At 35.7% G+C, this 965000-nt stretch overlaps 57 protein-coding genes, 7 long non-coding RNA genes, 1 other non-coding gene and 1 pseudogene across 151 annotated transcripts in view; 43 read left to right on the top strand and 23 right to left on the bottom strand.

Annotated features, from left to right (window-relative positions):
- Window positions 1-4328: 4328 nt before the first annotated feature.
- On the top strand, window positions 4329-152321 carry zbtb16a (zinc finger and BTB domain containing 16a). Of its 12 annotated transcripts, none has more exons than XR_015519439.1 (7): window positions 4329-4419; window positions 6505-7854; window positions 68837-68934; window positions 98591-98696; window positions 136997-137228; window positions 142786-142953; window positions 148305-152321. XR_015519439.1 is itself a non-coding variant. In XM_087299200.1 (7 exons), exons 2-7 carry the CDS (start codon window positions 6596-6598, stop codon window positions 148532-148534), a joined length of 2013 nt encoding a protein of 670 aa, XP_087155326.1. In that variant the 5' UTR covers window positions 4329-4419; window positions 6505-6595; the 3' UTR covers window positions 148535-152321.
- LOC141379868 (uncharacterized) lies at window positions 120704-122107 on the bottom strand. The gene is made up of 3 exons (XR_015520330.1): window positions 122073-122107; window positions 121715-121827; window positions 120704-121357 (listed from the first exon to the last, which is right to left on the bottom strand). It is a non-coding gene; the product is annotated as an uncharacterized LOC141379868 (long non-coding RNA).
- An 8603-nt stretch (window positions 152322-160924) lies between the features above and the next one.
- On the bottom strand, window positions 160925-177344 carry htr3a (5-hydroxytryptamine (serotonin) receptor 3A). Its single transcript, XM_087301253.1, has 9 exons — window positions 177194-177344; window positions 176596-176759; window positions 176464-176508; window positions 173996-174105; window positions 173723-173892; window positions 171936-172096; window positions 169755-169965; window positions 166131-166361; window positions 160925-161660 (listed from the first exon to the last, which is right to left on the bottom strand). Exons 1-9 carry the CDS (start codon window positions 177258-177260, stop codon window positions 161371-161373), a joined length of 1449 nt encoding a protein of 482 aa, XP_087157379.1. The 5' UTR covers window positions 177261-177344; the 3' UTR covers window positions 160925-161370.
- A 3149-nt stretch (window positions 177345-180493) lies between these two features.
- htr3b (5-hydroxytryptamine (serotonin) receptor 3B) lies at window positions 180494-204479 on the bottom strand. Of its 7 annotated transcripts, none has more exons than XM_087301254.1 (10): window positions 203647-204479; window positions 203102-203400; window positions 202528-202694; window positions 202142-202186; window positions 199446-199555; window positions 194429-194598; window positions 194047-194204; window positions 187410-187620; window positions 187094-187300; window positions 180494-181503 (listed from the first exon to the last, which is right to left on the bottom strand). In XM_087301254.1, exons 2-10 carry the CDS (start codon window positions 203136-203138, stop codon window positions 181238-181240), a joined length of 1371 nt encoding a protein of 456 aa, XP_087157380.1. In that variant the 5' UTR covers window positions 203139-203400; window positions 203647-204479; the 3' UTR covers window positions 180494-181237. The 7 variants fall into 7 exon arrangements, with proteins under 7 accessions (XP_087157380.1, XP_087157386.1, XP_087157384.1 ...); XM_087301260.1 differs by having other exon boundaries at window positions 180494-181479; window positions 202152-202186; window positions 203647-204218; XM_087301258.1 differs by having other exon boundaries at window positions 180500-181503; window positions 202152-202186; window positions 203647-204218.
- Window positions 204286-243104, top strand: usp28 (ubiquitin specific peptidase 28). The gene is made up of 26 exons (XM_087301192.1): window positions 204286-204423; window positions 205547-205621; window positions 207808-207931; window positions 208083-208170; window positions 209852-210014; window positions 213894-213980; window positions 214131-214268; window positions 214480-214550; window positions 216724-216800; window positions 216887-217035; window positions 217144-217271; window positions 219169-219264; window positions 219345-219497; window positions 219606-219820; window positions 224662-224732; window positions 224823-225051; window positions 227301-227603; window positions 227676-227791; window positions 232986-233219; window positions 235116-235211; window positions 236724-236902; window positions 238112-238190; window positions 240222-240301; window positions 240384-240507; window positions 241390-241585; window positions 242469-243104. Exons 1-26 carry the CDS (start codon window positions 204376-204378, stop codon window positions 242639-242641), a joined length of 3492 nt encoding a protein of 1163 aa, XP_087157318.1. The 5' UTR covers window positions 204286-204375; the 3' UTR covers window positions 242642-243104.
- A 4319-nt stretch (window positions 243105-247423) lies between these two features.
- On the top strand, window positions 247424-258185 carry zw10 (zw10 kinetochore protein). The gene is given in 16 exon segments (NM_200141.2): window positions 247424-247583; window positions 250396-250530; window positions 250630-250731; window positions 250914-250991; window positions 251170-251329; window positions 251792-251947; window positions 252039-252233; window positions 252833-252969; window positions 253058-253240; window positions 253321-253559; window positions 253644-253715; window positions 253805-253968; window positions 254673-254803; window positions 256228-256359; window positions 256436-256638; window positions 257791-258185. Coding segments are annotated over 16 exon segments (2316 nt in total). The 5' UTR covers window positions 247424-247478; the 3' UTR covers window positions 257915-258185.
- Window positions 258186-259426: 1241 nt separating this feature from the next.
- Window positions 259427-275040, top strand: dlat (dihydrolipoamide S-acetyltransferase (E2 component of pyruvate dehydrogenase complex)). Of its 3 annotated transcripts, none has more exons than NM_212667.3 (14): window positions 259427-259887; window positions 261390-261491; window positions 261729-261853; window positions 264823-264973; window positions 265114-265240; window positions 265887-266062; window positions 267278-267434; window positions 267576-267643; window positions 268943-269053; window positions 269140-269247; window positions 269341-269459; window positions 273225-273387; window positions 273503-273639; window positions 273743-275040. In NM_212667.3, the coding sequence occupies exons 1-14, from the start codon at window positions 259606-259608 to the stop codon at window positions 273870-273872; spliced, it is 1956 nt and encodes a 651-aa protein (NP_997832.3). In that variant the 5' UTR covers window positions 259427-259605; the 3' UTR covers window positions 273873-275040. The 3 variants fall into 3 exon arrangements, 1 of the variants encoding a protein (NP_997832.3); XR_015519474.1 differs by having other exon boundaries at window positions 259439-259887; window positions 269341-269850; window positions 272297-273387; window positions 273743-274894; XR_015519475.1 differs by having other exon boundaries at window positions 259439-259887; window positions 269341-269869; window positions 272319-273387; window positions 273743-274894.
- Window positions 275041-277128: 2088 nt separating this feature from the next.
- On the top strand, window positions 277129-333746 carry rb1 (retinoblastoma 1). 2 transcript variants are annotated; one of them, XM_087300330.1, is made up of 27 exons: window positions 277129-277395; window positions 280117-280237; window positions 280327-280436; window positions 280551-280685; window positions 285257-285295; window positions 285404-285453; window positions 285656-285766; window positions 287773-287915; window positions 290553-290630; window positions 291319-291428; window positions 291518-291595; window positions 293314-293401; window positions 293488-293604; window positions 294413-294469; window positions 294559-294590; window positions 294715-294791; window positions 296249-296475; window positions 316119-316234; window positions 320821-320933; window positions 324746-324891; window positions 324989-325093; window positions 325713-325826; window positions 325945-326087; window positions 327369-327399; window positions 328557-328699; window positions 328780-328860; window positions 332885-333746. In XM_087300330.1, exons 1-27 carry the CDS (start codon window positions 277286-277288, stop codon window positions 332895-332897), a joined length of 2688 nt encoding a protein of 895 aa, XP_087156456.1. In that variant the 5' UTR covers window positions 277129-277285; the 3' UTR covers window positions 332898-333746.
- On the bottom strand, window positions 296969-301255 carry LOC137488812 (lysophosphatidic acid receptor 6). Its single transcript, XM_087301280.1, has 2 exons — window positions 301141-301255; window positions 296969-299705 (listed from the first exon to the last, which is right to left on the bottom strand). Exon 2 carries the CDS (start codon window positions 299527-299529, stop codon window positions 298573-298575), a length of 957 nt encoding a protein of 318 aa, XP_087157406.1. The 5' UTR covers window positions 299530-299705; window positions 301141-301255; the 3' UTR covers window positions 296969-298572.
- Window positions 306224-309926, bottom strand: lpar6b (lysophosphatidic acid receptor 6b). Its single transcript, XM_087301276.1, has one exon. The coding sequence runs from the start codon at window positions 309341-309343 to the stop codon at window positions 308312-308314; it is 1032 nt and encodes a 343-aa protein (XP_087157402.1). The 5' UTR covers window positions 309344-309926; the 3' UTR covers window positions 306224-308311.
- LOC147831918 (uncharacterized) lies at window positions 311121-313289 on the bottom strand. The gene is made up of 4 exons (XM_087301295.1): window positions 312959-313289; window positions 312228-312285; window positions 312049-312112; window positions 311121-311935 (listed from the first exon to the last, which is right to left on the bottom strand). Exons 1-3 carry the CDS (start codon window positions 313175-313177, stop codon window positions 312060-312062), a joined length of 330 nt encoding a protein of 109 aa, XP_087157421.1. The 5' UTR covers window positions 313178-313289; the 3' UTR covers window positions 311121-311935; window positions 312049-312059.
- Window positions 333747-334438: 692 nt separating the features above from the next.
- cysltr2a (cysteinyl leukotriene receptor 2a) lies at window positions 334439-337948 on the top strand. The gene is made up of 2 exons (XM_087301275.1): window positions 334439-334726; window positions 336441-337948. The coding sequence occupies exon 2, from the start codon at window positions 336449-336451 to the stop codon at window positions 337478-337480; it is 1032 nt and encodes a 343-aa protein (XP_087157401.1). The 5' UTR covers window positions 334439-334726; window positions 336441-336448; the 3' UTR covers window positions 337481-337948.
- A 4905-nt stretch (window positions 337949-342853) lies between these two features.
- dub (duboraya) lies at window positions 342854-376496 on the top strand. 2 transcript variants are annotated; one of them, NM_001045422.1, is given in 7 exon segments: window positions 342867-342959; window positions 366288-366374; window positions 369486-369563; window positions 369729-369791; window positions 370220-370417; window positions 371624-372115; window positions 376060-376494. In NM_001045422.1, coding segments are annotated over 6 exon segments (918 nt in total). In that variant the 5' UTR covers window positions 342867-342953; the 3' UTR covers window positions 372110-372115; window positions 376060-376494.
- On the bottom strand, window positions 360028-366833 carry LOC147831917 (uncharacterized). The gene is made up of 3 exons (XR_015520326.1): window positions 362862-366833; window positions 361874-362673; window positions 360028-361614 (listed from the first exon to the last, which is right to left on the bottom strand). It is a non-coding gene; the product is annotated as an uncharacterized LOC147831917 (long non-coding RNA).
- Window positions 376497-378979: 2483 nt separating the features above from the next.
- On the top strand, window positions 378980-383368 carry LOC147831916 (uncharacterized). Its single transcript, XR_015520334.1, has 3 exons — window positions 378980-380522; window positions 381478-382329; window positions 382386-383368. It is a non-coding gene; the product is annotated as an uncharacterized LOC147831916 (long non-coding RNA).
- Window positions 383369-384034: 666 nt separating this feature from the next.
- guca1d (guanylate cyclase activator 1d) lies at window positions 384035-387890 on the top strand. The gene is given in 4 exon segments (NM_001011661.1): window positions 384035-384229; window positions 385450-385599; window positions 387584-387671; window positions 387766-387890. Coding segments are annotated over 4 exon segments (558 nt in total).
- Window positions 387891-393061: 5171 nt separating this feature from the next.
- Window positions 393062-401657, bottom strand: alg8 (ALG8 alpha-1,3-glucosyltransferase). Its single transcript, NM_001017647.1, is given in 13 exon segments — window positions 393062-393503; window positions 393601-393673; window positions 393751-393848; window positions 393944-394083; window positions 395575-395714; window positions 395874-395994; window positions 399022-399125; window positions 399216-399342; window positions 399496-399563; window positions 399676-399782; window positions 400140-400333; window positions 401235-401313; window positions 401511-401657. Coding segments are annotated over 13 exon segments (1575 nt in total). The 5' UTR covers window positions 401600-401657; the 3' UTR covers window positions 393062-393268.
- Window positions 401658-402372: 715 nt separating this feature from the next.
- ccdc90b (coiled-coil domain containing 90B) lies at window positions 402373-405604 on the top strand. 2 transcript variants are annotated; one of them, NM_001166258.2, is made up of 9 exons: window positions 402373-402794; window positions 402871-402990; window positions 404017-404120; window positions 404208-404309; window positions 404536-404577; window positions 404652-404723; window positions 404798-404851; window positions 404930-405044; window positions 405179-405604. In NM_001166258.2, the coding sequence occupies exons 1-9, from the start codon at window positions 402698-402700 to the stop codon at window positions 405232-405234; spliced, it is 762 nt and encodes a 253-aa protein (NP_001159730.2). In that variant the 5' UTR covers window positions 402373-402697; the 3' UTR covers window positions 405235-405604. The 2 variants fall into 2 exon arrangements, with proteins under 2 accessions (NP_001159730.2, XP_087155218.1); XM_087299092.1 differs by lacking the exon at window positions 402373-402794 and having other exon boundaries at window positions 402983-403055.
- Window positions 405605-406117: 513 nt separating this feature from the next.
- Window positions 406118-415659, bottom strand: pcf11 (PCF11 cleavage and polyadenylation factor subunit). Its single transcript, NM_001007307.1, is given in 16 exon segments — window positions 406118-406747; window positions 407933-407968; window positions 408066-408158; window positions 408242-408397; window positions 408502-408685; window positions 408781-408904; window positions 409011-409127; window positions 409264-409315; window positions 409398-410755; window positions 410950-411175; window positions 411255-411438; window positions 411521-412515; window positions 412720-412878; window positions 412978-413160; window positions 413382-413507; window positions 415311-415659. Coding segments are annotated over 16 exon segments (4374 nt in total). The 5' UTR covers window positions 415479-415659; the 3' UTR covers window positions 406118-406534.
- ddias (DNA damage-induced apoptosis suppressor) lies at window positions 414245-421776 on the bottom strand. 2 transcript variants are annotated; one of them, XM_087301225.1, is made up of 4 exons: window positions 421471-421776; window positions 419759-419920; window positions 419558-419663; window positions 414245-418530 (listed from the first exon to the last, which is right to left on the bottom strand). In XM_087301225.1, exons 1-4 carry the CDS (start codon window positions 421581-421583, stop codon window positions 416920-416922), a joined length of 1992 nt encoding a protein of 663 aa, XP_087157351.1. In that variant the 5' UTR covers window positions 421584-421776; the 3' UTR covers window positions 414245-416919. The 2 variants fall into 2 exon arrangements, with proteins under 2 accessions (XP_087157351.1, XP_087157352.1); XM_087301226.1 differs by lacking the exon at window positions 419759-419920.
- An 805-nt stretch (window positions 421777-422581) lies between these two features.
- On the top strand, window positions 422582-443391 carry polq (polymerase (DNA directed), theta). 2 transcript variants are annotated; one of them, XR_015520275.1, is made up of 32 exons: window positions 422582-423002; window positions 424125-424218; window positions 424304-424928; window positions 426687-426869; window positions 427485-427615; window positions 427761-427917; window positions 428000-428108; window positions 428184-428397; window positions 428491-428632; window positions 428939-429085; window positions 429203-429415; window positions 431221-431363; window positions 431443-431641; window positions 431741-431883; window positions 431972-432165; window positions 432252-432376; window positions 433443-433686; window positions 433893-436414; window positions 436509-436649; window positions 437307-437494; window positions 437573-437813; window positions 438205-438398; window positions 438482-438610; window positions 438728-438862; window positions 438947-439061; window positions 439140-439258; window positions 439348-439532; window positions 441089-441200; window positions 441660-441784; window positions 441872-442013; window positions 442881-442984; window positions 443074-443391. XR_015520275.1 is itself a non-coding variant. In XM_087301143.1 (32 exons), the coding sequence occupies exons 1-32, from the start codon at window positions 422941-422943 to the stop codon at window positions 443185-443187; spliced, it is 7731 nt and encodes a 2576-aa protein (XP_087157269.1). In that variant the 5' UTR covers window positions 422582-422940; the 3' UTR covers window positions 443188-443391. The 2 variants fall into 2 exon arrangements, 1 of the variants encoding a protein (XP_087157269.1); XM_087301143.1 differs by having other exon boundaries at window positions 438688-438862.
- A 4-nt stretch (window positions 443392-443395) lies between these two features.
- birc2 (baculoviral IAP repeat containing 2) lies at window positions 443396-460597 on the bottom strand. 7 transcript variants are annotated; one of them, XM_087299334.1, is made up of 10 exons: window positions 460461-460597; window positions 454006-454257; window positions 446193-447736; window positions 446013-446112; window positions 445857-445935; window positions 444672-444720; window positions 444348-444590; window positions 444016-444270; window positions 443756-443797; window positions 443396-443614 (listed from the first exon to the last, which is right to left on the bottom strand). In XM_087299334.1, exons 3-10 carry the CDS (start codon window positions 447172-447174, stop codon window positions 443421-443423), a joined length of 1944 nt encoding a protein of 647 aa, XP_087155460.1. In that variant the 5' UTR covers window positions 447175-447736; window positions 454006-454257; window positions 460461-460597; the 3' UTR covers window positions 443396-443420. The 7 variants fall into 7 exon arrangements, 6 of the variants coding, with proteins under 6 accessions (XP_087155460.1, XP_087155463.1, XP_087155459.1 ...); XM_087299337.1 differs by lacking the exon at window positions 443756-443797; XM_087299333.1 differs by lacking the exon at window positions 454006-454257.
- A 1149-nt stretch (window positions 460598-461746) lies between these two features.
- Window positions 461747-465991, bottom strand: cfap300 (cilia and flagella associated protein 300). 2 transcript variants are annotated; one of them, NM_001077345.3, is made up of 7 exons: window positions 465684-465991; window positions 464610-464691; window positions 464209-464281; window positions 463936-464090; window positions 462472-462644; window positions 462230-462296; window positions 461747-462140 (listed from the first exon to the last, which is right to left on the bottom strand). In NM_001077345.3, the coding sequence occupies exons 1-7, from the start codon at window positions 465815-465817 to the stop codon at window positions 462006-462008; spliced, it is 819 nt and encodes a 272-aa protein (NP_001070813.3). In that variant the 5' UTR covers window positions 465818-465991; the 3' UTR covers window positions 461747-462005. The 2 variants fall into 2 exon arrangements, with proteins under 2 accessions (NP_001070813.3, XP_087155744.1); XM_087299618.1 differs by lacking the exons at window positions 463936-464090; window positions 464209-464281 and having other exon boundaries at window positions 461763-462140; window positions 465684-465824.
- An 809-nt stretch (window positions 465992-466800) lies between these two features.
- Window positions 466801-473639, top strand: angptl5 (angiopoietin like 5). 3 transcript variants are annotated; one of them, XM_087301267.1, is made up of 8 exons: window positions 466801-467056; window positions 469308-469464; window positions 469564-469667; window positions 469745-469838; window positions 469913-470017; window positions 470125-470244; window positions 472627-472812; window positions 472966-473639. In XM_087301267.1, exons 1-8 carry the CDS (start codon window positions 466943-466945, stop codon window positions 473283-473285), a joined length of 1200 nt encoding a protein of 399 aa, XP_087157393.1. In that variant the 5' UTR covers window positions 466801-466942; the 3' UTR covers window positions 473286-473639. The 3 variants fall into 3 exon arrangements, with proteins under 3 accessions (XP_087157393.1, XP_087157394.1, XP_087157395.1); XM_087301268.1 differs by having other exon boundaries at window positions 466957-467056; window positions 469308-469468; XM_087301269.1 differs by having other exon boundaries at window positions 466957-467056; window positions 469308-469468; window positions 469913-470020; window positions 470124-470244.
- A 398-nt stretch (window positions 473640-474037) lies between these two features.
- Window positions 474038-476950, top strand: LOC141379867 (uncharacterized). The gene is made up of 2 exons (XR_015520329.1): window positions 474038-476072; window positions 476143-476950. It is a non-coding gene; the product is annotated as an uncharacterized LOC141379867 (long non-coding RNA).
- A 3688-nt stretch (window positions 476951-480638) lies between these two features.
- trpc6a (transient receptor potential cation channel, subfamily C, member 6a) lies at window positions 480639-493812 on the top strand. Of its 3 annotated transcripts, XM_087300097.1 has the most exons (13): window positions 481420-481742; window positions 481942-482292; window positions 483370-484117; window positions 485109-485288; window positions 485369-485533; window positions 485833-486049; window positions 486178-486405; window positions 486487-486751; window positions 490007-490202; window positions 490454-490654; window positions 492669-492725; window positions 492831-492906; window positions 493113-493812. In XM_087300097.1, the coding sequence occupies exons 2-13, from the start codon at window positions 482150-482152 to the stop codon at window positions 493259-493261; spliced, it is 2625 nt and encodes an 874-aa protein (XP_087156223.1). In that variant the 5' UTR covers window positions 481420-481742; window positions 481942-482149; the 3' UTR covers window positions 493262-493812.
- A 4677-nt stretch (window positions 493813-498489) lies between these two features.
- Window positions 498490-556572, bottom strand: arhgap42a (Rho GTPase activating protein 42a). Of its 2 annotated transcripts, XM_087300130.1 has the most exons (25): window positions 556176-556490; window positions 555164-555259; window positions 547902-547963; window positions 532047-532118; window positions 525117-525218; window positions 524927-525037; window positions 522534-522638; window positions 522213-522342; window positions 520760-520860; window positions 520567-520676; window positions 520374-520433; window positions 517353-517431; window positions 516681-516720; window positions 516522-516584; window positions 514846-514920; window positions 512394-512478; window positions 512246-512304; window positions 512045-512150; window positions 511288-511447; window positions 509133-509295; window positions 505167-505550; window positions 503298-503454; window positions 503135-503194; window positions 501252-501331; window positions 498490-499640 (listed from the first exon to the last, which is right to left on the bottom strand). In XM_087300130.1, the coding sequence occupies exons 1-25, from the start codon at window positions 556327-556329 to the stop codon at window positions 499552-499554; spliced, it is 2703 nt and encodes a 900-aa protein (XP_087156256.1). In that variant the 5' UTR covers window positions 556330-556490; the 3' UTR covers window positions 498490-499551. The 2 variants fall into 2 exon arrangements, with proteins under 2 accessions (XP_087156256.1, NP_001189372.2); NM_001202443.3 differs by lacking the exon at window positions 520374-520433 and having other exon boundaries at window positions 556176-556572.
- Window positions 502582-505952, top strand: LOC141379865 (uncharacterized). The gene is made up of 3 exons (XR_015520324.1): window positions 502582-503776; window positions 503872-504794; window positions 504903-505952. It is a non-coding gene; the product is annotated as an uncharacterized LOC141379865 (long non-coding RNA).
- Window positions 556573-558263: 1691 nt separating the features above from the next.
- fbxo40.2 (F-box protein 40, tandem duplicate 2) lies at window positions 558264-564460 on the top strand. The gene is made up of 4 exons (XM_087301224.1): window positions 558264-558319; window positions 558522-558555; window positions 560629-562506; window positions 564016-564460. The coding sequence occupies exons 2-4, from the start codon at window positions 558553-558555 to the stop codon at window positions 564211-564213; spliced, it is 2079 nt and encodes a 692-aa protein (XP_087157350.1). The 5' UTR covers window positions 558264-558319; window positions 558522-558552; the 3' UTR covers window positions 564214-564460.
- A 728-nt stretch (window positions 564461-565188) lies between these two features.
- Window positions 565189-569255, top strand: fbxo40.1 (F-box protein 40, tandem duplicate 1). 2 transcript variants are annotated; one of them, XM_087299060.1, is made up of 3 exons: window positions 565189-565230; window positions 566394-568196; window positions 568923-569255. In XM_087299060.1, exons 2-3 carry the CDS (start codon window positions 566553-566555, stop codon window positions 569127-569129), a joined length of 1851 nt encoding a protein of 616 aa, XP_087155186.1. In that variant the 5' UTR covers window positions 565189-565230; window positions 566394-566552; the 3' UTR covers window positions 569130-569255.
- Window positions 568012-576178, bottom strand: LOC147831915 (uncharacterized). Its single transcript, XR_015520323.1, has 3 exons — window positions 575810-576178; window positions 571269-571436; window positions 568012-568177 (listed from the first exon to the last, which is right to left on the bottom strand). It is a non-coding gene; the product is annotated as an uncharacterized LOC147831915 (long non-coding RNA).
- On the top strand, window positions 571102-574233 carry c1qa (complement C1q A chain). Its single transcript, NM_001020527.2, has 3 exons — window positions 571102-571155; window positions 571304-571470; window positions 573387-574233. Exons 2-3 carry the CDS (start codon window positions 571314-571316, stop codon window positions 573971-573973), a joined length of 744 nt encoding a protein of 247 aa, NP_001018363.2. The 5' UTR covers window positions 571102-571155; window positions 571304-571313; the 3' UTR covers window positions 573974-574233.
- c1qc (complement C1q C chain) lies at window positions 575832-578340 on the top strand. Its single transcript, NM_001005976.3, has 2 exons — window positions 575832-576058; window positions 577661-578340. The coding sequence occupies exons 1-2, from the start codon at window positions 575890-575892 to the stop codon at window positions 578224-578226; spliced, it is 735 nt and encodes a 244-aa protein (NP_001005976.3). The 5' UTR covers window positions 575832-575889; the 3' UTR covers window positions 578227-578340.
- Window positions 578341-581795: 3455 nt separating this feature from the next.
- On the top strand, window positions 581796-584765 carry c1qb (complement C1q B chain). Its single transcript, NM_001003482.1, is given in 3 exon segments — window positions 581796-581856; window positions 582097-582274; window positions 584106-584765. Coding segments are annotated over 3 exon segments (729 nt in total). The 5' UTR covers window positions 581796-581853; the 3' UTR covers window positions 584654-584765.
- Window positions 584766-586193: 1428 nt separating this feature from the next.
- LOC108190676 (uncharacterized) lies at window positions 586194-594544 on the top strand. 2 transcript variants are annotated; one of them, XR_015520298.1, is made up of 11 exons: window positions 586194-586250; window positions 587623-587709; window positions 587804-587944; window positions 589659-589791; window positions 589891-590027; window positions 590112-590205; window positions 590421-590774; window positions 590875-591049; window positions 591132-591259; window positions 591335-594250; window positions 594342-594544. XR_015520298.1 is itself a non-coding variant. In XM_087301262.1 (10 exons), the coding sequence occupies exons 4-10, from the start codon at window positions 589660-589662 to the stop codon at window positions 591647-591649; spliced, it is 1335 nt and encodes a 444-aa protein (XP_087157388.1). In that variant the 5' UTR covers window positions 586194-586250; window positions 587623-587709; window positions 587804-587944; window position 589659; the 3' UTR covers window positions 591650-594544. The 2 variants fall into 2 exon arrangements, 1 of the variants encoding a protein (XP_087157388.1); XM_087301262.1 differs by having other exon boundaries at window positions 591335-594544.
- Window positions 594545-597353: 2809 nt separating this feature from the next.
- si:dkeyp-69c1.9 lies at window positions 597354-602124 on the top strand. Its single transcript, XM_087301288.1, has 5 exons — window positions 597354-597470; window positions 597698-597879; window positions 598031-598153; window positions 601093-601318; window positions 601406-602124. Exons 2-5 carry the CDS (start codon window positions 597717-597719, stop codon window positions 601512-601514), a joined length of 621 nt encoding a protein of 206 aa, XP_087157414.1. The 5' UTR covers window positions 597354-597470; window positions 597698-597716; the 3' UTR covers window positions 601515-602124.
- Window positions 602125-602579: 455 nt separating this feature from the next.
- On the bottom strand, window positions 602580-610649 carry bud13 (BUD13 homolog). Of its 2 annotated transcripts, NM_001386240.2 has the most exons (11): window positions 610496-610649; window positions 610196-610289; window positions 608839-608920; window positions 608341-608389; window positions 607975-608255; window positions 607601-607890; window positions 605523-605631; window positions 605302-605440; window positions 605016-605206; window positions 602998-603079; window positions 602580-602879 (listed from the first exon to the last, which is right to left on the bottom strand). In NM_001386240.2, the coding sequence occupies exons 1-11, from the start codon at window positions 610636-610638 to the stop codon at window positions 602786-602788; spliced, it is 1554 nt and encodes a 517-aa protein (NP_001373169.2). In that variant the 5' UTR covers window positions 610639-610649; the 3' UTR covers window positions 602580-602785. The 2 variants fall into 2 exon arrangements, 1 of the variants encoding a protein (NP_001373169.2); XR_015519642.1 differs by lacking the exons at window positions 602580-602879; window positions 602998-603079; window positions 605016-605206; window positions 605302-605440; window positions 605523-605631 and adding an exon at window positions 605870-606787 and having other exon boundaries at window positions 607061-607890.
- A 220-nt stretch (window positions 610650-610869) lies between these two features.
- LOC147831914 (uncharacterized) lies at window positions 610870-620631 on the top strand. 3 transcript variants are annotated; one of them, XM_087301271.1, is made up of 4 exons: window positions 610870-611010; window positions 617388-617428; window positions 617900-617967; window positions 618578-620318. In XM_087301271.1, exon 4 carries the CDS (start codon window positions 618586-618588, stop codon window positions 619714-619716), a length of 1131 nt encoding a protein of 376 aa, XP_087157397.1. In that variant the 5' UTR covers window positions 610870-611010; window positions 617388-617428; window positions 617900-617967; window positions 618578-618585; the 3' UTR covers window positions 619717-620318. The 3 variants fall into 3 exon arrangements, with proteins under 3 accessions (XP_087157397.1, XP_087157396.1, XP_087157398.1); XM_087301272.1 differs by lacking the exon at window positions 610870-611010 and having other exon boundaries at window positions 617375-617428; XM_087301270.1 differs by lacking the exons at window positions 610870-611010; window positions 617900-617967 and having other exon boundaries at window positions 617316-617428; window positions 618578-620631.
- gig2d (grass carp reovirus (GCRV)-induced gene 2d) lies at window positions 613365-614146 on the top strand. The gene is made up of 2 exons (NM_001245987.2): window positions 613365-613389; window positions 613475-614146. Exon 2 carries the CDS (start codon window positions 613483-613485, stop codon window positions 613942-613944), a length of 462 nt encoding a protein of 153 aa, NP_001232916.2. The 5' UTR covers window positions 613365-613389; window positions 613475-613482; the 3' UTR covers window positions 613945-614146.
- A 1545-nt stretch (window positions 620632-622176) lies between the features above and the next one.
- On the top strand, window positions 622177-623204 carry LOC147831913 (uncharacterized). The gene has a single exon (XM_087301285.1). It carries the CDS (start codon window positions 622185-622187, stop codon window positions 623019-623021), a length of 837 nt encoding a protein of 278 aa, XP_087157411.1. The 5' UTR covers window positions 622177-622184; the 3' UTR covers window positions 623022-623204.
- A 1367-nt stretch (window positions 623205-624571) lies between these two features.
- On the top strand, window positions 624572-626294 carry gig2f (grass carp reovirus (GCRV)-induced gene 2f). The gene is given in 3 exon segments (NM_001245984.1): window positions 624572-624999; window positions 626248-626282; window positions 626284-626294. Coding segments are annotated over 3 exon segments (474 nt in total).
- A 1599-nt stretch (window positions 626295-627893) lies between these two features.
- gig2g (grass carp reovirus (GCRV)-induced gene 2g) lies at window positions 627894-629045 on the top strand. The gene is given in 2 exon segments (NM_001245999.1): window positions 627894-627938; window positions 628104-629045. A coding segment is annotated over 1 exon segment (468 nt). The 5' UTR covers window positions 627894-627938; window positions 628104-628432; the 3' UTR covers window positions 628901-629045.
- Window positions 629046-629887: 842 nt separating this feature from the next.
- On the top strand, window positions 629888-631225 carry gig2h (grass carp reovirus (GCRV)-induced gene 2h). Of its 2 annotated transcripts, XM_087299125.1 has the most exons (3): window positions 629888-629961; window positions 630205-630238; window positions 630375-631041. In XM_087299125.1, exon 3 carries the CDS (start codon window positions 630383-630385, stop codon window positions 630848-630850), a length of 468 nt encoding a protein of 155 aa, XP_087155251.1. In that variant the 5' UTR covers window positions 629888-629961; window positions 630205-630238; window positions 630375-630382; the 3' UTR covers window positions 630851-631041.
- A 1270-nt stretch (window positions 631226-632495) lies between these two features.
- Window positions 632496-633460, top strand: gig2i (grass carp reovirus (GCRV)-induced gene 2i). Its single transcript, NM_001258225.1, is given in 2 exon segments — window positions 632496-632565; window positions 632886-633460. A coding segment is annotated over 1 exon segment (477 nt). The 5' UTR covers window positions 632496-632565; window positions 632886-632897; the 3' UTR covers window positions 633375-633460.
- A 2806-nt stretch (window positions 633461-636266) lies between these two features.
- Window positions 636267-637516, top strand: LOC147831912 (uncharacterized). Its single transcript, XM_087301293.1, has 3 exons — window positions 636267-636319; window positions 636869-637335; window positions 637379-637516. Exons 1-2 carry the CDS (start codon window positions 636267-636269, stop codon window positions 637275-637277), a joined length of 462 nt encoding a protein of 153 aa, XP_087157419.1. The 3' UTR covers window positions 637278-637335; window positions 637379-637516.
- A 1431-nt stretch (window positions 637517-638947) lies between these two features.
- LOC147838831 (odorant receptor 131-2-like) overlaps window positions 638948-965000 on the top strand; it is a 1093102-nt gene continuing 767049 nt past the window's right edge. Inside the window, exon 1 of one of the 2 annotated variants that reach the window (XM_087301279.1) lies at window positions 638948-639011. The gene's annotated coding sequence lies outside the window, so the exon portion shown is untranslated. Of the gene's footprint in view, window positions 639012-641724; window positions 642568-965000 lie in introns of those variants that run through there. The other variant, XM_087301278.1, reaches the window with a different exon arrangement.
- On the top strand, window positions 646122-646973 carry gig2l (grass carp reovirus (GCRV)-induced gene 2l). Its single transcript, NM_001245989.2, has 2 exons — window positions 646122-646143; window positions 646347-646973. The coding sequence occupies exon 2, from the start codon at window positions 646355-646357 to the stop codon at window positions 646844-646846; it is 492 nt and encodes a 163-aa protein (NP_001232918.2). The 5' UTR covers window positions 646122-646143; window positions 646347-646354; the 3' UTR covers window positions 646847-646973.
- Window positions 649475-650132, top strand: LOC147831910 (uncharacterized). The gene has a single exon (XM_087301292.1). It carries the CDS (start codon window positions 649543-649545, stop codon window positions 650035-650037), a length of 495 nt encoding a protein of 164 aa, XP_087157418.1. The 5' UTR covers window positions 649475-649542; the 3' UTR covers window positions 650038-650132.
- Window positions 655363-657479, bottom strand: LOC566907 (Gig2-like protein DreN). 2 transcript variants are annotated; one of them, NM_001245988.2, is made up of 2 exons: window positions 657186-657479; window positions 655363-656225 (listed from the first exon to the last, which is right to left on the bottom strand). In NM_001245988.2, exon 2 carries the CDS (start codon window positions 656156-656158, stop codon window positions 655520-655522), a length of 639 nt encoding a protein of 212 aa, NP_001232917.2. In that variant the 5' UTR covers window positions 656159-656225; window positions 657186-657479; the 3' UTR covers window positions 655363-655519. The 2 variants fall into 2 exon arrangements, with proteins under 2 accessions (NP_001232917.2, XP_087156263.1); XM_087300137.1 differs by having other exon boundaries at window positions 655366-656225; window positions 657384-657479.
- Window positions 657574-712443, top strand: nectin1a (nectin cell adhesion molecule 1a). 14 transcript variants are annotated; one of them, XM_087299081.1, is made up of 9 exons: window positions 657574-657740; window positions 662548-662638; window positions 691809-692180; window positions 695256-695555; window positions 696863-696980; window positions 699222-699373; window positions 708989-709136; window positions 710062-710128; window positions 711752-712443. In XM_087299081.1, exons 2-9 carry the CDS (start codon window positions 662632-662634, stop codon window positions 711983-711985), a joined length of 1398 nt encoding a protein of 465 aa, XP_087155207.1. In that variant the 5' UTR covers window positions 657574-657740; window positions 662548-662631; the 3' UTR covers window positions 711986-712443.
- On the bottom strand, window positions 658667-662637 carry LOC137488811 (uncharacterized). 2 transcript variants are annotated; one of them, XM_087301290.1, is made up of 5 exons: window positions 662385-662637; window positions 662026-662250; window positions 661699-661753; window positions 659293-659625; window positions 658667-659198 (listed from the first exon to the last, which is right to left on the bottom strand). In XM_087301290.1, the coding sequence occupies exons 2-5, from the start codon at window positions 662062-662064 to the stop codon at window positions 659095-659097; spliced, it is 531 nt and encodes a 176-aa protein (XP_087157416.1). In that variant the 5' UTR covers window positions 662065-662250; window positions 662385-662637; the 3' UTR covers window positions 658667-659094. The 2 variants fall into 2 exon arrangements, with proteins under 2 accessions (XP_087157416.1, XP_087157417.1); XM_087301291.1 differs by lacking the exon at window positions 662026-662250 and having other exon boundaries at window positions 662520-662637.
- On the top strand, window positions 720013-727222 carry vsig10l2 (V-set and immunoglobulin domain containing 10 like 2). 2 transcript variants are annotated; one of them, XM_087301218.1, is made up of 12 exons: window positions 720013-720320; window positions 720748-721101; window positions 722767-723045; window positions 723130-723405; window positions 724103-724360; window positions 724440-724700; window positions 724791-725081; window positions 725369-725677; window positions 726169-726291; window positions 726374-726398; window positions 726481-726587; window positions 726667-727222. In XM_087301218.1, exons 1-12 carry the CDS (start codon window positions 720251-720253, stop codon window positions 726765-726767), a joined length of 2454 nt encoding a protein of 817 aa, XP_087157344.1. In that variant the 5' UTR covers window positions 720013-720250; the 3' UTR covers window positions 726768-727222. The 2 variants fall into 2 exon arrangements, with proteins under 2 accessions (XP_087157344.1, XP_087157345.1); XM_087301219.1 differs by lacking the exons at window positions 724103-724360; window positions 724440-724700; window positions 724791-725081; window positions 725369-725677 and having other exon boundaries at window positions 720051-720320.
- On the bottom strand, window positions 727290-734237 carry chek1 (checkpoint kinase 1). The gene is made up of 13 exons (NM_200193.2): window positions 734097-734237; window positions 733805-733877; window positions 733496-733719; window positions 732524-732588; window positions 732344-732413; window positions 730356-730544; window positions 730124-730228; window positions 729882-729977; window positions 729718-729790; window positions 729070-729235; window positions 728624-728755; window positions 728421-728522; window positions 727290-727670 (listed from the first exon to the last, which is right to left on the bottom strand). Exons 2-13 carry the CDS (start codon window positions 733867-733869, stop codon window positions 727578-727580), a joined length of 1380 nt encoding a protein of 459 aa, NP_956487.2. The 5' UTR covers window positions 733870-733877; window positions 734097-734237; the 3' UTR covers window positions 727290-727577.
- On the top strand, window positions 735042-742827 carry cfap53 (cilia and flagella associated protein 53). Its single transcript, NM_001045130.2, is given in 8 exon segments — window positions 735042-735217; window positions 735731-735960; window positions 736045-736218; window positions 738036-738339; window positions 739678-739896; window positions 739985-740201; window positions 742344-742446; window positions 742535-742827. Coding segments are annotated over 8 exon segments (1560 nt in total). The 5' UTR covers window positions 735042-735148; the 3' UTR covers window positions 742779-742827.
- On the top strand, window positions 745051-846077 carry myo5b (myosin VB). Of its 10 annotated transcripts, none has more exons than XR_015519645.1 (41): window positions 745051-745221; window positions 776764-776874; window positions 779336-779507; window positions 784249-784393; window positions 788159-788315; window positions 788983-789126; window positions 789213-789294; window positions 791407-791514; window positions 791608-791717; window positions 795656-795921; window positions 797543-797624; window positions 798472-798612; window positions 798831-798953; window positions 800076-800159; window positions 804123-804266; window positions 804789-804886; window positions 807332-807418; window positions 807574-807685; window positions 809486-809697; window positions 810459-810615; window positions 813150-813389; window positions 813470-813706; window positions 814683-814767; window positions 816665-816810; window positions 818288-818407; window positions 818499-818633; window positions 820536-820604; window positions 825655-825894; window positions 826673-826755; window positions 832740-832938; window positions 834721-834814; window positions 834894-835025; window positions 835106-835257; window positions 837329-837418; window positions 838319-838469; window positions 838549-838843; window positions 841462-841636; window positions 841721-841801; window positions 843892-844038; window positions 844547-845164; window positions 845581-846077. XR_015519645.1 is itself a non-coding variant. In XM_087300141.1 (40 exons), exons 1-40 carry the CDS (start codon window positions 745195-745197, stop codon window positions 844556-844558), a joined length of 5445 nt encoding a protein of 1814 aa, XP_087156267.1. In that variant the 5' UTR covers window positions 745051-745194; the 3' UTR covers window positions 844559-846077. The 10 variants fall into 10 exon arrangements, 6 of the variants coding, with proteins under 6 accessions (XP_087156267.1, NP_001155104.2, XP_087156265.1 ...); XR_015519644.1 differs by having other exon boundaries at window positions 844547-845312; window positions 845413-846077; XR_015519643.1 differs by lacking the exon at window positions 745051-745221 and adding an exon at window positions 748498-748959.
- On the top strand, window positions 857034-864583 carry il7r (interleukin 7 receptor). 6 transcript variants are annotated; one of them, XM_087299074.1, is made up of 10 exons: window positions 857034-857091; window positions 857162-857263; window positions 857549-857611; window positions 857727-857838; window positions 857965-858113; window positions 858466-858599; window positions 858696-858852; window positions 862465-862567; window positions 862648-862720; window positions 862821-864583. In XM_087299074.1, the coding sequence occupies exons 3-10, from the start codon at window positions 857602-857604 to the stop codon at window positions 863139-863141; spliced, it is 1059 nt and encodes a 352-aa protein (XP_087155200.1). In that variant the 5' UTR covers window positions 857034-857091; window positions 857162-857263; window positions 857549-857601; the 3' UTR covers window positions 863142-864583. The 6 variants fall into 6 exon arrangements, with proteins under 6 accessions (XP_087155200.1, XP_087155201.1, XP_087155198.1 ...); XM_087299075.1 differs by lacking the exon at window positions 857162-857263; XM_087299072.1 differs by lacking the exon at window positions 857549-857611.
- capslb (calcyphosine-like b) lies at window positions 864707-869745 on the bottom strand. Of its 2 annotated transcripts, NM_001017776.2 has the most exons (6): window positions 869653-869701; window positions 867936-868094; window positions 867684-867861; window positions 867392-867601; window positions 867076-867196; window positions 864707-865057 (listed from the first exon to the last, which is right to left on the bottom strand). In NM_001017776.2, exons 2-5 carry the CDS (start codon window positions 868070-868072, stop codon window positions 867092-867094), a joined length of 630 nt encoding a protein of 209 aa, NP_001017776.2. In that variant the 5' UTR covers window positions 868073-868094; window positions 869653-869701; the 3' UTR covers window positions 864707-865057; window positions 867076-867091. The 2 variants fall into 2 exon arrangements, with proteins under 2 accessions (NP_001017776.2, XP_087155797.1); XM_087299671.1 differs by lacking the exon at window positions 867076-867196 and having other exon boundaries at window positions 869653-869745.
- On the top strand, window positions 869791-907646 carry si:ch73-112l6.1. 7 transcript variants are annotated; one of them, XR_015520284.1, is made up of 12 exons: window positions 869791-869881; window positions 885846-886186; window positions 895649-895737; window positions 895903-896363; window positions 897099-897414; window positions 897852-898617; window positions 898698-898880; window positions 901622-901977; window positions 903699-903949; window positions 904877-905077; window positions 905167-906399; window positions 906812-907646. XR_015520284.1 is itself a non-coding variant. In XM_087301197.1 (12 exons), the coding sequence occupies exons 4-12, from the start codon at window positions 895669-895671 to the stop codon at window positions 905639-905641; spliced, it is 3078 nt and encodes a 1025-aa protein (XP_087157323.1). In that variant the 5' UTR covers window positions 869793-869881; window positions 881719-881989; window positions 885846-886186; window positions 895649-895668; the 3' UTR covers window positions 905642-907646. The 7 variants fall into 7 exon arrangements, 5 of the variants coding, with proteins under 5 accessions (XP_087157321.1, XP_087157323.1, XP_087157320.1 ...); XM_087301197.1 differs by adding an exon at window positions 881719-881989 and having other exon boundaries at window positions 869793-869881; window positions 905167-907646; XM_087301194.1 differs by adding an exon at window positions 881719-882215 and having other exon boundaries at window positions 869793-869881; window positions 905167-907646.
- On the bottom strand, window positions 870155-893856 carry lmbrd2b (LMBR1 domain containing 2b). Of its 3 annotated transcripts, none has more exons than XM_087299306.1 (18): window positions 893727-893856; window positions 888141-888358; window positions 887942-888054; window positions 887759-887857; window positions 886125-886292; window positions 885828-886038; window positions 884099-884173; window positions 882273-882386; window positions 882018-882201; window positions 881758-881939; window positions 880624-880757; window positions 880422-880527; window positions 880225-880322; window positions 879982-880085; window positions 873574-873620; window positions 873368-873482; window positions 872248-872374; window positions 870155-871894 (listed from the first exon to the last, which is right to left on the bottom strand). In XM_087299306.1, exons 1-18 carry the CDS (start codon window positions 893749-893751, stop codon window positions 871831-871833), a joined length of 2184 nt encoding a protein of 727 aa, XP_087155432.1. In that variant the 5' UTR covers window positions 893752-893856; the 3' UTR covers window positions 870155-871830.
- LOC137488810 (uncharacterized) lies at window positions 919104-923149 on the bottom strand. The gene is made up of 5 exons (XR_015520309.1): window positions 923044-923149; window positions 922371-922448; window positions 920657-921566; window positions 920479-920571; window positions 919104-919292 (listed from the first exon to the last, which is right to left on the bottom strand). It is a non-coding gene; the product is annotated as an uncharacterized LOC137488810 (long non-coding RNA).
- Window positions 921874-921980, top strand: LOC137488874 (U6 spliceosomal RNA). The gene has a single exon (XR_015520940.1). It is a non-coding gene; the product is annotated as a U6 spliceosomal RNA (small nuclear RNA).
- On the bottom strand, window positions 929972-935010 carry LOC147831908 (uncharacterized). Its single transcript, XM_087301294.1, has 8 exons — window positions 934962-935010; window positions 933935-933995; window positions 933734-933814; window positions 932568-932970; window positions 932140-932462; window positions 931231-932036; window positions 930810-930863; window positions 929972-930605 (listed from the first exon to the last, which is right to left on the bottom strand). The coding sequence occupies exons 6-8, from the start codon at window positions 931475-931477 to the stop codon at window positions 930577-930579; spliced, it is 330 nt and encodes a 109-aa protein (XP_087157420.1). The 5' UTR covers window positions 931478-932036; window positions 932140-932462; window positions 932568-932970; window positions 933734-933814; window positions 933935-933995; window positions 934962-935010; the 3' UTR covers window positions 929972-930576.
- Window positions 930841-930941, top strand: LOC137488875 (U6 spliceosomal RNA; annotated as a pseudogene).
- Window positions 935051-945917, top strand: skp2 (S-phase kinase-associated protein 2, E3 ubiquitin protein ligase). Of its 2 annotated transcripts, none has more exons than NM_001082837.2 (10): window positions 935051-935215; window positions 935996-936231; window positions 937142-937256; window positions 938686-938829; window positions 938919-939053; window positions 940641-940739; window positions 941954-942081; window positions 942190-942241; window positions 942326-942433; window positions 944919-945917. In NM_001082837.2, the coding sequence occupies exons 1-10, from the start codon at window positions 935202-935204 to the stop codon at window positions 945118-945120; spliced, it is 1233 nt and encodes a 410-aa protein (NP_001076306.1). In that variant the 5' UTR covers window positions 935051-935201; the 3' UTR covers window positions 945121-945917. The 2 variants fall into 2 exon arrangements, with proteins under 2 accessions (NP_001076306.1, XP_087156211.1); XM_087300085.1 differs by having other exon boundaries at window positions 935111-935565.
- Window positions 945552-963178, bottom strand: nadk2 (NAD kinase 2, mitochondrial). 4 transcript variants are annotated; one of them, XM_087299577.1, is made up of 13 exons: window positions 962782-963178; window positions 962262-962508; window positions 959288-959376; window positions 959117-959205; window positions 956805-956886; window positions 956626-956709; window positions 955580-955716; window positions 953307-953394; window positions 953023-953166; window positions 952889-952944; window positions 950838-950891; window positions 948134-948257; window positions 945552-946636 (listed from the first exon to the last, which is right to left on the bottom strand). In XM_087299577.1, the coding sequence occupies exons 1-13, from the start codon at window positions 962790-962792 to the stop codon at window positions 946501-946503; spliced, it is 1341 nt and encodes a 446-aa protein (XP_087155703.1). In that variant the 5' UTR covers window positions 962793-963178; the 3' UTR covers window positions 945552-946500. The 4 variants fall into 4 exon arrangements, with proteins under 4 accessions (XP_087155703.1, XP_087155705.1, XP_087155706.1 ...); NM_001003465.2 differs by having other exon boundaries at window positions 946314-946636; window positions 953023-953118; window positions 962782-963154; XM_087299579.1 differs by lacking the exon at window positions 950838-950891.
- The window catches only part of gdpd4b (glycerophosphodiester phosphodiesterase domain containing 4b), a 17322-nt gene continuing 16401 nt past the window's right edge, over window positions 964080-965000 (top strand). Inside the window, exon 1 of the transcript XR_015520293.1 lies at window positions 964080-965000. This exon is cut by the window's right edge and continues 642 nt beyond it. The gene's annotated coding sequence lies outside the window, so the exon portion shown is untranslated.

Genomic DNA, 965000 nt, shown 5'->3' with positions numbered 1-965000 from the left:
TTTCAATCCATTAACAAAGAGAATGTCACCTATTCTTCTTAATGAAAAGAAAACCTAATGCTGAAAAACTGCTCTGATGCTAAATTTCTAATCTGATTGAAGATTTGAAGAAACAAACGCATTAAAACAAAAAAAGTTAAATTTTTTATAAGTGTAAAAATGTATAAAGATACGCTTTCCTTGTTTTTTTTTTTTGTTTGTTTTTTAATTTGTTAATTACTCAAACATATCACTAAATAACTAGGATTGATTAAAATAACATAAAAATAATCAAGATAAAGTGGAGATGCATGATAGATGATCAGTAAATACTTAAGATTTAATAAAATACATTTGGTATTTTCTCAAATTAAAAAAAAAAGTGTCAGACAAAATAATGAAATAATTCGTAGTTCCAAAGGGCAAGCTGTTTTTTTATTCAAGTCTTTTAACCTCTTTGAAATGCATTCATAATTTGAGAAATTATTTAATCTAATTACCGAAAGATAGATACTTTAAGTGAAATTACTTTAATTAATGACATCTAATGAAAATAATAAATCACAATTATGAAGATAAGTGATCTGCACAGCATTTACAGATTTAGATTATTTGGTTTATGCATTATATAGTTTTAATTATCAAACCACTGAAAATGTAATAATAATAAACCTCATATGTTTCAGATAATAAATACTCAGTAATGTCATTAGGAAGCACTATTTCCTAAATCTAGCACTAAACCCGCAGATCTTATAGTTATGTTAGCATTTATGGATGACATTTACACAATAGGCACCTACAAGATTCAAAGGTCTCAAAAGGAATTTGTAGCCATGCACAGGGAGGGGCGTTTTTTGTACAGGAGAAAATCCAGCCAAGGTCAGAGGTAGAGGTCAGAGGTCGTGAGGGCAGGCCCCCTATGCATAAGACACCCCCAGGATTATACAAGTGTAAAAAGAGCCTATTCAACCCAAAGCCTTGAGTGAGATTCACAAAGATCCACTGTTAGCTCAGTATGCCTCTCGGTACACTTCTAATGATGATTTATATATATACGAATACATACTGTGTGAATATATAGACAGCAAACATCTAGCTCAAGTGCATTCACATCTTTTTTAATGGTCTTATGCATCATAATATGCAAGTGTAATTATAATAATCACACAAATTCAGTGATAAGTGTTAGCAGCTGAATGCACGCTGCAAAGCACTCCTGCAGAGCCAAGGCCAATGAATTGTGCTTAATAAACGGTGTTTTAAATAAATGTATAAGTATTACTTTACAAAAACAGCGTCAGTGTTTGATTTTCAAATATGAATTTTTAATAGGTCTTATACAATATAACAAACACAATCCTTCTGCCGATGCTGTGAATTGAAGGTAAATATGGAAATAATACTCTGTTACTTCTCACCATGAGAAATGTGCATAAGTGTCACCTGTGTGTTTTGAGTCTAAAAGCACAGGTAGCTGTTGATGGTCACAGAAAAATCTACTTCAATGTTCTCCTCTTGAAAAATCTACATCTTATGTGGCCTGAGGGTGAGTAAATCAATCAAAAAGTCAAAACTGTTTTAGCTTTCTAAAGATTTCAGTGCATAATTTAGGACTTATCAGAGTCCTCTCCAGTAAAATGTGGATTAGATGGTGATTAGGCCAGTGTCTTTTTTCTTTATCCTCAAGTAAGCCAGCACAGCTCTCAGCTCAAAGGTGATGGCACTCTATGATCTCCATCTCAAGCTTTATAGAGCCTAGTGAAGATTCCCTCTGCTTCCCTCCATTTTCAGGCTGTCACGCTCTGCAGACAGTCAAAATAAAGTGCACTGACAATATAAGTGACAAATAAATAGCTGATGGCAGTCGGAATGAAATGAGAATGTTTGCCAGCACAATTTAGTGAAAGGTATGCCTGCATGGCTTATATTACCTAATGCTAATTAAGTCTAATTTTAATTAAATTAAGCATATGCAATTATGTTCTACAGAGAACTGTTTTATGAATATTAAAGAAACAACATTTGATTAAAAAATTCAAATGTTTTAAACGTACATGTAACATTCGCAATGAATGAATTAAATTATGGGTTTTGAATGTGTATCAGTTTTATCTTTCATTTAAAAAGCATCTTAAAATCTCAAGGATTGATGATCTAATAGTTTGAATCATTTCTCTTTATAGTCAGTCTGAAGTCAGTCTTTTTAATGACCAGTCTATTTAAAAAAAAATAAAACAGTGTTTATGAAATTTAACATAACAAATTGAGTTAACTGGATTTTAAGACAATTTTGTTTATTTAATTTAACATTATCCCTGTTACATTTTACATCCACTTTTTACAATTTACTACATGTAATTTATGCATTTTTACATATAAGTAAATTATGCAGCAGTAAGCTGTGCTTTATTGTATTGAACCTGAAACGCAAAAAAAAAAAAAATCTTTAGTTAAACTGGTATACAGTATTTGTACACTGTAAAACTGCAAAAGTTAAGGTAACTCTGAACCTAATCCATTTGAGTAAATGAAGTAATTTGAGCACAGTGAAACCCAATAAATGAAGAGAACTTAAACCAACTGAGTACTGTGAAAGCCAGTAAGTTAAGGCAACTCAAAACGTTGGAGGAAACCGATTGTACAAACCATTTGAGTTAAAAAAACAAATCTATATGAGTACTGTGAACTTTCTCCATTTAGGTTGAAGTTATGAGGTACTTAATTAAATCAACTATTTTCATGTGAGCAGAATTACCTTTCAGTAAATTTTGAGTTAACTACACTCATTTCATTTGATAAAGTTGACTCTTGCGTTTTACAGTGTAGGAGTCAGAATTATTCAAGATTTATCTTTTAAGCCAACAATCCGTATTTGAGTAAAGATCATGTTTAAAAAAATGTGTTAAATAGTTTTAAAGGTGATTAATTTCTTCAATATTTACATTATTTTTTTTAACCTCCAGATTACTTTTTCAAATAGTTGCAAAGCCAAATATTGTCATATTGCAACAAACCATACTTCAATGGAAAGCTTATTTATAGAAATCAATTCCATTTTTTGGTTAGATATGCAATAACCCTTACTTGACTCTAAACTTAACCTAATCCCTATAATTATGTATAAATATATCACTGCATTGTAACATGCACATCGAACACTGTTTGTTGAATTTAAGTTCATTGCATCTAAGCCAATTATTCTCATTACATTATAGGTAGACTGTTAGGTTGGGGTTAGGGTTATTGTAAGTTGACATTACTTGCAGTACATCTGTTGAAGTAACAGTATCATCAGATATTAACCAGACAGTCTACTAATACTCAAATGGACCATGAAAATAAAGTGTTACCACAGTTTTCAATGTTTTGTGATTCATCTTTTTCACATTTGCATTTACTGTACCTTGATCTCTCCTCTGATGTCTGCAGATGTTAAAAAATTTTTACACTGACTTTTATTAAACATTTTTAGTATTTTGAAATGATCTGCTGTCTCGGTTGGTCATGTAAGATACGCTACATAAGATGAGTAATGAGCTGCCAGCTCTTTTTTTTTCTTTTATGAATGTATTTTTTAAATGGATCTGTTTCCAGCTATACTGAAATATGCCTATTTGGCAAACTGTAGTTGAGGTCCTACAAAACTGAAAATTAAATCACAAAAACGAAACAAAAAAAAAAAAGTTAATTACAAGGTATTTTTACAGTATTAACAAAATATAATTGTTTTTAATTTATTTCATTGTAGTTCATTTTAGGTCATATTTATATCCAAGCCTTAATTTATTTATATAGTAAATTATGCAGTGTTACTTTATTTACAATTACACTGTAATGTAAACACCATAAAATAATTTGATTGATTGGTTGATTGGTTGATTGATTGATTGATTGATTGATTGATTGCAGAATGAATGTTTTACTGGTCCAATCAAACAAAGAATGTCACATTACACATTATAACAAAAACATATACAATGTTTGGGAAATATACAAGACCAAATAAAACCCATGCATATTTTACTGTAAACATGGACATGCAAAGTTAGTATAATGTAGTCATTTTGGATGTATAGCTCTAAATATGACTGGACCATTGGCTCAGACCTGCCTGCAGACCTCATTGAGAACTTCCCCGGTTGTAAAGTAGTAGCAAAGGTGATGATGCTTGAAGGTTAATGATTAAAGTCCAAACGCTGTGTGATAGATAGTGTCCCAGACACGCTGGCCTATATTCGACAGCCCCCTAGGTGTCTCACTTTAGCAGTGTTTGTCAGGACTCCGGCGAGGATGTGCGCTGACGTCACCGGCGTGTTGATTTGCTAAGCGGCGAGCAGAGAGGAGTTAGTGCGCGTGAGAGAGAGCGGGTACTGTGAACAGCGTTACTATGCTACAGTCCTAATAACCGCACGCTCGGAAGCCAAACGCGCAACACAGGTGAGTACAGGCGCGCACCTTTAAAACACCCACACCTGCTGACAGACCCATCCTTGTGTGTGTTTTCAGTTCGGGGTGGAAAAATGTTCACATTAGAAGATGATCCGCGTTGTGTTGATCAGATGTGTTTTGCGCTCAGCATCCCATCAAGTTACAGTGTTTCTACTGTTGCTTCAAGTGAAGGTGAATTGTGAGTGCAGCGAAAAGTAAAAGTGCGGCTGTCAGTGAGTGCGGTGCAGGCTCAGGGCACCTGATGGATATGGCTGTTTATGTTCATCTTTACACATGTGGAGATGTTATGTTGACGTAAGCGTGTGTGTGTTAGTATTCGGGGGACGTGAGGTCTGCTCGCGCACCAGACAGTGACGTGCTTCCATGTGCTTTATTTTCAGCTTTACTCTTTCATATTGAACGTCGGACAGTTTATATAGCCTGTGCCATAACTGAACAACGAACAAATATCGTATTTTTGGTGATTCTTGTTTTGCCCTCATCATTAAATCAAAGCTACCGTGGAGGTGCGTGCCGCTGTCTTTTAAAATGAGCCGAATGTATTTGGTTGTGAGTTTTTAAAGTGAAATGACTTTTGCCTTTTATTGTATTATACTTTAAAAATACTTCAAGCCAAACGCTATTTTATTTGTCTTCCCCGTTTGTGCGTGTACATGTGTAATGAAATTACAAACGGCTCTTAAATTGATTCACGTGTGAACAGTCGAATGATCATGTATTGATCAGTCAAATGAGCTCTGACTGGACTTTTCATCGGTCTTTTTTATCGCATATAAGGCAGATAACGGCAGTTGTTAAATAATATCAATACGCATTGATGTTTTCTTGACTTTTCTTGTCTTACTTGTGATGTACAGTTCGCGTGCGTAAATTGGCGTCATTATTGCTAACGTCTCATCAGTTAACAGCACTCTTCAAAGAAAGCGTATTCATTCCTCACTTATTACTCGCCTTCCTGCCGTTTGTAGTAAAATAAACTGCGCGTAAAAAGCCCTCGAATATTTCTCTCATGTCAGCCTTTATCATAACTTGAGCTTATTTGCTGCCTGAGACGGTACATTCACAATGAAAATGCCCGTCATTCACCGCGAAGATCATGGTGTTTGATTTAAAGAGCCTTTACTAGGCTGCTCTTGTTTGCCGAGGCTTCTTGATGATCAGATACAGTGGGAGAAATATTACATGTTTGAGTAAATCTCCTGCTTTTTTATCTACTATCTTAAATGTATGTAATAATATACATAAAGGGATGAATTTCTCATGCTTTCCAAGTGTAAATTGCTAGTCCAGTATGACAGTGTTCACCCAAAAGTAATCTTAATCATCAGGGTATGGTTTTATATATATATATATATATATATATATATATATATATATATATATATATATATATATATATATATACACACACACACACACACATTATATTATAGTGTTGAGTGTGGGTTGATTTATTTTTATATATATCATGTATTGTAGAATACATTTAATTTACATGGAGTTGTATTTAAAATACAAATGACATTTTGGTGCGTTTTAAGAGCTCTGAGTTGTTTTGTGTCATCCTCTGTTCCAACTATTCCTGGCAACAGCTTGCCTCACTCTCCATGCTCCGCTCAGTATCCCTGTCTGTGATGAGAATACTGAATAAGATGCCATTTCATTTCAGGAGGCTGTTGATGGGCTTTGTGAGGCGAGCTTGAACACATAGAAACAAAGGCTTGATTACTGCCAGCATTTACTAGCACTAAAGACAAGTTTACATGTTTCTCATGTGGGCCGCTTATCATTTATTATGGTGCTTTATTTTGTGACTTTTAAATGGATTTTGTCTTTAAATCTGTTGGTAAAAAATATTTTTAAATGTTAAAAGATTATGTATTTGTCTTTATTTACAATACTGATTTGGTAAAAATAGATTTCTAATTTATTTTTATTTTTGTGAATTTCTTCTATGTACTAAAGCAATTGGTATGACGGCTTTTTATTTAGAAACAAGAAAACGAACAACTGCAATAATAATTAAACATTGTGGCTGCATTTAACTGTGGGTCTCTTTCATCTCTTTTTTAGATTGACCTTATCTTGTTTACAAAGATAACTGAACAGACTGCTGCGTGGAAAGAAATACTCATGAGTTGGCCGTGTGGATTTCAGAGACGTTATGGATTTGACTAAAATGGGAATGATCCAGCTCCAGAACCCCAATCACCCCAATGCCCTGCTGCACAAGGCTAATCAGATGCGCCTGGCTGGCACGCTGTGCGACGTGGTCATCATGGTGGACAGCCAGGAGTTCCACGCTCACCGCACCGTGCTGGCCTGCACCAGTAAGATGTTCGAAATCCTCTTTCACCGGAACAGCCAACATTACACTCTTGACTTTCTCTCACCAAAGACCTTCCAGCAGATTCTGGAGTATGCCTACACTGCCACGCTCCAAGCTAAAGTAGAGGATCTGGATGATCTGCTGTACGCAGCAGAGATCTTAGAAATAGAGTACTTGGAGGAGCAATGCCTGAAGATTCTGGAGACCATCCAGTCCTCGGATGAAAATGACACTGAGGTTAACATGAACGATGGTGGCACAGAAGATGACGAGGAGCGGAAGGGACGGCACGGAAGGAACCTGGTCGGTTCGAAAAAGCATTCCACAGAAGAGAGCGGCTACGTGTCAGCTGCCCAGCAAGCACTTGCGCTGCCAGGTATGGTGGATCAGAGTCCCTCAGTATCCACTTCCTTCGGCCTCTCCACCATGAGCCCAACCAAAGCAGCCGTGGACAGCCTAATGAGCATTGGTCAGTCCCTCCTGCAGAGCACCATGCACCCTGGCGTGGGTGCTGAACAGCCCTTGCATGGCAACTCGCACCCCATGATGGGAGAAATCAAAACGGAGATGATGCAAGTAGATGAGAGCGGAGAACATGAGAGCCCTAAAGCCATGGAGTCAATCGCCTCCAGCAATGGTGAGCGCAGCGGAGAGCCAGACAAGAACCGTGATGGGCCGGGTACCCCTACCAGGAGCAGCGTGATCACCAGTGCCCGCGAGCTGCACTACGTCAGGGATGAAGGTCTGGGTGATCAGCAGGCCGAGGTCAGCCAAATGGGGCTGGAGGCCATGGCGGGAATGACTGAAAAACATTTGGCGTCACTCTACGGCATTCCTTCTAATCACAAAAATGAAGCGATGCTCTCGATGCCTGCCTCCATGGCCTCATCCTTGCACATGTCCCCAGCCCTGGCCATGTCAATGGACTTCAGTGCCTATGGGGGCTTGCTGCCTCAGAGCTTCATCCAGAGGGAGTTCTTCAGCAAGCTCGGCGAGTTAGCTGCAGGGATGAAGCCTGATGGCCGGAGCCTGAACGAGCGCTGCAACGTGTGTGGAGCTGAACTGCCTGACAATGAGGCCATAGAGCAACACAGGTAGGCTTCTGTTTTCATTTTGTACTTCTAGTTGTTGTGTGTAAAGCATGTTGTTTGCAAAGTGTTTTTTTTTTTTTTGCCTCCCCTGGTGCAAACTCGGGGTCCTTAATTCAATTAGTTTACTGCGCTCTGTAAAACAAAGGACCACAAGGTGCCCATTTTTAGAAATTCTTTTGATTAAAGAACTTAGTTGCAGAGAAATGTTAGTGGAAGATGAGTCATGATGGTTAACTGTTGATTGCTTATCTTCTTTCATGCTGGAGGTCAATTTGCTTAACACTCTGCCTGCGGTGGATATGAGAGAGAATGATTGCAGAGCTGATTTACGCACGTATATGTTTTCCTCTTGCTTTCCCCTTATCAAGAAAAATTGCTCTTCAGCTAAAATAACCTCTGAAAGGGGTGATGGAAAAAAATAAGTCTAACATGTTGCAGTATAACTATTAAAAAAAAAGTTTAAAATATTGCATAAAGAATTAATCATACGGTTAATTAATCAAGAAAATTAATGGAGTTAGAAATGATGTCAATTTGCCAGTAGTGTGATTTATTATAAAACTTTATTAAAACATTTTCTAATTAATACAATTAAATGATGGACCATCTAACATGATCAGTATTTAAATATATCTAATTTGCTAACTTATATCCTTCTGCTTACTGCGAGATGTCATATTTGGATAAATTGGCACAATTGCACAAGGCAAGACCAGGCATTCTCAGGCTAGGGAAGAAAAATGATTACTTTTAACTGGGCCTTTCCTTTAAGTGGGCCGTCTGTTTGTCGCAGCTCCCAGGCGTTGGGTGCTGATCACTTCCAGGCCTGCGCTGGTGGCTGCTGAGTGGTCCTGGAGAGGCTCTGGCTGAGCCCATTAGCTGCACCTGGAGAGGGGGCAGGCTAATGGGAAGCAGCCTCCACACCCACCCCCTGACCCCCATGGTGTGGCCAGTGATGAGTAGGCCAACCTGGGCCCCAGCCACCCGGGACAAGAAGGGCCTTATTAGCTTTATGAGTAGAGCAGACTGTCCAGCCCAGGAAATGAGGGTCTGCGTGGAGGACCCAGGCCGACCTCCGCAGCGTAACCTTTTGGCCACTTGACTGGCCTCTGGTTCTTGTCAGGGTGACTTGTGGGGGTGTTGCAAGAAGGTGGGACGAGGCGAGGAAATCCACGCCACACGTCAGACGTTATATAGAGTGTTGCTGTCGACTAGAAAAGTTTAGAAGATTGTAGTGATGAAGTTATTCATTTGCATTAATTCACATAGCAGATATTTTATCTAGCATGATTTGCAAATGAGGGATGTACCAAGCTAATTTTTCTCATAGGGTTGAAACCTCAATGTTAAAATTTGCTGTTTTTGCATCAATATAAATTTATATACTAGGGCTGGGCGATTAATTGAAATAAACATTATGAACCAACAATCGATCAAATTTTTCCAGGTCATTTATTTTAATAGCTTACCTTATCATGTGTTTTCACGTGACCCTGCTCTTTTTGTTACTAGTGTGTTATTGTGCACTACATTAAAGATGATTGGATATCTTAAGACGGCATATTTTACATTACATTAAAATTATTATTTAAATTAAAACATTTGTTTACAGAAGATGCAAGAAATGCACTGTTTAAAATTTGTTTACAGGATATGCAAGAGTTATTTGATTTAGAAGAGACATGAAAATATATATTTATTATAATTTATTTTTATAATATTTATTTTGTTTCCAAAAGAACAAGTTATTTGTCACATTTTTTTTATAAGAAAAAACTGACTGTTCATTTTAGGTGGTGTGTGTTTTAATTTCATCAACAGTGATGTTTAATAAATAATCACAGATAGTAGATAGTATTTCATTTAATTATTTTAACATCAAGTATGCACCCTTCATTCAGAAATCTCTCACTTGTAATTTTAGCATATTTACTGTACAAAACCTGTTAGTGAACTACGAGGGCAAAAAATAGAATAAAATAATTAGAATAGAAAAATATAATAATTACATAAAATAATTGTTCATTAATCGTAATCGAGTTAAAATTTTCAATTAATTGAGATTTTAGTTTTAGACCAAACCGCCCAGCCCCATAATATACATAGAAAAGGGAAAACCTAGTGGTTTGAAGATTAGTGCAAAAAGTAAAAACATTTAAAATTACAATTGATTAGTTTTTTGTGGCTGCTCTGCGATTTATATGTCTTTTAATATGCCATCAAATTGTTCTTGTTTTAAACATACCTGACAAGACTTTTCTTGCTCATTAGATTGAATAATTTATTAGTGAGTGTCTTCTGTAATTCACATAAAAATGTGTGCACGTCTTTACTTTTGCTCAGGACATTTTAATGCACATGCCAAATAAAAAATGCACTGTATCCGCGAGATCTTGTTCTAGTTCTAGATCAAGTTTTAAAATGTCTTAAACTAAGGTTTAGTCTTAAATTCTTAAATTCACTAAAATATTGGGTTGTAGGTAAAATAATTTTAAACAGGTCTTAATTTTTCTATGTCCAGGGAAAGCTACCCTATTGAGCCAACACCCAATCACTAATAATCCATTCCAACCTTTTTTTATAATTAAGTTTTTTTTTTTATTATTGCCAAGAGAGACAATTCACAAAAGTTGTTAGACATTTTTACTGCAAATTCTGCAAATTAAATTCTCTTATCTGGAAAAGAAAACTAAAGCAACACAACTTTTTTCTTGATCTTCCATTAGTACTAAAACTATTTACCGAAGTTACTGGCCCATTAGAAAAAAACTATGTTTGGTTCTGTAAAAGTCTAAAATTTAATTCACAAGGGATTTAAAAGTGTCTTAAATTTAACTTTAACCCTGAATTAAATATATACTTTAGTGTTTTGATGCTTTAAAAACTTTTAGTCTTTAACAGCAAACCAAATCATATTTCTACATAAAGTTACTTGATTATTGTTACAAAAACTTGTAATCAGATAAAGTTGCATGTTGTTTATTGTTTGCTTATTTTAGATTTACGGGTTACTGCACCGCTGAACGACTGAGTGCTTTTTTTCTGGTGTCATGAAGGAGGCTGTTCAGTTGCCATCCAGCAGAGAGAGTTTTGATTGGATAGAAGATAAAGTTAAAGTGAGCCAGTCATGCACATCTTTGAGTCAATTGCAGTGAGGTGCAATAAGATTATAGAGCAGTGACTGTATAAAAAGGCATTGAGGGAAAACTCTACACAGAGGCCTCTTTACAGAAATATTGATTATATAGGTCCTGCCATGTGCTTGCATAAACCACAATATGTTATTTTGATAATTGCGTGAATGCCATTTGTTTACAGGATTTGGGTAGATCCGCATTCTGCGGGTTTCTTAATGACAGGCCCAGGATTGAGAATGAACTGGTTTGAGCGTTCGTCCTTAATCTGCTGGAATGCACAACGGTGAAAGTTCATCTGAGGATTCAGTTTCAGTGCAAACATTCATGTGTCTTTGGAAGTGCTCAAGATGGCATTAATAAATCCCTCTTAATTACCTTCTATATTCACTGAGTGAAAAATGCTCATTCAACCTTGTGAACTTTAAGGTTGTGTTTATCTTAGAACAGAATAATTGACAAGCCGTGTTAATTTAAAAGTTGTTGGTTCTTGTGTGAATCATCCGAGTGAGCAGGCTGGCATGTCGGATGTTCTGAATTTGACTAAAAAGGCTGCAGAAACAGCCATGACATGTACAATTGTAGTTTTTTATTTATAAATTTATTTTTTAGCAGCAGCACTGTTGAGATTGAGATTTATATTGTATTTGATTTGGTACATTTAAGGGTTCATAAGCTGGGCACGTTTGTCAGCTTAAATTTGCATCATATCATCACAGTTGTTTTTTCAATGCTTGCTTAAAAAAGAAAATCTAAAAGGTGCTTCTTAATGATAATAATAGCAAGTAATCATAAAAATTCTATTTAGATCTTTCCCTGCTTATGTTTTATGCCAGAGATATCGATTAGACATACTTAGCTACTTTCTTTTGAAGTTTCAGCATGATCTTTCTCTTTTATTTAACTTATTTTTTTTATTATTAAAAGCAATGACGGTGTCAGATTTTCCATAGTGAGGTTTCCTTTTTGAAGGTTTTTTCCATTATAGCTCCTGACGGCTTGCAGCAGACGGGCGGCAGCTCTTGTGACTAATTACAGATTATTTTGCAGCATTGTGTGCCAGGGTCCCTGCCATCTCCGCCGCTAGATGCGAGAAATATTTCTGTTTGAGAGTTCATTTAGGGCGAACAGGTCAACTTAACCGTCTGTAATTGTTTCCAGATTAGCCTTTCTGCATGTGCGTGTGGATTTGTGAGCGAGCACATCAGTGAGTGCTTGCTTCCTGTATAAATTTAGCTCGCTACGTTCATTCTCTGTGGCCCAGGGTTATGTCATAAAGCGCTGAATGATATGTGCATCACTTCCAAAACCATGCAAGTGTCAAGACTATCCTATTAAGTAGACCACTGGAGTAATCTTGTAATATCTGGGGTAGATGCGTGTCTGAGGGTTGCCTAAATGAACGCGTTTATTTGTTTTTCAATCACCCAGAGTTCCCTACAGGAGCTAAATCGAAGCACCATAGCAGGTTTTTGACACGAATGAGAGAAATATATTTTTTGCCAGGGAAAACAGTTTGTGGTCCTTTGACTCACGGAAACTGATTACAGAAATATTTCAGCGACCTGCCAAAAGGAAAATAATCAACATGCACAAACGTAAAATAAAAAATAAAAAAACCAGGGGGGAAAACATTTTATTCACGCTGAACTGTCATCTGTCATTGTGAAAGGAATTGACGTAGATCTTTTTTTTTGTTGTTGTTTGTGGTAGATGGGTGAAAGAAGTGTCAAGCTAGCATAGGTAGAGCTAACTGTGGACCTAGCTAGGGTGTTTAAACAGAGGCAAGGCCTTATCTGTGCATATCAGAGACAGCGATAACCCTGTGCTCTCCTTTCCACTATACCAAGAGCAGATGGGGATGATAAGTCCTCATGGTGCTGCAGAACGAGATAACACCGGGCTGCCGGGAGGTGAGAGGCACCTCACAACTTTCCTTCTATGCTCACTTATGCAGGTGAATCTCACCACAGAGCTGTAACGCTCATGCAACGGCCAGACACACAGCATTCACGTCAGTTTGTGCATTTCTGCTCTAACGTTTAGCCATGAGCGGCTGTAAGATTGTTTATTTTATCATTAGTACACAATCAAATTAATTTAGAAGTCTGAAGGGATTTTTCATCCAGGTGTTAACTTTCTCATCATTTATTCACCCTTTATTTTTCTTTTAAACACATTGATATTGTGAAGAGTTTTTGTACAAACATTGGTAGTCAGTGGTAAACAAAACAGGCTGGTTACCAACATTGGTTAAAATATCATTTTATGTACACTAAAGTAGGTAATTTTAGTTTACTTAATTTTGTTTTAAAAACGTTGCATTTCAATAGAAATGTCCAAGTATCATTTAGACGACCACTTTTCTTTTTGTAAAACAATTAAAGTCCATAGTGACTAAAGCAAGTACTTGCATACTCTTTTTTTGTTTTCTGCAGTTGCAAGCCAGTTGGACAGGTTTATAATGACTTTTTTGGGATGGAATATACCTCAAGAAAAGTCTTGTTTACTTGTGCCTGTATTGGTAACCCTGGGAAAATAGTGTTTATTAAAGTACAGCTCTAGATTAGGACTGAAACTTCAATCTTTTAAACAAATTAAAATGAAATTAAGTTCTAAATGAAACACTTAATGGTTGTGCTTGTTTATTTTAACTGAAACACAAGTGTCCCATTTTTCTTTTTTTTTTTCTTTTTTTTGTTGTCTTTAACATCATTTGTTAGTGTTATGGTTTACAGTCCATTTATGTACATATGTAATGCTACAGTGCTCAGCATAACTGTGTACACCCCTTTTTAAAAAATTTATATTTTTATCCTTTTCTCAGTGAATCTAAGCAATGTATTTTGGTGCATTTTAACAAAACAGATTTATTAGGCAGATATAGTGATTGAAATATTATTTTAGTCACCAAACATATTTAGAAATTGGAAAATAATACAATTAAATTCAAGCAAATACTGTAAAAAAAAAAAAATTACAACCTAAAAAATGTCAACTAAAATTAAAAAAACTATTTGCTTCTTGATTTTTCCTCTTTTCTTAAAATTTTTTTATATTTTTCTATAACATAAATTGGTGTGTACTATTTTTGGACTTTTATTGTAAGTTATTTTGTTCGATAAGATCTAGATTTAGATCTTTAAGATCTAATTTAAATGCACAAATTTAATATTGTATAGCTTCCTATTTAAAATATGAATTTAATAGATAGATTAGTGCGTCCCTTGTAAATATAAGCTGGGATCTGCATATTAAAAAAGCAAGGCATTAGGTGGATAACACTAACACTGATAGACATTTTATGTGCATAAGGTTCAGGTTCATTACAGAGATCCTGGAAAGTCAAAGCCCTGCAAGGTATTTTTGAACTTAGACAATTTATCAGTTCAGTTTGCCTTAAACTGTGAAATGTCCTCTGTGCCAGCTGATTTGATAGTGTGGTGTTTAACTCTGAAGCCGTATGGTAATTAAGAATGATTGCAATTAAGCCAAAGAGACTTCAAACAAGTGGACCCTTCACTCCGTCAAGTTAGCCAATTAAGTTTACGAAACTTCTCGTGGCTGCTCTGAAAATGGGAATAATGCCTCCCAAAAATGATTTTGACCTTTTCTTTGCACGTCTGGGACAATTTTTGTCTTGTGAAATTTTATTCTAATGTCTAGTCATCCTTTAATCGGAGATGCTAATTTTAAATTTGAGGAGAGTTCCTTTGTAGTTTTGAGCATGAAACTGTGAGGCTCAGCTTTGTACTATGAATTCACATGATTTAAAAAAAAATGCATAATTGTGTTTTAAAATGAAATATGCCATCAAAATCGTATATATTTTCTCTTTGAGATAAACATGCCGTATATATTTATTATTAATAAATCATGCGTGTGCGTACCTTTTTTTAGTGCTTTTTTTTATTTCAAACGCAAGCGTTTGTCAATGCAGCCCACATACGGCAGCAGCTGGCAGTCACCCAATTATGGACAGGCTTTAAAAGCCCCGCTTGAACTGTAAAGATTTACACCGCCACCCCTCTGATCTGGAATCTGCCTTCTGTCCTCACTGTCAAGACAAGAGATGTATCGATTAAAGACTTAACACTAGGTTGCATCATGTGTATTGGACTTGCACACCTTGACTGCAGCTCTGTATCTTCAGAGGCTCTCTGACGAAAACAAGTTTGTTGATTCTTGTATCAGAGCAGTCCATCAGGTGAATTTCGCCACCAAACTCTTATTTGATTCTCTTCTGTCCGACCGTATCTGAAGCATCACCTACACAGGGCTCGTGTTCAGCATTCATGTGTAGAAAATAAGAGACTTTTTGATTCACACATGAATAAGGAATAAAAGTAAACACAGACAGGCAGACAGCGCTGCCCCACATTATTAAAGCGATAGGCATCTGGCATGCCCAGTAAAAAGACATGACGGTTGCGCACGGGGCTTTTTCACTGAGGTGCTTTTCACTGGCCGCTTTCTTATCTGCTTTCTGCAACTGGAGATGGAAGGATTACAGACAGAGCAGGGCGCTGCGAGCCCACTGCGGTGCCAGGTGGCACACTAGCCGCCTGCAAATATATCTGAAGCCCATTCTGGTCCACCACACATGTAGATGCACATATCAAAATCTGATTTTAACAGTAACTGTTTCAGTGTACATGATTTGAAAGCAGGCTGGTTCAGATAAAACAATGGCTTTTAATAGAATGAGCCTCTCCGACATTGTTCTAGACATTTCTCACCTGTATGATTGGCCCTCTCCAGTACACTGTGCAGAATTTTTTATTTTTTTTATTTTTTGGATACTCTGCAGTTGCTGCCACTTAACAGAAAATGAAAGGTTTCATTGCTATCAAAGTTGCCATGTGATTCTGATTATTCACATTTGCTCTATAAATAGATGTTATGTAGTTACTATTTGACCTTTAAAATTTGTAGTAGCTTTGGTATTAACCCTAAAATAAAAATCTGTAAACATTCACTGACCCTAAAAGCACCTTAATTCACTTTAGGATGAAAAGTAAATCAAAGATATTTTCGTCTCTTCATTAAAAGTCTGTTTACCTTATTTAATGCTATGGAATGAAAAAAATCAAAACTTAATTTGAGTATAAACCAACTCTTCTGAGGAAGCACAACTTGTCATGCACAAATTCAATGAAAATATCTTTAATGATGTTTCCAAAGATCATGTGTGTATGCATTTGGAATAACAGAAGGTAATTCAGTACATTTACAAGAAATCCAATTATCTAATTTTAATATGATTTAAGACAATCCTCTGTTTAAGAGTCTACCATGTAAAAAGCTATCTATTTATTTATTTTATTATACATTTTTAAATAATTTAATCTGATTAAGGTCATAATCAAACTAAACAGAAATTGGATTAAGACAAGGAGTAGGGGTGTGCGAAATGGGCAAAGGAAACCTATCACGATTTTCTTGAACAATATTGCGATTTCGATTTTAATCACGATTTTGACACGCAATGAATCTGAAACAGGTAAACAATTAGATCTTTATCAAAGATCTGTAACATATCTCTAAAACAGACATGAGGCAAAAAAAAATTAAATCACCTTGTAAAGGTGAAATAAATTCTCTAGAACAGACTTATGGCAAAACAAATAAATAGACTACTTTGTGTGTGTATGTGCGGCTTTGTCAAACACCAGTAAACTCCGATGTTCTGTTTGACCACGTCAGTAGTTGTGTGTACTTTGTGTCCACAGATTTTAATTTTTTTTTTGCCATACATAGATCATAGACCTCTTTGTGACATTGCTGTGAAATAAGCCTTTCACATATCACATTTTTTTGCGTGCCCTTTATTATTTCCAGTGGAGGCTTGTTCGCATATTCCATGTGCACACAGTTAATAAGAAAAATCTTGTATCGGAACTGCAGCAATGTTTTCTTAGTTTGTCATCCTTGTCATCTCTTTCTTGGTCGCCGAGCAACGACAAAGGAGCGTAGGCGAAAGAGCGTTGAAAGCTACGCTATGTTCACACTTACCACACGCTTTCAGATGCGACGTGACTGAAAGGTCTTACAAATTACCTGATTCTGCGATACATCAGACTTCCTGTATCCAAAGTAATCACACACCACTTTTTTTTGTCAGATGCTGACACCTCAATCAAACTATTACTATCGTGTAGGACTTTTACCGCATTTTGCAATAGGATAGTCCATACACACATGGCTGTTTGACACTATTCTCTACGCTTACCAGGTCATTGAAGGATTAAATGCAGACACCTGCTGCATCGCGAAATGCAGAGGTTTTTTCCCCATACAGCGTGCAGTATCACATTCCATTAAAACAACACTCTTCCAGCAGTTCAAACTCTCATCCAATATCTTGTTTGTCACTGGAGGCATACATGAAATGTTCCTAAATGAAAGTGAAAGTGCCAAACCACAGTTAAAGTCGACAGGCTAAATATGAAATGCTCGTTTAGGAATAAACAAACCATTTAATGCCCCTAAAGTATTTTTACACAACTCCGGTGTCGCAAATACATCACGCTTATCTTCAAAGAAAAGTCATCTTCCAAATTTTTATATCACAGGTCTCTCTTTTCAGTAAGTACAGTGTTTTAATCCCATCAATATCCCATTAGCATCTGGTTTCTGGCTCCCGCGACATGAAAGAAGACGTGTCGGTTCCCCCTCGCTAGTTCTAAGGCGCTGCTGAGCTTCGCTTACAATGAAGGTCTGGAGCAAAGGGCCAAGCCAAGCGTGCACGAGGGCTGTGTGAATGCACTGCTGGGGCTCCGGAATCCCCTGGAAGTATCAAATCAGAACCTTCCTCAGGCTTCCACCGAGAGGGGCTCTAATTAGCTCTTTTGTTGCCTGTTGAATGGGGTGCCAGAGATTGGCAAGGGGCCCCCGATAGAGTGATACAAGTGTGCTACGGAGGGGGTCATAAAATACCCATCACATTAGATTTGTGTGATGTCGGACCAGGTAGGAAGCGGCCAAGCACGTTGCAGGGTTTGTTTGTGTAAAACCTGTGCTGACCCCACACTGTAGTTATTAGTTGCTTAATTCCTTGGAGCTAAATCAATAAAAATGGTTCACCTTTAAAGCCAAAGAAGCCATTTTTTAAAAGTCTTAAGCAGGATGTTGAAAACGCAAATTAATTTAGCATGCGTCTTAACTATTTTGATAAAAAGCCTTACTTTCAGTTGCCGACTTAAGTCAGGAGTCCCACTTTCATAACCCTTTTGGAAATCGCCACACTGTAAGGTAATCCTCATGTAAACTTCAGCTCACGTGGATCCTAAAATGACAATGTTTGGTCATAAAATATCAGCAAACAACTGTACACTTGACTGTACCTTAAGGCAGGGTTTTAACTGCAATACGCCATGCAAAATGCTGTTATTTAGTGAATTTGCTTTATCATTTAGTGCATTAGCACCCTCTATGTTCTCTCAGCACCCATCTCCTTTTTTCCCCCACTAACTTCCTCTCCTTTTTCTGCAAGGGGTAGAAATTGAGTTAGCTGAGCCATTGCCTAAAGACGCATCCCTCTCTCTTTCTCTCTTATATTATCTCCTGCTGGAGGCATTTGAAAGATATGGGATGGCAACTCTCAGCGAATACAGAAAGCCAACCGGCACGTTTTAAGCCATGTTGTAATCCAGGGGGATCAGTTGGATAAATGGTAGAATAAAGCTCAAACCATAATTGATTTATGTATTTGCTGACTGAAGACGCCTGCAGTGATCACTAGCAGGACAGGATGAATGATTAATGGCTTGGCCTTACTAGAGCTTTTTTGAGCGAGAGGCCATGCCCTGCACTTACATTACCAAATACATCTGAGCTCTAATTCAATAGAACAGAGATTATTCCACTAAGCACACTACCTTCATTTAGCCCCAGATTGAGTGATGCGCGTCTGTAAAACGCCATTGTTTTGGCATATGTAGTGACTGCCGGGCTAGCATCACGTTTGGGACTGAAAGCATTTTATTGAACTAAAAGTCCCCGTTACGTTTTAATTACCTCAATGTCTGCTTCTCATGCTACGAACAGCCAATAATGTCAGCGACACACACTCCTTCATTTCTCTCCTCGTCTGCAAGAGACAGACATGAAACTGAAATGGGTTTTTTGCAGATGAATTGATATAGTTTTCTAGCCTGTGTCTCTCAGACTATTTTTGACCTGTCACCAAAATTGCACTTGAGTTTTATTGGTGCGTTACACAGAGAGCTTTCTCTCCCTTTAGTTCAGGCTGAAGTGTTTTTGTGTTCCCTCACTGTCTGGGAGTCCAAAAGCCATTCCATTTACTGGACTGATCACCAGGGCTGCCCACTGTGACACGTCATGACTCACACGGCATCATTTCTGCTGTTTGTGTCCGTGGCAGAAGGAAACTGATGATGCTGTCAGGACGTGCTGTACACCATTAAGCATAGAGCAGAGCGGCGGCTCTCTTGCTACTCCACTACATGAGCCACCACTGTCTCGCCCAGCAATTTTACACCCCGTGCTCTTTGTTTGACCTTCCTGTGAGAGAAAAGTCACATTGATTCTGTCTTTGGGATTGGTGGCGGCATCTTTTGAAGAGCCAAAAATGCATTTTGCAGGGGATTTCACATGTCATTTGAGAAAAGCCATAGTGTCTGTCTGATGTTGGATTTTTAGCCCATGCTTGGCATTTCATTGTGCAGGTATCAATCTAATTGGCCTGCTTTACACAACTTGGTCACTTTACACATCATTCACTTGGTCTTTTCCTGTCTAAGTGAGCAGGTCTTGTCCAGAATGATCTATAATGAGGTCTGTAATAATGACCGTCTTTGAGAATCAAAGTCTGGCTTTTGTGCGACTAGAAAAGAGCTGGAGCTCTCAACAGGTGTTGATGTCCTTATCAGCACATCAGACCTTATCTCAGAGGCTCAGCTTCCTGCATCCTCACGCATGCATCAGAATTTCTTAGCCTCTGACCTCGTTCCATACTTGTACCTTGTTCGTTACCTATTTTGGTTTCACCCTCAACGGTAGGTTCTCCTAATCTGTCCTGCTGTTTTTTGCCTTTTTGTTGGTTCAATCACAAGTGGATGGTGCCAAATAGAGGTGTAAATGGGGTCTAAAACTTAGCTTTTGAAATCTGGACACTTGTAGTCCAACAAGAGACCACCAACTGATCAAGCTTGTGGAACATTTAGCTCTATTTTAATGATCTAGGTGCAAAGTCTAAAGTGCATGGCGCAAAAGCATTAAGGGTGTGTCCGAATCCACTTTTGCTATTTTTAGGACAGAAAAATACAATTTGCACCCTGGCGCATAGTTTAACGCGGTTGTGATAAAGAATGAGCCTCCTCCATTTGGCCTCTTCACTTTCTCTTTATTTTACCTTCCCTCTTTACTTTAGTTTTTTACTTTCGTAAATAAACAAACAAATGAACAATAATAACAATGTGTGGTAAAAAAAAAAAAAAAGTTATCCAAATACACATCTTATACTTTTGCCCCATAATGGTGATGCATACATCTCCAAAATCCATCAGGTGAACAAATCTAAACTTGTTTTTAAATATATTTTATATTTATATTTTATAATTTATATTTTACAAATATAAATATGCATAAATAATACCGTTAATAATAATAACATTATACAATTGCAAATTTTCATTAATTAAAAACTAATTAATTAAAAACTACTAACCCCCCCTTTTAGATTTTTTGTTGAAAATTATCATTTTTATAACAAATTAAGCAATGTGTACAAATTTTGGACATGCATAGGCACATAACTTATGCACTCTGCACTGGATTTTAGGTCACCTTTCAGCTGGTCAGGGGTTCAGTCTATTTCAGTTTCTCCAAATAGCAACGCCCCAACTTTGGACCCTTACCCACCTCCTTTTTAGACTGGAACACCCATGACTCCACATTGCGCAAATGGATTTAATATTTTAAAAACATAATGCAAAACGTGAAAATTAGGGTTGTGCTGGTCTGAAAATAGCAACAAATTGCACCAAACACGTCTTAATGGGGTACATGATGGATTGAAATGAGCATCTAGTTACAGGATGTCATGTGCAGGAGCACAGTGAAGCAACGAGGTATATGTGATCATCACAGTTTCTGCAGGTGGTGCGAGTACAACCAAGAAAATGGACTGTGGGCCTAGTGGCTTGTTCCTATGACTGAGTTTTTTGCTCCTAAATAAGACTTGTGGTTCTAGTTATGAAATTGTGGGTTTATGTGATACATATGCTTTGCAAACGAACCATTTGATGTGTTAATATCAGCAAGTACACCTTTGGAGAATGAAGAAATGGAGGTGCATTGGGGTCTTGGGTGGGTTTGTGAGATAAAAGGCTGTCTTATAGAAAATAGAGAGCTCGGTCGAGAGGTCTGACTGTGCTATTTCAAATCCTGACTTGGGTGTATTGCCGAGAGGGTTAGGGTCTCAGAGCCATGAGAGCTTCCATTGTGAAAGGTTAGCCTGTTACAGTAGAGTGGATGCAGGGGTCTTGCCACAGACAAAGGTGGGGTCAAACAGGCCCCCATTATTTACAGTAGTGCCTTTCATTGGCCAAGTGAAACAGGAGCCTCTAGGGGCCTCATGGGAAGAGCAGTGTTTTTGCTCAGTCAGGCCTTCAATAAGGTCAAAGAGCATCGCGGGTGGGGTGAGCTGACTTCCAGGCCTTCATAGAGGGTCTTTTATTGATCAGCAAATAATCTGTCACACAGGCAAAGTTTGGAAAAACAACAGCGGCCATACCACACTGACATGGTGGGACCATCACTTTCTTTAAGAGGAGATTTATTGAGATTTCTCATTGCCGGTTTACACTGGTTGACTTTAATGGTAGGAATGATGTGTTATTTATAAGTAAAAAAAATTTATTCATGGTTGTTTTATGTATTTTTGTTTAACCTTTTCTTACTAGTGATTGGCAGCTCCTTAGGGTAATTCATCTCAAATGGACCACAATCTGCATATATGATCTAATGTTAGCTGTGTACTTTATTTTAATTTCAGTCATATTATTTAATTATTTCAGTATTATTGTTTGTTTGTTTTACTATTATTTTTAGTAATATATTTTTTTTCTTAATCCTCTGCTTTGTGTGATTTGCATTTCCTAAGGGAAATGAATCCCAGTTGGACTACGATGTCTGCAAAAATCCAGCTCCACATATGGTTTTATATTGTTTTGAGTCACGCTGTTAAAAAAGCAGACACGTTTTGTAATATTATATGCCATCTTGTTGGACTCAATACCCAAAGCGTTCTGAAACCAGTAGTATTTGTTTTCTTTCATTAAGTAAGGGAAAGTAGCCCAGCCAGCTCATGGCTCCACTCAGCTTTATGGAGAAAAAAAAGCACCATCTGCCAGTAGAATCCCACATAATCTTGGTGTAATCTTGACTTAAATGTTAAGAATGAGAGCGAGAGTGTTCAAAGAAAGAGCCCCGCATACAATACGCATAACAGAATAGTCTGCCGGAACAGATTTTATTATTTTTAGGCACACAATACGGACAGGGTCAGAGTTCATGGGGCAGAGGTCTGCATGCGGGAGGTAGGAATGGGAGGGTCTCAGGGGTCCAGTGTTGACCCCAACCTTTCGGACCATTGTCCTGAAGAGTACAAAGGATGGTCATCCTCCAGTTTGGCCTACCTCAAGCTGAGTTTTGACAGAGGCTTTGAATTTGGTTGACAGAACAGTGAACAATCAAACAGTGAAAGAGCTTTTTGTTCAAACTCAGGAAAAATGCTAATAACAAGCTAGGGAAAAATCACCTAACTAACCAGATGCACAAATATACCGAATGCGCCTTTTGTGCCGTACATTATGAGTAGATTTTTACTAACTTTACTGTAGATCAAGTTTTTCACAGATGAAATGACACAAATTCTGCTGATTTAAACGTGAAACTCCAAGAAAACCCCTATACATGATAAACCTATATGATAAAATCTGAATCTCAAAACAGTGGAAAGAGCGAAGGTCTGCATTTGTTAAAAGTAATGCAGAATATCTGTATTTTCAGTAAGTGTTCAGCCATTCCTACTGTATGCAGCATCTGACTTGTCATTACAGTAAGTCTGTTTGTACATCTCCTGCCTTTTTTAAAGGGATAGTTCACCCGAAAATGTATTCTTCATCATTTACTCACCCTTCACTTGTTAAAAAAAAACAATTTGAGTGTCTTTCTTCTGTTGAACACAAAAGAAGATACTTTGAAGAAGGCTAGTTTGATAGCATCCATTGATTTTTTTTTCTAGAAAGATGGGTGTCAGCAACAAGAATTCTTCAAAATATCTTCTTTTGTGTTAAAACCACATGAGGGAGAGTAAATTATCAGGTAACTTTCACCTTTGGGTGTTTTTTAACACTGTTTACACTGTTTGTAAGTCCAGAACTGAAATCGGCTGATTTAAAACCATTGTTTAATCAGCGCATATCTATAAATAAGTCATTTTTTCCATCTCTCATGATTTCTTTCAAATTGATTTGTCTTTTATGGTGCTCTCTCCGTCTGACTTGTTGTCTTAGTTGCAGTGCTCTTCTTCAGACTGCACTAGAGACCCAATCACCTGCATTAGGAGCACATCACTCTCCATCCAGCACACGGACTTCACTTGAGTCCGGCTGGCTGAAAAAGAGTTGTGCTGCTCTGGAAATGCTGACATGTGAGCATGAAGTGGCCACAACTCGTCTCCCCCTCTTTCTTTTGTCTCTCGGTTCCTTGCGCTCCCACTATTGTGATGAGGTAATGGGTCCCTTATTCTGGCCCTGTCAGCTGCTTTCTGTTGTCTAATGTGTGGAATAGTTAAAAATAAACCTTTTGTGTACTAGTTAGTTGTGTGGGGCAAAAAAAGAGGCCCAAATTTAAATCATCTGAGTGAGCTATTAATGTCTGCTGGTGGGAAGTCCATATGCTTCCTATAGATATGTGAAGGGGGCAGAGATGGGAATATATACTGCAGCATGTGTCATGTCTCCAGTGCATTGAGAGCTACTGGTTTAATTTAGATTTATATTTTTTCATATATTTTATTTTAATTAATTTAGATTAATAATAGTGTATTTGTAGTACTTTATATGTATTTTGTAACGAGTAACACTAAATAAAATTGTATTTTGAAGTTATCGATATTATAAAAATTAATAATAACTGCATATATTTTTACTTTGTTCGACTTGTTTATTTTTTTTGTTCAATTATGTTACTTTTTCTATTTCTAAATTGTAGTTTATTACACATTGAATACAAAACATTAACAAATACAAATTAACCTATAATAATGTTAAATATATGACATCATTACAAATATACTCCTCCTTAAAGCTGTTTTTTAATATGCACCCTTCAGTGATCTCATGTTCTCGTGTAACACCATCATCAACCGCCAATGTTCAGTTCCAAAACTCAAGATCGCAAGAAAGGAGGATGCGTGAAAGTTTCCGCATGTGTTCTTGGTATCGAGGATGCACCGATGCAGACTTGAGCACCAAACTCGCTCTAGAAGTCCTAGAAGTTATTGCGACTAAATAAAAGAGGTGTGCACAGCATTTTATATAGATTTATTATTAAAGTTCAAAGTTATAACTTGTATATCTCAGAAGTTTCCCTAAATGAGACCATAATAGTAAACATTGACATGAAATTTTAAGGCATAAATGCATTAAGGGTGTTAATTTGCTGAAATTAAACTAAAATCTGTTTTATTTGTATTGTGCGAAGTAGCGCTGTCCCTATCAGGTTTCTTTTTTTGCCTCCGAGTCATTTGATTTTGAGTGTCTACCAAAACCTGATCTGATACTTCTGTATTACATTAAAAAAGAATAAAGAGCGAAGAAACAGATCCAAGATGTTCCTTATTTTAACTTTTTTAAACATTCAACAACTCTGTTAACAAACAGAGCACTTCTGTGAGGTAGCTTGAAAAGTCAAGTAATAAATAACATTCTTCACTTTTGGACTTTAGAGCAAATATTTATTCTAGAGTAAATACAAATATATGTTTTAGAGTAAATTTAAAAAAAAAATCTAATTTAAAAACAAATAGCCCCTCAACTGAAAATATCCGACAGGCAATCCCAAGTTTACATATCTCACAGTTTGCTATGGGAATGTTGTCTTCATCAACTTTATAATATCTCCAGACTGGTGACATACTCGCACTTTCCGCTTTAATCTGCTACCACGTTCTACTTTCAAGAAAAAAAAGAGGTCTAACTATGTGCCACTGCATAACTATTGATGTGTTATAAAATAATAAGAATATATATAAACCTATATATTAGAGTCCTGATAGGGAGGTAACGTCCGAATCTGATCGAGTCTGTAACTGAAACTACACAATAACACAAGTCCATTCTCTGAGTTCTCGGAATTGAGAAACAGCCTAAATGTGGATATATTATAATGGAAATGTACTTTTATATGGTGCAAAATAATAAAAAAAAAAATTGTTTTATGGTTAATATTAGTTCATTTAAATTATTTTAATTAAACACTTTTGTAAATGTATTATATTACACATCACTGTGCAACAAAGTGTAAAAGATTACACAAGTTGATATATTTCTATTGGTAAAGAGTGCTAAAAAATCCTTTTGGCAGATGTATTGTTTGAAAGGTCAATATGTTCTTTGACCAGGAAAAACTAAAACAAGGTCACCTTGTCCATTTTCTTTGCCAGCTAGATTGGTACTGTTCCCTGAAATCATTCTGCTACCAAAAACAGTTTGACTTCTAAAAAAAAAAAAAAAAAAAAAAGGAATAAGAAGAAAAGATCTCTTTTAAAATTTACGTTTGCCCTCCAAAGTCTGTGAATCATAGTTTCCTTTTCAAGTCAGCAGAGCTTTTTATGATCTTGCTGATAAAAAAGAAAATCATAATAATTTCATAAGAAGTGTTTGCGTAACTTCGAGTGGTTTCGCCATTTTAAATGTTTTTACATTCTCCTTGACATCGCTGAGTGGAGGAGAGAAAACAGTCAGGGCTGATCCTCTCAAAGCTGTTGTGCTCTGCCTGCTGTTGTCATGTGGGCCGCAGAAGACTGCGTTTTCTTCCAAAGTCTGTTACATTAGATATAGAGAGCTACAATACACTTCTGAAGGCCAGCGATTGCAGTAGCGGAGCTACTGAAATCACCCAAAGCCAGGAGATGATAGAGCTTTTCTATGATGTCAAGGTTCTGACCCTTGCCTTTTATTCCATGTGTTCCCTTTTCCTCGGTGAGTGGCAAGGATCCTCATCTTTCTTGAGATGCTTAATAGTGACTATAGAACAGATTTAATGCATATTATATCAACGCCATGGCTTTGTTGATCTTTTTTTTTTTATTTGGGTTTCGCAAATGAGAATAATTTCCTTTCGTGTTGTGCATTGATTACATAAACTGTGTCTTAACCAGATTAATAGAATGAAAATAAATTGGTTTCTTCTGTCTTATTCAATGTGTTAGTGTGTCTTTCCAGGTGAAATAGAGCTTTTCAGACACGACCAGGTATATATTCCAACATTGGACAACTGTTGACTGTTTTTCCCCTTCCTTTGATTTCCTCCCTGACTCCATTTAAAGCAGAGGGAAGGGTGACAGAGTGCAAGCTTTTACGATTTTATTGGAGCAGTGCGACATGCCTTCAGAGGTGCTGTATCTGGTCTCTCACCTCAAGTCTCAGTCTTATTTGTTGTCTTTTTGTGTGAGCTTGAGTTTGTTTTGCAATCTTGGTCTTTTGCACGGTGTTTGTCTTCTAACTGATGTTTGGGTCGGTGTTATTAGCACAAGGTGTCTAATTTCATTTAGTGATTGGGATTCGGAAGATGGGAGTGTCTCTTGACTGGATGTGGGCGTTAAAAAAAAGTCACTCTAGATGGAAAATGCACATAGTCATACGTGTAATTTGCAGGTGGGAAATGTCACAGGAAGGTTTTCAGTGAAACATAAAGTCTCTTCAATCTGTTGTTCATCATAATTTATTGCCTACATGTGGATTGTCAAACATCTGCAGCGCTGAAGTTTTACTTGTTAAAGTTAAAGTAAGCTTAAGCTGACACATTTCTAGTTCTGACTGTTCTGTGCAAACTGTTCTTGCGACTTATTTCTTGTGTCTGATCATCAACACCATTTAACACATTCGATTTGTTGAATTACAAGTAAATAAATCAATTAGAAATCAATTCATCTCTCTGACTCCTACAGCAGAATACAAACCAGACAGAGGGCCATTCTGGTGGAGAGAGTAAAAAAAAAAATTATCAACCCTATAAAATTAGATTTATTTTTTCAAAAATTGTTTAATTCCTGTTAAAACCTAAAAATGTAAAAAAAATAAAAATAATAATTTACAACTAAATTAAATTAGGTTTGCTTATGTACTCTATAAATAGTTTTTGTCATAAATTCAATTGGAGGAAAAAAATTATTATTATTTTGGTTGGGCGTCAGTAAGTCATTGAGTTTTTGTGTAAACGTGACATACTTTTCTGATAAAATGGTCAGAGACAATCCGCTTGTTATGTGTGACGTCACGCAAAGTAGCTTCCGGTTTGAAAGTGCTATATTAAACTGTATGGGGAGACTCATCAAATGGTAATTATAAAGTTTACATAGCAATGTAATACTTTCGAAAATCATGATCGCAACATATAAATCTATGCCTAATATCTGATGGCCAGAAAGATGGCTAGTGGCCATTTTATATATTTGTTAAAATTTTGGAATATGTGATGCAGCAAGTCCAGAGACTGATGTGTACAATATGATTTTATATTAAATTCACTTTAATGTGTGGTAGTGGCCATAAACTAATATTTTTTTCAATTCAAATGAGTAGCAGCTTGGACCCAGAAACAGTATTCCATACATCACTACATAACGAGCAGACAATGTTTTTTTTTTTTTAAGAAATAATTTTTAAAGCTCCATTAAGTGTTTAAGCCCCCCAATCGTAAAGACTTGATTTGATTCATTACAGGAATGAACCAACATTTTTGAATGAATCTATTTGAACATGAACATCTGAACTTGTTTCAGTGCAATATGCATTTTTAGAAGTAAATTTTTGCCCTCTACTGGCAGAGAATTGTTATCAATGTTTAAATGATGCGTGAAATACTTTTAAAAGGTGCTTTCCACTATCCTGATCACTATTTTACACATCAATCTTGTGACAGTACTTGAATAAAGCTGTTTCATTGTTCTCTCTGAGTTAAACACCTTTAAATGTTCACCGTGAAATGAAACGCATGACAATTCCAATGTGAAGTGGGTGTAGTTTATAATTTTTTTATTCATTTATTTATTTAATTTTTTAAATAGAGATTGCAATCTTTTAATAAGTAATCATGCCGCTTTTCTGAGCAAAAATAAGTTTGTCACAAAATGTATATGTTTGTCATAATTTCTTGAATGAATTCACTTAAACTTAGAACAAAAATCTCCTCAGATTAGGGCGTCTGCGTTTTGGTTGGTTTCCATTCTTTTTCTTTTCTTTTCTTTTCTTTTCTTTTTTTTTTTTTCTGGTGAAGTTTACATTCAATAAGTGTTTGACCACCATATGTTCGACAACATGCAGTGAACAGATGTGTTGGCATATTTTTAGCCCTGGACAGTTGGGGTTTGTCACTGCAACGAAATCAGCAGCTTTCTTCGGCGGTGTCAACACGTGCAGAGGAAGCATAGCTTTTTCTGTCAGCATCACTGATCCTGGTGTGAGGACACTGTTCCGTGCTTCACGTGCCCACAGGGCCAAATTAAAAATTTGCAGTAGGTAGACGGAGCCCACGACGAGGAGGAGGGTCAATATTAGATTTATCACCTCTCGAAACATTTGGAGAAACTAACCAGAGGGCTCTCTGCTCGTCGGCTGCACTAAAAATAAACGCCACATGTGGACCGCTCTTTCTCTCCCTGAAGGGCCACTCCTGGAACTGTCTGTGTCTCTGGCACTCAGCAGACCAAAAGATAAAGGAGGGAGGGACAGGAAAGGTACTAAACCCAGGGAAGAAGTCATCCTTTCGACTCAATTGGCTCTGGTCATGGCGGTTAGCACAGTTGCTGTAGATTTCCTTTTATATTCCACGACATCTGAGCTATGGGTAGGTTTTGTTTTCGTGCCAAAGCCAGCTGTCAATCATATCATGTCATATCAGGCAGAGCGTCAGTCATGCAGTAAAAGAACAGCCTGTTCGTCTGAATTTACATGGATGCTGATAATGCAATAATACCTGTCTTTTCTCAGCATTGTGTTTCTGTAAATGATTTATGAATTCAAACCAAATGAGGTTGAATTTCCTGTAGGCACATGGAGCACATACCGAACTGTTGATATCAGGCGAATTTATTGCGTTTTTTTTTTTTTGGTGGAGCATTTGAACTAGAGCAATCACTGGCGCTTAAATCACTCACACATCCTTCATAAAACTAAATAGCAGCAATGGAAAGGCCAGTAAGACTTTTATATGACTTTTGTTATCCAAAAATACTTATTTTACAGGCCTGTAATTAATTCTGAATGCTATTTACTATGCCAATTAGGCGCACGAGAAAAACAGTCATTTGCTTGCTCGAGCTATGGATTTTGCATGACAGGGAGCAGAATCCATCGCGAGTAATGGATGAATCTGAACTCGGAGATAAGCGACGTCTCATCCAGCTACAGACTGAGTTGTACTGTGCCCCGTATCGTCACATCTTTCTTGCGGGGTGAGATTGTGCCAGTTCTGAACTGGCACACACTGGGGGAAATTGATAGCACCTGGGCATGAATGCCATAGCAGAGCGGGTCGTCTTATCTTGGGCCAATTTCTCCTACCTCACTCTCCAGATGAGAGCGGCTGTGTTTTTCTAGGTCAGTCTCTCTGTGCCCAGAGAATAGGGCTGTGTTTTACCCATTACTCCTAATATGATCACTAATATTTTTACTTCTGCCCAGCCCTGAGGTAAGGGTGGCCTGAATAGTGAGAAGATCTAGATCAGCGGCTGTTGATGATGTTGTGATAGAAATGTTTCAAATCTTTATCTGGCCCACAGGCTTTTGGAGGTCCACTCTGTACTTTGGCTTACTAAATTCAACACAATGCTCTTGTGAATGATTAATGGTTTATTAGGTTATAAACTGGGTCTTTGGATTAAGACCAGGAGTAATTGTATCAAAATAGTGGCGCAAAAACCTTTTGCTTTTCATTCTGGAAATTCATTGAGAAAATGGAATATTAAGTAACTTTGGTAATTACTATTTTTGGATTTCCTTTCATCTCAACTGATTTTTTTCCTTTTAATTTGTGATGCAAGCAAAATGTATTTATTTTTATTTTTTTAGTACAGTTGTAATTTAAAAGACTTGATACAAGGGGATTGTAAAACGGGAATAAGGAAAAAGACATCTTTATTTTATCTTATTTATTTTTATTTTTTTTACTTTTCAGTTTGTACATAACAAAAGCCTAAACCGTAAAGTTAAACGGAAAGCTCAATCAAAAATAAATGTACTCAAACTTTAAGTTTCTTTTCTCTATTTAACACAAAAGAAAGGAACAGAGGAAAAGAAGGAAGGAGAGTGATGAAATGAATCACTTGAATATAATTGTTCAGTGATTCTAAAATAATTGAGCTCATATTATTTAGTCATTCTCCTAATATGATCTGAGAAGAGTTGTGTGTCCTAACCAATCTTCTAGTTACAAATGAGACTTTTTTTTTTTTACTTTTTTTTTCTTTTTTCTTTTTTTTTTTTTTGGTTGTCCTATATTGGGTAACATGCACAAATTTGAGTCCCTTTTTTTCCCACTCTCCCCTTACACTGACGAAGGTGATTGACAGGACATTCCTGACTTTCACACATCCCTCGCAAGCTCTCAGCTTTCCACAACAACCTCCAATTCTCCTCCCAAAGCTACACTTTTTCTCTTTTATTTGGCCACAGACACAGAAAAGAAAGTCTGGAGAAATCAAAATAGGCAGGTGTTTTGACCCTGGAACCAATTTAAATGCGCTAGCCCTGGCTGCCCCTGCTTAAGTATGTCTTGTCTGGTCTTTCAGTATATTCCAATTTTAGTGATCTTAACGTTTTTAATTAGTATATTAAAAGATGCTAGACAACTAGGGCAGTAGTCCTTAAACACCAGGGCGAGGACCAGTACCGGTTTGTGGATCAATTGGTACAGTGCCACACAAGAAATCATTTATTATTACAGTTTTATTTATTAACCGAGTCTGAATGATCTTTTATTTTGAAAAATGATCGTATTCTCTCGGGTTACATCTCAGACACTTGATTGCTCAATTTTAACCCACAAGTAGCAAAACAGACGTCTTTGCAAAGGTTCTTTGCTAAGGGGAAGGGCCCACAAACTACCAAGGAATAGATCCGCAACCATGGCTGTGCAAGAAGATCAACTGATTTAGATCGCAAATGACGGCAGCCTTTTAGGGGTCGTTTGCATATTGCGTTTTTTCTAGAGTTTGCACAAGTTTGTTGTTTACAATTGTGCCTTCCAGACGCACACAGTTGAATAAATCCTGCGAGACAAGTGACAAGAATTAACCGTTCAGCTTCAGCTTGTATGGAATATATACATTCTGGTAAAACTAATTATCCCAGACAAACACAGCACACCAAAACACTGCAGTGCTTTGTAATTTTCTAAACAAAACTTGTATCAGAGTTATAGCAATGTTTTGTCAGCTTGTTATCCTCTGAGAAAACGGTTAATGGTCGCCTAGCAACCTACAACCTACGAAACACCCCTCCACCGACCCGGTCTACAGAAAAATTGTCAAGCGTTGATCGGTCAGCAGTGATTAAAAAGGTTGAGGACCACTGAACTAGTGGACATAACGAAATTTAAAGGGCTCAATATACCCACAGCAAATTGCTTTAGTTCTTAGTTTGGGGTAAAAAGTTTGAAATACCTGACCACCAGTATACTTTTAGTAAATGTCCTGACACCACCATTACTGCTTGGTGTATAAGTAAAAGTAAACAATGTCAGTGAACTGTAGAAAATTTCCAAGTGAAAGAGACATGAGATGTCACAGTCTGCTGTAGTGTTATCTGTTTTACTCCCTGAATGGTAATAAAACTGAGGTAAAACTATGTTTACACAGTATTTTAGCCAAATATTATTTTTTTCTCTTTTTCAAAATCATCTGAATTTACATGTCAAAAAACAATTGTATTATGTATGCCAGGCCAGTATTTGGCGCTGTCAAATTAAACAGCAACTATAGGGAAGTGATATGTGTGCAGTCTGTGTATGCATATTGTACTTTGGTATAAGTTGCAACTCTGCTGTTGGTTGTAATGTGAAGTAAATCAACACTTTGCTGAAGAAGCGTTAGCAAACACTTGAGCAACAACAACCAGGAACTCCACCATTGTTGTGTATGTTTGTTTGCACTTGCTAGTACTCTACACCTCTGTCTAAACATGATGTCGTCATTTTCAAAGACTTTCATTTTGGGCAGTTTACACTGACATGACCGAAAGAAATAATTACCATTTTGAAAATAGACATGACCAGGTTGTACATACGAGATGTAGAATCGGACACAAGACTTGCACTGTACAAAAAAATATGTATGTGTATGTTTGTTAGAGAACTGATATAATGATATACTATACATTAGAGCTGCGCAATTCTGGCTAAAATCAGAATCGAAATTTTTTTTTTCATTTATTTAATTTTGCTTAAAATAAAGATCATGATTTTCTAACGATTCTGTAGATGCAAAATAAAGATTAATAGGAGTTAGCAATTATTATTGTAATTTCTCAAACATATGCTAAAACAACAATTATAATATTATATGCCGGTCTACTGGTTTGTATAAATAATTCTATTCAACTTATAATAATTCTGATGCTTGCAATTTGTCATTGACAACATTATAAGATCATTTGATTCACTGGTAAAATCAACATTATATAGAGTAGTTATACTGACAGTGTGAAAATTCATTTTTATGCACAACTGTGTGTTTGCTATGAAAGAAAAAACATCAAATGCTTGTCTCAATCATAACTCTAAAATGCGATATGATTAATTACATGATGAGCACACTTTCGGTTTCATTTTCACTGCAGTGTGCTGTTCATACTTCGCGCGGCTCTCAAACAATCACTCTGTGCCACAAACTGAATATTAATAACAACTTTATTACCTGTTACTCACAGCAGGTAAATTATACCTTATAAATACAGTATGTGACTCTTTTAACATCATTTCGAGGTGTCTATGTCGCTGAGCAATGTATGTGAAACAATGAAAAGACTCGTGCAGCCGCCTTTGCTTCTCTCCGGTAACTTAAAAATATGATTGTCAGAATCGTAGAAACGCTGGATTAAGATCGTCTAGGGGGTCGAATCCAGTTTGCAATCTTTTTTTTTTTTTCGATTAATTGTGCAGCTCTGCTATACATTGTATATTTAATATGATTTGCCATGAAAATAGCCAATGCTGCTGATAAGGCATTTAAAATAAATAAATAACACTGACATGACAATGGTGACCTTTAAAAAACAAAAACAAAAAAACGTCCACTTTGAAACCCATTTTCGTATTAGTGTTTTTCAGTCACAATTCTATTGTCATATAAATGAACATTCAAACACATAGAAAGTTGAAAGGTGGTCAGTTGAACTTGGTTGCGAACCAGGCTATTAAAACATATCTGAAAGCACCCTTAAACTTAAATATAGCCACAAAGTAGCAAGTAGGTAGTCAAAGTCTGTATCATCTGCCTGATGCTAACAGTTGTCCAGATCACTTTAAATGTTTCTGAACATTGGGAAGTGAGGTCAGTGCACAACCGCTATTATGTAATCACCGTGTACCAATCAGTGTTTATTGGCAAAGCAAACTTTTCCTTTGGCAAGTTGTTCTCCTAAAACGAACATAATTTTGGCCAAGATTACTTCGAATGACATCGAACCAGCTCATTCTTCAGTTTTACCTTAAGTATTTAGAGGCTTTAGGCTCAAGACAAACTGTAAAGCTGCATGTTTGCAGTTGTGTGGAAAAGGCCTATGTTTTGAGTTTGTGACTTTTGAATTCAAATGTGTCATTTATTTAAAAAATGAAGCCATAGTGTCTCATCATCATATCCTGTCTTGAGTAATTCTGCAGCCTGAAGTCTAGTGTGACCGCACCTTTACTAAAGGCAGGAAGTGAGGTAAGACATTTTAAACCCGCATGGATGAAGAGATGTTCAGATTTTACTCTGGTGAAAACCACAGTGTCACCCAACAGAACATCATGTACACTTCAAAAGCAAAACAAATGCATTTTTTTCAAATGCTTTTGCTGAAAACATAAGCGTATCCCAGCTTGTTCTATCAATAAAACAGTCTTGATTTGCAAAAGGTAGCATTCTGAAGCATGATTTTGTGGCATGATTATATATGTGCATTTTTTCCTGTTAGTTTATCGCAGTGATAAATCACATCCTCGATGTAAGCTAGTGAAGATCTTATCCTTAGTAGAGTGCTTGTATTTTCAGAGTCTTGGGTAAACCCCAGCATGCACCACTGTGAGCTCTGATTCCTGCACACAGTCTCGCAGAGCACCGTCGCTTTTTAATTAAGGTGACATTTTGCTCTGCTGCTGGGATCAATGCAGGCAGATCATTCCTAATGAGCAATGACCCTGCGTTTCATTTAGTGCTAACAGTGCTACCTCATAAAGAAATGTGATGATTGTTTGTCCACAGACGCTTTGGAACGAGGCACGACTTGCTGATTTGGTCAGAAGGATTTCGTGTGTGTAAAATTAGTTCGGGTACATGCCCAATGAATAATTTGCCACAATTATTTCATCAATTTGACAGGTTTCTTTAGTTTGCAGTGTGCTGGAATATTGCTACCTTTTTTTTTCTGGCTTCTCTCAGAATGAGGCTTATTAAATTTCGCCATTGTCTTAATGCTAAAATACCAGCCACAATTATGCCCGCGGATGCCTTTGTTTGGCGTCCAACATGGTGCCAACAGGACGCACGCCAGCAGTCTTGAAAGAATCCCATTTTCAAGCGCTAAAGATGTCTGAATAATTACACCGCCTTTGTAAGTAAAACAAGAGGTTATTGATGCCAAATCTGAATGTTTCGGACCACAGTTCTTTTAAAGAAATTCATGAGTTGGAAATATGTGCATACTCAATTTCACAGTAAGTCGGGACAGATGAGCGCTATTTATAGATCTCCCTCACCTACATCTGCTATTTGCATTGCATTTCATATAAAAGCTTGTAAAAATACTGTTTGCATGTGTATTGTGAACACATATATGTGTATGTGCGCAACCACTTCCTCTGTTAGTACAGCAGTGCTGGGTATGCTGACAGACTTGTGTCATGAAAAAGAAAAAAAGGAAGGGCTACCAAAGGAAAGGAAGACCTTTTTATTTTTATGTTTTTCCAGTTTGCTTGTGCATTCTTAAAAATAGCAAGCGGAGCGACATGGCACAATGTTTGCACGCTCACGTGAGCTTTCGACACATTCTGAGGGTTTTAGGAAACAACTCGTCGTTTCTGCCTGAAGTGAAGGGATAAAGACTATCTAGAAGGACAGATGATACACAGACGGAGGGATCTTGCGTTAGTCGCTTGATTTTCCAGTCAGGTTCTCCTTTCCGTCTCGTACTGTTCCGTCTGATCTAGATTAGAACAAGACGCTCACTCTACGGAATACCAATTTCTTTTATCCACTTGATGTAATTTTGTGTTTAGGCCTGCAACACCTAATTAAACGAGGCGGTATTTTTACATTACATCAGATAGGAGACTGCAGAGGATGGGCTTGTCCGCACCTCAGACTGAAAAAAAAAAATCCCTTGCTGTCTTGCATGCGAGATAATCTCGGGGTTGATACACAAATAGACGCCTCATGGTGAGTGTTGAGTGGAAGGATGACCCTCTGACCTCTTATTGAGATTTAATTGACATTTCTGCAATTGACGATTGTCACATTTCTTAGGTGTTATGTTGTAGCAAAGGTCATTTATTTTGACGGTTGAAAAGCCTCCAACCATTACATTTGATGAATGAGACGGGTGACCGTCTTGTCCGGTTTTACTGGTCTGGTGGCAGGATCCTGTTCGGTCAGCCTTTACAGTATCTGTTTGGCCAGAGGCTGGTATCAGCCACACACAGGATGCTTTCAGCCCTTATCTGGCCTTTTAGGCTGACTGTTGAGTGCTAGGGCTGACCTTTGACCCCAACCTTCCCCTCCATAAATTCCTTCCCCTCTTAACTAAAGAAGTGGAAAGTTTTTTTCAGGGCTGGGCAAAAAGGGTGTTTTAACAATGGGTTGTGTGCACAAACATCATGCATCATTCTTAAGACTGGCTGTCTGTGATGGAAAGAGCTTCATCATGTGCACATGCTCAAGTCAAACTGAGAATGCACGGTATTCTCTTTCAAATAACAACTTAAAGATGATTTGTGAAAAAGATTTATTAGTTTCTCTTGTGATAGCCCCCTCTGTAGGTGAGCTTGATTTCCTCTCCTCTTCTTTAACACATTGGCTTCCTGTCAGGCAGATGGGGGGCAGCTTATTTCCAGCCTAGAGGGCACTCCAGCCTTTAACATAGCCCATATCCTTGATACTTTTTTTTTTTCTTTTCCCTTCCCCAAACCTGCTGTATTTTTTATTTTTTTTTTGGTTATTTTCCCCCTGCAGCTTTTTCACTCTCTTCGCCAGCTCTGATGGCTTTATACAGCCACGCACAGCTCAGACCGCAGAAGCTGAAGTTCTTGTTTCCAAACTGCACAAAACTATGTCAGGATCAGCATGTGATGATGATTTTCATCACACTTTATGAATAGAGCGACTCAACCAAATTAGATTCCCCACCATTCTTCACCATCCGCCGTTGCATTAAGAGTGTCTAGAGCGCAGTTGTTTCTGTTTGGATCATTTGCAGTCTCCCACCGCTCTGGGAAACAGGACCCCATGAACGCATTCTGTTTGCTTAGGGTTTTTTCCCCCTCCTTTTCTTTCCTCAGCCTAATAACCTCATAATAAATAATGTGTGTTGCAATAAATATTAGATATTTGTACAGAAAAGATGATGCCTCACTTGTGGATTAAAATAGAAGCTCAAGGCTATCGTTTCCTTTTGCTTTTCAACTTTTGAGTCTAAGACGCAACGGTTAATGTTAAATACCCCAAACAGACCAGAGAATAGAGGCAGTTTGTCTGAGGTTAACCTTTAATCTCCCAAATTAACAAGAAAACACCCCAGCTCCCCTGCTGATTCATGGTGATGTGGGCTTTTTGTCAGGGCAACAGTGTATGTCTTCAAAAAGCTCTTTTTTTCTACTGTGGTTGGAGGTTTATTTTGTACATTTTGTAAAATCACTTAACACCATATTACTTGAAAATGGTTTATTTATTTATTATTTTTGGTCTTTGCACTTGAAACATTTATTTCGATTTATGTGCATTTGCTTTATAATTAGATCATATGTGAAAATTACTGACAATTTATTCAATTCAATTCATGTTTATTTATATAGCGCTTTTTACGATGTAGATTGTGTCAAAGCAGCTTAAGATAGTTCTAATAAAGTCCAGATTTCAGAGTTGAAGTTCAGTTTGTGGTTTAAATTTCACTGCTGAAAGTTCAAACACTGAAAAGCAAATCCACGGAAGCGCAGCTCCATAAGTACTGATCCGAGCAAGCCAGTGGCGACAATGGCGAGGAAGAAAACTTCACCAATTGACGAAGTGAAGGGAAAAAAAACACCTAGAGAGAAATCAGGCTCTGTTAAGCATGTCCAGTATTCTTCTTTTCAAACTTCCTGTGTGGTGCTGCAGTCTTGGTGCTGGAGAAGCTTGACGTCCATTGTAGACAAGTTGCAGGTGTAATTAGGGCACCATCAGAAGGTTAGGCTGGCCGACAGCATCAATGCTGGCACTCGTTTGTCACTGTGGTCTTTCAGGAATCAGTCTCATGCACTCCATTCCTCCATGACCGACATCAGCTGGGGATACAGCCTGGTCCAGGATTATAGATACCTTGGGACGGGATCTCTGTACAAGTCTTGGATCGCATCTGTCTCTAGAGGCCTCGAGATAAGTATTTCCAGGTGGAAATAGAGAAAAAAGAAAATAATTAGTGTAGCTGCTGTTCATAGTGTATTTAAACGAGTATTATAAATGAAAATAGCAGTTATATAAACCAACATAGAAACAAACATGTAAAGCATACAAGTATTTCTATCACAATATCTGGTGCATTAAAACAAGTGGAGTGTGTCCTACAGATGGTTTGTCAAGCCCACTCACCTGTGTGGAACACATTCATGCATCATACCATTATGCGATGCATTGTGTGTATGCTTTACTAAAAAGATAGCTCTTTAATCTACATTTGAACTGAGAGTGTGTCTGAGCCTCAGACATTATCAGGTAGACTGTTCCAGAGTTTCGGAGGCTTTAATGAGAAAGCTAGACCTCCTTTAGTAGACTTTGCTATTTATGAGTGAATATTGTTTAAAATACATCTCGCAGCTATACGTGTTTTTTTTTTCAATGGAATTAATTTAAACTTAAAAACTTAATTTATTTTTTTTTAAATAAGAAACCGCTCAAGGTTTTTGGTTTTATTTCTCTCTTGCACTGGAATAGTAATTTCTTTTCTGGTTGCCTAAGGAGGACTAAACGATTATGTCTGTGTTTTAAATAGAGCAAAAAGCCCATGTGCAAGGAAACTGCACTTGAATGCTCTTGACAATGCTGTCGTTAAAATGCACATTGATTAATTAATTAGAATCCGTTATTTGCAAATTGACTGTCTGAGCTGATTATCAAATCCAGCTTCTTTATTAGCGGCAGCGCGATTCCCCTGTGAGAGCTTGTGAGGTCCTGAGCGTGTGTGTGCGTGTGTATTGATGCTCTAACTGGAGAGCGGTCTCTAGAGGGCCGAGGGGGCTCCAGGTGGAGGAACGGCTCCTCTCCAGTCTACCTTAATCAGACTGCCGCCCCTCCAGCATCTCCTCAGTGCTCTGTAGCAGCTGCCCAGCAACGGAGTAGAGGGAAACGATAAACTTTGCGCTGAGATTTCTGGCGCATACTGATATTTGAGGAGCTCGGAGGGGGTAGACGCTCATTGCTTTAAATTCAGCTCACATTATGAGATGGAATAAACATCAGCGAGTGCATTTCCACTCACATGGCATTTTCCTAATGATTGTGTTATTGATAATGAATCAGATTGAGCTGTAATGTGACATTTAAACTTCACATCCTCCAGTGTACCGTGTTCAGTTATGTCTGCCTGTGTGCATTGGTTGTATGCTTTAATTATTTATGCCAGGTTCAGACTACATGATTTCATCCTGATTTTTGGTACAGTCTGTTTAACGTAGAGTATCGTAGTGATTTGCAAAAGAAGAATTGGGTGCAAGAAATGATTGCTGTATCTCACAAAGTCAAACTGGACAACTGCTAAAACCACATGTGGGATAAACTGAAAGATTGACTAGTGTGTTTATTTTATTTTATTTATTTATTTATTTTTAGTTACTTTTTTCAGTCTTTCATAAAGGATCATCACATGAAATAAAGAGATTTGATTTTATTGATGCTTTTAGATGGAGATATGCAGTGGAGTAAGGGTTTTTGGAGCTTTTCTGATGTTCAGTACAAAACTTTGATAGCCTTTATTAAGGAGTTTAGTCGCTGTAGTTCTGCCTTATATGATTTCACACATAATTTAGATTGCAGGCAATGACTTGTTGTGAAGCAACTTGTAGTCTGACATGTATGATTGTGTTAGACTTTGATTTTTGACTCCTAACATTTTGTTGTGGTGGACAGTGACAAATATCATGAACCCAATATTGGATCAGAATAGGGCTGTGCGATTTGGGGTAAATATGTCATATCTAAAAAGAAAAATGTATTTATTTATTTTTTTTTTACTGATGTTGCGATTTTATTTATTTATTTATTTTTATTAAATTTTTTTGATTTGAGATTTTTAAATTTAGTCACGCTTCAGCTCAATCTGTATCGAAGCTTCTTACTGCTAAAATGCAGTAAGTGTTTGTTAAAAAAGGAACTGCTAAGATATTAACTTGAGTTAAACATTAGAAATGAAACGCTCGTCTAGTTCAATCAGTAAACACAAATAAAATGACCTTACCTTTCTGTAGGAATGTCGAACTCAAATTGGGGAGATAGCTTATTATAAAAAACCCCAAAAAATACTAATAATTATAAAAATACAGAACACTCTGCAAACTAACATGGATGAAACAACTCTGAAATTGGGTGTCACTGGCAATACTTTCAATAGACTTTTTGCAAGACGACGATCATATCGTCTGTGGTGCTTTTTTTAGATGCTGGTTGTTGGTGCTGTGACAACAACTCTTCCAAATTACTTGTATTTGTTTGGTGTCTGTGACTTTGAAACCAAAATATTCCCATAATACCAATGTCCTGTTTTTCTTTGATATTAATTTGTTTATTAATGCTTTTGAAGTGGCAGACATCATCCCACTCGTATCAAACAAACTTTACTGTTTTTTTTTTTGTTGTTTTTTTTTTTGGGCGTTCCACATAGTTTTGTTGGGCAATTCTGATTGGGTTGAACGAAAGTTTGCTCACTCAATTGGCTAGTAAGATTGTCACACACAGACGGCAGTCATGCATTTGCTCTGGGCGGGGGTAATTAAATAATACATATATATATTTCATATTGCAGCCTCTTGCAATTGTAGTTAATCGCAGCATTTAAAATTGTAATTGCGATTTGAATTCGATTAATCGCACAGCCCTAGATCAGCCCCCTTATGCCAGTTTGGGCTCGGCCAAAATAAGTTTGGTATTTGATGGCTGTGATTATATGGACTTATCCCTGTTTTTTCTGTATTTTTAGATTTTGAAAAAAAAAAAACATTTTCACTTCTCTTTTTTTTTTTAAGCTAATAAAAGATTTTTGCATTTTAAAGACAAATAAAGTGGTTGTAGCAAACAATGTATGAATGTATGTTTAAAAAAAGGTTAAAGTCACACAACATTCTGAGTTCCAACATTACAATCTAAACACAGAAATAGTCCTTAATAAAGCAGAAGTTAAATTTGCCTAACTTTTTGATTACCCAATTACAATAGCCACTTTACAGTTCCTGCTATCATAAAAATACACTTGTTCTGTTTACTGAAGTTTAGCTGAAAGGCTCACGCAAATGGCATAATTCATGTTTAGGACAAAGCTAATAATGCACTTACTCATATAGCCATGGGACAATAACTGTTTTCAAGGTATACTGTGGTTTTGAAAAAGTCAAGGTTTTAAAACCAGCAAAATTGTCTGCTATACAGTTCCTAAGGTATGTGTATGATTTTTATTTATATATTTTAAAGGTTTTTTGATTTAGGACGACCGTATCTCCAGCAGAAAAGATATCCATAGATGCTGTTTTAAATTGTAAAGAAATCTGTGTTTTTGAAACTAATGAAGACAGCAGAAGTCAATTATCCATTCTAATGATTTAACCTGACATGTTGCGTTTGAAGGGGAAAAAGTTTTTTACCCAGACATTTAAAAAGAATATGTTTTAGAGCAGTAATCACAATACTGTGAAACCGTGATCCAAGGTTATCATACCATCAGAGGCCCGTAGCCAGCCTATTGGATGGTGTGGTTCTTTTTTTCTCAAAAAGTTTTGCTTTTTGCAGTTATTCTCCTCAATTTCTATTAAATTATGAGGTTCAAATACGGCATTTTACTGACATTTTAAGCTTTAATCTTTCATTAGCTGTTCACATGGTGATCATAGCTGCACATTTTGATGCAACAAAAATGTTTCCTACAATTTTCTAATACTATTTTACCACAAAGTGTTTATTTAGAAATGTGCAATTAAACTGCTGTTTTATTGTGCATTTAAAAGTTATTACCATTTTATAAATAATGTTATGAGATTACAATTTTAATTACCCTTTAGCTGTCTGCTCTAGATGGTTGTGCTTATTTTGACTGTTTTAAATAATGACTGTTAAAGTCATTTAAAGCATTGTTGGTTTACAAAAAAAAAATCAAAGAAATGTAATTCTGTTGCACTTGTTTTATTTAAAAAAAAATAAGAAGGCATGTAAAACAAGAATCTGAAAGAGGTTATGGCATACTCAAAAATAAAGATGATTTAGATTTTTTTTAATTGTTTTTTTATAAATTGGTAAATTCCTACACTTTTTCAGATTTTCATAGAATGTGTGTTAATTTGGTACAGGTTGATATTTTAGAAATGACTGGATGTGTTGAAAAAATGCATTGAGTGTATCCTGTATTAACTAGAAATTTAAAAATGCAATCCTTTTTTTCTTGGTGGGACAGTTAAATGGATAAGAATTTTGACTAGTTTTGAAAGTATGAAAAAAATTGGTTTTTTTTTTTCATATACAAATTAATTTTCATGCATCATAAACTATTAGGAACCAAATAAAAACATATTAAAACTGTAACCCGTAGGTAAAAAACAAACTGATAGCTAATTTTTTTCAGTCAGAATTTGTACATTTGAATAATAAAAAAAATAATTTCTCTTAAAGCCTTCTTTTATTGGTTATTTTTACAAATTATGATGACACTGTCAAAAATGGGACAAATGAGCTCATATAGGGGCCATATTTTGGACTTTGTCAGTGGTGGTCTTTCGAACCAGCCCCCTGGCTATGGGCTTGCAACAGAATCTTATACAAACCCATGCCTTTACCCATACCTCACCACACCAAGTATTATTATTTTTTTATTTATTCCTTTAATTTTCCCACTTGAGATGTCCTTATATCAAACTTTTTGATATCAAAGTATACTGTACTACTCATACTTTATTGATTATAATGACTATACAAATTATTTGTGCTTACTTAATCTTATGCCCAGCCCTAATACCTGCTCAGAACGAATGCAACTGATCACAATTGATAAGGGTTGAAATGATGGTTGACCCTGCTGGAGCAGATGGATATCAAAGTCCTGACCAGTGAATGAAAGGCTTCTTTGGTTTGGGTGTGTAGGGCCATTGTGGCCAGTGGCTTTGTCCAGATGGTTCACATACCTTTAGTCATGCTTTGGGTGAGGAATGCACTCCCTTGGGAGAGCTCACGGCCTAAAAACGAGGCGAGCATAAACATCCTTTCTTCCGTACACCCCTCACCCTCCCCAAAATAATCCCGTCTTTGGCACAAGGGGGGTTGGGAACTGAGAAAACACTTTTTTTTTTTGCAAATGTTTGTTGTACTTGTTTTGAAGGTCTTTTTGTGTGAATCTCTGATCTTCTAGGCATCTTGAACCATTTTGGGTGACGTGTTATAAAAAAGGCTTATAAAGCCAGTGCTCGAGGAAAAGCCCTTGATCGCGATGCAGTCATCTCAGGATACTAATCAGCTCAATAAAACATGTTCTGCCATGAAATGCAATAATGCAATTGCTCAATAATGGTGCAACACAACAAGCAGACAATCATCCTGCAGTGATCTGATTCCCTCATTTTGGTGTATATTGAAATCGAAAGATGTTTAATTCAAACTGTTATCAAAAAATGCCAAGGCGTGCCGGGTTTTGGAATGGAAGGACGTTCGTGACTAGATTGTCAGACATTTAGTATGAAGACAATTGTTTATTTAAAGTTCTCCCCGGGCGTTGGAACAGAGTTTGGCCTATCAGCAGCACGACAGAGTGTTCTTGCTTCGCAAACTTTGCATTGTTGGGCATTTATAAAACCGGGTAAACAAAAAGCTTTCCAGCATGTTTTGAAGAGGACGTGTTTGCTTGAGCGCAGTGTGTTTTTTTGAGGTTTTGAGATTCAAGCCAGGGGAAAAGCAGTTCTAAATAAAAGACAGAAGAAATGTATTTAGACAAAACAAGAATGAAATGACTTGGTTTACAGGAAAAGGAGTCTGTTGTTGATGAAAGCTTAAGAGAAAGGCAAGTCTGATCCTGTAATGTCTGCCTCATAATTGCGATTTAATTCGAGTGGCATTTGTCTTCCATCTAATGAAATGCACTAAATGAATTTTATTGTGCATTTTGGACTAAAAGTGATCACTCCCAAAGTCTTCGTTCCCTGTGATGGCTCTGGTAGTTAATGTGTGTCATTTCTCATCAAAGAAGCGTTCGCTTAATAGCTCCGCTTCTGTCCACAGGACGTTTTTGCACCCCATAGTGGTTTTCCCATCTCAAACCCTTGAACCCCCTCCTGTGCTTTATGAGGGAGTGTGTCCAAAGCCATTCTCTCCTCCAGGTCCAGCCGTGTTCCTGCATCTGTCGCCACGTATCCCCGCTTCAATCGCTCTTTCAGTAGGAAGGCTCTCTAACAGCTCAGTATCACACTTTCATTAATCAAAGACACTTCCAGTGTCCTATTACAGAAACACAACTACTCGCCCTGTCTGGAACCGACAGCTCACCAATTCATCTTCCGGGGGAAAAAAGCAGCCCGGTGCCTACCTGTTCAACTGAGCTGTTAAACCCACAGGAAGACCCTTTGAAATTGTTTTCTCTAGGTCAAGCAAACAACGAAAAAGGCAAATTGCTTGTCTCGAGTAACACAAGAGGGATTTCTTTTGGTGAGGGACGCTGGAGATGTTTGTTAAAATGCTGATTTAAATGCGCCGGTCGGTGTACTTTAAAACAACATCACTTGCGTGAAAAGTGCCATTTGACCCTCGAGCCCCAAGAGAGTGCATTGGGGGGTCTGCATAAAATCAGTGCAAACTTGTTGAGCATGTCAATGGAGAATAGCATATACAGCTCTCATGTGTGTTCACTGCCAAACAAACCACCTTAAAGGGATAGTTCACCCAAAACTGAAAATTCTGTCAGCGTTTACTAACCCTTCGCAAGTTTCAAATCTGCTTCACTTTCTTCTTTTGAAAACAAAAGAAGATATTTTGAAGAAAGCTGAAAACGTGTAATTATTGACTTCCATAGTATTTATTTTTCCTGTTATGGAATTTAAAAGTTTTCAGCTTTCTTCAAAATATCTTATTTTGTGTTTACAAGAATAAGAAATTCATAATGGTTGAGGACGAGTACATTTTCAGTTTTGGGTGAACTAACACTTTAAAGCATAAGTAATCTACATTTTTAGGCTTAAAATCCCCTTTTTTCTATACGGTAAGAACATGATTCAAGGAATGGTCTTCAAAAAATCTTGCAGAATTTTGTGGATGATTGGATGTTTTACTGACCTAGCTGTTTGTTTATTCATTTATTTTTGTTGTTTTTTTTGCAGTGTCCAATAATATATTAATATAACACTTACAATGTAAACTACATGTATTTACACAATAAGTACATTGTAATATATTATTCATTTGATTTATGCCTGATTAAATACCTGTATGTAATTACATCTGTAATTATCTTTTGTAATTACATTTATAATTACATCATTGACCATCTCATACACCTAAACCCACCCTTAAACCTACCCATACCACCAAACTGGTCACTATATCCCACCTCCAGAGCACCAGAAGTGGACCGCAATGCATTATGAACACGTTAAGCACATTGTATTTATATTGTGATGTAAGTACACAGTAGTTAAGGACACTTAATATAAAGTGGGACCTTTTAGGTTTTATAGACAGCTAGTGTTTATTCCCATACTGACAAATTTCCTGTAAACGATTAATGTGACTTTTTTTTTTTTTGAGCGTTTTCTTTTACAGCATTGATGTTGTAATGTAACTAAAATATAATCAGTTAAATAGACTTCACCATTTATTTAATTGTTCAAGCGTAAAACAAGATGAAAAGCCATTTACATGGACGCACCATTCAGGATCAGCAGGCTAATTCAGAAACTTCATTGAATATACATGGCGCGGGAATATATAATTTAATGCAGTGTTTTTTGTACATTCTGAGACCCACTTTATATTGTATATCAATCAGGCAGTGAAGAATGTTGAGTTTTATAGAAAACAGCCCTTAAACATGCCGATTTTGTAACGGTATACAGTTCACCAGAAGCGCTTGACCCAGGTTACTGAAAAATTAAAAGTCCTCCCGCATACCTCTGCATATAGCCTATTGATTTAGTTGTCAACTAGTCTTGACATCCTTGTCAACTGCATTCATTTAATTACGTTTGTTATATTGATATTTTCATAAAAAAATTTTAATAGTATTCATCTTGTTATTGTAATTTGCTGCTTACCCTCAAACTTTTATAAAAAATAAAATGTGAAATAAGTAAATATTTATTTATTTATTACAATTTAATATCCACAGATGCTAGTCTTTTGTTTAGGTTTACAGCATCTATATTGATATATTTGTCTATATAAGACTGGACTCCACAATTTTGTCCAGAAATCAGAACTCTTTGTTACTTCAAATGTGCGCTACTTCAGATACAGCGTCTGTACAGTGCACAGATGGAAACAGACTAAAAATTTTACACACACATATTTTTGGGAATTGGAATTTTATTCCATGATTTTCAGATACGGATGTTTTTCGCTCAAGGCGTACATTCTGAAACGGTATAATAATGCATATGTGGTGTCATATTGATGAGATGATAGATGCAGCAATATATTTAGGAAAGCTTACAAGATCCCTTCTTAAATCTCATTTTTTCTGTCACGTTGGAGACGCATCATGGCATACATATCCAGGGGAACTGCTCATTTCAAGATTTTGCCTCTGGGGATCAATCAATCGAACATTTCAGATGATATAGCCTGGTTTAGAGTAATGGGTCTTCAGTTCTTTCATATCATATCAAAGACAAAAAAAGTTTCAGAAACATAATTTTGAACTGCCCCAGCTACCCCCAGTCCTACTTTCATTTCAGATCCATTTAATATCCAATTATTCTCTTTTTTTCACGGCACACCCTGCAGTTGTTTTACCTAGACACACATGTCTGCTGATCCACAGTTTGTTTCTAGATCAGGTTCTTCTCCATTCTGAGGAGCTTTTATATGCAGACAGCATGACTTGTTTGTTCTATACATTATGGCTATGGTGTGTGTTAGTGGGGCGTGAATCAGAATGAGCTCCCGAGTCCTCCCGCAGAGACTGGCTGCTGTTGATGGGCATAATGAGGAGAAACATGGCCCGCAGAAAGCTCCATCCCGCCGCATATACTGGATGGCAAATGAAGACATATTGAGGCATGGGGATTCTAACACTCGCCGCTGGGCTATTAATTACTCTTTTGTTGCATGCATCTGTTGAAAGACATGACACCTTACTGAGGACGGAGTGTTTGATGAAGCCGAGCAGCCACTACAGCGCTCACCACTCCTCAATGCATTATTCATGCTCTTCAGATGCCTGAAACGGACGCCGCCGCTGCTTTCTCAAGAATTTTACGGCTTGATCACGTGATTGAGAGTTTATTGTGCATGCGCAGAAATATTTAAAATAAAATTTTATTGCATTTTAACACTTTGAAAATGAGTGTCATCAAAAATGATAATACTTATCTAATAAATTTGATTTCTTTTTAATTTTCCATCTTCAAAAAGTCTTACATTTTGCTTTTTAGATCAGTTGCATTACATTAAGCTATTAAATAGATAAAACATTAATTACTTTTTTGTTCTTTCCATTCTTTTCATGTTTCATTATGCAAAACAACTACTTTATTAAAAACATTGTCTTGCATTTTATTGTATTATATTGCATCATATCCCTAGTATGCCATAATTCTAAATAGGTAACAAATTTATATATATAAAAAAATTATGATCTATTAGTCATTTATTTTAACTTATTAAACTAAGTTTATCATGTTCTGACTTAATTTAGTTACTTACGCTGTTCTAAGTCAGTTTAACATAATATAAGTTCAATGGTCTTAAAAGGTTAATTTTATTCGGCTTAAATTTAAGGCAACCAAGATTTTTTGTGTTGTTGTATTTGTCATTAAGGTATATAATATAATGTAATATAATATAATGTCATAATATAGTCTAATGTCACAATATAATATAATATAATATAATATAATATAATATAATATAATATGTCAATATATAATGTCATAATAATATAATATAGTATAATATAATACAATATTATATAATATAATATAGTATAATATAAGAATATATAATATAATAAAACGTAATATAATAGTGTCATAATATAATAAAATATAATATAATATAATGTAATATAATGTCATAACATAATATAATGTCACAATATAATGTTATATAATATATCATAATATAACACAATATAATAAAATGTGATAACACAATGTTATGAAATAATATAATATAAAGTCATAATGTAATATAACGTCATAATAAATTATATAAAAAATGTTAAGTAATATACCCTATAGTTTTAAATATTAACATTTCTTGGTGAAATCTGCATGTTTAGTAAACATTGCATCATATGTCCCTTGTATGCCTTAGAATTCTTAATGGGTAAAAAAAAAAAATAATAATAATAATCCCATAAGGAAAATTTACCTTTTGATGTTTATCTAAAACACACATATATATTAGTATTAGTATTTTTCATTATGGTATTTTAATATAATATAATATAATATAATATAATATAATATAATATAATATAATATAATGTCATGTAATATAATGTCATATAAAATAATGTCATATAATGCCATATAATGTCATGTAATATAATGTCATATAAAATAATGTAATGTAGTATAATGTCATATAATATAATGTAATGTAATATAATGTAATATAATACATTTATAATGTCATATAATGTAATGTAGTATAATGTCATAATATGTTATAATGCCATATATTATAATATAATGTTATATAATATAATATAATATAATATAATATAATATAATATAATATAATATAATATAATATAATATAATAAATGAAAAATGTCAAGCAAAAACCCTGTAGTTTATATTAATAACATTTAACATTTCTGGGAGAAGCCTGGATATTTAGTAAGAGAAAAGATTAGCATTTCATCTGCTTTGCTTATTAAGTAAATGTTTTTAAAGGATGTTTACAAGACAACAAGACACTATACTGATTAGGAAAATGATTTTTCGCAGTGCACGTGGATCGCTCTGAGCAGTTATGAAAGTGATGTAACATGGCAGGTGGAGGCCCACATTAAAAGGCCTCAGAAAGGCTTATGTGTGTTTTCTGTGTACCTGCATCCAGCCACTCAGAGCGTGCTGTTATTGTGCTCCTGCTGAGATGTGAAGGATGAAAGAGAGCGAAAGACAGACTTATGTGTCTGGCTGGACCCCTCTCTCTCTCTCTCTCTCTCTCTCTCTCTCTCTCGCTCTCTCTCTCTCTTTCTCTCTCTCTTATATCTCTCACTCTGTCTTTCTCTCGCACCAAGCACCCGGCTCAGGAGTGACAAGTCCTCCCAGGCATTCATGCTGCTGATAGTTATTAGTTTTGTACAGAAGTCTGTTTTGATTTCCCCTCACAATGAGAGGCAGCGCACGACTGGGTCATGGGAGCCGTATTGATTTCTCCTTACGCTCTCATTCCAGAGCTAAGGCTCCTTCACCCTGCTTTCTTCGTTGTCAGACAGCGGGCGGTCAGTAATGAGGCCTGGGTTGGACCTGAATCACACGGCCATTGCTTTTTCCAACCCCTTCAGTCCTTCTCCTGCTTCTCCCAGCACTGTAAATAAGCATCAATGGAGGTGTTTGCCCCTTGGCACTGATCCGAGACCCATCTGATAGCTTATCTGGCTGTGGTTAAGGTTTACATTTCAGTCAGGATGGAAACTGTACCGAGTCCAGTGTAAAATGTATAGCTTTGTTCCATGAATAGAAAGCATCAGATTCTCAACACTTTATTTTAAAAACCTCTTCAATTAAATGAATTAGTTGCTTGTGGCTAGGTAATGTTTACTTTATCTGATTAACGCATCCAAGTGGATTCTGTTGTGTTAGTGTTACAGAAAGTATAAAATTACAATTTGGCTTTTAGCACGGTGTGAGATGTTGACATTTTATGTTTAATTATTTATATTTAAAGTGTCTAATGCGCTTTGTTTTACTCTCTGTTGTCATCACCTTGGTCAACTATTTCTTTTTAAAGTGCAATATAAATAAAGTTGAATTTAATGTGTATACTGTATTATATTACGCAAGTATAAATGTAATAAATATATTAATATGCAATTGATAGTTTAACAATTTAAATAAATGGGTAATTTGTAAGATTAATGGATAGGCTGATAAAATGACAGAAATAATTGTATATTATTATTATTATTATTATTATTATTATTATTATTATTATTATTATTATTGTTGTTATTATTATAAGAATAACCTTTATTTTACCAGGAAAGGCACATTGAGATTAAAAATCTCTCTTACAAGAGAATCCTGGTCAAGATTAAGCGCTATACATGTAACATGGGTCTAACAGACAACAAACAAAAAACAATTAACAGATGACAAGAATCACACATTGACAAACAAACTATTCAAAACATCTACAAGCATATGTTTCAATTTCTAAATCATTTATGCTCTTTTTAAAAGCATTTAGTGAAATCAATTCTTTAAACTGCAACTTTGTTTGTAGATTATTCTATGCAAAACGTGCCCATCTCTGTCCGCACTTTAGGAACAGACAGCAAATAAATATCCTGTGACCAAAGGCCATAGCTAAGGAAAGGTTTATTACAAATGTAATTCTGGAGATATGATAGAATAATGAAATTAAATTCAGCTTTATTTGTATAGCGCTTTTACAATATAGGTTGTGTCAAAGCAGCTTCACATAAATGGTCATAGTAACTGGAACAGTGTAATTCAGTTTTTAGTGTTTAAGTTCAGTTCAGTTTAGCTCAGTTCAGTGTGATTTAAAATCATTACTGAGAGTTCAAACACTGCAGAGCAAATTCATCGATGCGTAGCTCTACCAATCCTGAACCATGCGAGCCAGAGGCGACAGCGGAGAAGGAAAAAAAAAAAAACTTCACCTGATAGGAGTGAAGAAAAAAAAAAACTTGAGAGAACCAGACTCAGTTGAGCACGACCATTTATTTTCTCCGCTGGCCAAAAGTCTTGTGCAGAGCCTCAGTCACCCCGGTGGAGGCTTGAAGCTGGCCTCAGTGAAGACTGGTCTGTCCCAGGAGCGTCGCTGGAATCAGACTCATGTTCTCCACTCCCCATGACCATCACCGCAGCAGCAGCTCAGGATATGGCCTGGTCCCGGATATGGAAACCTTGGGATTATCTCGTTGCTGGTCTTGGATCCAATCAGTGACTCTGCATAATCTGAGGACCTCGGGATAAGTATCCCCAGGTGAAAAATAGAGAATAAAGAAAATAATTAGCGTAGCTGCTGTTCATAGTGTATATAAACAAGATGCAGAAGCCTGTGTGGAACCCGCTAGGTGATGCATTGAGTGTATGCTTTACTAAACAGATAGGTCTTTAATCTAGTTTTGAACTGGGAGAGTGTGTGGTAAATAGAAGATAGACGAATAGACTAAAATATAGATCTATTAATGGATATTGATAGAGTAATTGAATAATGGATGGATAGAATGAAATACTTTTTGATCGATGGTTTGATAGATGGTAGTAATTAGTTTACACAATAATTCTGACTAAGTTTTTTTAATAAGACATTTTTTTGTAACTTTTCATTTTCCTTCAGCTTATTCCCTATTTTAATCAGGGGTCGCCACAGCGGAATAAACAACCAACTTATCCATCATATGTTTTATGTAGCGGATACCCTTCCAGCTGCAACCCAGTACTGAGAAACATCCACACACACACTTATAGACAGATTTCACATTACCAGGTTTCTCAGTAGCGGAAGTCGTCATAGCTGGGTAAACTTCGAGTGCAGTGAATCAGAGTACAACAAATATTTTTTACTATCATTTTTTGCTGAAATAATAAAAGAAAAACTCCAAAATGATGTTATAAAGACTTTTGGAAAAAGCAAAGAAATAGTGTGAGACTGGTGACGGCAGCCAGAGGAAATAATGACCTCAAGTTGACTCTCAGCCTAGACACTGCATTAGAAACACCTTGCATAAACGGTCATTTGTTTTTTGTTATTAGACATAATGATATAATACATTCATCAATAATTGTAAATGTTCATACAAAACTTTTTAAAAATAAAAATATTTAAAACTTTCAGGCACTTAATTGTCCGTTAAGCATGTCATAACAATCTTGTAAAAATGGCCATAGTGTGTAGATGTGAATGGACTTGAATTCAATTCAATTGTACCGCAGGTGCACCCGGAGGAAACCAACGCAAACACTGAGAGAACATGCAAACTCCACACAGAGATGCCTACTGACCCAGCTGGGACTCGAACCAGCGACCTTCTCGTGTCTCTCCCCATTTTATTTTGACTTACTAAATAATTCATTTAGACTTCTAGATTTGCTTTAAATACTTAAATTGGATTTCTGCTATGGGACACTGCAGTTTTGTACACTCGTTGCTGTTATGGACTGATATGCCAGAATTGTAATTGTCAGAGCAAGAGAGCTGTCAGGAGTTCTCAAATGCTAGCTTGTGAATTGGTTCTTGCTTATGCTGGCCAAAATTTGCCTCACATTTTTCTAATGCGGTTTGCTGAGCACCATGTGCTTCATAACTGTGCTCAGCTGAGCTTCACACACTGGCCTATTCTGTAAAAAAAAAAAAAATTGCACAAGGCGACAAACCACCAGACGGACTGACACGAAATCTCTGTGAGAGCCATTATCAATGTTCCGCGTAGAGCAGAAATCTAATATGGCACACATTCTTGACATTGCCGTGTTTTGTGTGCTTCCATTTTATTCTGTCTGACCCCTTCTCAGCGTCTCTCTTTCAATATCGCAGTATGTCTTCACGCCTTTATTTCCTGCCCTCCTCTTCTTCTTCTGTCTTCCTCTGCGTGCTAGCTGTTGACGGCACTTTCTCGGTGAGAGGCTGGTTTGTGGGTGAGTAACAGGGACGGTGACTCTGCACGTAGCAGGGCTCGGATGCCGCTCGGCCGTGCCAGACGGGAGGCTTGTTTACCGCGGGCGGAGGGAAGCTACAGCCCGGCTATTTCAGACCACTGCTGTTCTCCAGCAGGACGGAGGGTGGGGGCATGACTGTGCAGATACCTCGTCTTGGCAGGGTACGTGCGCGCGTAGGCTTCGCCAACACCTGAAACTCCCCTGCGGCCCAGGCCGAGGTACGAGGAGGTATCACGACACCGCAGGGCGGAGGTGTTTACGCTGTCTCGCGTTTCTGGGGTCAAGTTCAGCCAAAGCGCTCCGTCTAGACCAAAATAAAAGCATAAATCAAATCAAAACAGAATCTATAAATCCATGGACCACCAGCGAGGCCTCGCATGTCACTGTCTGCGGATCATATTCCGCCTAAAGTCATTGCGTAACGCTCCTGTCGACCGGCATGCACAAGCCTTCCATGTCCTATTTGAGCCTGTGCCCAGACAGCCAAACACGTCTGTTTACAAAGGGTGTCATAGCAGGTGGCAATAATGATGATTTGAGTTGAGGTTGAGGCTTTTTTTATGGTAATGATAATACATCTGCGCTCGGCTTCACAGGCTGTTGCGCTTAAATTTAAGCATCTTGTTTTTGCGCATTCCACCTTGTATAAGTTGTTATTTAGTTTCATCTTTATTAATGTAACAGGTGCCAGCTTGTTAGAACAGGAAGAAATGTATTTCTCCCCGAGCATGGCAGATATAAACTGGAACACACAAGAGGGTACAAGTATTTGATGTCATCTGAACAGGGAATAAATTATACAAGACACACTGGAATGTTTCTTGCCTGCTTCTGTCTTCTTGCTCAAAAAGAGAAGACCTAAAGTTAGACATCCTTGAGGTTTCTGCCACTTGATTGAAGGTGATGCCCATGAATAATGCATGGCAGAGGGAACTCTCGTCTGGGGCTTTTTATAGAGCCACGACGCGCTTGTGTGCGCTAGCCTCACAGATCTGAAGATCAACAAATGGCAGCGGAGGAAAACAAGAACATAACAAACTGCTAAGGAATGTTGAGAAATGAAAGAATTGCTATATTCAGAGATAGAAAGAGGCAGGCGTTGTGATAAAAGGAGAAGAAAAAGAGGATTTGGGAGCTCGCGCTGCCATTTAACCTCACACTCTGCCAGGCTTAAAGATGTCAGTTAACCCAGCGCTTTTCTTGTTTTCACTCGCTCTCTCTCTTTCTCCCTCTCTCCTTTTCTCGCTCTCATTTTTACCAAGAAGCGCAAACCCTTGATTAGCCGGCACAGCTATTATTGTAAGTGTCACAGGCTTTCAAATCACAGAGCTAATCACTGAACACAGACCTGATATATTTGCAAACATGAGTGTCCTCCAAAAAAAAAAAAAAAAATCAGGACCCCTCCTTTCATCGCCATCAATAACCCTAAACTTTGCGGTATCTCTTTTATTGGCAAACGCGCCGGTCATTGCGCTCTAGTTTGTGTCATTAGGTTAATGACAGAGGCTGTCTCGTAATGGCTGCCGGTGAATGAGGCATTAGGTGCGAATCCTTTCCCCAGTGAGGGTGCAGGTATAAATTGTGGATTAGAATGAGGGGGAATGTGGCTCTTTTTCCCAGGTAGCGCAATTAGGAGCGGCGGCTTAAGCCCGCTTCCTGACAGAGCTCTTGTGTGCGGCTAATGCGCCACAGTTCTGCCTGTTGACTCCACAGAAAAGAGGCTTCGAAAGGATAATGAAAGGAGTGCTGTGTCGTTCCCCCGGACAACATAATTGAGCTTTGTTCAACGCCCCAGTCTCCCAATACACCTTCACTGTCTTGTTTTTGAAGAGACCCCCTCCCTTCTCATAGTAGAGCCTGGACTACATGCTGCTTATTTAACCTAGCCTCCACGGTGTGGTTCAGCCACCCAGCGTGGGATGTTCGCCGAAAAACAAGATTGATCCACAAAACAAGGCAGGGATTTATTGATGACATCGGGCGTGGAAAAAAAAGATGTTTAGGGTGCCTTTTGTAATTTCATGCAACAGGGCTGCGGTTTTTAAGTACGGCAGATCCGTTTCCAAGCCTTGCCGTCTATGGCCTGCTCAGGCAGCTGCCTTTTAAGTTGGCGTACTAGCTGAAATTCAACCTCATAAGTTACTGATTTGGAACATTAAGCTAATGATTTTCCAACCAATCATAACAATGTGTAACACAAAATAAAAGCGTATAGTAATCCATATTTAGTCTAGTTGACGCATGTGTAGGTAATATATGTATTTACGGTATAATCATATTATAATTAATGTAATAACTTTAATTTCTTTTTACTATCCTAAAGCAGTCATATTTAGAATGTTTAATGATTGATATTTTTGTTAATGATATTATAACTTGGAATGCTCTCTTTTTCTTTGGATTTGTTTATTTTCAAAGTTTCTGAGTACCTAAAGTTGATATCCTACAGTACGTTTACTGTAATACCCAAGTCCCTTTAAGGCAAGTAATTTCACTCAGTGGCCATCTTTGAAACACTTCTGGAGCCTGCTCAGGCATTCTGTCTGAATGGGAAAACATCAAAGTCTAAAAAACTGCTTACGATTACGTTACATATTTGCAATCGGCAATAAAATTAGACAACATCCGTCTCAAGTTCCATTTCTAAGCTTACAAATCAAACAAAATCTGCATTATTTTCAGGTTACCCAAACTAATGCGCATGTGCACTCGAAAGAAACGAGGTCACGATATCAACCTTATTTATGGCCATAATACACATCATCGTCCTCTGAATAATGATCATCTGGTGACGCTGCTCTTTTTACTCTTGGTCTTGATGGCGAATCTCCTCCAGAATTGACAGAGACTCTTTGTTTACAAGTTTTTGTGTGTTTGATTAATTGCTGTCATGTGATGTGCGTTTAACAGTATGGACTGTACCCCTCGTTTGTTTTATACAGATTATTCATTCATTCATTTTCGGCTCAGTCTCTTTATTAATCTGGGGTCGTAATTAACCGCCAACTTATCCAGCATATGTTTTATGCAGAGGATGCCCTTCCGGCTGCAACCCATTTCTGGGAAACATCCATACACACTCATTCACACTCATACACTGGACAATTTAGCCTACCCAATTCACCTATACTGCATGTATTTGGACTTGTGGGGGAAACCGGAGCACCCGGAGGAAACCCACGCGAACGCGGGGAGAACATGTAAAACTCCACACAGAAACACCAACCTACCCAGCCGAGGCACGAACCAGTGACCCATAAGATGACAGCACTACCTACTGCGCCACCGCATCGCTTATAAAGATTTCAAAACCAAAAACCTTTTGTTTCCAAGTGAACTTGGTTCATTTAAAAGCACAATTTTCAAACTTTGTGGATTGATTTTTTTTTATGTCTGTGAAGCAAGAGTTCACTAATATTTAACTGCTTTTGTTGGCCACTAAACTGTCATAAAAGCACACGTCTGGTCTGAGCTTTTCCACCGGAAAAACGTCAATCTATAGCAATCACTGTTTGGCTCCTACACTAGTAGACAGGGCTTAACTCGCCATATTGTCCATTACACTTTTCCCCATTCAAAACTATATAAGTGACACATCTTGTGTATTCTATACTCTTTGGTAATATTAGAAGTTTAGAATACTTGTGTGTTTGTATATATGGCAGTATTGAATGATAGTATTCTATGAATGATTGCTTTTTGTTTCCTTGTGGGATTGCTGTGTTACTTATATTTCATTTATTTATTTTTCTGTTTAATTTAATAGTATGACAAATGTTTCAGTTACACTTTAGTTTAAGTGGCGGTACCCACTGTTAACTACTGGCATATTACCTGCTATTAAGAGACCCAATACTTAAACCCAAGTACTACATTACTAATTATAAAGCAGCAGCAAATAAGCAGGTTGTTGAGCTAAAAATCTTACTTAATTGTTTTCTGATTAGAAGGATTTATACCTTTTAAAATAAAGAGACCAAAGTTTATTTTGCTTGACCTTTCTTGATTTGCTTGCTTTGTGAATGTACAATGGATGGACTGATTTATTCATGGATTTAACTTTCAAATCGTTATTTAATGATGTTGTCAGTGTGGTACTGTAAATATTTGCCATGTTTAGATCTGTTTTTAATTTGAATGTCTGTTTGTATGAATAATTTATCTATTTTTATTATTAAAGTGTTGATAGTTTGATAAATATTTTACTTTAGCAACAGGAATTACATAGTCATAGTCTGGAAGTATGCATGTTTAGAATTTAGCAATGTGCTACGCTGACCAATAGAAAACTGCTTTGTGTGCTCCTGTATCCCTACACTATTGACCATACACAATTGATACATTATGTTCTTGTTTCATTTCACTAAAGCAATTGAACATTTAGCCACCTAATGATGCTGGCAACCTTTTGGGAGAAGGCTTCACATTATGAAACGTATGACATCTATATAGGCAGGCAGCTCGCTAGGATTCAGAACGGAGCCGAATTGTTGGCTGCTATTCAGAACAGGCCCATTAAAGGTTTTGATCGCCTGCCATTTTCCTCTCATTCACACAATACGTTTTAAATGTTGTCTATACTTATCAGTGGAGCTGTAGGTAAAATCAGTGTCTGTGTGTGTGTGTGTGTGTGTGTGTGTGTGTGTGTGTGTGTGTGTGTGTGTGTGTGTGTGTGTGTGTGTGTGTGTGTGTGTGTGTGTGTGTGTGTGTGTGTGTGTATATAGTATAAAAAAGCCCTTTGAGGATGGTAATAAAGGCAGCCACCCTCTGCTCTCGCACTGTCTCGCTTTCTCTGTCTGCGTCTCTCTCCTCAGCCGCTACTCATCTATGCTTAGCACGAGTTTGCAGTATGTGTGAGTGTGGCTGGAATTCATATGAATGTCTCGCCGCAGGGAGAGAGGGCCGAGTCATTGATATGTACAGGAGGACTCCTGATAAACAGCCCGCGCCGCTGAGAATTACCCAGCCATTTGATACATTCCGATCATGAAAAAAAAGGCAGAGAAAAAAGATCTTGAAACAAAGGATAGACATAAAGACGGGGTTGGTAAACAGTGAGAGAGACTGGCAGTACTATGTAATTTTCTGTCAGTCAAAATAATATATTCAAGCACAATTGTATCTTATAGAGCGTAACCACATTGTGTGTGAGAGAAAGAGATAAAGAGAGCGAGGGAGAAGTGGCGCACGGCTCATAAACGCAGTAATGGCTTTTCATGGATGCAGTTGCAGGGGTTAAGGGTGGGCTTATCTCGAACAGCTGAAATTTGGTTGGTTTTTGTTGTTGATGCTGTCGTTTTGTTTTTTCGCCATCTGATTCGCCATTGTCTGCCTCATTCATTCTTAATGGACTGGAAAAGACTGGGGAAAAGACATGCTGCTAGTCTCACTGAAGATTGCTAAAATAAAGCAGATATACCGCAAACAGTCAGTTTAGGGGTGTCTCATCCCTTGCAGGCGAGACAAACTCTTTTCTATCTTTTTTTTATTCCTAGCATAGAGCTCCATTTGGGGCGGGAAATAAACCTGAGACCACTTTTATATACAGTATATTTAATTTTTTTATTTACTTAATCAAGTTCATGATTTTCTTGTGAATCTGTAGATGTAAAATTAAGGTTAATATGTGTAGGCTTTTATGTTCTCAAACATATGATAAAACAACTATTATAATATTAGGATATTAATCTGTAGGTCTACTGTTAGTTAAAATGCAACATTTTGTAAAGACTTTGATTATCCTGATTTTAATTCAAAGTGAAGTGATGGCATCAGAATACAACTATTCATAATTCTAAAATTGAATTATTATGTTTGAGACATATGCTTGTTATTTGTCATTGACATAATTATTAGACTTTTTTCAATGGTAAAATGAAACACATTTGTCATTATTAGATTTTCTTTTACATTAAATTCAACATTATATAGGCAAGAGTACTTAGTGAACCAGTAAACCGTTATTTGCATGCAAAACCCTTTTTGTTTGCTATGAAGGAAAGAATATATCAAATGCTTGTCTTAATCATAACTCTAATAGGCAGTATTATTAAAATGATGTGCGCACTTTCAGTTTCACTTTTCATTGCCGACTAGGCCCATATCATGGCTGCCGTCACTTTTAGTTTAGTTTGCAAAAAACTGAAAGTTGTTTACAACTTTATTACCTGTTATTCACAGCCTCACTAAAGTAGAGGCACGTCCTCTCGACAGCAAACAAACCATGCGTCAGCTCATCTGTGATTTTAGCAGCCACGAATACGTCATTACATTTTAACAGAAATGACATTTTTGGGTTAATTATACTTTATAAATACAGTATGTGAATGTGACACTTTTAATGCCATTTGGAGGTGTCCAACGTATATATAACAATGTGAAGACTTGTGCGACTGCCTTTATGCTTCTTATAAAAAATATAATTTGCTGAATCGTAGAAAAGCTGAATTAATATTTTATTTTTATTTTTATCAAAATTATTCATTTTTATTTTTTTTTATGCATAGATCATGTTCCATGAAGATAATTTGTTAGTGGATCAACTCAATTTATGATTAGTAATATGCATTGCTATAAACTTAATTTTGACAACTTTAAAAGCATTTTTTCGCTATATATATATATATATATATATATATATATATATATATATATATATATATATATATATTTTTTTTTTTTTTTTTTTTTTTTTTCCCTCAGGTTCCTGATTCTAAAATAATTGTATCTTATCATAACGTTTACAAAATTGTAAATAAAAATGTAAGAGACAAGAAAGTAAAAGGCTCTTTCTTTTTTTATACTTTCCAGGATTACATATATTTCTTTAACAAAGGTAAAAAGACAATATTCTGATTTTAAAACAAACATTTTTAGTTTCTGTGGTGACCGCTAGATTTTACACAGCAGTTCTTTCACATGACCCTTAAGAAAGCAATTTAAGATGCTTATTTTGTTATTCAAATAACAATTGTTGTTTTTTTTCAATTATTCAATTATTATAAATTTTAATTAATTATCTAAAACAGGGTATCCACGGGGTCTTAATGTCTTAAATCTCAAAAGCTAAATCTTAGACCTCAAAAGTCCTTAATCTACGAAAATATTGTGTTGTAGGTCATAAACCATTTTTTTTTTAAGTTTTAATTTTCCTGTTTTGTTTTTTCCCACTCTGTTTTATTATTATTATTGTAGACTGAAGTGGTTGACAGCTATTGTTTTGTTCTGTTCTTGGTAGGGGTTATAGGGGTTTGAATGGATATTTTAGAAAATAAATAAACTTTAAAAATTATTATTGAAAAGCAAGAAACTAAATTATTATTACTGTGTATTAAATTTATTAAATTTGAATAATTTTTGATAGAGCAGGTGAAAATCTTTAGCATTTTGCCCTGTTTAAGTCTAAAATTTAATTCATACTGGTCTTAAAAATGTCTTAAACTCAGTTAAACCTGCAAAAACCCTGTGAAATATAAATGTTTTGTAGCATTATACAGAATTTTATTGCAGTTTCTTGAAATAAAATGAACAAGTATTCTTATACCATGTTGCTTAAAATACATTAAAAATAGGCTTTATACAGTATATAGATTTGGATTATTATGTGACTTTTTAATTCGCTCCTTATTTTTCATATATTCAAAAATGTATCACTCTCACATCCAAACATAAGACATTTATGTTTCTCTGTTGACATTTAAGCATTGTAGTAATAAAAGTCCTTATAACAGAGGTCAGTCAACTGTCATTTTCTAAAGAGGATCTTTTGAAAAGTCAATTAACATTAATCATCATTATGGTAATGTTGTGGCAGCGTAGTGTCAACACCTCGCTGAAATCTCTATTAAGCTCAAGTGCAGCATTGGATTGACAGATTGGCCCCCCACCCCACTTTCTCTCTCCCTCTCTTGTGCATTGTTGGCCCCCTTTGACAAATACCTTAATCTGAGTGTGCACATGGGCCGGCATGCCTTTTAGGGATCGAGTGGGACCTTCTAAAAGCAGATGAATGAGGGGCATGGTTGGCTGCACGGGCCAGCTTTTCTGTTCCCAGGAACAGCCCTTCACTCTCCCATCATTTCCTGTGCATTAGCATCTCTTTAGCTTAGCACAAATAGCCTACCTTGCTGCCATCACATGCTCTTCCGCCATGCTGCTCACGAGCCTAGTGGTACTCCACCTTGTCCTTTTTCATCCTAGGGTTTTTCATCTGCCTGACCTGATGAAACGGGTTAAACTACAGTAGATTGAGCATAGTGAAGCATGGTTTGGTTTGACAGGTGTAGCATTTAGCATCGGATCAGCACCCTTTGTCAAATATGCTTAGAATTTGAAAGGAGTTTGAGGGGTGTTTAGATGCTTGTGTTGTGTTGTCTGAATAGGCTATTGTAGTTGATAAGTTCAACTTTTTTCACCTATGTAAGAGCTTAAATATTTAAATACTTAGCGACTGCTAAAACTATTTTATGTAGTAAAAACGTAAATTTGGATATGTACTGCATATGCCATGTGTGACCTACCAGCTTCAGTTGCGTCAGATATTTTACCACTCAGGATTTATGAAATAAAAACAACATCAGAAAACTTACGGAAGCAAGTCATCTGGACACATTTTGGGTATTCTTTTATGAGTGTTGTAAACTTGGATGCACTACATTGCATAGTGATTAGTAGGGTAATAAGCAAATAATTGATTCATTGATTTCTGAAAACCAAAGTAGGTAGATCATGCCCAGTCAATGAATGAAATGGTGTACAGATCTACCTTTTTATCTTTGTATCTCATGCTTAAAATATGAATTGTATGGAAACAGGGAGAGATACAACTTACTGTTGACTTCTTTTACATTTCTACAGCCCTGGAATCCAAATAAAAAATGTGTCTATTGCTAATGCTGTTCTAGCATTACTTTATTAGTCAGAATTGTTTTTTTTTTTTCATCTTATCATTTATTATGGGGGCAATACTGCCACCTATTGTGTTGGAGGGTCAAACGGCCATGGATTATTTCTTTCATAAGACTTAATAATATTAATAATACTTTTTATTTGTATAGCAAAGATAAAAAGGTGTGTCTGAACACGCTTATTAAAACATGAATGCTGGGGGATTCTTTCACTTCATTTGGGAGACAATTCCAACTTTTTGGAGCATAGTGACTAAAAGAGGTGCTGCCAGATCACATCAGATTTACAGAGTGAAATTCTAAAAGTTTAGCGCTAGAAGAGCGTAACAATAGCCAATAGACTAAATGGAATAAACTTGCTGTAATAATATGTATGGCAATATTTATGGGTTTTGGTCTTGGCGGCATAGATCTGCTACACTGCTGCTGTTTTGATTGTTTATGCAGAGCAAATACAGAGACTTTCTTCTGCCAGTATTTTTGCAGATATGCTGTCTGAGAACATAACACGCTGTTACAATCATAACATGTTACCCTGTTGCAGATCTATACATAAGTGGGGCTGAGCTTAAATGTTGAGGAGCAAGCTCATTGGCTACTGAGTGTAAAAACACTATGTAGTTAATGACTTGGGTGATATCCAATCCTTTCCTACTATTAACCTGTGTGCCCAATAGAGTTTCTTGGCAGAACTTTGTATTTACCATATTGTCAACATATTAGCATAACTGTTTTCTTTTTATGATCAAGCTTATTGTCAATACTAATCTATTCTATCCTTTTGGGGAGTATTATCAGCAGCAATCTGCTTAGCTTGATGACACAGTGATATGCTTTAGCTGTTAAACTCTCTCAGAAAAGTTACGTTTTCTTAATTATTCCCCTTTTAAGCACTGCTGCTGCGGCCATAAACATTGTTGTGGATTTATTGTGACACTGAATTAAAAAAAAAAAAGTCCAACTATAAGTTTTGTTTTGAGGTGTCATCTGTCATGAGACACTTAAATCTTGCTTCCTTCCATTGTGCTGTTATTAGCCAGTTTTAAATACAAAAACATCCTTTAAGAAATCTGTCTGAGGTTCAGATGAGCCCAAAAACTGTCATGTTTGGTATACATTTACTCATCTCATGTCATTCCAAACCTGTTTGACTTGCCTATTTCTGTGGAGAACAAAGTATAAAACAGTTTTTTTCTTCCTTCTTACAATGGAATTCAACAATCATTAAAACCATTTGATTACCACCATCCTTCACTCTCTACCTGTAAGGTTGGCAACAGCATAAGTGATGGCACTCAAGTCATTTCAGGCATGCACCTAGTCAGCCTTGCAAATATGCAAATATTTCACCTACTTGCATGCCTTTCATAGGCAGTATTTTTCATCTTTCCAGTCTGCTGGGGGGGCTGTGAATGAGCCACGCTGACATGGGGAAACTACTGGCTATGATGTACGACCCGGGGTCCAGTCAGGAGTGAGAAAGTTCAGCTTTATATGGGCCGGGATCTAACAGCTCAATAACACAGGCCCGTAATCTACTCCGGTTTCAAACACAGGGCTGATTTACGAGCCAGCACGCCACTCCGGCATTGAAATGAGGTGTTCAGCATATGTTTTGTTGACATAAATTTAAAATTTATTGCCGTTGTCAAAACTGACTGTTAGACAAAGTCGCTTATTAACTGAGTAAATGGCTTGAGAGTTTTATGCCTGCTTCCTTAATGACTACAGTCAGTCTGTTTGAGGCACACCGAGTGCCACCCCTCCCTTTTCTCTTCTGCTTTCACACACACACCATCTACAGTTTTTTGTGGCAAAGCCAGAGCACAGCTGGTTGGAGAGGCCTGGGGGGAAAAGGAACTGCCGTAGTTCACACATACAAGGTGTGTGTGTGTTGAAGAGGTGGGGTGCAGGGGCATATATGTCCCATAAAATCTACAGAGGGTTTACTTCTGGTTGTCCAAAAAATAGAATTTGTAGTAATTGCAAGGGCAGGTGCTCTGTGACTTTGCCTTTACGATAGGACTGCTGCCGCGCTCCACGCTGGACACAGGTTTGAGCAAGTAACATCCAGGGTCGCCCTCACTTTCCAAGTACCTGTAAAAGTAGAGCACAGATAAAACTAATGACCTCCCTCTGCTTTTAAGCAAACCGTGGTATTGCATGTAAACCTCTTACTGCTTCAGCGAAGTTAAAAACTAAGTCTTCATTAACTTTCATATTACTGTAATTATAATATACTTCGTTTCTTTGAATTAAATTATTTAAGTTTATTTATTATAACAATTATATTTCAAAGATTTTTATTTTGTATTTTATTTATTTGATAATTTTTGTCATTTTATATTTGACTTATTTTTTGTTTATTTTTATATATACAACAACATTTAATATTGTGCTAATCTAAATGTTAATAAATGCATTTATTTTAGTGCGTTAAATAAAAAATAATGCTTTGAGTAACTTTTAAAACTATAAACAAGCATGTATAATTACATTTCCAACATGATAGATTGAGATTCATCGAATACCTGCTGGATCTCACGAGGAAACGTTACTGTTTTACATTTTGTCTATTTAGTGGCTAATTCATACGAATTCGTACGAGTTCAGTCATACGAAAATGTATCATTTTTAAAAGGAGGCATGGCACCAAAGCCCACCCCTAAACCCAACTGTCTTTGGGGATGAGCCAATCATACTAAATTGTAGATATAGTGTTGCAAATACAGTGTAAATCATTAACACAGAACATTTAAAAACTTTGAAGAGTTTAGATTAAGTTTTTAATTCAACATCTCAATATGTAGTGAAAGTAGACCCGTCCTGCCTGATGTAGCCGTTCTGTCTTTTCTCGGCTCCGAAATGTACCCTCAGGGCTTGCAGGGTCAGTCCGACAGTGTGCGCTCTCTGTCAGTCTCTAATCAGGGGAAGCGCGCTCTCCTCAGACCTCAGGAGAGGGACAATGCCTAGATTGAAGGCACACAAAGGCCTTTGAGTGTTCCCCCTACAGTATCTCTGTATTGTGCCGCATTAGCCCAGATCCCAAAGGTGCACAGACCCCTGGCTTTTCCCAGCTCCCCCTCGCGCGCTCACTCGCCCGCCTGTCTTTTGAAGTGCCCTTTATCCTGGAAGGCGTTTACAGGCCTTTTTAATTACTTGCAGCTTGCCAAAGGGCTTTGCTGCTTCATTCTTCTCTTTGTTTGTTGGGTCTCCACAATCCCCATCTAGAAGACAGCCATCAGGATTTTGGATGCATTGCAAGTTTTCTCTCACCCCCCCTCTTTTGTTTATTTTTTGGAGTCTCTCTTTTGCGTTTCTCAACCCCAAATGGTTTTCCATCAGTGCTTTTTTGTTGTTGCTGTTCTTCTCTCGTTGAGGTTAAACCACACTTCCTTGCTTCATAATTCTAGCCACTATTTCCATGTTCTGCCAATTCTTGTTTATAAGAACAGAGAATAAAAGCTAAAATCATTACGACCCAGCATGTGATGCTGATTCTCACAACTTCAAACAGAAACCAGAGGAGTTGTTCGATAAAAATAGTTTTTGGTTAGTGTGTCCTTATGGAAGAATCAACCATTGAATCAATTGTACTACTGCTTATGGATTTCACTTGCAAAATGACACTGTTTAAAGAAACAAACAAAAACTGTCCTTAGGTGTGTTTTGCGGTGTTTTATCTATGTAGTATGAATGGAAAGTGAAGAAAGCACACGTCTTTGTAACTCATTAAAGATGTATACATTTGGCACCAAAGTGCAAACAATGAGCTAATTACCACTCTGGAAACAATTACCAAATGCTGTAAGCATGCTTATAAAAACCAATTCAGTTCACCACTCACAGCAAGTTGCCAGTGTTCTCGCAGCATTCTTATGAACCTCATACTTTGAGCGGCAGTCGCACCACTGCAACCCATGAAACAACTTACCTGCCATGACCGGGTTTCGTACTCTCAATGGGTGGCTTTGACCAGCCTGAGTTTAATTCACCAGTGGTGACTTTTTTTTTTTTTCTAATAGCTTATTAGTAATCGGATGTGATGCATCTAAGGATTAGTGCGTTGAAAAGATGCAGATGCTCGGGATCTTTTGTTGTCAAGCCTGAGAAAGTCACACATGTGCATTCACTCGTCGATTCAAAGCCACACATGGGTTAAGTGCCAAAACAGAATGCTAATGGTTGAAATGGTAAATACACTAAAACATTGCAAAGTCTGCACCGGGTTTAAGGCTTAATCCAGGGGGGGACAGTGAGACAAAAGGACATCATTGTCTCTTCCTGTACTTGTGCGGCACCATGTGCCAATACAGAGTTGTTTTAGGATCTTAGCATAATGAGATATACACAAAGAGTTGAAGTACTTAATCATTTCTTATAAATATTCTTAATTTATTTTTACAATTAGATATTTCAGTTTGGCTTGGTGATGACCAAAAATGTTATCAGTGGATATAGTATAAAGGGCTTGACATTAACACCTGCCAATCCGCCAAATGCAGGTAGATTTTACCTGTGGCGTGTTGGACAGCCGCTCTCACTAGCCACTTTGGCTGGTTGAGAATGATTATTAAATTGCTATTGCTGGCTTGTCACTAAAGATTAGACCGTTTGTCAATATGTGTGCAAATGTGATCTTTGAATTGATATGCAGCCTGACTGTTTACACAAGCAAAAAAAGCAGGTGATAATGAATGAACAATAATGAATGAGTGGATCATGCCCACAGTGAGACGCAGGCTTTCTTCGTTTGCTGACGAGGTGTGTAGTGTTGTGCGCACAGGTGATGTGATGTGCACGAGTGTTTTAAAAGCTTCCACGCTCGTTTCCCTTTGTAAAGCAACTGTGCCTAAAATGCAACTGGTTCTCTTTGAAATAGACAGGAAAAAATGCCATGCTTGTGCACCCACAGTCTTACTATTTTCGAGAGCTCAAGATTCTTTCTAAGCAGAAGGTTGCTGCTTTCCCTTTAACCTTTCTTTTAACAGATTATTAATGGGTCTAACATTAACCATAAACACGTGATTATACTTTCATTATTGCACACAGTGTTTTTCACCTGCTTTCTTTTGCCAACAGTAACTTTTGGTAATGGTCTAATTATCACCCTTTACAAAAACATTGCTTTAATAAAATATTAACTCTCTATTTAAATATTGATAACTCGTGATCTGGGACCTGTAGCCAGGACAGACCACTGTGCATAGTTTTAGATACATGACTAATTCTTTTAAATATCAATTGTTTTTTTATGTTGAATAAAGTGTATGTATAGCTAGATTTTGCTTGCTTTGACACATTATTTAAAATTTGTGGCAAGGAAAAAATAAGTTTGGTGTGGCCAGAGAGAAAAAAAAAAGCCATGAGAAATAAAACTAATTGTAATGCGACACTATGAAAGCACAACCCATTGCACATTAACTATGCACATTGAGCAAGATCATACACAACACACAAAAAAAGTTGAACGAGGAGGTATCTGGACTTAACACAAAATTGAAATCGAGTATTTTTAGAATGCCAAAGTCAAATTTATGCATTAAAACATTTTCCCAACAACAATTTGTGGCTAGTGAAAAGGGCAAGTGGCTAGTAACATTGGAAAACTAGTGGCTAACTATTAGAATACAAACACAGTGGCTGGTGATCAAAAAAGCCCTGGCAATATATTTTTTACATCTTATCTTTTGATATTTATCCAAGTAGTGATTTACTGCCAAAACCATTATAAAAGGGTAATTTGATAAAACTTGTTTTTTCCTTCCTGTATCCTAGATCACTAATATTACAGCATGATGCTTGAAATATCAAGTCGTGAGTTTGATTTTCAGAGAAGACAAGAACTAATTAAACGTATACCCAATAAAATGGATGTTGTTTTGGATAAAACATTTAGAAAATGCATAAATGTTAGTTAGATGATGTTCAATAGTTTTCTGCAGTTATGGTTTTATTATGATATCTGATATCTTTCCATTTAGTTTTTGACAATCATGCTCAGAAAGATTAAAATCAAGATTGAAATAGTAATAGTTGTAAAAGTTTTCACCCTCAAAATATAGAGTTTTCTGCAAAATTTTTCATTTTGAGCAATTTCTGTATATAATTCCTTCTATTGCGCAGCATGAGGTTGAGTTTAACTCAAATACTCTGCAGAAGGTGCAGTTTGATTGGAGAGCCAATTTAGATGTGATTTGTTCCACACTATATACTTAGATTAATTGTGCAGTTTAATTTATCAAATTGCTTTGAAAGTCCACTTGACTCAAAATTCAGTCTGGGCACATGCTTCGCTGTGACTCCCTTCTGTTGGGTCAATCTTTCCTTGATACTCAGAGATGTTATAATTCAAGAGAACAAATGTTTCGCTTTTAGCCTCATGAAAAGTTGACCCCTTGTTTGAAATGGACCCTGCAGCCAAATCCAGCCATTAAAGTCAGTCTTATCTGTGGGCTCATGGCCATCTATATGTTCCTGTTTAGATAAAGGGCTCCTTCATCTCTGCTTAGGGAATTGAATGAATGAACAATAGGACTTTAAAAGCTTGTGTGCCATTGGTAATTTTTGGCTTTCAGGCATTTCAAGATGACTAGTGACAGGCTAAAGTTGATTGTAATTGAGTAACATGAGAATAATGTTACCTGAGGTGTTTAATGACAGAGAGACGAGCAAGTTTAGCTACAAGTGGTTGAAAACGATGGTGTATTTTCACTCATCATAGATGAACAGCACTTTCACACATCTCGTATATTAGTTTTTCCAGAAAAAACAAGGACTCCAGTTCTAATACCAACTGTCTTATCCATTGTGGGAGAAGTGGGAGAGCTTATGTGGTTGGGAGTAAAATTATGCTATTCAGTCTTTGCCATTTAGCTCGCTAATCGAATCCTGTAGTATACCCAGGTGCTCCGAAAGCCTGTTTTTTTTGTGCATCTGACATAAACGGTGTTGGCTGATGTTATTTTGTCCTGTTTCTCCCTGCAGGAAGCTACACAGTGGAATGAAGACCTACGGATGCGAGCTATGTGGCAAACGCTTCCTAGACAGTCTGCGCCTAAGGATGCACTTGCTGTCTCACTCAGGTAACATCACTAATGTGGATCCTTGTTTTGTAGGTTTGGGCGAAATTTGTTTTTTGAAGTGATGTATGTCGATTTACTCTGCATGGTGAATTGAGGGATGTCTTTATATGTTTCCAGTTTATTTCTGGATGTTGTCAGTGCATGTTTTTATGGTGAGAGGAGTGTTTTCTTTAATAGAGAAGCGCACTTTCGTGGTCTGTAGTGAATCTGGTTTATATGGAGTCTATAAAAGCAGTGGGTTTCCAGTACAGGCCAGCAGGAATCTCCCTTTACCTCCCTCTGCGACTGCCAAATTCACAGGCCAGTGAAGTCAAAGTCCTTACCGCACACCAAACATGCACAATGGTCAAATTTTGTAGACTTTTGGCCCCCCTGTGGAGCACACTTGGGTTTATGATAATTAAGAGCGAGTGCTGTGCCGAGGTAATTGATTCCACAGTAATTAGGGGTTTAGATTAGATTAGATTAGTTAAAAAAAGAAAAAACTAGCAGATTAAACCACCAAACCTTTTCGACTCTTAACCTCGCACCGGTGGAATATTTCCACGTCAATATCTTCATATAGTGAGATGAGATTGACTTTTTACAGGGACGTTTAAAAAACACGGAGTGGAGAGATGAGTGACATCTCACGCTGGGCCGCCCAATTCAATTCATGCACGGCTCAGCATGGCAGACGCTGCTCTAAGGAAATATCTAATGTTTATTTTAGAGGCTGTTCAAATCCCAAGATGCATGTTCAATAACAGACTCTGTGGAGATATTGTAGTACTCGTGCGCTCATAATGGCAGCCCACGGAGCATGTACTGCACGGTGACATTTATGAGAGCTGTTCTGCAATGAGACAAAGAGGCCGAGGCTGAACTCCGATGAATACCTCTGTTTGGTATTCTGCACTGACCCGCAGAGACGCCTGTACTCGTGCGAAAGTATGTTCCGTGTCATTATAGTAATCCAGAAATCCTTATGGGAGACTGGCTTGTGCAGTTTGGATAATATGACTGCGGATAATCCTGTGCTCAGAAGCTGGGTTGCATGAGACTGTGGACTAGAGAACGCTTCAAAAAGTCCTTTGTAAAGCCACCGACTCTCTAAACAGACGAACTGAGTGCCATTTGGTGTGTTGTTGGTGTTTGCGAGGCCTAACACTTCACCCTCTCTGGATTACTGCAGGAGTTTACTGTAGGCTGAAATTTGGTCTCTGCGGCTCAAGTGTTTAAGAGTGTTGCTTCGCGTTCAAACTGTCCTTAGGTCAGAATGCGGACTCGGGTCACTCTTGAAATTGTTAACCTAAACCCCTGATAAACAGAATTATGGGTTATCTGCAATCATGTTTTACACTGCTCATACTATATCTGGGGTTAATGAATAGTCCTGGGTATTCGTTAACAGGCGTTTTACACTGTACATTCCTAAACCCTGGAGTTAACGTTGCATATTTACAGCTTTTCTTTTGACATTTCTTTCTTTTGAAGTTTTTACTCAACTCAACCTCTCACTTGCTGCTATTTGCACCACACTTGTTTCATTTCAAAATGTTATTGTAAACCTTGCTGCTCAATTTCTGATTTGGCTAACTATGGAGCATCCAGCAGCATAAGGCAAACATTTCAGTAAACATTTTAGGCCAAGTATCTTTTCTACCGGAGATACGGTTGTCCTAAAAAATATATATATATAAAAAAAATAAAAAAAAAATAGTACACACACTTTAAGAACGGTATTGCAGAAAATTTTGATGTTTTTAAAACCTTGACTTTTCCAAATCCCGGTATACCTTGAAAACAGTTATCGACCCATGCCTACTTAAGACCCCGGAGTTAACACCAAAAATGCAGTGCTAATAATTAGGGCTGTGTGATTAGTTGAAATTGTAACGAAATCGTGATTTGGAAATGCACAATTTCTAAATCGCCTTATAGCACAATTTTCCCGCAATATGGTATTTGAACCAATCATAATGAAGCACGCCTAAATACACCGTGAGAACAGGGGACTGAATACCCTGCATATACAGGGATGATACAGGGAGTTCAGCATAGGAGGACTTGATGCTAGAAAAAGCCAACATCTGTGGCTGATGTATGGCAGAACCAGGTAATTTGTAAGTCAGTCATATATTGTACCTAGAAGCGAGTGGAAAGCTTGGGTGCGTCACTTATTTCAGCATTTTCAACGTGCTTTGCATACGCTGCTTTGTCGTTGCTCAGTGACCATCAACTGTTTTTTTTTAGAGGATAACAACCTAACAAAACATTGCTGCAGTTCCGATAAAAGTTTTGTGTATGGAGAGAATTAAAAGCACTTGATGTTCGGGTGTCTTGTGTTTGTCTGAGGTAACCGAATTGTGGATATTCCATACAAAATATGAAGCTGATTGGTCAGTTCTTGTTATGTTACTGGTTGTGCGGCTTTCTAAAAAGTTGCATTTAAAGTTTGTCTGAAAAGAAATGTTTTTAGCTGGGTGTGCTTGGCATATACAGTACGTGCTTGCTGCGTGCCACTTTTAATATGTGCACTCAATCCATGCTCCTCCTTTGGAAATAATGGACTTGTGTGCGTAAAAGAAGCGATATGTGAATGACCTATTCCACGGCAGCGTCACAAGGAGGTCTATGATCTATGCATGACAAAACAATTTGCAGTTTGACTGTTTGTACATGTTGACTCAGAAAATGCATTATCAGTATTTGTATTTATCAGTCTATATATTGGTTTGTTTTCAAATATATAGAGTTGTGCATCCATACTGTTTGTCCTGATGCTACTTTTTTGACACTTAACTCCTCTTTCTTTTCATTTTCTTATTTTGCTGGTGCTGCTTCCTCTGCTTTTCGGTTCATTTCCATTACTGTCATCATTTGATTTCTCTTCTCATCATCATCAAAATCAACTGCTGCTTCATCTTTACCTCCTTCCTCATCTTCATGAATTAATTAAAATAATGTTATACTTAAAGCTCATTTTACAAGTCAAACTCTGATAGATTTAATCTGATTTAAAGTGCCTCCCAAACCCTTGTGAACTGGTCTCTGAAACAAATCCTGTCAAAAACCAGTAGAGATCAGAATACAGAAAGTGAGTGTGCTTGGACTGTGTTCATTAAGCATTCTGCCACCAACAGTTTCTGTTTTTCCCCCATTTATTTACTTCTCTTATAAGATTGAGCTGAAAATGAGAAATGTCAGTAATCAAGATGACAGTTTTGCATTTAAAACAGCACAAGAACCAGTCGTAATTCCTTAAGATCTCTACCAAAAGAGCAGCGCCAGACAGCCTCCCTCAACAGGCGGAATAAGCGAGCAATGCGAGGCGGCTTATTTTTAGTGCATCAAAACAGAGCACAAAAAAAACCCCTAGAACAAAACAGTTTTAACGTTCATATGCTGGATGCTTGACACACAGCGCTAACCTGGTTTTTGTTTGTAGCAGTCTGGCTCTTGAGAGCTTCACTCTTGTGTAATGCTCAAGCTTTTCAGTGGAAACACTTTTATAGACACAGACAGTGGCAGAGAGGCAGAGACATGGCGCAGCTCTTTGATTGTTTTGTTTTGTGTTTCGTTTTTTTTTTCTCCCTCGCATCGCTTTGTTCTTTCATCGCAAACTTTCTGTTTTTATCCTTCCTGTTCTGAGCGGTTTGATTTTTATCAGCGCTCACAACGGTGACACCAAGCAAGTGGCTTTGCCCTCCACCTCCTCCGCTCTCTCCTCTTCAAGCGAAGGTGCTGAAGAATGGTATTAGGTATGTTGTGTGTATTGTGGTATACCATTTCAGTCACACTCGCACACACACACACACACCCCTTCACTGCTCTCGGCTGGTGCACGCTGTCTCTGTTTGTTTTATTGTGGACTTGGCAAGGCGCCAGTCTGGGCCGCCTGCCACAACCCAGGGTACAGTATGTACAGTGAATCTTGCGCCAGCTTTTTTTTTTCTTTCCTGTGTTGTCTTTTTTCAGATAATTGTTTGACAGCAGTGGTTGTGGTGGCTGTTTTGTTTTGTGCATTTTTTTTTCTTCTTGCGAGGCCTCACATCCTGGAGTTTGGGTGGAAGTGCTCTGCGGTGAGGGCCTGATAATGGAAAAGTGCGCGCGTGTGGATGTTTTTTTTTTTTTTTTTTTTTTTTTTTTTTTGTCAGGTTTAAGGTCAACATGGTCTGGGAGCTGCTGGGTAGCGAGGCAGCACAGTATTGAAGCAAAAAAAAGTGGGGGGAAAAAAGTGACTCAGCCATTTGGAGCACGACTAGGCTATTAGTGTTATGTGAGCTTCCCTTGTGACTTCAAAGAGTGCAGAGCGTGGTCTGGGTAGGCTAGCCAAGGGACATATTTTGATCCATTTTTGAAAGGGGAAGCAAAGCTTTTCGGTGGGATTACAGATCAACATAGGCTGTTTGGCATATATCATCTGTATTTTTAACTTTTAAATACTTTTTAATCTGCAGCTGTAACTGACTGTAGCTGTTAGAGGTTAGAAGCTATTGTGCTATAAGCAATATAACACAGAAACATTTTAATGTTTGTTTTTATGTGTTTTACTTATTTAGGTTGCCAGAATGTTATATACAGTTGAACTCAGAATTATTAGCCCCCCTCCTTTTTTTTAAAATATTTCCCAAGTTATGTTTAACAGAGCAAGAAAATGTTCACAGTATTTCTGATAATGTTTTTTTCTTCTGCAGAAAGTCTTATTTGTTTTGTTCAAGTGTAATTCAGATATTAACTGTCATCATGGCAAAGATCAAATAAATCAGTTATTAGAAACAAGTTATTAAATCTATAATATTTAGAAATGTGTTGGAGAAAAAAAAAATCTCTCCGTTAAACAGAACATTGGGGGAAAATAAACGGGGCTAATAATTCAGGGGGGCTAATCATTTTGACTTCTGTGTGTTATAAATGTATGTTATAAATATAATGTATATTTTATTCAATGTCTATTTTTTTAAGTAATATATTTGGAAATTTAGATTAGATTTATTTCATAATGTTATGCAAACATGTCATCTGACTAATTTGCATTCTCTAATGTAGATTATTCAGTATATATTATAAGTAAATTTTTTAAATTTGAAGCTATCAATAGTTGTATCTGTTTCAATGATTGTATCTGGTCAAGGAATCTATGTATTATTATATATAATATAATTAAAATATTTTTAAAAAAATGTATTTTATTTTTTGTTTATCTTTATATAAAAAACGAATAATATAATAATTTGCAATAATAAAATTGCATAATATGGGCGTCACAGTGGTGCAGCGTGTAGCACGATCACCTTACTGCAAAAAGGTCGCTGGTTTGAGCCTCGGCTGGATCAGTTGGCATTTCTGTGTGGAGTTTGCATGTTCTCTCCATGTTCACATGGGTTTCCTCCGGGTGCTCCAGTTTTCCCTACAAGTCCAAATACATGTGGAATAGGTGAATTGGGTAAGCTAAATTGTCCTAAAAAGTAAAAAGTTTATATTTGTGAATAAGTGTGTATGGATTTTTCCCAGTGATGGGTTGCAGCTGGAAGGCCATCCGCTGCATAAAACATATGCTGGATAAGGTGGCGGTTCATTCCTCTGTGGCAACCCCAGATTAATAAAGGGACTAAGCCGAAAAGGAAATGAATTAATTTTGCACAATTTTTAGTAACGTTTTGCTGCTTTAATTTTAAGCCTTTTTTATGGATGTTATGCAACTTCTGCATCAGATTAATTTGTCCAGCTTGTTTAGCCTGGGCTGTTTAGCATTTATAATATTATTTTTTTATGTTGCATGCATTTATGCATGTCTTTTTCATTTTGGTATTTTCATATTTTTTAGGATGCTATGCAACATGTCTAGGTGATCATCTCACTGATTCCTGTTGCTTCAGTGGAGGCTGTTCATCATCTATCATATTTTTTATTGAAGCTGTGGTTGTGTTTTTGCTGTTCTTCAGGTAAAGCAGGCCGTCCACCAGGTCTTAAAAAGTATTAAAAGTTATAAAATCTATATAGAGAAATTTAAGACACCTAAAAAGTATTAAAAGGCTGTTTTGCAAGGGATTAGATTTTATATAATTTTTGATTGTACAATGTATGGTTGTTTGCTAAAGTTTGCCTGAATTAAATCTGCCAATATCAGGATGCTGTGTAGTTTATGAAATCTATAAAGTCCTGCTAGATTTGATATAATGCTGCTTTGTTTACTGCAGTAACCAAGGCAACACCATTATTTCTGCAGCTCTATGGGTGCCAACCTTTTGAATTAGCTAGATTAAATAGATTTGTATTCAGTATATGAATAATGGTTTAGTTTTGGATTAGTTTCTTACATTAATATTTAGTGAATATTGGAAGTTAAATCTTGCCAGGTTTTCCGGTTGAAACTAAAGTGGTTTTAAGGTCTTAAAATGTATGGAAAGAGTCTTTAAAAAAAGGTCTTAAAAGGTATTGAGTTTTGCTCTGATTCCTGTATACTCTCTAAAGGCTGACAGCTTGAAGTGAAGTATCTTGCGGCAAACACAAAATATGAAAGAATGATGAAATGTGAAATGAATATGAAATATGAAAAGCTTTCTTTCTTTTACTTACCTGTTTGACCATAACTGACTGAACTGACCTGTCCACACACACACACACACACACACACACACACACACACACACACACACACACACGCATACATGCAGAACGTACACTTGGGGACTGTGTGAACACTCTCATTAGCAAGCCGGAGTGCCTGGCCCAGGCTGATTAAGTCTGTGTGTTATTCTCCAGAGGGCCTAGCCAGTGGACCTCACTTGACTTCATTAGCTCAGTAGACTGAGACAGGCCTAACACAGCAAGACCCCTTGTATACACCATCCAGCAGCTCGCCATGCACATTTGCCATTACAAACACACACATACATGCTGTGTTTTTTTTTTATTTTTTTTATTTTTTTGCTAAAAGTTTTGTTACTCTTCTGTGGCAGTCATTTAGAAAAAACTGAAATCGTTTTCTTGGCTATTGTGATCTATCAGCTGTTGCTTTCAAGTTGACTTGCGAGCACATGGGCTTTTCTTTTCTTTTGATGACAGCGAATTAGCTGTTTCAATTATGGCTGTGTTACTTGGCCCGCAGGCTGTTCTTTAGCTCTATTGTTGCCGAGCCATTATCTGCGTTGTGTAGGAGCTTTTGTCAGCCCATTTCACATTGGTTTCCTGGTTGGTGTCCTCAGCTGCATGTGTCGACACTGTGTTTAAGCGCAGACGCAGAGCTCAGATCTGCATCCTCCTCCTCCAAGGTGAGAAAAATTATTGCTGCTTTCATTTCTCAGTTTAGCGTAATCTCGAGACATACTGCAGTGAGTCAAATTTGTCTGGTCTGTTTGTGTAACAGAGCAATGCAATGGTTCTTCATGGAGCTTTTCTTCAGAATTGGACATCAAGTTATCCAGCACAGGATATAATTAATATTAATATGATAACAATTTTAAAAAATTATATATTTTTATTTTTATTATAAAAATGGTAGCAATTTTATTATTATTATTATTATTGTTGTTGTTGTTGTTGTTGTTGTTGTTGTTTATTCATTTTAATTAATATTTATATACTGTCCAATATAAATATCATTATTGTTTTAATATTAATATTAGTAATGAATTATTTATATTTTAATTAATATACTGTAAATAGAAAAAATGCTTTTTATATTAATAGTAGTTGACGTAATAGTAGTAGCAGTAATAATAATAATAAGAAGAAGAAGAAGAATTATAATCGTATTATTATTATTTTTTATTAATTCATTTTTATACATTTTTTATATACTGTGAAATATAAATATCATTATTCTAATATTATTAATGATTGATTAATAATTTCATTCATTTTATTCATTTTTATTAATAATTCTTTACAGTCAAATATAAAAACCAATATTGTTTTAATAAGATTAATATTAGTAATTATTGATTTATAATTTAATAAATATTCTGTAGGAAAAATATTATTTATTTATTATTGTTAGTTTATTATTAATATCAATAATAATAATAATAATAATAATAATAATAATAATAATAATAATGGTAATTATGTATATACTATCAAATATAAATATAAATACCATTATTGTTTTTATTCATATTAATATTAGTAATGATAGAATTAATAATCAATAATAATAATAATAACAATAATAATAATAATAATAATAATAATAATAATAAAAAAACTACAAATAGTTTTGGGTTGCCTCTTGTTGTTTAACATAACTTTTAGGCCCTAAAGAAACTAGGTCTTGCTTTTGAAATGCACTCTGGCATTGCTCTGTCAAGTTCTTCATGGCTTTCAAGGATGTGGCCATGTCACTACTCAATTATGTTAGCTTTAACCAAGTGAGAGAAGTATAAATACGTTTTCTTTCATTTTGTTATTCATATTTAACATAGGTCTTTCTCTCCCGTCCGTGACCCCATCTAAACAGACCCGTGACCCACTTTTCAGGGTTATGACCCTCCAGCCAACAACTGCTGCAATAGTCAACTGAATAGAGTCACAGAAAAATGCCAGGCATGAAGGAAGAGGAAAAGAGAAGAGTGAGCGAGTGAGCGTTTCCCTCTTTATATTTCTCTCTCGCTCTCGCTCTCTCTCTCTCTCTCTCTCTCTCTCTCTCTCTCTCTCTCTCTCTGTCAGTCTGGCCTCTCGCCAGCTCTTCCCTCACACTGATGACATCATCAGCTGCCGGCAGGTCTGGATGTTCTGCCAACATTCCAGAGCGTTTATGATCGCTCGCAGATGTGAGTCCAGGAACATACTGTACCCAAACTAGAAATTAATGAAACTTGACTGCTTTCCAAGCCACATATTCCAAAATAGAGAAGCCTGCAAATGGGACGGGAGGAGGAGGAGGTGTGCGATGGAAGAAAGGGCTCTAAATAAATAAAAGGGGGAGAAAATACCCTCTCATGTAAATTCTCCACAGCAGCTGATAAAGCCCCGCGTCTCGCCCTCTTATTCTCCCTCCCACATGTGCACTAGTAAGGGATGACGGGCCGCGTGGATAAATGGCCTGAGCTTCTGTTTGGCCGTGTGCCCTGAGTTCTCTCTGGTGGTTTAAACCCATAATACTTTCCCTGACCTGTTGATGTACATTAAATCCCCATTTAAAACAGCGTTTGAATTATGCGCCGCATAAATCCTCTGTTATAAGGGCTAGGAGAAATGATTACGCACAGGGGTAATGGCTCTGTAATTGTTTGTCAAGTTTACATCCCATCAAAAAGCTGACAAGTGTTTATTCCCTTGATGCTCAGGGGTTGAACTGTAAGGAGCATGAGGCTGGTTTTACTGTGCCTCAGATGGGCCAGATGTGATTAATGTTAATAAGTATTTTAATAAGTTTAAATGTTGTTATTATTAATAATTAAGTTATAAATTAATAAGTTTTGGAATGTCTGTAGGTAATGTTTTAAATTCCGAATAGGGAATGATAAAAACTCAGTGAGTTGAGTCAATCCCTAAATGCTATTTTTTAGTCTGAGTAAAAGCTCACCTAAGGAGACAACCAAATGAAAAGAAATGTAATTGACAGTAAGATGAATTCTCTGTTTTTATTCTTAATTCTTTTTTATTATTATTTTGGTAATACGGTAAATAAGTGTGAAAGCAAAATTTAGTTTATTATGTGGTAAATTAGGGCTGCATGATATTAGAAAAGAACCTGATATTGCAATTTTTTTGTGCGATTTTAAATATTGCGATACAAATACAATTTTTACAATATGGTTTGTTTTTTGGGGTAGTCTTTGGGGAAATTGAGTAATCACAATGCAAAAAAAAAAGCTTTTCTTGCTTTGGTTTTGTCATTTCTAATCTAAGTAGCTAAAAACTCTTAATCAAGAATGAATAGTTTTTCCTTAAAACAAGTACATTTATCGGGCAAACTTCATTTTTTGATGGTCCGTTTGTTAAATTGCATCTACATGTCAACTAATTCTCATTAGATTATAAGTAGACTGTTCGGTTAGGGTTGGGGTTAGGGTTTATGTAAGTTGACATGCACTTCTTATTGTCTATAGTCTTCTTATAGCGTTAAATGTCTGTTGAAGGAGCAGTATTAACAGATATTAAGCAGACAGTCTATTAATACTAAAATGGACCATCAAAATAAAGTGTTACCCATTTATCTACCAATGGGGTAACAAACAAAATCTTTATTTCACTTAGATATTTGGACTAGACACATGATAAATTCTAAGTAAGTAATTTATTTATTTATTTATTTATTTTTGTGCACGAGTCCTTTTAAAATCTGTATAAATAATTAAATACAAAAAAAAAACTGTTACACCTCCAAACATATTTTTCGTTCCCAAATGTGCAATGCAAATGATAAAACTTATTTATAGTTAAACTTAGCAGTAACTCTACAACTGTTTTTTTGTTGCTCCTGTTTAACTGTAATTCAGACTCAACAAGACTATTGCAAATGCGCACATTGCGATATATTGCGCAGCTCTAGTTAGGGTTGGATGATATTGAACAATATGGCATCGTACGATGTCTATTGTGAAACATCATCATAGACGATTAATTATTTATTAATAATTAATTCATAATTAATTATTTAAAGCCCTGTTTTAACTACCTAACACGATCCAGCAGTACATCCTTGATAAACTGTGCGACGTGCACTGCTCTCTGGGGTTTTGTGCTCAAAGGACCCACTGACTGCTGGAGCTCAGACGCACGCATACACTTCAGCGCATGACAGACTTTTATCAAATAATACGTTTTTACTTGAAGGCAAGTGAAATCCTTACTTAAATCCAGTTTAAATGAAAAGAATATGTTTGTCTTTTTTAATGTAAAAATATGAATAACATGATTGGAAAAACAGGGGTATTCCACCAGATATTGATATCTTAACTCTTCTTAAGATGAAAGATGTTAATTTAAACATGGCACCTTTTTTTGTTTTTTTATTTAATAAAATGATCTGATTTACAACATTTTATTTTACTTTACATTTAAATGTCACCAGAAGCTTACAGAATAAAAAAAAAATTAAAAAAAACAATAGGAAAATTCAGAGAAACAGAGTTTTTGATTGAACTCTTAATATTTTTATTTACTGTATTGTACATGTGTAATATGTACTGCTAATAATTTCTAATTAAAGGAAAGTTTTTGTAATTGCAATACATTGAGCAGAGTATCCTGATCCTGCATTGAATATCACAGTAACACATTTTTCTATTATATTATTAGTCTTGCTATTTTATATTTTATTATTATCATATTTGGAAGATTTTACACAAAAAAAGGCATCACAGTCCCTTTTTATTTATTTATTTTTTCCTCTTTTATGATGGTTCCATTGACGAATGTTTGGTATTTGTTTCATTCCTCTGCCTCTTTTCATTACAGCCATCATCTTGTTAACATTTTTCGATTAAAACATGGAATAAGCTCACACCAGCCATAATACCCTGTAAAAGATCCTGATCTTAGTCCTTTGTTGTCGGGTATTGCAGCTTTAAATCCCTTTGGTTGCTAAGTAGCAAGTGCCCCTGTGCTCTAATGGGCTGATTTGGTATTCAGCTCAATGCCGGGTCTTATTTTTGTATGCGAGACAAAGTGTTTTGATGGAGGGTGATTGCAGCAGCGTCTGGAGGCTGTTTGGGAGTTTTATGGGCTGTACAGTACACCGTGTGCCTTCTAAAACAGAACACAGGCGATTGAATTTTGGATTTGCTTCATCATTTCTCTCCTCTGAGCAGCCTCTGTCAAAAAGGGAGCGTAGCTGGAAGGGCACAGATTAATTTGTTCTGCTGGAAATGAGAGCAGTACAGCAAAATACACACACACAAACACGCAATGTGCGCGCACACAACAAGCGGTCTAAAAAATACAGCAAAATGCACAGAGGCACAACTTGAGCACAGAGTGCATTGGGTTGGTATTGGGTTGACTGTGACATTGTATGGGTTGAATGGGTATTCCTTGGTAGATGAGCAAAAATAAATAAATTACCGTAATGCATTTAAGGTCACGTACATGATGTGTTTATGCACTTTTATTAAAAGTTTCCAAATTTTATTACATTTTAGACACTTATAATATATATATATATATATATATATATATATATATATATATATATATATATATATATATATATATATATATATATATATATATATATATATATATATATATATATATATATTGTTTATAGTATATTTGTTATAATTTATTATGATATAATAGAATAAAATTTATAATATAATACAATACAATTTAGTAAAAAATAAATAATAAAATAATATATAGTTTGATATAATATAGTTAACTATATAATATAATATAATGTAATATATACTATCTATATGGGTCTAGGATATTTAAGGATAAGCAGTATACTAATTTTCATATATTTATTCAAATTTTGGCCCCTTAAAGAACTCATAAGTTATAGATATTTGAAGGCTTCAGATGCAAAACTCTCTGGATCCATCAGACTTCTTTTCTTGTAAATGAGCATTTCCTATCAGGCTCCTATAATTTATATTTAGAAGTTTCATTTTATAGATGATAAAAAGGTTATTAGCTTGTAAATAAAAAATGTCACGCTAGACAATTCTTTGGGGATTTTTTTCAAGGTAGTTTGTTTGTTTTTTGCGTCAAAACCAGCCAAACCCACTTGTGCTTTTTTGCTCTATTAGGACAAGACATTGTAATTAGTTAAAAAATCACTGAAGATGCAATTATAAATTATTTTACCAAACATATAACACATACACAAACCACCTGAAATTTAAAATACATAAATCTGTCAAGTAAATGGCGGTTCATTCAACTGTGGTAATGTTTGATAAACCAGGGACTATAAGGAAAATGAATGAATGAATGAAATCTGTCAAGTAGGTGAATTAATCAATAACATTAAAACTGAAATTAGTTAAATTTTATAATCTGTTGTCTTCCTGATATTTGGGATTTAGATTTAATGTAAGTAGAGCAATGTAAACATTGTAAACTAAGCTTGTTAGATTCAAATAATTTAGTGTAAAAACATTGTGAAACATCAATATCTGTGCAGTCCATTAATAAAAAAGTAAAATAATTTATTGAATTAATAAAAATGTATAGTTTTATACATTATATTTATTTTTTAGCTAACAAAACATGAGGTAGGTTTACTGGGCAAAAAGGGGATGTCTCAGACACTTTTAGAAGCTGTCATTTATTCATTCTCACTATATTTAAAGTCTTGATCTCTTTTTTATCTATTGTTTATCCTCATGGCATCCATCTGGAATAAAAGAACAGCATCTTAACTTTTTCTTGAAATGGAGTTGCTGTTTAATGTATACTAAATCGGACTCTTAAGTAGCTTCACTGAACAAAAAACGTTATAAATGCATGCTACACTTCTCACTGTACGTTGTGTTTTCTCTTACTTGTAATGCAAAGGGGTAGGGGACGTTTTTGTTTGCCATTCACTGACAATCAGACAGGCTCATGCAGTTCATCAAATTTTATCTTTTAAAATCGGAAGCAGAATAAAACAGTCTCCTCATAAAAATCCGCGTATCAGCATACCGTTACATTGAAAACTTATGATTCAATTCACGGCTTCTGACATAGTGGCTTTTACTGCCAAAGGCAAATGGCATTTAGGGCCTTTTGTCATTCATTCATTTATTCATTTTCTTGTTGGCTTAGTCCCTTTATTAATCCGGGGTCGCCACAGCGGAATGAACCGCCAACTTATCAAGTTTTTACGCAGCGTATGGCCTTCCAGCCGCAACCCATCTCTGGGAAAGGCCTTTTGTCAACAAACGGTTATTTTTGAATGCGCTGTGATTTAGATGATTTGAAGTAAAAATCTTTGTTGCACGAACTACGTGCTTAATGCATTCGCTCAGTGTCATTAGGCTTTTGCATCTGAACTCTTCATTTGTAATCTAAATATTTATAAGTAGTTATAGTAATTAGTATTTATTAACCTAATGTAGTACAATTATTATTTAAAAAACTTAAATGATTACCATCTAATGTTATTTCATGTATATATCATTCCTTTATTTAACATTGGCTGTTATTTTTAGGCTATTTCAGTTCAAATAGTTTAAAGTGTGGACACCAGGTTCTTTATGGTGTCTGAGCGAAAAGCCCTTTTACTGTTTTATGACACTAACAAACACTGGACGCAGTTCAGTCTAGCAAGCTGCTTTGAGCCGTATCTCAGTTTTATATCAGTTTATATCACGGTAAAACTTTATGGCACAATTCCTTTCACCTCACTGATAACTCTGGCATTCATATGAGGGAACGGCTTGACCTAATCAACACACGCTGTCACTTATTCACTCCAGTGGCTGATAATTAATCAACATTAAAAAAAAACACCCTGCAAGTGGTCAAACCGCACATTTATCAGCCACAATCCTTTTGTGGGCATTTTAGGTCACACTGATTTAAACCAGTTTGGTGAAAAAAGCTGCAATTCCAGCACCAGATTTCCAGCACTGGCAGAGTCCCTGGAAAAAATGATGATTTGTTTGTTTATTGGCCTTTGTTTGTGTTCAAAGATCAAGGCTTTGATTGCAGCTGTGAGCCAGTGGTTAAAATGCAGTGTGTTGTTGCTGGCAGTGTGTGTGTGTGGAGCGGGGGGTTTGCTAAAGAGAAGGGGGGGTGGGGGGTTGTAAGGGGAGGCTAAATTTAAATTGTAATTGGCCGACTTCCACAAGCTTGCGGGCATTTTAATGAGTCATAATAACTTCATTTAAAACCAGCTGAGCAGAAAATAGATTGGAGAGGAGCCTGTGGCCAGTATGGATTTGTGTTTTTTTTTTTTTTTTCATCGTCGAGGCCGGACCCGCTCTGCCAGGCCTGATGGGCCGCTGAGCAGACAGACATCCTTTGTGGATTTATCATATCACTGTCCACTTTGCATTCAGATCATATTCGGACAGTTCCCACCAGCTTCATGCTCCATAGCGAGTGCAGAGCAGCCGGACAGTGGATTCATTCATCAGGCGAATACATCAAAACTCATGTCAGTGCTTTAATACACTTCCTAAATAGCTTTTTTCTGCTGTTTTAAAAGGATAGTTCACCCAGGAGTGGCTTTCTGCACTTTTTCAGAATTCATAACTTGAAGAGTGTTTTAAAGAGTTTGTTCACTCCAAAGCAAAAAAAAATTTGTTTTGTTTTTGACTAAACACATAATAAACCCGTAAGTGTAAATCCTCTGAACTCTAATGATATTTTTAATACCATCTGAGAGATTTTCGTTGCTCTATTAAAATTCTGCTCCCCCCAAATCTCTATTAAAAGGATTACATTTGTATATGAAAAATATAAATAATCTACAGTTACTTCATGTGTATGAAGCACAGATTTTGTTTTTTATTTTATTCACATATAACTTATAATAATAGAAGTGGTTAATAGAAGTGGTTTGTTTTGTGTCACAGGTATGTTTTGTTTGTTTGCTTGCTTGCTTGCTTGTTTGATTGTTTTTGTTGTTGTTGTTTTTTTACACTGGGACTACCAGAAATCTATGACTACATGAATTACTAAAATGGTCATTCTGACCGTTCTCATATAAGATGTTATATTGTTACTTCATTTTTACATTCAAAGATGTACTGATATATTAAAATTAAGCTTTAAATGTATGTCATTACATTTAATTTAGGGTCATCACCCTAAAAATATTATCTTTTTGGTAATACAGCCTATAAATGTATAGTAAGGCTACAGGACCACCTGCGAATGTCCGCACCTCACTTTCATTTTCACTTTCACAATCAGGGGGGGGGGAAGACTTTTTTTTATGCCACTAAATATACATGCGGACAGTTTGACTGATATGGTAGTTCTACGTAGAATTACTCATAGCTCTTTTGTGTTTTTGTAATTTTAATAAAATAACTGTTGGAAAGAAATATACACACATTTTTGGAAAAGTCAGGGTATTATAGATATATATGTTTTATTTCAACAAAGTTATTATATTGCAAATATTAAGAACAGTCAAAATGACCTCAGTAGTTCTAGTGTTAAATTGGCTGATCTGTGTTTCTATGTAAATAAAAACTTTGTTCATCTTATAAAGCAATTGTCTCTTCGGCCTTTGATTATACCACTTTAGGCTCAGAACCTTTTTTGAACCATATTCATTCACTCATTTATTCATTTTTCTTCGGGCTTATTCCTTTATTTATCAGGGTTCGCCACAGCAGAATGAACCGCCAACTTATCCAGCATAAGTTTTACACAGCGGGTGCCCTTCAAGCTGCAAACACACTCATAAACACACATACACTATGTCCAATTTAGTTAATTTAATTGACCTATACCGGACTGGGGGAAACCAGCACCTGGGGGAAACCCATCTTGAACACTGGGAGAACATGCAAACTCCACATAGAAATGCCAACTGATCCAGCCGAGACTTGAACCAGCGACCTTCTTGCTGTGAGGCAACAGTGCTAACCACTGAGCCATCATGTTGCCCTTTTTGACCAATATATAAAATAAAAGTAAAGACAAGTCAATCAAGTTATGATTTTTGAGTGAGCTCGCTCTCAAAGCTCTAGGCAATACATTAGGTTATAGTTTTCTAAATTAAATGATGCCACAGATAAATACATCCACACTCAAGTCACTGCTTTAGCAGACTCCCTAAACGTCTTTTTCTACGATTGTATTTATATAGTTGACCCCAAAAATAGTCTCTGGCTTCTATCTGTGATTTTCTGCCGAACTGTCTCTTTAAGAGCTGTAAGAATACATTAGGTTGTATGTCTCTAAATAAGATGTAGGCGCGGATAAAAAGTTATTTACGAAGAGCCGTTAAAGAGCACAATCTCTTAGATGCGAGCACATTAGCGGCACCTCCTCTGTGACGGTGATTATTAGATTAAGATTAAGAGGGTCATCTGCTGCCGGAGTTGAAATAAATGGTGGAATGTGTTGGCACACTCTGCGCCAGTCCAATTGAGTTTGACTGAAGCGAACAGGCACACCTCTACGGCACAGGCTCCGTTCACACCGGCGCATGTTAAGAAGGGCCCTCTAGCGTGAAACACACATTCAAAGGCACGCACACACACCATAGTGTGGAAACCCTTCAGCACCGCCACCCACCGAAGCCTCACCTGGCCTTTATCTCGGCTGAGGCCATGAAGACAGAGTGTGTGCTCTTGTGTGATAAATGCCTGAATTCTGCTTATCCCATTCAAACGCATTCGTTTCCGCCTGCCCTTCTCTCTCTCTCCCTGGGGGGCGTCTTATTCGAGACCCTTACATCTTATATCTTCCGTATATAGACGGGTACAGCATGTTTCCAGGATTTGGTTTTGAATAAATGTGGCAGCAGTGTGGTTTTTATTTTTAAATGCGTCAACGTCTAATGACATCCTCTCCGCCCCCTTAGAACGAACAAAAGAAAGTCTTATAAGCCCAACTGTTTAAGTCACCCAAGAAAATCCTGTTATTCTTTTGTATGTTTGTGGGTCAGTACAATGTGAACTATGCGCTAGATGAAATCTGATTTGCTTTCTGCGTAATAGCAATAAAAGTAGGCGTTTTATATATATTTTTTCATTTTTTATTTATTTATTTTTCACGGTGTTGCGTTAGCTCGGCCGATTGCTTTGGGAAACTTTTAGATCAATTTCTTAGCGCAGATTAAAAAGCTATGAATCCCATTTATGGAAGAGCTCCCTCATGAAATGCTCTTTGAAACTTTCATATTTTGGCTGAAGAGTGAATCAGACGCTAAGCAAAGATCTGCCGACGGCGCTTTCATGTAAAAAAAAAAAAAAAAAAAAGGGAAAAAGATAAAAGCAGTCCCATCTGGAAGTAGCCAGGACACACAAGGGTTGCTTTTATGCTATCCATTCCACTGGGAGGTTCAACATGAAAAGCGGCCGTGGATATTGTGTTATTACTGTTGCAAACACGTCTGTGGATCAGAATACTAATCCCGGGCCGTCCAAACAATTTCAGCGCTCAAGAAAAACACCTCTATCTTTGGCACTTTAAAACCGTCTGTGGCGACACGAGTAATTAATGTTTAATGGGCAACTACTGACAGGGCAAAACCTTCTGAGACACTGTCGGGCTATTGTAGGATGAAAAAAAATGGCATATTATATAACTGATTTGAGAAGTGCTGCCAATTGGAGCTTGTACAAAAATGTACGTTTCGCAGCTTGTAGCTATATATCAATATCTCGTCGTGTCAATGCAGATTGTACAGAATTTCTGTGTGCAGATGTAGAGCGAAAGAGGATGAAGAGGAAGTCGGTGGATCTGGAAAGAGTGTGAGGACGTCGTAAAAGGCTTTAGTGAGGAAGTTAAAGGGGGTGTCGCACAGTCGACGTTTGTGAAGAAAAAGAGTTTATGGAAGTAACTTTTTCCTCTTTTTTTCTGTCATCACCCTCTTTCTCTTCCCCTTTTCTTTGCTGTTTTTTAGGCATGGAAGGTTCCTGGTGTCTTAAAATTATTAAAAATCTTGTGACATAATAGGAAGAGAGAGCAGGGTCAGTTTGTGTCATTTAGCTCACTTCACTAGTGGTTGATGTAAACTTTTTTTAACATGAGTGTTGCTGTAAATGCTCTTCATAACATGAAATGAAATTATTTTACAACATTTAATAAACCTACTGCAAGTTCATTTAAAATGCATCTTATTAAAAATGTATTAAATATATGCATTTATATTAATATAAATGTATAAATACGAAATAAGATCAAATGTTTATATAAATAGTCTTTTATCAAGAGTGTATTAAATTGGCTAAAATTATTAAAGACGTTTTAAAGAGCAGGAGTCTCATTTGTAAACTTGGAATATGCACACGACCGGGTTATGCCATTTCTCACGCAAAAGTTGTGATCTATAAAAAATAAACTTGATGGGAGAAAGTGCGCAACTATAAGTTACCTCCAAGTAAAAATATTCAAAGGGGCTGTAAGTAAGTTTTTGGCTCTTCTAAAGCATAAAAATACCATAATATGGTTTGCAGAAGCACAGAATATGCACTCACACCAAATGGTAAGGTTTATAATCTAATTAATACATAATTAAATAGTTAACATTATTAAATGTACATGCTTAATCTGTGATATGTGTTTAGATCTAAAGTTCAATTTCAAACAGTTTATTTTATTTTCAAGATCTGAGGTAAACTTTCAGTAGTATGAGGTACTGCTTTCAGTAGTATGGCTATAAATGTCATGTAAAATGACCTTCAAACTCACATTATTTACATTTATCACTGAATAAAGCACATAAGGTGTACCTGGAATGATCATTTAGTCAACTGCAAAAAACAGAAACCATTTCTAAAATATAAATTTCAGATGTTGGTTAGTGCAAAAACTCTTTAACATGAAAATATTCTTTATCACGTGTCGTTGCTTATATTTAGAACACGACTTAAATCAGCATTAAGCCTTAATTGTCAGGCGCTCCTGTTGCTGTCGTCAATCTGGAAACCAACGTTTGCGTTTGTTTTGATCCAGGAATGCAACACCTAGTACAACCACTGGGTGTCAAACTTACAAACTGCACCTTTTACTTCAATATTGTCTTAACTGAACAACTTTAAATCATCACATAAGCCGTAATCATTAGTTAACACAATTAAATTTATTCTGGTTTGTTCACTTTTAGGAAGGTTTCTATGCCAATTTTAAAACTCAAACCCCTGGTGAGCATATTGGTCTACATAAAGATTTTTAACCCTTTAATGATTGTGCATTCATGTGGGTTTTCAACGGGTGCTTTGGTTTTCCCCACAGTCCAAAGGGGTATAAAGGCTGATTTTATACTTTTGCGTCAAGCGCATGGGTATGGCCCGTCGCAGCCTTTACGCAGTCTCTCAAAAAATTGAACTACATGTCGTAACAACGCGTAGCACAAGCTCTATGATTGGTCAGCTTGGTAGCTGTGCCGAGTGTGGGTGGTGCTAGGAGCCACGAGCCCAATAGAGCGAATCTTTACAAGCGTCAAGTCCCGTGTTGGAGATGTTTTGTGTTAAAGTTGTTGCATGTCTGCCGGTTCCCGCCTCAGAATGAGCGAGTTTTAGCTACTTGTACAATAAGGTAGCGTTCAGAAAAAACAAAACTCCTGCGAAGAAACATGGCACAGGAACACAACGTACCGCCAGCTAGTGTTTCGGAAGTATTATTGCAGAGCAACATAAAAAAGTGCATAAAATTAAAGTGCATTTATACTTCTGCATGCTGATTACGTGCAAGGCATGTGGTGTGGGTTAGGCGATCGCTTGACGCAAAAGTATAAACCAGCCTTAAGTGAATTGGATGAACTAAATTGGCCTTAGTGTATGAGTGAGTGTGTGAAATGAGTGTATGGGTGTTTCCCAGTACTGGGTTGCAGCCGGAAGGGCGTCCGCTGCATAAAACATGCTGGAATAGTTGGCGGTTCATTCTGCTGTGGTGACCTCTGACAAATTAGTGACTAATCAAGAAAAAATCATAAATTAATGGATGTTTGTGCATAGGATATCATTAAACCAAAATAAATTGTGTGTGAAACAAAATGAAACCAAAGAAATTCATTAAAAAAATATTCATGTAAAAGTTACGTTTTTCAGCTGCAGTCAGTGTGGAATGAATGCTGAATTTGAATTAATGAACGTTGATCAGTTTTATTAAGTAAAAAGAGGGTTGTGGTTTTTTTTGCCTGTTCTCTGAAAATAATTTAAATTGATGTGTGACATAATGGAAAGAGAGATCGGGGTCAGCGAGTGTCATTTGGCACACAGCAATAGTGATCGTCTGTTCGTGAAGCGAAATAAGCAATTGGATTATTTTCCAGTTTGGAATCTGAAGCTGATTAACTTTTATTAGCGGAAGAATTATTTCAGATCAGGTGATAAACAAATGTAAATGACTGCACCTGAGAGCTGTTAAACTCTGTGTGTTTGCATTTCCTGGTGTTTTCTGTTGAATTTTTTTTCTTTTTTTATGATCTGTACACTGCATTCAGTCATTCCTGTTGATCATCATTAGTGTCTGTTTTTCAGGCTGTTTTTGATTTTAGGAAAACCAGACTTTTTTTTGGAAGACTTAACACCCCTCTATCACATGCCTGTGTTAAGTGTGGAGCGGTTTAATAATGACCTGTACTGTGTGTCTGTCCCATACGTCGTGCTGTGTAGCCCGTCACCCGTCCCCCACTCTCCTGGTCTGGGCCTTAATAAACTAGAGAGTGCTTTTGACAATGTGTGACTTGAAAGCAGGAAATAATGGGCACTAAATGTTAAATCTTTACAGGTTATTGACCTGTGGAGCATACATGGGCTCTGTTAACTATGTGCAGCCTGTCTAGCACTTCTGTACTGTTCTTTTGACTGTTTTAGCAGCATTTGTCAGTTAGTGGTTAACATTTATCACATCGCTGTCGAGGCTCAAGATTGCTTTAAGTACTCAGAAGCGTGATTTAAAATGTGTAGGCCTGGGAATTTTTTTTTCACCTCTTCAAGTGGTTTTCATATCCACTTTCATATCTGACTTGAAACCCATTTAGCTACTTATTGGCTATCAAGTGACTTTGGTTCTTTTTATTGTGCTCTGTTTTAATTTTTTTTGAGCGTGAGGTGTACGTTTTGTTTTGTGATAATTTTTTTTTGTTTTGTTTTTGTTTTGTGTTTAATTCTTGTTGTGATTTGTGTGATGTTTGTTTGTTTGTTTGTTTGTTTTGTTTATATTGTGGTTTTTGTGTTTTATTGGTCTCAATTTTGTTTTTGTTGTGTCTGTTTAGTTGTTGTTGTTTTTTGTTGTGATTTTGTTTTGTTGTAATTTTTTTGTTTTATGTTTGTTTGATTTGTTTATATTGTGTTTTTTGTGTTTATATTGGTCAATTTTTGTTTGTTTTTTTGTTTGTTTTTATTTTGTTATTTATTTATTTTTTTGTTTTTGTGTCAGTTTTTTTTTTGTCTGTTTGGTTTTTGTTTTGTTGCGATTTGTTTTATATTTATATTGTGGTTTTTGTGGTCTTATTTCTCTCAGTTTTGTTTTTGTTTGTTTTTATTTTGGTATTTATATTTTTTAATCTCAGTTTAGTTGTTTGTTGTTTTTGTCTTCGTTTGGTGTTTTTTTTTTTTTTTTGTCCATTAGCTTAACTAGGCCCATAGTATAAACTATTGTTTTGCTTTGTTTTTTGTTTGTTTGTTTTTGATTTTATTCTGCTTTTGCTTTGGCCAATCAGTTCAACTGGTCCAACAATATAAAATATGTAGTTTGTTTTGTATTTTTGTTAGTTTTGTTTTCTTTGAACTTACATCTCATCTGGACCACTTGAAATCTATATCAGGCTACTAGCTTTCTACAAAACCACTTTTAAATTGATGTCTACCCATCCAATTATATTTCAAGACCTGGATTCACCCTCCCTGCTCATGAAAGGCAAATAAGGAAAGAGCAGAACCGGCCTCCCACTGCTCTGCGCCAGCAGTAAAGGCATTTACAGCACTGTAAAGACAGCTCAATTGTCGAATCCAGTGGTTGGTTGAAGTTTCGGTGGTCGTTTGGGGAAAGGGTTCACGGCATGGTCAGACTCTCAGGTTCTCCAGTGATAAATAAAAAAGAGCTCAAGGTATCGCTCTGTTTTCAGCCGACCTCACAGGTATTGATCAGGAAGCAGAGCAAAGGCAGATCATTTCTTGCCCTTTCTTTCTCTCTGTACGTACAAACTTCTCGAGGAGCACTTATTCTCCTGCATTTATGACTAAGAATTGACAGCATTGACCAGAATGTTTGTTGCATGAACAATTTGCCAAGTAATGCGGTTTTTAAAATCTAACACTTCTGTAACAAGATGCTTAAAACGCAAAGCAAAGTTGCCAGCATAATTCTGCATATCCAGTACTCGGGCATTAATTATTAATCTAATATGATGCATCCATGGTCTTACGTTTTGGTTATTCGTCAGATATATCTTTAAAAGGAGTTTGCCACATTAGTTAACATGAACGATGAATGTTAGGAACAATAAAATTCATTAGATAGACAAATAGATCTACACATGTAAGATACACATATAAGAAAAACAAATGCTGTGGAAGTCCATGGTTGCAGCATTCCTCAAAACATCTTCTTTTGTGTTTAACAAAACAAAGACACTCATAATGGTTAAAACAAGTAAAGGGGGAGTAAATGGAGACCTAATTTTTGGGTGAATTGAGTAATTCTTGAATATTAGACCTTATCCTAAAGTGTTGCCAAAGTATTTCAAAACCAAGATCGACTCCATATTGTACATACTTTTCTAGTACAGGTGGATGGTGACCAGCATCACCTGGCATGAGAGTGTGTGTGTGTGTGTGTGTGTGCTCGTGCTGGCATCAATACAGTGGCCAGCAATTCTAAAATTCCCATTTCAAGTTTAGTGATAGCTTAAACATAGGCAAACCAATCTAGAGATGCCAGTGAGAGGCTCCACTCATTTCCTGCCACTTCACACCAGGCTAAACCTACAGGTTCCTTCCCAGCCCAGCTCCTGTTTCCTCCACTTCTGAAAGCCCTTTGTCCTCTCTCCATACTCTCGGGAAGGCTGCCCAGAGTCATAATTTAAGGAGACAAAAAAAAAAAAAAAAAAACGAGGCGAGAAAGGAAGAGGAAAACACATGGAACCTTTCACCTTTTGTTGCAGTGGACGGGTCAAACCGCCACACACCAGGGTCATACGCAAACATTTTCCTGTCGCTCATATTTGCTTTGTTCTGCGTTTGGTTTGGAGAAGCATCCGTCTGTATGCTACTGATAGGTTGTTGTGTATGTGCATCTTTGTGAACTGAAATGCCCTGAGTATATCTGCAACTAGACAGCTGAAACGATGGAGTCTACAGTGAAAGAGGGAAAAATAAATGCAGAACAGAGTGTGACCTGCTGGCCAGATAAATTGGTCTGCAGGCAAAATGGATTAAGAGCTTTAAAGCGGGCTAAAAAACAAGTGAATGAATGTGCAACACTGTGCTCATTTCGAGCAGATAAATTTAGAAGCGTCTTTGATGTGAAAGTGTGTTTAGCAAGTCAATATTTGTCTGCTTTGGTCTGTCCCGAGACGTCCTCTGTCTGCGCACCAGACCGTGAAACTATCAGAAGAAGCCTAGATATCCTCAGTGTTTATCTCCTTTGCTATTCTTTCTGTTCTCTGTGAAGGCTATATAAATATTAACCAGCTGACTTCTTTCATTTTCTGATAGTAGAGCGTAATCTACTGTATAGTGTCTGGAAATTCAATCTGTGCTGCTCTATTTCTCTAGCTGCATGTCTGCTTGTACGATTACAAACTGAAATCTACAATCTAGGCCTGTTGCTGGAAATCTCTCTTCATCAGATATCGTCTCGTAAGGTGGCCTTGGTTAATCACGTTTTCAAGAGTGCACTCTCTTTTGCCGCGATGGCTTATTTGCAAACAAATGACTCTTATGAATGGTTCTTTTTAATGATTCAATTTAAACGATTCATTAAGCAGACTCCCAATGGCATTAGTGGTTTGAATCGGGCTCATTTACTCTGTGAATCATTTTTTAAGCCTTTGTGTTTACCACTGACTCCCTCACTGAACTGTGAATCATTTTTCAATTAGGTCTGATTGAAAATTTACAGCCAACTGTTACCTTGAGTCATTGGAATGATTTGGAGAGATGTTTTTATTTATTGTTTTAGTCATTCTCATTGGCATGGATGGATGGATGGATGGATGGATGGATGGATGGATGGATGGATGGATGGATGGATGGATGGATGGATGGATGGATGGATGGATGGATGAATGGATGGATGGATTGATAAATAGTCGGATGGATGGATGGATGGATGGATTGATGAATGGATGGCATGATAAATAGTCCGAATGATAAATGGATGGATAGATGGAATGATGGATGGATGGATGGAATGATAAATAGATGGAATGATAAATGGATGGATGGATTGATAGAGTGATGGATGGATGGAATAAATGGATGGATGGAATGATAGATGGATGGATTGATGGATAAATTGATGGAGCGATGGATGGATGGATGTTTAGAGTGATGAATGGAGTGATAAATGAATTGATGTAATGACGGATGGATGGAATAATAGATGGATTGATAGATAATAGATGGAAGGAGTGATGGATGGATGAATGGAGTGATAGATGGATGGATGGGTGGATGGATGGATAGATGGATGGAGTGATAAATTGATGGATGGATGGATGGATGGATGGATGGATGGATGGATGGATGAATGGAGTGATAGATAGAAGGATAAATGGTTGGATGGATTTAATGATAAATTGACGTAATGATGGAGGAATGGATGGATGGATCGAGTGATAAATAGATGGCATAATAAATGGATGGTTGGATTGATGGAGTGATAGATGGATTGAATGATAGATGGATGGATGGATGGATGGATGGATGGATGGATGGATGGATGGATGGATGGATAGATGGATGGAATGATAAATGAATAGATGGATTGGAGTAAAGGATAGATTGAATGATGGATGGATTGATGTATGGATGGATAGTGGGATGGATGGATGGATGGAATGAAAAGTGGATGGATGGATGAATGGATGGATGGATGGATGGATGGAATGATGGAATGATGGATAGATGGAAAGATAAATAGATTGAATGATAAATGGATGGAGGATGGTTGGAGTGATAGATGGATTGAAGGATGGATGGATGGATGGATGGATGGATGGATGGATGGAAAGGTGGATGGATGGATAAATGGAGTGATAAATGAATGGATGGATCGATGGATGAAATGATGAATGGATGGATGAACGGATGGATGGAGTGATAAATAGATTGTTGGATGGAAAGATTGATGGAATGATGGATGGATGGATGGATGGATGGAATGATAAATGGATGGATGGATGGAATGATAGATGGATGAATGGAATAATTGATGGATGGAAAGAAAGAAAGAAAGAAAGAAAGAAAGAAAGAAAGAAAGAAAGAAAGAAAGGTAGATTTGTTACCCGATTTGTCGACAAAAGAGTTGCAGATTCATTCCTTGGCAATTGGTGCGTCCTACACTGAATCTTTTTCTCTTCGCACACAAAGACGTCTGTTTCTTTCTCATTTTGATGCTTGTGGGACGTCTGTTTCTTTCTCATTTTGATGCTTGTGGGTTAAATTTTGGCGCTGAAGTGACCAAGATGTAACCAAAGAATACTGTAGTTTTTCAAAATGAAATATTTTTCAAAATAAAAGATTGTTTAGACTCAGATAATAAATAAAATGATAATAATTATTATTATTATTTTTTTTTTGTGAGGCCCTCACAAAAAGGTCTGGTAGTCGGGCACCATTGAACTACAGTATTATTATAAAATGTTTACACACTCCAGTGTACACACCAATACTTCAGTGACCTGCAACACTAATGTACAAAGGCTGTAATATTTGGATCATACATGCACTAACAGCAGAACTTCTGACTACCATCAGTACCAAGCGGTTCTGCAATTTGGCAGCTAAGGTGAGTTGGCTCCGAAATGCTTCATTTGAGGAACCACTATCTCCCTAGTCATTGTCTGAGTCTGGAGGCCTGCATCAGACTGACAGCGCTGCACAAATATACTCATCCGCGCGTCCACAACTGGCGTGCTTGCGTGAACGTGTGCATTTTTATGAGCGGGATCTGGCAGTCACCCAGCATTTTTGTCTTGGTTGATACAGAAATTGTTCTGCCTGCGGTACACATCTAGTCGAATGAGGGAACACACAGTTCCTGGCTGTCCTTTCCAATTGGCAGTCTCCGTACTGTTCTGTGACTGATAAGAGGATAGTGTAAATAAAACTGTACAGCACAGCTCGTTACCGCTAAAGGAAACGGGAGAGCATGCTGTCTTTACTCATTGTTCTGACGGCACTGTTTTTCCTTTTTATATGGATTTTTTTTTTGCCTTTTTTTTTTTTGGTACTGAGTGTGCTGTCTTATATAACGCATTTGTGTAGGCTCACCGAACAGCAAGGGTATGTTTTTGTTTGCGCTGTATTTGTCTACTCATGTTCCCGCTTCCGAGCGACAAGGGGAGGGAGGCGTCTGATCAGAGCGTGTGATGAGAATCCACCTTTATAGCATTAGACAATGTGCTTGTTCACAGGTCTTTCCATTACAGCTGTGCTCTAGTATCACTCTCTTCAGGGACTCATCAACAAAGGCAGTGCGGCTCCACTGCTGGGTAATCTGACGCTGGATGTTTGCTGCAGCTCCCATAAAGGCTCCGCTTGCACTCGCATCATTTTATTCATGCTTGTGCGGCCGAGGCAAACATGACCGACTGAGGCGGCTGAAACTGTAAATCCCAGGGTTTCGCTTGTGTTCATAGGAGGGAAGTGAAAAAGGAACGGGCACGTGGCACCTCTCCTCTACTTATTGGGAGCCACAGTTGTGTAAGGGCCCATTATGTCAGGTTCACCATTGCTGTGGCAACTCCAAGAGAAGGAGTGAGGAAGTGGGAGTTTCTAGAGAGCGATTCTTTTATAGCCAGTTTTTTTTTTCTTCAATGTTGTTGTTTCTTTTTTGCTGGAGAGGCAGTTATTTCTAGCACTGGTCTTCCTTTCCCTTTTTATTTAGGTGGGAAGGGGTTTAAAAGTGGGTTATGAGCACTGCCAAATCTGAGGGAGGTGTTTTTCTTTCACACTGTTTTTTTTTTTTCTTCTTTTTGCCGTGCTTAACAGGAAAGTTGCTATTGATCAAAGGGAGAGGCTAGAATTTATCACTTTAATTCCATGACTTTTGCCGGCTCTGGAAGCTCACTCCTGCTGGGTGGCTGGATGTGTCACCCCCTGTGAGATAATGACCTGCTTCAATAAGCTGCCGTTTATGTTGTGGGGTGGGTTTTAAGGTCTGCCTTCTCCCTCTCTGCCACTTAAGGTGGTGATCAATGTCCCGCTGGTCCTCCATCTCAAGCTACTTAAGTTCCAGGAACTTCCTGCTCCACGGCCAGATGTGATACCTGCTCAACACTAGCACTGGCCAATATCTGTCTCTCTGTCTTATATCAATCTATCTATCTATCTATCTATCTATCTATCTATCTATCTATCTATCTATCTATCTATCTATCTATCTATCTATCTATCTATCTGTCTGTCTGTCTGTCTGTCTGTCTGTCTGTCTGTCTGTCTGTCTGTCTGTCTGTCTGTCTGTCTGTCTGTCTGTCTGTCTGTCTGTCTGTCTGTCTGTCTGTCTGTCTGTCTGTCTGTCTGTCTGTCTGTCTGTCTGTCTGTCTGTCCATCTGTCCGTCCGTCCGTCCATTGTTCTATCATTCTGTCTGTCTGTCTGTCATTATTTCTGTCTATCTAAAGTTCTATCATTTTATTTATTGTTTTATATCGTTCTGTCTATTTTTATTTGTTTTTAATGTCATTGTCTAATGTTCTCTCATTCTTTCTAACCATCTGTTTTATATATCTATCATTGCACTATTCTGTTTATAATTCAGTCATGTTGTCCATCTCTTGGCAATCTATAGTTTTTTTTATTATTATTATTTAAACCATATAATTTTATCTATTTTATGAATCTACTATTTTATTCATCCACTATCTGTTATTTGTCTTTCAATTAAATGTTTTACTTCCATAATTTAAATTTGCAGTTAAGTTCTTATCTAATTTTAAGCAAGGTTGTCCATCTTGGTCTTGACTGAAATGTGGAACCACCCAAGCAGGATTGCTTGACTCTGCTATAGAGAGACACAGTTTAAACTTTTTGGAGAGTTTGGGAGTTAAAGTGATTCATTTTTGTTGCTCTCATCTATTGACTATGAATACACCAAAAGTTAGCAGTTTATCTGTGCTAATTTCTGATTATCTGCAACATTCAGTGGTATAATGTGACCACTGGTAATGGTGATGTTTGATTTCTTGATCTGTTTAGAGGAACTTGTTTGTGCCAAATGTAAAAGTTTTTGCTGAGTGGCATCATCTGCAAAAAAAAAAAAAGAAACGACTGTTTCCCACTGCCTGAGAGTACAGTATGTTTTGTAACTTAACACTGGTTGTGAAATGGACTTTAGCATGTTTTTTTTTTTTTATCTGAGCTCAGACTTCCTGTTGAACTTATGAAGGTGGTAAGATTTAGACACAACACAGTAAAGTGACAGATTTGTTATACATTAAAAAAAAGACAGTGTAAATGCAGTAATGTTTACGGTTTCTTAATTCTAATTTCTGGATCAGATGGTGAATTGGCATCCTGTGGTCTTGCAGTTCCTCTTAATGGCCTATTGCAACATCTGAACATTCAGATGTCAAATGCATGGCTGGCTTTTATTTTCTTTTTAGGCTTTTGTTTGACAGCGTTTGTGTGATTTTTAGTTCAAGTGTGCCTTGAATGCTAAATCCCTGTTATGATGCATGGCTTACACTGAACGGTGCACAGAAGATCAGCGTTTGGCATACATATCCTCGGAAACACATTGTAAACACTGTTTTTGCCAGCAAGTTTCATTTGAAGTGAATCCAGCAGACTTCTAACTAACAAGCCCCAAATCGTTTTAACTATTTCTGGGATTGGGAAAAGAGATATGACACCATGCACAACCTGAAGACCCACAGAAGGATGTAGATTGAATAATTTTAGCTTTGTTTTTTTTTCTGTTTGTGTCTTGTAGCTGGTGAGAAAGCCATCGTCTGTGACCAGTGTGGAGCTCAGTTCCAGAAAGAAGATGCTCTGGAGGCCCACCGGCAGATCCACACAGGTGTGAAACAAACACTGATGCACACATCAAACACACTCAAATGTCCTATATTCAGTTGTGCATTTAGATTTGTCTTTTCATGTGCTGGTCCAGATTCTAAATGAAAGTGATTCATATTTTGTTTGCATTTTATATGTGTTCAGAGGTTGGTCTGTTTTGATTATAGTGTATTTTGAAAAGGGAATATTAATATATCTAGTTTGAATATCGTCAATCTGTTGTTTTTTAATCAATTTACAAATGGGAAATGTTGAATATATTGCTTGTGATTATATATTTAGCATGTTGGCAAATGAGAGCTTGACTAATTATGTATTGTTTTGTGTGAGACTATATAACAATTAATCAGGTTCATATTTTGCTACAAGATAAATATAAGAATATTTTTGGTCCCACTTTATATAAGGTTGCCTTATCTATTATGTATTTACACTAAACTTAATCATTTGTTACAATGTACTTATTGTGTAAACACAGGTTATTACATTGTACTTATCATTGATTAAATTCCTGCATGCAATTGCATCTGTAATTACATTTGTATTTACACTGCTGTCTTGAGTGACCTTAGCTCACTCTTAAACTTACCCATACCTCCAAACCTGTTCCTAAGCCTACCCATATCTCACCTTGAGATTACAAGAAGCGTTTTTTAATGCATTATAAACAGAGTAAGTACATTGTATCTATATTTTGATGCAAATACATAGTAGTTAAGGCCACCTAATATAAAGTGGGACCATATTTTTAAATAAATATATAATAAATTACATAAATACATGAATGGAAAATCAAAAATCGCGTGTGTGCGTGCGTGTGTGTGTGCGTGTGCGTGTGCGTGTGCGCACGCACTCAGAGATGTGTGTCTGTGGTCCTTTACTGACTTGACGGGTGCAGAGAAGTGCCAAACAGCTGAGTGTGTCTGTCTTGTCACAAAATGCAGCTAAATGTCCTTCACAATGGTAATAGTTTAATAACGTCATTTAAATGTCTGTACTGCATTTCAATAATGCGACTGATTAGCGTCTAGTGCCATTCCATCGTATGTTATGTGCCGTGGTTAATGTGTGTGGCTGCAGTTATAGCAGCCTTTGCTTTTGCACGCGGCAACCCTTGAACTCTGATGAAGAAAAAATTGGCTGTGTCACACTCACCCACCCCAAACCAGTGACGCACAACTCCGAGGCCAGCCTTTCAGGTGTGTGCAAAGCAATCTCCAGTGCTAAATTCACCCTCACGCTCCATCATAACATCACAACTCACTAGAAAACGTTTCACCACAACGAGAAATCTCACGTGTGTGATCTCGTATCCCGAGATTTCATCACATCCCTAATAAATACAATATTTTATACATATAATACATACAAAAAATGCTAATTTTGGTTTTATAGTTTTAGTTATATATTATAACCCGGCATTTAGGAACTGTTTTATCTGTAGCTTAGTGTTTAGTGCGCGTGCTTTCTAAAATATCTTTTAAATAATTGATTTATATTTACAGAGCAAGTAACGCAATACACAGTCTAAATCAAATTGTATCTCGTTTGGGTTCTAGGAAGTAAGGTTAGCTTGTATCTGTTTACTGGTGAAGCATAGTAAACAATCAGCTGCTTCGGTTATTTATAAACGCATAAAGCTTCGGTGACAATCATGTGTTTGAGGAGTTTAGTCCAGTCACTTCTCTAGGACACATGATGACACATGAACATTTACTGGAAGAAGTGAAAGGCAAACCACCCCAGCAGGTATGGGGTAAAGCTGGCAAGCATCCCCGACAATTACGCACATGCATGCCTGCTTGACATTCTATGCAGACCCATTTTTGGCTTTGGGAAACAGGGCAGCCATGGTCAGGCATGGTTGGATCTGTTTGTTTATTAGGTGCCCTCAAAACAATGTTGTGGTCGGCCAGGAAAACCTCCAGTTTCTCCCTCTGTTTACATCCTTATGTACTCAAACACAGAAATTAGAATTATAGCATACATATAAATTGTTACTCTAGAGAAACTAAGATTTTTTTTTTCCTAGTGGTCTCAACAAATATATTTTCTCTCATAGCTTTATATACACTACTGTTCTAAAGTTTGGGGCAAGGGTACTCAAGTTCTCAAAAACATTAAGCAACACTACAATTTTCAACATAAACTGAAATGCAATGCAATAAAAAGCAGCAAATGTGCATATTGTACTGATTTCTGAAAGATTTATTGACGGAAAATTTATCATCACAGGAATAAATCATATTTTAGACACATTAATTGTTATTAGTTAGGTATTATGAATAGTCATATTTCTCAGGTAGTCTTTTTACTATATTTTTTATTAAAAAAAAAATGCAGTCTTGAGTAAAAGCACCAGAAATTTGTGGAAATTAGGTCAAGCTTGGTTTGATCTCTTTGTATATTAGGTGCCTTCAAAACAATGTAAGAACTCCTCTCAGGTTTCCGTTTACATTCTTGATGGCAACCCGAGTGGGGTATGTGCTCGTGTGCCTGACCCTGATATGATGACCTCTGTCCCGATGCATGTGGTCCTCGGTACACTGCCATACTGTGACTCCTCACTTTCCAGACAGCACTCGCTATCTGCCCTTGGGAGAATGTTCTAGCACAAATGTGTCTCGCACTCCACAGCCTAACAGTCTGGCTTGCTTAGATCACTCTGGGTATAGAAAGCGCCGTTAATGCATTGCGGTTGTGACTGTGTGCCCATTTTGTGTTTCGCTGAAGCATTCATCCCACCCATGTGGCCTTGAACCACCTTCAGGAGGTGCTTGAGATTGACATGCTTAAAATGTGCAGTCAATAGTTCAGAGTGTTGAATTAAACCTTTTATAAGTAAGTGGACACACTTGAACGAAGGTTTGTCGAATGGTTGTCAGAATGACATGAGTCAGTGTTCAAAATTCACATCCTTAATCACTGTTGTAAACCGAAATGGCTTTAGGTCTCAGCATCAACTGTGATTTGGATGGATGTGTAGAGAATGTGAAGGCTTCAAACGATCGTGCAGTAGTCAATTGTCAAACTTTTTACTTTAATGTACATTCGGAGATTCTGGAATAAAACACCTAAATTCTAAATTTCTCTGAATTTATTAGGTGTGGATTTAAGTTAAATGCCAGTAGATTTCATTTGTAAAAGTGGAATTTAAAAAAGTACCTAAAAAACATGAAAAATTATACAAAACAATAATAATATTTTACAATAATAACAAACATATCAGCAAGACAATGATCCAAAAGATTTTTATCAACACCAGATTTTTTTATATGGTACTACACTATACCTCTTGGATAATTTAACCAAAAAAATAAAAAATAAACAACAACTGTAATTAAATAATCTAAACAATAAAATCATAAAGTCACGTTGTTGGCACGTTTACTAAATCAATCACTCAGTCAGGATTTTTTGTTGATTTATGGGAAAAATTTACACTTGCCTAAACCCATTCACACCAGGGGCGAAAACTATAATCCTGCTGCTGCAAAAAAAAAAAAAAAAAAATTAAAATAAATAAATATAAATTAATTAATTATAATTAATTAATTAATTTTAGTGTGTGTGTGTGTGTGTGTGTGTGTGTGTGTGTGTGTGTGTGTGTGTGTGTGTGTGTGTGTGTGTGTGTGTGTGTGTGTGTGTGTGTGTGTGTGTGTGTGTGTGTGTGTGTGTGTGTGTGTGTGTGTGTGTGTGTGTATAGTGAAATTTTCACTAGTAGATGTTGATAACTAAAGAAATACATATTTGCATATATGCAAAGAAAACAAACCTATTGTAAATTATTGTATTGTATTGTAAATTAATATCACCTGATTCAGTTCAGCATCTATATTAGCAGAAAGATAAAAATGAAACCAGGGTGGACATTTCAGCAAGACAAGGATCCAAAACACAGCCAAGGTAACTCTCAAATGCTTTCAGAGAAAGAAAATCAAGCTGTAGAATGGCCTAGTCAATCACCTGATTACAATCCAATAGAAAACCTTAAATAAAGATCAGATTTGATAGACAAGACCCACAGAATTATCACAATTTTTACACTGATGAAGTCTGTGAAAAACTCACACCTGAGCAAGGCATGTGATTTCATTCTCCACATGAGAGTTGTCTTTAAGCGGACATTTTCCCTTATTGTAGTTCAAATAGTCTAAATCACAACTGTGTCAGTATTATCACTAATGAAAAATATTGTAGGCATGTCATCTATATATTAAAAAACCTTAACAACTTACCAGAACTCGGAAAACGGCACTGCAAGATTACATGAACAGTTGAACATTTTCAATATTTATTTGATTAGCGTTTTTGCTACTGAAACAATTGCTGCTATTTAAACAACTATTACTTCTTAATGGTAATCTAAAGATGGTCTTTAGTAAACTTAATTGCTATTGAAACGCACTAAATTGAGCAGTATTCACTTTCTTGCAGAATCACAGTGAATATATGATGAATATCCTGTCCTGGCCTTGGAGCTGCTTGGGTGCACTTTGTGTTGTTTGACAGACATGCGTAAAAGGCTTGCCGTGCCCTCGCTGACTGGGCCTCCCGAGAGCCTTGACCAATATGGGGCCCGTTGTAAATAGGGGTTAAACAGGGCTAACGATCAGAAAAAGGCGTACCAGTGGAAAAGCCTGGCTAAATATAGATTTGGAGTCTGGAGTAAAAAAAAATGGGCAGTGAAACTTGTCTTCCTGCCAGGGACCTGAACAGCAGTGAGGCCAGCCTCCCCTGTGGCTACCAGGCTTATATTTTAAATGTGCTATAACGCATGGCTAGTTTGATACGCTGGCTTTTTTTCCCACAATCCCTCAATATGCTCACCCATATGCTTCATTTTCACAGCCTAGATAGACTTGAAGAGGGTTATAGGGAGTTTTTATGTCTGCGGATTCATGTTTTTTTTTTTTTTCCTGAACACTAGCCATGACACGCAAGCGTCCATGTTTTGCTACGCACCGAGGGTGGTTTCTGAAGCTTTCTCAGAGATGGTGTAAAGGCCACAACAGGAAATGTTTACATTTCACCTTGTTATCTCCCACTGTTAGTAAGATCACAGTGACAAGCCAGCTTCCAAAGCCCTGATACGAAGCCAAGTCTGATTTTACTCCTGCTTACGTTATGCTAACAGTGTTATTTAACAAGCCCAAAACCACATCTCTGCCCCCACACCAGCCCTAGTGGATGTGTAACTCGCTAGTTGTGCCCTCTTTATAAATAGTTAACAGCTGTTGGCATGGTGGTGGTGTTTACAGTGGACAAAGTTTTCTTGTCGTTGTAAACATCCAGGTCTCAGTTTTCAAGTTGGCAGCTTGTCTGGCAAAAGGCTGAAGTTCAGGGAGCAGCGGTCATTTCCTGTAACGCTATCAGGAGAATTGCCGATGACCAAACAAAAGCCATTCATGGAAAAATCAGATGCCGCACTGATTGAATATCATGGCAATAACAAAACGGCAACAAAATTAGGAACAATGGAATGAGTCCTGACTGATAGAATATTGAATTTGTTTCATTTTGCCTATTAAAGAGAAAGACAGATTTTTCCACCCACCTGTATGTACTGTAGTGTGTATGTGTTTATTTTTGCTCCTCTCAAAGGCACCAGAGACACTTCATGTACAGTATGAGTAGCATGCTTGTGTATTTGGTTTTATATATTTAAATTAATTATTTATAATTAAGAAGTGTAAAAAATAATAATTTTTTCTTTAATTTTCTCAACCTCGGGCTAGAAAATTATTATTTTTTTCAGTAGAATAGTTTTGGTCATTCATAAAATGCAATTGAATGGCTGCTGATATTTTGAGAGTAAAAGAAAAAAAAGACTAATAATCTTTGCTCAGGACAATATAATGTGAAACAATTTTGCATGTTGTATTGACATTTGCATGTAGTGTTGTTTATACAAATTGTATTTTGTATCACACATCACTTCAGGAGGCTTGAATTAATTTAGCTAAACTGCGACATGGTCATCGTCCGGAAGTATTACAAACGATCCATAAGTTTTTCCCTCTCTCTTTTTGTTTAAAACTGTTTGTAAAGCGCTGTCAACAAATATTTTTCCTCCACATCCCATAACGCACAGTGCATAGGACTATGGCAGCTGGATTAGTCGATAAAGGCGCAGTACTTTTTGCAGTTAGGTCTGTACTAGTTTGGATTATGTTCTCACCACAAACGAACCACTCCAGGGTTAGTTTAAAAGCGTACGCTTTTTTTGTTCCATTTTTGGTGCACTCGAGTGCGATTGCTACATTCACACCTGCCCAAACAACTGCACCAAGAGGGAAGACGAACTCTACTGCGATTCAGCCGAACTAAATAGGGCAGGTGGGAAAACTCCCTTAAATGTTTCATGGTCACCCATAAATATATACACTAGATATCGCATACAGGCCCTGGGAATTTTTTTTTACTTTTTTGTTTGTTACGAACTTTTGTTCTGATCAAGTATTGATAATGCAGTCTCTTACTGCCCTGACAATAAAGTAAAGGAGCAGTAAGTTGCACAAACTTCTAGGCTTATGGTAGTTTTGTTGAATAAAATCAGCAAACAATGTAAACTAAATATGTCAACAAGATGCTGCAGTGATGCGTAGCGGTGAACAAGTCATTCATAATGGGGATTCATTCACAAAAGAAGCGCTCCCTCCTTTCGAATTATAAGTGAAAGCAGGAGAGGGGGTGTATTTCAGGTCACGGATCAGATCAAATGTAACAGGGAGGGAGTATAATACATTTCCATGCACACAAAACACACTCTTTGTCGGCAATGCCGGTGCAGTCACTTATGGATGTAGAAAAGTGATTTAAAATGATAATTTTTGTCATTTGAAAAATATTTGCATACTGACCACTGGGAAAACTCTTGATCATAGATATATGTATATATGTCTCTGGCTCTGGATAGTTAGTCCTCCACTGCACCTTGTTCCCATATTCATTTTAAAGAAGCGCTACCCTGTATTAAAATGGCGGCTCTATTGACACATTCTTTCCAATAGACGACAATAGCGTAGGCGACATATAATGTAAATATCTATGATAGTCACCAAATCAAAATGTAAGAATAATTTTTAAAGGCTTGTGTGATAATTTCCATCAAAGCTCTCATTTTAAAGCAAATTAAATGATAAAATTTTTAATTGCAATTGTAATAATATTGCTGATTTTCATGTATTTTTGCCTTGATGAACATAAGTGCTTTCCAATACCAATAATTAAGAATTTTGGAGTCAAGCAGTTGTTCAGTTTGAACAATTGCACATCTAAAATAGAGTTAAAATCCCAGCTAAAAGAACTTTTGTTAACTTGTTTGAGTTTTAAATGGTCCGCACGATTCCTGCCTCATTCCAGACTAACACCGCCACTTCAATGGGTCTCTTTGTAGACACGTCTCACTTCTGTTGATGTCAGAGAAATCAGCTGCTGTGATATGCAGATCGAAAGAAAAGAGGCCTTGTGTACAGCCTGTCGTATTTCAGAGTGATAAATCAGGTTCATTTCGACTAGTTATTCACATGTTGTAATTATTTAGCATTTGATTGCCATTCATGCAGCAACGAACGGCATTAAAAGGCCTGGTAATATACCTAAACTTTACTGTTTGGCTCTTGGAATGACTCTGATCTGTGTTGATGGCATTCCCTGGCGAGGTGTTTGCCGCCTGTGACGTCAGGGGCTTTTAGACAGTTGGAGAGAGGTTGGTTAAGGCGCAGAAATGGTCGCTCGTGTTTGGTGCCAGGACTCTGAGAGAAAAACAACATCATGTGCTGTTGTTGACGCACAGCCCCAGTGCTACTGGAGTCTCAGTTCTGACCTACTTTAAAGGGCAGCCCAATTTGAAGAGACTTCAGCTTCACGATCACTTATCTCAAGGGACCGCAATGAAAAATTCACTCATGAATCCAGCTGAAGAGGCCTTTGTGTGTTTTTGTGCATTTTAAATGAGGAGTATTGACTTTTACAGAGTGTGAAGAGACATGTCTCATTTCAATCTGAAGCACTGATACGATGTCTAGCCGAGAGATGCGCTTTACCCCACACAGTGCTGTATTTGCTGAGACGCTTTGACTGGAAGAGATGAGACGAGGGGGGAAAGTTGTGGTATTTCTGCAGAAGCTGTGAGACTCAGTATCGCGCTTTGACAAAACTATTATGAGGAAACTGACCATAAAGCTCCTGGGTCTCCTCAATCAGATCTTTATCGAGGAATAGGTTAGGCTTTCAGGACTCTTCAGCTTGGCAGTTCGACTGAAAATGATCACTGTCATTATTGGTTTAGCTTTCGCAGATGCTGGTCTAAACGGTGGCCACCTTTAAACTGTCCCGTCAGCTGGCTGCATGTAAATCCAGATATAATAGCAACGGCTCCCCCTTCCCTCTTGATTTCCTCTCGTCCTTTTTAAGTCTTGTGTTACAGGGAAAATATGCAAACCATTTTGGAGAGAGAACAGCGGATTTGCTCGGTGGGAACACGGCGTGACTCCAGTGAACCAGGCCACAGAGGAAGCCAGAAATAGTTTTGACAGAGCGAGAGAAAGGAATAGAGCAACACGGCTGTGTTTTGGCACAGCGAGAAAGAGAAAAGAGTGCTTTTTTGGGTTCCCTCATCCCCCCCCCTCACCACCATCACTTTCTCTCCCAGATCTGAAAATATCCCCGAATAATGTGCCCAAAGGCTTCCACTTTCTCTGTTACTCTGTCAAATGGGGTCGGTGGCACCGGTAAACACAGGTCACGTCATACCCCTCTATTAACTCAATCACATCGCTACTAGTAGAGCGGCTGTTAGGCATTTAGTTAATTGTGACGTAATTAACCTGTCAGTGCGCATTAAAGTTGCACAAGCCAATTCGTATGCATGTGGGCTGGTTTGGGCGTCCTGTTTAATTTCCGCCAAAGCAGTTTTGCTTGCTGTAGTGGCCAGACATGTTAAGCCCATGTAGGCACTTTAAAACAAACACGAAGAGTTATTAGAGTGATGCCAGCATTGTTTGTTTACTTAAAACGTTTGTAAAATATTTGATAATTGTACATAAATATTTGAATAGTTTTACGTTTTAACTTAGAAATGTGTGCACATTTTTTATTTAGTTTTTTATAAAATACTTTATTTCTAATATATGTAGTATGTATAATATTCATATTAATATAGTTTATTTCTTATGTAATGGTAATATTTTAATCTAATCAAATAATTATACACTCTAGCATTCACACACATACACTACAGCCAATTTAGCTTATTCAATTCACCCATATAGCATTTCTTTGGACTGAAGGGTAGCTAGAGCAAATGAGGAAACCCACGCAAACATTGGGAAAGCATGCAAACGCCACACAGAAATGCCAACTGACCTAGCTGGGACTTGAACCAGCGACCTCTTGCTGTCTTGCCACAGTGCCAACCACTGAGCCCATGTGCCACCCCCTGATTTGTACATCCAGTAATAAATTCTAAACATTTTTATAATTGTCTTTTTTTATTTATTTGATGTATCATATGTTAATGTTTTATATGTATTCCTAAAGCATAATATGTTTGAAGCATAATATGTTCAGAGAGTGATCAGTTCAATGTTTAGATGGTTTAATCAATAAAAACAAATAATGCTAAAAATAGTGGCATATGAGTTTCACCATCCTTGCGTTCCTATTAGTGGACTGGTCATTGTGACGTGCGTCGTGAGATTGGTTAATTTTTCAAAAGGAGAAGTCCACCATTTACCAGAAACATATATGTCCCCTACATATATAGCACATATATGTCCCATATATGTCAGAAACATATGTCCATATATATGCCAGAGACATATATGTCCACATACAGTATATGCTAGAAACATGCAGTATATACTACATGTCTAGCACATACAGTATATGCCCTATATATATCAAAAACCTGCATTACCACTTATATACCAGAAACAAATATGACCCATATATGTCAGAAACGTATATGTCCACACATGTCACAAACATGTATGTCCCCTACATGTATAGCACATGTCCCATATATGTCAGAAGCATGACGAAATATGCCAGAAACATATCTGCCCCCTATATGTATAGCACATATGTCCCATATATCTCAGAAACATATGTCTACAAACAGCATATCCCAGAATATATCATACTTATATAGAACATAAGAACATACTTACATTCTCACATAGAACTCGATAGAACATACTTAGTTTTAATAACTCATTTCTAATAACTGATTTCTTTTATCTTTGCTAAACAAATCAGTCAGAATTATTAGCCCCCCTTTGATTTTTTTTTTTTCTTTTTTGAAAGAATTTTCTTTTTTAAGTTATGTTTTACAGAGCTAGGACATTTCCACAGTATGTCTGATAATATTTTTTTTCTTCTGGAGAACGTCTTATTTGTTTTATTTCTGCTAGAATAAAAGCAGTTTTTATTTTTTTAAACCCCATTTTAAGGATAAAATTATTAGCCCCTTTAAGCAGAACAAACGATCATTAAACAATAACTTGCCTAATTATCCTAACCTGCCTAGTTAACCTAATTAACTTAGTTAAGCCTTTAAATGTCACTTTAAGCTGAATAGAAGTGTCTTGAAAAATATCTAGTCAAATATTATTTACCGTCATCATGACAAAGATTAAATAAATCAGTTATTAGAAATGAGTTATTAAAATTATTATGATTAGAAATGTTTTAAAAAAATCTTCTTTTCATTTAACAGAAATTGGGGAAAAATAATAATAATAATAATTCTGACTTCAGCTGTATATGTCCCATAAATTCCAGAAACATATCCACATGAAAATATGAAAACGTCCAAAAACATATATGTCCACTTATATGTCAGAAACATATATATATATATATATATATATATATACATATATATATATATATATATATATACATATATATATATATATACATATATATATATATATATATATATATACATATATATATATATATATATATATACATATATATATATATATATATACATATATATATATATATATATATATATATATATATACATATATATATATATATACATATATATATATATATATACATATATATATATATACATATATATATATATATATATATATATATATATATATATATATATATACATATATATATATATATATATATATACATATATATATATATATATATATATACATATATATATATATATATATATATATATATACATATATATATACATATACATATATATATATATATATATACATATACATATACATATACATATACATATACATATACATATACATATATATATATATATATATATATATATATATATATATATATATATATATATATATATGCCAGAATGTCCACATGTATGTTAGAAATGTATATGTCTTCATATATACCAGAAACATATATGTCCTCTACACAAATAGCACATATATGTCCCAAATATGCCAGAAACATATATGTCCACTTATATGCCAAAACCATATATATCCCAAATAAATAAAAAAGGTCCCACCTTAAACTAATAGCTGCACAATGTTCATAAGAAATGCTCTCAAGGGCATTGTTTTGATCCAAATGTGTTTTTCAGTGCCTTTTTTTGTTTTTGTTTTGTTTTTTGGTTGTTGAGCTTTTAGCTTGTATTGTGGCAGTGTTTGTAGGTAAAGGCTGATGGGGTTGGATCGCTCAGAAACAGCATGGCATCAGAAATGGTGTCCATGTGCCGGTCAGCTGCAGCTGATTAAATGACTATTAGCTGTGCCAGACTCTATCCCCATATCTCATTCTACATCCATTACTGAGCAAGCTGTCCCACTCTCAAGCGGAGGACCCATCTGTCCGAGCCCCGCTGACCGCCTGCACCCAGCCTGGTTACTGTAGGCCTTCATTATCCTCATTGCAGGTTGGCCCATGCACTTGCTATTATTGTAGCAGTCAAGTCACGTCTGAATGATACCAACAAACCTAATTTTACAGTATTTTCAGCAACACCACCAGAATGATAAGAAGCATAAAGCAGATCTTTGTTCCAAAAATGGACTAATTTTATTTCAGCTTAAATCACGTTATTACGATTTCCTTTGCTTTCCATGAACATGATGTCCTCTAGCTGTCTCATACAGTAAAAACATGTGCAGCGCTGGCCTTTCTGTTTTGAGCTGGCAGGGTGAATAACAGGTGACTTTTAAACCGCAAATCATTTGACCCCATGTCAATTTAGCTTTTCAAGCCCCATTCAGAGGGATGTAAGATTTAACCGAAAAGACTGGAAATGATTATCTGAATGTGTTATGTGGGATTTCGCCAGTCCAGCGGAGGCAGCAGCTTAGACCCTGTTTGACGCTTAAATCCTTTCGAGTGGTGTGTGCGTGTATGTGTGTGTCCTTATGCCAGGTCTATTGAACACAAGCTTTTTTTCCCCAATCTCTCCTTCCCCAAAATACAGAGGGCACAAGTGCTTGGACTCTGTATCAGTGACCAAATTAAATCAAGCGCAGACCGGCTTGGCCTCTCTCTTTTTTTTCACAACTAATTTTTTCCCTAGATAGGATCTAAATGAGTTTTCCAGTGGGTGAGATGCTCAGTTGGCTGATAGATACCATGTGCAGACGTGCGGCCAGCACCCAGAAGTAATCATCTGTTGGCAAGAATGTTTAGCCATTAGGCGAAGTATAAATTCCCACAATGAGTTCCACTTTTATCAACTGACTCGATGCGGTGTCGGTGTGAAGGATCCGCTTTGGGCACATAAGCTGGTGGCCTTTTATTTTTTTGCAAAGACCCACCACAGTTGACAGTCTACACCGAAGGTCACCATCCCAGCTTAGTAGTTACAGTGGGGGTAAAGGGGTTTTGTAGCATCTCTGCATGATGGCCGCAGCACGCATTGTTTCTCGATGGAGATTTGACAGCAAATAGTGATGTCTAAATCCGTCTGGCAAGAACCTCGATGAGAGCGAGGCTTTGATGCGATCATTGTGAGGCAAGACAGCCGCACATGTCCAAAGGAAAATAAAAGTTTTGTGGGGAGATTACGGACTCCTGTAGGCCTGGCGATTCACGTGCTGTAAAAGAAGCCAGCAGGAATCTCCCGATCTTGTTCGCCAAACTCGCTCAAGATGGGAAGCCCCTGCCCGCTACAATAAGACTCATCCTGTGTCGAACAAGCATTATCCGCCTCGGTTTTGAATGCTTCGTATCTCTGTGCTAATAACCATAGGCAATTAAATGCCATGGGGGAGGTACAATATAAAAGAGGTGGGAAAAAGGCTCAAGTACAGGAAAATCTTCGGCTATGATAAAAAAAAAACATACTAACACAGACCCTTTGTTGATTGAGTTTCCCACCTTGAAGTATCCCTGTAATGGATTAACCCCTGTCCCACGAGTGGCCTGAATAGATGAGGATTCACTGGAGACGCAACCGAGCTACTTCACAATGGGCCAGTCTTCTTTTGTTCCTTCAGCTTTTCGAGTAAATCCAACCCCCCCAAACCCTGTAATTAGATTTGAGCTGTTTGCAGACATCCCAAAAGTGATCCGTACAAAGCATAAAAAAGTGTACCCTTTAATTTACAGTGCAAATACTTTTCCATTAGCGATGGGGGATTTGGCGGCGTTTGTTCGTCTGAAAAGAGAGAAGGGTTGAAGGGAGGTGGAAGACACTCTTCTGTTACTTAATTGTGAACTCCAAGATTAGTGTGAACACTTCCAACCTTTCACCCCAAACAAAGGAGCGATCAGATCTTGTTGCCTAGTGACACAGTTTTCAGTCTGGCCAAATTAACCAGTGAGCTGGTTCTCGCTACCTGTGCAATTGATGGAGTAGTGAGTGAATGGCTCCATGATGACTTTTACTCCAAGTCTTCATTTCAGGGACAGATCTGCCTTCATATACTCAGTCGGATACTCAGTCATATACTGTTTACTTTTGAATGGCATATAAATGGGTCCTAAAATCAACACTCTCCAAGTGGTGTATACAAGTATATTGTATTAAGAAGTGTATAAATTCTAGGTTTAATTCTAGAGTTGGCTGGTTACCTTTTTATTAGGTCTGGTGTAAGATCTGAAAAGATTGTAAAGTCTGCATTGATATTAAATAGGCAGACCCCTACATTTTTTCACGAATTATTATTATTATTTATTAAATTTAAAATTTATTTATTTATTAATTTATTTATTTTTTGGCCTCAATAAATTTGTGGTGGTAATTCCCAGGCCAGAAAATTTTGCAATATATATATATATATATATATATATATATATATATATATATATATATATATATATATATATATATATATATATATATATATATCTTGCCATATTAGGTAGCCTACTATGTTAGGGGTGCAATCTGACACAATGACACAAATCATAAAAGTAAAGCTTCTTTAATTTGGTCTCTTGTCAAAACAAGATTTAAAACTGATCTAAAACGTAAGCCAGAGGCAGTTGTATAACTTATTTTTTATCCACAATCTTGATTTCTCTCTCAGATTCCCCTCCCTGGGGCATCTGACATCATGTACCTCACTCAGGACATGCGTTAGGCTTCCCCTACCGAAATACACCTAAAACACGGATTGCCGTAAAACTCGTCAATGTCAGGGAAGTCTTTTCTCTCATTAACTGCACCAAAAGAGTTTAACGAAATCATTTATTGATTGTACGCACACCATAACACTAAGCCATACATGTAACGCACAAGCAAATAATGTCCTTCAATTTAGCCTTCATCCTTGAGCCAATCTCCATCATTGCAAGCTCCTTGCTTTTCTGTTTGTTCCGTTGCACCATTTGTTAGATGTTTGCTCTCTATTTTATCTGCAGTCTGAAGCATGTCAAACACGCAACCATGATTGTGAGGGCGCAGGTGAGATGTATTTTTCGAGAGACATTCAAATGCATCATGTGTGCTGTATATGCAATGTCTAAGTCATGCAAAACTATTGAAATAAATATAATTTGATGGATTTGGATTTTTTTTTTAGATTTTTTTTTTTTTTGCGATTACTTTGCATTCAAATTATGAATTTTACAGGATCGCAGAAATTTACAACTTTTTATTGATTTTTGCATTGGATTTAGGGATCGCAAAATTTTGAAAAACTAGAAGGTCTAAATAAGTAATCATTGCACATCACACATTTTTTCACACAATAGCTTATGGTAATATATATTTTTTCATAGTTTAATAGCAGCTTGGTTTGCTGTAAATGATCCACAAACTCAGTCTTTAAGTACTGAGAGTCACATCTAACATTTTATTCCCTTTAAAAACCTCTTGACATTTTCCACCAAAACAAAAGCTTTATAGCCATAAAATATATTTTTATTTATTCAGTAAATTAGTACTAGTAGCAGCAGCAGTAGTAATTATTGCATTTATTAATGTATTTGAATTAATTTTATTTGTTAAATGTTGTTTGATTGGTGTAAAATAATATGAATAAATTACCACTGGTAAACTCCTCTCCATTGTGCCCAACAAACTATGGAAACTCACATACATGATTAATGTTCCACACCTAGGTTTAATAAAGCTTTAGGGTTTAATTGTAATAGTGTTGTTTGCCTCAACACTAACATGTTAGTTCTTCACCTTCAATTTCCCACATTCTTCTATATCCATCCTTCTTTACTGCCTGTTTTCCAAACGGAGCTGAGTTGTGAGCTCAGGTGGGAGCCATTATGCCACGGAGGCTTGCCCTTATCAGTTAATAGCAGGTTTCCAGAGACTAGGATTGTTTTGATAGATGACACCTGGTCACTCGCTCACAAGTCACACAAAGCAGAAGAAATGAAATGCTAGGCTAGATAAGATATCACTGAAAATACTCAACCATTGATTGCTCAGTCATAAAAGGTGGGTGTGCGGTGGTCCAAGTTAATCTTTCCTCCTGTTTTGAGGACATGAGACCCAGAGCGGCATCGGGTTCAGATGCTGTCTTGAGCGCCTCAGTTTGGTGCATGTGTCAAAAATGAATGCAGTTGTGCTTTTTTTTTTAACCTCTGTAGAGGAAAGAATGCTCTTCATTTATGTTTTAGGTGTCCTGCTGATATAATAAGATGTTTGGATGTTTCTGTTTACTTGGGTTTTTTTCACCACTCTCACACATACACAAAGAGAAGAAAAAGGAATGCTGTTAGAGTCTTTCATCCCCCATCGCTCTGTAGGAGTTGGGTGTCTGTTTACAGTCCGGCTCAGAGGGCTGGCTGTGCGGCCCGGTGCTGACCACAGTCCCAGAATGTGATTGATTATGTGGGGTTTATGCCATTGAGCACCTTTCAACGGCTTCAGGGGTCAGGGGGTCATCTCATCTGCAAATCTGCTTCCTTTTGTACAGTCGGACACACAAAACCTTTCTCTTCTCCTTTACCCTGGGAAAATGGGGGAAGGGGATGTCAATTAAACAACTCCCTTGGTTTTTTTTTAAAGAATGGCAAAAATTCACACAGCAGTTTTCTTTGAAGCAAAAGTTTTGCTAAATACATTTAAATAAACACCTTGAGATAAGTGTTCTTGCTTTCTGTGAGCTGGCAAGCAACAGGAAGCTAGATTAGAAAATTATGCTCTAATATGTAAATGATCTAACTGTGCAATTACATTTTTTGATGTATTTTCTTAACTAATTCCTTGTCAGCGGCAGATTTCCCACGGTTTAAGGAGACCTTTTATCAAAATTTTGCAATCAGTCTCTATTATCCCAAATCTAGGTTGCATTGCACTCATCTATAGGAGAAGTGAGAAGAGTTTAAGATTACAGTGCAATTCAGAAAATGTGCCAGTTCTTGGCCTTTAGGCTCAGGTCTTTGTTGGTCATACGCCCTGGATTACACTTTAACCCCAGGGAGGGTTTCTAGGCGAGGTGAAAGGCCAGCGCCCTTGTTTGGAGGGAAAAAAAAAGAAAGTCCTCGCGCTCTCTCTCCTCTGGAATGCAGTTTCCTCTCACCCAATAAGCTCGGTTAGGGATTTCACCACTGATAAACATTCACCTGAGACCTTCAGGAGTTGCACCCTGGGCGCAAGGTCTTGTTTGCGATGTCTCTCTGTCGTAACAAACAGATTGCGGCACACATTCCTCATACAGATGTCGTATCTGGCAGTGGCGCTCATTCTGAGATGTTTAGGTGTATGTGTGTGTGTTTGTGTGTGCCATTATGTCTCCCAGAGAGCACCAGGGACTCAGACGAACCCTTCAGAAGAATGTGCGGCGTACAGGCCAGTCTAGTTTTAGATACAAGAGTCTTATCCTGTGTTTGCTGTAATTTGCAGGGCTCAAGGTCTATGAGATATACGGCCCTGAGAGAGGCCAGAGACTCCCAAAGCACGCGTCTGATTTGTGGCAGGCACTAGGGTACAAACACTAAGGGGGAAAAAATTTCTGCAGTCTAGCTGATGTGTTTGTATTTAATCTACTCTGTGGTCTTGGTTTATATAAAGCGCACTCTTTTCAGTTTAAACCAGTAATCGTGTAATATTATGGCAGGTTTTAACAAATGTAAAGGGTCAGTTCATTTTACAAGCAGGTTTCAGGTGTAGAATAGCACACGCTCTTATGTTATCCATACGCTGAGAGGTCATCTGAGGTCTGTCTGTGTCTTAACTCGAAGCTTGTGTGGCCTGTTCATATGAGGGCAGGGTGAGTGCCCCCTGCTGGATGTCACACTGGTAGTGCACTTGACTCAAGGATCTCTTAACCTTTTTTTTCTCCAATTCCATTCACAGGGTTTTAAGTTTGGTATATTTAATGATGTCTTTATTTATATTCTAAGACCGGCATGAAGTCTGTCTTTCAAGTGCTGCATGTATGTATAAGTGCACTCAGACTACAATGAAAAGTAATCTCTAAAACTTCTTCCATGTCAGTCTCCTACATTCTGTGTATTGGTAAGAAACGCATCCGTTGATATTTTTACCACATGGCTCTAAACAAAGCAAACATAATTGAAACCAAGTCGCCAGCCTTGAAATATGACAGATAAAGGTGCGCACTAGATGTGTTGTGAGAAGCCATCGATTTGATTTGATTTTGTCACTCTCGCTGTTTCTCTATATCTCTCCCTCTCTCTTCCCGCTTGCTGATTCATTCTCAGGTCGACACATGGATGCAGCGCATTGTGAATTCACAGAATGACATTTGTGACCGTGGGCTCTTTGAAAATATCGCCGTTCTTGTACCTGGCGGTCCGTTAATATGATTCTAAAGCATATCCTTCGCATATAGGAAGGTGAATATATATGGTTAGAGTTGTTTATGATTGAAATGGAGAGACTGTATATCTTGTTTAGAAGCAAGTGAAATGCCAGAATTCTTGTTTTTTTTTTTTGTTTTTTTTTGCTGCAGCGGAAGGATGCTGGTTTGCTTGTATGTGGTTGGAATAATAAGATATCACCTTAAGATCTTATTTGACGGCACTCTGCACTTCTGTCCCATGACAAATGCTTTGATGATAATCAGGCGGCAGGACTGGAGGTCAGCCAGGATCTCATTGGGAGTGACCTGCGCTTGGCGAATCTATCTGTCAGAGTAGTTCTTCACATCTGCAAAAGATGTTGTTTGTGTGTGTTTTGCCAATGTGTTTGGGCATGCGGAGCCTTCTTTCTTTTTAAAAGCTCATTACTGGAGAGATAGTGAATTAACAGGTGTTAACACACAGGATAAATGACAGGCTGATGAAAGCATCTCCTCCAGTATCAAATGTAAATTAATTAGATTCCATCGAAATTAAACACGCCACAAAATCATCATGGGGGCCTTTTTGAACATTTGGTGGGCATCAGTTTTACGAACTGATAATGTTTCCTTTTTGCTGTTTGAAGCGCTAAATTCCTGATTCTTTTCCCACGGACCCTTTAAGCATCTCCAGTTGTCTAATGCATCCTTTAATGTGTTTTCACAATGAAAACATCTTTGCGTTCATTGCCTTTTATTCTAACCATCCGTTTTCGCCAAGGATTTTTACCTGAGAGCGTATAGCGCAAGTCTGCCGTGCTCGGCGGCTGCAAAGCCAAATCAATTGGCTTTCTAATGGAATTAAAAAGGGGGTTGAAGTGATCGAGGCAGACCTCTATATTAGTGGCTTCAAAAGCGTTTCCCCCCCAGGCCCCTCTTTTTTTTTTCTTTCTTCCCCAAGCACTGATGCTGCTTGATCGACGCTCTGCTGATCTATAAATAAAGTCTTTTCTTTCTTCACAAAGACTTTGCGGTTTACTGTTTGTCCTCAAGGTCAGGGTCAGGCTGTTCTGAAAAGACATGTTCCAGCGATCATTAGCAAAATAACATGGTCCTAATTGAGACGGGCAGCTTCTGTCAGCTCTTCTAGAAAATTTCTCTTTTTCCTGCACCGATTTCCCTTGCTGTCTCTTTTTGTCCTCATTCTCATTTACAGTGACTTGCTAAAAGAACAACAAATGCATGTTGGGAATAAAGACTTCGGCACCTGATTCTATTAAACTGTCAGTGTGCATGTTTGTGAATGGATAAAAAGTGGTGTGTTACAGTAGTCCTCACTAAAGTGCTCAGCGAGCGCCACATGACCTCGAAGAGCTTGTTTTCCCAAGCCGTCTCGAGTCGTTTAGTCACAACAACGTTTTACATTTCATTCCGTTGTTTTGTTTACGGTGCCGAGAGTTTGAGAAGACACTGTTGCACTATAACGCCACTGGCCTCCAATTTATGGAGCATGTTGATTGCCTTCCATTTTCTCATTTGAGTCTCCCTATGACAGAGAGAGCCTTCACGGTCGCTCGACTAAGCATTCATTCTTAATGCTGAATTTAAAGCACGCATCCCTGTAAAAGAGCCCAACAAAGCGAACTTGTGCGCGCCATCGGGAAGGTGATTTTGCTGGGCAACAGGCTCGTTCATCGCCCCTCATTTCCTCTAAGACCGACACAAAAGCCTACATTAAGCTGGAAAGAGGCATGCCAGTCCTATTATTCTTAATACCTTTATCTATATATGTTATTTGGCCATGCTTCTCCAAATGCATTTAAATATGATTAACACTGGCGCTTCATTTTTTCCCCCTTCTTTTTATTCACAAGCGGATCATGCCCCCCCTCTAATGTTTTTGTAGCCGCACAGCTTTAGAGCTCCATTCTCATTCCTGTCGTCTCAGAAAACAAAACAAACTCCTGTTCCTGTCAGTTGGGTCGGAGATACGGGCAACAGTGAAGGGTGGTGGGGGTGCAGCAGCTCAATGCCTTTTGTCCAGTGGGAAAAACCGTGTCAGCGGCCAGTGAGAAAAGGGGCTCCGGTCATTTGGCCACAGTAAAAGACTAAAAGTGTAAAGATTAGGGACGTAAGGGGTCGAGGTAAAAGCCTATGACTAATGTGGCTGGTCATTCACAGCTCTTGCCACATTGTTTGTCCACTGTCCAGATGGTCACTGGGAATAAATCACAGCCAGAGAAGGAGCTCCGTGGATCGCTAGGCTTGACTTCCTGTCAGATTATCGTGTTGTGAGGAAAGTCACTTGCTGAAGTTTGTATAGTAGATTGCTACAAAAGTTTTGGATGTAGCTATTATTGAGTGTACAGTATTGCACAAAAATGTGCAAAACTTTTATCCAACCCAACCAACTCTAGTTCAGTATGTGATTCTCCCTTAAACTGTCAACAGCTATTTCTCCAGTCATTGTCACTTGATCCTATACATGCTAAAAAATTAATTTTCAACATCCTCAACATTCAACTTTTTGTTGTTGAGTGTTGAAACTTTGGTATATTTAGTGACGAATAAAAGGTTTAAAAGAACAGAATCTATTAGTAATTTAGTCTTTCTTAATGTAAATATCTATAACTTTTACTATGAACTGATCAAATCAATGGGCGTTTGCTGTATTAGAGTAAAAAGCAACCTTTCTGACCTTTTGGTTTTTAAACAATACTGTATATACAGACAATATATGGTTTATATATGTCCAGTGGTGGAAATAGTACTGAAAAATCATACTTGAGTAAAATTATCATTACTTGCCTAAAAATGTAGTGCAACTAAAAGTATCTGTTGTAAATATTACTCAAAGTATGAGTAAAAAGTAGCTCTTTTAAAAGTCAAGAGTAGTGAGTAATGAGTATCACATTGTGTAAAGCTGATGCATTTGCATGTCATTTGTGTATGTGTGTAAACGTAACATTCTGCAGTGCATTTGATTATTGCCCAGCAGGCACACAACATCATAAGAAAATAATATTAGGTTGTGATGTCAGGTGACTAAAATTCAATGTCTAGCCAGCATCCAAGGACAACATTAATTTGATGTCTAATAACAGCATGAAATGACATCGATATTTGGTTGATTTTAGGTTGTGTTGGAAAGTCAGCAAAATCCAACGTCGAGCCAACAACTTAAACCAACATCATATTTATGTCAAATGCTGACATTTATTTGTCAGGAATGGCAATCAAAATCCAACGTTTGATAGACGTCATAGTGGTAGCGTCCACACAACATCAAGCTTTAAAATAATTAGACGTTGATATTGGGTCTTTTTTAGGTTGGACATCGACATCGGCCTGATGAGTTCTGACGTCAACCTGATTTTCATTTCCAAACAAAATGCAACGTCCCCACAACATTGGGACGACTTTAAAGTACAGCGTTAATCTGATGTCATGTTGACGTCTTGTGCCTGCTGGGTGTTTAAGGCCATTTTAATGTAAATACAGTAAACATGCGCCTTTCTCTAAACCAGGGGTCACCAAACTTGTTCCTGCAGGGCTGGTGTCCTGCAGATTTTAACTCCAACCCTAATCAAACACACCTGAACAAGCTAATCAAGCTCTTACTAGGTATACTTGAAACATCCAGGCAGGTGTGTTGAGGCCAGTTGGATCTAAACCTGCAGGGACACCGGCCCTCCAGGACCGAGATTGGTGACCCCTGTTCTGAACAGTCTCTGGGTCATTGCATGTGACTATTTTGGACATCTTCTTGGACACTTAATGCTTCCAAACAGTTTGCTGCAATAAATCGCCCATGTCTTGAGGTTGTTCAGTAGGATGCAATTTACCTTCTGTATGCGATTTGATCAGACAGGAATCACAGGATTGATTTTTCTAATCCCCAAAAGACAAGAAAAAATAAAGTAGTGACTGCAGGTTGAAGGAAAGTAGTGGAGTATAAGTACCGATACAACACTAAAAATGTACTCAAGGAAAAGTAAAAGTGCACATTTTTAAAACTACTTAGTAAATTACAATTCCTGTGAAGAACTTCTCTATTACAGTAATTTGAGTATTTGTAATTTGTTACTTTACACCACTGTATATGTCACATAACCAGTTTAAAACAAAAAGGATAATATCAAAGGCCATGAAGAGCATAACTTCTTCAGTCAACTGTGTCCAGACTCTTCACTTTGTACAATAAACTCAACATGTGATCTGCTAAAGGTGTGCAGAAAGTGTCGAATCTCTCTTTATTGTTGTCATCTCTTTGATCATTGGAGGGTGTGAGATGTCGGGAGGCAGGAAGATTTGTAGACAGGATGACGGAGGCTGGTGCTGCCGAGCTGCAGGACGGACAGTACACAGCACCCTGGTCGATCTCAAGGAAAAATAGCGCTGGACTGCGTTGATCCTCTCGCTCACGGACAGACTCCCGGCAGCTGGCCGATACTTGCTGTAAATCCATCACCTGCGGCTTACTGCAAAAACCAGGGCTCGTTTAAGAAAAAGTAGCAGTTATGAAGAAGAATTATAAAGATTTGACGGATCAAAGTGCAAATTTTATCGATCACCCAAAAGCTTGTTCAGCCATTACTGACTGTTCTGTATTCTATTCATACAGGCAGATTCAAATAAGCTTGTATATCTGATATGTTGAACAGATTAGTAATTCGTCTTAGCATTGACATTGATTAAATAAATCGTGTTAAACCGTCTTAAAAGATTAGCAGGCATTCCATTATGAGCAAAAATAGATAGGGATCAAAGGAAATCGACAACAGTAAACAAACATTTTTTTTTTAAGGAAAGGGGAACAAACAGGACTCTCAAATTACCTTCCCAGTGCATATCTTCTTTATAGTGGCAGTTTGTCATTTGGTGGAACAGTATAATTTATTTTCATCCTCCTGATGTGTTTCCCAGTAATGGCTTTGCATAGAGACCGTTTCTGCATACGCCCAGAGGGGAAAAGCTCACAAACACATTCATGCTCACAAAAATACTCTCTCTCTCTTTTACTCACTCACACCAAATAACACCACACAGCCTGATTCTCAAATGTGGAACATGTAAACATCAAGCCTTATTCAGTGCATTCATCATTTGCATGCATCTAATATCTAGAGTACAAATTAGTTGCCAGGCACTGAGAACATCATTAAAATGCAATAGTTTTGTGCTAGATATATTTACCCCTGCATCCTGTGCTGTTTATATGTGTAATGATTATTCAAATTGAGTCATATGAGCAGTTCTGGGGTTCTGACTGGTTAGAAGCACAGAGTGACCCCTATTGGTTAAAGTGTGTCATTGCGATCCTGTGCGCAGCTCACGTGTGGCGTATGAGGGACACTGAACTGACACCCTTGGCAACCGTTCGCCCGGTTGCCACGGCCAAGCAAGCAAGCAAGCAATTCGGAAGCCAGCTGTACTGCAGGAGCTGTTCCTTCTCATTTGCAGTTCATTTATCTCCCATCTCCGCAAGCCTCGCCAGCACACACACACACACACACACACAAGCTCCCACTGGTAACCTCATCTCCATTGTGCCCAATCAACTGTGGAAAGTAAATGGCATCTCTCTTCCCCTTTTATTCATTCAAAATAACTCACACATGCACACGGCATCGCTACAGCCGTCCTTCATACAAAACCACAGATGCAGAGGCACCAGCTCGTATATATACACACACACACACAATAGAAATTGCTTCTAAAGCTTGTGTCAATAAAAAGTATTGTCAAATGTAGCCTTCAGTGAGTAAATTACATGCATTACTAAAGCTGTGTACGACAGTCGCTTCGCTTACACATCGATGCGGTGACTGTTATGTATCGATTGTTATATTTAAATTCAGCAGCTGTGTTTGATGCACCACGTGTAAGGGAAACGCTTGTGTGTCTGCTTGTCAGAGGCAGAATCAGTTGCTGAAGCATTTAGGAATTAAACGTAAAAGCCCCCAAGCCAGAAGCTTTGATCAGACCACCAGCGTCAATGTTGTTTCTTTGTTTTGTTTCTGCTTATTTCAAGTTTTTGTTGTTTATAGTGAAATAATTTATTATTATGTTTATTATTATGATTATTAGTAGTAGTATTTTATATGTTGTCATTATTATGATTATTATTATGGTTATTTTTCTTATTATTATTATTGCTGTGTGTGTGTGTGTATGTATGTATGTGTATATATATGTGTATATATATATATATATATATATATATATATATATATATATATATATATATATATATATATAAACCCTAGAGATGGTTGTGCGTGAAAATCAGATCAGCAGTTTCTTAAATACTTAGATTAGCCTGTCTGGCACTAACAATCATGACACTTTCAAAGTCACTTAAATCCCCTTTCTTCCCTATTCTGATGTTCAGTTTGAATTGCAGCAGAACGTCTTGACCATGTCTACATGCCTAAATGCATAGAGTTGCTGCCATGTGATTGGCTCATTAGAAAATTAGCATTAACAAGCAGTGGGAGAGGTGTACCTAATAAAGTGACCGGAGCGCGTGTGTGTGTAAATACATGTGTGTGTGTGTATGTATGTATGTATGTATGTGTATATATATATATATATATAGTATAGTATTTTGTAGCATTCATTAACAGAGTTGTGTATATATATATATATATATATATATATATATATATATATATATATATATATATATATATATATATATATATATATATATATATATATATAAAACTATATATATATATATATATATATATATATATATATATATATATATATATATATATATATATATTGTTTTTAATTCTTTAATGGACAGTTAAATTCTTTAATTTATAGTAAACATGTTTTTGAACCACATAGTAAAGTGTATAATGTTTACAACTCTGTTAATGAATGCTACAAAATACTGTAGCATAGCAAACTGATAAACTGTACTAAATGCTGTACCATTAGTGTAAACTGTGGTGCATTGTGAATGTAAAAAACTGAAGCCTATTGAATAATATTTATTACTACAGTTGTGTTCTACCACAGCAACAGTAGAGCTACTATGACAGTTTAATTCAAGTAATTATCTTTACTATGCTTTCAAACACTATAGTAGTATTTTTTCATGAAATGTAATAGCTTATACAGTATCTACCACCTCAATGACAGACAAATATATTTTTGTTTAGTTGAAAACTCGGCCATCTTTAGGATATAAGGATCATGCCCAACATATATGGTTATTTTATATTTAGATCTCCTTTAAAATATGGTATAAATCACTAAAAAACAGGCTTTTCTCTACATCTCCCATTCAGTTTTTTACTTCCCTTTTTTCATCTAAATTCTGAGTGTCACCAGAACCCTTTGATTTGAAAACAACCTATAGACGAAAACACCATTTACATTGTATAATTTTATTTATTTTATTTTATTTTATTGAGTAAAACTCAAGCATTATCCAGAAATCACACTTAATATTTACATGGTCATAAGAAACATGTGTGAGCAGCAAAATTACATAAATACAATCATTTCCACACAAAATCAAATCTTTACCAATCCATAATATGGTAGGAAATCTGAATTTTCAGTCCGATAGCAGTGGGTGTTGATTTATCTGTCTGGACGAATGGTCAAATGAGTGAGTGGCTTCAGACGTGATGTGTGCATGAATGTGTAAATACAGTAATGTGCATCCTGTCAGATGCACTGATGAGTTGAGCACCCCAGCGAGATGTCACAACGGACATCAGCCGAGGCTTGATTTCCAGTTTTCAGTCCTGTTTGACAGCTACTCTCTTCTGTCGGCTTCCTGCTGACGCTTAAGTCATTACTATGGCAACCCATGTGGATATAGCAGATATTGACTACACTGTCTGAACAAACACCTCTGATTTCATCACTTGCACTATGACAGCGGACACTAAAGGAAATAAAAAAACAGATCCATGCGAGACTTCAACAAATCCAGATTTTTTTTTTATCTTTCTGCATGCGTGTCGTCAGCTCCGGAGAGCAGATGAGCTTTAGTTATTATGGGACTCATCAGCACTGTAAACTTGAGAGAGCTCCAGACATCCTCCAGACACTCTCGCCTCCTTGGTATGAATCGTCCGTATCTCATTCCCTGCACTAATTCCAATTTAATTGCCAGTGGCCTGAAGCCTCCTCAATAGGAGTAACAAATGGTTTGATTTTGTAGACTTCATCAGACTGCATTTTAAATGCGACACTCACCCCACGCGAATGCCAATGAAGCAAAGGAGAGGCTGCCTGTTTACTAATTATCCTTTTTCTTACTGGGAGCCGCACTGCAAGGGTTGTCTGATTAAATCGGATTTGTGGGATGGGGGGAAAAGCAAGCACGGTCCTCTGCTTTGTAAACGATCCTCATCCAAGGCGAGGGCCAGCAGTGCACTGTAAATTCTGCTCTCTTAAAGGGACACCGCGTCTTTTGTAGACCTAACGCAGGGGTGGGTCCACTCGTAAATTCCTCCCCCTACTTACCCCCCCGGCGGTACAGTGTTTATGATCTTTTATCACTTCATCCATCAGGACAGCAGGAGGATTCAAATAGTGGCTTTGCGAACATTGACTGTGATGTATTGGCTGTACAGGTTGCAAGTCTCGCTTTTAATATCACTTATGGTGGCGCTCGGGCACAGTGCATGTGAGTATCAGCAGTATTTGGCACATTAATTTTACTTCATTGTTAAATGGGATGTAAGAAAATAGAATAAAGCCCACTTCTGACCGCGACTATGTGCTATTTGTTAGGGCTGCACCAATATGAAAATTGTGTCCAATGACACTTTATAACCAAATATTATATTATATTATATTATATTATATTATATTATATTATATTATATTATATTATATTATATTATATTATATTATATTATATTATATTATATTATATTATATTACCAAAACTGTATTTCAGCTTTTATAGCAATTAAAAATGATGATGTCATAACTCTTTCTGGCTAATAATGTGAAAGGTGTATTGTTATTATAAAAGATTAAATTAAAGGTTTGATCTAACTTCTTTTTTTATGAACACAGGCTTTTGATGCAGGTGTGATATGAAATTATAGTCGCTATAATATTAGAGCTGTGTTTTAATGCATATTTCAGGGCCGATAGGTCTGTTGCAATATACTGGTATAGACAGCAAGTAGGGTTGCACAATATTTGAAAAATCTGATATTTTTTTTCTGCGATTAAATATTGCGATATGAATACAGTTTAGAAAATGAATAGCTCTATTTGACGGTTTTCTAGGGAGTCTAACAGTATTCAGGTACAGAAATTTAATAATCACAGTGCAAAAAAAAATGCTTATTTGGTTTTATCTCGTTTCAAGCCAAAATATATATAAAAAAGAAAAAGTTATACCAAGTAAAAATATTGTTTAGTTTTCACCGTCAAAAGAAATGTCAAAATTAAGAATTAAGAGTTTTTTTTTTTTTTTTTTGCATGTTTTAGGGAAACTATCTGCCAGCGGGGTAAGTGAAATAATCTTGTTTTCGCTTTGAAATGTAGATACTGTAGTTGGACTAGAAACAAGACAAAAAATCTAAGTAAGAAATGTTTTTTTTTTTTTTTTTTTTTTTTTTTTTTTTTTGCATAACTTGTGTAAATTCCAAATAAATACAGTGATTAAATACAATTCTGTAGCTCCTTGTCGACTATAATTCAGACTGGAGATTGCATATGTTTGCTCTATGACTATTGCGGATGCACACATTGCAATATTGATGACGAAACAATGTTTTGTGCATCCCTAACTGCAAGCATGGTAAATTAAAAACTGTAATATATAGATTATATAAATTCTCCACATACAGTTAAATAATGTGACGAATAATCCCATACCAATAACTACTTGTATTACTCTCCAGCATATTTCCGTAGTTACTTATTCATTGTATTAGTGGGCATATTGTACCTTAACATTGGTTGCTGCTTCCTGACATAAAACAAAAAAGGTGTAGCAGTAAAAGACACCATGCATAACTTCTGTTGTGCTCAGTTATGTCAAAAGTGTGAGACGCTACCCACAAACAAAAATTGTTAAGAGCCATGTTTGGTTTCTGTTAGGATGGTTTTGAGTCCGTGGCCCAAAAATAACCAACAACTAAATGTTCATAGTTATCAAAGTATTGTTATTTTTGACATTTTCTTTATTAAAACATGATTCAAAATGATTGATGATTGCAGATGCCGTTGAGGGAGCTTAACTCAAACCTGTAACTTTCATATCATCATCAAATGTCAATCGGCACAGCAGAACCGCGCTCAGGTTTATAGAGTCTTCTTTGCAGTCACGTCGAGCTAGTGTTGAAAGCTTACTTAATTATGAAGAATCTGCCTCCAACACCTGTCAAAGTCAATAGGGCCAATTTCTTCCATGTGGGTTTGTGAGTGATGAAGACATTTTCTCTGTCTAAATGGACACTGGAGAAACCATATGGTTCCATGACATTATCTTGAGGTAATTAATATGGCTTCTACAATGACATCTGGTGGCATTAATCTATCTGAGAACGCGGCATCTCACCGCGGCCGCCCGACACGAAAGTGAATTATCTGTAACTATTATTGGTGCAAAATCTGGAAAGGTACCAAACCCCGAATGAGGAATAATCTTTGCGAGGGTTTAACGCAGTTTGCACCCTCCTCGTTCGTTCCATGCGAGAGGCGTCAGTTGAAGGCTTTTAAATGCAGCCTTCCATTGTAATTCTCATTTTAAAAAGCCACCACTTGAGATGAAAACCAGCTTAAATCAAATAGCGTATTTTACACGTCCCCCTGTCGGGTGTCATGTATTTGTAAGGCAGACCTTCGGAGACCAATGACACTTTGATAGTAACACACAAAATGTTATTTTGTTTCTCCCTCTCTCTCTCTCCCTCTTTCGCTGTCTCCCGTCTCACCATCTCTCCTCCTGTTAGATCAATAAACAATTCATTGAAGCTCTTTTCTTTGCTTTTCTTGTCAGAGGCACAGAGGCGTTTTGAATGCATTAAGGCAGCGCTCTGTGCTGTCACACGCTCTGTATTCCAGACCAAAGCTGTCAGTCGTTGCCCTCCCTTCCTCACCAGCCCCCTCCAAAAGCCTCGGGCTCCTCTAATGCCACATTATGCCCAGCCACTCTCCCGGATTACATGGATGTGCAGTCCTCCTGTAGTCTGGGCTCATTAGGTGTCAGCTGGAGTGAATGAGTGAGCGAGCGAGTGAATACCCTGGCCGGAGAGATGCTGCAGACATATCGCATCACACACAGGAACAGCTTGTACCTGTTGACTTCCCAGCAGCCTGTAGCACTCTGTCATAAAAACACTCCTGTCTTCACATCTCTTTATCTATCTGTCGCTCACGCTTCCCGACCAGGAATCAAAAAAAACAACAACAAAAAACAAGACAGGACAGATATGAAGCCACAAGACCCCTTGTTATTCAGTTTTGATTCAGCATTATGTTACAAAGGAAATATATGGGTCAGAAAGCCTTGAGATGTACCTGGAGCCCTTTAGTAATACGCTCCCTATAATACTCACATTTATACATCCCAATTATAATTAAGATGCAGTCCCCATGAAAATCATTACACCGCTCGAAGGGGTTCTCGTGACTAATGTTCTCAGTACGCTGTGCTATTCGCAGATATGCTCGCTTGCAGACGCAGTTGGAAATGGCAAATTTCTCTTGATGGCCCTGTTTCACACTGAGCCAAAGTTCTGTGTTTTGCACATTATACTAATTGTGGGACTAAATATTTGGGCTTTCTTTTGAGGCTTCGCACACCCCCCAGTGTACGTTGAAGGGGCTGTATAGTTTTGGCACCAGTCTGACCATATTGTCTCACCCTCCTGAGCCCCTGCTAGCACCCATTGTCCCGAGGCTCAGCGGGGCTGCCAAGGCCCCCTCTGCCCCAGAGAGCCCGGGCAGCCCTACCCCCCACCTGGCCCAAACAGCTGCCCCCATGACCCCTTGCTCCCCTCCCACTGTCAGACCTGAAGTTCTCTCACAAGCTTCACGCATACCATACAGTCTTAGCGTATATATCGATATACTTCATGGCACTGGCTTTGCTAGTCCTCGCATATGACATATAAGCCTATGTGCATTTGCAGACATGTCTAATCTCTCTGTCTCCATTTCTGTCTGGATGACCTCTATATACAGATTTTAAACACATTTGGGTGTGGTTAGAAGCATAGGTCACAAATGTTTCATAATCTTATTTGAATAATTTTTTACTTTAGTATTAGTTGTTGATCATTTATAGTGACACTTTATGCAGGTCACCTTGTTGCACCAGTCTGTGGCAATAAATTGGTGATTCACTGCATAATTTTTTTACATTTGTTCAAGAACTTTGAGACGTTGAATCATGAATGCAACCTGTTCATTCCACAGCCATATCACCCTGCAGCCCAGACTGGTTAATCACTGCAGCTAACACACTTTATTTTTAGGAATAAAACACATGATGTTTCAATTAAATTTGTTCTTTTAACTGATTTGTTTTAAGTGCACTGATTCATTCAGGAACTAAATTGTGATCATCTTTAAATGAATCTTTCTCTCGAATGATTTGTTCAAACACAACTGGTTGCACAAAAGCCTCACTATTGTTGCATGTTGTATGTAACAAGCATGTGAAATCATATAAAACCGACAGCCCATATTTTCATCATATTCAACACATCTCCAGGATCCCGCACACTCCTCACTCATTTAGGTGTCACAATTAAAGCAAAGCTTCAGAATAACTGTGTCATAGTGTCGAACTATTTGCAGAGCAACAGGTGACATCACACCTTACGGCAGTGGCGACAGACAGAGCAGCGGGAGTTTGTATTCCATCAGCACCGGCGAATTGAAACAAGTTAATTGACTTTGGTCTCACCAGCTTAAAACGACACGCGCTCTCCATGTGGTGTTTTTCAAAACAGGCATCGGCCCTGTGGGAAACGCAGTTACGTTCTCTAACTCTCACATTAACTTTTAATCACAGCCCTGTTCAGTATGTTTGTGTTAAAAACTGTATCGCATTTATACTGTATTGCATTGTTAAATAGTACATGCATATACTCTCACTGGCCAATTTATTAGGTACACCTCGCCAACTGCTTATTAAGGCAATTTTCTAATCAGCCAAACACATGGCAGCAACATGCATTTAGGCATGTAGAGATGGTCAAGACAAGCATCAGGATGGGAAAGAAAAGTGATTTAAGTGACTTTGAACGTGGCATGGTTGTTGGTGCCAGATGGGCTGGTCTGAGTATTTTAGAAACTGCTGATCTACTGGGATTGTTGCGCACAACCATGTCTAGGGTTTACAGAGAATTGCCTGAAAAAGAGAATTTCCAGCCAGCGGCAGTTCTGTAGGCGCAAATGGCTTGTTGATGCCAGAAGTCCGAGGAAAATGACCAGACTGGTTGGAGCTGATAGAAAGGCAACAGTTACTCTAATACCCACTCCTTACAACCGAGGTATGCAGAAGAGTGTCTTGAACGCACAACACTTCAAACCTTGAGGCGGATGGGCTACAGCAGCAGAAGACCACACCAGGGGCCACTACTGTCAGCTAACAACAGAAAACTGAGGCTACAATTCATGCAGGTTCATCAAAATTGGAGAATAGAAGATTGGAAAAATGTTGCCTGGTCTGAATCTCAATTTCTGCTGCAGCACTTAAATGGTAGGGTCAGAATTTGACATCAACAACATGAAAGCATGGATCCATCCTGCCTTGTATCAATGGTTCAGGCTGCTGGTGGTGGTGTTATGGTGTAGGGGATAATTTCTTGTCACACCTTGGGCCCATTAATACCAATTGAGCATCGTGTCAAAGTCACAGCCTACCTGAGCATTGTTGCTGACCATGTCTATTGCTTTATGACCACAGTGTACCCATCTTCTGATGGCTACTTCCAGCAGGATAACGCACCATGTCATAAAACGTGAATTTTCGCAGACTGGTTTCTTGAGCATGACAATTTAGTTCAATGTACTCAAATGGCCTCCACAGTAACCAGATCTCAATCCAATAAAGCACCTTTGGGATGTGGTGGAATGGGGGATTCGCATCATGGATGTGCAGTCGACAAATCTGCAGCTACTGCGTGATGCTATCATTTCAATATGGACCAAAATCTCTGAGGAATATTTCCAGTACCTTTTTGAATCTATGACATGAAGGATTAAGGCAGTTCTAAAGGCAACAGGGAGCCTTTCTCTCCTGGAAATTTTAAATCTTAAAAGATCGAAAATATTGATGACTCCGTCTGCACAGATTTTTTCCAATCAGATACTTCCAAAAATGAGAGGAGCCTGTCCTCTGCAACCGTTTGGCAACGTATAACTAAATTCATTTATATGTCATGACCAGGCTTCCTGTTGCATCAGTAAATGTGTGAACACAGGACAGAAAACTGTTTTTGTCAATTGATTACACTGGGACTCTGTGTTAGACATAGAGTTCCCTGGCATTCCCAGGAGTCTATGATGATTCAGGCAAATATTCTCACATCCATCCAAGAGTTTGGAGGCATTTGCATGGGTGAACATAAGCAGAACACCTCATCGCCTAAATGCTGTTGCGCTCGTACTGTTAAGTAACACCCAATGCTACTTCAGGACCATTAACTTAACACTACAATGGAGCCAAGAGGCTCTTATAAATAGACACAGAAGTGGAGGTAAATTATGCCAAAACTCAGGCAGCGAGCAACAGCTAAAGCCAGTCCTCTATCCAGGTGTCACTATGTCCAACTCAATTTTGCACTGTAATAGAGGCGAGTGGGTCAGCCACTTCTCTCTCTCTTTCTCTCTCACTCTCTCTCTCGCTCCCTAGTTCTTTTTCTCTACCTCACCCTTCAGTACCTCACAGAAGAGTTTCTCCCAGCCAGGCCATTTACTTGTGACGCTCTTTACTTCACACCGAGGAACACTTAATTCCAGCTAACACCAATCACATGGACACTGCACTTCCCTTCATGGCTGCCGCTTTATCAACTGTCCCCCCTGCCCTTCTTCTGTTCCCAAAATAGTGTTCTTTCTTCACTGGAAGTCTTCTCACTACCTAAGAAATGTGGTGCATTTTGGCGTGTTATTTGACCGGTAATGGAAACCATTGTTTTGAAAAAGATTCTCCTTGTTTAGTGTTCAGTGTTTTTACTTATTATTAATGTACAGCTACATTATTGTTTAAATGTTTGGGAACATTATGATTTAAAGGGCACCTATGATGAAAATCATCTTTTGGGAGCTGTTTGGACAGGACTGCGTGTAGGTATAATGTGTTCACAGTCATAATGGGGTTTTATAAACACAGTAAGTCTCTCTTTTTTATTTGCTGATGTTAAAATAGAATCCAAATCCCTCCCATTTTGGCATGACGTGACATTCGTAGGAGTGCGGTTTCCCAGTCCACCGAATTGATTGATAGCCACATATTAACATGTCTTTGTAGTACTGGAATAATCATATCAACAAGACAGAACGTGCACAAAGCAACTGGGATCAAAAGATCTGTTCAACTCTCTGTGATCATCAATCATCATCAAATGTGATCAAGAATGAGTTATACAAATTTAAAACCAGTGCATGTTTGTAATGAATTACAGCGAGTTTACTGTCTTGATCACATCAGCCGTGTGTCAGTACAATTATAAAAGATGTTTCAATCCCGGTATGTGGGCATTAAATCCGGTTTATTTAGTACATTAACATAACAGATATTCATACAGCAGTGGATATTAACCTGTATTAATTTTAAATTTGCCGTGCAAAAATACACTGTGTGTCCGCTGTGTCTATGTGCGTGGACTTTTTAACAACATTGTGTGTGACTCATCATTGCAACTCCACAACAAATACATCAAATAATCATTGGGAAAGTTCTTACTGTAGTATTTCTCACAATTGTTATGTGAGATCTGCTTCCTTCATGTCTGATAGTGTGCTGTTTATCAAACTTATCCAAGGCAGAGATTAAGGCACACTCTGACAGGTACATGGGAACGGTGGGCGGGAAGAACTAGCATTAAAGGCGCAGCCAACAAAAACAGCTACATAGTGTATAGAGCAGAAATCCCAATATTCCTGAGTGTATTAAATAATCTGATGGGTGTTTTGAGAAAAAAAACTTTACAGACACATTCTGGAGACACAAAAGACTAATCTTAAATCTTAAAAAAGGGGTAAAATAGGTGCCCTTTAAACAAAAAAGAAGAGATAAACAAAAAATCTGTTGCATATAAATGTTCTTTTGAACTTTGATTCTAATTATTTTGAGTTCTAAAAATTAAAAGATTTCTATAAACATAAAGCAGCACAGCTGTTTTCAACATTAATTACAAGAAATGTGACTTGAACACCATTTGCTTATTACAACATATTACTTATTAGAAATATTAATGATGCTGAGCCTTGAAGTCACATTAAATAAATTGAAGTACAGTCAAATTACAATCAGTTTTGTAATGCAGTTGTAATTATTTTCACAATATTACTCTATTTTTTATAATTTTAAAAAACTGTCTTTGTGAGCAAGATGCAGACTTTAAAACTTTAAATATCATTAGCTCAAATTTAAAAACTTGAACTAGTTCCATATGCTTTCCTGTTGATTTGTAAGGCAAAATTAGAACAGTTTTATATAATTGACTCAAAGTGTGTCCAAATCTCCAAATATTTTACCATTAAAACAGACATGAGCCCGCAGTACATATATAGTCACTGATTGGCCTTTTCTGATTGAGAAACACTTGAAATGAAAAGTGGGTGAATTATCATCATTAAATCTTTCAGCCGCCAATAATGTGGGATTTTAAGAGCAATCACAGTTCAGCACTGGTGATGTGGCTTAGTCTTTCCCTCCGCCCCATCCAGACCCTTGAGCTCCGTGGGTCACAGTCCACCTAACCTCTCGCATTCCTCAGAGCCTTTCCTCCCGACCCCCTGCCCTCTTTCCTCCTGTCACCCTGGTCTTTCATCTGCCCCCCATCTATCCACTCAAAAAAAATGTGGCTCTATTTGTTTCTTTGCAGTTTTCAGTTTGGCCTTCCTGAAGCAAACTTCTTTACGAATTTCCCTTCCATAATCGATGCCCTCCCCTTGTTTTTTTCATCGATAAACTGAGAGACGTAAAGAGTCATTAAAGATGGAGACAGCGAGAGGGGGAGGGAGACCAGAGAAAGCCAGAAGGAAGGCTTGTCAGTATTTATTTACAGAGAAGCAGCAATTCAGCTGCACTGTCTGAGATTTAAGAACAGGAATAGTCGTTTCTCTCGCTCACCTCCAACTCCTCCTCTCATCCTCTCAATCGCTCCTGCTTTTTTTCCCCAGCAAATGCTGATTGATCGAGCTTTATGAACATGAGACTGGGGCTCCTCATAGATTTTTAAATTAGTGGCAGCTTTGCCCCAAAGATGTGTTATCGACTCATGAAATAGAAGCGGAGCTTAAAACACTCCCACTTTCCCCAGAGTTTTCTAGAGCCTGATAATTGAAAAAAGTGTGAAGTGAGTCTGTGTGTATGAGAGTGAAGCAAAAGAAAGGGAAAAATTGCTCACTTTGTTCGCTTTATCTTCTTAAACACCCAGGTGTATCTTTTTTTTTTTTTTTTTTTTTGCAACTGTAGATTTTTGTGATTTGCTGATATTAATTCAAGCTAACCAATCTAGTTGTTTTGTCATTTCCTTTATCTCTCCGCTGACCTCTTATGACACTGTATTATATGTGCATCTCACCCTGTGGAACTGAATTAGATTCTGTTATTGATCCGCAAAGACTGAGGCTGTTTTCTAAATGAATCTTTGTCTTTTTCAGCTTGATTGTCTAGTTTTTGCAGTGATCATGTGATTCCCAACCTGTAATTTCTGTACTTTGTAAATTGCCAAAATAAATTGTAAAAATAATGATTGTTTGCTAAAAGGGGTCAGACAAATAGTAGTCCTGCACATGTTCAAAAACTATTGGGGGCTTGAGGCAAAAATTACAAAGTAAAGAACAAAAAGCACTCTAAAAATGTTCCAGCGAATGTAGAACAAAATCTACTACCACTTTTGAAATTAAAGTGTCAGTTCATGGCATTGTGTTTTGCTTTCAAAAACGTATCTAGTTTTTCTGAATTGAATTAAAGACAGTTCAAGTTCTTAAGCCAAAATGTTCCCAAATGTTTAGTTTAAAGGGCCATGAAACCCCCCTCTTTCTGTTCAAGTCTACTTCAGAATTCTTTCAAAAAGTGCTCAGAGATGGGTGTGGAGCTCTGTGAGAAGAGGAGTGGGCGTGGCCAGCATAGCAGGGGAAAAAGAGGGGAGTAAACAACTGTTGTCAGCTGGCTCACAAAATGTGACACAAACCATGAGGAGACCCATGATTTTATAGTTTGCAAAGTTAAGATGCAAAGAAATAAGCAGCAAGTAATTTAATGCTACACGTGTTAATCGTAATTTTATATTCACATAACTCCAATTTGTTGTATCAGTACAAAGATAATAGTGTTTGTAATGGACTTCTCTCCTCCTCAATCCCCGGGTCTGAATGCACTGCATTCAGTGCAGCTCTTTTTCCCTGTCTATTTCAAGCATTAACTCTGCCGTTAATCTGGTGGATTTTGAACATGAGTGAACGAAGCAGCATGGGTAGGCGATGTGTATAAATGTTAACAAACTCAACTGATAAAAGACAATGTCCGCCATTCTCTAATTCTCATACAAGCTCTTTCGACAAAATTGCTTGCTGCAAATCAACAGCTTTGCTGTTTCGTCCCTGACATAATCATGGGGAAAAACATGCAACAAACACATACGACCCGTCCCGTGCCCAGACACAGTCTGACTCGGTCATTGGGTCTTACAGCTTGGCAGGTCTGCTTTGCCTTCGTAAAGAATGCAGTCTCATGAGTAATTAAGAAGCAGGGTCTTTTCATAGTATAAGAAAACTCCGCTATGAATAATAATGAGAACCGACGCATCATCACTCCACTAGCAGATTCACGCTATGTCACCGAATTTGATCCCACCCCAAAAATTATTTTAAACCCGGACGATGAAATTAGCTGACAAAAGCTCAAAAATATCCGATTTTTCCCACAATTAAAGCTCACTGGTGCTAATGTTTTCTTAACTGATGCTCAACACACAAATCTTTTTAAAATATTTTTTAAAAAGTACTCCAGGGTGTCTTTAAAGTTATTAATTCCAAATCTTAATAATGGGTCTATTAAAAGAGACATGGGCCCGCAGTCTGTGTATGAGAGTATCACAACTGTTGTAATAAAAGGAAAATATAAAAATGAATTAAAAGTGTCAGTTCGTGGCATTACGTTTAGATCTGTAGCCGTTGCATCACTTTTCTTGTTGCACATTTTTGCAGCATTGAGCAGTACAACTAATCAGACGTGATTCTGTTGAGCTTTAGAATGCACAAGCCAGTCAGAGGCATCAATTTAAAAAGTACAACATGAAGTCAAATAGTTTTTATTAAATGTTCAATCATTATTATTCTCAAATGCCATTTGTTTTTCATTTAGTATTCCATATTCATTCTACATTCAATATTCTGACTACTTATTGCAGTATTTTGAAATGGTCACAAAGAAAACAGTTGCATCTTGCCATGTTAATTGATTGATTGATTATAATTTGAGTGTTAAAGAGTGCAATGGACCACATGTTTTGTTTTTGTTGCCAGATTGTGTTGTTCCTTGCTCCCCAAACTCAAAAAAAAATCTAATTCTGAACTTTTCTTGCCCCAAAAGTCAATTTTACAATTTTCGTTAACTAAAACCTTTAAAAATATTTTTTTTATGGTTTCAAACATGTATGCTAACGAGCCTCAGCTGGGTCAGTTGGCATTTCTGTGTGGAGTTTTCCCTGTTTTCATGTGGTTTTCCTCTGGGTGCTCCGGTTTCCACCGCAAGTCCAAAGACATGCGCTATAGGTGAATTGGGTAAGCTAAATTGTCCATACCTTATGTGTATAAATGAGTGTATATGAGTGTTTCCCATTGATGGGTAGCAGCTGGAAGGGCATCCACTGTGTAAGTCATTTGCTGGATAAGTTGGCAGTTCATTCCGCTGTGGTGACCCCTGATTAATAAAGGGACTAAGCCAAAAAGAAAATGAATGAATGCATGCTAACATGTCGCTCTCTCTGTTCGCAGGATCAGATATGGCTATCTTCTGTTTGCTGTGCGGAAAACGCTTTCAGACGCAGACGGCTCTGCAGCAGCACATGGAGGTTCACGCAGGCGTGCGCAGCTACATCTGCAGCGAGTGCAACCGCACATTTCCCAGCCACACCGCACTCAAGCGCCATCTCCGTTCGCATACAGGTCTCCCATCAGCTCTTTACCACTTGGTTTTGTGTTTCTTAATGTCACATATTTGCTTAAACCGGTGGCCTCAGGAGCTACATTTTTTGGAACGGAGCAGTAATACATACTAATTTGATGCTTTGATGTTTTCTGCACATCCAAATGATTATTTTAAACATGCTGAGAAGTGGTTCACCCTGAAGACTGTTTAAATCAGGTCTTTGGTACAGTCACTGTAATGCCTTTTTTTTTTCCACCCGTCATCCCATCACCTTCTGGATGGAGGTGGATGGAATGAAGATAGCAGGCTGAAGTGACATGTCATTTAGCGAAAGGCCACAGAGCTGTGATGGCTTGTGACAGCGCAGATATCGCCCTCCCCAGTCGGACCGGTCCTGCTATATGGCAGATCCATCCCCATGTGGCCAGGCGTGCAGCTGAGCAGATGTGGCGACTCGTGGAGCGCTCTCCATTACTGTCTCCGAATATGAGACGCTGGAAATGAATCCCATTTTCTCGAGAAAGCCTTTTTCCCCATCGTCTCTGACCTTAAATAACAGCCAGATGTGTCAGAGTTACTTTATTCGGTGGCGGTCGGGATGAATATTTGAAGCGAAAGCGGGAGATGAGCAAAGCCCGCCTGTTTACGGGCCGCTCTGCCCTTATTGGCCGGCTGGCGGTACAAGGCGGCCGAATGCTTACTGTACTCGCTTGTCCTCGGCGGGCCGCACATCGGAGCCGACTCTGCCGCCTGCACACATAAATGTCAACGGTGGAGCGGAGGGAGAGAGAAGAGCCTGTGACGCAGCGTCGCGCTAGTTTGAACCCAATTCTCTGTAGGCGTGTATTAAATTACAATGAGCGCTAGCAAGCACCCGTTTAATGTGATGTGGGGGCTTTTGTCAAAGAGCTGAAAGGAAAAAACTGCTATTGGCACTTGCGAAAACCACTGAAAATAAGTCTTTTTATTTTTTTAAGAGGACAAAAAAAGAAGACTGGCTGCTCGCATTTAATTCTCCTTTGATCTTCTTAATCTCATTCACAGTGTTTTTTTAATGCCGGAAACTGAGTCGCTGATGTGATAAGCAATGGATATTCCTCTAAAGCCATGTTTCCCAACCTTTTTTTATCTTATGTACTCCTACAGCAACGTCAAAAGGGCTCGAGTACTCTTTCATCAATACCACACCAGATGTATTTTGCTTGGTGTATTTTGCATGTAATTTAGAATTATTGTTAGTATAATTAGTTTCCATTATTAGGTTTGACTTTAAACAATCACTACTGTGTGTGACTCATCAGGCGGTTCATATAAATACATTTGTTAGCCTTTCAAGTCTTCTTATTTATTTGTTAATCTAATCCAGATTGACGTTAAACATGCATTAAGTGGTTTCACATTTCTTCATTTGGAATATCAGTATGATTGACTCTGTAATGGTAATGAACTATTTTTGAACTACTTATGAATAGTTTATTCATCAAGACTGTTCACGATTTGGAAATGTGGGCCATGGAAATGTTGGAAATTGAAATCTGTATATACAATGCTGCATTATTTAAAATTAATGAATCTATTTTAAGTAATGTAAAAATAAACAAATGTAGATATTTTTTATATAAATGTAAACTTTAATTCATAAAGGATGCAAAATAGAATAAGTAAAGATACAGTTTTTATATATATATATATATATATATATATATAGAGAGAGAGAGAGAGAGAGAGAGAGAGAGAGAGAGAGAGAGAGTTTAGATGTAGTTAGATTGTAGTTTAGAACTTCAATGCCGTTTGACATTTTCTTCTAAAATTATCATTTTTATTTGATTTTTGTGTGTAGGCTCAGAAATGTTACTTTTGTAGTGACGAATAAGTTATTTTCATAGCCTTTAAAGTGATATAACTTAACATAAAAAGGAGGCTGAGAAAAATACAAATAATTTCAGATGGCATTTAGAGATTTTATCATCTGAACTGTATTTGGCTAAAATAATTTCTGTTTAGTAAACTTGCTTTTAAGAAAGCAACAACTTCTTTTCAAAGCTGATAAACTTTTTTATTGATTTTTGTAGCACTAAATCAGTATAGAATTACTTTTCGAGGTTCACATGACACTGAAGATGAGTAATAAATGTTTAAAATATAAATAACGTTTATTAAAACAAAAGCGTTTATTTTAATTGTAATATTATTCCACAATCTTACTTTTTCTATGCATTTTTGTGAAGTAAATGTAGCCTTGGTAAACTTACAGTTCAGAAATATTAGTTTTTTTTTCTTTTTTAAATATTCCCCAAATGATGTTTAACAGAGCAAAGAAATTTTCACAGTATGTTTCTTCTGGAGAAGTTCTTATTTGTTTTATTTCAGCCAGAATAAAAGCAGTTTTTAAATAATTAAAAACATTTTAAGGTTAAAATCGTTAGCCCCATCCTTAAACAATAACTTGCCTAATGATTCTAACCGGTTTAGTTAACCCAATTAACCCAGTTAAGTCTTTAAATCTCACTTTTAGCCGTATACTATTGTCTTGAAAAATCAACAGTTTTTTTGGTTAAAGAACTTTACAGAAATGTACACTACTGGTCAAAAGTTATGGGTCAGTTGGATTTTTAAATGTTTTAAAATAAGGTCATCCTGCTCACCAAGACTTATTCATTTTTCAAAAATTTTTCATTTTCTTTTCGGCTTAGTCCCATTATTAATTCGGGATCACCACAGCGGAATGAACCGCCAACTTATCCAGCACGTTTTACACACTCATACACTACGGACAATTTAGCCTACCCAATTCACCTGTACCGCATGTCTTTGGACTCAGGGGGAAACTGGAGCACCCGGAACCCACAGCACTACCTACTGCGCCACTGCATCGCCCCTGCATTTATTTCATTAATAAATAGCAGAGTACAAATTGTAAAACTGTGAAATGTTATTGCACTACAAAATAACTATTAAAAAGTAGTTTATCATTTAATTTAATCATTTATTCCAGTGATTTTAAAGATAAATTTTCAGCTTCATTACTTCCAGTCACATGATCCTTCAGAAATCACTTTAATATTAATTATTGTTAATATTATTATTATTAATATTTTTATTAATAATGGTAATGGCAACAAATCAATAATGACGGGAGTATTAATTTCGCAATAAATTATATTTAATAAAATAAGTATTTAACAATTTGTTTTCCATTTAATAAATACCCTTGATAAACAGAATAATTTCTTTAAAAAAAACATGAAAAAACTGACCCCAAACTTTTGACCGATAGTGTATATAGTTTGTGCATATTTTTGTGCAAACAAATAAGTTTGAGATACTACAGGTATGTCACAATCCATTGACATCCCTAGTCATAGTTCAAAGATAATCACAAAGTATTTTTCATGTTTTCTTTTTGTTTGTTTTTTCGCTTTTCCCCTTAAATCTCTGCACTGTAGAAACAAGCACTAGCTTGTCATATATCCCTTTTTACTCTGCATGAGTGTGTGTGTGCGTGCTGCCCACTCAAAAATAACTTAAATGAGTGATTATGGGCCCACACAGTCATTACTCAGTAATTCAAACCCAAGCTTAAATTTGATTTCAGTCATACCTCAGCCTAAATGCTGATGCGGAACCAATTTTGACAGGATTTCAGAAAATGATTACACGCATTTCTGCTGATTTTAGAGAGGAATTTGTGTTCTTGAACGTACTTGCTCATGTACTTTTACAGGCGCGCACAGTGTGAGCGAACGCTGGCATCCATTAGGGCTGATAATCATGGCAGCCCCCTCGCTCCCCCTTTCCGATCCGCACGCTGCCGGCCGAGCCTCGTTAATATTCCGTTGTTGTTCTGTGCTTGTGTTTTATTCGGAGCCCATTTTCCATCTGCGGCGGGTGTTTTGTGTTCGCAGCTGTGTTTGATAGTGCAGCCCAGTCGAGACCCTGGCAGTGATGGATCCTTGATTTACGCTGCTTAGCGCATAATGAACTCGGCCCCTGCCTTAACATAAGCCTCGGCCCTGCCAGGCGCCAGGCGGTGCCCGCAGACCCTGGCCAGGTACGCCACCGCAACACTCCCCCGGGGCGTAGGGACGCAGGTGGCAGCCCCCGAGCTTCCCAAATGTCTTTGTGCCTTACAGCCACCAGACTTGCAGACAGACACAGAAAGGAAGCGAGAAACACGCAGCCGCTGACAGCATCTTGATCTATCACCTTGTATCTTTACTGCCTCAAAGCTTAATGTATTCCAAACAAAGCAAAGCCGCCAAACAGAATTTGATAAGCAAATTGCCTTCTGTTTATAGCAGCGACACGGCGCATTTACATAACAGGTAGCCTAAAAAAAAATACCAGACGAGTATTACGATATGAATTTGTGCCTCATGGTATCAAGAGAGAGCTGTCACAAATTATTTTGTCAAATAAAGATTAAAGATTCTTTTTACCAAAGGTAGAAACAAGCCCGAGGATTTAACTCATGGCCAGTTTTACGGAGGCTAGCGCAGATGTCTTGGATTGAAACGCCAGCTTAGGTGCAATTAAAGTCAGGTGAATTTGGCACCATTGCTATTCTCGTCGTGTGCTGAGGAGCAGTCAGGAAGCCTGACGGATTGTGATCTCTTCTGCGGAGGAGGCATTTTGAAGCGCCAAATTTCTTACAGCGACTGATAACTTCATGCACACAAATAAATACTGTCACTTTTATTGATTTCTGAAATGTGTGGGGTTTTTTGTGTCTGTGTGTGTGTGTCTTCCCTTTTTTTTTTCCCTCTCCCCCCTCTCTCTCCCATTACTGGTGAAGTGAAAGACGGTGGAGCTTGAGCAGCCGTGTAAATGTGAGGCGTTTAGCTGTGTCTCGCCACAAAACGTGCCTGAGGAAATTGACATTGTCTGGTAACGGGAGGCGGCGAGAGTCTGAGCATGACAGTACATAACGAGAAATGCAATTTATTCCCAGGCACGGTGCCGCTCGGACAGCCAGATAATGAAACGCGTAGGTCATAGACGATGACTTAAACCCTCCGCGCAGAAGTGAAATGCATTAAATATGGGGAACATTACACGCCTGGCAGACTCGTGCATCTGTACGGAGAGAGAATGATATATGGTTCGCTGATAGTGAGACACAGAAACGCAATTAGTGCACAGAGCAGAAAAAGAAACACCCCCGCATATTATAATATCGCTGATTACTGACCTCTGAATATCCATTACAGTGCAGGAAGACAGGAAGATGGAACCGAAATGACCTATAAAAGACAACTGATGATGATGTACGAAGAGCTTGATTTGAAATAAATATTATAGACCGGTCGCTTAAGGCTAAAGCTGACACACATTGGACGTCATTCTTACAATTGATTGCCTGTTGTTGTTTTTTGTGAAAAAATTACTTGTTATATGATTTATTTCCAATGTGTCAAACATTGCACAATACTGTATGTCTTTGGTTTAAGTATCTGACCCTAGACTAACCTTGTTTTTGTCAGTAGAGGTATAAAAATGACTTGTAAATTATAGTGTATTACGATTGGCTTAACCTTTTGCACCACTCACTCTGACTTAACTCGTGTCCAGCAGGTGACCATCCGTTCGAGTGCGAGTTCTGCGGCAGCTGCTTCAGAGACGAGAGCACGCTGAAGGGACACAAGCGCATCCACACCGGAGAGAAGCCCTATGAATGTAATGGCTGCGGCAAGAAGTTCAGCCTCAAACACCAGCTAGAGACCCACTACCGTGTTCATACAGGTACTGTACTCTTCCTCCTTTTTATCAAGTGAAGACGGTTGAGACGGACAGATAGACCTTCATGGTTTATAAATACTGATGTTGATTCAAGTGGTTACATAGTGCAGTGTTAAAGCCAGAGTTACTTACAGAAAACTTCTTATTTGTTCTTCATTTAGGGGTGAAAACATTTAAGATACCTGATCCGCAGAATTTTGTTAGCGAGCGGCCTTGTGAGGCTCATGATGAGCACTTTTAGATTTTCAAATATGTTTTAATATCTATTCTGCAACAAAATAAAAACACATCTCAATTACAGAAGTGTAAAGGCAGCGTTATAGTAGAAAACATGTCATGTTTACTTACTGTATAAAGAACTCTTTCCATTTTGTACTGCAGCAATCACATCCTGCACACTGAATAGATGGCTTTTCTGCACTGATGGCATTCTGAAACTGAAAAAGTTTGACAAAATGTAGATAAGTAACACGTATAGTATATTGTAGCACATTTACATTTTGCAGACAATTTCAGTGCCATTTCAATGGACATGCTAATCAAAAGTCCACTACATTCATACAATACTGTCTGAATGGCCTATTATTGTCTCTACTTATCATATGTGACACATGCATCTCCCTAGAGACACTAACAGGTTCACATTCAAGACCATTCACACCTGTCCCTGAACAATGCAACAGGCTACCACCCGGACCCAACGTTGTAGAGTTGCAACATAGACATAGTAAGCTCTAAATCAAATTTGGTTAATGTTTTCTAAATATATATATATATATATATATTTCTAAAATGTTCTAAATATATACGTGTTATAAACATTGTAATAAACACACAAAAAATATGTAAGGAATTTTACTTACTTAAATCTTGACAAATCCAGACGTGCAAAAACAGGAGATCAGCTCAATGAGAAAACTGGAGGTAGAATAAGTTTATGGGTTGATCTATAAACGCCTTTTCTATATAATTGCATTGTGAGGACCCATCAATCATGTAAATGTGGTTTTGAGGGGAAAAAAAAACTTTTGCTGATATTGTAATACCGCAACAGTGGGCTTTACAGGAATAATACAGTAGATTTATTAATAGCAAGCAGCTTTACAGTTTTCAATGTTACTTTTAACTAGAAATAAACATTTCAGAAAACGTTTCTATTCGTAAGCAGCTTTTCAGTGTTTACTTGATGAAAAGTTGAAGTCAGAATTATTAGCCCCCTTTGAATGTATTTTTTTATTTTTTAAAGATTTCCCAAATGATGTTTAACAGAGCAAGGACATTTTCACAGTATGTCTGAAAATATTTTTTTTCTGGAGAAACTTTTATTTATTTTATTCTGTGTAGAATAAAAGCAGTTTTTAATTTTATTGTTGTTTTATTTAACAACCATTTTAAGGTCAAAATTACTGAAGCTATCTTTTTCTGATAGTCAGAACAAACCATTGTTATACAATAAGTTGCCTAATTACCCTAACCTGCCTAGTTAACCTAATTAACCTAGTTAAGCCTTTAAATGTCACTTTAGGCTGTATAGAAGTCTTGAAAAATATAATCATGACAAAGATAAAATAAATCAGTTAATAGAAATAGGTTATTAAAACTATTATGTTTAGAACAGAAAAATAAACAGGTTCTAATAATTCAGGGGGGCTATTAATTCCGACTTCATGGGACCAATAAGAGGAGTTAAGACTCTTAGAAAGCAGTGTTTAGAAAGACCAGGTCCTTGAATGAGCCATTTCAGACACTGTGAGAAAAGAGTTGTTTCTGCAGAAAATACTGAGAAAAATAAGTGGTTTTGACCTTGGATCTAAATCTACTGAAGATATCTAAAAATTTGAAAGTTTTAGAATGGCTTGAGAGGGCACTTAAAAATATCTTAAGTGCTACTGCCATACATAACAGCTTTCGGTTATCTTCATATCCATAACTTTTTCTATATTATATATACTGTATTTGTTGAATTACTTGTTGCATATACAGGGCTACTGACACTGCTGCTTACACTTATACAATGAAAAACAAGAGCATTGATTTACACAGCTTACAACACAAGTTTATAATGATCTTACCAATGATGCATGGGAAAATTCCTGATTTTACAGTAACAAGGTAAGTGCTTGTCTGGTGCCCTATCTGGTCTGCATTTTTTTTAATCCCTCATGGTAACCTGTGTACTAGTTATGCACATCTTTAGATAACAGTTGCAGCCAATGCCAGTGCAGACCATTGCACAGACTTGTGTAAAGAGACCCCTTTCCGATTGTTAAGGTGATATCGGATTGATTCCTATGTCTTGGCTCTGTAAAGCCCACACCAAAGGGCAAGCCATTTCCAGTGCTGTCAGCTCGCTCTTTGACAAAGGGATTAGTGTGTTACTGTAGAGATCAGGTCTTTTGGTCGCTCGCGACGGGCACCAGATCATCCCCCCCTCTCTGCCAAGCAAAAAAAAAACTGATGCCGTTAAGCCAAACTATCAAGAAAGCATGTCAAATAATTGGCTTCTTTGGGTGGGGATGGAGCAAAGCCTTGGCAACGAGCACCGAACTCCGAAGATAACAAGAACAACGACAAGCTCACAGTCAAAGGCCACGGCATGCAAAAAGGGAGCCGCTTGATGAAGCATCGACATTGGCAGGCCCGCTGCTGTCGATAGCCAATCAATAACTCAGCTCCATTTGCAATTCATTATTGCCTGGTTATCTGAGGCTGCCCTGTTTACAGTGCAGTTAAAGTACACTGACCACACGTGCATGTATCACTGGAGTCCCGACGGTTTAATGACCGTCTCATTAGGGCCTCTGCATACACAAACGCAGACGGACATGACATTGCTCGAACCGCCGAGGTCAAGGTTCCTCAATCCCTCCGCTAAACAAACAGGAGACCTGAGCAAACAGCGCGGAGACTTTGCATTCCCAGCATGCCTTTAGACAACACGAGCATTCTTCACTCCGCAACTTATCAATGCCTTCGCTAGTGACATTTTTAAAGGTCATCAGAATAAAACAAATGCACTGAGTTTGCATTACGGTCTGTTTATTTATGTCAAAAGTTTCATTCTTTTTTTTTTAATTAGTAGCATCATAAAAACTAGTGGAAAATATGACATTTCTAATGTCAATTTATTTTCTAATTATGTCCATATAATTTTGCGGATAATTGTTTCAGGCATTGAACAGTAGTGATGGAAAGAGTACTGAAAAATCCTTCTCGAGTAAAAGTACCATTACTAGCCCAAAGATGTAGTGCAAGTACAGTAAAAGTATCTGTTGTAAATATTACTGAAAGTATGAGTAAAAAGTGGCTCTTTTAAAAGTACTGAAGAGTAGTGAGTATTACACTGTAAAAGGTTGATGCGTTTAGATGTAATTTGTGGATGTGTGTAAACTTTAAATTTTGTAGTGCATTTAGTTATTAAGGTAGTTCATCATACAGAGAACATTTTTTTTTTTTTTTTTTTTGTGCAGTTAGTGTGATATTCAGAGAGGCAATTACAGATTAGGAAGTGTAGTATATATATATATATATATATATATATATATATATATATATATATATATATATATATATATATATATATATATATATATATATATATATATATACACACATACATATATATACATATATATACACACATACATATATATATATATATAGTCTCTCAACCATTGCGCATAATGATTTTGGACTCTTTTATTCATTCATTCATTTTCTTGTCGGCTTAGTCCCTTTATTATTCCGGGGTCGCCACAGCAGAATGAACCGCCAACTTATCCAGCAAGTTTTTACTCAGGGGATGCCCTTCCAGCCACAACCCCTCTCTGGGAAACATCCACACACACATTCACACACACACACACACACACACACTCATACACTACGGACAATTTAGCCTACCCAATTCACCTGTACTGCATGTCTTTGGACTGTGGGGGAAACCGGAGTACCCGAAGGAAACCCACGCGAAGGCAGGGAAAACATGCAAACTCCACACAGAAACGCCAACTGAGCCGAGGTTCGAACCAGCAACCTTCTTGCTGTGAGGCGACAGCACTACCTACTGCGCCTCTGCCTCGCCCCTGGACTCTTTTAATGCTTACAAACAGTTTTCTGCATTTATAAAGTGCCCATGTCTTGAGGTTGTTCAGTATGATGCGATTAACTGTTTATCTGTTATTTTGATTGTACAGGAATTACAGGACTGATTTTTCTAATCCTCATCAATAGGGAAGAACAGTAATGACTGGAGGTTGAAGGAAAGTAGTGGAGTAAAAGTACCAATACTGCACTAAAAATGTACTCAATGGAAAGTTAAAGTACACATTTTTAAAACTACTTAGTAAATTACAATTACAATATGAACCGTGTTTGAACAGCCCTTTGACAGCTTGTCTGGTTGTTCTCCGAGAGATCCTGCTAAAGCCAGCAGGCCCTCAAGGAGACTGAGGAGGGAGACTATGGATAAAAGCCTAGAAGATGCACTGTGGACAAATGTAAACACTCATGTATAATCTGGACATTCAGGGACATGCCTGTATAAAAGGGATAGCTCACAAAAAATCGTTGCAGTTCAGTTGCATGCGAAAGACGAGATTTTAAACCGTGTTGAAAAGCAGCACCATTGACTTTCTTAGTACTTTTTCTCCCACTATAGGTGTCAATGGCTGCTGGTTTCCAAAATGTTTCCAAATATTCCCTTGTGTTCAGTAGTCTGAGTATTTGTCATTTTGTTACTTTACACCACTGTTGAATAGTAACTGATTTCTATTTCAATGTTTTATCTATAATGTGAAAATGTTGCTTTTTATCTCACAATTTAAAGGTTATCACATAATTCTGATTGTAGATATTACAGTTCTGGCCTTTCCCTTTACAATTCCTTCTTTATTGCAGTTCTTGGATTCAGAGCCAAAATTGCAAGAAAAAAAATTTGATTCAGTTGTGAAATCATTTTGTGTTTATCAATAGAAAGTTCAATGGAACTGTATTTTTATATTCATTTGAAATTTGAAATGTTTTTTTTTTTTTTGCATAAAATAACACAAAAGGTGCCATCTTTGTTTGAATAACTGAAAAATCAGAAGAAAAAAAAGATTTTTAAACAATTGTGATATTCTGAAGAAAAAAAAGCTCTAAATGTCAAATGTACATGTCTATTTATGTAAGAAATATTAGTTATCAGTTACAGAATCGATTAACTATTAACCCGTTTCTCAACCCTATGCCTGATATACACCAGGAGACACTCCTTTGGTTACTGACTTTCTATCAGAAATATCAAGTGTAGAAGCAGAAACATCTCTTGACGTGTCTTCCAAAGTCATGACTTTTTCTGTGTCCCCGTGCAGGTGAGAAGCCGTTTGAGTGCAAGCTCTGCCACCAGCGCTCCAGGGACTACTCGGCCATGATCAAACACCTGCGCACCCACAACGGAGCCTCACCGTACCAGTGCACCATCTGCCTGGAGTACTGCCCCAGCCTCTCCGCCATGCAGAAGCACATGAAGGGCCACAAGCCTGAAGACATCCCGCCCGACTGGAGGATAGAGAAGACTTACCTCTACCTCTGCTACGTCTGAAGCGGCAGGTGGGCGAGCCAGCCAGGGGGAGGGACGGGAGCGGGAGGGCCAATGGGTAAAAGCGCCTGGAAACACAGTCAGGAAATGGACGGATTTATCAGAAGGAGGCAAGGTGGAACGGGAACGGACAGGAACTAACAAAAAAAATAAAGCAGAAATCTTACCCGTCAGTATCGCAAAAACTGCATCACATTATAATCATTTTTGTTGGGATCATATGGGAAGCTCACTGTCTACACAACGGCTTGCATCTTAGATGTTAGACATCATTCAAACAACACACACACTTCATTGATTTCTCCTTTTAGTAAGGACGCCCTCTTCTGGTTCACGATAGAGATGCAGAGTTTGTTTATCTCTGACTGATCGGCTTGATCGCAGCACTTAGATCCGTCAGGTACTTCACAGCAAGCAAACTGGGACTACAGAAAAAAAGCAGCAGTCGGCGTGTAGATACCTCCCATATGATTCACTTTCATTAAGGGCTTATTGGTTTAACCAGCATACAAATCAGCTAAGCTCTCAGTACTCATGTCATTTTTCACGTTTTATTTTTGTTAAGCTCTCGACTTAATAGCGCGCATTACAAGCTGACTTCACGACAACAGTTTTTGTTGGATAACACGCACACTGTATCAGTTATCTCCTCCTTTGCTTCGAAAATCAGTTAACCGTCTGAAACGAGTAACTTGGCAATACATCCAGAACATCCATTACACACTAGACATCTAATTAACTGTTTATGCTGTTGTTATAGAGACCAAAATGATGACTGAAGCTGCTTTTGTTGGGTGGCTTGTAGACTGAGTGCCACTGTGACGAACATATCCGTGTGTTCATGAGGCTCGGCCTGTCCAGCCGGGGACGCCGGGGTTTGAAAGAACAGAGCAGATCCACTCTTTCGGTTTGGTTCCTTTTGCTTTGTCTGTGTTTCCTATTATACCTTGATTTACTTCAGCACATCGTACTTGAATTACCTCGTTTCGTGTTTTTGTTTTTTGTTGTGACCTCATGTGCTAGTGTTTTACTTTTTCCTTTTGTATATTTGATTGTCTGCCGTGCGTATGTCTTTGGAGAAGTGGCGAGTGCTTTTAAGTACTTAAGAAATTAAGTGCCATGGTGAAGAGAGATTATTTGTCTTGTTTTCGTTTGATTTTTGTTTCTTTCTTTGCATTAATCTTACCAAATTTGGTATTATTGTTTATACTAACCCTGCTTGTTAAAGAGCTGGTGGGTTTGGTCATTTTTGTAAGCTACCTCTAAGTTTTGTTGTGTTTCGTTTGCAAAAGCACATTGTGTTTTGCATTATTGCAACTTCATCTCACGCTTTCAAGTGTTGTATGTGGGAAGCGATGAACATGAAAGGGTAAGATTTGCTTATAGGAAAGGTGGGTTAAAAAATAATAATCATAACTTTCCATGTCAGTCCCCCCACCCCTGTAAATGTTACCTTAAGATCAGAAAAGAGATTTCTGAAGCCTTAAGTTCGGGGTTGGAGTTGATCTGGGAGGTGCGTATGGAACAAGTGAAGTCTGAAAAATAAAAGAATAAAAAACAACAACGTTAAACTTGAAAATATGTGAATAGAATTGTAGTTTTGTAATGTGAAAAAAAGAGGTTCGCCTAGCGCGAGCCAACGAGAACAGGTCATATGCAGCAGTGCATTGTGCGTTGGACAATTGGGACTGCAAGTGGTAATCAAAGACGAAAGGAAGATTAAAAAAAAAAAATGAAAATAAAATACTGTCAGTTGACATGTTTCTTTGTATGAGTGTAGTCCTGAGCAAGAGCCAACAGAGGCCATTTGATATATAAAATTGTGATATTTTTGTATTAAGTGTCAGTCCCTTTTTTCCATTTGTTGAGGTTGCAGCGGGGCAAAACTTTGTAGTTCATTTTTTATATCATTATTCTCTCGTTTGAATCGTTTGCCTTGCTCCTCTTCGGTAATAATGTTGGACAGTGCGTGATCCTATAGTGGTAAATGTTGCTTTCTGGATGTCAATACATTGCAGGTGAAGGACTAAATCAGCCACATTCTCCTTTGTGAAAATAACAAATGAAAAAAAAAACAAGTGATGCCAATGATCGATTCCATTGCACACGATATCTCAGACAAAACAATCATCGTTGCCAACGTTTTGTTTTTATTTTTACTTGAAGTGACTAAAAGAAGGGATGGGAGGACGCGTCAAAGGAAATGTGATTGTCGTGTGTCTTGCCGTTGTTTTCTGGAAAACACTGTGAGTTTTTGGGCATCCTTTGCCTCCTGTGAGAATTGAAAAACTAGTAGCTCCATGAAAAAAGGCAGAAATATTATATATTTTGTTCTGTAAATGGATAATGTCGACTGATGTTAAATGGGTAAAACAGAGTTTTGCAATATGTGGCAACAATACGAGATATTAAGTCACATGCTAGTGTAACTTTGATTTTGTACTTTGTTTTGAGAGTGTGTGTGTGTGTGAGACCGAATGAGTGCGTGTGTGTGTGTATGTGTGTGCGCGAGCACATTAGTGTCAAATGCACTAATCTGAAAGTCGTTCTATGCCACTTTTTCTCTCACCGTGATTAAAAAATATTGGCATTGATATAGTTCTTCCCTCAATGTTCTTCTGATGTTTCTGTAATATCTTTGTGCCTAAATGAAATTGTTCAACAAATTGTCCAAATATATCTGCTTAGTTTCTGTATTTTCAAGAAAATTATTGGTGTCTTCAGGGCTCCAGGGGTGCCATGATGATCTCAAGTCAACTTACTTTGTTTTGAGTAATAAATGTTTGATCCATTTTCAGTGGCTCCACTGGCCAGCGATCAAATGCAGCAGTATTGTAGTGTTTTATACACGCTTTGAAAAGACAAGCCAAACATTCCTTGGATCGGAATATGTGCGTTTTTCACAATGAATTGTAATCCTGCTTTGAGGGGAAAAAAAACTTAATGTTTGAGAATCAAACTTACTTTCGTTTCCTTTTTATTTCTCCTATATCTTCAGCAACAGGTTTGCTGATTAAACCTTTCAACAACGTCTCTTTACCATTCGGATTGTTGATGCCTTTGTTGTTTAAAGTACTTACGTTAAAGAAAGCTGTCATCATTGCATCCCTGGAGTGGCTCACTGTGTTCCAGTGTGGTGTTTAGAAAGAGTAGCCATTTCATGCTGTGTTGCCATGCATGTGCCATTGAGGTCAAAACTAAACTGTTTCAGTAACAAAGCACCAAGACGTTGTCTTTTTTTTTATATATTAGCACTGAGGACCAATTGCCCTGTCGGACCAAGCATAACTAAGCTTTTTATGTAACAAAGCGGTTTCTCGTCCCCCTCTCTCTTTCTGTACTGTATCCTCGTCTCCTTTCCTTGGCTTGTCTGTATTTTTCCCTCTTGTGACAGCACAAGTGCCAGTCCTGTTGCTCTTTGAGAATATAGTGTTTTGTTTCTGGGGTTTTTATTTTTGTTTGTTCTATTATTATTATTTGAATTGTTGTAGTTACGTCTACCTCAGCACCTAATCTTAGCCTAATCTTAGAAGGTGCCCAATTTTTTTTCTGTTTTGTTTGTTGTCAATTGTATAAAAAAAAATTTAATTTGCATTAGAGCTTTGCAACGGTCCTTTGTCTTTTCCAGCAACATGCTATTTTTTGTAGCACCACTTTCTGGATGTCGTGCTACAGATATTGGCATCAGTTTCCTGATGTAGTCTTTCTTTTGGTGTAGGATCAGACACATCTCTTTGTAACATTTCAGTGTTCTCTGATGGAGTGTGAAAAAATAAAGAATTTAAAGAGATTGAATGCTGCAGGTTTTCTTCTCAGTGTTGTCACCAAGTAAATTTTGTGCCTTTAATAGTGAAAGATATTTTTTACATCCTACTAACAGTAGATTGTTTTTGTAGTGTTTTTTTTTATTTTGTATTTTTTTTTATTTATGAGTCTCAAGATAACAATGTTCAGTTGTATTCCTTAAATCTGCAGTTAGAAAAAAATAAAAAAATGGACTTAAGTTTGTCTGGCTTTTTCATGTCTTCAACGCACAGGAGCTAATGATCTGTTATTTTATCATTTAAATATTTACAACTTATTCACCCTCATGTACACTGTAAAAAAAGCAATGAACAACATATACTGTATGTGCTGTAAAAATGTGTATAGGTAACAGGCATGGGATGATAAATGTTTTCAAGGTAAATCACAGTTTAGAAAATTCAAGGTTTTAAACAGTTTTTTTATTCATTTATTTATTTATTGCTTTTTAGGACAACAGTATTACCAGCAGAAAAGATATCTAAAGATGCCACTTTAAATTGCAAAAAAAAAATAATAATCTGTTTTTGAAACTAAAGAAGACAGCAGAAGTCAATGATTCATTTGAATTATTTAGCTGGTTTACTGCCCCAAAATATTTTAAATCTTTCTCAAAAGAAATATATTTTGTTCAAAGGGGATTTTTTTTTGTTGTTTTTTTTTACATGGAAATTTAAATAGAATATATTTTAGAGCAGTAATACCAAAACCATGATATTTTCATCCAAGGTTATCATTTAGTCAGAATCTTATACCAACCCATGCCTAATAGGTAACGATTATTTAAAGGCATTTAACAAATTTTTATTGTGAATTTTAATACGGTGTTTAATCTAAGGGTTAATTTACTTTAATTTACATAATTTAAAATACTACTACAAAGAAACCTGTATTGTGGTCTTTCTTTTGTGAAACACAAAAAGAAGATATTTTGAAGAATGTTAGAGCTGTTTTCTTAAAGTCAATCGATATAAATATCTATATATAAACATAGAGTATACAGACTATATATATATATATATATATATATATATATATATATATATATATATATATATATATATATATATATATATATATATATATATATATATATACACACACACACACACATTTGAAACCCACATCCACAATGGGATGTCATTTACTTATCTATACTGCACCAAAATAAAATATACTGTGTAAATAGAATATTCTGTCATTAATTTTCTTGGCTAACCCATTCTTTAAATTATGCATTTCAATGTGTTATCTTCACGAAAATACACTATTTAAAGGTCTACAGGCTATTTAAAGTATTTTCAAGGTGCTCTTTTCCATTGAATAATAGATTAATGGTGTTCACACAACTTCAAGAAAACTGTTAGATGTGGTGTAAAAAATGTATGTATATAAATTTATATATATATATATATATATATATATATATTTATATATATATATATATATATATATATATATATATATAATATTATTATTATTATTATTATATTTTTTGTCATCTGAGATGATCTGCTACTTCATGAAGCTGTTGTACACAAAAATCCTGGACTCGATAAACAAGGTGAGGTAGTTACGTTTAACTTTAGCCACTGATTTGTCGGATCCAGCTTTATTGTTTGAAAATAAATTAATGAATGTGAGTAGGCTACTAAAAAGCTATGGCCAGTGCGTTGTGAATATAGTGCAGTTAGCACCACCTGCAGCTGAGAGAGTGACATGTAGCCTATGTTTGACAAGTTTAACGTTAGAGAGAGCAGGCAGACAAACGAGACGGCAAGACTGAACTTGATGTGAATACATTATCCGATAAATCTTTAAAATCTGGAGTCACACAGGTAGAGTATCGTTAAGAAAACAAGTTCTGTCTTCACTGCCTGCTCATTACTATTCGGAGGGAAATAGACTGAAACAAAAGCAGCCTCTGCTTCTCTTTTATTCTGAGGGGAGACAAGCTGAGAATACAAACCTCAGTGCTTTAGAGAGTCTGCCTGTGTTCATTACATGGAGCTCTGTGTGTGTTAATGCCGGGAACCATCTGAGCAAATAATGGCAATTCGCTGCTATGCTAATGCTCCCTCTGGTATTGTATCTGTCTAACATGCACTGTGTGCGCGCGCGCGCGTGTGTATGTGTTTGAGTTATGATCATGTTGAATTATTGTAAACATCTGCCAGTGTTGGGATACAGCATGTCAGCCCTACACGCACAACCAAAACTGCTGTCATGAGTGCCATGTTTTCTGATCGTCATAGGTAGGCTATTTTGCGTGTTATTAATTGAGAACATATCGAGGTGATCATAAATGAACGTTTTAAGTCATATAGGCCTATTGAATACATTGCTAAAATTGTACAGAAACCCTTATTACATTTTGGCATTGTACATTTACATTGTACATTCTTCGTTTTTCTAGCAATTTTGAGAAATGCTGGAAACCTGTTACTACGTACAGTGTTTGTCTTACCATGGAAAATGATTAGATGTTACTACATTTGTTGAAGATATCTTTTGTTTTCAACAGAAATAAGAAAACAAACAGGTTTAGAAAAAGTTCAATAATTGCAGAAATATTTTTTGGTGAACTACCCCTTTATTATCCCTTCATTATGGAGATTTCCACTGTGTCCTCCAGATTTTTTGTCTCTCCATATTGCGCATTAGTATTTGACAAAATCTGAGTATTTAACACTAATTTAGTGTTGCTTGTCAGCTTTTGTAGTTCTTGTTTTTTATGTGAGAAAAATACTTTTTTAGTACACTGCTGGTTTAGTGCAGTTAAAAATTAACATTGAGTTGCTCAACTGTTTTATGTAAACCCTCATGGGGCATATGAAAGCTTTGGATAAACTTCTGCGTAAATATATATGAATTGCGAGCTTATATTTTACACTTCAGACTAAACATTTAGACAAAATGAAAAGCAGCCCCAAATCTTGTGTTGTTTTGTTTTAGTTTCTTTCCGTCTGAACAGTCATACAGTGCTCAGCATAATTGAGTACACGGTATTTTAAAAAAATGAATATTTGCATCCATTATTTAAATAAAACAGATTTACTAAACATTTATTAAAATAATATTTTAGTCACCAAACATATTTAGGAATTGAAATATACAAATAAAAATTAAACAAAGTATTGCAACTAAATTTTTACGTTTTTTTTTTTTTTTTTTGCTTTTGATTTTTCTACTTTGTTTTTTTAAATCGTTTTTAATATTTTTCTATAATATAAAAAATTAGACTGTACTAGTTTTTGGACGGCTATTGTAAGTTATATGTTTGATAAATTCGAGATTTGGCTTCAGTAATGACTGCCAATTTATTAAATTGTTAAAATGACTGATTAAATGAAATATTCTAAGGAATAAAATATTATGTGTTCTTTGGAAGAGTGTACTTGCATTATGATGTTATTACAGTGTCAAAATGGTCTTAAAATGGTAATAATATCATTTATTATTGCATAAGTTTTGTTGCTATAAACTCACTTGTCACTTTATTAGGTACACCTTACTACTAGTACCAGGTTGGACTCCCTTTTGCATTCAGAACTTCCTTAATCCTTCGTGGCATAGATTCAACAAGGTACTGGAAATATTCCTCAGAGATTTTGCTCCATATTGACATGATAGCATCACGCAGTTGCTGCAGATTTTTCGGCTCCACATCCATAATGTGAATCTCCCATATCACCACATGGATTGAGATCTGGGGACTGTGGAGGCCATTTAAGTGCAGTGAACTCATTGTCATGTTCAAGAAAACCAGTAAGATAATTTACACTTTATAACATATCCTGCTTTAAGTAGCCATCAGAAGATGGATACACTGGTCATTAAGGGATGGACATGGTCAGCAACAAGGCTCGACATGTTGTGCATTCAGAGATGCTCTTCTGCATGCCTAGATTGTAACTAGTGGTTATTTGAGTTAATGTTGCCTTTCTATTAGCTAAAACCAGTCTGGCCATTCTTCTCTAACCTCTGCCATCAACAAGGCATTTGCGCCCACAGAGTTGCTGCTCACTGGATATTCTTTCTTTTTCGGACCAATATCTGTAAAACCTAGAGATGGTTGTACGTGAAAATCCTAGTAGATCAGCAGTTTCTGAAATACTCAGACCAGCCTGTCTGGCACCAACAACCATTTGAAGTCACTTAAATCACCTTTCTTCCCCATTCTGATGCTCGGTTTGAACTGCAGCAGATCGTCTTGACCATGGCTACATGCCTAAATGTATTGAGTTGCTGATTAGACATTTTTGTTTAGGCGTGGTTACTTTGCCACTCCAAGGACCACCACTCCAAACTCTTAAGCAAATGGTCAGACTTTGATTGAAGATGTCTTTCAGTGGATTAACTGAATAATCATTCACCTAAAGAATAACAATGTGTGCTAGTAAAATAAATGTTGTCAATTTTGATTTCACATGGAATTTATGTTTGCAGCTTTGCTGTGAAACGGTCTGAAGTGACTTCAGTTTAAAATCATTAGCTACCACTGGTAATGGACCATTTCCTTACCAAAAATATGTGATTGTACACCAATTCCACTTAATGTGACAGCAACTTTACAGTGTCTAATGAAACACCCTTATCCCTTTTTTCACCATCTAACTATCTTTGGAAATAATGTGGCTCATATAAAGCACACAATGCTACCTCGGTGCGCCGAGTTAATGAGTCTTTTAATTAGTTCTATCTCTTAAGATGAAACAGATTTTTTTAATGATCGTCTGAGAAAGACAGCAGGGTTCAGATTGTATATTCGCCTTAGAACGAGAAGCAGCATCATTAAGGGGTGACAATGATTCTGCTGGCACCAAAATCCGCCAGTTTTTCCGCCGAAAGGTCCTGTGACCCTCTCTGTGTGAATAGCTTTTGTGCTGTGCACAGGGCGTCCCATCTTTAGTTGCTCTTTGACCCAGATATGATCTAATGGACAAGGGAAGTTTAGACAGTGAAGGACTGAATGGTGGACGTGTTCTTCCCAAATCCCTTCGATTGTGTTTCCAGCTAAGCCGTGCCTGCGGGTGCAAACGGGCCCAATGCTCGACCTCCAGCAGATGAATTTGCAAAACAAGAAACGGCCCACAAATGCCACTTGAAGCCATTTGTTATGACTGCGACCAGCCTTCAGGAATTACACTGCCGACTTCAGGCTGCCAGCATTGCATTCTTGGTTGATAGTAAAATTCCTGTTGCACTAGAATCTGATTGTGTGCATTTCTGTATTTAATACTACAGATAGCAGGGAAACTCCTTATACGTTAACAGTGCCTTAAAGGGAAAGTTCCAGCAAAACTGAAAATTCTGTCATGGTTTACTCACTTGTTTCAAACATGTTTGAGTTTCTTTCTTCTGATGAACACAAAAGAAGACATTTTAAAGAAAGCCGTCGACTTCCATTTGTTTTTCCTACTATGGATGCTAATGTTTAGGTTTGTAGCTTGCTTTGAAATATATTATTTTGTGTTCAACATAAAAAAGAAGCTCTTAAATGTTTTTAACCACTTGACTTGATCAAAATTGTAAGTAAATGTTCATTTTTGGTGGCACTATCCCTTTAAATGCATTACATGGCCTTAGAAGCCCTCTGCTGGTCAAACCCTAGCGCAAACATCAAGAGCTTATGGATGTGTAATAATGATCATATTATCATCATAATACGACATTTATTCTATCAAAACATCAATCTGACTAAATCAGGACTGTGGTGAGGATAGCAGAGGCAGCAGGATGGAGAGATGTAGACGCATTGATTGTATTGGGATCAATGCTCCCATTTACTGTCTAACTGATTTTTTTTTTCTTTAATTATGTAGGGTGTCGATGGCATTTATCCAATCACCCCAGGCCTGCTGAGTGCATTCCCAGTGAGGTGAAAATCTTTACAATTAGTACATTTAGTGTCACAGGCAACGACTAATCCTCAGCCGGCCTTGGGCTGCAAGAGAAGGGAACACAATATAGACACACACTCAAACATCTTCTCAAGACACACACTTTACAGGATGTGCTCATTTGGAGAACAAGACAGCATTACTTTTCATAGTATCACACAGAGAATTTACAATTGAACCTTAAGGATAGATTGTTGTTTCAGTGATTACGTCTTTAATTATTTGTTTTCAGCATTTACAGATATGTTAACATGGCCAAGTTCAGGAGGTATCAAACTGAGGGCCTTTAGGCAGCATTAAGGTGGGAATGTTTACAGATAAAGCATACAAAATGTACAAATAAGTTTAAAATAATCAACATATTATAAATATCAATAAAAAAAAACACTCAACAATTTAAATAAATGAATTAGGGCTTCACAATATATCGTTTCACTGCATTCATATCGCAATGTGCGAGTCTGCAGTAGCCTACTCACATCGTAAGGATCTGCAATATAGTCAGGATTATAGTTGACCAGACGTTAGGGCTGAGCGATATGGCAAAAATGCAACCTCGATAATTATTTTCCATATTGAATGATAACGACATATATTTCAAAATAAGTAAATGCTTCCAGATTTAAAAGAGCACCCCAAGAATGACTGAAGCCACAAAAATTAGAGGGTCCATTAAATGACAACATTTTCAGCTGATAAACCTTCTGTGGCTAAAAATTCGGTACATCTCTTATATCAACACACTTTTAAATTCCCATTGTTACACATTTCTGCTTTGTGATTGACACTTTAATATAGAGTAAATATATTCGATATAATATCGTTTATCGGCCCAGCCCTACCAGACATTACAGTAACAACTTAGTGGAGTCTTTTTAAATGTTAACCTTAGAATGAAGGTTAATTATTTGCATGTGTTTTTAAGGCCTGTGACTGTGTAAGCATTTCAAGCCTGTTTAAGCCATTTGGGAACAATAAATTAAAAGTTTGTAGCTTAAAGACGGTGTCATTCATTCATTTTCCTTTGGCTTAGTTTCTATTTCCTATGTCGCCACACCGGAATGGACCGCCAACTATTCCAGCATATGTTTTACGCAGCGTATGCCCTTCCAGCATGCAACCCAGTATTGGGAAATACCCATACACACTCATTTACACATACACTACGGACAATTTAGCTTACCCAATTCACTTTAGCGCTTGTCTTTGGACTATAGGGGTACGAACACGGGGAGAACATGGAAAGTCCACGCTAAATGCTAATTGGCCCAGCCGAGACTCGAACCAGCGACCTTCTTGCTGTGAGGTGACAGTGCTAACCACTGAGCCACCGTTGGCGCCCCAAGATTAGGTTTACATTATATAATTATTTACTCATTAAAAGGATGCAATGTTGTTGTTATTATTAGTAGTAGTAATATTATTATTTGTACATAGGGGTGATGCGGTGGCGCAGTAGGTAGTGCTGTTGCCTCACAGCAAGAAGGTCACTGGTTCGAGTTGGCATTTCTTTATGGAGCTTACATGTTCTCCCTGCAATCGTGTGGGTTTCCTCTGGGTGCTCCAGCTTCCCACACAAGTTCAAAGATGTGGTATAGGTGAACTACTGTAGGTAAGCTAAAAAGTGACCATAGTGTATGTGTGTGAATAAGAGTGCATGGGTGTTTCCCTGTGATGGGTTGCAGCTGGAAGGGCATCCGCAGTGTAAAACAGAGAGCTGGATGAATTGGCGGTTCATTCCGCTGTGGCAACCCAACATTAATAAAGGGACTAAGCTGAAAAGAAAATGAATAAATGACTATTTTACAGTGATTATTTAATTTCTGTTTTTAAATACTGTTTGACTCCAAAGGAAAACCATAAATCATTATTTATTTAAATCTTTTCTCTTGTCATTTTTAAAATTAGCCTATACTTCATGCAGATGTGCTCCCCCTACAACAATCAATCCTAAATCGGTCTAAAATTATTAATTATTTTCAACCTGTTTAAGTCATCTGGTGTAATTGCATTTATATCACAAAATATAATGCAGTACATTGCAATGTCTGTTTTTTTTTTTTTTCAATATCGTGCAGCCCTAAAATAAAAAGATAAAATTACCTGAAAAAAAACAAATTGAACTAAAATAATTAAATATATAATTATAACAAATAGAAGTTAATTAATGCAAAATTATGGTTACATTTTAATTTAGTTATTAAAATTTTATTAAATTAATAAAAATCCATTAAAATAAATTGATACAGATGATATTGTTACACATAAATAAATACATATACACATTTTTGACACATAAATAAAATCTAAATAAATAATGTGTACATTAACAATATAAATACAGCACTGTAATCAGTACAAAAAAATTCAACTCAATAGAATCTAAAAAAATCCTAAAACATGTAAAATACTAATCCCTGGTCGATTGTTTATATGCTTCAGTAAGATGTTTTATGATTTTGAAATGAGAATGTAGTGGTCACCAAGGAAGCATTTTTTTTAAAAGTCTATCAATAATATGTAAAATAATAATAATAAATACTTGATAGCTAATGGTGTAATGCTGACCAATAATTTTAAGATGCTCAGGGACAATACACTAAAACCCAGTATTTACATTATTAACTAAATGAACTGTGCATAATTATAAAAATTTAGTCAACTTAAAATGTCAACGTTTTTTAGGTTAAGTAAAGTATCTAATTGCATCTATATATTTCAGCTTTTTTTGTCTGTTTCTTTCTTTAGTTTTTCCATTAACCCAAGAACAAAATACCCCAAATAGCTTCCCATAATGCAATCTAAAATTTGTGACTCTTTTATACTCTGTGTCACATAAAAGAAATATCACACTTGCAGTCATGTTGTACTGAATATACACAAACTCTGGTATAACAATCATATCAGTATTTTATACGCTTCATTTCAGAGACGTCACAGAGCAGCTCTTATTTGGTAAGAATGGCGGTGTACAAGTAATAACTCTTAATCTGAAAGTACATTTCTCCTCTCTGGTGCTCAAGTTATTCTCTCGTCAGATAACAATCACATTACCAGCACTTAATCGACATCAAACGCTGTGTTTCCTTGAAGCAGTGAGACCAAACTGGCGCCTTCCCTTCAGATCTGCGGTCAGACGTTCTGCCAGATGGACCAGAGCGAGCCCAGGGTGATGCCGTAGGCCAGAACGGTGAGCAGGTATACACGGAAGAGCAGGATGTCCAGCACATAGCCCACCTGCAGCCACTCTTTTGCGATCTCACGGCTCTCGTCCTTCTTCTCCAGGAACTGGCGGATGGTGGTGATCTCGCGGAGGATGCCGTCCATGACAGGAGGCCCAGACTCGTGTGCTGACAGCCCCAAACCCAAGGTTCTGCCGGAGTCTCTGGACCCCTCACAGCTGTGGTGGTTGCAGTGAATGGCTGAAAGAGTCCCAGGTCACAATCAGAGATTGGCCAAAAGTGGCTTCATTAGAGCAGCTTTGTTGAAGGTGCTGTAAGTTTTTGACTCTACCGTAATATTTTTGCAGATATTTAAGAAACATGCCAAGTGAACATTATGAAAAACATTTCTGAAGGAAAGTATTCTGCTTTGAAAATGTGTTGCATGCTAGAATTTCTGTCTTTGTTTTGGTTCTTTTAACTTGCCCAATGCCACTTTAGCCAATTATATTTTAGCCCCCCAGGTTGCCTTGATAGAAAACTGCATATTTTATTGATTCATTCAGATTCAGGCTCTCAGAGTATGAGTCCGTGACTGAAATGTGACCTCCGGTTGACAGTAGCAGACTCCGAAATAAGATTCAGATTCTACATTCTACATCAAAGTTCCAAATGAGGTTATTATTTAGCAAATAATATAATATTATGAACGTAAACATTTGGTGGGCAGGTTACGTTTTAGCTGCGTGTCCCAACAACATGCTTCGTGACGAGATTTGCAGTCATAAGCAATTTGGCTATTTACACCAGACAAAACATGACATAAATTTAAATAGAACCATTCAGAAGCATAGAATATGCACTCACTCACAAAATGATAAGGTTTAATACATCTTAAACCTCTTGAACATTATTAAATGTACATGCTGAATCACTGATATGTGTTGGTTTGCATTTTTTCACAATTCTAAAGTTTATTTTATTTTCAAGATCTGAGGTGAACTATCTGCTGCTGCTTTCAGAAGTATGGCCATAAATGTCTTGTAAAATGGCATTCAAACTCACATTATTAGCATTCAACACTGAATAAAGCACACAAGATGTACCTGAGGTGATCATTGTCAGTGTATCCTGCTGCTCAGCTGCAAGAAATAAAAGCCGTTTCTAATATATCAATTTGAAGTGTGGGTTAGAACAAAAACTGCTTTTAATATAGAGAATATTCCTTCTACAATTTGTCGTTGCTTTTATTTAGAATCGTTATACTCGCTCCTTTTGGTCCTCAATCTGGAAACCTGCGTTTGCGTTTGTTTTTATCTAGGAATGCATTACCTAGTTTAACTACTGGGTGTCAAACTTACATACTGCTCTTTTAAGCTCTGCCCTGTCTGAAAATATTGACTCTTTTTAAAAATATCAAGTTCTGAAAACAGTCATTCAATAAAAGAGCCTTTTCTGGTTCCCTGAAGAATATTTTAGTGAAAATCACTTTTTTTCTATGGTATAAAGAACGTTTGAATAATCTACTGTAAAGAACTTTTTTTGGAATAAAAAGTTTCCATGGATGAAAAAGGAACATTTTACGTTTTTTTTTTCTTTTCGTCGCAAAAAAGCTCATTTTACAACTGTCCTAGAGTTAAACAGTTGAGTTTTACCATTTTTTAATCCATTCAACTCCCAGTCTGGCGGGAGCATTTTTAACTTAGCCTAGCATAAATCATTGCATTGGATTTGACCATTAGCATCTCAATAAAAAAAATAAATAAATAAAATCTTTAATAAATAAAAATTTATTAATAGATTTTTTTTAACTTTTGAATTTCTGTCAGTTTTAGTGCACGGTCATAACGTCAATATTTAAATAGGAAAATTAATGAAATTATCAGCTAACTGAAATTAAATGTTTCAGTTTAATTCTGTAGTTTAGGTATAAATGTGCCCAACAGATAGAGGACAGTGCAGAGACTTTGGAGAGCAATCAAGGCAAAGATTTTGCTTGACTAGTGTATTCCACATTGAACTCCACTGTGTTATAAATGTGATTGTTTATGTTTTTATAATGTTTATGTTATTGCAATAAGTTATAATTAAAAAGTTATACTTATATAAAGATAATCATTTATTTAGGCTTATTAATGAAATAATGAACTACTTCTGTTGTTCTTTTGAACCAAATCTAAGCTTTTACCTTAGCAGAATGCTGATAAATTGCTATAATCTTCTGTCTTGAAAGTTTGTTATAACTCCTGTTGCAAAGTTTGTGACTATGAACCTGACACACATTACATTCCCACAATGGAGTTGCAGATTGACAATGTAAGCTGCAGCGTATAAGCTCTCTTCACGTTAAACCTCAAAGTGAAACAGACTGTATACTTATTTGATAAAACTGCTTCCCTTGATTTGATAATCACACTAGGCTGTATCACAAGTCAAATTTGTTAAATGAAATTTGTCAAATTCAATAAGTCAAAATTAGACAAATCTAATATATTTCTGTGATTCAAAGCTGAAGAAAGCTCTGTGAAACTCTCTATTGCCAACAAATTAGTAAAACCTACTGGTTTAAAAAATAGCACAAAATATAAATATTTAAAATGATTTACCTCTATTTAGAATCCCAGATTTAGTAAATGTTAACAGTTGCTCAAGTAGGATTTGACAGGGATGTTGAAGTGATAGTTCACCCAAAAACTGCCAATTCTGTCATGAATTACTCGCTATCATGTCTTTCTAAACTTGTAAGACCTTCATTTATATTCGGAACACTAATTAAGATATTTTATCCTCATAAAATAAACAGCAATGGTACTGAAAGGTTGAAAGCCAAGAAAGGTACCAAGAACATTAGCTGTTTTCATCCGAAGATGCAAATTAGACTTACAGTATGCCCAAAACGAATGTAGCATTAAACTTTTGAGAATAAAGCATCACTTCCATCCAGTGAGTTAAGAGAACAAAATCATTACTTCCAGATAAACTGACACCAAATATCAAAAAGCAAAGTGTAATTTGCTGCAGCAGGAGAAGCCATTTTTCATATATACTGTAATAAATGACTTAGAATAGGAAGACAAAACGCAATGAGTGCAGTGGCTTTTGGAGACTTGAAATCACTTTTTGAGAGTGCAGCCGCTTAATGGTGGAAATAATACAGAACTACTAAGATTCTGGCTAATGCATTTTAAAATGACCAAAACATTTCAGTTGTTCTGCAAGTTGGTCGGTCCACTGGTTTGGCCATTAATGCTGTCTTATCTTGTCCATTTCTCTTATCGCATGTCCTGTTAAAACAAAATCACATGACTTTTATAATTAACCCAGACTCATTCTGAAAACGTACTTCTATATATATATTTCTGGAGAGCGCTAAAGACGTCCCAGAAGCTGCGTTATTTGCTGTTTTTGTTTTGATGAATCTACTAAAGGCTTCTCTGTATGCTTTGTGAGATCTTAAATTTCTCTCGCGAGTGCCATTCCCGCCTGCTGTTCTCACGTAAATCCACCAGAGCCCACTGTTGCCTGACTGACTGTTTGACCATTCGATGGACCCACCATCCTCCTTCCCTAAACCCAACCAATAGTATTTTTACAAGCTCCGATTGACCTGCTCATCCACTTCCATAAACCCAACAAACAATTTTAAAAAGAAATACAGAAAAAGAAAAGTCCTCGCCTCATTTTTATAATGGTTTCAGATTTTACCACATTTTCACCCTGTTATTTATATGTTTATTCTACTTTTTTTTTGGATTCTCTTTTTGTATTACCTGCTTTCTGTAACCGTTCAACACCGGACTTGAATCCTGTCATCGTGGTCAACTCCTCTTTTCATCTCAAGCCCACTGACGTTCATGGTGAGCTAACTGGACAAATTGGTAACAGCAGGAAAGGCGTCCATATGAATATAAGCGGTTAGCTAGTGAGCGCGAAAAGGAGCGGAGTTGTAAAAATGAAATGCAGCCATACCTTACTCTGGCTACATAATTCGCGACCTGCAGAAATGTATATAGGGCTACATCTTCAGAATGAGTCTGTGTTGTTTTAAATTCTGAATTTTAAAGCTCAAATTTACTCTGTAAATAGTTTATGAACATTTTATTTTTATCGAATAAAAAGTTTATATTACTTCGTTGTGCTCTTGTTTTTGTATGTGCATTTTTAAAATGTGTGCGGTTCCTGCTGTTTCCATTAAGCATTTTTGTGCAATATTCCAAAATGTGCATAAAAAGAGTTGGATGCTATTTTCAAAACAGTCCAAAAAAACATACAAAATTAAGACATAATTCAACAGTTCTTCTGTTTGCCGGTATCTGGGTTATACTGTATGTCAGGAACATGATTAAGTGTACAGTGATCGATCACACATACAGTGCACAGCTTTCTCGTGAACACACTTTCTGAACTGATGATGACCTGTTGAATAGATTGATTATTGTTGTGCACACCAGTATTCTCGTAGCATCCAAAAAATACCTTTGAACCACCGATGACAAATGAACTGTTTTGATTATCTTCTTGGTACCTTTGTGGGCTTTGTTTAAACATTGCTGTGTACTGAGGGCCAGAGAGCTCTCAAATTGTACAAAACATCTTAATTTATGAAGATTAATTATTTCTGAAGATGAACCTAGGGCTTACAGGATTGGACAGAAATGAGAGTGAGTCATTAATAAGAGAATTGTGATTTGTTTTTGGGTGAACTGTACCTTTAAGGAGAGTCTCAGTTACCAGTGTTCATGTTGTTTTCTTTATAGAGCGGCAGGTCGGACCCCTGTGAGCGGAACGAGCAGATCTTCTTGTTGCGAATGCAGAGCAGGACTGTGGCCTTCTCCAGCACCAGGTGTTTGACCCACTGTGGCACACGGGACTGCAGATCCTGCTTGTGCACCAGCCTCACGATCAACACTGACTCGGTCAGACTGATGACCAGCAGCGCCATGCAGACCACAAAGTACACACCTGCACTCCAAAACACACACACACACACACTTTCTGAGAAAAAAATACTATTACTTGGGAGAAAGACCTGATTTGGTCAGTGATTGTTGCATTGTTCTTTGTGAATAAAGTCTGTAAGGTTTTTAATTCGAAAGCAGAAAAATTAATTTCTTATTATTATTATTATACTGTACTGAGGTTTTTCTTCTGACCAAGGGTACATTTGTATGATCAAAAATACAGTAAAGATGAGGAAATACTATTACAATTAAAAAATGTTGTTTATTAGGTTTTAAAAACCTTATTTATTTTTACCATTCAATGATGTTTAGTATCATTACTAGTCTGTTAATTTGTGAGGAGAGGAGAGGATAAACTTTGTCTCTGAGAGGAAACTTGTCTTGGGCAAAAAGGTGCTACAACGTTGCTCTAAGCAGACAATAAAATACATAAAACAAGCAAAACAGTTAGGAATACACAATTAAAAACATACATTGTTTACAAAATAAGACTATATATAAATATGAAATATACAAAGCACAGAACACAGTCAGGTGCTAATGTACTACAGGTGCATTGTTCATTGTTTTTACACTAACTAGTTAGTGTTTACGAGTAATACGATTAACATAATAATATTATTTTTTCTAAGTAACAAGTTAAGTAACACATTCATTTTAAAAATTAAGGAAAAGGTATTTGAGGTACTTTTTAAAAAATGTCATGTGAGTTACTTTTTAGTTTAATTAATTAGCTTTAAAAAAAATTCTGAATTAAAGAATCAAATAAAAGGAAAAGTGGATTGTCTCAGTTGACAGTGATTTTATTTAAAACAAATAGTACAAAAGTAGCAAACATATTGCTTTAAACTTTCAATAATCTGTACACTCTCAGAAATAAAGGTACGTGAGCTGAGGTGGTACCTTTTCAATAGGTACAAATTTGTAACTTAAAGATCCATATTAATACCTCAAGGGTACATATTAGTATTTAAAAAGTACAAAATTGTTCTTCTTAAAATGTTTAGGTACTAATGTATACTTTTGAGGTGCCAATATGGACCCTTTAAGTATAAATGTGTACCATCTGAAAAGGTAGCACATAGTGACAGCTCGCCTACCCTTATTTCTGACAGTGTATACGGCATGTAATGTATAGCTCTGGGGTCAGGAAGTTCTCAAGTGATTGCCAACCTTTATTAGATTGTTTATTCTGTTGAACAAAATAGGGAATATTTGAAGAATGTTAGAAATCTGTAACCATTGTCTTCAATAGTAAGCAAAACAAATACAATGGAAGTCAATTGTTTCTGGTTTTCAACATTTTTCAAAATGTTTTTCTCTTATCTGTTGAACAGAAGAAAGAAACTCAAACATGTGAGAAGTAAAAGATTAGTCAATTATGACAGAATTTCTAGTTTTAAGCAAACTATCTACTAAACTACTACCTGTGATGAATAGAATGTTTAAAAGAACAGCATTAATTTAAGATAGAAAATACTACTTTTACTGTCACTTTTCACCAGCTTAATTTTTAAACAGATGTGTATAAATGCCCTTGTTTAATACAGTAAATAATACAGTAACTATATTTCACAGTATAAATCACTTTACAATAAGAATGCACTTGTTGACATAACGATATGGGTTCTATCTGAAATTTTTGTCAAAATTGAGGTATTGACATATCCTTATTAAATGACAACTTATTTACATTATGGGATGTTTTTTATAAGTTGTTTACATTTTAACTTTTTTTTTTATTTAAAAAAAAAAGTTACACACATACTGTCTGCTATGGAATGCAAAAGCTTTGAAGCTCAATATCTCAAAATCATTCAAATATCAACCTTATAATTCCAAGGTTGATTGGTTAACTATTTGCCATAAACCAACAAAGAACAAAATTACTGAATGTATAACTTGGTTAATTATTTAATAATACATTATTAGTTGTATTTGTGAACACAAGTTAATTCACTATGAAAAAAAAGCAATTTAATTAACTAAGATGAATAAATACAGTGAAAGTATATTCCTATATATATATGTTCATGCTACTTAGTGCATTAACTAATATTAGCAATTTAAACCTTCTTATAAAGCCTCATCAAATCTGTGAACCATGAAAATATAAAACTACACACTGTAACTATTCTGATCATTATTTATTAAAATATTTTAAAGAAAATATGATCACACTAAATGTGTGTTGTTGTTTTTTCGTTTGTTTGTTTAAAAAGATTGCTGACAAATGGGTAAAAGCTAGTAGTTTGAGGAATAGTACAAAGCATAAATATTTAAAATGAGAAATCATTAGTATTTTGGGGCAGAACAGTAATACTTGGCTTAAATAATGAGTTTAAATATGCCATGACATGACTATCGTTCTAAATATATCTAATATGATTTTTAGTATATTATGTTAACCCATAATTTATTTTTCTGTACTTGTTTTGTCAAGATCAAAATTGATATCTCCTGTGATCTTTCAGCAAAAAAAAATGCATGCCCTCTGTAAGGCTTTAATGTGTTTGAAAGCATTAGTTTTGAACTGGAAACCTCTGTAGGTTCCAGTGCTGCTCTCCTTATCACTCCCATTAATCAGCACAGTGTATTTCCGCACAAGCTTCCTCACAGCTGCGGTTTCACACTGAAAATCAATGGACATGCGGCTTGATCTTCATTTGAAATGCTCAAGAAATCTCTATTTTTTTGCTATCTGACTTATTTTTCTGTTTGTAAAGAAGCAACATCAGAAACAAGCCCAGTTGAGAGGAACTTATACTCTACGAACTTTGTTTGCTAAGTAAGACATAGCCATTGACAGGCCATTGAAATATTAGAAGATTACACCTCTGTTGTGCATTATTTTTTATAATTCATTAACTGAACTCATTTGACATAGTAAGAACTGTCATGCATTCAAGACCTGCCTCACAGCCTGAAAGTACTTTAGATGTGTGTTTCTCTGAAGAATAAAAAAAAAACTGCACACCTTACAATGTTCACCAGCCACTCAGATTCAAGCATTCAACCAAATTATTGACACACCCTGGTAATGTTGTCTGGTATTTGTCCTCAAACTTCTCAGGACTAGTTTCTTACACATCTCACAAAAAGATTGTATTTTGATATAATCCATTTTATGTTTTTATTTATTTAAATGAAGTTAAATATTTTAAGAAAAATGTTTTGAGAACTGTAGGCTATGAATTACCTTAAATTGTTAAGTGTAGTGATTTGAAACCAAAATGAAACAACTTTAATTAAAATAAATGCACACCTTAGAGTGGTATACAGTAACTAAATGATGTCACCTCTCACACATAAAAAGCTCCCCCAATCAATGATTTTTCTTTTCTATGCAAATACATCAGGTGATGTTGTGTGAAACTGAAAAAGCACTCATTACCGATGAGAGGAGTCCCGATGGCAGTGGCTGGCAGAGTGTCAGAGACAATGATGAGGAACACGGAGTAGCCCAGAAGCAGGGTGATCTTGAAGGACACTCGCTCTCCGCTGTCAGGCGGCAGGTAGAAGCCAACAATATCCATCACCATCAGAAACATACTGGGCAGCAGGAGGTTGACTGTGTAGAAAAGAGGTCTGCGCCGGATCACAACCTGCAGAGAAAAGCAGATGGCTCTCATTGTTGAACTAATGTGTTGATCTTTCTTTCTTTATCTATTTTGCAGATTTGGACTCTTTGTGCTTTTTGTGGTGCTCAACATTTTGGTATCAGTAGAACTGAAGTTCAGCATTTTTGGGGTCAGTGATATTTTTCAGTGGCATGTATTTGATCTAAATGAAGTAATATTTCGACATATAGTATTTTAACTTAAACTGTGTACCCGGTACGGGTTCCGTGACGTCATTTACTTCTGCATAAATACACTACGGACAATTTAGCTTATTCAAGTCACCTGTACTGCATGTCTTTGGACTGTGGGGGAAACCGGAGCACCCGGAAAAAACCCACACGAACACAAACTCTACACAGAAATGTCAACTGATCCAGCCGGGGTTCGAAGTAGCAGCCTTCTTGCTGTGAGGCGATCGTGCTACCCACTGCGCCACCATGATGGCCTTTTAATTAAGATTTTCATTATTTGCAGTCAAGTAATTGCAGCAGAAGGAGCATATTTCAAAAACAAATCTTTGTTTCACATATTATACATGTTTGTTTTGTTCTCCAGACTTTTTTTCTAAAATATTAAATAGAAAAGTGTTCATAAAAGAGTGGAAATTTTCACAGTATATCTGATAATATTTTTTCTTCAGCAGAAAGTCTTATTTGTTTTATTTCGGCTAGAATAAAAGCAGTTTTAAATTTTTTTAAAACCATTTTAGGGACAAAATGATTAGCCCCTTTAAGCTATATTTTTTTCGATAGTCTAAAGAACAAACCATCATTTTACAATAACTTGCTTAATTACATTAACCTTCCTAGTTACATTAATTAACCTAGTTAATTTTAACATTAAAGTTTAACAAGTCAACATTTACTTATGGAGCTAGACCTTAAAATGGAGTCTCTCCATCTGAATAACAGACGTCATAACAGAAATCCAGTTTTGGATTGGGTAAAGGTGATTTTTAATTATTAAGCTTTTTCAGAAATGTTAATATTCATTTCACAACTAGGCAAACTTTTCACAATCTTTCACAACCTTGACAACTAGGCATGGGCTGGTGTAAGATCCTGATGGTATGATACACTTGGATAAAAAATATCACAGTATTGTGATTACTTCTATAGAATATGCTCCTTTTAAATGTCTGGGCAAAAAAAAATTTAAAAAATTGTCCCGTTGAACACAGTATGTTTTATTTTAAGAAACATTTAATATATTTTGTAACAGCAGTTTTGGATGTGGAGGGTCCTTTTCTGCTGGAAATACTATTGCCCTAATACTAAACTAGATAAAATATATTTTAGAATGGCTAATTAATGTCTTAAAAACACAATAAAAAACTATAACTGCTATAACAGAAAATGTTGACAGTTTTAAAACCTTAACTTCTCCAAACCACGGTAAACCCTAAAACTGGTTATCATTCCATTCCCACATATAAATGGATTCTTATGAACTGGCTACATGCTACTAGCTATACATATTATTGGTAAATAAATAATATTGTAACATGATAGTAAAGTTTTGTTATTAAACAAAAACTAATACAAATTTAAAATAAATGAACATTTAAATGTATTTTTGTAATATTATTATTATTCCAACACAATACCATTGCAAAAGTATTAAATTACAGCAAAGGAAAGCATTTATTATTTTGACCAACAGTCATCATTTACTGCAAAAACAACCTAAATTACAATATGATATTAGATATTCTGAAGACATTTTAACTTTATCAATTTAAGCAAACATTGAACTCTTATTTCTTTTTTCATAGCCATATCTACAGCTTATTGGTTAAACGAATGTTACCGCTAAAGAAACAAAACAAATCTAATGCAGTCGTTTAATGAGAGCTTCTGCCTGTCCTGCTTTTATATGTGTCCCTAAAATATTCCAAATGCAAATACTATGGTTAGCCATATGACTTAATTTGGTATTATTCCATTACTCACATGGAACTTCATTTCGGCGTAGTAATCATCATTATCAATGCTGAACGCGTTGTATGTGGAGAGGACGTGAAGCAGCTCCCATTCTCCCTGGTTCATGAACACACTCTTGTCTGTCTTGACAGCCTCAGGGCTTCTCATTAGTGTGATGTTGATGTCTTTAGCTACGAGATGAGAGAAGGTTAAAGGTTAGTTCGTGTGGCTTTACGAAAAAGACACTTTGTTTTTTTTTCTTATGCTTGAATCATTTCTCCAATAATGCATTTCCAGAATAATAAAAACTGGAATAAAATAAAAACTGAATAAAAACTGAATGTTTCAGTAAATACGAAAGACACTGCAGGTGAACGGTAAAATAATGTCTGATAACCCCTATAAAGGTTGCAGTCAAAAATTGTATACTATCTGACAGCCAGTGCTTATGTACAGAATGAAGCAAACTTAATATTTGCTGTTTTAATTTTGTTCCGTTTAGTTTTTATTTGTTTCGTTTCATTTTGTTTCGTTTCATTTCGATTAGTTTGGTTTAGTTTGATTTACTTTGGTTTAGTTTCATTTCGTTTCGATTAGTCATTTTGTTTGGTTTAGTTTAGTTTTGATTAGTTTGGTTTGATTTAGTTTAGTTTAGTTTTGTTTCATTTTGTTTTGTTTTGTCTGATGAAGATGAAGGAAATACAAATAGCAGAAAATATAATTCACATTAACAGCAGATTAATACTTGTTCAAAGCTAAAGATTTTTTTTTGCTCTTTTTTTCTCCCTCCATTTTTTTTATTTGATTATTTTAAGTTAATTTTGATTCATTTTATGTATATGAGTGAACAATATATAAATGAACATAAGTGTACTTTTATCTATTTGTCTTTATGTGCATACTTTTTTTTATGTACATATCTATAATAATATAGTGTAAATCAGATTTAAAATGTGCAAAACTAATGCATTGCAATGGTACAGTCGGGCCAGGAGCTCTTTTGGAGAAAAGAGGATTTGTTTCTGTTTCAAATCTTTTTGAAATTTTTGTTTTATTAAGTTAAAGGTCAATAAAAAGATATTTTAAAAAATGATATTATATTTTCCCTGTTGATTATAAAATATATAATAAAAGCTGTTAAAATATGCAAACAAGGCATTGTTTAATGAAAGCCATTGTTTAATGAAAGCCACTTATTAACCCACTCATTTGCATATATTTCTTGCACAAAAATCGTCGGAAGAAGTCAGATTTAAAATTCTTGCTTTTTTTTTTCATTTTTAGGAAATCACTCTTAAAAATAAACACAAAAAAATGATTTTTGCTGCTTGTTCAAACTACTTATTTAAAATGAGTTAAAACAACGCAATTCCTAAGTTTTTTTTAACTAATTAATTGTTTTATGTTCAATCCACTTAAATTTTGTAAAAAAAAAAAAAAACGATTAAGTTAACTTAATCAATTTGTGTTGGGAGAGCATGAAGGAATTTTGTGGATCCCAGCATTTTTTACAATGTATTGTAATGGAAATCTACAGACAAAAACATACAAAGTTGAGCAAAATAAACTCTTAAAAGTGTATGTTGGATGTTTTTCTTACATTAACTGAAAAAGACATCATATGGATAGCCAAATATCTCAAAATCTAAAAACTAACAAGTGCATTATATATGTATATATATTTTTTACCTGTAGTGTCTTGCTTTAATTAGCTTTCATCGGGCATTATAAAAATGTTTAAAGATCACATCTTTTAAAAATTTTAGACATGCATTTTGTCACTGACTACTTAGAAATACTTGAATGTGGTTGCTTACTTGTGTGTAGCCAGCTCTGGAAAGTCAAGCTACATTTTTGAACATCATAAGGAAAGTTGTAGATGTTGAGAGAGCAGGCAGTCACTACTTGGATAGGCTTATAGTTGCTGACAAGTCCATCATGGCCTACGTAGACATATGGAATATCAGGAGACTTTCCTACATCCACACTGAAGAGGACAGAAAGAAAAAAGTACATTTTAAGTAGTAATAGAGCAGCAAATGCATCATTAATGTGTCAGTCTTCTCTTTTGTTAGGTCAAGTTTACTCACAATTCATTGATGAGGATATCTGGAATCCAGATGTTGGCAGTCGGAATGGAAATTTTTTTGACTTCATCAAATTCCTCAGGATCCCACATAAGGAACTCATCTGTCCATTGCTTTTGAAGAGAATTCAATGTCAAGTACAAAAGGTATACACGGTTGGGAAATCTTGTTAAGTACAATATAAGTAATTGTTTTTGTTTAATTTGGAGCCATGCAAAGTAATAAGTTGTGAATTGGGCTATATATACTGGTTGTGTTGTCATTTTAAAACCTGTGTTTAGTATTTATGTCTGCGATTCATTCAAAAGAAAAGTCAATTTGGACCAAGGGTGACCAAGCTGGAGCATGTACTCTGGTCCCCTGGGTTCTTCAATGGTTGTGGACATTAGAAATTGAACCAAAACAACCCATTACAATTGGCAATGAAAATTCAGGAATTGAATAAAAAAAAAAAAAGTCAATTCACTTTAGATTTTTCCCAAAAAGAAAATTGCAATTCTGTCATAATTCTCTTGCCTTTCAAGTGCCCAAAACATGTTTGAGTGTTTCTACTACGAATGTCAATGCTTATTTGTTTCTAACATTCTTCAAAATATCTTCTTCTGTACTCAACCTAAAACAGAAACAATAAACGTTTGGGACAAATGAATAGTGAGTAATATTAAATTCTTGGTTGAACTATCCCTTTAAGTTATATTAGTTTTGCCATATGCAAACACAAACACATAATAAATATTAAATTTTTCTGTAATTAAATATAATAAAATTAGTTAATGAGAATCATTCATTCAGGAATCTTATGTTGATATTGACTATTTACTGGTGCTTTTGTTATAAACTTAAAATGTCTTAAATTTTCAAAACAACATTTTAGGCCTTAAAAAGTCTTAAAAAATCTTGTAGGTCTTAAATCATTTTTAAAATGGTCTTTATTTACCTGTGTCCAAGTACCCAATCGGGATGAAATCCATCCCATCACCAACAATCCATCTCAAACTTTTTTTTTTTTTCATATTTAAAGGGGAGGTATTGCAAAAAGATACAATTACAATAGCTGTTCGATATTTTTACAGCATTGTTTTCTAAATTAACCTCCCTAATCAGGTTAAGAAAACCTCCAATAGCACAATTCCTTATAATAATAAAAGAGCAACATATCACTTCACATGATTATACTCAATGCATATTTTTGATTATTGTCTCCATAATAATATATTTTAACAATGTTAAACTTGTCATAAAAAAAAAAAAAAAAAATATATATATATATATATATATATATATATATATATATATATATATATATATATATATATATATATATTATGTTGAACAAAAAGATTTATTCAACTAGAGTTTTCTTGTTTTGACACATTAAAATATGTCGCTAAGAAATAATTACTTTTTTGTGGCAACAGACCGAATTAAAAATATTCATTAGTTTTTAGCCCTGTATTAGTCTAAAATTTTATTCAAAATAGTCTTAAAAAGGGTCTTAAAAAGTTTTAAATTTCACTTGATTTTACCTGCAGAAACCCTGTCTAATAGTATTTTCTGTAAATCGAATTGTCTGTTTTTGATTGTTTGTTTTTGATGAACTAAAATATAATAATTTCATAGATATAATCAGACTACAATGATAAAAAATACATAGTTTCCATTACAAATAGCTAATAAAAATATGAACCATCAACCTTTAACACTAGTGTTCTATGCGTTCCATGCTTTCTAGTGTGTTTGGGTGCATATTCCATTAGGAGTTTGTGGTTTTAACCTAGACCCATAGGCACCATTACAGTTTCCATTATAACAAGAACAATTGCTGTTATAATAACCATAAACTAATACCAATTCTATGAAGTCTTCTAGCTTTAAGCAAATCCGAAACAAGATTTAACATTAAAAAGTTAGTTTTTGTTAATATTTGTTGCATTTAACCAATATAAGATTTGAGTGTGATGTTGCAAGTTAGTGCAACACATATTTGATTCAACTGTGTTACTTACATAGTGTGAAACAATAATATAATCAACCCTTATGAAAAACGTATCATCCCTTCTGAAAAAAATTCACTGAAGTTTTTTATGGTCTATAAATAACATTCAAATCAAACCATCAAATTTGAACCAATAAATCCAGTACGTTTGAATGTTTTGGGGTCATTAAGATTCAATGCTGTAGCACCAAATAAAAGGATAAAAATACCAGTACAAACCCACAGGGTCAGTAGAGTTTTCATAAAAAAATATATATATAATTTTCATTAAAACCATTACAAATTCCATGATGATTTATTTTTCATTTTTATTTGCATCATGAATAGATTTATAAAAGTGTAGTAACCATGTTTTGGGGCAGATTTGCTATAAATACTGTGGTTAAACTATGGGATGATTAGGATAATAAACCATGTTTGTTTAGTTTTATTTGTTAAAAAATACAGATAAATTACGTATTTTCCACCAACGTACCTGTCTGTACCACACATATGTTGTCAAAACCTGGTTCTTCTCATCCTGTGTGGCACACAAAATCACATTCAGAAGAATGAACTTCAAAACCAACAACAAATAAATTAACATATCAAATAGACCTCAACCCACCACATTGAGAATGGCATAAACCATAAGGTCAATTGCCACCGTCGTTGACTGCCTCCAGTCGCGCACAGGTCGAACTCCTTTTTTATATCCGGCACTTAAAAACTCATTTAGCCGAACCAGAGTGGCATTGGCGAAACGCCCAGTGTTATTGCCAAGCTTCTTCACTACACCAAGATAAACCATTGTCACTTTCACTTCAGAATTGAACATTCAGTGCTATCTTTAATACATGAATCCATGTCAATTAATGTTATTGACTGATTGTGTATCAAAATCTGTCAAGTCAAACAATAATAACTGTCCAAATGCTATTTGTTTACAATTTTTTGTTGTTGTTTACATTCATTTATTGATAACACAATACCAATGACAATGATTGCCGTTAATTAAATGATTGTCATAATTTTCTGCTGAGATACCTAGAGAGAACATTTTTAGTCTTCAAAATCGAATAGCTACGCACAATAAGTTTTAAGCCACAAGATTTCAGTTATCAAATTGAAATTTTTATGCATATATGCTGTGATCATTTGTTTTAAGCCTCAAACGTGAACTGTTTGTTAAACGTGTCAATAGAAGCAAGTATAAGAAAACTTACCTGAGCAATCCACCACTGTGCCATACATGCATATGCAGAGAGCTGTCCAGAGTGCTGAACTTCTCATTGTGCTGAGCGATTCGCAGTTGCTCTATAACTGTTCTTCTAGCCTGGTGCTGCTTCCATCCAGTGATGCAGGCTGAACTCCATTAGTTACTTATCTCTGTGCTTTCCATAAGCGCTCAGGATGTGTCATTACAGCACTTAAACCACCCTCCCTCCTCTGCACCAATATCCTACAGCCGAGGTCCAAAGCACTTCAGTGCGTCCCAAGAGTCACATTACAGAGATTTCACTATAGGCTAGGCCTATATAAGCATGACAAGCATTGTTTACTCAATGGAGAACTAACAGGGGATAGCTATTTCTTATTAATATTAAATTGTGATTTGGAATAATTAACAACACTTTAGTTTGGGCACTAGTTCTCACTATTACCTACTTGATAATTAGCGGAATATTGGCTGTTCATTATTTCCGATTATTCTGCGTGACCATATTTTATACAATTAATTTCATCCCTATATCAAACTAATATTACACAGCCTTCTGGAATACTTGATTCTGATCGATTGAGCATGAAGCCACGTTATATAAGGGATAAAGGACATCCAAGCAGTAGATATCGCGGAATAAAGCTTGAAAGATGTGAAGCAAACTTACTGCCTGGGTGTACTTTATTCGGTATATGTCACAGCTATTTGTAAATGTAAATATTAGACCCATATAGTAGCATACACTCACCAGCCACTTTATAAGGTACAACTGTCAAACTGCTTGTTAACACAAATTTCAGCCAATTACATGGCAGCAACTCAGTAGTCAAGTTGATCTGCTGCAGTTCAAACTGAGCATCAGAATGGGAAAGAAAGGTGATTTAAGTGACTTTGAATGTGACATGGTTGATGGTGCCAGACGGGCTGGTCTGGGTATTTCAGAAACTGCTGATATACTAAGATTTTCACACACAACCATCTTTAGGGTTTACAGAGAATGGTCTAAAAAAGAGAAAATATCCAGTGAATGGCAGTGCAAATGCCTTGTTAATAGCAGAGGTTAGAGGAGAATGGCCACACTGTTTCAAGCTGACAGAAAGGCAACAGTAACTCAAATAACCACTCCTTGCAACCGGGGTATGCAGAAGAGCTTCTGTAAACACACAACGCGTCCAACCTTGAGGTGGATGGGCAACAGCAGCAGAAAACCACACCAGGTGCCACTCCTGTCAGTTAAGAGCAGGAAACTGAGGCTGCATTTCGCATAGGCTCACAAAAATTGGACATTAGAAGTCTCGATTTCTGCTGCAACATTTGCATGATAGGGTCTGAATTTAGCATTTACAACATTAAACCATGGATCCATCCTGCCTTGTATCAGCAGTTCTGTCTGTTGAGGGTGTAATGGTGTTGGGGATATTTTCTTGGCACACTTTGGGACCATTAATAGCATGTGTGTCAACGCCACAGCCTACCTGAGTATTGTTGCTGACCCTGTCCATCCCTTTATGACCACAATGTGCCTATTTTCTGATGGCTACTTCCAGCAGGATAACGCGGCATGTCATAAAGCTCGTATGAGTTCACTGTACTCAAATGGCCTCCACAGTCACCAGAACTCAATCTAATAGAGCATATGTTGGAACGGGAGATTCACAACATGGAAGTGGAGCCGACAAATCTGCAGTAACTGCATGATGATATCATGTTAATATGGACCAAAATCTCTGAGGAATATTTCCTGTACCTTGTTGGATCTATGCCATGAAGTATTGAGGCAGTTCAATTTCTAATAACATTCCATAAAAAGAAAAAAAACAAGCACAAATTAGTATGTTTATTTGAGGTTAATAGTCATGATTATTAGTTAATAGTCTAAACTAGTCCATACACTAAAGTGTGCCCTAACAATTTATTCACAGTAATAATCTATCTGTATAATATAAATAATAAATAATAATAATAGTCTGTTAAATATTTTCAAAAGCATAAAACAATGTCATATGTTCTCTGAACTGATAATGCCCTTACAATAACTCAAAAGCTACGTGTGTATAAGAATTACAGCTACCTTTGGCATCACGCGTGTCGTATTTCACAAACAAGTTCAAGTCAATTTCCATGAGCACTTAGAGCACTACATTAAACTGTGATCTAATACTTCACCCAGCCATGATGAGACTTAATTAGCCTGGCAATAGGCAGGTGATTAGATTTGCGTCAGAACAATATTATCAGAATTTTGATGAGAAATTGAATTATGTTTTTTTTTTCTGCCTGGCTCTGAGAAGCTATGTAATGAAAATGTATTGTAGTGGTAGTGATCTAAAGGTGATTGTGGTTTATCTTTCGGTAAGGAAGCTGGAGCTTGATATATGATAATGTAGCAGTACAGGAAGGGACATCTTCACTCTTATAATTTTGTATGACTCTGAGTATTCTTTTCTCAAAGAATGCTCCTTAAAATGTTAACATTTGTTTTTAAGCATTCAATATTGTTTGGTTTTGCCCTTAAAATTACATTTGTGTTAGTAACCTTTGTGGAAAAAATATTCAATCAGATTAATGTATGAATTTAATAAAACCAAATATTAAATTAACAAGAATAAAGAGACTAAAGTGAAGGAAAATGGATGAATGAAGGAATGAATAATAGTAATAGTTATTGTGTTCTATTTGTGTTATGCATGGTTATGTTTGTACCCCAGTAATCATGCAAATACAGTGGAAGCGCTGTCATTGAAAATATTTAAGATATACAGTTGAAGTCAGAATTATTAGCCCCCCTTTGATTTTTTTCTTTTTAAATATTTCCCAAATGATGTTTAACAGAGCAAGGGAATTTTCCCAGTATGTCCGATAAGATTTTTTTCTCTTCTGGAGAAAGTCTTATTTGTTTTATTTCATCTACAATAAAAGCAGTTTTTAATTTTTAAACGCAATTTTAGGGACAAAATTATTAGCTTCTTGTTAACCTGCCTAGTTAACCTATTGAACCTAACTATGCCTTTAAATGTCACTTTAAGCTGTATAGAAGTGTTTATTTACTGTCATCATGACATAGATAAAATCAATCACTAATTAGAAATGAGGTATTAAAACTATTATGTTTTGAAATGTTTTGAAAAAATCTTTACTCCATTAAACACAATTTGGGAAAAAAAAATAAGCAGGGGAGCTAATAAGGAGGGCTAATAATTCTGACTTCAACTCTATATAAAATATACACAGATTTTTCTTTTTTTTATTCAACTGAATATACAGTGTACCATTAAGAAATAAAGACACCATGGACATAGCTATAAAAAGTGATAACAACATAAATAGGCATCTCCATGTTTATTAATGGTAATTTATTTCCATAAGACAGTTTCTTCCCTTTAAGTGCAATGAAAAATGCTAAATATTTCAGCGTTATTATTGACAGAAAGCAAAAGATTATATACAAATACAAGTTTCTTTACATCAAAAATCACACACTACACAAAAACAACTTGCTCACAGCTATTTTATATTCCAAAAGGAAAAGTTCAGGTACCAGCTACTATATATTTGTCTCAGTATGCAAACAATATTTTTTTTGTTAATTTTCTTTTTAATTTTCTTTTTTTAGTCAATTTACTCAAGTATAATTAATCTTCTAATACTAATAACTGAAATGCATTAAAACTTTAAAACTAATGTTGAGAATGATGTTTAGCCTGTAATTTTTTACAGTAGAAACTTATTGGATGAAACTGTGATCCTTGATTCATAAAATGCAAATTTATGGCATTTTAAGAGTCCAGAAGCTTCTGATGATACATTGAGATCTTATGTTACATAATAAGTATGCAGCAAGAAACTAGCCATTATTCACAGCATTTTTTTCTATAATCCAAAACCTCTTCAAATGTTCTGGAACAGTGGTTGTGAGACAACTTTTAAGGGTTGGGGGTGGGGGATAAATAAATAAAAAATGAAGTGTAACTATACCCTTAAACTCTCTGCTTTTGTGTTTCTCTTTCTCTTTTCATTACAGCTCTTCTTTACCACCGGATTTAGACTTTCAGGCTGAGCTCCAGGAATGCCACAGCAGCAGTAGGGTCATAACATAGATGAAGACGAGAAGCAAGTAGATGCAGAAGAGCAATTTGTCTACTTTCAGACACAGCTGCACCCAGTAAGACTGTGACGTGGCCTCTGTGTCCTCCTCCTGCAGGTACAGTCTGAGAGACATCACCTCCTGTAGAATCTTCTCCAGTGGAGACTCACTGCTGGACACTTCAGTCAGAGAGAACAGGTCTGGCTCTGGAGAGAGATCAAACTCATAGCCTGAATATAAGAGACAGAAAGGACAAATATTAAAAGCACATGATGTATATCAGTATTTTACAATGATGTATTAGTTAACATTAGTTAATCTAGTAGTTAAAATAAATTAAAGATTAACAATGCATCAGTTAAGCATTACATAATCTTTGTTAGTGTTTAATTGATCTCAATCTTTGTTAACTTTAATTTGCAGTAACTAGAAAATTGAGATTCTATGAGAACTAGAGAAATTACGTTGCACTAACTAGAAAAATTAAGCTATGGGAACTAAAGAAGTTAAGTTCCAGTAACAATACAATTTAAGTTGGGGCAACTCAGAAAAGTTAAGCTACAGGAACTAGTTAAATAAAAGTTGCACTAAGTATAACAATTAAGGGTCACACTTTACAATAAGGTTCATTAGTTAATGTTAACTAATGCATTTACTAACATGAACAAACAATGAACAACACATTTACTACTGTATTTGTTTATGTTAGTTAACATTAGTTAATGAAAATACAGTAGTTCATTGTTAGTGCATGTTAACTCATGGTGCATTAACTATTGTTAACAAGCTTGGACTTGGATGTTAATAATGCATTAGTAAATGTTAAATTTTGATTAATAAATGCTGTACATGTGTTGTTCATGATTAGTTCATGTTAGTAAATGAATTAACTAATGAACCTTATTGTAAAGTGTTACCCAATTAAGCTATAGGAACTGGAGAAATTAAGTTGCACTAACCACAAACATTTACAATGGGAACAAAAGAAATTAAGTTGCAGTAACTAAAAAAATAAGTTGCTGCAATTAGAAAAATTAAGCTATGGGAACTAGAGAAATTAAGTTGCAGTAACTAGAAAATTAAAGCTGTCCTATGGGAACCAGAGAAATTAAGTTGCACTAACTAGAAAAATTAAGTTGCACTAACTTGAAAAAATTAACAATGGGAACTAAAGAAATTAAGTTGCACTAACTAGAAAAAATTAAGCTATGGGAACAAAAGAAATTAAGTTGCAGTAACTAAAAAATGAGTTGCTGCAATTAGAAAAATTAAGCTATGGGAAGTAAAGAAATTAAGCTGCAGTTACTAGAAAATGTAAACTATCCTATGGAAACCAAAAAAGTTAAGTTGCACTAACTAGAAAAATTAAGCTATGGGGACTAGAGAAATTACGTTGCACTAACTAGAAAAAGATAACAATTGGAACTAAAGAAATTAAGTTGCAGTAACTAAAAAAACTAACTTGCGGCAACCAAAAAATGAAGCTAAGGGAACTAGAGGAATTAAGTTGTAGTAACAATGAAAAAATTGGCACTAGAAAAATTAAGCCATGGGAACTAGAGAAATTAGGTTGCAGTAACTAGAGAAATTAAGTTGTGGCAACTGGAAAAATTGAGTTATGAGAACAAGAAATAAGTTGCTGCGTAAAATTTACCCATGATTGCAGAATTAGTCATATATACAATAAATAAGATGGGTTTTGGTATAATTTTAAGCATCCAGAAACCCTAAACTGATTCACTTTAGTGAGGAAAACAATATGGTTTAGCAACCAGACAAACTTTGTTAAAGGTTTAACCTTGGGTAGCTTGCTGGGGTCAAGGACCCCTTAGGTGGAGGGCAAGAGGCCTTGCATTGATGATGTTCCCTGCGGTCATTTTTAGTACAGTCAAGTAACAAACATTTTCAAAAATCTTAGGTCCCAATATTATAATGCTTAAAGTGTTATTCTCGTGATCTTCCAGTATCAGTTGCATCATTTCATTTCCATTCACCAACCCTTTCCTGTGGTCTCAAGGGATAGTAAAGTGTCTATTGGATGTGCACTTTAAACTGTGTGATTCAGAAGCTGCAGTATGATGACATATTTCTAACTAAAACAGAATATTGAGTGGGTTGCGGGGTTTTATTTTTGCACTCGCAGCAAAATAATGGCTGGAGAGGTGTGGCTAAGCATTTTTCAAGAAGCCTTCAAACTGACATCATCAGAGAAAGGCTGCCATTATAGAGCAGATACAAATGGTTCGATTTTGATTAAAGATTACTAAAACAAACAGTTTTTTTTTTAGCATTACTTACAGCATATGTTAATTCTTAACCAAATGACTAACAATGTACGCTAGTAAAATAAACATTGTAAACTTAGATATCATGCAGACTTTAACATAACATGTGGATACTTCTTACGTACTGTTTGTTTTATATTTGTTATGACTTCAGACAATCGTACTGTTTTTCATATACTGTGTAGTAGTATGAGATTTTGGACACAGACTGTTTCTATAGCAACCTGAGCTTCTTAAGAAAGCTGCAGTGACATGATGAACTCACCATTAATGATTGGCTCTTTTATTTACATGACAGGACTATTCTACCATATTACATGTGGCACTTTTAGCTACTCATAGCTAATATGAGGGCATCATCTTTGAAAATCTAAAGTTTTTGCTTAGTAACTGGAATCATGTGGTTTTAAATGACTAGTTCGAAACAAGTCATTCACAAAGGTTTTAAAGCTGTTTAAAGCAGTGATTGAAAATACATTACTATACTTTCTTGAATTGATTCTGAGCTTTTTTTGAACAGCAGATAGATTTTTTTTTGTCACAGCTCTAGTCACTATAGCCTCTTTTTTTTGGTCCAATTTCACTTGACAGCTGGCCCCTCCTCTAATGGTTTCTCACTGGTCAACAAATGTGTATGACAGGGCGTAGATACGTTCATGCTATATTGTAAATTACTGTATTCTCATATCATAATTATTCTGACAATTGAGAACCATAAGTCCTTATACAAGGGTCAGCACGGTGGCTCACTAGTTAGCACTGTCACCTTACAGCAAGAAGGTCGCTGGTTTGAGTCCCAGCTGGACCAGTTAGCATTTCTGTGTGGAGTTTACATGTGCTCCTCATGTTCATGTTAGAGTTTTCGAGTTTTCTCCGGGTGCTCCGGTTTTGCTATAGGTGTGTGTGTGAATGAGTGTATGTGTGTATCCCAGTACTGGGTTGTGGCTGGAAGGGCATCTTCTGCGTAAAACATATGATAGAATAGTTGACGGTACAACCCACAGTGGCGCCCCCTGATTAATAAGGGACTAAGCCGAAGAAAAATGAATGAATAAAGTCCTAATACAATTTGTATTACAATTTATTTTTATTTATTTTTATGTTTTTTAACATAGGTGAAACATTAAAATGTCGTGGCATAGCATGACTTTAGCATTATCTTTTTTAAATAAATGGATTGACCATCGAATTTGCCACGATTTTAGCATACAGAATGAAGCTTTTGTGTAATCTTTAATGATATCATAACACAAATGACACATACAGCTATTATTAGTCTAGCTATTCCTCATTTGTAAATAAATCACTGATCATCAATTAATCCTTGTCGTAATACATAGGTATAAGATTGTACCTTACATATATATTATTCAAATTTTATTAATTATTAATGCATTATATCACGGGTATTTCATTATTTAATTTTGGCATGAACCCAAAATATATTCATGAATTGAATCATTTTCTTTTCTTTTCGGCTTAGTTTCTTTATTAATTAGGGGTCGGCACAGGAGAATGAACCACCAACTCATCCAGCATATGTTTTACGCAGCGGATGCCCTTCCAGCTGCAACCTATGACTGGGAAAGACCCATAGACTCTAATTCACACACATACCTATACACTACAGACAATTTAGCTCACCCAATTCACTTATAGCGTATGTCTTTGGACTTGTGGGGGAAACCGGAGCACCCGAAGGAAACCCATGCTAACATGAGGAGAACATGCAAGCTACACACAGAAATGCCAGCTGACCCAGCCGAGGCTCGAACCAGCGACCTTCTTGCTGTAAGGCAACAGCACTACCTACTGCGCCACTGTGACACCCTCCAAAATATATTGTATTGGTTAAAGATGCAGTAGGTGATCTTCCACAATGCTAACAGCTTAGCATAAATCTCTGAATCACAGTCCCTCCCCTGCCGTCTAGAGCCACGCCTCCTGAAACACGAGCACAGCAAAAGAACACTCTCTCATGTGTTAAAAGCGACTAGTGCTTGTCCGGCGGTGAGCAAGCCAAGCTGACGTTCTATTTCAGAGTGAATATTTAGAGTTGCATGGTAAACAGTATAGGGAGACTAGGCGGAATAGCAGTATTTAATGTTGTTTTATTGTTAAACTAATTAAAATCTACATTATTGATGCTGTAAAAGGTCCCTTATGAAACTGAAAATAGTCTGATCAAACCGGAAGATTTTAGTGGCTGAACAACACTCATGTGAAGATATAACCAATTTGTAACAACAACATCTACCGTTACATCAGCTTTGCGTGAAGCTAAAATAGTTTTAAAACAGAACACTGTTTTAAAAACCTGTCTAAGAGAAATCCTTCAGCTATTGTGTCATCCTTGCTCCAGCATGCAAAGGTAAGTCCAATATTGATTCAGGTTTTTAAAAAGTTTTGATTCAGCAGGTTTTTACAGATTGCGCGCACGTGCTCTCTCTCCCTCTTTCATGAACGCGCAGCACAAACGGCGGTCGGCAGAGCTGCGTACTAAAGGCGCAGTTGTTCAAATCTGCATTTGCTGACAGACAGTTTGGCCTACTTGTTGGAATTATGAAAGATGTCGGCCCGACTATTTAATTGGATGAACATTTTTTTAGTTTTATGCACTACCCAAAATGTAAAAATACATATCAATACATTTAGATCATTTACTTTAATCATTGCTATTAGACTGTGAAGAGACTTTCAACCAGCACAACAAAAATGCTTCTGAAGACAATCACCTACTACACCTTGTAATGAATAATGATTGATTATACTATTATGTCGAAAAAAATTCATTGAATATTAGGTAAAGATCATGTGTAATGATGATATTAAAATAAAAATGTCATATTGTAAATGTATCAAAATTCATTTATTCAGTTTCCTTCAGCTTACCCACTTATTTATCAGGGGTCGCCACAGCGGAATAAACTGCCAACTATTTTGGCAAATGTTTTACGCAACAGATACACTTTCAGCCACAACCCAAAACTGGGAAACACCCACACACTCATTCACACACACACTCATACACTATGGCCAATTTAGTTTATTCAATTCACCTATAGTGCATGTCTTTGGACAGTGGGGGCAACCGGAGCACCCAGAGGAAACACAAGCAGTCATGGGGAGAACATGCAAACTCCACAAAGAAATGCCAACTGACCCAGCTGGGACTCAAACCAGCGACCTTTTTGCTATGTGACGACAGTGCTAATCACTGAGCCACTGTGCCACCCTATATCAATATTCAATTCTTGAATAGTAATAGGCATTGCTGAGAACTTCATTTGTTCAACTTTAAAGGCCATTTTCTCAATATTTGGACATTTATTGCACCTTCATATTCCAAATTTTCAAATGATTGTATCTAGACCAAATATTGTCATACCATAATAAACATGCATCAATGGAAAACCTACTTATTTAGCTTTCATGTAATGTATAAATATAAACTTGAAAAAAAATAGACTGGTTTTATTGTACAGGGTCACTTTTTGGAAAGCATAATAAAAGCATTGTTTACTTTCTCTCCTACCCCCTGATTGGTCCACTTCATCCAGCGTCTTCATGGAAGTGAATGTGCTCTCAAGGCTCTGGTCCATTGAGCCATATTTATCCAGTAGGCAAGCAGACATGGACATCTCCTTCACTTCCTTCTCACTATAATGCAACAGCTTCACCACAAAAATGGACATGGCCAAACTCAGCAGCAACAGTGCCATGCAGACGGCAAAGAAGACCCCTGTGGCAAAAACGGCAGACAGTTTTGATGAGTGAGGTGCGATTGCCGCCTGTCAAGAGTGTTGTTAATAGGTGAACACTAATTAAGAAGAGCTCTGGATGCACTGTACCAATGAGAGGTGTTTTAATGGCTGTAGCTGGGATTTCATCCATCAGGTTGACTCTGATTACAGTGTAACCCAGGAGAATGCTGGTCTTGAAGGTGATGCGAGTCCCGCTGTTTGGAGGCAGATAGAAGCTGATGACATCCACCACCATGAGGAAGATGCTCGGGATCAGTAAACCTACCACGTACAGCAGGGGGCGCCGGCGGATCAGCACCTCAAGAAGGAAACAGAAAGAGTTGGTGATGTTTACAAAAGTGTAAAATACTTACGTAATGACTTAAAATACTAATTCGTCATTAGTGTAAGTGTATTTTTTACAATTCAAACTGACTGTTTGTACTTGAGTACAATTCTTAAGAAACTACTTCTTACGACACCTTAATAAAGTGAACCACTGTATCCACTTTAAAAAAGTCTTCAACTTGTTACACAATGACCCAAAAATACATATATACGTAAATAAATAAATTTATACTGTGTTTATATATATTTAAAAACAAATATATACACAGTTTTTCAAGTGTAAGGATTATTTTTTACAGTTAATTATCTTTACATAATTGTCTTTGCATACTATAGTACTACTAGTTACATTATTTGATCTTAAGCCCAATATAAATGGCAAACAGACCATCAGACATGTGTACTTAACATCAAAGAAGATCCTAGTTTTTCTGGATATAACCCTTGTGTATACTGTTAAAATTGGCAATTTTTTTCCCCATTCACTTACATTTTGATTACATTTTCTCTTATTGCAAAGCTTTGACAGCAATTGATGTTGCATTATTTATTGTTGGTGTTTTTTTTTTTTTTTTGGGGGGGGGGGGGATGGGGGGGGGGGGGGGCATTGCTAAAATTTGTCATTTTTACTGTTGATCATCAGTTGGTAGCATTAACCCTTTAGATACTGAAGGCCTGTGCGGAAATGTTTCTGGTTTTTAGATGGAGTTCTATGGAGTATAAAAATAAATTGTAGCATGCGTAGCTAAATAGACTGTTTACTAAATACTATTTTTACTATGTTCTGAAAGCTGAGGCAATGCATGTTATTATAATGGAAGTCAATGGGGCAAAATCAGCCACCAACATAACAAAAGAGTAGTAAATTTAGCTAGTGTTGTTGGGTTTTTGAAAAAATTCTAAGCATTTTCCCAAATTTTGCATCAAAATAACCAAAATCATTCCGTTTGCTGAAACACAGAGAAAGTTGTGGCCAAATTAAGACTCAAAATCACCCCAAAGTGAATGTAAACATCCCCAATAGCACACAAGGTCAAAACATAATTTTTGGTTTATACTGTAAACTACTGATCGCTTTTCTTCCCAATTTTTGAATTAAAATGTAATTTAGTATATTTTTCTTTTTTAGTTTTGCATAAAATTATTAAAAATGGCCACTTGTTTTCAGACATTTTTGTTCTAAATTTTTTGAAAACACAAAACCAATGTGTTAGTTTCAGACATTTGGTGGAATAACAACAAATGACAAATACAAACATTTGGTGCTCTGAACATTAAGCAAACATTGTAAAAAAAAAAAACATTAAGCCTGAACAACAAAAAAACAATTCTTATTTCCTTTTGGTTTTCACTCAACTTTTGAAAACATCAGCTGCACTGACCTGAAATTATTTGTCAGTAATAAATAAAACATTTAGTTGGATTAACATAAGATTATTTTCACCTTTAATTGATATGACAGTAGAGTATAGACAGGAAATGGTGGGCAGAGGAGAGAGGGGAAGGATCCGCATAGGACCTAGAGGCGGGAAACAAACTCAGGTCACTGTGTACACCAGAGTGCCATGTCAATACACTAACCACTACACCATTGGCGAAGAGGCGTACTTAGTTTTTGAAAACATCAGTTGCACCTGATCTAAAATGTCTAAAGTTAAGTGAACAAAAAGCTTTTTAATGAAATTGGTACTAAGAAATAATACTTTATCAGAACAAAGTTCAATTGAAAAAAAAACAGAAATGCATGTTTCACATGTGAATCATTACAAAGCATTTTCCCTGTTCATCCTGCCATGCCTTTACCATTATTTTGGTTTTTCCTCCTGTCTTGTTTTTAATTCTTGCTAATAAATGTTTTGTTGTCTTTATTTTTGTTTTTGTTTTTTCAATTAAACTATGTTTTTTGTTTGTTTGTTTGTTTGTTCTGATAATGTATTATTTCTTAGTATTAATTTCCACAAGAGTTTTTTTTTCCACTCAACTTTTTCAATTGCAACTGATGTTTTCAGAAGTTGAGTGCACATAGGCATCAAGTGTGTTGACACATGGCACTCCGAGTTCGATTCCCGCCTTGGGGTTGTATGCTGATTCTTTTCTCTCTCCTCTCCCCACGCTTTCCTGTTTATAGTCTCTGTTGTCCAATTAAAGGTGAAAAAAAAATTATAATAAAAAATGTTGAGTATAAGAAAAATAAAAGGAAATAAGAATGTGTTTTTTGTTTGATTGTTTTATTCAATTATCTTCAGACATTCCAGTTCTGCAGACAAAAAATGTTCAGTTGGCACAACTTGAAAAGTTTTGTTACAGAGTAGTTCACCTCTCCAGAAAACTAATAACCTTATGTTAACCCAATTTATTTATTTTTTTTTATTACTGAAATAATTTTAGGTCAGTGCAGCTGATGTTTTCAAAAGTTGAGTGAACAAGAAAAAGCAAAAGGAAATAAGGATTATGTTTTATTTTTGTTTGTTTGTTTGTTTGTTTTTATGCCTTTGTACTGACAATTTTTCTTACAGTGTAGATTAGAAGTTGAGTCAAATTTCCAACACAATCTCATGGCAATTTGTAACTTTTTAATTTAGCATGCAAACAATCTTATTTGTAAATTTTAGAGCAATTTGCTCATGTGCCAGTGGGGGTTAGGGCTGGGGTTTGGAGGCATGCCCGCTTTTAAAAATCATAGATTCTCATATGAATTCAATTGTATGAATTAGCCACTTTTCTGACAATGTATAACGTAGTTAAATTTCCTCATGTGATCAGGCTGGGATTTCCTGTCTCATTTTTATTTTTGCTAGGCTACTTTGACTTTTTTGTACAAAGATATTGCACTTTTATATTTTTTAAAGGGGCGACGTGGTGGCACAGTAGGTAAAGCTGTCGCCTCACAGCAAGAAGGTCACTGATTCAAGCCTTGGCTGGGTCAGTTAGCATTTCTGTGTGGAGTTTGCATGTTCTCCCTGCTTTCGTGTGGGCTTGCTTCGGGTGCTCCGGTTTCCCCTACAGTCCAAAGACATGCACTACAGATGAATTGGGTAGGCTAAATTGTCCGTAGTCTATGTGTATGAATGAGAGTGTTTGAGTGTGTTTCCCAGTGATGTGTTACAACTTGAAGAGCATCTGATTCATTAAACATGAGCTGGATAGGTTGGCGGTTCATTCTGCTGTGATGACCACAGATTAATAAAGAGACTAAGCCCAAAAGAAAATGAATAAATGAATGAATATTTTTTAATATATATATATTTTTTTGCTCTTTTTTTATTTTTGCAATTAGTACATTTTCAGCCAGACACAGTACTTGTACATTTAACTGAGTACCTGTGTGCTGACTGGAGTATCAATTTGGAGTGTCTTCTATACCCCTGAATGTTTATTCCATTACTAGCCCTCGGAGAAAAGTGTTCTGGGAGCAGTCAGAAATGGCCGTGTCTGAAGGGGAATTGCATAACAAGCTTAAGCTTTCTCACCATTTCCTGGATTTGCTAAATCAGTCCAATTTCTCATTCTAGAGCTGAAATTGTTTCCCCACACCTCAGCTCCCCCTGAGAAGGCAGATTTGAGCGTCTTGATCATTCAGAGCTATTTACTTTCTCTGCCCCTCGTCTGGATCAGGACCATCCATTACACTTGCCTTATTTGAGGTCGCTTAAAGCTTTCACAGCGCAACAAAGAGCAATTTCATACCGACTTAAACATGTTCCCCACCCATTTGGCCAATGAGTAAAAGCACAAATATGGATCCCTAAATGGCTTTGGCAATGAGCCGCAGAGCAAAGGTAATCAAAGTACACAAGCGTTTCACGTTTCGGTGGAAAAGGGTTGGATTGCCCACGAGCTTTGAGCTATTGGCTCTTTCCTACAACCCAACACGACGCTCATTGATCAAATGCCAGAAAGACAGTCTCATTATCATCGTGCTAGCTGTGTGTTGTCTGCCGCTAAGCCTCATCTATTAGCATTAGTGTGTCTCCACTAACAGCCATGCAAAGGTTGGAGAAGGGTTGTGACACATGTCAGACTGGCATCAATACTCTAGCGTGTTCGGCGGACTGTTACGTGCTCAATGTCTCAGTCAGTCCACAGAATTAACATACAGCAAACAGCAAGTGCAAGTCAAATTTGTTCACCACGAAGTGACAAACAATCATCAATAAATAGCATGTAAATAAAAACTAATACACAAAGGAAAATATATTAAAAATGCTAATAGAATATGTAAAAATAAAAACAAAAAAAACAATAGCATTCAAAGTGATGGAAAAAATTATTCATACCCCTGGCAAATTCTGACTTAACCCCTTCGCACCCTGTGTTAGAATGGACATCTCATGTCAGCCCATGTTTTTTGTGGTTCCTGAGCATTTCATCTAATTTAAAGCCTGCAGTCCATGAGAGTTGACGATTGTCATCCAGTCAAAAGACTGTAAGGCTCGGACTGTTGTAATTTGAAAAATTCCACTACATTGAAAAGCATTTCCCGGGAGTCTCCCGTATTTCAGACCCATCTCCCGCCACCCTCCCATTTTGTTATTTTTCCTGGAAAACCTCCGTGATTATGCCCCCTGGTCATCAGCTTTTTGGTACAATCTATAACACCCCTAGATGGGTATACTGTAGTATCTGAACGCAGCAGCTGCTCGAAACCTGGTGCATAGTACAGTTACTTAACTGTGTTATTCAGGCTACTCACCCCTACACCTAGACACCAAATGTTTGCAGGTATTTTGAAAAGCAGCATGGCATCACTTCACTCCAGACACAGAGTTAGCCACATTTACAATGTTTTTATTCCAATTTATTGATATTGATATCTTTGCCAATATTTCATATATTGTATATAAAAACAGAAGGATTGCTCTTACTAATTAAAGTTACAAATCTTTTGTAACATTGCAAGCATTAGATGGCTTTTTATATATAAAAAAGAATATATCGATGAATTAATTCATTTCTGAAACAATCTCATATGCAGAATATACAGATCTTGAAGTTCTTGAGCACATACCAGATGGAAATATTTCTGATGTGGAGATAAAATGGAGAAATGACGAAGATGGAGATAAAGTTTGCTATAAACAAGAAGCAATCTATACAACAAAAAACTCAAAATTTAAATAAAAATGTTACAATCCTAAATGTTTGTGAAAATCGTAAGATCCTAATGTTTCTTTTCATGAAGTACAACTGTTCTGACCTGATGTCCATTGAAATGGACAAATATATATATACTTAAAGGATGTTCAATTTTTATCATTATAATTTGGTCTCGTTTATGAGAGCCTCGAGAACTGTGAAGACATACATTTACATTTTTCAGAAACTAGAAACGTAATTCAGTGCTGAAGGGGTTAAAGTTTTTGTTCAAATGTAAATAAATGTTATGAAATGTTTTTCCATAACATTTCCATTTTGATACCTTTTGTACATTGTCATAATTGTTGGTTGAATAAAAGTAACTTCAAGTCAGAGTTTACCAGGGGTATGAATATTTTCAGACTTGACTGTATTTATATATTTTCATAATTGGTCATTGAAATGGATTACTGAAAAAGAAAATTTTGTAAGGTATGGACTCGCTTATGTTTGTAAGCAGATAGATGAGCTTGCAGTCTATTGTAAGAAACAGGGGAGTTTAAGGAGACAAAATGATTTGAAAATTGTAGTGATGGTCTAATCTTATGTTCCCCCAATCCAATGCTTGTAGGTTTAAAAATATTTAACAATAAAATTACCCTCCACCTTTCCTCATTGTAAATTAATATTAGCAGCTTCAGTCCAACATCTACATTTGCAGAATCCACCAGGGTGGACGTTTCAGCAATACAATGATCCGAATTACAGCCAAGGAAACTCACAAATGCTTTCAAAGAAAGAAAGTAAAGCTGTGGAATGGCCCACATTCCCAATGCCCAATCACCTAACTTGAATCCAATATAAAATACAAATTAAAGATCAGATCTAATAGACGAGACCTACAGAACCATCAAGATTTTTACTATGTTGAAGTTTGTGAAAAACTCACACCTGAGCAATTTGTGGGACTTTATTCTCCATATGAGAGTTATCATTAAGCTGCCATCACCAAAAAAGCCTTTTAAAGTATTTAAAACGTTTCAGTAGTTCAGTACTTTCTCTTTGTGTCCTTTTATTGTTATTATACATAACAAATGTTTCAGATTTGTTTGTTTTCCATGTCAACAGCTCCATTAGAAATACTATTTCCCCTAAAAAAACGATGTGTTCAATACTTATCTTCCCTGCTGTATACAATGGATATTAACGTCTATTTGTAAAATGTAACCAATGAAACTACTTTAAAACAATGTGTATTGTGAATTTAATTGAATCTAAATCTTCCATTGTATGTAATATTCCTGACGGAACTCCTCCTTACATTAAACTGAATCTGTGCGTAGTCTCTGTCCTCTAGATTCAATGTCCAGTAGCGTGAAGGGACGCCGAGCAGCTCCCATTCTCCATCATTCATGAACTCTCTGGTGTCGTTGGCGATTTCCTCAGCAGGCCTCCATAGAGCCAAATCCACTTCGCTCACTGTCAGAAAAACACAACAGCAGCTCATTGTGTTGTTGCTGAAATAAGTGTTTATGTTGGCGAATATGCTGTGAGGAGCTTATTTAAAATATGTCAGCTTTTAAAGAGATTCTAACCAGTGCTGATCAAAAGCGCTCAGTAATCACAGCAATTCTGCTCTTACAGAGGCCAGCTTGTTTTGCGAAGGAGTGAAAGCGCATGCTGCGTATGAGAGAGTCAATTACCTGAATGGAGCCAGCTGCGAAAGGTCAGAGTGCAGTTCTGCTTGTCAAAAGGAAAGGCGTAAATCTCCAGGTGACAGGCTGAGACCACCTGGATGGGTTTGTAGTTTTTTACTTTTCCTGAGCAGTTGACATAAACATATGGGATGACTGGGGATTTGCCAACATCAACACTGATCAGAGAAAGAGAGAGAGAGATGAAATTGTAACAAACAAGCTTTAATATATCACTCTTTCATTTCACAATAGAATTAGCTTCACAATAATCCAGTATACAACTGCACTTCTCCTATACTCATATTCTCCAATAACACCACCATTGGGCAAATGTTTTAACATCATTTACTGATCTGTAAGATCCAGAAAACAAAGATTTTTATAAAAAAATAAATAAATAAATAAACCATAAGGCAGCAAGCAACAGGGAAAACAAAAGAGTCTTACTAGATGTATTTTAGGAGACCAAGAGAACACAAGGCAAGTTCACAGGGGACTGACTCAAAAATGAGTGAGTGTAACCCCACTGGTCCTACACCACTTAACCCGCTCTGAGCTATGATCGAACCGGTGACTTTCCACATGGAAGTTGCTTGTTCTACCAAGGAGGATAAAGACCATGGCCTCTGCCGTTCATCACTAGAGCACCTTTTTTCGTAGAGGTCAGAGGAGTGAGCTTTACCTGCACAGCACTTCACTAGCTGTCCTCCTTTACACTCACTCCCCTAAACCTCACTACCATCCGGGTCACGGCACCAATGTAACCCAGCCGGTCCTACACTGAGATTTACCTGCACAGCACTTAACTAGCTGGTCTCTGTTACACTCACCCACCTTAACCTCACTCCCATCAGGGTCATGGCACCAATGTAATCCTGCCAGTCCTACACTTTTTTTTCACTTTTTCAACATTTTTTATGTTACAGCCTTATTTCAAAATAAATTCAATTCATTTATTTCCTCAAAATTCTACACACAAGACCCCATAATGACAATATGAAAAAAAGATTGTCTGAAATTGTTACAAATTTATTAAAAATAAAAAAGCTGAAAAATCACATGTACATCAGTATTCACAGCCTTTTTTGTGAAGCTCTAAATTAAGCTCAGGTACATTCTGTTTCCACTGATCATTCTTGAGATGTTTCAGCAGCTTAATTGGAGTTCACCTGTTGTAAATTCAGTTGATTGTACATGATTTAAAAAGACATACACCAGTCTATATAAGGTCCCAGGGTTGACAGTGCATGTCAAAGCACAAACCAAGCATGAAGACAAAGGAATTATCTGTAGACCTCTGAGACAGGATTGTCTCGAGGCACAAGGCTGGGGAAGATTACAGAAAAATTCTGCTGCTCTGAAAGTTCCAACGAGCACAGCGGCCTCTATCATTCTTAAGTGGAAGATTTTTGGAACCACCAGGAGTCTTCCTAGAGCTGGCCGGCCATCTAAGCTGAGTGATCGGGTAGAAGGGTCTTAGTCAGGGAGGTTATCAATAACCCGATGGTCACTCTGTCTGAGCTCCAGCGTTCTTTTGTGGAGAGAGGAAAACCTTACAAAAAGACAACCATCTGTGCAGCAACCCACCAATCAGGCCTGTATGGTAGAGTTGTCAGACGAAAGCCACTCTGCGCCTGGAATTTGCCAAAAGGCATCTGAAGGACTCTCAGACCATAAGAAGCAAAATTCTCTGGTCTGATGAGGCTACAATTAAACTCTTTGGAGTGAATGCCATGCGTTACGTTTAGAGAAAATCAAGCACCAATCAGGCTAATACCATCAGCATCATACTGTAGGGATGTTTTTCAGCAGCAGGACCTGGAAGTCAGGATATAGGGAAAGATATATGCAGCAATGTACAGAGACATCCTAAATGAAAACCTGCTTCAGAGGGTTCTTGACCTCAGACTGGGGCAACAGTTCAACTTCCAGCAGGACAATGACTCAAAGCACACCGCCAAAATATCAACGGAGTGGCTTCACACCAACTCGGTGAATGCCCTTGAGTGGCCCAGCCAGAGCGAAGACCTAAGTCCTATTGAACATCTCTAGAGAGATCTGAAAATGGCTGTACACAGTCGCTTCTCATTCAACCTGATAGAGCTTGAGAGGTACAGCAAAGAGGAATGGGCAAAAATTCCCAAAGACAGGTTTACCAAGCTTGTAGCTTCATATTCAAAAAGACTTGAGCCTGTAATTGCGGCCAAAGGTGCATTAATAAAGTATTGAGCAAAGGCTGTGAATTCTTGTGTACTTTTGTACATGTGATTTTTTTTTCTTCTTTTTTTAATTTTGCAACAATTTCAAAAAATCATTTTTCACATTGTCATTATATGAGGTATTGTGTGTAGAACTTTGAGGAAATTCATGAATTTAATCCATTTTGGAATAAGGCTTTAACATAAAAAAAAGGTGAAAAAAGTACAAGTCACTGGTGATAGAAATTAAATAAACAAGTACACACAAGAAAGAACCAAAGCAGGGGAGGGAACATGGGGAACTCTAGAGGAACAGAGACAGAGTGCGGGATGGTGACACTAATAGATGCTTTAAAAGCAAGTTGGCATACAGTATAAAACAACATCATAAGGTAAATGTTAGATTTTGAGGAAAAATATAATAAATAAAATAAAAGGTTTTGTAGTTTATAAAACAATAAAAAGTAAGGGGTTAAATACAGAAGAGATTTGTGGAGACAACAAACGTATGATAAAACTGTGAGTGCATCACTTTACTTTTATCATTATTTATTCATTAATTTTCTTTTCAGCTTTGTCCCTTTATTAATCAGGGGTTTGCCACAGCAAAATGAACCGCCAACTTATTCAGCTTGTGTTTTACGCAGTGGATGCAGCCACAACCCAGCACTGGGAAACACAAACCCACTCATTCACACAGACACACACTTTTTCCAATTTAGCTTATTGCATTATTGCATTTAGAGTGTGTTTATATTTTTTAAGTAGTAAATAAGTAATACTGCTTTCTTTTGATTTTACTTCTATTAGCCAGTTTGGCATTATATTGTTTCTGTAAATTATTATTTGTTGTCTTTTTTGAGTGATTAACCTGTGAAGTTTCATTTCTTCTTGTGGTAAATTTGGCAAATTTTGCTTGACCCACTGGCTAATGGACAGAGAGAGAGAGAGGCACTTTAAATAATTGATCATTTACCTTTAATATCATACAAAAAAACAAACAAACACGGAATCCAATGAAGTAAGATTACCCTTTTAACATGTACGCTCAGAAGAAAAAATACAAATTTCCATCAACCAAAGTGCCTCATATTAACACATTTAATTTCAACACTGTTCAATACTTTACAATTATTTTTAGTATTGCCTGCTGAACTATAAAACTGAAAATCAATTCTGGATAGTATTCTGGATTTGACTGTGCCTAAAAAAATATATGTTAATATCTTGATCTGAACCCATCTTATTTTTTTTCTACTCATATAAATCACAAATTTTGCTTAAAGGGATTTTGACAACAGTTCTATTATTATTATTTGCTCACCCTTCACTTGTTCCAAACCAGTTTGACTTTCTTCCTTTAGATAAACACAAAAGAAGATATTGTGAAGAAAGCTAACCATTTACTTCAATAGTATTTATTTTACCTATGGAAGTCAATGGTTACAGGTTTTCAGCTTTCTTCAAAATAGCTTCTTTTGTGTTTAACAGTAAAAAATAATAAATAGTGAGTAATTAACCATACCTTTAATCAGTGGTGGAAAGAGTAGTGAAAAATCTAGCTTAAGTAAAAGTACCATTACTTGCCCAAAAAAGTATTGCAAGTACAGTAAAAGTATGTTTAAAATATGACTCAAAGTATGAGTAAAAAGTATAGACCTTTTAAAAGTACTTAAGAGTAGTGAGTATTACGCTGCAAAAAGTTGATGCACACATGCAATTTGAGGATGTGTGTAAACGTAACATTCTGTAGTGCATTTAGTTATTGCCCAGCAGGTTAGATTTAGGTCGTGATGTCAGGTGACCAAAATTCAATCTCTAGGCAGTGTCTAAAGAAAACATTATTTTGACGTTCAATAACAATGTCAAATGACGTCGATTTTTGGTTGATTTTAGGTTGTGTTACAAAGTAACCAAAATCCAGCGTCGAGCCAACATCTTAAAGCAACTTCATATTGACGTAAAATACTGCCATTTATTCATCAGGTATGGCAACCAAAATCTAAAATCTGATAGACGTCATAATGTTTAACGTTCACACACATCAAGCTGTAACACCATTAGAGGTGGATTTTAAGTTGGACGTTGGACATTGACGTCAGCCTGACGTTGGGTTCTGACGTCAACCCAACTTTCATTTAAAAAAAAAAATGCATTGTCCTCTCGACGTTGGGGTACAATGTGAATCTGACATCATGTTAAAATCTTATGCCTGCTAGTTGTTTAAGGCCATTTCGGTCATCATACAGTAAACATCCGTCATCTTCTCATCAGTGACATGCATCTAAACAGTCTCTCGGTCATTGCGTATAAAGATTTTGAACATCTTCTTGGACACTTTTAATGCTTCCAAACAGTTTGCTGCAATTATAAATCGCCCATGTCTTGAGTACATTATGATGCGATTTACCTGTATGATGTGATTGAACAGGAATCGCAGAACTGATTTTTCTAGTCCCCATAGAAAAGAAAATAATAAAGTAGTGACTAAAGGTTGAAGGAAAGTAGTGGAGTAAAAGTACCAATACTGCATTAAAAATGTACTCAAGGGAAAGGAAAAGTACACATTTTTAAATCTACTTATAAGAGTACAATTCCTGAGAAAAACTACTCAATTGCAGTTGTGTAATTTGTTACTTTACACCACTACCTTTAACCTATAATTAAATTCAAACATTGACAAATAAACCATTTTCCTGCAATTTGAGAGAGAGAGAGAAAGAGAGAGAGAGAGAGAGAGAGATCTCAACAAAATTAATTTCCACAACACACAAAAAAAGGAGTCTGTGATATGAGCTGGAGAGGTGCATCTATCATGTACCTACAATTCACTTATGATGAGATCAGGCACCCAGATGGCATCCGAGGACAGCGATATTTCAGTGATTCCATCAAACTCGTCAGGATCCCAAACAAGAAACTCATCGTTCCATATCTGAAACATTAGAGTAATGCGGTTTACTGTTGCCGCCTGGCAGGTCCCGTGAGGAAGATTCAGATCTTTTAAATGTTCAGCCCTCAACGGATATCAGGTTTTATGCATTTTAAAATCACATTACTGTGTATATGGTGTATGTGTTTTTTCTTTCCGGGACCTGCCTCGGAAAGTTTTAAATTAAATGTGTTTTATGAAACCTTTTCATTCTTTTTTTCTTTTTTTTTCCATAGGAACTGACAATTATGTGGAAGGTCAGGTATGTGTCGTGTAAAACCCATTGATATATATTAATATTTACATTTAGTAAATTAAATATCAATTTATATAGTTCACCCAAAAATAAAAATTAACTTATCTTTTACTCTCCTTTGTGTAGTTTTAACCCTCTGTCGAAAACAAAGGAATATGTTTTGAAGACTGCTGGTTGTTTGGACACATCAACGTCATTACATTAAAAGAAATGATGTTTGCTGTTTGTCGACCTACTAGGTTTTTGCAACAAACATAATTGTTTTATTTTCAATCTACTTAAATTTGTAAAAATGAATAAGTTATCCTAACCCTTCATGTTGTTCCAACACAAATTGATTGTGTGGAACCCAGGATATTATAGTGTAGTAAAAAATGTCTAGCATTCTTCAAAATATCTTCTTTTGTGTTTTACAAAAGAAAAAAAACTCAAAATAGGTTTTGAACAAGTTAAAGGTGCAGTAAATGATGATATCATTTTTATTTAATTTTTTGGTGAACAATCTCTTTAATATTAGGGATTCATTGATATGAAAAACTTTCTGACCAATTCAGATTTAGATAATAATATTGTGTGTTGCATACAGTAATATCCGTATTATATGTCATTATACATATTATACACCGGCAAAGCAGTGGCGCAGTAGGTAGTGCTGTCGCCTCACAGCAAGAAGGTCGCTGGTTCGAGCCTAGTCCTTTTATTAGTCCGGGGTCGCCACAGCGGAATGAACCACCAACTTATCCAGTACGTTTTTAAGCAGTGGATGCCCGTTCAGCCGCAACCCATCTCTGGGTTCCACACACACTCATTCACACACACACACACACACACACACACACACACACACACACACTACGGACAATTTAGCCTACCCATTTCACCTGTACTGTATGTCTTTGGACAAACCGGAGCATCCAGAGAAAACCCACACCAACGCAGAGAACAAGCAAACTCCACACAGAAACGCCAACTGACCCAGGCGAGGCTCGAACCTGCGACCTGCGACTACCTACTGCGCTGCCTCTTTTCTAATCCCCATACAAAATAATAAAGTAGTGACTGCAGATTGAAGGAAAGTAGTAGAGTAAAAGTACCAATACTGCACTAAAAATGTACTCAAGGGAAAGTAAAAGTGCACATTTTTAAAACTACTTAGTAGAGTACAATTCCTGAGAAAATTACTCAATTACAGTAATTTGAGTATTTGTAATTTGTTCCTTTACACCACTGATTATTCGTAATATACGTTAACTAGCTAATATTTTTCTCCATTTAATTGTTTGTACTAAACATGGATTGGATTTATTTAACATTTAACTTTCCAACATTTTAAGAAAGGCACAAGTAAAAAAACAAATTACAATATGACAATCGTCAGAAAAGATTTTCGCTATTTAATTTTTTTTTACGAAATTGATTTGACGTACAGTAAGAACATTATTTTAATTAACTTAAGAATTAAAGCCAGTGCTGCTGCTGCTATATGTAAATATTGCAAGTATTTAAGGATTTTGCTATAAGAAATAAAATTAATTTGATTGCCGATAACTTTAAATTAATCCAATATCTGCCTGTGGTCAATACATTGGTTCATCCCTACTAAATATTTAGAATTACAGTAAATATTCTGGTTAAGATCAAAGATCTGAAGGGTTGATTTTAAGCACTTAAAACAGGTACCAACAATAACCAACTGTACTGGCATATGGGTAAAATCTCATTTTGGTGTCTGCATCAAATTAAATAAGCCAAAAAAAAGTGAGCTTATATAAAGCTTATTTAAAAAAGTTAAAAATCTGCTTCAATATTTCAGTGAACTTCTGTGAAAATAAAATGTAAAAATAGGTGAAATAGTGTTTCATCACGATTCAGTGTTGCAGATATCATGAAACCTTTTACCTTTGCTTAAATAAATAATAATAAGTGCTTATAATACATTTTATTACATTTTACGTGAATACAAATGGCTTGCTGAATAATGGGCAAATGATTTGAAGAATATAATTATTTAAAAATACAACTGAACTACACTGTGATGCTTAAATTAGTCTTTTAATATGTCATCAAATATTTTTGTTTTAGATAATACCTGATAAGATTTTTTAGTATATAAACTGTTATTTGCATTTTGGTGGTTATATTCTGTAAATCTTTTCTGTAACACTGAGGTCATTTTATCTGCTCACAAATATAAAAAATAAAAAGGAAAACAAGAAAATATTAAAGCTGTTTTTTGCATTTGTTTTGATGCTTATAATTTTACCCATATATAAACATGCAACTAATTTAATCAGTATCATTACCACTAATTAGACAAAATAATTGATACCAACTTGGCGATACCAGATGCTGGTGGTCACTTTTTGAGTCTGTCCGTCCTGTGAAAAGATGGGTGAAACTTGTTGAATTGGGACCAATTTAAATGCATTTAGTTAACAAAAGTTAATGTTCCATTGTATTTAAAAAGCTTGGTGTTAAAATAATGGTTATAGTATGACCGTTATTTTAACACAAGTACACTCTAAAAAAATGTTTTATTGTAATGTACCCCAATACTGCTCAAACATGGACAAAACCTACAGTATGTTGGGTTAGTTTTCCCATTTTAATTTAAATTACAATTATTAACACAAAGTTTGTATTTGTCCATCTTTGATCCAACGGTACAACAATCCAGTATTTTTACACTGTATCACACCAAAAATTGAAATGCTCTTACCACATCCAGGACAGCCTGGATGATAAGGTCAATGTAAATGGTAGTGGGTTTAGTCCAGTTCTGGACAGGCCGAACTCCACAGTTGTACTTGCGAAGCAGTAACCGGGTGAGTTGGTTTAGAGCAGATCTCTTTGGTTTTTCCGGGACTAATTCAGCCAGTGGAATAACTGTAAAGAAATGTTGCAGATCTTGCTTAAGATTATACTCTAAAAATGATGGCTTGTTTTATCCCAATGCTGGGTAAAATATGGACAAACCCAATATTGGGATGATTTTTAAAATAAAATTTCAACACAGATTTTCAACCCAACTGGTGGGTTTGACCATATTTCACCCAACATTGGATTAAAACATCCAAGGATTTTTTTAGATTGTTTTACAGAATTTATTCACACGCATACCATGAAAATCACATTTATACACAACCTGCCACTAAAAGTCAAGTGACTTTTTATGTAATCTTAAACATTTGTAGTTTTGGTGTATATTTTGAGTGTCAAGTTTTAATGCAAGCAGCTTTAAAAATTATTAGTCTATAAATAATACAGAAAAAAACAAGAAACAATGGACTTACCTGACAGTAACAAAGACAGCAAGAGGACAGGACTCATCCTGATGATTCAATTCCAGAAGAAAACCCAAACTTACTCAAATCACTTTCACTACCTTTTAAAATTTCACCCAATAATCAGAGACGTTTATTCCAGCAAAATACAAAGGCGCTTCAGAACAGTCGTTGTATGCATGACTGCAACAAACGCACGACAGCAACTCACTCAGGCACTCAGGCAAATTGATTTTCCATTATGATGGTAAGAAGATCTGGGTTTAGTAAATAGGATGTGTGTACTCTGACTGCTGGATTCACAAACTCTAAACATATAATGTAAAGTATATGAGTCATAAATACATATTCATAATTATACAGTCATCTGAAACATGTGTTTATCAAATTAAATCAATATGTTTTACATATTCATTGCGGGTGTGCAAAGTTTTGTACCGTAGTCTTAAACTATTTTGACTAGTTCCAAAATGTGTTTTTGACTAATCTAATGAATATACACAAATATCTTAGCGTCCTATGTAACACGATGGCTCACTGGTTAGCACTGTTACCTCACAGCAAGAAGGTTGCTGGTTCAAGTCCCGGTTGGGTCAGTTGGCTGTCTATGGAGTTTGCATGTTTGGCGTGAGTTTCCTCTGGGTGCTCTGGTTTCGCCCACACTCCAAAGACATGTGCTAGGTGAATCAAATAAACTAAATTGGCCGTGTAGTGTATGAGTGTGTATGGGTGTTTTCCAGTACTAGGTTTCAGCTGGAAGGGAACCCGCTGTGTAAAACATATGCTAGATAAATTGGTGGTTCATTCCACTGTGGCGACCCCTTGATGAATAAAGGGACTAAGCCGAACACAAATGATTGAATAATAGCATCCTATAGAAAGTTTTAGGTTTAAAAGAAGGAACTGAATAGCTATCATCAACGAAATTAAACCAAATTACAAAAAAGGAAATTTCAAGTTCATTTATGTATTTAATTAGAATTTAAGTCCTTTATCATTTTTAGTCTTTATATTTAACTATTTATTCATTAAATTCGTTTAATGATTCTCTGTCATGAATACTAGTAGGCTACGGGTTAGCCGGTTGACGTACCTTCACATTTCAATGACAGTTTACCAAGCGCGCGCACGACGTTTCCCAGCACGCGCACTTGAGCGTTTGTCCCTCTCGGCATTTGTGCACTTGTGTGGGTGTGTGTGTGTCCGTGGGGCATATGGAGTAGGTCACACTCTGGATTCAGGGCGAATCAGTCTGGAGAATTATTTATAAAAGAGATATTGCCATGAGAGTTGAACAAGAATTTGAACATGGGGAAACGTCTGAAAACTCGGTGAGTGTTTTTGGAAAGAAAAATGCGTTCAAATTGTGTTCATGACATCACACAGTGACACAGCAGATACAGTAACTGTCTTATTTTGCTTGTAGGCTGAATATTTTGCACTATTTAATTTACATAGAACGTATACGTTTTAAACATCTGAAAATATGTTGGAATTTATAGACTTATTTATTTAAACTAATTATATCCAGAACGACTCTTAATTCAAAGTTTCTTCCTTAAAAAGCATCAGCAAAGCAGTATGTTCTGACATGCTTTACACAAAATCCAAAAGCACAATTTTCTAGAAATGAAAGATAATATTCAGCATTTTATTATTATTATTAGTATTAGTATGCATTTGTTTCATGATTTTATTTCCAAGCTATGATACTTCAGCAAACCTTTTGTAGTCATTGGAATTCTGAAGTGCTTTATTTTATTTTATTTTATGTATTCTTCTAGGCTTTAAATGCCATCCTCTGGATAAAATATAGGAATTATGGCATTTTTCTTGTCTTTGTGTGTCATTCAAGCTCATTTATGATAAACACAAGCGCTATCTGTGTCGAAGGCCCAAAATAGAGCTCTGAGTGTGGCTCACAGGCCTCCAGCTCACCATATATGTCTCCTGCTCCCAGTCTAGGGTGTCTGGCTTCCTCCACAGCCATGCCGACATTCCCACCTGCTGTCAGAGTTTCTTTATTTAGTTCTGTGCCTCCTGCATCTATTATCTGGGACAGATTTTTAAATGTTTACATGGTACATGCCAAGCTGAAATCTACTTTCAGACCTACTGTACTTTAAAAATCTAATCTGATGTGGACGTTTTCATGCAGGAGATGTAAATTTTGTCCAGACTCCCTCCATCCCACGCTCGTTTGGCACCTGAATTGCAGTTATGCTGGGTGATAAATCCATGTGCAAATTGTGTCTCATATCATATTCTTGTTTTGAACTCATCGGTTCACACCTGCTCTTTTTTTCTCTGGAACGGTTCCTGTTATTGAGTAGTTAATTGCTCAAGTGAGTCTTGTTATCATGAACAGAAGTACTCTCAATATGCCTGTGGTGATGCATTTGGATTTTTGATCCTTTGAAATTAAAAAACAGCATGTTTGCTTGTCTTTTTCAGAGCCAAATGCTACTTAACCAGCTCAGAGAGATTACTGGCATTCAGGATCTGCAGGTTCTCCAAAGCGCCCTGAACGTATGTTCACTTATCTGGGTGTTTATAATGCGAGCAGCAGATGTAATGATACTGACACGCCTATTAATAGAAAATAAGCCAGACAAATGTTTGTAAATATGTAAAGCATACCATGTGGGAGAGTTTCTCTTACATTCAGAGATGTGTGTTGGGCAACCTAGATGTGGTGCTAATGAGTACATGTGTTTAGATTAACACTTGTGCGCTGATATTTTCATCCATTCTGGGGTGATTTTGAGTCTTCATTTGGCCACAACTTTCTCTATGTTTCAGCAAATGGAAAGATTTTTGACAAATCTTATTTTGACAGATATTTTGGGGAAATACTTTGAACACTTTCAAAAATGTAACAACACACTTTGGGCAAACTGAATGCCCTTTCTTTATGTTTGTGGCTGTTTTTGCCTATTGACTTCCATTGTAATGACAGTTTTGATTTCAAAGCCATGACACCATACCATCATGCATTATTGAATGTTGCTGGTTTTCCCTGTTAGGGAAAGGTAAATCTACAATTTTTTCAGCACTCAGAAAATAGTAAACATGGTAGTTTTTTATGCATGGACATCATTTGCTGTTTTACTCCATAGAACTCCATATAAAACTAGTAACTTTTTTTTCCGCACAGGCCTTTCTAAAGGGTTAATGCTGCCAACTGATGGTTAACAGTAAAAAATTAAAAGTTAGACCCCTTCTCAACAGCAAAAAAATTAATGCATGATTATTTGGTGTCAAGGCTTTGCGATCAAAAATTTTAGTTTTAATGTAAGTCAATGGGGCAAAAACAGCCACCAACATAATGAAAGGGTAGTCAATTTGAAGAGAACACAAGGGTTAAGGGTGTAATGGTACAAACATTTGTTTAAAAGTGTTGTTTGTTACATTTGGTACAAAACTGCCCTTTTTATTAAACTAGCTTAAATTTGCCTTTAAATATGTGTAATTATAGTTTCAGCTGTTAAAGAGGAAGCCATATCACTTGCACATTACTAAATACATTTAAATGCTTACTTTTATTAATTAACAAAGCCCAAAGTATTACAATAAATTGTTATGTACTCTTTTTGAATATCAACTCTTAAATTAAAATATGCATGACCACATGTAAATTGCAGAGAGCATTTACATTTTACATTATAATTTTCTAGTTTACAATTATTAGTTACACTATAAAATAATGATCCATTATAAATAAAAAATAATGTATTAACTAACATAAACAAACAGTGAACAATACGTTTATTACAGTATTTATTCATCGTTGATGTTAGTTAATGAAAATAACGTTGTTCGTGTGCTTGAATTAATGTTAACAAGTACAACTTTGTAGTTCAATAATGCATTAATAAACGTTGAACTGTACATTAATACATGTTGTACAAGACTGCTCATACTTCATTTTAGTAAAAAACATTAACTAACATTAACCAGTGAACCGTTATTTTTAGGTGTTACCTATTTTTTTCTGCTTCATCTTGTTGAATTATAATCATTTACAAAGTGGCTTTAATTAACTAAATTTTATGGCTTTGCTAAAACCATCAGGTCTTCCTGTAGCTTAAATGGAATAGAAAATAGAGGATCTAGCTATACCAAAAATTTGGGTTTTATAGGGAAAGCAAAAGTCATTGGATTTGTTTGAGACAAATGTAATTTTATATTGTTTCTAGGCTTGATTGATTGAATAAATACATGAGATGTCCATTCATATTTATTTGCTGCTATTAATGAAGAAGGAATATACAGCATTCCTTCACATCATATCACTTCAAAGAGTGTCAAAACAACAATTATTTTTTTAATTTGAAGAAGATGTGCAGAACTTGAAGTTTAAATCTTTGCTTCTAATAAAAATGATCGAACAGAAAGCCTCTTGTGGTTATTGGCCAGGAAATCTGTTGCATAATGTATGTATGTTTACGCTTTATTCATGCATTGACTTAAAGAGCTTAAACTAAACACTCGATCTCAAGGTTTAAGATCTGATGCTGATATGTTAAAATGAAGTTATTTTAAACTAGAGGTTATGCATAGGCAGTGGTTAAAAAACACTGTATTTTTGGTAAACGTTTTCTGAATCAAAACCGATATGTGTACATTTGCACTCCTATTTCAGAATAACTTAAATCTTTATTTGTATATCAGTAGTAGCCAATGACTAATTGCCGGAAACGTCTTTTATCCAGGCCGGTCAGGGTGACATCAGCCATGCCATTGGGCTCCTGACCACTCAGCCCCCAGAAGAGGAGCACATGCCAGAACAAACCACCACAGCCAATAATGAGAAGAACACCTCCAGTGCACAGAACGGTGGGCTGAAAACACACTATTAATACCAGAGGACTTTCATGTCATCACAGTTTCCACAGTTATTTATATGGCAGTGACACAGATAATACTATGAGGTTTATTGTATGCTAGTGGAATTCTCCTGTCCTCGTTTATCTGAACTTGTTCTCAGGACCTGCTAAAGATGATCTGCAGACCGCCATTGAGCTGAGTCTACAGGAGTCACAGCAGGCCGAAGCAGAGCGGAGAGAGCTGCACAGGTTCAGTACTAATACACTGGACACATGTCATATTATTTACACTTTCCTTTATAACAAATAAACACATTCTGCTCATAGGCTTTTGTCACAAAAATGCCAAAGTACCCTAAAATTTCAAATACCCTCAAAAATGAGAATGAGCTTTTTCCAGCTTCGCATAAATGCATTTATCAAAGTGCATACACTGAGAATACAAAACTAAATCTATTTAAAGTAAACTGTTTTTTTACATGCTGTTTCTCAGATATTACTGACAAAAAGAATGTTTCTAGATTTCCAAATCAGTATATTGCAATGATTTCTAAGGAATCATGTGAAACTCGAAGACTATACAGTAGCAATGCATACTGAAATTCAGCTTTTAATCACATGAGCATGATACATCTTAAAACAGATTCAAATAGAAAACAGTTATATCTTAATATACTATTCAGTTCATGGCATTACTACTGTCTTATTACTTGCATTATTCTGCATCCCTAATTTCACCCAAAACCTTCTTACTACAAAGTTTCATCCTACTAACTAATAATAAACAGCTAATTAGTAGTTTATTAAGCTAATAGAGTTAGTTAATGCTTTGTTAATACCGTGAATTGTGACCTAAATTAAAGTATTACCTAATATTCATGTTAGAATTAGCAACATCTGACAGAACATAAATTATGTTGTGTGTGTGTGTGTGTGTGTGTGTGTGCGTGTGTGTATGTGTCTGTGTGTGTGTGTGTGTGTGTGTGTGTGTGTGTGTGTGTGTGTGTGTGTGTGTGTGTGTGTGTGTGTGTGTGTGTGTGTGTGTGTGTGTGTTAAAAGTAACTGTGTAAATGATCAACTTAACTCAAAGTACTAGTACAAATATTGAATACGGAATTTATACTAGATACTTTAAGGCAAGGCAAGTTTATTTATACAGCACATTTCATACATAGTGGCAATTCAAAGTGCTTTACATAAACAGGAATAAAAGACACAAGTATAACTAAAATAAAAAGAGGTGTAAACATATAAAAACAGTTTTTCCATATTCCAAAACACAGGTGTATCATATTTCCTCATTTTACTCTGAGACTTCCTCATTGTGGTGATTATAATAGTTTTTTATTATTATTTTTAGGAATATTAAAGAATGAATGTTCAAATATTAATGACTGCTTTCTTTAGGGTTTTTTAATGAAATACAGTTTATTTATTAAATATATATTGCCTAAAATTTTTTTAAATGTTAATCAAGTGTATTTTTATGTTTGTATGAAGTACAGTTTTTTATTAAATATACATTAGCAAAAATAGTTTTAAATGATGAAAATAGGTAATTTTTAATATGTTTCCATGCAGTTTGTTAAATTATTTTTACTAAAAACATTGATCAGTCAAAAACAGTGTTTCACAGCAGTTAATGTTAGTCGTTCGTATCAATCAATATAATCAGTTGCATCTAAAATCATTTATATTTTCACGTTATATAATATCACGTGAGTATTATCTAAACCTCTTCCTAGTGGGCCATTACTCTAACTCTGAATTAAACACTCTTGAACTAGTTAATACTTATTATAAATTGATATGCAAGCTAATCACTTCAGAACCCTGGACCACCAGATGCAGGTTTAGACGCTCCTCCTCCTCCTTGAATGCTTTAATATGACTTTAGGAATCATGTCTTTGCTCTCTGTTGTGACTCCAGGGCTCTGGAGGTCAGCGCAGAGGAGAATGCGGCCCGTATAAAGAGGAAAAGGTGTGAGGGGTCTGGAGAAAGCTGCAGTCCCGCTGAATGGATCCGGCAGGAAGACTGTCCCGTGGGTATCCGAAATGTAGGAAACACCTGCTGGTTCAGTGCTGTCATACAGGTGTGTGAAGATATAATGCCAAATCAATGTTTTTCATCAAAAATATATTGTTTGTACATTTACGTAAGCAGGTTAAAGACAAAAAGGGGTCTTCTAATAACACAAAAAATATGTTCAACACAGCTTTATTTATTTGTATGTATGTATTTATCTATCATATTTTTTACCATGACTTACAGAATAAAAATAACATTCAGTATGACATATACCAAATAATATTGTCAGACATATTCAGACAAAGACTCATTTGGTGATATATGAAAGATTCTAGACTTTACTACAACTAAGGCTGACCAAAGTGCTTTACACAAGTAAAAACAACTTACACAGCACAACTAAAATGCAGACAATGCAAAACAATACAATAAATATTAATGAAATACAACAAACATTAAAACAGTGTCAGTACTATGCATTAAAAGCCAATTTAAACAAGTGGGTCTTAAGCTTGGCTTTAAAAAGTGGCAGGTCAGGGATTGTACGAAGCTTAGTAGGAAGAGTATTCCAAAGTTTAGGACCTGCCACTGCAAAAGAGCGATCACCCCACTGCTTGTTTCTTGACTTCAAGCAGAAGTTGGCCAGCTGGTCACAAAGCTCTGGTGGGTTTGTGAATGTGCAAAATTCCGCATAAATAAGTATTAGCAAGACCATTGACGGCATTAATAACAAACATCAAATCAAATGTTTAAAATCAATTCTAAACTTAACAGGGAGAGAATAGTGGTGAAGTATAAAGAATTCAAAATACAATAAATACATTTTTGGGGGCTGCACAAGCTGCAAACGATGAAGACACGACTGCTTGACTCCAACATAGGAGTATTACAGTAGTCCAAACGCGATCTAACAAAAGCATGGATGCCCTTCTCAAGATCAGCCTTGCTCAGGAAGGGCTTGACTTTAGAGAGAAGGCGAAGCTGAAAACATAACATAAGGATCATAATGCAGCCCCCCAAAAAATATATTTATTGTATTTTTAAATCTTTGGACTTCACCACTATTCCTTACATCATTAGTTTTTGCCTATTTCTCAGCAAAAAAAAAAAAGAAAAAGTGTTGTTTATTATTTATTTGTATTCACTTCATTATAATCACTTATTCTTTTATATATTTTACAAAGAACAGCTTAGAACATTAATGAAATGTAATATTGAGTGCAATACTTTCATTACATAGAATAATTCTAACAGGTTTTTATAAATACTAAAGCAAAAGCACTGCTATCTAACCTGTTACTATATAATTTGGCTATAATGTTCAAATTGAATCGGTGGTGCTGCTAATGACTGGAGAATAGAGAAGATCAGGTTGAGCGTCTGTTTTCTTTCTTTCTTTCATTTCCTGACTGCAGAAGCTTGTCTGAGCAGTAATTTTATTATATCCATTCCAGGCTGAATTTAGCAAGGCTTCTCAGATGTCTGTGTTGAAATAGAAGCCTCCGCTGATATTGATAGATGTCTGAGCTAATTAAATAGAGCGTTGTTTTGATGATAAATAGAGGCCTGAACTTATGGAGTGAGTTTATGGGTCATAGATACTGGAAGCAACAATCTTTTGTTTTTAATGCATAGTGAAGTGTAAGGATGTCATTTGAAAACCCAAGTCTAAGCATCCCTTCTACAAATAATCCACCGGATAGTTCACAAGCTATAATGGTTTTCTTTGTTAATACATTTAGAGCATAGCTTAACTTTTTTGATCACCAGACACTGTGGCTAGTAGATTTCCAACATTACTAGCCACTCGCCATTTTCACCAGCCACACTTCTTTGTTGGGAAATATATTTTATATGCATAAATTTGACTTTGACATGCTAAGATGACTTGATTGTATCAGCTTGCTTAGTGTGCATGAGCAAATGGGTTGTCGCAATGCAATTTGTTTTTATTTCACATTAATTTTTCACCTCAAAATTAAAGATTTAACAAATTTATCTTTAAATAAGTATTTCTTAGCCACAATTTTTTAATGTGTCAAAACAAGGAAAATATAGCGTTATAGGTGCACTTTTTAATTCAACAAAACTTTTCTTAAAAAAAACATACAATTTATAAAAGAAGTATTGTTATGTATCTAAAATATGCACAGTAATCGGTCCTGGATAAAAGTCCCAGATCAGTAGTTAACTACACATAAACGGGGAGTAATCTCCCATTAAAGCAATGTTATTGTAAAAATATAATTAAACTATTTTAACAAAAAAAACTAAGTAAAAGAAAGCAGGTGAAACATACCGTGTGTGATAATGAAATGATGATTACATGCACACAGTTAATATAGGCCTGTTAATTAAAGAATAATTAAAATGAAAGCAGAAACAAAAGAATATGTGGTTTTTTTTTTTTTTAATCTTGAGCTCTCAAAAGCAGCAGAACTGGGGGTGCACAATCATTGCTCTTTGTCCAGTCTATTTCAAAGGAAACAGATCGCACTAGTTGCGCGTCCTCTAGGCAAGGGATTCGCGCAAGTAAACGGGAGCGCGCGCGCTTTTTAACAGTCACGCGCATCATCACCCATGCGTGCGAGTGATCATCCTCTCGTTCGGTATTTACCTTCTTTTTTGCTGTTTTGCTCTTTTGAACATAGTTATTTTTGTCAGTCGTGCTGCTTCTCGATTCTAAGATCACATTTGCACGAATATCGGGCCATGCTTATTGTCGAACCCTGCTTTTAAGAAAACTACAATTTAAAAATGATTTTTTTTGTTAATGATGTTTTTTGTGTTAATGTCAAGCCCTGATTTAGAGCATATTTAGAGCAGGCATGAATAACATTCGCGAGAGAAATTTAAGATCTCAAAAAGCGTACACAACAGCCTCTGGGGGGTTCACCACAACATTTATGAAAAAACGTAGTATATGGCACTCTCCAGAAATGTATATAGAGGTACATTTGCAGAATGAGCCTCATTTATTTAAATGAGTTTAAATAAATGTTGTACACTTTTCAATTGATCAAGGAATATTAAATAAAAAGTATAATTCTTTATCAAAATTATAAAGCACCACTGTTTGCAACGTAATAAAATACACATAAAGTGTATTTTTCACCTCCAGCTATAGCTGTTATCAGTACTGAATTGGACATGCATATACTCAAAAAGTTTATTTATTCATTCATTCATTTTCTTTTCGGCTTAGTCCCTTTTTTAATCCAGGGTCGCCACAGCGAAATGAACCGCCAACTTATCCAGCACATGTTTTACGCAGCGGATGCCCTCACAGCTGCAACTCATCTCTGGGAAACATCTATACACACTCATTCACACATACACTACAGCCAATAGTTTATTTTATACATTTGCATGTTTTTGGACTGTATGAGAAACTGGAGCCATGCCAACATGGGGAGAACATGCAAACTCTACAGGGAAATGCTAACTGACTTAGCTGGGACTTGAACCAGCGATGTTCTTGCTGTGAGGCGACAATGCTAACCACTAAGCCAATGTGTCGCCCCAACATTGTAGTTCTATTTCTATTTTAGACAAGGTTTCTATTTCTCCAACGCCACAGCAGAACAACAGAATATACTACTTTGAAAAGATCACCTCGGTACTGATTATGTGTTTTATTCAGCATTAAATGTTATGTGACTTTAAATACTGTTTTAAGTGACATTTATTGCCATACTACTGAAAGCAGCAGCAGATTGTGCACCTTAGAGCTTTAAAATAAAATAAAATAAATATCTGACAGAAAATGAAAGCCAGGAATGATTCATCAGCCACTCGAAAGCCTAATGTTAAAGAAGTTTAATATGTATTACTTGGATTTGCATTTCATTATAAGTTATTACTTTTTAAATTTGTAAATGGTAAGTATTGCATACTTTTGTGAGTTTAATCTTTAACTAAAACTAAATTCTCTTGTTTGCAGTCTCTGTTCCACCTACCAGTCTTTCGTAGGCTGGTCCTCAACTACTGTCTGTCTGAGCGTGTGCTGGAGAAATGCAAGAGTCATTCAGTGAGTAATGCTGAATTTTGTTGGTATATTTATTACATGTTCAGTTAAAAAAACACACACATTCACTACCAGCCTGTCTTGATGTTAGTTTTGAAATATTCATGAAAATGTGAGTTACTCCACTGTGAGCTGATTATATTTGTGTTGCAGGAGAAAAGAAACATTGCCTTTATGCAAGAGTTGCGATGTTTGTTTGCTCTGATGGTCGGCTCGAACCGCAGGTTTGTCGACCCGTCTGCAGCAGTGGAGCTTCTCAGGGACGCGTTCAGAACCAGCGAAGCACAACAGGTACATCATTTGAATAATCTCATTCGCAGCTGTTCTGTCAGGGGCCACATTTAAAATGAAACAGTTGCAAATGATGTGCTAATTTAAGGTATCTTCAAATGTTTGCCTCTCGCAGCGGTTTATAAAGCTGAACATAAAAGCTGCTTCTTCTAGATAGGCGCCGTGCTGTATTCTTGGAAAACGGTGTTTATTTTAAGCTTGCTTATTCTAGGATGTCAGTGAATTCACACACAAGTTGCTTGACTGGCTGGAGGACGCCTTCCAGCTGGCTGCTAATGGAACGTAAGTTCATAAATCATAAATAATAATAGTCAGTTGCAGTGAGCTTGACTACATCTTGATGCTTGAGAGGATTTGTTAAACCCAGGCATTATACAAACATTTTCCTTACACACATTGACCTCATTGTTTAAGTTAAAAACAAATAAGTATAATAATAGGTCATATAAAAATCTATAAATATATACAGTTGAAGTCAGAATTATTAGCCTCCCTGAATTATTAGCCCCCCCTGTTTTTCCCCCAATTTCTGTTTAATGAAGAGAAGATTTTTAACACTTTAACACAATTCTAAACATAACAGTTTTAATAACTCATTTCTAATAACTGATTTATTTTATCTTTGCCATGATGACAGTAAATAATATTTTACTAGATATTTTTAAGACACTTTTATTCAGCTTAAAGTGACATTTAAAGGCTTATCTAGGTTCATTAGGTTAACTAGGCAGGTTAGGGTAATTAGGCAAGTTATTGAATATTTATGGTTTGTTCTCTAGATTATCGGGAAAAATATATAGCTTAAAGGGGCTAATATTATTGACCTTAAAATTATTTAAAAAAATAAATAAAACTGCTTTTATTCTAGTCAAAATAAAACAAATAAGACTTTCTCTAGAAGAAAAAATATTATCAGACATACTGTGAAAATTTCCTTGCTCTGTTAAACATTATTCGGGAAATATTAAAAAAGAAAAATGAATTCAAAGGGCGCTAATAATTCTGACTTTAACTGTATGTGTGTGTGTTTACTATATGTGACTCTTGAAAATGAAACATTATGTTGAATGAGTATAATTTCATACATATATTGTAAGGGTCAAAATTATTGGTTAAACTTTAATTTGGGTCACAGTTCACTGTATTAACAAACCAACACTGATGGATTCATAAACTACTAATTAGCTGTTTATTAATATTTAGTAAAGTAGAAGTTGGGTTTAGGTTTTGGGTAAGATTAGGAATGATGAATAAGCTCATACTTTATAATAGGCAGGTAATAAGCCAGTAGTAAATAGCAAGAATTGTGACCTAAACTGAAATATTGTCAAATTATTGATTGTTCTTTTATGCCAAAAATTATTAGGATTTTAAATGAAAAAGATCATGTTTCAGGAGGATATTTTTGTGAATTTCCTTATCTGTATTGCTAATTGCTTAGTTGTGAAATAAATGGGAAGGTAAAAAACTTAATATTAATTTAAAAAATAACACAAATATGACTGGCTTTGTGGTTTAGGGTAACATATTATATTATATTATATTATATTATATTATATTATATTATATTATATTATATTATATTATATTATATTATTTTAATTTATTTTAATTTATTTTATTTTATATCATTTATGTTATTTTAATTTATATTACAATAATTTTTATTGGTTGCGGCTGGAAGGGCATCCGCTGCGTAAAAACCTGCTGGATAAGTTGGCGGTTCATTTCGCTGTGGCGACCCCGGATTAATAAAGGGACTAAGCCGACAAGAAAATGAATGAATAATTTATATTATATTATATTATATTATATTATATTATATTATATTATATTATATTATATTATATTATATTATATTATATTATATTATATTATATGTTTCATAATATCTATATGTTTTTTTTATTCAAAATCAATTAAAACTGCATTTGTAATATCTGGCAAGTTGCCCAAATATAATTTATTAAGACAGTAGTGTTAACACAGATCATTAAATTAACATACTAAATTGTTAGTCCCAATTATACTTCCATTAGTATCTACAACGTCATGTAAACATTATATATTAAACATATATAAATAATCATAATTCATATTTATTTGTATTTTAGGGCATTGCATCATGCTACAAAATGATTTTGAAAAGCATTTTAAAAACAGTGGGACTAGGATAAAGCTTTTTAATGGTTTGTTTAAAATCATTTTATTGCCATCTAACATGCATCATCTGCTTGCAACATTAAGAAAATGTGTTTGTTACCCCGAGGCAACATCTTGCTGTAGAGTGTTAATTAATAAATGGTAATGAGTGCAGCATTTGTTAAAGAATCATGAATAATTACCCTATGGTATATTTGGTTGCTAATGTACTTGCCAGGATTTTTTTTTCTTTTTTTTTTTTTTTTTTTTTGTTTGGTCTCTGAAAATAAAACATGGCAGCGGTTATTTTCAGTAACCCAGAGGATAAACAAAACAACCCCATGGTCCAGCTGTTTTATGGCACATTTGTGGCTGAGAGGCTTCATGAAGGTAAGAGAATGACATTTCTTCTGTAATTATTCTGTATTTATCACCCTCATTATCGACGATATTTACATGCATGCAATTGTGTGCAGGAGAGATTGTGTCCAACATCGAGCAATTCGGACAATACCCTCTCCAAGTGAACGGCTTCAATAATTTAGATGAATGTTTGGAGGGGGCAATGGTTGAGGGAGAGATTGAGTCTCTTCATTCAGATCAGACACTCTCCTCCGGCCAAGAGGTCAGTTTTACCTCGTGCTACAGTTGTATGGACGTCGTGGGTTTATTTATTAATGTGAAGTATGCACATGCTGCTATTATGGATTCAGGTTTGTGTCTTTGTTCACAGAGGTGGTTCTCCAAGCTGCCGCCAGTGTTGACCTTTGAACTGTCCAGATTTGAGTTCAATCAGTCTTTGGGGCGACCCGAAAAAATACACAAAAAACTGGAGTTTCCCCAAGTGATCTACATGGACAGGTTATAAAAACAAATCTTGTTGACAGTGTCAATTGTTCAGTGTTCATTACTACAGCTTCTTTGTTTGTTTGTTTGTTTGTTTATCTTTTTATATAGAAATGGATTTATGTACTTTAAGTCATGGTTAACATTGTCCAACATCATTACTATTGATTTATTTATTTTCATATTTATTATTATGAATGTCCCTGTTTATCTGGTTTTAGATTGATGTTTGTTTGTTTGTTTGTTTGTTTGTTTGTTTGTTTGTTTGTTTGTTTGTTTTATTTTATTGACTGATTTATTTTATTTTAATTTATTATCTTATTTATTGATTTATTTAATTTAATTTGTTTTCTTATTTATTCATTTAATTAATTTAATTTATTTATTTATTTGCTTGTTTATCTTTAGTAGCAGACTTTATTTATTTATTTTATTTATCAATTTATTTATTTATTTGCCCATTTTTTCATTTATTTGCAAATTTACCTTTAGTTGCAAACTTATTTATTTATTTTATTTTATTTACCTTTTGTAACAAACTCATTTATATAATTTGTTTTATTTTATTTACCTTAAGTAACATACTTATCTATTTTATATATTTTATTTACCTTTAGTAGCAGATTTATTATTTATTTATTTATTTATTTGCTTATTTGCCTTTAGTTGCAGACTTAGTTATTTAATTATTTTATTTGTTTTATTTTATTTACCTCTAGTAACAGACTTATTTATTTATTTATTTACGTGCCTATTTATTTATTTGATTTTATTTACCTTTAGTATTAAACTTATTAATTTTATTTATTTTATTTACCTTTAGTAGCAGACTTATTTATTTATTTATTTATTTGTTTGTTTGTTTGTTTGTTTGTGTACCTTTAGTAGCACATTATTTATTTATTTATTTGCTAGTTTACCTTTAAGAGCAGACTTATTTTTTTCAGATTTTTTTTATTTATTTATTTGCTTGTTTAGTAGCAGACTTATTTATTTATTTATTTATTTATTTATTTATTTATTTATTTATTTATTTATGTGTTGCTTGTTTAAATTGTCAAAAATCATGGACTACACGTTTCTTTTCTTCTTTTATTTCGTATTTTTTTCTTTCTATCTTTTTTCTTTACTAATTTGTTTTGTTAGTCTCTTTTCTCTGTTATATTGTCTCAGTAGATTAATAAATTGATCTGTTTTGGAGTATTGCTTACTCAATTCTACAATTATAATACTTGATTGACTGAGACGTTTTATTATGTAGATATTTGTTTTATATAGTCTATTTACATATAGTCTGTCTTCTTTTATTTATCTGTTTACCCTTTCTCTCTCTCTAAAAAAAGCACTCATACTCTAGTGCTGAATTATCTAAGGACAAACAAGTTACTTTGTATAACTAGCATTTTGTTGAATAGCTGAATACTTCCTCAGTTGTAAGTCGCTTTGGACAAAAGCATCTGCTAAATGACTAAATGTAAATGTAATTATGTCTGTTTATTTATTTTGAAAGGGATAGTTCACCCATAACCGAATATTCTACTGTCATTTACTCACTTTTTACTTGTTCCAAATCTGTTAGATTGTCTCTCCTCTGTTAAACAGAGAAGAATGTATATAATATATAAGAAGATATTTTGAAGAAAGCTAGAAAACTGTAACCATTTACTTCCATTATATATGGTTTTCTTACGGAAGTCAATGATTATTTTCTATGGGATTTTCAGCTTTCTTGAATATATTTTATTTAATTTAGTTAAATTCAGAGTTCAGCAGAAGAGAGTACTTCAAAAAGGTTTGGAACCACCATATTTAGGTAAGTAAATAGTGAGTAAATTGTCATTTTTGAGTGAACTATCCCTTTGAGAGCATATAGTTCAGTGGTAAATAGCAATTCTTTACATTTTGTACACAGATACCTTCACAAAAATGTCAATCAGACTCACGGCAGGAGAGGAGAGGTCAAGAGACTCAAGGACCAGTTAACACTTCTACAGCAGAAGCTTGAGGGGTATGTTTATTCCCTGCAACATCTTGAGTAATCTATAAATATTGCTCTTCCTGGTTTAAAATATAACTTTCTTTTTAAAGATATAAAAACTACGGCTCAGGGCCAGCCAAATACCCTCTGGCAGACATGTTGCAGTATGTCCTAGAGTTTGCCACCACAAAACCCACAAATCCAGGTTCACCAGTACCTACAAACCCTCCCATAAGCACAGATCCCAGCTCAGGTGACAGCAGGCAAGACCCACTTTCCTCAGCTCTCCTTCATCCGTGGATAAACTGTGCCCATTGTTTGTTTTCTCCTCTGTGTTTGTCCGCCTCTAAATGTTTAATTTCTTGTTGTAGTCAAACAGAAGCAGATGATGCCGGCTCGTCAGATGGTTCGGGCTGCCCGCCGACAGCGACGCAGAGAACGCCCATCCACAAGCCTTTTACTCAGTGCAGACCCCCTATGGAGGTGCCAGTGCAGCCGGCGCCACACAGCGTGAGCGAGGAGGAGCTGCACTTCATCAGGAGCTGCTTACAGCGCTGGAGAGCTGAAGTGGAGAACACTATAAGTGGTACATCCCTCACTGAGTCAAGGATGCTTTTCTTACTATTACGCTTCCATTACCTTGTTTTGAAGTGAATATATATACAGTTGAAGTCAAAATTATTAGCCATCCTGTGATTTTTCTTGTCTTTTTTTTAGTATTTCCCAAATTATGTTTAAAGAGCCCATATTATACATGAAATAGGGTCATATCCTGGTTGTAAGGGTCTCCAACAACAGTCTAATATGCATGCAAGGTCAAAAAACACTTTCATGGTCTTATAATCTGCATTTATTTTTACCTAATTATCCCAGCGACTCCTGTATGAATCGTCCAGTGATTCATTTGTTCCCAAACCCCTCCTTAGCGCGGAGCTAATCTGCGCTGATTGGACCGATGACAGTCTGTCGCGATTGGTCGACTGCCTTCAGTCAGAGAGGGAAATGGCCAATAGCTAATCAGCAATTTAAAAAGTAATCACAGTTCATACACGCTCGATAGTGCAGACGTGGATTTTAGCTGCCACACTATGGCGAGTGGATAGTGCCACGGATAACCGAACGAAGGAGACAGTCGTGTACTGGCCATACCACACACACACAAAAACACACACACACCTCCGGATGACAACGCTCCCGCTTCCGCCCGCACCCGCCAGGTTTTAGCCTGAGAACCCGCTCCGTTTTCTGCCCGCCGCGCCCGGTCCCGCTAGAGCGGAGAACACAACCAAAAATCACCCAGTATACAGTCCAGACAGCCAAGCTGTCGTTCGTTCGTTCGCTCGCTCTCTCTCTCTCTCTCTCTCTCATACGCGCGCGTGCGCACTAACACACACACAAGCACCACGCAGACTCTCTCTTTCTAATTCGCATAGCAATATCCGTGATATTGCTAGACAGCCCGCTCCCGTCCCAAATTAAACCCGTTACCGACCGCTCCCGCGATTTATTCGGAAATTTATTCCCGCGGCTGTCCCCGCGCCAGATTTCTGCGGCGCGGGAATAAATTTCCGAATAAATCGCGGGAGCAGAACTCTAGCACGGAGCTCCATAAACAAACAGCACGCGTCGCGTTTTTAACGTGACTTTGCACGCGATAAGATAAAATATCCAGTTAACCTGATACAGTACACGCGGTTACAAGTAACAAATCACAACTAAATACATTTGCAAGCTAGAGTCAACGAGGCAACAACTTTAACCGCACGTACTTACACTTGAGAAATGGAAGAAACCCATCCTGATGTCCATCAGTAAGTTACTGATCCTTCCTTTAACAAACGCAGATGAAGTATTCTTTGTAGCATGTAGCTTCCAGAAGTTTCCAGTAGTTTCCAACTGCTTGGCTATAATGCTGAGGTTTCATCTTTGGGTAGAGACTCAATATATCCATCTGCAATGTGACTTCAATCGACCGGCATGTTTGTGTGCGTGTGTTTGTGGGTGTGCGTGTGTTTGTGGGTGTGTGTGTGTCTGGGTTACTGCGTCAGAGGGCGGGGCCTCAGGTTTGAAATCTCCCGGGTTTGCGCGTGCACGTGAAAAACTTTGTTTCGTTCGTACGTCATGGCGAAACACCTAATGAGTCGGTATCAAGGCGACTCGTTTGAAGCACTATGAATCGACTCTTTTATAGATGAATCAACAGTTTTAAACACTGTATTCTTACAGATTTAAGCCTTAGCTGGATACTTCACTTCACTTAGAGCTGTGTTACACACTACATGGAGGGGAATTTTCAAAAACCCATAATATGGGCTCTTTAACAGAGTGCAGGATTTTTCACTGTATTTCCTTAAATATTTTTTGCTTCTTAATAGGTCTATTTCCCAGAGATGGGTTGCAGCTTGAAGGGCATTCGCTGTGTAAAAACGTGCTGGAAAAGTTGCCGGTTCATTCCACTGTGATGACTCCAGATTAATAAAGGGAATAAGCCGAAAAGAAAGTAAATGATTGTATGAATAATAAAGTCTGATTTGTTTTATTTTGGCTAGAATAAAAACTATTTTTATTCAAAAAATTTTAAACATTTTAAGGTCAACATTATTAGCCCTCTTAAGCAATATATTTTAGATTGACTACAAAACAAACCACTGTTTATTTATTGAATTTATCATTATTTAATTATGTAATGACTTGTCTAATTACCCTAAATTGAGTTGAAGGTTGATTCTGACTTCAAGACATGTTTGAGTTGACTCAACGTTAACCCAATTCTTTCACTTGACTCAAAAATAACCTAAACTTTAATACCTTATAAGTTGTAAAAGTTGCTGTAGTTAACCTAATTAACCTAGTCAAGCCTTTAACCTGTTAGCCAGCATTCACTTTTGAGGATTTGCACCTACCTAACTTTAAATAGGAACAGTTCTTGACCCCAGTATGCTACAAACACAAATTAGGTATAGGCTTTACTGTGCTGAAAGTGGAAGTTTCATGCTCAAAAATATAAGTTGTACATTATGAAGTCATGAGAAAAAATGTCACTTTTAACTGAATACTAGCATCTTTAAAAATATGCTGTACTGTTTTTATGGCAGAGATAAAATAAATAATTCATTACAAATTAGTTAGGAACACTATTATGTTTAGAAACGTGTTTTAAAAAAAAACTTCTTTTGTTAAACAGAAATTTTTAAAAAATTACAGTGGGGCTAATAATTCTGACTTCAACTGTATGATAAATTCTAGAGACCTGCCTCCTTGCTAGAAGTTCGTGACGGCATAATTATGAATATGGCAATTTGCGTACTATATACTATGCAACAAGCGTTATGTCAAATGAGTCATACCTTTACCTTTTACCTTTAGTTATTTAGCAGACATTTTATTCAAAGTGACTTACTGTACTTTAAGGAAGGTTTATTATTAACACTTTACAGTATTGTTTTAGCATTTGAAATGTTTCCAAACGGCTCCTAAAATCAAATAGGTCACACTTTACATGAAGGTTTTATTAGATAATGTATTTATGAACTAATAATGAACAAAATTCAACAGCACATTTTAGTGCAACCGTTATAGTTTAACATTTACTGCATTATTAAAATCCCAGTTCATGCCTGTCAACTGTGATTAAACAATGAACAATTAACAAGGATGGATAAATACCTTAAGAAAGTATTGTTCATTGTTTGTTAATAATTACATTAGCAAACATTCACAAATAAATCTGTAATGTAAAGTTTTACCATAGAACAAAATATATTGAAAATTTTTTTAAACAGTTACTTTGTATCAATATTACTTTTTTCTGTACTTTTAATACTAAATGTGGTACACAAATTCCTTAACCTAAATGGTGAATGATAGTGTATATAGTATGCAACTAAATTAACACACTTTACGGTTAAAATTCATTAAATTACAGTTTATTACTGTTGATAATTTGCATTTAAACTGTGAAAAACCGAGAAGAAAAATATTTGACATTATTAACCTCATTTTCATCTTTATATGATTACTATCTTCAATAGTACTAAAAACTATTTGACTAAATTTGTGTCCCTATTTTTACAGGAATAATCTGTAAATATTAACATAAATTTACGTGTTACTCTCTGAAAATAAAGAACAATTCCTTTAAAAAACATTTAAAAAAATTAAGGTATACCAAAATACAAGCAATAACTGTAAATTTTGTATTACAGAAAATATCTGTAAACAAGCAGGTATTTCACTGTATAATGAAAAAAACTGTAAAATTCTGTAAAAAATACAGACAATTACCTGTAAAATAAAGTTTATTTTTTACAGTGTACAGTGTAAAACAGATTTTACGGGGAAACTGTCTTGTACATAAATGACTGAACTGTTTTACACACACATACCATAATTTAGTTATATATCATTTAACTGTTTAACATAAACATTTAAAACAATCCAGTTACCCATTCATTCATTCATTTACTTTTCAGCTTAGTCCCTTTATTAATCTGGGGTCGCCACAGCGGAATGAACCTCCAACTTATCCAGCACATGTTTTACGCAGTGGATGCCCTTCCAGCTGCAACCCATCTCTGGGAAACATCCACACACTCATTCACACTTATACACTACGGATAATTTAGCCTATTCTATTCCCCTATACCGCATGTCTTTGGGCTGTGGAGGAGCACCTGGAGAACATAAAACTCCACACAGAAACGCCAACTGACCCAACTGAGGCTCGAAACAGCGACTTTCTTGCTGTGAGGAGACAGCACTGCCTACTGCGCCACCACGTCACCTGTCTTTTATCTGTAACTGTAATCATGCTATTTGTACTTTAATGGCCCATCTGACACACTTTTATCCACGAACAGTCGTATACAAATCATCGCATAGAAATTAAACATCAGATCCACTATTTTGTTCAAACTAATTTGATGTGCAATGACAAAAGATATGCACTCGTGCTTCCTGAACTCCATTTCAAAGGACACCAATGGTCAAATGGAACATACCTAGTGTTACAAAAAATGATTAGGTTTTTTAGCATTATTAGGCATTGTTACCCAAATCAGTTTGTGTTATCTGATTTTTAGCAGTTGTTACTGGGGCATAATACACTAAAGAATTAACAACTGACCAATCAGAATCAAGTAAGTTCCAGAGAGATATGTATATTTGTGTTTCCATTATATTGTGTCGCCTGTATTGACATCGGTTGTCAGTCAAATCTCCCATGCATTTTGCATTCTTGTTGCTAGCCAGAAGACATCAAGGTCAGCCCACTAGGATCTAAATCCGAGCTATAATGTGCATTTTAACTTTTTTTCAGTTCTGAAGGCCATCGTTATTCACAAGCGGTTATCCTAATGCGTTAGTGACTGTATCAGGATCCAGGCCTCAGGCGCAGTGTATTGATCTGTGTTTCCTCTCTGTGTGCAGAGCTGAAAGCCAGCATTGACAAGGTCAGCCAGGCCCTGGAGGGCATGTACTCAGATAACAGTCTGTGTCAGGTAAAGTCTATATCCTCAACACTCGCTGCTACTTTTATATTGACTGAGCCGTTTCAAGAAATTTGCATGAATCTTATTTGATGCTCCCAGGTGCCCTATAGACTACACGCCGTGCTCGTTCACGAAGGACAGGCCTCCGCTGGACATTACTGGGCCTATATTTATGATCACGCTCAAAGACGCTGGCTGAAGTATAATGATGTGTTGGTGGCGGAGTCGACCTGGGAAGAGCTGGTTCGAGACTCGTACGGTGGCATGACCAACGCTAGCGCCTACTGCCTCATGTACATCAATGACAATCTGCCATACCTCATAGCAGGTACTTTCCTCTTCTGCCTCTCACATTTCACAGCTGGGCTCAGATTTTGCTGAAGGAGACAGGCAGATCACACGTTTGATTTAAGGCTCTGGTGTTAGATCTGATTTCTTTCATAAATTAATGTTGATAGCTTTGTTGGCACACAGTGTTTGTCAAGCTGTGAGCATCAAAAACTGTTTCTGGTGGTTTTTGTTTTCATTAGTTGCTTTTATACGCTATAAAAAATACCGGGTTCCACACAATTCCTTCATGTTGTCCTAACACAATTAGATTAAGTTAACGTAGCTGTTAGTTTTTTTATTTTTATTTTTTTTATTTAAGTGGATTGAACGTAAAACAATGAAGTTGTCTCCAAAAAAACCAAGAACTGTTTTGACTCAGCTCATTTTATATACAGTTAAAGTCAGAATTTGCATTCTGGACCAACAATCCCCAACCCCAGGCAGATTATTGTATATCGATGGTTTGTTCTGTAGACTATCAAAAATTTATATAGCTTAAAGGGGCTAATAATATTAACCTTAAAATGATTTTTAAAAATTCAACACTGCTTTTATTCCAGGCAAAATAAAACAAATAAGAATTTCTCCTAAAGAAAAAATATTGTCAGTCATACTGTGAAAATTTCTTTGCTCTGTTAAACATCATTTGGGAAATATTTAAAAAAGAATTTAAAGGGGGGCTAATAATTTTGACTTCAATTAGCAAAACAAATTGAGTTTATTTTGACCTATGAACTATGATCAGTTACTAGGAATAATTATATGATGCATTTCTTATTTACATTCACTATGCATTTACAATATGTCTAACACTAATATTTGGTAGTGTTTTTGTTGTTTTTGACTGTAAGTGCCTTAGTACAGTATTACTACACTACTGTATTAATACTGTACTTACACTCTAATAGGGGTTAGCTGACATGTAGTTGCAAAGTTATTTATAGTCAACTAAATATCTAAAAGGGACAAACAAAAACAGTCTGTTTCTGGGTTCCCTTAAAATATGTTCTCACGTTTTCTTCAAATTGATTTTTAATTATTGATTGACTAGTTATAAATGTTTAAAGAAAGACAGACCTACTTTTAGTTTAGCTTTTGGTTAATTAATTCTTTGAATATACTTTTGCTCAAGCTATTATTATTTACATGCATTATTTGAAATAAAAAATGATCATGTTTAATAGTGGATTTTTCAAAAATAGTATTATTTTTAATAAACTTAAAATGTACTATATTTGGCATCACAGTGGCAGAGTGGGTAACACAATTGCCACACAGCAAGAAGGTTGCTGGTTAGAGCCTCTGCTGGGTCAGTTGGCATTTCTGTGTGGAGTTTGCATGTTCTCCCTGTGTTCGCGTGAGTTTCCTCCAGGTGCTCCGTTTTCCCCCACAAGTCTAAAGACATATGGTTTCGGTGAATTGGGAAAGCTAAATTGTCCATAGTGTATGTGTGTAAATGTGTATGGATGTTTCTCAGTGATGGGTCATTGGTGTCATTGGTGATCATAAAATGCAAGTCAACTTATACAGGTACTTTGGGAGTCAAAAAAACAAATACAAGTAAAAGAAAATTTTTATCAATGGATCCTGAAGCTACACTGAGGTCTTATTAAATAAAACAATAATCTGTGCAATAATCTAACCATTATTTTTTACCCGTATTACCTTTAATTCTGAGTCTTAAAAGGGTTTAAAAGAACATTTTAATATAACTAACTTTAATTATCGTCTCTGACCAGTGTGTAGGACTAAAATCTAAAATTAAGGTTTACAACGCAAATCCAATTAGATTTACATGGCAAACAAAACAAGTATCTCATATATCTTCTAAAAGACAGAAAATATTACTTTACATACTGTATTGTGAACAAAACATTTGCATATTATTCAGTCATATTGCTAAAATTATCATAGAAACGAAAAAATATATATATTTATACACATTTACATATGTAAATTAAATGACATTTTATTTATAATGAAAATAATCATTTATAATAAAAAATAATTTTGCCTAAAATAGGAATACTTAAAACTTAGGATTAAGGTATTTAGAAATCTCTGTTTACATGGTAGACTCTTAATCAGAGTATTTTACTAATCATATTAAAATCAGTGTATTGGAGTCCTAGTAAACATACAAAATGATGGGCTAAAAAGTCGCTCAGTTTTCGTGTGGGTCTAGCAATATGTAACCAATGTACTGTCAGTGATCATTATTTTTAAATTGTTCCTTATAAATTACAGAGGACACAGACGTAGAAACTGGGCAGGTTCTGAAAGGAATGGACTCTCTTCCATCAGTCCTGAGGCGTTACGTTCGGGAGGACAACCGCTGGTTCCAGCAGGAGCTGAGGGAATGGGAGGAGCAGTTTTGTCAGGCCCAACGGGACGAAACACCAGTGCAAACAAACACATCCACCAGCACCGAGCAACCCGTCCCGGAAGAGCCACAAAACCCAGAGCCAGAACCAACTCAAGAACAAACCAATGAAGACACTGAAGAACCACCATCAGATTCGACACCAGCACCTGTCCAAGAATCGGAAGGTCAGGACATTTCTGCTTTTAAAGGTCAGATGATTTGCCGGTGTATTTTCATTGCCTTTTTTTCTCTTTCAGAGCCCACAGTCAGTCCTCTCAACCCGATATCACCAGAGGCCAGTGAGAATGAGGAGCAGATCAACGGGAGCCAAACTCAGGATCAGCCAGAAGAAGAGAAGCCAGATCAGAGTCAGGTGAGGGTGCTGAAGCGATATTTGAGACAGGCAAAAAATAGGCCAAGTATACAGCAGTGTAGTCTGCATTTACAGTATATATGGGTCACAGCTCTTATCCTAGACATTAGCTGAATTACAAAAACACACAACTCTAATGCATGTGAATATAAAATTCTGTCGTGAAACTCTATGAGATTGGCCACATCTAAACTTCTCCTGCGTCCTTAACTACATGGTGCAGGATATTCATTGCTGTCATCTCAGCAGCCAATGAGCTTGCTTCTCAACATTTTAAATTCCTCAGTGTGGTTTACACTAGCAATGGGCATCATGTTTTTCAGATTATTTTCCATCTGAAATCATCACAACAAGACAAACCGCTAGGTTTGAGGGCCACTCAATGTTTACAAAAGCAATTGTACACTCCAGGTAGACAAATGTATTTCTAAACAAAATGACATTTGCAAAGCTTGTTCAGAAGCAAGTTACTTGCTACAACACTACTACAACAGTTCTTCTTATCTTTAATGCTCTTTATTCTCTCCAATTCGTATCTCCTGCAATAATAGACATGTATCTTTATATAACCCAAAAAGCCTGAGCTAGCACTTACACATTCTCCTTTCGCATGCGCAGCTCATAACTTAACATAACAACATTTACAAAGTGTTTCAACAAGATTATAAACACAGATGAATGCCATGGTCAGTACGCAGTGTCAGTACATGTTCTGCCATAATAATCAAAGCAGCAGCAGCATAGCAGATCTATTCCGCCAAGACCAAACACATCAACATTGTCATATACGTATTTATTACCATACTAAATCTCTCAGAGAATTATCATGACAGAACAGAAATAATAAATTGCAAATTTAAAGTATTGGAAGGTATCGAGGGAGCTTGGGGTAGTGCTTCATACTGTTCAATTTAATTTGATATAATTTATTTCTTACTGATAGTTTTATAAATTTTTATGTAAACATGGCCACAGTATTTAATAAACAAATTATTAATTTTACTTATAACTAGTTTTTTCACTTATTAATGATTAGTAATGTTAATTATTTAAAATACTTTAATCAATAATGTAATATACCTCATAATGTTTTATTAACATTTTTTATTTATTTGTCTTATAATAAACATTGGCGACGCAGTGGCGCAGTAGGTAGTGCTGTCACCTCACAGCAAGAAGGTCGCTGGGTCGCTGGTTCGAACCTCGGCTCAGTTGGCGTTTTTGTGTGCAGTTTGCATGTTCTCCCTGCCTTCGCGTGGGTTTCCTCCGGGTGCTCCGGTTTCCCCCACAGTCCAAAGACATGTGGTACAGGTGAATTGGGTAGGCTAAATTGTCCGTAGTGTATGAGTTGTGTGTGTGTGTGGATGTTTCCCAGAGATGGGTTGCGGCTGGAAGGGCATCCACTGCGTAAAAAACTTGCTAAATAAGTTGGCGGTTCATTCCGCTGTGGCCACCCCGGATTAATAAAGGGACTAAGCCGACAAGAAAATGAATGAATGAATGAATGATAATAAACATTTTCCCCATTAATTAATTTGTGATTCATACTTGTACTTTTTCTTTTTACATATTTTTCAAAAATAAACATATTGTAAACTTTTCAAAATACAGGATGTGTATTAGTGTACAATAGCATGAGTTAGTACACAGTATTTTTTACAAATACATTTAAAAGTACATCATGGCATTATTTGAGAATCACATATGTATTTTAAAAAATATTTTTTTAGATAAAATATTCATTTTCCCCATAAAGTAAAGTGCAATTCATAATTTTAACTTCTTCACATTTTGGTCATTCATTTATCAAAGTGTTATAGTGCATTACAGTAAAATGATGTGTATCATATTAAAAATCATTTTAACTTGCTCACAGCAAGAAGATTGCTGGTTCGATCCTCGGCTGGGTCAGTTGACATTTCTGAGTGGAGTTTGCATGTTTTCCCCGTGGTGTTGTGGGTTTACTTTGGGTGCTTCGGTTTCCCCCACAAGTCCAAAGACATGCGGTGTGGGTGAATTGATTAGGCTAAATTGGCTGTAGTATAGGTGTCTGAGGTGACGCGGTGGCGCAGTAGGTAGTGCTGTTGCCTCACAGCAAGAAGATTGCTGGTTCGAGCCTCGGCTGGGTCAGTACGCATGTTCTCCCTCCGTTTGCGTGGGTTTTCTCCAAGTGCTCCGGTTTCTCCCACAGTCAAAAGACATGCAGTACAGGTTTTTTTGGGGTAGGCTAAATTGTCCTTAGTGCATGAGTGTGAATGAGTGTGTATGGATGTAAGGGCGTGAAACATATGCTGGATAAGTTGGCGGTTCATTCCATTGTCGCAAACCCAGATTAAAAAAGCGACTAAGCCGAAAAGAAAATGAATGAATAGGTGAGTTAATGCAGGAGTGTATGGGTGTTTTCCAGTGTTAGGTTGCTGCTGGAAGGGCATCCGCTGTGTTAAACATATGCTGGATAAGTTGGTGGTTCATTCTGCTGTGGCAACCCCAAATTAATAAAGGAACTAAGCTTAAAATACAATGAATGAATGAATATAATTAAGGAACTTAATAGTTTGTCAGTTTCATGTTTTCATCAATTCAGAATAATATACACATGACTATAATGGTGTTGTGAGATGAAAGAGAAAGTTCTATTTACATTAGTCAATATGGATTTGTTTGTTTGCACCTGCTTAATGTTGAATGTTTTGACTGTTGTGTCGCAAAGCTCTGGTATTTTGTAAAAGGATACCTTTTGAAAGTGAATATGAGGATAAAGTTCATGGGAGTCAGAGTGGCGTTCAGCATTCCTTAGTTTTTCTGGCTCGTGTCTCATGCATGGTTACCGGGGACAGTGTGTCAGAAAAGAGCTTTAAATAGAGCCTGAGCTGTGTGTTTCCTACATGACCATCAAAACCAACTGGATTCCCGTCTTTCCTCAGTCGTTAAATGATCCTGATGCTTCAATCAACAGGCTATTATTTAAGCGCCCTCTGTTCTTGTTGTCTAGTCTTTAATGTCAGTAGCCTTGGCTATTATTGACGTGGAATTTCAGTCAATTCTGTATTTATGGTGGAGGATTTATTCTTCTGCAGTTTCTGTCTTTGACTTGTTGATTTTATAGACGATCCTAATTTATTTCTTTGCTGTCACTGCATGATCTGTTTGCTTGGTATTAATGGTAGTGATAGGACCTCTAGTGGTCGCTATCTCACACTGCATTCTGCTGTGTTTTGAGAAAATAAAGGTGTCTGCCATTATTTTTCTACATTGTGTATTATAGTCATGCTACAAATACCTTAAATTTTAAATCTGTGACAGTGGATGTCTGATAATCTGTTTGTTTTCATCAAGCACCATTGTATTTTATGAATCAGTGATACATTATTGTAGTTTTGTAAAATTTTAAGTTTGATTTTGTTTATATATTTTATAATTAATTTTTTTTATTAATTTAGAGTTTTTGTTGTTATGTTATTATTATTATAGTTTAATTTATTTGCATTCATTTATTTATTTACAGTTATTTAAATATTTTATTGAAAATTCATTTGATTAAAGATTTAGCAATTCTGTTGAATTACAATATTGTACAATACACCTTGTTTTTTTAAAGCGTGTTTTAGGTATGGTGAGTAAATTGAGATCTTAAAATCTTAATGAACAAGAGGGGGTTTACGAACAGAGCAAGTCAGAAAGGTACTGAGGAACAAGATTATTGTCGGCTTTGTGTTGAAAATGGAGAAAAATTTAAAGACTGCAACATTGTCTTTAACTATATATATATATATATATATATTGAAATAATTATAATTATAAACTTTTTTCATTAATATTTTTCACACAATTGTCTGTTGTGCAAACTAGCATGCGATTCATCACTGTAAGACAAATGGATTAGTTGTTTATGTTTTCATATTCTTGAAACTATATGATCTATATGGTTTTCTTATTTTAAACTTAATAAAAGTGTTAATGAATATGAATTGATCTTTTGAAAGCAGTTGCTTTAAGTTGGAATGCCAAATGTTCTCCTCCTATTCCAATTTTACATTGAACGGTGCGTAAAACATATTTTCCCACCAGTTGGTGCATATTCAAATGTGATTTTCTTGAAAAAAAAATTAAAATCCTAAAGAAAATAACCGCAAAACATGTTCATATAGGACACTATTGGCAAGCATATATTATTGTAGGCTTTGTAAACAAATAATACAAATTTAAAATCAATTCTGTATTTTACGGGTGGCCAGTGAAGTGCAGCTAAAATAGGAGTTACCGACTCATACATGCGGGTGCCAGAGAGTAGTCTTGCAGCCGCATTTTGTACCAGCTGCAGACGAGAGAGAGAAGTCTGAGAAATGCCATAATAGAGGGAGTTACAGTAATCCAGACGAGTTGTTACGAAGGCATGAATCACTGTTTGAAAATTTCTCTGGGATAAAAATGGCTTGACTTAGGTGGAAAAGGCAGGATTTTACCACCATACTGATCTGTTTGTGAAATTTTAAGTTAGTATCATTTAGGATTAGTATCATTTAATTGTTGTTTTAAAGTATGTCTAAAAATGTATGTTCTGTTAAAGTTCTAGTTTCGTTCTTAAGTTCTTTAGTTTTAGTTATTTTAGCAGCACTTTACAGATTAAGATTGTATTTGATTACCTAAGTTAACATTAACCAATGCAGACTTTGATTTAGAAAATATGTAATGAGACTAAGCTAACAAACTAACAATTAACAGGCGTATGTTTATGAACTAACATATTATAATACACCAATGTAAAGTGATACTCATTGTTAGTTAATGCCTTAATATAAACTTTATTATTATTATTATATTTACATTACTTAAACATAAATGATAAATGTCGGCATTGCAGCTATGTGTCATATTTGACTGGATTTTAGTTCATGGTTGTTTTAAGCAATTATTTTTTTATGGTGTCAGATAATAAAAAAAAACATATAGGTAAATTTTAAATAATAAAAAACATTACTTTCCTCCTACTTCCTAGCCATCTCCGCTCTCTGGTCAAATGTCTGGTCAGAGTTTCACTTTGTCACTGTTTTAAAAACCAATTAAAAATGAATGAGGGAATGCATCGATAATTAGACTTCCTGGTTTTCTTACAAAAGCGTGTTATGACTGAATATCTCTATAAATCATGATAATAGACTGACATCACTGACAGTCTTCTCTATGTGTTCATCAGTCGGTCTCTGCAGGTGAACTTGAGACAGAAACTGAGGTGGAGGAGCAGGTCACCAGTCCTGAAGGAGGAGCAGAGGCAGAAGTAGATGCACAGACTGATCCGGAAGCCTCATCCACTGAAGAAAGCACAGCTGAAGACACAAACACCCAGCCTGAGAATGAGGTTTCTGAAGTCGAGATTCCCAATGTAGGCAAGATTCTGGTGCGCTCTGATGTTGACGGCTACAACGAGGAGGTAAATGTTCAGCACATGCCTCTCTGTAAGGCCCTGTTTACTCCACTGTGAAACTTATGTTTTGAGCTTGTCCACTTTCAATCGCATTCAGAACTGGTTGGAAACACATTAAACTGAATTGCTCTTGTAGTGTATGAATGCAAATGTGGTCAAAAGACTGCCTTCATTCTGTCTACTGAGCTCATTCATAAACTGAGTGAATTGTCTAAGTGTGCTGGATAAATTTAAAAAATATTACATAAAATGTAAAAAATTTACATTTTCTCGTAATAGTATGTTTTTTTTTTTGTAAAAAGTATTTGGTTAAAAATTAGATATGAAATAGCTGTGGCTGCTCACTGTCATAATGAATCACCAGTAAACTGATGCTTTTCATAAGGTATGGCTTGATGAATGTTTTATTTCATGTTTATAATCTTTAAATAGCTTCTAATACTTCTGTTCTATCCAACTATTCACAATTTAAGCCTGGAAAACCTCGAAAACTCTTGATGATGTTGCATGTGTTGCATGATTTTATTCAAAGACATTTAATTGAACTACATTCATTGTTCTAAAATATTTGCTAAACGTATTTAATAAAAACAACAGCATACCCTCTAAAAAACGCTGGGTTGGTTTTTTAACCCAAATACTGAGTTGAGACTGCTTGGTAATAAAATTGGGTTGATTTAACCCAATTTGAGTTTAAAATCGGTCTTGATCTATAACCCAGCAGTGCTAGGTTGGGAGTGCAGACTTGAAAGAGAGCAAGCACGTCACTTCAACATGCAGGGACATCAGTGTGAGAAACCACCATTTTCTTTGTGCCATTTTTAGCGATGTTAAATTTCTATCTGAGACGCAAGTTATTTAGTGTGTATTTAACAAAAAAAAGAAATAAGACTCTTAATTTACTGTACAATGTATACTGTATATACACGCTTTTTTTAAACCAAATGGCTTAGCGGCGGCCGTGCTTCGTCTCACGGCCGAACTGTTGCTCCGCCTAACGGCTGACCCGTCCTCGCCTCACGGCCGACCTGTTGCTCCACCTCACGGTCGACCTATGTACATGTTAAATCTGTAAAACAGAATAAAGTGCGTAAACCTAATAGGAGTCAATCAGCTATCTATCATTTAATTAGCAATGCATAATGTAGCCTATTAATGAAGTGTGTTTCATTGATCTGGTCATTTTAATAAGATTTTTTTGTAGACTAGAAAATTTTACTAGCTTTGGCAGTATTAGATTGAAAGATCAGAGAAAGCCAATACCTGTGCACAAACCCTGCCTCATCCGAGAAGTGATTGAAAGTGGACAAAAGAGACACTTTTAAATGACATGTGTGAATGGTTATGCGGCTTGTAATCGCATCTTAAAAAGCACGCCTTAATATCAAGTGTGAACAGGGCCTAAAATTAGGCTAAAATTGAGGCTACTTATAAATTAAAGGTGTGTACACACTTGCAGACCAAAAAACAGTGATCCATTTAGTCCTGATTCTCTCCTAAGTCATTGGGATAAAAACATAAGAGTACAAAACAAAAATGTGTTTTCTAAAGAGGCAAGAAAATATGATCAGGAGTTAAAATATCAGGAATTGCCCACACACACAAATACACAGTAGTTGTCTTTAGGCTGTGTTGCATGGATGTTTCAGTCAGTCCAGAAAAGTTTGTTTGGACGTGGACTGAGAACCATCTCACTTCACTTGGCTGGTGAAAACTCATGTGCAGATGGCAGTGTTCATACTTATTCAGAAGAACCGAAATAAAGGAGCAAACATATTTAAATAAAAAGTTCAGAATTAATCATTTTTTATTAAACTAAACATCCAAGCGTGAATACACCTTAAATTGAACACGAATAGTTACGACATATAAATTGACATATTGTCTTTTGATCTGTAACAGATGATGTTAACACCAGCCATGCAGGGGGTGATTTTTGCCATTGCCAAGGCAAGAGAAGCCTTTGATAAAGACGGACCTGAAGCAGGACTCATCAAGGTACACTTATGTTTTTCAGACAAAATAAAACCTGGTGAATGGAGGAGTACTAGATATGTTTCTACAAGAAGTTAAGACTTTCTGACCGAAAGTTGTTGTACATCATGACATAATTACACACATTATTCAATATACATTGCAAAATGTATCTGTTAAAGGGATAGTTCACACAAAAATTGTTATTCTGTCGTAATTTACTCACCCTTCACTTGTTCAAAACTTATTTGAGCTTATTTTTTCTATTGAACACACAAAAAAAAGATATTTTAAAAAGTGCTGGTTGCTGGCCCAAATTTGCTTTCATAATATTTTTTTTTCTAAGAGCATCTAGCATTCTTTAAAATATCTTCTTTTGTGTTCAATGAAAAAAAGTTATAAATCACAAAATATGGAAAACCACATGAGGGAGAATAAATTATACCTATTTTAATTTTTGGCTGAAATATCCCTTTAATTAAGAATTTCCTCCATATATTTCTTGATTCATCACTTTTTTCTAATTGCATTATATAATCTTGAACTTGGCTCCAACAAGCTTTGATGTTTGAAAGTTTGATGAAGTGATTTTTAGTGAAATTTTAGTACGTTAAAACAATATATTTTCAGGGTTGGTCGTGTAAATCATGGTACAAAATGTAGTAATAAGCTGCCAGTACTTTTCTTTTTTTTTACAGATTTATTTCTATATATACAGTTGAAGTCAGAATTACTAGCTCCCCCAAGGGTTTCTTTTTTCTTTTTTTAAATATTTCCCAAATGATGTTTAAAAGAGCAAGACAATTTTCACAGTGTGTCTGATAATATTTTTCTTCTGGAGAAAGTCTTGTTTGCTTTATTTCGGCTAGAATAAATGAAGTTTAAAATTTTTTAAACCATTTTACGGTCAAAATGTTTTTTTTTATTATCATTTAAGCAATTTTTTCCCAAGATCTACAGAACAAACCATCATTATAAAATAACTTGCCTAATTCCCCTAACCGGCCTCGTTAACCTTATATACCTGTTTAAGCCTTGAAATGTCACTTTAAGCTGTATAGAAGTGTCTTGAAAAAATATCTAGTCAAATATGATTTACTGTCATCATGGCAAAGATAAAATAAAACAGTTATAAAACAGTAGTAGAAATGAGTTATTAAAACTATTAGACATGTGTTGAAGAAATTTTCTCTCCATTAAACAGAAATTGGGGAAAAATAATAAACAGGGTGGCTAATAATTCAGGAGGACTTCAACTGTCTTTCTTATTATTTCTTCTTATTAAACTAATAGACTAATGTCAATAATTCAATTTGATAAACTGCAGAGTTAAACTCTCACAGCAAAGATTAACATCAGTGAATCACAAAGCGTGTGACACTCTTTACTAGATTTTTTCCCAGTGTATTCAACTTAAAATGAATAAACTAAATGAACTTTTGCAGTTCTCATATCTTCAAATAATACTTTGTATCATCTCGAAGGCATTAAACTACACATAGCACGTGATTTAGTGTCTTTTGATCTCTTCGTCAGGCGTTTCATGAGGAGTATTTGAGACTGTATGAACTGTCCCAGGAAGAGACCACACCGCAGCAGGACCCCCGGCTCCAGCATGTGCTGGTCTACCTTTTTCAAAACAAGGCCCCTGAGCGAGTCATTGAAAGGACGTTGCTGGAGCAGTTTGGTGATCGTAACCTGAGCTTCGATGATCGGTACACATTTTCTTTACATTGATCAGTTAATGCAGCTTGATTTTTTTTGTAATTAATAATTTAAAGTGGTCATGAACTGCATTTTTGCATTGCTGTGGTCCCTGAGGTCTATAAATAATGTTGCATCATCTTAAATTGTGTCCTTCTCAAAGTAACAGCTTTTAATTGGACTTTGTTTTAAATTAATCCAAGGTAATATTTAGTAAACAAAAGACCAGGTTCTTAATGACACATCTGAAACTGCATTAAAAATCAGTTAAAATGTTGGAATCGATTCAAATCAGTTGAATGAATAAATTTACTAAATGTTTCATATTTATTTATAGATAATAAAGTGCAAAACCCAATATAAAAATGAAACGCATTAAAGAAAAAAAACATTTCCTTCCCCCCACTTTATAGCCATCTCCACTCTCTGGTCAAGCGACTGGTCAGAGATTCACTTTCCCACTGCTTTAAAATCCAATTAGAAATTAATGAGCAAGTTCGTGGTTTGCTTACAAATGCGTCTTATGAGTGAACATCTCTATAAATTATCATAAGTGGTTTAGATCACTGACAGTTTTGTTAAAGTCTGTCAGCTCTTTCTGATTGTTTGGATCAAAAGAAAGACCATTAAAAGACTGCGTTTTCCACTACTTGGCAATGCACAACAGCTTGTTGTTTTTGAGCCATCTTTATTTGGTTTCTTCTTAGACATGCGATTAGTTCAGTCATTATTAACCTGCTGCAATGTGAGTAAGTAGGCGGAGCTAAACAAACAGTGATGTAAAAGCAGGCGGAGTTTAGTCACTCTGTTATAAGTAATAAAGAGGCTCATTCCACCCCCATAAGCTGTTTTCAGGCTAACAAGGAAGCTCTGAATTCTGAAACTTAAGAGATGTTTGTGTAGTGCTGTGACATCTTATATGTCAAAATGAAGTTTATTTCGCATGTCCTTTTTGAGATTGACTATTTAGATGAATCTAGTTAATCTAAATCTAATGTAATCATGTCTTTTTCTACATATAATTAAGATACTGTGAGCTTAATTAGAAGTAAAATATTTTGTTTTTCCAATGCCACATTTGTTGGAGTTTTGCACTTTGTCACATGAGTCTGAAAGCTATGTCTGATAAACCCCTAAGTTTGACAATGTAGTTTCTCTGTTCGTGTCGCATTTGAGATAGACTGTTTAGATTAATCTGCACTGGATGTTTCTCTTCACAGGGCCGTCAGCATCATGAGAGAGGCCAGATCGAAACTTCGACTAATTAGACCAGAAGATATGGACATGGATGAGTATTTGGTAAAATCAATGAGACTCACTAATCTAAAAATAAAATACATTCATACTTATATCATCAAGGATGCATACAAATGTTGATCGAAAGAGACTTCTTTCTTATACGCTTTTACGAAACCTCACTCTCAATCTATTGAATGTTAATGTCTGAATTTGACATTGTTGAAGAGTAGCTACTGTAGAAACAAGTTGCACCGTTACTAGCTGAGCTACCTTTTTGGTCACACTTTTTTTTAATGGTCCGTTTGTTGAATTAAGTTACATTACATCTACATGCCAACTAATTCTCATTAGATTATAAGTAGACTGTTAGGTTGGGGTTAAGGTTAGTGTAAGTTGATATGTACTTGCAAAGTCAGTTCTTTTAGTCAGTGAAATGTGTTAAAGGAGCAGTATCAACAGATATTAAGCAGACAGTCTACTATTACTCAAATGGACCATCAAAATAAAGTGTTACCACATTTTTTACTAGCTTAGATACTTATGAAACTGTGTAGTTTTCCCAGCTGCAGTGGTCTGAGGCAGCATAGCATCATCCAAACATCTCATTTATTATTACATTTATTTATTTATTACTGTTATTTTGTAAATAATATTTTAACAATAACAAGAGTTGAAATTCAATCCATAACAGTTGGCAATAAATCTGAAGAAAGAAATTTGTTCGAGTTGGACTTTTATTTTTCATTCAGTCAGCTCAATATTATGTTTCGTGGTTCAAGCGTTTCCGGTAAACATTTCTGGTAAATTGTACAAAATCGCAACATTTAAGATTAGATTTTTTTTTTTTAATGACTAATTTTCTCTGCCTGACTGAGATATGATATAAAGTGAGTATCACACCAGACAAGAAGGACTGCATTAAATTACATTGTTACACCCCATGCACGGGTGGGTTGGCCATCTGGCAATTCTGGCAAATGCAAGAAGGACTGGACCATTTTTAACTGTGGGTCAACAGTTTTTAACAAAAATGTATATGTATCGTTTTTACATGCAGGCAGATTTTATCTCTTGCAAGATGTGATATTATAATAATGATAATGATGATGATGATTATGATAAAAATAGTAATAATAATAATAATAATAATAGTAATAAAAAATAATTAAAGTTAAGCACTTGGCCCAACACGACGGTTTTGAGATGGGCCGACCCAATTTGACCCAATCAGAGGTTACACGGACGTAATTAATATCAGGCAAGAATGTCAAACAAACAGTAAGTGCTTCTTGTCAGAGATGAACCATAAAAAAAAGAAAGGTGGTGCCGAAAAGCTCTGAAAAAGCAAAAAAAAAAAAGGGCTTTAAAATCAGACACTACTAAATGCATAAAATTACCAAAAATATTTTCGAAAGGTTTAAATTCGGTTGCTGCATCGGTAGAGAAGGTAAGAAGAAAACAGAAAATATACTTGTTAGTCATTATACTAAAATAAACAGTCATTTTCATTCCATTCACGCATTCACCCCATGTTTATAAAATATGGAAATGTATTTTTCCCCAGTATATTGAATGGTGTGTTTCAATGGTCTTTCACCTTGTTTATGCTTAAAAATAGTCACATTAACCTTTCATCAGAAGTTTATCTGTGACTGAAAAACACTCCCTGTGCATATGGCCCATTAAATTTCTTACCAAAATGCATCCATGTCAATCCTTTTATTTTTTTGAGAAAAAGCTACAATGTGCTTAATTATGTTACTTATTTTGTTATTGCAATGCTACAATTGTTGCAGTTTTTAACTTGACAGTCTGCGTAATTTGAAAACAGTCTGTATTAAAACATTTTCAAATAAGTTCCAAATATGTTGCTTAAAATGAATATTTATTCAGATTTTTGTGATACTTGAACAAAGTAATTTCAATCTAACCAACTAATGTTAGGAATAAACTTCTAATGTAGCAAACTACTTTTTAAAAAGTGTAGTTTGACAACAGCTTAGCGTCTTTTTCTGATGAGTAACTTATAACTTATCAGGCTAAAGTTTAGGTTTCCCAACACTGGTATTTTCATACTGTATTGTCTTGCAGCAATGGCATGATGACTACAGCATGTTCAAGACAGTGTTCGCCTACCTGTTGACAGGTCTCGAGCAATATCAGAATGGAAAGTATGTAAACTCATGGACTATAAATTAAGCCTGCGTGCTACGTATTAATATGACTACAACGTTTGTCTTTTTTCATTTACAGGATAAGAGAAGCTCTTATTTATCTGGCACACGCACACCAGGACAACTCAGCCCTGCTCACAAAAGGAGAGAGGAAAGGAGTGGACCAGTCACTTATTGCACTTTACAGGAGAAAGTGTCTGAAAGTATGTTAACATACAAGTCTCTCTCTGATCACCAAAGCTACAATTATTTGAGTAAATCAGAAATATTGTAAGTCCACTTTAGACATTCTGTGGTTGGCCTTAAATAACTTTACAACTACACATCAACTAGCAATTATTAAAGTAAAAACACAAGAATGCCTGGGACTTAAGACTAACCAAACTGTCTACTGATAATATAATAATACTTAAATGTGTATTCACTGATGTGTAGTTATAAAGGCATTTGATGACAAAATGTCTAAAGGAGACCATCAAATTGAAGTATAACCATACAGGGAATATTAGTGCAATTTAAATGAGCTGCTTTTTTAAAGGTTCTGTTTTTTCATTGTGTTTTAAAGTCTTTTTTTTATTTGTCTTTTAATTTATTCCTTTGATGGTTAACCCATTTTTTAGCGATCATTAATCCAGTCTTCAGTATCTGAAGGTTGAGTTGTAAAAAATGTTTTATATTAGTGCATATTTTACAATAAATACTATTTTTATCATTTAGTTAAAAACAAATTATATTTTATTCATTGTTGTGATTTCTCTTTTATTCTGATTCATGTATTAGCAATTTAAACTTACAAAAAGTAAAAAAAAAAAACAAGTGTCTGATTCTTTAAAAATGATTCTAAACACTTATTTGTGCCTAGAAATGGTTTCTTATTGTCAGTGTTATAAACTGTAAAAAAGAAAAAAAAAAGTTTGTTTCGAAAATCTTTGATGAATTAAGTAAAATATTTGTATATAATATAAGTAAATAGTACTTATTTGAAACATTATTTGGTCTTCATTTCTAATTTGAAGAATTTAGGGCTCAAGCTTTACACAAAGACTTTTTAGGTTCAACTGATACATTTGCACTCTGATATGCAGGAGCTGAATGAGAAGGCAGCCACGCTGTTTAAAAGTCAGGATGAGAGTGACGTGACGGAGGGAGAGAGCCTCATGAATGAGTGTGTGATCCCTTGCATGCACCTCATGGTTCGAGACAGTGTCAGCCAAGAGGACCTGGATGTCATCGAGCTGATCAGGAATTGCTGGTGCTCCTACCTGGGGCAGGACATGGATGGTGGGCTTTTTCACCATTTCAATTAGATCAAGGATTTTTAAACTGTGGTCAGGAGGCTGCAAGAGAGGGCCTTTGGAAATTAAAAAAAACTGAATAGACACTTAATAGAAAAGTTTTTTTTTTTTTCAAAATAGTAATAAATTAGTTAATAAGATGTATTAAAATAATAATACAATCATTTTTTTAGCTTATTTATATTTATGAATATATTGATAATTAATGAAATACTTGATAATTGTTTAATTGGTAAATATAAACTGTAATAAAAGAAACAAACATACACTGTACCTACAAATTACTTTCAAAGAAATAATTATACTAATTCTGAAATCATTTAGGGCGATGCGGTGGCACAGTGGGTAGCACGTTTGCCTCACATCAATAAGGTTCCTGGTTCCTTAGATTCCATTTATTAGGTCATATGGCAACATTAGATTTAAATAATTGTATATTGTCCAAAATATGATTATTATGATTCTAAATATATAATGCAAAATCTAAGTAATTATTTTAGTTGAATAAATAATTAAGCAATAAGTATAGTAAAGAGAATGATTAAAATGTAATTAAAATAAATGATTGAATACATCAGGTATTCTGTACTTCATTGAGTAGAAAATATATTAATGTAACAAAATATAAAGCAAAAAGTTTCCAAATAATATTAAACAGGATTTCATGTATATAAGCAGAATTTAGATTGCAATAACTAAAATAAAATGTAATATTCTTTATTTTTTTTCACACAATACATTTTTTTCTATACAAGAACCTTTATCCAGTGGGTGCAGAACGATCACATTTGAAGCTCTGTTGCAACTAAACAACTGAAAATCAGATTATTAGCTTATCATTTGCTGTTGTCTACATTTGTCTATTTTAGATTCTCTTCAAGAAAAGCTCAGTGAGTTCCTGCCCAGAGTTCTAGACTGCTCTGCAGAACGAGTGGTGCTGAAGGAACCCCCTAAAGTGAGGAAGTCCCCTCACGATCTGTGCAGTCGCCTGGCAGCCGTCATGGAGTCCATTCACAGTGCCTCTGTCGTCATCGTGAAGTGAAGCTTTAAAAAAACAACACCACGCTACAGTCACAAGGTGATCTAAACCAAAGCCTCGGCCTGAGCTGGATTTCATTCTGCTGCACAATGATGCTTTCAAGCACGCTACGGCACACACATACACACACACACACACACACACTGTGCTTTCAATTCCTTGAAGAGAGATTGATTAGCTGCTCTAGACGTTTGATCTCAGGAAAGATCAAATAGATGATGTTTGAAAAGAGGGCAGTGAAGGCAGAGATTTTACCCTCATCTTCTTTTCACGTCAGCTGTAGACACATAGCGTGAAAATAGTCTTTTATCGAGATTTGCAGAAGCCACTTTATTTCAGTCTACACTTAGCTGAAGATCCTCTATGTATTCTATCTTTGTACAGTAAGCTTGTCTGATTTTCCACTCCTTTGTTCGACCCCTTTACCTTTCTGTGTTCTATCTTTCAATAAAATTTTGATTTCTCACTTTGTTGCCCTGTCCTGAGTTTCTCCTTTTCGCATTTGTTTTTTCCCCCTAATCATCTCTTCTTTTTTTTGTTTCTTCTTATTTCTTCCCATCATAATTGTGGCCCTGAATAAAAAAGTCTCATGTTGCAATAGCCAAAAATACAATAAATGTTTCTCTTAGGACAAAAACATTAGAATACTACATTACTCACTTACTCTCACTCACTTTCCTTTGGGGAAAGGGGTTGCCACAGTAGAATGTACCACCAATTACTCTGGCATATGTTTTATGCAACAGATCCCCTTCCAGTCGCAACCCAGTACTGATAACCGGTGAGTAAATCATAATACTCTATTAATAGTAATTACTGTAAATTCATAATTCTCTATGAGCAGTCCTTTTAAACATGTTAACTGCCTGCTCTACCAAATGGTTGACCATATTTTGACTGTTTTAAATAATGATTTACACACACAGCATTGTTGGTTTACAAAAAAATCAAGCAAACATAATTCTGTTGCACTACTACACTTGATTTTGGTTTTATTGTAAAAAAAAAAAGAAAAAAAAAAGAAAATGTGTTTAATGAGAATCAGAAATATTTTATGACATAATTTAAAAAAAATAAAGATGATTTAGTATTTTATATTTTATGTATGTTTTAATTTGATTATTTTTTCAAATAAACTGAATTTAGACTTAATATTTTTCAGATTTTCATAATATATGTATTTATTCCGGTACTTTTACCATAAACCGACATATCAACCATTTGGTAGAGGTTGATATTTTAGAAATTATTGGATGTGTTTAAAAAAATGTTTTGTGTTAAGGAGTTACATAACACCATTTTGGAAGCCTTAAATTTTGTTTCAATTTGCATACATTTACTTAGATTTCTTAATATCTCTCATGTATTTATTAAACATTTGTTTGTATTTAATTATTGGACATGTACAGTTGAAGTCAGAATTATTAGCCCCCTTCAATTTTTTTAAATATTTTCCAAATGATGTTTAAGAGAGCAAGGAAGTTTTCACAGTATGTCTGATAATATTTGTTCTTCTGGAAAAGTCTTATTTGTTTTATTTCGGCAAGAATAAAAGCAGTTTTTAATTTTTTAAACACCATTTTAGGGACAAAATTATTAGCCCCTCTAAGTTTTATTTTTTCTCGATAATCAACAGAACAAACCATCGATATACAATAACTTGACTAATTACCCTAACCTGCCTAGTTAACCTAATTACCCTAGTTAAGCCTTTAAATGTCCCTTTAAGTTGTAAAGAAGTGAAACTTGAAAAATAAACTTGAAAAATATCTAGTAAAATCTTAAAATATATAGCTTAAATGAGCTAATAATTATGACCTTAAAATGTTTATTCAAAATTTAAGAACTGCTTTCATTCTAGCCGAAATAAAACAAATAAGACTTTCTCAAAAAGAGAAAATATTATCAGACATACTGTAAAAAATTCCTTGATCTGTTAAGCATCATTTGGCAAATATTAAAAAAAGAAAGAAAATTCAAACGGGGACTAATAATTCTGACTTAAATTTCTACAGTAAGTATATACCTGTCAGTTTCAGTAAAATTGTTAACCACAAGGAAATTACAGTTTTACTTTCACTTTTTTTTTTTATCAAAACTACTTATTTGCAAAAAGATAATTTCATTGTTTGTTGTTTGTCGACTTCTGTAAACAGAATATGAAAATGTTAAATAATCAAAACAAGTGAAACAATTCCTATGGGGTGATGTAAAATTATTTATTATCAACAGATTTACCACAACCGGTGTTTGTTCTAGGCTCTTCCTTTAATGTTTTCTCAGTCAGACTTGGTATCTAACTAGGCTATACTTTCCCATCCAAAACTGAACATTGAATATTATCGAACTGAGCAAAAACCAAGTTAATTAATACAATATATTTTTCTACACTTGCATGAAATCATCTTGTATTGCTCAGTCTTCTGAAATATTTTCCCACAAAGCTGCTTGCTTTCTTTCTCTTTGGGTTAATTTAGCAAATCAGACATAATCGTTGGAGTTTAATTAGACTTCGAACGCTTCCATGATTGTTGATACGAGAAAACTCAGCACTGCACAGTAGATCGTGGTCTTCTATGCGTATAGGAAGAGTATGAGAAAGATAAGATGCTTTGAAGCCACATGGTTAATTTAAACAAGCATGTCGTTACTTACACATCCTTATCAGCATTGGACTTTCCTGTTACCCTGAAGATATGCAAATAAGAAGACAGAAAATAAATAGAAACTGAATACAATATACAGAAAATGAAAGCATTTTATGTGTAGCCAACAGTAATAGACAATGAAATAATAGATTTACCAGCAATAATAGCAGTCTTTCATTAACTGTAAGCTGTTTATGGTTGCTGCACATCATACTGCATTCATATCAAACTAAAACAGTAAAGTGTGAAAACAATCCAGAGTTTTTTTTTTTATCATTATTTCTTAAATTTGAGAACACAGAGTAATCTTACAAGTTCTGTCTTCTGTCCTTAGAGCAAAGCATATGTTGTCTGTGATGGTCCATGAGTCCCCCAGAGTTTCTAACAGTGAATCACCTTCTGTCCATTTCTGAAATGACTCTGCACACCTACAAAAGGTAACTGATTAAATCAGTGAACTATGGAGCCAGATCAGTCTCAAAAATAATACATTTACAAACTCGAATTTATATGTGCACAGCACCATTCACATTTAAAGAAACCAATTCGGAATATCAAAACACAATTCTTAGTTGCACAAATCATTCATTCATTCATTTCTTTTTCGGCTTAGTACCTTTATTAATCCGAGGTAACCACAGCAGAATGAATCACCAACTTATCCAGCACATGTTTTACGCACCGGATGCCCTTCCAGCTGCAACCCATCACTGAGAAACATCCATACACACTCATTCACACACATAAACTACTGACAATTTAGCTTACATAATTTACCCATAGCACTGGTCTTTTGACTTGTTGGGGAAAGCAGAGCACCAGGAGCAGAGGGAGAACATGCAAACCCAACACAGAAAAGCCAACTGACCCATCCGTGGCTCTAACCAGCTACCTTCTTGATGTAAGGCAATTGTGCTTCCCACTGCGCCACTGTGACACTCAATGCACAAATCCAATTTATAAATTCAAAACAAATCATTAATTCCCAATTAAAAAGCAAACATTTTCCACCAAATGCTTAGCGCATCTTACCTAAATACAATCATCATATTTACACAATACTTACACAAGAATAACCAAATCTGATTCACACAAAATGGACTCTGAAAATGTCTGAATGCTTTTGTTGTTCAAGTCTGAAAGAAACATTTGTTCTGAAGTGACCATCATTAGATGTCAAGTTTAAATTTCTTGTTTGTATTGTTCTTTTCACAATAGTTATTGTTTCAAAGCAGCTTAGCAAAAGGTTCACATTATTGCATTACAACCAAGCTCAGAAACATTAAGGTTATTATTTACCATATGTTTATTATTTATTAATAACTCATTTAATAATTTTCCTTCAGCTTAGTCCTTTATTTTTTGTGTACATGTATTTATGTTATCAAATCCGTTACTCGTCCCAATTTCATGTTTTAAGTAGATTACAACCTAAAACTTTTTATTCTGACTTTAATATGTTGCCATCAAAATTAGCCGACTGTTCTCAAAATTAAATGTAATGAGGAATGTTGTTTTGATCATTTAGGCCGTGCACTATTTTAGGATATTTTAAATTACTTCTGATCTATCCGTGTTTTTTGACTGTTTGTGTTTTTAAATTGTCCCAATATTCAGAAGCCTGGATAATTAGTGATATTTACAGATATTTTATACTGTGATTATCCAAAGCAAAGAATTAAGATACACAATCAAATGAACTGCATGAATGTAAAAAAGTAGCCTAACTGATTATGAACAAAATGTAACATTATGGCAAGTACTGTATCTACCCACAGTTTCACATTAATTGGTACCAAAATATTTTTTTATTTAAAATATTATTATGTCAGGATCATTTTTAGTTGTTGAAGTTTAAAATAAAATAGTTTTAACTAACGTTAATTAGTTTGAATTAGATTTGTAGACTGGCTCAACAATGAATGGAATAAATTTACTAAACAGACAACCGATAGTCTTGTCTAGAACATGTCCTATTAAAATAACCTAATAACCTAATTTTATAGTTTTAAGCACTTCAATGTGGACAAAGCGAGCCATTCCAACCGCCCCTTTTCAAATTCAAGTAAGTACAGCTTTTCCCTTCCAGCCAAGTAGCAGCAGACTCCCAGCATTCTTTGCGCGCGGAATGGCGGGTAGTGGCATGAAGAAGTAAACTAGCCTGTATGCTCCCTGAATAGCCCGTTACCGTCATGTCTTCGTTTGTGACAGAAGTGCTCGCCAGCTCAGGGAAACTGGAGAAAGATGACCTCGCCTGCAAAATCTCTAAACTATCACGGAAAGTGGAAGAAACAAAGGTAATAAACGGTCATGTTTAGCTAGCCAGCTGTCAAAAACGAAAATAATAGCAACAATACAGCAACGTGTTTATTAATATAACACGAGTTAATTAGATGAGTTTTAAAAGAGTTTGATTTGAATACGTCATTTTTTATCGTCTTCAGAAGAGGTTGTTTTGCATGTTTGCACACTTAATAGCTTGTTTCTATTGTTAGCATAACGTTACATTGACCGTTGCCCAAAGGTCTTAAAGTGAATTAACAACTTTTCCTCGAATACGAAGTTATTTAAGAGTGATATCGCTTTATTATGCATTGTTGGACAATGAACGCTTGTGTTTTGGTGGTAAACAGGAGTACTGGTGTGACATTGACTGGCTGACGTGTCATGCTGCTGATATCATTGCCAGTCTCTGCCAGTCTGAGCTCTGACTTCAGACAGATTATGTTATTAACCTGATTTTACTCTACAATGTTTTCTTTTCTGATTTTGAGACATTCACAATGATAAGAACATATGTCTGCGTTCTGGTTTATTTATATTTTGTTTTGATAAAGCCATCTGACTGGTCTTTTGTATTCCCTTTATGTGCCAAATATATCAAGAATATAAGATCACATTCAGACTAGTTTCATATAATTTAGTTAAAATGCATATGCAGTTTTGTTCTAATACTGCATTAACTGAAGAAATCTTTTATATGTTGTGCAAGGATTTATTTATTTAAGCATCAAAACAATAAATGTACATGACAGTGGAATGCAACTTGGGCTGCACGATATTGGAAAATTCTAACATTGCAATATTTTCTTATTCTGCGATATATATTGCTATATGAATTACACTAGATGTTAGGGCTGGGCTGATGAACGATATTATATTGAATCGTGATCAAATTTGTCAATAACGATGATAGGCTCTGGACTTTTTTACTTTGTATTGATCTAAGAGCCAATCACACAGCAGAACTGTGCAACAATGGGAATCTAAAAGTGTGTTAATATTAGAGATTAAATAAATTTTTAGCCACTGAAGATTTATCGGCTGAAAATGTTATGTCATTTAATGGACTCTATAATTATTGTGGCTTTAGACATTGTTTGGGTACTCTTTTCTATCAAAAGATAGAAATATATATATATATATATATATATATATATATATATATATATATATATATATATATATATATTTTTTTTTTTTAATATATATATATATATTTTTTTTTTTATATATATATATATATATATATATATATTTATATATATATATATATATATATATATATATATATATATATATATATATATATATATTTATATATATATATATATATATATATATTTATATTTATATATATATATATATATATTTATATTTATATATATATATATATATATATTTATATATATATATATATATATATATATATATATATATATATATATATATATATATATATATATATGAAAAGAATTTATCATTTTAGATTGATTGAGGTGATTCTGTAGGAGAGTCTATAAACATAAAATATAAGAAACAATCTACAAGCACAGATAAATTAATTGAAGTAAAACATGCTAATTAAATAAACATCATTTTATTGTTTTCCAAGGAGTCAAACTGTATTTAATTATACAGTAACTGAATGTTCAAATATAAAATAATACTGCATAGTCTTCATTTTATAAACAATTAAATTAAAGTATTTGTTTTTAATTTGTCAAAGTTACAAATCGTACAATTTTTTATGCCTGAATGCTCTTAAAACTGTCACGCAGTCAGCAGGAACGGTATAGCAGATAATCTTGGCAGTTTTAAAACCTTGACTTTCTCAAACCGCGGTATACCTTGAAAACGGTTATCGTCCCATACCTAAATCCAACTCAACATTGCGTATAATCACTATGTGACTATTGCGAATGATCACATTGCGATAACGATGCTGAAGTGATATATTGTGCAGCTAAATGTAACCATAGTTTTATTAATTTAATTCTTTGTTCCTAAAAAATGAATCATTTGATTATAAAACCATTTAAACTGCACGTTGGCAATAATTAATTTTCATTTTAAACCTTTGTACCTCATTCTGTCACTGTCCTTAAAGCTATCAAGTTTTAAATAACTTGATTTAGTTTGACTTTTACATATTTAATTAAGTAGAGATCATTTAAGTTGAATAATGAAGAATCAATATTTCACTCTTATTTTGGCATTTTATTTTCAGAGATGTTAATTAATACATCAAAGTAGACACTTTGGGCTGAATAATTCATCGTTTTAGCATCAATATTGCAATAGTCACATTGCATAATACGGTGGAGTAATTTTTAGAAACGATCATTTGCAGAGTGTAAAGCATTTGGGCCAATAACAAACAACATAAGTAACTTTAATGAAGAATAATTTTACAGAATTATTAATACAAAGCAGAATATTAAGTTTTATTTTACATTGAATTATTCTATTTATGTGCCAGAATGCTGTTTTTTTTCCTTTCTTTCTTTCTTTCTTTCTTTCTTTCTTTCTTTCTTTCTTTCTTTCTTTCTTTCTTTCTTTTGTTATTTTTTATTTTTTTTGCTCTAAATAATATTTTGTCAATCTAAATGAATAGTTTTAGTAAACAGAGCTATTTAAGCCATCTGGTGAAGTTGTACTCATTGCAATATATATCGCAGAAAAGCTAATTATTGCAGTCAGATTTCAGATCTTGTCATTGACCCATGCATAAAAACTATAGAAGTCAAATGATTATCTAAAAGTATTATTATTTTATACTTTCTTTGTGAGGGTTAAACCATTCTCTCTTTTTTCCCCTCAAAACAGGAAGAGGTTACAGACATGATAAATAAAAAATATATTGAGTTCATACCCAGTATGGAGGGAGCAGAAGAGCTTTTGGAGCAGGTTGAATCTGTTTCCAAAGACATTGATTTATTAAAGAGCTGCATTGAAAATGAGGTATCTTTATTTTGCTTTTAATGAACAATATAGCATGTCAGTTTTAAATAAAAAGATTGATTGTGAGATTAATTTAACACATGATGTTTGCATTTACAGGTTCAGCAGAACCTTCATGATGCTGTAACAGAGTATGCCAAGCTTAAACAGCAGCTAGAGAAAAACACAGCAGTCATAGACCTGCTCCAACATCTCCAGGAGGTAAAGCTGCTGGGAATTTGTATATGCTTAGAGGGTTTTTATAACAAAGCTAGCTTAATGTCTTAATAGTTTACATCACTTGCACATGCTTTATGTAAATAAGCTCACAGTAATATGCTTAAGTCAAGACCACATGGTTTATGTAATGGAATGTTCTCTCATGATTTAATATGCTTTTAAAGTTTGACACAGCGATAGAAGAGTATCACAGGGCCTTGCAGGAAAAGAATTATGTGGTTGCCGCAAAGCAGCATGGAACAGTAAGTCGCATTCAACAATAAATTCATTAGACCTGCTGTCAATTTAATTAACATATTTATTAATAAATACTTTTGACCTCTTCCATTTTAAATGGCATGTAACTGAAATATTATTTGTTGAACAGCTATTTGAATTAGTGTACATGGTTATAAACGTATTCCTGCTTGCTTTGTACAGGCACGAGCTTGTGTTGATGCCTTGAAAACCTGGAAAGACACAGAGTTGCCTATAGTGCGGGCCCTCAGTTCAGAGATCACAATACAGAGAGAGAATCTCATCTACCATCTTGGAGAAGAGTGGCAGAAACTAGCAGTCTGGAAACTTCCTTCCACTAAAAGTAACTACAAAATCACATGACAAGTCACACTCTCTAAATTCATTATATTAATGTTTTTGTGGTAACACTTTAAAATAATGGTCATTAATGTTAGGAAATGCTGTTACTAATATTAACTAATCTTGTAAAGCATTAATTAACCATAGCTCAACATTTACTAATGAATTTTTAAAATTCATTATTAACAATGTGCTTGTTAACATTAATGCATCGTGAGCTAACATGAACTAGCATTATTTAACTTAAATAGCATTACCTAATGTTAACAAAGAAGAATTAATATAAGAAAATGTTTTACTAATTGTTTGTTTTTGTTAGTAAATACATGAACATGAACCAATAGACTATTATTTTAAAGTGTTACCTTTTTGTGAATGATGGTTTAATTTTTATAATTTTTTTTTTTAAATCAAAATGTCACTCCAGTAAAATTTATGATTTTTTTCTGTCTTCATGTTGTAGCTGAGCTCACTGGTGCAAAGTCGTTCCTGAAGACAGCACTTCATTTGAATAAAGGAGGATCTAAGGTGGATGAATCTGTCCCACATGCTCTTCTGTCCAGCATTCTCCAGGCCCTCTCCATTCAAGGAGAACTTCATAAAAAGATCAAACTGTTTGGTAAGACTTGGTGTAAAATCCTATTAGTACACCCACAATGATTTGTTAAATATTTTTATATTAGTTAACTGTGTTTTGTCTTTCCTTTTAGGGCAAGTGTTGTTTAAGTATATACTGAAGCCGCTCATCCTATACCCTTCATTGGTGGTGGAAGTGAGCAGTCAGCCAGAGCAGGGTGCTGTCCTAAGCCTCCAGTGTTTAGAAACCAAAGCAGAGCATCCAGATCCCAGCCAAGTTTACACTAAAGTGCTCACTGTGCTCAAGACGCTGCATGAACACCTTTTTGGTACGTCTAGAAACCATGTGAAAATAGATGGCGATTCTGTGTAATATAGACAATTTAATCATGATTGTTGAATGCAATGCATACATTGTCTTAGAGGTCCTTGATGTAAGGAAAAAGTTGACTTTTTTTATATTAACAGAGGTAAAAAAATTAAATTAAACGACAATGTAATATTAATTGTAATTATAATATTAAAGAGCCCCTATTATACATGAAATAGGGTCATATTTTAGTTCTAAGGGTCTCTAACAACAGTCTAATATGCATGCAAGGTCAAAAACACTTTCATGGTCTTATAATATGCATATATATATATATATATATATATATATATATATATATATATATATATATATATATATTTTTTTTTTTTTTTTTTTTTTAATTTTTTTTTTTTCCTTCATTATTTAAGCAAATAGGATTGTACAAAATTTTTTGGTTGTAGTCTCCTATTCACTGCAGTCTAAGTTTACCCAATTGCGACGACTTCCACTGCTGAGAATCCCAGAAATATAAAAAGGGTGTTTAAAGACATCCAAATTAGGCATTACATTCCAGCAGGCTTATGGTGATATTTGCTTTTGTTTTGTTTTCATCAGATGTGTCTGTAGATGAAAAAAAAGTGTCTGAGATTTTAGGTGGTCTGATATGGGAGGAGATGTCCGAGTGCATCATTCGTGAATGCTTGGTTCATTCAATTCCAGCTAACAGCAGTCAGCTAGCTGAGTATAGCGAGGTAAGACTGCACGGCCAGAGATAGACCTGTCAGCATATGACAACTGCACAGCCGTTCTTTGTAATCCAATATTCAATTGTGTTCTCAGGTCATCAAACAGACAGAGGATTTCGAGAGCAGTCTGAAAGAGATGGGCTACCTCGCCGGGGACTCCACAGAACTCTTAAAATATGCCAGGAACGTCAACTGCCACTTCGCAAGCAAAAAATGCCAAGATGTAATTGTGGCTGCACGAAAACTGATGACTTCTGAAATGCACAACACAGTGAAAGTAAGATGCCTTTAATATAATGTAATAGTCATCAAGCTATGAGAACCTATTATGAGCTTCTTTGTGCTCTCTGCATTCAGATCACTCCAGAATATAAACTCTCAATCCCAAAGCTACCGAGTCCTAGCGGAGGAGAGAAGGAGAGGAAGGAGTCGAGTAAAAGAAGTGGCCATTATGATCAGCAGAGTCTGGAGAATGAAAAGCAGTTGAGTCCCAATACGCTGTGTCTTCCTGTGTGTCGCATTAGTGAGTCTGTGCAGCAGCTGATGGACTTGGCCATACAAACACTGTCTGAGGCGGTGGGCAGCTCTCCCCAGTGGTAAGAAGCAGCCATTACATCCACTAGCTACAACTAGAAGCTGGAATTCCTGATTGACATGAATCTGTGGTCGTCTTTTTTCAGCGGGGTCCAGCTTTTCTATACTGTCCGAAATATTTTTCATCTGTTCTATGATGTTGTGCCTACTTATCACAAGTAAGTTGGTCTCTCTTTTTTTGATAGTTGTATTACAGTTTATAGTTTTTTTTAACCGTTGTGCTATTTTTTTTTTTTTTATGACTTAGGGATAACTTCCTCAAGTTGCCTCATTTGGCAGCCATCCAGCACAATAACTGCATGTTCATCGCTCACCATCTTTTAACCTTGGGTTTTCAGTTTAAACCTTACCTTCCTTTGAAAGATGGAGTGGCTTATTTTGTAGACTTAGTCCCAGGTTTCAGAAGACTGGGTAAGTTCATGGTCTATAATACTACTGAAGTGTTTGAGGACAGCAGTTTTTGTTTTGTTTTACTTAAAATTATATTGCATTAAAAAAAAAAAAAATATATATATATATATATATATATATATATATATATATATATATATATATATATATATATAATTTTTTTTTCCAAAGTATAAAAAATATAGCTATTAAGCATCATGTATCTGCAAGTAAAATAATAATAAGTTACTTTTACTAAATGTTTTTTAAATGGGCTAAAATCGAAAATTTAGGGCTAAATGAATTAAGAGCTTTACTGTAATAACTTATTTGAGCTTGTAAATAAAAAAATTGTATTTTACAAGAAAGTTTTCTGATATTATTTTGTTTATTACTTATAAATTATTTGTTAAATATATGTTTTAAAATAAATCAAATGCAATAATACCCAATCCAAAGCAACCTTATATCAACAGGTAACTGGAAAAATAACTAAATGTGCAGCAAGGCTTTATATGGAGCTCTTGATATTATTTTTTTCATTAAAATTCATAACACATATTTAACTAGTCATGATGATTGTGTTTTAATATATTGTGCACTGTTTACACAACAATAATTTGAGGCTTCTTGTACAATTATTATTTTTTTAAATCTTACTCAATTTTGAATGGCAGTTTAGATGCTCAATTTTAATATGTTTGTTTTTCTTGTGCTTGAATAAGGTGCTCTGTGTTTTGTGGCACAAATGAACGTTCAGAAAGCAGAGATGTTGGAGAGACTGTCCACTGCACGCAACTTCTCCAACTTGGATGATGAAGAAAATTACTCTGTCGCCAGCAAAGCTATCAGACAAGTATGATCACACACCAAAAATACAATCTCCCAAGTGTGTCAGGGAGTCTTAAAAAGTATTAAAAGTTGATAAATCAATATTGAGAAATTTAAGGCCCTTAAAAAGTATTTAAAAAGTCTTAAATGCTAGGTATTTGGAATTTGCAAGCTATTAAATTTGATATAATTTTTAATTATGCAATAAATGGTTGTAAGCTAAAATGTGCCTGAATTAAATCTGCCAATATCACAATGCTTTGTAGTTTATTAAATCTATGAGATCCTGCTAGATTTGATCATGCTGCTTAGTTCACTGCAATAACCAAGGCAACATCATTATTTCTGCAGCTCTATAAGCACCAGCCTGCTGAAATAGCTAAATTTAATACATTTGTATTAAGTATATGAATAATGTTTTGGTTTGGATTAGTTGCGTACATTAATATTTAGTAAATATGCTGTATATACTCTGAGAATAGACCATAAATATTTTTTTATTTTCTGTACCAGTTGTAGGGATGGTATACAGTTTAACCCAAAGAATGAGCAGTCTGTCAGATGAAGAAGAGCCAGAGTCAGAGATTCAAATAAATAAATAAAGTTTACTGAAGATAGTTTGCAGTTTCATCAGCAGAAGCCAGCTTCAACACTCACAATGAGTTCCTAGGCCACTCTGCTTACAATCACTAATCAATTGTACTTATAACAGTTATATTTAACAATTATACTCTCACATAACGTCATTAACTGTGTCATACATATAGGTGTTCTAACTTGATTGGTTAAAACACAGATAGACTATCCACGTGGGGTATGTGCATACAATTCTGAACAGTATCTTAAGCATAAACGTCAGACATCCACTAGACTGTTTAGAGCTGACTCCAGACCTGTAAAACGGATCCACAGTCAAATAGAACACACACACCTAAAGTACAATCGTTTTTTTATCCAGGGCTGAGTGTACTCTCTGTGGTCTTTATCTAAACTGGTTAAAAGCTGGTGTAATCTACATTCAGGCAGTTATATCCTTAATACACAGTCTATCACGAATAATAAGTAGAATCACTTTAAAAGAATTAACCATAAAAATAGCAAAATCACTTTTTCTAGACATTTTAGATAGTAATAACTCATAAAAATAACAATAGAAACAGTTGCTTCCAGTCCTCAGCCCTCAGTTCCTCTCAAGGTCTTCTTGGTGTGTGACCTAGTTTGTTGGCTCCTGAAAGTAGTAGACAGGCAAATGCACTGAACATTCTTATATTAAATAATGTGTTCACTTATTCATTAGTTAAAATCAATTCAAAGGTATATACTCCTTCAAATAATCAAATAATTATATTTAATAAAACAAAGTATAAGAAACAGGATGATTAAAAGGATAAATGTTGGTCCATGATGAGACTGATTGGAAAGCAGTTATTCTTTTGTTGATGCCTTCAGGTTATTCATCAGCTGCGGAGGTTGGGAAAAGTTTGGCAGGATGTCCTGCCTGTGAACATATACTGCAAAGCCATGGGGACTCTCCTCAATACTGCAATATTAGAACTGATTAATAAGATTATGATGTTGGAGGTAAGGCAGTGCACAATGCTGTTTTTCCCCCTTTTTTTGTGTGACACCCTGTTTAAGCCAAGTGCTTTTATTTCAGGACATCTCCAATGTGGACGGTGAGCGACTGCGAACACTGTGTCAAACCATCATAGAAGAGGGACCACTAGTCTTCAATCCACTGCCGGATGAGAACAAGAACAAAAAATATCAAGAAGAGGTTCCTGTATATGTAAAGAAGTGGATGACATTAAAAGAGATCTCCATGGTGCTAAACGCTAATCTACAGGAGATCGTGGACAGGTGATCCATTTATTAAATCTGTTATATTTATCATTTTATTTCCACTGTTATTACTTTTGAAGCCAAATCGGTAACACTTTACAGTAAGGTTGTATTAGTTCATATTAGTTAATGTATTTACTAACATGATCAAACAACAAGTAACACATTTATTACACTATTTATTCATGTTAGTTAATGAAAATACTGTTGTTTATTGTAACTCACTGTGCATTAATGTGTTAATAATATTAGTGTTAATAATGCATATAATATAGTAATGCAACTATTATAGTAAAGGTTAAACTCTGATTAATAAATGCTGTACAAATGTTCTTAATATAGGGTGTCTGCGGGGTCTTAAAGAATTAAAAGTTTATAAATCAACATAGCAATATTTAAGGCCCTTCAAAAGTATTAAAAATCTTAAAAGCTGTTTTGCAATGTATTAAATTTGATATCATTTTTGATTATGCAATGCATGGTTGTTTGCTAAAGTTTGCCTGAATTTAATCTGCCAATATCAGGATGTGGTGTAGTTTATGAAATCAATGAGATCCTACTAGATTTGACATCATGCTGCTTTGTTTACTGCAGTAACCAAGGCAACACCATTATTTCATGCAGCTCTATGCGACAACCTGCTGAATTAACTCGATTTAATAGATTTGTATTCAGTATATGAATAATGTTTTAGTTTTGGATTAGTTTCTTACATTAATATTTAATAAATATCATAAGTTAAAATCTTGTCAGTGTTGAATCCTAAAGTGGTTATAAGGTCTTAAAGTATATGGAAATAGAGACCTTAAATAAGGTCTTAAAAGGTATTGAATTTAACTCTGTGGTTCATGTATATACTCTGTAATTAGTTCATGTTAATAAATACATTAGTTAATATTAATGAAACCTTATTGTAAAGTGTGACCGTCGTATCTAAATATATTCCTTTTTTTTTACTGAATTGGCTCATTGGATAATATTGTTAGATAATTATTATTTGTTTGTTAAGTGTATGCTTTGAATCTTTGTTTAATGTTGACACTTTTAGAGTGTATATTTAGCTATGTATGAAGTAGCCAGTATGTAAATAAGTGGACAAACATGTGCTAAAAATAGTTCACTGGTCAACTGTAGGGCAAATTATTCATGTTTCTTTTCTTTATTTTTTAGGTGGGCAGAGGGCAAAGGGCCTCTGGCGGTGGAGTTTTCCTGTAATGAGATGAAGAGCCTCATCCGAGCCCTGTTTAAGAACACAGAGAGACGAGCAGCGGCCCTCGCTAAAATAGTCAAATAAACAACCAAAAGAACAATGATGCACTTCTAATGCAACATTATGCTACACGGGGCTTTTCCTTGCATATAATGTATATTCTATTTTTCTATTTTGCTGAAAAATGCATTAAAATAAATGCTGTTCTAAGCACATGCCTATTTTATTTTGTTATCAATATATGCTTAAATACCTAAATAAACTGCTGCTCTGGCATGTAAACTTCTCTTAGGCTGTTGTAAGTGTTTCAGTGTGCTATTCAGCCAAAGAATAAAGCTGGCATGTTTTAAACCTGCATGAAGTTAATCTGTGGAGCACAAATCTAAATGTTGAAATGATATAGATTGACATCCTCAGCTACCTTTCACTTGAATTAATTATTTATTCATGTGTTTACAACTGTGAATTATGACAAGTTTTGTCTCTTTTTGTGCAATATATAACAAAGTTATACACCATTGGAACTACTATAAGTAGAGTCCGCTGTATTAATATTTATTTGGAAATTCTACAAAACAAGAATTGAAGAAGAGTGATTTGTAGTCTAGGCGACTTCAGTATAGAGGTGTGGATAGTTAAACTGACTCGACGGCAGTTGTACGTCAGTTCTTCACAGTTTACGATACCGGCTTTGACAGCTTGAAGGTTGCCATGTATCTTAAATCTAATCCTCTCGGGGGAAAAAAATTCTTTTGAAATATTCAGTCAATAACGTAAAATTGTAACAAAATAAAATTAATACTATAACTTGTTTGTATTATATTTACACATATAATCACATGAACTAGAGGAAAAAATACTTTTTGTAGTCTACTGGCCTCACAGGTATAAGGTTCAAAGACAACAGGATTTCAAGCATCAGCATTATTAAAATTACTCGTTTTCATTATTTAAATTTGTGTTTTATTAATTTTTTATCTGAGCAAAAATGTCATGTTTGCATCATGTCATGCGAGATTCGGAACAAGATTTACACACACATCCATTAAATTGCCATAAAGTAACAGTACTCTTTCATACGCTGGTTACCACTGTGTAAGCTTTATTTAATAATATAAATTATTTATATATATATATATATATATATATATATATATATATATATGTATGTATGTATGTATGTGTATATATATATATATATATATATATATATATGTTCAGGCACAATACATATGCTTCGGCTGTTTAATCTTTTACAGCAATATTATTTTACACATTATTTTTACATTTTATTTTCACAAAAGATATTTTAAAAATTAACTCTTGCACTTAATAGATTTTCGATGTATATAAGTTCATTTACAACAGTTTTCAGGAATGAATACTAAATGGTCGTCTCAAGTTTAACCTATATATAATTTTAATAATGTACACATTAATGTTTGGAGCTCTGATCAAGCAAAAAAAAAAAATATTTACAATTTCAATTTTCAACCCTATAATTTCAGAAAAGGCTCAAGAAATTTGATAAGGAGGATTTTGCACATCAAGCTCGTCAATATCTGGCAACCCTGGTGCGTCACCAGGAGGACGAAGCCGAAGGAGAGTGTCGTAAAGTGGGATGTTTTGGAGTGGGGAGGTCATTGGAAAGTGAGGTTGTTCTGTACGTTTTGGGGAGAACAGAACACCACCGCTACCACAGGTATCAGATATTCTGATGCCAGAGTAGCCTTACTCCAATCCAGCGTAGTTTTACAGGACACATCACATTCAAAATGTTGCGTTTAGCGCTGCGAGTGCGCCCATCTGCCAGGCTCACCCGGCCCAGTGTCCTCTCGGGCCCTGCTGCTGCTCCTGCTGCCAGTCCTCGACCCGGACCAGTGTCCTGCCATCATCTCAAACGGTACCACTCCAGCGGGCCTGCCCGGATCCGGAGCTCGTTTCACGGTCGGCGAGTCTGCAACAGCATCCTCAGTAACAGATCATGGGGGCTGAGAAGCCAAACGGCCGCTTTCAGTCAGAGCATGAGAGTCTACAGCCTGCCGCCGCATCAGAAGGTGAGCTGAGATCAGATGATTCATGTTATAAATTTTGTGTAAAATTATGTGTATTGCTTTCTTTCTCTGGATCACAGAACAAAAAAATAATGGAGAAACCGTTTATTTATTTAGCATTTTTATATATTGAAAGTGTTTTCTGTCGCTATGATTGAAAAAGGATAAGAATACAAGGGAAAATAATAACCTGTAATAACCTTTTAAAAGTTCCTTGTGTCGTGTTTTCTGTTGGTGTCACCTTCAAGATGTTCAAGCAGTTCTGCAGTTATAAATATGTCATGAATTCTGTGGGCTGCCAGAGGTCTGTACATCCATTAATGTTGACATACCTAAGTTACAGCATAGACATAACTATTTGAAACAGTGTTGAAGTTGAATACAGTTGGAAACTTTCTTATATTTCTTAAAATATTCTAAATATTAAGCCTCAGTGTGTTTTGTAAGGAAACTGTAGCCACATTCATGGACTTGGAAGGTTTTTTTTTGTTATATTTGAGGCCTGATTAGTCATATTATGAAATATCAGTATGGTAAATATTAGTGTCAAAATATATGTAAAATAGTTTTCCATTACAGCATTTAGTCTAACAGATGTTTTTGTAAAAGTTAAACTTGATCAATGAATGTTTAATTTGACCAGCATTTATTCAAATATATGAAATCATAGAGCAGCACGGTGGCCTCACAGCAAGAAGGTCGCTGGTTCGAACCCTGGCTAGGTCAGTTGCCGTTTCTGTGTGGAGTTTGCATGTTCTCTCCATGTTCACGTGGGTGTCCTCCAGTTTCTCCCACAAGTGCAAAGATATGTGGTATAAGTGAATTAGGTAAGCTAAATTGTCCGTAGTGAATGAGTGTGTATGAATGTTTTCCAGTAATGGGTTGCAGTTGGAAGGGCTTACGCTGCGTAAAACGTTTGCTGGATAAGTTAGCGGCTCATTCCGCTGTGGTGATCCCAGATAAATAAAGGGACTAAGCCGAAAAGAAAATGACTAATGAAATAATAGATGATTATACACTTAAAAATGACTTATGTCGCTTCTTCAAACCTTTTATTTTTAAATGAGTTAAAAACACAGTTCCTATGGTTTTTATGGGCACAGCTAGGTTGTTTGATTGTTTACTTAATTGTTAAATCCACTTAAATTTGTAACAATGATTAACTTAATCGATTTGTGTTAGGACAACATGAAGGAATCGTGCGAAACCCAGCATTTTTTTATATTTGTACTTAATATTATTATATTTTAACAGATAAACAAAAGTTTATCAATCTTGACAAAAATAGTGATTTAAAGGATATTGGCAAGACATAAAGATGTAAATTAAAATCAGTATTTTGTAGCTGCGCTGTGATCCTTGAATAGAGTTGTTCCAAAAGCATTAAAACAGTAATATTTCCCCATTATATATTATGAATTATGAATAATGCTTTATGAAAATAATTCTGTTCATTCTTGCTCATTATTCGACTTTTTTTTTTAACCAAAGTTATTCTCTTACAGGTGGAACTACCTGCCTTGTCCCCCACAATGCAGATGGGCACTATTGCACGCTGGGAGAAGAAGGAAGGTGACAAAATCAATGAGGGAGATTTGATTGCTGAGGTGAGACACAATCAGGGTTTTAACAATAAGACGCCACAGTCTGCTTCTGTGTCCAAATGAACACCTAGTGCCTTGATATTGATGGCTAAACTAGGCAAGTAAAAGCTGATGACAAGCTGGTAATGTGTTGAAAAATAATGCTCACCCAATCCACAAAGTGAAGCACCTGTCAACAAATCAGGATAGAGCTTTATGGTAAATTCCGACTTAATTTGAATTGTCTTTTGATTTGCTCAGGTTGAAACAGACAAGGCTACAGTTGGATTTGAAATGTTGGAAGAGTGCTATCTAGCCAAGATCCTGGTTGCAGAGGGTACAAGAGATGTGCCCATTGGAGCAGTCATTTGTATTACTGTTGACAAGTAAGTACAGTTTTATCTGCTATGCAAAGATATGCTGTTTGTTGTATATATGTTATGTGTCTTTAATTATATTGGGCTGGGACACACAAACCTGACGGTCAACCATAAGGTGATGTCTTTGAGCATCTGTCTGGTTACTTGGTGTGTTCCTTAAATTGCATTTTGTCAGACTAACTTCGTAGGAACTTTACCCTGAGTTACCATCTAGAATCAGCATTGGCTGTCAGGAATGAGAGCTCTCTGATTGGCTGTTCAGCTATGAATCTGAACACGAGAACAAAACCTAAAGTAACTTACGCCAATGGCGCAAACATTGACAGAAAACAAGGAAGCCGGCTGTTAAATATTTGCAAACAATAAGGATTATCAGATATATTTACACACGAATCCCTCTGTAGAATGAGAGAAGTGCTGTGAAAATACATAAACACTGCTTTGTTTGTGGTTTGTGTCTGTGCAGCACAAGTTCCACTTTCAGTTTTTGGAATGAAATTAAAAGCTACTGTCACCTGCAGGTATGGGAAGATGCGTCTTCTCATGCAGGTGAAGAATGGACGTTCTTGTTTCAGTCAGCTGTCTTTGTTTTCACGGCCAGCTTTTTGGTCTAGAGTCCTCCTGGCTGGCCAATACAGTTTGTTTTCTTCACCACTAGTTCTTAGATGTTAGTATCAAGGCTGGTTTATACTTCTGCGTCGAGCGATTGCCGTGACCCATGGCTCATGCCTTGCACGTAGTCGTGCATTTATATTTCTGCGTACTGTTTGTGTTACTCTGCAATAACACTTCCGAAACGCTAGCTGGCAGTAGGTTATGTTATGTTCCTTTGTGTCGAGTTTTTTCGCGGGTTGTACCTTAATCTTGTACCTTAATGTAGAAGTAGCTAAAACCCGCTCATTCAGAAGTGGGAATCAGCAGACATGCAACAATTTTACTCATAAGTTAAACACAAAACATCAGTTTCCATCTGGAGCTCCCCTTCCAGAATTGACACTTGTAAACACTCGCTACATCGGCCCGTGGCTCTCAGCACTTTCCACTCTCGTCACAGCTACCAAGCTGACCAATCACAGAGCTTGTGCTACGCATCATTGCGACGTGTAGTTAAATTTCTTGAGAGGTGCTTGTTAGTTTCGGCTATGTAACTGTGTGAGGGCTATGCGACCGTGCAAAGGTCTGTGCCGGACCATACGTGTGCGCTTGACGCAGAAGTATAAATCAGCTTTCAGTACTAATATAAACATCTAACACTTACAGTTTGTCATTCACCTACATGCATCAATGTTTTTTTTGACATCGCCTCATGCTTTAGTAGATGATTTGTCAAATCTATAGTATTTGACATGTTACGCCTCCGTCAAGACCCTTCTTATTTGCTTTTTCATTTGATGCGCTTGAGCTCAACCACTCTCACTGGCAGAGCTGTGTTTAGACAATGCTATTGGCTCTTTTTTTTATAAAGGGGAGAAGCTACTATATGAAATTTCAAATAAAACTGCACAAAACACTCTATGTTAATATTAATATTTTGCTCAAATGTATTACTTGTCACCACTCGTGACCATGTTCTTTTATTTCATCATGCTCCATATCACTTTTCATGGAGCACTTAATGGATTTAAAATTGCTCTTACGTCCAGTGTTGTGTTCATATTTATGATTGTTTATTTATGAAGCACCGTGGTCTTGCGAGGCACAATTTCATTCCACTGTATGTTCACACATGTAGCAGAATGACAATAAAGCTCAACTTGGATGTGACCATATGTACTATTAAATTAACAAATCCTTGTTACACAGTTACAAGCGAAAATACAAACATATGAAAGATTATGGATGGCACTATGATTTTATTTGGAATCAGAGTGTTGGTGCAATACAGTGAAGTGTGTATACCTTCTTTAGGCAAACGTATTCACAACACGTTCCATAAAGATCACATATTTGATCAGTAATCAGAGAGTAGATGGTCATTTGTGACCGTTAAAATATATTTTTCCATGTGAGTGTGTACAATACTAAAACAATCCAGTCAAATGCATTTTCATTTACTTTTGGAAATGGTTGAAACTGTGCTGAAAAGTGCTTTTGATCAGTTTTTTTAGCATTTATATTAGCATTTGTTTACTTGTAATTAGTGTTGTTCACTTGTAATCAGATGAATAAAAACATATCTTAATACCAGCAACGCTAAGGATTTTATCTACTGGCCCAATTGGGGCAGCGGTCCAGATTTTTACTTGCCCTGCCAATATTTTCACTGGCCCCACCAAAAAAAAGGAAAAGTTAATAACTATTTCTTAGCCACATGTTTTAAATATTGTGTTAAAAATGTGTTTTAATCTAAATTTAAATATTAAAAAAAATTTCATAAATGTATAATGAGCAAATCATTGTGTTCCAAGACAATCTTTTAGCCTCATAATTTGATGTTGCCGTCACTTTGCTGTACTGGTTTTTACCAGTTTACAAAACCTCATAAACCTCATACTCGCAACGTCCAATCAAAAAAGAGAAACAGAAAAGCTCTAAGTATTCATACGCAATTGAAAAATAGTCGCAGGCAAGTTAAACTTTTGTGACAAGGCAGAACAGATCAGGCCAGTAACAATCCTGTCTACTGTCCCGAGCGCGTCGCATGCTGGCCCCCGGGCCATCGAGCAGTCCATATTGTTGATCCCTGACCAGATGTAAACAGGGAACGAAAGTCCTTAAATGTATTTATAATTTAACTGATTGGTCATTTCAATTATGAGAAACTAACTATTTGCTTTTATGTACCTAAATGACATTGTTTTGCCAGTTTTTTAGGTTTAAATATAAACATGCGATGAAAAAATAGACCAAGTAAATATTGGACAAAACTATAAACTGAAAATTAATGTTTTTTTTGTTTTTTTTGTATGTCTGATATAGAATTTATAATGTGTATAATTGATGTGATAGATTAATGTGCGTCCTCTGTCCTTTAGACCTGAGCTCATCTCTTCATTCAAGGACTTTACATTGGATAAAATCACCAGCTCTGCCCCTGCTGCTGCAGCTCCTCCCCCTCCAGCCACACCCACTTCTGCTCCTGCAGCCCCACAAGTACCTGGAAGCTCCTACCCGCCTCATATGAAGGTATGACATCTGGATGAATATCAAAGTGACTACATCATTACTTATTTAGAAGTAAAACCATTTGGGATATGTGCCAGTCTACCACATATGCAAGCGTAATATTATATGTCATAATTAACTTCCTGTTTTGCTTTCTTTAGGTGCTTCTTCCAGCTCTCTCACCCACCATGACTATGGGCACCGTGCAGCGCTGGGAGAAGAAAGTAGGTGAGAAGCTGAGTGAGGGAGACCTGCTGGCTGAAATCGAGACAGATAAGGCAACAATCGGTAAATTAATTCAATTATTTTGGCTATAATTATTATAATTCAGTAATAATTTATGTATTCCTGTCTGCACAAACACGTTAGATGTATGGGTAATGCCTGGTCATTTTTGACAATGTAAGGATTATTATTTTGTTTTATTTGTTTATTAATTTATTTGTTTTTTATTCTTTTGTTTATTCATTTGTTTTATTTCTTTTAATCCTTCAACTATTGAACTTTTTTTGTTGTTGTTGTTTTTCTGTAACTATTATTGTTATTTTAATTTAATATATATTTTATTATTTTATCCAGTGTTATACACAAACAAACACACACCTTCACTTTTTTGTCTCTTTTCCTTTACAAATATCATGTATGTATTTAAATAAAAAAATAATACATCTAAATAAAAAGTATGCTGTGTGTTTGGTTTTATAGTTTTGCATTCATTGTGTCATATATTTAATATTTTAATAATATCTTTTTTTGTTTTAATGAACTTTTCAACATTAACAACAACCTTACTAATCTCAGGTTTTTGATTGGACATGTACACACAGATGCAAATGCATAAACCAGTTTTTAAGAAATTTGCTGTTTTGTTTAGAATTAGATAAGACACTCTTTATTAACACAGTGTAATAATTACTTCCCTTGGTTTTTTCAGGTTTTGAGGTTCAGGAGGAAGGCTACCTGGCTAAGATCATGATTTCTGAGGGCACCAGAGACGTTCCTCTCGGTACTCCGCTCTGTATCATCGTGGAAAAGGAATCAGACATTAGTGCATTTGCAGACTATGTAGAGACAGGGGTTGCTGCTAGCCCACCTCCCGCTCCCACACCGGTAATGATTTCTGTCATCTCCATTATTTGTTGTGCACACTTAACGCTATTATTTTAGGGACAGTGTTTGCCGTTAAATAGATGATTCACTCATAAATGAAATTTTACTTGCCCTTAAGTGTTTTCAAACCTTTAGGAGTACTTTTTTTGTCATTATTGTTCAGCAAAAAAAGAAGATATTTTGAAGAATGTTGAAATCCAGCAGCCATTTCATAGTTGGGGAAAAAAATATGGAAAGCTTTTAATAAATCTCTACTTTTGTGTTCAACAGAAGAAAGAACCAATCTGGAGCAAGTGAAGGGAGAGTAAATGATGACAGAATATTTATTATTAGTTTAACTATCGCTTTAATAGCTGTCATTTATAAATCACAGTGCATTGCAACATCTTTTTTATTGACATGAACAGCATGTCGTGATGTGATGCAATACATTTTGTAGGTCACTGTGATGAAAATCAAGGTCTTGTTTTTTACTGCCATTGTAATATCAGAGTTTGATGAAATGACTACAAGTGAAAGGTGACTTTGCAATATTTGTTGTGTTTTGCAATACTGAAATCATTCCAGCTGTGTGGGCGTGGGTGTCAGAAATTACGGTTAGTTGTGGTATGCACAATACATATGTACTAACAAGATATGGAGATTTTATTTCTGAATTATATGTATGTGAGTGTGTCCGCAGACCAATATTTGTTATTACTTCAAAGTCACAGCTTCAACAACAATCGTGTGCTCTAATGCATATCTTAAAAAGAGTATTACTTTGAATCTTTACCCTAAACAACAATAAATAATTGTAAATGAAAGAATTTAAAACCCCTGTAATATTCTTATTCTATAAGCACACAAGAATAAGAAACAACACAGTAAACAAACACAAAATAATGAGCATGACTTAAAAATGAAAACATGTTTAAAATTTACATTGAAAAACTGAAACCTGAATTCAAAATTTTCTAAATTCCAAGAAAATATTCCACTTATATATTAATTGTTTGTCTTTTGCCCTTTCCACATCATGTGCTTGCGTTTCTGCAGTTTTTTTTTTTTTGTTTTTTTGCACAGTACTCATCCAAACATTTCAGTTAGGTTGAGGTCTGGGCTTTGACTGGACCACTGCATATTTTTAGTTTTATATTTGAGCTGTTGTATTATAAATTTGCTGGTGTGCTTTGGATCATAGTCTAATTTAAAAAAATGCACTTTACTTTTCAGGTGGCCACTCCACCACCAGCAGCGCCAGCAGCTCCCATCCCGGCCCCTGCTGCTGCTCCTGCCGCTCCTGCTGCTGCAAGGAAGGGAAGGGTGTTTGCCAGTCCTTTAGCCAAGAAGCTGGCGGCTGAGAAGGGAGTTGACATCACTCAAGTCACTGGTAGGAGATATTAGGGTTTCATTAGGTTTCATTTGCAAGAGAGACTAGTTTATATTGGCCCAGTTTTTCCTTGTATTGTTTAGTGGTAATTTTATGTGTTGCACTGACTGAAGTGAGGATTTTCTACTCTTGTGTCAATAGGAACTGGACCAGATGGCAGAGTCACCAAGAAAGATATTGACAGTTTTGTTCCACCAAAGCTTGCTCCTGTAAGTCATTACATTTGCAATCAGCCAAGCTTTGTTTTCATTTTTTAACACACATTGTTTTGCAGAATTCCCTTTTATTATTCCTGCCATAATTTACTTTTTACCAGGGCTATTTAATAAGAAACTTGAAAGCTATGCATAATCTTTTTGTTTAATAAAATATTTTAAAATGATTATAAAATAATCTAATTAGATCTTAGACAAAAGATCACTTAAGGAACTTGTCTTATGAGATCTTTTTTCCTCCTGTTTTTATTTGTTTATTATTTTATTGAATGTATGCAACTTTTGTTGTAAATGTACAGCACAAATCTTGCCATGAAAATAAATAACCGCAGCTGCTGACATGAAATTAATATCAAACTTATGCTACCCAAAAATAAGAAATGTAGAATATATTGTCAGATTTGATCATTTATTTAACTGCCACTAAGTTTATTACACTTAAGGTGTTTCTGCAAACATAATTCTCCACAAATCTAAATACAAATGTAAATTAAGTCTGTAGATTCTTGGAGTGCATTAAAGTTTGAGTAGCAAAAATAAAACTCAATATTAAAAAAAGACTATTGCCAACTACAAAAACTATATTTTCACTTAATCTGTTCTTTAATATGAAATATTGGGTAATCAAATATATTATTATGAAGCCAACTAGAATGAGGGTATCCCAAAGTCTTAAAATGTCTTAAATCTACTGAAATATTGTGTTGTAGGTCTTAAATATTTTTTTTAACAGGACTTAATTTTCTTTTGTTCAATCTGGTCATTAACAATGATAAAATCACCAACACTCCCAATATCAATGAAACTTTTATTCAAAAATAGCTTTTTTAACTCTCTTTAATATAATGTTTTAATTACTTGCCTTACAGTAACATTTGTTTAAACGTTCTTGAGGATTCTGACCTGACTTATATTTTTTAATAATTAAATTTTATAATTGTATTATTAAATGTATTAAATTATAATAATTTTTATGGGGCAAGTGGAAATCTTTTCCAACTGGGATTAAAAAAGGGACTAAGCCGACAAGAAAATGAATGAATGAACCTGCAGAAACCCTGGGCATAGAATAATAATTATTTTAAAAAATTATTGAAACAAATAAGACTTCATTGTATAGTGTAAAACATTAGTTGAATATTTTTCTCTTTTTTTTAAATAATGACATGCTAGTCCTGCCTACATATCCAAATTAGTCTGTAACGAAACCTATAAACTTTATATTAAATTGTGAAATGTGTCCAAATAATTTTTTCATTTCTTTTGCTCCAAAACATAATTTTCTGTCACCAGGCTGCAGCTGCTGCCCCGTCTGCACCCACCCCCAGTCCTCCTGCTGCCCCTGCTTATGCTGCTGTACCTACCGGAACCTTCACCGATGTCCCTATCAGCAATATCCGCAAAGTGAGTCCACTGACCACACAGACCACTTCATATTTTCTGTGAATTCATTACCCAAAATGTTTTGATTTCCTGCAATGCTTCTGTAGGTGATCGCCCAGAGGTTGATGCAGTCAAAACAGACTATTCCTCACTATTATCTGTCTATCGATGTCAACATGGACCAAGTTCTTGAACTCAGGAAAGAGCTCAATGCTGTGAGTCAACGCAGTTTGCATGATCATGATGCGGTAGTGAGCTCATTATTGCAGTTTTCCTCAACTGAAACTGTACCTTCTCCCTATGATCAGGAGGTGAAAGCTGAAAACATCAAACTCTCGGTCAATGACTTCATCATCAAGGCCTCGGCTCTAGCCTGTTTAAAGGTGCCGGAGGCCAATTCCTCTTGGATGGACACAGTCATAAGACAGTGAGTGCACTCCTATTCATTACAACACAAAGGAATATAAATGTCTGGTTTTTGGTTTGTTGTTTCACATTTTGGTGGTCTTTTGTGGCTGTTTGATTAGATTTGACTAGAGATGTCCAGATCCGATCACATGATCAAAATATCGCCCCAATCACACGGTTTCAGACTCGTTCAAAATCAGAGATTACCTCCCTATCAGGACTGGAATATATATGATTATTTTTCTCATTACTTGTTAACACATCTATAGTTATGCACAGAGTTAGAAGTTTTTCTTGACTTCACACAGAAATAGCAACATATGCAGCATGACAGCACTTTGTTGCAGCGACACTATTGGTTAAATGCTGGCAAAGCAGAACACGGAAGCAGCTTGAAGCAGAAAGCGCGAGTATGTCTGTGGTCTGGAGGTATTATAAAGTTGATGATGACAACATTGCCATTCCCAACATTATGGGATATGTAATCTTGGCATTACAAGAGGTGGAAAGGAAAGGGCTACATTTAACACAATGAACTTGATAAGACACCTCAAAAATAAATGTAGAACCTCGATTTCAAATGCCTGAGTAAACAGAGAAAGCTCTGCCAGCCCTTTATAAGAAGATTTCTGACAAACTACTTGTTCTCTTAGAAGATGTACCCCATGTTTCATTCACCACAGACACATGGAGTTCGTCCAGAGCTCTCATGTCTCTACTAAGCCTTACCACACAATGGATTGACTGCATCCTGCATCTGTTTCTTTGCTCTTCTTTATTCTTTTTTATGTATTATAAAACTATCAGATCAGGTTTTGGTATCGGTAGATAATCAAAATCAAATGACTTGGGCTCGAGGGCAAAAAAAAACTGATAGGGACATCCCTAGATTTGACCACATGAGCATTGGCAATGTAAAAAAGTAATTGAATCAGATGTGTTTCAAATGGGGATGCATGTGGTATTATATATTGCGATATGAATACAATTTCACCAGATGACTTAAATATCTCTATTTGAAAAGAAATTATCATTTTAGATTGGGATGATTCTGTAAGAGAGTGCGTCTGCAAAAAATGTAATCGACAAAGTGTTTCGGTTAAAACCTATAGTGGTTATAGGGTCTTAAAATGTATGGAAAAAGTCTTTAAAAAGGTCTTAAAAGGTATTGAATTTCACTCTCTGGTTCCTGTATATAATCTGAAATTAAAATAAACTGTGTTTTATTGTTTTCTATGGAGTCTTAACATTATTCAGGTAAACGGTAACTGAATAATCAAATGTGAAACAATACTGTCTTGTCTTCTTTGTATAAACAGTTTGATAACATTAATCATTATTAAAGTTATAACCGTACAGTTTCTTAGGCCTGAATGCTTTTAAAATTTTCACACAGTTACAGGCCTCAAAAAACAATTGCAAAATGATCAATTATAATCCGGACTCAACATTGCATATTTTTGCGATGTGACTATAGACCCCTTTTACATTTCCAGGTTACTCAGGCCCCGTTTACACTAATGCGTTTTAGTTTGAAAACGCATAAGATTTGCTACGGTTACGCAATCCGTCCACACTACGCCGGAGTTTTCGAGTGCCGAAAACGGAGCATCTTGGAAACGCTGAAGAGGCCGTTTTCATTCTAAAACGATGCTGAGACATCTGAAAATGGAGGCGGGGCTGCCGACATTCGCCACTTTGATTGGGGCTTTTTCTCAATATTAAGTAGCCTAACGTTACACACAATTCAGTCCTGCATCCTTCAATTCAGACTTCGCAAGTTTGATCAAGGCTGCAGTCTTCCCCTCCTCAGTTTGATATGGAAAACAGACTACAGAGGACACGGGTAAATCTTCAAAGGGATCTACAGTGTACTTTATAACTTCATTCACATCACCCTGGCTACGTTGTTTCACTTTCTCAACAATAAAATGAAAACATGATATGAGAAACTGCCTATTTTCATTTTGATATTAGCAACTTAACAGACAGCAGAAATGTTGAGGCATTGTGCTGCATTTATGAGCGTCATTTTCACTGTGTGGATATTTATTACAAAACGGTGCCTAAAACATTACTGCCTCCTTTCAATTTCAGTGAAAATACTGAACATACCCTCTCTATTGCTGAATATCAGTTTTAATAATCGATAATGGCCATTATAAAAGTATAACATACAATAAGTTTCTACATTATAGGAAATAAAGGCAAGCAATCAGTCAATACAGAATTTAGGCTACGTAGTTACATTAATTAACCTATCTTTGCGCTTTGCCAAAACACGTTACCTGAGAATAATTAACAGATTCCAATGACCAAAGTCGGGGAATATGTCATTAGATATAGACAACAAGACGAATGAAATATAACGTTTAATAAATATAGTGAGATTAGATCCAGCGGGAGATGCTTGATGAGCAGTCATCTATCTGGGTAGATAGGCTGGAGCGCTTGCCCGAGAGTGTGTGTGTCGTCACGGGATGTGCGTTTTCAGCGTTTTGGTGTGGACGGAGAGCTGTTCAGAAATGCAGGGTAAAACGCTAGTGTGGACACGGATCGTTTTTTATTTTTAAAATGCCGTTTTAAAACTAAAACGCATTTGTGTAAACTGGGCCTCAGTAGCAGAAGGCATCGTGATTGGGTAAACTTAGAGCGCAGTGAATGGGAGAGAACAACAAATATTTTTTTACAACCCAATTTACTGAAATAAAATGAGAAAAACTCAACGATGGTGTTATTAAGACTTTCAGAAAACTGAAAAAAATAGTGTGAGACTAATTACGGCAGCCAGTCAAATTTACCGTCCCGCCCCAATAGGGGGCTGTATTAGAAACACCTCGCATAAGCGGTAATTAGTTTTCTGTAATTTGATTTGAAGATGATCTAATACATTCAAAAATCTTTCAATAGTTTCAAAACTATTTCTAAATTCAGTTCTAGTTTACAGCAAATTAATAAATTAACAGTAATAACGAAGTGTGTTATATCCAAATACACATGCTGTGCCCCATATGGTCTAAAACCTGACAGGTGGACAAATCTAAGCTTGTTTTTAATAAAACAAATATAAATATGCACGTAATAAATAATACTGCTAATAATATTAAAATTATACAAAAGCAAATTGTTATGATTTAATTGAAACTAGCAAACAACATTTGTGTCATGCCTTGCGCCTCAATGCGCCGGGTGTATGATAGGGCCTCTTGTTTTAGTGTTGTCAATAGTAGGGCTGGGCAATTAATCAAAGGGGATTTTCACACATTTTGTCAGTAAAGTTGATTATAGAGAACCTCTTGCAACAGTGTTTACTACGCAGAGTTCACTGATAAGCCATGCGAAGTAATGTTTAAAATTTAAATCAATTTAATCGATTATGAAATCGTAATAATCATTCTGTTATAATGGCAGCTGTGTGGGTAGATGCTCAATGAACTGCACTTAAATACCACATTTAATAACATGTTTTTACTCGCTTCTTAACTTCAGTCAAGTGTGTGAAATCATTTCTTTTGTGAGGTCATTCTGTAGTTTTTTTGTGATTTATTAGTCATGCTTAATTAATGAAAGCAGTTAAAAAGAAGATATTTTGAACATAACTGAAAACCTGTAACCGTTGACTTCCATAATAGGGAAAACAAAAAAGTCAAAGTTAAAGGTTTCCAACATTCTTCAAAATATCTTCTTTTGTGTTTAACAGAAGAAAGAAACTCATAAAAGTTTGTAAACGTAAAGAACTATCGGTTTAGGACTTGTAAATAATGTTTTTTTCCTCTCCTCACAGAAATCACGTGGTGGATGTTAGTGTGGCGGTCAGCACGCCTGTGGGTCTCATCACTCCCATTGTATTTAATGCTCATATTAAGGGCCTTGCAAATATCAGCAAAGACGTCTCCGCGTTAGCTGCTAAAGCACGAGATGGGAAACTACAACCTCATGAATTCCAGGTAAAATACATAAAACATACTGACCCTAAACTCTAATATAATGGCTATTTAAAGAATAATAATAGAACATATATACTTATATTAAATATATATGTATGAAATATATGTTTTCTAGGGTGGAACCTTCACTATTTCCAATCTGGGCATGTATGGCATCAAGCATTTTTCAGCTATCATTAATCCTCCTCAAGCCTGCATTCTGGCTGTGGGTGGCTCAGAAAAGAGACTGCTGCCTGCGGACAATGAAAAAGGGTGAGCAAACCAAATAAACTGACAATCAACTGCCATCACTAATAACGTCTGAAAAGCAGAAAAATAAGTCTTCTACTGCATGTGTTTTCTGTGTCTCTGATAGGTTTGACGTGGCTAACATGATGTCTGTGACTCTGAGCTGCGATCACCGGGTGGTTGATGGTGCTGTTGGCGCTCAATGGCTGGCAGAGTTTCGCAAGTTCCTAGAGAAACCGTTTACCATGCTTCTGTGAGCGGGCGCTTTAAAACACGTCCCGGCCCATAATGGACTGTAAGATTTGGAGAGGTGTCTCTCTCTCTCTCATTGGTTATATGCTCTCCCTGGAAAATCCTACAGGCAGTTCTCTCTCTCTCTCTCCACTTTTATTATTTTTCTTCTCACTCTTATACTCCCTATCAAATGCTGTATTTTTACAACATTGCTTCCGTAAGCCTGAAGTAACCTCTCAACCCAAAGTTGTAAGTCATTATTAAGTCATTTTCTGGAGTTTTAGGGGATAATGGCGGACAAAGGGTTTCCGTTTTTGTTTTAGGATGTTGTTACAAGCACCGTAAGTATATTTGCCATTTGATCAAAAATAACGGTTGTGTCCACATGCCATGGTTTGGTTAATAACACACTTATTGGCACAATATCCTTTCTGTATGAGGAAAAAAGGGATGAAATCTGGGGGTGTTTGTGCCAAATATTATCCGACTACTATTAGAATTTATTTGCCATGATATTCAGAGCATATTTTTCTTTTCTGTATTATTGCATAGGAGTCGTACATATGATCTGTAACTCCCTGCGTTTAATATCTAGGGTATAAATTATGTTTTTTTGCTGACTGTGGAGCAGGGTTTTGATATAGGCAGTTTTATTTATTACATCTCTCACTCCAGACAAAGCACATTAGTGCCTTTGCTCCTGTTTATTATTGCACCTAGGGTTTTATCTTTAAATGGTGACATATTTTCAAGTCGTTCTTACATAACGCACAATTCATGGGGTGAACTGCTGTCATAAATAAACCTATGGAGAAACAAAAGAACAGTTCCCAAATGGAATAAAACACTAGGCTGGATATATGTCTTTATATCTTGTAGAAAGGTATGGTTTGTTCAAGCTGGGGATGTTTATTGGCATGGTGTCAGTGCCATTTGGACAAACAGGGAGTCAAACATTTTTCCATAAGGAAAAAATAAGACCAATATTCCATCAATATTTAATTTGACAAAAAAAGAGAAGGAATAAACAAAAAAGAAACAAAAACATGGTATGTTGCCTATTTTATGTTTTTTATTTTATTTCAAACGTATGTGACTTCTTACAGGTCTTACATTTATATACAGAGAATCATTTACATTTCAATACAACTGTAATAGTGTAACAGAGAATATAATATTTCCATAAAGAAAGCCTCTTTGACTTGCCTGATTTTTAGATAGATAGATAGATAGATAGATAGATAGATAGATAGATAGATGGATGGATGGATGGATGGATGGATGGATGGATGGATGGATGGATGGATGGATGGATGGATGGACGGACGGATGGATGGATAGATAGACATATATATATAGATAGACAGACAAACAGACACAGATAGATAGATAGATAGATAGATAGATAGATAGATAGATAGATAGATAGATAGATAGATAGACAGATAGATAGACAGATAGATAGACAGATAGATAGACGGATGGATAGATAGATAGACAGATAGATAGACGGATGGATGGATGGACGGACGGACGGACGGATGGATGGATGGATAGATAGACATATATATAGATAGATAGATAGATAGATAGATAGATAGATAGATAGATAGATAGATAGATAGATAGATAGATAGATAGATAGATAGATAGATAGATAGATAGACAGACAGACACAGAAAGACAGACAGACGATGGATGGATGGATGGATGAATAGACAAATGGACATATGTACAGACAGACATATATATATATATATATATATATATATATATATATATATATATATATATATATATATATATATATATTCATATACATACATACATACAGTTGAAGTCAGAATTATTAGCGCCCGTTTATTTTTTCCCCAATTTCTGTTTAATGGAGGAAAGATTGTTTCAGCACATTTCTAAGCATAATAGTTTTAAAAACCTATTTCTAATAACTGATTTTTGCCATGATGACAGTAAATAATATTTTACTTGATATTTTTCAAGACACTTCTATACAGCTTAAAGTGACATTTAAAGGCTTAACTAGGTTAACTAGGCAGGTTAGGGTAATTAGGCAAGTTATTGTATAACAATGGTTTGTTCTGTACACTATCGAAAAAAAAAAAACTTTAAGAGGCTAATAATTTTGTCCCAAAAATGGCTTTAAAAAAAATTAAAAACTGCTTTTATTCTTGCCGAAATAAAACAAATAAGACTTATATAGATAGATGGATGGATGGATGGATGGATGGATGGATGGATGGATGGATGGATGGATGGATGGATGGATGGATGGACATATATACAGATATATAGACAGACAGGCAGATAGATAGATAGATAGATAGATAGATAGATAGATAGATAGATAGATAGATAGATAGATAGATAGATAGATAGATAGATAGATAGACAGATAGATATACAGATAGATATACAGATAGATATACAGATAGATATACATACAGATAGATAGAAACACAGATATAGATAGATAGATAGATAGATAGATAGATAGATAGATAGATAGATAGATAGATAGATGGATGGATGGATGGATGGATGGATGGATGGATGGATGGATGGATGGATGGACGGACATATATACAGATAAATAGACAGACAGGCAGATAGATAGATACACAGATAGATTAACATATATACAGATAGATAGATAGACAGACAGAAAGACATATAGATATAGATAGATAGATAGATAGATAGATAGATAGATAGATAGATGTTATCCGTTAAGTAACTAATCTTATTGTGAACATGTAAACATTATTAACACAACTCTGTTTTTTAAGTTGTGTTTTTGAAGTGTCAGTAAAGTATATGTTCTTGTGGTCATTTAAAGATGAGTGAAAAAAGTATTAGGTAATCAATACGTAATTATTCAGTCACATGTGAGGAGCATCTTGAGTTACTGATAACTTCTGATACTGATAATCGCTTTTGAACAAGATGATAATTTGCAAGTAACGTTACATTCATTCAGTAGGCTGACGGTTACAGGAATCCCAAAATGTAAACGTTGGTTAAAAATACACGACATTTAAGTTAATGATCACATTTTAAAAGTAGAAATATTCTGTTCGCCAATTAGCAACGAGAGAGCTTAAAAATTCGTGTTTACAGTAGCACTGCGCTAAAATGTTGATTTGTTTGTCAAAGCCTTTTCATTTCACTCACTGTTGTGTTGAGCGTTGACTAATGTATAGCCGGACATGACGCACGCCAAAGTGACGGATGTTGCGTCGGTCGATTTTCCCGCGTTTTGACTAGTTGAGGAAATAGCGGAGAGTTGCGGACGCAAACAAGCGATCTCAGACACCGACTACCAACCACTAACCACAACAACACAAACATCACAACACAACTCGTGATCGCTCGCTGTGCTGAGAGTGAACGCGCTCTTCTCCAAGAGACCCTCGACATGCCGCCGAAGAAGCGCAGCAGCGGGACCCCACAGAAGAAAGAGCTGAAGGGGAGCCTGAAGAGCCGATCTCCGGACAGCGGCGACAACGCAGTGCTTAGTCCGGAACGGTGAGCCGAGTAGAAAAACAACAACAATGAAATGTGTAGAGGGTGGTGGGGAAGGAAGAGAGCGACCTGACGAAATTTGACGACAATTTATGAATGAATAAAGCTCGAGTCAATCCCCTTTAGACAAACTAGTCCTTCTGTTATGACAGCGTACCGTGTTTTTACCGTAGTAACAGTGTTATAAATGACAGAGTCTATAAGAATATTGGCGCCTGTTTTTAGTACTTTAAATAGTGTGTTGTTTTTAAATGACACAGTTAAACTATGGGTACTTCAGAAATAATTTGGTGTGACTTAACTTACACTTCTGTTTTTAAACTTGTACAATTTAACATTTTCACTAAAATGTCATTGAGATACGTTATAACAGTAGGTTAAAAACAAAAAAATCTATTCAGGTAATATTTTAAAAAGAGAATCATTTGGTGACATGTTAGAAGACTTTAGTTTCAGGATTAAGTAGACTAAATATGTTAAATAATTAATAATTAATGCCTTGTTTTGTTATTTTAACTCTGAATTTTATATGTTTGAAAGGTTTTAGCCATTTGAGAAAGATAAACCAATTGACTTTTTTATATAACTTCTTATAATCACTTTAAAAAATTTTAAAGAGCACTTTGTCTGAGCACTTCTGCATTTGAATATACATGAACAATTCCAGTGTTACGGATGTGACATTTGCAGTAAAACCTTAAAACATAGTATATGCTAACATCATGCTGAAACATCTGTTTATATTTTCCAAAACTACTAACCACAGAGTTATGGGATCAGAAAAATATCAATTTGTACATATTTTTTTTAGTTTTAAAATGATGAAAATAAACATGCATTATGGATGTGACCAAAAAAGTCTTAGTTTAAAGCATACAACACACTTTGTAGAAATTCTGTGAATTAAACTGCACAACCAAAAGAAATGATGCTAATCAAAAAAACAAGAGTTTGCTCTCTATAGAATAACAATTATTTATTTTAGATTTTTGCATTTATAAGGAAAAACCTTGATTATAGATGTGACATCTCTCATTTATGGATATGCCAGATGTAAAATTTACGAAGACCCAGAAGGGACGTGGTGGTGGGGAAAAAATAGGTAGGAGAAATAAAAAAGCAGTGAAAGGAAAATATATTTATTTAAGTTTTTTACGTTCTCTCACAAAGATGTTTTGCGTTCACTTGCTAAACTTTTCCACAACACTTACTGTTCGCTTCATACATGTCAACCCTCCCATTTTTGCCGGAATTCTCCCATATTTTACTCTTCTGTCCCACTATCATCCTATCATTAAGTATTTTTTTATATTTCTGCCATATTTTTAATCTTGAAAGCATGTTGAAATTAATATAAAACGGTCCGCCTTCACCTTCTTTCCATTAAAGCTGTGCATCAATCATTGGCCTTCATATGCAACCTCTGAATCAGGGAATGCGGCACGCTCTGTATGACAAACTGATCCCAGATCAGTTTCTGTAAAAAAGAAAGTGAATGCAGACATTCTTATATCAGTTTCTGCGTGCTTTCAAGATTAAAAATATGGGAGAAATATGAAAAAATACGTAACGATAGGATGATAGCGGCAAAGAATGTTAAAATACAGGAGAATTCCGGCAAAAATGGGGGGTTGACATGTATGAAGTGAACAGGAAGTGTTTATAGAACAAACGTTTTGAGAGGGAACACAGAACCTTAAAAATGTGTATTTTCCTATCCTATCATATTTTCCTTTTTTTTTGCTTCTCACCCAGTTTTTTTTTCACCCATTTTCCCCACCATCACGTCCCTTCCAGGTCTCCATATAAATTTGAACTTGTGTGACTGCTAAATCAAATATAATTATTTGAAAGCATTGACAGACATTTTTATACTACTGAAATACAAGCCTACACAAAAAAACTTGGAAAGGGTTTCGCTATTTTGGTGAAAATGTTATTTTTAAATGGTAAGGTTGACATTTTCTTGAAATTGCTCGTATTACAAATGATAAACATCTTTTCTAGGTGTATGTTAAGCGCCTGATTATTAAGCAACAGCTCAGATGCATCACAAATGAACAAACGCAAGCAATACAAAACATCTACATGACCTGCATATGGAAGGTGTATGGAAGCATTTTAATTTAGATTCATGAGACTCAATATCCCAGCATGGCTGATATACAAACAAGTACGTCAGGAAAAATTAGGTTTTAATTTTACATATGCAGTAACTAAACGACTGACCATTTACAGCTTTAAATACTACGTTTTTGTTGTTGTTTAGTATGAAGGATCATGTAGTAGTGTCTAAATTCAATTCATCTTTATTTCTATAGCACTTTTTACAATGTAGACTGTGTCAAAGCAGCTAAATATAGATCACAGGTGTCAAACTCTGTTCCTGGAGGGCCGCAGCTCTGCACAGTTTAGTTCCAACCCTAATTAAACACACCTGATCTTACTAATTGAGTGCTTTAGTTTTGTTTGATACCTACAAATAGGTGTGTTGAAGCAGGGCTGGAACTAAACTGGACAGTGCTGCGATATATATGAATGTCTAGTAAATTAAAACTGCATCAGTTCAGTTGTCAGAGTTAAATTTCAGTTCAGTTCAGTGTAATGTAATGCAAATGCCACTGCTAAACACTAAAGAGCAACTCCTAATAGCAAAAAAGCTGACAATAGTTATTTATGTGTATAAGCAATGTCAACCATGTCTGTCAACTGTTGTTTTTCCAGACACAAGGACAAGGATCCTGAGTTTGTGTTTCTCAGCGAGGAGCTCCAGTCCACTAACTCCATCTGTGATCATGCATGGAGAATATGGGAGAGGGAGATCAGATCGATGGACAAGACAAATGTACTCTTTCTTCTGATATCTGCTTTACCGCACTTGTGTTTTGGGTTATAAATGTGTAATTACACTATCTTGCATGTCTTCCATGTTAGATGCCGTATTCGAACAGACAGCAGTGGGGAGCTTGTCTTTTTATTGCTGGCATGGAGCTTGAAGGCATCAACCTCACTTTTACGCAGTTCCTGAAAGCAGTTGGTCTGAGGTATGTGTGGCAGATATTGAAATTAAGTCCTGATTTTTGCCTCTCAGGAGTGGTGTAATGTATTCAAGTGTTAGCGATGGTTTTAATACACACTAAGTTGCCGTTACTTTGCAGTGTGAAGCAGTTCATCAGTCTTGTGAGGAAGATGGATGTAAATGTAGACACAATAAGTCCTAAAGTGAACTCTGCTGTGACCCGCCTAGAGAACAAATACGATGTGACTTTGGCCCTCTACCAAAGATTTGTAAAGTAAGTGTTACACGCTTTTGTTTTGAATTTGAGGTTGTGATGCAAAGCTAATGATACAATATTGATATCAATATGACAGTGATAAAATATTTTGAAATTTTGTAGATTAAGCAACATGACAGTTCATTAAATTAGTTCCTGCATCTCATATTTTTGTTATTTATTTAAGTGTCTAGAGCTTACCAAGCAGAGAGAGATTATGCTCAGTGTTGCTAGCTATAGATGACTTTTTCCAGCCCAAAAGCAGTCCAAAACCCGCCCAACATATAAGAATAACATTTTAGTTCATTTTAATTTATTTAAATTGGAATTAACCTAGTTACTTTAATTGTCATCATTTTTACCCATTGTCATTATTTTTAACTGTACAGCAACCAACATCCGCAGTCACAGAACCACAACATATCCAGATCACATCGACACAGCCCCAACATCCACATCCACAATGTGTTTTACCTAGCATTTCTGCCCTCTATCCGCTGAAAACGCACATCACGTGACCACACACACACTGTCATGTGCTCGTCTGAGCTCCAGTGAGCAGTGCACTACGGATAGTTTATCAAGGATGTACCGCTGGATTGCGTCTCACTATAGTTGTTAACGTGATATTCAGACATTCCAAGTCTCCCGGAAGTTGGCATCGTCGTCATATAAAAAGCGCGGGGAAGAGTGCACGTGATGTGTCTGAAGAGAGAGGAGGGATCCGGTGGTGAAGGGTGAGAAAGGTGCACGACTTATTTGAGGACCGGGAGGGAAACGCGCGATTTCTGGGAGATTATCACTCGTTTTCGGGCAGCTGGGAGTCTCTATGCATTTGCGGGAGACTCCCGGATCCCCGCAAATGAGTGATAATCTCCCAGAAATCGCGCATCTACCTGCCAGTGCACTAGTGTAAGCGCAAGCCAATCAATTAATTATAAATTAATTTGAAGATTACAATTGCAAAAAAAAAACATGATATATGGAAATTACTAGAACTGGAGATTTTAGTCGTTTTCAGAAATCGGGATTTTACATTGAGTTTTGAAGATTTCAATTGCAAAAATGTTGAAAAATATGACCTTTAACAGATGGTGGCAATGTCCACAATCAAGAGATATTGTGTTTTAACTCATCTGCATTAGATGGTTTTTACAGTGATTAAAGAGATAAACTTGTACAAAATCTATACTAAAATCAAAGAGAAAAACAAGTTTTATGAATAAAGCTTGCATTTTTTTTCATTCATAAAAAATGTAAGTTTTATGAATAAAACTATATAAGTTACTTTTTCTATAAATACCTCCTCGTGTACAGTACATGTGAATGACGTGGCAGAGAACCTGACTCAAACTTGCTCAGATAAAGCTGTTGTGCTCAATCCTTGTTTGCTTCTCTAAATCTGTTTACTTCTGTAAACTTCTCTAAATCAGTTTTATGCTGAAGGGATTGATAGTATATGCCTATTAATAAAATGTTAATAAAAACTCATGCTCCCTTGTAAAATTATTTTGTAGTAATTTCAAAATACAAAAGTACAGCATTTTATTTTGATACATTTGTGGCTGCTGTATTTTGTTGTTTATTTTTTGATACACTTAAAAATCAGGTATTTGGATTTTTACTTTAAAATACATTTCAATGTATTTTTGCCTATCCCTGACAGCAGAGGTCAATGATTTATTTGAATTATTTAGCAAAGATACCCAACCTTTCCTAAAATAAAATATATTGTGTTCAAGTTGTTTTTTACTCAGACATTTACAAAGAACTTATTTTAGAGCAGTAATTACAATACTGTGATGTCGTAATATTTTTATCCACGCTTATCATACCGCCAGAAACTTATGCCCATGCCTAGTGAGGACGAGTTCAATGTTCTGAAACTATACAATGAATTTGTACACATTGCAATGTAAGTAGGCTCATTAGATTGAAGAAGAGAAGAGTCAGCAATGGGGTGATGTTTGGGCATGTCTCAGGGTGTGATCATCACTTTATTTCGAGAGGGCTTGTATTGCATCTCCTTTTAAGTATGTGTGAATAACTTCACTCCTGAGATTACAAACTGTCTGTATTACTCCTTTAAAAACTTTTTATACTTGGTAATTGCTCAAAGCTTTTATGTTGCATGATCTACATTATTGTTTGATGATTCATTTCTCCTTCTGTTTGAATTGTACAAATCTTTGGAGTGTTGAAATGTGTGAGTTTGTAAACCTGAAGGTGGCAGCAGTCATCTTGATATAGCACAGATTTTCACGGTGAGTTGATTTTGGTTCAGATCCAGCCGGCCTCAGTTCAGTCAGCAGTTATTGTAAAACAGTGCTTCATATAAGATAAGCAATGGGTCTGCATATGTAGCCTGATGTAAATATGTGGTCGAGCCACAGGGAGGTGCTTTGTTTTGTGATTCGAATGCTGCGTGCCAACAGCCTCCCAAATGAAGATCAGACAGAATCTGTGAAAATTTTTTGAAATTTCTGCACAGAACTTTGTAGAAAAATCTGCAGATTTAAATGGAATGATTACTGTAAATGTCATATCTAAAAACTGAAAATATGAAATAAACTTTTTAACTTGTATTTATTATTTACAATGGAAATCCAATTGGATCCTAACTGAACTGAATACAAATAATTCTACTGAAATTTTAAGGTGTATTTTATATATATATATAAAGAGTTCAGATGCCACAACTGCTAAACGCCACTTCCGCTGACATTAAGTGAATGCTTTAGGGGCACGTAGTACAACACCAACAAATACCTTTGCTTCAAATCATCTAAATCCCAGCCTCGGCACATTCAGAAATTACAGTTTGTTGGCAAAAGCCGCTAATTGCCACTTTGCCTTTGACAGCAAAGGCCGCTATATCCCTAGAACCAATTAGAAGGTGTGAATCGAATCATGTTTTCAATGTAGCAGCGCGCTGATATGCCGGCTGGATTAGGGGACTGTTTTATTCCGCCTTCGATTTCGATGTTAAAAGACAGAGTTTGATGAACTGGATGAGCCTGTCCGACAGTCAGTGAATGGCAAATGAAAACGTCCCTTACCTCAAAACTCTGCATTATAAGAAAAAGAAAACACAATGTACAGTTGGGAGTGTAACATGCATTCATAACGTGTTTTGGCACAGCAACGCTACTTTGAATGAGTCCGATTTACTGTACAATAAATGTCAACTTCGTTTCAGGAAAGACAGAGTTAAAATGCCGTTCTTGTATCCCGCATGGATGCTTTGAGGGTAAACAAGAGACCAAGACCTTAAGTATGTTGAGAATGAATAAATGACAGCTTCTAAAATTGTCTGAGAGGCATCTCCTTTTTGCCCGTAGACCTACCTTGTGTTTTATTTGCTAATGTTAGCTATTTTTTAAAAGATAAATATAATGTATAAAACTATTCATTTATATTAGCCTACTTCATATTACCTATACATCTGGTAAGCTTTTATATTAATGGACAGTGCACAGATATTGATGTTTCACTATGTTTACACTACATTATTTGAATTGAACAAGCTTAGTTTGCAATGGTTGCATTGTTTACATTGCTCTACTTACATTAGATCTAAATCCTGAATATCAGAAATGACAACAGATTGTTAAGGTTTAATTAATGTCAGTTTTATTGCTATTAATTAATGGACTTACTTGACAGACTTCATTTATTCATTTCCTTCTGCTTTTCCCCTGGTTTATCACAGCTGAATGAACCACCACTTACTTTTAATAGATTTATATATTTTTATATATACATATTTATATGTTTTTAATTTTAGGTGGTTTGTGTAATGTGTTATATGTTTGGTAAAATAATTTCTTATGGCATCTTTAGTGATTTTCAACTAATTACACTGTCTTGTCCCAATAGGTGGATTTAAAGCTTTTTTTTTTTAAAAAAGAACAAAAAAAGAACAAGTGAATTAAGCTGGTTTTGACGCCAAAAAAATCTACCTTGTTAAAAACCAAAGAATTGTGTACTGACAATTTAAAAAAAGCTTTTTTAATTATTAGCTAATAACCTTATCATTACATATAAAACCTAATAATAGGAGCTTGATAGAAAATGCTCATTTACAAGAAAAGAGGTCTGATGAATTTTGAGGTTTTTGCATCTGAACTCTTCAAAAATATGTGTGTGTGTGTGTGTGTGTGTGTGTGTGTGTGTGTGTGTGTGTGTGTGTGTGTGTGTGTGTGTGTGTGTGTGTGTGTGTGTGTGTGTGTGTGTGTGTGTGTGTAATTATATAAATGTAATTGTTAGATACATTTAATTGTTTCAAAACACTAATATTAGAGTAACATATTTTATAATGAGAATATTGACAATAACAATATTTTTGCCAATTTAAAATGCCTTTTTAACATGTTTTCAGGTGTCATGATAACAACTCAGAAATTGTTTGTTAGTTTTCTTAAACTGATTTTTGAAATAACATAATAGCTATTATTTACAATAGTAACTATTGGTTGTTGTTGTTGTTTTCTGTAAATTCAATTTGCGTTCATTCTTGTCTGGATGTTCTTCGTCTTTAAAGGTTTCAAGAATAATACTAACAAATGCCATCTCTAATTTTCATTCAGGACTTGTGAGAAAATCTTTGCAGAGCCTGACAATGCAAAGTAAGTAGAAATCTTTTTTTTATGTGAGCTGTTTGCCTACCTGTAGTTGCTGAAATAAGATCTGTTAAACGGAAATGATCATACGGTCTACTGTGTGTTTCTCTTAAGGAGAAAAGAGCTGTGGGAAAGCAGCTGGACCATGTTCCTCCTGGCCAAGGGTGAGTCATTAAGGAAAAACAGCACAGGAAATATTTGTCACATTCCGCTGTGTTGGTTCATGTAAATAATAGGCCTTGATTACAGTTTCTGCTTTTGTGAGTGTACTGTAGTTTGCCCTAATCTTCTCTCAGGGTTACATGTTTAATGGATAGTGTGTCCATGTTGTCACTTCTTGTTTTCTGTGTCTTCTTTCCTATACAGGAACATTTCTGCAGATGGAAGATGACCTTGTGATCTCCTTCCAGTTGCTGCTGTGCGTTCTGGAGTTTTTCGCCAAGCGTTTGAGTCCGTCTCTCCTTCAGTCGCCCTACAGTGAGTTTTCCACATATTTCTCAGTTCGGAAGCGGCAAGGCAAATTTTTTAAATGCCATTTGAGTTAATAAGAGAAAACATTCTCGGTGACTCACTAAAGAACAACAGTTACCCCTCACAAACTTTGAACTTGTTCAAATAATCATTCTTCTCTATTTTTCAGCTGGTTTGTTGCAGCATTAAGTAAAAAAACAGGATAGTTTTATTTTTTTATGGTAAATAAGTAGGGAATAGGGTAGTCATATTTCTCTAATGCCGAGTTCAGACTGCATGATTTTAAAAGTAGTCGTGTCACAGATGTTTTCACACTGCTTGACTATCTGGGCTAGCGTTTCGTCGCTGCTTTGTTTACACTGCAAGATGGTTCGGCGACATAGACATTCACATTGCATGACTTTACTATAGGGAGAATCGCCGACAACTTCGTCCAAACTAGGTCTCACAGCCAAAAACACGTAGTATATCTTTTGTTATTAACTACATAATGAGAAAGAAGCCTTTAATGGGGTAGAACATGTACATGTTTGCTCACCTGGGTTTAAAGGGGCCATTTCTCCTCAACGTTGATAATACACTAATTTCTTTCTGTATGACACCTCAAACAGACACGGTTGCTCCTGAGTCCTGTCAAACCTCCACTAGTTTTTCCTCCATTTCGTGGGTCCAAATAAACCGAAAAAGAGCGCTTTTAACTTCTCCCCCAGCCTATACACACACGCACACACAAGTGAAAGCTACTCTCTCATTGGTTGTAGGCGATGGCTGATGTTATTTTCAGTCAAAAGTCAATTCACACGGCATGATTTGAATCGCCGACAGCTCCAGATATTTAGCACACCAAATATCTCACAGGCATCGGCGACTCATCTGCGATTCTCTCAGATCGCGTCTTTGATCGTTCATACTGTGTGATTATCACTCGCGTGCACCAGCAGCGATTTGCCTGTGATTTCAGGCATTTGTCGGCGATTTCTCAAAACCTGTCGGCGAGCCAAAATCGGGGCTAAAATCACGCAGTCTGAACTAGGCATAAGTATTCACAGGTTGATTAACGACATCATACATTCGTTTTGTGTTTTGCTTTTAAAACAGGTTGTGCTCGAACATGTGAGTGAGGCAATTTAGCATCTATTTTTAGCACAAAAATGTGAAAGTTTGATGAATTCAAGTTGAAAAAGATTTGCAAAAAGGGCTGGGCGATTAATCGAAAAGTAATTGAAATCGACACTCAGAACCATCGATCCTATTTTTCCAGGTCAATTCAATTACTTATCTTACCGCATGTGGATTCACGTGATCTCGCTCTGTTTGTTTCTGTTGTGTTACTTTGCACTACATTGACGATTGATGAAGCTGCGTCAGAGATGCCTTGAGACGGCAAACTTTACATCAGAATTATCATTTAAATTAAAACTTTTGTTTACAGAAGATGCAAGAAATGCACTGTTTAAAATATTATTCGCAGAATATGCAAGTTATTTTATTTAGAACAAATCCTGCTTATTTTCTACTTGTAAAATGAAAAACATAGATAGTTATTTATGTCGTTTCCAAAAGTCCTACTTATTTATTTTTTTATAAAAAAAAAACTGTTTGTTTTAGGCGATGTGTGTCGTAATTTAAGTTGTTTAACGTTGATGTTCAATAAATAATGGGAGATAGTGGATAGTCTGTGTTTCCTTTAATTATTTTAAAATCAAGTAATGCACCCTTCATTCAGAAATCTCTTATTTGTAATATGTGAGCAGATTTACTGTACAAAACCTGTCAGTGATGTATGAGGGCAAAAAAAAAAAATCGTTCATTAATCGTAAACGAGTAAATTAGGCCACATCGCCAAGTCCTATTTGCAAAGGTTTCTACAGAGGTTCACCTGTGGCATCACCCTTAAAACTGCCTCATCTTCATTAAATAGGAAATAGTTTAGCATATTTCTTACATTTTACCATACAACTTTCCTGTTCTGTCAGATTTAGAAACGCACCATCTTTATTTCTAAATTTCAGAGTCGGTGGTTAGTTCCTCTACCCTGAGTCCTCCGACCAGGACATCACGCCGTAATCAGGGCAAAAGCAAACCCCGTCCTGCAGAGATGGACATGCAACTGCTGGAGACGCTGTGCAAGGAGGGAGACTGCAGTGTTGATGAGGTTTGCACTCATTCAGACACAATCCCATCAGAAATGACAAACACAGCTTGCGTCCATTAAATTATTGGTTCACTGGTATTTTAAAGCTAAAAATATTTGACCAAAAATGTATATTGTGGATGCTAATGATTACTCAATGATCGATTGATTGTCAGTAACCCTTTTAATCGTTAGACCTTATCGATGACCAATTAAGCATGGCTATTAAAGGATAAGATATGCTTTGAGCTGTGAGACACGTGTCCACAACTTTACACATTAAATAATAGAGTGTGTGCAGTTTACTTTATCTTATGGGGTCGTTCTCTTGACATTGCATAGTGGGGGATGCATAAAACCCTGTTACCGGTGGATCTCGATTATATCTGCGGGTGCTGCTGTTAATCTGAGCGTCAGATAATCAAAAAGTAGGCCGCATGATGTTTAATTATAGTTCAGGGGTAGATAAGGTCATCATTAATTAAGCAAACTTAAACTACTTCTGCTACAATATTAAGATGTTTTGAGCACTTTTATTTTGACAGACTGACACAAATATGCATCTCTCATTTTAAAAAATCGCACCAGATATGCATCATCTCACAACAAGTTTCTTTCATCCTACCGACTGAGTTTTTTTCCGAAGTTATCTGGGAATACATTCAGTGTTAAGAGTAGTTTGTAAGCCTGTCCTGCCCATTCAAATTACTTAAACAAATTAAATTGAAACTGACTGGTGCCATGGATGATTTTGTCATTAACAGTGAAAACTGTTAAATATAGGCTTCTCTGAAACTGAATTTTTCACTTAAATTTTTTATTATATTATTATTTTATTTAACAAACCAGTTTGTGTTTTGGTGCTAAAGCATATGCTAACCTTGTTTTGAAGCACTTCACCTCAAATTTTATTCAGTCTTCTCGTTTATTTTGTAAATATCTGACCAACAAAACAAATATTAAGATTCAGATGCAAATTATAACAAATGAAATTAGTTTTAAAAAGAAAAACAAATGAAGTATATTTTTGTCATGCCCATCTTACACAACTGTGTCGGTTGATATGGCTCCGTAGAGAACATGGATTTAATTAATGCTCCACTGTAATCGCAAACCTCTGTTATATATTTATTACATTTGAGCATCTGATTTTTCCTCAGTGCTGATGTCCTTTGATTTTCTCCATCTCACTTGCAGCAAATTCAGGCGAGGGAGTGTTAAATAAGTAAAACTGGCCTCAATTTAGTTTGCATGCATTAAACTGGCAGGAAAAATATACATTAATAATTACAAAGGCTGGTTATTTTACCAGCAATGAGGGACAATAGTGCTATTACAGATTTCAAAGAAAATATCTTAATAATAAAAATGAAACAGAAGTTTGACAACAACATATCTGATAAATGTCATAACGAATGCCCTTAAATAATGTAGCCAAGTTGAGAGCAAGCGTCAAGTTGTTATTAAGATTGTGTGGTCTGTCATATATATATATATAGTCTGTTTGTCACAGAAACTTTAAACAGACGCGTGAGGTGTTAGAGGGTGCGGTGACCACAGTGATGTTCAGCTCTGACAAGGCGCCTTTATTTAGCCTAACCACTGCATATAATAGTTTAGATTTTTTACTTATAACGTTCCATTACTTAAAATTTCTTGATGTTATAAATAAAATGAGCACTTGGCTTATTTCGCTGCAATCACAAGGCTATGCAAGGATCATATTGCATATTAAGTTTTATCTTCATTCGTAAATTATGTATTTTATAAAGGGGTTGTTTATAAGGACTAAGCTATTAATAACTGTATTTAGAAAAAAAAGTGGGTGGTTTGTTAGTTGAATATATCAAATCATTTAAAACTTTACCTATTGCATTGTAATTAACGATTAATTGATAATTGATTTTTAATTTAAATGATCATTGATCTTGGGATTTTGTGGAAATTGACATCCCTAGTTTGAACTGTTTTGATATATACAGTTCAGAATTACAGTTAAGCAATTTAAATGCCTATGCTGAATCTGGATCTATTTGCTTATATCAAATAAATCTTGTATATGCATATATATCATGTTAAATGCATTGTTTTAATGTTTTAAATATTAAATGACAAAAAATGGTTGTCATAGTATACATGTTAAAAGGAAATGCTATTTGTAAAACAAATGTAAAAGAATAAGTGATCATTTTACATGTAAATATCTTAAATGACTATAAATTAATAGAAAGATTTAAAATGACAGTGAATTGATATTTTGCGGCTGTTCTGAGATCCTTAAATATTCCTTTATAATATCACCAAATGATTCTTTATTCTAAACTTTTTTTTTATTCCATAGTTTCACGTTATGACATTTTAGTGGATGTCTTCTATGATTAATATTAAAATTGTATCATAGTCATTGTTATTTGTTGAAAAAATCCATGTAAACAGGACACATTATAATAAACGGACAAAAAAACATTATTAAATGTTTTATAAATAGATGATTAAACTTGAGTTTGCTTTGAATAAAAACTTTAATTTCGCAGGTTTTTTTTTGTAAATAATGATTTTTAATTTATCACTGCATGAAAAACTTTGCTTAAAACACTTTATATAGTGAAGCTGTTATTTCTTCTAACCAGAGGTCACATGATTATATTTTTTTTGCAGGTGAAAAACGTGTACCAGAGCACTTTCTGTGCCTTCCTGGACTCTGTGGGTCTTTTAGGTCTCCAAGGGCTTCCTCCAGTGAGTTAATATGCTATTAAAGATGCTTAACAAAAGCTGCTTATGCTTTTAAAAGCTAGAGCATGTAAAGGGCCAACATGTGTAATTCTGAAATCGTTATTAGACAACAGTAGCATGCAATTTATTTTATTTTTGCTATTTCTGTGCAGATTATTAATATATTTTTGATCTGCAGATTTATGTAGAATGATTCTGAAGGAATAGGTGCTAAAAACAAGATATTAAATTAAAGTTACAATGCCACTGCAATTGGAACAGCTTGTTTGGTACACAAAGCTAGTGTCTCTCATAGTTCTTCCAGTTAAAGACATTAATATATTATATACTGTATTGTTTGTTTATAATCTAAACATTTACATATAGGTTAATATTATAGCTGAAATTAATAAGAATAACATTTGTACACGTAGCCCTTTTGAGTAACCAATCTTAGCAGGGGCTTACACCTTGAACTATGAATTGGTATTTGCCTGTTTTGTATTTTATAGCCTGTTATGTGTTGGACTATGGACACTGTTTTATTGACTCTCTGTTTGCAGGGTGATAATTTGGCCTGTTATTGCAGGTTCAGCTCTGATTATTAGCAATAAAGTAACAGCTATGAGAAAGGCGTATGATACAATTTCCTTGCTCAGTCTGACTCTGAATTAAAGTAATGCTCTTTGCCATCTGTTTTCTTTTATTACAGATGGAAGCGCTTTCCAAGCAATATGAAGAGTTGTATCACAAAAGCAAGGACTTTGATGCTAGGCTTTTCTTGTCTGACGATGAGACTCTTTCTCCCAATAAAATCGAAGTGTGAGTGTGATTAAATTAATGTCATGTTGTTAGATGTTTATCCAGACCACTATATATGCATTTCAAATAAATGTCAGATTTCCTTTTAGGTCAAAGGTAGAAGTTACTCCAAGAAAGAATCTGTTTGCAGAGGACATTGCAATTCCAGTTCCTCAAACTCCAATCAGGTACCATTTCTCACATTTAGAGCATGAAAGAATCATCTAATTCACACACAAACTCTCAATTTCTGTATATTGTAAGTATATATTATATGTATATGTTTAGCAACACAAGAGCAACGATTTAACGATCGAAGAGTTAAGCATTCAATATTTACTGGAATAACCCTGATTTTCAATCATAATGCCTAAAAATATTTGTTATTCTGGTCAGTTGTCATTTTCTAAAATTAATGCTGTGTTTATGTAGAATGACACTTTTTGAAGAGATTTTTAAAGAATCAAACAAATATTAGTATTTTATTCAAACACTGCTGTTTGTTTCATATACAAATAATTTGTATAGGAACCTTTGAAACCTTCCTTGACGAAAAGTGCTTGGGAAATTGCTCCTATGCAGAGTCTCAATCATTTGTGTGAATAATATTATGTTCACTCCACAGTTTTGTAATGCTTTAAGCTTATGTCACATGATGGGATTCCCTCTGGTTTTGGTGTTTTCACGTGGCCGCTAAAGCTCGGGGGGTTTTCTTTAATGCCAGGAACTCTACTAGTAAAGCTTCAATTTTTGACTGGAAAATACTTTTTTTTTTTTGTCTGGAGTTGTCCACTCCTTGCTAAAAGTCTCCTTTTAAAGGACCACAACACTTTTTTTGGACTCCACTTTTTACAACTCTACCATTTTTTTAAATCCATGATTCAACCAATCTCCAGATTTGGCAAGAACTTTTAGCTTAGCTTAGCATAAAGCATTAAATTGAATTAGACTATTAGCAACTTTCAAAAAAGTTTCAATAAGTTTCCTATTTAAACGTGACTTTTCTGTAGTTACATTGTGTACTAAGACTGAAAAGGAAGGAAAACGGAAAGTTGATATTTTTAGGTTGATATGAGTAGGAAATATACTCTCATTATGACATGATAACCAAGGAACTTTGCTGCAGTCCCAAAGCTGCAGCAGGCATAATGATATTACGCAGTGCTGTTACTTAGCTGGGTCTATTTTCATGTTCTGCCAAATATCATTGTGAATGCTCCAGCCATGGTACAGTAGCAAAGTTCCTTTATTATTATGCCAGAATTAGAGTATAGTTCCTACTAGATTTATCAAGCTAGAAAATAGCAACTCATTATAGGTGAGATTGGTTTGGCATAAGATGAGTTTTGGAGCCTGCACATTTCTCTGTAAATAATTTATTTTTTATATATTTAATTCTATTTTTTTTTCTCTTATGCTTTCTAAATAATATTGTATTATGTTGTGTCCGACTGTCTGTGTGTTGTGAAATGGCCTTTGTACCTTTTTTTGTTTTGGTTTTGTTTTGTTTTGCTTGTTCTATTAATGTTATTGTTTATTTTCTTATGCTAAAAAACAATAAAAATACATAAAAAAAACTAGAAAATGGCAACTTTAATTTATCGTTGGTCATAGTACATGATTTAACTACAGAAGAGTTCAGCGTTAACTGTTCGTTTTTTTTTTTATTTGAGTGAGATGCTAATGAGCTAATCTGATTCATTGATTTATAGATCTATAGATTTTTAGATCTGCTGAATGGATTTAAAATATGGTAAAACTCAACTGTTTAAATTTAGGGGAGTTGTAAAATGAGCCTATTTCCAAAAAAAGTGGAGTGTTCCTTTAATTGATTTACTGTAATAAAAATCCCAGTCTTTTTTCTACCAACTAATGATCTCACATTTGATGTTTTGTGTTTCTCCAGGGCTGCGATGACCTCCATACAGCAGCTCAGGGGTGACCTCACCTCAGGGAGTGACCAGCCTTCTAGCAATCTGCTGGTCTATTACAAGGTATTTCCATGACAGAATAATGAGACTTGAAGTACAAAAAACCAAACTGAGGTGTTAATAAACTGTTTTGTAAATCTGTGTTTCAGAACTGCACTGTTGACCCATCTGGGGAGATCAAAAAGAGGGTTGAGGAGCTTGGTGAGGTCTTCATCCAGAGGTTTGCTCAGGCTGTTGGTCAGCACTGTGAGGGGCTCGGCAGAAAGGTACTGCCAACATTTGCCTTTCTTACATTTATTGCCATCATTCCAATAAGGCTACTGATAATCAGTCAGGTTTTAATCAGAGAAAATTAGATCTTTTTTTCCTTGTTCAAATATATACCCTCTCACAGTATTACATAACCCTATAGATTTGGGAACATATTTTTTAATCACTTAGAGTTTTCCTGTAATAAACTCTCAATTTAGTTTTATTGATTGGTGTTGTAGTTATGGTTTTAATGACATTTCAGTGATTGTGGGTCAATTAATAACATTCTAGAAAACAGTAATCGATTAGTCAAGTGCCTTTTTTCCAACAAAGAACACTTTGGTTTAAAAGTTTGAGGTCAGAATTTTTAATACTTCTTTTCAGTAAGGTTGCATTTTGATTGGCCTGAAGTGACTAAAAAGAAATGTATAATGTTACACATTATTTCTATTTAAAGAAATGATTTCACATCAAAGAATAGTTAAAAAACATTTATCACCTTTTGTTTTTTATCATTAATAATAAGAAATGTTTCTACACCATCAAATCTGCACTTCAGGATGATTTCTAAATGATCATGTGACACTGAAGACTGGTGTGATGATGCTGAAAAGATCTAATCACCTGAATAAATTGCATTGTAATCTGTGTAGTAAGCTAGAAATGTAATTTCTATTGTAATTGACATATTTCGTTTTCCTCAGTATTTATCATGTGTAAAATGCAGTCTTTTTCTGTAGAAGTAGTTTCAAAAACATTTGAAAATATTTGAACTGTACTTCAGGGATAAACTTTTATGTGTGTGTGTGTGTGTGTTTTCAGCGTTTTTATCTTGGTGCTCAGCTCTACTACAAAGTAATGGAGTCCATGCTTAAATCGGTAAATATTTATTTGCATTCATATATTCATTTATATTGTTTGATGTAATTTTTTTTCTCTAGTGTTCACAAAATTTGTGCTGTTTTTAGGAGGAGAAGAGGTTATCAGTGCAGAACTTTAGGTAAGAACAATGCGAGCATCTTCTCAGATAATTAACTGTCATTTATCAGATCATTACAGCCATAAATCTGGGGGTTTGTGATTAAATTTTACACCGACAATTAATCATGTTACTTCCTTTTTAGTAAACTTCTCAACAATGCAGCGTTTCATACATCATTGCTTGCATGCGCTCTGGAGGTTGTTATAGCAACCTATGTTGGTAAGTAATTTTTGACATACTTTTTTTCTGCTTATACCACAACCTTAAAAACTTGTAGCACACTTCATTTTGTACACTCTCAGTCAAACGTTTGGATCAGTAAGATTTTAAAAAGGTTTTTAAAAGAACACACTTAAGCTCAACAACACTGCATTTAATTACTCAAAAAGTCAATAATACAAATATAAATAAATGCAGTAAAAATGGTCAGAATGTGAAATTTTAAATAACTGCTTTCTTATTGAATGTATTTTAAAAAGTTATTTATTCCTGTGATTTAAAGCTGAGTTTTCAGCATCATTACTTCAGTCTTTAGTGTCATTATGAATGATCTGCTGCTTAAAAACAACAACATTTTTTTAGATTAGATTGAACTTTATTGTCATTACATATGTACAAATACATGGCAACAAAATGCAGTTTAGGTCTAACCAGGAGTGCAATAGCAGCAAGTGCATTATATTGGTGTAACTGCAATTATAGAAAAAACTATAAGTAATATTTACAGATGGATGTACTATGAGCATTTTATACAGTTTGTAGATAATTTGTGACAGTATTTATTTATTAATACTGTTAAAAACTCCTAGGCTGCATCCTTTTTGTGGACACTGATGTAGTACCGGAGTCACGGTAGCGCAATGGGTAGCACAATGGGTAGCACAATCGCTTCACAGCAAAAAGATCGCCGATTCGAGTCTCAGCTGGCAGAGTGTCAGTTGGCATATCTTTTTGCATGTTCTCCCGTGTTCATGTGGGTTTCCTCCGGGTGCTCCGGTTTTCCCCACAGTCCAAACACATGCACTATAGGTGAATTGGGTTTTGCTGCAAAGAACATATGCTGGATAAGTTGGGGATTCATTCTGCTGTGGCGACCCTAGATTAATAAAAGGACTAAGCTGAAAATAAAATAAATGAATGAATGATAAATTACCTTTCAAAGGTACCAATAAAATGAATACTTTTATTTATTAAAAAGATTTTGTTTCAAATAAATGCTGTTATTTTTAATCGTTTTCTGCAAAAGAATCTTAAATAATTCAAAAAGAATAGCCGTTTTCACAAAACTATTAAATGCAAACCCTGTTTTCATCATTGATCATTCTGAGAATTATTATTAATGATAGAGAACCAATATTCAATAATTGATCTGAATGGAACAGCAAATCATCTTATGACACTTAAGACTGAAACAATGATGCTGAAAAATTAGCTTTGAATTGCTGGATTAAATACTATTTTAAACTGCATCCAATTAGAAAACTTGTTTTAAATTATAATCATATTACTCAATTTTAGAGTGAATTCAATTTACTTATCAAATAAATGAAGCCTTAGTGAGCAGAATAGACATTTTTAACAAACATATATAATCTTTCTGACCCCAGACTTTTGAGCGCTAGTGTATACTTGAGACAGAAGTAGCTTGTTTACATTAACTTTGCTTCGTTTTCCAGGGAGCTCCTTAAAGAATGGAGGTTTTGGCCGTAGTTCAGGGGCCAGCGATTCCGTTGAAAGCGATCTGTGCTTTCCTTGGATTTTGAGTGTCTTCCAGCTGCCTGCTTTCGACTTTTACAAGGTGATCGAGAGCTTCATTAAAGCCGAGCCCACCCTGAAACATGACATGGTGAAGCACCTGGAGCAGTGCGAACATGTGATCATGGAGAGTCTTGCATGGAGAGCGGTGAGTAACTGTTTACTGCTATTTGCATGAATGATTTCATTTAATCAAGCACAAAGCATCAAGCTTGGTTTAGCACCTGCATAAATGGCAGAGTGATCCTTTATGTTGTTTAAAGCAGTGTTTCCCAACCCTGTTCCTAAAGGCACACCAACAGTACATTTTCAACCTATTCCTAATTAAACACACCTGATTCAACTCATCAGAACATTAGAAGAGATTACAAAACATCAAATTAATGGGACAGATAAGGGAATGATCCAAAGTATGAACTGTTGGAGTGCCTCCAGGATCAGGGTTGGGGAACACTGGTTTAAAGTCACCATGAAATAGAAGAAAGGATGCTCCAATCACAAAATGTTCATTTGACTAGTCCTGACTAACTATATGCCAGTTGTCACTGTTATAATTATGTTTTAGATCAAATAAAGCCACATATGTTGCATTTGTTATATTGTTTATCTAATGTTGTAAATTGCTATTTTTATTTACAATCCTTTAAATAAGCACATCAAATGCTCAATTTACAAAGAATATTTTAATCAGAGTGCTTACTTAAAACACTGTCCATTTGGGATACTTTGCTTATTATAAAGCCCTAGTCAGTGTGTGATCTGCAGACAAAAACACACAAAAAATATGAATTTGAACATATCTGAAAAATGTTTATATTTTTATTCACTTCACATTTGATTTGTTGTTTAAAATAGTTTAGTCAAAAAAAATGTTTGAAGTGGGTATTTTTGTTAACCTGAATTTGTGGGAGATTTAAAAAAAAGTTTTTCATCTTTGCTGCAGTCTTTCCAGTTGTATTCCTTAAATCCTCAGTTGTTCACATCATCAATTTGCAATTATTTCTGAGATCTGTCAAAGTTAGCCACTGTTGATGAAGTCATGGATTGTGATCAGAGCTACCCTACTTACAAAAGTGTTGTCTTCTTGTATATCCAAGTCACACTCTTTACTACGGTGGCAGAGAGAGCTTAACGTGCTGCAATTTAAGAAAACACATGCAATTCCAAAAAACAACAGCAAATTAAGAAACAATCTTCATTTCGGTTTGACAGCACACATGTAGATTAATAAAATGTGCTGCATTTTCTTACTACGCAAACAAATTACCGGTACGAAAATGGCTTTACTTTCTCACAACACTTGCAAATAGAATGGAACACAACGGAAATGTTTCAAGGAGACCCTAAAATGTGACCGACACGTCTATTTAGGTTTTGTTTTTTTTAGGCTAATAAAATACGAAGACGTAGGAATCAGGATGATCAATCAAAAATAAACAAAAAAAACTCACCTTTCAAAGATCGCCTACAACTTCACTGAGAAATAGTCACAACACAATAAACATTTCGCAGCATCGTCCGTCACGTCCATCACAGTTAAGCTCTCTCGGTCATCGTACTTTTCACTCTGTCTTGCTAGTGGCTGTTTCCATCTTGAGGGTGTTAAGGTAACATTTATGGAAGAATGACTATCTTACATCTAAAAATAAACATTATGGTATGAAGACTCTAAATATAAATGGAATCAGAAAATCAAATGCTTAAATACAATGATTGACAAGAAAATAAAATGTGTCCTCTGCCATTACGACCATTTATCTGCAGCAAATTTTGATCCATGTAGATCTACAGCATGGAGAACTCAACTGGCTTGTGCAAAAGCTAACAGAGGATCACCTGAGCTCTAATAATGCTTACATTGGCTGTTGCTTCATTTGCATAAATTTAACGGATTCTTAATGGACACGCCCACATCTATTCACCACCAGTCGCTGTCATTAGTATAGTTGGAGTTTGTCGGAAATTTAATTAAAATGTGTTGGATCTTTTCGCTTTGAAGCGTGTTGCTGGTAGTGTGAATGACACTTAAAAGGGTCTCTTGAACAAGAAAAAAGGTTAAAGGCAAGACTTGATCTTGTCCGTGAGGAATTGGTGGTATCATTGTAATTTGGTATATTGCAGCTCTTTTGTTTTTGCCAAAGATAAACACACAAATCATTTTTAAATACTGCAGCATCCCATTAAAGTAGTCTTCATTTAAATGGGGAATTCATTGCTCAGTCTTCAATTAGTGTCAAATTTTTACTCACTGACTAGCACTTCCTCTACTGACGGTTGCCTCTTTGTGCATTAGGCTGCTGGAGAAGTAGTAAATTAGAGGGTTCAGGCAGCAATTGGTGCTGGCCAGTGAGAGCACTATGGGATGGAGCACTTTAGTGACTTTAGCAAGTCCGCAGCTCTGCACCAGGCCCACTTGTGTTAGTGTATAACCCAGCAGGTTAAGGTGGTACGGCGTGAAGCAAAGGAAAAAGACCACCAGGACCCAGTAGATGACTGTGAGTGTGCGCCGGTGCCGGATCTTCCTGCGGCGTGGCAGTCTGCGGAGCACGCGGAGTACACTGCAGTAACTGAACAACAAAAGTAGCGCAGGCAGCAGATAGGCGATTAGCACCAGACCGAGAGCAGCTAGGATTAAAGCACGGTGGCGTTTGGATGAAGGATCCAACAGGCATGATTTGTGCCGTTGAGATGCTGCAGAATACAAGAAGGGCAGAGCGAGACTGAGGGCGAGAACCAGGCACCATATTCCAACACTGAGCAAACGGGCGGTGTGGACTTTTCTCAGATGCTGAACTAGAGGGTGAACCACGGCAAAGTAGCGGTCTACTCCAATGCAAACCAAGAAGAAGATTCCCCCATATAGGCTGATGTACTTCAGCGTGAAGGTCAGTTGACAGAAAGCCACTCCTGGAGACCAGTCTCTGGTGCGGTTGTAGATGCTGGCTTTGTTGTGGTGATAGTAGATGCGCAGGGGCAGTGAGATGACGAAGAAGATATCCGCGGCGGCTAGGTTGGCCATGTAGACAGCCGTGCTGGTGAATGCTTGAGGCATGCGGCAAAAACGCTTCAGTGCTATGCAATTGCTGACCACACCGAATATGAAGATCATGCTGTAGGAGGTCTTGTAGAAGGTGAAGCGGTAGCTGGTGTCCACCGTGCAGTTGGCTGCAATAGGTGTGTATGTTGTGTTCTGGAGATGCATGATCACTCCAGATCTTAATAAAGGCAACTGCTGCACGGTTATACCAGTACTAACATTTTAAATGATTAAAAAAAGGTGGCAGGCATCATTGTTTGGCAATCTCACATCCTAGGCTTTTATTGTTTGGTCTCATCATTTAAGGTCCGAGTGGCTGCTCTTCATGCAGGCACCTGAAACTGTAAAAGGAAATTTACAATGTTACAACTTCCTCTTCATATAAAGTGAACCACCTGCTGCTCTCAGCTAACCATATTCAGCCAGGACGGCTGTGTCTATATGACCTGGCCTTATGAAACGGAAAGGTAAAGCGATTGAATTATGACAGAGGAGGACTTAATTTAGAAAAGCAGGCCAGTAACTTCCAGTAACTAGCTGCTACTACAGTTTCATAGCATGCATAAAACCAGTTTAACGTCAACAAATTTACAATGTGTGCAAATAATGGACGGTTAAAAATTTAAAGTTCATTGGATGAAATAAACTTCGGCTGCTATGCTCAATTATACCTTATTTCAGAAGTGTTTTAAAACTAAAGGCACTCACTATAGATAAAGTGATAGTAGCTTAATGCGCTCAAAATAGATATAATACATGATATAATGCACCTATGCATTGATAATACACTTCTTATTTTATAAAAGATGTCTTATTCTAATTATGATCAGTTCATCTGTAAATATACTCACAACTCTTTGCCTAACTTTTAACTTACCTTTACCGCTTAAATAGTTTGTAACTGTTTCCCACCTTGGTTGAAGCATTTTGCAATATTACAGCATAAACATAAGTAAACCTATATAGCTAAATATCTACATAAATATAATAGTCTAAAATAATAATAATAATAAGAATTAATAAAAATAATAATAATACAATGATACAACATAAACATAAGTAAACCAAAATACCTAAACTTTTACATAAATATAAGTTTAAAATAATAATAATCATCTTAATATTATATAATAATATAATAATAATAATAATAATTAGTGATAATAATATAATAATACAATATAAACAGAAGTAAACCTAAATACCTAAAACTCTATATAAATATAAGTCTAAAATAATATTATATTATATTATACAATATAAAAATGTATAATAATAATACAACAAACATAAGTAAACCTAAATACCCAAACCTTTACCTAAATATAATATTTTTAGACGTCTAAAATAATATAATAATATATTACATAATAATAAATACAATTTTTAGACATAACTATATAGAGAGGTTTTAAGGTTTTAACTATGAGGAAAAAAATGAGCGTTACTTGTTTTTATAATGTTCATATATATATATATATATATATATATATATATATATATATATATATATATATATATATATATATATAATTATAGCCCTTTTTATATCGAGTTCAATTAAATATATTTGTTAATATACAGTTAAATTACGTGTATTAACCAAAATCAACAAACAATAACAATAGATTCAGTCAGACAAAACGTGTTTATTAGTAAGAAATTGTCTATGGAGACTTATAGAGTCTTAAAACTGAGCACAATTCATTTTTGATGTGAAAATCAGATTGCTTTAAAATTGTAGATTTGCATAATTTTAAAAAAGGATCATCTTACCATTTTGCTTTTTCTCATCCATTTCATCTTAATCTCTGTGTTATCTTTTGAGTTCAACAGTCTCTGCTCATTGTCGAGCTTGAGTGAAGGGGTCTTTAACAGATATTAAGACTATATATATTGTCACACTAAATAAATAAACGCGTGTGTGTGTGTGCGTGCATGCGCCATATATCTATTCAGAGCTGGATGTGGGTGTGTGGATTTATTGTTAATATAGTAAAAATAGTGCAAAGCCCCAACTTTTAGTAAAGTTCTAGTTCGTATTAAAACTTTAAAAAATTTTCACTTTAGTTATTGCACAATTCCATTGATTCAGTTATCCCATTTTACTACTTTTACTGTTATTTTAACAAATGCATTTCAGATTCATTTATTAGATTTCTAAAACACCTAACAGGGCTTAATGATGACAATTTCGCAGTAAATCACCACTGGTTTTTACTGACAGTTTTGCATAATGCTTTTTGTAATAATCTTGTAGAATCTGTTGTTTTCTGTAAAATTCTGCTTTGCTGTTGCAGTTTCTGTGGTTTTGTCATCAGGATTAAGTTGTGTAATGTAGATGAGGCTTTGTGAAATTTGCATAGATCATCGGTGAATACTTTAGTAAAAATGTGTCAAGTACAAATCCAGTCATAACTTTCCGGCAAAATCAGTTTTATGAAGTCATGACATCTGTTTAATTTCCAGCTTGTACCATATTTTCATTTTGTAAAGCAAAAATCTTAGTATGCAGTTTTTTTTAAAGAAACCTTTTCTGGAAAAATCTGTTTATTTCTGTCAGCCTTCAACACTTCACTCCTCTTACCAACACTGGAATTCATTTTTGCATCCATTTTTTTCCACCACATTCTTGATCCTCCTAAAACCTGCATTCACTTGTTTTTGAGTTCAACGACATGTGCTTCACTGTCAGTCTGTACTTTCCCACAGCAGCACGTTTTACATTATATATATAAGTCTTTACCACAGTACAGGAAACGTTACTGAGATCTGCATGTCCACAGACTCCGTGAGCGATACATGGGCTGTTCATCATAAATGTTTTCCGGATGTATCAGGTTAAATGTCCAGTTTTTTTGGCCAGTTGGGGGTGTTGGGGTGTACTTAAGTACTTATCCTTTTACATTTAGTATGTTATTATACATTAGACCTGAATATAAATTATTGATGCTTTAGGCTTAAGAAGTTAGGTTTGTGCACAGAATAAAAAAAAAAACATCAGATTAACAAATCAATTATTATTCAGTTATAAGTTCATTTACTGCCTGATGAAATTTAGTTTTACAATGATGCATATTTTAGTTTTATTTTCTTGTTAAAATAATAACATTTGGCAAAACCATATGCAAAATATAGTTTTTCTGATAGTAATACAGGGCTCGAAATTAACCTTTTTGCTTGGTAGCACCGGTGCTTCTAACTTAAAAAAAATTAGGCGCATCAGCCAAAATTTAGTCGCACCTACCAATTATGAGCACCGTTACTACAAGTTTTATACAAACATATTTTTTGAATTTGAAATCAACACTAATTAAACTAATAAGCAAAAAAAAAAATACATATATGCAAGCGTGAGAAAAATATGTCTCATCAAATCCCGTTATAACAAGAAGACAACTGTTTTAAACCATTCCTGAGCGCTGCGTTTCACGTTTCAAGTGCAGACAAAGAGCTTAGAGATGCATTCTGCGTGAATGTCTCCCGAATCCGCGCATGTGGTGAACATTTTGCAGTAATAACTGGTCGCACACAACAATTTTAAGCACTCGCAGACCTGTTCAACGTTAAATCTATCCAATTATATTATATAAATATAATTATATTCACTGCAAATAATTTGATATCACAGTAAACTAGCTAGTGTACAAGGGCTGCACAATATTGAAGAAATCTGACATTTTTTTCACATGATGATTTGAATAGCACTTTGGAAAGATTTCCCTAATTTAGATCAATCCTGTAATGTTACTTTTGTGGATGCACACATTGCGATATAAATATATTGAATATATTGTTTACCTGTATAGTGTACCTTAACATGTTTTGGGATATTACACCAAATAATTATATTTTAACTGTTCTGAATTTCAAACATTAATATTGCAATGTCTAAAAATGAATGTAAAAATGGCTAAAAACGTGGCATCTTTTCACTTTATGCTATGCTTTAACGTTTTTATTTAATTTCATTTTGAAATAATGTCATCAGTAACTTAAAGAATAAAACAAAAAGCAATGATTTTCTCAAACTAATAACTACTGCATAAACGTGGATCCAGAGAAAGGGAGGATTTTCAATTAATCACTTAAATTTTTACGTAATTTTAATTATTTTATTAAAATTAATTATTTTTAAAAAATTAAACAAAACTCAAAATAGAACTTTTGCTGCCTTTTTAAACTACTAATTTAAAACTAATTGAAACAACAATTCTTAGTGTTTTTTGGGGGACAACTCAATTGTTTTATGTTCAATCCACTTAAATTAGTAAGAATTATGAAGTTGACTTAATCTGTGTTAGAACAACATGAAAGAATTGTGTGGAACCCAGCATTTTTATAGTGAAGTGTCCTGTCTTAATACCCATACTTGTTTTATTGGCATGGTTTTAAGGTTAAGCATATCCAAACATACATTAAGCTCAGGAACTCGCATACCTTGGAAGCACAAGTCCAAAAACATTGCTGTTCTAGTTCATTTATTTTTGATATCACATTTATTTTGTGTATAATTGTAATATATTTCACATTTCAATTGAGATTTATTTTGTAAACACTTAATTTGCTACAGTTAAATGGTATCATTCATAGAGAGTTCTGAACAGATATGTTGGAAAATTTATTTAAAAGTGCAATGTATTAAATGTTTGAATTATGTAAATAAAGCTCTAAATCACATGCAAGGACACTTTGTTGAGTGTTGTATTTGTTATTTGAAAGTTCTGTGTACACTTGTAGTTTTAAAGGGTTAGCTCACCCAAAAATAAAAGCTCTGTTGTTAAGTACTTAACTTTATGCCGTTCCAATCCTGATAGTTTAGATGAAATTCAATAGCTCCGTTATCCTACATAGACAGTAAGACTCCAGACTACTCAAAGTCTAGAAAAGAACCGAAAATTCTGTCAAAACGATCCATATGCGTCAGCAGTAAGCATATGAAGCTCCGAGAACACTTTTGAATACCAAACTTTTTTGAAAACATCTTTCATAGACACCTGTGTCTACTTTGTCAGATCAGGGTGCATGTTTACTACGGGAAATAAAATGGCTGGTTTTAACACTTAAGTGTTCTCTGAGCTTTGTGTGATTACAGGTAAACCACTTAAGTCACATTGAAACTTTTGAAAGTTGGTTCCTTTCTTGGACTTTGAGGGCTCTATTTTGACGGTCCATGTGCAGAGCGCAAAACACAGGGCGCAAACGCTTTCAGGGTGTGTCAGAACGCATTTTTGCTAATTTAAGGACAGGAAAATCTGCTTTGCGCCGTGGCGCATTGTCTAAAAGGGTTGAGTTTATTTTCTTAATGAGTTATAGGTGTGTTTTGAGAATAAACCAATCAGAGTCTCATCTCCCATTCCCCTTAAGAGCCAGCTGCATCGCGCCAAGCACATTTGCTATTTACAGGACGTAAAGTAAGTCTAAGTTGAAAAACTGAGCATTTCACAAGCAAACAGTTAAGTCTTTTTTTTAACAGAAAACTGTTAAACAGAGCATCTACTGCGTGAGAATGAGTGATAATGGATCTACTTTCACTTTCGCTCTTGGATAGGGAAACCTTTACGCTTAGACATCAATTAGTCTATAAATAATTAATATTCGTTTCAAAACTATTGCTAAATTCAGTTCTAATTTCCAGCAAATGAATAAATGAACAATAATAACGAAGTGTGCTCAAAAAAAAAAGTTATATCCTAAAACACATGCTGTGCCCCTTATGGTCTAAAACCTGACAGGTGGGCAAATCTAAGCTTGTATTTAATAAAACAAATATAAATATGGATATAATAAATAATACTGCTAATAATAATAACATTATACAAAAGCAAATTGTTATGAATGAACTGAAAAAGCCTCCTGAGATGAAGAAGACATAAAAGCAGTTATTTTTTATTTATTTATGTAGGCTAGAAAATAATATGTTTTGTAATATTTTAATCCTTTATATTTTTATCCTATATCTGTTCTTATTATATCTTATATGTATCCTTAATATTTAAATTTTTTCATATGTAAAGATATTTGCCTATTGCTCTCTTGTGCATATTAAGCAGTGTGTAAGCGAGGCGCAACTCTGCGCTGGAGTTTAGACTGGGTTTGTTTTGGTCTAATGAAAAATCTAATTTAGTTTCTCAAAATAGCAACGCGCCAGCAGTGCGCCTCAGAACGCCTTCCTTTTTAGACCAGAAGGCCTATGGGTGCACATATAAGCGCTAATGCATTTGCTATTTAAACAGCGTAGCGCAACGCCTCAAAACGACTCTTGCGCCAAGCTGAAACTAGCAAAAGACTATTGCGCCACGCCTTGCTCCACATTGCGCCGGGTGTATGATAGGGCCCTGAATGTCTCAGCAACCTTGCTATCTGTGGAGAGTCTCAGATTTCATCTAAAATCTCTTCATTTGTGTTCTGAAGATAAACAAAGGTCTCAGGGGATGACATGAGGGTGAGTAAATAATAACACAATAAACATTTTGGTGAACTAATTCTTTAATGACCACTTAAAGGTTTTTACATTACATACATATTTTACAGGTTTTATAGAAAGTTCAATTAATTTTAATTAATTTTAATCACCCGTTTTGGAAAGAATTTTAATTGCTGCCATGATGTCGATTCAGAACTGATTGCAGAACAGAGCATTCAAGGTTTTTGTTTCAGTGGCTATTCTTTTGATGAATTGTTAATTGGTAAAATGTCTGATGCTTTTTGTTGTGAATCTTTAGAGTTTACGTAGTGTTTGTGTGTATGTGACTCGTTGCAAAACTTGTTTCCTCCTAGGAGGACAATAAACACAAGCAAACAAACAAACAAACATGCACGCAATACAAAAAATACATGTCAGTGCAAAACTGCCAAGTGCAGTTATTGGGACAGGCCCATTTTATTTGGAGTTACTTGGAAAAAAAAAACATACTGTAACAGCTTTAATGTGAAATGCAGCGACAGTTTAATTCAGTGTTTCACCAGCTCATTCCAATTGAGCTCTGCCTTATGGGAAAATACTGAAGAGGCAGTGCATTCCTATGTGAAGCATATATGCAAAACCTACTGTCTGCTTGAAATGCCCTTTAGAGGTATGGTTTGTCAGTGTTTGGAGCAAGTCCTTCAGGCATGTGATAACCCAAGGAATGCAGTGCAAGTGAAGCAGCAGGGCTCGTTCAGTCCTGTTCAGCAATCCAGAAATGTAGCCTTGCACTTTTGATTTAAGGTCACTCAGTTTTTTTCTTTTTTTAAAAAAACTGAATAAAAAAAAATATTTAAAAAGGAAATATAATTTATATTTCTTATTTTTAGTTGCTACGTTACATCCCAAACAAAAAATAAATAAATCCTGGGGCACACCCTGCAGAACTGTTCGTCATCAGCTTAATTTCTTACAAAGACAAACCCTGATATAATCTCCGGACTTAATGTCATCTTTTTCTATGGTCACTCCCTTTTCCGTTTACTGTTTATCATCTGAGCAGATATAATACAATTTGTTTATCTTAATCAGGTCTTGGCTCGGAAAACAATGTTAGCAGTTTAAATTTCCCAGGAATAAACATGGGAAGACATGTGGAAACATTTTATGGGAACTTTTGTGTGACAAATGACTGGCAGTTTGAATGGTCTATACGATAGTATTAATACATTTACTTGTAAAACAAAAATGGATTCAGATTTAGATGGTAACACTTTATAGTAAGGTTAACAGTGGTTTCGATTTAAAACAGCATCAGTCTTACACCATTTATTCATCTTGGTTAATGTCAGTTGCTACATATTACAGTGAAATAACAGTTATTCAATTAAATAGCACAAACTTCTTGCTGAAAAATAAATTAAGCAGCAGTTTGCTGTACTGTAATCCTTAAATAGATTGTTTTCATATGCAGCTAAATCATTGTCCTAAATACAGTGCTCAGCATATATGAGTACACCCCTCACCAATCTATCTTTTAAATTCATGTTTTTAATAGGAAGCTATACATTATTATGTTTGTGCATATTCATTAGATTAGTCAGTACTGAAGCCAAATCTGGAGCTTATCTAACAAAATAACTTACGATAACGGTCCAAAAACTAGTACACCCAAATTTATATATTATAGAAAAATATTAAATACAAATTTTAAAAAGAGAAAAAATCAAGAGAAGCAAAAAAATTTAAAATTTAGTTGAAATTTTGTAGGTTGTAAATGGTTTTGCAATATTTAGCTTGAATTTAATTGTATTATCTTTCGATTTCTGAATATGTTTGGCAACTAAACTATTATTTTAATAAATATATCTGTTTAATAAATCTGTTTTGTTTAAACGCACTAAAATACATTACTTATATTCACTGAGAAACGGATACAAACATTCATTTTTTAAAATGGGCTGTACTCAATTGTACTGAGTACAGTGGGTGCCTTCAAAACAATTGTTACTTTAATTGACATTTGGATGAAAAAACATAAATTGACATGTATCAATAGTATATTTATATTATTACTCTATTTTTATTAAAGACTTACAATGTGATCTAGATAATCTAATGCAGTAAAAAATACAGTATAAAAAATATAAAACTAATGTTAATAAATGTAATTTCACTGACAAGTGCTACCATTTTAACTTTTCTAACACATAGCAAGCAGGTTTGAAGCTCAACTTTAACACTTAGTTCAGAAATACTAATTTTTATATTTTCTTTTTCAGCCCATAGTCGTGTGCATAGTTTGTATGCAGTTATAATATCAATAATCCATTAACAGTTGTTGAGTTTGTGCTGTAAACAAACACCCTTTCTATAGATACTCAGATTTTATTCTTGTAACTTTCAGATAGACAGTTAGATATACAGACATTTTTCAGATAGTTATCAGTCTGCTATATCCTGTCCAAAACCAATCGCTAAATGTCAGAGGAAAACCTGGTACAAAAAAGGTATAAAACCTATTTGCTGCCTGATCTTTGGTCATATTGTAGACTCTTCAATCATGAATTTAGCTGTTAGAGATGTGATTTTATCAATCGTCCCCCTTCCATTGTAGTCACTGTTGTCGATAGTGTTGTTTAACGTGTTTTTGTGTACACCGTACGATTTTCGTTTCATTGAATTCTGAATGGTCTCTGAGGTGAAATAATAGATGACCGGGTCAAAGCAACAGTTAGTCACTGCAATGCAGAATGCAATAGGATAAATTGTCCGGACCACCGTCTCCACGGTGCAGTTCTGTATAACCTCACTTCGGACCAGGGTATAGAAGACCAAATTGACATTGAATGGGATGAAGCAGAAACAGAAGATGAGCAAGTGCACCACGATCATGCGTAAGATCTTGGCTTTGTTGAGCTGCCCTCCTCGACTGATGGTCTCGGGGTGGCGTAAAGTCTGCAAGACCTTCACGGAGCAGATGAAGTTGATCATTAGTGGAATCAGGAAGCCCACCGTCTCCATAAACACCACAACTTTTGAAACCTGGGACTTCCACTGAGATTTGGAGTAGTTTTCAAAACAGTACGTCTCGTTTTTATGTGAAGTGATGTCCATTACGAATCCTGCGGTGAGACCTCCGGACAGAAGAACCACCCAGATTACACCGCAGGCTATTTTGGCGTTACGCTTGGTCCTCAGTGTTCTTGATGCGAAAGGGTAAACGATTGCCAGGAATCGGTCAACGCTAATGCACGTGAGGAAGAGGATGCTGCCGTACATGTTGGTGTAGAACAACGTGACTGATATTTTGCAGAGAGCGTCACCAAAAGGCCATTGGCGGTTGATGAAGTAAAATGTCCTGAAAGGCAAACTAACGACGAAAAGGGAGTCAGAGACCACAAGGTTCATCATGTAGGTTGTAGTCTCATTGCGCATTTTTAGTCTGCAAACAAAAATGTACATGGCCACCATGTTGAAGAGCAGCCCGAGGATGAAGACAATGCTGAAAACAGAGCTGTATAACACATATTTGAAGCTATCGTTTGTGCAGTTGCTCCTCTCAGTCATCATCAATGATTCTTTTGGCTTAAAACACAGTGAGTGTATCTGTCAAACCTCAGAAGATCCATAAAGAAGTATACAAATCCAGTGTGTATACATTACATGGTGTCTTACCGTTCAGATGTTGCGTAATCCTACTCTCAAAGTACAGCAAGTGCTCACACGTAAGCATCTGCATGAGCGAACCACATCAGCTTGCCTACTTTGTCCTCTCAGTAAGGTATGCTGGATGCTTTGCATAAGTGGTTTACTCAATAGCTACCTTGCTACCAGCACAGGAAGTTGGTTTCTAGATGTTAGCTCTTCATCTTCTCTGTTCCAAGGTGCTTACAAGATAAAATGTCCTCAATCTTGAATCCTTTATGAATAGTTGATCCATAACCTGATGTTTTCCACCACAAAAGAAATGCAATGGGATGTTTTCGTCTACTCGCCTGGTTTTTAGTTTCTTGTTCCTTTTCTCGGCTTCCCTTTACTGTGTTTTGGGGTTAGCGTGATGCAGGTCTTTGTCTTTGAGATCTGTGTCACTATGTAGTAGCTGTGTGAGGCTATTAGTATCCAACTCTGCTGTTCAGTCTCTGGTGTACACAGTGAGATTTGCTGATTGTGAAGGGCTGGAGGGCAGACAAGAGGGTGGGGCTGGAGTTGAGGCTCCTCCCATGTTTAAATTGTTCATTTGTGACACCCTTGCTCTTCTCTGATGCAACTGCTGCACTTTCAGAATGAGTTGCCTGTAGAGTTCACACGCCTTTTGGTTAAGGTGCATCTTTCAGAATGATGTTTCTGTGCATCATGGGCAAGCAGGTTTCTTTAACATTAAAGATTAAAAGATTAAAGATTAAAGCACTTCTGTTTAATATATTACTGATGTTGGAGAAAATTGAGTTTTTGTTGGTTTTAGTTTATAGACCCAAGATTAGTGCCAATTAACCCATTAAATGCTTTAGTTATTGCAATTAGTTTGTGCAAAACTCTTAAGAATGTATATTATTTGTGATGAGACGATAACCGGTTTCAAAGTTTACCGCAGGTTGGAAAAGTCAAGGTTTTAAAACTGCTAAAAACTTTTTTCTTCTTTACTATTTTATACTATTATTATACTATTTGTTTTATTTTATAATCTGTGTTTTTGAAACTAATAAAGACAGCAGAAGTCAATGATTAGTTTGAATTATTTAGCCTGACGTGTTTACTTCTCCAAAATATTGTTTTTTATCCAGACATTTAAAAGTAACTAATTTTAGAGCAGTAATCACATACCATGAAACCATGATTTTTTTATCCAAGGCTATCATTCTGTCAGAATCTTATACCAGCCCGTACTTATTTGTGATTCCAAATGAAATAGTCTTCGAGTGTTTTAACTACTGATTTTATTTTACTTTCTATTATGTCTGAGATGTTTACTGCTTCAAAATATTGTAAATGTTGCCTAAAATAAAATATATTGTGTTCAAAGAGGGGGGAAATAGGTAGTTTTTTTACCTAAACATTAAAAAATATCTAATTTTAGAGCAGTAATCACAATACTGTGAAACCACACTCAAAAAAATGATATGTTGAGGTTAATTAACTTTTTTTTGTCCACTGGTTCCACGTAACCGAGTTAAGTTACCTTTAAGAAAGAATATTAATTTTAGTGAACTTAAGTTAGTTACATAAAGGTAATGTAATGTTGTTTAGTTCAATCAACGTAACATTTATAATTTAGCTTTAATCAATGTAGTTATTTAAGTTCAATTATTCTAAAATTGATATTGTTATGTTTAACTAAATAAAAAAACTATTTCCGTTTCACTGAGTTTATTCAATAGCATTTTTACAGTTTTACACATTTTCCAGCAATAATATGATTATCAAAATCCAAATACTGTCTTTCTGTATCTTCACTTATTACAATAAGTTAAAATATTAATACTATTAAAATAATACTAATACAAGTATGAAGCAAATTGAAAACAATAAATTATTTTAAAAATATGCTTACAAAAACATCATGAAAACACTTTTCAAAATAATACTTTTCATATATTACAAAACATTCAAAAATAATATTCTGCCTTCAAATGATTTATCAAAAATATACTTAGAAAAATTAAGTCTTCTTTTGTAAACTATTCTGTACCTTCTTTACACTGAAAAAGCAGATAACACTTCAGTTGTTCAAAGAAAGATTAACATTTTAAAGCAAAGTAACACGATCAGCACTACACCATAAATTAGACCAACCATCACAGAACATGCAATAGCTACACACATTCATCTCTCTGACACTTGCACCATTTATGCACATTTGCACCAGACACTTTCTTACAACCAGTCCCTATATCTAAAAAACAAAAAACAAAACATTGTGCATGAAGTCTGCTTCACACAGGTGTGTGGGCTTGACAAACCACATGTAGAAGCATTCTTAATTCTTAAAATTCTTTGTATAATTAGCGCATCTTGGGTGTATCGCCTCTTCTTGTTGATTTGCTGAATATGTCCTCAATTGTAAGTCACTTTAGACAAAAGAGTCTGCTAAATGTCAATGTAACTACTGTAGATTCATAAGGTGGTGTTGCACATCAAGGTTTGCGCTTCATCATGCCTAGCATCCTAAAAAAGTCAGGTAAAAAAATAAAACATTTACCAACAGATCAAAGGTGAAAGGAGGAATTGGTTTAAGAGGAAATACAAAATGTTTAAAAAAATAAAATAAAATAGCTTACCATGTACTCCCTCACTTAGGGGCTTTGAGGATGCATTCACACCTTTTTTTCCACTGGTGATGTTCTAAATGACATGAAATGAAAATTTATAATTTACTAAATAATTTGTAGTTACAATTACTAGTAATTTTTACTGTACATCATTTTAATGTGTGTATAGGCATCTAAAGGCATAGTACCTGGATGATCCACAGTCTCCTCCGCCAGATATGGGACTTTAGAGGTTGAGCTGTAAACCTGTGAGGGAGAAAATAGATGTGAGTGAGCAAAGATTTAAAATAATAAAATATAATAATATAAATAGCAAACTACTAAACTTAAAAATTTAAACATGTTAGATGACCAAACAAATAAGCTTACATTAAATATGTCATCATGCTAGATGTCATCCTATTTAAGTGTCACATGCTTTTTTGCTGATTTTTTTTAAGTTAACAGGCTTGAATAATGCAATTAGATAATAAATAACAATGTGCCAACACCACATTTTAATTGTTATTATGTAAGTTATCAAAACTGGCATTCAAACTCGACAAAATGCTTGACACTTATTTAAAATAAAGACTATCAAATCAAATAAAAAATCAAATCACTTTTATTGTCACATTATCAGCAGCACGTGTGCTATGATGAGTGAAAAGCTTAGACTATTCTAACATGACTATTCCTTACTACCAACGTTTGCAACTTAATTTTGGGGGAGTTAATATATACCAAGTATAAAATTTCACAGGAATGCAAAACAAACTATACATTTATCGGTCTATAATGTGCAAAAGACACAGGGAACATGACAATTTCATAGCAATACTATACACAAACACAACATATTATTACAGGAGAGTACATTTATGATTCAAATGTTGTCACAGCCTCAGTATAAATACTTAAAGTAAAAAAAAAATCTCACCTGTGTGTCCACATTGGGGAAAGCTTTGTGCACGTTCTTAATTTGTACTGTAATCTTCCTCTTTTGATTCCCATAATATGGCGCCGAGCTGAGAGTGATCGTTGTGGTTTGAATCTTCTTACTTCCTGTGTTGTTTTGAAACTGCGCATGTGCAGATATTACTCCACCTATTGACCAAAATGCAGTACTGCAGAAGCAACACAACTCCCTTTCATTCATGTTAATTAAGCGAGCTGTTTAAATGTGAAAACTTACTTTTTCTAATTTTTTCCAACACAACACTTTTATTTTTAATACACAAACATAAGCGAATTGCTTAATTTTAACATAGTTACATTCTTTGGTCCAACTAAAGCCATAATTCATTTTTTTGAGTGCATGACATTATTTATACAAGGTTATCATACAGTCAGAATCTTATAACCGGCCCATGCCTATTTGTGATTCCAAATGAAGTAGTCTCTAAATGTTTTAACTACTGATTTTTTTCTTTCTATCAAGACAGAAAACTTAAATACAGTTGAAGTCAGGATTATTAGCCCCCCATTTTTTTTAAATATATTTTTTTATTTTAGTATTTCCCAAATTGTGTTTAAGAGGAAAGGACATTTTCACAGTATGTCTGATAATGTTTTTTCTTCATAAGAAAGTCATATTTGTTTTATTTTAGCTAGAACAAAAGTCGTTTTTAATTTTTTATTAGCCCCTTTAAACTATATATTTTTTCGATAGTCTTCAGAACAAACCATCATTATGCAATAACGATGCCTAATTACCCTATCCTGCCTAGTTAACCTGATTGACCTAGTTAAGCCTTTAAATGTCACTTTAAGCTGTATAGAAGTGTCTTGAAAAATATCTAGTCAAATATTATTTACTGTCATGTTGGCAAAGATAAAATAAATCATTTATTAGAAATTATTTATTAAAACTATTATTATTAGAAATGTGCTGAAAAAGTCTTCTCTCCGTTAAACATAAATTGGGGAAAAATCACACAGGGGGGCTAATAATTCTGACTTTAACTGTATATGCAGTTAACAATACTAGGAGTCTGCAAAAATATTGTAATAATATACATTGTAATAGACTATATTGTGATATGACAGTAGTTAACTCTGTTAAATCTAACACAATCTTTGCATAAAAAAAGCCAAAATATCTTGAGTTCAAAAGCTGTCAAAGCAAATTTCTACACAATCTTTAAAAAATATTATTTGAATAAATAATTAAATGGAGCATTAGTAACACATTTATTTATATATCATTTGCCAAAACCAGCCTAGGTACAAGCACAAACACACACTTGACAAAATAAGTATAGACTATTTTAAGGGATGTAAACAAAAACAATAGTCCTGACGTATTTTTTGTCTTAGATTTTTAATTTCTATAGCTTTTAAGAATTAAAAAATAGCCACATATTGATAAATAATGTTATGATAGATGATTTAACATTAAGTTATGATTGAATTGCCTCTTGTTACAGTTATGAAATAGTTTGATAACAAGCGGGAAATGTTCATGGGCCAATGACATCTCCACATTGAAATGGTTTATATTTAATCATTTTTATTGGAGAAAGGGAAATCTCAAAAATTACTAAGTCATGTTTTTGTCAGTATTGCTGAATGTTTATAATCCATCACTTCTTTTCATGTCAAATCTATACAAATGTATCCCTTTAGGTAGGATTAAACATAAGAATAACATCATACAGAATATACGTTATACATGCCAATAAGCATCCAATATCTTAATAATAGGGCGACAATAAGCCACTAGTTATTTTTGAGAATTGATACATGAACTAAAATGTTACTGATTACTGTTACATTCCTTTGGACAAATCTATAATTTAGTAGCTAAATGATTTCTGCATTTACATTAACTATCATTGGATTATTATGTGTTTGTCAGTATTGCAGAATGTTCATAATCCATCACTTATATTTATGTCTACTCTATCCAAATGAATCCCTTTACAGTTCTTAGGATAAAACGTTTATAAAATACTAAATAGTGTTTGTGTGTCTGTGCTTGGTTTTCTTCTGATTATAAGTTGTTTTATGTAATAGCACATTGCTCATTGATTCCTGGGCACAAAGAGGGATTGTCAGTCCAAAGTTCACACATTCAGCTTGACGTGACCTCACTCGTACAACACCGTGTGCAAACCCTGAGCTTGTAAATCAAGGGAGTGTCGAGAGTTCATTTGATGTTTGTTGAATAGAGTTATAGAGAAGTAAACCTGTTTGCTTTTAAAACATGATCATTCTTATGATGAATGAATAAATGCATCACATAAAACTATATTCAGTGTTTAGAAAATAATTATGAAGCATTCATTTATATTACTAGTTACTTATAAAACACATTTGCAACATGCACAGGGTTGTTTTGTCTTGATTTACACACAGTCAAAATCATGTGGCACCTTTGTGTCTTTATTTTTATTTGAAAAATTGTTTAGACTAACAACAGATTAATCAGTCTTTTTATTTTGTATGATACCATATATTGACCAAGCATACTTCTTAGAAGGAACTGCTGACAAGAGGGAAATAGCAGAGTAAGAAAAAATATGGTGAAGGGGGCTCCAGATTTTGCGTCTGTCTAATAAGTAGTCTAGACATGTCAAAAGGAGCATGATGCTTGTAGAAGTTGTGAAATATATTGAAGATGCACTTAATTGTTCAGTTCTGGTATGCAGAGAAGGGTTGCAGAAAGAGGAAGTATGTCTGGGTGCAACACTCAAAGGACTGCAGAACGACTGATAAGTGGCGTTACACCAAAACTCCACCTGCAAGTTAGTTGCAAACCTCCTGAATGTAATTCTTGTATTGCATTAGGGTAACGTAACCCAGAACTCTGTCCTTGAATTATTCATTTGTATCTAATGATTTACTAATATTTTTAACATTGAAGAAAACCCTCTCCTGACCTTTTTTATTGAACACGCATGGAATTGGCTAGATATTTCAACAGTGTGTAAATAAGGAAGTATTAAAATGTAATTGTGTTCAAATGACATGACAGAGGCAGAGCCTCAATCACTGTAGTATGCATTGTCTTCTCTTAATCGCTTCCCTTTTTTTGGAGCCAGAGACATTCTTGGTTTTGGTCAGTGATGTAAGTCCATGTCTCGTCTTTTTTCTAGGACTCTCCACTGTTTGACCTGCTCAAACAGTCTCGCGAGGAAGGACCCGGTGAACAAGCAGAGCCCCCTGCAACACTCAACCAGCCCCTCCATCACAACCACACGGCTGCTGATCTGTAAGTCTTCCTGTTTAAAAGGAAACAATCAAAAAACTGTTCTGCTATAGTTTGCACTCGAAACTAGGGTTAGCTCAGATTGAGGAAATAATGTTTTTTTTAAATCACTACTCAGAACGCTTTACACGCAACTGACTTGTCTAAAATTAAAATGGGCCCTAACATAGGAGGTTATTGCTTAACCAGTGCATGGGAAAGCAAACTGTACAATATATTTAATATGGTTTTTGGATCACACTTTATGGTACATTTCTTACTATTAATAAACATTAACTATGACTTTTAGCTCAGTATACTCATCATTTGGGTTTTGGCTTAATAATAGTTATTAAGGTTGTAGTTGGTGTTACGTATTAGGTAGTAGGGCTGCACAATGAAAACTGACATTGCAATGTTTTGTTTTTCTGCGATTTATATATTGCAATATGAATATAATTTCACAAGAGGACTTGAAAATTATGAAATGCTTGAATTATTTTCAATAATTTAGAAAAAAATAATCATTTTATATTGATTGGGATGATTTTGAAGGATAGATAATCTGCATAAATCGAACAGATTTTCTGGAGAGTCTTAACTGTATTCATTCATTTTCCTTTTGGCTTAGTTCCTTATTTATCAGGGGTCGCCACAGCAGAATAAACTGCCAACTTATTCTGCACGTTTTACACAGAAGATGCCATTCCAGCTGCAACCCAGTACTAGGAAACACCCATACACTCTCACATTCATACATACACTCATACACCAAAGTCAATTTAGTTAATTCAATTTACTTATAGCACATGTCTTTAAACTGTGGGGGAAACTGGAGCATCCGGAGGAAACCCACGCCAATACGAAGAGAACATGCAAACTCCACACAGAAATGCCAACTGGCCCAGCTGGGACTCGAATCAGTGACCTTCCTGCTATAAGGGCAACACTTAGCAACCGTGCTGCCTCTAACTATATTAATGTATAGAAATGAATTAGCCAAATGTGAAAAACCAACTCTGCATAGTCTTCTTTTTGGCTTTGTCCCTTTATTAATCTGGGGTCACCACAGCGAAATGAACTGCCAACTTATACAGCATATCTTTTTTACATAGCGGATCAATCCATCACTGAGACACGTCCATACACACTCATTCACCACCACATACTACAATTTAGCTTATCCAATTAACCTATACCACATGTCTTTGAACTGTGGGGGAAACCCAAGCACCTGGAGGAAACCCACGTAAATGCAGGGAAAACATGCAAACTCCACACAGAAACGCAACTGATCCAGCCGAGGCTCAAGCCAGCGACTTCCTTGCTGTAAAGTGATTGTGCTACTCACAGCACCACCATGCTGCCTTGAAAAAACTAAAAATGTCACAAATTATTATGCAAATTGTTTAAACACACTTGAAATACCATACTCTTAAAATTGAAGTAAATAAGCAAATGAAAGGTGTGCTAAACTAAACTGACATTGCTGATCCTGCAATGTGACTATTGCGGAAATGCGCATTGCGGTATCCATGCTGAAATTATATATTATGCATTATACATTCGGCTTCTGTGACACTTTATGCCTCGATCCGCCCGGTCAATCGTAACAGTATTTTATGTATTTAAAGACTTCTGTGATATAAAAAAGGCCTTTAACTGAACTTTTCCACTAGAGCTGGTTGATGAAATAGCTTCCGTGTAATTTAAAGTCAGATTAGTCATAGTTGAGTGTATTGCAGAACTACAGGATTAATGCTGATTTGGGGAACCTTTCCGTGAGAATGAAATGGCGTGTTTGCACAGAGCAAAGCAACAAACAGAACAGGGAACCAAAATCTCTTCTGGAAACTTTTGACGTTGTTAACAGGAGCTCGCAGGTCTGGCCACTCTCCGCATATAGCGTGTGGCTGTGGTTAAGACAAATACATCTCTGTAAAATGGGGCCGACCACAAGGTTATAGTCAGCTTCATTTGCTAATAATTTGTGTGATGATAGGAAACAGTTGACATTTTGAGTTCATGTCACTATTAGATTTTGCATGCCAAATATTTTGATTCCAGTTTTAGCTTTATCCTTTATTTGTGTATCTTGCTTGTAGTAAGACTTATATCACATAAGATATATATATTTATATATATATATATATATATATATATATATATATATATATATATATATATATATATATATATATATATATATATATATATATACTTTACTATACTATACTATACTATACTTATATATATATATATATATATATATATATATATATATATATATATATATATATATGTATATATATATATATATATATATATGTGTGTGTGTGTGTGTATATATATATATATATATATATATATATATATATATATATATATATATATATATATATATATATATATATATATATATATATATATATATATATATATATAAATAAAAGAGAGCAGCACTTGAAGTGTGCTTGCGCTTTTTTTGTTTGTACCGGAAAAAAAAAAACGAAGGAAAATATTTTTTGTAAAAATAAAGTTGTCTCTGCTTATGACTAGTCTCACACAGAATCCGCACGCGCATAAATTTGCAGATTTTTAGCCCATCGAGTCTATTTATATACTTTTGTAACTTTATATTTATTAAGTTTTTTATTAATTTCAGTGATATTATTGTCTAATATAAAAAAGGTTTATATGATTTATTTACAATGCAGTTTGTAAAGTAATGTTTTCTGTCTTTTAATAGATTGTTGGAATATTTAGTTATTTTTATTTATTTATTTATTTTTAGTGAAATTGGTCTTTTGTCAATCATTGTTCAGTCCTCCATTGGCCGCACCTCAGACATAAGTCCTCTTTTTTACGAACTCTCTGCACAACAATAAAAGCATAAAACTTTTTGTGCTCTGTTCAGTTTTAACACCTTTCTTTAGACAGGAAGTTTCTGCAGAGCTGAATTTAATTTTGGACCCGCACTTCTGCAAAAATGCTAATTAGTATGCACAGCATCTCACACACCACAGAAGAAGTTCAGTTAATATATGACCCTTACATGACCTATACAAATAATTGTTTGATTAAAAGAAAAAGAGACAAAAATAATAATAAAAAAATTGATTCCTATTTTCTAACATGATATATTATATGAGACTTGCTTTGTTTACCAAATAAGTGGATCTTTTTGGATTTGCACTGTAAACATTAAATTAAAGTTAAAAAGCTATTCTTTTTTATTTAGCTATTCATTTTAGTTATGATACTCACAAAATTATTTTCTATAAATCTGCAGATTTAAAAAAAATTTTTGCTCATAAATAACAAAAAATGTCAGCAGATTTCTTCTTATGACTTATGACTTTGCTCATGGTACAATACTAAACATTTAGACATTGGGGAGAATTGGTCCCTATAGTGTTACCCAATGTATTCATTTTGATTGACAGGGATGATTCAGTAGGAGAGTGAATCATGCATAACATGTAAAAAACAAACTACAAGCAAAGATAAATCCAACAAAACTAAGATGAAAGTGAAACAAACAGTGCTTGCATGATGGTTTTGTATATGTAAAACTCAGCATTGCATATCTTTGCAATGCGACTATTGCAAATGCACACATTGCGATATCATTCTGGAATGATATATTGTGCAGGCCTACTGTATATTAGTTTACATATTATAATATATATTATCTATTAGTTGTAGCACTATAGTTTAAGTGCTTATTAAAATATTGGCTGTTTATTAGTATTTCTAAAGTACATATTCATTTGCTACCTTAATAACTGTTCACAAGCAGCAATATAGAAGTTCAAGATAAAAGACATAGTTAATGATTTATTAATAGTGAGAACTGTACTTTTAAAAAGTGTGATAATCTATTTTGTTCATGACTATGATGCTTCATGTTCTTAAAATATATTTTATTGTCTGTCAAGCAAAGAGTCTCGAATCAAATCAATTTTATTGTCACATCATCAGCAGCACGTGTACTATGATGAATAAAAAGCTTATGTGCTGGCTCCAGACAGTGCAAAATACAACAACAGTGCAAAACACAGCAACATACTCCCCAAAAAACAAAACAATATACAATTATACAAGTCTCATCACACAAGAATGTATTACGCTTACTAAAAGTGATCTTTATGAAAGATTACTAAAGTTATAAATTAATATACTATGATTTCAAATAAATGCTGTTAAAATAATCAAAAATAGAAAACTAATTTAAACAGTTATTTTCAATGATGATTAATGCTTATTGAGCAGCAGATCTGCATTTGTGTGTGTGTGTGTGTGTGTGTGTGTGTGTGTGAGTGTGAGTGTGAGACCCTAAAAACAAAAAAGTAATTAAGTCTTGATGCTGAAAAATGATCACATTTTAATGGTGACTCTAAATTGTTTGAATATTTATTAAGTATTTATTACTGCCTTAGTTTTATTGTTGTTAATGCAGATGAATTCAGTAATGTTGTGTAAGTATAGTATCAACCCTTCACTCATGAACGGTTTTGTTGGTCAACCACTGACATTCGGTAACTCTTTTATTTAGACCTTTTTATTGCAAAAATTTGAATTCATTTAACTTTCTCACCTTTGTCCAGGTATCTCTCTCCTGTCCGGCCATGTCGTCAACCCCCTGTAATGGAGGCCGAGCCCCCCACACCAGGCACCAGAGCCCCCCGTTCAAACTCACTGAGCCTTTTCTACAAGAAATGTAGGTTAAACCGTAGTTTACATTCACATGCATTTTGTTTCATTCCTAAACTTTATTCTGGTTGGCGTGAGAGTGCCCTCTTGTGGTACCATCACATAGAGACTCTGAGGCCGTACTCACACTAGGTACAGTTGCCTCGAACCGGGCCAAAGCACGCTTGTCCCCCCTCTCGTCCCCACCGACGGCCCGCGCTCACATCATATCGGGCCTCAGCACGCTTACGTCATCGCTGCTGCTCTCTTCAGTGAGAAGCGCTCTCTATGGCAAGCCTTTTTAGCATTTAAATCTTTGTTCTGACTCCATAAATATATTTAGAGATATCTCTAATTATATTTTGACTAGTCATAATTATAATTCCACTACTCCGAATGACAATTAGAGATATCTGCAATTACAATTGTACTAGTACGAAATCAGATTGGAGATATCTGCAAATATATTATGACTAGTCATATTCCTCCATTGACTTCTACTGAAAAATATTTGCAGATATCTCTAGTCACAATTGTAATTAGAGATATCTCCAAATGAATTTTGACTAGTAACAATTGTTACTTGTTGAGTTTTTACTAGTCATAATACATTTAGAGATATCTTTAATTTATCATATTTAGATATATTTACAAATATATTTGAAGATATCTTTAATTAATTTACTAATAGTCGAATTACAGTTGTAGATATCTTGAATTGGATTTTTGACTAGTCAAAATTCATTTGGAGATATCTCTAATTACAATTGTGACTAGTCAAAACTTATTTAGAGATATCTCATATCTGCAAATATTTTTCAATGGAAGTCAATGGAGGAATATGACTAGTCAGTCATAATATATTTGCAGATATCTCCAATCTGACTAGTCGGATTATAATTATGACAAGTCAAAATATAATTAGAGATACCTCTAAATATATTTATGGATAGTCAGAACAAGGTTTAAATGCTAAAACGGCTTGCCATACGCTCTCACCCAGTAGCACAGTGGAGATTTCTCTAGTTATATCCTTCCAGTCATTTGTTATGCATTGACATGCAGTCAAATATTTCGCCAAACAGTCCTTAGGGATGCGGTGACACGCAGTCAGATATTTCACCGGTTAGATCCGCCACTTTTGGCGCTCATAAACAATCATAGAGCCCTCGTGCTGCAGGAATGAGGAGGTCTGCTGAAGGCGCGCAGCTGACGTGCAGTGAGGAGTTTGCGTCTTTAATAAACTACGGCAGTTTGCGATCACTGAACAGTAAGAATGATTAATAAATCCATATGAAACAGCCCCTTTAAAGTCACATATCGCTTTCAGTTTTGTGTATGAGTGCAAAACGCGCCAAAGCCCAAAACTGAAAGCGATATGTGACTTTAAAGGGGCTGTTTCATATGGATTTATTAATCATTCTTACTTCAAGTGATCCGCGCTCAGGCACACCTCTTACAACCGGGCCAGGGCCGGCCAAGTGAACCGTGCTTGAGCCCGATTCAGCGTACTCACACTTCTCAAACGATCCGGGAAACGGGCCTGGGCACGGTACGGATGGCATAGTGTGAGTAAGCCCTGTGTCACTTTCCGAAATTTTTCATTCAATGTGCTTTACTGGCGGAATGATCTTCGCATTCCCACATAGACTGCTGATTCACTAATATCAGTCAAACGACAACCTAAAAACACATCTCTTCTGTGATTAACTGAGCACTTGAGCAAAAAAAAAAAAACTTACTCTTGGGCTCTAAGCACTTAAAGGTCCTTCGTATAATGCAACTGAGTGGTACGGTTCGGTACAGTATGGGTCACCTTTATCAAGCTTGTGTCTCCACTGCCAAATGGTACCAATGGGGCCTATTTGGTAGGCGTGGTGTTCAACAGAAAGTTGCAGTTAACGTCATTCTCGCTTGAAGTTCCCATATCGCACTTCGCACTCTTTACTAAACAACTGCTTTATATACACAGTTACTAATGCATAAATAAATGTTTATCAGTAACCTTTCAATGAACAGGATTTGATTATAGCTGCAGATCAATTATAATGTGAAATAGCCTACTGTAACGTCTGATTATATAAAATACTAAAATATTCATGAACGCACACAGAGCCTTACAGTCTCCGATATGTAACCAGTTACAAAATAAATACCCTAAACAAAATTTAGGCCATATTTGGGTCCATAAACTATGTGAAACATATACAGACAGTACTAACATTGCATCTTTATTCTTCACCAGCACATGTAACATGTTACCTCTTGTTAAAAAGTAATTCCATCATTCGAGTTCATAATAATCCAAAAGGTGATGATAATAGTTAAACATGGCAGTCTGATTCAGGTTGTTGTAAGAATCATTTGCTTCTTTGTTTCATTCTAGCCTTTATCCATTTCTGAAAGGATGTCAGAAGCTCTTCAATAATCATGCGCACGTTTTTATCATCAGCTCAAGTTTGTTTTTACAAATATAGACACACGGCGAGCGCACAAGGCTCTCTAGATTCAATTGAAACCACACAAGCTTTTAGACGGCCTCTTACAAAACAACAGTACATGCGACAGATTCTGTTCTTCTTCCTGGCTTTGTGGCTGTTCATCAAGACGACGACAAGGTTTGTTTGAGCTCAGGTTAACCATAGCTCATTATTATATGTTTATATTATTACGGTGTAATGTCTCTGCTGTGTATTTAAAATGGCTTTTTTTTTTGTTGTAAAAAATTTAATGATTGAACAGAAAAGAGAACCCAGTCCAGGAGACTGGAAAACAAGCAGAATTCCTTTATTGAGACGTGTTGGTTAATCTGCAGTTGTACAGCGCCTTTAAGAAGTCCATGTGTCTGCAACAGCCTACTGGAGGTCTGCAGTCTACGAGTTTTATCACAAATCTGATTTAAGACAGAGAATTGCCATGTCTATATTGTGTTCTTAGGAGGAGGGGAGATGGCTAAACAAAGCATGCACATTCAGTTTTGGAGTCAGTCTGATCACCGGCATATAGGTGTTAGAAACCTGCTCAGCAACTGACCACACAAGTGAATCAACAAAAGGTTTTCTGTAGCATAAAAGTATGACACAAAGACAAAGGCAGAGTCGTTAAAAGCCTGCCCGTATCATTTGCATCATTTTGGCTTAGCCTGTTGCCAGAAAGCCAAAGGGTAATGTCTCTCATGGCTGGGCTGTTAATGAATGATACAATCAAAAACCAAATAATAGAACTTTGTAGATAGAGTTGTATGTAGATTATTGTTCATTTGAAATTAGATTATATATTCTCTTGGCTTGTGTACGTGCTAGTGATGTTTCTCTGTAAACCAATAGCGTTCAGCTGCGTGCCTGGCTCTGCCTTTTGGTACTCTTTTGTTGTGCTAGGAACCGTTTGGAAAGGGTACCGAAAAGTGGTACAGTCCAGTTTGCTTTTTGGTACCTTTTGAATGTGGAAACAGGCCATACATCGCACTTATTTTGGGCACGGCTCGTCTTGTTGAATCCCTGAATGCCTCATCATTTGTAAATGTCTGCTAAATGCAAATATAAATTACTGGGGATATTTCTTCTAAATATAAAAAAGAAAATGTTGTAAAAACTGTTAAAAATAAACAAAAATGTTTCCAGACATGCTTCTATTCATTTTTAGACAACCCAACACCAATGTTTTACCTTACGAATTTGTCATTTACTTGGCAAATAGTGCTTTAAATGACAATAATTTTTTTTTTTTTTTGGATATGTTGTCAGATCTTTTTAGAATGAAGAAAATCTCACAATACTATTTCAAACTTTGATATTAAACCTCATTTTATATCATTTGTTTCTTTTTTCCTGTCTTTGTCAGTGTACAGGATGGCCTACCTGCGACTGAAGATGCTGTTCTCCAATCTGCTGACCTCACATCCAGAAATGGAGCCAATAATATGGACTCTGCTTCAGCACACCCTCCAGAACGAGTATGAATTAATGCGGGACAGACACTTAGATCAGGTACTAGCAGCTCTTTTAATCTAAACATCATGACATACTGCATTTGTGTTCTTTGAGCTTTGTAGTTTGTTGATCATCTCTCTGTTTTCCATCACAGTTGATCATGTCAGCCATGTATGCCATATGCAAGGTGAAAAACGTGGATTTGCGCTTCAAAACTATTGTGACTGCTTACAAAGAGCTGCCAAATACTAATCAAGAGGTAAGACTAGTTTATTTTTTTTAATGATTTGATTCAAATGATCATTCAAATACATTTAGAATCAAGTAGTGCAGTTTAAGTCATTGTGTTTACTTGATATGTTTTTATACTATGTAGATTTATTATGTATATATAAATACACACAAGCATATATATATATATATATATATATATATATATATATATATATACACACACACACACACACACACACACACACATACATTGACACATATTTACATTTTAATATATATATACACTCATTGTACACGTTTATTTTGGATGTACACAAATCATTAAATAAAGCACAAATCGTGTGTGTGTGTGTTACTATAATATGTACATTAATGTGTGTGTATTTATGTATACATATAGTAAACATACACAGCACACATTTATTTTGGATGTACATATAATCATTAAATGTATCACAAATTCATAGTGTGTATTAATATATACATGTATATATGTGTAAATACAGCACACACATGTATTATTTCAATGTACACATTTATTTTGGACATGATTTATCCCAATTAATCAGTTACCAGCACTACACTAAAGTCACTTGAACAAACTGTCAAGGCTTCTCTCTCTTTAATTTCTCTGCATGTGTCAGACATTCAAGCGTGTGCTGATCAGAGAGGGTCAATACGACTCCATCATCGTCTTCTACAACCTGGTGTTCATGCAGAAGCTGAAGACTAACATTCTCCAGTATTCCTCTCCTCGGGTAAGACTCTGTCAGACCTCTGCTTTGGTTATAATGCCCCCTATTGGCCTGAAGGCATGTTGCAATCAATGAAGTGTTTGTTTTGGTTGATTTGAGAATGTTTGTTTTTGTGTTTCAGCCACCGCCTCTGTCTCCCATTCCCCACATCCCCTGCAGCCCCTATAAAAACTCTCCCCTTCGGGTTCCTGGCAGCAATAATGTTTACGTGTCTCCTCTGAAAAGCAGCCGTGTGTCTCCTCTGGTCATGACCCCGCGGAGCAGGTCAGTGCGCACAGCCGTCATCACATTCAAGAGATTTTATATCTATTTTGGACATATGCCTAATCATATTTTTTTAACTGTACAAATAGAATCGTAACTTTCTTTTGCCTTTTAATGGAGTATTTTGCAGTAGTATTTTATTTTGATTAGTGAGATTAACCCTTATGTGCTGTTAGGGATGTTTTCATCCACTCTGGGGTGTTTTTGAGTCTTAATTTTGCCATTAAATTTTTCTATGTTTCAGTAAATGGAATGATTTTGATGACTAATCTTATTTTCACACATATTTTGGAGAAAGCTTAGAAATAAAAAAAAAAATCAACAATTAACTCTGAGCAAATTCTCTACCCTTCTGTTATGTACAGGATGAAAACATCCACTAAATAAAACTGTTGTAAAACTGCATCAGATAAATATTTTTTCAAATATGTTTGCATGAATCATTCCTGATCGAACTACTAAATTGCTTAGAAAATTACAGGATTTAAACTCTTTAATTGCCAAATTAATAAAAGATGTCACTGATTTGGTAAAAAAAACACGCACGAAAATGACGTATTTTCATTATAAAATATAATTGTGGACTGATTTATTTATTTTTTTACCTTTTATTACAGTCTTGATTATGTGAACGATTAGTAACAACCCACTGTTGATGCATTGTTAGGTTTTGTGCAGCATTTGATTTTCATTTTTTCTCACTAATTAACTGTTGGTGGCTGTTTTTGCCCCATTGACTTCTATTATAATCACTTTTTTGATTGCAAAAGCATGAAACCATATAATCATGCATTTTTGATTGTTGGTGGTTTTCCCTGTTGGGTAAAGGTTAAATTTGACCTTTTTACTGCTAATCATCAGTTGGCACCATTAACCCTTTAAAAAGGCCTGTGCAGAAAAAGTTTGGATTTTAAATGGAGTTATATGGAGTATAACAGCAAATTAAAGTGTGTATACGTGTCTGTAAGTGTGTGAGAGTGACCTTTTGCGCACTTACCTTAATTGATCTAAAAAAATAATAATTATATATATATATATATATATATATATATATATAAAATATGCATCTCAGCTCTCAGAACTACATGGAGTAAAAAAAAAAGACTGTATTTATGCACCGGCTGCCTTTTTTTGCTTTCATCCCTAACGTAAAAAAACGTGGTAAATTTGAACAGTGCACAAGGGTTAACCATTTTTTAGCTGTTATTTTAGCTGAATGTTTTTGTCATTTGTGCTTTTATTAATTGTGCTGTATCTTTTCTTTCATGGCATCCTGGACAGAATTCTTATATCCATTGGCGAATCCTTTGGGGTTAGTGCACTTTTTAAAAAACTCTTTTATAAGTATTAAGGCCCGTTCACACCAACGATAAGACTTATTTCAACAATGATAAAAATTTCAAAGGAAGTAAAACAGTCAAGTTTTATTTTAATGGTAAAATCTGAGTTTTTGCCGGTTTTAAAAACCACAAATTCCGTACTTGCATAATCACATACTTGCATAATATTACATGCTTACATAATTCCATATTACATAAAATTCTGATAATAAATGTTGTACACTCTCTAAAAATGAGCATCTTCCTTTTGTTGTTTTTCATTAAATTATGTACACATCCTTAAATTAAGAAACATTTACCCAAGATACAAAATTAGGACATTTAATCATTTTTTTTCTGACAAATTGAACAAAATAAGTGAGTTTATGCTTAAAACAAGAAGAAATATCCGTCAGTTGGATATGAAAATGATTTCCCTGTTTGGTTTGATTTATTATTTTTCCCATCAGCAGATGTTCTTGTTTTATTCAGACTCTCTTCATTTTGATCAGTTTAACAGAATCAGGATGTGCAGTAACGTTTCCATATTGTAGTGTTTGGAAGCAGATCATTTTATAGCTTTTTTTGTGAAGTTAATTAGAGATGTAGGTCAGTACAAACTGTTTTTGTGAATGCATTGGCATGTTATTTCCCTTTTTATTATATATGTTTTAATATTATTGTCTTAAAGGAATTATTTAAAAACAATTACAGCCAATCAGAATTCATCCTTCTTTAAACTCTGGAGGAAAAGTTCCTGAGACTTTTATTTCAGTATGTTGATGTTCTTCCAACTGAAACAGAATATTAATAGGGGCCAGGGCTTTTTGCACATCATTCCCTCATAGAAAACTAGCATCATCAGTGAAAGACTGCCACTCCAAACGCTCACCAAGATCAGCAAAATGTTTTGAGTGGATTAACTTGTATTCAACAGATGACTTGTTCAGTGTAAGAATAAAAATGTGAGCTATAAGATAAACCATTGTAAATTTAGATTTTACAAGCATTTAGGGCAACAATCGGAAAAACTCTGGCACATAAAAGTGTCATCATGCATTGGTTTTGAGGCTAATGCTATACTGTTAGCAGTGATCTATCCTTCTTGGTGTGAGCTTTACTATTAAAATGCCTCTCTTTATCTCAACAGTCGGCAGACAAATTTCAGAAGATCAATCAGATGGTGAGCAGCTCTGACTGGTCACTCAAGAGGAGTCTGGATGGAGGCTCCGCCCCCAAACCCCTGAAGAGGCTGCGCTTTGACATGGACGGACAAGATGAAGCAGACGGAAGGTGGGAGTCATGATCAGTTTACTCTGAATTTCTCTGAGTGTAATTCTAGAGAATCATTAAGACTCTTTGTTGTGTTTTAGCAAATCCAGTGGCGAGTCAGCACTGATCCAGAAGCTGGCTGAGATGAGTAAGTTTCCTGCAAGCTTTGTCACCTGTCTTTTGTCTGAACTATAAGCTAGATTTCCCCTTAACCGCAAAAAGACTCAAACCTGTCACACTTCCTCTTTTCTTTACATGCCAGCATTCTTTTTGCATCAGATTGTGGTTTAACACTTAAAAGCTAAATAGAGCAAATCATATTTAGTAGAATGATACTCTTGATATATAATTGAAGGACAATTATCATTATTTTTCATTTTATTATTATCATTTTTTATTTTCTTGATGCTACATATATAAATATTTCCCAAATGATGTTTAACAGACCACTGAAATTTTCACACTATTTCTGATAATATTCTTTCTTCTGGAGAAAGTCTTATTTGTTTTATTTCAGCTGAAATAAAAGCAGTTTTTAATTTTTTTAAAGCCATTTTAAGGTCAAAATTATTAGTCAAATATTCTTTACTGTCATCATGGCAAATATAAAATCAGTTATTAGAGATGAGTTATTAAAACTGTTATGTTTAGAAATTTGTTTAAAAAATCTCTCAGTTAAACCGAAATTGGGGGAAAAAATAAACAGTGGGGCTAATATTCTGACTTCAATTGTTTATATATATTAGGGGTGTCAAAATAAATTTGTTCTTCGATGCGTTATATGGCGGGAACTTACTATGGTGAGAGAGGCAACTGCAAGTAGTTAAAACACTCCCAATTACTTAAAAAGCAGATAACTGTGCACAATTCACTGCTTTTGAGTTTGCTGGACAGTCTTTCACTGACAGGGAAGTACATCAGAACCTAGCTAGGAAAGGTATGTTCGTGAGGTAACGTTTTGTCTCCTCGCTCGGCTGTTACAACAATAACATTACTTATGGATCCAGACACGAGCGTGTCTGCAAAGCGAGCCGCATTGCTGTCTATAATAAATCAGCTGAGCGCCATGGCCAATTAACATCAGTGTCCAGCTAAACAGTGCCAGAGCCGCACTGCCAATCCCAGCCTTTTCTGTTGAGCGCATGACCAATCATAGCCGTTTAAGGATTCGCACAACGATGCTCAAAATACAAGTGGTAAAATATTTACAGCTGTTTATTTAGCATAAATGCTCATGTTGTTCTGTGCATGTACTTCAGTTTTGTTTGATACTTTCAGAAAATGTTTTCTTTGAGGAAGTAAAATTAAAGGTACAGTACATATATCTGACTGCTTGTATTAAAGGACAAAATTGTATTACATATAATATAGAAACATATTTATAAATGGTAAATTTTAATAGAAGAATTATTGTGCTGCCAGGTAAAATATCAAATTGTTTATGGAAAGTATCGCCAATGCCCAGTGAATTGAACTGAATCGATGGCATAATAATAGTACCCGAACCGTGAGACCAGTGTAGGTTCACATACCTAATATATATTTAATTATATAAATATCATTTCAGTTAGTATAATCTCATTTTGAAAGTGAATATTTTTGTCATTTTCTCAGGGAATATAGGCAGTGCATTTTTGTTAATTTAAACAAAACAGATTTATTAAACCGGTATATTTATTAAAATAATATTTTAGTAATTAATGAAAAATTTCATTTAGAAATTTTAAAATAATTGAATGAAAATTTCAAGCAAAATACTGCAAAAAAAAAAAATACAACCTACAAATTTTTTTCCTTTTTTAAATTTGTATTTAATATTTTTCTATAACATGTACATTTTTGTGTATTAGTTTTTGGACCGTTATCGTAAGCTATTTTGTTACATAAGCTCGAGATTTGACTTCTGCACAGACTAATCTAATCTATATGCACAAATATAATATTGTAGAGCTTCCTTTTAAAAATATAAATTATATGTTTGATCTGCCATTACGAGAAACGCCACCTCATGCATATTGCTATTTTGTCCTGCCCTTAATAAACAAACAAAAGTAATGTAAAATGTAAACACTGAGCATTTTTTATTGCTGATCAACATTAATAATAATCCCAACTCCACATTCCAGATGCGGCGATGTGACTATTGCGTATGCACACATTGCTATATCGATGATGAAATAACATATTGAGCAGCCCTAATTGCGAATCAACAGAAAATATCAGTCACATTACAAATGTTAAAAATTAAAAATACAAATGACTAGTTGTGTAAGTGTAACTCAGGCGTGACCAACCGTGTTCCTGGAGATCGACCTTCCTGCAGATTTCAGTTGCAAACCATTTCAAACACACCTGCCTGTAATTATCAAGTGCTGTTCAGGTCCTAATTAATTGGTTCAGGTGTGTTTGATCAGGGTTGAAGCTGAACTTTGCTGGAAGGTCCATCTCCAGGAACAGGGTTGAGCACCCCTGGTGTAACTGTTCAACAAAATTTTGTTGTGATAAGAACATTTTTTTATGCTGTTAATATAGCCTTAAAGTAGTTCTGCCCACTAGTGGTAATACATCTACTTCATTATAAATGGTAAAGCACCAAAGCAGTTATGCATCTTAACCATTGAATAATCAGCATTTGTATCATTGTTATTGTTTAGTGTACTGTAATATATTAAACATTGCCATTTATTAGACATGAATTCTATGAATGTGAAATTTTTTGAATGCTGTGTGATAAAAGGCATCCCATTTTTTTTTTAATCTGGCTATTTACAATCTGATACAATCATACCAAAATACAGAAGTGAAGATGTACACGTAAATATTTATAATTGAACATCAGGGGCCTGTTTCAGAAAGCAGGTTAAGTGAAAACTCAGAGTATTTTAACCCTGAAATGAGAGAAACTCTGGGTTTTCTGTTTCAAAATGGCAGGTTTGTTAAACTCAAGAAATCAGGGTAAGTCAAACTTGTTTCTGAAAGAAAGGTAACTTTAACTCAGAGTCAGTTATCGTGGTAACTTACTCTGTGAATCTAACCTGGTCCGGAGCAGGTTTTATTCTCTAAACTCTGAGTTTCTGTCAGTCTCCTCCCCTTTTTTAAAGATGAAGCGTATTTCTCGCCTTAGCCTTACATTTCCACACATCTATTTTAGAGCTCATTTTGGAGATGCCCATAAAAATGATTGATGGAAACGTTATGATTCACATAACTTTTGAAAATACGCATAATAAAACGTGCATAACTGAGTAGGTTAAACTTTTTATTTGATAAGAAAAGATGTGCATAAACTAAGTGCACTTAACAAATTACAGTATGTGCATTAAAAAAAGGTTTTTTAGAGATGATGATAAAAATGTGTGTGAATGGACAACCCAGCAGACTGAGTACACTGTAGAACGTCTTAAATGTTGTTTTAGTCATTCTAAAATGCTTTAACTGTTTCAGTATTAGTGTATATTATTAATTACCTTGGAGCATCTAAAGCGTGTCAAGATCTCCACGTCTGGCTTCAAACGCCCCACGTGTTCATTGCGTGTCAGCATTGTCTTCTGTCTCTGAGGCACAAGTACATTTATTAAATAAATAATTTATTGACGCAGCTTCTTCTACCACAGTAAATTCTGTTTTTACTGTTGATATTTGGCGCAAGTTAATCAGGAAGTGACGATTGTGTTCTCTTTGACTCATTGGATAAAAACGCTGCTTTATTCGGAAACTTAGATATTACCTACATTTTTGTCACACACAGAACAAAGTCACGTACGAGGCTTGTCCTTTTTTATAAACAATTAGCTTAACCTTTGACATGTACTGTAACTAGATTAAAGGGATTATTATTCTTTTAAAAAAATTATTTTTAGCACTTACCTTCTAAATGTTATATCAACCTCTTTCACTTGATTAATAAAAAGGCAGACACACAAGTGCACTTTTAAATCTATTAAAACTGATCAACGTGTATAAAAGTTTAGAAAAATTTTATAAACATCACACATTATATTACTTATTTTATTATACTTAAATATTTTAATATTTTAAATTAAAAAGTATGCATTAATAATGCGCTCCATTGATAATGCCTTTTTATAGTCACGGTGCGTGCGCTTAACTCTGAGTTGGTCTACTCAAAGTTGATTGATCTAACTCAGATCATCTATTCTGAATACGAAAACTCAGAGTTTTTAATCTTTCGGTAAATCAACTCAGAGTTCAAGTTTAAACTCAGAGTTGTTTGAACCTCCTTACTGAAACAGGCCCCAGATGTAATGTAGTGGTTGCTTGAATGTTTTGTTGTTGTCTCTTCAGGCTCGACACGTTCTCGAATGCAGGAACAGAAACTGAAAGAGGAGTCTGATAAAGATCATCCAGAGCCCTAAATAAATCCACACTGTACTGCTGAGGAAAACCACTCCACCATCAAGCGGAAAGCCTGACGTCCCCTGGTGTTTTATGTTACTACGTTTTAAACTCTTCCATTTTTTTTTTGTATTTAAATGGTGCACTGCATTTCCTGAAACAGCACAGATGCTTTCCCTGCGTTGTTTCATTTTAGTTTGTTTTAAGCATGCGTGGATCCATGAAGGATGTTTAGGAGTTGACGTGAAACATACCTCTAAATTCATCTACAATAGTTTGCAAATGTGCCGGGTTCAGTGTGTCATGGATATTTATTGTTTTGTTTCTTTTAGAGCAACTTTTCCTCATTTCAGTACAGGAAAACCGGGTTTGAGATCAATTTGAATCATGTATTTAGTAGATTTGAACCCTGTCTTTGTGGCCTTCTCGAAGCGTGTCACTATTTTATGTGATAAAAGGATTTTATTTAGAATTTGTATTATATAAATTTGTTGGTGTTTAAGCATTACTGGGTTTTAGAATATGATTGTTATGAATATGTCTGACTTATTACGTTCTTCCTGGGCAGCGCTGCCGTTTTTTGGACTTGTTTTAGACTTTTTGTTACTAATATTCCTGAAAAAATTATGTTGTACATCAAATGTTCTTTTTTTTTTTTTTTGACAAATTATGTATTTCTCCAAAAGTTTAACAACTGACATGTTTGAAGAAATATTACATGTGTCTTTTTTTATTTATTTAAATTGAGGACCAAGGTGACTCTTGTTGCCACAAGTCCAGATTGTAGCCAAAGCACATGGTGCTACTGATAAATCACACTCCTTTTCCACACACTCCTTGGCAGATTTACTTTCCACCGGAATGTTGTTTATCAGAAAATCTAGCTCACAAATTTAAGGTGTATTTACATTATCGTTAAGCCTTCATCATATTTAAAGTTGACATCAATCCCAGTTGTTTATTTTATAAGTGTGTTTGAGTTCTTAAGTACATTGGTGACTCAAATCCTCAAACACGTCTGTACATAACAGCAGTAGCTCATGTTTAGTGCCGTTTGTTCATTCAAATTCCCCAGAACATCATTTATGGTTTTAATGTACCGCTGCTGTCATAGACGATCAGAAATTCTCTGCTTTGTCAGCAGTGGCTTCTGTTAAAAGGTTATCAGCACATCTTCATGATCAAAGAGAAAAAACGAGTGCAGCACAAGTAAGTTGCTTGAATTACAAAATACAGGAGGAAATGAATGAGGGACGAGAAATGCACTTCTGCTTAAAGTGTTGTGGTTTAAAAATGCATGCGCAGAGCATCCAAATGACCTTTATCACTTTACATTAAAAGATAGTCTTTGGACTTTTGCCTTTCGTGCTGTATATCTTCTTATGCAAAGCACTTTCTATCTGAAGCAGTTGAAACAACTGCCATATTAAACAATGCAAGTGCTGTTACAGGACACCTGCTGCTTTTACACGAGGAAATGAGCCGTTCTTTTTAAACTGATGGAAGTGATGATCGGGAGGTTGTTTTTGGGACGTCCTTCTCCTCCTCCTCCTGCTGCTGCTGCTGCTGCTGCTGCTTATGTTTTTTCTGCATCAAACCTCCTGTAGTGGCTGACAATACTCTGCCGGTTTGGCTGGTGCCAACATTGAGAGCACTTTTGAACTGATTTCACTTCTTCACACTAACAAAAAGGTAAGTTTTTTGTTTTTTGAAGTTTGCTAAGTACATAAATGTTTCTTTAACTTGCTTTAAAGTTCTTGTTGCTGAAAGCCATTGACTTTGAGAGTTTTTGTGATATTAATGTGATATTAAAGCTTAAGATTTTCCTTTAAACAAGGCTTCTTAGCAACACCAGACTAGAAAAGCCTGTTTTCAAAAACGAATGGAGAAAAGTAAAATGTGTCTAAACTTGCGAATGGAAGGCAGGATGTTTCATCCTTGTGTCTGTATCAAACTACTGTATTCACATTTTAATTGATTAATAAGTATACCTACAGTCTATATTTAAATGTTAAAGATACTAAAATAATAATATAAGATAAATTATCAAACAATTTTTTGTCATTTTGATTTCGCATAATAGAAATATTTATGAAGAGATAAAACAACTTGCGTATTCTTTTGCTTATTAAAATATACAAAACTTAATTTATAAAAACCCTTGTCTTCGACCAATTGATGAGAGTAAACCTATTTAATTATTTATATGGCTTTATATAAAATACACTTTTAATACGATGAAAATCAGTGGGAGTCTAGTATTGTTTTGGAACAATCTTCAAAAAACACTGAGTTCCAAAAGAACATTGGGTCAGATAGAATGTCACTATTTTGTCTGATCTATGCACTTAAAGAAATAGTTCATCCAAAGAAAACAATTTTTAGTTCTATGATATTTTTTCGTTGACTTCCACTGTCTTTTTTGTTACAACTATTGAAGTCTGTTTCTTCAACATTCCCCAGAATATCTTGTTTTGAGATCAAGAGAAGGAAGAATTTAATAGAACTAAAAATAGACTTGTTTTTGTCTGATCTATGTATTGAAAGAGGATAGTTCGCTCAAAAAAATGTCTCTTTTAGTTCAATCAGATTCTTCTGTTGATCACGAAACAAGATTTTCAGAGGAATGTTGAACAGCTATTAACATCTATAGTAAGTGGAAGTCAATAGCGGTTTTTCTTTAGTTTTCTTTTGTTCAACAGGACAAAAAAAAAACTTCAAACAGGTTTGGAACAAATGAATGTTAAGGAAATTAAGTTTTATTTTAGCGGAACTGTCGCTTTAAGTGAAGATTACAAACTAATTTTGAGAGGAGCATGTGATATGATTGATCACAGCTAGTCTGTAATCAGCAATAATCCAATCAGATTGATTCAAGCTTACAATAAATAGACAGATTTTGTCCTACTACCTTATCTTCTTTTTGGGTGCATCCCCCCTTCCACCCAATCTCCTCCTTTTCCTCCCTTTACCTGGAGCCTACCTGATCTCGGACCTCCTTATAGACCATTTCAATGTCTTGCCCCATAAACATTTCCTGCTTGTTGTCAAACTATTTCATAACTATAACAAAAATCAATTCAATCATGACCTAACATTAAAACAGCTATCATAACACTATTATTTTTTTAATATCTGGACCTTCTTGCATTCTTGGAAACTATGGGAATTAAAAATGTACAACCGGAAATACATTGGGAGCATTGGTATTGTTTACATCCCTCAAAATGGTCTATATGTATATTGACCAAGCGGGAACCCTGGACTCAATGCTGAGCTCAGGGCTCTCTCCTGGGACAGCATGCCAAACCTGCTGTTAGCGTCAAGCATAACTAAGCGTGAATTCTTGAAAGAACAGTTTTGTCATTTAATAAACCCTCACCCAAACTTTCCAATCTTCCTCCAGGAACGGACATGAATGCATCTTTTCCAGGTCTTCACAGAAACACCTCCTGTTTGGACCCCAGCAACGTTGATAACTTCAAGCGCCTGTTTTATCCTACAGCATACATACTGATTTTCATCCTGGGACTCACAGGGCACTCTATATCCGTGTGTGTCTTCCTGAGCCAATGGAGGAGCCAGAAGAGCTTTACTCCAGTCAGCATGTTAATGGTGAACCTGCTAGTGTCAGACCTGATGCTGGTCTGCTCTTTACCCCTGCGGCTCACTTACTACGTACTGAACTCTCACTGGCCGTTCGGTCACATCGCCTGTCAGATCATCTTATATGTGTATTATCTCAACATGTACAGCTCTGTGTATTTCTTAGTAGCTCTGAATGTCTTTCGTTATCTGGCATTGGTGTGGCCATATCTATACCTGCGCGTTCAAACCCACTCGGTTTCTGGCATCATCTGCGGACTCATTTGGGGCTTGATGGGATTGGCTTGCAGTCCGCTGTTGTTTGCCAAGAAGAAATCTCACGATGAAGGCAGCACTCGATGTTTGGAGCTCGCACATGACGCTGTGGATAAATTGCTTCTCATCAACAACGTCACGTTTCCGGTGGGATTCGTGGTGCCTTTAATGATCGTCATTTTTTGTTCAATATTTGTGGCGAAGAATCTTCTGAGGCCTAGTCCTGCGCTTGGTAGGACCAGACCTTGCAGGAAAAAGGCTTGCGCTTTGGTGATCATTAGCCTTGGGATCTTTCTGGTGTGTTTTTTACCATATCATATAGTAAGGACTATCTTCTTGATCACGGAGAGGCAGATCAAAATGAATGAATACAAAGAGTCGTGTGGCTATATATTGGCAGTGCGTAAGGCTGCGGTCATCACGCATTGCTTGTGCACGTCAAACAGCTGTCTGGACCCTGTTCTTTTCTTCTTTGTTGGGGAAAACTCTAGGTCGACCTTTGTTAGATGGACAGGGGGAAGAAAAAGCTCTGGTGCTGCAGGAAGAAACCAACAGCAGGAAGAGTTGCATGTTTTGCAGAAGTAGCAAAACATGCGAGAATGGACAATAACAAAGGACAGACTAGAAGTACCTCATTCCTCTGTAGGCATCATAAATAGGTCTGTGAAAGGAGTGCGTCTTGACGGATGTGTCTGCGGGGCATTCACACAAATGTTGATGGGAGGTTTATTTTGCATTCATCGTAGCATAATTTGATGACGACTCTCTTGAGAAATGAAATATGGGCCACAGTGCAATGCAATGGAAACATTCAATTGTGCTTTGGTTTTTACACTGCTATATATATATATATAAGCTTGAACTGCACTTAACTGACCAAAAACATGAATAAATACAGTAAGAACAACTTCACAGATGTAGAATAGAAGTGCTTGTCATTTTGATTAAGTGCTTTTTTTATTGGCATATTTAACTGTAATATTAATTTATTTAGTAAGTCATGTAGTAACTTCTGTAGTACAAGTAAAATAAAAAGATTTATATATTTATATATATTTATTTAGTCTTTAGTCTGTTTTTTGAATCTGATTGGCTGATAGCCGTGCGTTATTCTGCAAATAACAGCTTGTCGAGCCTCTTCACGCTTGTCTCTTACTCTGGCCACGTACAGCAAAAAGCAGAGGACACTCTACAGTTTAACAAATATAGCTGCTGTTGGACAACATAATGTGCTTTTGAGGCGAGAATTTAGTTGTTTAGATTGCAACTATGTAGTTTATTTATAAGGATAGTGCCTTTTTAATATATATTTATAATTTCTGAGAGAAAGCTCGTCTGCGGCCATTAGCCTGTCATTAAGCAGAGCAAAGACGGTTGGCGTTGTTTATCCACAAGATGATGACAAAGACTGCATAATAAGCCTTTTAGAGTAGGAAAAATACAGTGTAATTTTAAACTACAGCTGATCACATCATTATTAAACTGGTAAGTGGCTTTCTGAGTCGATCTCTCTCATTTGTTTGTTGTAGTGCTCTATTTATACCATATAATTGTAGTGTATTGAGTGTTAAATGGGACTTGTATCATTTTGTGACATTCTTTGTATAACCCTATGTTACTTTTTGGTTGGCCATCTGTTTCTAATGAGTCTCCTATTTATGTTACTGCAGATTAGTTCAGTAAAAAAAAAAAGAAAGAAGAAATGTCACAATACCACAACAGTGATCTGGTAGTGTTTGCGCTGCTTTGGCTTTTTTTGGGGTTAATTGTTGTGATATCTTTATTGCAACAGAGAAATATTAGGAAATCTCTATAGATTGATGGTATTTCATGCCTTAAAATCTTAAAATGTCAGCAAAATCACCTGTTTTGTCATCATTTTAGACATTACACTAGAGAGTCATTCAAATATAAGCTCAAAAATGACTTTGAATTAGTAAAGGTTTCTGCTGTTCTGATGTCAGCTGCAGATGAGAGTAAATGGCAGAAGAAAGTAGTTCCTCTTACAAAAAAAGTTTTTAGACTCGTGTTCGACTTTCTTTTTATACACAATTAAACTGAACTGTTGTAAAAAAAAAAATGCAATATCACACGTAACAGTGCAATATGGCTGTATGCCATCACTGGTGGGACACTAAGGCACGCCTTACACAGTGCACACAGTGCACACAACACACGCCTCCCACCAATGCTGATATACAGCATATATATATATATATATATATATATATATATATATATATATATATATATATATGGGTTTTATTTTCAAATCTATCTTTATACATTTAAAAGAAATATACAGCATTATAAAAAATCAGTTTTTAAAAGAGCAAATTAGGTCCCCTTTAAAAGTGTTGGTTCTATTATTTGTGTATACAAAACATGCTTTCATGCTAGGTGTTTTGAAAAATGCATTTTCCTTCTGAAAAACCAAAAGCGTTGTGATTTATTAGCTGTCCTAGTGTTGTGATTGGTGAACAGCTTAGTTGGCATTTCAGTATTGTCACGTCCCTCTAACTTGAAGCACAGAGATGGAAAGATCGCTGGTTAACTGTGGCATAGAAGTAACACTGCATTTGAGAAAAAGAACATACTAACTGTAAAATGTGGATGTAGTAGAGTGATGGTCTGGGGATGTTTTACTGCTTTAGAAATAGGATGATGTGCTGTGATAAATAGAAGCATGAATTCTGTTTTGTACCAGAATACCCTGAAGAATGTCAGCTCAACTACTTAACTGTTTTATGTTCAATCCATTTAAAATTGCAAAAACTAGTTGGTTAACATAATTCAATCATCTTGTCCCATCACAAATCGAAACAAAATATCAGAGTTACTGCAGCTTGATCTGCTGTATCTGCAAACCTTGATCTGACCCACTTTGAAAGAGCCACTGAATGGCATGCAGAGGAAGTCCTAAAGAGTTGTGGTAACACTTAAAGGTTACATTAAGGTTTTCTTTTGTTAACATGAAGTAAGAAAGAACAATACTGAAAGATCTGCATCAATTATTAGCCCTGGTTATTTTTAATATTTACTACTGTATTTATAAAATCAATGTTGTTTGTTAACATTATTGAATCCACTATAAACTAGCATTACCAAAGATCAGTAAATGCTGTAACAAGTTGATCACCCATGGAAAAACGTTATGAGAGGTTTTGTTACTCAAAACTTCAGCTTTGATGAGATTATTTAATACTTTTTTAATTTTAATGTTTTCAACTGGTAGACTGTCAGTTATTGTAATATTTCACTATATTGCTGGTTTGTGGATCTTAATGATTTCAAATGTTTCAGGGTACTGAAAAACTTGGTGAAATAAATGATAAAATAAAATTCTAGAGCTGTACGTATGAGTTGAATGTCAATGAAAGCATTTTTGCTTTCGTCAATGCTGGGCTGGACTGTTCCTCTACCAGTTTTGTAGGGAGGTGAAAGTTTGCTTTAATTTATTCACCGCCCAAGACAATTGGCAGTGAAAATGTTTTAATGCATGATTTCCCCTTTGAATGAAACTATGCTGTTCATTTGTTCTCCCCAGACGTCTTCACTAGAAAATTACAGACGTGTTTGGTGATTCATATCTCTGGCAAAGCAGAACGAGTGTCAAAAATGCAGGCATGTTTAATGTCCATGGCTCTCGTGAAGCAAAATGATTGTTGTTTTTTTCTTTTTAAATATGCTGGTAGACATTGATCAAGGTTATAGCTTAAAATTCCTCTGTGTTTTACCATAGAAACAATCACCTAACTACATCTTGAATGGCCTAAAGATAAGGTGACATCAGATGTTCGAGTGAACTTTAAATATTAGTACTTAAACCTAACTTATTGAAGGATACACTCCATATGAGTTTAAATGTGTAGGCTATAAAATTGATCTTGCTTATTTCCAAGATAGTATGTATGTGTGTGTATATATGTATACACACACATCAGCATCAAATATGTTAAAGATAGTTTTAAAGATCTGGGGCCTGTACCATGCAGTTTCAATTTAGTTTGCACCAATTCTGGGTTTTAGCTAACATGAAGGTAGCTCAGCTGCTCCATAACACCATTTACCACAAGTATCAAATATACGTCTCCGCAATGTAGGCCCATACGTGTGTTATCAGATTATGGTGTTTTCACATATTTGGCATCTGTGCCTCACAAATGAAGTCAAAAACTATCAACATTTTAATAGTGCACGCAGCATGGCTTCCTGCACACTCCCTACTTAGCTGTAGGTTTTATCACATTTAATCTCACCACCTTTCTCTCTTATGTGTACACTTTTGTTAAGTGTTGTAGATGCGCTATGTATGGAAGCACATTTTTGTGTGGTGAATATCAGATAATAGTTTTTTTTTTATCTGCATGTCCTTCCACTGTTTGTGGTTGAAGTGAAACTGCCTCTGTTTTTTAATGGGTGTTGGTTTGTAACAATAAATAAAATTTGGTCTGTGAGATTATTAGGAAAGCATGCTCAAAAACAGAAGATACTAAAATGTTACATAGAAACAGTGTCCATGCGACGACATGTTTTGCGCATCAGTGCTGAACACAATTTACCAAATACTTCTTCCTCTTTCACTTTACCCATAAATGGCAGTGCTGTTACTAAACCGTTGTTCCCTTGTCAAAGCTCCTCCCATATTGTACAGCACCTTACACAACCTATCTGAAATAAGTAGAAATATCCTCTGCATCAACAATGGTTTGTGTGCTACAAATCTAGACAGCATTTTTTGGGCTTATAGAGGCATGCCGACTGTCTAGACTCAGCAAGATTTTCAGCGACAGTGTTTAAGTATATTATCTGCAGGTTACCTTCCAATTTTAGCACTTTTGTTTGTAATGCGCCATGAATTCACAAGAACTTTTCTAAAGAAACATTCCCATGTTTACAGGGTTTTACAATGGAAACCTCATTTGATATTAAATCAACCAAGAAATTTTTTTTTTCAAAAATATGCATTGAACTTTCAGAGGAAAGTTGCGAAAAGAATACAAAAAATGTTCATAAAACAATTTTCAGTTATGGGTGAAGTCACCTTCAGTTAAGTGGCATTTACTTCTCACATCTTGATCTGGATGAAAGAAATTTGCTCTGGTGCAGGGGTCACCAAGCTCAATCCTGGAGGGCCGGTGTCCTGCAGAGTTAAGCTCTAACCCCTATCAAACACACCAAAACAGGATAATCAAGCTCTTACTGGGTATGCTTGAAACTTCCAGTCAGGAGTGTTGAGGATGGTTGGAGCAAAAATTTGTTGGACACCAGCCTATCAAGAACAAGTTTAGTGATCCCTGCTCTAGCGCTTCAGTGTAGAGATTTGTTCCTTTTTTAAAAAAGATTTACACTCGTAACACATTTATAAACTTCTTGAATTGTCTGGTGGATTGTATGCAGATCCAAATTCTGGACTATATCTTATCATTTTAGTCATATTGAGATCTCTTTGGAGTCCCTAGAGAAATTGTGTCTTAATTGTTTGTCTGTTTTTTAGTTTACCTTCTTTATATGTCTTATCACATTTAAGTTTGGTAGTAATGTAATTGTGTTGATTTAATGTTGATTATTGTGATGTAACATGGATTCCCCCATGAGGGGGCGACCTCCTCCTCAATATAGAATATTATAAAAGACCTATGCCTAAGTCACATGGACGGCATTTTAATATTTATCTAAAAGTGCTGTACTTTATGAGAAAATAAGTTTTTTGCGAAACAAAAAAACCGCTAGAATAAAACGGTTTCTTCAACACAGAATGCAGCACAGAGATTTCATGAGTAGTTTCTGTAATCTTCGAAATGTATGTAAAAACTACAAGGCAGTTCTCTGTAACAGCTTTTTTAGCAGCACATGGCACCATTTTTCGGCCATGGAAATGTTGTAAGAGTCAGTCCTAAATATAACTAACGACCACCCTCTTGACTTCTGTGAGAGTGATCGAGAGCGCGCGCGCACACTTCGCGCGCCTGTGAGAAAAGAGAGCGCGCGCTTCTTCAGCAAGTGTCACAGGAAAACAGACGCAATAAGTTGAGAAGACAACCACAGCGCTTGGAAGATGGAGGTATGAACGTGTTTACTTATTTCTTTTCAAACTTTGCAAGTTCGTTTCAATTCTCCGCATCACACTTTGTTTACTACAGAGTAAACAAAAAGTTGTTCCGTTGCATTTCAGTACGTGAGATGCTGCGAGAGGATTCAAGATGGCAAATCGTCTTCACTTCTGTAGATGCAGTTATTATTAGTTTGCTTTCTTGCAAACTAGTTATTACATTTAGACGTTTGTTACTATTGGTGAAAAGCTTGTACTTTGCATTTTATTAACTGAATGCATTTGCATTACAAATAAGACAGTGAGTGAAATTGTGAAATAGTTTGTTCACTTTTTTGTTTCTCATATTATACACACTCTTAAACAATTACTGATCCACTATCTGAGCTATGCATTAACTATGTTGTTATATTTTGTCTTTTTTGTCATGTTTTGACCAACTGTTTGTTGCAATTTTCCCTCAGAATATTTTTAATGCTCATCATTGTTTTTCTGTCCAAAACAATTCAAGATGACAATCATTAACTTTTGTAGATTAAACAGATGTACATTTGCATTATTAGTTTGTTTCGGATATATTGCAGGATTTAGCAGTACATTATTGCAAGTGAAAATCTTGCATAAATTTGTGTAACAACAATTTTTGTAGACATTTTGAAATATTAAATACATATTTAACACAGTATGTTCTGATTAGGACTAGACGATATTGGAAAAAACTGACATTGCAATATTTTGTATTGCTGCAGTATATATTGCGAAATGACTATAATTTCACTAGAATATTTAAATAGCTCTATTTGGAAAGATTGCATGAATTTAGATTGATTTTTTTTCTGTGCAGTCCATAATACGACAAAGCAAAAATAAAAGTTAAATAAACAGTGATTCATAGTTTACTGGGTAGTCTAACAGTATATAGGTAAAAAAATTTGAACAGTCAAATTTGAAATAATGGTCATCAATGTATAAATAATATAAAAATAAAATGTCATAATTTCTTTGTTTTATGATCTAATTCTGCGATATGACTATTGTGGATATACACATTGCGAAATCAATGCCCAAATGATATATTATTCAGCCCTAGTGTTGATAAAAATCTTTTGTTGTTGCTGCATTTTTTGTTTCAATTCCCATTATTTCTACTACATGATTAATCACACTTAAGAAAGATTCGTCAAAGCAAACGGTGCTCTCATTGTTAACAATAACCATTTACCTTCCATACATTACAGGTATTTTTCTGGGTTATATGAGTTTGGATTTAGTGGGTGAAATATGAATAAAGCATAACACGTTCATATCAGTCACACCACACCACACGCAGAGCTCCATCAATGATGTTTACATAATCTTGTCTGCAGGGTCTGCTCTCATTAGTAGTATCAGTTTTGTTGTTGTGTTGGTTGATAGTGACAGCGATGTTTAACCAATGAATTGTGTTGCTTTGACACGGCCTCTTTTTACACGTCTGAAGTTAGAAAGTATGACGGGAATGGCAGCAACTAACTGACACAGGAAGTGGTGTAACCTCATCCGTATGACAGATTAAAATGGCGGGTTTGGATGGTGGACCCACGTGCTTGTGTTTGTAGGGACATTTATGCTTGTGCTTGCGGGGTTTTTTTAACTGCTCACTTCACGGTTTGTGATTGATTGAATGTGGCTGAAGGCTCTAACCGCTGTTTTTCCATCTGTGAGTATTTTTGAGTGACTACAGATGTTTATGAAGAGCTTTTGACAACTTGCTGGATAATTTGTGCAACTGTTTGTGAGTGCAACTTTCGCCCACATAGGCTGACATCTGGTTCTATACAGTCAATAGAGACATTAATTTTATTGTGTGTGTATAGGCTTGTTTAAATCAAGAACACTTGCTCTAAATCAGGGGTGCCCAATTTTTTTTTCTTATGAAGGGCCAAAAACCAAAGGTGGTAGAGGCAGAAGTTAAATAAACCAAATTATTACATTACACTTGCCATAGTTATATCCCAATTCATTAACATTTAAAAATAAATTGAAAAATACTTTATTCATTATATACACACACACACACACACACACACACACACATATATATATATATATATATATATATATATATATATATATATATATATATATATATATATTTTTTTTTTTCCTGTTCATAATTAACTTAAACCAATAAAAACAAACAATCACATTTATAATGCTGAATACATTGAATACTTTTGTTTTGCTCGACGAGGATCCTTACAGTTTTTAAAAATCTGATTCATGCACAACATTGAAAATTTTAACTTCATTTGCTTTTTCGTATTACAACAATTAAACAAACAGACTAAAACGTAAAAAAATTAGAAATGACAAGCTCTGTTGACGGTATTGGCCTTAACCTTCCCATCATTCTCCCACTCTTCTCAGATGGGATGGTGGGCCAACTTTGGCCTGCGGGCCCTAGTTTGGGTATCTCTGCTCTAAATAAGCGTTTGTGATCTAGCACTGTTTACATGGTATTATTTGGTCTTTTATCTACAAGTTATGATTTGTTTAGCTAGTTGAAACATTTTGACATTTTTATTTAAATTTAGAAAAACATTTGGTATTATTTTTACCTCTTTTTACCCGTTTTATTTTTTGTTTTTATATTAGTTGAAATTTCCATCCTTATTTTTAAATGATTTTTGAGATTAATGTATGTTCAATTTACAGAGGTAATTCGCCATAAAATAACAATTTCTTCATCGTTTACTCACTCTTGTTTTAAATATATTATGAGTTTCTTCTGTTTCAGTAACCGTTGACTTCCATAGTATTTGTTTTTCCTTCAATGGTTTATCTTCATGTGTTCAACAGAAGAAACTAATAAAGGTTTGGAACCATTTTTTAATTTTGATTGAACTTTGGGTTGAACCCTTTAACATTTCTGGCTTCTTTAGAGCTCTAAAAGTTCCTATACACAGCTCAATGCCCTTGTTAATATTACAATAATTCATAACTAATAAAACAAATGCCACATCTTCAGTACAATGCCTTTTTGAGTTTGATTTTCTTTCGTGAAGTACTTGATTAAAATTATACTTTGAAAGGCCCATAGCCAGCATGGTGAAAGGGGTGGTTGTTTCTTGCAGTAGACCTTTTTGCAGTTATTCACCTCACTATTTTTAGTTTAGCACTATTTTTAGCTGGATTCGCTTATCCGGTGGACATCATAACCAAATGTTTTGATGTACCAAAAATACAGAAATATGAATAAATACTTATTTTTAAAATGCAAATTTATTACATCTTATATAATTAGAAAAGTTTTGATGATAATTTGATTGTTTTACTTTTAATTAGATTATAGTTATAAACTGTAGACTACTGTCATCTATTAGGCAAATAACAAACTGGTCAGCTCATTCAACTTTCCTCAGTCAGAATTTGGCCTTTTGAATAATAAAAATTAAACAATAATAATATTAATAACAATAATGTAAAGCTTCGCGATTTTTATTTTTGTAGCCTCTCTTGAAAAAAAAAAAAAGTCAATTTGAAAAATCATGGATAACAACAACAATAGCCAAATTAGTATTAAAAATTAATAATAATATAGGCCACTTTTTGGTGCTTCACACCTTTTCATCGATCCCTTTTTGTTATAAAAATGGGCCAAGATTTAGAAAAAAAGTCACTTGTGCAATGTTTTCTTTATTTAACAACGATGCAGTAGCAAAAGATGACGTCACTTACATCAGATTGTATGTTTGATTGCATGGCCAGCAGCTGAACTCATGACATTTCAAAATTCATTAAATTTCTCACTACATTCTTATTAACACAAATTTTCATGCAACTGAAAATACCTAATAATAAATAGAAAAAGCATAAAACAAACTATCATATTTAGATTTATGACAGCATCAAATTTTCTTGTTATGATTAATTTCTGAAGCTTTTGTCTTTAACAGGTTTAATAAAATAGCTAAATAAATCTAAAGTACAACATGTGACACTTTAACACTATAGCTATAATTGTCTTTTCTGATAATTGTTGATCATGTAGGCTAAGGGTTAGCCAGTTTCCATTTGGCTGTTGATCATTGAAATAAACCAATAAGTAAAACTAAATGGCTAAAATATAAATAACAAAACCCACAAGCAAGTAACCAAAACTTGAAAACCTACAACTGCCTGTCCCTGTGCTACTTTTGTATAGTGTGAGAAAGGACTTTGTGGTCAGAAGAACTGAAACTCAGAGATTGAAATCTTGAGATTGGTGAGAAAAACTCAGCGTTTACATATTATCAGAGAAACCGTCCTCTGTGAGCCCATTTCCTAGCTGAGTTATGTTAAAAAATTATTTAAGTCCTGCCAGCAAAGAATGTTCAAACCCTGGATTGGTTGCATTTCTGCTTTAAAGCTTTTTGCTATTCATGTTGACTCTCCTAGCACTGTAGCGCATGGACTTCTGGCTATTTAAGTTGATTATCTCCTGAATGTCAGCTATGTGAGCATGCGAGTCAGTGGCAGCTGTCAGGGCGTCCAGCCGCTCTTTTCTGAACTCAACACAACCACACGGTTAGCTCATAGATGACACAGAGATCTGGAGAAAGGAAATGTTATTGCAACATGACATTAACTGACTGTAATACTCACGTCCTCCCTGAAAGACTTGTATATAATGTTTGCTCTTTGTACTGGAGATCGATTGTTCATTACCTCAGAAAGAACTTGCTGAACTTTGTGCTCTATGGGTGTTAACTTGTCCCATCAAAATTCTGGGACATGATGACTTCATCTGGAGTATTAGCAAATGATGTAAAACTCAATGAAATGCCATTTTTCGGTGACGTTACGGTCAGGTCCTTCGTCTGGATGTTCATTTGTCGATGTTGTCATTACATATTCCTGTAAGACTATGACTGATTCAAGGCCTGGGCTCTGATGGGACGGGTGCTAGGTGGAGTCCTTCATCACAGCTCGCTGACTCACACCAGAGTGTTTCGTGAAGGCTCGATTTTTCCAGCACAACATTCACTTCCAGATACTGCGAGCCAGAACATGAGGTCATAGTGCTGGGGCACTGGAGAGATTACTCTAGAAGAAACCATTGTCCTTGATCTCTGTTGCCTTTAGTAAAGAAATGCTGGCTTGTAGTCTTAAAGAGATCATGGACTAAGAAATCGAAATTCCCTTAATTGTTTGACATCTAAGAGGTCGATGTACTATAAAACATCCTGTCAGTTTACTGAAGTCAAAACTTTCTTGTTAGTCTAAAAACAGCTTAATGAAACTGCCGAATGGGAAGGGTGTTGAAGGTGACACTTTACTTTTTGTTTAAACTCCACCTTCACAGAAAATCAATGCCCACTTCTACATTACATCACTACCTGTTTAGCTCCGCCCACTGATTCACATGCATAACAAGAGGCTACTGTAGGTCTGTCTACTAGAGATGGCTCAGAAGACAACAAGAGCTTGGTCTTTTTCCACTTTGATTTGTTGCAGAGTCATCTACATATACAAACACTTTAAAAAAATTTAAAAACATTAAATGTAAAATGGTGCTGTGATGACTAAAATACATCTAAAAGTAATGTCGCACCACACACGTTTATGTAACTGTTTTCATTACTTGGTCACTTTTGCTTTGTCTGTTATTATAGTTTATTTGAAATGTACAGTTGAACAGAATTATTATCCCTTCTGAATTATTAGCCCCCTTGTAATTTACCCCCCCCCCACCAATTTCTGTTTAATGTTTAATTATGCCATGATGACAGTACATAATATTTTACAAGATATTATTCAAGATACTAGTATTCTGCTTAAAGTGACATTTAAAGGCCTAACTAGGTTAATTAGGCAAGTTAGGGTAACTAGGCAAGTCACAGCGGTTTGTTCTATAGACAATCCAAAAAATACTGCTTAATGGGGTTAATAATATTAACTTTAAAATGTTTTTTTTTTATTTAAAACTGCTTTTATTCTAGCCAAATTAAATCAAATAAGACTTTCTTTAGAAGAAAAAATATTATAGAAAACACTGAAAAATTCTTTCCTTTGTTAATGTTTATTCATTTATTCATTTTCTTTTCGGCTTAGTCCCTTTATTAATCAGGGGTCACCACAGCGGAATGAACTGCCAACTTATCTAGCATGTGCTTTACGCAGCGGATGCCCTTCCAGCTGCAACCCAGCACCCATGGGAAACACCCATACCCATATTCATTCACACACACATACTCTTGGGTAAACCGGAGCACCCAGAGGAAACCGACGCTAACACGGGGAGAACATGCAAACTCCACACAGAAATGCCAACTGACCCAGCTGGGCCTTGAACCAGCAACCTTCTTGCTGTGATACCCACTGCGCCACCGTGTCGCTCTCTGTGAAACATCATAATAATTTTGCATATAGCGAATAATTTTGACTTCAACTGTATATGTATTTACAGCAGCCTTCAACTATAAAGCATTTAGGCTTCCAAAAACAGTTGTCCTTCCAACTGTTATATATATATATTAAAAAATATATTAAATATGCAAAAAATCTTGGGTGTTTAAAGTCTACAATTTGCCACACCTTATGGGGTCAAACAGGACAGAAAATAGCATATCACTTATGCAAACATTTTTGATTACGTTATAAGTGGACCTCAGAGAACATTGCACAATAAACACAAAAAAAGCAGTTTATAGGCTTGTTGCATAATACAAGTTGAACAAACCAGGTTGCAAAGTAAGTTTTGGGTTAATAAAACCGAACAAACTCAAATTGGTTAAGAAGAGGTTAAATTGTTTCTCAATGCTTGATACAGACCATTTTAATGTGGTCATGTTATTGGCCCATGAACATTTCCTGCTTGTTGTCAAACTATTTTATAACTGTAACAAGAGGCAATTTAATCATAATTAACTACCTCAGAATTTTTTCAAAAACTGCTCAGAGATGGGCGTAGAGCTCTGCAAGTAGAGGGAGGATTGGGCGTGGCCAGAGCAGTTGAAAAAGAGGGGTGCCAGGATTTTATAGTTTACAAAGTTAAAATGCAAAGAAATAAACAGTAAGTAATGTAATGTCCTGCTACATTTGTTATTCATAATCTCATATACACATAACCACAATTTGTTATATCATTAGATAATCATGTAAACACTATAAACAAGGAGGCCTTCTCTCCTCAATCTCTGGGTCTGAATTGCAGACAGTGGATAGCAGTGCAGCAGGTCTCTTGTCCTGTCTAACTGAACCATTTGGCCCTGCTGGTAATCTGGAGGATTTTAAACATGGGCGAACACAGCAGCCCAGATATAGGCAATGTGTCTGAATGGTAACGACCTTAACTGATAAAAGACAAAGTCTGCCATTCCCCAATTCTCGCACAGCTCTTCTGATGAAAATGCTTGCTGCAGACCAACAGCTTTGCTGTATCGTACCAGACAGCATTGCAGAGAAAAACATGCAACAAACCCTGTGAATCATGGAAATAAACACATACGACCCTTCATAAACTGCTAAATTCTGCGTGCCGTGCTTGGATACAGTATCAAAGCTTGGCAGGTCTGCATTACCTTCAGAAAACATGTGCCCTCATGAATAATTAAGAAGCAGGCTCTTCTCAAAGGATAAGAAAACTCAGCTGTAATTGATAATGACAAACTGACACGTCATCTCTGGACAGGCATAAGATCGCTACGTCACCGATTTTGATCCCACTCCAACAATGACTGTAAATTCGAAAGATGAAATTAGCTCCAAGTGATCCAGTTTTCCCCACAATTAAAGCTGACAGGTGCTAACATTTGCTCTGATATGTGAACACACACATATGTTAAATTGAAAAAAAAAAAAAACATTACTGGAGGGTTTCTTAAACTCTTTAACCCAGTGTTTTTCATCACCTCTGGACCACATGCATCTGAAAGTGTGAGACGTGCAGAAAACAGCCAATCGCGCAACACATGAGGAAATCAGTTTGATTCATTTCTCACAAGAGAAAAACACTTTGGTTCCCAACATACTTCAAAATATCTTCCTTTGTGTTCTGCAGTAGAATGATTTGGGCTTTAAATTATTGTATTGTATGAATCAAGTGAATAAGAATGAGTTGTATTTTCTATGCACGTGTCTGTCTTTAACATCACAGCTCAGGCTAGTTGGTCTTGAAGGACTTAAGACTGCGCTCGAGGTGCCATCAGTCACTCAATGTTCTCACAATGTCACAGATATTAAAAAAAGAGCCTGCTGGCAAAGAGCAAACTGCAACAAGAGTCCTGCACCAGCCTGGCTGCCACTGAGTCTGGTATAATGGGTATCTTTCTATAAGTAGACCAATATGACTTGAATAACTTCATTTGTGAGAAATTTCATTGGCTTCAAAAAGAGAAAATTGACCATGAAATCTAGCTTAGGCCCACTTTTTAGCTTTGTATGGCAGTTATGTGAATGTATTGCTTAATAAATTGCATTCTGATATGTTTTGGAAAGCAAGGCCTGTAATATTTGATGTGTGTAGGTGGAAGTGTCTGTGATCCAATATTTTGGGCTTTAAATTGGAAAGACTGCTTTCCTTCCAGTGCATCCGCTCCTATTAGAGCACATGTCTCGGTGTAAATTGAATCATGGCCGCTTCCTCATGTTCTTCAAGCCCCTGACATACAACAGATTCTTTGTGGGGCACTAATAAGATTCTGTTTTCCACTGGCTGGATCACAATCAACAGCTTGTATTGGTGGATGTCTAAAATGAAGAGAGCGTTTGGGTTTGATTGTTTTTTTTTTTAGTTCAGTAAGGTTAACGTTCTGGTTTTAGATGAGGTTTTCACAGTTTCTGAGTTAAAGGCAGATGGAATATAGATGCTTAATTTTTTGTATGGTAATATTAGTATAGACAGTCGTTCATTGTTTCAGTCTGGCTTTCATAAAAGCATCTGGAGATTTTTGTGTTGGAAGCCTGTGTGTGTAAATAAAACTGTCCTGATTGACAGTAAACGTCACAGATTTAGCACATAAACTAATTTTATGTCACATATAACACACATGCTCCAGAGTCATGTTCATGTTGCTTTGTTGGGAAAAATATTTAGGCTTCATAAATGTGAAATTCATAAAAATCACAAGTTATAAAATCATAAAAGTAATTTAATAAAAGTGTTATTCATTCTAACAGAGTTAAAATTGATTTTACTCCAACAGAGTACAAAGTTTTAGTCTTTAAAGTTAAAAGTATGTCAGTCTTAAGGATATCTATGAGCTAGTGTGCTCCAAAACAGTAATAAAATTAATGTTTTTACAAGTTATAAATATTTTCCCAGTACTGGGTTTTGGCTGGAAGGGCATGCGGTGTGTATAACCTATGCTAGATAAGTTGGCAGTTCATTCCACTGTGGCGAATACTGATAAATAAAGGGACTAAGCTAAAGGAAAATGACTAAATGAATGAAGCTAAAACACCGAAATCCTGCAGTTTGTCACTTCTGCCTTAATGAATCAATGATTTTCACGTCGTCAACTCATCAGATTTCCACAAATCTTCTGACTAATCAAATGCTCTATACACTGAAAAAAATATTCAAAGATGATTCCTTGGATTAAGTTAAGTGGTTGTAAACAATTTATTTGGGCTAAATTAAAAAATGTAGTTAAACATTACTAAATTTAATTTGTTTGTTTAGATTCAGCACATATAAATGGTTTGCAACAATTTTGCAGATGATTTTTTTCAGTGTAGTAACTGACATGTCCTGCCCCCTTCAAGACATTTTTCGTTTGCTGTTCATTTGATGCGCTTGTGCTAAACCACTCACACTGAGAGGGGTGTGGCTAACCCCACCCCTAACCCTACCCCTCCCAGTGACATCACTAGCTCCATTGAGTGCATTGTGTCTGACATTGCATCTCTAAGAGATCATCATAAGAGCTGCATCCAGATACTATTGCTCTCACTGGCAGAGCTGTGGTATAAACATAACACTATTGGCTGTTTTCTTAAAGAGGGGAGGAGTGTCATCATCAGGCAGTCTTTATTGTTGTGCCCTTATATATAGTATTATGTAATATTTTTACATAAATTTGGGCTACTTGTTTTTTCACTATCCTAAGTTATTTTGTTAGATTATCTCCAGATTTGGCTTAAGTACTGATTTATCAAATGTATATGAAAAAATATAATATTGTAAAACATTCTATAGAAAATCCTCATTTCAAGAGTTTACACTAAGCTCATGATTTATACATAGTTGTTTGGCATGCTGTCCCGGGAGAGAGCCCTAAGCTCATGGGATCCTTGGGCTCAGGGCTCCCCCCTTTTGCAGGGCGAGGGGAGATTGAGCTTAGGTTGATCTCAAACTCCACCGCTGCTAAGGCTAAGGTGAACTTCCAGAGAGTAAGACATTTAGAAAAAGATTTAGGCTTATTTGATCTATAATATAGAGCATTTTTGGATGGTGGGAGGAAATCAAGGAACCCAGGGGAAACCCATGCGGACACAGGGAGAACATGCAAACTCCACACAGAAATACCAAATGATCCAGAGAGGACCCAACGCCATTGGCATTCTTGCTGTGAGGCAACAGTGCCGCTCATTCTGGATAAAGGTGGAAGAAGGGGAGGAGGAGGGTTTCTTCTAAACGAAGATAGTTGTAGAAAGGAAATGAGGATATGTATAGTGACTTGGGATCCTTTGATTGAAGGATCATGATTACCTAATGGGGGCCGGCTGGGTCAATCATGAGCATGTGCTCCTCTCGAAATTAGTTCATATTAAACTTCATTTAAATGAGAGATTTGTGAGGGGTGTACTTATATTTGCTGAGCGTTGTGTATTAATTTATTGTATAGTTCATTTCAACCATTTTCTTAGGGCAGTAATTCAATGCTGAAACCTTTTAAAATGGACGATTTTATAAGATTAAGTAACTAGTTACAAAATAAAAATTATCTTATGCTACAAAATGATCTTATGCTACATTTATTTAAAGTGCATAAAAACATATAAAATATAAATTCCAAAGAAAGTAAAATTACTGTTGTGCCAAAATCCTTTATAAATTATATTAATATTGTATTATAAATAATAAAATGCATTTTTTTTATTTTTGATAAATATAAAGTTTAAGAGCATTTCATAGAAACAGAAATCTTTTCAAACACTAACATTTTTTACTGTGACTTATGATTAGTTTTGATTAAAGACATCATTTCTGATTAAAAGTTTAAAACTCAAAAAAAAAATCTTACTAAATATTTACTGAATTTGTGAACAGTATTGTTGCTACTATAATATAATATAATATAATATAATATAATATAATATAATATAATATAATATAATATAATATAATATAATATAATATAATAATTGTTCTAGATTTAGCAGATAATTATTAATCCTTTTCTCTCTGTTAAATATAGTTTTTACTTCAAGTTTCTACTTCTGAAAAAGCAGCTTCTGCATGTCACAATGTGGTTGAGGCAGTTGAAGAGGAAATGCAGATGAAATACCCCAGAGTCCCTCTTACTTCAGTGTTTTTTTTACACATAACTGCTCCCACACTCATGATGGCCTTGTGTTTAATGAGCTCCAATCTGCACCACGGCAAAACGCAAGCGTATCATAATGAAACAAGCCTCTGTTTTGGAAATGAAGAAAGACTCATGCTGAACTGATTACGTTCTGCTGTTTGTTGCCTTGTTTACTCGATGTGTGTCGGCTTACAGCTGCCAACTGTAGTAAAGTAAGCTTTGGAATGAATCTGAAACAGTGTTTATTAAGGTGGTAAAAGTGTGGGAGACGCTATTAGTGACGACTGCAGAGGTGATGTCATCATCGGGGGTCATCGCTGCAGGTGTGTGTGTGTGTTAAAAGTACAGACACAGCTGCACACACACACACATGCTGTAAATCACCACCCACTGGGTCCCAAGGGAAAAGCTGCCCGCACCCTGCCTTAAATGAGTAGTAATGAGCTCACCGCCCTGTGCTTAACATGTGAAACACACAGCGCATGATTTAAACCTTTCAAAACGAAACCATTTGTGAGTTATGCTCAAGTTTTTAGCTAATTCTGTTTCCACCACAGGATTAAAAACATTGAAATTAGTATTTTTTTTCTCAGAACTGCAAGATGAAGATATAAAAATCTGAGAAATAAAGACAGAATTGCAAGATATAAACAGAATATATAAACTTCCCTCTCAAATCAGCGTTTACACCTATCCCAGCAGGCACACAATGTCATAAGATGTTTATATTAGGTAAGATTTAGGTTGTAACATCGGGTGACCAAAATTTAATGTCTAGGCAGGACAACAATATTTTAACTTCCGATAACAGCATTAAATGACGTTGGTATTTGGTTGATTTTAGGTTGTGTTGGAAAGTGACCAAAATCCAACATCGGGTCAACATCCTATTTAAACCAACCCTTATATTGATGTCAAATACTAACTATTAGTCAGGTATGGCAACCGAAATCCAACGTCTAATAGACATCATAGGAGTATTGTCCACACAACATCAAGCTGTAACACCATTACCTGTTTATATTTAGTTGATATTAGGCTGAACGCTGGACACTGACGTCGGAGGTTGGGTTCTGACGTCGACCTGATTTTCATTTCCAAACAAAATGCAAAATCCCCACAACACAAGGGTGCAAAATCAATCTGACATCATGTTGATGTCCTGTGCCTGCTGGGATAACTGAATAAATGTCTGACTTTAAATCTCACAATTCTGAGAATATCAAGATTTATCAAGATATTTTCTCAGAATATCAAGATATAATCTTAGAATTGCAAGTTTTTAACTCAATACAAACACAATTTTGGCCAGAAAATTGTGAGAATTAAACGGTTAGCATCCTGCAAATCTGAGTTTAAATCTCACAATTCTCATTTCATATTTTGCAACTCTGACTTTCTCTTCCTCTGAATTCAGAAACATCACCATTTTTCCTCAGAGGTGCGAAAAATATATATACAGTTAAATTATTCGCCCCCCTGTTAATTTTTTCCCCAATTTTTCCTTAACGGAGAAGATTTTTTTAACACATTTCTAAACATAATAGGTTTATTCATAATAATTATTCATTTCTAATAACTGATTTATTTTATCTTTGCCATGATGACAGTAAATAATATTTGACTAGATATTTTCAAGACACTTCTATACAGCTGAAAGTGACATTTAAAGGCTTGACTAGGTTAATTAGGTTGACTAGGCAGGTTAGGCTAATTAGGCAAGTTATTGTATAACAATGGTTTGTTCTGTAGACTATTGAAAAAAAAAATAGCTTAAAGGGGCTAATAATATTGACCTTAAAATGTTTTTTAAAAATTAAAAACTGCTTTTATTCCAGCCAAAGTAAAACAAATAAGACTTTCTCCTGCAAAAAAAAAAAAAAAAAAAAAAATATATATATATATATATATATATATATATATATATATATATATATATATATATATATATATATATATATATATATATATAATCAGACATGCTGTGAAAATTTCCTTGCTCTGTTAAACATAATTTGGGAAATATTTAAAAAAGAAAGAAGGATTCAAAGGGGGGCTAATAATTCTGACATCAACTGTATATGGAATCAGGCTTTGCTAGAAAAACATCCAGTTTATATTTTACAATTCTCAATTTATCTCAAAATGCTGAGATTTGAACCAAGTTACAATTATTGTTTCCAAGTTTACATTCTAATTTTAAAGTTGTTCTAAATCTCAACAAAGACATTTTCCCTTTAAATAGCAGCTATACACTTCAAAGTTATAACTCAAAATTGCTAGATACAAACTAAATTCTGAGAAGTATGAATTGTTATATATTCATTAATACAGTGGCGAAACTAGGCCTTCAGTGTCATCCTACATAAATAATACAGCTCTAAATACCATCATAATAATATTACAAAAATAGAAACCATACACATTACTCAAAAATAACAATCTAACAGGGCAATCTAACATGTATCTCATGTAATAAAAATAAATGCTATTACTATCGCAATAAACAAATCTAGAATTATCTAAAACAGAGACAAAAATTTGTCCAAAATATAGTTGTTCTTACCAAAATATATCAAACCAAACAAATTAATTTTTATACAGATAGCATTGGCATTAAACAAATAAGGTTATTACATGCACTTTAATGTTGATCGAATTATTAACAAAGCTGACTCTACAGCATATCATCTTCAGGTGTCTCCCCGCCTATCTGTCAGTGCACTGCAGGAGCAAAATACTAGTTAACACTGCTCTGCCAGCAAATTGAGCAAGCAACATTAAAATAATTTATATGAGATAAAGCAAAGTGTATTACTGTACGTGTTTTAACACATAGCCTACTTGACTCTCATCCTCACGTGAATCTCCCGCTGGTTTGCCTTTGCCAGTAGGACTGTGACCGAAGAACAAGAACAGTTAATAACCTTTACAGTTTGACTTGTGAATGCGATCGTCAAACTACTTATTAAAAATGAGTTGCAACATAATTCTTAAGTGAATAGTGTCATATTCAATCTACTTAGATTTGTTAAAATGTTTAAGTGAACTTAATCGATTTGTGTTGGCTCGACATGAAGGAATTGTGTGGAACCCTGCATTTTTACAGTGTACTTTAAGTTTAACGCAGCTTTCTATCTCAAGTTACAAAGCAAAGATTAAAAAAAATTGAAACTAATAATAAATCTACCATACTCAAGTATTTTTCATTTCATGATGAATCTTTCGCCGATGCCAAAAGATGTGTGGTTGTTTTCCACTGGCGGTCATTGACAACTTTTTTACACTTAAAGTTGGCTAATGTTTTATTCACAATGCACTGATAATCTACAATAATTATAATACTGTTCAATTGTTTTGAAAAAGAAAATGCTGAGAAAATGCTGATGTTGTCTTGCACCTGCTCGATGGCCCCAGTGTAGCCTACTCGAAATCTGATTGGTTGAAGTAGCAGGTTCATGGGTATTTATCAATGCTAGACGCTGCACTTGCTGATTCTGAAAGCCTCCAGGCAGATTTCTTTTAGGTGGAAAGCAAGGCGATTGATGAAATATGAATGGTTAAAAGCTTTAATTGACTGTAAACATACACTAATATGAGCAGCATAACCAACAGAAAATCTTCGAAATGGAGAGAACAAACTATAGCTGCAGCATTTAATAAAATCTATTTAAAATAAAGCAGTGATTCTGATGTCTGGTGTGTGTCAGTCCACAACCCGTGCAATCACTACAAAAATGTCACAATTACTGTTTAGTGGCAAAATGTTTTGATGTTTAAAAGTTTAATATTCCAAATAACAACTTTTCCTGATATCTCCAAATTTATGATTTAGTGTGAAAAATCAGGCATCGCCTTCTAGCTCCTCATTTGATAATTTACTGGAGAGACCCACAATTTGGAACGGGTTTATATGATCACTCTCTTAAAAAATGATGGCACCAACTAATACATCCCATTCCCAAAAAAAATCAGTGTGGGAGGACGATCTGGGAATTACAATTTCAGATGAAGACTGGGAATCAGTCTTATACAGAATAATGGGGGTATATCTACAGTATATCTATCTCCCCTTGCCTACTGATTGCCATTTTTGAAATTTTGCCCCTTTCATATAATCTTACAAAAATACAATCTGATTGCATAGCTTTTATTGTGCTCCTGGCCAAACGACTAATATTGCTTAGGTGGCTTTAGGTTATTATAGTTAGTTATTATAGTTAACAAAAATGAACAAAAAAACTAATACTAAAATGTTAAATAATTGTCGTTAACTGAAATCAAAATGAAAACGAGTTTTTAAAAAAAATAGAACTTACTGAAACTGTATTGTGTACAAACAAAACTAACTGAAACTAACTAAAATTATAGCAAAAACCTCCTTAGTTTTCGTGTTTGTAAATGGATTTAATACGTAATCTTACTGTGAGCCTTTTAGAAGTAAATCTAACTCGTGCTTCAGGTGTTTGACCCATGCGGCACCTCGAGTCTGTAATCCTGCTGCCATGGAGCCGTTTCAACGAGTGAAGATGACAGCAGCACGGTGACGGCATTACAGACACTTAAAGCTATTACTTTAACACGTTTGTGCCCAATAATGGGTTATATTTCTGTATCGTGACCGCGAACGAGTCTTTTTACCGGATCTTTTAAGTGAACCGGTTGAACAAGCTCACCAAAACGAACTAAATCATTTGAAACGATTCGCGTCTACAGTAAGCACTTATCCACAAACTACTTACTTTTTAACAAGCCTAATACCCACCTCTGACCCGAAATAATCCAGTATATACTCTCATTCAGTTATTAGAACAGTAACGTTACACTGAGATCAAATTTGAGAAGCGGTGAACCGATAATAATGTGCAGTGCGCATGCGTGATTCAGTAAACCGAACACAGACAGTACATGTCAGCCTGCTGTGTGACTGAACTAAACTTGAACAACAGCACCGTGGGTAAACCGAGGGCTTAAGTGAGAGGATCTGGTGAAAAACGTAAGTTTATTACATAACAGAAAATAGTAATGGAATTTAAATAAGTGAATCATGCTTCAGTTGGGTTGCAAAACACCTTCAAAACACAGGTTTCAAAAAATGTATGGCTGAGTTTTTATTGCACAATATTTATTCTGTTGATTTTGTATCTTCCACCTAACAAATATCCTTGTTAAGAAAAATCTAAAGCTAATACTGAAACTAGTAATAACTAAACTAAAACTAAGTAATTTCAAAATATACAAACTAATGTAAACTAATAATTGTACCTCTAAATACTAATTAAAACTAACTGAATTTGAAAACACAGTCTAAATGAAATAAAAACTAAAACTTATGAAAAATACAAAACTATTATAACCTTGTTAGGTGGACGGATCAGAAACCTCCTACCCCAACACAGACATCCGTGATGTCCTCTTCTTCGTAAAGTTGGAAAAAATTAGACTGTCTAGAGGTTCATCTAACCAGTTTAAGAAAATTTAGGACCCATTTAATATATCCAAGAACATGTTTTATTGTCTACTACAGAACTACAGACCAAGTCCTTGTTCCAGCAAATTGATTCTTTTTCTAAGTGCAAAGTAGAGTGTATTGTGTGATTGTACAGTTGTAGTTTTTGTTAAGCCACAATAATATTTACCTTTTTATTTGTTGGTATGTTTTTTATTTTATTTTATTTTTTCTCGTGTTTGCTTAAGTTGATACTATCTATACTTTTTGATATATATTTTGTTTTGTCTTTTTTTTACTGTAATTTGCCATTAAAGTCATAGATAATAAAAAATAATAAGAAGAATGTTTTGATATTTTCATGAAATATTCTCACAGAGCAGGAAAGAATTAATTGATATGACATTATTTATATTTGCATACTGTCTGTTTTTATATCACTTTAATTTCCTGAATATAAAAAAAAGATTACAGTGGGGAGCCTGATAAAAATCTGTGTTTTCTCAGTTGCTGTTGTTAAAAATGGCAGGCATGCTGTTATGTTGTGTCTCAGGCATGGAGCGGGACAGTCTGTGACCCTCAGCATCTCACTATGTTGTTTTTGGCGGTTAGAGTCAATTTGTTAATTTGTTAGTGACACTATAGAAATTTCTGTGAATGTTTATTGGGGGTTGTACTTTCTCAGGCTGGGCTATGAGGTTAACCAAGTGACAAAATAAATATGATATAAGCCAAACTGCTCATATCTGTTTCTGTTATCAGTCATTCAGGGTATTTTTCTGTAATAACATGTGGAGAAACTCAGAATATCAAAGAATGAGGCATTCCTTGATATATCAGTAAATCCTAAACATGGCTGAGTTTTAAATAGAAACAAGCTTTTTCACAGAACCAGCTTTTTTCTCTCCATCTTGGGCACTAAATAGGGCGAGTGATGTCATGATGAGATGGAATGCTTTTATCTTAAAGAGGACTGGATCTAGTGGAGCTGCAACACATGGGCTGCAGACACATGCGGGATTGACAAGAGCAGACAGAAAGAAGCTGGGGGGAAAAAAAGATGTTTTTTTTTAACCTTGCAACTATCTACCAAGTTTTTTATTTAGCCATTTTAAGCAAAGAATTTGTGCCATCTATTTTTAAAACTGCTACTAAAGAAAAGTCAAACTAGACAACAGAAATGTGTATTTGTTTATGCTTGTGGTGTTTTTATGTAGTAAAGATTCAGGTTCAAATCCCAGCTAATAGTTTTACATAAATTGTTACATTAAAAGACGTCATATTGCTTTATGAATGTATATTTTACTTAAAATATTGACAATTTTATACGAAGTCACTTTTTTACTGAAATTTTTATTCCTACTGGTTAGTCCACTTTATCAACACATCTAATAATGTTTAAGAATGTACTATAATCCCAATTTAAGTAAATGATTCAGTGACTCACTCATACAGACAACAGCAACTTGTTTTGTTCCAGGATGAATCTGTGTTTTTGAATGAATCAATTGAGCTAACAATTTAGCGACTCAGTAATAAAGACATCAGCCTCGTGCTTCATTCCTGGATGAATCTGTGTTTTTGAATGAATCCGTTGAGCTAATGATTCAACGACTCACTCATAAAGACATCAGCCACTTGCTTCATTCCTGGATGAATCTGTGTTTTTGAATGAATCAGTTGAGTTAATGATTCAATGACTCACTAAAAAAGACATCAGCCACTTGCTTCATTCCTTGATGAATCTGTGTTTTTGAATGAATCAATTGAGCTAATGATTCAATGACCCACTCATAAAGACGTTACCCACTTGGTTCATTCCTGGATATATCTGTGTTTTTGAATTAATCAATTGAGTTAATGATTAAACGACTCAACCATAAATACATCAGCCACTTGCTTTATTCTTGAATTAATCTGTGTTTTTAAATGAATCAATTGAGCTAATGATTCAATGACCCACTCATAAAGAAATCAGCCACTTGCTTCATTCCTAGATGAATCTGTGTTTTTAAATGAATCAATTGAGCTAATAATTCACCGACTCACCCATAAAGACATCAACCACATGCTTCATTTTTGGATGAATCTTTAGCCTCTTGCACACAGTAATACCGGTAAATTCTGACATAATTAATTAGAAATGAGCTCTAAACGGTCACACTTGTATTTGTAAACATAGAAGGGGTCAGGCTTTTGTTGATGGTTTCCCTTTTTATTTAAAGCTTTAGCATTCATGAGGCTTTCTCCCAGAGATATCCAAAGGCAGAAGCGCTAAGCGCAGCTAAATGTTTACACATTTTAATACTTTACAAATTCTGTGGATGGATAGGCATTGTGAACAACTTCGAGGAAAACATATGGAGGAACACTTTTGCATGTCGAGCTATACATAACGTGTGTGTGTGTGTGTGCTGGCGCTCACCGGAGCACTCCTTCACTTCACATGCACACGCGTCAAGCAACTGAAGCAGAGCTTGAAGATAAACAAAATGGTTTATCAGAAGCATTTTATCCATTTTTTTCCTCAGTTGGCATTAAGAAGGAACATAGAAACATTATCTGACTAACATCTAGCAACTAAATGTGTCTGGAAAAAATATTCAAAGGCTTTTATTTTCATAAACAGTGCGGATGTGAATGCGTCTGAATGTTCTGATTGGCTAGAACGTCAGTCCGTGAACGTGAATTAGCAATTTTCACACAGCGCAAAATTCCGGCTAATTACCGGTAATGAATAAGTGAATAGAATAAGTGATATTTCATTTTTACATGAATACATCTATTTATCTGAATGATGAAATACTATTTCACCCAGTTTGACATTTTTTTATTTTTATTTATTTAAATACTGACATTTAAATTGCATTTATTTTTTTTTATCAATTTATTGCATATATCTTTTATCAATACATATTAAAATTTAATTTAAAGCAGTCAACAAAATAGCATGCCTCGACTTTGACCCACATGCAAAATATGTAAACAAATTTAATTTTTTTTTAAATGCACTGAAACTAAACTTTGCTCAAATATAGTTTAAACTGACACAACTCATAATTTGAAGCTCCTGACTTGCTCAAGCTTCCTGTTTTTGACTTTTCTTTTTTAATACTTAAGTTGCCACATAATTGTATAACCAACATCCTGCAGGGTATAAAATGCTTGCAGCTCAGTGTTGGTGGCTTCCCACAGCTCTAAGACTGAACACCATTGACGACAAACACTTGTGAGAGTCTATAGACGTTCCCTCACCCCAAAAATACCACACTATCACTGTCGACAAGGCAGTACTGGCTTCCCTTCACTGATAGTGAGAGCACTAATGGTTATAGATGGACAGAGCACCATGATAACAGCGGCCTGAAGTCATACCCGACAGAGCCCCTGAGACTTACACGGCCCGAAGACCACTTTCTCAAACTGTTTCTTTGGAAATGCGCTCTTTTCATCACTTTGCTCTAATGAGTGTTCATGACTCTAGCGGTTTCCTGTGGTGAAAAACAAGACATTTTCTCAGCCTGCTCTGTGGAATCCACATTACAGGTCTTAAGTGCCTCTGATTACAAATCTTTACTAGTAGACTGAGATGTGAAAGCTGGACCAAATAGATTTTGCAGGTCACACTTTACAATGAGAGAATGTTAGTTAATGTTAGTAACTAACATGATAGTTACTAGTCTAGTTATACTGCTAAAGGCGCAGTATGTAGGTTTGACACCCAGTGGTTAAACAACATGACACCAACAAAGGCTGATTGAAATCCTGTCTTAAATAAAAGCAATGGCACCCAATAGAAGGAATGTTTTCCAAACGAATAGGAGTTTTTGTCCAAACCAACACCTGAAATTTATATTTCAGAAACGGCTTATATTTCTTGTAGCTTAACAACAGGATAAACTGACATTGTTTACATCAGGTACACCTCATGTGCTTTATTCAATGTTAAATGCCAATAATGTGAGTTGAATGCCATTTCACATGACATGCATGGCCATACTACTGAAAGCAGCAGCAGATAGTTCACCTCAGATCTTGAAAATAAAATAAACCATTTAAAATTGAACTTTAGAACTGTGACTCAGTGAAAGCCAACAAATATCAGTTATTCAGCATCTACATTTAATAATGTAAAAGAGATTTAATATGTATTATTAGATTGTAAACCTTTCGTTGGAGTGCAGTAAGTGCACTATTCTGTGATTCTAATGGGCTGTATTTATATTTGTGTCGTGTTGGGTCTGGTGCAAACAGCCCAATTGCTTATTACTGCAAAACTTATCATGTAGCATGTTGTTAGGACAGTGTAATACAATGTACAATGTAATAGGATTGTACGGATTACAACCCACAGTTCAGAACGCACATGACCTGCGAATTAATACCTTTTTTGAAGTTGTAGGTTAATACAACATTTATAACAATTGCAGAGAGATCGCCTCCCGCGTCATTCAAATCATGTGTATGAAAGCATTTTTTTCTTCCCTGTAAAATATATTGATGACGGAAAAAGTTGTGGTGGTGATTTCTTAGGTTAGTATTAGTGTCTTAGTGTTTTCTGTCACAGTTTGTTTAGCCTGTATTAATGCATTCAGTGTAAGCTGCACAATTAATCATTAAAAGACCTGATCTTAATTCAAACACGCAAATGATGAATGATAAATGATAATGATTTGGATATGTTTATTAATCCTTCAAAACGCTGAATTCAAATCTGCATTTGATAGAAAGATTCAGTTTTTAAACTTTTTCAGTTCGTTACAAACAATTAAATAACACAAAAGTACTGGAAGAACAGTTTATAGTTCAGATATAAACACTGATGTTTATGGTAAAGATTAAAATCACTAATGAAACGACGCTGGCGAATGTTGTAGCAATTACATTGTGTAACCAATAGGTGGTGACAAACAACAATCAAAATTATGTCACTGAATATGTTTTCAAAAATGATCCCCTTATAATGAAACATTACATTTTATGTGTGAATTTTTTGAAATATTAATTGAAAATAAATATGATCAAACATGTACAAGATGTTAGATTTCTATATTTAGCATTATCAGCAACAGTAGCAAAGATCATTTTTCATATTGAATATTTTCCTTTTTTTCAGCTGGTTCTTTCTTGATTTAATTTTTATTTTGATCAAAACACAGGTTTTAGGTTCTGTTTGTTAAAACCAGTGGTTTTTGCAGTACTATTTTTGAATAAATGGGAAGCAAATGACATTTTCCCTTTCTTGCTGATCTGAATAATGGTCCAATCTGTGACTCAAAACATGTAGTCAGAGTGTGATCCGAATCTTGGATCCGTTACACCACTACAATGTAACGTGCTCACCTAATGTTTACATTTGTAATGTTTGTTATTTGCTGATTATGAATTACCACCTCATGTCGAACTCTGAATCTGCTTCTCAATTTGGAGTCTGCTACCGTCCACCAGAGGTTGCATTTTCGGTCAGAACACCTACTGTGAGAGCCTTCATGACTGAATGAATCACACCAAGGGAACCCAGGGTACTAAAATATAATTGCCTAAATTGGCATTGGGCAGGTTAAATGACCAAAACAAAGACAGTGTTCCGGCACATAACGCACATTTTCAAAGCAAAATATCTAACTTCATTGTTTTTCAGATAAAACAAGAATGTTCACTTCGAGTGTTTTTTTTTATATATCTGCAAACATATTATGGTATTTTTAAGCTTTAGAAGAGCTTACATACAGCACCTTTAAGTGCACCGAGAAGGATGAATAATGCTGTAATAAATGTATTGCTCGTTGTTTGTTTGTTTGTTTTAATAAACGCATTAAATAATGGTAATTAATGGAGCCTTCTAGTAAAGTGCTGCATTTAATATGAATTGTAAAAATATGGATCAAAGGGATAGTTCACCCAAAAATAAAAATGTACTCCACCATTACTTGTCCTGAAGTGGTTCCAAACCTGTTTGAGTTTCTTAAATTTAAGAGAAGATATTTTGAAGAATATTATGTTTTGATATCCTTAGTAGGGAAAAATTGCTATGGATGTCAAACATTCTTCAAAATATCTTCTTTTCTGTTTAATGGGGAAAATAGAATCAAACAGATTTGTAGCAGAATTAAGGGTGAGTAAATGATGACAGAATTGTAATTTTTGGGTGAACTGTCCTTTTAAAATTACAAGACATCAAAGATTATGTGATAAAAGTCCTAATAAAGAAAGCCCAGCCCCTTATTCTATTTTCTGTTTTACAGTACATCAGGTACATCAACATACTGAAGTAAAGTCTCAGCAACTTCCACTTCCACTGGAGTTTAACTTGAATGTTTGAACTCGATTTTTTACGCTAAAATGACTGAAAAACTATATATTTTTTTACAGTGCATGAATATTTCTTTATTTCAGGAGCATGCTGTTGTAAAAAAGCGCTCTGTTGCTGAACTAGCTGGAAAATTCAGTTGTCCAATAGCCCACATGACAGACGCTGAAGTGGTGAGGTTTCATATTATCTGCGTATGATCACATCCTCTCTGCTTTCACACTTTAGCTTTCTAAAATCTCCCGTTTTCTAAACTTTAGACAAAGACATTTTGCCATGACATGAGATCTTTCTGCTTTTGCTTAGTAATTTTCACATTTTCCTGCTCTCTTTTGTTCTGCAAAAGTCTATATACAGAAGACAGCAATATAGATCATTTCTTAAAGGGATAGCTCACTCAAAAATGTACATTTGCTCTTAATTTATGGATCTTCCTCAGGCCATCCATTTCTAGAGCAATAATGGAGATTAAATGTGAACTGTAACTGTCATCCTTGCTGATTTATAAAATACAAGTCAATGACTATTTTAAACCCTGAGTCTAGAGAAAGAAAATACTAAACATATTAATAAAAATAAGTGGGTTGTGGTGTCAGATTTCCCTTAGCATCTTTTCAGGGTGGCCGCAGGTCAAAACAAAAACAAAAGAAACCGTTAAAGAAAATGAATGATAATACCTCCAACAGTCTACAGAAAAATACAGGAAGCTTACCTCATCACTAAATATAAAAGTCAAACCACTTGTCAAAATAAATATGCAGGCCACCTAAACACACTCAAGTGTAAAAGTAGTTTCAAATATGCACACATTCACAGTCTCAGTGTTGACAAATAGACAAAGTTTGGTCGGCTGGAGTAGCAAAATCCAAAAGCTGCAACCGTCACAGCAGAAATGAGCTACGCTAACACTACCAGCATGATGAAGTTCCTTCTAATAGCCACGCCTTGTTCAACATCCAATAGAAAATAGGATCACATTACCAGGGAGCCTGACACACGTGAACAACTTAAACTGACACCAAAAATATTTGTCAAAAAACATTTTTGTAAAGTGAAAACAATAAAAAAAAATCACAATAAATGGAAAAACTCAAATGAAAGGAAACTAACAGCAGTTACTGAAAAACTATGAGTGAAATAAAATAATAATCATCACTTTTAGAATGAATAAGTAAACATTATGTTGTAAATCTAACAGAGAGTAAAATCTGACCTGCGCTGTTAATGAACAGTTTTTGTATTTTGGTGTTTATGGTGTTTATTTACGGTTGTGAATTGCATTATGGGACCTTCATCTCTGCTCTGTTGACTTTTGATGTTGAAATTTCAAATTTATGGTTTAACAAAGTGACTTTTATTGACATTTTAACAGTTTGAAATAATAATTAATAGAGAAATAAGTCTGCAAAATAACAGAAAATGTGTATATTTTTACAGTGTGGCTCTTTAAAGAAACACTTGTAGATGCGCTTTAACAGACAAACACATCAGTCAAGCACATTACTATATACAAAAAAATTGACACTTTCAAATTTGAGTTTGAAACAGACAAAATATACAATTACTTTAATTACTTTTTGTATGAAAATTCAAAGGGTTTTCCTAAAAATGATACCATACTTTTGCATTTACACCTCTGCATGTGTATTTGGGAAGCTTTTGAATTTGGGTAGACAAACACCAGGCTGAAAGCCCAAAATAGCACTTGACTTTAAGAGGTTAAAATATTTTTGGCTCATTTTAAGTGTTTATTAATGAATTATCTTCATTTTTTTTTAAATTTGACTCAAATTAAAGGTTTTTGGTGATTTTATGTAGTATTGAATCATGCAATTAAATTCCTCATTAAGTAAATAAATTACTGTTCAGAAACAGTTCAGACTTAGAAAAGTCATTTAAATACAACATTCATGATGATATTAGTAATTAAATACTTTTATAAAGAGCCAACACATCAGTCTGCGTAACTGAACATTATTTACAACATTATTACACTTAATTTATGGCAGATCTATTCCTTTAAGCCAAGAATGTAAAAGTGTACACACTTTTATGTCACTTGATGATACCTGCTGTGTTAAGATGCAAAGTAGGAAATTTAAAAGGAAAGGTGAACTTCCCCTTTGTACTATTTCGAGTCTCATTCTTTGGAACGTTTACAGAGTTTTTTCCTTATGAATGTGTGGCTCTTAATTGCTAAGATTTTACTAAAAAGACTGTCTGTGTAAACACTCATGTAGAGTTTGTCAAAGTGTCAATCTATCATGTAGGAAACAGACACCGAAGGCATGCATTCTCAAGCACAGATATTAATAAGATGAATGTTACGCAAGGCAGTTCTGCTATGCTGCATGACTTTGCAGGTGATGTGTGTGTGTGTTTTTTGTCATTTTACTGCTAGCTTCCTGCTTTCTTCTCTCCCTTTGTAAGTCCCTGTCACTCATTCTTCAGCATTTCCTCATTCCATAAATATATGCAAGTCTGTCAAAAAACTACTTGTTCACGGTATGATTCTTAAACATTTTATAATTCATCGTTGTTACTTTTTAGTCTTATGTAAAATATGATCATTTGTTTTACTTTTTAAATATGGTTTAGTATGAAACAGTTTACTTTCTTATGTCTTTAGATTTAAATGGTTAGTTCTGCCAAAAATGAAAAATTACTCACTCATTTTTAATCACCCTGAGTGTTAAGGCAAAATAAGATAATTTGAAGAAAGCTGAAAACCTGTAACTGCTGTCTTCCATAGCAGGAAAAACAAATAAGAGTCAATGGTTACAGGTTATCATCTTTCTTCAAAATATCTTCTTGTGTGTTTCAGAAACTGTTAAAAGTGTGAAACATTTCCAATTTTGGGTGGACTATTCCTTTAAGTATTAATTATTATTTGATTTAAATATGTTTCCCAGTGTTGGGTTGCAGCTGGAAGGGCATCCGCTGCGTAAAACATGTGCTGGATAAGTTGGCGGTTCATTCCACTGTGGTGAGCCCTGACTAAACTAAAAAGAAAATGAATGAATGTTTTAAATATTTAGTTTTCTATATAAGTGTGTTTATTGTATTTATTTATATAAGTTATATGAAATATGAGTTATAAGTTTCATAATAAGTATAATGAAATATAAGTTTCATTATGAAATATGTATAAAACAGTGTGTGAATTTCTTTACTTTTTTTTTTACACCATTAGTAATTGAGTGGTGTGCCCCTATGGTGTTAAGTATTCTGCTGGTACTCATCCATGTTTCAGCATGTGGATCTGAGCTGTTGTTTTGTTGCAGAATAAGCCTGTGAGGAGGAGACCCCCGCGCTCACTGCCACTGTCCACTAATAATGATGCAGCTCAAGCCCACGAAGAGGTGAAACCAATAGAAAGCATTTTTATAAATCAAAAGTTTATAATATTAGCTCAAATCTAAATCTTAAGCTGACTTTCAAAGCTTTACTCAGCTGTCCAGAAGATGGCAGCACAAATATGGGGTTTTCTTATTATTACGGATTTTTGTGTTTATGCATTTGTTCAGAAAGGAGCTGAAACAGTGTCGACCAGGAAGAACCGAAACTCTGCCCTCATTGAGAAGCTGCAGGTTTGTTGTTCACAGCTTTTCCTGGTTTGAACAGCAGTGTTTCCCTCTAGTGGACAGAGTGTTGTATTACTTTTGTATCTAAATAAATTTAGCTCAATATTTTATTTGCTTTACACTTTATTTAAATGTTAAGGTAATGTTTAGGTAACGTTTAATTAATAATAAATAAATATTTTTATATAATTAATTTAACAAAAATATGCATTTTATTAAAAAAAACATTTTCTAGTGTTTAATATATATTTTTATTTTTTAAATGTATTTAAAAAATAAATTTTGACATAAAATATTTTGTTTACATAAATTTTAAGTACTGTGCATTTTTATTTAACAACGTATTCATTAAAACTATAAATTCATTAAGATATGCAGTAATTTTGTCGTTTTAGGTACTGTTTTTGTGAAGTCATTTTTTGTTTTTCTCCCAGGCCAATCTTACTCTTTCTCCAACGGGACCGCCAGTCTTCCCAAAGAGCCCTGGGATAAAGTTAGTTGTTCCGTGCTTCTCCCCTGGGTCTCCAAGCAGCCCATCTAGTCCTCCAGTGGCCGGGACCCCCAAAGAAGAGGAAACAGCGGCCAGCTTCGAGAGTCCCGCCGACGGCTCTGTCCTAAAGAGCATCAACAAGGTCTGAACTTTCACTGCATTACACAAGTCTGTCAGTTACACTGCTGATCAGAAGGTTTTAGAATTGTGATCTTTTTTTAAATATTTATTTAAGAGATATTTACATTAACTGAAAAACTTTTGTGAATTATCAATAATAGACATTTTATTATGTTTTATAAGGTTTATTTGTGTGTATATGCAGTACAAGTCAGAATTATTAGCCCACCTTTTACATTTTTTTTTCTTTTTTAAATATTTCCCAAATGATGTTTATCAGAGCAAGAAAATTTTCACAGTATGTCTGATAATATTTTTTCTTCTTGAGAAAGTCTTATTTGTTTTATTTCAGCTAGAATAAAAGCAGTTTTTTAATAATAATAATTTTTTTAAAAACATTTTAAGGTCAATATTATTAGCCCCTATAAGCTATATTTTTTCTCAATATTCTACAGAACAAACTAATACATTTAGAAATGTGTTGAAAAAGTCTTCTTTCCGTTAAACAGAAATAGGGGAAAAAATAAACAGGGGGGCTAATAATTCTGCCTTCAACTGTATTTAAGTGGTTTTTTTTGTTGTTGTTGTTGATGTTTTTACAAGGCACTTTTATATGTAAATATATTTACATTTATTTTATGTTTAAATAGTTTTGTAAAGTTTATTAACCTTTTTATTGAATAAAAATGTTTATTATTATTATTTTTATAGTTCTGTTTTTTAAGGTATATGCACCTATTTACTGTTTTCTTTTCACATTTCATCTAAAAAAGAATTAGGCATGTTATTGGATAACAGTGATTTGTTTTTTAGACAATCAGAAAGATCTGTTTTTTTTAAGGGGGCTAATAATATTGTGCCTTTTTTCAATGAATTTTTTTTTTTTTCAGCCAAACTAAAAGAATTAAGAGTTTACCCAGGAGAAAAATATTTTTAGGAAATACTATAAAAAAGTCCTTGTGCTGTGTAATTTTGACTTAAACAGCATATATCAAAGTCAAAAGTCAAAATGGTTAGCCCTCCTGTGAATTTTTTTATTCTTTTTATATTCTAATTGTATTATATACTTGTGGACCTTCACATCGATGAATTTGCTCATATGTTTTTGGACTTTCAGCAGTGAAATTTAAACCACACTAAATTGAAATAAACTTAACTGAACTTCAACTCTATAAAACTGGACTGACACAGTTTTGAGTATTAAAATATGTGTTTTCAATGTGCTCAGGGTAGAGCTCGACTCTCCATCAAGCGGCGTCCACCATCTCGCAGACACAGAAAGTCCAGCGCAGATGAAGCCGGAGACGAGATGGATAAAACAGCCTTATCTGCCCTGGAAAACACCACTCCAAACGGACATGAAGGAGACGTGTTTGTGGAGCAGATGCCTGATGCAGAAACGCTAAAGTCCTCTAAAGAACAGACTGAAGAGGAAACTAAACCAGAGCCAGAGAAAGCAGAAACAGGGGACACAGAGGAGCCAAAAGCAAAGGCAAAGGACACAAAGGAGCTTATGACTGCAGAAGAGAAAGAAGAGAAGATTGAACCTGAAGAAAAAGAAGAGAAAAGTGAAGCTGAAGCACAGTCCATCGACAGTACAGAAGAAACACGTGAAGAGCCGATAACACAATCACCGACAGAGCCCGAGTCTAAGCCTGACTCAACACAGGAGAAAGAAGAGGAGCACAAAGAGGAAGAAGACGGAAACCATTAGAGAGAAGTAAGTCCAGTGCTGCTTCACAATCCGCCTGCTTATACTACGTCCTAAAATAATGCACTTATTTGTGAAGAAAAAGTACATACTATTGAGTGTGTAACAAGAGAACGCAAGATTTGCAACATACTACTTCCTTATTGACTGTAGTAGGTAGTAATAGTAATATCTTTCGATGGTAGTACATTTATATTTAAATTCCTGCCATAATGAAGAAGCAACAGCAGGTTAATCTGAAACATGTCTTTATACAAGTCCTTATTGATGTTCCAGATGACAGAAAACATTGTGTAGTCAAACATCTTTACCAAAGCCTCTTCACTTAATGGTCAGTCTTGCGTGTCCGCCATGTTTGTTGTTTGTTAACAGGTTATACCTGCGTTTGTAGTACTAATCCAATCACAAGCACTGTGGTCTATATTAGCCAATAGATTCCATACAGATCTGAAATTCCCAGGTAGCTTTGGAGTATTCGTTTTAACATACAAATCGTACAAGCATACATTTGAATGCAGTTTCTAGATAAAACTATGTAGAACACAGTCGTATCACCCTGCAGCCCAAGACCGGTTACTCACTGAAGCTAAGCAGGGCTGAGCCGGGTAGTACCTGGATACTGGAGAGACCACCTCATGAATGTGAAGCACTTTGGGTGTATGTCCAGTGTGTTGTTTCTCGTCTGCCATTTTCAGCGTGTGAGTCAAAGCGATGTCACTAAAGGAACACCCATGCTCTATTTTTAGATGCAACACAAGATCTGCATTCACCACATGATCGCTGTAATCGGATTTGTTGTTTGTAACTTAAGGTAGGCTTGCAAACATGTGTACTTTTTATTGCGTCTATCTTAAAGGGCCATGAAACCCCCTCGTTTCAGCAGGGTGTTTTCACACCTCTACTTTGGAAAAAGTCAGAAAAGTGGGCGTGTCCAGCTCTGTTTAGGGGGGAGTGTCGGAGGAACTGAAGTGGGATGGTGTGGGAGTGTCTATTTGTGCACGCGCGAGTTTCAGAGTCAAAATACACACCCACAGCGGACAATGTGACTGTTTACATGGACATCTGTAGTCGAATTATTTGCCAAATTATTAAAAGTTGGACTTTAACTGCAGTTTGGCTCTTTCATTCAGGGAATTCATTCATGCCTCTCGCGACAAACGAGATATTTGATTCAAGGAACTGCTGCAAGCGTGTATTTTTCATGCAATGTTTGATACCGCACGGCGAATGAGAGAGAAAAAAACTCCGCATTTCCCGGAAACTTAGATGCACACGGCAGGTAGCATCAGAAAGCCGCGTGTGTTATTCCGGTCACAAAATGCGGTGCTAACATTTCTGCACTCAGTGCAATAGTAACTTAATTCGATACGAACAAACTGAATAAACAAAGAGCACTGGTCGCTCACTTACCAAATCTGTAGAGACAGGACAATCACCAGCAACTAGAGCCGCGTCTTTATGGAGAGAATACTACAAGCGAATTCAGATTTCAGCGTTTGCAGATGAGAACAGCTCTCAGGTAAACAATAATCCTCAGACACGTAAGTTATTGTTGTCGAGCGTCGCGTACACTGTTAATCCACACGTGAGACTGAGCTCTCACAGAGAGAAAATGAAAACGAAACTTAACGGCAGCAAACTATAAAAGCAACACTTCACGCTTGTTTTGCCAACACAACGTGGCGTCTTTGTGGCGTAAACACGGTGACACTAATGAATATTAATGAAGTTCCACAATAGTGCGCGCTGATTGGTTTGAACCAAGCCTTACTCATGCATTAATGTATCACACTGTAAGACGTAATAAGACTCACTCAGGCACAGACGCCCAGTCTGCATGCTGGAATACACGCTATTATCTCATGACCGTGACGCAGCTTCAAAAATTCGTTTCAAACAGGAAGTACGAATTTGCTTGAAATAACGCAAAAACAACCAATTTACACTTTTTAGTGAAATATAGGTGTCCTAATAGTGTTTTTAGCAGTGTGGGACACATATACGACTGTCAACAGCTCAAAAAATGTGTTTTGGTGTTTCGTGACCCTTTAAACTTTAGCCGTTTGCATATTTCGCGGTTACAGAAGCTCCCTGTGATCTTAACCAGGTGCAGCTGGAGAGTGCCAACGCATTGCCTCACGTGCATGTCTCTTTATTGGAAATAAAATAACGAACTTGCCTGCAGGTCGCACACCAGAATCGCCGCTACACAGCGCCATGCAGTTTAGAATTCTAAACATAGGTTTCTATCAGGGTACACACAACGGCGCTTCAAGTTGGCGGCTGTCTGCGGCGCCCAGCCACGATTCTGGACACTTCATATTTCTGCTGCGCCACCGAGCGCCATCTGAATAGTTCCATTTTAAATAAGATCCGAATGTGCATGTCTGGTGTGCCGTGTCGCAGCACTGAGTGGCGCATCCGGTGCCTCAGTCAAAGTTAATTCAGTGTGCGGGGTTATTAGTCTCGGTGTACAAGCTCGGAACTTTAAACTAGCACAAAGTTGGCTGTAAAACTATACAAAGACACAAATTATTTTGTAGCCTCTGCTTAGTCTGTGTCCGAGTCGTACATGTACTGCTGAAAGTAAAAACCACTACAGTGAAACTGTAGAGCAAAACAGACGGCAAAATGGGAAAATGTAAGTTTGCGTAGTCCTGGTTGAAGAAAGACGAGTTTAAACAGTGGCTGACCTGTTTATTAAGTTTAAAGTTTTATACTGATTAGAACTTGAAGTGGGGATGAGGTCTTAAATATTCTGGGAAGATCTTTAAAAAAGTCTTAAAAATGTATTGAAATTACCTTTAGGATTCCTGCATATACCCTGTTGTACAGTCTTGTACTTGATATGCAGAGTGCTCAGGTTTAATTCCAGTAAATCACTGTTCCACAAAAGAGATGTAAAAAAAAAAGTATCTTTCGTTAGCTTTTAAAAACACTATTGGTTGAGTTTAGGGCAGCGGTGTCCAAACTCGGTCATGGAGGACAGTGTCCTGCATAGTTTAGCTCTTAAGTCCTTCAACACACCTGCCTGGAAGTTTTAGTATACCTAGAAAGAGCTTGATTAGCTGTGTTTAATTGGAGTTGGAACTAAAATATGCAGGACACCGGCCCTCCAGGACTGGGTTTGGGCATTCCTGCTGTAGGGAATGGTTTGGATCAGTGGTTTACTAGGTGATCTGTACGACAGCCCTGTCTTCTCATGAACGTGTAGAAGAGTGAAATATCTAAAATGTCCAACAAAATATCCTCTAACTTGTTTGAAAATGTAACATATTTTAGATCCATAAAACTGTATACAGCACCCTCTAGTGGATTTGTCATGTGAAATGTGCATCGAAAAGTTTGTGTTTTTTGTTTTGCAAACATGTAGGCAGAGGAATGTATTTCTAATGAGCCTGAGCTGTGTATTTAGCATCTTAATTCAGTGATTCATGCATTTCATTCAAAATGGCTGATTCATTCAAGAAACTAAAGGGGATTCCCTATGAATGGATCAATGAATCATTGGCTCAGGTGATTTGTTCAATATACAGATTCATTTAGGAAATGAAGTGCTAAGCTCCGGATTTGTTTGGAAACATTTTTTGCTGTAAAAACATTCACTATTTGTCTAAAATGCTCAATCTTAACTTCTGATGACAAACACACATACAAAGATATTTTTGCTTTCAAACTCTATGGACCCTGTACTCTGTTAAAGCTTAGAATCTGTAGAAAAATCGTAAATGCGATGAGAAAAAAAAACAGGCATGTCACATCACAAGCTGTTTTTCATTCATTTCGATTTTAGCATTGGTTTATCCAATCACTTGATCTGTTGAGTCACATGATCTTATTTAAGATTTGATGTGCATCTTGTGCAATCTCCCAATTATGCACTGCTGTATTATCAGTGCTTAAAGTAGCAGTGAGTTAGTATTTGATTTTATCTCATCGTTTGTATTTTGCAGGAGTTTGAAATGTCTAAAGAGAAAGAAAGGTCAAATCATCTTCCTGGCTCTGAAGAACTCCTCTACACTCAACCAAAGCAAAGACGTCAGGAGAAAATTATAATATATGTGAAGAACTTGCTAACAGACTTCAAGTGTGCATCAAACATTTGTGTAAGTTACATGTGCAAGTAAAACCTGCAGGTGCATATGATAGTACTCTCCCTTCTGTACAGCTCCATGAAGATACTGGTAAGATCTCTGCTCTGAGCCGCTTGGGTGCATTTACACATTTGTTTGGTTTGAGATATACTTTTGTATATAGTTATTAGTCTCCATTAAAGAACATATTTTTTATTCCGTTTGTGTTTTTGTTCTGTCATGGCTGTATTCCTATCTAAAATGTGATTAGATAAACTTTGATACAAGCAGCAAATAAAATATGGTTTTAAAAAATGTGTTCTGTCCAAGATTTGATAAATATTCCACTATTTTCCCCTCATGAGTGCTTCATCATCTGCTCTATAGACAGATGTTTTATTGTTGTTGTTTGGTGAAATATGCACTGACAGCTAGTTATATGATTATATACACTCACTAACCACTGTCCAAAGGGCCTGTGCAGGATAAATTTTATGAAGAGCAAGGGGAGGGGGGGGACGTTGTTGTCGCGCGCGTTCTGATCAGCGGTGTTGTCGCGCGCGTACTTTAAAGTGGGGTGGGGGGGGGGGGGGTATGGGGGAGCGCGCGTACTCAAGAGCGGTGTTGTCGCGCGCCTTCATTTTGGAAGGGCACTTTCTATCCAAGACTAAAAAGGGCATGTGCACTGCACAGGTTGAGCCCTATGTGTGCACGTACCTGCTTACTAGTACCGAGAATCCTTCGTGGCATAGATTCAACAAGGCACTGGAAATATTTCTCAGAGATTTTTATAAGGTGCCGTGTAGGATTTAAATCAAACTTTGCTTATCAACACATACATAAAACAGGTGTATATACACCTATAATTAGACAGGGGTTTTTTTAGACGGCCAATCAAAACCAAATGTATTATGCCAATTTGTTATAACCCTTAGAGCAAAAAGCAAATCTGGAATTCCTGTCGACTCATTTCAAGAAGTTCACATCAATAATTCCACTCATCATGCAGTTTTAGTCTAATTTTTAACCGACCATTCACACATCAATGAACTCATTGTGAACTCTTTAAATGTTGCTTAATGTCTCTTATAAAATCTCTTAATAGGAACATTGCCAGATTTTCAGAGTTCAGATCAGCTCTGGATTTGTGTGACCTCTTGGAAGTTCTAGTGAAGAACAGATTATCATTTAAGTAGATCTCTCTATCACTCTCTTACAGCATTTTATTTTATTATTTGCTCTAAATGCTTCTACAGACTTGTATACTTATTTACAGAGTAGCACAAAATCACAGATCATGCTGCTTTTTAGGGCCTGAAAGCATTCATTGTTCTCCACTAATGACGATAAGATTAATTAATGATTAGAATTAGATATTGAAGGTCAAGAGAGGAAGGATTACAGTGGATGTTTCCTAATCTGGCTGCTACTGAAATACTGCCAGATTCCTGTGTTTGTCTTCTTGTGATGGCTAAAACTGTCGCAGCAAAGTCCCGCATCAAACATGTATTATTACCCTACTGAGCGGGGGTGGCTTTTTAGTGTAGTCCAAATTCTTAGTATGTAAAAGGTTTCAGCATGGGTTGTGTGTTTATGCAAGTGAGACAAGCGTCTTGCTAATCGACAAAATGAGGCACCAATAACGGTCCTTACATTATACTAATCAAGCAACTGTTTATTGCTGGAACACACAGCTGATATCAATTATAACAATAATAGTACATTATGATGTGCATAAATGAATTATAATGCACAATAAAGATGAGTATTAATGAATAAAAGACAGATAATGAAACCCCAAAACAATGTGATTTAAGTACATACAACCTCAGAGGCATGCTAGAATTTTCCTGTACATAGACAGGGAAGCTTGTTGCACAACCCTCACCTTTTAGAGTCAAAATTTGGGTGCTGGCCAAAGGTCGGCCTATTAGGTAAGAGAGAGGATTGAGTGAGTTGATTAGGCTCGCTCTCTCTTTCAAATAAGTACAAATTATTTCTGAGTGCAAAGCACACATTTGATGCTTGTAAATGTCAGCGTGATTATCTAGAGTAAATGTTTTGTCTCCTAAAATTTGGAGAAAGGTGTGGAGTTAACCTTAAGGTCATGAGACTCTTTTTTTCGATTCAGTTCAGTTCATCTTTATTTCTATAGCGCTTTTACAATGTAGATTGTGTCAAAGCAGCTTAACATAGTAAGTTCTCTTCTCTAGTCACTTGGTCAATCTTGAGTTTTTCAATATTTTAACGCCTGAAAATGGAGAAAACTGTTAACCTTAAGGTCATGAGACCATCATCTGGTCATTTAGTTGTTTTAATGACTTAATCGAATTACACTTATACTATTATCATAACATTTCTACCAAAAATAAAGTGCAAAATGTGTCTGTCAAGATAAACTTTGAAGGGGGAAATCTGATAAAGACTAGCCTGAAAGGTACAAATATGTAAACTGTGAAATGGTTAAAATAATATAAAATGCCCTTACACAATCAACTGAACTGAACTCAACATTTTTACAATGTAAGGTACCCTGGGTGGTTGCTTGTTCTATGTTTACAAGTTTACAATGATAATAAGGCTTGTTAACAAGTTTTTAACAATAACTGAAGGAATTATATTGCTTTGTTTCATTATTTTATCTTCATTTAAAAGTAGCAGGGAATTCACACGTAGATATGTACACTAGATATCGCATAGCATGCGTCAATAGCTCCGCCATGTTTGTACAGTGCTCCCAGGACAAGTGTCATTCAACCGCATTAGTCAAGACAGTGTTATTATGTGAAGATGCTGGACTTTAGCGCTGTCTACGGGTATAGTAACGAGCAAACAAAGAAAACAAAGCACAAAGGCAGAACATTTCATAGGTAAGATTTCATTTTTTACGTTTTTGTATGGTATGAACTTTTGTGCTATGATGATGCAGTCTCTTACTGCATTCACCATAAGGCAAAGTAGCACCAATTTGCACTAAACTCTCGGCCTATGATACGTTTTGTTGAATAAAATCAGCAAACAATGCATAAGAAATATGACAACGAGATGCTGCGCTGCCAGAAACTTGTATTCTTGTCAGCTCCGTAAAGGAGTCATTCATAACGGAGATTCATTCACAAACGAATCGCTCCCTCCATCAGTATGAGAAGTGAAAGCAGGAGAGAGGCTGTGTCTCTGGACATGATTAGATCAAATTTAACAGGCAGGGTGGATAGAACATTTACATACACACAAACACAAGCTTGTTGTCAGGAATGCCTGTGCGATCACTGATGCATCAATGTAGAAAAGTGATGTCAAATTCAGCCTGATCTCACAAGAAAACTTAAGTATTTTACGTTTTGCCAGTTTAGTGGCTAATTCGTACGAGTTCATGCTTACGAAATTGTACGACTTTAAAAAGGAGGCGTGGCACCTAACCCGACCCCTAAACCCAACCGTCATTGGGGCATGAGCAAATCGTAATAAAATGTACGAATTAGATTGTACGAATTAGCCACTTAATGAAAAAGTTACGAATTGCCATGAGATTGTGTTGGTAAAATTATAAGTTTCGTAATTAAAAAGCAAATTGTGTATACTGACCTCCGGGAAAACTCCCGATCATAGATATATGTGTACATGTTTTATTCTCTGGCTCTGGATGGCTACAGTCCTCCACTGCAGCTTGGTCCCGCATTTATTTCAAAGGAGCGCTACCCTGTACTAAAATGGCGGCTCTATTGACGCATTCCTTCTAATAGACAACAACAGGGTGGGCGACATCTAATGTATATATCTATGGTATTCACAGTTACTGTATATTTCTGTCCATTCTCACCCCATCCCATTGTGCCCCCTGGCGGCATAGTCTCAAACTGCTGCTACTATGCACTTATGCACAATGTACTTATGCACTTGCACACTCAACAGTATAGTATCTGTATGTAGTGTTGTCCCAAATGGAACACTAATGGTTATTTTACTAAGCGGAAATTCAAACTGTTTTCCTGATGACGTTTGTCGATTGCCAAATTAGCGAAATAAATAACCAAACTACCAAAGAATACCTGCCATGAGTATAACTGCATTCACCATCGGGGGGCGGTATAATCACTCTCGTAGGAGAGTTTTGCTTTCACAATCCAATATAAAGTAACCTAACATAGCTCCACCCCTTCTGCTACGTGAGCAAATCTACGGTAGTTGAGTGTGTGAAGTATCCATCATTCCACACTTCATTTTACCGACTGAATAAGTGCATCATCCGGGTATTTAAAGTGCACTTATTCTTTCTAGAGTTTTCAGAGTGAATGCACTACTTTCACTATTTATACTACAAAATGACGTAGACTAGTGCATAAGTATGCGAGGTTCAGCTTCAGCTGAACCTCGCAAAAACGGAAATGCTTGTAGTTTCTGCCAACCCGACTCTACACCATAACTTTTCAATCCAGATGGATGGGGCAACCATTACTGCATCCAAAATGGTGAAAAGCCTTGGAGTAATGATTGATGACCAACTAAACTTCTCTGACCACATTTCTAGAACTGCTCGATCGTGCAGATTTGCACTCTATAACATCAGAAAGATCCGACCCTTCTTATCTGAACATGCAGCTCAACTCCTTGTTCAAGCTCTTGTTCTCTCCAAACTGGATTACTGCAACTCTCTACTAGCTGGGCTTCCAGCTAACTCTATCAAGCCTCTTCAACTGCTCCAGAATGCAGCAGCACGAGTTGTCTTCAATGAACCTAAACGAGCACATGTCACTCCGCTGCTAGTCCGTTTGCACTGGCTGCCAGTTGCTGCTCGCATCAAATTCAAAACTCTGATGTTTGCCTACAAAGTGACTTCTGGCCTAGCACCTTCTTATCTGCACTCACTTCTGCAGATCTATGTGCCCTCCAGAAACTTGCGTTCTGTGAATGAACGTCGCCTCGTGGTTCCATCCCAAAGAGGGAAAAAATCACTTTCGCGAACGCTCACGCTCAATCTGCCCAGTTGGTGGAATGAACTCCCTAACTGCATCAGAACAGCAGAGTCACTCGCTATTTTCAAGAAACGACTAAAAACTCAACTATTTAGTCTCCACTTCACTTCCTAATCTGCAATTGCCTCTGAATATCACACTAACTGTACAAAAAAAAAAAAAAAACTACTAACACTTCCCTTCTTAGACTTTACAGACCTGAAACTTGCCTTTAGTACTTATTCATTGTTGCTCTTAGTTGTGTAAATTGCTTCCTTGTCCTCATTTGTAAGTCGCTTTGGATAAAAGCTTCTGCTAAATGACTAAATGTAAATGTAAATGTAAGTATGCGATTTGAGATGCTCCACTTTTTAACACAGAGATTACAGTTCAGCCATGTGCAAAAAATATCAAATTGACGATTGTAGCAATAAACAAACCTTGTAAGAAAACCTTTATGTTTGCATCTTAAATATTAATGTGTCTATTGGTGTAGTTTATTAATGTGGCGTTTAGCAGATTCATATAACGCTAGTTCCACTATAGAAAACTGGTCTTAAAGGGATAGCTCTCCCAAAAATGAAGATTTACTCACCATTTAATCCCACACTCAAGTGCTAAACAAAGAAAGATATTTGGGGGGAAAACAGCCATTGTCTTCCAATTCTTCCCTATTTATTCATACTACTATCAATGGTATGGCTGTTTTTTTCCTCAGCATTGTCCCATGTGTTCAGCAAAGGAAAGAAACTCAAACAGGTTTGGAACAAGTGAATGAGTAAGTTATTTCAGAATTTTTATTTTTGGGGTGAACTAATAATTCAGTTTACTGGTGGACCTGTAGGAAATGAATGAGTTGAGAGGTTCAGGCTAATGCCCGCAATGAACATTTGAGCTAATGACTATCGCTTAATCCCATTTACTGCAGTGGATACAAAGCACCTTAAGACCCTAATGAAGAGCACAGATCTGTGCCTTGTCACCACTTTCAAGTGAGAAAAGTCAGCGATCTGGCTGGCAGGAGGACAGAAACGGGATCATGTTGCCAGCAGCATTTGCATTGCAGTTGATACAATTCAGTTACAATTCGGTCACATTTTCATTACAATTGATATATTCTTCAATCAAAGTGCATTGCTATTTGACAGCAATTTGATCACTTGATCACTTGGATCAACGCAGTGATTGTACTTTCACTGTTATCACTAGGTAATTGGGCTGTTTTTGTTTAAAAAAAATCTCTAACTTAAACAGATCAAACCCATGAATGTACACAGGCTTTATATAAGATTTATTCAATAAAATTAGTTTTAAAATATCTGAAGCTTGAATAAATTGATATTGATGCATAAATTATACAAGTATGTTATTTCATGATTTACTGTTTTGCTTTTACATTAGTAAAGCAAGTAATAAAATGTTATATTGTATGATTGAAAACTACATGTAGTCACTTATTAAATAATTACATTTAGGAATGTAAAATATATGTAGAAATTATGTAAGTATAGCTTATTCATTTGTACAGTAGGGCAAGAGAGCTTAATATGCATAAATTGAAGAAAACACGTGCAATAACAAAAAATGTCAGCAAATTAAGAAAAGATCATCATCTGTTTGACAGCACACTTGCTGCAAATGGTGGCAACGCACACACATTTAAAAAAATAAACACGCTCATTTTCTAACAACGCAAAGAAATTAATAAAACCCACAGCATTTTCTCACAACACAAAAACATTGGAAAACAACGGAAATGTTTCAAGTGGACCCATAGTTGTGACAGAAGCCACTGTGTCTTGACTATTGTTCAGTGAAGTTGTAGGTGATCTTTGAAAGGTGAGTTTTTTGTTTGTTTATTTTAAGATCTTGATTCCCTTGTCTTTTGTATTTTATTAGCGTAACTAACCATAACCTGAATAGCTGGGTTCGTCACGTTTTAGGGTTCCCCTGAAACATTTCCACTGAATTCCATTAGCTATATTTGAAAGTGTTATGAGAAAATGCAGCGTTTTTTCGTAATTTTTTTGCGTTGGGAGAAATTGCTGCAGTTTTTTTTTTTTTTTTTATGTATTTGCCTTGTGAGGATTTGCATCACGTGTGCTGTCAAACAGATGAAGATCTTTTCTTAATTTTCTGGCTTTTTTTGTACTTGCATGTGTTTTCTTAAATTGCAGCTTGTTAAGCTTTCTCGGCCACCCTTGCATGATCTGTATGACTAGAATGTACATGTAATCTGAAAGTAATGTAAACTGACTGAATAACATGATGATAATTCGGTTTAGTTTTACGCTCAAGGCATGTATGCATAAATAGTATCACATTAAACTACAGATTCAAAACACTAATTATTTAACAAATTTTAATGAATACAAACCTATAAAGTAAAAAAAATTTTAATAATATCCAATGATCTTACAGTACATTTGATGACTGTTTGTAGTATTTATATATATATTTATAAAAACAAAACAGAAATGATCATATATGATATAAATAACAATAATACATTTATTTTTATTATTATTTGTATGCATATAATTTAAATTATATAACAGAATTGAAAGGACAAGGGATAATTTTTTTCGACCTTAATAAAAAAATTCAAGACCTTTAACAATTATGGCACTGAGTTTGCCTGCAATGCCCTCTGCACTGCACTGACCGCACTAACAGTTCATCTGCAGGCCGAAGGCTCTTATGTAAGCCTTCCTTACTCTCTGCCAGTTACTCTTCAACAGGCAGCTCTCACCATTATCCTATTAGCAACAGTTATTTTAAGGTGCCTTCTTTTTACCGGTAACAGGTTCTAATAGTTTCAGACACCCCAGGTTTAGTGAGGAGGCCGGTTTGCTCCTCTCCATCACAAAACAGGTGTCTGGACTAGCGACGGGACGAGAGCCATGGGTAACAACCATGCCAGTCTGGATGACATCCTCGCGGAGGACATGCACCACTGGTATAACAAATTCATGAGAGAGTCTCCGTCAGGCCTCATCACTCTCTTTGAGCTCAAGTCTATTCTGGGGCTGCAGGGAATGAATGAGGACGCCAACAGTTACGTGGATCAGGTGTTCTGCACTTTCGACATGGACAGGGTGAGATTGCTGTCATTTGTGTGGATGTTCCAAAAATGTTGATTTATTTTATTTTTTAAATGTTTGACGTCTCCGGTTAGATGGGGCTTAACGGGATAGTTCACCCAAAAATAGGCAAAAAATACTCACATTTAAGAGGACCCAATCCTTTATGAGTTTTTTTTTCCTTCTGTTGAACACAATAGAAGATATTCTGAATAATGTTGGAAAGTGGAAGTAGTGGAAGTAGGTAAAAAAAAGTTATATAAAACTCAATGGTTACCCATTTCCAACTTTCTTCAAAATATCTTCTATTTTGTTCATTGGAAAAAAGAAACTTACGCTGGTTTAGAACCAGTTGAGGGTCAGTAAATGGTGAGGAAATGTTTCCTTTGAATGGATGTTTGAAAATACTTATGCACTAAGGATCAGATGGGTAAAATAGGGTTGACAAACAAGGTATTGGTAAGTCAGAACAAATGTGATGACAGCTAATAGTGATCTGATCTTCATTGTAGCGAGGTGTTTTAAAAACAGCACTGGGTCAAAAGCAAATATATGTACAAAAATATAAATGTACATTATAAGACAATTATTTATTATTAACTTACTTTTAATTATAACTAAAAAATACATTAATTACTAAAACTTTAAAGTTAAAATTTAAAGATGAAAATGTGTGCTAATCAAATAAAGAAATAAAAAGTAAAAAATATATATTTGTAATATAAAAACATCATATTATTAAATATAAAAACTATAATAGCAAATAAATTTTACTAAAATAAAATAAAAATATCAAAATATGCACAAAATTTTACAAAATTGGCTGAGTGAATGCTGTTAATGTCGTAATTTTATAATTAAAGTACATTCAAAAAGTTTTAAAACATTTAAAATTATTAGCAATTTAGTTTATCTATTTTTACACTGTTTATAAAATGTGTCAATTGAGATATAAAGACAAAACGGGTAACTTAATGTATGAATAATGTATAGCCTAAAATAAAACGAGGTGGTTACATTTTGTAGTGTAATCCAATCCTTCAAGCTCACTTCATTAGGCTCGGTTGAGGTTAAACAACAGGTTAAAAAGCAAGCTAACACAATTATCCACCTTCAATCTCATTTAAAGAGCTTAAATTGTCCATCTCTGGTTTTATAAAATTTAAAAAAAAAAAACATAGGCTACATATAACACATTGTAAAATTCACTGTCTCTCTTTTTCTCTTGTCATTAGGATGGATATATCGACTTTGTGGAGTACATCGCTGCTATTAGCTTAATGCTCAAGGGAGAAATCAACCAGAAACTCAAGTGGTACTTCAAACTTTTTGACCAGGATGGAAACGGGAAGATTGACAAGGACGAATTGGAAACAATATTTACAGTAAGTAAAAAAAAAATTAAATAGTACCGTAAATCATTACCAACTGCTTACCTTTGTTCCAGAAAACAAGATGCCACATCAGGTCATTAGTACACGCTGCCTGTCACATTAGGTCTTTTGTGAACGAAGCAAAAATAGAAAGTGGTTGTTGAACTGATTGAAAAGGCAGGTAGGGTTAACGTGGACCCTGAATCAGTCTGCTTAACTTGTAGATGAGCTGATTTAATCCGGTTAGCGAACTGTCTTTTGTGTGCCGTTTCTGTGCCTGGTGCCGTTTCTGTACCTGGTACTTTCTGTGGTGATACTTTAGCCGTCGCGTGTCGAGCGCAGGTACTTGACCTCAGGCGGCGCCTTCATCACTTCACATATTAAAGTCAACATAACTACAAAATGGACGATTCTTATTATGACAGGATTTAGGCTTATATATATATATATATATATATATATATATATATATATATATATATATATATACACATATATACACATATATACATGTATATACATATACATGTATATACATATATATACCTACATACACACAATAGTCAACTCATTTCTAAACATAATTGTTTTAATAACTCATTTTTAATAATTAATTTTTATTTGCCATAATGACAGTAAATTATACTTTACTAGATATTTTTCAAGACACTTTTATACAGCTTAAAGTAACATTTAAAGGCTTAACTAGGTTAATCAGGGTAACTAGGCAGATTAGGGTTATAAGGCAAGTTATTGTATAATTATGGTTTGTTCTGTAGACTATTGAAAATAAATAAAGCTTAAAGTGGCTAATAATTTTGACCTTAAAATGTTTTTTTAATTAAAAACTGATTTTATACTAGCTGAAATAAAATAAACAGACTAGACTTTATCCAGAAGAAAATTTAAATATTAAATATAGATATTAAAATTAAAGTTTTTTTCCAAAAATTTTTATATATTTTTTTCTTCTGATTGATCTGATAGCAACAGCAGCAAATCCTATCACTCTTGATGGACAAAATAGATATCATCCCTTCCTTATTTGGTTATCCATTTTCTTTTATAATTTTCAAGGCTTTTTCTTTCAGAATTTTCATACTTTTGGCTTTGTACTACTCACAATTCAGACTTTTTTACTTGTGATTTTTTGACCTCACAATTGTGTTTTTTTCTTTGCAGTTTTAAACTCTAAATTCTACTTTTTAGGATTTTAAGATTAACTCTTTTTACTCCTAATTTTAAATGTATATTTCAGATTATATTATATATTATTGTCTATAATATCATTTAACATTCTATTCTATAGATCAACTATTTTTACTCAAAATTGTACATTTATAATTTTTATCTGAGAAAAACTGTTTATATCTCACAGTAAAGTTTCTCACATTTTCCCCCTCCTTACTTCTTAAAGTTCAGAAATTTTCCTCAAAATGTAATATTATTTATTTATGATGATAATTCATTACATTTATGGTGATTTTTTTAGACACTCAAAGCATTTTAATTAAACATTTTTTGGGGGAATCTCCTCATCTGCTACTAGTGTGCAGCATCCACCTGGATGATGCGACAATAGCCATATAGTGCCAGACAGCACAACACACACAAAGGAGACAGAGCGATGAAGCCAATTATGATAAGAGGATGGTTGGCAGACAATGATCTACAGAAGCCAGTGGGCAAATTTGGTCAAGGGAGCCGGCGATATACCCCTACTCTTTTTCGAAGGACATCCTGGGATTTTTAATGACCACAGAGAAATATAAACTCAAAATTCCAAGAAATAAAGCCACAATTGCAATATGTTAACTCGATTGAAACTTTTTTTGAGAGGGCTGAAAAAACCCTCCAAACATTTGATATAAAGTGCACAAAACAACATAAAAAATTGATCTACATGCTTAAACTTTTCATTTAGTGCAGATTTTTAAGCTGCATGTTCTAGAGATGAGAAATTGATTGGAAATGCTTGTTATTTGTCGTACCACAGGCTATACAAGACATCACGAGAAATCGTGACATTGTGCCAGAGGAAATAGTGGCCCTTATATTTGAAAAGATTGATGTTAACGGAGAGGGTGAGCACCACTTAACTGAATCAAAATCCTTCGTTTGTGTTGATTTCTACTCTTTCAGTGAGCTAATCACATCTCCCTCTGCTCAATCCTTCAGGTGAACTGACACTGGAAGAGTTCATCGAAGGAGCTAAAGAACATCCCGAAATTATGGATATGCTGAAGATATTGATGGACCTCACTCCAGTCCTATTAATAATTGTCGAAGGGCGACAGAAATAAATAAATGAATGAACGTTATGTTGCTTTGAACTTCATAGTCAGGACAAAGAATGTTCCCTTTCTCAAATCAATGAAAATGGAGTTTGGCAGACCCACTCCTGAGGATCAGTCGAGGATCACGCTTATGTATCTTCCTACGGCACATCTACAGTTTCGTCTACTAGACCATATCACGATCTGATCTGACCTCGTGGAGATTCAGTGGAGCTGTCCTCAGATGAACATTGATCCTCTAATGCTATAAGGAGTTCAGGAGACTAAGGACCTGCTGGCAAGGCTTAGGAATGAACTGAGTGGTGCTTTTTAAGGAAAGGCTCAGCGAAGAACATGGTGTGAACATCTAGTGTCTTTCATTGGGTCAACACATCACATAATCCATGTGCTGTTTATGGCATCACTATATTGCCCTGAAAGTGAATTCTAGGACAGTCCATCGCCGACGTGGCCTAAATTTCTCTAAAAAAACTGCATTTTTGTCCAGAGTGGTGGTTCTCAATTAGTTTTGCATTATCCCATAGAAAATTCTCCTACCAGTATATAAAAGGCCGTATTCAAATGACTGTATTCTTTATGTACGAGCGAGCGCAGCCATTGAAATTCACCTCCGTTTATTTTAGACACAAAAAAAAATACAGCTAAAATACACAAAAAAAATACAGCTAAAATACAGCTCGTGTTAAATACAGCTCGTTACGCTGCTTCATGTTGCAAACTGATATTTTCTTATTATATTATTCATCTTTTTATGTATAGTCATCAACACACTTGTTCGTAGAGCAAGTTCTTTGATCGTTTTCTGCAGTTTATTACTCCTAGTCATTTTTCCTTTACTTACTCCCAGGGCCATTTACATGGAAGTTGGTATTTCGCTGCACCATGTTGGTGTTTCGTTACATCTCATTTTTCAGAAGTGGGTTTTTAGCCTAATGCTCAACCCCCAACCTGAAGGACCAGGACATACACACACTTCGGACAATTTACACAGCACTACGGACTTGTGGAAGAGACAGAGCACCCGGTGGAAACCCGCCCAACCACAAGGATGACATGCAAACTCCAGACAGTTACCCCAACAGACCCAGCCGAGGCTCGAACCAAAAACAAGCACACTTACGCATTGCAGAATAGGTGAATAGAATATTGTGTCAACTATTTTTCCAAGAGCTGCACAGGCTCAATTATATACTTATTAAGAATTTCAGCAACAGTATTTGGCCCCAAAGTGTAGTAGTTTTGGTAAAACAATGCAGCAAGCTTGTGAGCCTGTTTATTTTGCTACCCGTTAGAAGAAAAGAACCTTTTTTGGGATGTGACTGACCCATTGAGAACCACGAGTATTTTATAAATACAGCACTTTAAAGTCTTTTTAGTTGATATTAACTTGCAAAAACAGTGAAACGGAACGTTTTCAAAGTGAGAAACTGCATGTTTCAGACTCCACAGTTGAAAATTTTGGGTCTGCAAAAACCAATGAATACTGATCAGTACTAAATCGATTGGTATTAAAGGGATAGATCAAATAAAAATCAAATAATTCCTTTCTTATACTAAACATAAAATAATGCTTTTAGACTACTGAAAACTGGTAGCCATTGACCTCTATACATTGTAAAACCCAAAAAGTAAAGGTAACTCAAACCATTTGAGGAAACCGATTGCAACAAACCATTTAAGTTCAAAAACTAATCCTAACGAGTACTGTGAACTTAATCCATTTGAGTAAACAAAGCAATTTAAGCACAGTAAAACCCGATAAATGAAGAGAACTCAAACCAACTTAGTACTGTAAAACCCAATAAGTTAAGGCAACTCAAACCATTTAAGAACACCAATTACTGCAAACCATTCGAGTTAAAAAAAACTAATCTACTAGTACTGTGAACTTACTCTATTTAGTTCATTACTTATAGTTAAAGTAATGGGGTATTAAATTAACTCATTACCTTTAACACTGAGTTCAAAATTCTTTTCAAATGAGTAGAATTAACTTTCATTAACTTTTAAGTTAACAAAACTCATTTTATTTGATAAGGTTTACTAGGGTTTCACAGTGTAGTATTTGTTATTCCCACAATGAAAGTCACTGGCTGACAGTTTCCAACCTTCTTCAAAATATCTTGTTTTGTGTTAATCAAAGAAAAAAAGCATGAGTACATTTTCATTTTTGAGGGTGAACTATCTTTTTAATAAAAATGGCATGAAATATTAATATATATATATATGAAGTCATTTATATATATAGATATATAAATATATGAAATAAAATATTTATAATATTACAGTTTACAATAATGATACAAAAAATATTGTTTAGAAATTGATATTCATCAAGTAATTATGATGAATGATTCACCTGTGTAACTGTTTCATGTCAACAAATTATAATAGTACTATGAATTTTTAAAGATTATGAAATTATGTGAAAAATATAGTTTTTCCATCACAGGAATGCTATATAAATTGGATGCAGCATTTCATATTATTACAATTGAAAATATTTTTGGGCAAATAAATGCAGTCTTGGTTCAGAATTACATGTATTTAAAAAAAACACTTCTAATATCTTACCGACCTGAAGCTTTTGAATAGCAATGTACATTCAAACATTTATATATAATTTCCCTGTCATTTCACTGTTTTAGAGGTCTGCTTGTGTTTAACAATCCTGAGTCATTTGGATTAGCCTTGCTATGAAACACAGGCAATTAACCAACTAAAAGTGCATTTACTCTTTAAAATGTATTGTCAGCGTCAGTAATCAGCCACTTACAGAACATTTCTAGACTCTCCGAACAATAGATTTCAACTGTGTGACTATATTGTAAAGACGATGAGAAGCTTTGCCAATATAAGATTTTACACTGGTACTGAAAACATGAAATGCAGATCACAACTGAGGCAATGATGTGGGAATCTCCAGCCTGATGGTGTTTTATAACATTGATAGCAGCCACATTTACTTGATGACAAGTGCTATCTGATACTTTGTTTTCTGTTCTAAACGGTGTTTTTAATTGAAACCACAAATGCTTGGTTTGAACCTTTAAAGCTCTCTTCAGACTTTGTTATCATATCCTGCATTTATCCTCCAGTGACAATTCAATGACATTTACAGTTTTCACACTAGGAATATTTCAGAAAACACATCAAGGATGCAGCGTTGTCTTCTTTTCAGTAGAAATCAGGTAATATGTCATCTGGTATGGAACATTTATGTTGCCTTATTAATAAAACATTTAAACAAACCTCTTAAAAGATCATTGTGACTGAATTAATGAATTTAAGAGTAGATCATCAGATTTAGTTTAGTTAAGGAATGTATTATTGGTTATCTAATAATAGTTTTATTAATATTTTGATATTTTTATTCAATTCAGTATTGTATTTGCCTTTGTAATTTTATATTTCTGATTTCTTTTTTGTTTTAATATAAATTATTTATTTCAGTTAGGTCAAGATTGTTCATTCACATATACATTTAGTTGTACCTGAGGTAACTTTCTCACATGTATCCCGAATACAGTCGATAATCCGATAACTGAATGTTGTAATCGACATACATACTTGTGAGACTCAAAATAATAGTATCCTTTTGAGTCCTGTTTATTGTTAATAATCTTTCCAGCTGAAATTTAAACTTACCTAAAATTGAAATAAGGAATGTTGCCATGTGTTTTAATATATGGCTTGTATTAAAACAAAAAGAAACCTAAACAGAAATATAAAATTACAAAGGTGTATACAAATATTAATTAGGAAAGCAATAAAAATATTCACATATTGTATATATATATATATATATATATATATATATATATATATATATATATATATATATATATATATATATATATATATATATATATATATATATACACATATACACACACACACAAACACACACACACACACACACACACATAGTTGAAGTCAGAATTATTAGCTCCCCTGAATTATTAGCCCCCCAACTTCTATTTAACGGAGAGAAGATTTTTTTTTTCAACACATTTCTAAACATAAAAATTTTAATAACTCATTTCTAATAACTGATTTATTTTATCTTTGTCATGATGACAGTAAATAACATTTGACTATATATTTTCAAGACACTTCTATACAACTTATTGACATTTAAAGGCTTAATTAGGTTAACTAGGGAGGTTAGGGTAATTAGGCAAGTTATTGTATAATGATGGTTTGTTCCGTAGACTATCAAAAAATATAGCTTAAAGGGGCTGATCATTTTGACTTTAATTTTTTTTTTTTAATTAATAACTGCTTTCATTCTAGCCGAAATAAAACAAAGACTTTTTCCTTGCTCTGTTAAACATCGTTTGGAAAATATTTAAAAAAGAAAAATAAACTCAAAGGGGGGCTAATAAGTCTGACTTCAACTGTATACTAATTGACACTTTATTATTTAAATTAAACTAAACTTTCCTAAACATCAGCCCATCACAAAACAATGCAGATGTGGGGGCACAGTTGATTTCATTGGATATTGGGATATTTTAAATTCAATTATCACTATTTGTTATCTACTAATTTTATAATTAATATTTATTTATTTTTATTTATATATATTCTGATTAATTTCATACACTTTTGTGATTTTATAATTCTACATCTCTACAGCTTTCTTTCGTGCTTTATTATAAACTATTCATATCAGTTTTTGGTCAAGTTTGATAATCTACGTACATCTAGTTGTTACTTTAGTAACTTTAATATTTGCATCCCCTGAATACAAACAACCACTGAATTTTGTAATCGACATACTTGTGACTTCATCGATATATGAAATTATCCATTTGAGCCCTGTTTATAAATTATCTATCTTTATAGCTGAAACTTAAAATATAAATATTATATCTTTACCTACAATTGAAATAAGGAATGTTGCCATGTGCTCTAATATAATAGTCAATAATATATTCATAATAAATAATATTAATATATTAAAAGAAAAAGAAAGCTAAACAGATTTATAAAATTACAAAGGTGTTTAAAAACGCTGAATAAGAAAGTCATTAAAATATACAAAAACTAGTAATTTTATTATTTAGATTATATCATCGGATATTGGGATATTTAAAAGATCAATTATGAATATATTATTTTAGCCATTTCACCCAGCCCTAATAATAATAAAATTGCAAGTCATAGGCATGTTTATCAACCCAACAAATTTATAGAAATGTCTTCAAAAATAAGCATTTGTATCCATAGACTACACATCATATAAAGTAACAAACAACTGAGTACTGACATACTCGAATCCCACAAACGAATCATTCATCTTGGTCCATTGAAACATTTCTGTCCGATTTAACAGAAATAAACAATTCCTAAGAAAGTACATCCTCAAATCACACGATTCACTGACTTTTTACCTTTTTAGCAGTGTCTGAGCTTGTCAGCATTGAGATATAGAGTCTGATGAAGGCATACGTCACTCCCAGTGCACAATAAAGCGAGGTGAGCATCAGAGGGAGGAAGGGGAACGTCTTCTGCCAAACCGTCAGCGGGTAAATAAACTCACAGACAAGCTCAAGAGGAATCAGGCCCAAGAGATACATTGACTCCAGTGGATTCAACAAACTACCGCCTTTCCTGAATTATTGAATGAAGAATGTAATATCAAATTAAAATCAATCAATCGAATAAACACCCAATAAAAAAATCCAGTAAACTCTTTTTAAATACTGACCTGAAGAGCATTTTCAGAGAAGTGACACTGAAGATTGTAAACAGCAACATGAGGAAGAGTTTGATGGGTAACTCTGGAATTAAGAATGAAAAGGAGTTACAATCAGTGACTTGAAAAGGCTTACAGTGAGCATTTCTGAATAGGGCATACCTTGAGTTGTGAAGAGGAGCGGAAACAGGGAATAATGACCCGTTATACTGAGGATTAGAAAAGTCCTGGCATCTTCTCTACTCTCCACAGCGAGCAAACTGAACAAGGAAACAAGAAAAACATTTTTGAGAGTGGGCCGCTAGCAGAACATGCTAATGTAAGAATACCATCAGACAAAACAAAATTAAATCACCTTAAGGGCAGTATGACCATCAAAATGGCTTTTTCATGTACATGCCAACCAAACATGAAAGATCCAAGAGCACAGACGACAAGGCAGCGCAAGAATCCTCTTGTTCCGTTAGGTCTGTGCCATAACTTGAAAAGAGCAGGCTGCGAGAGAGAAAGAGTCAAAAACTGAACAATCATCATAGTCTATGAATGCAAATGTGACCATGGATCAGGGTTGCCATGTATGCAATTTTTCTGCGAATATAGGCAACTTTTTACCACTTGACATGTGTTTTTTTTTTTTAATCCATGGTTTAAATGTATGATGTATTGCATAAATTATATTTATATGGGTGTCCTGATACATTTTAATTAAATATTTCTTATTACCAAATTTATATTCCACCAATGATTAAAAACTGTGCTAGGATGATAAAACGTAATCACACTTTTGTGAGGTCCAGGGGTGTTAAAGGTGTGTGCGTGCCTGTTTTCGCTTAATGGTAACAATTAGGCAGGAATTTAGGAATTTCTAGGATTGTTCTAAATATAAATTGCATAAGTATATGAAATCTAAATTAATTAATTGAAAATTTTATTAACATTTTAAATGTTTATTCTATGTTTATGTTTTATGTTCATTCTTGGAAAAAAATGGCAATTTAAATAGCTACAACATCTCATAAGTTTGTGCTTCACTTCCGCCAGAGTAAATTTTTTTACTCGACTTAAGAAACACAATGCTAATATAAGGAATCAAAAACAGAATCTGTATAATTACGAATAAACAGTTATTTAGTTAAAGAAACCATTTGTAAGGCATATATTAATTTTGTGTTTTGATATTATTGAGCTATTTTTGATAGACCATTAGGGTTAGTTTTGTGTCGAAAACCTGGCAACCCGTCATTGGACCCCAAAACCATAAAAGTAAAATTAAATCTTTGGATATTAATATTTATACATCACCTATAAATAAGCTTTCCATTGATGCAAAGTTCATTCATTCATTTTAGTCACCACAGCGGAATAAACTGCCAACTTATCCAGCACGTTTTTACGCAGCGGATGCCCTTCCAGCCGCAACCCATTTCTGGGAAACATCCACACACACACATGCACACACTCCTACACTACAGACAATTTAGCCTACCCAATTCACCTGTACCACATGTCTTTGGATTGCGGGGGCCCTGATGCAAAGTTTGTTTGTTGAAATGCAGTTTAGGTCTAACCAGATGTGCAGTAACAGCTAATGCAGCATATGGGTATAAGTTATATAGTGCAATTATAGAAAAACTATTAGGTAATATTTACAGATGGATTTACTATGAACATTATATGCAGGTTGTATTAACAATGATCAGTGATTTACAATGAATGAATGAATATATGTACAGGTTGCTAATAATAATGAACATAATTACACTTGTGTATGTGCGGTGGATATATATTTGCAGTGGGAAATGTACAACATATCTGCATGGAACATGATTTTAATATTGTAAAAATGTCATGCATGAAATAAAAATCTATTATTCTGACTCAAAAACTGCAACATTTTATATACTTGTACTTTGCAACAAGTGTCACAAATCTAGATGTGCAAATATTAAATTATGACAATCAAATAAAAGATTCAGAAGTGCTCACCAATATTGACAGCAATGTGCAAATGAGTGTTGCTAAAGGAGAGACGGAGGGAAGAACAGAGTGCTGAAACTCCTGAACCAAACCACCAGTCATTGAGGCTTTAGGAAGTTTGTTCATGTCGAGCAGTTTGAATTTCACACCTGGATAAATGAATTAGTACTGATCAGTGTTAAAAAAGTGGCAAGACATTTATAATATGTGATATTACATATCAATAATACAATAATACGTAATACAATTAGCTGATTCTATATACTGTTTATGTGGTTTTACAGTAAACCCACAATTACTGAACATACCAAGGATGGATAAAGCTTTATCTGCTATGTTGTAAAGTGCCCAGATGTTTGGTGCCCAGTATGCATGACACAGACCGCGCTTGAAAGGGAAGAGTCTTGATAGGACCTGCGGAAGCTGACCCTAGGTAGATAAAAATGAATAAGTGAGTAACTGTGACAAATAGAAAACTTAAAAATACTGATAACTTGATGAGATTTTGTAAGGTTTATAAGATTTTGAAAGAAATCTTGGTCACACTTTACAATAAGATGTCATTAGTTAATGTTAGTTAATGTATTTACTAAGAACAGCATGTATTAATCATAGTTCAAATCATGCTTATTAGCATTAGTTAATGCCCCATGAGTTAACAGGAACTAACAATGAACTACAACATTTTCATTAACTAATGTTATCTAACATGAATTAATACTGTAATGAATGCATTGTGAATTGTTTATGTTAGTAAATACATTAACTAACATTGACTAATACAACCTTATTGTAAAGCGTTACTGAAATATTTTATGCTCATCAAGGCTTTAGTTGTTTGATTATAAATAACACCACACTCTATGATATTGTCACTTATTACAAATTTAAAATAAAAAGTTTTATTATTTCAAATTAATTTCTGTCATGACAGAAGCAAACTATTCCTGAGTGTCAATGTTTACTGTTATTTAGATTCACTCTAGGCAAATTAACATCTTTATATTTTTGCTATTTTTTATACAGTTGCTATCTTTATTAATAAGAAATTACAGAAAATAGAAAGATTAAAATTTAACCATTAACAAACACAGAACCCTTTATTCCACAAAAAAAAGGTTTAGTAACTATAAATTATTTTTTAAATATCGCAGTTACACTTTATTTTGATGGTCCGTTTGCTGGATTTAAGTTACATTGCCAACTAATTCTCACTAGATTATAAGTAGACTGTTAGGTGGAGGTGTAAAGTTTCTCATAGTCAGTTAAAAGTCTGTTGAAGACTTAGTATCAGGAGGTATTAAACAGACAGTCTACTGATACTCAAATGGACCATCAAAATAAAGTCTAACCAATAACATTTATAATATAATATACAATTTCAAATACCTTTTAAAATAATTAGTAATTATACATAACTTTTATTTTAACAAATTAACTAGCTAAATAATTAAATGGGAAAACACACACACACACATATACACATATATATATATATATATATATATATATATATATATATTAGGGATGTAACGGTATTGTAAATACCGTAATATTAATTTTTTTCGATATTACCGAAGTCGCATGACTCGGTAAAACTATAGGTCTTCTGAGAAAATTTGCTCAGGCGAATGAAGCGAACGGGAGGTAGCGAAAACTACAATTCCCATCATCCCCTGCGGTCTGTTGTCGCTACAGATCCAGTAATGCGGAAATGGAGTGTGCTGCTAGAAGCGGGGATCAAAAAGAGCTGTAAAACTCTAAGGCCCCGTTTACACTAGTGCGTTTTAGTTTTATAACGGCGTTGTAGAATGAAAACGATCCGCGTCCACACTCGCGTTTTTCCCAGCGTTTCTGAACAGCTCTCCGTCCACACCAAAACGCTGAAAACGCACATCACGTGACCACAGACACTCTCGGGCAAGCGCTCCAGCATTTTTACCCAGATGAGAGCTCTGCTTGTCGGACTGCTCATCAAGCATCTCCCGCTGGATCTAATCTCACTATATTTGCTAAACGTGATATTTCATTCATGTTGTTGTCTTTATCTAATGACATAGGCCAATTCCCTGACTTTGGTCATTGGAATCTATTAAGTTACTTGTTCACGGGTAACATGTTTTGGTTAAGCGCAAAGATAAGTTAATGATTAATCCAGGTACATTGACTGATCGCTTGCCTTTATTTCCTACAATGTATAAACTTATTGTATGCTATACTTTTATAATTATCGATTATTAAAACTGATATTCAGCAAAAGAGAGGGTGCGTTTCGTATTTTCACTGAAATTGAAAGGAGGCAGTTGTTATAGGCTCCGTTTTGTTATAAATATCCACACAGTGAAGATGACGCTCATATATGCAGCACGGCGCCTCAACATTTCTGCTGTCTGTTAAGTTTTCTAATATTAAAAAGGAAATAGGCAGTTCCTTAAATCATGTTTACATTTTATTGTTGAGAAAGTGAAACAACGTAGCCAAGGTGATGTGAATGAAGTTATAAAGTACACTGTTCCCTTTGAAGATTTACGCGTGTCCTCGGTATGTTTTCCATATCAAACTGAGAAGGGGGAGACTGCAGCCTTGATCAAACTTGCGAAGTCTTAACTTACAAGAAGAGGATGCGAGACTGAACTGTGTGTGGGCTACTTAATATTGAGGAAAAGCCCCAATCAGATAGGCGAACGTTTGCAGCCCCGCCTACGTTTTCAGATGTCTCCGTCTTTCCCCATCCACACTGAGACGGAGCAGCAGCGTTTCAGAATGAAACGGCCTGTCCAGCGTTTCCAAAACGCTCCGTTTTCGGCGCTCGAGAAATAAGTCATATAAGTCATATCTCTCTTGTCCCAGAAACATCAGTCCCAAATGAGAGGGTTTTTTTTCTGTTGCAGGGGACATTGTAAATGCCCAGATACCAGCTTTTACCAGATTATATTTATATGATAATTTTCCTTTAAACCCATCTCTATCTAAGTGAGTGAGTGATTAAATGTTGAATGTAATGAGTTTTCAACAATACTAAATTAAAAACTTTATTTTTTTTTTACATGGTTTAATATTTTTTTTGTTATTAAAATTGAAGTTCCTGTTTCAAAGCTTACAGATAGATGGCTAATTTGTATGTCATTGACACTTTTGGCACTTTTTTGGAGTATTTTCATAAGTTTTGTTTTTTCCTGTAAATGATTTAATAAATACCGTACCGTGACATTGATACCGAGGTATTACCGTACCGTGAAATTCTGATACCGTTACATCCCTAATATATATATATATATACATTCATATCCACACACACACACACAGTCAAGCCCAAAATTATTTATACCCCATATATACATATATATATATATATATATATATATATATATGTGTGTGTGTGTGTATGTGTGTGTGTGTGTGTGTGTGTGTGTGTGTGTGTGTGTGTGTGTGTGTGTGTGTGTGTGATTAACAAACCAGTGCAAGAAAGGGTCCGATTGACACAGCAAAAGTAGACAAGACAATAGTTCCAAGTGCTACAAGTCGCAAGACACTGAAACTTCTCCATGACAAAGACCCATCTAGGAAAAAAAAATATTTTTTTATGATGATAAACATTTTTTATTAATTTACTTTTATTAATTATGGAGAAAAAGCATAAAATAAATTACCTGGATTGCTCTGGGTGAAACAAAAACATCTTAGCAGAAAGATACCGTATGCAGGTGCAATGTATAGATATATATGCTTCAAGTTTAAAAGTATTGAAAACAGCAAGGCTCCCTCTAAGTGTCTGTTCTGTCAACATACACAAAAAAAACCTATTGAAGCAAACTTTCCAAATATTTTAAATAAAGTTTTATTACAATACATGGTGTTTAAAATGTATTTAACAAACTTCAGTTTTCCTATTTTGAAGGCTTACTGATTAAAAAAAAATACAGCCAATACCTGTAAATGCCTTGCTATTGACAGGAGAAGAACTCCAAACAGGAAGCCGTTATACTGGAAATGAATATCTGCAGCAAATCAGTCAAGTGAAATTAATTTCAGGTAAGAGAAAAGACAGGTCTGAGCCACAGCAGGAAATGCATGACTGAACTCATTAATGAGCAAAGTCTCAAAGGATACGATCAACAATTAGAAGACCAAAGTTCCACAACAACAACACCGTCAGGATGAAAGATGGCTTTCCCAGAAGGTCTTTTCCTTTGTCTTCTCGCAAACATTTGCAACATCTAAAATATTACAAAAATAAAACAAATAAAATTCAATGTAAACTATCTCTAAAATTGTCTGTTTAAAAAAAATCTTTTGTTAGACTTTATTTAAGGAGATATAGTTACACTTTATTTTTTCATTTAAGTACTGAGTAGTTACATGCAATTACTACATGGTTGCTGTTAGAATCTAGGTTAGGTTTAATTACATGCAATTATGCATAATACATTGTAATTACTAAAGTAACTGCACGGAACATGTATAACTAGATCACCTTACATTACAATGTTACCATATCCTTTAATAAAAAAAGAAAATGGTGGTTTGTGAAAAGGTAATAATACTTAAGTGTGTAGCATGTAGACAGAACATACTCTTTAACTGCATAAAACAAGACTGCATCGGTCACGATGACTGAAAGCCTTTGAAAAAGGACTGTTGCTGGACTTGCATAATTCAGATTTTCAACAACCAGCATCTCCTTATCAAAAAATCGGGCAATATGAGAAAGTCCATATTCAAACCAAGCAAACAGAGGAGGATAATCCAACGTCCACTCAGATGTAGCCTGTAAAAATAAAGATTAAACCACAAAAATAAGACTTAGTTTTATTTAGTTTGTTATTTATGGCCACTTTATTAGGTACATCTATTCAACTATGTTCAACACAAATATCTATATAACGAAATATCAGCCAATCACATTGCAGCAATTTAATGCATTTAGGCATGTAAATGTGGTCAAAATGATATACTGAATTTTAAACTGAGCATCAGAATGGAGACGAGCTGTGATTTAACTAATGTTTTGAGTAGGGAATTGTTGTTGGATGCAGATAAGCTGGTATTTAGAAACTGCTTAATAGAAAAAAACTAAAGTGTGTCTGTGTGATATGTTGATTAACTCCAGATATTTGAGGAAAATGACTAAATTGGTCGAGCAGGCAGAAGAGTAAAAGTATCTCAAAAAACCACTAGTGCCTGGTAATAACCAACATCTGCAGAACAGCATCTGTAATCAAAATGTCAAACCTTGAAGTAGACGAGCTACAGCAGCAGAAAAAGTTCACAGCAGGGACACAAATAAACTGAGGTCACAGTTTACATGCGCTCACTAAAACAGAACAATGATAGACTGGGAAAAGACCAAATTGATGGTCAAATTAGTCTTTTTTATGCAGAAACGTTTCACTTGTATGTTCAGAATTTGTTGTAAAAAATAATAGTATAAAGTTGATAAATATGTGTGTTGCTGTCATGTAAACATAGGGAAATGTTTCCAGCACCTGTCTGAACCTTAAAATCCGTCATAAAGTACGTTAACTCTGAAGGCAAACCAAAATGGTTCATACTGGTCACAGCATGGTGTACCTAATAAAGTGGCAAGTGAGCGTAATAGTATTAATACTAATAGTAGAAAGAAAGAAAGATATTTTGCATAAGAAAAAAAAAACATGCAATCTGACTACCTCATAATACCACTGAGAGACTGGCAGACTGTGAGTCAGGGCGAGCCAGTTCCTATGCACTTCAAAATCCGTAGAGTGACTGAAATACAAAAAAGTTTTAAAAATGACAATTTTATACAAAACAGCTTTACATTATGTGAGTGTTTTCCACTTCTGTAAATGAGAACAGAATGAATGAATCTTGGCTATTTCCTCATTCTTACTACACTGAACACAACTTTAAATGTGTTAATCAAATGAAAGAAAATGTACATGTTGTGAGATGACTTCACTTACTATGCATTTATCAGGAGACATTTCAGAAATGAAACTCCGAGTGCCAGAGCAAAAAACCAGCTCTGGTCGTTAGTCATGGACGCCGCCATGACAGTCTGCTGGAGAAAGGAAAAATACAGCCTTCGAGTGGAACTACCGTGTTGCAATGAAACTGTTCTCCGTTAAGGGGCGCTTGGCGGCTCACATAAGACATAAGCAGAACTTTTTTAATAATATCAACCTATTTGAGTTTCGTAAAGACATTTGTTCATTAAAGATGTGGGAAACTATAAAACAATATATTTCAATGTTTTCTTTTATTTGGAACAAATTTGGAGCACATGTGAACAACGTGCAACATGATGACTTAACAGCAAATTGTTTACTTATTTTACTTTAATTCTTCATTCGTAAATGCAAAAATTTGAAAACAGCTTCTCAGTTGATTGTCTTTAAAAAATAATTATGTAGGGGATTTACAATAATAAAGAGTGAGAGGGCTAATGATTTGTTTCAAGAATATGGTTTTATTTAACCCCTTGTTTCTGTTTGGTGTCAGCACGATATCTTGTTCTTTTTTTTTTTGTTGTTAAGTTATTTTATACATTTGGTTTGTTTGTTTTGTGTAATTGTATGGCCTTCTATTCGATTCATTGTATATCTGACATGTCAGTCAGTTCAATTAAGTCGGAATTAGGTTTGGCCTATTTTTACCTTATTTTTTGAAAGGCAAATAAAAATATATTTTTTATTTTTTTTGTATAAAATCTGTGTAAATTTTATTATTATTATTATTATTTATTTTATTTTTTTGAATTATGCCTTTAACCTTAAAATTTCGGTGGAATGTAAACATTGCAATGACAACATCCGGGTCACTATATCATGCTACTGCCTTTGGTTACCTTTACCAGTCCATCAGTGAAAACTCACCTTCTATACAATCTATCGAAACATCCTCTAAAGTTACATATTTGGAACAGGAAACCAAACAGTAAACGAACAAAAACAGAGAAAAAAACCCTAAGACAAAACTAATCGATTTGACCGTGAAAGGAGTGGTCGATCCGCCCTAGAGTCGCACTCGAGAGCTGGTCTGGACTCTAGTTGAGCAATCTGATAAAAAGTACAGAAACTAAAGGCGCATAGCAAGTATTTTATAACCTAATACATCAAATAGTAGCAATATATAACTTTTATATATAACAATGTCGTCCTGGGGGATCTTTATGCGGAGACAGCAGCAGTTTTGCTCGCTGTTAAAACTTCATCAACTCAACATCCAGCCCCTGTGTCATCAGAGAGGTAAGAGTTGATCGGCGGATACTGTACGCTATCTATATAGTGCACTTAAGTGTTTAGAGATGTATTTTTCTTTTAGGATTGCATAAAACAAATGCTGTCAAAACATACGACGTGAGAAAGGTGGAGTTAACACCACTGGAACAAAGGAAACTCACCTTTGACTCCCATGCGCTCGTCAAAGAGCTGGAATCAAGCGGTAAGTTATGTTTACTACAGCAGTTAGATTACTACTGCAAACTGGGCTGAAGTTTTCAGTAGAAAGTAAATAAAGGTTTATTTATATAGCACCTTTTACAGACATTAAGTCTCAAAGTGCTTTACAATAAGAAAAAAACAGAAACAGGTAAAATAACACATCAATTAAAGAAAACATATTTAAAAATTCAAGTACAGAAACACTAATACTGTTCATTTAAAGCTCGACCAAAAGGATGTGTCTTTAAATGCTTTTTAAAAATTTAAGCTGATCCCAAGAGAGAGTTCCAGAGCCTTGGGGCCACAACACAGAAGGCATGTCACCTTTAGTCTTAAAGGCGAGTACTATCAATGGTTAAAAGGTCTTTGCCAGAACACATCAGAGACCGGTACATGAGTGACTACGTAAAAGATCTTAAATGTGTAGGGGGCTTGATCATACAGAGCTCTGTATGTAATGACCAGCATCTTATAATTTACTCTAAAACTAATAGGAAGCCAGTGAAGTGCCTTAGGCAGAGGAGTAATGTGTGACCTCCTACTGGTGTTGGTTAAAAGCCTCGCCGCTGCATTCTGTACAACTTGCAATCGATCCATAGAAGATTTGTTTAGACAAGTGAATAGAATATTACAAAAATCCAACCGTGAAGAGATAAAAGCCTGGACATGCATCTCCATCTCTTCCTTTGAAGAAGAAAAGTTGTTGCCATTATGTTTCTAATTTGCATGGTACATGCTTGTATGTATATGTATATAATTTTTCCATTATAGTTTCTTGTACATTTTTTTATTAAATATTTGTTGTTGTTAAATGTAACATTTATATAAAAGGATTAGTTAAACACAAGTATATACAATTTATTTCTGTAGAATTTACTGTAAAAACATTAATGGGGTTTTTCCAAACCATTGCTCCAGAACTTGGCTGTTAGGTCTCGAATAGAGCAAATGATTTTGTCAGTGAGGGAAACAGTTAATATTTAATTAAATGCATGTTTAATGGCCTTTATTTAACATCATAATCCAGGCTTCGAGAAGAGGCAAGCAGAGCTGATTGTCACAGCATTAGTGACTCTTACTACGGCCAATATTGACATTGTATACAGAGACATGGTGACTGGAGCACATCAGGTAAAGCGTTAACAAAACTGCTGTCAGCAAAAATGTCTCCGTGAACCCAGTTGAATGATATTGGTTTCTTCATTTGTTCTGTGTTAGGAAATCGCTTTACAGCAAATCATGGCTCATCTCGATGCTATCAGGAAAGACATGGTTATCCTGGAGAAGAGTGAATTTGCCAATTTACGTTCAGAAAATGCTGTAAGATTGACATTTAATCCTGTCTTTCATATTTGTTTATTGTTTTAGAATTAGAACAAATGCAAAATAGAGGGGGGGAAACCTGTTCACACGTAACACTAGTTTAACTTTCGTATTGCATTCAAAATCTAGCTACTTTTTGTAATTTGGAGACCCAAATTTTATTAAACTGTCATAACATTTTTATCAACTTAATTATTTAATGTTTCAAATATTTCACACTCAGAAAATGAAAACTGAACTGGAGCAAATAACGAACAGACTGCTGGTGAGTAAAGTGATAATGTGTGCATTTCAGTATTTTCTGATTCATTTAATCATTATGTTTTGTTAAAACTGTAGGAAGAAAGCCAAAAAATAAGAGCTGAAGCAAAGTTAGATATTAATCTGGAGAGAAGCAGAGTTACAGATATGGTAAGAGTGCATTTTAACGTTCTAAACGGTTTAGGAAATAATGCTTTCAGTCACTAAAAGGGCTTTTATTCTAGTTTACAGAACAAGAGAAGAAACTGATGGATGTTAGAATGGAGTTTCAAAAAATGGTAAGACAAAAGCAATCGTTTGATTACTTTAAATTGGTATGGAAACATAATAGTACTTTAACCCTACGTTTTCAACAGAATGCAGATATAGAAAGTGAAGCAGTTGAAACGTCAAAGAAAATAGACATCCAAGTAGCGTCTTTGAAAACACTCCTGGAATCGCTCAAGTTGGAGACTGTTAGATATCTTGCAGGTATGGACTCACCATTCTTTTCAAAAACTCTTTCAGATAAGAATATTAACTTCATAACATATTGATTTAACATTTTATTAAGTACTAAAAACAAATCTGTTAACTAAATGATATTTTATTTTTATGCTTCACAGCATGCATCTTTACCTGCTTGGCAATTGCCTTGGGATTCTATCGCTTCTGGAAATGAAGCTCACAAAACTGGAGAGATTTCAAGTTTTACCTAAACCTCATGTAACTTTATTATCTTTTTGTTAACATTTTTCATGTAAGCAACAAAATTGAGGTGTAAAAACATTTTACTTTAAAGGGCCAAAAAAATCAAACTCGTTTTAGAGTATATAATCATTTTTTTAAAGCTATTGCTAACAATTGCTCAAAGTACATCAAGTATGTCCAAATAGTCCTCTTTTAAGCAAGTGTAGTACATACTTGTACAATTTTCAGAAAACATTTCTTGAAATGTTTTGAGTTTGAGCATGTTTGAATGCCACTTTACACGAGTATTAAGTGATTTTGTATTTTTAAACAGGGTTATTAAACCTCATCTGGAAACGGAATCAGTTGTGTTGTCGTCAATTCACTTAACTTGAATCACGGAACTTAAAGTCTGAGGTAGGCATTAAATTTCTCATTAGGATAAAAAAATATATTTTTATGGTATGTAAAATACAAAACAGAAAACAAGCAGAGAACATTTCCATTTAAACTGAAACTTTATTTAAAATTCAGCAGAAAACTGACAACTTTTAGATCAGTCAAAAAGCACACAATCACTTTTCACACAAGACACTATTTCTTACTCAGATTTTTTATTGAATATTCTGCATAAAGAAAAAAAATGCCCTTTCAACCTTTGCGAAAAAGAGAAAAGAAACCACCCTGATTTTATTTCCATTTTGAACTAAGCATTACTTTGAAGCAATACAGCAGTAAACTCTTAACAACTATTTACAAACTGAGGTCAGGGAAATGCTCATAGTAAACTATGTACCATCAAATATTAATAATTTACAATCTGCCCCAAAATTGGATTTAAGGAATTATTAAAGAAACGACTGAAAAGAGTCTCGTTTTTTTTTTTTTTTTTGTAGACAGGACATGAAGGTAATTCATAAATTAGTATTCAACCACTGTTGACCATTTTCAAAAGAAATCAGAACAAGTATCTTAAATTCAGAACCAAAAACAAACATTTTAAACCTTTTTTTATCAATACTACACAAAGTATACCAAAATATCTTTATTTATAAATTAAATTATACATATACATATACCCCAAACGCACATCTTTTTCAGTACATTTCATTGGGCATTCACATGGCAAAAATACCTGAAATGTGCAGGCAAATACAAATACAAAAATGTATTTAAAGTGACTAGCTGAGGTCCCGGCCCCAGAGCTCTGCAATATAAAAATATCCTTCTTTACAAAAACACAAAGGACCAGTTAAATAACCACCAAAAGAAGTGGCTAAAGAGCAGCATAGTTAGAAAATAATTGCACTGGTTTGTGATTCTCCTTCTAACTTAACCTGAACCTCCTCTTTTACCATTGGAGCCTCCGTATCATCATCAGCGGGCTCTTCTTTAATACTGGAACACGACGTCTCGTCATCCTGCTCTTGTTTCAAAAAAGCTGTTAAGGGATTTTCTGTAAGCATTTTATTGGGCGAGGGTGTGGTGTCCATAAAGGAGGATGTCTACAACAAAAAAAGGAGGCATTTCAAACATGTTCCAACATTTTTTTTTTTACATAATTCTACAAAAGCAAAATGTAGCTTCATATTATACATTGATGCACATTAAAGAAATGTCACCCTTAAACGAAAATTGTCATTTACTCATGCAGTACCAAATCTATGTGTGCGTCTTTCTTAAGGTGAACAAACACAAGACACATACAATTGTTTTTAAAAATGCTGAATTTCCAGGACAGCTGATTCTAAACATTTATTCCCCTCACCTCCTCCATGAAAGTCAATGGTTATTAGGCTGTCTAGTTAACAACATTTATTAAATGTCTTGTGCACAGTGAGTAAAATTATCATTTTGATGAGACACATTTCCGTACACTTGTAAATAAAGGGGTTTCTACAGTAACGTGAAAGAAAGGTTGGGTAAACTAGACAAAGCTCCTGAAAATGTGAGATGTAGATAAAAACTTTTATTTCAATCATTATCTGTATGCCTTTACAACAATACATTTGTTTTAATCTGACTTTGTCCACTTTCGACCACTTTCTAGATTTCTGTGTTGGGAGAATCTATGAGCAGACACTAGAGATTTTTTCTGATCTTTCGAACAAATCCTGCAAAATAAGACTTCACTAAAATCTGTGGATTGAAGTTAAAAAGAAGGACTGGTTAAAGAATGTGGTGCTTTTTACAATACCCAAACCAAACATGCAATTTCAGAAGGCAAAAATGTTGATGAACCAGGTCAGTTGGCAGAGTTTGTAATGTTTAGTGTCTGTTTGAACATGACAGAATGGCATTTTTAACTCCTGTAAGTGCTTGAAGGTGGACACGTTGTACACCAATATTTAAGAAAAATAAATTAATGTGAGGTTATATTAAGAAAAATAGTCTTTAAACCAAGTGTGTATTAGAGCCTTTGACTACATTTGGAAGAACTCGAAAATGGAGAAGTTCAATTTTTCGATCCTATTTTTCACATGCATTTTAAGTTGTCCACTTCAGTGGTTATCAGATTAATAACAGCATCTTTACTTCAGGTGTAAATTTTGGCCTTACTGTAGAAAATATTTTAATATGAAGAACACTTTCCTACTTGAACTGGGGTGCAGGTAAAATTTTGAAGTAGGTACTTGTATAATAAAATAGGCAATTGCATAACATCACAAACTACTTAAATCAAGACTTACATTTTTGTAGTCTTCATAACATGAGGGATGATAGGTCTAAAAAAAGCAGAGAAAACAGAATGTAAGCAGATTTAAGATACTATCATATAGAAAAATCAATAAGGGTTTTTCTGTTCATTAGTGTGTTTCTCACCTTTTCATCAACTCTGATGGCATTCTTCAGGTGCCACTCTTCCTCTTCCTCCTCCCAGTACATCTCAAACTGCTCCTGGCAAATCTCGCACAACTGAGGTAAAGAAAGAGTGAAGTCTTTAATTTGACAGGCACTTACTTTCAGACTTAAAATAATCATATTGCTTGTTCTCTTACCTCATGAACGACATCCGCTGCAGCCTTCACGCTCTGGAACTCCCTTTCTTTGGCTGCCTCCTGAGTTTTCTGTACAACCTCTTCATGAACTTTTTCAAAGAACTGACTTTTTGCCCTCTCTTCAAGGTCAGCGATTTCCTCAAATTCAATCCAATCCTAAAACACAATTTCCAATGTTAAAAACCTTTGTTCCCTGGCCCCATTTTCAAGAGGCCAATTTATGACCAATAAAAGATAAACATGAAATAAAACCGATTTACCGTCAGACTGTAGTACCAGCGGCGATGCGTGACTTTCTTACTGATGTCTTTCTCTGAGCGGTTCTGTCTGTAGTGCCAGTCCAAATGATCTGCATACACGTCTGTCTGAGATGCAGTAAAACGCATGCCACAGGAATAGCACTGGATTCCAGTATAGAGTTTAGTGATAATGCTTTCGTGTCTCCTGTGGTAAAGAAAATTTTCAAAACATCAGCAATTTTTCCACACTCACATAACATATACTACTCTTAGCTTTGACAAGTCTCCAGAGTATCTTACTGTTTCATGTCATCCAAAATAAAGCCAGTCAAATCTGGGACACTGTCATCTTCTTCTTGCTCTTGCTCCTCCTCCTCCTCCTCTTCTTCAGGCACAGATATAGTCTGACTAGCTGATGGGGAGTCTAAGACAGATTTTTTTAAATCATGAAATTGGTTTATTTGATACATAAAAGTAAACTGCAATAACTCTTATACAGAAAAGCATTTAATATATCAAAGTATGCATACCAGCTGTTGAGTCTGTAGGTGCAGGTTTAATAATTCCAGTGGATATAAGCTTAGACATCAGATCATTCACATCTATTTGTCTCAATGGCTCTGGCTCAGGCTGTGGAAATTGGGAGACTGAAACAACAAACAATTCACTTAATACATTAAGGGTCTAAAGTAGATTTCACAATCAAAAGCAAAGAAGCAAACAGTAGTGTATAATTGATTTTCAGGTTATCACCAGATAACAGATTTAGAGGATATTTATTACCTGGCTGAAAAGGCATTGGATTTTGGGGCATGAAGTTTTGAGCACCCATCATCTGAAATATAATTTTAAATGTCTGTTTTAGAAAACAACAATACAAAACACTCTGCAACTTTTATAAGTGAGGCAGTACTTACAGGCTGAGGAACACCTCCGACACCCGGACCAGGGAATGGAGGTCTAAATGAACCCTGAAAATCTGATGATGTAGGAACTGGCACACTGAAGTTGGAGGTTTGCGAGACATTTTGCTGCATGGAAAACTGCTGGGCTGGACCACCAAATGAGTTTATGGGTGGCATGTTGAAATTGGGTGGGGGTACAGTAGGGTTTATCATTGGACCTTGACCTTGAGTTTGATCATACATTGTTGGTTCCTGTGGTCTTAGCTGGTTTGGAATATTTGGACCGCAGTATCTTGGAGGGCCCTGTGGGTCATATCTTGGCATGACAGGTGGTGCATCGAACCTTAAGGGTTCAGGCTGCACAGGGTTCTCAAAACGAATCCCACATGTTGGGTTATCAAATCTAACTGGACCCTGCTGTTCATCATAATTAATTATCCTAGCTGGAAAATGTGGTTCCTCATATCCTGGTGGGCCCTGTTGCATTTGAGGGTTATCGAACCTTGGTGGATTAACAAATCTGTTTTGGGGCATTGAGTGATCATAATGAACCGGTGTTGGGGAGTCAAATCTAACATTATGAGGCTCTACGAAGCGCATTGGCCTATGTGAAACTTGTGGGTTGTTAAATCTCACAGGTCTTTCAGGTGCTTTGGGAAATTGTTCAAAGTGGTGAGGGGTATCAAAGCGGTGTCCGGAAAACCTTACAGGTCCACCTGACCCATCAAATCCCCCTGTATTGCTTTCATATCGTGAAGGTGGAACAAATGGTCTTGGAGGTCCATCCAATCTTGGCTCTCTCATGTGGCTAGATGGTCCATCAAAGGGAGCCTGAGGATTTTTGTACCTATCAAAACGTTGATGAATTGGTCCATCATGCCGTGCTGCATTGACCTGCGTTGTAGGTCCTTCTGAGTGACTTGGTGTATTTCCAGGTGATTCACCATGGATTCGCCCACTTCGTCCTTGTTCCAAGAAATGATCGTGCCTGGGAAGACCCTCAACGCTAATTGGACCATCATCTGGGCCTGTGCCAGAGTGCACACTGTTGGGACTTTCAAAACGTGGGCTGATGTCTCCCTCAGGTTGTTGATCCATTTCAGATGGTGAGGATGGCCGTTCAAATGGAAGTACTGTGGATTTTCCACAGATACCATCTAAGCCAACTGGGCTTGGCGAATTTCTGAAAGTAGACCCTGTGCAGGATGGAGGCCTGTCAATTCTTCTGTGATCTTCATGGTCAGAGAGTGGCTTTATGGGATCACCTGACATTTTATGCACATCCAAGCTTTCACTATATTGTTCAGATACTTCATGATGAGGCGGATAGTGATACATTTCATGCAAAGGTAAATGTCCCCCTCTTTGCACTGTGAAAATTGACAAATCATGATAGGAAAAGAATTTAGGTTTACACCCCTATAATACACCAACTTCAACAACATAATGCATATTTGTGTATCACTGGCAGTGGTGAAACTTAAAAATAACACCTGTTTACACGTACAGACAATTTACACAATAGATAAGGACATGCAAACATTATAAGTGAATAAATTTGTACCTGGACGGTGGAGCTGAGTTCTTCTCAACTTTAATTTATGCTCAAGGTAAGCATCAGATATGGTTTCTTGTTTCTTTCTTGATGGATACACTCCCTCATCACATGATTCATCCCAAGAATCTGATCGTTGCCTTTCTTCTTGATATTGAAAAAGTTGGTTGATTTGATGAGCTACGCTGAGAAATTCATCATTGGATATTTCGCCATCAGCACGCCTTTTGCTAGCCTGAAATAAAAAATGTATATTGTAAGGAACTATGTATTAGAAAGAAATTCATTACAAAACCATGAGGAAGTTAGCACACCTTTCTTAAAAGATCCCGTTTACTAGCAGAATGCAGTGCTTCTGGTATTTGTATGTTGCTATCAACACTTAAGCGATGTTGCTTAGGTGTCCGAGGTGTGGGTGGTCTTTGATTAGTGTTCCAAGTTTTGTGTTTCTGGATCCCCATTCGCCCATGTGACAGATCTGTATCTGAGTGTTTAGGACTAAAACAAAGTTGAGAATTTGAGTGAGTTTACAAATTGAATATAATTAAGACAAAAGGTGCAAGTAATTGAAATGACATACTGTTTGTTTTCTTCCCATCCACTCCTCCACCTCTTGCCATCTTTTAGATCTTTATGCTCTGCAGCAGAAATTCTTTGCAGTGATCCATCTTTCTTTTCAGCAGGTCTATCCTCAAGAGGCCTTTTTGGTCGTCTCGAATCAGGAACACTTTTCTTTGTACGTTCATCTCTTGCACTTGGTTGTGGGAAAGCATCATCATGTGGATGCTTACTGAGTCTAGACTTTCCAGACTTGGGAGGTGGACTAATGCTCCTGGTTTTTCTCTTTGGAGACGATCGCCTCTCTTTTCTTTTAGGAGAATGTACGGGTGGAGAACGCGATCTTGACCTTTTTCTAACATTTGCTTTGTTCACTTTGATCTCCTGTTTCAGAAAGGTCTCTAGCTTTTCATGCTTGTTCACAGAGCCATTTATAAGTTTGCCTCTGTTGCTGCTTAACTTCTGATGATCCAAATTTTTGGAACCTTCATCCCTATCTTTTTTCTCTGAGCTTCTTTTCTTCTCTCGAACATCTTCATCTTTTGAATCCATCCTTTCATGCATCTGCTTATGTAGCCTTGGGTCCTTTTTGTTGACTTCAGCAGACTTAGATTGTTCAGACTCCAATCCTCTAGGTCTTACAGGCATCACTTTTCCAGATGGCAACATAGACTTGGATTTAGACTTTTCTTCAACAGCAGAGTTATCCTTTTTTGGAATTCTCAACTTATCCAACTTAGCCGGTCTTTCAGATGAGGCTTGTCCTCTTTTTTCTGGAGCATTTTGAAAGCTTGGTGCAGCTGGACTCTCCTTTTTATGCGTCACTTGTTCTTTTGGATTTACAGCTGTTGTACCAGATCTGTTTAATCTAGGATCTCTGGTTGACAATTTTTCTGATGGGGCAGGAGGCCAAGATTTGGTCTGCGGAACAGGAACCGTTGGATTAACCTTTGGTGAGGCATTGAAACGGACTGGAGCACTGGCATGATGATTTAAAGCCAGAGATGGACTGGCAGCCTATAGGATACAAAAATAAATACATAAATACATTTATATTGAAAGTGTATTTTAGACATTCATCAATCACAATCAAGATTTTCTGCCCAACTGTAATAGACCAACGTAAGTCACAGCAAACATTGTGCAATTCTACAACAGCAAAAACGAACATGCAGTGCTTTCCAGTTCATTAAGTTACAAGCACATGGCCATTTAACTCACCAACTGAGCTTTTGTTTGTTCAAGTTCAAGCTCTATCTTCTTTTGCTGAAGTTCTAACAACTGCTTTTGCTTTGCAAGCAACTGTTGCCTTATCAGCTGCTCTTGAGTCAAGCTTGGTGTTGGAGGTGGTGGTGTAGGCTTCGGGGGCGTTTCTTCAGTCTAAGCAAAGACAAAGGTATACATTTCAGATAAAAAAAATTTTAAAAAACAGCGGAGCTCTTTCCATGACGGATGATAGTCAGTACTAAAAATGCTTACCGGTTTTAAAAATTTGGGGTTGACATGAATGCTGGCATTCACATTTGGTGGCAATGGTTTAATGGGCCATGCAGGATCTACAGAGTTCACACGCACATCAAGTGCATATAGTTTCTTCAAGGGGAAAATTTCATCCCATGTAGAACGCAATTTGAAGAGACTTTTTCTAGTGCCCTCATCAACCTAAGGTGAAAAAAAGAAAAGGGGGGAAATATCTGACTACTCCATGTTTTATAAAACACTGACAATACCACTTTGATTAGAAAAAATACATTTGTTATTACGATTAACATTAAACTACAAATGTGAAAAATTTTTAAGTAATTTAAATGAGGGAAAAAAAAAGAGCACATTATGCTCAATCAGGAATTACACCATGGACATAAACTCAAAGAATTATGTACCTTTTCAAATACACAAATAAAGGAATTGACTAGGTTCTTAGCAAACACTTCAAGGTAAGCCCCTCCAACATTCTTCACTATGGAATCCACTAAGTACAAAACTGGAAGCTTCTCAACAGGAGGTGCCTAAAGTGATAGAAAACTGACAAGTTTAGAAAACAACATGGAGAAAATACACAACTACATTGATTTAGATAGTGGAGGTTATAAAATGGCTGGAATAAGAATACTGGCACAAAAAAAAACTCAAGCTGAAGTCCATCGTTTTGCTGAAAATCCTCAGAGATCAAATGAAAGGAGAAGAAAAAGTTTTCAGATGATGCAAAAAAAAAAAAAAAATCTATGTCCAAGGAAGAAAATTAGGGAAAAGGGACAATCTTCCTCTGTGTTCAGTCTTCAAGCTCAGTCCATCAAGTAGGAAAATGTTTTGTTAGGTTGTCAATACAATTCAGTTTGTTTTTTGACTTTATAAACCCACCAAAGTCTCAGTTGACTATAGAAAGAAGCCCTTTCAGATTTCACTTGTGTTTTTGTTTCTTGGCCATGAATCCAACTCTAGGATCCATTTAAACCAAAGTTAAAATTAGTCTTCTTATTGGTGAAAAAAGCAGCATTGGATGTTAAAAGTTTTAGTTTGAGTCCAGAAAAAAAAAAAGTTCAAGCTGTGATGATCATGCCCCAGTGCAGTTTTTGTAAAATTCCTTCGTTTCTTTTTTTCAAAGTAATTTAACACATTCATTTTTTGATAAGTTTTCAGAAAGAACAATGCACCAATGCAAATGTCTTTGTATTTAATGTCAGACTGCAATTAACATAGCAAATGTATTACCAGAAAAAAATACACTAGGAAATAAAGACAAAAGGACATTTCACATGGTTTATTGTCACAGTTATATACCATTTATTAACATTGCAGCAAAGGATAGAAAAATTACTCAGCAATCTAACACCCCAATCCCTTTATTAGTTCAAGTACAAAGCAATTTTAATGGCGCACATTTGAATTAAAGACTTTAAATCCGTTTTCACGGAGCAGCTATTCTATCTAGTGTAGGACTTCAAATAAATTGAAAACAAACAAGAGTAAAAAAAAAATTTCACTAGCTTTTCAAAAAAACACCCAGCCATCAGTATACATAGGCGGCAAACCACGTGCACCAGCTGGTGAGATGACAGAGCTACAGCAATGAGTATGCAAATACGTCTTTCTGATTGACTGCAAGCTGAAAAGTGGGTTTATACCAACAAATGTAATCATTTCATTTAAAATTAATATGCGAGCAAAACTGTAAAGAACAAAACGGCGATTCGAGTCATTGGGTTGATTACGTAATCCTGGAATTTCACATATCGTTTTACTGTTGATACATTATCCATACGTTTAACGATACATACCATTAATAATTCTCGGTTAATTATATAAATACACAGAAACACATAACATAATATAATGAATAATCAGTAATAAAATTAAAATCAAATTGGTGTGAACAGTAATTAGCGTAACGTGGAACGTTGGGTTTCGATCATTATCCTATAATCTGATTGAGAATGTATACGTGGATTATTAACTTCACTGTGCGTCAACGCTAACGTAAAATCCGACTTTGTGAACAGCTGTGACCCAACAAACAGATAAACATGCGGTTTAACTGGCCTAATTTGTAAAAATGTTACTTTGAGTCACAAAAATAGGACACCCTTATAACAAACACAAAAGTAGTGTATTCGGAATTTGATCATTATTAACTACAACACAACGACAAACCTTATGTTACGTCCATTTACACAATGTGGTTAGCGAACTAACGTTAGCCGTGTTGCCGCCATGTTACAGGCCTCATGTCATGTCGTCATTGAACTAACTGGCCACATTCGCGCTAATAGACGATGACTGAAACAAAAAAATAAATCTATTTTCATAAAAACCTTGGCAATTTGTGCTTCAATTATTGCGACGATATCCTTGGTGAACTGGATGTTTTCCTCGGCTAGAATGGTGAGCATGTTGATGTGCGGTTTGCTGTTGAAAGTCAGATCTTCCAGCGAGGACTGATACTCGCGGCAGGCGTCCTCCCTCGCACCGTCGTCCGACATCTTTGAGCCGTTGAGTCGCCACACAAATTAAACTTTTATACAAACATAACTCGCAACACAGTCCACTTAAACATCTGTATTTCCTTTTAGTTCCCTCTGTGCGTCGAATGCTGTGCCGAATCTCCTCGCGTCTTGCTTTTGTGTAGCTGACGATGTTGCTTCAACTGCGCTTTGCAAAATGTCCGTCGTACTTTAGCAGAGACTGCGCGTCATCTGAAATGTATTTATAGTTGAACGCGCGTCACTGATTTCTTATTGGCTGCTCTGAAACGATCGATTTTGATTGGGTGGTGAAGACTTTGCGCTCAATGTCATTGGCCATAAGAGCACTACTGTTTTAAACAACAGCCTATCAGAATTTAATAATTACATAAATCAACAAAATCACAACAGGGAGTACAATGTAGTCATCACCTTGAAACTGAAGCACGCTTGGATAATTTGCATCGAATGGAGGTTCATTGGGTTTAAATCATAATATAACAATAGACAGTTAAAATGTAGACAGTTTAATTATTAACTCATGATGTATAAATACACAGGACCATAAATTATGTGTATTTTAGTCACCTAACATCTTTTTTTGGGAATAAAAAAAAAACATTTAAATTCTAATTGGAAAATGGACTCCAGGTATTGGAAAAAAACTTCAAACTGAAGAGGGGGGGGGGTCATATTTTGTATCTCTTGTTTTTTCCTCATTATTAAAGTTCTATTTAATATTTTTTTCTAACACGCCTGTAGCCAGCCTGGTGAAAGAGGTGGTTCCTTTTTCTTAAAATATAGACCTTTTTGCAGTTACTAGCCTCATATACTTTTAAAAAAAATACTTTTTAAGTGCAATTTATTTTTTGCTGGATTAGCTTATCGGATGGGCATAATCACTAAACTTTTTGATGTACAAAAAATATTTCCTAAAGATTTAGAAGAAAAAAGGAGAATAATATTTTTTTTTCAAGTACAAATTCATTACATCATATATCATAAGAAAAAAATGATACGGTTCGAGTTTGAAATTAAAAACTAGCCTATTGTCATTTATTAGGCAAACACAAACTCGCCAGCACATTCAACTTTCCTCAGTCATGCTGATGCAACAGCCAAAAGAGGATTCTGCTTTGTCGTAAAGCCTCCTTCTATGGTTATATTCACAATTTATTATGGCATAGCAGTCAAAATAGGACAAATGATTTATGTATATTGTTATACATATTATTGTATAGGATCCTATAGAAAAGATTAATAAAAAAAAAGAGATCTGTAAAAGGTGTACTCATTTATTCTGGGCAACGTGTGTGTGTGTGTGTGTTTGTGTGTGTGTGTGTGTGTATTATAAATCATTATAAATTCATGTTCATACAGTTAATTAACAAAATAATCAGCAAAAAAATATTTAAATTCCAACTTAATTTATAAATGTATAAATAACCTCAATTTCAATTCAAAAAGAATTTTCAAAAAGATCTCTGGACCACTCAGTTGCAGATAAATTACACTTCGTATTCTCAATACATTCATCATTTGGCATCTGATCAAATTTCAGTCTTTTATCACTTAAACACAGATCAGTAGTCTTAGTTTTAAACTCACATTTAATGGAGCACAGTGAGCCTACACGTTTTCGGCTTCTGCCAGTTTTAGGGCCACATGAGTGCTGAAAATGAGAAACAGGGGTGGACTGTAAACATGGTGAAAAAAGCAGGGGACCAGAAACCCCAGGCTCTAATGTGTTGACACTCCTCTGTTCATTTACTTTAGAAATCTCTGTCACATCCGAAAGGTTCATGTCCATACCGCTTTGACCAGAAGCAAACAAGTCTACAGAGCAATTGTATTTATCCTCATGGTCATCAAACACAATCAGTTCCTGCTTGACTTTGCAGTTTACAGAATGGAGCTCACTTTGTGTGCAGTGCCTGAAATATTTGCCCTTTTCATGGTTTACTGAACAAAAAGCCACAGAGGGGCTGTTGGGTATTTTTCTGTTTAAACAAAGTTCTTTTTTGTTAGAAAATGACAATCTGTTATTTGCAGAGCTAAAAGGCTCTCCTTTTAGCCTTGAGGAAGTGGTTGTGAGAAACCTAGGAATTTCATAGGGGTTCAGTGTAGTTTCAGGATTTTCTAAACAGTCATTTTCACAACTCTCTTTTCGTTCAATGATGTTCACACTGCACATTGGTGGCGTCAGATGTTCTCCACAAATTGGCATTTGTATGCTCACTGAACTGTCAATCTGACAGCATCCGTTTTGCTCTTGAATCCCTTTATCTTTTTCACCTGCACTGCACTCCCTTGTTTCAATGATCTCTGATATCGGAGGTTCAACAAAATCTTGCAAGCTTTCAGATAAAGGTGCATCCTCTAAATTTAAACTTAGATCTTGACCAGAATGACTATAAAGTGCTTTCTCATCAACACGTGCATCAAGATTTTCCACAGGTACAGTTCTTACAAGGTGCTGTGTGGATGTAGTTACTTCATAATCTCTTTGGCTAGAAAAGGTGCTCAGTGGATTGACAGCATCACATGCAGTGGACATGTTAAAATGTGCTGATGAATCAAACATATCGCAGCTTGAGGAAAAAGAATTTCTGTGATTGTTCTGTGTTTCATCCTTCAGTTTTTCATGCTTCGGCTGATTTGTTTCACTTGTTCTGCATTTACTTGTTCTTGTCTCTATATTTGGTGAAGCAATATTATCACAAACTCTGGACTGCTGTAAAAACTCATTATTTAATTCTGCTGGAAGAAAGCGTAATCCAGGTGATTGCCACACCTTTGAGATTGTGAACTCTTGACTGCTTGGTAGAGAATTTAACTGTGCACATGATGGAGGAGTGTAATCAAAACTTTGTGAAGTCTGTGAATTCTTCTGTTGTGAAAAACAAACATTGCTTGCAGATTCATAATGGCATGAATTTGAATTCGCTTGCTGGAGGGTTTTAAGATAATCGATTACTGTACATCCCATCAAGGACTCACATGGAGCAACTATTTGGCAAGCCACAAACTGTCCAGACAGAGAAGATGTCTTGGCTTTTTTACAGGGAACCTGTTTGGAAGAAATGAGTAAAGTTAATAACAAGAGAATCATCTAAACCAGGGGTGTCCAAACTCAGTCCTGGAGGGCATAGTTAAGCTGCAACTTCCTTCAACCTGCCTGGGAATTTCTAGTATACCTAGATAGAGCTTGGTTAGCTGGTTCAGGTGTGTTTACTTGGGGTTGGAACTAAAATATGCAGAACACCGGCCCTCCAGGACAGAGTTTTGACACCCCTGATCGAAACATCCCACCACATATTAAAGGAACACTCCACGTTTTTGACAATAGGCAAATTTTGTTTTACAAATTTTGTTTACAGTTAAACAGTTCAGTTTTACTATTTTTTAAATCCATTCAGCCAATCTCTGGGTCTGGCAGGAGCACATTTAGCTTAGCATAAATCACTGTATTGACCATTTCAATGTGGTCATGTCATTGGCCCATGAACATTTCATGCTTGTTATCAAACTTATGCTTGTTATGCTTGTTTCATAACTGTAACAAGAGGTGATTCAATCATAACTTAATGTTAAAACAGCCATTCAACAACCCTTTTTGGATTCTCGGAAGCTATAGAAATTAAAAATGTAAAACAGGAAGTAAGTTGGGACCATTGTTTTTGTTTACATCCCTCAAAATAGTCTATTAGAACATTAGCATCTCCTTTAAAACTTGTAAAACAGTTTGATCATTAACCTATTTAAAGCTGCACTCTTATGTAGACACATTTTGTATTAAGACAAACAAAAAATGAAAAGTACACTCTCATTCTGGTGTAATAATCAAGGAACATCGCTGACGTACCATGGCTGCAGCAGGCGCAATGATATTACGCAGCGCTGCTACCTAGTTATTTACAGCAGCTGGGGACTATTTTCATGTGCTGCATAATATCATTGCACCTACTGCAGCCATGTTATTTTTTAAAATGATAAAACTCAGCAGTTTTACCTCGAGGAGTTGTAAAATGTAAATATTTTAAATATAGTGGAGTGTTTTTTAAGGAAAGCTCTTTAAATGAACAAACGCTTCATACCTTTAACCCAAAAATAACCGATCTCCCTATGAAGCAGTCTTCTAGAGCTTTGACGAGTAGTTCTTGAACAGTATGTTTGCCATCCGATTTCTGTAATTCAATATACCTGTGAACCAACAAAAAAACTATTTTATCAGCAATGAATACAAATACATTTACAACAAAAAATTATTGAGAATATGCTCAAATCAAGTAACATGCCTTTGAAGGCCACCAGCAGTAATGCCAAAAAAGGGATTTAAACAGCCACCAAATACAGTCACTCCAAATATATCTTGGTTTCTGGACACTTTAAATGACAGCCTGTATCTGTAGTCCACGTTTTGTGAGTCGCATGTGAATCCACACCTTCCACATGTAACCCTAAAGATATACAATAATCCAGACATACAGTAAATCATAATGTTTCTAGACATTTTATAGATGTTTGAGTATTAATACAGAAAGGTTATATCATTTAGATACCACAGATGCTGAAATGCATCATTCTCATGTGAGGTGACTGGGTCTTTATTTTAAATTATTTGGAAAATATTAACTTTTTTCTACTCATCTGGGCACTGCAATCATACATTCATTCAATTACACATTTATATTAACTAAAATATTTGATTATTTATTGTAATCTTACATTTTTAATCAATACATTAATTTTCCTTCAGTTTATTCTCTTTTTTAGAGGTTGTCACAGTGAAATGAACCGGCAACTATCCTATCATGTTTTACACAGCGGATGCCCTTCCGGCCCCAACTAGTCATGGGACGATAACTGATTTCAAGGTTTTAAAATCGTCAAAATGTTCTGCTATACCGTTTCTAAAGTATGTGTATGATTTGTTTATTACGTTTTTTTTTTTTAGGATAACAGTATCTCCAGCAGAAAAGATGTTGTTTTAAATTGTAAAACAATCTGTGTTTTTGAAATAAATGAGAGCAGCAGAAGTCAATATTACATTTATCCAGACACGTTTACGGTTCCAAAATATTTTAAATGTTTGCACAAATGCACACTATATTCTTCATCTTAGTTTGCACTAATTGCACGCAATCTGCTCTAGCCATTATACTGTTGTTTGCACATAAGCCGATTGCATTAGGCACTTTTTTTGCATAATAAGCACAAATTTAAAAAGTACTATACATTGTTTACATTACTCCACAATTAATATTATACATTATTTATTATTCATAGATATTTATACATTTCATAATTCTTTCGTTACTTCTGTGTATATATGTTTATGTCGTGTATGATGTGTTTGTTATGTGTATGACTTTACTGTGGACGGCAAAGTAAGAATTTCATTGTACAGGGAACCGGTTTTCCTTACTGTGCACATGACAATAAACAAATTGAATTAAAAATAAAATATATTGTTTTCAAAAGGGATAAAAGTTTTAGCTTTTATCCAGACATTTAAAAAGAATATATTTTAGAGTAATCATAAAACCATGATATTTCTATCCAAGGTTATCATACCATCAGAATTTTATACCAGCGGCCCATTATTCAATTTTTCATTTATCTGTAGACTTATTTTTTCTTTCTTTCATTTATTGTACACTTTTATTACCTTTTCTACATACATACATACATACATATATACATACATACACACACACACACACACACACACACACACACATATATATATATATATATATATATATATATATATATATATATATATATATATATATACATACACACACACACACACACACACACACACACACACACACAGCACTGGTGAACAACTTGAACATACAGATAATTATAATTATGTTATAGCTTGATAATACACACACACTTTCACCAAACACTTATGAGCAAAAATAAAAATCGTAATAGAACAGAAATTAAATGAAACTGTATGAAAAAAAATGGTTTGAAAATTATACTACATACATACCGTTTGTTTTCCAGGCTTACTCTGGATAGACAGTCTTTGCAGCATGGATATACAAAACAGGAGTCTTGTAGAGAAAGTATTGAGCAACTCACCAGAGCCCGTGTGCTGCTCATTAGTGCCAAGGTTTGTAAAAACTGACCCTAATATCATTATGCTCCTCGAAGGATCCCGATGAAAAACTTTCTTTATACGTTTTTATTTAAGACTATATGTGAATGTAGGCTACACTAAAGAACATAAACATCCCAAAACAACAGGGAAAAATGAGCTACAATCAAACTTTAAATTTCAAAACATGAAGGATGCGTTTCTTCCTCGTTGGTTTTCACTCTCCTTTCAAAAAAAGAGCACAGCGCCACCTCCCGTACAGGAATTCAAATGATTTGCAGCGATCTTTGTAGATAGCTGTCGGTACTATATTAAATAATGGTTGGGTAAATAAGTTTAAAGTTATAAGAAAATTATAGCTTAAAAGTTTGAATAAGTAAAACAAATGTGTTTGATAACCAGAATGATAACGATCGTGCCATCCCCTAGGCTTGTGCCTTGTTCGTACTGTACTGTAGGTGTCAGTGTTGACGAGCGAGTCTTGTCACCAGCGGGGATTTTTATTCAGAAAATAAACTATTTTAAACTGTTAAACCATAAAAGTTTTTTTCTTTATTGTCTTTATCATTTTTTCTTACTTACCATGAGCTACATATCATCCTAAAAATCTTTAATGCAATATTTAAAGCTTCTTGTATAAAACCACTGAATGGCTTCTCTATTATAGTGCTAAAAACCATTTTATACTGTGAAAACAAAATAATATGACTCTAAAAATGATTTGTTTAGTTACTTACTTACGAATTTGCATTCATAAAACGTCCTGAAGGTCCAAAATGTATTAATAGCATGTTTTATTATTATTTTTGCGTGCTATTAAAACACAATAAATCAGCGACTTAATCACGGTCCTTTACTATTATTTATATAACAAAGCAGATTATTTCACTGTCCTGTAAATAATTTTAATTGTTATAACACAGAATAATGTTATAGTATTGCATAGTTTGTAATGTCACTGAAGAGGAACCTTCAAAATCAACATTGTTTCCCCGGGACCACTGTATGCAAGCACCGCGGGCTCTTTGATTATTTGTTTTTTGTTTTCTTTTAACCCAGTCTGAGTTCGCAGAACTTTTTGTAAATATGCATTTAAACAAACAAACTCTACACGAGTGAAATGTAAAATGATTCACTGGGTTTGCGATCGTGTAATGTAAACAGCTTTATTCTGAAATGTCAACTCAGTTAGCTGGAATGAAAGTGTCAGTAACGTTAATATCTTTTAACATGAGTTTATGGACGCGCAGCGACGAGAGGTAGCAGCAAAACAACTGCCTTGAAAAACATTTTACTGTGCTATTTTTATTTTTACTCAATCAAGCATTGTATGGGAAAAGTTGAATTGAAAGTCTTTGTGTGATGATGACTGCAACGACAAGAAAGATTTATTTGGGACAACATCGTATTGTGAAGACAAGAGGGTAAGATGTGTCTGCGGTCTGAAACTCTGCTGTGCTTCTCTTGATTGTCTACGTTGCCATAGTTTTGTTTACACACTCTGGTTGACAAGGAGCTTTAATGCTTCACTGTTAATTCTTGACCAATGTTTACAAACTTGGTTGATATGGAGCTTTTTAGTAAAGTCCAAGTGAAAACGATGATCTTTAAATCTGATTATTAGCAATCATAAATTAACTCTAAAAGATTTTCACTGATATTCAAAAACTGTACATGTATGTTCACCATTATATTACTATTCAAAGACAGTTTCTGTCTTCAAAATGTTGCGTGGTTTGTTGTTGGTCTCAACTTTTAATATTAGCAAAATTTGTGCTTAATAATTGAGTTATCATTAGAAATTTGAATGAATGTTCAAGGTATATGAAAGTGTTCTTTCATTTAACACTTACAGTATATTTATATGTCATCCTAACTATAATATATATTAGGCATGGACCGGTATCAGATTCTGATGGTATGAAAACCTTGGATAAAAATATCATGTTATGACAGTATTGTGGTTACTGCTTTCAAATATGTTCTTCTGGGTATAAAAAACAACAACGTTTTTTCCTATTGAACACAAGATATTTTAAGAAACTTTTAAAGTATTTTGAAACAGTAAATATGTCAGGCTAAATAATTAAAATTAATCATTGTCCTGCTGTCTTTATTAGTTTACAAAACAGATTTCTTTACAACTTGAAAAGGCATCTTTTAATATCTTTCTTTTCCTTGGATATAAAGTAAGAAAGCCACTGCACTGTTCAGGTGCACAGGGTGTTGGTTTGTTAGCAATTTGTTTCTCAAATGTTTGCTGACCAGTAGCTTCTGATGTGGAGGGTCATTTTCTACTGGAGATATTGTTGCACTAAAAACTAAAAAAATAATTATATTAAAAAACACTTATAAATATCTTGGGAATAGTATAACAGAAAATTCTTGCCGTTTTTAAACCTTGACTTTTCCAAGGTTTAAAAACGGCAATAATTTTCTGTTATACTATTCCCAAGATATTTATAAGTGTTGCATTTTTCTCTTTGTTTTATGTCTGAACAAAAATTAAAATAGTGTTGTCGTAACCAATTTTTTCATTTGTACAGCTTAAGTCTTGCAGATGAGAAGCCCGGACAAAGACAATTAAGTAACCTGTGTCAGGAAGATGTATCAGAGAACAGAAGCATTATTGCACCAAAAGTATGCTTTTAAAATGTATGTCATATAATTTTAAGCCACTGGTAAACATTGTTACACTAAAAACAAATGTTGTTGTTTTTTTAAGCAAATCCAGAGTAAGCAGTGGATGCCAGGAGACTCCAGTCTGGCTATGGATGAGGAAATCTTACAAGCCATTGATGAACTTGGTCCAGAAGTCATGAAGTTCAAGAAGATTGAAAAGATTCAACAAACCGAACCAGCACCATTAAAGAAAAACTGTGACTTTCCAAAAAATGCTGAAATTCCAAAAGAGCAAAACGCAGAAAATATCAGCCCTTCAAGTCCATCAGAGCACAAAAGAACCAGAACTCAAGCCAAAAAAGAGGGTGATTGGAAGGATTTGGCCCAAAAACTTTTGTTCAGCGAAACCAAAAAGATTGAAGTGGGAGGACGGACCCATGATTTGAAACAGAACAGAGATTATTCTTCCCCTCAAAAGATCCTGAACTCCATGAAAAAAACATCTAAAGTAGCAAAGAGCAAGCAGAAGTTAAATTTCAGAGAAGTCACCAGCCCTAATGACTCCAAGGATTACATTCTGTTCAGTCCAACACATATGGCTGCTGCTAAAGAGCGGTCAGTGTTGCAGCAGCAGAAGAGATCTCTAAAAAACCAATCAGTGTCTGTGTTGACCCCTCCGCCTGGATTGGATCTTACCGTCCTCGGTGATGCTACACTATCAGATGCAGGTATAGGTAAACTTTTCTACTGTTGCATGCAGATGTCGCTATTTGATCACCATTTGAAGAAGTGACTTGGCTGGTTAGTTCACCCCAACATGAATATCCTGTTATTTATTCATCCTTATGTCATTCCAAAATTTAGTTCAAAATATCTTTAATCAAATCTGAGAGATTTCTGTTCACCTGAAACTGATGTTTAAAACAATCAAACTTTGGACACGGATGCTTAACCATGATGCATGGCACACAGTAATTAACCTCAGTTGTTCTCAGGCATTAAGCAAAGCTCCCCTGACAAAATGTATATGGATTTGTTTTTAAGCTTTTACAAAAGTTTTAAAGTGTCTTAAAGATTGGCTGAACAGATTTTTACAGGACAGACATAAATCTTGCAGAATTCAATGAGTCTATTCTGATTTGAGTTCCAAAGCTGACCTAATATTGAATGGATTTTTGAAATAACGTGATTGTGGGAGTATATATATATACTGCTAATAACCCTGTGGTCTGAGCATTGACACAGAGTGCATTATAAATATTATATAATTTATAATGCACTCTGTGTCAATGCTCAGACCACAGGGTTATTAGCACATCAAGAATCCCACAGTCTTTTTATCTAAACTTTTCGTTTACATGAACAGAGTATTTCGTTAAAATTAATTTAAGTGCCATATACAATATATATATAGCCTAAATATATAGCCTAAAGCAGGTGCACCCTATACAGCATATTGTCATACTTTGACAACATTAAAACTTAACGTAATTATCATACACTTAAATCTCTGCAGCATCTTGCCTAGCTTGAAAACTCCAGGGTTGTTTTTGTAGATCAATAGCAGACCTTGTAAAATGATTTGTCTGCGCTTGAGTATTTTGAAATATTGCTATTCACATCTAAATCAATTTGAATATTTTATTTATTTAAAAAAAAAATTTGTATGGTCAAATCTTGTATGCATATCAAAGCTCTTTTCCGTTATGAAAGCATTTATTTTTTCAGAATAAGAGTCATATGATTAGCTTTTATTAAACGTGTCTTGTCCTTTGTTGTTTTATCGAATGCCATTACAATCGGTTTAAATTATTTATTTGTTTTCATATTTTGTGATTTTTTTCATATTTTAAATAAAACTAAAGGATTTAGAAATGGAACGTTCTTTTTACCCCAACACGATTTAATATGGCACTATAAAGGCTAAAAAACTTATATTTGTTTAATATTTGCAGCCTACGGCTATGCTTCTCACCATGTATTGTAGACATCTTTTCTAAACAAAAAATTACAGTATAGTATAAAAGCATGTTTATTAAGAAAACCAAAACCACCAAACAAAATAATATTTGAATTCAACACATCACATCACATACAAAAGGTACTTTGCATAAGGTAAACACAATACCGTCCTGTCAAGTATTGTGAAAAGACAAAACTGAACTATCGTGTTGAAGTTTTAGCTGAAGAAGTCTATGTTAAAAGCACCACACAGCGGTCGAAATATATATATGCAAAGCCTATTTATTCACTTATTTTAAAAAGTTCATAAATGATTGAATATTAAAATATTTATTTAAGACACATCATTCAATGTCACAAGTCATTCAGAAATTACTTCTTTAAAAATTTGCAGATATGATGCTATTTGTCAGCATTTCCTTTTAAAATAAAACTCTTAAATGACTTTTGACTTTAAAGCAGGATAAATCAGTTTTTTCTTTTTTGCTGAAATATTGATTGTTTCTTTTTATTGTCCTAAATAGCACAAAGCATCCACATGGGACGTCCTGCTGATCAGTTAGACAAGCTTTTGCTCTCCAGCTGGGGTCTTCCTAAGCCTGTTCTGGAGAAGTACCAGAGTCTCGGTGTTCACAGGATGTTTGAGTGGCAGGCTGAGTGTCTGACTCTGGGCAAAGTGCTGGAGGGCCAGAACCTGGTATATTCTGGTAAAAAAAAAAAGTTATCTTCTTTTTAACCACAAATATTTTGTTCATTTCTAAGCTTGTCTGAGTAACAGATCATTTTTTGGTGAATATTAAGAAAATATATGTTATAAAGTATATGAAGAGAATATGTGTTTCTAGAATATGTGTAATTATTTAATGTTATCAAAAAGTTTACAGGGGACTTATTATGCACTTTTTTATAAGATGTAAAACAAGTCTCTGATGTGCCTAAATATAAGAAGTGTCTTAGAAGAATATAGTCTATGGAGACTATGGTGTTCGGTGTTCATTTATGCATCTTAAAACTCATTTATAATCCTATTAGTCGCTGACATTATCTTTACCAGCTATGGTGAAAAAACTAATGGTAGATGGCTGCTTCTCACTCTGGGATGTCTATGATGATGAGAGAGAGATTGTCACTAATGGGTAGAGCTTTCCCCCTGATGATATGTACAAAGGGAGAATTGATTGACATTTTTTTATTAAAGAAAATAGAGTCAACTTATACCATTATAGGCTGGCTATATTCACATACTGTTGCCACACAACTGTGTTTATAAAAGGGATTTTTTGCATAATAGGTCCCTTTAAAGGTAACGTTTTCTCTTTTAGCTCCAACCAGTGCAGGAAAAACATTGGTTTCTGAGTTGCTGATCTTGAAGAGAGTGCTGGAAACAAGACAGAAAGCCATGTTCATTCTTCCGTTCGTGTCTGTGGCGAGAGAGAAGATGTTTTATCTACAGGTTGGTTATTATACAACAATTATACATAAACACAAAAATTTACCTTAAAAATCTTAAAAAATAAAAAATATTTAAGGTAAAACACCTGTCAATACACATCTTGGAATTTTACTAATATATATTATACTTACTATTTTTTACTCAGAATGTATTTCAGGAGGCAGGGATCAGGGTGGAGGGATATATGGGGAGCACTTCAGCAGCTGGTGGGTTTTCAGCACTAGATGTCGCTGTTTGCACAATAGAGAAAGCTAACGGACTCGTCAACAGACTCATTGAAGAAGATAAACTGGATTTACTTGGTAAAAATAACAAAAAATATTTGGCCTCTTATAATGTTGTGACAGGTACGTTTAAAAAACTAAATTCTCTCTCAAACTGCAGGAACTGTTGTAGTTGATGAGCTGCACATGGTTGGGGACTCTGGTCGTGGATATCTGTTAGAGCTTTTGCTTACTAAAATACGATACATTGCCCAAAAAACTGCAACACGGTATGTTAAAATGGAATTTTAAAATAAATTATGTTTATTATGCATGGTGGAAGTGAACATCTTTTCTATTTAAAGAAACTCTGGTCAGAGTACCTCTACTGGTGTGCAGATTATTGGTATGAGTGCCACGCTGCCAAACTTGGATCTTCTTGCCCGCTGGTTGAGTGCTGAGCTGTATAGTACGAACTATCGCCCAGTGCCACTGATGGAGTGGGTCAAGATTGGCACAAATATTTATGACGGATCTCTGAATTTGGTCAGACAGTTCACTCCAGCTCTTCCCATTAAGGTCTGAGACATATTTTTTGGTTAATTAAATAAAAAAAAAAATTCCCCATGACATACTAAACTTGCTAATGTTTACATATCCAATTTCCTTTAGGGAGACGATGATCACATTGTCAGCCTCTGCTTTGAGACCGTACAGGACGGACACTCTGCACTGCTGTTTTGCCCTTCGAAGAACTGGTGTGAGAAACTAGCAGATAGCATTGGAAGAGAGTTTTACAATCTTCATCACAAAGGTTTAACTTTACAATTATTGGTAACACTTTAGTATAGGTCACAATTCAAGGTATTAATAAAACATTAACTAGCTTAATAAATTACTAATTAGCTGTTTATTAGTAGTTAGTAAGATAGAAGTTGGGTTTAGGTTTTGATTAGAATTAGGGATGCAGAATAAGATCAAGCTTTATCACTACTAATGAACAGGTAATAAGCCAGTAGTTTATAGCATGAATTGTGGCCTAAAAGTAAAATAAAAGTGTTACCCAATTATTTCAGTATTTGTACAATCCAGATGTCTCAAACATTACTTGTTCTTACAGAAATGCAGTCAGGCTCTGGAGGGCAGAGTATATCTCTTAATCAGGAAGGTCTCCTAGATGTATTAGCTCAGCTGAAACGTACACCCGCAGGTTTGGACCATGTGCTTCAGAGGACTGTTCCTTGGGGTGTTGCCTTCCATCATGCAGGTACATGCCTTTTGTTGTTAAATTCTTGATTTCATATTGATTACCTATTTATAAATCTTTATTAACTGTTAAAAACAATTATCCAATACATAAACATTTTTGGAAATCTGGTTTCAGGTTTGACGTTCGATGAGCGGGATATTCTTGAAGGTGCTTTCCGTCAAGGCTACATTAGGGTGTTAGCTGCCACCTCCACCTTGTCTTCTGGTGTAAATCTGCCCGCTCGACGTGTGATTATCAGAACTCCTGTTTTTAATGGTCATTTGTTGGACATCCTGACCTATAAGCAGATGGTGGGACGGGCAGGCCGTAAAGGCGTGGACACAATAGGTGAGTGCTCCATGTTTTGAAAGCATGTTATGGCTACTTTTGGCCCAGATGTATTAAAGTATGTGAATTAGCATGAGAGTTTGATCTTATAAAAGCAGTAATGGAGTGGAATTTTTTGCGGTTGATATTTTGACAATGCACAAACTAAAGAAGACCAATGCAGGGGCTCATTTACTTAAAAGCGAATACAATCTTGCCAGGACAATGCAAATTAAAAGTCATATGGCTTGGTAATTGACATGTTAGAAAAAAATAACAACTTTGTTTGACCCTACCAATAAAATAAACACAAGTGAGGAATATTATTTTCCTTCTACCACCTTCCTTTCTACACTGCATTCAATTATTGCAGCTGTGGCAAGCAACAAAGAAGATGAAAAAAAGTTTTTTGAATGTTACATAATTGCGTAAAATACCAGTAAATTCAGCTTCAAAATGACTGTCCTTGTCTTGTTGCAAAAATGTTATTTCATGCTTTTAATAACACTTATAGTTATATAATACAAAAAGAGGCTTTGCTCTAGCATAAGTTGTTAATATGGAATAAATATTATATAAAACTAAATTATAATTAATTATTTTTAATAATAAAATAAATAAGAATAATAATTTCAAATTAACCTTATTAAACTTGTCACTCGTTTTAACATTTCTTTTACAATTAGTCAAGAATTACATGATTCCCATAAACATTACCATATTTAATCTAAAATATTTGAAAAAAAAGCATGCATTAGTGGATATTTTAGTTACTTCTTTACAGTTGTCATAGATTAAACCTCTTAAGCCCCAAGGTGTTTTTTTACATGCATTTTTTAATTGTCTTTGCTATTGGGGCTTATTGGAACCTAATAAAAAAATAAAAGCCTAAGTATCATCTTTTGATATCTAAGTACCTAAGTATCATCTTTGACATGAAAAATGATGTCCATTTATGTGGACTTGTGGTCCGTATGTGCATAAAACAATTTATCCTGACTGTTTTTATGCATATATAACATACAAAATTTTCTTTTAAACTTGCTTTGACTTACGGACAGTAAAAACTTTTTTTCCCTCATTTTGGACAGTTACAAATAGTGTTAGAGAGATTTCATATGCTGCAAAAAAGTTGCAGGATGACACTGTATGCCTGTAACAAAATGTAAAACAAAGTATTTTAAATAGCCAGTTAAGAGCTAAAATGTGCTTTCCACATATGTGGACACTTCAGTCCTAGGAGGTTATTGTCTTGCTACTTCCATCTTATCTGCCCTCTGCTTCTGTAAACACTAAATATTTCAATACTGGGGCAGTTTGCTGCCGAGTGTGATGCGGCTGGGATAAAAATCAGCACCTCCAAGTTCACCTCCAAAAGCACATCGAGAGACGTCAGCTGAGGTGGCTAGGGCATCTGTTTCGGATGCCTCCTGGATGCCTACCTAGGGAGGTGTTTCAGGCATGTTCCACCGAGTGGAGGCCTTGAGGAAGACCCAGGAAACGCTGGAGGGACTATGTCTCTTGGCTGGCCTGGGATTGCCAGCCGGGGGTTCTCTCCTAATACTGCTGCCCCTGCGACCTGGCCCCGGAAAAGCGGTTGAAAATGAATTAAATTAATAAATTAATTTAATTGTCACAGACTCATTTTGTCATTTTGAACCCCTTGTCTTCCCAACTTAAGGTTAAAATACTGGAAGGGTACTGTGTGTGGTGAATACAAACCTAAAATTTATGACAGTATGTATGACATATACTTGCACAATGTGTTATGTTAAATAATATTTTTTTTTTCCAGTGATGTAATAATCTGTGCATTTAATAATCAGGTGAGAGTGTGTTGGTCTGTAAAGAGGCTGAACGTGCGAAGGGGATGAGCCTCATCCAGGGATCGCTTAAGCCTATCAGCAGCTGCCTGGTGAAGCGGGAAGGAGAGGGCGTTACTACCAGCATGCTAAGGGCCATCCTGGAGGTATAAATGTCTTGCTGTAAAAAATCTGTTGTATGATAGTGTATTGGGGGAGTATGTTCAACATTTTATGTCATTCAAGATCATTGTTGGAGGAGTTGCCAGCTCACCACAGGATGTGAGAATGTATGCAGCTTGCACTCTGCTGGCGGCCAGTATAGCAGCTGAAGAAGTTCATCAGGATGGAAGCGAGTCAGAAGCTCGAAATAAAGGTGCTATTGAAGCCTGCATCGAGTGGCTGATGGACAATGAGTTCATCCATATACAGAAAGAAGGAGATGGTAAGATGCCAAAAGACAAATATATAGCAGTAAAAACCTACAGTAGCAGTCATCTTCTGTGACGTGATGATAACATTTTGATAATTGTGTGTCTATTAGTGGAGAGGTACTGTCCTACACATTTGGGTTCTGCGACGTTGTCTTCCTCTTTATCACCTCCGGAAGCATTGGGGATTTTTGCAGATCTTCAGAGAGCAATGAAAGGATTTGTGCTGGAAAATGATCTCCATATCCTTTACCAGGTAGACAGAACAAACTGTTAATCAATTTTAAATGTGTTTTTTTTTGTTTTCATATATGGGTTTTTAACAGTCATGTCACATATTTAAGATAACCCCTGTGTATGTGGACTGGACGACAATAGACTGGTATCAGTTTTTCTGTCTTTGGGAGCAACTACCATCGGCAATGAAGCGGGTGGCTGAGATGGTCGGCATACAGGAAGGTTTCCTGGCTCGTTCTGTTGGTGGCAAATTAATTGCAAAAACCGAGAAGCAACGTAGGCAGATGGCCATTCACAAACGGTACAGTGTGTTAGTTATTTAGAATGCTTCTTTTAATTTGCTTTCAAGTAGCAGCTTGTTGATGTGTATCTTTTTTCATCCTGAAGCTTTTTCACAACGTTAGTTCTTCTTGACTTGGTAAGCGAAGAGCCTCTTGGAGCTGTTGCAAAGAAGTATGGCTGTAGCCGAGGACAGCTTCAGTCACTTCAGCAGTCTGCTTCCACTTATGCAGGTACACTGATATCTCGTCATGCATCTAATGAAACTTGTTTCTCACTTGGATTGTAAAAAGCTATTTACATAAGATAAAATAATACGTACACATATATACATACAGTGCAGTGCATAAATGAGTACAACCCCATTAAAATGTATATTTATATATCTTTTGCAGTGAATATAATCTCTTATCAAAATTGTATTTTATCTAACCTATTCATCAGGGTGTACAAATTTTTGCACTGTATTCTAGGGCTGGGCAATTAATTAAAAAGTAATTGAAATCGACATTTAGAATCTATCGATCAAATTTTTCCAGGTAAAATTTTTCAATTACTTTCCCTACCGTGTGTGGAGTCTTGTGAGCCCACTTTAACACCTTCAGACCCTGCGTCCATTACAATGGACATCACATGACATCCCATTTTTCTAAAATTTGGAACATAATTCAGGTCTAAAGAGGTTAAGGCTAATTTATACTTATTATAATATGATTTACACTTATTGACGGTCTGGCACAGCCTTCGCATAACTGCACATCTCTCAAAAGAATTTAGGTGCACATCTCAACGACACGTAGCACAATGGTTGGTGTGGAATTGGTGATGTGGGTGGGTGGCGAGGAGAGTTGCGTTTTAGGCAATGTTTTAATTTAATAGTAATAATAGCATGTGTTTCCTTCAATTCTTTTCAAACCTAGTAATGCTTCCTTCATTCAAAAAAACTCTCACTTGTAATATGTGAGCATATTTACTGTACAAAACTTGTCAATGAACTGTGAGGGCAAAAACATAAAATAAATAAAATATTCACCTATTAATTGTAATTGAGTTCAAATATTTAATTAATCGAAATTTAGATTTTAGGCTAATATTGCCCAGCCCTACTGTAATCTTATTTATTAATTTATTAAATTAGCTTAGTACGGACTAATCCTATGTATAAACACAAATATCTTATTGTATAGTATCCTGTAGAAAATATTAATTTAAAGAGAGATCTGTAGGGGGTGTACTTATTTGTGTTATGCATGTATTTATGTATGTATGCATGTATATTGTATATACTTTTGTTTTCAGGTATGGTTACGGTTTTCTGTAATCGGCTTGGATGGCACAACCTAGAGCTGCTTCTCTCCCAGTTCCAGAGTCGTCTCAGTTTTGGAGTCCAGAGGGAGTTGTGTGATCTAGTTCGAATCTCTTTACTAACTGCCCAGAGAGCACGAACACTTTACAGCTCTGGGTTTGTCACGGTAGCAGAGTTGGCCAGAGCTGATGTTACAGAGGTGGAGAAGGCCTTAAGGAAAGCTATTCCTTTTAAAAGGTAATGAAAAGGGTTACTTGATGATATTTTAATGTTTGAATTGCCTTTATTTGTTGCAAAATATATGCATTTAAGGGTGCAAGACTGCTAAAATTATAGAATTTTAAAATATCATTATTCATCAGATTATTGCCTAAAGTGTAGTTTTAATATTGATTCATTAATAGATTACATCAAGTCATTCATTGATCATTTCAATCTTGCAGCTCCAGACAGGCAGTAGATGAGAGCGAGGTGGAGGCTCAAGAACGCAAGAGTATGCGCTGTATCTGGGTCAGTGGGAAAAAGGCATTGACTGAAAGAGAAGCTGCCCAGCAGATCGTGGCTGAAGCCCAGCTGCTCCTCCAGAAAGATCTGGCTCTTCTAGGGGTGGAGTGGAACCCAGCTTGCCTCCCAGCAAAGACTCAGCCAGATAACAGTTCAAACACAGAACCACGGTCCATGTCAGGAGGCACAGAACATGAAGGGGGCCAAGACTTAATGTTAAATGTGACTGAAGAGAAGTTACTGCTGGAAAATAATTCTAACAATAATTCACACCCCCCTTTGAGGCCATTAGAATCCACTACCAATTTAGAAAAAACCATGGACGTTGACTCGGGTGTATCATCTGCTGAATGCCAACCTGATAAGAAATGTGAACTGCAATCAAGTGTACTTCATAAAGTTCTCAAATCTATCAATGCAAAAGACAAGGGCTGTGATAATAACCAGACAGTTGAATCATCATCTGAATCACTTCAGAGGCGAAATTCATGTCTTAATACCTGCATCTCTGGCAATGACCAACACTGTGTTAGTCCAGTTTCAAAACGCAGAAGGATGGATGCTGCAGGTGATGAAGAGGGACCCACAGTCACTGGAGTGAAGATGAGAATTGCAAATGGACTTGCAACAGACCGTAAGGAAATGCCAAAACCTGAAGAGCTTTGTAGAATAGATCAAGTCAAGATGAAACTGAACAAAGACACAGGGTTAAAAAAAGACTCTCGCTCATGTACTCCACTCCCAAATGAGGAAGTCACAAATGTCTGTGTGGTTTCCTCTGGTAAGGGGAAAAAGCGCACATCAAAAATGAAACATTTAAATATAAATGCAGACATTAATCATGAAACCCAAACTGAAAAAGAAGAAATGGTTGCAGAAATTTATGGGAAATTTAGCAACAGAGATCAGAACGAAGGGGACTTGCATGTAAACACCAGAGTAAAGAATGATTTAGTATGTAATTCTGAGAAGCTTAGCTCTCCTGACTTGTACACAAATGGACTAGAAGAGTTTGGTGATAGTTTTCAGCTTGATACACAGACTGAGAAAATGCTTCACGGGCATGATTTTTCACATAGGAATGTTGAATTAAACGTTGTCAGAGAAAATAAACAGGATAACCAAGTTGATTCTACAAGTGAGAAAGTTGTCAAACAGTCATCTTTCCTGGAAAAGGAGAATCGAGTATCTAAAGAGCAAAACAAAGGCCCATTTGAAAGTTTATCTCTCCATGATAATGGCTGGCCCACCGAAGCCAAACCAAAATACAACATTTCACTTACTGACAGCCAGTTAGAGAACATTTTAAATTACAGTAATCAAGTTCCTGAAGAAGAACAATGTGCGAATAAACCTGCTGAGCAAAGGGAAAATAATGAGTCTTCAGATCATGTTACTGACAACAGTTTCAATCGGAGCAGCAGCTTTCTGTTTGACAGTCTCTATGACAACTCCATCTTGGATGCCATGGAGGAGGCAGCAATAGATCAAGACAACAAGGGAGATCAGGAGGCTGAAGTGAAAGTTAATTCAAATGGCTCTTCTCCAGAACTCATTCCAGAGAGGAGAGAGGCTTTGCCAACAGATGACCAGGAAGCAATCCAATGGGGGGAATCATCTTTCAACCTTTCAGAATGGGGAGATTCACTAATCATTGGTGAGCAGTACCTTGAAAAAATAAGCAAGGCTTGTGATGGCCCAAGATTGGGTGCAGAGAAGCCAAGTTATACAGATGACATAGTGTCTGAACTGAATGTGTCACAAAGCAATGAATATCAGCAAAAAGTTGAAAGGCATCGATTAAATAGCTCATCGTTTCATATCAGTCCAGGAATGCAGGACTTGTTTGATAAATGGTCTGATCAGTTTTCAACTGTACCTGATGCAACAGCTCACTCAAATTCATTAGTGGAACCAAATGCTGTTGTCCTTGAAGAAGCTGTTTCCCTAACAAAAACCAAAGAGATTGAGAAGGAAGGTCCAGAAGTTTCAAGATCTGAAGACTTTGTAACAGTCCAGGCTAAGAAAGTGACTCCTAGTGACCTTGTTCCTCCCACACAAGTTTTAGAACCAGTCACACCACGAGTCAAAATGACCACTTCTGCTATACAATCACCTAAAAATGTTACAAAGCAAAGGTCTGAACTAGATCCAAATATCAAATCATGTACACAGAGATATCATCAACCTTGTCTGAGGACAAACTCAACATCAGTGTTAGGCGCACCTCTGGCTGACGAGGGCTTAACGAGACTTTCTCAGTGTCCTTCACTTCCTGCTTCTAACTCCTGCAGTCCAGAAACGTTTTCCATAATTGATGTGGCAAGCGACAGAAGGCTTTTTGAAACATTTGTAAACGAATGGAAAACAAAAGAGAGATTTTCTCTTGCTGTTGCCTGTGAGAAGACAGACAGCACCTCAGTGCAACCTGAGACTGTCATAGGTGGAAAATTCAAAAAACGTAAGACATTTTTTCCTATACACTTTCTCTGTAATATACTGTATGTTTCAGTTATCATCTACCTTATTAATTAGATGTAATACTCTTTTTGAAGCTACTACCCCAATGAGGAACAAAAGAAAAGATGGCTTCCTTCTGAAGGGATATGAGGATCTTGTGGTTATTGGCATATCTGTAAGCTGGGGAGCAAAAGATGCTTATTTTGTATCTCTACAACAGGAGCTTGTAGACACAGGTAGGAAATTTGACACTAGCAATGTTTCCATCCAAAGATGCCAATTAGACATATTCACAAAACTTGAATGTTGCATGAAACATTTGCGGAAAAAGCACTGCTTCCTTCCAATGAGTCAAAGTAAACAAAATCTACACTCCCTTTTAAACTGGTGCCAAATATCAAAAAGAAAAATAGATTTTACTGTGGCAGGAGACGCCACTGTGGGCCTTTTAAAATATAATGCATGACTAGCACTTTGCAATTACTTTATTAAAAAATCAAGACAGAACCCGTGGCTTTAGAGGCGTAAGACCACTCTTCGGGAGCACAGATGCTCAAGACAGTTTTGGGAGATAATAATACAGAACCACTTTGATGATGGACTTTGGCTTGGGCATTTTAGAGTGAACAAAACATTACAGATGTTTTACTATGTGGTCAATTCGCCGGTTAGTCCAATAATGCAGGTCCATCATGCACATTTTTCTTACTATTTTCATGAAGTATTTGTTTTATGTGACATTGTAAAATGCAGGTAAAATTGGTGAATGGAAACAAAGCTACTGTTAAATTCTTGATTGAGGACTAAATATAATAACATTGATCAAATGGAACACCTTTTGACCTCCTGTTCAATTGAATGAATTCAACAAAAGTTTTTCTTTCCACATACAGATATAAGTGCCAGTTTAGCGCCACCGCCTCTTGATGATACGCTTACGGTTGAAGAGCGGCTGAAGCAGATTCAGTCCTGCTTGCAAAAAGACTCAAGTGTCACAGTCACCTATGACTTCATTCATCTTTACAAAATACTTCTGCTGGCATGTGAACTTGCCGTGCGTGGCACATTTGAAGACCCAAAGGTTTGATAGAAATCCTTTCCATCAGGAATTTGATGAGGTATGATGTCCAACTTCATTCAGTTCTTTGTTCTTCTATAGATTGCATGTTGGCTTTTGGATTCAAGCTCCAAAGAGCGTACACTCCACAACATGGTGACCAGTTTCGCAACTGAGGACCTCCCAATGTTGGAGGGAATTAGTGCGGGGCAGGGTGTGCAGAGTTTAGGAATCTATGGAGAAGCCAGTCAACCTGGACGCTACAGAGCTGCTATTGAGTCTGTTCTGGTCTTCAGGGTCATGACCCAACTCAACTGTCTACTAGAAAAGGATGGTTTCTTAGGTAGCAAATATCATTATACCTCTTGACCATACCAGTGTACAATCCTGCTCATAAAGGGCCAGTGTCCTGCAGAGTTTAGTTCAAACCAGCCCAACTACACTTGCCTGCACATTCCAAGAACTTAGATTTGCTGGTTTAAACGCAAGGCTCGCAAAATCTGGTAACCTGAAGTCCCGGGTATATATATATTTTTTTTCAGTCAGGCTACCAAATTCTGATATAGATAGATTTTGGTAGCCCGACTGAAAAAGTAATAGCTCTGCGTCTTTGTGCTACCAGATTTTGGTAGTCCTGAAAAGTGTTTTATTTGAGCTGAACTAAACAGTATATGGGTCCTTAATGAGCAGGATTGAACATGGAGCAGTTTATTAATTTCATCCTTTTTTTCTAGATGTATTCAAGAAAGTAGAGATGCCAACTCAGTACTGCCTGGCATTGTTAGAGCTGAATGGAATTGGCTTTAGCATTGCCGAATGTGAGGCTCAAAAACATGTCATGCAAGCCAAACTAAGTGCTCTTGAATCCCAAGCTTATCAGCTAGCAGGACACAGCTTCTCATTGACCAGTCCAGAGGATGTAGCAGAGGTATACTTAAATTACTCCAAATAATGATGGCCTCCTGACAGAAATTCATTATTCCTAAAATCCTATAATTTCAACAATCACAGGTGTTGTTTCTTGAGTTGAAGCTGCCTCCAAATGGAGATTTAAATGGTCTGAAGAATAAGAAGACGCTGGGCTACACTAGGAGAGCAGGAGCTCGTATAAAACTTTCTAAACAGTTCAGCACAACCAAGGTATGTTCCAGTCTTTGCATTTTCATAAAAATTTATGGCATGCACTTTTTAAATGCACTCTTTGGTTGTTTCATCAGGATGTTTTAGAGAAGCTCAAGCCATTACATCCTTTACCAGGTGTTATTCTTGAGTGGAGAAGAATCACAAATGCGTTGACAAAAGTGGTTTTCCCCCTGCAACGAGAGAAAAAGTGGCACTCACACCTGAAGATGGACAGAATACATCCAATCTCACAGTCGCACACTGCCACAGGTGCGGAGCATAATGAAAATCCTTTACGTTTTACGTCAGGATTATCTTGATATTTTTTATGTTGTGATGTTTTTCCTCATGTAGGACGTGTGAGCTTCACTGAACCAAACATTCAAAATGTGCCAAAAGATTTTGAAATTCAGATGCCAACACTTATAGAAGAAAGTCAAACGTCACAGAATGGTGGAAGCAAGATGTGGTACATTTCTGCATCGTTTTTCCCCTTTTTATTCTAACAAAATAAGAAAATATATAAACACAATTATGTTTATTTCAGGTGTAAACGAACAAAGATAAACCGACTGTTGGCACCACTTTTAAAAGTTTCAGACAAATCACCAGACAAAGGGATGCAATTCTCTGTCAGCATGAGGCATGCTTTTGTTCCCTTTTCAGGTATGAAACTTCAACATTGAGTTATCTGGATCTATTTAAACATTATTTACGCAACATTAACTTCCCTCTTTTTCAATCTCATCACCCAGGAGGTCTGATATTAGCTGTTGACTACTCACAACTGGAGCTCCGCATCTTAGCTCATCTCTCCCGGGACAGAAGACTCCTCCATGTGCTCAACAGTGGTGCAGATGTGTTTAAAAGCATAGCAGCTGAGTGGAAAATGGTGGACCCTGCTTCAGTTGATGATAACATGAGGCAGCAGGCCAAACAGGTTTGCTATATTTGAACATGCGGTGTAGAGCTGAGACCTGTGGGAGGCTGGTGGAGCAAATGTTAATGAGCGACCTGTGCCACACAGCATCTCCAGAGGGATAAAACAATGAGTAATAACAGTGGAAAGAGGAGGCAAGACGAAGCAAATGATCAACGTAAAGTTTAAGTGATTAGAAAAGGCAGTTCCCGTGGATGGCTCAAGACCTGGAGCAAAAACAAAATTTAGGGTGCTTTCACACCTACACTTTTGTTTCGGAACATATCTCGTTTGCCCAGTTAGCGCGGTTCGATTGGCATATGTGAACAGGGCAATCGTGCTCTGTTCCGCGCCAAAGTAATCGCTCCGAGATCGCTTGAATGAGGTGGTCTCGGCTCGATTGAAACGAACCCTGGAGCGGTTCGATTGCAGTGAGAAAGCGATCCGATCCGAGCGCGGTTATATCACAGTGTTTTATGGATATGTAATAGGCTTACGGCTATATGAAGAGAGAATTATGAGTAGGGCGGGAAGTTTCGCGAGTCTTCGGATGCCCGCAAACGAGTGATGATCTCCCGGTAATCTCGCATCTCCCTCCTGGTCCTCAAATAGGCATCGTCGCGCACCCTTCTCACCCCTCCCCACCGCATCTCTCCTCAAACACGTCGCGCACGTGCACCCTGTCAATCACCACCAAACCACCACCTCTCCTGACAGCTTAGCGGGACACTGCAAAATAAACCCTGACACTCTGACCAATGTGAGGAGAGTTTACTCGCACGTGACTTGTTTTAGCTCTTTTGGTCCGATTAGAAACTTTGCAGTGTGAAAGCCAACCACTCCAAGAGCAAAGAGCAACAATGTAACAATTGTAATCTCTGTTTCGGAACAACTGAATCGATTCACAGGTGTGAAAGCACCCTTAAACTGTACCTTAAAAATCTCCCAGGCCTGTTCCTCTCTCTTCTTCCACTGTCATTACTCCTACTTCTATCCTTCGTAACTCCTCCATGAAAAGTGTTAATGTGTGGCACAGGTGTCGCTCACTGCCATGGGTCTCCTCCAACTCATCAAAATAACTATATTAATAGTTATTGTTTTCACAATACCTGGGCTTCCATCAGTTACTATGCATTTGAAGTATTGCATAAGAATTCCAAATTTCAAATGAAAAAATCGCTAAATTCACACAATTTTTTTTACAGTTGCTGCAAGTGGTTTTTGGACTTGTGCAAAGTAAGGTTACTATAATAAAAGGATCAACCTACGTGACTATTCGGCTGTTTACATCATGCTTGCCTTGTTTGCTGTTGCTTACTAGCTTAAGTCAGCCTCTATAACAACTTGATGGAAATGCAGCTAATTTGCATTTGGGATTTGCATTTCTTTTTAAACTTTGAAAGTATTCCCTTCATGTTATGATGGAAAACTGGCTGTTGATGTTCATAGATTTTAAACTAGTCGATTTTTTTAAAGCACAATTTGTGTGAAATATTAGATATTGTTAGCATCACTTGCATATACTTCGTGATTTTTTGATATTTATTTTTTGTAAATCTTTGCACTTGTGTTAACAGATTTGTTATGGAATAATCTACGGTATGGGTGCAAAGTCACTCGGAGAGCAAATGGGCATTGAGGAGAATGATGCTGCCTGTTACATTGAGACATTTAAATCCAGATACAATGGTAAGTGGCACTTTACATATAAAGTTTGCATCAACCTGAAGCTTTTGCTGTTTTGTGACACAGTTCCTGAAGAAACAGAATATTAAATGAGAAAACAGTGGGCACGGCTTGTTTTTTCTATTAGTAGTAAAGTAGGCATTTCATTCAGAAAGATTGGGAAATAGCTTATCACAACCTAACAGACACCTCCTCCTCACCATTTCTGTTTGCTATCTATGTGCTGTAAAAACTGACAGTTGGAGGGGCGTAACTATGCCTAAAAGATTTCATCTGAGAATTTAACTTAAAACCAACAGGTAGTGCGTTTTCGGATTTTAATTAAAGACTACAATGGCAAGCCTGATTTTTGACAACGGGTGAATTATTCACCACAACACTAGCAATGTGAGATAACAAAATCAAAATTCATAATTTATCATAATTATTGACATTACATTGTTGATTGTTTTGTTCATTAAGGCATACAGAACTTTCTGCGTGAAACTGTGCAAAAGTGTGGGAAAAACGGTTATGTAAAGACATTACTCGGCAGGAAGCGTTTCTTGCCTGGAATTAAAGACTCAAATGTGTACATCAAGTCTCACGTAAGTCTATATGAGCCCTCCATAAAAAAAAAATATATATATCTGGTGTGGAATACGAGTTTAATTTAATCTTTTTCTATTTTTTAGGCAGAGAGACAGGCAGTAAACACAACTGTTCAGGGCTCTGCTGCTGACATTGTGAAATTAGCAACCATCAACATCCAGCGCAGAATAGAAGAAGCGTTTCCTGGAGTGCCCACATCACACCAACACCCTTCAATCAGATTGGGTATGACACTATTTCAAGATTTAAATTTTTGAATAAAGGATAAGTGTGTTCCAACACACTTAAGCTGCGGTCACACTAGAGTTTGCGCTTGTAATATTCTGTAGTACACCACTGCGAAAAGGGGCGGGATTAAACAAGATGATTAGACATTTTAAAAAGCGAGCGATTGGTCCATGTTTCAAATTTCTGTCCAGAGATGTCATGTTTTGATCTTCGATTGGTCTCACACAATCAAGTGATGCGATTTCGTCAGAGTTCACCAAGCATGAACTTTGCAATGCAGCAAACTGCGAAACTTGTCACACAAGCTTGTTTCCGGTCTGACGATTTTGCGTGCAAATGAATGGAAGTCTATGTGGAGAAAAGTGCAGTGTGACCGCAGCTTTAACTGTAGGTACGTCCCAATTTGCATACTTATGCACTACTCCACCATTTTGTAGTATAAAGAGTGTAAGTAGCGGATTCACTCTAAATTGTGGAGTGATGGACACTTCACGACCACTGCTTTGCTCGTAGCAGAAGGGGCAGAGCTAACAAGTGCTCATGTTGGATTACCTTATTTATTTTGGATTGGGAAAGCACAATTCTTTTACAAGAGTGATTATAGTCCCTCCCGACAGTGAATGGGGTATACTCATGGGAGGTATTTTTAGTAGTTTGGACATTTCGGTAATTTGGCAACCATCAGACATCTGGGAATTGGTTTGAATTTCTGCTATGTAAAAAAATATTATCATTCAATTTGGAACGACACTACATATACTATTACTGTTGAGTGTGTAAGTGCATAAGTGGATAAGAGCATGTATAGTGTGCCATTTGGGACGCAGCTTTAGTAGTTTGACATCTGTGATATGTTTTGTTCAGGTGGTCGACACCGAAATCAGTTTAGACCCCTTCGAGGAGGCTACTTTATACTTCAACTGCATGATGAACTCATCTACGAGGTCGCAGAGGAAGATGTCATTCAGGTAATTGGGAAGAAATTTCATTCTGATTGCTACTTTTAGCAGAGAATATAAGTACAGCAGTGACAAATGAAATTTGATCATTTCCACAGGTTGCACAAATTGTGAAGCGAGAAATGGAGTCTGTTGTTAAATTATACGTGAAGCTCAGAGTAAAAGTTAAAGTAGGGCCAAGCTGGGGTAACCTTCAAGACCTGGACATATAAACGTTGCTCTGACTCTTCTGCTGTTTACACATCAATTAGCAATCATGGTTTACAGTAATGAACTCAAACACTAAATGTTTTATTTATAATCATGTTTTTAATCTGAAATGAAACTCTACAATTTAAGTGCAATGTGTAAAGTGCTAAATAGTTTTGTATTTTATCCAAAAAAAGATGTTTATGAATTAAAAAGATCAAACATTAGACATTTTCTCAGAATTTCTTTAATTATTTTAAGAGAGGAAAGTACGGACAGTGCCTTTGACCATTCCTCTACATATGGGGCACTTGCGCAGAGAAGGTGCACACTCTTTGCATACCACTAGGTGACCACAAGGGATGAAGACAATGTTGACCTCCTTGTCCATGCACACTTTGCATGTGCGCTCCTCTTGAAGTCTTCTCAACTGTTCCTCCATAGGCAAATCTGTGAACACAATGAACACCATCGGTCACTTGATACAAACTCTCGCCTCCAGAGTGGGATCTAACTGATTCCCTTAGTGTGATGGCTAGAGATAAAAAAGGGGCAAAATCAAAAGAAAACCTTTTCTCGAGTTGAATATACCTGAAAGATCTTGACTCGGTGATGCAGCTTCATTTGTCTGGGCTGAAATTGCAGTAAGAACAAAAAGTAAAAATTATATGTTGTGATTTAGGTTTGTTGTGGAGTTCTCCCTGCTGATTTCAGGGCGTTCATAAAAGGCATCACCTTGTTTTAAGTGATTCAAGTCTTCCTAGCTACTGGCCTTGTAACTTAACACTGACACAGACTAACAACATGTAACACTGAAAATGTACAGACATTTTCTCTCACATATAACATACCCATCAGTTCTCTCAGCAGGTACACATCGTTCTTCTTGATCCAGTTGCGGAAAACCTCAGCTGCTGCGTTTCCTTTTGAAAGCACTAAATCAATAAGCTGGCCTGTTTGCTGCTTGACTGAAGTGCAGTTGCGAATACTGTCATATTCCTTCTGTGAGATGACATTCTCCTCTAGAAGATGATCCATCAAGCTCTGCACACTTTTTAGCCGCTGACTCAAAGCAGCATGATGTTTCTTAAGGAAAGTAAAACCATCTGTAAAGAAACGCAAGTTAGATTTATTCAAGTTAAACGTTTGAGTTAAGTGCTGGGGTATTTATTTGGAAGAATACCTGAAGCCATTTCTTCAGCAAGCAGCTCTCTCTCCTCCTCTCTCTTCTCATCTTCTGCGCTTAGCAAATCAGACACCAGTTCCTGAACAGTTTTGTAATTCTCTCCACTTGTAAGGATTTTGCTCTGCACAGTCTGCTTCACCAGGCCACGTTCAAATCCCATCTCTAAAGCAGACTTCACCACCGGATTGTTCATCATCACAGCATCTTCTGAACGGTCTTCTCCAGGACCCAGGTGTACAACTAAATAGTAAGTTAACATATTTAATTGGGATGAACAGATTCTTTTAGATATGTAGATTGACTCAGTGGAAAACGACTTACCAGGTGGATCAACAAATTCTCTAGAGTTGCTGTCTCCATTTGTTAAGAGCTGTAAGATAGGTAAAAGTAGTGAGATGTCGATCACAGTGTTTTTAAAACAACTGATAACAATGTTTTTAATTGGGGACACACAATGGATCAGTGGCCATATGTTGTCATTAGCTGTCTAATACCAAAATAAGGCTAATATCTTTAAGCTGATAAATTCTGTATTATATCCAAAGGCTGAACCACCTCTAGGCATGGGACAATAACTGCTTTCAAGGTTTACCGCGGTTTGGAAAAGTCAAGGTTTTAAAACCGGCAAAACTTTGTTATATTGTTCCTTTATGTCAGGGGTGCCCAAACCTTTTCGTATCAAAGGTCAAAAATCAAACATCATTATGATCCCTGGGCCGAAGGTAAATATACAAAACTACATTACATTCTAGTCAAGCAGAATCTGCCTTTGTCTTGATTTGCTCACCAAAGTTTCTGCACTGCAGGGTAACAGTACATTTAAGCGAAATCAGATTGATTTACGCCATTTAATTGAAGCATTTCATTTTTAGATCGCTTTTAACAATAAAACAAAGGGTTTCATTCAATTTGATTTGACAATCTAGAAACATCCTCATTATTCTGTCTCTCTCTCTTCTCTTTTTTTAACTATTTTATTTAGTTTTTTTTAGGGCAACAGCATCTCCAGCCAAAAATGATGCTCTACATCAAAAGCTCCTGTTCCAAAATATTGTAAAAGTTTCTCAAAATGAAATGTATTGTGTTCAATGGGGAAAGTTTTAGTTTTTTACCCAGACATTTAAAAAGAATATATTTTAGAGCAGTAATCATAATAATGTGAAGCCATAATATTTTTATCCAAGGTTATTATACTGTCAGAATTTTGCTGCATCCAACTGTTTTATTATTTACTAGTATTTTGGCTTTGGGTAATGTTTAGCGACTCGGTTGATTTTTATTTTGTCAGGCAGTAGATTTTACACAAGTTGGCCATAGAACAAAAGTTCAGAGATCAGTTCAAACTTTTCTTAAGTTAAAATCAGTGCTATTAACTGTCTTTAGTTTTTGCAGTCATAAAGAAAAATATATATTTTTCAGCTAATATATCAGCCTCTAAATCTACAAAGTTACCGGCTTCTGTCAATCAGTATCATGCTTATCAGTGCATCCCTATTTTTAACATACCTGTTCAAACAGTCTTGGAAATCTTGCTTGAATCTGGTGAACAAACTCTTGGCCCTTTTCTTGCAACAGGTATTCACATCTAGTAAAAAATAAATGCATGTTCACACAATGTCATCAAATAAAATGATCAAATGACTCAAAACCTCACTTAATTACCTTGGAAACCACTTGGCATGTTCGACCCATGGATCATCACCAGACTCCCAACATCTGAGTCCACCATCACAACAAAAACACTTCACGTCATCATTACGACCTACCAAAACAGAATTAAATACTCATGAGCATTAACAAACTTTAGACTTCAGAGTAACATGATGTGTCCGAGACCCTTACCAACATAGTAAAAACCAGCTTTAGCCAACTGATCTGGTCGAACAGGTATTCTGGAAGGCCAGTTTACAAATGTGAGTAGCCTTTCTTCACACTGTTGCATGGCCGAGTTGGAAACATTTGAAAGTCCGCCACCAGATAAAGGGATGTTATCAGCACGATCACCTCGTACGAATCGGCAGTTGGGGTAATGTCTCTGATGCTCAGATACCGCTCGATCTCCTGGTTCCCAACTGCCAAGCTGGCCACCACAACTGAAGCACGCCACCCTGTCACCCTGGCCAAGGTAGTACAAACCAGCTTTGGCAAGCTCGGCTGGTGTAACTGTAGCAAGGGTCCAATTCTGAAAAGTGTCAAGGCGTTCCTGTTCCCGACGCATACCAGGATTGTGACAAGCAGGCGGTCGCTGGTGGGACATATCCTCCACTCCACGAGATGAAATGGGACTGGAGGGAGCCAGGTTGGTGAATCCCATGTTCAGGTAACCCACTTGCTCCTCTGTTTGTCCAGAAGTTGACGGGGCAGTGGTTGACGGGGCTGCAGTCGCAGGGGCGGACAGCTGCAGGACAGCTACATTGCGAAGTGGGGAAAAAGCAGAGTGAGAGGAGGACAGGAGGTTTGCGGTGGCAGGTAAGCTCTGGATGAAGCTGCAGTTGGGGGATAGCTGTTTGTGGCGCTCTGCGGGACAGTCACCAGACTGCCAGTTGTCAGCAGTCACATTGCAGCGGAAACACTGGACACGATCACCCAGTCCAGTGTAATAAAAGCCAGCTCGTGCAAGACTTCTTTCAGTCACCGCTGCGGTGGTGGGGAACTTGGCATATGTTGAAATTCGAAAGAGTTCAGAGGAGTTATCATACTGTAAATCCGCAGGACCACTGGTACGACACAAACCTCTTAAGAAAGCACTGTTTTGTAATATTTCCATTTGAGAAAGAGAAATGGGGAAGGGGATAGCCAGCAGAGAGAAAGGCTTGATTGTCATACCCTGTGTGTGTGCGCACGCATGTAGATGTTAATGATGAACTATGCGAGTAAGACAAACTAGATTACACAACCTTTGAAAACATTTATAAAAAAAAAAAAAAGACTCCTCTTTATGTCCTTACAACACGCCTGGATTACAAAACAGTGGGTTACTCAACTGGGTTTCATCACAGAACCGGTGACATGTGCCCTGAACTAAAACTGCATGAACATAATGTGATGCACAACTTAACGTTTAGATGATCATTCTAGAGACTCTGGAAGCTCAACCTTTATCAATGAGAAATACACCACTATTACACAAACCAAAACACATTTTTAAAAGTGAAGAAGTGCCTTCTTTGAAGTGTAACATATTAGTAAGAAATCTAACATACAAACACTAAAATGTGACCACAGGGTGTATCCATTCAAATCTTTCTCTCTGCTGGACATCCCCTGAATGGGGTCTAGTCGTCCATGGTAGAATACATGACCTTATTAAAAAAATTTATTAAATCTTGAACAAACAGAATGCTGACGTGGGATGTATGTGCTTCCTTCTCCTATGATGCAGGAATCTGGAAAAAACAAAGAGATTTTTTGTTAAATACACAGACCTTAACTGATGTCCTGTTTGAGTTAAAGATGAAAGGTAATAGTTAAACTTCAGTCAACAAGATGCGGTGAATTATTACTGAAAATACTTAGTATAATAAATACTTTTATGAATAGGATTTCGCAACCATTTTCCCTGTTGTAAAATATATTTTTACAAGGACAGAACTCACTTGAAGTAAGTGTATTTAGATTAGATTAGTGGTTTGCTGCAAGGGAGAGATTAAAAATTACAAAAGGTATATATCTTTTTTAAATGATGGGGTTTGATAAACAATTTACAATAAACACTAGAATATTTTCATAATAATTATCAACTTGAATTTCGACAAGGCTGTGATTTATTCTTCAAATCATTCAGGTTAACTTTTAGTATCACTCTACATAATTACAATGACAAAAATTATTTAATGTACACATATCCCATTATCAGTCATAATTAAACAAAATTGTATGTATGCATATATATATATATATATATATATATATATATATATATATATATATATATATATACACATACATACAATTTTGTTTAATTATGACTGATAATGGCATATGTGTACATACATACATATATATATATATATATATATATATATATATATATATATATATATATATATATATATATATATATATATATATTGGTGTTACCCTCTCAACTCTTATAACTCTTATAACTATATATATATTGCTGTTACCCTTTCAACTCTTAAAAGTTTTGATTATTTTTCCGTGTTTTAAGTCTCACTTCCTCATTCCTTCAACGAATTATTTAACACGTAACTTAGGTTTACCTATGCAATTTCAATCCCGGAAGCCAGACAACATTTAAAACATTGACCTGTTTATACTTCAACCTTTATTTATAGCACCTTGTTACAACCGAAGTAGACCAAAGTTATTTACATCAATATTTTATGGATAATGCAAAAAAACAACAACGTAACGCATTTCCGCTAAATGATGATGACGATTATTCAAATGACAAGCTTAAGTTTCCAACTCTTGTTCTGGTATGTTCTGTCTATTTACATAATTCTACATGTCGAATAAGAAACTGCTCGATATGAGTCATTCCGTCTGCATGCAGACCACGAGTTTGGCCAATGAGTCGGAACCACTGGTAAAATCCCCTATTTGCGGTCAACAGACAGTAAGCACTGCCATTTTCTACCGAGGACTTTGGGTGTTGCATCAGACAGCGAGTTCTTCTGTTTAACGTTAAAGTTAGATGTCAAATAGCAAGACCTACAATCCCGCAACTGCCATTAAACAGTGCCATCTGACAGCAGAATGGTTACAAAACGATCGACTCACCTACGCTAAGAATAAAAACGCATTTTGTTCAACAGCACAAAATGTCCTTTCTTCTGTTCGATCCAGTACGGCTGGTGAAACGGAAATGATGTCATATGCCATTCTTTTATTAGCTTGTTTTTAAATGTAAACATATATATTTATTGTATTTTATTGTGGGTGAAGTAGACCAATGCAACTGTCCATAGCTCGATTTCAACTAAAACAACAAGAGATAAATTACTGATAGAAATGTTCATGGCAATAAACTGGAATTTATGTACGAGATACAATTTATAGAGGAAAAAACCACAACAGAGAACTTGATTAATGATTTGAATACAGAGGAAGTGACTTTTTTCTCTCTTAAGAGATTCGGTTTACAAGGTTAAAATCTGATTATAATGGGGGAAATTAATTTATTTCTATTTTATTTTATTTTCTAAAGGGGGAAATACCCCAAAAAGATTAAATCTTAGGTTTGCCTGTGTTTTTTTTTTTGTTTTGTTTTTGTTTTTTTGCGGGTGAGAACGAAACAAAGCCCCGGAAATGTCCCCCCAAGTACTCACTGCATGGGCGAACCATATATGGTTACGACAGATATTAATGTTATTAACGTCATCTCTCGGACCTCGTCATCAATATATTTTTATATAAAAGTTATATTTTTAATAAATAGTGTACACAATAGACAATAGTGTTAACTTTTTTTATTCATGTTTTTCCACATTAAATACCATAGTAATTTATAGAAAGTAATATATAGTTTTTGAACCACATGGTATATGGTAATTTGTGGTAATTATGGTAGCAACAAATATAGCAATACAGACAAATTAACTTTTAATAATTAATTTAAATACACACAAACACACACACACACACATATATATATATATATATATATATACATACAGATACATACATACATACACACACACACACACATATATATAACATTTGATACAGTTTAGTAAAAGATAGTTTATCATTTTTTACTGTATTCATTTTATATCATTAACTATAGTAATTTATTTTAATGTAACACATTATAGTTTATTTTTTATATTTTATAACAAAACGACATTAAGTATGACAACATTAAGATTCTAAATTAGGCTGCGTCCGAAACCACAAACTTCCATTCTATATAGTACGCTAAAATCAGTATGCGAGCCCAGTAGAATGTACAAATTCACAGAATTTGAAAATCAGTATGCGAGAAGTACCCAGATGACCTACTACTTCCAGCGAGATTCTGAAGTGTGTATTCCAAGCACGCTGCACTATCCTATGATGCCCCACCATAGAATTCATAAATGGGAGTGAAGTGATGCAACTGAGGCAGGTAGGTCACGTCACCAAGACAAAATGGTGGATGTAGCACATTCAAATTCCATTCATAATGCTCATAATGCTTCATACTGTATAGAACGTAATTTTCTAACGGCTGAGTAGTATGTTTAAATTCAAATACAGTACCTACTGAGTATTAGGCGATTTCACAGCCTTAGTTTATTACACTTAATCCTGCAATTAGACAGTCTATTATGTTTTCTTTGTGTATGTGGATACCTGAATAAAGTAATAAGCGTTTTAACTAATTGTTTTTAATTACATAATTTAAGTATCTAAACTGCACAGATGTTAATAATGAAATAATGACTGAAATGGAAAACCCTTGTAAGAGCTGGGTGTACCTCAGAATGGATCCAGTGGACTCAGACACGGCACCAAACAAATCGACGCTGTTTGCACACACACAGCTATTCTCTCAATAAAATCTATGTTAGCCATTTAGCATCAAAGCTAGAGTCACAGGGCAGACAAAAGCTCTGCCCATGACACGAATCCGCTTATATTGTAAAGTGAATTTGACACGCGAATGAAGTGAGTAAACTCAAAATGTTCATGCATCTATTTACGTGTGAATAACGCAATTTATTCACTCGTTACGCGTCTAGTGTGAACACAGCAGAAGAAGCCATATCATTTCACAAAGCACATTTTACAAACATGACTGAAAAAGTGGTATAATGGTAATGTATGTGGTATTTGCACATGCTTTTAGGTTTATCATGTGCAACATTTACTTTAAAAGGCCGTAGTTCACCGAAAAGCTATGCAAACTATAACGCAGAATGATTATTTGCTATTTGACTAGCCCAAGATAATATCACATGCAGTAGTTTGGCAGAGGACTATGGTTTTGTACAGTAAACTCTAGCTGAACACAGGTGCTGGGGCATCACAGCTGATTAAAGAGCTGGCTTTATAGAATAACGTGCATGACAATCACACGCAATTTATCATTCAGCCCTAATTTATAGTAGAAATACACTGACATCTTTTAAAATATGGATACCTACACGTTTTTGAATGTGGCACTCAAAGTATGATGCACTGAGATTAAATAAGAAAGCTTGTAATTAGGCTACAATCAACTCAAACTTTGTTTTTCTGCTTGTGACAAATTAGTTATTAGGGCATTTGCTTAGAACAGGGATTCTCAACCAGTGGGCCACGGCCCACCAGTGGGCCTCAGTGATCCTGCAGTTGGGCCGCAAGATTAAAATTAACTCTCAATATTATACTATAATTTTTGGATTTCATTATTAATATGCTATATTAAAATGATCAAGGTAATGCACTTACTCCTGTTCTCTGATTGATTACTTCAAACTCGGCGCCAAACAGCCTCATGAATCGCTTCTGCAACTAGCACACATAAGTCTGTTCATTCACAAAATAATATTATGCATGAAGTGAAAGTGTCTCTTTGTGTATTTTTGTGTAAACTATTAATTATATCCGCATAATTGTCCAAATTAATGTCCTGTAAATGTTTTATAAAGGACGAGCACCAAGCAAGGCCTAATGGTGTTTGTCATAGAATGTAAAATAAACTTGCGTATGAGCTTAGGACACGCGCAGGTGGAGCTGTTCACTCCTGTCTGCCAACTTCCAATAATATCCAGCTGCCATCAGATCGACCCATTACAACGTTTAGTGGATTTTATTTTACATTTGGCTGTATATTTTTAAATGGTAGATATTTAATAGTAGATATTCAGTCAGTCCAGTTTCAAGCAGAAGCTGGTCTTTTGCAATCTCCCTGTTGACCTGTGATTCTCTTTGAATCTGTGCATGTTTAAAAATTATATTTCATAAAATGCTGATAATAGAAAATAAAAGAAGGCACAACAAATGTATAATATATATTTGTTATTATAATATAATATACCATAATATAATATTTGTTAATAAATAAAGGTTTAAACAAGCTTTTCATACAAAGATTTTAGAGAAAATGTCAGACATGTGGATCTTGATCGGAATTGATCAGAGAAAGAAGTGGGCCCCGCAGTGAAAAAGGTTGAAAACTCCTGGCTTAGAAGACCAATCACTCCGATTTGTATAACAACGGGCCAATAAAAAGCCTGTGAAATTGGTGAATCTGTAATTACAAGCAAGTAATGTGCATTCATATAATGCATTTATTGTGTATTAATTTGCACCCAAAGCACTTTAAAATCATTTCACACCACCACCAGTGTACAGCATCCACCTGAATGATGCAACGGCAGCCAGAGGACAATGGCATCAGTGCGCTAACCACACACCAGCTGCAGGCGAAAAGGACAGACAATGATGGAGCCAGTTCAGTGAATGGGGATGATTGAGAGGCCATGATGGTAAGGGCCGGGCTGCATGCTGGCACAGTGGGTAGCACGTTCGCCTCACAGCAAGAAGGTCGCCGGGTCAGTTGCCGTTTCTGTGAGGAGTTTGCATGTTCTCCCTGGTTTCGCGTGGGTTTCCTCTGGGTGCTCCGGTTTCCCCCACAAGTCCAAAGACGTGTGGTATAGGTGAATTGGGTAGGCTAATTTGTCTGTAGTGTATGTGTGTAAATGTTTCCCAGTAATGGGTTGCAGCTGGAAGGGCATCAGCTGCATAAAAAAATATGCTGGATAAGTTGACGATTTATTCTGCTGTGGCGACCCCAGATTAATAAAGGGACTACGCTGATGAATGAATGAATGAATGAATGTTAAGGGCTGAGGGATGGAATTCAGCCAGGAATTTACAAGTAGCCTCATGGCATATTTAATGACCACAGAGAATTAGCACCTTCGTTTAACGTCTCATCCGAAAGACGGTGCTTACTGACACCATAGTGTCAGTGTCCCCATTACTATACTGAGACATTAGGACCCACACAGAGCACAGAGTGAGCACCCCATGCTGACCTCACTAACACCACTTTCAACAACAACCTAGTTCCCACCTGGTCTCCCATACAGGAACTGACCAGGCTCAGCCCTGTTTAGCTTCAGAGAGCAACTGGTCTTCAACTGCAGGATTATATGAGTGTGGCCACAGCCCTGCACAGCTTTAACGCTATTTTAAACACACCTGATGAAGTGGCGTCCTTTAAGCTTGTTTGAAACCTACTGGTATGTTGAAGCCAGGGCTAAGTTGAGTCCAGCAACTGAGTTTGACAGCCCAGTGTTATGCATTTAGGGCAATGTATACCAAGCAGAGTGTAAGCACCACCAAATTTGTAACCATCCAACGCCTCAATTACTAGAATATGGGACTGGCTCAATTGCTTTCTTCGCCGGAGGAATAGCAATCTCCTCTTGCAAGACAGGGCCAGCTTTAATTAGCACAGTAAAAATACACACCCTTAAAATTGAAAACTCGTCTGGCAATATACACTGCAAATCAGAGTTGTAATTGTCAGTGTAGGCCAGTGAGATGTGCTAAGCAGCACTAACCAAGTTGACAGAGCACATAAAGGTTGATCCAGTGAAGTGATCACTGACACAGTGGTGGGGCAGCAAGCCGGAGTGACAGCACTTTCATGAGGCGAGCTCCAAATGGCAAGTGGGCCGATGACAATGCATGTGTAGACACCAAAATTGGACACCTTTAATGGGGAGCAACCTGCCAATGTGTGGCTTAGCAGTACTTTTCAGGCCTGGTTGATGAGTTCCACCTCCTAGACTGCTTCTGTATTACTGAGAACTCCTGGGCAAAGTCCTCAGGTGGAGATGCTCTGTGGACAGTAGTCCTGCTACTCCGGGATGGCTGCCTATCCTCGAGGACGGTGGGGAAGAGGAGCTTGAGGTTCGGGGAGTAAAAGGTGCCTTCCATGCCTGTGTGACCTCCTTATGCACCTCTGAGAGGAAGAAGAAAATCAGAATAGTCAGCTGTTGAGCACTGCTTTATTATCATCTTCAGAGCTGCTGCAAAATGGAGTCAAATAAGGAAAGAAGGAAAAAAAGCTCTCAGCACAAAGTGGAGCAAAAATTGTACTTTTCCATTTTTGAGCAGTGGAGGTGGAAAAAACCCACGATGACTAAAGTGAGCTGTTAATCTTGAACATCATATTACATTCATAATCCACCTTATACTCTTTACTATCGATGAAGAATTTGTCTGCTTTTCCATATTTTTGTCTGGGTGGATCAGCCTTTAGTCAAAGGGGAGTAGTCCTTAACTTTATGTAGCATTGCCACTGCACCGTACAGGCAAACTGTTGGGTCAGTTTCTTACTTCTGTCATCATCGGTTGCTTTTAGTCACAGATTGTTTTCACCCAACTAATTAATTAACTGCTGTAATTATTGTGTGACATTGTTTGTCACTGTTTTTTCACAGCATTCTAAATTAAATCCAACTGTGTTTGTTGTTGTTTGTCTGTGCTTTCTGAATTGGCTTTTACACCGCTGAGACGTCTCTTTCTTCACCTCTCAAGGCTAATTTTTATTTCTACATCAATTGATAGCCATAACACACACTGCAAGCCCTGCACGTAGCAGTGCATTTATACTTCTGTGTTCGGTTTGTGTTGCTCTGACAATAACACTTCCAAAACGCTAGCAGGCAGTGAAGTTTCTATAGCTCCGAAGGATGCATTCGAAGTGCGCTGCGTCTTCATTTTAAAAAAAAATCAAAGCCTTCTACAAACGTAGCCTCCAAATGCGTCCTTTGTTTCCCAGGTAATGAAGGACAGAACCGGTGGATCCTTTGCGGCCTAGAATGTCCCAAGATTCATTGTGCGCTAATAATGGCAGGACGTTTTTAAAAGAAAACTCTGGTTTAAATGTATGAATTAGGTTTATTTCACGTGGATATGTAAACAGATGTTTAAAAAAACAGAAAGGGAGTTTGACATGTCTTATGAAAGAGTGATTTTATAGACAGTTTACATGTTTATGTGTACATGTATGGATCAAAGGAAATGTATTTCCAGCTTTTATAAACCTTGCTTTGCCTTTAGATTGCTTAAAATAAAGTTTTAAAATCACTTTGAAAAAGTCATGAATTTTTTTATTACCGCTTATTACAGGAGCTGTAATGCTGTGTTCACACCAGATGCGGAAGGCGCATCAAGCGCGAGAGATTTACATGTTAGGTAAATGCAAACACGCGAATAGACATCCTGCGGCACGATACGCGCGAATGACGCGAATTGCGCGGAGCGAATGGCACGGCACGAAATTGAGCATATCGCGCGAATCGCTCAAATGTAAAAAAAAATCTGAACTTAAGCACACATTCGCGCAGCATTAACCAATCAGGAGTTTGCTCTTGTGAGGGCGTGATTGTGACGTTGAGCCTGTTTTTGGTGTCCAGGGGAAAATTCTCCAGCTGACATCGACAATAGTGCATCAAACTGGGCCTGGCTCAGTCAGAAGCCCATCATCCTCCATAATCCAGGTTAAGTTTCTGGAGAAGTTTATGAGCTCATGAAGCTAGAAGCACCTCTGAAGGGATCTCAACGCTGTTTTTCAGCCTTCATAAAGCACATAAACACAGTTATTTTCTCATTAAAATCCATGTTAGCTATTTAGCAGCAAAACTAGAGTCACCGGGTAGACAGAAGCCCTGCCCTTCACGCGAATCCGCTTCTGTTCTGAAGTTAATTTGACGAAATGAAATGAATAATTCGCACGAATGAAGCGGATTTGACTCGCGAATGAAGGGGGGTTTGACACGCGAATGAAGCGAGTAAACTCAAATGTTCACGCGGCAATTTACGCGCAAATATCACAGCATTACGGTTGTCAGGTGACGAGATCTGTCCTCTGTAGGCTAGATCGTCTCATTTCAAAATGCTTGGTTCGACCTGTGTGGACTTCGAAGGATTCACCTTTGAAGTCTGCATCCTTCGGAGGATGCAGCACCTGAAATGAGACTGAGTTCATGTTCCTCTTTATCAAATTTCTTCATGGGTTATACCGGAGGGTTATTTCTTCATTATACCGGAAATACCCTGAGGAAACCAACGCCAACATGGGGAGAACATGCAAACTCCACACAGAAATGCCAACTGACCCAGCCGAGGCTCAAACCAGCATCCTTCTTGCTGTAAGGCAAGTGCTGCCCTGCCCCCGGTGGACATGTTACAACTTTATTCATGAAATAATCAAAAAACAAAAGTATCCATTTGGAGCTCCTCAACAGGACTTCACACTTGTTGAAACACTAGCACCAACAGGCTCACTCCTCTCCCGCGTCTCTTGGTTCCACCCACACTCATCAATGCTACCAAGCCAACCAATCACAAAGCTTGGGTCGTTGGGACGTGTGGTTACATTTTTTTGAGAGGTGCGCATCAGGGTTGGTGACAGCTACCTTGCAAGTATGGCTGCGTCTGAAATTGCATACTTCCATACTATATAGTACGCAAAAAACAGTATGCAAGCTGAGTAATATGTCCAAATTCACATGTGAGAAGTACCCGGATTACTTCCATTGAGATTATGAAGTGCACATCTGATGGACGCTACATTACCCCATGATGCCACGCTTGAGAATTTATTAATGGGAGCAAAGTGACACAACTGACACAGGTAGGTCACGTGAGTTCCATTCATACTACTCACATTTATACTGTATAGGATGTACTTTTCTAATGGCCGAGTAGTAAATTCAAATAGTAGTTGCCGATTTTGGACACAAGTCTTATATACTCCTAATTGGAAAAGTGGCTGCACATGCGCCAGTTACACCAATTTCATAATCAATGAATTTCATACAAATCAGACCGATTAATCTTCTAAATCCACCTTTGCACTGCACACGACAAGTGATAGTCCAGAATTCATTCATTTCCATTGAAGAGTATACCAGAAGCTGCATGGAGTTCTGATCTTCGTAGGCTATGTGGAAAATTTGAGCTGCGGATCTGTTAAAATATTTGAATTTCTGCGACTAGACCATATGTGACAGTATGTAGGGAGTCAACGGATCGTTCCAGAACCGAACAAGTCACAGACTATATTTTTCTTAAAAGATTGGTTGGTGCCTACATGTCTGAGCTTTGATTTCATTTTCAAAGCAATCCACAGTCACCCAGCAAAAGGCAATCCACAGGATGACTAGCCAGTCAACATCACAGTTGCGTGTTAATTAACTTTACACCTTAAAACAATAAGAGGCTCTACAATCAAAAACCCACCAAACCGTTTTTTGAGAAGTACCTTTTGGTTTGCGTGTCCTTTGGCGTCTGCAAGGAATACACATTCTCAGGCAAACACAGAAGCGATCAGAAACACTTCCAAAGTTTAATGGACATTTAAGTAAAACAGTTTATTTGAGTAATGTACGTTTGCTTTATGTTTCTGTAGGTTTTTGTGTGTACATGTTCCATGTGTTTAACAAAACTGTTATGGATAGTTATTAGCCCCTTTCACACATACAGACCTTTCCGGAAAATTACCGGCAATTTTCCGGAAAGGTTGTATGTGTGAACAGGTCCTTTTTGAAAATACCGGTAAATTCGTTCTGGCTATTTTCCGGAAAGAGAAGTTGTAACATTACCGGCAATTTGCCGGAATGCTGCGCTGTGTGAACGCAGAAGGAAGATTTCCGGAATAAGCTCGTGCACGTCTAGAACGTGCTGACGTAAGACTTCTGCTTTAGCCAATCACAACAGTCAGACGCATTTACGTCCGCGCGGTTTGTGAGAATAAAAGCCTTTGAATATTTTTCCAGACACATTTAGCTGCTAGAAGTTAGTCAGATAACGTTTATATGTTCTTCTTAATGCCAACTGTGCAAATAATCATCGATAAGATGCTTATGATAAGCCGTTGTTTGTTTACCTTCAAGCTTTGCGTGTGCCCATGAAACAGCCTGTGAGCGTCAGCACACACACATATTATGAACATCTCGACATGCGAATATGATCCAGTGAAAGTTGTTTACAATATTGATCATCAAAAGAGTTTGTAATTTAGTCAAATGTTTACAAATACAAGCGCAGCCGTTTAAAGCTCATTTGTAGTGAATGATGTCAGAATTTACCGGTATTTTGGAATGGATGTGTGAATGCTCTTTTCCGGAAAATTTCCGTAACGTCCTCGCCTGTGTGAACAGCGCTTTTTTGAATATACAGGTAAAGTCGTTCCGGAAATTTTCCGGATATTTACCGGTATCACTGTGTGAAAGGGGCTACTGAGTAATAGCCCTCAGCGACAAATGAAATCTACAGAATGTTTGTGAAATACTTCATGTTTGGTATCGATTGAAAGCTAGGAACATTTCAAATGCATTGGTTTATATGAAGAAACCATACTATGAAGTGTCGATGTTATAAGACTTTATTTTAACCACTATGCTATCAAAGCAGCACCCACACCAGGTGTCAACCCGGCCTCCTAGAGGGCAGAATTGGGGTGTGACTCCACCCCGCACCTTATCTGATTGGACAAGTATTGTGTAGACCCAGCCTCTACCAAAGCTTATAAAACTTTGAACAAAGGAATTTCATCGTCGTCTTTTGCCGGTCATCTTTGCCAGTCGTCACCGCCGTCGCTGCCCGGACGTCGCTCTTCTCGTGCTGTGGCCGTTACATCGCCTCGCCGGAAGCCTCGTTATATCACGGAGTAGACCGCAACCTTCTGTTGCTGCCGGCTTGACCCCCGATCTGCTTGTGCAACCGCTTCAACAACAAGCCATCGGGTCAACACATTCAAACTCTGAAACTCATCGTAACTACAGAAACCCAGGAAGGACTTCGAACGCCGCCTTGTCCAACATCCGTATCCCTAGCAACCGACTAAAGAAACCCCTCTTCACCGACAAGGGAATTCCATCACGTCACTGAAGTTGCTACGCTGACCAATCAGCTTCGCCGGGATTTCCCTTTGGACCAGTTGAGGAAACCAAAATTCCATCAGAACCCAAGTAGCACAAACGAGGTTTCTATCCATTGCTGACACTGGTGTGAATTATGTTTTAGTAAAGAATAGCAAAATTCTCTGCTTTTATGGTTTCTCTCAGGTTGCAATGCTAAGAACATAGAAAAGGCTAGAAGTTGAATCCACTCAGTCAAAACTCTCCTCAAACTGTTTGTGCGTGTGTGTATGTATGTGCGTTTGTTTGTTTTACGTAGATTAGTACTTTTGTGTTATAGAGTAGCAATAAACTTTTGTTTCGTTTTAAGATCCGTGTTGGTGTGTTGTGTGCTTTATAAGTTAATGCCTCAGCTTCAGATACTGCTACCTTGCTCATTAAATAATTAGATACTGTTTTTATATTGTTATTGTTGGCCACGTAATAATATAATACAGAATTGCTTTACACTAAACGTTCTATTTGCTGGAAAAATACTAAAGTTAAGTGTAAGCTTTAAATAATTCTATGTGAATCATGTTCGAATCTTTGATTCGAATCCCCAAAGTTTAAACATGATTTAAACCAAAGAGCTGATTCTTACAAGTATGACCGGATGTGATGTATTCCAGATCTCTCTCTCTCTGTGTGTGTGTGTGTGTGTGTGTGTGATGAGAATTACTACTAGTTTAAAAAATATATATATTAAAAAACACATTTATGTTTATAAATTAGTAATAAAAATAGTATTTTTAAATGCTGTTTTCACATACCCTCCAAAATATTTAGCAATCTATGAATTTGAAAGGCTCTTGCTTTCATTAAATAGTATGTAGAAAAAAAGATGAGATTTTACCACATAATTTTTAAATTGTGAAATAATTCCATACAATAAAATGTACTTTCAGTGTGTATTTTCTATTTCATTTAAATGACCTACCAGTTTTAAGGAAACACCACAGCATAAAGAACTAACCTACATAAAGAACTAAAATAAGGTTTAAGGTACATGATTAAATTAAATATAAATGAAAAACGACCTCCTCTTGTCTTAGTAGTTGTCTTGTTTGTCCCACTTCTGTGATCATAACCAGTGACAACAAACAAAAATTTGTAAAAGTTGCCACTTAACACTTATTTAAGTTATTTAAGTTGTGTTTGGTATACATTACTGTTTGCCTAAAGCTCCAGTATGTTATGGACAGTGCCTCCTATTAAGAAAAAAAGTCTAAAATGAATAGTATTTTTTTTGACTCACCGGTAAAGATGAAGGTAGAAAATCCTTCAAATGTAAGGCAGAATCACCAATGTTTCTTTAATCTAACCAGAAGGCGTTATTTTCGTAAGCTTTAAACGATGTGGAGTATCTGGTACTTTCCAGCGTGACGTACTTCCGCAATGACTCGTGGGAAACTGGGAAATGTAGTTGTAGTGATGAGGAAATTCCATTGAAAATTTATCGGATATGGTTGCGGCCGGAGGTTAACGAGAATTATTTATATTTTCTAGTATATTTACCATTTGTTGTATTTTATTAACGTCTTCCCCTACCCAAAACCCAACCGTCACAGTAACGTAAAAACAGTAGTTGTAGTACCGAGTATTATTTATGCTATCTATTAAATTAACTAATAAATTGTATTTTTAACGCCTACCCCCACCCTTATCGTCACAGTACTGTAAAAAATGCTGCTATATTTGTGTGCATATAGCACTTAATTCCGGCCGGCGCCGTATTCGATCTAGACCCGCCACACCTGAACAAGCATTTCTGTGTCAAGTTTGTATGTGTGTCATACTTAGGCAAGTAACGTGCCTTTAAATATCCTTTGTTAAAATCTCAAAGTGTGTGGGAAAATATGTCACAAAATGTCAGTGAGACATTTATGTAAAAATGAAAACCTTTATTCTGACTCATAAAAGGCATCAATAAGTGATAATATACAGTTAATACATTTTTGATTACCAATTAGTAGGGCCAGACGGAATCTGCGGACGTTTTTTGCTATTTCTGCGGAGAATTTTGGTATAAATCTGCGAATTTCTGCGGAATTATTTTGGGAGTATTATAACTAAACCTTAATATATGAAATAAAAATATTATCTTTTAAACTTTTATTTAATGTTTAAAATGCAAATCCAATTAGATTCACTTTATTTGGTAAATAAGTTTGTCATATAATATATCTACTAAAAGACAGAAAATCTTACTGCATAAAATATAAACTGCATTGTACATAAATCAGATGAACATTTTCACATTAGTCAATAATATTACTGACATTAATAAAAAAAAAAACAGAATAAATATAGATTTACACACATTCATTTAAGTAAATAAACAGAAAATCAAATAATTCTTGTTCTAAATATGCCTGAAAGTTTTGGTTTACAAATTGTTGTTAAATACATTTTAGTGTCTCCTGTAAATTATGGTACAAAAAATTTATACAAAAATCAAGTCAAATCACACAGGACATATATAGACAGAGATGAACAATCAAAATGTCTTCCACTTTTTTTCATCTTTGACCCATCGGTCACAAAAACGGAGACTAAATTAACCACTTGAAAAGAATTGAACACTTTATTGTTTCAAGCACATTAAACAAAACAAAACTGAGCTTGCTAAATTATATTCTTATTCTAGAAACAATATGATGATGCTGACCAAATTTTAATTTTGATTTGAACAATTGATTTTTAATAAATGTTCTCCTCACCTGGTTGATACGCGTAGGTGGAAAAAGCGTACTGTCTAATTTTAATGTCAGTGTTTTATATAGATCTAGATTGAGAGCGCTCAATTCCCTGAAAAATCCCCTATACCAAATGAATGGAACAAAACATACACATGCCTTTTACAAGGATCAATACAGAGGTAAGCAAATGTCTGCTTGTTTTCTGTAGCAGATGGGTAGCACAATCCACTGTGATCCTACAAAAAAGATATCATTAATAGAAGAAAAAAATGCTGACTGCATCTTTAGAGTTAACCGTGCACAAGAAAAGAATTAAGGTACATACATAAGCTGAAACTTTTAAAACTGTTGTGACCACATTGATCTCTTTTGTATCAGTATCCTTCTGAACACTGGAAGACACAAATCAGATAATCATTAAATACTGATAAGGTATCATGCATGACCAAAATATCACTTAAATAACACTATAAGTAGTTTGCTTATATATTTGAGTAATATTTAGTTTTTTATTTATTTTAGAAACACATTATTATAAACTACAAAAATGCAACATCAGTTTTTCACCTGACCAAGTCTTTGTACATTATTTTCACGGTCTCAATGTAAGGATCGATGACATCTTCATATTGGCAAAGTTCACCACCCAATACCATATGTTTGAACAGCCGGAACAAAAACTCCTGACGATCACTGGGGCTGATTATATGATGATATTCAGAGTCTGCTTCAAGCAAAAGCTGCAAAAACCAGGCCAAAAAACAGCTAAGTTTAGTGTTTGTTCAGTTTAAATGAACTCTTGTTTAAACCTTTGAATAATAATAGTAAAAATAATAGTTTGATCAGACATTAAATGCAAAACCACACAATTGCAACTTAATAATAAAAATAAAAGTAAAAATGATGTAAAATTCAGACAAATGTCTTTATATTAAATATCATGTATGAAGTTAAACATAGTTACATTTTCTAGAATTATGGCCAATAAAGAAATTTGTGTCTGTAAAAGCTACCTAAATATGTGAAATTGTGACATTGAAGAGTTGACAGGAAAGACGTGTAACTTTATGTGTAAGAGTAACTTATTTTGGGTTTATCCCCTTTCATGTTTTCTACAGTTTTGCTTTTAGTCAGGGAGTGTGGTAAGACGTCTTTTTATTTTGTAATTGGGAATTTACAAATTTTGTTTGTTATTTAGGCCTTACGGGGTGATGCGGTGGCGCAGTGGGTAGCACATTCGCGTCACAGCAAGAAGGTCACTGGTTCGAGCCTTGGCTGAGTCAGTTGGCATTTCTGTGTGGAGTTTGCATGTTCTCCACATGTTCGTGTGGGTTTCCTCTGGGTGCTCCGGTTTCCCACACAAGTCCAAAGACATGCGGTACAGGTGAATTGGCAGTTAAAACTGACCATGTGTGTAAGTGAGTTTGTATGGATGTTTCCCAGTGATGGGTTGCAGCTGGAAGGGCATCCGCTGCATAAAACATGTTCTGGATAAGTTGGCGGTTCATTCTGCTTTGGCGACCCCAAATTATTAAAAAGACTAAGCCGAAAAGAAAGTGAATAAATGAATGAATTTTGGCCTTACTCTCTCCGGATGATTTGGCTATTTAAGTATTGTTTAAACTCTTTTAATATTTAAAAAGACTGGCTTTGCTAAGCCATAAATAAAAGCTACATTTTTCTGAAATCTTTATCTCAATTTCTCTGTTTTTTCCCTTATATTTTTTAAGAGAAAGATGTTGTGAGGCTGGGATAAAGGAAAAGGAGATTTCTCAGTGCACTTTATGAAATATTAGTTCATTATTATTATTATTACTTTTTAATCTTACAAATTTAATTTCATAGTTTTTATTTTGTTACCTTCTCTCTGAAGCCCTAGAAAAGGAGCAGACTATAACAACCATCAACATGTAATTCTCTAATACCTAAATAGCTAGGTCCGTCAAGTTTTAGGGTCCTCTTGAAACATTTCCTTAAATAATACCCTTGGATAGCATCTATAAAAATATTTGAAGATAAAATAATTCATACCATCCGTAGCTCATCAAAGTCAGGATATATTTCATGGTAACATTTGACAATGTGTCCGGAGGGACGCAAAATTCCATTTGAGTAAATTGGATCGAATATATCCACTGAAACTTTTGTACATGGGACAACTTCAACATTTACATGTGTTATGTCTCCTGTAAATGGGTAAAAAGACAATAATAGGCTTTATTGAAGTGTATAAGAAGTTAACATAAAACATTGAAAATAAATTCCACTGTGAGTATACTTTATCAGAAATACGTAATAACATACCCAGCCGTGTCCATGATCCGGTGGGATCAAGGACATTTAAATTGTGCTTCACGCATGGATCTTGAAAGAAATTCTAAAAGAAATAATGTACACATGTGCTATTCAATGCTGCGGTGACACTAAATGGCGAAATTAACGAGATAGTTCACCAAAAATTACAAATTCCCATCATTTACCTGTTTGTGTGTTGAACATAAAAGATGATATTTTGAAAAATTCTGAAAAACCACTGACTTTCATAGTATTTGTTTTTACTGCTATAGAAGTCAATGGTTACAGGTTTTTTACATTTTCTAAAAATATATTTTGCGAATAATAGACAATAAAAACCATTCAAGGAATCGAGGGTGAGAAACTGTATATTTTTAAGTGAACTATCCTTTTTTTGTGTAACTATTTACCCAGGCAAAGTCATTGCTTCTATAAGGCTGGAAAGATTGATCAAAGTTGAAGGCTTGTGCTGTAATTCGACCCAGCATGGACCTAAAAGACAATTGGAAACATAATTAACAAAAAATGCAACATCACAAAAAGATGGGTAAGATCTTCTTTTAGAATTTGTCATTGACCATTTCATAAGAGAAACCTTTTTTCAGTGTTATTGCAGTTTCTGCAAGATATCCAAATGCTGATAAAACACTTCAGCAGCATTTAAATTTAAAGAATTTATTTTAAAAGTAGAACATTAAGATGAATTTAATCTGAAACTCATTTCAGGAGTCAAGGGAATTAATGCTGTTTCGTCTGTATAGGATTTTGATCCTTAATGCCCTATAACCATTGACCTATTTTGTAAATCTTTTTAATCTTCTTTTAATACTCTACTAAAGAAAGAAAACAGCAACACTCGAATCTTGGATGGCCTAATGTGGGTAAGTAAATTACCTGTAATAGCAAACAAAATTTTAGTTAACCTAATTGACATTTAAAAAAAAAAACACAGGAAAGTACCTTACAAATTTGATGACTCAAAACACCTACACCAACTTTAGGACAACATATGTGTTATGTTAAGCACATTTCATGGACTAATTACGTGAACAATGCTTATAAGTGTATTTATTTGAAGCAAAAAAATAAAATAAAATAAGCTTTTTTCTGTACAGTAGTAAACTGTGAAAGTAAAACTATATTATATGACTATATTTTTTATAAATAGGCTAGAATCATCGTTTGTGGGAGGGCAAATGTGTTTTATTTAATTAAGTCACTAAAGGCTCATTCTGAGATAAGTTGCACAGTTTTCGCTTTTGTAACGGATGAACATATGTCGTTTTATAAATCTTACTAAATGTCCTGCCCATTAATAAAGTGTAAATTTGGCACTGATAATATATTTAATCTAAGTTTAAAAATATTAAGATGAACTGGGACGCCAAAAATTATATTTTTAGCAAACATGTTTACAGACACACAATTAAACGTCTGTTGTCGAGTGAATTTAGTTAAACCGTACAAACACATCACACACTTACCATTTCATCAGAAGTCGCGATGTTTTAGGGTCTTCCTGAAAATTAAAGCTTTTCGTGGAAAGCAGATTAAAGTTAAACGTTTGTTCAAATGAAAGTTTCTCCTCCGCCATGATGCCTATTGTTGTTGTTACCATGACAACTAAAAAAGAGTCTCTCGTCTGGGGGAGAAAAAAGGTCCATCAAGCAAACGTTTTAGGCTTTAGAGCGATGCTTGTGCCTGTGAAGTGACATTTGACTTCTCAGTAAGTCCAACAAAAATTACGTTTGGGATTTTATGAGTCAGATACTGATAAGTCATATTTCTAGACGCTATCAATAACACTATTTATAGAGTTGCAATAGCACCTCTCATTTGGTTACTTTTACGTTGTGATAATTTTAGAATTACTCATAGTCGTAGGTGTTTATGATTTCATTTCAAAAAGTTTTGTAGACGTATTGCATTAAAAAAATAGACATAAAAGAGTCATATCTTTTTTTCATATCTATAAAAAAGAAGTGAAATTAGAAATGAATATGAACAACACCCATGCTGGCTTATCTCTTTACGTTACCTGTGCAATACAGCAAGCAGTCATATGTTTTGGTCATCCAGTGTTTTATAATGGGCATATTGCATACTCAACAGAACTGTCTAATATCTAACAGATGTGTTCTTGAGGAGAGCTGAAGGACATTGAATCCCTTTTCACCATGACCAAAAATTCTGCAAAGCATGCTATATGTATGGTGCAAATCACTTATGGCTATACATTTGAGATTACCTATGCAGCTTGCAGTGCTTTATAGTAGCCTACTTTTTAACTGTTTGAATGATGGGAATCATACTCATAAGGCTTTGCTAGTGCCATTCTTTACAAGCTAAGCTACAGGGAGCGAATTGGACAAATGGCTCATTACAAACAAGAACGTATTTTGCCAGTCCTAGTGTTGTGAAGGTAATCCATCTTAGTTTTCCTGCTGTCAGGTCCAGGATCGACTGTGTTTCTGGAAGGAATTTCATTTACGTATGCTGCTTTGGGTCCTGTTGATTCCCACCTCAACCAAAAGCAGTGTCACATTTCAGCATCTGGTTTTCATAGCCAATACAGGATGTTGTTGAAATGCAATAAAGTAACAGTAGTTTAGAAATGAGACAGAATTAGTCTGGACACTTTTTGTTCAGGTGAGAACTGTTGTTTGTCTTTTTTTGTGAGGTTTAATTTTTTTTCTTTTTTTTCTGTCCAGGCAGACCAGCCCACAAGACAACACAGAAGACGATGTCCATCTCTTTGGAAAGTGCACGTCTGCACACTGTCACATGTGGGACTGCTACATACACCAGGATGATCTGGATCACTTTATTTCTGCCTCTTCTTGCATCATTAACTGTGGTGAGTGCTATAAATGTTTCCTGTCGAGTGTAATTAGTTAATTAATTGATTCATTGTCTTAACATCTTGATTATTTTAGTCATTAAATGAGATATGCTTGCAATATCTGATCATGTCTTTTATATTTAAATCAAATACATATTGCATGAAAATTGATTTAAAAAACAAAATGGTAAGGGTGCTTACATAACTGGTACTTATATAACTCTAGCTGGTAAAAAAAGAAATAAAACAATTTATCAGTTTCCTGTAAAATAACACTATGTTCAATGTATATTTTATTATTTTTATTATAACAGTACAAATTAACAGTGTGCAAATCGATATTTTGTTGTATGCATGCTGGATTACAAAAGAAGCTCATACCTGATGACAGTGATGAAAATTGCAATCTACTTTAGTGCATTCTCACTACTTTTGGATTACTTTAGAATATTTTTGTTCTAATTTGTTTAAATTAGAATAAAATACCCCCACCCCCACCCCCCTGAAATATTATCCCCCCTGCTTAAGGGAGAGCTGATTTTTCAACACATTTCTAAACATAATCGTTTTAAAAACTCATTTCTAATAACTCATTTATTTTATCTTTGCCATGATGACAGTACATAATATTTTAGATATTTTCAAGACTATACAGCTTAAAGTGACATTTAAAGGCTTTACTAGGTTAATTAGGGTAACTAGGCAGGTTAGGGTAATTAGGCAAGTTATTGTATAATGATTATTTGTTTTGTAGCCTATCGAAAAATATTTAGCTTAAAGTGTCTAATAATATGGACCTTAAAATGGCTTTTGAAAATTAAAAACTGCTTTTACTGCCAAAATATAACAAATAAGATTTTCTCCCGAAGAAAAAAATATTATCAGACAAACTGTGAAAATTTCTTTGCTCTGTTAAACATCATTTGGGGAAATATTTTAAAAAGAAGAAAACATTCAAGGAGGGGCTAATAATTCTGACTTCAACTGTATATAATTTTTTGTCATCAACACAAAAATTAAATTATAAAATGAATTAAACATTACATCTGAGTTTTTTGAAACTGATGTAAAAGAATTGCAAGTCTTTTATGAGCTGATGAAAAGCAAATGATTGACAGCTTCATGAAGAGTGTTTAATTAAAAGTATTACAAATAGGCTACATTCATTCATTCATTTTCTTCTCGGCTTAGTACATTTATTAATCTGGGGTCGCTAAAGCGGAATGAATAGCCAACTTATCCAGCACATGTTTTACACAGCAAATGCCCTTCCAGCTGCAACCTATCTCTGGAAAACATCCATACACACTCATACACTATGGACAATTTAGCCTACCTAATTCACCTGTACAGCATGTCTTTGGACTGTGGGGGGAAACCGGAGCACCTAGAGGAAACCCACGCGAATGTGGGGAGAACATGCAAACTCCACACAGAAACGCCAACTGACCAAGCCAAGGCTCGAACCAGTGACCTTCTTGCTGTGAGGCAACAGCACTACCTACTGCGCCACTGTCGCCACAAATAGGCTACAATTGAAATGAATAATAAAAACAAAAATTAGGGCTGCACAGAGGCTTAGTGGATATCACTGTCACGTCACAGAAAGAAGGTCACTGGTTCAAGTTCCGGCTGGGTCAGTTGGCATTTCCATATGGAGCTTTTGTGTTCTCTCTGTTCGTGTGGGTTTCCTCCGGGTGCTCCGGTTTCCCCCACAGTTCAAAAACATGCAGTATAGGTGAATTTGAGTTTCCCAGTACTGGTTTGCAACTGGAAGGGCATCCGCTGCGTAAAACATATGCTGGAATAGTTGGCGGTTCATTCCACTGTGGCGACCCCTGATAAATAAGGGACTGATCCTAAGGGAAATGAATGAATGAATAAATTAATGAATGACTTAAAACAAAATCAGACACTTGAACTTCTGAATTTTTTTATAATTTCAGGGTAAGTTGTTTTACTGACTAAAATGTTTGGGAATCCCAGCATCACACAAACAAACATTAACAAAAATGAAAACAAAAATGACATGGTCCAAAGAAAAAGGGTATTCCTTTAGAAATGAAAATATAAAAGAGAAAAAAATGAAGTATTACAGAGAACAAATGAATTTTAAATAATATATGCATTTTAAATGTAAATTATCTGCATTTTTGGAACCTTATATTCTAGATTAGATGTAATAATTTACAATTTACCACTGGTCTCATTGGATGCATTTGTCCCCTAAATGTTATAATGTGGTGTACTTTCTTTTTTTCAACAGAATGGCAACACAGTGGCTACATTAACTGAAGAGTTAGAGGATGTTTCTCCCCAAGAGCAAAAACTATATTATCACAAAGAACCAAGCAAAGACAAATGCACCATGCCATGTGAAATGACTGCAAAGCTAATGCGTGATGAGAAACACTCCTTGTGCAGTTGGTGTTTGCATGTTTTTAATAAGTTACAGATTCTGCTTGTACTTCTGCTTAATAATCCGTAGATTTGACCCGTTCTGTTCTCTATACAACTCCTAGCAAACCTCCAGCATACCATGGTGTCATATACAAGAAACACAAGGAAGCTGATTAGAGATCTCATTGAGGAACAGCAGAAGGCTTTGGAATTCCTATCAAGCCAGGTGAAGAAATACTGTAAAATATTCCAAACTTTCAAACCAGTTTTACTTCTGCAGTCTAAACATTTCAATTTGATTAGATAATTGATCTCATGGCCAAAGTGAATACGCTCAGTTCAGATGTGCAGAGAAGCAACAGTGACATCTTTTCTGTAAAGCCCATGGAGTCCCACGGTAAGATGATTAACATGCTGCCAAACGTTCCTCAAAATGTTTATTATCTTAGTGAATTCCCTCTCGTTTCACAGGGAAAGACTGCAGTGACATAAAAGAAACACTAGGTGCCGTTTCCCCAAAAATCCCAAGTGGAATTTACATAATTCAGCCAGAAAACACAGATGTTTCGTTTGAGGAAAGTACCTCCTTTTATTTTGTTTAGAAATTTCCAACCACGGTTATTTTAATCTAACAGCAAATTACAGATGAAAAATGAAGTGTGTTGAACTGGCTGTTTAATAGGTGTTTTGTGAGATGGACGACATGGAGGGAGGATGGACAGTGATACAAAGGCGGACAGACGGTCTCACTGACTTTAAACGAATGTGGTCACAGTACTTGGATGGATTTGGACACTTACCAGGTGCAGTATCCAAAATCAATAGGTCAAAGGTTCTACGATGGACCCTTTTCACATTTCTGGATTTCTCAGTAGAGGAAGTCTTCATAGTTGGATAAACTTGAGTAAAGCGCAGTGAATGGCAGAGTACAACAAACAATTCTATTAGCTAAAATAATAAAAGAAAAACTCCATGAAGGCATTATCAAGACTTGCAGAAAAAGAATAGCGTGAGACCGACGGCAGCCAGAAAAATTTCAAATTTACTGTTCTGCCTCATAGACTCAGCATTAGAAACACCTCATGTAAGTGGTAATTCGATTTTTGTAATTTGATGCATCAAATCACCTCCATTGTCACTTCTAGGCTCTCATTTCCAGGAGCCTATTCTGCTCTGATTGGTCAGATGGCCCAGTCTGTTGTGATTGGTTAAAACACTGATTACGCATTAAGATTTTTAACTTTCAAAGTTTTTTTTTAGTTCACAGTTAGGGTGCTTTTATGCTTGGTTCAATTGCCTGGACTGTACCCAAGTTCGATTGTCCCCCTTGTCACATTTTCGGTTGGTTTGTGTTCACATTGTCTTTTTTCCTTCCGAACCCCGGAAAACTTGTGTCATCAAGCTACTGTTGTGTGTACGGCTGTTGCTAGGTGACTTACACTAGAGCAATTTGCCAAAATGAAAAGACATACGCACAACAGCTTTTACTGATTCTTTTGATTTTGGACATAAAGAAAGTGACTCGCGTCCATCTGCTGTAATAATATTATAAACATTCAGAACATAACCCAATGTCTGCAGAAGCTGTTTTTGGAGGAGACAAGCAGACATTAAGTAAGTAATGTGGATTTTATATAGCGCATTTATTGTGTGGCCATACACCCAAAGAAATTCACAATCATGAGGGGGTCTCTCCACACTTCACTTGGATGATCCGAAAGCAGCCACAGGACAACGCTGGCTGCACACACCACACACTAGCTATAGGTAAGGTGGAGAGACAGCGATGAAGCCAATTTGGTGGATGGGGATGATTAGGAGGCCATAATCGTGAGGGTCAATGGAGGCAATTTGGTCAGGACACCAGGTTACAGCCCTACTCTTTACAAGAAGTGCCATAGGATTTTTAATGACCACAGAGAGTCAGGACTCTGGTTTAATGTCTCATCCGAAAGACGGCGTCCACTGACAATTTGGTGTCTCCATCCCTTTTACTGGGGCATTAGGACCCACACAAACGGCAGGTTTCCACTTCCAACAGCAACCAAATTTCCCATGTGGTCTCCCATCCAGGTACAGACCAGGCTCAGCCCTGCTTAGCTTCAGTGAGTCTTGGTCTGCAGGGTGATATGGCTATGGCGCTGAGGACATTATCACTGTGTTTGCCCTGGCTTAGTCCTGCTTGTCACCAAGGTACAGTACGTGATACACAGACACACAGACGAATGAACGTTATGAAAACAATAGTTTGTAATAGTTGAATAGCCGGTGGTTCACTTCCAATATTTGGTATGATTGCATTCATACCAAAAGTGAACCAGACCAGAGTTCGCATGAATGGTACCCTAGACCACCTCTTTCAGGCAGACTTGGGTACGGGTAAAGTCCAGAAGACACGTTCACACTAGCTAAACGTGTGGACAAATGTGCTAGTGTGAAAGCACCCTAAGGGTTAGGTGGGCACCCCTGAAACGTAATCGAGTCTGCCTGAAAGAGGTGGTAAGGGGTACAGTTCACGCAAACTCTGGTCCAATTCACTTCTTATATGAATGCAATTGTACCAAATAATTGAAGTGAACCGCCAACTGTACAACAAACTATCATTTTCATAACGTTCTTTAGTGTGTGTCTGTGTATCACATACTAATTTCTGCTTGTCTCCTCCAAAAACAGCTTCTGCAGACGTCGCGATTTGTTCTGAATGTTCATAATAGTTTTACAGCAAATGGACACGAGTCGCTTTCTGTATGTCCAAAAGCAAAAGAATCAGTAAAAACAGAATGACTGCAATGTACGTTCGTCTTTCCATTTTGCCGCTTTGAATTAGTGTACGTCACCTAGCAGTACACACAACAGCAGCTTGATGATGCAAGTTTACCGGAAGTTCAAAATAAAAAAGACAGCGTGTACCGAGAAGGTGCCAAACGGGAACAATCTTGGCTACGGTCTAGGCAACTGAACCAAATGTAAAAGCACCCTTAGTAAACACTCAAGGAGAGTTATGACAGAATTTATTTGAATGGTGATACACTAGAAGAAATGGTCTATCAACCTGAAACTCCATTGGCTGCATGATATCAGAAGTGACGCAAATCTGCAATTGCTGATGACTTGCTTTAGCAGTTCAGAACTGTCTTTCAGTATACAAATTACGTGTTGTTTACTTTCTCATTAAAATGTTGCAGGTGAACACTGGTTGGGTTTGAGGAAGATCTTCAGTATTGTGAATCAAAGAAACACACGTTTCCAGCTGCACGTGTCTCTGATCTCACAAGATGAATCCACGGCCTATGCTTCATATGATAGTTTCTGGATTGAAGACGAAACCAAATTCTTCGCAATTCACCTTGGCAGATACGCTGGTAGTGCAGGTCAGCCAATTGCAAATACTACGCTGCTTTTTCCATTAAATCAGCATGGAAAATGCAACGTCCACAAATTCCTTCTATGTCTGCTGAGGAGAAATTTATAGGTGGCACTGTCTAGAAGCCTACTGAAATTCGAACCGGTTTCTCTTTTTGCAGGAGATGCATTCCGTGGGTATGACCAAGAGCAGAATCAAGACACTGCCCCTTTCAGTACCACTGATGTGGACAACGATGGCTGTTCTCCATTCTGCACTTTTGGGGATAAAGCTGTTGAGAGCTGCAGTGTGAACCAGAACAACACCGGATGGTGGTTTAACCAGTGTGGAACGGCAAATTTGAATGGCTCGCCAATGGAACAGGACTTTTCCACCCACTCAGATATCCACTGGGACACCTGGACCAAAAATGGCACACTTGTCCAAATCAAATCAGTGACTATGAAGATCAGAAGAGTTGAGATCCCGAATTTAAAATAAGCATCTGTAAATGATGCACTGAAATGGAACAAGTTGTTTTTTGAACTATAGAACTTGCACCCTATGTTTTTATTTTTATTTTTTTTCCTTTTTTGAAACATGACTAAGGGCATCATCCAATAACTTCATCCTCATTCAATCCAAGGCGTAAACCTCCAGCTTCTTTGTAAGCCTCTGTTCATCATTATGAACTATGAATATATGACATAGTATGACAGAGATATTGCATCCACATTGGAAGGGCATCCACTGTGTAAAACATATGCTGGATAAACTGGCAGTTAATTAAGCTGTGGTGAACACTGAAAAATAAAGGGACTAAGCTAAAAGAAATTGAATAAATGTTTAAAACAAGCTCTGGAGCAATTGATTTGTTAGTGCAGTTTATGTGAATAATTGTGAATGTTGGCATCTTAACCTTGATCCACATACATACATATATATATATATATATATATATATATATATATATATATATATATATATATATATATATATATATATATATATATATATATATATATATATATATAACGTTGTCACATGCACACATAATGATAGGCACATTTAGCCCAGCACATAGCATGTTTTTGAATGCTCAGTACACTGAAAAAAAAAGATTTCTGCAAAATTGTTGCAAACAACTTGTATGGGTTGATTTTAAACAAATTAAATTTAGTAATGTTCAACTGAACTTGTTTGTTTAAATTCAGCCCAAATAAATTGTTTACAACCCCTTATTTTTTTTTTTTAGCAAATCCAAGGAATCAACTTTGAATCTTTTTTTTTCAGTGATACAAGTTGTTCATAAAAGTATTATTTGAGTGTGTATATAGATACTATATTTAAAAAATGACAGTTATTCAGTAATTTCTAAGGGAATCAGGATTAAAAGTAAAAATCTTTTTTTGGCCCCCCCCCCAAAAAAAAAACAAGGAAACAACATCACAAATGTAAAAACATCTTTAATGTATATCAGATTGTAAGTTATTATGGCGTTTTAAACCACCTCTAGGTTCCAAACAATTACAAAATGTGCTTTGTTTTATTACTTATTATTATTAATATAATAAATTCACAGTTTTATCCAGCTGTTTAAGGTTAAATCCCTGAAAGATATACACCCCAGGTCAACAAATGGTTTATGAAACATTTATGCATTTTTGAGGTTTAAAAACAAAAGATGAGAATAAACCTTTTGGGATTGTGATTTAGTCCACCATGCTTTTTAATCCTGGGTCACGGTCCAAAATATACAGACTAATCTTTCGATTGTTATGAATAAAAGGAAATGTGTCATTACTAACATGTTTTGTTTACATGGAACGCTGCTAGATTAAACCAAATAATTCAGTCTGAAAGCAACTGACAAGCTCTTGAAATTCTCAGAAGCACTTTATCAGTTGACTGTTGGACTTAGTTTGCCTAAGACAGTAGATTTTATTCAAAACACTAGAAGCCAAAACAGTAGTCAGATAAAGTTTGAAGTACAATATAATAAGATCTTGTTTCTTTCACATGGTCAGCGGCACATGTAAATATTATATCATCAATAAGTCATGACAACAGCACTTTTAATGTTAAATACAACTTATGTTAATGATAAGTAACTCATATAACTTATGTTATGTCAATTATAACTAAGTAAATCATGTTTACTAACTTAATTTTAAGTCAGTTTAATATAGATTACATAGGGCACCTATGATGAAAATCATCTTTTGTAAGCTGTTTGGACAGAACTCCGTTTAGGTATAGTGTGTCCACAGTCATATTGGGGTCATATAAAAGACAATAAGTCTCTATTTTTAATTTCCTAATGTAAAATAGGATCCAAATCCCTCCCATTTTGAGGCCCACCGCAACTTGACATAGGAGTGCGGTTTCCCCGCCCACCAAATTGAATGACAACCGCGTATTAACATGTCTCTGTAGAAACGCGTATAATCATATCAACAAGACAAGACATGCGCAAAGCAACTGGGGTTAAAAGAGCTGTTCGGCTCTCTGTGATCATCAGTCATCATCACATATGATCAAGAATGAGTTAACAAGATTAAAACAGTGCATGCTTGTAATGAATTACAGAGATTTTACCGTCTTTATCACCATAGGGGCATATCAGTACAATTATAAAAAAACAAAACGCTTCAATCCCAGTTTGTGGACGTTAAATCAGGTTTATTTTGTACATTAACATAACGGATGTCCATGCAGCAGTAGATATTATTGTGTATACTGTCACATTCACCTTGCAAAAACAGTGTAGAGTTGTGTGTGAACTTTGTAACAACATTGTGTTTGATTCATCGTTGCAGAAGGGCATTAATTAACTCCACAACAAACACAGGCAACAAAAACAGCTACACTGTGTTCAGAGCAGAAAACTCCAATATTTGTAAAGGTCTAATAAATAATCTGATGGATGTTTTGAGCTGAACTTTACAGACACATTTTTGAGACAAAAAACTTATCTTAAATCTTGAAAAAGGGGTAAAATAGGTGCCCTTTAAGTTAAAATGACTCATTAATTTCCTTTGGCTTAGTCCCTTATTTATCAGGGGTCACCACAGTTGATTGAACCGCCAACTATTAAGGCATGTTTTATGCAGTAGATGCCCTTTCAGCCATAACCCAGTACTGGGAAACAGCCATACACTCTCACATTTACACACTAAGGTTAAAATGACTCATCAGACTGATTTGTTTCAATTAAAAAGTAATTTTTTACAGTGAAATACTTTCTTGCAATCAAAGTTTGAAAAAGCAATGAAGTTGCAATTCAAAGTATGAACTTGCGTTGCAGCATATAAAGCCAGCTTTAGAGATGTTTAAAATGACAGAAACAAAGGCACAGTTTACACCATTGGCTCTGCAGTAGACACACAAATCATGATAATAGACTAATAGCCTAAAGACAGAAGATGAACTCCTATGTATTCTATGTGATGTATTTACTGTCATGGGCGCACTTTGTAGACTTCATGCATTACGTTTAATGAAGAAGGTTTTATGACGTCCTGACAATGAAAGGCTTTTAAGTGACCAGGCATTTTGAAATAAGGGCAAATAGCTCGGTCGCCATTGACGTGGGTGGCCAGTTGTTTATCCTGATTCATTGGCAGGACAGAGATAATTAACACGCCTAAAATAAGCTGCGTAGTGTGTGGCCCTGCTATTAGCACCGCTGTCCTTTGGTAAATATGTCAGACGTTATGTTTGTGTATATGTTAAACCATCTGTACTATGTCTATTTACAGCAAAGAATCCTGCCAAATTTTGTCTTGCCAAAGACTAAACAAAAAGTCCAGTTGTGCTGAAGGGGTTCGTTTTGCCCTTATACCAATGTGGGAGTCACCGTGAGAGAGTAGAAGGAAACAGATAACATTGAACACAAGGATATGACTTCAAGAATCTGGTATTTACAGCACAATTGAGATTAATATTTGAAATGGCTTACTCACACATAAAGCTCTCAGAAGGCAAAGTTTCCTGCCTACTCTACAATGATGCATTTATCAAAACTGTATGGAAAAAAATGGCTTATTTTGAAGGAATCATGTCGAAACACCTTCCTATTTATACAAGGCCTCATCTACTTGGTATTTTGACTCACTCTTTTTATAAGCAAAAAAAAAAAAAAAATAGAGATTGCAAAAACATAACTTGTGTGAAGTCCATCCTTTCATTTTCCTTAGGCTTAGTCCCTTATTCATTAGGGTTAGCCACAGCAAAATGAACCACCAACTATTCCGGCATATGTTTTACACAACGGATGGCCTTCCTGCCACAACCCACTACTGGGAAACACCCATATACTTTCACATTTACACACACATACATACCCATACACAAAGGCCAATTTTGTGTCACTTTTATTGCATTTCTTTACTGTGGGGGAAACTACAGCACCCGGAGGAAAACCATGTGAACACGAGGAGAACATGCAAACTCTATACAGAAATTGCTGTGAGGCGACAGTGCTAATCCCTAACCCCGTGCCACTCTATGTGGGTGTAAGTTTGTTAGATTAGTCATTTAATTTTCAGTTTGCTTGATGACAAGACTTTCATTTAAAAGTAAGTGAAAGTAAAAATGTTTACGGAAAGTGTGAAATCTCTGTTTTGTAACGACATTGTATGTGACTCACCGTTGCAGAAGGGTTTGAATTAACTCCACAACAAATATATCATATATTACTCATTGATAAAGTTCTTGCTGTAGAATTTCTCACAAACATTACATGACTGCTTCATGTCTGTCACTGTGCCGATAATCTGACATAGCTGTGGCGGAGATTGAGGCAAACTCTGACAGGCACATGGGAATGGTGGACAGGGAGAACTAGCATTAAAGGCACAGGCAACAAAAACTGCTTCACTGTGTTCAGAGCACAAAACTCCAACATTTTTAAAGGTTTAATAAATAATCTGATGGGTTTTAGCTGAAACTTTACAAAAACATTCTGGAGACACAAAAGACTTATCTTAAATCTTAAAAAAGGGGTCAAATAGGTGTCCTTTAAGTTAAAATGACTCTTTAATTCCCTTTGGCTTAGTCCCTTATTTATTAGTGACAGCTACAGAGAAATTAATTGCTAACTATTCCGGAATATGTTTTACACATCGCATTCCCTTCCAGCCACAATCCAGTACTGGGAAACACCCATACACTCTAAGCACAAGCAAACTACAAGCAAAATCTACACAGAAATTGTGAGGCGACAATGCTAACCCCTAAGCCCCTGCGCCGCCCAATGTGGGTGTAAGTTTGTAAGATTAATCATATATTTTTGAGTTAGCATGATATCAAGATTTTCATTTGAAAGAAATTGAAAGTAAAAAGATTTACGGAAAGTGTGAAATTTCTGTTTTAATGCGGCAAGTGAATAAGTCATTTGTCCTTTATTCTTTTTATATATGTTTTTGAAACATCGAAAACATATATGCAAACAATATGTTGTAAAATATGGACAAACTGAAGGATTTGGTTAAAAATACAACTTGAATCATATTTTTTTATTTAAATTCTTCCAGTGGTTGAGTTTGTTTATGTTTTACAAAAATTAAGGTTTTTAAGTTTCGAACTTACTTTAGATATATTTATTTGATGAAAACAGTAAATCTGTAATGTTATAAAATATGAAAATAAGTAGTTTTTTATGTTTATCAAATATATTACATTATACATTATTACATTGTAAGTTGGGTGACGCAGTGGCGCAGTAGGTAGTGCTGTTGCCTCACAGCAAGAAGGTTGTTGGTCTGAGCCTTGACTGAGTCAGTTGGCATTTCTGTGAGGAGTTTGCATGTTCTCCCTGCATTCGCATGGGTTTCCTCTGGGTACTCCGGTTTCCCCCACAGTCCAAAGACTGCTGTACAGGTGAAATGGGTAGGCTAAAATTGTCCATAGTGAATGAGTGCGTATGTTTGTTTCCCAGAGATGGGTTGCAGCTGGAAGGGCATTCATTGCGTAGAACATGTGCTGGATAATTGCCAGTTCATTTAGCTGTGGTGACCCCGGATTAATAAAGGGACTTAGTCAAAAAGAAAATGAATGAATGACTTTGTAAGTTTATTCCTGTAATAACAAAGCTGAATTTTGACTCGATGTGGCATGAGCATTCAGTGACCTTTCTAATATACTGATTAGAATACTGATATATTGATTTCTTCTGCTCAAGAAGGGGTGGCTCGGTGGCTCAGTGTTTAGCAGAGTCGCCTTACAGCAAGAAGGTTGCTGGTTCGAATTCCAAACCATTTCTGTGTGTTCGCATGCTCTCGCTGTGTTAGCGTGGGTTTCCTCCGCATGCTCTGGTTTCCCCCAAAAACATGTGCTATAGATGAATTGCGAAAACAAAATTGGCCTTCATGTATAATTGTGTGAGTGAATGTAAGAGTGTGTATTGGTGTTTTCTAGTACTGGGTTACAGCTGGAAGGGCATCCGCTGTGTAAAACATATGCTGGAATTGTTGGTGGTTCATTCTGCTGTGGCAACCCCTGATAAATAAGGGACTAAGCCAAAAGAAGAAAATGAATGAATGAATGTTACTTAACAAAACACTTCTTGATGTGTTGAAGTTACCATCTAGCATTCACTTTGCTTATTTTGAATGGGTATGACATTAATAACCTGTGTCCACATTAATACATTAACGTCTATTAATGTGGTCTATTAATGTATTCGGCCACACTGATGGATGACAATGTGAACACTGTGAATACATGGCGGTTTGCCAATCATAACAGAGATCATTTATGTATAGATTTCAAAAAGTCACAGTAGCAAATACAGCTTGTATATCATCCCTTGTCCCCTTTTTGCTTCAAATACAATTTTGGATTTTAAATACACTGAAAATGCTGCATTTGAAATCTCACAGGGACATCACCAGTCTCTCATAGGGCATCACTAGTCTCTGGCAGACATCACTAGTGTCTCACAGACCACTAGTATCTCACAGGAAATCACTAGTCTCTCACAGGACATCACTAGTTTATAGGGGTGCAACAGATCACAACCCATGGTTCGGAACACATGTGACTGTGGATTAATAACTTTTTTTATTTGTAGATTCATCATAAATTTGTAATGATTGCAGAGAGTTCACCTCCGTGCATTTAAATCGCAAGTATGAAAGTATTTAGGCCAGGGGTGTTCAACCCTGTTCCTGGAGATCTACCTGCCTAGTTTAGCTTCAACTCTAATCAAACACACCTGCACCAATTAATTAGGACCTGACCAGTACTTGCTAATTGCAGGCAGTAGTGTTTGATATGGGTTGCAACTGAAGTCTGCAGGAAGGTAGATCTCCAGGAATAGGGTTGGACATCCCTGATTTAGGCTTTCCTGTCAAATTTAATGATGACAGAAGAAGTTTTTTGATAGTTACAGCTTCTAAGTTATGTTTGTTAAAACCAAAAGTTTCTTCCAGTACTGTTTTTATGACAACTGGAAAGTGAATTACATTTGCCACCTTCCCTTTTTGGCTGATCTGAAAAATGGTACCAAACTGTGACTCAAAAAAGAAATGTGATTTGAACAGCGAGATTTGTAATTCATTACACTTCTTTAGTTTTACACAACACATTACATGTCTCACACAGCTCCATCATGTAAAGTCAGTGAAAACCTGAAGGTTCGGCTGATATTTAAACAAGGTTTACCAGATAATTAAGCAAACTAGAAACAAGTTCCAGATTAACGCAAATAACTTGAATCTAAAAGTGTTCTCAATTTTGTTTTCTGCTTTCAAATAAGAAACTCATGAAGTATGCCCAAAAACTGCTTTTTACAACCCTTTGCGTAACTTTAAATAGGACTAAGCAATACCTCAAAATTAAAAGAAAAATGTAAGTGGTCATACTATATTTATTCATTCATCCATTTTCCTTCAGCTTAGTCCCTTTATTCATCAGGATTCGCCACAGCAGAATGAATGGCCAACTTATCCAGCATATGTTTTACACAGTGGATGCCCTTCCAGCTGCATCCCAGCACTGGAAAACACTCATCCACTCTTACATTTATACTCATACACAACAGCCAATTTAGTTTATTCAATTCACCTATAGCACATGTCTTTGGACGTGTGGAGGAAACCGGAGCACCTGTAAGAAACCCACACAAACACGGGGAGAACATGCAAACTCCACACAGAGATGCCAACTTACCCAGACATGACTCGAACATTACTAACCATTATGGTCTGTGCCACCCCTACTATATTTTATTATATTTTTTATTATTTTAAACTTGCCAACCAACGGGTAAAATATTGTGGTACGGAAATTAATAGAAAATACATGTATTTTAATTAATAACCAAAGGGAATCTCAACCACCCATTAGAGGACAAATGTTTCAACGATTTTTAATATTGCATCGCAGCAAGCCTGGGGCAGTTAGTTAGCATGTGCCTAGAAATAATAAAAAAGTCTAATAATAGTCGTCAGTATCAGACTCTATCAACATGAGAATAGGAACAAGACAGTGGCTTCCCATGACCCACTGTGTGGGTTACCTTTTGACCCATCAGTTTGGCTCACGTACTCAGTTAGATTTTTGTGGGCAGTATCTTGACCACTGCAGCACGTACACATGTAGTCATGTGGTATTCCGTACAAACACACACACACACACAGATGTGAAACTGTGGGAGCAAGAATGCCAGAGAGAGGCAAAATAAATGAGAATCAAAAGTGTGATGTTGCGGCTTAATGTACATGACCATTGGTCAGTCTGGAATTCCATTGAAGCTGTTTCCCACAGTTTACAGAAAGCTGGACGATTGCAGTGAACACACAGGATGTAGAGGTTTATTGGGAATGCTGAAATACACCCAAAGGGATTCTACATCTGCACTCCGGGACTTGACTCTTAATTTCTGGAAGCAGATTTTAATCAACGTTCCTCATATAAAAACCGGAATATCCAGTGAAAGACTTGTTTTGAAAGGTGAGAGACTTCATGGGGAAATAATCTTGATGAAAATGTTACTAATCCAGAGTATTAATGGATTGCTTTATCTGTCTGATGCTGAAACGAGGACTAAATGTTTGCAGCGTCTTAACAGTTTAAACAAGTGAGTGGAGAAACAAAACTACAGATTTTAAGCTTTTGTGAGCATGAAGATTGTTGTATTCCTCATTTATAGGCAATGAGTGGAAAAGAACAGTCAGAATTCCTCGGTGCTCTGCACAATCTCAAGACTTAAAACGGGAACATAACAAAGCATCGTAGAAGATGGTGACTTGCCAGTGTGTAGAGCGCACTCAATCACTCACAGCTGGATGTTTGGATAACAGGACGTGTTAAGCTTTGGCGGATTCACATTTCGGACGTGAACGGCCTCAGCTGAAAGGATGAATCAAAGAAGAGCTGTTCTTGAGGATAAAAATCAATCAAAGTATCACTCTATCGAAAAGAGGAACAGAAGTAAGGACAATCTACTGATGAACGAACACTTTGGCGAGGACTGTTATGGCAGTTATGGAAACTACCATGGGTGAGTTGCTCGAGGTTCTGTGTGTACTGTGTGTTTAGTTCACAGGACTTCATGAGATGATCTGAAGTTCAATGCCTTGACCTGAAACTGTCACTCAGTGTTGGATGAATATTTGTGAACTGATTTGCTCATTAAAATGTCAGTGATTTACAGAGCATTAGAAACCAGCAATGCCTGTTAAAAAAGTTATCATGCATAAGTCAATAGCATTAATATATTTAAATAACTCATTTTAGTTGTTTAATCCAACTAAATGGCAATATAGCAATGTTTGAAATTATTTGCATTACTAAATGCTGTAAATAGCACTCATTTTCTTTATTTTTAGATAATAATTACATAATGCCTGTATAATGATATAATGCAGATTATATAGACCATAATTATAATGTATGATGCTATGATGTATCCCACAATATATTATAGTTATATTTTATTATGTATATTAAAAAAAATATAGACTAAAACTAATACTTTATACAGCAATAGTTCATAATCATTAGTTAATAATTTATGACTAAAATATTTATTATAAAATGTTTCCTTATATTTTTTTTCTGTAAGTAAACGATATATTTTTAATACTTTAAAATATTATTTTTAATAATTACAGTGATTGGATATTTTAATGTAATACTTAATAATATTTATGCCAATATTTTATGACAGCCACTATTATTTAATATTTAAACATTTAAAAATGGAAATAATAAGAGATGTAGTTATTTTCGATAACTGATCTGAGTCAGGCACGTGCACACATAGGGCTCAACCTGTGCAGCGCACATGCCCTTTTTAGTCTTGGATAGAAAGTGCCCTTCCAAAATGATCAAAAGTGCCCCCGCGACCCTCCGCCCCCCACGGCCCTTTAGTAGGCGCGCGACAACACCGCTGATCAGAACACTCGCGACAACACCGCTCTTCAGTACGACAACAACATCACCCCCCCCTCACGCTCTTCAAAACATTTTTCCTGCACATGCCCTTTGGACACTCTCTGCACGGGCCTGATCTGAGTCTAATATTTTTAAGCAATGGTGGCCAAAAGTACATGTGCTCATGTGTTTTTATTCGCAGTGAGAACGTGGCCCGTCAGGTGCTGCCCAAGAGCCGCAGGCAGGCGGTGCGAGGAGCGGCTTACATGTTCAACGGCCATCCCAATAGCTTGACCCCGCTGGAGGAGCGCTTCCTCGATGCTGCTGAGTATGGGAACATCCCAGTGGTGCGTAGGATGCTGGAGGAGCTGCCGGAGCTGGACGTCAACTGTGTGGACTACATGGGCCAGAATGCACTGCAGCTCGCGGTGGCCAACGAGCACCTGGAGGTGACAGAGCTCTTGTTAAAAAAAGACAACCTGTCACGTATCGGGGATGCTCTTTTGTTGGCCATCAGCAAAGGTTACACCAGGATTGTGGAAGCCATTTTAAGCCACAAAGCTTTCGCGGACTCAAGGAGACTCACCGCGAGCCCCAGCCAGGCCCCGATGCACGATGACTTCTTCGCCTACGACGAAGATGGCACGCGCTTTTCTCATGACGTCACTCCAGTCATTCTAGCCTCTCACTGTCACGAGTACGAGATCGTGCACATACTTTTGGGAAAGGGTGCGCGCATTGAGCAGCCTCATGATTACTTCTGTACCTGCGACACCTGTAATTATCATCAAAAGTACGATTCCTTCTGTCACTCCCGCTCGAGGATCAACGCTTACAGAGGATTGGCCAGTCCGGCTTACCTCTCTCTGTCCAATGAGGATCCAGTGTTGGCGGCCCTGGAGCTCAGCAATGAGCTCGCATCCTTGGCCAATATTGAAAAGGAATTTAAGGTATACCAGCAAGCACTTATTTTACTAAAAATTTAACTCTCGTGGTTACTTGCTCATCTTCAGCAAACACAGAGTTTCCTCTAAAACTTTCAAAGTCTCTAAAGGGTTGTTTGGCTGAAAGGCTGTAACTGAAAGAGAACCTAAAAGAGAGAATCAGAGCAATGTTCTCCTTACTTGAGGGAACATGTAATGTGTTTAAACATACATAAGCTGACTTATAGATCTTGACATACTGTATAGAACTTATGGCTGAACTTTTGTTTTTCATTTTATTTTCTACGATGGCCATTGCAGGGTGATATAGCCACAGCCATATCACCCTGCAGCCCAAGACCGATTACTCACTGAAGCTAAGCAGGGCTGAGACTGGTTAGTACCTGGATGGAAGACCACTAGGGAACACCAGGTTGCTGTTGGAAGTGTTGTAAGTGAGGCCAGCAGGGGGCGCTCAACCTGAGGTCTATGTGAGTCCTAATGCCCCAGTAAAAATGAAGGGGACACTACACTGTCAGTGGGCGCCGTCTTTCGGATGAGACGTTAAACCGATGTCCTGACTCTCTGTGGTCATTAAAAATCCCATGGCACTTCTCGTGAAAGAGCAGGGGTGTAACCTCGGTGTCCAGGCCAAAGTCCCTCTATCGGCCCATATGATCATGGCCTCCCAATCATCCTATTCCACCAAATTGGCTCTATCACTGTCTCTCCACTCCACTAATAGCTGGTTTGTGGTGAGCGCACTGGCACCGTTGTCCTGTGGCTGCTGTCGCATCATCCAAGTGGATGCTGCACACTGGTGGTGGTGTGGAGAGACCCCCCTCATGATTGTGAAGCGCTTTGGGTGTATGGCCATACACAATAAATGCGCTATATAAATACACACATTACATTACATTCATCGGCATTTCTCTTTTTTGAATACCACCTAAAACAATTAAATTAACAGATTGTATTTTATTTGTAATGACTTCTTTGTAATGGCTGTTTTCTTCAGAATGAATACAGGAAACTTTCTATGCAATGCAAAGACTTTGTGGTGGGTCTTCTGGACCTGTGTCGGAGCACTGAGGAAGTGGAAGCCATTTTGAATGGAGAAGAGGATGACACTTTGGAATTACCTGGCCGACCGAGCCTCATTCGCTTAAAACTGGCAATAAAGTATGAACTTAAAAAGGTAAATCTCAACAGAAATCTCCCAGCCTGCATACTAATTCTGTTATAATACACTCATTTTATTGTATTTGTCCCAAACAGTTTGTGGCCCATCCTAACTGTCAACAACAGCTCTTGTCAATATGGTACGAACACTTACCCGAACTCAGGCAGCAGACAACAGCTATTAAGTTCCTAGTAGTTTTAGGTGTTGCGATGGGACTTCCTTTTCTAGCAATGGTGTATTGGGTGGCACCATGCAGCAAGGTATGTATGCAGTTTACTTTGTAACACCTGCAAAAACCAGATATATTGCATAGCGAACATACAGTACATGGCTAAACAATCAAGCAATGACTTTAACATCAATCATCTACTGAAGTCTTAGCTCAGTTAGACTGTTCCCATGGTTGTAAATTATAGCAGTGCTTAAAATATCCACCGTATCATATGAGTCATAATAATGTTGATAAACATATCAGGCTGATAATGTACGAATACACAATAGAAGAATGCAGTATTTTGTTAATCACACCACAATCAGTCTAAAATGCTGTTACCAACAGATGGGAAAGATCATGCGTGGCCCTTTCCTTAAGTTTGTGGCACATGCGGCCTCCTTTACTATTTTCCTTGGCCTTTTGGTCATGAACGCTGCCGACCGCTTTGATGGGACAAAGCTTCTTCCAAATATGACCATCCATGACTATCCGACACAGCTGTTTCGTATGAAAACAACTCCCTTCACGTGGATGGAAATGCTCATCATTTCCTGGGTCATAGGTTTGTTTCTTACTTGTTAAAGATTACTACTTAACTACAGTCTGTATTCACAGAACAAAGTGTGCAGTTCATTTGCATGTCCTGATGCAACATTCATGTATTTGTTTTCATGTCAATCTCTCTCTCAGGGATGATTTGGGCAGAGTGCAAGGAGATCTGGTCCCAAGGACCAAGAGAATATCTGCTTGAGCCTTGGAACTTGCTAGACTTTGGAATGTTGGCCATTTTTGTGGCATCCTTCATCTCAAGGATAATGGCTTTCTGGCATGCAAGTTCAGCACAACGCTATGTTGATGAGCATTACACAGATCTAACCAATGTAGTATTACCTTTTGAGGTGGGATACTTCCAGCGGGGTGAGTGAATGTCCTGACAAGTCACAAATCACACTCCAAATCAACAACAAAGCAAAATATTTTTTTTTATTTTTGTTCCAGCTCGGATTGACTGGCTTCCATCAGATCCTCAGTTAGTCTCAGAGGGCTTGTATGCCATTGCAGTGGTGCTGAGTTTTTCTCGAATTGCCTATATTCTGCCAGCTAATGAGAGCTTTGGACCACTGCAAATATCTTTGGGACGAACTGTGAAGGACATCTTCAAGTTCATGGTTATCTTCATCCTAGTCTTTCTGGCCTTCATGATTGGAATGTTCAACCTCTACTCATATTATCGGGGTGCAAAACAGAATGAAGCTTTCACAACGTGAGTTGAAATTATGATCTATTAGAAGTGTCTATAGTGGCAAGGGTAAAGAAGGTGAGTGGACCTTGGTGAAACAGGGTAGACCTTAGTACTTGATCTGAATCTACAGAACATTATTTTACTAAATTTAGCTAGAAGTGGTTTTGCTGAGTTTTTTTTTTTGTTGAAAGAGAAAAATATAAGGCAGAAACATGTGCCTAAAGTTAAATAAAATGTGTGGCTTTACTTGAAAATGTTGCAAAAACAGAAATGTGCACACATCTAGAAAATGTTGAAGGCAGGTGCTCGATCAAAAAACAAACATTAGTAGCAAAAGATCCAAAGAAAATCAGCACACTGCCACTTTAGCTCTCAAACAAATCTTTAATGTCAAAGTCACAACGTTTCGACCAACATGGTCCTCATCAGGTAAAAAGTTTCTTTACCTGATGAGGACCATGTCGGTTAAAACGTTGTGACTTTGACCTTAAAGATTTGTTTGAGAGCAAAAGTGGCAGTGTGCCGATTGTTTTTGGATTTTTTTTTACTTGAAATTGTGACATGATTAGCATCAAATACAACAGATAATCCCATTGGTATTACATATTGGAAGTAAATTCTTAAATAGGTTATATAGGTCTTAAGTAGCTATTTCCTACTATAACTTATATAATATAACCCAAACACAATGTAACAACATATAATTCCATACTATATAGCAGGGTTTTTCAAAGTCTAAGACAGTGGGCCTCCCTTTTGACACAACTTATCCATTGGCGCCCCCCTCCTCCCAAACACGCACGCACACACGAACGCACACACACACACACACACACACACACACACACACACACACACACACACACACACACACACACACAAAATGCTGGAGGTTTTCCTGCTACCTCATCATGCTTGGTTTCAAGGTGTCGCCGAAGTTTAGCGGGTCTCATGCTGTCATTAGATAAAATATCTTGACAAACCACACATAAAGGTCGTGGTTCATCAGCTGGTCCTGTCCACGTAAATCCTAAACTCAAATACTGATCATTATATCGTCGTCTTTTGGGTTTAAGCCCTGAACTTGAAGGCTTTGAATCGGGGGGGTCTCAGAAACCGATTCATTGTATTAGCAGCATGATTAGCAGGAATATACCTGTATTGGCGGGCTTGCCAAACAGAAGTGAATTCACAGCCATGGCCTTCTGGGTAAAAAAGGTTTTCTTATTTTTGACGTATTATTTATTTTAGCTTTGTTTAATTAAAACGTCTAAAAATAATAAAAAATACATACAATAATTAAACTTAAAAATTTTATATAATAATGATTCTAAATAATTTTTCCCGCGCCTCCCCTGACATGCTCTGGCGCCCCCCAGGGGAGGCGCGCCTCACACTTTGAAAACCCCTGCTATATAGTATTTAAAATACAGTATGCCAGCCAAGCAGTATGTACAAATTTACAGTATTTTAAAAAGTCGGTAAGTATCTGGATGACATGTAACGGCCGTTCACACCGAATATGCTTTTCTGTTTTAAAAACAAGAGGCACACCACACTGCTTTTTTGTTGACAAGAGAAAATTAAACGCAGTGCACTTTTTTATGTCGCTAAACAATGACTAAATCAGCTGGGTATCGTGCAATAGTGTTGCTTTTGATATTGGTATCATTTTAAAGAGCCCATATAATTATACATGAAATAGGGTCATATCTTGGTTGTAAGGGTCTCCAACAACAGTCTAATATCCATGCAAGGTCAAAAAACACTTTCATGGTCTTATAATCTGCATTTATTTTTACCTAATTATCCCAGCGACTCCTGTATGAATCGTCCAGTGATTCATTTGTTCCCAAACCTCCTTAGCGCGAAGCTAATCTGCGCTGATTGGACGAATGACAGCCTGTTGCGATTGGACGACTGCCTTCAGTCAGAGAGTGAAATGCCAAACAGCTAATCAGCAATATAAAAGTAATCACAGTTTATACACGCTCGATAGTGTAGGCGTGGAGTTTAGCTGCCAGTGGGTCAATGTAAATACAGTCAATGGACTTGAAAATTCAGACGATTAACTATTTTATTGAGCAAAAACTCCAAAAACTGTCGAGGAGATCACATAGCTTGTCTCACTCTGCTCTTTTCACAGACACAGACACAGACACAGACACACACACACACACACACACACACACACACACACACAGCCCTCGTCCTTGCGCGCGAGCGCACACACAAAAACACACACACACACCTCCGGACGACAACGCGTGCGCGCACACACACAAACACACACACATACCTCCGGACGACAGCGCAGGCGCACACACACACTACCCTCGTCCACGGAGCTCCGTAAACAAAGCAGCACGTGTCGCGTTTTTAACGTGACTTTGCACGCGATAAGAGAATATAGCCAGTTAACCTGATACAGTACACGCGGTTACAAGTAACAAATCACAACTAAATACATTTGCAAGCTAGAGTCAACGAGGCAACAACTTTAATCGCTCGTACTTACACTTGAGAAATGGAGGAAGAAACCCATCCTGACGTCCAGCAGTAAGTTACTCTTTACTGATCCTTCCTTTAACAAACGCAGATGAAGTATTCTTTGTGGCATGTAGTTTCCAGAAGTTTCCAGTAGTTTCCAACTGCTTGGTTATAATGCTGAGGTTTCATCTTTGGGTAGAGACTCGATATAATATCCATCTGCAGTGTGACTTCAATCGACCGGCATGTTTGTGTGCGTGTGTTTGTGTGTGTGTGTGTGTGTGTGTGTCTGGGTTTCTGCGTCAGAGGGCGGGGCCTCAGGTTTGAAATCTCCCGGATTTGCGCGTGCACGTGAATAACTTGGTTTCGTTCGTACATCATGGCGAAACACCCAATGACTCGGTATCAAGGCGACTCGTTTGAAGCACTATGAGTCGACTCTTTTTTAGATGAATCAACTGTTTTAAACACTGTACTCTTACAGATTTAAGCCTTAGCTGGATACTTCACTTCACTTAGAGCTGTGTTACACACTACATGGAGGGGAATTGACAAAAAATGCATAATATGGGCACTTTAATACCTAATAATATTGTGAAATTCAAGATTTGTGAGTGGCAGGGCGCATAAGCAGCACAAAATGCTCGCGTGGGTCGTTTTAGTAAATGCAAAAAGCCTTTCAATGCAAAAAGCGCGTTCGGTGTGATCCGCTCCTTACTCACCACTTTTGAGAACAGGAAATGAGCTCAGCTAAAATACTCATATCTTTCCTCTCTATCTCCGCAGTGTGGAAGAAAGCTTCAAAACATTGTTTTGGGCAATATTTGGCCTTTCTGAGGTCAAATCAGTCGTGGTGAACAATGGACACAAGTTCATCGAGAACATTGGATATGTTCTCTATGGAGTTTACAATGTCACAGTGGTCATCGTCCTACTCAACATGCTCATTGCCATGATCAACAACTCATTTCAGGAGATTGAGGTTCATCTCAGTTTCATTTCTTTAGATTTCTCTCTGAGAACTGCTGACATGATAAATCTTGAGGGTTTAGTGAGTCTTTGTGCTGATGAAGCACCCTATTGTAGTGGTTTTTGCAGACTACAAAAAAACAACCTTATCTCTTCAAAATGGGATAATTAGTTTGACTGCTTAGCAAGTTTCAAATCATCTTTTTACTGATTAAGTTGTTGCTTTATAAATTTAAAGCATCAGCACTTTCTATCATTTTCCAGGATGACGCAGATGTGGAGTGGAAGTTTGCCCGTGCCAAGCTCTGGTTCACCTACTTTGAGGAGGGCAGGACTCTCCCTGTGCCTTTTAACCTGATTCCCAGTCCCAAATCAGTACTTAGTCTGGTTATGGGGGTCAAGGGTCTCCTGCGAGAGCTTTCTGTCAGGCAAAAAGCCATTATGAAGGGGTCTGAACTCAGTGAGGTGAGGCAAATCCACTCTTTTACATTAAGTTATAGTGACATTAGCCATATTAAAGCAGAGATGTATGAAGCACACACAGAAATCACTTTCATAACAAGCAGCTTTCCTTTGGTACAATGGACAAAGTATAAACAGCTTGTTTTAGTCCCATTTCCCGCAACACACACCATAACAATCCCATTTTCGATTACCTCTGCAAGTTGTTGAACGTGGAAAAGGTCAAAATATGACTAGACTAGACAAGATTGTATTAGCAAAACTGCAGCGATAAAAAGATCTGTATTGTCCAATCATGTCAATAGCCTGCATATATATGTAGTACAGCCCACACATGAGTCAATGCCGCAAATGTGGTAGATTTATGGGCGTAGACCCATTTCAAAATGACTGAGTTTCACACACTTGCAAAGCTGCCAATCATGAAGTTTAGTGGTTTTCACCCACAATTTTTGTCAGTGATGGTAAATGTCACCAAACATTTAAAGTACACATGAAATCAAAACTAACCATATGATTTTGTTAGCTCACATTGCTAGTTTTGTGGTGAACATGTCATCTGTGCATGACAGTAAGAATTTTTTTTTTGCCATCTATAATTGAAATCTAAAAATGCACTTCTGAGGTGTGGGAAGTGGTTAACATACTTACCCACTCCCTTCCAACTGTCAGTTTTGACAACAAACAGAAAGCATGAGGAGGAGGTGTGTGTTAGGTTGTAATCATTCTTTTAAAACCCATTTCCCGATCTTTCTGAACAGACTGATTTCACGCAGCCGCGATTTAAAAACCGAAATCAAGACTGCGGTGGGAAGAAACCCGGAAGTATCGCCTGAGTCACTCAGGAATGTTGTATACCTGGTTGTATATCTTATCAGCGAAGAGAAAGCAACACAAATTTATCATTTCACCATCTTCCGAGTGACCCGAAGATCTGTTCTGAATGGAAAGGGAAATAAACATCAGACCTCATGTTCAGCTAAGGAAAAGAGCACTAGATAGCAAACGTTTTCTTTCCCAAACACATGGTTTAGATGCCATTTTATCAAACTCAAGTTAATTTACTGAATCTTTAACTATATTAGACCTGTCACCATACTGAAATTTGCTACTGAAATTTATGAAAACCGTCAATTTCCCACTAATATTTAAGCACTGTTGAACACAACACCGCTGATTTGCCATAGTATTCACCGGTGCTCAACAGAAATGACCGTGATTGGCCGTGAAGGTCATCATGCTTTTAAATGCTCCAGTGTTTGTGTATCTGTTTTTGCACTCAGTGGAGAGCGGTGAACTGATGACCTTCATGACCAATCACAGTCATTTCTGTTGACACTGGTGAAAACCATGGCAAATCATTTGTTTAAGAGTGCGCTCATCGGAGCTTAAATGTTAGCGGGAAATAAACGTTTTTAAAACTTTAGTACCGGGACAACATGATTGTATTGTTTTATTGCTCACCGGGTCACATAGGCTGAAGCAGGGAAGCCCCCACAGTGTTTACCTGGTGCCATGAACTGAAGCCTAGGAGGATGCTCTTAAAGAGATTGTGATGTTGTTTGATGCCTAATATGCTTTTAATTGTTTAAATTAAACTTACTGAGTGATATTAAATTGAGGTTTACACCATATCTGCATTTTGACATCGCGGCAACAGCTGAAAGTTTGTAGTCCACAGCATGTTGTTGCAATGTTTACAGTGCTGATCCTATCCTTCTGGGTTTCTTCCCACCGCAGCCTCGCTTTCGTGTTTTATAATGGCGGCCGCATGAAACAAGAGTATGCAATGCCTACTGTACTACATTCAATCAGTTCATAGTAAAAAAAAAGTCACGTCTACTGTTTTCTCATTTAATATGCCGTTTCTCTAGGAACTGCGTCACAATAGGAAAAAAAACTGTTGCAGCTTGGAAGTTAATGTGGAAGTTAAAGTAATTAATTCATTTACGATCACAATAAACTAACCCATTCATATGTGTCCTGTGGTTTGTTGGGTCATTTGTTTACAATTCAGTTGGGACAGAGCAAAACTTGCCAGGCCAAGACTCTTCCACGTTCCAGTCGATATCAGGCATGTTTATTTCCGTTTTAATTTGCTACACTGCATATATTTAATAGATGTGAATATGGTTCATATTTCCTATTTGAATTTGAAGTCAGTTTGTAATCTGTACAGAAAATTATGAAGCGTCTTGTGAAGCGATACATCATCAAGGCTCAAAATGACAAGGAATGTGATGAAGTCAACGAGGGTGAGTGTCTGAATTTGAGGAATAATTCACAAATTTTACACACGTTCTATAACGACAGCCATCAATAGATAGAGCAATATAAAATATATTATTCCTATTTATGTATCCCACTGAATCAAAATCCCAAAGAGGATCAGCAGCAAAAGGATTCTTAGGGGAAATTTCTCTGTTAACATAATGTAAATATTTCACAATACTTGTTGCAGGTGAACTGAAGGAGATCAAACAGGACATTTCAAGCCTTCGCTATGAACTGCTGGAGGAAAAGTCACACAACATGGAGGAGCTGGCGAAGCTAGTCAGGACACTTGAAAAAAACCTCTCTCAGGACTGCTTGGTTATGAAGTCTCACTGAGAAAGTCAGACAGCTGTGTTTTGATTCTATGAGGCATAGAATCAACTATTTATCAAGCAAGATATTTTGCACAAAGACTATGTGGCTTCACATGATTCTCTGCCTTGGCCTGCTGGTTTGACTGAACAAACTAGTGAGCTTTCATGACTGTGAAATGGTGAAACATTATTGAACAAAGGTTATTTATATAACACATATGCAGTTAACTGTTGAATTTCCAGTATCTAATTCACATATTAAAATGTCAGTTACCAAATAGATGAAATTCACAGCAGAGTAATAAAAAATAAATAAAATGATAACTGTAAAATCATTTGTTAAAATATTACATATTACTCATATATTTTATTATATGTTAATTATACAGTTGTATAAATGTAATTATGCACTTATTCTTTTTTGACTAAATGAGTATTTCATGAGTCTCAAATAAGGTGAACGCAACAAATGACTTTTCTGACTTTATCTACATCTACATTAATGCATTGTGTACAAGTGTCTGCTTTAATGTTTTAAATAACTTATAATAAATGTTCAAAATATGGGTGAAATACTATTTTAATATTTACTTGCTGTGTGACTGATATATTTATGTAAATATGTAACAACATTATTGTTACACTGAATGGCATTTTTAGTGTTTTTTTGTCTGAATTGTTGTAAAAAATGTATGAAAGTCAAAACAAGACACTTTCAATCAGCCAATCACATGGCAGCAACTGTATGCATTTGGGCATGTCGACATAGTCAAGACGATCTGCTGCAGTTTAAACCGAGCATCAGAATGAAGAAGAAACGTTATTTCAGTGACTTTGAATGTGGTATGGTTGTTGGTGCCAGACAGGCTGGTCAGAGTATTTCAGAAACTGCTGATCTACTGGTATTTTCATGCACAACCATCTCTAGGATTTACAGAGAATGGCCTGAAAAAGAGAAAATACCCAGTAAGCGGCAGTTCTGTGGGCGCAAATGCTTTGCTGATGCCAGAGGCCAGAGGAGAATGGCCAGACTGGTTGGAGTTGATAGAAAGCCAACAGTAACTCAAATAATTAGCATAGAAACCCCAAAATTGGACAATACAAGATTGAAAAAGCGTTGCCTGGTCTGATGAGTCTCGATTTCTGCTGCAATATTCGAATGGTAGGGTCAGAATTGACATCAACAACATGAAAGCATGTATTCATCCTGTCTTGTGTAATGGTGTGGGGGATATTTTCTAGGCACACTTTGGGGCCAGCACTACTGTTTGAGCATCGTGTCAACGCCACAGCCTACCTAAGTATTATTGCTAACCATGTCCATCCCTTTATGACCACAGTGTACCCATTTTCTGATGCCTACTTCCAGCTGGATAATGCATTATGTCATAAAGTGTGAATAATCTCAGACAATTTTCTTGAACATGACAATGAGTTCACTGTACTCAAATGGCCTCCACAGTCACCAGAGCTCAATCCAATAAAGCACCTTTGGGATGTGATGGAATGAGACATTCACATCATGGATGTGTAGCTGACAAATCTGCAGCAACTACGTGATGCTATCATGATAGTATGGACCAAATTCTCTGAAGAATATTCCCAGTACCTTGTTTGAATCTATGCCATGAAGAATTAAGGCAGTTCTGAAGACAAAAGGGGTCCAACCTGGTACTAGTAAGGTGTACCCAATAAAGTGGCCGGTGAGTGTATATTTTATATATAAACATCACTCAGTTTTTTTTACAGAAGCTGTATTGGGTAATTTATTGCCTCCACAGTGACTCTTAATCCACCATTTTATGTAATATGCTGTATTCTTCGTTTGTGTAACATGAGAAGTTCCTTTTAAAAGGTCACGATGAAGCTGACCTTGTGAGGAGTATTGACGTCATACAGATTTAAAACATCACACAACTGCTTAAAATCAGGAAACGCTCTGGAGAGAACATAAAACAGAAGAACGCAGAGCTCTTCCACAGTCAAAGGAGTGCTTGGTTTGATTTTGCTGCTCAATAACACGTGCTGCTGAGCTGGCAAAAAATTGTATAACAAACACAATCCTTTTGATGGTGCCTGTCCCGGTCTAAATAAAATACAAAACTCGTCTCTCAATCCTGGGAAGATTATAAAAGCTAATATGTTGCTACACCTAAAGGGTTTTTTATGACCTTCTGTTGTAATGTCATGACCTGTTATTGTACATCAGTTTTGGAAATCTCTACTTGTTTTTCTTGGACTTTCAGTATAGACAGTAAAGTTTAGTAGGAAGATGATGATGTTAGCGATAACCACATACTATAGATCAAAATGTCCTCGTTGATATTTTAATCATACCACAAGGGGGAATTTTGGTTACAACATTTCAGGAAATTCAAGCTACAGTAGATAATGCGTTGAGTCATATGTCGGACTAACTGTTGACGCTTAGTAAATTTAAAAGCAAAGTGCACATTATTTGGCCTACTATAAGGAAAGCATTTTTCACTATTATGACGTATTTCCAGCTCAAACAGAATTAACCAACCACACAAAGCACTTTTTAGTTAATGTTTTTTTGAGGCCATTTAAAAATAAAAGCTACTTTTATTTTTTATGTGTTTCTATTTTGCCTCTCATTTTTACCTATATAGCTTGAAAAAAGTTTCTAGTTGTTTCCTAGATGACAAACTAAGCCCTCATAGTATAGTTAAGTGCAGTGTTTCTTAACTAAGTTCCTGGAAGACCACTAGCTCTGCACATTTTCCATATCTCCTTAACCAAACACACCTGATTCAGATCATCAGCTCATTAGCAGAGACTGAAAGACCTGTCATGGCTGTGACAGACAACGAAGACATCCAAAACATGCAGTGTTGGTGGTCCTCCTGAAACATGGTTGAGAAACACTGGTTTAGAGTTTAGTGTCGTCCCACATGGAGCACTAAAGTTCTTTTGTCTATTAACTGGAAATAAAATGTTTTCAAGATGACATTTAACAGGTCACAAATTAGTTGTATAAACTATTAAACTAAAAAAATGAGATAACAGATGAGTGCATGAAGAGCTCAACATTCACTAAAGTGCACTAAGCCTATTCTTTTTTCTACACTTCAAAATGGTGCAGGATAGTGCTTACATGCAATTTAGATACAACTTCTGACTCACTCGTGTCAGTTCTTAGACACAGCAGTTTCAGTGGTAACAAATGAGCTGTGCACTTTTATTTGATGCTGATTTTCAGACCTGAAAGTGCATTCTTTGTTCTGTCATGACTGTGTTTGTCCACCAGATGCCACTGTAGTTCGCCAGCAACCCCCAGCGAACTACAGTGGCTTTAGAACTACATTTCCATACATTCTTTTGCGCACACACCCGGTCTGTCATCTACACTGGTTTACAACCACAGCTGTCTCCGTTCTCCGTTGATTACCTGAACTATATATTCAGTCATTCATCCTCTGTTGGTCGTTGTCATCTATATCGGTATGTTTGTTCCTGATTCCAGTCTGTATCCTGTTATTCTTGTTAAAGTCTAGTTCGAGTTTCATCTGTTTGAGTTCCTGGTTTGTTTGTTACTTTGAATTTTTGTAATTCTTGTCATTTTCTCTGCACTATACATCAATTAAAACTGCACTTGGATTCTATACCCGCTGTTTTTGTTCCTGTTCTTGATTACCCCAACGTGACATGTACTGTCTGTGACGTTGCAGTTCAATGCCCCACATATCAATCATTATACTATGATTCATTTTCTTTTTGACTAATTTTATTTATTATCTGGGGTCGCCACAGCGTAATGAACCGCCAACTTATCCAGCACATGTTTTACGCAGCAGATGCCCTTCCAGCTGCAACCCATCTCTGGATAACATCCATTCACACTCACAGACAATTTAGCCTACCCAATTTACCTATAGCGAATGTCTTTGGACCGAGGGGGAAACTGGAGCACCCGGAGGAAACCCACGCGAAAGTGGGAAGAACATGCAAACTCCACACAGAAATGCCAACTGACCCAGCCGAGGCTCGAACCAGCAACCTTCTTGAGATGACAGCACTTCCTTCTGCACCACTGCGTCGCCCATTATACCATGATATATACAAATTCTTAATTGAAAGTAAAAAAAAAGTGCTCTTTACATAAAAAAAATCTCTTTAAATTTGTCCCCACCGCTTTTTCCAGAAAAAGCAGGGTGCCAGGGCACACTCTAATGGATAGGGTGAGGAGCTCTGACTCTCATGAAGAGCTAAGAGTAGAGCCGCTGCTCCTCCACATCGAGAGAAGTCAGCTGAGGTAGTTCGGGCATCTGTTTTGGATGCCTCCTGGATGGCTAGGGAGGTGATCCAGGCATGTCCCATCAGGAGGTGGCCTTGGGGAAGACCCAGGACACGCTGGAGGGACTATGTCTCTCGGCTGGCCTAGGAACGCCTCAGGATCCCCCCCGGAGGAGCTGGAGGAAGTGTCTGGGGAGAGGGAAGTCTGGGGTTCTCTCCTAAGACTGCTACCCGGCCCCGGAAAAGCAGCAGAAAATGTATAAATGAAAGCTTGCCAGTTCTAGCCCAACTCTTCCTGTATATGAAGTTTTAACTCTTGCTCATTACAATTTATCCAGCTATAGAAATAACACAATGCACTACTCGCTCATCTTTTCAACCTGATAGCGGTTATCTAAAAAAACTCAGAATTTTGAAAAATCAGTTTACAGCATCTGTTTGAGAATCCTATGGTGTAAACATTACACCATAAAATTATTATGTAAAATTGACACTGACACCTTAACAAAATACAAATGTTAACAGCCTAAGACAAAAAATAACACAATAACACAGTTTTCAAGTAAATTAATGGCTAAAAATGCAAAAAAAAAAAAAGTCTCTTTATTTGAAAATGGAGTTTCTTTACGAAGTGGCATCACTAACAACATAAATAATATCGTTTTTTTGGGCTGTTTTCACCCATTTATAAAAGATATTATCATTCCATATACATCAGTGGTTGTTTATGATGTGTGAACAGGGAATGTTTTTAAAATAATCATCACACTTATTAACATTTTTGCAGCTGAAGTACATTACTATTCTGGAAAAATGCTTTTGAAGTATATGTTCATGATCAAACTTACTCAAAAAAGAACAAAATAATCATTAAAAAAAAACAGTCTGCAGGAAATCTTTGATTAGTTGATATATAAAATACCTGAAAAAGGCAGAGTAAGTAAAGGCAGATTCAATCAAGTTAGAAACTCAACAAAAATAACCCAACCAAAGTTTCAGTAAATAAACAATGACATTTTAATAGTTAAAATGTTTATGAAACATTAAGTTAATCTGTGAATGACATTAATAAATGTTTTTTTCATTTCAACATACAGAAATGCTAAACCAGTGTAAAATAAAATACAGCAGAACTATACTTTAACAACTGCATTTTCGTGAGCACAAACTATAACAAATAACCACTAAAAACTACAGAATTAAACACTGTCAGAAGTATTTTCTCATTTCTTGATTGTACTTCATTACAAAATCCACTATATTACACACAACAAAAATACTCATAAGCTAAAAACTTCACAAATAACACTTTTTTTGTTACACTGTTTTACCAAACGCCACAAACTGACAGTATATTAGTATAATTCAAACAACATTCAGAAGCATATAAGACACATTTGGCTCATAAGGTCAGTCGATTAAAAAACGTTAAGGACAGAAAAAGGTTCAGAGGTACCAATAAATGTTTTGAAAGTATGCCAACTCGTATGAAATGATTTGACCAAAAACACTCACCGATTACTAGAATGAAAGATGACCTGCATCTACCAAACATAGCTGATCTTCGAGCATCACTAAAGAAAGTCCCTAAAACACTACCAAAACATTTCACAAACATCTCACTGGGAAGTCCAGTATCTTCTGCTACTTAATATGGTGGCTAATTAACGCATAAGGTACATATATAATTCTCCCTCTAAATATAATAAAAACCCACAGTTTCCTTCAGAGCCGTACCGCAACACTGATGAGAGTGTTATGAGCTCATGTCTACAGTTTAAAAGCATCACACCTATCCGCATAATGGGGTGTGCATAAATACAGTCAATACAGTCTTCAGTCCGCATGTACCTAGTATGGTAATACAATCTACAATGCATAAGGTGATATTTTTACATCCTGAATTAACTTAAATTATATGCAGCGGTTAATGATATGGTTATAATGCTACGCACTATTTACATACAGTAAGGCTGTACATATTAATGGTCCCTTTTTGTGCTGAAATGAACACCATGGATACCATGGACTTTGTTTTTGACTTTTTCAAACCCGTCAGAGATACTCCACATAATTCTCTGGGATGAGTCCCGTTTTGCCGTCAAATGTAGCTTGGAGCCATCCAGGTTCAACTGAAGGATAAACTGCACAGACATACACACCAAGTGTTAAATGCAGCAAATATGAGTGCACAATATGTGCCTTTCATGTGTTTGCATACAATTACATGCTAAACTGTGTCATTAGTAGGGCCAAATGGAATCTGTGGATGTTTTTTGCTATTTCAGCAGAGAATTTTGTAAAAAATCTGCGGCTTTCTGCTGAATTATTTTGAGAGTATGATAACTAAAAGCCTAATATGTGAAAATAAAAAATCTTTTAAACTTTTATTTAATGTTAAAATGCAAATCCAATTACATTCCCTTTATTTGGTAAACAAAGCAAGTCTCTCATATAATAAATCTACTAAAAGACAGAAAATATTACTGTACAAACTGCACTGTACATAAACCTGATGAACATTTTCATATTAGTCAATAATATTACTGAAATTAATTTAAAAACTGAATAAATATTGATTTACACACATTTACTCAAGGAAATAAACAGAATAAATGATGGGCTAAAAATCTGTGGAAATCTGAGGAAAATTTACTGTATTCTGCGCACGCAGATTACATGTGGGCCTAGTCATTAGCAATTGTAGATAAATGAGATATTATAATGAGTGTTGAATGATGACTATTAAGGAGTCATAAATGAATGGAAAATGTTACACAGAAAGATTATTGATGAATTGGTCTGCTTCTTAGGAAGCAAAGGGATTGAACGTTACACAGAAAAAGTGTACACTTTGTGATTTATTGTTCAGCACATTGGTCAACCTTTGGCTGTGCTTAATAGTGCTATATAAATAAAATTGACATTGACATTGACACAAAACAAGGAGAACATGTTATGCTAGATTCACCATCCCTATGAGTATTAGACTATTAAATGAAAATAATGTTGATGTTTAAAGACAATAGCATTAGCAAGTTGCATATTTCTACATTTTTATTTTGGATGTGAATGTGTATAAGTTGTAGACATGGGCCTAGATTCTGACAGTATGATAACCTTGGATAAAAAGATCACAGTTTGTTATCGTGATTACTGCTCTAAAATATATTCTTTTTAAATGTCTGGGTAAAAAACTAAAACTTTTCCGCCCATTTGATCACAATATATTTCATTTTAAGAAAGAATGTCAGGCTAACTTCTGCTGTCTTCATTAGTTTTAAAAACAGAGATTTCTTTATAATTTAAAACAGCATTTTTGGAGATACTGTTGTCCTAAAAACAAACAAAAAAATTTATAAAAAATCTTACATATACCTTAGGAATGGTATAGCAGAATATTTTGCCGGTTTTAAAACCTTGACTTTTTCAAACCGTGGTAAACCTTAAAAAACAGTTATTGTTGTTGTTATTGTTCACTCAACCACTACTTCATCCAACCTCTGCTATCTTTCTTGTGTTGAGCACAAAGAAGATATTTCAAAGATTTTTGGAAAGCAGCAGCCATAGACTTTATAGTATTTCCTGTCTAATACTTACTATGGATGTCTATGGCAGCGTTGTTCAGAATATTTTGTGTTGTGTTCAACAACAGAAGAAAGACGGTCATAAGTTTAGAACCAACTGAGTGACTAAATGGTTTTAAGGAATGGTTTGGAGAAAGTGTTTATTTCGGGTGAAGAGTGAGTTTTTACCGTTGGAGAAGTGCGCCCCCTGGGGGAAACTCAGCTCATGACTGTGCTCCGCTTGACAGGAATATAAGGCTTTTGCGTCTCTGTAAAAAAAACACCAGGGGGAGTCAGTCACTGAGGAAACCACCTAACATCACTGACCACAGACGACAAACACACACTTATCTTTCAGAGCTGTTGGGCAATATCAATAAATATTGAAGAAATATATCAAAAAACATTCCACACACAATAATCAGAGCATATCTCATTATCTAACTAAGTTTTAAACATGAAGAGAAATGAAGGGTTTTAGACCAGACTGCATTTTTATGACTTATGATAGTCAATGTTTCAGAAGATTGTGATTTTGACTAATTTGTTCTTATATAATGTGATGAATTTGACCTTATTTGGAAATATAATTATATAAATGTTATTTATAAAGTTTATATAAGTTAATATGCAGATAATGGACCAGGTAAACAAATTTAGACAGCATGTGTTAACCCTGTGTTGTCTTCAGATTGTTTAATGGTACTTTATAGAAAGTTTAGTCAAGCATTACACAAAACATAAACACATAAAAAAACATAAGTACACAAACGTATAAAGTGGGGGGGAAAAGTATTTCTGGTTTCCTGGAAATATATTTTTTAAAGGAGCTGTTGACATGGAATTTAACCAGATTTAGGTAAAAACCCAAACAATACAAACATAAAAATACAACAAAACAAAACAAAAATCTGAATAATGTGTATTAAAGGAATGACACAAGGATATTGTACTATATGTAACTACTGAAATGTATTTAATACTTTATATAAAAGGCTTTTTTGGCGATGGCAGCTTAAGAAAAAAGTCCCCTGAAGAAAAAAAAAAGATTTTCAACATAGTATAAAAATCTTGATTGTTCTTTGGGTCTCGTTTACCAAATCTGATCTTAAATTTGTATTTTCTATTGCATTCAAGTCAGGTGAATGACTAGGCCATTCTACAGCTTGACTTTCTTTCTTTTTTTCAAAAACCTTTGAGAGTTTTATTGTTTGTGTTTTAGATCATTGTCTTGCTGAAATGTCCACTCTGATTTTATCTTTATCATCCGGGTAATGTAGATGTTGGACTGAATCAGCTGATATTACTTTACAGAGGGTTGCTGAATAACCACTGAGAGATTTCAGCTGCTGTCTGGGCTTTCACTGCCTTTCAACACCTCCCTTTCTTCGTGTGTTCAATACTTTTTTATTTGTCATTTAATTTTATATACACAACTTAATTTGTAAACTAATTAATATTAGTATAATATTAATTTAATTAAAGTTTTCTTTGCATATATGGATTTTTTTTAGTTGTTACCAACATCTGGTGAAAATTCTAAGTTCCAAAAAATTCTAAAACAGTCTAATTATGTAGCATTTTTGGAGATACTGTTGTCCTAAAAACAAACAAAAAAAAAATTATAAAAAATCTTACATATACCTTAGGAATGGTATAGCACAATATTTTGCCGGTTTTAAAACCTTGACTTTTCCAAACCGCAGTAAACCTTAAAAAACAGTTATTGTTGTTGTTATTGTTCATATATTAGTATAATATTAATTTAATTAAGGTTTTCTTTGCATATATGGATTTTTTTTAGTTGTTACCAACATCTGGTGAAAATTCTAAGTTCCAAAAAATTCTAAAACAGTCTAATTATAATCAAATGAGAATTAAATGGGATGTAGATGCAATGTAACTTATAATCAACAAATGGACCATCAAAATAAAGTGTGACCCTGAATGTTAAGACCAAACACTGTAAAAACACAGATTCCGTTCTGCAGATTCCGTTTAGACCTGTATATAAAAAATAATACTAATAATCATAAATAAAACTTTATACTGCACTTAGTCTGGCTCATTACCTTCCTGTTGTAGGCTGAGAAATCACAGGACACTCAAAAATTGCTGCTCGGCAGGCCACACTGGAGGAAAGAAAAGAAAAGAACATGGCACATTTGATATATGAATCAGTGTAACACAAATTTTACAGTACGAGAGAGAATTTCTGGGAAGGCTCTTGCTTACACAGATCCCGGTCTCTGGTAGCCATTGCTGGCGGAGGAATCGTCTCTGAATCTCATGCCGTCTTTGGGAGGAAGATCCGGCATATGGAGAGATTTGAGACTGTCTCTCTGACTGCGGGACACCAGACTCTGGATAGAGCCATGACAGCTCCTGAAACCTGAGGAATACAACAAACACGAGAGTCGATATGTCTTGGGAAGTGTTTTTTTTACATTGTTTCTTTGGTTATGCATCAAATGTAGCCTGACTTTTTTGTAGCCAAATGTTGCAAGAAACTGTTAAACATTTCAGTGTCAAGGCCAACAGGCTTTGGGAGATACTAGGATGGAGTTTTATTATAATTGGCTAAAATAAAACTCATTAAAAAAGATGTCATTTTACTTGGAATTAAAATAAATGTTGACCCAATTAAATTGCTAAATTTAATGCCAGTGCAAGAATTATTATTATTTATTTATTTTTATAATAATAATAAAAAAGTTTTGGCTATTGTAGCAAATTTGGCTATTGGGCCTAAAACTAATAATAAAAAAATGGCCCAGCAGGAAAAAACATTTACCTGCCCCATCAACAGACTAACCCTAATTAGTTATTTCTTAGCCACATATTATAAATAGGGTCAAAAAAGCAAACCCTGGTTGTATACATTAAATTTTTTTTTAACATAACTTAAGAAAGCTCTTTACAAACTTTAATAAACTAAGTGTTTGCAAAACAGACTGTTATAACATGATATTTCCATAGCGTTTTGCCAAAAGTTTTACTGAGAGGTATTGTTGGTGATTGAATGTGTGTCTGATTGATTGCTTAGCTTTACATTAAGTAAAATTAAGACCTGTTTAAAATGGTTTAGGACCTACAACATCAAATTTTAGTGAATTTAAGTCTTTAATTTAACAGAATTTAAGGCCTAAAAATAAGTTTTTGACATTTAAGACACTTTAAGACCCTGCGGACACTCTGGTGCTTTTCCAGTTTTCTGCTTTTTAGCACTACAGGCTAAATTAATTAAAATCACACAAGTTTAAAAGAGGTAGCTTTGCTTTTTTAATCTGACACTGCACAAAACATAATAATGCATCAAAATGCACTCACACTATGCTATCTGAACCGCGTCCAGGCACGTTTCCCAGTTCGTTTGGCAAGTGTGAGTGCTTAGAATCAGGCCCAGGCACAGTTCAGTTGGCCCTGGCCCAGTTGAAAGTGCTGTGCCAGAGTGCGATTCGGTTGGGCATTGGTGCTGTGCGCTTGTAGTGTGAGTGCAAAGCGTGCCTGTGCCCGAAACTGAAGACCTGACGTCACTTTTGAGGGACTGTTTCAAATGGATTTATTAATCATTCTTACAGTTCAATGAACGCAAACTGTCATAGTTCATTAGAGATGCAAACCCATCACTGCACGACAGCTGCACCCTCGGCAAACCTCCTAATTCCTGAAGCACGAGGACTTTTATGATAATTTATCAGCGTCAAAAGTTGTGGATCTGTTCGGCAAAATGTTTGCGTATCACTGCATCCCAAACAACTAAAAATAATACAAAACAATATAACTAAAGCAATGTCCACTGTGCTGAGCGAGAGCGCTTATCTTCTGTTAAACTAACAGTCGCATCATTGATGACGTAAGAGTGTTTCGGTTCAAAAGGCAAAATGCAGTGTGAGTGCAGGCCATTAGGGGAGAGAGGTGGGGGGACAATAGCGCTTCGATACATTTCAAGGCAAATGTACCTAGTGTGAGAACGCCCTGACTCTAATAATCAAATAATGAACTAAATAAACAAACTTAAGAAAACATTACATAGTTTAATTTAAAGGGTTTAAATTCCTAGTAAATTTTCCCCTTCATCACTCAAAATGTACTCATTCTTACCTTCAGAGATGTGCAGTGACGTAAGAGAGGAACAGGAGGACAGACTGCGCTGATCCTCCGCTGTCTCTCCCAGAGTCCTGTGCAGAAGCTCTGAGGCTGGAGAGCTTCGATCGCCTGGGCTTGTACTCAGCGCTTCTTCCCATTCTCCATCCGTCTTGTTGGCGTCCTCCTTAGAGCTGGAATCGGGGCTGGTGGTGCAAGCGGGGCTTTTTGGCCCATTCGTGGAGGGAGATGGAGTGGTCCAGCACAGACTCCCCGAGGCCTTGTGTTTGTTCCGAGACGGAGAGCCTGTTTTGGAGCAACTGTTCTGCTCTGAAGAGTGGGATGAGAGAGACTCCATGCTGCCCATAGGGGTGCTGCTTGGACTGCTGCTGAACGTGTCGCCTGATGGAGAGAAAGGGTTAAACTGACATATATAATTCAGTTATGTTGTACTGTATGGATATCGTTTCTGGATCTAAGCCTCTAATCATCTGTAATTGAGAAAACTATCTCGGTAGCCATTTAAGAGCGCTGTTTAGTCATATTACACAGATACACTAGAAGCGTTGTACAGTGATCCCTCGCTATAATGCGGTTCACTTTTCGCAGCCTCACGGTTTTGCAGATTTAAAAAATTTTTTTTTTCGCAATTTGACGACCTGATTAGCGCATTGTGTTCTGCATCCTGATTGGCTGTAGACTGATGTAAATCAATCTCTTTTGCTAAATTTACATAAATCTTCGATCACTAACAATACGATTCTGAAGTGCTGTCCTGTAAGTTTTCTTCCCACAACGTCGACGAAACGTTCTGCACCATCAAATGCACCTGCAGTAGTACCAAAAAGGCAGAGGAAGATGCTAACCGTCACACAAAAAGTTTAACTTCTGAACATGCTAAAAAGAAGGTAGACGTTATGTGGCTGTAGGGTGCCATTATGAAATAAATAAATGAAGATCAAATAGTTTTGATCTATGGTTTTATTCTATAATACTGGACTTATTTTCCTACTAAGGTTTGAACTTTGGAGAGTTTTTAAGCAAGAGAGAAAAGTGTGAAAATGTTAATGCCTGTCTGAATAAGTGTATAAAGTATGTAGTGAGGGGTTTTACAGTCTTAAAACATCTATAATAATTGCAAAAAAATTAAGCGGACTACTTCGTGGATTGCGCCTATTGTGGGTTATTTTTAAAACATAATTCCCGCGATTAATGAGGGATCATTGTATACCTAAAACTGCCAGTGGGTTAATGCTCCCATGCACATGACTTTTGGTTTATCTTAAAACATAATACGTCACTTTTTATGACACTGTCATGAAATGGTTATTTTTAGTCATCAACTGTGATCCTGCCTCGACTAAGAAACATTAAACCATGATGTCATATAACCATTAATCAGACTTGCCATCACTCATGGCATTTATTGCCCTGGAACCTGTTTGGCATCATTAAATTACTTACTTTTATCTACTGTGACTAAAACAGTTCAAGTTTCAGCAGTTTCAATGGGTGAACAATGTTGTCAAGCAACAGTGAATGCTAAAACATCAGTGGCAGGAAAAATGAGTTGGAAAATTAAGAAATCTAATTAATAAATCTGACCTGTTGGCACTTATAGGCATAACTTTCCTGTTTTTTTTTACTGGTTTTACCAGGACAATTTTTAACAACAGGGGGTTGTAAACAACAAAGTACAAGTACTGGGTAATGACTAAGAGACTTGCATATTTTATTTAATATCTGTGATGTACATTTGAAAAACAGAAATGTGTAAAGATGTAGATGCAGAAATGTGAAAATGTGTAGAGCTGTTTCAAAAATAGTCCAGGAAATAAATCCAGCGATTTTCAAAACACCACTATTTTCTCTTGAACTGATTTTGAGAGTAGTTTTTAACAGCAGATGCTCTAGACCAGGAGTGCCCAAACCTTTCGTTATAAAAAGCCAAAAACCAAACTTGATTGAGGCTAGATATATAATTGCCATAGGTAATTTCCAGATTTAGGGCATCACGGTGGCGCAGTGGGTAGCACGATCGTCTCACAGAAAGAAGGTCTCTAGTTCGAGCCTCGGCTGGGTCAGTTGGCTTTTCTGTGTGTAGTTTGCATGTTCTCCCCATGTTTGCATGGGTTTCCTCCGGGTACTCAGGTTTCCCCCACAAGTCCAAAGACATGCGGTACAAGTGAATTTGGAAGAAAATTGTCCGTAGTGTATAGCCCCTTTCACACAGTGATACCGGTAAATATCCGGAAAATTTACGGAACGACTTTACCGGTATATACAAAAAAGCGCTGTTCACACAGGCGAGGATGTTACGGAATTTTTCCGGAAAAGAGCATTCACACATCCATTCCAAAATACCGGTAAATTCTGACATCATTCACCACAAATGAGCTTTAAACGGCTGCGCTTGTATTTGTAAACATTTGACTAAATTACAAACTCTGTGGATGATCAATATTGTGAACAACTTTCACAGGATCATATTCGCATGTCGAGATGTTCATAATATGTGCGTGTGCTGGCGCTCACAGGCTGTTTCATGGGCACACGCAAAGCTTGAAGGTAAACAAACAACAGCTTATCATAAGCATCTTATCGATGATTATTTGCACAGTTGGCATTAAGAAGAACATATAAACGTGATCTGACTAACTTCTAGCAGCTAAATGTGTCTGGAAAAATATTCAAAGGCTTTTATTCTCACAAACCGCGCGGACGTAAATGCGTCTGACTGTTGTGATTGGCTAAAGCAGAAGTCTTACGTCAGCACGTTCTAGACGTGCACGGGCTTATTCCGGAAATCTTCCTTCTGCATTCACACAGCGCAGCATTCCGGCAAATTGCCGGTAATGTTACAACTTCTCTTTCCGGAAAATAGCCAGAACGAATTTACCGGTATTTTCAAAAAGGACCTGTTCACACATACAACCTTTCCGGAAAATTGCCGGTAATTTTCCAGAAAGGTCTTTATGTGTGAAAAGGGCTTATGTGTGTGAATCAGTTTGCATTGATGTTTCTCATTGATGTATTGCAGCTGAAAGGGAATTCGCTGCATAAAACACATGCTGATACCGCTGATTAATAAAGGGACTAAGCACAAAAGAAAATAAATGAATAAATGAATATTTTCTAAATTAGTTTAAGTTTATAAAATGTAAAAATAACTAGAATACATTGCTTTATATCAACTAATACATGAGCAATATCACACGAGGAGCAGTGCGATATTGCTGTATATCGGTACTGGTGAGAGGCATGCATTGGCACGAGGTATATACAGCCATATCGCACTGCTACGAGTGTGATATTGCGTTTATACAACAGTTTGATGGCATAATTGTGTATATAAAAACAAAATCAAACATGGAGAGTCTCAAAAACCCTTTTGTATGAGGAACTACTTTCTTTTGCGTTGGATTCAAATCATAAGCTGACAGTTAAACAGCTGCCTGTATGTGGGCGGAATAATACACAAAGGGTTAAGAGGCTGTACGGGTGCTGATATTACTTACATATATATCACGGCTAACAGCCAATCAGATTCGAGAATCAGACAGAACTGTTTATATATATATATATATATATATATATATATATATATATATATATATATATATATATATTTTTTTTTTTTTTTTTTGTACATTTTATAATGAACTTAATACAGTAAAAAAACAAAAAAAACAATCTCATTTATAACACAGTGGAGTTACACTAGTTTTTGCCTTGATTTGCTCACTGATGCCTTTTTTGATAAAATCAGAGTTCACTACAGTCTCGTCACATCCCAGACATCAATATTTTAATGATTTATAAAAGACGAATCACTGACTTCCTGAGATTAGTAATAAAGCACACTGTGAGCATATTTTCACATTATTGTTGTTCAACTTTGGTTTCTGATAGGAGTGCTTGGATACAGAAACTCTGATGTATGACTTCAGATGCATGTGTGTGTGTGGTTTAAGAGACACTCACTGTCAGCATCAGCCAGGCACAGGGCAGGAGGGTACAGGCCTCTGGATTTGCGGGAGCCGGACGACAGACAGATGGCTTTGCTGCGTCTGGCACCGCCACGAGACTGAGAGTGAGACTGAGGATGTGGCAGGGGGACGTTAGGATCTGGAGCCTGATGAAATATCTAAGAAAGAAAAAAGATAATATGAGCGTTCTGATCGAATCAAAGGACATATGCAATGAATGAACAATAATAATAGGTGACAAATAAACAAAAAATCTTTTGATTATCTGGTTGTTGCAGGATATTTACGAACATTAAAATGTTTAAACATGGTGCGGATTTATTTATTTCTCTGCACTAAAGATCTCTGCACACTGAAGTCCGATATTTTCGTATGTGTAATTTTCGTATTCATATGCGAAACATTCATCAGGTACACAAATCTGATGCGTTTTAATAAATCCATTACAAAAAAATGCATAACATTTCTGAATCAGTTCAAGCTGGGATGCTTTGTTCTCCTCTTTATTCTCCAAAGTAGAAAACGAAAGTGGAATGGGTTACATATTATGTTCATTTAATACTAGCCTGTAGAGAGGAAGGAGAGTTCTCCTTTTCAAAGAGCTGCGCTACGATTATCCCAAAATGCAAAGTTTATTTCAGGAAATCAGTGGAGATTTGATACATTGCTTGTGATACTTCACACATTCACAGACGTAAACAAATTCTGAACAGAGGCTGGCAGTACCTATAGACATTATAATAGATGGCAGCCACATTGACGTGTCGAAGTAACAGACCGAAAGTATAATATCCAGCTAACCCACACACATTAAAGGCACACACAATCCAACACAAACAATCTAGACGAACCCTATATCAGGGTTTCCACAGGTTTTATCAAGTCAAATGTAGGACTTTTTAAGACCATAAAGGAGGAAATTTCAGACTTACACAAGGCTAAACGCTTAAGATTTTTTAAAATGGCAATGTTAAACCTTAAAAAAAACTACTGTGTTTGTACAGAAGAAACAATAATCATATGAACAAGTGAATAGAGTTAATAAATAAACATTTCTTAAAAGCTTTATTGAAATTTATTACTATTGATTGGATGGGTGTTGGCCCAATTTGGTATAGCTTCACACGGACATAGGAAAATTAAGACCCATTTAAAATTATTTAGGACCTAAAACACAATATTTTAGTGGACTTAAGACTTTTTAAGGCCTAAAATAAATGGATACACCTGATAAATGGATATAACAGATTATAATGTTATTAACATCTTCTCAGACATTTTCTCAGATATTTTTTATATATTGTTAATAAATAGTGTACACAATAAACAATAGTGTGTACTATTTCACAAATATGGCGATCGAGATGGGATAATAGGTTTCGATCGCCAATCAATAGAATAAACTGAACAGTTTTTTATCAGTCATCATAGATGATCCTTATTTCATTATTAGATCATTATTTATCTGACAGAGTTAATATAGCAGACACTTGTTTGCTGGCCTTGCTGAAACATTTTTCAGAGAAATATAAACGATCTCAAAACGATTTTTTGGATTTTTTTATGACAGATGAAAGTTTCAAAGGCAGTGTGTCAATACGATTCACACAACGTGAATACTAATTTATTTTTTAACATGCAAAAATTTTAGATTCAGTGTGCAATAACCTTAAGACAGAATAGCATAAAATATTACACTTAAATCACTTAAATTAACATTTACTTTATTAATAGAGTAAAGTCTTCTGTTACCATATAATTGTAATGTGAAATTTATAACTGTCATTTAACACAAGATTGTCAGCATCTTTACTCTAGTCTTCTGTCACATGATCATTCAGAAATTAATCTAATTTGATATTTGTTGCTATCATAAATGTAGAAAACTGCTACTTAATACTTTTGTGGAAACTATTATGCAATGCAATATATATTCTTTTGAATATAAATCTTTTTATTAGAATAATGATGATAAGTGGCTTTTGCCTGTAACATAACTGAGTTCTGGGTCAGAATACCAACATCGGTACCATTTAAAAGCCCTGTAAATGGTAAACCTTGCAGCTACAGTAGGTAAACAATACTAACCCTATATTTAATAAATTGCTCCACCTTGCACTCTATTATATGATATGTATTTAAACAATCACCTTGTCGTAGTTTTCAATGAGGATCTCCACCACAATATTCTGGAACTTGATGTTCATCATGGCAGCGACCGTCTCCTCCTGAGAGCGCATGAGCGTTGGTCCAAAAATCACACCCAGGTTAGACACGGTCATCAGATTCTTCTGACTATGTGTAGAAACCCTGTCAAAAACAGCAAAACAGAGCCTTGAAAACCATAGTTTGCACACTCTTGTGGAATTTAAAGAGCACTCACTATTTACACCTGTTATACCATGTTAAAACAACAAAAATTCACTGTTCACTTTTATTCCGATAGCATTTTATTCTATGCCAAAGAGTGTTTTTTAAAAGTAAACCAATTATTGAAAATCAGATGTAAAACAGAACAGGCATCAAAATCAGATATTTGATTTGAATGATTTTAATATTAAAATCAGATATGAGGATTACCAAAAATGGTACTTCATGATTTTGCCAAGTACGATGTGATCCTGGATTAACATTTAAATTATTTTTGTTAAAAGAATTTAATCCATATCTATTTCCTATACCTAAACCCAACGATCATGTAGAAATGCATAAACCTAACCACAAGCCTTAAAATGTAAACATATCCCTTAATTCTGATTGGCTGAATGGGATGTTGGTCCAGGATCAACAGATGTTAATCCAGCTACATGTCCTACTTAGTAAAATCAGGTTGGCAAACAAAAACGCACGTTGATTCCAGGTGTAAACAGATTTCTAGATCAATGTTCAAGAAGTAAAGCTACATACACGTGTAGATGTTTGATCAGAAGATTCAGCATCTCTTTATTCTTGTCAGGAAGTTTGTAAACGAGCGCATGAACAGCACAGACCCTGTAATTCTGATCATCAGATTCTAGAAATACAAAAAGAGCATTTAAATGTTAAATAGAGAAGACGCAGATGGATGTGATGAAGAGTAAACTGAGCGGCGACAATGCTAGAACTCACTGACTGCCATGATGAAGTCTTTATGGAGTCTGTAGGTCATAAGAGGTTCTGCCAGACATCTGGAGGAAGCAGAATAAGTTACAGTACATTCTTCTAATGATAATGTGTTGTTATTAAAAGGTAAAGAGTTTGAGGATTAGCTGAAAACCTGAGGTAGTTCTTCAAGCCACTGGTGATGGTCTTGTTATCCCAGGTATCTGGATCAAGGTCCAAGTCTGCAGGAGCTTTGGCCGCTAGAAGGGTCAAGTGAACTTATTTTAAATGGAATTTAACTTTAAAAAGTCTGTAAAAAGCATGGTTTTACCCAAAAATAACATAATTGATTACTCATCCCCTGTATGAGCTTTTCTCTTCTGCTGAAAGAATTACGAAACAGTTGATGGAAACCATTGTCTTCCACAGCAGTTATTTCTACTATGGAATTTAATGGCGATCATCAACATTTTGGAAAATATAATTATTTGACAAAGTTTATTTTTGGATGAGCTAGCCCTTCAAGGTTAATGCAGGTTCTCTGCAGATGTCAAATTTAAGACCTTTTAAGACCTTTTTAAGACCATTAAGCATTAAATTTAAGACCTATATCGCAATATCAAAAACACGCGAGAGAAAATGTAAAAGCACAAAATTAGGGGTAAAATAAAGTTATTTAAATTGAACAGTACTAAAGTCAGGTTAAATGCACCATTGAACTACAGAAAAAACAAACATCTTAATGCAGATTTATACTTTCACCTGGCACTGCATCGCACAACTCACGAAACGGATTAAGGCTTTTATACTGGACACGTTCACCATTGAGATTTTTTTTTCTAAATGACAGGGGGCGGTCCAAAAAAACAGAAAGTAAAATCAGAAGAATAAAAAGATAATCATTATCATTGAAGATGTTTTGGGGGCCTCTTTTTTGTTTTAACAAACTTATCCCTCAGGTTTTTCAAAAGTTTTTCCTCCTTTCCCATGGCTGTTGCAATTTCTAGCCAATAATTATTGGTCATTCTGGCAAGCAGAAATGTAACTGTGATAGAAAATAGGTAAAAACTTGATTAGGTATTATAGCTTACTGTACTATTCACTCTTCAAATAAATCCCACTATCAATCCCATTTTGTCACTAAAATAAAGTGAACTAGTGTCTGCTGTACAGTGTTTTGTGAAGTACAGTAAAGTACTTCAATTACTCTGTTGTGGTAAGACTATAGTTGCTATGGTAACACAACAGGTGTATTAAAAACAAACTACCCAGTGCTTTATTTTTTTTTTACAATATAGGGTATATTTTTCTACAATTCAACACACTTTACTGTAGTAAAACTACACTGTATTTCATTTTATCAGTTCACTATTCTTAATACTACAGTATGCAAAAGCATCTCTGGAAAAGCACGAAAGGAGTCCGACGGAGCGAGAGCAGATCATTCGCATGTGAGCAGCCAGTGTTTTGAGAGCTTGAAAGCAGTTTTGTCCATGAACAAAGGAAACCGGTGCGTGAGCAGAGATTCGCTCTCTCGTATTAAAGCGCTCCCGACTTATAAAACTGCGCTTGCGACATTTGTCAGTGAAATAACGGCATACTCTGCTAGCCGAAATGATGTCACATTCGCCGCGCGAGTTTAATATCAGAAAACTGACTGGCTATTGCAAGTTGACTTTTTTGTAGTTGTAATACCGCAAATTACAATTGGACTAGAGAAATAAAGAACTACAACACCCCAAAAACCTAGCAACAACAACAAAAAGAATTTAAATGAGCGTTAGATGTAGCGTTACATGGACATCGCAAAAATAAGACCTGTGCAAAAATATTTAAGACCTAGAACAGCAAATTTAAGACTTTTTAAAGCCATAAATTTCTATTTTTTAATTTAAGACTTTTTAATACTTTTTAAGACCCTGCGGGGACCCTGTAATGCTAATAATGTGTGCTTTTAGTAGACGTCTATTTTTTGGATGTGTTCACACTTGGCAATTTTGTTTGGTTGAAGCTAATGCGACTAATGTGCCATCTTAACCTTAGTGTACACTGGAGATTACTGAAAATATGTTTTTAAACTAGCTGTTTTCTGGTACAACTGAAACATGAACAATACCTTAACCAAAAGCAGGATATGATGGCACAAGATGAGACCACAATAAGAACAGGATGCTGTTTTTTCTTTTCGTAGTCACGCAAAATGTTGCTGATGTATAATGTTGCCCATACAGGCATCAGAAATTCATATATTTGCAGCACATCTTCATTTGTGTACAACACAGAAATTCCTCTTAAAAAAAATTATTTGGTACTTAATTGGATTGAAAAAGGTTTACATAAATGCTTTTCAGTCTGACTGAGGTGCCAATCCATTTACTAAAGGAACAATTCCATTAAAGTTTACTAAAACAAATCTTTTCAGTAGATTACCCTGCATGAAATAATTGTTCACCTAAAGAATAAGAATATGCACTAGCAAAATAAACATTGTACATTTAGATTTTATTTAAATTAAATTTATTTAAATTCAAAAGAACCAAGAGAACCAAACTTCAAGTGGGAAAACACCCTTAAAGTTTACTAACAATGTAAAAATGTCTTTTACATAAAAAAGAAGGATACTTTACCAAAGACTGAGGTCATCAGCCGCTGGACTTTAGAGTTTACTCCACCTATCCTGTACAGCCCCAATGTGTTGATACCTAGACATGAAAAAGAAAATATATTTTTATATTATAAAAAATTAAATGTGATAAAAATTTCAATATTGTCAGTAAACAAAAAAAATTGTTCAATAAGTAAATCTTTTAACAAATTCCAGCAATGAATTTATCCTTATAGTTAAAGCAGTGAAACTACACAACATTTAATTTAATACATATAACACAACTTATATGAACTTAAAATTGGTTTTTGAAAAAAGTATTTTTTTACGTTGTCTTTTTTGCTTCGCTTAGGCTGCATTAATTTAAGAATTGATTAAAAATTATAACTAGCAGAGCTTCTGGAAGAGGCCAAAAGGTCGGGTGAGACACTAGATAGTGGTGATCCCTCTGCTTGTGTCACAGCAGCTCAAAACACTGGAATGGTTGCACTTGCAACAAAGAGATCATCGAGTCATGCCAATAGACTACATAAACTGTATATTTTAGCTGCTGTGGCATGAGCACAGTGATCACTCATGTCTCCACACATCATTTATCTCTGCAGGTGTTGTAACACTACTGATGAGCAGCATGTGCATCTTACCAAAGACTATAGAATACACAAGACAAGTCAATCATATACTTTTTTTTTTTTAAAAAGATTTATTTTTGGCCTTTTTTGCCTTTATTAGATAGGACAGTATTTAGACAGGAAGGGAAGTTGGATAGAGAGAAGGTGTAGGGTCCTCGAGCCGGGATTCGATCTCAGGACGCCCTGACGTTCTACTGCACCATATGCCGACGCGCTAACCACTAGGCTATTGTGCCGACTCAATCTTATACGTTTGAATGGGGAAAAGTGTAACTGTCAATATAGTGAATGAAGCCCCACCTTCTAGTACAAGAGCCAATCAGCAGTTACTTGCTATATGGCGAATAAAGCCCGCCTTCTAGTACAGGAGCCAATCAGAGATCGTTATAGAATGACAATTCTCCGGGGGAGGGGCTCTGACCAGACTTTCTGCAGATTTTGTGTAAAAAAACATTTAGAAATGAAACTAAAAGAGACAGTTGCTGTTTAATTTTATTGGTTATTCGTGAGATGGAATTTAATCGTAAGCTTGGCTAGTAGTTTTGAAGAATTTTATGTTATCCCATTCAAACAGAATGAGATCGGCAGAATGCCGATTGAGTCATGAAATGTGATTATTGGCCGATACCGATCTCCAGCCGATCGATCAGAGCAACCGATTGTGTTGTTTAATATTTTTTGAAAAACCAAGATCATTTGTTTTAGCATTTACGCTGTCCCGATGATGAATAATGGTATCAATTAAAAATAAATAATAATAACAATAATAATAATAATAATAATAATAAATACATTTTAAAAAATCTTGACCCAAACAACTGAATATTAGTAAATAGCTATTAATGGCTGGCTGCTTACTTTCTCTTCAATCGACTACGATCAAGGCCAAGATTGCAAGTATTGATACCTTTATTAAAATGGAAAGTTTCTAAATATTTTGTGAAGAAAATGTGTTACAATCATTAACAATAAACAGTCCTAAACTGCAAAATCTCAGACACAAAGTGAACGAACAGTGAGATTAACAAGTGAGTAAAATGAAATGAAAAAGTATACAGAGACTCACCTCTGGCTTCCACAGACTCAATACACTTCCTCACAAAGTTAAAACCTGCTTCGTTCAGGAATGCTGTGGACACAGAGCGTTTCAATATTTTAAACATGAGCCTACAGTACAGTATGTACACCTAAAAGACAATTAGACAAATGAGAGGCCTGAACTCACTTTCCTCTTTCTTGCTCAGAAGTGCTGGAAGGGTGTAAATCTAGAAGAAACCAGCAAGTGTTTATAGCACACCAAAGATGTATGCCTTTTAAAGCATATACACATTGCATAATCCACATCTGACGGAAATAAATTAATGCCCCGAGTACACAAAACACGATTTATAGTTTCAGGCTATAAACATACACGCACCGATAATCCTTTGTATATAAGAATTGACGAAGTCGGCTAAATAGTAACAGTGGGATGAAGGTCAAACGAGTTGAAGCCAATCAACTTCAGCTGACAGCACGAGAGTCAAAACAAAGAGTCATTAGAGACGTGCAAATTCTCAGCTGTCATCTTTTTCCTGTCCATGTGTATGATCTCCACTGCCTGGAGTTCAAAGAGCCTCTATACTAACAATTACACGTCTAAAAGGGGAAAGGGGAGTTAGTGAGACCAAAGTCTAAAGAATAAAAAGAAAAATGATGACCATTCAAATGGGTTTCCCTGTCTGTCATCAGTCAGCGGAACAGTTACACCCTGGCCTATGCTATTAGTTCAACTAATCAGTATTTATTTAACCAATATCTTATCAGGATTTCAAGAAGTCTTTCTTTAGAGTGAAGGTTTTGCACTATGAACTGCCATGTGTTTATTAAAGCAGGATCAGAGTCAGAATGTTCTTACCGGCTCTTTTCCATCCATAGCCTCCATCCACAACCGTCTGTTGGATTCAGAAAGAGACTGAAGGGTGATGATGCCATGCCTGCAAGACAGATTGGTGAATATTAAAGGCACAATTTGCACAATAAAAATAAAACTACCCTTATAAATTTTCATGCTCAAGTGGATCTAAAATTTGGATATTCCAAAGAATGTTGGAAAGCAACAGCCACTGACATCAAGAACAAGAAATACTATTAAAGTAAATGGCTTTTTTTTAAACACTCATTAATATATCTTTATTTTTGTTGTTTTCATCAGTAGAAAAAAAGTCAAACAGGTTGGAGGATGAGTACATAAAAATGTCTCTGAATGCTGTATGTCTTTTCAATTGTAAGTTAATTTGGACAAAGTTGATTTCTGCCAAATGACTAATTATGAATGAGGACAGAAATTTGGGTTGAACTATGCCTTTAATTTTTAACTACTGCTGTAAAGTGTCAAAATAAGATGCAAGTGTATTTATATGTTTATTAATAATAGGGTTGGGTCAATAGACGATGCCATCGTCCATCGCCAATGGCCAATAGAAATCCCGATTTCTATCATTAGAACGAAAACGATCCACGTCCACACTGGCTTTTCATCAAGCATTTCTGAAAAGATCTCAGTCCACACTAAACAGCTTAAAATGCACATCACGTGACCACACACACACACACACGCACACGCACGCACGCACGCACCCACACACGCACACACACACGCACACACACCTTCTGGCATGCGTTATAGCATATGTGCACGTCTGAGCTCTAGGCAGTTAGCGGGTGCTTTGAGCACAAAATCTCAGAGAGCAGTGCACGTCGGACAGTTTATCAAGGATGTACTGCTGGATCATGTCTCACTATAGTTGTTAAACGTGATATTTAATTAATCTTGTCTCTATCCATCGACTCTTCTGTCTTTTTAACGTGTCACAGCATCAGTACACTGCTCTTTTGCTTTCACGCTTGTACTTAGTAATTGTTGGTTGTGCACGTTTTTTACCAACCAAGTTTGTCGACACCATTATAGCAACACAGATCACTTTGCCAATTCATGCCAGAGTCCCGCGGCAAAAGTAATTAATAGGTGGTAAATTGTGTGTAACTTATCTTTATTTATTTATGATTGGGATATGGGTATAACAAAGAGCATGCAGGTCAGGTAGTTGAAACAGTAGGCTACAAATAATTAATTAGTTATGAATGAATTAAGTATTCGTAAATAATTAATTTATGAATACTTGGACGATCGTGTTGGACGATATCGTTGTCCAACGTGATGTTTCACATTAGACCTCGTATGATGCCAAATTGGTCGACATTACCCCACCCTAATTAATAAAAGCATCTTTTTAAAAACATCCAACTCAAACAAACATGAGATGCTTCCAAAGCCTGCAAACTGAATCCAGATGCTGCATTGAAGCAGACAGGAAACAGATTCATGCAAGCAATAGAACTAGTCAAACTATGTAGCGCTTATTTATTCATTATTCATCATCTCCATCACAGCAGAAAAAAATAAATGAGCGTTATGTGCTAAAGACTTCTGTATTCTGTAAAACAGGTTGCATTGTGTCTGGTTCAGGGCTTTTGTATTAAATGTTAAGATATTTTACTGAATGTCCCAGCACACCACACAACAACCTTAAAACATTATACAATTCTGAGGAGGATAGGGTGATGTCGACCAATTTGGCATTGTATAATGTCTAATGTAAAACATCGTGATGGACAATGGCATTGTCATCGTAAGCAGCAGTGAATTAATTATTTATGAATAATTAATTTATAATGAATTAATTATTTGTAGCCTACCGTTTCAACTACCTGACCCGCATTGTCTTTGTTTTACCCATAACCAAATCATAAATAAATAAAGATAAGTTACACACAAATTACCACCTGTCAATCACTTTTTCTGCAGGACTCTGGCATAAATAGGCAGAGTGATCTGTGTCGTTATAATGGTGTCGACAAACTTGGTTGGTAAAAAAGGTGCACAACCAACAGCAACCAACCAACAGTGTCTAAGATTTTTACTAAATTTACTAGGTACAAGCGTGAAAGCGAAGGATTAAAGCAGTGTACTGACGCTGCGACACGGTACCTGATAGATTTAAAAGACAGAGGAGTCGTTAATTAAAGACATGATTAATTAAATATCACGTTTAACAACTATAGTGAGGCACGATCCAGCAGTTTATCCTTGATAAACTGTCCGACACGCAATGCTCTCTGTTTTGTGCTCAAAGCACAGGCCGACTGCTGGAGCTCAGACGCACGTGTACCCTGCAGCGCATGACAGAGTGTTTGTGTGTGTATGTGTGGTCACATGATGTGCGTTTTCAGTGGTATAGTCTGGAAGGAGGGCTGTTCACAAATGCTAGATGAAATGCCAGTGTCGAGGTGGATGGCTTTTGTTCTAAAATGCCATTTTAAAACTAAGATGTATTAGTGTAAACGGGGCCTGAGTGGTTATTTTTCGCGAGAGTGTTGCTGCTGTGACAGGGGTGGGGCAGAGGATCACAATGGGGCTTAGCATTGTGATGTCTATCGGCCATCTGCGATGGACAATGGCATCATCTATCAACCCAACCCTAGTTCTGAGTGTGCCTCACACAGGTGAGTGGGCTTGACAAACCACCTGTAGAAAACACCCTCTGACACTTGCACCAGTCACTTTCTTACAATCACTCCATATCTAAAATAAATAAGTAAATAACACTGTGTATTTATGAAGTGCGCTTCAAACAGGTTAGAGGGCTTGACAAACCACCTGTAGAAACATTCAGTCAGTAAATAAGCATGACAAATCAGTAGTTTTTTTATTTATTAGTAATTTAAATATTACAAACCGAGAACTTTTTGTTTAGTTTGTTTAGGGAACTGCTACAAAGCATTAAAATGTTACTAAAACACGGCACAAAAAGGCGTTATGAATTAAAAGTGATACTCTCAGAAAAGGTTAGCACTTCTGGATAAAAGCGTAACATACCGATGAGCTTTATAGAAACATTGGAGATAACTGAACAGAGGCCCTTCAGAGGGGTTACCTCTACAGTTATGAGAAGAGAAAAGAGGAGATTACAGGAAAGAAGACAAGAGCGTTGAAAATGACAGGCTGAAAAGAGCAAAAGACACAAATCAAACTCCAGCATTTCTTTCAATGAGGTGAAAAAACAACACACCTTTCCACCACCTCGATGTCAAAGCAGAAGCGCTTGTCAATAGAGTCAGTCCTGCGTCTAATGCAGGACTTTAGCTTAAACATCTCAGGGGGGCTCATGATCAGTCCATTCTGCGAACAGAACACAAGCTATAGCTCAGTATGCTAATGATGAGAAAATTGCTTCACATGTAAATGCAGAACATTGAAAATACCTGTTTGCCTCCAGTCTTGAGCTCAGAGTTGCTCATGGTAAACATCTTGGTGCCTTTCTCATATGTGCAGTAATGACGAGTCCATGTGCAACCCAAAGGTCCTTCAACAGAAAACAGATGTTCATTAGTGCACATGTACAGTGAACTAGAACTAATATATGGCAAATCTATTTCAAACAAATAATCTCAATATAAACATTCTTTAAAATGTTTTGGGTCAGAAAGACTTTTATTAGTTAATACTGACAAAAACATGATTTTAAACAGATTAAAATTAAAAGTAAAGTCTTGTTACAATGAAATTATCTATAATTATCCATAAAATGTTCTATTTCTTTGTTTTTTCCCCACATATGCAAATATATTAAGCAGCACAAGTTAATTCAGAATGTATAATAATAAAAGTTTCTTAAGCACCAAAATCAGCATATTTATTCATACTTATAATAATAACTTTTTCCAATACTAATGCTAAGTGCTTAATTTAATAGGGAATAGAATTTAACTTGACTAATATAATATAATATAATATAATATAATATAATATAATATAATATAATATAATATAATATAATATAATATAATATAATTCAATATAATATAATATAATATAATTCAATATAATATAATATAATATAATATAATATAATATAATATAATATAATATAATATATTATAATATAATATAATATAATATAATTCAATATAATATAATATAATATAATATAATTCAATATAATATAATATAATTCAATATAATATAATATAATATAATATAATTCAATATAATATAATATAATTCAATATAATATAATATAATATAATATAATATAATATAATATAATATAATATAATATAATATAATATAATATAATATAATCCTCACAGCATATCCTCATTTAATATTGATCGCCTCACAGCAAGAAGGTCACTGGTTCGAGCTTCAGCTGGGTCAATTGACATTTCTGTGTGGATATTCTCCCTGTGTTTGCGTGGGTTTCCTTCGGGTGCTCCAGTTTCCCCCACAAATCCAAAAACATGCGCTATAGGTGAATTGGGTAAGCTAAATTGTCTGCAGTGAATGAGTGTGATTGAGTGTATATGGATGTTTCCCAATGATGTGTTGCAGCTGGAAAGGCATCCGCTGTGTAAAACATATGCTGGATAAGTTGGCGGATTATTCCGCTGTGGCGACCCAGGATAAATAAAGGGACTAAGTCGAAAAGAAAATGAATCAATAAATAATATAATATAATATAATATAATATAATATAATATAATATAACATAATATAAATGTATTTTTCATTAAATATTTCCAAAAAAATATTTGCACAAATATTTACCTCTATTTTTATTCAAATAAAATATTTATAAATATAATATAAACTTATATATCTAAATAATAAACACACAGACTATTTATAGATGCTCTGACACAGGAAGTCACTCACGTTTCTCCTGTACATAGAGAAAGCCCTCCATCGTCCACTGTCCCGGAGCTTTAAAGTCCTGCTCTGCTGATCTTATCCTTCTCATCAGATTCTCCACTTCCTGTCTTGTGCTCTCAAAGTTATTTCTCGTCTTTGGATAGAACATCAAAACAACATTCTCATGGTTCAACAGGGACATTTGCTTCTTCCACATGCAACAATAAACACTTCCAACAAATACCACATGACTGATTCTCATTATCATCACCAGTTTTACATGTTCACTCAACAGCCGAATACAAACACGGCTCATACAGACCCACGTCATCTGACGGCTCTTACATTCTGGAGGTTGAACTGGAGCTGTTGCTTGTACGGCTCAAACTCGTGGGCCAGCTCGTAACCCTCATGGTAGAAAGTGAACAGCCCCTGGAGAAAGGCCAGCAGCTGAGAGAAACACACAGGCCGGTTGAAGAGTCGTAGAAAATAGAGCCACCTTAATAATCGTTAAAAGACTGTGATCTCAATTTAACCTTAATTATAAATAATTTGGATGTTTATTTGGTCACGCTTTATTTTGAAGTATAATTCTTGCTATTAATAAACCACTAATTATGACATTTGCCTCAAACTCCTAATTTGTTGCTTAATAATAGTTATTAAGGTAGTAGGTTTAGGTAATAGGTAGAATTAGGAACGTAGAATAAGAGATTGCAAAATATGTACTTTAAAACAGCCAATATCTTAATAACTGCCAGGTAATAAGATACTTGTTAATAGTGAGAATTAGTATTTAAACTAAAGTGTTCCCATTTATTTCAAAGCGGTACATACAGCGGTACATTAACATGTTACCGTGGTAAACAAACATGTATTTGACCCAGTGAGAGCAATCGGCATGCATGATTATAGAACAGCTTATGTCTTTAATCGTTTAACCAGTATTATTCGTTTTGCATTATAACTTAAATGACTACTGGTATAAATGTTTGTAGTTTGGGTATATACATAAACACTGACGTTTGTGGTAAAGATTAAAATCACACAGTGAAAGCAACTAACAGCCCTTAAAGTCTGCATGAAATATATACTTTTAATTTTACTAGTGCACATTTTTAGTCATAAGACAAACAATTAATTTGTGCTGTTAATCCAATTATAAAACTGTTTGTATTGGTAATCCTCTGTCAAAATCTGATCCTCTACTTCTGCTCTGGAAAGGAAGTCCTTTTGTGATGATGGTCTGGGGTGTTAAGTTAGTTTGCTTCAATTTTTTTTTTTTAAATGAGAGGAAGAGTGCAAAAAAAAAAAAACCCTACTTAATATTCAGTCTCTGTTGGAAATACGTCATCATAGTGACATGAAAGTCTGCAGCAGCCTTCAGTTTAAGTGGGATTTAAATTTTGTCATTGGTCATTTGTTTATGTTTTTTTTTATCTAAAAGCCAGAAGATCTCTTATAAAAGAATTTAACAATTTTGTGTCATTTATAAAACTTCAATATGAATTTACAGTGCTGAAAAATTCAGAACTTAATACAGATTTTTGATATTTTTGAAATCGAGTTTAATTTTGTAATTTTGGAAATTAATTTTAAAAAAGATTGCACCAATTACATCATTACGCCAGTAGATGGCGACAAGTAACCATTAAAAATGTATGTCATTGAATCATTTAAGACAGTGGTCCTCAACCTTTTTATCACTACGGACCAGTCAACGCTGAGGATGACAAGCTAACAAAACATTGCTGTCACTAAAACATTGATATAAGTTTATTTTTTAAGAAACTGACAAAGCACTGCACTGTTTGGGTGCTAATTAGTCTTACCGAAATGTGTATATTCCATACAAGCTGAAGCTGATCACGGGATTCATTTAACTGTGTGCGTCTGGAAGACGCTAGCGCATCATGCCACTCTATTTGCAAGTCTCGCACCTCCATTGGAAATAACGAACTTGCACAAAAACTACAAAAGACACAAAATGGGTCTTGGGACACGAATGGGTTGTGTATTTATTCCTTAGCAGTTCTTGGGCCCTTCCCCTTAGCAAATACACTTTCCAAAAATGTCTGTTTCTTACTTATTTTGCTGCTTGTGGGTTAAATGTGGGCGCTCAAGTGACTGAGATGTAACCGAGAACATATGGTCCTTTTTCAAAATAAAAGATTTTTCAAAATAAAAGATTGTTCAGACAATAAATAAAACGGAAATAATTGATGATTTCTTCTGCGGCCTGGTACCAATTGGCCTGGTGGTTGAGGACCACAGATTTAAGAGTTTATTCAAAAATGCATTCAGTAATGAAAGAAGTCTTTATGAGTGATTTATTTTATGTGTCATATATTTTATACAACTATAATTTTTTTGTAAAATAGAGCTCAGCAGATACATTTTTTTCACATTTTTGTGTGTTATTTTGTTCAACGAGCTATTTACAGTTTGTGTTAGAATCATGATTCCTAGTCCAAACAAGAAAATAGTGATTCTCATTGTATCCAGAACCGTGCAGCTCTAATATAAAAGCAATGTCATCTAGACGGAGCTGCAGGATGTGGCTGTTATCATCATTTTTTTTTTTAAATCGTTATATGTTCTCTAGAGAAACAACATCGCTGATGTTACAAGATGTACCATTAGATTAAAAGGAAAAAAAAAGTGAAGTAGTAATTCTCTCTTAGTATAAGCAAGCTTTCATTGTATATCTGATTTCATCATAAATAAGCGCATCTTACCGGCTCAACAAACTCAAACTTTTTCCTCTCTTGTACTTCTTGGATTTTGAAAACATATTCGAGAGAGGCGTCATAGAAGACCTGTCTCTCCTTACTGATCTGTGTGTCTGCCTACAAAATCATTCAAAAACAGTGTTATACTCTGAGTGTTTGTTAATATTGTGTAGCAATAAATGACCATTCATGTTACCTCTTGCAAAAGTGATTCTTTCTTTCTTGAAGACAGGCTTAAGTGCTTCTCCAAAACGGTGTAATACTTCTCTGTCTCCTTGTCAAATTTCTTCTTCCCTTCCTTTAAATAAAAAGAAAAAAGAAGGTGACATGAGTTGGAATTTCCTGTACTGTAATTATTGTGATAAATGGCTTCTGCAGAGATAAGACGTTATGTAAAATGCTAGATTTGTAAACAAACACCACGCGAGAGTCTCATGGAAACGTCAGCAGAGCTTTAATTTGTTTATTTTCATTTGATAGGACAAAAACAAACAGTGAAATGTAATAACCAGTAGATGGCAGGCTCATATTTGACTCAAGGCAGCAGAATTAAAGTGATATTTCGACTGCCAGAGAATCTGTATTTGCAGTGCTAAAAAGCCACACATGGTTAATTTTATTGTATTATGTAATATCTGTATCATGCATAATCTTTAATATAAAAAAATATTAAACAATTTTAAAGTTTCTGTCTGGATTTATTAGGTATGGGTTTGAATAAATTGTTAATACTGGTTTTATTCTATAAAGTTCTTCAGCGGCTGCCGAGCCGACTAGCTTTTAGCTTTCTAGTTTTCAACTTCTCTGTGTTGACTAGGTCTGAATTTGAGTAAAGTCTTAATATTTGTATTATATAATTTATTTATTTATCTATTATATTATATTATAAAGGTCTGATAGCTTTTCCTTCAATTGTCCAATAAAAATGTCATGTAGAGTTGTATTTTGAGGGATGAATGATATTTTTTGGACCAATTTATTATCTTTTTTTATTCCAAAATTTAAATAAAAATAACTGTCATGTAAAGATTTTTTGTTTGTTTGTTTGGAAATGACAATTGGTAAAAATAATAATAATAATTTTTGAAAATCACGATAATTCCACCAAGTGTAAGTTCAAATAAAATGGTTGAAATTACAATTTTTAAAATTGAAGAGATGTCAATCGTAGTTTACAGAATAACATTTTATTTTATTAAACACACATGACTGTAAAGTTTTTTGCTAAAAGCTCTAAAAATTATTTTTTTAACTGTAATTTACATGACCAGTTATGTATATATTTTTTTTCTAAATAAAAATAATAGAGACCTGAAAGTTTTCAGCTTCTTCATATTTACTAGCAGCGTTGGGGTACCGCAATACGCAAGTTATGTAATAATATTAATTTTCTAAGTAACGAGTATAGTAATGTATTACTAAAAAATAAGTAATATAAATTTAAGTTACTTTTTAGTTTAATTAATTTGCTTTAAAAATAAATAAATTCTGAATTAAAATGAAAGAAGTCACAATAAACCACACAGTCAATGAGAGAACATGTTCAGTATTTTGAACGCATTGAACAAAAGAAAAAGTGGATTGTCTCAATGGAAACTGATTTTACTTAAAGACAAATTATACAAAAGTAGCAAACATATTGCTTTCAACCTTCAATAATCTGTTTATACAGCATGTATAGCTCTGGGGGTCAGGAAGTTCTCCGATAACGTTATCCTAAAATATTATTTTTGAGGTGTTTTTTTAATGTATGTGTACATTTTACAGTGCGTTGATAAAAGTTCAGCCTTAGCCAGGTAATAAAAAGTAACTCAAAAGTAACATAATGCAGTACTTACTATAAAAAGTAACACAACTAGTTACTTTTTTGAGGAGTAACTCAATAATGTAATGAATTACTTTCAAAAGTAACTTTCCCCAACACTGTTTAGGAGGTCTGGATTTGAAGCCAATGTTAAGATTTGTTTATAATATTTATTTGTTTATTTATTATATTACTATATAAAGGTCTGATAGCCTTTCTTCCAAATATCAAATAAAAATGTCATGTAGACATGTATTTTGGGGGTTGAACAACAAATGTTTTTGACCAATTTATTATCTCTGATAAAGTATTTTTTTATGCTGAAACTGGCTATTTTTTTAAATTTATTTAAAGATATTTCATCAGTAGTTTACAGAACAGTTTTCCTATTCAAACAAAACTACAAATCATAATCCAGAGAAAATGTAAAATTTCAAATGTCATTATTATTATTATTATTATTATTAGTAGTAGTAGTAGTAGTATTAACAATATTTTATAATACATTTTTTTACTAGAATAAAAGTAATATAATTTTTAAATAATGTTATCAGATGTTTTAGTTTTACCTAACCTAAAAATTTGAAACATTTTCTTTGGAGCTTTATTGTTGTTTACAATCTTTCAATCTTAAAAACATAAAAAACACTACATTCATCATAATCTGACCATCTAAAATGAACCAGCAAAATCAGGCAAAAAGGAACCAAAAGACTAATCAGCTACTTAAAGCACAACAGAACATGACATGAGCATTGTGAGACCCACGTGAGATTTACACACTTCATTAGTCACCGCAGTACCATCATCCCTGAGCGTGATAAAGATTATGACTCCGAGCACCCATGTAACCACAGATAAAGACAAAACAACAAACATTAAACGTTTTCCAATTCTGCGAAACATCCTATGGCTCTAAATGAGGCTGAGAAAAGATGTTTACAGTAGACAAACCCTCACTTCCTGTGGCCACATTTACGGCAGCCATTTACTATTTTGTGCTGCAGACCTCCAGCACTGAGAATGGCTTTCTGGAGACTGCAAATGAAACCAGTTTGAAGCTGTTTGTTTTTCCTGTTTGACATCAGCTCAACCTTTCCCATGACCCTCTAATGGACACCACGTCTGAACCGCAGACTGAGCTCGCCAAACAACAAACTGGAGGAATCTCATTCTGCCATGCTTAGTCCAGTTTCTGTGTACATCTGCAGGCTGGAGATGACATCATTCTCTCGAGGAATGTGTGCTTATTCTGTTCAGGGCTCTTAAAAAGATGGATATACAGTCACCTACTGGGGAAAATATCTTTGAACGACAACGGCAGTCGGCAGATATAGATTAATGATATATTGTGCAACAGTGATGTTAAAGAGTGTGGTTCTAGTAAATGCACATTTACTTATGATTTCCAAGACACTGAACATATACAATATTGATGTACTGACAGCATCTAAATTGTAAATAAATCTTTATGAATATGGTGAAACAAATGTTTATTATACTGTATTAATGGCACTGTTTTTAATCACATTTATTAAACACTTTAAAAGATGAACATGAGTACATATTTCTGTAATCGTGTAACCACTGTACTGTATATGTAATAATCTTTTGCTTGCTTTGAGACATAAAATGTGCTTTTCCAGTCATGCTGAGACTAAAAATACATTCATAAAGTACACCAAATATGCAAATACAAAAATAATTTACAAAATTATATAATATATAGGTGCATCTCAATAAATTAGACTAGATTTTTCTGCTGCATTGGGTTAAGATTGTTTACAGTGATTTACTGTTTCGTATCCAAAAGGAGTGAATTGGGATAATATTTGTAGTGATTACGTATTTATATGATAAATAATACATTAAAGGGGTGGTCCACTACGATATCACATTTTAAACTTAGTTGATGTGTAATGTAGCTGTGTGAACATAAACAGCAGCCCTGAGTGTAAGATGCTCAAAGTTCAATGCAAAGAGAGACCTTGTCCTTGGCTTTTACAGAATTAGCTTAGCAAAGCCTACAGCGAACGAAGTTTGGAGACTACAAAACATACATCCCGGCTAGTGAGATCACAATGGCTTCCGGTTACAGCATTCCCCATGAGCATACACCCTGTGCAGCGAAGATGTAATGTTATAGCAGAGAAAACTAAAATGCCGTCCAAACGCTGCTTTTACCACAGAGCTTGTTCTGTTTCTCTATTTTGGCTTTTAAGGACACAACACAAAGAAAAAAGTGCTTACAATTATTTTTTAAATTATTTTCCAGAGAATTCAAAAAATATATATATAGCAAGCATTTGAAAGGACAGCTTCCAGAATCTCTCTTAGTTCCGTGCTGGATTCAGTTAAAAGTCCTCCAACCATATTAGCAGAAGCTGTGGATTTTGAGCTACAATCTGTAAGAGTTTTTATTTGTTAAAATTGGTCTATTACGTGCACAGTTTCTAGCATTAGCGGTATGTTGTAGCGAGGATATAAACAAGTATGTAAACAACAGGAAATGCTGTTTGGCACCATTAACAATTTAGCTACAAATTCATATTTATCAGTCAAAACGCTGTAAACACCCACAATTTTCAGCAGTGCATGCAGTGTCTCTCTATGCTTTCCCTGAGTTCTACATGTCAGATTACAAACTTGGAAAAGATATGTGAACGCTTTATATTGCTTACACATGCTTATCTACACATGATTTTTTACAAGTGAAGCATGAGTACAAATTGCTTTGCATCTTATAAATACAGCCAAGCCTTAAAAATACACTCTGGACCACCCCTTTAAACAGAAAATATGTAATAAGTAAATAAATAATATATATAACCATTCAGCATTTCATATTAAATTTTAAATATTTATTCAAAACCTAAAATTAATTAAATGTGACAAAGGCCTTTACAAACAGTTATAATTTGTATTCTTTTGAACTATATCATTCATTAAAGAATCTTGAAAAAATACCACCAATTAAACAAAAATATTAAACCTGATCCGATACTTCTACAATACATAAAAAAATAAAAATGAAGAACAGATCAGGATGTTCATTATTTTTTATTTAATTCACCTTATTTTAACCTTTAACAACTCTGTTAACAAACAGAGCTCTTTTGTGAGGTAACTTAAACAATCAAGTAATGAATAACATTAACTCTTTAAAGCAACCTTTAGAGCAACAGTACATATAAAAATCTAATATCATTACAAATAGCACCTCAACTTAAATTACCTGCCAGGTAATCCCAAGTTTACATATCTCACAGTTTGCTATGGCAATGTTGTCGTCATCAACTTTATAAGACCTCCAGACCAGAGACATACTCGCGCTCTCTGCTTCAACCTGCTTCTTTGTTATACTTTGCCAGCATTTAACCAACAGCATCTCTGCAACAAAGTGATGTCAAGAAAGAGGTCTAACTCTGTGCTACCGCATAATGATAGATGTGTAAAATTTAATTAATTTAACCAGAGTACATACGGTATATATATTTATTTGAGGTCTGATTGGGTGGTTACGTCCGATTCCAATCGAGTCTGAAACCGCTTGATCGGGCCCGATTTCTGATCAAGTAAATGGATCTGGACATCCCTACCTATTACATAGGCCCCGTTTACACTAGTGGGTTTTAGTTTTAAAATGGTGTTTTAGAATGAAAACGGTCCGTGTCCACACTAGAGTTTTTGAACAACTCTCCGTCCACATTACACTGCTGGAAACGCACATCACGTGACCACACACACACACTCTGGCATGCGCTGCAGCATATCTAGCCAGATGAGAGCTGTGTTCGACAAACTACTCATTAAGGATCTACCGCTGGATACAAGCTCATTATATTTGTTAAACATGATATTTAATTCTTCTTGTTGTCTATATCTAACGACATATTCCCGACTTTGGTCTTTCGCATCTATTACTTGTTCTAAGGTATTGTGTTTTGGCTGAGCGCGAAGATAAGTTAATTAATGTAACCTTGTACATTCTGTATATTGATCGATTGTTTGGCTTTATTTCCTATAATGTATAAACTTATTGTACGTTATAGTGTTAAAATGACCATTATTGATTATTAAAACTGATATTCAGCAAAAGAGAGGGCATGCTTTGTATTTTTAATGAAAATGAAAGGTGACGCTCATATATGCAACACGACGCCTCAACATTTCTGCTGTCTGTTAAATTGCTAACATCAAAATGAAAATAGCAGTTCCTTATATCATGTTTTAATTTGATTGTTAAGATAGTGAAACAACGTACGTATCCAGGATGATGTGAATGAGGTTATAAAGTACACTGTTACCTTTGGAGATTTACCGACATGTCCTCGGGAGTCCATATCAAACTTGCAAAGTCTGAACTTACAAAGAGAGGATGCAGGACTGAACTGTGTGTGTAGGCTACTTAATATTGAGGAAAAGTCCCAATCAGAGAGGTGAATGTCTGCAGTCCCGTCTTCATTTTCAGATGTCTCAGTTTTCCCCATCCACACTGAGATGGAGCAGCAGCATTTTAGAATGAAAACGAGCTCTTCAGCGTTTCCAAAATGCTCCGTTTTCGTCGCTCGAAAACTCCGGCGTAGTGTGGACGGAGGGCGTAACCGTAGCAAGACTTATGCGTTTTAAAACGAAAATGCATTAGTGTAAATGGGGCCATAGTGTCCATTTATTCAAAAAAATTCAGCCTTGGAGAGATCCTTTTATCAAAAACAAACTATGAAACATTACAAACATTTATAATATACAAATTTTTTTTTTTCATTTCTAACAATTCCAAATTTGAAATTGACCGTGAGACTGAGACGTTGAGTGTTTTGCTTTGAACACGCATGCACACATCTGCAGGAGGTTGAACAGCCGGACTGCCATTCCCTTTGGCCTCCATCACGTCTCAATGTCTAAGTTGAGCGAGTTCCTTCTAAAAAGCATTGGGCCAATACACCCAAATAAGGCATGGACTGTTTTTTTTTCTTTCTTTTCTTGCTCTGAATGTTTGAGCTCAACAGGCAGAGCTCCAGCTGAAGGGTCACATTCACAGATCAGCAGCACAACAAGCTAATCTCCTCGAAAGAGTCAAGCTTTAACCAGAGTCTGCTTAAAACGTGCCCTCTGATCGTTTCATGTTGTTAAATGTCCCATTACAGTATCTGGCTATAATTTGGCTGCTCTCGTCTTCAACAGGTGTTTGCAATTTCCCCCCTTTCCTGCAGGGTTTCAGAGACCTATACCGACCGTATAGGATCCTGTCGTGGCGTAGGTAAAAATTACTTTCCGCTGACACGTACAACATTAACTCACAATGGGCCTCTAAGAACTTACTTTGGCCGCTCCGATCTGCTCTTTGCGAAACTTCTCCAGCGGTGTGATCAAGACATCATCGGCGTTCTGTATCTGAAAAGGCAGCAGAAAAGCCTCCCATCAGTCATGTATGACGTATTACCAATGAATTATCTACTGAAAAGCTTTAGCTGTGTAATAAATCATTGCAGAATAGTCAATAGTGCTTGAGAGAAATGTTTGCTTAGCATTAAATGGACTGAAAGAGGGTTGTTGTATTTAAACTAATACTAAAACCAACTTGAGAAAAAATAGTTGTGGAAAACACTTGAACATTCACAGTTTCCTTGAATATACTGGATGTATATGGTATCAACTTATGGTATCAAATCATTATTATGGAGTTAAAATGAGCAAATAATTCTACCAAAATAATGATTCCTTAAATCATCTGAAATAAAAAAAAACTACACAAGTACACACATTTTAAAACCACAACTGTTACTTTATACAAAAAAAAAAAACTTGAAAAAAAACTTGACAGCTTGAATCTTTCAATATAAAGCTAATAAAACAGGACATAAAAGATGAACAAAGTTGCACTGAAAAAGAAGTTAAAAGCATATTAAAATAAAAAGATGTCAGAATTGAGTGTGATACTGACTTTTTATATTGTTTCAAATACTTAAGAACAGGTTTCCTGCAGGTTTAATCAAGTCTTTCAATATTACTTTTAATCAATTCTGAGTCACACTCAAAGAGTTTAGGTATTAAATTTTAGACTTTTACAGGGTTAAAGACTAAGGATTTTTTCCAATGGCCCAGTATTATAATGAGAAACACAGGAATTGTTTTTGTCATTGATTTTCCAGATTAGGGAATTTAATTTGGGAATTTGTTGTAAAAATGTCTAACAGCTCTTGTGAATTGTATCACTTTGCAACAAAGACCTAAAATATAAAAAATATCTATTGTTGGTCACTAGATGGATGCCGGCCTGACTGAGTAGCTTTACTTGAGTAAAGCAAAATTAAGACCTGTTTAAAATGATTTAAGACCAACATCACAATATTTCAGTGAATTTAGGACTTTTTTAGACCTAAAATTTCACTTTGGAATTTTTTTTTAATTGCCAGGTTCTGCACGTTGCATTTCCTAAATTTTCATTGCCAATCTTAAGCCAACTGTAATCGTTTGTTTTGGTTCAATTTGAAATGTCTCCAAGTAACACAGAGCCTGGGGGATCAGAGTGAATGCTCCGACTTGGCCCCACCCTGATCCACGTTTTGGAAATTTAAGACTTTTTAAGTCATTTTAAGACCAACTGATTAGAATAAATCAAAGAGACTATGATGTACGGTTAAAAAAAATGTAAAGGGATGAGATATGATGCAATAATTGCTTTATCTCAATTATTTTCCTTTCATTATTTTTAATTGGAGGCCAAAACTGATATTAAATTAAAATAAAATGCACAACAGTCCTACATCTTTCATTCCAGTAATATCAAACCTCTGCTGCAAATACAAATATTAACATTCACCAATAGACAGTTAATTAAATACCTTGTTTCTGTCAAAAAGAAGTACAATATAAATATTTACTACGAATCATATCAAAGTCATAGTTGAAACAAGTATTCCAAAGTTAGAGACTTTATCGAGACCATTTCAATCAAAATTCAAAGTAAATACTTCAACGGCTAATATTGCCCACAATGCATAGCATACTGGACGTGAATTCGATTAAATTTACAAATGGAGTGCTAAAGTACTAACTGTTTTTGTATTCAACAGGGTAAAGACACTCAAATACAAGTTAACAAGTGAAGGCACGATGACAGAATTTTCATTTTTGAGCGAACTGTCCCATTAATATTGTTTTGAAGTACATTTATAATCAATAATATCAATAATTTCAAAAACAAATTAAGCCAGAGGAGAAATGGTTGTGCCCAACTGAGTCAGGTTTCTCTCAAGGTTTTTTCCTTCACTTTCAACAATTGGTAAAGTTTGTTCCTCCTCACTTCCACCACCATCTTGCTTGGTTTGGGACTTGTGGAGCTGCGCATCAAAGGATTTGCTCTTCAGTGTTTTGACTTAAAGCAGTAAAAATTAAACCACACTGAATTGAAATAACTGAACTTCAACTCTGAAAACAGGACTGACACAGTTTTAGTTTACTAGAACTTCTGTGTTAAGATGTTTTGATACAATCTGCATTGTAAAAATCTCAAAAAGAGATATTGAAAAAGTTGAGTGAATCAATTTATTTACAATTAACCCACTTTTCCCACCCCTAGTGTTAAAACAACACTCAATACTGTGGAGCTCAATGTGTGAACTCATCGACATCAGTGCATTTGTGCTAATAGCTAACAGCCGGTGAACAGAGCATGAACGCCATCCAAGGGAATTACTTTTATTTACTGTAAAATAACGGCGCTATAATTAGTACCATTTTCATGTAGGCACTCATATTGGAAAAACACACAATTACATACACTAGTTCCTTTTATACACTTTCCCAGGCGCAGCGTGGAGGACTTCATGTCTCGCTGGAGAATTAGGCAAAATCAGTTCCACATGTTTGCCTGCGCTCACCGTTTGTCTCTATGAGCTCCTTCCACCCACATCAACATTAATGGAATTTGCACTTCCAAATAATAGAAATGTACCGACTCCGAGCAGGTCCAGATGTACACTGCAGGCTTTGAAAGGGTGTGAGTGACAACTTCATTTTTATGATATGAGTGCATTTCCTGTTGAGCTCATGGTGCACAGCTGAGTCTTGCTGTATAGCGTAAACCAACAGCATATTTAGACTAAACTCCAGCTTGGTTTACTGCATCTATGATACATGTTAAAGGTTGGACTGTCATTTTAAACTGTAACATTGTTATTGCAATGCACGGAGCAAGTCAAACAAGCTTGTCTTACGCAAACATACATGACAGGCTTATAAGCATAAGACAGATGAGCTGCACGTGACTTATAAGTGGCCACATTAAAGGGATAGTACACCCAAAACTGAAAATTACCTCATCGTTTACTCTGCCTCGTGTGGTTTTAAACCTTTATGAGTTTCTTTCTTCTGTTGAACACATAAGATATTTTGATGAACGCTGGTTGCTGGGACCCATCGGCTTTAATAATAGCAAAACAAATGACTATGGAAGTCAATTTCTGCGTCCCAATTTGTATACCATTGACCTTATTCTTCACGTATGAGTGGGCAAATTTTTTTTGGCTTAAGACTTCCGTCTCATTCACTTCCATTCAAAACCATCTTTGTTTTTCATTTAAGTTTTTAAATGTCAAAATTAAACTCGGTAGGTTGCTTTTGCGTTTTTTTAAAAGTATACTTTTATACATGTGCTAAATTATGGTTTTATATAGTTATAAGCAAAATGTCACATAAATAAGCCTAGATTTTAAAATCCGGTTTATCTGATTAATGTGATTTACACAGCTATTTAAATTCGAACAATAATCACTCAACAAATGGATTGTCAAAACAAAAGTTAGTTGCAGCTCTAGTCTCAACACAATCTATTAATTAAAATTTCCCATTTTATTCTCTTGTCTTAAATATTAATTATTAAAAGTGAATTCAAACATATTAGAGAACAGCAATGACTTTAATTGCATCACTCACAATGTATAGTTCCCCAAACCACAGCACTAATATACGGGTATTCACATCACTTTTTCCATATTTTTTTATGTTGTAGTCTTTGTTCAAAGTGGCTTAAATTCATTTATTTCCTCAATATTCTACACACAATACCCCATAATGACAATGTAATTTTCTTTTAATTAATGCAAATTTATTAAAAATTAAAAACCTGAAAAAAAATCACATCTACATAAGCCATGAACCTTTGCCATGAAGCTCTAAATTGAGCTCAGGTACATAGCAATCCACCAAATCAGGCCTGTATGGTGGAGTGGCCAGATGGAAGCCACTCCCCGTCTGGAATTTAACAAAAGGCATCTGGAGGACTCTCAGACCACAAGTAACTAAATTCTCTAGTCTGGTGAGACTAATATTGAACTCTTTGGAGTGAATGCCAGGCGTTACGTTTGGAGAAAACCTGGCACCGCTCATCACCAGGCTAATAACATCCCTACAGTAAAGCATGGTGGTGGCAGCATCATCCAGTGGGGATTTTGTTTGGTTTTTCAGCAGCAGGAACTTGAAGACTAGTCAGAACAGAGGGAAAGATGAATGCAGCAATGCGCAGAGACATCCTGAATGAAAACCTGCTTCAGAGTGCTCTTGACCTCAGACTGGGGCGAAGGCTCATCTTCCAGCAGGACAATGACCCAAAGCCCCCACCAAAAAATCAATGGAGTGGTTTCACAACAACTCTGTGAATGTCCTTGAGTGACCCAGTCAGAGCCCAGACCTAAATCCTATTGATCTGAAAATGGCTGTACACTGTCGCTTCCCATCCAACCTGATAGAGCTTGAGAGGTACAGCAAAGAGAAATGGGCAAAAATTCCTAAAGACAGGTGTATCAAGCTTTTGGCATCATATTCAAAATGACTTGAGGCTGTAATTGCTGCCAAAAGGTGTATCAACAAAATATTGAGCAAAGGCTTATGTACAGGGGATTTTTCAGGTTTTTATTTTTAATAAATTTGCAACAATTTCAAAAAATATATATATTTTTTACATTGTCATCATGGATTTTTGGAATTTTAAACATTTTGGAATTTTGGAATAAGGCTGTAACATAAAAAAGTGGGAAAAGTAAAGCACTATGAATACTTTCCAGATGCACTGTATTTTTTATGTACTTCTATATGAACCAACAACAAAAAAGCCCCATATAACTTAACACAAGCACAAAAAAGCACTGATTAAAGCAAAACACTTTTCAGCACTTCAGATAACTCTGCTGGGTGCAGACAGACACTCTATTTGCTCAAGAGTTTCTCCCGTCAAAACTTCCCATGGCCTTTTTTTAGCCAAAGAGGAAACTCGCTTCTTACATCAGTCCAATCCATCATGTGGGAAAATGCCTCCCACTTAAAGCAGATCGCACTGGCAGAGGGCCTAAGATGAAAGTACCACTGGATACGAGACAGTCTACTGATCTGGCAGAATGCAATGGCAGACGTTTAATAAAACACGCCAGTTGTGTTTATTCAGTGATTCACCGTTACGTGAGCCACAGACTTTAAACCTCACTGTCTCGCCATGATGCTCCAGTAACACACAGCACTTCCCATCTGCGGCCCTGTGGGAGGGCAATGCATTTACTGGGAGTTATTCACCCCTCGGCTCTGTTATTGTACGTCTGTGAATGAAAAGGCCCTCGGGGACTTTCTCAGCTTGACGGAGGTGTTTGTCATCCTGAGAGGCCCAGCGCAGGAGCCTGTGAGACTGAAGCGTAACACGGCCACGGTCTGCAGGAAGTAAAGAAACTGTAGGAGGTTGCTGGCTAATTCTCCCCCTGAGGGTCTTCACACAGCTCTGCTGACCCGCTCCGCTTTCTTCAATGAACAATAGACGCGACTCAAACTGAAGTCTGGATGCAGGATCTGGAAGCCAATGCAACATATTTAATATCCTCTTGAGCAAATCAAGTGTTTCCATGTTGAAGTTAATAGTCTTTCCTTTGGGTTTTGACACATTATGAGTGTAATCCACTTATGGGTTGCTTCTAGTTATGCAGATTTTGAACTTTGTATCTCTGAAGAGAACACGCTGGGGGTGTTTACAGAAAAGGTTACAACTCAAACCTTTATTAGTTATAATTTGATTATCAAAAGAATGCTATACTTACAGTATGAAAATAAAAAGTTTGATTAACCATTTGAAACATAGGACCCAATCATACACCCGGTGCAATAAGGCGCAAGACATGTATGGCGTGATTTGGTGCTGTTTTCAGACCAGCGCAACAGTAATTTTTAGTTAATTTCCATGCCTTCTTGACCTTAAGGGGCTTTTTTCAGTTTATTTATGACAATTTGCATGTGTATGATGTTATTATTAGTAGTGTTATTTATTATATCCATATTATTGTTTGCTTGAATTAAAACAAGTTTAGATTTGTCCACCTGTCGGGTTTTAGAGACGTACAGTATGCATCACAATATGGTGCATAAGAATAGGACGTGTGTTTGAATATAATTAAGTAAATATAATTAATTTTTAATATAATTTTTATTTAAACTAAATTTCGTTATTATTGTTTACTCATTTGATGGAGATTAGAACTCAATTTAGGAACAGTTTTGAAACCGTTTTCCTTGCGCTTCACAAACAAAATGAAATATGTAGGCTAATAGATGTCTTCAGAGGAGTAAATTGCATCGTTTCCTTACTCCACGAAAGTAAAGGAGTAAAAAGTAAGGGGAAAGTAAAGAGGCCGAATGGAGGAGGCTTGTTCTTTATTCTCACACTGCAGATGATCTGTTTAACTGTTCTCTCAGTTTTTTCACTTACAAAGTTCACTATGTAAATAGCAAATGTGCCATGGTGCGATGCAACTGACTCTTAGGGAATGGGAAATGAGAGTCTGATAGGTTTAATCAGGGCATATGAAGTAATCAGAGAGTGAAATTCAATACCTTTTAAGCTCTTTTTTAAGTCTCTTTGCATACATTTAAAGACATTAATGCCACTTCAGTTTTCAAACGGTAACATTGTTTTGGAACATGTATATTTACCAAATACAGATTGTAAAAATCACTTATAAGGACACTGATCTTCATTTTTCATGGCCGACTGCGATTTTCCAAGTCCATATTTTAGAAAATTAGAAAGCAAAAAAAAGTCTATGTGCTCTATACCATGCTGATAATGAAATATTATGATGTAAAAATGATCTGTTTTTGTGAAAATATGCTACATAAAGCATGCCTTCGTCTAAACTGACATAATTAATAAAAATGGTAATTGACAATCTTCCACAAGGGCACGTCTATAGACCGGCAGGAATAAAGGTCTTGCCTTGGTTACAGCAGTAGACAAAACAGCAAGATTTTATCGATTTGGTAAACTACACAGCTCACCAATATTCACAGATTAAATTCAGAAAAACTTCAGCATAAAACTATACATAATTGAAAATTATACTAAATTTAATACCAAGTAAAATACTATTTATGATTTAATAGTACTTTAAGACCCTGCGAACACCCTGTTAATGCAGGTTATGCCCAAAACACACCCATAACCCATTAAAGGGGAAATGAAGCACTCAGTCAAGTTTACCTTATTTTGTACATTGGATTCCACTTTAATGAAAATATATTAAACAAATGTTGTTGTGTCACAGGGTTGGTTTAGTTCCCTCCACTAAACAAATACAGTGGAAGTAAAGGAGACTGTAAAGTCTAATTTAATCCAATGATTGAAGTTGTGGGTGTGGAGCTGCTGGAAATACAAGCATCAGATGTGTGTCTAATATAAGAGTATATATATTTATTCTATTTTTCTTTTTTCCCTTTTAAGTACCGATCATTTGATGCGCTTTGATTCACTCTCTGTACTATGTTGCCAGACTGCCTGTCTGTGAGTGTAACGGACTGAACACAGAGACTGGACAGCCTGATTTAACACAATGCAGAAAGTTGTGGACGAGCATCACAGATCTGGTGCTAGAGCCCATGACGTCAGACACAGCGACATTCCAAGATGGCGGCGCCCTAGTTCTAAAATCTATAGTAAAACATGTTGTTTTCTTCCTAATGGTTACAATAACCTAGTTTGTTCAATATATTTTCATTAAAGTGGAATCCAATGTACAAAACAAGGTAAACTTGTGCTTAATTTTAAGAGAATAAGCACATCCCTGTTAGACCCTGCGCTGGGATGCAAATCTTATATTTCCATCCTTAAAATAGCAAAAGTGTATTCGGACATGGCCTTAATGCTTTTGCACCATGTGCCGTACCTAGAATAGATCATTAATATAGAACCCATATTGTTTCATTTATTCAACCATATTATGACATTTTGATAATAAATGACAGGTTTTTATACTTTTCTTAAACTAGATGGACTATTGATGAATAAATCATATAAACCAAGATCAGGACAACTAACATAACTGAAATATAGTGTGAAATCTCATTAGCTATGTTTCCATCAAAAGATGCTAATTAAATTTATGCACAAAACTGAAATATCGTATGAAAGATTTTCGAATAAAGTTTCGATTCGATGAATAAAAGAGAACAAACCATCACTTCCTGATAAACTGGTAGCAAATATTTTAAATCAAGAAAAATGGAATTTGTTGTGTTAGGAGAAGTCATTGTGAGCCTGCCTTCTTTTATAATAAACTACTTTTTTATGCATCAGAAGAAGAAAAGCAAAAAATACTGATATTTGGAAGTGCAGCTGCTCAAGAGTGTTGAATAAACACACTGAAGTTCTGGAAGGTAATAATGCTGAAGGGATTTTAGAAATGGCCAAAGCAACATTTCAGATGTTGTGCAATGTAGCAGGTCTACTGGTTTGTCCATCAATGTATCCCATCTTGCCCATTTGAATTCTGGAACTTAAATTAAATGTGAATCAATCATAGTTTTTGCACATTTTTCTTATGGAATAAAATTAAACTGAACAAAAACATATATATGTATACACATCTTTGAGATCATATTAAGTATTTTTCTTTTCTTCCATATTCCTGAATTAGCATAAAAATAGGTATAGAAACTTAGATACTGATCACTTGTTCAACAACATCAAACTTCTTTCCAATTGTAAGTAATTCCAAATTTCAGTAATTTTTTGTGATTTCCAGATCCGATCAAGTGATCGTAAATCGGACCTGATCACATGGTTTCAGACTTGATTGAAAACGGACGTTACCTCCCGATCAGGACTCGAACATATACTATTATGCAGTGGCACAAAGTTAGACCTAGTTCTTGACTTCACACAGAAACTGCAACATGTGCGGCGTGACATCACTTTGTTGCAGAGACGCTATTGGTTAAATGCCAGCAAAGTAGAAGACAGAAACAGCTTGAAGCAGAAAGCACGAGTATGTCTGTGGTCTGGAGGTATTATAAAGTTAATGACGACAACATTCCTGTAAATTGCCATGAAAACTTGGGATTGCCGGGCAGGTAATTTAAGTTGAGGTGCTATTTGTTTTTATATTAGTTTTTTTATATTTAATGTTGCACTAAAGTGCAAAAGTAAAGAATTGATGTTATTTATTACTTGATTGTTCAAGCTACCTCACAGAGGAGCTCTGTTTGTTAACAGAGTTGTTGAATGTTAAAATAAGGTGAATTGAATAAAAAATAAGAAACATCCTGATCTGTTTTTCATTATTCTGAATTCTTATTTTATGTATTAGAAGTAATTTCTCGGGTTTCTTTATCGGCAGATACTCAAAATCAAAGGACTTGGATTTGGACTCGAGGGCGAAAAACCTGATTAGGACATCTCTATTGATTTTATCAAACTGGATGAACACAATAAATGAACAAAATAATAAAACCAACTTCACTGCATTACATTCAATCCACTTAAATTCATAAAAATTAATAAGTTAACAATCAATTTGTGTTGAAACAACATGAAGGAATTGTGTGGAACCCAGCATCTTTTACAGTTTAGGTTTCTATAACGTGACGGCTTATTGTACAATAAATCCAACCAACAAACACAACAAAAGAATGTTTGCTTTTGTTGTTTGCCCATGATGTCACTTCCTGGTAGATTATGCCATTAATTAAATATCTAATTTTGATGGTAAAAGGAATATTACAAGCAGGTCTTGACAATTTAATCTCATCTTGTCTAGTAAAAGTGCATTTTTTTTAAAAGAGGACTTTAAAAATAATTTACATTTGTCCATCATTTGTCCATCTGCTGTAATCGGAGTTTAATAATGTGTGAAAACAATCAAGCTATTTATGCAACAGCAAAAACAAAGAAACTCTTAGAACAAACATAAAATTTAAGAAACTAAATCCGGCCTTAAAATTCGACTGGATTGTGTTGTAAAGCAAAAATACCTGTTTTTAAGCTTAAGCTGAGGACATGAATGTATAAAGCTGGACTGAGTCACCATGACACTTATTGCGCAAGGATGCATTACTCAGGTCTCGCGCTGAGAAAGGAAACAATGTTGTGATCTGGGGACTGGAAAAGCAATCACAAGAAGGTATGAGCCAAACAACACAATGTGTCATGTGTGGATGACCTAAGGTTTGACCTCAGCGTTTTTATTAGACATTCAGACACAAGCCCAGAAGACACAATAGAACTGATTGTCTCTGCTACAATAGAGGCTGCTGTCTTACAGTCACAGTTAATAGCTAGGTTTCACTTTTATAAGACTTTAGTTTTAGATTAGGACTAAAATGATGATTTATAATTATTATAATAACTAAGGCTAGGGCTAGGTTTTAGTACATTATGAGTAATTACATAAATTTTAACATTAAACATGACTAAACTGCAATCTTTTGGCTACCAATGATTATGAAAAATAAACATTAATCAAGATTTAACAGTTATATTAGTGTCATAAACCGCCCTCTTTTCAGCAGTCTGCATTCTTTTATCTGCAAAGCTGAGTTTCACATCATGTAACGTGACTCGCAGCATCAGACGTGCTCGCTTTAGTTTCAATCACGTTATTTAAAACACGAAAGAGAACGTGTGTGCTGTTCTATGCATGCGGCCAGCCTCAGAAACAAGCAGAACACTGACATGTTAGGTCATCTTTCAGCTTAAACGGCACCTAAATGCTCAAATACATGTAAAAATGTGTCAAAACATAGTGCTTAGTGATGATTTACATAAACCTTTTTGGTTGTTTAAACTACTAATTTAAAATGAGCTAAAACAACACAATTCTTGAGATTTCATTGGGACAACTTAATTTTTTTATGTTCAATCCACATAAATTTGTTAAAAGTGTTTAGCTAATTTAATCCAGTTGTGGTGGGTCAACATGAATGAATTGTGTGGAACCCTGCATTTTTACAGTGTTGTTTGTTTTGTAAATGTTTTTATAAATGAACATAACAGGTTAAGAATAAAAAGTAGTGTAACCGTAAATCAGAAACACGCAGCTCTTAAAGGGACAGTGTGTTGTCATTATTAATCAAACAACAAAAGACCAGGAGAAAATCGCACAGTGTTCTTGACTGAATGACTTTACAGCTTTAATTGGAACTGAATCAAGTTTAATTTAGTGAAGCTTGTTTATTTCATTTGTATTTATTTTTATTATTTTCCATAAAGGCCAGAAATGTTTTTTTTTTATAATTTGTCCCATTTTGCTTTGGTGTTGAGAATTGTGAATTTTCTTTGAAATCTTGGAATCTTTTAAATATTTATGAGCAATTCCAGCAGTGACATTTGCCGTAACATGTGAAACAATACACAGAGAAAGTACATTATATCGAAACATTTGTTTATATTTTCACAAACTACTAACCCCAGTTTTACAGAATCAGAAAAATATCAATCTGTAAACATTTTTTTATATTTTAAATGAGTTAAATAAATAAACATTTGCTATTTATGTGACCAAAAAAAGTGACAGATGTGAAATTAGCACTTTTGTGACTTAAAAAAGTTAATCAAATATAAATGTTTAAAAACACTGACAGAAACATTTTTGAGTATTTTTACAGTACTGTAAAATAAAAGCAGATACAAAAAACCTGAAAAGATTTCGCTATTTTGGTGTGATGTTTTTTTTTCATGGCAAGGTTGACTTTGCATGGAATTGCTTTTAATTAAAACAGCAATTGTCTTTTCTTGTTTATGGAAAATGTTTTGATAATGACACTGATATTTCCTTTCAAATAATACCTTTTTTTTTCCACATAACCGGACATCCCTAATTATAAGACAACTCGACATTATTTGTATGTATTTAAATATCATTTATGGCTGATTGCAGCCAAAAACAGATACAAATATGTAAAGTAGTATTGAAGAGTTTGAGTCAATAAGAAGGAATTATTAGCTTTATTCAGCAAAGATGCATTACATTTATCAAATGACAGTAAACCTATTTATGATTTCATAAAATATTTCTATATCATATAAAAGCAGCAGTTATAAATATGAAACTTCTGTTCATAGAATAATTCGGGATAAATATTTTATATCAAACAAAGAAACTAGGAAAGAACAGGTAGAATTTTGATTCCAAGACTGATAGTTATAAAAATGTCTCTTATTTAAACAATTGACAAAACATCTTCAGTGAACATGGATTGGATTAGGCATGGGATAAGTAGTTGAAAAAGTCAAGGTTTTAAAATATTTTCTGTTATACTGTGGTACATTTAAGTTTTATTAATGTCTTTTTATGTGTTGTAAAGAAATATGTGCTTTTGAAACTAATAATGACAGCAGAAGTCAATGATTTATTTGAATTATTTAGCCTGACATGTTTACTGTTACAAAATATTGTACATTTTCCTAATATAATATAATATAATATAATATAATATAATATAATATAATTTAACATAATATAATATAATATAATATAATATAATATAATATAATAATATAATATAATATAATATAATATAATATAATATAATATAATATAATATAATATAATATAATATAATATAATATAATAATGTTTTGCACAGATTTAATTGTGATCTGGCAGAAATTTTATAATGTGACCCAGAGAAAAAGGCTGGATTATACAATTCAGTGCCTTTTACATGAAGCATGTTGTATTTATTTATTTTTTTCAATTTGATCAAAAAGTCTGCAGCTATAACTAAGTGGCTGACACACCGCTGCATCTCTAAAAGAAACACAAGTCAGTGTTTGTTGACATGTGGGCAGAAGCACAGAGGAGCTTTGTTTGTCCAGTGAGGTCTTTCACTGCTGTATTATGACTAATGATCCACCAGCTGCAGCAGCGAATGCCAGGAATATTCCCTGGCAACACACTGCCTTGCGCATATCGCCAATAAAACTGCCTATTACAACTGTAGCTGATGCCAATGAAGATGCTCTTCTGCTGCCATTGATATTTCATAGGAGCAGATTGAGTGATATTTCATTAGCATTTTCTGATCTCATTTGCTTTCCTCTAAAAAGTGTGGTGGTCTACAGAAAGCACCTTTCGGTAGACAGCCTGTTTCTCATAATGAATAAACCGCTTACTCAAAATAGCTCTTAGAGTGCTAAACCACTAATCTAGAAGCTTTAAGTATGTGTGAACAAAACCACATCTAAGAAAAAATAAAAAGAAAACGGCTACAAAAGCAAACAACCGCCATGGCTACTTCATTACCAACATCTGTGGCACTTTTGAACTAGACCACATCATGTGGAGTGTTTACAACCATCACTGAGATATTAAACTTGTGTAACCCATACATAAATGAACAATTACATCACAGTTTGATTAGCTTTGCTTTTGTGGGAAAACCGAATAAGATGTTTTGAAGAACGAACGGTTTATTCGTGTGAATGAGTTTTGCAACTGAATCATTCAGACTAATTCAGTGCACTTTTTTTATTCAATTTAAGCATTTTTTAGTCTTTAATCAGATAGGACAGTAGCTGGACTAAAAGCAAAGTTGGAGAGAGAAGCAGAGAGGAGAACATCGCAAAAAGGTATGGGAAAAGCTGCTTTGAAACAATAATTGTTGTAAAAAGCACTATACAAATCAACTTAAAATGAATTGGGACTCAAACTCAGGACGCCTGAATTGCAATTGCGTAACAGGTTGGAGAACTTCTCACGGGTGTATTTATATTTGCATTTAGATTTATATTTTTTCAGCAAAGATACAACATTTTTCTATTTATCTCATTCTTTTTCAATTGCTATATTGAAAAAATATTAAACATGACAATACTTTGCGAATCAAGCTGAACTATGCATTTTATGGACCATTAAACCCCTACTTAAAATATACAAATTTGCACAAATGCTGTTATTTTCGATTGATAAACACATAAAATGTTTCTGAAGTATCAGATCATCATATTATAATGATTTCTAATAGGGATGCACCGAAATGAAATTCTTGGCCGAAGCCGAAGCCGAATAATAATGAAATTCTTGGCCGAAGGCCGAATACCGAATGCGGTGTTTTGCATTTTTTTCCATTTAGTTTGCCAATTTTTTCACCATTACAATAATTAAATAGTAAAAATTTGCTTTTTACTATTTTGTGTTGCTTTTCAGAGAAATAAATCAAATAACAAAAATACAATTTCAAAAATATTTATTTAACACTGAACATTTTTTAACATTCCAGCAGATAATATACAAACAAAGCACAATATAACTTAAAATAAATAAATTAGTAAAATAAATTTTTTTTTTTATTTGGCCATCTTTGAAGCCCCCCTTCTTGAATAGCCTATGTTATGCCTATAACTGACTGCTGAAAGAATGTAACTATGTCTACAACAACAAATGTGCATTGAATAGTGCAAAAAATGTGGATGACAACAAATGAATAACTGTCCTAGACATAAGCCTACTTAGCCTACTTCTTCAGGAAAAGTGGCAGGTTCTTCTTTATAAAAAGTAGCTTCTCTGCTGTCTCGCATGAAAGTCGGTTCCTCTTCTCATCGATGACATGAGATGCAGCACTAAACAGTCGCGGCTCATCTGTAGTACGAGCCCGTTTACTCTCTGCACTGTTTTCATCTCCTGCGCTGTGCATCACCTGACCGTCCGTCTCCAATACCTAGCGGCTTTCCCAAGTCCAACTGGGCCTGGATCATTTCTCGTGTGCGCAGCTTTTTCCCCATATCCAAGTAATGATATTTTATATGGCGAAAGAAGTAAAGGTGTTCTGAGTCCGCCTGACTAAATAGTGCGCTGACAGCTTCTAAGAGCGCACTTTTAGCTGTTTTCACTCCGTGGTCTGTTTCAGCCTCTTTGTTTAAAAGACACTTTAGTGCTGCAAGTAAATGTATGACGTCTGCCACAGATGAGCTTATCTCTCTTGTTATCTGCTTAAAGGGGGCGAGAAGAGAGAGAACGTTCCTCTGGAAAATTCAGCAGAACAGTGTCTGCAAACGGCCGTTTTTGCCTCTTTCTCTTACACTTTAAAGCGCTTCCACACTGCTGACATGTTTGCTGCATAAAGCGCGCGCCTCTCACTCTACGCGGGTTACTTTTTGATCACGGCATTAAAAACGTCATTGTTCGGCAAAATTTATTCGGCCTTTTTACTTATTCGGCCGAACACCGAAAGGGCTTTTTTGACTATTTTCGGCCGAATAATTTCGGTTGCCGAATATTCGGTGCATCCCTAATTTCTAAAGGATCATGTGACACTGATGACTAGGGCTGGGCCGATAAACAACATCATATAAAATCGCAATTAAATTCATGTAGATAACGATGATAAAGCTCTGGACATTGTTACTTACTATTGATCCTAAAAGCCAATCACACAGCAGAAATATGCAACAACATTTTGCGTTGATTTTAGAGATCGACCGAATTTTTGGTCACTGAAAATTATCGACTGAAAATAGGTCATGCTGCGTCACCCAGTATTGTTTACCGCACTCGTTTCACTTTCCCACCAGCAGTATCTGCATTCAGTCATGGTCGGGATACTCTTTTAAAAGTGGAGGCATTAACAACTTATATCAAAATGCATTTATCGTTGAGTACAAAAAATAATCATTGAGAATGCATTTTTGCAATATCGCCCAGCCCTACTGAAGACTGTAGCAATAACCCAAAAAACTCAGTTGTGAATCAAAGCATTAAATATTGATTTAAAATTTAGCAACATGGCAAACGGTTATTTTAAATTGTAACACCATTTCAAATTATTTCTGCCCAAATACATGCAGCCATGGAGAGAATAAGAGTTCACATGAACCGACATCAATCTCTCTGAACAATAACAAAAGAACAAAAAACAAAGCAAACTTACAAGCCGCCGTCTTTCCTCCTCAACCGTGTTCAGCAGCTGGGAGAATTCCTTGAATGACTGCGCTGTGATAAGAGAAAAGATTGCCAATCATGAATCCGTTGACTCTAGATCTGTAATAACTCTATCAGCATCTGATTTTGCCCTGACAAAGTATATACAGTTGAAGTCAGAATTATTAGCCGCCCTGTTAATTTTATTTCCCAATGTCTGTTTAACAGAGAGAAGATTTTTTTTCAACACATTTCTAAACATAATAGTTTTAACAACTCATCTCTAATAACTGATTTATTTTATTTTACACTTCTATACAGCTTAAAGGGGCATTTAAAGGCTTAACTTGGTTAATTAGGTTAACTAAGCATGGGTAATTAGGAAAGTTATCGAATTATGGTTTGTTCTGTAGACTATCAAAAATATATTGCTTAAAGGAGCGAATAATTTTAACCTTAAAAGGTTTTTTTAAAAATTAAAAATTACTTTTATTCTAGCCGAAATAAAACAAATAAGACTTTCTCGAGAAGAAAAAATATTATCAGACATACTGTGAAAATTTCCTTGCTCTGTTAAACATCATTTGGGAAATATTTAAAAAAGAAAAAAAAAAATCAAAGGGGGGCTAATAATTCTCACTTCGACTGTATAAAGAAAACCTGCACATAATATTAGCTATGCAAGAAAAATAGCATGGCCACCCACAACTATGCACAAAGGGGTATTCAAGAAACGGCATACCAACACATTCAAGATGTAGAAATGTGAGAGTAACAAAAAACACGTTTCCTGTTTGAGCTGGGAAATGTGTACAAAATAGAAAAATATTAGGATAAAACTTGCATGTTTTACAGAGATCTATTTCATTGGTGACAGTGCGACAATTAATGTCCTTACTGACTATTCCTTGTTTTGATGCTTGCATGAGACGATACTTAAAATATAATCCAGATGTATGCTATGTTTTGATATAAACAGAAATGTCAGAGAAAGCACTGCAATCTAAAAATACCATATAAATAACCAACTGACGACACTACAAAGAGCACATGATGTTGTGTTATTTAACGATTCCCAGTGCTTCTGTATTTAAACAAAGGACATTTTGGCCACATCACTTCCTGTCCTGGGATTTACAGCATTTTTCTCTTTGGTGATAAGAAAGGGTCCCACCTCGTCATTCTCCAGAGACTTAACTCCCCCAAAGATTTACAATTAGGAACTCGGATAAGAACTACTTTTAACTTCTTTCTATAAGGAGCACTCAGCCTACAGATAAACACGCTCTTCTAGGCCATTTAAAAATCTTGTTGCGGCAAGACAAATCTGCTTTGATGCATGGCGAGAGAAGCATAAATCCAGGTATCCATGAAACAATAGTTATCCTGCAGAGATATCCATATCACATTTGAACAAGCTCTCACTTTCTGGCATATTTACAATTTGTTGCAGTACTGTAGTATACCGTGCAATGTTGTGTGGCTGGTAAGATTCATTTTGTTGTTTGAAAGTTTCGTTTTGTTTGAAAGTCTCTACATTTGCTCACAGACTATATTTACATGCCCGAAATACAGTACAAAACAATAACATTTAAAAATATTAAATTTTATTTTATTATAATTTTATTTTTTATTTTATTTAATACACAGTCTTCTATTTGTGTACATTTACTGATACATATTTATATTAAAACATCTAAGACCTCAATCTTTGATATTTTAATGTAAAATTTATTTGTATCATTTGTATTTATTCTTATGTTATTACTAGGCCCACACGGAATCTGAACGCACAGAAATCCGCCGAGTCTATTTATTTACTTGTGTAAATGTGTGTAAATTTATATTTATTCAGTTTTAAATACATTTCAGAAATATTATTTACAAATATAAAAATGTTCATGACTCATATGATGATTGGCACTAATATTTTCAGTCTTTTAGTAGATATATTATATGAGAGGCTTGCTTTGTTTACAAAATAAGTGAATTCAAGATGGATTTGCAATGTAATCAGTAAATAAAAGTTACGAATTTTATTTCATTTATTAATTTTTTAGTTATGCTACTCCTGAAATTATTCAGTATAAATCTACAGATTTTTTACAATATTTTGAGCAGAAATAGCAAAAAATGTCAGCAGATTCTGTCTGGCCCTATTACTAACTATTACAACACTGTAAAAATCTAATCACAACTTGTTAACTTGAAGAATTTGCAAGTTAGGTGGACATATTTTGAGCATAGAGTTGAATTTACTCAAGAAAACGATTTAGCTGCATGTTTGGAACTGTTTGTTCAATGAAAGTAAAAAATTCAGTTAAGGAGACTTTGAATTTTGATTTCTTCACTTGAAGTTGTGCCAAATTATTTTGTAAATTATACTCGATTTAAACCAGCCCTTTTAGTCACCTTAAAAATACTTTGGCACAACTTCAACCACTGAAGCTTAATAAAATCAAAATTTATTTGCAGCTGGTTGCTTTAAAATTTGAAGTTAACTTAGCTTTTTTTTTATTTTTTACAGTGTAATGTTTAAGATTTATACAATTTAGGGTAATTTATTCTTTGAGGATTGTGAAGTTTCCCTGGTTTTTAAAATCATTTATTAGCACACAGTGCTTGATAGTGTAGGTTGGTTGCTCTTGTTGTAGCCATTTGCGTGTTGTTGCTTTTTTTTACTGTTAATTGTTATTGCTATAAGCTCCACTGTGTTATAAATATGATTGTTTATGTTTTTATTGAAATAAGTTATAATTTAAAAAGTTATACTGCATTTGTTAATATGATTCAAAGTAAAGTTTAAATGTATTTTTTAATATTATAAAAAATATATATGAATTAGATTGTTATATACGTTTGGTATATTTCTCTTCGGCCCACATCTATCAAGGATATTTGGTTTTTGGCCCTTCATACCAAAAAGTTTGGGCACCCCTGGTTTATATGAGACACGTCTTGATAAAAAGTGTGCTGCTTATTTTTATATAAAACAGGATACACTTGACAATATTCTTTAATATAACAATTTAGCATTGAATTTAATAAAAATATTTCTGGTGTTGTTTGTTTGAAAGTTTGGGGTTATGAATTTTTTTACTAACCACAAACTTTTGAACAAATAACAGCAGTTCGGCCAATTCTAATATTAATTCTAATTACAGATAACTAATAAAAGATTTTTGTACATTACATCAATTTTAACACAATCATTATTATTGTTAAACATGATAAACTAGGTGACGCAGTGGCGCAGTAGGTAGTGCTGTTGCCTCACAGCAAGATGTTCGCTGAGTTGCTGGTTCGAACCTCAGCTCAGTTGATGTTTCTTTGTGGAGTTTTCATGTTCTCCCTGGGTTTCCTCCTGGTGCTCCGGTTTCCCCCACAGTCCAAAGACATGTGGTACAGGTGAATTGGGAAGACTAAATTGTCCGAAGTGTATGTGTGTGGATGTTTCCCAGAGATAGATTGCGGCTGGAAGGGTATCCTCTGCGCAAAAATGTGCTGGATAAATTGATAAAATGAGTCTTGTGGCGACCCCGGATTAATAAAGGGACTAAGCCAACAAGAAAATGAATGAGTGACTAAACTACAAATTACTAAGCTTAGTCTAAATATCTAACACTATTGTGACTAGTATGGAGAGCCAGGGCCAGAAAGGAACGTTCTGACTGCTTGAACGTTTTTTCAGATGGTTGTTTGGGTTCATGGTTTTCTTAATGCCAGGCAGTAGTCGTCTCCGTCTGATAAAGAATAGTCACACTATAGCCTGTGGTAGTACAGAAATCCACTGTTTTCAGCTTTATTACACATTATTTGTTACTGTGGGTGACTGAGGACGACAGCTGCAAATAAAAAGCTTACAGAGGAGTGGATGTTTAAGAGGCCGTTTCACAGTTTACAGCTTAAAGGCATGGTTTAACAAATGAACATTCTCTCATTATTTACACGCCTTCAAGTCATACCAAACCGGTATAACTTTATTCTGTGAAAGACATAAAGAGTTTTATAATTGAGAGAGAAGACTTTGAAGTGTTGTCATGTCACTCAGGAAAATATAAATGTTTTTATTACAGTAAAAAAATGCATTAATTATGCATTTTGGTGGATTGATTACCATTTATATAACCAAGGTTAAAGTGTGATAATTATTGCAAAACCATGCTTAGTCTGTGTTTACCAGTGTTAGTCATAACCATGATTGTGTCTCAATCAGTACCTAGCTCCCAAAGTCATGAATCAATAAGTGGCATACAACTCGAGCACTGGTTCACTACACTGTAAAACCTAAAAAGTGAAGGTAAATTAAACCATTTGAGAAAACCGATTGCAACAAACCATTTAAGTTCAAAAATGAATCTATACGAGTACTGTGAATGTAATTCATGTTTCGTGCTTTAGAACATACAGGGAACATACAGAGCGTTCCAAACAGGTAACAGGTTCATCTCCCTCTGAAGGAAATTGTGGAGTGGAAACAATCATGACCGCCATATTGAATTGTCATTCCAAACCAATGTGCTCCAGTTTCCCCCACAAGTCCAAAAACATGTGGTATAGTAGAGTTGGGTATGCTAATTTGTCCGTAGTGTATGTGTAAATGAGTGTGTAAGCGTGTTTCCCAGTGATGGGTTGCAGCTGGAAGGGAATCCGATGCGTGAAACATATCCTGGATAAGTTGATGGTTCATTTCGCTGTGGCGACCCCGAATTAATAAAAGGACTAAGAAAAGAAAACGAATGAATTCCAAACCAATGTGCTCAAAACTGGCCATTTCGAAGGGCCCTTCGGAATGAAGGATTTCGAAGGGGACAACTGATGGACGTTTCATGATCTTTTGCCCAGGGAAGCTGCATTGTTTCACACTGTGTTATATTTAGAAGGGCTCATCTCTATGCCCTAATTTGTTCGAAGATGTAACCCCAGAGGGTAAAAACTTTGAAGGGATCAATGCAGAGGAATGAGAGCTACTCAAAGGAAGCAGCTGATACTGAGCATCGATGCTCCCTGATATTCACAGTGCATTGTGTACACATTGTGTAACAATTCAGTGCACTGAAAGAATTTTGCGATTGAGACAGCACTTAAAATTTTTGACCCCTTGAAGTGCCCTGACTATTGAACAAGAGAGCTGATGGACAAGTAGTAGGGTTTTGTTTATAGCTTACCCTGCTTAATTTTTTAAAAGGGACTGTTACAGAAGTTTTATGGTCTATTAAACTTTGTGGGCTTTATTTTGATGATCTATGCGCAAAGTGCAAAGCGCATGGTGCAAAAAGATTAAGGGCTTGTCTGAATCCACTTTTGCTTTTTTAAGGATGGAAAAATCCGCTTTGTGCAATGACGCATTGTCTAACAGGGTTGAGCTTATTCTCTTAATGAGTTATAGGTGTGTTTTGAGAATAAACCAATCAGAGTCTCATCTCCCATTCCCTTTAATAACCAGTTGCCATAGCGCGTTTGCTATTTACATGGCGGACTTTGTAAGTGGAAAAACTTAACCCTTCACTAGCGAAAAAACAGTTAAACAGAGTATCTACAGCGCGAGAAAAAGAGATGAGCCTCCTCATTCTTTACTTTCACTTTAACTCTCATGGATAGGGAAACGTGTTGTACGCACAGACATCCATTAGCCTATACATAATTGAACAATAATAACGAAGTGTGGTCAAAAAACAAGGTTATCTCCAAATACACATGCTATGCCCCATATGGTCTGAATCCTGAAAGATGGGCAAATCTAAGCTTGTTTTTATTAAAACAAATATAAATATGGATATAATAAATATTATTGTTAATAATAATAACATTATACAAAAGCAAGTTATCATGAATTAACTGAAAAAGCCCCACGAGATGAAGAAGGCATGGAGGCGGTGGTTTGTATATTCATGTAGGCTAGAAAACAATCATTTTTGTAATATTTTAATCCTTTATTTCTATTTTTGTAAAGACGTTTGCGTATTGTTGTACATCCTGTGTGTATTAAACTATGTGCAAGCGAGGCGCACAAATAATGTGCTCTGAGCTGGACTATTGACCTGCTTTGATCTGGTCTACTGAACAGTCTATTTAAGTTTCTCAAAATAGCAACGCGCCTTAACACACCTCCTTTTGTAGACCAGAACGCCTATGGGCGCACGTATGAGCGCAAATGCATTACGTGCATTTGCAAAACGTCAAAACGACTCTTGCGCCGAGCTGAAACTAGCAAACAACAATTGCGTCACGCCTTGCGCCGGGTGTATGATAGGGCCCTGCGAGTTTTAGCTTGCTCTCTTTCAGCATTCAGGCCCTTTAACATCAAGTGTGACATGATAATATAAAGCAAATCCCCAACAAACTGTATAACAAATATAAAATCAACACATGACAAAAAAACCTCTCCGTTTAAGCGAGTCTGCATCATACATTTGTGCCGTTTAATTACAGTGTGATAAATGCCTTTAATCTGACACTTTGCACAGGAATTATAGTGCTGTATTTTAATAACAACCCTTTTATAGACCTTTTTGAGGGATGTAAACAATAACAATGGTCCTAATCTATTTACTGTTTTACATTTTTTACTTCTTCAGCTTACAAGAATCCAAAAAGGTCCACATATTGATAAATAATGTTATGATAGCTATTTAAATGCTAAGTAATGATTTAATTGCATCTTGTTACAGTTATGAAATAGCTTGATAACAAGCAGCGAATGTTCGTGGGCCAATGGCAACATCCCATTGAAATGGTCTATACGGGGTAAAAATGGCAGAGGAATAGCCTAAAGATTTGACTTTACACTAATATACTTATTGTGTTCATATTGTATTGCAGAACACTGGTGCTACTGAGGTGGGATGTGATATTAGGTTAGGGACAGGTTTTGTGGTATGAGGGTGGGTTAAGGTGTAATGGGTCAACAGCATAATGATAAAAGTATTTACAAAAATTTATTACAGGCCTGTAAATAACTTTATAACATAAATACAATTCCTAAACATTTTCGTAATAAATGCATTGTACCAAATTATTAATTAAAATGTAAGTACATAGTAATTAAGACAACTTAATTCTCCATGTGTCTATGTGTATTTTCTAGATGTCTATGGGAGTTAGGATCCTGCTTTTTTTAGGTCTGACAACGTTTACTGCCAACCAACTTTCATTGTGAGAGCAGCTCAAACATTTTGCAAAACTTCACAATTTGAGATGCATGAATAAACCTGGATAAACTACATCAAATGCACATATAATTAACATCTTGGTTACTTGCTAATTACTTACCAATGTTAATCTCATCATCGGTCTCAGCATCTCCAATGCATTCAAACTGGAAATCCTGAAGCGACTGGGAGAATTTCTGCACAGCTGCAGAAAGACCTGTTCAGAAGACAACAGAGTTATGTGATGGAGCTTTACTGCAATTTCAGCATATTTACATCAACTTACTCATTACTAACAATTTGTTTGGTCAAACGGGAAGGACATGACCTCACAAATACTCAATTAAAGACTTAGTTCAAAGTCCTTTTTTGGGAAGACATTCACTGCCTTTTGTTTGGCACAAAAGCCAGAAGGAGCCTTCAGCTGGACTGCTTTGTGGCAGAGAATAAAGGATAAAGTTGTGAAAGAGAACACTGTTGAAACTAACAAAAAATAGTCAGTGCTGAATGGACTTGAGAAGTTCAAAGACTAAGACTAGTGCAAAAAAAAAACATATCTAGAGGGAGGCAAGGAGGAGCCATGTTAGCGAAGTGGCTGATAACAGCATATCTAGTAGAGACTCGTCTTCTTCTTGATATCATATCAGATCCCAGCTGGGTGAATAACCAGGCGTTTGATGATGAAACATGCACACACACCACAACCCCGGCCTGAACATGCTCACTTCTAAAACCTGCTAGATATTAGAGTTGATAAACACAGGTTAATTAAAAGCAAAGTGTAAGACAGAGAAGGCTCATTTACACACTTTTCTAAATCTGTAGTTTCACTAATTTTGATGAAATATCTACAGTAGGTGTTTAACAGGGCAAAAGGTCAGGCACTACAAAAGTTCCTTTCTTTTTAGAAAACACAAACCCATTCAACTACACTGCTCTATCTAATCTACATCAGTGCTTTGAATTCTCACTTTTCCCCTCACACGGTTAAAGTAAATAAAAACTAGCAAAAATAGTTCAAATAATGTAACAACAATAACTAGAGAAAAAAGAATTAAAGTCAGATCACGTGTGAGTTAAATCTCAATACATCACTTACTTTTCAAAACACACATACACGACCTGTAACTTACTTTTAAGCGCACTGATAAGCATATTTCCATCTTTGATTAGTTCCTTGATGAATTTATTGGTACGATCCAGTTCAATTTCGTGGCATTTGAGTCGCTCTCTGAAGTCAGGACTGTCCAGAAAAGAGTCGCTGAATTCCAGCGCCGGGAGCCCCATTGTAAACGTCCGGATGAATGAAACGGTGAAACAAAGGCTGACGAACACAAGCTACCGGAAAAGCTTTGATTCTCGGGGAAAGTAGGTTTCTTGATAGTGTGAACTTTCAACGGTTACGAGTCCCGAAACTCTGTATCCCGAAACCCCACTTCCGGCATTCTGTTTCCCTGCTGGATCACGGAGAGATTGAGCAGAGCAGAGGGAGAAAGGGAGGCTCGCGGTGACTCCTACTGGTCTGATCCCGCTCACCTACAGGACGACATCAGGACATGATTACACCACTGAGCTGCTGCTGCTGGGTTTACTTTTTAGGCTACTACACCCTCCTGGGGTCACTTTGTAGAAGTTGTATGAGCCTGTGTACTATGAAATACATATAGCCTATTTTGTAACTGAGGTTCAAAACTCTTGATTTTTTTATATTATATTATATTATATTATATTATATTATATTATATTATATTATATTATATTATATTATATTATATTTATTATATTATATTATATTATATTTATTATATTATATTTATTATATTATAACTTATTATTACTTTAGATGGTTTAGGCATAAAAATAAAGCTAGAATCCTATTTTCTTATTTAAATATATATGGGCAAATATGTTTTGAAATGTGTTTAATATCTTTTTAAAATATATAAGAATATCCAAAAATTACCAAATAATATTGACACATTATTAGAATATTACAAATATTATTTACATAAATATATTATTTAAAAACATATTTTTTAAATTATATATATTTTAGATGTTTTATATATTTTGAAATCATTCATTCATTCATTTTCCTTCAGCTTAGTACCTTTATTTAACAGGGGTCGCCACAGTGGAATGAATCGCCAACTTATCCAGCATATGTTTTAAGCAGCCATACCCATACACACCCATTCACACAAATACACGTTGGCCAATTTAGTTTATTCATTTCACCTATAGCACGTCTTTGGACTGTGAGGAAGACCAGAGTACCTGGAGGAAACCCATGCGAATACGGGGAGAACATGCAAATAGCACACATAAATGCCAACTGACCCAGTCGGGACTCAAACTAGCGACCTTCTTGCTGTGACCCGACAGTCTAACCACTGAGCCACCGTGCCGCCCTGAAATATATTTAAATATATATATATATATATATATATATATATATATATATATATATATATATATATATATATATATATATATATATATATATTATTCCCTCTAAAATTAATTTTGAATATGTGATAAATATATTTGAAAATATATTTTAGGTTCAATAAAATTCATTGCTAATTCTAGATTGTTCAAAATAAATAATTATTTTGTTTTAATATTTGGCCAAACTGCACATCTATTTTCTGTGCAATCAAAGTATGGCTAAAAACAAGGCAGATCATTTTGTATTATATGTCGCATGTTAGTCCTGGACCAACCCTACAGCCCCTTATAGGATAGGCAGTTTGATAAAAGGATGTATATTTGGACATCCCTAAACCTTGAGATGAAGTCAAAGTAACATTATGAGCATCACATGACAAAAACATTATTAACAAAACATAAAAAAAGGTCAATATCAAAAGTATGATAAAGAACACATTTTTTGTCCAGCTATCAAAACTGTTACCTAAATAAATAACATGTGCATGTGAAGCCCAGTCCTCCAATCCAAAGGGAATGACTGCCATCTGGTGACCCACTCATGAAACATTACAATTTTTTTTTTCTTTGGAAAAACTCATTCTGCTAATCTGCTGTCCTCTGTTTGACCTCAGCATGGTGATTTTAATTAGAGTAAGATAGACAAAACAGATAGCCTTTTATTTGAAGAAAATGATTGTCTGTTTTTATACAGTATATCTACAGGTCATGTAATTTGCTACTGGCAGTTGAGGCTACTATTTTTAACATGACCCACAATCCTGTTCTTTAGAAAGGTCTCTTGGAACAAGCCGGGGAACTTCTTGAGACATGGTTCGCCCTTTAGGTAAGCTGTTTGGTAACTGTTTATATAACGTTGTTTTTGTCAGTGCTGTCTGCAAATGCTTACCCTTAGCTGTACTGCAAGGTCTTATTAAAACAGGTAAAATGTTAAATAATTTACTAATGCATTAAGGGAAACTGTGCTATAGTTTATCAATGCATGTGTACTGACATTTTAATGAATTAGATACTACTCTTTTTTTCAGAAACTGTTGTTGTTCACTGCTTCAGATAATAATGGTATGTTCAATTTATTTTTTCATTACTTAAATATTGGTAAAAGTATATGTGTAAATTTCAATTACACAGTTGTATTATGATGGATTGGAAACCGAAATGCAGTTATCATTATAATGAAATGAGGAAAAACAAATAAAAATTAACATACTAGTTTCAATAAAGTAGTAACATGTAAGACTGTTAACTATATTCATAAAAGTTGATTCAAAACCATTTGGTCTAAACTCAGTCTATTTCTTCTGTTAATTGTACCAGAAGTATTGATGACTCATCCTGCACTCACGGTCACGTCCAAACTTTTGTCCAATCAGATCTGCTTTTTAGTGAGAATGACCCAATAAATTTTACAATTTAAAAAAATGAAAAATAATTTGAGAAATTGATTCTGCATCGATTCTGAGGGTGCTTTCACACACGTGGATCGATTATTTTGTTCTGAAACAGGAATTAAAATTGTTACAATGTTCTTTTTTGTTTTTGGTGCAGTTTGCATTCACATGGTAACATTTCTAAACGGACCAAAAGTGCTAAAACGAGCCACTTGTGTGTAACTCCCCTCACGTTGGTCAGAGTTTCACAGTTTATTTTGCAGAGTCCCGCTCAGCTGTCTTTTTTTTGTTTATGGCAATGAGCAATAAGACATTATAAGCATAAAGCTGCGCTTTAATTTTAAATTGGTGACACCCACAAACATTGTCACCAAATATAAATCAGAGGTAAGACTCTCTCATAGCAGTTGGTTTATGCATTATAGGCTTTACATTATAGAGAGAAATAACAGATAAACCAAGACTGCAGTTCAGTCCATTTATTTTCCTACCGGATAAACAGCTCTCGGTAAAAGTTGACATGTTTTCACTTTCATATTTGACATGAAATGCACATTTACTGGTAGGAATGATGACATCCCGCCCTACTCATAATTTTCTCTTCATATAACCGTAAATATGCCTAAATATCTATAATACTCTGTGATATAGCCTGGTTCAGATCGTATTGCTTTCTCACTACAATCGATCCACTCCAGAGTTTGTTTCAATCGAGCCGAGACTACCTCATTCAGGTGATCACGGACCAACTGTTTTGGTGCAGATCAGAGCACGATTGCAGAATTCACATAAGCCAACCAAACCGCACTAACTGGGGAAACACGCCAGGTTCCGAAACAAGAGTCTAGGTGTAAAAGAACCCTGAGATTTTCAAAATGCACCACTCTTCTCTCAATTCAATTCAAATAAAGGGTGCTTTCAGACTGTGGTTCGGTTTATTTGGTCTGAACCAAGGGCAACAAACTATACATTGTAGCATTTTTTTGCCTTGTTGGGTCCTGTTCACTCCACACCGATTGCTTTGGTCCGAACCAGTTAAAAAGAACCAAGATGCAAAATCAACCAAAATCCACATCACTTAGTGGCCAGATGTTATTGAACGTATTTCCTAAACTGCTTTTTGATTGGTCAGAATTAACGTGCGGGAAAATGCCAATGGAACTCCCACAGGTAAACAAACCAGCAGACACAAAATGTTTTTTTACTATAGATGGACGACTGCGCTGGCTGATTGTATCCCTGCTCATAGTATACTATATATTTTGTATATGTCACTTTAGACAAACTATACATCTTGAGAATGAAGCACAGCTACAGCTGGAAAACAATGTTTTAATGCATTGCAAACTTCATTATGTTCATACTGAGTTGTGTTCACATTAATTTTGTGACATACAAGCCACCTTACATGACTCAGCTGAACACACAAGTTCTCTTTCTCACAAGGATTTGAGGATTGAGCGTCACTAGCATAGAGTGCCATTGCTTGTTAAAAGCTAAGCACAGAATCGATTTAAGAATTATTATTTTCTGAAATTTCTGAATAAATGCAGAATTGATTTCTTGAACAGTTGTTCACCACAGAGCTAATAAATACTGTCAATATAAAAAAAAATGGGAGAAGTTTCCATCCATCTTATTTCAATAAAAAATACATCAATAAAGAATTAATTATTTGCTTCCTGATTCATGATTTTCTAGTTTAGAAACAGTGCAAGTCTCCTTGTTGTGTTTCCCCCTACAGAGTCGCTATAGAAAATCAGGTCCAAGGCTGCACAGGCATTGCGAGACCTGTTATAATCGCCGCTGTAAAGCCTCCATAGAGGTCTCTGTGTCCTGCATGGTCATCAACTGCCGCTTGCTCTGTGGAGCCTCCTTTCACTTATGTAAAGAGGATGAACACTCTCTGCTGTGTCCCAATGAGAAGGTGCCCTGCATTAATGCTCACTATGGCTGCCCTTTCACCATGTGTCGCTCTCGTCTGGCCAAACATCTTGAGGTTTGCCCTGCGAGCATCGTCTGCTGCTCGATGGAATGGAACCGCTGGCCCGTCCAGAACCCAGATGCTCCTTTGTACCCAAACCTTCTGAAAGAGCTCCATGAGCAGGAGTCACTAGATCTTTCCATGGCACTAAGAGACCAGAAACATCTATGTGCGAGGTTGAAAATGAGGAACTGCTTTCCAGAGTTGATGGAGGAACGAGAAGAGGAACCAACTCCAGTGGAGGAGGAGGAAGATGAAGAGGCAGCAGCAGGAAGAGAGGCTGTGCCTAATGGAATTTCCATCAATGAACATGAGGGGTCAGTTTTATTAAATGGACCATCTAAATCTTGTGAGAAAGCTATGAATGAAAACGTGGTTCTCAATGGTGACATTGACAAGGAGAAGTACAATCTATTTGAGAAGATGTTCTCCATGGAAAAGGGAGGTTGCAAGCAGGCAGAGGCATCAAAAACAGAAGAAAAGAAAGGACAAAAGGCTCCTTCTGTCACAAAACCACAAGACGCTTTTATAGAGCCTAAGAATGAGGAAACCAATGCACCCAGTGTGGATGTCTCCAAATGTGGACTGGCACCTTGGCAGGATGGTGTCCTGGAGAGACTCGGGCAGGAGGTAAAACCAAGAGAATTCAACATGTACATAGTGCATCATGGGCGCATGCTGATCTCCTTTGGTCAGATGGATGCTTGCACACCTAGGGAGAGAGATTTTGTTTATGGGAGCTTGGAGCCAATACCAGTCCAGACTCTACGCTCCTTCAAGGTTCCCACTAGTTACAAACAAAAACGCATTCAACTTAGAGAATTCAAAGCGAGAGTAATGACCGAGCACAAGTGTGTTGGTACATCGGATGAGTCAACTGTATCTGAGAATAAAGATGGCTGGGAGATGGATGAGATGTTTGCAACCCTACTCTGTTACGCAGAGTCTGAGATTAGGGGTCATAAAATAAGTGAAATGGTGCCAACAGATGGGCTTTATGTTGATATCGCAACGCAGACATATAATTTTGCAACAGCTCCCTTTAAATACAACGCATCTCTGACTGAAGTAACAGCAGACATGGATTTGAAACTTCACCTTGAACTTGATACAGAAACGGCTACCCTCAGGCACAACAAATTCACCTCAGCTTTCTCATTCATGTGTGGCCATTTCTTCCGGCGGGATGAGTTTGCCTCACACTTTAAGAACGTGCACTTGGATATTCAGTCTTGTATGGGTGGTTGGTTTGAGCAGAGATGCCCACTGGCTTACCTTGGTTGTACCTTCAGCCAAAAAAGATTACAACCTGCCACACAAAGGGCCAAAGTCTTCTATAACCGGGACCTCAGTATCTTCACTCTCACACCTGAGGTTCCTGCGTGTCTCCAGAACAATTCGCCAAACCTTTCAGAAAAGGCACATGTCAAATATGAAGACTCTCTCAGTAACCTTCCCTTTGAGGTCCTTCACCACATCGCTTCTTACCTGGACAGTTTCACCTTGTCCCAGCTAGCTCTGGTCTCACGATTGTTCAGGGATATATGTGCCACGCTTCTGCAGGAGAGAGGAATGGTGGCTTTTAAGTGGCGTAAGAAGTCAAACTCTCTCGGAGGAGCCCGATGGAAACCTACCATAGTAAGGATTTTCAGTATTTGTTTAAAGGGTTAGTTTACCTAGTAATTAAAAGTCTGTTGTTACTTACTCACCATCATGTAGTTAGAAACTCTTAAAAACTTTGTTTGTCTTTGAAACTCAAATTAGGATATTTTAGATGAAATCTGAGCACTCTTTTACCCTCCATAGACAGCAACAGTCCAAAGAAGTTCAAAGTGTAGAAAAGGAACAAAAAACATTGACAAAATGTGTCAAGATGTGGACTTCAGTGAAGCTCCAAGAACAATTTTGTGCACCAAAACCTAAAACGACTTTGACTGCCTTTAACTTCTCTTCCTCGTCAAATAGTCAGGGTGCACATTTGTTACCATTAAGGTCAACAGTGCAACATAAAAGCATTGTATTGCTGTGGTAAAAGCACACCCTGATATGATGTGGAAAACATTTCATTTTTTTTCACACAAAATTGTTCTTGGAACTTCATGTGATTACAGTTGAAGGAAATGTTTAGCCAATGTTTTTGGTTCTTTTTCTCAGGAGCATTACTATAGCTGCGTCCCAAATCGCATACTTATGCACTATTCGACGCCATTTTGTAGTATAAATAGTGTAAGTAGTGCGTTCACACTGAAAACACTAAAAATAATAAGAGCACTTCAATTACCCGGATGATGCACTCATTCAGCCGCTAAAATGAAGTGTGGAATGATGGACACTTCACGCACTCAACGACCGCAGGTTTGCTTACGTAGCGGAAGGGGCGGAGCTATCGTACGCACATGTTGAATAACTTTATTTATTTTGGATGGTGAAAGCAAAATTCTCCTACGAGAGTGATTATAGCGCCTCCCGATGGTGAATGCGGCAATTCTCACGGCAGGTTTTATTTGATAGTTTGGTCATTTATTTCAATGATTTGGCAACCGTCAAACGCCATCAGGGAAACGGTTTGAATTTCCGCTTAGTAAAAAAACATTAGTGTGCCATTTGGGACAACACTACATACATATACTTTCCTGTTGAGTGTGTAAGTGCATAAGTACATAGTGCATGAGTGCATAGTGTATAATGTGCCATTTGGGACGCAGCTTATATATCACATTTCAAAGCCAGTTCCTGGAGGGCCGGAGCTCTGCACAATTTAGTTCCAACCCTAATTAAACACACCTGATCAAACTAATTGAGTGCTTTAGGCGTGTTTGATACCTACACAAAGTGTGTTGAAATAGGGCTGGAACTAAACTGCAGGAATTGACTTGAAATGTCTTAATTTGTGTTCTGATGAAAGTCTCTGGAGATTGGAACAACATGATAGTGAGTAATAATTAACCAAATTTTCTATTTCGTTTCCAACCCTTTAAAGGGGCTATTTGTAGTATAGCAAATGTCTTGATATCAGCAACACTAGTGGTCGCTAAGTAAACTGCAATAAGCAAGTTATTGCTTTAGAACAAATTGTGTATCAGTTTTCAAGGAAAAGTTTGACTTTAACTTTATACTCTCTCATATTTCTCTGTATCGCTTTCCTAGGTCTGGGAGTTCAGTACTCTTTTTAGTAAAGTGGAGAACTGGTGCATTGGCGACACACCATCAATGGCTGAGCATCTTCAAAACTGTCCGTTCTACCAAACTGAACTGAAAACTGAGCCTTTTACCCTGACCAATATGTCTGATATCAAAGGAAAGGGGGGAAACAATTTGGTTTCTTTGTTTATGGGACACAAATGATAGCAGCGACTGAATTTTATATATTTATTGACTGATGTATTTAATGTGGTTCTAATGTCCACCGGAGAAAGTTACTTTACTATTATTTTGTTTGAAAATAATATAATCAATATTGGACTTTGAGCATTGGTTATGTTTTCGTGTTAATGATAGCAAAACTCAAGCTGCATGAATCATGAACATGTTATCCAGTAATATTGAAGATGATTAAAAGAATCCATTGTGCTTGCACATGTTTACTGTCACAGATATGTTTGTGCTTGTTTCATTAGTAGTCTAGACAGACAATTACATCTATTTTTGGTTAATTACACTTCGGTTAATACTGAAGTTGAGCCAATCATTAATAATTTCAATTGTAGATAAAAATGTTATTTTGAATGCCAGGCTTTCTGGTCTTAATCCTCTTGTTTGAATGCTGTTATATGTCTTCTTTGTAAAACCTACATATAAATTTACATAATTGGATGTGAACGCTAACCATACAGAGAAAAATCTATAATGTAACAACTGTATGATTTTAAAAAAACATGGTATAAATACAAATGTTAATGTAATAAATTACATTACTTTACAAACTTTGCCTTAGTTAATATAATAAAATGTTAATATAATAAAAACCTTCTGTGCCTGACTTCATTCCTGTATTCAAACAGCCAGGCGCAGAACTTTGGGAAAGACGAGCTAAAGAAAGGTCATTGAATTGACACACCATCTTTAAAAAAAATGTGTCATTCATGTGCGAGATGGATAAGATTTCAGCTTAGCACGTTTACAAAAACAATTGAAATGCAGAGCAGCAAAATGCATTCTGTGTGCTGTGAACTGAAGCTGAGATTGTATACCATGAATACTAAGTTTACAGAACATGTAATTTGACTCTTGTATGCCAAAGGCCTAGTAACACTCCATGTAAGTGTCTATTTTTAACTAACAGCCAGGCACAGATATTTGCCCCCTCAAACTTCAGTGACCAAGCAGAACACCACTGAGGAGCTCGCAGTAAAAACATGGTAGGTCAGTTATTGTTTGGTCAACCTTTAAATCTGTTTGGTCAACTGCCAAATGCTAGATTTGATTGATCTCAAGAGATTTCTCCAAGAAACATTTAAGGTTTTAGCATTAGATTGGGGGATTGACTATATTTTTAAAAAAGCATTCGAATTTTTACCACATTGTGAAATATGCAAATAATGAACATGCATATTGTTGCAACTGCATCATGTTCTTAAGTCCTAAAGTAGGGCTGCATGTAAAACTGACATTGCAATAGTTTGTTTTTCTGTGTATATATTGCAATGCGAATACAATTTCACTGGGGGGTAGTTTTAGAGTCATAGTTTTAGACTAATTGAAATGATTGCGTAGACTAGTGCATCAACATAAAATATAACAATTTACAAGCATAGATAAACACAATAGAGCAAAGATACAAATAATATAAACAGTGCTTTATGTTTTTTTGGGGGGGACAAAAAAACAGTATTCAAGAACATAAATGTAATAATGAAATAACACTGTATACTCTTCACCAAAAAATAATTTAACAGAATTAGTCTTTGTTAAAAATGTGAATGCTATAATTTCCTCTGCACATAAAATGATAAACTTTCACTCTATTATGCTTGAACTTTACAATTGCGTCATTCAAAATTGCTCATCATGTGATGTGACTATTGTGACGCAATGTGATGGTGATATTAAAATCATTTATTGTGTAGCTGTAACAGAAGCTAGCTAGTGAAGTGCTGTGCAGGTAAACCTTCCTCCTTTGAACCCGAAAGGTCCTTTAATGACAGATGCTAGAGGCCATGGTCTTTAGCTTCCTTGTTAGAGCAACCAACTCCTATACAAAATATTGCCAGTTCGATCCCAGATCAGCGCAGCTGAGTGGTGTAGGACCAGCTGGTTAGATTGGTGCCGTGAACCGGATGGGAGTGAGGTTTAAGGGGGTGAATGTAACAGAGGTCAGAGAGTGAAGTGCTGTAAACATCAGTGTAGGACTGGCGGGTTACACCGCCCTAGTATAAAACACAGCAGTAAAGTTTTTAAATTTAATGTAGATTTGTATTGTACAATACATTTTATGTGTGTTTTATTGCATGCTATACAACCAAATTGCCTTCAGGAAATGAATAAAGAAGGATTGACTGAGAATGCTATCTTGTATTTCTTCACAGGGCAGACAAAAAACCCAAACGTCAAAGCTTCACCGACACTGCGAAAGCTGCCACAGCCGGCGCTGCAAGACACCGATTGAGATCTCAGTGTCCTGTGCGATTATTAGCTGCCGTTTACTATGTGGCGCTGTATTTCACCTATGCAAGGAAGAAGAACACATGTTTTTGTGCCCCAATGAAAGGGTGCCCTGTCTCAATGTTGAATACGGCTGCCCGTTCACCATGTGCCGCTCCAACCTGGCCAAGCATTTGGTGGTGTGTCCCGCCAGCATCGTCTCCTGCTCCATGGAGTGGAACCGATGGCCAGTTGAAGAGTCTGAGACTCCTGAGCTCTACGAGAACATTTTAAAGGAGAACTACACTCAGGAACCTCTGGATCTCTCCATGGCTTTGAGGGACCAGCATCACCTCTTTCATTCTCTCAAAATGAAGACTCTCTTTCCTGAACTTATCGAAAAGGTGGCTGAGGAGCCTTTGGTTGCCGAGCTGGAGGGGGCTGTAGGAGGGATACCATTACAGAATGGATTCGATGAAGCATGTGCATCTTCAAGCTTGGAAATGGAGGAAGGAGGACTGACTCAGGAGGAACGGGAAGAGTTGGCCAGGAATCCCAATGTGGTGGATCTCGAAAGTTATAATATCTGGGAAAAGATGTTCAGCATGGAATTGAGTGGTTGCAAGCATACAATTAAATCTTTGGGGCAGACTCCCGAAACGTCTAAAGGTGGTGAGATAAAGCCTCAAGTCAATCCGAGAGGATTGGAAGTCTTACAGGAAGAGCCAGAACAAAATATCAATCCTACCGATGTTCCTCAATACAACGCTTATGAAACGGATGATGAGAAATTCCTAATCGCTTCGTCCCTGTTTGCGTGTGACACGAGACCCAAGAAGTTCATTTATAAACATTTGGTGCCAATGAAGATTAAAACGGTCCGCACTTTCAAAGTCCCCACCAGCTTTAAAGCCAGACAAAGTCGCATTCGAAATCCCTCGCATAACAAGAAGGTGAGCGTAAGCCTGGACACATCCGATCTGGGAGTCGAAATGGATGACATGCCAAAATGGGACGAAGTTCAAGCGACTCTCTTGTGCTCTCTGGAGAAGGAATTACGGGGTCACCTTATAGCCAAATCAGGATCCACAGACGCCCTGATAATGGACACAGGAACTCAGACGTATGATTTCTACACGGCACCCTTCAAAGCAGAGGCGTCGCTGGCTGATATCACTGCTGACCGGCCGTTAAAACTTCACGTCCACATTCAGGCTGAAAGTGCCACCAGAAGACACAACAAATCCAGCTCTGCGTTCACATACCTGTGCAACCACATCTTCAGACGGGACGAGTTTCCTTCTCACTACAAAAACACCCATGCTGACATCCAGAGCTGCATCAGTGGATGGTTTGAACAGCGATGTCCTCTTTCTTACCTTGGCTGCACTTTCATTCAGAGAAGGTTTCAGCCCAGCTCTTATAAAGCGAAGGTTTTCTACGACAAAGACCTCAGCACGTTCTGTCTCCGACCAGAGGTTTCAGACACTCTGTATGAAGGTGTACAAACTGTGACTGTGGAAAGGAAGCGAGCACGCAATACAGATGCTCTGAGCAGGTTACCTTTTGAGGTTCTGGTTCACATGGCTGGGTTTCTGGACAGCTTCACCCTGTCCCAGCTGGCTCTGGTGTCTCGTCTCATGAGGGAGGTTTGTAGCAGTCTTCTTCATGACAGAGGGATGGTCTCACTCAAGTGGGAGAAGAAGGTCTACTCTCATGGTGGATGGTGCTGGAGAGCCAAAAAGAGGGTGAGTTTATACAATGCTGAATAGATTTTTTTTAAATGAATATAATTTTGAACTGTAAAGTCATAAGGGGAAAATTACATAATCGTAAAAATAAACTGAACAAGACAAAAACAAAAGTCAAAAGTCTTAAAACAAAGTCTTAGCTTCAGATGTAGTATGAAATTAAATCAGTAATTGGTGCTCTTTAATGTGTTTGACAAATCACAATAAAACGGAACATGGTTTGATCATGGCTTCCATTAGAACAGGGGTCTCAAACTGCTGGCCCATAGACCATTCACGGCCCGCCCTCCTCCTCCCTCCGGCCGCAACTGACATCAAAAATTTAACAAGATTTGGCCTGCCAAAACATATATTTTTGAATCACTTATCATTGTTGTGTAGTCGCGTTAATAGGAATTAATCTGCCACGTTTGTGAACTGTGCAGAGCTGTAGCCACTTAATTAGGCCTACTATGATTTCAATACCAGTCATTATGGTGGTACCTGAGGTGGTACTTGGTGAAAAAAGTTTGAGAAACACTGATTTAAAATATACATTTACATAAATATGTTTTCTACAAACTATACACATATTTTTGTTTATTGTGAAAGGTATTAGAAATATATCTAAGAACATGTTGTTTTAATTAAATTATACATTTCTTTTTAAAATGTAATGGAAAATATTACATTAGGTGGGTAGGTACAGAAGAATTAACTTTAACATTGTCTACACTCCCCCAGGTTTGGCAGTTCAGTAACCTGTTCTCCACTGTGGAGAGCTGGAGATTTGACAAAGTGGCTCCGATTTCTGAGCATCTAAAGGTTTGTCCATACTACCAGAAGGAGAGCAAGACAGAACCTGTGCCTTTAACTGGTGTTCAAGAGTGCCTTGAGAAGAGAGCAAACAGGAACCAAAGTCTAGTCTCCATGTTCATCCAAAATAAGTAGCATTTGTATTTTTACAATTATCAGTTGATCCTATATTGTGACAGACATTTATTTATATTTACCTTCTTTAAAGATATTCTGTGCTATTTTAGAATAAATACAATAAAAAAATACAGTTTAAGCTTTCAGGATTGTGTTCTTGTGTTGGGTTTATACCCTGTTCTTTCACTCTCTGTCTCACACACATACACACACACACACACACAAAGTGATGGAAAGAGTACTGAAAAATCATACTCAGGTAAAAGTACCATTACTTGCCTAAAAATGTAGTGAAGTACAGTAAAAGTATCTGTTGTAAAAATTACTCAAAGTACGAGTAAAAAGTAGCCCTTTCAAAAGTACTCAAGAGTAGTGAGTAGTGAGTATTACGCTGTGAAAAACTGATGCATTTACATGTAATTTGTGGATGTGTGTAAACGTAGCATTCTGTAGTGCATTTAGTTATTGCCCAGCAGGTACACAACATAAGATGTTATTATTAAGTTAGATTTAGGTTGTGATGTCAAGTGACCAAAATCCAACGTTGAGCCAACATCTTAAACCAACGTCATATTTATGTCAAATACTGACATTTATTCGTCAAGTATGGCAACCAAAATCCAACATGGGATAGACATAGTGGTAACTTCAACACAACGTCAAGCTGTGACATCATTAGACATTGATATTTGGTTGGTTTTAGGTTGGACATTGGCCTGACGTTAAGTTCTGACGTCAATATGATTTTCATTTTCAAACAAAATGCAATGTCCCCATGACATTAGGGTACAATGTCAATTTGACGTCATGTTGACGTCTTGTGCTTGCTGGCTGTTATCATACAGCAAACATCTGTTATCTTCTCATCAGTGACATGCATCTAAACAATCTCTGGGTCAATGCTTATAAAGATTTTGCACATCTTCTTGGACACATTTAATGCTTCCAAACAGTTTGCTGCATTTATAAAGCGCCCATGTCTTGAGGTAGGTCATTATGATGCGATTTACCTTCTATGTGCGATCTGATTGGACAGGAATCACAGGACTGAACTTTCTAATCCCCATAGACAAGAAAAAATAAAGTAGTGACTGCAGGTTGAAGGAAAATAGTGGAGTAAAAGTACAGATACAGCACAAAAAAATTTACTCAAGTGAGAGTAAAAGTACGCATTTTTAAAACTACTCAGTAAATTACCATTCCTGAGAAAAAATACACAATTACAGTAACTTGAGTATTTGTAATTAGTTACTTTACACCACTGCGCGCACACCCACACACCCACACATGCACACACACACACACGCACACACATACACACACACACACACACACACACACACACACACACACACAAACACATTGAGTTCCAATTTTAGGACAGATTTTATATTTATTTTATTCTGTTTAATGATTCTATTCTATTCTATCTATTGTGTATGTTGCACAAAGGTTGTTTCGCAACTGCACATGGATTTAAACATTTTTTTCAAAACACTGATTTTTGAGAAATAGAAATTAAGCTGATTTATGACAATAATTGCTTGACTTTCTCATTACAGCTTTGCAGCTAGCATGATACTGCATAAAAAAACGATTCTAAAAAGAAATATTTTTATTATAATGAAAAACATAAATATCTCTTGCGGAATAAAAAGGTTCCATGGATATTAAACATTTATTTGATTTCGCTTTCTATTTTGTGAGACAATATTTATTATAATAATAAAGACTAAATCATGGAGGTTGTTTTAAAGCTGCATGCAGATTTTCATATTTTTAAACTTTTAGCTTTATTAATTAAAGACAAATTTGACCTTTTATCATGAAAATAAACGCTTGACTTTCTATTATCCATCAAAATGTTGATGAAGAATGAGGAAGAAGAAAATGCATGCGTTGACAAGTTCAGAATGCGTTCAATTTAGTTCACATTTTGCAGAAATGAAACAATTGCAGTTTTTTTCTCAGCAGCGTTATTTCTTTCCTCAATTTTACTGCCCAGAATCAGAAAAAGAAGCACAAAATTGACAGCGAGACACTGGTAAGACACTTCTGTTAATGATTAAATGGTTTTTGAATTATAATTATACAATTTTACATGACCTTTTAGTTGTGTTTTAATAGTCCATTATGTTTGTTTGTTTGTTTACATACCTAAAATGTGATCTATTCTTTCTGAATCGTCTTAGATGTTTTAGGATGCAGCCATCAGCTTTCTTTGCTTTTCTTTGGGCCGGTGCTCTGCTTCCCTTTTCCTTCTGTCAGGATGAATGTGTGAAGCATGGAAGAAATGGCGCGGATGGACCAAATGGGAGAGATGGCCTGCCAGGACCAAAAGGAGAGAAAGGAGAGCCAGGTAGGAACGTAATCTCAAAGGAATATATCAAAGGAAAAATATACACTGCCTGTCAAAAGTTTAGCATCAGTAAGATTCTTTAATGTTTTTAAAAAAGTCTTTATTCATACATTTTCAGAAAAACTGAAATAGTGTTACAATGTAAAATGTTTTCTTTTTCAATGAAATTTAAAATGTAACATATTCCAAATTTCCCATGATTTAAAGCTGAGTTTTTAGCATCATTACTCAAGTCTTCAGCATTAAATGATCTTTCTGAAATTATTATATGATCTACTGCTCAAGAAACATTTGTTATTGTTATCATTATTATTATTATTTGGCAACACCGGGGTGCCTCACAGCAAGAAGGCCACTGATTCGAGCCCTGGCTGGGTCAGTTGGTATTTCTGTGTGGAGTTTGCATGTTCTCCCTGTGTTGGCGTTTCCTTCAAGTGTTCTGGTTTCTCCCACAGTCCAAAGACATGCGCTGTGGGTGAATTGGGTAAGTTAAATTTTCCATAATGTATGTCCTGGTCCTCCAGGTTGGGGATTGAGCATTGGACATCAACCCACCTCATAAAAACTAGATGTTTCGAAACACCAATATGGCGTGGCTAAAAATCATCTTTGATATAAATGGCCCAGGGAGTAAGAATTATTATTATTTATTTATTTATTTATTTATTTATTTATTTATTTATTTATTTATTTATTTATTTATTATAAGGCGAGGCAGTGGCACAGTAGGTAGTGCTGTCACCTCACAGCAAGAAGGTCGCTGGGTCGCAGGTTCGAACCTCGGCTCAGTTGGCGTTTCTGTGTGGAGTTTGCATGTTCTCCCTGCCTTCGCGTGGGTTTCCCCCACAGTCCAAAGACATGCGATACAGGTGAATTGGGTATGCTAAATTGTCCGTAGTGTATGAGTGTGTGTGTGAATGTGTGTGTGGATGTTTTTCAGAGATGGGTTGCAGCTGGAAGGGCATCCGCTGCATAAAAACTTGCTGGATAAGTTGGCGGTTCATTCCGCTGTGGTGACCCCGGATTAATAAAGGGACTAAGCCGATAAGAAAATTAATGAATGAATGAATATTATTATTATTATTATTATTATTATTATTACTATTATTATTATTGTTATCAGTGTAATACACTGTTGAACTGTCACATTTTTGCACAAACTGTGATTCAGTACCCTCAAAAGTTAAAAGTCTATTTATTCATCAATTTTAAGACAGATGTAAAAAAAAGATTTAGCTTCATGTAAGTGCTGTCATTTTGCACTTTCTATTCATCAAAGAATCCTAAAAAAATTAAATGCTTAACACACTAAAGTATAAAACAGAATTTTTAAAAGTGATAATTACACAAATCATTATTGCTTATGCTGATTTAGTTCCAATAACAATTGTTATCAATAGACCAACAAATCAGCATAATAAAATTATTTCCAAATGATGACACTGAAGACTGGAGTAAAGATGCTGAAAAATATTCAGAAAATAAATCACAGAAATACCTTGAATTTTAAACTAAGTACAAAAAGAAGCCCTTACTTTAAAATCTAATATAATTTTTTGTTACTGTATTTTAGATCAAATAAAGAAAAGCCTTGGTAAGAGTAGACTTCTTTTGAAAACATTTAAAAAACTTACACTGTAAAACCCAAAAGGTTAAGAGAGGGTAACTCAAACTATTTGAGGAAACCGATTGCAACAAATTATTTAAGTTCAAAAACTAATCATAATGAGTGCTGTGAACTTAATCTGTACTGTAAACGCATTACCCTGAACACTGAGTTCAAAACTCTTTTCAAATGAGTAGAATTAACTTTCAGTCAATTTTGAGTTAACGACACTCATTTCATTTGATAAAATTGACTGTTGGGTTTTAAAGTGTACCAATCCCATATTTTTGACCGAAGTGCTTTCTCTCAGCTTTGCAGGTTAAGCTGAGCAGCATTGCCCTCGAGGAGCTGAAAGGAGACATGGGGGTCCGCGGCCCTCCAGGAGAACCTGGTCTAGAGGGTTTAATGGGAGCTATAGGCCCACGGGGGCCGCTTGGTCCTGCGGGTCCAAGAGGATCCAGTGTTGGTGCTGATGGAGCCAAAGCCAGTGAGAAACCTGCATTCTCTGTACTGCGAAATGAAGCAAGCCTGGCTCAATATAAACAACCTGTCACCTTTAATGATAAGCTTAGCGATGCCAATGATGATTTCCAAATTAAAACTGGTTATTTTACTTGCAAGGTTCCTGGGGTGTATTATTTTGTGTTTCATGCGTCATCTGAGGGTCGATTATGTCTCAGACTTAAGAGCACAAGTGCGCCTCCAGTAAGCCTGAGTTTCTGTGACTTTAACTCAAAATCTGTCTCTCTTGTTGTGTCCGGTGGAGCAGTGCTTACACTTTTAAAAGGTGATAAAGTCTGGATTGAGCCTTTCGCTGGGGATGGTGGTGTTGGACAAATGCCCAAACGCTTGTATGCAGTGTTCAATGGGTTTTTAATCTATCGCAATGCAGAGTAAAGCAATTAATAGGAAGAATATAGCCGAATGGTGACTGGACCCTGCTGATGGTTGCAGAGATATATTTTATTTTCGATTTTACTGTAGCAGAGATACTTGGAACTTAAATAATCAATGAAATTCTAATTGCTCTGCTGTATGCTGTATTAAAAAGTCTTGTATTTGTGTATCATTGTGTATTAAAACAGTATTGTTGTTTTTGTTGAATGTCTTCAATTTCAAATCCCAAATAAAAGCATATGAACGTGCCAGTACACAAAGATTCAGTTTTTTGTTGTCTGATGTTAAATATATGTCTAAAAAATGTAATCCAAGCAAAATGAATTCTGTCAGAATTTTGTCAAAATAGCTCCAATTATATTTTGTAATTAGATGGCAAGTAGAGGAAAATATATAATATCCATACCTGAATCACCTCATTTATATCACTACATTACCTTGTTAAACAATGATAACCTAAATACTGACAGCACGCTACATGACATACTGATCAACAAATGAACCAATCCACCTTTAAGTCGGAAATTCACAAATAAAATGTAAAGCACTGTAGCCTTTTAGTCCTCGTAAACCTTTGAACAAATTCTTATCTTCATTCGCTATTACCATTCGCCAAAGTAAATAAAAATCTTATTCTAATGCACAGATTGCGCAATTATTCCTGTACAAAATGTAGTAATTCTCCGAGCCACCGCTTTAATATAATTTATGCAGCTTTTGGTAAATCAAAAACATGGAATGGAATGGAAAAGAATTTTAAAAAATCTATTTTCTAGCTATTTTCTTAGCTTGATTTTTATAGTTAAATGTTTGAGTAAAGCATATTTTTTCTTTTATTCTTGAAACTACCAATGACATTTCTTCCAAATCTGAAAAATGTTATCATATAGACAGGGGGGGATTTAGCAAATTTGGGGCCCTAGGCAACTCCAGCCATGGGGCCCCAGTCCTGATGCACCCTTTCTGCTTTTATTTAATTATTATTTATTTTGGTGTTTTTTTTTTATATTACTAAATCTTCTTTTTTATGTTCTTATCTTAATGCAGTCTTTACATTTTGAATGATTATAGTTTACTTAAAATTAATTTACAATAAAAAAAGTAAATATGTATATTTATTTATGAATTTGACTGCTGGACGGCTCCATGATTGGGGTGGTGGATATTTTATTTGATAATATTATTATTAAATAACAATATTATTATAATATTAGTGTTTATTAAATGATATTTAATTATGTAAAAAATTCTCTCACAATACAAAATATTATAGAAAATTATGTTACTTATTTATAGGTATAATTTATACTTCTAGATATTTATTGGGGACCCCCAGATTTCCTGGGGTCCTCAGTGGCCGCTTACCTTGCTTAGTTGGTTAAATCCCACCCTGCATTTAGATAATATTTTTCACATAAAATGCAATAAAACAAATATTAAAAACAAGAACAATTATCAAGCATACGTTCATTCATTTGTAAAGAACATACTGTTAAATTAACGTTTTGACTTCAAAAAACTTTTTAAATCTGAAATTGATGTAATAACCCAGACTTTTGATTCTCTTATCTTAACATGAGATGAAAACAGAAACACAGACATAACCAGATAAAAAAATGTAACAGCACTTATATGCTAATGTGAAATATTATTTGATTAATGAAAATAATCTTTGTTTAGGTCCACATCATTGACAAATAGACCAATTTCTGGTGTAGTTGTCAACAGGACCTGCTGTAAACTTTATATGAAATGAAGAGTTTTGTTAGAACGCAGTTTTATATAAGATAAGTGCAACACACGCAAAGAAAAAGAGGAAGCGTGACTGTGATTTACTTGTTCTTGTGTGTAAGATTTCAGAGCTCGGTGTCTTAAGGATTGAGTGGCTCTGCTTTTACCGTCGCTCGAAAGCAAACATGTTTGGCGTTCACCTCATTTTAGTAAGCCTTTTGTCGGCTTCTCTCTGCCTCTGTCTGGCCTCTGCTGACACCTGTCCTGCCGGAGCGATGCCTGGTCTGCCCGGTATTCCTGGATTTCCCGGACGCGATGGAAGGCAAGGAATGAAGGGAGAGAAAGGAGATCTTGGTAAGGTTTTTAAAATAAGGGATTACGAGTGCTTTAAATTGTGGAAACCGAGACTTTCTAGTTATGAAGCTGTTCAATGTTTAGAATTCAGCGTCTCGCGTGTTATGGGCAAATGACTCTTATGAATAGACTCTTTCAGTGAGTCGTGTACAGCTCATCTCTTTTTTTTTTTTTTTTTGCTGTTTTTTTTTTTTTTATTAAAGAGGTCGATCAAATACAATTACATACATAGAGACAAATAATACAAATAAATAAACAAATGCACAGAATGATTCTGCTGATGAGTTGTTTTGGCACAGTGAACAATATCAGTTTTATTTGTTGGTAGTAAAAATAATTAAATAAAAGACGTTATCACCAGGGGCGGATTTAACCAATAAACAAGGCAAGCAGCCGCTTAGGGCCCCAGAAAACATGAGGGCCCCCAAATAGAAGCACATACATATTAATAACATTGTTTTTATCATATTTTGTATGATGAGTGTGTAATTTAATTTTTTTATTTAAATTGAACGTAATTATTACATCTGCGCAAATGTGTGCCCCACCTTCAATCATGGACCAGTCTAGGAGTCAAATAAAGATTTTGTTTTTAAAATGAGATAGTTAATTTATTATTTTTAGCGATGAATTCATTTTAACAAAACAAATAGTTTTAAATGTTTTACAAGATGCTTTATGTTGCTATGATAATTTATATTTTTGCATTAAGAAAATGTAGAAAAGGAGATCGAATGATACAAGAAAAAAAACTGTATAATAATAATAATAATAATAATAATAAATAAAGTACAAAGGGTGCATTTTAGAATTTTTGGACCCCATGGCTGGAATTGCATAGGGCCCCAAAATCACTTAAATCACCCCTGTTTATCACTATGATATCTACAGAAACAAGTTGCTCTAATTTGATTTGCATTATTAGCCATATTTTCTTTACTTCTCACATGAATGACACACATTATTGAGCATATGAAACATAAAGTCTTTATTTATCATCACCAATCCACAAGCTTATTACAGACTGCTTCAAAATTGTTTAATTGGGATATTTATGACCTTTTCAAGTTTATTTTGCCTCTGCCCTAACTTTATTTGCAGAGTTGCAGTCATTGAAATCAAAATTTGTTTATATTTCAAGAATACAATTTATAGATATAACTATTTTTGTTTATTTGTTTTCAGCTTCACATTATTGAGAATTTAAATATCAAATAAAAATTGTTTTTTTCATTATCATTATCAGGCTATCATTCATCAGTATGTGTGTGTTTGTGGTCAGTGATTATAAAAAACAAGGCTATAATTGTGACTTCTTTGACAGTGAAAATAACATTCACAGGCCAAACAAGATTGTCTGATTATAATCTTTATTATACCTTCAAAAGTCATTAGCATATTGAATAGCATGAGTTTGTGGAAACTCTTGCAGCAATTTAAATGTAATTAATATATATTTTCTATGTATGAATGGGGTGATTATCCCTGCAAGAAGATGTAATCTCTTCTTCAAATGTGTATTTTGAACTTAACCATACCTTTCACTTCATTTAATTTTAAAAAATGAAGCGCAGTTTTAAAGCAATCAATGTGTCTCAACAGGAATTCCTATCAAGCCCGGTGACACCGTTAAAAAAGGAGAAAGGGGGGCATTTGGTCTGAAAGGACCACCTGGAAAGAGAGGTCCCCATGGAGATCCTGGCATAATGGGACCACCAGGCCCTCCAGGGGAGCCCGGCGAAGCAGGCCTTGTAGATGTATCCGGATCTCAACTGCAGTCTGCATTCAGTGTGTCCCGTCACACAAGAATTCCTCCTGATGCCAATAAGGTGATACGCTTCAGCAAGGTTATCACCAATCCTCAAGGCCACTTCAGTACCGATGAGAGCAAATTTGTTTGCAAAATTCCTGGCACTTATTATTTTGTGTTTCATGCATCGTCTCATGATAAAAAGCTGTGTGTTATCCTAGTGCATGATGATAAGAATCTAGTGAGTTTCTGTGATCACACACAGAGGGGCAGCCAGCAGGTGAGCTCTGGTGGACTGTCCCTCTATTTGAAGGAGAATGAGAAAGTCTGGCTGATGACAAATGCCCTAAATGGCATGTATGCAACAGCAGACAGGGCAGACAGTGTTTTCTCAGGTTTCCTGATTCATGCACACTGATTGTTGCACTGTTTTGAACTATATACTTCAATACTGAGTGATAAGACAGGATTATTAAACTGTTGTGTTTTGAAAAGCCACTACCAAATCGAATAAAATATTGCTTGAATAAAATGTTTGTCTCAAGTTTTATGAATACAGCCATAACAACAGTATGAAGGCACAATTGTGTGAGAGTCTAAAAACCCTTTTGTAAGAAGAACTACTTTCTTTCGCCATTCATTCACATCTGCAGCTGATGTCAGAACAGCAGAAACTGTTACAAATTCACCACTAAATCACATTAGAATTACCATTTGAATGATTTTCCAGCATAATGTCTGAAGTATAATGTATTGTAATGTGTATTTATATAGCGCATTTATTGTGTATGGCCATACACCCAAAGCGCTTCACAATCATGAGGGGGGTCTCTCCACACCACCACCAGTGTGCAGCATCCACTTGGATGATGCGATGGCAGCCACAGCACAACGGCGCCAGTGTGCTCACCACACACCAGCTATTGGTGGAGTGGAGAGACAGTGATAGAGCCAATTCGGTGGAAGGGGATGATTGGGAGGCCATGATCGTAAGGGCTGATAGAGGGACTTTGGCCAGGACACTGGGTTACACCCTTGCTTTTTCACGAGAAGTGCCATGGGATTTTTAATAACCACAGAGTGTCAGTACCTCGGTTTAAAGTCTCATCCAAAAGACAGTGCCCACTGACAGTGTAGTGTCCCCTTCACTTTTACTGGGGCATTAGGACTCACACAGACCACAGGTTGAGCGCCCCCTGTTGGCCTCACTAACACCACTTCCAACAGCAACTTAGTGTTCCCTAGTGGTCTTCCATCCAGGTACAGACCAGTGAGTTACCAGTCTTGGGCTGCAGGGTGATATGGCTATGGAAGTGATGACAAAACAGGTGCTTTTGCTCACATTTTAAGATTATAAGGCTGAACAGCATGAAATGCCATCAATCTACAGAGATTTCTCAGAATTTCTCTGTTGCAATCGGCATATCACAATAATTAACCCCGAAAAAGCCAGAGCAAAGCAAACACTACCAGTTTCTGTGGTATAAATACAGCTCTACAAAATACAAGAAATAGATATCAACTTAGAATGTCACTTACCTGTTCTGTAATGATTTGTTCGGCTGTAGTTTGAAACGTATGCAAAAAATAGTGTTTTCGCCCTAAGGACTTACCATAGATATATACACTAGATATCGCATAGGGACCCTGAGCATGCGTCAATAGCGCCGCCACATTGGTACAGTGCTCCCAGGACAAATGTCATTCAACCGCACTAGTCAAGACAGTGTTATTACGTGAAGATGCGGGACTTTAGCGCTGTCTACATGTGTAGTAACGAGCAAAGAAAGAAAACAAATAACAAAGGCAGAACATTTTATAAGTAATATTAAGTTTTTTTTTCTGTTTTTGTATGTTCTGAACTTTTGTGCTAATCAGGTAACGTTATTGATGATAACAGTCACTTACTGCATTCACCATACGGCAAAGCAGCTCCAACTTGCACCAAACACTCGGCTTATGCTAGATTTGTTGAATAAAATCAGCAAACAATGCAAGAGAAATATGACAACGAGATGCTGCGCTGCGAGAAACTTGTATTATTGTCTGCTAACGTTAGTGAAAGAGTTGTTCCGGGGATTCATTCACAAACGAATCGCTCTCTCCGTCAGTATGAGAAGTGAAAACAGGAGAGGAGGTGTGTTTCAGGACACGGATTAGATTAAATTTAACAGGGAGGGTGAATAGTACATTTCTGTACACACAAACACAAGCTTTTGTCAGGAATGCCCGTGTGGTCACTGATCCATCAATGTAGAAAAGTGATGTAAAATTATAATTTTCGTAATTAGAAAAAAAATTACATACTAACATCCAGGAAAACTCCCGATCATAGATATATGTGTATATGTGTATATCTCTAGCTTTGGATGGCCACAGTCCTTCACTGTACCTTGGTCCCGCATTCATTTCAAAGGAGCGCTACCCTGTAGCAAGATGGCGGCGCTATTGACGCATTCCTTCCAATAGACAACAATAGGCCAGGCGACATCTAGTGTACATATCTATGAGAACTTACTATGCTGTCTCTGTTGCCATCTTGTGGAAGAACGTCAACCATTATTGCTCTGCCTAGTATGACCAACACTGGCTAATTCGTATGAATTCATGCAATCTAATTTGTACAATTTTGTACGATTTGCTCATCACCCAATAAGGGTTGGGGTTAGGGGTGCGGTTGGGTGCCACGCCTTCTTTTTAAAATCGTACATTTTCGTACGACTGAACTCCACTACACGGACAAAATTATGAATATTTAAAATAGGCACTGTCCTATAAATAACCTCAAAGTTGCAATCTAAACAACTATTCTCTGCTAAAAAAGCCTCAAAAGTACATTATGTTGTCAAACAGCAGCAAAATTTACTGTAGTCCTCTGCTTGCCACTTGTGTGGGCGGAGTAATACACAAGGGTGAAGAGGCTGTATGAGTGCTGATATTACTTTCACGGCTCACGGCTATATATATATATATGAACAAATACTAATTGTCCAATTTTAGCAAATATGCTTTAAATATTAATGAATGCATTTTGTAGCTGTTTGCTAAAACAAAAAAGGTCAAATATGTACAAACCCCCGACCATTGTGGTAAAAATTGAATTTAATTGAAATATTTACCCCAGTAGCTGTGTTTGTACATATCTTACTCAAATTTGGGTTTAAACAACCCACAATTGTTTTTGTGCATAATCATGCAATTATTGCTTTTTATGTTCATGTAAAAGGCAGCATTTATTCCAAATATATCCAAACAGCGGTGTTAGCTATTTTTATTATTATTGTTCCAGTTTGCTGGATAAGTTGACGGTTCATTCTGCTGTGGCAACCCCTACTGAATAAAGGGACTATGCTGAAGGAAAATGAATGAATGAATTGTGATAATTATCATTAGTTTTATTGCCCAGCCCTACATAGATGCCACATAGATGCCTACCTACATACATGCCACATTCAAGTGCTATGTTCAATAGTTTATGTACATGTGGGGGTATACAGTTGCATTTACTTACACTGTTTATTTTTGCATTTTGTATTTGCTGGCATGAGGTGGGTTTAGGCTTGTTTTCTAAAATATGAATATGAAAAGTTTTAAATAAAGTAAACAATAGGATGATTTTTTACTCATCATTTGTTTTTAATATAATAATTATGTTATTTAAAGGTGTGTTAGTTTAGTAAACTCACTTGTATTTTATTGCAGATATATTCATACACTGTATAAAATCACAGTTGCTCAATGTTAACCCCGAGTGTTGATCTGTCTTTTTTATTTCTTTTATTTCCTTCCTTTTTAATTTCTCAGAAAAGGGATATGCAACTTGCAAACTTTAACAATAAATAAAATGTCAAAAAAAAAAACTGCTGTAATCCAAGGTTAATCAAAATCAAAATGTTGCTGAATACATGTTTGTTACTTCCCTTTGTTGTGCAACACTGCTCTTCTCCTCTGAAACTGAGCTTCATCATACAGACGCAAGAAAAACATTTCATGTAACGCCACACTTTAAGGCCACCATCTGTTTTCCAACAGCCTTCTTGGAAAGATGGTAAGATAAAAGTATTCTAATTATAAATCTTAATGGAGTAAATCTGCAGTTTGCAATTTAATTTTAGTTTGCAGGCTTGGTTTGATTTAAAGGCACACTTTGTATGTATGTATGTATGTATGTATGTATGTATGTATGTATGTATGTGTGTATGCATGTTTCAATTAAGGAAATGGACATTACAGCTTTCAATCAGCAGTTTACATGCGTTTAATTGATGTTTTCTTCATCTTTATTCAGCTGTTTGCCCTCATGTCTGCACATGTGGTGCCACAGCTTGCTATTATGCTGTTGCTGGTGACTTCGTCTATGTCAGAAACATGTGCTGGTAACAAGGGTTTTCCTGGAACACCAGGTATTCCTGGCGTTCCTGGTACTGATGGGAAGGATGGTGCTAAAGGAGAAAAAGGAGATCCAGGTATTCAGACTAGGGCTACACGATATTGGAAAAATCTGACATTGCGATGTTTTGTTTTGCCGCAAAATATTGTGCTATGAATATAATTTTAGCAAATGATTGGAATAGCTCGATTTGCAAAAATGAACTGGGATGATCAAGTCTTTTTCTTTGCAGTGCATCTGCATAAATTATAATAAACTACAAGCAAAAATAAATAAATAAACAGTGCTTTATGCTGTTCTGGAGAATCTAACCGTATTCAAGTACAGAAATTGAACATTCAAATATAAAATAACATGGCCATCATTGTATAATTAAAAAAAAAAAACATCTTAATTTTTTAACCTTTAATAAACCATTTAATCCTAATATTGCAATATTACTAAAAGTAAAAAATGGGCATCCTAACTATCGTCATAATTTACTATAGATAAAGTTATAAGACCACAGGAAAAATCTCAGTTTGAATAAGGTAATACATATATTTTACAGCATTTGTTTCGCAAAATCGATTGTTAACTTAAACATTTTTACAGATTTAATTTGATTTAACCAACACAATCTCACGGCAATTCGTAACTTTTTGGTTTAGTGGCTAATTCGTATGAATTTGTATGATCTAATTCATACAATTCAGTACGATTTGCCTATCATCCAATGACGGTTGGGGTTAGGGGTGGGGTTGGCTGTCATGCCTCCTTTTTAAAATCGTACATATTTGTACGACTGAACTCATACGAATTCGTACGAATTAGCCACTAAACTGACAAAATGTAAAATACTTGCATTTCCTCGTGAGATCAGGCTGGATTTAACATAAAACAATCAATTTGTCCCCAAAAACCCTTTAGAACTGTGTTATTTTAATTAATTTTAAGTAAGTAATTGAACAAGCAGCAAAATTAATTTTCTGGGTGCAGGAAATGTACATTTTAAATAAATTAATATTAATGAAGAATAATATAGTATTTTTTTTTACAATTAGTAATAATAGATTAATAGAAAATAATTTTGACTGGATTGGATTTACAGATTTATGATTTATAATTATGAGTAAAAACTTTTTTTTTTTTACTTAGTTTTGCAAACTACTGATGCATTCTTTCCTATTTAAAATAAAATGGTGTCATTTAGAGCATATACTGTAATTACAATTCCTCAAAATAATAGCAATATGCTAAATAATGGTATTGATGTGTTGCAACATGTTAGCAAATGTCAGATTGTGTTACCCAAGTGCTATAAATGCAAGAATCTCGCTACTCCATCATGTTATATAATTATGATTTATGCCAGCAAAAAATTGAAACAGTTAGAACATGTTACCAACATGCTAGTTTAAATCATGCTAAAACATGTTAGCCACATGTTAATTTTTTTTTATTTATGATAATCATTCATGCTGGAAACATATTAGCAACATGTTAAAGGTTGTGTGCTAAAACATACTATTGACATGCTAATTCACATGTTGTTTTAACAATAAAGCATAGTGTTACATCTCACTACAAGCCACCAACACATTAACGGCACAAATGCTAGCTAACAAAACTGACCCTGTTGTGGGGCATGATAGCACCATGACAAACACTGGGGAAGTCCTGAAAACATTCTAGCAACATGCTAATTCATGTTAGCAACATGGCGAAATGCAGGCCTCATGATGAAGCATGCTAGAAACCCGTTAACTGATACCAACAACATACTAAAACAAGTAAGCCAATTGGTTAAACTATTTGAAAGACTAGCTAACAACATGCTATGTTATTAGTAATGTGTTAAAGCAGACTAGCTTCCAGATAAATAAAATAAAAGGTTTGCTTACAAACTCTCTTTATACTGTTTACAGGTGAGAATGCAGTGCTGATGACTGGGCCAAAAGGAGACCCTGGAAAACCTGGACTCCCAGGCAGGCCAGGTGTGAAGGGACCAGAGGGACCACAGGGTCCACCGGGGCCACCGGGACCAAAGGGAGAGAGGGGAGTTTTATCAGGAAAAGTTGCTCCAGACCAGTATTTTGTTTTCTCTTACAAAAAAAGTCCTAAATTAGAGAAGATTCTTCAGGACAAATTAGTTGTCTTTGACGTCCCATTGATCTCTGGGATAGATGGTGTTTTAGATGGTGACGGTTACTTTGATGTGACAATAACTGGCATGTATTACATCAGCTACCAAATTTCGTTCCAACAGTCTGCCTGTCTAAAGATTCAGGTAGGGGCAGAAGAGAAGGTCAAGTTCTGCGATTCACCTAAATTGATATCAGGGACTGCAGCGTCTGTGGTTTTAAAATTGAACAAAGGGGATAAAGTGTCTGTGCAGAGCACTGGGGAAAGTACTGTGTTTAGTAGAGACACTGACTGCACTTTTACAGGCTTCATGCTCTTCCCAGTTAAATGATAGTATGATTTTGAACTGTCACTCTGTTGTATTTACCCACTTTCAGATTGTAATTAGCAATCACTGCTTGAGAATATCCAATTTTGCTTTTGATTAAAACCACACAATCAGACAATGTTGTTTCTTTTCAACTTATTTCATTGCCAACGTAATTAAGTTAATTTTTTTGAATGCATGGAAGACTTAAGACTGCAAATATAAAAGAAAAATCACAATAAAAAAATATTTTAACATCTATTATAAATTCAAGTTTAAACAGCATACATGCATGTAAGCAAGTGGTTAGGGTCTCTGTAGTTTGAGGGTAACACAAGTAAAGCTTAATTGGATACCACTTAATTGGATAAACAATTTTTTTACAGTAGGCATAAACTAAGCGATACCACTTTTTTTACAAACCGATACGAGTATGATTATTTTAATATGTGTACTCACAGATACTGAGTACCAATTTCTATACTTCTTAGATCTGGTTTCAATGAAAGTACAATTAATTTGAAAGGAGGTTTAATTTTTTGTCTGTATAGCAAAATCTTTAACAGAAGGCTCTGCCAAGCCAAAAATATACACACATTGCTGATAACCCTGCCACAGCAAAAATTCCAGTGTTAAATATACAGTGTGATTTTTTTGGTGTTGTTCAGTGTTAAAACTGGAGTACATTTTAATCCACGAGTGTGAAAACGCGTATATTTAAGAGTTTTTTTTCCAGTGTTAAACTTTTAACCCAATATGCAGTGTATTTCTCATTAGTGATGGGAAGTCCATTTTTTTTTACTTGAACCGGTTCTTTAGGACAAACAGTGATCAAACCAGTATGTTTTACAAGTCTTGATGATATAATCAATTATATGATATAATAAATTAATTCTCACCAGAAGCAGTGAACTATATGCACATGCATATTCTAATAATATTAAATTGTTATTAAATAATCTTATTTTAATAAATCAATGTTTCATAAGATGATAATAGCATTAGCCCAAAATAGTCCAAATAATTAGTTTGGTTCAGACAACGGTCATGAGCTTGAATGTGTTCGGCCGCTTCAGGAGTCACAGCACTTCACGCATGCGCACAGTTTTAGCTCTTAGGTTCTTAAAGCGGACGGGTCCGAAAGAAACCGCATTTCGTTCACGTAGCTCTCGGTTCAGTGTACTTGTGATCCAAAACAGCTGCAACCGGTTCTTAACTCGAGAACGAGGTTCGAGAACCGTTGCAGCTGTTTTAGAACCATCAGTACACTGAACGAGAACCTGTTTCTTTAGGATTTTTTAAGCCGATGAAGTGAAGCACGTTCATACGCTGTTCGAGTAACTAAATAATTTAACTTATTTATTTTTTAATCAGAGAAAGTGCCAGGCACGGTTAAAAAGCAAGGATTTTGAAGTAATTTGCGATTAGTGATTAATGGAGACTGTGAACAGTTTCAAACGATTCAGTTGGACATGGTGAACTGATTCACTAGGACGATCCAGGTAAATTGAATGATTCGTTCGCGAATCGGTCATCACAATTTCCCACGAGGCTCAGCTCCGCCGCTGTCTTTTCAGTTGGAGATCCCACGGAGGTTGGCTTGGAGGCTCCGAGTTCAGTGGTAAGTTTTAGCTGTTTTTTCTAAAGAAATGTTTGATACAACGATATTAAATACTCTAACGTTATAATTACATTTAGCAAATAGTTTAAATATTTGTAAATGTTTGTGAGAAGTGTCGCACGGCGTCGAAGCTAACGTTAATTCATTTGAGCATGTTGTAAGGCCATTGGCTTATTTCGCACGTGGACCCTAAACATATCGAAAAGATAAGTTAAATGGCTATGATTTCAGATTAATACAGTTTTAATCCTCTCGCGACGAAATATTTAACGTTATGTGTTTTAAAAATTAGTTTGTGACTATCACTGCGGGGTTTCCCGCCGTTGACTGCCCCTGAGGCAGCTGCATTTTGAAAATGCGCGTCCTTTAATGTTACACTTTGGTCGCACTTCGTTTTAAACGGCGAATTACAGCTTTTTTCCTTTTCTCTAACGATCCGTTCAACTGAATAACCCATATAACGTTAAGTTAGTGATGTCCGGCGTTATGATGAAATATGTGACTCGTCGAAAATTTTGACAAGGTCGCGCTCTTCAGTAACATTTTCACTCGGGAACGTGCTTGTCTTATGCACGTGACTGTGAACGCGCAGACGTCTAAACCAAGCAAATAGCATCGAGCTGTGCTGTAAAGGATATTTTAAATTCTGGGATTCAGAAAACGGGTTTATGGAAGAACTTTAATGTCGTGATATTTTGTTGTTGTCTGCTGGTAGATTGCTATAACTAAACATGAGTCGAAAAAATCCTATAGTTCATTACAAATGCCAATTACTGAGTTCAAATTACATGTGATACAGGTAGGATTAAGATAGAAGTGTTTTCCCTGTATAAACTTACTATAATGTTTAATAAATTGACATTTTGTGTCAAATTTATTTGTTTTCTAAAACATTGATGACCAGATATCTTTATACAGTTGGATGTCAATTGATTAGAATGTCATTAAAAAGGTGATTCATTTTACTAATACAAAATGTGACACTCAGTAATTAGCTTTTGTAATGAACTGTTTTTTTTTCCAACTCAATCTCACAACTAAATGTTTAGTTTTAGCAGTCTACCTGCAGACAACAACAAAATATCACGACTACATTAAAATTCTTCCATGAACCTGTTTTCTGAATCCCAGGATTTGAAACATTTTTTACAGCACCGCTCGACGCTATTTGCTCAATTTTTTTGTCTGCGCTTTCACAGTCACATGCATGAACGTCATGCACTTTGCCGAGTGAAAATTTTACTAAACGTCACACCCGGGTCACAGTTTTCAACAAGTCACAGATTTCGGCACAACACCGGTTTATCAATATGTGTTCTTTTGAATCACACTGTAAGCCTAATCAAACGAAAACTTGTTTTTTTTTCTTTAGCTACAATGCTCTTCAAAGTCATTTATGGAGGCAAAAAAAAGGTGATTAAGGTAGATGAAGTTGATTACAGCAGTCTAATAAAAGAAGGTAAGTTCTTAAATTATTGACTCCATTTTTGTTTTGACTTGCTGCAGGTGGAATGTCTTTTTTCAATTAATGTTATTTCTTTTAATACGTCAAGTCAAGAAGAAATTTTCCATCGAGCAAAAGGATCTGGTTCTGCAAGATGACACCGGTGTGGAGGTAGATGAAGATGTTTTCACTGACGTGCTGGAGAAGAGATCGCGTGATATACTTTGGAGAGTCATTGACCAAGATTCAGGCAAGTTTCTGTATGCAGGGCTTTCTGGTCCCATGCATTCAATGTTTAATAAACCACATCTGTTTGCCTTTTTTTCTAACTTTATAACAGGGCTCGAAATTAACCTTTTTGCTTGGTCGCACCGGTGCTACTAATTTAGGCGCATCAGCCAAAATTTAGTCGCACCCACCAATTATGAGCACCGTTACTACAAGTTTTTTACAAACATATTTATTGCATTTGAAATCAACACTAATCAAACTAACAAGCAAAAAAAAAAAATTAATAAATATGCAAGCGTAAGGAAAATATGTCTCAACGAAATCCAGTTATCACAAGAAAATACATTTTTATAACATAACTGAGTGACCAAAAGCATACACGGAGCGATCACTGGCCCTGCAGTTTATATCAGTGCAAGCCCGTTTGCGATGGTGTACGTGGTGTTAAATTTGACATATGCTGTCCGCCATGCAAGGGGCAGCTATCTGGCGATTTATATGAAGGATTAAACAGAAGCTGTCGTGCTAGATGTGGCAAACAGTTACCTGAAAACTCCATCCCACAGACTTTTCATAGCGGACTTGAAGCCAATGGAAGTCTTCTACTCTTGGAAAAGTGTAGATGGTGGATTAACATTCAGCACATAGTCACTAGTAAGATGTGTCATTTATAACTTTAGATGCCATGGTTTCTAAAACAAAATCTGCCAGTGTTATCTTCATTCTCATCTTCAGCGCTTTATAGTTTTTCACGGTAGTAGCTCTCTCATCTGACGCCAGAAGGCATGGCGCTGACTGAGTGATTGACAGCTGATATTAACCAATCATTCGCATTGTGCTAGAGCAGTGGTGGGCCAATAAGAAGAGCGTTAAGGTGGGGCAAGCATTACGGACTTGGCTATGTTTACTGCAGCAAGTTGACATGACAATTGTTTTAAACCATTTCTGTGTGCTGCGTTTCAAGTGCAGACAAAGAGCTTAAAGATGCATTCTGCGTGAATGTCTCCCGAATCCGCGCATGTGGTGAACATTTTGCAGTAAAAACTGGTCGCACACAACAATTTTAAGCACTCGTAGAAATCCTCCCAAATATATTTTAAGGTTGCATAGATAAAATTTAGGCCGCATATGCGACCAAAATGGTCGCAATTTCGAGCCCTGTTATAATTATTTAAACTGGCCTCATATGTGGCGACAAGCTACAGTTCCATTAAAACGATATGTCAGATAACTTGTGCTTAAATTGTGAAATTGTTTTATCTAAAAATGTGTAAATGCTTAGTTATTCAACCATTCATGACTGAAATGTACTACTAAATTTAATATTTAAAAGTAAATCCTATTACTAAAATCAAATTAATGTATCTTTTTCAAATTAATCTTCTGGGTTTTTCCTACATTGTGAAGCCTTATTTCATCAGTTTTGTAAGTGAACTGGCGACTGCACTTGTGACTGAGGGAGCGAGCAGCATCTTAAATACTGTTTTTGCTCTCTCTTGAGTCAAAAACAACTGATAGCCTACTATATTCGCAAGTTTGAAAGACCAATTCCATGTTTTATGTGATGCAAAGTTGTATGCTGAAAATCTCTGACATACCTTTTGGTTTTGTGATGTTAAACATTAAGAAGTTTGGCTTAGGGCAAATCTAATTTTAAAATTGCTTGGCACATCACTAGAATGCAGTACATATAACATGCTTTTTAATATTATTATTATTATTATTACTTTCAGAATGCACAGTCTCGATTCTTGTAGCTCCCACTCAGACACACTAGTTCTCACCCCAAACCACCCTGAAACTGATGACCGTGCTGGGCCAAGCATGAAGAGACCTCGTTTTGATGAAGCTTTTGAGGCTAAGCAGGTAATTTTTAAATTTCATGATGTACTAGTTCAAGTGTTTGGAAGTTTTTTTCACATTTTTTTATTATGCGGACATTTTATTACTTTGTTTTTATTGTAGTTTGTCAGTGAAATTTTGAAAGAAAAGGCAGGTGGACTTGCCGTTTTGGCCGAATATAATGAACATGGAAAACTCACAGATTCAACCCGGCGACAGTTAGTCAACATCGTTGTTGCATACATAACTGAAAAAGAAGGGTAGGTTTCAATCTAACAATCATTGATACAATTTTTGTAATCAAACTGTTTTAGTGTTTTAACTTATTTTTCTTGCTCTTATAGTCGTGTCCCTTCCAAAGAAACAAAAACACGCTGTGCCTTGGGAATTGTAACTCTTTGCCCATCACTGAAGGATCCATACTCAAGAACTGGATATGTAAGAATTTAAAACTTATTATTATTCTACTGTACCTTATAGAAACATATTTTAGATTTTGTGGAACCATGTCACATTTCTAGTTCCCCTAATTGAATTGAATAAATTTTGTTGTATTCTTCATCAGTATTTTTTTAGTCTAGTGTAGTGACATGATCAGAAATTTTAAATGTTTGCATTTGATCTTATCAGCAGTCATTTTGTTTTTATTTAAGGAACATTTCTATGACCCCAAGAGCAATCAAGGATACATTTCATGGCGTCTGAAAACAGTTTCACGCCGAAGCAAAAGCCAGAGCACAAGAAATGCCAGGTCAAGTGCAGCATCGGATGATGAAGGCAACGGAGGACCAACAGCTAACAGAGCCAACTGGAACTATTTGGAAAAGCAGCTCGATGGCGACCAATGCAAAGAAGCCATATCATTTATGAGTCATTGTGCTGACAAGGACCAGATTTTTGAGAAGATGAAATTAACATTCAAGCACAGACAGCAGCTTATTCATGATGCAGAGAAGTCCAGCACAGCTCTTTCAGTTTTTCCAAGATTTCTCGACACAAAGGGATTGGTAAGAGAAAGAGACAGATAATAGTATTTTGTTGAGATAAAATTAGGTAATATGCAAAAAGCATGGTGTGAATTTTTTTATGTTTGTAATTGTTTTACAGGTTCTTCAAGACTTTGACATCAAATTTGGAACTGAAACCGCTTCCAGACTACTAGAACAATGGGACACTTTCAAGCCAAAGATCATCGCAGAGGCGAAAACGCTTAATTCAAACTTGTACCTAAACAGCCTGCTTGCAGCTGGCACTGGACAGAACCTGGAATGTGAATGGCAAGGTATTAAATGGTTTGTTATTTGTAAGTTTTTGGTTATTGTATTTGTTGTTGATCTACATGCTCTCTTTGTTATTGCTTGCAGGATGGGACAGTGACATGTCCTGTCTTTTACTACTGGCTTTCCTTTTGCCACCTTCAGCAGGTGGTAGAAACAATTCAACAAAGATCAGCATTAAGGAGGCAATGGATCATGTTGTGCAGTTTCACAAGGTTTGCATGGAAACATTAGTGAGCTGTATTGTAGGTTACTTGTTTGTAAGAAAATCTGTTTTTCACCTGTTTCAGGCTTGTTGCAGTCTAACTGAATATGTTGAGAAGACTGAAGGCCTGCAACCACATCTCCTTGCAGTTGGCTCTGCAAAGAATGCCATTCATGAGTTCTACATTGTTCTGGATGGAAAACTTCTACCATGTCAGGCAAAGCCATCCCTTTCTGCTTTTGACGAACTGTTTAAAGCGTATTTTGTTTTTAGTGTGTCATACCCCCACTCCTTAAATGCAATGTTTACATTTGTTCAGACAACAATCTACAAGATTGGCTGTGGCACAGTTCGTGAAACCCCAAGGGTAAAGGACCTACGAGCCAAACTTCTGAATTAGCTCTCTTGACTGACTGAAAATGTTCCGCTGTTTTGCTTGTAAAGCGGTACATTTTAACAATTAATGACCTCATTCGTCATCTAAAACTCATTCATGCTTATTATCCTGGGAAAAAATTGAACTTGAAATGTGCACAGAACAATTGCAAGCATAGCTTCATGACTTATGCCGGATTTCGAAAACACTTGAGTAGTGTTCATAGACATGAATTTCTAGACCAAGCAGAGACTGAAAATCAGACTGAAGATACTAAACCGTCACATTTAAATAATCATAATGAACAACAACCTGAGACACCACTCGGTGATAAAAGGAGGGTGATTGACACTCAAGAAATGTGTGCATCTATTGTTGCTAGATTGCAAAATAGTGGAGTAGCAACCAGTGTTGTAACTTCTGTAATATCGGACATGGAGGAACTGGTCCATGAAATACATTCTGATATTAAAAGTAAAGTAATGAATTTACTTCCAGCAAAGGATTTTGCAACAGCATCCCAGGTAGATGACTGTTTTAGTAGTCTGAATAATCCATTCACAAATCTAAACAGAACACAAATGGAAAAAATATTTCAAAGACAAATGGGCTGTTGTCGATCCTACTGAGATAAAGCTAGGTGTACGATTTGACAGTAGATTGAATCGAGTGACAAGGACTTATGATCAAGTTCCTGTAACCGACAAGTTCATTTACATTCCCCTTCTGAACACATTGCAGTTTATATTTAGGAATTCGGATATATGTAAACATATGACAAGTCCAAGTGCGAGTACATCTGTCTATAAAGATTTTTGTGATGGGGATTATTTTAAAACACCCACTTTACAGTAAACATAAAAATGCACTTCAGATACAGTTATACTATGATGATTTTGAATCTGCTAATCCGCTGGGCTCGAAGCAAGGCATTCATAAAATTGGAGTAATTTACTTTATTCTAAGGAACTTTCCACCCAAAATGAATTCAAGTTTAATGAACATACATTTATTGTCATTATTCTATGCACAGGATATTAAGAACTATGGATTTGATGCAATTTTGCGGCCCCTTGTTGAAGATTTAAAAGTCCTTGAAAGTTCTGGCATTCCAGTTCCTTTTTCCAAAGATCCCTTGTTTGGCACTATTGCACAGGTTACTGGCGACAACTTGGGAATGCACACAATTCTTGGTTTTATGGAATCTTTTAGTGCCCTTTACTTTTGTCGGTTCTGTTTAGTAGACAAAAAAACATCTCAGTCTGTTTTCAGTGAAGACGACACTAATATTACATTAAGAAACAAAGCGTTACAAGAACAGCACTATGCAGATTTGGTAGCTGACCCTAGCATTACTTCATCTTTTGGGGTTAAGCGTACATGTCTATTTAATGACTTAAAATACTTTCATATTTGTGACAACTACTCCCCTGATATAATGCACGACATCCTCGAGGGTGTTGGTCAGTATGAAATGAAGTTACTTCTTGATTATCTTTCTGGCATTATACAAGACAAGACGTATGTAACAGAATCTATTCTTTCAATTATGGCTTTCTTGAAAGAAAAAACCGACCCACTAGATTAAATCTAGACATTCTGTTTAATACGGAACATTCCTCTGATATTTGGAGACCTCATTGAAGAGGAAAATAATTACTGGCGTTTATTACTATTGTTGTTACAGATCATCAACATAGTGTTTTCTCCTGTGATAACAGAAGGCATGACCTACTATCTGAAACATCTAATTTTAGAACATCATAGTCTTTTTAAAGAGCTATATCCACAAAAGTCTTTGATTCCCAAGCATCATTTTATGCTACATTTTCCACATTGTATACGCAAAATTGGTCCATTAGTACATGTATGGTCGATGCGTTGTGAAGCGAAACAAGTTTTTTAAAAACAGTATAAAAATTTTAAAAACTTCAAGTCTTTAGCTAGAAAATACCAATATGCAATTGCGTATCATTGGGAAAGTTTACCCGTTAAAAATGTTGAATATGGACCTTTAAAAACTCTAGACCTTGATGATTTGCCATATCGTGACATTATTCTTAAAATGTATCCACATTTTTTGGACCGTGAGATCACAGTAACTTCATGGCTGAAATATTCAGGAACGGAATATCGTCATGATCTACTGGTGTTCAGTAAAATGTAGAAGGACTTACCAATTTTCAGTAAAATATGTGAAATTATTCTCATAGAGGACCAAAACCTTTTGGTAACTAAAGACTTTGAAACGCTTGGATTTGTTGAGCATCTTCATGCATACCATGTAAGAGAAAATAACACTTTTGGTTTTTCAAGAGTTGAGGATCTTCCTTTTTTCAGACCATTTGACTTACAGGCATCATATGGATTTGAAGAACCATATTTGTACATTGTTCCAGTGCATTGTTTTGTGCACAAAAATATTTAATTAGCTTGCACTAATTTCTGATTGTTTAGCACATAAGCTGAATGTATTTACAGATTTTATATTGAAGTCAGAATTGTGAGTTTTTAGCTTGTTCCTTTTTTTGTGGCAGAAATGAGCTTAGTTGCTTCTATGGACACTTTCATGTTTGCACTTTATGAAATAAGTATATGTTGTTTCAGGTAACCTCAGGTTTATGAGTTTTCTATGAGTTACAAAACAACAAGTTATATGATATTTCTATGAGTTACAAAAAACGAGTTATGATATTTCTATGAGTTACAAAATGAGTTATATGATATTTCTATGACTTGCAAAACAAGGAGTTTTAACAATGTAAACAATGGTCTTTTTTATTGCGCAGGTGTTAATTCTATTTTCTTGCACTTGTGGAAACAGATTTTCTAAAGTTTGTTAAAAAACATTGAAGTTGAATGTATTGAAAATATTTCTAAAAAGTTTAATGAACATTTTAATAAACAATTTTCAACATATTTGATCACTGTTATCTTTCACACCCACCAATTGATAATTAGGAAATAAAGGTTATATATTGACACTTTGAAGGGTACCACGCACTCCAGTTTGATGTAAAAATAAACTCTTACAGTGTTAAAATGAACACTGAGTAATGTACACATTTTATATATTAACACTTTGAAGGGTAGCAAACACTCTAGTTTGATGTTAGAATAAACTCTAACGGTGTTAAAATGAACACTGAGTAATGTACAAATTTTACATATTAACACTTTGGAGGGTAACAACCACTCCGGTTTGATGTTAGAATAAACTCTTATGGTGTTAAAATAAACTCTTTGAGTAATGTACAAATTTTACACTTTAGAAAGTGTTATTTTAACTCCAAAATGGAGGGAGTCATATGTACACCCAAGGAGTGTTAAATTAAACTCAAATTGAGTTAAATGTACACTCATTTTTTTGCTGTGTGTATATCTATAGACCTTATCGATTACCGATTAAGCATGGACTTTTAAAGGACGCACTGACACGCATCCACGACTTCATTACATAATCAAGTGTGTGCAGTGTACATTACCTTATAGTGTCACTCTCTTGACATTGCATATTAGGGACGCATGAAACACTGTTATGTGCAGTTATATTTTCGAGTCCTGCCATTAATCTGTGGATCAAGTAATCAAAAAGTAGGCTACATAATGGTTGGCTAACAGTTGGATATCAATAGTTAATAATTATGCAAACTTTGACTACTTTCTCTAAAATATTAAGATGTTTTAAGCGACTTTATCTTGACATACTGCTACAAATACTCTCACAGGATCATATTGCATATTTGGTTTATACTTCAGTGTCGATTTGATAATAATGTATTTTAAATGGATTGTTTATAAGGACTAAGCTATTAATATATAATGCATTAATTAATACATTACGACATTGAAGTCAGGTAGGAAAACAAATCACATTCACGTAGTGATGACTGTTGAGTGGTATCGGTGTGTGGTATCGGCATTTCAAGTACGATATAAGTACGAGTATTTTAGCCAAGTATTGACCCGATACTCGATACTGGTATCGGTGCATCCCTACTTTACAGTTACAATTTAATCATCTTTATTTAAATGTAGCTATTTGAAAAAGCTGAGGAAATTACCTTTGAGGATTTAACAGATTTCCTCCAGCATTTCTGTCTTTCTTTAAGTACTACCTATTGTCAGAAAGTGGATTTATATTTTCATTCATAATGCAGTTTTTGATCAGACCATAGACCGGATTGGACAAAAGCAAAAGTTACGCTGGGCTTTATATATATATATATATATATATATATATATATATATATATATATACAGTATGCATAATGCACTATTACAAAACATAGTGTAGACATGGTAAAAAGTGATTTCTGAGTCAACTAACCAAAAAATCTGGTCATTATTGTTTATATAATTATTCTAATCTTCATACAATTATTGGATTTTGTTCTTTTATTCATTTTCTTCTTGGCTTACTCCCTATTAATTAGGGGTTGCTACAGCGGAAGGAACCACCAACTTATCCAGCATATGTTTCTCGCATCGTACACCCTTCCAGCTGCAACCCATCACGGGCAATTTAGCTCACCCAATTTACCTATAGCATGCAACATGAACATGCAAACTCCACACAGAAATGCCAACTGACCCAGCTGAAGCTCAAACCAGCGACCTTCTTATTGCATTTATTAACCTGAATTTATACCGATTTTTACATTTTTGTCTGCTTTAAGGCTTTAAAACAGTGAGGGGTTGTAAAGGATATTGAACATTAATAGGGGATTCCTGGAAAAAGGTAGGGATCACTGCAAAAAGGTAAAAAAAAAAAAGAGTAAACTATTCCTAAAATAGCACACATCAAGTACCTTTTGGCATTTTATGAAATGGCACACAATAAAAATATTTATTTGTTGTATTGATTTTTTTGTTGTGTTTTGTTTGCTAAGGGTGTTTTTTAAGTAGGGCGACAAAGTGGCTCCGTGGTTAACACTATCACATAACAGCAAGAAGGTCACTGGTTCAATTCCCGGTTGTGTCAGTTGACATTTCTATGTGCAGTTTGCATGTTCTACCCATGTTTGCGTTGGTTTCTTCCGGGTGCTCCGGTTTCCCCCACAAGTCCAAAGACATGTGGTAAAGGTGAATTGAATAAACTGAATTGGCAGTAGTTTGCAGAATGTATCAAAGAATTTCTGAGTATTGCAGCTGGAAGGGTATCTGCTGTGTAAACATATGCTGGATAAGTTGGCGGTTCATTCCGCTGTGGTGACCCCTGATGAATAAAGGGACTAAGCCGAAGAAAAATAAATGAATACATGTCCATTAAGAGACATTTTGTACTTTATCATGAATAAAGCACACTTGCTGACCAATATACTGACCAGGTTTTCAGAATGTAGGTCCATGGTTATTTAAAAATAAAACATATGTATGATGTAAAAAAAAAAAAAAAAACTTTTAACTAACAGTTTGGGATTACCTCGTTTTCTGTATTTTAAAACTTTCAAAGACATTATTCCAACAAACAGAACCTTCCTATGGTTACACATAATTAATACATTTGTTTCATCAGTTGGGAAATTGAGCAGATTGAAGCACAAATATAAAAACACAGAAACTACCAGGGTTTATTTAGGCAAGATTAAACTAAGAATCTCATGCTGAGCACAAGCACAGCGTCACATCGCTCTGAGGTATTTATTACAGAACACTCATTGTTCTTAAGCCGACTCCATCACCCGTCAGGCTTTCAATAAAGAATAGAGCAGCCATGGAAACCACCACTAACTGAGTATAACAGCGCTTTCCAAACTGCCACTACGCTGCAAGAATGTGACAAAAATCAGCAGCTACCTGAACTGGAAGCAGATTTACAGGGAAAAAACGTGAAATGCTTGAGGTGAGTCTCAAATCACTATTATCTAATCATTTTGAAATCGGTTAATATAGTGCACTAGCATACACTGTTTTAAAACCTGGGCTTAAAATCAATCAGTCACAGTAAACAAATATGTGCAATTAAAGCAAGACTAAAAGAGTTTGATTTAAAAATAAAGCACTTTTTTTCGTTTAATATATTTACTTTTTATATATTTTGCAATGTTTAAATAGATTGAATATTTTTAGTCTCAACAGTAACTCAAAAATGACCACTCATGTGAAGGCATTCTCAAAGCGGCAGAAACCATCTCTACGAGTCCCATTCAGTCATCGACATAGAGTAGATTTACTGCTCCACAAAAATGGTGAAATGACATCGAAACCCCCACAAGCTTTCCCGATGCTGGGAGAACTTCCTTCATTGGCAGGTAACCAGCTGAACAATGAGACTTTTTTTTGCTTTTTACCTCAAAGTTTCCACAGATATGTGACTTGTTTCTTCAGAACATTGCATATAGTGTTCAGATGCTAGGCAAATAAACAGGAGAAACAACAAAAGCTGACATATCTTCTCTTCAGGCTTGCTCCTCTACCCTGACAAGCGGGAAAAGATGGTAACCACAACAGAAGCTGAATTTGGACCAAAAATCTGCCCAAAAATGGAACCAAAAAAGATCCAACAGTGCAACCTAACTCTTCATGGTATGGAAATCATTGAAATTTGGAAAAATAAATACATTTGTACCAATTAGAACAGCTCTCAGAAAAAAAAAATGTTACAGAGCTGTCACTTGCAGTACCCCAGGTGAAGATTAAAAATTACATGTATACAATTTAAACGCTACATTAGTACCTTAAATAGCATAAAGACACAGTTTTTAAAAACAAAAACAAAACAATAATTTAAAGAAGAACATTGATGTTTTGAACTGAAACTATATTATTAAAAATAAACTTGCAAGAGTTAATTTATGCCCTTCAGCAAAATCATTTTTATTATAATTTTAGTGATCTGCTTGAGGTAGGTCAATTTATTTTTATGCTTTTGATGAAGTAGCATTCAACTTCAGAGCCCTTTAGACCATGTGCTGGACTGTTTCTCTGTGTTTCGCTGGTTATAGCTTTAAATAAATAATTATTAAGGCCTATTACATTTATCATTTATGTACAATAATTAAAGGGTCACGAAACACCAAAACACATTTTTTGAGCTATTGACAGTCGTATATGTGTCCCACACTGCTAAAAACACTATTAGGACACCTATATTTCACTAAAAAGTGTAAATTGGTTGTTTTTGCGTTATTTCAAGCAAATTCGTACTTCCTGTTTGAAACGAATTTTTGAAGCTGCGTCACGGTCATGACATAATAGCGTGTATTCCAGCGTGCAGACTGGGCGTCTGTGCCAGAGTGTGCCTTATTACGTCTTACAGTGTGATGCATTAATGCATGAGTAAGCCTTGGTTCAAACCAATCAGCGCGCTCTATTGTGCAACTTCATTAATATTCATTAGTGTCACCGTCTTTACACCACAGAGACGCCACGTTGTGTTGGCAAAACAAGCGTGAAGTGTTGCTTTTAAATTTTGCTGCAGTTAAGTTTCGTTTTCATTTTCTCTCTGTGAGAGCTCAGACTCACGTGTGGATTAACAGTGTACGCGACGCGCGACAACAATAACTTACGTGTCTAAGGGGGATTATTGTTTACCTGAGAGCTGTTCTCATCTGCAAACGCTGAGATCCGGATTCCGGATGTAGTCTTCTCTTCAGACGCGGCTCTAGTTGCTGGTGATTGTTCTGTCTCTACAGATTTGGTAAGTGAGCGACCAGTGCTCTTTGTTTATTCAGTTTGTTCGTATCGAATTAAGTTAACTATTGCACTGAGGGCAAACATGTTAGCACCTCATTTTGTGACCGGAATAACACACGCGGCTTTCTGACGTTACCTGCCGTGTGCGTCTAAGTTTCCGGGAAATGCGGAGTTTTTTTTCTGTCATTCGCCGTGCGGTATCAAACATTGCATGAAAAATACACGCTTAGAGCAGATCCTCGAATCAAATATCGTGTTTGTCGCGAGGGACATGAATGAATTCCCTGAATGAAAGAGCCAAACTGCAGTTAAAGTCCACCAGTTAATAATTTGGCAAATAATTCCACTACAGATGTCCATGTAGGTTAAACACCATCTCTTTCTCCTGTGTGTGTATTTTGACTGAAACTCGCGCGTGCCCAAATAGACACTCCCACACCCTCCCACTTTAGTTCCTCCGACACTCCCCCCTAAACAGAGCTGGACACGCCCACTTTTCTGACTTTTTCCAAAGTGGAGGTGTGAAAACACCCTGCTGAAACGAGGGGGTTTCATGGCCCTTTAAGGCATAAATAACAAAGTAAAATATAATCAACAACAACAACAAAAAAGAAAACATAAATGAAAAAGTTCATTATTTATTTATTGACTGTCTTAGTCACTTTCAAATAGCAAACATAGTACGTCTCTCTCTATTTAGGCTAAACACAGCTTTAGTTATTTATGTAGGCCATGTATGTTTGTAGTTTCATTTTAGTTGTCTTTTATTTCTTAAGTTTTAATTTCCAAAATGAATCCTCCTTGCACTTAACACGTTTACAACGATAATAGAGTTTGTTAACAAGTTTTCTTTTTATTTATGGAGGAATTATAATGCTTTGTTTCATTATTTAATCATTAACAAGTAGAAGGGTATTTACAGCTGCTGTATATTTCTGTTCATTCGCATTCATGTGCCTTTTTGTCCTCTACCACCATTGTTGCAAACTGCTGTTACATCTAAAAACGTTAGTCATTTTGAAGTGTCAACCACTGTATACTGTACCACAGGGGTCACCAACATGGTTCAAGGATCACATGAGTTGCTCTGCCTTTTCTAAAAATAGCTCACTAAAGCATCACCTATCAGTAAGCTGCATCTAATATTTTGTAGCTATTCTTTTTAAATCACACCTACATTGGTGTAAAACTGAAAATGACATTAAGTTATACGATATATGACAAACTTAAAAAAACCATTTCAGACAAATGAAGCATATTGATATTTATCTGTTTCCTACCTCGTTATATCGTTATTGACAACTATTGTGAAAAATCATTAACATGATCAGTGTCTTTACATAGATGAGTATCATTAATTATTAATAATAACATATAATTAAAAGTAAATTGAGGAAATTTGTTATTTAAGAAGTGTGTACCAAACTGGTAGCCCTTTAAATTTATCTACCCAAGAAGTAGCTTTCAGTTTCAAAGAGGTTGGTGACCCCTGCTGTAACATTTGTTTTGCCCTTTTTCTGGCTTTTGCAAGTTTGCTGTTTTCCCCAATCATAATAATAAGAAATAGCTATCACCTAAAAACAAAATACAACATATTACAATGCTTTGTGAGATATGAGGACTGGATTTGTTATGCTGAAAACTCGACTTTACCTAATTAGAATTAAGTTCTAATTAGACAACACACTCTGTAGATGTGTGTAAACCTTTGTAATTTGGTAAAACTTTCAAAGTGTTAATTAAAAGCTATAAACCGTATTCTGTAAACCTTTTTAATTGATTTTGGAACTTCTATGAAGCAGACGTGAGCTCTTTCAACATAATTACAGGCGACAGGAGCTTCGTTACATCAAACAGGGAGGATTACCCTTCCTACAGCCCAGATGGCGCTCCAGGAGTGTGCTATGGAAAGTTTCCTGCCAGAGAAAACAAGACTGGCAAAGAGCAGAGATGTTCTCTGTACCAGCAGGACTTTCCTGCACCCAAGAGAGTCTATGTGAGGAGAAATCAGGTCTTACCGCATCCTGACAACCTGGCAATTAACACTTCACTGAGGCAAGTGTACACTGAACTCGAACTTAAGTTTTACTCGAAATATGAAAGTAAAATATCGTTAATAAAACGTAACCTGCGTTCTTGTAGAGCTGAATACAGGACTGTACAGCAGGAGGCTTTTCCAGGCTGGGATGTGTGTGTGCACGCGCGTCCAGAACCTGCGCGAATCAAAGACACTGCTGTCGCTGACGGATGAAGACCAGAGAGTATCAAGTGAATTTATATGTAAATAATCTTTTTTAAAATGTCTTTAAATCATGTTTTTACATTAGAAACACTTGCTTTCATATATTCCCACATGTACAAACATTATAGTCATTTATAGCAAATAATAGTACTTGAATTAATCTGTTTTGGGTAATTATATAGTTGCTCTGATACAAAAAAAAAAACAACAAAAATCTAATTAGCAGCTACTAAACTAAATATTCTAAATGTAAAGTATATAGTACGACAATTCAGGAATTTGCTGTAGTCGTTATTATGCATTCAGCAGTTTATCAGTTTACTATAGTTAAAGCAATGTTTTAGCATTTATTAACAAAAAGTTTTAAATACTATATACTATAATACACCTAACTGTAGTATGGGTAACACTACATTTACCTTTTAAATTACTGTAGTATATTTCCTCTAGTACATTAGAGATCAAGACATTTTTTTTTATTTTACAATATATGTAAAAAGTATTCTTGCTTGTATTTTATATCTTTAATACTTTATTCAACAAGGGTGTATTCAATTAAGTGACAGTAAATAAATGTATTTTGTAAAAAAAAAATAAAAAATTTTCCATTGATTTCAAATATTCTATTTTGCCAAAACTGGTTAATTAACAGTGTTTACACTTGGCATGTGCCATTGCTCTTTTAGCACAATTCATTTGTGTAAGAGTGATCACTGAAATCTAAACATTGGTGTGTTCAGGAAAAAAAAAAAAAAAAAAAGACTCAAATATGAATCTTACACCAAAAGCCATGACCAAATGACCAAAGCCATTTAAGCAAACCAAAAACCTGACACAAAGTCACTAGGTGAAACCAAAATATGACAGAATTGAAGCATTGTTGCTCATTACAGCTTGGTAAGCTTACAGCAGATCTTTAGAGGAATTCCTACTGCTGTTTTGACTGACATTTTATGAATCATTCATGTTCTAACTGAAAAAAAATATGATGTATATAATAGATCAAGAGTACTGAACTACACCCTAAATAACTTTTGAATTGAAATGACAGAAGATATTTAAGACAAAAAAAGATTTGTTAAAAAAGTAGCATTTAATAAGGAAGGTATGTTTCTTGTAGGATTGATAAACTTGAACAAAATGTTGCTTTTTGATCTAACGTCCCAGTTTTTGATGGCACACAAACAACTTCCACTTTGCAGCATGAGCAGGTGCAGCGGGAACCGTACGAATGTCAGCATTTAAATTCTCTGTACACAAATCTGCATCTTTAGGAATATCTACATGTCTTCAACACTCCACTTGTACGCCATCTCTTGGACAGCTTTGTTATCGGCCATTCTGGAGTATCGCTTCTGCTCAAAACCGTTGGACCTAAAGCATCATATAAAAAAGTCATTCTGAAGTTAACATGCCGACAAGAACGTTACAAGTTAACATGATGTACAAGAATGTCTAAACCAGCTGCAATTCAACCATCTAAACCTCTTACCTATCAACTCCATCCCACCGATACCCTGGCATAATGTTAAAACGGTTTGGAGGTGGGGGTGGACCCTTGTAACGAGGTTTTTCTGTGGAAAAAAAAAAATGTAATGTAAATGATGAGGATAATTATTTTTACTTGGCTTTGTTAAAAACGTTATCAACCAAACAAAACATCAACACTAACAATTAGAAGCAAGGATCACTACAAGTAATTACAGGAACACTCCACTTTTTTTGGAAAAAGGCTCATGTTACAGGTCACCTACTGAGTTAAACCCTAAATTTAACCATTTTGGAATCCGTTCAGCCGATCTCCAGGGGCCTCATGTACGAAGACTTGCGTGGAAATCTTACTAAAACATTGCGTACGCACAAAGCTGTAAATGTGCGTACGCAGAAAAAAATTCAGATGTATGAAACACTGCGTACACCGAATCTCACGCATATTCTTTTGTACATCCGAATGAACGTAAAACAGCGCAACATGCACGAGCACAAAACTCCTCCCTGCCTCCTCCCCCGTATGAATATGCTAATGACTCTACTTTGGCAAAACCAAACGAAAAAGCAATGGCAAAAGCAAGCAAAAAGAGAAACTTTGAACAGAATGTGAATTGGAGGTGCTGCTTTCGGAGGTAGACCGGAGAAAAGCGGTGTTATTTGCAAGTTTGTTCTCCGGAATAAACAACAAAAGAAAAAAATAGAGTAGGAGAGTTTAGCTGATGAGGTTAACACAGTTGGGTCTGAACATCGCACTGAGTGAATTAAAAAAGAAAGTGTGATTTATAGGTGTAAAATGTTGCTGTACTCTTAACAGTCTCAGTGGCGCAACTTGTAAGACGCGAGCATGAACTCGGTTCGAATCCAGCGTCTGATGAACTCTTTCTTCTTTTTTCCCCCGCTACATATCAGATTTTGCCTACTATTTATCATGAGAAAGACAAGTAGGAATCATCAATAAGTTTGTGCATCATATTTTATTTGCACATTTATTGAATGGAAATGTTTCTGATTCACGTATGCAAATTCATCTTCAGATAGTGTCTTTATAGCAATGTGCGTGCAGTAGATAGCTCAGATTACATTGGGAAAACAGGCGACCGCTGCAAATTGTGCTTTAATGTTTAGCTGGTCAAATGTATGGTATGGAAACCTTGTATACCTGCTAGATGAACCCGTCTCATACAGCTGCCATTGCAAGGCTCAGACACTTTGTAGAGAGGAATTTAACACAACTACCTCTAGGAGTCGCCAATGGAAATAAAACAGACACGCACAAAAAATGTGCGTACACCAGCCATAAAGCTGGCGTGGAGCTGCGCACATTCCCACGTTCAGTTCATCGTTAGTAAATCTAAACGTGAGGGATTCTGAGCGTGAAACCTGGGGTAGTTTTTGTGCGTACGCAGTGTTGATACATGAGGCCCCAGGTCTGGCGGCAACACTTTAAGCATAGCTTAGCTTAGCATAGATAAATAAATCGGATTAGACCATAAGCATCTCACCCAAACAAACATTTTTTGGACAATTTTCACATTTAAAGCTTGATCTTCTGTAGTTACATCATGTACTAAGACCGATGGAAAATGAAAAGTAGCTATTTTCTAGATTGACATGGCTAGGAAGTATACTCTCATTCTTGGCTTAATAATCAATGAACTTTGTAGCTGTACTATGGCTACAGCAAGCACAATTATATCACGCAGTGCCTGAAAATACAACTAGACAACAGCATGGGTACAGCACAGCAGTTCCTAGCCAAAGCCTGCAGCTTTTAATTTTCCTTTAGTATTAGTGCACAATGTGACCACAGAAGTGTGAAGCTTTAAATAAAAACATTTAGGAAAAAATAGGAAAAAAACTCTTTTTTTTTTTTTTAAATACAAGCAAGATGCTAATGGTCTAATCCGATTCAGTTATTTATGCTAAAATGAAAGAGCTCTCGCCAGACCCTGAGAACAATTTATGAAATGAGCCAAAAAAAAAAGATTGTTCCTTGAAGACATGATTCCACTATTTTACCTTTGACTCCTTTTAATTTAGCAGTTTTGTCTTTCTTCTTGCGAAGCATTGCCGCCATTGGGTCTCCTTCTCTCTCTTGCTCTCTTAGCATGCGATCGAGGTCTTCATCGTCAATGTGTCTCGCTAATGGCTTCTCGGCTTCCCGTATGGCATCGATCACATTCTGCTCCTGCATTTCACCCTGAGCGAGACTGAAAAAGGACAGTACAGGGGTCAAAGATGGTAACAACAAATCACAATATCTGTAAAAAAAATCTGCATTTGAAGATCACTAAATGGAGCTCACCCTTTTCCCCACTGTGCATATTTTTCATCCTTCTCAGCCTTCTCTGAAGCTTTCTGACTAAGCTCAGCCTTTTCTGACTCAAGGTTACGTTTCCGACCGGACTTGTCTCGAAATATTGTCTCTGCATTTCTGGATGCCTCTGGCAGAGCAAAATAAAACCCCATTGTTAATGCGATGTGATGCTATTTAATACACAATAAAAATGGTGCTTTTCGAGTGACCTTCTAGAGGCTGGTTGCGCTTTTCCCTTCTACGAATTTCTTCCTGTTCTTTCCTTAAAATGTCCACAGAGACGAGACCTGCAGCACCACCAGACAGCATTCGAGGAGCCTGAAAGCAAAAAGAAAGACAATAAAAAATGTCAACATCTTCATTACAACAACATAACAACGGTGATCTCAGAGTGTGCATACAAAAATATTCTGAATATTTAAAAGGGGTCCTAATGATTTTTTTTCTCTCTTTTTGAATGTTAGTCAGTGTGTTGTGTTGAGATATTTCCTTTTCAAAAAATCTCTTCAAGAACTACAATGAATGGATAATTCAGCCACAGACTTTCAGAAATGTATTCTTTTTATTTTTTTGTTTTTTAGGGTTTATGATGTTACAAAACAGCCCATTAGAAGATCATTAAATGAATTCTTGAAACCATTTTATGAAAATGTTTTTAGAAATTACTGAAAGAACAATATTGGATGATCTAAAATGTGATTTAGCCAGAAAACAAAACAACTAAAACAAACAATAGCTTGTGTGGTAGGACTTTCATATCATTATCTCCACTTTCTGTTAAGTCATTTTGCTCATTATGCCAAAGTTTTACTCTGTGCAGCGTTCTATACACTCGTAAATGCTCTTATTTTAACAAAGTGTAAATGTCATGAACTACATATTTTTGGGATTATAAGGGAATATTGTTTGAACACTCTAATTTGAACTTTTTTAATTTGAACAATGTCAAACTCAAAACTCTGATGATAGTGTAGCATTTACTACTTCAGTTCATATCCATATTCATAGATAAGAAATTACTAAATGACCAATTTTAGGTTTCATTCAAAGATGCTTTTTCATGTGTAAAAGTGATGACTGCAAAGGGACTTTAATGCACAAAGAAGGCATTATTTGAAAAGACAAAGCAAAAAAGATACAATTTTAAAAGTCAGAAAGAGTGTGGAAAAAAAGGGTCAAACAATTATGGACTAACATAATTGCATCAGTGAATATCAGAAAAAATTATTTAAATATATTAAAACTGGGTCCCACTTTGTATTAAGTGGCCTTAACTATTATGTACTTACACAGGAATTAATAGTTTTTTACAATGTACTTATTGTGTAAATACATGTATATATTGTGTAATTCTGTAAAAAAATCTTTAATTAACTTCTGTAATTACATTTGTAAATACACTGTTGACCATCCCTTACACCTTAACCCACCTTTAAACCTACCCATACCAGCAAACCTGTCCATAACCCAACCCCTATGCCAACTCAAGAGCACCACAAGTGTTCTCAAATACATTATGAACACAGTAAGTACATTGTATTTTTTTTTTATGCATTTCAGCATTTTAATTTAGATTTATTTTTAATATTTAAAAAACAGGTATTACCACTAGCTATGTTTCCATTCAAAACACAAATAAAATTTATGCGCAAAACTGGAATATTGCATGAAAGACATTTGAATAAAGCAGCGTGTTCATCCAATAAGTCAAATAGAAAAAAATCATCACTTCCTGATAAATTGGCGCCAAATATCAACAGTAAAAACGGAATTTGCTGCAGTGAATCTTTTCTTCATTTAATAAACTACTTGCACCCCAGAAGACAAATGCCGACGAGCAATGAACGCGTGGTGGCATTTGAAGCCATGAGATACAGACAGCAGATGCTCTTGACAGTTCTGAAGGTCATTAATAATATAATAACACTAATACTGAAATGGTTACTGCGTTTTAGAATAACCAAAACAATATTTCAGATGTTTAACAGTGTGCTCAGCGTGCTGGTTTGTCCATTCAAACATTTTTATCACCACACCTCTTATAACAAAATCACATGACTTTAAATGCACATACTGGAATTTGTTCAGTAAAAGTGTTTCCATCGTAGATTATGCACACCTTTTCTTATTGAATAAAAAGTTTGACCTACTTATTTTTTCATTTATGTGCATCTTGGCGTATCTATAAATCGATTTTTTATCCAGATATCCAAAATTTGTATAAAAATAGGTGAATGGAAATGTAGCTAGTGATATAAAAGATATTGGAACATAAGCCTGAACTTACAGCTTGTCCATCAGGAGAGCGTGTCCTCCGTGGTGGAGACAGATCTGAATCTGATCCCCGTCCCCCCTGTGCCCTCTTCCTGGGAGGTGAGAGATCTGAATCTGAACCTCCACCACCCTGGCCCCTCTTTCTGGGTGGAGATAGATCGGAGTCTAAATCTCGTCGCCCATGAGGACGCCTGCGCGGTGGGGACTGATCTGAGTCTGAGCCTTTGCCCGTCAGGTCTCGTCTCCTGGGCGGCGAAAGATCACCTGAAGAAGAGCCTTTCATCTTTTTTCTATGTGTGGACCCTGAAAGAAGAGATTGGTATAACAATTTGGATCAGATTCATAGTGTAAATGTTTTTTTATGGACGGATGGATGGATGTTTGTACCTTTGTCATGATGCCTTTGAGTTCTGGAGGGTGAGCTTTTGTGGCTTAGTCTTGGAGGAGAAGGTGACAAGGAGTCGTGCCGCCTGTTTTTGTTCTCTGTTTTGTGTCTTTGAGGTGAGAGGTCAGGGGAGTCGTGACGACCTCTTTTTGGAGGTGAAAGGTCAGGAGAGTCGTGGCGAGCCCTTTTGGGTGAGAGGTCAGGGGAATCGTGACGCACTTTTCGGACAGGAGATCCCTCTGGTGAATCATGTCGCAGTCTATGACCTTTATCAGTGTCTGAGCTTAAAAGAAAAAAGAATATTCATTGCACGATCCACACAACAAAAAAAAAAAAAAATTAAAATAGGAATAAAAGAGGAAAGTTACCTTCTATTGAATGTAGAGTCCTCAGTTTCCTGAAGATCTTCCCCTGTTGCTACAAATTTATATATGAGGGACAATTAGAGATTTTAAACCTCAAGACAAAAAAATTGTGCTATTTACCTAATTTGTTGTAAATCAGAATGTGCCGTTAAATGTATTTAATTGCAAAAAAAACATATCCAAATCATCTTAGATAATTAAATCGAGGTACATAGAACGGACCCCAGTAATAGTCAAACCCCAGCTTGAGAAAATGTTTTTGTATATAAATGTTATTTATATACAAAATGTTTTTGTATATAAATATTTTGTTCCATTAAAATTAAATTGCATATGTCCATCATCTTATGGAGCATACCAAGTTTGACTTCCAATAGGTTAAATCATTCATTTCTAGGTTTTGCCATAAGTTTCTCAGAAGTGTCATCCTTTATAGACCCAAATATTCAAACACGACAATTCATAAAAACATTACAGAGTAGAAACTTATACACGTCTTACCACCCATCACTCTCCACTTGCTGGTTTTGAACGCCTCAAACTGCTTAATCTCATCAGGGCGTTCATCAATCACTTCTGCGACCTTAAAAAAAGAAAAGGAGACATTTAACACTGCTGCAAAACATGTTCAAAACCCAAAACAAGTAAACCTGTTTTGACAGTACATCCTGTCAGGTACATCCTGATGTTTAATGGATGATGTCCTTAAACTAAAACATTTTATGACGCAATCAGAACAACCCCGCAACAAGATGTCAAAAGTTACCATAAAAGACTTTGTATGATTTAAAATTTTCTGATACATTTTTGGTAGTCCGTTTCACAGAGTTGCCAAGTTCATGGTTTTCCCACAGAATTTGGTTACATTTAACCACACTGAGGTTCTTTTTTTATTCTGCAGGTTAAAGGTTTGACATATTGCATCTCTTATATTTATATGGTTTGACTGAAACAATAATTTACTTTACCAAGTTTATATTTTACAAATGATAAAAATGGTGCTAGGATTAAGATACCAAGTAGGCTAAAAAGAAGGGTGCCCTGGAGGAGTGTGCAACACATTGTGATGCTGTTTCTGTGACAAATGATTGACAGGACTGCAAAAGTTATTAAATCTACAGAAGAAAGTCCACCGATTTACAAGTTGATTAGTTTCATAGATGTTTACTTCAGATTTGTAAAATCTGGGGTTATTTTTTATTTTTAGATATTTTTAAGGCATTGGGTTAGTTTTGATGGAAAAATCTGGCAAGTCTGTTATGTAATGTAATGTGTATTCATATAGCGCATTTTTTGTGTACGGCCATACACCCAAAGCACTTTACAATCATGGGGGGTCTCTCCACACCACCACCAGTGTGCAGAATCCACTTTGATGATGCGACAGCAGCCACACGGAAACAGTGCAAGTGCGCTCACTATATACCAGCTATAGGTGGAGTGGAAAGACAGTGATAGAGCCAATTCAATAGATGGAGATGATTAGAAGGCCATGATCGGATATGGCCGATGAAGGGAATTTGCCAAGGATTACATCCCTACACTTTACAAGAAATACATATTTCATATTACTATGGTTTTATTAGTGATGATAATAAAAAGCACATTTCCTTTATGGTATAACATTTTTACTTTTCAGAATTAAGGTAAAATTAGTTTGCATGGGTATAAAAAACTAGATTGGCTGAGAAAGTGGTCCTAAGTAAATAATACAAAACAACAACACTGGTCTCAGGACATCAACCACTTGTTAAAACAACGACGGCCATTTTTCATAAATGGATTTAGCTTTGAATGAGTCACGGAATGTTACATCCAAAAAGGTAGGTTCACACTAAGGTAAGGTAGTTGTACACACCACAGGCGCCTCATCTTCTTCTTCATCTTCTTTATTTTCTTCTTCGCGAGCCGCCAGTTGCCTCCAGTCAATATCATCATCCACAATTTTCATCCTGTAACATTAGTTTATTATGAATTAAACTCAGAAATCAGCTGCTTAAGAAATTTTCAATTGGCTGCTTATTGCCAATTTTTAAAATACTGTTTGTAAGCAACTGTGTATGTTCTTTGAGAATCAGTCAGTCATAATTGCATTATGTTCAATGATTGTTGCGAATTAAATTCTGCATTTCTGTGGAGTGTGTTCGGTCACACTTACCCTTTTCCAGAAGGTTTTGGTCGCTTCTTCTTAACCTTCTTTTCTTTAGATTTTTTATCGGCTTCATCATTTGATAAATAACGTTTAAGATAATCTGCTTTACTGAGCGCAGCACCTTTGCTAATGCCAGTGGAAGCAGCCATCTTGTTTATTTATGGCGTCACAGTACGTAGGCTGCTAAGGGACAAAAAGTACAACGCAAACAGAACTCGCTTGCCTGCTTGATATAATGAATTACGCGACATGGAAACACACGTAGCCCATCCATGTATTATCTTGCCTGTTTATTCATAACTGCCAGAAGTTTAACAGTTTCACGAAGTTGGTCAGTTTTCATCACTTTATTAACTTTATTAAAAATAGCTTACTGTAAAAGGTTTTGGATTGCTATTCACAAGTTAGTGTACTCTTTCAGTGCTGGAAGGGCATCTGCTTGTGTAAAAAAATGCGTTAGAGTAAATAGCGGTTCATTACACTGTGGCCTCTGATGAAGTAGGGACTAAAGCTGAAGGAAAGTGAGTATTATTTTTTTTTTATTAATAATTTTACATGAATGTAAATAATGTACACAGTAACACAAAAATTACTTTGGAATGTTAAATATAACACAGTAATATACTATTTAATATATGTGGAATAACAAATAATTTCAATATAAATTGAAAATAAATGTGAAATGTAAATAAATGTGAAACACGGGCGAAGCAGTGGCGCAGTAGGTAGTGCTGTCGCCTCACATCAAGAAGGTCGCTGGGTCGCTGGTTCAAGCCTCGGCTCAGTTGCTGTTTCTGTGTGGAGTTTGCATGTTCTCCCTGCAGTGCAAATACATGTGGTACAGGTGAATTGGGTAGGCTAAAATGTCCGTAGTGTGAGTGTGTGTGGATGTTTCCCAGAGATGGGTTGCGGCTGGAAGGGCATCCACTGCTTAAAAACTAGCTGGATGAGTTGGCGGTTCATTCCGCTGTGGCGATCCCGGATAGTTAAAGGGACTAAGCCGACAAGAAAATGAATTAATGAAAACACCTTATTTTTATGTCCAATAAACAATTTGATTTGATTTTGAAATCGAATTTGCATGCCTGTGAAATATATCTTCATTATCCTTTGGCTTAAATAATTTTATTGTTATTTTATTTTGTGTTCATATTCATAATGATATTAATGACTTTTTACTCTTGCTCTTTGCAAAAATCTGTGCAAAAACAATCAGCAGAGAACTAAAACTAACTTATGGTAAGTTAAATTTAAAAAGTATAATTAATAAGTGGCGCAGTGGGTAGCACAAGAGCCTCACAGCAAAAAGATTCCTGGTTCGAGCCTATACGTTTCTGTGTGGAGTTTGCATGTTCTCCCCGTGTTCGCTTAGGTTTCCTCCCGGTGCTCTGGTTCCCAAATGCACTATAGCTGAATTGGGTAAGCTAAATTGTCTGTAGTGTATGTGTGTGTATGAGAGTGTGTCAGATCCCAGTGATGGGTTGCAGCTGGGAGGGCATCCACTGGCCATCCATATGATGAAGAAGTCGGTGGTTCATTTACGCTGTGGCGACCCCAGATTAATGAAGGGACTAAGCCGAAAAGAACAAGAATAAAAATCTCAATAATCAGTAAAATACAAACTATGTGAAACACCTTTGTGATCAACATGATGTGGGTGGCATGGTGGTTCAGTGGTTAGCACTGTCGTCCCACAGCAAGAAGGTTGCTGGTTCGAGTCACGGCTGAGCCAGTCGGTGTTTCTGTAGGAGTATGTTCTCTCTTTGTCCACATGGATCTCCTATAAGTGAATCGGGTTAACAAATTGGCCATATGGTTTATGAGTGCCTGTATGAATGTGATAGTGTAGGGTGTTTCCCAGTACTGAGTTTTGGCTGGAAGGGCATCTGCTGTTAAAACATATGCCAGAATAGTTGGCTGTTCATTCCGCTGAGGCGACCCCTGATAAATAAGAGACTAAACCAAAGGAGAATTAATGATTTTATGAGACATACGTTAATTACATTAACATTTGTTCCTCTGTGATTCAAATGGTTTCAGATGCAGTCAGTAACAGAATCAAATTCATGTTTAAAGTGTGTACTGAAGAGGATCTAAGAAATAACCTCTGTTGGCTCTAAAACACAAAAATTGTGGTCATATTCACATGCACAGGATATTTTCCAGGAAATGGATTGAATCACTTCCTTCGATCTGCGGCTGCGCAGCTTCTCATGGGGAAAAACACTTTACATAACGCTCATTTCTCCGTACTTTCTCTTTTCTCATTTCGATGTATATATATATATATATATATATATATATATACATACATACATATACATATATATGCAGTTTAGTTGCCAGCCACAAATAGCTTAACTGGATAATGCATACAGAAGGTCAGATGATAAACAGATGTCAAAGTAGCCCATGTGGCTTGAGTAATGTGTAAAGAAAAAATAGACCTCGCAATGTAAATGAATTTCCACTCCACTATTCAGCTGGTAATAATTGAATAATATTAGTGAAACAAACAAGCTATTAGGAAACACACTTTTGTTAAGGCTCTGTAATAACACAGCTCTGAATTGTGCATTAAAACATTTTACTGTAAATCCATTACAAATACCTGCAGTGATAACAATGTCAGAATCAGGTCAAATTAATGTACTTTCTTACTTTATTTGAGGACATCATCTATGTACTTTTTTGGCATTATATATAAAAAGATTTTCATTAGATGCAACTTTCCTGCCAACACAAGCTCTGTGTATGAGATTTTAAAGCTGTTTCTAAATTGGGACAATTTTTGTTCATAAGAAATGAAAGTTTAGGGGATTTCCGTTGAAGGTGTGGCTTTTAAATGTTCTCCACCTCTAAAACAGCTATTTCCACAGTCTGAGTCTGTCTTCCAAGAGGTAAGCATCGCATTTCTTCACACTAACTATCAAAATCGAACAAAATGTATCTGCTTTATGCAAAACTTCTGTTCCTTTTCTCTAGATTTAAACATGTGGGCAGAGAATGATTTGCACCCAGCTGTACCCTGTCTTGAAAGCTACTCGGAGCCTTTGGCTGGTAAAACATATTTAATGTATCACGGGACCACTCGAAATGCCTTGCAGCAGATTATCAACTATGGCTTTCAGCCATCTGCAGACGGGATGCTTGGACGTGGCGTTTATCTCAGCCGGGATCTTAACAAAGCCAGCAGATACCCTATTAACTGGCCTGTGCATGATAAGGTTGTTGTTAGAGTACATGTCAATGTTGGAAGAGTAAAAAAAATTGACCATCAACGTCATCCGATGCAGAAAACCTGGCATGATCATGGGTATGACACTGCCTGGTGTCCTCCAAACTGTGGCATGGTGTCCAGCGGCCTTGAGGAAGATTGTGTTTGGGATCCCCGTCGGATTCAGATCATTGATGTCATTTACCCAAAAGTGCAGCATGCGGCGGCTTATTATTAAAAAAAGGGGGACAGGTGCTAATATACCAGTTCTTTGGAAAAGAGGCAAGATTTGGGTCTTCTTATCAATGTTGACTCATTAAAATAGTTTTCTGTAAATCTATTGTTTGGCTTACATTAAAGTTTAAAACAGATTTTCTGCCTCGTCCTCATTACTTTTATCAGATGTTGCAATAATATAATAAAATCTTATTTTATTCCTCACTCTTGTAATGGAAATTCATTTTTAGATGAGCATGTGTAGTGGAAACTTGTTTACGACTCATTTTTAGACGTGTGATTTCAATGGAAAAGTCACTTGTACTGATTTTCACCTTAAAGGGCTACGTGTACATTTTACTATACATCCACATTCCTGTGCATGACTATCTGGTCCTTGTCCTATCCTAAGGATTCACCTTAAAAGGTTTTGTGATGTGTAATTCTAAGGGTTCACCTAAATAGGCTATATGTGTAGGGGGCTTGGGTAAGATCTATGGTTGTCAGGTTTATGTTGAAAAGGAACATAGGGCAGAAACAGTAGAAACACCTGACGCAGTACTCTTTCAGGTCACCTTTACTGACCAATAGTCACTGCACAATAAGTAGATGCCAGCTGGGTCTGATATTTTTTCAGTTCATCCCTTTGTAACATTTGCATTGATGTGCCTGTGTTAATCGTCTCACAACAAGAAGGTCGCTGGGTCGCTGGTTCGAACCTCTGCTCAGTTGCCGTTTCTGTGTGGAGTTTGCATGTTCTCCCTGCCTTCGCGTGGGTTTCCTCCGGGTGCTCCGGTTTCCCCCACAGTCCAAAGACATGCGGTACAGGTGAATTGGGTAGGCTAAATTGTCCGTAGTGTATGAGTGTGTGTGTGGATGTTTCCCAGAGATGGGCTACGGCTGGAAGGGCATCCGCTGCGTAAAAACTTGCTGGATAAGTTGGCGGTTCATTCCGCTGTGGCGACCCCGGATTAATAAAGGGACTAAGCCAACAAAAAAATGAATGAATGCATGTGTTATGAGGATTTGCAGCGTATTTGCAACACATGTAGTGTCAATAAGGTGTTTCCAATTAAGGTTTCCACACATTAAGCTCCCTCAGCCACCATACTTTTTAAGCATTCAATTCAAACAATTTAAATTAATTTCAAACTATTAAATTTAATAATTTATATTAAAATAAAATTAACAATATGAGTGGTCTCTGGTCTCTTAGTTTTTCATAGGTGTATGTGCAAAAAATCTAATGTATTTATTATACTTTATAATTTGCTTTTGTTTCTCATTAAAATGCAGACAGTATTTCACTTCTCTGCTTCAGATGTGGTATAGAAGTAGGTATATGTTTGTATTCTACATGGCTGTGCCCTAAAGTGAAAGTGTTGTGGTTACTGGTATGCAATATCATATCACTGATTCATGAAATTGATTTTCCATTGGATCCAGAGAAATGTTTTTGGGCAATTTTACAAATTCTAATCTCCAGCATAATCATGCCAATAAGCTTACTGAAATGTTACTGACAATAGCTAAAACATGTATTGCATTAAAATGGAAAACAGACATGGACTGTGGATCTCAGAGGTTTGCAACTGTAAACCATTGCATAAGATCACATATTCTTTGAGAGGAAAATTTTAATTATTTAAAAATATTTGGAATCCATTTTTGAATTATATTAAAACAGTAGGCTACCACATGATTTGATTTGACAAAATAGTCTTTCTCCATTGGTTTATACTGTCTCTCTTCCCTTTTATTTATTTATTTTATTTTATTATTTATTTTTATTTACTGTGTGTGTGTGTATGTTTTACTTTAGTTTGTTTGCTGCTTCGTTTCGATGTTCTGTATTGGTAACTTTTGAAAAAGCTAAATAAAAATATATTATTAAAAAATGCAACTATTTAAAAACTATGAATGTATTCTTTTGTTTCTAAATCCTGCTGATCTGTAGGATTTTGTCTCTCTCTTTTTTATAGCTCCACCCTTATTAAACATTAATGACTGTTCTGTCCACCAATACGAAAGGGCTTTCATAACCAGTAACATTGATGCAAACTTTATTTACTTAACTTCACAGCAGGGCAACTTTAGGACACACCTGGAAACCTTTGAACCCCATGTCTAAGCAGTTATAAGAATGATAAAGTTTGATTTCTTATCACAAGAATGCCATGGGCTGGCTGAGAAATGAAACTTAATTTATGAAGTCTGGTTGTGCCTCAGATATGCTCACATTCAGATATTTTTAGCATTATTTTACAATATACATTGACAATTTGATGCTAACATTACATGACTTAAGCGCACACTGCCTGATACCATGCAATCATTTTGCCAATACTTACAACAGACACTTTATTAGGTACACCTGTGCAACTGCTCGGTAATGCAAATTTCTGACATCCAAATATTTCCGGCACTAAATGCAATGCTGAAACCATGTAAACTGAGTAAGCCCAACAAAGATAACAATAAGGAATGTTTTATATCGGTGGTTTTCCTGTATTGACTGTATCTGTTCGAATCATATCAGGCAAGCTGTATTTATTGATCATTACCCTGACATGTTCAAACATCCTAAGTCACAGCTGTTTAGGCAAATGAAGAATTTCCAGTGAAACAGTCCTGTAAACCAGAAACAAAAACTGAAATGCGACTATTTTGACCTCACCATTGACTGAACATAATCTAAATTAAAACAACTAATTAATATTATACTGATTTTATTAGGGTGAGCAGTGGCGCAGTAGGTAGTGCTGTTGCCTTACAGCAAGAAGGTTGCTGGTTCGAGCCTCGGCTGGGTCAGTTGGTGTTTCTGTGTGAATTTAGCATGTTCTGCCTGCGTTTGCATGGGTTTCCTCCGGGTACTCCGGTTTCCCCCACATTCCAAAGACATGCGGTACAGATAAATTGGGTAGGCTCAAATATGTGTGTGAATGAGTGTATATGGATGTTTCCCAGAGATGGGTTGCAGCTGGAAGGGCATCTGCTGTATAAAACATGTGCTGGATAAGTTGGCGGTTTATTGAATGATTACATTAGCTGAAACTATTAGAAATGTATCACTTAGCAATCCAATATTTACAGTTTATGTACAATCAAGTTTAAAACAATTCTCTCTGGTTTTTAACTTTGACAAATGTTGCAACAAACCAGGATTTATAGTCTATGATCGTCTTTTTATGTTTATATTTTTAGGAAATTAATAAAAAGTTGATTTGTAAAATAAATAACTGCATTTTTGTAAACTTTTTTTATACATCATGTTAGTTTGTTTTTTTCAAATGAACACTTCCTTGCACGATAAAAATGTATGATTTATTACAAATAATAAAAAATTATTATCTGTCATGCAAATGAAGACTTCAAACAATGAGTCCATTTATCAGGAAATGAAACCTAACTCTGTAGAGAAACTTTAGTCATGGCCCCACCCTAACAGATGCGTATTTATTTCAGCTCTCACAAGAAAGCACACAGCTTTAGAAGCAACATCAGAGGTAAGGCTTTTGCTTGGTCCAAATCTTGTCTTTTTTAGTCATTTATAAACTGTTAAAAAATCCTATAATAATTAATGAAATGGTTGTACTGTTATACTAATATTACTAAAGTTGATATGTGTTTTTTGGTGGAAATTAATTTATATCTATTTATATACATTATAAAGTCTGTTCTTCTTTCCGTTTTTCTATGTCATTTAGTTAGACCATGCGTGACTACTTTAACGACTGTTTATTTTTCATCTTTCTGTATACATTACGTATAGCCTACATAGAGATATAGGCTATACATGACCACTTTAGTGCCTGTTTATCATCAGACAAGATTGCAATCCTTGCATGGAGGGTGAAATATAATCGTTTAAAAGTAAAATATGAGTGTTAGGATAACTGTGATTCACTAGTAACATTGTGGGCATTACAAACTAGATACAAAGAGAACACACTCTGCTTCTGTGTCTCACTTTGCAGAAACTGGTGTTGATGTATGATTGTGTGACCTTCTTTGCAAAGAATAAAAACCTTGAAAGACATATTGGGTAAGAATTTGTCTTCTTGACCACAGAAAAAGCCTTTTTAAAGAAAATCACCAATACAGTTTCATGAAAGTAAAAGAGCTATTAGTCAAAAAACAAAGACAAAAAAAATTAAATGTTTAAAGCCCATTATTTGTAAGTTGTCTTAAAATCCTTCTGTGCCGGTTTCTGGATTACGATGCATGCTGCTAATCTTGCATGCAAAAGCAGATCTTATTTAAAAATCTTTCTCTTCAAAACTGTTTAGTCTCAGGATTTTTACCCCTGACATTTAATAAAGATCGCTCAAATGTTTACTTATTTTTGTTAATAAACCTCCACCTCTGAGCATTAATACTGACAGTGTGTTAAATTAAGTATATAAATGTCATCAGATAAAAAAAAACTAATGTGTATTTTACTCACTCATGTGCTTCTTTTTTATCTCTTAAAATAATTGGTTGAACGTTGTTTAAGATATTTGTTCATAGCTGAAATTGTCATCTTAGAGGTACAGTGAAGATATATTTGCAGAAGAATTATACAAAGGTTGTCAACAAACCAGCTACAAACCAGTTCTCCTTTCAATTTCTTCTCTTGCCAAATTTATATGTATAAATATTTTTGTCATTAGGTTTAACCATGTGGACAGAGAGTGACTTGGATCCAGGGGTGCCGTGTCTCCAAAGCAGTACAGAGCCTGAGGATGGTAAAGTATACCGAATGTATCATGGAACCACTAAAACAGCAGCAGAACAGATCAGAATCCATGGGTTCCAGCCATCAACAAACGGCATGTTTGGACGTGGTGTCTACCTCAGTCGAGATCTCAACAAGGCCAGCAGATACCCTCTTGATAATCCCAAAGAGAGAGTTGTTATTAGAGTGAAGGTCAATGTTGGGAAAGTGAAGAAGATTGACTATCAAGGTCATCCACTGCAGAAAACCTGGCACGCTGAAGGGTACGACACTGCCTGGTGCCCTCCAAACTGTGGCATGGTCACCAGCGGCCTTGAGGAAGATTGTGTTTGGGATCCAGAACGAATCACAGTTATTGATATAATTCCTCCAAGCCTTCAAAACGTTATTCCAGAAGATCCAGTTGAAGGAAAAGAATACACAATGTTTCATGGCACTTCAAAGGAGAATGCAGAGAAAATCAAAGCCCATGGATTTAGCCGGTCAAAACGAGGCAAACTTGGGTGTGGAGTTTACCTCAGTCGAGACCCAGAAAAGGCCTTTAACACCCCTACGCATGTAACTGTACATCAGAGAACTGTCCTGAGAGTAAAGGTCAATGTGGGGAGAGTGATAAAGATTGACCGCCACGGTCATCCACTGCAGAAAACCTGGTTTTTACAAGGGTACGACACTGCCTGGTGCCCTCCACACTGTGGCATAGTGTGTAATGGTCTTGAGAAAGACTGTGTTAGGGATCCAAGTCGAATCACTGTCATTGATGTAATCAGTCCAAGTTTTCAAAACATTATCTCAAAGGATCCAGTTGGAGGCAAAGCCTACGCAAAGTTTTATGGCACATCCAAAAAGAATGCAGGTACAAATATGAATTCAAACATATGTCTTGGGTCACTTACAGTTTGCATGCAATTTCAAACACGTCTAGATTTATGGATCACATATCAAACTTTTATAATTCACAATCCAAATTTTCTTAATGCAATCGAATGCAGTAAAATTCTTCAAATATTCACAATGCAATCAAATTATGTCACTATGCTTTGTGTTCCTTATTACTTACTGTACTTACAGTAAAAAGAGTAATTCCAGGTAATATAGCCTGTATTTCAACAGATTATTTAGACAAAACTTTTAAATACCTATCAATTATGCTATATGAACCCTAAAATAAACAACAAATGTCTGTTTTGGTGTACTTATTGTTATTTAAAATATTTGTTTTGATGTGCATCTTTTTCATCTTTTGTAAATTTGTGGAGTTGTTTTTGTATGTTTTCTTTTGTTAATTTCTTGAAATATTTATGCTCTAAGTAAGAGAGTATGTGTTGACTTATGAAAGGACAGCAGGCAAGCTCCAAAGTATTTTCTATAGGTTAAAATCCATGCTGGTGATTGAAAGGTGTAACAACAATCAGAATCAAACTTGTTATTGGATATATTTTCATGATATGTTTTGTTTAGGTGAATATGATTTTTAAATGGTATTTTGTTTATTTTGGTTTGAATGAGATGTAAATTTGTTTAATTTGCATAGCCAATTTATTTAAATGTATATATTTTCAGATGATCCCTCTGTTATTGTAGTCATGGTGATGTAATGGCACAGTTTTGTTTATTAAGCAAGTTGTTTTGGGTTGGGAATCCTATTTATAAACATCTTTAGTCTGAAAACTCCATACTTAGTTGTATTTATTTGCATAAGTTTGTTTATTTTATTAATTATTAAATATTTGTTTTTATTATTTTTATTATTTGGAAATTATAAGGAGGAATAGTATTTTTATTTATTTATTTTTCTCAAGAATCCTGACAGGTTGTGTTGTGAATATTTGCAGTGTGTTTCTGTATTTAGTTGTGTTGTGAATATATGTAGCATATTTTTATATTCAAGTGTGTTGTGAGTATTCGTAGTAGATGATAAGGTGTATTTAATAATCACTTAATATAACATTTTATTGTACCTTTAATAAAAGTTTTAATTATGGTTAAGGTTTGTAAAAGATGTTTTAAATTTGCCCTGAGCTTTTTATTTGTATTTAAACAGTTTTTACCAGTGATTTTTATCAGGGTGTGATGTATTGAGTGCTTTAAAACAGTGAATAATTTTATTAACCCTTAAAGACCTAGAGGTATTTTGTGGGCACCTAATAGGCCTATATTATTATTTTTTTAAAAGCAGTTTTTATTTTTATTTTAGCAGTCAGCCTCAAGTGTCATATATCATTTTAAACAGGAGAACCTGAAGTTTTAATCTGTATCATTTAAAGGTCCAGTCTAAAAAATTTTTTGGTCCAAAAACATATGAACAGACAGAAAATATTCCAGAATTTTCCAGAAACGATTTTTAAAAAAGTGGCATTTTCTAGTTGTTACAAACAAAACCTTATGAAGTTTGTTTTTCTTTCTTTAGAAATACATGCTATGATGTTTTATACTTCCAAAATAAATTTTGTCTACATCCACCATTCCCTGAGCAAGTTATAGCAATTTATTTCAATGTTATTCCAAGGCGTTTTTCAATGGGGGAAAAAATGCATTTATTTACTGACAATGTATTTGCCCAAAAGTTTTGGGAATGAACTAAACAGAAAAAAAAATGTTACAAAATAACAGAACAGTGAAGCAATTTTGACTTTTTCCAAATAATATATTCTCAGTTACTATAAACAACACCACTTACAATGAACAAATAAAAAAATAAGAAAATAATAAATAATGCGTCAAAGTCCAAATAAACATGGTGCAAATCCTCAGTAAAAAATGGATATAAATATTTACTATACTATAAATAGTTACATAACTAAACTAGATTCAATATGGACCATCCTTAGGTTTTATGTGCCAGCATGGACATGATTGTCTATGGATATGGATATGGCTGTCTGCAATGCAGACAAACAGCCGCACCTTCATTTGCGTCTTTTGAAAACGGCAAGAGCAGCACTTCGTCTTTGCTGTGTCACTGTTTTGTCATGTTTCTGTGCAGATGTGCATGCAAAAGTACTTAGTATGAGAATTATTTCATGCAAAACTTTTTTTTTTGCGTTTTATTTAGCCGCGCGTAAATGTACAGCCTATCTCTCATTCCGTGTTGTTCAAAAAGCTCATTGTTGGTCCAGAAAGCGAAACCTATGCTTATTGGTTGAGAGATTGTGAGTTTGAACCAATCTGGGCATGAAGGAGGGACAATGCATCAATGTTTCATGTCTGGTTTGTCCGGAGACACAGTGACGAGCGTTTCTTTGTCAAATCAGCGTTGTCAAATTTTGATGACGTAACCGCACTGATTCCGGAGCCTCTGAAAGTCCGCGAATGTACTATGTTACAGCGCTGGAAAGCTGAGATTCTCTTCTTTATGCCAATCTTTGAATTGTATGAATCGGATTAGCGGATCAAAAGTTATTAAACATTTAAGAGCAATACTTATTTTTAGCCGCGGGCGGCTGTCTCGGTCTTTAAGGGTTAAGTGATTCAAAGTTTCTCACGTCAGTGAATTTTTGCTGACTTGAACATGAAAAGTGTTTGTATTTTTAGGTTTAACCATGTGGACAGAGAGTGACTTGGATCCAGGGGTGCCGTGTCTCCAAAGCAGTACAGAGCCTGAGGATGGTAAAGTATACCGAATGTATCATGGAACCACTAAAACAGCAGCAGAACAGATCAGAATCCATGGGTTCCAGCCATCAACAAACGGCATGTTTGGACGTGGTGTCTACCTCAGTCGAGATCTCAACAAGGCCAGCAGATACCCTCTTGATAATCCCAAAGAGAGAGTTGTTATTAGAGTGAAGGTCAATGTTGGGAAAGTGAAGAAGATTGACTATCAAGGTCATCCACTGCAGAAATCCTGGAATGCTGAAGGGTACGACACTGCCTGGTGCCCTCCAAACTGTGGCATGGTCACCAGCGGCCTTGAGGAAGATTGTGTTTGGGATCCAGAACGAATCACAGTTATTGATATAATTCCTCCAAGCCTTCAAAACGTTATTCCAGAAGATCCAGTTGAAGGAAAAGAATACACAATGTTTTATGGCACTTCAAAGGAGAATGCAGAGAAAATCAAAGCCCATGGATTTAGCCGGTCAAAACGAGGCAAACTTGGGCGTGGAGTTTACCTCAGTCGAGACCCGGAAAAAGCCTTTAACACCCCTACGCATGTGACTAAACATCAGAGAACTGTCCTGAGAGTAAAGGTCAATGTGGGGAGAGTGATAAAGATTGACCGCCACGGTCATCCACTGCAGAAAACCTGGTTTTTACAAGGGTACGACACTGCCTGGTGCCCTCCACACTGTGGCATAGTGTGTAATGGTCTTGAGAAAGACTGTGTTAGGGATCCAAGTCGAATCATTGTCATTGATGTAATTCGTCCAGTATGAATAGTCTGAAATGTCTGTTATAAGCTGAGCAAAAACATCCTTACCTACATTTCATTGGTAACACTTTGCAGTAAGGTTTACTCTTTTTTTTAAAGGAAGAATATTCTTGAAGCAATGTAAACATACAGAAAAACTGTTTTGGAAAGGGTATTTATTATATAAATAAAGAAATCATAACAGAAACAGTAGTGTTGTTTTACTTCCAATACTGTTACTTGTGGGGTGAAATGGTGGCTCAGTGGTTAGCTCTGTGTCTCACAGCGAGAAGGTTGCTGGTTTGAGTCCCTGCTGGGTCTGCTGGCATTTCTGTGTGGATTTTGCATGTTTTCCCCGTGTTTGTGTGGGTTTCCCCCAGAGCCCAAAGACATGTGCTATAGGTGAATTGAATTAATATAGCCATGGTGTATTTGTATGTTAAAGAGTGTGTATGGATGGATGAATGAAGTCTATTCCATATGTTTCCTCACATGGAAACTATTCAATAGTTGACTTTTATAGATGGTGTTGAAAAAACAAACGGTGCAAGAGAAATGTGCTCTATTTCAAAAGTCCAATACATAAATTAAATAGCAACATAAAATAATCCAGTGCAGATGTAGACCATAGATGTAGACCCTATTTTACCCTTCCTCTAAATTAAACCGAAAAGTGATGTCGCCTGATTGACATTTTGGACGACCAATGGCAATTAATCCAAGAAAGTGAAAGGCACATTCACAATGGAACAGTCAAGCTATTTCACAATGTGCGATAGCTTATGTTGTGTTTCAATCAACAAATACCTTTAGTTCACGCAGAGAAGAATGTTTTAAACGTTATAAGTCTAGCTTCTTCCGCACGTCGATTGTTTGATTACGGCCGAGCTAAAAACAGAAGATGTGATTGGCTGGAATTTGATATGCTCCGATAAAACGAACGTTTTGGTTGGGTTTAATCTCCCGGTTATACACTGCAATACCTTGAGGTTTTTTGAGATTTTTCCAAAAGTATTGTTTTGAAGAGAACATTAGTCAAATACCAGCTCGACGTGTTTTTGTGAATGCTCACAGTTACAGTGTTTTAAGGTTTTTGTAATTAAAAACAGCTGGACTAGTCATTTCCCTTGAAAAAGTCACCAACAGCGTGTCAATTTAGCTTATATTTGAGGTCTGGTAAGTGATTTTTAATTTTACTTACAATGATTAGATTATACATTGCCCATTACAATTGTTCGCACATAACATTAATGTTATTGTTATTATTTTAATTTTTATTTTTTAACTTGAAGTAAAATGTAATTTTTCTTATCCTAATGATGTTTAGTGCACAAATTATTACACTAATAACTATAAACATTTAATAAAACTGTTAAACACACACACACACACACACACACACACACACACACACACACACACACAAATGTATATTAAATATACATATATAGTGTATATTCACTGAAAAATAAATACATTGTATACAGTTATGCTGGGCATTTTCTTATCTTGGTACCTGTTTCTGTGTTTATTTTAAAAATGTTCTGATTTTATTTGTGATGTGCAGCTGAAAACATGTCTGGTGGAGATGGGTCAACTTTCCTCCAAATCAACACAGATCTAAAATCAGGTGAGGTCTACACAATGTACCATGGCACATCCATGGAGGCTGCAAAGAAAATCAAAGTAAACGGTTTTCAGCAGTCTTCTCAAGGCATGCTTGGACGTGGCGTCTAACTTAGCCGAGATCTAGAGAAGGCCTCCAGATACCCACTGAATCTGCAAGCATTCCAGAAAGTGGTTCTGAAAGTGAAGGTCAATGTTGGGAAAGTAAAGAGGATTAACCTCCAAGGTCATCCTTTGCAGACACCCTGGCATGATCAAGGGTACGACACTGCCTGGTGCCCTCCAAACTGTGGCATGGTGCCAAGCGGCCTTGAAGAAGATTGTGTTTGGGATCCAAAACGTATCCAGGTCATTGAAATTATCTACCCATTTTTAGAGTTTGTTTTACCGTTGCTTTTCATTTTGTTACTATTCCTAATCGAAATACTGACATAAAAACCACATTATAAAGGTTACTGGATGATGTAACCAAATTGTTTTGTTCAGAAAAAAATATTGCTCATGATCAGTGTTGTTTTGTGTATTAAATTTGTAAAGAGAAAGTATCCTCTTTCCTTGAGCTTTGGGGTGTTTTAACTAACTTAAATATCTGCTGTCAATTTGATGAAAACATTTAACTTATTTTGTTTGTATTTTTTAGTATATATATATTTTTTTCCACACATGGACTTTATTTGTTGATTTGTACTAATGTTTAATATGTTAAATAGGACTATATTTAAATTAAAAATAATATTAAACTCAACCATGATTAATGCACAACTCATTTTATCAATCTTTGCTGTGGAAATTGAAAATATACAATTTTAGAATATATAAAAGTAACAATATAAAAATTTCAAATTGCTCAGTCACACTTTATTTTGATGGTCTGTTTGTTGAATTTAATTACATTGCATCTACAGTTGAAATCAGAATTATAAGCCCCCCTTTGATTTATTTTTTTCCCTTTTTAAATATTTCCTAAATGATGTTGAACAGATCAAGAAAATTTTCATAGTATGTCTAATAATAGTTTTTTTCTTCTGGAGAAAGTCTTATTTGTTTTATTTTGGATACAAAAAAAAAGCAGTTTTTAATTTTCTAAACACCATTTTAAGGTCAAAATTATTAGCCCCTTCAAGCTATATATTTTTTCAATAGTCTACAGAACAAACCATCGTTATACAATAACCTGCCTAATTACCCTAACCTGCCTAGTTAACCTAATTATAGTAGCTAAGCCTTTAAATTATTTTATTATTAAATCACTTTAAGCTGTAAAAAAGTGTCTTGAAAATATCTAGTCAAATATTATTTACTGTCATCATGGCAAAGATAAATCAGTTATTAGAAATGAGTTAATAAAACTACTATGATTAAAATGTATTTAAAAAATCTTATTTCTCAAACAGAAGTTGGGGGAAAATAAACAGGGCTAATAATTCCGGGGTCTCATACTTCTGACTTAAACTGTACATGCCAACTAATTCCTATTAGATTATAAACTGTTAGGTTGGGGTTAGGGCTAGATATGTTGACATGTCCTTTCAAAGTTTCTTATAATCAGTTAAATGTCAGTTGAATGAGCATATCAACAGATATTAAGCAGACAGTCAACCAATTGCTCATGCTTGTGTGTTCAGGTCACCGTCACCATTTTAGACTCCAGCAGTCACAGATGCGTTTCTGATATAGTGTGGTGCATTGTTTGCAAAGATAATATTGTAAAAAAGAAACAACATTTTACTTTTTTTTTATCTGAATGAAATGTAAAATAAAATAAGAGCCCCATTTAGTAAATAATCTTTATATTTGAACATAGGTCTAAAGTGAAAGAAATTTGAATAGTGCACCATCAGTTTCATCACGTTCACAAATCATAGGCTTCTTTTGCTTCAGACTGGCTTGTAGTCATAGTATGTTAAAAGTGAAAACCATCCTCTTTTTATTCATTGCTACCCCTTCCCTCAGGATATCAGTATAGGGTCCCTTTAGCAAGGACCAACAGATTTACATTTTAATTTTAATGAGAGAAGGCTAGTTGCTGTTTTTACTACTATCAATGTTGTTTATTGTTTGTCTTATATGTTGTATATATATATATATATCGTAAATCTATTACGTGGCAGTACAAATCGCCCCAAAAGAGAACAATAAAGCTTACAGTTACAGTAAGGAAACCCCCGCTTTTACAATATCCTTTACAACACACCCATAAACACATGATAACGGTTAATAAAGAGAAACAGACAGTTCAACATGAGGGCGCTTCCTGAAGACACTGCTCGCTGCAGAGCCACTTGGGCTTCAATAAAGGGGGAGCTTGAGCTCCAACTCCTCCTCCTATAAGCTGATTTAATGCGTACATTCACCCCACCCCCACCCCTAACCTCAACCCCCAGTGACATCACTTGTAGAAGAAGTGCAAGGAAGGAGGAGCTGGAGCTCAAGCTCCCCCTTGCTGGAGCTCAGCTCTGCCCTAATGGCTCTGCAGTGAGCATCACTTGGATGAATAACATGCTTTGTCTTCAAACTGCATTCAGTGGAAAGCTCATTAGAGGTAAGTCACCATTTTGTTAATGCTATACTCTTGCTTACAAGACAAAATATGTAATTTTTTTTACTTGGAAAAACTATTATTGAATTAATATTGTTTATGCACTCTAATAAACTTTTACGCCTGTTGGCACACTTTTGGCTTGTCGAGAAACAAACACGTTTTACCAGACAATTTGCATTTATTCATTTAACAAACATTTTTAGCTCAAAACAATTTTATATCAAAGAGCCAATAACGTGAATAGGGCTAACTATTGTTTCAAACTATTGGTTTGAACTGACTGGACCACTTTTCAGTTCAGCCAATATGTCACCCTGGACCACAAACTCAGTCATAATGAATCAAACTTTCCAATTATGTATGGTTCATTATAGGGCAACATTTGATCATGATACAACTATTGAAAATCTCAAATCTGGAATTACTAAAAAATCTAAACATTAAGAAAACTGTCTTTTAAGTTGTCTAAATTTAGTTCAATGAAGTATTGCAATTTATTACAAAATATATGTACAGTATGAAAGTTACAAAATGTCTGCATGGAACAAGACACTCATCATTTTGACCAATACAATGTATTTTGGGTTATTGCCAAAAACTATACCAGTGCAACATAAGAGTAACATATTTCTAAAGGTATTAAAGCGTAACACAGCTTTTTGCAGTCTATAGGTATTTAAGTCAGATGGTTTATTAGCAAAATGCCTGCAGCAATTGTTAAATGAAAATAATAATGAATATTTGAAGTAATCAAAATACTGAAAAACAAATATAATATACTGTTATGTTTGTACACTTACATAACAGTAATTAAGACAATCACACCGGAGCTGCTCTGAACACGTCTTTACTTCACTATTGCAACAACCACATACACACACACACCACTAGAGTGCGTTGTAACTGAACAATCAATTTGTTACTAACTCAATATACAACATATACCTAAACTTTTCTCAAGTATATTTAAGTAAAACTTAAAGTATTTCAAGAAGTAAAAGAAGTTTACAAAATATACCTGTAGATGCTTTTTGTGTAAAATACTGAAAGTTTATTGAGCACTTTCTGATTAAGTTAAAAAATTTTTTAGACGTCTTTCAACAGCAATAAAAGCAACATCTGAGGCAAATCACCTATTTTTTTTAAAGCAAATTTTTGTCCATTATACGTTTTTAAAATACATCTTCATAACTTGATTTGTTTATCATTATATAACCCTCATTAATATTCATTAATATGCTAAGATTAATTGTGATTCAGGTGCAAACATGACAACTGAAACAGACTCGGGTCCGGCTGTTCCACCATGTCTTGAGAGCTGTACGGCACCAGAAGAAGGAAAAGACTACATCATGTACCATGGCACTTCCATTAAAGCTGCCATGAACATTTTTTCAGAGGGTTTCCTTCAGTCTGAAGATGGCATGCTTGGACGTGGCGTCTACCTCAGCCGGGACCTGCAGAAGGCTTCCAGATACCCTCTGGATCTGCCTGAGAAAGAGAGAGTGGTTCTGAAAGTGAAGGTTAATGTTGGGAGAGTGAAGATTGTTGATCACCAAGATCATACCCTGAAGAAAACCTGGCATGATCATGGGTACGACACTGCCTGGTGCCCTCCAAACTGTGGCATGGTGTCCAGCGGTCTTGAAGAAGACTGTGTTTGGGATCCGAAACAAATCACAGTCGTCGATATGATTCTTTCAAAGGAGTTGGATCAGACTTGTGTCATCCTCTAAGCTGTTAAATCCTGTTGAAAATAAAACAAGATGCAATGAAATTAAAATGTATGTTCTGATCCTTAGACACATAAATTGATATGATTAATGTAGTTTGAACATGTTTATTTGACCCTTTCTGTATTTGAAAGTTACTCAGATTTTAGAGTGTACTCAACAGTAGTGTGTGAAATGGCTCAGCAAGTGACTCATACAATATTCATTATTTTAGCAAATTATAATATCCAAATAAACTTTCAAATGAGTTTCAGGGGGAATAATAATCTGTGTAAAAAGTGTTATTGTGTTATTTTAGTGTTATTTGCATCCACAAGTAGGTGTATATTTTCAGTATTATTTTTACATGAAAGAACATACTCAGGCGACACAGTGGCACAGTGGGTAGCACGTTCGCCTCACAGCAAGAAGGTAGCCTTGTCGCTGTCGATCCTCGGCTCAGTTGGCATTTCTGTGTGGGGTTTGCATGTTCTCCCTGCGTTTACATGGGTTTCCTCCGGGTGCTCCGGTTTCCCCCCACAGTCCAAAGACGTGGTACAGGTGAATTGGGTAGGCTAAATCGTCCGTAGTGTATGTGTGGATGTTTCCCAGAGATGGGTTGCGCCTGGCAGGGCATCTGCTGCGTAAAAACTTGCTGGATAAGTTAGCGGTTCATTCCGCTGTGGCAGCCCCAGATTAATAAAGGGACTAAGCCGACAAGAAAATGAATGAACATCCTCAATCACCACTGGTATTTTCTGGTTATGTTTTTCCAGGAAAACTGCCTTTTTAAATTTTTTGTCTGTTTTTGCAAAGCTGTATTTGCTTGTTTTGTTCAAAAAATGTTAACATGGTAAACACAAATCATTTATTTCACCCACAGATATACTGTACTTTTAGAATGACATACTGTAAATAGACAAACATATTTTCTGTGTAATCATTTTAAACATTTACATAAAAACAGAAACTGAAAGCTTTTGCTAAAGTAATACTTCCTGTATCCGTTGTGGGCACACCCTGAATGAACTGCTGAAAAACTGCTCTCAGAGGTTTTACATTCAGTTGTAGCAGCAACAGCAGAGGTAAGCCACACTGTTTATATTAAACAGTTTTTGTTTTAACCTGACCTAAAAAATGAATATTTGAAGTAATCAAAATACTAAAAAACAAATATAATATACCTAAACTTTTCTCAAGTATATTTAAGTAAAACTTAAAGTATTTCAAGAAGTAAAAGAAGTTTACAAAATATACCTGTAGATGCTTTTTGTGTAAAATACTGAAAGTTTATTGAGCACTTTCTGATTAAGTAAAAATTTTTTTAGACGTCTTTCAACAGCAATAAAAGCAACATCTGAGGCAAATCACCTATTTTTTTTAAAGCAAATTTTTGTCCATTATACGTTTTTAAAATACATCTTCATAACTTGATTTGTTTATCATTATATAACCCTCATTAATATTCATTAATATGCTAAGATTAATTGTGATTCAGGTGCAAACATGACAACTGAAACAGACTCGGGTCCGGCTGTTCCACCATGTCTTGAGAGCTGTACGGCACCAGAAGAAGGAAAAGACTACATCATGTACCATGGCACTTCCATTAAAGCTGCCATGAACATTTTTTCAGAGGGTTTCCTTCAGTCTGAAGATGGCATGCTTGGATGTGGCGTCTACCTCAGCCGGGACCTGCAGAAGGCTTCCAGATACCCTCTGGATCTGCCTGAGAAAGAGAGAGTGGTTCTGAAAGTGAAGGTTAATGTTGGGAGAGTGAAGATTGTTGATCACCAAGATCATACCCTGAAGAAAACCTGGCATGATCATGGGTACGACACTGCCTGGTGCCCTCCAAACTGTGGCATGGTGTCCAGCGGTCTTGAAGAAGACTGTGTTTGGGATCCGAAACAAATCACAGTCGTCGATATGATTCTTTCAAAGGAGTTGGATCAGACTTGTGTCATCCTCTAAGCTGTTAAATCCTGTTGAAAATAAAACAAGATAGTGCTATGAAATTAAAATGTATGTTCTGATCCCTAGACACATAAATGAATATGATTAATGTAGTTTGAACATGTTTATTTGACCCTTTCTGTATTTGAAAGTTACTCAGATTTTAAAATGTCATTCACTCTTAATAAAAAAAAACACTACAGTTACAACATGAACATGTGTTTAAATACAAATCCACCCATACTTATCAGGATAAGTTAACCAATAACAGGAGCCAGCATAAACCTTTATCTTCTGGACTGTGAACTTCTGAACTTTTGTTCTGTTTTAAATATAGATACTTAAACTTTTCTATTGTACTGAAAAATTTAATAAAACCCAATTTAAATGTACTCAACAGTAGTGTACGAAATGGCTCAGCAAGTGACTCATACTATATTCATTATTTTAGCAAATTATAATATCCAAATAAACTTTTAAATGAGTTTCAAACAAAAAAAGCTTCTTAGTTCTAGTGTCTCTTCGTCACTTTAAAGCATCATAAACTTAAAAAAAGGCAAAAGCATCCTTGGCAGCATTGTGTTATTGTGCACCCATTGACCAAATAGTAATGTGAAAGAAAAAGCTCAACACACACACATCGCATAATACACAAAGATAATAATCAATAAAAATATTATAATTACTGAACGAGTTTCCAATATGGAAACTTTGATACTGGTAAGATATTTTTCTTGTTTAACTTTCTGTTAATGAAAAATATCAGGCATGTTCAAATATCCATAAGCATGAAGCTGCCTCTATCTTTTTTTCTTTTTTAAATTCTGATATACAAAATTATACAGCAAGCTTAACATATCACAAAAATTGGACTTTTAATTAAATATGGATCAGAAGAGATCTTTTAATTCTCAGGGGGAATAATAATCTGTGTAAAAAGTGTTATTGTGTTATTTTAGTGTTATTTGCATCCACAAGTAGGTGTATATTTTCAGTATTATTTTTACATGAAAGAACATCCTCAGGCGACACAGTGGCACAGTGGGTAGCACGTTCGCCTCACAGCAAGAAGGTAGCTGGGTCGCTGTCGATCCTCTGCTCAGTTGGCGTTTCTGTGTGGGGTTTGCATGTTCTCCCTGCGTTTGCGTGGGTTTCCTCCGGGTGCTCCGGTTTTCCCCCACAGTCCAAAGACGTGGTACAGGTAAATTGGGTAGGCTAAATTGTCCGTAGTGTATGAGTGTATGTGTGGATGTTTCCCAGAGATGGGTTGCGCCTGGCAGGGCATCTGCTGCGTAAAAACTTGCTGGATAAGTTAGCGGTTCATTCCGCTGTGGCAGCCCCAGATTAATAAAGGGACTAAGCCGACAAGAAAATGAATGAACATCCTCAATCACCACTAGTATTTTCTGGTTATGTTTTTCCAGGAAAACTGCCTTTTTCAATTTTTTGTCTGTTTTTGCAAAGCTGTATTTGCTTGTTTTGTTCAAAAAATGTTAACATGGTAAACACAAATCATTTATTTCACCCACAGATATACTGTACTTTTAGAATGACATACTGTAAATAGACAAAAATATTTTCTGTGTAATCATTTTAAACATTTACATAAAAACAGAAACTGAAAGCTTTTGCTAAAGTAATACTTCCTGTATCCGTTGTGGGCACACCCTGAATGAACTGCTGAAAAACTGCTCTCAGAGGTTTTACATTCAGTTGTAGCAGCAACAGCAGAGGTAAGCCACACTGTTTAAATTAAACAGTTTTTGTTTTAACCTGACCTAAAATATTTATTGAAGTGCAGCACTGCTGTGATTTTAAGATAATAATCATCATTAAATGTTGAGCATGCATTGCAACAATGATGTATAGCATGACATAACATTTTTCTTTCACTTTCAAATTCGGCATTAAGTGTAGCCTACTTTTACCGAAGTAAAAAGTGACATCTCATGACATGGGTTTTGTCATGTTTACCTCGTGCTTTCAGCTTCATTATGCATGCTCTCTAGATCAATAGCCCTCTTTCGTTTTATGTATATTTTTTGTGTTCCAGCCTGGTGCAAACATGTGGGCTGAAGATGACTTGGGCCCTGGTGCTCCACCGTGTCTTGAGAGCTATTCAGCCCCAGTAGAAGGCAAAGTCTACATCATGTATCACGGCACATCCGAGGTGGCTGCTGAACAAATTGCTGAAGAGGGTTTTATTCAGTCCTCTAAAGGCATGCTCGGACGTGGCGTCTACCTGAGCCGAGATCTAGAAAAGGCCTCCAGATACCCTCTGAATCTGCCTGAAGACCAGAGAGTGATTGTTAGAGTGATGGTTGATGTTGGGAAAGTGAAGAAGATTGATTACCAAGGCCATCCAATGCAGAAAACCTGGCATGATCATGGGTACGACACTGCTTGGTGCCCTCCAGACTGTGGAATGGTGCCAAGCGGTCTTGAAGAAGATTGTGTTTGGGATCCAGAACGAATCACAGTCATTGATTTAATTCATCCAGAACAAAACGAAGAAGAGGAAAATGGTTGCAGACTTTTCTGAAGAGGCTGAACAGATTATACCAATATAGTTATTTGTATTTCTGATTCTAAGAATGGACATGTTAATAAATATCAATATTAAGGTGATTATGTTTTTTTGTACACTTATTTCAGTTGTCTTTAAGTTATAATATGGATGAAAGCATACATTTACAATGTCAGCATGAAAAACAAATCTGTGTGTTGTTCAAACACACTTTCTAGAAATGAATTAAGTAGATACAGTGTAGTGGATAAAATAACATCTGAACTAAATAGCCTATTTAAGAATAACTGAGGATCCTACATCTTATTAAAGTGTACAGATATAAGATACCAGTTTATTTTAGGGTGCACTGTGATCCGTAAAGATCAAAAGTTTTTTTAATGTATTCAAATCATTATTGTTTTAAACACGTGCATATTCTGGCATAAAGCTGGCACAGCAGGCATTCATCCGGCACTGACATACAGCATGTGGGCCAAACATGGCCCAGGTTTCACAGAGGTGGCACATTGGGCCAGATGTCAAATGTAGTGTTTGGCCCAAATGTTAAAAATGTATATGTGGGCCACAGAAGTTTGGCCTATCTTGACCCACATTTAAAATACATTTAAATTATTTTTAAGTAAAGAAATAAATTTACCAATTAGGTTGCTTCAAGAAAAAAGCATGGCTATAAAGTGAAATGCTTCATAGGTTTATCAAATTCATTGCAGACGTGACACACCAACATATATGGCCCAGTTCAGGCCCAGTCATGGATTGTTAACTTGGCTGAGAGTTGTCCCATATATATGGTCCATGTTTGGCCCTTGCCTGAAAGCAAGACATGGTCCAATCATGTACTGTAAGTCACTGCAGCATGTGGCCAAGCAAAAGCTGACTGTGTAGGCCAGATCTGGGCCAGAGAAATTTTGCTATGTGGGTTATTATTTCACTTTAAGAAAAATGGAATAATATAACTTTTTACTGAATATTTCAGTGTTTTGATACTATGTCTTTTTTATTAACTGTGCAAATCATTCAACAAATGTTTTAGTTATTTTATTTATTACCACTTAAAGTCCATATCTAAATATTTTTTAGTCTTTTGACTATTGAATATGTTTGTGTCTCATATGCATTGAAATGCACAAATCCATGTCAATTCAAAATTAACAGTGCAGTCTATAAGCCGTATAACTAACATAGAAGCAATTTATTCCTGTTTATTTTAGACGTATCAATAAACTGTACTCTGAGGACCACACAGCCCTTTTTTGCATATCCCATACACTCTTATTCACACACATAGACTTCGAACAATTTAGTTTACCCAATTTACATGTGTTTGGACTGTAGGGGAAAACGGAGCACCGAGAGGAAACCCATGTGAACACGGAGAGAACATGCAAACTCCACACAGAAATGCCAACTGACCCAGTTGAGGCTAAAACCAGCATCATTCTTTCTGTTTGCGACAGCACGACCCACCACGCCACCACGCTGCCCCATGTAATATTTCCTATTTCCTTTTTGGACACACCCTATAAGGATGTGTTCATAGAACCATTTCCAGAAGGTCTGGAATCAGTGATAGAAGCAACGGCAGTGATACTGTAAGTCACACTTTATTTATATTAAAATATATATAGTGTTTTTATAGCTGTGGTGATCCCTGATATTTATTTATATAAATCAATTTAGCTCAAGCAAGAATACAAATTAAAATGTAAATTCTGTATTAAATTATAGCTTATAGAAATAGACTTCTAAGAACTTCGTAGAATATTTTACTTGGACTTATAATTAAATATAATTTATGATATATATAATTATTATACTTGGATTTATAATGTCATCATGTATTATGGACTAAGTATTAAGGTCTCTGTTTATATATTAGATGTGTTATTAACAGTAACATGAAATTGACTGCATTGATCACTTAAATGTTTTCAAACATGAAAGCATGGCTTAATTTAGGGCTACACTGTAAAATGTACTTGGACTAGAGTATCGTGAAGTAAACTTTAAATTACTTTCATACATTAAAATTGACTTAACCTGAGTAGATAAATTTGATAACACTTTACTATTACAGTCATAAGTAACACTGTACTATTATGCATACTAAACATCATTTTAGTATGAATTAATGCTGAGTTAAAACATGAGCTAATCAATAATTATGTATAATAATTATTTAATTATGAGTCACATTGGCTACCTTGATTACTTGTTAGTACATGTTTGTTAATAATTGTATTAATTAACACTTTTGTTTTACCTGTTAACATTCCCACATTTTGAACATAGATGTGAAAATAACGTGTTCAACTTAAATGATTGTCCTAAAAGAGATCTTCAATGCTTTGGTGCTTAGATTTAAGCTTGGTCTCATTTTATAGAAGACAAATGTCAGAATGGGCAGTTTGGTGGCATTTGATTTAACCATTAAAAATGTAAACATGTGGATTGTTGTTGCAAAGTACTGCTTTACAATTCTGATGAGCATCCTTGTAGCAAAATAAGAAATAACTGTTGCTCAGTAAAATCGATCAAAAATTAGTCACCAGATATGGAAACTAGAAATTTTAAGTTTTAAAATGATGGGTTAAATGCAGAGCACAAATTTCAGGTTCTTGGCCATGTCAAAACTTTCACCTCACTTTTACTGAAGTGTCCGGGTGGCAGGATGGTGACAGTTAAGGGCTTAAGCTAAATGTATCTCGCTCTATGTGAAAGAATATTAATTAAAAGTCCAACTTGACCAACATGAACTCATGACCTGTTAATATGCCATTATGTCATGACTTTACTTGGATGGTCACATTTTTATTAACATTCTTCACAACTCATTAACGCCTCGATATTGTTTTTATTTTCAATGTAGATACAGCTAAGATTATTTGCGTTCCAACTGCAAACATGTGGGCTGAAGATGACTTGGGTCCTGCTGCTCCACCATGTCTTGAGAGTTAAGCCTGATTTATACTTCTGCGTCAAACACCGGCGTATGCTACGGCGCTGACGCATAGCCCTTCGCCGTGGCCATCGCCGTCACTGACGTGCACCTCTCAAAAAATGTAACTACACGTCGCAACGACGCGTAGCATAAGCTCTGTGATTGGTCGGCTTGGTAGCGCTGACGAGTCTGGGCGGGACCGAGAGGCGCGCGAATGGCGCGACGCCGCGCGAGCGATTGTTTACTAGTGTGGAGTCCCGTGAAGGAGCTCCGGATGGAAAGTTTTGTTTTGTGTTTACCTCATAGTTAAAGTTGTTGCACGTCCGCCGGTTCCTGCCTCAAAATGAGCGAGTTTGAGCCACTTGTACATCCCGGAAGTGTTCAGGAAATGCAAAAAAGTAGCGAAGAAACTTGACACAGAGGAACATTTACACCTCACTGCCAACTAGCGTTTCGGAAGTGTTAATGCAGACCGGCAGAGACAGCGCGCAGAAGTATAAATGCACAGCCACGCGCGTTGCCTGCGCCGTGGGTTACGCCGGTCACCTGACGCAGAAGTATAAATCAGACAACCAGCGAATGGCAAGGAATACATTATGTATCACGGCACATCCAGGGCGGCTGCAGAAAGAATTCTTAGAGAGGGTTTTCGTCCATCTACTAGAGGCATGCTTGGACGTGGCGTCTACCTCAGCCGAGATTTAGAGAAGGCCTCCAGATACCCTCTGAATCTGCCTGAAAACCAGAGAGTGATTATCAGAGTGAAGGTCAATGTTGGGAGAGTGAAGAGGATCGACCACCAAGGCCATCCAATGCAGAAAACCTGGCAGCGACGTTATGACACTGCCTGGTGCCCTCCTGAATGCGGGATGGTAGAAAGTGGTCTTGAAGAAGACTGTGTTCGGGATCCGAGACAAATCACTGTCATTGATTTAATTTATCCAGAACCAAAGGAGGATTGCAGAATCTTTTGACCAGATTAAATCATAATTATTCTGCTACTCTCTTTGATTGCAGTCTGTTTTACATCGGGTGTGCTGTGAAATCACATGTACTATTTGTTCTGATGCTAAAGATGGATGGGCATGTAAATAAATGTTCAATCAAATTCAATTCAATTTATATTTACTTCTATAGCACTTTTACAATGTAGATTGTGTCAAAGCAGCTTAACATTGAAAATGACAATAAATTCAGTCCAGTTTTAAAGTTTAAGTTGAGTTTAATTCAGTTCCGTGTGGTTTAATTTTCTCAGCTGAAAGTCCAAACACTGAAGAGCAAATCCATCGGTGTGCAGCTCTACAAGTCCCGAACCATGCAACAGAGTAGCGACAGTAGTGAGGAACAAACTTCACCAATTGACGAAAGTGAAGAAAAAAAAAGCCTCGAGAACAAACAAAAGTTGGTGTGATTTTGGGAATTCTTTTTTATTTATTTAATGATTTTTTTGGTAATATCAAAACACTCAGGATCAAACATCTACAATGACAGTATAGGTAAATCTGTGAACAAAAATGACTTGGTAAATTAAACTTACTTGGTTACCTGAAAAGGTTTATTATTGACATATATAGATGATACTGACCTGTTTTAAACAAATAAGTAAAACTAGTAGTTTGGGGGATATCTGCCCAGCAAAACACAAAATGTTCCCACGTGGTTTCCAATTTGGTTATTTTTTGGGATCCATATAGACCTTTGTTCTGAGAATGGTAACCAAAAACTCACATGAATCTCAAAATACTACACATTTTGAATTTTTTACAATGTTGTTTGTTAAAATTCTAAGTGGTATGACTAGCTAGGTTAGTAATGTATTATAGGTAAGGCTCTGGTCATTTCCATTGTAATCAAAATGAAGCAATTTCCTCAGGAAAAACGTCAAACATCCTTTTACAGCTACAGCCTGGGAGTTACCAAAATACATTTGGTGTCAGGGTTCTGCCACTTTGGTCTTGTAAATTCTTGTTTTGGTGGCAGAGCTCTAACACTACTCAATGTCTGGTCCTGTTTCTGTCTCTGTGTGCGCGCGCGCCGTCGTGGGTGTACGCAGAGTGTGCGCGCTGCCACATGATGTGGCCGCGCACGCTCTGCGTCCCTCAGACGCGCGCGCTCTTGTACTAGTGTTTGTGTTTGTTCTGTCAGCAGCGCGCTGCTTTATTCTCGGCGCCTCCGTCTAGTTGGTTTCAGTTTTGGTTGGCGCTGAGATGAAGCATGCGCGTTGCTTATGTGTGAGCACACGGTAAGGTGTTTATCTATCGTGTGCTCGTGTCTTGCGTCTTTTGTCAAAGCACGTGGCTCGGTGTTTACATTGTGGTCACGTGCTTTTGTCGTGTGCTTCAGTGTTGTGTTATGTGAGCGCATGGCTTGTATTGTCTCTCTGTGTCATGCGCTCTCCCGTCTATTGTCTAGTCCCACCCTCCTTGTCAACCCATTATTAGTTAATTGTGTTCACCTGTGTGTCAATTTACTTTTTTGCTTTATATCCCCCTCATGTTTTCAGTCCTTTGCCAGTTCGTTGTCTACACTCCCCGTGGTCCTGCTCCAGTCTTGCCTTGTTCTTGTTGAGCCAAGTTTGTGTGTTTTGTTAATGTTTTCCCCCTCGGGTTAGTTTTGTTTTGCTTTTTATTTTTATTTTATTATTAATAAATACCCATTGTTTCTTTGCACTTGAGTCCTCGCTCCTTTTCCCCACCACAACCGTGACAGTACGAACTGGCCATAAAGAGGACTCCGCAGAAAAATGGGTAGCTTCCTCTTTCCATCTCCTTTTCTTGGGGGCTCTGTCAAACACCAGCTGCTTCAGGTTGTCCATGCAGGAAATCTCCCTGCAGCAGGGAGAGGTGGACATCAGAAATTTCGCCCACGACTTCCTTGCTGTAGTGGATGGCCTTGAGTATGAGGATAACCTGGACCTCAAGGAGGCATTTAACATCTGCCTAACGGAGCCCCTCAGCCCTGTGGAGATGGAGAGGCTGGAGTACCTGCCATTTTGGCGCTTTGTGTTTAAGCTCCACCAACTCCGCACAAAGCGCCAGCCCACTGACTGCTTGACATATCCATCTGCAGTCAGTGGGGGCCCCAGTCCTCCAATGACCCAGAAACGGCGAAGGAGGAGGAAGACCGGGTCTGCCTTACCTTTCGCCCACCCAGAGGTGACCGAACCTGCTGCAGCCCTTTCAGTTACCATCCTGGCTGCAGCATCTCTTACTGAGGCACCCGCAACAGACACTGCACCAGTCCTGCAGGCAGTGGAGTATACTGCAGTGTCTAAAGAGGTGGCCAGCTTCCCGCCAACCAGACCAAGGAAGCGTCGGAGGAGAAAGGGCTCCTCCACCACAACGGCTCCAGCCCCTGAGCGCCCTCCAGTGTCGGCTCCAGCCCCTGAGCGCCCTCCAGTGTCGGCTCCAGCCCCTGAGCGCCCTCCAGTGTCGGCTCCAGCCCCTGAGCGCCCTCCAGTGTCGGCTCCAGCCCCTGAGCGCCCTCCAGTGTCGGCTCCAGCCCCTGAGCGCCCTCCAGTGTCGGCTCCAGCCCCTGAGCGCCCTCCAGTGTCGGCTCCAGCCCCTGAGCGCCCTCCAGTGTCGGCTCCAGCCCCTGAGCGCCCTCCAGTGTCGGCTCCAGCCCCTGAGCGCCCTCCAGTGTCGGCTCCAGCCCCTGAGCGCCCTCCAGTGTCGGCTCCAGCCCCTGAGCGCCCTCCAGTGTCGGCTCCAGCCCCTGAGCGCCCTCCAGTGTCGGCTCCAGCCCCTGAGCGCCCTCCAGTGTCGGCTCCAGCCCCTGAGCGCCCTCCAGTGTCGGCTCCAGCCCCTGAGCGCCCTCCAGTGTCGGCTCCAGCCCCTGAGCGCCCTCCAGTGTCGGCTCCAGCCCCAGAGCGCAGCTCAGTGCCGGCCCCAGCCCGGCTCCTTGCCCTGCCGGCCCCAGCCCGGCTCCTTGCCCTGCCGGCCCCAGCCCGGCTCCTTGCCCTGCCGGCCCCAGCCCGGCTCCTTGCCCTGCCGGCCCCAGCCCGGCTCCTTGCCCTGCCGGCCCCAGCCCGGCTCCTTGCCCTGCCGGCGCCACCCAGACGTCTTGCCCAGCCGGCCCCAACCAGACGTCTTGCCCTGCCGGCCCCAACCAGACGTCTTGCCCTGCCGGCATCAACCCGGCTCCTTGCCCTGCCGGCACCACCCAGACGTCTTGCCCTGCCGGCATCAACCCGGCTCCTTGCCCTGCCGGCACCACCCAGACGCCTTGCCCAGCCGGCGCCTTCCAGACGCCTTGCCCAGCCGGCGCCTCCCAGACGCCTTGCCCTGCCGGCGCCACCCAGACGTCTTGCCCAGCCGGCTCCAGCCCGGCTCCTTGCCCTGCCGGCGCCACCCAGACGTCTTGCCCTGCCGGCGCCACCCAGACGTCTTGCCCTGCCGGCGCCACCCAGACGTCTTGCCCTGCCGGCGCCACCCAGACGTCTTGCCCAGCCGGCCCCAGCCCGGCTCCTTGCCCTGCCGGCGCCACCCAGACGTCTCGCCCTGCCGGCGCCACCCAGACGTCTCGCCCTGCCGGCGCCACCCAGACGTCTCGCCCTGCCGGCGCCACCCAGACGTCTCGCCCTGCCGGCGCCACCCAGACGTCTCGCCCTGCCGGCGCCACCCAGACGTCTCGCCCTGCCGGCGCCACCCAGACGTCTCGCCCTGCCGGCGCCACCCAGACGTCTCGCCCAGCCGGCGCCACCCAGACGTCTCGCCCAGCCGGCCCCAGCTCGGCGCCCTGCCCTGCCGGCCCCACCCAGACGTCTCGTCCTGCCGGTCCCAGCCCGGCGCCTTGCCCTGCCGGCCCCCCTCTGGTCTCCTGCCCTGCCGGCCCCCCTCTGGTCTCCTGCCCTGCCGGCTCCCCTCTGGTCTCCTGCCCTGCCGGCTCCCCTCTGGTCTCCTGCCCTGCCGGCTCCCCTCTGGTCTCCTGCCCTGCCGGCTCCCCTCTGGTCTCCTGCCCTGCCGGCTCCCCTCTGGTCTCCTGCCCTGCCGGCTCCCCTCTGGTCTCCAGCCCTGCCGGCTCCCCTCTGGTCTCCAGCCCTGCCGGCTCCCCTCTGGTCTCCAGCCCTGCCGGCTTCCCACAGGCCTCCAGCCCAGCCAGCTCCCCACCGACCTCCTGCCTTGTCTCCCCTGATAGACTCTCCCTGGGTCGTCCCTCCTGCTCCTCCCTGGTGTTCCCTCTCTGCACCCTGGACGGACCCTCCGGCTCCACCCTGGCTCCCTGCCGGGGCCCCCGACCCACTGAATCCACCCTGGACTGTCCCTCCTGATCCTCCCTGGTCTTGCCCTCCCATCCCTCCCTTGTTTGTCTTGTTGGGTCTGGCTTGGCTTCCCTCCCTCCCTCCCTTCATGTTGTCTTGCCTGTTCACCCCCCTGTCTTGTGTCTGTTGATGTTGCCTGTTTTGTTGTCTTCTAGTGTTTCTTGTCTGTCTCGTACCTTGTTGGATGTTCCCTTTAGGGACGCCAGGTGGCGTCCCTTTTGGGGGGGGCTAGTGTCAGGGTTCTGCCACTTTGGTCTTGTAAATTCTTGTTTTGGTGGCAGAGCTCTAACACTACTCAATGTCTGGTCCTGTTTCTGTCTCTGTGTGCGCGCGCGCCGTCGTGGGTGTACGCAGAGTGTGCGCGCTGCCACATGATGTGGCCGCGCACGCTCTGCGTCCCTCAGACGCGCACGCTCTTGTACTAGTGTTTGTGTTTGTTCTGTCAGCAGCGCGCTGCTTTATTCTCGGCGCCTCCGTCTAGTTGGTTTCAGTTTTGGTTGGCGCTGAGATGAAGCATGCGCATTGCTTATGTGTGAGCACACGGTAAGGTGTTTATCTATCGTGTGCTCGTGTCTTGCGTCTTTTGTCAAAGCACGTGGCTCGGTGTTTACATTGTGGTCACGTGCTTTTGTCGTGTGCTTCAGTGTTGTGTTATGCGAGCGCATGGCTTGTATTGTCTCTCTGTGTCATGCGCTCTCCCGTCTATTGTCTAGTCCCACCCTCCTTGTCAACCCATTATTAGTTAATTGTGTTCACCTGTGTGTCAATTTACTTTTTTGCTTTATATCCCCCTCATGTTTTCAGTCCTTTGCCAGTTCGTTGTCTACACTCCCCGTGGTCCTGCTCCAGTCTTGCCTTGTTCTTGTTGAGCCAAGTTTGTGTGTTTTGTTAATGTTTTCCCCCTCGGGGTAGTTTTTGTTTTGCTTTTTATTTTTATTTTATTATTAATAAATACCCATTGTTTCTTTGCACTTGAGTCCTCGCTCCTTTTCCCCACCTCAACCGTGACATTTGGGTGCTTCATGGCTAGATTCTTCCCCTCAAGCTGGTTTGCCATACTCTGGGTTTAAATCAGTCAGGAAAGATATATACACTCTCAGTAATAAAGGTACAAAAGCTGTCACTGGGGCAGTACCTTTTCAAAAGGTACATATTTGTATATTAGTGGTACCTAAAAAGGTATATATCAGTACCCAAATGCACCTAAAATGTACCTTTGAGGTACCAATATGGACTCTTCAGGTACAAATATGTACCTTTTAAAAAAAGTAGTGCCCCAGTGACAGCTCTTGTACCTTGTGGTAGCCGATGACTTTGCGGCAAAACTGCAGTGAAGTAGGTGTTTTGGCCTGTTTGCAGACTGAGCACCTTAATCTTCATATATTTTGAAATGTCTACCTGTTAATGTTCAATAAACTAAAACACTTGAGTTAATATTACACTAATTAGGCTATAAAGTCAGATCAAAACTAGTATGCTGCAACCTAATCACTTTATATTAATAATAAGATTTAAATACAACACAAAAACAAAAATATGATTTATAGTATTATATATATATATATATATTCCCTCGCTTACTCACTCACTCAGCTTGCTACCTTCTTACCAAGCCTTGCCTCAGTGAAATTAATTGGCAATTACTCTGCCACATGTAAAACAAATCAATTGTGTTAATAAATAGAAATTATATTGCAATTGAAAACATTACATTTAGAATGCAGGCTATTTTAAATACAATAAAATATAAAATAATAAAACTGTGCAATCAATAAACTTCTTAAAAAAGTTCTTTTTTAATATGCTTAAACAATAAATCCATTAGGCTACAGTTTTATAAAACAGCTCTTTAAAAAACATAAAATTATTTTAAAAAATGTTATTTTACAGATCAATGATCAGAAAAATAATTTAAAGTACAAAAACTCAAAAAAGAACATAATTGAGTATGAAGGTCATATCAGTGGAATATTATTGTATTAAATCATTGAATTTGAGCTTTCTAGTTCCTACTAATATTTTAAAATTATTAATAAAGTAATAATCACTCAGAATTCAAACAATCCTCAAATGTGTGGTGAAAATGTGTTTCTATTATATTCCTAAAATAGTGACTTCAGTTAAGAGATTTAACAGGTGTGATCTGTTACCACACTTGGGGTGATGCAGGAGGTGGGGAGGGTTGGTTGCATTATAAATTCTGTTATTACAGGGGCTCAGATTTAGCATGGATGAAGGTGACGTTTCTTCACCAATATCCACCAACTACTGCAATGTCCCCACCAATAATTTAATTCACTTAAAAAAATCCTGCTGTCAACATTAACCTATACATGCAGAAGGGGTTAAATCCCATTCGATACTCTAGTCATATACCATCCCCAAAACACATGATCATTGTGATTGGCTGACCCTTTCCCTGCTGTCATGTGAGAGGCTGTAGCTGCGTTCAGCGCCAAAACTGCGCAGGGGAATTTTCTTAAGCAAAGATAAGGTGTGTGAGGTGGGTGACACGCAAGTGAGCATGGAAGATCACAGGTCCCCACCAGTGTCAAGAGCAAACCTGCGCCTTTGTGTTACAATCCGCAAAGTACCGCGTAAGTACAGTGAAATAACGGTGTACTTTTCTGTACGTATTGTATATATTGAACGTGTAGGTATTAGGGAACAAACTGGGTAATAAGGGGGTAACACCCATATTCAACACGAAAATTACCGCATAAGTACAGTGAAATAACCATGTACTTGAAATTTCTGAATGTCTGGTTGTTACCCCCTTATTACCCAAGCATTACGGTTTGTTTCCTTATACCCACACATACGTTCATTATAGGCCTACTTACATTATACGTACAGAAACCAATGACTGTAAAAAATATGGACGACGCGACAGCCCTTTTTCCCATTGAACGCCTTGAGGGCAAAACGCCTGCTTGACGGGCACAAACTGTCGCAGAAGACTGCTGAAATTGGAGCCAGACATGCGCAGAAGGATTGTCTGATGGAGCCAGAGGAGGAGCCGCGAAAATGAGCAGAGTCGAGCTTCCAATCAAACGCTTTATGTAAAATCAACTACGCCCCCCGAACTTCTCAGCATGCGTTTGCTGTCATATCAACACAAATGGATGTAATAACGTTAACAAATATGAGGGTTTTATATATTCAATCGCGCCAGCTCCAGGCCGCAGCGCATAACTTACTCGCGGCGTCGCGGGCTGATTCCGGCTCGCATGCGGCAGCGCCTGCTCACTCGGCCGCCGCATCTGGCTCGATTGACTTGGGCTGGAATTGGGTAGTGAGTCCAGGCATCCGGAGTAGGTCCAGCAGAGGTAACATTAGTCAGTCTGAGCTCTAAGAGATAAGAGATAAGTCTTTGCTATCTGGGTGGCTAGGCGTGTATCAGCAAACTAATAAAGCCCGAAAAAAGCCCTGAACTTAGCGAATAAACAGTGTTCCACCAGGATCATGTATGTCAGAAACTATAGTTTACTGCTGAACTCATTTTGTCATGGTAAAATAACACAGAAATCGAATAATAACATTTCAGTCTACTTCAGTCTCCTGCCGAAGCTCAAACGCCGCGCTTTGAGAAACTGTCAATCACAGCTGTCAATCACGATGACACGCCCAGCATTAAATTACTGCTAAAAACAAACTGTTTACAAAAATGAAGATCTGCACCTATTTCAGCACAATAACCAGTGCCTTAATCGACCAGAACTATCTTTCGGGACATTTTATTGCAAGTGTAATAATTTTTTTTCTTTGGGCTCAAGTCTCCTTCATTAACACGGAGGAGGCGGGCTTTATGACTTGTACTGCAGCCAGCCCCCAGGGGGCGATCTAACAGCCGAAACCTTCACTCAAACGTAGGCTTGCGGCACACTTGACAGAAACGTACACTGTTATTTCACTGTACTTACGCGGTACTTTGTGGATTGCAAAAGAAAGCGTTGACTTCCTCTAATTGTCGCACTTACCCATTTTATTTGTATCCAGGACTGCCACACCTTTTTAAGGTTTGTTTTTGTTAGTTTGATGTCACATGAAAGCAATAATTCAAAGTGTTTACCTCATCTGTCTGAATACATCAGATCTATTATGTTAGTGTGCTTTTCAAAGATTTATGCAAACTGTTTTTGAATAGGTGTGGCATTTACAGGAAAACAGTCCTCTACGGCAAAAACAAAACTTACACGGGAACTTATTTAAGTATTACATTATTATAATATTTTTTACATCGATGAAGCATGTTTATAGGGCAGATTCTAACACTTAAAAGTTCACGTTTTAGAAGTTGGGATAGAAATTTGTATTGCACCAAAATATTTTATAACTGTTTGTATTAGGTCATTTCATAAGCTGTTTATTTCAGACTTTTCAATGTACTGAAGTTTTTGAGATATTGCCGTTTTAGTTTTATATTAAAAACAACAAACCAATTGCATGTAAAGTTTCATGCAACGTTTAAAAGTGAAAAGAAACTGAAACTCGTCCTTAAGTCATGGACACACCCTGACGGACATGTATTTATACCTGCATTCAGGAAGAAGAAATCAGTTTTAGAAAAGACATCAGAGGTAAGGCACAACTTTTACCTGTTGAAAATGTGTTTGGTCTTTTATAAAACATCCCCACAAATTTTGTAAAGTAGGCCTACTGATTTTTAATGCCAATAGAAGTGTATTTGTATTTGTCATTATGTATTTTCTATTCTCCTTTGCATGTCTTTGTTTCTGATTAGGCTGTTTGATTAAATTAGTAATTTCTGGGAATTGTTCAGGTGCAAACATGTTCAGGTGGGCTGAAGATGACTTGGGTGCTGGTGCTCCACCATGTCTTGAGAGTCACAGCCAACCAGCAGATGGCAATGTCTACATCATGTATCACGGCACTACCAGGGCGGCTGCAGACCAAATAAAAAAACAGGGGTTTTGCCAGTCTAAGGATGGTATGCTTGGACGCGGCGTCTACCTCAGCCGAGATCTACAGAAGGCCTCCAAATACCCTCTGAATCTGCCTGAGGAGCAGAGAGTGGTGTTGAGAGTGAGGGTGAATGTTGGCAAAGTGATAGTGATTAACCATCAACATCATCCACGGCAGAAAAACTGGCATGATCAAAAGTATGGGTTGGTGTATGACACTGCCTGGTGCCCTCCAAACTGTGGCATGGTGCGAAGCGGTCTTGAAGAAGATTGTGTTTGGGATCCAAAACGTATCCAGTTCATTGATGAAATCCGCCCACAAAAGACGTATTGTGGCTCTGGTGACCCTTATAAGTGAACCTTAATAAAATGTTCTACAATGTTGTTTGAAAACATTTTACCAGCTGTTGAAGATGAATATAAATAAAATAATCCTGATTGTAATACAAATATAAACAATGAATGTATTAAACATATCTTCACGCAAATATCTTTGAGTTAATTATTTAAAAAAAATGTATTTTCATGAAATAAAATGAATAGAAACACATTAATCACAATACACAATCCATCACCTTGAAATTATAAGGTTCTAGCAGCGTTCAGAATGATTTTGAGATATTGAGCTTCAAAGTTTTTGCATTCCATATAGCAAACAGTACGTGTATAACATTTGTTTTTACAATAAAAAGTATTAAAATGTTAACAGCTTATAAAAAACATCACATAATGTAAATAAGTTGTCATTTAATCAAATATGGTTGAAGTCAAAATTATTAGCACCCCTTAGATTTTTTTTTTCTTTTTTCAATATTTCCCTAATGATGTTTAACAGAGCAAATACATTTTCACAGTATGTCTAATAATATTTTTCCTTCAGAAGAAAGTCTTATTTGTTTTATTTTGGCTATAATAAAAGTTTTTATTTTAAAAAAAATCTATTTTAAGGACAAAATTATTAGTTTTTTTTTCAATAGTCTACAGAACAAACATCATTTTACAATAAGTTGCATAATTACCCTAACCTGCCTAGTTAACCTCATTGACCTAGTTAAGCCTTTAAATGTCACTTTAAGCTGTATAGAAGTGTCTTGACAAAGATCTAGTAAAATAATGCTTTATGTCATCATGGCAAAGCTAAAATAAATCAGTTATTAGAGATGAGTTATTAAAACTATTATGTTTAGAAATGTGTTGAAAAAACATTTCTCATGATCTCTCCATTAAACAGAAATTGGGGAAAAAAATAAACGGGGGAAATAATTTAGGGGGGCTAATAATTCTGACTTTAACTGTATGTCAATAACTCAATTTTGACAAAAATGTCAGATAGAACCTTATAATTCTAAGGTGATGAAACCTATACTGTAAAATAAAATGAATGGAAAACTGAAGTAAAACAGGTTCTGTATCGATCCTCTTTTCTTCCCCTTTTCCTATAGATCTTCTATTCATTATCAGTTTTCAAGTCTGATATAGATTGGTGTAAAAACTCATCAAGTCCAATTGAATTAAATCTGATATAGAAAGACTAAAGGGGTATATGTATATAAATATATGATGCAAATTCTTTTTTATCCCAACTATACTCTGCCAGTCTTGAAAAAAATGAATGAATTCATTTGATAAGAAACTTATACATATAGCACATTTCGTTCATTTTTATTAATAATGAAACTATTGTTGATAAATGCCTGCCCTATGCCAGATATTCCAGGAACTCCTTGTGTACATTATAGGGTGATGTTGGGCAGGTGCATGTTTTGTGCAAAAGACAGTACAAATAAATAAAAAACAGCTCACACCTAAACTATCTGAACACTTGTAAAAATAAACTTTACACTCATATTCAAAAGAAGAACAACGTATTATTGTTCAGCTGGTCATAAAACTTTGTGTGTGTGTGTGTGTGTGTGTGTGGATAATCCCTTCTTTCAGTGTTTTTTTAAACAATCATATGAATTCAATATATGTTGTTGGTAATGAAGAAAGAAACAAACTTAGAAAGATACGAACGACTCAATACTTAAAATCATATGACTGCCTGAATATGACCGATCAAGATCATAACAGAAGACACATCACATCTTATATCTTGGTTAACTATAGAATTACAAACATTCATGCAATTTTTCAGTTATCACAAAATGATCATAAAATGGTCAAATAAACTTTATTTACGGCTCTAAAAAGATTTTTTAACTTAGTAACTAGGATGTTCGCAGTAAGTCTTTCTTATTTTAATTCACATTAAAGCAAATGTTTTATAATGAACTGATCTGATCTCTCTGAGCACATCAAATCCATTGTGTTTTACTAATTGTTCATTGGTTTATTCAGGCATCTTAAGCATGCAGATACTTTACTAAAAGGAGAGGCATTTACAGGAAACCAGCAACTGTCTTCTACAGCTCAAATGAAACTTACACTGGAAATTAGTTTAAAATGAAAATGGTTGGTAGAGAATGTTTAATTAGGCAGAACCTATCAATTATCAATAATATTTTTTATTTAATAAAACAGAGAGCAGTGCAGCACCAGCTTTCTTTATAATAGTTTGACAAAGATTACACAATAATGTTCACCTACAACTTATCAATATTGGATGTGAGTGGAAATTTAAAGTATAAAGGTTGTTACTTTTAGATGCTGGAGAAAACCAGAATACCAGGGTTCTGCCAAAAAGTCTTTTAATCAGTCTAAAAAGATTTCTTTATGATCACATTCCAGAAATGTTGTATGTGAAAGTTTATTGCAGAAATACCAGGTAACAAAAAATGAAAAGAAACCGAAATTCATTTGAGCAGTTTACGTCATGGACACACCCAGATGTGCATTTATATCTGCTCTCAGGAGGAAGAAATCAGATTTAGATTAAAGGAGACATCAGAAAGGTAAGTTGTGACTTCAGCTTGTTTGGTACTTTTGTCTTAAGGTTGATAAAGCCTAAAAAGTTAATGCCATTTTAAGTGTCATTATGCCCTTTGAAAGTCAGTCTGCTAGTCAAGTTTTGAGTTTCTGTTATTTAAAAATTTGATTTGTTCAGGTGCAAACATGTGGGCTGAATATGACATGGGTCCTGCTGCTCCACCATGTCTTGAGAGTCACAGACAACCAACTAACGACAGTATCTACAGAATGTATCACGGCACTACCAAAGAAGCTGCTGAAAAAATAAAAACAGAGGGTTTTCGTCCATCCTCTGATGGCATGCTTGGACCTGGTGTCTACCTCAGCCGAGATCTAGAGAAGGCCTCCAGATACCCTCTGAACGTACCTGAGAAAGACCGAGTTATTCTGATGGTTAAAGTCAATGTTGGGAGAGTGAAGAGGATTGACCGCCAACGTCATCCACTGCAGAAAACCTGGCATGATCATGGGTATGACACTGCCTGGTGCCCTCCAAACTGTGGCATGGTGCCAAGTGGTCTTGAAGAAGATTGTGTTTGGGATCCAAAACGAATCACAGTCATTTATGAAATACGCCCAAGATCACTAGAGCATTTAATGTTGATTCACCTAAAAGATTTTGACAAAGTCTTTAATTGAATTGTTTTCATTACATTTTTTTTTTGAAAATGTTGCATGTTAAATTGTCATGTGATTTTAAATTTTAATCATTGTAATAAAAGAATGAAGAATAATTTACTCCAGTTGCACAGTTGGAAGAAGACAAAAGGTATTACATCTAGCATGAAAAAAATTAATTATAAATTGTGCAATATCTGCTTACTTTAAATGTTTTTAGATCAAAACGGACACCATCTTACGTTTTTATTTGGTATGGATTTCTCAGCAACACAAAGGTAATGACATTATAAATTTCTTTGCTTGCAAGACTGATAATATTAGAGACAAAATCAGTACCAACCATCTGCAACATCATTGTGGTAATTAGTGTACTGTAGTATCTAAAGAAAACACTTCAGCCCTTTTTTAGGGGAGGAAGAACTGTTTAAATCAATAGGTTAAGACTTACAAATCAACAGCATATCATATGCTACATCATATACATTTTTCCTTTTAATCTATTATAAGAGATGATGTTTATGGAGTAGTCCATATTGTTAAGTTAATGAATATATATTGTGTTATAGGGCCATTTTTGTTTTGTTTTGTTTTTAACAAGAATGGTTCTATATAAGCACTAACTTTCAAAGCACAAAAATGGCCCTCATCAGGCGTACAAATGACCTTCTCTACTAGTATTATTGAATCTCAGTGCTGCATTTGATAGTTACAACATTCTCCAGGATAGGCTTGACAATTGGTTTGGCATTACTAGGACGTTGCATTGTCATGGTCCAAATCACACCTATCTGACTGATCAGTTTGTAGAAGTGAGTGAAGGAGTATCATATCGATCACAGATTCATACCAGAGTACTAATAAGATCAGTTCTTGGATCATTACTTTTAACATATGTGCAGGAAGATATTGAAAATATATAAAAAAACACAAAAATGTTTTTCCTGTTACACCAATTATAGCCTGAAAATCTCCTAAAAGACCAACAATATGTTCAAATTCCCTAAAATTCACCCTGTTCATTATTATTGACAGAATCTAGGGATTGTACAATAGAAAAAAAAAATATAAACATATTTTGTATAGGAATTAAGGAACTGTATTATTCACAGAAGTGTTAATAAAAATTCACACAAAAAGTTAATAAAATGAAATGTAAATTGCAGGAAAATAACAACATAATAGTTTAAAATATATTCTATAGTATGTTTTTGTCCTGGGCGTCACAGTGGCGCAGTAGGTGGCACAATCTCCTCACAGCAAGAAGATCGCTGGTTCGAGTCCTGGCTGGGTCAGTTGCCATTTCTGTGTGGAGTTTGCATGTTCGAGTGGGTTTCCTCTGGGTGCTTCGGTTTCCCCAACAGTTCAAAGACAAGGTACAGGTAAATTGGGCAAGCTAAATTGTCCATAGTTTGTGTGTGTGTGTGAGTGAGAAAAAGTGTGTATGGGTGTTTCACAGTGTTAGGGCTGGAAGGGCATTCACCGCGTAAAACAAACAGTATGCTGGATAAGTTGGCGGTTCATTCCGCTATGGCAAAATATTAATAGAGACTAAATCAATTAATAAATTAATGTTTCTGACCTTAAATTACAAGAATTACAAGAAAAATAAATGACAATAATTTGACAATGAACAGATTAGAAAAGAAAAATACGTGCAGTTTAATAGGTATGAAGTGCCTTTATTTATTTATTGTTTCTCATGTATTTATAAGATTATACTTTTTCTTAATTGCACCAACGTTAAAACAACTTACAATCTTATTCAATTAAAGAGCAGTTATTATTAATTTAACACTGTTAATGAGAACAAATTAAAACAAAAGATTACATTCACTGTAATGTCTTTTATTTTAGTGATGCAGTTAGCAGAGTTTCACTACATTTGTAAATTGCAGATTCTTTACTTTTCACTTTTACTTTATTTATAAAGCGCAATAAAACAACAGGTGTAGACCAATATGCTGTACATACAGTTGAAGTTAGAATTATAAGCCCCCCTGAATTATTAACCCAGTTTAATTTTTTCCCGTTTTCTGTTAAACAGAGAGCACATTTTTAACACATTTCTAAATATAACAGTTTTAATAACTCATCTCTAATAACTGATTTATTTTATCTTTGCCATGATGACAGTAAATAATATTTGACTAGATATTTTTCAAGACAATTCTATACAGCTTGAAGTGACATTTAAAGGCTTAACTAGGTTAATTAGGGTAATTAGGCAAGTTATTGTATAACAGTGGTTTGTTCTGTAGACTATCGAAAAAAATATAGATCAAAGGGGTTAATAATAATGACCTTAAAATGGTGCAAAAAAAAAAAAGAAAAACTGCTTTTACTCTAGCTGAAGTAAAACAAATAGGACTTTCTTCAAAAGAAAAAAATATTATCAGACATACTGTGAAAATGTCCTTGCTCTGTTAAACATCATCTGGAAAATATTTAAAAAAGAAAAAAAACTCAAAGGGGGCCTAGTAATTCTGACTTCAACTGTACCTTAGGTTAAAAAATTACCAAAAAAATAGACAAGATATAAAACAGCATACAGTACAACCAACATAACACAAAAAACATTGAATGCATACAGCAGAAACAAAGATAGGCAGAATCAGATCAGTGTCATTTCAATTTAAAAGCTTTTTCTCAGAGATGTTGCTTGAGTTCCTCTTTGAACAAGGACTCATTAGAGAATGCTCTAATACATATAGGGGCCTATTCCACTTTTTAGGACCTACAGGAAAAGGCCTGATCTTCTTTTTTCTTAACTTGGATCTGGGGACTTTTAACATTTTCTGGTTCGACGACCTTAAACATCTGCCAGATATTTTAACAGTAATAAGATTAGAAAGATAAGGCGGTGACTGACCATTCAATTCCTTAAAAACAAAGTAAAATGTTCTATTGAGGGCGACGCAGTGGTGCAGTAGGTAGCGCTGTCACCTCAAGGCAAAAAGGTCACTGGTTCAAGCCTCGGCTGGGTCAATTGCCATTTCTGTGTGGAGTTTGCACGTTCTCCTCCAGGTGCTCCGGTTTCCCCCACAGTCCAAAGACATGCGGTAAAGGTGAATTGGGTAGGCTAAATTGTCCGTAGTGTGTGAGTGTGAATTAGTGTATATGGATGTTTCCCAGAGATGGGTTGCAGCTGGAAGGGTTTCCGCTGCGTAAAACATATGCTAAATAAGTTGGCAGTTTATTCTGCTGTGGAGACCCCTGATTAACAAAGGGACTAAGCCGAAAAGAAAATTAATGAATGAAAATTCTATGCTAATTTCATACTAAAACATATTGGCAACCATTTTAGGGAGCACAGGATGGGGGTAATGTGTTCAAATTTACGGGAGCCAGTAAGAAGCTTAACGGCTGCATTTTCTACCACTTGTAGGCAATTATATAACCTATATAAATTGAGTTACAGTAGATGAAACAAATATGTACAAAATGTCATAGGAATTTTAGCTGTAAAATATGGAAGGAGTTTGACTGGAAGATGAAAATTAGGTTTTTCAGAGTTCCATTAGTGGTCGCCAAATTCAATAGTTCTATACAAATAGAACAATGCTGGAGAGATTGTGGAGAAGTGGGAGACTATGTTCACATATTTGGGAATTTCCCAAAATACAAGTGTATTGGCAGGAGGTTAACAGGGAGATTAGTAAAGTTTTAGGATACGACATACCAATGCACCCAATATTCTTTTTGCTTGATGGCTTTCCCCCTGATCAATTCAGTAAGTCACACCTTTTTGCACTACATATATTATTAATAACAGCGAGGAAGATAATTACAGTGAACTGGATGAAGACCTGCCAACCTACTTTGACAGAATGGACACAGGCTGAAACAGATATACAGTTGAAGTCAGAATTTTTAGCCCCCTCTGAATTTTGTTTTCTTTTTTTTATATTTCCCAAATGATGTTTAACAGAGCAATGACATTTTCACAGTATCTCTGATAATATTTCTTCTTCTGGAGAAAGTCTTATTTGTTTTATTTCGACTAGAATAAAAGCAGTTCGTAATTTTTTAACACCATTTTAAGGTCAATATTATCAGCCCCTTTAAGCAATTTTTTTTCCCAATAGTCTACAGAACAAACCATTGTAATACATTTGAGCCAGCTGATGGTTCAAAGACAATTGCCTCAGTCTTCTTCTCATTTAGTTAAAAAAAAAAAGTTCTTTGACGTCCAAGCATTAACCTCTGACAGACAGGTTCATCACAAAAAATATTTAAGGTATATAAACACCAAGGAAAAAGTAATTTTAAGGCAAGACTTTCCAAGATATACAGAAATGTAAGTGACACATGCGAGCGATGCCATTCTGCTAAAGCAGATTTGGCTCATATGTTTTGGGCATGCTCTAGACCAGGGGTGGCCAACCCTGTTCCTGGAGAGCCACGTTCCAGCTGATTTCAGTTGCAACCCATATCAAACACACCTGCCTGTAATTATCACGTGATGTTCAGGTCCTAATTAATTGGTTCAGGTGTGTTTGATATGGGTAGCAACTAAAATCTGCAGGAACGTGGCTCTCCAGGAACAGGGTTGGCCACCCCTGCTCTAGACTGTTCGATTATTGGACAACTATTTTTAAAATTCTGTCCAAAGCATATAATAAAGACATTAGGCCTAGCTTTGAAATGGCTATTTTTGGAGTACTTGAACAAGATACAGTCATGTCCAATAATTATCAAGACGCTTATGCCTTCACGTGTCTTATGGCTCGGATAAGAATATTGCCTGATTGGAAATCAAGTAATCCACCTTTATTTTCACTCTGGTTTAGTTATATGATGCGGTTTTTAAGATTGGAGAAAATTAAATACTCTCTAAGAGGATCTACTAAACGTTTTTATACAGTATGGAATCCAATGAACTCATACTCTGAAAAAGGCCAAACACTTCCCCCAAACTAAAAGGTAATTTAAAATGTATATGCTTATAAGGATAATGCAATTAAACTCAATGGGCAAACATTACTGTTAAATATCTCCTAATTGTAAAAATAAATCTCTGTGGCTATGTAAATATTTAATTTAATTTAGTATTATTTTAATTAATTATTTTTTTAATTTATAAATATTTTTTGTTATTATTTTTTATTTTTTAATATTTTTATTTTTGTTTATTTATTTTATTTTTCTCTTTCAAGGGGATGGAGGTTGTTCATGAGGGGAAAAATGTAACAAAAAAAGAAAAAGTCTTGTCAAATCTTTATATGTAATAATTCACCTTGTTTTTCCTTCCAATAAAAACAATTTTAAAAAAATTAAATCAACATTAGCCCACCCCCCACCCTCAAATAAAAAAAAACAGTAAAAAAAAGAAAGAAAAGAAAGTAGTTTTGAAAGATCATGTGCAAATTTAATGACAACAATCTAATTGACATACATTTCTGCACTGCCGAGTTTAAAAAAATATATATATCCTAAAATAATTTCTCAGCATCACCTCACAGATATAATCAATTAAGTAGTTTGGAAATATGAGCACCTGTTACTTCCTATTTCTTTGGCAACCATGTTTTTTCATGAAGGGGCAAACGGATGCCCTACAGGACCAGCATTTCTCCATCTTGTGCTTATCCGGTGTTTGCATCCCACAGCCCTTACACAGCTTCACATCTTTCTCATTCGGGTCCTGCGATTGGCTTTTCTGCTTTATGAGACTCTCCAGGGAAGCCTTAGTACTGGGGTCTGTGCAATGGGCTATACCAGTCACAGTAATTCTGTTTGGGTCCCAAACACAATCTTCCTCAAGTGCCACAAAAGAGCCAGTGGCAGGTAACCAGGCCGTATCATATCCGTTCTGATGCCATGATGTCCTCATGTTAAGACTTTGGCTGTCAATCCTCTTCACTTTACCAACTCTCACTCGCAGCTTTAACACGACTTGGTCATTGGGAGCACATGCTGGGTAACCCATTGCTTTGTTGATGTCTCTACTACAGTAGACTCCGGGGCCCAGAGTTCCACCAGAAGAGGGACGAAACCCTGTTGTAATGATAGCTGGGGCATTGCTTTTGAGAGTCCCGTGGTACATAATGTAGCCATGATTCTTTTTGGGTTCTTGACCTGGCTTAAGGTGCTTTGATTTATCACAATATGCCTCCCATCCACTGAATTCCACCGGCATTTTTGCAATTGTCCGACAATTTATGAAACCAGTAACCTTTGGATGCTCCGTTTAGAGACTGCGGTTCCTACACAACACAAAACATTACTGGATTTACAGTCAAATTAAAAGTAAAAATGCATTGAGCTGTTGTCCATGAGTTATAATGAAGTTGCTTTATGATAAAGTTGGGATTATTTTAGAGCAATAACAACAGGCAAGTACAACAGATAGAAATACAAACAGATGGAAGGACAGCACAAACAATACAGATACTACATTTTTGCAACAAGAGAAATATGACAATTTAAAAAAGTAAGAGAGAGCATATGAAAAATATTACAAATTAATGCAGAATATTAAACGAAGCAAATGTTTTATACATTTTAACTGCGTTCTTGTTATCAGACTCTGTAATGGTTTTCAAGTATAGTTCCAATTCTCGTTTAAAAAATACATTTGGTTTACGTGGAGTATATTTATACTTATGTATAAAAAAAAAACTTCCAATAAATAAAATGAGGTTACTTTAATTAAGGAATTGTTTTTCTTTAATGTAAAACTTCAAAATAATATGTCTACAGCTGAAAGAAAAATCACCACAAACATCTTAGACAATTAGAGTATTCACATCAGACCAGAAAAACTTGAAGGAACATTCCCAAAATAGTTGGGAATTATTTGTTCTAAAGTGTTTTATAAAATAAGTGTTGAATAAAAATCTAACTGTCGAGTATAAAACCTCAAAATAACCTTAAAAGCTTCAGTTAGACGAGAAGAGATAATTCCCACACTGCTCAACCACGATTATGTTCTCAGTCTTTTATTACTGAAAATAAATATTTCTGCCATGTCAGTTTATTAAGATCATCAGTTTTATTGGCAGCAAAAACAATAATGCTCAGTATCTCGGAAGACGCCGAGCTGATATAACACGAATCTACACTTCCGTTTAAAATTGTAGTTTTACAAAACCAGCATTACCATTTATACCATGTTTTAGCTGCAGCATATTTATATTAAATTAAGATAAAAAAAATCCACCAACCTTTGTGTTGTCACTGTACCTAAACTTAAACAGAGAACGCCACTTTTACTTCCTTGATGACGTAACACAAAACACTTTCGCTTTCATTTTAATCACATTGTGGATATATGCATATCATATTATACCAAACAGGCTTCTTGTATAAAGTTGTAATTTTTCGACATTCTAAAGGTGCTTTAAGCGATGAATAAATGTTACCTATATTGTCCTACAAGTCCCCGAACATTGAGATAATTGTAAACACACTGGGACGTCAGTCAGTCGTGTAAAAGTGGGCGTGAATCGCGATCAGGTGCTTTGGCTGGCCAATCGGAGGGCTTTTGAGAAGCTTTCTGCCTGTCAATCATTTATCCACCCGCCTAAGTAAGTCCAAAAATGGGCAGCCGGAAGCCTTAAGCGCGAACCATAAAGATGCAGAGACCAAAATGCAACAGCTGCGGGGGAAAAAAAAGACGAGGTTGAACATTTTACAGTCTCTGGGCTGAACATGGGAGCAACTGAAACAGAACAGGAAAACCTCTGCTTGAAAATAGACGTTGAGTACCTGCTTCACAGGTAATGTTGGTACGAAGAATTAATTAATTAGTCAATCAAGTTTAGTCCTTCTTTATCTGTAAACTAGCCACTAAGTTGCCTCACCTGCGTCTGAAATCAGATTCATTGACTATGAAGGCCTCCTAACGTTACTTTAGTTTGCAACCACTTTAAATCCACACAAGATGCTCAGCTAAAATTATTGTAACGTTAGTAACTTTCCTTAAACTGTAAACAAATTCAAGTCTAATTCTAACCATTAGGCCACATTGCCCCTTTAGTATTAATGTAATAATCTCCGTGTATAAAAGTCAGCATGTTGTCAATAAGTGACTACTGCTTCGCCATGATCTTGTGGTGAAATGTCAATTGTTCTTAATTTTTCCCATATTTATGTTTTTGCCCTCTATATATTAGGAACATTTGTGATTTTGGACACTGCTCTAGTCTAGACTTTTTTGCATTTTTATTTAAACATAAGGTGGCTCGCTTTTTTGTTGCTGAGGAAATAGCCATCTGATTGGCGTAAAATATTCAACCACAGTTCATTTATTTCAACTATAACAGATGTCAACATTAGTTTAAAGTAAAATGATCTTTCTCAAACTACATTGTAGTCTTGTTAACTTATCGCTAGCTGTTTTTGTCATTATCTGATTACTGACCAAAAACAACAAATTCTGTTGTTTAATATGTTGGTTTATTTTATTCCATGAATGAAACAAGGGCAGAAACAACAGTGACAGACATGATTAAAGATACATTTTCTGATGGCATTCAGAAGATGGCATCGATACCTTTTCAAAACAACTGATCAAAATGGAACTATTTCGCAAGCTAATGTATTTTTGTTTTCACACACGCATTAAATAATGTACTAGGTAAACAGACTAAAACATTTATAAGCATTTTGTGTGTGCTGGAAAAAATATAACTGTGCAAATACATTATGGAATTGATTTACTTGATTACTTTACATACAAATGCTTATACAGAGTAATGACAAAAAAAATTGTATTATGCGTTTCACTGAATGCACTGATGGCACAGTCACATTATTAACATTATTGTCAAAAAAGGCTGTTTGGTAATTTTTCTAAGTAGCAATACATATGTTTGACAACTTTAGCCTTTTTCAACACTGTTTGTATCAGTCAAGAACCTAAAAAACTCTTTAACTTAATGCACACTCGACATGTGCTTGGCTAGACACGAAAAAGGTGTAAAGTAATCAATACCATCATAGAGGCAGCAACTGGTACTTACTTTATAGTAAAGGCAGAGCACGTAGATCGAAAAGCAGTTCTAAAAGTACTCAAATATGCTGAGAAATCTAAAGTAACACTCTGCTGTATATACTGCAACAGATTGTGTATTAAAAAGCTTCCCATAGTTGTATGATGCACACAGGGAGCAGAAGACTGAGCCAAGGATAACCCAGCAGAAACACGCTGATGGCAGAGCAGGGCTCGATACTGCCTGGAAATCAAAAACAAATTCAGGGTTAGACAGAGAATATTTTAATTCAAGATTTATATAGTGATGCTGTAAGGATTGATCTCAGCTGCTGTACCTAATTCGACAAATAGCGTCCTCTGGACCTTAGTTACTTTGCAAATGAACGTTGTATTCTCAGCGATGGTGAAGCTCATAATGGTGAGCCTGAAGCCGTATGGTTCAAGTTCTGTCACAAAGGTGTTGTGCCGAAATCTGGGTTCAGGCATGATTCCAGAAATGTTGGTATTTATGATGATCTCCTTTTGGCCTTTGGACATGGAGAACTCAAAGTCCGTGTGGAAGCTGTGTTTGGGCTCCAGAGGGCAGTCCACTCTGAGGTCATTATCCTCCTCTTGACAGACTGTCATGATGCTCTCGTCATCCTGACACAGCGCTGGGGTCATCAGAACTGAAGATGAGATATAAAGGAGTCTGTTATTTAGATAGTTGATGTGTCTGGCTGATACTTTTAAAAAGGTTCTTCAAAAGAAAAGTTTCCCAAAAATGCTATTGTGTCATCATTTACTAAGTCCTGTGCCATAACAAACCTGCCCTGTTAACAAATTCCTGGCAGAAGTTCCCAGCAACTTACTGTAAATCCATTACAGCTACAATACTGTATTTACATTTACAGTATTGTTTATCTTGCTCAACACAGTTTTTACAGAATAGTATGTATCTTTACTGTAGAATATACAGCAATTTAAACAATTCAACATTAAAATACATAAAATTGTCATACAACAAAACAGTTCACCTTACAGTTAAATACTTTTTTAATTTACAAAAACAGTAAGTTAACAGTGTGACTATTTTTGTGATAAAAAAGGGTGAGTTATTGACTAATGACTTGTATTCGATATAACCAAAAGATTTATAAAAAATAATAAAAAAAACATGTTAAATGGAAAATAGGTTCAAAGATAAAAAAGATGAGTTTGCACACAACAAAACAATAGCATATAGCTTTTAAAATCAAAGTATTCTTATAGTATATAGATTTTACAAACGATAAACTTTTTATTCCTAAAAATCTTAATAAATAAATTGATGACATATTAAAAGACTATCTAGGCATCATCAGCCGAAAATGCGAATAATTTTTATTCCAAATCTTTATACTTACAATCAGCAGGATTGACCAAGTGTCAGTAATGCAGTAGACCCTTTTAGAGACATTTTTAAGCATTCAAAATATAGTGCAAAAAATAATATTCTCATTTTATTTATATATTTTAATACAGTTCAGACTAATATGTCTTTTCATTTTTACATGAATATGTATCTGTAACACTGAATGACAGCATTACCTTATTTGTTATTTCCCACATATTTTGACATTTTATTTTTAAAAAGAATATGCTCTCTTCTCATATAAAATTATTTAAAGAAATTAATGTAGCAAATTAAATGGGACATCTCATCTTAAACCTATATATTTATTGTGTTTTTATTCATAGAACTAGAAACAATTATTTAAAAAATATACAGTTTTATTTATAGAATACATAAATACAGGGGAGGAAAATAAGTATTGAACACAGAAAAACTTTTCTCAGAAAACATATTTCTGAAGGTGCCGTTGATTTGAAATTTTCCCCAGATGTTGGTTACAACCATAGAAATCCATATATGCAAAGAAAACAAATATTAGTTTACAAATTAAGTTATGTGTAATAAGACGAAATGAGGCAGGGAAAAAGTATTGAAAACATGAAGAAAGGAAGGTGTAGAAAGTCAGTGAAAGCCCAGAAAGCCGCTGAAATTTCTCAGTAGTTCTTCAGCAACCCTCTGCCCTTCCTTATTGTAAATTAATATTAGCTGCTTCAGTCTAACATCTACGTTATCAGGATGATCACCTGACTTGAATCCAATAGAAATTACAAAATATAGATCAGATTTGATAGACGAGACCTCAAGAATTTACATTCTGTTGAAGTCTGTGAAAAACTCACAGCTGAGCAATTCATGTGACTTCATTCTCTATATGAGGCGTCTTTAAGCTGCCAGCACCAAAAAAAAACTTTTATGTAAAGTATTAAATGCATTTCAGTAGTTCAATACATTCTCTTTGTGTCATTTCATTGTTATTGCACATAACTATTTTTCCACATTTTTTCAGTTTTGTTTTATTTTTATGATTGTATTGTTTGGATTTTTACCAAAATCTGGTTCAATTCCATGTCAACAGCTCCTTTAGAAATATCATTCCCAGGAAAAAACATGACATGTTCAATACTTATTTTCTCACTGTACATATTAATTGCTGCCTTGTACTTTTACATGTGTAATGAAAATAAAGTAGAATCTAATCTGAGTTATGTTAATTCTATATTTTATGCTATTATCTGATAATTTACATTAGAGTTTAAAATAAAACCATCACATATGGCAGTATAGAGAAAAAAAATTCATGAATTGTTAAATGTTAAGATGGTTTCTTATAAGCAATATATATAAAACATATTAATCATCATCTTACCTCCCAGGACAAGAATCCACATAAACATAGAGTAAGATGTGTTCATCACAAAACTCTAAGTAGAAAAAGAAAGAACATGGTCAAAACATATAAGCACATGTATTTTTATTACATTTCAATTGTATTATTTCACTACATTATAGCACTGTTGTGTTAAAATAACCAAAATAATTAAGAGGATGCCAGATCATGTGAAGGTCTATATAACCTTCCTGTTTAAAGCAGTGCTCCTTAAACTGTCAGCTTTGCAATAAATATCTAATCTACAAAATCTAAATTCAGATACAGAATAAAATGACTGAGAAGTAAACCGACTGTTAAACAGACCTGTATTTTAAAATGTTTAGACTTCTCCATGTTGACCATCCATCAGACTGTGTTCTGCAGATAGCAACAGTGCTGTAGCTCCACCTAACTGTCCCACACAGCACTTCACCACTGCAGTGAAATGCAGCAACCCCTCCCATCTGTGCTGCGCTCATGCAGTGTTTCAGACCAAAACATAGAAGCACACCAGATATACCCATGTTTGTCTAATAATTGTCCATTCACCTACCCACAAAAAAATAAAATACCCCAATGAGAATCACAAAGACCTTCTATGGCCTTCATGAACCCAAAGTCTTTCTTTAAGGCTAAATCGACAGCATGCAACATTTGGCATGCAGTACTCTGACAGGATGTACCTTATTTTTCATATTATAAAAGCTGATCTCTGTGTAATCCTCAGTAACAGGCCAAATCGTATTATGAAATCCTGTGATAGTATTCTTTTGTTGCCCGAGCAAGCATGACATCATCTTTTGACATCAGATGTTTACCTTTATGGTTGTGCTGTTTTAATCCCAGGCTGTGATGCTTTTCCTTTGGCATGAAGACCCTTTCCGGTGATGTATAAAGCTTTAGCCGTGTGAAGAGTGGAGGGGAGAGAGGATGTCTGGTAGGAGAGACGGAAAACGGTTTGTCTCCCCCTTTTGAAAGTACTAGAAAATGCTATTTTGCCAACATTCACCATAGAGTTCCTATATACTTAGAAATGTAGAGCATTTGAAAGTTCAAAAGATCAGCATTTGCTTAAATAAGTCAGATTTTGTAACATTACAAATTTCTTTATTACACTTTAATGTATTTTTAAATAAATTATATCATTCATTTATTTAAAGATCACATGCACAACCTTTCATTGTACAGTAGTTTTCTTCAGTAATTTGCACAGTGTTTATCACATAATTCAACAAACATCACTTTACAGCAGGGATGTCAAACTCAATTCTTGGAGGGCCGCAGTCCTGCACAGTTTAGTTCCAACCCTCCTTCAACACACTTACCTGAAAGTTTCAAACAAGCCTGAAGGACTCAATTAGTTTGATCAGGTGTGTTTAATTAGGGCTGGAACTAAACTGTACAGGACTGCAGCCCTCCAGGAATTAAGTTTGACATCCCTGCTTTACAGCATTAATTATGAACCATCAATTGTATTTAAAAAAAAAAAGTCAAAATAATTAATGATTGCTCCTGGTTAGTTTATGAATAAATTAGGGCTGGGCTGATAAACGATGTTATATTGAATCGTGATAAACTTTGTCAGTAACAATAATAAGCACTGGACTTTTTTACTTTATATTTATAGAGCCAGTCACACAACAGAAACATAAAACAATGAGAATCTAGAAGTGTGGATATTAAACATGCACCGAATTTTCAGCTACCAAAAATAGGTTATGCTATTTATTGGACACTCTAATTTGTGGCTTCAGTCATTGTTGGGATAGTCTTTTAAATCTGGATGCATTAACAATTGATATCACAATATACACTAGCGGTCAAAAGTTTGGGGTCAGTATTTTAAAAATGTTTTCAAATAAGCTTATCCTGCTCACCAAGGCTGCATTTATTTAATCAAAAATACAGTACAAATTGTAAAATAGTGAAATGTTTTTGCACAATAAAATAATTGTTCAAAAGTAGTTCATAATTTAATTAAATCATTTATTCCAGTGATTTTAATGATGAATGTTCAGCTTCATTACTTCAGTCTTCAGAGTCACATGATCTGCAGAAATCCCTCTAATATCAATAATAATAATAATAATAATAATAATAATAATGGTAATAGTAATAAAAGCATGACTGGAGTGATAATTACATTTGAAACTACGTACAATAAGTAATAAATAAATATTTAATATATAAGTATTTCACAATAAAAAAAATTGTTTATACATTTAATAAATGTCGCTTTGATGAACAGAATAATAAAAACCACATGAAAAAAACTGACCCCAAACTTATCACCTTAGTGTATATAGTTATTGTTTAATATGGAAAAAAATTAGTCCAGATTGCATTTTGCCATATTGCCAAGCTCTAAAATAAAGGTATAAACTACTCTGTAAAAAGTGACTACTTAAATCCATTGCCTTAAAAGTGACAAGTTAATTTTACTTTAAAAAGTGTACTGTAAGTAATTATGTTGTATCTTACAACTGTTAAGTTCACTTACCTTAATTGTTTAGAATTACGTACTAGGCATGGGACAATAACCGCTTTCAAGGTGTACCACGATTCAGAAAAATCAAGGTTTTAAAACCGGCAACATTTTTTGTCATACCGTTCCTATACTGTATATTTAAGTTTTTTTTTTTTTTTTTTTTTTTACATTTTTTAACAACCACTTCATTTAGATTTTTAGCCTTTTAAAAGCACAGGCAGAAAAAAGTTCTCTTTCTGTGATTGGTCATGTTTCGCGCTTTTTTCTTTTTACTGTATCTTGATTTACAGCTAATTAAAAATACTGTATGTTAATGGCACAAATTTACTGTCTATGACATGTTTACTGTTCCAAAATATTCTTTATGTTTTGAAATTTTGAAGGGAAAATTGTTGTTTTTTTAACCCAGACAATTAAAAAAGATTATATTATAGAGCAGTAATTACTATACCGTGAAACTGTGATATTTTTAACCAAGGTTACCATACCGTCAGAGTCTCATATTGGTCCATTTACGTACATAGGTTATTTTCTTAATAATGTTAAGGCAATGGGTTTACTTGCTTTTTTAAAGTGAAGTCAACCCTGTAAACACAGTGTACTGTTAAGCTGTAAAAGCTCATTGTTAAGTGTTACCATTTGTATATACATCATACAAACTTTATTACTCGGCAAACAATTTTGTGTTTAATAGACGTCTAATAGACATCTAAACATAGACAGCTTAAAACAAGGCTAAACTTGGTCTGTCAGTGAAAATCTAATAGACGTCTAAGAATAGCCCCAAACTAGACTCGTCGTCAAGTAGACACATTAGACAGACTTTATATGTGTAGTCATTCATTTCTGTTTATTTAATGACTAGTCTAGTTTTGGCCTGTTCAGATGTCTATTAGATTTTCACTGACAGCCCAAGTTTAGCCTTGTTTTAGCCAAGACGACTATGTTTAGATGTCTATTATATATCTGCAAAGCATTGCTGGTTAGGTATGTTCTTTAACTGCTTTTTAATAGTCAGCCAATCACATGACATCAGTGCATTTATCCATGTAAACCTGGTCAAAACTATCCGCTGAAGTGCAAACTGAGCATCAGAATGCAGAAGAGAGTTGTTTTAAGAGACTTTGAATGTGGCATAGTTGTTGGTGCCAGACAGGCTGGCCTAAGTATTTCAGAAACTGCTGATCTACTGGGATTTTCACACAGCCATCTCTAGGGTTTTCAGACAGTGGGCTGAAATGAAAAAATATCCAGTCCTGTGTGTGGAAATGCCTTTTTAATGCCAGAGGTCAGAGGAGAATGACAAGACTGGCTCAGATAGACAGTGACTCAAATTATCACTTGCTACAACCCAGATCTGCAGAATAGCATCTCTGAATGCTCAACACGTCAAAGCTCAAAGCAGATGAGCACGCTGCTGCCACTCCTGTCAGATATGAACAGAAAACTGAGGCTACGGTTCATACAGGCATACCAAGACTGTATCTCAGTTTCTGCAGCTACATTTAGATGGCAAAATTTGTCATAAACAACATGAAAGCCTGAATCCATCCTGCTTTTTTATTCAATGGCTCATCCTGCCTAGTGGTGCATTGGTGTGGAGGATCTTTTAGAACCAGCTGAGCATCGTTTAAATGCCACATTCAGATTTGTTGGTCCCTGACAGCTTTCAGTCACTTGGCCCCCTTGCGTTACATTTTTAAGTAAACATTGTGTGCTGTAGTGAACTTTTACTTTGTTACTTTACGCATTTTAATTGGAGGACAAATTAGCATGTAAAAGGCCTTTATTGTCAATTCGTAAGATATATGCAGACACATTCGGGACTGCAAAGATTTCAGTCAATCAGAAGAAGACTGACGCATCTCAAATGCTGTTTCTAGACAGGCGAATATCACACATGACAGTGTTTATTGTTGCTCTTCCTTCCATGGGGATGAATGATTACTTTCAGAGAGTGACATCTCCAGTGTTTCCTCAGGTGACAAGGTGTGCTTTTTGAAAAGCTGTGACAGCTCATTGCTGAAGTTGAGAATTAATTCCACTGCTTCATTTTGAATTGTTAATCCGCCTCGGTTGATAACAATGCTTGTGGAGTATGAGGAGGATGTTTTACATTTGAAAGGATTTCAAAATAAGCCATGAAAACCTGCCCTTCACATCAAATGAAGACATTAATTCAGCGGTAACCATACAAACGTTGCTCATTAATTTATTGCTTGGGACTGCCTACAAATTAAGATGAAAATCCCATATAATTACTAAAATGACACACAGAAACGGACAATACAACAGAGCTGTTTCACAATAATTTTACATAAAGTATCACAATATGAATTTTAGAAAAAATAGGAATCTGACTCTACTGTCAGCTGCTTTCTTCATAGTTATAATTGCATTTACAATATAATAATATACATTTTAAAAAGTTGGGTGCTCCGGTTTCCCCCACAAGTTCAAAGACATGAACTACAGGTGAATTGGGTATAGGCTAAATTATCCATAGTGTTTATGTGTGAATAAGTGTGTGGGGGTGTTTCCCAGTGTTAGGTTGCTGCTGGAAGGGCATCCCCTGCTTAAAACAGATGCTGGATAAGTTGGCGGTTCATTCTGCTGTGGTGACCCCTGATTATTAAAGGGATTAAGCCGAAAAGAAAATGAATAAATGAATTACATTTAAAAAAGATTTTTGCTGCTTTTGTTCAAACTACTTATTTAAAATGAGCTAATACACCACAATTCTTAAGATCTTTTTGGGACAACTTAATTGTTTTATGTTCAATCAACATACATTTCTGAAAACAAGTAAGTTAATGTAATAGATTTGCATCTGATTTGAGTTCAGATGCTAAAACCTCTCAGTGTCTTCTGAAATTTCAGTCAAAAATTTAAATTTTTCTCAGCCTTCTTTGTTTATGTTGAGTTTTTTTACTTTGAAGGCATGAAAATAACTTGTTTTTTGCCATAAAAGTGAAATTACTGAACCTACACATAGGAGTCTGATAAAAATCACGTTTTATAAGAAAATTTTAGATGGCATTTGGAGGTTTTTGCATCTGAACTTTACATTTAGTTTCTGTTAAATTACTTTAAAGCATTTTAAATGACTTTACTTAGTTTTTACATCTTTATGTTTTTCCCCACTTATCTTAGTTTGGTTTATCCCGGGTCGATATATTCCATATTCATTATAAAAGCACAGACATATTATCGTTTAAACATTGTACACTGCACTCTCAGAAATAAAGGTACGTGAGCTGTCACTGGGGTGGTACTTTTCCAGAAGATACACATTTGTTGGACCCTTTAGGTACAAATGTGTAGCTTTAAAAAAGGTACCACCCCAGTGACAGCTCTCGTACCTTTATTTCTGAGTGTGCAGTGCAAATCTGAACTGCATGTCCATTAATAAACACCAGAGGGAGATGTTGGACTGTTTACGTTTGGCACGCGCTCGATCGGAGTCCTTTAAATGTATATTCCTAAACACTTAACTAGTCAGACTTTGATAAGTAATCAGGCATAAAAGCTGATCAGTAATAGACAGCACTGATGAAACGCAAAGAACTATTGCCAAGCCCGCACTTGTGTTTACTTTGTTCTCCTGTGTGCAGTCGAACTCCGCCAGGAGCTGTGATCCATTAATCGTATTGTCCTTAATCACCGGACGAATCAGACGAGTCGAGCGCAACTTTGAATCACTTGCTGATCAACAGACGTTTTCTAGATACTCTTTAGCCAGGACTAGACTTTTCTGTTTGGTAAAGTTATACGACGAGTTTTCGCTGACAGACGATGCTTTCAGAGACTTTAATCAAAGGCGCACGGATGAGGAAAATCGCCCCAGGACCTCAGAGCAACAACTGAGCGCACAAAATCCGTTCGCCCTCTCTAGTCTGGAGAGCAAGTGGACAGAGACCTTAGGTTTATGTTGTTCATTCTTCTTTAATCTCAGGGCTTTAAGCTGATTTCGGTTCGATCCGCTGCCCACGCGCGCACTTCAAAGCGCGCCTCAATGCGCGTAACTGCTTCGCGGACCCTGAGTGTGGAAGGGTTCGGTCCAGAGCGCGGTGTCCGTCCAAACTTCAGATTAACTAGTGAACATCCGATCACCTTCCTCTTTCCTGTCACAGCTCTGCGAATGGGAATACTGGGCTATTGTTCTCTTATGGATTGCGTTCTCTGTTAATCTCACATCGCATCACTTCTGTTGAATTCACTGCATCTTGAACAGGACCATGATGTTTATAAATTTGCTTCTACGGCTGATGTGCGTCTTTTTGATAGGTAAGAGAGTATCTGCCTTATCACATGCGTGACTCTTTCTTCTTAATGGTTGGCTGTTTTATTTCTCATTACATTGTCCATCGTGGTATTGCCCAAAATTGCTTCTGAAAGTCCAAAATTCACTTTAGAAATAAGCCTATATTTGTAAAAAAAAAAAAAAAAAAAAAAAAAAGATTTAAAGCATGAAATATTATTGTTTATTGTTAGTAGTAGAGTAGTCATGGTAATAATAACTATTTAAATAACAATAATAATATGTTCAAGTGTTGTTAATATGATAGTAATGATTAATAAATCAATCTTAGAGTTGCTAAAAAAAAAACTTAAAGATCGTTTTTTTAATATAAAATATTATTTTTTTTCTTCAAAATTATGAGTAGAGCCTCTATTACTCCTTTATTTGTACCTGATTCCCCGGACCCCGCAAGGAAGTACTATGTGGGCTATGATAATATTTGGAGAAAAGCATTAAAATAATCATAGTAAAAATTACACAATACAAAAAATAATTAAAAATGTTCAAATGTATACATATACTTTATTTAAATTTGCAAAATGTTCTTAGGATTAATAAACAAACACACATTAGCATTAAAATAAACAATAAAAAATGATTATGTAATATGTATGTTTAGAATATGATTGTTTAAATAAACCAATTATCTAAAATTGATGAAAATGAATGCTTAAAATTTAAATTAAGCCAGTAATTGCAAATTTACAAAAAAATAAACTCACAAAAATTATTAATAAAAGTAAATCAATAAATAGGATACAGTACTAATGAGTAAATCTGTAACTGAACAGAAAGATATTATTTTCCAAATTTTAAATATTTCTCATGTATTACATGATTTGTTTACAAAGAAAAAAATATATGTTTTAAAGAAAATATGCAGTTGCTTTTAGCATTTTTAGATAGGTGCCATATTTGGCTCTCTGTTGCATCTAAAAGATGGAAACCCTGATATAACTATTTGTTTAGATCATGGGTGCCCAGACTTTTTCGTATGAAGGGCCAAGTACCAAATATCTTTGAGAGCCATGGGCTGAAGGTAAATTATATTACATTATTATTATTATTATTATTACATTAAAGTTACTTCATAATATTAAAATATAATAGTAAAATACTTTTTGATAACTAATGCAGTATAATTTTTAAATTATAATATATTATGATAAGTACATAAACATCACATTTGCATTGCATTGTCCTGTCTGCTGACTGACAATATGTATTTTAAAAAAATCTGATTCCTTTACAACATTTAATTGAAACATTTCATTTTAGTTCACTTTTTGTAGCTTATCAATAAAACAAACAAACAAAATGTTACATTAAATTAGAAGTGACAGTCTCTAATCCATCCATATCATTCTTCCTTTCTTCTCTGATGGGATGGCGGGCCAAATCAAAGGTTACCATGGGCCAACTCTAGATTGGGCACCTCTAGTTTAGTCTTTATATTGATCAGTATTGTTGTTTTTCTGATGATTACCAGTTATTTGTGCTATAATACTCTTAATTCAGAATCCATTTTCATCTCTGCTTTCAACACTATATTAATTAAAAATCACACACACACTGTTATATGCTGTAGAATATTCCAGATGACATCATACACCGATGACAAGTTCCATATCAGTAAAATATCAGTGTGGCTTTACAGTAATCCTTCAGAAAAGAGCACAATGAAGCGTCAAATATGTCAAAGGGTTGCTCTTAAAAGTTCAAAAGTATTTCAAACTGTATAATTCTCTTTATCTTTACAGCTTTTAGCTTTCAGAATTGAAATATAATCCTAATTCATGCGAGACAAGAGTCTGGTTGAGCATGAATCGCCATAATTGCATCCGTTCTGCCGCTAAACGTGCTGTTATACTGAGCTAGAGTCACCAATGCATGTAGTATCTGAATGTCAGCTGGTGATGTAAGAGTGAAGGGCTGCAGGAGTCTGCCTTTTTAACTCATGGCCTTTCTGCGATTTCTTAAGCGCCACTCTTAAGAAACATCTGGTCAATTGTGATTGTTTTTTTCGCGAAGAAAGCAATCCGATTGTGTTGGGGAATAAATCAACAGCTCAAGCAGTCACATGTGCAGCGTACTGGATTTGTCTGTATTGTGGGATTTGCAGCATTATTTTCCATGTTCTGTTTGTACTCCACTGTTGATGTATATATCAGCACTATAGTGAAATATTACAAGTATCTTTACCTTAGACCTAGCGGTTATATTATATTATATTATATTATATTATATTATATTATATTATATTATATTATATTATATTATATTATATTATTGTTTAAATGTGACCAAATACACTACACTACCTGACAAAAGTCTTGTCGTCGATTCTAGTTGTACGAGCAAATAATAACTTGACTTCTAGTTGATCATTTGGAAAAGTGGCAGAAGGTAGATTTTTCAGATGAATCATCTGTTGAACTGCATCCCAATCATCACAAATACTGCAAAAGGCCTATTGGAACCCACATGGACCGAAGATTGTCAAAGTATTCAGTCAAGTTTAGTGAAGGAAAAATCATGGTTTGGGCTTACATTCAGTATGTGCAGGAGATCTGTGGATGGCAACATCAACAGCCTGAGGTATCAAGACTTTTGTGCTGCCGATTACATTACAAATTACAGGAGAGGGCAGATTCTTCAGCAGGATAGTGCTCCTCATACTTCAGCCTCCACATCAAAGTTCCTGAAAGTAAAGAAGGTCAAGGTGCTCCAGGATTGGCCATCCTAATCACCAGACATCATTATTGAGTATGTCTGGGGTAACATGAAGATGAGTCCAAAGAATCTTGATGAGCTCTGGGAGTCCTGCAAGAATGCTTTCTTTGCCATTCCAGATGACTTTATTAATAAGTTATTTGAGTCATTGCAGAGATGTATGGATGGAGTCCTCCAAGCTCATGGGAGTCATACACAATATTATTTTTTTCCCACTACGTCATGACTTTATATTCTATATTGTACATTATTTCTGTTAAATGACAAGACTTTTTGTCTAAGCAAAGTCAGACCTTACTGTCCTGATTAAATAATTAAAAATCAAGGCATAATCATATTTTATTTTGGTAAAATAAGCGTAATCTAGAGGCTTTTGCTTTTTTATAAAAGCCACTTCTGAGACCAAATGATCAACTAGAAGTCAAGTTATTATTTGTTATCCTATAACTTGGATCGGCGACAAAACTTTTGTCAGGTAGTGTAGTTTTGCTTATTTTTTTTTAGACATTTTGTGCATAATTGAACATATTATTATTTTACTATACATTATATTAAGTTTCACAACTAAATATTGGTTGTGCAGATGTTGTTAGATTGATGTTGTCTGTGTTTTTTTAGTTAGTTTTTTTTTACACAAATTGTTTTGGATCAAGCTGTCTTATTTAGTCTTTTTCTTATTTTTTTTCTTCTTGTGGTTATCTCAAACTTTAACGTCACTCGAGGTGAAAGTTGAGCATAATTGCGGAGCTGTTGACAGTAACTCCCACAGAAATTTTGTAAAATTTCATGTCAACTTGATCTTGAAAGATGCACAGCCAAGGAAACAGCAGGAAGTAATGGAGCTGGTGATGGAAAATGGAAAACAAATCTTTTAAATTGTTTTTAAGTTAATGCCTTACAATTTAGATTTTTACCCCTAAAAATTGAGAAATATAAAGTCAGAATAGGAAGTCATAAATGGAGAATAGTCTGATAAAAGCAACTTTATTTATTTACTTTACATCATGCAATTCTGAGCTATATGGTAAAATTGTCCGTAGTGTATGAGTGTGAAAGAGTGTGTATGGATGTTTCCCAGAAATAAGTTGCAGCCGGAAGGACGTCCGCTGTGTAAAACATATGCTGGATAAGTTTGCGGTTCATTCCACTGTGGCAACCCCAGATTAATAAAGGGACTAAGCTGAAAAAAAATAATGAATGAATATCTCAGTGATGGTTATGTTTAAATGGGCTTGAAACCCCCCATTTTTTGGTTTAAGTGTACCTCAGACTTATTTAAAAAAATGCTACATGGTGAGCGTAGAGCGCTGTGAGCAGAGGGAAGAGTGGGCATGGCCAGCAGAGCAGGCGGAGAAAGAGGGGAGCGAGCAACTGCTGTCAGTTGGCTCACAAAATGAGACACAAACTGTGAGGAGACCCAAGATTTTATAGTTTAAAGTTAGAATGCAAAGAAATAAACAGTAAATTATTTAATGTCCTGCTACATTTGTTATTCATACTTTCATATACACATAACCACACTTTGTTATATCATTAGATAATCATGACTTCTCTCCTCCTAAAGCCCAGGGTCTGAATGCAGACACAGTGAATAGCAGTGCAGGGGCCTCATGTACGAAGACTTGCGTGGAAATCTTACTAAAACATTGCGTACGCACAAAGCTGTAAACGTGCGTACGCAGAAAAAAATTCAGATGTATGAAACACTGCGTACGCCGAATCTCACGCATATTCTTTTGTACATCTGAATGAACGTGAAACTGAGCGCAACATGCACGAGCACAAAACTCCTCCCTGCCTCCTCCCCCGTATGAATATGCTAATGACTATGCTAATGGCAAAACCCAACGAAAAAGCAATGTCAAAAGCAAGCAAAAAGAGAAACTTTGAACAGAATGTGAAATGGAGGTGCTGCTTTCGGAGGTAGACCGGAGAAAAGCGGTGTTATTTGCAAGTTTGTTCTCCGGAATTAACAACAAAGGAAAAAAATAGAGTGGGAGAGTTTAGCTGATGCGGTTAACACAGTTGGGTCTGAACATCGCACTGAGTGAATTAAAAAAAAGAAATAGTGTGGTTTATATCTGTAAAATGTTGCAGGACGCTTTTCAGTCTCAGTGGCGCTACTCGTAAGACGCAGGTGATCATGAATTGACACGTTCGAGCCTGAACTCGGCTCGAATCCAGCGTCTGATGAATTCTTTCTTGTTTTTACCCCCGCTAGATATCAGATTTTGCCAACTATTTATCACGAGAAAGACAAGTAGGAATCATCAATAAGTTCATATCAATAAGCATCATATTTTATTTGCACATTTATTGAATGGAAATGTTTCTGATTCACGCATGCAAATTCATCTTCAGATAGTGTCTTTATAGCAATGTGCGTGCAGTAGATAGCTCAGATTACATTGAAAACAGGCGACTGCTGCAAATTGTGCTTTAATGTTTAGCTGGTCAAATGTATGGTATGGAAATCTTATATACCTGCTGAACCCATCTCATACAGCTGCCATTGCAAGGCTCAGACACTTTGTAGAGAGGAATTTAACACAACTGCCTCTAGGAGTCGCCAATGGAAATAAAATAGACACGCACAAAAAATGTGCGTACGCCTGCTAGAAAGCTGCCGTGAAGCTGCGCACATTCCCACGTTCAGTTCATTGTTAGTAAATCCAAACGTGAGCGATTCTGAGCGTGAAACCTGGCGTACGCAAAGTTTTTGTGCGTACGCAGCGTTGATACATGAGGCCCCAGGTCTCTTGTCCTGTCTATTTGAAAAATGATCCCTGCCGGTAATCTGGAGCATTTTAAAAATTGGCAAACACAGCAGCACAGATATAGGCGATGTGTCTGAATAGTAACAAACTCTACTGATAAAAGACAACCACCATCCTCCAATTCTCATACAGCTCTCCCAACAAAAATGCTTGCTGCAAACCAACAGCTTTGCTGTTTTGACCCTGACAGCAAGCATTGTGGGGATAAACATGCAACAAACCCTGTGAATCATGGAAACAAACACATAACGTTATGATCCTTCATGAATGGCTAAATACCGTTTGCCATGCGCAGACTCTGTCTCACAGTTTGGCAGGTCTGCCTTGCCTTGGGAAAGCGCATACTCTCATGAATAATTAAGAAGCAGTGTCTTCTCATAAGATATGAAAACTCAGCTATGAATAGTAATAAAAAACTGACGCGTCTATACTTCACTAGCAGATTAAGGATATGTCACTGATTTTGATCCCGCCCCAGAAAAAGTAATCCAGGGTGTCTTGAACCTTAAAGGGCAGGTCTACTTAATATTTACTTCTTACTTTTTAAACCCTTTTGTACAGTTTAGATTGTTTGTGAGATCAGAGAATCTGCAATTACTTTAGCTTTTTACTTTTTTATTCCATGCTATAAACATGTAGCATAATGAAATATATATGCTGAGTAGAAAATTTCTATAGAGAAAAAAGAAGTTGCATATTTTAAACTCAGGTAAAATATGAATGCAGCCCTCCATTTGCAGTTCTAATTAGGCAGAATTATTAAAGAGCATTATATTTGAGTGTGTGTATGTGTGTGTGTGTGTGTGTGTGTGTGTGTGTGTGTGTGTGTGTGTGTGTGTGTGTGTGTGTGTGTGTGTGTGTGTGTGTGTGTGTGTGTGTGGGGCCTGTCTAGTGTTAAGCGTTGTTGTCTGGTCCTGCTGTGGCTGATCCTGACCCACTTTCTACCCTTTACTATCAGCACTCCCTCTTTCACTGCCACCGAGCACACGCTCTCACCATCTGTTATCCTCTGGCCATTTGCCATGCCAGTGCAGGGAGTCTTTTCTAGATGGCGATGCGATGCACTAGTCCGTGGGTAATGTAGTAGAAGAGCTGAACTCTGGCAACAGGTCATTGTACTAAAACCACGGCATTGGCATAAGCCTGCTCCCCAGAGCTTCAGTAATGATGAACTGTGATTAAGCTGACGGACTAATCACTAAAACGATTCAACTATACCAACCCAACATCCCAGCAAATGAGGGCCGTGGGGGTAAAAGAAATCATCAGTAATGGATATCAGATAAATCTAGATTGAGAATGTTCTGTTTTGGTGCTTTGGTGGATTTTGATTCATCTCAGTGATTTTTTTTTTTGAATTCATTCAGCAAAAAGATTTGTTCACAGATTCATTCAGTAACCATTTTTTCAGGTCACTTTTTTTTATTGTGTCATTGAATCAATTACTCAACTGATTTAACTTTTAGATCTTGCATATTTTAAGGTCTTAATATATTTTATTTGATGAACAAACTGGTGTGATTCTAACAAAATCACATTTTTTCCCCCTTAGCGCATCCCCTGCACATAGCCAATGCTATTAGCCATGTTTCCATCCAAAGATGTGAATTAGATTTATGTGAAAAACTGGAATATCACATTATAAAACAGTTTCCATCCACACTGTAAAATATTAACAGTTTCTGTATTTTGAGATTCACAATTGTTTTCAATTTATTTATGGTTGTGAATTGTATTATTGCTTCTTTATCTCTGCTCTGTTGAACTTTGATGTTAAAAATTAAACTCTACAGTTTAGCAAAGGGACCTTTATTGACATTTTGGTAGTTTTGAAGTAATTTAATGTACAAAAACAAATATATAAAGAAATAAGTCTGAAAAATATGAGATCTTCGGGAGTTCTGCCGCTCAAAACATTTCTGAAAATAAAAATACTGAAACTTGATGATGGACACTTAATGATAGCTATTTTAGAGCGACCAAAATTGCATTTCAGATGTTTTACAATGTGGTCGGCCCACTGGTTTTTCCATTAATGCCATCCCATTGTGCCTATTTTTAACAATATCACATGATCTGTTAAAACAAATCTGCTTTTTTGATATGCATGCTGGAATTTATTTAGTAAATGTGTTTCCACTGTAGTTTATGCACATTTTTTCTTATCAGATAAATTGTTTATCTTACTCAGCTTGTGTTTTAGTGTGCATTTTTAAAGTTGATGTGCATCTTGGGGTTTACTTTAAGCATTTCTTGATGCTATATTTTAATAATATAATATATTTTAAAAATTGTTTGATGAAAACGGCTAGTGTATTGTGAGCTTTAATTCCTGCTTGCTGCATGCTGTCCATGTTGTTCAGAAGTAAGTATCAGAAAAGACAATAAATGTATGGGACTTTGTCAGAGCTTGACAGGAACTTTACCACAGTTCATGGACAAGTTTCTTCCTCCATTTCACAAGTGTAAGTAAGTGTGATTGAAATGGTTGCCTCCTTGTTTTCTCTAGCTTGCAAATTATGTATTTAATTGTGTTTTGTTACTTGTAACCGCTTGTACTGTATCTGGTTAACTCTTCATATTTCTCATACCGTGTTTAAAGCCATGTTAAAAATGTGATGCGTGCTGCTTTGCTTACAGATTTAAATGCTTTTGTGAGCTCACGATCCACTGCCGTTTGTCGTTGCTATGGCCACCATCAGCTGTTCCTACACATGTGTGGCCATGCACAGATTGGCTAATCGGGAGGACAGGGAGGACCTGAAAGAGTTTTTTGGCCACGTTCTTTGGTGCTTGCACTGTCTAGCAGTATTTTCTTGTCGGCTTACTCTCTTTAATAATCCTGGGTCGCCACAGCAGAATGAACCGCCAACTTATCCAGCACATTTTTACGAGGCGGATGCCCTGCCAGCCATAACCCATCTCTGGGAAACAACCACACACTATCATTCACATACACACTCATACATTACAGACAATTTAGCCTAATTTCCTCACCTGGATGAAACGCAACACAGGGAGAGCATGCAAACTCCACACAGAAACAGCAACTGAGCCGAGGCTCGAACCAGCGATCCAGCAACCTTCTTGCTGTGAGGCGACTGCACTACCTACTGCGCCACTGCGTCACACTTTTTTACATTTATTTATTTATTTGACCATAGCCTCACACTTTTTATTCATTATTTTGCTGCAACTCTGTTCTTTTTATTAATTTTCTCGCAGCCCCGTGAGCAAAATGCAGCCTGCAGGTTATTGATTATGTAACTATCATTCAACCTCAAATAGCGGCACCTTAGGAAAAAAAATAAGAATTTGAATAATTAATACTAATCAATATTACACCTGCTCAATAAAAATCAGATGATTCACTAGGTTAATAAACTTGATCAGAAATCTAAAAGGGGAAAAAAAATTAAGAAAGAAATATGAAATAGCGCCGTTGTGGTCCAGTGGTCAGCATGTTTTTTATTGTTAAGACATATAATACTGTTAGGGTTGTTGAACATTTGAAGTTCTAAAGCAGCTGTTTTCTTGAAAAAGACGTGATAGTGTCATTAGAAACTGAATTGGAAATTACGTTATTTTAATAAAGTCAGTCGTGAACTGAGGTGGGCCGGTCTAAGGCTTGAAACTCCAGGGCTGAAAAGTAGTCCCACTCCGGCCTTGTGTGCGGCAGTCAAGTTTTAAAATAATTCAGCTTTTGCCACTGTGTGGATTAATACTGAATATGTGTCACTGTTTTTTACTTATGATCAATAGAGCACCAGCATGGTGTTTAACTGCATTGCTTTAATGCACTCCTGCACTGGGCTCACACATACACTCTGCCCTCTGACTACTTGTTGATAAGCCGTGCTGGGCATTTCTCTCTGATGCAGTCGACTAATAACAACAGACTGGGTCATTGGACCAATCAGCACAGATTAGCATCGTTCTAAGGAGGGGTTTGGGAACAAATTAATCTCTAAATGAATCATATGGGAGTCGTTGGGATAATTAGGTAAAAATGAATGCACATTATAGGATAATACAAGTGATATGCACTTGTATTATGTTTTGGGAGACCCCCAAAACCAAGATATGACCTTTTTATTACATAATAGGGGCACTTTAAATGGCACAACTGACACAGTGAACAAGCCTTTATGTCAATTATTTATGTAATGTTCATAATGTTGATTATTTTTGGGACAGCACGGTGGCGTAGTGGGTAGCACGATCGCCTCACAGCAAGAAGGTTGCCGGTTCGAGCCCCGGCTAAGTCAGTCGGCATTTCTTTGTGGAGTTTGCATGTTCTCTCCATGTTCACATGGGTTACCAAAATCATGTTTTATAGGTAAATTGGGTTAGCTAAAAATTGTCTCTAGTGTATGTTTGTGAATGAGTGTGTATGAGTTGCAGCTTGAAGGGCATCCGCTGCGTAAAAGATATGCTGGATAAGTTGGCGGTTCATTCCCAGATTAATAAAGGGACTAATTCGAAAAGAAAATGAACGAATAATTTTTGCATGTTGTCATTAGTTCAGTAGATTTTCATTTAAATAATTTCAGTAAAAAAATTGTTAATTTATTTAAAATAAATGATAATAGATTTTATTCATTAAATATTAAATAACTTTAATTCAAAAGTAATGAACTCAGTTTTTCCGATTCTTATTTCAGTCTTTAAATGTTTTTTGTAATCTTTTTTTATATTTTTGGTTTATAAAAACAACATTCAGTCAAATGAAACTCCAAAAATGACAAATGACTTTCTTATGTCATCATAACTGGTCTGTTTACTTATTAATTTTTTTCATGAACAAGATATTCCGGTTAATTAATTTTCATTCCCACATTTATTTAATAGCTCCAACCAGTGATATTAAAAAAGCATATTCCACTAAAGCAGTCATGTTTCAACCATCCAAGACTTGAAGTGACCCAAAAATACTCACTTTGTGCAAACAGTTTTTCCCTCAACTGATGGTATTGTCTACAGTAGCTTTTAATATTTCAATTCTTCTCTTGCATCATGTTTTAATCATTGTTATTATGTTTTAATGTCCTTGAATTTTTTAAGACTGCACATAGTGACTACAGATATCCACATATGAAAAATAAACCAATCATACTAGCCTTTCTGAAAGGAAAAACAACACTTCAGTAAAAAAAAAGGTGATTTTTCTTTTCAAATTGTATAAGTAACACTGATCTTGTCCTGTCTGGCTGTCATCCTCTGAACGAGTGATTTGACTGAGCGTGCACAAATCCAGCATTTCATCTTAAGAAAGCCACTAAACCCAGCTGAAAGAGACATATCAGACTCAAGTGTTGTAGAGCAATGTCAGTGCATGTAATGGTAGGTCTACTGGTGAAAGCTGATAACCCTGCCTGATGCTATTATTCAAAAAGAGGGCTCTCACAGCTTACTGGCACATCATATTAAGTATGATAGCTTGCTTAAGGCATCATACTGCTGTAGTGCTCAGCTCTGGTTAGCATCACTCAGTACTAGTATTCAAGCTGAAATATGCTATAAACTGAGTTATAAGACTGCTGACCATTACTGGTTAAGCACAGAGCCAAAGCAGGCCTATAAGGCGGTGGTATTTCAGTATCACTGAGATCCTGTTGGGATTTTTTTAATAGTTCAATTTCAGGTGTGCAGTTTTAATCATCTAAAATAAAAACCATTGCTGGTTTTTTAGCCTTACTAGGATACGTGCTTTATATTAGAATCTGCAATGTTTCAATAACCTTTAAAAAGTAAAGAAAGAAGAATGTAGAAGTACACTGGCTCAGGTGTGAATATCCATCATTATTATAGATCAAACAATATTTTTGCAAAGATTTTTTTTTTTGCCACATATGTAGTTGTTTAAAATAAATGGAATATATCAAGATAACTATTGGCAAAATATTACCAATAAGGTGAAATATAATAATCATGTATGTGTCATTATTAATATAACTTACAAATGGGGGATTTCTAAAACTGCAGTTATACTTTGCATTTCCAAGATGAAAAACAAAACAATGCAAAAGTTAATGAAAATTTTTCAAAAAGTAACAAAAATTATATCAAGTTTTCTCTAAAAAATAAGATTTTCATTGTCTCCACATTCAATTATCATGAAATAATTAAGTCTTTTTGGTGGCATGGTGGTTCAGTGGTTAGCACTGTTGCCTCACAGCAAGATGGTTGCTTTTTCAAGTCCCGTCTGGGCCAGTTGGCATTTCTGTGTGGAGTTTGCATGTTCTCCCCGTGTTCACATGGGTTTCCTCTCCAATTTCCCCCACAGTCCAAAGACATACAGTAAAGGTGATTTGGATTAACTAAATTGGCCGTAGTGTATGGGTTTGTGTGGATGAGAGTGTATGGGTGTTTCCCATTAATGGGTTGCGGCTGGAAGGGCATATAAACATATGCCAGAATAGTTGGCGGTTCATTACACTTTGGAGATCCCTGATAAATAAGTGACTAAGCCGAAGGAAAGTTAATCATTTAAGCCTTTTGATATTTTTAGTTTGTTTAAATTAAATATACATTTGCATGAAACATCTATTATCTGGATTATTTGTAATTTCAGTTACAAAAATACATTTTGTGTCTGTCCCTACGTAAAGTTTGACAAACTAATTTCGAGAGGATCTTGTGCTATGATTTACCGAGGCTGTTTTTGCATTACAAATCAACATTAAACTAATCAGGTGAATCCTAGCCTTTAATAAATAGCCCAGTTTGTTTTACTCCCAGCAACGTCAACTTGAAGAAATGCCCCATCCACCCCATCAAGGGGGGGACCCTTTTTTTTCTACAACTACAGGGGGAGCTCTCGAGAACTTTCTGATCTCGGACCCCCTTTATGCTATGCTTATGACCAGGTGGGAGCCCTGGCCTCAAGTTTCTCTGAGCTCAGGGTTCTCTCCCGGGACAGCATTCCAAACTTGCAATTAGTATCAAGTGATAGCTAAGTGTGAGCTCATGAAATTCTGGTCAACTCTTTTACATCAGTTATAAAAAGACCATGACAATCTTACATCACTTATTGCTCCGGATGATGTTGCTTCCTCCGGCGGTAAACTCTGGAAGACATTAAGACATTATTAGGACACACTTATAGTACCGTAGAATAATTATTTGTCAACTCTGTTATGTAATGTTTCAGTGAACCGTTCATTCACTTCTGAAAAATAATATGATGAAAATGCAGAAAGTTCTGTTTTAGACACGTCATGTGTTATTCGGTTTGAGGTTAGGATCTTGAGCTAAAGCAGCAAATAGTGGAAAATGTCAACTCTGTTTTCATCAACTCTGTTAGTGATTTAAAAAAAACTATTAGTACCATAATCAAATGTTCCCTATCATGTCAAATAATTATACGTTATATGTCATTCGAATGGAAAATACTTGAAATGTATCAGAAATTTCAGAATGAGTCACATATACGGTGCTCAGCACAAGTAAGTGTAACCCCACCAGTCCTATGCCCCTAAACCACCTCTGAGCTGGAATCAAATCGGCGACCTTCCGTATGGGAGTCAGTTGCTCTACCAAGGAGGCTATTTGAGGCATTATCGTAAAGTATTTTCTTAGATTAGTAGCAGATTTGGCTTCAGTACTACTAACTCATCTAATGTATATGCATTATATGACCATTTATGTGAAGCTGCTTTGACATAATCTACATTGTAAAAGCGCTATACAAATAAAGCTGAATTGAATTGAATTAATATTGAATGGTAAAGCATAGTAAATAAATGTTTAAAAGAGAGATATTTAAGGAATGATTTCAAATATGCTGAGCACTGTATATACCCCCTCTCAGAAGAGGAAATTATGTTTTATTTTGTTTTTTACATATAATGTCCATAGTAAAATTTTATGTATATACATATTTTGATCACATGTTATGAGTTTTACTGTAATAACTATCATTGTATTTATATGCTGATGTAATAGATACATATAAAAACAAAATATTTTTTTTTAACGTGTCTTCGTTTTATAATAATAATAATAATAATAATTCCTTACATTTATATAGCGCTTTTTTGGGCACTCAAAGCGCTTTACACAGTGGGGGGAATCTCCTCATCCACCATCAGTGTTCATGTGTTTATGTGTACATCTGTAATATCATATGTATATGTGGGATATATATTACATATTTGTCCGCTGGTCTACATTGGTTGTCACTGCAATAGCCAGTATGCCAATATTAATAATTTCAGCATGCAACACATTAGTCATCTTTAAAACATGGACACGACTGTGATCACATGCTACTGTTTCTTGTTTTATTCACCCGCTTTAAGCGATTATGAATAACTGCAATATATACAGTATAACTACATATAAGTATGACAGTTCTTTCAAAAAATATCACAGAAAGTTCAAATAAACTATTAAAACGCAAAATGGAATCTTTTTAAACTATATAATTATGCATTAGTACAGATTTTTCAAACATGAATAATTAATTTTTTTCGAATTAGAAGCCGACTCTCATGCTGTTTTTCTGCCACAGAGGCTTGTATTAAAGTGATTCTCAGTGTTTCTGCAGATATGGACAGCTTTGCCTGTCTGCTTTTAGATTAACAGCCTAGTGCTTTGAGATTGTGATGAGTATCGTGATGCACAGCTTTCAGGAAAACAACAGTATGCTGATGCTTTTGTGTTTTTGACGGCGCTGTTAAAAGTAATTGCTATTTGGCACATTCACGGGAATTAAGGCAGCATGAGCTAGATATTTTAGTCTTCTTGAGCAGTTCGCAGATTTGGCTTACCATTTTTGTTAGGGCGATGTGGTATGTGGAAATCCCCTCAACCTATGACATTTCATCCTTTATCTCTGCTCGGTTTTCAGTCGTTGCTTTCAATATGTTCTTCGCTCCTTTGGTTTCAGACCTGTGAGATCATGACCGCGATTCTAATAAAGGAAAAAATTATGAAAGAACAGAATTCATTTTACTCTGTTAAGGACCTGCGATAAGTCCAGAAATATTGAAGCATGTATTAAAATCATAAACCGTCTTAAACATTGCTATGGAAATTGACAAGGTTCAGCGTTAAAGATAAAGAAGACCTGAGATATGCTCACTACTAACCCAGTCAAGCAGTTCAGGAATTTTTCACAATTTAGGATGTGCTGGAGCACAGGGCAAAAGCATTCATTTGTACATGACCTGCATTTTTGATTTAGATTTTTTTAAAGAGGGGGATTTACACAATTTCATCCTTAATCAAGGTTGGACTGTAAAAATGGACGTAATTTTAACTGTAAAAAACTGCAAAACTGCGACATTAAAAATCTGTCAGTAGGTTAAGAGTAATTTTCCTAAATAAATACTGTGAGTAACCGTAAATTTACTTGACATTTCACTTTTATTCTTTTCTTTATTGCCAATTCTATACTTTTTCAGTTTTATTTTTTCAGTTTTGTGCATACACCTAATGTTTATAACAAAGTTTATTTAGTGTCGTGTGTTACCGTAATGGTGGTTAGCTGTTGTGTGAATGACACTGAGCACTGAGAGTTTTTCTGCTTGTGGATAAGCTGTTTGTGATGAGCATTAGCTCATGATTTGATTGTCTCATTACCACCTGCTTTGGATGTGTTTTTCTCTGTGTAACTATATTGCAAAGATACAATGTGTAGATGTTAGTGATGAAATACTGTAGTTTACTATAAATTGAAAAAAATGGTTTCTATTATATTTTTACTGTTAATGTCTGGCAGCCAACACTGTTATTTTTGTACTGTAAATTTTATGGATTTTTTTTACTGAGTTGCTCTGTCTGGATCACTTAAATCAGTGAGTTACTAGCTTAAGACTCACTTTAAATGAATCTTTAAAACAGTGAGTCCGCTATAGTTACGACGTATGGAATAGTGTTTTTGGGTTCAAGCTGCCCCTCATTTGAATTGAGAAATATTTGTTTGTAACTGCTTTTTAGCCATTAAGTTAATTTTCACTTAGCTGATGATTGATTATAAAGCTTGTTTGGCATGCTGTCCCAGGAGAGAGCCCTGAGCTCATAAGATCCTCGAGCCCGGGGCTTCCTCCCATTTGCAGGGCGAAAGGGGAGTTTGAGCTCAGGTAGATCTCGGGAACTTCCCTGCTTTAGTAGCTAATAAACAGATTGTGATTGCTCTTAAGAGATAACTACTACCTCTGAATCATTTGAATCAGGAGTTGATAAATGGTGAATCTGAAATGGTGAATGGTAATATCCTTTGAATCTGTAAATTGCTGACTCGAAAACCTCAGATGTAAGTCAAATGTAGAAATTAATGGTTCAATGTGATTTCCAAAACTATTTAGTTGGCTGAATGAAGAAGATCAGCTTGTCCACAAATCAGAAAAAACCTACTGTTCCTTCATCAGGTGATGATATTGTGTTTTGGTGTGCATTGAAGTAAAAGTTTCCCAAAAATAAAAATACTCTGATGAAAAAACGAATACTTTAAAGTCTTCTGTAAAGCGTCACAAAATAATATTTGGATAATTTATTGACTGATAAAGTTTGGAAGTGTTTCTGATGTTAAGACTGCATTACAAACAGTTCTCTCTGTATTATTGTTTACTGAAGATCCTTTATTCATTTATATACACTCATCTGTTATGTACTGTATGTAAGCGTACAGTGATTACACATTATGCAGAATTTTTGCTGAAGATTGGGTAAACTTTGTACATTCTGTTCCTGAAATGAGTGTGGCTGTTCATCAGTCTTTTGGATAGCTAGGTGCTGTAGACACTGTGGCTCTCATTTGTCAAAGCTTTTAATCAGCTCAGAGACCAGAGCTCATCAGTCCACAGACAGAGTAGAGGGATATAAGGCCTGATGTACGTGACATTTACAGCTCTAGATCTGTCATATTTGTTTGCAAGTATGCTTAATGTAGTTTAATGTACACTAAATTGCATACATTTACTATTTAATTTAATTTCTTTAGTGCATAGCAGATCATTTTAGTTTTCACCCATTTTAAATTCAGCAATAAACAACTTTTTTTCTGGAAGTTTTTTTCTGCAACTTTTTTTGAGTTCACAGCTCCAATTAAGACTTTTTGGCATAATTCTTTAATCATATATAATGAAATTCTGAGTTTATATCTTGCAAATTCTGCCCTTTTTAAGATTCTGAGTTGATATTTCACAATTCTCACTGTTTTATTTTATTAGGAGGGAAAAGGAAAAACATGAGACGTAATCAGTTTTTGTAATTACATAAAGTTTAGTAAGATGGGATGACAGATTTATAGTATTATAGAATTTTGGATGAACTAAACTTTTAATGTTAAAAGAGACCCAGCTGTGAAACTGTTTGCTTTTTTATTATGCAACAAATGTCTGAACAAGTTTCCGAGCTGACAGTGCATGCTGTGTGGAAATGTCTGTGTCTTCTCGGATTGACTCATGAATGTAGGGAGTAGAGCGGACAGCTGAACCGCAGTTTAGTGTTCTTGGTCCCCTTTGTTGACGGAGGGCTTTCATTTCTCATTAGCCTTTGTGCTCGGTGTCGTGACAGCTGACGTATGAAGCATCGTCCACCCCAGCCTGTCAGCTCATCAGGTCCAGATGACAAATCCTTTGCAGTTTCTGTGGCAGGTGTAAGTCCTTGAGAGAAATGTGGGGTTTTTATCATTTTTAACTCTAAAAGTCTGTGTGAAATCAATATTTACAATGTTTATTTTGATAGTGCACATTGTTAATCTGTAGGTTAACTATTATTCCATGCAATTTAATTCACTGAAAAAAAGTTAGTTTAAATTAAAAGTTTGAACATTTGCTTCTGCGTTTAAATTGGCCCTATGTGGATGTCAACAGACATTCCTAACCATGCCACTCTTACCGTTAGTATGCTACAAGGAAATAATATGTGAAAAGCCCCGCCCCCTAATCAATATTCATGAAATAAAAGTCTTAGCAACTTCCAGTTCACACTGAATTTACAATTTAAATTTATATGATGGTTTTTATGACTGTCTGAAGAATCCCAAACATTTATGGAACATAAAGGTTGCATAAAAGGATCTTTTGGAATCACTGGATCTTTGAAGAAATATTCTCTGAAAGGTTCCTTTGGGAAACAAAAATGGTTGTGAAGACTGTAGTGGTAAAAATGGCTTTTGTGGTTTGCTTGATTTTGAATAAGCAATGGCAAATGACAAACACATAGTCTGATAATGTAAGATCTCTGCTTTAATAGTTACTGATTACTTGTGATTTTTTTTTATTTCATTCATCTTTGTAACATGAATTTGCAGTTAAAATGACTGTAAATTAAAAGAAAAGTTAGATTAGTGAAGTACATAAACTAAATAGAACTAAGTTTTTTCTTTCTACAGATTTTTACATATATTTCGTTGCACTAATTGCTATCTTTGCTAATTCGTTTGAATTTGTATGATCTAATTCATACAATTTAGTATGATTTGTTCATCACCCACTGATGGTCAGTTTAAAGGTGGGGTTGGGTGCCACGCCTTCTTTTTAAAATCTTACATTTTCGTACAAATGAACTCGAATTCGTACAAATTAGCCACTAAACTGACGAAAACATAAAATACTTAAGTTTTTTCTTGAGATCAGGTTAATTAAACACAAAAGACATTATATTTAACGTCACAAAGATATAACAATAGTTAACATTTATTTAAAAAGATTTTTTTGAAAAATGCTTCCAGCTGATTCCTATTGACATCTTTTTTTCTTATGGAAGTTGATGGGTGCCAGCATCTAACATTCTTCAAAATATCTTCTTTTGTGTTCAACAGAAGAAAGAAACTCATAAAGGCCTAAAATCACATGAGGCAGAGTAAATGATTTACATTTTTGGGTGAACTGTATCTTTTGAATTAGGAGTTCTTGTCTGGAAATATTGACCTTGGTGAAGAAAATGTACAGATTTTTGGAGGATTTCTTTGTATTTACCTTTTATTTATGCACATTTGTGTGCTTTTTCTGGGTGAGTCAGCGTGAGCTGTAAGCTAATAGAGTCTAACAGTCAAGGTCAGAATTTCATTAAATAATACATTAAACTTAGGCTTGTTTTTCATCCATCCTGCAATATGTCCCCAGTACTCTTGGAATACACTTCACAAATGGTGCTATTCTGTAAAAGATTTACTTTATTTATTTATTTTTTTTAAATAAAAGCTTAATGTTGCTCGCCTTTTGCCACCATTATGAATGAAAGCGAGCTGGACATTTCATCTTTTGTGCCCCAAAAACAAAGAAAGCCACACACCACTAAAACAACTCCTGACTAAATGGAAAATGCCTAAATTTTTAATTTTTGGCTAATAAAATGTAACATCAGTCATGACCTGCACATGTACTCCTGTCCCAAAGCTTTCACTAAATGCGGCTGTAACGTGACTAATGGAGATCCCAAATAATGAAATTATTTCAAGAGTCCATGTTTATCTGTTAATGACAGAGGTTGTGTGGATGTTGATGGCTTCGGCTGATATGTCTCTTTGTGGAGGTGTTCATAATGCAGCATCATGCTTTGGTCATTGAACTGGTGTTTTTGTAATATCAAGAGTGCTGTAATCTGCCATTGTCTCTAACCTCCTGTAGCCTGTGGTCCGGCAGCCCCTCTTTCAGCTGGGCTTTGCTGTGTTTGTGCAGGCTCTCATGAACAGCTCTTAAAGCCTGGGAAAGCTGGTCTGCTCCCGCTCGGTCTGCTCTAATCCACAACAGACTTTCTGCCTGTCACTGACATGCATTTATTTTGTTGGTGTTTTTTTTTTTTGTTCGTTTGTTTGTTTTTTTTAAAAAGCTTATCCTATCTATAGTGTCCCAAGACTTAAGGACTGCATTTAGTATTATTAAATTTGTATCCTTGATGCGCCACATGCACTTTTTTTTGGAAAGCGATATCGGATTTAGCAAAATCATTTCATTAGTGGTCCGTTTGACGTTGAGTTTTTTAGACAACTGAATTTGTTTTGCTCTTAGTGTTTTTCAGTGTACTGATCATTGCAGGTTAAATGAATTTGATTTGATTAAATCCCCTTGAGATGAACCATCTCTTTTTTGAGAGGGTCCTTAAGAAGTATGTTCAGTGCTCAGCATATTCATGACACCCCTCACAAATCTCTCTTTTAAATTTATATTTTTGACAGGAAGCTATACCATATTATATTTGTACATGTACATTTGTCAGTACTGAAGCCAAATCTGGAGCTTATCTAACAAAATAACTCACGATAAAAGTCCATGGACTAGTACACCCAAATTTATGTTATAGAAAAATATTAAATACAAATTTTAAAAAGGAAGAAAAATCAAGAGAAGCAACCAAAAAAATTAAAAATTTAGTTGAGAATTTATTTAATTGTTTTATCTTTCAATTTCTAAATATGTTTGGTGACTAAAATAATTTTTTAATAAATACCTGTTGAATAAATCTATTTTGTTTAAATGCACCAAAATACATTGCCTATGTTCACAGGGAAACAAATATTCTTTTTCAAAACAGGGTGTACTCAAATATGCCGAGCACTGTAAATATATGGAATTGGTTCTTATGAAGTAGCTACATGCTACCAGCTACATATATTATAGGTGGCTACATAACAACATAACATCACACTGTAGATTAATTGTATTACTTATAAAAGTATATAAACATATTTAAACAAAACTAATGAAACTAAAAAGTGTAAAATAACAAATACACAAAATAATATTAACAATATAATAAAAACTACAATATATCCCAATAGTAAAAGAACCTTATTGATTTTCTGTTTCATTTTTAATTGTTTACACTTAAACAATTTGTTCCTTCAAATATTTGTATTTACATTTTTTTTTAATCATTTGCATTTTAGTATATTGTATTTTTGTATAATAATAATAATAATAATAATAATAATTATTATTATTATTATTATTATTATTATTATTATTATTATCATCATCATAATTTTTATTAAAACATAACCAGATAACTAAAACCTTAACAAAAGCAAATGCAAATATAACAAAACTATCCAGTTATGCTAAAATAGCACACAAATGATATATATGATAATATATATAATGAAACATCATGATATATATATATATATATATATATATAATTATTTATTAATTATGAATTTATTTATTTATTTTTCAAATGTTCTTCAACTTTTCCTAAAAAGTTTGAACTGAATTAGCTTTACAAGACATAGGTGTAATTTAGTTATCGGAGTAATGGAAAAGCATTTGACATTAATTTGTTTGTTTATTTATTTTTTTATTGTTCAGTCTTCTCAGTTGATGGAACCGCATTGTCGTTATAGCAAACCTTTTAGTACAAAAAAAAAAAGACGTGTAGCATGTTTCAGTTACTAAAAAGGATATAAATATAAGTAGCATGTGTTTTGAATTCCACAGCCTCTTTTTTCATCACTTAAAACATACAAATACTTCATGTGACCTCATTGAGCACTTCTCCCCCAAACACTACTAGAATATTCTTCAAAAAAGGGAAAAAAGTGCAGTGTTTATGGTTACATAAGGGTCTTTGGCACACTAAAGTGCAGCCTTATTTTGGAGAGGGATTGTCTACTGTTTTTAAGTGGTTTAACACCATAGGACTCCTCTGGTTGTTTGGAGGCTTTTGATTGGACTATCGCGCACCCGTCCTGCAGGTAAACACAGACTCTGTTTACAGACTCCCTTTAGTCGGAGCAGGAGAATCACCTTTCTGCATCTTATTGTAGACGTGGTTCTTAAACCCTCCTATTTTTAGACAGTTTGATTTAAGCCCATTCTCAGTCAGCAGGAGCTGCAGCACCTTACAGTATTTACACTCCACAGGCCATGCAGTGAAACAGGCCTTTCATCTTTTAATTATCTCCTTCATTCACATGCTGTTGTATCAGTGGAAAGAGAAACCTTTTTACTCAGTAAGCTGAATGCAGCCATTAGGGAAGTTAATCAGCTAATCACCCCATTTATGAATGCACAGGATGCATATTTACTATATGGATCTTTGTGTTTTAGCCTGAGTGAGCAATTTACCCTATTAGGGTAAAAATACCCATAATAATTTTTTCATTGTACCTTTGCATTGTTTTGAAGTGTTGTTGACTGGATCAATTTGTAAAATGTATTCAAAATCTAAAGGTTGGATTAGCATTTTCTATATTTTTTTAAGATGTCCCTAATTCTCACTCACAATGCATTTAATTTAGGGATGTCCCAATCAGGTGTTTTTGCCCTTGAGTCTGAGTCATTTAATTTTGATATCTACCGATACCAAAGCCTGATCTGATACTTTATACATAAAAAGAAAAAACAAATACAGATTGTTTCTTATTTTAATTTATTTCACCTTATTTTAGCATTCAACAACTCTCTTAACGCTTCTGTGAGGTAGCTTGAGCAATCAAAAACATAATTTCTTCACTTTTGGACTTAAAAATATAAAAAAATCTAAAATAAAAACAAATAGCACCTCAACTTAAAATACCCAGCAGTTAATCCCAAGTTAACATATCTCACAGTTTGCTATGGCAATGTTGCTGTCATTAACTTTATAATACCTCCAGACCACAGACATACTCGCGCTCTCTGCTTCAAGCTGCTTCCGTGTTCTACCTTGCCGGCATTAAACCAACAGCATCTCTGCAACAAAGTGATGTCATGCCGCACACGTTGCTGTTTTTGTGTGAAGTCAAGAATTAGGTCTAACTCTGTGCCACCGCATAACTATAGATGTGTTAAAAAAAATAATGAGACTATATATATACATATATATTTGAATCCTGATTGGAAGGTTACGTCCAATTCTGATCCAATCAATTTCCAATCAATTTCCAATCCCGTGATCGGATCTGAACATGCCAAAGTTAATTTAAATCAAACATCAATAAAGCAGTAAAAGTGTGAAATGTTATTGCCATTAAAATTTACAATTATCTCAATATGTTTAGTCTTTGTTCTTCAAAAATGTCATTTAATTTAAATCTTTAAAAGATTTGTGGATTTTCATACACACACACACACACACACACACACACACACACACACACACACACAGAGAAAGCGAGACAGAGACAGACATTATATATCTGAATTCTTTGGTGAATAGAAAGTTTAAATTGTCCTTTATTTGAAACAAAATTCTTTGGTAACTTTATTATTGTATTTACTGTTGCTTTTGATCATATGAATTTATCTAGTAAATGTTTTTAAGTAGCGGATGCCCTTACAGCCACAACCCATACGCTCACAGATTTACACTCATACACTATGGCTAATTTTAGTTCCTCCAATTCACCTGCAGTGCATCCAATTCGCATTTAGTATTTTTACCATGGGGGAAACCGGAGCACTCGGAAGAAACCCATGCAAACACAGGGAGAACATGCAAACTTCACACAGAAATGCCAACTATTCCAACCGGGACTCGAACCAGTGACCTTCTTGCTGTGAGGTGACAGTGTTAACCACTGAATTAATATTTATTTATTTAATAAAAAAAACTAATCTTTTGAACAGTAGTGTATACATACACACACACACACACACACATACACACACACACACACACACACACACACACACACACACACACACACATACACAATTTTTACCCTATGACTTGCAGGCAATTCTTTTTCTTTATCGTCTTTTACATACTGGAGACTGTATTTCATCAAATGCATGTTGCTATCAGCTTTCCAGAAGTTTGAAATCATTCCTTCAGGTTTTGCATAATTAAATTGACTGTAGGTTCATTTATCGTGTTGTTAGTTCTTGTTCACCCACTTGTTGAGTATTGTTGTTTATCTTTCTCTTCCCAGGTGCTGATGGCCAAATGGTCCAGATGGAGAGCAGTAAAGCAGGATTTGTGGGTTCACAGGTGGAGTTGCCATGTCAGTTTGTCAACAGCAACCCACCTGTAAAAATCTCCCAGGTCACGTGGCAGAAGCTGGTCAATGGCACCAAGCAGAACGTGGCCATCGCCAATCCAGCCCTGGGGGTCTCGGTGCTGAACCCCTTTAGAGAGCGTGTGCGCTTCAAGAACCCAGCCGTTCGCCAACGCACGCCATCCCTAGAGGACACCACCATAGTTTTCAACAGACTAAAACTGACGGACGAGTCCACCTATATCTGCGAGTACACAACCTTCCCAGCAGGCAACAGAGAGAACATGGTCAATCTCACTGTTTTTGGTATGTAATGCCAGCATGCTCCTAGTATCATCTGCACTGCATAAAATAGATTTTTGCCTAGTATTTTTAACTCCTCCAGTAAAAAAAAAATTCGTACATTTATAAATTCCATGCAGTAATTGTTTTTTTTAACTTTCACACTTCTACGAAAAACGTATACTGTCCTAAATTGTCTATGAAAGGCTGTAGACTGATTTTATACTGCATATTCAACATTTAAGGTAATTCTCCAGTAAATATGCACTGTACTGTCAATGTGTCATACAAAGAAAAGGGATTCATTCACATATACACTCACTGGCCACTTTATTAGGTACACCTGTCCAACTGCTCGTGAATGCAAATTTCTAATCAGCCAATCACATGGCAGCAAGTCAATGCATTTAGGCATGTAGGCATCGTCAAGACGATTTGCTGCAGTTCAAATAGATGGGGTACAACAGCAGAAGACCACAGGAAGAGGATAACAGGAAACTGAGGCTACAATACAGGTTCACCAAAATTGAACAATCGACGATTGGAAAAACGTTACCTGGTCTGATAAGTCTTGATTTCTGCTGCGACATTCGGATGGTAGGGTCAGAATTTGGCATCAAAAACAATGATAGCATGGATTCATCCTGCCTTGAATCAATGGTTCAGACTGGTGGTTGTAGTGTAATGGTGTGCAGGGATATTTTCTTGCCACACTTATGACACATCTTCTAAAGGCTGCTTCCAGCAGGATAACATTGTTATGTCATGTCATAAAGCACGAATCATCTCAGACTGGTTTCTTGAAAATGACAATGAGTTCACTGTATTCAAATGGCCCCCACAACCACCCGATCTCAATTCACACTATTGGGCCTACTCACACTATGCCATCCGTATCGTGCCCAGGCCCGTTTCCCGGATCGTTTGAGAAGTGTGAGTGCGCTGAATCGGGCTCAAGCACGGTTCACTTGGCCGGCCCTGGCCCGGTTGGAAGAGGTGTGCCTGAGCCCGGTTCACTTGGGCTTTGGCGCGGTATGCTTGTGTGTGAGTGCAAAACGCGCCAAAGCCCTAAACTGAAAGCGAGACGTGACTTTTAAGGGACTGTTTCATGTGGATTTATTAATAATTCTTACTGTTCAGTGAACGCAAACTGCCGTAGTTTATTAAAGACGCAAACCCCTCACTGCACGACAGCTACGCGCCTTCAGCAGACCTCCTCATTCCTGCAGCACGAGTCGAGAGCTTTATGATTGTTTATGAGCCCCAAAAGTGGCGGATCTGTTCGGCGAAATATCTGACTGCGTGTCCCCGCATCCCTAAGGACTGTTTGGCGAAATATTTGACGGCATATCAAATGACTGAAACGATATAACTAGAGAAATCTCCACTGTGCTTCTCAATGAACAGCGCAGAAGCGATGACGTAAGCGTGCCGAAGCCCGTTTGTGGTGTGAGCGCGGGCCGTCGGGGAAGACAGGAGGCGGGACAAGCGTGCTTTGGCCCGGTTCGAGGCAACTGTACCTAGTGTGAGTACAGCCTAAAGCACCTTTGGGATGTGATGGAACAAGAGATTTGCATCATGGATGTGCAGCTGACAAATCTCCAGTAATTGTGTCTCTAAGTTATATTTCCAGTGTCTTGTTGAATCTTTGACACGTAGAATTTAGGTAAAAGGGAGTCCAACCTGGAACTAGCAATAAAGTACCTAATAAAGTGTCCGGTATGTGTAGTTAAATGTTTTTCAGTATAACAACTGAAAAAAAATACTTTTTTAAATTACACTTATTTTTCTTGGCTCATTAGCAGATTTCTTTTTTTTTATCTGAGCATAAACTGGAAAATGTTTGGACATTTAAAAAAAAACTAGGCCTAATAGCTTGCTTCATTTTGGTTTTCAAGTAAATATATTTTGCAATAATTTTAATGCAATTAAATTTTAAAAAAAATTTTATTCATTCATTTATTTGCTTTTCGGCTTAGTCTCTTTATTAATCTGGGGTCATCACAGCGAAATGAACCGCCAAATTATCCAGTATACAGTATGTGGATGCCCTACCAGCTTCAACCCATCTCTGTATAACGTCCATACACACTCATTCACACTCATGCACTACAGACAGTTTAGCCTACCCAATTCACTTATTCCGCATGTCTTTGGACTGTGGGGAAAGCCGGAGCACCCAGAGGAAACCCACGGGAACGCAGGGAGAACATGCAAACTCCACACAGAAACGCCAACTGACCCAGCCGAGACTCGAACCAGCGACCTTTTTGCTGTGAGGCGACAGCACTACCTACTGCGCCACTGCATCACCCCAATGTTTACATATTATGCTGGAAAACAAGACAAACACACTAACTAGTATATAAAGCTATAAAAAAAGCTTAGCTTTAAAATATATGTAAAAGCTAGAAGTTTGAAATGGTTTGAAAAGGACGGATAGACAGATAGCTAACATGACTTAGCATGTTAGCGTTTCACTAGTATGGATAATATGCAATAAAATCATATACATTTTTTGTGTGAATTGTGAGCAAGTTCAAGGTCCTTGCAAGATTTAGAATAGGGAGAGTTTAAGAGATATCTTAGTTACATAAAACCGGCTAAACCTCTGGTGATAAAGCTTTAGTGATTAATTGCAAACTCACAATCATCAGATTACTCTCAGTACCTGAGCAGCGCAAAACCACTTACGAATTCAGCTCTTATCGTTAGTCACTGTGGTGAGTAACAGGCCTTTTGAGCCAAGGTTGTGATGCAGTGTGTTTTGTAGATTATTTTACCGTAATGACATCACGTTAGCTTAAAATGTTTTTTTTTTTTGAATCCACAGACAAAAATCTCTTTTGATGCTTACATGAAAACTGCTTTTTATATACACTCAAAAAAAATACACACACAAAAAAACAATGTTTGCTGTTTGTACATACTACTTTTTTAAAAATGTGCTGAAACAACACATGTTAGTTTTTTGATGGACAACAATTATTTTATGTCTCAACACACATTGATTGTGTGGAACCCATGATATTTTACAGTATAGACAGTGACGCAGAATATTGCAGTAATCCACAGATTTTTGGTGTATTTGTCCTGCAGCTCGTCCGATGATCCAGATGAGTCTGTCCACACCCTCTATAGTGGCGGGATCCAAAGATCTGAAGATGACAGTTGCCACATGTGTTTCTGCCAACGGGAAGCCAGCCAGTGTGATCACATGGGAAACTGATTTAGATGGAGAATCCAACACCCAGGAGATCAGCAACCCTGACGGGACTGTCACAGTGCGCAGTGATTACTTGGTGGTTCCCAGTCGAGAAATACACCAACAGCTGCTCACCTGCATCTCCACGTATAATGACGAACAGTACACAGACAGCGTCACGCTCAACATTCAGTGTAAGAAACCTCGCAATACACTACTGCTCAAATGTTTGTGGTTAGTAAGAAAGAAAGAAATGATTATTAACCCTTTAAGGTGCACACCTTAAAAAAACAAAAAGCAATTAAAATAATAATTATAGCTTATGGATAAAAGGTCAACCAGGTGGTTTGGATGCCTGTTAAAAGCAAATTTCTTTCATTTCTTTCAAAATTGTCCAAGTAAAGGAATAGTTCACCCAAAAATGAAAATTCTTTTAACATTTTCTCACCCTTCACTTGTTCCAAACCTGTTTGACTTTTCTTTTTCTTCTGTTGAACACAAAGAAGGTATTTTGAAGAATGTCGGAAACCTTTGATCATTGAATTCCATAGTTCTTTTATTTCCACTGTGGATGTCAAAGGTTACAGGTTTTCACCTTTCTTCAAATTATCTTCTTTTGTGTTCAAGAGACATAAGAAACTCATAAATGTTTGGAACCAACTGAGTGAGAGTAAACAGTGAGTAAATTTTCACTTTTGGGTCAAATATTTGTTTAATTATCATTCATTTTAATTAAAGTCAGAAACACCAAACAAAAAACAGTGCATATCTAATTGAATTGATCAGAACCTGACAGACAAGTTTTCAAAAAAGGTTTCAAAATTGAATCTAAAGGTAAAGTTCTCCCAAAAATGAACATTTACTCCCCCTCATGTGGTTTTAAACAACAAAAGAAGATATTTTGAAAAATATTGGTTGATGTTACCCATTGATTTCCATAGTACTGTAGAAAAGAATTTGCTGTGTGGAAGTCAATGGGTACCATTATCCAGCATTCTTCAAATTGAACTTATTTTGTGTTCAAAAGAAGAGGTCAAATAGGTTTTGAACAAGTGAAGGGTGAGTAAATGCTGGCACATATTTCATTTTTGGGTGAATTTTTTTTTTGTATTATATTAAATAGTTTTAATTAAAGGTTTGTACACTTTTTTTTATTATTTTATTTGACTTTTATGGCAGATTACAGTAAAAAAAAGACAAAAAATATATATATATTTCAAAAACTAATCCGGACTGAACACCGGATTAGAATGAATGGAAGATTTTGGAGATATGTTTTGCAAACCAAAATGATGTCTAATTTTTTTTCAAATTTTAAGTGTGGATCTTACTAGCAATTGTTTTGTTAATTTGTCATAAAGGAAGGAAAGAGGAGCATAAACGAAGGCTGCTAGGGCAAGCATGAGATAGACTACATTGATTATATATATGGAGTTTTTAGAAAACAGAAATATTATATTTACGGGATAAATGTATGCTCTATTTTACTTCTTGTTTACAGACGAACCAGAGGTGATCATTGAGGGCTTTGACGGAAACTGGTATTTGAACAGAGAAAACGTTCAGCTGACCTGCTTGGCTGATGCCAATCCAACAATCTCTTTGTATCAGTGGAGATAGTACGTCCCTTTGGTCTACATAAATACTCATTTGAACACTGTACTCTTTTATTTATCATTCAAACTATGCTACATTTAAACTACATTAATGAAGATATCAAAATATACAGTCTCATTGAAATCAATGTGATATGAAATGCACATTCCTCTTTTTTTATTTAGATTATTTTGCATAAATGTCCATACAGATAAAACAACATTAAGGATTCAAATGTATTTTGAGAATAGGTGTTTAACTATCATAATATAATAATAACTTTTAATAACATTCAATCAAGGTAATATTTAATAATACAAATTTGTCGCTTTTTAATTGATAATTCAGCTGTGTGTTTATTCCTTAGCCTATACTGTGGTAACTTACATCTGCTAATCTGTGAATGCAAAGTTTATCTTTTTCTTAAAGTTGTTCATGTTGATTATTTTAACATTTATTCCAGGACCATGTCTTGCCTATTGATTAAATGTATTACTGTAATGATTAATTCATGGTCAAGTCAAAATGATTTCTCTAGCAATTCTCTGACACAAACTGTAGCTGTAATTCCAGAACAGTCCTTTTAATACAGTGCATCCAGAAAGTATTCATAGCGTTTCACTTTTTCCAAATTTTTTATGTTACAGCCTAATGTCAAAATGGATTAAATTCATTTATTTCCTCAAAATTCTATACACAACACCCCATAATGAATATGTGAAATATTTTTATTTAAACTGTTGCACATTTATTAAAAATAAAAAATCTGAAAAATCACATGTACATAAGTAAATACAACCTTTGCTCAATACTCTGTTGATGCACTTTTTTGGCAGCAATTACAGCCTCAAGTCTTTTTGAATATGATGCCACAAGCTTGGCAAACCTGTCTTTGGGAATTTTTGCCCATTTCTCTTTTTTGTACCTCTAAAGCTCTATCAGTTTGGATGGTAAGCGATGGTGCACAGCCATTTTCAGGTCTCTTTAGAGATGTTCAATAGGATTTAGAACTGGGCTCTGGTTAGGCCACTTAAAGACATTTACAGAGTTGTTATGAAGCCACTCCAATGATATTTTGGCGGTGTGCTTTGGGTCATTGTCCTGCTGGAAGATAAACCTTCGCCCCAGTCTGAGGTCAAGAGCAGTTAGCATGTCTCTGTACTTTGCTGAATTTATCTTTCCCTCTATCCTGACTATTCTTCCAGTTCCTGCTGCTGAAAAACATCCCCACAGCACTATACTGCCACCACCATGTTTCACTGTAGGGATGGTATTAGCCTGGTGATGAGCGGTGCCTGGTTTTTACCAAAAGTAACGCCTAGCATTCACTTCAAAGAGTTAAAGTTTAGTCTCATCAGACCAGAGAATTTAGTTTCTTATGGTCTGAGAGTCCTTCAGATGCCTTTTGGCAAATTCCAGGCTGGGAGTGGCTTCCATCTGGCCACTCTACCATAAAGGCCTAATTGGTGGGTTGCTGCACAGATGGTTGTCCTACTGTAAGTTTTAGCTCTCTCCACAGAAGAACCGTGGAGCTCAGACAGAGTGACCATCGGGTTATTGATCACCTCCCTGACTAAGGCCCTTCTTCCCCGATCACTTAGCTTAGATGGCCTGCCAGCTCTAGGAAGAGTCCTGGTGGTTCCAAACATCTTCTACTTACGGATGATGGAGGCCACTGTGCTCATTGGAACTTTCAGAGCAGCAGAAATGTTCTGTAACCTTTCCCAGCCTTGTAACTCGAGACAATCCTGTCTCGGAGGTCGACAGGCAATTCCTTTGTCTTCATGCTTGGTTTGTGCTTTGACATGTAACCCTGGGACCTTATATAGACAGGTGTATGCCTTTTCAAATCATGTCCAATCAACTGAATTTACCACGGGGGAACTCCAATTAAGCTGCTGAAACATCTCAAGAATGATCAGTGGAAACAGAATGTACCTAAACTCAGATTAGAGTTTCACGGAAAAGGTTGAGAATACTGATGCACATGTGATTTTTAAGCTTTTTTATTTTTAATAATTTTGCACCAATTTAAGAAACTATTTTTTCACATTGTCATTATGGAGGATTGTGTGTAGAATTTTGAGGAAAAAAAATTTTTTTGTCCATTTTGGAATAAGGCTGTACCATAAAAAATGTGTAAAAAGTAAAGCGCTATGAATACTTTCAGGATGCACTGTATATTGAATCATTTTGGTCTTCTCTTAGTTGTACTTAGCATTAAAAACCTCAACCAGAACCTGATGTTCATTTCTCCCTTTCAGCTTGAATGGAACATTGCCAAGTTCAGCAGAACTTCGAGATGATGTGCTGATCTTCAAAGGTCCAGTAACTTATGACATTGCAGGCACATATGTCTGTGACGCCACCAACAGCATTGGCTCAGGCTCTGCATCTGTTGAGGTCATAGTGACAGGTAAGTTAATTACACAATATGCATGTGGTTTAACTGCTTTTGTGCATGTGAAGATGCATGTGTATCTTTGCTCTCAACTGCCTCTGAAACATCTCTTAATAAGCATTATCACGCCATTGTTTTGCCAATAAACAATGGGAACGCTTGCTGCCTGAAGCTATATTCATTTCTTTGGCTCGGAGGTTTGGTTTCGGTTAGCGCTTTGCATGTGGCTGCAAGTTGACTCTGCATGTGGCTCTTGAATGAACCTTGCTCTTTGAGGATCTCTTGAATTATATGTTCTTTTTGCATGCTGTTTGCATAAGGTGTGGTCTATAGAAACTGCATGTTTACATTTACTTGTGTGTTTATGTGGCGTACGGTATGTGTGTGTTCCTTCTGGCCTGCTGCATGGTTTGGTCTCTTTGGTGTAGTGACAGCACCTGGGATTAAATTCTATGTGGATTGTACAAAGAAAGAAGAAGAAAAGTCTTCCAAATCCCTTCTCCCTTTTTTCTTTGTTAAAGACCTTGTGTTGTCAAAATTGAGCTTTTAAGGCTCTTTAGTCTGTGTATTATATCAAAATGTATGCATTTCAATTTGAAACTCCTGAAAACATGTATTATTGTTCTGACAAAAATATTAAAGGTGCAGTAGGTGATTGTCCTAAGAAACATTTTTTGTTGTGCTTGTTGAAAGTCTCTTCACATTCCAATAGTAATGATTAAAGTAAATGATCTAAATGTATTTATGTATTTTTATATTCTGGGAAGGGCATAAAACTTAAAATGTTCATCCAATTAAAATTTGTCAGGCCGATGATTCCTATTTTTTTTTTTATAAGTAGCCCAAACTGTCAACAAATGTGCACAGCTGTTTGCGCAGATCCGCCATTTGCGCATACACGTGTGCCACACTCACCTGCACACGAGAGAGTGACAGTGGTAAAAACAATCCTAAATCAGGTGACGCAGTGGCGCAATAGTTAGCAATAAGGTCGGTGGTTCGAGCCTCAGCTGGGTCAGTTGGCATTTCTGTGTGGAGTTTGCATGTTCTCCCTGCGTTTGCGTGTGTTTCCTCCGGGTGCTCCAGTTTCCCCCACAAATCCAAAGACCTGTGGTACAGGTGAATTGGGAAAGCTAAATTATCCATAGTATATGTGTGTGAATGAGTGTGTATGGAGGTTTCCCAGTGATGGGTTGCAGCTGGAAGGGCATCCGCTGCATAAAAAAAAAGACCCCAGACTAATAAAGGGACTAAGACGAGAAGAAAATGAATGAAAAATCCTGAATCAATATTGGAGTTACTTTTGCTTGCTGGAGGAAGGATGACACCATGGCTGAAGTATTTCTTTTGGACAGGTAATGTTTTAATGTTTTGTTTTAAAACTGTTTTAGTCATGCAAAGCTTGTGTAGATTATTTTGTTACGAATGGGTTATATGCACGGAAGTGTTGTTTAGCCACTGAAATCCTCCGGCGAAAGATTGATGTGACTATTTTTAATTTTATAAGGCCAGTTTTACACAGGGTGTCTGCAGGGTTTTAAAAAGTATTAAAAGTTGATAAATAAATTATGAGAAAATTAAGTCTCTTAAAAGGTATTAAATAGTCTTTATCGCGTTTCTACGAGGACTTAAATTTTGTTCAAGCAGTGTCCAGAGTGTTTGACTTCAAAAAAGATTAAATATATTTATTTTTCTATTTCAGAAATTGTTTTTACACAATAAGTTTGGGCCGGGGCGTGTCCGGCCAGGCTCCTCCTTCCGGGTGATGTCAGGTTATTTGCGACAAACGCTGGAAGGTGATGTGACGCTCTCTGCATGTAGTAAAACAGAAGGCAAAATGAAAAAATGTAAGCTTGTGTACTCCTGGTTGGAGAAAGACAAATTTAAACAGTGGCTGAAGCCTGTTGCTGAAAACAACCGCTTAATTTATTCTTTCAAGCTTTGTCTCTTCTAAACTTCTGAGCTGAGTTCTGTTGCATGGTTGTGCTCCATTGATTTATTTAACTACAACTAGTTTTTAACAACTGTTTATTAAGTTAAACGTCTGATACTGATTAGAACTTGAAGTGGTGATGAGGTCTTAAAATATTCAGAGGTCTTTAAAAAGTCTTTAAAAGGTATTGAAATTACCTTTAGGATTCCTGCATATGTCCTGTTACAGCATCGATAATGTAGATTTTTATTTAGTTTAACAACAAAACATAAGTAAATAGTGCTATTTCAACTGGCCTGCTTTACTAAGGTGAAGTTGGTTTTATTTATACATTACATTGGTTCTTTTTTGAACAATGACAACCTGTGATGCGCTATATTGTTTACCGTGCTACTTTGAATATTCTGTCTAAAATAGTACGTAAGTATGGCTTAGTAATAAGTGTAATTCCTGCACGTTGCTGGCCAAGTACTAAGCATACAATAGTCGCTTTAGGACAAGACTTGTGAGAGAGTGAGACCAGCGATCCTTGCATGCATGAAATATTGCACATTATGACAAGTTTAGCTACACAAATGAAAACGTGCTTTAGAATTGTAGTATTATAAAATACTGTAGTTTTCTAACTAGCGAATGACATGATTTGGATTGTTTACTGTCATCTTTACGGTGCGCGTTCATGATTTCAAGAGGCATGGCATTGGATGGCAGAGGAGAGACTGTATTTCAAAGCTATTATGCTAATGGGTAGCATTTAGGCAGATCATCTACTGCACCTTTAAGTAACATAATCATATTCAACACTAATAATAATAAAACATATTCTTGAGCACTAAATAGTCATTTCAGAATGATTTCTGAAGGATCAGTACTCAATCATACTGACATTTTAGCTTTAAATCAGTGGCATCAGTTACATTTGAAAGTATATTAAAATGGAAAACACTTACTTTGAACAGTCACAATATTTGACAATAGTATCCTCTCACTGTGTAATTGGTCAAATAAATGCAGCCTCAAAGAACAAAATTTTTTTTTAAATAAAACCATAAAAAATTACTATTCTCAAAGCTTTTAGTGAAAGTGTATTAGAAAATGGGCTGTTTAATGTCAAGGTCAATCCTTTTAATATCATCTAAGACCCCATTTCCTGTTTTAACAGGAAATTCATCAACAACAAACAGAAAACTGCACACAATGTCTTTAACAAACCCCCTTTGTTGTATTTAAGAGAGGTCACCACCTCTCTCTCCGACACTCTCTTTAGCACCATCTCTTTTCTTACCCAGAATTCCCTAGCTACCCGCACGAGGTGTTTCAGGATCAGCAGCAAGCCGGTGTCGTCATTGGTGGAGCTGTTGTTTGTGGCACAGTGCTGTTGGCTGCCGTTACGCTCCTCGTAGTGTTTTTGTATCGCCGGAGATGCATGTTTAAAGGAGATTACAGTACCAAGAAGCAAATCCTTGGAAATGGCTACAGCAAGGCTGGCAATGTGCCGTCGCACCCTTCATTACCTCACAGCCTGACCTTCTCCGATGACTCGGATGAAGAGAAAAAGCTGGAACTCTACAGGGGCTCCAGTATCTTAGGAGGGAGTGTTCAGGAGTTTCACACATGCCATGACAGCAGGATCAAGGCCTATCGAACAGGACTGATTGAGGAGCATGAGAGATGTGCGTTTAATGAGCAGACTTACATATATGAGTACGGATCTGAGGTGGAGGTCTCAGTGGACATGATTCCTCAGATGGACGGCTCTGTGATCTCTAAAGAAGAGTGGTATGTGTAGAAGTCCAGACTCTAAAAGATCTCAGCATGGCCCTCTTCCGCTACCTGCTCGCTTCTTGGCATCTCCTTCGTTAAGACACTGATTTTGGGATCCAAACTGCTTAGATTTAATTGACTGAGAGAACATTGCTAATATAAAAATCCAAAATAATGATGTTTGTGTGGAGGTTCACCAATAATTAACCATGTTGATGAATTTGCATCACAATTTCTCTCTTTAAGAGCCAAGTGAGTTGTTAATGACAGCCTAACATAGAAATAGACCAACCTATAATAATGTGCAGGAAGTGGAAAAATGGATCTCAGATGGTGGACAGGAGTAATGCTTGTTTTTTATTATGCATTTATAAGTTTGTATGCTGAAAATAGGTGATGTAAATATTTAAATGTAATGACAAATTAATTATGATTACAACAAATATTTGTGTAGCCTATTTACACAGACACATGACAACTACTGAAATTAGTTGTCAATTGTGTTATTCAAAGTAAAGTAATATGTTATAGACAGTATTTCCCCATGCCTGCTAAAAAAACAGCATAAACCACCATTAGCTTGTTAGCTGGATTTAGCTGGTCGACCAGCCTGGTTTTGAAAGCATTTTGGCCATTTCCAGGCTGGTTTCAGCTATATCCAGCCTAGTCTTAGCTGGTCAGGCTGGGAAATGACTAGCTAAAACGAGCTTGACCAGCTTAGCCAGACTGGGAGCCCAGCCAAAACCAGTTATGTCTAGCTTAAATCAGGCAGGTCAAGCTGGTTTTAGCTAGTCATTTTCCAGCCTGACTAGCAAATTTGGAAATGACCAAAATCCCTCTAAAACCAGGCTGATCAACCAACAGCCTAGGCTGTTTTAAGCTGTTTTTTTTCAGCAGGGATGTACTGTAGGTGCCCCCAATGTGGTAATTTTTTCATTTAAAATCATAAGGTGAAATGTACTGTTAGCTTAGCAACATGCTAATTTCACAAAATTCTGTCTGTCTCTCAATTCAGCACATTTCATGATGATTAGGGTGAAAAGAAAACACAAAATTTTGTAACATTGCTGTTAACTTAGCTACATGCTAACTGTTACCTCTGTTTTGCTGTCCAGGGTGTCCACTGTTTTGCTATCCTTATTGGGTTGTCCCAAATTGGCAACAATAGTCATTACAAGGTTTTCTAAAAGTGCTGTTAGCGTAGCAACATGTTAATTTTCAAACTGTATTGAAATCACTTCTCCATCCTTATATAGTAGCCACAAGTAGCTCACTTTTGTAACTGGATTCTCCTCTGTGTAGAGTTTTGTGACATAAATGACATGAGTTTTGTCATATGATGCTCTCCCACATCAGTCACTTTAAGATTATGTTGTTAAATCACAAGGTTTTGTACCTGTACTGCTAGCTCGTCATGCTAAATGCTGATTCTACTGAAGTTGTTTGAGAAATGAATTCTCCTGTGAGGATTGACTGCCATTTATTTATGATACAAGTAAGGTTTACAAATCTTCTTATGTCACTTTTCACAATGACTATGTTCAGCTGCTATGTGTTGTAGCAATGCGGTTAACTTAACTTCAAATACTTTCAAAATCAGTTGTGAGTTTCATTCCACTATGCTATTTATCAGTGGTGTAGTCCTTGCTATACGCACGTATACTCAGCATGTCTACTTTTTTCCACGAGCTGTTTGGGTGTTACGACTTCTGAGGATTGTACCCTCAGTATTCTCACTTGTTTTGGTGGTTAGACTTCCCTAAATTTTGTGTATTGAGTTTGAGTATTTGAGTTTTTCGAAGATCACAACAAATCAGCTGAATGATGTCTCGCTGGAAATGTTCAAGTAAAATTATAAAACAGCATGGGCATGGCTTTAGCCCTCCTATATTTCCATTCAGCCACTTTAAAACTTTTTCGATTACCAGTATGAACTGTACACTAACTAAATGACCGCCTCAGTCCCCTTTAAATTTGATATAAAAACGGTGGCAAAATCACGCTCCTAAACTCGTTTTTCTGTTAGTCAGCAAACCACAGCTGTGCAGACCGTGAGCACAAGGTGTGTTTATCAATAGATTGTTAGAATATTGCATTTTTTTACTATAGAAACACGTGTTTCCTTGTTTGATATAAATATCAAATAAAACAAAGACACATTGAATTATGTCGTTTCTTTGCCTATTTTAAAATTTGGATTGGGTGAGTAATAGTACACCACCTTTTTATTTTAGGACTACACCAATGCTATTTATGCCACAAACAGAACTACTATTCATCTTGGTGTACCTAATCGGTAAAATTTCATGTCATTTAACATGTTAAACAACATGATTTGTATAGTTCTGTTAGCTTAGCAACATGTTAAAATCAAATGCTATTGAAAACAATTGCATGCTGTTTATGTACTCAGCAGAGTGTTATTTATATGCCGGAAATTTAATGTGTTCTACTGTAAATTACATATTTTCTGTGACATTTAATTCTGACTCACTAGGTTCGGTAACAGAGCTAATGCACTGGACATTTGTCAGGCTGGTCTTTTTAGATGGATGTCAAGTTTAGAAGAAAAAACATGTCTTGACAGGGCCGTTGTATTGACAAAGCAGTTTCGCCTCTGGATAGTGTTTACTCAAGAGCAATTAAAACTGTACTATAACCTATTATATTAACTGTAAAGGTCTTACACTGTGGATATAATTTTGTGCATGATTCATGGAAAAGTTGCCTTGTTTTGTCAAGATTTTTGGTTCTGATTTGTGGAAAAATGAGTTCCTAGCTGCTGTAATCACAGGTTTCATAATACAATAACTATACTTCCCTGCAATGTAATGTCATATACAGTACAGTACCACCTATAAATATGAACTCAGAGAAAAGCATTAAGCAAACTGACTATAGCAGCTTTCAGTCACAGATTTATTGCATGTCTCAGTGGCTTTAATCTAGTATCTTGCTTAAGAAGATTAAATGAAGTTATGTGGAAATAAATCAGAAAATACTGTACTATTCAAGTGCTTTGAATCACTATTTAAATTATTACTTCACTTCGTTTGTCTTTTGGCAACCCAGTGGCTCAGTGGTTAGCACTGTCACCTCACAGCAAGAAGGTTGCTGGTTCGAGTCCCGGCTGGGTCAGTTGGCATTTTTGTGTGGAGTTTGCATGTTCTCGTGTTCATGTGGGTTTCCTCTGGGTGCTCCGGTTTTCCCGCAGTCCAAAGACATGCGCTATAAGTGAATTGAATAAACTAAACTGGCCATAGTGTGTGAATGAGTGTGTATGGGTGTTTCCCAGTACTGGGCTGCAGCTGGAAGGGCATCCGCTGTGTAAAACATGCTGGATAAGTTGGTGGTTCATTCCACTGTGGTGACCCCTAATGAATAAAGGGACCAAGCCGAAGGGAAATGAATGAATGATTTAATGTTTGTGTTTTGCAGCTGCTTCCACTAATGATTCATAATATAATGTGCTATAAAATATTTAATACATGTGTCTCATGCTAATTGGGATGGATTTCATTTGTAAAATTCTTCAAGAGACTACTGAAGACCTTATTTTCACAGTAATGATAGCAATTGCCATCAAATGTTCTTTATTGTGCAATATAGTTGCTTTATTTATTCAGGAAATGTGTTAAACCTTATGTTGAGAGGAGCATATTTTGATTTACAGTATTTGTTTTTGCTGTTGTTATTTGTAATTGCTGTGAAAGCACAAATGTAAACAAGTTATGTGAATTCTTTGCTGTAAAAAATAAAAACGTACCAAGCCAGTCAAAAAAAAGCATTTTAAAGACTTCTCTGTTTAATTACGAGTAGTATTTTGCTTCTGATCAGAATCAGTAAATGAATGAGCTACATTTTTCCAAGCAAAGCCATTGAGGAGGTATGTGCGGGGTCATCCGGTCTGCTCGTTCTCTGCGGTGTGGGTCACTTATTTGAGGTGGACTATTGTCTGTTTCGATCAGCCATTAACATCTCTTTTAAGGCCATTAAAGCACCCCACAACAAATCCCCCTTTTACTAGTTGGCATTGACATCATTGTTGTTTTATGTACACAGTGAGCGAAGGGAAATCTCCCATGAATACCTTCCATGGCAGCGGCGTTTGTTGGTATGAGCTCGCACAAAAGAAGGGCATGTACGCTAATGTGAGCCGGATGTGTAGGTTTTTCTCATCAACACAAAACAATAGGACTCGGCCTGTACAATAGAGCTATTCTTGTTATTGTTAGACATGTTTCAGAGGCATGTTTGTTGGGTTTGATTGTTTGAAGTGAAATGAAAATTTGCTGTTCATCTACTCTTTCTGAGGTGACTTGCATTGTTCAGTAGGGCATTAAAGTAAATGATATATGTTGATGAGTGATTTATATCTGTGTATTTACACATATAGGCCATTTTGAGGGATGTAAACAAAAACAATGGTTATATTTTTAATTTCTATAGCTTCTGAGAATCCAAAAAGAGCCACATGTTGATAAATAATGGTATGATAACTGTTTTAACAGTAAGTTAGGATTGAATAGCCTCTTGTTACAGTTATGAAATAGTTAGAGACACATCACAGGACATGCAATGTTAAGATGGGTTTATAGTTAATCAACAATTAAGAATACATGACATTTGTGAAGTCATTGCAAAGTATAAACATAACAGAGTGAAACTTAATCATTTGCATGTGTTATAAAGGCTTTTCAAGAGAGTTTAAAGCATCCAGGCACAATAAGGTACATCATTTGTGACTTTAATAACTTTACTTAATTATTAAAACAATGAAGACTATACAGTGTTATTTTACATTTCATTATTCAATTTCTGTACCGGAATACTGTTTGACTCTCTGGGAAAACCGTAAAGTGTTGTTTATTTGACTTTTTTCTGTTTTATTGTAATTATTCTTGGAGTTTGTATGTTTCTAATACATGATTCACACCCTTACAAAATCAATGCAACAATCTATATAAATTAATGTTTTTTTTTTTTTCGAATAGAGCTATTCAAGCCAAAAAATAAAAAATAAAATTGTATTCATATCGCAATATATATAATAGAAAAATAAAATTCTGCAATGTCCGATTTTTCCAATATTGAGCAGCCCTAGCTGTTAGCAACATGCTAACAACTAAAATAAGTTTTGAATTGTGCTATTTAAAGTTAAGTGATATTTGTTAGTATTTCCCCATGTAGGTACCCACAAACTGACCATTTATTTCATTTAAAATCACAAGGTTAAATGCCGTTAGCTTAGCAACATGTTAATTTTTTTAAAAAGTCTGTCTCAAATCAGCACTTTTCATGATGATTAGGGTGTAAAAAACTATGTTTGTACCATTGTTGTTAACTTAGCTACATGCTAACTGTTAGCACTGTTTTCCTGTCCAGAGTGCTATTTCCCGGCTAAAAAAAACGCATATGCTGGTAAGGTATGATTTGATGCTGGTCTTGCTGGTCTCAATGCTGGTTTTGCTGGTCTCAATGCTGGTTTTACTGTTCTCAATGCTGGTCTTGCTGGTCTCAGTTCTGCTCCTGACTAGCATTGAGACCAGCAAGACCAACATTGAAACCAGCAGGACCAGCATTGAGACCAGCAAAATCAGCATTGAAACCAGCAAAACCAGCATTGAAACAAGCTTATCAGCATCAAAACATACCTTACCAGCATATGCTGTTTTTTTCAGCAGGGTTATGAAATAATAGAGCTTGTTATTGTTAGACATGTTTCAGAGGGATGTTGGGTTTGATTGTTTACAATGAAATGAAAATTTACTGTTCATCTACTCTGTCTGGGGTGACTTGTAGAGCATTAAAGTGAATGATATATGTTGATATACAGATATATATATATCTGTGTATTTACATATAAAATATTACTGTTCTGTTAGCTTAGCAATATTTAGCGCAGAGATGGCCAATGTTTGTTTGTCCTGCAGAAAAGCCCCAGCCTCTGAGCGCCGCAGAGAGGGTGATGGGTGTTCTCGGGTGGGTGATCGCACTGGGCATCATCCTCAGTATAGCTGGAACTATATATCTGGTCAACAAACAGAAGCAGCTAAAACAAGCAGGGTCAGACAATGATTCGTAAGTACCGAAAGTCATACGTTTGTTATAATGACTACTCAAAGTGCTGAGATTGTAACACTAAGCCACATGCAATGATCAAGTTGTCCCAGTGGCAAAAATAGATTGGCCTTACTTTTTTTAGTTTTACTTCTTAGGAAATTGAATGTTATAAGGTTTCATTGCTTAATCCTTATTTTGCACATTCTAGACCATAATATTATTGTTATTGATAATCAAGTGTATATACAGTCAAGACCGAAACTATTCATACCCTCGGCAAATAGTGACTTAAAGTTCCATAAAGAAATGTTTTTGGGTTTTTTTCTGCAACGATGCCTCTTGTACATCGTCTTATTATCTTTTGAGAGAATATCAAACCTTTCTGGTTGAATAAAGTTATTTACTAACATAATCTATATCCATATAAAACATAATTATGTATTTTTAGACAGTTCTTATAGTTTTATATGAATAAACAAAAGTACATCTAAATAATAATGAATATATATATATATATATATATATATATATATATATATATATATATATATATATATATATATATATATATATATATATATATATATATTGAGGAATATGTATTAGTTAAGTATTATGTTAATTGCAATATGTTATTTAATTATATTATATTTTTATTATTTTAAGTTTTGAAAGTTACTGTGAGTTTATGAAGTTCAACGTGATTTGATTTACATTGTACTTCTTTATATTGTTAAACTATGCTGAACTTAAGCTTATGATGTACTGTTATTTTTAAATGAAGCTATAATACAGTTACGTAAAGGTTTTATGAAGTTATAATATAGTTATTGTTATATTAAGTTTCCGGCATCTGAAACAACAAAATGAATGTGGCCTGTTAGTTGTTTTACGTAATTGTATTATTACTTGAAACCCTCTTTTTCTCTCTCTATTACTGAAGGAACTGTTCCTCCCCTGGCCACAAAATGGCTTCGTCGTCTAAAAAGAAGACAGCGGATGACTTCCAGGTAAGACAGCACTCAGTGAAGCCACAGAATCACCGCTGACCATTTTATCAGATCAAAAGAAACACTAATGCACTCCGACCTGAATGGGGGAACTGAGGCTTTCATGATCAGCTTCAGCTGCCTTTGGCTTCCGAAATAATGATTAAACAGCGCCTCCTACTGGAGAAGACAACAACCATCCAGAACTAGAACATTGAGGAGATCTAGGGGGAGAATTCATTATATTGTTAAGAATTATGTAGTAATAATTGCTACAAATCCAATTCAATATATATACACTATAGAATTTAGTCACCATAATTTGTCAGTACTATAGTTATAGTATAAATATATTAAATCAATAAGCCTCAAGAAGCCATGGTTTACAATGAATTTAAATAACAGCTAAGGGCCGTTTTTAGGCACATACAATATAATATATATTTAAGAAATATTTTGTTGGGAAAAAGAATTTTTGTCTCCAGAGACATTATTAAGGGCCCACGAACTGAAACACTCCCTTTCTTCACTTTCGTCCCGCAACCTCCAACAACATGCCAGCGGCGCCTCTTCATACTAATAAAGTATTTTTGCCAAAATAGATGAAGCTGATAGAAATGCAACGACCTTATTTTCTAAAATTAACTTGAGCTCTGCAGCTAAACTTCATGTCAGCAGAAACTGAACATAGAATATGTGCAGTTGCAAAGTCTTATGCTTTTAATTTTTTGCAGAGAATTTGTAGAAAAAGATGATGTATGTATGGGTGCGGCCAATGGAGGACTGGAGAATGATTGACAAGTGACACATTTCACTAAACTCCACCTGTTAATATCAGCTGGCTCTAAAAGTTGAAGTCAGGAAATGAGTTGTTGTGCACCTCCTAAATGTAACTCTTGCATTGCATTGAGCATAACAAAATTCTGTGACTCGAATTATTCATTTGTATTCAATAAATTACTAATATTTGTGGCATTGAAATCCCTTTCCTGACCTTTTTTGTTGAACACGCATAAAATTGATTAAATATTCCAACAATATGAAAATAAAGTAAAATATATAAACATTATTTATTATAAATATATAAATAGTTACAAATAATTATATAATATAATAATGAATAAAACTGTAACATTTTAGATAAACATTGCATTAAATATTTTGATGTATTTCAAATATTTATTTTTTACAAATAAACAATTGTAATGTTTTTTTGCCATTTGACCATGGGTGTTATGTAATTTCTGAACAGCTATTTGTTAAAATCACCTGGTTTAAAACATTTACATTGAACATACAGTATACTCTATATATATATATATATATATATATATATATATATATATATATATATATATATATATATATATATATATATATATATATATATGTGTGTGTGTGTGTGTGTGCGTGCGTGTGTGTGTGTGTGTGTGTGTGTGTGTGTGTGTTAAGGTGTTTCCAATTTATTTTAGCAATAATTCAGTATAACTTCCTTGAACTGTGCTACTTTTTAAACATTTCTGTATTCTGAGTAGGAAATAAAATGCTTTGGTTTGAGTGTGCGATATCAGGGCTCTCATTAAATACACACAGCATTTATTCTGTCTGTTTGACCTTGTGTTGTATGTATGTGTGTTCGCTCAGAGCCCCGGGCGATTCTACGACGAGCTCCCAAACACGGCCGACTACGTGAGCTACCGGCTGGCCTGTAACAAAGAGGATTATCTGGAGCAGCATTCGCCTCCCATCCAGCCCCCGCTGACCTTCCTGCCCCAAAACCCCTACACTCAACACAGCCACCAGACAGCCATATTCAGCTACCCGACTCCCCCCGGCCCCGTCTCCTCATACACCTTCCCCAAAGAGCAGTACGTATGAATGCCTCTCTCCATCAGCTTTTTATATCGTGTTCCTTCCTGCAGACTTTTAAAATTTAAATGGATTTTTAAAAAATATTATTCTCTATGTGTAATTGGATTGGCATGCGCATTTTCTTTTTTTTAATAATAATATTGCTTCGATTTAATCTGGGAATAATTACAGATTTAAGCATCAGAGTGGATTCTGCTTCGATGTACTGAATAAATCTGATTTGTTTGTTTGAAAGTAGGTCGGGGGTCCGTGGGCTACATTTACAACAGGTCCATGCTGTGCATTTCATGTCATTTTGTTGATTTATTTGATGTTATTTGGAATTTCCAGTGTGTTTGTTTCATTTCTGAAGAGCTGTTTTTTGTAATGGTGTATTACAATGTAGAGATAGAAATACATTTGACATTTTATAAATTAAAATTTTACAGTTTATAAAAATTGTAAATATAATGTCTAAAATAAAATTATATATATGTTATTATATATTATATGTTTATATATAATATTAAAGAACACACAGATATATAGATAAAGTTATATACTATTAATAATAACATTTTTGTATATATTATTTCAATTTTTAATGTTATTAATAATTTCATACATTTTACATGGCAGTATTAAATATAAATATATTTACATCAGGCCCATAATGTCATTTGGCCATAGTCATTTGGGTAATTTGCTCTAATTAATTTCTGAACTTTTCCTTTTCTGTAAAAGTTGAAATCATAACATTTAATAATGGTTAAAAAAATTTGTATTAAATGTTTTATTTGTAATAAATTCATACAGTTGAAGTTGAAATTATTAGTCCTCCTGTAATGTTTTTATTTATTTTTCAAGTGCTGTACAAAAACACATTTTGTACATATAATAGTTTTAAAGGGTACATATTTTACTCACTTTACAAGATGTAAGATAAGGTGTAATGTGCACGCACGCACACATGCACACACACACACACACAGTATTAGCATTTACTAACACCATTGTTGGCTTTATATCACTCCAGTATAACAGTGGACACATTATACATACAGATAGTTCTGCCCAAACAGCTTACAAACGTTGAATTTCATCATAGGTGCCCTTTAACAACTGATTTGTAAAAACTAGTTAATTTTGTCTTTTCCATGATAACAATAAATCACATTTTAAGGTGTAACTAGGTTAACTAGGAAAGTCATTGGGAAACATTAGTTTGTTCTGTCGCCAGTCAAAAAATTATTTATTATTTATGTTACAACCCTGGTCTAGGGTCAAAGACGTAACATAAAAAAACATGGACAAATAAAAATATATCCCCTACCTAAACACCCAAATGAATCTAAATACACATAACAAAATAACAAAAAAAACACTCCTGTCTCCCTCACTATAAATAAAAACAAGAGAAAATATACACAGAAAAGATAAGTGTGACATCCAACCACTGCTTTTCACTGTGTATAAACAAAGTACAGTATTTACAATAACAACAAACATTGTAAACATTGGGGGGTGGCTTGAATGGATAAACAGATAACAAAAGTAAAAATGTACACACACACCAAATGGATGAAAATAACTCTTTGCAACTTTATATTTTACCTATAACACCAAACGCCAAGCAGCCAACTCGCTCTCCCGCTCCATGCTCATATCTTTTTTTTTAAAGACGTCCCCTCATCTGCATAATTAGAGCAGGGACTGTGCAGAGAAAAAGAGAGAAAGAGAGAGAGAGAGAGAGAGAGAGAAACACAAACACACACACACCTGCAAACGTAAAAAATGTAACTGCTTTCAATTGTCAAACCAAAATAAATAAAATTTTCTTCGGAAGAAAATATATTATAGGAACTACAGTGAAAATGTTCTTGTTTTGTTAAACAGCACTTGGGAAATATTAGAAAATAGTGCTTATAATTTAGGCTTCAACTGTTTGAATACAAAACTTATTTTTTTTGTAAAGTTATTAAATATATACTATTATATTTACTGTTTAATTACTTTATACATGTTTTGTTGCTGTTTTCATATTGTGAAATTTGCGATGATCTGGCAAACACTCTTTTCTCTGATCAATCATTATTCATTTTTTGAATCTGTATATATTCTGTATATATATATAGACATGCATGTATATGTGACAGGTTTTTTTTTACATTCACACCAGCAAATTCCATGAAGCAGGACTGCAAATCTTTTTGTTTTTTTGTCTTTTATTATTGTTTACATTATGCTGTGTGACACTCATTCACAACTCAAAGTTCTTCAACGCACTGCAGATCTAATAACCATGTAAAGAGTGTTTGTACATGTGCAGAAATGTGATGGATTGCATGGTGTGTATTTGTGTTGTTGAAGTGACCAGCTTGTACTGAATAAGCTGTTCATGATGTAAAGGAAGATTTTAACCACTTGTGATCTATTTTTCTTTTGTTTGAATGTTTCTCTTTTCTACTAATAAAACAATAAGCGAATATTAGCTTCATCATTCATTTTGGTTAGTTTAAGTATGGCTGATTATGAACTGAAAATTGTGAATATTTTCTTACATATTAGCAGGATAGGATGATGCAATGCAAAGAGGAAGCGATTATGATGATTACATATAATAATCTGATTTAAACCTATTTATAGCTTGCATTTAGACATACTGTATGCCATCTGGAGTGAACGTAACATGGCAGATCACAGCTGCTTCTGTCTACACTGATTTGTGCTAATAACTTAACTTAGATTATGAACTATTTGAGTTTGTGAGGAACGGTCTTGTGTTCAGCAACTGATCTTGGATCAGAACATAAGTGACCCCCAACTGTAAACAATAATAAAATCTGATAAATTTTTGAAGGCCCACCTGTCTGACATTTTCTCTAAAATGTTTGTATGAAATGCTCATTTAAACCTTTATTTATTAACTATATATATATATATATATATATATATATATATATATATATATATATATATATATATATAAAACAGAGATCCAAAGAGAACCACTGGTCAACAGTGTGATTGCAAAAGACCAGCTTCTGTTGAAAACAGGACTGACTGAATATCCACTATTAAATATCTGCAATTACAAAAATAAACAGACAAATTCATAATACTGTAAAACACCCTAAATCTGTTGAAATGCGTTGATCTGATGGCAGTTGAGTTTGCAGCTGGATATTATTGGGAGATTGCTGACAGCAAGTGAGCAAGCTTCACCGGAGCGCGTTTAAAATTCAAGTTTATTTTACTTTCTATAGCAGAAACATCATCGAGCCTCGCTAGATCCTCCTGTATGGGCGCCCGTCAATTATAAAACACTCACAGGACATTAATTTGGACAACTACGTGGATATATTAAATACTTTACACAAAAATACACAAAGAGAGGCCTTCACTTTCACTTCACCCATAGTTTGTGAATGAAAAGTTGCAGACGGGATCCTGAGGCTGTTTATGCGGCGAGTTTGAAGTAATCAGCAAACAGGAGAAAGTGCACAACTTCGATCATTTTAATATAGCATATCAATAATGAAATTCAAAAATTATAGTGTAATACTGAGATTTCATTTTAAGCTATCTAAGGACAACCAGCTGAGAATCAAAAACGTAGATTTATGAGTAGGTTTTTAGAAATATAGCATCCCATTTTCCAATTTCAAAATATTCTAAAGCATACACAAATCTAAGCGACACATGCGAACGATGGCATTCTGCTAAAGCAGATTTAGCTCGTATGTTTTTGGCATGCCCTACACTGTTCGATTATTGGACAACTACTGTATAAAATTCTGTCCGAGGCATATAATAAAGACATTAGGCCTAGCTTTGAAATGGCTATTTTTGGAGTACTTGAACAAGATACAGTCATGTCCAATAATTATCAAGACGCTTATGCCTTCATGTGTCTTATGGCTTGAAGAAGAATATTGCTTGATTGGAATCAAGTAAACCACTTTTGGTTTCACTTTGGTTTAGTGATATAATGCTGTTTTTAAGATTGGAGAAAATTAAATACTCTCTTAGAGGATCTACTAAACGTTTTTATACAGTATGGAATCCAATGATCTCATACTTTGAAAAAGGCCAAACATTAAAACTAATAGAGGCCTATGCTTATAAGGATAATGCAATCAATCTCGATGAGCAAACATTACTCTTAAATACTTCCTCATTGTGCTATAAAAACTCTTTTACTATGTAAATATTTAATTTAATTTAGTATAAATTTTTTGTTACTATTATTATTATTATTTCTTTTTTATATATTATTAATTTTTTATTATTTGTTTATTTTTTTAATTTTTTTTATTTTTGAAGGGGAGGGAGGTTATTCATGGGGTAGAAAATGTATCAAAAAAAAAAGAAAAAAGAAAAGAAAAAGTCTTGTCAAATACTTGTATGTAATAATTTGCCTCGTTTTTCTTTCAAAAAAAAATAAAAAATCTAAGCAAAACTTTTAAAGGGCCATAAAACTTCCCACCTGTCTCAGAAGGGTGTTTTCATAGCAGCTGATTTTCACAGAGGCAACACAAACACAGACATAGGGAAGATAGACAGGGATTCGGACTGCGGATCTGAGAGATGTGTGGAAGTGTAGGTTTTTCAGTCCTTAATATTGTAGTGATATTACTGTAAACTTAGTAACTAATTCATTTTGACTAAGGTGTGTCTTTAAAAACTGAAAGAGTACTGCTGACGATACTAACAGATTTAAGCATCTGAATAAACAGAAACAAAGTATATTGATCACTTATCTAATCCTTAGAGATAGGACAATTAACAACAACTGAAACCGCGTCTGTTTTTAAAAGGAGAGTGGCAAATCCAGATTTCATAATTTCCCGGTTCGAAAAGCTCTCGGGTAAAAAATGTTCCTCACAAAAATATTTTTGTCACATGTTAGCAGAACACTGTAATCCACACATGTGGGTTCACATGTGAGCTGTGCTTTCATCGTGGGGAAATGGAAAAAAACCTTCATTGGGGCACATTTATAAATGCAACACTGACGACCTGTCAAATTGCCAACAACCAATTTTCACTTTTTAGTAAAATATGTGTCCTAATTGTGTTTTTAGCAATGTTGAACAAATATATGACTGTCAACATTTTTTAAAAAAAAGGTGTTTTGTGATCCTTTAAAAGCACAGTATGTCATTTTTGCCTCTAGATGACATGTATTCATAACAAACAAAGGTGTATTTTGATGACATAGTGACTAAGTGTGGAATCGTGGGAGTTGTCATCTTCATTACATTCTACAGGGTCCAGAAGTCGTTCATGGATGAGCTAAAGAATTCAAAATTTAACACTGAAAGCTAGTGATGGCTACTTTTAAAACATTGCTTCATCAAGCTTTGAGGCCTTTGCAAATCTTTTGTTTTGAATCAGTGGTTCACTGTGCATATCAAATTGGCAAGGTCACATGATTTCAGTAAATAGGGTTTCTTTATGTCTCAACTGTTTTGAAAATTCAATAGTTCTCCATTTGGGGCGAATCACTGAAAAGGTTTCTTACGCTAGTATACAAACATGAGACGTGTGTAATGAAAAGGAAGAATAGCTAATAATCTCTTGGTGACTAGTTTAGCAAAGCCCACCATGACAATATTCAAGCATTGACAATTAATAAAAGAATGAATATTATGCAGACACTTAACAGTAAATTTATTGGTTATACTTTCAATTTAAACTTCGCAATATGTTTGAAAATGTCAATTCTAATAGATGTTTTGACTGAGCTTTTGTTGCTTATGGCTTTGACCGCCAGGTGTCCCTTGCATGTGCTGTTGTGAACACTTTGAAATTGAATTATTTTGCAAAGCAGTTGTTTCAAATCATTAAAAAGCTTCATTTCTCTCATTACTACTGGGAATTGTCTAAGCAAAAGCACAGAAGCTATTGCTGATGAGAGACGAGCATGACGTGGCAATAAAGGTCTGTATGCCACAGTCAACCACTTCCACTTTTTTCAGTCGTCATCAAATGGGGGAAAAGCAGAGCTGCTTTATCATACTAAATACACTTTAGGTTTCTGTTATATTGCAGTGCGGTAGAAAAATGAACACATGTTAAAGTGTCTATGGTGTTTCCATGTTTTCTTTAAAACCAAACTGTAAATTGAGGGGAAATTGAGCATAGCTAAAATGTCTAATTTCACTGGATTTGAAAATAATTTTAAACATTTGGGATAATGCAAGAACATAAGTAAAATATATAATATTGTTCCAATGGTTTTTGGAAGCATATACAGTTGAAGTCAGAATTATTAGCGCCCTGTTTATTTTTTTCTCCAATTTCTGTTTAACTGAGAGATTTTTTCAACATTTCTAAACATAATAGTTTTAATAACTCATTTCTAATAACTGATTTATCTTTGCCATGATGACAGTAAATATTATTTGACAAGATTTTTTCAAGTAACTTCTATACAGCTTAAAGTGACATTTCAAGGCTTAACTAGGTTAATGGGGTATATGCCGAGCTAGTGCCTGTTCCCATGCTGATAAACTTCCGGTGACCTGTTATTGTGAACTTTTTTCCATTTTATATGGTTCCTTTTACAGCATCGATGTTGTAATGTTATTAAAATACATTCAGTTAAATAAACTTTGGCATTTATTTAGTTGCTCAAGCGTAAAATGAGACAAAAAGCCGTTTGCTCGCACGCGCCAGTCAGAATCGGCAGGTTAGCGCAAAAGCTCCATTGAATATACTGGGTTAAAATAAATGCTCATATTATAAAGACATGGCGGCTGAAAATGTAATTTAATGCAGTGCTTCTTGTACAATCTGAGGCCCACTTTAAATCAGACATCACTCAGCTAGTGGAGATCGCTGATTTTTAAAGAAAACAGACCTTAAACACAACGGTTTTTGCATTGGCATTAAATTCGCCGGAAGCGTTTAACCCAGGTTACTGGCAAATTAAAAGTCCTACTAGCATGCTTCGGCATATACCCTATTAGGTTAACTAGGCAGGTTAGGGTAATTAGGCAAGTTATTGTATAACAATGGTTTGTTCCGTAGACTATCGAAAAAACATATAGCTTACAGGGGCTTATAATTTTGAAAATGGTTTTTAATAAATTAATAACTGCTTTTATTCTAGCAGAAATAAAACAAATAAGACTTTCTCCAGAAGAAAAAAATATTATCAGACATACTGTGAAAATTTCCTTGCTCTGTTAAACATCATTTGGGAAATATAAAAAAACAATAATAATAATTGATAGGGGGCTAATAATTCTGACTTCAACTGTACATGTTTGATGAATTCAAACTTGACAAACTGCTTTATTTGATATGATCCAATGCAAGAACATTCAAATAAATATTTTGCAAATACACCATATATTCATATACAATAGTTGCATCTTATATCATATCATTTTCATTGTCGTCTGTGTATAGAGTTGTGCACTCTTGCATTCTTAACTGTCGCGTAACATGAGAAACTCATGAATGAATGTAGGGATGCAAAGTTTCCTTTGCTTGGCTGAGCTGTTGTGGATGGAAACACACACACACACACCCACCCACACACACACACATCTACATTTGTATAATTCTGACCTCAAACCCAGAGAGTGGATGAGCTGAGAAGAACAAGAATCTGTGATTAAGTGCATGTCCTCAGGCTCTGAACCCTCAAATCCAAGTATAGACTTTTTAATTGCACTTTAGCCATGGCCTAGCTTTATATCCAGCCTGCGTTAAAACGTTTTCATAGTTTGAAATTGATTGCGTGGATGCTCCAGGTCCCAACTGATCACAAACGATCACATATTTGTTCAATTTTAAGCTTTAATTCATAATCTGTGTCTGAATAAATTGATGAATGCTGTTAAGTCATTATTAAATCACTGTTATTTATAATTTGTGGCTGCTTTTCTGTATTTATATAGAGAATAAATTGTGTTGTATATCAGAGGCTTTTCTTTGTCACTGCGGGTGATGGAATGCAAGAACGGCCATCCATCCCGCCACCTTCAATAATAAATGAGACACCGCTATCACTGTGTCATTCTAAACCTTTCTACTCCACTCCACTGTATTCTTGTCCATGGAGGGGAAGATCTGTGAATTATTTAAGCCAAATCAGTTTAGAGAGACTCAGCTGCCTCTTTCTCTCATTGAGCCTGTGGACTTTGGTCGTAATTGTAAGCATAGAGCGGTTGGTTCATATTTATTGTACATTTCTAACTTTTTATTTATTTTGGAGACAGCTGTTGGGCTTTTTTACAACTTGGTTAAGGCACTGGACGTGAGAGTCATGGCATCATGGTCCACAGAGTATTAGGGGTACCTTATATCTGGCTGACTGTTTTATTTCTACCCCTCCTCCTTCAAGGTAAGAATATCAACAACCATTTTCTTTGTTTTTATTGCGGTCAACTATAGGCCAATTTACTGTGGTGACCGATGGTACCTGCTACTTGGTCAGGTATAGTCGGGTCAATGTGTTACCCACATTGGGGTCTGTCAGATTTTGTTTTCGCTGATTGACAACTATCTGATTTCCAGGTCATGGAATGTCTGAAAAATGATGGATTGTAATCTGGTGATTGTTCATGCTTGTTGATGTCTGTCTAGTGTAAATTGGGCTTAAATTTAGCAGTCCTATTTATTTCTTCTTCAGATGTTTTGTTATATACATCTCATTTTTAAAACACAAAAAGCACAATGTATTCTATCTGTGATGTGCCCGTTATAACTTAATCTTTGCTAATAATATTATTGTGCACTGTACGTTTTAAATTACACGTGTGCTCTTCCAGGCGTAGAGATCTTGGACCCAGGACAAGTGGTATACACTGAGACCAAGACCAATGGTGTGGTGGGACGTGGAGTGATTCTGGAGTGTGGCCCCACGTTACCTGATGTCTACATCTGGGGGTTTACCCAGCCGGGGACAGACACCATCCGTGCTGTGGTGTACAACTTTGGGAAGGGTCCCAAGATACAGAAGTTAGCCAATGAATTGGGTGAATTGACAGTAATCAGCAACAGCGCCTCTTTGTCCATTGATAAGCTTCCTCTGGCTGCAGAAGGAGTGTATACCTGCCAGGCGCTGTATGATACCCCTGATGGAGCCAAGTTGTATTACTACTATGTGTTTCTGCGTGTTCTAGGTTAGTAGTAGCCGAGGGATCTCAAAGTACTGATCTGAACGATAACTGTCTTACTTTAAGGGTAATTGACCTTGGTGTTTAGATTGGGGATGAAAGATTATTTAACTATGTGAAGTTTATTTATAAACTAATTTCGAGAGGATCACACGCTTATGATTGCTTGCGGCTGGTCCCGCATTATCTAATTTATGATTCAACAATCAGACGATTCCTAAGCCACTATAAACACCCTAAGCCATCTTCATTTTGATGAAGATGAAGAACCCCCCCTTCTAGAGATCTGTGCGGGACTAAATTTTGAATCCCGCTCCCGCCCGCACCCGCCAGGTTTTAGCCCGAACCCGACCGCTCCCGCTTATACTAAGAATTTATTGTCCCGCTGCCCGACCCGCCCCGTTTTCTGGCCGCCGCGCCCGATCCCGCTAAAGAGCAGGGGAGAACAAAACCGAAAATCCCCCAGCTATACAGTCCAGACAGCCAAGCTGTCTGTATAAACACACACACAGCACCAAGCACACACACACACAGACAAATCTCTCTCTCACTTTCATACGCACGCACGCGCGCGCGCGCGCACTAACGCGCACACACAAGCACCAAGCAGACACACAGGCGTTTGCTGTTATATCAACTCAAAGGCTTGTAATACCATGTATCAAGTACCAATGTAATACCAAAAGGTTTTATATAAAGGTATATAAATACTGAGTCGCGCCAGCTCCGGGCCGCAGCGCACATTACTCTTGGGCCGCTTATGGCCGCCGCATCTGGCCCGATTGATTCGGGCCGGAATCGGGCAGTGAGTCCACAAGCATCCGGAGTCCGGCAGCCGGAGCCGGGCTGAGTGGTAAGTCTCCGGCAGGCGAGAATCTAGGCGGAACTGGCCCGAGTGTATTTTGCTATCTGGGAAAGCTCTCTCTCATTCGCGCGCGCACTAACATATACACACACACACACAGGCAAAGCTCGCTCTCTCTCGCTCGCTCGCTCTCTCTCTCTCTCTCTCTCTTTCTCTCTCTCTCTCATTGGCATAGCAATATCCGCGATATTGCTAGACAGCCCGCTCCCGTCCCAAATTAAACCCGTTACCGACCGCTCCCGCGATTTATTCGGAATGCAGACCTCTACCCCCTTCCACCCCTACTTGTCCTCCTTTCCTAGATAGGTGGCACGGTGGCCCAGTGGTTAGCACTGTTGCCTCACAGCAAGAACGCCACTGATTCTAGCCCTTACCAAGCCAGCTTACGTTTCTGTGTGGAGTTTACACTCTGTGCTCATGTGGGTTTACCGGTTTCCTCCCACCGTTTAAAAACATTCAACTTAAGTTAATTAACTAATCCAAATCGGCACCATAGACATGCACATAGTAAGTAGTTATCTTTTATGAGCAATCACTATCTGTTCATTAGCTACTATAGCAGGGGAGTTCTCGAGATCTACCTGAGCTTAAACTCCCCTCTCACCTTGCAAACGAGAGGGAGCCCCAGGCTCGAGAATCTTATGTGCTCAGGGCTCTCTCCCAGGACAGCATGCAAATCAGGCTTTAATAATCAATCATCAGCTCCTGAAATAAAACATATTTATTTTTATTGTTTAGCTTTTGCTAATAACCATTCTTTCAAGCTCCACCATTACTGACGTTCTATTTTGTAACAATTTTAACAGTGCCAGTGACCAAACCTTACATTGTGATGAGTGACTCTTCGCCAGTGGAGGGCACGTCAATGATCATGCGCTGTGGCCTGGAGAATGGCACACGACCTATTAATTACATTTGGGAACAGGAGAGTCGGGAAAGCAAGCTCACCACCATGGCTGAAATCTATGATGACAACCAGTTCAATCTCACCGATGTCAACCGCAATCACACTGGATGGTACAGATGTCTTGCCAGCAACCAAGTCAACCAGCAGCGCAGTGACCGAGTCTGGCTTGACACCATATGTAAGAGACTACCAAGTACTTTAACATAAACAATGCAGTGATTTAAAAAGCATATCAGGTAAACATACATGGGTCTTTTTCCAGTTGGTCCAGATCAGCCTCAGATCGATGTCACCCCTTACTCTGTGACGGAACGGGGTTATTCTGCCCTGGAAAGAGAGACAGTTTCCCTTCTGTGTCAAGCTTCTTCTAATCCCCCCAGTCAGTACGTCTGGTTCTACAACAACTCCCAGGTGTTCGCGGGTCCGCAGTTCACTATCACCAAGATCCTACGTATGCACACGGGCCACTATGCTTGCCTGGCTCAAAACACTTACCTCAACACCCGCTCCAGGAAAACCATCACCCTCACCGTCTACTGTGAGTGCTCAGACAAAAACCCTGCCTGGAATCTGGTGGCCATCTTTGCTGTTTCTTCTGTCCTGATAGAGTTCAACAGCTTCCTCAAGTTTCCTTCTGAAATTTCTTGTCTTTGCTTCTTATTACACCTTTTCCTTTACACTAACACACTCACATGAACGTACAGACAGTTACGTAAACAAAGGTGTCAGGCTTCCAAAGTGGCTGATTGTGGACGTGCATCTGGAGGAGAAGGACAGTTCTGAAAGCTGAAGGTATACAGCTGGTGTGATTGTTTCTGTTATGACAAGTTAAGAAAGGCCAAGAGGCCTGGTTTTGTCATAATACTTCAATCTCCCTTCATGCCTTGAATGTATATCTCTTCTTGATTTTACCAAGGTGTTAACAACCGCACCCATAATGTATAATGACACATCAACACCTTATGATATGACCTTAAGTTTGGTTTAATTGAAAGAGGATTAATAATGGCAAATTCAAATAGGTAATGCCAAAGCAATATTTCATAATTCTTGAACTTTCTAGAAGTTGGCTACCTCTTGCCTCTCTCTAGATAAATAATAGACATCTAATCCGACCTCTCTGCTCAGCTCAAATTCAGGAGTGCTTCTCTGCCTCTATCAGTTTCCAAAATTGGCCCAAATCACCCAGGATACATTTCACTGCCCTGTGTTACACAATGGTTTTGTTCCCACAGATCCACCAGATGGCGCTCCAACTTGCTTGATTCTACCAACAAACAATTACACTGACCTGGCCCTTCTCTGTACCTGGGAGGGTGGAATCCCTGCAGCCGCTTTGAGATGGACCCCGTATGTGTTTGAAAAAGAGAGTGAGGGATTCTCCAACATCACAAAGATTCAGAAAGGTCAAGATACTGCGAACAACTCTGTGTTCATCTGCCAAGGCTCACACGTTGCTTCAAATGAAATCAAGAGCTGCAGTGTAAAAACTTGTAAGTGGAAATCTAAGAGCAGTTATTCTACTTTGAGATGAAATAATGATTGGTAAATATTTGTGCATCTTGATCCCAGGGGCGCCCTATGGGGAACCAAAGTGCTCAGCATATGCAACTCGAAACAATGAGTACCTAATGCTGTCCTGCTCCTGGGAAGGCGGGTTTCCTCGAGCCCTAGTTTGGTGGTCCTCCAGCACAGGAGACATGCAAGGCACATCTGAGGAGAATGCTAACATCCTGGTTCTGCGTTCAAGCGCTACCTACAGTGGCAAGGCCTTTGTATGCCATGCAAAACATCCATTGGTTAAGGAGATCAAACAGTGCGTTTTAAAACTGGGTAAAAAAGGGTCACTTGTTATAATTTGGCACTTTCTTAAAATAGTAAAAGAATGCTTTTTTTAACCGTGTCATGTCTTACTGTTTTCAGAGGCACCGGTCCTTGTAACTCAACGGAGCGTTATGACGGTTTATGAAGGCAATGATGTCCAGCTCAGCTGTGTTTTGAGTAGAAACTACCCTGTCACAGAGATTTCCTGGTACAACAATCAGAAACAGCATGTGAATGATATTCCTTTGAAGTACGTCTTGGAGCGGGCTGCTGCCTGGACCAACTTGACTGTGCGAGAAACAGACAGCGAGACAGACAGTGGCCAGTACTGGTGTTCAGCTACCAATGCTGTGGGTGGGGCAGAGATTCCCATTATGCTGATGGTGAAAAGTAAGCAAACCTTTATAGTTTACTAGACATACTCAGTATAACTACAAGGTAGTTAAGAATTTGGATCTAAATGTTCTCAACACTTTCCCTCAAGATCTCTTTCCCTCACTTTTTCTTCGACCTTGATTAAACTCACCTGCCTTTCTAGTAATCATGAAGACCTTGATTGGCTAGTGTTTGTTTATGGTTGGAGCTAAACTTTGCATTAAAGTAAATGACAAGGGATGAAGTCGAGAACTCCTTATCCTCCTCACCCAAGTTACTGACTATAATTAATCTTGTTTCAGGGTACCCAATGCCCCCAGATTTAAGCATCACTAGGATCATGTACAACAGTCGTCACCGGACAGATGTTGACCTAGACTGGCAGCTTCAGTCTGAAGGTGATCTCACTGGGTTCTTTATTGAACGGCAGAGGCTCCCTGAACCTGCGAAGAAAAGAAACACAGACGTTCCCTGGCAGAAACTGATAGATCTGGATCCTGAGTCCCGAACCTACCAAATAAACAATCTGGATCCCAATGGAGCCTATGCATTTCGCATTACTGCCATCAACCACCGCACCATTGGAAACCCTTCAGATATAAAGAGCCCAGGTAACAACACTTACACACGTTAAAATGCAATAAGAATACATCAAATTTAGATTAGAATATTAAATAAAAAGCAGGCTGCTACTTAATGTTAATGGAAAAAGTTTGGAGTGCTCATTGAAACGCTAATGCTGATGATCTTTGTTTTGTTGTCCATTCAGGTGAAATGCACAATCATTTGACCACTTCCATACCCACACATCATCCTATCCCTTTCCTCTTACACGATCTGCCTGCTAACCTGCACTTTGACCTTTCCTTACATTACTTTGTCTCATTCTGTCTGATAATAACTTATCTCTAAAGGAAGAGAGTTTGATCAAACATGCTAATGAAGCCAGTAAATCCAAGTTAACCATTATTTAAAATGGTAACATTCATTAAAGTTGATTATAGATTCATTTTAGGTTTTACGAGTGTCTGAAAAATATCAGAATACAATGCAAAACCATGCTAGGATTTTGTGAAGCTGAAATAGGTATGCTGTCTTCCAGCCGACCCTCCCTTCAATGCCTACCCAGCTGTGATCGGGGCAGCCATTGGGGGCATGATCATAGCCACAATAATCACTATACTGCTCTTCATGTATGTGGTACGGAACCGCAACAATAACCCACGTGAGTCATGCACCATTTGAAGAAATCACACTTTGATGGTTTAAGCATTGCTGTATGCTAATGCCTGTTTCACACTTCACAGGGCTCCATGACTTGATATTTGGAAGGTATGCAACAACAGTTATTTCAAAGATGTTTGATTGTCTTGTCAAATTTCTTCACTACTCTTTTACTATTTGTGTTTTCCAGGCAAAATAGCCAGTCTAGAGAGAACATTAATTTCCCTGAGGATGAAGTTCCTGGCACAGCAGAGGGGGAGAGAGGTACAGAAGAGCCAGGCCCATCAGCCACTCCAGGTACCTTATTCATTTAGCTCAAATCAAAACAGTTAACGTCTTGTTTTCTCTCACTTCAACAAAAAACCTTCTCTTTCAGCGGCATCAATGGCACTGCCAAGGCCAACAGCAACACCTACGAACCTTCCCCCAGGCAAAGAGCCAGTCAACGTAACTATAACTGTCATGGCCTCCAGCTAAATACGAGGCTAATAATATTCACGTTTCTATCATAAATGTACTACAGGAGAATACACTCTGAGGATCAAGAACACATTTTCATCATCAATAGAAGAAAACTATAAAAGAAAGAAAAATCATTTTGTGTTTTACATTTTGTGAATATAATTTTATACTAAGATCAGTTTAAGTGTTTACTAACAAGTGTCTACCATTTAAGTAACAGCGTCTGATTAACTACAAGCACATTTTGTCAATTTACAGCTGGATTGCTGCTATATTTTTTGCTACACTGTTTAAGAAGGTAGTCAGCAATCCTACATACAAGCAAAAGGGATTTTATTTGCATCAAAATCAAATGTGTTAAGGCAAACCGATTGTTTAAGCTAGTGATAATTTGGTATTTTTAAAGCATTGTAAGCAAAAGGCACTATTTTCTGAACTCAGTGTTTTAATAAAACAAAAGCTGAACAGGACTGGAAGTTAATGTGATGTTTCATACAGATCATACTTTTTATAATTTAAAACCGAAGCCAAACAGAGTTATTAAAAGTGGATTTATTTTCCATTTTTTGTGATGTTCTGAACCCTACAATCTATTTAGGAGGTAGAAAACTAAAACCCTCTTTGTCACAGTAACGAAACATGAACAGACAAACTATACCTGACAATTTCTCTTCATTCCTTCACTCGTGGATCAACAAAACAGACATATACAACTTCAGACAAACAGATCACAACACATACCACAAACATATAACAATTTAGTGTGTGTGTGTGTGTGTGTGCTCATGTGAAGGCAGGCTTTGCATGGTAAAATGTGTATATGCATCAAATCAATGGCAAAACCTTTTGGTTGCTAATAATGTCAGACAGCTTCTGTTTGAGTTTCAGGAATATTCGCTTGAATTCCAAACCGTCACCCTAGAATACAAAAAAACAGAGCTTTAATCAAATCAGTTACATTATTTATAATTTTAAAATGCTATGGTTATTGTTTGCATTTCAATAATCTGATTATTTTAGTTGTGTTGATTAACAAGTCAGTAGCTATGTGTCCATCAAAAGATGCTAAGTAAATTGATGCACAAAACTAAAATCGTCACTTCCTGATTAACTGCCGCCAAATATCAAAAGTAAAAACAGAACTTGCAGCGGTTGGAGAAGCTGTTTTAATAAATTTGTTTATTTAATAAATTACTTGTGTCTCAGAAGACAAATAATGATATGCAATGAATGTGTGGTGGCATTTAAAGGCATGAGATGCGGAGCACACATGCTCTGGACAATTCTGGAGGTCATTGATAATATAATAACACTAATACTAAAATGGTTACAGCATTTTAGATGTTTTACAGTGCTCAGCCTGCTGGTTTGTTCATTCACATTCACCACATGATCTCTTAAAACAAAAACACATGACCTTTTTAATACGCATACTGGAATTTGTTTGGTAAAAGTGTTATATCAAAGTTTATGCGCATCTTTTCTTATTGGAAAAAAAAGTTTATCCTACTCAGTTATGCGCATGTTTTTTATGCATATTTTCAAATTTGTGCGCATCATGGCGTTTCCATCAACCGTTTTATGCGCATATCCAAAATGCGCATAAAAATAGGTGGATTTAAATGTAGCTAGTGACAGCATAAAAGTAATTAATAATTTATAGCTCACCTTTGACAGCCGGAAATCAACTAAAATACGTTCCTCCATTTCCAGGAAGTGCACTATGAATATCAGCTTATTATTGCGACGATCCATTGTAGACACTGTCGCCTATTAATAAAGGGGATGTAAACAAGATCAGTTCATTATATGGTTTGAGATCTGTCTTTGATTATTTAAAATGCTAAATATGTTACATATTATCTGGTTACCTGATTATTACAGCTCTGTTTCCATGTGTGACCCAAAGCAATACAAGAATCACGGAGAGCAATGCAAGATGCCTCTGTATTTTCTGTAGTAAAGAACCTGGTCATTCTCCTCACCAAACGCTGCCAGGGGCTCTGAAAAAAATAACCATAATAAATCATTAATCACATTGAGCCAAATTAGATGTGACATTCCATTACCATGGAATAAAACCATTTTAACCAAGGCAAAACCAAAACTAAATATGAACATTCAGCCTATTTTAATTGTCATTATTTGTTCTGTTCTGAATACTGTGAAATTTAAAAGATTCATTGTGGAGCCTATTTTCCTGAATAAAACTACAAATCGCAACAAATCTAAATATTAACTATGCAATTTAGAGCAGATGTAACTTTTTTTCTGAAAAATACTGTATAATTATTATTAACTGTATTGAAATTGTTACCTGGCTTGCACCCGGTGTGCCAAGCAGTTGTGTGCCCAGCAGCATGTGGTCAGGACAGGTCGGTTGTGAAAAGCTGACACTGACATCGGTGTGAACTGTAACCTCCTTCTCCTCCCATAATCCCTGTGGCTCAGGCTGAGAGCTTGAGATCTGCGCTCGGTCATCACTGAGGAAACACACAGGTAGTGATTATGTGCCCCTTATAGCAGAAAATAGCTCATGAGTTTTGCTCAATACTAAACAGTCATTAAGGCAACATACAGTGCATCCGGAAAGTATTTATAGTGCTTTAATTTTTCATGTTACAGCCTTATTCCAAAATGGATTAAATTCATGTATTTCTTTAAAATTCTACACACAATATCCCATAATGACAATGTGAAAAAGATTTTTTGAAATTGTTGCAAATTTATTAAAAATAAAAAAGCTGAAAAACCCTGTTCATAAGTATTCACAGCCTTTGCTTAATACTTTGTTGATGCACTTTTGGCAGCAATTACAGCCTCATGTCTTTTTGAATATGATGCCACAAGTTTGGCACACCTGTCCTTATCTATTTTGGAAAAAGACTGTAACATAAAAAAATTTGGAAAAAGTAAAGCGCTGTGAATTCTTTCTGGATGCACTGTATGTATTTATCATACTGACCTGTTTTTTCGTCTTAGCTCAGAGTCAGCCCGTTGAATCTTGGCTGCTGGTGTGATGCCCTGACGTTGTACTGCTGTGGTCAAAAATTCAGACGCAAAACAGTCACAAACACAAACACTCTTAAAGCACTTGCAGAGCTACTGAGCTGATGTTTGAAACAGTACCTGATTTGAAACTTCTGCTAAACCAGCGGTGTTTCTTAATTTCAGGAATGGTGAACCTGTCTTCTGGATTGTGCAGTAATATCTTAGACAACAGACCTGATCAAAAACAAACAAAACTTCTTAACATCAGAGGTGTTCTGAATGTTTGTATGCAGTAGTTTTGAGTGGCTGCCTTCCGGCCAAAGTGAAATCTATAATAAATATTTAAATATTGTCAAATTTAGCAAGTCGAAGATACTTACTAAGGGGTACCGCATCAATTTTCTTCCAGGGCGTAAGGTAGGTCTTTCTTTCCAGCCAGTCCAAATACTCCTGACAGTTTTCACTCGGCTGATCCCAGGGTAACTCTGTTGAGAAATTCAACACAATACGATGCAATAAAATGTTAAAGATACAATCTTGGGCCTTTTTTAAACTTCTGGTTATAATATTTTCATAAAAAAATAAATAAATATAAAATCAATAGAGTCTTACCTCCAGCTAACATTGCAGTGAGCACAATGCCACAAGCCCAAGTGTCCGCAGGCTGAGCGTTAAAAGATGAGCGTGACATCAACTCTGGGGCAACATAGGGCAGAGTACCACACAGACGGTTCAAAGCTCGCTCACGGCCACGGTGCCTGAACATGGTAGCCAGGCCAAAGTCAGAGATCTTCAGATTATCTGACAGAAAATACACAAAATGTATATATCAAAATTATATTTTGGTTTCCAAAGGTTTCATCAAGTCTAATTTAAGACTTTTTAAGACCATTATGAATAAAATTTCTGACTTGCACAAGGTTAAACGCTAAGGATTTTTTCTAATGGCCCAGTTAAAGCTTAAAAAAAACTGTAAAAACAAATGTTATATTAATAGGTATGGTAAATAGAGTTAATAAACTTTTGCTAGAACTTTTAATGAGATAGTGATGAAATGTTGGTAATTGCCTGGGTGTTGGTCCAATTGGGTAGCTTTACATGAACATAGGAAAGTTAAAACAAGTTTAAAATTATTTAAGACCCACAACACAATATTTCAGTGAATTTAAGACTTTTTAGGACTTTGAAATTGAAGAAATGCCTGTATACAGTCTACATATACAAGCCTGTATATTGTTAAACTAATAATTTATAGTGCACATCTTAGTAATGCTCGCTACACTTGATACTTAGAATCAATTGTTAAAATTAGTTTACTATGTAAACATGAACTAATACTGAAAACTTAAGCATTTATTCGTCTTAATTAAATGTTCTTTTCAACAATTACCAATACATTATTTTGTCTTTTAATGTTTTTTAACGCACCTGAGATAACAAGAATGAATATCTCATAAGTAAAGATAAAAAATACAGCGAAGAAAGTATTTGATTTTAAATGGACTATATAATTGGACTTTATTGTAGTGTTAGCAAAATATTTTATATGCATAATGTCCATCCACTACAACACAGATGTTTATTCTTGTAGATGTCACAGACCCCAAAATATGATCATGCCATAGACTACTGTGTAAAACAATATTTGAAAAATATTAAGTTTATGTTAGTTTAGTCTGTATTGATCTACTACTATAGTAATGTGCCCAGTTTAATTTGAGTACATTTTTAATTTTACTGGACTGTTTATTTTGCTTATTAATTTATTTGACAATCCAAACAGACCCCCAGCTCTCCAAAGCAGACTATATTGCAATTTCATATCAGCACATCGATAATAAAATGCTTTTCTGTGTGTGTTTGTGTCATGGATATTGCTGCTGAATTTATCTGTGAAGCTGGAACTTCTGCAGGTTTCACCAAGTTAAATTTAAGACTTTTTAAGACATTTTGACCATTATGTACAAATTTTAGACTCATACAGGGCTAAACCCTAAAGAATTTTTTAAATGGCCCAGATAAAAAAAAATATTTATTTTTGCACTATAAAAAATTATATAATTTAATAATACTATGATAATTGAATAACAAATTTAAATATCTATTAGCAAAATATTGTGTCAAAACAAGCAAGTTCTAGCTGCAAACACTCTTTTTTTCAACATAGACTTTCTGAAAAATGGACAAATGTTTTAAAAGTTATTATAATAAACTAAATGTATGCAAAACAGTCCATCCAGGTTAGTGTCCTAAGCAGTAAATACAAGTGGAACTTTTAAATAATAATAATTATTATTATTAGGAAAATAATTAAACAATTATGGTAAATGGAGTTAAACAGGACATTTGTAAATAAAAGATGGATTGTTGGTGATTATATGGATGTTAATGGCCAGATTGGGTAACTATTTATAAACAACTGAAAATTAAGACCTGTTTAAAAAGATTTAAGACCTACAACACAATATTTTAATAGATTAAAGACTTTATGGCCTAACATTTAGCTTTGGAAATTTAAAACATTTTAGGACTTTAAGACCCCGCGAACACCATGTGGAACATTGCATTTTATCCTGTATAAAAATACCATTCAGACGTACCTTTATCATCAAGAAGAATATTCTCAGGCTTTATGTCACGATGTGTAATCCCAACACTGTGAAGATATTCCTGTAAGTGAGATGGAGCAAGTTTCACAACAAAGTCAACTTTGAAGAGTAAATGGTTCTCAAAATACACCATAAAAAAAAAAAAAAAAAAAAAAAGATCACAAATCTTACCACACCAGCTATCAGCTGCTGAAAAAACCTGTGCGCCTCCTTTTCTGGCATCCCAACATCCGGTTCTGTCAGAAAGATTGACAAAATATACTTTAGATAAATTTTAGGTATTTTAATGCCTTTATTTTAATAAATCAATTCTGACAAGAAAGCAAAGGATGGGAACATTTGTTTTTTTTACAGTTGATTTACTCACAGGGCTCAACAACAAGGACTGCCTGATGGCCCGGGGCCAGCGTGAGAGACACTTGGGATAGTAGACAGGATCATTACGATTGGGAAAGTGCTGCCTTGTCACTAAAGCTTAATTGACCTGCGATTATTGGTCAAATGCAAGCATTTTAAGTTTGTGTTTTTAAGTCTTTAAATGCTACCTTTTCTGTGATGTCGTAAACACCATATTGTTTTTTGGTTGCTCTTATCTGATTTTGTGTATTGAGCATGCTATATTTTTCCCCATAACCTGGTAACAACCAGTGGTGAAGTGACAGCAACATCAAAATATAAGGATAAAAGAAAATGTCTGTGTTTAACATCTTAGAAGCAGACATTTACATGGGTACAACATGAGAAAAATGAAGTAATGTTTTGCACAATTTGCCGTCAGTATTACAAGTCGGCCACCATTTTTTATATAATTTCAAACTGCAATAAAAAACCTGCACATTTTCCGTACTGCTCTTTTTGTTTGCACAACACTGAGAATTTTGCTCATTATAAATATTTATTTTCTAGATTCACAGACATTATTTATGTCACATTATTTAAAATATGTGGCTAAAAAAAAGCTATTAACTTCTCTTTTTTGTTTTTGGGCCTGTAAAAATTTTTGTCAGGGCAAGTAAAAATATGAATCATTGGCCCGATCAGACCAGTAGAAAAACTCCCCAGCGTTGAACCCTGACTCATCTACACGACTCAAAAACAAAAAGGATGCAACAATTATTGAATGAACCCAAAATGTTCAATTACCTATTCGGTCAAAGAGCTCTCCTCCGCTACAGTACTCCAGAAAGATGTACTGTGTCGTCCCCTCACTCCTGTGCCCAAAGAAACGTACAATGTTGGGGTGTGAAAGCATCTTGCATATGCAGACCTCCTTCTTCACATTCTCGATGCAATCCTTGGCTTTTGCCATGTCCACAACTTTCACCGCCACAGCCTCTTCTGTCTTCTTGTTGACCAGCAGTCGCACCCTACAATGATTTGAAGCAGATTAATACAATTTTAAGACTGCAACTGATCAAGATGGAACGAATATGAAGTGCATTGGTCACTTACTCTCCATATGCTCCCTCTCCAAGAGTTTGTACCACATCCCAGTCTTTAACAAAAGGCACAGCCATTATGCAATCTGTGGGCATAAGTCAGTCAGAACAACCTTGTAAAAGCAAATCAGCATAACAAGCTAATAGACTATAACACTTACAGGACATATGTTAGTTTTTAGTAAATAAATATAACAGTAAACATGATAAATGTTACGGGGCAGGCAATTGTAAACAGTGAAACGTCAAATCTGATAGCTTTGGGCTGTCGGATATTAGTTTTAATTTAGCTAAAACAAACATACCTTCGCGTATATCAGAGGTAACGTTGTCCCATGTGAAGCGGTTTGTTAATGTAATTTGTTGTTATAATCACACACCCCCTTGATAAGTGTCTATGCAGACATAATAATACAAGAGCGTCTGTCCAAACTTTGGCGCCTTCTAGAGACGTGACATCATCGGAAATGCTAAGAGGAAAGAATTTTCAAAATAAAAGCTTAAACCGCTAACATGAGGGACAACTTTTTGCGTTATTCATTCATTCAATTATTTTCTTTTCGGCATAGTCAATCTTGGGTCGCCACAGCGGAACGAACCGCCAACTTATATAGCACATGTTTTACGTAGCGGATGCCCTTCCAGCTGAAACCCATCACTGGGAAACTTTTTAGCATTATGTTATATAGAATTATTAAGAACAACCACAACATGCGAAATATAAAAAAAAAAGAAGAAGAAGATTTTTATATCCCTGTTGTGTTTCTTTCATTTGAATTGTACTGTAAAAATATTTTTTGATTTAGTTTTTTATAACTGTCATATTAATGTATACAACAGCAGTATTTAACATTAGCTATATAAGCAAAAGATGAATATGATAAGTATTTTATGCGTTTTACGTTTTCATGTTATTATTTATAAATAAGAAGAACACAAGAAATAATCATGAAATAAACCGTTTATGTAGGGGCTTTTATTTTATTTTCTAACATAAAAGCCCGTCAATAAGTGGGCAAAAGTTCACGGCAGTAGTTTATTTCTAGCATTTCGATATATTTAAAATAATATTTTACAATTATAAGCTAACATAATTATCATCATCATCACATAACTATAGGCGCACATGGGAGGCGCAGATAGGCTGATGCAAAGAGCATAGAGTGATTCTAAGCTCTTTGGCTGATGTATCGAAGTGGTCCTTTTTCGTTGTTATGGCAACATCACTTCAGTTCCGTAAACACAACTTCATTTATTGAGTGTTAGACGGTCGTTTCTAAAGCTGTCTTGAGTGTCAGAAATTAGTAAACCATTTAAAGGGTAAACCTAAATAAATAAGGTAAGAAAAAAATTAACAATGTTGACAGCCCAAAGAAGCAGGATTCGGTGTCGCGAAATTACTGGACCTGCACATTCAGTGGCATTGGTGAGTTATTTGTGTTGACCATTATTAACGTTACATGTTTTATATTGAATATATTAACGTCATAATAATTATACAATAATAATTCTAATAGTCATATAGTAATAAATAACCTTACAATCAGGCCTACTATATCATAACAGACAGGCATATACTATACATTAATGTATACAATGATAGGCCTACTATTTTATAATATTATGCTATAGTAACTATAGTAAAACATTTTCATTATACATAAATTTTATGTGCCCAAAGAGAAATCTATCTATCTATCTATCTATCTATCTATCTATCTATCTATCTATCTATCTATCTATCTATCTATCTATCTATCTATCTATCTATCTATCTTTCTATCTATCTATCTATCTATCTATCTATCTATCTATCTATCAACATTAGATAGACATTAACATAAGTTTGTCTTCAGTAAAAGAGAGAAGGTAGAAAGATAGAAAAGACATTTATATGAATGGAGCTTTTATGAATTCACTCCAAATTTGTACATTTCAGAAAGCAAGACCTCCTTTATCCAGAGACATAGATGACATATTTGTAAGGAGAAGGAAGCAGGAGGCGACGCGAGGCGAGGTGCTGGAGTTCACCAAAGATCAAAGCTCATGTGATGTGAGAATGCGATGGGAAAGAAACACACAGCGCCGTGTGGTGTCTGCCACTGTTAACAGACATCTACAAGATGCACTAGATCAGTACCAGATGGGCATTGATGAAAAGAGGGAAAGGTCTGAACGGAATAACTTCATGAATTATTAAGAAAACTTTCATTGTAATGCAATGACTTTGTCTTTTTTTTTTTTTTTTGCCAGGCTTCGTGAACTGCTGGAGTCAGAGGAACTGGAACTCTTCAAGGAGATGGAGGCAAAAAAAGAGACAGTGTTGGAGAGGCAGGCTAAGATGCATGAAAGAGCCAAGACTCTTCGAGAGAGAAGAGAGAGTGAGAGACAGAGAGTTGTTGCTGATAAACTCGATCAACTTTTCAGGTAGGAGATTATATCATTAGTGATTGGACCCAGGATTGGTTCTAGAGGTTCCCGCTTGTCAAAATGCTTGGCCACTCCTCTGTCTTCCTTAAATTTGGAATTCTGGTGTAATGAAATAATTAAAACTAATTTTCAGTATCATATCTAAAGGGATTTTCACCAAAAAAATGAATATTTACACACTATTTACATGACCTCAAGTGGTCTGAAACCTTTATGAGTTTCTTTTTTTCTGTTGGACACAAAATAGGTCATTTTGAAAAATGTTAGAAACCTGTAACCACTGACTTCACTAGTAGGAAAAACAAATACAATGAAAGTCAATGGTTTTATTTTCAAAATTTTTCAAAATAACTTTTGTTATGATCAACAGAAAAAAATAAACTCAAACAGGTTTGTGACTAAAGAATGAATAAATGATGGCAGAATTTTTAGGTTTGGCTGAACTATCTCTTTAATGCATAATCAGAGGTGCGTCTCTCTTTTTTCCAAGGACAATTTTGAGTCAAATATGGGCATACCCAAAGTTTGGAATAAAGTTTTTAATTAAATTTTTCACTCAACAGTTGGGTTTTGTCTATAGTCGGCCCAAAATTGTGTAAAAAAGCACCCAAAGGTTTTTAAAATGTATGAGTGCAATATTCAGTTGCATAGAGCAAGAAATTTGTATCATTATCAAATTAGCATTATTCACACCTGACCTCCAATAACCAGATTGATTTATGATTCAAGCCTATAAGCAAAAAGCTCATAAATACTTATAATATGTGGACATGGTAACACTGCAAACACAAACAAATCACATGTATTCTGTTGTCTGTGCTTTAATTCAAATTACATGACATAATGGAGGATTGGTGCTTTGATATTAAAATGGTCAAAAATAGTGAATACCAAAAATAGTTCTGTTCAAACAATGAACAATATTTATGGAATTTAGCTACTCTATTATTTGACATACCTAAAAAATGCTTATGTTTTATATCAGATATATAAGCAGGTTATATCAGACTTTTGCTGTTGTTGTTGTTTTTGTTGTTGTTTTGTTTTTTTTAAAGGTTAATATGTTTTGTTTAAAAATATTACATTTCTTTAAAAATATTTATTAGCTTTGCAGAGTGATACACAAAATAGTTATAGAAGCAGAAAATTACTTTTATGTCATTTAAACATGATATTTAAATAGTGTAAATGTAAAAAAATTAACCCGATTAAATGCATGTTTACTAATTTTAGCATTATTAATGAATTACTTCTAAAATAATTACATGAATAAAATAAAAATTAAATTTTATAATTAATATTTGAAATAATATTAATACAATATTTAAATTGCATTAAATACACATGTAGTACTAAAATGGTAAACTTGAAAAAGTAGCGGTGTTAAATGTACTCCTTAGTAAAGCATTCCATTAATATTAAAGTAAATATTTCATTTATTTAAAATATGAAATGTTTAAATAAAGAAATAATAATAATAATATAACAAATATTTGTTAAATAATATAAATATACTATTTTACTAATTTTTATTATACAAACAAATACTCAGATTATACACTTTTATAAAAAAAAAATTGTGTGGGATGTCTTTAATATAATGCAAAATTTTTCTAACAGAAATATAAATACATAAAAACTTTGACGCACAAAATTATATAAAATAATCCTGAATGTAAGATGAGATCAAAATTAAAGTGTGGTCCTTAAAAGCACAAGTTGTCCCTCAGTTACTGTGGTCTAGAACCATCTTTAGATGAACCGTAATGAACTTTAAATAAAATTACAGCATATTGGATCTTGCTATGTTGTAGAGAGCAGAGTGAGGAGCTGCGTGCTGTTCAGATAAAGCGCAGACAGGATCAGGTTTGCACCGAGAGGGAATCTCAAATCCGTACGAAGGAGGAAGTGCGACGGGTGCAGGAGGAAGAAGAAAAACTGTTTGCACAGATGTGGGAGAGCGACAGGCTGGCGAAAGAGGAGCGCCACAACCTGGAGCTTCAACGGCAGAGAGAGAACAACCTCCAGCAGAAAGCAGTCCTGCAGACTCAGATGGACATGGCTGAGCAGCAGAGAATCCAGGCCAAGGAGCTGAAGCAGGAGGAGGCACAGCTACTGGTGCTGATCTTTTCATTCCGACTTCTGATTTATCTAGATGATAATGGCTAAATAGACAATGTTAGATATTTTTTTGATTGACTGACGTATAATATTGAAATATGTCTGCTTATTGTCTCTGTTTTCACAGTTAAAAAGCAACAATCAATTACAATTTCTTTAAATTAATGTATATTGTTATTTTTTTAGTTTTTGCAGTATTTTTGGTTAGTATTGCAGCGTTATAAAAATAAAAAGGAAAGAAAAGGTTTTTAAATAATATAAATAAGATATTAATTTGGTATTCATTTGACACTTGCAAAAAATATAAATTAAAAAGTTAATATTATTATTTTTAAACAATATTGATATATTTAGGTAATGTTTGTAATTAATATAATTATATATATATATATTATTATTATTATTATTATAAGATATTATAAAATATGACATATATAATAATATTACATATATATATATATATATATATATATATATATATATATATATATATATATATATATATATATAAAATAAAACTATTTAAAATAATACTTTTAAATAATATGATAATGCATACAATTATAACATTATTATCTTAAAAAAAAAAAATTCTATTTCGTTATTTCAACTTTTTTTCCTAACTTTATTTATAGATATATTTTTTAATGATAAATATCACACATATTAGATTATAACTGTACATTTTCACAAATAGAGGGAGAGAGAAGTAAACCAGGATCTAAATGATTGTGACAATTAATGACCTCTAGATATTAAAAATAAAAAATAAAAAATACAACAATACATAATTACATTAAAAAATACAATAATAATAATAGTAATAACAATAAGAATAATTTAATAATAATAGTAATAATAATAATCTTGTACAATACAATCTAACAGTATAATCTATACAGTATAAACTAATACACCAAACTAAAAGCCTGGTCATGATGTCACATGGGATCACACAGCAGTGAAGAATATAAAAATGAACTATCATCCAGTATGCAGAGAGTATACATTTCCATATTTTCAAGGAGAGAACCCCAAATGTTATTTATTACAACATTTAAATAAAAGAAATTAAATATTATAAATACAACAAAAAATATTTTAAATTATAATTATAAAAATAGAACTAATTATACACTTATAAAATGTTATTGCACTGTTAAATGTAGTCTTTATTTGTATTAATATCAAATATTCTCTTGTTCAATTTTTTAGAAATTAAATATAATTTTTAATTTTTTTGCAAATATTTTTAAATAATAAAATATTAAGAAAATAATATTTAAGAAAAACTGAAGGTATTATACTGATTCTTCAAAATGTTGTGCTCCTTAGAAAGACCAGCGGGAGATGCTACGTCTGGAGGCAGAAAGAGAACACCGGCAGAAGCTCCAAGACCAGGAGAAACGGCGCAAGCAACTAGACCTTTCCCTCCGGCTCAAGATGAAGCGTCTCACTCGAGATCGACAGGAAGAGCTCGCTCTGGATATGAGCATCCTGGAGCAGCTGCTGGCACAGGAGAAAGATGAGAAGCAGGATGAGGTCCTCAAAAAGGTTTGACCTCAGCCCATACCTGACCATGGCCTAAAGAATCTGTTCAGCCCAAAAAACGAAATGATATCCTCCTTTCTGAATTGAACAGCTGGAGCGTCAGGAGGAGCAGCGCCGGTACCGGGAGTATCTGTCACAGCAGCTGGAGGAGCAGAAGCGTCTGGAAGCAGAGACAGAGCAGCTGTTTGAGTCGGAGCTCCAGCAGGCCTGGGCCCGCAGAGAAGCGCAGTGGCGTCTGGAGAAGACAGCGAGAGACAGACTCATGAAGGACGTCATGGACACTCTCCGACTGCAGATCCAAGAAAAGTGTGAGGAAAATATATCAAGATCAGGCAGTTTAGATATAATTCAAGATAAGATTTAAGAATAAAGATATACAGATATAGAAAAAAATTAAGAAGCCTCATCAAAACTTTCTCTAGGTTTAGGATTTTTTGTTTTGTGTTACGCAATTTTTTTTTATTCTTTAAACTGTTAATTGATGTCTGTCTATCTATGTCTGTCTATCTATGTCTGTCTATCTATCTGTTTATGTCTTTGTGTCTGTCTAGTAGGGCTTTGCGACAGATATTTTTTTTGACAGATATTGCAATTTCGATTTGATTTGCGTTTTAATCTTGTAGTCAAGCTTCAGCTCAATAATCTGAATCGTAGCTTCTGAATGCTAAACTGCAGTGAGTTTTAGTTAAAAAAGGAACTGAAAAGATATCAACTTACTTAAACAGTTATTCAAATTTGTTTTTAAATATTCAGAAAAGTTTTCTCTTTTTTTCCCCAAAGAGTCATAAATGAAATGACCTTATCTTTCTGTAAACAAGCTGAACTTAAATTAGGAAGCTTCATTCATTCATTTTCTTTTCAGATTAGTACCTTTATTAATCTGGGGTGGCCACAGCGGAATGAACTGTCAACTTATCCAGCATATGTTTTACGCAACGGATGCCCTTCCAGTTGCAACCCATCACTGTGAAACATCCATACACACTCATTCACACACATACACTACGGACAATTTAGCTTATCCAATTCACCTATACCACATGTTTTTTGGACTTGTGGAGGAAACCGGAGCACCAGGAGGAAACCCATGCCAACACGGGGAGAACATGCAAACTCCACACAGAAACGCCAACTGACCCAGCTGAGGTTCGAACCAGCGACCTTCTTGCTTTGATTTGAACATGCTACTCACTGCGCCAACATGCAGCCAAATTAGGGAGATAGTTTAGCTAATTATAAAAACAAAAAATAATAATTATAAAAATACTAACGTGGCTGAAACACCTCTGAAATTGTACTTTGCTGTTGCTTGCTACTAGATTGAGTGTCACTGGCAATACTTTGAGTTGACTTTTTACCAAGTCAAGCACTCCTCATCTAGCTGCCTGTGGTGCTTTTTTAAGTGCTGGTTGTTGTATTTCCTCGTGCTGAGGCAACAATTCTTACAGATTACCTGTTTTTGTTCAGTGTCTGTGACTTTAAAACCAAAATATTCCCATATTATCGACAGGGATGATGGCAACAGACGCCATCATCCCCCTCATCCACGCTTTCCTGTTTGTTTGTTTTTTTAATGTGGATTTTATTGTCCATCCGTCTGTTCATCTGTCCATCTGTCTGTCTGTCTGTCTGTCTGTCTGTCAGTGTCTGTCTGTCTAACTATCTTTTTCTATCTGTCTGTCTGTCTATATATCTATTTATCTGTTTGTGTCTTTGTATATATATGTATGTATGTATATATGTCTGTCTGTCTGTCCGTCTGTCTATCCATCCCTCCATCTGTCCATCTACCTTTCTATCTGTGTGTCTGTGGGCTGTCTGTCTGACTGTCTACATATACTGTTGAAGTCAGAATTATTAACCCCCCTGTTTATTTTTCCCCCAATTTCTGTTTAATGAAAAGAAGATTTTTGTCAACACATTTTTTAAATATAATAGTTTTAATAACTCATTTCTAATTGCTGATTTATTTTATCTTTGCCATGATGACAGTACATAATATTTACCAGATATCTTTCAAGACACTTCTATACAGCTTGAAGTGACATTTAATGGCTTAACTAGGTTAATTAGGTTTACTAGGCAGGTTAGGTTGATTAGGCAGGTTATTGTATAACTGTTCTGTAAACTATCGAAAAAAATATAGCTTAAAGGGGCTAATGATATTGACCTTAAAATGTTTTTTTAAAAATTAAAAAGCTTTTATTTTAGCCTAAATAAAACAAACAAGACTTTCTCCAAAAGAAAAAAATATGACCAGACATACTGTGAAAATTTTCTTGCTTTGTTAAACATCATTTGGAAAATATTTTTTTAAAAAAATCTAAATCAAGGGGGCGACTAATAATTCAACTGTATGAATTTTGTTTTTGTCTTTAACCCAAAAATATACAGTATAAAAAAATGTTGTACAACAAATAAAAATGAAAGTGTAATCTCTCTTTTTTTAGTGAATGAGAACATGCAAAAGCAGGCTGAGGCTTTTAAAGAAAAAGAGGAGCTTGATCGAATAATTCAAGCAAACAAATTGCTGGACGAAGAAGAAAAGGCTCAGTATGTTCTTGTCTATTAAAGCTGTTCTACTTAATCATCCTGTTAAAAATAAATACAAAACAATAATCTTTGATTGATAAATTTCTAGTTTCAGGGAAGCCACTAAGGAGTATCAGGCTGATTTATTGGCTCAGATGATGTACCGCCAGCGCATTCGTGAAGCAGAAGAAGCTGAGAAAGAATATGAGTTCCAGAAGGGTCTAATGTACGAAGAGCAGTACAACAAGAAGATTCAGGACATCCTGTCAAGACCCATATCCAGCACCACAGCCGTTCATCCGTTCAGGAGAAGAGATCGCCGCTGCTCCAGCTCTGGTGGACAAATGTCATAAATCCAACCAGTTCTGTTCACAACATTAGTAGCATTTGTAAAATATTCTCGAATTAATTAAAAAGAAGAGAGACAAAGAAAATGAAGGAATTCAGTTACATTCAACTTGAGTCATGATATTACCAATCTAACTTTGGAATCACAAAGGCTTGGTAAAGGCATAGTTTACCTAAATATGAAAAATGACTTACCATTTACTCTCAGATTGTTCCTAGCTTGTACAATTAAATTTGTTTTATTAAAAGAAGATACTTTGAAGAAGGTTGGTTACCACTGAATATCATAAATGTCAAAAATACTACAGATGAGTACTATGGGTTAGTTACTAACAATTTTTCTAAATATCTCATTTAGAAATTTAGAGTTTGGAAAAAAGTGGAGGGTAAAGGATAAGTGAAAAAAACTGAACTATATATAAATAGTGAACTATCTCTTTTATGAAAGATTTGCATTTATTTGATTTAATTTAGCATTCATTTATGCATTCATTTTGGCACATTTATTTGATCAATAAATAGTATTGTTAATGTAGATATAAATAAACAACATAATTTAAATAATTAATAAACAATAATGTAAGTAATAAATAAACAATACATAATAAAACAGTAAGATGGTGAAATATTATTTTAATTCAATATAACCAATTTGTTTATTCATTCATTTTCTTTTAGGCCTAGTCCCTTTATTAATCAGGGGTCACACATCAGCAGAATGAATCGCCAACTAATCCAGCACATGTTTTATGCAGCGGGGAACACCCATACACTCTCATTCACACACAACACAGACAGTTAATCTTACCCAATTCACCTAAAGCACATGTCTTTGGATGGGGAGAACCTGCAAACTCCACACAGAAATGCCAACTGACCCAGCCGAGGCTCGAACCAGCAACCTTCTTGCTGTGAGGCGACATCGCTACCCACTGCGCCATCGTGCTGACCATGACTTTGTGTGTAAATATGTTTTAAAGTGTAATTTATTCCAGTGATTTCAAGGTGAATTTTCTGCATCATTACTCCAGTTTTCTGTGCCATGTGATCCTTTTGAAATAATTCTAAAAAAAAAAGCAGCTTCATATAAATTATTATATAATTTTTATGTTGATTTCTATTGGATCATATGAAACTGAAGATGGGAGTAAAAGTGCTATTGGTCTTTAAATGCAAGGGGGAAACATTATATTTTAAAATATATTTACAAAGAAAACTCTTATTTTTTAATTGTAATAACATAAAAAAGTAAAGGTAAATCAAACTATTTGAGGAAACTGATTACAACAAACCAAGTTTAAAAACGAATCCGAATGATTACTGTGAACTTAATCCATTTGAGTAAATGAAGCAATTTGAGCACAGTAAAACCCAACAAATGAAGAGAACTTAAACCAACTGAGTAAATTAAAACCCAATAAGTTAAGGCAACACAAACCATTTGAGGAAACCGATTGCTACAAACCATTTGAGTTAAAAACTAATCTATATGAGTACTGTGAACGTACTCTATTTAAATAGAAGTAATGAGGTATTTAATTAACTTATTACCTTGAACACTGAGTTCAAAACTCTTTTCAAATGAGTACAATTAACTTTCTCATTTCATTGGATAAAGTGAACTGTTGGGTTTCTATGGTGTGTTTATATAAATGCAGCAGAGGTTGAAATCATCAGCAAATCTTACAGTTTTAAAAACTTTATAAATAATAAACTGAAAACTCCTAACATCCTTATCTTCCAAGTAGTATAGTCCATCTGCTTTGCACATTGTGTGATCAGACTCATTACCCATTTGTCAAAGTTTCTATTCAAAGGCAAATACAAGTCTAACTGGATTATCTTGTTCAGACGTAGATATTTACACGTTGAAAAGTTAATTATTTCAAGAAAGCCGTTCAAGAATGTGATGGCCTCTTTGTACAAATCAGTATATAAGAGTAGCAGGCTCCTGATTAAAAGCAATGAGATGTCTCCCATGGTTGCTAAGAAACATGCACTGTACACAATACCAGGAAAGGTCAAAGGGTCAGACTCTAAATATTGTCTAATTATCTCAGTAGAACATAACTATAATGATTTTGCAATGAGGTTTTAGACCAATAAGCTGCCGGGTTTAACGATTAGTATTTTCCAGTAGCCTACTAAATCCACCACAGGTTGTGTATGGTTAAGAAGTTAGTCAACACCCAATACCTTTACTAGGAGTGGTAGGGGTGTGGAGCAATTGGTCTGATGTCATTTCTGTCTACTTTTTTCTTTCTCACCTGGCTGTTCAGACAGGTTTATCTTTTACCCAAGCCAGTTTCAGGCTTACAAGATGGAATCTTTTTAAGTAAGACATGAGGAATAAACAATATAGTTTGTCAGTCTAATGATCAGTGCGTCTGTGGATATTGGAAAGTATTTATAGAGAGGAAGATGCGTGAACATGAGCTTTATGTCAAGGTAGGTCGATTTAAATTCCCTATGTGTTTCACTAAGATTTACTTAGAAATACATGACTTAAATTAAATATATATAATCTAACCACAGGTAAAGTACTAAACATGTTCACCCATCTATTTAAGTGAACAAATATTATTGTGAATGTATGTTTGTAGTGTGTTTCATGTGTGTCCACTCTGCAGCTTGTAGATAACAGAGAAGGAATGCTTTGCTTTTGTGTGTTTGATTTATGATAGAGACACTAAACACACAATTTATGCTGTCTGATTTTTCTGGACAGATTCTGTGCGTAAAATAGATAAATACTGTTGATATGTATGTAGAGCTCATTGCGTTTCATCAGAGCAGTGTCTGTATTCAATATTTATGCTATACTGTATTTTAGGTAGTAGTGGTCTACTAGTACTTGGTCTTAGTGCTATACTGTATTTTAGGTAGTAGTTGCTTTAGCAGTGTGTGCTTCAACATCTGGCTGGACTGAAAAATTGTGTTACAAGTAATGAATTTCAGGGTGTGAGCTAAAATTCTCTCAGATGAATCAGAAAAACACAATGAATTTAGTGATGCATGTGGGTCAGTGACGTGGCTGGGTCCACTGAGTCAAAATTAAATAAAAAAGAATAATAATTAATTAAAAATCCCTTAAAATAAGATTCTGAACCGGAATCTGATTCGGAAATTAAGCTTACTTTTTGTCTAATTGTTATTATTATCATTTATTTATTTATTTTATTTTTATTAATATTTTTTTTTGGTTTGGCAAATTTAAATATCAATAAATTTAAATATAATCATTATTCTAAAAAAGGGTAGAATCTATTGTCCATAAAATTTACATTCAGGCAATTGGCAAACACTTTTATCCAAAGTGACAAATGAGCACAAACACAGGCAATTTATCTTGACACCCAAATTCAGATATCAACACGCACACAGTGGCTAACCAAGGTTTCAGTGAAAGCTAGTGGTGCAAAATCCACAGAAGAAGTAACTTGCAATAAAGATTATAGAATAAAGAACTTTATAGGATTCATTATAGGAAGCGGTTTGTTTATGGCTTTTAATTGTGCATCAAAAAACTCTGAAAAAAGAAAAAATAACAACAAAGACTGTAATATATATATATATATATATATATATATATATATATATATATATATATATATATATATATATATATATATATATATTTGTTATTCAATTTACATCTTAAACACAGCTGTGAATCAAGTGCTTGTGGTATTTCAACTCACCTTTTTAATTAAATCAAAATAGTCTCTGAATATTGTCTTACAAACATGCAGAGACTGTTTATAATCTCATTATTTCCCCAATCCATGTTTAAGTGTAGTTTCCTATGTTGAACAGACGGTGTTGCTGTGGATACACTGAATAGTACAGTACGTTGATCCATGAGCCTCTGCCACCATGGCAAGCCATTTTAACATTGAATCTATCTACACGTTCAGTGGGGCGGTACTGTAAAACATAACATGGGTAAATCTGGAGGTGCGGCAGCACTGCAGCAGCAGTATTTTATGTGTTAATTAGTAAAGCCCGATACACATTTTTGTTTGTTATTTTAAACAAACTGTTATTTTACAACCTTTTAGGCCTATGTTACAGTGCCAGGGGTAGATTTAGTGTTTTGGGGGCCCTAAGCAATTCCGGCCATGGGGCCCGAAAGTTCTAAAATGCACCTTTTGTACCTTCATTTCTTTTTAATTTATTTATTTTGCAGTTTTTATTTGTATATCAACTTTTCTACAGTTTGTCTTAATGCAAATGTATAACAACATGTAAAACATCTTATAAATTTTTTTTTAAATGATTTGATTTCTTCAAACGGATTCACAACTGAAAATCATGTATAAACTATTTAGTTTTAAAAACTAAATCTTTACCTAATTTGACTGCTGGACTGCTTCATGATTGAGGGTGGGGGACACATTTGGCCATTTGCGATGTAATAAAAAAACTATTTTTTTAGACTCTCATCATACAAAATATGATAGAAAATTATGTTATTTATGATTTATTTAATTTTTCTTCTAGGTATTTATTTGGGGGCCCTCAGATTTCCTGGGTCCATAAGCGGCCGCTCACTTTGCCTTTTTGTTAAATCCGCCCCTCTAAAATGCTCAGGGACAACACGCAACATGGTGTTCACGTTTGAGCATGTAACAGGACTAAACAAATGCAGTGGCTTAAAGGGCATAAACTTTAGATTCAGAGTTTTGTTTAACATAACAAGCCTAAAGCTATATCGTGTTCATGTCAATGATGTTTCCATCTCCTCTAAAAATATGGAGAACAGTTTGTTGAAGTTGTGTTTCCACATTAAGTTTGGATCATTGAATCTAAATGAATGTTTACTGTTCAATAAATGAGTGTCATGTCTCAAATGTTAGACTACTAAATAAAACTAATTTAAAAATAGTAAAGTAAAAATAAACTAAATTAAATAGACACTAAAACTAATTAATTAGATACAGATTTGTAAATTTGTATCACATTTACTACATTTATCTGTATTCAAGGACTATAGTGATACAGAATTCAGTGAAAAATTGGCTGATTTTACTCATTTAATTTTAAACATGAAATTGCACAAACAATAAATAAAAACTTATGAACTGTGTGCTAAATTCTTTTGTAATATCAATTGCAGGTAGACAGTAGCAGAATTAATATTTAGTCTTAAGTAAATTATATGTAAATGTTGATCATTATATTATTAAAGGTCTTCAAGCATAAACAGTTATCTTTAGTTAATGAAAATAAAGTTATTACATACCTTTTACAAATTTTCTGTGCAGTACATATCTAAATATTAAACTAACATGAAGTGTAAACATATTCTGTTTGCCTGAAAAAATATTATAGTGACCTGTGCTACTGAATTAAATTTCTCACTTTTTTTTTTTTTTTACATCAATGTTGACATTAATGTCATCTGATGCTTCTGAGCAAGCATGTGAAGTTATTGGACACTTTGTGTGCCCTGCTCGTCACACTTTTCCATGGCAATGAAAAAACAAATTGTTACTATATTAATAATTTGCAAAAGACACTGTGTAATGTAGAGTACTAGAAACTTAAGAATAGTTGCATCTATTAAATAGGCATCTAATGCACAAGTATTAGTAGTAGCCTATAAAGCAGACCTGGGCATTTTTCAGCTGGACATCTTCGATATCCTACTATGACGGTTTTAGATTAAATGTTTAAACAGCCTGCCATACGGCCACTGCGGTCATGTCAGTCAGCTTGATCGAGTCCATGGATACGGGAAGAGGGGAAGGCAGCAACTTTACTCCTGCATTTTGACAACTACATACTTTTCTCTCATTTTACCGAAGCGTTTCAGCCCTTATTAAAACTCAATTATAAGTGGTAGTCGTCTATTATTTATACTTGATTTTTACGTGGAGGAAGAGAAGATAGGTGCTTTTTCCAACTCTACGTGAATTATGGGGACAGACCGACAAACACCTGCCGTGATCAGGCGCGGCTAACACTAGCTAACACTAGCCGTCAGAGGAGTTCAAAAGTACAAACCAGCATAATAGGGCGACATGGAGTGCTGACAGGACACAGGGAAACTGGATTGTAAAACTTGATGGGAATATCTTCATATTAAGTCGGAAATATTTCACCTCTCTCGTGCTGATGTGACTAGTTTAGGTGTGGGCTGCTGTATTTGGGATCATGTCTGTAACTGAACTCTACTCTAAGGTGAGTTTTGAATAGGTTTTATGTCAATAATAAATAGCTAAATGTACTGTTAAACGGCGTCAGCATTGACAAGTCTATTGATAAAGAATTTACTTGACTACGTTAGCTTGAAATGTGTATATTGAACAACTCTAACTCTAACATCATAAAACCTTAAATTGTCATCTTCAACCCTATATGCAGTTCTGTTTAAACGCTTTTAACTTCCTATAAAACACAGGGAAGGGAAGTGTCGCGGACAGGTGTGTTCCTGTTGGTTTCGGTCTGTAGGTAGTTTCGGCGTTTGGAGTGTTTCAAACCTAACTTGGTTGCCTATGTAGATAGCATCTGTAGGCGCATTGTAATGCGGTTGTGATGCAAAATAAGTCTGTCTGTATAGACAGCTCGATAGGGTTTAAGACGAAGTGTTTATGACGAGTTCTTCTATTCTTGTGAGCACTTTGTGGTTTTTCTGGTGATTCATATTTCTCTATATATTATGTAATACGCTTAATTGTGTTTTGCTTTAGTCTATGTATCAAAACCAGCATTATCAATACTAGTAGTTAATAAATCAGTTCTATAGTCAGCTTATTGAAAAAGGGTGTTTTTTATTTCTGAAAATCTTGACCCTTTTGCAGTTATTTGCCTCGTTTCATTTTTATCTCTATTTACTTATGAGGTTTAAATATAGCATTTTAATTATATTTTAAGCCAAATTTTTTGCTGTATTAGCTTGATGGATGGTGATCATAAACACTCGTTTTCATGTGTGTGTGTGTGTGTGTGTTTGTGTTTGTGTACAGCACATTGTACATTCCATCTTTGTAGTCATTAAACTTACAAAGTCTCTAAATGCATATTTCTCCCATTCGAAAGACTGTCCCAGATTACCCAAACCATGCTGTCCCACATTAATGTGGGACAACAAAAAATGTTTGAAAGAAAACAAATCTAAAAAACATTTTCAACACTTTAATACATATTTTGTTACTTGAATAGATCACAAACATAATTTAACAACAAATGGGAATATTGTCTTATTTATGACAGGTTTATGTCCTTAACATTAATCTAGTCAGAATCCTATGTCACTGACCTGTCATCCAATTTGATGAGAGATTCCTGATTGACAAGTGCCCTGCCCCCCCTCTATGGAATAACCCAATGAAGTCATGTGATTTTACTCACATAAAGTCCATGCAAAATTTATAATAAAAGTCCTGTTGCCTAAATTTTGTTAGAACAGAAATAAACACACATAAACTTAGGTGTCCCAGATTACCCAATGTCCCAGATTACCCAAATTCACCCTACCAAAATTATTTCAAACCATTTAGCCAAATTACCATTGACTATATCAGTGTTTCTCAACCACGTTCCTGGAGGACCTCCAGCTCTGCACATTTTCCATACTCATTTTAAAAATACATATTTATTGTCATCTCTCATTAAATTCTTTTTTTTTTTTTGCGGATTTGTTTTAAATTAAAAACTGAAGCCTATACACAAATAACGTACTGGCCATTACATTCGACTTTCCTCAGTCAGATGTTGGCCATTTGAATAATTCACACATAACATTCCAGCATAATAATAATGATCCAACAGAAGATTCCTCTTGGTCTTAAACCCTTTTTTGATTAGTTAGTTTTACAATTTATGATAGCACAGAAGTCAAACATGAAATAAATGAGCTCATATAGGGGACCAATTGGCTACGGGCCCATACATTTGCTGTAGATTGCTGCAAAGACAGAATCGCTTTACTTCATTCAGTGGTGTCCCTCCTGTTTAATTCCTCATTTGAAACTTGGAAGTTAAACCCATTGTTTATTATTTTTAACTCTTATTAAATGTTCTTTCTTGATGTTGGTGGTTTCAAGAACATTTAAGGTTCATGGCCTCCTTCCATTGTACAGAAGAGTTTATTTTATTCATTTATTTAGTATATTAAAATGTTCTTGTCTTCTGAAATTTATTTTCAATGGGATCACTTTAGGGGTGGGGGGGTGGGGGGGGGGAGAAACACATTTGTAATATTTATTTGTTAGTGTGTTTAGAGATTTATTTTTTTATAATGGCTCTAGATTTTAAATTTAAAATTATTATTATCAAAATATATCCTTGCTCTAAAATATTTATTCAGATTGGCATTAGAAGTTGTTTCGCTTGTAATAAATGTTTTATCCAGCTTATTAAAAGAAAAAGATGCTTATATGCAAAATAAGTTATTTTTTTTCCCTCCAGTCCTTATGTAGACTGTTCTGTTCAGCCCGATTTTTCATTTTTTTTACCATAACCGTGGATTCATATTACAACAGTAAATTCCCTTATTTTTGGACTTTAATGTTTTTATCAGATATTTCTCCCTAAAATTATTCCACAGAGAGTGTGTTGTTAGCTTGTGTGCTGTTATCTTATGGTCATTAAAACTGCAGATGTCATCATAGGAATAACCCTGCCCACATGTGTCATTGATAACAAATACTACTGAATGTACAGCTAGCCAACATTCTAGTGTATGCCATTTGTCCAAGGAAGAAAGAGCGTCAGGCATTATCCTTGCTTAAGTGGATTTATTTTTCTTCACCGACCTAATTTTTAGTTTAAACACACTCAAAGTCTTATGTGGTACCTCCCTCTTTCTCATCTCTTAATTAAATTTCATAATCTGCTTTTTGATAATCTGGATGGAGCTCCAGGGATCAAATTTACCAACAGTTTTTTTCTTATAGACTATCTTGCTAATTAAAAAAGGCAGTTTATCCAATATTACACATTTAATTAAAAAGTTGTGTTTCTTGTGGACAATGCCTAGACAAGATTTTTTAAAATTGAAGAGTTTAGATGCAAAAACCTTTAAATGCTGTTTGATATTTTCTTCTAAAATTTGCATTTTTCTCTGACTCCTGTGTGTAGGTTCACTAATTTTATTTTATAGTGACAAATAAGTTATTTTCATTGCTTTTAGAGTGAAAAAACTGAACATAAACATAGGAGGCTGAAAAAAATGCTCATTTTAGGAGAAAATTTCAGATGGCATTTAGAGGTTTTTGCATCTGAACTCTTCAATTATTATTTGCGTACATAAAAGTGTATTGATTTCTTGTGTGTTTAATGTTTCAGATTATGCTTGTAATAGCATGAGCAAAATAATGTTTCATTATTCTGCCAAATACTGTAATGTTTCTGACCTGTACTTAAATATATAAAAAAGGATTACACTATAATTTATTACATTCATTAAAAATACTGTTTGAATACTGTTTACAAATATATTATTAAGTATAAGAATTAATTATCATTTTGCATCTGAGCTGGGATTAAAGGCTAAGTATTCTGATATGTCAATGGATGATTCCTGTAAAAGTGGCTGACCAATTTTTTTATTTTATTTTTTAATCTGTTTATTATTTTACAGATATAACAAGTAATTTAACAGTGAAATTTAAACAAATATTATTCCCTCTCCTACCCTCTAAACAAGATGAAATTACAGTTATCTAAGAGTAAAAAGAAGAAATAATAATAACAAATAATTAAAAAAATTAAATGAATAAAAAATAAAAAAACTTCAATACATTGAAATAAAACCCTGTGCAGAATACACATATACCTTAATAACCCAATATTACAAACATCCCCAGGTGTTTATACTTAATTACATTTGCATTGCAATTGAAAGGCCCTAAAATTTAGAGTTTGTAAAGATACTGACATGCTGAGCTAATACACATACACTACGGACAATTTAGCTTACCCAAACACCTGTATCGAATGTCTTTGGACTTGTGGGGGAAACTGGAGCACCCGGAGGAAATCCACGCGAATGCGGGGAGAACATGCAAACTCCACACTGAAATACCAACTGACCCAGCTGAGGCTTGAACCAGCGACCTTCTTGCTTTAAGGCGACAGCACTACCTACTGCGCCACTGCGTTACCTATTTTAGCGGGTAACCTCTATAAATCATAAGTTTGCTTAAACAGGACCTACTCTAATGTAAATAGAAGAAAAACTGTATTTTTATTGTTTCAATGGTTTCTAATTCCGTTATCTTTTACTTCTAAATGAAAGCCCTTATAGGGTGTATGTACCCCTAATATTAACAAAACTAATAGATTTACACATTTCTCTTTCTCTTCAGGGATGGGAAAATAGATCTCTTAAATTAATGACTCATCCTGCACTTCACATTTTGTCCAATGAGATTTTCATTAAATTCAACACTTCTTATTTTTAATATTTGTAAAGTTTGTTTGCAATTTTTAGGTGTCCCGCCTAAACACATTGTAAATTAACACATTTTGAATGTAACATTTTTTTTTACGCAACATTATTTAGTTTAAAGTTGGTGAGTGTGTATATTTGTAGCCTGTTGCTGAAGCTTTGTTTGCTTATTGGTCTCAGTAAGAGGATTAATTTGGGTCACAATGCACCCCTGCTGCAGTTTCGACCCCCTTCTCAGCAGGAGTTTTTGTTGAACTGACCCCAGCACAACCTAGATTTGATGTAGCTATTGTCTCTTTATGTGCATCGCAAGTACACTCTCTTGTACACTGTAAAAATATCCATATAATAACAGTTTTTCATATTTCGTGTAACCTCAATCGTTCCTCCAATAACTTTTGATGTTGAAATGTTAGAAAAAAAAAGTGACTTATAATGACATTTTTAATAGTTCATGATATGTTGCTTGGGTCATTGTTGTACACTATGGTAAAAAATTTAAGCTGCAATCTTTACTGTTATTTTACAGACTTAATTCTCTCTATATTGTTTCTTACATTATATTGTCTCAAACTATTACAATGTTGGGTTGCACAATACTGGAATTCGGTACCAATCGATACTGAAATTTTAAAAGCATCCATTTCCTGCTGACATTTGAGCGCTACTAAGCACTGGAGTGTTTTAAAGCCATGATTCATCAGCGGATCGCTCGTATGTCCGCTTATAGACAAACCAGCTGATGGAGTAAACCGTTTTAAGCCATTTTTAACTTTCATTTTAAAATAATTTCATTTTTAAATGAAATTATTCATTTAAAATATTTAAAATATTTCATTTAGAAATATTATTTATAAAATATTTGGATATGATGATATTAATCATGCTAACCAGAGCATTTTTGTGTGAGCAAAACCATCAGAAACTACGGTACCTTTCAATTCCTTTCTATCATCCATTCCTGCACTGCTTTATAAATGGATTGGGAAAAACTGCACATAAAAAATGTGTTCTATGACCTCAAACAAATGTTCATGTATTATTTAAAGTGGTAAAATAAAAAAAATAAAAAATGTAAATGTAGAGCTTCATCGGAAGGATATTTCATATTTTAAATCATAATTATACTTTGGGGAGAATCAGTCTTGATGTGCCATTCTGCCGAAACAAGGATGTTATAAAAAACATTTTATATGGAGTTATTAACCAATACATTCTGTGGTTTTATACTATGGATGGTGCGCTGGGTCATCCTTTGTTAGTGGCAAAACCACTCGATGTACTATGCCAACAGTCGATCAGCGAGTAAACAGACTAATGAATGAAAAAACATAGGCCTATGCGCAGACATATAATGTAATGCTGTACAGTACGTGTCATTTGTTTGTTTTGGTTGTCTTCATTTTAATCGTTTCATGATGATGCAATGGTGTGCTTTGTCTGACTGATTCCTGCTGAATTTGGCGGGTTGTACGATGTTTGATCTTCAGTGGCACTTTTCAAAGAGCAGCGGTGACCATCAGAGCCAATCACAGCTATTTTAGTAGAGCGCGAAACACAATGGCCAAACATAGATGTTTAAGAATTTACTCAACAGCGCTCAAAAAGCAAGCAGGAATATTATTGACTTTTGTGTTTTTGCTCTAAGTGCTCCTGTTTTCTTCTGTGCATGCTCGATGCGGTTAAAAAAATAGTGTTTTCTTTGAGCGGGTAAAATTAAAGGTACTGTTCATATATCTGACTGCTTGTATTAAAAAAACTAAACAAAAAAGAATTTAAAAAGAATCACAGCCCTACATAATGCAAATTTGTGAGAGTAAATTAACATTAATGGATTTTTTTTATAGTGTAAGCAGTTCTTTCTTCTGCTATGCTGTTTTGAGAAAAACACCCCTGTAATTTTTTTTCCATAGTTTTTTGGTGTAATGTATGGTCTTGTGTTCTCCTGGATTATCCAGTATCTCAGTGCCTCTGGGCAGGTAAACAAGTTGTATGTTGGTCCCCGGGGAGCAGAGCAGAGGGCTGGTGTGATCACACTCCCTCCACTTACGGCTCTGCTAATGCCACTGCTAAGGTTACTGATGCAGAAAATAAGAGTCTTCATGAGCACCAGACAGAAATCCAAGACGCATTTCCTTTTTGTTTAAGGAAACAACGTACTGTACCTCTTTGGCTTCCTGTACTTCTGATTTAAAGCAGTTCCTCAAGCTATGACCTGTGAGAAATTGTAGTTTCATCTCTTTAATGGCAGTATACATTACTACTATTGTCACCCAGAAATTTCTAGTACATGCAGAACTAAATAAATAAAAAAAGAAAAGTGTATTTTCCTGTTAAATGTAGTTTGTTTTCCACCTTGGTTAACTTTTTTTGGGTAATTATATATACCGTTGAAGTCAGAATTATTAGCCTCTCTGTTTATTTTAATAAAACAAAATAAAACAAAAAATAATTTTGCAAGAAGAAAAAATATTATCAATACACTGTGAAAATTTCCTTGTTCTGTTGAACATCATTTGGGAAATATATATTTTTTTAAATTCAAAGGGGGGCTAATAATTCTGACTTTAGCTGTATATGTGTGTGTAAGAAAATGTTTATTTACTAAAATATAGATTAAAATAATTAAAACCAATTATTCACTCATTTATTTAAAAGCTCGTTTGTTACAATGATTCATTTTTAATATTCATTTTAGGTGGACATAACTTAAACCAGTTTACAACTTCTTAATAAAGTGAACATCAGTACCGTTGACTCAAATTTATTAGTTGTGTTAACATTTTATTAGTGCTCACATTACTAGGAAAATATTAGGAAAGCGATTGTCTTAAAATGATCAAGTAAGCTGAAACTAAAAAATTGAAATAAAGACAAAAAACAATACTTACACTTCTAAAACATTTTTAATGTCTAAATATTGTACAGTGTATCTTAAACCAAGGGTGTCCAAACTCGGTCCTGGAGAGCCAGTGTCCTGCAGAAATTAGCTCCAACTTGCCTCAACACACTTTCAAGAATGTTTCTAGAAAGCCTAGTAAGAGCCTGATTAGCTAGCCCAGGTTTGTCTAATTTGGGTTGGAACTAAACTTTGCAGGACACCTTTATTTTTTGAAAATTTTCCAAATAATGTTGAACAGAGCAAGGAAATGTTCACAGTATGTCTGATAATATTTTTTCTTCTTGAGAAAGTCTTATTTGTTTTAACTAACCTAATTAACCTAGTAAAGCCTTTAAATGTAACTTTAAGCTATATAGAAGTGCCTTGAAAAATATCTAGTAAAATATTATTTACTGTCATCATGACAAAGATTAAATAAATCAGTTATGTTTAGAAATGTGTTAAAAAAATCTGCTCTCCGTCAAACAGAACCTGTGGAAAAAAATAAACAGGGGGGCTATTAAATCGGGCGGGTGGAGAGGGGAGGGTAATAATTCTGACTTCAACAGTAAATATTATTACATTTATTAATATAAATATATTATAACATATTTAAATATTTCTAAATTGTGAACATTAAAAAACTTAAAAAGCTCACATATTATGATTATGTCTGATTATGCTTAATTTTTAATTCTTCAACCCGTTACCTCAGTTCCCTCATCACTATTAATATGCTTTTGACACGACCACTGAAAAGTTGTAAATACATAATACTGTAAGTCAAAATTACTTGAATCTTTTTAGTTTAACAACTAAACGTGCTAAAAGTTGGGATTGCTTTTTAAATATTGTGAGGTTAACTGCACTAAATTTTATTAGTCAGAACCGCTATTGCTTTTTGCAGTTGTGTATTCTGTATATAGTGCATATATGCAGCCCAGTCTATGTGCAGGATAAAATTACAAAAGAAGGGCTACAAACTCATTTTTCACTGCACCTGCTCTCTGATCATTTTCATTTATTTAGCAGGATGTCTTAAGGACGCCTAAAACAAAGTCCTTGATAAAAGGCAGTCAGGTGCTGGTGTCAGATTTCACTGTGATTCAGGAAAGCGGTCAGTCATTCTTGAAGAGTGGTCATGACAATGATTACAGGTGGAATGAAAAAAAGGGTGACACATCCTCCAGGAAACACCTGATCTTCCTTGATGGCAATCAGGGTGTGGTTTGCAGAGACACAGAGCTTTGTACTAATAATTTACCCTCCGGCATAAGGGGAAAGTGCAGTGAAACCTGACACTTCCACACCTTTATCGTTCACTATTGCTGAGATAACTGGTACAATATTTGTATGTTAGCTTCCATTGCATGTCATTTCTAGAACATTCCAAGGTCAGTAATCACAAATTGATCAAACAGTATATTATGTAATGTAATGTAATTTAATTGGATGCCTTTATTTAATAACTTAAATTAAATAAAGAAACCAGGATCCTCTCTTCACTATATTTATTAGTTAGAGCAGTGGTTCCCAAAATGGGGGTCGCGAGACGATACAGAAGGGTCGCTTGGTGATTTTCAAAAAATTAAAAATGTTACTATTAGAAATAACATATTTTAGCCATAACCTATAAGATAAAATAGTATTTAATAGTTACATAAAAGAACAACATGAAAATAAAAAGCCATCAACCTTTTAATTACTTTTCCAATGGATTGGGACCTCTGGGGTTATTACACTAGATTAATGACACAGCAATAGTGTTAGCTGCAGCAGACTGATTTTACAGCACAATGTTACATTTTAATACTTTTGTGACACTCACATACCCTAAAAATACAGGCCACAAATGAACATTGAGGACATTCTCCAATTGGCGATGTCCAAAATTAAACCAAGAATAGTCTTGTACTGTAAACATTGTGCCCATCATTCTCATCAAGCGAGATTAATATTAAATTAGACAAATGAGTAATGAATATGAAAATTATTATATGGTTGTTAGACTTTTGCACTTTTTTGTATTGTCAATATGCTCGTGTTCATATAGTTCCCATTTGTGTGTATAACCACATACGAGGTTAATGGGGGTCTTGAATGAGTCAATAGAATTGTTATTTGGGGTCGTAAGCTGAAACATTTGGGAACCCCTGAGCTAGAGTTTTGTTTAGGACCATCTTTGGTGTTATTCAAGGAATAATTAAATTCATACCTTACCACAAGGCATCTTGATGATAGGTTCTGCGAATGAAGCCACTCCAGGAAGAAAATTAATAAAAATACACTTTTATTAATCAATTAAATCCAGTGAAAAAGAAGAATAAAACATACAAGAATAGAACAAAATCCTTTACATCATTCTCCGCTGAGAATAAAGGGCCTAAGACTTACAGTATACTGAAACAGGGTTCAACGCTAAGGATTTTTTCTACTGGTCCGATCGGGCAAGTGGTTTAGATTTTTACTTGCCCTGCCAAAATTTTCACTGGCCCCACCAAAAAAAAGGGAAGTTAATAGCTATTTTTTAGCCACATATTTTAAATAATGTGTCAAAAATAAAGTCTGTAAATCTAGAATTTCAATACTTAAAAAACAATTGTTAATATAAATGTTATGCAAAAAAAAAAGAGCAGTATGGAGAATTTGGAGGTACTTTATTGCAGTTTGAAATTATTTAACAAAAAGTGGCTGACTTGTCAAACTGACGGCAAACTATGCATAACATCACTTCATTTTTATTTTGTCGTGTGGTTGACACATAAATGTCTACTTCCAAGACGTTAGAGATAGACATTTTCGTTTAGCCTTATAATTTGATGTTGCCGCCATGTTGCTGTTTCTACGCTGTACTGGTTGTTACCAGGTTACAAAAAAAAAATAGCATGGTTAAATCAATTATACAAGACGAATCGCAATATGTTGTTTACGACATTACAGAGAAGGTAGCATTTAAAGATTTAAAAGCACAAACTTAAAATGCACAAATAGTCACAGACAAATTAAATGTTAGTGACTGACAAGGCAGCACTGTCCCAATCGGGCCAGTAATGATCCGGTCTACTGTCCCAAGCGTCTCTCACACTGGCCCTGGGCCACCGGGCAGTCCTTATTGTTGAGCCCTGCTGAAATCTGTTGGGTGCGCTGCTGGTTTGTATGTCCAAGCCTTTTTATACAGTGTTCAAGCCTTTGAATACAGCTGTGCCTTTAATTTTTTTTAGCTATCAGTGTTTGATATACTTGAATACATCTCAGAAATTTTTATCATAGACAAGAAATCTGGGTAAATACATAGCAATTACCAATGTTTGATATACCTGAGGATATCTGTTAATACATAGAAGAAATCCATGGGGGTAAATGCATAGCAAAGCAATAACCAATGTTTGATACACTTGAGGATATCTGTTAATACATAGAAGAAATCCTTTTTGTTCTCTAGAGCTTTATAATTACTCTCTAGGGCTATATACTTGAATAAAAACATAGCAAAGTGTTTCTTCTATTACATCAGCATTTGGGCAGCCTTCCAGGGGTCTTGTCCTCCAAAGCCATTGCTCTTAGCTGGCAAAGAATATCTTCCTCTGAAGATAGCACTTCCAGGCTTTCGGTTGTATTAGAAGTGTCATCTGCTCCATTTCTTCCTTTATTGTCAGCAGAAAACTGACCCGCTTCAGTGTGTAAAAAATAAAATCAGTGTGTCAAAAATAAAATCAAGATAATTTTTTTATCAAAGTATAATAATTTACGATCACATTTCAATAACTTTCTATTTAAAATGGCATCAATCAAACAAAAAGTTAGTTTCTTATCAAAATCCAAATCTAACCAAAGTTGTTTTTTAAATGCATGTGATTTTCAAATATGTAATTAAGGAAGTATTTTATGTTCACCCAAGCTGCATTATGGAATTCATAAAAAAAAAAAAAAAACTGTTGTAAACAGTACTATTGTGAAATATTACTGCAATTTAAAATGTTCATTGATCTATCCATTATGGGTCACATTATGCATCAAAATAACTGTATTATACAGATTTTTTCCCCTTGCAGAATACTTTTTTAAATACTTAACCAAAATCTTTGAATGGAAGTGGAGGTAATAAAAAACCTTTATATATGATTTTCTCTAAACAAAATCTCAACATGAAGTAGGTTGTGAATTATGTTTTGTTTCGACTTTGAAGGTTAAATGTGCAGTTTTCATCCCTCTGGTAGAATAACTTCTTTCTAGACAGAATCATTAGGGTTGTTGCGATACCGTTAATTATTCTTATGATACTATACTAGCTGAAGTATCTTGGTGTCAAGTAGTATTGTGATACTGTAATTCATAACTCAAATTATAAAGAAAGATATCATAAGCCTACTTATGGAGTGACGCAGTGGCGCAGTAGATAGTGCTGTCGCCTCACAACAAGAAGGTCGCTGGGTTTGAACCTCGGCTCAGTTGGCTTTTCTGTGTGAAGTTTGCATGTTCTCCCTGTGTTCGCGTAGGTTTCCTCCTGGTGCCTTGGATTCCCCCACAGTCCAATGACATGTCATACAGGTGAATTGGGTAGGCTAAATTGTAGTGTGTGTGTGTGTGTGTGTGTGTGGATGTTTCCCAGAGATGGGTTGCGGCTGGAAGGGAATCCGCTGCGTAAAAACGCTCTGGATAAGTTGGCGGTTCATTCCGCTGTGGCGGCCCCGGATAAATAAAGTGACTAAGCCGACAAGAAAATGTATGAATGATTGAAGCCTACTTATGAATTTAACTCATAAATCCCTATGAGGCCAAAAAGAATTATTTGCACCTCACTTCACCTAAAATGTATTCCATCTTTTTTGTTTATTTTGTAGATAACTGACCAACAAAAATACATTAAAATAAATATACAAATTATACCAAATAAAATTTGTTGCAAAAGAGCATTATCCCAACAAAATTAGGCTATATGAAGTGGTCAGAATTTGTTTTAATGTTTCTTGTTGCTATTTTGGGTTTTTCATCTATTTTTTTTTTCAGTCTTATCAGGTAACAATCTAAAGTAATTTACTTTGTGAGTCGTTCTTTTAAACAGATTGTCGTAGTTGTTGTAGCTACTAAATCATATTAACAGGAACAGAAATGAACTGATTCAGATGTGCATTCGAACTGAAGCGTCAGAAAGCATGCAATAAGCTACCAAAAACAGCACAAATTCCACAGTTTTGCAACTTTAAAGTGCTCCACAGACTATTAAAATAAAATGGTCTATTGTTGCTCAAATGTATGAGCATTTTAGTGACTTTCCACATGCAACAACATCTATCATAGATAAACTATTAATGACGATACGACCATTTACAAACAGTGACATCGCCAGTATTTTGGAGCCATAGTATCGCGAAACTACTACCGTTAAACCATGCAGCCCTACCCTCCAGTATGAAAGAGTTTTTAAAATATGCACTGTTTAAAAACAGTTTTAATACATTTTCTTTTACCATTTACTCTGATCCTTTAGATTTCCCTTTAAAATCCAAATCAAACCACTAGAGCAGCTGCAAACAGTTAAACAGCTGACGTGGACACAAATCGCTTTATTATGCAGCCCTGAGAAACCATGCAAAACCAGTCGTGCAAGTCTGAATCCCGTTCCTCACCACCTTCATTACTGTGCCCTTCAAGCCTAGCACAGCTCTGACTGCTAAGCCCTTTCAGCACTTATTTGTACCATATTATCTCTGTCAATATAGAGAACATGCATCTAAATGATACACTTTGGCTTTTTCTGCTGAGGCATTAAACCGTGTGACAGTCATTCCTGAATTTGGTAGCCAGACTCCCCAGCTTGTAAATAACCCTGACAAACTTGCAGCTGATTGTATCGACCCAGTGTCTGGACTGTCTGATGAAAAGTTCCATCTCATTACAGTGGTTGGAAATGCATTGAAACAATTAGCAGAGCAATAAAGGCTCATTCGATGACAGGGTGAAGCTCAGGTGTGGGATGGTGTGCATACTAAACACAGTTTCTTGCCTGATTAATGGTTTCCCTTCATGGCCTTTGTTAGAGATTCTGTCACTGCTTCTGATTTAGTATCAGCATTTATGGTTAAGAGATCATCTTGCACCTGGTTTATTGTATTGATTTTTTTGTTTAAGCTTTGTCATGCATGTGGCTTGAGTTAGTGTTCTGAGTGTTGAGATGTGAGAAAACTACAATTATAAGAGAGACAGTTGGAAGGTTAAAAGCACTTCGCTATATCCATGTCACTGAATGAAAGAAAATTCAATGTAATGGATCATTTTGTGTTTTCTGTTGTTGTTATGCATGCCATAAAATGAAAGTCTGGGTATACTTAGGCATACCTGAATAATAAGAGATCAGGCTTCAGTACATGGAAAAGATATACCGTGAGCCCTAAACACTATTATTTCCTCATTCTCATGTAAATCCTGTGAGGGTAAAATCCCTTCAGTCATAACAAAACACAGACAACCTGGCAGCGTTTGATTGGCCACAACTTTTCCTAGTGAGATTACAACAATGATTTTTCCTGTATATTAAAGTTTAACTAAGCTTGTACTATACTTACTATTTCTTGTGAGACTCTTATTTTGAAAATGAGTCAGACTTTAAGGAAGAGTAGTGGTGGGCAAAGCGAGGCTTCCTGAAACAGTCGAAGCAAATGTGTCGAAGCTTTGAAACGTTTCGAAACCCAACTCTACGGTGACACCTTGTGGTCATTTTTTATGTATTGGACTGAAACGGCTTCAGCAAAGAACGGTTGAACAAATTAGGGTATTAAACCTCACTTTGTAGGATTGAACCTACAAGTGATTTAGTGGAGCAGTTAGGATTCCTGACTACTTGCGGGATTGCGGGTTCGAATCCCGACTGATACATCTATTTTGAAATCCTTTAATACCAGTTGGTAATGCTTTGTTCTTGTATCGTTTTGTTTAAACATTGATCTGAATAAACACTTTGTGAATAAAATTTGTCTTGTTTTAGTCATAAAACAGGGTTGTTCCTAGATCAGACACAGTTGTGGCCAGACAACTGTCAACAAGAAGTTAACAAGAATTATTTATATTATTCATTAAATTTCCCATTTATTGTATTTTATTAACGTCTACCCAAACCCTAAACCCAACCATCACAGTACTGTAAAAATATTAATTATTGTTTTTCAGTTCTACAAAAATGATGCTAAATTCTTGATGGCGTATGCCAAGCTGTATCCTATCTAGACTACACCATAAAACAGAAACATGATTAAAATACAGAAAATCATGATTTCTGAGTTTTTGTGCAAGTCGGGATTTGAACCCAAAAGTCATTTGAAGCACAGTAACAGCATGCACACATTTAACATATTGTATTACAGAGTACAGAGTACAGTTTAACATATTGTATTAAGCCCAATCCCAATTTTATTTTCTTTTACCTCTACCACTTCCCCTTGGCCCTTGAAACAGTGTGTGAAGGGAAGGGCTTCAAATTTTACCCCTAAGACATGAGACACCACTTCAACACCTGCACACTTCATCATATGTCATTGCGATCTCCTACTTTATATGAAATTGATGACAGCGACTGCTGTAGTTGTTCCAGTTGTGTTATTTATCTTCAGTATATTACAGAAGGCAAAGCTATCATGTTATCATAACGATATAATGTGGGAATAAGCTCATAACTGTACTGTGCATTTACACCGTGGCCATATGATGTTATGTAAACACAAGAAAACAACATTAACATTTTACCAGACACAGTAAAAAGGGTAATTGAGTGTAATTGAGTGACACATGTGAAAGTATGTTGTGGGACTGCTATACAGGACTTATTATTATTAGGGATTATAGATGGCATAATTTAGCTCTTTTTTCAATCGTTTTTCTAAAAAGCATGGAAAAACACATGCTTTTTTGTTGTAAAAAAATCGTAATAATGACAAAAAATTACAGATTTTTGACCTCAGTGTACAGCAATTTTGCTGTTGTAGCTGGTGTATTCTGCATAATTTTCTTTCCTCTTGGTTTCGAGTGTGGTCCTGAAAATCTCCATTTCATTAGCTATCTTGCCATTCCTCTTAGCCCTATGCCTTCAAGCTAAAGAGAATTGGGACACCTCTTCACGTAAACGTGCAAAATGAGGGGTACAGGTAATGGGAAGGGCTAAGGGCTAGAATTGGGATTGGGCCTAAATGCATTCTATGGCGTCTTTAAGGCTTTAAGATGGGGTATCCTGGGCTGTCTTATTGCTTATCTTTTGGGATAGATCACCCCAAAATGAAGATTGTGCCATGTTTTGGAACATGGATTCCAACCAAAACTGTGGTTTGTGAGTGAAGTGACCTTTAGAAGTAAGCTAGTAATTCATTACATTAAATGTAGAAAATGTGGCTTTAAGTTAATTGTAATATAGCTTAGTGCAGTTTTATTTTACAGTGCATTTGTTGCAAACAACAGCAATATATATTGATTACTGTCTTTTATTCTTATAATTAGTTAAAACTATGGCTGTGCAATATATCACAGAAGTGCTCTCTCGTCTGTGTGTGTGTAGAGATGATGCCAGAGCCCCGCCACCGACACAGAGAGCAGACTAGATGGCAGAGGCAGCACGATTGATTAAAACGTTGGTGACATTTATTATGTAAAAATGTATAGAATAAAATGATTCAGTATAAAAATATCAGATGCAAAAGATCGCAGCACCAAAAATGATGCATGGAATGATCATTATTGCGCAACAAGTCATTATTTTATTAGTGCGATTTTATTCTTATTTTATTATTACCCCTCCTGTGAGATTAATTCTTTTTAAAGTGCTTTTAACAGAGATACTACATACTAAACATACTAGTTGTAATAACACATTTCTAATAACTTTTCTTTTGTCTTTGCTATAATGACTATATATATATATATATATATATATATATATATATATATATATATATATATATATATATATATATATATATATATATATATGTTTTTTTTAGATCCCTGGTAGCTTCCACAAACACACAAAGTAGTTGCTAGTCTTAGTCTTGTTAATTATTGTAGACTTTTGAGTTTGAGAAGCCCAGAGCTGAGCCTTTCAGAACATTGTCCTTGATACCTCACCATCTCATGCATTCTTTACAATTGCTGTCACTTCAGTGCACTTATTTTCTATGCCAGTTTTTCTGAACTCACTGGAAAATATACTGATAAGCGAGTTGCTCAGTCAACTCAGCATTTCTCTAAGGAGCCAGTATTGATTAATCTCTATGTGAACATCCCAGAATAGCCCTTTATAGGAGCTTATTAGTATAATTCTTCATATAATTAACATTTAGTCTGATAAACATCAGCCATCCACAAAAACACAAATCTTAAGGGCATCCTAACAGTAACGAGACCACCAATTACCAAACAGTAGCATGCAAGAATCGTTTCTTGTTTTAAGATGTTGCTAAGCAAATAACGTGACATTCGGTGATGTAAGATCAAAAATATCACAGAATTACTGAATGAATTTTTTTATTTTGATAATTTCATGCCAATATCATTGCCAGACAAAACATTCATAAACTTAACAAATTGATAGGTTTGCTTCCTTCAGTGCTGTTTGGGATATCATTATGTGTGAACAGAAGATGAATGTCAGGACAAGATGCATGATGCCATAGTTGTCAGCATGTCATAATATGACATCCGGAAGGTGATTATGAGACAATGTAGCCTCTACAAGCTGTCAGATATTTAATCTCATACCTAATCTGCCTTAATCTGCCAATCATGCGTTCTTTCTTTTCAACTGAATCCTTCCACTCCAAGTACAGAAGGTGTGTCCCAATTTGCATAACTATATGCACTTGAGCTGCACAATCAATCAAAAGTGGTTTTCATGCACAATATTATTTCTCTAATCGGAAGTAAATCTCCAGCACCTGCTTTCAGATGGAGAAGCTTTTGCTACACCGAGTCACCCAGTTCACTGACAAGCTCCGCAGTAATATGCAGATGATTTAATCGGCCAATAATGAAATCAAATAGAATCATTTTCAGTTTCTCTAATGCATAAGTTCTCAGCTCTTAGTAGTAAATACTGCTACATCTGAAAGCACATAAAGATACCACATTTGTGTTTTTTGTTCTCCAGACTCACTTCACAATTTCAGTCTAGTGTTTGAAATAAGTCTGTCTGTGAGATAATGAGGATTCTTACACAGAATAAGGCATGCAACATATTCCATAGTATTCTAAGCAGTAATAATTGCTTTGCATTGTTCTTATCAGCCATAAAAACCTCTTTTGCACAATATCTTTTAGCAATATTGTTATGTCTTTTGTAAAAGTTGTTGTATAGTCTTGGGTTATGTGTAGTTTAAGTATGTATAGTTTATGCATAGTTAGTAGTTAGATAGATAACCACTCCAGTATGTTAGTTGTGACGGCACTACCTACTACGCCATAATATAATATAATATAACATAACATAACATAACATAACATAACATAACATAACATAACATAACATAACATAACAGAACAGAACAGAACAGAACAGAACAGAACAGAATAGAATAGAATAGAATAGAATAGAATAGAATATAACTCCGATAAGCCTTATTGTCATAGTCATGTGTTTTTTAGTCTCATTTAAATCTTATGTTAATTTAGGAATTGCTATCCACTTGTTAAGTGGTGACGTGTTTGTGACGTATGTAATACTGTTTCCGGGTCCAAACCGCCATTCATTTGAGTGGAGAAATCATTCGTTTATGATTACTTTTTATTCCTATCACACATTAAAGTTAATTTTACACAAAGTCATAACTTTTTAAGCATTTTGCTTAAATAATGAAACAGCATGATCATGTTGAAAATTGCAATTTAAACTAAAAAATCCTGTCTTGGGATCTTCTTTCACAGCTTTAACTTCATAACAAAATAACCTTGAAGTTCATACACTTGATTGTTAAATGTACAAGTGCATACTGTATAGTGTGTAGTGTGTGATTTCTGTCACAAATAGAAACATTTTAGTCAATACTAATTGGACACGTGAACATTTAGGACATGTTTTGATAGTCTTTTCGTATCTGTGTGCTCTTTTTTTAAAAGTACATAGTCTACAAGGGGGAACAAAATGGCATTGACAAGTGACAGAAATTAATTAATTATGAAAGAGGGTCAGTGTTTCTCTTCCAAAACACTGAGGTAGGACCAAATAGACTCACTTGTTTTGCTGGACCCCCCTTGACACTGTAGTGCACTTATTTATCATCACTTCACTAGTAATGAGGCACTATGTTCATAAATATAGAATAAGACCTTTGTTTATGCCATGTGATTGTACCACATACCATGTGCTTTTGTTTTCCTTGCAGATCTTAAAACAAGTGTTCATTCAAATCTGCACAAAGTACTGAAAAAGTAAACATTTGACCATATTAATTCCAACTTTTCCCACCGGTGCACCGATCTTACCTAAATTTCATATTAAATTGTCTATAGGGGATGCATTTAGTCTATAAAAATGATGTGACTGCCAGATATTTAGCCGCCCAAATCTTTTAAACACAAATCTGTATGATTTAAAATAAGTTAAATGGATAGTTCATCCAAAATTCATAATTTGCTCACACTTATGTTCTAAAACTTCTTATTACTTCATTCTGTTGAAGAATTACTTCATGAAGAATGTTGTAATTATATCTTATTGCCATCCATAATAGAAAAAAACAATAATATCCAATGTCCAATCATCCAATGTTTCCAAAATTCTTCATAATATCTTTTGTTTGCCTAATTTGGCTGAACTAATAACTCTCATGACGCCAATCTGAAAACACTGCTGATTAAACTCTGATGGTGTAATGAGCGGATTCAGTATGTGATGTTATGTTGTTTACAAGTCAGAAGTGCACACTAACACCTATATAACTGTTCTTACTGTACTTTGACAACAGAAATACATGCAGGCCTCCTGTCACGATTTTCCTCTGAGGCTCTCATAAAAGACTTCCATGTTTTGTCATCAGAGAATGATTTACAAACCAAATAAGCGAATGGTCTCGCACAGCCGGATTTGCATATGGTCTACTCTGCTGAAACACCTCTATATTAGGACAACTGAGGAATAAATGAGGTCAAAGCTTCACTTCATTCATTTCACTTTTAGTGCTCACGCCCATCCCAGAGATGAATTGTTTATTTAGGTACAAGCCTGTATGACTTTCTTTTTTTTTGTCTGTGAAACACAACACAAGTTACGTAACAAAATTCCAGAGGTGAATGTTGACCTAGGCTGGCTGAGAGAAAAGTCACACTATCATTTTTGTTTATCAATATCATTATATCAGTTTTGATAGGTCTTATGATAACTTATCATGATAAACTTTTTGAGATACAAAGCTTTCCTAATATTTCATAGATACAATCAAAGGCAAAAAATAAAATTTTCAGTCTTTTCAATTTTATTCCAAGTGCTGTTTAACAGAGCAAGTAAATATTCACAGTATTCTCTGACTTCAAGTCATATTTCTTTTAATTTGGCTGGAATAAATTTTTTTTTTATATATATGTATTAAATAGATTTTTACAGCTCTTTTTTTTTTTTTTTTTATTGGCTACAGACAGGGATGTAACGATACCCCTAACTCACGATTCGATACGATTCACGATACTAATCTCACGATTTAGTCACAATTTTTTTACAAAATTATTTAAAATACATTGGTGTAAAGAGCCCTTTTATTTTTTTCTTAAATGTTGCACATTTATTTGCAAAAAATGTTTTCTGCCATGACCAAATTGCTATTTTAAAAACAAATAAATTCCACAAAAATATATGAATAATACAAACTTAAGAAGACTCTTTAATATAAAACAAACTAAAACGGTGACTGTGCTAAGATTTTTCATTAAAAAAATATATCAGCATATCTCTGTTTTCTGGCTTAAGCTGAGGTCTTTGCACATTTACAATGTCCACTGCTGAAAAAAATTCTTTCACTGGGGACTGAGATGGCTGGAGTGGAGAGGAAAGCCTTTCCTAAACCAGAGAGCAGTGTGTACAGAGGTGGTCAATAGACCCTGTCCTCCAGGGAACTGGCCACTGGCTTAAAATACTGATTATAAAATGACTAATTATATAGTAGGATAGAGACAGGAGTTGAACATGATTATGAAGTGGAATAATTAATATTACTTGTATAATTATTTAGTATCAGTGTGATACACTTAAGAAGAGATAATCTTGAACACTTTTAAATATTCAATAATAATAATAAGCAAATCATTAAAATATACATACATATTCATTTTTTATAAATAATCTAATACCTGCTCCTGTAACAGAACAACTTTCTCTGTCAGTCTGAAAAACATCTTCACACTTTCGCATTGAAAACACTGATGCACCGTGTGACCTTCGTAGCACTCGTCGAAGCAAGTGAAGCTGCAAATCATCCTTCGCCTTTGTTTGGCTCATTGCTAGTTTTTTTAATGCGTATAGACGTCTGTGACAGTAGTTTTTCTCTGTGCTGAAAGATTTATGTGCATCATATTCATCGTTCTGTATAGGTAAACATCTTTTTGCACTGTTTCCACACAGTTTGTGCTGTCATTTAACTCTGCCGACCCACCTCTTGCTCGCCTATGATGTGCAGGTAAAGCGAGTTTGTGCCTATAAACACAGCGCCCCCTCTGTTCACAAAAACATATAGCGAGTCATTCAACATTTTTACCGATTTGAATCATCACATATTTGAAGCGATTTTCAACCGACTCATGGTGAATCGTTACATCTCTTGCTACAGAACATGCACGTTGCCCAATAACTTGCCTAATTAACATAAGTATATTTTTAAATTACATTTTAGGCTTTATGCTAGTATCTTTTAAAAAAGTAGTAAAATGTTGTGTACTGTCATCATGATAAAAGATGAAAGAAATTAGTTATTAAAACTGAAGTTGAAAAAAAAATCTTATCTGCACTCAGCAGTAAAAAAATCCAGTGTAGAGCTATTAAGTTTGCCTTCAACTGTTTACTGTATGAGGCTGACCTGGTGGCGCAGTAGGTAGTGCTGTCAACTCACAGCAAGAAGGTTGCTGGTTCGAGCCTCGGCTGGGTCAGTTGGCATTTCTGTGTGGAGGTTGCATGTTCTCCCTGTGTTCGCATGGGTTACCTCCCGGTGCTCCGGTTTTCTCCACAGGTCCAAAGACATGCGGTACAGGTGAATTGGGTTGGCTAAATTGTCCATGGTGTATGTGTGTGAATGAGAGTGTATGGATGTTTCTCAGTGATGGGTTGTGGCTGGAAGGACATCCGCTGTGTAAAAACGTGCTTGATTTTTACAGTATGGTTCTGCTTAACTATTGTGTTTATTGCAACCCATGATGTTTGTTTCCTTGCATTCAAGAAACAGCGAAAATGTCCACTAACGTCTGCTCTTCATCATTCACAGTAGTTTGGAGTGAGAGTTTTTGATGTTTAGGTGATCTCTGCCTTTTATGTGACGTCTGTTCAATCAGAAGTTTTCCTTCAGCATGTGCTGCTGCTACAATAACCAACAGATGTGATGCAAGACTTGATGGAATGAGGTGCATTTGCTTATCGCACCTGTCCCAGATTCCTCGTACTTGCATAGAGTTCTTGAAATGTCAGTGGTGCGTGATTGTGTGTGTGTGTAGTTAAATATTCTCCTATAGGAAGGTTTCGAGGCACTTTTTTATTGAATTTCTTTGGCTGACAGCAAAAACAAATCCAGTTTGATGATGTGTATCAGTTATTAAAGATTGCTGTGATCACATTCATTTGTGCTCCACACAAAGTTTTGCGGGTAGTTCAGGCCATAGATGAAGTCTAATCATTACACATCAAAAATTCACAATGCTGAATGATGAATTATCTATTGTTATTAGTTAGATTCTGTTTAGTTTTGTAAAGTTGTGATTTTGATGAAGGCTACAAGACACACTGTACTTTAGCACCACTGTTACATTATTGATAAGATTAAAAAACATATTTCAGAGATTTTGTGCAACATTTGTGCATAATCATCTGTGTGAGAGGTCACACGTGAAATCATCTTTATGAGACCATGTGGCTGAACCAGCTAAACCTTGTATTAGCTTATGTTTGATAGGATTTATTGACCTTTGCAACATACTAACTTAAAAAAATAAAAATTTCAATATTTTTTCGTTTTGTTTATTACAAAATAGTATATTTCTGTTTGGGTGATTTAAATAAAATTTTAAGGATATGATTGAAATAGCAGTTTTTCATCTGTGTCTGCTGATTTGATGTTCCAGAATAATATCATATGTTAACGGGCCATGAAACTCCCTCTTTGAGTTCAAATTTACCTCAGAATTTAAAACAAAAGCTACATGCAAGCAGAGGGAGGAGTGGGTGTGGCCGGCAGAGATGGGGGCAAAAGAACATTCAGTTGGCTCACAAAATGAGACGGAAACCATTAGGAGACCCATGATTTTAAAGTTTACGAAGTTAATATGCAAAGAAATAAACTGTAAATTAATGTCCTGCTACATTTGTTATTCGTAATTTATAAACATAACCACAATTTGTTATATCATCATAAAGATAATCATGTTTATATAAACACGATAAATGTGGAGGACTTCTCTCCTTTCTTAGTCCCCGGGTCTGAATGCAGACACAGTGGATAGCAGTCCAGCAGGTCTCTTTTTCTCTCTATTCCAACCATTAGCACTGCCAATAATCTGGAGAATTTTAAAAATAGGTGAACAGCAGCATGGATATAAGCGATGTGTCTGAATGGTAACAAACTCAACTGATAGAAGACAAAGTCCGCCATTCTCTAATTCTCATACAGCTCCCTGTACAACATGCAAAAACATGCAACAAATGCCATGGATTATGGAAACAAACACACAACCGACTTTTAAACATAATGAGAAACCGACACGTCATCACTCCACTTGCAGATTGCGCTATGTCACCAATTTTGATCCCGCTCCAAAAATGATTTTAAACCCAGAATACAAAATAAGTTGACAAAAGCAAATTTATCCAGTTTTCCCTTCAATTAAAGCTGACGGGTGCTAACTTTGTCTTACATTAAATGATGCTCAACACACAGAGACCTGATAAAAACTCTCAGTAAAAAAAAAAAATCCACAAAAAAGTACTCCAGGGTGTCAGGAACCTTTAAAAATTGTGCTAACTTTTATTTTTTAAACTAAGATCCATTATTTCTGAGCTGTTTAATGAATCAAACTTCGAAGTGAATTTTCTTGTATCAAAGTTCAAGAAAATTCTTTTGATCCAAGTCATTTCATCTTTTCTAATTAAAAGTGTTAAAGTCTTTGAAAAGATAAAATAACACTGAACTCAAACTTATTAAAAAAATATGTTTTTGTCAAATTTTAAATAAGTTAATACAGCGTCATATTATAAATAACACTAGTTTTGAAACTATATGATATATGACTTTCACACAATTTTAAGAAGTTGCCAAAATTATCCATATTATTCCAAACTATTCATACCCCTAAGGTGTATATACAGTTGAAGTCAGAATTATTAGCCCCCCCCTTGATATATATATATATATATATATATATATATATATATATATATATATATATATATATATATATATTTTTTTTTTTTTTTTTTTTTTTTTTTTTTTTTTTTTAATTTCCCAAATGATGTTTAGCAGAGCAAGGAAATTTTCACAGTGTGTCTGATAATATTTTTTCTTTTGGAGAAAGTCTTTTTGTTACATTTTGGCTAGAATAAAAGCAGTTTTTAATTTTTTAAAAACCATTTTAAGGTCAAAATGATTAGCTCCTTTAAGCTATATATTTTTTCGATAGTCTACAGAACAAACCATCATTATACAATAACTTGCCTAATTGCCCTAACTAGCCTAGTTAACCTAATTATCCTAGTTAAACCTTTATAGAAGTGTCTTGTAAAATATCTAGTAAAGTATTATTTACTGTCATTATGGTAAAGATAAAATAAATCAGTTATTAGAAATAAGCTATTAAGACTATTATGTTTAGAAATGTGTTGAAAAAAAATCTTCTCTCCGTTAATTAGAAATTGAGGGGAAATAAACAGAGGGACTAATAATTCAGGGGTGCTAATAATTCTGACTTCAACTGTGTGTGTGTGTGTGTGTGTGTGTGTGTGTGTGTGTGTGTGCGTGTGTGTGTGTGTGTGTGTGTGTGTGTGTGCGTGTGCGTGTGTGTGTAAACATTTTTTCTCTCTTTTTTTTTTTTTTACTTCTGGTCCTTTGAATGGAAATCTTTCGCGTTTATCTCATCATGAAAATTATGCAAAAATGTGCTCAGTTTTAAAACTTTTAAATGAGTCTGTACTATAAGCTCTTGTTATCGTCAGTTTTTGCACCTCCTGAGCCCTGTTTTGTGCTGTGTGCATGCAGAACACAGCATCGAAATATTATATGATGGAGTGATGTAACAGACTGCAAAGCCAGACCCCTGCTGTTCGATCCAGATATCTCTGTTTCCGCTGTGTTGTGATGAATCTTACTGTTTGCTCTAAGCTTTTCTTGTTATTTCTACAGGAGGCACAGCATAGATTCCTAATAGACAGATTGTCTGTGTTCAATATATCCCATTATTTCACCCAGCTCAGTTAAAGTACGTCCCCATTGTGTCAGGTCAGATCACATCAGATGTGACAAAACTTTTTTTGGTTCTTTATGGTTGTTATTTTGTGGATTACATGATATGATACCAGGAGGATTCTCCATTAGCCTTTAGTGCTAGCATGCTATGTTTAAGAATAACAAAAAACATCCATAACCTCCTCCTGTACCTTCATTAATTGTTGACATTTCATCCATCCATTCAATGTGTTCCACATGCTCAGCACTACCAAGTCAATGCGAACCTGATTCTTTCATATCTCTCAATCCTTGAAAACGCTGTTGTCAGCTAGCAAGCCTCTGATATAGAGCAACTTGTATAGAAAAGACTGTGCAAAGTTCAGCTTCAGAGTTAACATGCAGGCGTAACAGGAATAAAGTGCCCTTTTACAATACTCTGCTCAACTTCTGCTTGTGCGACACCGACCTAATTATTATAGAATTTTCATGCATTTTGTGTGTATGTATTTTATGATCCATTTTTTAAAAAATGGTATACATTTAGAAATACCTTTTTCAAAAAAAAAAACAAAAAAAAAAACAATTGGTTTTAGGAAGATGAACAAACAATGATTTAGTTCGTGTTACGTGTTTAACTTGTTTTGTTGGATGAGACGTAACATTAAGTGAGTCTCTATGGTGCTGGGTGAAAATGAGAAAACACAACAAATGGATAAGTGAAACAAGAATAACAATTTATTAAACAAAGAACATCAAACGATGGATACACATTTAGAAGGTTAACTTAAATAACTGAATTAAACAAAAAACAGGAGTAGAATTAAATATAACAAAACAATCGAACTAAACTGCAAGCCACTAAACTTTCTAATCAAATAAAAATGCAGAAACAAAACAGTAACCTTCAGCATATGCAGTGCTTATCTAAACTTCTTAACTAGTCCACAACAAAATAACAAACGTGGCTCATCCTCCATAAACTAACTAACAAAAAAAATGCTGCTCTGAATTACTACAGTTCTCGTAAAGTACACACTGTTAGCAACTAGCAAAACAACAGCTTATCTCATAATCCAATTCTCATAAAGATCATTCGACTTCCTAATTATTGGGTAAACTGAGCTCCACAAACTTATCTAATAAATAAAGTACTTAAACAAGAGACAAACCAAACAACAACAATAATAATACAAAAACAGATAAACAGGCCGGTCGACACATGAGGAGTTTGGTGGCAAGTCAAACGCATTTTAAATGTAGGTGGACCAGTTCCTGATTGGTGCTCTGAGTGCGTCATAATGATGATGATTGACAGCCTTGTCAACACAAGTAGAAAACATGCAAGTAGGTTAATTTTTACTAGGAGGTGCAACTGAATATGTGATGCCACAAAGCTGAGAAATTTGCCCTAAATGTATTTTTTACTTAAGTTCAACCTCAAAAAGTTCAACTTGACCTAAAAATTCATCCTGCAAAAAAAATCCTGTGGGTAATTTAGAGCAAGTAAGTGCTCTCTGCGTGTTCTCTTTGTGTAACCCAGCATTAGTCATAATGAATGCTTTATCGTGTGTTTTTAAATGCATGATGCTCTTTACAGTCAATAAATACAATATTTGACCAAATTTTCATCAGTTAGATCTTTCCAACTTTGAAGTTGTAGGCTTTGTTCATTTGTGCTTAAGGAAAACTGGCTACATGATATATATATATATATATATATATATATATATATATATATATATATATATATATATATATATATATATATATATATATTATCTTACTCATAAAAGTTTTTCACTTCAAGGTAATTTTCCACTCCAGTTGAATTACTTAAACATATGACAAAGGTACGTTTGAGGCAAGTTTTAAGCGTTTCCGACAAATAATTTGCGATATGGGGGAAGTTTGCCTGTATTCACGAGTTTGTGAATACTTAATTTTGCTTTAGGTGTGGTGTGTTTTTTTTTTTTCTCCATTTTTGAATGCAATTTCCCTTACATGATTTATTCTGGTTTCAACTGATGACTGTATAGCAGTGTTTGACTGATTGCTACTTAATTCAAGAGCGTACTTTGTTAGTTAAGAATCTGCTTCTAATAGACTCGCACACTTTTAAGCAGCTTACGCCCACTGACTTTCTTTTGTGGATTTTTGAAGGTCAAAAAAGCCACGTTCTTTACACACAACATTCTTTCCAGCTCTTTCTCTAAGCCTTTAGTTTGCCTTCCGTTTTTCACCAGCACACAAACTTTGAAACATGGTGCATCACTAGGAGCAAAAAACAACACAATTCATCATTTAGAGATATCTTATTTTTCTTTGATTCATGAGTCTGTTGCTTTCTTTAATATCTTGGCTAAACCTCAAGGCTAATAGGAAGACAATCCATCTTCATTTTACTGCAGATTTCTCTGGGTCTTACTAGTCCTCCAGCATCTACTAGTCTAACAACTCTAACACTGCACTCAAGAGCAAATGACATTTGCTGTTTGTTCAAACTACTTTTTTTTTTTTTTTTGACTGAGCTGAAACAACACAATTCTTGAGTTCTTTGGTGGGACAACTTCATTTTTGTAATGTTCAATCCATTTAAATTATTAAAAACCAATAAGATAACTTTATTTCTTTATGTTCCACAAATCAATTGTGTGGAACCCAGCATTTTTTTTACAGTGAATGTGCTCTAAAACTGTGACTTTAATGCATGCAGTATTATTTCAGAAATGTCAGTGTCTCATTTTTCAGGGTAGACATCTTTAGACACATACGCCTCCCATTTAAATCATTTTTTTCTCTGAATAAGACGGAGCAGCATTTTATTTGAAAGATATGGCATATTCTCCAAACACTCTTTCCGGTTCAATATATCTCTCGACTCTTCTGCTGATCCTCCAATTATACACAAATTCTGCTGATAAAAGCACTGGAGCTCTTCTGTGTTCAGCTTTATTCAGCTTTATCTCTTTCTCACTGACCACATTAGTCTTTCTCATATATAAATTAAGATTGTGTATTGTAGGTTTATATTAAGTGAACAAATATAAATATGTGTTGCTCTAATATGTGGTTTCTTTCATTTAATGGTGGTTTTGATCTGTTTTTAGTACACCCGGGTTTGGATTCCTGACCCGGATGAGGTCTGGAGGTCTGCTGAAATCATCAAGGATTATAAGGAGGGAGACACAGTGCTGCATCTCAAATTAGAAGATGAATCGGTGAGTGAAAACTTTCCTCTTTGTTCACCTTATCAGATGTTTACTGTACATACAATGTTTTTTTATGTGTTTATTACACATTAGGAGCCCTATCATACAGTCGGTGCATTAAGGCGCAAGATATTTTCATGATTTGTTGCTATTTTCACACCAGAGCAACCCTAATTTTCACATTTTACGCCATGTTGTTTAAATAGCAAATCTATTTGTTCCACTTTGTGGACTCATGGGTGTTCCAGTCTAAAAAGGAGGTGTGTTAAGGCACTTTTATCAGTTTATTTATGACAATTTGCATTTGTATAATGTTATTATTATTAGCAGTATTATTTATTATATGCATATTTATATATTTTTTAAATAAAAACAAGTTTAGATTTGTCCACCTATCTGGTTTTTCAGACATGTGTCACCATGTGAGGCATAAGAATATGACGTGTGTTTGGATATAACTGTTTTTTGACAACACTTCGTAATTATTGTTTATTTATTTGTTTGCTGGAGATTAAAACTGAATTTAGAAATAGTTTTGAATCAAATCTTTGCATTTAACAAACTACATTAAATATGTAGGCTAATGGATGTCTTCAATGGAGTGAATTGCACCATTTCTTTACTCCACGAAAGTAAAGAAGCAAAGTAAAAATAAATTAAAGATGCCGAATGGAGGAGGCTTGTTCTTTATCCTTGCACTGCAGATGATCTGTTTAACTGTTTTCTTCCTAGTGAAGCATTCTATTTTTCCGCTTACAAAGTCTGCCATGTAAATAACAAATCTGCATGGTGCGATGCAACTGACTCTTAAGGAATGAGAGATGAGACTCTGATTGGTTTAATGCTCAAAACACACCCATAACTCATTGAGAGAATAAGTACAACCATGTTTGACCGTATGCCAGGACGCAAACCGTATTTTTCTGTCGTTAAAATTGCAATAGTGGATTTGTACACACTGCTTTTGCGCCATATACTTTACACTTTGCGCCTAGATCATTAAAATACAGCTGTGGGGCTGCACAATACATCGTTTCAGTATCTATATCACTACGTGCACATCCAAAATAATTACATCAAAGGAATGTTGAGTTTATATGTTGGAATTATAGTTTACCAGGAGCCACAGTTCAGACCACATGAGACTTTTGGAGTAACTGAAGAGTTTAAATGCAGTCAAAAATTACTATTTGCATGTGTTTTGAAGGCTTGTGACTGTGTAAGCATTCAGGCATGAGATTTTAAAGTATTTAGGCACATGAAATTGGTGTACTGTTTGTAACTCTAATAAACATGTAGTTATTGAATTATTTAAACAATAAAGAATATACAGTGTTATTTTTCATTTTATTATTGAATTTATGTATCTAAATACTGTGATGTAAAATATTTCACTCCTATCTTCCCAATTATAATCCAGAATAGCCCCCATAATCTTCCAGAAAAATCTCAGAATAATCAGTCTACATTTAACAATTCTATTCAAATAGAGCTATTTAGGCTATCTGGTGAAGTTGTATTTATATTGCAATATAAAATGCAGCAAAAAAATATATGACTTAGTCAAGTTTTTCCAATATCATGCAGCCCTATTTCACATTATTTGTTTTACAAAGTGTAGAAATCAGAAATTAGAGGTTATTTATAGTGGTTATTTTTCATATCTAGCATGAACTTCACTCGATATAGTGGATATCTTGGTAATTATGTACCTTTAATTAAAAAACCTTCAGACAGATTCTTTGAAAATGTATAAATAATTTTGATACAATAAATATTATAGTAGTGTATGTTTATTTTAGTATTTTTGCAGCCATAATATTTCATAATTTAACATTGAAAGTCTGGGTCTGCGCTGATGCAAAAAAAGACTTAATATATTTTAAGACCATGTGAATTTGAGCAGTTTCAGTAATGTTCTACTGAAAAAAGTCACCTACATCTTGGATGGCCTGTGTGTGAGTAAATCAACAGCAGGTTTTGCTATTTTTGGAGAACTGTACTTCAAAGAATGAACTCGCATGTCACAAAAATGTCTGTGCTTCCTATCTGGGCATAGCTAAAATATTTCATTCAGTTAAAACTGGATTGGTTGGTGGCATTTGGCAAACAGAACTATACTGTGTTTAATCATTCATGACACAGCAGTTGTGAATTAAACCAGATCTTAACTAGATCGTAATGCTTCCTGCATTAGTTCGGGTTTCACTGCTCTAAAGAAAGTGTGTCTAATGAATCATTAACCATGTTTTGGTGTGTAAGATGTGCAGTCTCTCAGAGAGATGACTGTACTGCATATTCTCTAGTGTATTATCAAAAACAATGTTGGGGAAACCTGAATAAACCAGTAGATGAAACTCTCTGTTGCATGTAATGTATTTCCAACACTTCAGAAAGTTTCGTCAGATTGTGATTTGAGTCCGGTCAGTTTCTAAAGTACTGTTTCTGGCATTGCTGTCTCTGTTGATAGACGTTAGAATATCCAATTGGTTCCAAAGACAATCCGCTTCCATTTCTCCGGAATCCCGATATCCTGGTAGGAGAGAATGACCTCACGGCTCTCAGTTACCTCCATGAGCCTGCTGTGCTCCACAACCTCAAGGTCCGCTTCCTCGAGTCCAACCACATCTACACCTATTGTGGTAAGTCATGCTGTACGTCAATGTCTCTGATTGAATGTGGTGTTGAGCAGATATATGGGTTAAGCTTTGAGAATTTTGGCTGATTATGAGAGATACATAAAATGTAGTTACTGACAATGGCTTAGGTTGCATTTACAGTACACTGCAACTCTAAGGCATGCAGTGACACACAGTCATATCATTTGCTGAACAGATCCAGCCTTTTTGACGCTCATAAATGTTCATGAAAGTCATTGTGCTGCATGTATTAGGAGGTTTGCTGAAGGTGTAGCTGTCATGCAGTAAGGGGTTTGCATCTTTAATAAACTATGACAGTTCGCGTTACTTAAAAAGTACGAATGATTAATAAATCCATATGAAACAGTCTCTTAAAAGTGATGTTGTGTTGCTCTCACACTACAAGCGTACCATGCCAAAGTCCAACCGATCTGTGCTCGGTTGAGGGTCTAACGTTTCTGGGCACGGTTCAGATATCCTAGTGTGAGTACACCCTTAAAGGAAAACTTTACTTTTTTTTGGAAATAGGAAACTCGCCTAGAGTAAGTAAGTAGGTTAAGTTTTACCCTTTTTATATCCTGTCATTCGATCTCCAGGCCTGGTGGGAACACTTTTAGCTTAGCTTATCATAAATCATTAAATCAAATTAGATCATTAGCATCTTGCTAAAAAAAATTCAGAAAGAGTTCGGATCATTTCCCCTTAAACCTTCAAAGACTATTCTATAGTTACAACATCTCAATTGAATATATAGTTTTGATATTTATTTAATTTTTATTTCTGATAATATTCTGTATTTTATGTATCATTTAATATTTAGTTTTTGGTGATTTTTAGTAAATGCATTTAAAATTTGATTAAGCAATTTTATGTAGGCTCTGGCGACGCAGTGGCGCAGTAGGTAGTACTGTTGCCTTACAGCAAGACGAACGCTAGTTCGAGCCTCGGCTGGGTCAGTTGGCGTTTATGTGTGAAGTTTGCATGTTCTCCCTTCGTTCACGTGGGTTTCCTCCGTCTGCTCCGGTTTCTTCCACTGTCCAAAGACACGCGGTACAGGTGAATTGGATAAGCTAAAATTGTCTGTAGTGTATGGATGTTTGCCAGATATGGGTTGTGACTGGAAGGGCATCCGCTGAGTAAAAACCTGCTCGAGAAGTTGGCGGTTCATTCCGCTGTGGCAATACCGGATTAATAAAGGGACTAAGCTGAAAAGAAAATGAATGAATGTAGGCTCTGTCTTCTTTTCATGGCTCACAATAGCAGTAAAAAACAAAAAACAACTGAGGTGTGTGTGCGCGCGCGTGTGTGTGTGTATATATATATATATACACAGTTGAAGTCAGAATTATTAGCCCCCTTTAGATTTTTTTTTCCAAATAATGTTTAACAGAGCAAGGAAATTTTCACAGTATGTCTGATAATATTTTTAAGGAGAAAGTGTTATTTGTTTTATTTTGGCTAGAATAAAAGCAGATTTCACTTTTTAAAAACTTTTAAGGACAAAATGTCTTAGCCCCTTTAAGCTATATATGTTTTCAATAGTCTACAGAATAAACCATTGTTATAAAATGACTTGCCTAATTAACCTGCCTAGTTAACCTATAACCTAGTTCAGCCTTTAAATGTCACTTTAAGCTGTATAGAAGTGTCTTGAAAAATATCTAGTAAAGTATTATTTACTGTCATCATGGTAAAAATAAAATAAATCAGTTATTATACATGAGTTATTAAAATTATTATATTTAGAAATGTGTTAAAAAAATCTTCTCTTTGTTAAACAGAAATTGGGGACAGAAAATAAACTGGGGAGCTAATAACTCTGACTTCAACTGTATATTTTTTCTGCATATATATATATATATATATATATATATATATATATATATATATATATATATATATATATATATATATATATATATATATATATACATATATACATAGATACATACATTTGATGCAAAACTAAAGATATATATATATAAAGAGAGAGAGAGAGAGAGAGAGAGAGAGAGAGAGAGAGAGTTGTTTGTTTTTATATATTTTATTGTATAAGGTAAAAAAATATATATTTCAAAAAATCTGGAAAATAAAAAAGTTTAAATATAAGTATTTGACCCCAATACAGTTTGCATCAAATTAATTAATTGTAGCGAAGATCTACAGTAGTTTTAGCTTATTTTCTTCATTGTTCTTGTTTTAAAACAGATTTTCTCCTGTTTTTAATGACTTCTAGCTCTCGGTCTCTGTGCACTTTTTGCAAATTCTGCAAACCAGCTGTAAAGCTTGATGCTGGGTATCCAGGGTCAACAGACTTTATTGAAGAGGAACAAAGACAGCATCTCTGTTTAGTCTACAGTCATTACCCTCAGTTTCTCTGTTAGTTACTATGTTCCTATGACAACATCCCCTTGTTAACAGGTGGCATTTTGGGATTGCGTTGGATTTATGGGTGTGTGTGTTTACTGACAAGTTGTTCTGGAGAATAAGACATATTATGTAATGTATGATTGAATCCAAACAAACTTCCTGACGTGTCCTCGCAGACAATCAGGAAGAGCGTCTCTACTGTTTAAATACACCTACACCATGGTCATATGGTCAGATTTTTGTGGTGGAGTCTAAGGACCGCCCAGCTGTTGTTTGTCTTTTTATTGTTGTGCTTTTGTAATGACTCAGTGATTCTCATTATGGTGTCTGCCAGGTCATAACAAAGGCCGTTGCTTCATAATTCCTCTTTATGCTTTTTATGCCTTTCATGTTCTTTTGTACTGCCACATACGTGTGTCTGTGTTGTGTTCTGTCTTTGACACTGACACATCATGCATTAACGTGATTATGATTGCAGTGACATCACTTGAGGATTGAAGCCACCTTATATTTTAGATCTCCAACAGACATTTTAAAATACTTTTGAATTGATTTGTCCATTATTTATCCATATTCATATTGGATAAATAATTTCAAATATTTAAATGATGTATTAAGGTATGACTCTGCGGGTGGAAAGAGTCAAAATTAATTAATAGTTATCAGAACTCTTCCTCAGTTGATTAAGCTAAGAATTATTAATTTTTTGTATTACAAGATTTCTGAAATGTTATGTTTAACGTTATGTTATGCAAATTAGTTTTCATTGTTTGCATACTTTTCTTTGAGGTAACACTTTAATTTTAAAACCAATTCCCATTATTAACTACTGGGTTTATTAATATGATAATAATAAATTCCTATTAGTAAGATATTGGTTTTTATTCATACTTAAAAAAAAAGTATTATAGAGGATTGTTATTCTACATTCCTAATCCTACCCAATACCTACATTTTATATTACTATATTACCATTAATACACAATAAATTAGCAGTGGCGCAGTAGGTAGTGCTGTCGCCTCACAGCAAGAAGGTCGCGGGTTCGAGCCTCGGCTCAGTTGGCGTTTCTGTGTGGAGTTTCCATGTTCTCCCTACGTTCGCGTGGGTTTCCTCTGGGTGCTCTGGTTTCCCCCACAGTCCAAAGACGTGCGGTACAGGTGAATTGGGTAGGCTAAATTGTAAACCGTAGTGTATGAGTGTGTGTGGATGTTTCCCAGAAACGGGTTGCGGCTGGAAGGGCATCCGCTGTGTAAAAATGTGCTGGATAAGTTGCCGGTTCATTCCGCTGTGGCGACCCCGGACTAATAAAGGGACTAAGCCGACAAGAAAGTAAATAAATGAATGAATAGTACTTTTCTTACATAAAAAGCAACTCAAAGTGCTTCATAAGTGTAAGCAAATATTAAAAACAACATAAACCTTTGGGTACTCAAATATAGAAACAGATATAAGCAAATGCAGAAAATATAAACATAAAACAAATGTAAGATGATACTTAGAATAAAAATAGAGACAACTTAAATAAGCAAATTAATACATACATATGCTTAATTTATCTATATGCACACTCTATGTATACACACGCATACATATACATATGACATTAATATAATAGTTTGTTAATTGCAAGTATTGTACCTTAAAATAAGACCAAATCTGAATATCAGTTAAAGTCAGGTTCAGAATTCAGAATTCAGGTTCAGTTCAGAATATTAGAGTGAACTGTTTTTCCCGAGGTGATTTTAGGTGTCCCTTTTCATCATTGCATTATAAAATACTGCAAACATCCAAAAAAATTACATTTATTTATACAATTAAATAATGTGTCAACACATTACTCTGTAAAAGCATTTAGAACACTGATATGAATAAAATTGTGATATCTGTATGTAAGTGCTGCTGAAATCCATATTTATGGCTTAATGTAGGAGAAAAAAAATATTTTGAGAAAACGGCTCCTAAAAATATGTTTTGTCTGGAAATTTCATCATAAATATCAGCCATTACCGATTAGGCACGGGCCGTATCTTACTCATACCTAAGGAACGGTATAGTAAAAAATTTCAACAGTTTAAAAACTTGACTTTTCCAAACCGGGGTGTACATTAAACACAGTTACAGTTACAGTTACACTTTGGGTGTATTTCAAAACTAGATAAATGCACCATATAAATACACATTACATTACATAAACTGAAAAGGTGTGATGAAAAAAAAGTGTATTGTGGATGCTTTTTTTCTGTCAAACTAAAAAAACTCCAAAATCTCCAAATTGACAGGTGCATAAAAATAACAGCGTTTTGGCCAGTAGTGTATTTTTTTAACAATGCTGCAAAGCTGTGAATTGAAAAACTGTTAATTTTTTCCCCTCAGGGATTGTTCTGGTGGCCATCAACCCGTACGAGCAGCTACATATCTATGGAGAAGAAGTCATCAATGCATACAGCGGGCAGAACATGGGGGACATGGACCCTCATATATTTGCGGTGGCCGAGGAAGCTTTTAAACAGATGGCCAGGTGTGAGCTAGCTTTTTTATAATCTTGCAAAATGACAAGCTCATTTAAATAAATAGAAAAATTTATAAATATTCAGAGTGCTAAAAAGCCATTTTAATCCACCCTCCTCACTCCTCACTGACAAAACCAAAATCACAATAAGTATTTCTGGATCCTATAATTGGATAATAATGCATTTAATTAAATAAAATATTTATTTTATAAGTAAATATATTTATATAATTTTTAAAAATGTATAATAATTAGTTCCTAGTGTACAACTGAAAGGTAAAATTTTTGGGGTCAGTTTTTTTTTTACTTTTACTAATTAATACCTTTATTCAGGAAGAATGCATAATATTCATTAAAAGTAGCAGTATAGACTGCAAAGATGTTATCGCCTCGAAGAGCTTAAGAAACTACTTTCAGAAGCTAACCCTGAAACTTTTGAATGGTACATTTAAAATATTTCTATGTTATATTTTCTATTTCTTTTGGATCACAATAATTCTAATCGTCTCATAAATTAATTATCTTAATGTGTCCATCTGCATTTCAGTCTTTCTTCTAAAGAAACATCTTAAAGCTGAATCTTAAAGCTGTTTATTAAGCGATGTTGCCTTTTAATAAAGAGCTCTGCTTTTAGAGCAGTGACTTCCACTGGCTGTAAACAGAAAGTGACATCACACACTTTTAAAGCTGTAAGTAATCCAAAATCTCAGCTTGACTCAGTAATGGATGGAGTGGGTGAATAATTGCAGTGTACGCAGCATCATTCCTCCATCCTTTGTATTTACATGTGTTTTTTTTCTTTTTGGTGCTTGAAACAAAAGACAAAGCCATTTGCGCGTCAGGATTAAACTCGAGCTAAACATCCTACGCCTAGTTATTGTGACTCTTAATGACTTGTGCAATGCTGGAGTCCTGAAATAAGCAGGAAAAGACGAGGCAAGGCTTGTGGTCTGACTCTGTGTGTTTGATTAGTTGTTTAGGTGGGGTTTGCACTTGTCAGTTAGCCTGAATGGACATGTCAATTATTCAGGAGTGTGTCGAAGAGGCCCACCACTGCGTTTAGGTTTTCCTGTGAAAGCTCTCATGGGTAATGGGTGTTTATTTTGTGTGGAATGCATTGCATAAAGACTTTTCGGGCCTATAATACACCCAATGCAATAAGGTGCAAGACGTGTATGGCATGATTTGTTGCTATTTTCAGACCAGCGCAACCATAATTTTTAGGTTTTGCGCCACATAGTTTTGGGGACTCTAGGGTGTGGTGGTCTAAAAAGTTGCCGCGTTGTTATTTGGAGCAACTGAAATAGACTAAAAGCAATTAAAAGACTAAAATCAACTAAAAGCAAGTTCAGCGCAGAGCATGTTAGTTATGCACCTAGCAGGTCTAAATGTTTACACATTGCTTAATACACAAAGGATGAAGTTGAGCATTGTGTAGATCGGGTTGGTTCTGCTGCATTTGTAAAGAAACTGGATCTTTTAAAGGGTTATTGGCAGGTGCCTTTAACTCAGCACGCTGTTAAGATTTCAGCGTTCGTTAGTTGGTCAGACAACTTTCTGCAGTATGCGGTTTTAGCCTTCAGGATGCGAAACGTCCCTGGTGGTTAAACTCAGGTGGCATCAATCTGTAAACAAAAGAAATCAGGAAACAGAAAAAAAATGCAATATAGAAAGAAAACTAGAACAGTCACGGGACGTAACACAATACACAAATATCTTTACATATGAAAAAAAAAATAAAGGATTAAAATGGTACAAAAATGATTATTTTCAACATAAATATAAAAACCACTGTCTCCATGCCTTCTTCAGCTCGGAGGGCTTTTTCAGTTTATTCATGACAATTTGCATTTGTTTAATGTTATTATCATTAGCAGTATTATTTATTATATGCATATTTATATTTGTTTTAATAAAAACAAGTTTAGGTTTGTCTACCTGTCGGGTTTAAGCATAAGAATAGGATGTGAGTTTGGACGTGTGTTTTTTGACCATACTTTGAAATTATTGTTCATTTATTTGTTTGCTTAAAATTAGAACTGAATTTAGAAACAGTTTTGAAACAAATCTTTACACTTAAAAAACTAAATTAAATATTTACAGTAGGCTAATGGGTATCTTCAGTGGAGTGCGTTAAATAACGTTTCCTTATTCACTAAAGTAAAGGAGTAAAGAGTAAAAGTTAAAGTAAGAAGAAAGTAAAGAGGCCATTTGGAGGAGGCTCATTCTTTATCCTCACACTGCAGATGATCTGTTTAACTGTTTTCTCGCAAGTGAAGCATTTCGTTTTTCTATTTACTAAGTCTGCCATGTAAATAGCAAATGTGCCATGGGAATGGGAATATGAGATATCACTCTGTGTAGTTTTATGCACGTTATGCTTAAAACACACCCATAACTCATTAAGAGAATAAGCACAACCCTGTTAGACCTTGCGACAGGGCGCTAACTGTATTTTTCTGTCCTTAAAATAGCAAAAGTGGATTCGGACATGCCTTTAATGCTTTTGCGCCATGCGCTTTACACTTTGCACCTAGATCATTAAAATAGAGCTCATTGTTACAGATGGTCCAGTGGGGACTGGGTGGGTTTTTGATTAGAGATTTCAGAGTTAAAAGAGGTTTTAAAGTGCAAGTCAGTGGCTATTAAATTGCGCCTTTAAGTCATATTTTTTTATAATAAAGACATGATAAACTCTTGTACTCAACATCCACTTGGGTAAGTCATTGGGTGCAATAGCATACGAATTTTACACCTGCTTTTTTCTTTTTGCTATTTTTTTTTTACTATTCACTGCAAAATGTTCCTGATCCTTGCATTTATTGTAACATTTAATCAACATTAAAAAAAATGTTTTAATTTGTAAACCATGTATTAATCATTAATAATAATCATTATATTATAATATAGTATTTATTTTTTAATATAAAAGATTTATTTGTAAATTATATATTTATTTATTTATTTAATTATATATTTTGTTTAAAATATTTTTAAAATCATTTTTATTTCACATTAAAAAATGTAGCTAAATCATTTAGAATATATTGTTTTTGGTGTATGTCTTTTAGATATATTGTGTTACAATTCACAACATTCATGGCTAGGTTTGACATGACACAGAGGTGTCAAAGTTTGGTAAATTTTTGATACAACAAAAAGAAAAAAATATTGATTTTTAAAGAAAAAAACATTTATTAAAACTAAGATTATAAAACATGATAGATCTATGATGGAGCTATACTTGACCCATCTTCTGGGGTGTCTTATTATTATTAAAGAATGTCTTGTTGAGCATAGTGGCACAGAGAATCCTATAATTTATTCAGTTTGAGCTCTTTGTCTTTCAAATATGGATTAATGTACCATTAATGGTGTACCATTACACACCTTATGTTTATATAGTTTTTTGTGTGTATTTTACATTAGTTTTTTTAGACACACTTTATTTGAATTTGTTATGTATGTATTTGTAAATACATGTTGCTAAAAATATTTATCACCTTTTTTAAATTAGTTGCTTTTGTTTTCACACAGGTTTTTTTGGGCCATGTTTATGTTATTCGGATTGTTTCATACTTGCATACCAAATAAAACAATCACATTGTCTGGGGCTTGTAAAACAGTTCATATGAATCAAATATGTTTCATATTCTTCTTTATTCTGCATCTAAATAGTTAAATGCACTTTAGCATATCATATCATCTCAAGTATTCATCAGCGCACAGTCTTCATTACTGTTTCTGCTTGTAAACTTGACATTTCTCCTGCAGAGATGAGAAGAACCAGTCCATAATTGTGAGCGGTGAGTCGGGAGCTGGTAAAACCGTTTCGGCAAAGTATGCCATGCGCTTCTTCGCCACAGTGGGAGGATCAGCAAATGACACCAATGTTGAAGAGAAAGTTTTGGCTTCCAGTCCCATTATGGAGGTATGCTCTGATACAAATCCTCTAATTCAAGTAATTCTACTGAGAAAAAAAACACCCAAGTCAGTCTTCGTCAATCAGACAAGAACTTTACTTCACAAGAATACTTAGTGTTGAATCTAATGAATTTGTGCCACCAAGTACTACTATTATGTGCAGAGGCTGTAAAGGTGCCCTCGATTCACTCATCGCTCCGTCTCTGACACACTTAAATTAGGAAATTAAACTGAAGAATCACCAGGCCTGTTTGAAAAGATAAGAATGAAGCCGGCATGTGTGCCCTTCAGGAAGATAATCTGTGTGCAAGTGAGAGTGGCCAAATCTCACAGTCAATTTAGAGATAGCACTATAGCGGAAATGAGCACTGGCGATAGAGACGCCTCTTGGGATGCAAACTGAGAGCTAGAACGTCCTATTACTACAGGTGACTCATAACATACCAGCTCAGACAAACAAATAATCCCAAATCACAGTAATTATTCATTACAAATGATGTCGCAAACAGGATTCAAGGTTTACGGCTCTTGCACCTTCTGTTGTGAAAATCTTTCTCCACCCTTATTGCATTCTATTATGCATCAATCATTGTAATTTGATAAGCTGCTGTCCCAGTTTAAACCAACCAAAGTGTGACTAGACTGTAATTAAAGTTTTTTTTTTTTCAATGTAGGCCATTGGAAATGCAAAAACAACCCGTAATGACAACAGCAGCCGTTTTGGGAAATACATCCAGATCGGCTTTGACAGGAGATATCATATTATTGGTGCCAATATGAGAACGTACCTGCTTGAGAAGTCCAGAGTAGTGTTTCAGGTGAGTTTCACTTAGAAAGGATGCTTTAAGGCCATTTTCAGCCCACTGTGCATGTCTGTGTGCTAAACATTGATATATCGTTGCAGGCTGAAGAGGAGAGGAACTACCACATCTTCTACCAGCTCTGTGCTTCATGCTCTCTGCCAGAGTTTAAGGATCTTACCTTGAGTAAGTGGCAAATGTTTTAGAGATATGCAGATTAGCTGTAAAAGTGAATCTGGAATGGCTGACACTTGCCTTTGGTGGTTTAAATTGTCTCTTTAGAACTAGACACAGATTACAGTGTTTATACGACACTTCATAAGACATTCTGCAAGATGGCAAATGTGCAGTGACCAAAAGAGCTTATCATACTGAAGTTTAAGACAACATGTAGTTACAAAAAAACACTAGTAAATTAAGAAAAGATCTTCAAATCGTCATAACAGAAACACATTAAGAAAACACACTGCAAATGCTCACAACGCAAACAAATTATGTTGCCCAATACCGCATCATCTTGGAAATTACAGATACAAGTCCTGCACAGTGGCCAGAGGGATTTTGAGCCATTCTTCATGCAGAATAAGGGCTAGGTCACTAGGTGATGCAGATGGAGAAACACTTTTCCTGACTTGCTCCTCCAAAACACCCCAAAGAGGCTTAATAATAATATTTAGATCTAGTGACTGTTAAGCCCATGGCAGATGTTCAACTTCACTTTCATGTTCATCAAACTACTCTGTCACCAGTCTTGCTGTGTGTATTAGTACATTATCATCCTGATATACGGCACTGTCTTCAGGATACAACGTTTGAACCATTAGGTGCACATGGTCAGTGATGCACCCATCTAGGACAAGTATTGGGCCTAGGGAATGCCATGATATTGCAGCCTAAAGCATCACTGATCCACCCCCATACTTTGCTCAGGGCATGTAACAGTCTGGTTGGTACGCTTTTTTGGGGCTTCTCCACATCATAACTCTGGATGTGTGAAAGTCAGTAAAGCTGGAATCATCAGAGAACAAGGTCATACTTTACTTTGATGGTCCATTTGTTGAATTGAAGTTACATTGCATCTACAGTACATGCCAACTAATTCTCATTAGATTATAAGTAGACTGTTAGGTTGGGATTTGGGTTAGTGTAAGTTGACATGTACTTTCAAAGTTTCTTATAGTCAGTTAAATGTCTGTTGAAGGAGCAGTATCAATAGATATTAAGCAGACAGTCTACTAAAACTACTAATAAGTGTTACCGAGAACAATAAATGTTTCACATTGTCCACAGCCCAAGAATTTTGCTGCTGAAACCATTGTAACTGACGTTTGGCATTGGCACGAGTGGCAAGAGGTTTGGCAATAGCAACCCGGCCATGTACATCGACCCTGTGGAGTTCCCGAAGAGCAGTTTTGGTAGAAACAGTAGAGTTGAGGTGCACATTTAAGTCACCCAGAATGTTGTGTGCATTAAAATATTACAAGCAAAACTGTGTCATAACTCTGCCGATTAAACCTTCACACTCAACTCTTACTGGTGGAATATGCAATCAATGAAGATCAATAAATGCCACCAGGCTGGTCAAATTTAGGCATAAAACCTCCCAACACTAAATTAGCCATTGTTTTAGTTTCCTTGTCCAAACCTTGTATACTAATGTTGTCACAATACTGGAATTTCTAACTTCAATAAAATAGCTTAAAATGTATTGATACTCTGTGCCATAGGGGAATATTACCTAATTATATCATTTATTTATACAATTGCTTAAATATAGCATTTCCCAGAATTATAACTAGACCTGCATGTCTTTTCTTGTCAGGACCGTTTTTCAGATTTTCATGTGCCCTACTAAATTTCCTCAGGTCCATGTGAAAAATAATAAATAAGGGCATGAAAGAAAAAGTTGTTTTTGTTGTTGCAAACAATGTACCATTACAATATATGCAAATTGTATCATTTTTAATAATTCTAGTAGGTGTCATTACTGCATAAAATGTATATTTTATAGTTTTATATATTTCAGTATCGAATCGATACCTATAGAAATATCAGTTATTTTGACAACACTAACATATTTAAGTCATGTTTTTTATTATATTTTAAATAATAATTTTGGCCTGTGATGGCAAAGCTGAATTTCTGGATCATTACTTATTGCCTATTTTATTATTGCCTGCTTGTTTTGCACACACAAAGGTTCGAATGAACTACATAATCAAACTAAACCTACTGTACCAAATATAAACACACCCAAATCCTTCTTTTTCAAACTTCTCACTCACTCTCATGTTTTAGCCAGTGCAGAAGACTTCACTTACACGTCTCTCGGTGAGAACATTTTCATTGAGGGAGTGAATGATGCCGAGGACCTTGTGAAGACGAGAGAAGCTCTTACGATGCTTGGTGAGTTTGACTGCAGCAGCAAACATGACTATTAGCTTTTGCAGCGCTATAGTTTGGCATAAATATTTATCATGCTGACACTGTGTTGTGCAGGTGTAAAAGAAAACCACCAAATGAGCATCTTTAAGATAATTGCCTCCATTTTGCACCTGGGGAACGTGGAGATTGTGCAGGAGAGAGATGGAGAATCCTGCCATATCAATGTGAGTGCACAGCAAATAATGCTATTGTAAATCAGTCCATTAAGGGTTTTCACAGGAAAAATTTAATACGATTTTTTGAAACTTAAGTGATTAATTATGGGGAAAGTTTTAGCTGTTTAGTTTAGGAAAACCTATATATATATATATATATATATATATATATATATATATATATATATATATATATATATATATATATATATATATATATATATATATACATAGGTTTTCCTATATATATATTGAGGGGTTTTCCCCTCAAGTCTACAGACATATGCTACAGGTGAATTGGGTAAACTAAACTGTCCGCAGTGTGTGTGTGTGTGTGTGTGTGAATGAGACTGAATGGCTGTTTCCCAGTGATGGGTTGCAGCTGGAAGGGCATCCTCTGCTTAAAACATATGCTGGATAAGTTGGTGGTTCATTCCGCTGTGGCGACTCCTGATTAATAACGGGACTGAGCCGAAAAGAAAATGAATGAATAAAGAAGCATTCTAAAGTCGGTGACACTGCTGACATTATCTTAAAGGGTCACAAAACACCAAAACACATTTTTTGAGCTGTTGACAGTCATATATGTGTCCCACACTGCTAAAAACACTATTAGGACACCTATATTTCACTAAAAAGTGTAAATTGGTTGTTTTTGCGTTATTTCAAGCAAATTCGTACTACCGGTTTGAAACGAATTTTTGAAGCTGCGTCACGGCCATGACATAATAGCGTTGTATTCCAGCATGCAGACTGGGCGTCTGTGCCAGAGTGAGTTTTATTACGTCTTACAGTGTGATGCATTAATGCATGAGTAAGGCTTGGTTCAAACCAATCAGCGCGCTCTATTGTGCAACTTCATTAATATTCATTACTGTCACAGTGTAGATGGCAGAGACGCCACGTTGTGTTGGCAAAAGAAGCGTGAAGTGTTGCTTTTAGAGTTTGCTGCAGTAAAGTTTCGTTTTCATTTTCTCTCTGTGAGAGCTCAGACTCACGCGTGGATTAACAGTGTACGCAACGCGCGACAACAATAACTTACGTGTCTAAGGAGGATTATTGTTTACCTGAGAGCTGTTCTCATCTGCAAACGCTGAGATCCAGATTCGCTTTAGTCTCCTCTTAATAAAGACGCGGCTCTAGTTGCTGGTGATTGTCCTGTCTCTACAGATTTGGTAAGTGAGCGACCAGTGCTCTTTGTTTATTCAGTTCGTATTTTATTCGTATCAAACAAACTATTGCAACGAGTGTAAACAAGTTAGCACTAACAGTTACAACCAAACTATAACCTCGTGTTGGATTTTGTGACCGGAATAACACACGCGGCTTTCTGACACTACCTGCCGTGTGCATCTAAGTTTCTGGGAAATGCTGAGTTTTTTTTCTCTCATTCGCCGTGCGGTATCAAACATTGCATGAAAAATACATGCTTACAGCAGTTCCTCGAATCAAATATCACGTTTGTCGGGAGGGACATTAATGAATTCCCTGAATGAAAGAGCCAAACTGCAGTTAAAGTCCACCATTTAATAATCTGGCAAATAATTCGACTACAGATGTCCATGTAAACACAGTCACATTGTCCGCTGTGGGTGTGTGTTTTGACTCTGAAATTCAGCGCGCCCAAATAAACACTCCGATACCAAGCCTGTTTTCTTCCTCCGACACTCCCCCCTAAACAGAGCTGGACACGCCCACTTTTCTGACTTTTTCCAAAGTAGAGGTGTGAAAACACCCTGCTGAAACGAGTGGGTTTCATGGCCCTTTAAATAAAGTCTTAGGCAAATTGTAATTTGTGGTCCTCCGTGTTTAATGTGGTTTAAATGTTCAGTCCACTTACTGTATTCCTTGAGATTCTTGAAATAAAATAATTTTTACAAAATAAAAAAACTCTCTTTGGAGTGGACTTTGAGATTTATAACTATGTAGATCTTTTTATGTCTAAACATACATGCTGCACACTGTCTAAACTTTAAAAAAGTGAAAACGTATAATAGTACCACTATATCAAAGTATTGTTCATTTTGCAGAAATGTACAGTTATTACATTTACAATAAAATATGGAAGTCTCCACATTCTCTTAAACAACATCATTGGATTCTAACTTGTATTGATATTGTGTATCTGGAAATGTCTTCTCACATCCTCACATCCATGGTGCAAGAGAGCACACCATCCGACTTTAGCCACAAACTTTGAAAAACATAAAGGTTTACAAATTTGACTTGAAGAGACATCAAAAAGCAAAAAACTTTAGGTTCCAGACCCCATAATAATAATAATTATTATTATATTTTTCATAAATTAATTAATTTTTTCCCTCTTTTTTATTTTAATATGTTTTTTTTCTCTTTTCATAGTAATTGTTTAAGGTTCCCTGTTTGGGCTTCTAATAACTTTTCTTCATTGTCTTAGACCTCTTTAAGCATGGTTTTAAATATCTTAATCTTTTTGTTTATTCCTATTCTTTTATTTATTTATTTTAACTGGCTTAACCCTTTACCCTTACTTAACCTTTAATACAGATTTGGTTTGTTGCTTTTTTGGTTTGGAAATTAGTTTTATGTGTGTGTATGTGTGTATATGTGTATGTGTATATGTATATCTGAACTCTGAAAACTATACTGCACTCATTTCAATTTACTATAATATTCTTTGTGAAGCTGCTTTGAAACAATCTACATTGTAAAAGCGTTATAGAAATAAAGGTGAATTGAATGTGTATATATATATATATACATTACACACACACACACACACATATATATAGGTTTTCCCCTCAAGTCTACAGACATATGCTACAGGTGAATTGGGTAAACTAAACTGTCCGCAGTGTGTGTGTGTGTGTGTGTGTGTGTGTGTGTGTGTGTGTGTGTGTGTGTGTGTGTGTGTGTGTGAATGAGACTGTATGGCTGTTTCCCAGTGATGGGTTGCAGCTGGAAGGGCATCCTCTGCTTAAAACATATGCTGGATAAGTTGGTGGTTCATTCCGCTGTGGCAACTCCTGATTAATAACGAGACTGAGCCGAAAAGAACCACCAACTTATCCAGCATATGTTTTAAGCAGAGGATGCCCTTCCAGCTGCAACCCATCACTGGGAAACAGCCATACAGTCTCATTCACACACATACACACACACACTTCGGACAGTTTAGTTTACCCAATTCACCTGTAGCATATGTCTGTAGACTTGAGGGGAAAACCGGAGCATCGGTAGGAAACCCAAATAAGCACAGGGAGAACATGCAAACTCAGCTGACCCAGCCGGGACTCGAACCAGTGACCTTCTTGCTGTGAGGCGACAGTGCTAGCCACTGCGCCACCACACCGCCCTAGAATGCTTTTTATTACAGTTTATTCATACAATACAATACTGCACAGTGTAGACTGTGATTTTTAGCCCCCAAAATTTGTTAATATAATGTTACCACTCTTAAAATATCTTGTGATATTCGTGCTTGGAATATTTCTGCAGAATCGTCTTGATCATTATTTTCAGGATCTCAATCGGGCTCAAATTTATATGGCAGTATTCGCGGCATGCTTAATTATACTGGAGCAGACAGAACTTACTGCTGTGGCCATAGGCGGGACAGCACTGAAACACTGTCCAAGCTATTCACCAATCACAACACACTGGGAAAGCTAACCAATCACAATACGTTTTGTATTTCAAAAGGTGTGCCTTTATTAAACCCAGAATTAACTGAGCCTTTTGTGAAAAGCAATACATTTTGCAAACCACTAAGCATGAACCACTCCAAAACAAAATCAAGACTTTGAAAGAGAGCATAATAAGACAATGGTAATTTGTGACTTCTTTAAAGCGGCTTTGAAATAAAATTTCACGAAAAGTTTAATGCAAATATATTAAATTGAACAATCTTGTTGTTTGTTATTTATTTTGCCACTTATGCATTAAACAATCTCTTTTTGCACATGCAGAGGAACGACACTCATCTGCATCATTTCTGTCGGCTGTTGGGGATTGAGCAGGAGCAGATGGAGAACTGGCTATGCCGCAGGAAACTGGTGACCACTTCTGAAACTTATGTGAAAAACATGCCCCACAGCCAGGCAGTCAATGCCCGAGATGCCTTGGCCAAACACATCTATGCCCATCTGTTTGACTGGATCGTGGAGCACATCAACAAGTCCCTGCATACTTCCACTAAACAGCACTCATTCATCGGGGTTCTGGATATCTATGGGTAATTATTGTGATTATTAGACAGCATGGTAGTGAAGATTGGGGCTGGGCAAAAAAAATACATTTAAATTTTTTAAGTGAGTAGATTCGAAATTGATTTTCTTAAAGCCATTATTCAAATAATAATTGTAAATCAATTCATCTTTTTTTAAAAGTGAGTGGATTCGGTATTGCATTTTATTTCTGGTCCAGGTGTTTTCTAAGTAAGAAAATACTTCTCTGTTGTACCTTATGGCCCGTTTCCACTGACTGGTACAGTACAGTACAGTACAGTACGGGTCACCTTTATCAGGCTTGCATTTCCACTGCCTAAAGTGTACCAATGGTACTTATTTGGTGGGCGTGGTGCATGACAGAAAGTTTCAGTTGACGTCATTCTCGCTCGAGAAAATCTTGCTCAAAGTAAAGCTGTACAGATCTTTCACATTGTACGTGAAGCACTTCTCACAAAACAGAGGCTTTATACACATAAATACTTGTGTATAAATGTTCATTACTAACTTTTTATGAACACAGTTTGGTTATAACTGCAGATCAATGAAATAGCCCAATGTAAAGTCTGCAATTATATGAAATAAATAAATAAATGCAACATAAATGAACACATACAGCCCCTTACAGTGTCCAATATTACCAATTACAGAAAAACTACACGCAACAAACATTTAGTTCTTTTTTGGGTTCAAAAACAACACGCAACATTAAACCTTGTCAGTGCAAACCTCTCATCTGTATCTTTAATCTTCACCAGCACATGTAAACTCTGTTAAAAAGTCCAACAGGTGATGATAATAGTTCAACGTGGCAGTTTGTTTGTTCATGGTTTAGGTTGCCGAAAGAATCATTTGCTCCTTTGTTTTTTTCAGCTTCTCAGCTTCATTTTTTAAAGTAGCACCCTAATAATACACAGTTTAAGCCGATATTACTAATCAAAGAATGAAAGAAAACATTTTAACTAGTCTTGGCTTGAGATAATTATATGTACAATTTATTTGTACTTGTAAAATCTAGAGTTTGAATACCTGTAGATATATAAATGTATGTCTGGATTCATTTCAGATGCATGGGTACATATAAATAGAACAAGTATCATATGCATATCATAAGGCCTAATAACAATATTATAATAATATATACATAGTACCACTGATAAATTTTATATTATGTCTTATTTCATGCATCTTATTTCATACATTTTAAGGTACCAATGCACCTTTAATAAATCTAATCAAGATCTTGTGAATCAAAATCAAAATTATATTTGGACATAATAAATATGGAAAATGAATAAATAACCTGGCCTATTAAAGATTTTGAAACGTTTTGAGTTCCTACAGTATATACAGTAGAGTAATGTGTCTCTGAGGGCAACAGGAGACTGTCTTTTGTGATTTGACCCTCTATTAGCTGTTTGTAGAGTCAGCATTTGCCTTGGAGCCTTTCTGACCATGGGACTAATTACTTCCTCACAGAAGAGAAATTATCGATCACCATTAGAGTAAATAAGCGGAGAAGTGCCATGATATAAGATGCAGAGAAAAGTTTGGAAGGTTTGGTTTGTTTTTTTTTTCAGAGAAATCTGAAGGATTTTGAATGCTGTTATTGAATTCATCTTTCAACAGGTTTGAAACATTTGAGATCAACAGCTTTGAGCAGTTCTGTATTAACTACGCCAATGAGAAGCTACAGCAGCAATTCAACTCGGTCAGTAATAGAAGATCTCCTGATACAAATATTTATAAATCTCATATGCATTAGATATAAACATTATAAATATAATAAAAACTATACTTTAAAAGTTTATAAAAAGGTTTTTTTTAATAGTAATTTACTAAAATAATAAATCATTTTAATTATTTAATTAATATAAAATATTTTCCAACAATTTTATGTTAAATTTATGTTAAAATGTATATATTCATAAAATATTGTTTTAACAAAAATATTTCTGTCTTTTTTATATAATTTATAATTGCATAAAAAGTTATATATAAATAATTTGGTAAATAATATTTTTTTTAAATATTTTTTTAAGTGTCATGAATTTTCATCAACTTATAAATGAGCAGCATCTCATTCAGTTTTAAACTCTTGTCCCTCTTCAAAGTCCCTATATATTAATTATATCAGTATTAGCACATTTTTAAATAATTATTATTAGGAAATACTGTACTTTCTACTATTTTCACATATTCTCAAAAATTATATATTATTAGATATTAGATATTATTAAATATAAAATGAACCCCTTGTTAAAGCTGTAAAAATGCTGGGTTCCACACAATTCCTTTGTTGACACAACTCAAATTGATTAATTAACTTATCCATTTTACAAGTTTAAATTATTTTATTTAACATAAAACAATTAAGTTGTCCCAAAAAACTTTAAGAATTGTGTTGTTTCAACTCATTTTAAATAAGTAGTTTGAACAAGCAGTAAAAGTCATTTTATCATGTCAGTGTAATATATGTCATGACTGCTGGCTGTATTTGGAGTCAAATCTAATACAGTTGGTGCATTTACTAACACATGACCATCCTCCACCCTCAGCATGTGTTTAAGCTGGAGCAAGAAGAGTACATGAAGGAGCAGATCCCCTGGACACTCATTGATTTCTATGATAACCAGCCGTGCATTGACCTCATTGAAGCCAAACTCGGTATCCTGGACCTTCTTGATGAAGAGTGTAAGGTAAGAAAAAGCAGTCACTGAGGAAGCGATACACAGAAATGGAGAGGCAGATCCCTGAGCAGAGCATCTCATTTAGTTTTAAACACCTCAGCCTCTTTGAAGTGCTTGAGTGAATGAATCGGCGCAGCTTCAGAAGTGTTGAACATGCTATTTCTGCTACAAGTAACCCAAATAGTGGGTTTTCAGTTTAAAGTGTTTTTCTTTTCTGCGTCTGACAGGTGCCCAAAGGAACAGATCAGAACTGGGCGCAAAAGCTGTACAGCAAGCATTCAGGCAGCGGCCATTTCGAAAAGCCCAGGATGTCCAACAAGTCCTTTATTGTTGTTCATTTTGCAGATAAGGTGGGTTCTGTTTATATTAGACAGGTGAATTTTATTTTCTGGATGGTTGTGGGATGTTATGATATTATCACCCACCACATCTGCATTTAATTTTTTTATCCTTTAGATTGTGAAAACATTCATTTTAACACATTGAGAGAACATTTGGTTAGATTAGAAATGTGACATGACTTTCGATTTTTTTTTTTTTTTTTTGCAGAAGTATATTTCTGTTTATAAAAATCAGCTTTAGCTTTTGCAGATTTAATTGATAAAAAATAAAATTTTATTACATTTTCTTGTCTATTGGTATTTTAAGTAATTGTCTTCTAAATAATTTTCATTTTCTTTTATTTTTCTCTAGTTTAAATTGATGTTCTGTGTTGTTTTGTGCTTTGTTTTATTTTGTATGTATATAACCAGCTTCTAATAGTAAAACAATTATTAATTTTATTTTTTATATTCACACTTCATAACAACAGTCTGCAGAAACAGTTTGATCAACATTCTCCCTCTGTAAGTGTCATCAGAGGGGAAAAGTCCCACCCATTAGTGACAATCTCTCCCTTATTAGTGTAGAAGGTTAGTCTTGTTTTTGAATCTGCCATTATGCTGACACATAGGCATTTGTAGCTCCGCCCTCTATTAATGAAAGCCTCAGAGGAGCAGTTTGAAAGAGTTATAAAACATTATTTGTGGGGTATTTCAAGCTGAAACTTCACATACACACTCTAGGGACGACTGAGACATATTTTACATCTTGTGAAAAGAAACATAATAGATCCTAAATAAATAGTTTTAACCCTTTAGCAGATCATTTTTTTCCAGGATGAAAGAAATTAACCTAGATAGGATTTTCATGCATTTTGTGGAAATGAGTTTTTTTTTATATTTATTTGTTTATTATTTTTGGTTTTGCGCAGCAGGGTTTTTAGAACAAACAGCTTCAGCTTTTGCAAAACTGCTTAATGAATCCTAACTAGTGAGGAACTTCATTATGAAACCCAGATGACGGTTAATAATGCATGATGAGTACAACAGAAATAGCTTATTCTGCTCCATGCCAGTTAGGAGTCGCTGAAATGATGTGAATGTGGTACTGATGTAGGAATTAGACTTGTGATGTTTTGTCACACCTGACAGGTTGAATATCAGTGTGACGGATTCCTGGAGAAGAACAGAGACACTGTTTATGAAGAGCAGATAAACATCCTCAAGGCCAGTAAGGTGAGAGCTGGGTTTTTTTGAGTGCGAAGCACTAAAAAAAGAAGATATTTAGTAATTATTGTTTTTATTAGTATTATTTTAGATTCTCTGCTTTCGAATATAGATATATTTAAATATACAGTCATTTTGTTGTGTTTTTGTTATTTTTATTCTTTAAAAAAGTATGAAAATGTGGTTGTTTTTATTTTAAATATGGCATTTCTTTTTTTCTTTCCAAATCCATTTATTCTTTTTAGTTTTACATATTGTTATTTGCAATAATGATAATCATACTAATTATGTCCGAGAGCTATTTTTAGTATTAACACTTTAAATAGTTTGTTTTTATATTTATTTATATTTTCAATTTAATATGATTTTATATATATATATATGTCTATAATGAACTTGTTTTTATCACAAAATCTATTATTTTATATTTGTCAATTTGCTTTAAATCCTGACAAGTTTTCAGTCACACTCAATTGCATTACACTTTCCTTTCCAGCCAAGCCTCTGTTTATTCCCTTCTTCAAGATTACCTTATTTAAATCACACTTTACCTCATGTTTTGGTTTATGGGCTTTTTAAACAGTTCATTGATTTGAAGTTTTTAGGTAAACAGAGACCTGACCTCGTCCAGACTTCTTATGACTCTAACAGTCTCAGTCCTAATAAAGCTGTTAAAGGATGTCCATTGTCTTTGTCGATATGGATTTTGCTTTATTTTTGTTTGTCTTATGGTTTCTTGGCAACATAATTTGCCGGAATCTGGGGGAAGTTGAACTGCAGACAGCAGCACCTCAGTGCCTGAATGCTAAAAATCTTCCCTGTAGGACATTGTTGAAATGCTATGGAGTTTAAAATTAAACTTTCACCGGAACACTTGTAATGAGGAACAATTTAAACATCAGTCTGTCTGAAGTGATTTCTCAAGTTTCTCTTACTTTAAACAAGTTTTCCTGTGATTCCTGGCATTTTGTCCCCCCACTGTGGTTGAAAATGTTGTGGACCTTCAAAGATGAAATGGTGAAGAAATAACTCATGAATATTAATTAGGCTGTATGCAAATACTTTATTGTGATTTGTACTGTTTTAATAAATAATCAATGTGATAACTATTATGGTTATTGTACAGTCACCACTGATGTTAGTCTTGTATAACTTGTACATATATACAAAGACAAAAAAAAAAGAAAACAAAAAAAAAAGCACAGCCTAATAGCATCAGCATCATTTTGTCCACTTACAATTTCATTGGCTTTGGAAGTAATTTATGAAAGGACACCCCATGGCTCTGAACTTGAACCTGGAACGAAATGAAGTCTTGTTTTTTTAAAAACTGAGGAAATGTAACACATCATTGGCCCACTGTTTAAATGAAGGGGAAATGATTGTCAGCCGTCTTGCCAAAAGAGGAGTATGCAATGCTGTCCAATTCATTTTTTGACAAATTGATTTTTTTCATATACAATGCCAAAGACAGCACTTAAGAGATTTGCACAAACATCTTGACAAAATGTTCTGGAGTGAGATAAAACAATTGACAAACTTATAACTTTTTAAATAAATAAATTTAAAAAATGTACAATGTAGACAAACTGTTCATTATAATGAACAGTTTATGAACACTTTATTTTTATTTTATTTTTAAATTCAGAAATAATGTAATCTGTGCCAGATATACATGGATAAATAGGAGGGATCTGAAGATTCAGTTCATTCATTCTTTTTCTTGTCGGCTTAGTCCCTTTATTAATCTGGGGTCACCACAGCGGAATGAACCGCCAACTTTTCCAGCACATTTTTACGCAGCGGATGCCCTTCCAGCCGCAACCCATCCCTGGGAAACATCCACAAACACTCATTCACACACTACAGAAAATTTTGCCTACCCAATTCACCTTTACCGCATGTCTTTGAACTGTGGGGGAAACCGGAGCACCCGGAGGAAACCCATGCGAACGCAGGGAGAACATGCAAACTCCACAAAGAAAACCCAACTGAGCCGAGGATCAAACCAGCGACCCAGCAACCTTCTTGCTGTGAGGCGACAGCACTACCTACCGCGCCACTGCTTCGCCGAATCTGAAGATTTTGATCAGTATTATGAAAAAATAACGCAAATCTGTGTTAATTTTTAAATATTTTAGTTGTATTCTTGTATTGTAAATACTGTACATATTTACTAGACTTCTCATTTATTCATTCGTTCAATCTTTCATTAGGCTTATTCCCTTTATTAATCCGGGGTCACTTCAGCATAATGAACTGCCAACTTATCCAGCACATGTTTTATGCAGCGGATGCCCTTCCAGCTGCAAACTATTACCAGGAAACATTCATACACACTTATTCACACACACACACACACTACGGACAATTCAGCTTACCCAATTCACCTATACTGGGTTTTTAGACTAGTGGGGGAAACCGGTGCACCCAGAGAAAACCCATGCCACCGCGTCACCCTTACTATTATTGTAACTAAATATTAATACTTTTATACCTACTTTTACATTTCTAGTGACTAGTGACATCCGTACTAAAAATTAAGCAAAATAACTCGATTGTAATAGTACATGCTCTAAAGCTATTTAAAAGCAGAATACTGAGTCAAAGTTTTGCTTAACTTACATAACATGATCTTGATTTAAATTAAACTCAAATGAGATTTCACAGTACTTTTCACAACCTTATTATAACGCCTGCTTATGTAAGTAATTGGATACAACAGGGATAGTATTGCTGTGCATACCTTCAATTTGAATGTAGTCTGTGGTCCAACATCTGTTTTTATCAGTGACCTCGTACAGTTCTAGTGCAACAGCATTGGTGGTTTAATGGTGTCATCTGTGTTCTATCTTAGAGGCTGAATGTTGGCAGGATTGTGGTATTAGCGATGCATTGAATTGCTCTGTGTACCTGCCTTGCGGTCGAGACTCGGGGAGTGGATTTTAAAGGGCTTCCAAAAGTGCTTTGAAGTGCTGCTGGAGTTGAATACAAATTTTAAACAAGTCTAGCTCAAATAAAAAACTGTTGGAGGTTTTACGCCTCTTATGTAAGATGTGATGCAGTTGTAATGTGACTGGAAATTCATTTTTCCTGTGAACCATATGATGATTCTTAATCAAATACAATCTTTTAATCAATGGATTTTTTTGGGTGTTTTTCTTTTCCAAATATACTTTATTTGTTTACTTATAAATAACTCTCATTTTTCTTTCTGTTTTAAATTGGTTTGTCTTATTTTGTTTGTATTTTTTCTCAATTCCAATGCTTGATTTATTTTATAACCTTGTTTTGTTTCCATTTGTTTCATTTAGATTTTTTATTTTAGTCTATTTTCAATTGTTTTGTATTTGTTTAGTTTTATTGTTGTTGTTTTATTTTTTTGCGGTGGGGGTGGGAATGGGTTGTTTTGTTTATTGTTTTTTTTTTCAGTGTTTAATTATTTTGATTTCTTTTAGGATGCGTTTATTTCTTTGTTTCATTTTGTTTGTTTTCTGTTTTTTTGTTGCATATTTTTTGTCTGAGTGTGCTTTCACACCTGTGGATTGATTCTTTTGTTTCAAAACAGAGATTAAAATTGTTACAATGTTTTTTTTTTTGTTTTTGTTTTTTTTTCTTGGTGCAGTTTGCTTTCACATGGTAAAGTTTCTAAACAGACCAAAAGAACTAAAACTCATTCAGGCGATCCCAGACCGTTTGTTTTGGTACGGATCTGAGCACTATTGCTGGATTCGCATTTGCCAAACTAACTGCGCCAACTGGGAAAGTCCGCCAGGTTCCAAAACTAAAGTCTAGGTGTGAAAAAACCCTAAAGTTGTTTTCTTTAATTCTTTTTGTCTTTGTTTTTATCGATTTTTAAATTTTATTGTTTACTTATATGTTTGTTCATGTTTGTTTGCTTTTAATTGTGTTGTGTTTTTTTTTATATGTGTTTGCATTTTGTTTGATGTTTTGTTTAATGTTTATTCACAGTTCCAGTTGGTTGCAGATCTCTTTGACGATGCTAAAGATGCTGCCCCTCATCCAGGCAGCAAAACCTCCAGAATCAATGTTCGGCCTGCCAAACCCGCTCCGAAAGGTCACAACCGGGAGCACAGGAAAACTGTGGGCACTCAGGTGAGACCAGTGGTGTAAAGTAACAAATTAGAAATACTCAAATTACTGTAATTGTGTAGTTTTTCTCAGAAAATTGTTATTTACTAAGTAGTTTTAAAAATGTGTACTTTTACTTTCCTTTAAGTACATTTTAGTGCAGAATTGGTACTTTTACTCCACTATTATCCTTCAACTGGCAGTCACTACTTAATTTTTTTCCTGTGTATGGGGATTAGAAAAATCAGTCCTGTAATTCCTGTCCAGTCAAACAGCACATAAAAAGTAAATCGCACCAAACTACCTTAAGACATGGGCGATTTATAAATTCTGCAAACTATTTGGAATTATCCAAGGAGCTGTCAAAAATCTTTACAAGCAATAGCACAGATATTGTTTGGACACTAATGAGAAGTTGACAGATGTTTACTGTATGATGACCAAACTGGCCTTAAGCAATAGATGCACTACAGATTGTTACGTGAACACACACATCCACAAATTACATAACATAATGATGAGATGAAACTTTTCTCTCCTCCACAGTTCAGAAACTCTCTGCATCTTCTGATGGAGACACTCAACGCAACCACCCCTCATTATGTTCGCTGCATTAAGCCCAATGATTATAAGGAATCCTTTGTGTAAGTTTGGTCTCTTTGTCTTCCAATAGTGATTATCTAGTTTATCTTGCCTATAAATAGAGAGGTATAGCAAATTCATTTAAGCTGCCAGAGCAAATTAGAGTCATGCTGGTACAGAGAAGTTTGATCGACCTCAGCTGCACTGTACATTTCCTCCAACAATCAAGACATCAAAGCTCCTCTGAGAAACAGCTGATCAGGTTATGTAAGTTGTTATTAGACCTAGTTTTCTCAGATCAAAATCAGTAGAAGTGAGCCCAAAATACTTGCTGATTTAACGGTTTTGTGAATGATTTTTCCATACTGTTGTATTTGGTTTAATATGGTTTAATATTAGGTATGAATTTGGCAGAAAGGTGGTTATATTCACCTTTAGTCATACTTAGTAAGCATAACATATCCGGGTCCGTTTTGGAAAAGAGATATAAACAAGGTTTGAAAATTCAGTTTCTAGTGAGGGAACTAAATGTGGCAACTGCTTTAAGACCCTTAAAATATGTATCTTTTTTTGCTATATTTAAATACATTTATTTGTAGTTTCGGGACAGAATTTGATTGATAGACCTCTGTAGCGTGAACATATTATCACAGTTATCTTTTAAAACTATAAATTTTTGAACTTGAACTGGTTTAAATTAAATAGGCAAGTTTCATGAATTTAATTCTTGTAATCATTAATAATATCTAGATTGTACATTAAAGAGAATGTTCTGTTTTCAGTTTATGATTTATGTGTATAATATATGTTTAGAGTAAAATGTAGTTTGTTTTAACTGATAAACTAGTAATTTCTGTCATTTATTAAAGAACTGATGTTGTAGTATTTTTTGCATAACAACAAAAAAGGGGGCCATGTTTTTCAGACATGTTTATATTCATTTTAAACAACACAATAATAATGTTTAACTTCAAAAGTCTTCATAAATACACATTTGGTGTAATAACTCTGATTTTTAATCTCGACCAATTGTCATTTTGTAAAAAAAAAAAAAAAAGATCTACATTTGGGGAAACAAATTGTCATAGCTTTTATAGAATAAAACAATCATTAACATTTTATTCAACAGGCCCGTAGCCAGCCTGGTGAAAGGGGTTGTTCATTTTTTCTCAAAAAGCTTTTTTGCAGTTATTCACCGTATTTTTTTTTTTTAATGATGAACTTTAAATACTGCATTTTAGTGATATTTTAAGTACTATTTTTAGCTGGATTAGCTTGTCGATTGGTCATCATAACCACACTTTTTGAGGTACTAAAACATTTACTAAATATTTTAAATAAAGAAATATGAAAAACATTTATTAAAAAATACAAGTTTATTACATCATATATCTTGTATCTGTTAAAGTTTTAAAATAAAAACAAACTGGCCAGCACATTCAACGTTCCTCAATCAGAATCTTAATTATAAAAACATTAATAATAAAACATTAATATTAATAATGTAGAGCTTTTTGATTTTTCTAAACTTTTTTGTAACTAAAAGTACATTTTGAAAGTTCATGGATAAAAACAATAGCCTAATTAGTATAAAAACTTACTTTAATATGGGCTTCTTTTGGTGCTTTCAAGAATAAGGTCCAAGATTCAAAATAAAAGTTACTTGTAGTAAAAGAAGATTTCACTTTCGTCATATACTGTCTTTTTAAAACATGGACTATAATTTTTTACTTTTATTGGAAGCCTTCTTTGATCCCTTCTCAGTTTATGATGGCACTGCAGTCAAAATAAGACAAATGAGCTCATGTATGGGACAAATTCTGGACCTTTTATTGGTGGGGGGTGAGTTTTTCGAACCACCCCCACCCCCTGACTACTGGCCTGTCAAACCCAAACCTACTACATCTAAAAAAATCCATACTGAGTATTTTCAGGTGGTCTCTTTGTTTCCTCACTAAAGCTCTTTATTGTCAAAAACTATATATTTAAATCAACATATTGAAAGCAAAACTCAGAAATCCTCTAAATGTACAAATTACATACAATACACACAAATATAATTAAGTATACTAAAATACTATGCACATTTTAAAAACATTATGTCGGTTGAATGTATTTATGTGCTTATTTTTCTTGTAAAATGTACAACCCTGAGCAAAATGCCGAGTCTTGTTTGTGTCCTCAAAATTCCTGAGCACAAGGGCCCCTTCAAGGATGCTTAATTGAGAGAGTATTGTCAGTCACATGCTCTTGAGGTTTCGAACACACAGTCTCAGAGCTATGAGTCAGTAAGCCTCTGGTCCCTGAGCGGACAGCAGCATCCCAATGCCTCTCTCTCGGGAGATGTGCTCTATGCTCAAGAGAAAGATCCGGTAGGTCTAGATAACCCCCCCGAATTTCCTGTGGTCCAACACACACGCGCTCTTGTTCTCAACCCAGCGTCAAGATCAACTTCTTGTGTTGTTGTTTTTTTTTAAATTCTTTAAGATGTCTTTTGCTTTCTGTAGGTTTGATTCTAGAAGAGCTGTTCAGCAACTAAGAGCATGTGGTGTTCTGGAGACCATTCGCATTAGCGCCGCCGGCTATCCATCACGGTAATCAATCTACAGCTCTTTTCTTTCTTGTTTGATTTATCTGACTTCAGTTTATAAACCTCAGGGTCTCCCCAGTAGAATTCCATAATATTTCTGTATTGACTTCAATAGTCATTCAAACTGATTTCCTCTTCACATCTGATGTTTTTTCTTAGATGGACATATCCAGATTTCTTCAGCAGATATCGAGTGCTCATGACAAAGAAGGATCTGTCAGTCGGAGACAAGAAGCAGGTCTGTAAGAACCTGCTGGAGATCTTGATCAAGGTAAGACCAGTTTAAATATCACTTCCACAAATGTACTTGCTGTTTTCAACGCTGATTACATTTACAGTTAAAGTCAAAATTATTAGCTCTTCTGTGACTTTTATTCTTTTTCGTTTTTCTTTCCTTTTTTAAGTAGTTCCCAAATTATGCTTAACAGAGCAAGGAATTTTTCCACAATATTTTCTATAATCTTTTTTTCATATGGAGAAAGTCTTATTTATTTTGTCTAGAATAAAATCTATTTTAAAAAAATGTATCATTTAATGTTAAAATTATTAGCCCCTTTAAGCTATATATATTTTTTTGATTGTCTACTGATTTGCCTGATTACCCTACGTAAACCTAATTACCTTAGTTAAGCCTTTAAATTGCACTTTAAGATGAATACTAGCATCTTGAAAAATATCTAGTTATATTTTACTCTCTATATTATTATTGTATTATTTACTTTCATCATAGCAAAAATAAAATAAATCAGTTATTTGAAATTAGTTACTAAAACTATTATGTTTAGAAATGTATTGAAAAAATGAACAGAGGAGTTAATATTTCAGGAGGGGTTAATAATTCTAACTTTAACTGTGCATGCACACTTATAATAGGATTTTGGTCGATTTGATTGAGCGTATAATAATTATAACCATAATCAATGTAAATTGTGATTTTAATTACAATGAACAGGCTAGTAAACACCTTGATGCTGCGGTCACACTAGAGTTGGAGCATGCGGAAGTATGGCCCTGAAAACGGGCGGAAATAAATAAGATGATTAGACATTTTAAAAAGCGAGCTAATGGTCCATATTTTACATTTCTTTTCAAAGAGGTCATGTTTTGGTCTTCAACTGGTCTCACACAGATGCCATGTTTTGTTTTGTTTTGTTTTCACTTCATAACTTCATTTTAACAATACATTCATCAGCGCAACTCACTACACTGTTACAGCTCTGAAAATTCAACTTTATTTCAGAATATTTGTCAGGTTTTTGTCCTCAACCACTTTTGTGTGTAGGACTGTTTTTTATACATTTCGTCCAAAGACTTTTGTTTAATTTTTTATTTTTGACTCATTTTTTTGAATAATTTTGCTGTTAAATAAGTGGAATATTTCAGCGTCATGATGTGGAGCTGTGATAAAGTCATGACGTGCCTGGATTTACTTTAGCCGTGTGATAATCTAAAAATTGCTGAATGTTCATCAGCCAATCATAATCAAGCATTCATCAGCGCCTGCACATGTATATCTATTATTTCACAATATTATTGTTTCTGTTTTTGATCAAAAAGTTTTTTATAAAGCTTTTTTTTCACTTTCGTCAATTGGTGAAGCTTATTCTTCGACATTGGCTTCCTTGGTTTGGGACTTGTGGAGCTGCGCATCAGTGGAGTTGCTCTTCAGTGTTCAGTGTTTGGGCTCAGCAGAGACATTTATATTACATTAAACTAAGCTAAAATTTATCAGTGAAAACTGGACTAAAGCGGTTTTAATTTACTAGAGACTTCTTTGACACAATCTACATAGTAAAAATCACTATAGAAATAAAGATGAATTGATATGAATGAAATTAATGCAGCTTTGTTGCAGTGACTGTGACCCACTGGTAGTGAGTTTATTATATCAGATTTAATTTTTTATAACAAATACAGATTAACTATTAATTTTTCTGCTCTGAGTTAAATATATAATCAATCCTGCAACATTATCTTTTATTAACATACATTTATATTTGACGACATATCTTTCAATCAAAGATAGTTATCTTGAGTAATCCTGTTTATTGTGACTCTGTTTCTCCTTCAGGATCCAGATAAGTTCCAGTTTGGAAAGACTAAGATCTTCTTCAGGGCGGGTCAGGTGGCCTATCTGGAGAAGCTCAGAGCCGATAAGTTCCGCTTCGCCTGTATTAAGATCCAGAAGACTGTGCGAGGATGGCTGCAGAGGATTCGGTATCGCAAGATTCGCAAGTCTGCCATCACTTTACAAAGATACGGCCGGGGTTACTTGGCACGCAGGTGAGTGTCTGAGTTGATGGCTATTAGCTTAAAGGTGTATTTTAAGGAGATCCCTTATGGTTACTCAGTCAACTTCCTTTTGAGTGCAATAATATGGGAGTTATTCTCTACATCAGTAGATGCTGTTTCTGATCTTCCTTAATTGCCTCATTTGTAGTTCTGATGATTCCTCTGGGAACGTATGCATCATGATATCATGAATGTAAATAAATGCAGCGAGACATTTAGTTGTATTAGTAATGTGACCTACATGACCTATATTATGTTAACTTGTGTGCATTGTTTGTTTTGACAGCAAATTTTGATTTCATTTTAGTCTTATTTCAGTCTTCTTCGTGGATTGTAGTTTAAGTTTAATTTTATTTTGCTAAATTTATCAAATTTTAGTTAACTAAATCTACTCTAGATAAATTAAAGTTAGTTTTTTAGTAATTTTCTTTTGGTTTAGTCCCTTATTTATCAGGGGTCGCCAGAGTGGAATACTCAACCCAGTACTGGAAAATAGTTAAATCATAATATATTAATAATACCTCAACTTAATGTTCATTATTAAGACTGTAATAAGCTGATTTGCATTAAAAGTCACTGAAGAAAACCGTGTTTAAGCTTTTAGCCAAAAATTAGCATTGATTTAGTTAAGCTATTTTAAGCGTAAACGTCTACATCTTAGGTGTCATAAGACTCATATGACATCTTTTAAAAAAGGAATAATAGCAGGAAGCGCTAATGCTTCAATTACAACTTTTCTCATTGTCTCTCAGGTACGCAGAGATGCTTCGCCTGACCCGAGCAGCAGTCATTTGTCAGAAGCAGTACCGCATGGTACAGGTTCGCCGGGAGTATCTGAGGGTCCGTCGGGCTGTAATCACCATTCAAGCATTCACCCGAGGCATGTTCATACGCAGGTTATATCAGGAGGTACAGCACTGCATTTTTATCTTTCACTCTCTCTCTGTTTACCTCATAAAAGCAATTTTTTAAGGGGACATAATATGCAAAAATCACTTTTTTGTGGATTTAAAACACAGTTATTTGGCAACAGTCTGTGAATGTACAGTAGCCACCCTCTATTGGTAAATAATAATTAATTGTATTTTTTATCACACTTGCAAAACAATGCAAAAAAAACTTTGTACATGTCATCGGAGCAAGAGTATCTATTTGTGGACTGCAAGAAATGGGCGTAACATGAAGAAGGCGTAACTTGTAGTAAGTTAGATGCGTAACTTGCATCTATTGAAATCCCATTGAACCATATGAGATGTCAAACTAGATGTTGTTAGCAAGCCGGTGGAAATATGTACCAGAGAACATTTTCAGCAAATGTTTTTATGAATTTTCTCCAAATTTATCAACAACCTATTCATTTGATATAGTGTTATAGTCATTTAGAAACTCTGACTTCTTAGTCTGTTTGTCATGACAGTACAATAATAACTGTGATGGTTGGGTTTAGGGTTGTGGTAGGCATAGACGTTAATAACTGTAATGGTTGGGTTTAAGTGTGGAGTAGGTGTAGACCAGAGCTATTCAATTAGTTTGTCGTGGGGGCCAGTCCATAAAAAGCATCCCAAACGAGGGGCCGGAGAGATATGACTAGCAATATAAGTGATGACACAACAGCATATAAGAGCCCATATGCTGTATTTGTGGTCATAAAGACACCCACGTTGACTTTTTCTACATTAAAACGTTAATATGTTGTATTTTTAAACTGCATATCATCACTGCATTGTACAATGTGGCTTTTTTACAAGCATATCTAAAGGTTGTATTTCGAGGCACAAAATCAGTGTCTTGCTCAGTAGGCTTTTTCTACATTCAGACACATTCTTATGTTATGTTTTAAACTGCGTAACAATTTGGGATGCAATGATTATAGATTTTGGTTGTACGATTATAGTCTAAAGAATAATCATGGTTTCACAGTTATCACCATTACTATGCCTTTATTATATTTTAAACACTACTAGTTTAGAAAATAAGAAGAAAACTGCTTAGATTTTAAAGCATTGTTTATTGCTGCTCAGTAATCAAATACAGCACAAAATATTTATAAAAAACAAACAGTAGTCCATTTCTCTTTTTGGACTTAAAAATAAATTGCGAGCGCCAGCAGGGCGCAAATGCATCGGTCCACTTGCAAGCCGTGCGTGCGCCGCTCCCAATATGCGCACGTCTCTATAGGAAATATTGTATTTGTGTGCAGAAAAGACACAATATGTGAACAGCTTGCTGGAATAATTAATCCAATGTGCGTTTAGGCAAAACTTTTAGTTGCAGCAGCTTTTTTTCTGTGCACCAGAAATGCAGCGTTGAGAAGCCTGTAATGAATAAAAGCGGGGTTAAAAGTGAAATCAGCTAATCATTGCACCCTTAATAATATCAGTGCATTGTACAAAAGGCCTTTTCAACAAACCAATACAAATGTTTTCGGCTGCTCGCACCACTCGCCTAATGTCAGGTGACTCACTCTCTGCGCAGCCTTCAACTGCAGCTTGTGTTGTATTGAAACCGTCTATAGCACAGGTGTCAAACTCAGTTCCAAAAGGGCCGCAGCTCTGCACAGTTTAGTTCCAACCCTAATTAAACACACCTGATCAAACTAATAGAATCCTTCAAGCTTGTTTGGAACCTACAGGTAAGTGTGTTGGAGCAGGGTTGGAACTAAACTGTGCAGGGCCTCCAGGAATTGAGTTTGACACCCCTGGTCTATAGCAATCGTTTTTCGACTGAACTAAATTTATTTTTAATGTCTTGGTCACACTTTGGAGGGCCGGAACAAATTGCCTCGGGGGCTGGTTTTGGCCGGCAGGATGCTAGTTGAATAGCCCTGGTGTAGACGTTAATAACTAATGGGTACAGTGCCATCTTGCCAACAACATAGTTTCAACATGTGGGTCTCCTTAACTTCATGTTACACATTTTCTACAAGTTACGCCATTCATGTTACACCCCTATCTTGCAGTCCGTAGACAGACACTTCTTCATCAGAGGGGGAAAAAAACCCAGCCATTAGTGAAGATCTCTGCCTCATTAGCATGAACAGTCCTGAGTGAGAAGCAGCCATTAGTCCTGAGTGAGAAGCAGACATTATCTTCAGCAAGTGAAAACCATTAGAGTTTTCACTTGCTGAAGATAATGTCAGCGGCTGAGATGATTATTTATGTGGAGTATTAGATGCACAAATGAACACTGTAATCTCCATAGGCTGCCTTCTCCTGAGAATCTCATTTGCATTTAAAGCAACATTCAACAAAACAGTACAATTAGGATCAAAGCCTAAAAGGGGGCAGTTTCAAAGAGTTATAAAACATTATTTGTGTGGTGTTTTGATCTGAAACTTCACATACACCCTCTAGGGACATTGCAGACTTATTGTATATCTTATTGTTATATCTAAAATACTGCATAATAGGTCCCCTTTAAGGTGCGTTTTCTATCTTTTCCAGTTCCTGCTCCATCACAAAGCCATGATCATACAGAAGACTGTCCGTGGTTGGCTTGTAAGAAAGAAGTATCAGCGTTCCCGATACGCTGCCATCGTCATTCAGTGTTTCTATCGCCGCGTACGTGCCAAGCGGCAGCTCAAACAGCTCAAGATAGAGGCCCGTTCAGCCGAACACTTTAAAAAACTCAATGTCGGAATGGAGAACAAGATCGTGCAGCTCCAGAAGAAGATGGACAACCAGGTACAGAGAGTAAACATGCATGCATTGTTACAATGTCACCCTACGAAACAAATAAAATGTTGATCTTCTCTTCTATGCAGTCAAAAGAGTTAAAATCTCAGAACGAAAATCTGGCTGTTGCTAAAACTGTTCTGGAGACAGAGGTTAGTAAGCTGAGCAAAGAGCTGGAGACCCTCCGCACTCGACAGGTGGCTGGCACTCAGATGACATCACTGCAGGAAGAGCTGGAGAAACTGAGGGCGGAGCTTCAGGAAGCACATGCCCACAAGAAACTTTTGGAGGAGGAGTTCAGCAACGAGAAGCAAGGACTCGAACAGGTGAGAAAGGATGCACAGATACCTAGTTCATGTATCCTACCATTTTACTTCTACTTTCAAGATTGTAGTGTTATGATTAGATTTGTTTAGGGGTAAATTTATGAATGCTACAAAGCAGTTGAGAAGATGACACTCAGGCTTTCATAACAGAGCAGCTGTTACATAACTCATGTCTGTCATCCTCAAGCAAATTTAATAATGCATGGAAATTGCTAAAGAGGTGTGACCAGCACATAAAAAGGTCCTTTGAAAAGGAAAAGTCAGCCAGTGTGTATTCAATGTGATCATCTTACTCTTTTATTGGTATTAAGAGTTTTAAATCATAAATATAAACTGCAGTAACTACAAATATATTTGCAATCATACATTATATTAATTACAAAAAATAGGTCAAATATTAAGTCAAATTGCTGAAATTAAAATGGTATAAATTATAGTAATTGGATTAATTAGACATAAAATATATGTGCTTCAACAGATGCATACTATAGAGTAAGTATTTTAGTTATTTTAGTTATTTTTTTATTGTAATGATGGAAATCTTCATTTAAAGTATTTTCTTTGACGGCAAAGCCATTTTTCTTTCCATTTTTTTCTTACTCCAGTCTTCAGTGTCACATGATCCTTCTAGATTTTTCTGATATTCTAATTTGATGGTAAATAAACAGTTCTCAGTTTCTCAATGTTACAAAAAAACTCTTGTAATGTTAAGTATGTTTTATTTCAGAATAAATAGAAAGTTTTAAAACATTAGAATTTATTTCAAATGAAAATCTTTCCTTAAAACAACTGCTACATTCATAACAAATATTGTATATTCTTAAGATTATTATTTATATGATAGACCAAAAAGTCTCAAACTTTGGGAGTTTAATTTCTTACAGTTAACCTTGTTACACTTTTTACAGTTAACCTTGCTTGTTTATCTGATGCTTTGAAATGAATGGACGGTGTGACTTTTTCTTTCCTTTCGCAGAGGGTGGAGGAGCTTGAGAAAGAAAACACAGTCTTGAAGAAGGAAAAAGAAGAGATGAACCGCAGAATCCAAACCTCTACTCAGGGTGAGCGTCTCGGTTCACAGTCTCACACACACACACACAAATACAGTAAACACACACACACACACACACTCCAAGCATCAGGAGGAAGAGGCATGAGGATCGAGAGCATGTGGGTTTGTCTGGAGGGCTGGGCTGGTTTTGTTTGACGCACAAGAGGGGCTGTGTGCAGAAGTGGGACGAGAGAGACAGAAACTGCATTGGATTTCAGAGGAGGAATGTGACACCGCTTCTTTACCTGCAAAACTAAAAGCTGACCATTGTATCAGGCCGATTCACATGCGAGAATGCTATTTGAAACCCGAGGTTTGGTCTCAATACGTTTTTTATTTGCTAAATGTCACTTTCTGCACTGATTTTCTTAGTTCTGCTCCGCTTTCAGGGCTTGTTTAACAGGGGTTGTTGTGAATGTAGGGATTTGTTTTTTGATGACTCCTCAGGGTTTTTTTTTGTGTGTTTTAGTAGAAGCTAAAATTTGTCTCTCAAAATTTTTCGGTTTGATTTGTTGTCTTCTTACAAATCCTGAGTCTAAATATCTAAAGAGGCTATTATTCTGTCGAGGGACAAAGTTGACTGTCCCTATGCCATATGGTCATCGCCTTTTCAGTCTTTAAAATATATTACTTTCTGTTCCACTGGAGAAGAAAAAGTTTTACAGGTTTAAAACGATATAAGCAATTTTTTCCCATTCTGTGTGTACTGTCTCTTTAAGGAAAAGTCTTGTGAATAGGAAAGTAAAGGCTGGAGGCATGGTCATGCTGTTTTGTGCCGCTGATAAACAAGATACTGTTCACAATAAACAACATCAAATACCCTTTATGGATTGTCGTATCTGCAACAGTTTGTAAAAAAAAAGAGAAACGTTTTAGAAAGGAACAATTTAGAAATAGTATCTTAATGTCAAATAAGGAGCTTCACTCATTTTTTAAAGAGATAGTTCACCCAAAATTGAAAGTTCTGTCATCATTTATATCACTTTACTTGTTTCAACATGTTCTGACTTTATTTCTTCTGTTGAACACAAAAGAAGATATAGTGAAGAAAGCTAGAAACTCATATACTGTTTGTTTTTCCTTTGTTTTGGTTTTTGAGGGAGAGTAAATAATGAGAACATTATTATTTTAGGATGAACTATGCCTTTAAAATGGTGACTTCAATTAAAGGGGATAAAGGGAAGAGTGTCACAGATTCATTGTTCGTCTTACCTCATATCCCATGATATTGAAGTAGGCCGTTTATTGGATGATTGCTTCATCAAATTATTATAAGACCATACTTTTGATAACGCTGGCAAATTTAGTTCAAAGGATTTGATTACAGGGATTTATGTTAAAAGAGTTTGATTTATTTATTTTGGTATTGTACTTCAAAACACTTGAGTACAGCTGAGTAGTCTTTTCAGCAAAATGTTTGTCCCAAGTTGTTAGCAAATTATGTTTTGTTCTGTATTTCGCATTTCCTAAAAATTCTTGCATACGATGATTTTATTTGTTGAGATTACAAAATGAAGGACATATTGTAACTTACACATAGACGCTCAAAGGTCTTCATTCAGAGTAGTAATAAAAACTTTTATTGATCAATAAAATATCAATCAAGACAAAGATCAATAATTGATGTGCTATCATCATCATCAATGTTATATTGCATAATATTTGGGTTAATAAAAACCTGTAGTGTGCAGGTAAAAACACTCAGTCAAAGATGTCACCGGTTGAATTGATTATAAAGAGTTTTCGGTTTTCTCATACCATATGAAAACCCTCTCATTAGACCTAGATTGTGAGAAAGATGTTGTTCATAATGAAAAAAAAATTCAGCTTGTGAAAGATGATACGAGGGAATGGGATGAGCGTGGCATCTGGTTGATGGTGTTATTTGTGTGTGTTGTGTCTCTCAGATCAGGGAGGTGATGTGTCTCAGAAGGAGAGTCGCCTGCAGCATGAACTGGATGACGAGAGACAACGATATCAGAACCTGGTGAAAGAATATTCCCGACTGGAGCAGAGATACGAAAACCTGCAGGAGGACATGTCTTCAATGAAGGTAACAATTTTACAGCGAGACTGATCTTCTGAGGCCTTTTAAACAAATCTGGTTTGGGTTTTTACTCAGGTAAGTTTGTATTTGTTTTGAGCAAACAACACAAATGTGAGTTTTGGGGCTGAAAAGGATGGTTTGGTTTTGATCAGGTTTCACTACTTGGCTAAACTGCTTCTGAGAAGCTTTTGTTCTGGGTTAGAGATCACAAACCCAAATTGGACCAATCAGCAGTGAGTAAAGTGACGTGTATATCTGATGCAATAAAGCCACTCCCAGTGACATTTTGTCCAAATTAATGCTTTTTACACTGAAAGGATTTTTGAGTTAAAATTGTGTTGTGATGATAATAGTAATTTATATTGTATGAATTACAATTATTTATATTATATTTGAATATTATATATTTAAATTAGGGCAGTACAATATATAATTTCAGTATCGATATCGGCATGTGCACTTCTGCAATAGTCATATTACAGCAATGTTGAGTCTAAATTAAAATTGACTAGAAGCTACATAACGTTATTTGTTTAACTAATAGAGTGAACTTTATCATTTGCATGTGTTTTTATGGTCTTTGTCTGAACATTTCAAGAGAGTTTTAAAAACTTGGCCACAAATAATTATAATGTTGGAAAATGTAACAAAGGTTAATTGTATTAAATTATTTATTCAGAGGTGAAAGATTATTTTACTTACCTCATTGGCTGACATTTTTGCTTGTTTTTCGAAAAAAAAAACTCACTTTTTAAATTATATATTCTGAAGGTTAAAGGAAAAATAATACTTTTTAAAATGTTTAGATATTTGGACTAGAAACAAGACAAAGCAAGAGAAGAAAAGCGTTTTTAGCATTGTGATAATTTCTCTACCTGAAAACTGTTAAACTCCCTGGAAAGTTGTCAAACAGACCTATTTAAACCATCTTATGAAAATGTTTTCATATTGCAACATGTATCGCAGAAAAATAAAATATTAGATTTTACAATATCAGACAATATCAGATTTTTCCATCATCATGCAGCCTTAATTCAAATATTTTTGAATTGTCAATTAATATCAGTAATAGCTTTAAGTTCAAATTTACATTTTAATATTTACATAAATATGTTTTAATTAAGACTTCAAGAGATGAAGTGATCTATTTGTGAACCTACATTATTAAAATCAGTCGACCTAATTTGCACTGATATAATATTTTCTTTAATTGCCTTTTTAAATTATACTTCTTCAGCAGTGGTCCAGAGTTAAACACAAACTCTATGTTAAAGCACCAATACTGTGACAGCCCCTATCCGGATGCTAACTAAGTTGAATTTGTTTGGTTTTGTCAACTTAAAACTTAGTCTGAAACCTGAGTTTGTTCACTTGGATTTGTGCAATAGGCCTCTTGGGTTTTCTTTTCGTTGTTGTTGTTGTTGTTGTTGTTGTTGTTGTTGTTGTTGTTGTTTTTAAACTTTTATTTTTTTCCACACTCTAGTTTCATCCTGGGCATCGGAGAAACCCATCTAACCAGAGCAGCTTGGGTTCAGACTCCAACTATCCCTCAATTAGCTTGTCAGAGGTGGGGGACACTGATGACACCATCCAGCAGGTGGAGGTAAAGATGTGTGACAACTTATAAAATAGGCTTTTGAAAGGGAAACAAAGGCAGCTCATGATGAGCATTAATGGGATTTGTTTTGCTGCAGGAGATGGGCATAGAGAAGGCTGCCATGGACCTCAGCGTTTTCATGAAGTTACAGAAACGTGTACGAGAGCTGGAGCAGGAGAGGAAGCGGCTGCAGACCAATCTAGATAAAGTAGAGGAACTGAGCAAACGCAAGGCATGTTTATTTGTCACATTCTGTTTGCTTTTATAGTCATTTCACAGTTGGGACAAAGCTTAAAACAAAACATTGAAGTCTGAATTATTCGCCCCCTGTTTATTTTTTTTCTCCCAATTTCTGTTTAACGGAGAGAAAATCTTTCAACACATTTCTAAACGTAATAGTTTTAATAACTCATCTCTAATACCTTATTTATTTCATCTGTGTCATGATAAAAGTAAATTATATTTGACTAGATATTTTTCAAGACACTTCTATACAGCTTGAAATGACATTTAAAAGCTTAACTAGGGTAACTAGGTTAACTAGGCTGGTTGGGGTAATTAGGCAAGTTATTGTATAACGATGCTTTGTTCTGTAGACTATCATACAAATATATAGCTTAAAGGGGCTTATAATTTGACCTTAAAATGGTGTTTAGAAAATTAAAAACTGCTTATATTCTGGCCAACATAAAACAAATAAGACTTTCTCCAGAAGAAAAAAATTATCAGACATACTCTGAAAATTTCCTTGCTCTGTTAAACATTGTTTAATATATATAAATATATTTTTTATAAATATAAAAAAAATAATAATAAAAAGGAGGTTTAATAATTCTGATTTCAACTGTATGAAAAAAATAAAATAAAAGATAAATTAAAACTAAATACAACATGGAAAATTGCAAATTGTTTAAAAATAAAAAATGAAGGACAAACAAAAATGTACTACAACAAAAAGTAAATAAAACACATTTCAACAAAAAAAAATACAACAATGCAAATTAAAGCTCACTAACAAATAAAACAAAAACATACCTCAAAACAAAACTTAAAACAAAGGAAACATTAAGCAAAACATATAACACAAACCCAAAAATAAGAACATAAAACTTAATATAACTGGGTGTCCGCTGGGTCTTAAAAAGTATTAAAAGTTGATCAATCAACTATGAGAAAATTAAGGCATTTATAATGTATTAAAAAGTCTTAATCAAGTTTTTGCAAGGTCTTAAATTCTGTTCAAGCATTGTCCAAAGTGTCTGACTCTAAAAAAGCATAAATATATGCTGGGGTGCGTCCGGCCAAACTCCTTGGTCTTTTGGTTATGTCACGTACTTTGCGACAAATACGAGGAGGTGAATTCATAGAGCGAAACAGACAACACAGAAACAGTTTGCGTACACCTGGTTGGAGAAAGATGAGCTTAAACAGTGCCTGAAGCCTGCCGCTGAAAACAACCGCGTAATTTATTCTTTCAAGCTTTGTTTTTTCCGAGCTTATCCGAGTTCTGTTGCATGGTTGTGCTCTATTGATATATTAAACTAAAACTGTTTATTAACAACTGTTTATTAACTGATTACAACTTGAAGTGCAGATGAGGTCTTAAAATATTCTGATAAGGTCTTTAAAAAGTCTTAAACAGGTATTAGAATTACCTTTAGGATTCCTGCAAATACCCTCTATAAAGTAAAACAATACACATTTTATTTATAGTCTTTATTTGAAGTCTATTATACATTTAAAAATTTACAAATTCAAGCTGCATTAAGTAAAGTAGATTGGCTTCAACTGGAAATGTCAATACATGAAGGAAATCTAACAGTCTAATCAGTTGAAAGTGTCTTTAAAGTAGTAAACATACTGTACATGCTCATAAAAGTAATATTCAATCATCAAGATCTGCTCATGTCTTCTATGTGCACCCTCAGAACTGCAGTATGCTATATTTAACCTGAACTAAATCCCGCTAAACATTTTCCCCTTTTTGACTATAGGTTACAACACAGGCGATCGGTCATAAACAGCAGTTATCTTCTCTGATGGTCCATCATCTGTACTCGCAATAGCATGATCCTCTGCTTTATCAGTCGGCTTGTGTTTACATCCATTTTTTTCTTCCTCTTTTATCTCCCAGGGAAGCGAGGCCAAGAACTCAACGTCAGAGGACGATATAAACGCAGACCTGGCCTACAACAGTCTGAAGGTAAGAGTCAGTGCTGACGGTCAAATGTCTGTCTTGGTGCTTGTTGATTTATTCTGCACTTCGGCCGCTCTGTTGCTGTTGCTCATCGTGCTGCCTGTTAAACTGTGGGTGAGTAAACTGGGACCAACATTTTTACAGAGCTGACATTTTAGTTTTTAATACCAATTCACAATGTCTTTTAAATATTGTTAAATAAACTTCTGATTTGCTGCTTATCGGAAGTTAGCAAGGTGCTGTTTAGGATGAAGAGATCAGTCTTATGGTTATGCTGAATATAGCATTAGCTGGTAATAAGCAACTAATATACTAATTATTCCTAATAATAATTAAGAATGGTATTTCTTAATAGTAATTCTTATTTAATTGTGAGAATTGGTCCCTAAACTGAAGTGTTATCTATGTGGAGTGTTTTGCCTTAATTTTTAGTTAAAAAGTCACTTGCATTGAGCAACTGATTTCATTTTAAATAAATGAAAACAAGGATGTGTGGACTTTTATTATGTAATATTTATTTATATATTTTGATCAACATCTTGCTGACAAGATAACATTTAATATGATTATTGTGTATATAAATCACTTTTGTAAATGTTATGTTATCTGGATACCAAATATTGACATTTTCTATTTGACTAAAATCTGCAGACAAATAATCAAACAATATACACTCACCGGCATCTTTAGTAGGTTCACCTTACCTAATAAACCTGTACCAGGTTGGACCCCCTTTTGCCTTCAGAACTGCCTTAATCCTTAAATTGCTGAACCATTGATACAAGGCAGGATGAATCCATGCTTTCATGGTGTTGATGCCAAATTCTGACCAGACAACGCTTTTATTGTCCAACTTTGGTGAGCCAATGCGAATTGTAGCCTCAGTTTCCTGTTCTTAGCTGACAAGTGGGGCACCCTGTGTGGTCTCCTGCCGCTGTAGCTTATCCGCCTCAAGGTTTGACGTTGTGCATTCAGAGATTCTCTTCTACATACCTCGGTTGTAACAAGTGGTTATTTTAGTTACTGTTGCCTTTCTATCAGCTCGTACCAGTCTGGCCATTCTCCTCTGTCATCAATAAGGCATTTGCAACCAAAGAAATGCTGTTCACTGGATATTTTCTCTTTGTCGGACCATTCTCTGTAAGTCCTAGAGATGGGTTTGAGTGAAAATCCCATTAGATCAGCAGTTTCTGAAATACTCAGATCAGCTCGTCTGGCACCAACAACCATGCCAAGTTCAAAGTCACTTAAATCACCTTTCTTCCCCATTCTGATGCTTTTTTTGAACTGCAGCAAATAGTCTTGATCATGTCTACATGCCTAAATGCATTGAGTTGCTTCCATGTGATTGGCTGATTAGAAATGTGCGCTTTTGAGAAGTCGGAAAGGTGTACCTAATAAAGTGGCCGGTGAGTGTAAAAGTAATAAGTATATTTATAATACTCAATATATAGTATTATAATAGAGTATATAGTGTAGTAATCTTATGTAACAATTTAAAACATTTGCAAATATATATATATATATATATATATATATATATATATATATATATATATATATATATATATATATATATATATATATATATATATATATATATATATATATATATATATATAGGGATCATTTATCCCAAAATTCAAAAATAAAAAATTAAGTAGTTCGACAGTTTTGTGAATTTCTTTCTTCTGTTGAAAACAAAACAGCATATTTTGAAGAATGCTGGGAAATAAAGCAGCCATTAACTTCTATAGTTGGAACAAAAACTATCCTGGAAGACAATGGCTTTTTTTTTTCAACTTCCTCTAGTACATCTTGTTTTGTGTTCAACAGAAGACTCTCAAACAGGTTTGAAATTTTCCAAGTGAAGGATGAGTAAATTATAACTTAATTTTAATTTTTTGGTTGAACTATCTGTTTAAATAGAATCTTTTGATCGTCATCAGACTACCTTTGATTTAAATTTGCCTGATAAGATTTGTTGGTATGAAAAAATGATTGCAGTAAATGACATTTTAGCAGATGTCTCCTCATTCATAGAACTTCAAATGAATGAAAACGTGACTGTGTGGAATAGACTGGATGTTTGATCGAGTATAATGTCTATTAGATCATATTTATTTCATGGAAGACCGCTCGATTAACCTTAAAAAACAAAACAAAGTGCTATCAGGTTAACTCTTTTGCCAAGGAGCAAATTCAGGAAAGTAGCCAAATAAACTTTTCAGTCTTTATACTTTTGTCTGGCTAGAAATATTAAGTATTATGTACCTATTCTAACACAACATTGTTTTGACAGCTTAATGTCTTTGAAACAAGCTCTTATCTAAGTTCTGAAGAGTAATGCACACAGTGTAAAACTATATGTGATAACTAAAAGGTATGGAATGAAAAGTAATGAGTTTAAAAACTTGTGAATGTGTAAAACTTGGATGGATGCATGGATGGATGGATGGATGGATGGATGGATGGATGGATGGATGGATGGATGGATGGATGGATGGATGGATGGATGGATGGATGGATGGATGGATGGATGGATAGATAGATAGATAGATAGATAGATAGATAGATAGATAGATAGATAGATAGATAGATAGATAGATAGATAGATAGATAGATAGATAGATAGATAGATAGATAGATAGATAGATAGATTAAGTCTTTAAACACTAAATTACATTTTAGTAGGTGCGTCATAAAAAAACAAAAAAATATGATTAATAATATAAGTCATTATTTTTGGCTCAGAAAAAAACATTATGCTAGAAAACATTGCTATTAAGTACTCAAATTTGCTTCTTTTGTCCTAAACTTTCTTTGAAAGTTTGAATTTAAAGTTCTAAAAATATCTAAAAACCTTGATTTCCAGGGTAGTTTCTAAATTCCCTCATTGTTGAATTCTCACTGGCTTAAAAAAATCAAGCTGCCGTCCATTTAGTGTATAACCTGTGAAGCCTTTAGGAACTTTACTTTGTCATATCACTGTGATCTTCCTCAGATACCTCACATGCCCTTAATCCTTCCATATCAGCCATCAGGTATTTATCTGAGCACGAGGGTGTGTTGAAACCCCGACAGCAGGTTCAATTTTACAGCTTTAAAAAACTCAACTCTGACCAGAGAACAAAGTACAAGAGTGAAGACACCAGAGCTAAACACTGATCTGGAGCCTGCGCAGCTTAAGGCAGTAGAGTTGCGTAACGGATTTGTTTGTTTTCTTAATGCACCCCAACTTTGCTCTGTGAGCTTATATAATAATTGCTGATGGTTCTTGTTCTGCAGCGCTCAAGCTCTCTTTGATCAAAGCTTTAGCTCATAGGCATTAGATTCATGTGGTTACAGGCTACAGTTACTGTAGTCAGCATTGCTGTTTTTTAGGGAGTCCATCTCATTCTGTATCTTTCTCTCACACAAATAAACTGTCCATAAGTTCTGGATGATGCACAGCTTTTTGTCTCGGGTTGCTTGAAAGTTAACCACTCTTGATTTTTATCTGCATTGTTTTGGTGATTAACAGTTTTATTGATTCCTAAGCAAAATACACAATAGAATACAGTATTTCTGTACAGAATAACCATTGTACCCTGTTAACAAACCCAAACAAACTAGTCCCCAACTAAGAAAATGCAGTCACAACTTGACTATAATAAATTAAATTAAAAATTTCGATATATAAGAGTCAAAGTGAGAAAAAAATAAAAATAAATTAGGTGAATAAATAAAATATAAATGATTTATTAAAAAATAAATAAAATATAAAAATATAAATAATAAAATAAAAATATCCTTATAAACCCATTAAATGTACCCATTATCTGCATGGTTTTTGAGATTTTGAGCTTAATTTGTCTTTATTTCATGTATTAAAAAAAAATATATATATATATATATATATATATATATATATATATATATATATATATATATATATATATATATATATATATATATATATATATATATGTATTTTAAATGTCCAGTATCAAAATCCTAAATTTTTAAGTGAGAATCTAAGGAAAATGTCAAAGGCAGTTAGTCTAATTTGACAAAAAACTCTTTCCACTTGGAATTGTAAGGTTATGCATTGCATAAAGCAATACTTTTCAAGAAACACTATTGATTTATATTTGAAATAATATTCTAAATGTTTGTTTTAAAACCTAAAATTAATGTTGTAACAATGAAAATAAGAAAGTTCAATTTAAAGCTGATTATGACATAGCAGTGTGTGTGTGTGTGTGTGTGTGTGTGTGTGTGTGTGTGTGTGTGTGTGTGTGTGTGTGTGTGTGTGTGTGTGTGTGTGTGTGTGGATGTTTCCCAGAGATGGGTTGCAGCTGGAAGGGCATCCGCTGCGTAAAAACGACGTGCTGGATAAGTTGGCGGTTCATTCCTCTTTGGGGACCCCGGATTAATAAAGGGACTAAGCCGACAAGAAAAAGAATGAATGATAATATAATATAATATAATATAATATAATATAATATAATATAATATAATATAATATAATATAATATAATATAATATAATATAATATAATATACAGTACCAAATAACTAATCCTATTTTGTCCGTTACATATAATTAATTAATTATTAAGTACATTAATACATTATTGCATGAGCTGTAAGTATAAATTATCTTTGCTTCAGACTAAAAGCTGCTACTTTCACTGGTAATTGTTGTAAATAAAATTTCATCAATTATGAATAGTTAACTATTTGATTTCTTAGGCTTATTATTGTCAATTTTAATACATTTTAACAATAGACAATAGACAACATTACTGTTCACCTAAATCAATGTTTAACTTGTATTGCCTTACAAAAACCAATAAAAAAGACTGAAAATAAGATAGTTTAAAATCAAATACACGTAATTTAAAATAATTCACTCTTAAAATATTCAAAGGCTTTCAACTACACAACTTTGTGTAAAATAACAATTTATTGTAAAAACTAAAAGCCAAAATGTACTTAAAGAATAAAGTCACAGAGTTTCAAGTTTTAAAAACATTTTAAACACCATATTATAAAATGTGTTCTTTTTACAGCGGCAAGAGCTCGAAACAGAGAATAAGAAGTTGAAGAATGACCTTAATGAGTTAAGGAAAGCAGTGGCCGACAGGGCCTCTGAGAACAACTCATCCAATGAGCTTCAAGATGGCTACAACCTGCTGCTCAGTCAGCTCAAAGCGGCCAATGAGGAGCTGGATGTGCGCAAGGAGGAGGTCCTGATGCTCAAGACCCAGATCGTCAACTCAACAAGACAGACAGAAAACTTAAACCACATCGTGAGTCTGAAAACATTACCTCTCATTAGTCCATTTTTTAGCATTTAACTGATTTTGATTTGTTTTTAAAGGGATAGTTCACCCAAAAATTTAAATTACCTCATCATTTTACTCTCCCTCATGCGGTTTTAAACATCTTACTTCTGTTGAACAAAAAAGAAGACCTCTATAGTAGTAAAATCCTTACTGTGGAGGTCAATGGGTGCCAGCTACCAGCATTCTTCAAAATGTCTTTTTTTGTGTTTAACAGAAGAAAATAATCTGAATTAGGTTTTGAATCAGGAGTATGGTAAGTAAATAAGGACATCATTTTTAAATTCTAGGGTGAACTATCCCTTTAATGCTGCTTTATTGCCAATATTTTTCGTTTTTTACTCATAGTTCATCAGCATCACATTAAGCTTCAGTGAAAGTATCTTGAATTTTCTTCTGTGAAAGCAGTCAAACGTGATGATATTGCATGGGATAAAGTAAGCAAAGGAAGGTTCAGTGTATTAAGGATGGAGCTTTGCAAAACCTGCACTGCTAGTGACTTTATATCCACCTGCCTGTGTGAATCTGCTGAGGTTGGCAGATCAGTGACAGTATTGATTATACCCAGATAGAAAGCCCTTTTCTTGTTTTCCCTCAGTTGTATGTCTCTCCCTCAGATATTTTTTCCTCTCCAAAAAAATTGTCTCGTTAAAATTGAGAACAATACAGTATACTTTTTCTTTCTGCTTCACTAAACAAAAATTAATCAATTACCCCCATTGATATCTTTATTTCATCTGCACAGAATTCCAACGATGTGTCTGAGTGGACCGACAACAAGAGCCCTGTGAACACGGAGGACCGCGTGGATGCGCCTGCATCAAAGAAGTAAGGCAGTGTAGTCTGCATAATGAAGGGCTTGACACCGGTTCTCCTTCATGCACTTATTTCTCTTTTTTTTAATGAAGTTGGAGTATTGAACGCTGGCTATCTGAGTCCAGGGCAGGTCTCTGATTCAGCTCTTCATGCTGTGTTTACTTTCATTTTCAGCAGTGAACCTCTGTTTTCTGAACCACATTTTGGGTCATGAATTAGCATAGAGTTAAGCTGCAAACTTAAAGAGGCACTGACAGGTTTGCATGTAAAGGTTGTTCTGTCAAATTTATAGACTTGCCAATTATCACTTTATTTATTATTTTTTTGCCACTCAACTTGCATTTTTTTTGTTCTGTTTGACATTGCTTTTATAATATATTAATGTCTGATGATCTAAATCCAATTCAGGTTAGCTTTCAAGATAACCAACCATATAATTGGTGGCAACAGTAGTTATTTCTTGGTGAACTGGCAGATGAGGCAGTAGAAAAAGCTATTTCTCTTAGAGAATGAACAATTCCTCCTGATGATCTACAACTTTCTCTTTTACATCCTTATCTGCCAACAATGGCAACGAATAATCAAATCATTTTTACAAATAATAATTGGCATGAGATCAACCAGAGTTTATATAGAAGATGCTTTTCAAATGTTATTTTTTGAGTCCAGGCATGATCAGGCAGTTTATACCAGATGCCGAATTGGTCACTCTAGGTCAGAGATGCCCAAACTAGGGCTCACGGTAACCTTTGATTTGGCCCGCCATCCCATCTTGAGAAGAGAAGGAGGATGATGGAAACTGTTTAGAGATTGTCTTTTCAAATGTAATGTAATCTTTTGTTTGTTTGTTTTATTGTTAAAAGCTAATTGAATTTAAATGTTTCAATTAAACGAATCAGATTTCGTTTAAATGTACATGTCTGACGGATAGAGGACAATGCAGAGACTTTGGTGAGCAAATCAAGGCAAAGGCAGATTCTGCTTGACTAGTGTATTTAGCATTTAACTCCATTGTTATGTTTTATTACAATAAGTTATCATTGTAAAAATTCTTCTGCATTAGTTAATACAATTAGTAATGTTTTCGGTTTATTTTTTAATATTATGAAACTACCCATGGCAACTTTAATATGATATAGCTTAGTATATTTACCTTCTGCCCAAGGCTCATAATAATATTTGGTTTTTGGCGGCAAAAAGTTTGGGCACACCTGCACAAGGTTGACAAGTTGTATTAGAATGGTGAATTTTCAAAACTCCTAGACAATTTTTTTATACTGGGAGAGTTATAATGGATGCTTTCAAAAATATATGACCAAGAAGAATTTATGGTTTTTATCACAAATTGATCTGAAGCTAATTTCTAATGTTCTTTTATGTAACTTTTCATTTATTAATTTCTATTTATTTATTCTGTATCATTAAGATATGGTTAAGTCATTAATATATAATATGTTTATATAATAATAATAATAGTAGTAATAGTAACAGTGAACTTTATCAAATGAAATGAGTGTCGTTAACTCAAATTTTGCTGAAAGTTAATTCCTAAAATAGTTTAAGTGACCTTGACTGTTTGGGTTTTACAGTGTATCAATCTTGCCATGAAATATCAAAAAGTTGCTAATGTGGCAATAAATAAACAAACTAAAATGATTTATTGATAGTTAAAGTTGGAAAAAAATGAGAATAAAAACAAAGATTAAAACATGGAACATGAAAAATGAACTACAAGTGTTACATTAATCAAAAGTGAAACATTTGTGATGTTTTGTTTTCCCATTTTTAAAAATATATATTATTCAAAGAATGCTGAAAAGAAATGATCTTTCTACAAAATATTAAGCTGCATGACTACATCATCCTGCTGCAGTTAATTATTAAAGTAATTATAAGAATAATAAACATTTATTTTAAATTGAAGTAATATTCTCCCCATGTTTGTGTGGGTTTTCTCTGAGTGGTCCGTTTTCCCCCCACAGTCCAAAGGCTTGTTTGTCTATAGGTTAATTGAATAAACATAATTTGCCATAGTGTATGTGTGTAAATGAGTGTGTGTGGATGTTTCCAAGTACGGGGTTGCAGCTGGAAGTTGGAGGCTGTGTAAAACATATGCTGGATAAGTTGGCGGTTCATTCCGATGTGGTGACCCCTGATGAATAAAGGGACTAAGTTAATAATAACTTATAATAAATAACTAAATCAATAAATGAATGAAAATATTTTGCAATATTAGACATTTTACTGCTTTTATGACCTAATGCTGATATCTTGGTGAGCAAAAGAAATGTACCTCTATCCTAACTTACCTTTAAATAATCCCAGACTTTGCTGACAATGTTGCAATTAAAATTACTGACAAGTTGGCTCCCAAAATTCACTTTTTGCTCCAAATTATCACTTACCAAGTTTTACTTTTTGAACTACAATAAAAATTTTAAGAAGGACCCCAGAGTACAGCCTATTTAAATTTTCATCTTTGGCTTTTTATCTTTTTATGCCAGTTCACCCTTAAACCTGTTCAGTTTCCATCAAGGCTGCTCTGAATTCATAGCACCTTTCTTTCTGTCCTATTTTTAAAGTGGTCTGTTGAAACAATACAAGTCTGAGAGTGACAGATGTGAGATGAGGTTCTGATTACTTGTGAAAGAATTTTTTTTTTTTTTCATTCCTCGTGTTCTCAGGTTTGGGCACTTTAAACACCTTCTGATTTCTCATGCATGCATTTTTCCCCTCCCTTTTCTCTGTTTCTCATTTCCTGTGGGTGCAACATCTCCTTGCAGACATTGCTTAGGCAGGCAGATCACTTAGAAAAAACTGAAACCTTATGCCTGAAAAATTACCTAGCTGCATGACCTCTTTACTTGAAGATTTGTGGATAAATTGTAATTCAGATGTGCCCTCAGACTGATTTAACCTGTCATGCTTTGCTTTGCTGAACTAACTGGCCTTGCCTTCTTGTCATTCTTCTCTTTTGCTTTCTCTCCTGCTGCCTTTCCTCTGCCTCTTTGGGCTCTCTTGCACTCGGATGGCAGTAAAGCTCAAGACTGGGGTTATTTGAATGAAGATGGCGAGCTAGGCCTGGCCTACCAGGGTCTAAAGCAGGTTGCCAGGTTGTGCTTTGATTTTTATTTTTTCACCACCAGGTTTTTGCTGGGTCTTAATAACAGTCAAAATATTTATAAATTCAAATTATAGGCTTTAAAATCCACTGAAGTATTGTGTTCTAGGTCTTTTTTCCTGTAAACAAACAGGCTTTTCATTCTTGCCGTTGTACTACTGTTTAATCAACAGGGGGCGCTGTTTTGTAATGACAATTAGTGTAGAAGTAGTTTGGACGTGGACTTGCTGAATGGATTTTGGTTATGTATAAACTGAATAGGTTGTGGATACATTTCAAGGACACCCTTTAAATGTTACACTAAAAAGTAAAACCAACACTAAAATGATTCAAAGCATCACCTAATACCCAGTAATGAGATTATTAAATGTGATGTTAGAAGTGAATATGTGACCCTGAACTACACAACTAATAAGTATCCTTTTAAAAATACATTTAAGAATCATCTGAAATAATCTTTGTTGTATTATTAAATATAGTTTGTTAGGATAGGACAATATTTGTCTAAGATACAACTGCTTGACAATGTGAAATCTGAGGCTTTTAATAAAATCTAAATATAGAGTAAATGGCCTTTCAACGTTGTCTAATTGACATGCTTAGCAAAGTAAATTACTAAGTAAAAATCAAGTTGATATATTTAAGTTTACATAGTAAAAAAAAAATCTTATTTTAAACATTACTTTTACTTAAAGTACTAATAATTTTTGGCATAGAAGGAAAATCCATAATTTTTGAATATTTTGGTTCTAGTTTTTGCAGACATAAAAAAACAAAGAACAGACAGACAAAGACATCATGTAACAATAAGCTGTGCATAATATAAAATAAAGCATGAAACTAGGGGAAATGGCGAGATACAAGACACAGTATATCTAAATCTTTCCAAATGTAAAATGGAGGTGAGTCCTAGAAGGCAGCCAGAAGAAAGAGGCCTAACATTTTTCTTCCAGAAACAAAGGATAACTTTTTAGCTGTAATCATGCCATACTGGATAGGTAACCGTACGTTTTGGTTGAGAGTCTCCAGAAAATCTGACCAGCTAAAAATTGCTATCATTGGGTCAGGGAGGAAAACACAATTGAAACCTTAGCAAAGAACTGAAATATTTCTAAACAAACACTCTGAATTTGATTACAGGATCAAAAAGATGTGCTAATGTACAGTTGAAGTCAAAATTATTAGCCCCCTTTTTCACAGTATGTCTGATAATATTTTTTCTTCTGGAGAAAGTCTTATTTGTTTTATTTCGGCTAGAATAAAAGCCATTTTTTTAAACACTACTTTAAGGTCAAAATAATTTGCACCTTTAAGCAATATATTTTATCGATAGTCCACAGAAAAAAACGCTGTTATACAATGACTTCCCTAATTACCCTAACCTGCCTAGTTATCTTAATTAACCTAGTTAAGCCATTAAATTTCACTTTAGGCTGTATAGAAGTGTCTTGAAAAAGATCTAGTAAAATATTATTTATTGTCATCATGGCAAAGATAAAATAAATCAGTTATTAGAAATGAGTTACTAAAACTATCATGTTTAGAAATGTGTGGAAAAAAATCTGCTCTCTATTAAACAGAAATTGTGGGGAATAAACGGGGGCTAATAATTCAAGGGGTTTAATAATTCTGACTAAACTGTACCCTCGGCAGTTTACACTTGTCACATGTGGGGGAAACCGAGGGATAGAATTTACTAAGCTTTGTTTTAGAATATTGGAGTCTGTGTAATACTGTGTACTAAATGAGGTTGTGTCTAGAATTTACAGAACATGAATAAACGGATGAAAGACATTGGTTAAATCCCACACACTGTGTTTTTGGCCAGAAATATACTATTGGCCAGAAATATACCTGTGCAACATAAGATTGGTTTTATGTTGCAGGGTCACATATATGGATGATATGGACATGTAACTTATAAACTGACTATTATTATTGTTCTTTAATAAACATTCAAATTTAATCAACATTTTAATGAACATTAACCTTTAAATTAAAACTGATTTTTTCTGCTCTTGCAGGCTCATTTCCTAAATTTAAGTGATTAATTTAGGTTACATTTTATATGTAAAAACAAATAACACACTAAATGCAAACTTTAAAAAGCTTTGGACAACCTGTGCGTGAAATATATGCGTTGTTATTCCTCAAAGCTTCGAATAGAGAGACTATCAATATATTAAAATCTTAATACTCGTTGAAATACTCCAATAGGGTTTTTTACCAAAAAAAGTTTGTATTCTGTGGTGATGTAGTTCTTTATTTTGCTAGTTATAAAATATAGTAAGCTGTATTACAGCTGCAGATGACATTTGCGATGTACAGTAGGTTGTTATTTTAATTCATAATGGTCATACAAAGGTCTTAAAGGGGCAGTTCTCACCAAAAAAATAAATATCATTATTTACCCAAGCATGACTTGTTCCAGATCAACTATATTGTACACAAACATATATATATATATATATATATATATATATATATATATATATATATATATATATATATATATATATATATTTTTTTTTTTAGAATGTTGGAAACCGGAAACTATTGACTTCCATAGTAGGAAAAACAAATACTATAGAAGTTAATGGTTACCAGTTTTCAGCATATTTCAAGGTATCTTTTTTGTGTTCAGGTTTGGAACGAGTCAAATGTGAGTAAATGATGACAGAATTTACATTTTTTGGTGAACTATCCCTTGAAAGACCTTGAATCTGACTGGTTGAGACCTGCAGAAACCCTACATACATTTACCTGATCATATATTAATTTGTGTCATTTTTGTGAAGCTTTAACTGTCAGAGTTTGAAGTGTGTACACAGTTGACCTTTTTATAATGTTGTGCTGCATGTTTGTTTGTGTTTAGACTGCTGGAGACCCAACTGCAGACCCAGACTCGACAGCACAGGGATGAGTTGGAAGCCCTTCACACACAGATCGAGCTCCTGAAGGACAATCTGGAGAAGAAGCAGGACATGCTGGACCACTTCTCCACACTTTCTCCTGATGCTCTGGTGGAGTTCAGCGTGCAACAGGAGATCACACGCCTCACCAATGAAAACCTGGTGAGAGATGATTACAATAGAATAGAATCAGCAAAAATACATCTGTATGCCGATGACACAATAATATATACAGCAGCACATTCTTTAAATCAAGCTGTACAACATCTACAGATTGCTTTTCAAATATTGCAGTGTACGTTGCAAAATTTAAAATTGGTTTTAAATTCAAAAAAGACTAAATATATGATTTTTAGCCGTGGCCGCACTAAGTCAACAGATCAGACTATAAAAACTCTGAACGGTGTTCAAATAGAAAGAGTTAGCTTTTATAAATATCTAGGAGTTTGGATTGATGAGAGATTAGCCTTTGATATACATATTGACAAGTTACTGAAAAAGCTTAGGCCAAAGTTAGGTTTTTTATACCGGTCAAGAAATTGTTTTCCTTATAAAGTCCGCAAAAAATTAGTAGAGAGTACATTTCTGTCTATAATGGATTATGGTGATCATCTCTATATGCACGCAACCGCTACCCTATTAAGAAAATTAGATTCTGTTTATCATGCAGCAATACGTTTTGTCACAGGTGCAGATTCACGGACGCATCACTGTATTTTGTATGATTCCTTAGACTGGTTATCTCTATATCAAAGGAGAAAATTACATCTGTACTTATTTATTTTTAAAGCTCTTTTAGGTAAATTACCATCCTATATTTTTAATTTATTAACATTTCACACCAACAATCAAAATACTAGATCTGGTTCATGTATTCGTCTGATAGTTCCAAGGGCATTATCAGAACTTGGCAACGTGCTTTTTCCGTTCACGCTCCCAGGGCTTGGAATGACCTGCAAAATCAGCTCAATCTTGACACTCTTCCGACTCTGAGTACTTTTAAACATCTTTTATACAACATTTTAAAGGACACCTGCATTTGTTTGTTATGAGCTGATGTTTTTAAGAATGGTGATTTTGTAATTTTGTGGTATTGTTTGTGATTTTTATATGAAACTTTATGTGCTGCCTGCCATCTTGACCAGGTCTCACTGGAAGAAGAGACAGTACTGTCTCAATGTGATCTCCTGGCTAAATAAAGGAAATACATAAATAAATAAATAAATATGTTAAAAGAATTTATAATTTTTTAAATGTGTATATATATTGCCATTTCTGAAATATACATATTTTTTATCATCAGAAACATTATGTGACTTAGTCCATTCATTCATTCATTAGATATTTTTCATCAGCTTAGTCCCTTATTTATTAGGGAATATATATTTTACATTTGTTTTAAGCATGAACGTTTAATTTAGGTTAAATTAAGTTTAAACAATTTGTCAATGGGGTAACAAAAAAAACCTTGAAAAGGTAATATTGTTCTACAATAATATTTGCTGTAATAAATCTTTTTTAAACTGTTATTAAATTTGCCTGGTTTTAAGTGTTCCTAAATTTCAAAAAGGAATGCAGACATCATTGGATTGGTCTCCAAGAGTGTGTTACATGATAAAACGTATACATTTAACACAATATTAGATTAGATTCAGCTTTATTGTCATTACACATGTACAAGTACTAGGCAACGAAATTCCAGTTTAGGTCTAACCAGCAGTGCAATAGCAGCAAGTGCAGGAGACAGGTATACGTTATAAATCAGTTGTCATAAAAATAAATCAGTTGTCATAAAAATATCATCCACATGCATAAATGTAAAGAAATATGTAGTTTATTTGTTTATATTTTAACCATTTTAAAAAGAGCAGTGAAGTTAAATTTGTATCCTACTGACAAAACATTGACCAATAATAATATGACTGTGATGATTTTGTTATGCAGGACCTAAAGGAACTCGTTGAGAAGTTGGAAAAGAATGAGAAGAAGCTGAAGAAGCAGTTGAGGATCTATATGAAGAAAGTGCAAGAGCTGGAAGGTTAGATGTCTACCTTTGCTTTGTTTGTTTAACTTTTCCTTTAATACCAGATGCTGATTGGCTGTTTGTTTTTTTGCAGTGACTCAGGCCACTAAAAGCAGACCGGAGCTCACTCGTCAGTTCACTGTCCAGAGAAGAGAGAAGGACTTTGAAGGCATGCTGGAGTACTATAAAGAAGATGAGGCCTTGCTGGTCAAGACTTTAGTTACAGGTATGTGTGGTTGGATGCAGACAGGTTTTGAATGTAGAGGCTTAGAGTTGGCATAAATACCCAAGTGTTGTTTTTTTTAGACATGAAGCCCAACGCTGTGTCCGCCACTGTCCCCTGCCTCCCCGCATACATCCTCTTCATGTGCATCCGTCACGCCGACTACATCAATGATGACCAGAAAGTTCATTCACTACTGACCGCTACCATCAACGCCATCAAAAAAGTGCTGAAGGTATGAAGCACATCAGCTCACTTCCAGAATTCACAGCATACTTAGTTTAAGGGCTGTTCATACCAAGCACAATAACGAGAAATATATTTGTGTTCATACAGATTAACGTTAATGATCTGTTTATTTTTATATTATTCCTTTAATCTGGCATTATTCCTTGTAACCAGCAGGTGTCCTCATTGTGAAACTACTCTATCTGAACACTATTACTATAGACCGTTTCAATGTGGCCATGTTATTGGTCCATGAACATTTCCTGCTTGTAATCTAACTTTTTCATAAACGTAACAAGAGGCAATTCAATCATAACTTAATGTTAAAACAGTGATCATAACATTATTGATCAACGTGTCTCTTTTTGGATTCTCAGGGGCTATAGAAATTAAAAATTTGAAAACAAGATATATATTTGGACCATTGTTTTTTGTTTACATCTCTCAAAATGGGCTTTACTACTGTATACTTTAATTTATCAGCACGCCTTTCATAACTTCCATGTATTTTTAAATTATTATATTATGTATTATAGCCATTTGCTTCCATGATAGTCGTTATCTCTAAATAATCTTTTATTAAGGGATGTGCTGTTGGGGATGTTTTTATCCACTCTGGGGTGTTTTTGATTCTTAATTTGGCCATATTTTTTTCCTTGTTTCAGCTAGTGAAGTGATTTTGGTGACAAATCTTTTTTTGACACATATTTTGAGAAAATGCTTTGAAATTAAAAAAAAAAAACTCAACGATACACTCTTGCCACATTTACTACATTTTTTATATGTTTGCATAAATCTGTTAATCAACCTCAGTCTTGATCAAAACTGCTAAATTGTTTAGAAAATTACTGGATTTTAACTCTTTAATTGCTAAATTCGTAAATGATGTCACTGATTTGGTGGAAAAAAACACACAAAATGGCGTATTTTTAATATAAAAAGTTATGTGGACTGGATTTTTTTAACCGTTTATCAAAGTGCTGGACATGTAAAACAACGTTGTCTTTAATTCATTGTTTTTGATTGATTTACATTTTTTCTCCCTAGTTTACTGTTGGTGGCTGTTTTAGCCACATTGACTTTCATTACAACCACATTTATTGATTGTAAGGCCATGACATCATAAACATACGTTTGTGATTGTTGGTGGTTTTCTCTGTTGGGAAGAGGTAAAATTTGTAGTTTTTACTGTTGATCATCAGTTGACACCAATAACCCTTTAAATATGCCTGTGCAAAAAAAGCTTAGTGAGTGTGTGAGAGTGACCTTTGTGCACTTACCTTGATGTGTCTGAGAGAATCAAAATATGCATCTCAGCTCTCAGAACTACATGTAATAAATAAAACCAAGAAAAATAAATCCAGTCCACAATTACTTTTTTAATATTGAAAATATGTCATCTTGTGTTTTATTCACTAAATCAGTGATGTCATTTTTGAACACATAAATTTTAAAAACATTTAGTAGTGTTGATGAGGACTGAGGTTGACATTCATCAGCTGGGATAAATCATTCTGAAAGAGATCCCAATAATATTGCTCCTCTGTATCTATATGCTTGTAAATGTGGTGGTGGGAACTCTGCTATTCTTTAAAACTGTAAATGATCTTTATAATTATCGTGCTTGATGTGAACAGGGCATAAGAGTCATTAACAGGATAGTTCAACCAAAAATACTATTTACTCAGCGTTTACACTCCCTCAAGTGACTTTTTTTTATCTTGTAAACACAGATGAAGATGTTTTGAAGAATTTTGGAAACTGTGGAGGTCAATGGCCACTGCTTTCCAAAATTCTTCAATCTTCTTTTGTGTTCATGAGAAGAAACTCAAACAGGTTTGGAACGAAGTGGAGGAGTAAATGATTACAGAACTCTCATTTTTGGGTGTATTTCTCTTTATGAAAAGTTAGAATTTGTCAAGTATTTATTTAATTGATCAAAATTGACAGTGAAGACATTTTTTAAAAGTTATTTTTAAATAAATGTGATGAAATCTTACCAATCCTTAAACCTTTAAACAGTAGTTTGTAAGGCAATAATTATAGGTTATCAATCGTCTGTTTTTTTGACTGTCTAGAAAAACAACGATGACTTTGAGATGACCTCCTTTTGGCTGGCAAATGCAAGTCGACTTTTACACTGTCTGAAGCAGTACAGCGGCGATGAGGTGAGATTTTAGACTTTTTACATTGTTTTATTTATATATACTGTATATCTGATTATTTAATTTTGTGAATAGTAACTCAAGCTCCTTTTACCCAATTTTATTTGGTCATTTTGCAAATAAATAAGCTCAAGTGATGCTTAAAAAGTTGGCTTTTAAAGACCATATTAACCCAGTTTTAATCTTTGTGTAAAGTTTTTTTTATATTTTTCTTAATCTACATTCTGGTGACAGTTACACTGTTTCCACCTCCTGGTATTAACATTCAATTTAACATTTCTATGTTATTGTGCAAGTATTAACAGGAGGTTGATTGAGACCGTTTCTATATGTATTTAGCAGATTGAAAGTAAACTACGGCAGCTGTAATAACACAAATAACAGATTAGATTACAAATAACAGCAAAGTAGTTGTTTTTCTTGATAATATGTTACAAACCAGCTTCAGATGTCAGCAATTCTGTTGCTGTCTTTTCCTATCATGAGATAAATACATCTCATGTATTTATCCTTTCCTTTTCTGACTGTAAATGTCTGGTCGCTGGAATCATGTGGACAAACACAGTAGGGTACCAAGCCCTATTTGTTAAAAGTTGATATACATGAATCTGAATTATAGAGTGTCCTATGTGTATCACCCATGGCTTTCCGATCTTTGTTTATTTTTTTAATAAACAGTGTGAGATGTCATGTGATGTTGTTCATCTGAGGTGTTATCTTTCAAATTTTAAGACCTACCAAGCAGTTTTTTTTAATGTCTTGAAACTAAAAAACCTGAAATTCAATAGGGTGTCTTTTTACACGACTGTAGTTACTTAAAATAAGCCAATAGTCCACAGGGGAGCATCAAAAATAAAGTGTAACCAGTGCTCGGTATGATTTGCCTGTCTAATTCTGTCCTAGGCGTTCATGACCCAGAACTCTGCCAAGCAGAACGAGCACTGCCTGAAGAACTTTGACCTGGCGGAGTACCGACAGGTTCTGAGTGACCTCTCCATCCAAATCTATCAGCAGCTTGTGAAAGTTGCCGAGGCCAACATGCAGCCCATGATCGGTAGGTGCAGAGAGACACCAAACCAAAGAAGATTGATCATTAGCACAGTACATTTTTTCATAATGAGTGTGTTTTGTAGTGTCTGCCATGCTTGAGAGCGAGAGCATCCCCAGCCTGGCCGGAGTGAAGCCCATGGGTTACAGGAACCGCTCCTCTAGTGTGGACTGTGAGAGTGGAGGTCCCGCAGGATACACGCTTCAGGCACTGATCAAACAGCTGGCTCAGTTTTACTCTACCATGGCGGACCACGGCCTGGACCCTGAGATCAGCCAGCAGGTGCTTCGCCAGCTCTTCTACTCCATCAACGCAGTGACCCTCAACAACCTGCTGCTGCGCAAGGACGTCTGCTCCTGGAGCACCGGCATGCAGCTCAGGTACACATTTTTAATGCTTTTAGGCTAATTAATATTTTTCTCAGCAGTCATCATAGTTAGGTAAACTTAAAGAGCAGTGAATGGGTTTAATTACAGCCACAAAGTCAATAAGGGCTTTAAAATGTGCATTTGTATTAAATGTTTGATGTAATCTTAATCAAAATATAAAGAGAGGGTGGGGCAAATAGTAGCATGATTAGCATGATAGTAGCATAAGCTCTTTTTTTAAAAACAGCCAATAGCATTTCGTTTTCATTACAGCTCTGCCTTAAATAAGAAGCGCTTTGAAGGTGGTAGTGGGGGTGGCGGGGGCATGTTAGATACTAGAGCACATTTGATTGGTCAAGATTTGGTAAGAATCATTGAAAAAAAACGTTGATCCATTTAGACGGAACTGCAAACTGCAAGCTTTGGGTGTTTACGTCAGGTTTATATCATCTAAACATGAAATTCGTCAATGCTTTGGAGAGCACTAGACATTTAACACTAACATACTGATACTAACACCTGAAAAACATTATTTGCCAATGGTGCCAATAGCCTAGTGGTTTTTGCAGCAACATGTTGCACTGAGGTACTCATGGCAACCCAAGTTCAAATCCCGGCTCGAGATCCTTTGCTAATCCTTCAAGTCTCTTTCTGCTCCCAATGCTTTCCTGTCTAAAATCTCCACTGTCCTATCCTAATAATGGTGAAAAGCCCCTAAAAAGTAATAAAAAAAAGAAAGATATTTTGCATGTTACCTTGGTGAAAACCCTATGTAAAGCATCATTTGTTTGTGTTTATCTTTTTCTTTGATCATACTCTGGAGTTTAAACAGGTCTTGGTAAATTGGGTCTTGTAGATGGTTTGTGATGTGTTTTTTTTAGTCCTGGGCAAAAATTGATTCATCTCATCTAAACTAAAAGTTTGTTTTGACATTTGAATTTAAGTGTGTGTATATTTATTATGCATGTTCTGTGTAAAAACACATGCCTGCATAAATCTCACAAATTGTTTATTTATATTTAGATTTAGTATATACAAATAGGTTCATAAATATTTGGACTTCGACACAATTCTAACATTTTTGTGTTACAAGATGTGCTTTAACTGCAGACTTTTTACATCTAAATCAGGTGAAAGCTGTAGGAATTACAACCGTTTGTATATGTGCCTCCTACTTGTTAAGGGTCCAAACGTAACTGGACAATTGGCTTCCAAGTTGTTCAATGGCCAGGTGTGTGTTATACCCTCATTATGTCAATTACAATGAGCAGATAAAAGGTCCAGAATTCATTTCAAGTGTGCTATTTGTATTTGGAATCTGTTACTGTCAACTCTTAAGATGAGTTCCAATGAGCTGTCATTATCTGTCAAGCAAGCCATCAATAGGCTGAAAAGAAAAACACCAGAGAGATAGCAGAAACATCAGGTGTGGCCAAACAACTGTTTGGAACATTCTTAAAAAGAAAAAAATGTCCCAGTGAGCTCAGCAACACCAAAAGACACGGAAGACCACAGAAAACTGCTGTGGTGGATGACCAAAAAATTCTTTCCCTGGTAAAGAAAACACTCTTCACAACCGTTGGCCAGTTTAAGAACACTCTCCAGCATGTAGGTGTATTTCTGTCAGAGTCAACAATCAAGAGAAGGCTTTACCAGAGTGAATACTGAGGGTTCACCACAAGATGTAAACCACTGGTGAGTCTCAAAAACAGGAAGGCCAGATTAGAGCTCTAAAAAAGCCTTCACAGCACTAGAACAATATTTTATGGACAGATGAGACCAAGATCAACTTGTACCAGAGTGAAGGGAAGAGAAGAGTATGGAGAAGGAAAGGAATGGCTCATGATCCTACACAGTGAAGCATGGTGGTAGTAGTGACATGGCTTGGGCATGTGTGGCTGTCAAAAGAACTGGTTGTCTTGTATTTTATTGATGATGTGTCTGCTGACAAAAGCAGCAGGATGAAATCTGAAGTGTTTCAGGCAATATTTTCTGCTCATATTAAGCCAAATGCTTTAGAACTCATTGGATAGTGCAGATGGAAAATGACCCAAATAAAACTGCTAAAGCAACCAAAGAGTTTTTGAAGTGAAAGAAGTGGAATGTTATGCAATGGCCAAGTCAATAACCTGACCTGAATCCGATTGAGCATGCGTTTAACTTGCTGAAGACAAAACTGAAGGGAAAATGCCCCAAGAACAAACAGGAACTGAAGACAGTGGTTGTAGAGGCCTGGCAGAGCAACACCAGTAATGAAACCCAGTGTTTGATTTTAAGTTTGATTTATGATTATTATTCTGTCTAATTACTTTTGGTCCCTTAACAAGTGGGAGGCACATATGCAAACTTTTTGATCTCAAATACCCTCAAATTAAAGCTGACAGTCTGTGGTTAAAGCACATCTTGTTTCATTTCAAATCTATTGTGTTGGTGTATAGAGCTAAAAATGTTAGAATTGTGTCGATGTCTAGTTCTTTTTTGTTTGTTAATTCTTGCTTCTTTCTAATTTTGTTGCATTCTTTGCATAGGTAAAATATGTCAAATGTGAAACCTTTTTGCAATCTTTGACTTCAAGAAAACATAATTGACTAAAAAAAGTAATGTCAGATGAATGTAACGTGTGGTTTCAGGTACAACATCAGTCAGCTGGAGGAGTGGCTAAGAGGGAAGAACCTGCACCAGTGTGGAGCTGTGGCCACTATGGAGCCGGTCATTCAGGCCGCGCAGCTGCTGCAGGTGAAGAAGAAGACATCACAGGACGCTGAAGCCATCTGCTCGCTCTGCACTGCACTCAGTTTACAGCAGGTACACATTTAGCTTTCATTTTTTTCCTTTCTATTTGTTTTGTTTTGTTTTTACTTTTATTAACTCAATTTTGCTCTATCTCAGATTGTGAAGATTCTGAACTTGTACACACCACTCAATGAGTTTGAGGAGCGAGTCACTGTTTCCTTCATAAGAGACATACAGGTAAAATGAAGCACACATACATACATGCACTTATAAATCAAAACATTTAAGCATTCCATATTAAAAACAATGAAATTTTGAGGTCACAGCACAAGTTACAGAACATACACCTGCTTGAAAAGTATAATGCTGCGTCCCAATTTGCATACTATCCGCCCTAAATAGTATTCGAAATTAGAATTAGTATGTCTGAAACCATAGTATGTTGAAAAAAGCATGCCAAAGATTCCCGGAGTGTCTACTATTTCTAGTAAAAATGCGAAATGTAGAACTGTCCATAGTCTCACCCAGACCTGGCCATTTTACGGCCAGTGAAGTATTTATTTAATTTAAATTCAACTGCAAAAAGGGCCTTTCAATGCACAGGTCTGATATTGCGAGTGAACAAAAAGGGACTTTAACATATAGCATCTTTTGCCCTCTCAGTTTCATTATTTTAAATGGAGACATGCCTGTTCAGCGCGCAAATACTGTAGGAAGAGATACACATGTGGTATGTCACGCTCACGTTTTCCAGGCGACACGGGTTGAAAAAAAATCTAAACATTTCAGTGCAGCAAGCGAACCACAAGTCATGTGAAAGGAACCAACCAGGCAACTTCACACTTTGTATAGAATTACACAGTAATAAAAGTAGACTAATTACCTCAGATTAATGGTTTAACAAATGCAGATACAGATCCTCTCTCAGTGATGATCATTACAGCACATATCCACCTCACATTGGCCTGAATTCAGTGCGCTTGTTCAGCCCAACTCAGGCTAGAATTCTCTAAGTTAATATAAAAATTAAGGATAAATAAATAAAATGTACCTAAGGTGAAGCAATCAAATTATGAAGGGAAAGAAGTAGAATGTTATGCAGTGGTCAAGTCAATCACCTGATCCGAATTCGATTGAGCCTGCATTTCACAAAACTGAAGGGAAAATGCCCCAAGAGCAAACAGGAACTGAAGACAGTTGAGTAGAGGCCTGGCAGAGCACCACCAGCAATGTAAATACCCACCGACATGGAACTTTCGCCTGTGTTATGGTACCTTGTTGCAATTTTAGTTTCCCTAACGGGATAATAAAGCAGAGTCTGAGTCACTGTGGTGTTGATGTGAGAGTGACGTACTGCATGTGTATCTCTTCCTATTTGCGCGCTGAACAGGCGCATCTCCATTTGAAATAACGAAACTGAGAGCGCAAAAGGCATAGCTAAAGTCCCCTCGTGTTAACTCGCATTGTCAGATCAGAATGAATATTAACTGAAGTAAAGCAATCAATCAAACAACCCCGTGGCATTTATATGAAGTCAGTATTGTGATGCTGCTCTTTAAAATACTTTTTATTTAAAATTGATTCTTTTTTAAACGAGAGTTTTTATGAATGTTAATTGAATAGTTTCACAGAATGTTTTTATTTTTTGAAAACAAATACCTGTATTGGTCTAGCTTTCTATACCCCCCAGAGTCTAATGTGGACCCTGGAAAAATTAGTTGCACACCCCTGCTCTAACCACTAATATTGCCCCAATACAGTGTGCATTAAATTTGATTAGTACTACAAACTTGGGTAAAAAGTGTAAACAAGCTACAAACATGGACGCACAAGACCAACTGTTAAGTAAAGGGGCTTTGGTTAAGAAGTTTTAATGACTATGAGTTAATTTCTAGCCAACTTTAAAAAAATGAAATCACGTTTTCCATGTTATAGTTCATCTGCAACACCAATATGAACTTCTATAAAAAAAATTAACATATTTATCCAAAGAACTAAGGAGATTTTCTGCATGAAAAACTTGCGAATGTTAGATTAACCTGCTTCTGCATCTTCAATAAGGTAGATCATTAAATATGAAAGAAATGATTGACAGGGGACCTACTGTAACTAACTAAGCAACAAGACATCCATTAATGAAGAAGTAATATGTCCCAAAACTTGCATACTCTTCAGTTACACACTCAAACGTATGTACATTTTCTTCACAGAACAACTACATACTTTAAAGACGTAGTATAAGCATGTGAATAGAGACTAGAGTATGAATATTTTCTGATGCCTTCTCGGTGCGATTATCTGATGAATACGCTCACTGTCCTTCACAGAATCGCCTCCAAGATCGAATAGAAAACAACCAACTGCTGGCGGACACGAAATACACCTTCCCCGTGCTCTTCCCGTACACTCCTTCCAACCTCAGCCTGGAAACCATCCACATCCCAGCCTCCCTCAGCCTGGACTTCCTGACGCGGGTCTGACATCTCCGTCTCTCTGTCTAACACTGAGCTCCGGCACAATCAAACCTGCAGAAACCAGAGCTGGCCGGACGCAGATCTGCTAATATAACCCACATACTAACACCACCAATTCGACCTGTGGGTACTTTAACCAGATGAACCGTCTTCTCCCTGACCGACTAACTGTGGTGTTGAAGTCTGATGAACTATGCGGTGTAAATAAGCTGTCTGCCTTTTCACTCACTCCCTGAACAAAGTGAAAACGCTGTATTTTGGATGGGGATGCGTTTGACTAATACTTATGATTAAATGGAAATGAAAATACGAGGGTTTTTGGGCTACTGACACTAAACACTAATACCAGAGTGTGTGTTCGTCATGTATCTGTGTTAGTATGCACTGATTTCTGTGTGTTTGTAATGGAAAAGTGTATTTTATTTTTCTTTGCTTGTGCTGGAGTTTCATCTCAGAAAACATGGACTCCTACTGAAGCAGCGCCGCCATCTTGTTTTTTATTTTCTAGGAGAACTTTTAAAATGGGCTCCAGAGATTCATTTCCACAGAAGACGCTGGAAATCTCTGCATTGCAATGGCTGTTTCCACTGTGACCAATCTGGATTTGCTCTGAACATGGTGTTTTCATGTTTTTCCCATGTGTTGAAGAATCTGATGCAGAGACTCGGGGCCCTGAAACACAGAGCCAAAGGGATAGGGCAGATAGTGAAAGTGTCATTGAAAAGCGGAAGTATGTGAAGCAGAGAGACTCAGGACGTCGAGAGGAGTTTGAGCTGGGATATTTAATATGCTGTGGAAATCAATAATGGTGGGATTGTCGTCTGTCGGTGGAATCTAGAATGTGCTGCAACCACAATTTTTAAAAGATATCTAATAGACGTCTAATAGACATCTTAACAAAGTCGTCTTGGCTAAAACAAGGATAAATTTGCGCTGTTATACACCTCTAAGAATAGGCCAAAACTAGACTAGTCATCAAATAAACAGAAATGAATGACTGCACATATAAAGTCTGTCTAATCTGTCAACTTGACAACAATAGTTTTGGGCTATTCTTAGATGTCTCTTAGATTTTCACTGACGGCCCAAGTTTAGCCTTGTTTAGCCAAGCTGTCTACATTTAGATGTCTACACTGCAAAAAATGCTTTTCTTGCTTAGATTTTTTGTCTTGTTTCTAGTCTAAATATCTAAAATTTCTTATATCAGGAAGCATTTTTTAGACAAGCAAAACATATTGCCTTGATTTGAGAAATAATATGCCAATATTAAGTCAGTTTTTCCTTAAAACAAGCAAAATAATCTGCCAATGGGGTAAGGAAAATAATCTTGTTTTTTCTTTTGATGTAAGATTATTTTGCTTACCCCATTGGCAGATTATTTTGCTTGTTTTAAGGAAAAACTGACTTAATATTGGCATAATATTTCTCAAAACAAGGCAATATGTTTTGCTTGTTTAGAAAATTCTTCTTGATTTAGGAACTTTTAGATATTTGGACTAGAAACAAGACAAAAAATCTAAGTAAGAAAAGCATTTTTTGCAGTGTATTAGACGTCTATTAAACACAAATTGTTTGCTGGGCAGGTTGTGATGTAGAAATGTATTTCAGGAGGTGTCGTTTAAACTGGCATAAGTACAATAAAAGGCATTCTCAAAACTAGCAGGTTGCGATTTCACGAAAGCAATTATCTCGATTTACTTTACACTGTTGCACAGCTCTGTGAACGATCATGTGCAGTCGATAGCAATAACTACGCACTTTTTCTTTGACTTTTATGAAAAGTACATTTTTATATAATCTCTACGATGTTTTCCCTCGTACGTTGCCAACTGAATGAGCTGTTCTGCAAGAATAGTGCATTGTGTCGATTCAGGAAACTTCATTTGTTTCAAAGTGATCATCTTTTAGTTTTAGCTTTCAACATTTAGGCTCTACAGAAGTCAAATTCTCCTCGCTCTGAAGAGATTCTGAGTTATCTCCATGCCAATAAAGAATTGTCAAATAGTTCTTTCAGTGTCAATAAAGAACTGTCAATTTTCTGTGTTGTAGTCTTGCATTATTTCAGAGGTGGGGGGTTTTTAAAAAAAAATCTGACTATTAAAACAAAAGTAACCAATTTTATTTTTACAATGTCTCTCTCTGTGTGAAAGTGTGTGTGCTTATGGTGAGTCTGTGCATACATTTTATACTTGTTAGGCACAACTGTCCTTTATGTAGTGCATTAGGGTGTTCAGAGTAAACAATCAGAAACTTCATAATCCACCAGGGTTGTACCATAAAATGTTTCTACCAGAAAAATCATTATAAATTTATTCATGCTTCATTTCTGTAAATACAATGCTGAGAGCTTTACCTAAAAACCCAGTCTAAAAAAAGCATAGTGTTGTCCATGCTCTTGATACAATTAGTGTAAGAAATTAATTAGCGGTACAATTCATGTGTAAGAGAGCATTATTTATAAATCGAAAATGTACTACTGATTATGGTTTTGAATTGTGAATTACACCTTGCCTTGCTTTCTGTTCAGTAACAGTAAAGCTTTTCAGACAGTGTTTCATGCATAATCATGTCTTTATTTTATTTACTATTTTAAGTGTGTAAAACATTGTCGTTTTTATATTGAAATGCATTACAATAGGAAGGCATATGCAGAAGTAATAATAAAGACCAGCCAAGTATTGGGACACTTGCTGATCAAAGTACATTAATACTGGTGAACGTCTATTGTCTCGAGTTTAAAACAAAATCTATAAAAATGACCTGTTTATGAATCAAAAGGAAGACTGGGATGCTTCAATCATTCCTAGCTCTGTTTTTGTCCACATAAACTCTTTTTTTAAGCCAACATATTTGTTGTTACAAATATTGGGCAGCATTCTTGAAAAAACACAATGCTGAAGAGTGCTGAGTTTCATTTTAAACAACTTTTCACTTGAAGGGGTCAACACATGTACCTTGATAATGACCTGCAATATGTTCAGGCATAGCAGTGCGCTCACCATACACCAGCTATAGGTGGAGTGGAGAGACACAGGCAATTCAGTGTATGGGGATGATTTGGAGGCTATAATGGAAAGGGCCAATGGTGGAAATTTAGCCAGGACACCCCTAATGCTATGGCATTTTTAATGACCACATAGAGTCAGATTTAACATCTCATCCAAAAGACAGCCCTTACTGACAGTATAGTGTCCCCTTTACTAAATTTGGGTTATTAGGACTCACGCAGACCACAAGTTGAACGCCCCCTGCTGGCCTCACTAACACCACTTACAAAAGCAACCTACTTTTCCCATGTGGTCTCCCATCCAGGTACTGACCAGGCTCAGACCAGGCTTCAGTAAGTAACCAGTCTTGGGCTGCAGGGTGATATGAGTGTTTCCTGTATGCTGGGTTGCAGACTTAACCTAGTTGTATTAAAAGTCTTTTTGTTTTTATTTTGAAATTTGCCAGATGAACGCATAAAGTCAGCTTATGAGGTCCATGATATCTATCAGAAATAACACTAACGTTTCAGCAAAACCATGAATTTTACATCCTGCTGGAGTCTTATCATTTCTGTAGGAGTTTACACAATCCCACAGGACACCAGTGGACATATATAATAATATACTGTACATGAGAATCCTGCTCTTTACTTTCAGTCATACAGGAACAACCCTACAGGAGTCCTGTAGCAATGTACCCTGTCCTGCAGGATTTTCATTCAGTCCAACATGATTCCTGCCTGCAGGATCCTTACACATTATTCATTCATTTTCTTTTCGGCATAGTCCCTTTATTAATCAGGGGTTGCCACGACGGAATGAACCACCAACTTGTTCAGCATATGTTTTACACAGTGGATCCCGTTCTAGCCGCAACCTAGTACTGGTAAACACCCATACACTCTTGCATTCACACACAAACATAGAGCGGCCAATTTAACTTATTCAATTCACCTATAGCTTTTGTCTTATAACTTGAGGGGTAAACCGGAGGAAACCTACCCAAACAAGGGGAGAACATGCAAAGTCCACACAGAAATGCCAACTCCCAGCCAGGGCTCAAACCAGCAACCTTCTTGCCGTCAAGCTAAAGTGATACCCACCGCTGCCATCCCTACACATATACAGCCAAAATCCTGCAAGATTTTTTGTTAGGGTATATCTTTTTATTCTGTTAATGTTAAAAACAAGTGTCACGATTATGGAGTCAATAAAATGTGTCAACATGTTGCCCTTGTTGACCACTTTAAATATGATGCAGATAAAGAAGTTATCTTTTGATCTGTTTATCAAGTTTTTGCATTTCCTGTCGCTGCTTTCAACATCCTCGATGGGGTCTTGTGAATGTGGCTGTGCTCTTTTTCCCAGACATACGAGCTCTGTGGTAACGGTCGTAGGATGGCAACACACGCCAGCTTGATAATTTGCCTTGTCTGCTCAACCTCTGTGGTAACGTTTTCACAGGAAGTCATCAAACTCTGGCAGTGCAAACTCATGATGGTGAAAAACAAAACTAGAGATTTAAATAAGGGAGACTGTTTGAACAGGGTTTATTTTCTCTTTACAAGTGCACTGTAAAAAAAGAAAGTGTTGACAAAACATTAAAAAAAAAAAACTAAGCAACTTGATGCAGTAAGAACTTTTTGTCTCAACAACTTTTTTTTATAAACAATATTTTATTCAGCTAACATACCCAGGTAGCAAAGAATTCTGGCCACAGCAGGCATTTGTCCTGCACTGGCTTGCAACATGTGGGCCAAACATGGCCCTGGTCTGGCAAAGGTGGCACCGTCTTTAAGGCGGCATGCACACAATACCTTGGCCAGATGTAAATTTTAGTATTTGGCCCAGATGTTAATATTTGATATGTGGGCCACGTAAGTTTGGCCTATCTTGACCCCCATTAAAAGTACATTTTTATTATTTAAAAAAATTCTTCCAATCAGGTCGATTCGAGAAAAGCACACTCATAGCACGCCTAAAGCGCAATGATTCATGGTTTATCAATTTCATTACAATTGTGACACGCCAACATATCTGGCTCAGTTCAGGCTCAGTTATGGGTTATTAACTTGGCTAAGACTTGGCCCAGATATGGTCCATGTTTGGCCCTTGTCTGGAAGCCAGACTTGGTCCAGTCATGTCTCGTAATTCACTGCGGCAGGTGGGCCAAGCAGAAGCTGATTGAATGGGCCAGATATATTTTGCTGTATGGGTAACTTTGTTAATTCATGCAATGTTGATTATTGTATTTTACTAATAAAGCTATTCTTGTCACATCAACTGAAGCAACAGTTACAGCTATTGAGTCAATTCATTTTTTGTTTAGTTGAGGTTTTTTTTTTTTTTTTTTTTTTGCCAAATAGGTAATTATAGTACTAGTCAGCATATCATCCTGTTTTGAATCATTTTACTTACAAATAACAAACACCAGGGCATTGCAGTGGTGCTGTAGGTAGTGCTGTCGCCTAACAGCAAGAAGTTTGCTTGTTCCAGCCTTGGCCGGGGCAGTTGGCAGTTTTGTGTGGAGTTTGCATGTTCTCCCTGATTTTGCATGCGTTTCCTTCAGGTGCTCTGGTTTCCTCCACAAGTCCAAAGACATGCGGTAGAGAGGAAATGGGTAAGCTAAATTGTCTGTAGTGTATGTGTGTGATTGAGTGTGAATGGATGTTTCCCAGTGATGGGTTTGTGGCTGCCGGCTGGAAGTGCATCCGCTGCGTAAAAATGTGCTGGATAAGAAGGCAGTTCATTCCGCTGTGGCGACCCCAGATTAATAAAGGGTCTAAGCTGAAAAGAAAATGAATGAATGAATAATAAACACTACTTCATTCATTCATTCATTTTCCTTCGGCTCGGCCCCTTTATTAATCAGGGGTCGCCACAGCTGAATGAACCGCCAACTTATCCAGCATATGTTTTACACAGTGGATGCCCTTCCAGCTGCAACCCAGTACTAGGAAACACCCATTCACACTCACACCTGTACTGCATGTCTTTGGACTGTGGAGGAAACCAGAGCACCAAGAGGAAACCCACGTGAAAACAAAGATGCCAACTGAACAAGCCCGGACCTGCAACCCTCTTGCTGTGAGGCAACTGTGCTACCCACTGCGCCACCATGTTACCCTCTTACAACTTCTGAAGAGTAAATCCATCGATGCGCAGCTCCACAAGTCTCATACCATGCAAGCAAGTGGCAACAGTGGCGAGGAACAAACTTCACCAATTGACAAAAGCAAAGAAAAAAACTTCGAGAGAAACCAGGCTCAGGGCACGACCATTTCTCCTCTGGCCAAACTTCTTGTGCAGAGCTGCAGTCTACGCGCCGGAGGCTGAAGAACGCTGCACGTCCATCATCGAGAAGCTGCAGGAGGGAGAGGTCACCGGCTGGTGTACAGACTGGCCCTTCAGGATAATTGCAGAGACTCGTCTGTCACTGGGGTCTTTCAGGAATCAGTCTCATGCTCTCCAATCCTCCATGACAGCAGCTGCTCAGGATACGGCCTGGTCCAGGATTATGGGAACCTCATGAATAATAAAAAAAGACTAACATAAGTGCAGATGCTGTTCAAGTTTAATGTCTTTTGTGAAGTGTTCCCGGCTCCGGTTGTAAATAACACAAGAAAACCTGTAAATGAGAATCTTTTATGGCATATTTCAAAAAATAAAGATGATTTAGTGTTTTAAAATGTTTTGTTTTGAATATTTATTTTATAAATGACACTTCTTATTTTCAGATTTTTTATAGTATATGTATTAGTTCCGATACTTTTACGATAAACTGACATATCTACCATTTGGTAGAGGTTAATATTATAGAAATTATGGGATGTGTTGAAAAGAAAATGCATTGAGTGCGTTAACTAGCGACATTAGGAGTTAAGAAATGCAATCTAAAAATTGTTTGGTGGGGTAGTTAATGGGTTAAATTACATTAAATCACAAATTAGAAAAAATAAGGTGAAACATGATTTAGTCTATGATTAACGCTTAAACAAGATTTCTTGATCAGATATTCTTTCACAGTCAATAAACATCTCACAATAATGCAGAATACATCCAAATGTAAAACAGTCATGCTTTACGTGTATACTTTAGTCAGTAAAGAAAGTTTGTACACCCCGTAAAGTGACAGAAAGCCGCTCATCACCTCCCGCGCATCACAGAGGTTTGTAGGAGCTCAAAGATCCACAACCTCAAGCAAGGATGAGGAATAAGAGTGCAGAGACATTAAAAACCCAGCACCCAATGGCATAGGAGCCTTGCGCGCGGAATACAGACAACAAGTGTGCTGAGAAACCACCAAGGCTGTTGTTTTGAGATGCTTTTGAGCGATAGGGGCCTACAAGCGATAGAGTGTGGTTTAGTAGAGGAGGGGGAAGGGGCTCTTACAATGCAACTCAAAGATCTCTATGCTCCTCTGAGCACCGACTTGCGTTCCTTCAATGGTGTCATTCCGCCACGTGGAGACCTACCAACAGCTTCAGTTATTGGCACCGACCCGAAGGAAAAGATGTCTCACTGTTTCTGCGAAAAACACAAATGACGGGGCTAAACGGCGCATGCTTTCTCCCCTTTCTCCCCACCTCGTTTTCTCGTTCTCACATGATGATCGCTGAGCTACAGTGTGTTAACCGCAGTTCAATCGCCCACGGAGGCATTCGAAAGCAAGGCTGAAAACGCTCTTCTTGCTCTTATTGATGCTGCGCCATCCTGCTCTCTGTAGGCCTCAAAATCTCTTCAGTGCATGGGACCTTTCTGTTTTTTAACACCTTTTTTATTAGCTTCTCATATAACTTGTTCTGGCTTAAGCATTATGTGTCAGTAAATTGAAGGTCAAAAGTTCAGTTAAAACAGAAGTGAAAACTGATCAGACTGTATTGTGTTCTGAAGGTTTTCCTGTAAACAATTTTGGATTTTTTTGGAGGTATAGTTCATACAGAAATGTAAATGTAATCACCATTTACTCACCCTCAAGTGTTTTTTAAATGTGTTTCTTTCTTGTTTTGAACAAAAAAGTAGTTATTTTAATGAATGTTGAATGCCAGTAATCATTTCATCGTAAGAAAAACAAATACTAGGGAAGTCAATGGTCACAGCTTTCTTCAAAATAACTTTTTTTCGTCTTCAGCGGAAAAAAGAAACTCAAAAAGATGACGAGTGAGTAAATGATGAGATGATTTTCAGTTTTGGGTGAAGTATCCCTGTAAATTTAGTTTTAGTTTGATTTTTTTTTAAAGATTGGGCTGAACTACATGAAAAGGAGAAATATCTTCTTGGCAATTAGCTTCAGTTAAATTAAAATTTACATTTCATTATGTTTTCTTACATTTCAGATAATATTTATTTTAAATAACAAGGTAAAACCACTACACTTATTTTAAATCATTCATATTTTGTTATTCTAGTTTTTAAGTACATGTAAAATATATACTACCGATTAAAAGTTTGGTCTCTGTAGAATTTTTAAATGTTTAAAAATAAGCTTCTCCTGTTCACCAAGGCTGCATTTATCTCATCAAAAATACAGTAAAAACTGTAAAATTGCTAAATGTTATTGGAGCATAAAATAACTGTTCAAAAGTAGTTCAATTTAATTTAATCATTTATTCCAGTTATTTTTTAAATGAATTTTTAGCTTCATTAGTGTCTAAGCCATCTAGTCTTTAGAGTCATAAGACTCTTCAGAAATCACTCTAATATTAATAATTATTATTGTAAATATTATTATTAGTAATAGTAATAAAAGACTGAAGTAATAATTTCATTTGAAACTACATACAATATGAAAGCAGTTATTTAAAAAAAATGTTTTTACATTTAATAAATGCTGCCTTGGTGAACAGAATAATTTTCTTAAAAAAAAAAAAAAAAGTGACCCCAAACTTTTGACCGGTAGTGGACGAAAGGAGATTTTTAATAATTTTACATAGATATCTTACCATGAAATATCTTTAAATTGCTGATGTGGCAATAAATAAATCATTTAAAACAGTACAATTGCACAAACTTTTGCACTAGAACTTATCTCTCTACAAGCTGCAAAAAATGATATGATCAGTTAGTCATGATAGCATGTTTTTATTTCATTGTAACTTATTAAACTAAGGTAATCATGTTCTAACTTAATTTTATAAGTTATGCAAGTTGTTTTAAGTTCAGTGGACTCATAAAGTTAATTTAAGATAAGATTGTATTTATTTTTGTTAACATTTTAAGAATTTTGTTGCATTTTGTTTATTGTCTATAGTTTTCATTGAAGATAGTTCATCCAAAAATATAAATTGGCCAACAAATGCCAAAAATAGTTTTAGTTTGATTTATTTTTTAAAAAATTAGGCTGAATTTATTGAAAGTGACAGATATTCGCTGGGCAATTAGCTCAAAATAAATTTAAATATACATTTAAACATTTCATATGTTTTCTTTAATTTTGTTTAAAATTTATTTTAACTAACACGTTAATACCAGTACACTTATTTTAAATCATTTATATTTAATTATTCCAATTGTTAAGTACATGTAAAATATTTTTTTTTAAATTGATTTTTAATCATTTTACATAAGTTAGCCATGAAATAGCCTTAAGTTGATGTGGCAATAAATAAATAAATTTAAATCATTTTACATAGTACAATTTGACAAACCTTTGCACTAGAACTTTACTTTCTATACACTGTAAACAATTACATAATCAATAGCGTGTTTTTATTTCATTGTAACTGTTCTAACTTAATTTTATAAAGTTAGGCAAGCTGTTTTAAGCCAGTTTAACATAATATAAGTTCAGAGGACTCATAAAGTTAATTTGATTCAACTTAAAAATTTAAGGCTACCAGGATTTTTACAGTGTGCTTTTACCTATTGTAGTTACAACATTATGTCAGTATATGATTGTCCATTAAAAAAATAAATGTTGAGCTGGACATTTGGACTTGGTAAATTTGACAAAAATCCTTGGCCTTTAGATTAGAGGTTGCAGTGTTAATACTGAAAATAAACTGCTAACAAATGACCTTTGTCCTTGTTTGAAGCAGGAGATGTGACTACCCTGATAACCTGATTAAACCACATCTGTTTTCTGACAGATTCAAGACAGAAAGCTGATTTTACTGCCACACCACATCCATTTATGTGGTTATTCGATGGGTCAAAAAAACAAATTATGGACTGTTATTGGTTGTAAAGATCTTTCTTTGCTACTTTACAGAGACTTTACCAGATTGCAGAGTTTTACCAGATTTAGTCATAAGATCAGATATTGCTCATTTAAACTGTCATTTTTGCATATTGTGAAATCCTTTTAAGTTTAAAAACTACTTGAATCAAATCTTCCGTTTTTCATTTGAGTGTTAATGTATTACAATAAAAAGAATAAATGCTCTCTGCATACAGGATATATGCAGATAAACAGCTGAGTAACCACAATCTCTCCACAACACAATCACACCAAAATAGACAACACTAATATTGTTAAGTATCCTCAAGACTCATAACTGAAATTTTCATTAGCTCTTGCATAATGAAATTCTCAGACGTTTATGGCAGGATTCATTGAAATAACTTTTAAAATCAAACCTTTGTGTCATTTTGTGTATCCAGTGCCATGTACACTGTAAAAAATGCAGAGTTCCAAACAATTTCTTTTATGTTGTCACAACACAAATCGTTTAAGTTAACTTAAATTTTTTTTAAAAATGTAAGTGAATTGAACATAAAACAATTAATTTGTCAAAAAAAAAACCTTAAGAATTGTGTTGTTTCAACTCATTAAAATCATATCAAAAGTCATTTTGAGTGTAGTTTGTATAGTTTGTTTACAATACAGGTAGCAGTTCAGACCAAAGATCTGTTGGCCTCATTTTTTGCATAAACCCATTTGCCGGAGGCGACAGGAAGTGGGTTGTAATAGGTTACCACTTGTTTTTGTTTTTTAGATTAGAGGTTCATGCTGAGAGGGGACTTTTTTGTTTTATATTTACCTGTACTTTTTGAAAATAGTCTGAAGTCAATACTTTTAAAGATGATTTGAGTGAGAAAAAAAACAAATCATTGTCATTACATCTTGACCGCTTTTTAGAGAACATCAAAGTAAAAGGTATGGTATGAAGGTTTTTTGTGCATTAGTCTAAATCAAACTGAATCCTCTACTTAGTCCCCCCCTTCCACCCCCCCTCCACACACACACACCTTACGTGTCATTTTGTAGCTTGAGGAAGTATTGGGTGTATTTACTTGGAAGTTGGGTTTTTTTTTCAGCCAGTAGGTTCATTCTTCTGAAATGTTCGTAACGTATTTTTGTCTCAACCACAACCTGCTTTGGTCTTCCATGGTCTGACCTAAATAAAGTGCTGACTATTTTTTTTAAAGCTTGATGTAGCTGCTACAGTAGAACAGATGTTGTGTATGGTACAGTGCGGTGGTCCTCAGCTGGTGGGTGGCAACTCAAAAATGGGTTGCAAGTTTGTTCAGATATGCTTGCAGACAGCAGCCAGAAAAATAACTATACCAATTAACTACAGCATATGCCTATTGTTGTTAACGTAAAAGCCTCTCCCTGGAATCAATTTTAGACAACTGTGTTTTATTTGGTATCATTTTGGCTAATACACTTAAGGCTTTTTCAAAATTGCTAATTTGACATGACTCAAATTGTGTTGAGTTTATATTCATTTCACATGAGATTTATTCTTCTATCTTGTACACATAGCTGTTTTGCTACCTGCTCTTCTGCATTAAAGGTATCATGAGATGAGAAATCAGTTTCCTCTTGATCTTTTGACAAATAAGAATCATCATGTTATAAAAAAAAAAACATTGTGCAGGTTTCCTTGTTACACCAATAGCAGCTTTTGTAAATTGTTAAGAAACACTGTTAAGAAACACAAATTAATAAATAAAATTTAATCAAATTAACCTTTTGAGTCCATTGAACTTACATTTTGTTAGCCTGACTTAAAACAGCTTACAAAATTAAATTCAAATTAACTTTTAATTAATTAAATTTTAATACGCTTTAATGAAATAAAAAATAATGTTGTCACTAGTCATATAATTTTTGACAGTGTAAGCTTCCAAAATGGCTAATTTCAGACTTTATTGCGCATTATTTATGCAAAACTGCTACATTTACTTCCAATACTACATTTAAAATGCCCATGGAATTATAAGGTTCTATCTGCATTCTGAATGACTTTGAGATATTGAGCTTCAAAGTTTTTGCATTCCATATAGCAAACAGTATGTGTGTAACATTTGTTTGTTTTTTAGATAAAAAATCTTAAAATGTAAATAACTTATATAAATAAAAAAAATCCCATAATGTAAATAAGTTGTCATTTCATAAGAATATGTCCACAACTCAATTTTGTCAAAAATGTCAGATAGAACCTTATAATTCTAAGGTGACGATACTTCCATTATAGTAATGCGAAAAGGCTACAGAGTGCTGAGTAACATCCGAATAATTCGGATGACCTAATACTTACATAGAGGTTATTTGAATTCAATAGACATTTTGTGCCACAGGAAAGGATTTGTGAATGGATGTCATGTAAAGGAACTAATCAATGTGTTAATGACAAAATGGAATTGCATTCATATTACAGAAATTCAAACTACATAGAACACACAAAAAAGTAGATTATTAATATATACCTAATATATACCTATTTATCATTTTATGTATATTATTTATTTTGGACTCAAAATATTTCAATGACTTTGATAGAAAGTTCCTATAAACATCGTTCCTGTGACATTTTTGTCAAGATATTACTCCTGTAGACAGAAACTTTGTGTAACAAACTAGCCTAAATCAAAGCAAGTGCATTTGGAAATCCTCTTTCAGATACATTTAATCGGACTTTTGATTTGCATAAATTATCTAGCAGTATGTTGTTTGTTAAAGTTCGACTCACGGCTAATTTTTAACCTAAACTGCATCTACCACCAGGGGGCGACTTTGTTTGGACGTCACAAAAGCAGCATGAGGCACAGTTGGGTTTCACACGAACTCTCTCTCTCACTCTCTCTCTCTCTCTCTCTCTCTCTCGAAAGTACCACAGTAAGTGTTGTGAGCTGTCAGTTGTCAGTAAATGTGTGTGTGTGTGAGTAATGAAGACGTCTCTCTTAAGTGATCTCTATCTCTTCTGCTGCTGGATGAGAGATGGCGGGACTTTTGTGGATTATCTTTGTTGTTTTCTGTCCTTTGGGCCTGTCTGAAAGTGGAGATGGTGGTAAATTCAGATTTAACTCTTTATATAATAATCTCAGAAGGTAGAGACTAATTATGTTACTTTTTAAATGATACATTTGATCAGTCTATCTATACAGTCAAACCACTACCTTGTGAAATAAATGTAGTTTTTTTCTGTAGTGATACATGATTATGACGATAAACAGATGTATGCGTTTGGTGTGTGTGGGGTGGGGGAGTCCATTTGAAATGATTAAAGGGGTAAATGACCCATGGCCATAAGCACTCTCATGGGATTTTAAACCAGTAAGTTTTTTTCATCTAGATATTTTGAAGAATGTTGGAAACCTGTAGCCACTGAAATCCACAGAAGAAAAAATGTGGATATGTAAATATGTTTTTTTTTTTTTCATTTTTCACCAACTATCCCTTTAAGCTGACACACAACATAATGGTTTGAAGACTTAAGGGTTAGTAATTTTTCTTTTATTGATTCATTTTAGATTTGCCTGACAAAGAAGTGACCTGCACATCCACTTTGACTCTCATGCAGAATATCCTTTACTGTTTTCCTAACGATGAACCCATTGAGGAGGTCATATTCGCAACACTCTGGTACTTCTTAACACATATTTATAAATAGTCAAGGAATCTGTTGGTAATTGAATAGTTCATAACTTTTGTGAATGTGAATTTATGTGAATCAGTGTTTGCTCTAATACTGAACTTTGTTCTATTTAGCAAAATGAAAGAGAAGAGTAAGTGTACAAACGCAACTCTGGGACCAAAATATTTTTCTTTTGAGAATTTAGAAAATATAGTGAAATATGAGCTGCAAGTACACTTAAGAGACGGCATTATTGAAAAGGAAATTGACCTGACAAAAATGGGCAAGTATCTATCTATCTATCTATCTATCTATCTATCTATCTATCTATCTATCTATCTATCTGTCTGTCTGTCTGTCTGTCTGTCTGTCTGTCTGTCTGTCTGTCTGTCTGTCTGTCTGTCTGTCTGTCTGTCTGTCTGTCTGTCTGTCTGTCTGTCTGTCTGTCTGTCTGTCTATCTATCTATCTATCTATCTATCTATCTATCTATCTATCTATCTATCTATCTATCTATCTATCCATCCATCCATCCATCCATCCATCCATCCATCCATCCATCCATCCATCCATCCATCCATCCATCCATCCATCCATCCATCCATCAATCCATCTACCTATTTTTTTGTCTTTGCAGTCAAAATTCCAGCTCCTGAATTAAAAAGTGCCACTTTTTTGAAAGAAACGGATGAAATTTTCATATGGTTTGAACACCGTCATGATTATGTTCGTCAATGTCAGTTCCAAGTGGAGATCCGTGGTGAACATGAGGTGTTTCTCACAATAGTTTGACCCCTTGACGTTTCTTTAAAATTGAGACAAAATCATTTCTTTTTAACAACTAAACATCCTGTTTCTGTTTTGCAGCCCATCAGTTTACTTGTTGACTATAAGAACATCAGTATGAGCAGAGACAGACTTGGTGGAGATGGTGTTTACAGTACACGTGTCAGAGCAAAACCTATAAACTATTTTGCCGGTGACTGGAGTGAGTGGAGTTCAGATGCCAATTTCACTATAAAAAGTGAGTGGAGATCATAGTTTGGAGGTCAAATGTTGGTTAAATGAGAGAATACATGAATATTGAATAAGTTAGTGGGGTTATGAGTTATGAGTGGTGTTTATAAGGCTTTAAACCCTGGTTAATCGTTGTTTCAAATCCCACTTTTAACTCTTAGTAAAGTTACAGTTCAACTGTCATTTAGAAACTGGATTAATATCTCTACCCAAATTGTTGAAACCCTGCTGCAGAGAAGAAGTAGCACTAGTTTTACATTATTATTATTAACATTGCAGTGTTACAATGCTACAGCTAGCAATTGACAACCAGCTCGGGGAGCTTCATATTCACATGCTTTGACTGGTTATGACTAGAAATGTCAAAATGCATCAACTGGAGACTAATTTATTACTTATTTTTATATTCTGAAAAGTCCATTTTGGATAAAGTCAGCATTTAGTGCACTTAAGCCATATCTGAATTACCATGATCTCAAAAATAAAACGTTTATGTCCTTGTGGAACTAGTAACAACTTGTAAACTATTTATTTATTAAAGTTATGACCATTGTACCATTTGATTATTGTTCTGTTGCATTCCTGTAATAATTAAAGACATTTTAAGATGACAGTAAGTGACTTTTTACTCAGATGTGTCCAGCAGGCTGTCAAAACTACCAATGCCTAAAATAAATCAGAAGCAGTCACATCATATAACAAGGTGTCTGCAGGGTCTTAAAATGTGTTAAAATGACTTAAATTTTAAAAACAAACTTTTAGGCCTTAAAAAAGTCTTAAATTCACTGAAAAACTGTGTTGTAAGTTTTAAATCGTTTAAAAAAGGTCTTAATTTTCCTATGTCCAAGTAAAGTTACTCAATTTGTAACCTATAATTAGGAACTGACAGAATCTGCAGACATTTTTAGCTATTCCTTCGCAAAATTTTGTCATTTTGCAGATTTATGCAGAATGATTTTGGGAGTATCATAACTAAAAATTAAATTAATTAAACAAAAAATAATCCTTTTTTTACATTTTTATTTAATGTTTACAATGCAAATCCAATTAGAATTCAAGTCTCTTACTTACAGTTTTTCTTAATCGCTTTGGTGCATTTCTCACAACACTAGTGCATTTCTGCACAACAGTTAAAGCATTTCTCAAAACAATTAGTACAAACTGCAAAACCTAGCTAATAACCTGCCAAAGCGCATCACATGCTCATAATGGATAGTTTATTCCTCAAAAGCAAGTATTCATGTCAATCAACATGACCATTCTTTATGATCAAGATAGTCAAATGACTTTGTCATGTTTTCATTTTGACAGTTTACTCTACATTTTTTCAATGCAAAAAAAGTCAGATTTTGGTGACACTTCCTGAAAATGCTCAAGACAGCACTAGATACTATTTGCACACTCATTTGAAAACTACAGTAAAGTTTGACATCACTGCATTTAGTGAGGTTTCTGAGTACAAGACACTGAATACGTTTGTTTCACATTTTTACTGCATTTGCTCTTGACAATTCTAATTTATTCACAGCATTGCGCAAAAGAATAAATACACCCTTATTTACAACAAACATAAACTTCCTTTGGGTAGAGCTGTGCAAAATTGTAAACAAAAATGCAGTACATATCGGAACTGAACCTATAACACACACAGGTCTGTAAATCATTCATGAAATTGTTCAATTTAAAAGACATTTTCAGTAAAATAGAGATTTACATTTTTTTTTAAATAAAATTTGCTTGACAGATTTTGACAACTAGTTCAACACTTTTGTCTGTAATGACTCAAGTGATGAAATGAGGACTATTAGTTTTATGTGGAATGACTATTCAGCATTCACAAGTTTAGTTCATTTTGAATGAAAATGTTATAAATAGCAGAGAGTTGTATGAAAGCAATTGATGCATGTCCAAAAGCATTTGCAATTTGTTGGAAGGAATGAGAAACTGCTACTAGGATGTGCACAAATGACTAATTGTTTTGAGAAATGCATTAACTGTTGTGCAAATGTAAATAGTGTTGAGAGAAATGCACCAAAGCCACTGAGAAAAACTGTAATATATCTACCAAAAGACAGAAAGTACTACTTTACAAACTGTACTGTAAATAAATTATATGAACATTTTTATATTTGTTAATAATATTATTCAAATTAATTTAAAAACTGACTAAATTTAAGTTTACACACATTTACACAAGTAAATAAATAGACTCCACGATGGGCTAAAATTCTGCGGAAATCTGTGGATTTCTGTGTGGGCCTACCTATAATTCATCTCAACTTTTTTTTTTTTTTTAAGTTTTTTATTGCAAACAGATACAATTTGCAACAGCCGTTAGACATTTTTACAGCAATTTTTTTTTTATTAAATTCCTTAATCAGGGAAAAAAAATTAAAGCAACACATCGCTTTACATCAATGGTCTCAAACTCAAAGTTCCTGGAGGGCCACACCTCTGCAGATTTTAGCTCCAACTACCTCAACATTACACATACTTAATAGCAAAGACTATAGAATACACAAGACATGTCACTCGGATCTTTTTAAATGGGGAAAAGTGTAATGTCAATATGGTGAATAAAGCCCCGCGTACTAGTAGAGGAGCCAATCATCGTTTGCTACATGGTGAAAAAAACCACAGGAGACAACTGATCGCTATAAACTGACGATACTCTAGGGGAGAGGTTCGGACCAGACGTGAGTTTCTGCAGATTTTGTGTGATGTGTACATTTAGAAATTAAACTAAATGGACAGTTGTTGTTTAATTTTATTGGTGATTCCTAATATGAAAATCAATCGTAAGCTTGGCAAGCAGTTTTGGAGATGTTTTCCCATTCAGATGTTTCCCCATCTGATGTTTTCCCATTCAGACAGAGTGCCCGAGCATACTGCCTGAGAGTTGTTTATGGCCGCCAAGTGAAATGACTTGCTCTAAAGGGATTTTGTTAATAGGCTCTAGTAGTCTTGAACACCTTGATTAGTTGGATCAGCAGTGTTTGATTATGATTGGAGCAAAACTGTGCAGAGCTGCGGCCCTCCAGGAATTAAGTTTGAGACCCATGCTTTACATGATCTTCCATTAATACAATTTATTTTTACAGAAATAACCGGGTCATTAGAAAAAATCCTTAGTGTTTAGCCCTGTATACGTCTAAAATTTCACTCGTAATGGCCTTTATAGGGTCTTAATAAGTCATAAATTAAAGTTGAAGAAACCTGCAGAAACCCTGTACAAGTCAGAGCTCTCACAAAATTCAATGTACAAGTTGTAATTACAAGTTTCACGAGGACATGATTGATTTAAGAGGCTTTTAATTACGGTAAACATGGCATGAACAAAGCAAATAATGGAAATGCACAGGATTTAGGAAGTAAAAAAAAAAAAAAAAAACAGGAGTATGTCTGCAAATAACCCAGGTTTAACTTGGTTTTCAAGAGTGAAAAACCCTTATTTAAAAAACAAAAAACATCAGTCAGACTCAGAAACATGACTGGGCCTCTCTGCGTCAATTATTAGGGAGGTGATGAATCAAAAAGCTTTAGGACTGTATGAAAAGTGTTATTAATCATGCCTGATGAATTGAAATGATGATGTATGTTCTGCATTTACTTACCAAAGCAAAAAATCACGCCCCCATCCAAACACCACAAGTTGTCACCGGCATCCTTACCATCATTCTGGTTCTCATCATTAGTTTGATTGCCCTGCGATGGAGAACACAGTGAGTGTTTTTTTTTTTTTTTACATTTAAACAAAAATGTAATAACATTTTTAAAAAATATACAAATTGTTCTTACCCAGGATAAAGAAATACATTACACCAAACATCCCACACCCAAAAGCAACTCTCGCTCAAATGCAAAGAGCAAAGGAGGTAATAGCAGTTTGTTTTCGTATTGTTGCTTCTCTTGATGTTCAGCATGATTAAATCAAGATGTGCTCCACGTTCTCATTGAGATTTTTTGCATTTTCAGGGCCTTCCTTTCACTTTCAGTCCTGAGATATTCAGCGACGCCTTTATACACCGCGTGGATTATGTTGATGAAAAGCCATCTGCCCCTGAGCTTCAGGATGAGCTTCGCTACAGTTCCTCAAGTGCGTCAGTGAGTGAAATGGACATGAACGCAGATGAACGGCTTCCGAGAGAGCAGTCCCATTTAAAAATAAGATTGTTAGATGAATCAGATTTGGAAAAAGAAATGGAAAATAGTGTCTCTCAGGGTCTGAAGTCTCCTCAACTCGAATGTAAAGAAGAAGCCTATGTCACAATGTCCAGCCTCTTCAAAACACAATGAACTGGACGTGTTTTTGTGATTTTACAGACTCTCGGTTGAAGAACTCATTGTATTCACATGATAAAGGTTAACTAAGAATATATATGAAGCATTTCATAAACCAGGAAGCCTGTTGCATAAAATGAGATGCTTTCACATGTCAGACATATTCAGTTGTTAAGTATGTTTGTATCATAGCAGTTATCCACAGGTTTCATTTTCAACCAAGCATCACGCACACCTGTGGTTTCCATTTTAGTAGCTGATTTCCTTCTGAATGTTTCAGAAACAGCATTAAGGGTGAATTATTGATCAGTTCACATTGCTGAACTCACCACACATACTCAGACCTCATGTAACTGCTGCTAGCCTCAGTATCCTCTGCTATAGACATTAATCCATGTATGTTTTCATCTATATATGTATATATACATACTGATTTCATTGCATGTTTGTCACACTTTAATGTTTCAGATCATCAAACTAATATAAATGTTTACTTGTATCGATGACACAAGTAAACACATCAGTCAGTTTTTAATTGAAGGTTTGTATTATTAAAGGAAAACAAATTGCAAAACTACACATCGCTGTAATAACTGGTTGGGCCACCGTTAGCAGAAACAACTGCAATCAAGTATTTTTGATAACTTCAGATGACTTTGTTGCAGCGATGTGGAAGAAAACACAGCATTTCAATTGGGTTCAGGTCAGGACATTGGCTAGGCCACTCCAAAGTCTTCATTTAGTTTTGTTCTGCCATTCAGAAGTGGACTTTCTGGTGTGCCTTGGATCATTGTCCTACTGCAGAACCCAAGTTTGCTTCAGCTCTAGGTCACTAACAGATGGCTGGACATTCTTCTACAAGAGATTTTGGTACACAGCAGAATTCATGGTTCCATTTATCACAGCCAGTCTTCCAGGCACTGAACAGCTCCAGATCATCACACTACCACCTCCACATTTTACTGCTGATGAGTTTTTTTCTGAAATGCAGCGATACTTTTATGGCACACATAATGGAACACACACCTTGCAAAAGTTCAACTTTTGTCTTATTAGTCCAGAGTATTGTCCACAAACATGTTTTCTTATTCATAAAAACCTTCATTTTAAAACTGCATGATGTATTTACTTGTGTTATCTTTAACTAATATTTAAATTTCTGAATAATAGGAAATCTTAAAGAATGTCAAACATAAAAAGTCATTAGGGGCAAACACTTTTTCACACCACTGTATATATCTTGAGTAAAGCTAAGAGTTTTGTTAACCTAACTTCCAGACGTAATACATATAATTCAAGTGGCACTTTTTTCTCTGGTCAGAGGATTATATTATAATGATCTGAAGACTTATTTTTTACTTATAAAAAGTTACCCGCATGTATTTAAATTTTTTAATGCAATTAGCGGTAGCCTTTATAGCAATATATATTAATAAAGGAATGTACACTTTTTATTATGAGATACTCAATTGTTACTCATTTATGAATACTCAACTCTGTATTTAAGCTGTTCATAGTTCGCAGGGGACAAAATGTAAATGACATTCTCACATTTCATATTAATCATCTGAATGGACTACTTTTTATAACCATTATAAAACATTTATTAAATTAGTCATTCTTTTGTAAAACAACAAGATTTAACAGCACCTTTAAACACCCTAAACAAATTATGTAACCACTAACAAGGCTATAAACATAATTCAAACTACTACAAAGCTAGTACTATTTATCATTTCACTTTTAGGAATATTGCAGCTTTGATTTTTGATTTGCACCAAATATCAGTTGTCAGGAATATCGCAGCTTTGATTTTTGATTCGATTGCCTCATAATCTCCATGCAGTCTTCATCATTAAAATAAAATACACATCATTGTCAATAGAAGCACTGACTCCACTGTAATAATTCCAGAATTCATCCTTTGTCACCTGTAGAAAGATAAAGAAATATTGTTATAAAACAAATGGCAGCTCTTGCAGAGACCCAAACCAAAAGCCAAAAGGATGATCGCAACCCAGAAAAGAGAAAAGAAGTTTCAGAGTAATTTAATAAAAGACAGAATTTGTGTTTCTAAGTGTTTCTCACCTTGGGATCTGAGCAGGTGCAACTTTCATTAGCCAAATAAAGAGGATGCACACAATCACAAGACTCAAAGTCTAGAAACATTACCACACCACCTGGGTTTGTTAGATGGTGTGGCTGATTCTAGAATAAAACAATACATGCATTGGTGCAGCTGCTTGTCTGCAGTGAGAAACACTGTGTATGATTAGTATGTGGTTATTTTTTTTGATTGTGTAGATTCCCAAAACCACAAGAATTAGTAGCTGTTAAACACCTAAAAAAGTCAACTTGCCACCTTATTTTAGACTCAACCTCTTCAATACTTCAATACCCATTTTCCACCCACTTTGTTAGGTACACCTATCTGCCTGTTGATACACAAGTATCTAATCAGCCAGTCATATGGCAGAAATGACTTTGGGTATGAGACTTGGCTAACATGATCTGCTAAACTTCAAAACATTTTACTCCACCTTTTTGGAAATATGCTCATTTTACAACTCCCCTGGAGATAAACAGTTTAGTTTGAACCATTTTTAACCCATTCAGCCGATTTCCAGGTCTGTCTTTTAGCTAAGCTTAGCATAAATCACTGAATGGGATTAGATCACTTAGCATCTCGCTTAGAGTATACTTCCTAGCCATGATTTTGGCCTAGAAAATAGCAACTTTTCATTTTTCGTTGGTCTTAGTGCACAATGTAACATCAAGCTTTAAATAAGGAAATTATTAAAACTCTCATTGGATTTTTTAGCAAGATGCTAATGGTTTAATCCGTAGCTGCGTACCAAACAGCACACTATACACTATGAACATGTGTTACGTAATTATGAACTATCAAACTCAGCATTATAGTATATGTAGTGTCGTTCCAAATTCAACACTAACATTTTTTAACTAAGCAGAAATTCAAACCGTTTCCCAGATGGTGTTTGTTGGTTGTCAAATTAGTGAAATAAATGTCCAAAATACCAAATAATACCTGCCATGAGTATAACCACATTTACCATCAGGATGCGCTATAATCACTCTCGTAGGAGAATTTTGCCTTTACAATTCAAAATAAATAAAGTAATCAGACATGAGCACCCTAGCCCAAGACGGGAAACTCACTGAAGCTAAGCAGGGCTGAGCCTGGTCAGTACCTGCTGGATGGGAGACCACATGGGAAAAGTAGGTTGCTGTTGGAAGTGGTGTTAGTGAGGCCAGCAGGGGGCGTTCAACCTGTGGTCTGTGTGAGTCCTTATGTCCCAGTAAAGTAAAGTGAAGGGGACACTATACTGTCAGTGAACGCCATCTTTTGGATTAGATGTTAATCCGAGGTCCTGACTCTCTGTGGTCATTAAAAATCCTTTGCACTTCTTGTAAAGAGTAGGGGTGTAACCTCTGTCCTGGCCAAATTCCCTCCATTAGCCCTTACCGTCATGGCCTCCTAATCATCCCCATCCACCAAATGATCACTGTCTCTCCTCCATAGCTGGTGTGTGGTTAATGCTGTTGTCCTGTGGCTGCAGTCACATCAACCAAGTGGATGCTGCACAGTGGTGGTGGTGTAGAGAGAGACCCTCTCATGATTGTGAAGCACTTTGGGTGTATGGCCATACACATTACATTACAAAGTTTAACTTTAGGGGAGTTGTAAAATGAGTGTTCCTTTAAAAGGTGAGGCAGACAGTACTTCATAAACTGTTGTTATATTGGTATTTTGGTCAGGTTTGAGAGTCTAACACTGTACTAGCTAAGTGGAACTAATAAAGTGGCTGGTAAGTGTATATGATATTTCATTTATAGGGATAGTTTTGAACTATCATATACACTTTAGACTGAAGTGAATGTTTGATTGACATGCTTTATATGAAGATAAGACTTCTTAGTTTTTTACCCTAAAATAGTTAAGCTTAATTAAGCCTCCATGCATTCCTCATCATTAATATAAAGTAGATATCTGTGTCAATGGATGCGCTGACGCCGGAGTAGTAGTTCATAAACTCCTCTTTTGTGACCTGATGCATGAAGACATATAGCATGATCAAAGAAAACACTTAACAAATGATCAACAATGGAACCATTGGAGGATGTGTATGGATGGTTAAACCAAATAAATATGATATTATTAAATAATATAGCTTTAAATCAGCACATTATTTTACTCTTTATTGTATATGTTACATAAGACTACAATGTTTTCAGCATCATACCTTTCCATCCTTGTCATCCGGAGAATCAAAACTGTCCAGGAACTTGCGGAATATTTGGTCTTCGGTCCACTCACCATTTAGATATTTGGGGTGTTTTCTGACATCATACACTCCTTTCAGATCCTCAACAGTAATCACACCGTCTCCGGTTTTATCCAGCTTTTTAAATGCCTGTAACACCACCTCCTTTCTGGCATTAGACATGGGTGGCTGCAATAGATGAATACAAATAAAATAAGCACAACCAGGATTTAACTTGTCAACTACAAATCTCTCCATTTCATGCATTTACCCTCAGAGTAATAAGAAACTCATCGAAGTCAATTTGTCCACTGCCGTCTCTGTCAAACTGCTGAAAAAGATTGATAGCCTCTTCTTTCTCCATGAGCACACCATAGTCATTTAGACCTTTTATGAACTCTTTTAAATCCAGCGTGCGATTGTTGTCATCATCCATGATCCGGAAAGTCCTGAGAACATCATGTTGAAGTCAAACACCTGCACTTCTGTTCATGGGAGGAATCGTATCTTATGAATACTGTACCTGCCCAGTCCCTTGATGCCCGCACATCCTCGGGACAAACACTGCAGCCGCAGACGCTCAATGGGGTCTGAACACTCAGCCAGCTGCTTTTTGGCATTGATCATCATCTCTCGATTATGTCGCGATGTACCTGCCATCCTCCACCTATCTGATCTAAAGCTGACAAGATAACATATGCATGGGTTTTATTCAAATGTATATACACATCTGCTGTCTACTGGTCAAAACGCTAAGAAGAGAGTCATGACAAACTCTATTTTATGAGGGAAAGAACTACAATCACATGAAGCTCTTTAAATGACAATACCATTTTTAAATGATCGAGAAATATAAAGCTACTGCTTTCATGTTCTTGGTTGTATCAATTAGAAACAATGTATTGCTTCACTTGAGTGTAGTTTGGTATGCTTGTCAGTGACTTTCATACAGATTTTCTGTACAAGTTCTTTTATTTGACGTTATTGTTTTAAAAATAAGATCAAGATATTGCAATGTTAGAGTTCAACAAAAGCATGTACAATCTATGTACAACCTCCAAGTTTTAAAGTTTTTTTTTTTAATCATGTTTTTGTGGTTATTGTTTTATTAAATCGTTTATAAGATTATAATATTGCAAAAGGATAAACATATGGCTGTTTTCAATATATATCTGTCTGTCTGTCTGGCTGTCTGTCTGTGTGTCTGTCTGTCTGTCTGTCTGTCTGTCTGTCTGTCTGTCTATCTATCTATCTATCTATCTATCTATCTATCTATCTATCTATCTATCTATCTATCTATCTATCTACCTGCATGTCTGTCTGTCTGTCTGTGTATTTGTAAAACAGTGAGAAGCTTTAATAATATTATGAGTACAATACGATTTCTGAAGGAAATGTGTTTATTTGGTAATTGTTTTATTAAATGGTTTATAAAACTGTAATATTGCAAAATGATAAACATATGGCTGTTTTCACTATCCATCTATCTATCTATCTATCTATCTATCTATCTATCTATCTATCTATCTATCTATCTATCTATCTATCTATCTATCTATCTATCTATCTGTCTGTCTACCTGTCTGTCTACCTGTCTGTCTGTTTGTAAAACTGTAAGAAGCTTTAATAATATCCTGAGTACAAAAAGATTTCTGAAGGAATGTATTTTATTTGGTATTTGTTTTATTAAATAGTTTATAAGATTGTAATATTGCAAAACGATAAAGATGTGGCTGTTTTCACTATATATCTGTCTATCAATCTATCTATCTATCTGTCTGTCTGTATGTCTGTTTGTAAAACAGTAAAAACCTTTAATAATATACTGAGCTTAATAGGATTTCTGAAGAAAAAGTAGACTTATGCAATTAAATAAGCGACATTTAATTTTAACATTACATAATTTACGTTAACGTTATACAACAATTATTCCACACGTTTGATGTTCACCATGTTTTTCGTTGTTCGTCACTCAGATTTTTCTTTCTTTTGGCATGGATTTTAAAAGTACAAATAGCCTATTCCTTGTAGTCTATATATATGAGTTATTCAATAAAACATAATAATATATTTATTAAAATAATACCCAGTTTGTGCTATTAGTAAGCATAGCCTGACAACTGACCGCTGTATGGAAATACGTCTGTAAACATTTAATCAGATTCAATCAAACAAAAAACACATCGCGAACCATATGAAGACGTTATCTATGCTTAATACTCTCTTAACAACATACTCACATAGAGAAGTGAAAGAAAGCGAAGATTAATTTCCCGAAACCTTGTATTTCCGTAAGGCTGTTTTTTCCCTGTTTTAGCGTCCACTGTTTCCATAGAGACGCGCTGCTGGGTTTGATTGGTTAGCCTCGCTTCAGGTGCATGATTAGGTCATCAAACCTGCTGCTGTTTGAGTGCTACAGTAAGAACTGTATTTTAAATGAGATATGTCAGACGTGACTACTTCAAATTGGTAAGTAAATCATCAACATTTGGAGACAAACACAACATATTTTGTTCCTGAGAAATAATGAAAACATAACATGGATAACGTTACCCCCTTGCGAAAATTACCCATGGTTTTACTACGAATTCAAAAAAGTAATCACGTCAACCACAGATTAACCACAGTCGCTACATTAACCATAGTTTAACTATTATGTTTATAGTAGGCCTTTAGTTGTGGTTATACAAATGGTAAAAACTATTTTTAACTTGTAAGGGTTAAAAACAAACACAGAGACAATTGTGAATGAATGAATATTTTTATTAATAACTGCAAGATTACATGTGTCTAGCCTATTAGGAAAAGAGCACATTTTACTGACACCAATATACAAATCAACAGATTTCAGCATCAGATTCCAGTTGGCTTTCATCAACACAATATTTGAGTAAGGACTGACCATATAAAAATTACCTCATTGGCAACACAGTTATTTCATTTTTCATAAACACATTGTAGAAATAAATAACTTCATCAGTAAACCAAAGGTATGAATGAAAAAATGGCTTTCTGGTTTCTTTAAACCAGACGGTTTCATTTATTAAGGAAACGCATTTATCTGAGATGAAACCATGATGCTTAGTATTTGTGGTGTGAACAACACTATATATACAGCTACTGCTGCATTTCCTGTGAGAAACAAGAACTAGACTCCTCTGCAGATTCAGTAGAATACCATGCAAAATGTACACTGGATATGTTAGATGACACCTATGCACAAGAATTTCATAAAACAAAATCCTACAAGTCTTCCCATGCACTCTTGTTATATGCTTGGAATGAAATCTTCCACACATTTGAATACTAAACGTCTGTTTTCTGTGCATGATAAAGTGATGCTTGCAAGTCTGTAAAATCTTATTTAAAACAATGCACTCTGAGCCCACAAACAGAGCATGTCCATAAAGCTGTTTCAACAGCCTTGCCTATTTTTCAAAAAAGACAGTTCAAAGCACAAATGGCCTACAAGACATTCATCCCCCCGACTACCGCTAAAATACGGTGCCAAACGTAACGTGATTATAAATAAGAAGAAAGTCTATAGAGAAACAATCACAGATGTGTCAATAAATAATATAGCTTTATGTGCCACTTAAACAGTTGTGAAAATAAATAGGTTAGTTTAAGCGTTTCTTCTTTTATATTAAATAATTCAGGAACAGGTTCATGGATGGAATGTTAAGAGGAACTCAGCTTAGCTAATCTAGGAGATAAGATGTAAAATTTAATAAAAGAGCAGAAATAAATAATATAAAATAAAATACTTCAAGATTCATTCAGTAGCCACTAACCAGCTTACATAGACAATAAATAGACATGAATTCATATATGTCTGTTAGATCAGCCGAAGCCAAATGAATATAATAATAATAGTATTTTTTTGCAACTCTGCAGACTAATTTGGATTTTTGCCTAAAAAATATTCACATGTACAAAAAAAAGCACAGTATTCTGATCTACCCCTACAAAATCTCCTCACATCTATAACTAACACAGATTGGCCACTTTCACATCATTTTATATTCACTCGACTGCTGTACACGCTCAGGTACACTACCTGATCACTATCAGCAGCAAATGATGAGAAACAGTAGTGTGTCTGATGACTGTAGTACATTTCATGACTGACTGTTTGACTCATTTCTTAAAATGAAGAAGAAGAAAAACACAACTGTGCAAAAGAGAATGCTCATTTGTCACATGCAGCAGTCTGACTGTCCGGCACTTCAAATCTGTGTGTACTTTTGCTGTGTGTTTATCAGGATGCATGCAGATAGCTAACACTGCAATACAGGATACAGGAAGTCAAAGAGGTTTAAAATGACAGGGACAAACCACACCTGTAGACATGAGTGTTTTAGAGGTAAAATTCAACTCGATTTCTTGTAGAGACAGTGTTTTTCACTTCGAAAACATCAAACGTCATCAAAGATTCGGTTTCGAGAAGATGACATCGAGAGGTACCTTCCACCAGCATGTCTGTGGGAAAAGAAATAAAAAGAGCACAAATCAAATGCGTGTACACAAATAAACCTTATGACTAGAGTGCTGCAGGGATCACTTTTTTTTTTGAAGAGTAATACCTGGAAATAGCTTTGCATTTTTAACTTCCACTTTCAACTAAAAATGGAAAATCCTTATCGCATTTGACTCTTCGTTTACACAAAAACAGCATTTTTGAGGCAGAAACTGCAAACCTTTGAATTTTTTATTTAATCTTTAAAAAATCCTGTTGGGATTTTATAGAGGAATTAAATGTGATACAAACTTATGGGTTGACCTTAGAAAATAAATACGTGATGATTGCAGAGCTTTAATGTACTCAATCTGACCTGCCAGTGTCGGACTGCAATGGGTCATCAGTGAGTGTTTCAGCATTAAAATCCAGTGGCTCGGCATCTTGTAACAACTCAATGCTGTCTCGTCCTGATTGGCTGCCACTTCGTGTGTACTTTGCCTCTGTGGGGAAAAAAAAAATCACTTAGGGTGCTTTCACATTTGTTGTTAGGTAAGTGTGGCACAGGAGAAGCTGCAAAACTGCTGTATACCACATCTTGCGTGTCTCTAGTTTGAACTTTGGACTTTAAAAATGTAGTTTCATTTTCACGGTGCTAACACTGAGCAACACATGCGTCTATTTATCATGACTGTCACGTAAAAGTACAAATAAATGAGAAGAGAGTTGTTTTCTGCTGAAGTTGAGCAAAAACCAGATCAAACAATAAAACATTCTTTCTGCTTGCAGCACGTCAGTTACGCTTGTCAGAAAAGCAAGTCATTTAAATGCAGTGAAAAAAATGTAACAAAGATGAGTCCTTGGATTTTCTACATTTATTTAAGTTAAGTGGTTGTAAACAATTTATTTGGGCTGAATTTAAACAAACAAATAAATCGAACATTACTAACTTTAATTTGTTTAAACTCAACATATATAAATTATTTGCAACAATTTTGTAGACATCATTTTTTTCAGTGTGCATAAATGCACAGTTCATACCTAACTAATAGCAGTTCACTTCTGTCATTTTTTTTGATTGTGTTCACGTCTGAAATTAACTGTACCTAAATTAGCATGAACCGGACTCCAGCCAGACAAATCAAACTCAGACATTAAACAAACCCAGATGTCCACCAAAAGTGATAGTTAGTGTTTCAGCACCCTTAAATTTTCAAGAGGAGTACTTGATATGATTGATCGCGGCTGGTCTCTCATTTGTAATCATTAGTTAGCCAATCGGATTATTCCAAACTCACTGTAAATAGCCCATCTAGCATCACTCTCTTATCTTCGTTTTTTTGAAGAATGAATGAGTGCAAGCCAGACATAAAATAAAATTTCTATTTGTGGTATGAAAAAGATAAAAATGATGAAGATTTAGCATTTTTGGGTGAACTAGTCAGCATCCTGCAAGAATACAACAGGACACAAGTGTTATTGGGCATTAAACATACGTCGGTTTGTGTTTGCATTTAGAGTTTCCCCATAGTTGGTTTCCTTCATTTCAGACATGGAAGTCCGATTTCGGGCAGCATTCTCATCTCGCTGAGCATAACGCTCTCTCCATTCCTGTTAAATGTAAAAAAAAAAATTGAACACTGATAAATATATGTAACATAAATATATTTACACTGTTTACAATTACGGTATATAAACATACTCTTCGTCTGTTCTCCCCATCTTCTATTCTTTGCCGTTTTCTTCTTTCTATGCAAAACACAACAAAATAGGTCAAAAATATATATATTTTTTTCAAGATGATATTTAAATCTCGGGTGTGCCCAGAATACACTTGTGAAGTTTTGTCTCAAAGTACCCTACAGATCATTTATGTCAGTGTTTCTCAACCACATTCCTGGAGGGCTGTCAACACTGCATGTTTTGGATGTCTCCTTTGTCTGTCACACCCATTACAGGTCTGCTAATGAGCTGATGATCTGAATCAGGCTTGTTTGGTTAAGGAGACATGGGAAATGTGCAGAGCTGGTGGTCCTCCAGAAATGGGGTTGAGAAATCCTGACTTATGTAGATTATTGAGTGGAAGCAAAACCAGTTTTATAGCTACAGCTAGGCAAAAAATACAGTTTTCAGTTCATATTTTTTGAGAAATTGGTACATTTGATATCAACTCTCAAAGCCATGAATCAAAATGTTCTATATTCTGTATTCCAGGGGGCTTCTATGTGTGAGCTGCAGCTCAAGTGCACATCTGGGGAAGCACAGAACTGCATAGGCAATAATATACAGCAATGTCAATCGACAATAAGCCATTCAGGATATATTTGTTTTTGTTGTACGATATATTGTACCAAAATATATTGTGATAATCAATATTATATTCATTTTATTTTATATCATATCTCATTACATAATGCCAGAATGACAATATAATAGCATCACAATGCAAGTACACTCTTCCAAAGAATACATATTATTCCTAAGAATATTTCACTTAATTATAGTCATTTTAACAAGTGAAAAATTAGGCAATGGAATCAGAATGTGAAAACATTTACCCTAAACCAGGGGCCTCAAACTACCGGCCCGCAGGCCATTTACAGCCCACCCTCCTCCTCCCTTCAGCCTGCAATTGACATCAAAAATTTAACAAGATTCTGCCCGCTAAAACATATATATTTTTTAAACCACTATCATAGTCGTGTCTAGCCACTTGTGGTTTTGACCCGCCACCTAGTCGACATTAAAAGTACTGCATTCAGATTAGTTTTAAAATCATTTTCTCTCAGTGTACAGTCAAGAGTAACACACAAGCATTTTTTTATTTCTTAGGCTGATTTAAACATTAAAATATATTTCTGTAAATGCTCTATTTTGACTAAATCTTTATGTTTGATTATTATCAGTTTATATCACTTGTATTTTGTTGTACAAACACTTCTTCGTGGCTTACATGTTTTGCTGGTGGTGAAACAAATATAATTTTGCTAATATTCAATTCAAATGGTCTCATTGAACAGATTTTCCTCATGTGCTTATTAAGATTTGCATAAAAAAAATGTACATTAGTAAAATTGTACTGCTAGTTGAATTGAAATTGTTTAAGTAAATGTGAATATGTACACACTTTTCCCCTCTCTGTAGTAGTGGTACAAACAGATATTATTGAGAAAGATATTGAGAAGAACAATTGCCAGTAAAGTCGCTGAAGTTACCCAAACTTCGTTCTGCTGTTCTTATGCTACTGGGACAATACAATTGGTTGGGACAGAATAATAGCTATTATGCCTATTATTTTTAGTATTTTCATAGCAATTTAAACGACCCCACAATTTAAACTGAGTTTTGACTGCATATACTCTGTGGAAGAAGTGGAGTAGGAGTCTGTGTGGAGTGTGGGTCTAATGCTCGGCCATACACACAACAACCAGCTGCTGATGTGTGACACGAAAAACATGCTGATTTGCATTTTCGCTGGTGACAGGCAATACTTAAAAACAAACGTCATGTCTGTTGTCCTAAGATGCATCAATTATGTCAGGTTTTCACTTTTTTCTTGTGCTGGAATGTTAAAATGGCCCTCCTTTGAATTGTCAGTAACTGACAATTCAGCTCTTCGCCAACTTAAGTTTGAGACCCCTGTCCTAAACAAATAAATAATAATAATAAATGTTAACAAAAAAGTGCAAGGGAAAAAGTAACAGAGTCTCCGATATTTGCTACCAGATCTAATTTCAGTTGTCAGGCACTCACATGAAAATATGCAATAGTAATTTATAGTAAATACTACAGTGACACTGACTAGGCTAATAATCCAAATCGATTCATGCATCAACAAAAACAATTGAGGTCATGTCTATGTGTTGTGCGATATGTCGATATATTGATTTTTCTATATAGTTAATCTGTAAACATATCATGCTGCAGTGCAGTACTGTTTATATGCATATAGAAGCAAGAAAAAAACAAACAAAAAAAAACCCACATCGACGAGAAGAAATAGCCATTTAAAAATTCTGTGAAACATACATGAAGTGTGTGAAGCATCACATAGAAGGACACCTTAGCGTGTTGAGCAGAACGACTTCTCTTTTGTGGCTTATTTTGCAACTTGAACTGTCAAATATACACTCGCGTGTTGAAATGGCTATCTTGCTGAGCATTCTTTATAGCATCTAAAATAAAAATATTTTGAAGATATTATGCCTGTATAATGTTTTAAAGCGAACGCCTAAAGTCTAACAGTACACGGTTCATGTCGTTAATTAATAAAAGAACAAAGCAGAAAAAAACTTTTCATTGATAGGCTTGTCAGGATATCTATTTTTTGTTTTATGATATTTGGCACCAAAAATTATTGCGATAAACAATATTATTGTCATTTTACGACCACTTAGTGATACTTGACACTATAATAGCATCACAATGCAAATACACTCTTCCAAAGAAAACATGATATTTCAAGAATATTTCATTTGTCATTTTAACAATTTAAAGGTGTGGTCCACAGGATATTTTTAAGGCTTGGTTGTGTTTATAAAATGTAAAGCAATGTGTGCTCAAGCTTCATTTGTAGAAAACCATATTATTTTTTTCATATATTTTACTTTGATTATATACAGCTACTCAGCTAACATAAAAATTAATGTCATATTTCCTAGTTCCTCTGAAAGGCCTGCACTCAAGAGGCTCTGATTGATCATAATGTGCTGTGATTTATGGATTGGCTCCACGTTACCGTGTAAACTGTCCAGTCAGAGCAGCTCTTAGCAGGTTTAGCTGCCTGAATCAGACAGAAATGAAGAGCACACAGCTCACGCCTGCTCTCTAAAATAAAATATGACAAGTGTCTTTCACATATATTTGGAATAAGCATGTGTATGTAATAAAAAAACATTCTCATATCTTTTGATCATTTTTTATTTGAGATGTAGAATGCACGGAAAGCAGCCGTTTAGAGAGATACGCATAAAGAGACACTGCACGCACTGCTAAAATTGTGTCTGTTTACATAAAATATGAATTTAATAAATATGAATTTGCAGCTAAATTGTTAGCGGTGCCAAATAGCATTTCTCGTTGTTTACATCCTTGTTTACGTTCTCGCTACAACATACCATTAACGCTAAAAACTGTGGCTGTAGTTGATCAATTTTAACGAATACAAGTACTTACAGGTTGTGGCTCACAATCCTAAAAAGTTTTTAGCCGAATCCAGCACTGGGAGAGATACTGGAAGTTCTCCTTTGTCAAATGCAAGCACTAAATCTTTTTTTTTTTTTATAATTCTCTGGAACATAGTGGACCACCCCTTTAATAATCAGGCGTTGGAATCAGAATGTGGAAACGCATATTCTAAATAAATAATAATAGATGTTCACAAAAAAGTAGAAAATGAAAATGAAATGAAAATATACTATAGTAAATACTATAGTTTTTTTTTTTTACCATACTGATATTTACACCTCCAATAGAGATAGAAAGGTCGGACAATCAGCTAATATTATGCTAGAATTGGTTGTTATGTATGGACGATATATACTGCATCAACAAAAATAATTGAGGTCATGTCCATGTGTTGTGCAATAAGTTGATATATTGATTATTGTGACAGGCCTATTCATTGATTTAAGATTTGTTTTGCCTTTATTTGACAGGACAGTAGAAAGACAGGACGATAAGTGGGACAAAAAGGGGGACAAGGTCAGGTGTAGGTCCACAAACCGGAATTTGAGATGCCTGGAGCACTGTTGCGCTATATGTCACCACACTAACCGCTAGGCTGTCACACTGACCAGTGTTTCATAGCTTTATTAATATATGTATTATATATTTAGCAGCGATTCTTATAGGTCTACTGTATGTTAATAGGTCAGATTGTCAGCAGGCATGGGTGGAGATTGTGATGTGACTATAATGTTTGTATTTTTTACACGCATATTCTGATTTCTGGAGATTATTACCATTATAGACTGGTTGTTTGTTTGGTGTGGACATAGATAAGCATTAAATTATTACGTAAAAGGGAATTTTGCATAAAAGAGCACCTTTAATAGCAGATAGGGCTGTTAAAGGTCTGTGTGTGACACTCACTACCCATTTGATTCACTTAAGATGGCATTACTACATGATGTAGAGCTGTAGCAATGAGCAAAAGCGATGCTTGTCTGAATTTTTTTTTAGCATCACAACTTCTCATTTCAACCACAACTTAAGTTATTTTTATACTACCGGTCAAACCGTAAGCTTGCAGTGAAATCTTTATCATGATTATTCATCTGAAATTACTTATGTAGATGAATATAGATTGTGCTTGTGATAAATGTCTTTACATACAGTTTATATTTAGACACATCTAACAGTTTCAAGCAACAAAAACAGAGTAATATAATATATAAAGAGTAATATAATGTTATTATGTCTAGAATTGTTGTATTTTTCTGAGTACATAAAGAAAAACATCATGTATTTTTATTTTACAGAAGACATCCTCTAAAATAGCTTATATTGCAAAAGCCTGTCAGAAATATTAAGACCAAAAATCACAACATATTAAAAGACAAAATACTAATAATATCATTGTATCTAATTGACATACTAATTTTTACATTTTTATACTTCACTATTATCCTTCAAATCACTAGCCAGAAAGTAGATTTCCATTATTGCAAATATATTAAATGTCACTTTACTTCATATAATTTTTTATTAATAAAAATATATTGTTATATAATAAATAATACATGTTATAGTAACTGTTATATTTAGGGTCCCATGAAGTGCTTTGAAATGTGCATTTTTATTCAATGTTTAATGTTATCTCAACTGAAACACGAAGAGAGAGTGGGACATACAGTAGAGTAGCTCCTCTTTATAAAAAAAACAGCCAATGGCATTTTGTTTATCCATGCTCTGCCAGTAAGTGTGGTTGAGTTCAAGGTCATCACATGAAAAGCAAATATGAAGCATCTTGAAGGGGGTGGGGCATGTCAGATACTAGAGAGCATTTGATTGGTTTTGATTTGATGAGAAACTGAAGTATGAGGTGGCCTCAATAAAACTGGTTATCCATTTAGGCCAGGGGTGCCCAAACTTTTCCTATGAAGGGCCAAAAAAACAAACATAGCTGAGAACTGTGGGCTGAAGGTAAATATATCAAACTGTGTTACAAAGTTGCCATGGTTAATTTCCTATTTTTTTATAATATTTAAAAGTAAATAGAAAGCTTTACTTTAATCGTATTTTTTTAACATTACATTATATATATATATATATATATATTTTTTTTTTTTTTTTATAATTAACTTATTATACACAAAAAAAAATTCCATTTCTAACGCATCTAAATGTGATTCATTTACACAATTAATTAAAACATTTCATTCACGCTTGCTTTTTTGTGGTGCAACAACAAAACAAACAAACAGAAGATTACATTAAATAAAAAATGACCATCTCTATTTAAGGCATGAGATGGCGGCCCAAACCAATAGTTACCATGGGCCTACTTTGGCTAGCAGGCCCTACTTTGGGCATGTCTGATTTAGGTGGAAATGACAAACTAAAAGCTTTATTCGCTTATTTCAGTTTTATATAATCTAAACATAAATTGTCACTGTTTTGGAGCACACTAGCGTATAGATATCTTAAAACTATGATACAAACATCTAAAAAACTTTATTTTTATTTTCATGGGACATTTAAATCTCAAATTTACATTTTAACAAGTGCAGGCCAAACTAAGAAATACATTTGTTTTTAGTTAGGTTTTAATATAAATGTATCTGTTTTATTGAATAATAACGAAACATGACATTCATTCATTTTCTTTTTAGCTTAATCCCTTTATTAATCAGCGGTCGCCACAGCAGAATTAACTGTCAACTTATCCAGTATATATTTTATGCAGCTGATGCCCTTTCAGCTGCAACCTATCACTGGGAAAATCCATACAATAAAACTCCACACAGAAACGCCAACTGACCCAGCTCGAACCAGTGGGATTCTTGCAGTGAGGCGAACATGCTACCCACTGAGCCACCATGCAGCCGAAACAACATAATTTTCAAATATATATACATTTTTATATATATGCTTTATAAATGTATACCTCTGCGCAAGAGTTCTCTGCCTTCATCTATGAGGTCTGAGGTCATTTCATTTTCTCCCATGAACTGCTGGAAACCCAGGAGGTTCAGACAGCGTGTGCCAAGACTGGACGGTAATAAAAAAGAATTACTATAAATCAGTCAGAAATTACATCTGACACATAATACGCATTACATATAACATCTGACTCATAATACACATGTTACATGAAACCATTGGGTGATTCTGAGAAAATATTAGACACCTGAAGTATGTAGCAATGCAGAGAATGACGATCAACATCGGGTAATAGATGTAGAAGCCATTGGCAATGAAGGACAGGACCCGCATGGAACCCATGATCTATGACATTCAATTAAGCATAATAATTAGACATCTCAAATGGCCTGATTGCTTTTGCTGGCATATTAAAATAATCGTACATAATGCTGAAAGACTCACAGAGGTGTATGCCGTCTGCTTCTTTGCTTGGTGGGATATGGCAGAATCCATGTGAATCAGTCCCAGGAAGTTTAGACATAGTGGTGGAGTCAAACGGCAAAAAAGCCTAGTAAACATCACACAGGTGTTGTGCTTCAGAGAAAACACGAACAATACAATTCAGCTTAATTCATTCACAATACTGTTTATCTGTGAAACGCACATGCCGCTGAACTGCAGGCTGTAGGCGTCAGTTTGGTGATGTGAGGCCAGGTAATAGTAGTTGAAGACTCGGATGCGAAACACAGTAGAGTAGACGCAGGTACAGAGGAAAAAGATGGTGATGAAGCACGCCATCTACAGGCCAAAATCACATTATGAACAACAGGTTAGACTCTAAGCATTGGTGTATTGAAATTAAATAAAACAGACCAAATTAACAAAATTACATTTGAATAATTAAAAAAGGAACAAAATGTTCAATATCTATATATATTCAGTATATTCATATGAAGATAAAAGAAAATAATACTAATAAATGCTGAGAAAGAAACTAATTACAATTCTCAATAAAATATTAAATAGTATTGTGATGATATTAATGATATGAAATGGTTGTGTAGAGACCAATCATATATATATATATATATATATATATATATATATATATATATATATATATATATATATATATATATATATATATATATATATATATATATATATATATATATGTATGTGTATATATGTATGTATGTATATATATGGGTGTGTGTGTGTGTGTGTGTGTATATATATATACAGTTGAAGTCAGAATTATTAGCCCCCCTTTGATTTTTTTTTTTTTTTAAATATAGCCCAAATGATGTTTAATAGAGCAAGGAAATTTTCAAAGTATTTCTGATAATATATATATATATATATATATATATATATATATATATATATATATATATATATATATATATATATATATATATAATGTATGTATGTATGTATATAATATATAATAAATATATATTTTTAATATATATTATTGCAATATAGTCATTTTTAGCTCATATAAATGCAGCCACAGTGAGCATAACAGAATTTTCCACAAATAAAAGTTAATTAAAAAAGTTTTGTACAGTATTATCAAAAACATAATTGAGTTTATTTATATTATCTCTCTGCTTTATTTTTTCTATTAACTTTTCACTTTCCTAATATTTTTTAGCAAGCAGCTTGTTTAATCATCCGATTTTCCCAAATGCTTGTATATCAAGATATACAAACTAGAAAGCGTGATCCTAAAATATATTTATTTCCATCACAGATGTGCTTGGATTAGATTACAGACCTCCAGCAGACTCACCTCAATGTACAGATAGTTGTAATCCCTCTCGGCAAGCTGGATGAACACAGCAAAGAGTGACAGAACGGGATGAGTACTGAAAAAAGTGCACTCAGACCAAACCACAGCCACCGAAAAGAGCGCCAGAACCACTGCCAGAACACGGTAAAACCACTGCTTCAGCAAACACTCCCAGTACCACTCTGATGAAGGAAACGAAGGATGGTAAAGAAAGAGTCAAAACTGGCTTTTGGTAAATCTACTGCTCATTTAGTGTCTACCTGCTGTGGGAGTATAAATGTAGCGTCTGAACCAGCCAACTGGTTCTAGAGGAGCAAAACTGTGAACAAACTGGCGAGAGGTGCTAGTTTCGTTCTTGGCAACATCCTCGAGATGGAAAGCCTGTTCCAGCAAAATCTGCCACTGAACACGAGTGCGGTTGTGCCGCTGTACAGCGTAGATCACCTAAGAAACCAGCAGTTAGTTTTTTTAGTGGAGTTTTAAAATTCTGAAACAGTGAAAATATTGAGTGGTACCTGCTTGTGTAGTTTTGAAAGGCTTCTTTCAGTAGGATATGAGTTTTGCTTATCATCAAAATCCTCAAAATCATCCATATTCCTGCCCATTTTCTCCTGATATTCAAGTGGACACTAAAAGTAAAAAGACATATATATAATATTGTTCAGTAAAACTAAAAGTGTTCATATTTGATTCTCTAGGACCAAAATAGAACGTTATATATATCATATTGTCATTTTTAAGACAATGCTAAAGATACAAAAATATGAAGATAATTGTGAGACAGAATATTCTGAGCATCCAAAACAATTCATACATAGTGGTCTCGACAATTAAAAGGTGCAGTATTTAAGTTAGACACCCAGTGGTTGAACTAGGTATTGCATTTCTGGATCGAAACAAATGCAAGCGCAGGTTGCCAGATTGAGGACCAAGGAGCGAGCCTGACAATCGAGCCTAAATGCTGATTTAAATTGTGTTCTAAATAAAGGAAACTGCATGTAATAGAAGAAAAAATTTTATATTAAAATGTGTTTTTAGTCTATCCAACACCTCAAATTAATATTTTAGAAACAGCTTTTATTTCTTGCAGCTGAGAAACAGAAAACTGACAATGACCACCTCAGGTACACCTCATGTGCTTTATTCAGTGTTTAATGCTAACATTGTGAGTTTCAATGGCCCTTTTACATGACATTTATTGCCATAATACTGAAAGCAGCAGCAGATAGTTCACCTCAGATCTTGAAAATAAAATAAACTGTTTGCAATTGAACTTTAGAACTGACTCAGACAATACATAGTGATTCAGCATGTACATTAATAATGTTAAAGAGGGTTTAATATGCATTCATTGATTATAAACCTTACAATTTCCTGAGTGAGTGCATATTCTGTGCTTCTGACTGGTTCTATTTAAATTTCTGTCATGTTTCGCCTGGTGCAAATAGCCCAATTGCTTATCACCAGGGCCAGACGGAATCTGCTGATGTTTTTTGCTATTTCTGCGGAGAATTTTGGTAAAAATCTGCGGATTTCTACGGAATTATTTTGTGTGTATCCAGCGGAGTATCATAACTAAAACCTTAATATATTAAATAAAAAGTAATAAATTACTGAATAAAAACGGAATAAATTCAGATTTACACATTTACTCAAGTAAATAAACAGATTTAATAATGGGCTAAAAATCTGCAGAAATCTGCGGAATTCTGTGGAAAATCTGCGAAAAATCTGCGGAATTCTGCGTGCGCAGATTCCGTGTGGGCCTACTTATCACTGTAAATTTAGTCACTTAGAATGTTGTTGGGAAACGAGATTACAATATAACCTGCTAGACTAATGCTTACGTTCATAATATTTATATTATTTGCTAATTAACGGCATGTTCTAAATCTCTGAATCTGTGTCTCATTTCCGCATCTGCTACTGTCCACCGGAGGTTGCATTTCGATCACAGGTGCATGCTTTAAGAGCCATTCTGAATGAATTAATGAAATTCTATCAAGGCAACCTAGAGTGCTGGAATATAATTGGCTAAACTGGCATTGGACAGGTTAAAAGAACATAAACAAAAAAGCATTCTGGCACAGAAAACATTTTTAAAGCAGAATATCTGACTTTAGCATTGTTTTCAGATAAACAAGAATGGTCACTTAGCATGTTTCTTAAATATCTGCAAATATATTATGGTATTTTTATGCTTTAGAAGAGTCAAAAACTTACATATAGCACCTTTTAATATTGAACTCGATTAATAGAAACTAAAATGCCTACCTAATTATACTAAAATAAAACAACCACATAAAAACACCAGCAGGGATCTGTCAACTCTTCCTCTCACCTTTCGGAGAATGGTGTCCACATTCTTTCTCAAGGGATGGTTATATTTGATGGATTCGTTGATTTTTCTCACTTCCTGTAATAAAAATACAAATACTTAAGTCACAATATTGGCTAAACCACTTATATATGGAGCCAGTTGTATAAACAGCTTGTTAAAAAGTCAAATAATTAAATAGTTAAAAAAAGCAATACTTTGAAATCACAAAGTTATTTTTATTTCTCGTTGACTAACTGCTAGCTGGTCAAACTGGTCTATAAGAATCAGTCTTAAAGGTCCCATGAAGTCTTTTGAATTGTGCATAGTTATTTGATGTTTGATGTAGTCTCAACCGAAACATGAAGAGAGCATCGAACATCATGTAACAGCCAATAGCATTTTGTTTTTCTCACAGCTCTACCAGTGAGAGGGGTTGAAATCAAGCTCATCAAATAAAAAGAAAAGAAGTAGCATCTTGAAGGGGGACATGTCAGACACGAGAAAGCATTTGATTGTGACTAACGACAAGCTTTACATGTTTATATCAGTTTTGTATCTTCTAAATGCGAATTTTGTCACTGTTTTGGAGCACACTTACCTACAGATATCTTAAAAACTAACAATACTGATACTAACATCTAAAAATCTTTATTTTAATTTCATGGGACCTACAAAAATCAAATGAAACAAAAGACTGAAATCTAAATTTACAATGTTTATTTTGCTAGCTCACACTGTGAACCAATTAATCAATGCAAATTAATTTACTGAAGAAAAAAGTTTGTTTTGGTAATCTTCAATCAAATTCTGACCATTTGCTTTCTGCGTTTGGAGTGGCAGTTGTTCTCTGATGGTGTCAGTTTGATGGCTTTAGCCAGTTCACATGGACTTTAAAGGTCCCATAAAATTATAATAAAGTTTTTAGATGCTAGTTTCAGTCTTTTAGTTTTAAGATTATCTATAAGCTAGTTTTCTCCAAAACAGTGACAAAATTCGTGTTTAGAAAATATAAAACTGATATAAACATCCAAGGCTTGCAGTTTGTCACTTCCGCCTAAATGGGTCAACGATTTTTTACATGTCACCTCATACTTCAGTTTTTCATCAAATCTTGACCAATTAAATGCTCTCTAGTATCTGACATGCCCTGCCCCCTTCTCATTTGCTTTTTATTTGATGTGCTTGACCTTAACCACTCTAATGTCATGGTCACATTAGAGTATGCAATATTCTGTTGTATGGCGCAGTGTAAAGGGGTGGGATTAAACAAGATTATTAGACATTTTAAAAAAGTGAGTGATTGCTCCATATTTTACATTTCTGTCTAAGAGGTCATAGTTTGATTTTCGATTCGTCTCATGCAGTCACGTGATGCAATTTCTTTGCTTGAACTTTCCAACACAGTGAAACTCAAACGAGCTTGCATTTCCATTCTGATGGAAGTCTATGGGGAGAAAAGTCCAGTGTGATCATGGCTTAACTGGCAGAGCTGTGATGAAAACAAAATGCAGTTGGCTGTTTTTTTAAAGGGGAGGAGCTACTCTCTGTCTCACCCTTTCTTTATTTTTCAGTTGAGATTAGATTAAATATCTAACAAAAAAAATGACAATTCGAAGAAATTCACAGGGCCTTCAACATATTATGTTTATGCACCTTGCCCCAGATGTTACCTTTCAAAGACTATCTAATCTGGACTAATATAACACAAGCTAATGTTTATCTGCAGCATGTAAACACACATGTCATTCACCTCCATGACATCTTCTAGGTTCTCTTCTGAATCTGCCTTTTCTGTCATGAGCTTGGCCGCTTTGAAGTAAGTTTTGATGAGGAGGTGACCCTGGCGTGAGGCCTCCCAGTACGAGCGAGGGATCTCCACCAGGCCATAACCCAGAAGCAGCACCAGCAGAAACAGACCCCAAGTGTTGGCCGCAGTGATGCCAATGGTTTGCAGCTCATACCTGGTGAAGCGATGCAGAAAAGAGGAGTCAGTATGAACAGCACTTCAGGACCAAGATTAAAGAGTGTTCTGGATTGGTCTACAGACCAGGAGAGGTGCCACTGTGGATGCACAGCCACATAGATGAGAAGAGAGCCGAAGATGAAAAGGTATGTGCCATAATAGATGGCGTTCTCAATGAGGGCTGTCTTGATCTTTCCTGTAATGGTGAATCCTCCAGAGCGAGCATAAGACTGCATGAATGGCAGAAGGAGCCTTTGAAGATAAGACACTGCAGTTAAATACACTTCTTATAGGATTTACATACATGACCAGGTTTAATATAGCATTTAGGCCCCATTTGTTAACTTTATTCTTAACATACGAGCCATTACAACCTTTTTGGCTTAAGACTTCCGGTCTGATTCACTTCCATTGATTTCTAAACGTTAGAAACGGCTCATTATGCTGCTTGATGTTGCAAACTGATGTTTCCTATTATATTATTCTACTTTTTATCTATAGTCATGAGCACACTTGTTTGTAGAGCAAGTAGTTTGACTGTTTTCTGTCATTTCATATTCATTTCTCCCATAGGTAAGTAAATCGGAAGTTCTAAAACAAGTGCACCTTCGCATTACAGAATAAGGTCATTACTAGGTACTCTATGTGTAACTGTAAAGATTTGAATATATCTTTCAAATACACTTTACCTAGGCATTGTGTTTCCCATGCATTAATAGGTAGGGATACATACATTGTTTTACAAACAGAACTTATTTAAGCTATATTTAAGTTTATTTAAGCTATAGAAAATCTATAAATGAAGATTTGCCATTTTATGAAACAGACTTTGTGTCATTTGTCATTTCAAAGCACATCAGAACAGATTTATTATTATTATTTCCTTTATTTAGTCAGGAGAGGAGCCTAATTGTGCCAAAATAAGTGGTTTTCATAGCTGGATCTCACCCGACCACTAAAACGGCATACTAATATTAGGTGAAAAGTGAACTTTTCTATCACACTTTCTATTAACCTCAATGTGAATTGTCTTGCAAATATGCAGTAGCAACATATTCGTACATACAGTGCATACAAATGTATATACCTTTTACATAGTTCTAAAAAAACAACAACTTTAAACTTAATTTTGATCATTTTTATGATAATTTCTAAAAATGACGTTTGATATAAAATACAAAAGAAAGCTCAGAATTTTTTGGGGGGGACCTCTACAGTTATGTACTTGATTGTACGGGTCCACAACATTAGTATAATAAGTATTTGTCAGTATGGCTTGAAAAAATGCAGTATGACTACTATAGGCATTTGTCTTAAATTTGTCTGACCTAAACATATAATAAGAGATTATTATTGCAACATCTGATCTAAAGCACAGAAGTTTATTATTATATTAATACTGTGATTTCACTTTATCAAATTAAATTGAATTAAAATAATTTATTTTATGATAAACTGAAATGTTAATACTTTTATTTAAGGAAGTCTTGTTAAAACAATTAAGATTTTATTTTGTTGGAAAACCTCTTAAGTTCCTCTTTTTTATACAGTTTCTGGTATATGTTGTTTCACAAATGCACTCAAATTCAGTGATGAGTTCATGTAGAGCAGCACCAAAAAACACACAAAATGTTGTATTAGTGTAGTGACAGTGACATGAATTATCTGAAAGATTTAAGATGCAATTATCATTTCTGAAAAGGGCAAAGCTTTCTCACCAAGTAAGACACTGTGAGGTCCAATAAACAACTCTCCAGAAAACAGGCATGATGCCATCTGGAATGTAGCTCCATGGTTTATAGCACACACGTTGAGTGCTTTTGGATGAAGAAAAAATATATATGTCCATAAGCAATATAACACAGTCTTTATTTGGACTGACGCCGAATTGACAGGCTTACCTTTTAGCGGGTGAGATGGAGGCATTTGCAGTCATCTGCTCTGAAAGGACAGGGCTCACAGAGGGCGTCTGAGTTTGTGCCTCCTGATCAATTAAACACTGGTTGTAGATTGTCTGAAAATCAAGGACACAGGTTGCCTGAGTTGCATGAGGAATGAACAGCACTGGACACTTGACTTGAGAGATTGAGCCACACTTACCGTGCTGACGTCCAGAGGAAGAATAAAAACGATGAGAAAGCACAAATACCAGGCCAGCAGTGTGCCAAAGAGAACCATGCGCTGCTGCTTTTTGAAGTCTCCATAGCGATGCAGGAGGAAGAGAGCCAGGAAAAAGACCACCACAATCTCTATTCCCAGCGCTGCCCCGCTCATAGTGCTGACCGCACTCCTCTCACTCTTTCTGGCACTGAGAGCAACTGCAGAGAGAAAGACAGCAAAGAGCTAATGACAGACAGCTATTATAAACCACATGAAGGACAAGTTGGCATGGGAGATTGCAAAGAGCTCCTCCATCTTTCATTCATTCACCTTTGGCTTAGTCTCAGCGGAATGAATCGCCAACTATTTCAGCATATGTTTTACACATTGGATACCATTCCAGCCACGACCCAGTAATGGGAAACACCCATACACTCAGATTTACACTGTCACTTATACACTTCGGCCAATTTAGTTTATTAAATTCACCTATAGCACATGATTTTGTACAGTGAGGGAAACTGGGGCACCCAGAGAAAACCCATACAAACAAAGGGAGAACATGCACACTGCACATTGAAATGCCAACTGACACAGCCGGAAATTTAACCTGTGACCTTCTTGCTGTGAGGCGACAGTGCTAACCACTGAGCCATTCTGCAGCCCAACTTTTTATTTATTTAGTGTCTAATTTGTATGAGTTTGTACAATCCCAGTAATACATTTTAGTATGATTTGCTCATCCCCCACTGAGAAGTAGGTTTAGGGGTAGGATTTGTGGTCATGCCTCCTTTTAAAAATCATACCACATGTCCTTCATGTGGTATTCATACAAATTAAATCGTATGTTTTTTTTTTATTTTTATGAATTAGCTATTTTACATCTGCCAGTATGTAAAACAGTAACGTTTCCTTATGAAATCAAGCTAGCATGTTTGTGTGTATTTTTAGATTGTACACAAAAAGAAATTAAAGACACTAAATGTGAGGGTGAACCAATAATTCCAAACAAAAACAAAAATCTATGCTGATAGAAGATAATACACGTCTAAATATCCAAACAGAGTAACCAGACAATAATGTAATAATTTACATAGATGGTTAGCTCAAATTTAAAACTAGTTTCAATTTTAGTTTGCTCATCCTCAGGCCACCAAAGACGTAGGTGACTTTTTTTATTAAAGTCTGTGTGAAGTCAAATTGAACATTGACTATGTTTACATGGACATCAGTAATCAAATAATTTGCCTTAATCTGAATAAGACAAAAATATGATGAATGCATTTACATGAGTTGCTTTTTGAAGGTTCCTTTCATGATCCTGTTTTACATGTTATAGCACATTATACGATTAACGTCACAGAGCTATCCACATTTCCACTGGAGTTTCATGTAATTTTGGGTGTTTCATCTTTGATTTGTCGACTTTAACTGCAGTTTGGCACTTTCACTTTCGTTCAGGAATGTTAAATGCATGCCCCCTGTGATGAACTGCTGGAAGAGTGTTGTTTTAATGTAGTTTGTTACCGCACACCGTATGAGAAAAAACCTCCACATTTCGCTGTGTATGTGTTTGTGGTCCTTCATGGCCCTTTTCCACTGAGTGGTACAGTACGGTACTGTTCGGGTCAGTATGCTTTTATGGCCATTTCTTACTGACTCTATATGTGCAGGGATTAGTGTCAAACAGCCGTGTGTGTATAGACTATCCTGTCGCAAAATGAGGCTAACATAGTTTGATCAAGGTGTTTACATGTCTGTACTGCACTTCAATAATGCAACTATAAACAGCATACTCCACGTCTTAATCCGATTTCTGTTTAGTTTACTGATTATGACCTTAATCCGATTAAGTGAATCAAAAATCGCTGTTTACAATGTAGACTCTTAATCAGAGCATTGCCCTAATAGTAATAGTATTAGTAAAAATGGATTATTGGTGTCCATGTAAACGTTCTCGAGGTTTTATTTGCTAGCACACATTGTTATTGTTTAGGTGCACAATTCCTCTGTGCAAGTTAATCCACTGAGAAGAAAATGTTTGTTTTGGTAATCTTCAAGTCTGCCTAGTAAATTAAAGTATATAGGCCTACAGTATATAAAAAGGTGTAAACTATAGGTCTTAAACTCAACTCCTGGATGGCCGCAGCTCTACACATTTTTGCTCCAACCCTAATCATACACAATTGATCCAACTAATCAAGCTGTTCAAGAGTATGTCCATCCAGGAATTGAGTTTGACTGTCTCAAATTTGTTCAGGAGTGTTTGCTGGAGCTGTGGATTAAAAGTAATGATGTTGCAAATTATGTTCAGTTTCTTGCACAGATTAGTTGTTTTCCTTCGTAAAACTACTTTGTATTTTTTGTTTTGTTTTGTTGTCAAAGTGCTGATAGCTGGTGACCTTGAATTTTATGAATAGCCAAGGACTATGTTTCAGCTAAAACAAACTTCATTAATGTTCTACTGTAGCAAAAAAATGCACATCTATATCTTGGACAGCCAAGGCAAAGTTAATGAACACCAATTTTTCATTTAAGGGAGAAAAATAGACTTTTTTATACTAGTTTTAAAAATTAGTGACCAATTTTTTTTTCGAGACTGCCTAGAACATATTTAACTTAGTCACAAAATTATTAATTGCTTCAGATTACCCCCTTAATAACAGCTAGTTGGTCAGACAAGTCTTTACAACTTGCCCTAGGCTGATTACTTCAAATACTTCTTAACCATACTTTTTTCTTTTGTTGGTAATAAAAAACGATGTTCATTCATTTCATTCAACTTTATTTATAAAGCACTTTACAACCACCGAGAAGCAGACCAAAGTGCTGAACAGTAAAATGAAAATCAAAACACAAAATTTTACATTAATTTCATTTATTCAATTGGTCTAATGTATTTGACTTTAATTGAGTTGTTATGTGGTTACAAAACAAATGTGCTCTATAGTTCAAGTTAAACATACTTGAAAATATCTGACAGGGTTATTCAGCCATTCGTGACTGCTGACAGCAAATTGCATCTCAGAGAGCCTTTTGTTTTTTCCTCATTTGAGCATAATGAGTAATTATATGCAATTCATTGATTCATTCAGGCCTAAATAATGGCACTATGCAATGCAGATAATCAAGTTATTCTGCTGGGTGTAGGGAAGTGGCGATGGCAAGTTCGAACGAATCGTTTATTTTAGGTTAAAATTGGTTAATTTATACCTCGTTTCATAAGCTTGTTTCTAAAAATAAATAGAAAACATATTTTAACAAACAAATACAGGAATTCAGTGACTCAACCAGTCAATGACTCGAAAACTGACTCGTGAACAAGTCCGAAAGGGCTGTGTTTTCCTGTCATCGTAGAGACCAGCAAGAGATGCTTACGATGCTTTTTGGGAATCGGTTCATCATTATCATCATCATAATACAGACTCAGAGTCTACCTTACAACAAAACAATCTCTAAAGTAAAAGGCATATTGTACGCAGAACACAGCAATACACAAAGAATATTAATACTAATCAATGTTTTAAAAAATAATGATGCAAAGAAATCGTCTAAAAGATCCGACTCAAAAGAACGATTCATTCACAAATCGGACAACACCAGTATAAAGCATACGCACGATAAAGACACAAACCTAATAGTACCTGCAATGCATTCATAATCGTACACAATCGTTACATGTCAACGCTTTGTTTCAGCTCTGTCAAGCAGCAGATCTCTCGGGCTGAGCCCTTGTTGGATCTGATCTGAATCATGAGATCTAATAAACTCGCCTTACCTCAGATATGCTACAGACAAATAAGCGACGCAGCAAGCATGTATTCTGTTTAATTCCTAAATTAAAGAAAAACCTATAGCAGTAGTAACGATAATTTTACCTGGACAAAATCCACATTTCACTGATTTCCAGAAAATCACAAACGTCACGCGTCTGACGCGTCTGATGGGCGGTGGCCTATTTTCTTCTGCTGTTTACAGGCTGGAGGCAGCTGCTTATCGCCAACTACTGTACTTAAATGTAAATGATATAAAATGCAATATAAAATACTTTTTTATTATACAAACAAGCACATTTACAAATATACAATATGAACAAAGAGACCAAAAGGATTACAAAAATTCCAAGAAAGAGTTTTACATGCAATATAATTGTTAGTCTTTTAAGCAGTTTACATAAAAATCAAAGTCCTTTCTGAAAATAAGTAAGGGTGTTTCTTTGAAAATTTACATTCATGGATGTTAAATTTAGTCAGAGCAATAAATAATAACAACAATTTCAAATACTTTTACCAGTAAAAGGTAAGAGTCATTGGCCATGACATGTTCGTTGTTGGCTGTTGACGTGATGTTGCATTTTCCCTGTCACACATAACAAAAATGAAATTAAGTAGTATTATTTTATTATGTATAATGCAGTAATTGTTTAAACATTTCTTTGTCTTCCATGGACCCCTTGTTATAAAAAAACTATTGTGTTATTGTTTTATTTTTGAGCCAAATCTCAAAATGTTTGTCTCACTGCATAGTTCAATAAATTACAACTCTTATTAATAAGAAAAAAAAGGAAATCATAAAATATTAAGAAATGCCTTAGGCTTAATTTTACAAGTGACTATTGTAGTAAATGACAGTCATTGTTTTTACAAACCTATATCTTTAAAAACATTGGAAATTGATGCATTTTCGCCACTGAAAACCATGTCCTCGGGTGTGACACTGCTCGTGTTAAATCAGGCCACAGAAAATTTTAATTAGTTTAAAATTATGTAACTAAATCCCCTCTGAAGCCCATGACATGCGCCTGTTAAGGGTTTGTCAGTGAGTTTTTACACATATTTATCCTTTTTTGGAAGCTATCTAAAATTAAGTTTTCTTGTCCTCTATGTGACGATAGTTCTCTCAAAAATTAAAATGTCCTCACTTTCACTTACCCTCGAGTGGTTCCTTTGTGTTTATTTTTTTTTTCTGTTGAACACAAAAATGGATATTTTGAGAAACCTGTAATAATTAACTTCCTTTGTAAGAAAAAACAGTAACATGGAAGTCAATGGTTACTACATTTTTCAAATGATCTCCTTTTGTGTTCAACAGAAAAAGGAAGTCAAAAAGATTTGGAACAAGTTCAGTTTTGGGTGTATTTTCCCTTTAAGCAATGCCTGTTTGCACAATATCACAATTTTATTGCAGAATACAGACTTCTACAATTAAATGTGCAATCAAAGGAAAATAAAAGTGCTATTCAGCCCTTTAGGGGGAGCCTATATAATGTTTATCTCCTGACAACCCAGGAAGACTTCTGCTTGCTCTTAATAGAAGTAAAAGTGAATGTAAAAACACACACACACACACACACACACACACACACACACACACACACACACACACATATATATATATATATATATATATATATATATATATATATATATATATATATATATATATATATATATATATATATATATATATATATGTTTTTTTACATTCACTTTATATATTATTTATATACACATATATATTATTGTTGTTGCCATTATTATGCTCATCATCGCTTTCCTACTGACGAGTTAATATACACAATCTTACCTTCTTCTGTAAGAAAGAAAAACATTTACTAAAAATAAATCATAGTGCAAATCATAAAAACAAGAATGACATCTCCCTGTAACTGTAGGGCTCAAGAAGTGCGCATTCGCAGTACAGAGTAAACAAACCCGTCTATGAAAGAAGTGGTTGGCTCATTTAACAGAGAGGTGGGACTTTTAGGCCGAGTCTAAAATGCTATTGGCTGGTTCAGCTTAAGGGCGGGTCTATACGTGCTGAGCGCTACGCTACTATTTTCCCCATTCACTCCTATAGAAGTGGAAGTCTCCACCTTCTGCAATATGTCTCTGCCTGTGGGTTCGGTGCTCGTGAGGTTCATAAACACGACAGCTAGTGCGATACATTAAAATTTGTCTTTTTAAGCAAATGTGTTTCGATAATTTGTAGTTCTTTGCGTGAACTGTTTGCATATGGTTTGGGTTTAGACGTCCTCAAGGTAAGACTTGTTCGATTATTATGACCAGTTTTATGTTCAATACACTGTAATGTTAGTGTAATGAGAAAACGTGTGTTGTTTATTTGTCATGGCGGTTTGTTGTATTAATGGAAGGGGTTCACCTAGACGTCTATGATCGTGTCTCTTTACAATAATAACTAATGAACTGTTAATAAATGAGCAAGACTCGTTTGTTTATTAGTTTAACGTTAAATAATACAATGTGCGGTGCATTTGTAAACTGTAACTTACTTTAACTATATCGGTATTGTTTTAGTTGTGCTTTTAAAGTATGCAAACTGTATTAACAGGCCTTAAGCAGTTATAATGTGCATTTGTTGAGAGTAAATAAAAATCAGGTTTGGCCATTCCAGTAATTCTAGTAATCTCAGTTCTGTTCTATACAATGCCACTCCAGAGAATTCTGTGCTCCTAACTTAGCTGCAATAGTTTAGAAAGACTTCTTTCTGTTCCAGCATGACAATGTCTTTGTACACAAAGTGAGGCCCATATGGAAATATTTACTGAGACTAATGTGGATGAACTTGACCGGCTTGCAGAAAGCCCAGATCTATAGCCTGCCAAACAGGGCTGTAAAACCACCTACAGCATTTGACCTCTTTGAATATGTGTTTATGCATATAAAAAACTTACAAAAACGTCATGAGAGTCACATGAGCTTCACATGTTCCATCACATGTTAAAATCACATGTGGAACACACGTGAAACACATATGAAACGTGGTTTTGAAACTTTCATGTGAAAAAATGTGATCACGCTCATGTGGTTTTTCTGTAAGGGAACATTTTGAAAATGTCTGTGTGTGTGATAAACACATGGTTGCCAGGTCTGTGTCAAAACCAGCTCAAAGGTTAATTAAAAATAGCCCAAAACAAGCCCAGTGACCTTTTCCAAAAAATTAAAACTCAAAATATCATAAAGGAAACTCAAAGTTTCCACAAAAAACACTCATAATCTAGCACAGCTTTATAATCAGTAGAAAATAAAATATCAATACATGCATTTCAGTCAGCTCATGCAATATCACATACCTTAAAGCCACAGGGAAAATATTTAAACTGCAGTTTACAAGTAGCTTACTTTAGCAGAAATCCCTAAATATTGATAGCACTGGCATTCAGTTTTGCGGGTGAATAAGTTATGACAGAAATGTTCTGTTTTGCGTAATCATGTCTGCCATGGTTTTGAAATTGAAATGTTCAACACAGTCATAACAGAGGCTCAGTGTTACTTTAGAATTATTGTATTTACTTAGTTTTTATTCAAATTTTGAATGATTGCTTATTGCAGTGGTTCTCATTTCTGGACCTCGAGCCTCCCCACCCTGCACATTTATAATGTCTCTCTTAATTGGCACAGAAGGATTGGTTTATGGATCTCTGTTATCTGATTCAGATGTGATTTTTTTTTTTGTTGTTGTTGAATTTTGTTCTTGAATGCTGCTAGATTGAGCAAACTAGACATCCATGTCCTCATCACAAATGGATGAACAGAAAACACAAGCAAACAAAAAGCTGCCTGATCCCTATGAAGATGTAAGTCAAATCCCGATTGTGGCCCTCATTGAATGATAGTATAAAATGAACAGTATTCTCTCTCTCTCTTTCTCTCTCTCTCTCTCTCTCTCTCTCTCTCTCTCTCTCTCTCTCTCTCGCTCTTTCTCACTCGCTCTCTCTCTCTCTCTCTCTCTCTTTCTCCAGCTTTTACTACCTGAAGGCTGGAAGCATACCTTGCCGAAAGAGCAGCAACTCTGGGTCAGTAAGGCTCTGTTCCGCAGAGATGCATCTGGAAAGCTGATGTTGACTGAACCTCTCCAGCTGTGGTGGTCGAATCCTGGACCCCCGTCAAAATATTCACAGCCTCCTCCTTCTCCTGAGCCGTTCTTCCACAGCAGGCTGTTCTTATGGATGCCATGTCGCATGTGGGCATACAAACTGTGTTGCACAAAACCAAACTGCCGCCGTCTCGGGAATCATTTGAAGCCTTGCGGACTGCACAACACCGTCAGAAAGGTTTTGGACATCAGCGGCTGGTATTTCATGGTCACAGAGTATTTGGAGTGCTGTTCCTGTAGGAAGAAGGTGGCGGGCTGGTCGCAAGATATTATGGATCAGTTGGATCCCATCCATTGTGATAAATTCCCAGCAGTCCTAACCAACAGGTTAGCTGAGTTTACTGTTAAAACTATACAATTGAACGTATTTTGTGATTCATGGGTATTTTTTGTTTATTTTTACTTTCAAATTGCATTATGGGGCCTTGATTTCTGCTTTGATTCTGAAACATTTAACAAACTGACTTGAATTTACATTTTTAATGGCTTACTGTAAATTATCAAACAAATAGCTGCCAGTACTCATGTTATTTAATCGATTTTTAAAAAATTAATTAATATTTGTTATGCAATTATTATTATTCTACAACTGTAGAGTTACATTTTCAGTAGCAAAACCTGACATAGCAGAGATAAAGCTCTGAAAGTACAAATCACAAAATATATAGGAGTTTTCAGTATTGTTTACCAATAAAAGTTATAGATCACTCAAAAAAAAAAAAAAAATTACTCACCCTTGAGTTGTTCCAAACCTTGATAAGTTTTTTTTTTTTCGTTGAACACAAAAGAAGATGTTTTGAAGAATGTTGGAAAACGGCAGTCAGACATCCATTGTTGAAAAAATATTATGGAAGTTAATGGTTACTGGTTTTTAACTTTCTTCAAAAGAAATGATCTTGTGTTTAGCAGAAGAAAGAAACGCAAATAGGCATGAGGCAAGTGGAGAGTGAATGTATGAGGACAAAAGTGTACTTTTGGATAAACTATGCGTTTTTTATTTCATTGTAATACTCAGTTAAAAGCTGAGTGGTTCATTTATAGTTGTGTGTGTTTTGTTGAAAGGTTGTCATGTGATAAGGAGCTGGTTCGGATGATGCAGTGTCAGACACCAGGGAAGAGTGCAGTGGCACTGTACCGCCATCTTTGTGTTCGGCACAAAGAGCGGTGGGTGGCTCAAGCTGCCGAGTACCTCTCTGTACTGCAGAAATTTCAAGATCTCAGTGGTGTGATGGTCAAAGTGCCGCAGATGGTACCAGTGCCACCGTCATCAATGCTTTTGGCAGTCTATGCAAAAGATGCACTCACACGGCTCGGAGAGTTGAAAGCCAGAGTCACTTCAGTTTACGGCTCCATCCTGAAGATGACTTCCGTCAGGAAGGTGAGCAGACACCACCAGGTTTAAAGTCTGTGTGAAAGCCAGTGTTCATTTTGCTATCTTACATTGTTGTTATTAAGATAAATAATTAATCCATGCAAGTTATTCCACTGAAAATAAATGTTTGTTTTGTTAAACGTGAATAAAAATCTGAGAATTCCTTCACATTTGGAGTGATGACATTTCTGGGGTTTCTTAGCATCCTTAACCATGCATCTCTTACCAGTAGTTTGCTATGAGGGAATGACGCACAAAACAAAGCCACCCAGCATTCTTTACGCCCTGCTTTTTCTGCCCCCACTCAATATTCAGTTTCATTTGGAAGTACATCAACAAACTGAAATAACTCTTATTTACAGGTCACGCAGATTTTAGTGCAGTCAGTTCGAATCACTCATTCAGTTTTATAGCATTTACATTATTCTTTCATTCATCAATAGGTCACCAAGAAACAGGATTCAGCTGTGTGGACCACAACTGTAGGAAATGAAAACGAGCAGGTCCTAATGTGTGTACTGACCCAAACCGAAGGTGAGGACTTGCATCCTATGTGCTCTGGCTTGATGGAGCGATACCAGCGAGCCGGAAAACCTCCTCCACAACTCCTCTATGTAAACCGTGATTGCTGTTCCACCACGAACAAAGGAAAAACAGCAGCCATGTTCACCGAGTGGGACCGGCTCATCATCAGGCTGGATGCGTGGCAGTTCATGCAGCATATTTCAGCAGGCATCAACTCAGAAAACCACCCACTCTATGGCACCTTCATGGGACGGCTATTCTCCTGTATCTTTGAATGGGACGTTGGAGATGTTAAAAGACTCCATGAAGCCAAGCGACAGGAGATGTGTCAATCTACAGATGGCAAAGTATCCAACAAGCCCACTGCTGAAGAGTTAATAAGACACTGTCGACACCAAACACGAGGAGCTCAAGTGACCAGGCAGCTCATTGAACAACTGTTGAAGGAGTTCATAGAAGCTACAGACTTCATGGGAAACAAACTGATGGAGCGAGAGAAGATGGAGGAAATCTGGCGAGCTCAACAATGTCATCTTTCGTGCATTCAGGATCCTCCAGGTATACAGCTTTACAAGAAGGTTAAAGAGGTGACCAGAGGAGGGCTCAGTCTGCCCATATACAACTGTGCACGTGGTGTCGGATCAGTAGAGTTATTTCACAAACATCTGAACCATTTCATTCCAGGTTTGTCACGTAAATAATGTGTGAATTGTGTCAATGTGAATTCAAATGATTTTATAAGTAGGTTTTTTTTATTTTTTTAGGTATAAGTGCAAATGACTTGCACTTCCATATTTACTTGGTGGATGGAATAGTACAGTGGAACAAGTCCAGATCTGCTGCTGCTGAGGAAGTCACTCCACTGCAGCGCTATGCTAACCATATGAGCCAAAAGCTGCTAGGCTGTAAACTAGTTGAGGATCACAACAGCCCAGAAGAGTACACTGGTAATGCAAGAAACGTGCTTCTTGTTTTTACATAGGTGTTTCATCCAATGCTTCTCTGCAGTTTGATGTGTTGCATGAAGGTCACATTGAAACTGTCTAAACTTTCATTTACTGTGCATTTTATATTTAGTGCTATATAAAAATCTAGGATGGAACTGAGAAATCTAAATTCCTTAGATTCCCTTGAAGTGAAGTTTATTTATAGACTAATTACATGATTGACCACTGCTGGTCCTATATTAGCTATCACATGGTTTACCAATCAGATGAATCCAAACTTACTATAAATAACCAGAGTTTCTTACCTTAGTTCTCTTCGTCTTAAAGAATCCCCTATCCACTCCTACTCCCCCCCTTTTCCTGGATTAATCCAGGACAGGGCGGCACAGCAGCTCAGTGGTTAGCACTGTTGCTTCACAACAAGAATGTCACCTGTTCGAGGTGGGCTAGTTGGTGTTTCTATGTGGAGTGTACATGTTCTTCCCTTGCTCGGGTGGGTTTCCCCCAGGTACTCCGGTTTCCTCCCACAGTCCAAAGACATGCGGTATAAGTGTATTGATTAAACCAAATTGGCATCGTATATGCGCATTTAGTACTAAGCTGTCAATGCACAAACTCTAATAATCAAAGAACATGCAGAAGGAATAAATTCCAGTACTCGAGACCTACCTGAGCACTGACTCCCTTCTCGCCCTATGAAATGGAAGGGAGTCCTGGGCTTGGGGATCTTCTGAGCTCAGGGCTCTCTCCCAGGACTGCATGCCAAACATGCCTTTTTATTAATCATCAGCTAAGTGTGAACTCTTGAATGTCATTGTATTGTTTAGAATCTCAGTTCTTACTGTACAGTTTCAGGTCTCAATTTTTTGATTAGTCTGAAACAGGCATGTCCAAACTCGGTCCTGGAGGGCCGGTGTTCTGCACAGTTTAGCTCCAACCCTAATCAGACACACCTGGGCTAGCTAATCAAGCTCTTACTAGGCTTTCTAGAAACATCATTGCAGGTGTGTTGAGGCAAGTTGGAGCTAAAATCTACATGACACTGGCCCTCCAGGACCGGGTTTGGACACCCCTGGAAAATCTGCCTAAAGGACAGGTTGTGGAATGTGCCACTTTATTATGTAAAATGTCTAAACCCCGCATATGCAGTAGATCAGCACCTGTTTAGCTCCACCCACCAGATCGCAGTTCATACATGCTGTAGATCGCAGTTGTCAAACTCAGTTGCTGGAGGGCTGCAGCTCTGCACAGTTTAGTTCCAACCCTAATTTAACACACCTGATTAAACTAATTGAGACCTTCAGGCTTGTTTGAAACCTACAGATAAGTGTGTTGAAGCAGGTTTGGAACTAAACGTCCCTGCTGTAGATGAATAACAAGAGATACAAACATAGGTAAGAAGAAGCAGTGCCATACCTATTTTTTGACCATGTTTGTCAAAAACCTTTATATTTAATGAACTTCAAGATGCGTCAGTACCTTAGTCCTTTTTTCACTTCATATTAATGCAGACTGGTTTACTAACAAGGCACAATTTGGTGCTGGATTTTTAGAAAGAATGAAAGTAAAATACAATATTCTGCCAACTGCATTGGATTAGACATTAATATGTTTGCTTCTGCTTTTGTCTGTTATTAACATAGTTTGATATGTACTGAGTGTATAGGTATTTTAAGCTAAATCACAGAAGCATTGGTCAATGAAGGATGTGTGCTGTCAAACATACATTCAGAAGTTTACATTGTGGGCACAGCAGTCCTTTCAAACTTTCAAAAAGTTTTAATATGCATACTGTAAGCTAATCATACCATACCAGTTGTTTGATCTAGAACAGAGATGCCCAAACTTTTCTTATGAAGGGCAAAAACCCAAACTTGATTCAGGGTGGTGGGCCGAAGGTAAATATACAGTACCATTATAGCTACAATGGTAATTTCCTAATGTATTAATGTTTAAAAATATAAAGGAAAAATACTTTAATTGTATTAATAATTATAAATTTTGTTACACTTTTACAGTGAAATTCTTACAAAAAAAACACAAACACATAACACAATGGTGTTCAACACTGAATACACGAGTCAAGCTTCACCACCCTGTGCATTGTCCTTTATCTTCATGTGACAGTATTTACATTTTTAAACATCTGCTTCACAAACAACATTCAACTAAAACATTTCATTTTAGTTGTCTTTTTTTTTGTAGTTCAGCAATTAAACATGCAAACAAAAGGTTACGTTAAATTATAAATCATGATCTCTGTTAAAGACATTCGCCCCAAACCTTCCCATCATTCTAAATCTCTTCTCAGATGGAATGGTGGGCCAAATCTAAGGTTACCAAGGGCCAATTTTGGCCCGCGGACCCTACTTTGGGCATCTCTAATCTAGAGCATAGGTCTTAAACTCGATTCCTAGAGAGCCTCAGCTCTGCACAGTTTTGCTCCAACCCTAATCTAACACAGCTGATCCAAATAGACGAAGGGGTTCAAGACTACTAGAGGTGTGAGTTTGAGGTGGTTGGAGCTAAACTACACAGAGCTGCAGCTCTCGAGGAATTGGGTTTAATCTAGAGTCTACAATCCCCCACATTTTTTCAGTCTGTGTAATTTCAAGAGGCATTAAAGCAGGACTGAAAATGGCTTATTGCATAAAATTTTCATTTGATGTAATAAAACCTTCATAACATTAAAAGTGGACCTCTGTGAACTGTAGAAGATATTTAGTCATACTGTTTTTCAGGTGAGCTCATGGGGGTGGAGTATCTGTACTCTCAGACCAGCAGGGTGTTGGAGGTGGATGATTTCATGGATCCCGATGCTCCAGACGAGAGTGATGGACAGATAGAGGGAGACCTGGAAGATGATGATTCAGACATCGATCACCTCAGATCACCAAAGTTCCTGGAGCTCAGCCTTAAACCACTTCACCATGGTCAGTGTCAGGCAGTACTTCTGCAGTCCACTTCCTCCGGCACCCCCACATCCCAGCCGGATCCAATCGTGTCTTCCACATCTGGGCCCATAAAAGATGAGCCCATCCCTGAGGACCAGTTCATGCCACGGAGCTTTTTACAGGAGAATGAGGAAGAGGAGGAGGTGAGTGCTGTTACGTGTAAAAAAATTAATAAATCAAAGATAGTAATATTGCTAAAATTAGCACTTGCCAACTGTCAGATGTGACCCTGGACCACAAAAACAGTCTTATGTGGCATGGGTATGTTTTTGGCAATAGCATTTTATGGGTCAAAATGATCTATTTTACTTTTATGGCAGAAAACGTTAAAATATTAGGTAAAATCTTTTTCCATTAAGATGTTTTGAACAATTTCTGTTGTAAATATATCAAAACCCAATGTTTGATTAGTAATAGGTTGTTTTTTAATCACGTGGTTCTAGTGATGAAATTCAGAGGAGGGCAGGAAGTAAAAAACTGAATGAGATACATATTGTGAAAGTCTGTATTTTTCCAATTTTTATACCATATTTCAAAGGAGATATACATAGCATAGAAAATAACCAGATACTGTATGTTGGGCATGATCCTTTTATCATGAAGAGGGCCGAGGGCCTACTGAACTAAAATATTTGCCTGTCATCGATGCGGTACATATTGTATAATTACGTCGTTACATGAAAAATACTATAGTAAATACTATAGTGTTTGGAAGCATACTATAGATAATTACTTAAATTAAACTGTCATAGTAATTTTATTGTTGATGTGGTACAACACAACTGTAGTAATAAACAAATTATTCAATAGGCTTCAGTTTTCAACGCTATAACCACAATGCACCTCAGTTTACACTAATGTTACAGTATTTATTACAGTTAATCAGTTTACTATGCTGGAGTATTCGGCAGCATTCATTAACAAAGAGTTGTACACATTATATACTTTACTATGTGGTTCAATAACATGTTTATTAAAAATTACTATAGTTTTTCGCCATGCAAATAATGATGTATCTACCAGACACCACGAAATAACAGACGAAAGCAAACAAAACATGGATGAATAGTCTACAGTATTGTTTATTTACCTTTGTAAGGGGAAAACAGTGCTCCACAATAATAACCATCTAGCTTTGTCGTAAGGATTGCATTTCATTTTTGTTCTGTTGATGAACGTACCATCAACAAACATTCAATGCTGCTGCGCATCTCGATGTTCCCATTACGGTTGTTTATTCTGCCCAAATGGCAGTAAAGACATGGATTATTGCGAAACGAGTCGGAGATTTCATTACAGCGATTACATGGCAGGGTACTCATATTCTCCTGGATTTTGTATTAGTGTGGTGTTGTTTGTATCCGATTTTTATATAAAACATTAACCTATTTGAACACATATGTATATAATCTTTATTGGTGCATGTTGAATCATGGCCTATCCTAACAAACCATACAGCAAAGGAAAGCTTATTTATTCAGCGTCCATTTAAAATAAATAAGAAATTTACTCATCACCTGTGCAGTAAATCAGATAAAACAAACAAATAAAATAAACTCATATCCAGAGGACTGAAATATCTTTATTTAAATATATAATTAGATGCTAATCTACTTAAGTAGTACAGAATTATGCTAGGAATGAGGGCAAAGGATTGATTTACAGAGAAAGCAACAAGTAACAAAATGTAAAAAAAAAAAAAACTTTGTATAAAATTCTCCCAAATTCATAAGTGTTATTACATTTCTTACCTCTTGAAGCTTTATATTGCCTTTATAATATATATTTTCCTCTTTCAACAATGTGTGTGCTCTCATTTAAGTTTCTAAGACTTAAAATGGGTAATTGTTTTTTTTTTCCTTAGGAAAAGGGCATTGGGCCTGATGGTGTTCCAGGTTATAATCATGTTATTAACCTGGCTAACAGTCTGGTTGAGCTTAGAAGTCATGGATTTATCACACAGCGAAAGGTGGAGGAGATTGTTGCTCTATGGGATAAGCTGTCAGATTATGATAAAGGTGGAGTCGTCCTCCCCGTTCATCCAGAAGATGGACTGCACTTCAGCAACCGCCACACTGATGCCTTTGTGACTCCATGCACCAATGGTCTAAAGAAGTGAGTGTGTTAGACAACAATCCTTCCTTTACTTGATTTTCCCAGTTGTTATGATATATTATCACCTAAAAATCTAATTTTTAGCAATTCTTCTTTCAAGAGAGTATTTTCCCGAAAAAAGATGTTCGTTTAATTAACATCGAGCTAAACAAGATGTAACTGACTTTTTTTTTTCATTCAGCTGAAACCTTTATCATTGGTGAGCCATGATAAAAGTCATAAAAAGTCAACAACATACGGCACTTTGAGGTGTTATTTGCACTGTGTTTTAGTTTTAAAACAAATAAGGTTTGTTTTGGCAACCGGTAGACTGTAGGTACAGATGCTGCCAAAATATGTGCATGCCCAATGATCGTGAATGGTTATGTATAATGTGTTTTAGGCTGTAGTGTCTTGACTATACTCATTTTATCTGAAGCACAGTAAAAACTGCAGTATGGACAAGGAGCTAAAATGTCATTTTAAAAGGAAAAAGCACTAGTGTAAAAAACATGAGAGGCAAAATAATAAAACAACCCAACAGGAAAGTCTATTTTAATACCCCTGGCTCTTGATGATATTTTGAGGTCTTTTAGACCAAAACATTTGTCCTGTGCAAGAAATGGAATATTTTATAACATTATCTTTAACCACAGCCCTGGCAAACGGTGATAGAATTTGAGCTTCCTGTTCTCGTTGTTGAATTGAGTATCCCATTTCTTTCACTCTTGGAATTGACTAATTGTATGCTTGTTAATATATTGCATCACATATTTACTATCAGGTAGCTGTGAGGTTTACAGATATTTTATTATTCGCGTTCTTTTCTGATATATTTTATTTCTCGTCTTTCGAATTTCTAGAATAGCTTCAAACAGGATTAATTAGTGACCTCGAAATGTAGGAATATGTAGGCTCTAATTTGAAACTCTACTTCGTCTCTCTCAGCCGACTTGTTGCAGCTGTCTGCCTGGCTCTGTCACACATCCACCCTGTGGATCAGACGGTTGCTGGTGTGCGGGTGAGCAGGTGGACGGCCATCCTTCGAGACTACAGCATGATCCGCAACATCGTCCAGGACAGCCCTGCCATCTCATCTCGTACACGGATACAGCTGCTGGAAATAAACCAGAGGACACTGAGCCAGTGGTGCGCCAATACTTCATGCACTTACTTACTAAACACATTAACTGTATTTGCATTCTTATAAAAAGACTGTCATCTTTCTTTATAAATAGGTACAGTACCAAGGAGCAGTCGGTTTTGCACCAGTGGCTTGACAGCATGAAGACTTCTGAGGCTTTACTTCCTCTACCACACAACATTACAAATCCTGTTCATTATGGACCTGCAGGTGATGTGATTAAAGTAGTGATCGGGGTTCCCAGTCCAGCTAATGCTGTGCCATTACAGACAGAGCAAAGAGTTCTCACCACCAGACCTGCTTGTTCGAAAGTGCCCAGGACCACTGCTTGGCGCCGGAGGAAGGCAGAGGAAGAAGCTGCCCAGCGAGGTTTACCTCTCAAGCGGCTCTTCGAACAGTATCTTTGTAAAAAGTGCGGCAACCCGAAAACAAAAGAGTTTGGGCACAGCCAGTTTCGCGGGGTCCACTTTTGTGCTAGAACTTCTGGGAAAACTGTAGAGCAATGGATGGAGGAGATGAGGAGTGTACAAAAACAAAGTGAAGCAACACTTCCGTTCTTAACAAAATAAAATGGAAAGAATCCACTCACTTTATAGTCTAAAATAGATCTATTTTTGTTCTTAAGATAGCATGTGGTTTGTGAAATCGCATTAAAGGCCTTTTTGTTTTAAGGTAATAAATAAAGGGCCTTTGCTATTGTACCAAAGGCCAGCTAGTGAAGTGCTGTGCAGGGAAACCTCACTCCTCTGACCTCAAAAGTTGCTCTGGTGATGCTAAAGGCCATGGTCTTTAGCCTCCTAGTAAGAGCAACCGACTCCCATGAAAAGAATCGCCGGTTCGATCCCAGCTCAGACCGGGTTGGGTGCATTAGGACTGGTGGGTTATACGAGGGCGCTCATCCAGGATAGGATTGAGGTTTAGGAACCTGTGTTGGTAAACCTCACTCCTCTGACCTCAGGTGCTCTAGTGACAGATGCTAAAGGCCATGGTCTTTAGCTCCCTTGTAAGAGCAACCGACTGCCAGGCATAATCGCTGGGTGGATCCCAGCTCAGACTGGGTTGGGTGCAGTAGGACTGGTGGGTTACACTATTAACATAAAAAGGAAAAATACATTCCCAAAAGAAAAAAAGAGTGGCGTACATCCTTATGTTTCTGTATTATTTTACCTATTGATTTATATGGCCATTGAAAAAGTGTATGTTTTATTTCCACAGAGAAACAAAAACACAATACCATCCTTGTTGCTCAGGCAAACAAGTAACAGGTAAAATTTCAAAATTCTTTGTTAGGTAAGGTTAGTTATGCTATGAAAACAGATTCAAGTAAGTCTTGCATATTATAGACCCTTTTCACAAGACAGTGGTCATCAGGATCTTCAATCCTCAAGTTTTTAATATTTAGATTTTTTTGTATGAAGTATTCAGTACGAAGATTCATGAAGCTATACTTTATGAATGATCTTTTGCATCAGTTTGAAATAAACTGAGACTTTTGTAAGGTGTTTGTAATGCAGGGTCTATGGGCGGCACAGTATGTTTGACATTGTTCTCTCTTCTGGCTGCCATTATCAGTCTCATATAGTTTTTTTCCCTTTCTTAAAAGTCATAAAACCACTATCGTAGAGTTTTCCTTTTCTGAGTTGAGCAATTTGAAATGCAGAAATGTATTTTGTGTTATTCTTCTGATCACTGCTCTTTAAGTTAACTTCTACTGCTGAGAAACCTAAAAATGTGAAAAGGGTCTATCATTAAACATTTGTTCTTAGTATCAGACATTTAAAAAGGTTATCAAACCGCTTATAGGCCATAACAAACAAATGTCAAGAACTGTTTGAAGTAATAGAGTAAAACAATTCTGTAAATGGTGATCTCTCTTTGGATCTAGTTGCCTCACTGTTGCGTTGTCGTGCATGAAGGTCTCTTTGTCGTCATCAGTCTTGTTAAGGCCTGCAAAAACTGTGAACAGACATTTCACATTCTAGAGCCACAACACTCACTCAGGAAAATAAATTGGGCTCAAGACTCTGTAGTAAATTCTTCCTTTTTTCCAAATCTTCTCCATGTTTTGTGGAGATAACAGGAGTCCATTTTGTAAAGCCATAATAGTTTGTGGAAAGTTAAAGCAGGTCTCTGAAATCAAACTGGTCAATATTTCACTTGCTCTCAGGTAAATGGTTGCACAAGGGAAGATCGGCCTGGATTTTTGAATGTGAAAAGCCAGTGCTAATCAATTTTCTTCAGACTCACTACTTGAAACTTGTGAGGGACATTCACTTTCTTGGAGTGGAATTGGAATGTCCTGTACTAACCTGCCAAAATGTGGAGATGATGGACACTCAGGACTCAGAAATTTATTTTGCAACACATATAAGGGAAAGCACTGGCGCTTTGGCAAACTCTTATTCTTATTATTATGAAGTCATTTTTGACTTTTGTCATCAGGTTTGTATTTGCTGTAAATAGTTCTAAAAAATTTGTATCCTTCTATTTGCTTTAATTTCATGTATTTTATATTGTATTTTTTATATATAGTTTTGAGTGTGAACTATTCAATAAAACAGAATAATACGTTTATTAGGGAAATCTTCAGTTAATGAAATGATATTTTGTACATGCTTTTATAATCAAGTTCATTTAAAATGCATATAATAGTTTGTTAAAATACTTAATTTAAACTCTTGTGAATACAGAACAGAAAATATGTGAGACCTTTTATGTTACCTATTGCATTAATTTACAAAAACAAGGAACTATTTCTTTTATAAAACATAATTATAACAATAAAGGACAATTTGGGCCCGTTTTTGTGATTTATATTCAAGCTAAAGTGTTGTTTTTTATGACATTTATAAAAGTAAAAAATACAATTCTGAAATGATTAATTTCTGAATATTTCCATGACCGTGCCAAACCTTTTTTCCATTATGCAGGACTGTTTTATGAATCTGTCACTTTTATAAAAGGGAAGTCAATTTTCAAAACCGACAATTATTTAGAACTGTTAACAGGACATTTATTAAAAGTATAAAATGAATGAATGCAATGAATGCAATTAAGAACAAGGCACTTTTAGATAGAAAATAGATAAAGAATAATTTAGGACTGGCCTTTGTGAAGTGAAAATTCTAGACCATAAACAAGTGCAACAGGAAATATTTACAGAATCTAACTATTTACCATGAAGGATTTCTGTCATTTGCAGAGATGGTGAATGCCACTGATGGATTTTGTCCTTGTTATGACAGTGTTGGTGAAAGAGAGAAGCCGTCTATCTAGTTCCAGGCTGACCTGAGGTAAGGACACATCCTCATCCATTGCCTATTCTAGCGCCTTCCAATAGTTCCTGTATCAATTTAAAATAGCAATAAATAAGATGGACTGAATCTAAATACTGCTCACCTGTAGTTCTGAAATGACTTGTAGTAAAAATGTCACACTAGACAGAAAGCATCTTCTTATTGATGATGGGCTCCTCATTCCACCGCTCCAAACTTTCCAGCAGAAAAGCCAGAAAGTTCTCTAGGTTAGCACTCTTTCCTGAAAGTAAGCATAACCAATATGCATTTACAAGCAACTTAAAAACACCTAAAAGTGGATGTGCATAAACATTAAGGCTGGAAATTGTGACCAGTATGGTGATTTGCTTCTGAACCTAAGTATATGGTTTTGGTTTCAATTTCAGTAAGGGATCAATTTTTCATTTAAGCTGACAATGAATCACAATGGCTGGTTTTGTAGACCTCATCTTTGCTGTCACTGCTTTTAAATATGAAATATTTCCAAATATCAGACTGTACTTCCACCATTCACATCCTCTGAAGAAAACAATTCATATTATGAACAGATTCAGAGATTTTCTGAATTTATATCATTTCGTAAAATTGTTAGTTCACCCAAAAATGAAAAGTCAGTTTTTAATCACCCTCCAAAACCCCTGAGACCTACATCTTCAGAAGACAAACTAAGATATTTTGGATTAAATCTGAAAGTTCTCTCATCCTCCTTAGACCACAATGGTCTTGACCCCTAACCTTAACCCTAAATGCAGAAAAATGCCCCTAAAAACAGACCGTAAGACTTCAGTAGATCAATTGGAATATTATTAAGCTTAGAAAATACTTTTGTGTATAAATAAAACAAATTATATTTATAATGAATGACTTTTTTATTTATTTAACAGATTCTTCTCCTTAGTGTCAATGTAGGGTAAATGACGTCCTTATTTTTGGTTTTATGAGCACACAAAATTATTTTTGTAACCTAATAATATTCAGATTGAATTATTGAAGGAATGGAGTTTTGAGGATATTTTATTTTGACCGTTTCCTATAATGAAGAATGAGAGAGCTCTCAGATTTCATCTAAAATATCTTAGTTTTGTATTCTGAAGATAAAGGAAAGGTCAAGAGTTTTAAAATTACATAACCTACAGTATATTTTAACCCAGCACTAGTCATCTTACCAGGTATGAAGCATTTATTGTGGTTGTGGAAGGACTGCAGGTTTGTGCACCTACGTTGCAGCGGTATACATGGAGTGAGTCCTCTCTTTGTAACACTTCCTGTCTGGGTGTACAGCTGCACTCCAGAGGGGTCTTGGATGCACGGAAGATGGTGCCTTTGCGGGCTCCAGATGACATCTTCTCCTGGGGTGTGTTTTTTAGCAGAGTTGAGCAAAGAAGGACTATTGAGGACAACCGCGGGTTACATTCACAAGCGTGCGCATTATAATGTTTCCGTGTTTTCTGAAAGTTTACCTTGTTTAGATAAGTTTGCAGGTTAAACAAAATGAACTACTCTTTCTTAACACCTGTCAGTCTCATCTTTTATTTGTCCTCTACAGCAATGCACTGTCATATAAGTCTGTTGAATGCATTTGTATGCAACATAAATGTACCTTCATTGGTCAACATTTGATGTAGGTATTAAAAAGTTCATCAAATATGTCTAAATCAAATATCAAATCAAATATGTCCAAATCAACTAAGTTAATCAAGTATACCCAAGACTTAAAGGTAATGTTATGGTTGTTCCATATTATTCTGTATGTTTAAAACCAGCAGATTACACTATATATTTAACATGTCATGAACTTACTGTTATTAAAAAATTTGCTCAATAAAATGTCCTAAGACAAGAATGGGTGTTGTTTTGGTTGATTTGGCCCCCTGGGGTCTGTTCTTCGTACCTCGCTTAAATGATCTAAGATGATTTGGCAGATCCTGGATCTTTTGATATTGATAACTGATCTCTGGGCGAGGCAGTGGCGCAGTAGGTAGTGCTGTCGCCTCACAGCAAAAAGGTCGCTGGTTCAATTGGTGTTTCTGTGTGGAGTTTGCATGTTCTCCCTGCCTTCGTGTGGGTTTCCTCCGGGAGCTCCGGTTTTCCCCCACAGTCCAAAGACTTGGTACAGGTGAATTGGGTAGGCTAAATTGTCCGTAGCGGATGAGTGTGTGTGGATGTTTCCCAAAGATGGGTTGCGGCTGGAAGGGCATCCGTTGCATAAAAACTTGTTGGATAAGTTGGCGGTTCATTCCGCTGTGGCGACCCCGGATTAATAAAGGGACTAAGCCTACAAGAAAATGAGTAAATGAATGAACTGATCTCTGGCTAATTTGGTTCTTCAAACAAATTTGTGAATCAGATTAGAATGTCTGGATGAACTGATCTGAGATCGCTGTGTGTGTTTGTAAAGGACAGATCTATCGATCCTCGAAATAATGATCAGAAATGCAACGATTGGCCGACAGCACAGCAGCGTCAAATCACTGTCATATTAACTGCCAAAACATGTTTATGACTGCATAAATATGTTATTGCTTTTAAAGTCACATATTGTGCATTTCTATTATCATACACAAATTGTACTAAAGCGATCTAAAAAGTTCATATCAATAAGTTTTGTCTTTGCCCCACCAGGTGGCAGTCTTTGTACTTTCATTTCAAGGGGGCAGATAGCTTAAGTTTTATTAATATATAACTTTATTTTATTAATAACTATAACTTTTATATCATTTTTAAAAATTTAGTATTTTCCCAAGTGTATATAACTAATACTGTAAGAAAATATCAGAATTCGGTACATACTTTATGTATTATCTTTGCTTGAACTGAGCCGATCTTATCCTGTTTATATGAATTAAACCTGCTTCCGACCAGGTTTGAGCTAGCAACTCTCAGTTCAGTTTTGAAGAAAGAAACGACCCTTGATCATGTCAAATAACCAAATACAGCTAACTGCGTAATCCACGTACAAAGAACAGACCCCAGGAGAGTGTTTTTTTTAATGCCAAAAATATTAGTAATTTATTAGATACAAACGAAAAATTCGATGACAGAGCTCTGGGTTACATTACCCCAATGCAATACAAAAATTACATTCAAGAGGTTCGCAACTAACATACATTTCCTGACTCCAGCATTTATACACAACAGATATTAACAGGTGGAGTTTTGGTGTAACGTCACTTAGTCATTCTGCAATTCTTTGGCTCTTGTAACACCAGACATACTTCCTCTTTCTGCAACCCTTCTCTGCATACCAGAACTGAACAATTATGTGCATTTTTAATATATTTCACAACTTCTACAAGCATTATGACAACTTGTGACATGTCTAGACTTTGTTTTGAACAGCAGATCTCCCTCTTGTCAGCAAGTTCCTTAAAAAGTATGCAGCACAGTAAAAAAAGGGAAGTGTGTCAGGTCAAGATGTGATCTCATACATAAGAGAAAGAACGATTAATCTGTTGTTAGTCTAAACATTTTCTAATAAAAATTAATTAATAATTCTTTTTTCCTACAACATTAAAATAAACTGTCTTTATTTAAATCTGTGTAAACCGATGCAGTCGGTCTTTGTCTTTTACAACTCTGCAGCATTGATATAACTGGTGTCATGTTTTATAGACAATTGCGTTAACTCAGCTGCTGTAACCTAGAGAAGGGAAGAAAATACTAATGTACCTAATTTTAAAGGGTGGAACTGATAACAGACTTTGGCTAAAATGTTTGTTATTATTTGCAGTAACAACTATCCAAACATGGAAACAGCACATACATAAACATTAGGTACACTGTAAAAAGTTACATGATCAGTAGTACTGACAGCATATGTTTTAGGTCATTTTAACTTACTGAACTAAGTTAATCATGTTCTATCTTAATTTTATAAGTTATGCAAGCTGTTTTAAGTCAGTTTAACATTATATAAGTTCAATAAACAATTGACATTCAATTGTACAGTGTAGTAAAGTATTCATATAGCCTATTTCTAATTTTAAAATATGGAAAGTTGCAATTTACTAGTTTATTTTCTTTACATGGGCATTATGTTGTTTATTTATGTATTAAATAAAATGTTATAAGTGTTAAATTAATGTTTATGTACCTGACTTAACCTTAACAAACAAATCATAATATTACACTGGAATATGATCCACTTACATCACAGAATTTTTACAAATGACAATTTGTGACCCAGTGTGTGAAAACCAGGCCTTATCTAATTCTGAGATAAGGTTTGACTGTAGCCATTCACTTCACTGTGATTTCAGTTGTTGACATTGTTTTACTCAGTTAATATTAAATACATATATTATTATTGTTATTTTCACAGACTGTTCTTTATTTAATGTAGAAAACAGTAAAATTACAACAACAAAATGACTGTCATTACCATGTCTGCTTCGGGAGAGACTTGGGGTACGAAGAGCTGTCTGACTGCTTTGATTTTTGCAAGTTCTGTCATTGCAGGAATTCTGCTCTTCAGAGGCATGTTGTCCCACAGACCGCACGGGCCACAGAGAATGCTCTCCGACAAATCGTGCAGTTAATTTCTAACACTCAGCAGCCAGATATCCATTTTCTCCCACTCTCTGTGGTACTTTTGCAGTCGCTTGTGTTTAAACTCTGAAACTTTAAGACGCGGATTGTTACCTGGAGAAGCATCTTCTGCCATTACTCTCTGTCAAGACTTGACAGACTCTACTTAAGCCTAGTTTACACTACAGGATTTTAAACATCAGCAGATCGCTGTGCTGTTCACACTATATGACTTGACTTTGTGTCTTTTAATCTCTGTGGTGTTCACACTACGCAACACTCTGTGAATGATCCACAAGAGAGTGGTCACACACTACATGATCTGACAACATCTCATTCCCCATCAGCTCATTCAAGCTACCAAACCACAGCCAATGAAAATTTGAGGGAGGAGTCGTCAGAAAAAAGTTGAACACTATTGGCTGCTTGTGTGCTGATGACATCACTGACAGCGTTTCAAGCTTTGGAGAAAGCATTTAAAAACATCGTCAAATCAGCTGATTTATCAGCGGATTAATCACTCATCTGCAAGGTTCCAGTGGATAGATACACAGAGAGTTTTTAATTTTTGTATTTTTATAACTCTTTGAAATAAAACTAACATATTTATAAAACCCTGCCGTTTTCTAACTATCAGTGTATTTCTTTCTGACATTGTTATTTTTTTTATTACAAAACAGTAAAGAACTGAGCATTTCTGCCTTAAATTACCATATTGGTCAAAATGACTGCATGCATGTCTGATACTTTTCACTGTGACTTTAAATATGTGTGCATTTTCTTGCCTGGCAACTTCCTGCTAACATAAACAAAACTTTCTGATGGCAAAAACATCAATTTACTTCAGATATCTTTCAAAACAGCATATTCTGTGCTGTTAAATAGCTCCTGTTTGAAAGTGAAATTGAAAGCCAAGACCTTTAAGTGTTTTAGTATCTTAACTACATATTTATAGGCTGTATTACCAAAAAAATATTTTATTTTTAGGGTAATGGTGTCATTAAATATGATGCCAGACAATCAAAGCTTATTTTAATATCTCAATAATAGCTTTGAATGTAAATATGTTCCAAATGCAGAATGAAGCGAGTGCGTCGATGCCCATTCTGACCAATCACAGATGTTTCTGCTGAGCTCCTGAACACACAGGCATTCAGCCCATGCTGATATGCTCTCTCATTGGCTGCAGCTTGTCACTACATCTGACCACACGTGGGGTTGAGTCAGCCGACTGCTCTGGAATATTTAGCATGCTGAATGTTGGATTTCCGTCTGCGAGGTGTCGGCGACGCGTCAGCGAGCCTCGTTGATGCGTTGCTTAGTAGTTCACACATAAAGAGCGGCGAGCGCCGAGCACCCGCAGATTTCTTCCCGATCACAGCCCGATCTGTCGGCGAGCTCGTTAACTTCCAAATCGGGCTCAAATCAGGCTTAAAATCCATTAGTGTGAACTAGGCATTAGAAGATCTGCCCTCCTCACTGGACAAAGACCAATCAAACTAACGATGACATCATGTATTACCCAATCAAAAGTAGGAAATGAGGCATATTCAGAAAATGCGTGTGGGATGATTTGCACGTAAAAGCTACTTTTAAAAAATTATAAAAATACGGGACAAAACCCGTCCCGTATTGATTCAAAACGGGATGCGCAATTTCATTCTCAAATACGGGACGATTTCATATTTCAAGGGATGGGTGGCAACCCTACCTGCTGCTCCTGATGGAGCTTGTGTTTAAACGGCATTTCATCTCGTTTTATGCTTGAACATTTATTCTTTCATTTTCCTTCGGCTTAGTCTCTTTAATCATCAGGGGTCGCCTCAGCGGAATGAACCGCCAATTTATCCAGCATATGTTTTACACAGCAGATGGCCTTCCAGCTGCAACCCAGTACTGGGAAACATCCATACACACTTAGTTTATTTAATTCACATATAGCGCATGTGTTTGGACTGTGGGGGAAACCGGTGCACACGAAGGAAACCCACACAAACACGAGGAGAACATGCAAACTTCACACAGAAATGCCAACTGGCCCAGCCAGGACTCGAACCAGCGACCTTCTTGCTGTGAGGCGACAGTGCTAACTACAGAGCCATCGTGTCTGATAACTGATTATATTTGAATTAAAAACGATGCTGTAAAAAGAACCTTGTGCAGTTGAAAGTACAGCACATTACTCGTTCACTGGAAATGTATCAGTGGCTGAAAAACACTTTCACATAGCCTGTTAGTTTTCTGTAAACTTTAATGACGTCGTCACAAAACCTACGTCGATGCCAACGCATGAATTTCACATATACACAATAAATATAAAAAAGGAGTATTCGCTTAATGTTACGTCCGTCATGAAATCATACACGCTGTTAAAATGTCACACCTTTACGATCTTTAATCCTCTCAATATTATGCCTCTAGTAAAACAAAATGACAAATAAAGAAAAAAAAATAGGGAAAACGCAGACTTACTCTGTTGTTTCCCCACACGGTCGATGTTGCAGAGCAGTACTGGTTTTTGCAAGTACAGTAAGTTACACATCGAAGCATGAGTATGTTCAAGACAACAGTGACGCACCTGGAGCCAACATGAGGTAAGGAGATTCTCCACCAATAGGAGGCCAGGACACTTGCGCACCAGCCACCAATTTTCCTTTTTAATTGTCAAGAATTCTGTAGTTACACCGTAACTAATAAACTGTAACTGTAAACTGTTTTACAATTGTAATAAAACTGACGGACAATGAAAAATTACTATTTTCAAGATAAAGGAACTACTCTCGCTCTGGCGTCAAGAACCTAGCTGCTGCTGTTCCAGCACCAGGCGGAGTGATATTACGCAGCGCGTGATCACTTTTTACAGCCTATGGTGAGAACGGGCTACTTTTAGCGGGCGCCTTGAAACCATGGAGACGTGCTTTAGAAACCATGGGTTGAAATCGTAGACTCTAAAACAACAAACACACAAGTACAGGGACAGGGGCCTCGTCAGAGAATTGCCAGATGTTACATTAAACTTTGTCTTGTCAACATTTTGAAAATTGTTTGCTTTCATTGAGTTATTGTTTAAAATGTTACTTTTATACTGTAAGAAAATATCAGAGTTCGGTACATACTTTCAGTATTATTATTAATCCTGTTTATATGAAATAAACCTGCTTCCGATCAGGTTTGAGCTACCAGAACTGTTGCTATGACAACAATTCTCAGATCAGTTTTGAAGAACGAAACGATCCTGGATCATGTCAAATCGTCACTAACCAAATCCAGCTAACTGCGTAATCCACGTACGAAGAACAGACCCCTGGTCATTTTGATCTGGTTCGTTTAAACCAGAAAACATTTTTACACCACTAGATATTGTCAAGTGTCTTTTAATGTCCAAACCTTCTAACAGTAATTCATGCCTGAAGTGATTTTAAAATTTAAAAAAAGTGTTTAAAAAAAGTAATTTATTCCTCTGATGGCAAATGACTACAATTTACAATTGCATAATTATTTTATATGAATAGAAAAAAACAGAAATACTGCAAACACTGAAAAATAATAAATGAATTTTAGAATAATAGCATGTTCTGGATGCTTTTGTTATTATTGCAGTTATTAGGATTAAGCAATTTTGCAAAGTTTCAATGATATATTAAATGTCAAGCTTGTGACAATGTAACTCACAACAATAAAATCACACATAAGCAAGAAATTTGTATTATTTTAAAGAAGTTATGAAACTATATATTATAAAATCTTCTCATTTAAAAAATAACGATCACTCATACATCTCTTTCCCCTATCTTCTCCAAAATTCGCTATAGGTCCCGCCCATCAGCCAATCAGAGTGCACGTTTAGTGGAACTCTCGCAAATGGCCAACTACAGGCTACATGACGTGACCAAGTTGGGATACACGCTTTGTGGAACTCGCCTGTCCGGCCAATGAGGAGACTGGAAAAATGGAACCGGTGAGGGAAAATCACGGTTACGTCATGTTTTACATTAATAGATCGGTCTAAGCAAATTGTGATATAAATGGATTACAGAAAAACTTTAGAAAAAGAGAAAATATTTACTTAGTATTTTGATGGTCAAACTGAATATTATTAATTTTCTTATGACATGAAAGTCATTTGGCTTATTTTTTTTATCTAAACAATTTTAATTTGAACACATTCTTTATGTTACATAATTTGATGCACATTTTCATTGTGCAAATATATATATATATATATATATATATATATATATATATATATATATATATATATATATATATATATATATATATATATATATATAACAAAACCGTAGGGTGGCGGTAGACTCCCGGGAAAAACAGGAGTGTTGGCAGGGATGTAAACATACTTCAGTGAAACTGAAGGTATCTCTTATATGAGAGAATGTAAAAGTGGCCATGCAATGAGCCGTATCCATTTGGAGGACTGTGGCCATCCAGAACCAGAGAATTACACATTAAATTTGATCTAATCCGTGAAACACACAGCTGCTTTCACTTCTCATACTGACGGAGGGAGCGATTCTGTGAATCTCCGTTATGAACGACTCCTTCTAGCCGACAATATTACAAGTTTCTGGCAGCGCAGCTACTCGTTGTCATATTTCATTTACATTGTTTGCTCATTTTATTCAACAAAACTAGCATAAGCCGAGTGTTTAGTGCGAGGTGCTGCTGCTTTACCTTATGGTGAATGCAGTAAGAGACTGTATTATCATCGTTAACGTTACCCGTTTAGCACAAAAGTTCATAACACACAAAAACGTTAAAAACTAAATCTTACCTATGAAATGTTCTGCCTTTGTGCTTGTTTTATTGGTTTATTGGTTATTATCTTCACGTAATACTGTCTTGACTACTAGTGCGGACACTGGTACACAGCACTGTATAAATATGGCGGCGTTATTGACGCATGCTCAGGGTCAGTATGCGATATCTAGTGTGTATATATATATCTATGTAATATAATCACGACAGCACCATAGACTGGACAGCACCTGTGAGACCGTTCTCGGCCAATAGGAGCCAATGAAACAATTCATCGACCAGCCAATGGGCGGCGGTGATAAAGCAGTGAAACAAATCATCAACCAGCCAATGGACGACAAAGCAGTGAAACAATTCGTCAAGTCGTTGTCTTAAATGAAGAATTATTTAAGCAGCTTCAGTTCAGTTTAAAACTAAGATGCAGCGTCAAATTGTCGGCTGTAAACAAGAGGAACCGCAGGTATGCCCAATACAACACTTAAACACGGCACTGACTTTTTCAATGTGTGCAGTTTGAGATGTTGAACACCGTTTAACAAGATTACGGAGATCATTTATGTAACAAACTAAATGATACTTAGTTTTAAGTAAATCAACAATTTTCAAAAGGTGTAGACTATTGTTGTGCCAGTAGGAAAATATATGTGCCATTATTATAACCCTAATTAAACCTAGTTCTTCAGGCTTGTTTAAGGGTTCACACAAAAATATTTACCATTTAAAATGTATTGTATTTACTCATCTCCTATTGATTTCAAACCTTTAAAAGTTTCTTTCTGTTGAACACAGCAGCGTCAATTCAACAGAATATTTGGAAGAAACCTTAAACCCATTGACTGAGAAACAAATACTGTGGAAGTCAATGGTTACAGGTTTCCAGCTTTCTTTTAAACATCTTTAGTGTTCAACAAAAGAAAGTAATTTTTGGTTGAAATATCCCTTTAAATTCTACAGATAAGCGTGTTGGAGCTGGATTGGCTGCGGCCCTCCAGATACTGAGTTTGATGCCTGTGCATCAGATGGCAACATGTGAGTGTGCTTGAGTTTCATTTAATACCATCAGTGTTTTGAGTCTGCTATTTCTTTGAACACACACACACACACACACACACACACACACACACACACACACACACACACACACAAAGAGAGTTCTATATTAAAATAAAAACAGCAATATAGTGAAATGTAATTAGAGTTCACAATGATAAATTTTACTTTCTAAATATTTGTTAACCCTCTCAGGCTCAAATTAATTTTTAGAAACAGGAAAAATCTGATATTTGGGGAAAATTATCATATGGGGTTGTACAATAGAATCCTGATTTTTAATTTTTTTTTTTTAGATTGACCCTCACATGCAAGGCGTTCTGGGATGTTGCAGTTTTGCAACATTGGCTCACTGTGGTAATTAGACACTGACGACTGTATATGATATGAACAATAACTTTTTATATACAACTTTTCAAACAATGTAACAAATTGCTTTTCAGTGGCAGAACGACAGCATAAACAATATGGGATCCAAATCCAATATTTCAAATCCTCATTGAGTAGGTCATGTTTCCATCTCACTTTGTCATGTGGTACTCCAAGAACCTTTTTTTTGTGTGCGTGTCATCTGGGCCCGGTTTTTCACAAGGTTTAATCCGGATAAAAGTGATCCTTATTTAGTAATCCTGTTTTTGCGATCCGTGATCACGTAATCCAGCTTACTTTTTGAGCCAGTTTTTCAAAGCAACATTGGATTGGATCAATCTGATCCGGATAGGAACTTTTCAGGATCACTAAATCTGGATTACCAGTGCTCAATCACAATGTAGATGGATAGATAGGCCTATGTAAAGAGCAACAAGTAGAATAGCCAGTGTGGGGTAAATATAACTTTATTTTTATTAGAAATGAAAACACACATTTAAAAAAAAAACTATAAAAATCCCACCCCATCCTGTTCCAGCAGTCCGTTTATGTGAGACCTACAACACAAACACTGATGTAAATAAAAAAAAAAAATGTTAATGTCAAAAACTCCACAATAATTTCAGACTTCCTTATCTGATATGGAGAGAGTAGCTTGTCTGAGCAAAGCCTTTAGGAGGTGAATCTCAAATCTGGCCTTGGTTTGCTGCAGTTTGGTCAGAGTCAGTTGTTCCTCGGCCAGATGAAGCTGTGCTTCTGCCCTTTGTCTCTTTTTGCAATTGTTGAAGGTGATTTCAAAAATCAGTGATTGCCATACTTTGCATTTTCTTGGTTATTCTGTAATCATTGCATGCATCACTAATAAATATTCTAAAAACAAAATTATTTTCCATTGTGATGAATATATATCAATTAGTGACAGAATAAAATGTTTTGTTTCTGGTCAATTTTGACAGCTGTTTGCCGTAGGCCTATACTGAAAGCCTAAATATGTTAAAGCCAAAAATCACTATAGCCTGACAGATGAACAAATAAAATTAAAACCTTATGAATAAATAGTATACCTCGTAAGATACTGCATGATCCAAAAATAGTATTATTTAATACATTTTTAAAGTTTTCATTACATTTTGGGCATAAAATCCACACTAAATCCACCCTTCTGATGGGATCAGTTTAATCCAGGTTTTTTGGATCAAATTGATCCAAATCCTACAAAAAAGGTCTGAAAAACCCAAAGTAAAGGTTTGATCCAGATCAAAACCAAGATTAGATTACGTGATCTTATCCGATTAGGTAATCCGTTTTTTCTTTTGAAAAAAACATTTTCAAGATTTGATCCAATCCCTGATCCAAAATCCTAGTGGATTACTTTTGAAAAACCGGGCCCTGGTGAGCAAGTTGGGAAACTGTTTGTAGCTAATTTTACAACCAAGTCCTGCAGTGGTACTTTTGAGTAAAAAAACTCATAAAATATGTATCTGGAGTAATAAGGTAGTTAATTTTAAATTGTTGCAAATCAGCAACGCCTGCCTTATCTGCCATTTATTTCTGTGATTAATAAACCTGGAAAAACATAACTCAGCCACTAGATGGCGGCAACAGAATGTATTGTGTATTATCCAAGTGTTTAATATTCTTGATTATTTTTTCATAAACTCATAATACATTTAAGTTGTTTTTTTTTAGAAAAAATATTACACCTTAACTTTAATTAACTTTATTTTAACACAATCATTCATTGACATTTTATATCAACATAATGTATACATGTTTTGTAGATTTTAAATTGTAATTTACTGATTTGTGATGGCAAACAATTCAGCATTATTACTTCAGTCTTTAGTGTTGGAGGATCTTTCAGAAATCAACTTTATATGTTTATTTATAGCTCAAAAAACATTTATTATCAATGCTGAACATTTTTGAGACAACAAACTTTTTTTCTGATCTCTTTGAGGAATGAAGTTTCAAAGAACAGCATTGGTTTGAAATGTTGTTGTTTTTTTGAAGCCTGATATACAGAGACTCTTGAATGCTTCATTATCAGGATGTCTTGGCTCACCCTGACGTTGGCTTGTCTCTGGGTCCCTTTAGCTCCTTGTTTCGCTTTTACCTTTTAATTGGTGAATGATGGGCCCTATTACACATTGTTGATTATTATTCTACATAACCTGTAGAACCAGTAACCATCCTCAGTTCATTTAAAAAGTTTTTACAGGTCTGTTTGATCTTTTAACATGAGATTTAGTTACTACACTAGTCAAAACAGAGTGCTAAACTCCACGTAAAGCTGGGGGGAATGTTCTTCATGTTTCCAAAGGCTGTTACGAGTTGTGCTTTGCTGTGTTTTGTGATCTTTTAGGCTTCAAGTCTCTCAGCGTTTCTCCAGCCTCGGTCATTCAGTAAGACGAGTTTCCTGCTCTCGGCGTCTTTTGTTCTGGTCATCAAGGAGGGGGGAATGTTCTGCGCATGCCTGTGGGGGAGGGAGAAGGACACGTCACTGAAAACGTCCCTGCATCACACCGAGACACCCAATCACTCAAGCCGAGACCAGATAATTTTGCATATGCTTTACAGTTTGAAAAATACCACGGTAAACCCTCACACAAACTCTGGATTTGAGATCTTTCAGGTTTTATCAGTTTGCAGGTTTATGTCACCATGATATAGGGTCAGACTTGATCTAAGGGAGCTGAATAAGTGGTTTAGTCACTCACCACCTCCCAAAAACATACCCAGAAGTCCCTGGTATATATAGCTCTCCCTCCAGCTCTTGGTTCGTGCTTGCTTCGGCAGCACATATACTAAAATTGGAACGATACAGAGAAGATTAGCATGGCCCCTGCGCAAGGATGACACGCAAATTCGTGAAGCGTTCCTCATTTTTATTGATTATTAGTTATTAATAACTGATTTACAGTCATTATTGATGATTTACAGTATCCGGTGAGGGAAAAACCAAGTCTAGACATGCAGTGCGCACGTCTGCGCGTAGATGGCAGCAGCGCGCCCCCCAGAGCGCCTCGCTGTTCACAGCACAGCTGACGCTCAACTCGGGTTTAAAGAAATAAAAACAACACATAAAGGCTTTCTTTCAAGTTAAAAAACGTCGTAAATGCTCACAGGGATCGTATTTATCATATTAGAACTTCTAAAAGCTGTTTAGGCAACAGCAATGTTCATGACACCGCGAGATCGTCATTTCCATTCACTCAAAGTGACAAATATAGACACAAATTTGATGTGTAAATATAATCCACAATTTAAATGTACTTGCCTCCATTGTGTGTGGTTATTTCATCGCTTGCCAGACAAATGTGCATCGTTTTCCATAGCTCGCGATTTCTCCATTAGGCTGCACGACAAAGTAGAGCAAAAACTGGATTAGAAGTGTCTAAAATATCCACCAACACACAATCAAAGCAATAATAAATGTCATGGCATGGTCTTCCCGAGGTGTGTTGTTAATGTAGTTAAAGTACGCGACACCGAAATCTTACCCTAATCAAAACCGTTCAAAACATTTACAGGCTCAAATATGCTTCAAACGCCCGATTAAAACAGCAGGCGGATCACAAGAGTATTATTATTTTACATATAAAAAGCGCTGTGAGTTTACAGATTAGTTGGTCTCGTTGAAGTCGCCTATTCTACCATGAAGACACTATGCCGAGTTCAGACTGAATGATTTTCAAAGTAACGTTAGTCGTGTCACAGATGTTTTTACACTGCATGACTATCTGGGCTAGCGTTTTGTCGCTGCTTTATTTAACTTTACACTGCATGGATCGGCGACAGGGGCTTTCACATTTTATGAGTTAACAATAGGAAGAATCGACTACAACTTCGTCCAAACTACGTCCCACAGCCAAAAAAACGTAGTATATTTTGTTAACTACATAACGAGAAAGAAACCTTTATTGAGGTAGAAAACGTAAATAATTGCTCACCTGGGTTTAAAGGGAATAAGCAATCTCATCTACTTTCTTTTATAACTTTCTGTATGAAACGTCAAACAGACACGGGTGCTCCATCACTAGTCCATTTCTTGAGTCCAAATAATCCGAAAATGAGCGCTTTTAACTTCTCCCCCAGCCTCCCGCTGGCCTGCAGACACACACACACACACACACACATACGCACGTGGATGCTGCTCTCTCATTGGCTGCAGGCGATCGCCGATGTTATTTTCATTCAAAACTAATTTCACACGGCATGACTTGAATCCGACAGCTCCAGATATTTAGCACACCAAATATCTCACAGGCATCGGCGACTCATCTGCGATTCTCTCAGATTCTCTACTGTGTGATTGTCACTGACGTGCACGAGCACCAATTTGCCTGTGATTTCAGGCATTGCGATTCAAAATCGGGGTTAAAATCCAATAGTATCATGCAGTCTGAAGTCTGCGTAAATGTAAATGAGCAATTCCAGTGTTATGGATGTGACATTTGCAGTAAAGTCTCAATCACAAATTCACATAGAAAGTATAAGTTAAAATTATAATGGGTTCGTACGGGTGCTGGAAATCCTGGAAAAAGCTTGACGTTTAATACAGTGTTTAATACAATGTCCTGTTTAATACAAAATTGTTTAAAGTAGTTGACATGTCAACTTGCTGCAGTAATCAAACCCTCTAATGCCTGCCCCTCTTTAAAGTTCTGGCCCACTGCTCTTGAACGCGAATGGATTGGTCAATATCAGGTGTCAACACCTTAGTCAATGCCTTCCTTCAAATGACAGGGTGCTACAGCCGAGAAAATGTAAAGGTCTGGGTACGAGAGAATGAAAATAACACTTGACAGATTTTGTTTTAGAAACCACCTAAAGTTACAAATAATGGCACATCTTTTTTTTTTTTTTACCATTTTTGGGTAAGCTATCCTAAAATATTAATGTTCCAAAGTATTCAACAATTTAAATTAAAATGTCACATTGTGTTTTTTTTTTTTTAAACAGCGGAATGAATTTAAATGTGAAAAAGTACACACAGCATATATAGACAGAATTTACCGTGGTTGTTAGGTGCTGGAAAAGCATAAAAATGCACATTGAAAATGCTTGAAAAGTGCTGAAATTTGAAGTAAAAAATGTGTAAGAACCCTGATTATATAGAAACATCTGTTTATATTTTCCAAAACTACTAACCACAGAGTTATAGAATCAGTAAAGAATATCAATCTGCAAACATTTTTTAGATTGTAAATGCGTCGTTTTAACTAAACATGCGTTATGGATGTGACAAAAATAAGTATGCAAGTTTGCAGTTTACAACACACCTGTTTGAAATTCTGTGAATTAAACCGCACAACCCACAAGAAACGATGATATAAAAAAAAATAAGGGTCTGCTCTCTGTACAACAAATATTGCTGATTTTTGTTAGGTTACATTTTTGCATTTGTGAGGAAAAAGCATCGTTATGGCTGTGACCAATGTGAATTTGCCGCTTATGTGACTTTGGTAAATCAAATATAATTGTTTAAAACACTGATAGGGACATTTTGAGTATTTGTAAAGTATTGAAAATACATGATTGCACCAAAAAATATAGAAATGGTTTCATTATTTTAGTAAAAACTATTGTTTTTTTTTTTTTTTAAGGCAAGGTTGACAGGTTGATAGAATTGCTCATATATGCCACCCACCTGTGGTGTAATTGGTTTGTTTACTGCAATAACTCCTAAGTAAATGCTGAACTATAATCTGTCTTGTCTCTGCAAGTTATTATCTCCGTTGTCGGTTTCAAGGTAATCACACGCTAACCATTCCTGTTAAATTAAAAAGTGATCCTCTCAGTTCTGGTGCTGTTTTGGACAACGTTAAACCTTTCCCAAAGTTGCTTGCACGTTAACTCTCTGGTAAACATTGCATGACAACTCGGGTATAGATGTAAAAATGACAATAAATAGTAGTGATCTTCATTTGAGACAGGGAAGATCCATTTCCAGAAGCATGAAAGTGAAAAGCTGTAGTTTATTTTCTTGACATTTGCTAATATTTAATCCTGGGTGTAATAATTATGATCTTGTTAACAATGTCTATATGTCTGCACCATTTAAAACATGTTGTTATATCATATTTTTCCTCTATATTCTATTTTTGTAACAGTTGTCAATGCCATAAATGTTTTATACAGTTTTTAAATGGTAGCTTTTGGGAATTTTAGGTGAATTGTGGTGTATTCTGCCACGTTTATTTATAGATACAAGTGAGATTTTAATATTTCAACCATTGAGATTGAAAATGTCAGCTCAGTGTGAGCAAGCCTTTAAACAGGAGTTCTAGAAATTGTGCAACAATGTTCTCATTTATTTGTATCTGTCTATTTTGTTTATATTGATAACAATTTCCCTTATCTATATACAAAACAAACAACATGCAGCAGTAGTTTAAGAAAAATGCTAAATTAATTGATCTGTTTTATGTTCCCAGGGGCTGACACTTTCAGCAAAGATACTGTTCGGGAATGGGCATGTTTCTGGGTCACAGCCTGTTCTTTGTCTGCCCTGGAGCCAAGCTGCAGATCTCAAGCCCAATGGAGGAGTTGGTATTAAACATGCTGTGATTCCTGTCCAGATGCATCCTTGCATTTTTTGAGGTTGAGTGCTCATGCTGGATGGACTCTGGATGCTTTGACTGCACAGGTTGGAGAGAAGTTCAGAGCAGCTTAGCTGGTCCACTGCTTTCACTAAGAACACAGTCGTGAAAAAGATTCATTGTTTTCATTGTAACAATAGCAAAGAATTGTTACAGGAATCAGCTGAACGTTGGTCCCACTCGCAAAATATTGTAGTAACCATATGGTTGTCTGCCTTTGTCCTAGTTCACCTCGAAGACTTGTTCTCCTCATGTATCAATTATTTTCCTTGTCTGTTTTGTCAATCCTTACTTCCACCATTCACTGTGCCAGCCTTCCCAGAGGCCTTTGCACAGAAGTAGACAACCCAAAACTAGTTGTGACTAAACTCTTTACTGTTTGGTTGGCCATACTTTTGCCGAAAGGAACGTTTTATTCAGTTATTTTAAGCCTTAATCCAGAGTCAAGCCAGGTGCTGCAGCTGTCTCTGCCAGCTCTTTCTGCTGGGCACCACTTCATTACCTATCGCTGCAACACATTTGTGGGCTCAAACACAAATCCTCAACCCCCCCCCCCCCACCCCACCCCCCCCCCCCCCCCCCCCATCATCTTCCAGATCATCATCCAAAGTCCCATCTGCAATATCTGCATCTGCAGCAAAGTACTCAAGTGTTTTACTGGTTTAAGAATGCAAATACTCCACAGCAATATACTCAACTGTAAAAATGTATCAAACAGGTGTTCTAACAACAGATGCAGCTAAGGAACATGTGTACATGCACAACCCATGTATTCACCTTGGCCACTGTAGCATATGTCTTCCTACTAACACCTGAAACAGCATGTGCCTTGTTTAACTAGACCAGCCTTTCCAACTGGTACGCTTGGAAATGCAATGCCCTTGTGTACCTACAAACTAATTCTGAAGTCATCGCTATGACATTTACAAGCAGTGCAAAAGAACACACTGTTTAGTTTTGAGTTATCTTAATATAAACCTGGTCAAAAGTGGTTCAAGTGCAGGTTGGGCAACTACATTTTTATGTGTGGCGTGTGCACAGTGGAACAGAAGCAGAAAGACCCTTTACTTGGTGACCTGTCCTGTCTTTCTGTACAGCTGTACTCCTGGATCATCCTGGATACATTCAATGTGGCACTGGAGGGACAGCCAGGTCTCCTGAATCATCTTGTTGAAGCTTTATTTGACTGGTGTCTGTTACTGCTTTGACTTCTGTGCCCCACAAATGCGGCAGTGTCAACGACTTACATTTTTTTTCTTGCCAGCTGTGTAAATCAATTTGACCAGCCATGTCAGGGATGATAATGAAAGACGGAAGAAAGTTTTGTTCCAGCGGAAGTTTACATTTTGGCTACTTTGTAAGGAGAGATTTCTACTTAAGTATCATACTTAGAGGAAAAATGTGCTTAAAGCCTTATAAAGCTCGGTACTCCGTATTGGCTGATCACTATTGGTAAAATCCTAATCATCCCTAATAACATCCACATTTTTGAATGGAGTGAAAATATGTCTTGTCCTTGATCATTTTTTCATTACACAAATAAATAAGTGGCCAAAACTCACCCTGTGGCTCCACCTCCATGGCTTCATCTTCAGGACACAAAATTGAAAATGTCACTCATAATTATGTTTAAGCATGCAAAGAATTTTATCAGGAATAGATCTAAAAGTGCACTTTGCTGTGGTTTTCTTGAAATGTGAGCTTTGAGTCAGAGCACGAGGGGCCAGACGTGAAGGGTGCGGGACCAGCAGCTGGGATGCAAAAGGTTTTCTTTCCTCTTCAGCTCTAATCTTCTGCTGGTCTTTCTGCGGCATGTACTGTTTTAGGGCATCCATCTTGCTGCCCGTTTTGGTGTTCTGACACCTGATGTACTTCACATAGCTGTCGTCAAGTGTCTTAATCAATAATGCCCAGAACTTCTAACAGTAATTCATGCCTGAAGTGGTTTTAAAATAAATGAAGTGTAAAAAGGTCATTTATTCCTCTGATGGCAAATGACTGCACTTTGTACAATTAACAATTGCATATTTATTCTATATGAATAGAAAAAAACAGAAATACTGCAAACACTGAAAAAGAATAAATGAATTATAGAATAATAGCATATTCTGGATGCTTTTGTTATTATGGAGGTTATAAGGATTAAGCAATTTTGCAAATAGTTTCAATGATATATTAGTTGTCAAGCTTGTGACAATGTAACTCACAACAATAACATCACACATCAGCAAGAAAATTGTATTATTTTAAAGAAGTTATGAAACTATTATAAAACCGTCTCATTTAAAAATAACCGTGAACTGAATGAGAACGATCACTCATGCATCTCTTTACCTTCCATCTTCTCCAAAATTCGCTATAGGTCCCGCCCATCAGCCAATCAGAGTGCACGTTTAGTGGAACCCCCGCAAAGGGCCAACTACAGGCTACATGACGTGACCATGTTGGGATACACGCTTTGTGGAACTTGCCTGTCCGGCCAATGAGGAGACTGGAAAAGTGGAACCGGTGAGGAAAAATCACGGTTACGTCATGATTTACGTTAATAGATCAGTTTCAGCAAATTGTGATATAAATGGAGTATGGAAAAATTTTAGAAACAGAAAAACTATTTACTTAGTATTTTGATGGTCAAACTCTGAATATTATTCATTTCCTAATGAAATGAAAGGCTTGTTTTTTATCTAAACAATTGTAATTTTAATATTTACGTAACATAATTTAATGCACATTCTTCATTGTGTAAATATATATTAAAAAGTAGGTGAGGGTGGTATTACAGGAGTTTTACGGGAGATATAACAAAACTGTAGGATGGACTCCCGGGAAAACGTGTTGGCAGGTATGTAAATATACTGCTTGAAGTGTTGATACCAAACTGAAGGTAACTCTCCTTCAGTGAGTGGCCATGCTGCTAGTGCAATGAGCCGTTTTTCCATTTATGGTAATATAATCACGACAGCACCTGTGAGACCGTTCTCGGCCAATAGGAGCCCATGAAACATTCATCCTCCAGCCAATGGGTGACAAAGCTGTGAAACAAATCATCAACTAACCAATGTGCGGCGGTGACAAAGCTGTGAAACAATTCGTCAAGTCGGTTGTCTTAAATGAAGATTTAAGCAGCTTCAGTTCAGTTTAAAACTAAGATGCAGCGGCACTGACTTTTTCAATGTGTGCAGTTTGAGATGTTGAACACTATTTAACAAGATTACGGAAATCGTTTATTTAACAAACTAAATGATTCTTAGCTTTAAAATCAAAAATTTTCATAAGGTGTAGACTATTGTTATGCAAGTAGGAAAATATATGTGCCATTAATATAACCCTAATTAAACCTAGTTCTTCAGGCTTGTTTAAGGCATGGTTTACACAAGCATGCATTTACCATTTATAATGTGCTGTATTTGCTCATATCCTATTGATTCCAAACCTTTGCTTTCTGTTTAACACTAAATATATTTGGAAGATAACTGAAAAAAAGAAATACAGTGGAAGTCAATGGTTACAGGTTTCCAGCTTTCTTAAATATATTTAGTTTTCAACAAAAGAAAGTAATTTTTGGTTGAAATATCCCTTTAAATTCAACAGATAAGCGTGTTGGAGCTGGGTTGGCTGCGGCCCTCCAGATACTGAGTTTGATGCCTGTGCATCAGATAGCAACATGTGAGTGTGCTTGAGTTTCATTTAATACCATCAGTGTTTTGAGTCTGGTATTTCTTTGAACACATACACCAAGATTGTTTTATATTTCAAAGTTTTATATTAAAATAAAAACCGCAATATAGTGAAATGTAATTAGAGTTCATAATGACAGTTTTCCCAGAGATGGGTTGTGGCTGGAAGGGCATCCGCTGCGTAAAAACTTGCTGGATAAGTTGGCGGTTCATTCTGCTGTGGCAACCCTGGATTAATAAAGGGACTAAGCCAACAAGTAAATGAATGAATGAATGAATGAATAAAGTTTACTTGCTAAATTTTTGTTACTCTGCCATTTATTTCTGTGATTTGTAAACCTGGAAAAAAACATAACTAGTGTCTTGAGTATTATCCTAGTGTTTATATTCTTGAAATTTTTTTCAGAAATTCATAATACATTAAAGTTTTTAATTAAAAAATATTTCACCTTGACTTGAATGAACTTTATTTTAACACAATCATTCATTGATGTTTTATATCATCAATGTATACATGTTTTGTAGATTTGTATTTATTCTTTAATTGTAATTTACTGATTGCTGTGATGGCAAAAAAATCCAGCATCATTACTCCAGTCTTAAGTGTTGCAAGATCTTTCAGAAATAAACTTTATATGCTTATTTATAGCTCAAGAAACATTTATTATCAATGCTGAACATTTTTGAGACAACAAACTTCATTCCTCAAAGAAATTAGAAAAAAGTTTCAAAGAACAGCATTGGTTTGAAATGTTGTTGTTTTTTCGAAGCCTGATATACAGAGACTCTTGAATGCTTCATTATCAGAATGTCTTGGCTCACCCTGACGTTGGCTTGTCTCTGGGTCCCTTTACCTCCTTGTTTCGCTTTTAACTTTTATTCGGTGAATGATGGGCCCTATTACACATTGTTGGTCATTATTCTACATAACCTGTAGAACCAGTAACCCACCTCAGTTCATTTAAAAACTTTTTACAGGTCTGTTTGATCTTTTAACATGAGATTTAGTTACTACACTAGTCAAAACAGAGTGCTAAACTCCACGTAAAGCTGGGGGGAATGTTCTTCATGTTTCCAAAGGCTGTTACGAGTTATGCTTTGCTGTGTTTTGTGATCTTTTAGGCTTCAAGTCTCTCAGCGTTTCTCCAGACTCGGTCATTCAGTAAGATGAGTTTCTTGCTCTCGGCATCTTTTGTTCTGGTCTTCAAGGAGGGGGGAATGTTCTGCGCATGCCTGTGGGGGAGGGAGAAGGACAGGTCACTGAAAACGTCCCTGCATCACACCGAGACACCCAATCACTCAAGCCGAGACCATATCATTTTGCATATGCTTTACAGTTTGAAAATTACCACGGTAATCCCTCACAATCAACTCTCAGACTTGATCTATGGAAGCTGAATTCATGATTTAGTCGCTCACCACCGCTCAAAAACATACCCAGAAGTCCCTGGTGTATATATAGCTCTCCCTCCAGCTTCGGCTGCACATATACTAAAATTGGAACAATACAGAGAAGATTAGCATGGCCCCTCCATGGCTTGACATGGCATGGCTTAACTCCATATAGTTAATGCATGTTAACTGTGTGGAGTTAACATGCAGACTCCACACAGAAACGCCAACTGACACAGCCAAGGCTCGAACCAGTGACCTTCTTGCTGTGAGGCAACAGCACTACCTACTGCATCACTGTGTCACCCTTATGTCATTTATGACATGATAAATGAAAAAAATAATATATAAAATAAATAAAATAATAATATGCCAAATGCATATTAAAAAATCTGTAGACATTTTATAATGACCCGAAAAGAAAACCCACCAAATCCCAGTTTGAGGTAGATATTGGTCATTTTACCTGGTAGGAAGAGGTTAAGGTGGTTGTGAAAGGACTCCAGGAAAGTGGAACCACAAGCACAGCGAAAGACAGGAAGTGTGAGCCCTCCCTTCATAAGGGTTCCTGTCTGTGTGTACAGCTGCACTCCTGGAGGATCTTGGATGCAGGAAACATGCTTACTTTGGGTGCTCCAGATGACAACCGTCCTCTCCTGGTGCACCAAAGGGATGCCCATGGTTTTCCTGGTGTCCTTGAAGGCCTCCAGCATCTCTCCAATAAGCTGTTCAGTCTCCTCCACACCACGTGTGCGACGGCGGCAGTGCCGTGCCAGCTCCGTTGAGGTTAGCCTGTTATTCAACAGCTCATCGGAGAGTCCAGTAATGCCCTGTTTTTGCTCCAGTTCCCTTCTCTTTGCCTCCCTCAGTAAGGGCACATCTCACTGATCCCACACAAAAATGCAGGCTGAGAGCTTTGCCATGAACAGGCTGTAGAGCGGGTGGCTGTCAGTGAGCAGACCAGCAGTGAAGCGACGCATGAAGTGCCACACATCCAGACGAACCACAAGATCTTTCCAGCTGTTGAACATGGCAGCTACTACAGAGGAGCCCAAAGAAGAGCAGCAGTCTCTGTCCACATAGAGAGTTGTGGGGGGGAGGGGAAGCGACTACAGCAGTCTTGTACCTCTTTACCAGGTCTGAGGTCATGGTCAGCAGTCCCTGACCCTCATGTGAGTTGAGCACAGACATGAGGATCTGTCCATGCTCATTGCCCATGTTGGTGACCCAGGCTGCAGTCCTAGCTGCAGCTCCTGCCAGTTTCTTTGCCCCCTTTTGTTGGAAAACAATATATAAATATGAAAAAAAACAAGTATGAAACATATGTGTGCACTTGTGTTTCTAAATAACACACTTTTTTGGTTTAATAAGCTACTTTTTTTTTTTTGTGGAGTCCATCTTTAAAATGGGCCCAAAGACAGGGGTGACTCTGGCTTTGAGCTCCTCATAACGGGAGCGATGTCCTCTGCGTGGACACAGAAAAGCCACTTTGCAGTGGGTACAGGATGCATCTGTGGTGGAGGTATACAGGGCAAGATGATGGTGCCTTTGTATTTCTCACATATGCCAAGGTACTCCATAGACCTTCTCATCCACTCCTACGTATGCAACTCGTATAGCTTGTGATAAAGCATGGAGGAACTGTTGCAGATGGAGCGATCCCACATCAGCATTGCAACCTGCAGATCACAAAAGTGCCTGTAAAAAACAAAAAGAAAAAAAACAAAAGACCCAATAAATGTAAGGTGTTGTTTTTAAAAGATTTGTTCATATACATTTATGAACAATTGTTTTATTACTGACCTGTAGGTAAGGATGGCTAGAAACTTGCTAGCAAGCTTCTTATGACAGTGCTGACACTCCAGATACTCTGTTGCCAGAAAATACCGTCCGTGAAGGTTCAGCACCCACCAGACTGTCTTATAGAGCCCACAAGATATCAGTCAAAAACCTGAACTTTTGCAGTTTGGTACACTGCAGTTCAGCCTGTAGGACCACATCTTGTAGGGCATCCACAAACCCAGCGGCCAGGTGAAGAACACATCAAAAGATGCTGGAGGCTGATGATACAGCAGACGTGGCTGAGGAGGATACCACCTTATCTGCAGCACTGCCCGTTCACCCTTCTGACGAAAGAGAGCACGACCGATCCCCATTCTTGTTGCTCCTTTGGAAGTGCGTTCTTCCTGGGCTCAGGTAGCACAACCTAAACAAAACATTTAAAAAAATATTTTCTGTGTGTTTATACAAAATACGGAAACCGTTTCTAGGTTTTTTGTGTAAGCAAGTATTTTAGAAATACTCGAATGCAACCTGTCAGTGTTTTCAAACTATTATTTTTGATTTACCAAAGTCACACAAATGGCAAAGTTCACATCTGTCACATCCATAACAAAGAGATGTCACATCCATAACAACACTTTTTCCTCAAATGTGAAAATATAAAATAAAATGAGACCAATCATTTTTGTTTTATAGAGAGCTAACTCTAATCCTTTTGATTATCATTGTTTCTTTTGGGTTGTGCAGTTTAATTCACAGAATGTCTACAAAGTATGTTGTTTACTGTAAAAACACAGTTTTTTTTTTCGTCACATCCATAACGCACGTTTATTTTTCACATTTAAAGTACAAAACTTGTTTACAGATATTTTTCTGCTCCCATAACTTTATGGTTGTTTTGGAAACTATAAACAGATCTTTCAATATAATGTTAACATATACTTTCTATGCGAAATTGCGAATTTATGTTTTGGGTTTTTAATGCAAATGTCACATCCATAACTCTTGAATTGCTCATATATGTATATATGTGTGTGTGTATTATATTTGGATAATATATACAAATAATGTATTTTTAAATATTGTCTTCTAGCTGCATTTTTGTAAAGAATTACATTACTGTTTAGCAGTTTCCAAACTTGAACTTGCAGATGTACCCATCTGAAGCACGTTGTGGTAAAAATTACCTCAGGAACTTGACACCTGCCTCAGAACAGCCCTCTGCTCCAAACGAGGTGAGTGGATCAGGGTTGTTGGCAGTGGATGTACTGTAACACATACATAATTTCATCATAATTTAGCAATATTTTTCAATATGAATTTAGAATAAATGTTTTGCATTTTATCTTTTTTTTTTTTTTTTAACAACAAAAAAAGACAACACTCACCCTGTGAGTTCTATCTCCATGGCTGAAGCCAACAGATCTTCATCTGTTGGCTCCGTGGAATCTGAGGGCAGAAAATGACAATGTTATTATAATTAAAGCAAACAAAACATGCCAAAGTGCTCAAATCAGTTCATAAATATCTAGCACAGACAAGACTATTACAATTCTATAGTAGGATTATTATACAAATCTTCAAAGAATGTTGCCTATGATTTAAGTGTTCAGTAGTCAACATTTGAAGTGGATCAAAACATTTCGTCAAAGTTGTCCTAAAACAACACCCATTCTTGTTTTAGGCCAATTTTTAAAAAAGGTTTTTGGTCCACTTCAATTGTTGAAAAATGTAGATCACCATCTGAAACTAGATTACCAAAATGTTCAAGGTTTTTAAAAATAGCGTATTTAGCTTTTAGGAAAAACACTGTTTTCAAATGTGGAAATACATGCATGTGCTTAGTTTCAGCTTTATCTGCTGGAAGGAATGGTGCAGTGAAACTAAAATCTATGCAGAATACGTGAACCAGCAGAGCCACAGGTTTTTTAGTCTTGAATTATTTAATGATTATAAATATTGTAGTGTGAATGGGTTATACATAATTCTGTGAGATAACATGTGCTTTTTAACTTGTATGACTTTTACGACCTTTTTACATTGTAGTTTCGCATATAGGAGCATCCATTTTGAAAAGCATCTAAAATAATGTTTGTGGTCTTATGTTTTGTATGTTGTAAAACGCTTAAAGTTCATAAAAATATCAATCCTTTTTCTACTTTTAACATGAAAATGCCCAAGGAAGCGTCAAAGGTTAAACTTTTTTTAAGTTTTGGTCCACAAACTTTTATAAAGCACTTTGAATTATAAAACACTTTGAAAAAATAACTTTTTTTTAAACAGCTGTAACTTATATTAGTATATTCCTGCGTCCAATATATGACTATGTGAATCATGTGACTATTATTTTTTTTATTCTAATCTGCATATTTAGGATGAAACTATTTTAGTCTTGGACGTTGCATCATAACTCACGTTTCGATGTTTCTGTAGAGTCGAAATGGTGTTCAGTCCTCCACAGTAGAGGGCGACAATTTGAAAATCCCCTTTTTATTCTGTCAGAGATACATCACCTCCGGCAACCCACATTGCAACCAATAGTATCGCAGCAGGACAGGCGGTCTAGAGGCAGGTTTAAATGCGCCGCCAGCCTGATGCCTTGCTTCATTTGAAAGTTTGCAACACCCAACACTTTTATTAATATTACAAGTCAGGATGTCAAACGAAAGGTAATACATACAGTTTTATATTCAGTAGATCTGAACTATGAGATAGTTTTTGCATTGCGCATGTTTTCCTGTAATGTTGATTTCCTATGTAACTTCATAATGTTGTTACTAACTTTGGATTCTCCCTCCACTTTGGTGCAAGTTAATTTATAACTTCTGTAACACTTTGATTTCTGTTATGAAGAAAGATCGGGCATAGTAATAAACACATTTATTAAAATGCGAGTTTAGATTAGTTGTTCATTGTGTAAGACGCTTTCTGAAATATACATTTAAGCTAGTCGAATGTGCTGTTGGCGCGCGCCTGATGTCCTGTTGGGACGCGCGAGGATACATTTGCTCCACAAATCGTGAGTTTATATTAGCAAACCTAGTTAATAAAAGTTACTTAAACATATTTAATACTTTCGCTAGTTTATATTTAATCAGTTTTGAAGAAACGCAAGTTAGTATGGGGCGCTATTTCTGGTATAACGTTGGAGATCCCTCGCAGCAAATGGCGGGCATCACAGGAATTGATCTGAGTCTTGCATTTTACAGCATACAAACAATCAAAATCAGACTTAAAGTCGTCAGTGTGTTCTTAAATTTTACATGTTGTTTTAGCAAGATGTTACGCAGGTAATTATTTACAGTTTGGTGTCTGCTTGACTTATAACGTTGTCTATCTTAGGTTTAGGCGCTGGACATTGTTTCATATGGCTTGGTTTCTGCTGTTGCCCTGGTACATTCTTTTAACAACTGGATTTGGGGTTTCTTAACGTTTCCTTGTTTCTGTAGGGTGTTTCAGGAGCTGAGTGAGAATTTGGAGGGGTCTCTGTGCAGGTCTCAGAGGACTAAGTGGAAAAAGCGGCCATCATGCAGCTCGGGTCTGGACACCGAAAACACCCCGAACGAGCTCATCCAGCAGTGGTCACCGCCGCACAAGAAGGCCCTGACTACTGCTAAAGGGAAAGAAAATGAGGAAAACCTGTTTGTGCTCGCCAGACGGCCCAGAAAAAGAAGAGAGTCATCAGGTTTGTGACAAATGTAACTATAAATCTTCTGCATCATGTTTGATAGTTGCTTTTTTTCAAATTGTGCCTGTGTCATGTAACTACATTTGTAAAAATGGGTGTAATAAGGTTAAATCATGATTTATGTACGTTAACCTGTACATTTTGCATCTGTCATATGTTTTAATATGTAACATATGCTGCGGTGAAAATGTATTATGTTTATTATAAAAATTAAAAAATAAAACTAAGAGGGACACAATTTGATATTCTTTAATTTATTGCCTGTTTTGCCCCCACACCATTAACACTATAGATACTTATACACTAAGCATAGTCTTACAACATATTTTTGGCAAGATGTTAACAAATGATATGCCAGTGGATTATATAACTATTTATACACTCAATGGGCGAAAATGTTTTTAATTTCAAAAATCATTTTTCTGCATTAATTACAGTGATTCAAAATTCAGGACACAAATTGGACTGATTAAACAAACATTAATTCTTAAATAAAATGTGAGTTTGTGCCGAATTGCTAAAAATAAAATTCTATTAGATGATTTTTATGTTGGCAAAGTATATGAAAATGTTCATCGTTATTTTATTAATTCTTTCTTGCATAAACATTCACCTTTTGGCAATGGCAAATTCTGGTGCAAATTCTCTGTGCAGCACAATATCCAAAAATATTGGACTAAAATAAACTGGTGTAGGCATTCTCTCTGACAGAAAAAAATAATTGAGCTATTAGTAAAAATTACCTGAGCCCTATTTATTAATTTGTGTAAAATATATGATTTTCCCCTCAAATTTTGGGCATAGTTGTATGAATTTAAAAACTTTAAATATTCTTTCATAACTTAAATTGTAATGGCATATAAACTACATGGTCTAAATGACCTAATTTGTATCCTTCTCATCTCAGCAAACTTGTGTTGGGACAGTCTACCCGACGAGCTGCTGCTGGGAATCTTTTCTCGTCTCTCACTGCAAGATCTTCTCAGGACGTCACGGGTGTGCAAGCGCTGGCATCGTTTAGCGTAAGTTACACATGTTAAATTATGCCATTAAGATCCATCCATTTTATCATAATGCTAAATACAGGTGTAAAAGGGTCTCTACAACATTTTGATCTTGTCCACAATAAACCACTTCTAAAGGTTGCAGTAAATGCATCTGATTGGGTTGCATTTGTATTTGGCCGTTCAGTCTTTCACCTTTGCATATAGAAGCTTTTTTTCTTTAATTGTTACTTTGTCCATTTTGTTGAATGTCCCTATTCTTTGGCCAAATTAAAATGTGAACTATTCTTAAGCTAATTTTGGTGTCTACTATATCTGCTTTTACAGGGTTTCTGTGGGGTCTTAAAATGTCTTGAGGCCTAAAATTTGGATTTTGAGATTTAAAAAGTTTTAAATTTACTTAAATATTGTGTTGTGGGTCTTAAATATTTTTTAAACAGATCTTAATTTCCCTTAACTCTTGTATTACTACCCAATCTGGCCAAAACCCATACAATCACCAAAAATCCATCTCAATAAAACTTTTTATTTAAAAAGGTAATTTTTAACTCTTTTCATAATAGTTTACTTATTTCCCTTACAATAACATTTGTTTAAAAGTGCTCCATGTTGGGGGAAATAAAGTGTTTTGAAAGTGTAAGTAGCGCTTGCTTGTCTTCGCACAATATTTAAAATATTTAGCTAAGAAATAAAATCTAAAATATTTTAATTGTTTATTATTAATCTATTAATAAATGTATTAAAATATTATTTCTTTTGATGGGTCAAATCTTTTCCATCTGTGCCATTTGAAAAATTCCTTAGCCTTTAGCCCATTATGAGTCTAACATTTAATTCATAATGGTCTTAAATGTCTTAACGTCTTAAATTTAACTCTGCAAAACCTGCAGAAACCCTGTTTTATCAAGCTTTTTTCATAGTTTTTGTGTGTGTGTGTGTGTGTGTGTGTGTGTGTGTGTGTGTGTGTGTGTGTGTGTGTGTGTGTGTGTGTGTGTGTGTGTGTGTGTGTGTGTTTTAATAGATTATTTTTATCTAAGCTATTGTCACAGATATCTACTATATATCTTTGATTTACTCTCTTTTACGTATGTTTTAGCACCTCCACAAGCAATTAGATATTTTTGGCTTTAATGCTGTGAGGAATTTATTTTGCTTAATTCTTTTGAAGCAGTTTTTAACAGTTTATCCAAATGCAGTAAATTGTAAAAGCTTTAATCTAATCTATATCTGCAGTATAATTTTTTTACATCATAAAAATAGCTATAGAAACTAGCATGCCAATAAAAACACACAAAAAAAACACTATCTCTGGAAACATTGATGTGTTTTAGTTTATTACTGAAGCACATCCTAATACTAGGTGAAAACAGGGTCATAGAGAGCATTAGAAGTCTGACCTCCAAGACCTGTGAGAGAAATTCTGATGGTCAGTTGTCTATGTTTGCAGGTTTGATGAGTCTCTATGGCACAGTGTGGATCTGGTGGGAAAGGCTCAGCTGGATGCTGAGCTTGGTCAGGTTCTGTCAGCTGGAGTCCTGAGGTTGCGCTGTCCACACACCTGCATCGGCCAGCCCAGCTTTAAAAGCACACCGTGAGTATTATACACTTTCACGCTGCCACAAATAAGTCTTGTTGTGTAATGCCAGGTGTTTGTAGTGCTAAGAATGATTTGAATTGCAGGAGTCTTCGTGTCCAGCATCTGGATTTCTCAAACTGTACAGTAGAGACGTCTGTTCTTGAAGACGTCCTGTCACGCTGCAAACATCTTCAGAATCTCAGTCTTGAAGGATTGGTGCTCTCTGACAACATTATTTAGTAAGTGATCATTTAAATGCCATTTGGTCATAATGCATTGTGACCTGTTGGCAGGATAATCTTACCAAAATTGATTTTTTTCAAGTAATTTAACAGCAGTTTTCATGTGTGGAGTCCCAACGTGCTGTTTTCAACTGCAAGTCCAAGGTGCTATTTACAACTGTTTCCCCATTTTGTGTATTATTTTATTTTTTCATTTATACATTTTTGAATCCTATAGCTATCTAGTTGTGAAAGAGGTGGTTGTAAGGGACCTCCAAAATGCATCTAAAATGGATATAATTCTAATTGCTCAAATCACTTCAGGACAGGGTGTCTGGGGTTTTAAATTTACCAAAATATACGTCTTATGGGTCTTGATTTTCCTATGCTCAAATTAAAGCAATCCAATCAAGCTGACACCCATACAATCATCAATAATGCATCTCATTAAACCCTTTTATTAAATGTTTTATTTATGAACTATTTACCATTTAACTATCTTCCTTGCAATAACATTTGTTTAAAAGCTCTTCATGTTTTTATAAATACCTGGTGAAGACACTGACCTGGATAGACTATATATGCTTTATTATAGTTTTTATAACCTGTCATTATTTTTTTAAAGAAACGATAAAGTTGTATAAAATTAGAGTTTGCTTGTTTTGATACAGTTTTCAAAATATGTGGCTAAAAATGATGAGGGGAATAAAAATCTTTTAAATCCATTATCATTATTAAAATCCTTGATTTTATAAGTCTGATATTTCTTTAAAAATTATTATTTAAAAAAAAAAGTCTAAAATTTGACTATGAAACCTGCTAAAGTTGTTTTGAGACTCATTGTAGATGAAACTGAACGGATGTAAATGCATCTGGGTGTTGAGACCACATTTAATTTCATATGTAAGAAATTAACAATTATTTTAAATGTTTCACTATATTTTTGAGCAGTGACCAGTTATTAATTGTTTAATAACGAATTAGATAGTTAAAATCATATCAGAATGCAACATTGACAACAAACACATCACGTGTAGAGAAACATAGACAATATTTATGGAAAAATGAAACGTTTCCTTTATTTACTAAGGCAAAGTGTTTTGATTTTGGGAGAGTAGGTTATAATAATGTAAAATTAAAATAAATTTGGCCTTGTACGAACCTCTAAGACGAAATTAGGTGTTTCATTTAGCCTGTAATGAGTGTAATTGTGTACCAGCCAGTGTGATGTTTCATTAGTACACAAGCGAACTACAAAGCCCCCTGTAGCCTACATTTAAAACCTTTTGTATGCTGATTAAAAGGAATAGCTGAAATTTTACTGATGCTTTAGTCAATGTAAATTAAATTTGTTACATTTGGGTTAAATGTGCATATAACGCAGGATTTGAAGATAAGAATCGTATTTGTTTCTGACACATTTATGTTGCCAAATCAGGTAAGATGCAAGATGTGGCCAGATATAAACGGGCCCTAAAAGTTTTGCAGCATTAGAATATCTGCTAAGCCATTGCTTTTATATTCTGTTTGTGGTTTTGTACAAATGACACATTTCATAAGTTGTGACTTGTATTTAGATTAAACTTGTATTTTGCTTTCTTGCAGTTCTCTCGCTCAAAATCCTGAGATTATCCGGCTGAATTTATGTGGCTGTTCTGGCTTCTCCCCTGAATCTCTGACTGAGATGCTGACAGCTTGCACTCGGTAAGATTAACTGGTGTAAACGATTGAAAATATAGGGCCTGTAAAGATCATTTTTAAAGGTCTTATGGTCAGAAAATCTTTAATAAATAAAAAAACAGTAAAAACAGGAGTTGTAAATTCTCGCATGCCTCATGATCAGATTTCTTTTCTGAGGGTAACTCTTATAAATGCAACTCTTATAAAAATTATTTTTTTTAAATCGTTATTTCCTTTCAGCGGTATAGGCTACACAACAGCCCCTTTCACACAGTGATAACGACTTTACCGGTAAATTCAAAAAAGCGCTGTTCACACAGGCGAGGACGTTACGGAATTTTTCCGGAAAAGAGCATACACATACATCGCAAAATGCCGGTAAATTCTGACATCATTAACTAGAAATGACCTCTAAACGGCTGCGCTTGTGTTTGTAAACATTTGACTACATTACAAACTCTTTGGATGGATTAGTATTGAGTACAACTCCAATGAAAACAAAGAGGATCACTTTCGCATGTCGAGATGTTCATGATATGTGTGTGTGCTGGCGCTATGGGCGCTCATGGGCACAGGCTAAGCTTGAAGGTAAACAAACAAACAATGGGTTATCATAAACATTTTATCGATAATTATTTACACAGTTAGCATTAAGAAGGAACATAGAAACGTTATCTGACCAACATCTAGCAGCTAAAGGTGTCTGGAAAAATATTCAAAGGCTTTTATTCTAATGAACCGCGCGCACGTGAATGCGTCTGACTGTTCTTATTGGCTAAAGCAGGTGTCTCACGTCAGCACGTTCTAGACGTGGACGCGCTCTTTCCGGCAATCTTCCTTCTGCATTCACACAGCGCAGCATTCCGGCAAATTACCGGTAATCTTACAACTTCTCTTTCTGGAAAATAGCCACAACGAATTTACCGGTATTTTTAAAAAGGGCCTGTTCACACATACAACCTTTCCGGAAAATTGCCGGTAATTTTCCGAAAAGGTCTGTATGTGTGAAAGGGGCTAACCTTTGCACATATGGTATTAGGAATAAAAGCACTTGCATCTAATGTTTTAGTTTTCAAATATAAGATTAATATAGACAGATTAAAATGATCTGGGTACTTGAGTAGCAATAAAGCCGAATGTTCTTAATATGTATAATAAGCTTCTTAATATAGACAATTTTATTGACATTATATCTGCATCATGCATACAAGTGCACAACCTCCTGTTTTTCATCCCAGAATTGAAGAAATGAACGTGTCGTGGTGTGACTTCAGCAATCTTCATATTCAAGCCATTGCCAGCAACATTCCCTCAAGCGTCTCTCAGCTGAACATCAGTGGTTATAGACAAAACCTCACAATGGAAGGTGAGGAAAGCGTGGAGCTTCAGCTTGATGCAATTTATTATTTTTTTGTTCAAGCATAAAATAACTTTTTTGCTTTTTTTAATGTTTTTTTTTTTTTTTGTGTTCCAGATGTCAAAGCTATAGTAAAAAGATGTCCAAACATCACAGACCTAGATTTAAGGTGAGTTGATGATTTGGAAGTCTGACCAGAAACCTGATTGTAAACTGCAGTTGTTTACCGGAGTGATGCTTTCTCTCGTTACAGTGACAGTGTGCTTGTGACGACGGACAGTTTTCCTGTCCTGCAGCAGCTTTCCTCACTCAGACATCTGGGACTGAGCCGTTGTTATCAGATCCACCCAGCTTCTCTCATGTAAGAAATGTTCAGTTCACAAATACAAATATTGTCATATGTCTGTAAATAAGGGCGTAGTGCTAGACATTGAAATGTTCAGCACTGGTTTTTCAATTCTCAACAAATACAGAGTTGTTTTAAAGATATAGTACATACTAAAATGAAATTTCTTTCATTTTCTCATCCTCAAACTTGTTTGTGATTCTTTTTTCTGTTAAACACAAGGGAAGAGATACTGAAGAAAAAAAATCATTGACCTCCATAGTCTTTCCTACTATGGATTTCAATGGCTGCTTTTTTTCCAGCAGTCTTCAGGATATCTTGTTTTGTGTTCAACTGAAGACAGAAATGTATAGAACTTTAGAAACTCTTGAAGTTGAGTAAATGAGGATTTTTCATTTTTGGGTGAACTATTGCTTTTACTGCTGCATGGCCAAAGCTCGACTTGAAACTCCTAGTTTTATATATTCTCATTTTAGGTGATCAATATTGGTTGAACAGTTTTAAAAGACTAAATTTGAAACCTTTTTTATATTTAAATTGAGTCTAAAATATGCATTTTTTTCCACAATTTTGTTGATTTAATATAGCAAGAAAATCTAATTTGAATAAGGTGGTTTGGGTTATATTTGTTAATTGTTGCCTTTTAATGCTCAAGTGCATAGAGCTCCTTATTTAGTTAAAGCATTCCCTGTAATATGTCTAATTAAATTTATTAACAGAGCCACATATGGTTCACTAAACCACTTTTTAGAAGCTACTTCATGGATTGAATTGTTATGCTGTTTATTGTTAATTTACCTTGGCCAATATGCAATGCTGTTATTGGAATCTTGCTACTTTTTGTTTTCCATCTAAATGTATCAATCATCTAAACAGCTATAGGCTTGTCACAATAATCAATATGTCATGCATAAAGCTGCGGTCACACTGGACTTTTCTCCCCATAGACTTCCATTCATAAGCACGCGAATGCGTCAGACCGGAAATCCAAGTTTGTGCATCAAGTTTCGCAGTTCTCTGCGTTGCAAAGTTCAAGCTTTGTGAACTCTGACCTGCGAAATCGCATCACTTGATTGTGTGGGACCAAACGAAGATCAAAACATGACCTCTCTGAACAGAAATTTAAAAGAGGGAGGAATTGCTCCCTTTTTGCAGCACCTTATGACAGAATTTTGCACGCTTAAACTCTAGTGTGACTGCGGCATTACTTGGGGATGACCTCGATTTTTGCCCTTGCTGTTTATTAACAAATCCACAAATAACATTAAAGCCTTTTTACAATGACATTTACATCCTATCTCACTGGTGTCAAAGTTTACAATTAGACATTTACCTAATAGGACACTTAAGGACATTTATCTTTTTAACATGAAAATTCTTCTCATTCTTAAGATTATTTAGATTCCATAATTTAAGATTATTTAGATTCCATAATTTAAAGTGTTTGTTCCATTTGCATTATTGTGCTGTTTAAATAGTCATTATAAAATCAGTGGCATAAAATAGTCTTAAAATGACAATAATATTGCTTATTGCAACAATTTCTGTGACAATATATTGCACAACAACAATTCCTTATCATAATAGGCCTAACCAGCTATGCATTAAGATTTTGAGCCAGTTAAAGGAACACTCCACCCTTTTTTTGCAGATATAGGCTCATTTTGCAACTCTCATTCGTTCAGCAGATCACTGGGTCTGGCAGAGGCATTTTTAGCTTAGCTTAGCAAAGCATAGATCATTAAATTGTATTAGACCACAAGCTATAAAAATAGTTTCAATAATTGCCCTGTTTAAAGCTTGTTTTCTAAGTCAGTATGGCTTGGAATTATTTTCTCGTTCTGGTGTAATAATCAAGAAGCTTTGCTGCTGTAGCATGTTCACCATCAATGCTACATGCACTACACCAATGACTGTTAGTAGATAACTTGACTGACCAGTGTCTTGCACAGGACGAGTCATTGTGTGTTCTCATTATCAGTCTCAAGGCAACAGTCTGAAACAGCCAATCTAATTCACCATATGTGACCCTGGAGCACAAATCCAAAGGTTTTATGTTGCATGGCTATATTTTTGACGATAGCCCAAAATGGACTGGGCAAATTTTCCTATTATGCCAAAAATCATTAGGATATTAAGTAGAGAACAGGTTGCTTGAATATATTTTGTTAATTTCCTACTGTACATATATTCAGCAGTTTTTGTTTTTTATTATTAGCAGTAATGCCCCTTGCTAAGCACTTAATTGTGATAATTTTTAAAGGTGATTCCTTAGTATTTATTAAATTTTTTAATAAAAACAATTTCACTCTCAGACAGCAGGTTTTCAAATCTGAAAGCGAAAGTTCACTTCATGAACAAACACAATGACATTTTGTTTCAGACATTAATGATATTCATCCTACTTACACCCCTACTGCGGGCACGCGTGTGTGTGTATATCAATATATTTCTCTCTTAAAGCAAACACTAAATAATCTTTTGTTTTTCCCTTATCCAGCGACTTTGAAAAGTTTCTGAATCTGCAGACCCTGGAGGTGTTCGGCCTCATTCAGGACAGTTACCTTCCCATTCTCTGTAAAAGCCTGCCGCACATCCAGATCAACACGCAGCCGTTCTCCACTGTGGCACGTCCCACCTCGTCCTCACGGAAAGACCGCACACTGTGGGGAATGCACTGCAGACTCGTCTACAAACATTAATGCTTTTAATCCAACATCATTACAAGGGAAACCAAACTGTGTTGTCTTTTAATAATAGTCCAGATCTCTCTCCTTGCGCCCAATTACAATTGTGATTTTAAAGAAACGTCTCAAACATCACTGTTATTTCCTGTCCTTTTATATTGTGAACGTGACAATTGTGTTGGAGATCCTGACAATCTTGAATTGAATGGTGATCTTGTTTATAAAATAAGGTATGAACAGAGAACAAGATTGCTAGATGTTTTATCTTGCAATGTTTGGTACAAATCATTTTGAAATCCAGAATGTTTCCAGTTTTACTCTAGGATTATCAAAGGACTAGTTTAGTATTAAGAAAAAGGTTTTATGCTTTTTATACTGTTCCTGAATTGAGTTCTGTGAAAGCATTACAGCAGCTGTTTCATAGAGGAGGAAATATTGTGAATCTCTTCCATTTCTCTGACCAGTTTTAATATCGAAGACTTGAATTTTTGTACAACATAGTTGTATTTTTATGAGCTGTTTACATCGTCTGAATTGTAAATAAATGTATTGCTTTTTATTTAAAGTCATGTGAAAATCTTGTTCAGTGTTAAATTCATCGCATTGTGGTCTGTTAACACTTCAGATGTTACTCTCCGACATGTATAAATGTTGTGGTAGATTGCATAATGCAGACAATTTTAAAAAGCACCAATGTTTTACAAAATTGTGCCATATTTTGAGCCTCTTTTGCAGTATACCTTGACCTGATGGAGCAGAGTTTGACTCAATTCAAGCTCTATTCTCAGAAATAAAATGTTTTTAAATAACAACTTCAGTAACATTCATTTCTACACCAACAAAACACTTCAGTCACTCCTTAGTTTGATGGTATGTTTGTTGAATTTAAGTGTCATTGCAACTAATTCTCAACAGATTATCAGTAGACTGTTAGGGTTAGTGTAAGTTGACATGTACTTGCAAAGTTTCTTATAGTCAGTTAAATGTCTGTTGATGGAGCAGAATCAACAGATATTAAGCAGACAGTCTACTAATATTCAAACAGACCATCAAAAAGCGTTAACCAATACTTCTGTGCATGATTGACCCAAAAGTATAATAAACCATCATCTCAAACTGAATTCAAAATATTAACAAAAGCCACAGTTCAATAATTGGGTATTTCTGGGCTGTTTGAATGCACCAAACACTGATATGGTGACAATCTAATGGTGGTGTATCTAGGAAAGATGTGTTTATTCCTGAAAGCTGTAATCATAGACTATGGAAGTGTGATTTTATGTACACTTCATACTCAAACCTCGCTGTTCATCTCAAAGTCTGGCTTTGATGACAGTTCGTTCCTCAATAAATATATTCAAGCTTGTCAAGCAACAGTTTGATGAATCACAGGATTTAATCAAGAATGACAGTTCGCAGCAGGTCCTCCTCGTTTAAGCTGATTGTAGCAATGGCACCGTCGTTAAACTCGAAGGACGTTCCACCGTCTACTACCATGCAGGCATCCCAGCATCTCGAGCGAACGCAAACTCTGTCCAAAACAAGCATTCATGTTAGCATTTTAAAAGCCTTTACAAATATCATAACAAAATAAGGTTTAACATTCATATTTATTAAATGAGGCTCTAAATCAACAACAATTTGACCCAAACCCAAATTTTGAAAATGTTATGATTATTCCGCTCACTGTAATTAGAAATACAAAATACAACTTTAAATGCCGAAAATGTTTTCAAACATGCTGGAAATTTTCAGTTATGACCAATAAGATGCTAAAGGGAACTTTAGTTTAATATCTTTGTGATGTATATATTATTATAGCCATCTTTTCTTTGTGAAGAGTATATCAGCGGTTTAAACTTAAGGCTTTAAAATGCATTTTGGTGACAACGATCAACTGCACTGTTACATAAGCATGCTAGACAGGATGATCAAAACCAAATAGATCATTTGTCTTGAGTCCAAGACACAAGCTGTAAAGGGGGTGGGAAATAATTGCTCATTTGCACTTAAAATGACACACAAGCAAGTTTTGCATCACATAAAAATTGGTGTAACAAATTATCTGTAGAGTATTTTAAGCTGAAACTTAGGCCCCGTTTACACTGCCAGTTAAATGCGACCCAATTCCGATTTTTTGCTCATGTAACAGATCGGATCGGTTCTATGACTGTGTAAACACGAAAAAAAAACCGCAAGCATTCGGATATTCAGAGATTGGTTTCAGGCATCCTTCATGTGGAAATAAATCAGATATGGGACAATCATGTTAACAGGCATATCGGATTTCCATTTTGTACATCATTAAACTTGTGACTATGTGGCACTTCTCCACTTTTTAATGACGTAGAAGGATGAACATGTGTGGAGATGCCGACACGGTAAACAACAACAACAGAGGAGGAAAGAGGTCAGTCGCCACAAAATTGCTCCCACTAGACCTGAGATCTCTCTCATACCCACAAAATCCTCTGAATGGTGGAGGACACCATATAAAAACCATAGGCGCAAGCTGTGATGACAGCCCTCCTCCGCCTCAAATTTTTTTTTTAAAAGTTGGGTGATCTCCGTATAATTTGCAAGACAATTTCTTCCATTGTGGCTGGTGTGGCACAGATGCTAGAACCCACCTTTATGCGCGACGTCGTAAATTGTATGGCAAGTAAACACATTAATTGGATATAGGTCACATTTAACAGAACATGTAAACGGACAGGCAAAAAAACAAGTCTGATATAAGCAACAAATCAGAATTGGTCATCAAGACCTGACAGTGTAAACAGGGCCATAGCAACATTCTGGCGACACCCTAGATCTTAAAAAATAATGAGAAAAAAAATCATAATGGGCCCCTTTAACAGCGTAACAGTGATACTCTGGTATAATAATAGCAGAAATGTTATCAATTTGATCTTCTTTTATGTCATGTTTACACCAGATGTGAACATTTTGTAATATTATAACAGATCTGGAAAGACAATAACAATTTTTTTTTTTTTACAAATAATTAAAAAAAAAAAAAACTTACTTTTTGGCAAAGCCTCTTTGTCGGCTGTTGGAGAATACTCTGTTGACTATGGGCTCTCTCACACTGAAGAACAGTTTGTCTTCCTCTGGGCTGAAGATTAGAGACTCATTGTACGTGTCTGTTACTAAACACACACACAAAAAAAGAATAAATAATGAATAATGTAGCAACTGCATATGAGGGATTCTAGAATTGCGGGAACATTTTGAGTCTCCAAAATAAACCTATTATTTTTTCCGAAAAACTACAATTTTATGAGACAGTTTTGAATAATAGGTAATTATATCAACTTATTTGTAAAAATAATGCTTGTATGTGTATTTAGAGACTGTTTGTCTTGAACATATGAACAACTATACCTTTATTTGACTGCCTCTGCCTCCTGATTCATATTTTCAGCTTCAATTATCATTAAATATTGAAGTCTAATTTTAATCTTTTTTTGATCATTAACATTTCTAAGTTATATAAACACTTGCAGGAAACATCTGATTTTTGTATTATTCATAATTTCAGTAATAAAAACATTTAATATTCATCCCTACATGACAATCCTCAAAGCACTGACAGAAAAAGCATGTAACTTGTTCAAAGTGATTTCACTTCCTCTGACGAAAAACTTAGGAAGGCATTGGAGATTCTTCTTCTTTTATTCATTTGTGCAGAATACTTTACTGTTAACTCTGTTACTGTGACATTTCAGTGAATCTCACATTCAACTTATTAAAGCAACAAGATGATGAAATTACATAAAAAACTGATTTTGGACATAATATCTGGCTTGAGGTTAGCATCTTGCTAAAGCTAAAGTAAAAAATATTACTTCTCTTACGATCACCTCTGTCAAAGGTTTTAAAAGTTTAACATCAAGTTAAACAACAGTTAGTAACAGAATCAAAAGTACACTTGGACGATCATTTTGCATTATTTTACATTAAAAACAGAGGTTAGCATCTTGAGCTAAAGCACAAAATGGTGGAAAATGTCACCTCTGTTACGATTACCTTTGTCAGTGATTTAAAAAGTTTTCCATTAAGTTAAAACAACAATTACTAATAGAATCAAATGTTTACATTAAATGATTTTGCATTATTTTACATTAAAACATATCTGGTTTGAGGTTAGCATCTTAAGCTAAAGAACAAAATGGTTGAAAATGTTTCGATCCCCTCTGTCAGTGGTTTTAAATGTTTAACATTAGTTAAATAACAGTTAGTTGTTCTCTACACTCTCAGAAAAAAAGGTACACGGTGGTACAAATAATATTCCTTAAGGAACAGTTTTGTACCTTTCTAAAAGTTGTACATTATATGGTACAGAAAAGACCTCTTATGATACTGTTCTGTACCTTATATGGTACAACTGAAATGAGGGTACACAATTGTTCTCATAAGATACAAAAGTGTTTGACAACTCCTTTATTACAATATCTATGAAAATAAATATGACTGGAAAGGCAAAGTGATTTTATGAATGATCTCCATATTAAAACATGCATCATTTGAAAGCAAATGTTTTAAGAAACACATTTATTCTAAACTAAACATTCAAGGCAGTTTTAATAAATGTGATGAGCTTTTTCTGATAAATACAATTTCATTGATATCTGCACCTTTTGGCGTTTGCTTTTCAATATGCACATGAGCTGGCAAAAGTCCTGCATATGCAAAGTATCCATGCAGACATTTTTTTATTGCAAAATGAATTAAACATTGGTCATATCTCGTTACAATACTTTTACATTCTATTTATATTTGAAAACTTTAAGAACTTTTAAGTGATTACAAAGGTGTTGTGTGAAAATTGGAGAAAAGATGTTTTATATTGTACATGGGAGAATGAGTTTCTGTAACATTTCTGTGAAGTGTTGTGAAATTTTTAGCAAAAAAGATCTTTTGATTTATGTTGAAGTATTTGTTACTCTTGATTGTAAAGGGAAAAAGTGCATCTACACAAAAATAAACTTAAAAAAACATTATTTAAAAATGTATTTGAAGCTTTATATTTACTGAAAATAAATTGACACATTTTGGATAAAGCAAAATGCATTTAAAAAGTTCTTGAAGAAACACATTCAACACTGTTAGGGTACAAAGTGTCTTGTCACTGTAGTGGTGCCTTCATGGATCAGATTTGTACCTTTGATGATTGTAAAATATTGTGTCAGCAGGTTTTAAAAAACAAAGGTACATTTTGGTGTCCCATGGTACAAATCATGTCCTAAAAGGTACAAACTGCAATGGTACAAATGTGTTTCTTTGTCTTAATGTACAATTCTGTTCAATAAAAAGGTACTGCCCCAGTAATAAGGGTTTGTATCTTATTTGGTACAACATTGTACCATTTTTTTCTGAGAGTGTATCACATTGAGTCATTTTGCACTATTTTACATATACATTTTTGTCTGATGAAGAGCCGGGAGGCTCGAAACGTTACACGCTCTGTGTCAGCCTTTTTAATTTAATAAATTTGTATTTTTGGAGCCTTGGTGTTGCCGCCTTCGATTGACATTTTTTTGCACTTTTTGCGGTTTTGGCTGAGCACACAATTTAGAGAGATGTGCGTGCTTTTGTACAGTTTTTTTTTTTTTTTTACATATAAATGGAATCAGCTTGCTGTGAATTATAAACCTGCACAATCTTAAAATGTACCCACAATTCTATGTATGTATGTATAATATAATATATAGTAATAGAGAACTAACCACTCTCAACGAACTCCCGGTTTAGAGGCACCTCCAAACCAGTCTTTGTTTTAGCTAAAAAATTAAAAAAAAAAAGATACAGGGCTGTCAGATTTCATGCCATTTCATAGAGTTTGTTTTATTTGCAATTTCGTCACCTTAGAATCATATGGTTCTGACATTTTTATCAAAATAGAGTTATTCACACATTCTTATTTAATGTCAACTTACTTACATTATGTGGTGTGTTTTTTTTAAGTAAGTCGTTTACATTTTAAGACTTTTTATATAAAATAAAACGAAAAAGTTTTATCTATAAAGTCAACTCTAGCTTGGCTCTATAAAGCTCTTTCTGAAAATTGAGAAGAAACCTGAAAGTGAAAAGGTGTGTCAATGTGATGATTAACAAGCATTTTTTAACAAGCATTGATATGAAAAGTTAAATTTTACAATGTTGTAAAAGAAACAGTTATTAAAAATGTAATGTATTAAATTTGAAATATTTATTTGTGTATACAGTTGTGTTCAGTTGTGTATACAGCTGAATTATTAGGCTTCCTTTGAATTTCCCCAATGATGTTTAACAGTAAGGAAATTTTCACAGCATGTCTAATAATATTTTTTTTTATCTGTAGAAAGCCTTGTTAGTTTTATTTACTGCTGTTTTTAATATTTAAAAGCCAATTTAAGGTCAAAATTATTAGCTCCTTTAAGCTAATTTTTTTACGATAATCTACAGAACAAACCATCATTATACAATAACTTGACTAATTACCCTAACCGGCCTAGTTAACCTAATTAACCTAGTTAAGCCTTTAAATGTCACTTTAAGCTGTATAGATGTGTCTTGAAAAATATCTAGTAAAATATTATTTACTGTCATCATGGCAAAGATAAAATAAATCAGTTATTAGAGATGAGTTAGGTGACACAGTGACGCAGTAGGTAGTGCTGTCGCCTCAGAGCAAGAAGGTCGCTGGTTCAAGCCTCGGCTGGGTTAGTTGGCGTCTCTGTGTGGAGTTTGCGTGAGTTTCCTCCAGGTGCTCCGGTTTAACCCACAGTCCAAAGACATGCGGTACAGGTGAATTGGGCTAAAAGCTAAAATTGTCCATAGTGTATGAGTGTGTGTGAATGGGTTGCGGCTGAAAGGGCATCCGCTGCGAAAAACAAATGCTGGATAAGTTGGCAGTCAATTCCACAGCGGCGACCCCAGATTAATAAAGGGACTAAGCCGAAAAAAAAAAGAATAAATGAATGACTGAATGAAAGAGATGAGTTATTAAAACTATCATGTTTAGAAATGTGTTGAAAAAAAATAGTCTCTCCGTTAAACAGAAATTGGGGAAAAAATAAACAGGGGGGCTAATAATTTAGACTTCAACTGTATACAGTCAGTGAAACATGTTTCTGTGTTTGTTAAACAGCTCATTTGCTCATTGTCTGTTTTCTTTTAAAAGTCTTTAAATTTAATATTAAGCCTTGAAGGGCAAACACTTCATTTAGGTCATGGGGCATATAATTTTATTAATACAATTCCCATAAAGCATTTAATTAAATAAATATTAACATGTTAGTTATATAAAATTAACATCTGCACTGGACAAAATATTTAGCACAGCCTTGCTTGCTTTATTCAAACAAGAAAAAAAAAATATTCATCCTAAAACATTAAATAAATGTAATAGAAAACTAAAATTTACTTTCTCAAGCATCATCATATTGTTACAACGTCAATTTATATAGCAGACTGCTTGAATTTCTTGAAAAGTAATGCTTCAATTAATGATCTGCCAGATAAAACCTTATAATTCCAAGTGGAAATGACTTCAGAATTAGAGTGTTTTATCTGCATTTACCCTGTTTGTTTTACTCCAACTTGCAAATTGAAGAGAATTTTGATAATGTATATTTAGAGTACATTTAGAGTTTCTGACATGTTAAAGAGAACTGTTAAACACATATTGTTTGCTGAATGGAATGCAAAAACTTTGAAGCTCAATATCTCAAAATCATTGAGAACAAAGATAAACCCATGATTCCAAGGTGACGATCTGTATTTGTGAGTTTCTAACCTATTCTGAGTACATCCTCCACTGCCTGCTCCACCAGCTTATTAATATTGTAAGACCTGGATAAAAGAAACACAAATGATCTGACAACTCAGATTTCATATTGAGAAAATCAGCAAAGCGACGCTTCAGCTTACCAGGCTTTGGATCCAGTTCCAGTGCAAATGCTGAGGCCTGAGCTCTTCTGTTTTTCCCACGGCCCGTCATCAATGGAGATTTCATAGTATGAAGCCCTATGAAGCGAGAGGGTAAGATGGGGTTTGAAGGATTTATACTTCAACCTGTGGCAGACAGAAATCCACAAGTAAGGGCAGATGGGGGATGCATGGAGTGAGGAGGAGTTGACAGTGCTGATGTGAGCGATGGTTGGAGGAAGAGTGTTAAAGCACACACAAAAGTGGACAGGCATGGATTGTATTACCTGGAGGACAGAGACTCGCCAATGAAGATCTCATTGAGCCCACGGACTGGCAGTAAATGAGGCGCTTCGGGACTGTCGTGGGGAGTGCCTGATACGAAAACAATAATAGCAGTATGATTTCTGTGCTGTTTCGCAAGATGGTAATCAGAGTGTTGTATACTTTAAAAGTAAAACAAACATTCCTTAACTTTAAAAGCCTAAGATGAAAATCAACTTTTGTAAGCTGTTTGGACAGAACTGTGTGCAGGTATGGTGTGTCCTCAGTCATATTGGGGTGATAGAAACACAACAAGTTTCTTTTTTAAAATTTCCTGACGTTAAAATAGGACCCAAATCCCAGTGATTTTCAGGCACACCGCAACATGATGTAGGAGTGCAGTTTTCCTCTCTAAACACCTGAATTGATTGACAGATGCCATGTCTCCATAATAACATGTATACACTTGTCCACAGAACTTATTTTTCAAAGAAACTGGCATTAAAATGTGTTACAAGTCTCTGTGATCAGCCGAACCTCAATAATTATTTTTTTTAATTTAAAACATTGTTAAAACAGAGCATGTTCAAAATAAAGACCAGTAAAACCACTATGTAATTCTTAACCGCTATGATCACCATGGCTGCATGGTGTCAGTGACTCTTCATATCAGAAAGGCTTGAACAGACTCCACCGCAAATACATCAAATAAACTTGTCATTTTTTACTTGGACATTTTGGCTTGGAAATTGACTACAGGCTAAATCCAAATAAAGTAGTAACAGGTGCATTAACCTTGGCAGCCCTAAAATAAAATACAAATCAATAAAATGTTTAAATATTGAAGAAATTTAACAAGACAAATAAATTAAATTAAAATTTAGAAATAAAGACTAAATGCTATATCAACATTTTAATATTACTATTATTATACCATAATAATATTAGTAAAATTAATTTAAATAAATATAAATTTACACACATTTTCTAAAGTAAATACTTGGACTTAATGATGGGCTAAAAATCTGCAGATTTCTGCATGTGCAGATTCCGTGTGGGCCTACTTATAATAATAATAATAATAATAATAATAAAAATAATAATAATAATAATAATAAAAATAATAATAATACACAGCAAAATGTCACATTTTTTCATTAATTGAATTTTTGAATATAATTAATGTAATGTATTATAATTTGCATTTATATAGTGCATTTTATTGTGTATGGCCATACACCCAATGCGCTTCACAATCATGAGGGGGGTCTCTCCACACCACCACCAGTGTGCAGCATCCACTTGGATGATATGACGGCAGCCACAGGACAACAGTACCAGTGCGCTCACCACACACCAGCTATTGGTGGAGTGAAGAGACAGTGATAGAGCCAGTTTGGTGGATGGGGATGATTGGGAGGCCATTATCATAAGGGGCCACTTGAAGGCCTTTGGCCAGGACAGAAGTGCCATGGGATTTTTTAATGATCACAGAGAGTCATGGATTTACGTCTCATCCAAAAAATGGTGCCTACTGACAGTATAGTGTCCCCTTCACCTTTACTGGGGCTGGCCTCACTAACACCACTTCCACTTCTAATTAAGCACAATTGAACCAAAATCAAAAACTGCATTACATGAAAACTCACTCATCGCTGTAACATAATATTGAAATATTGTATTTATATTCAGTAATTTTAACATCTCATTCAATTTTTATTTTCGTCATAAAATTAGTATAAAAACACATTGTTTTATTCATTTATATGATCTATTTTCTGCAACAGAACACATTTCATTTACAAAAGCTTCACTAATTTATTAAGTAACTTCCTTTTGCATTATTTTATTAAAATATAATATTAACCATTTTCTACATTAAAAACATTTTGTTTGCAAAATATTTCATTATTGCATCTCTGAGTTATTTATTTTATTTATTTATTTATTTTTTAAGATTTATTTTTGCACTTTTGCCTTTATTAAGTGGATAGGACAGTATTTCAGACAGGAAGCGAAGTGGGAGAGACAGAGGGGGTAGGGATGGCAAATGTCCTCAAGCCAGGATTCGAACTCGGGATTCGAACTGCACCATGTGTTAGCGCTAACCACTAGGCTAAAACATCAGTAAAAAAATACCTGAATTTATTCTTTGGGTGAACTATCCCTTTATGTCCCTCAACATCTCCTTATTGCATTACCCATAAATATGGTGTAAAAAACCATGTAGCGGGACATTTCTGTCTGGAATTTGTGATGTATTGTGTGTGTGTGTGTGTGTGTGGTGGTCTCATACTGCTCTGGGTGCCTGTGCTGATTCGGTGGGCTTTGCTGTGCTGTTGAAGACTCAGCTGCAGTTCATGAAGGTCCACTGGAGTGGGATTGATGCCGGTGCCCTCCAGATGCATGCGGATACGCTGACGCCACTGCCACCTAGAGGAGATAGTCACTTTTTAAAAAAGAGAAGGGGAAAACATAGAGGGAGTAGATCAAGGAAAATAAAAGAGAAAACAATAAAAGCAAAATACAGCTTTAATTTGGGTTTCAGTGATTAGAATGTGTTCTGTTGAATTTCATACTTGTCTGAGCAAACATAATGACTAACACACACTTTATCTTGACTTATAGAAGACCCAATAATGGAGCTTTTTTACCATACATTTATTTAGGAGTATTTAGAACCAGAGTTTGATGATTAAATTAGTATTTTTAATAAATCACATTTCAGCTTTGTGTTTTCAGACACCGTTCTTTTCATTTTTAGACAAAACAGGAGCAATGTTAACCCTAAAAAAAGTTCAGGATTTCAATATTGGGTGGAATAACCCTGACTTTCTATCATAATACATTTTAAAAAGTGACTAACTGTCAATTTCAGTATTTTTTTTAAAGTAAAATCTATATTTTTATTTGAAATTTGAGGAAAAGAATAAGGAATTATTTTCAAAAATACTAAAACACATAACTAGAAAAACTGACAATTCTCACTACTTGAATGGTCTCTTAATAAATGTATATGAATTTTGTTATAAAACAATGTAATTTATTTTTTTTGCTGATACAAACATATATAAATAAATACACACATGGATACATATCCGTCGAATAATTTATTAATAGTTATTAGCTAGCAGCATCAGCAATCCCATAAGGTAAATGCATCTCAAACTTATTAACAGGACATTTATTTATATTAAGATTTCTATGAAATAGCACTTCACACCAGAAGGCATTTAGTAAAGAACATTTGCAAGAGGTGTGCAGAAAAACAACTGCAAATAGGATTACACTGCAAATTGGATTACTGTGGACAATAAGCAAGAGTAAATAAGCAGCAGCCACCTGAAATCTCCCTTCCTGAGTTTCTGCAAGGCCTCAGAAAAGGCGTGTGTGTAGCGGACGGGCAAACACAGGTGACCCTCCGACCTTCACACACAAAACACAGGTAACATTACATATTCATACAAAAAAAAATAAATAAGAAACTCAGTCACTACTAGATGCTGGATTTTTTTTTTTACCTCTCTGGGTCTGTATTGACACCCAATACAGGTTTGCTCTTATCATACACTTTACTAGCAACTAGCAGCATGGTGCCATCACCTATGAAATAAAGCAGTCTGTTAGAAACAAAGATACAGTGGAGATCAAAATCAGAGCTCACTGCTTTGTCCAATCTAAAGTTATCCTAACATAAGAAAAGGTGTAGTTTTTAAAGGTGTATTTTATAAGGTACATATACAGTTGAAATCAGAATTATTAGCCCCCCTTTGATTTTTTTTTTCTTTTTAAAAATGTTTCCCAATTAACGTTTAACAGAACAAGGACATTTTCACAGTATGTCGGATAATATTTTTTCTTCTGGAGAAAGTCTTTTGTTTTATTTCAGCTAGAGTAAAAGCAGTTTTTAAATTTTTAAAAGCCATTTTAAGGTCAAAATTATTAGCCCATTTAGGCTATATTTTTTTCGATGTACAGAACAAACCATCATCATACAATAACTTGCCTCATTACCCTAACCTGCCTAGTTAACCTAATTAACCTAGTTAAGCCACTTTAAGCTGTATAGAAGTGTCTTGAAAAATATCTAGTCAAATAATTTTTACTGTCATCTTGGCAAAGATAAAATAAATCAGTTATTAGAAATTAGTTATTAAAACTATTAGGATTCGAAACGTGTTAAAAAAAATCTTCTCTCCGTTAAACAGAAATTGGGGGGAAAATAAACAGGGGGGCTTATAATTCAGGGCGGCTAATAATTCTGATTTCAACTGTATTCTAAAGCACAATATGTAAAACTTAATGAGCTACATGACTGCAAATGTTAAAAGGCTCCTTCAGCAACATGAGATTCATTCAACGGTGCTTATCTGAATGCTGAAAGAATAAAATGGCAGCCCAGAGTCCTAATCTAAACCTGATAAATCTCTTTTTAAATTCCTTGGTGACAAGTAATGTCCTGTGAGACACTAGTGATGTTAGAAACTAGTGTTACGGCCGCAGTCGTATGTTGGTTGTATTTTTTTCAACCGTTCCTACTCTCCCTCTCCATGCCTGTCACTTCTGTTAGGTTCGCCTTCGCAACCTAACAGTTGATGGGTCAGGAGACTGGTCTATCATAATTGGGCGATGGGTTATATATAAAAGTCGTATGACTTCTTGCAAACACGTAAGAAATTTATTGTTAGACACCAGGTAAGAGGTGAACGGCTTGTTTTGTTTTTTTATTTAATCTACAGTTGTGTATGGGGAAAAATACAGCACAAGATACTGAAGACTTTTCTTTTATTTGCATATGTTTCTAGCGAGGTAAGAGGTTATTCATGAGTTGGAATTGTTTTGTTATATTTCTTTCTTTTGTTTGACTTCACTATCATCTCTTACTCCTAAGTTCTTCTAATATTTAGTTTGATACTTTTTTTTACTTGCAACTTTATTGTATAATTTTATCGTTATTGTAAATATTTCTTTGTGTGTATGTCTGTGTGCGTATATATATATATATATATATATATATATATATATATATATATATATAAAAGCCCACACACAAAAAAATTGTGTGTGTGTGTGTGTGTGTATATATATATATATATATATATATATATATATATATATATATATATATATATAAATAAATATAAATAAATATATATATATATATATATATATATATATATATATATATATATATATATATATATATATATATATATATATATATATATATATATATGGGCATTTCTATGGTTTTTACTTTTGTACATTAAATCACTTTTGTTGGCATTTGTGTTGTCCATGTCTTTTGCTTCCAACATTACATGGTAAAGTTGAAACACCTTTAAATGATATTCCTTTTACCCTAGACTACCCTCAAAGAGGTTGTAAAATTAGTGATGTTACTGTCATTTAAAGCACTTTGTATGTTATATTTTTACAATTTGTATACTTTCTACTTCTTTCTCACTGCTGTAGTGATTGTAAGACAAATTTTAGTTGTCTTACAATCACTGTGTTCTCCATAAAGTTAAAAGTTATTAAAGTGGTAATATATGCAAACATACAAGGAGTGAAAACTATATTTTACATTATACAGTCAAGCCTGAAATCATTCATACCTCAGGTGTATGATTAATTTCGGGCTTGACTGTATATAAGTATAGAGAGGCACAACTAAAAATATTAACAATGAAGATTATGAGATTTCTCAAAAAACAAGCGTTCATAAATCGCTCTCTAATGTTGATTTCCACTGTACATCTATTAAGTCCTGTAAGTACCATCTTTCAAAATTAAACTGTTATAATATCAAATGTAAAAAAGCAAGCTTCACCTCCAGCAGAGATGATGGCATCGGCCCATCGTACCGTCTCCTCATCATACTCTCCTCTTTTTACAACACGCACCTCAATCCCCTGTTTTCTACACAGAATTAAGGTCTTGTCAATACTGGAAAATTATGCCAAATACTTGAAATAACTGAGATTTGGGGGGTTCATCTTACTGTAGACTTTCCACAATATGTCCAACATTGAAGGTGTGTATATTGTGCCTCTCCAGAAGCCCACTGTAACTCGATCCTTTTAGAGCAAGCTGTGATAGCAAGCAGAAGACAGAATTTTATAAGCTGTGTATTGATTCTTACAAATAAATATGAACATCATCTTTTTGTATCGAAGTATGTTAGAATCTGTTAGAACTGTTTTCAAGTATGCGGCAGGTATTGTTTGTAGTAACTGAAAGGATTGTTAAATACCTATTGTTAAATACTCGAAGGGATAGTTCACTTAAACATTTTTATTTATTTAATCACCCGCCAGAGGTCATGCATGATGTAGGTGATGTAGGTGACCTTTTTTCTTTAGTAGAATATTAAAAGGTCACTTATTTGACCCATTTTTTTAAAGATTTAAGATAAGCCTTTAGTGTCTCCAGAATGTGTCTGTAAAGTTTCAGCTCAAAACACCCATCAGATTATTTATTAAACCTGTCAGAATATTGAAATGACCTGCTCTGAAAACAGTGTAGCTGTTTTTGTTGCCTGTGCCTTTAATGCTAGTTCTCCCCACCCACTGTTCCCATGTGCCTGTCAGAGTGTTTCAGTCTCCGTCTTGTTTGCGTCAGACAAACAGCACAGTGACATACATGAAGGAAGCGGATCTTACGTAACGTTTGTGAGAAACATTACAGTAAGAACTTTCCCAGTGATTATTTGATGTATTTGTTGAGGAGTTAATATGCTTATTTCACGCAGTCGCCATTATAAAGAATGAAAGCGAGGCTGCGGAGGGAAGAAACCGGGAAGGATAAGATCAGCACTGTACAAATGGCAACAACATGCTGTGAACCCAAACCTCCAGCTGTTGCCATGATTTCAAAATGCAAATATGCTGTGAACATCACTTTTATATCATTCAGTTAAGTTTAATTTAAACAATTAAAACCATATTAGGCATCAAACAACATCACAATCTCTGTAAGAGTAATATGCTTAAGTGTCCTCCTAGACTTCGGTTCATTGCACCAGGTAAATACTGCGAGGACACTACTCTGCTTCAGCCTACAGTATATAACCCGGTGAGTATTAAAACAATGCAGTCTTCTGTAGCACACCCTCATGTTGTCTGTAATGGTATTGTCCGGTACTTAAGTTTAAAAAAATTGTTATTTCCTGCTAACATTTAAGCACAGCTGAGTGTGTTCTTAAACAGCTGATTTGCCATAGTTTTCACCAGTGCTCAACAGAAACGGCTGCGATTGGCCGTGAAGGTCATCAGTTCACCGCTCTTCACAGATTGCAAACATAGCTGCATGAACACTGGATCGTTTTAAAGCCGTAAAGATCAGTCGATTCATCAAGCGGATCGCTTGTCTGTGTTTGCCCTCGGTAAACATCAGTGAAGTGCAGTGAGCTGACGACCTTCACGGCCAATCACAGTCATTTCTGTTGAGCACGTGAACACTATGGCAAATCAGTGGTGTTTAAGAACGCCATCAACAGTTCCTTAAATGTTAACGGGAAATGGACCTTTTTAAAGAATCAGTATATTAACTTGAGTATGACAAATGGCATCTAAAACATGTGTTCCGGAAAGAAAAAGTTAGCTAACTAGTGCCACTTCCTTAAGCTGAACATTTATTTTCACTATTCATTCAGAATGGACCTTCAGGTCACTTGAAAGGCAGTGAAATGATAAATTTGTGTCACTTTCTCTTCGCTGAGAAGATATAGAGCCAGGTATATTCCTGTGTGACTCAGGCGATACTTCCTGGTTTATTCCCAACACAGCCTCGATTTCGTTGTTTAAAATGGCGGCCGTATGCTGTATGGACAAACCTCTATGTTAATGTACAAAATAACCCTGATTTAACATCCACAAGCCGGGTCTGAATCGTCCTTTTTCTAATTATACTGTCATGCGGCTGTGAAGATAAAGATGGTAAAATTGCTGTAATTCTTTACAAACATGCACTGTTTTAAAAACATTTTAAACTTGTAAAATTCATTCTTGATCACATTTGACGATGATTGATGATCACAGCGAGCTGAACAGATCTTTTAATCTTGGTTGCTTTGCGCACGTCCTGTCTTGTTGATATGATTATACGCATTACTACAGAGACATATATGGCTGTTAATCCATTGGGGCGCGGGTAAACTGCACTCCTACGTCATGTTGTGGTGGGCCTCAAAATGGGAAGGATTTGGATCCTATTTCAAAGTCAGGAAATTAAAAATAAAGAGACTTAATGCGTTTATATTACTCCAATATGACTGTGGACACACTAAACCTGCACACATTTCTGTCCAAACAGCTTTCAAGAGATGATTTTTATCATATATGTCCTTTAAAGGAAAGTTTCAACTGAATCTGTGGTCCTTGGTGATCCACATAATGGCAGTAAATGGGGATTCTTTTTTATTAAATTAAATTAAATAAGTCACAAACTTGCATACTTTCGTCACCGAAATCTACTGGTGTGCAATCAGAATACATTCACATATGTGCTGAGAACTGTTTGACCAGGCTGTGAATAAAAACTTCTTTAATGTTCTACTGAAGAAAAAAGTCATCTTTGATCACCAGAGGGTGAGTAAAATAACAGGAAATAATTTTTAAGTGAACTATACCTTTATGTCCATTGCGCTTGCTAGTGAGAAGACAATATTTTGAGTTGAAAACAAAAGTAAAATATTAACAGAAGTGTTCTGTAGAGTAAAGTGTTAATATAAAACGATTGGTTTGGTAAAAATGTTTAGGTAAAATTATCTTGTTTACAAAGTTAAAGTTCTTTCTATAATAAAAGTTATCTCACAATCAAGTAAAAAAAAAACGAAAAAGCAGACACATTCTTCATAGAAAATATGTCTACGAGAAATATGAGCTGTCCCTTTAAAGGCACTGTAACGGATTAAAATGGTGCTGAATGAGATGTGATAAAGAGGTTTATTCACCTCTCGATTAGTATCTGCTTACCAGCTGTTTGAGGTCCTCCTCCGACAGTCCCGCATAGCGATATCTCTGCTGCTCGAACTCATATCGTGTGGTTTTAGTCACAACAGCCACTTTCGCAGGTCTGAAGGCACATTCAGCTTGCGAAGCAACTTTACACACGGCGGTCTGATGAAAACACACACGACTGCAATAATAGCTGCCAGAGAAACCCGCCAATACTGCATTTCCATAGGAGAGAGATTTCCTTACAGCTCGGGAGAGCATTATACTACCGGGAAATAGATGAAAACCAGAGAAATGTAACTATAACCATTCAGGGTTTGACTCCCCTTCTGTTTAAGACAGAAAGACCACCAGTCAAAACTACTCGTTCATTATAGGTTTGAAAATGCTGGAAGTGCTTTTCAAAGTGAATAAAAGCAATGCAAACTGCACTAACACACAATATATGTATCTGCAAAGATGTAAGTTAGTGTAACTAGCAGCATTCAGTGACTGGCAGATCACCTGCTAACAATGTAAAGAAAGCAGCTAATCTTACTTTCTAAACATATGACCAGAGCAGATATGAACGTGATGGATCTGACTAGTAGGATGTTATTGGCCAGACAGAAGGTCACATTTGCTGAGTTTCGTGCACGATGTCCTCTCGGAGTATGTGAACTGCTAGCTGATTAAAGCTGTCAATTTTAGCGTCAAACTGGCCACCAACACAACTCAACCTGTCTGAGCGCAGTGAGCTATCACATTCCCGTCTATCTATCTGCCCTCGGACATTTGAACGACCGGAGCCCGAGTCTCATACACGATATATTAAAGACTGACGTGCACAGCTTGCTTAATACAGCACTTCAAATGACAAACTTCAGGCTAATAAAAACATCAGATCCAGCACTCATACACGCCGCCATCTTTAAAGCACGTAGTGCTGACTCGGTGGGCGTGGCCTCGGGCAGAGTTTTTTTATGCTAGTGTGCCCATTCTACACTCTGCACAGTCACCCGGCGTGAACTTTACAGATCCCGTACTAAAATTATTTAGCTGTGGGTTTAATTTTTGTAAAATATTTAAAATTTATTAACCAGATTTCTTATTTTCCTTTTGTAGCTACTTTAAAGATTTCTGGAATAACAGGACAGTGCTGCAGTGTATGTACATCAGTGCTTTCTGTTTGTCATAGACCTGAACAGACCTACAGACCTATCGTTTTTTCTGGATTTAAACCTAAAAATCATACAATTAGATGTTTAATCTTAAAAGAAAATACCATGTTGTTTTTTACTGGAACAATATATTTAATAATGTAAACTGAACTCAAGTATGGGCATTATTACCTCATTTTTTAAAATTCCAAATAAGGCTAAAAAAATATCAGTTCACCCCACAAAAATATTTCTACAAAAATTAAAAGTGAAATTGTATCAGAATGCTGTTTTAGCTTTAATTAAAGTATTTCACACTTATTTTGGTCGTGCAACATTTTTGGATTAATGTTGAAGCTTTTATTGCTCATAAGATTTTAAAATCATTTTCCTTATCTTATAAACATGTGATTTTAGGTTATTATGATAAGGTCGCTCTTTAAAAAGATGCTGGTTTTATTATTAACTTTATGTTATCATTATGTAATTTTCACATACATAAATCCAAGTTTGCCAATAGCAAACTTTTCTTCATGGTGCAAGAAAAAGAGATTCAAATGTATATAAAAGTGATTTCTTAGTCTAAAAATAGAAAAGCTATTAAAACTATTTAAAAATAGTTTAATATTAAAAATAGTTTAATATTATTCCTCTGTGTCGAGTTTCTTTGCGGGTGTTTTGTTTTTTTTCTGACCGCTACCTTGATGTACAAATAGCTGAAACTCGCTCATTCTGAGGCGGGAACTGGCGGATGCGCAACAACTTTAATCATCAGGTAAACACAAAACAAAAGTTTCTATATGGAGCTATATCATGGCACTTGACACTTGTAAACACTCGCTCCAACGGGTTTGCGCGGCTCTCACCCCACCCACACTTGTCAGCGCTACCAAGCCGCCCAATCACAGAGCTTGCGCTATGTGGCGTTGCTACGTGTTGTTACTTTTTTTGCGAGGTGCATGTCAGCGTCGCTGACGGCCACAGTGAGGGGTGTGCAACCATATGGCTAGTGTGGAATCAAGGGAGTTTTCAATACATCCTACAGGGTGCAGACATCCTGTTAATGTACGAGCTATTCAAAACCTATTATCATGGTAGTATGAAGCAGAGGAAGGCTGAATGCAGTCAATTCGAAATGAAAGTACTGAAGCGATTGCTGATGCTGGACGAGTGTGATGCGGCATGAAAGCAGCAAAGCTTTTATTATGCCACCGTCGACTTGTCTTGATCACATGTATCTGATGCATTTTGTCAGGCTAAATATATTTTAGGGTTCTGTTATAATGCTGCTCTATGTAGTCTAACAAAAATGCACAACATATTAAAGCATCTTTAGTTTCCCTGTTTTCTATGAAACCAAACTGGAAATAGAGGGATGACACAGCACACAGTCTGTGTCAATTGCTTATTTGTCTGGATTTAAGCATATTTTAACACATTTGAGATAGGGGAGCACGGGGCACAAAGTAACATAGGGTAAAATGAAAGACTTTTGCTCAGGATTAACTAAGTCATGCTTCCGAGGTTTCACCACAGTGTCGGCAGACGTTTTACTGCCAATTATTAAAAAAAGTTTGTTAAATTTGGTAGAGAAACACAGGAGAAACCATTTTAGCAG

The sequence above is a fragment of the Danio rerio genome, chromosome 21 (assembly GCF_052040795.2).
Source record: "Danio rerio strain M-AB ecotype USA chromosome 21, GRCz13ab, whole genome shotgun sequence".
In the NCBI taxonomy this organism is placed as follows: Eukaryota; Metazoa; Chordata; class Actinopteri; order Cypriniformes; family Danionidae; genus Danio; species Danio rerio.
Note: the sequence above shows the minus strand (reverse complement) of the source record. Positions and strands in the feature narration are given on the sequence as shown.

What these genes read in the sequence shown, in the direction of transcription:
- zbtb16a (XM_087299198.1), top strand. Translation starts at nt 6,596, where the DNA reads ATGGATTTGACTAAAATGGGAATGATCCAGCTCCAGAACCCCAATCAC. An exon ending in GCACTTGCTGTCTCACTCAG is followed by an intron (nt 68,935 to 98,590) that starts GTAACATCACTA and finishes TGTGTCTTGTAG; the next exon opens with CTGGTGAGAAAGCCATCGTC. An exon ending in CCATCTCCGTTCGCATACAG is followed by an intron (nt 137,229 to 142,782) that starts GTCTCCCATCAG and finishes ACTCGTGTCCAG; the next exon opens with CAGGTGACCATCCGTTCGAG.
- htr3a (XM_087301253.1), bottom strand. Translation starts at nt 177,260, where the DNA reads ATGAGAAGTTCAGCACTCTGGACAGCTCTCTGCATATGCATGTATGGC. An exon ending in ACGCCGAAATGAAGTTCCAT is followed by an intron (nt 169,966 to 171,935) that starts GTGAGTAATGGA and finishes TTTTCTCTGCAG; the next exon opens with GTTGTGATCCGGCGCAGACC. An exon ending in CATCGGGACTCCTCTCATCG is followed by an intron (nt 166,362 to 169,754) that starts GTAATGAGTGCT and finishes TTTGGAGTGCAG; the next exon opens with GTGTGTACTTTGTGGTCTGC.
- htr3b (XM_087301254.1), bottom strand. Translation starts at nt 203,138, where the DNA reads ATGAGTCCTGTCCTCTTGCTGTCTTTGTTACTGTCAG. An exon ending in CCAGCATCTGGTATCGCCAA is followed by an intron (nt 199,556 to 202,141) that starts GTTGGTATCAAT and finishes CTAATGTTTCAG; the next exon opens with ATATGGAACGATGAGTTTCT. An exon ending in CATTAAAACACCTCTCATTG is followed by an intron (nt 187,301 to 187,409) that starts GTACAGTGCATC and finishes TTTTTGCCACAG; the next exon opens with GGGTCTTCTTTGCCGTCTGC.
- usp28 (XM_087301192.1), top strand. Translation starts at nt 204,376, where the DNA reads ATGAGAGTTGAACAAGAATTTGAACATGGGGAAACGTCTGAAAACTCG. An exon ending in GGGAAACGTCTGAAAACTCG is followed by an intron (nt 204,424 to 205,546) that starts GTGAGTGTTTTT and finishes TGTCTTTTTCAG; the next exon opens with AGCCAAATGCTACTTAACCA. An exon ending in CAGATAACAGTCTGTGTCAG is followed by an intron (nt 224,733 to 224,822) that starts GTAAAGTCTATA and finishes TGATGCTCCCAG; the next exon opens with GTGCCCTATAGACTACACGC.
- dlat (NM_212667.3), top strand. Translation starts at nt 259,606, where the DNA reads ATGTTGCGTTTAGCGCTGCGAGTGCGCCCATCTGCCAGGCTCACCCGG. An exon ending in AGGGAGATTTGATTGCTGAG is followed by an intron (nt 261,492 to 261,728) that starts GTGAGACACAAT and finishes TGATTTGCTCAG; the next exon opens with GTTGAAACAGACAAGGCTAC. An exon ending in TGACATCACTCAAGTCACTG is followed by an intron (nt 267,435 to 267,575) that starts GTAGGAGATATT and finishes TTGTGTCAATAG; the next exon opens with GAACTGGACCAGATGGCAGA.
- rb1 (XM_087300330.1), top strand. Translation starts at nt 277,286, where the DNA reads ATGCCGCCGAAGAAGCGCAGCAGCGGGACCCCACAGAAGAAAGAGCTG. An exon ending in GCAGTGCTTAGTCCGGAACG is followed by an intron (nt 277,396 to 280,116) that starts GTGAGCCGAGTA and finishes TTGTTTTTCCAG; the next exon opens with ACACAAGGACAAGGATCCTG. An exon ending in CCATTGGCGAATCCTTTGGG is followed by an intron (nt 327,400 to 328,556) that starts GTTAGTGCACTT and finishes TTATCTCAACAG; the next exon opens with TCGGCAGACAAATTTCAGAA.
- LOC137488812 (XM_087301280.1), bottom strand. Translation starts at nt 299,529, where the DNA reads ATGCATCTCCAGAACACAACATACACACCTATTGCAGCCAACTGCACG.
- lpar6b (XM_087301276.1), bottom strand. Translation starts at nt 309,343, where the DNA reads ATGATGACTGAGAGGAGCAACTGCACAAACGATAGCTTCAAATATGTG.
- LOC147831918 (XM_087301295.1), bottom strand. Translation starts at nt 313,177, where the DNA reads ATGAATGAAAGGGAGTTGTGTTGCTTCTGCAGTACTGCATTTTGGTCA. An exon ending in TCCCCAATGTGGACACACAG is followed by an intron (nt 312,286 to 312,958) that starts GTGAGATTTTTT and finishes TCTCCCTCACAG; the next exon opens with GTTTACAGCTCAACCTCTAA. An exon ending in GGAGACTGTGGATCATCCAG is followed by an intron (nt 312,113 to 312,227) that starts GTACTATGCCTT and finishes CATGTCATTTAG; the next exon opens with AACATCACCAGTGGAAAAAA.
- cysltr2a (XM_087301275.1), top strand. Translation starts at nt 336,449, where the DNA reads ATGAATGCATCTTTTCCAGGTCTTCACAGAAACACCTCCTGTTTGGAC.
- dub (XM_087300136.1), top strand. An exon ending in CCCTCATTGAGAAGCTGCAG is followed by an intron (nt 369,792 to 370,219) that starts GTTTGTTGTTCA and finishes TTTTTCTCCCAG; the next exon opens with GCCAATCTTACTCTTTCTCC. An exon ending in TCCTAAAGAGCATCAACAAG is followed by an intron (nt 370,418 to 371,623) that starts GTCTGAACTTTC and finishes CAATGTGCTCAG; the next exon opens with GGTAGAGCTCGACTCTCCAT.
- ccdc90b (NM_001166258.2), top strand. Translation starts at nt 402,698, where the DNA reads ATGTCGTCCTGGGGGATCTTTATGCGGAGACAGCAGCAGTTTTGCTCG. An exon ending in GCCCCTGTGTCATCAGAGAG is followed by an intron (nt 402,795 to 402,870) that starts GTAAGAGTTGAT and finishes TTTTTCTTTTAG; the next exon opens with GATTGCATAAAACAAATGCT. An exon ending in GACTGTTAGATATCTTGCAG is followed by an intron (nt 405,045 to 405,178) that starts GTATGGACTCAC and finishes TATGCTTCACAG; the next exon opens with CATGCATCTTTACCTGCTTG.
- ddias (XM_087301225.1), bottom strand. Translation starts at nt 421,583, where the DNA reads ATGAGCAGCACACGGGCTCTGGTGAGTTGCTCAATACTTTCTCTACAA. An exon ending in GTAAGCCTGGAAAACAAACG is followed by an intron (nt 419,921 to 421,470) that starts GTATGTATGTAG and finishes GTATATCTTTAG; the next exon opens with GGTTACATGTGGAAGGTGTG. An exon ending in ACTGCTGGTGGCCTTCAAAG is followed by an intron (nt 419,664 to 419,758) that starts GCATGTTACTTG and finishes GTTGGTTCACAG; the next exon opens with GTATATTGAATTACAGAAAT.
- polq (XM_087301143.1), top strand. Translation starts at nt 422,941, where the DNA reads ATGATGACTGCAACGACAAGAAAGATTTATTTGGGACAACATCGTATT. An exon ending in AGAAGATGTTTTATCTACAG is followed by an intron (nt 427,616 to 427,760) that starts GTTGGTTATTAT and finishes TTTTTTACTCAG; the next exon opens with AATGTATTTCAGGAGGCAGG. An exon ending in AGGTGGAAAATTCAAAAAAC is followed by an intron (nt 436,415 to 436,508) that starts GTAAGACATTTT and finishes CTCTTTTTGAAG; the next exon opens with CTACTACCCCAATGAGGAAC.
- birc2 (XM_087299334.1), bottom strand. Translation starts at nt 447,174, where the DNA reads ATGACAATCAAGCCTTTCTCTCTGCTGGCTATCCCCTTCCCCATTTCT. An exon ending in AGAATTTGTTGATCCACCTG is followed by an intron (nt 444,591 to 444,671) that starts GTAAGTCGTTTT and finishes CTTACTATTTAG; the next exon opens with TTGTACACCTGGGTCCTGGA. An exon ending in CCTGCTGAGAGAACTGATGG is followed by an intron (nt 443,798 to 444,015) that starts GTATGTTATATG and finishes CTGCAATTTCAG; the next exon opens with CCCAGACAAATGAAGCTGCA.
- cfap300 (NM_001077345.3), bottom strand. Translation starts at nt 465,817, where the DNA reads ATGGTAACAACAACAATAGGCATCATGGCGGAGGAGAAACTTTCATTT. An exon ending in TCGCGACTTCTGATGAAATG is followed by an intron (nt 464,692 to 465,683) that starts GTAAGTGTGTGA and finishes ATTGTCTTTTAG; the next exon opens with GTCCATGCTGGGTCGAATTA. An exon ending in ACTTTGATGAGCTACGGATG is followed by an intron (nt 462,645 to 463,935) that starts GTATGAATTATT and finishes TGGTTTTTGCAG; the next exon opens with CTTTTGCTTGAAGCAGACTC.
- angptl5 (XM_087301267.1), top strand. Translation starts at nt 466,943, where the DNA reads ATGTCCATCTCTTTGGAAAGTGCACGTCTGCACACTGTCACATGTGGG. An exon ending in TGGATTTGGACACTTACCAG is followed by an intron (nt 470,245 to 472,626) that starts GTGCAGTATCCA and finishes AAAATGTTGCAG; the next exon opens with GTGAACACTGGTTGGGTTTG. An exon ending in CAGATACGCTGGTAGTGCAG is followed by an intron (nt 472,813 to 472,965) that starts GTCAGCCAATTG and finishes CTCTTTTTGCAG; the next exon opens with GAGATGCATTCCGTGGGTAT.
- trpc6a (XM_087300096.1), top strand. Translation starts at nt 482,150, where the DNA reads ATGAATCAAAGAAGAGCTGTTCTTGAGGATAAAAATCAATCAAAGTAT. An exon ending in TAAAGTATGAACTTAAAAAG is followed by an intron (nt 485,289 to 485,368) that starts GTAAATCTCAAC and finishes TGTCCCAAACAG; the next exon opens with TTTGTGGCCCATCCTAACTG. An exon ending in ATGTGATGAAGTCAACGAGG is followed by an intron (nt 492,907 to 493,112) that starts GTGAGTGTCTGA and finishes TACTTGTTGCAG; the next exon opens with GTGAACTGAAGGAGATCAAA.
- arhgap42a (XM_087300130.1), bottom strand. Translation starts at nt 556,329, where the DNA reads ATGGGGCTCCCGGCGCTGGAATTCAGCGACTCTTTTCTGGACAGTCCT. An exon ending in CGATGATGAGATTAACATTG is followed by an intron (nt 547,964 to 555,163) that starts GTAAGTAATTAG and finishes CTCTTATCACAG; the next exon opens with CGCAGTCATTCAAGGAATTC. An exon ending in GCTGATGACCTCAGTCTTTG is followed by an intron (nt 512,479 to 514,845) that starts GTAAAGTATCCT and finishes TGACCCTTCTAG; the next exon opens with CGGCCAAAGCTCCTGCAGAC.
- fbxo40.2 (XM_087301224.1), top strand. An exon ending in CCCGATGGAAACCTACCATA is followed by an intron (nt 562,507 to 564,015) that starts GTAAGGATTTTC and finishes TCGCTTTCCTAG; the next exon opens with GTCTGGGAGTTCAGTACTCT.
- fbxo40.1 (XM_087299060.1), top strand. Translation starts at nt 566,553, where the DNA reads ATGTTTTTGTGCCCCAATGAAAGGGTGCCCTGTCTCAATGTTGAATAC. An exon ending in GCTGGAGAGCCAAAAAGAGG is followed by an intron (nt 568,197 to 568,922) that starts GTGAGTTTATAC and finishes ACACTCCCCCAG; the next exon opens with GTTTGGCAGTTCAGTAACCT.
- c1qa (NM_001020527.2), top strand. Translation starts at nt 571,314, where the DNA reads ATGCAGCCATCAGCTTTCTTTGCTTTTCTTTGGGCCGGTGCTCTGCTT. An exon ending in AGGAGAGAAAGGAGAGCCAG is followed by an intron (nt 571,471 to 573,386) that starts GTAGGAACGTAA and finishes GCTTTCTCTCAG; the next exon opens with CTTTGCAGGTTAAGCTGAGC.
- c1qc (NM_001005976.3), top strand. Translation starts at nt 575,890, where the DNA reads ATGTTTGGCGTTCACCTCATTTTAGTAAGCCTTTTGTCGGCTTCTCTC. An exon ending in GGGAGAGAAAGGAGATCTTG is followed by an intron (nt 576,059 to 577,660) that starts GTAAGGTTTTTA and finishes GTGTCTCAACAG; the next exon opens with GAATTCCTATCAAGCCCGGT.
- LOC108190676 (XM_087301262.1), top strand. Translation starts at nt 589,660, where the DNA reads ATGCACAGTCTCGATTCTTGTAGCTCCCACTCAGACACACTAGTTCTC. An exon ending in CATACTCAAGAACTGGATAT is followed by an intron (nt 590,206 to 590,420) that starts GTAAGAATTTAA and finishes TTTTTATTTAAG; the next exon opens with GAACATTTCTATGACCCCAA. An exon ending in TTCTCGACACAAAGGGATTG is followed by an intron (nt 590,775 to 590,874) that starts GTAAGAGAAAGA and finishes ATTGTTTTACAG; the next exon opens with GTTCTTCAAGACTTTGACAT.
- si:dkeyp-69c1.9 (XM_087301288.1), top strand. Translation starts at nt 597,717, where the DNA reads ATGACCACTCATGTGAAGGCATTCTCAAAGCGGCAGAAACCATCTCTA. An exon ending in AGAACTTCCTTCATTGGCAG is followed by an intron (nt 597,880 to 598,030) that starts GTAACCAGCTGA and finishes TCTTCTCTTCAG; the next exon opens with GCTTGCTCCTCTACCCTGAC. An exon ending in GCAATTAACACTTCACTGAG is followed by an intron (nt 601,319 to 601,405) that starts GCAAGTGTACAC and finishes GCGTTCTTGTAG; the next exon opens with AGCTGAATACAGGACTGTAC.
- bud13 (NM_001386240.2), bottom strand. Translation starts at nt 610,638, where the DNA reads ATGGCTGCTTCCACTGGCATTAGCAAAGGTGCTGCGCTCAGTAAAGCA. An exon ending in CCAAAACCTTCTGGAAAAGG is followed by an intron (nt 610,290 to 610,495) that starts GTAAGTGTGACC and finishes CTAATGTTACAG; the next exon opens with GATGAAAATTGTGGATGATG. An exon ending in TAAATTAAAAGGAGTCAAAG is followed by an intron (nt 603,080 to 605,015) that starts GTAAAATAGTGG and finishes TTTTTTCCACAG; the next exon opens with AAAAACCTCGTTACAAGGGT.
- gig2d (NM_001245987.2), top strand. Translation starts at nt 613,483, where the DNA reads ATGTGGGCAGAGAATGATTTGCACCCAGCTGTACCCTGTCTTGAAAGC.
- LOC147831914 (XM_087301270.1), top strand. Translation starts at nt 617,371, where the DNA reads ATGCGTATTTATTTCAGCTCTCACAAGAAAGCACACAGCTTTAGAAGC. An exon ending in CTTTAGAAGCAACATCAGAG is followed by an intron (nt 617,429 to 618,577) that starts GTAAGGCTTTTG and finishes TTTTGTCATTAG; the next exon opens with GTTTAACCATGTGGACAGAG.
- LOC147831913 (XM_087301285.1), top strand. Translation starts at nt 622,185, where the DNA reads ATGTGGACAGAGAGTGACTTGGATCCAGGGGTGCCGTGTCTCCAAAGC.
- gig2h (XM_087299125.1), top strand. Translation starts at nt 630,383, where the DNA reads ATGACAACTGAAACAGACTCGGGTCCGGCTGTTCCACCATGTCTTGAG.
- LOC147831912 (XM_087301293.1), top strand. Translation starts at nt 636,267, where the DNA reads ATGTGGGCTGAAGATGACTTGGGTCCTGCTGCTCCACCATGTCTTGAG. An exon ending in CCACCATGTCTTGAGAGTTA is followed by an intron (nt 636,320 to 636,868) that starts AGCCTGATTTAT and finishes AGAAGTATAAAT; the next exon opens with CAGACAACCAGCGAATGGCA.
- gig2l (NM_001245989.2), top strand. Translation starts at nt 646,355, where the DNA reads ATGTTCAGGTGGGCTGAAGATGACTTGGGTGCTGGTGCTCCACCATGT.
- LOC147831910 (XM_087301292.1), top strand. Translation starts at nt 649,543, where the DNA reads ATGTGGGCTGAATATGACATGGGTCCTGCTGCTCCACCATGTCTTGAG.
- LOC566907 (NM_001245988.2), bottom strand. Translation starts at nt 656,158, where the DNA reads ATGCCGGTGGAATTCAGTGGATGGGAGGCATATTGTGATAAATCAAAG.
- LOC137488811 (XM_087301290.1), bottom strand. Translation starts at nt 662,064, where the DNA reads ATGGTCAACATGGAGAAGTCTAAACATTTTAAAATACAG. An exon ending in CTAAACATTTTAAAATACAG is followed by an intron (nt 661,754 to 662,025) that starts GTCTGTTTAACA and finishes TTTTCTACTTAG; the next exon opens with AGTTTTGTGATGAACACATC. An exon ending in GTGGATTCTTGTCCTGGGAG is followed by an intron (nt 659,626 to 661,698) that starts GTAAGATGATGA and finishes TCTCATCTTCAG; the next exon opens with TTCTGATGACCCCAGCGCTG.
- nectin1a (XM_087299077.1), top strand. Translation starts at nt 668,428, where the DNA reads ATGATGTTTATAAATTTGCTTCTACGGCTGATGTGCGTCTTTTTGATA. An exon ending in GGTCAATCTCACTGTTTTTG is followed by an intron (nt 692,181 to 695,255) that starts GTATGTAATGCC and finishes TTTGTCCTGCAG; the next exon opens with CTCGTCCGATGATCCAGATG. An exon ending in TCTTTGTATCAGTGGAGATA is followed by an intron (nt 696,981 to 699,221) that starts GTACGTCCCTTT and finishes TCTCCCTTTCAG; the next exon opens with CTTGAATGGAACATTGCCAA.
- vsig10l2 (XM_087301218.1), top strand. Translation starts at nt 720,251, where the DNA reads ATGGTCCACAGAGTATTAGGGGTACCTTATATCTGGCTGACTGTTTTA. An exon ending in AGTCTGGCTTGACACCATAT is followed by an intron (nt 723,046 to 723,129) that starts GTAAGAGACTAC and finishes GTCTTTTTCCAG; the next exon opens with TTGGTCCAGATCAGCCTCAG. An exon ending in CATCACCCTCACCGTCTACT is followed by an intron (nt 723,406 to 724,102) that starts GTGAGTGCTCAG and finishes TTGTTCCCACAG; the next exon opens with ATCCACCAGATGGCGCTCCA.
- chek1 (NM_200193.2), bottom strand. Translation starts at nt 733,869, where the DNA reads ATGGCTGTGCCTTTTGTTAAAGACTGGGATGTGGTACAAACTCTTGGA. An exon ending in AGAGCTCTTTGACCGAATAG is followed by an intron (nt 732,589 to 733,495) that starts GTAATTGAACAT and finishes TCTTTCTGACAG; the next exon opens with AACCGGATGTTGGGATGCCA. An exon ending in TAGCAGAAGTTTCAAATCAG is followed by an intron (nt 729,791 to 729,881) that starts GTACTGTTTCAA and finishes TTTTGACCACAG; the next exon opens with CAGTACAACGTCAGGGCATC.
- myo5b (XM_087300138.1), top strand. Translation starts at nt 748,933, where the DNA reads ATGTCTGTAACTGAACTCTACTCTAAG. An exon ending in GCTTTTAAACAGATGGCCAG is followed by an intron (nt 784,394 to 788,158) that starts GTGTGAGCTAGC and finishes TTTCTCCTGCAG; the next exon opens with AGATGAGAAGAACCAGTCCA. An exon ending in TACGCAGGTTATATCAGGAG is followed by an intron (nt 810,616 to 813,149) that starts GTACAGCACTGC and finishes TATCTTTTCCAG; the next exon opens with TTCCTGCTCCATCACAAAGC.
- il7r (XM_087299072.1), top strand. Translation starts at nt 857,194, where the DNA reads ATGGCGGGACTTTTGTGGATTATCTTTGTTGTTTTCTGTCCTTTGGGC. An exon ending in GTCATATTCGCAACACTCTG is followed by an intron (nt 857,839 to 857,964) that starts GTACTTCTTAAC and finishes TGTTCTATTTAG; the next exon opens with CAAAATGAAAGAGAAGAGTA. An exon ending in AAATGCAAAGAGCAAAGGAG is followed by an intron (nt 862,721 to 862,820) that starts GTAATAGCAGTT and finishes TTGCATTTTCAG; the next exon opens with GGCCTTCCTTTCACTTTCAG.
- capslb (NM_001017776.2), bottom strand. Translation starts at nt 868,072, where the DNA reads ATGGCAGGTACATCGCGACATAATCGAGAGATGATGATCAATGCCAAA. An exon ending in GGCATCAAGGGACTGGGCAG is followed by an intron (nt 867,862 to 867,935) that starts GTACAGTATTCA and finishes TGATGTTCTCAG; the next exon opens with GACTTTCCGGATCATGGATG. An exon ending in CGGATGACAAGGATGGAAAG is followed by an intron (nt 867,197 to 867,391) that starts GTATGATGCTGA and finishes TTCATGCATCAG; the next exon opens with GTCACAAAAGAGGAGTTTAT.
- lmbrd2b (XM_087299306.1), bottom strand. Translation starts at nt 893,751, where the DNA reads ATGTTTTTCTTTCTTACAGAAGAAG. An exon ending in ACCTAGAAGATGTCATGGAG is followed by an intron (nt 884,174 to 885,827) that starts GTGAATGACATG and finishes TTTTTATTACAG; the next exon opens with GAAGTGAGAAAAATCAACGA. An exon ending in TTTCAAAACTACACAAGCAG is followed by an intron (nt 882,202 to 882,272) that starts GTACCACTCAAT and finishes CTGGTTTCTTAG; the next exon opens with GTGATCTACGCTGTACAGCG.
- si:ch73-112l6.1 (XM_087301195.1), top strand. Translation starts at nt 895,669, where the DNA reads ATGTCCTCATCACAAATGGATGAACAGAAAACACAAGCAAACAAAAAG. An exon ending in TGCACCAATGGTCTAAAGAA is followed by an intron (nt 903,950 to 904,876) that starts GTGAGTGTGTTA and finishes CGTCTCTCTCAG; the next exon opens with CCGACTTGTTGCAGCTGTCT. An exon ending in CAGAGGACACTGAGCCAGTG is followed by an intron (nt 905,078 to 905,166) that starts GTGCGCCAATAC and finishes CTTTATAAATAG; the next exon opens with GTACAGTACCAAGGAGCAGT.
- LOC147831908 (XM_087301294.1), bottom strand. Translation starts at nt 931,477, where the DNA reads ATGCTGGAGGCCTTCAAGGACACCAGGAAAACCATGGGCATCCCTTTG. An exon ending in CCTTAACCTCTTCCTACCAG is followed by an intron (nt 930,864 to 931,230) that starts GTAAAATGACCA and finishes TTCCAATTTTAG; the next exon opens with TATATGTGCAGCCGAAGCTG. An exon ending in TATACACCAGGGACTTCTGG is followed by an intron (nt 930,606 to 930,809) that starts GTATGTTTTTGA and finishes CCTCCCCCACAG; the next exon opens with GCATGCGCAGAACATTCCCC.
- skp2 (XM_087300085.1), top strand. Translation starts at nt 935,501, where the DNA reads ATGTGCTGTTGGCGCGCGCCTGATGTCCTGTTGGGACGCGCGAGGATA. An exon ending in AAAAAGAAGAGAGTCATCAG is followed by an intron (nt 936,232 to 937,141) that starts GTTTGTGACAAA and finishes TTCTCATCTCAG; the next exon opens with CAAACTTGTGTTGGGACAGT. An exon ending in AAGCGCTGGCATCGTTTAGC is followed by an intron (nt 937,257 to 938,685) that starts GTAAGTTACACA and finishes CTATGTTTGCAG; the next exon opens with GTTTGATGAGTCTCTATGGC.
- nadk2 (XM_087299577.1), bottom strand. An exon ending in GGCGAGTCTCTGTCCTCCAG is followed by an intron (nt 953,167 to 953,306) that starts GTAATACAATCC and finishes TGTCTGCCACAG; the next exon opens with GTTGAAGTATAAATCCTTCA. An exon ending in GGAACTGGATCCAAAGCCTG is followed by an intron (nt 952,945 to 953,022) that starts GTAAGCTGAAGC and finishes TCTTTTATCCAG; the next exon opens with GTCTTACAATATTAATAAGC.